This window comes from Colletes latitarsis, chromosome 10 (assembly GCF_051014445.1).
Source record: "Colletes latitarsis isolate SP2378_abdomen chromosome 10, iyColLati1, whole genome shotgun sequence".
Classification (NCBI taxonomy): Eukaryota; Metazoa; Arthropoda; class Insecta; order Hymenoptera; family Colletidae; genus Colletes; species Colletes latitarsis.
In genome coordinates this window covers 5,080,219-6,074,913 of record NC_135143.1, presented here as the reverse complement: position 1 = coordinate 6,074,913, position 994,695 = coordinate 5,080,219, and the positions used below count along the sequence as shown (strand labels likewise).

The 994,695-nt window shown below is 34.7% G+C and overlaps 8 protein-coding genes and 2 non-coding genes across 39 annotated transcripts; 7 read left to right on the top strand and 3 right to left on the bottom strand.

Annotated features, from left to right (window-relative positions):
* Nucleotides 1–145,613: 145,613 nt before the first annotated feature.
* Nucleotides 145,614–683,572, top strand: Ten-m (teneurin transmembrane protein Ten-m). Of its 10 annotated transcripts, XM_076774714.1 has the most exons (17): nt 145,614–146,164; nt 513,649–513,721; nt 636,831–637,013; nt 645,218–645,302; nt 652,635–652,798; nt 656,024–658,495; nt 660,730–661,019; nt 661,326–661,572; nt 662,757–663,131; nt 665,342–665,677; nt 667,760–667,967; nt 670,809–670,835; nt 673,800–674,016; nt 675,898–676,733; nt 676,899–679,204; nt 679,405–680,140; nt 680,953–683,572. In XM_076774714.1, exons 2-17 carry the CDS (start codon nt 513,685–513,687, stop codon nt 682,439–682,441), a joined length of 10,008 nt encoding a protein of 3,335 aa, XP_076630829.1. In that variant the 5' UTR covers nt 145,614–146,164; nt 513,649–513,684; the 3' UTR covers nt 682,442–683,572. The 10 variants fall into 10 exon arrangements, with proteins under 10 accessions (XP_076630829.1, XP_076630830.1, XP_076630834.1 ...); XM_076774715.1 differs by lacking the exon at nt 513,649–513,721; XM_076774719.1 differs by lacking the exon at nt 636,831–637,013.
* A 5,990-nt stretch (nt 683,573–689,562) lies between these two features.
* Nucleotides 689,563–696,958, bottom strand: LOC143346561 (E3 ubiquitin ligase Rnf121). 6 transcript variants are annotated; one of them, XM_076774761.1, is made up of 10 exons: nt 696,772–696,958; nt 696,523–696,557; nt 696,160–696,301; nt 695,924–696,078; nt 695,084–695,312; nt 694,771–695,006; nt 694,553–694,669; nt 692,140–692,233; nt 689,853–692,092; nt 689,563–689,652 (listed from the first exon to the last, which is right to left on the bottom strand). In XM_076774761.1, the coding sequence occupies exons 1-8, from the start codon at nt 696,796–696,798 to the stop codon at nt 692,164–692,166; spliced, it is 1,011 nt and encodes a 336-aa protein (XP_076630876.1). In that variant the 5' UTR covers nt 696,799–696,958; the 3' UTR covers nt 689,563–689,652; nt 689,853–692,092; nt 692,140–692,163. The 6 variants fall into 6 exon arrangements, with proteins under 6 accessions (XP_076630876.1, XP_076630878.1, XP_076630877.1 ...); XM_076774763.1 differs by having other exon boundaries at nt 689,853–690,659; XM_076774762.1 differs by having other exon boundaries at nt 689,853–690,646.
* A 2,051-nt stretch (nt 696,959–699,009) lies between these two features.
* Nucleotides 699,010–859,342, top strand: Synd (protein kinase C and casein kinase substrate in neurons protein Synd). Of its 9 annotated transcripts, XM_076774745.1 has the most exons (12): nt 699,011–699,275; nt 770,789–770,868; nt 836,397–836,788; nt 837,131–837,319; nt 838,574–838,594; nt 842,088–842,099; nt 848,514–848,740; nt 849,732–849,852; nt 851,508–851,618; nt 855,128–855,294; nt 856,996–857,156; nt 857,233–859,342. In XM_076774745.1, exons 3-12 carry the CDS (start codon nt 836,426–836,428, stop codon nt 857,343–857,345), a joined length of 1,485 nt encoding a protein of 494 aa, XP_076630860.1. In that variant the 5' UTR covers nt 699,011–699,275; nt 770,789–770,868; nt 836,397–836,425; the 3' UTR covers nt 857,346–859,342. The 9 variants fall into 9 exon arrangements, with proteins under 9 accessions (XP_076630864.1, XP_076630860.1, XP_076630855.1 ...); XM_076774740.1 differs by lacking the exon at nt 770,789–770,868 and having other exon boundaries at nt 699,012–699,275; XM_076774744.1 differs by lacking the exon at nt 699,011–699,275 and having other exon boundaries at nt 770,848–770,981.
* On the bottom strand, nt 859,265–863,974 carry LOC143346549 (uncharacterized). Of its 2 annotated transcripts, none has more exons than XM_076774724.1 (5): nt 863,837–863,974; nt 863,427–863,628; nt 863,204–863,350; nt 863,031–863,105; nt 859,265–862,959 (listed from the first exon to the last, which is right to left on the bottom strand). In XM_076774724.1, exons 1-5 carry the CDS (start codon nt 863,917–863,919, stop codon nt 860,155–860,157), a joined length of 3,312 nt encoding a protein of 1,103 aa, XP_076630839.1. In that variant the 5' UTR covers nt 863,920–863,974; the 3' UTR covers nt 859,265–860,154. The 2 variants fall into 2 exon arrangements, with proteins under 2 accessions (XP_076630839.1, XP_076630838.1); XM_076774723.1 differs by having other exon boundaries at nt 859,265–862,962; nt 863,837–863,973.
* A 183-nt stretch (nt 863,975–864,157) lies between these two features.
* LOC143346243 (uncharacterized) lies at nt 864,158–866,402 on the bottom strand. 2 transcript variants are annotated; one of them, XM_076774171.1, is made up of 3 exons: nt 865,994–866,402; nt 865,689–865,864; nt 864,158–865,614 (listed from the first exon to the last, which is right to left on the bottom strand). In XM_076774171.1, exons 1-3 carry the CDS (start codon nt 866,120–866,122, stop codon nt 865,320–865,322), a joined length of 600 nt encoding a protein of 199 aa, XP_076630286.1. In that variant the 5' UTR covers nt 866,123–866,402; the 3' UTR covers nt 864,158–865,319. The 2 variants fall into 2 exon arrangements, with proteins under 2 accessions (XP_076630286.1, XP_076630285.1); XM_076774170.1 differs by having other exon boundaries at nt 864,160–865,614; nt 865,946–866,402.
* Nucleotides 866,403–869,573: 3,171 nt separating this feature from the next.
* Nucleotides 869,574–874,017, top strand: Usp1 (ubiquitin specific protease 1). Its single transcript, XM_076774737.1, has 7 exons — nt 869,574–869,881; nt 870,087–870,263; nt 870,351–870,589; nt 870,681–870,910; nt 872,426–872,940; nt 873,002–873,194; nt 873,274–874,017. Exons 2-7 carry the CDS (start codon nt 870,098–870,100, stop codon nt 873,830–873,832), a joined length of 1,902 nt encoding a protein of 633 aa, XP_076630852.1. The 5' UTR covers nt 869,574–869,881; nt 870,087–870,097; the 3' UTR covers nt 873,833–874,017.
* Nucleotides 874,018–874,459: 442 nt separating this feature from the next.
* Nucleotides 874,460–880,792, top strand: LOC143346565 (uncharacterized). Of its 2 annotated transcripts, none has more exons than XM_076774775.1 (3): nt 874,460–874,918; nt 878,128–878,283; nt 879,045–880,792. In XM_076774775.1, exons 2-3 carry the CDS (start codon nt 878,149–878,151, stop codon nt 879,390–879,392), a joined length of 483 nt encoding a protein of 160 aa, XP_076630890.1. In that variant the 5' UTR covers nt 874,460–874,918; nt 878,128–878,148; the 3' UTR covers nt 879,393–880,792. The 2 variants fall into 2 exon arrangements, with proteins under 2 accessions (XP_076630890.1, XP_076630889.1); XM_076774774.1 differs by having other exon boundaries at nt 878,085–878,283.
* Nucleotides 880,793–883,201: 2,409 nt separating this feature from the next.
* On the top strand, nt 883,202–994,076 carry LOC143346560 (uncharacterized). Of its 5 annotated transcripts, none has more exons than XM_076774759.1 (6): nt 883,203–883,806; nt 924,777–924,979; nt 931,326–931,574; nt 959,329–959,542; nt 973,370–973,508; nt 980,524–980,716. In XM_076774759.1, the coding sequence occupies exons 1-6, from the start codon at nt 883,673–883,675 to the stop codon at nt 980,566–980,568; spliced, it is 984 nt and encodes a 327-aa protein (XP_076630874.1). In that variant the 5' UTR covers nt 883,203–883,672; the 3' UTR covers nt 980,569–980,716. The 5 variants fall into 5 exon arrangements, with proteins under 5 accessions (XP_076630872.1, XP_076630874.1, XP_076630870.1 ...); XM_076774755.1 differs by having other exon boundaries at nt 883,205–883,806; nt 973,370–973,504; nt 980,524–994,076; XM_076774758.1 differs by having other exon boundaries at nt 883,678–883,810; nt 973,370–973,504; nt 980,524–993,994.
* On the top strand, nt 923,459–923,530 carry Trnap-ugg (transfer RNA proline (anticodon UGG)). The gene has a single exon. It is a non-coding gene; the product is annotated as a tRNA-Pro (tRNA).
* Trnap-ugg (transfer RNA proline (anticodon UGG)) lies at nt 923,835–923,906 on the top strand. The gene has a single exon. It is a non-coding gene; the product is annotated as a tRNA-Pro (tRNA).
* Nucleotides 994,077–994,695: the final 619 nt, after the last annotated feature.

The window sequence follows — 994,695 nt, the reverse complement described above, 5'->3', positions numbered from 1 at the left end:
AAGTAATTTTTAAGAAAAATCGACAGGGAGTAGATGTTGAAATTTTTCGACGAAAAAAAAAATTCAAATCATTCTAAAAAAATTATTTTCAGTTGCGGAGGTAAATTACAATCATTTTTGGTCAGTGCATATCCCCCTGAAATGATAATCGGATAGAGAACGAAATGTCCTTTAAAACGAGTATTCATTCAAGTTGATAGCTTAATTAGTTCCGGAAATAGAACGATTTTTGTTTCAAGTCGATTGCCTGGTTAGTTCCGAAGATATAAGGATTGGAAGCGTTTGTTTACTTTTCATCGACATCGACGCAAGGTCATTGACCGCGCGTGTAAATAGTAAACAGTGCGTAGTAATTTCTTGGAAATACTATGACTTCCTGATCACGACTTTCACCACTTACGTGCGAAAGAGAGGTCCGACACCCAAGACAGACAGAGATTGGGGAAATTAAAAAATTACCCATTCATTTAAATTATAATATCTCCAAAATGAAAATAACATTGTATGTTAGAAATTATAAACGAAATTTTAAAAACGGTCATTTCACCGACCGTAGTACGTTTAATGTTAACAATTTGAACTTAAAAATTAACTGTTTTAGTTCCATAGTAAGAAGTCCTGTCACCCATACATGGATTATGTGGTGAAAGTGTAAACAACGGGACACATTGTGGAACAGTAAAACCTGAGCAACTCGGTCTTCAAAACTTACCCCCAAGAAACGAGTCAAATTTCGAATTCCGTTTCCATCGTCCAAGGGTTAATCGTCGACAACAAGGACGCTTTCGATGTCGGGCATCGAATGAATTAGGATTTTCATGGGTGCATGGTCGGCAGGCATGACGAATTTCTCGATCTCGCCGCGTGGAATCGTGGCCTACGCTAATGAGACGGAAGTAATCTCCCCTCTCGCTTCGGGTATTCATTCGTCCTGGTTGAAAGCTCTCCAGGATCGGTCATGGTTCAGGCGCAGGAATGGATTTCCCCGCGAAATTCCGGTCCCGCGCTCTAATCCACGTCGTTTCCGACCTTCGACGCTCCAACACGTAGGAAAACCGCGCTTTATCAAGAACGCACACCTTTCCGTCCATCTCTTTACGAATTATCGTCTCGCAGATAATTAATCTCCCTTTCGCTATATTGCTTTCGTCTCTTTGAACATTAATTCCGGAAGCTTCTTCTGATCTACGGCTTCTCCATCCGCGTACACGCGCGCACAAACGATTATTTTGTTTCCGGCTCGATGCACCCTCAACGACAGAAATAATTATCATTTTCTTAATTGATTTCACGGATTTGTTCTCCGTCCCAGTGTACTGCACAACATCGAACGATTTCTCTTGCGGACAATCGACGATGTTTTCAAGCGATTTACGAAGAATTCTCTGTTTCTCTTGATTTTATTTGTAGCGGTCATTCTATAGCCACTACGCCCTTTGAATGGGAATGGAATGTGAGGCTAGTTTTAAGCTTTCTATTTTGCTATTTTCCCAGATTCTCGTGCAAGCCTGGTCGTCCTGTTAAACACTTGGCGACCAGAGCCGTACGAGGCGACTGTTTTCTTTCAAGGTTTCGCCTGGGCCTCGGACCATCTCGATCCGAACCCGGCGAGCCTCTTGACTTTTATTAGTCTTTTTCACTAACTAAACTTTCCCTACGCTAGATATTTTCCAGTTTCATTTTTCCGTCTTTCTGTCCTATCTCTTTTTCTCTCCCTTTGCTATTAGGGTAAGGCAGTGTATATAGGGAATAGAGGTTTAGGAAAGAAATACAGTCTGGTAAAGACGTTGTCACCGTAGGCAGTCTGATGAAGACGCGTCGTAGAACAGTCCGTAAGAGACGATGTAATAGCGCAGTCTGGTGAAGACATAGCCGCGTGTTCAGATCATTATTATTCTTAACCTACGTGTGGCTGCATGTGACCCACATCACTCGCGTGACGAATAAACAGTTAATAATTGTGAGGTAGCTTGTTGGGTTATCATTTTACCCCCTAGCCCCCTCATATTAATTGCAAAAAAGATAGGCAAGTGATCTGAATTTAAATCATGTAATGTATTTATTCGCGATATTTTTTGTAACTTGTTTGTTTATTGCTACATCTGCTTTACACGCCGAGATATTCAAAGGTTGATCGAGTACTTGCGAGTGAGCGTAGCCCTCTGTTGGCAAGCGCGGGATGTGTCGCCACAGTACCGACAGCAGAATGGAGAAAATTTTATTCGCGAATGATAATTAAATATTTTAGACTCAATATTAACTATTTTATTCAAAACTATCATTATTGTATAACAAATGTGCATATAACCTGCGTGTTTCTGCCGCGAAGCACTATGCCCACGTGCTATGTACTGCGTGGACCGTACGTATTACACAGCTCCTTACTGTGTTCCTTTTCCTTGTGCTTGAAGGACCACCCAAACTGGTGCTTGGGAAAATACAGCTAACTGAAGCCCGTTGCTTCTGATTTTGAGTCCGTTGCTTTTCGTGTTACACAAGAGTATGAAACGTCTCGTGGAGAGTCTAGTCGAGTTCGTAAGGCTCGATCAAAGACGAATTTAATCCGAAAACTTAATGCTATCCTTAACCTAAACTCTTGGCAGGACGTCTCTTACCCTTTGCAACATTCCCGCCCACCCTGCTGTCCAATGTCCAGGTACACCATGCAAAGGTGAGCGAGAACGTTGCCCCTTTTTAAATAAACAATCTTTGGGGAAAGCCAAAGACTTCCAGACCCCGGTGGTCTGCTGCTGAGCGCTACCCCGGGTTTACGATACGTCAATTGCTATTGAGGCAAGGAAGAGCTCCAAGGATTCCAGCCCCGTGTGGAGTTTGGAGGTTCCTTAATAACCGTAACGTAATTTCCAAGTAAACATGTCTCGAAGTCCTAATCCTCAAAAATAGCGGAGAAGTCACGTCCGTATCATGAACCCCGCGATGTTAAGGTTCCTTTAAATTCCTTAACACTGTATGTTACACACATACGTTTGATCTCTTGCGGAAGAACATTCGTACGGTCAAAACGATTCGAGGTGAGGAACTCAGTCCTCCGGCGACAAAGAAAATGCAGAAATTCATATTCGAATTTCCCACTGAAAAATTTGTATACAGCCAGCGCGGGGACACCTGCCATTCATTTTCCACACGTTCTCTTTGTCTAGGAAAAGAACAGAGGAACTGGTACCGTTCTATCCCCATCTACACATTCCGCATTTCAACCACCCTCTTCGGCTGCCTTGAATTCCAGGAGTACACTGCGCTGCGAAGTTCTCTTTTCTCCGCCGCCATTATACGTTACATACCAGTCGTTCACATATTGCGGACTATTAGCGAATAGTTTGTGTCAAAACTTGGCGCAACTGCGAGAAAACGATCGTATTGGTATGCTCGGAAACGGTGCCGGAAGCATAAGCATCAAAAACATTTTAGCAATTCCAACGACTGCAGAAAACGTACGCCAGTTGTCGCAAACTTTCCGCGAGAAGCGTACGAAGATGTTAGTTGTTGGAAAAAAAAAATGTATATTTATTAGGACAACACTATCTTCGATTTTATACAATTTTGCATTTATGGAGATAGAATTTATGCGAGGCTCTAAAGTTATTGTTTACCAATCTTTTTCGATTAGCAACTTCTACATCTTATTATATTCAGGATATAATTCTAAAGTGTCACGAATTATAGAGATCAAAATGTTAATTTCTACAAGAATTCTAAATGTACAAACAACGTTATACTGTTCATTTTTAACAATTTTCGATTTTACCATCGGTTTGAGAGATGTTTTTTTTTGCGATCGATGGTTCATATTTATCATACGTCACACTTTTTAATCATTTATAATTGGACTATTCGTACATTACAAATCATTGCGTTCCACGTTTCTTGATATATTTCCAAGAATTTCTATTATAGTTTATAGTAGTTCTAGTTGAAATATCAACTTTAGTTTGATACACACTTAACTCTCGATTGCTTGTTAAGTGGCTAGAAAACCATCCGTCGATGACGGTACACTATGGTTTCAACACTAATGACGTACAATTAGGTAAACTGCATAACGTCAGTAACTGCATTTTGTAATTGCTCAATCCGCGATACGGTACACGTATTAGTTAAACGGTGAGCGTAGATAGGACATCTAGTAATTTTGCATCCATTGATGATGGTACGTGTAGAAATTAGATACCCATTGATGATAGCGCATGTAGTAATTATACGCACGCTGATGATATTGGGTGTAGTAATTATATACCTTACAATAACAGGACAACCAGTAATCTGTATGGTCTTTGACAACAATAATACTTGTCACAGTTAACGCAATAGTAGGCATGCGTGTTAACATTTCGTCAAACCTAAATTTATAACACAGACATCTCGAATATCGATATTTCTTCCGGGAGAACTTCTTGAAGAAAATTAAAAAATGACACTTTGTACAATTTTTATTTTGTGTAATTATTTGATTGCGTATTGGAAAGAGAAAAATTATTAAACTTCAAAACAAGATTTTACGATTAAGGTTCTCTTCGGAAAAGTGCAACAATAATTTCGAGTTCCATAAACACGTGTCAAACTGGTTCTACGATCGTGGATATTTTTTAATTTTATTTTATTTCGAATCGAAATACTTTCACTTTCTTCGAAAAGTGCTTTTGCACACCAAATTTCAAAATAAACATAGAAGACAGCATACAGATGTATACAAATTTATATTCATTTTCAATTAAATAAAGAATTTATAATTCAGTCTTATCGCACATCAATCATATAATTAACAGAAACCACTGAAACTTCTTTGGGCGTATAGAGTCAAAGCAAATTGAAAAATAAATATAGAAGACAGTATAAATATTAATAGATGATATATTAGTTAGATAGAGGATGAAAAGCTCTTTAAAATAAAATTTATTTCAAATCGATAGCGTAATTAATCCGGAGATACAACGATTTTTGTTTCAAGTTGATTGCGTGGATAGTTTCGGAGATATAAGGATTCGAAGCGTTTGTTTACTTTTCATTGTTGACGTCGCGAGGTCATTGACTCGTAGTAAATAGTAAATATTACGTCATTCGGTCACGATTGTCACGATGCACGTGCGACAGAGAGAGATCTGACGCATTAGATGGAGTCAGAAATAATGGAATTTGAAAAATTAATCCTTTATTTAAATTACGATATTTCCAAAACGGAAAGTCAGGACAACATGAAACAAAACCATTTCAAAGAGAAGGCCTTGTCGCTTCTAACAGTGGCTCAATTATGGAAAAAATAATAGTATCTTTTAAAGTTTGACTATTTTTAATATCCTACTAATTTCAGAGTAATAAACACCTCAAGTGAAACTGAAGATTCTCTGCTTTTATATTTGCTGTATATTTCCTATTTACATCGGAAGCTAACCAGAATTTGATATAAAATTTTGTCCGGTTTTTTACAAAAAAAAATATAAACCGTTCAACCGATCTGATGATCGGTCGTGACAGGCAAGGCAAGCTACATATTTTTCTCAGAAAACAAACAATAAGAATAATGTGAAAACTGAAAAATTCATTGTACATATACTGTAAGAAAAGTCGTGAAATTAAATGGCGCTAAAATAACATTGTATATAAAAAATTCTAAACAAAATTTAAAGAACTCTCATTTGACCGGTCGGGCTAGGTTTACTGTTAATTTTACTGGATTAAAAAACTAGGTTGGTACTTTCTAGTCTTAGTATTTTCTAATTAAAATATCTATAAAAGTATCTATTTAATTTGACCAATTAAATGTATAAGTTAGATGTTGTAGAAATGACTGTAAGAAAATCAATGATGAAAACGATTGCTTTAATTAATTTGTCGAGAACACGTTTTATTTTTTTTTAATCGTCCAATTACTGCAACCTTTTGTGGTAATTAATTGTTGCATAATGCATTTATTAAGTTCGAAGACCTAGTTTGCCATCTTTGAGTGTCGGAATCAAATAAAATTCATAAGATTCTTTGATGTATAAAGAATTATAAACATTTTAACAAAGTTACTATTATTACAACAAGTTTTTCTGTAATGTTATCGTCTATCCACAAATCAAATGGACTGAAACGAACATGAAAATATGAAAATATGTACTGCCTAATGTGTTATGCTATTTTTAAAATTTACTAAATGCTTTTAGTAGTATGGTATGTACCACGTGGCTATAAAAATCTTAACTTTGCTCACCACTAACACCGAGCTGTGTGAAAAGCAATACTCGTAAAGTTACCTATCGTCGAGACTGACCGCTATGAATCACCAGCATTATCAAACTTGTACATGTAATCCATTTCGCGATTTTTCAAGAGGTAAACTTCGTCAACTCCAGATAAATCAAAAAGTTACATTCAGGCGAAAGGTTTCACTTAAATTGGAAAATAAAAATGAACGCGAATCGAGAAATAAATAATTGCATTTCGAAAATTTATTACAGTACCAAAGTGTCGCTGTACTGTTTCTTTTAAAACGTTCAAAAATAACGTATAGATAAAAGTAACAATTATATTCTTAATATGACATATATTTATTAATTCTTTCTAATCAGTGTTACTTTAAATGGACAAATACGGTATTGTTTAAAATCGTCAGTATCTCTGTTTACAAATAATAATGTTAATGGTAAATGAAAATCGTAAAGACCTTTGTTAATATTATTTGTTAGAAACGTTACGTAATTTCAAAACAGCTCAATAAATATGATGGCTAAACATTTTCGAAGGTTGTGTGCCAACGTGTCTGCATCATTGTGTCCCTTGTGTTACCGTATTCATTCGATCCTAGCTGTTAACGACATCCGATGACCCTTTGTCGTTGGCAGTGTAAGTACAGTTCGTTACACCTAAGGAATCTGTGATTTATACTTCGGAAGGCAAAGAACCTTTGTTGCTCGCCGCGTTAAAAAGACGAACCAGGACTATCGAATTTCGTCTCCGCCACTTCAAATTAACTACCCTTTGCGAATCTTTGTAACAATCGATGCTATTTCAACGAGTTATAGCCCCAAAGCCTCGTTAACAATCCGTTTGATCCTGTTACGGACACTTTAACGGTGTTCCTCGTAATTGCTAATACAAAAAAAAGTAATTTCTTTGAAGCGAATACTGCTAGTGCAAAAAACGAATACTCTTTAAAATATCCGAAAGTATACTACTCGAAATATTTTCCATAATTTTGCATTTGACATTTCTCTATAAATGGGAAAAGATTAACGTAAATACGTTTCAATAAAATTTTTATTAATGCTTGTTATTCTGTTTTTTAAAGCATTTTCCTTTTCAAATTGCAGGTTTCAATTAACGTCGAAAATACATTAACTATGATTCTAAACGTGAATCTATTCACACAATTTTTACCAAACCTACAAATTTTTTAATATAAATGATAATTAATACTTTTTTGATGATTAGCCTTTCAGGCAAACAGAATTCAATACAATTAATAATTATACGTGTAGTCTGGATAACACTACTTCGATACAAAAATGAACTGTCCTTATATACATACAACTTAAAATCGCGTATGATATGTAGCCATTTTTGTTGAATTAAATTTGTGCAAGTCTATACATCGTTATTATAAACACTATTCACTATATCAGCTATAATTTCATAAATATAAGTATTTTATAAAATAAACGTATGTAGATATAAAAGAAAGCACTACATATCAAATTCCTAATTAAATAATATTAAATTAATAAGGGCAACGATATTATTTTCGTATATTATTATACGATATTATACTTTGTAGGCAACAACTCAGGAACGGTTGCGATTAAAGTTATATTAAATTGCTATTTAGTTGAATAGTGTTTTATTAAATTGCTCCCTCTATAAGTCCTAAATATCCAACCGTATATGACTGCAATTTCTTCTGAGATGGATCTTTCTTTCTTGCTATAGTACAAGACTTTTAATTACTTTCTTCCACCTAGAAACTTTAGAAACACTTACACGAACAGGAACATAACCGAGCGAAACTGTTAGTCACTTCGTGGAATTGCGCGTTAACACGTGGCTTCTAGACACATAACCTATAAACGTGGCAAGAAGAAATTACGTTGAATCAAGTGAAATTAAATATTAACATTACAAAGGAAAGTATGTAAATATTTTTCCCTGCACATTCTACGTTTACGAACTTTCGCGATACACACGTGCACACGTCTAAATCCAGTTACCCACTCTCACCATTTTCCCACAATATGGCGGCAATTATAAATGCTTATTTCACAGAAACCAAAAATTTCATGCTATTTATATGATACAGTAAAGATAGTATCAGATTTGTAGAACTTATTTCGACATTTCCAAGATGGCTATATCAGATATGCTATATTCTCGAAACTTAAAGCATAGAGGAAATGTGGTAATATCGTGAAAATACAGTATCACACTTGTGGGACATAATGTCGACATTTCCAAGATGGCTATGTCAGATATACTACATTCTCGAAACTCAAAGTATAAAGGAAATCTATTAACATCGTAAAAGTACTAAAGGCTGAAGAGAATAACGCACTTGAATATTGGTAATCATGATTCTGAGCACAAATTTTATATTTTAGTAGCAGAATAAAAGCTTAAATACATCGATGAGTAAAGTCCATGTGATGGGTGGTGAAGGACACGATTGACGATTTGCATCCTTAAGGGTATCTTTGTAAATCGCTTGAACGCGTCTCGAGCACCTTCCTACAGTCGATCTCCGAAGTACACACAACCCCAGTATCGTATGACTTCATACCGTCAACTCTGGACTAGTATAAAATAACGAGTTCAGACTTGCGATACTTATTATCGACAATTTCACAGCCATCGGTCCTGATACACAATCCGTCAAGCGTGTCCACAGCCTTATGCAACGCCACATTGGAGTCAATGGACGCAAAATGTACGATACGATGATAATAGTAGGTATCTTGGACGATGATACCGATCACACAGAATCTGTAAAGTGTAACGCCATCCAGTTTACACTTGTGGAACCCTATAAACTCTGCAGAGCGTTCACGTTATTACTAGCCAGCGATTTTTACGAAAACTATTCTAATTAGAAAAAAATAAAAGAGAAAGAAGTTTTGCAGTTTCTTATGACCAATTAGACAGTCTATATCAAGTTTGCATATTTAAGTTATATTTGGAGAAACGAAATTCACCTTCAATTTTTTAAATCGAATGCCATGCATCTTTTTATGTCACCTGCAAGAGTTCGATGATGATTCACAAAGTGAACGTGATTTGTAAGTTGAACATTTCTATCCGTCCCAACTGGGGGATCCCCCCTGGACATTTAAAGAATGGAGAGATGTTCATTTTAAGAATCATTCCTATAAAAACTTAACATTTTAATAAAACAGTATTTGGTCCATTTCCAAAGCACTGCTATTTTGTGCCACGAAGTATACACGGAGAAATTCCTATTTGTTCCAAAGAAAACAGTGTGATAGAAAAATTCACACTATTGAGGGTGTTCGGCCAACCCTGGGAAAAATTTTAATAAAGGATTCTAGAGGCCAAAATAAGACGAAAATCAAGAATACCAATTTGTTGATGGAGGCTTCGTTAAAAAGTTAGTAACTAAAATCAAAAATTTCAAATCGTTCTGGAAAAATTATTTTCGGTTGCGGGAGACAATTACAATCATTTTTGGCCATTACACATACCCCCGAAATCCTACGCACTTTCGAGATAAAAATTGCTTACCGAAAATATAATTTCTGGCCAAAAATGTCTGCCTGAATTTTCATGTGAATCTTTAGAACGTCATAACTTTTGAACAGATTGGACGATTTTAATGTTCAAAAAAACAAACTACGCGTATTTTGATGGAGAACATGTACAAATCGTAAAAATGTTCGAAAAGTTGGTCCTTGACCCCGCAAAATGAGAAAAACCCCATAAAAATGGTCCAATTTTCAAACAGCCATAACTCCTACAATTGTGAATATGTTTCAATGAAACTTTTTTCTGCAGTAGAGCTCATGAGTACCTACAAAAAAGTATTAGACAACTTTTCTGTAGGGCGTCAAACAAAATTAGTAAAAATAAAAAATGAATTTGTAAGAAAAATCGACAGGGGGTAGGTGCTTAAATTTTTCGGCGAAAAAAAAAATTTTTAATTAATTCTGAAAAAATTATTTTCGGTTCCGGGGGTCAATTTCAATCATTTTTGGTGAATAGACATACCCTCGAATTCCTAACTAGTTTCGAGAAAAAAATTGTAGTAGGTTGACAAATTTTTCGACAAAATTAAAAAGTTTCAAATCGTTTTAGAAAAATTATTTTCGGTTGCGGAGGTCAATTACAATAATTTTCGGTGAATAGACATACCCCCCAAATCTGACGCATTTTCGAGAAAAAAATTCAGTACGGTCGGAACTTTAAGCGTTAATAACTGTTTAACGAAGCCGTCATCAACAAATTGGTATTCTTGATTTTCGTCTTATGTTGGCCTCTAGAATCCCCCATTAAAATTTTTTCCAGGGGTGGCCGAACATCCTGTATGTATCGTCGAATAAAACTCGTTTGCGAGTTATTGTATAAATACTTTCCTCCCGAGCAGAATTTCAATGCACGTTCTTCGAAACGACCGTCCGACCCTCCGTTATAATCGTTTACGTCTGCGTCCGTTGATTCAGGTGGTAAACAAAAATCGATACATTATTTCGTATCTTGTTTCCAAGCGCGGCTGTTTAACGCCTCTTTTCCTCTTCTCGCCCGTGGTGTACTCCCTTACGTTCCTCTCCTTCGCGTTCTGTTTCGCGCCCAATTTGCGGCCCATCATCGCTGCGGAAGAAGCAATTTCTAACTTAAATGAAACTCCCTCTCGCTCGCTTGCTCGCTCTCTCGGCGGCCCCACGATCGACAGTATACACGATGCCGTTCGTCTTCGGGTTTCATCGAGGGACGCCGCGGAAGTTCTTCTCTCGAGACGATCGTGCTACGACCGGCTTTTGGGACGCCTACACGCAACTCACCACCTTCTTGTCAGAATTCCGAGTCGAGTTTAAACTTTGGCTGCCGCACGCAACTGCAGCCCCGCGTAGCCCCGTTAAAATCGAAATGACCCGCACTGTTCTTTCAAAATGACCTATTCGATAGAATAACACAGGATGTGAAGATTAAAAAAAAGTAATTAACACTGAAATCCTTCTTATTGCAGAAAATTATGTGTATTTTCAATATAACGACAAAAAGAAAATCGTTGGAATCGAAATGACCCGCACTGTTCTTTCAAAATTTCTTATTCGATAGAATCACACAGGATGTGAAGATTAAAAAAAAGTAATTAACAATGAAATCTTTCTTATTGCAGAAAATTATGAATATTTTCAATATAACGACAAAAAGAAAATCGTTGGAATCGCAATGACCCGCACTGTTCTTTCAAAATGACCTATTCGATAGAATAACACAGGATGTGAAGATTAAAAAAAAGTAATTAACAATGAAATCCTTCTTATTGCAGAAAATTATGTGTATTTTCAATATAATAACAAAAAGGAAATCGTAGCCTAATATATTCGGAAACAAAGTAAAAAGTTTAACTGCTATTACTAATCTCAGGATTAAATTTTATGACCTTTTCAATAAACAATCTTCTATTGTAGTTGATAATGATTTATTATAAAATAGAAGATACGATTAATGGATTTAACAAATCACGTAACTTTTTTTATTCTACGAAAACGACATCGCTTGAATTAAAAATTGGTGGGAAATAATTCATTCCCTAGAAAACGCTTCAATTTATAGGTGTTACTACAAATTTATTAAACTTGACAGTAAAATATAATGAATTTAACAGAATACGAGCACAAATTTATAAATTTTAATGTAAAAATCAAACCTTGAAAGAAACTTTATACAAGCAAATATAAATACAGTCTTGATAACTCTATTTAGCTCGAAAAAACACAAATAACCAAGTAAAATCTTTTTTTGGTGATAAAAAGATATCGAACGACCTTAACATTTTTAAAAATATTACTGACAAAAAGTGTTTCGCGTTATTATATTTGTTGTTTCGCATTAAATAATTCGTTCCTCAGGCATTTTCTCATGTCGTTAAAACTAACAGAAATATTGTAACAATGAGACACCCTGTATACAGCCTTTAAATGGAAACACCTAAATATCTCTGTTATTTATGTCAAATATTTTATGATGTACATACATGGATAGAAAAGATTTTCTCTCAAAATTATTTTTAAGTGACATTTCAAGGCCATTGATATTTTTTTAAACAAAGCTACGTTGTTTTGTTATCGTATTGCAATAGTTATAGTCAAGATAAATCCAATGATCTATAACAATGTGATCTTTATGTGACTCCGAATACAACTTATAACTTAACTTGAACTTCATGTTTGGATCGAAGTAGTATATACTATGTAAGGTCAGACATTTTCCTTAGAGCCGCGAATAATATTTCATTTTACTTTAAAATCATAGTTTGAAACGAAAACACTGCTTTAATGTCTTACTAATAAAATGTTCCTATATTAAATTCACCGAATTTCTTTCATTCTCACTTGTATACAATCTGAAATTAATGGAAATAAACGTTAAATGTTCGTCATAATTGATACGAAATATAAATGCTATAATCTCTTTTTGTTGAAAAAAATTCTTTTACTCCATTGCATTCTAACATAAAAAATTACAAAAAATAGGTCTTTTCATATCTTCTACTATTTAACAATTATATGAACACATATGACGCATAATCAAATATATAGTTTTCAAATAAAATTGAAATGTTTCAGTACAGTATGTATTAATAATAAAAATATAATAAAAATAAAATAAACTATCAACTTTCAGTAGAGTATGTGTTAATAATAAAACTATAAATTAAAAAATAGTTGACGTTATTTTATTATAATTTGTGTCTAAAATTCGAAGGCTTGCAACGAATCAAAGATCTACACAATACTGATTATAACTTAAATTGTAAGAAATATGGAGGCTTACGTAGTGTGAATAATTTAACAAGTGGAACGCTTGCGTCGTAAAATATTCCAGGCTTCACGGTCAAGAAAGAAAGGGATAAAATTTCTTCGGGGTGATTAAAATGAAAATGTTGAAATGTAGGACATTCTCATAAAAAAAACTGGGTGAATACGTACCGTCTTCAGAGTAATAATACGAACTGGTTCCATCTTTTTGCTCGAGATTTGGAATAATCACCTAGTTCCTTAGTAGAGAAGTTGAACAAAGGACCCATTATTGCAACGAAAGATTAAATCAGTCATCCATCTTCTTAATTAAATTCTGGTTTCGCGCAGAATGTATTTACGGATTCAAAGGGTCAGACTATTTGCCCACCTTTTGGCGCGTTTAAAGTTGAAACGTGGTCTCGCTGTTCCAACGCGACACACAAAAAGGCAACGCAAAGTGGCTAATGAATTTACGTAAACAAAGGAGAATGGCCCGCAAAGCTCTTTCGATTGTTCGCCAGAACTTTTTCTTCTCCAGTTTTCAAATGTTTACGGCGGAAAAACATCCGCGTGTATAAAGATCAAAAGATGAAACACGCGTTTTGTGTACTTAACATTTCGTCCGTTTGTACAAATGTCGTGTTACACTAGCACGCGCGTTAGAATATACAACGAATTTGGTACCACGTGAATACGAGTTACATAAATCCAGCTATTTTAGTTGCATTTTTATCGCATATCCTTTGACATCCATTCGTTAAACTGTCAACGTTCCACTGTCGATGATTCGAACCAAATCACGGTAATCGGATTAACCCGATAGATGGATAGCCTACTTTCTCTTAGACGCATGGGTTCCAAGCACCTTCAAACCGCTTAAGAACTACTTGTTATATTCCTGTCAAGATCATGAGGGAAACTTAGATTATCTTCGAACTACACGTAACCCATTACGCTTTTAGCGACAGTGGAGTTGCATTCGATGGCCCCCTACCAACACTTCTATATTATGATTCGTTTACTATACATATCAGAGATAAGTTTCTCCCACTTCGCTGCAATAGTCGAAACATTATTTTTTCAATTCTTAATTCGAAAACTAACATAACCTTGACGTTATATTGTACTTGTGGCAATCAATATTTAGTAATTAATCTATTAAACGTAAGATAAAGTCACTCGTATTTTGTTAAATTCATTACATTTCACTATCAAGTTTAATAAATGAATAGTAGCAACTGTAGATTGAAGAGTTTTGTAGCGAATGAATTATCTCCCGCCAATTTTTAATCCGAGCGCTGTCGTCTTTGGAGGTCGTCTTCATATCGTATTGATTATAAACAGTATGTATTTAATTTACTCATTCAATGTAAAATAAAAAAGTTACGTGATTTGTTAAATCCATTAATTGTATCTCCTATTCTATAATAATAAACTATTATCAACTGCAATAAAAGATTGCTTAGTGAACAGGACGTAAAATTCAATCCTGAGATTAGCAATAACTGTTATATTCTTTTATCATTTTATTATACCGATTTTCTTTTTGTTATTACATTGCATATACATGTAATTTTGTGCAGTAATTATTTTTTTAAATCGTACATCATTTATTCATTTTAGTAATAATTAAGAAAATGCCTTTTCGTTTAAAATAACGCGTTATAGATTGAGGCATTTATGTCATCGTTGCTAAAAATGAATCCTGTAAAACACACAGGTGTCGTCAGATGCAACCTGTTGTTTTAATATTGAAAAAAAATTGTGCAAGCGTTCGATATTATTTTCTCCCCTCCAAATACTTTCTTTTTCGGTAAGAACGATATAAATGAATATATTAGTTCCCGGTAATAAAATAGGGCCGCCAAAGAAGCCTGGCGCCGCTATCACGCAGCTGGAAGTTTGCAAGATTGCTTAGCAGCCTCTCGATATGGCCGAAGTGGGAGCGCGCAGAACTTCGATAATCTTCTCTGCAGCGGCCCGGGGCCCAAGTTTGGCAATCAATGCGAAGTAACAGTTTAATTAAATACGGGTAACCCTTCGTCGACTCCGCGCTTACTCGAAGACAGAGTAATCTTGGCTGCGTCGTCTCAAGGGCTCCAGCTAGAGTCACCAACGAGAATTTTCGATAGACTCGCAAATCTGTCCTCCCTGTATCTACCCCCCTTTGTCCCCATCCGTTCTTTTCCTAGTCCGTTAATTTGTGGAGATCACGGTGCTCGGGCAATTACACAGTGTATTTCAAGAATAAAATGAAATCTGTTATGAACGGTGGGTTTTTAATTATTCGAAACAATAATGAATTAAGATGTACTATTTAGACATCAATAATTCGTAAATCATGTTTAGATCTGTTTGACTCGATTTGCAAAATATTTTGAAATCAACAAGAACATGTGAAATGATTAATTTTAAATTATATTTTATACAGGGTGTTCGGCCACCCTTGAGAAAAATTTTAATAAGATTCTAGAGGCCAAAATAAGACGAAAATCAAGAATACCAATTTGTTGATTGGGGCTTCGTTAAAAAGTTATTAACAAAATTATTAATAAAATTTGTCCACCTACTCGAATTTTTTCTCGAAAGTGCGTGGGATTTCGAGGATATGTCTATTGACCAAAAATGATTGTAATTAAGCCCTACAACCGAAAATAATTTTTCCAGAATGAGTTGAAATTTTTTTTTTCGCTGAAAAATTTCAGCACCTACCCCCTGTCGATTTTTCTTAAAAATTTGTTCTTGATTTTTAGTAATTCTGTTTGACGCCCTACAGAAAAGTTGTCTAATACTATTTTGTAGGTACCTATGAGCTCTTCTACAAAAAAAAGTTTCATTGAAATATATTCACTATTGTAGGAGTTATGGCCATTTGAATGTTGGATCATTTTTATGGGGTTTTTCACGGTTTACGGAGTTAAGGAATAACTTTTCAGAATTTCTTGGAATCTCTACATATTTTTCGCCAAAATATGCGTTGATTGCATTTTGGAACATTAAAATCCTTCAATCTGTTCAGGAGTGATGGTGTGTTAAAGATACGCATGAAATTTCGGATAAACATTTCTGGCCAGATATTATATTATTATGAGTAAACTGGTTGTGATTTTTGTGTAGTTATTTTATTATATGCTTACGTTTAAAGGGAAATTGGGCAAAATAAAGATTCATTATTTAAATTACATTTAGCATTCAATGTTCAGTGTTCAATATTCAGTTATAGTAGTAACATATTTTTCAAGGTATTTTCATTAATACTAGCCGTGAAATCATTGAGAATAAAGGGTATATCCAAATAAGCATCTATACTTTCAATGGATATTAAACCGTTTTTTTAGGACAGAAAAATTAAAAGTAAAAAAATAACTGTTACGACAAAACTAATTGAAAATTTTAATTCTCGTTCAAGCTCTGATCGTATATTATAAACGTACTAAACTAATGAACAAATTTATATTCCGAGCAAATAATGGTTATAAAAAAAAGACCCAATGAACCACGAGTTTAACATACCTTGTTTAATCTATCATTCTTCCGAATTCATCAACGTGCAAATTAATAAATTGCGATGGAAGGGGAAACATCTTCAGCAGAGATGCGCTTTGAAGTCCAGAATATACTATATACACAACGTTACTGTGCTTTTCGTCTTGTATTAATCCCGCGATACCCAAATCGTTGGTAACGGATTATCATGTGAAACGAGAATAGTTTCCTGATAGTTTAGCGTGATGTTAACTAATTATTGTCTAACAGAGAGCCATAGAAGAATCCAGGTGGATACGAAACACGGTTAGCGCAACGGAGCTTTTCGAAACTGACCCGAATACCTCGCGCGAAGTAGTTTGATTGTTCAGAAGGGAAGCAAAGGGTGAGTGAAGTACGGCGAAACTCCTGCAACCCCCTCTATAATCAAGTATTAACCGAGCGCCCGTACGAACGAAGTTTATGGAAACGCGTGCAACGATCCGACTACCTCGCCTCTTCTGCTTGTTCGGTAACTGTTGTACACCCGTAGTTTTTGCGAGCGTAAAGACACGGCGTAAAAATTCTACAACAGACCAGCCATACCGATAACGATCAAACGATCTTGTTTTTACGATCGCCAGGCAACCCAACATTAACAACGGGCTTTATGCCGCCGTCCATTTTACTGGCGCGGTAGATATTCGATATTCTACGTTTTTCACTGCCGATTTTCACGGGCGCAGTTTCATTATTAATATTTTACCAATCCCACGACGTAGAAAGATCGTTTTCTATTTATAAATTTATTTTTACGATACAACAAGTCACGGTAGAAATCCTTGGAAAGACGATTGTTATGGGGCGATGCTTCTCGTACTCGCCAGCAGAGGGCTACGCTCTCACAAGTGCTCGACCAACTCACTTCTTTCGTACAGCAATTTGCCACAAGTTGTACCACAAATTATGATAGAGCGATAAAATCACTGAGCTTGAAAAACATATATACTATATGTATACGAGTACATCCTAAATAGTGTTAACATATTATTTGCAAATTTCCTACATATTCCTTTCGTATGTCTAATTATAACCTTCTCCAAAACACGAATAATTTCAAGATCCACACGTCTGGTAGAAATTTTTAGTTTGCAATATAGGTGTATACACTACCAACGTACAGTTCTCGCGTTGGAGAGAGGAATGCCGTCTGAGAGACATTTTTTATTCTCATTCAAATGTTCATCTTCCGGTGCATTTCTCAGTCACGTTCAGGTATGCCAGACATTATCAAACAAAAGCAGACGCGTCTGTTCTCTTCTCGCATCTATCAGCGCGGCTGTGATAAAGCATCGAAACGCGGGAGTCATGGTCGAGTAACCATCACCTTCTTCGTAACATTCCATCCGATTCCCCGCTTTCCTTTTTCCCTGCCCGACATGCACATCTGCCAGTGTCGCGAAGAACTTCTGTGCCCGGGGGAATTCCCTTACGCCTGATTTCGATTTTCGATGGAACTTTACCGTTTCACGGGGCCGCCCTGTCCCTTTGCTCTTTCCGTTCCTCCGCGATTGCCCGGCTTCGGGTTGCCGCCGAGATCCAGCGAACCTTCTTTGCTTGTTTACGAATTATCAGCTTCATTTCCATCCATGTGTCCTCTCTTGCCTACTCCGAAACTTCGTTTCGACGCATCCGGGCCACCAGAAACTTTTACCGTGTACCTTAGGGCGCAGGAAAAGACGAGGATGGCGCAGAAATGAGCTTAGACGTCCACCTTTGAGCGTTTCGTTCTTTAGGGACGAGATCGATGGTCATTTAAATAACGAATACGACGGAAGATCGGTGAAGAGATGTGTTGAGAGGCAGAAGCAGGGGAACTGACAAATACACCCTTTTAACCATGAGGGATTTTATAGAAAAAGATAATATTATGACAAGGATAGAATTTGTAATATTAGTAGAAAACAAACAAAATTTATCAGTTTTGCCAAAATCAACAATTCATACGAAACAAGTAGGTATTGTATCAAAGTTCAAATTATGAGATCCACGATGACGATACAACCAAACCTTCTCTAAACCACTTAATAACTAAAGTTAAGAAGTAGAGTACACAACAATCTCCATGCTTATTAGTGGGTAAACAATTTGAAAATGTCTTTGTTTTAAGAAACAGTGTTGAGCTACATTTCAGTAAATAATTGAAGAAATTTTGTAGTAACGATATAATAGATTTGATGGTAAAGAAATTTTTCTGCAATGTATATAATATTATTGTATTATAATAATTTTACTGCTACATGTTAAAATCCGATCGGATGATAACATGTTTTGCTTCCAATTATTTTTATACAGAACTTGATTTTGCTGTGATTAAAAATAACAGTTATCCTTGTATGGGAAACAAATCGTTAACAAAAAGTTGTTCGTTACTTAAAATGAAGATAAATATCTAAAACATATCAATTTGAAAATTTTTTCGTATAAAAAGTTATTTGTTGTGAAGCATATGCCGTTTATATTGAATATTCCACGATCTGCCACGATATAAAAACATCGGAGAAAGAACTAAACAAAATAAATAAAATTGGTGACTTCTTCCAAGCAAGATAGGGAACACTGAATACTCTCGACATTTTTTTGATAACTTTAATCGCAGTTTCCAGTTAAAGAAGACACCCTGTATGTTTGTGTATGCCGCGGTAAGTACCCTAGGTAATTTCAGTTGGCGGCTCGTCCTTCGTTGCACATTCGCGACGCTCGAACAGAAAACAGAACCGACCCGAATCCCTTTTAATATCGTACTAAGTGGGAAATGATGTTCTTCCTCTCTTCGTCAATAATCGAGAGAAGCTCTATTCTGAGGCTTTCGCTACGTTATCACGCTCAAATTCAACCTATGCATTATTCAAAGAAAGAGGTGACTGCGGGGGCGGGTGGCAGGGCGAAGGGAAAGAAAGAGGATACGAAGGAAGAGGCAGCCTATTAGCATGGAACCAAATTACTTTTTCGCGATAAAGTCATTCGTATAATTTGCCACTGCGAATGTTGGAAACTTATTCAAGTACTGCTTTTGTCTTCGATCGAATCGCTGCTGTACAATATCCGCGGGCTCGGCCTTCGTTGCTCCGACGTTGCGATTTCTTCGACGAGAATTGACCTACATCTTCGGCAACGGGAAGTAAAAATAACTGACTCCCGGAGACAATCACTCCTCGTTGCTTGGGAAACACGGTCAGGTATTTCTCCTGTTGGAATAAAACAAACAGACATCCGCGGCCTCTTCTGCGCGACTTCGATACGCCCGTTGCGACTAACTTTGAATGTACAATCGAAGTCACGAGTTCGAGAAATTTAATCGTTGATCGGCCGCTTTCCCCGTCGCATTGCGGGAAAACTGAAACGAGACGGAAAAGTATGCTTGAACTATTGTGTAAAACTGTTGAGTACACAGGAATTAAAGTTGGAATTAAAAAATAAAATAGTGATTTTTTTAGTACGAGAAAGATCGAGAAATGGAAAAGAATTTCACATTTTCATTTTATTGCAGCACTCGGATACGAAAAAGGGTTAAAATTTGAATCGAACAGATCGTGTCTAGATCTATATTTCTGTTGCGCGATTTTTCAGTTATAACATTTTGTAGTTAGCTGTGTTTACAGTAGAGGATATAAATCCGTACTTAAAAGGTTAAGGCGCGGTAGACGTTCGAAAAGGCAGACATTCGAGGGGGATCCGGTTGGAAAAATCGAAGGAGAGATACAAAGGAAATCAGCGGGGGATACACACGTGTCGGAATGTAATTTGTTGTCTGCAAAAGACAATCGAAGAATTGGTCCTGACGGAAGGACATCCGTTCAAGTGGGATCTAGCCAGATACTCATGGAGCCAGTCAGCTAGGAGTACCGGGAGGATCTTTCCAGCGTAGTCGGAGAAACAATTTCAATCGTTTCAAATATAGCTTTGATGTTTTCCAAGGATATCCACACATTCCTCTGGTCCGTGGACTCGCAATTCGTTTAAGGAAGAGACCTTCCTCTCTGTTCCACATACTGCCCTGTTCTTCGTCTCCTCTTTCCGACCAAGAGAACGTATGGGTATGGTATTACCCTCGAATTTCTTTACCGTTTGTTTGCCTCTTAAAATCACCGAGAACCTGGCTCCTATGAGCGGAAAACAGCGAGATGCAAACTTTAATTTTATTGTGTCAAAGTTCGAACAAATAACGGAGTTCCTCTGTATCTTAAGAGGACTGAGTTACTCGGCAGCTTCTTCTGTCGTTCGTCTCTGGCGACCATGCAAATATTTATTTCCTTTTTCGCGTCCGACAAACAGTCGACCGAGCGATTTGTTCGAGCGTCGCGGCAAAGAAAATTCTCAAGACAAGTGCGTTTTATTAAGAAAATAAGTTTCGTTGTTGCAATAACATTTTCGAGTTATTAAATATTCGTTCGCTGAGTAGCGATGCGATCTTTATCGTGATTTATTGCAATTGCTCTTTCCTATTTACTTCTTCATCCTTATTGGCATCGCTAGTCTATTTTGCAATGAGATATTGTATTCTTGCGAATTTATATACTTTGGTAACCTTTCTTTATTCCGGATAAATACAGTGTTAAAGCATTAAAAGTAAGGTTTATGGCACGACGTGAATTGTCACTATTGGGGACTTAGCAATTTCTCGTTTTGGTAATGACACGTCGAATCCTTAATGTGAAAGACCATCGATGGAATTTAATTTTGTCCTCTTGTACTCCAATAATAACGTCATATCATAAACCTGCAAGGTTTCAAGTCAATTTTTGGGGAAGCTAGCAAGAGCCTCATTGATCAACGACCAAGCACTCATTGGCAAGGAAAAACTTTGAGTTTTCCTCCCTTAAGGAAAGGGAACCCGAGGAAGGGCCCAAGAGCCTTGTTGGTCCGCAAAAATGGGACAAAAATTAATTCGTTAACTAGAAGTCTTAACACAAACATTCGTTAATCAGAACTCTTAGTAATCTATTCGTCATTCCGAACTCTTAGTACAAACAAACATTAAAATTCACTTGTATTCTACGGAGTTATTCTTATACAGTTCACTACACGAACACGCAAGGTTAAGTAAGTGTGTCGAGGATTCCAAATCAATTCAACGAAGAGGATTCGCGACGCAACATATAGATTTTATTTGTAATTAAACGAAAATTTCGATGCAAGAATTTTATTTTCAATGACATAAATAAGGAACGAAAAAAATAGTGACGAATTAAGAATCTAACTATTTCAAATAGTGAATTAATTTCATTATTTTCTTATTTTAAATAATTATGAAATTGATGCTGAGAATGTTTGATATATTAGGTTTAATTTAATTTAATAGAATATTGAACAATACAAATATAGAGGATGAACCACTCATGTACAGTAATGATTCTTAAAATGAACCCCGAATTCGTAAGTTGAACGTTTGTATCCCTCTCAACTGGAGAATCTTCCTTGAAACCAGTGAAGCCTGAAAGACTCCGCTGAACGAAAGATGAACATGTCAACTTCGGAGTGATGTTCATTTTAAGAATCATTACTGTAACTTGCCCATCTTGAATTCTCTGAAGGAACGAATTCAGACTTATTTCTTCCGATAGAAATTTATTGTACCTTACAAATATCTGTAACTTATTTAATTTGTTTAGTATAATAAAAAGAAAATGTTTGTTTATCATAATAATTGCCCCCTTTCGAACAGACAATGTCTTTCAATAGCATTTCTTTTTTTATTGAAAGTAAGTGAGATATTTAAGGTTCTACGTTAAAAAGTAATGAGAGCTGAACGAAGTCTTCGATGCACGAGCATCAAGGAACCGAGAACAAGGAGTGTCCACACAGCAATTCCTATATAGAGACTTTTAACGGCAACTCACTAGCAATAAATAGCGAAACGTTGAGAGCGACAGTTTGCATTTTACATGGGGCTCGATTAAAAATGCTCTTTTCATCTGAGTCGTGAAATAATGTTACCTTTGGAAGTTCGATAAAAGTCTAGGATTGATGCTTCTGCTATTATTATTATTTATTCAAAAATAAGTACGTTTCATCGAACACAGCAATTATCCATAAAGGTGTTTGGAAATGTTCACTAAACGAAAGGATGACTGAACAATTATGCCCCAATTACTTTGCTGCAAAAAAGCACGAAAAGATGATCAATGTCGATTTTTTTATGCCACTTTGAATATAGCAATTGCCAACAGATGAATAACTTTTCGCATGAATACCGAACTTGTATTTGTTGGTAAAATTTTTATAGAAGAAATATGTTTGATACGATCAAGTCACATTTATATGAACGAGTCGCGATATAAACCCCAACAATACTGAAATCATCAATAGATAAAATGTTGAATGCAAACGCTGAACAACCGTACGTGACGTGAAAGAATAACGGACGAAAGCATTGTAATAAAAATTACAAAACAATTTTACGTTACTATAAATGTAGGATAGGAATCTGAATTAAGCACGTCATAAAGGTGTGCGTCTCCCACGAGCAAAAAGTAGCGTGGAACAATGATGATAATGAAAACTAGTGCTATCAGAAATGTTAATTCTCTTGCGAGTCAAACAGATAAAGTTTCATGGTTTTTATTACTGTTCTACTACATTTTATAATTCCAATTTTAAATTCACAAATATTTCATTGTAAATTGATCAGTTTTAAGTAAACATATCACGAAAAAAGCATTCTGTTGACGAAACGAAGTGTCGTTTTCATTATGTAAATATGATAAATGTACAAATATTATTGTTTCCTTTATTTTATTTTAACATATCGAGGCAGCATTTGTATATTCATCGTATACTATATATTTGTTAAATATACAATCATTTATTTTCTTTATGTATAATTTTAAAATACCTAGAGAATAATATACAGGGTGTCCCAGATTTTAACGACTAAATTTTGTCAGCGTATTCTTTGAGTCTAAATAAGGGAAAACAGGTTAACAGATGTCGTTTAATTATTATACAAATATGAAATATTAATACTGTAATATAATGGAAGAATATACCAACAATACTTGCATTTAGTTTATCTTAACCTAAACATTTCGAAATTCAACAATTTACTGATAATATTAATGAAAATTATTTTAGGTAGAGATAGACTAAATGTAAACATTTACATTTTATTATTGCCTCATATTTCTACCATAACTTTTATAAGAAGCTCTAAATGACTTACGATTAAGGAACATTTTTTTCTTATTTAAATGTAAAGAATACGTTGACAAAGTTCGGTTGTTAATATTCAGGATACTGTGTATTACGTAATATAAGACAATAACGTTACATATGTACAACTGTCGTATCAATATATATTTCTGATCATTCGATCGACGAAAGTGCGAGATGGTACGTAAGGAACGACTAGTTATAAAACTTTTTATAGGATTTATAGTTATGAGACAAGTCGGAATAGATTGGCCGAGTGAATCTTATGGGATTTCGAGTCTTTCGTGATTTACTTCGCAAGTGGATCGAACTTGAACGAGGAACGTACGTCCAGGTGAAAGACGAACTCTTGAATCCCGTTTATTTGTCGAATAGACTGGATACAAGCGGAACCTGAATACGCTGCTAAAATACGTAACTGCTACACATGTACGCGGGTCCATTAGTTCTTGCCATTTCAAAGGGACGCGGCACGATAAACGTATTCCCTTCTCTGCTTTTCGGCGAGCTTCTAGTCGTTGCACGACTGAAACGCTTCAAATATGAAATATAAACCCTACTTAGATAATTGTGAAACTTAATTAGTTGATGATACATTCCTAAGCATTTCATTCGTATGTTTCGACCGTTATATTTCATCAAAGCCGAACGAATGCAAACCGATACTCTATCAGTACGCCATTTTATTGCCTGACAAGACATCAATACTTAATAAGTCCTGAAAGTGAAATAAGAGCGATAAGAAATTAAATGTAATCTTTTAATTTCATTCATTTAACATTCCATAGCAGTAAGAAATATAAGTAAATTATTTTCTTATGCGGCACAAAATACCAGAAACATACAAATTTTCAATATTTCTTTTTATTTTGTAAAAGAATATTCTAAGGAATTAAAAAGGAATAAGACATTTTTTATACCATATGCTTTTTAATCCTAATGGTAGAAATATGCAAAATACTTTTCACTGTTAAAAAATTTTTCTGAACATTTTTTAATTGCAAAATATTTTATCGAGTCTTATTTTATATTTAGCAAAGGCTATCCAGTTTGTCTTGGCGTATAGTCGTTTAATGTAATGTATACATAAAGAAATAGTAATAATATAATATGAATAGTTATTCGTTTCGGTGTTTACAATCAAAAGAGATAGGTACCAGAAAAGACATTCTTACAGTTTCGGTGACCTTCTTTGGACAATTTAAGATTAACGCTGCGAAGGTCTCCCATATTTTAATTCAGACACGCGATGATATTGAGCTATCCTTTTTCTGGGTTCGACGTTTTTTATTCACCACTGAATGCCGTTTGGTACGTTTCATTGCTCTTAAATCTACCATACACGGTTCAATCTCCCGCAATCGAACTTTTCCAATCTAAAGTAAACTGCCCTTAAAAAGGACATGTTGCAATTGCTGGGTATGCTTCAATCTTCGTTAGAGACTATTCACCGGTAGATTTCGAGTAGTGGTACACTTTTATCGTGCTGAAAATGATAGTAATATCGATACCTGGGATGCATGTTACAAGAACAGCGAGAAGATAATAAAATCGGGAGCGTTTCAATGCTTCAACGACACTCTTTATGTGTCTAGAAAGTTCTTAAACGTTCATGCAAAGCGCGTAAAGCCAAAGGGAAGCCAAAGGTCGATCCGTGAGCACTAAATTCGAAATGTAATAGCATTATCGCCGGTATTCCTTGCACGTTCGCGATACCGGCACCAATCGGAAAAGCGTTGCTTGCAAAGCCGTGAGAACTTGAAACCGAACACACGGATACGAAGCAATAACAAAAGAATAGGTTGGAAAGGAACGGAAGTCATACGGAAAGTAGTCTTTATCCAAGCCGAGTGGAATGTACATTCATATCGACGACTATAGCGTGACGAACTCTTGCGAATAAAAGCGAAACATGATTGCGTTGTGAAGACGCGATCGAGGGAAATTCATTTCCTAAATTATTAAAGAATACCTCGAGTTACTGTATATTTTACAATACAAAAAAGAAGACCAAAAGAAATCCAACACAACATCGACAAATTCTTTCCGCGTTTACGAGGATTATCTAAATAAATTATTTGAAAAACGAAAGTTAAAACAGTATCTTCTTTGAAATGTTATATATTATTTATATTGGAATGGGCGAATCATTTTTTATTTTATTTTTCCTTTCATTAAATATTGATTGGAATAAGTTCTCGAATACTTTCAATCCTCTCGTGTAAACTATGTCAGAAATGCAAATTTTCGCATAATTCTTCACAGATCTTAACTGACTTCCTTCTGGGGTAACAAAATTAATTGTTCGGCCATAATTACAAAGTAAAACCAGTGGTAGTAAGTGGTAAAAATAAATAAGCAATAATGTTTCGTCGACTGAAAAAGATAGTCAATTAAACTGTGGCGACACTTCGTACACTCATCACCAGAGGGCTACGTTCTTGCCTCTCTCACAAGTACTCCACCGACTATCGAATGTCCCGGTATCTAAGATAGGCGTCAAAGCTGTTCAATCGGCAAATAATGAAGTATTTAAGTTATTTTTAGGGAAAGAATTTGTGAATGATCATGGCAAACATTGCAGTTTTCATATATAAAATATAAAACAATATAATAACATACTACAAATAAACAACATAAATACAAAATGCACAAGAACTATACACGACATATAATAACTAGTGCAAATGTTAAAAAATATTACATTATCAATTTGAAATTCCTAAGTTTCAGAGAACAATAAATAAATCTCTAAATATCGCACTTGACATTTTAAATAAAATTCGAGACTGACAGTTACTGCAATTGAAATTTCAAGCTGCGACTGAAGAGTGTTTGTAAACACGATTTTCAAGCTTTTTTAAAGTAGTCTAAATTGACAGGAAGAGGAAGGAAGCAAGGGAAAATGAAAAGGGTAAAGAAACAAATTTCGTTATTACCTTAGATAGTTGTAGCCTGCAGGGCACGAGGAGTCAGTCGGAAGTTGAAACAGAATAAAGGTGACTCGAGAAATATGAGTAGGTGGCACGAGAATATAAATTCCGAACAGTTTTTACAGGACTTTGCAGAACGGAAATTAATTTTAAAATTGACACTTCCGCTTCAAGGGCCATGAGTATTATTAAATATGTAACGTCTGATTCTGAAAAACACTCGATCTTCAATGGGAAGAAAACTCTTAACCCCTTAACGTTCATGCCCGAGTTTAACTGCTTTGAAAAACGATATTTGTTTAATCTAACGGTTTAAGGGATCATAATATTTGTTTTCCTTAAAAATATACGTTAGATACAACATTGTAATTAACAAAAACCGCATTTTTAGAAACAAATCCAATAAAGAAAACTGATCATTCTTGGTTAACCTGAAAAATATGAGCGTTAAGGGGTTAAAGCTTTAAACAATAGAACTCCGTATGACATCTTTGTTTACACATATTGGAATTCAATTAAACTTGAGAAGCATTTCCATGAATAAAAGAGATCAATAAAAATTGTATAAATAACAGGTGCTTGTTAAATTTCATGGTTTTAAATTTTTACTAATTAGTATTATTAATTGCCCTGAAGGAAACGTCTTGCTTGTGAACGTACACGATGTACTTAACTTCAGTGAAGTAAAACCGTGACTCTATCGATTCCCTCTTTCCGGCTGAGCTGCTACCATAAACTCAGTGTGTTTATTGTTCTCCGCAGTTGTGTAATTTAAAGGACCTCCAAGATGGGAGGATCGGTACCATATTATATCAACGATCGTCCCTTGAATATGAGCTACAATCGTTTCTTATACAGAAGAATATATGCACAGTAAATATACTATGTCACTATCCATATTCAGAACGAATAGAAACATATTAGATATCTGAAAAATTATAAAGAATACATAAAATTGGCATTGATTAAATTGCAATATTTGCAGAATTCATTAGATACTCATTTTTTAATGGCAGCTATAAACAAATATAGAACATGTAAAAAGATAAATAAAAATTATTATATTCAAGATTATTTTCCCATTTTAAAACATTATTGGTGACTACATTGATGGTCCAATTTTCAAACGACCGTATCTCCTACAATTGTGAATATATTTCAATGAAACTTTTTTCTGAAGTAAAGGTCATAGGTACCTACAAAAAAGTATTGGACAACTTTTCTATAGGGCGTCAAATAAAATTACTAAACATCAAAAACGAATTTTTAAGAAAAATCGACAGGGGGTAGGTGCCTAAATTTTTTGATGAAAAAAAAATTTTTAATTAATTCTAAAAAAATTATTTTCAGTTGCGGGGGTCAATTACAATCATTTTTGGTGAATAGACATACCCACGAAATCCTACTCAGTTTCGAGAAAAAAATTCCTTACCAAAAATATAATTTCTGGCCAGAAATGTCTGCCCGAATTTTCATGCGAATCTTTAAAACACCATAACTTCTGAACGGATTGGACGATTTTAATGTTCAAAAAGCCAAACGCCGCGTATTTTAGTGTAGAATATGTAGCAATTATAAAAATATTCGAAAAGTTGGTCCTTGACTCCGCAAAATGAGAAAAACCCCATAAAAATGGTCCAATTTTCAAACAGCCATAACTCCTACAATTGTGAATATATTTCAATGAAACTTTTTTCTGAAGTAGAGCTCATGGGTACCCACAAAAAAGTATTAGACAACTTTTCTGTAGGGCGTCAAACAAAATTACTAAAAATGAAAAAGGAATTTTTAAGAAAAATCGACAAGGAAGTAGTAGTGTCTAAATTTTTTGGCGAAAAAAAAAACTTCAAATCATTCTGGAAAAATTATTTTCGGTTTCGAGGGTCAATTGTAATCATTTTTGGTGAATAGACAAACCCCTGAAATTCTATGCACTTTCAAGAAAAAAATTCTTTCCCGATAATGTGATGTGTATTTCCTCTTGTGTTCATTTCTGTAACCTGCTGGTAATGTGATTGACACGAAAATGGTAATGGGGCTCTAGAGTCCCATAAAAATGGGCCGAAAATATACATTGGATGTAAGGTCTACTCGTATACCTCGTCTGTGATAATATTTCTCGTTTTTATCACTTCATATGTAGGTATAGTCCAATTATCGGGCATATTTGATTTTCCGGCATTGTCCCAGTCCCGAGTAAGCTGGATAATCGAAATTTTACTGTATTAGGTTGGCATGACTGTTATAACAAACTTCACGTACAAGAAAATCGATAATCGATTATCGTTCTAGTTTGTTCAAGTTAAGTCCTCGAAAAATGTATTGCAAATGACTTGCAACTCGAGTTGATTTATTTAGTTACCCAACAATTATTATATTATTACAAGCTGTTACTATTATTATTAAACATTACTAAGATATTAATAACTTTGTCGCGCCCGTTCTTCATACGAGCAGATATGATTCCTTGCTAGCAGCGTAGATAGTGGTCGTTTCTATCAGTATCAAAAAACAGAAAAATTTCAGGGGTGTGCAATCATATTTTTGTGAAATGTAAACATTCGGAAGCTGTCTAGAGTACTTCATATATTGCTAACCAATTGCAATAATAACTGAATTTAATGACGTTTAAATGATCTTGAAATTATAATCACTATATGCTACCTGAAACTATGTAGGATTGTGGCAATTAAACTTTACGACAAAATTATACGCTTATAAAATAAAGCAAGTCGAGTAGTAGAATTTTTGGATCCATATATTCTGCCCTGCAAGAGCCCCAGGACGGCCCATTTGGTTACTTTAATTTGAGGCCTTCGATGGCGATATTTCATTGCTGGTCCAGAAACAACGATTTCGGCCTTAGGTTATTAGTAACCGATGCTCGCCTCTCGTTCGACCTCGTGTGCATCCCCTTCACCGCGATTTCCTTTGCGTTTGTGTTCGACGGCCACACGCATTCTGCCACCCTCGAAGATTCGTATCGATCGCTATTCGATCGTTTGAGAAAAGAAAGAGTAGAACACGAATCCTCTGCAACGATAGAGAACTCGAGCAAACTTAAAAAAGTATGTAATATCTCGACAAACAAAATATCGTATTCGTAATAAAATGACTAAATAATAGAAGAAATTTATTTTTGATTAAACATTGTGCTTGAAAATATTTAATTTTTAATAAATTTTGCTATTGAAAGTTAAGATTTCATTTACAAAATAAAATAAGCAACTTGACTGACACGGAATCTTATAAATACGTCACGATTTTTAGGAGCAATTTGAGTTCATCGATCAAGGTTTACTCTAACCGTAATTTGTTAGTTATTATGTAATTAAAACCTGTTCAATTCATATTTATCGCCATTGATAATCTTTTATACTGGTTCGCTTTTATGAACGAGTTTGCATCGGTATGAAGTCGTATATTTTAACGTGTTTCGATCATTGAGCTTATGTTTCTATTTCTTACAAGAAAAATCCATTCGATTATGTTCGAAAATTATTTGTGTAGTTTGGACAAAATGTTGCAGGGTAACCGTTCAAACAAACTTGGTCAAACTTTTGTTTGTTATGAAAGAAACGTGGTGCAATTTTTTATGTTTGTGAGCTTTGTGGGATAATATAATGGTTTTCATTCCACATATGACCTCCGTTTTCAAGGTCTTTTTAGTTCCAATACAACTTCAACTTTATTTTGGCCGAAATAGGTTTGAAAAAAAGCTATACGTTTAGATACCATGCTTGTTTCCCATATTTTGCATTCTTGCTCAAATTTTAATGTCAAAGGAAGAAATATTCAATAATTGGTATACTTCTCATTTTATAACGTTTCTAACAACACTATTATTTGAAAGTTTCTAAATGTTTGCATAACAGTTAATGTATTAAAAAAGAAACTATTTTCTCAGCGTAAACGAAGTCCAGCTTTTCTCAGAGTGTCTTATCAGTGAATTATTCATCTAAACAAATGTAATAAATTAAAATGCAAATGCGGTTGTATGGTACCAAATATCGTTTCACTCCTCCGTACCTTGTTCCTTCGACTTTTACACTCTATTCATGATCTCGAATGCTGACCGGTAGAAAAACAATTTTTGTTGCAATCAGGAAGAATACTACTCTAGACACTACGCTGAAGTCGAGTCACGTCTTCGGTGAATAATTAATAAACACAGCCACGTGAACCGAGACTATCAAAGCAGGTTGCAAACTGTCGCTGCGAAGTAGAGACTCGGAAAAGATTCCATTGGTTCTCGACACTTTTTTGCATTTTGTGGTTGAGATCAAATAGGATGAATAAGACTCTGTTAAAACGTTAAATAAATCCAGAAACATTTCGATTGAATAACAAAAATATACAAGAGAAAAACTGATTGGATATCTATTCTAAAAATATAGCAGTTCGATTAATTTTTCCAAATTAACTTGTTTTTTATTTTTTACGCGGTTTACGTTGTCATCAAAAAATTTTGCTGGTAGTTTTACAGAATAATGTGGTTAAAGTTACGTAAGAATTATCAAAAATTGAAGCTCGGGATGACACGTGTTTCCGGAAGAAAGGAATAACAATAGTGAGAGATTGTATAGAGAAAAGAACATTGGGATTCGGTCGTATGATGATAAAGAGCAAAAAAAGGGATGATTGCGAACGCGTGGAATGGGCATTTGCAAAATGATGTGAAATGTTCGTATGGATCAGGTTGAAGATATGAGAAAGAGAAATGTATCGTGAATCGTATAGATGTGGCAACAAAAGCGAAAAAGCCGCCCATGCTTCGAGTTTCGCCAACCTGACTTCACGAAGAGGGGAGAGATACGATCGTATTTACGAACATAGTATGAAAAAACTGAGACAGGACTCTTGAACACGCTACATAGATATATGCGTACAGGGTGTTCATTTGAAAGCTTAAAATCTAAATGTATCGAAAAAAATACAAATTGCAAGACACAAAAGTTATGTACTTGAGTTTCAAGAGTTGAAATACAACTATTTTATTTATTTTTTATTTATCGAACGCTTTCAAGATCATTCGAAGGATAACCTCGTTTTTTACAAATATATTGATTTCGAGATATTTAGATTATAAAGATCTCAAATATACCCCTGTATAAGAAATTGAAGAATTAATGTTGTTAGATTTTGTTAGATTTGACGAGGTATGTCTTTCGATATCAACGTATATAACGATAGATTTGTAGAACTTACTTTTAACATATGATTCCTATAAACAGAACTCTACTTGTTTGTGAGAAGTTCGTAAAAAACCTTTTTTTTAAACATGTGAGTTGTTTTCATCCAACTTTTACGTGTTTGTTTCATAAATCGGTAAATATTGTTGCTTGATGCCCAATGTTAAAAAATTGCAATATCCATTGCTTCATTTCCGCCACGCAAGTGTTGTTGTGCGTCGAAGCTCCAAATCAATGAACTTTTGATATTATTGTGTGTTCATACACAACGTGTGTTCATCTGCTGGCTAAAAGGTTTAATAATAGAAAAATATGTTCGCGACATTAAAACAGTTTGAAAGCTGCACATGATAAAATTATGAGCAAAACAAGAACACTTTGACAAATTAAAAGCTTCAAAACTGGACAGAAAATCACATAAAATCCAACTTTAACTAGACCTACAAAATTCTTAAGCGCATACACCAAGATGGTGTATAAATGATTTAGCTAATCATTGCTTAAGATTGCTTCGTCTCCCAATGAGATATCCACCAAAGAGAAAGATTTGAGAAACAAAATAAAAACTCGGGAAATAAAGAAAACAGTGACAATAAAACTTTCTAGTTTACTTAGAAGATACGAATAAGAATTGGATTCGGTGCTCAAATTGTGAAAGATGGATGAAACTTGTGCTGACATCACTGAATGCTCAATTATATTTGTGGTCATTATAAATTATTTTGGAACATTCCCATGTTATATTATTTTCAAAGAATTCCCAAAGAAGAAATATTAATTTAATTTAAAGGATAATTCGTGTTATAACGCACATAAATTACTTTGCAATATTATTATACACTTGTTTAAAGAGAACCTTAAGTGTTTGCCACTAGGGGAGCATCCCCTATTTGTTTTGAACTCGTTAATTTAGCTAGGAATTAATATTCAACCTCGATGCTACATTAATTAGCCATTCTTACGGACCGTCGGTTGCTTAATTTCAATCAACGTTTCCTCCCCGTAAGCGAATCGGTCCACGAACGATCATAAATAATCAGTTATTAGCTGAAATCTCCGAGCGAAGAAAACAGCTCGAAATACGGTTCCCGAACTCTGCAAATAATTTACATCCGCGCCCGCGACGCGGTCGGAGTTCCTAACAAGACGTCGCTGCAGGTTGGTGGGAGTAACGCTTATTAATTGACGATTTATAATTGCCGGGAGCCAGGCTCCTCGTACGGGGGCGAGACCCGAGTTGCGTGCGCCCTCCTAAGGTATTGCTGCTGCTAATAGGGTGGTGCGCCGACGTTTGATTAGTCCACCGCGGGATCTATGGATTTCCCACTACTGCTGCCTTTCTTGCCTTTCAAACTACGTCTTACATTCCGTTCCCACCCTCATTGACGCAATAACGAGAACTGCCGTTCGACTCGCGCAATGTCAAATGGTAAATACTCAGGGTGTTTTTCGGACAGGTGGCAAAGCTCCGAGGGGCTGTGCACCCCTATTTCCGGGATCTTAGAAATCCAAAATATTGTTTTCTCAAATTTTTTATTTTATTAAATATCCTTGTAAAATAAAATTTGATAAAAAAAATATTTAATACAAAAGTTAGTTCTTTTTTTTGCTTAGAATAAGAATCTATAAGTACAAATATAGGTTTCCATTTTAAAAAACAAGGTTTGAAAGAAGCAACTTTTGTATTTAACATTTTTCCCGAAAATGTGTTCTTTTTGATATATTTAAATTTTAAATTTTCAAATAAACACCCTGTATGCAATAATTCTGAATGTAAGATATGATTTCGTATCTCGAAAGAATGTATCTTCGTGATACCTTGAAGAAGTGAAGTATAGTAATTTTAAAGTGTAGGAATTATTATATGTAAACCCCTCATGTGGATGGGTATTTTAAACAATATAACGTTTATTACATAACAAAACCTTAATACAGTATCTCTCATACGAGTCTTTATCTCTCTTTCTCTCTCCCACACACACAAAACCTACGGAAAACTCTCTCACAACTCGCTATGATTTCTCTCGACTTGCTAAAACTTTTCTCTATTCGCTCAATTTACCCTGCCCGCTTCGCGCATTTCCCGCAGCTTATATTCTTTTTCTCATTCATTTTCTTTCACTCTCTCTTTCATTCTCTCTGCCACTTTATTTCGTTCACTTTAAACAGTTATCAGCCATTCGAAAAACACTTTCGGTCACGTTCGCCTCGAGCCCTGGGTGGCCACGCACTCTCCATTCACACGATAATCTCAAGTATACAGGTTGTTCGGCCACCCCTAGGAAAAATTTCAATGGGAGATTCCAGAGGCCAAAATAAGACGAAAGTAAAGAATACCAAATACTTGATTGAGGCTTCTCAAAAAAATTATTAAAAAATTAAATTAAAAAATTTTAGATCATTCTGAAAAAATTATATTCGATTGTAGGGGTCAATTACAATAATTTTTGGTGCATACACATATCTCCGAAATCCTACGCACTTACGAGAAAAAAATTCGAGAGGTGGATAAATTTTTCGACAAAATTAAACAATTTCAAATCGTTCTGGAAAAATTATTTTCCTTTGCAGGGGTTAATTGTAATCATTTTTAGTCAATAGACATATTCCCGAAATCCTACCCACTTTCGAGAAAAAATTCATTACTGAAAATATAATGTGTGACTAGAAATGTTGCCTTAAAATTTCATGCGTATGTTTAAAACATCATAATTTCTGAACAGACTGGACGATTTTAATGCTTCAAAATGCAAACAACGCGTATTTACGTGAAGAATATGTAAACATTCCAAGACTAATCGAAAAGTTGTTCCTTAACCCCATAATGTGAGAAAAACCCCAAAAAATGGTCCAATTTTCAAACGATCATAACTCCTACAATAGTGAATATATTTCAATGAAATTGTGGGAAGAAATAGAGCTCGTGGGTAACTAGAAAAAAGGAATTAACCAACTTTTCTGTAGGGCGTCAGGTAAAATTACTAAAAATCAAAAACAAGTTTTTAAGAAAAATCGGCAGGGGTAGGTGCCTAAATTTGTCGGCGAAAACAAAAATTTCCAATCGTTCTGAAAAAATTATTTTCGGTGACGGGGGTCAATTACAATCATTTTTGGTGAATACACATACCTCCGAACGGGGGTCAATTACAATCATTTTTGGTGAATACACATACCTCCGAACGGGGGTCAATTACAATCATTTTTGGTGAATACACATACCTCCGAAATCCTACGTACTTTCGAGAAAAAAACTCCTTACCGAAAATATATTGTGTGGCCAGAAATGTTTCCCCGAAATTTTATGCGTATGTTTAAAAAATCATAACTTCTGGTTGAATTGATTTTAACGATTCAACGGTTCCGTTTACAAACGGAATTTTAAACATTAATGACTTTTTAACAAAGCCTCAATCAACAAATTGCTATTCTTGATTTTCGTCTTATTTTGGCCTCTAAAATTCCCCATTAAAATTTTTCCCAGGGGTGGCCGAACACCCTGTGTACTCCGTCCCAAACACTCTTCTTTCACCCCTCGGCCAATCTTACCAAAACACGTTGCGTTCGCTCTGCCATAGATTCATTCGAAACATTCTTCAGCCATACCAATCAATAAACATTTTCACGACACATCCATTCCCACAAAATTATAGTAGACATTTAGGAAACTATAAACATTGAACAGATGTCGATATCAGAATATTAATTTTTTGTCAAGACGCCCTAAATGTCTTAATCCACTTCGAACATTTTAAATTTGATCAACGAGAGTCAGGCAAAAATTAAAGGTCATCATCGAGTCGTAGTAATAATTCGTGGGAGTAGTTTACTTCCTACGAATTAGATTTGAACGAAAGCCGCAGATAGCGTTTTTCGGATCGAAGATTAAAAGCGACAGTGGCGATTTGAAAGGTATTCTTTAAGATGAACACGGAAGGGAAAATGCGTGGATCGAACCGAGTGAAAGTGACAAAGGTGAAAGAAGGTAGAAACTGGAGGCTCCATAACTCGCTTTGAGGCTACCCATTCTCCTCCCTCTTGCTACGTTCCACCCTCCGGGACTCCCTCTGTTCTCAGTGTTTCACTTTCCATCCTTCGCAGTGTCTACGTCTCCGTCCTTCTCGCTCTACTTCTTTGTCTCAGCCACCTGAATCCTCTTTTCCTCCTTCTCCGCGCCTATCTTTGCGTTCTCGCTTGTTGCGGATATAAACGAGGCGTTGACTATAAAATAATGAAAATTTATAGTCCCCCATCCAAGAATCCCCCGGTGAACAGAACGCAAGGGGTACGCAATTTGTAGAGCTTTCAGGGAGCTTTGCTCTCGGCTTCTGATGAAAATGGTGGAGCAACAGTGACAATTACCAGCCTTGTCGCGTTTCTCCTACCCTCCGATCTCTTTCCCTAGCGTTTTCTTTCGCCGTCTCAACCCTTATTACAGGTGTTCTCGTTTTATTATAGACGCGCTATTTTCCATCGCTACGTGCTTAAACCGACGAAACTAATCTCACATTCTTAATTAGCATGCATTCGAATAAAAAAATTTCTGTTTCTGTTTGTTTTGCCCTTTCTAAACACCATGACAAACTATATGTACGATTACATTCACTTAATTGAATTAAAACTCCGATTATTTGAACGAAAGTTAAAAGCAAAAGGTTATGTGAATCTATTTGACTATAGAAACTATTCGTTCCCCGTTAAATCCATATAAATTTTACTTCTTACATATTTTGAAATCTAGGTCAAACTAAAGTACTTGCGCTAGACCCGATTAAATCGCTCACGACAGAAAAGCACACCTTTAACAAGTTGGCTGCCGTGTGACCTGCCGGCGGGTCACGTTTTTTTTAACCCTCACCCAACCGACTCTATTTGGATCCGTGCCAATTGTTTATTTCAGTGTTACGGCGCGTTAATTTTGAATGAATAGCAGACGATCTTTTCAAATTAACGACAATAATAAATCGAGAACTTACTATTACAGTAACGAAAAAATTTAATCAATAACCTTGTACCGCTGTACGGAGTAATAAAATTCAGATTTGAATCAAAATGGACACTCTGGAACGGTCTAAGGATTAAGAAAAGCTTTAAAAAGAAATTTGGAAAATTTAGATATACGTACAGTTGCTCCCACTCGTATTTTGTATTCTATAATGTTGATTCACTATACATAAAAAAAAATCTGTTTCATATGAATCTTTTCATACATTACTAGTTAACATTTTAAAAAAACAAAACAAAAAAAATTACTTCGTAAATAACGGTGTAATGGAAACAACATTTGGTTAGAAATAAATGGAAACAATTTATAGGAAACAAGTTTTTTTTCATTCATAGCTAATCACCATTGTAGTGTACGAATACGATATATGTATATATGTACAGTTACTGTATAGTGTATATTTACGATATATATGCACTAGAAAATAATTCAAATTAAATTGAAAACATTACTTGAAGTCACCAACAATTTTCCGCGGTATTTTCTAAATATTCCGATACTCGACGAGTTAAGGTAAATATAAAAAGTGTTTAAAAAGTAAATTCAAATAATTGAATATTCCATAAAATTAGTTCGACGCGTGCAAGAAACTCTGCACTCAGAGATCCAATAAGTACTTTCTACGTTCTATTCCTATCATTCGTGAATAGTTTATATTCGCTTGCGGAATAAGCGGTTTCTTCGCGCGCGAATACTTCCAATACAGTATACGTGGATTTGAATGCAAAGTGGCTGGTGAACATCGGATATCCGCACGTAAAAAGGTAATTGCGTCGAATAAAGAATTCGAAATCGCGAATATCGTGTACACAGCACGTGACCACGCGAGCGTAAGTGCAATCAATTTGTAATATTGCACGATGCACTTTGTATCTCGACTTCCAATTTTTTCGCGATACATGTAGATAGGAAATTAAACGGTGAACTTATTATTCAAGACCCTTGATTGGAAACCTTTATACTTTTTTAATCGTTGGTGGGTTCCTTGTTTGATTATTGTGACGTAATTTACGATCCTCGTCTTTCTTCTCGACAATCTTGATTAGTTTAATATACTCAAAATTCGTGTCTTCGTTAATCTTACTGGTCTTTAATATATAAATATTTTAGTTTTTTTTATCTCATGGTACATTGTTTTTTACCACCACACATTCTACTGGGACATTTTAGATATTGTATGATTTTCAAACGTTTTAAATGTGTAACAAATTTTGTAAAAATTCACTGAAATACTTTCAGGTATGTTGTTTAAAGTTGTAAAGTTGAAATATTTGAAAACAAGTTAAAGAACCTTTTTACATGCAATTATCTTGCAGTACAATAACCAAAATCTATATACAAAAATTGTATTTAATTATACATAGCGAATAATGAAAACCGGTCTTAAGAAAAAAAATAGTTAATAAAATTTTCTTTGTATTTATTTTAGAAAATGAATATCAAAAGTTTTGATAAACGTGTAGAAATTACCTACACAAAATAGACACTTTTGCTCTATAAATAAAAAATACATAATCAGTAAAGTAATTATTACTACATATCATTATATTTGTTGGATCATTGTCGTTTGAATAGCAATATTAGAAAATGGTGAATACAGTGGATATAATAGTGAATCACTTCTATAATACTATGTATTTGCATAAACATCCGCAGTCTACTTATAAGCAAATGAATATATTTTTTTTAGTATTCGAAGAAATATTCAAGTTTCGCGTAGGAATTCAATATTCCAAAAAAATAGAGTTACTTTTACGAACTAAACTTTAATTCGATTCGTGTTTTCGATACTTTAATGCCTGTAAATCTGTTCAACTTCGCAACAGTATTATCAAATATTAAAGACGTTCGTCTCGAAAGGTTAAAGTTGACGAAAGGAAAATATACTTCTCCCCATTTTCAATACGCAGCCCCTGTTTTCCGAAGTCTTCGGGTCGAAAAGTTGCAAAACTCGAGACACGGTAGCTCGAGATCGGTGTCGATTTCCTTGGGGATGTTAAGACATCCCACCCGAACAGAAGAAATGTATTTACAACCGCACTGGGAGACGGTTGGAATCTCGGTAGCGTCGTTAACGCTTCTTGTGGAAATGTTACCATGTCAATTTCTCGAGATATTGCGTTACAACAGTGAGTATCACTTTCCTCTGGGAGTATCTGCACGTAGAATACGGACGTACGTAAACGACGCGATTGATAGGCATCTTCCTAAAGTAAGGAAATCCTATAGGGAGCCATTATAAACGTGTTCGCTTCGCTCTATTGCATTACATCCACAACTACGCGATTATGGCGTTGCAGAAGCTGCTTCGTTCAGATTACCGAGTAATTTTTAATTTAGAAAGTCACGTTAGTCAAGAAACTAAAGAAATCAGAATTTCATGAGTATTATGTTACATCAATTTATACTTTAATATTGTGTACCAATTTTTGCCAAATAGCTACGAAATAAGCAATGGCACGGAGTATAGAAACATATATTTTATTTTAAATACAAAGAAAATAACCGCCTTTATTTTCCACTAGCTCTACTAGTCTTGTATGTGACGATTTATTCTGATTTCGAATTTTTAATAGTAGTCTTTTTATAGATTTTGTTAAATCGTTTGTATTCACAAATTATCGCATATATTACACGTGACGATAATTTCTAATATGGCGAAGCTTCCTCCACTCGCCAGCAGAGGGCTACGCTCTCGCACAAGTATGTACTCGAACGACCATCTATTCAGCAAAAAAGCCTCACTATTATATTAAGTCCATATATGTTGACTGTTTAGCGATTCGAATATTTCGTAAAATATTCTTGAACAAGTTTTACTGATTGTGAGTGGAGAGTATTCATGCTGGACTATTATACAGGGTATTCGGCTACCCCTGGGAAAAATTTTAATGGGGGATTCTAGAGGCCAAAATAAGACGAAAATCAAGAATCCCAATTTGTTGATGAAGGCTTCGTTAAAAAGTTATTAACGTTTAAATTTCCGCCCATACTGAATTTTTTCTCAAAAATGCGCAAGATTTCGGGGGTATCTCTATTCACCAAAAATGATTGTAATTGACTCCCACAACCGAAAATAATTTTTCTAGAACGATTTGAAACTTTTTTTTTCCATCGAAGAATTTAGGCACCTACCCCCTGTCGATTTTTCTTAAAAATTCCATTTTCATTTTTAGTAATTTTGTTTGACGCCCTACAGAAAAGTTGTCTAATACTTTTTTGTAGGTACCTATGGGCTCTACTTCAGAAAAAAGTTTCATTGAAATATATTCACTATTATAGGAGTTATGGCTGTTTGAAAATTGGACCATTTTTATGGGGTTTTTCTAACATTACAGGGCCAGGGAACAACCTTTCGAATATTTTTATAATTGCTACATATTCTACACTAAAATACGCAGCGTTTGGCTTTTTGAACATTAAAATCGTCCAATCCGTTCAGAAGTTATGGTGTTTTAAAGATTCGCATGAAATTTTCGAGAAGTATTCTGGCCTGAAATTATATTTTCGGTAAGGAATTTTTTTCTCGAAAATGGTTAGGATTTCGAGGGTATGTCTATTGACCAAAAATGATTATAATTGGTCCCTGCAATCAAAAATAATTTTTTTAGAACGATTTTAAATTTTTTAATTTTGTTGAAAAATTTTACACCTTCTCGAATTTTTTTCTCGAAACTGGGTAGGATTTCGGGGGTATATCTAATCATAAAAAATGATTATAATCGACCCTTGCAATCAGAAATAATTTTTTTAAAACGATTTGAAAGATTTTTCTTTTTGCCGAGAAATTTCACCACCTACCCGAATTTTTTTCTCGAAAGAGGGTAAGATTTCGGGGATATGTGTATTCATCAAAAATGATTGTAATTGACCCCCACACCCGAAAATAATTTTTCCAGTACGATTTGAAATTTTTGAATTTAATTGTTAATAATTTTTTAACGAAGCTTCCATCAACAAATTGGTATTCTTGATTTTCGTCTTATTTTGGCCTCTAGAATCTCCCATTAAAATTTTTCCCAGGGGTGGCCGAACACCCTGTATGTACCTTCCGCATGTATATGTATATTCAATACACAAAATGCTATATTCACGATGCTTTCAATAGCTCCCATAATTTACAAATTGATTTCCTCGTTACTAGTGTTCCTCATGATAAAAATTATTTAACTAATAGAAGAGACCATACAAGTATACTGAAAAATCAATTCACAATTCTTTGATCTTCGCATCCGTACTACTGTTTAGCGGAGAATTTCATTTTTAAGTCAACATCGTCTATAATCGCGTAGAGCTTCCTAATCTCCAAAACATCCCTATTACTATATTAGACGTTAATCGTAAATTGTCTGGACCTCCGGGAACGGATTATTACATCTAACGAGAATAGTTTACTGGTAGTTAGATCTCTTGATAGCTGATTATTGACTAAACACGATCAAAGAAGGGTAAGAGGAGGATGAACGACTGAAGCGGACAAAACTACTCCAAAAGCTACTCCGAATATCTCGGACGGAGTAACTCGATTAATCGGTGAGAATGTTCCTTCAATCCGTAATATTTATAGAAACAACGTTCCAGTTTCTTCGGTTTATAAATTTTCTATAAACACAACATACGTCCGGGCTCCTTTTCGTAATCGTTGATTTACAATGTAATTTTAAATGGAAAAGAAGCAATTTCTCTCTGTTCCTATCTATGGCGTTTTTTTACCTTTAGATAAATGTCTCTGGCGATGTATATCGAGCAACGACGAGTTACCGAGCATAATAATACACGATAAGTGAGATTACAAGTTGACTAATGTTGCACGATACGTGGTAGGGAAAGAGCAACTCCGTTAAACTGCGCCTAGCTCGCGTCAACACGCTTTAATTTGCACGCGCTGCATCGGGGATCACAGCGATAATTACGTGATCGCTGTCATGCCCAGGATATTTAAATGGTTAGCGTTAATTAAAGCCAAGTGAATTGCTGATTTCGGAATATCCATGTGGAGAGTCACAGACGTTTTGTATCTTTAATTTTCAGGAGGAAGGTTTGCATTTACTAGTAACGTGTTTCTTCAAACGCTTCTCAACGAAACCTTGTTTTTCAAATACGAAACAATACTCGTCTTGGATGAAAAATAATTTCCAGGAACACGGTATTTTTTAAATGTTCATTTTCAAATATAATGTAATTGATTGTTTTCCAGATAACGGTATTTTATTGCTTTCAAACGTTATCAAACCTGCTATTACATATATCCAAATAAAAAAAGTTTCATTTAAGTATGTATTAATTTCGAAAAGGATTTGTAAAAAATTTTTAGATAAAAGTTAGTGGAACAGAAACACATTTTGTGAAACTTATAATTAGTTTTTTTTACACATCTGTATTCACATTATTTTTGTTCAAACCAAAATAAAACTATTAGTGTTTGTTATATAATACTATACGATGAGTCCATACAAGCAATCAAAATGTTTAATTAACGTTTGAACCTTGTGTGGGTCCTTTTTATAACATACTGGATTAAATCTATGGGAACATGTATTATTTTTTTACTCGCTAACATAACAAGGGCTAGCGAAACGTGTTCACAGTAAAAGAAACTTTTTGTTACTTACATACTTTTTTTGCAATTTTCATAAAAATCTTTACTTTCATACGACGCATATACTTTCATATATACCAAATTGCAATTTCCATGCGACTATTTTATTATCGATGTCTCTCCATAGGTCGTCGGAATTTAATCAACTTGGCCGTGAGTATCGTTGAGGCGTGGGTTGATGTGCCAATCACTCGATATAACACAGGAGTATAATCGTGTCAGCATTATCACAATATATTCCTGAAACCTGACAGCCATTGCCAGTTTCATGCATAATATCTTTTTTGCTATGTCAACAGTGTATTAATAATAGGAAGACGATAATGAACATTTAAAATGATCGATCCTTCGTTAATGAGAGAATAATCTTACCTTTATGAAATTTGTTACAACTACTCGAATGAGATATTAAAACTCAGTTTAAGTATAGAAGAAATTATGAACAAATTACCGAACAAATAACCGTATCATGAATATACAGGGTGATTCAAGATTAATGTAGTTTCCATAAGAGTACCATTAAACTTTCGAGTGGTGTGTTATGGTGTTACGTTGATGTTTTATCAGATAAAAAGTAAACTCGATTCCCATATTTGTTGAAAAATTAAATAATTTGTATAATCTGATTTTTATTATTTAGAAATAAATTCTCAAACGCACATTAACAAAAAAACACTATTTATCAGGTATAAAGTACCGCTAAAAAATTATTTATTGTTATTTATATATTTATGATTGATATTTAAAAATCAATTTGGTTTATCAAAAATACCAATAGATAAAACAAGTAAAAATAACGAAACAGAAACAATGTAACGTTTATAAACTGATACATTTTATCATGTTTTGTGAGTTAGTATTAATGTATACCTAAAATTTAAAAGAAACTATTGTTACTATTAAAATACTTGTGTGTCAAGATCGTTTCCCGAACAAAACTATAAAAGACCTTTCTGAAGTCAATTAATATAGTTGCCATGAAAGTTTTTGTCATTGAAGAGATTCCAGCGGTTGAAAGAAACCGTGACAAATTGACAACGATTAAGAGAAACCTGGATAATAAATTGACTTATGCTAAGACAAAATTTTTCACTGTGTCTATTACAAAGTACCCCGTGTACATTCAGGACACGTGAACATGGATTCTTTGGTATATAAATAAGGAAATCGTATTATCATACTCGTCTCACGATTGAATGCAAGAACTCCTGGTTAATGGCATTCGTCGTAACTCCGCAAGAATAAATACAGTCACAGCGGTCCGTTCACTTGCCGAGGTCGAAATAAATGAATCCTCGTTAAGTCGAACTAGATGGATCTTCGTTTACGTCGTTCTAAGGCTCTCGATTAAAGTGCAACTTCGTTTCTCGATGTTGAAAACAGGTCAGCGTAACAATTCTTAATGTAACAGATAGAACTCGATAACCGTTGGAATAATGTTTAATTATTTGTCGAAAACAATTGATATCCAACTTTAAAATATTCCGTATTAGTGTTTAAACTATAAATCCATCAGTATAATTATAAAAAAAAGAATGATTGCTTGAAATTATCCTGTAAGTTATAATGATTTCAATTCAGACAACCAGAAACGTTTTAGTATGATTTACATGAATGAGAATAGAAAAAAAAAAAAAAATAAGAACAGATATGAATTCTTAAAGATGGTCAAAAATGGACACAATATATGTATATTAAAATATGAATAGTGCTGAACATTTTAATATGTATTTTACACGGTTGTATTCTGAAATATTCTTTATGTTCTACATTTTTGACAATGTAATTTTTGTTCAGAATGCATGTACCCAATTTGCAATGGTCTTCTATTAGGATTGTACGGTATAATTTTTTGTTGCATAATAATTATTACTGCCTTTCCCAAGAACTGCAATTAACTCGACTATTTCTGATCCAGAATTGTCACACATTTGACTGAACTTAGTTGGAGCACTAGATTATCAACTATTAAACTTGCAGTTACTTCAACTTGTATACGAACAATAAAGGTGTTGAGACAGTTGTGTCTATTTACATCACTCAAACTTAAATCATTTTATGTTATTTTGGAGCAACATGTACCCTATATTACTAGTATTTTTTATGATTTATATACTATGAAAGGCCAATTTTATGGTACACCATTCGTAGCTCCATCTGATCTTTCTCAAATGTTAAAAAAATTCTAGATTTTAGAATCGATCAAAGATAACAACCGTCAATTACTCAAATAGTATACCTCCCTCCATAATGTTCGCGTCACAGAGACGAGCCAACGAACGTTAGCAAGGGATTACTATATTTCGCTCGCTTCAGAATAATATAAATGAGGTCTTCTTCATGAATAAAACAAAATTGAAAAATTATCTGAATAAGTTCTTCAACACTAAACCGTGAAATATATAATTACTTAATTTGTATTTACTTTTGAAACAAAATAAATACTTTCTCAATTCCAAAAACTAGCACGATTGAATATTCCAAGGCGTCAGTCTTTATTTTGTTCGTACACAAATTATTACGATGGAATTTCGATTTTATTATGAGATTACTTTACGAATTAACATTTTGCAAAACCGCTTACATAATTAAATTTATCACAAAACAATGTACAATTCTTATATACGACTTTCCTCTCTACATCGAATAATTTCCAAGGTACTGTAAGAAAAACATATTTTTCATACCCAACTTTCTTGACTGTTTTCACCTCCGAGACATGGGCGATAAAATATTTTTTCAAAAACTACATTCTCCATAATTTTCATTAAAGTCGGTTAGAAGCACTTGAGAAACTTGTAAGCCATAGGTTTATTGAGTTCAACGAAATTGGAGGATATTAAAATTAATTATTAATCAACGACGCATTTCGCGTGACGAATCGTTTATTTGTATCAACGTCATGCACGCGATGACACTCGAATAATACGAAATGAAAAGAAGGACGCAGACAGTCTAATGAATCTCCCACGAATGACAATATAGCTTCCTGTCAAAAGAACAGGAGGAAAGGACATTGTCATTCGTCTGTATCGATCAATGCGCGTATTACACTTGCAGCACACGTATGACGGAAGCACAGGGTTAATTAACGAAGTCTTTTTCTCGCCGCGAGTTATCCGCGCACCCCACAACGCCGGAACCGGATGCCTCTGTCGTCAGTTGTGTTTTTCTCCCCTTCGGGTATCATGCTCGTATCTGACTTTGACCGTGACTCAGCTGGGCACCGCTATTTAAACCATGCAAAAGGGGAACGGATAATATCGCGTGTCAGATCAGCCGGCGCATTTCGAAAGGCTGAAATCCCGATTCATTAACGCACGCCTGGACTTTACAGTCTTGCGGTGCTCAACATTAATAATGATGCATTACACCTAACACTTGAAGCATTGATCCGACCCTTCTGTATCTTTCTGGCATCGTACTAAAATATTTCAAACTTGAGATTTTATATGCTCGTTGATACGGTATGAAATATATAGGATGTATATATGTACTGTACAATATTTTTTTTTGAATATACAGGGGGTTCGGCCAGACGGGAGATTCTAGACGTCAAAATAAGACGAAAATCAAGATACTAATTTGTTGATTGAGGCTTCGTTAAAAAGTTATAGAAACATTTCCGGCCACACAATATATTTTCAATAAAGGATTTTTTTCTCGAAAGTGCGTAGGATTTCGGGGGTATGTGTATTTACCAAAAATGATTCTAATTGACCCCCGCAACCGAAAATAAGTTTTCCAGAATGATTTGAAACATTTTGAAATTTCAGGGGATTCGGAATGTCAGGGTCAGACATTGTATTTTCGGCAGGGAATTTTTTTCTTGAAAGTGCGTAGAAATTCGAAGGTATATCTATTCACTAAAAATGATTGTCATTGACCCCAACAACCGAAAATAATTTTTCCAAAATGATTTGAAATTTTTTAACTTAATTTTTTAGTAACTTTTTAACGAAGCCTCAATCAAGAAATTGATATTCTTGATTTTCGTCTTATTTTGCCATCTAGAATCTTCCATTAAGATTTTACCCAGGGATGGCCGAACACCCTGTATAAAATACATGGAAGGACACGAAGTGTTCGTTTTCGATTTTAATTTGCTTTTGCGGAATGATAATAGAGTAAGCTCTTTTGGGGTATGTAAAATATTAAGTCTAAATACACGACACTTTTTAATATATAAATAATTAAACTATTATAAGTTAGTTCTATATAGCCCAAACGACTGTTCACAGAATGTCTCATAAAATTTAATATTTACTCAGTTCATAAGTTTTTGTATATATTAAGCAATAAATTGAATTGTTTTGTAAGTGGCTTCAATATGTGATTGTAGCTTGTGAGCGTCATTAGATTCTGGTTAGGGCAATTCCCTTAATTACTACAGTATTGCAATATCAATAAACTCCTACTTGGTACATACTTTTTTCCACTATAAAAATACACAAAAATATATGAACCAAATTAATATTAAATTTTACAAGACGTCCTGTGAATAGTCAATGGGGTTATACAGAGCTAATTTATAATTGTCCCACTTTAAGTATTTATATCTTAAGAATTATTGAGTATCTACACCTAATATTTTGTATAGACCAAAAGGGATCACTCTAGTATCATTCTGTAAGAGCACATTAAAATCCAAATCGCACAATTTATCTCCTTTGCTTGTAAGTATGTTACATTTTTCTCCAGTACTGTACATGGACTGACCTGATGGTGACGGATCGGTAAACGACACCCTTCTGCTGGCGCGTGCCGTTTTCCCCGCGTACATGTGCGCACACGTGTTGTCGCGTTTCCTATCACCGTAGCCGTGACAAAGCAGAACAGTATTCGTGAAACGAAACAAGTGACAGGCCCATCGAGAGGCACCATTAAATGAGAAGTAGCGAGAACGTTGTCGGGAAATAGAAGCAGCCTGATCGGTGCCAATTGTACAGTCATCGATACTCCAATAATAATCGTAAGAAAGCCATTCAGACCTGGAAATCGTCAATTTCCTGGACGTGTTTCACGCAACAATGCCACGTTATTACCTACCTGAAGCCAAACGGTGATGAGTAGCAACTACGTCGAGTCTATGTATCGAGGACATGTTCCCACGATTAAAAAATATGGAAATTCGCTAGCAATTTGGTTTACGTGAAACTAAAATTTATTCGTCCGCGGAACTATATCGTCCAAGATTAAAATTTAATATTCCAGCCATCTGGCACGATGTAAAATAAGCAACTTGCATGGGGTACGTCAGATCTGACAGTCCGATTTTAATAATATTTTGCAGGATTGTAGATTCAACTATACAACAATCATAACGGGAGTTATAGCCGTGGATGGCTAGTTACTGAAAAAAATAAGAGTGTTTGAAAAAATCATTCAGTCAGAGATATTCTAGGAATAAGTTACCTTAACGAGATACGATCATAATGTCTAAAACCTAATATTTTATCTCAGGTTCGAATCTCGCGATTCGTAGAATTCTTTTTTCATTTTTTATTTTATTAACCATAATATATTACTCTTTAACACCTGACTAGAAAGACAATTTTAATAATTTAACAAAAATAAATAGCTAACACCATGAATCAAATGATCGTAGAATTATTTTTGATAAATATGAAAGTGGAGATCCAATATTTTTGCTTATTTCACATAAAGTTTAGAGACAGTCTTTATACACAAATATTGCTTAGCATTACCAACAAATTTTAATAAGAACCTTCTGTGCACGTTATCATTCTAATAACTCAAGATACAGAAAAGTAGAACATATGTATGTATATTATTTATTCATGAGAGTATCGGTCGCTGTGTAATTAAGAATATTCGCTAGTATCGTTTGCTCGAAGTAATGCCTGCTATCACAAGGTACATAACAAAAACATATTCCTACGTTAAAGGTACTCAGCTGTAACTTATGGAAAAATGTGAAAGTACGCGAGCGTTTCTTAACATGTGCAAACTGAAAATTGTAAAGCTACATCAAATATTTATTTAGAGCTTTCGTGTAAGAAGAAGACGTGCAGGAGCACGACAAAATCTTTAACTTATGAGAGGATGTAGTACCGCGGCAAAGACTCGTAGCTTTCGCTTATGAAAGTAGTAGTATAATGTCAGCTGCTTTCAGCTCTTAACAGCTAAAGGGTACAACGTTACGTTAAAAATTCGCAACTTTAGCTCGAAGAGAGTACCAGCATTACGTCAACATCTTGGAACTTTTATAAACTAGAAGACGTTAATGTCACCGGTCGCGAAAGTGTCAACAGTTTCGTCATCGAAATAACACTGGATGACTATCTACAGTCTATCACAAAAATATTCGAACACTAAATAGTATTTTAATATATTCTGCATTTGCATTAGGCATGCAATGAACAAAATATATAGTTTATGCTATCTCACGGCATAATTTCTAGTTAAAACAAATAGTACAGAAAACAATCAATTTTGGAAATTAGTAATTTCCAACCGCGAACAGAATTAAAATAAATAATGTGCAATAAATTATCGTTAATTCAACTTGAACGTGTCTTTATCCGAACATTCAACAAATAGATCCGGATATAAATGGTTATATTCGAGGACAGACGACGCGTCGGAAAAAGGACAGTTTTAAGTAACGTTGCAATTACCAAAAGAAGAATAAAAACTTCTTCTAAGCGTTTCGCGTTGAACTAAACTGCCGCTTCATGCTCAGGTTTTTACGATCGATCAGCGAGTGCTGCAGTCACGATATAGACTTTCGCGTTGAACAATCTGCACGCTTTACGAGCTAATACGACGGAAAAAGCTGCGCAATGTAATAACAGCGTACGCCATCCTGGCATGATACGTAGGCCGAGAAATTACGAGCGTCCGAAGTGCGAGAACGACAGACTGAGATAAGCGGTATAAAATTATAGTTGAAACCATATCGATAACGCGAAATGTCGAAGTATTTCTTCAAATATCCACTGCGTGAAACTTAGGAATATCGTACAAAATTATGCACAGTGAGTAACGAAAATATTCGAGCAGTAGAGTATGCGTAGATTTCTTTATATCTTAACACTAAACTTATATACCACAACCGGTCAAATGGCTGTTTTTAAAATTTCATTTAGAATTTGTAACATACAATGTTATTTTAACGCCATTTAACTTCACGATTTTTCTTTTATTATACGTACAATGAATTTTTTACTTCTATTCTTATTGTTTGTTTTCTGAGAAAAATAGTAGTCTGTCTTGCCTACCACGACCGATCTGGCAGTGAACGTGTTGAAAGTAGCAAGGCCTCCCCTTTAAAAAGGTTTTTGGTTTATGTCGAACCGACTTCCCGTTTTGGAGATATCATAATTTAAATGAAGGGATAATATTTTAAATTCCACTCTCTGTCATACAAAAGTCTATTAACGCGTATTAAAAGTACTAAAACTTTGAGCGCGTACAGTTCCGAAACTATTCATGTTTTCTGCATAACAGAGTCACCGTTAGAAGCGGCAAAGCTTCCTTTTTGAAATGATTTTTGTATTACGTCGATACGACTTTCCGTTTTGGAAATATCGTACTTTAAATGAAGGGGTAATTTTTTAGAGTCGATTATCTCTGTCTCCGACTAACGCGTCGGACCTCTTGCACGTGCATCGTTAAAATCGTGACCGAGAGACGTAATATCTACAAGAAGGTCAATGACCTCGGGACGTCAACAATGAAAAATAAACAAACACTTCGAAGTCTTATATCTTCACTTGAAACTAAAATCATTATATCTCCGGAACTAATTACGCTATCGACTTGAATGAACGCTCATTTTAAAGGGCACTTCATCTTCTATCCGTAGAATATACCAGCTATTATTATTTATGCTGTCTCCTATGTTTATTTCGCAATTTGTTTTGATTCTATGCACCCAAAAAAGTTTCAGCAATTCCTATCGATTATACTACTGGTGCGCGATAAAACTGTATTATAAATTTTTTATTTAATTGAAAACAAGTATCTATGGTGACATTTCCCGCACTCACCAGCAAACAATTACACTCTCACAAGTACTCGACTGACCTCCTATTCCTATATACAGGGTGTTCGGCCAACCCTGGGAAAAATTTTAATAGGAGATTCTAGAGGCCAAAATGAAACGAAAATCAAATGTATCAATTTGTTGATGGAGGCTTCGTTAAAAAGTTATTAACAATTAAATTCGAAAATTTCAAATCTTTCTGGAAAAATTATTTTCGGTTGCGGGTGTCAATTACAATCATTTTTGGTCAACAGACATACCCTCGAAATCCTACTCAGTTTCGAGAAAAAAATTCAGTACGGACGGAACTTTAAACGTTAATAACTTTTTAACGAAGCCTCCATTAACAAATTAGTATTCTTGATTTTCGTTTTATTTTTACCTCTAGAATCTCCCATTAAAATGTATATAATAAACTGTATACAGGGTGTTCGGTCACCCCTGGGAAAAATTTTAATGAGAGATTTTAAAAGCCAAAATAAAACGAGAATCAAAAATACCAATTTATTGATGGAGGCTTCGTTAAAAAGTTATTAACAGTTAAATTCAAAAATTTCAAATCGTTTTGGAAAAATTATTTTCGGTTGCGAGGGTCAGTTACAATCATTTTTTGTGAATAGACCTACTCCCGAAATCCTACGCACTTTCGAGAAAAAAATTCTTTACCGAAAATACAATGTCTGACTAGAAAAGATGATTCCCCTGAAATTCTATGCGTATATTTAAGAAATCACAATTCTTGGATGGATTGGAGGACTTTAATGTTTCAAAATGCAAACAATGTGTATTAATGGGGCTCTAAAGCCCCAGAAAAAGGGGCTTAAAAAATACATTGGATGTAAGGTTTACTTGTATACCTCGTCTGTGGTGAGAATTACTATCGTTCGCACGCAGCTGTTTGCAGATTGTCGTTCTACAGGCAGAACTTTAAACTTTCATAACTTTTTAACGAAACCTCAATCAACAAATTGATATTCTTGATTTTCGTCTTATTTTGGCCTCCAGAATCTCCCATTAAAATTTTTCCCAAGGATAGCCGAACATTAAAGTTCCAGCATTTAAAGCAGAGCCTGCTAAGGTTGCCTAGATGAGATTCGCTAGATTAAGTGTTATATTTATAATGAAAAATATCTTAGTTTCCATTACAAGTTCTCCCAGTCTATATATACGTATAACTATTTTAAACATTATACATATAATGTCCATTGAATTGCAGTAGCAAAAAATAATGACAACTTTCGATAATGAATAGACAAGTGACGTTTAGAAATCGAATTAAAAATTTTCTTCGGAACGATCACGCACGAACTCGAGTCCAAATGCGAAATCGATTCGGGTTATTGGTTCGACAACGAATTAATTGAATCGATCAAAAATGCAGAGCATGGTTCAAAACCCGTAGACGTCTAGACTAGATGCGTTGGGAAGACTGCCAAAAAACACGAGCGTACCGCAGCATCGTCAGAGACACGCTTTAGAAAGATCTTTATCCATTGGTACCGTTGTATCCGCTTATGTACTCGTACATAACGTATATCGGCCGGGAAAGAGGATTGCCAAGCTCTTTCTTACGGACAAACTCGGCTCGGTGCATAATACACTATAGCGGCAGCGTATGGTCATCGCCCGTTGTGAACCGGTCAAACGAACCGTGGAAAATGTAAAAGCGATGGTCCAATGTAAGAAATTGCTGGCTGGGGAAATGCCACGAATCCTATCAGCCTCTTCTTTATTGGTTGAATACCGTGCAAGCATCGGTCCGTTAAAAAAGAACCAAGGGAACGGTAATACGGCACAAAAACGACGAAACTAAAGTGTCCGAGTACTTGAAATATCCAAATATACTATCGAACTAATTTTTTACGAAATGGAGACAAATACTGGTTTGAGCGAGTTCTAAAAAATTTGGGTCAGTTTAATTCGTGGCGCGGTGAAAGTAATTTCTTGAATATTTTCGTACGATTCAAATGACGGTGATAAATTCAACAATATTTCAGTCACGAATATTTGACCATTTTGTTTAATACCGATATCGTTACACCTACGTATAACATAAAAATTGTAATATTTCACTTGTTTAAAAAATGTATTCTCAAATTGACAGACTTTAATCGCCAGAAATGAAATACGTAGGAAAATACTCAATTTCTTCAATTTTTAAAATTCATCATATTTTATGTTCGTGATCATTGATATAATTAATTAAAGGATTTCATGATTTCATTGTATACTGCATGAAGCTGGGTTTTACTTACAAAGTAAATTTGCTTTAATATTCAGCGCTTATGCTATGAAATATTATAATATTTAAAAAACTAAAAACAAATACTGTTAAATATTTATATTCATTAATTTATTTATCTCTATGACAATATAAGTAAAATAACAGTGAAAATTATTATGTTTCACACAGAAATGTATAAAAAATTACTTGACTATTTTTCTACGTATAATTTTCGATATATGTTTGAATATATCGTGAACGAAAAGTCTCTCGTAGATGAAGTAAATAATTAAAGAACGCTATATAAAGCAAAATTAGTTTTCCTTTGGAAATTGAAATTTTGCATTCAGCCCACAGAATATTTTTTTAGTAATCTATCTGAAAGTAATGCGATTTCACGTTTCGCTACGCTCGCCAGAAATTGCATGACGACATAAAATTTCGAAACGTGGAACGTTCTTGGGTTCTTTTGCTTTTATCCTGTTGGTTGTGCTCCTTTTCGAGAAAATCTTTATTGGTGTGCATTTGAACTCTAACCCAGAACACGTTTTGCTATGGTTTCGAATTTTCAAAGACAAACTGGAACGACAACCATTTACCTACTTTTGGTGAAACAAACGTTTATTGTGGGCCATGCTTCGAAAATAGAAATAGTCTTGTTTCTCGAACAACACGTGTTGCTTAAAGCAATTTGTATACATAAATAAATAGTTCTTAGTGTAGACTACTGCTGTGAAAAACCGAGCGTCTGTTGAAATGCAAACAGAAAAGTACAATATATTGATAGGTTTAATATAATAATAACGTTAATCGTTGAATGTTAAAATTACAACTGGTAATAATTAATATCTTTGTAAATTTGTACGAGTGAATACACGTATTCGTAACGGTATTTCGTCTAATTTGAACACATAAAAAAAAAAATCACTTTGATTGTACATATCGTCACCATTTATTTATGCAGATATTTTAAAACACAAGAAAGAATGCCTTTATAAGAAATTTTGACCTATAAACTGACTTTTCTACAGGGGATCGCGAAGTACACTTTTCTTCGTGTAATGGACATGTCGTATATATCCGCAAGCGACGTAAACTTCGAGCCAATTAGGAGCACGCTGCGCACAATCTAACGAGACGCTTAAAAGGTTAAGGACTACAGAAGTCAGCGGAAGTGGTCACTTCGGAAGACGTTGCTACTGTTAAAAATTTAATCGAACAAAATCTCAGTGTAACGAACAACTTAATCACGGTCAACCAAATGGTAGTTGAGTTCCTCGCCTATAATATCAGAATTGTGGCACGATGTGTATACAAAATAATTGAAAAGATTAAATCTTTCATTTTAAGAATTTTTTAAAAGACAGAAATTTTTGTTTTAGCCGATGAGACGAACATTAAAATTAACCCTAGAATGGCACATTAGAGTATTTAATGACTCTAACAAAATTTCATGTATAAATAAATAAAAAGTTATTTAATTTTGAGGTCATCATCATTCTGTAAAAACACTTAGTCCTTATATGTATAATTGATGAATATTGATGAATATAATAACAAAATATAAGCTAGAACATAAATAATAGAACGATCAAATCAGTGGAGGATATTGAAGACCATATAATATTTCATATTAATAAAATTGTGAATTGTTTCATTTTAAGAAAAAATAACGAATTATCAATTATTTATCTTTTATTTTACATAAGAATTTTGCCCATTTTCTATCGCACCTGTATTCTAAACTATACTGAAAAGAATTTTTGATTATATCAATACGGATATAATAATAAATTTGGTCTTTAAATGACTTTCGGTTTAGAAAATTTAAACATGCATGAAAATGAAAAAAAATTTAATGTTAACAAGTGTTCAAAATGGCGTCAACTGACGCATTTCTGTATAAATACGAGACAATTCAAAGAACAAGCAGGTGTTCCAGGAATTGTGCACCGTTATTCACCTCCAGCTCACGCTTCAATCCCTGCGTAAGGAGCGAAAGTATGAAACAATGGAGACGGTGAAGTACAGTTAATCCTCTATGAACCAACGTAACTCTGAACCCACATACCCATTACGTATATTTTTTAAATATAATTGATTCGTATCATCGATGCATAAAAGGTGAATTTAAATGCATTGTACTTATTTAATGCGAAATTTGTCGATTGTTTAACACGAATCGACAACTCAATACTACAGAAGATATTTTATTTTGTTCGTTGATATTACAACGCTTACGAGCATTTAGAACTTCAGAAGCTTTTCAAATCTCTAAATTTTGCAAGATGTCTACAGAGAATCTTCGAATCAGAGGAAGAACAGACACTCAAGATTGAAATTTAGTCTAAACGTATGGTGTAAAATTAAGATATCCTTATTTTTTCACCGAGAAGATTTAAATAGTCTACGATATCGGAAATTTCTAAAATTCGCGATACTTTCTCTATTGGATGACATCCTGCTTCAGCTACGATGCACTTTAAAGTACTTCCAGAAGAATGAGGTGCTAGCTCATAACGCCCGGATTGTGACACAATACATAAGGGAAATGTAGCGAGAGAAATGGTTTGGCTCACGAAGTCCCACACCTTGGCTGCCTTGTTCGCTCGATGTGAATCCACTCAATTTCTTCCTACGTGGATTTGTAAAAGACAAAACTGTGCTGCGAGCCTTTTGTATTTTAATCGATAGCACGGAAGTTGAAATAAAAATTAATTATGCTAGTACAATTGCTGTGCAACTCAAGAATGCACTGAAAAACAGAAGGAAGAGAGTAATAAAGCATTTAAATATTCCTGGTGGATCGTTTGAACACTGAGATAAAGTAACATTTTAACATAAAATATGAAATACCTCGTAAACTATAATGTTATCAACGGTCATTTCTTAATATTACACAGAATGAGACAAATCGATGTATGGAAAATGTGCATAGAACAATTTAAAAAACAAGTGCAAATGCATATTACTCTTTCTTCTATAAATTTTTCGTTTCTTTTAGTTTCAAGAATCGCCTTGTATGTATACAGAGCAGACCAATAACTTTGACCACCTTGAATACTTCTAATTTTAGACAAATTGGTTTATAAATATTGTATGGTCTTAAGTAACAGTATGACCTACAATTTCTTCGTTACAAATCATTTAATAATTTCTCATCCCCATATTAAAATTTACTTTTCAATGTCTATCAACAGAAATTGCAATAATACGAACACTGTACGAAGAATGAATTAAAAAGACGTAATTATTCAGAGTAAGATTAATCGATGCTTGTTTTCTTTTTTTTTATTTTGCGAATAAAGCGCGAACAAATGTTCGATGGCTGTTTTTGACGTACGATAACGCGTGTACAGCGTGACGTAAAATACTTCGAAAAATTATAACGAGCATTGTAGCGCGACAAAAGTTTCCCAACGACCCGCATAATGCGTCCCGAAACGAAAACTGGCGTACAGTTTAGAACGTCAGGGGTGCGCATAACTACTAAATAAATTGCTAAAGTTTAAACTCTAAGCGCGGTTCCGCGGTGGCCCGAGGCGCGTGTATGTTAATCGACATCGATGAAATTTTCAAACGAAATTACAAGTGCTGCGGCCCGGACGCGATCGTCCCTGGCATCGGTGAAATCGGTTGGACGTTTACGTATTTTCCCAGAGACAGAATTATTGCCAGACGTCGCGGCCCGAAAGGGGTTTGGCATCCCAAGGAACTTCAGGCGAGTCGTAGGGTCGAGTCATCGACCTTATAACTGCCATAAGCACCGCCACTAAAGACGAAATGGCCGGATAAACTTCCGTGTAAAGATTTTTCCCTCCCCCTAATGAATCATTCGTGAACATAGAAACTGACGTTTTTCGCGAAAAAGCTTCGTACATTTCGCTCGAAGGTTCATCCAATGAAGATTTGCTGAAACTATTATTTTTAGTTTCTGGACTATTGATTTGTTTAAAAATATCAGAAAACAGCGGAGAAATGAATATCAATTCTGTCTGCGATTCCCAAACAATTAGACGCGATTCAAAATGGCGTTTGTATCATCAGATCGAAATTTTACAAATCACTTCCTGTTAGTATAAATATTATTTATAATATTTTCGCCTTTTTCATGATAAATAGAAATGATTTTTAATCTCGCATACTATATGACATTAACGAAATTATATTCATTTATGCGTGAGACATGTACGTTTCGAATAGAACAAATGCAACGCCATCTGCAACAAGTCAAGTTACAAAGAGCGGGAAATTAGAATTGTGAAAAAGACCACTTTTCATTTACTCCAAAATAGTCTGTAAAATTTTGGAATAAATTCGAACAAACTTTTCTAAGAATTGGTATTAGAAAATGATGCAGCAGAATATCGGTAATTGCTATCTAGAGACGGAGTTATTTCCTCGTATAATTTCTAGTCGTAGAAGAGTTCCGCGAAATTTTACGAGAACACGTGCCACTTCAGAAATATTTGCGATTTCCCTTCGACATCTGGTCGACACGTAATAATGCAAAATTATGATTATTGCGACGTTCGGGACGCGCGACTCATTAGTTTTCGATTTATTTCGAAATATTTCGACACGCTCGTCGATCAATGGTGTACCTGACGACTCATTCCATCGCCGTCGATCGTCGATCGCGGGAACGGACAAACTAGAAACGAACGATTTATCAATTTTCAGAGCGATTGTTCCACTGTATAAAATATCATTCGGTCCGCCACCTCTCCTCGCCGATGGTCCGAACGATCGCTCGGGGCTACCAACGAGGATAATAATTATTATTTCACGCGGTTAACGAACGAATTGTGTCACGAGCAGCGCGGCGTTCCGCGCCGAGAGAAAGAGGTACATTGCGCGACGGAATAAATAGAGAAGAAAAATAGGGGTGGTCTCGTAATTACCGTGGAACGTGAAATTCGGAAATCCTGACTGGCGTGCGTCTCTTCGTAGTAAGCCAACGGCCGGGCAGGCACCAGCAGAAACGTCATGTGCCGTCGTTTTGAACAATAAAACCGAGCGGGGTATACCTACACAACCGTCTAGTCTCTCTCGTCCTGTAATCGGATTCGGTTTTTCCAATGGGATCATTCCACACGTTAAATAGGACTTTTTATTTTAAACAACATATTTGAATCAGTCGAAATTTAAATTCGGTAGAACTCTATTTATCCGAAATCCGTTTATTTGAAAGAAATTCTCGTCAATACTCGATTTAATGAACTTTTATTATCTGAACCAGGAGTCAACAAAGTATTTTTTTTAAGGGCCAAATACTACAGGGTGTTTAGTCACCCCTGGCAAAAATTTTAATGGGAGATTCTAGAGGCAAAAATAAAACGAAAACCAAGAATACTAATTTGTTGGTGGAAGCTTCGTTAAAAAGTTATTAACGTTTAAAGTTCCGCCCGTACTGAATTTTTTTTCTAGAATGTGCGTAGGATTTCGGGGGTATCTCTACTCACCAAAAATGATTGTAACTGACCCCCGGAACCGCAAATAATTTTTTCAGAACGGTTTGAAATTTTATAATTTCGCCAAAAAATTTAGGCACCTACCACCTGTCGATTTTTCTTAAAAATTCGTTGTTGATTTTTAATAATTACGTTTGGCGCTCTATAAAAAGGTTGTCTAATACCTTTTTGTATGTACCTATGGGCTCTACTTCAGAAAAAAATTTCATTGATATATATTCACTATTGTAGGCGTTATGGACGTTTGCAAACTGGACCATTTTTATGGGGGTTTCCGCACTTTACGGGGTTAAGGAACAAGTTTTCGAAGATTCTTCGAATTTCTACATATTCTCTGCCAAAGTACGCGTAGTTTGCTTTTTGAAACATTAAAACCCTTCAATCCGTTCAAAAGTTATGACATTTTAAAGATATACATGAAATTTCGGGGAACCATTTCAGGCCAGAATTTTTTCTCGAAAGTATGTAGGTTTTCGGAGGTACGTTTATTGACCAAAAATGATTACAATTGGCCCCTGCAACCAAAAATAATTTTTCCAGAACGATTTGAAAATTTTTAATTTTGTCGAAAAATTTGTCCACCTATTCGGATTTTTTCCTCGAAAGTGCGTAGGAATTCGAGGTTATGTGTATTGACTAAAAATAATTGCAATTGTCCCCTGCAACCAAAAACAATTTTTCCAGAACGATTTGCAATTTTTGAATTTAATTGTTAATAATTTTTTAACGAAGCCTCCATCAACAAATTGGTATTCTTGATTTTCGCCTTATTTTGTCCTCTGAAATCTCCCATTAAAATTTTTTCCCAGTGTGGCCGAACACCCTGTATATGCACACACTCCCGGCCATAAGTCGTAGAATATAAACGAATTAATACTGTGAAACGATATAAATTACAATATGAAACTGACACTTATTTGGTCATTTCACCACAAAGGAAACGTAACTCGTATTGCGTGTCATGTATTTTAACAAAATGTTAGCGAACGATTCATAATTTTCATTTTGTGAGTGTATCAGCCTCGTTTGAAAATGATTAAATTTATGGTAGAATCTTATCAAATATTGTTTTCTAGTATTTTTTTCATTAATATCATTCCTACCTTTTTGTGATATTGTCCACAAGACTTTGTTAGTTGGAACTGGAACTGCGCATTCAGCACGTGGCTTCTAGACACATAACCTATCAACGCCGACAGAAAAGAATCACGCCGAATCAAATGGAAGAAACCGAAATCTCACAGAACTCATAAACGTATTGTACTATTATCGCATGACACATGTGAATTTAACTAATTGAACATTAATACTACAAAACAAACGTATTTGATCATTGCTCTCTGAAACTGTACACAGAACACGTAGCTTCTAGACACGTAACCTATTTACGTCAACAGAAAGAAATCACGTTGCATCAAACGGAAGAACACGAAATTTCGCAGAACTCGTACACGTATTTAACTTATTATATATTAATACTACAAAACAAACGTATCTGATCATTTAACACTGCATATTCTACGTAGAACGGACTTTCGAAACACACACGACATGCACGTTAGGCCCGGTTGACTACTCTCATCCTTGGCGGCGCGCGCATGCTTCTCTCGAAATATGGCGGCAATTATAAATAATAATTTCATAGTCCTTCGATTTTAAATGTGTTTGTCTTTAAAATTTGCTTATTCGAGCAGTTTTACTTATTGCACATTTATTTTAATTTCTTACGAGCGTTATAACATGTATAATAAAGTAGTAACTTAAAATGACTCAATGTAAGAAAGCGAGATAGTAAAGTCACTTCGGAAAATTGTATCTATGCTTTAATTTGCATTTTCTAAGACGAACAAACTTATGAACGGTAAGTGTATATTCTTTTTTTCATTGGCAAACAAGAAGACATCAATTACTGAATAAAATTTCTTATATCTAGCATTAGCAATCCATTAAATGTTTCACTCGTTTAAAATTGGAAAAATAAATAGAAGTAGCCCTGGTTCCTGACACGATTGTCTTAGTTTTCACTACGTTTTGGAGCATGCTAGGCTCATCTTTACCGTTAGTCGCTGAAGTCCGAGAACTCTGGAACTGTACATCGAATAGAAAACGGAAATTGTTCTTACATCCTTTCGGAGAACTCGACATACTCGTAAGAAAGTCATGCGTTTCTATCCCATAAAAACTTAACCATCAGACAATAGTAACGTTAACGTGAAACACAAATTCAAACCGTACACACAGAGCTCAGTTAGAACTTAGCGAGAACACGTTAGACCTCGGTTGCAACTAAGCAGGTACACATTAGAATACAGAATATACCGAACCGTTAAGCATGGCTCTTAAAATTTAACGTTTCTAACGTTTAACGAGCATACAATAACTCTTGTCATAATTTCAATTGCAAATATACAGTTAACTACGAGACTCCACGATAATAAACTATGTATAGTTATTTAATACCTACAATCCGTCGGTGAACTTCTGCGGCAGTGAAAACAATAGAGCTAATTATAACATATCAAGCAGAGTTTATTGTAAACCACCAGTGAAGGTTATCAACAAAAGTTGTACGAAAATAAAAATATGATTTGTAAAAATGATTAAAACAAAAAGTGCTATATAAATATATGTATGAGCATAGTTTAGTGTAAACAACTATTGAAGGTTATCAAGAAAAGTAAGTTGAACGAAAATAAACATGATTAAAACAAAAAATACTATATATATATATGTACGTTGGTAATATTTATAAATACGAAAATAAGAGAAAAATTGATAATAATGTAGAATATTACCAACATATATTCATATAATACAGTTCTCCAATAAAGACATAAAATAAATAACTGAATGAATAAAATAATTCAATTATAAGTTACTGATACGTTTACGATATATATGCGATTACGTACCATTTCGAATATTCGACGTTGAAATAAACGTAACTGTGTTTCGGTTTGCCGCATGTCGTATTCTATTCGCGACGATCGTAGATCGACTGTCTCTGTTCAGAGACGTTGAGCAAACATTCTCTACGTCGATCGTACCGCAAAATTCGGTGAAGATTGTTTGGGGGTAGTCGAAACGTGATTGGTCTTTCAATTTCCCGAAGGAGCAACGCCAATGTTTCGTCCAGGACAATACGTATTCGAAACGTTTTCGCTAATTAAAAGGACCAATTTCTCGAATTGAACGTATCGGTTATCGGGACCGACTCGCCAGAGTGACATTTTACGATTATATTGTTCCACGAGTCAAGAGGTATACTGGATGGAGCAAATGTAGTAACGCTCGTAAACGCAGCAGGTCACCAAGACGATGCAGCCATAAATCATCGTTTCAGCACCGTGTCTCGGATGCCTTCTCGCATTTGTAAAAATGTTACATGGGCGACCGCGAAAAGATCTTTAAAAGAATAAAGATGCCCTAGAATATTCCCTGCAAAATGAAATAACTTTTTGAGGAAAGATTCTTCTTTAAATATACATAAAAATAAAATTCACGTGGTATACCTAGTTCTTAACAGATTTTATCTGTTTTATTTAATTCATTGTTTTGGTTCGCTCGAATGATTGATTTACCATTTTGAAAAATAGTTTATAATTTTGTAGCATAGCAACTTGCATCGTCGGTAATGTCTGGTGTCAACTGGACAGTTTTGCATTTAAAAGTTACTACCAGAGAATACGAATCTCTAGTGGATACTGCGGGGAGAGTAAAGGATTCTTCACACGAAGACATGGGAGCTGACTTTGCGAGTAATGAGGCAACTTCCAACGTGAAGGCTATTATGCTAACTCTTGTGAAACAGCTCTTATTCTAGATACCAACTCTCAAGAGTAAAACTATCAAACGAACACCATGCATAAGTCCTTCTACAAGCTGAATATGTTACGGATACAGTTATTGCTCTGGCTAAGTTCTTCGCGTAGCCATATGTGAGGTGTTTTCTACCATTATTAGACTACCATTTTCTAATTTAATACATCCCGGGGTAAAAAGATAGCATATCTTATATTTTTTCGTATTTGGTACTATAAGATATCAAATATAGAAAATATATTATTATGTTAACATTTTTGGGCATATCTGCATAAGAGTGTTAAAAAGAAGTAAATGGAATAGACTATCTAAGTACAAAAGAAAAATGGCGGTCGTGATGGTTCAATTCTATTTCTTATTTTTTTATAAGAGAATTCCACAGAAGTATGGTGTATTCTTCATTAATTAATAATAGAGACGATCAAACAGAAAATAATTTTTAGCGGATAAGTACCATCTACAGTTTGTATAACTTTAATTACAAACAATGAGCGACCGACATCTTCAGTTACATCTCTATTATTGCATAATAGAAAATTGTATTTTTAGAAATGATACAAAATTAGGAATCACAGGTAATTAAAATAATGAACATATCGAGGTGATTTGTTTGGAAAATAAAAATACTAATAAACATTTGTTATTCACATTGGAATTTACTAGATCGATTCGTATTTGCTACGATAGTGTATCCCAATTGTTTTATTCGTTGTAGAATTCTAAACGAAAGTTTATTGATGATAACGTCGAAAGTCATTGCACTAACTTTTCTGGAAGAAGTGATCAATCGATTGGGGGGCACTGTGGACAGATGTTGTTAGCTCTCAACTCTGAAACGTCTGTTCCATAGAAAACAAAACCTGTAAGAGTAAGACAAGCCAGTGTGTCTGGCCCTCATCCCGTTTCTCGATTTTCTTTCCTTCATACGCGCCCCATACGGTCCTTCGTCTTCTCCGAGTATGTGTGCGGACGGAATGAAATTTCATTGTGTATTTACTTCCACGACTATTTTTCTTCAATGACAACACGTCGACAAACAGTCGTTATTAATTTTACTTTCGATTGTTTCTCGGTAACTCGCCCAAGTAACAAAGTCTAACGTTCGTTGGAAATCACTTTGAAGGACGAAGGTGCGTAAATTAGTAAATTTTCCAATACGAAATACATAAATATATAAATTGCTGCGCTAAATATTTGCAGGCTTATTTACCAATTGAACTTCTCTAAATAGTAACGTTTCATTTTGATTTGCTGTACGGTATGTAATCATTTAACGAAGAACTTTATTTGATCGCAGGTTCGATCAGCGAGTGTCTGTTTGTTTTGCTGGCAACGCGATTGCCTAAGCGAAATCTAAATGCAGACGGACAAATCTATTTCGACGGTATTTTTAAATTGATGCGATATATTTTGGGGGGATCGGAATATATAAAGTACAATAAACGGAGAGTTGATTATTTAATACGTACAATTTCAAACAAATGTTCCTACAAACAAATGGTTCTAACAAAAGTTATTAATTTACATTTATTATGTACATTCATTCTTAAGTGTGCAGTTATTTAGAATAATTAAAGAGAATTATATTTCGAACTAATAACAATTAATATTATTCAAAATTTTAAATCACATCGAACACAACATTTTTAACACAAATTATGTTCTTCACGACTACTTATTTTTTAACGAAGTTGTCTCGCCGTCGCCAATTACCAATTACACAACGAACAAAACACACATGCAATCCTTTTCTACATAAATTAATATTGAACAGAATTACAGCGCGGCACAAAATTTACAGTACGAACAACAACGACAAAAAATATAAAATGTCTTTTAGTCCCGGAGCATAGAATATATTAATTCGAGAACACGTGGAGAATAATATGGGGAGAAATTTTATTACGTTTAATTAAATGTTGCTGACTGTACGCAAAGGAATACCAAAAGCACGCACGGAATCATAATTCTAGATTTACAGTTCGTTGCCCTGGATCCACGTACCCAGTCGCAGTCAGATAAAATCCAATATTTAATGATCGCCAGCCGAACACCCGTGATTCCACGCGCCGATCAATCAAGATTATAACCCCTAATGAAAAAAAAGTCTCGGCCCCACGAATGTCGGCAGCCCGGTCCAAACAGGCGTCCCGTGAGTATCAGGTAAACGTTGACCTGAGTTACAAAAGAAAAGGGTCTGTACGGATGAGGAGAGACACGCTCGTGCGGTGGCGGGGCCCAGGTCCCGACTCTTTGAGCGCGTTGTGGGGTCTGAACCCCCCGTCGGGCCCCCCGCGGTTCCACGTGAAAGAAGAATGACAACAAACCTAGAAACAAGCACACCCGTCGTCCCCCGGGGGCTGGTTACGAAAGCTGAAAATATGTGTTTCGGCTTTAATGGCCGAAGGTCACGACCCCCGGTCCCTTCGCGTCGCCGTTTCTTGTAACGAGCGTTAATACAAGCGATAAGTTCAGCCGTGCAGCGAAGGGGAGAGAACCGACGCGTGCCTCCGGGCGAGGATGATTTACATACATGCCTGTACGAGAAGTGCACCTGCCCACGGACATTTTTACGCAAGATTTTTAATCGAGAAACTTTAAATCCTCGGGCGAACCGCGCCGACGACGACTCTCGTTGAAAAGTAAGTTGTTCGACTTCTAATGGCTAATAAAGTCCGATTCATAGATGTCTTCAACGTCGTCCTTCTTTTTCGGGAATTATTTCAACGAGGAGTTGATTGTTTTTCAGAAATTTTCAACAGTGTCTTAACACTATTATTTGACGGATTTCAAACTCCAAAATTAACGTTACAGAACTCGTAAATATTATTTGTTAGCAATCTATAATGAATTTAATTGATTTAATGATACGATATATTTTAATTAAAACAAAAACTTCGTTTTAATGTAACTGTCTACACAATTTATTACAATAAAAATATGCGCAATGAATACCCGTAAATCCAGTATTAAGAAGACTAGACTATAAGCCTTTTTTTATAAAAATGAAAAATAACATGTTTTGTATCAAGCTGTAAAAAATCAACACATTAACCCTTTTGTCAATAACTAAAATAATCAAGGTTTTTCACTAACCGAGATACCTACGTACCCGAAGGGTATTATTCGAATAAGTAAGGCATAAAATAATGATTTTACTTTCATGCTTTCCCTAAATTACCACCAAAATTTTCAAAGATTTTAGCAAAAGAATACTTACTAATAGTGCGAATTATAAAATGAAACAAGGTTGTATTTGTGAGAAATGTACTGATTTCAGATTACCAATATCGATATTATCGGGCCCTACAATGAATCAAATATGACCACGCTATGTGCACACGTGTTTCATCCGTTTTGTACTTTGTTTCTTGTTCAATATATATTGTTTAATAGTTCTCGATTCACAACTGTGTATTAATAATTGACCCGATTCAACGTCGTCGATCTAACATCTGAAGAATGTGACGACGATGATGCAAACGACGAACAAGGAAAAAAGTTCGTACTCCAAGAATTAAAAGAGATGTTTCAAACTGTGAAGGTTCTGAAACAAAAAATTGCTGTCGAGTATGAAAATAAACGATAACTCATTTTGTCCATTGCATTGTTTTAACTTATTTTGTCCTGTCACCGTTTAACCTGGACCACCGTGTTTAAATATTCCTAAACTTCTACTTTGAAGTACAAAAATATAGTGAAGTTGTAGAAATACCTTCAAGCAGTTTTTCGAGACTGTCATTATGGTGTCTTGAGAATAATTGAATCTATCGGTTTGAAATTTCGTGTGCATGTAAAGTAGATATCAGTGTATAGGCTCTGTGAGACTCAAGTGGTTATCTTCTAGTTTTTTTATCGTTCTCAAAAGTTAACAGAATTGAATTAGTTTTAAAATTCGCAGTAAATGCTGTAATGGTTAGCGGCAGGTTCGGTGCATATTATAGAGATAACAACGATATTAAACGTTTCGGGTCTATTTCGAAACCCTCTTCACAAACTTTGTAGATTTATTAGGCTACGATCAGATACATAGAGCTACTGGTGAACATAATTTTCCCTGTTAATTTAGCGATTAAAGTTTTTAGCCGGTAGAACGTTTACGTTGATCCTTACAGTATTTAATAGTGGATTATATTAAGCCAATTCATCTACACGCTCAATATTGCAACACTTTTCTAAAATACATGTATTGAATTAATTAAAATGTATTTTCATGTATTTTAAACACGTTAGTATACTTTAGTAAATTGTTTATTCCTTTTGCTATTCAAATTAATTTGATCTTGGAATCTTCTTTCGTAACTTGGATGCCACTGTTATTACTTAAGGTAATAGCACGTAAGAAATAATTTTCGTTTCTTCAGAAATGCTAAAACTTGACATTTCCTTTTCTTTTTGTGAACCTTTCAATTTTACAATATTGATATTTTCCAAAGTAATCCTTTCGATAATACATTAGTCACTGGTATAGTCTTCGATATGAAGAGAATTCAGATGAAACTCTGGGTCGAGGAAAATGTCTTCAGAACAACCGCCTTATAGCAAAAATTTAACACGAGCCTCGGAATGTTGGAATTTAATGAAGATACCATGAAGTTCGTTCTCTCGGCGATGAGTTTGATCTAAATTCTCATCATATTGGAGACTGTTCAAACGATCAATCACGTTTAAGACCAGCATCTGCTTAATAAGCCTATTGAAAAGGCTATCATATCCAGGACGAAACAGAATAATATATTTTAATCTTAGTGTTATATAATTTCTTTCGTTCCTTTGTATTAATATTATAGTAAATCGTTCGACTTTATTCGGAATAAAATTAATAACAATTTTTTAATAACACGGTTCATCAAACTTTTTTTTTAAATGAAAAGCAAACAGCAATTATATCGTGATGTGTTCGGATTATAATACTGGAGCATAAATCCATAAAGCACATAAAATGTTTTATATCAATTTCCACAATGATACAGTCAATGTTTACGAAACTCGATTGTTTCAGAAATAAAATTTCTCATTGAGAAAATTTATTATTTGCATTGTGGATACTTTTTCACGGGGAATTTTTTTTATTTTGTATTTCTATTTAACGACTTTATTCACTAAATGAAAACAAAAGTAAATAATGTACATATTAAGCAAGGTGAAATAACGAGGTCCACCCGAATAATGCTGTTTTTTAGTATAATTACTATAATAAAGTTTCAGCGATAAGTGATATTTGAGGTACACTTAATTCGTTCCTTTCCACCATAATTGCTTTTTCGGATAACTTGTCTTCGAATTATCGACATTTCCATTAATCGACGTTCGAATAATCGACACTTGTCTATATCCATGGTGTTTTATTTTTATTTTTCCGTGTTCGAGCTGACAAGTGGAAGCGGAGCCAAAAAAGGACCCAAGGAAGAAAATCCATTAGTTGCTTGATAAAAAGAAGGCTGCTCGAAAAAAGCATAAAGAAAATTCACGTGTCTACCGTCCATTTCTAACGTGCTTTTTGGACGATATATTCGCCACTGAATTGCAGAGAATATAATTTATCGAAGACGATTTAAGAAAAGATTCTCGTGCAACAGCTTTAAAACTAATATTTACGAACTGAAGGAAAAAACTGTTGTTAATTTAAACTGATCTCTTTCGGGGATATAAGGAAATATCTTTAAATTATAGAAAGGAAGTCTTTTATGTTATCTTGTGTAACATCAGTCAACGAACAAATTTCTTAAAATTAGTTTGCAATGGTATGGAATACGTTTTTCATGTATAAGAATAAAAAATTGAAAGATTCATCACGTTTGAAAGTAAAATTAATTTTTTTCCTTAGATAAATTAACTTTTATTTTATGAAAAAAGTTTTAGGTCAATGCTTAAAGAAATGCGTAATTGATAATATCAACTACGTTTAAAATTAATGAAGCAATTACTTTTTTAATTTTTCTAGACACCAATTTGAAAGATATTGTAATTCTGTTTTTATGTGAATTCGATTTAAAAATTTTAAAAGCTTAGTTTTGAAATTTTGAATTTTTGAAGAAACCAAAAAATCGATTTTTTTTAATCCGTTACACGAGAATCTTTTATTTTGTTTCAGTATCAATTTGAATTTTATTCTCATTTGCAACAGGATATTAGTATTTTTAGGAAATATTTCCTTCATCTAGAGTTTCCAATCTAAACAAACAAAATAAATATTTAGAGTTTGAACCAATACGTACAGTTTTACATTTCAAAGCATTAGTGTTAGTAACATTACTGCACACTTATTATAATTATTATAATTTTCTAAAAGTTATTTGAAAAATAATGTTTCAATTAAGAAATATTTTACAATTTACTTCTAATTAAGCAAACAAGGAACCTAAGATCAATTGAAATTAATTATTTATAAAATACAGCTTAGCATTATTTGAAACGATTACTTTTAACACATTTATTGCCAGAACAAACCATACAATATTTCGCAAGATTAAAATTTTGATTTTAGACTATTATAAATTACATAATCAACGTCTCAACTTAAGAATTAATTTTTCTAATTTCATAATGGAAAATCTTATCACGTAGCAGTCAAAGTGTTAAATTACCATTAGAAATAAATTTTACCCAGGTCTATTTTAACCCATTAAAATGGAGGAATGTGCATATAAGCAGCAATAAACGGTAGAAAAATAATGCTGATGCACGATGCTCAGAATATACATTATGTTAAACAGATAGAAATATTTGTTCGTCTGAATTCGACAGAATCGTCACCGACTCTGCCTACTACCTCCCAACATGCTGATCATAATGTTTCTTAATGATGTAAGGAATACAAAAGCACTCTCCCAATCCTGTACTGCAGAGGCGAGATTGGTGATTTATACCCAATTACTGACGAATTCATCCTCGAAAGCACGAAAAGACGTGAATCCCCGGGAAAAGCCGGAGAATTAACGGCCAATCAGTTCCGTTCTCGTGGTCAGCCTACCATGAAGGGACGCGGGAGAGTGTTCGATTCCTTAGATGTTCCTGTGACAGACGAGATGGAATGTTGAGCTAAATCACACCGATACGTTTCCGTCAGTTTACTTAATTGGGGGAAACTTTAAGAAGATTATCGAAACGCGTGAAATTTCCAAACGTATAATCTTGTCCCCGGTATAAGTTATATTTTGATATAAGTATTGAGCATAGATTTCAACTTCAAGTTTGATTTCAATAACACTTACGTAAATTAACTTGTATACAATTTTAATACATTAATATTAAATTAAAAATAAAATAACGTGCATAATAAAGACGCGAAAACACTTGTCAACAAACCATACCAAACTATAACATGAACTTGAAAAATAATATTAAAGACAAAAAAAGAAATACATTTACATAAATTTCATCATAATTTCATCGATAATTAGTTTTTAAATAACTGAGGAAGCCATGGATCGAATAAGATTCGAATAACGTTCTAACGAGTTGTTAGAAGCAGTATCGACGAATTTGGATTCGTTTGACACAAAAAGAGCGTACCTGTACTTTTACCAACAAGATTATTCATTGACTATTAATATTAACTATCTCGTCTCGTTGGACAGCGTATAGACTTCTAGAATAGACGTCCTTGGAGTTCTAAATCGTGACAAAGATGAATTGACAACTTTGAAAGTCTGGTATGATCGCCATACTTTCAAGTTCTTATATAGATTATATATTTCAAATAACGAACAAAAGATAAACAACTTTTCATTCATTATTTCTTCAATAAGAATTACTATCTGAATTATACCATCAAAATATGTTACACATCGAACGAATCACAGCCTCTTTAAATAAACAGAGTTACTACCGGTGGTTTGTTATTCAAATAAAGTTTTGCCCATTTCTGCTGCCACATTGTAACCCAACTGCGTGAATTGTTTATTAAATTCGATAATATAAAACATGTATCGTCCGTTTAATGCGAAATCCAAATTCGCGTATTCACATTCACACAGATTTTACGTTAAGAGAATGGATCTGTGCATCTTGAAAAATTAAAAAAATTTATACAAGCACTGAATTATTATTGATGTATATTGCAAGTGTAGTTTCTGTATATGTATATGTACCAGAGACATTAATATTAACCGGAGTGCATCACGTGGAGGTTGTCGATTGAATTTTGTACATCGTGTGTGGCTACGACGTCGATCAACCCGCTTCATTCTAATAGTTGATCGGTAATTCATTATGAAACTTGACTATGGATAGTTTGTCACAATTCAGGAACAACAATTATTCATATTCGACAACCAGGACGACGATTCCAATTATTTAATTTATGTGTTAGCAGATTAAATATTCAAAGCGTTACAATTGCTAGTCTATAGGTATCCATTACAATGTTAAATGTTATTGTATACAGTAACAAATTAAAAACTGAATCGAGAAATGTCTTATGAAATGTTGAATTACTAAATTTTCTACAGAAATTCCAAATTTTGTACAACTTCTTCATGCATTTGTTACAAACTTATAAAATTTGTATATAACGAAGAATGAAGGACATATTTGGGAATTCAAACATTTTATACGTCCATAACAAACGTATAAAAATACTGTACAAAGAAATTCTAGTTGCAAAAGATTTATTCGAATAAAAAGTACTTCATTTTTCATGAAAAATATCAAGTTTATTTCTATCCCTGAAGAATATTTATTGAAATGAATTTTTATTAGAACGAATCCCGGTTTATTTAAATAAAATTTTCTTCAAATAAATATTTATTGGAATTATCATTCCAATAAGAATTTATTGAAATAACTCCCGCGTTAAAATTCTTTAAAATAATAGAACATTTTTAAAAGTACGAATAATAGTATCTGTAAATTTGACAAAACTGATCATTAGTAATTGCATTTTGTGAAGGAAAATATATTGGAACAATCACCGTTTTAGTTCGTCATTGTTCGAGAGGTGGAACACCCCACGTGTTCCAATAATTCCTAAGGTCGAAAGGGTCTTAGGGTTAACCCTATCTTATTTCAGCTATCCGTGGTCGTCAGTATCGAGCCCCATAAATCTAGGGTGGTTAGTATCGCGTTTCACAAGTACAAAGTCTTGCGTATCGGATCCCACAAAGTAAGCAATGTGGCCTGTTCCACATCTACAGAGTTCTTCCTACCGTATCCTATGAGTACGAGATTCGTCTTTGTTAACCTGTTAATTATCGAGCAGTGGATCTTACTTTGTCTCAGCTTTATCACTAAGTTGTAACACGAGCGAAGAATGTACAAAAATGTGTGTTAATTACACAGAGGCTTTCTTAAAATAAAAAAAAAACTTCTAGACCTATTCTATATGCGGATATAATACGGAAGAGTTACAAATAAAGAATTTGTGTTGGTAGAGTAGTAATGTTTATTTACACTGACGTTTGTTGACAGCTCTCTTTATGAAACTGTTTTATTTTGCGGGAAAGGTGGAGACTTCAGTGTACTATTCCAAGAATTTTGTCGATAAAACTCCTTAATATACGATTTTAAAAGATAGAAATGTTCTCAACAGGAATCTAAGCTTGATCTAGCCTCTTTTGTCCAACTGGAGAAATTTGACAAAGCTTTTTAAGGTGTCAAATCGGAAAATATTGATTTTCGGATCCTATAATAGTATATCTTCGTAAAGTTTCAGTTAAGTTGGTGACCCAAAATAGGAAATTATGAGCAGCAATCACACTGTCCCACCCATTCCTGTTAAAAATTTACAGTTATTCAGCAACAGTCTCATTGTGATTTACAAATTCAAAATCGTCGCTAATATATCTCACGTTTCTAAGCTCGTCCCTTCTATGTGTCACAAACCAGGGTCGTCCTTGCCGTGTTTCAAGTCTCCAGGGTCGTGTCTATCATGTTTCACTACACCTGCGTCTTTCGTATTGGATTAGGCCACGGGGTCACTGATGTCGTGTGTCATGTTACTGGGATTGTCGATGTCACATTCTTTAACTTTGAGACGTACATATCAGTTTCCTTCGTACAGGTCATCGTTATCAAGTCCTATAACTGTACGACAGTTCGGCATTATCGTATTCCTTGTTGTCTTGAACAGTTTGTTGCGAAACTTATATCCATTATTTATTTGTTACACGCATAAAAAACCATTAGCGTGCAAGAGAAAATATGATGATATTTTTACAATTATGTTTTTGGAATTTTTCTAACAAATACAAGCTTGATTCTAATTTAAATAGTACATCCACATTCAGAAGAAAGAATCGAAGTATAAAAATCGTTAAAGTTTCACGATCAATGTGTAATTGGACTGTCTATTGTGAGGAGAGAGTCTCTGTTGTACACGAATAATCGCTATGATTGTTATTGTCTCTGTGTATTACGATTCGTCGTGGTTAATGTCTACTGTGATTATGATGAATTCAGGCGTTAGGGAGTCGCTAATTATACATAGTTTTGTTACGTGTGAAATGTCAAGCACGTGACGTATGTGTGGAATATTCAGTATATGGAAGTTATGCGTGAAATGTCAGTGATTCTCAACTTGCTACTATTTTGGAGTTTTAAGTTTGTTTGCAAGAACTCCTTATGGATAAAATGGGGTTATTTTCAATTGTTTAAAATTAAAATTTAGTCCTGTAGAAAATTTTATGGTTTACAAAACTTTTATATAAAAATATCTATCGAAGCTACATCTACGCTAAGTACTAAATTTGCGATTCAACTATTTTCGGTAGATGGAGATTGGCAGCCATTATCTAACAATAATTTGAAGAAGGCCGTACAAACGAGAAGTAAAGTGCTCAGTTAAGATAAGAGCGACCTAAATTGTGCTGTAACAACTATTATACATACTGGAACTTGCTGAAGGCTGCACTCCAACTATTTGCTCGTTAAGCCAAGTAGCTTTTCTTACATATCTGATGAACACTGGACAATAGATACTTTTGTCTTACGAAAATTCTGTTTTACAGACAGCTAAAAAATGCATAAAGCTGTTTTAGTTAATATTTACATGATTAATTATATAAAGTTGTCGCTTCAGAGGCTTCACATTGGTTGAGAAGTTCCTACGAAATTTCTATCCCCTTCTTCGTGTTACAAGTATCCATTTTTTGACTATTAAATTGTTTCTTACACAACAAGACCAAAACAAATACAAGAATCCTCCATTGTATTTAATAACAGATCAGAAAATTGTCATGCTGATTTTTATATGTATTTCGTTTATAGCATCTGTCTAAAAGATGTTTTTATTTTTCTCTGCGAAAATGGCGTTCTTCCATCACTCTTTTTCGAAAGATATCGCGGTGCAATAAAATCAACGTTTCTACTAATTTCGTTGCAACAAGGTACATCTGCGCATAACACACGAATAGGATTTATAAAAAAAAAACTCGAACTTTTGTTTCATTTTAATCGAACTCTCGATATTTTAACGATTCGACCCAGGTCACGGGATTTAATAAAATTTTAACACCATAGTCTCAATAACATCCACAATATTGGATTTCAGGCCTGGAATTTAATCAAAATCGGCTTTCGCACCCTGTTTTTGAAACTGATATCTGCACAATGACTGGGATTATATAGATTATGTATATGTAGTGCACTTTAAATACTGTCAAGGCAAACGTGCGCAGGTTTAATTAAATCTTCAAAATTCCAAAATTCCTTGTAATATTTGAATATCACTCTTAATCATATTTTCAAAAATTCCGTTCCGCTCGCTAATTTTTATTTTTACCTATGCATCATGAGTTTATAGTTTAATATAAAAATGTTTGAAATTTCAAACAATATAAAAACACTTTAATTATTTAATTAACGTCATATTTAGTTTCTTATGATCAAGAAAACGATTAATTATCAGATTTAGCCAATTTCAAAAGTCCCTAGAAATAAAGAAAGTATGGGATCTTTATTTGTCACTATTTTAAAATTGAAATGGAATTATTTCAATTATTACTTAAACTACAAAAATTTAAATGAATAATTTAAATTTAAAATTAAAAAATTTAAATTTGACATGAATTTTCATTAAACTTTGTATTTCAATAATAAGAAAACTTCATTAAAAAGTTAGACATGCACCAGGAAACTTCCTTTGTATCATAATAGTCCATAAAGTCGTTTTTTCTGATATTACATCCTGCATGGATGTTGTATCATTTTCTCTTTTACTTTTGACATCACTTTTAATTACATGCACGTTTGCAACCTCAACAAAAGTTTTGAAATTAATACAGAAAATCGAAATTTGACTACGTTACTGAAAATAAATATTCAAAGTAGCAGAAAAAATAATTAAAATTTCTATACTGTAAGATAGTATATTATTTAGTATTCATAGCTCATATATTTATGTCTAAATCGTCAATTAAAAACACAAACAAATTTATGGACCAGGCTACTAAAATGTTATTGCCTATACAGGGTGTTCAACCACACCTGGGAAAAATTTTAATGAGAGATTCTAGAGCCCAAAATAAGACAAAAATCAAGGATACTAATTTGTAAAATTAAAAAATTTCAAATTGTTCTGGAAAAATTATTTTTGATTGCGGTGGTCAATTACAATCATTTTTTGTGAATAGATATACCCCCGAAATCCTAAGCAGTTTCGAGAAAAAAATTCATTATCGAAAATATAATTTGTGGACAGAAATGTTGCCCCGAAATTTCATGCGAATCTTTAAAACACCATAACTTCCGAACGGATTGGACGATTTTAATGTTCAAAAAGCCAAACGCCGCGTATTTTAGTGTAGAATGTGTAGCAATTATAAAAATATTCGAAAAGTTGTTCCTTAACCCCGTAAAGTGAGAGAAACCCCATAAAAATGGTACAATTTTCAAACATCCATAACTCCTATAATAGTTAATCGATTTCATTGAAATTTAGTTTGGAAGTAGAGCTCATGGATACCTACAAAAAAGTATTAGACAACATTTCCGTACAGCGTGAAACAAATTTATTAAAAATCAAAAACGAATTTTTAAGAAAAATCGACGGAGGGTAGCTGCTGAAATTTTTTGGGGGAAAAAAAAAATTTTAAATCGTTTTGAAAAACTTATTTTTGGTTACAGGGGTCAACTATGATCATTTTTGATCAATAAACGTACCCCCGAAATCCTACGTACTTTCGAGAAAAAAATTCTTTACCGAAAATATACTGTGTGGCCGGAAATGTTTCTATAACTTTTTAACGAAGCCTCAATCAACAAATTAGTGTTCTTGATTTTCGTCTTATTTTGACCTCTTGTATCTCTCATTAAAATTTTCCCCAGGCCGTATACTCTGTACATTTATTGGGGCTCGCGGTATCCGAAAAATCCAATTACAATTCAACGTCGGGCTCGCGTCTTTCGAAATAAACTAATACCCCGAATGGAGGACAAAAGGGTTTTGTGAGAGAATTTGCGTTTTGTAAATGTTTATTACACACATAACTAAGAGAGACTACAGCAAGTTGTGTTTGGTCGAAGAGATACGACTAATTGTAAGTTCCACCGTGTTTATTAGAGGTTGTAATAATGTAAGAGTGATGTATGATGGTTGGCGTACTGGAACGAAGTGCCTTCCTTGGTTGTCTGTGATTTTTAGAAAAGCTCCGACGCCGTCTCCTCCCTTCCAAGCACCCTCCGTATGATACACTTGAAAGGGGGTGCGTGTCACGTCGGAGTGAAGACGTCGCAAAACGACGTTGGTGAAAGTTGCCGGTCTTGGTCGACTGTAGGTCAACTTTCTCCAGGTTTTCGTTAGGGAGGCTCATGATGAGCTGATTGCTGGCACGCAGATGTCAAGGTTAACCGTGCACGCGGTCAAAGAATGTTTGCCCTACGATAAAATTTCTCTTGAGCGCGAATCTAAAGCGTAATCGAATCCGCGCTCAACAACATTGTTTGTATAAATTAATCCTTTGTGCTAGTTAGAATTTTGATCCGAACGTGTCATTCGTTAATGACAAATAAAATATTTAAGCTTAATTTTTATTCGTTTAACTCTCTTTTCCTTGGCTCCAAGAGCCGGAGCTGACCGTATTTCGGTAGATTATGAAGAAATTGTTCAGCATAGGATGAAACACCAGGCGAAGCTACATCATATAATAATTTCTGAGGGAGTTGCGAGGGCGACAAAGTGCACGTACCGAGAAGGGATATAGTTCGCGGCAGTAACCTTCGAAGTAACCCCTTTAAAAGTAACTGTCGCGACACCTGGTGCTGGCTACGCCATCAGTCGACCCTCTTCGCAATTTCTTCCCGCCTGGAAGAAAACATCGGGCCGCTACTGCATGAAGCCTTCGCGGCGCCGGGTCACACAAACTGAATCATTTTAACTATTCGATTAAGGGAAACGCTCGATAAGTAGCGCGAAGAAGAAACCGGCCGCCCCTCCAGGACTGGCGAAGGTGAAAATATTGAATGAAGAGAGGAAACAAGTTCGAGACCCCGCGATCCTCGGAGAAGCAATTTTCCTAGCGATGGAAGTGGCTCGCGAGGGGTCTGGAAAATTTATCGGTCTCCTACAGACGAATCGAAATCATTTTTTATAACGTTCATAAAGTTAGGTGGCAAGCAGAGTTTCAAGATAAACAGGGACGAAAAGGCGCTACGTCAAATTTTATGCGCCCATTTGCGGAGCGGCGTCGACTCCGGAAATTATTTAATTTATCGAACCGAACGGCCGAAGAATGTAAATAATAACGGAGCTTCGAGCCTCGGTCCTCTCTTTGCCGACGTGGCGATAAAACGAGAACATCGGCAGCAAATGTGAGAGCTATTCGATCGTAACTAAATGGGGCTGAATGAGCCAGTATCACGAGCACATTACGCGCGGGTTCGCGAAGATGGTCGTGAAGACGCCCAAACGTTGTTAAATATCGATTATAGGTATAATTAACGTGCACAAATTTTTTTTTAATTTTTTAACATCCCAGGCTGACAGTTACTAGTTACTAGCCAGTTAATAGAAATGTTTTAACTGCTATTAACTGAGCATAGTGCACTTGCTTCTCTAATTGTTGGTAGTCAACCACTTCAACTATAGGGGAGACCAGGGTTAGAAGTTCCGAAAATGACTAGGAAATAATGTAGTTACTCTTTTCACTCCTGACTAATTTATCGTTAAATTTATTATATTTTTAGATTTTTAGGTCAAATTTAATATACTGCAATAAGTTTTTCATAGAAACTCGTCTTTTTGTGAGTAGTTGAAGCGAACCCCGTCATGGGGCAAGTTGTTATCGCTTTGGGATAAGTTGTTACTTGGAAATAAGCGTTACTTTCTAATGAGACATTTCATTCTCTGCTATTTCTTGCGGGTCCTCTCGGGCGACCAATCCTTTGACTCATAATTTGTTTCATATTATTTAAAATTTTCAACTAATTAACAATCAACTAATAACTCGAATAAACTTTATTTGAAAGAAGGAATTATTAAGGAAAACCGATGAGTCCTTTGTAGGAATGATGCTTCTTTATCGTCCGGAAAGCCTTTTTATTTTGTTACTTTCTTTTCGTATTTTTCTTTTTTTAAACGTTCTGGTATCCAACCATCTCGACTACCTTCAAAGGTCACATCAAAACGTTAACGTCAACCAGTCTCACGTTTGCGTTTTCGATGATATTCTTCATATAAATTTTTAAGTATCGATTAAAGCCAACATAATTTGATTTATACATCGTTAAGTGACATGAATGAAATTTTCTAATAGTTTACGACATATCTTTTTGAAGGAAAAAAATATATTATCTTTGGCATAAACATAAAATGTAATAAAATAAAAATAATAATTTAATATAATGATAAATAAATAACAACTTTACTTAAACCTAGACTAAATTCTCGTGATTTGTTTACTTACTGACACGATGGTTATTAGTATTGTTAGTTAATAGAAATGTTTTAACTGCTATTATCAACTGCTGTGTCGGAAATATATCGTAGTGAGGATTCCTGAAACAACTACCTTCTTCTCTAATTGTTGTGAATCGGTTCCGAGTAGTAATTTTTTTATAAAATATTATTTTTAATTTAATACAATCGGTTCCTAGAGATCAATATACTATGCAACATGTTAACAAAAGTTATAGTTGCGTAAAATTCTCAGAGTGAAAGGATAAAATTACACACAAAAGGAACTTTTGTAAGAAAATAGAGGTTTCTAATGATATACTTAAAATATTATAAACAATACTAAACAAACCGACACTATGAACCGACATAATAAAGCCATGCTTGTCACACTAATATTCGCTTGATCCTGGAAAGCATGTTGATTAAAATTTGGCATAAGAAACTTACGAGTTAAATTCGTCACTGTGGTACAAGGAGTTAATGAAAAGTCAAATAAGTTTTATGGCAACTATATAATGAAGAGTAAAAATTACGTGATTGCAAGATCTAGCGACAATTAGAGAAGCAAGTGCATTGTACTCAGTTTCTCATAAAATTCCATGGTATGTTTGAAATATTGTTTCAAGTTTTAGTGCAAAACTCGGAACTTATGGGACGATCTAATACTTTCTTATGCGAACTCTCGTCCTTGAATGGATGCTTGTTGTCAAAAAGCTGGATTCTCAGTCGACGCGGCACGCAAGAAACGTTTTTGTCCGTGCTCGAGCACCGAAACGCTTGAAGTTTTCATTACCCTGAGCGATCGCGATTAATTTTCATAGTCGTTCCACTTAAGCGATCGTAAACGAAACTGACGAGTGTGCTTGGGACAAAAGCGACGCCTAAAAATCCGACTCGTTCCGAGGGAGGTGCCGGCGAGACGCGGTAAAAAGATGAAGCAGGAAAAAAAGGACACCGAGACACGGGTATAATGCGAGCCTCATTTGACTGTTTATACGAAGTAACGTTCGATTTCGCGTGCTATCGTTTTAATTCGACGCTTTAGGAATGTCATTAAAAATTGATTTCAACCTTTTAGCTGCGTACGATCAGTGTACATTCTGAAAACAATAATTACCATTAAGGGGGTATTTTAGCGTACAACCTTAACAAAATCAATTTCTTTCTTATTTCACTTTCTGAAAGTATATAGGTACTTTAGAAAATATTTCTACCGATGGATAGGCAAAATTAACAAAATTATAGCGCCTGGTTGCAATATGTAATGCACTGTGAAACTTTAAATGTGACTTTTTCGAAACTGTATTTGCCCAAATACTAGCAATTTACACACCAAAACTGTGATGGATATTTATTAGATATAGATTGTTTTCTCACTACATATATATATTTCTTAACAAATAATAGAATGATGTAAAGTAATTATTGATAACTCTTATTCAAGCTCTCTAAGAAATCTTTTTCTATTTCTCTCTCCCTCCCAGTGCCATTTACCGCCATTTCTACTATTCCACATGCACTCCACCACACTGTCAACCTACTGTTCACACATTCATTATCAACTTATTTTGCTCATTAGTCTTGTGCCATACTACACGCATTCTATGGAAACCAATCTTCACAAAAACAATTACTTACCCAGGAGTGACGAATTTTTTCTCCATCGAGAGCCATAAAAATTAGAATCCTTACTAGTTAGGTGCTTAGCGAGCCTTCGTTTCAACTCTGCATAGTAGGCATAAAGGAGGTAGTTCTACGCTTGCGTGGAAGAAAGAAGTACGGATAGGAACCATAACTGGCTCGCGAACTGCCAGAATAATAAGATAAATTCTCTGTTTGAGAAGTCGATAAAGAAATAATACATATTTAAGTTTTGTAAATAATACCAATGAATTTGAGCAATATTCAGTCGTATTAGTATAGTCAGTTATAATGTTTGAAATTGCAACTAGATCCTATCTTGATAGATTTATTTAAAAGTTCTTTTTGTAAAATGTTTCTTTTATTTGTCAATAAAAGTAGATCGTAAAATATTATTGCAAAAGTAGATATTTATTTTGATTTTGAACAACATTGAAACAACAGCAAGCAATGCCAGACATGTATAGTATAGTCTCTCGGGAATAAATGAATAAAATGGTGAATTTTGCGTAGCAGTATATACGTATCGTATTACTTTTATTTGTATTACGCCAATTAACAAGTTCAGTAATACGCTTTCAATCTACCACGTATTTGTCTGTCAGTTTCCAATTGTTTCATTCAATTTTCAATATCTACTTCATTATGAACGAAACAGCTTCAATATTTATACTACCTCTGTCTTCCAAACTGTCTTCAACCACACTCTTCTAAACGATAGTCATTAAGACTGCCGTCAAAACATCGCCTAGCCCCTGTGAGCCATCAACACTTACTTAATTAAGACATTAAAACGTGTATAAATTGTACATTACTAATCATAACAATCAGCTGAAACTATAATAGTATAAACATGTCAACCTAATATTTAAGACAATAATCTAAACAATTAAGGATTTTAATTTGTTTAACTATGTTCCACCATCTTGAAAAATCTGAAAAAATGACAGACTAATAATCATAAGACCTGAATACTTCAAAAATATAAACGTGGTCATTGGATAATTTTAATATGAAATTGGCACTTTTAAACTTTTTTAATTGTTTAAAATTCTGTTTTGCAACCAAAAATTCTGAAAAAATTCAAAAACATGTACGCCTGCGGGTAGAATGCCCATAATTTTTTTCATAATATTTTATTCCATACAATAAAGAAATGGAGCTTAATCTGTAAATTACGTTTTACCCTGTAACTACCTTAATAGTAGGGGTAGTGGGTTAATATTCGTGAGAAAAAGTTTTCTTTGTGAAGCCTATCTGTTGATATGTCCAAAATTGAATTTGGTTTGGGGCCACTTTGGCCAAATTTATTCAGCTATACCTTTTATGGAAAAAAATTTCAATCTTTATGTTAGAAACGTAGAAATAGATAAATGTCCGAAACGGGCCATGTGCTTCTCTTTGGCGCGTCTCCCCCTCTTAAAGGAGGATCGGCCAGGACACTTGAAAAAAGGAGGGCCGTACTGTCAAGGGTGCCCTCACAACCCTGATTCTCTGTCAGGGTACAGAATTGTATTGGCTCTTGCCGCGAGCAGATATACATACATCGAATACAGTTTTTAGAAAGTCCACCGTGTCTTAATCTTTATTTAAAACGCTCGACCACTATCCTGACCGTAATAGCATCATTCTTACATTTATGCTCCCGTGCCGCCTTAAAGAAGCGAAATAACGAGTTTTGAATATCGTTAGAAACACTATCGGGGGAAAAAACGAGGATTCAATGTCGTTCCGGGTTAATGAGAGGACCACCTTCGATATGACGAAATTCGAAACTTTCGACTCGTAATCGGATTATTCGGAGCGCGTATGCCATCTAATCTTCGGCAACCGAGCGTCGTATTTCGTTTGACGAATGCGAGTCGTAAATTTCATTGATGTAGTAGTAAAAGTCAATATTTCGTTATGGTTTTCGTGATAACTCCTCGTAAAGGGATAACGATAAATGTCGTCCAATGCTACGGCTTTACTTGGCTTTTACGGCTCCGAAGCTCGTTCATCTCGATCTGTTGCTCATTAAGTGATTTATATAGTATACGATAGAAACTCGTTCAATCGAGAATGAACAAGTGACAGCTCCTGACCGATGTTAAATCGCGTTGGTCGGTTTTAGGTTTTAGTAGACATTCGATAATATGAGTCCTTGGCCTCGTACATAAGATGTGACGTAATCCAATGTAGCTTGCTTCTAGTACTGGTTTTACGAACGCGAGCGCTCGTATAACAAGACCGGATTACCAAATGACCACCTTGAATCACTGTCCACCGCGTGAAATGCATGACAGGTTGGTGTGTAGAGTATTTAACGTTGCCACGAAAATTCCATTAACCCACGTGCATTTCCACTCAAGACGTGATAAACGTTCCAGAGACTGCGACGCGAACCATTATTCGCCGTACGTTCAAGAATTCAAACCCGTTCTTTTTATTAACAATAAATTTCGCCCAAATGAAATATAACTGATTGTAATTAACAGGCTTATCTCGTTCTCGAACGTTTATTTCCGTGACACTTTTACTGTGCGAGAATTGAGTTAACTTGAAAAGACTACTGCAATAATGCCAGATTTCAAACGGAAAATAGAATCCCTATGCAAGGAATCGATTTGCTTTTTTTTTTATCTCAAAAAGATATCCAGCTATACAAATTATTAGCAAACGTTATTAAGTTTTCCGAACATGCTGCATTCAAAATCTTTCAGCTTCGAAAAGTTGGAAAACACTTGCAGTGGAACATTCAATGGTCAGCTAAACTTTCCCTACGCTAAGTATTTTCCAGTTTCGTTTTTCCGTCTTTCTGCCCTCTTTCTTTTTCTCTCCCTTTACTATTAGGTTAAGGAAATGCATATATATTGAGAAGGGGGCGAAGGAACGAGGCTCAGTCTGATAGAGACGCATTACGCGCAGTCTGTTAAAGACGTGTTCATTGCTCAGTCCGTAAAAGACGTTGTTTTGGACTACGGTAAAGACGTAGTCGCGTTCATAAAGTCAGTCTGTTAAACAACATTAACCTACGTGTGGCTACGTGTGATCCACACCCGCGGAAATAAACATTTAATGATTATGGGATAGATCGTGGGATTGTTATTTGAATCACCAGCTCTCTCAAGCCAAATTACAGCATGCAACGAGTCAAATCGACCAACAAAATGGATCGCACGAAATCTAATAGCTCCTGGGCGAATTCCCCAAAAGTCAGATTGCAACGTCAGCTCGTGCACGGCGTAAGTTTGAATCGTTAACCTAAACGTGGGATAGCAACGTGAAATAACGTGTGCACTTGACAGCTCGTTGAAGCGTCTGACCCTACGGGAACGCCGAGTCAGCACCTTGACTTGATGGACATTAACGCGATATACGCGTACTTCATCCTGCCCTAGATACAATTATCCGCGATCAGAAACGTTTCGGTTGTTTATTGATAAACCAGTTACAATTTCTCAAGCAATATTCGCGATATTTTACCGCGCGACATTAATATTTTGGACAATAAAATTTTTAACCTAAATACGATGATAGCTTATGATGTACGAAATCTCTTTATTGTGTCACTTTATGGCAATTCTATATGTAATTCTATCGAAGGAATATCTCGTATAAATGTTTACGAAAATAGAAAAACACAGATTGAGCCAAACTTCGTGATAAACACGGGGTCAGGGAGACAGTATGGCTCGAAATAAAACTTGTTATTTTTATTTTCGTAGTATATGTATATTTAATACTAAACTCAACGGTGTAGGTGTACGTGTGCTCAGTTCGCGGTGCTTCGTTCGAGAAGAAGCCAAGGTTCCTTCCAAGAGGTACTGTCGCTATTCTAACACGCTGTTTACTATCAATATTAATCATTGTTCTGGTTTTGAAACGAATAAAATGAATTTAATAATCGATGAATTAAATATTTTTGTTTGAATTATATTATTTAACTTGTTTACTTTATTTTAGTGAAGATATTGTTCAACGTAGAGCTTTTTAATTCGTCCGACTGCTGGGATAATTCTTCGAAATAAACTATTTCTTTTACGTTTCATCACAGATACAAGCCAAGAAACATAATATTCTATACAAACCCAATCACAGTAGTGCTGTTTCAAGGTTAATATGCTGGCAGTTGTTCGAAGAACATTCGTGGACCTCTTTGTGTCTCTGGGAACTTCGTCGAGGCAAGTGTTTCGATTCTCCAGGAATTTGTATGACCAAGGACGGACCTGTATTCGCTTAGATGCCATATCGATATCGGCATACATTCGCCGTAGGCATCGAATACTCCTCGATCGTTCCTTTCAGCTGCCGGTGCGCTCGATACAGCTGCCTGGAAATCTCGAAATGAATCTGTAACTCTTCCAAGAATAACCTTGAAACCATAATTGTAGTTAACGAGTGTATTATACGGGAGAAGCACCTGTACTGTCCGGACCATACATGGACCCTAACAACGCCATTTCGTGATTCTTGTTTCTATGTTTGGATAACGTTTCCCGTGAGAAAGTATTTGCTGCTCTAAGAAATATGACTACGGAGGAAACAGACGACAAGGAAAATTAAACGACGAACAATTGATTTACGTTTTCGTTGAAAACGTTCTAGGATAAATATAAGCTTCAATATGTATCTTCATTCTCATGTTTATCTTGCAACTTACATGCGAATTTTTAGATTGGAGGTTTTAATATTATACTAAAGAAACTAGTATGTTATTTCTACTTACTTGGTCAACTAAAATGTCTCGATAATACTTAGAGAATGTGTGTTTGTTTTTGTATTAATTCAAATTTGGTTACATTGCCACAGTTGTAAATATTAACCCACGAACGACGGACAGAAAATCACGGATTGCAAAATGATAAACAAATTTTCGATTTCTTTTTTTACGAGAAATTTGCATGTTTTAGTTTCTATTACATATTTTGAGACATCTTCTATGTCGATATCGACTTCGATAACAACAGGCAACAAGTGAAAAGCAGGTCGAAGTAACCAAAGGCATTCACGGAGCGAGAATTAATTATATTAAGTATGAGGCACCTTATCTATACTGCTGTTGATTTTTTAATTTCTTTTCTGGATATTTAAAACTATTTTACGACTTCTTGGCGGGTTTAATATTTACGATAACATCCTAAGTATTTTGAGATCATCTCACACAAATTATTCCAGTAAATATTCGCCAGATCACGATTTCACGTCTACTTAGAAGATTATAAAAGATTTTTTTAAAAATATTGTCTAATAAAATATGTCATTGCGTCCAGTAGTCCAAACAGTTTTTTAAACCAACCAGTATAAAATATTATGATATATTGCACACATGAAATAACATTTCATCCATTATTAACACAGCAATTAGTTTGATCAAACTCTACAAATTATTCAGAATATCCCCTATGTTCAAATATAAGCAATTTATTCATATAATTTGCATTGTCGAACCCATTTACCGCGACTCTATGCGATTTTTGAGGTGATGTAATTTACCCTATATACTGTTTGAACTAATGTAGACTTTAACGTTACTGGTAACGTTTTTAAAAATAGAAATTCCCTATACAGAACGATCAAACATCGTCAAACGATACAGCTTTCTTTTACAGTTACATCAAAAAAATTGAGAGGTAGAAATAGCTTGTAGACTAATAACGAATTATATTTCATAGCTTCATGGTACACCGATTACTTCAATATACAAAAGCAAAGAGTCGTATTGAGATTCTATAGATATACAAAGTTTTTTGAAGAGGCGTGATTTCAATGATTTTGAGTTGGTGTAATTTACCATATATACTGTTTGATCTAATGTAAATTTTAACGTTACTGGTAACGTTTTTAAAAATAGAAATTCCCTATACAGACGATCAAACATCGTCAAACGATACAGCTTTCTTTTACAGTTACATCAAGAAAATTGAGAGGTAGAAATAGTTTGTAGACTAATAACGAATTATCTTTCATAGCTTCATGGAACACCGATTACTTCTATATATAAAAGCAAACAATCGTATTGAGATTCTATAGATATACAAAGCTTTTTGAAGAGGCGTGATTTCAATGGTTTTGAATTGATGCAATTTACCATATACAAGGTGCTCGGTCACCCCTGAGATAAATTGTAATGGGAAATTCTAGAGGCCAAAATAAGACGAAAATCAAGAATACCAATTTGTTTATTGAGGCTTCGTTAAAAAATTATGAACGTTTAAAGTTCCGCGTGTAGGACGGCAATCTGGAAACAGCTACTAGTGGTTCTCACTTACAAAAGTCTGTTGATACGTCAGTAAGTAGAGTTTCTCATGGTGAGTGAGAACCACTATCGCTTGCACATAGCTGTTCGCAGATTGCCGTTCTACAGGCGGAATTTCAAACTTTAATAACTTTTTAACGAAGCTTCAATTAACAAATTGGTATTCTTGATTTTCGTCTTATTTTGGCCTCCAAAATCTCCCATTAAAATTTTTCCCAGGGGTGGTCGAACACTCTGTATAGTATTTAATCTAATGTAGGTTTTAACGTTACCTATAACGTTTTTAAAAATAGAAATTCCATATGCGAAACGATCAAACATCGTCAAACGATACAGCTTTCTTTTACAATTAGGCAGATCAACAAAATCGGCAGGTAAAAATAGCTTGATACCTATCATATTTTCGTGAAACACCGGTTAAGAACCACTGCTCTATAGTATCCACTTAAACGTGGAATATAGATTGTAGCCAAACTCTTGGCCGGTAGTATACCGTAGGGCCGATCTTGACTGTAGTTACGTAATTACTGTAAAGCTTCCAACAATGTGTTCAAGATAGATTCCATTGTTTCATAATCGTCCGTTACATTTGCTAACGTTTGGTTAAGACGGAGTACGATGAACAACACGATCTACCTCAAATTATTGCTCGCGTTCCCAAGAAATACCTGCATGGGTTTCCTCCCCCTCCGTTGCATAATGAAAACTTGCGTCAGCGTCATTATCCGTGTGCGGTTTGTGAGTGCGTTTACAGTGCTGCAACTATACGAGAGTTTATGTGCTTTGCGTTATCTCGCACTCGCCCTATTCCCATCTAGCTCGCCTGTGTACGAGCGAGACTACTTATCTACTCTGATGTATCGCTCCGGAAACTCCGCACACGAACGCTTTCGCCTGGCCCTCCGTCGCCATCTTTGCCCCTTGCATCCCCGCGCTTCTTACCCCCCGCCCCCCCCCCTCTAGGCGCTGCACCACGTTTTCTGGTGGTTAGATGAGCTACGCCAATGGTATGGAGAAATTCGGGAAACTTCACTTTCGAAAGTTGCGCGCCCGCAGCACTTTGCGGTTCATCGGGCGCCGCGAATGAAGATAATTTCAGCCGAATTCGGCCAAATTTTGCGATTTAAAATTGCTTTTGGCGGTTACGGTTAATCGGCTCGAAGGAACAAAGAGCCGCGACGAATAATTTCCATCGGACATGAATTTAAACTCGGCTATTTAGAGTTAAATATGTGACTTCGTTTTATATAAACAAATTTCATTTATGCTACGGTTCATCGATCCTTTAATATTTTAAACGTATACAAGTTAAAGGAATTTTTCGAACGATGAAGAATTAAATATATAATACATATTTTTAGCTTAAGAAACTGTATTTTAGAGGCGCGTATTTAACATCGTCTTTAAGGCCCAACGTAAAGTGACAACATGGCGGCTGATTTGAAAAATTGAGTATCACTACTGGATGAGTGATGACTTTCTATGAAAATAATTTCTTAAAAATTACGAAGAGTAATGATTTTGGAAGAAAATATCAAATTGAACAAATAGTGTTTACGAAGGAAAGAAAGTTGGTCATTCAACAAATACAACAACCTATACACATGAAAAAAGATATTCGCGTACAAGCACGAGTACGCGGTACATACGATATTCTGGTTGCAATAGTTATCCTATCTGTCGATCAAGGTTGGAGCCAGATCGTATTGCAGAATTCTAATGCAGCTACAGTGTAAACATTACACGCGTCCTTAAAATTTTTTAACGGAATTCTAGACGCTCGGTCGCGATCAGATGTCGGTCCAACTTTCCGAATAGCGAACCGTTCGAGAGTAACGGGAAAAGTTGTCAGGAAGACAGAATAAGAGAGCGTGTCTACGCTCGAAACGGAAGGTTGAATGATGCGGGCGAAACGAGGGGAAAATCTTCGCCAACTTATAAATCGTAATTGTGACCGATGCGAAACTTCGTATCCGCCTCTGCCTTCTCCTCTTAATGATGCCAAGTAAACTTGTCAATTAATAATTGGCGGAATTCATATGACGGTTTGCCGCAGGAAACTCGATTCACCATCGATTCCTCTCTTATTTCGTACAAACATTCGCAAACGCGACGCTACCGTCGGTCATTTAATTACATCCATTGTTTGTTCTATCCTCCGGCGTTTCAGAAACACGCTTACTCTTCTTCTGCTCTACATAACATCACTAATATCGTTCGCAATATTCCACGGAATAGTTTCGTCGTATTAAATTGCAATCGCGCAACGATACTATTATCCACGGATGCCAGTGATTTCATAAGCGTCTGCGATTACATACTTCATGCGCTTGTTTTTCACTTAACCCATTACCGCATTGCATGCTGTTAGGGTAACAAACCGTATTCTTCTGAGAGTATGTGCTTTTCTGTCGCGATAAAACAATGTACAGTAATGATTCTTAAAACGAACTTCACACGTGATTCGTAAGTTGAACATTTATATCCCACACAATTAAGGGGATCCTTCTTGGAGCTAATGAAGCGTGAGAAACGACATTTAAAAAGCGATACGAGCTAATTCTTAAAATGAACTCCAGCTGTAATTCGTAAGTTGAATATATACAGGGTGTTCAGCTAACCCTGGGAGAAATTTTAATGGGAGATTCTAGAGGCCAAAATAAGACGAAAATCAAGAATATCAATTTGTTTATTAAGGCTTCGTTGAGAAGTTATTAACGTTTGACCAGATTTATCGACAAAATTAACAAATTTTAAATCGTTTTGAAAAAATTAATTTTGATTGCGGGGGTCAATTACAATCATTTTTTGTGAATAAATATACCCCCGAAATCCTACGCACTTTCAAGAAAAAAATTCATTACCGAAAATATGATTTGTGGTCAGAAATGTTGTCCCGAAATTTCATGCATATCTTTAAAACATCATAACTTCCGAACGGATTGGACGATTTTAATGTTTCGAAAGGCAAACAATGCGTATTTTAGTGTAGAATAAGTATAAATTCTAAAAATATTCGAAAAGTTGTTCCTTAACCCCATAAAGTGAGAAAACCCCCATAAAAATGGTCCAATCTTCAAATGACCATAACTCCTACAATAGTTAATCGATGTCATTGAAAGTTAGTTTGGAAGTAAAAATCATGGATACCTACAAAAAAGTATTAAATAACATTTCCGTACAGCGTCCAACAAATTTACTAAAAATCAGAAACTAATTTTTAACAAAAATCGACAGGGGGTAGCTGCTGAAATTTTTCGACGAAAAAAAAAATTTCGAATCGTTTTAAAAAAAATATTTTCGGTTGCGGGGGTCAATAACAACCATTTTTGGTAAATGCACATATCCCAGAAATTCTACGCATTTTCGAGAAAAAAATTCGAATATGTAGACAAATTTTTCGGCGAAATTAAAACATTTCAAATCATTCTGAAAAAATTATTTCTAGTTCCGGGGGTCAATTACAATTATTTTTGGTGAATAAATATACCTCCGAAATCGTACCGAACTTACCGAAAATATAATGTGTTGCCCTGAAATTTTATGCGTATGTTTAAAACATCATAACTTTTGGACGAATTGGACGATTTAAATGTTTCAAAGTGCAAACAATACGTGTTAATGGGTCTCTAGTGCTTCAGAAAAATTGGACCGAAAAAATACATTGGATGTAAGGTCTACTCGTATACCTCGTCTGTGGTTCTCATTCACAAAACTATAAGTAGAATTTCTCATGGTGAGTGAGAACCACTATGGCGCGCACGCAGCTGTTCGCAGATTGCCGTTCTACAGGCGGAACATTAAACGTTAATAACTTATGAACGAAGCCTCGATCAACAAATTGTTATTCTTAATTTTCGTCTTATTTTGGTCTCTAGAATCTTCCGTTAAAATTTTTCCCTGGGGTGACCAAACACCCTGTATATCTCTCCTAACTAGGGATCTCCAATACCAATTTTGGAGCGATATTCAGTTTAAGAATCATTACTGCACGTCGATTGTTAGACCTTTGAATACTAGACAAATATTCATTTAAAAAAAAAACACGTCCATCTATAGAAAAACTATATTGACTACCTTGTGGTCCCTTCAAAGCCATTCATTATTTCCATGTAACATTTTTTTCTAACTTCAACCATGACAAAGATATAAGTTATACAGTTGTGTGAATAACCCTGTATAATAAATTGCCAGTTGAAGTCTATTAAGAAGGTATTCTAGGCTAGAGTTTCATTTTTTTGTCTTTTATTTTTTTACAAGAAAAGTGTTTCTTAATTTCGATATTTTGCATACATATTTATTTATGTTCCATGAGTGTTCATAATTTTTTTCAAATGAGAATGATCAAAATTGACTGAATTATATGTCACTGAATATGTCTGCTTATCTGAAATGAATGATTGTGATTGTGATGTGAACCGAAACTATAAAAAAAAATGAAATCAATGTTTCAAATTGAAAGTGCCACCATTTTGTTCCATTTTTCATTTGTCGTTGAACCATCGAACTGAAAATAATTCGGTCAGTTTTGATTATTTCTACTTGAAAGAAATTCTGAACATTCTTAAAACATAAATAAATATATATACAAGGTATCGAAATTAAGAAATTTATAATGTTTTTCTAAAAAAATCCCTAAAAAGACAAAAAAATATGAAACTTTAAACTGGAATACCCCTTTAACTCGCCTGGATCGATGAATCAAGGTAAGTTAATAACGGGGGTGAATGTAATCGAGACTTGAAATAACTTATGGCAAGATAACTGTGGGTGGCTGCTCTCAATAACAATCGCTTTTAGATACAGTATTTTAACATGGTAATCGACGCCTCGAACTAGAATCTATAGGTTGCGAAGCCGTGCGAAGCATCCCTTGCGTGGGATAAGGTTTTTCGTTAGCATATTGGAAAGTCGTAGATAAGCGATGCTTTTTCTCCTTCGGACCCCGGGTACAAGGCGAATCCGCTTAGAGTGGCCCCGTATTCTATGCACAAAAGGCCAAGCGGCGATATCTTCAAAACGTGGCATCACCACCCCTTCCTCTCCCAGCGTCATCATTTATTCCAGGCGCCTATTTACACGCGAGCCTTCAAAGTCGCTTTCACGAGATAACCCCAGCTCGCTCGAGTAGGATAACGTCAAAGTGTTCTTCCAAAGGAGAAAGGTTACGGTCAGAGACGACCGATTGAAATAGCCACCGTCAGCACGAACGACTATTTTTGAGGATGAGCGATCAAAACGATCGGAAGCGGCACCAATGGAAAAGTATATGTCAACGTAGAAAGCTCGCGTCCGGGGCGAGAGGAGGTAAAAGTGAAACGGAGAGCGAACGAAACTTTTGGCGCCCAGAAATTTACTTTGAAAATCTTCAAAAGGTAATGCACCACGCTAGCGGAGTCCCATTCAATATGCCTGACATGAATGTACAGTAACAAACAATTCTCTACGCGTGTTCTGTACTGCATACTATCATTTCTACCGAAATGTAAAATATCGGTATTATACTGATATTTTTTTGGTTATACTTTGGAATCCTCATAAAAACCAAAATACGAAAATACCGGTATAACGATACACCACTATACGAAAACACTATTTGATTACAATTTTTAAGATATTTTTAAAAACGTAGGTAAAATTTTTATTTTATAATAATATCCAAGCGTATTTGCAATCAATCTATATTTAGCAAATGTGCTGTAAGTACAACTAGTCACTACAACAGTCTTCAGTTATATGTAATTAAAATGCTACATTTCCCGGTTAACTAAAATCAAGCGGATCCGATCCGATTTCGTATAAGCGGGAACTGCTGCATATGATTAAGGAAATTGTTAGTATTATTTCTGTTGTAAATCACACTAATCGTGACATCTCTTAGTAATGAATGTAAACTCTATGTAATGTGTCACGTGACCTCTGAATTATTTCCAAGATTCCGATTTCCGGCTCTGTACTGTTCTTCGCTCACTTTCGTCTCGTCAGCCAAGTCATAAACACAACAGCGACTCTTTGTGTATAGTCTAAACTGTGTCAAATAAATTCCTTTATAATAAACCAAAAATACAACAATTTCTGTCTATCTACGATTAAAAAATAAGTTTAATTTATTCTATATTATAAAAGAAAGAAGCAAGAATGGTTCCCGTTTGCTAATTAATAAGAATGATTTTTATATATGTCAAACACCATAATTTTTTTACTGTGATATTCCAAAAAGAAATATTGTTTGTAAATTGAGAAATTATTAAGATCTACGAAATGAAATCAACATTTATGAAATACAGAACTCCAAGTTTCTATACTAATCAAATTCAATCAAACACATTTTTAATAAATTATTTTAATAAGAAGATAATATGTATTTATGTCAATTTAAGAATAACTGGAATTTAATGCGTTATGATCCATGTTAGTGGGCCACAATTTAGCATACTACCAGCTCGCATAAATTCAATACGTTACACGCATTAAGTGTAAATCCCACAATTGCAGGGTGGGGCACGTAACCGTAACCACATCGATAATTTTGTAAATATTGACTGTAATATGTGATTTAGGCGAATATTGTATAGCTCAAAGGAGTTTTATATAATGCACTATTTAATTTTAACTAAAATTGTTCCTGACGAATAATTTAAAGACATCAATATAATGCATAAATAAAATTGTTTATCGCTTAAATTAAACGACCATCAGTTGTTCTATTTGTTATATTTTGAATGTAAAGAACAAAACGGTTTCACTAATGTTTAATCGTGAATCAATGAGTTTATTGATGGTGCATATATTTTTCACGATGTCCTTTTATTTTACTTTCAATTGTACATTATTCTACAAACATTGACAGTTCGTTAAAGTGCATTTGTATACTAAAACCATTCGATATCAAAAGCGCCAGTTAAATTTAAATAAAGTTCATTGTTTTAATTGGTTTACTAATTGTATTTTTTGTATGATCGTCAAACATCATATTATTTAACATAGTTAAATTTTGTTGAGTATTGTATGGTACTTTTTTTAGGAAAGAGACGAACTTGCAATTAAATAAAAGTTAAAAATTAAATAAAAAATTCTACTTTTATGTACATTTTGCTGTTTTGTATGGTGATTAAAGTCGTTAACCATCGACTCATCTTTCTATGGTACTTGTGAGAGAGCGTATCCCTCTGCTGGCGAGTGCAGAAACTGTTGCCACGATAGAAACATTTTCAATTTCTAAAATTCAAAAATTAACAAACAGTATGAATATAACCGCAAGAAAAAAAATAGAAAAGATGAGCTTTTTCCAATTTCCAGTACCAATCTAAAGTAGAACACGAGTTCATCGTTTTATTTATATGCAAATATTGAAATTGCATATAAAAAAATGTCGAGAGTACCGGTAACATGCAGCCTCTCGCGAAAGAGGATTTAGCAAACTGAAGCTAATTAAAACTTATCTTAAGTCAACCATACGTCGAGAGACCCTTACTGGTTCAGCAATATCGTTGCTAGAAAATAAAATTGCGAGAGCTGTTTTCCATTGCAGCTATTAATTTTTATGATATAATCTGTATCGAATGCTCTCGTGCCGATGTGAAAAATTCCTGGAAACGTGTACAATATTACAGCGTTTCTAGAGTCCTGAAGTACCTTTAGCACGAACTACGTTTTCCATATTTCAATAGGCATACACGCAGCATGAACGAGTCGCGAGCATTAACAGATTCGGTACAATTAGCAATTTCGTAAAAAGCAACTCAGCCATCGGGCATTTTTGAAATCCCAACGGAGCTGCCTTCGGTATGAAGTGCCTGCAATGGCGGGGGATATAAACGCGGAGGGAGACAATTTTTTTAATTAAAAACTACCGAGCATGGGCGACGGGAACAATTGCCCGGTAATGAAAAGTCGAATGTCGGATTTATGAGGCGAAGCGTAACAGACACAGAGTCTTGACGAATCCCTGAATTTCTTGGAGTACTGAAAGGGTCGCCGAATGGATCACTCCATATTTCGTGGGACACGAAACTTCACTGGGTCCCGAAGAAGGGAGAGAACGCCGGGGCGACATCACGTTTAGTCGAGCACATCAAAATGAACATCTGTAAGTAGAGTTTTCGAATTTACGAGCGACTCGTGGATTGCCCCGCGGAAGCACTAAATAAAAGGGCCGCTGTAATCGATCTTAGCATACGCGTCGGTGCACGTTTACGAGTACATAATACGCGGAAGAACGTCTCGCGGAAGAGAGCGGAATTTTACTTATCTAATTTAAAAGGATGCGCAGCGAGTCGAGAGAGCACAAGTAAAACGGTTTCCAACGTTACGTTCGCCTTAGTCACATTTTATATCAACCACCAGATATCCTTTCAACGTCTGGCTACGTGTTTTCCATGATAAGATAATGAAACTTACATTATTCTGATTTCACGATATTAACACTAAACATACCGACATTTGATGTATACTCATTCCTTCTACAACCGATCAAATGACCAGTCTTTCTTTTTCTGTTTTACGAGGCAACGTACTTCTAATTTTTGCATTATATGTATAGAAACTTGTGTTTTGATGTTTATTCGTAAGATATTTTTCTCTTGTATGTTGACAAATTTTTCAATTTTCATCGGATAGAAGATAAAACGTCCTTGAAAACGAATTTTGTTCCAAGTCGATACCGTAGTTAGTTCTAAAGAAAACAACTATTTAAGACAAAGTGCTGGCTAGTAATTACGCACACATCCTGCATTTAAATACATTTTCAATTAAATAAACAATTTATGATCCAGTTTTATCGCACACCAATCGTGTAGTCAATAGGAATTGCTGAAATTTCTTTGGGTATGTAGCGTCAAAGTAAATGTGAAAATAAACATAGAAGATAGCAAACATTATAGTAGCTAGTATAGTCATTGGATAGAGGATGAAATGCCCTTTAAAATGAGCGTTTGTACGAGTCGATAGCTTTATTAGTTCCGGAGATATAGCGATTTTAGTTTCAAGTCGATGCGGTGGCTAGTTTCGGAGATAGGGTTTGTTTACGTTTTTGTTGCGCTCGCGCGAGTTCATTCTCCCCCGCGCGCATAGATAGTAAACAGTGCGTAGTAATTTCTTGGAAATACTACGACTTCCTGGTCACGTGACTGTCTCGACTCACGCGCGACGAAGAGGTACGACGCGACGCGTCAGACGGAGACAGAGATAGTCAAATTAAGAAAAATACCACTTTACATAAATTGCGATATCTCGAAAACGGAAAGTCGGATCGACAAAAACCAAAAACCATTTCAAAGAGGAAGGTTTACCGCTGCCCACGATGCCTTATTTATTAATAAAACATTAATAGTTTCGAAACTGCATGCGTCTAAACTTTTAGTATTTTTAATACGCGTTAATAGCCTTTTCTGAGACGGGAAGCGAGAGACGGCGGAATTTTAAAAATTACCTTTTACATAAATTATGATATCTCGAAAACGGAAAGTCGGATCGACAAAAACAAAAAACCATTTTCAAGGGGAGGCTTTGCCGCTTCTAACAGTGGTTCAGTTATGCAGAAAAAATGAGTAGTTTCGAAACTGCACGCGTCTAAATTTTAACTATTTTTAATACGTGTTGTTAGACTGTTCTAAGACAGTGAAAACTGTAGATTCTCTCCTTTCGTCTTTGCTATACATATATTTCCTATTTACATCGGAAGCTAACCAGAATTTGGTGCCAAATTTTACAAAAAAGTATAAATCATTCAACCGGTCAGATGACCGGTCGTGGTAGGCAAGACAGACTACATATTTTTTTCAGAAGGCGAACAAAAAGAATAGAAGAATATCGAAAAATTCATTATACGTATGCTATAAGAAAAATCGTGAAGTTAAATGGCGCTAAAATAACATTGTACGTTAGAAATTCTAAGTGAAATTGTAAAAATGATTTTTTGACCGGTCGTGGTATGTTTAGGTAAAGAGAATGGTGCCATTTAAAAAAAAAATTGGTAAGTTTCAAAAGCGTATTGGTAGTATTAACGTATAATACAATGTTGCTATAAATTAAATGTCAGAATTTAGAAAGAATATTGTTATTAGGAACCGATTATTAATCGATGAATTGCGCCTTTGCCGAAGTTTACTCGTATCTATTACTAAGTCGAATATCGAAATTTGTTATCGAACGTCATTTCCATCTCACAATTCTCGACGTACGCAAATACCTGCAGAATATGTAACATCCCATAGAGATATGAGCAGCACAGAAACGCACCCTTTCGGAGTTCGCTTTCCATCAGACAGGTGATTGGCGAAACCATTGTTTTCGGAGCCGCAGACCTCGTTGTTTGAAGGAAATCGTTAATTACTCGCGTAATTAGACCTGGAAATTTCATTAACATTTGCGTTTCGTGTATGTGCACAATGTATTGTGAAATTTGTTAGCCTTGTATTGTACCTTTCTAAATGTACCATGACGAAAACTTGCTTCCTTCTAGATTCCCAATTTAAAATTCAATTTTGGAAATATTTCACGAACAATAAGTTCTTAATTTAATACGAAAGCAAATAACAACGTTACGATTAAAAGATCACGCTAATACTCGAAAATTTAATCGTTCAACTTACAGTGTTCTTATTTTAAAGGGGGAAATTAATAATCCAGACCCGAATTTACGAAATGGAATGATTCATAAAATATGAATAGTGTTCACAAAATTATCCAACTGCTGAAAAATCGTTATTCTTAATAGTATGAAACAATGATACTTGTGGGAGTAAAAGTTTCATTCATTTGCCCCTCGTAATTTAAGCAACTTTTAAAGCAACACTTTTTTATTGCAGCCCGTTAAGTTCTTCATAAAATGCGTTATTACTTTAACGACACAAAAAGTGCTGTGCCCCATTAAAAAATTTCTATACATCTTTGGTACCATGCACTCTTTGTAAGAACTATTTTCTCATATTGTTTAAAGCACTAGAAATATTTGAGATGCATGAAATTATACGTTAAGCGCATACAATGATTTGTGTTCTCAAAATTCTTGCAGACATTGGAAGTTTGGTACGAATAATTAACAAATATAGTCAGCCTTAAATTATTAACATCTGCACGAAAGTTTTTCTGTGAAATTTTAATAACCACCACAAGCTTCTTTGACTGCTATAATCGACCTCTAACAATAATAACAATTTACATTGTTCAGTGACGACGTTGAAGAATTTAATAACAAGAAAACAATCAAATACTATTTAAAAAGAATTTTTAATTTGATTTAACCGACTTTCAGCGACATATCCATTTATTAAAATAGGACACTATGTCACATTTGATATTACACGCCAAATCTTAGTAACATATTTATAAATAGTATTTTGAATATTTTATAAACCTTTCACGAGAGCTCATAAATTCAGTTTACGATAATGTAATCCCCAAGTATAAGAATAATTGATTTTACTTCATTTAAAGTAATTAATTTTTAATGCTGCATAATTTGTGAAAACTGGGGATTCAAAAAATTATATAATACAATAATAGGTATCTAGAACATTTATCATCATTATGAAACTTATATCTTACTATTTATCTGCATGTGGTGATCGTTAACTTGCATTACTTAACTTGCTTGTGTTAAATGTCTAGTATTAAAAGAATTTTTGTTCCGTGGAATGTTTATTCTACCCGTTTTTGATTCGAAAGGAAGAAAACTAGTCTATCGCAAAATACTTACGCGTGCGTACGCCATAAAACCGTGCATAGATGTAAAAAGTGCCGACAGAGGTATCGTGTTTATGCGACCGGGGGAAAAAAAGGAACGCAGTCGAATCAGAGTGGCGCAGATCAAAGGGAAACGGAAGATGGGAACGAACTGCTGAAACGTCGGTGCCTGGTAATCCATCATACGCTGTCTATGACATTTCCGTGGCAGTCGCTCGGGGCTAAACCAATCCACGCATTTCATTCCGGTGACTTCCTTCGAATCCGTCATTTTTCACCGTGCAACGTGACTGCATCATCGTTTTCTGATACGGAAGGTGTACTCACCTATCTGGCGCCACCCTCGTCATGTGGTCTGCGCGAAAGCAGTCACCTTTCTCGTCTTGTCACATCGGCAGACACGTGCAGATTGCGGCTGTGAAAACGGAAGCGGGAACAACCTCCGGCCGTGCACCGGAGGAATTGAAACAGCAGATGGGATTAATACAACGCTGCTCGAACCTGCAATTTTAGTTTATTATACATAAATTTCTTTGTTCTAAGTATACAAGTTAGAAAACTTCTATTCATGTACGAGACGAAAAGTAAAGTTGTTCCTCCCTTAACATTAACCCATTCCCGTACCATTTAGTTCGACGAAATCCGGGCTCAAACGGTAAGCGTCAACGCGCGGTAAACAAACCAGACTGATGTTAAACTGCTTTGTAACAGAGGTTATAAGAATCGTGACCGACTCTTGTGGCGTATTGTTAGGAACTAAAACTCAATCACGATCGTAATTTGCTGTCCGCGAAACTGGCTCGTGATGTTTACATTTGGGCCGACTTTCTGTTCGCGAGTCTGGCTCGTAATATTTATGTTTGGGCCAAAATCTTTGTCACGAGTCCGACTCGAAAGTAGCATTATAAATACAGGGTGTTCAGCCACCCCTGGGAAAAATTTTAATAGGGGATTCTAGAGGCCAAAATAAGACGAAAATCAAGAATATCAATTTGTTGATGAAGGCTTCGTTAAACAGTTATCAACGTTTAAAGTTCCAACCGTACTGAATTTTTTCTCGAAAATGCACAAGATTTCGGGGGTATGTCTATTCACCAAAAATGATTGTAATGACCCCCGCAACCGAAAATAATTTTTCCAAAACGATTTGAAATTTTTCAATTTTGACTCCTATAACCAAAAATAATTTTTTTTAAACGATTTGAAAAAATTTTTTTTCGCCGAAAAATGTAGGCACCTACCCCTGTCGATTTTTCTTAAAAATTCCTTTTTCATTTTTAGTAATTTTGTTTGACGCCCTACAGAAAAGCTGTCTAATACTTTTTCGTAGGTACCCATAAGCTCTACTTCAGAAAAAAGTTTCATTGAAATATATTCACAATTGTAGGAGTTATGGCTGTTTGAAAATTGTACCATTTTTATGGGGTTTTTCTCATTTTGCGGGGTCAAGAACCAACTTTTCGAATATTTTTACACTTTGTACACATTCTCCACAAAAATACGTGTAGTTTGCTTTTTTAAACATTAAAATCGTCCAATCCGTTCAGAAGTTATGACGTTTTAAAGATTCGTATGAAAATACGGGCAAACATTTCTGGCCAGAAATTATATTTTTGGTAAGGAATTTTTTTCTCGAAACTGAGTCGGATTTCGGGGGTATGTCTGTTGACCAAAAATGCTTGCAATTGATCCCTGCAACTAAAAATAATTTTTCCAAGACGATTCCAAAGTCTTTTTTTTTACCCAAAACATTCAGCACTTACTCGATTTTTTTTCTCGAAAGTGAGTAAAATTTCGGGGGTATATATAATGACCAAAAATGATTGTAATTGACCTCCGCAACTGAAAATAATTTTTCCAGAACGATTTGAAATTATTGAATTTAATTGTTAATAACTTTTTAACGAAGCCTCCATCAACAAATTGGTATTCTTGATTTTCGTCTTATTTTGGCCTCAAGAATCCCCTATTAAAATTTTTCCCAGGAATGGCCGAACACCCTGTATAAATTAAAATTGTTATACTTTTCAATACATACTCAAGACTGTATTACCAATTAAACGAACTTAAACGTTAAGTCGTATGAATCGATTACAAATATACATAGTTGAAAATTAGAAGTTATAAAGAGTAAACTTTAATCTTCAAATCCATGGTAACTTTAGTTGCGTAAACAATTTCTTACACATTTGGATACCGTTTGAATTTCGAAAATGTTTTAAAATGAAAATATCCACGACTTGTCACTCGTTTTCTAGTGTGAAAGGATCTTCGAGTACAAAAGTATTTCTTCAGGTCACTTCAAAGTTTTTTTAAGCATGGGATTGTAAATATTAACGTCGATTACATCCAACTTGTTCTTTATTGCTCTAAAGTTAACACGTCTACTATATTCTCAACTACTCTGACTCGTCAGTCATCTTCCATCGCATCTCTAAAGAGAAATTGAGCCATTAATAGGTATACTTCTGTGGCGGCGCCTCCCGCAATTGACACTAGAGGGCTACGCTCAACCTTTCTCTCTCACAAGTGCTCGACCGACCATCTAGCAGGTCGAAGAAGAGACGCTCCTGTTTCCTTTCCTTTTCTCATATCTCTTGTTATCTTACTTTCTCCACCAACATCTCGACATAAAAGTAACTATAGTTCGGTTAACTTTGTAAGTGTGGTTCTTTTCTATAGCGAAGTTCCTCAGAATTGGAAATAATACAAAAACTAAAGGCGAAAGAATTGAAACAGTAGATGGGATTTATGATACACCGCAGTTCCAACCTGGGATTTTAATTTATTATAAATAAATTTCTTCGTTCTAAGTATACTAGTTGAATAAGATTGAGTAACTATAGCTCGGTAAACTTGATAAACTCCTCCTCTATAGACAGAGTTCCGGAACTTAAAATAATACAGAACCTAAGGGCGAAATCGCAATGGCGTTTCCTATTTCATTTCCAGAGGGATTATAAGAAGAAAAAGAATTGACCTTTCGCTATTTCGATACTAGATTTTGTTCTGTTTTTATTAAATTATCCTATCTACTGATTGATTTATTCTAACAATTTAAAGTAGCTACTGTATACGGGGTGTAACAAAATAATATGTCACTAACGTAACAACGAAACGTCTAGGTATAGAAATCGATATGTAGTGCAAAGTGTATGTCTATCAACAATTGTACCATAGTCTTGAAGTAATGGATCTTTCTACGTCCAAAAATCAAGTAGTTCGATCTTCGATTTTGGTTATTCTTCCAGTAGGAATCCTCTCTTGATAAAATCTTCGATAGTTACCCTACAGAAACACTCTAGCACCATTCGTCGCGTCGAATCCTTTGTACAACCGGAACCAAGTTTCTATCCCAGTAGAAACGATCAATCATCGGAATGGCTCCACGAGGAGCTACCTTTCATCGCTGAACTTTGGATTAGAACGTCGGATGGTGTTCGAACGCTTGCGAAGTATCAACGGAAAAAGTACAGCGTGGTGCGTTCCTAACATTGACATTCATACTTTTTGAAATCTCTATGTATCCGACAGAGAAATAGAAACTATCTTATATCCACAATAAAATTAGTCATATATACGATATAGAGTCAACAGTTTACAAGACCTAAACACTTTCCTAATCTGGAACCTTACAAATCGATCGGAATGCTTTGATTCTAAAGAATAAATTCCAGACAGTACATTTTACAAATTAGAAAATAATTTTTAAAATTAACTTCAATTCTAATTTAAGTTAATAAATTAGTTTAATAGAACAATGTTTAATATAGTCTATTTTTAAAATATATTTTTGTGGGATGAAATTGGGAAACAACTCAAAAATTAAAAAGTACACACAACCAAATAAAGCTTGGACAATTGCCCACATTATAATTATTTATTTGTATCATTTGAAGTAAGCAAAACATTTGAGATAGATTATGAAACAACATAATATTTTCACCTGCTTGGTACAGTTCTTTTGTACATTTTGTTTTTCTGTTATTGAATAAATAAAGAAAAAATAAAAGGTATAATCGGGCAAGATTAACTTGTAATCGAGTCTTCTACTATAACTTAGCAATGTTTATAACGAAATCAGAAAATACAAAGTTAATACTTGTAAATGTACAAAATATACAAATGTGGTCTGTGAAGCATATTTGCTGAATCGTGTTACCGCCATTTAAAACACTTAAATTAGAATTTAAAATGTAACAAATGTTTTTGTTTGTAATCGTCCTTTAGTGGTTATCTAGTTCCTGAATCGTAGACTATGGAAAAGTATATTTTTCCATTTGAAATAAAATTAATGACGTTGAATTGTTCTCGACAACTTTTATCTGAAAGCAAAACATCGTTGACACACTATGCCCTTTATTAAACAATTTCTGCTTGAAACATTAATTTCTGTCTTCAAACATGGACGATTTAGCAGGATCAGATGACCTATAGTCAGGTTTGCTGACTTCAATACTTCGTTTAAAGCTTACTTCGTCTATTTTATCATAGCATCACCATGATCTACTAATTGGGAAAGCTTGGGTAAAATAATACTGTAAAATGAGGTCTCAAAAATTCGTAAATATGCATAATGTATATTTTTCATGGTGTCCAATAAATGTGGTGGTATAAATGGCAATGTATTATTCCAAGCGATAAAACGAATCGAGAATATTAAATAAAGTTTTTCCATGTCTTTGCTTTCGAGATAACTGTCATTGAATATTCATCAGGTACGTGGCCAATGAATCTTTAACGTATCTGGCTATGACTCGTTATATCTACTTGTATTGAGTGTTTATGAGCACCGATAATACGGTAATACTTCTTTCAACTGGTTCTACCTAATTATAATAGCAATTATAGCCAACGATAAAATCATTAAACAACATCTACCAAACCCCCTATTAATTTTAAATCCTTAAAACCTTTTTTACACAAACTTTATACACTTACAAATAAACAACCTCCAACAGACAGTCATTATACAGACTCAATGAGCAGTATCAGCCACAAATAATATTAATGCAAAAGGCAAGTATGAAATTATATAAAAGATCCCGGAAATTGACACAAAATTCACAACCATGGGTTCTTTCATACCAAAACATATCTGGCAATAAAAAACTTGATCTTACTTGAATTTCGGTTTTTTCATTTTTAATGTGCAAAACCAGAATCGTGGCAACCATGGAAGCACCTTTTTTTGAAGGACTATTTTTTTAAGGATATTCTTCAAATATAGATCTAAATATACGTGTTGAGGCTTAATAAAAAAATATTTTGTATTTTCAAAAAGCCGCTAATAAATTTTGTTCTAGAGTAGAATACCCTTTTAAGCGGAGACTACGAGCGGTTAATAATTTGTTTCGTCCACAGAGGTATTACTATTACGCATAACGTGATCCGAAAAAAGATTGCTAAGTGGGGAGAAGGAAGGTACCGTTGCCGCGTCAGCAAAGCGTGAAATCCGACTGAGCAACGACGCAGACTCGTGGAGTCAGTTTGCCGAATTTCGGTGTCAAACGAATAAGACTTCCGTCGGCGTTTGCTCACGGTGGTACGGAGAAATCTGTTCGGTCTCTCCGTCATCGTATTTACTCACGGGCGTTCGTTATCGCTCGTTAATTGAGCCCTTGACGCGGCTAGCGTTCACACGAGGCACAGAGCCCGGGAGCCGTCGCGAGCACGCAAATATTCTCTGCATTCGCGTTGCAACTTCCCTCCCCTCTTTATCCACGATCTCCACCTCTCTCCCCCCTCTCGTTCTCCTTTTCGATTTCTCCTTTCGCGTTTGTCAATTTCGCTTCTCTCTAGCCCGCGTTCACTGTCAATGCCAAACGGGAGGAGAACGGTAGCGATGGCATCGCGACGGGGAGCGGCAGCCGTTGCTCATTTACCTTGGCTCCTCGCCTGTTGGATTTGGATTTAATTACAGGATCCGCGGCGGCGCGAGACAGCACGACAGACGACGGGGATCGTTGCGAATGGCTCGCGTTTGCGAGTGCGTGCGAGAAACGAGAGCGATGAAATTTATTTTATTCGTCGTGTCGCGGCTTCCTGGTGGCGAAGCGATCGTCGGGCGAAAGGGAGAAAACACTTATCGCCGACGATAACCATTAGGCGCGAGTCGTAACTTCAGCCGTCTCCTTTGAAAGTTAATTACGTGGTAAATTAAACATTCGCCCCTTCGCTACGGCTAAAAGTTGTAATATTCTTGCTCCGCTCGATGGACGCGGAGCTCAATTAACCAATTAACGAAATAACCAAGTGTTTATATTATTATAATATTATTATTACAAACACTGGCAAAAAGTTTTCAATAGGAAGCATTAATATGAAGTTTAAGAGGATATTTTAGAAAGTAATTTACTACTGGTTTTTTGGAACTTTTTGTGAAAAACGGTGAAATAATATTATTAGTACAAATACTGGCAAAAAGTTTTCAATGGAAAGCATTAATATGAAATTTAAGGGGATATTTTAGAAAGTAATTTGTTCGTTGTTTTTGGAATTTTTTGGGGAAAACGGTGAAATATTTTTGTATTATGTTTCAACATATACATTTAAATCTATATTTGAGGAATATTCATAATTTTTTCTATAAAAAAATATTCAATATTTTAGAAGTTATGGCAACCTTAATAGAGGACCTTCAAAAAAAAGTTTCCATGGTTGCCACGATTTTGGTCGTTTGCTCATCAGAAATGGAAAAATCAAAATGCATATTATTCATTGTGGATGTGGTTATAGTCAGAATTAGAATAATTAAAAAGTATTAAAAACTAGATATTTGACAAGAATTTTAATTCAAAGAATTTATCTTCTGTGTTTTTTGTCTTTGACATGCTAAAAAAAATAGTGGCCGGTTTCACAGTTTCAAAAGTTATCCATATTATGAAGTCTCATTACTAGCCTTTGAACATCTTTTTATATTCACTATTTCACTGGATATGCAAGTTCTTCATTAACGTAATTACTATTGTACAATTTTTGCAAATACAGTAGTCCCTTGTTAATGTTCGTTACTTTCTCCTTCAGTATTATTCGCGAAGTCATCCCCACATCCCCAATTTCTAGAACGAGGTGAACGTTGCAAGCCTAGTCATTAAATGTTCACACATAAGGCTTAACCATACTTCTTTGAAAACGTGAAAACCGAAATTCAAAAATAAGAAGAAATACACAAACACCAGATGTTGCACTCACTAAGAAGATACGAAGCTATTAAAAATGCGATACGAATAGATTGATGATTGCTAGTGAATGTGTTTTTTTATTTCGTATCTTGAAATTTTAATTTCTGAATGATTTCAGAGTGTGTAGATAACCGTTACTGTAGATAAACGTTAAACATTGCTCTCTATTTCATTAATTCTCAGTGTATTACGTTTGTACGTGCAATGAGATCAAGAATAGTACACCTCCCTCGATAACGTTCGTCGCGAACCAAACTAGCGAACGTTAATGAGGGAACACTGTAAATACTTTTCGTTTCGTAGATTTACGACAAAACTTTTAGATCAAAGGAACATGCGACGCAGGATGACGATCGATCAGGGATTCAATCGATCATTTGCGGTCGCTATTTCTACGTATAAATTAATGTGTGTAGCGTTGATGTGATTTTGGTATGATGTGAATAGTAATATTTGCTGCCACAGTTTTTTTAACACAATAAAAACAGTAACTGAATGTACAAAGATTGTGTGCTGGTTGAGTAAATTCTAACTGTGTTCTGTCTGAGTTCTGGCTGAGTTCTTGTGGTGTTCTGATTGATGGCTGTGAGGTTTGCGCGCTTGTCGATTTGGTTAAGGTTGTGATTGGTGGAGGTTGTTCTGTGGAAAGGTAAAGTGAATTTTGGTAGGTCGGTTGTGCTACGAGGGTGGATTTGAAATGGTCTTGAGGTGGGTTTTGAAATGTTTAAACATTCCAGAAAATATTAGTCGGTAAAAATGGCAGGTAATGTTTACTGAGGTTTGAAGGTCATGTGCAGCTATCGAGGAGGTCGAGTTTTATGGGGACGGTTCTGATCGCGAAAATTCTTAATTGCCCAAGAATGCAACGGTCGCTGCGACCCTTCTCCTGTGTTGCGTGTCAACAGAACAGTTCTTGTTAATTCTACTAAAGAAGCGACTTAGGATAATAATTCTGATGCATATTTAGGGATAGAAAGGATGTTATCGGATGTCCTTCGATTTCCTTTACGCGGGACGCGGCGCAAAGGGCGACAGCGCGGAGGGAGAAGAAAAATATTTCATCGCCGGGGCTCCGTAATGCAGTTTTCCCTGTCTTCGATGCGGCTGAAGTGTCGCGGAGAGGGAAAAGAAAAGCGAACAAGAGAACCGCGAAGGGGTGAAAATTGAACAGAAGGAAAAGGGTCCTTTTCCTCGGAAGACGGCAGCGCGTTTCGCGGTTCTCGTGCACGGAAAATATTAAGCCGCGTTCCTTTTTCCTTGACTTTGAGACAAGACCCGGGGCGCGCGCTTACCATTCGCAGCCTATAATAAATTGTGCATGGCGGAACATTTTAACAGCCTCGTTTCTTCCTGTGTTTAAAGCGCTGCAAAGTAGGAGGAAAAGAAAAATCGTGAGGGAGACGCGGAGAAACGAGAAAAGAAATAGACGTACTTAGTCGGTGTACGCGGATGGGAAAGAGAGGGAACGAAAACCTGGCGAACGAGACAGAAAGGACGACGGTTGAGGGCGAAAAAGGGGGACTGGGTAGGAGGAAACGAGGGTGAAATGTCTGGTCGACCCGCCAACCCCCTTAACTCGAAGTGTAGACGGTACTTGGAGCGGCGCGTGGAAAAGAGAAACTCCGCGTAGAAAATGCCGAAAAGGCAACGTATGCACCGATTCCTTTCCGCGTAGCGAAAGCTTTAGACCGTTTCCCATCCCTCGTCGGCCGTTGGCTGCCGGGCGAACCAGCCAACCAGTCAGTCTGCCATAAATGCGCGCGTTTTCATCTTGGGCGCAAAAGTGTTCAGGTGTGCGTACGCGAAGCGCCCTGCAAACTCATTAGGAGCTGAAATAAATACGATGCAGTCGTTGCACCGGCTGGCAGCACGCTGCGCTTGCTTATAGAGAGGTGCCTTGACGCCGGAACCCGAAAGTTTCGCTCGCACGCTTCCCCGCGCATGTGCCTGTCTGCGCGGAAGAGATGCCGGAGAGGGAATGGACGACAGGGAAAATAAAACAGGAAAATATGACGAAGAAGGAGAGAGAGAGAGAGAGGGAGCCTCCAGCAGGAATCTAGCTTTTCCAACGTTGGCTGGGTTCTTGTTCACCCCCGGCTTTTCTCCTCTTCGGAAAGCGACGTCCTCTCCTCAGCCGCTACTCGTCCCTACACTCAAGGGTTTAAACCGTTCGAGCAATCTAGCGCTTTCTGTGTCTCGCGACGACACTGCTTCCCGTCCTGCCTCGCGTTCCTTCCTTCGATAGACACCCCCCACCCCTTTCTTTTTAGTTTCCCTTTCGTTTCCATCGTGTCTTGGCTCGCTTCTCCTCGAACAGTAGTTTTCGATTGAAAAATGTAACGATCATGCGTGCGAAGGAGAGGAGCGCACCCAAACAATGGCGTAACCAACGATTCTGGGCTCCACGTTGTGAAAAGGATGTTAAAAAATGCCCATTTTGAAATGAAAAATTCATTCAAGGTCTTTTAGAATGTCGTCCGAAGAACAAAAAATGTCCTTACCGTTTCTTCGAGAACCTAAGGGAAAGTGATTAAAAATTAGTCGAAAGTGTAAATATGATGGTGAGCGAAATTACCTACACAGGGTAATGATGAAGAAAATATGGAAAAAATTAAGTGTAACATTTCTTTATTTGGGGCTTCAATTTCGAGAAAATCGACTTTAAAGTTTGCTTATCTTTGTGAACAATTTAGTTGTCGCCCATTTCTTCTACCGTTGTTGTTTCCGCCCAAGAGTGTTTACAAACATTAACAATGATGGAGACGTCTACAGTAGAAGTCATAGTTTATTTAGATATCATAAATTCGTCGAACAAACTTGTGTATGCACCAGAGAAGAGGACATTTTCAACAATACTTGTAATACTATATTGTAGCATTGCAATAAAAAGTAGTAATAAGGAATAAAAAAATTAATTATTTGTAGGAACACTTTCTACTGCTTTCATAATGTTTGTAAATACAAATAGATTACAACTAAATCGTTTACAAAGGTGAACAAACTATAATGTCGATTTTTTCGAAAACGGAGCCCCAAATAAAAAATGTTACATCAAATTTCTTTCTCATTTTTTCACGTACAATCAGCCCCTGCTTGATTGTACTACGGTTGTACTGTATGATAATTAAAATATTTTAGATGTTTTAAAAGCTGCAAGAATCTTCCTCTTGGTACTTTGGATTTGCTCAATGTCAAGCCACAATTTATCTGTCGTTGATTTTTTCGTTAATTACTTTATTCATGGTTAATATTGTGAGCTTACGGCTACGCCAATGTCGTTCGATATGGTTCTATCCTACTCTGTCTCTATATGTTTTATTCGCGTCCTTTGTCGCGCAATGGAGTTGTAGTTGTGATCGACTCAGCCAATAATGACAATAAGTAATCTTTCTATGGTATTTAGTTATAGAGAAAAAATTCTTTCAAGGTCATCGGTGACTTCTGTTTACATCGTAGCTAACGTCGTTGCGAATTCGCCGACCTAGCACGCTACGACCTTGAACTAACCTTAGATTCAGAAAATGAAGGCACCTTACGATGATCATGATTCTTTGTTACGCGAATATGTGTTCGAGATTTCAAGGTGACATTGGTTATTTTCGATGGAACTGTATATTTTTATCTGAGTAAGTAACTCATTGTAATATTTTGGTTTTTCAAGATCATTCAAGGTCATTTAATACCGTTCGAGAATTACTTTCGTTTTATGCTACTATTTATAATAAACCTAACTACAATTTTCATTATACGGGTACTCGGTAGTCCAGTTATGAAACATGAAGTCTTTGTATTCGATAGCTCAAGTTTTTATTTCGAAAATACAAATCGATGTAGAATTGTCCAAAGAATGAATTTTAAAATGTTTTTAGTGAAATGTAAGGGTTAAATGAGACAGCCTGTATACCTCCACCCTCTCTTTTTATCGCGGCGTCTCGATTGTTTCCCTCGTTGCGTTCTTATTTGTCTTGAATGCCCAGTGTGCTGGTTTTGCTTTCTTTTTCGTCCGTTACGAGCATTCATGAGCAACGAGCGAGTGCCATTATGAAGAACAACCGCGCTTTCATAATCGAACGCGCGTCGCGACGTCTCACGTACCGGAACTCTTTGGAAAACAACGCATTGATGAGGAAACAAGCGAACGAACGAATTAGAATCTACAATGGATTGTAATTATACTCTGTCATTTCGGGGAACCGTAAGATTATGCGATTACAGTATGGCGGAGGAAAAGCTACGCTATAAAACGGATAAATGGAATCATTTATAATTTTTTAGGAATTAGTTTTATTTGTCTTATTGTTTTTATCTCATTTATAATACGAAGATATTTCAAATTCTACGTACGTAGCACGTTTCGTAAATACGGGATTAAATACGTGGTTCATTCCTTAAATGTGTGGTTTGGTTGTCGGGACGCGAGAAGCGACGGAAGTCACTCATAAGCCACGCAAAGGAAGACGAAGCAAACATCCTGTGACCTATAAAGCCACAATATCACATTTTCTGTACAATTAATTTGTTGCAGTGAAATATTACCGTCTATTTAGGATAAATTAATATCGCAAAAGCTACGCAATATAATTTTAATAACTAAGATAAAAAAAAACAACATATGGTATAATATAAAGAACTATTTATTCCTTTTTTCATGCATCCATTCGAGAACTCAATACTTGAAGAAATATTTAATTTAATTCTTAATATTACAAGTATCCAAATTGTTCTCCGTTGTATTCTAAATATTTTTTTTCACTTCGAATAGGGTGTTATAATCTAATCAAATTACTAGAATCATCCAATATTTTAACAATTGCATTAACTTATTTTCAATGCGTTTTACATTTCACAATTTCACATATTGCGTTAAATGTTTGAATGTCTTCGTACATATGTATTTCACTGTACTCTGCCACGAAGTGAAATATTTTTGTTTATTTGTAGATTCAAATATATCGATCCATAAATATAAAAGCAAGAAGCACGGGGTATATGAAAATGTTATGTCACGATAAAATTATCTTCGATCTAGTTTTCCAAAGTCAAATTTTTTTATCACAATGTGTCAGAGGAATCAATGGTTGCAACCTAATCGTTCTCTCGAAAAATGACGTTGAGATTTCAATAATTTTTAAACTCGCTTTATTTATGATGTGTTTATATTTTATCATCGCGTATAAAATAAACATTGTGGAGGGGAGGCTATAGATCGTAATAAACAAATTTTACTCTACTTTTCTATTTATTTTTGCACGTTATAGAAATCACTGTTTCAAATTTTATAATTTTCCTGACAATCGTGATGTATAAAGTAAAACAAAGGCCACAATGTACGTACTTTCAACTGATTTGCAAAGTCAAAATTTTAATCGATACTCGATGATTGATTATTAAATTTAAAATAAAAAAAATTTAATCGAATATTAAATTTTAAATTAAACCTTAACGATCGACTGCTAGGCCTTGTAATTTATGAATTTTTCTTATGACATTTGACGTTTGCTTGAACCATTATACAATACAGTGTATCGAATATACATAAGCACGTGACGTACAAAAAAAACTACTCCTGATATATAAAATAAAACGGTGAAAAACATGCATATACAAACACATTCAAACACACAGAATTTTGTAACTGAATTTATCACATTTATCAACTCAGGATAACAACGTTTGTTGAATGTTGATTTAACGAAATTCCAACGAGCATAGATATTTTCTTAGGTTAATGTTTTCGCCATAAAATCGTCAAACGAGAGATGTAAAAACTTAAAATTAATTTTAAACTATAAGAGACGCGCATACACGATCCGTTGCACAGTGCTGTAGCTGTACGGATTAGCCCCCTCGTCCGGTGACCTGCTTCAGCACCACCCCTGTTAAGCCAACCTATTCTGTGATCCGCTTTCGCCATTTCAATTTCGTTGTCCCCTCGTGTCGTTCCTCTTCCGCGTCTTCCGCATCCTGAGAACATCTACAGCTGCGCCTACAACGGGGAACAGAGAGGGAAAGAGACGGGGAACAAGAAAGAGAAAGAAAACAGACTCTCTCGAACCTGCGAAATAACAGTGAACTTCCACCTTGGACTTTGCAACATTTCTACGGTGGCTTCGTAGACGAAGGGAAGAAAGGGAAAAGCCAGACCTCGTCTTCGAAATAACCGTAATAATCTTTCTTCTCGTGGATAATCGTGAAACGATGGAGTCGTCACCGAAATCGAAAAACTCGGAATTAAGTTTCTTGCTCAAATTTGCGGATAGGTTTCCGGGTAAATTGAAATCGTCACCATTTAGACAAACGAACGTCGACATTTGTATTTTGCAGTATTTTGTAGTAGACTTTTGAATAATATTCAATAAACAAATTGTTTAATATTAAGTAAACTTCAAAAAATGTGAATTCGCTAGTCCCTTTCCGTATTTATTTTACACATTACTTTAACGAACGACGTATAAATATTTTATATTGGAAAGCATGAAACCATTTCGATTGAATAAAAATTGTTAAGACATAATTACATTTTATGAAAAAAAAACAGTTTTTAAATATATTTTAAAAAGAAAAATTTAATTTTGCTTCTGAGCACACACCAAAAGTTTGTCAAACACTGTACTATTTCATGAAAAATTATACAATAAAAACTTTTCTTCATTCTGCTTTACGGCAACAATGCACAATTTTAATTTTTAGACAGAATAAAACTTTTTGGTAGAATGTTTATATTTATATTTGTCACATTATCTAATGACAAAGAAAGAATTATAAATCATAATACTTATACAAAAGCAACATTTTATAATGTAAATTATCAGTCTTTCCTAGTTATTACATCTGCTTTCGAAAATTATCATCCGGCATTGCGAATCTTTCAAATAACCGGTGCACCTCAAACAACAACAAACTCAGTGTTTCATTACGGAACAAGCTCCATTCGAACATTAACGATTCTTCGACTAAACGACATAATCAGTTGCTATTACACCTGCACCCGCACCAACCGTTTACGTTTATAACTGGAATTCTTCGCTTCCGCAACGCCATAAAACCGCCATTGAAAACGGCGCTCGCAGATACCGGTTCGTCCTCAGTAGCTAACGGTGACCACCAGCGTACGAAGAAACTTATTCAAAGTATATACAAGGCAATAATGAAGTACTATCCAGAAAAAAAAAATAATGTATCAATTTATAAAAATATTTCTGTTGTCTAAAGGTTCTGACAAAAACACTTTAAGAATCAAATGATATATTGTTTAATGATATTCTATTTAAAAAATCGTCAATGAGCTTGAAATGTTGACTTAAAAGACCTTGAAAAAAATTTGTACCTACTGTTATATTGAAAAAACACTATTAATTTTTATAATACTCTCTAACTCATCAATTCTTAAGTGTATATTTTCTTATCTGCTAACGTCTTAAATGAGGCCTAACTTAACATTTAAACGCAGAGAGTTAGATTTTGGTATTTTGTAGTAAATTTACATCCATATGATGTACTATACGACTGGAATTATTTTTATCGTCATCAATCAACAATTTAATATTTTTAATTACTAGTTATTAAAAATTAATAATTTACATTCTTACGATTATCAGTCAACAGTGTTCTTATTATTTAAAAGTATAACTTCCGAATTCTCCAGCAACAAATGAAACGCAAGAAAAAAGATTTACTTGTGATAAATCCAAATAATAAACACATAATTCATTTTTTTAATGCATCTGAAAAAGGGAACATGAATTATTTACTTTTATTTGGATTTATTACACCATAAATTGTTGATGTAAGCTTTTTTATAATTCAACTGGTTGCGTATTCGTAATTTTTCAATCTTGTATTTGTTAGACGCTATATTATATTTAATTGTATTTTTATAGAATGTATAATTAACGCCTGAAAATAGGCATTAACGCCTGAAAATAGGCATTAAAAATCAATAGATAGAAAAAGCTCGGGCCCCGCAAGGTTTTGATATTTTATAAATCTCCCAGCTAAGTTTTTGAATTTATTTAAACAAACAACAGTGGATGTCAGAATAAAACTCCCGCTATTTTATAAATTGTCTTCCCTAACGTTGTTGGAAGTTTCTCGAGCGCCGCTTCGCCTGCATTTTTATCCCACCGATCAAGGAATATAAATGACCCTGTGAATCGAATGATTCCATCTACGAAAAGTAGAAATACAAAACAGACACGTGTACGTCGCTTCATTTTTGTCCGCGCCCTCGAAATCAGATTAACATTGGACCGATCAACGCCTACGAGGCAAGCAAACCCCGGAGCCATTCCTCAAGATGAAGGAACGCATTTCGTCTGGGCCTACGTTTCGTATACGAGACATTCCGATAGGATCACCAATTATTCTCGGGGCTGGAGTGAAGTACCGGGCTGTCAATTATCTACCTGGACCGTGAACCCACGGGCATGAGAAACGATGCTTGCTCGATCTCTGGAAAGGCCACGTTAGGTCGTTACACGCCATTGATAGATACCATTTATTCGCGACCGAGTTAAACGCGACGACGTAAAACCCATTCGTCCGTGATTCACGATGCGTTCTCCTACCTATAGAAATAAAATTCTAACTTTGCCTGTGATTGCAAAACTTTTAGCCCATTTCGACCTACGAGAAGAGGACCCAGAATGCGACACTTGCTTTTCCTACCAGTTTTTGTACAGTTTTAAAATACTGTACAAAGCCCCACTACTCTTTCCCTTTTTTTTTTATTATTTTTATCATCCTCTTCAAAGCAGCAACACACTCTCTAAACATGAAAAAGAGTCAAGAAAATCGATATTCAAAATTCAAAGTGCCATTATTTTATGCATTTTCATTTTTTCATATACTTCAGTCGGGTTTTGATTATTTTCACTCGTAAAAAATTGTGAACATTCGTAAAACGTAAATAAATATGTATGCAAAATGTCGAAATTCAGTAACTTATACTTCATTTGTAAAAAAATTCCTAAAGGGATCAAAAAAAATAAAATTCTAAAGTACAATACTTCCTGAAAAATGTGTTAGGGAAGAAATTATTTTCTTTCGTCGAATAAGGAACAACGAGAGCGCTAGGCATTACTGTTCGCAAGGGTAGGCTTATTTCGTCCGAAATTTCTAGCCGTCCCTAAAGAGCAATATGTCGATTCTCCGCGGCAGTTTCATGACTCGTTAGCCCAAAAGGGACACCCTGGTAGGCCGGGATTCGGACAAAGTCGAGACTCGCTTCTCGAATTTACATGCCTAGTTTGTGTGTGTACACGTGCAATTTGTTACCGCCGCCATTGCCGCAGCTACTGCTGATTGCTGATTATTCACAGACGCTAAAATATACACGGCTGAGCCCGAGCCGCGCAGGGTTTATGTACACATGCATGAGGGTTGAAGCGGGGTACGAAGCAAAGTACGAAGGATTCATATATCCGCGCTGCGTACGTATCCTGTGCGTCTATGTATTCCGTGTATGCGTGCGTGTGTGTGTATGCATTCCTATGTAACATTTGCATAATTACAAGAAAAGGCCGTCGTTCGAATTGGACAGCGGACAGCGATGAATACCGAAGCCTGAAACGGGGGAAAACGTTTATTTAAAAAATTTCATGCAACCGGAGGATCGTTTAATTTTCGCCCAAATCAAAAGCACGAACATCGGACGTCGTTAATATACAGCTCATCGAACCCATCTGGAATTTTGTAATTATCATACATGAATCGTAATGGACAAGTATAAAAGGGGTAATTAATACAATAATATCACTGCGTGTGCCACATCATGATATAATTTCCAGAATACCTACTATCGCGCTTTCATTTCTCATGCACGCTTTATTAATCTTGAAATATTTTCATTTCGTTTGTCTCTAACTGTGAAATTATTAATTAATTCGTCCGTGTAATTGATAATTTTCGGGTAATGCTCTCGCAAAACCAAACAATCTAATTAATATATGCATGTTCGATAATTGTTCCTTAGATGACAAATTCAATAGTTTTTTGATTTTATACGGTATTTGCTAATTAAACCATTTCTGCTAAATCTCTTCAGAGAAAGATAATTATTATTTATTCGTTATTATTATACGAAAATGTACCTCATACTAGAGGCTAGAGTGAGGCAAAACGAAGTGTTGTATTTTATTTGGGGCTCAATGGAATGGCGGTACAAGTGTACGGGATAAGTATTTATCCAGTACAAAAATGGTACAAGCGTTTTTAATGATAATAGTGACAGTAGGTGAATCGACTTTTAAATAAACGTTGAGTGTTTTTCATTTTGGAATGTATTTATGAAATTGTTAAAAATAGATTAAATATTTAATCATTGTATATTGAAATAAAGAAGGAAAGTACTAAAGTTACATTTACAAAGTTTAAAAGTTTAGAATTTTTAATTAAAATTTTTCAAAACATGATTTCAGGTTTTGGAACTGAATTATTCAATTAGAAAATGCAAAATGTACAAAACTTAGTTACAGAAAAAGGCAGTGATAATAAGTCAAAAAATAGTTTGTAGAACGTGCTATTGCTTAACAAGAAATCAATTATTTGCCTCATAAATTATATTATATAAAGTGCTCAAGTACCTGATGAAGTTTTTAAACAGTTTATTATAACTAAGCAAGTAGAGTGTATTTTATTATATTTGATTTTATTCCTTTTATACTCTTAGATTAAATGTTAGATTTAGTGAGATGTGGTTTTAGTTGGAGAAAATCATTGTACCAAAGTTTGCATAAAATTTCATTGTTTGAACAACGGCGTTGTGCGATATTAATACTTATCAAGTTCTCAAAAAAAAAAAAATACAATTATTTGAACGAGAAAAAGTAGTACAAGTGCAAAGTTGAATTAACTGTCAACAAAATGAAAACAGTACTTTTCTATCTTTATTTCCTTAAACTACATTAATGAGAGTTTTGGAAAAATAGACTAGTTTTGTATATTATAAGACATTAAAGGACATACCGTTCTTAAGTCACCGGTCATTTTGTTCGTCCGTCTTGAAAAATGAAAATCAAGGTATAGATACAATTTTCCGAAGCGACTTTATTATTTTGCTTTCTTACATTTAATCATTTTAAGTTACCACTTTATTATACATGTTATAACGCTCGTAAGAAATTTGAATGAATGTGCAATAAGTAAAACTGCTCGAGCAAGCAAATTTTGAAGATAAACGCGTTTAAAATCGAAGGACTATGAAATAAGTATTTATAATTGCCACCATATTTCGAGAGAAGCATGCGCGCGCCGCCAAGGATGAGAGGAGTCAACTGGGCCTAACGTGCATGTCGTGTGTGTTTCGAAAGCTCGTTCTACGTAGAATATGCAGTGTTAAATGATCAGATACGTTTATTTTGCAGTATTAATATATAATAAGTTAAATTCACATGTGTCTTGTGATAATAGTGTAATACGTGTACGAGTTGTGCAAAATTTCATGTTCTTCCGTTTGATGCGGTGTGATTCCTTCCTGTGGCGTTAATAGGTTATGTGTCTAGAAGCTATGTACGTGCCAAGTGTACAGTTTCAGAGTGCAATTAACCAGGACTTGTGGACAATATTATAGAAATGTGGAAATGATATTGATGAAGAAAATACTAGAAAATAATATATTTGATACAATTCACATCTGTCGTGTGATGATAGTATAATACGTGTACGAGTTCTGCGAAATTTCGCGTTCTTCCGTTTGATGCAGTGTGATTCCTTCCTGTTGGCGTTAATAGGTTATGTGTCTAGAAGCTATGTACGTGCTAGGTGTACAGTTTCAGAGGGCAACTAATCAGGTCTCATGGACAACATTACAGAAAGGTAAAAATGATATTAATGAAGAAAATACTAGAAAATAATATATTTGTTACAATTCTATCATTAATTTAATCGTTTTCAAACGAGGCTAAAATCCCTGACATACAATACGAGTTTCTTTTATAATTGAATGAACAAGTAAGTGTTAGTTTCATTTTATAGTTTACGTTGCTTCACAGTGTTAATTTGTTTTCATTCCACGTTGGTCGAGTGTCTGGTGATTTGCGGGCAAAAAATGATACGTCTCATGAGTCACATTATGATCGAATTACAATTTCTTCTTTCCCCCATTTCTTTCAGTTTGTTTCGTTATAAAACCGCGCTAACGATTGCAGGGGGAAATTTGTGCTTCCTTCTACGGAAGGCGATATCGACAAACTGGCGAGAAAAAGAGGAAGTGCTACATGTATATATTGCGCCGTTCCGAATTTTCCGAGAAATCGGAGTAACCCGAGTAAAATGACACGCGGGAACGACCGACAAGGGGATTCCTTCCGAGTTTTCAGTGAGAAATTACGATCGTTACCGATAATTAGCACGAAACATAGTCTCTGGGCTACAGCCATTGCGTAACCTCGTATAACATGAACGAGATACCCTTGTGGCAATTATCGCTGCTTACGACTATTAATAATAGGATTTTCTTGGCAAAGATACTCGAGGTCCCTGCCTACCCTCCATATTGCTTGGAAGGGAACGTCGATTGCTCTTTTCGTTGTGGCTAGAAAGTAACTTTCTAAATCGCAAGACTCATTGTACAACCCGGTCCAATTTGCCGCGATTATTTTACACTCGGTGGAATTCATTTCTCTTCCCTCGAATCCGCATAATGGATGAGTCGGGGACGAATCGATGATCGAAACGTAAATACGTAGTTGCCGCCCTCCTTCATTATCATTATTCGCTTCATTCTGCTGCGACTTCGCATACATCGCGGAACAAAAGGATAGCACATTTCGAAATTAATTCATATTTTGTAAACGTCACAAATTCAGTTTCTTTTTGTACATTTTCACGATACCCTTGTGGCATGTACAGGGTGGTGCACGGAACTTGTGTGCCTCTTTAAGCTCCAAAGTATGCATTGTCCAAACAAATTTTGTGTAAAGAAGTTGCATAGTGTGAAGGGTTGCACTATACAGGGTGCTCGGCCACCCCTGGGAAAAATTTTAATGGGAGATTCTAGAGGCGAAAATAAGACGAAAATTAAGAATATCAATTTCTTGACTGAGGCTTCATTAAAAAATTATTAAAAAATTAAATTAAAAAATTTAAAATCATTCTGAAAAAATTATTTTTGGTTGCGGGACTCAAATGCAATCATTTCTGGTGAAAACACATACCCCTGAAATCCTACTCACTTTGGAGAAAAAAATTCGAATAGGTACTGAAATTTTTAGACATTAAAAAATTTCAAACCATACTAAAAAAAATTATATTTTGTTACAGAGGTCAATTACAATCATTTTTGGTAATTACACATACACCCGAAATCCTACGCACTTTCGGGGAAAAAATTCCTTACCGAAAATCTAATGTGAGGCCAGAAATGCTTCCCTGAAGTTTCATGCATATCTTTAAAACGTCATAACTTCTGAACGGATTAGACGATTTCAATATTTAAAAAAGCAATCGACGCGTATTTTGCTGAAGAATATGCAGAAATTCTAAAAATATTGTAAAAGTTGCTCCTTGACCCCGTAAAATGAGAAAACCCCCATAAAAGTGATCCAATTTTCAAACGACCATAACTCCTACAATAGTGAACGTATCTCATTGAAATTTTTTTCTAAAATAGAGCTCATGGGCACCTACAAAAAAGTACTAAACAACTTTTCCATACAACGCCAAACAAATTTATTAAAAATCATAAACGAATTTTTAAGAAAAATCGGCAGGGGGTTGGTGCCTAAATTTTTCGGTGGAAAAAAGAATTTCAAATCGTTTTGAAAAAATTATTCTTAGCTAGGGGGGTCAATTACAATAATTTTTGGTCATTAGACATACCCTCGAAATCCTACCCACTTTCGCGAAAAAAATTCAGGAAAGTGGATAAATTCTTCGACAAAATTCAAAAATTTCAAATCGTTCTGGAAAAATTATTTTCGGTTGCGGGAGTCAATTACAATAATTTTTGGTGAATAGACCTACCCCTGAAATCCTACCCACTTTCTAGAAAAAAATTCAGTACGGGCGGAACTGTAAACGTTAATAACTTTTTAACGAAGCCTCCATCAACAAATTAGTATTCTTGATTTTCGTCTCATTTTGGCCTCTAGAATCTCCCATTAAAATTTTTCCCAGAGGTAGCCGAACACCCTGTATATATATTTCCTTTTTTTTAAATGGAATATTATATTTTTTACACCAAAATATGAGGGTATATCAAATTTTGAATAAAAAAATGTTGATCTATATTGGCACTAAACTTAATAGCTAACGAATAATTTCATTTTATTTTATCAAGTTAGAGATTCAACCTTATCAACAATGATCATTCAATTAAAAACCTATTAGTTTTGAAGAGTAGACTCTCACAACATTATCAAAAATTGTAGAGGACATCTTACCAAAGACTTATCAAACAATTTAAAAACATTAGTGATTTGAAACAGTCCATTTAAAATGAGTGAGGCAGTTTAGTACAAGAAAACATTTAAAAAATGTATAAATCTTTGGCAAAAGGAGTGACTGCAATTATTATGTGTAGAGGAAGTGGTACAAAATATTAAGCACTGAACATTATTCATTTTAAATGTTTTATATTTCAAATTTTTAGTGTGCTGTCGCTTATTTATTAAAAAAATAAAACTAAATAGGATGGTGAAGCTTCAAAAACTTACATTCATATACATTACAAAAGCATTCTGAATATAAAAAAATTGAACGTTTAATGAATAAAATTAAATTAATTTTGAAGTGTACTATCTTTTTGACCCCAAAATTTTCTTCTATTTACATTCATTTTCAAACTATTTACATATGTTCTATCGACTGGAAAATATGTAATGCATTTTTTTGAAGACTCTACTGGGTATAAGTTTGATATTATCTATCTTAACATTACATTTTGAAATATAGTGAATAAAGAACTAGAATTGTCTAATAAATTCATACAAAGAATCTTGCAAGAAAAGCAGTAGAATTGATGTATCAAAGCAAAAACAGACGCAGAAATGATAGGATTGTCATATTAGTATTTAAATTGTCATTTGACTTTGCATAGAATAAGTGTTTAAATTGCAGTATAATTAAAATTTTTTTTTAAAGTATTTTGAATTCTTTACAAGAATTCTGAACTTTTCATTTTTTAAGAAAATTCTTTTATTTATTTTAAAAAGACGCTTAACTTGTTACGTTCTATTAGAAAATTGATAAACTTTTAATAAAGTGTTGAAGCAAAATGTAAATGATTTTCATGTCAGTAAATTTTAAAGAGCAAAAGAAATAAATTTTAAGTGAAATGATACTAAATGTAACACTTTCCCTACCACTTCAAGTAATAATTACGAATTTATACAGGGAGTCCGGCCACCCTTGGGAAAAATTTTAATGACAGATTCTAGAGGCCAAAATAAGACGAAAATAAAAAATACCTATTTGTTGATTGAAGATTCGTTAAAAAGTTATTAACAAAATTATTAATAAAATTTGTCCACTTACACGAATTTTTTTCTCCAAACTGCGTAGGAATTCGCTGATATGCCTATTGACCAAAAATGCTTGTAATCGATCCGTGCAACTAAAAATAATTTTTCCAGTACGATTTGAAATTTTTTTTTTTCGTCAAAAAATTTACCCCCTGTCGATTTTTCTTAAGAATTCGTTTTTCATTTTTAATAAATTTGGTTGGCGCTGTACAGAAAAGTTGTTTCACACTTTTTTGTAGGTATCTATGAACTCTAGTCTTCCCCAAAATTTCAATGAAATATATTCACTATTGTAGGAGTTACGGTCGTTTGAAAATTGGGCGATTTTTATGGGGGTTTTCTCATTTTGCAGGGTCAAGGATCAACTTTTCGAATATTTTCACGATTTCTACATATTCTTCAGCAAAATACGCGTAGTTTGCTTTTTTAAACATTAAAATCGTCTAATCCGTTCAGAAGTTATGACGTTTTAAAGATATGCATGAAACTTCAGGGAAGCATTTCTGGCCTCACATTAGATTTTCGGTAAGGAATTTTTTTCTCGAAAGTGCGTAGGATTTCGGGTGTATATGTAATTACCAAAAATGATTGTAATTGACCCCTGTAACTAAATATAATTTTTTTAGTATGATTTGAAATTTTTTAATTTCGTCTAAAAATTTCAGTACTTATTCGAATTTTTTTCTCGAAAATGGGTAGGATTTCGAGGGTATGTCTAATGATCAAATATGATTGTAATTGACCCCTGCAACCGGAAATAATTTTTTCAGAACGATTGGAAATTTTTGTTTTCGCCGAAAAATTTAGCTACCCCCTGTCGATTTTTCTTAAAAATTCGTTTTTGATTTTAAATCATTTTGTTTGACGCCCTACAGAAAAGTTGTCTAATACTTTTTTGTAGGTACCCATGAGCTTTACTTAAAAAAAAAGTTTCATTGAAATATATTTACTATTATAGGAGTTATGGATGTTTGAAGATTGGACCATTTTTATGGGGTTTCTCTCATTTTGCAGAGTCAAGGAATAACTTTTTGAATATTTTTGCGATTTCTACATATTCTTCAGCAAAATACGCGTTGTTTGCCTTTTTAAACATTAAAATCGTCTAATCCGTTCAGAAGTTATGACGTTTTAAAGATATGCATGAAACTTCAGGGAAGCCTCAGATTAGATTTTCGGTAAGGAATTTTTTTCTCGAAAGTGGGTAGTATTTCGGGGGGATGTCTATTTACCAAAAATGATTGATATTAACCCCCGCAGCCATAAACATTTTTTCCAGAACGATTTGAAATTTTGTTTTTTCGCAGGAAAATTTTCCGATCGATATGGAACTTTAAACGTTAACTTTTTAACGAAGCCTCAGTCAACAAATTAGTTTCTTGACTTTCATCTTATTTTGGCCTCTAGAATCTCCCATTAAAATTTTTTCCAGAGGTGGCTGAACACCCTGTATAAGCACTCCATTGTGTTTTCGATGAAACTAAAAAAAAAAAAAAAACAGTTTAATTTATCAGATGCACAACACTCACAGAGAAAATTAGACATTTGCTTTGTACAAATATGTGATTGCACGACATATATATGGAATCTTTTCGTCGCCATGGACTATTTTCATGGCACACAAAGCTTGTAGACTTCAGCAAACCCTACTCTTAAGTGTACCACTCGGAAGTCTCGAGATGTAAACGCTTCCTTCCAGGTAGTTGATTCAAGAAGTGAATTTGATCTCTGTCGTAGAAATTCTTACGCAGAAACTGTTTACCTGTCGTCGTATTGGCCTAGCTTTTTAAATAAAATACCAACAAAAGTTAATTGCCAAGTAATACAGACTTCATGAACCTGCACACGACTGCTAAAATTATATATCTAAGATCTTTTACAAACTTTCAATTCTTCCGCATTAAGAATCCGAGTATTGTAAAAAAAAAACATGATTTTTAATTTATGATTTGCTTATACATCTTAATTTGGTGTATAAACTGATGAGTTTTAGTCAAATCGTAAACATTTTTGGGAAAATTATACCACGACGCTGAATTTATTTATCAGCTACTTTCCACCGGTAGATTCAAACTTTTGGAGTTACAATTACCATCTGTGGAATTTATTGTACATTCTATTTTAACTTTTAGCAGATCACTAAGCGATTTTTTAACACTATTAACGATTATTTCTAAAATATAACGCAGATACAAGATAAGAATAAGCTTACAAAGAACATGAGAATTCTGCTAGACTTTATTAATTTCAATTTTTGCAGATGTTTGGTTCTAATATCAACGAGTTTATTTTCGGCTTAATCTGTACCTTCGAATCTATATTAAACAAAATAATAATTAAAACAGTTCTGCAGTCTTTCCAGGTCATAATGGCCGTGCATTGGTCGGTTAATCAACTTCCGGAATTGTCTGTTAATCCACGACGCCTTCTTATGTTGAAGTCATCTTCGATGTCGCGAAATCCTATTTCAGCTGAAAAGAAATCGGATGAACCAATCGTAATAACTGAATTTGCTACTGCTGACGTTTTGGACGGTTCTCTCCCCGTCTCCCAAATGCGTTTTGAATTTCTACATCGATGAGAGATTGAAGGGAAAGGTAATCCGTTTAAGCACTCCGCTCGGAGGTCGCGCGGACCGAGATAAAGGCGTCGCAGAAATTCAGAAAAGTCCGCGAAATTTCTGAACAGGGACGGTTTGCCATTTGCCGAGATACAACGTTGATAGAAATTGTCAAGCCTTCCTTAAACCGTACGCAACAGAGATAAACTCTACGGTAAAGGATAAGCCCTTGCTCGTAGCAATTGAACCGCGGTTGCTCTAATCTTGACTGGACGTGTTCTTTGCGAGAATCGCAAGTGCAAAGTAACGAGAGTAGTCAAGGCACTGTCATACATTCTGTAGAATGTTGTAGTATTTAGTGACGTATCTCGAAGGATTTTTTAAAGTTTTAAAAAATTGTTGGTTTTGCATTTGTTTGAAATATAGAGCTCACTTTCTTCAATAAATAATAGCTGCTAAAGTAAGAAAGTGATAAAAATGTGCTTTTAGGTACTTGTAGAAGATCCATGGGAGTACCGAATAAAAATTATTTCAATTAAAAAAAGAATTTTTCTGACTATTTATTTTGCAATTGTTTACAACGAATGTCATTTTTTGCAGTGGGGAAATATTTAAAAATCTGAAAAAAATGAGAATATAGTCCTGCTTCTTCCCTTTACGGACCAAGTTTTAGAAATACGGACACTTTAAAATTGGCCTTATGAAAATTAATATTTGTACATTACATTTAAATAAAATATAGGAATATTTTAAATATAAATTGTAATTTTTAAGAAAATTTCGTTGTTTTTATGCTATTAAAAGAACTTGAAAGACTTGTTAATACTTTGAACATTCGCTACCTGTTAATACCAAACGTATTTCTGCGATCTAAAAATAAGTTCCTCGGAATGAAATTGCTGCAAGACAATTTCACCACTCCTTCAATAATTGATTTGCTTTAAGTAGATTTGACAATAGGAAGCAGAAATCAATTTTCTGAAAGCTTTCGCTTACGTCGCTCCGAATCTCAAGCGTTCAATTATGTAATGATTCCAAGTTCAGTAACGAAGGCTCTCTCATGCAAAGATTAGAAAGTCAACGGAGTGTTCCAACGCGAAAAGATTGGTAAAGAATTCCAGGAACAATCTGGGATATTTTCTATATTTTTCTTTCGTTCTGTTCCCTCGAGTAGAACGTTAGTACAAGTGTAAAAAGGCGGCGCAGTCGTGCCACCGCCACAAAATTGCCCTTTAGATAATGCCTTTCGTAACCGCGCGAGTTCGAACTGGCGAGGAACGAAAATGAGAGTGCCTGACGTCTCGCACGTCGCCATAATCCCAGATGAAACCTGTAAGAATAAGAAATGAGAGTATCCAGACAAAGGCGTCTCAAAGCACTGTTCAGAACGTACAGCGGAATACAAACTTTCCATTCCACGCTGTGTGTGTGTGTTTTTTTTTTTTTTTTACAAGGATAAATACCTTTCGTCGCTGTTATGGTCTCGAGTTCAATTAAAAGCAAAATATTCCCTTCATTACGTCTGCCAGACATAACGCAAAACTCTCTGCCCATATTTAATTAAGAAAACTTGGAAGCGAGAACTACAACTTCGATCAAACTGAATTCATAGACATCTGTTCTTGCAGATTCATTACCACCTCGCGAGCTTAATTACATTGTTTACGAAACTAAATATACTTTTTCTTCTTTTGTTTTAGGTGAGTACATCCGAGGGTCTCGAAGCCACGAATGCACGTCTGAAATGTGAGTCTCGAACTATTCTCGTAACGTAATACAGTATTGTCTCGTTTAATGCTTGAAAAATGGGTCTGTCGATTGTATTTTCACGGAACTAAACGAATACAAACGGACAGTTCGAAAAAAAATATAGTGTATGGGATAGAAGAAAGTTAGTTGCTGGAGCCTTATTACTGTACGGGGTGTTCAAAAAGGGTGGGACCAAACTTATACTATTTGTTACTGTTACGTGTACTATTTATGTGTGAATATTTGAAAGAGCTCGACAATCACTAATTCGATGAATGGAAGCCTTATGATAATCATAAATATCTTTAAGTTTATATAGTTTCATTAAAGTATTTTTGGACATAAGTTTATATGAACTGTTTTTATTTATTTAATTTGAATAATATGTAGTATAAGTTTGGTTCCAACAACTTACAAGTCGATTCGTACGGGTAAAGTTCTACAGTTTGCTTTCGACTTTTTTGTTTTTATTTATTATAGTACGTCACTCTCTACAGGATTATCAGCAAAGTAACAAATAATAAACCTATAAGCAGTTATTAATAAGTATGTGAGCTTTTAAAACTAAGGCCATTAATAAGTAAAGAATTTACAAATACGACAACGCAAACATTCAATTAAAAACATTCGAGTCAAGATGGCCACTAAGACGGTCCGCCATCCGAGGGTCAATCGACTATCGGATTGAACGGCCACAAGTGCCCCCAATTAGTCGGCTAATTCGATGATTTGCCGCATGTTTGTACAGACGCGACTCTGTACGTCATTCCTCGACAGAATCTATATCCTGAAAGCATTTATTATTAAACTAATGCCTCGAAAACTGCAGAAAAAGCAATAAGACATGGAGATTTAGAGGGCTAAACCGTACGAATGCAAAGTAATCCTTTCAATAATAGACGCGCAGCAAATCGAAAGTAAACATGGAAACCCGGCGTTTTTCATCGGTTTAACGAAGTCGTTGCAAAGGTTACAGTTCGTTCTACTGTATAAAGCCCGGTACGCAAAAAGAGTACAGAGAGGTCGGGAGGAGCGTGTATACGAAGTTACTGTGCAAACAGAGACAAGAATGCACACGTGGTGCGGTCAATGTGCGCGTGGGCACACCAGTTCATACGTGCAGATGCGTGCGTAGGTGGTGAGAATACAGAGAACAGGTCAGAGGCAGCTCGATGCATTATTCAGTTCGGTCAACCCTAACTCACGCAAGACGCATCCTCATCCACCCTCGGTCGCCTTCGGAATAAGCCGCACTAACTATCTGATCCGCATACGTGCACTGATGTGTACAAGTAAGACCAACGACGAGTAAGCCACGATATGGCTACCTCCGATCACGATATCCCCGTGAAGTTTGCTGATAGGTAATCTGTACACAGAGATCGAGAACTGCTTGTCAAGAAGTTCCGGATTAGTCTACTTAAAGTCCTCTGTTTAGTTTACCGCTAGTTCGTTCTTCTTTGTTTTGCCGGTTTGACAACCGAGTTCGAACGATCGAACAGTTCATTCATTGAGCCAGGGACTTAAGTAAAGGTATACTTTGACATTAGTATTGTGCTAGGAAAGCTCTAAAGCTGATATGGTAGAGGAAGGACAATATGAAATTCTAGTTGGTTAAAATGAATAGAAAATTAATTGAGAAGATGATACTTGTTAGTTTACTATTAAATGACGAAGAGATTAAAAGACTTAATTTATTGTATACATTTTAATCTCTGGGGATTCGTTTCTATCCCTAACTTGAAATTGTCTCCATCAAAGACACTCAAAAGTCAGAAGTCAATATTGTAATTTTAGATGAAACTACGTGGAAAATTTTTGTCTTTTAATATGGGGTTTTCCCCGAGATAAAAGTGATTTATGGTTTGGAATAAATATTATAATATCAAGGGGAGTTATACCTAATCCTATTGGAATGTAACCTTGGGTTACATACCAAGTTTTGGAATAGGATCTGTAAGTTAAATTATAATAGTGAAATTTTATCTATTTTATAACTTAAACGTAATTGTATTTTATACGTTAATAATATGTGAAAAGACATTATTATATAAATTTACTTGTATACCGTTTAGTTACAGAAACTTTGTACATACTGGGTGTCTCAGTAATTCTGTTACAAAGTGATATCTCCGTTACATTTAACGACGCTGGAAAATGTTTAAGAAACGAATTGTTTGGTTCAACACATATCATGATGAGAAATTCTTTTCTCTCGAATACATAGTTTGAACCCTCTAACATCGCATGCTCTGAATACAATAATTGTCTGTTTCGTCCCTGCTCTAAATTGAATTTTATACAGAAATCAGCCTGTATCGTAACAGGAAATTATTAGTTTGCCTAAATTGGACGATGTGCTGTAGAAGACAGCGGATTGACCGCGTTGTTTGTCGTTTGTATGGTCGATCACACAATTCGGAGGGCCAGAAAAAATCAGATGGTGCTCGATGCTTGGGACAAGGAGGAACGGGAGTCGCTTTTGAGGGAGTTTGAAAAGTCCTTTACGAGTCGCGGTCTGATTCGAGGGTGGTCAGGCGAATCGAAATGGGTATTTGGTATTCTGACGAAGTAACTCCAGCCTCTTTCCTCTTTTCCGCCCATCGCACATGCACGCCAACTATCTTTCGATCGTTCCTGACAAGGGCTTCCCGTGTCTTTCGTCTTCGAGGCAAGTAAATATTTGCGATAACTTCAAAGACGAAACCACGGAACTGCTCACACTGCAAAGGACAACGTAGGGTGGGTGGACAGTTCCTAAAACATTCTTTCTAAAAGCGGAAAATATTCGAATGATAATAGGAAATTATTATGCTTAATGCGCCACATAAAAAAGAACGGAAAAATTATTTTTAACTTGGGGGCTATACATAGAGTTGTATATTATTAAATGTTATTTCTACTCAAGGTCTTGTTTGTTAATATGACATTTTTACGAAACTACATTGTGTTATTTGTAAGAGGTTCTTTAGAATGCAAAACATTTCTTATGATTTGCAAACAAACGTTCTTTCTGAAGAATGACTCTAAGAGTGACATTTTCTACCAAAGTTCTAACATATACAAAGAAACTAATATTTTGAAGTTTAATAATTTTCTAATATTATTTCACTGTTCTTTAATTTTAAACACTTTTGACTCAATCGTGGTTCATTTTTTGTACTTTACATTTCTTCATACTCCGTAACTAAATCTTGCACGATTGAAAATTTTAAATTTCATAGTTTTCAAAATTTTCTATATATATTTCGCTTTTCTTGTCCGCCATTTTTCGATATGAACGTTAAAGGATGGTCATAATAATGTAGAACTGTGTAACCCTGTATAACCTCGTTGTTATATTTATATCTCGTACTTTCCTCGTACGAAAACAATGTTCATGTACAATTCGGTTATATAAAGTTTGTTCACCTTTCAGTTCATGTTTCGATATGATGTTAATTAAAATGCAGCATTAAGCGGTCGCGTACAAAAAATACAATTTTCTCGTTGGAGCATGCTTCGAATGAGCGTTGAAATTGATTCGAATTTTCCCGATTCGAATGTGACGGAAGTATGAAAAATGTGTTGCATTCCGGGTTGCTTTCGTACGGAGCTGCGATTTTTACGTTCGTTTACAATGTGCCCGGTCATTCAATTTATACGATGGAAAAGCTCAAATTCCTCGACAGCCGAGTTGCGATGCTCGTCGAGCCGGGAATCGATAATTGGAACGAAGATCCGACGCGAGTTACAAGCAACGAATACGTCGCGGTGTTTTTCAGTTTTTAATTAGCGTCTTCGTACCCGTGATACCGAAAGCAATTTCTTAGGCGAGTTAACAAACAGAACCGGTGGACAACGTCGACGCTGGGACGAGCATCTTCGATTTAAACCAACTCGCGGTAAACATTCGAGTTCGTAGAAGTTTTCCACACGGTCCTCTTCTTCGTCCTCCAGCATCGCGACTTAAGACGAGGAGACATTTTCATCGTTCTTTCACCGTCCTCTTTCTTTCGTCCGTGCCCCCTTCGTGCGGTATTCCTCGGTCGTTTCTTCCTCTCTGTCTTTCCCGACGTTTTCGTGAAGTATCACAACTTCGCGAGGGCCTTCGATTTGGTCGCAGGTGGGTGGAGGCGGATGGCGAATCCGCATCAAACGAACCGATTGCAGAAAACTTGTCGAAAGCCCCGACGAAATCCTTCCCCCAACCCCTTCCACGAACCACCCTCGCTCTGGTCTTTCATTCGACTCCCTCCTCCTCCGCCCCCGTTGGCTGCTTCCCTCTGTCGGCTGCGATGCGTTCTCTTTTTCTCGCGCAACCGTCCCTCCTTTTCATTCTTTCCCGATTGTCCTGGTTTTATTCCAGGCCATTGCCCCCGTCGTCCTTCCTCGCGAGGCGGTACGGAATATAGTGGAAAGCGGCGCAACTACGAGATAGGAATCAAAAGACCTCAAAGGATTGAAACCGCCCTCCAGGAGATGTTGTTGGTTTTCGATCACCGGTTAGCCGAATGCGGAACGCGACGAAATTGCTGGTATTCTTCTCGCCCAATGGTAAACTGTCACCGTTTGTCAGATCAACAGACATTTGTTCGATGTTTCGTCCCGACACTTAACGAACATTTTTCTTTTGTGTACACGCGTAATTGCATTTTTTTCTTCGACCTGGGTTGCACCACCCACCTCCCCTTTTACGCGTTGCCCACGTTAGGGTCAATGGTACATTTCCATATTGTGCTGAAACGCCTCGAAAAGTTGGCTAGACACGATATAAACATTAAAGGAACGTTCAAAATCTTTTTAAAAATGCCCTATACAAGGTGTCTCAGCATCGGTGGTACAACCGAAGAGGAGGGGATTCTACATGAAGAAACAAATTGAAAATAAAGAATAAAATTATTTGAGGTTTCGTTGTCCAGAAAATCAACTGTGAATATTCTTAGATAAATATTATTTTTATGGCTTTATTTTTATGGATTAATGGCTTAGATAAATAAATTTCGATACAGGTTTTTATTATGTTTTTTGTACTTCTGTACACTCATGTTGACATGATTTCCCGAGCACGTATCATAATTTTATTTGTTGTCTTAGTATGTTATTATCTTCAATTTTGACTAATCATGGTCCCCATATTTAATATTCCTTGATTTGTATCTATGGGGTAATGTTAAAACAAACGAGTATAAGAAGATATTTTATGCACTCCTCAATTAAAAGCGAGAATCACTTGGCATTTGAAGAATTAAAGATACAGATTACATTAGAATCTATTAGTTCGTAAAAATCTAATTTAGAGAGTTGTATATGTAGCACAATGGGCAATTTTTAACAGTTTTTGTATGAATTAAGTTAATAAGTAAATTACGTGCCTTATTTTCATTTAAATCAACTTTAAATCCATAAACAGTGGTAATACAGTACGTCATGTTGATACTAATGATATTCGTGCTATTTGTATCGAGATCAATTCACAATTGATTTTTTCGACAACGAAACCTTAAATGACAAAATTTTATTCTTTATTTTCTACTTGTTTTTTCATCTAGAATCACCCTCTTTCCGCTTGTACCACCGATGCAAGGACACCTTGTATATTTTGATTATAGTGTACTAGTCGAGGAGTGTATTTGTAGAAATGGACGGTCGGTCGAGCACTTTTGAGAAAGACAAGAGCGTAGACCTCTGCTGGCGAGCGCGGAGATGGAGTTTATTAAAATCAGCATTGGGCCTAGGAAACAAATATGTATATAGAAATATTTAAATTCGTAGATCATAAATATCTATTGTATCATTATGTAAAGTTTCTATTTTGCAATAGTTATTTCGTAATAGGAAAGCAGCGCAGGAATATTAACGAGGAAGAGAAATTAAGAAGCAAACGACGTCGCTATTTCAAAATTGATAAAGTACCCCGAGCGTTTAACCTTCTTCGTATTTAAACGATTTCTACATAAAAGGATACGCGATAACAGTTGGAAAGTTTCAGGCTAGCATACCGCTATTGTGTTCGTAAAATAGTAAATGATAAGAAGAAGTGCAAATTTCTGAATTTACGCGCCATTAAGGGAAAACTGGTCAAGTCCTTCGAAAGTTTTATCAGTTTATTCGGGGTAATCTCTCCGACGTTAAATTAATGAACGTTTGTGGCACTTGTTTTGTCACGTGGTTTCTTAAGAGGGAATCGTCTGGGAGGATGGAAGAACCCGGGGACCATATTACCCTAAGGAGAAACATTTCCTGTGCCAACGTAATTTGTGAAGCAACAAGAAACGAGCTCCATTATTTTAACCTTTAATTTACCTATAAATCTCGCAATGCTACAAAACTTTGGTAGGGTTCAAGTGAATAATTGAATTATATACGCACTCGCTTGCTTTTAAATTGCTGCGTATTGCACACCGCTGTCAGATAAATTAGACCTGCCGCGGCCTTCAGCATAGTTCGCGCTGTTCCCTTCTTCGAAATTAGCAACATTTATTCCACTCTCGCGATTATGGGCATGGAATGTCACATTCATTTATCACAACCCTAAAAGCCTAGGTTCGCGAAGCGTGTTACACGTTTTCGCGCGGTACTGAATTTCGTGGTATCTTGTCCTGCGCAATTTTACGTTTTCGAAAATAGGAAAAAATGATTTAAAACCGAATCTCATAGAAGACATATTATGGAGATACTTTTCTGTAGACGAAAATAGATGTGGTATCTCCACATCATGAACACTAATTTCATTTAAAAACTTTAAGTCTAAATACCCCGAAAACAACACATTTTTGGGAAAAATGTGGAATAGTTACTTATAATAGTTATTTTATTTAGTTTTTATTTGTTGAACGCTTTCAAGGTTGTTTGAAGAATCCCCTTGTTTTTTTAAAACGAAAACCATATTTTTATTTATAGATTCTTATTCTACGCAAAAACAGAACAAACTTTTATATAAAATATTTTTTTATCAAATTTTATCTTACAAAGATATTAGTAAAATAAAAAATTTGTTTACTTACGAAACTTCTTTATTTTTTTTATTGGTGATAAACTAATAACAATTTAAACTTTACAATCAATAAATTTTAAGGAAAATATTTTTATTTTAATTTAATTATAATCGAAACCAAAATATAGTATAGTTAAGAGTTTTATGAGTTACAATAAAATTTATTTTCAAAACAAACATTCCTATTAAAATTTCAAATCAACATTTTTCAACAACAGTTTCATTATATATATTTGTATGTATCTTTAAGGGTGTGTAATATAGGCGTTTAATAATAATAAAAAAAAAAAGATAATTGGATATCAGGTTATTGACCTGACAAAATTTTCCATTAGTTTGAACAATAAGTTATAAATCTTAGTTTCGCGGATACATTTAAAGATTTTTCTCAGGTTACTCAAATGTATTATACAATTGATTTGAATGGCCCGCGATTTTAGCGGTACAGTTTCCTATTTCGAGAAATATTTCAGACTCATACACCATAAAACAGTTGCAAAGTATCGTAATACGCAGGAAAGGTCGTGGCCAGCGCATAAAATAACCGGGGGCTGTTTCTCTTCTCTATACCCTGACCTGTCAACCGTAACTCCGCGGACATCCTGTTCCAAGTCGTGACTCGGTTCGCTATGAATGTCGAGGGGAACGTAGACCTGAAACCCTGAATCTACTTAATTGGATAAAAATTCTATCATAATATTCTCGTTGTTTTGCAACAGTTATTATTCCCCTGTTTCCTTATTCCAATAGTCACGTAGTAAATAGGCTTTGATTTTTTATTTCAAACCAACAGAAAAGACGGAAGTATCCTTTCGATATTCCATTTTTGTTAATCTCATGGCCGTTGCAGTTCTATTGGGCTTGTAGGATCTATAAACTCGGTTCTTGCAAATTTACGTGAAACGTAAATAGAAATGTTTACCAAGGATTCAAATCGATTCGGTTCTGGGGAAATTTGTAGCCGGATGTGGGTGGCCGGAGGAATTTAAAGGAAAGGAATTTTGTTCCCATCAGAAATCTGATTCTGATGACCCGATCGTTCGAGAAACGAGGACATCGTTCTTCCTTTCGTCGATCGGATTCGCGGTGAACGAGTGAAATACACCGTGCAGTTCGTTCTGAAGCAGCGATTGTATACAAAATTCACGTAATCCTGTCGTCTTAAAAAATTCCGCCGAGTCATATCTCTTTTGCAGCGTATTTCGTCGGAAGAAAATGTCAAATTGTAATTCCAAAACGTACCGAGTTGTATCGAAATTACTAAAACAGTAATGCTTTGGTGTTAACGTTATTTAAAATATTGAAAAGCAGGTTTTGACAAGAGCATTATTTATCACACAAGACGTCATTGTGTAGAAAGTGAAATTAACTTCTTTTATTTTGTATTGAAAATAACATGTTTGACTTAAATTTTGTGCATTTTCGAAGATACAAAAAGTTACAGTTACGTGAAAATCACTCAAATATGACATCGAAGTATCTCATCCGGTATTACCCTACTGATGAAAAGGAAATGTATGTCGACACTTCGCGCACTCGCCAACAGAGGGCCTCGCTCAACTTGTCTTTCTTACAAGTACTCGACCAATATACGCTCTCCTTTCCTATACTTTCCTCCTGCTATCTCGATTACTCGGTTCCTGTATAGAGAAAGCTGCAACAAATATTCAATAATAAATCGAACTCTTAGGACACATTTTCGATAAATCTCAAGTTTGATAAAGCAAACTTTTATCAGCGTGATTCGAATAGTATTGTGGAACATAATTTGTTAATGCATTGCTTTAGAAAAACATTCAATCCGTTCTCAAATGTTTCGAAGAATTCAGGAAGAAGCTCATGGTTCCGTGGCTTCCGGAGCGTCCTTCCGAAGTCTTGGCCCGTGTTGCCGATAACATCCTAACATGCTTCGAATCCAACGAGGTGTACACACACGAAACACGGCTAAAAGCGGAACACATCTACGACCTCTCACCGACGCACACACATCGAACCTCGTACCCATCCATCTTGTACACGCGTCTCTGAAGAAGTTTTATTCTGTACGCTTTCAACCCTCCGGCCTATCTTCCTCGCGCGATAACGTCAGCCTCTGCAACTGATTGTGAGAGGAGGATGTCGCGCCTTATACGGAATTTCCTTTTACGTTTCGTTCAGGATGATCCGAGACAACTTAAATCTTCGACGTCTTCCCTGAGAGTTCGCATCGACGTCGACCATTCACGCAGTTTTACCGTTTTGTTTTCGCGCTATTTTCTTCCTAATCGTCCGTGTATTATCTCGGTTGCGAGTCAGCAACCGTCTACTATATTCTTCGATGAAATATTGTTTTTTATTTGTACTTTATTCCTTCCCCTCTTCGCTTATTTATTGAAATTACGTTCTCGTTTATTCGTATTTCGATGTAGGAATGGAAAGGGCAAGGAGAGTGTTTCGTGTTTATGTCATTTTTTTTTAATTATACATTTCAGAATTTTTTTAGGTCGACTAAAGAATGTTAGAATGTTCTAAAATTCGTGTTTTGACCGTTCTATTTAGATTTGGTAACAATTTTTCCCTAGTACAAAATAAAGAATTTGTACATACTTTTGGGATTCGTTATAATTGGAATATTGAATCATTTTGGAGTCGTTATATTTGGTTTTAAATTCGAGTGTCCATGTATTTTATTCATACGTCACTCAAAATAGTTTAGAGATTTACCTAGTGAACTTTTTTTAAAAATGGGCGTTTTGACAAATTCAAATGTTTATACTCAAGGTGATTCGATGATTCATAAAAAATTGAAGTTTACCTTAGAAATTTACAAAGAAACTATTTATTTATTAATGGTAAAAAATAAACGAATGAATCCATTACGTGGTTCGTCCTGCACAAGTATAATACATTGTATGATTCACAGTAAATTCTTACGAGGGAAAGGATATCATACAAGAATACGATCTGTTCCGATGATAGATATTCTCCTCCACGTCGTATTCGACAAGGATTCGTTTCTCATTTCGTGCAACTGAAATTTTTTCCACTTCAAAAGGGGAAAGACTAAAAAAACACTAACTCCGATCGCCCGTAGCTGTTTTCTTCCTAGAGAAAATTGATGCAGAATGAATGTGCATGTATGGAAATGTAGGCAGAGTCGTCACTATTCGAGGGACGCTTTCATATTTACATATTCGTAGATTGCTTTATTTAAATCTGACCACGATACAAAAGAACGATAGGATAATGACACTTACTGATGCATATGTAAATTGAAATCAAACTGTTCGGAAGATCTTTTTCGGACCATCTCGACGAAAGATGACGCGTTCGGCGTCTCCGTCTTCTTCCGGTTCCAGTTCCAGAAGAATGGAAACGCAAATAGAACAGCTCGAAAGTGAGCAAAATCTGGCGTGTAAATATTTATTGGCAGCGATAATGTTTAGCAAAGAAAAATTCCACTGTTTATTAACAAAAAATGGTTTACGATTGTTTCCTGTTAAACGCAAAGAAGCTTAATCGCCCCAACACGTTCCTCGCATAAAGCTCATGAGTTACACATTTAACCATTTTTTAAACTTTTTCTGTGTAGTACGGACAACATTTAATCTATCTATGAGTTTAATACGTAATAATAATAGCTTCATTTGCAATAAAAAATAAAATGTAAATCCTGATCGTGAAATTTAACGCACAACTCATAAATTGTATTTGAGTCAATATTAAATAAAAATTATAAAACTACAAAGGTCATAATACATCGTTACACTGGTGGAATACGACAATTTGAATAAATGAGAGAAGAAATAATAATCACCTTAGTCACGGTTCAGTGCATGAGAACACCCATATGCGTTTGTTGTAATAATTCCATAAAGATGGCAACTTTAGTATCGCGAAATTGTGCGTAGATTCTGGCTGCGAATCGAACCGTATTCATTCCCTATTCCTTTCATTCGGAACAATCATATACATAGATCGGAACACCTCTGATTCTTACAAAGATCATCCTGTTTTCTCCAACACGGCTCGGCAGTTGAGAGGGAGGAGAAAGGAGGACAGATAGGAGCCTTAAACTCTCCTCTGCTCTTCAATTTTGCCTTCTTCCAGCCACTCTCTCTTTCTTCTCTCTTCCTCCGACGAACGAACTATCCAAACCCGTCTCTATTCTCCATTCTTTCCTTGACTGCATTTGTTCCTTATTAGATATTCCGTTTTATTGAACGAAGCCTAGAAAAGCCTTTCTTCCTAACGCCCTTTCTTGCATCCTTTTGCTTTGCTCCAGAGCTACACACGAGGATATATATCCTTCCCCTACCTTGGCCCTTCTGTCTTCTTTACTCTTCCTTCTATTTCTCCTCCCCCTCCCCTTTCCCCTGTCGTTTCTCAGCCGCCTCTCGTCCACGACATCATTTTATTCCGCGTCTCGAATTTCAAACGTTATTATTCACCCTTCCGCGAACCCCTCCGCGAATCTTAGATCTTCCTCGTCGAGCATTTCCGGTTAGGTGCGCACCCGGAAGCCATTCTTCCTTCTTTTTCTGCTGTTCGACTCTTAGAAATGTTTCGCTCGGCTATACGTCGATTCCATTTCTTGTGCAGCGAGAGTGACGGGGCGGGGGAAGGAGGGAACGAAGAAGCGAAGAGGAGAGCTGGTGGAAACGAAGCGGCAGATCGACGAGGGCGTACGGGAAAATTTCTTTGAACATTCGATCGGGGGATCAGAAGTGTATTTTGATGAGAAGACAGGACTAGGTTTTATCGTCGCCGTTGTTCAATGGACCGAGCAGCGATCTTGAATATCATAACCGTAATATGATCGCCATGTAAAGTCATACGGAGAATGCGGAGATTAACGCGTAAAATCGTTGAATTTGCGACTTGTAACATGGGTACAGGGTGGTCGTGTCTGTGAACAGATTTATTCATTTATATCGATAACTGAGGAATATTTATAGAAATGCGAGTGTCAAAGCTGGAAAATTTTATTTCCTCTTCTTAAAATATTCTATGTGTCAGTGGATGGAATACGGTAGTGTAGCGACTTGCTATTGCGGGAAAAGGTAAGCGAAATAGCTGCTATTGTTGGAACATTCAGTCAGTCGAGTGCTTGTGAGAGAGCATAGTCCTCTACTGTCGAGTGCGGAAAGTATCGCCACAGTAGTATACTTATTAATAGCTCTATTTCTCTTTAGACCTGTTATAAAAGATGACTTACGAGTCAGAGTAGATTTTTAATTTGTTTTATTTCACAATCCCATGTTTCAAAAAACTTTGAAGTGGCACGAAGAAATATTTTTATACCGGAAGATCCTTTTACACTAGAAATCGAGTGAAGATGGTTTCATTCTAAAACATTTTCCAAATTTAAACGGCATCCAAATGTGTAAAAAATTGTTTACGCAACTAAAACTATCAAAATTAATATTTTTTTCGCTATTTTACTGAACACTTTTAATATTTCTTTTACGTTGTTATAATTGCTTTAAGAGACGACTTAACATTTAAGCTCACGTAATTGATAATACAGCCTTGAGTATGTATTGAAAAGTATAATAATTTCAATTTATATTAATGGTGCTTCTTTCATGTTTGTCCAATATAAAATTTAACGGAGGAACAACTTTAATTTTCTTTTCGTATACGGATAGAAGTTTTTCTGTATTTCAATAGGGATTCAAAGGTATATTCTGATGATGCAGCAACGTTTTATCAGCGCGCTATTCAGTGGAACGGAAACGAACTTTGAGAAACTGAATATGATCAAATAAGGATGTAGAGTTTACCGTGTAATATTTTGATTTTTACAAATGTAGCATTGAATTTAGAGGAAAAGTCTTTTTAAAAATGTCACAGAAGAAATGGTAAAAGGACGTGCTTCCGTAAAAAAAATTAGCCCCGATATGTATAACTTAGGTATTAGATATGTAAATAAAAAAATTCTTTACTCTTTTTTTCGACATTTGAATACTATAACCTTAAACTACATATTTCAAAGTATTTCCATAAATTTTTTCAAACTGTTTTACGCGTGGAAGTTCCATTAAATTGTGTACCATTCCAAAATAAAGTAGAAATATATTTCCTTGCGCGTCCTATAAATGGGATACTCGGTTCTTCGAGTTCGACGTTCGAGAACAACGAATATACCTCTAATCATCCTGAATCGGTGACAGCCCTTTTCTTGATCCAAGCAATCGTCGTTTTCGGGCTATCATCCGCAGAAAATGACCGCATAAAGCCTTTCCCATACGCGTTTCACCCTCCCTCTTTCCTCGACTCCTTCTCTTTTCATCTTCGATACTTATCCTCGTTTCCTACTTTATTCGGTCGTCAATCTTCCCTCTTGACTTTCTCATCTTCCCTCCGTTCTCTCGATCCTCCCATGCTTTCCATCCCCCCCCCCCCCCCCCCCCAGTGTCGTCTTCTTCTTGATGCTTTCCCTTGGACCCTCGATTTCTGCGTCTCTCACCTGGACAACCGATTATGTCAGTCAGACTTAAAGCAACGTTTGTTTATCTGATCCCGCGTTATAACTACAGACAGACAGGCTACCGGTGGCTCCTTCGGGCGCTATCTACTGCGTATCCGATCAGAGACGATGGGGAGTAAGAGGACCAGATAAGGTCAACGTTGGAGCAAGGAAGAAAGAAACGGTGTACGCGGCGGCGTGCTCCGTCCTGTCGCTCGAGGCGAGGACGGCTCTCCTTCGGAGAACAGTTTTGTTACGATGAATGGACCGAATGAATCACGCAAACCAATTAAGGATTACAGTAGACGATGTTCCGGCAGCGGTGCCGGGAGATAGAGAAAGCAAGACTGCTCCTTCACGCCTCCTTAACCTTCGCTATCTCGTACTTAATTGGAACAGCTAAATATACTTTCCCGATCGAATGTTCCGTAAATTTTCTTCGGATGCGTTCAACGTCACTCGATGCGTGACTTTAACTCTGCTTCTGCCACACAGCCCTCCAAGCAGATAATTGACCGTGTTCTATCTATTTCACAAATATCCACTGCACGAAACTTAGGAACATCGTACAAAATTATGCACAATGAGTAACGAAAATATTCCAACGCTAGAGTATGCGTAGATTTCTTTATATCTTAACACTAAACCTACCACGGCCGGTCAAATGATCATTTCTTAAATTTCGTTTAGAAGTTTTACACTTAACTTCACGACTTTTCTGATAGTATACAATGAAATTTTCAGTATTCATTTCTATTCTTACTGTTTGTTTTCTGAGAAAAACATATAGTCTGTCTTGCCTTCCACAACCGGTCGTCTGACAGTTTGAACGACTTATATTTGTTTGTAAAAAACCGGACAAAATTTGGTATCAAATTCTGGTTAGCTTCCGATGTAAATAGGAAATATATGGCAAAGACGAAAGGAGAGAATCTTCAGTTTCCGCTGTCTTAAAATAGACTAACAACGCATATTAAAAATAGTTAAACTTTCCACATGTACAGTTCCGAAAGTATTAGTGTTTTCTCCATAATTGAACCATTGTTAGAAGTGGCAATGCTTCCTCTTTGAAATGGTTTTTTATTTATGTTGATATGACTTCCCGACTTGAAGATATCGTAATTTAAATGAAGGGCCAATTTTTTTAAAACTCTGCTATGTCTCTTTCCGTGTTATAATAGTCTATTAACGAGTATTGAAATTACTAAAACTTTAATTATGTGCAGTTTCTAAATTATTAGTAGTTTCTGCATGATTGAGCCACCGTTAGAAACGGCAAAGCTTCCGCTTTAAAATAGTTTTTGGTTTATGTCGATCTGATTTTCCGTTTTGAAGATATCGTAATTTATGTGAAAAGGTAATTCTTTTAATTTGACTATCTCTGTCTCTGTCCAATGCGTCGGACCTCTTTCTTGCACATGAGTAGTGAGTTTACTATTTACACGTGAGGTCAATGACCTATCGCCAATGTCAACAATGAAAAGTAAACAAACGCTTCAAATCCTGAAAGAAGTTTCAGCAATTCCTATTAATTATAGAACTGGTGTGTAAAAAAACTGGATTATAAGTTATTTATTTAATAGAAAATTAATTTAAATTTGTATACAGAATGTTTACGTAAATATTAGGCATTTTTTCGTAAATAATTGTTTTCCCTGGAACTAACTACTTGAAATACCGTATCGACTTCAAATAAAATTCGTTTCGGAGGATGTTTTATCTTCTCTTTGTTGAAAATGAAAAAATTGCGATGTAGTTTATAAATTTTCTCTATGAAATTAAAATACTAAGTATGCACATTTAGATTAAAATTATTGAGTATTTTTGTACTGATTTTTAAAATGCACGCTTTAAGAAAAGATATGCAACGTAAAAGAGAAAAATATCTCACGAATAAACTTCAAAACACAACTTTCTATACATATAATGCAAATATCAAAAGTACGTTTCCTCGTAAAATAGAAAAAAAAGACTGGTCATTTGACCGGTCATGGTAAGAATGAATAATACATCAAGTGTCGATAGGTTTAGCGTTAATATACAGTGGGTCTCGCGAATTCTGTCCAGTAAAGTATCTTCGATTCTACAGACAAAACATAAAAATGTATAAATATTTATTTGTTTGTTTTCGGGTTTGATCACCCTTTGGTATAAAACGGTTACATAATATGTCTAGAAATCGCATCAATTACTTATAGTTTACGGTTCGGTGCGTACAACACTAGTGACTTGTCTTTTTAAGGAGTACAGGAAGTCACTAAAGAAGTTAGGATGCTAACTAAATAGTTTAGCTTGCATAAGAATCCGATTAATGCAATTGTTGTATGTATATTAACATTTAAATGATGGAATATAGATGAAATATTGTCACTATCAGACGAGGGTATTCAAAACATTGAATGTTATTTATCAATCTATCTGTCATGCTATATTATCTTCATTATTTACTATCTTATACAGGGTGTTCGGTCACCCCCGGGAAATATTTTAATAGGAGATTCTAGAGGGCAAAATAAGAAGATAATCGAGAATACCAATTTGTTGATTGAGGGCTCGTTAAAAAGTTATTAACGTTTAAAGTTTCGCCTGTAGCTGCGTTCGCGTATAGTGGTTCTCACTTAGAAAACTGTAAGGCTGTTGATACGTCAGTAAGTAGAGTTTCTCATGCTGAGTGAGAACCACTATCGCATGCACGCAGCTGTTCGCAGATTGCCGTTCCGCAGGCGGAACTTTAAACGTTAATAACTTTTTAACGAAGTTTCGATCAACAAATTGGTATTCTTGATTTTTGTGTTATATTGGCCTCTAAAATCTCTCGTTAACATTTTCCCAAGGGTGAACGAACACCCTGTATAATTGTTCGTTATTGGCAGCCAAGGATTTATTCATTGACTTGTTTGCTATTAATTAAACTTTTTCCGCTTGAAAACATTTGCAAGGACCTAAATAAGCAGAAGCGAGGAGTTTCGATGCTAGAGAATATGGCGATTGAGTACTTTCTAACCCAGTTTCTCTAATTTATCCTGACTTCCTAAAGAGACATGTGAACTGACGTTAACTTGGTCTAAAATGATACTTCTGATTTATTAGAGATTTGCGTGTTCGTCTTCTATTGCTCGGTAAAATTGCTACAACCGGTCATAGTACTTTCAAGAATTAAACATGCTGCGAGCTGTTTATGTCTCTGTCATGTCTGGTTAGCAGATTAGGATTCTTAACATGCAATACTTTGCATAGTCAACTAAATTAGATCAATCTAAAGTTTCAAATTTTATTCACGAATGACGAATAGAAGTTTTAGATTTATAAACTAACTTTTGTTTACGTTTCACTCGTAAATTGGAGTTCATGTGAGATTCCATTTCAGAAAACTTTTTGGACACTTTCTCAATTTGAGTTATAACATACGAATAATACATTTTTTTTACAAATGTTTAATGTCTTGTTGAATACCTTAAATGTTTAATAACCTATTTTATTAGATTTAGCAAGTTGTCAATTATTTTTTGTAAATAATCAGTGCAAATGTTTTAGTACTTTTATGCCATACATTTATTATTGTTTTATGAATTCTACGATCCAGTTCATCTCATAAGATTTCGATAGAATTTAAGTCCCGGGGTTGGAGAGAAAGCTGCAACACTTTTCTTCAGTTTTTCTTATATTATTATACAACTGTATTTAGAAACTATATATAATAGCTTCTTATAATTTATGCTAGTTGTCAACATAGTGACCCATAATAACAAAATATTTTTATTATCACTTTATCAATCTGTTTTGTTATTATGGCCTAAGGTATTTTATTTGTGCAAACGGTATAATTGTTGTCAATCTTTCTCTTGCATATACAGGGTGTTCGGCCACCTCTAGGAAAAATTTTAATGGGAGATTCTAGAAGCTAAAATAACACGAAAATCAAGAATACCAATTTGTTGATGGAGGCTTCGTTAAAAAGTTATTAACAATTAAATTCAAAAATTTCAAATCGTTCTGGAAAAATTATTTTTGGTTGCGGGGCTGAATTACAATCATTTTTGGTCGATAGACATACCCCTGAAATCCTACCCAGTTTCGAGACAAATATTCGAGTAGGTACTGAAATTTTTAGAAGAAATCAAAAAATTTCAAATCATACTAAAAAAATTATATTTAGTTACAGTGGGCAATTACAATCATTTTTGGTCATTATACATACCCTCGAAATCCTACGCATTTTCGAGAAAAAAATTGTTTACTGAAAATATAATTTTTGGCCAGAAATGTCTGACCGAATTTTCATGCGAATCTTTAAAACGTCATAACTTCTGAACGGATTGGACGATTTTAATGTTTAAAAAAGCAAACTACGCGTATTTTGATGGAGAATATGTACAAATCGTAAAAATATTCAAAAAGTTGGTCCTTGACCCCGCAAAATGGGAAAAACCCCATAAAAATGGTCCAATTTTCAAACAGCCATAACTCCTACAATTGTGAATTTATTTCAATGAAACTTTTCCCTGAAGTAGAGCTGATGGGTACCTATAAAAAAGTTTTAGACAACTTTTCTGTAGGGCGTCAAACAAAATTATTACAAATGAAAAAGGAATATTTAAGAAAAATCGACAGGGGGTAGGTGCCTAAATTTTTCGGCGAAAAAAAAAATTTCAAATCGTACTGGAAAAATTATTTTCGGTTGCGGGGATTAATTAGAATCATTTTTGGTCATTAGACGTACCGTCGAAATCCTACTCCCTTTTTAGAAAAAAATTCAGTACGGGCGGAACTTTAAGCGTTAATAACTTTTTAACGAAGCCTGCATCAACAAATTAGTATTCTTGATTTTCGTCTTATTTTGACCTCTAGAATCTCCCATTAAAAGTTTTCCCAGGGGTGGCCGAACACCCTGTATACATTGTTAATACTTCCTTTATAAGTTATTTTTCCTTGGCATCTTATATTGTGAAAGAGATGCTTTCGAATTCTTTTGTGAAACTAGCTTCGAAACTATGTCATCGCGATAGCTGTATAAATAACGTATGCATAATCCTCATCACCAGAGATATTATAACTCTGTCTCGTATTCACTCAAGAACAAGGTCCGTGTCATATAGATTTACGACGAATTTTAAATAAGTAGGAGTTGTTCCCGTTCCTTTCTACCTAGAACCAATTTATTTTATCTGTCAATCTAACAATTTATCTTTGACGCCATGCATTCGTCTACGCTTTTCCTTCGCGTTATCTTTAACGAGATCACAGTTCATATTTACGACTTCAATAGAGTAAAACGTTAAACATCTAAGCGTATATCTGCATAACAACATAATAATTTTACACTTCCGTCCATTCTATATCTGTTTAATCGATCTCTGATACGTTTTGTATTTACCATATCCTGAATTATTTCTCAGGGTTCAAACATTCGACCTGCATTATTCAGTTTATTTATAAATAATACATGCAAATGTATACAACAATATTAACCCCTTTCTTATGCAGATAATCTGAAGCCTTTTGCAGAATCAAGAAACAGTTTCTTATATAAATAATTCCCTTTGAATCCATTCGGTCTTCAATAATGTAAATTTTTAATTTTGTTTTTATATTGCATTTATTTATCACAAATTTCATTATGCTTCAACAATTGTCGAGTTGTATATGTTTGTGTATTTTTCATGTTTCGAATATCCATTTAATAATGACTAAAAGCACCGTCTGAAACGTAAAAAAATCTCAATCTTAACTGTACTGCTTTAAAAGACCATCGCCACCCATGTGCTTTCGTATTTAAATTACAGAGCAATTTTCCACAATCTGCTTTTAAATGAGGAACAATGTGTTCGCCTTCACTGAACTTAGTTTCTCTATATGTTCCTTTCAAAAATGTACGTGGACACAATTCTTTGTATTTCTCTCTCGTAGTACCAATTATGCACGTAATGAATCCATTTCTAGAATGCTTCCATTCGCAAACACTGTCTGTTTCTGTGTAGATCTCTTCGCGGATTTACAAAATCCATTGAAATCTAAACTAACTCGATCTCATTAACGCAGTTGAATTCAGTAAACTAATGTTAATAATACAAATTGTATTATTAAATCACGCAATAATATGTTACTTCAAGAATGTGTTACTGTTATGGAATGCAAATTAAAGAAGTATTTATCACGAATCCACGAATGAGTCAATTGAATTTGTTATCATTCTAGATTCTTGTTTAAATAATAACTATTTTATTAAGAGAGGAAATTCGAATGTCGAAAAAAGATTTAAAAAACTACTTTCATATTAACTATCATACAGAGGAAAGTACAGCAAAAGAAGTATAATACAAAAAGCTGTGCCACGAGAATACAATGTATCAGAATTCACTCCTTCTCTATTTTCGAGAGTTTATAAAAAATCGCAAGTAAATCATTTCAATGAAGTAGGCATGCACATTGATACGTCACAATTGGTGGAATCATAGGAAAACATTTTTAAGCATACAATTTTAGGCATAGATTTAGGCATACTGCCAGTTATTAATGAACAATCATTTTCAATGGCTGGTCATTTAATAAGGACAAGAAGAAATAGATTCAGTCAGTTTACACTTCAGGTGTCGATGTATTTAAATTCTTGGCTACCTTTTATGGAAAACGAATAAGAAAGATGCTTGTTAATATTTGTCAAAAATGTATTAATTGTACATAATTCAAATCGTTAATAACATTGAAGAAAGCATTGTTATTGACTTTCTTCCTTGAACCCCAAAAGCTGCGAAAGCTGTATTAAAGCTTGAACCTTAAAGTTTTGAGCCCTCGAATTTTGTGCAATGTTAGTCTTAAAGGTTCAACTATTAAGGCTCAAGCCTTAAAGAAATGCTGTTGATTTACCTGCTTGATCCTGAAAAGCTCAGAAAACTAAGTGATAAAGCTTCAACCTTAAAGTTTTGAGGACACAAGCTTTGTACGATATTAGTTCTGCAGATTCAATTTTTAAGGTTCAAGCCTTAAAGAATTGCTATTGATTTTCCTCTTTGAACCTTAAAAGCTCTGAAAGCTGAAGGTTAGAGATTCAACCTTAAAGTTTTAAGAGCACAAGCCTTATACGATGTTAGTCCAAAAGGTTCAACTTTTCATTTCAAACAAACAAAATGGCCAAAATCATGGTCACCGTAAGAGATTAAAAGCGACTTTGAGAGTAAGTAGTGTCACCAATTTTAACTCTTTTTCGCTCAAAAAATTTAAAAATCTCTCTGAAACACGTGCAAATAAACTTTGTAAATTTTACTACAAAAGGTATTACAGTTCATTTGCAAAAAAATTCCACAAATTTAAAAGGACACACTTCACGCTAGAATACCCCCTTAAAGCTTCGAGAATTCGAAGTTTACACGACACTAGAATTTAACGTTTCGAACTTTCTCCCGATACAAGTCGTTCCGCCACTGTCCTCGATAAGGTCGGGCCTAATCTACTGCCAGCAGTCCTCGCCTTACGTCCTCGAGCCGGTCGCGAGAAGAGGGTATTTGACGCGCGAAGCCGACACCTCTTCTTCCTCGGTCTTTCCCGACAGTGAACACTCTCGGGATCGAGAGCTGGCGGTGGCAGGGAAGGGGGGTCGCAGAGTGCCGATTTAGGGGATGAAACACAGAAGTATGTCCGCGTGTACGATCGCGTACGCGTAGCTGTATGCATCCCTCGTGTACATGCACGGTCGGCCAAAGCATGAGCAGGGCAACGAGGGGTGGGTAAGTAGGGACGAAGGGGTAACAATGCCGACGAGGACTACGAGCAGGACGTCGTCGACGACGACGACGACGACGACGGTGTCAGCGACGGCGTCAACGACGGCGCAATGTCGCCGCGTTGTCGCACGCATGCGCCCCGTAGAAGTAACAGCCGCGGACTCGGGTCGAACCGGCAAGCTAGTCAGTGCATTGCCAGCTCCTGAACCGCGAACGCTAAACTCGCGCGTTCCAGCGTTAATTCGCGAATAGGTACACCAAGTCGGGTTTTGCCTGCGCGTTGTGCTCGCGAACGCGTCGCTACGGACTCGGACGATCCGACAACCGACGGACTGGACCTATCCACCACCCACTCGACTGTCGTCGTTGCACCACCGTGTTTATCCGTGGCCCTTCGACGCTGTTACGATCCGATCTCCAAAGATACGGAGAAGTGAGATTAGAGTGAACCGGGGTCCGTAGTGTCCGAACACTGGCGCGTACATGTGTTGTGTCTTCAAGCGACAGGATACACCGGCTGTCTCTGGATATACGTGCGCGGTACCGCCGTACTCACGGGCCCGTGTGACGGAACCGTGCGACTGCATTGCACAACCGGCCCGCATCTCGACGGACGTGTTTTCTGTCACCGACGATCGGTGCCCAAGATGATGATCACGATGATGATGATGGTGATTTGAGAGTGTCGTGCAGTGCTGTTGTGCAACGACACGGGCAACCGGTATCGCCAGTGTTCTTATAGGATCATTACATGTACCAATTAGGTGAGTGTTGCACTTGGTGAATTTTAACGCGTTTAATGCTAGCCTCGCGTACCCCTTACGGTCGCGTTGATGCGTTTCTTCGTCGACCGTGTCGTCCGCATATGGTCAATCGCGCGCTCTTTCGGTGTTTCTTGACTCCCCACCACGCCCAGAGTTTGACCGCTTGCTCGCTGGCCCGAAAGTTGACGGGCCATCCTTTTGCAGACGCGAGACACCAACTGCGACCAACTCTCTTACTCTCAGAAGCAAATTGATAAGGCGTGAGAGCGCAGACAGAGTAGTTTCTTCCTGACAAGGATGCACCTGTGCTCGTGGAATGATCGGTGATTGGGGATTGAACCTAACATCGTGGGTTGTAGCGTTTCTCTCGTGCTTGTTAATCTTCGATTTCACCAATGTCACTCTCACGAGTGAATCAAGAACACTTGATCGAATAATCGAGTATTTGAAACGTCTAAAATTTGAAGACTCAGTGCATCGTATTTGGTTCATCCGTATAGAGTGTCTCGCTTTAATACCACCATGTTAAAGCTTTCGAACTGTCATACAGAGATTTCGTAATCGTTTTGTGTTTTTGCCCGTTTTTTTGTCATTTTCGAACGGCTTTCTTTTTAATCGCGGAACTAAGGTTACCAAATATTGAAATTTTTTTCGCGATACACCGAATCTCGATCGGGCGAGCCGTGATGCAGTTTCGTTTAAATTCGGCTCTTCTACACCCCCGCGAAAGTATCGAACATCGATATTGCGCGGAGCAGAGCGGATTTTGCTTTAAAAGCGAAAACAGATTTTGAGCGTGTCGCGTGCGAACGCTGCGCGAAGGAAATTTATTTAGAAGCGAGGTCGTTGACCTTAATGTTCTTGACACTGGCGCTAGAAGAAACGTTGGGTCTGGCGAACGTCGAGTGGATCGTATGTACGTAGAAACTTCTTAGCTGGTTCGTCACGTGAAAAGTTCACGCGACGATGCGATAATGCCGGGGAAAACAAGATTGATTAGAACGACCCTTAGAGGGATAACGAAAATGTTTTGTTTAATCTTCGACTTTGATACTGCTTGAGACCTAGCTAATAGGTTATCAAGGCCTTTCGCGTCACGTTCAAGTTCATATCGCGACACTTCCTGATTACAGTTCGCGTGGATTAGAATAATATCCTTGTTAGGGGTGAAACATTCCTGGCTAATTACTTTTTACCTCGGGGTTGGTAAATTTGGTTACGATATTTTCGAACATCGACGGAACGTTCTATGACAATATACTATCGACAACATAATTAAACAAGTGGACACGAGTTTTGATGTTTTTAATAGTGTAATTAATTCGATTGTGTTTATTCGTGTTTAATTCGATGGAATATAACATACGTTATTGTTGTTAGTACTATAATTGATTAATAAAAGTGTACTCATTTTCTCCATCAGCAATATTATACGAGTTTGAAAATCTAGTAGCGTGACCATAAAACGATGACATGCAAAATGGAGAAATTTAAATGTATAATTCGTTAACATGGAAAGCAATGTTGTAACTAGCAATAAATTACGCGTTTCTTGCACCGAGATAATGTCTCAATTAAGAAAATTTATCGAGAATAATTAAATATTAATTTTTTGCAAATGTTACAATGTAGTGGATTCCATGATTTGCGTGCCAACTTGTTAGTTCGTATGTATATTAGTATGATATCGTTTTGCAGTAAATTTGCTCTAAATAAATGATAGCACGAATTTGAAAACGCATTACCAGCATGTATCGCTAATTTACACTTCAGCAATTACAAGGATATATAACTGGTCATTTCAAATTATGAGTTGATTAACAACATCCAGCATTAGATAGAAGCGTAATTAAAAACGACGAGAATCAATATTTATGCCACGACACTTCCTCTGTAGCTCACGTAATTATACGTGCGCAAAAATCGCTTCCCTCTTAACTATTCTTCTTAAATAAGAATAAATATTCTTCTAATATTTCCTGGTTTAGATTCATCAAACTTCAAATAAACTTTTCTGTCGATCAAGCCAGTTTTACCTGTCTTATCTCACGTCGATTTTGTACTTTGTATTATTGTTTCAATTATTGTCGAAAAATAAAATGTAATAATTACATAAATAATTGTCGAAAAATAAAATAAAATTGAAAATGTTTTTGTAAAATTGTTGTGAAAATGAGACGAAATTAAGCATTAGAAAATATTTCTTAATATATTATTTCTCTTTTGCATTTTTTAAAACATTAATTACAAAATGCTTGAAAAACTGGGTCGAGGTGATGAGATAGTTTGGCACAACTGTTTTTATAAAAATTCTTTTAATTTGATTGCTGGAAAAACGAAATTTTAGTTGAGATAGAAGACGCTATTAGGGAACGACGAAGCCTAAATTGAATTATAAATTTCTGAGAACCGTTGATGTTACAGGCTGACCTATCGGTGGCATTTAAATGGAAACAAATGCAACGTGCGTTTTCACTCGTGAAAACGACAGCACGGTAGTGCGGTAGCGTGTCACACGTGCCGTTGGCAGGTACGAAAATAGTTGCGCGAAAAATAATGACCTGTGACTCGCCACGCGAGCAACGCAAAGTAGAAGGGCGAAATTGAGTAGGATATGGTAATAGTAGGTTGGGTGTGTTAGCCTCCAGGCGCACCATTAGGCCTCCTATCACGTAGAAAACTATACGCGAGCGGTGAATTGCTAATACAATCTTCGCTACTGTTCGAAAATCTCTTTGAAGAGATAACCAATTATCGCTTCTAACTCATTTCCACGAATGCGCTCGACGCGATGAGAAAGAGCAGCAATTTTATTTACTCCGAAATTCGAAGTTAGGCTTTTATAACAGTATTTACGCTCGTCTGTCGTGCACTTTTCTACCGTTTTATGCCAAACACTTTCTCTCCGTTTTCACGTACTTTCATTTGAGAATCTCCGCTCGTTATGACTTTTTTCTCTTTCTGTTTCTTCGTTCTTTTTCTTCGTACATAGCAAGAGTTAAAAGTTCGTTTGATATTTATGTGGTATCTTATTAACAGCGGATGATATTTAACCTGGATATTTGAAAAATTTGGAATATATTACACAATTTTTTTGCCGTAGAATCTTGTATTAAGGGAATGAATTTATTTTAATTTTAATTTTGGTTTTATTGTTGTAATGCTGAAAAATTTGTCAGTCTTCATCATGGATGAAGCAACAAGGCGAATGTAGAAAATCTTGATGGGGAAAAAGCAAAATATACTGGATTTTTATATTCATTAATCTCTCATCAATATAACCTTTGATTAAAAATATCCATTTTTGTCTATAAATTTTATTCATTTGCTTCCAAAATTAACAAATCATTTACTTATTTAACGAATCTAGTTTAAAGAGGTAATTTTTATTTGAAAGCTTTTCTACCTTGTGCAGTTTGTGAATTTTAACAATAAAATCAAAATTAGCCGAATATTTTAGAATCAATTTTCACACCTTCAGGTAAACTTCTGTAGCAAAACAAAATTATGTAATATACAGGGTGTTCGGCCTCTACTGGGAAAAATTTTAATGGGAGATTCTAGAGGCAAAAATAAGACGAAAATCAAGAATACCAATTTATTGATAGTGGCTTCCTTAAGAAGTTATTAACGTTTAAAGTTCCGCCAGTATTGAATTTTTTTCTCCAAACTGCGTAGGAATTCGGTGATATGCCTATTGACCAAAAATGCTTGTAATCGACCCGTGCAACTAAAAATAATTTTTCCAGAACGATTGGAAATTTTTTTTTTTCGTCAAAAAATTTAGGTACTACCCCCTGGTTGATTTTTCTTAAAAATTCGTTTTTCATTTTTAATAAATTTGTTTGACACTCTACAGAAAAGTTGTATAATACTCTTTTGTAGGTACCTATGGGCTCTACTTCAGAAAAAAGTTTCATTGAAACATATTCACTATTATAGGAGTTATAGCTGTTTGAAAATTGGACCATTTTTATGGAGTTTTTCTCATTTTGCGGGGTTAAGAAACAACTTTTCGAATATTTTTATAATTGCTACATATTCTACACTAAAATACGCGGCGTTTGGCTTTTTGAACATTAAAATCGTCCAATCCGTTCAAAAGTTATGGTGTTTTAAAGATTCGCATGAAATTTACGGGAAGCATTTCTGGTCTGAAATTATATTTTCGGTAAGGAATTTTTTTCTCGAAAATGGTTAGGATTTCGAGGATATGTCTATTGACCAATAATGATTATAATTGATCACTGCAACCGAAAATAATTTTTTTAGAACGATTTGAAAAATTTTTTTTTCGCCGAAAAATTTCATCACCTAGCCAAATTTTTTCTCGAAGGAGGGTAGAATTTCGGAGATATGTGTATTCATAAAAAATGATTGTAATTGACCCCCGCAACCGAAAATAATTTTTCCAGAACGATTTGAAATTTTTTAATTTAATTGTTAATAACTTTTTAACGAAGCCTGAATCAACAAATTGGTTTTCTTGATTTTCGTCTTATTTTGGTCTCTAGAATCCCCCGTTGAAATTTTTCCCAGGGGTGGTCGAACACCCTGTATATCTACATATACCCAAGTTTCAAAAGTTTTTGAATTTAAGAATCGAATGTAAGATATTTAGGTTACTTTAAACGTAAGTAGCGGTGATTTACTTACGTTCGAGTCATATTTTGATTTCTAAATTGTGGAAACTATTTTTAGAAAATTATTTTATACTTTCTCCTATCACCTAACAAAAAAGTCTATATTTACTCCAAAAATTCAATCAAGTTGTATTCATGCAAAGTAATAATTTTTGTAGCGAATATTTATTTACCTACGTATCGAAAACCTATTTATGTTTGTCACTATCATTATTCTATTCTTACTTGTAATATTTGCTAATCATTTTTTGCACAGAATCGTTTAATTTTTCTATATTTTCTTATTTTCACTTTTGTATGCATTTCTCCACGATATCTCCATTTTAGTATATTGATATAATACTTCCGATAGAAATGTTTTGTTGATGCGTGCAGTATGCTCTGGGTCGTTATCTGTCTGGTAAATCAAATCATTTATCATATAGGTTTCCGCATATTGCAACAATACCTCTCTCACAAGATTTAAGTAGACAAATCAGTCGATAATATCCCCATTATAGCGAATTGGGCCAACTTCATTTATCGATATTGCACTTCACACAATAATAAATTATCCGTCTCCTTTTACCATCAGTTTAATGCAAATTCGACGATAATCTTCAACGTCTAACACACGTTTTTCCATCTAATTCGAATCTATTAAGCTTAAATTCATCTGTAAATATTAAGGCAGTTGCTCTTTTGAGCAAATCAAATTCGTTTTTGCGAATTCCATTCTAGCTCGTCTATTTTATCGGAAATTATTGGTTTTCATCGCGCTACTCGTCTTTTCAAATCAAATTCAATATCAAAAATTATTAAATTGTTATGTTTCCTTTCTTCACAACTGTAGTAAAATTTCGATTTCTTTTTCTATTTTAATTAATTTTTGAAGAAGATATTGGTCCATTCCGGTCCAAATATGAATTCTATTATTTCATATTCCAGCACAAGGTTTCCGCTTGAATTTTTACGTTACTGTATCTGTAAATTCTCTCTTCATTATTATCTTTAATTAAAAAACCCACTTATTCATTGAAACTTAGTTTTCCACGACACACTGAAATAAACAGTTTGCATGGGTCAAAGTAGACCCGAGGGACGAAGGTCAAGTTATGAACAAATTCCAACCTGTTAATAATCGATATAAAGAAACAAACGACAGTCAAAGCGTACAAAGTAGATTTCATTGGCACAGAAATTTTCCAAAATACATACAACTGTATATCTTTATAATACATACCTACTAAATACATACCTTTGTTTTTAACTTTTCTTTTCCACGCAATTTAAATTTCTCAATGTTTGTAAGTTTTGCACAGTAAAAAAGTATCATCATTATTATGATTATTATTGACGTCTGTATTTACGAAGAAATATTCCAAAGAAATTGCACAAGAAAGTTTTTCGGGGGCAAAGGTCGAGAAGCGTGCTTTTTCTCCGTGCCTTTGTCCATCAAAGGAAACGGTCGGATGTCCCGTCAAAATTGATTGGTAGAATCTGCAGCGTAGATGATTCATGCAACGAAATTCAATAGTCTTAAGACGATTGAAAGCTATTTGCCGCGGAGCGAGTTGAGAACAACGACGAATGACCGCGATTAACTTCTCGGTAGCGTGGCAATCAATTGCTCTTGATAGAACGGTTCACTGAATACGAGAGTGAAGCACTCCTTTGGTCTGGCCGCCTATTAAAAATACTTAACTGGCCGGTCGTCGACCCAGTGTCGTCGATACCATCAAAATGCAAATGTAGTCCATATGTGACTACATATTTATGCATTCTTCGATTCCAACACTCGGCGGCTTCATTCGCGGCGTATCGCCGGCGGCTTGCGTTCGCCTTCCAACGGGTTTCATTATGGAATCGTTCGAACGCCTATTTGAATTCGATTTCACCGAATGTGTGTGTTTTCATAACGATTTCCTTTGTTCCTACGAAACCACTTGCATTTGTGGACAAAATTAAGTGGTCAGGTAAAGGGAATAAGTATAAATTAAATTTAACCAAAGTAGTATAGCTATTATGCACGTAAGTTTTATACAGGGTGTTCGGCCACCCCTGGGAAAAATTTTAATGGGAGATTCTAGAGGCTTCGTTAAAAAGTTGTTAAAAAATTAAATTAAAAAATTTCAAATTATTCTGAAAAATTATTTTTGGTTACGGGGTAAATTACAATCATTTTTGGTGAATACATATACTCCCGAAATCCTACCCACTTTCGAGACAAAAATTCGGGTAGATGTTAAAATTTTTCGACGAAAAAAAAAATTTTTCAAATCGTTCTAAAAAAATTATTTCCGGTTCCAGGAGTCGATTACAATCATTTATTATTATTACACGTATTCCCGAATTCCTACGCATTTTCGAGAAAAAAATTTCTTACCGAAAATCTAATGTTTGACCAGAAATTCTGATTCCTCTGAAATTTAATGCGTATGTTTAAAACATCATAACTCCTGAACGGATTGGAGGATTTTAATGATTCAAAAGGCGAACAACGTCTATTTTGGCGGAGAATACGTAGAAATTCCAAAAATATTCGAAAAGTTATTCCTTGACTCCGCAAAATAAGCAAAACCTCATAAAAATGGCCCAATTTTCAAATGTCCATAACTCCTACAATAGTGAATATATTTCAATGGAATTTTTTTCTGAAGTAGTGCTCATGATCACGTCTAAGGGTTCATTTTAAGAATCACTGCTGTTTAGTTGACTACAAGACCAAACCCTTTAAATTGTTCACGAAAACGAAACTTTGTTGTTAGACAATCGGAAACTAGCATAGTCACAATTTGTCATGGAACTTATTTTTACAGTCTGGCTAACATTCAAGCGTCCTATCTAGATTTATTTTCTTTAACATGTAATCTTGAGAATTCATTTGTTTAGCTTCTTAGTGAAAAGTCGTGTCACCCATATGACAATAAATGAGTTAAGGGATAAGGAAGTATTTTTATTCAGTGGATCAAAAAACTCAATTTTTAAATTTCAATCATTAATATTGAATCAGAATTCAATGAAACGACAAAGTTACAGCGATTTTCAGACATTGTACCAATACGTGGTAGATAGAAAGGTCCAAATGAATCTTTGATTAATACATAAAGATACGTACAAAGTTTAACTTTGTAAATGAATTTCTCATAGTGAAATTTTGCACCAAAATTACAACATTCTTTTATTCAATTCTACGAATGTTATTATTATTGATCAGAAAGCAACAATATTTGCCGATTTAAAAAACAAAGTGTATACGAAGATAGGTAAAATGGACGTCAAACGTGTAAAAATAGACGAGAAAGCTTCTCTTTATGGGATTGAGATAAGCAGATTGAAAATGTCATAAATACATGATTGTTTTCGAAATCACGTTTCTCACGTCCTGTCATGATATCTCAAAAACTAATACATCGATCGACTTAAAATTTGACACACACATAAATTTAATATCTTCTTATCTTTCCACTTTATTCTTCGGAATCGAGTCGATATCTCTAATGTTTTTTTGTGGGCTCTAAAAACTGAAAGACGTACGAAGAAGTTTATGTCTTGCCCTTTCGAAGGTCGACATTTTATCAAATTATATTCGTTATCTATTATTCTAGTACGCGTGGTAGTCACGCTCATATAAATTAATGGATTGATATGTTTCGAATAAATAGAAAGCCTTTAAAGTGGCAGTTATGGTTGCAGGATTTTTTACACCCCCATGGACAGTATAATTATTAACGCGTTAGCTTTCATCAGATATTAATTTTTTGTTACAATCATAAGGGAACGAGTGGAGATGTGTTTCTAAGTCCGTTTATATTGAACCCTAAAAATAAAAAGATTTAAAAAATATTTAATTCTATTTAAAGAAATAGAAAAATAAAGGTAGTGAAACACATTTATTTATATTCCCAAATAAGAAAGTCGTTAATAGATTGAGGACCTTTATGCAAATTCATACTTTTATTAATAGAATTAATAAAATGGAAGCTTCGTAGAGGAGTGCGTCCAAGCCCTAAACATAATAATTCGTAACTTACCTTAAATATTTCTTATATTTTTGTACATTAAGTGCATTCTACAATTTTTTGAAAATTTAAATTTCCTTTAAATGCATAAATATCCGCAGTCTATTTTTAATATTTTTAAAATTGTTCAAAATGCAAAGTGAATCTAGCCGCTGTTCTCGAGTAACCATTTTCTGGTCATCCAAACCATCGTGCATCAAAGAGCCAACAATACGTTTCGCTCGTACCCCAAGAAGGACTAAAAATACTGAAAAAAATGACAATATCGAAGCGGTTTCCTTCGAAAAGGCATTTGACGGCGAAGGGTGAAACGTCATAGATGCCGAGGGTGAGCGTCAGACCGAAATGAAACAGCGGATCGTAGGCGTCGAGACGAGATGCGCGAAGGTGGAAAGAGAGACACATCAGGGACGCGTGCAACGTGGAACGGAGAACAGGCGCATTTAAAAATGCAATCAGGATAATAGCAAGGTGGCTCCGTAAAATCGCACAAAGGAGGGATGCTTCCTGTCTCGACGTTCCTCCCTATTTCCTCATTCGCTTCCTTCGCGTGTTACTCTTCCTTGCCGTTGCTGCTTCCCTACATCTCTTTCCGCGAATCTGCTCCTTGCTCTCTGATTTACTCTACTCCTGGAACTCCCGTGAGAAACGTCTTTGTCTCGGAGCTTTAATTTGTTAAAAGGGAAAGAAGCAACATCTGCAGGAGAAGAATGTTTGCGACGCAGTGTGTACGCGCGAGAAAATCCCGTGCTTGTCAAGTAGATACACTCTGTAGCAGTGGTTCCTAATCTTTCTTTTTCCACCCCTCGTGGCAGTCTAATGGAGCTTATGGATCCTTTCCATGGAATGTTTTCCTCGGAATAACGTTTTTAAATTAAATCAGTGATTTTCAACCAGTGATGAAAATCTTGGTTCAGCGAGATGAGTTTACAACGAACAGCACAGTCTTCAGAGAATTTTTTAGTTCGAATTCTAGCGTTTTCGAATCTTTTGTATACGTTCGTTGTGGAACATTTAACTGTATAATTGAAATTTTTATTTTTATTCGTTATTTTTATCGAGATAAAAATCACACCCTTCTCTGAACTTGGTCTAACGTAAATAAATAAATTTTAAGTGGCGATCGATTACAAGCATTGCACAAATTCTAAAATTGAGCTGTATTATTAGCTCTTCTCCGAACGACGAGAATGAAAATAGAGCGTGTTCGTAAGTCTTCTAGGTTTGTTTTTGAATCAACGAGTGATGAAGAAATATATAAATATGTTTCCCAGGAATAATTTGATTTATTATCCAATTCAACGTTTTAATCTCGAACAGTGGATCCATTTCTGGAGAAAAAGAACGCGATTGTAAAATTAGTAAATATAAATTATAAATGGAATTGAAATAGAAACAATCAATATTAACGGAGACGAGTTAAAAATATTATAATATATTTGATAATTATAATTGTTTCCATTTTCAACAACGTTACAATGTTATTGTCAAATTGGAAGATTGTATTTTCGTATTAAAGTTTTCAACGAAGAGTAGCTTAACATGCGGGAGCAGATTTAAAAAATTACGGAAATTTCATTAAAGCTACCCTTGTCACGCGTACGTCTGAATGCAAATTCGAAGCCTGTGCGTACGGCATAACAAGGTAATTGGCTGTCTCGTATTAGACATCAAACCGTACGCGATTTTCGAGGGAAACCCGTTGCTTTTTCCAGATATGTCGCTGCGAGAGCAAATTAATCGATTTAAAAGGTTTAATTGAATTTCACTGGAACAGAGTTCTCGAATTTCAATATTATTGTCCACCAGAGAATGACAAAATTCTTATCCAGATAAAAATTTCAATCAATCAATGTGCGATAAACAACTATTTACCTATTATCGATTGAATAGAAATAGAAATTTCAATTATAAAATTAAGTGTTTCGTACCGAATGAATACAAATTTTACGTTTAAAACGAATCTGGTGCAATCGTCGCAAAGTCGACGTAATAGAAACAATATTTTAACTACTGTCTGTGAAACATCAATTTTTAAGCGAGACAAACTTTCCATTGGAAGTTTTCTCGGTACGAAGCAACTTTTGTTAACCTCAAGCCGCGAAAACTTTAAGCGTGAACGATGCATATTCGAGGAAAACTTTACAATGGTTGGATTAAAATAAGAGAAATATCTAATTATCGTTGCCTCGATGTTAACTTTTGCTAACAATAACGCAGCAAAACGTAGACAAATATCCGAATGTACCGGCGAATATTTATTCGCTAACAAACTAGAAACTGAATAACAATGTAAACGCGGCTGTAATATGTATATTTCTCGAAGTTTTGATTCATGCTGTGCACGCGAGAGCAAATTATAACCCAGTTTTCTTGAAATCCATGTTTCATTGTTTGCTTTCAATTGGCCTTGTTTCTAAATACACAACCTCTAATTTCTCAGAAACATAAATATATATTACATAAACATATTTCTGTAAAACTAAACAGATAATAGAAAAATATATTTGTAATTACGTACTCTTTTAGATGTTTTTCTATCTTTTTAGTTGATATAAGTATAAAATATGAATTTATTATTTTCGAATCCTTATTTTCTTTAATCAGAGATTGTATATACTGTAGGGATCTGTTAAGTGTTGCGTTAGTGCGCATGCACGAATGTTTGTCCACAAGAATTTTATTAGAAGAATGAATGAAGTTAGTTGTTAAGTTTATACGAATTAAAACGTATTTTAAAACGATATTTGCGATTCGTGGAATTGTAAATATTTATTAGTTGGTATGGTTTTATTCGTACATATTAATGTTTTATTGGATTTTTATAATTCACAATTTTTTTAACTATGCACAATCTGAATATAAGTCTAGATCATTCTAGTAATAAATTTCCCCCACGATACAGTCACAGATTTTATACTTTCACGGTGAAATATATACGTTAGAAAATGTATATGTAAATATGTAGTGAATCATTTCTTACAGAATAGTATAACCAGTCCCTTGCATTAGCATGCTATTTCTGATATCTGAAAATTAGGTTATATTGTTTCAGTATGTCGAATCGTGTTAACTCGGTGGCTACTACGAATCTATCAAATGGATGAGGTAGAAAATTTGCGATGTTAATATTTATTAGGACATAATATAATTTTAAATAATTTTCAACATTCCATATCATCGAACTGACATAGCAAATGACGCAGTCGTGTGCCACATGTGTCAAATATGATTCTCCGCATTTTTCGTTTACATTTTTTTTTAAACTAAATTAACCACAATCTATTGTCCATATACGCTCAGTAATTGTAAATGTGTATGTACCCAAGTTTTTTTGTTAGATTTAGAATAATTTACGCTGTGCAAATTAATAGGCATTATGGTTGCATGGCCTGAATTAACAAAACTCCAGGAACGATTTTTATTTGTTTGTATGTATTCCACATCCCCTTTATATCTTTAGATCTTATTCTATATGTTTTTATCGTCAAAAGGTGATAATTATTTTGGTTTTAGTACTTATAATTTTAAACCTTTATAACCCAGTCTAACTCTGAAATTGCAAATCCATTGTTTACATTCTTGAAGTTTGATTGAATAGGATGGCCTACAAACAATTATTTATCCTTTGCACTCCAAGAATTTATTTTGACACAAAATACTAGTCACTTGGATGCAATTTTGTGATGTCATTTTAGGAAATTAAAATTGTCCCTTTCCCCCAGCAATATTTATAAATGCTTGTAATTTTTAACTTTTTAATTTGTTTTGTTCGTTAAGTTTGTGTTATCATATCTAAGTTTTAAATCAAATTGGAATACAGTGAAATACAGTGGAAAATTTGTGTTTCTTGAAATTGAATTAGTATTTATTAATTGTATAATTTTCTTTAAAACCAAACATAATTTTATTTATATTATATATCGGATTGCAAAGGATTAACAACGTCTCACATTAGGGTGGCTACAGTGGAAAATTTGTTTCTTGAAATTGAATTAGTATTTATTAATTTTATAATTTTCTTTAAAACCAAACATAATTTGATCTATAGAGGGTTTATTTGTCTAGCGATCTTTAGACCCCCTCTCCAATTACTCCACGAGGGGTCGTTGAGCAGAACAATTTCTAAATGGGAAATGATGTCGCGAGGCACGAGAATGATAGGAACCGGAGTGCCGTTCAGGGGCAAGCATCAATCGTTTCCGACTGTGTCTTAAATTAGTCTGTTATATTGTAACGCGCGATAGAGTTGATAGACATTATCGCGGCTACCGAGGTCGGATGTCACGGAGACTACATGGTTGGAAGCAAAGGGCAACCCTTCATGGCGTCGCGCGTGGCGTGTATTCTGAGCCGTGGAACAGCTTCGCTACGTGCCACGCGCACATACACACCAAAACACACACACACACACACACACACACACACACGATAGACTGGTGTGGACCACCTTGCGCTATCGCGCTCGCACGCTCTGTGCACACGTTCGCGCATGCTTTGGTGCATCGACGAATCCGTGTCGCGACGTTTACGCGGCCTGCAACCGCGGACACGCTTTTGATTTTGTGCATACAGCGACGAACAGGATTATTGACACGGTCAAGAGTTTGCCATAAAATTACGTGCAATAGATAAGCAATTATCCGTTTGATATTATCTAAAAAAGAATACAGCGTGAGGTATCTTTTAATAGACGAAAGTACACCGAATAAATCTTGTTAAAACGTACCGTCGTGTCGGGTACTGGCCAGGTAGCCGCGTGAAATTTCCTTTAATTTCTGAGGGGTTGTAAAGCCCTCTAACCGTCGCAGTACGCGGGTTCTTTGGCCGTCGCTCGTCAAATTAATTTTGAGCGACTAGTACTAATAATCGGAAATTTTCTAAGTATCGGAAGCTGTTTTCTGTGGTGTGACTTTACTATGATTTTTCCGATGATCAACGAGTGGTTTACGGAGCGATTGAACCATTCGATACGATGATAGAGCGACTATTGGTTCCCGAAACGATGGAACTTGCTATTTCGAAACGATGACTTCGACCTTTCGACGACGAGTGTCGAAGTTTCCGGAGCCCGATTCCTCCTCAGCGCGAACCCCCTCCGAAACGCGATTTTGGGGTTCTGTCAACCGATTCGTGTTGACTTTGCGAGTTTATCGAGTGGCCATCGACTTGGGGAAGGAGGATCGATTTTCCTGCCCCGTTGGTCAGGAAACTCCTCTCTCACACTCGATCGTGGTGGAGGAAAGTCCCAGGTCACCCTGGACGATGGTGACCGAGGTTTTTCCGCCAAGTCGGAGGCTCCGTTAATTTTGCCGAGGAAAAAATGGGACTACGGATTAAGACGCGTAGCTAAACGTGCGTTGCAGCTATTTTATGGCTGTATTGTTCCACGAGTTGGCGATGGTCGTTGTAGAGAACCGTGCCACCCGCGGGACAACACAGCACTTCGTCGGCCAACTCGGGCCTTGCGCTTTCGGTTTGCTAAAGCGCTCGACTAATTTACTGTGAAATTTGCCAGATGCAGAATATTCGAAGACCGTTTCGACAAAGTCAAGTTTCCGCATCTGGCACCATAAACGAACGGAAAACCCAGAGCTGACCGGACGGAACACTTGTTTTGTTTAAAAAATGGCTTAATCTGATGCTGGGTAGGTAAGGGGTGCCAAACACACGGTATGGAAGACTCTATAATGTGAGCATTGCTCTAATGGCACGTTTATCTTTTTTAATACATTTATATATTCCGTTGTCCTCTTCATCCCCACTCTTGTTTCCGGTCGCAGGAATGCCAATCTCGACACAATCGCTCCGTAATTAACCCTAGCATCGATCTACAATTTACCTTCTGGCCACATTAAAACCAAGGGACTGTGACTCAGACTTAGCAGCTGTCCACACCATAGATTATCAGGGGACTTAAATGATATCCTCTTGACTCCGAAGTATATTCAATTTTAAGATCCTTTATTTTGCTTTAACACTTTCACTGTTAGATGAAAACCGTACAATATTCTGCAAAACTAAAGTTGTGATTTTAGACCATTGCATAACCTAAAATTTGTTTCAATACTTATTTTTGTAATCTTGCTAAAATTCACAAACCTTATTCAAATTTACTTCGCTTGACATCTCAACTTGAGAATTAACTTTTCTAGTTTTATATTGATAATCCCGGTATCCGTACATGGTGATTAACATAGCAATCAAAGTGTTAAGCAACTCAGAAGTGAGACGCGGGAATTGTTTAACAGAGAAATTTTCTTTAGATTCAGCTCAGTTAATACGCCATTATACAAGATATCCGACTTAAGTTAAACATTCTAAACATCTCTCTATTGCCATTGATGATACGAACAAATGTCAAAGGCAATATTAATATTTCATCTGAATAAATTATACAAATTTTCTACGTTAACGAAATTACTCTATAACGTACTTTCCAAATAGAACGAACACGTCGCCATCTGCAACTTTGCGGTCGAGTTACAATGGCGAGAAATTTGAATTGTTAAAAAGAAGACTATTTCACGTGCAACAACCTAACATGTTCGCTGAGCGTACATCGATAATTGCCAGTTTCTTTGAACAACAAACAGCACCGCGACGCATCAGTTTCGGTTAATGTGCAAACGCACCCCTCGACGGGAGGCGAATATCTACTGGGTCCTTTGGCTCCCGAGCATCGTGGTATTTTTATTCGAATTATCTCTGTCCGCCACCAGTCAGTCCGTCAAAGGAGTACAGCAAGTACATTAATTTCAGGACGACACCCCAGACGCAAACTTATACACGTGCACGTTTACGTGTGGCCGCGTAAAGGTGGTCCGGGATGGTGACCACGACACGGTATATAGCGACGGCTAAACCCTACTAAAGCTCGTAATGTATAGCCTAGCGCAACCCGTGCTATGCCCTCTGGCCAAACCCTACGATTCCCCTATCCCCCTTCGTGACACCCCTCTCTTCTATCCCTCTCCCTCACGCACGAAGCTTGCTTTTCCGTTACCTTCAGCCTCTGGTCCCGAGTTCCGATGGCAACTATAAACCCCCTAGAATGTTATCGACCAATCGCGATGGATTTAACGAATCGTTGATTAATTGCATCGCACAGCCTTCGATCTAGACAGTTTATATCCTTATTGTTGGAGGAACGTCAACGTTCACCTGTCTTGAACGTTCTCTCTGTTGGGGATTGTTTTTATTATAAGTTGTAAGCAATGAGGATCCCAGATTTTTGTTGGTACAACTGACGACTAGTTAAGGAGAAGTAAGGTCATTCCCTCTTCCGTGGGACATGAGAGATAGTACGTGTGTGTCAAGGTTATGTTCCCACGTGGGTTAGCGCTGTGAAACTTAATGTTTTATTCTTTGAATACGACGAGTATTGTTCGTTTATGTTTAATTAAAGTATTAAATCTTTGGTTTGCAATCAAATTATTGCAAAAATTAGCACACTACTGTCTCTCCATCCTCATCCTATTAAAGCTACCTCACAACCTACTAGTTGCTCAACAAATATTTTTTTGTTGTATTAGCTACTGACTGGGCGTGGTTATTTTTGTGTGTAATAATAAGTCGAGAGAGTTGTAATGTATGAACTATCCGAGACCATTCAGAGTCTGTCAATTTATTTTGTTATCAACGTAGATATTCGAATGCAGGCTGTTGAAAATCGATACATTAATTAATTTTGTTTCCGAACGATTGTTCCACGCTGTAGAAACTTGGTTCTTTAAGGAACCCGATAGGAGGAAATTGAAAGTTGTCAGATTGAATGCTTTTGACGGAGACTGTCTGTTGCTAACTTTCTCTATCTGACGTCCAGGAAATATAAGATAAAGGTGTCGAAGTCCGAGGTGGCAGTATAAACGTAAGGTCTAAACAAGTTCTGAATAAAGTTTGAAGTAGTTCTATGAGAAAGTACGGAATAACTTACTATGAAGTCCGACTATGTTTTCAACTCTGTTTAAGTTCGCTGGAGAATGAAATCAAAAGTACACTCCCTCAAAATCTGAGGTTCTGAACCTCAAAACCCAAAACCGTTTCCCGTTCCTATAGATTTTGAAATTCACAAAGTACCTTTAGTATTAATTGTTGGGATGGTGTTTGGTTTAGGCCACTGATTCTAATCAACTCACTATTATTTGCTTAAACATATTTTATTTCGAAATTTAACAATAAACGTACAGATCTCTCCACGTGCTGCTCACACACCGCCATTACTCACTACTGGGCACTCTGCCATGATATCCCCACTCCTATCTCCGTTCCCATGTTACCAACCACATACAGTAAAAATAACTACACATTAATAGCCACGTACGAGATAACATAAAAATTTTCTTTCCTTTCGAATTGACTACAAATAAAAAACAATACAATCTCAAACGAATGCATCTTTATCGTCGATTTATTGCGTTCATTGGCACGTGCATTTCAACGTAATTAAGAGCACTACAAGAGATATAGAAAATCATGGAAAAATCAGTCAACAACAAATTATGGGACAACGTGTTGTAAACGAGCAAATATGAGTGATCGATAAACTAAAATTGACATTGATCGATAGAGACAGATGTTGGAAAAGTGTGTAAATGAGAATAATCGTACAGTGTGAGGAAAAGTATGTAGGCAAACTTGTTATAAAAATATAAAGCAGTGTAGAATCCCTTGTAAAAGAAAAACTTTCATATAGAAAGTTGCGAACAACTTAACCATTTATTTCTATTAGTATACAACTGTTTATGTTGCTTTAATTACTATCGATAGTTTTGATATTTTTGTTCTGTGATTGTAAACATACTCCAATATATAATGTGAGTACTGAAAATTTATATTACGAAGCGTTAAATAGAGATTACAAAGTATTGGATGGGAATACGAAACTTTGGATCAAGATACAGTAATAGAAAATACTAATGGAACAGCTCGGATAACTGAGAGTCATTTTCGATTGGATAAGTGAACGGTAGTCATCCCTACTATTGGAAGGGGGCTCCTATTGACACATCAGAAACTTAACATCGAATATTGGCGAGACAATACATACATAGTAGATAATGCAAAGATGAAACCTTTTTATTTTTGAGAACTGAAAATTAACCGTGCTTTTATAACTGCGAAACTTCGGTCCCATGTTCTAGTATTTACTGTATTTTGTTTTTTAAATAAATACTAATTGAAGTATGTTTTGGTCTAGATACATTCATTATGTCATGAAAAAATATACGCAAATAAATAATGCAATAATAAAATGGGGAATGTAATCACTATGTTACAGACACACAAATATTATTAATATAATAGGCAAAGTTTTTGAATCTTGAATCCAAGATATAAAAAGAAGCATTTCTTGAGCTACAAACATTAACTGAATTTGTAAATATTCACAGTCAACAAATTTCTTATTCTTAAACTATAAACATATTTTGCCATGGTAGAAAAGAATAAACAAAAGTGTTTGAATTTGTAATCATTCTGTGTCTCAGGTGTAGACATTTTGTTTTCTTGTACAGCACTTTCCGAAAATATAATATAAAGAGACTTAATCAAAAAAGGAGAATGATGAGTTGGAAAAATTGAAATAAAATATCCGTCACGTATTTGTAAATTTGATCGTGCTCGTTCCCTGTTTATGGTTTAATTTTGTTTCAAAACACGTTTATTTAATACGGAATAAATGTATATAAAAACGGTCGATTCGACTGGAAGATAGGTGCAGGATTACGGCAAAGAAAGTTTATTCATTCTCTGCGGAAAAATCGACAGCTTTTTTAATCTTTGAAACGTAATCTGGATCGATCGGCTCTATTAAACTGTTTATCTCGTGCGTTCGAGCCAGCGTTCGCGTTTCGCGCGGCGGATAGATGAAACTTTTGCTCGCAAAAACGAGAGCTTTTGGAGATTTCCGATACGTACAAAATGTATACGCGACCGTGTTTCTATCGGGCACGTAAAATTTTTGCATCGTATTCGTCCCTGGCCTGCACCCAATGATCGGGACAACAAATTGGACATTAAAGGACAGTTATCGGGAATCGAGTCAAATTTTATGCGCATAATAAAACGCGCACATTAGTCTCTCGTGAACCATTCATATACAGGGTGTAGCAAAATTTGCAGCTCGTGTACGAATTTAGCATACAAATAATTTTTCCAGAACGATTTGAAATTTTTGAATTTAATTGTTAATAACTATTTAACGAAGCCTCCATCAACAAATTGGTATTCTTGATTTTCGTCTTATTTTGGCTTCTAGAATCCCACATTAAAATTTTTCCCAGGTATGGCCGAACACCCTGTATATACTGCTTATTTATAACTAGATTGCGGATGTTTATGTCAATAAAATATGTAAAAATATGTAAGTGACATATGTCAAATATGTATCAATAATATGCCAAAATATACAGGAATATGCAACATATATTAAAAATATGTTCAAATAATTTTATTACTTACACATAATAATAATCAATTATAATTTAAATTATGATATATTAGGAGTATTTTTTCAATATTGTCAAGAGTTAGTTGATGACGTTTATCGATTAAAGTCAATTTATAAGCTGAGAACGAACGCTCAACATTACAAGATATGATTCGGGCATATTTGAATTTGTTGAAGTAGCGTGCTTTAATTGTTTCAGGTTCTTTAACAATCTGACCTCATAAAATTCCTTTTCGTAAAACCTATCTGCCAAGAATACTTTAGAATTACTGATTAATACTATTCGTAGCATCTATCCACTGTTACTACTGATGATTCACTATAAATAAATACAAGATGTACAAATAGCTATGTTGTCATTTCTGTCATAATTATTGTATACAAATGTTGAATTAATAAACTGAAATAGATGTTCGAAAGCCCATATAAGCATTAATTTTATGAAAAGAAATGCAATAAACATATATGACATACATATGTTTTTATAAAGGATATGCAAAACATGCCATATGCAAAATATGCAAAATATAAAATATATTTTGAAGGACCTCTGGTGATGAAACAAACTTCTACTTAGGTTTTATTCTTTTATCTATTTTCTAAAAAGATATGCATTTGCATATACATCCACAGTCTACTTATAACTGTTCTTACCTCAATCGTAAAAATATTATATTTTCTCTTGTGCACTAATGGGTTTTTACTCGTATAATAAATAAATAAATAACCCATTGATATGAGATCTTTTGGATATTACTTTCTAGACTTCAGGCTGCATACTTATAGGAAAAATAATGTTTCGATTAGTAGACCTTATAAATCCAACACATAAGAACACTACTGTTTTGAATTGGAAAAGTGAGATGTTTTGATAATGTAATGAAAATTAGAAAATGATCGAGGAATAATAAAAAGTACAAAACCAATATTAAGATTGAAAAAGTCGTTTTATTTTTATTATAAGCAAGATATAAAAATTCACTGTATAGAATAATAATAGTATATTCGATTATTACAAAAAGCATAGAAATTATAGTGCTAGTACTTCCATTATTAGGTTTAATGATCCCAAATTATCGTCGTCTTATAAACTAATTGTTGTCTCATAAATACTAAACATATCATAAAAATCAAATCGAAATTGCACGCGTTAAAAAAAAATTCATCGAAAATTGCAATAAATTTCCAGCAGAATTTTCAAGATCTCTTAATTTTGTCAGATATAATGAATATATGTTATAATAATTTACGAATCGTACTAAATATAACACACTGACTATAAAATACTAAACATAGCATAAGAATCAAACTGTATGCGTTAAAAAAAAATCTATCGAAAATCACAATAAATTTCCAGCAGAATTTTCAATGAAATCTCTTAAGAGTTTACGGAATCGTAAACTTTTCTCATTAATTGAAACACCGGTGGCGGTAACGGAAATATCGCAACAGAGCCAGATTTACAAATACGGTTTACGATGTCGTGATTCGCGCAGAGTAATGTACCGCTGATTAAATTATCAAAAGCGTTGAGGTTATTGGGGTGAAGGGTGGATAAGTCGTAGCCGCTGCGGATTCCGTTCCACCGATCGAGGGGGACGGTCTTATTTCAATTAAAAATTTATGAAGGGATCCTCGGTCCTCCGCAAGTCTGCGTTCATTATGCGCCGATATTAATATTTCAAGATTTATCTCGGAAGCATCTCGCCGCTCCGCCGCGACCAGGACGTTTCGTTCCCGTTTTCTATATACCCTCTTCTTTCGTGGGCGTTACGATCCTCTCTGTCCGCGGCGCGTCAGACGATTGTTCTCACCCAGGGTGGTCAGGGACACGGAACTTCCTCTCGAGGGAGGCTCAGAAATTTTCCGACTTTGAACGCCGGTGGTTTCGCCCCCTTCGGGGCGATCCTTCGTGATTCAGTGCGTCCACAGTAACGGTCAGATAACGAGTGAGTCTTTAAAGCCTTCGTTCCGGCATCACAAATCACCTTAAGTACGTTTGGATTAAGGTTGCTGGCCTCGCCGACTTCAATTACATTCACCGACCCATAGTTGCCGCCTATCGCCCCCCCCCTCATCCCTTCCTTCCGCGTCCTGTTTTCTTAAACCTGAATTTATTGTTTATTCTCCGGCGTTAGTTCGGTCCCGGCGTTTACTCGTGGGAGACACGGTTAATAAATCTCCGTCCTGTTTCGCGTCGAGTAGGAAAACAAGATCCTTCCTTGCTTCCCGCGGGTCCTCTCTTGCGCGTCACTTCTGGTGAGGTCTTTCTTCCACGTCTGAAAACAACATTAAAGAGAACAGCAGGAAACGGTGTTTTCGGATCGATTAACGCAACACGTTGGAAACATTACATATTCTATCCAGAAATAATAATTTCTTTGCCTGCCAATATTTTCATTCAAAACAACTTGCAATCTATTCTCACGTTAACATTTTAAACCGTTTCTTAATTATCTCTGGAACACATTCTATCCAAAAATAATGGTTTCTTTGTTTGTCAATATTTTCAAATAAAACAATTTGTTATCTATTCTTAAGTAAATACTTTAAACCAATTTGTAATCTATACTTATGTAAACATCTTCCATTTTTTAATTAACTCTGGAATGTATTCTATTCAGAAATAATGGTTTCTTCGTCTGTCAATATTTTCCAACAAAACAACTTGCAATCTATTCTCACGTTAATATTTTAAACCAATTTGTAATCTATTCTTATGTAAACATTTTCCATTTTTTAATTAACTCTGGAACGTATTCTATTCAGAAATAATGGTTTCTTCGTCTGTCAATATTTTCAAACAAAACAACTTGCAATCTATTCTCACGTTCACATTTTAAACCGTTTTTTAATTACTTCTAGATGTAAAAAGTGTTAAAACAATTGACGTTGTTTTTTCTATGTAGTCTTCTACTATGAAGAGTGAAGAGAGATATTTCTATTTCTCACGGAATTAATGAATAAATCAATCTTGATCTCGTGCTCTTAGACACCGCCATCTTGTCGCGTCGTTGAAAACTGTATCTTTTGATCTTTTGAGCTACTGGAATACTATCTGCTGTCCTTGTCTCGCGTGCAATATGTTCAGAATTTATGTCTTCGGTTATCTTTGTCGTTTGTAAATACGACCACATCACCCTTCTCATTAAATCAAGCTGGCTCAACATGACACAAAGATGGATCTTACACCCCTGGGTTCTCGCGCGTAAAATCCACCACCCCGATAGTTCTTTTTATATACGCAACATAATACGTTTAGACTGAATTTTGTGCCATCGACTCTTGCAACGTTCGAGTCGAATTCTTCGCTGATTCAAATTTTTTTAACCTTTATTGTAAGCTGCACCTTACTGTTGCAATCTCTTAATCATATTCGTACTTTCTTTAAGCACAGAGCTACGATCTTTATTTTGAACTTGTTTAATTACATATAAGATGTTCTTCTGAAAACAATACATTTTCTGGAAAAATATTAAATACAAAAATTTCAGTTTCATAGAGGTAGATACAAATACTTTATATACTTTTTATTTATTGAGCGTCATCGAGGATATTTGAAGGTCACTACACCTTTTCAAATTTTTATTTACAGATTCTTGTTTTACAGAGAAAAAGAATATTTTTCCTTGTTTTTGTCGTCTTTGAGATAAAAAAGAATAACACGTCAGATCTTAATATGCCTAGTTTCCAGCTGTAAAGGCATATCCTAAAGATTCATTATAAATGTCATTCGATCAATTAGAACTTGTATGAAAATTCTATTAGAACAGTACTGTTCTCTCCAGGTGATTGTAACTTCGTTATTTTTACGAATTTTATAAAATGACTTTGTAAACGTACTTCCAAGGTTTCAAACTTTAAAAAGATCCCAAAGAGATTTTTTGACGTGGATCAGTAGAAAACTCCCGACAAAAATCACGATAATACGAAGAAAAATCGGGCGGTCCTGCATTGGTAGTTGTTCCCGCTAGTTTTTTCATGATGAACACACCAATTATATTGAACGTGGAGCAATTGCAACTGGGACAGCAAAATATTCCCTATCGGTGTCAATTAGACCCGTTTTAACTTCTCTCGTCCATTCGCTCTCGCGACCCCATCCTCGCAGTTTGGTTGGCGGTAAAATGAAAAAAAAAAGCAAGGACGATCGATGGAACGGGAAACGAGATCGCCGATTTCCCTCGATTTACTCTGCGAAACTCCGGGGGGATTGGTGATAGGTTCGCCGCTGGCGTCGGCACACGTACTCTGTCCATCGATGGGAAACTGCTTGATATCGTTTCGTCTCACGCACCCGGGAAAATTTAGTGCTGCTATAAAATGACGCTGCCAGGCGCGAGAGAAAAGAGACAAAACGCGGAAGGGTACGAGCGAGACACGCGATGAGAAAATAGCGAGCGACGGGAAATAGGAGGAAGGAAACATCGGCGAGGGCGAGAGAAAGACAGAGCCGCTGTTTAAAATAAAAGGAAGAAAAAGGTGAAACAAAACTACAACGTCCCTGTAGATTTATTCGCCGATCGATGCTTGGATTGCAACCCTAAAATAATATCTCAGACGGTATATACCCGCGAGCAATCGACAGAGTGCAAGTCTGGCTAGGTCTTACAAGGGGACTGTTACATTTGATACTCACCGATTTTAACGATATTTTGCAAGCTTGTAGATTTTCGTATATGAGAATCATAGCCGGAGTTATAGCCGTCGATGACTAGTTAGTTATGAAAAAAATAAGTGTAAAGTTTGAAAAAATCACTTAGTCAGATATATTGTAGTAATAGATCCTTCAAGTAAAAAATGTACGTGGTGTAGTGACTAGCGTAGAAAACTAGTAATATTTTGTTCTAGGTTCTAATCCCATAGCGTGTAGAATTTTTCTTTATTTTTTCTTTTATTAATCGTATTATATTACTTTTTAACACACGATTAGGAAGATTTAATAATTTAGACTATTTTTATTATTTTTTTAAATCACTAACAGTAAACAAGCGAAAATAAAAAAATATAGTTTGAGGTATAAGCAAATCATTTTTATTTTGCAGCTGTACACGAATTTGGACGAAATTCATCATAAAAATAATGGAAACATTTATAATAACGAACACCTCGTGAAACTCGTCTGGTTACGAGAACATTTAATTTCATTAATCAATATCATTTTTTCATAGAAAAATGCCTGTCCGGTTAATAATTAAAAAAAGTAAGAAAAATTCTCAAAATTATTAAATCTTTCTAATCAGGTGTTAAAAAGTAGTACAGTGTAGTACAATTAATAAAACCAAAATAAACAAAATTCTACGCGTCATGGGATTCGAACCCGGGGCAAAATATTACTTGTTCTCTATACTAGCCATTATATCACGGTTATCTTTGGCATAAAGAATCTATTACTAGAATATGTCTGATTTAGCGATTTTTACCAACTTATTTTTCTCATAACTAACTGGTCATCAGCAGCTATAACTCTGGTTACGATTGTTGTACATGCAAATCTATGAGCCTGTAAAATATTATTAAAATCGTAATTATCGTAAGATTATAATTATATCGTTGATATAAAATATCATCAAAGTATCAGATGGAACATTCTTTGTATTAGACTGTGAAACGGGAAATGTCGTTAACTTTGTCATTTCGACAAATGAAATTATTCTGTACAGGATGTCCCAACACAAATTGGTACCTGTATATTTGACTAGAAAAGAATCTATGTATAAGCTTAGACCATTCGATGCAGTTTCTTAGTTTCTACAAATCATGGCGACCATTACGATGAACCCCTTTGTACGTACTAATGAATTATTTTACAATGTACCCGTGTATTCAATAATAAAATACGTAACACCCTTAACGTTCCATTATTCGTAAATCGAGGAAATTTAAACGTTTCCACGGAACAGAATGAAAGTTTTATCGCAATCATTGATTCATTCCACCATTTGCAAGTTGCTGCACGATCGTTGGGAAGTTTTTCAACAATGTTTCTGAACTTTTATAGTTCGACAAAGGGAAAAGGATTGAATAGAAAGAGACGAAAGGCGGTGGGACGTAGCAAAAAGCTAATCGGAAATAAAGTTATATTTAATACCCGGCAGCAGGTAGAGTCTCAAACTCGCTAATCTTACTTTCACGAGGAGTTAATTAGGCAACGAGAAAAACGTGTTACGTGGGTGCATTGGCAAGCAGAGGAAATTTGTTGCGGATTTGCATATTCACGGTGCGCACGTACTTACCCCGCGCGAAAACATTTACCTTCGGTAGTCTTTATTATTCCTGGCCGTAACGATGGCTTCAAATCCGAAACTTTGGTATTTCCAGACGAATAAGTTTCTGACTTCTCTGAAACTCTCATTATCGTGAAAATGGAAGTAAAACATTCGAGAAACTGCCTTTTTTCCTTCTTATCGTCAATATTTTTTTTCTTACCAGACAATTATTCGATCGAACTTTTGCACAATATACAAAAGTATAGGCACAACATGCACTTCTGCGTAGAAACGCTTATAAGTACTGAAATAATTACTTGTATCAATTTCTGTTGCATATATCTTTATAAAAATGTCTAACACCACCTTACACTTGAACAAAAGTGTTCGTACATTTTTAATAATAAAAATAGAAATCAAAGTTTTAATAGTTTGTGGTACATCTTTTTCGTTTTCTTTTGTTTAATAAGCTTCCTGTTATTATGTTTTATTAGAAAGATGGTAAAGGTGACGCTATTTCTTATTTTACTTTTGTCGATGATGAGACTTTAAATATTAGATGAAAACGAAAAAATTATTGATTATCATAACTTAAACTTGCAGAGTTTATTCATAAAAATATTTAAGTAAATAATCGAACTGTAAAATTGAATTTATCGTAAGGCGAATCTTATATCTGTTTCCAGGAGCGACAGAAAAATTTACCTCGTTAGTAATTTAATCCCTCGTGAAAATAATTGCGTACGTTTCGAGCTATTATAAACGCATTACGTGTCAAATGAGTTCCTTGATTTTCTGTCTGCAATTATAAATTATCGGAAGAATCGATTCGGCCCGCTGGTTAAAGTGTAATAGAGATAACTGGAAGGAAGGAGCGTCAAAGAAGGGTGGATGATGGACGGCGAAAGGGAGAGAGAAATTGGATGGTCTGAGAGTGCTTCCTCGGTTCGTTAGTGGCTTTATAATAATGAGAACTTGGCTGGTAGTCCAAAAGATGGATTGAAAAAAGAAACTTGTCTCTGATCGTTAACCTTCGTTGGTCAAAATAAAATGAACGAAAAACCAACCCCTTACGTGCTATGATAAAATCATGAATTTAAATAAATATGTACGGTCACTAGTAAATTTATCGTTACGTATTCTAAAATTCAGCAAATATATACATTAAAGTGTATACTATCAAATGTATTACACAATAAATTATTTACATAAAAGATTCACAAATTTTGAGTTTCACATTTTTTCTATGTTTTTATACAGGGTGTTTGGCCACACCTGGGAAAAATTGTAATGGGGGATTCTAAAGGCCAAAATAAGACGAAAATCAAGAATACCAATTTGTTGATAGAGACTTCGTTAAAAAGTTATTAACAATTAAATTCAAAAATTTCAAATCGTTCTGGAAAAATTATTTTCGGTTGCGGGAGTCAATTACAATTATTTTTGGTCATTATATATACCCCCGAAATACTACCCACTTTCCAGAAAAAAATCGATTAAGTGCTGAAAGTTTTGAGTGAACAAAAAGACTTTCGAATCGTCTTGGAAAAATTATTTTTAGTTGCAGGGGTCAATTGCAAGCATTTTTGGTCAACAGACATACCCTGGAAATCCTACTCAGTTTCGAGAAAAAAATTCCTTACCGAAAATATAATTTCTGGCCAGAAATGTCTGACCGAATTTTCATGCGAATCTTTAAAACGTTATAACTTCTGAACGGATTGGACGATTTTAATGTTTAAAAAAGCAAACTATGCGTATTTTGATGGAGAATATGTACAAATCGTAAAAATATTCGAAAAGTTGGTCCTTGACCCCGCAAAATGAGAAAAACCCCATAAAAATGGTCCAATTTTCAAACAGCCATAACTCCTACAATTGTGAATTTATTTCAATGAAACTTTTCCCTGAAGTAAAGCTGATGGGTACCTACAAAAAAGTATTAGACAACTTTTCTGTAGGGCGTCAAACAAAATTACTAAAAATGAAAAAGGAATTTTTAAGAAAAATCGACAGGGGGTAGCTGCCTAAATTTTTCGACAAAAAAAAAAAATTTTTAATTAATTCTGAAAAAATTATTTTCAGTTGCAGGGGTCAATTACAATCATTTTTGGTCATTATATATACCCCCCAAAATCCTATCCACTTTCGAGAAAAAAATTCGAAAATGTGTGAAATTTTTCGACGGAAAAAAAAAATTTCCAATCGTTTTGGAAAAATTATTTTCGGTTACGTGGGTTAATTACAATCATTTTTGGTGAATAGACATACCCCCGAAATCCTGTGCATTTTCGGGAAAAAAATTCAGTACGGACGGAACTTTAAACTTTAATAACTTTTTAACGAAGCTTCAATCAACAAATTAGTATTCTTGATTTTCGTCCTATTTTGGCCTCTAGAATCTCTCATTAAAATTTTTCCCAGGGGTGGTCGAACAGCCTGTATATAGGTACTGTTTATCACTGACTATGTCGAATTAAACATTTTTCTGAGTTTTATAATTATATGACGTTGCGTGTACAACAATGAAATGGAGAATATCGAAAGAAATGATAAATATATTTTCTATTATGAGTTCATTTTAAATGTTCTTTTCAATATATTGAATTTATTTTATTATTATTAAATGGTTTTATATTCGTAAAAAAAATTACTAAATAATAGAAATAAATTTATTTTTAATTAAATATGATGATTGAGAATATTTGACTTTATGTAAATTTTCTGTTGTAAGTTGATATTAAACTGAAAATATATCCTATTATTCAACCAAATAGAATGAGTATGTAATAGTTTCTTCATAAATGTTTATTTTAGTACCCAAATCGATATAGAATTGTCTACAAAATGAGTCTCCAAAGCGTCTTTACGATATTTCAGCAAGAACATGGTACATTTTGAAACGAAATATGAAAAAAAATAATCGGGTAGACAGTTATTGATGTAAGGATTAAGGAAGCATGAAAACTTTTCTTTTACTGAAGAAGAAATGGATGGATGAAGTTTGAGAAACACTGACCTAGTGTATATATTCTTCGATTACTGAAATCAGTGTATGTTAATGTACTGCAAAAGTTTACTTATGCGAGTATGCATCGATTGAGTTCGTCCCTCTTTCTATAACACGTAGATTGTATATCGACTTACGGTGCTGTTATTATTTTCACTCTCCAACGTTCTACTCTCTTGTATACAGGGTATTTCAGAAATATAAATAAATACTTAAGGAGCTGAATCTACAGAATAAAATGACTAAAAAATGTGTTGCATTCTTCATTTTTCGAGTTTTGGATAACTAAAAAAATGTGTTTCGCACACATTTCAATTCATTTTGTTTTCTTTCTGACAGTTCATATGCATTACTCACTTGAATGGTCTCTAAGGTGTTGTTCAAGAATGTTTTCACTGCACGAAGAAAAAGTGGCAGAGAATCTTCATGTATGAACTATAAGTTACTTCTGACGTACATTGTGCAATAATATAGTTCAGTTGTAAAAAAATCCTAAAAGACTGTCTCCCATAATCCCACATATTAACAGAAAACTATTGTTGATACGTTAACACTAGATGTATAGGTACTGATTCCACACATTGTTATCGTTTTCTTTTAATTAGGATATATATTCATATTATTACATCAATCAAAGTTAACACTTTCACTAAATTGCTAACAAATAATATTTGTTATATTGACGAATTCTGTAAATCTAGTGTTAATTGCAAACTTGCGATTTATTTTTAATCATCCATAACTCAAAAACTAAGGTAAGACGTATATTTATGTAACGTTTTACATTTCTGTTAGTGTGTAGATTCAGCTTCTTAAATGTTAATATTACTGAGACACCCTGTATGATTATCTCTCTACGCGTTCGCATTCGCTTTAACGTCTAATGTCTCTCACGTTGGCTTCAAAGTGATGATGATGACGATCCATCCGATTGACTCACCTGGCAAAACACTGGACATCTATATGCACGTACATCACACATACTCATATTCAATCATCTATCCAGATTGTAGAATCAAGTCGTAGCGACGATAATAGTTTCTATATGATCTCTTGAGATCGCAATGGTTACCGTTTGATTGCCTGTTTTCAAGTGTTTACGGTTTCGATCACTGGTTCCGCGATGTTTTACTTATATTATCGTAGAGTATCAAACGCTATCATATGAAGTATAAAATCGCCGAATATGAACTTTATTCTCAATAGTTTTCTACAGGTTCCTTACGAAGTATCCATTCTGAACTATCGTTTGTTCTTTCAGAGTCTTGTGTGGTATTACTAACATTTTCACATTCGCCGTCTGTTATTCGAAAATTTTTGCTTTCTTATGTATATTACTATATCTTCATGATTGCTTTCATTCTATCGTTAAAGTTAGTAGACTCAGTGGAGCACTTGCGAGAAGGTTTCAGGCTGAGCGTAGCCCTCTGTTGGCAAGTGCAAGCGATATCGCTACGTATACATACTTGTCTTAAAACATACTCTTTCGCGATATTTGACTTTGTTCGTCCCATTACATGTAAGTTGACTCCCCCTCCATTTACACACATAATGCATAGCCACCTCGTATATGAGTTCTGGCCCTTCGTATACGAGGAAGAAGTAGTTGATTCTAATAGTCTCCTGCAATAGTGAATGTATTTCATTGAAATTTATTTATGAAGTAGAGCTCATGGATACTTACAAAAAAGTACTGAACAACATTTCCGTAGAGCATCAAACAAATTTATTAAAAATCAAAAACGAATTTTTAAGAAAAATCGACAACGGGGTTGATACAAAAATTCGGCGAAAATAAAAAATTTCAAATCATTCTGAAAAAATTATTTTTGATTGCAGGGGTCAATTACAATTATTTTTGGTGAATAGACATATCCCCGAAATCCTATCCACTTTCGAGAAAAAAATTCCTTACTGAAAATATAATGTGTGGCCAAAAATGGGTCCCCAAAATTTCATGCTTATGTTTAAAAAATCATAACTCTTGAACAGATTGGAGGATTTTAATGTTTCAAAATGTAAATAATGCGTATTTTGGTGAAGAATATGTAGAAATTCCAAAAGTATTCGAAAAATTGTTCCTTAATCCCGTAACGTGAAAAAAAACCCCATATGAATGGTCCAATCTTCAAACGTCCATAACTTTTGCAATAGTGAACGTATCTCAATGAAATTTAGTCTGGAAGTAGGGCTCATGGGTACCCACAAAAAAGTACTAAACAAAATTTTCACAAGAGGGTAGGTGCAGAAATTTGTCGGCGAAAAAGAAATCACCTTACAATTTAATGGACGATCTTTTTAACATTTTGTTCCATTTTGAAGGAGTGTATCTCAAGACCAAGAAATAAAATCAGAAATGTTAATCGGCACAATAAGACATACATACACATAATTTAAGATCATACTTACCACTGAATATTGAATTCATGCTTCTTTTAATACTATTATGCATGTTTTTATAATCGTAAAGAGCATAAAAAAATCCATGAAAACGGTACTACTCCAAGAATGATAGTTGATAGAAACTGTGATGAAGTCTAAAGGCTATATTTAATGATTTTCCAATGAAATTATCCAATTATATTTATATATATATCTATTTCCAATGAAATTAATCGGTCGATGCCCAATTTTGGACGGTACAGCTTTCATTCCGTTAAAAAACAATAAAATTTCTGTAATTTCATTTTGTCTTGCTTCCCCTTGCGTTCACTTTTGTTACCTGTTAGTAATGTGTGACACGAAAATTGTAATGGGGCTCTAGAGCCCCAGAAAGATGGACCTAAAAAATACATTGGATGTAACGTCTACTCGTATACCTCCTTGGATACACATTGAGCGTAATTCTCTGTTGGCAAGTGCAGGCGGTGTCACCACAAGTACCTTGCCAGGGAATACCCCGGAATTCGACCCAAAAGAGTTAATCTATCAAACTAGCGAGCGCAACGTGCACGGAGACTTTTTCGATCGAGCGTACGCGATAACTGCGATAAAGTGGACGCTAAATATCGTGCCATTCGTCGCCTAAAAACCGGTAACCGAAGGTGTCTGTGCGCTAAAGAAGACAAAGGATATCGCGTGAAAATCCCGAAAATTCGTAGAAATGCCAGGATCTAACCGTAAGTTCGCCAGCAGAGATACATTTTCACCAGTTCCAGCTTCAGGATGAACAAGAAGGGAGATAGCTAGGTAGAGAGGTAGATAGAGAAAGAGGCATTTGGGGGATGAGATATATAGGCAATGCCTACCATCGGTGCGATACATAAATAACGATATTGGTGTTTTCACAAGCACACACGCTTCCAAGCGTGTACAAGGGAGGTTACTCTACCGTGGCACCGGGCTCTGCGGTATATAACTCACCCCGTCGAGAGTCGTGTACGCTGAATAGAGTCACTGGGATCGATACGTATTGGCCTGTACGTAGATTCGCTCCGGGACAGGAATTTTTCCGCTCCTTCCTATTTTAATCCTCGTGCTCGCGATTCATTCGTCCCACCCGCGGAAATCGTTCTCCCTCCGGTCATTCGTCCGCTGTTTAAAATGATGGGATTGGCTTTCACTGTTTACTCGACCGCCGCGTCGCGAGACACCCTCGATGGTGACCGAACGTCGCTGAAAATCACCCCGTGGGTCGTCTTGAGACAGTGAATGTTGATTTATTCTTGACAAGAGTACATTTTGTGCGTACAAATAGAAAGAATTAACGCAACGGAACTCAAACTCTCCGCAAAAAGGAAGGAATATTGTTATCTGGTTTCAGGCGCGTGAACACTTGCTCAAACATACCGGAACCATTCTACTGCAATAACTGTCAAGAATTCGTGTCACGATATTTTATACGGGTGCAGGAAATTTTGAACGACAAAGGAGTAAATATAAGATCAACTCAAATTTTGTTTTGTTGTGTCATTAAATGGTACCCTCGATCGACCTCTAGATTAAACTTAAAATTCCAAAAAGTGAATTTATTATCAAAATAATAAATATTCAGAATACTGTTAACTGGAAAACGCGTTGTTTTCGAGATATTTAGGTGCAAATCTAATTATCATCGTATCTTTAACTCAATGAAGATAAGTAATAAACATTTATTATAAGTTATGATTTATAACACATATTTCTAAACCAAACCTAGTTGAAATATTTTTCGATTTAGATTATATTTTGATAAAGAAACAAATGTCTTCTATATTTGTTTCGTCGTTTTTCGTAAACTTGTTACAAACTTATTTTTCTTAAATACCTAATGATTCCTTTGTTCGATTATTCTAATATGATTTATGATTCCTGATTTGAAGGGTTTTACATCTCACCTGTCTTGTTTACAAGATTCTTGCTTCAAAGTCTCCGATTTACCGTATCACGATATTTTATACGAGTGCAGGAAATTTTGAACGACAAAGGAGTAAATATATGATCAACTCAGATTTTGTTTTGATCTTTCAAGATCACATATAATGATTAAATACCTAATAGATTCAAACCTATACCAAAAACTCTAAATCTAATATCCAGTTCTGTCGCTAATGACCTAGATATCGATACGACGTTAAATATATATTAAAAAAAAAACTTTGGTAAAATTAAGAAACGACAAGCAAATATAAAAACTAGAATATCGAAGTGTTGGGAGACAATAATACGCTTAAATAATACACATTAAATACCTAATAGACTCAAACTTATATTGCATACTCTAAATTTAGTATATGTTTAACTTACGAATCACGTCTGGGGCTGACTTTAGGAATCATTGGTGTATTACCGTATGGGGCTTAGTAAGCATTTGGAAGTATATATTCCACAGGATATAATAAGTGTTAAATTATTCTAAAAGTAAAGTAAAAATGTACTTTAATTGTATAATTAGTTTGAATGTAAGATTTTAAAACAGTCTATACGAAACTAAGGCTGACCAGGGCAATCCCTCCACTTGGAAGGAATAGAAAGGTTCAACTTACGAATCAGGTCTGAGGTTCATTTTAAGAATCATTACTGTAATGTAAAACTTCAAACGCGATTTTTTTTAAATAATTGCCATGATATCTTAAGTTCTAGTGGACCAATTAGTAATAGATTTGGAGGTAATCGATATTTTTTACTGTTCTTTTTAGTGCGCCAAAGACAAAGTAAAACACAGAAAATAGATTTTTTAAATTTAAAGTGTTGCCAAATGTCTAGTATTTAATATTTTTTGATTATTCTAATTCCGGCTATAACCACGTCCATAATGAATAACATGCTTTTTGGTTTTTCTATTTTTGATGATCAAATTGACTGGAATCGTAACAAACATGGAAGCACCTTTATTAAGGTTACCATAACTTCTAAAATATGGAATATTTTTCTATGAAAAAAATTTTGAATATTCTTCGAATATAATAGATCTAAATATATATATTGAAACTTAATGTGAAAATATTTCATCGTTTTCCCCCAAAAATTCCAAAGAACCATTCTTAAGGTGGTATTCTAGAGTTTGATTTTTTTGTTTTTCTCAGGGATTTTTTTACAAAAAAAGTATGTTTCTTAATTTTGACATTTTGCATACATGTTTCTTTATGTTTCACGAATATTCACAATTTTTTTCAAGTGGAAATAATCAAAGCTGACAGAATTATATGCCATTGAATATGGTTTCTTTAAATCTGCTTATCTGAAATGAAAAAATCAAAAGGATTCTTGATTAGTATGATTGTGATTATGATGTGAACCAAAATAATAAAAGAAAGAATTTTCCTTAATGTTTTCTTAATTCGCTTAACAAGGAAAAAAGTCAATAAATATTCAAAATTCAAAATGCTAGAACTTTGTAAATCTTTACTATTTGTTTTCATAATTCAGTCAGTTTTAATTATTTTCGCTTGAAAAAAATTGTGAAAATTCGTAAAACATAAACGAATATGTATGCAAGATGTCAAAATCAAGAAACTTATATTTTTTTTTTATACGTACTGAAATAATTATTTGTATCAATTTCAGTTGCATATATCTTTATTTACTTTATTATATAAAGTTATATAGTCAAAAAGCAGAATACGTAACAAGTAAAAATGTCTAATTCCATCTTACACTTGAACAAAAGTATTCTTACATTTTTAATAATAAAAATAGAAATCAAAGTTTTAATAGTTTGTGGTACATCTTTTTCGTTTCCTTGCGTCTCGTAACTTATGTGATCTAAACTAACTACTTGCCAATTCGGTACTAATTTTGTCTCATTTGTTTAATAATGCTTCCTTGTATTACGTTTTATTAGAAAGATGGTAACTTATAGTTTTTTTTTTTAAATTCCTGAAAAGACCAAAAAAATGAAACCGTAGACTAGAATAACCCCTCAATTTGTACATTCGTAATAAGTGTGACGATACGATTTCGTATCGTACGCATACGCTAAAGCATTTTCTTTCGTTCGTCGTTTCTGTACTGTTCGTCAACGAACGGGAGTGTTCGGATGAATTTTACAAATTCATCGATCGTATTGCCGTGCCGTTTATTTATTCGACAACAGCGAAAATTGCGCTCGATTTATGCGACACGGAGTACAATTTCGCAATGCGTCGAGCTCCCTCGAATTTCCGTGTCACTGCTGAATACTTTGCTGCAGGTTTCTACCGTGACGCTTTATACGCGGCCAGTTTCGGTCAGATGGGCTTATTCGGGGTGTTTAGGGGTTTGGGTGATATATCGAGGGATAAATACAGCGCGTTCAGTGGTACAGTGTACGCTCCGTGTGCTGCTTTACCCCCGGGATCACGCGACACCAAATAATGACCGACTCTGCAACCCTGGATTAGCAAATCCCGCGCGGAATTAGGTTCGGTGTGCAATGGTTCGGGCTCGTAGCTTCGCGATCTCGTGCGCGGCCTCGTGACTACTGGACTCGATCGATTGTGGTGATCTCAATGAGGCTTGAAACGATAAGAAAACGAGGAAGCATTCTCGAACCAGTTCTTCGCTGAACCACCGTTCGATGAACATCGAGAAAAACACAGCTTTCAGCGATACTGGCTTCGTTAGATTGCGTATCGCCGGTCTGGCGCAATAATGACATAACTGGGGGAAAAGTGACTTTTCAAACGAAGGAAACAAACTTCGCGAAACTCGTAATTAAATAACGAAGGAAATGTTTCATAATGTCGGAATCGAAGCAATCGTTAGCATTCTCTAGTTACATTTATGTTTAAATTAGACGCAAATTGATGGTTTGCTGTGCGCGTGTTGTATCACGTGTATGCAAATGTTTTGGTTCATTTTTCAAGCAAATGTAATTATATTTAATCAATGGAATTTTTTTTCTTTTTTGTATTTGGTTCAGTTGGTACATATCCATCTGAAATGCCAACTTTATAATCGATTTGTAACAGGAAATTGCTTTCGAGGTTGCATAAGAAACATTTTCTATAGAAATTATAATATATAATACAATAAAGTGGCATAATGTGAGAAAATTATATTTTCTTTTATCTTCCATTTTGAACCCTTTATAAGACATGATAGATTCCACTTCAACCACTTGAAATTAGTAATTATTTTTGTATTTTTATAATTTGAAAATTTCTTTTTTTCCCTTTATAATCATGTAACTGTTGGAAATGCAAAGATTTATTATTTTAGTTTAGATATGAAAGTTAGTCGATTAATTTATCACTGCTAAATGGCAATACATCAGAAATGAACTTGGCATATATGTTCAAACCCCGTACTTAAAAATTTATGCCACTCGTTTACTTTAAGGGAGGAATCAACCCGTTCATCCGTGCTTCCTTTTATATTTAAACGTTTATAAATCGTAAACGACGAAACATATAGAATAACAGTTGAAACAAAAGTTATACCGTCTTTGGAGACCTGCAAATTCGTTTGAAAATTTTTTCGAAAAAATCATTTATAGAGAGAAATTAAATTTCTCAAAAAAGAAAGTGGATTTAATTTTAAATCCAGTGTCCCTATGTTGTGATTTTTGTACCTCTACTATTGTTTGGATATTAGAAAACTCAGGCTATGTCTAAAAAATTAAAGATGCTATTATTTGATGGAGGACAGTACACAGTACAAAAAGAAACAATGGCAAAGAAGCAACATGCAACTAAGACTCTATAAAAATTAATTTCGATGATGAAAAACATGAGTAAAATTACGCAATATTTTCTAGGTCACCCTAACGGTTTAAAGTGTCCGTCCTTGCATTTGAAAATGGAGCTTGTCAAGGAACGTGGTGGGCAACTTTCCCCTTGGAGGCTATTAACGACTGACGTTCGGCTCAAGCAGTGACGCATCCCTTAATTATTAACGCGCTTGGACAGATGTGAGAACGAACGATCAGCGCGCGGGGATCACGCGTGATTTGTTCCGCGCCACGATACAACCAACGCCGATGTGTCTCGAAAAGTATAACACATCGGTGTCGGTATAAGGGGGATGCGAAATGAAACCGGCCTCGTCAGGATCGTTGTACTGTCATGAATAATGCAGCGTCTGTATACCTCTTACTCCAGGTCGCAACAGCTCCATCCGCGATTGCCAAGCTACCGATATATGGCTAATCTTGTCGGTCAATCTAACCGTGCAATCTGATCGGTGGGTACCGAGGATACTTTCTGCACAGTCGAATTCAATCTATCGATGGCAAGAAACCCGCGAACGTTGCAGGCCAATCAATCAAACGTCGTTCTGGGTCGTGAACCTCTCCTGTGTCAGATTTAGAGTGGCTTACGCCTAGGTACAGTACTGGACAAAATTATAAGAAACTTGTCATATTTCAATTTTATATTAGGGTTTTTATTTTAGATGTTTAACAGATTATTACAAATTACTTTATCACTTCGACAACGACTCATACTTTTCTTCTAAAATATTCCTCACAGCGCGATCCATATTTATATGTATACATACATGCATACATACACACATACATGGATAGTAGATACATTTTTCTTAAGACAATAGATGTCACGCGTCTGTTTACCTGCGTACATATTAAAGTAGATCGCGTACTGCCTTATCGATTTTCAGTTATTCTTAAGATTGTACATTTCATACAAGAAAATATACAGGGTGTCCCACATTTTTCCGTACACACTTCAGCAGTGTGTTCTACAAAGAAAAATAAGACTAAAGTGTCATATAACAAAAAATTCATAAATGCTTTGTTAAAAAGTTATGACAAAAATATGAAATGTGATGGTTTTTTATTTACTAAAGAAACAAATTTACTAAAATTTTGTTTAAAGAGAGCAACGGCTAGTCGAGGCACGAAGAAATATTTTTAACGTAGATAACTTAAACATTTCTCTATCAAAGTTTAGTTTCTATCATTTATCTTGTGTGCTGAAGTATTCTTTCTTCAATGATAACTTTTTGTTGTCATAAAATTTTGAACTATTGTTCAAGTTTATGTTCAGTAAATTGCAAAGAAACTCACGATATCGAATGCTTGCAAAAGATTGACTTTATTTTATTATAAATTTTTTTTCTTACATTAATGTCCTGAATCTCAATCGAGTTTCACTTCTTGAATTTTTTTCTAGAAAGTGGGTAGGATTTCGGGGGTATGTGTATTCACCAAAATTGATTGTAATTGGCCCCCGCAACCGAAAATAATTTTTCCAGAACGATTTGAAATTTTTGAATGTAATTGTTAATAATTTTTTAACGAAACCTCCATCAACAAATTGGTATTCTTGATTTTCGTCTTATTTTGGCTTCTAGAATCCTCCATTAAAATTTTTCCCAGGGGTGGCCGAACACCCTGTATACACTATTTTTATTAAATACTTTTCAAACAAAAGAAAGAAAATAAAATAATGGGTCGTAAAAGGAATATACTTTTCAATGTTGCTCGTTATCTTTACAATTTAAGTAACGTTTTAATTTATTTTGATTGAATTTTCTATCTGTATACTGAAAAGATTATTCCAAACGAAAGCTTTAGAAATGAAGGAATCTGGTTTATTTGCACTCTTAATCGTCGTCTTTCGTTTTGTCTAATTCGTGTAATTTAACGCTTGTCTGCGGCCTTCGTGTAAACCCTAGTGTTCCGATGCAAGCCGCGTCGCTAAAAAATGGCCGACACCTGCCTCGTAGTATTACTACACGGTAACCTAAAATTCATATCACGGGATCGTTCGAGTCAAGCTTAGCGAACTCGTGTTCCCGGCCTGATAATAGGGGCAAGTTGAACGTCTGACGTTTCTTTGAACCAGTTGGACTTCTTCCGAACTGGGATAAGAAGAGAACGGAACTCGTATAAAATCCTCGTCTGACGGTTGAAATGTAAAGTTCACGCGCGAGGTTCCCCGAAGGGGTGCACCGCGCGACAAAATAACGCTGCTGGAATCCTGAACGAAGAGAATGGACGTAGAACGCGGATGCCGAGGTTTACTGAAAAGATGGGTTCGGAAAGGAATGGTTGGCCTATTTTCGAGGACTAAATGGAGAAAAAAGAGAAGGATCGACGGAGTGCGTGCACGCGAAACGAAGCAGCTGTGACCGAGTAAACGCGTAATGATAGACGGGCTAATGATAAAGAAGCGTGGCGAGGAAGAAGCGCTTTGGTAGGGGGGGGAGCGTACATACACATCAGGGTTGCATCGGTGGCAGTAATGACGGTGCAACCACCTCGCGATGAAATATGAATGATCGTGTTCTCTCGGCACAGATGGTTGAATTTGAGGTCGCTACTTCCTACAGCAATAATGCTCAGATCGATAGGCCACGGCTATAGATACTAGCTGAGCGCGGATAACCTCTTTTCGAATTCATATCACTAGTAGCGGTGCTTCTTGCATCGGGCTTGGACTCTGCTCTTTCTCTTGGTATAAGCTCTCTCTCCTCACCTCTCCCTTCTAGCTCTTTTTCTCTCGTCTCGTCTCTCTAGCGTGTTCTTGCGTCCCAGCTATCGATTGGCTTCGCTTATGGTATTTTTATTTCCGGGTACCAAGCCAACCCGCTCGAAGAGCCGTTGAAAAATTGACCAGCTGTTCTTGATGATTCCTCTTTATTACTTAATCATGTTGACCTCGTTACGGAGCGTTCGCCAGGAAGATACGAAACGATTGAATCGCTTTGCAAGTTCTGGATTCCCGATCAATTCTTTATCACGCCGATCATTTTTTTAGGGATCGTCGAACCCAAAGACTAAAACCGTTTGGGTTTATCGCATCGGTGAAACATTGTCGACTGGTTTGAAAAGCCTGTGAAAAGTATTTCATATTAAATTTTAATAACTGGTTTCTTAAATTATTAAGAATTGATAAGGACTATTGTAGAATGAGAAATAGTAGTCCGGAATTGAGGAGAAACAGAAGATTATTTTTTACGATTTGAAATTCGTTTATTAAAAGTTTGTTCGTTCTGGGCCTGCTAATGGACTTATCAGTAAGGTAACCGTAACAGGCTCTGCCTTAAACACCGAGGCATTAAATGGTCGGTCGAGCGCTTGTGAGAAAGACAAGAGCGTAGCCCTCTGTTGACGAGCGCGGGAAGTGCCACCACAGTAACCTGAATAATCAAATTCAATGCATTATTTATTTTAAAAAATGTGAGTACATACTTGATAATATTTATACAATGTAATGTAAAATGGATGTAGCTATATCGGTGGTTAAATTTAATCAATTTTCGTTTGAATCCTTACTGTAAATTTCGCTAATGCTGCCATAAGCGCAACATTATATATTAAAAAGAAAACGATAATTTTAAAACGATCGTTTTCCGGAAAATACACATTCTTGTGAACTTAAATTTAATACATACATATGTGTATAAATTAATTTTGTCGAAAGTCCAATAAAATTCTGTGTTGTCATTATCTTTGACCAAACTATTTTGAATCGTGTCGATGAATCATCTTCGTTTCAACGGATGAATACATGCGAATACTTAATTCGTTAAAAGATGCACGACTCTCATTTTTTAGTCCGTTGCATATTCATACCTCGCTCGCGTATAGTTTCGATACGACCATTTTCTGATCAAACAGCTTCCATTTATCGCGCTAAGCTTTACAATCGACAGAATTAAATGGTACCCTCGATCGACCACTAGATTGAACTTAAAATTCCAAAAAGTGAGTTTATTATCAAAATAATAAATATTCAGAATACCGTTAACTCGAAAACGCGTTGTTTTCGAGATATTTAGATGCAAATCTAATTATCATCATATCTTTAACTCAATAAAGATAAGTAATAAACATTTAGTATAAGTTATAATTTATAACACATATCTCTAAAGCAAACCTAGTTGAAATATTTTTCAATTTTAATTATATTTTGATGAAGAAACAAATGTCTTCTATATTTGTTATGTCGTTTTTCGTCAACCTGTTACAAATTTATTTTTCTTAAATACCTAGTGATTCCTTTGTTCGATTATTATAATATGATTTATGATTCTTGACTCGATGAGTTTTACATCTTACCTGTCTTGTTTACAAGATCCTTGCTTCAAAGTCTTCGATATACTTGTTTAATTTATCTTGTTTAAAACAGTCTGTTCATGTTCATTAAGACTACTAAATTTTAAGTCTTCTTTTCCTATATGTCTGTCTACTATTATAACTTTCTTCCAGTCGGTATACGTTCTATAGATACCTACATCCCCTTTAATCATGCAGCTTGCTGTTTTATTCTTTCCCATTTCCCATCTTTCTGTTCATGTTTAAGTTCGATTATGAGTTAGCATTAAGTTAGGTTCGGTTGTAGAACAGTCTTATTCGCTGAACTTCGCCCATTCACCCTGCTTGGTATACTTCCTCTATCTATATTTTGCCTTTGTTTTTATTTGGCGTATAAAGTCGTTACAAAAAAAGAAATTCCCATTTTCTCAAATTAATATTCTTGAATTAACACTTAAATTTTATTAACTAATTTTCTTGGGAATAATTTGAGTAATTAAGAAACAATAAACATGACAGCAAAGAAATAATTTAATAAAGCTGTTTTCTAAGATAGTATTTTGCTGAAACTCATTTTTACGACTACAAATATTTTTCCTTTCTACTTCCTTACTTTTCTTTATATTTATAAATCATTTATAGACATTTAATAAAGATAATTTAAAAACTGTAAATGGTTGTGAAAATGCATATTTTTATAGAAAATAAATATTAAAAAGTATGAGGCAGACTGAAACTTGTTACGCCACCAAATTCTATTATGTCAAGTGACGTATATTAACCAGTTAATTAATATTAACGGATAAACGTCAAGAACCAACTGCTTCACTAGAAAAATGATTTGTACTCATATCATAATATGAATTATAACTTAACAAGAAAATTCTTTACTCCGAATAAATTGTATAGCTGTAAAAATATTGTTAATTGAAATTACAATTTTACGAAGTATAGATTTCTTCCATGAAAGTATTAAATTCACTTTTAAATCGTTGATATAAATACATATTAAATGTAACTGTTTCAATTAATAATATTTTATTTATACTATTACACAGAAGTTCATATTTTACAATGTTACGAAAAGGGGCTTTATTAACAACTAAGAGGGTACAATATTGAGCGACCTAGATTCGCGTATTTCGGCTTTTAATTGAAGCTTGTCGTACATGATTAACGAATCGAATTCCATTTTGCTGCGTTTAAGCGCCCAACGCTTCATCTAAATTTTAATGGCTGCAACGTGTCGATGTTAAGCATATACCACGCCGCGGTACGTAGTAACCGTACAGCGTTCACCCATCTAAAAATGCAAATACAACTTCGCCGGATTACACGTAGCTCGTTCGCTGGCACGTAGTTAGGAAAACGCAGTTTGGGAAGTGTAATATAGGCGCGAGCAAGTTTTGCGGGCTCGTTCCAGCGAGTCGGCCGCGAACTATTGCCTCAACCGGTACGGAAATTCGATCAATTTCGCGAAACAACCCATCACTGCTGGGAGAGGGTCAGTCGCTAAGTGGACCAACAGAAACGAGCATAGCGACGCGGGTGAGTCCGTAAATTTGATTAGTCTGCGAATGCGGTAGTGTCTGCACTTAGACAGCGGCGCGTATCGAATGTTCGCAAGTACGGGCCACCCCAATCGAAGAATACCCGAGAAAGCATCGGCCAGGTCCACCTGGAAAATCTCTCGTGAGAAATCATGACATTTACACGAAGCAATAATTTAAACCGTCCGATTGCACTTTCAACCTATCCAGTTTCGTGGAAAAACTTCGTTATATCGACAACAATTGGACCTAGAAAAGCTAACAAAGAACATTATTGAACCTGGTGGTTCGGACAATGGTGTATCTTTGCCTGATTCTTCGAAGAAATTTTTGGGGATGAAACTACAATGGAATTAAGATTTCTCGATTTTATTGATAATGGACAATGTGACAAAGTTGACTATGTTGCGTTTATTTACATTATGTGAAAAATCCACAATATTACAATTAGAATATATCTTCTAAAGCAATAATTTTTCAACATAGTTTGATATTTATTTATAGGAAATTATGTGTTGTATCCATTAATGCATTGACTAGTAAAAGATTCCATTTAAGAAAACGTATGTTACCTTCATATGACTTCTGCTTGTTCATTTATAGAAAATCTAATTAAACCATACTATTTATAATTTAATTTCTCCAAAATGGCCGTCCACGAAAAGATTAACCCTTTACACACGAAGACTTCTTTAACCACCTACCAGCAGCTCAAACACGCTTTCTTACGAAATAGGCTAGGAAAAATCAAAGTAATAATCTCTTTGTGTGTCTCAGACATCTGTATTGTTTGCTAGATTAGAGATGCCCCCTCAGATGTTTAACACTGGGTTTTTTCAGACCCATGTCTTACATTTTGCAATACTTATATATTTAGACTTCTAACCTATAATAATGTAGAACATTTGTTTCACCTACTTGTTAGAAGACACAATGATCTTAATTTTGTCCTAAATAGTTTCGAGTTTTATTAAAAGAATACATATTTTATTAGACCCTTGCACTCTAGAATACCAATGAAATATAAACAGTCACAGAGTGCATGATGAATACCAGAAACATTAACGTTTTAGAAAATGGGGGAAAAATTAATAAAAAATAAATGTTATCTAGGTCAAAAAATACCCACCAACTATCGTACGAGTATACAGGGTGTTCACGCTATTAGAAAAAAACGAGAGAGGAAAAAGTTTTATAGTTTTTTATGACCAATAGAACAATCTATATCAATTTTGCATATGTGCATTATTTTGCGAGAAATGAAGGTGACCCTGAATTTTTTAAATGGAATGCCATATATCTTTTTATATCATACGAAAGTATGTGCCAAGACAATTTCACTCATGTACTATATGATGACCTTCGACCTTAATTTATAATGTTAACATTTTGATATTAGTTTTTTAGTGTTTTTAATTATTCTTAGCATATTCAACGGTGGCGGATATGTTGAAGGATAAGGTACATATAACGTCATTAATTAATTCTTGTTATTACGAACTAGTGATAAGTAAAAATTAAAAACAATCATTTATGACATCTGGAATAATTCATAAATTCTCATATTAATTGTAGGATTGACATGTCCACAATCTCAGGAAAAATTGATTAAAAACTGGGTCGGTCCGGTACAAGCAAATATGTAGTATAGTCACGCAGGATTCATTTTAACCAACAACTCACAATTCGTGTTGATCTGATTGCTTTGCGTCTCAATAATTATGGCTCTATAGCATGGAATGGTGTCACGTAGTAGGTCGTTGAATTTGTCTCAACAAACGCTATCATATTATTAACAAGAAAATATATGATTCATAATATATATAAATAAATCTATACATAAAATATATAAATACATAATGTGCCATTTTAAGTAAAACAACTTTCATCGGAACACTTTTTTGATAATTTTAATACCTCGTGAGATATTCCACCTTTCGCAGTTAAACGTAACACCCTGTACACTCACCGATAGCATTAAAAATAAGAATAAAATAAAAGTAGGTTCGTAAAGAAACGCGTCCCCAAGGGGTTGCTAGTTTTTCGGTCAGAAACGCATTTTCCGTCTCTGGTACGGGATAACAGACGGGCCATAAATAAATTCGCTTCGCTCGAACGTCGGTACACACATGGTGCGACATAAAGGGAAATCTCTGCAGCAGCAACAGACGTTGTTGCCCTGGCGGACGAACGAGCGAGAGGCGGGTGTACGCCAGAGTCGTTCGAGGTACGAGATGACCGGCGGCCAGTGGCGATGCTGTAATTTTAAGTCACGTGAGCGTCCAGGGAGCCATTAACCCTTTAGCCTACTGGCGGAGGCCGTCCGACGACAACTGGGCGAGGGGCGAGGATGGAACGGTGAGACGGTAAGCGGTCTAGGATAGGAATAAAGGGCGAGAGAGAGAGAGAGAGAGAGACGCGGAAAGAGGAACGGAAGCAGTCTATCGAGCGGCGCAACAGCGGGAGAAGGTAGGGCACGCGAAGAACCGGAGGAACGTACGAAACGGGTTGAAATAAAGAGAGATAGAGGGAAAAGAGCGAGGCAGTGTGTTTGAGAGGACCGGGTAGCACAGAACCGACCGGCAGAAAGGGAAAAAGAGGGTAGTTGAGGGTTACCATGACGACCACTGTGAACCAAATGGACCCACACGCTGTCAGGGCATGCCTGCCTTGAGTGCTAGACGGAGAAAGACGACAAGAGGGAAGCTAGAGGACGCTGTCATCTCTACCACCACCGAGTCTCGACGTTCTCCTAGCCGCCTTCACCCACAACCTCTCCTCCTTCTCAACCCCTGGCGTAGGAGGCGCACAGCCAACGGAATTATACTAAATCCTCGACGAGGAAAATTCGCGACACGACGTCGCGTACCTCTGCGTGTTGTATCGTACGCCTCGCATGAAATCACCACGCGCGATCTACGCTCGCGAACCCGGCCCCGGATACGACGATTCGATCCGGATCTATGGCGAACGGAAGTCTTTTCAGCGGCCACTGTGCGGTCGAACGTTTTACAATTGTTCCATCTTACGTATAAACGCTTGAGCAGGGGGTAAAATACCGGTAAATATCGGTTGTATTTGTTATGAAAGTTCAATTTTGACAAAAGTGAAATATAGAAATTTCAATTATTTGTGTAACGTTATTTGAGAAATTGAAAACAGGATAAATGTAGGTAAATACATATACTGACATTTAAGTTGACATTTAAGTCGACTCTTTTTGGATTGTATGTTTTAATTTCAAAATTAAAAACAAAATTGAAAACTTCTAATTTATGTAGATGTTTACTACAATTGGCTGAAGATGCTGTAGTATTATTATTGTAAAAATATGTAACCCTGAACGGTAAATCTGCTTGAAGAAGTATTATCATTTTAAAAGCAAAATAACTGTTACTATTTAACTAGAATTTTTTTTCATTTCCGTAAAAGTAGAAGTCCCCTGTTAATATAAAAATGAATGGAATAAAAGTTACAGTGAATACACTCCATTTTGTAACTATTTCCTTAAAATAGAGAAATTAACGATCAAAAATTTATTGTCATAACAGAATTAATTAAAAACTCTAACGGTTCCATTCGACGCCTGCTAAATTGTCAAATTGAATCTGAAATTTAATTCTCTTAATTTAATATGATCAAAATATTACATTACTGTATTAAAAAATTCATTAGTATTCAACTACTCTTAGGTAAATAATTTATTTATACTGTTACTCTGATTGCTTTATATTATCATTCTCTTTTTGTATACTTCATTAATTTGATCTCTTTAAAAAATCATACATTTTATTCTTTTGATACATTCCCAGATATTAACAATCAATTTTTGTATACCAAAAGGAACCCAATTAAGTGTTGATACGTTTATACTAAATATCGGTTTTACCTTTATTAGAGTTATAGTAGACCGGGAAAGTTTTCGATTTTTGGATTGTATTACAATTTTTAAGATTTTTTTTAAAGGGATATTTCAGTCTAGAGTTTTATTTTGTTGGTATTTTTAAGGATTTTTTCACAAAGAAAGCATTAGTTTTTTAATTTCGACATTTAGCATACATATTTATTTATATTTTACGAATGTTGACAATTTTTTTCAAATAAAAATAATCAAAACTAACTGAATTATATGTTATTGAACGAGGTTCTTTTAAACAAAAGTGTTTTACTGGCTGACACGATTCCGATCATTCTGAAGGAATCAAACGGATTCCTGATTAGTATGATTGTGATTGTGCTGTGAAGCAAAATTATAAAAAAAAGATTTGTTTTTATTATTTTTTATTATAAAATCAATATTGAAAATTCAAAGTTTTGTAATTTTTCAATGGTTCAAGGAGTGTATATACAGGAATAGGTGGTCATATTGATCACTTGTGAGAAAGGTACAGGTTGAACGTAGTCCTCTGTTGGCGAGTGCGTTATTATTGAATGTTGCGTTTTGAGGAAACTTTAATATTTTGAAATTTCTAATTATTTTTATTAAAATTAGATTATAATACATGAAACGTTGGATTCATAAGTAAATTAAATCGTGCTGCATGTTTCTAGAGATAAAGAAACATTACATTCCACAATACTATAAACATTATAATATACGTATAGAAAACTGGGTTAGGTAGAATAAAAACACACAAACTTTATAAGATTTACTCGGTATTTTAAGTAAAACAATTTCGAATGACGATAACTACATGAAAATTTATTAATGACTAAATTCACATCGAAAGGAACCTAATTACAAATGATATTGCATTAAAACTCCCAGTTGTGTTTACGTTTGAATCATTTAAGACAGGATGGAAATCTGTCTTTCCTTTTGTAATATTTACGCTGTTTACGTGCCAATATTTAAAGCGTAGATATTAACCAGTTTTATATCGTTGAGTGAAACGTATCTCCGATGATACGATGAAATAACAATCGTAGACGCGCTATAAGAGCGATTTCTCGGAGCGTGAAAAGAGTAATGGAGCACGGATCGCAGAAATTCGAACAGAAATTGGAACGAGGAAGAGATTCTCCGCGCGAGGAAAACACACCCGATGTGTTTGCACGGATTGTTATTCAACCTGATTGGTTTACTCGGAGAGACTATGTACCGAGCTATCCTGAGAGAGAAACTGTTTTACAAACGCACATCTTGTCACAGACATCGTACGTCTTTCTTATATTTCCTCTTTCACGATCCTTGTCGCTTCATCGCTGCTTCCCGAGGCAACCTTTGCAGTTTGCATTGAAACGGAATAGTAGACCGTCGGGAGACTTCCTGTTTGAAATGACTTTAAATACATTGTATATATATTTCCAACGAAAATATGAGGAAAAATCATATCGTGCTGAAGATAAAGATTACATTAAATTTTCAGCCATATTCACTGTTCGTCGTATGTCAGTAACTGTTCTATTCAGGTCCACGTATTTATCTGAAATAATTTTCTTTACAAATAGAAATCTTATCAAAACGGTCTTCTATTTTTGTTGAATCACTGGATTTGATTTAAAAATTTGTACTAAATATTCTGTGCCGGAAACGTTTTATTAGAAAAATAAGTTGGAATATTGGAAGTTGACGTGGAGATTGTAAAAATAGAACTATTACAATTCTGTTTGCAAATTTGATTCGAATGTAGTGATCAATTTGTAGTAGAATACCATGGTATTAAAATATTACAAAATAATGCTAAAGAGTATTATACACTACGTGCAATATATATGTACATACATATATTACTATTCAGGTCTACGTATTTATCTGAAATAATTTTCTTTACAAATAGAAATCTTATCAAAACGGTCTTCTATCTTTGTTGAATCACTGGATTTGATTTAAAAATTTGTACTAAATATTCTGTGCCGGAAACGTTTTATTAGAAAAATAAGTTAGAATATTAGAAGTTGACGTGGAGATTGTAAAAATAGAACTATTACAATTCTGTTTGCAAATTTGATTCGAATGTAGTGATCAATTTGTAGTAGAATACCATGGTATTAAAATATTACAATATAATGCTAAAGAGTATTATACACTACGTGCAATATGTATGTGCATACATATATTAAGAAACGACACGATGATTTTGTTACTGTTCCTCGAGTACTGCACACGTCTCGTAAAATTTTGATTCATGGAGAACGCAGGTACTCTATACAGTCTCGACGTAACGTGTCCTTACTCTTAGAGTAACGAGCTAGCGAAACGGATGCATTTTTCTACCTAACTGATAGCAATTGACATTTAAAATACACACGCTGTAAAGGATATTGCGAGTATCTTAAATTTTTATGTTTGGTAGAATACAATATTTCTATTGAAATTGGTCAATAATCTCGGAACTCTTATACCATTGAAACTTAGTTAAATGTACGTATCATATAAAATAAATATTAAATAAATTCTGAAAAGTGCGGTATTTGTTTAACTACTACGTTATCCATATATGGGTGACAATACTTTTCACTTTGGAACTAAAACAATTAATTCTCAAATTGAAACGTTAAACGAAATAAATGTAAATATGATTCAAAATGATTACTAAGACAAATTTTAATTTATGTAATTTACGATTGTCTAAAATTATAGTTTTGGTTTCATACAAAATTTAACAATTTTGGTCAACGTGCTAATACATCTGGATGATTTAACCTCTTACGTTTTCGCGATGACAAACATTATACCATTCAGTGTCACAGGATCAAAAGTGGTGATGGTATGTCATGTGAGAACGGATCGAAAAAATCGGAAAGAATTTTCGAATCACTATACGGGAGCACGTATACGCGTATATGGGCGAACGACGGATGAAGATGACATATTACGCTCGGTGGACTAGCACGCGGACGTATATATGCGCGCGAATAATGTAGGGAGCTTACGATATTCCCCTTGTATTATCACAAGCCCCATCTCGAAGCAGCAACATATTTCAAGATTTGTTATCTTTAATGCTGTATCGTGTGCAAGAACGTGAGTCGGTGCTTAGGCTTAAGCAAAGAGGGTACCCACGGGTGACATAACTGCAAAATATATGTATCGAAAGGCCGCATTGTACTTACATTCAACGATTCAAGTAAATCCCTATGGAAAGCACTCGTCAGAGAAAATTATATTAATGTCGGGATGTGGGAAAGAGTTTTCCAATTGTCTCTTCGCACGATAAAAGTTGCTCTTTGCACCGTCGAGAATTTTCTTTTAACGCCTTCGCTGCCACACCGGACCTCTCGAATTCTCAACGAAAATGAAACTTTGTTTTCAGACGATTGGGCACTAGCATACCCACGATTTGTTATGGGAATTATTTTTATAGCTTCGTTTAAACTCAAGAGTCCTATCTGGATTTATTTTCTTCGACATCTAATCTCGAGAAATAATTTTTTTAGCTGTTTAGTGAAAATTAATGTGTTAACACGGACGAGAAATAATTCCTCTTTTAAAACATTATTTTTCTATCATGAGTTTATTTTGAACGACTTTATTCGTAAATATAATTTAAATTTTGCTCGTTTATTTCGTTACTTTAATTTGTGTTGCAAATATTATAATAAATTATAATACGGTACAAATGAAGCGTTACAATCTGTTTTCTAAAAAATCGACTTTCACTTTTTTCGTTAATTAAATGGTTCATGGGTGTAATACATTTTTTTCAAGGTATTGTGCTCTAACGTTATAAACGGGAAGGCCAGCTGAAAATAAATTTATTTTGCTCTTTAAACATTACACGCGATAAGAGGTATATTTAGTTAAGCCATAAAAATATAAAATTGAATTTTTGTGCCTCGACCGGACGAAACGTGAACCAGTTTCCTCCAAACAGATTAAAATAGTAATCAGGCAAACGAGCAGTTTTTCTTCGCGGCTGAACGAAAGGAAAGGGTGCTCGTAAATTATTCGAGTGGAATATAACATTACACCATCTACGATACGAATGGCTCGAGTAGGGTCTGTTTTATGTATACGAACGCTGTGCTCGGTGCTCTGGCCGACTAGCCTAGTCTTTTTTAGACGTTCGAGCCATTCGAGCAGATTGTTTTAATGGGACTTTTAAGTGCCTGTACGGCCCTTATCTGCATACAACCCCGCGTGGCCCACCCACGAAATTTCTTCCACGAAACGGCTCAAAGAAAGTGTTATATTCCCTGTCGAGTGTTAGTGGACTGAGTCTCGTTTCACAAAAATTGTGAGAAAAAAGATGGAAAGGACCCAACCCGGGAATTGACCACGCCCTTAAGGTTCGTCTATCGAGGAAAACGTATTTATTACTTCCTGAAAAAAGAAGCAATGTATTCTGTCGTAACAATTTTATTCACAATTAACGAATAAAATGTTTAGTTTGGTTGAAACATTCATTTATAGATTCTAATTTACGAATATTTTTACAAATGTAACACAAATGAAAGTTAGTCTACGAATGAAACTAAAATATGTATTTCTGGCACGAACCATATACCCTAACAATCTGTTGTGTTTACAAAATTGTTGATTCGTTACTTATAGAGTATTTTAGAATTGTAGATAAATTGATTATCCTGTGGACACATAAATTTGTGAATAAATACAAATTTCTAAATTTTATACACTTTTTAAAAAATTGTAACAACTTTTATTAGTTTCTTATAACTTCTTGATTTTTTCATTATTGATGAGCAAAAACCTGGCAACCATGGAGGAACCGTTTATCGAAGGGTCTTTATTAAAATTCCTGTAACTTTTAAAATATTGAATACTTTTGTAGCGAAAAATAGTGGATATTCTTCAAATATCTAAATATATATATTGAAACATAAAATGAAAATATTTCATCGTTTTCCTCTCAAAAATTTCAAAGAATCACTTAAAAATGGCGTTCTAGAGTAGAATATCCCCTTAATACATTAACTGCCAGATCAAAACAATACAATTTTTTACTAAACCAAAACTTAAATTTTAGACAATCCTAAACCACGTACATTAAAATTTGTCTTAGTACTTATTTTTGTAACTACACTAAAATTCATAGATCCTCTTCACATTTATTTCGTTTAACATTTCAACTTAACAATTAATTGTTTTAGTTTCAAAGTGAAAGGTATTATCGTCCATTAAGCTAACCTAAAATTCAATACAAAGTATTTGGAAATTAGATATTATAAATACTATAGAATTTATAATATTCTTTAAAAATAATACCTTGAGCCTAAAATTATTTCGCTTTAATTAATGTCAAGGTTTTTTATAAATTTTCTATGAAGTTGCATTTTAATGTTTAGGCTGTTCCAACTCAACTAAGATAGAAGCAAGCAACATACTATAATTGTTTTGGCCACTGTATGGTTGATGTAGTGAAAATGTTAAAACTATAATGTTTTTAGAAATGGTGTCAGTAGTTGAACTTACGTTCCGAATATACCGTGGAACGACGGAAGAGGGAGTGGTTAGGTCTTGTAGCACTTCCCTTTGCCACAGTGTACTGTTACCATTGACGGGCGAAACGAGTCCGACAGGATACGCGCGTATTCGGTAACGAAATAAGTGACGCATTGTGGCTTGTCAGGTATGCGTATTAGTGCGACAAAAAGAGAGGGAGGACGTCCGTCATCGAATCTCGTTGACGTACCACCTGGTCCCGGCCGATTCTCCCTCGTGTTTCGCGTACAGAATCGTCGATTGTGTTGCTCACGATGAAACGGCTAATCCGGGGTTGTTTTGAAAATAAGCGTCGCGTTTCGGAGCACGTTTTACGGGTCAAGCGGCGCTCGGAAACGTTCGTGACACGAGCGTCGAAGAGAATCATGGTTATTGGGCGCAATGGTACGTTTAATGGAAACGTCGTTTACCCCAAATATCAACTTTCAAGGAAAAATACTACGATTCGAATTTATCGAATTTACGCATAACGTGCCTGGAAACTGTCAAAAAGCGTACGAAACATTAAACTTTTAACTTTTAAATGATTCTTTTCTGTTTTAAGATTGCACATTTTGTTATGAAAGTTCAATTTTGACAGTAATTTTATATTCAATTAATAAAAGTTCTGGAGGAATTTCTTAACAAATATTGTAAAGTGTAATATAGAAATTTCAATTATTTGCGTAACGTTATTCGAGAAATTGAAAACAGGATAAATGTAGGTAAATACATATACTGACATTTAAGTTGACATTTAAGTCGACTCTTTTTGGATTGTATGTTTTAATTTCAAAATTAAAAACAAAATTGAAAACTTCTAATTTATGTAGATGTTTACTACAATTGGCTGAAGATGCTGTAGTATTATTATTGTAAAAATATGTAACCCTGAACGGTAAATCTGCTTGAAGAAGTATTATCATTTTAAAAGCAAAATAACTGTTACTATTTAACTAGAATTTTTTTTCATTTCCGTAAAAGTAGAAGTCCCCTGTTAATATAAAAATGAATGAAATAAAAGTTACAGTGAATACACTCCATTTTGTAACTATTTCCTTAAAATAGAGAAAGTAACGATCAAAAATTTATTGTCATAACAGAAGTAATTAAAAACTCTAACGGTTCCATTCGACGCCTGCTAAATTGTCAAATTGAATCTGAAATTTAATTCTCTTAATTTAATATGATCAAAATATTACATTACTGTATTAAAAAATTCATTAGTATTCGACTATTCTTGGATAAATAATTTATTTATACTGTAACTCTGATTGCTTTATATTATCATTCTCTTTTTGTATACTTCATTAATTTGATCTCTTTAAAAAATCATACAATTTATTCTTTTGATATATTCAAATATTAACAATCAATTTTTGTATACCAAAAGAAAACCAATTAAGTGTTGATACGTTTATATTAAATAAATAGTGCGTGCTCGGATTATAATTGTTATTATATTCCTCCTGAATTGAGAACGTTTTTCTGACGTTTCATAAATATAATCCCGAGTTAATGAATGGAAAGATTAAATTTATACTATCGGAAAAGATTTATCTCCCAACGACGTTTTATCAAAACAGAGAGGATGTCACGCGATGACACCGTGAATACTAAAGTCTATTTCCACTGCACATAGTATACTGTTTTATGCAGGTTGTCTCAAGATAAATTATTGATTTCATCAGATCGGAACAAAAACGAGGAACAAAGTTTTACCCAATTCTCTAGTTTTGTGTTTTGAAAGTTATTTCAAAGGATCACGTTAAATTTTATTCATATTTTAATTTTTATCGTATGCTTCAATAAAGAATTATTTTCTTTAGAAGAAATGAACTTTTTGCTTCGGAATGTCGCCATTTTAATGATTTTCAAGTAAATGAAAAAATATTAGGCGAAGCAATAGATTACTTAAATTTATATTTTTTATTTCAAAATCTTGCTTATGGAAAAACTTGACAAAAAAATTTCTACTTATTATTCATAAATCTTTCTGTCTTTATTGAAAAGTTTTGATGCAGAAATGTATTTTTATCACTCAGAAATAAATTCCCTAAAATGCGGTGTTTTTTAATCCATCGAAGTACCTATTCAAACTTCTTCAAACATCCTGTAAACGTATATTCGAATTTGTCGAAGTCTATTTCTATTAACTTTTATTAGTGTTGCTCCGAAATTCTCAGTGGTAGTTCCAAATTCTTTATTAAAACACTATAAAGGAAACTCTGTTTTCCCGTTTGGATAATAGTGAATGCCGAACGCGAACGCTAACAATTATTTTGGCCTGGTTTTTTAACATCGGTTAGACATTCAGTTGTTTCGAACGAGTACGCGTTTGAATGAAGGCTTTGATCGAGACAAGAAAATCTCAGCGCGGGTTTGTTCACCGGCCGGACCGAACTCTGTCGAGTGACGTCGACGTGGCGATGGAAACGGGGGACAAAAGATTCGTTTCGATTCGTGTGGCTCGCCAATTTGTGGATACTTTAACGATAAATAGTGGAACGCGAGTAATAGAGTCGATTTATTGACACTCCGTTTGACACAGTAGGATCGTGTACGTCTCCATTTGGCACAATAGCTCGATCCGTAGAATCGGTCTGTGCGGGATTATCCATTAAAAAAATTGTCGAATCGTGGAGTGGAAATAGATTTCTTCGTGCCTGCCAGGATATCAACGTTCGCGGTGCGAACAAATCGGTCGGATCGTCCCGAATAACGCTCGTTCGATTTGTACATACGCGAGTGGATAATGGAAAACGCATTTTCGATGTATTGTCACCGTTCACTTCCTTTTTCCCCTGTACCTTCGACGCTATCGATTCCTGCTCTCTCTGGACCATCCAGGTAGGCATGCACGAAACTGCCCCGATGTTTAATGCACGCTTGTACGCCCCGTTTGTCCTGGATTAAACGGCCTGACACGGCCATTTTTACATGAGAACACGAAAGCCCATCGCGTCGATGTATCTTCAGCCCCCGATGTTAATTCATGAATTAACCTTAATTAAAGCGAATCAGCCACGACCAGGAACAGGAAGTTGTAACGACGGTCTCAGTCGATTGCCATTTTACTTTGTTCGAACAAACAAGGACAGTTCGGCAATTGATACGTTCCAAATAATCAGAAATTCTGCACAAATCAAGTACAAGCGGATCTAATCACTTTACTATCTTTTATTTTTACCCAAAAACGGTTCTAGGGATGTTTTCACCCCTTCATAGGAATTCTGATTTTTCATATATTTGATAATATTTCTGAAACTATAAGGGATGTTGAAAAAAAGTTCCAGTTTCTAGTGCTTTACATGACTCTGATAAAAGATTTCAAACAATATTTTTTTTCTTAATCAAGTTCAATAAAATAAAATGATAGAAATTAAATTTTAATATTACTCACTTATAGTTTGTTGCAAAATTTTTTACAGTGAAAGGAATCTAATAATTGAAAAATTATATATAACGCTATTGTTATTAGTAATGTTACTAAACAAGTACCCTATTGAATTATTGAATATTCCTATTTGTATATTTATGTTATAATTTCTTCTTATTCGTCTTTATTTTGCTTCCAGGTATAGAACAAAAAATATTGTAGTAATTTATAGTTTATAATTTACTTTATTTCACAAAATAAAGATGAATAACATGAAACTTTTAAATAGTACTTGTCTGTGTGAATATATTCAAAAATGAAGTTTCTCATAATTTCATATAATAATTAGCTCCTTGTTAATTGTAAACGTATCTATTCGGTAATATTTAATTGGTCATAGTTACATGAAATTGTTAAATAAGACTGTTTGATTTGTAACTTTATCAATATTACTTGAAATCATGTTTTTCTAATGAAATAAAATTTATACTTTAGTAGTACACAACTGTTTTTCTTAGCGAAGGTAGAAAATTTTAGAAATTGTACTTGATCGAGGTTCGAAAAAGATTAAAACGAATTTGGTTTAACAGTATGTTCTGAGTAAATTAATTTTCAACCAGCATATATTAGATTTGATTTTAGATTTTTAGACAAATGGGTATATACATATATACAGTAGTATTTTAATTCACTTTTTACAGCTTTTAGTCATCAACTACCGAAAATGTATATTTTTATTTTTATATTTTTGGATCGGCGAAAATGTTCAAACGCGACCATATTCAGGGTATTTTTAATTACTCACCCTTCGAATCAGTTTTGAAAATATTTCAATTTTGTACATCGAAAAATGACCCGAATATGGCCGTGGCTGGATTTATATTTACCGGAAAAATGTCGCCAATTTATCAGAAATATTTTCATGATATAGTTATGAAAAATAAAAAAATTTTACTTTTCGATAGCAAATGAACCATGGTCTTACGCTCGACAAAGATTTTCCTCGTCCGTGTTTTTCCATAAAAAACAACAATGATGGGTAATGATTCCAGTTCACTTATGGAGGATAAAATTCAATCAGTTAGCGATGGAATGCTGCACTGAATTGCATAGTAAATGCATAGATTGCTGCACAGGCAGCTAAAATGGTATAAATGCGTAGCAATTGAATCGATGTATGTTCGTTTGAAATTTAAAGAACTGGTATCGGCGCAGTTGCAACGAAAATGCATTTTCGATGCATCTGTGACAGTACTGGTGACGCACGATCGAACTGGAAATTCTAGAACCTCGGTAATCCTATACAGATGAAATTAATATTTTCCCGTGAAACGTACAATAACTGCACGTCGCTCGTTACCGACCGGAAAATTTAGAAACTCGCCTGCATCCCTCGGTAAATACAGTAGAACGTAGCCGTAAGGCAAACAATACGACTCGATAATAACTTACTTTTTCTGTTGGAACACGATCGCTAATTAAAACCGCGAAATTCGTCGCCTGAAATTTCGACGTCGATGCATTCAGTTAACGAATGTAATTTATAAGTTATAGTGAAACGTGTCGTATTATTAAGTTCCAAACGATTATCGAATAAATTGCAAAATGACCGCGAGCATGGGTTCCAAACGTTGATGATTTAAACTTTAAGTTTTGAAGGATGCTTCTTCGCGTTATTGTTGACCGTCAAATATAACGTTCATTAAATAATTTTTGTTATCCAGGATCTTGTAATTTATGGATCAGTCGCCAAGCTAATCTTGCGTGACTTGTGAAAATATTTCAATAAAATCTTGGTCAACGACTCCATAACTTAATTTAAGTCTCTTACCTGTGCAGCGTTCTTCGATCGTGGCGCGAGATTTTCTTGGGGTTTATTTCTGTCTCCATTTCTTATTCGAGGCTAAAGAATTTTTCAAAATCTAGACATCAGAAGGTAGGAGAACTTCGTGGAGATATATGAAATAGTTGCTCACGAGTTAATTAATTTTCTGAGGAATTACGATACTATTTTATGGCAAATGTTTTCCAAATTTATGTATTAAATATATCAACAGAATCATATATTAGATAAATCTTTGTCTAAAAAATATACCGAAGTTGACTCATATCATTAAATAATATATAAATTAAGTAGTAATTGACGATTGTTTTAGTTGCAAAATTTATTAAATTTTATATCGAACGAATAAAAAATTTCTTTCAATCTAAATCTTTGTCCACATTTTCGTGTTTTTGTTCCTCTGTAGTTATTATATCGTAATTTATGGTAAAATGGAACACATACAGAAGGAATAATTTGAAATCTCTAATAAATGTGGTAATACTACACGAATACTTTATACTATTTCCACGGGAAAGCAAATTTAATTTACATTTTGAACAATTTCAGGGAAAAATTAGCGAACATTAACGAGGGTCAAATTTTAACGGGGGATTTTAGAGGTCAAAATAAGACGAAAATCAAGAAAATCAATTTCTTAATTGCATCTTTGTTAAAAAGTTATTAAAAAATTAAATTTAAAAATTTCAAATCATTTTGGAAAAATTATTGTCAGTTGCGAGGGTCACTTACAATCATTTTTGGTGAATAGACATACCCTCGAAATTCTACGCACTTTCGAGACAAAAATTCCAGTAGGTGCTAAAATTTTCGGCGAAAAAAAAAATTTCAAATCGTTCTAAAAAAATTATTTTTAGCTAGGTGGGTCAATTGCAATCATTTTTGGTCAATAGACATACCCCCAAAATCCTACGTACTTTCGAGGAAAAAATTCTTTACTGAAAATATACTGTGTGGCTGAAAATGTTTCTATATCGTTTTAACGAAGCCTCAACCAACAAATTAGTATTCTTGATTTTCGTCTTATTTTGGCCTGTAGAATCTCCCATTAAAATTTTTCCTAGGGGTGGCCAAATACTCTGTATATTTTCGTAAAGAAAACATCGAAATCTATCCATTTACAAAGTTTCGACTAAATCGATGGAGGTCTTGCACTTTCCTTGCGAGCCATTCAATACCAAAGATAGGGATCAAACGAGTTTCTTTCCCAGTGGCCAGATTCCTTAAAACGCAGTGCATAAATTATGGGTTAAATATCGCGCAATAATTCTCCGTAGAAATTCTAGCGTTCATTAAACACTGCGCTGCCTTCTTATGCTACCGAGAACAAATAGCCGACCGTTTAACGTTCTTCCGTTCTAACGTGATTTATGCAAACATCCTGCTGCGTCTGAGGAACGCGCAGGCATAACCATTAAACAAGACAATCAACGAGCGTTACACCTGTAGGTGGGTTACCGGTTATCGCAAGAAACGAATAAATGAAGCGTTAAGGGTAATCTATTCCTGCTGGTGAAAGGGGCGTTGGAAGTGATAAGATGAGGGCTGAACGTGAAAGAGAACGAGAAACAAATAAAAGGATGGAGAGGGAGAGAGCGCAGGCCGAAGGAACGACCAGAAAACGGGGCACGGGAGATGAAGCACCCGAAGGAAGAGAGAAATTCTCGAAAGTCCTGTGCCTGCTTGCCTCGCCCACTTTTGCCTCCGATCTAAATTAGAGCTCAGACAGGAGTAACGCGTAGAAACGAGAAACGAGAAACGCGAAGCAAGGAACGAGAGTTCTGCGCCTAGGAAACAAGGATAGGGCTCACAATGGCGGAGGGCGTGGGGAGAGGTACAGAGTACGAAGTTGGAAATTAGCGAGACTGCGAAGCGCCAGAAAGAGGAAGACGAAGATAGAGAGGAACGTGTTTGCACGCGCGTATACGCAACGGTGGAACACGATGAACGGTGAAAAATGAGGGAGGGGGTGAAAAAAGAAACTTAAAGAAGATTGAGACGACCCTAATTACGCGAGTGCCTCGGGAGGTGAGATTACGCTAAACGTGGCCTGATAAACACTCTCGTTATTCAGTGGAGGACTATGAGGAAAGAGGCTGAAGAGGAACGAGAAAGGGGGAGAACTGTCTTCGTGCCACTTGTATCTGTTCCACGAACGTGCAGGCGCTACGTCCCGCGGATAACTTGGTCTTTTTCCTTTCCTCGCCGCTGCACGCCTCTTTTGTCTGTACTTGGGAAATGCTCGCTCGTTAACCCGAGCGCCGTCTTACTCGTCGCTTAGATAAGCTTTGTACCGTAAACGGTAGCCGCTGTTAGGCTTAAGGAGAAAGAATCTGTCGATGGCTCAATCGGTTGGACCCGGTTTGTCCATTCCGTGTTTCAATTTCAATACCTCCGGCATTCCGATCGCTCGATTCATCTTCTTACCAGTTTACAGAAGCGAACCTTCTCGTTAAATGTTATCGAAGATGGCTGTGTGTTTGTTATGCTAGCTAAGTCGTAGCCAGTACCAAAAGAATTTAGAGATTGAGGGGTCTGGCGACAGAGCTTTGACAGGTCAATTGGAAGATTTTGTTTGCTGTTTTATCGATATCAATGAAGTGGAGACCCTCTGGAAAAGGAATAGGTGAAAACGGTGTTCTGTGTTTCAGTGTCTGTATTTACACGATGAAGTAAGTCTAAGAACAAGGAGCATATATATGTATAGGACTAGAAGATCAGTTGAGTATATTTGTTGGTCAGTTCTGGGTTAGTTCTGGCTAGAAACTTGTAATATTGTAGTAGTAGTCTGAAAGAAACGTTTATTTCGGGCCTCGATATGTAGTTTAGAAAATTCCGGTTAAATGAGTACTTGTGAGAGAGGAAGAAGTTGAGCGTAGCCACCTGGCGGTGAGTACGGGAAATGTCGCCACAACTCTACATTCTTCGACTTAACTCGTCACGATTGACAATGACAATCATCTCCGTCGTTTTAGGTGTAGAAAAGGTTAGATTACGTGAGGCGATTAGTATAAATATGCTACTAGATCCTACGCTTTATATACAGGGTGTTCGGCCACACCTGGGAAAAATTTAAATGGGGGATTCTAGAGGCCAAAATAAGACGAAAATCAAGAATGCCAATTTGTTGATGAAGGCTTCGTTAAACAGTTATTAACGTTTAAAGTTCCGACTGTACTGAATTTTTTTCTCGAAAATGGTTAGGATTTCGAGGGTATGTCTATTGACCAAAAATTCTTGTAATTGACTCCTGCAACCGAAAATAATTTTTCCAGAACGATTTGAAATTTTTTAATTTTGTCGAAATATTTTACACCTTCTCGAATTTTTTTCTCGAAAATGCGCAGGATTTCGAGGGTATGTCTATTCACCAAAAATGATTGTAATTGACCCTCGCAACAGAAAATAATTTTTTTAGAACGATTTGAAATTTTTGTTTTTCGCCGAAAAATTTAGACACCTACCCTCCGTCGATTTTTCTTAAAAATCAGTTTTTGATTTTTAATAATTTTGTTTGACACCCTACAGAAAAGTTGTCTAATACTTTTTTGTAGGTACCCATGAGCTCTACTTCAAAAAAAAGTTTCATTGAAATATATTCACAATTGTAGGAGTTATGACTGTTTGAAAATTGGAGCATTTTCATGAGGTTTTTCTCATTTTGCGTGCTCAAGGACCAACTTTTCGAATATTTTTGCGATTTGTACATATTCTCCACCAAAATACGCGTAGTTTGCTTTTTTAAACATTAAAATCGTCCAATCCGTTCAGAAGTTATGACGTTTTAAAGAATCGCATGAAAATTCGGGCAGACATTTCTGGCCAGAGATTGGATTTTCGGTAAGGAATTTTTTTCTCGAAACTGAGTAGGATTTCGGGAGTATGTCTGTTGACCAAAAGTGCTTGCAATTGACCCTTGCAACTAAAATTAATTTTTCCAAGACGATTCGAAAGTCTTTTTTTTCACTCAAAACTTTCAGCACTTAATCGATTTTTTTTCTGGAAAGTGGGTAGGATTTCGGGGGTATATATAATAACTAAAAATAATTGTAATTGACCCCCGCAACCGAAAGTAATTTTTCTAGAACGATTTGAAATTTTTGAATTTAATGGTTAATAACTTTTTAACGAAGCCTCCATCAACAAGTTGGTATTCTTGATTTTCGTCTTATTTTGGCCTCTAGAATCCTCTATTAAAATTTTTCCTAGGGGTGGCCGAACACCTTGTATACACTTCAATTACCTAAATTCTAAATGTTATTTAACGGATAAATAGTTACATTTGTGTTTGTAAATTCGTATAAAATATAAAACGAATTGTTTCTGTTGATGTACATTCGTCGTTCGACGCTGCTTGAAGGTTTCCAGGAATATTGAATTTGTTTGGGCTTGATTGCGAAGGACAACCGACCAAAACGTGTTTAACCGTAATGGGGACTTTACAATATTAGCTGTAGTACAATGCTGTAGAACTTCGATTATTGTATGGTGGCGGCAAGTGGAACGGGCGGTCGCTAAGCAACAAGTAAGGCTGAGGGTCGGGGGGGGGGGGGGCGTGTAAATATATGGCTACGATTGGTTACCTTAATTATAGCAGGAACCTCAATTATTGCAAAAGTTTTCAACTCCGATTTTCCGCATTAATCGAGGTTCTACTCTATCGATCACCCACAAAGTAAGTAGATACGATTAAATCAGGACATCGTAAATAGAATCTTATTATTAATGTTAGACGAATCGTAGTACCTTTTTGGATTCATAAAATATTTTTCGATCGCTGATTTATGATATAAATACATTGACCTATTTCTTCAATTAGCAGCTTAATGGTTCATTTTTAATTCGATGTATGGACTGTAGCAAATATTTTTATAGTTTCTCGCCAGCCGATTCGATATTGCAACGGTCTGAACTTGTTCTTTTTGGGTCTTCTTCTGAAATACTTTACTAATTTTAGATTTAAATTTATATATTTTTGAAAAGGACCCAAAAAGGTAGGAAGCGTTAACGCGTTGAATTGGCTTATAAAAGATTTCTAAAATACTATTTGTATAGTTTATATTATACTAAGATTGGACGACTGTTTTATTAATATTACTCTGAACTCAACCTCAAATTAATATATTCAATTTGTTTAGAATAAAATATCTATCGAGACAAGGAAAATCTTATAAATGCTATTAAAGTCGAGTGGAAAAAAATACAATAATCTTATTTTTTCTTTTCGTATGGTATTGTGGCGACGCTTTCCGTGTTCGCCAGCAGAGGGCTACGGTCTCTCACAAGCACTCGAGCGACCGCCTATTTCTATATGTGTATACACTCCTTGACTGGCTGTTAGTGTCGCGGCGTCTGCTTGTCATACGAAGTATTATATTATTAATAACGTATATTTGTTATTAAAGTATTGTTCTTTCTGTTTTATTTACTATGCATTTATTCGAGTGTCGCAAGCACATTTGCATATTTTTCTATAGAACATGAATATATCTATACTAAATAAGAAATTGCCCAGTACAAATGCATGTAGTTTCATTAAATAGGGCCTCTCGTGAAAAAATAGAATGCATTAATTTGAGGCTAAGTTCTGGGTAATATTGAAAAAATACTGTTGCGTTTAATCAAGTTCCGTTGACTGTAGTGTGAAAAGTCAGTCCAGGTGAGAGACGCTAGCAAAATACAGAGATTATTTTTATATTCGACGGTACTAGAGAACCGCATACGGTTTTCGCGATAAATCGAAAGCGATAGTTTCGACGATACCGTCCCATCGTCAGGGTAAATCGAATCAAGTACGGACCCCCGGTAATCCCGTGAAGTCCCTGCACCTATTGCTGATCCATCGATAAGAACTATGATCTATTCTGCGTCGCTCCAGTCTTTTCTATTTCCCTTCTTTCGGTGACACGGGCCACGTGTTGAGGGCCGCGTCGGTCACGTGCGCTTCTAATCTCTTATCGTGAATCGGGCCCCGGAACAATTAACATTCGCCAGCCCAGAGCGAGGCACGCGCGTTACGCGATCGCATTAGAATGCGTTTGCGCGTGAGAGAATAGGTTACGGACGCTGCTGTCCTGTCGTGGTAATGTGCAACCGATAACAGTCATTATTTCGTAATTATAAACACTGTAAGCGGGGAACGCTGCCATTACTTCCTCTCCAATCAGTGCAAACTTGCGTTGCAACGAACGAGAGTACGCAACAGTTACACGTGGCTTTTATCGTTTAACATTTTTTATACTTCGAACACATAATTCTTAATTACAAATTTAAAAAATTTTGTTAAATTATATTCCTTAATCATAAAATGAAAGCGAAAAGGACCATAACTCATAGAACAGTGAATGTATTTGTAATAATGAAAACTATTAAAATTAGAAATACTTTTTTTGTATTATAAATATTATTTGCAAATATTTTTCTAAACATCGTGTTTGGAAAATATGTTATGTCCTTGAAACTTTTCCAAATTCTTACAATAACTGTTTGAGGTTTTCCTGAGCAAAAGATACTTCTTAAAGTAAAACATTATGGTTAGTATATATCTGTGTGGTGTTACAATTTTTTATAATACGCGTGACGATTTCATCACCGTCGTACGAGACATTCGTTATTCAGAAGAAAAATAAGTTATTGTGGCTGTTTGCTCTCGGGAAATCTTTGAAATATGTATAAGATAAAGCCTCGAAACGACAGCTGTCCCCAACGAGGGTGTGAACCCTTAAGAGCACTCCCTCACTTTTAGAATACCACGTTACGTATAGATAAAATAAGAAAAGTCAATTTGGCTATCCCTAGAATACGCAATTGAAACATACCAATAAAATCAACACAACTATGTTTGCTTTTTCCATTTCCAATCACAGCGGTAATCTTAGGGTTGTGAATGGTTCCCTGTTACAAGTATGTTAATTAACCTCAGCAACATTAACAACATATGGAAATAATTAAATATTTAAAGAATTAAGTGGCGATATGCATAATCTACAATAAAGTTCAATTTTATTAATTTGTTTTATCGTTACAAATGATAGAGCAACACAGGAAAATATCGTGTCTCTAAAAATTACTTTATTTGACACATAAATTTTACTCTAACTTAATGATTTGTACGTGCATTAGGAAAATCAATTTTTGTTGATGCGTGAATACAGGATTGCAGAGAATTTTCCAATGTATTTCCAATACAGTAAAACTATATTATATGGTACCCAAACACTGTCTGCAAAGGATTAATATTTGGCAGTGCGGTTCAAATACACCTCATACTGAACTTTCATATATGACGGCGCGGAACAAATATGTCCCGTAGACTTTTCAATTACGCCCCGTACTGGACTTTCATATATGGCGGTATTCGGTAAATACGTTTGTAGACTTTTCAGTTACGGTTCGTATTTAATGTTCATATCTAACAAAATCGTGAAAATAGTCGCGTAGATTTTTTTCCAGACGCAGATATATTCTTAACAAAGGCCGAGTGATAAATATCTCGCACGTTACATTGTTCATCAAAACAGTTACCTGAAAGTAAGGGTGCCAGAAAATAATAGGCCACCCCTGAAATTACTGAAAATCCAAAACGAATTTTTAAGAAAAATCGACAAGGGTGGTAGGTGTCTAAATTATTCGGCGAAATTGAAAAGTTTCAAATCATTCTGGAAAAATTATTTCTGGTTGCAGGGGTAAATTACAATCATTTTTGGTGAATACATATACTCCTGAAATCCTACGCACTTTCGAGGAAAAAATTCTTTATCGCAAATACAATGTGTGGTCAGTGATTTGTGGTTATATTCCTCGTTTTTATCACTTCAAGAATAGCAATTTGTTGATTGAGGCATCATAGTGGTTCTCACTCAGCATGAGAAACTCTACTTATTGTTAGCGACGCATCGGCAACCTCACAGTTTTCTGAGTGAGATCCACTAGCAGCTGTTCGTAGATTGCCGTTCTACAGTCGGAACTTAAAACGTTAATGACTTTTTAACGAAGCCTCAATCAACAAATTGGTATTCTTGATTTTCGTCTTATCCTGGCCTCTAAAATCTCCCATTAAAATTTTTCCCAGAGGTGACGGAACACCCTGTATGAGAATAGGTAGACGGTCGAGTACTTGTGAAACAGCGTAACCCTCTACTAGCGAGCGCGGGGGGTGTCAGTAGCTATCGTCTAATATTTTCTTTGAATTGACAGGTTCCTGAATGGGATGTACTGCTCTTGAGATTTAATTTTTATTGCTTTCAAAATAATTAAATTTTTCCAATATCTAGTCTTCATTTCAAACGTTGCTAAATTTAAATTCCAATTTGAACCGGTAACATTGGAAGAAGCATTGCATACAACGTTTGTTTTATATCTCGTCTGTGCTACAACTCAATTTCTAATGATCAAAATGTCATGAAACTTGACCATAATATCAATGAACGCATTTCTATGTAGACGTTACTACTAGGGTCTTCTATTCCTAAAAACTTTAGTTATTTTCTCAACAAACTGCGTATATTACTAAAGAAGTCACACTGTTTATACTGTGGTTTATATCAAGGTATTAATGATAACAATTCCAGGGTTGACCTTCCTACCATACTGAACACATTAGAAAATATGCAAAGACCTTGTCACTGAACATACCTAGTCTCTTCCTAGAAACACTTTAGGCCTGCGGTCGATCCAAGGAGCCCTTTCATCTTACAAAATTACGAACGCGACGTATCGCCTCGGAAACGGTCTGTTTAGCTTGGGATCCGTAAATTAATGTCTCGCCCACGTTCATCCGCGCGAGACCATTGTACATGCGGTTCTAAATCACTCTCGAGGATACCCCCTTTCCATCCCCTCTCCGCAGAAACAAAAGAAACGTAGAGCATGTTTTCAAGGAACAGATAGAAGAGACGAAGCTAAAAAAAGGGGGTTATACGGAGGAAAACAAAGTCGCATGACGAATTGGTTTAAGATGGTGTAACGAGGTCGTGCTGGTCCCATTTTTTTTCGAGCTGCTTTAAGGCGTTCCTCGCGAGCATTGTACGCGCGTGTTGCTGTCCACGTTGTCCGCTGATAAACCACGAGACACTCTTCACGATCCGTGACAAGCAACCAAGCGCTGTTCGTTGCCTTTGCAGCGACCAAACCCGACCCACCGCCACGTTTTCTATCCCATGGACGTGATAGATGCACCGAATCCCAGGAAAATCCTTTTCAGGCGGACCCGTAGACGCAACTGGTCTTACGAGTTCCGAGATGCGTTTAAATAGGAAGTGGCTCTGACCTCGCACGACGGTTGAACTTGGGTGGCAGCCACCGGGGCTGACTAATTACCGAAAAATGCGTTAATTGTCTCGAGACCCTAATATCTGTCACGCACGATCTACAAGAGGCCATTTTTAATGGGCATTCCCGTGGAATGTTGCTCTTCAAATGAGATGGAACTAACAAGGGTCTTTCGGGACAAGAAGAATCCGTTCAGAATTAAGTGTCCTATAAGTGTGTACGTTATCAGTTACACGAATTGCAATTTTATCTTCTACGGTTCGTTTTCCCCCAGAAATGGTTGTCGATCGCATAGCTTTGTCTAGTAATATTAGTATCGTATAAAATACCAACATAATGTAATTCTGAAAATTTTAACGTTTTCTTCCTTATGTTATATATAGTTCCTACATTTTTCTATATTTTTATAAAAATATTGCAAATTCAGTTTCCATTCTTCGAATATCTTTACGTTGATGTACGTTTTAGAAATAAAATCTTAAATATCAAAGCTTTACAAATATTTATATGGTTGTTTGATAATCGTTGGATATTTTACGAACAGAAATCAGTGGACCAATTTTTAATTAATATGATTTCTTTGCCAACTAAATTGCAAGAACTACGTATTTTGCAAATAATTTTTGCAAATTGTAATTGTATTTGGGAAGCGTCAACCATTTTGTTTTTCTATTACTAATTTAATAGAAATATTTTTAGTAATTTGAGCGTTTGATAATCAACTTTATTCAAGATAAAGGAAATAAGAAAATAAAAAGATATCTAAAAAGATAAGGGTCACTTTTGCGACGAAAAACCCTGATAATTAACCTTAGTAAAATTATATTTTATTTGTATACAATATCTTTGCACAAATTATTTAAAATTATTTTTAATGGGTCATACAAATGAAAAACTAAAAGTTTCCATTATATTCTTTATTAAAAGTATATATTCAAAGATTTAAAAAATTGTAACAGTATTTTTATACAACTTTTATTTTAGAAGTTCCAACATGGCTGTTCCATGAGAACGATATTTAAAAACTTTTTAAGGTAAAACAGAATCAGATATTTTTTTAAATAAAAGAGTGTAAGTTTGAACTGAATTAAAAAATATGAAAGTTAACGATTCTCTTTTTTTTGTTCACTAGTTTTAAACATTTCACTGTAGTCATCTTCAGAAACAATATAAAAAATGTTTATGAAAGAACAATATCCTATTAAAAATTTTAATTACTTACATAGTATAGGAAGTTATTATTAATGGAAATACGTAACTGAGTCTACTAAGCAATATTTAAAACTACGTCAAATCTACCTTACAATAATTATACTAATGCCTCTTGTTAAAAACGCAAAGATAAGAATGCATGTAGAAATTAAATGGAAATACTGTACAATTTATGAAAAGAATAAGAATAAAATCGAAAGTTAGAAATAATACCTGAGAGAAATTTTACGCAAAAATATTATTCAAAAGTACAATTGTTTGCGACAATTAGTTTGATAAATATAAAATCTGAATATTTATTAAGTGATATATAATAGGTACTATTATTTTTATAATTGTTTCTTGTAAAAATTCGGCACATGCAAATATGTCTGTCTTTTAGAATAAGTTCCAATTCTTCTTCACGCCATATTATACTCCCTGCATTCCAGAAGAGGAGGCATATCTTGGATAATCCTTGATGTAGGTGGTGTCTTCTTTGCTGCAGGGCCATTTTTAATCATCTGAAGAACTGCAATCTTCTTTAGAGGAGGTCTTGTCGTTTGAGTTATTCAGTTTTTTGATCATTCTGGTGATTCGGTTTTTGAACTTTCCATTTTCTCTACGACCATACGTGAGACCCGAAATGTCATTTGTGTATTCTTGAGCCAAACTGTTCAAATTTGAATTACCAGAGCTTTTTTCAAGGAGGACTACTAAATTTTCATAGCCAATAGGAAGACTCTTAGCCTGATCAGTGATATACTGTTTTACAGGATCTAGATGTTTAATAATCTCCTGGATTGGGAGTGAGCTCTTCGTCTTTTTGTGTTGCGGTTTTATAATATCGTGTAATTTCACAGTTGATGTAGTTTCAGCTGAGGGCTTTTTAGTGGTGTTCAGCCCCCGTGTGTCATCATTGGAAGAAACAGAAGTTGAAAGAGTTCACTTATAGGCGGTAGTTGTGGGCAATTTACAAGAATTATCCGTTGGTTTCAATACGTTGTTTTCTTTGCCAGTAACCGGAGGAGTTTCCGTCAAAGATGGGGCTGATGTCATTTCAGCAGAAGGATATTCGGCTTGCAATTTGCTTGGTGAGCTTTGATTAGGAGTCATATTTTCGCAATATTTTGCTACATGACCTTCTTCCTGCAGAGGAAGCAAGTTAGTTTCTATAGGCTCCCACAAGATTCGTGGAACCGAGTTATTTAGTGATAGGTAAGCCCATCACCTAATTACAAACACCTTAAATTTATTAACAATTATATACACAGGTGTTGACAATTAACGTTTCAATGTTCTTGGGTAATTGTAACTGTTCTGTTCCAATTCGTAAGTGTTCTGTTCTGGCACTTGGTTCTGTTCTGGGTGTCACTTGTAAAGTTTCTTGTATAACTTGTAACTGTTAAATGTTCTTGTGTAACTCGAAGTGTTCTATAAATTGTTGGAATTCCCAACAATTCCGTAAACCGTGTATCGTAGTTAATTTGTAGAGATTCAGGAAGCCTATCTACATCCTCAGGATCAACATAGACCTGCCTCCTGTAACTAAGAATGTGGGAATAACCCGGAGGATCAGTCATTCCGGCTCTGATAAAGGAGATTTACAATCTTGTTTCAACGTTTACTGCGTCCGGGGAGGAGGGTAGACAGCTTTATGTATTAGATATTTGCAACATTAGGATTTTGAAACAGTCGGAAGACCAAAATAGAATCACTCGCGTGCACGATCCGATAACACTTTCTATCGTAACAATAGCTCAGACGAGACTCCTAAAAATACTTCGTTTCAATTTTTCGATTAAAATATAGTTTATTTTTTATTCTTTTAACGGCACTATTAATTAAACGTGTGTAAAAGGAACACTATATGAATAGAAAAACAAATGAAACGCGAAGTACAAAGGCGTATAGAAACGAGATGCAACTGAAATGCTATTGTTAAAACCTAACTTCAAAATTATGCTATATGAGGGTTCTTGCGAATAACTGGTTAAAACCATCAACCTTAATTAACATATATTCATATTCATATACCTTTCATTATCAAATGGTAATTTAAACTAAAATTTATTCTGCTCTTCTATATACCGAAACTTTAGCATGAAAACTCGTTCAGCTCATTTTCATCAATATTGTTATCCTCTGAAGCGTTTGTTACGAATTAATTGGAGCATCTATAAAACTTTAAAAAATTGTTAACATTTAAATCTACTCGAAAAACACAAATCGTAATAAAATACTATCAATTAAACACATGTCAAGAGAACGTCCAGTAATAATGAAAGAAAATCAAGAATTTACTGAAAAAAATGATTTCTATTTATGAATTATCTATTTGAATGCAAATAGATAATTACGTGTGATTGTATATTTGTCGAAGTTATATAAGATTCATATCGAATGTTAAAAATGTATCGCTCAATGATCTCTAATGGCTTTTAAATCGATGCGACGTTAAATGAATAAAATAAAAAATTTACTCGAATGCGTTTCCACTAGCGTAAAATAAGTCGACTATTAAATTTTGCGGATGTTGTTGTTTCTGCATATGTTTCTAATTCTGCGTCGCTTCGGAATGCATTGTTCAATGACAGTGCCACGTTTAACGACGATACAATGAACCGGGATCGTAAACTCGCAGCCAATCGCTCGTAGAGTCGCTGTAGCTAACAAGACTCGTTTATGCTTTTACATTCTGAGAGAACCGGACGAGGAGTGCCGACATAACGACACATTATGCTCTGCACGTGTTCCGTGTACTGCAACTTGGTTCACATGTGAATCGCATTCTTCGATGTTGTAGCTTCATAAGCGACCAATCATGAGGACAGATTAATGCGAGGAATTGTTTAATTCGTGGCAGGTACAACGACAAAGTATAACAGAGGATGTCGCGAAAGTAATTTGTTGTGTTATGAGAATGTGTTCTGCAGACCGAGATGAAAAATTAGTTTTTCGGGTACAAGACTTCCGGAGACGCATTATTTAATTGATTAATAATTTAATAAATGGATAAAAACAGTCGAAGCGTTTTGAATAGCATATTGGATTTCGATTAAAATTAACAGAGATAAATACGTCACGATATTTTCCGACGCCTCGCTTTAATGCCATTTCAATTCAAGATAATAACTATTTAAATTAAAAAGTATTTTTATAAATATATTAGTCATGAGGTTTATGGTGTACGTTGTTTCATTAAATGCTTTTGATTAGAGAAAATAGAGAAAATGTGTTTAGAATTTTTAGAAATTAGTATATCAAGAAACCCATAAGTAGATATGCACGTTTAAAAAAGAATTTTGTTTACTAGTTTAAACATCATTAAGGGATCTTGAAACATGACACATTAATAGAATAATGATGACAAACAATATCAGAAATCTAGCACGAATCTAATAGAAATGTATGGTTGTATAAAAATAAAGGTTTCTATTTTAACAGATAAACTGCATAAAGTGCATCTATCTTGTTTATAGATAGATACTCTAAATAGTTGACATCTATTTCCTTGTCTCAAGACGTCTTTATGACTTTGAATGATCTTCAACAACGAAAACGGATTAATTTTATTTATATAACATTCCCTTGTCAAATTATTGAAGATTGCTCATAAATTTCTGTTTCCGTTAGAATGAATACTTTGTATAATATTATACTGAACCAACACTTTAAAAGCTACTAGCATCCATCTCTAGGTCGTTTGAAGGTCACCCCGTTATAAGTCCTTGAATTCACCTTGATATTTGTTATGTAAAGAAAATCTAATTTAAGGAAACACTGATGACTACTATATCTATAAATGATGGCCCTCAAAAAAATATTATTTTCTCAATCATAATCCTTGTCCCTCCAAACCTAAACAATTTTTGCTTCAGATATTTCTACGTATAATCAAGGGGAAGTGAGATTCTTAATTTCATTCTATATAATGATTCTAGTACGGGACAGATTTCGTTTAAAAATCAGTTTCGAAGAACATACAAAAAATTTCGTATTCGTTACGTGTACGATTAACGAGGAAATTAACAGATATCGATTACATTCTCTTCAGATTGTAATGCATTTCAAGTTCGACGCTGAGAGTGATCGCGGGAGCTCTCAAATTGAGTGCATGGACCTCTTAATTGACTTCAATTGTTCCATTAAAAATGAAGTTGTGGTTCGGAACGGAGGCTCCGCGCGCTTGCATCGCAAATGTTTTACGAGCTGACCCACGTGTACGCCATTGCTCGAAATTACTTCCACATAGGGGGGGATGCTTTCTTGGGACCACCGTGCCACGATCTACTGTGAAACGCATGACACGTGCGTTCGATTCTTCGACTCTGTCGAGAATTAACCGCTTATGGGTCCAAATTTGCTTAAAAATTTTGTTAAAAACTGAGTTTCTGTATTAGATCAATTCGACGAAGGACTTGTAACCGTATAATAAAATTTAATTGTCTCAATTACAAGCTTATAAGCTTATATGAATATTACTATATTATATTATATTAGAAATATTACACTAGCTATAATATAAATATTACATTGATGTTTTGCCCTTAAGTTTATATGTAACTGTAACAGTTATAAAATAAATACATATCCGCTCATAAATATAAAATCACTTGGCCTACACGTTGTTTACTTTGGATTATTACAACTCCAAGAAAAGTTGTCCGATATTCTTCTTGAAGTTATTTTAAAAGTTAAACTTTTTATTTTCACATTCTTGGATTGAACTTTCTTAGTGATTCTTTTACACTGGAAGATAATTTTACTCTAACCAATGTTCCACGTCCAAACGGCCTCCAAAAATTTCAAAAATGTTGTACTCGTCCAAGACTACCTCGAATTTAAAAATTAAAATTTCATCTTTACAGCGATTTTCAAAAGTTGATGTTCCATTTTTTTTCATACATTTGTTCCATTTTAAAAGTATAGGTATTAGGGCACACCTATTATATTTTTACAAAATGAGAAATTTATTTCAACTTAATAAAGTAAAATTGATTAATGTTCCATAATAAATTTGCATCATCTTGCTATTATTCTTTAGAGAATAGAAACTAGTTATATTTTTGCAAAAAGGGTGTTAAAATATAGTGTAAGAAATTATTTTATACTACACTATCATTCCTTATTTTATGAAGGTGTTAAGGTATACAATAAGGAATAATAGTGGGTAATACTTCCCTATAAAATAAAAACTTTCTTTATAATTTAAAAACTTGTTATATTTTTGCAAAAAAGTTGTTGAAATCTATATTATTCCTGATTCTATAAGAACTGTTCCTTATCCTATAGGTGTGTTAAAAAATAAATTAAAGAATAATAGTTTCTTATAGAATCAGGAATAATATAGATTTTAACAACTTTTTTGCAAAGATATAACAAGTTCCTAAGTTTTAAAGAAAGTTTTTATTGGAAATAATTCGAAAAGTATTGAGTTTCTGACTGTATAATGTTATACTTCTGCAAAGAGAGTATTGAAATTTACTAATATACAAAGTTACAGTTAAATCGATGTCCCGAAGGTTTTGCACTCTCCTCGTGAGTGGAAAGGAAAAACGAAGAGTTTGGTCAAAGGATAGCATAAGCTTTAGAAGCGTGCATAATCTAAACATCTGCTCCCTCAGTTTCCTTTTAACTTACGTGTTTCTCGAAATGCTTCACATGATACAATGCTGACGGTTTTAAACAGTAATAATTTGCGATGTAAGAAATGATTTACATGATTATCTACAGAAACGTGTGTTGAAAGCAGTCTAACTTGTTAAAATAATTCTTTGTGATTAAACAGGTACACTTCATCAACTTTCTTCATTCCATTCAGCATTACTTCTTCGATATATTACGCATAAGTATGTATACTAAGTGTTAATAACGAGTCTTCGAAACGCCTTGAAGAATGTGAAACAGTTTTTCAAACGAGAAAAATGGTGCGTTTAAAACATCTAATGACACTTCTCGCTGTCGCCGCCAGAGGGCTACGCTCTTATCTTTCTCACAAGTGCTCAGACGACCATCTATTTCTATATTATACACTCGACTGATGGGTCCACTAGCAGGCCCAGAACGAAATGCTCCTCTTTTTTCCTCCATACAGTTTGAATATATTGCAGCATTCAGTATTTTCATATAGAATTTACTGTTCTCGTTTATTACATCAATGGACATTTAAGAAACTACAAACATTCAACGGATATCGATATCAGAAAGTTAATTTTTCGGCAAAATGTCGCTAAATGTCTCGGTCCAGTGCACCCCGTTAGACGAGGCAAATCGGGGTCGTTTCGGTTCGGAGCATCGCGAAACAGCTTCGCAATTTTCTGTCCGTCATGAACGAATCAAGACTAAACCTGCGTGGGTACACGAGTGCGCGCGGATTTAATATGCCCCGACTGCGCTATTAAAACGTCTGATCGTTGTACGACGTTGCAATTAGTCTTAATTGTTCCACCGTCTGGCCGAGCACGCCCCGCGCTACCACCTTCCGCATTGTCCGGTCGCGATAAGCACGCAAGAGTGGAATCATGGCGTGAACTTTAATTGTGCAAAGCTGTGTCTCCTCCTTCTTTCTCCCCCATCCGGAATTGCCATGTGTTTACCGAGTGTGCGGGTGCGTGTGCCTGTTGTGTCTAGAGACACGTGGGTGGTCGTCCGAGGCGGGAAGGAAAAGACAGACATTCCAAGTGGTGCGGCTCAAGAGGCTGAAAGCTGCGAGAGGATTCGTCGTTGTAGATCCTCCGTTGGACGTTGAATTGCTATAGATCGGTGCTTTCCCGACATTTTCTACTGAAACAAACGTAACGCGTTTTCTCAGATTCACGAACACTTAGAATGAGTAATCTACAGAAATGTATAGTCCGGGCCACGATATAGCGATGTCGTAAACTCGAGTAGGTGTCAAAGTTTACACGTTTCAGTCTCGAAACAAGTGAATTGACAGAAATACAAGTAGGTAAGGGCCTTAGACCATGGTCAGGGCCGTACGAAGAAATATTTTATCTAGTGTCGCCATTTTTAGAAAGCCATTTTTAGAGGTATCGTAACAGGTAAAAGTCTTACTCAAGTCTTTAATATCTTAATTTATCTGCTTATAATATATGCACGTAGAAAATGAAAAAAGGCAGTGCAGTTACGAACACAGAAAGACATTCAGAAAGGCACCCTCAAGCAAGATGTCATGTACGGCCCTAAATGCCACAGCAGAAGTCGGTCCCAACCCTCAAGAGTTTAGTTTACGACCTCGCTATATCGTGGCCCGGACTATACAAGTGTACAATATACCTTTTCAATTGTTGTCAATTAGAATATAATGTTTATACAATTGTTTAAAAAGACTTATATATTTTATAACTCCAATAAATGGTTTATCACATATGGAAAAAGAATTAATTTTATGCATAAACGATTAAGATACAACAAAATTAATCTGTGCATACTCTAGTATTCGAATATTTTTGTTACTATGTATGTGATCAATTTAGATTTTGACATGGTTCAGTGTTGAACAATTTTTTTAACCCAAACAAATATCAATTCGACTGACTTAACCCAATTGTTACTATTGTAGCTATTTATTTTAAATTTATTAAGGCAATAAACAATTGCTATTTAATTTTATTATCCCTTTCTTTGTGTACTATATAATAGTGCTAAAAAGGAAGTATTGGCAAATAAGATATAAAACGATAATTTTACTTTTGTATTATTTTCTCTACATTCTTTCCCGATGTTTTATTCTGCAATTTGGAATAAAAACGAGTTTAATTCGATCTTCCAAATTTTAATTTTTAATGCTGTTCTCTTTATTGCAAAAACAGCTAATATTTCAGAATCTGTTTAAATTCATGGTGACCCACATTTTAAACTTGGTTTGACTCAAACAACGCTCGTTCCATTTATATTCTTCACTTGTCAGTTTAATTAAAACGTATGTATTTAATTTTTATGTGAATAATTGGGTATCCGAGTAACTCTTCCACATTTCATTAAAACGATTCTGATGTTGAAATATCGTAACATTATCGTTTTAGACTCTTTGGATAATTCTTTATGATTGACGTTTTCAAAATAAACATTTAAATACGAAAATTGTAAATATTACAAACTTTGATTTGAAATACAATCTCATACATATAGACTCTTGGTTTGGGATTACTCCAAACACAACTGCAAATTATAATGTAAATCTGTTTGTTTTATTAAGTATTCGCATTTCTATTGTTCAAGTTGAAATTTCAAATATATTTATTGGCTTATTCAATAAATTATCAGGGCATTCGGATACTAATTTAAGGTAAGTTGCAATTCTGTCGATTATAAATGGATTAATAGCAACATAATATGAGTAAATTATGTAGAAGATAAAACTTTTCATCAAAAATTATTTTAAAAATACATTTGCGTTTTCTGACAGAATCATCATAGCACATATAATATCCTGCTACATTTCTTTTTTCAAAACTCTGCTATAAACGAGTCACAGAAATGATACAAAAATTTTTCTTGGCAAGAAAAAATAGACAAGGAAACAGAAGTGCTTTAACTGTCAGCTTTATATTTATAGTTTATCGATTTTCCATGAAAATAAAGTCTCTTGACTGTGGTTATAGCTCCCTCGGAGGCAAGTTACGTGCTTTCCTTTCTGTTCGTTGAGAGGGTATGTCAAGAATATTTTTTGAACTCCCTTCGTTAACACCTGGATCGTCGGATATTACCTCGAGCTCTCTTTTCATCGACCTTTCTATTCTTTGCTCAACATCTTTTAGTGTATAAGGAAACGTGTGAAGTAACAATGCGAATTGTTCACGCTTTTTGAAAGACTTCGCGTTGATTTCATTCTTCTGGCCGAAGGAAGATCTTGACACAATTTTGAACATTCGATGAAGTTGTGATGCGTTCGAACTTTGCAATAAAATTCTTCTATCAGCCAGTATATTTCCTGGTATTTCGTAAACTATTCAAAATTTTTTACTCAAAACAACAAGCGTCGGAATCATTCGCGACGCTACTCTAGAGTGAAACGTCCAAATTCGTCTTAAACTACTATTGCGAGCTGGTAAGTTGGCAAGTTTGAAGAATGCAGGTCCGACTGGCTGCGGTAGAGCATTTCCATCATTTTTATCATCATTACAAATGGAAATCGATAACGGAGAGAGGGCATCAGTGTAGCGACAGCAAGCAATATAGACCGAACCGTCCCACTTACCAACTTACCAGCTTGCACTAGTATATAGGACATTTTTCAGTTATTTTAATGTGCAGAGTCAGCTTCTTAAATATTTTCAGGTATTTCTTAAATACTTGACGATATAATTTTAGACAGAACCGTCCCACTTGCCAACTTTTCATCTTGCACTTGTATTTAAGACACTTTTTAGTTATTTTAGTGTGCAGAATCAGCTTTTTAAATATTTGCAGGTATTTCTGAAACACTTGACGATATAATTTTAGACCGAACCGTCCCACTTGCCACCTTTCCAGCTTGCACTAGTATATAGGAAATTTTTTAGTTATTTTAGTGTGCAGAATTAGCTTTTTAAATATTTTCAGGTATTTGTGAAACACTTGACGACATAATTTTAGACCGAACCGTTCCACTCGCCAACTTTCCAACTTGTACTAATATGTAGGACATTTTTCAGTTATTTTAGTGTGCAGAATCGGCTTCTTAAGTATTTGCATTTCTGAAACACTGCAATATAATTTTGTGACCGATATAAATAAGTCACCCTAAAAGAGTACCATAGTTTCCGAGCTTGCAGACTCTTGTATCCCCTTAACGCGGTGATCGAAACCTGTCGATCTGAACAGTTGGGCGTCAATCATCGGAGTGCTGTTCACAGGGCCAATTCTAATATCAATCGGCAGGTTCTCACAGGGGTCGGTGCTCGAGAGCTGTATCGAGGCATCGGGAAAGGGCAACGGACGGCGTTGCAATATCGAAAAACGGAAGGTTTCCGTGGCGCTTTCACGGCAAGACTCTCGTCCGCGCCGTCTGCCCGGGAAAGAGTCCGGTCGGATAGAATATTGGAAACTTTATTCTCGGCTGTCAGGAGGGAGATAGAGGGGAAAAAGGGCGAATAAGGGAGGGAGTGGGTGGTCCGGGTGGCAGCGGCTGTAAACCATGCATCCCGTTTTCCCATTCAATAAGGGGATGCGCAATGATTTAGGCGAACCGGCCAGCCGAAAAAGGTGCAATAAATAGGAAAAGCTTACGTGCCCGGAATTCGATCGTACCTTCGACAAGCACGTCGATTTCGAAGGGACGAATCACCGTGGAAGGATCCACGAACCTGGAGAGAAGGAAAAAGGCGCACAAACCAGGGGCTCGCGTGGACGCGTTCTTACGGGATAAATTTTCTTCTAGCTGGAGGTCGTCGCGAACTAGGGAGAAAAGGATGGTCTCTCGATTGGACCAAGTCGTCCGAGAATACGGCACCGGCGTAGGGTGGCATAATTCCGGCTTGATAAAGCACGGATGATCGGCGAAAGAGATCCCCCTTTCCTTTTACGCGTATGTCCATGTGTATATATATCGAGGGAGAAAGGGTCCAGCCTTTTATCGTAGCATTATCTGGCTTGGAAATCGACACTGGCTTATTGGCGCGGCCGATTTGAATGCGCCGTCCGACAACGGGTACGCTCGTGGCTCGTTTTCGATCGGGAAGCGTGCGTAGATAGCCTGAACATGACAATTGGGGCACCCAGGAACCCGTTAGATTACGGAATTCTGTTAATCGAAAGCGAAACTCTGTCTGTACGTGTGCCCCGTACATTCTCTCCGTTTTGTCCAGTGTTGTTCGTTGTACGTATACACCGACACTTGAAATATCCGACTACACTTTGGGACGATACTAATCTTACTGATTAAAGATCGATCGTGGATACAGGAACCGTATATTTTCCAAGCTCCATCGTCTTCGTTCTGAGTTATTCCACTGTGGTTTAACCAAACTTTCTTTATGGGAATCTTTAACACATATCCCATATTATTGCACTAGTTGTTTTTATCTTTTTTCTTTTCCTTTCTTTTTTTTATTCCAATTTTTTCCTCTTCTTCGCCCATTGTCTCTGTATAGCGTTATAGTTTAATTTGAATGCAAGCACAGGGGCTTTTTATACCACTTCATACGTGTATTCTTTTGTTTGTAATCTGTAGTTTAACCAAACTTTCTTTACAGGAATCTTTAACACATAACTTGCATTATTACACTAATCTTTCTTATCTTTTTTTTTTCTTTCTTTTATTCCAATTTCTTTCCTCTTCTTTGCCCATCGTCTTTGTATAGAATTGTAGTTTTATTTTGAATACAAGCACAGCTTTTTATACCACTCCGTACGATTCTTTTCTTTTTGTAATCTGTTATAAAAATTTTACTATTATTATTTGCATTGTATAGACGCCGGGACATTTAACGGTCGATCGAAGAGGGTATACAGGGTGTTCGGCCACCCCTGGGAAAAATTTTAATGGGACATTCTAGAGGCCAAAATAAGATGAAAATCAAGAATACCAATTTGTTGATGGAGGCTTCGTTAAAAAGTTATTAACATTCAAAGTTCTACCCGTACTGAATTTTTTTCTCGAAAATGCGCAAGATTGCGGAGATATGTCTATTCACCAAAAATGATTGTAATTGACCCCCGCAACCGAAAATAATTTTTTCAGAATTAATTAAAAATTTTTTTTTCGCCGAAAAATTTAGGTACCACCCCCTGGTCGATTTTTCTTAAAAATTCCTTTTTCATTTTTAGTAATTTTGTTTGACGCCCTACAGAAAAGTTGTCTAATACTTTTTTGTAGATACCCATGAGCTCTACTTCAGAAAAAAGTTTCATTGAAATATATTCACCATTGTAAGAGTTATGGCTGTTTGAAAATTGGACCATTTTTATGGGGTTTTTCTCATTTTGTGGGGTCAAGGAGCAACTTTTCGAATATTTTTGCACTTTGTACATATTCTCCACCAAAATACGCGTAGTTTGCTTTTTTAAACATTAAAATCGTCCAATCCGTTCAGAAGTTATGACGTTTTAAAGATTCGCATGAAAATTCGGACAGACATTTCTGGCCAGAGATCGGATTTTCGGTAAGGCATTTTTTTTCTCGAAACTGAGTAGGATTTCGGGGTTATGTCTGTTGACCAAAAATGCTTGCAATTGATCCCTGCAACTAAAAATAATTTTTCCAAGACGATTCGAAAGTCTTTTTTTTTCACCCAAAACTTTCAGCACTTACTCGAATTTTTTTCTCGAAAGTGGGTAGGATTTCGGAAGTATGTGTATTCACCAAAAATAATTGTAATTGACCCCTGCAACCGAAAATAATTTTTCCAGAACGATTTGAAATTTTTGAATTTAATTGTTAATAACATTTTAACGAAGCCTCCATCAACAAATTGATATTCTTGATTTTCGTCTTATTTTGGCCTCTAGAATCTCCTATTAAAATTTTTCCCAGTGGTGACTGAACACCTTGTGTATAGAAATAGGTGGTCGGTCGACTACTTGCGAGAGAGTTACAGGTTAAGTGTCCCTCTGGTGGCGAGTAAATAAACAAATTCGAGTTGATTTTAGTACGATACGAATGGAACTTAGAAATGGCTATATTTAACAATTACTGAAATTTCATCATTTTCATAGATAGTGAACTTTTCCTGTTCAATCGAAATTTGTAATAATTACCAAATGATGTAACTGTCTTAGCAGTTGGAAGATTAAACAAACTAAAATGTGTCTCCTAGAAATAATTCAAACAATTGTTTTTATCATTGATCTGCAATTACTTTTTGCATACGAACGGTTGCAATAAACTAATATTATTTTGCTTAAAAATATTGTCATAATTAGAAAGTATTAAGATGTCGCAATAATTGGACTCCTGAAATTCTCTCTCGACCATAAAAGTTACAAATTTTCTTGTTTAAAACAATAAACCACTATATCAAATGATAAATTTCAAACTACTAACACATAATATCAATCAAAATGAAGGTTTAAGAACAATTGCATCGAGATCTTTTAACAAAAATTCGATATTTTTTCATGAATATGCGAATGCAAACTATTTGATCTCGTTTCGTATTCGGCTAACAATAAGTCTTCTATATTTGAGCTCTTGGTTCACTGTACCGATTCGATCCAATACTATATCGGATCGTACGATCTCCTACAAATAGAAGAACGAAATTAAATAAATCAAATAGGGGCTGAGCTGCCCCTTCTGTCTTTTATCTTTCGTCTATCTACGATCGTTCTAGGGTTTGTCCCTCTGGTTGAGGTATCTTCCGTTTACAATCCTAACCCCGACGAATCCCTTAAGCGAGATTTTCAAGACTCCTCGTCCGTAACTCGTAGGAATGGCTCCACTAGGAAAAACTTACCCCCAAGCGACCCTATACTTCGTACCACGTATAAAGTACCCAGCCAGAGGAAACCTGAAGGCAGAATCTCCAATACTTATCTGAAAGTTATGTATCCGATATAGAAAATCTCGAAGGCTTCTTCGTGACCTCGGAAATGTCGGAATATTCAATGTATCAATTAATCGCTTGGTGTAAAGATTTTATGAAAATATTAATAAAAATAACATTTAAAGAAATACAAATGACTTCGAATCATATTAAATGTTACGTGTGGCAGGTCGTTGAAATCGTCTCATAAACCATTTACGAAAGCTAATTTTGCTTTGAAATCTCCACGTTACTCAACCTACAAAAAAGCTATTTTTAATGGTGTATTGGATATTGAGCTGACGCTCAGGTTAGAAACTGGCCAAAATTGAAGAGATGTAGATTTTCCAGGAAATCCCGCGCGTCTCTTTCTTCGCATAGAGACGCATAACGCGGTACATCGATATTCCGCAGTAGATTTAAAAACATAAACATGGCCACTTTTATCATTTTTTTGTTAGCTTTAATCCCTCGTGAAATATTCTAGTTTTAAAGAAAACACTTTGCAGAACAATATCGATATTTTAGGTGCTAGGGCGCTGTTGGCTCCCACAAAGTTCGTGAAACCGATTAATTAGCAAATAGAAAAGAAAGCAACACTTATTTGCCAACACAATAATTTACTAACAATTCAAATATATAAACATAAAACGAGTTAACAGAAAATGTTCAGTGCGGATATATAAACGGTTCAATTCGCACAAGTTCTTCAAAAGCTGAATCTAATCCCTTAAATCTTGAATTTTGAACTTGTCTATCGTTGTTTAGATACAAAAATTCAATTATGGGAGGTGTCTTGATTTACAAATCGGAGCTGGCCCATTTCGTATGGGTCAGTCCTTCCTAAACTTTAAGTCCCACCCACTGAGGGTGAGTACAGGGGTAGTCTGGGGATAGTACTATCTGGGCCTAGGGTACCCCTCGAAAACTAATTCTACTATACGTTGCGTAAAGGGTTTTGGAATACGTCAATTTCTACTGTCCAGTAAGGCAGTAAGATGGTAAAGTTGCAAATTAAGTAAGTCCAGTAAATTCCGTGCTGTAGTATGGAGGGTCTTAAACCCTCGTACTATTAATATTTGAAAAGAATACAGAACACATCGTAAGCTGTTCGACAATAACAATGTTTGGAAGTCCAAACAGGCGCCCTTTTGGCAATTTCCAACCGTGCCCCCTGTTGAGTGCACCGCTACAAAGGTTCGAGACCAAAAATCGTCGTAACTGGAAATTAAAACGCGACAGAAAGGCCAATCTGTCCTGCTCCTCGAATTCCCTTTCATCGCAAATTTCGTTGAACGAACCAACCGTGTATCGTATGCGTATCACGTACGCGTAATTCGTAGAGACCGATCAGTCGTATATCTTGCGATGTGCGCGCGCGCACGGCGTTCCGTACACATATCACGGCACGCACATGCGCCGTTACATACGTCCTCGAGAGCGGGTATTCCCAAGGTAACTATAGAGCCACTCGAATACATTCTGCTCCGGTCCCTGAATGTATGCTGGAACGATAGCCAGCTGATAGGAGGAACGAGCGATGACCGGTTGCTTTGACAAACCCTTAACCATCCCTCTCTCCTTTTCTCTTTCGATTCTCCGCCCCTGAATGTCCCGGCACTCGCAACCCCTCCGTCTTCCTTCCTATATCCTTTTTGGTCCGCGCACCAGCCATGATCTGCCCTTTCAGATCGTGGACCCGGATAATTCCCGTAACGAGAACGAATTAAAAGGCGAATTAATCGAATCTCTTACGTTCGCGCCGCGTACTTGGACAATCGAGCACTGCCGGGCACACGAAACGAATCCGTTTAGAGGAATTCGATTTTACGCGCAGACGGTGGCACCCCGCTACGCTCGCCGTTGAAACGACGCGTTTCGACGACGACGGACCAGCGATAATAATGATTTTATTCGGAGAATCCGGTCCCGGGGATACTCGAGATCTTTTTAACCTTTTCAACGCTCAAGATTCTTTGCTGGTGCGCGAAATACCGTTATTTTATCTGCGTATATTTTATAATTAAACAATTCTATTTGTGTAGAAACCGGTAATCATTATTTTATTGTCTGTTAGTTGTATTGCGTATAAATAATACACTTCGGTTTTACTCCTATTTAAGAGACATACAGGATATTCCAGTTTTTTCCGGCCAAACTTTGCCATCATGTTCTACACGCAAAAGTAAGAAACAAATGTTATATGAACATATGCTCTTAAATGTTTTATTAAGGAGTTATAACTAATAATACAAAATGATAATAAACTGGCATTTCGTCGACACAGCGTAAGAACGTATTATGAATATCTCTATTTGTGTTTACATAGATTCTTATGTTTACTTGCTGAAGTAGTTAATATCGACATTTTTTATTAACGTTTCATTAACGAGTTAACATTTCAAAATGACGTCCGTTATTACGAATACAGGATTGGCATCTAACAAAAATTGACTGTATTGTATTACTAATTTCTTCTTCATTTTCTCTAATTTATTTATTTATTGGTTATAACTTCTTAATAAAACATTTAAGAGCATATGTTCACATAACATTTTTTTCTTACTTTTGCGTGTAGAACATGATGGCAAAGTTTGGCCGGAAAAAATTACGACACCCTGTATATTTGTTCTTCATAACAACCAGTACACAGAGTGTTCGGCCACCCCTGGGAAAAATTTTAATGAGAAATTCTGGAGGCCAAAATAAGAAGAAAATCAAGAATATCAATTTCTTGACTGAGGCTTCGTTAAAAAGTTATTAAAAAATTAAATTAAAAAATTTCAAATCATTCTGGGAAAATTATTTTTAGTTGCAGGGGTCAATTATAATCAATTTTGATCAATAGACATACTCCTGATATCCTACCCACTTTCGAGAAAAAAAAATTTCTTAGCGAAAATCTAATGTGAGGCCAGAAATGCTTCCCTGAAATTTCATGCGAATCTTTAAAATGTCATAACTCTTGAACGGATTGGACGATTTTAACGTTTCAAAAGCCAAACGCTGCGTATTTTAGTGTAGAATATGCAGAAATTTCAAAAATATTCGAAAAGTTATTCTTTAACACCGTAAAGTGAGAAAACCCCCATAAAAATGGTCCAATATTCAAACGACCATAACTCCTACAATAGTGAACGTATCTCATTGGAATTTAGTAGTGAACTAGAGTTCATGGGTATCTACGAAAAAGTATTATACAACTCTTGTGTAGAGCGTCAAACAAAATTACTAAAAATGAAAAACGAATTTTTAAGAAAAATCGACAGGGGGTAGGTGCTGAAATTCTTTGGCGAAAAAAAAAATTTCAAATCGTTCTGGAAAAATTATTTTCGATATAAAATTGTGATGTACATATACTTGGTAGATATCCATCCTATTAATATATGAAAGCGAGTAAAAGAAACTGCATAAAACGTGTGGAAAGTGATTTATTTAGTCAACGACTAACCTGTTGTAGTTGTACTCGAATAAATAAATCATTCTCCGCACGTTCTTTGCAGTTTCCTTTACTTACTTCGACATATTAATGAGGATGTTAGATGTTTCCCAACTATTCCAAGGCATTGATACATTTTATAATTACCAATAATACTTTTGATTCAAATTATTAATAATCAGTGTCAATAACGTAAAATGAATCACAGTAGGCAAAAGTAGAGTAAAATAAATAACATTAGCATAATTAGTATTAAAATTTCGGTTACTTATAATTAAAAAATATTTTAGTTGAGAAAATAATTATTATCCTATAATATTTTTTTGGTTATAACAGTGAGGGTCAGTTGTTAATAATAAATATTCAGTCCAAGTTTTTTTTTATACGCGTGACTAGTACTTTAACCACCATACGTAGGATAGTCACATTAAAAAGAAGTTGATAACTAAGTTAATTTTATAAAATACATTTTAAACAAGAAAAATTAATGAAATTGATCTCAAATGTAAAGTAACATTGTACTTGAAACGTACATATTTATATTTCTATATAATCACCATTCCAAGTGCTTTTTCCAAATGTTGTACCCATTTTTCTAATTTGTTTGTGTAAAAAAAAAATTTGATTTACTCTTGATCCAATTGTGGAGTAACTTCAATGTTAGGAATATCTAAAAAAAATAGTAACATTCCAACGTTAAAAATTTTATCACTGATCGTTGCTTGCAGAACCAAATTCAAATTAGAATTTCTTTACATCCTCGTTATTTCCATAATGGCGTTGTCGAAGCCCTCAGTCATCAAGCAACCCTCGTGCAGTTTAAAATTTCGAATCTCTCGCAACAATATCGAAGGTTTAACTCTTTTGTGTATTTCGGTTTACTCCGGCCATTGCGGAAACGCGGCGAGCTTTCAAATTTATTTTCCTGTCCCTCTGCGAACATACCTCTTGCTCGCGAGCACTCGTTTACGCGTCCACAGCGAAACGAAATAAGCATCTTTTTGCGGAAGGTTCGTCCCATCGCTTTTGTGTCTCGTTTTCATACAATTAAATCTTCCGTGTGGTCGGGCGAAAAAAAAAGAAGCGTTGCGAGATACGGACGCAGCCAGGAGCGGGTCTTTTTTGTTTTCGTGCACAGACCGTCGTGTCAGCCCTTACCGTTCCTACGAAGATTATGTGCCAGCTGACCGCCCTCGATATGGCCGTGACATATCGTTCTGATAAATCGCAACAATTACTCAACAGAGATGGTGGTACACATATGTCCCGGGAAAATCGGGGTTGCCTTCAGAAGCGTATCTAGCCCCTTCGTGAGCCGTGGACGCTTTTTGCCGGGACACGGGGTACGATACGCCGGAGGATTATGCGGCCGTGGACCCGCCTAATTGTAAAACGGATCGGCAGTCCCGTTTGAATTAAATCGTTGCAACCCTATGGGTTCCTTTTTTCTTTGTTTTATACGTAACGAACGTTTATTGTACGCAACTGTCGCACAGTAGCAAATTTCATAGATTCAGGTGGACAAAATGAAAATATTAATGTTATCGAAACGGTCCCAAATCCTATTTTATTTCATATACAGGGTGTTCGGCCACCCCTGGGAAAAATTTTAATAGGGGATTCTAGAGGCCAAAATAAGACGAAAATCAAGAATACTAATTTGTTGATGGAGGCTTCGTTAAAAAGTTATTTAATTATTTTATTAAAATTTAAAAATCTTATATCATCATCGTCATTATCATCACCATAATTATTATTATTATTAATATCATCATTATTATTACATTACGATGCGTTTATATTATCGTTAAAAACCGTAAATATGTATAAAAAAACAGATAGTGATAAAAAATTCATGAACATGTTTCTTAAGATATTTGTCCATCTAGATCGTTTAAATTGCCCACTGTGTGTCGCCACGATTTAAACAAAAATTAATCAATTTTTGGTTAGCTACAAATTGCAATATAAAAACTACTAAAATATTTTTTTATTCTAAAGTGAAGGTCACCCTCATTTTTTAAAATGCCATTTTCTTATTAAAAATGAATTTAACGACCTTTTATACGATGATCCTTGAATGACTTTGAAAGTATTAAACACAAATCTTTTATGCAGAGCAGAGCTAACAATTTCAAACATTTCTCACTTTTTTTGCTTCAAAGTCATTCGAAGGTTATTGTTTACAAGGTCGTTAAATTCATCTTGATATGAGCTACAATAATACGAAATAAAAAATATACAATACTATTTAAAAAAATAAAGGTGACCTTAATATTTTTTAAATAACTAAATTTTTTAGTAGTATTAATATTGCAAGTTACAACTGACCAAAAACTGATTAATTTTTCTTTGGTAGATTTTTCTGTTGATCACTCTGTATGCAGGGTGGTTCTATGTAAAAAAATAAGAATAATTTTTGGTGCTCCGTTCTCAAAAAAATCAATGTTTAAAATAACTTAACAAAATATTAAAAAAGAGGAAATATTAACTGTCTCGTCCATCTTACAAATATTGAGCAAAGCGATTATCATTTATTTCCTCAAAAACTTTCTTAAAGAAACAAAAACGAATAATGAAAATGCAATAAAAAAAGAAGTCATCTTTTGTGCATTAGAGTCGGAATAAAAAAAATATCCATCGATCGAAATAGTAAAATGGGTTTCGGAGTTCTCGAAAAATACGAACGGACTTGTGACCTAATACTTTGATGCGTTAATATTCACGAAATATTTATTTTGTCCATCGACACGTACCGAATCGATTTCAATCAAACCTCCGGAACCTCCCCGGATAGGAAAACTTTGATCTAACTCTATCGCGATGCTAATCCTCCCGCCGATAATATTCGTAATACCTAATCTCTGAAATTGCATAGCTCGCGCTCGCGCTTTCATTCCCCCGTTATCAAAATTCTGTGGCTTTCGGACAAAAGGTGTCCCGTTCACGACTCCGGTTTATCCCCCGGCGCGGAAAGACTGAAACACGCGGACGCCCGGCCATAGTCCGTCGAGCTAGTTACCCCGGTAATATTTTCTTTCAATTTCGTCGAGGGAGCCCGTACGAAATGAAAGGGCGACGAAGGGTGTTTCGGGTGTCGACGTGCACCGGGGACGATGGACTTTGCAACAGCGAGCAGGAGCACTGGTATCACCGACGGCAGTCAGCAAATTATAGATGAGTATCAACCGCACGTGATCCGAACAGATAATGCAGCAAATGAATAGGCCAGCTCGACAATGAGGGACCACCGTGACTCTTTCATACGGCCGATCCGGGCTTAACTCCTCTCCCCATAATCAGTTTTCGATCCCCTAATGATTTTGGGCGCGGTTACGGCCCTCTGTCTGCGTTTCTAGGTCGCCAATCTGCTCTCCACCGAAATCGAAAGCTTCCTGCCCGATGTTAAAAGGTCCGCGTAGTCGTCGAATCGACGCGCGTAATTCATCATACTCACGATGCACTTTTCTCCGCAAGATCGACGATCGATCGTCTGTTTTTCTATCATACTACGGATGAACTGCGTTTTTTGTCGGTCGGATGACACTACCGGTTTGCGATCCCATTCTGTTCGGTACCTTAACGATGGCGTTGAGTCGGTAACAGAGGCTGAAACGGTTCCCAAGACTGTTTCAAACTGTTACATATCGGGTCTGTATGAAACAGTTACGAGGAACCTTTATTTTTAATAACTGTTACGTAGTTACGTTTGGTTTCGGTATTTGTTCACGTTACGTAATTTTTATACCAGTGTTGTTTTAGTTTTTATTAATTCTAATATCGTTTTTAGAAAAATGTTAAAAACAGATCAACATACAAGCGGAACATGTAATATTACTGATATATTTGTAATCAGCTTAATTTATTCTGTTACTAGTGGACCCATCAAAAAGTTTTTTGTTAAATATAACGTGGTTCAAAGAATGCTTTAAAATGATTATAAAGATTTTTCCTTTTAGATTCAGACGAAGGAAAAGTATTTGTTATGATGCTTGCCGAATTAGGTTTAATGTCTGCTAAAAAATGGGTCTAAAAGAACTTCAAACAATTTAGTAGTTATTTTAAAGTTCTCCTAAAACTATGTTATACCGAGCAAAAAAGTTTTTGAACGATCCATTAGTAATAGAGTAAATTAAGTTGATCAAGTTACGTGGTTCACCCTATATAACTATTTTGAAACCGATACAAAACCGAAACCAAAACCGATATGATGGAAAATATTGATTCTATTCTATACCTTGTTCAGAGAGCCGAGGCAGCAGATAGATAGTTCTGTCTTTATTTATCGCCTGTTAATATTGACGTCCAATCTGTTTCAGCTTGGACGTTTGCTTTTGTTTGCTGTCTCGTCTTGTCGGATAAAGTATACATAGCAGGGATTCAGAATGAAAGTTCTTCGTAACTGTTTCAAGAACCGAAACCGATATTATAACTGTTTTCAAACTCTAATAGGCTTGATAGATACGTGGTATAGATGATCACGGTGATCCAGAGTAAAGAAATGTGTTTGGCGTCAAGGAACCTATTTTGAATTTAAATTTACATTATTAAGTTTAAAAACATAGCCTCGAGCCGCCAAGTTAATGAGAAAAGTTCAGGGGAGTGGGTGGAAGCTCCTCGAGTCCACTTACGTTGTCAGTAATTATTTTTAGAAAACAATTTAAAAAAAAATTGATATTAACTATGAAATGATATTAACAAAACAGAAGGTACTAATTTTCATAAGTAAATTTTACTTTGTCAATGCCTAGGAATTGAATAAAACAAATTGTGTGAAATGATGCGCAAAATTGAAATTTTTTTCAAATTTTCAATTTAAATTTTACTAATCTAAATAATTTTGTCGAATGTTTGAAACAATAATAGTCTATGGCAGTAAAATTAGGAGAATACGAATATATACAGTATTGCCTCGCTTCTTGCATCAATTTGCATCAGAGAAATTTGTGACTTAATCATCCTAATTATGTTACATCAACTTAAGCTACCATCGACTCGAGTGACTTCGACTAATTTTAGAAACAATATTTCGTCCAAAACCTTTCATGAAAATTGATGGTCTGAGTTAGGTTATAAGTTTAGGTAATTTTATAATTAGCATACAATTATTTTGCATTTAATAAATGATATTCTTTTTATGTTTCTTCTGTTACACATTTTTAGCGCTTTTTTCTTCCAATCGATTTTTTGTCTTTCACTGGTTTCATTTCTAATGTCTCTTTATATTTCTTACAGGATTTCCAAATCTAGTTTACGATAATGTTTAATATATACACATAACGTATTTGCTTTTTAAATAATGGTAAGCGAAATATTACTTAATTTTATTATTAGTGTTTTCTACAGCTCCTCCTACCAATAAGAATTACATGAAAAAATACATACAAATACAATAGCTTTCATTCCAATCACTTCAATCAATTTCTTGTGACGAGGTAACAAATAAACAGATTTAGACTGCATTTATTTAGATTACTATTACTTCTGTCGACAATTTGTATATAACAGAAAAATTTCAGAATTTAATTTCCAATATAGCGGTTTTTGCTTTATGGAAGAAGTCTGCTGGGACTGCTAGTAGACTCATCAGTCGAGGAGTGTATGCAGGGTGTTCGGCCACTCCTGGGAATAATTTTAATGGGGGATTCTAGAGGCCAAAATAAGACGAAAATCAAGAATACCAATTTGTTGATCGAGATTTCGTTAAAAAGTTATTAACGTTTAAAGTTTAAAGCACGCAGTTATTCGCAGATCGCCGTTCCACAGGCGGAACTTTAAATGTTAATAACTTGTTAACGAAGCCTCGATCAAGAAATTGGTATTCTTGATTTTCGTCTTATTTTGGCCTCTAGAATCTCCCATTAAAATTTTTCCCAGGGGTGGCCGAACACTCTGTATATAGAAATAGGTGGTCGATCGAGTATATACTTGTGAGAAAGACAAGTTGAAGTAGCCCTCTGCTGGCAAGTACGGGAAGTGTCGCCTCGCCACCGTCTGTTATTCTATATGTATATTCCTTCCCTAAAAACAATAATAAGCAAGCTAGCATACACAGATTGATGGTTGACGCTTTCCAGACTGGAATTCTGCAATATCGTGTAACTCTTAAGCCTGCTTGCTCTACGAATACGCTCCAAGTTTTATCGCAATCACCATTTACTCGTAATGCCATAATAAATAATTAGATTTGCTCATATAAATTCACATAAATGTTTACGCGTTAAACAACATTTCGTGAGTCATTGTTCGTGAGACATGTTCGTAAATTAGGATTTATAAATTAGAATATATAAATTGTAATATCGTTTGAAAGGTAATTGGAGCTCGATTAAAATGGAATCAGATTACGACGAATACGCTTAACGAGATTAGTCGGTAATTGAACGGGCACTTAACAGAATAAGATGTTGACTAACGAATCAATAGGATCTCTGTAGGACAGAAATCAGAGGGATGCTTTGGTGGAAACATCAAGACAAAAGGGTGTCGTAAAACAATATTGCTGTGTAGATTGCAATTATTACGAAGTAGAACGCGCAGCTAGGCTCATCCGGGCAGTTAAAGATTAAAATCTAATTAATCAAGTCGGCGGAGGCGGTGGCGGCGGCAACATGGAATGGGAAAGGAAGCAAGAGAATGGAGAAATACTCAATTAAGCTCCGGGCCTTTTCGCCTCTCTTGGGGACTCGAAGATTTATCTTGGATAACCAGTCGGCGGTGGTTGCGTATTTAAATCAAAGTGGATTGAAGATAAAAAGGAGAGAGAAAAGGTGTTGAATTCGAGACAAGAGCTCTTCTTTCGCCGGCACACGATCTCGAGCCGTAGCAAAGCGGAAATGTCTGAAAGCGCGCGCAAGCTTCGCCTCGGTGATCGAAGGTAGTTAACCCTGTTAACCCGTCGGATCGATCTACTGTGGATATTTCTTGAGATCGGGTTACCAGTGTTCGAGAGTCGGAGGTTAAGATGTTGAGTGTACCCTTGAAATACAAATGGTACTAGCGCCTCCACTTTTCTTTTTACTCGGCCGCCAGATATTCCGTTCCACGAAACAATTGAGTATTTGTTCCGAAGAAGGTTCCATCCGCTAAAGCTCTAACACGAGATGTTTATAAGGAAATCATATTTTGGCTCTGGAATATAGTTTAAAGGGTCGAAACAATTTTAAAATGGTAAAAGATATAGAAAAAGGTTGCGTAAACTTTTCGTGTTTACAGTATGGGTTTCGACAGAAAATAAAACTAAATAGAAATACATATAGTATAGCGTTTGTGAATTGTTTTCAATTTAATTTAGAACCGAAGAAGCATTGGGAGCATCCACGTGTTACAAAAATGTAATATTTTCAGAAATAAAAACAAATAAAGTGACTCGTTTTCGCCAATTCAAAACTGTCCAACTGACTCGAATGCTGAAAATAGAGCAACCAATTCGATTGATTAGTCGCGCAATTTCTCGTTATCCATACACTGTGCGTTGAATGAACATTTCATTTTCCCGAAAGAAATTAAATTTTTCGTCGATACGTTAAGTTGGACGTGAAATAGAATATGTTACGAGCGTAAATATTGTTGGAGTTTCATCGAATCGAACGAATAAATTTCGTGCATTCAAAGGGAAACAGAAATAGTTGCACTCCACAAACGAAAGATAAAAATTGAAATTCTGCGATCGGGACGAGTTGTTTCCGTTGAGTCACGTATCTCGCAGCTTTGGTGAGTAAACGGTGGTCCGATGTGCTACGTTTGCATTGACGACAACTGAAATAGTGAATTATTGCGGAACCGTGACGTCTACTATTGGAGGTTTTAATCCGTTTCTGTAACCTACAGTCCGCCAACCCAGTTTCGTTCGCAATTGCTTACCAATTTCATCGCTTTGCACAGCAACAATATAACTCTGCCGTTTCCCGTTACCTGTAGTTTCGTCGTGGTACCATCACCGTTCCGCGTTTCCTGAAAAGTATTTACGGAACGAAAGCGAAATATTTACGTGCCGTCTCTATCGAAACGATATATACGAAATATTCTCTATAAAAGAAACTTGTCTAATGGAACAGCGGAATACACAGCACTTTTGTGTATCGCAACGAAAAATCGTAACAGCGAGGTCGTACATTTTACTCGGCTTCCGTTTTCGTGAATCTGGGTCGGAAATAAAGGAACGCGTACTCGAACGTTTTTACTAATGTGCTACATTTACGAAGGCACTCAATATTAAATATAGAGTCGAGTAAAACGTACGATCTCGCTATTGCGATACATATATATGCATTTAAACTCTGATTTATGGACATTTTAATAAAAAATCCTTTTCTTAGTTTTCTTATTTTATTAATATGAATGTCAAATAGATTCGTCTTGAATTTTATATTTCTAATTTTATTATCTATCTATACAGGGTGTTCGGCCATCCATGGGAAAAATTTTAATGGGGGATTCTAGAGGCCAAAATAAGACGAAAATCATGAATACCAATTTCTTGATCGAGGCTTCGTTAAAAAGTTATTAACAATTAAATTCAAAAATTTCAAATCGTCCTGGAAAAATTATTTTGGGTTGCGAGGGTCAATTACAATCATTTATGGTGAATACACATACCCCTGAAATCCTACCCACTTTCGAGAAAAAAATTCGAGTAGGTACTGAAATTTTTAGATGAAATTAAAAAATTTCAAAACACACTAAAAAAATTATATTTAGTTACAGTGGGTAATTACAATCATTTTTGGTCATTATACATACCCCCGAAATCCTACTCAGTTTCGAGAAAAAAATTCCTTACCGAAAATATAATTTCTGGCCAGAAATGTCTGACCGAATTTTCATGCGAATCTTTAAAACGTCATAACTTCTGAACGGATTGGACGATTTTAATGTTTAAAAAAGCAAACTACGCGTATTTTGATGGAGAATATGTACGAATCGTAAAAATATTCGAAAAGTTGGTCCTTGACCCCGCAAAATGAGAAAAACCCCACAAAAATGGTCTAATTTTAAAACAGCTATAACTCCTACGATAGTGAATATATTTCAATGAAACTTTTTTCTGAAGTAGAGCTCATGGGTACCTACAAAAAAGTATTAGACAACTTTTTTGTAGGGCGTCAAATAAAATTATCAAAAATGAAAAACTAATTTTTAAGAAAAATTGACAGGGGGTAGGTGCCTAAATTTTTCGGCGAAAAACAAAAATTTCAAATCGTTCTAAAGAAATTATTTTCTGTTGCGAGGGTCAATTACAATCATTTTTGGCGAATACACATACCCCCGAAATCCTACCCACTTTCTAGAAAAAAATTCGAAAAGATGTGAAATTTTTCGACGGAAAAAAAAATTTCAAATTGTTCTAAAAAAATTATTTTCTGTTGCGAGGGTCAATTACAATCATTTTTGATGAATAGACATATCACCGAAATCTTGCGCATTTTCGGGAAAAAAATTCAGTACGGTCGGAACTTTAAACGTTAATAACTTTTCAACGGAGCCTCCATCAACAAATTAGTATTCTTGATTTTCGTCTTATTTTGACCTCTAGAATCTCCCATTAAAATTTTTCCCAGGGGTGCCCGAACTCCCTGTATACATATTGTATTTTATTGTATACCTTCCATATATGGATAGGCTTCATTAATTTGAACTTTTTATTTTTCAGAATATTATTTTTCATTGACATTCATATCAGCAAAATAAAATGAGTAAAAAAACAACTTTTCATCAAAATGTCCATAAACTAGATTTTAAATGCTCAAAAACTTAAGACACCATATAACTAAATTAGAAAAACAAAGACATTTGTCTTCGTAATAAGGATAAAGAAGTCATGCAAAAATAGGAACAAAGTGGTACTTACCAAAGTGTGGTCGTGTTTCAACCTTCATTATTCTAATTGCACTTTATCCTTTATTCATTTACATATTTGTAATTTGTTATATAAAGTATTTGTACCTCTATAAATAAACACTAACGTCACTTAATAACTATAGTAATAATAATAAATAATGATCGTATATGTACAAGAAAATTTCTCGCCAATAGTTCTCCGTGACATCAATCTTTTGCTCGTTTCGACGAATACTCGAACGTCGTTAATTTATTTCCTTCACAGGAAGCTTATCGTAGCTTTACTGTGGCCCGATACCCATCGAACTTGAACCGTTGAAGGAGTATCAATGGCATCCAATACAGTACAAAGTAAATACCATTTGGAAATATTAAGGAATCTGTAGGAACGACACGTTTCCCTCGTAATTTATTAATGACGGGGAGAATAATGTTTGCGACCGATAAAAAATGTTCATGTTAACGCAGGCTGTCGAGCATTTGAATGGTAATTGATAATTGTCGCAGCATTACCGAGTATTTATTCGGAATAATTTTCAACGATCTACGCGTATCAAGTATTTCCAGTTTTCCAGCTCGTCGAGTTTCATGTAAATGTTTCCCTTGATTCATAATGCATTCGTTGCGTACCAGCCCCCATTAATTCACGAAAACTTTCGTGTGCTGTTCGAAGCGGCAGAAAAATTCGTTCTGTGCCAGGCGTAGTTGCTAAATCCGTAATCGTGCGAGGGTTTTGTTTTTCACGCGGAGCAAAACTTGCACAATAATCGAAGCTGCAGTTAGGGATCGTATTTATAAATATGCGGCTCAAAATATTATAAAATCGATTAAAGTGCTCAATGTCTGATCACTTGACAATATTAATCAAATTAAAAAAGGTTTTTGTTATTTTAATAAACCTATATGTTGTTTTTAATTTCGTTCAAAAAGGTGTAAAAGTTTTAACAATTAAATTATAATGTAGCTTTTAATGTGAGGGATGTAAAAGAAGCAATTTTTGATTACGTAAATCGAGTATGCGAGTATTTTCATATTATATCAGTATCACTAATTTTCGAAAGAATATTTACATTCTTTTATATTACATTTTTATTGTGATTAGTCTTGTGTAAGTTCGTCGATACCTTTTTGCACACGAAGGTTCACTCAGTAAAAATAACCTCTCACTGTAGTATCGACCACATAATATTCACAAGATTCTATAAACAACAAAGAAAACTCATGTAAATGTTTTCATTATAATTACTGTCCTTTACTTAGGAAATCTTCTGTATTAATTTGTATTATTACTTCTAAATATTGATATCGATTTTGAAGTTACGTGTACAAATTCTAAAATTCCAACTATTTATTTTAATCGCTATTTATCTATCTAGTTCATAAATCATGAAACTTCTCGTTAATACTTGTAGCAGCAACATTGTTAAATACAAGTTTGAGGCGAGATCTCACAAATCGTGAAACTTCCCCCTTTTTATTTTCATCATTTTTTTCTGCACGTGGAACTCAGGTTAGGGGTTGTGTCAATATGTTGTAAAGCTCTTCGTATTTGCTTTTATTATTATTTCTGTGTGCTGAATTTAGTCTTCAGGTTATGTCTACAGATTTGAAACCCCACCGTATAAAAGTACTTTGCGTGATCGTCGCGAGAAGGGAACTTACGTGGTAAAAATCTGTTGACAAAGGATCGGCGTGAGATTCGACGTTCTTTCACCCTTCGACAGTTTCGAAATTACGAGGCATGAGGCAGGAAAGTGAGAAAGAGCACCGGTGGCTCGTTGATTAAAATGCATTCGTTGGATTTTTCACGTCTACGCTGCTTTTTTCGTGCTCCGGTGACAGTTCGTACGCGTGTGTTCGCGTACCGGCTATGGCCGTAATTAACGTTGATTTTTTAATTAGAATCTCGCGCGTGCAATAACGTCAATGTCAATGCGTAACGTCTGAAGACGTTTGTACATTATCGGTAAATGGATCATGAAAAAATTTGAACGATAATAACAACGATGTCGGGAGAAAGGAACTTAATAAAGTTAGTAACAAGTTTTAGTTAGAATGTTGGAAAAAATCAATATACATCCAAAACCATCGTTCTACATTTAAATCATTCATGCACGAAATAATTCGATTCCGGATTTTTATAACAATTTTCGTATACAGGGTGTTCGGCCACCTCAGGGAAAAATTTTAATGGAAGATTCTAGAGGCCAAAATAAGACGAAAATCAAGAATACTAATTTGTTGATGAAGGCTTCGTTAAAAAGTTATTAACGTTTAAACTTCCGCCCGTACCGAATTTTTTTTCTCGAAAATGCGCAGGATTTCTGGGGTATGTCTGTTCACCAAAAATGATTGTAATTAACCCCCGCAATCGAAAATAATTTTTCCAAAATGATTTGAAACTTTTTAATTTTTGTCGACGAAGTCCACTTTCCTGAATTCTTTTCTCAAAACTGCGTAGGATTTCGGGAGAATGTGTATTTACCAAAAATGGTTGTATTTGACCCCAAAATTTAGAAATAATTTTTTTTAGAACGATTCGTAATTTTTTTCTTTCGCCGAAAAATTCAGGCACCTACCCCCTGTCGATTTCTCTTAAAAATTCGTTTTTCATTTTTAATAAATTTGTGTGAAGCTGTACGGAAATTTGGTCTAATACTTTTTTATAGGTATCTGTGAGCTCTACCTCAGAAAAAACTTCCATTGAAATACATTTATTATTCTAGGAGTTATGGTCGTTTGAAAATTGGACCATTTTTATGATGTTTTTCTCATTTTGCGGAGTCAAGGAATAACGTTTCGAATATTCTTGGAATTTGTACATATTCTACACTAAAATACGCGTTGTTTGCATTTTGAAACATTGAAATCGTCCAGTACGTTCAGGAGTTATGACAATTTGAAGTTCAAGGGAAGCATTTATGGCTTCAAATTAAATTTTCGGTAAGGAACTTTTTTCTCGAAAATGCGTATGAATTCGGGGGTATGTGTAATGACCAAAAATGATTGTAATAGACCCCAGAACCTAGAAATAATGTTTTTTAGAAAGATTTGAAAAATTTTTTTTTTCGCCGAAAAATTTCAACTCCTAACCGAATTTTTTTCTCGAAAGTCAGTACGATTCCGGGGGTATATGTATTCACAAAAAATGATTATAATTGATCTTAGCAACCAAAAATAATTTTTTCAGAATCATTTGAAATTTTTTAATAACTTTTTAACGAAGCCTCAGTCAAGAAATCGATATTCTTAATCATCGTCTTATTTTGGCCTCTAGAATTTCTCATTAAAATTTTTCCCAGGGGTAGTCGAACACCCTGTACATTCAACAAACATGGAGAATTCATTTAATCAATTTATAAACATCAAATTATATAAAATATCGAATATAATGGTACTCGATCGTCGCGTTATAAAAATGTTGGATTAAAATATCGATAATTTATAAATTATGATGCTGTGTATATATTCAATAGTAATATTTAAAATATATTTTTATTTAAGAAATGTATGCAAACTTGAAATATTTTCGACATACAGTGATTTTTTTCTCTGAAATTCTATTGATTTTCTCTACTATTTTCAATCCTTTGTCCAATATTTTCAATCCAACGTATGAGATATATCAATTTCCAGATTAAAATGCTACAGTTGTATGTTATTTCCATATTTTTGCATTTCTGACTGGATCATATAACATTTTACCTTTGCATTGTAGCAATATAGCGAGAAAGCTTTGTACTTTGATTTGTAATATTCGAAAGTTTCTTCAACAAAAGAGATTACTTGCGTTAGGCTGTTCATTTTGTTCTTACTTGATCCATTAGTCTGGTTAAAAAATAGAAAGAAAGGGTTATTTTGGAAACTCTAAATTTTGTACACTGTTGTTTGCACAAATTGAAAGTACTTATAATAAATTACACTAACTACTATTTTAATTTATCTAACATATTAGTCTTTTATTCCAATTATTGTAATTTGCATGGCTACTTTGCAGAGAGAGAAAAAATGTATTTATAAAACTTCTTCTATAAACCATTGGCAAATGCTTGAAATAAAATGTCTAGAACATTGTGAAATTTTTAATAAAACTGGGTTGTATTGTTATACAAATAACAACAATAGTCATTTTATCTTTTCAAAATTTAATATCTCGAAAGTTATGATTACAATATAATCATATCAGTATTATCAATTAATGGCAAAGTTAAATACGGCATATCGCATTTGTAAAAATGTATTCTCTGAGGACTGAAACGAATGGTAGAGGTAAACGTGTCATTTTGTGAAACTTGAATTTATAAAAGCACAACCGATTGTATCTCTTTTTAATTTTTAGTGAAATATTTTAATAGTAGTAATAAAGACTAATACAATGCACGAGGCAAACAAATTTGTTATAAATATTGCTTGCATTGCATCAAAGTCATATTCGCGATTAAATAGTTTAATTGGCTGAGCTTGCGGCTGCTCTTTATTAAAAAACATAAACGCAAGTAGAAAATGAACATCGCGTGGATACAAGCAGAACGAGCGAATTCATTAAAATGCAGATTGAGCGACATTTCTTTTCACGGAGACTTTAATAACACTGTAATTATCTTGTTAGAAACAGAAAGAATAACTTTCACTCTTTCGTTATCTTTTGACACGGAAATTCGCTTTCTCTGTCCCCCTCTTTGGAAATAATAGGGAAGGGATTTTAATAAAGCGTTTCCTTCTTAATCCCAGTTTCCTTTGCACTTTTATTTTGTGCTCAAACAGATTATAATACGATTATTAAGAAACGTATGAATTCGCGTATAACTATTCTGACAAAAATCTGTAAATCTGTAGAATATGGATCAGACAGTAGAAAAGGACAGCGAACGAAGGATAAATAAGAATAACACAATGTAAAACTTATTTATTTTTCATTGCTTGTTAATGGAACATTTACTAACATATTTCTGAGCTTATTCTGATTAAAATAAGACCAAACACGATATAACTTGGATCATATTTGCATATTTAATGAATGCGTATTTAATCGTATTTAACACAATTTTGTACTCTATTAGAAGTAGATTACAAACAAATTATATCATGTTTGGTCTTATCTTAATCGGGAAACTCTCACAAATACATTGGTAAAAGTTTCATTTAAAAAAGTACAGAAATAAAAAAGTTTCATCTTTGCATCTATATATTGTCTCACTGATATTCGAGTCCAGATCAGGTTACACTACGCTTAACGTTGAGTTTCTTGGTGACAGTCCCCTTTCAATAGTAAGAATGACTGCCGTTTATTTCTTCAATAGAAACTGCCTCGAACGTCTGCTTATATTTTTCATTCTTAAATGTGTGTGTGCAAAGTTGATCGAATTTATTGTTTTTTGGTTAAAAAAAAAGTATTTAAAAATCACTATTTTTCGGTCCACAAAGATGAATATCCCTTAACGTCACTTCCCTTCGAACAAACAGACAAACGATGATTTCGTTTCAGAATTCTCTCCTTTTAATCTGTGCTTGACATGGCTATTCGCTGTCCTGGCGACCGGATGCCTTTCAATTATTCCGTTCACGCCACGCGTAACGTAATTCGAGCTTCGCTCGCACTTTTTCGCAAACGAACATACGTATTCCTTCTATTTTTCCTGCTGCCTTTTTGTTTTGAACGCGTGGAAACTGCACAGTGTACCGCAGCGAGGTTGTTGTAAAAAAAAAAAGAAGAAGACCCGCGAGATCGAGGGAGAAAAATGGAATTTTCAACGACGGCTCGCTGCCGGCCAAATGGACTTTCGATCGACTCAAATGACCAGCGCTTTAATTGCGTTCCTTTTTTCCGCCGCGCCGTCGTTCCTCGTAGTTTATGCACTTTAAGTGATGTAATCAACGGACTTAATGCGCCCCGTATAAATGGGAAACGTCATTGTTTTATCAGCGATAATGGGCGCAATCTGCTCCCGTGACGGCGGTCCCGTTCTCGTCGCGAAATAGGATTTCTACTTAAGAGACAACGATTTCTCGTTTGCGGAAATGCATTGGAGAAAAAGATCCGGGTTTTGCTGGATCAGGATTCGGAGATCTTTAGCTTGCACGGCGATTGCATTAATCGATTAAGCTATTCCGACCGTCGACGAATTCTCTTCCAAAGACTCCTAACCGCAGTCAGTGATTGTACAGAAAAAATTCTGGAGATTTTCTGACAATCGCCGCGTGTGTTTAATTAAACACTACATTTACGGACATTAATTGCATATATTTTTATGGAAAACCGACATGTAGGAGGATTAATGGGGGATTCTAGAGGCCAAAATAAGACGAAAATCAAGAATACCAATTTGTTGATGATGGCTTCGTTAGAAAGTTATTAACAATTAAATTCAGAAATTTCAAATCGTTCTGGAAAAATTATTTTCGGTTGTGGAGGCCAATTACAAGCATTTTTAGTGAATAGACATATATTCGAAATCCTACTCAGTTTCCAGAAAAAAATTCGAGTAGGTGATGAAATTTTTCGGTGAAATTAAAAAATTTCAAATCGTTCTAGGAAAAATATTTTCAGTTGTGGAGGCCAATTACAAGCATTTGTAGTGAATAGACATATATTCGAAATCCTACTCAGTCTCCAGAAAAAAATTCCTTACCGAAAATCTAATTTAAGACCAGAAATGTCACTCCAAAATTTCGTGCGTATCTTTAAAACGTCATAACTTCTGAACGGATTGGACGATTTTAATGTTTAAAAAAGCAAGCTACGCGTATTTTGGTGGAGAATATGTACAAATTGCAAAAATATTCGAAAAGTTGCTCCTTGACCCCGTAAAATGAGAAAAACCCCATAAAAATGGTCCAATTTTCAAACAGCCATAACTCCCACAATAGTAAATATATTTCAATGAAACTTTTTTCTGTAGTAGAGCTCATGAGTATCTACAAAATAGTATTACACAACTTTTCTGTAGGGTGGCAAATAAAATTACTAAACATCGAAAACGAATTTTTAAGAAAAATCAACGGGAGGGTAGGTGCCTAAATATTTCCACGAAAAAAAGAATTTCAAATCGTTCTAGAAAAATTACTTTCAGTTGAGGGGGTCAATTACAATCATTTTTGATGAATAGACATATCATCGAAATGTTGCGCATTTTCGAGTAAAAAAATTCAATACGGGCGGAAGTTTAAACGTTAATAACTTTTTAACGAAGCCTTCATCAACAAATTAGTATTCTTGATTTTCGTCTTATTTTGGCCTCAAAAATCGTCCATTAAAATTTTTCCGAGGGGTAGCCGAACACCATGTATATAGTAAAATTCTATATGTTACATGTATAAGTTATGAGTTCTGCAACTTTAACTAGTTCTTTATAAATTTTTGTTCAATTTTTGTGTTTTGGGGATGTCTGTGAATTCGATGTTACTTTTTAATCAATTTTTATGCTTTGGAATGCTTAATACTTTGAAGTTAGGGTATATTTAGTAAAATTTTTCCTTAATTCGGTGGCTTTAAAACGATATATCTAATTATAATTATATAATTAGTTTACAATCTTCATTAATATAAAAATACGACAGTAATTTCTAATAATATATATCAGAATTAAGGATAAATTCTTACTACCACTAAGAATTACAAAAATGGAAAGTTGAAAAATTAATTAAAGGCTTCCGAGGTCTTTTAGGTAAAAGGAAACAATATTTAACCATTTTGGCAACGTTTCAGTCAAATAGATAAATAAATAAATGTAGAATATACATACATATATATATATATATATATATATATATATATATATATATATATATAAATGAATAAAAATTGAATGTTTTCGAGAGAGGCATAATTTGGTGAATTAACAATTTTACCTCTAAAAGGAATGAATTTTTCTTTAAAACGCTACCATTTTGTAAATTTTCAAATTATCCTAGAATTACTAAAAAACAACTGAATCGATATACCTGAAATAGTTCAAGTTATTAAATACAATGCCCCTATAAGTAGTAATTTACCGATAATAATAATCTATATATTTTTAGTTAGCAATATTTATTTATTTCGCATCAAATACACTGTAACTAAAAAACGACTGAATGTACCAGAAGTAGTTTAAGTTATACAACAATGATTTCGATAATACATTTACGAAATCTTTGTTATATTGAGAACTACACCAACGATTTAACTAAGAAGTATTATACAAACTAGCAGACTATAAATATGTATATTTTTTTTGTTTCAGGTAAGTCCGAAAGTAAAACGAGCCCCATCGTCGTGGAATCACTGGTGGCTGTAAGTTACATCCTATAAACGAATCACGGTTTATCGGTCCATTAATAAGGAGCGTTTCGATGGCAAAAGCGCCGCGCGCTCCCCTAACAAATATATAGATCGAGGCGCGCGCGCGAGTTTGGGGAATTAATTAGTGAAAATTCAACAGCGGAATCGAGGGAAAAGGCAGGTCGGGCTGCAAAGATTGGTCTGTGCTGGCCGGGCTAAGGGCGCGGGCGGTGGAGGCGGTAGACTTTGGTACTCGAGACTTCGCCCTTCCAAACCCTCGTTGCAACGAGGTTCTCCCTCGGGAACTCCCTCCCTCTCCCTTCGTCTACGTACTCATTCAACCTCGCTCTTCTCCATTTTCCACAACCTCTCGCCGATGTTGGTAGTCGACTCTTTCTGCCTTTTCCCTCTCCACTTTTCTCGTTCCCTCGTCCTCCTTCCGACCGATACTCAATATTAACCGCATCTCGCCAGCGCCAAGCCGTTATCGTTATAATAAAGAAGGAGGGAAAAGAGTAGAGAAAAAAGGGGGAGGGCCAGCGAACAGGGGCAACCGTCGTCGAAACGAAAACGGTGCAACACGATTATCTACGACCGCCAACGAGGCCCCCCTATATGGCGGCCTGCCGTGCCAGATCATTTCGTAAACGACTTGTAGAAAGTGTATAATATTTTCTCGACTCTCGCGTAAATTGGCGCGGCTGGGAAATAGAGGATAGCATTTTACGGTTATAACGGCGCCGGACCGAAATTCTGGAAAGTTGCGCGGGAAGCACATCGAACGTTGCAACGATTAAATAATGATCGAAGGAAAAGTTTAATAATCTAGGATTTAACGAAGAGAATCGTATTTGGAACAAATGTACAAATGATATAATTATATAAACGAATTTGAAACACACGAAGCACACAATTTTTTTACACAAATTAATAATTAGCAACACAAATTTAATGGCATATAAGAATCACGTCTGTCTTTCACAACCACTCGTTTTATCTCGCTGTTCCTGGTTAGCCATTCCTTCTCGAACAAAACACTTTCAACTCTTTTGCACATAAATTAACATTTAACAAAATTACTGCGCGTCACAAATATTCAATACAAATCTTCTACAATAATGTAAAAAGAATGTACCGGAAGATTGTTTAGACTTTTTATTTAGAATTAGTTAATCCTTCAGATGTCACATTTTATAGCACAAATTAAATATAGTAAATAATCTGTAGCGGCTCGGTGTATGGAAGAAGCAAGTAAGTGGGGTAGCAGGAGGAAAGAAAAGGAAAGGTTTTGGGCCTGCTAATGGACACGTTAGTCGAGCACTTGTAAGAGAGCGTAGCCCTCTGCTGGCGAACGCGGAAAGCGTCACTACAAGTCTGTTTCGGCCACAAAGTATTATGCCCACTTGCTATACTGCGCGGACCGTGCTTATCACACAGCACCTTAAACTGGTGTTTGGGAAAAGACCGATAACCTTGAAGCCCGTTGTTTCAAGGAAGAGTCCATTGCTCTTTTTAGTTGCACAAGAATATTTCTAAACTTGTGGAGAGTCGACTCGAGGTTGTAAGGCTCGATCAAACGAATCTAATTCCAAATCTTAATGTTATCCTTAACCTGAATTTGGCTTCCCCTACCAAGATGACGAAAACGCATAGCGTTAACCTGTGGGAGGATTGGTCAAGAAAATCCTCCAAGTCGTCACCTTGGCAGGGCGTTTCTTACCCTTTGCAACATTTCCGCCCACCCTGCTGTCCAGCTTTTTTAAATAAACAATCGTTGGAGAAAGCCAAAGACCTCCAGACCCCGGTGGTCTGCTGCTGAGCGTTACCGAGGGTTTACGATACGTCAATTGCTATTGAGGCAAGGAAGAGCTTCAAGGATTCCAGTCCCGTATGGAGTTTGGAGTTTCCTCAATGACCGTATCCTAATTTGTCAAGTAAAAATGTCTCGAAGTCCTAATTCTCAAAAATAGCGGAGAAGTCACGTCCGTATCATAAACCCCGCGATGTTAAGGTTCCTTTAGAATCCTTAACAAAATCCGACTAAATATTTTCCTTCGTTTATTTATACGGATATAAAATAGAGAATCACAAATATGCAACACGTGGTAGCGAATATGTTAATAAAAATTTATTTTCCTAATATTTTAATATAAGCTGTTCAAACGTAAATTGTGAAACGGATTCAGCGCGGAGGTTTTCGCTACCACTGATTAATTCAGCAAGTGAAAAGGTTAAAGAAGGCCTCGGTTGAGTACTATTGCACACGAGCGACCGTAAAACAGGTCGTCCGTCTTTGAGCGTTCCCTCGTTTTATGATATCTGGTAGCTTTCTGATTCGAACAATAAAGCAACCGTGTATACTCTGTCGACACGAAACTGCGACCAGCTTTCAGCGGTCCGTCGCGTTCCCATTTTCTGTTCACGGATTGTCTTCTTAGACGAATCACACCTCGCCGACTCGGTTCTCGGTCTGCATAAATGATGAGTCTGAACGCGTGTGCGCGCTCGTTTGGTGATTTTTTTACGACATGCCGACGAAATAGCGCCAGGGTAAAAAGGAGGGTCGAAAACACCGAGGCTCAACATCCCCTACGCCGCTTACTAACTCAACCCCCTTTACCCGCGGCGTTTTCACACTCCAGTCGATTATCTGACGCGAAGATGAATGAATATTCGTCCTCTGGCCGCTCTGACATCATCCATTCTTATAGTGTGTTCGGCCACGCCTGGGAAAAATTGTAATGGGGGATTCTAGAAGCCAAAATAAGACGAAAATCAAAAATATCAATTTGTTGATGGAGGTTTCGTTAAAAAGTTATTAACAATTAGATTTAAAAACTTCAAATCGTAAAAAAAAATATATTTTTGGTTGCGAGAGTCAATTACAATCATTTTTGGTGAATACACTTACCCCCGAAATCCTACCCACTTTTGAGAAAAAAAATCGGGTAGGTGCTGAAATTTTTCGGCGAAAACAAAAAATTTCAAATCGTTCTAGAAAAATTATTTTCAGTTGTGGGGGTCAATTACAATCATTTTTTATGAATAGACATACCTCCGAAATCTTGCGTATTTTCGAGAAAAAAATTCAGTACTGGCGGAACTTAATATAATAATGCGTGGAATAACCTGTATAAATTTTAGAAATGAAAAAATTACATTTCGAGAAAAACACGTTTAAAGTTTTATACTAAAATAAGTATCTACTAAATTTTTTAAAATATTACTTGAACAATACTTGAAATTTTTCTTTAAAAATTTAACAATGAATTCTGAGATATATGTACGTTGGAAATGTAAAAAATATAGAATCGATTTTTTAAAGGTGTCACGGATAAATGGCTCTCTGAGCCACAGGGACAATTATTAATTATACTTCATCGGCGTACGATCTAATTAAGCCCGCGCACGAACGAGTCCAAGTTCATCCCCGAAGTGCGTAAGGGTGTTTGATTATTCGTCAGCTCCTTTCTTCTACTTGATTTCCTTTTTCTCGTTTCCTACGATTCAACGGTGCAGCAAGAGAGTGAAAAGAAGGGTTCACACAGCCTACGGTTATGCAATTCCCGGGGCTCTGCGCTCTGTCTACGTCCTTTCTCGCAACCAACTCTTCTTTCAGCTCCTTCTACGCTCGACCATCCCCGCGGAGGGAAAGGTATTCTAATGTCTCGTGGCTGGCACCCTTCCACTTTTTCCTCTTTCTATAACATCCACCGTTCGTTCGCCTACCACCCCAAAACCTGGCCCCGGTCTTTCTCCAACGACGAATCTCCTTCCCGCGTATTCAACCCCCGACCGAACAAAAACCCAAGGACACGTTCCTCGTTCCGGAATCGCGCAACGAAATGGAAATCCGATATCGACGCCCTTTGAAGAAAACACCAAGCTAAGTGTCTGCGTGTTAACTCTCAAGGGTCGATTCACCGAAGGGAAAATCGTGTCGAGGTGCGAGATCGAAACGGATCGGTTTCGAGAAGCGTCGAGTATTAGGGAATGTTGTGCTACGAGGTAAATGTCACATTTCTTCACAATAGAAAATGTTCGTCTTAGTATTTTATCGTTTACGTTTTAATATTGGCAGATGAGACATTTTACGGGGCAGGACAAATGTCTTTTTTATTTATTTTGTTAGAATGATCGTTTTTTTTATATTTAAAAACTCTTGAAGTATGGTGGCTTACTTTGGAGGAGTGTAGGCCTTGCTTTGGAGAAGTGTATATGTAGGAATAGGGGTTGACCAAGCACTTGTGAAAGAGACAAGTTGAACGTAGCCCTCTACTGGCGAGCGCTGGAAGTGTCGACATATGAGGAAGATTTATTTTTGAAATTACAACAAATTTTAATGAATTTCATCGACTTTCATCAGTTTTTAATTCCAACGCGAACGCTTTCAACCAGTTTTATATTCACGTTCAGACGTGTTGCTAATAACATTCGAAAGCATTTATGTTGGATTAAAAACTAATGAAAGTCAGCGATTAAAATTGTATTGCTTGGAAGATTATTTCGTTTTGGAATTATTTTGAAATTATACGCAAGCAAGATGAGTATTTGATTTAAAACAAAATTGTTTGTAACATTTCCAAAACTCGATCACTGAGATCGCTATGAAAAATAAATACTATATGTTAATAAACTTATTGGATGATCTAGTGTAATAAGATTTAATGTATCCTGTATACATTTTCATATTTACGAAATATTTGTGAATTAAATTCAGAGCTTTTTATGAACAAGTACAAATATATGTTAAAAAAAGAATGGAATAGTACTTAATTGAATAATCACTTCTAATTAAAGGATTAATCGAGCAATTTTTTCTGAAAATCGATTATTCGAGTTTGTCTTTTGTAATTTCAGTTTTAGGATCTTTTGTTCCCAATGATGGTACCTAAAAGGTTACCGAATATCAAAAATCGCGACAGAGTTATGTTCTCTAATGCAATAGTGTTTGTCATATTAATGTGGTGGGGGAATAAAAGTACTTCAACACCTCTGAAATCACGTTAGTGCCGAACAATATCGTAAACTGGATTTGATGGACAGCTATACATCTCAGTTGCCTGGGGCTGGTCGAGGGTACCCTAATCCCTTAATTGTCACAAGCTAATGTCCAGGAATAGAAGGATAATTCTTCGAAGGGAAAGATGAACGTAATCGTAGCATATCTAACACAGATAATAAATTAACAATAAAAACAGTACAAATAAATTTTACAATATTCACTTCTATTCTTATTGTTTGTTTCCTGTCACCTGACCGGTTGAATAATTTATATTTGAACTGGACAAAATTTGATATGAAATTCTGGTTGGTTTCCGATGTAAATAGGAAATATATGTATAGCAAAGACCATAGGAAAGAATCTTCAGTTTCCACTGTCTTAGAACAATCTAACAGAGCGTATTAAAAATAGTTAAACTTTCGACGCGTGCAGTTCCGAAACTATTAGTGTTTTATCCATGATTGAGCCACTGTTGGAAGTGGCAAAGCTTCCTCTCTGAAATGGCTTTCGGTTTTTATCGATCCGACTTCCCGTTTTCGAGATATCGTAATTTATCTAAAGTGGTAATTATTCAATTTCCACTGTCTCTCGGTCCGTCTTACGTACAATAGCCTATTGATGCGTATTAAAAATAGTTAAACTTTAGACGTGTACAGTTCCGAAACTACTAATGTTTTGTTTATAATTGAGCCATTGTTAGAAGCGGCAAGGCCTCCCCTTCAAAATGGCTTTTGGATTTTGTCGATCCGACTTTCCGTTTTCGAGATATCGTAATTTATGTAAATAGGTAATTTTAAAAAAATTCTCTTATGGCGTTTTCCGTGTTACGGTGGACTATTAACGCGCATTGAAATTACTAAAACTTTAATTACGTGTAGTTTCGAAATTATTAATATTTTCTTCATGATTGAGCAATCGTTAGCAGCGGTGAACCCTCCTCTTTGAAATGGCTTTGGGTTTTTGTCGATCCGACTTTCCGTTTCGGAGATATCGTAATTTATGTAAATGGTAATTTTTTTAATTCGACTGTCTCTTTCTTCGTCTAGCGGAATCGAACCTCTTTGTCGCACGTGCGTGGTGCTGACCTACCCCGCGTACGTGACTGTCGTGACCCAGTTTGGCGTAGTATTTCCAAGAATTTACTACGCGCGCGAGATGAATTTACTACGCGCGCGAAATGAATGAACTCGCGAGCATAACGAAACGTAAACAAACCTTATCTCCGAAACTAGCCATCCGATCGACGCGAAACTAAAATCGCTATATCTCCGGAACTAATAAAGCTATCGACTTGTACAAACGCTCATTTTAAAAGGAATTTCATCCCCTATCCGATAACCATATCAACTATTACTATTTATACTGTCTTCTATGTTTATTTTAACATTTATTTTGACTCTACATACTCAAAGAAGTTTTAGCAATTCCTATTGATTATACGACTGGTGTGCGATACAACTGGATCATAAATTGTTTATTCAATTGAAAATTAATTAAAATTTATATACAGGGTGTTTGCATAATTACTATGCCATTTTTTTATAAGTAATTGTTTTCTCCGGAATTAACTACGGTATCGACTTGAAACGAAATTCATTTTCAAGAGCGTTTTACCTTCTATCCGTTAAAAATTACAAAATTTCGACGTAGTTTGTAAATTTTCTGTACGAAGTTAAAGTACTAATGCACGTTTAGAGTGAAAGTATTGAATATTTTTATACTGGTTCTTAGTATTGATGTTTTAAGAAAAAATATGCGACATAAAAAAGGGTATCTTACAAATAAACTTCAAAACACAATTTCCTATACACATGATGCAAAAAATAGAAGTACATTGCCTCTTAAAAGAGAAAAAGAAAGACTGGTCATTTGACCAGTGATGGTAGGAATAGGTATACTTAAAGTGCCGGTAGATTTAGTGTTAATAGATCATTTTACAACAATGAAACACTGTGAAATATATCCAAAAATCATTTACTTTTTCTTAATAAGTTCTTTTTGTAGCATTAGTTTATCTAATCATGAATGAAATTTAGGTTGGTCGTTTCTTATGTAACAATTTCTGTTTTTTATCTAACACCATTGTGAACTATTTTAAATAGAGTACTGTGTAAAGTGATATATAGGATGTAATAAAATAGCATACGATTTGTAAAAGCAGTCAAGGTGTAGTGGTTATACAAAGAAGCAATACAATGTTGCTGGTAACTGGATAAAATCCATGTTACACCGGTATTAAAGTAATCTTTCTTTCTGTTAATAAGTAATGCCCAAAACCAGGATAAAGAGTAAATCTGGATTAAAGTATTAACTCTTACTTCTTCCTGTCCGCGTTCCAGTAATATTTGGCTTCTATGTATTCTATACTTTTCAGTTTACTCCAATATTTTTGCGCACGTTTTTTATCTGAAGAGGTTTCCATAGAGGGCCGTAACGTTGTATAATAATCAATAAACAACGTTACCTCGATCCCAGTTCACTTTTTCTCGGAAATCATTTAATTACTGAAAGAAAGATTGCTCTAAACCTTGAATTTCATCGTTTTATATTCTATTATTTAGAGTTCTTGTATTTTATCTCTTAAAGCAAACAAAATATTAGATGATTGCTTATAGATATAGTCAGAGACAGATTCAAAAGATCTTGCAAAACGAATGTCGTTTTTCTATCAATTAGACTATATGTTCGTATCATTAAATTAATGAAATTGAGCATAAATTGCTCATAAATAATATTTATGAATTCTATACTTTTATTGTACCATTTGTGGAAACTCTCTTCTGTACCTTTCTATATAAATCCTCTAAAAAAGTTATGTAAAACAGAAAACATATATCGAACTATATTATTTTTTGTTTTGTTTACTTTTATCATTTATGTTAAAGTATTATATAACAGTAGTATGCATACTTGTGAATCGCCACACAATTGAATGCACATTTTCTTGGAAACACTTTTTGGTTTTTCTTTCTTTAAAAGTAACAAAAGTTGCGAAAGTTACATTCAGCTGGAAAGAAGATATTCAAAAGAAGAGAAGATAAGTTTGAAAGCTCTCTCTCCTATCCTCTGTCAACGGAACTCACTCGCGCTCAATATTTACATAACTCACAAGTATTTTCGTGGAGCAACTTTAGCGTAAATTTGAGAAAAACATGTCGTGCGAGATTAAATGCAAAGATTGTGAAAAATTATATGTAGAACGAAACAAAAATTATCATTCAGAACCAATGAACGCGAGAATAGTTTGAACAAAGATCTGGTGACAGACATCAGAAAACATTGCAACATTTCCATTTTAGATTACAAATATAATTATTATAAAAAAGCTACGTCTATAACGATTTATATTAAAATGAATAACATTTTTTAAATGGATGTAGCAAATTTAGACTACACGCGTTCAAATCATGCTTTTTCAGTTTAAATTACATTGTTTTAGATGATATTTGCCAATGCGTCACTTAAAAAAATACTTATATTTTTATCGCTAGATTTTTCACTAATACTCAATAAAAAGAATTATTACAGGTTAATTGCTATCAAAATGTAATTTGTTACATTATTTAATTCTATTAATATGTAGGAAAATTTTTTTCGAGTGGTTTTTTAACAATTTTAACAATTTAGTATACATACATTTATTTCTTTCTATACAATCAATTTATTCTTTTTCTATGTGGCAAGTCATTTATTAGAGTTATGTAATATACACATTTTTTTAAGAATTTATAGTTTTTTAACAATTTTCACTATTTAGTATACATAGATTTATTTCTTTCTGTACAATCAATTTATTCTTTTTGTATGTGATAAATCATTTATTCGAGTTATTTAAATTGCAGTATAAGAACACTTATATAAATTGTAAAAATGAGCTTAAAAAAATTGCAAGAAGAATGGAAACGTACAAGTCCTGACATATAAAAAAAGGTAGTTTCCAGATCGTGTTGGAAAATATTAAGTTGATTTATATTGCTATCTGGAACGTTCAAATTACTGTTTTTTTTTAAATGTATTCAAACATTTCTATAACGCAGTAATCACGTACTGTTTCAGCTATTGTTAATTAGAACATAATGTTTATAAAACTTACACATTATATAACTCTAATGAACGACTTATCGTATGAAGAAAGAACAAATTTATGCACAAACAATTAAGATATAGTGAAATAAATTCATGTATACTCTAGTGTCCGAATATTTTCGTTACTCGCTGTACATTCGGTCATTTATCCCCGAGTTTGCTTAATTTTGTCGAGGGTTGTTCGATAATAAACTACCGTCGTATATCCTCAGAGCATCTTTCTTGCTCCCGGAGCAAACCTTTTACCGTCGAAGCGCCCGAAACGAAAAGTAAAAGCGGGAACAATGCTAGATCGGCTAGGCGATAATCATAACGTGGGAGGAGGGGGGGGGGGGTGCTGGGAAAACCCCGGTGAAATAATATCGCGAAATAAGCCCCGAGACGAATGAACGAAATTTATTATCGCGCCAGCGGATAGTTGTTGCAGGGAAACTGCGGAGGCTTGGGGAGGGTGGAAATCGTGGATGGAGAGCGACGACGAAAGAGACCCGACTAGATCGTCGTAACACGCAGAGGGGGTGGCTTACCCGTCGAGTCATGAATAACGCTTTAACGCCATTTTTTATGCCTCCCGGCCGGCAGTTTCGGTGGAAACAACCGCGGATTCTAAGTGCCTCGTACGTGTATCCCGAAATTCACTCCGCCAAGGCGATATCTCCGACACGGCGCCCCAATACGGAAATTTACATTGCGTCGACCCTTCTGTGTGCATTCGCCCATCCCTCCCCCCTTCAACCCCCCTCGAGCTTCGAAATCAAGCCGAGAATGCCTCTATTATCGGATCAGACGCATGCTGGAAGACTGCTACTTTGCATCGGCAAAAAGCTTCGGTAAAGTAATTGACATTATCTACGACACCCGGGGATGGAAGACGAAAGTACCCACAATGCGGGCGCACTTGGGCGATTGTATATGCATTAGAGCTGTACACGGGGTGTCCGTTAGATTGCAACGGGCGGGCTAGGCGAGATTTAATAAAGGAAAGAACCGCGAAACGCTCGTTGTTGGAAATATTATAGAAACTTTGTACGTTTGTCGTTGTAGATGCTTCGACTTCCAAACACTATTGTCGAACAGCTTAGGACATTCTTTATTCTTTATTCCTTTCAAATATTAACCCCTTGACTTACGATTTAATTCCAAATAATTTTTCAAACGTATACTGTTGCAATAATCCAAAAACTATCCCACAATCTTGACAGACTCGAAACTATTATTCAAATAAAAGGAAAACACTTTTCTCGATAATATTTTAACAATAATATTTATTTGAAAATGTATGGATGAACACGAGCAACTGTACAAAAATACACGTGTATACTATTCTTATGGTAGTAGAGCGTGGTTAGGTTAGGTTAACATATACAGGGTGTTCGGCCACCCCTGGGAAAAATTTTAATGAAAGATTCTAGAGGCCAAAATAAAACGAAATTCAAGAATATCAATTTGTTGATTGAAGTTTTGCTAAAAAGTTAATAGAAAATTAAATTAAAAAATTTCGTATTGTTCCAAAAAAATTATTTTCGATTGCAGGGGTCAATTATAATCATTTTTGGTCAATAGATATACCCTCGAAATCCTGATCATTTTCGAGAAAAAAAATTCCTTTCCAAAAATATAATTTCCAGCCAGAAATGTCACTTCAAAATTTTATGCTTATCTTTAAAATGTCATAACTTTTGAACGGATTGGAGAATTTTAATGTTTCAGGAGACAAATAACGCGTATTTTAGTGAAGAACATGTAGGAATTCTAACAATATTGAAGAAGTTGTTCTTTGACTACGTAAAGTGGGAAAAACCCCATAAAAAAGGTTTAATTTTCAAACAGTCATAACTCGTACAATAGTGAATATATTTCAATCAAATTTTTTTCTGAAATAAAGCCCATGGATACTTACAAAAAAGTATTACACAACTCTTCTGTAGAGCGTCAAACAAAATTACTATAAATGAAAAACGAATTTTTAAGAAAAATCGACAGGGAGGTAGGGTAAGTGCCTAAATTTTTCGCCAGAAAAACAAAATTGGGACTTTAAATTTCGGAAGAACTGACCCATACGGGATGGACCAGCTCCGATTTGTAAATCAAGACACCTCCCATAATTGAATTTTCTATTATACAACTACCAAACAGGACGAACTCAGAATGCAAGAGAATGCAAGATTTAAAGGAGTGGATGTTCAAGAACTTATATACAAATTAAACCATTTATATATCCGCACTGAACATTTTCTGTTAACACGTTTTATCTTTATATATTTAAATTGTTAATAAATTATTGTGTTAGCAAATAAATGTTGTTTCTTATCTATTTGCTAAATAATCGGCTTCACAAACTTTGTAGGAGCCAACAGTAGATTTTTTAGGGTATTTTGGATGAAGTTGTTTTGTTCGAAACGAGACCATTTTTACTCGTATATTATTTCGAGCCGCTTTCGAAAAAATTCCAAATACGTATAATTGAAAGTACAGTAGGACCTCGTTTAATCAGTTTCAACGAGGACAGACAGCCACGGATAATCGATAACCGACGGGAGAATAATTTAAAACGTATTTTTCGTGCAAAACGAACCATTTATTGTTATAAAATTCTATATATAAACCAAAACAGATATTAAACCACAATGAAATATTTTTTATTTTTCTAATTCTGAATTTATTTAAATTGTTATACTAACTTTTTACCATCGATCAAATTTCTTTTGCATTGTCGACTGTCAATTTTAGTGATAAATACTGAGAATATGTGAAATAGAGAAAAATATTCAACATTTGTTCCTACTACAGGTTTAATTTTTAAATTATTCACAAGTCAAAGCATGTATTTTTTTTTACAAATTACATGATTTTCATCTTGTAGTTCAAGTGTAAAATAGGAAGGCTCATTTGTTAATAACGTTACACTTTGTAACACATTCATTTTTAATTCTTTTGAATCGTTTTATTGCATCCTTATGCAATCCTTCTTTCTCATTTTTAAACTTTCTAACGATTAACCATCGTAAATTATAACATTCTAATCGTTACAATAATTATTTATACAAAGGATGCATGGTATTCTACGAAAGTACGTCGTCGAGTATCTTCTTTTCGAAAAGCTCTTTCGTTGCACGAAACACCTCAAACACGAGAACGTAAAGGCGAATCAATCGAAGGACAAATATATCGTCTTGCATTAAGGAGCATCAATAATGGACGAAGTTTAAAAATAGCCTCGCTCGAAACACGGATTAGTACGAATTTATAATTCACGCGATGCAATTATTTGGTTACACGGATATGCATTATTACGCATTGCAAATGCGATACCAATTTTGCATCAAAAGCCTGTTTGTAATGTTCGAGTTTCGACGCGTGTAAAGTTCGTACCGATCGTAATTTCCACAATTCGGAGATGACTGCCACATTCGAATTTAGTATGGTTAACTTAATTTGTCAATACACGAAATGTTATCGATAACCAGTGAATATTTAAGTACCTCATCGTTATGGAGTTACACCGCCCCGCGATTAAACGATTTATTTATTAGAACGATATTGATTAGTAATTACGTCCCAATAAAGTAGTAATTGACGCGTGTAAAATTAGAGAGCGTGAAAGCATCCGAAAAGGGAACCGCGACGAGGCAGAGAGCAACAATACGCATAGCGATCGAAAGGGGACGTGGAAGTCGCACGTACCTTCACAGTGGATGCAATTAATGAACCGTGGAATCGTTAAAAAGAAAACGCGGAAAATAATGGAAACAAAAGCAGGAGAAGTCGTTCACTTGATCCACTAACGACTTTCGAGAACGCACCTCTTATTCCGTTCGGATCCTCGAACGAATCGTTTAATATTTAACGATGAAAGGGAACTTCGATCGACGAGCGCGGACAGAAATAATCTTGAGAAGCTAAATATTGGGTCATCCAACAAGCAGATTCTTCATAATTGAAACTGTTTATAAGACATATTTCTTTAAATAGAGCAAAGATATATTCCAATTTCAATGCCATTGATAATTGAGTTAACCCTCGATTAGTATTCTTGGATCATAAGCTCCAATTACATTTGTCTTCTTGCAATATTAAAAGCAGAATTTTGTTTTCTTGAAAAGGATCTTGAAAAGCTAAGTATTTATCATCCAGTATTTACCATAAATAAAGTGTCTGGTCTGACTTTATTTTTTAATAAAGGTTATTTAATAAATTTTAATATGGTTAGTGAAAATAAGAAGCAAAAATTATCAGAATCAAGCTGTAGAAAATTCCAAAATTTGATGGAGTGAAAAGTGTGATATGATAAACGAAGGTAATGAAGCAATTTTGTTTTATGGTCTGGGACAGTTGTATGCAGAATCTTGTCAGCAAAACTACAGAATGAGACAAACTATAAATCCCTTCCTAAGAAAAACAGATTAATTCATTGCACGAGTAATTAAAAGTACAAATATTCAGACATCTCTAATGAAATTTATCGACAGTCAATTAAATATAAATGTCACTACCTTTTTGCCACAAACGTAATTGCTAAACACAGAAAACCTTTTAGTAATAGGAAATATATTAAAAAAGCATGGTTAAAATATTTCCTGGCTCTCTTCGAAAATTTTGTAAATAAGGAAAATGTTCTTTCGGCAAAAAATAGATATAAAATTTTCTGGTTTAATTGTTTTTTATCTTGACGGAGGTAGTGACATAATTTGCTGTTGATTTTTTTCCTAATCTAGTGCATGTGAGCAACATTTATAAAAATTTTTACTTCCATTTTCTTGTGTTGTCAACGTATTCTCGGTTAGCGTTCGTAACATGTAGTTAATTATGTATTATTTCAATCTCGATGCAAAGTATATTTTAGAATATTGTTTACAACATCTGTTTTTAATTAAAAATTTGTAATTACCTAGTATTAAAAGTCATTCAATTTTGAGTTGAAGGATTCATCAAGTTTTCCACTAATGTAGCTTTGAAGATTAAAAGAAAATAATAGTCTGATGGGGTCAAGTCAGGATAATATGGCGGATATGTCGTAATTTCTCATTCAAATTACCATCGTTTTTTTTAAACGTTTCTTGCATTGGACGAGGTATGGCGTTGTCTCGATGAAAAATGGCATCCCTTCTGTTGGCTATTGCTATTTTTTTTTTTTTTTTTTCATCAATGCATTACTTTAGTCGTTCCAGATGTGTGATGTATAGTACAGTTGCATCGCGATGGTTTGCTTGACTTCTAGCAGTCGTGATAATAGATAACTACATCCATATTAGACCAAGCCGACAGTACAATTTTTCGTGAATGAATGGACAATATAATTTTATTATACTAATAAATTTAGAAGTTGTTCGCATTGCACTATAATAAGTTAGGAAACACCCAGCACAAACATTACCAACGTTTCACAGACGTTGATGGGCTGTTTAATGAGTGTTTAGAGGTGATTGATTAATTTTGAACTGTGTATACATATATATTATTGAAAATATTGAATTATGATAATTTAGGAGACATGCAGCTTAGAAACATTACCAATCTTTCACAGACGTCGATGAACCGTTTAACGAATATTTTTAGATGTTTGGTTAATCTTTCTATTGTTTCATTAGAATTTTCATTTATTATCATTTTAAAAGATTGGAACGTACTCGTACTATTTACATTATACGTATAGAGTGTTGTGTTTTGAAGTTTATTCGCAAGATATCTTTCTTTTAAAAATCTGTACATAAATATTCAATAATTTCACATTGAATCTGCATACTTAGTACTTTAACTTTATACAGAAAATTTACAAACTACGTCGCAATTTTTTAATTTTCATCGGATAGAAGATAGAACGCCATTGAAAACGAATTTTAGTTCAAGTCGATACCGTAGTTAGTTCCAGAAAAAACCATTGTTTACGAATAACTGTAGGTTAATATTTACATAAACATCCTGTATACAAATTTGAGTTTGTTTTTAATTAAATAAACAATTTACAATCTAGTTTTATCGTACATCAATCATATAATTAACAGGAATCGCTGAAACTTCTTTGGGTGCATAGAGTCAAAGTAAATTTCAAAATAAACGTAGAAGACGGCATAAATAGTAATAGTTGATATATTCGACGAATAGAGGATGAAAAGTCCTTTGAAATGAAATTTGTTTCATGTCGACAGCGTAATTAGTTCCAGAAATATAGCGATTTTTGTTTCAAATTCCAGAGATATCAGGGTTCGAAGTTTGTTTACTTTTCATTGTTGACATCGACGCGAGGTCATTGATCTCACGTGCTTGTAGTAAACACTAAATAGTAAATTCTTGGAAATTCTACGTCACTCAGTCACGATCTTCGGGTAGGTCAACACGATGCACGTGCGAGAGAGAGGTCCGACTCGTTAGACGAAGACAGAGATAGTCGAATTACAAAAAGTACACTTTTACATAAATTACCATATCTCCAAAATGAAAAGTCGAATCGACATGAAACGAAATCATTTTAACTGAGGTGCTCTACTGCTTCTAACAATAGCTCCATTATGAAGATAACACTAGTAGTTTCGGAACTACACGGGTCTAAAGTTTGGCTATTTTTAATATCCCACTAATTTCAAAGTAACAAACTCCTCAGATGAAACTGAAGATTCTCTCCTTTCGTATTTTTGCTATGTATTTCCTATTTACATCGAAAGTTAACCAGTATTTGATACCACATTTTATCCAGGTTTTTACAAAAAAATATAAATCGTTCAACCGGTCAGATGACCAGACGTGGTAGTCAAGGACAGACTACATATTTTTCTCAGAAAATAAACAATAAGAATCGAAGTGAATATTGAGAAAATTCATTCTACGTATATCGTAAGAAAAGTCGTGAAATTAAATGTCTCTAAAATAACATTGTATGTTAGAAATTCTAAACGAAATTTAAAAAATGGTCATTCGATGGTCATTAGGTTTAGTGTTAAAGTAAAAGTTTTTTCCTTGTACAAGTGCCACGGGAAATATACGATATGATTCCAGCGTTTTCAGTCTGGGGGTCTATGTGTTCGAGGATGAACCAAGACCAGGAAGTTCAGAGGATGGCGATGTAATACGATCAGTAATAAAGCAAAATTCCACCATAACGGTGAAAGAATATTCGAGCAGCTCCGGCTCAAGGTATCGATCGATCCATCAGCATCTGCAAAAGATTGGCAAAGTTTCTAAGCCGGGTTCTTTTCGAATCGTCGGATCTCGCTAACTTCCGTCGATAACAATTTTTTGTCAGAGCATCGAGAACGTCCAAAAATGTCAGATTGTTACGATGGGCATCCTGTACGACTCCCACCTACCTGCCGCAATTTCTCGACGTTGAATCATTAATTCTGATCACCTCGAAGATACCGTATTATTTATGGGACGACCCGATACCAACACCCACGGATCAGAAAGTTTGCCGGGGAAAGATTTGCGGGGAAGAGGGACGCCTACACACGTTCTCACGCAAATCCTTATTCATCCCATAAAACACAGGAAGGCGCACCCCTCGGATAGTCGTCGAAATTGCCGGAGGAGCAATGATAGAAGGGATTCTCCTCTCTTTTTCTTGTCTTCACCCTCTCGTCCCGTGGATTCTCGATTATCCAAGACGACCCGGTACTTTGAACGCCCGTAATCGGACCAGAGTATGAACAAAGAAATCAGAGACAGCGCAATGGCACGCGCAGGGCTGGACCTCGTAGACCGAGCACGAGACGCAGGAACTGATCAAAAGAAACCAGATTCATCGGTACTGGGGCGCATTAACGAACCTGGCGAGCCGGTAATGGCGGCGACGATTGTCTCACGGAACCAATGCCAGACGATGAAGTCAAGGACGCGTCAAAGCAGAAAGGACTCAACTGGGTGGGCTGGTTTTCAGCTTTTTATCGATTAAGGGAAGCTTTAGGGAAGGTTTAGAACGCAAAAACGAGCCGTCTATTCGTGAATTTGTTCCCTTGAACTTCCTCGATAGGCTTTTCAAACTTTGCTCGCTTTATTTACACGCAGCTCGAGAAAACGTTATTATTAGACTGCGGATGTTTATGTTAATAAAATATATCAAAACATGTAAGTGACATATGTCAAATATGTATCAATAATATGCCAAAATACAGAGTGTTCGGCCACCACTGGGAAAAATTTTAATGGGAGATTCTAGAGGTCAAAATAAGACGAAAATCAAGAATATCAATTTCTTGACTGAGGCATTGTTAAAAAGTTATTAAAAAATTAAATCAAAAAATTTTAAATCATTCACGGAAAAATTATTTTTGGTTGTGGGTATACACATACCCCTGAAATTCTATCCACTTTCGAGAAAAAAATTCGAGTAGGTTTTTAGACGAAATTAAAAAATTTCAAATCATACTAAAAAAATTATATTTAGTTGCAGGGATCAATTACAAGCATTTTTGGTGAATAGATATACTCCGAAATCCTATGCACTTTCGAGAAAAAAATTCCTTAACGGAAATCTAACGTGAGACCAGAAAAGGTTCCCCAAAATTTCATGCGTATCTTCAAAATATCATAACTCCTGAACGGATTGGAGGATTTTAATTTTTCAAAATGCAAACAACGCGTATTTTGGCGAAGAATACGTAGAGATTCCAAAAATATTCGAAAAGTTATTCCTTGACTCCGCAAACTAAGCAAACCCCCATAAAAATGGTCCAATTTTCAAACAGCCATAACTCCTACAATTGTGAATATATTTCAATGAAACTTTTTTCTGAAGTAGAGCTCATGGGTACTTACAAAAAAGTATTAGACAAAATTTCTGTACAGTGTCAAACAAAATTATTAAAAATCAAAAACTGATTTTTAAGAAAAATCGACAGGGGGTAGGTACCTAAATTTTTCGACGAAAAAAGAAAATTTCAAATCGTTCTGGAAAAATTATTTTCGGTTGCAGGGGTCAATTACAAGAATTTTTGGTCAATAGACATACCCTCGAAATCCTAACCATTTTCGAGAAAAGAATTGAGTACGGGTGGGACTTTAAACGTTAATAACTTTTTAACAAAGCCTCAATCAAGAAGTTGTTATTCTTGATTTTTGTCTTATTTTGGCCTCTAGAATCTCCCATTAAACAGGAATATAGAAAATATATTAAAAATATGTTAAAATTACTTTATTACTTAACAGTATGTTACGAGTATTTTTTCGATATTGTCAATTGTCAGTCATTGACGATCACCACTTAAAGTCAATTTATAAGTTGAGAACGAACGCTCAACTTCACAAGATATGATTGGTACATAGTCGAATATGCTGAAGTAGCATGCTTTAATTGTTTTAGGTTCATTAACTATGTGACCTAATAAAATTCGTTTCCGTAGAACCTATTTGTCAAGAATACTTCAGAATGACTAATTAATACTATTCGTAGCATTTATGAACTGTTACCATTAAGGATTCATTATAGGTAAATACGAGATATATAAATTGTCATTTCTGCCACGGCTATCGTATACAAATGTTGAATTAGTAGACTGAAATAGGTATTCAGAAGCCCACATAAGGATTAATTTTATCAAAAGAAATACAATAAATATATATGAGATATGTTTATATAAAAAATATGCAAAACATATGCCATATGCAAAATAAAAAATATATTTTTAAGGACCTCTAATGATGAAACGAACTTCTATTTAGGTTTCACTTTTTTACCTATTTCCTCGAAACATATGCATTTGCATAAACATCCACAGTCTAGTCATTATTTTTATCGTGTCAACCCTTACGATCATTTTTCTGGTTGGATGTTAATATATTTTTTAGCAGAAATTGGTTGTACAGTTCTCTAGCGAACGTTATCGATGGAGGTATAGGATTCTGGGAATCGCTAACTGTTGTCTGCGTTAGGCTCGATCGCATTACAAGCAAAAATAAATTGCATTAATGTCTGTAAATTTCTAATTGATGCAATTACATTACACGAACATTTGCTGTTTAGTATCTCCACGGGAAAGTAAATTTGGTTTACATTTTAAACAATTTCACCTACCTATTGCATATTATACATATATCAACATATCGAAGCACACAATTATCGATATATTAATACGAATTGCACCTTTCCTCGATGAAATATCTTTTGCTCTCTCCACGATATAATTACAATTCTGTATTTTTCTTATAACATTTTTTATTTGACAATAAATGTAAACAGGATACTACTTGTCAATATCATTAATCGATGAAGTTCTTAAAGGTATTAAAAGAACGCGAATTACTTAAAAAATATTGAGTTTCTGATTCTGTATGCTAAAGATTTTATTCATTAAAAGAACATACTTTCTTATATGATGATTCTGAGTGAATTGGTTTAATTCCACTTTATTCTTATATGCAGAAGTGTACATTATAAAATTGTACAATGTAGAAATATATATACATTTCTATCTTTTCTAATATACAAAAGTTATAAAGTAGGAACAATATGATGATCACCTTATTATTAATCAGTACTCTGGTGAAGCTAGTCTTGACAGGAATATACACACCGTATGTGCAGAGCTCAATGAATAATCGTAATCAGCAAACTATTATCCTATGCTTTTACAGCTTCATCCATACAGAACATTTTTGGGATCAATTTGATTATTCCATAACCTTTTAATCATCGACATTTTTAACATATTGTCTAATGTAAATGTTGACCCACTTTCCATCGGGCAAGCTGACATCCTGGTCAATCTGCCATTGCCTGAAATCAACTTGCAAAGGCAATGCATAATAAGAATCGTTGCCCTGATCGAAACAAGCACATTTGACACGTGGCTGTCGAAAATCTCAAGTCACGACTCGAAGGTAATAAAGTCATTTCCTGAACATACGGACTCCTCGTGGCTCTGAATACTCAATTCGAAACACAACACAACAGCACTGGATACCTTTTATTCGCGAATAACGAATAAAAATTTTACAGTCGTTCCTGAACGAGATTTCATTCTTAAATTAATTAATTTATTTAATTAAAGTTCCACATTTCCTTATGAAAAGTATTCGTCTACAAATGTAAGTATTTATTGTATTAAGTCGCCCCATATGTTCGTGCCAGGTGTTAAAGCAATATTTTAAACATATAATGAAATTTTATGAAAAACAGTAAACCTCTTCTTATTCGACAACTCCCTCCCCTTCGTTTGGCAAGGCCATTGTATCGTCGCTACAAAACTTTTTTGATTTTTTATTCAAATGTAGTTCATCGCTTTTCATTAAAACGTTGACATTTTCAAATCGTCTACCCATGAGTAAGCCTGGAGATTGTTGTGTTTATTTCATATAAGTTTCGGTTTTATTATATGCTAACTGTAGGCTCCCACTATGTTCGTGGAGCCGTTTTATTTAGTAAATAGAAGTACAATACTATTTACAAGAACTAAATTGATTTACAATATGTACAGGTGTTGACAGTTTAATATTTAATGTTCGTGGTTCGATTCTAACGGTGTTCAATGTTCTGAATTATTCTTATAGCGTTCTGATAGTGTTCTCTAATGGTGTTCTTACTAGTGTTCTTACTTGTTCTGACTCTAAAGTCTCCCGCGATTTTATATATATTCTAAAGTAGGTGGAGATTTGGTATCGTCAATCACACCCCTGCCCATCCCTCGTAGGCTAATCCTCAGACATTCGAAATCCCACCCACTGAGGGTGGTGCAGGGGTAGGTGTCCACGGTCCCAAGGGGCAGGTATGGACCCGAAGTATGGTTCCTTTAAGGCGTTATGGTACGGCAATTTGCATTGCACCATAAGGTACAAAAAGTTGCCAAAGTGCTGATTAAGTAATTTAACTAATAAGTCGTATGCTAAATTGATGTAATATTCACTAAATGAGGTCCGTTAATAAATGTTGGGAATTCCTAACACTAACAAAAATATCAATATCAAGAAAATTTCGTATGCCAATGTGAGTTCCAAATTTCAAGCTTTGACAAAATATCTGTTTCAAATTTATATGAATTGTTGATGTTACTATGTTTCCAGAAATCCCCTGCATCGACAAGTTTCGTTTCTTTTCAATTAAATTCCAAATTTTACCCTCGTCAATTTCAGAATATCGAATGGGAGGACCTAATATATTTTCACGATTTGTGCGCAACGTATTTTCGAAATACCGTGGCGAAATATTCTCCAGCGCGGATCCTCGTTCATTCAATGCAACTCATTATGCCAACAAGCCCAGATACTTGCTCCTCGAAAGTGAACCGCGGTGCTCCGTAGCTGGCAGGTCCCGATAACTAGCAGAAAGGACGAATCGATGAATTTCGTAACAACGAATTTCCGCGGGCAAAGGGTGGTGCGGAGCTCTTTGGCTGGTGTGGGAGACGATGGTGGGCGGAGGGATGTACTCGCAGCAGAGTCGCTGATAGGGGGTGTAGGTGGTTCGTGAGCGAGGACGAAATCAATAGCGTCGGCGGGTTCATAGCAGCGCGCGGAAAGCGTCCTGTAGAAAAGGGACAAATGTAAATAAATTTAAATCAAACATTTGGACCGAGTCGAAAGCGCGAAAAAGCCTTGGCTGTGGCTGCGCCGAGGTTGCTTTGTATCTTCCTCAGTCGCTTGGCAAACCTTGCTCGAGTGGACTTTGCTCCTGTGGCGACAGCCACAGGGAAACTTGCGTTAACCTTAGAAAAAGAGGAGAAAGGACTTGTCGCGCACAGCGATCACAAACTCTTCAAAATATGATATTTATCCCATGTAAAGTATTTTCAAATATTTATTTACTGCAGGTTATACAGGGTGTTCGGCCACTCCTGGGAAAAATTTTAATGGTAGATTCTAGAGACCAAAATAAGACGAAAATCGAGAATATCAATTTCTTGATTGAGGCTTCGTTAAAAAGTTATTAACAAAATTGAATTAAAAAATTTCAAATCATTCTAAAAAAATTATTTTTAGTTAAGGGGTTCGATTACAATCATTTTTGGTGAATAGGCATACCCCCGAAATCCTACACATTTTCGAGAAAAAAATTCCTTACCGAAAATCTAGTGCGACGCCAGGGGTGGCCGAACACCCTGCATACTATATTTAAAATTAACGTTTGACAATCGGCTTTAGTTTAGCGAGAATACTAATAGATTAATAAAAATAGAAAACGAAGTAATTAAATTAAAAATAATTATTTAAGAATTTAAAGCGACAGATGCGTGACAGTTTTATATATTAAGATTAAGAATACTCGTTGTTACAATTTTGATTAACATTTTTAATCTATAGTATATTCCTGTTAAGACTGACTAGAGCGGTACTACTTAGTAATGAGGTAGTCATCATACAGTTTCAACTTTATAATTTTTGTATATTAAAAAAAATAGTAATGTATACGTATTTTTATATTGTGCAATATTATAATGTACATTTTTATACACAGGGTGTTAGGCCACCCCTGGGAAAAATTTTAATGGGAGATTCTGGAGGCCAAAATAAGACGAAAATCAAGAACACTTATTTGTCGATGGAGGCTTCGTTAAAAAGTTATTAACGTTTAAAGTTCCGTCCGGACTGAATTTTTTTTCTCGAAAATGTGCAAGATTTTGGGGGTATGTCTAATGACCAGAAATTATTGTAATTGACCCCCGCAACCAAAAATAATTTTTCCAGAACGATTTGAAACTTTTTTTTTTCGTCGAAAAATTTGGACACCCCCTGTCGATTTTTCTTGAAAATTCGTTTTTGATTTTTAATAAATTTGTTTGACGTCCTATAGAAAAGTTGTCTTATACTTTTTTGTAGGAAGGTACCCATAAACTTTATTACTCAATTATAATACTACAATTAATCTTTGTTTGAATAATGAAGTATGCTTGGATAACCAAGTTTCTTTGGATAATCGAAATTACTTAAACATTTAAATACTTGATCTATTTTAACAATACAAATTAAGCTTGCCTGGACTTGTATTTTCAAGTACTTGGACACTTCTATATGTCTTTTACGGATCTCTTCTCTGTCCCGACCAAAGATTTAGGAAATTCTTTGCAGTTTAAAGCATGTTTTGGTAATATTTCTCAAGAAGACTTGGTCCACGGTTAATGACTTTTGAGTGTTTTGACAACAGAAAAAGCGTGAGAAACCTTCCATGTGTGCTTATCGCGTAGCCCTTAGATCCTTGAGAATATCTGGAGTTGCCTCAAAATATAAACACCCATTAAGTCTTAGGCCCCTAAAAAAGAACGTTTAGTTTTACTCGACTAAAGAAATTTCAAGAAAACATCATTTACAGTAATTTTATGTTTATTTCTAGATATACATAGTTGTTGGGAATTCCAACATTTATTAACAGACCTCATTCAGTTAATATTACTTAAATTACTTAATTATCAATTTAGCTTATTTAGTTTAATAGTAGTTTAAATTACTTAATCAGCAATTTGGTAACCTTTTGTAACTTGTGGTACAATGCAAATTGCCGTACTATAAAGCTGTAAAAGAACCATACTTCTTTTATTTTAACGAGATTTTAGAGTTAGAACACTATCAGAACTCGATAAGAACAAGTAAGAACATTGAACACCATTAGAACACTATTAGAACACGATAAGAACCTGTAAGGACATTGAACACCATTAGAACACTATTAGAACTCGATGAGAACAAGTAAGAACATTGAACACCATTAGAACACTATCAGAACTCGATAAGAACAAGTAAGAACATTGAACACCGTAATAACATCATTAGAATCGAACCACGAACATTAAAATTTAAATTGTTAACACATGTACATATTGCAAATAAATTCAGGTATTATAAATAGTATTAGATTTCTATTTACTAAATAAAACGGGTTCACGAACATAGTGGGAGCCTACAATAGTAATATTACAAAGTATACGAAGCATTGAGTTAAGAAAGAAGTTTCAGGAATATTTTGTTATTTAAATTAATTCTAATCTGCAATGTTAAGAGTGAAATTGTAATAAAAGTGTCAGCTATAGATTAAGCTTTACTAATTCGTTCTATAAAAATACAATTCAAATCTTGCATTCAGTTATTAAATGTGAAAGGGTTTAAACTGACATTTCACAGTGAATTCTTTAGAGAAATTTTCAGTTGCAAAGAATGCTGTCGCAAAACATAATTTAACATAAAGAATCAAAAATTATTATTAGAAATGAGAACATAGGATCACGTAGATTTAGCTATGTATCTTTTTTATATTTAAAAATACAATAACGATGATTTAATTCATCAAATTCAGTAATGATGATTCAATTTGATAAAGTTCCTATTCACTACATTTCAGTTACCATACGCAGGATCATTATGCCAACTAAGGATAAGCAGTGTTAAAATTTACGCTCTAATAAAGGCGAAGGGTGCATTCAAACGGGTGCAGATATTACAAGGCATTGTTAGGTGTGTAGATAATGGCAAATATTTGAGCGTAAAATTGAAGGAAAATCGCGCGGTCTGGCAAAGTTTTTCGCGAGAACAAAGAATTCTCAAGGCCAGCTTTAGAAATTTCAAGCCGAAAGTCTCCATTGAGATGGAAATATCCGAGCAACGGTGCTATTCAAAATTTAGTATCGGAACTCTTCCGAAATTACATTTTATAGAGGCAATTCGTTCTGCGCCGCACCGGGATTGGCTTGCATTAATAATGCTTTTATAGGGAGCACCGGGTGACCCCGAAGTTAGTAGTCTACCTCGATTTTTCACGATAACATGGCAGCCAGTCTCTGTAAAAGCATGATAGAAGAAAACGTAGCTTCTATTTCTGTCTTGAATTTTAGATCGCGACCTATCGCAACGGTAAAACGAGACCCCGTTTCCGGAAAATCGGAAACTCGGCTAGATCGCGTTTCTTTATTTGCAAAGGATCGATTCTTTCTCTTCGAAGTTTTAATTATTCTCTACCTATACGATTACAATTATGGCATAACTGAATAAATTTAAAAACGTTGAAGATTTTCGAAGATAACGACACGTGTGTCTGCTTTTGATCTTTAAACATTTTAAATGTTGTAACGTGAATGTGACTATAAAAATTGGATTCAAATATCGAGAATTATATTCGTCTTTGCCAAGTTTTCCTTTCATTGATTTCTGATGGCATGAATAATTCCCCACGAATTTTCAGCCATTTTCTATAGTCTAACAAAAAATGTTTCCTACGAAAACTAATCAATATTTAATCAGCAAGAAATTGCAGTCTTAACAAGAGCAAAAGAAGTTTACCTTCAATAGAAAATCAAGGCCAATAATCCTTAATAATAGCCTTAAGCTCCATGTTAATATACATTTGCTTTTTTGGAATTGATGCACTAGTCTTTAAAATTTATAAATGTATTAAGTAAATAATTCTAAACAATTATATTATAGATTTCTTGACTTTGATAAGTTATACCTTTTAATATATTTTTATATTACCTAACATACCTAAATCAAATACTTTTTACATACATCTAGAAATAAAGGATTCAAAAATTCAGTACAAATAAATCTAATGTAAAAAAGTTAGTGAAAAATGGAAATCAAACAGTCGATCTATTCGAATTTTATAAAAGGACAGTAAAAGTGATTTGACAAAGGAGTACAAAATTTTAAAATTAATCAAATACAGAAAACAGAGTAATTTGTTTATATTTGCGTAATAATCTTAAAATTAAGTTTCGATTATTTTTATATGATTATATATGTACATTACATACAGGGTGTTCGGCCATCCCGGGGAAAAAATTTAATGAAATATTCTAGAGACCAAAATAAGACGAAAATCAAGAATACCAATTTGTTGATGGAGGCTTCATTAAAAAGTTATTAACGTTTAAAGTTCCGCCCGTACAGAATTTTTTTCTCGAAAATGCGCAGGAATTCAGAGGTATGCCTAATGACCAGAAATTATTGTAATTGACCCCCGCAACCGAAAATAATTTTTCCAGAACGATTTGAAATTTTTTTTTTCGCCCAAAAATTTAGGCACCTACCCCCTGACGATTTTTCTTAAAAATTCGTTTTCCATTTTTAATAAATTTGGTTGGCGCTGTACAAAAAAGTTTTTTAATACTTTTTTGTAGGTACCCATGAGCTCTACTTCAGCAAAAAATTTCAATCAAATTCATTCACTATTGTAGGAGTTATGGTCGTTTGAATATTGGGCCATTTTCATGGGGTTTTTGTCACTTTACGGGGTTAAGAAACAACTTTTCGAATATTTTTAGAATTTCTACATATTCTTCATCAAAATACGCGTTGTTTTTTAAATTTCAAGGGTGCATTTCTGGCCTAACATTAAATTTTCGGTCAGAAATTTTTTCTCGAAAATGCGTAGGATTTCGGGGCTATTCGTAATGATCAAAAATGATTGTAATCGACCTTTGCAACCGAAAATAATTTTTTCAGAATGATTTGAAATTTTTTAATAACTTTTTAACGAAGCCTCAATTATCAAATTAGTATCCTTGATTTTCGTCTTATTTTGGCCTCTAGAATCTCCCATTAAAGTTTTTCCCAGGGGTAGCCGAACACCCTGTATGCATAATAATAAAATTTAATAATAATATAACATAGGAACATCGTCACAAGATTGATAAACGTTCCGATATAATATTAGCTTAAATTTTTGTTTATTTCAAACATTATAGTATGTTCCTGAAAAGGTTTTATTGAAATTCGTAGATGCAGTTTCGTGGAGTAACCGATGTTTAAATATTTATTAAAGAAAGCAACAATGTCCATGATTTTTCATTGTAAATGCAGAGAATATCTTTTGAACAAGACAGAAAACTTGCAATACTGCGATGGAGAGTAATGCATAGTATTTACTCGAAATGCAATAAACAATAATTGCTAGTAATTTCATATGTAACCGCAAGTGGAATGAGCATGAGTGGAATTGTATCATTACGTATACCATCTCATTTGCTATACCACAAATGGTACCTATTTTATACGCAGCTAGCAATCGCCTGTCAATTGCCATTGCTTTTCCAAATTTAGTATCCTCGCGATAATTAACCATAATTTATTATAACTTCGAAATAGTTTTACACGTCTTACCTGTTTGATCTTTTCCCAAACAGAAAATAATAGAATTTTGAAATCATAAAAACTATGGAGAAAATTTGAAAGATGACAGACGACCATAAATCATCATTCTTTAAACTATATTTTAATATAACTGGCACTTGATAAATTAAGCTTTTGTAACGCGTAGTATTTTCAGCGATATTCGAACGTTCATCGTTCGTTTTATTTAATTAAAGATGCTTCCATTAATATCTTTGAAAGTTTACTTTGAGAAAGAAAGAGAAGTATTTGTGGGCACTAAATATACCAAATGCAACGAATTGTTGGAAAACGTAGCGTCGGGTTTGATTAATACGAGTACAGCCGTGATTGTATAGAAACAGAAACTCGCAAATTAATGTACTGCTCGTGAATTTTTCTCGTGGACAGCGGATAATTCCTCCGAACGTCTCGTCGGTGTTCGCGGTTGCTCAACTTTCGTCCGAACCAAAAGTTTAAACAGTCTATCTAATTTTGATGCACGTTGTGAAACGGGAAAATAGATTCGCCAGACTCGGGGAAATGAAAATATAACTAGTTACTTCGACTTTAATACAGAATATTTAAGTAAAATTAATCAGAAATCAATAATTAAAATAAAAATTTCCACGATTACTTATGGGCTACAATACTTCTTTAAAGATGGTGGTTAAGTTTATATTAGGTTTTTATTATTTTAGACGACAAAATTACTTTGTTACTGTTACAACGGCTCAATCTTTACTTCGAGAGCATTCCTCACGACGCGATACATATTTATATACATACATATAAACATGGTAGATATATTTGGACAATAGATGTCACGCGTCTGTTTATTTCGTACGTAGATTGCGTGCTACCTTATCGATTTCAGTTATTCTTAACAATGGTTTTCTTCAATTTCGACCTTAATCTCAAATATCTCCTTAAAACTAAAATCGTTCTAAATTAATTCTTTAAATGTTACTACTTTCTTACGAGATATTGCAAATAAAAAAAGACTAAAAGCTGAAGATGTACAGATTTCATTTCGCACGTTAAATGCATAGTGGTTACTAAGTAAAAATGGTAAAAAAATATTCTTTTTTTAATCGGCCAAAAATATATATTTTTCTCGTCAGCGATCGATATAAAATTTTAGTACGTTTCTTGGTGCGCCGTAGAAATTTAGTGTCGTGAAATAAAAAAGGTTGAAAATTGCTGGTCTATAAGATTTTATAATGCAATAAAGCGTTAACGCGAATCACTGTACGTCTGGTTAAGTTTTTCATAGGCGACGGTCAATAGTCATTCACAGGCAACAATGGAGTTCGGCGCGGGAAGGTGGCGAATAGCCTCTTCGGTGATATCATAAAAATCTGGAAGGCGATCGTAAAAAAATGGCGCGCGTGCACCTTTACGCAGACACGGCTGCTACTAATGCGTCCCCGAGGCGTGACAGCGGTTTACGGCATTATACTATGTCCATACGCTGGCCCGTGTGTTAAACTTTACTTCGACCGAACGCGTTTAGCAAAAAGAATCGTTTCAGGAGAAAAAGCAAACGGCTCCCGACGGACTCGATTGCAAACCAGTGAACTAATTCAAAAGAATCGTCGAATGCCTTCGCGCCTTTGTAATTAATTAATCACGCGAGAACTGGGAATACTGTTACTCGAACATCAGTTTATTACTGACAAAACGCCATGAAGTAGAATTTTTTAACGTAAATACTTCATACGTCAAATTTGTGTTGATTAATTAAGTTATTGCAGATATTGTAACATTGAAGACTAGACTGAAGAAGAAAATATACAGGGTGTTCGGCCACATCTGGGAAAAATTTTAATGGGAGATTCTAGAGGCCAAAATAAGACGAAAATCAAGAATACTAATTTGTTGATTGAGGCTTTGTTGGAAAGTTATTAACGTTTAGACCTTACATCCAATGTGTTTTTTCGACCCATTTTTCTAGGACTCCATAGCCTTATTAATACGCATTGTTTGCATTTTGAAGCATTAAAATCCTTCAATCCGTCCAGAAGTTATGATTTTTTTAACATCCGCATGAAATTTCAGAGAAACATTTATGGTCAGACATTAGATTTTCGGTAAGGATTTTTTTCTCGCAACTGTGTAGGATTTCCGGGGTATGTATAATGACCAAAAATTATTGTAATTGACCCTTGCAATTGAATATAATTTTTCCAGAACAATTTGAAATTTTTTGATTTAATTTTCTATTAACTTTTTAGCGAAGCTTCAGTCAACAAATTGATATTCTTGATTTCCGTTTTATTTTGGCCTCTAGAATCAGCCGTTAAAATTTCTCCCAGGGGTGGCCGAACACCCTGTATAAGAGCAATTAAAATATAAAACACCGGTTTCACAATATATGTATATTCATCAGAAATGATCTACTGAAATTTGATGCATATCTTTAAAACATCATAACTTCTGAACGGATTGGACGATTTTAATGTTCGAAAAGGCAAACAAGGCGTATTTTAGTGTAGAATATGTAGAAATCATAAAAATATTCGAAAAGTTGTTCCTTGACCCCGTAATGTTAGAAAACCCCCATAAAAATGGTCCAATTTTCAAATAGCCATAACTCCTACAATAGTGAATATATTTAAGTGAAACTTTTTTCTGAAGTAGAGCTCATGGGTACATACGAAAAAGTATTAGACAACTTTTTTATAGGGCGTCAAACGAAATTACTAAAAATCAAAAACGAATTTTTAAGAAAAATCGACAGAGGGTAGGTGCCTAAATTTTTTGGCGAAAAAAAACTTTCGAATCGTTCTGAAAAAATTATTTTCGGTTGCAGGGGTCAATTAAAATCATTTTTGGTGAATAGACATAATCCCGAAATCCTACCCACTTTCTAGAAAAAAATTCGAGTAGGTAGGCAAATTTTTCGGCGAAATTAAAACATTTCAAATCATTCTGAAAAAATTATTTCTAGTTCCAGGGGTCAATTACAATAATTTTTGGTGAATAATTACACCTCCGAAATCTTGCGCATTTTTGAGATAAAAATTCTGTACGGGCGGAACTTTAAACGTTAATAACTTTTTAACGAAGTCTCCATCAACAAATTGGTATTCTTGATTTTCTTCTCATTTTGGCCTCTAGAATCTCCCATTAAAATTTTCCCCAGGGGTGGCCGAACACCGTGTATATTTCAGAACAAATTTACAAAACGTCCCTATATTCAATATATGTATATTAATTAAATTTGAAAGACACAGTTACTGTAAATACTTACATAATTACGAATAATATTAAACGATGTTATAAATTCATTTAAAAGAATTAATTCTACTAGCTACGAAACTTAATTACTAAATACAATTTCCCGTTTAAAACTAAATTACACCTGCAAACCTTTTCACGATTCGTCATTCGGTTAATAATATTTAGAAATTGGATTATAGAATGAAATTATGTTTCACGTTGAATAAATGAAAACTGCGTATAACTGCACACTCGAATAAACGTAGAAAATAAATCATATATTTCAAAAATTAAAATCTCGAGTTTAAGGAGTCATTCTTTTGTGGAAATTGCAAAATTTAGCAATCTTCATGAATTTTTTTGAAATGAATGCTACGTCTAACGTTATGATTCTTCTTTGTAGTTTATTCAGCTATATTTTAATCATACATTTACATTTTTTATAAGTCTTTTGTAACTATTTTCTACTGTTATTTCGTTCGCAATAAACATATACCCTAAGTGCTAAAATTGAAAATTTTTGTTTGTTTATTAAAAAATCTATCTGCCAATGGGACACTATAATATACAATGTAAGTGCAATTTTCCTTTGTAAGTAGTTATTAATAGTCCTTAAAGATAACATCGCTGATAGATTAAATTAGTTAATTGTTTTTTTACTTCTGTTTATGCCATGTGATTTAAGATTACAATTTTAGTTGCATTTCGTTGTTAGTTTCTTAGTTCCTATTATAACTTTGTGATACATTCTACTTAAAAATAAAAAGAACATATCAAAAAAATATGTCTATAATAAAAAGGACATATTAAAATATGATTTTCTCTACAACTAAAAAGGAGGCACATACATATAGGGATTAGAAGCATAATTTTCTTTTTCATTTAAATCATTATATTCTCGGTCAAAAGCAATAACAACAAATGAAATATTTTATATAATTTAAACTTTCTTTGTCCTTATAAAATATTTGATTTTTGACACTCACAATGTTTTTCAAAAATACTCCTCAGTTATTACTATCTTTAATCAAGGTTATAATGACCTACGGATATGTCAAGAATCAAAAATTCTATTTCTTCAAGTGGGACGATAGCCTGCTGGTTTTGGTTGCTAACTAATTATAAGAAGGCAATGAGTCAAACAGTGCCTGACGCACTTATTAAACAGACCAACATCTTGCACTCTCGTCGTAATGTTTATACATACAACTCGTTAGCTGTTCTTACATGTAACGTTGTTAAGTTTTCGTTATGAGTTCCATGTACAACATCACAGCTACTTATCGTCCCAATACAACAAACTCAAAGTAGTCCCAAACACGAACACAGTTTCGTAAGAGGTTGTGGAGAATGTGTTCAAATCAAATGTAAATCATGTTAGCGACAATCAAGAGTTTAGATCAAACATCTCTTTTGCAAAAATGTTCTTGAATACACAGTCTGACAGCACAATGATAAATTAAAATTAAAGAATTATATACAACTTTTTCTGAAACTGAAATTGAAATTAGGTGGTGAGCATTTTCATGGTATCAAAATTGAAAGTGACTCTGAGAACATTTTATGTTAAGAAAATTATTTCAAAAAATTAGAATCTGATTGCCCCTTCAACTTTGATTTATCATTAAGAAGTAGTTTCTGACGACACATTATTCGAATAATCAGTAATGTATATATTAATTTTTATCTTCCACTGACAGCAGCATTGGGCAAATTTTCCGCTTTCTATATTTCCACCGCCAGATGCTCCATGCCAATATCACTGACTGTTAGAAGTTTAAATTTAAATTCAGCGCAGAAGTCGGTCAAAGTCTGGCTTCGTCAAAAGCAAGGTTTGCTAGGTCAATTTTTATTTTTGTAATTTTTTTTCTGGCATTTCAAAACCTGGAATTTTTAATAAAAAGTTTTGAAGCGTAATCGTGGTCCCAAATGATGATAAATTCGTTCTCTTTTGTTTTCTTTTTACAACTTACAATTAGTATTTCTGAAATTCATTTTAATAGTAATCGAATTTAGTCACTAATAAGTGCTATATCGACAAAAATCAGCAGTTTCGACATTTCGTTTTTTTGCCTTCCTTCGCCTTTCGACGATCCTCAACTCAACAGGTCGATCGGAGCATAGAGTGCTGTGAGGTTGAATTGCCCCATTCTGAATCGTGAAAACTATTTCTGAGCAGTTGTGTTCCGAGAACAAATTTCGCGAGCAGCTTTGGTAGTTCCTTGATCGAAGGAATAGAAATGCAGCTGTTGAAAATGCTCATTTTTATCAATTTGGAACTCTATTGTCGTGCTGCTGAATTTAAACAAAATTAAAACGAATTGTAAAATTTCTAAATGTAAGAAATAGAGTTAAAAAATATGAGACTAGGATAAAACAAAAACCATTTGAAAAAGATGCTCAATATAATTGCCAACACATACAATTTCATTACAACATATCCAAAACTTATTTCATGGTTCAATACCATGTTATTTGGTAATGTTATACGATTTTAGAAGTCTCTGGCCAGTAGAAAACTATTTGAAGTTTTTTCATATTGTGAGGGTAGGTTCTTCTGGTTCCCTAAATACGCCAAACTGGATATATCAACAGTTAAGTGTCACTGATTAGAATTGACAATCATATAATCCTAGTTCAACTACTTTAATACATATAAATATTTATCAGAAGAACAAATATATTTATACAGTAAATAAAGGTAGGTAAGGACATGTGAACAATAATATTACTAAGAATTTTATCCACAAATCTTTGAATTAACTATATGAACTTTTTTCATCTATTTGACTTCGATAACACATAGTGTAAATTTGGTCCCCCTATATACAGAAATAGATGGTCAGTCGAGTGCTTGTGAGAAAACTCCAGGTTGAGCGCAGCCCTCTGTTGGCGAATGCGGGAAGCGCGCCACAATTTGTTCACCGAAGCGTTATTCAGCGTGTAAATAAATAAGACTGAATAACAAAGACACAACAATACACTTTACACCTTCGACGATACTTGCGCGACGTTCCTGTGCAGAGTCGACGTGGCTTTAGGTCCAAAGTTGTATAGGGAGATTGAATTACGCGAAAAGGATGAAGGATCGACAGGTGACGGAGATCCAACAGCACACGTAACTCGAAAGTTTGTTCCTAATTCCAACGTCTCGACGTAAGCCGAATCGAGTTTACTCCAGTCTGGTTCTATTCGAGTTTAGTCGCCTTGAATCAGGGGAAGTAGTGTTATATACGGCTCACTCTGTGGTTGTCAACGTAGTTCGCCAACGGCTATTCCGTTGTCTCGCGAACATTTTAGTTCGGTTTACATCGCACTTCATCGCGATTTCACCTGCATCGCATACCCGTTCTTCTATGCTCAGCCAAGGGGGTAACTTGGTTCTAGTAATTCTAGTAATAAGAAAAAGTGAAACGTCCTAACCCACTAAACATAAATTAAAGCAATCGTTTCAGTCGCTGATTTAGTCGTTGACGTCTTATTTCTACGTTCAGTTGGTTAAAATAAGCAGATTAATATCCTTTTATTCGAAAAAATCGAGTTTAGTTAGTGTTGACGCAATTTAAATGCAAAATGGCGTTACTTACAGCGATTCTTTCGAATATTTAGGACGAGCAATCCCTAATAAATATTTCTAAATTTAAAATAGTGTTAGAACGCAATACAATGAATAATAAGTTTGTTAGAGCGATGTACCTATTCCAAACATGGTTTTCGAGTCACGTTAAGAAAAGAACGCGTACGGGTAATGCAAAAAGAAACGCGTGATTGGTTCTTGCCACTAGAGCACGTGACCAATAGATGCACGACATTAGGACCGCGAGTTTTAAACCCTGTCTAACAAAGTATGCCATTGAACTATTGAATATTTTTATTATACTACAATGTGAGCAGCAGTCAATGTGTTGATATTCGTATATAAATAATAATGATAATAAATATCATTTATTAATGGCTAAATAAAATAAGTATTAAGACTTAATTTTTTCTAGGAGTACTATATGAACCATCTAACGGCTGTTATTGAGACTAATTAATAATATATCCCTTAGTTGAAGTTAGTGATTGGTTCTTGTTGAAATCTCGTTCGAAGGGGAGCCATTTTGACTCCATCGAAGAAATCCACAACAATGTGACGCACGAATGGAACAGTACTTCGAAAATTGATTTTTACAGAGGAATTCGGAAGCTGTATCGTGCAGATTCAGAAACAAAGCATGCCAAAGGCTACAAAGGGATGAAGTTATTTGACCGTTCAATTGTTTATAGACGCTTGTAGTTAAAAATTTTCGCACCAGCTATTCCTTGGATTTCACCATAACACCGAATACCGTGCTTCCCATTCCATCCTAGGTATCGCGGTTATAAATTTAATTACGAATAAATTAATTTCCGTAAAGCCGCATTGAAATTGCGGGACATTTATACGGATGCAATTAATTTGATCCGTTACCGTGAACATAACGGTCGTCCTTTGAACGTTGAATCTCGTCAGTCACGCCGGAACGTGTAGTTTTTACCGCGTCGAAACGTGTTCCGTGTTCTAAAACAACAATTATAACCAAGTAATAGCAGGACGCGGATATCGCGATGGAGGTGGGGCCTCGTAAGGGCCACTTCGAAGCCCAAGATGACGACATCGACGACAACGACGAAAAGCTGGCTAATGAGAATCTACCGTGGGTGTAAAGTCAGGCCAGAAGTTCTGCTACGTAACAAGTTCCGAGTAAGCTGACCAAGTTAAGTAATTTGTGCGCCAGGCGGCTGCGGCGAATAAGTCATAACTAAGTTAGATTATGACTAATTGTGTCCCAGGTGGAAGGTCGCGAGTCGTTTTCGAAAACGGTCCACCACTGTTCCCCACCGACTCTGCAGAAACCGATGAAAACGTGAACATATGTCGACTAAACTAGAATTTAGGCCAATCGAAACGGACCAGTGTAGACGGCGTTATCAACATGATCAACCTTTGTACTGCTGCGAAGTGTTTTTTAACGTTAGAAGGACCTCCCGGGTCATTTTGGCCTAGCTGTACTGTTTTTGTTATTTTAAACATTTTTTATGTTTATTATTACGATATTTTCTATTCACATACATTCTAAGCGTTTTAGAACTCAAGGAGAATAATTGAGACATTATGGCATAATATAAGTTATAAAATAAGTTGAATTGTACTTAATAATTAATCTAAAATGTGTAAATGGAATTTTCTCGTTGTTCTGAAACTGTTTTTTTAAAAATCAATTGATAAGATTTTATGTAGCCCAACCATGAACAATGTTCGCAAGGTGATAGGAATTTTATTTGAAATAGATTTAGAAAAGGACATTTTATAATAACGTTTATTAAATATACAATATTTGTACTATATTACATTGGAAATGGATTTTAAATTCGTTCTACGAATATGTATTGCAAAGTAATTATGACATCATACACGTCATACAGTAATGATTCTTAAAATGAACATCGCTTCGAAGTTAGTATGTTCATCTTTCGTGTAACGAAGGCGAATTTCGACCCTAGCAGATATTTATACACAGCGATATCTGAAAACGAATGTTCAACTTACGAATCACGTCTGGTTCATTTAAAGAATCATTACTGTATATCATACTGTATACATAATATGTATATGATATCATATTTTTCCACCTGTTTGTTCATATTTGCAATATATATACAGGGTGTTCGGCCACCCCTGTGAAAAATTTTAATGGGAGATTCTAGAGGCCAAAATAAGACGAAACTTAAGAATACCAATTTGTTGATGGTGACTTCGTTAAGAAGTTATTAACGTTTAAAGTTCCGCCAATACTGAATTTTTTTCTCGAAAGTGGGTAAGATTTCGGGGGTATGTCTATTCACCGAAAATGATTATAATTGACCCCCGCAACCGAAAATAATTTTTCCAGAACGATTTGAAACTTTTCAATTTCGCCGAAAAATTTAGGCACCTACCCTCTGTTGATTTTTCTTAAAAATTCGTTTTTGATTTTTAATAATTTCGCTTGACGTCCTACAGAAAAGTTGTTTAATACTTTTCTATAGGTACCTATGGGCTCTACTTCAGAAAAAAGTTTCATTGAAATATATTCCCAATTGTAGGAGTTATGGCTGTTTGAAAATTGGACCATTTTTATGACGTTTTTCTCATTTTGCGGGGTCAAGGATCAACTTTTCGAATATTTTTGCGATTTGTACATATTCTCCGCCAAAATACGCGTAGTTTGCTTTTTTAAACATTAAAATCGCCCAATCCGTTCAGAAGTTATGATGTTTTAAAGATACGCATGAAATTTCAGTGAAACATATCAACGCTATGGTCAGACATAAAATTTTCGGTAATGTATTTTTTTTTCGAAACTGAGTAGGATTTCGGGGGTATGTCTGTTGACCAAAAATGCTTGCAATTGGCCCTTGCAACTAAAAATAATTTTTCCAAGACGATTCGAAAGTCTTTTTTTCACCCAAATCTTTCAGCACTTACTCGAATTTTTTTCTCGAAAGTGGATAGGATTTCGGAAGTATGTGTATTCACCAAAAATAATTGTAATTGACCTTTGCAACCGAAAATAATTTTTCCAGAACGATTTAAAATTTTTAAATTTAACTGTTAATACCTTTTTAATGAAGCCTCCATCAACATATTGGTATTCTTGATTTTCGTCTTCTTTTGGCCTCTAGAATCTCCCATTAAAATATTTTTCAGGGGTGGCCAAACACCTTGTATATACAAATATAAGTGAAATTAATATATATTGTACTTCAAATATAAATAGATTAATGAAAGTACACATTTTTGAAAAAGGATCACCAATAATTTATTAATAAAAAAGAATACTGTGATACAGATATGATATAATTTTATCCCACAGTCAATGTATAATTAATTACGTTAGTATCTTAATGTGATAACATACGGTTGAATCTTTTTTTACACAATTTAAATAATATTATTGAAAGCGATCAATAACATAATTGCGAAAATAATAAAAATGTGTAAAAGTGCTAATGAACAAGGTTTTCCATATAAATTTAGTGTTGGTTTGATTTGTTCTCTGTAGCGTAATATCTCACCCATCCATATTTTCACTATAGTATATTACAATTCAAATATTTATTTTATCTTTTGACGTAAAAGTACTACCTTCGATATTAATTCAATTAAAATAAAATTCATCCGTTTGTAATGTTTTATATTGCTTTACACTTTTGCGTGAAAACAGATAAAAGAGGTCGATTCTGATGATTTCGTTTCAAAATAAATTTTAACTTTGATGTTCTTCGTATCGTCGTGTCAATTGTTGTCACGAGTTTTCACATTCGCAAATTAATTTTTTAAAGCTTCCCAACCTACGAAGAAACTAAAACCAACTAATACACTATTTGTTTTAACGTAATTACGTAAATAAAATAAATTATGTACAGAAGATTATGAATTGATAATATACAAATAATTTTCATGGAACCCTTTCGTAATATCTCAGCAATATTATCTAAAATATTGTAGAAACGTTACAGCGACATCTTCGAAATGTCTCATTAAATGTATTGCATTTTGTATAAAAATATTCTTACAATATATCTTGCTGTATTCTTGCTAAATTCTTTCGTAAATTAGGAACTATTATCTCATTTTTGAAAAATGAAATTATTTATAAAACTCACCAATGTGTTTTCTTTAGATTAACAAAAATTATGCCAAGTGTCTTGTGACGACGTTTCCCACAGTCGCCAGCAGATGGCTACGTTTTCTCTCAAGTACTCGCGTGACCGTCAATCCCTATAAATATATACACTCCTCGACCGACTTTTAAATATCCTGACGTCACTAGCAGGCCCTCCATTTTCCTTTTCTTTCCTCCTGCTATCTCAACAAGCAATCCATCATAGTCTTGATAACTAGAACATGTCCGATTACGTGATATCATACACCGTAGAAAAAAGTATACACGAGAACCTGTAAAAATACGGTAATTCAAGTAATACTGATTCGATAGAAACACAGCACAGTATACCATATGACATTTCAGCAGGAATGGAAAATAACAAATTTTCGCGAAAATGGAAATTCAATGAATTTAATGAGAGAACAGCTCCGGAACCTAAAGATGTACATACAGGGTGTTCGGCCACCCTTGGGAAAAATTTTAATAGGAGATTCTAGAGGCCAAAATAAGACGAAAATCAAGAATATCAATTTGTTGATTAAGGCTTCGTTAAAAAGTTATTAAAAAATTAAGTTAAAAAATTTCAAATCATTCACGGAAAAATTATCCCCGGTTGTGGGGGTCAATTACAAGTATTTTTGATCAACAGACATACCCTTGAAATCCTACGCACTTTCAATAAAAAAATTCGAGTAGGTGCTGAAATTGTCGGTGAAAAAAAAATTTCATATCGTTCTGGAAAAAATATTTTTAGTTGCAGGGATCAATTACAATAATTTTTGGTGAATACACATACCTCCAAAATCCTACGTACTTTCGAGAAAAAAATTCTTTACCGAAAATATAGTGTGTGGCCGAAAATGTTTCTATAACTTTTTAACGAAGCCTCAATCAACAAATTAGTATCCTTGATTTTCATCTTATTTTGGTCTCTACCATTAAAATTTTTCCCAGGGATTGCCGAACACCCTGCATATGACGAAAAATTAAATACGAGCGAAAATACGGTTAAGCATATTTGTAACATCAGTTAAAAACGCTAAATATCGTCGATTTTCGATGAATACGGTTTAAATATTTTCGGTGCAATCGTAGTACAGGAACCGATAATTCGCAGTTTACCGTTTTCCTGTACCGCGTTATTCTGTCTTACAAATTTCCTGCTCCGCTCGAAGGACAAACTGCGACGGCAGAGTGAAAAGCCTTAAATTAAATTTCAATCTTGACGGTATTATGTTAACCACCGAACAATCCCGCAGCGAGAAACCGGGTCGCAGCTTTCGTTGCTAGTCGTAGAGAAAAGTTGAGCCTTGCAGTGCAAATTCACTTTGGTCGACGGAAAGGTAACGAAGAAAGTAAGACAAACGGTTTTCGCGAATAACCGCGATCGACTTGCTTCGGAAGGTCGCCCTCGCGAGTCCTCCATTATTTCTTTTCGCCGGAAGCGCGCATGAAAGTAAACGCTCTTCCCCCTTGTGTTTCCCTTTTCTCATTGTCGCGTGCAAGATAAACAACATTTCGATCACGACTGAATCGCTCGACTTATTAAATAGTAAAGGTTAACCGGAGACTTTCGGAGCCACGATTCGTTATCGTTTCGTGCAAGTAGGACAAAGGAAATACAAAGGGGCGACAAACGCGTTCCTTTTCCCTACTTCTTTCAATCGTGATTCGCCCTCCAGCGACGTTTCCCGGAATGTCCACTCTGGTTCGTCTCCCTCAGACACCCATGCTCTGTCTTGTAAGGTGAAACAGATATTCTTAAGACTAATTACGCGCGACAGTGAGGGTTGCACCAGGTTTAATTTTCTAGAACGTCGATTGTCCTTTTGAGTTTCCCAATTTCGACTCGCGAAAGAACGTCGCAAATTTGGTCGTCGATTTTGATGACACTTTCGACGAACGTTCTTCCATCCAATCTAATTGCTTTTCGACTTTAACCATCGTAATAGCTGAGGAGGTGGGGGTACCTTATTCTCACCATATTACTATCTTGATAATTGAAATTAATATAATTACTTCAAAATTTTGAAAACGTTGGATATTGTGTATAAATATCTCTTTATACGAGAACATTGAAATTTGAAAAAAGTTGAATGATCTAAGGAAATATTACACTAAACGTAAAAAATAGAAAAACTAAAGAAGATGATAATTGTATGAAGCTTATATAAAAAACGTAGTAGAAAAACTGTTGTTTGTGATATTCCCACAAAAATAATTACTCAAAATTTTGAAAACATTGAATATTGTGTATAAATATAAATTTATCCATGTTGGAAAGAGAGCACAAAAGAAGTATTAACATTGACAAAAGTTATAATAACAATTCATGACAGGTCAGTGTCTTTAATTAATCATGAAGCTTTCCATGGTATCGCAGATGTAAACAATTCATTTTCAAAGTAAAAAATATTTATAAGTTTAAAAATGTGTAGTTGGTCTCTTGATACTATAATAATATCTGATTGTTTTTATGCGCCTTAAGCACTTGCTTATTTTGCTTACTGGTTGATATAGTCCTGTACAGGATATTTCAGGACGCTTGTATACCGAAAACCTAACTGAACGGTCCGGTTCGGTACGCTCACGAGGGCCAATAGAAACAGTGGAGCGCCACTCGAACTGCTTTGTTGGGTTGCTCAGCCACCTCGACAAAACAGTTCCACGGATGATTTTCACAGCACCAAATTGAACTGCTCAGTTGGGTTTCCGGGTGTGTAAGCGCCTTTAGAATTGTGCTGATTGGTACTCGTGAGATATCTTTGGCACTGCTGAACTGAACAGTTCAGTTGAATTTCCGGTACGCGTCTTAAGACAATGTCTATGATTTTCGACATGAATCTGAGCACAATTAACACTGTAAGACTATGAGACAGTATTTAAAATATTCGTTTGTAACAATTGGAAAATAAAAATTTAATGCATGCATACAGGGTGTTCGGCCACCCCTGGGAAAAATTTTAATAGAGGATTCTAGAGGCCAAAATAAAACGAAAATCAAGAATACCAATTTGTTGATGGAGACTTCGTTAAAAAGTTATTAACAATTAAATTCAAAAATTTCAAATCGTTCTGGAAAAATTATTTTCGTTTGCGGGGGTTAATTACAATCATTTTTGGTGAATACACATACTTCCGAAATCCTACCCACTTTCGAGAAAAAAATTCGAGTAAGTGCTGAAAGTTTTGGGTGAAAAAAAAGATTTTCGAATCGTCTTGGAAAAATTATTTCTAGTTGCAAGGGTCAATTGCAAGCATTTTTGGTCAACAGACATAACCCCAAAATCCTACTCAGTTTCGAGAAAAAAATTCCTTACCGAAAATTTTATGTCTGACCATAGTGTTGATATGTTTCACTGAAATTTCATGCGTATCTTTAAAACATCATAACTTCTGAACGGATTGGACGATTTTAATGTTCGAAAAAGCAAACTACGCGTATTTTGGTGGAGAATATGTACAAATCGGAAAAATATTCGAAAAGTTGTTCCTTGGCCCCGCAAAATGAGAAAAACCCCATAAAAATGGTCCAATTTTCAAACAGCTATAACTCCTATAATTGTGAATATATTTCAATGAAACTTTTTTCTGAAGTAGAGCTCATGGGTACCTACAAAAAAGTATTAGACAACTTTTCTGTAGGGTGTCAAACAAAATTACTAAAAATGAAAAAGGAGTTTTTAAGAAAAATCGATAGGGGTAGCTGCCTAAATTTTTCGGCGAAAAAAAAAATTTTTAATTAATTCTGAAAAAATTATTTTCGGTTGCGGGGGTCAATTACAATCATTTTTGGTGAATAGACATACCCCCGAAATCTTGCGCATTTTCGAGAAAAAAAATTCAGTACGGTCGGAACTTTAAACGTTAATAACTGTTTAACGAAGCCTTCATCAACAAATTGGTATTCTTGATTTTCGTCTTATTTTGGCCTCTTTGTTGTAAGTTTAGAAGTTAGAGAAATTAGCGTAGAATTTAACAAAGAGAATTGTATTTGGAACAAATGTACAAATGATATAATTATATAAACGAATTCGAAACACACCAAGCACACAATCTTTTTACACAAATTAATATCGTACAAGAATCACATCTGTCTTCCACAACCACTCGTTTCATTCACGAACAAAACAGTTTCAACACTTTTGCACATAAATTAATGTTCAACAAAACTACAGCGCGGCATAAATATTCGATACAAATCTCCTACAATAGAATCACATCGAAGTAACGTGTAAAAGTTGTTTCACACTTAAATTTCATATGGTAACTTGTTTTACGACTGAAACGGAGAAAGAAAATTTGCTTGCATAATTTTTACGGTGCTAAATGGTGGACAGGAACAATTTCGAGAGAATTTCGAGGACCACCAAACGTGTTTGGCCAAGTAGCAGCGATGTCCTTTCCTTTAGGAAATAAACTCGTGATTTAAGGCGTCTAAAAAAGAGATCTTTATTTCGCGCCGGGCACTTATTTCTCCAACGGTCGGGACTAAGGCCTGATTAATGGGTGTTAGTTTTATTCGTTTCCTACCAGTTTTCTTTCCTTTCGAGTTGGGTGTTGCTTCGAGGTCGGCCTTTATCTCAGAGGTCGGAAACCAGCTACCCCCGCTGCCGCGTTGTTCAACCGTTGGACCATGAAATAATATAATGAAAAAGACGCTGCTGTACCATCTCTTTATTACTTCTTTTTTCGTCGTTTTTGTTTCGTCTTTCGCAGAAAATTTCTCCTTGAAGAAATTCTTCGCGTCTCCATTAACATGCAGCTTTATTTGCTCGTTCCGCCTGTGATGAACGTCGCGTTTTATTCTAATAACCGACGATTCAACGTCCGCTGGAAATGTACGCGTCGAATGTCATCAAAACCGACATTTTCGTAACGTTTATTAAACATTGTCACTCTGGAACCCCAATGGAAATTGTCATTTAAATGAGAATTTTGGGAAATTGGGAAACTGTTTACAGTGAAAAATAGAACACGACCTTGCAATTTTTCGTCGTCCTGACACAAATACATCCTGCTTTACTGACACACTAGATGCCCCTCGACAATTTCTGGAAAATGAGAGGACTCTACATTTGGTATTAACGATAAGTTAAAAAACGTATTTTGCTCAGATAGACCACAAAATAAAAGAGGTTTCTGCTAATGAATCGTTTTAAAATATTAAAAGAATAGTTTGATAAACATGTAGATACAATACTAGACTTTTACGAATCACAATGAATTATACAAAACTTTGATTAAATTTTGGTTATTTATATATTTTAGAATTTTCATAATACTAGTGCGAAAACATGAATATACTTTCTCGAATGTTACCTGTTTGCTATTCTTGGAGAGGCAGTTGTTCCCTCAAGAAATGAAACTAGGACAAAAATGCAAGTTATGTGATGTATGCATTTCCAATTGAAGTTAGTAAAGGTGTCGGATCATGCGAGATCCCTTGTAAATACGATGCTATATATAATCTGGAGTGTCGAAAAATTTTATTTCGTGCATTGAATTTGCAGTAGATTCGAAAGTCGAAACTCGTGACGAGATCTGCAGTTGTTCGAACACTAGAAACTTCAAGATTGAAATAATTCTACACAATATCTGGTTACCAAACACATTCTAAGAATTCGAAAGAGCCATTCTATGTTATAAAATCTAGTCAACTTTAGGGCGCGCGTGAATTTTTAAGTATTGATTTCCTTCGCCTGAAGGCGCTTCTCATTGACATGATCGGTCCTTGACATTTTCTAGGCCATCCTGAGATATACACCTTCCACCATGCTTGACATTAGAGGTTCTTATCATCAGAAATGCGCCTCTTCCAACCTTTCCCTTCGCGCCCTTGCGAATTTAACGATTCTAATTTCGTAGACACCCTCCGCTCCTTGTAGCGTTCGTTAATTGTTTCAACGCAGACTCGAGTGGATTCATACTTCAGTCGTAGCTGGAATTGGAGCGCAAAATGCATGGCTGAAGATTGTTTAAATAAAGGAACATCTCAGCTTTCGTTCGAATATTTAAAGGGATATTTAAACTACACATTCTAAATGCGTTGCTTAAGTTGCAAAATCCTGACGAATTCAGAGGAAACGAACGACAGAATTCATGGCTGATATTTCGTCACGCTTCGTCAAAAATTTATGAATAGCTTAAGGTTTTTATCTACAACTACCGGTAATTGCACATTTTCTGATCGTAAAAATCGTAGTGGACTTTGAAACTCTTAGTTTCTCGGAAACTTTTTAGTACGCTTATTTAACAAAGTAATGATCTCTGATCTCTTTCGATAATTAATTTTGTTCTGTTACTGGATAATGTGACTAGAATCATATTTAAACAGAACTGAATGGCGACGAATGATTGGAGAGTGCTAGTAAATGTATTACCGTTCAAGCCCACAAGGCAAGCTATGTGTCTTCAAATAATTTAAATTTAAACATATAAATAAACTTCGTTGTAGCAGAAGGTCCATAATCTACATGGAATACTAGACTATTTTTCAAAACTCCACCGTGGCTCAGGTTAAGGTGATAGATATAAATAGTTAGCGATTATATAGTATATGTATATTATCCAAAAAATTAAGTACTATTTCTTATATTAAATACATATGGAAGTCTTGTATATTTAAGTAGATATATATATATCTATGCATAAATAAACAATTTGTTATTGTATTATATTAGTCCTTAGTTGGTTCGATACTTTACTGTTATATTAATGCTACTGTGGCGTACTTCTCGCACTCGCCGCCAGAGGGATACGTTCAATCTGTCATGGCGTCTGAGGCAGAGCTAATAGACTTGCCTTATTGATGGTCCACTCAACAGGCCTACTATGAGGTGAATTTTCACTCAAACACTATAATTATAATATTATTGTTTCCTTTGTAATATTGGAAGTAAAATGAAAGCTATTATTATTTTTAAAACATTAATTAAATACATTAAAACGTAACTAATAAAACGATAGATAAAAATATCTCCAGGATGAATTTTCAACCATTAAGGATTAAAAACTGCAACTGTCCAACGATTTATGAGCGGGATAGCGTTTATTATACGACATTCGCGTGCAAAGACCATCAACGGAGCACGCATTTAAAGTTTCGTCAAAAAAGTTTAGGAGGAGCCTACATTTGAAACCCCCGGTGCTTGACGTTTGCAGTGTATAATGAACAAAGGCGCGTGTAACGCCCAGGTGAAAATTTACAAGCGTCTAATTTATGATAGTCAACGGAGTCTGTGTTGCGTGTCGACGTAAACGCGGCTGTGCGTACACGTAAAGAAGCGGACAAATAATCCTGGGAGAGGACAGAAGAGGTAAAACGCGGGATAGACACTGTTGATACAGCATGGAAACCCCGTGGACAAAGTGGCTATTACGTTTCCTCGTTATCTACATACGCTTTTTGAGCACGTCGAGCCCCGGTGCGCTCGCCTACTCGTGGCGCTTGCTATACTGGGTCAAAAGCGCGCGAGTAGGAGAACGCGAGCCGGGGTCAGACGCCGGTTGGCATCCCTGGGCTCTCTTCAAACCCTGCACTCGTTTTCCTTTTCTTCAACTTTAACGAATGCTAGGTCCGTCCATTCGTTTTATGCTCTCTTAAGGGGAGGCTGCTGTCACCCTCATGCAGAGCCGCTACGTTAAGCTTCCACGACTAAGAGATACTTACTTTTTAAATTAACGATGGTACTTCCGTAACTTTTTCTCGGCCTTTTTACCGCCAACCTGCATGCCGGTCGGCGTAACGAGGCCGCGATTTACAAATTGTAGAAAAATCCAAACTTTTAGCGTCGTTCGACGAGCTCGCGCGGAACGCTGCGTTCGTTTAATCCGAAAGCCACGATTCACGAGGGCACTTTGATGACCCCGAGTGAATCTCAGTCCTCTTTGAGGTTCGGTAGTTTTCAGAGAGCTTCTACACAACTGTTAGCTAACTTTTATATTTGCCTCGTTTTTTAATTCTCAGGAATGAAATATAATGGAGTTTCTGAAGATTGGCACTTAGGTATTTTCTAGATTATGATATTAATTCCAGTTACTGGGATTGTAGAATTCTAGTTACTGGTTCTAAAACGGTTGTATGTCTATTGAGAAACGATCCTAAAGCGTTGTTATATTATTTAACTATTATTTCTGCATTTTGCACGCTCTTAAAAATATAAAAATTTTTACAAAATTTTGCATTGGGCGGGTATTAATATTACATTCATTCACCATTTATCGAGTACACGTGTACAATAAGTCCAAATCAAATGTTTATTTACTTATTATACTGGGTAACAGTAACAGGACTTATAGGACTACTTAAATATTAGTATTATAGTAACTTATTAGTATCTAGTAACAAATTAAAATTTAAATTGAAAGAAAACTTGTACAATGTACAAATTTTCAAATTTACAACAATGAATAAAATGGTATAAAATTTGTGAACTTAACTTGCAAAAAATTTATACGAATGAAACTTAAATTTAATCGAGTTCAAACATTTGAACGTATTGAATATTCCCAAGTTTGATCAAATATTCAAGCTACTTAGATGATCAAACACTTGACTTGGTTTGAAAAAAGTGACTTTTGACTTTGAATTTCAAGTACAGCTCCAGTTGATTCCTTACGAAATGTACGGAGGTGAAAAATACAAACGTATGCGTATTTCGTATTCAAGCGAGTAAAAATTTACGAGCTATCAGACTCCGCAAATTTCCTGTTTAGTACACAGACATGCACATTGCGACGAGGTGTAGCGTTTTATTTGATACACACAGCTCGAAGTTGACTGAAAAAGTTGAAACTCGTGGCAGGGTCTTCAATAATTGATGATTTACATGGTCTGAACTCCGAACATTCTCAGATGTTTAAAGTTTGCGCAAGAGCTTTCAAGGTGTTTATCTTCTTCCACTTGCTCTGGCATTTCCTGATAAATTCTAAAGAGTCGGAAGGATAATATTTATTCGAAGATAATTTTGTAAAATCTACAAATTTGGTCTTGATGCGTGTATGGTCGAACAAGAAAGCTTATTTTTATTATATTCGTCTATATTTGAAATAAATACAGCCCCTGGTCATCGAATTGAAACCAAAATATTCAACGTTTTTCATCTTGTTAGTAAAATTGAAAAGTGAAACAAACTCTAGTAACAAATTCTGTTTACTGTTAATCGCCTCGTCGAAGCAGTTCTAGGAATTGGTGGGGACGACATCGCGAACAATATCGAGGGAGCAGTGTATTTGTTGATTTTAATACCCTGTTTGGAACCTCGTATCGAAGAGTATCGTAAATGAACGGTCGAACCGTATACGTTGGTAATAAAATTATGCCCAGGCATGATAAAATTAGAGTATTTTATAGGGTCGTGCGAATCGGGAATATCATTTTAAACGGTCGAGTACTGAAAAATTGATAACGGAAAGCGTGAAACAGAGATACGCTGATTCCAGGCGTGGGCTAACCGCTTTATTTTGGTCCACGGTCCACTTTATCTATCTATATGTTGGATTCGAATATTAAGCTGCGCGAATCGTGCGCCAGGTTAGGTCTCGTAAATAAACAAAACGGGTGTTGTTAGCATCGATCCATGTCGCGTTATTGCTGCGCGTTATAGAATCGGTTCTGGTCAATGATCAGAGAATTCCGATTGATGTCGGTATGTTGGTCTCGTTTTCGATTACGTTATTGTGCATTATGTTTTTGATGGGATTGTCGATATCCTCGCGAATGAACTCCGTATAGTTGCAACAACGAAACATGTTTATGGGGGATCCACGACCAAGCATTTATTCCGTCGCGTTACGGATCCACTGTTATTTATGAAAATTAACGTTTAATTGGTTAGAATTATAACGTATTTCATATTACGAACAAATAATGGAACTATTATGTATGAAATACACTGTGGTATTAGGAGATTTGTCAGAATGAATTCTAGAATTCTTTAATGGAAACGAAATAATTTTTTTGTGACACCGTTAGACCACAGGTAGTAGAAAATATTCAAAAAAGATTGTGTGAATTTGGTTGGGAAACTGTATCGGGTTTATTTCGAAGGATATTGCGCCATCATTTATTATATTTTACAGTTTTTACAAGAATTAGAAATATTTAACTCAATATTATATTTTATATATTTTATATTATATAGTATGTATTACATGTCTATTTTAGGAGATTGAACTTATAACGTATTTTTGTATTAAGTTTTAACACATATATTTAAATCTATATTTGAAGAATATTCATAATTTTAGAAGTTATGGTAACCTTAGTAAAGGTCCTTCAGAAAAAGGTGCTTCTGGTCCTTTGCTCATCAAAAATGGAAAAATCAAAATGCATATTATACATTGTGGATGTGGTTATAGTCAGAATTAGAATAATTAAAAAATATTAAAAACTAGATATTTGGCAAGAATTTTAATTCAAAGAATTTACCTTCCGTGTTTTTTGTCTTTAACGTGCCAGAAAAAATAGTGGCTGGTTTCACAGTTTCAAAAGTTATTCATATTATGAAATCACTGGATATGCAAGTTCTCCATTAACGTCATTGCTATTGTGCAATTTTTGCAAATATAGTAGTCCCTCGCTAATGTTCGCTACTTTCTCCCTCGATATTGTTCGCGAAGTTATCCTCGCCAATTCCTGGAACTGCATCGACTAGGTAAATGTTCCAAGCCTGGTCATTAAATGTTCGTACATGCTTCTTTGAAAACGTAAAAAATGAAATTTAATAATAGGAAAACATACATAACAACCAAATGTTAAATTCACTAAAAAGACGCGAAGCAATTAAAAATGCGATACGAAAGAATAGATTGACGATTGCTAGTGAACGTGTTAAAAAGCGTAAAGTTATCAACAAATCAAACTTCGCTATTTGTAAGTTGTGCTACCGTACGAAAATCGTGCAATTTGTAAAACAGCTATTTTAATTTCTCAGTGATTTTGGAATCTGTAGAATAAACAAACGTTAAACATTGTTCTCTAGTTCATTCATTCGCAGTGTTTGTTACTTTTATCTGCAGTGAAATAGTACACCTCAAACTAGCGAACATTAACGAGGGAACACTGTATCTCTGAAGGTACACTATTCCCAGATATAAGATTCTAAGTCTAACATTAAAACTGTCCCTATAGTATTAGATAATAAAATATCATTTCATATCAAACCGTTTTGATACCTAACTTTTGTCTTCAATGAAATAGTGCACCTTGAGCTAGCGAACAGTAACGAGGGAACACTGTATCTCTGAAGGTACACTATTCCCAGATATATGATTCTGAGTCTAACATTAAAACTGCAACTATAGTATTAGATAATAAAATATCATTTCATATCAAATCGTTTTGATACCTAACTTTTGTCTGCAATGAAATAGTACACCTTGAGCTAGCGAACATTAACGAGGGAACACTATCTCTGAAGATACACTATTCCCAGATATAAGATTCTAAGTCTAACATTAAAACTGCAACTATAATATATCTAGTGTTAGATAATAAAATATCATTTCATATGAAACCGTTTTGATACCTAACTTTTGTCTGCAATGAAATAGTACACCTTGAGCTAGCGAACATTAACGAGGGAACACTGTATCTCTGAAGGTACACTATTCCCGGATATAAGATTCTAAGTATTAAAACTGCAACTATAGTATTAGATAATAAAATATCATTTCATATCAAATTGTTTTGATATCTAAACGAAAAATAGCCGTCAATGTACAAAATACATTGAAATACCAAAAAATTAAACACACTTAATTCTTCTTTTATACGGTCTTGATTCAATGCAGTTTAAAAAAAGAGACCCAATTCTATTTTTCCCCACAAATTTGTCGCTTTAACATGGTTTTAAAAAACGATTGTTTTGAAAACGTCTATTATGTGTTTACCCAATACGACATTCGAGACACCGGTAATTCAATGCTGAAATCAATCGGGCGATTCAATTCAGGACTGTTTTGAAAGGTGAGTTTTACGTTATTTAGTATAGTTCAATGCATGCGTACACATGCATGTTAAAAACTTATACATTTGGTTTTCCACAAAAAAACTTTTCTTGTACGATCTATTCGAACATTTCCTTTTATAAATAGTACGTTTTCATTTTTTGTGCGCGTTTTGAAAGTTGTGGAACCAATCCTTTTATACAGTTTTATTTGGAACGTATCTACCGCGTAAAAAAGGAATTGAGGCGTAAAAATTTACAATAATTTCTGCTTATAGAGCCGTTTCTGTATTGTTGGCTTAACCGTAAACAGTTATCATTCAGAAAAAATGTTTTCTAGTTTTTGCTTTCATGAAATGAAACATAGTTGCTAGGTACTGTTACAAGCTGTAGCAAACCTGTTCGTTAAATGTTCATGCATAAAAGTTTAAAAATAGGGAAGAAGAAATAAAATGAATTTATTCGTTGGCTATTAGGTTTAGGACTAACAGAAATCAACACAGTCTTACTCAGAATTTGATATTCTCCTACATTTTGGTATAAAAAGTATAGTATTGCATTAAAAAGAAAACAAAATTGACCTTGAAGTCTTCGAAACGCTTTCATCTATAAAAAAGACAAATACATTACATAGTGTATTCCTTCAAATCATGCAGTTTTTTTAATACAAAATATTTTTGAGCAACGCATGCTTTGGAAGTTATAGAGGTGCACATGTTGCATAAAACACCCTGTGTGTGGGTGACAGGATTTCTCATTATGGCACTAAACAATTAATTCTCGAGTTAAGATGTTAAAGGAAATAAATTTAAATAGAATTCATAAAAAACGAAAATAAGTAGTAAGACAAATTTTAAGTTATGTAGTTTACTATTGTCTAGAATAAAAGTTTTATCTGACGAGTCACAAGTTTTTGATGTCAAGTTCCACAATCAAGAGGCTACTCACTTGTCATCAAGTCTTACATATTGAAATCAACACATTTTTACATTTACAATACCTGGTGAGGCATTCGTAAAACAAATCTATTCTTTTTCGCGGCCATTTCTTGTACGAATAAATTTAAACAAAATTAAATAGTATACGTTTGAAAAATTATTTGGAATTAAATCGTATATTAAGGGGTTAATGTTCTATTCCCTCATTAGTCTTCGAAATTTGTTCAAAATTAAATACGATAGATTTGATAAATTATTTGGAATTAAATTGTATGTCAAGGAGTTAGATAGAGCCACTTCGTGTAGAGAAGCAAGATACATTAATTCGAAGTTGATTTCATTGCATAACAGTTAGAAAAATGGTTAAATCCCCATTATAACTGTATTATTGGCGTGCATGTGGAATGGCATATCCATTATTTGGTATAAATAGAATTACGTCAATGGTAACGTCTGGATGCTTGTGGGCAGGCAAAAACGCAGTTGTTTTACAGAAAAACAAAATAAAACACAGAGAAACATCAAATGCACTTACTTCTACTGAATTAGGAGCATAGGAATGCATTTGATTTCATTGCATAACAGTTAGAAAAATGGTTAAATCCCCGCTAAAACTGTATTATTGACGTACATGTGCAATAATACATTTGTCATTTGGTACAAGTACGTAGAAATACGACAATAATGACGTTTAGATGAGGTTGAGTAATATTGAAAAGATACTATTGCGTGTAATCGAGCGTCGTGAACTGTATACTCGGTGGAAAATGTTAAAAGTATTCATTGGCTCGGCTCCAGTGCGTAGTTCGATGAATTTGTTACGCGACAAGCGAGCCACGAAACGCCAGCTGCGGTTTCAGACCCCATTAAGGATTAAGTTTCGAACGCCATCGTCGGCGTTTTGTCCGATCGGCGCCGATGGTTAATTAAATCAGAATCAACATCGAATTAAATTGGAGCCTCGTCGGGGCTCGGAATCATCTCTTATTCTACGCAGCGGCGTGCGGGATCGTCTGAAAACTTCCGATAAGAAGAGAGGAGAACAAGGAGGGAGGCAGAATAGCAAAGGGTAGCGCGGCGAAGAGAGAAAAAGAGGGAAGTCGAGGCAGGCGGCTAGAGTAGATCGAATAAGAGTACCCCAGAAGTATCTGGCCGAATCCAGGTTCCTTCCTTCCTTCCTTCCATTCTTCCTTCTTCCTTCCTTCCTTCCTTCCTTCCCCGAGCCTCTTCCTCCCTTCCATCCATTTCAAGTTTCCAATGTATAATTCCGAACTTTCCGCCGACAATGGCAGTTCTCCGCAGTTCCGCAACACAATTGATCGCACCGTCGCGATTCACCTCCCCACCCCCCGTCCCTCCCCCTCCTCCTCGTCACGCTTCGGGATCCGAGAAATCGAAAAGACTGGGAAGGTCCTTCGCGGAAGTTGAATATAAGTACGTCGCCTACGCGTGTCCCAGGCCCAGTTTCGACGCCTGGCTGACGAACGCCAACCGATCGCGTCGAACAGAGTCGCTCCGAGATACTTTTGTACGCGGTTGCTGATGGGATTCGACGAAATTGTGAAAAATGCGCCCCCCACCCTTCCCCCCATGCTCGCGCGTTCCGCCAAGCTACGTGGTTGAAAGCATGTTTCGACAACGGTCTTGGAATGATTCGCGGGAAGAGTTTTCGATTTTGCTGCACGGGAAATGGAAGAATGCGCGGAACGCGTCACGTGCGAAGAAATTGATTAAAGTTAACTGGCAAACTTGTTCAGTTTCCGGGGCTGCTTTTAACGGGGTGTTCCAAAATTATATGTTGCGACCAACGCTTCGAATCGGCGAAGATCTAGCGAAAAGAGTTGCAAAATTGTCCTTGACCGACTTTTTCAAGATCAAATTTTGTTATCATTGTATCTTGTATGAAAGGGACTTGAATTGTTTGACTTGGATTTTAAACTGCTTTTGTGGAACGATAGTAAAGTGACCCCTTTTGGTGTATCTAAAATATTAGATGTAGATACTCAACAGTTTTTAATGTATAAATGATTAAACAATTATAAAATTTCTCGTAAAATTTAATATTAATTCGGGGCTAATTTATAATTGTCCCGTTTTAATTATTTATGTTTAATAACCTCGAAAGGTGACGAAAAGTGATATTTTTATTATAAAAAGGCTCACATTTTTAACACTAAACCTACCGGCACTTCATGTATACCCATTCCTACCATGACCGATCAAATGACCAGTCTTTCTTTTTCTCTTTTACGAGGCAACGTACTTTTAATTTTTGCATTACATGTGTAGAAAGTCGTGTTTTAAAGTTTGTTCGTAAGATATCCTTCTCTTTTATGTCGCATATTTTTTCTTAAGGCATTGAATTATAAGAACTTGTACAAAAATATTCAATGCTTTTACTCTAAATGTTAGAGAAGATAAAACGCTCTTGAAAACAAATTTTCTTTTAAGTCGATACCGTAGTTAATTTCAGAGAAAACAATTATGCACGAAAAAATGTCATAGCAATTATGCAAACACCTTGTATACAAATTTAACACGTTCGCTGCCAACGAGTTATTTTGTAGGTCGAAGTTTGTGTTTAGGCACCAACTACGAGTTAATTCGTAGAACGTTTTTGTTTTACCTACGCCACATACGATCAAACTCGTAGTATTTTCATGTTCTTTGAAGGTATCTGGCTGTGGGAATTAGAAAAATACACAACAATTTGGCGCAATTCAAGAGACTTATTATAATTAATATAAGTATAATATAAGTAATTATAAAGTAAATAACATAGGAACTGTAAAAATAATTAAACAATTAATAAAGCAATTAAAAATTATCTAAATTCAATATCTTTCCCATAAATACATGTTTTATATTTTTATTTTACAATTAATTAATTAAAATTTGTTGGCGTGGTGAAACCGTTTTTGAAAATGTCACTCGGCAGCGAACGTCTTAAATTCATTTTGAATTAAATAAACAATTTATCATCCGGTTTTATCGTACACCAATCGTACGATCAACTAGAATTGCAGAAATTTCTTTGGGCATATAACGTCAAAGTAAATGTCAAAATAAACATAGAAGACAAAATAAATTCTAAAAGTAGTTACGTTCATTGGATAGAGGATGAAATGCCCTTTAAAATGAGAGGTCGAACAAGGCGATAGCTTTATTAGTTCCGAAGATATAGCGATTTTAGTTTCAAGTCGATGCGGTGGCTAGTTTCGGAGATATAAGGGTTCGAAGCGTTTGTTTACATTTTTGTTGCGCTCGCGCGAGTTCATTCTCTCCCGTGCGCGTAGATAGTAAACAGTGCGTAGTAATTTCTTGGAAATACTACGCTTCCTGGTCACGTGACTGTCTCGACTCACGCGCGACGAAGAGGTACGACGCGACGCGTTAGACGAAGACAGAGATAGTCAAATTAAGAAAAATACCCTTTTACATAAATTACAATATCTCGAAAACGGAAAGTCCAATCGACAAAAACCAAAAGCCATTTCAAAGAGGAGGCTTTGCCGCTGCTAACGGTGGCCGATCATGGAGAAAATGCTAATAATTTCAAAACTGCAGGTAATTAAAGTTTTAGCAATTTCAATACGGGTTAGTAGTCTACTTTAACACGGTAAGAGCCATAAGAGAATTTTTTTAAAATTACCTATTTACATAAATTACGATATCTCGAAAACGGAAAGTCGGATCGACAAAAACCAAAACCCATTTTAAAGGGGAGGTTTTGCCGCTTCTAATAATGCCTCAAAAATTAATAAAACACCAATAGTTTCGAAACTGCACGCGTCTAAAATTTAGCTATTTTTAATACGTTGTTAGATTGTTCTAAGAGTGGAAACTGAAGATTCTCTCCTTTAATCTTTAATCTTACACATATATTTCCTATTTACATCGAAAGCTAACGAGAATTTAATAGCAACATTTGTCAAATTTTGTATAAAAAAATATAAATCATTCAACCGGTCAGATGACCCGGTCGTGGTAGGCAAGACAGATGTATATTTATCTCAGAAAACAAACAATAGGAATAGAAGTGAATATTGTAAAATTCATTGCATGTGTATTATAAGAAAAGTCGTGACGTTAAATGGCGCTAAAATAATATTGCGTGTTAGAAATTCTAAATGGAATTTTAAAAACGGTCATTTGACCAGTCACGTTAGGTTTAGTGTTAAAAGACATACTCAAATTTTACATTTACTTATATTTTTCACTTAACTAAAAATCTAATTGGTTATGATACATTTCAAAACAAGGGACAACACAAAGACCAACATTACATTAGCTCACTAATATTTACACTTTTAAATGTAATTACTGACCGTCGAGGTTAGACCTCTCCATTACGATGAAACGAAATATAGGGGCAGATTCGTTTTGTATAATTCATGACTTAATAGTAGCTAAAAGTTGCCTTTTATTATAATATATACTATGTGCACAAATTATGAAAATATGCAATGAATCATGTAGTTGTGTGCATAGTGTACGCTTTGTATAAAGGAATGCTGTAATTTCAATATAAAAAATAGGAAGCTTGAAAACGTAGGTCAGAAGTGACCCCGCCATCAAACCATTCGCAATCCGAATTTTAAACAATGATCGTATAGCTATTTGATAAAGTCATTTACTAGTTATTAGATTGAATAAGCATTTATCAAGATTATACTTTTTCTACTATTTTAATAAAATTTTTCGGCAAATCTGTTATGAAAATGAGATTCTTCTCCATTAGATACTTCTAATTAAAATGAAAAAAAAAGAAAAATAACAGCCTTCTAGTCCATATAGTTTATGAAGTGATGCTACTTATGCTAATTTTAAGTCATCAATTTCACTTTTTGTCGCACTCGGGACAATCACTGTGGCTCGATCCTAACTTCTCCACTGTAACACACGCTATTCAAATGGCACAGTATGAAATTTTAATATATTTCGAATCTTTTTTTAACATATCTTTCCCATAATTGCGGATAAATAAATAACATAATAATCCAGCAACATTCCTTTATAAATTTTGCACATTTTGTGTTGAAATTTCAATCACGATATTCAATTTATGAATCAACCGTCACGTTGTTGCTGTGCTTTGAGCCTCGAGAGATGGCACTGGATATTAATTATACAATCATATTTTTAATTACGCCTTTAAATTTAATAAACAAGTTTAGATCTAATTTCAAACATAAAGTTTCTTTTCCTCAGCCCAACATTTTGTAATATCACCAATTTGAATCACCTTTTCGACAGATTTATCCATATTTCTTACGAATATTAACTAAAATTTTTGCCAGACTATTTCTTATTTACAGCATAAAGTAATGAATCTCCAATTTTTTGCTCTATACACTTTACGCTACAATTGCTTTTTTAAACATTTTTCCACCATGTTTGCGGTAAATAATGATTAATACATTTTTGTGACCAAAAGATTAGGTTTCGAAGGAATACAAAATTTGGCCATTTTTTAACATCCTCCTCTGCGACTGCACGACAAAAAACATCGATATTAAACGCGTGTGCCCGGTCCGCCTCTTGATAAAAGAGTGTCTGGCCATCGCGCCCGGAAGTCGGAGGCGGTCGGGAAACGGAAGTCGTGGCGTTCCTTAGATATTGCCCATCGAACGATAAAGAGACCTTAAAAATAGACACTCCGTAACTTCGTTGACCAGTTCTGCGACCCAGAAATAAAACAATAAAGTTACATTTAATATAGCATGTGACTGAAAGATATAACCAAACTACGGTCAAATATCGTACTTCTTACAATTAGACACGTCGAACATAATTCGACTCCAAAGCTAATTTACACGTTTTTACCATCTACTGCGTTGTACATATATAATCAGTTCATAATTGTTAAAAATATTTTAAAGGCTATTTTTCAGTCGTACCAACGCCGTTATTTATTCATAAAAAGCCATAAAGATATTAACGGTAAACATTTTTAATAATTCGTATTTTTGCTAGCTTTTATACTGAAAACAATAAAAAATTCTTTTCATTTTAATAATATACAGGGTGTTCAGCCACCTCTGGGAAAAATTTGAATGGGAGATTCTGGAGGCCAAAATAAGACGAAAATCAAGAATACCAATTTGTTGATTGAGGCTCCAGTAAAAAGTTATTAACGTTTAAAGTTCCATACTGACAGAAAAATTTTTTGGCGAAATTAAAAAGTTTCAAATCATTCTGGAAAAATTATTCTTGGTTATGGGGATCAATTACAATCATTTTTTATGAATAGACATACCCCCGAACTCCTACGCACTTTCGAGAAAAAATTCCTCACCGAAAATATAATTTCTGGCCAGCAATGTCTGCCTGAATTTTCATGCGAATCTTTAAAACATCATAACTTCTGAACGGATTGGTCGATTTTAATGTTTCAAACAGCAAACAATGCGTATTTTAGTGAAGCATATATAGAAATTCCAAAAATATTCGAAAAGTTGTTCCTTAACCCCGTAAAGTCAGGAAACCCCCATAAAACTGGTCCAATTTTCAAACAGCCATAACACCTACAATAGTGAACGAATCATATTGAAATTTAGTTGTGAAGTAGAGCTCGTGGATACCTACAGAAAAGTATTAAACAACTTTTCTGTACAGCGCCAACCAAATTTATTAAAAATGAGAAACGAACTTTTAAGAAAACTCGACTTGGGATAGCTGCCTAAATGTTATGGCAAACTTAAAAAATTTCAAATCGTTCTAAAAAAATTATTTTTGGTTGCAGGGATCAGTTACAATATTTTTTTATGAATAGACATACCCCCGAATTCCGACGCATTTTCGAGAAAAAAATTCAGGAGGTGCCTAAATTTTTCGGCAAAATTAAAAAATTTCAAATCGTTTTAAAAAAATTATTTTTGGTTGCAGGGGTCAGTTACAATCATTTTTGGTGAATAGACATACTCCCGAAATTCTACGCATGTTCGAGGAAGAAATTCGTGTAGGTGGACAAAATTTATTAATAACTTTTCAACGAAACCTCAATCAACAAATTGATATGCTTGATTTTCGTCTTATCTTGGTCTCCAGAATCTCCCATTAAAATTTTTCCCAGGAGTGGCCGAACACCCTGTATATAAATATGAAATGAAAAATGAAAGATAGTTCTATACGTTTTTGCATTCAGAAATAAACAATGAATATCTTATTTTTGTTTAATTTTTTTTATATTTCCCAACAAATTCATTTTTTTACGTAAGTATTAATTCTATTTATTTTAATCAATTGTATGTTAATGATCAAAGCGATTGTTGTTTTTATTTTATGCTTGAGGATTAGAATATTTCGCGTTTCCTTAACCGCCCGATTACCCTAATCGAAAAATCTAAAGAATACATAAATATTGTAAGAGCGTACATGAACGAATAAACCCAATTTTTAACTTGTCGGTTACGTTCATTAGTAGGAGTCAGCGAGTTTTATGTCAAATATTGATCGACGCGGTAGCAAGAAATGGCAAATTGATTAAACATCGTAATGGAATTGTCGTACAAACGCCGAACTAGAGTACTGTTCTCTAATTAAAATGCTAATTCATCACAGTAAAACGCACGCAGGCATTATGGAAAACGCTTGAAACGGTCAACGGATAGGGGGGAAAGTCTACCCCAAAGACGCGAATTAAATAATCCCCCAATTCCACTTGAAATTCCATGGTGGTCCGCCAAAAAGGTTGGGCCAACGAGTCGGCACGTTCGTTGGAGTGTAGAGCAGAACCGGCACTTAATTACCGTACCCGGAGTTATAATCTGTCGTAAAATCTGAATAACTGCAGCCAATTTCTCAAATTTATCTAAATCTCGACGAAGCAGATTCCCGGTACACATGCTACCAGCGCCGTTTAATCTCCCTAAAACGCGAGAAAGAAGCGATCCACTTTGGTCTTTTTCCCTATTTCCTGATTAATATTCGGAAATTTATACTCGGCGGCGGTGTAAGTCCGAAAATACAAGTGGCAGTAATAATTACGCGCTCGTACGTCATAGAATTTTATCGTGAATCTGGATCGTGAGCGGAGCCGGGCTGAATATTCCGCGAAATGAAAAAAACAAGGAACGACGACAAGAACCAAGCGTGCAGTTTTTCATACGCAGGAACGGTAGCTGAAATAACGCGAAGCATCGATATGTTTTTAACGATAGCAATTTGGAATAATGAAATCTTTTTTTATCGTTTGTTCCACTTCGAACGTTGCTGAAAAGGCAGCGACCGGAAACAGTTATCAATGAAATTTAGTCGAACTATTGCTACTGTTATACAGGGTGTTCGGCCACCCCTGGGAAAAATTTTAATGAGAGATTCTAGAGGCCAAAATAAGACGAAAATCAAGAATACTAATTTGTTGATGGAGGTTTCGTTAAAAAGTTATTAACGTTTAAAATTTCGCCGGTACTGAATTTTTTCTGCGAAAATTGTTAGGATTTCAAGGGTATGTGTATTCATCAAAAATTATTGTAATTGACTCCCGCATCCGAAAATAATATTTCCAGAACGATTTGAAATTTTTTAATTTTGTCGAAAAATTTAGGCACCTACCCCCTGTCGATTTTTCCTAAAAATTCGTTTATAATTTTTAATAATTTTATTTGACGCCCTACAGAAAAGTTGTCTAATACTTTTTTTTAGGTACCCATGAGCTCTACTTCAGAAAAAGTTTCATCGAAATATATTCACTATTGTAGGAGTTATGGCTATTTGAAAATTGGACCATTTTTATAGGGTTTTTCTAATTTTAGGGGGTCAAGAAACAACATTTCGTATATTTTTAAAATTTCTACATTTTCTACACTAAAATACGCGTCGTTTGGTTTTTGAAACATTAAAATCGTCCGAAATTATGTTTTCGGTAAACAATTTTTTTCTCGAAAATGCGCAGGATTTCGGGAGTATATATAATGACCAAAAATGAATGTAATTACCCATTGTAACTAAATATAATTTTTTTAATATGATTTGAAATTTTTTAATTTCGTCTAAAAATTTCAGTACCTACTTGAATTTTTTTCTCAAAAGTGGGTAGGATTTCAGGGGTATGTGTATTCACGAAAAATGATTGTAATTCAGCCCCGCAACCGAAAATAATTTTTCCAGAACGATTTGAAATTTTTTAATTTTATTGTTAATAACTTTTCAATGCAGCCTCCACCAACAAATTGATATTCTTGATTTTCGTCTTATTTTGGCCTCTAGAATCCCTCATTAAAATTTTTGCTAGGGGTGGCCGAACACCCTGTATACTCGAGTTTTATTTATTTATATCTTTACGGTACAAAAACTATTTAGCAAATAATTAAAATTAATATTTAGAGAATTAGAAAATAATTAATTGTATGTTTTCTGTTTTTCTTCGATATAATATAACGATGGGGAAAGAATGCAATACTTATTCTCTAATGTAAAGTGTACTTTAACAGATATGTTCAAACCTTTCAAGACTCGCTAATAGCCGACACAATTTGCTAAATGATCTCTATGGTTAATTGCAAATGTAAGAAAAAAAATATTCAAAACCGATATCTATAAGAAGAACTTGAGTAAAAATCGTCTAAAATTTTTCTCGATCGAAATTTCATTCTGGAATGGATGAACGCGTCGTCCCAAATTATCGCGGGACACCCACGAAACGATAAAATTACCAGTGAAATTAATCAGGGTGTATTTAAATAACTTTGTTTCATTATCCATCCCCCTAGGCGGCGTGAAAGCGACAAGATTTACCATCAACCGTGTTAAACACAGTCTGGGCTAGAACCTGGCAAAGGGTGGGGGAAAGGGGTATAGGTAGGGGTCAAGGTAGTCCATTACATCAGGCGGAATGAATATTCGCAAGGCGAAGTCACGTCTCCGGCGCGTGCCTGGGCCACATTCGTCAGGGCCGGGCAAAGCGAATTCTAAGAGGGCCCGCTGCCCGTCTAATATACTCATCCAACCCCCGATCCTACCGGTCAGAGGCTACCCGATACCATCTCTGTACACTAGTTATGCCACGCTTCGAGAGACGTCGAGATAGGTCGGTGATATATTCGCCTCGTTCCGACATTTCGAGCCTCCCCATCGACTTCAGTCTCGCGTTTCCTCACGTCCCCCTTCTACGCTGTTCGCTATTCCTTTATCCGTCGCTTCTGATTCTCTCGACCGACCCGTGATTTATGACACTTTTTTCCGTTATCGCGCTTCAAGATCCTCAACTGCACGCGTTCGAACGAACGAAAACCCCTACGCGACTGTCCCCCAGCCGAGCGTCGTCTGCGAAATTTCGCCGGCGTTCGTGCCGAACGCGGTTCTCCATATATCCTTCGTGCGTGCCCGATACATCTTTTCATCTTTCGTTTGTACTACTTCTAAGCATTTCGGATGAATTTATTGGGGAAATATGTGGTGGTCCTACCTTAGACGCTTGGATATTTAATGGTCGAGGAATGTATAAACAAGGTGTTCGACTACTTCTTGGAAAAAATTTAATGAGAAATTCTAGAGGCCAAAATAAGACGAAAATCAAGAATAGTAATTTGTTGATTGAGGCTTTATTAAAAAGTTATTAACGTTTAAAGTTCTGCCTGTAAGACGGTAGTCTGCGAACAGCTGCGTGCGCGTGGAAGGTTGCGGCAGGTCAGTCCTAGTGGTTCTCATGCAGCATCACAGACGAGGTATACGAGTAAGCCTTGCATCCTATGGACTTTCGTGGCTCAATCTGACTGCCATACTGACCTAAAAATTCAAAGGTGATTTTAACGTCCTCTCCTCATGGATGGCGAGCACTTGAAAAACTATTCACAGAATTAGTATTGATGGGCAGATAGCTGTAGTGTGTGCGTAAATACATGTGAGTTAACTATGGGAGGGATTGAAAAAGGCAATCCAGATTTATCAGACAGTAAAACAGTGACCGAAAAAAACTGCCCCGCCAAGTACACACACTGATGTATAGCCACCTTGTATATGGGGCGCCTCATACAGTTTCGGGGATTCGAGGAAAAAGTAATTGATTTTAGTGGTCTCCTACAATAGTGAATGTATTGTATTTCATTGAATTTTTTTTCAAGAAGCAGAGCTCATGAATATCAACAAAGAAGTATTAAACAACATTTCCGTAGAGCGTCAAACAAATTTTTAAGAAAAATCGACAAGGGGTGGACTTTTTCGGCGAATTTAAAAAATTACAAATCATTTTGAAAAAATTATTTTTGGTAGCAGGGGTCAATTACAATCATTCTTTATGGATAGATATACCCCCGAAATCCTACGCAATTTCGAAAAAAAAATTTTTTACCGCAAATACAATGTCTAACCATAAATGATTCCCTTGAAATTTCATGCATATGTTTAAAACATCATAACTTCTGAACGAATTGGAGGATTTTAATGTTTCGAAATGCAAACAACGCGTATTTTGAGTGGAGAATATGTAGAACGTTCAAAAATATTCGAAAAGTCGTTCCTTAACCCCGTAAAATGAGAAACCCTCCATAAAACTGGTCCAATTTTCAAACAGCCATAACTCCTACAATAGTGAACGAATCATATTCAAATTTAGTTGTGAAGTAGAACTCATCGGTACTTACAAAAAGATATTAAACAACATTTTCGTACAACGTCAACCAAATGTATTAAAAATTAAAAACGAATTTGTAAGAAAAATCGACAAGGGGGTGGGTGCTGAAATTTTTCGGCGAAAAAAAAAATTTGAAATCATTATGAAAAAATTATTTTTGGTAGCAGGGGTCAATTACAATCATTCTTTATGGATAGACATATCCCCGAAATCCTACGCACTTTCGAAAACAAAATTCTGTACTGCAAATATAATGTGTGACCAGAGATCTGTAATTATATTCATCGTTTTTATCACTTCACATGTAGATATACACCAATTATCCGTCATATACAATTTTAATGGGAGATTTTAGAGGTCAAAATAAGACAAAAATCAGGAATTCCAATTTGAAGATACAGTTGCAACTTATTTTATTTCGTGATTATCAACTCTGCAGTTGCGTTAACGTTGAAACAATAAAAAACGAGTTTTTGGTATTCCATGTAACGTATACAATCTCACCTGTAGGAAAACTTTGAGTTGGCCTAAGGAAATGTTTTTATTCTCGATGATTCTTTTACACTAGAAAACGAGTGCCAAGGAGAAGGTGGTTTCGTTCTAAAACATTTTCTAAATTTAAACGGCATCCAAATGTGTAAAAAATTGCTTACGCAACTAAAGCTACCATGAATTTGAAGATTAAAGTTTACTTTTTACAACAACCTATAAAAAGTGATATTTCCATTGCTATTTTATTGAACATTTTTAATATTCAGCTTGTACTTTTCTGGAAACTGAAAATTAATTTTTAGAACTGCGAGACTTCGACCCCGCGTTTCTCGCTGTTATCCAAGATTTGCTATACAATGTTCAGAAAAGAAACAGGTTCTCGTAACTCGTTTACCAAAACATTCAACCCACAACGTAGGCATTTTTTACTCCTGCTGGTGAGTACTATAGCACCCACACCTAAATCCTTTCCTTTATCACCGTGTATAGATGACTGGAGCTGGCAAGTAAAGATTTGCTCGAGCTTATCGTTCGTCAGGTTAACCGCAAAATAACGGGTTGTGAACCGCGAACGGTTAATGCAGGGGTGTGCGTTGGAAGCCGGCACGATACGCTTTCGCCAGCTTTTTAACCGCTGACCACCTCCTCCAATTTATTTCGCCTTCTTCTTCGCTCCTCCTTGTAATGTAAACGTATCGGACGCGCGTAACAACCTGCACTTTTTTTTACGGGCCCCGATCAAACGGCGCCGATAAGACTGCTCGCTCGAACGTACACCCCTTACACGCGCGGGGGTCGATTACGACCTTTAAACTCGGTACCGGTAGCGAACGCAATCCTACCGTTATGGCCACCTAAGCACTAGACACAATGAACAGCGTGGAGGACATTCTTTAACCATACAGCCCCCTCCCCCTCCCCCCTCGGGTTGACTGTACGCTAACGGACTCTGTAAGGGATAACCGGACTACAAAATGTTTATATACGATAAATCTGAAAAAAGCGTATGACAATTTTTAGGTACTTTTTCTTTGATATTAATTTTTGTTTCTTCTTTTCGTTAATTTTGTTTACTCGTTTTCATCATTGTTATTTTCTATAAATAATATATTCAACTGGAAACAACTTCAACAGCCATTGCTCTTGGGCTACTTCTATCGGGTCCTCTCGGGCAACCAAGCCTTTGTCTTGTTATTCTTTTCATATTGATTAAAACTTTTAATCAATTAAACAATTAACTCATAACTGGAACGCACACTTTAATAACAAGAAAGAATATTCAACGAAAACGGATGAGTCCTTTGCAGGAATTCATTTAACTTTTCTCACGCACGTCCTTTCACGCCGGAAATCCTTTTTGTTCTCCACTTTTCTTTGCGTACATCTCTTTTTTTAAACGTTCCGGTATCCAGACAACCAACTCGACTACCTTCAAAGGCCACATCTAAACGTCAGCGCCAACCAAATGCACGTTCGTGTTTTCGATAACATCTTCGCATCGATTAAATTTAGGTATCGATTAGGGCCAACGCAATTCTATTCATTCAACGTGAAGTAACATGAATTTCGATAATTAAAACTTTCTAATGAATTACGACAAATATATATTAAAAAAATTACTTATACAGATTGTTCGGCAACCCCTGGGAAAAAATTTTAATGGGGGATTCTAGAGGCCAAAACAAGACAAAAATCAAGAATAACAACTTCTTGATTGAGGCTTCGTTAAACAGTTATTAAAGTTTAAAATTCCGCCCGTACTGAATTTTTCTCTGCGCAAAGATTGCGAAAATGCGCAAGATTTCGGGGGTATGTCTATTCACCAAAAATGATTGTAATTGACCCCCCAACCGAAAATAATTTTTCCAGAATTAATTACAAATTTTTTTTTCGTCGAAAAATTTAGGCACCCTACTACCCCCTGTCGATTTTTCTTAAAAATTAGTTTTTCATTTTTGATAATTTTATTTGACACCCTACAGAAAAGTTGTCTAATACTTTTTTGTAGGTGCCCATGAGCTCTACTTCAAAAAATAGTTTCATTGAAATATAATCACAATTGTAAGAGTTATGGCTGTTTGAATATTGGACCATTTTTATGGGGTTTTTCTCACTTCGCGGTGTTAAGGATTAACATTTCGTATATTTTTAAAATTTCTACATATTCTCCACCAAAATACGCGTAGTTTGCTTTTCTAAACATTAAAATTGTCCAATCTGTTCAGAAGTTATGACGTTTTAAAGATTCGTATGAAAATTCGGGCAGACATTTCTGGCCTCACATTAAATTTTCGGTAAAGAACTTTTTTCTCGAAAGTGCATAACATTTCGAGGCATACCTATTCACCAAAAATTATTGTAACTGACCCCTGTAACATAAAATAATTTTTCCAGAACGATTTGAAATTTCTTTTTCGCCGAAAAATTTTACACCTTCTCGAATTTTTTTCTCGAAAGTAAGAAGGATTTTGAAGGTTTGTCTAATGACCAAAAATGCTTGTAATTGGTCCCTGTAACTAAATATAATTTTTTCAGTATGATTTGAAATTTTTAATTTCGTCTAATAATTTCAGTACCTACTCGAATTTTTTTTTCGAAAGTGCATAGGATTTCGGGGCATACCTATTCATCAGAAATCCTTGTAATTGACCCCTGTAACTAAATATAATTTTTTCAGGATGATTTGAAATTTTTTAATAACTTTTTAATGAAGCCTCAGTCAAGAAATTGATATTCTTGATTTTCATCTTATTTTGACCTCTAGAATCTTCCATTAAAATTTTTCCTAGGGATGGCCGTACACCCTGTATACTTTATGTTGTAAGAAGTGTATATGAGATGTGTGGACCGGGGAATCGTTATCGTTGGTGTCGAATAGAAATGTTTAGGCCAGAATCCTTGGCATCGATGAGCAAAGTGTTTAGGTTTAAGCCGAAATACATTCGGGGGTCTGTTCCTCGAACGTGCGTGAAAAAAGGGTCCTCCCTATTGATGACTTCATTTGTGTTTAATATTATGTAGATAGGAATCGAGAAAGTTCGACTTTGACTGCAAAAAATCACTCTGCATCGAACTCTGGTCGAGAGTAGTTACGGTTTTTACGTTTATGTTTTTATGTTCTTTATGTTAAATAGTTATAGTAAATATTAAATAATATAGTCTATATTGTTGTGTTTAGTGTCCGAATATTTGAATTCAACCACACGCCTGTGATCATCCCTGACATCCTTACAATGTATAATTCGAATTTATTTTCCTAGTTGTCCTATAAGTTGCCCTAAAATAAGAGATCACTAACACAATAAGAGATCGCTGAGGAAAGTCTGGGTATTTGTCTTATCTCGTCTAGAATTTCAACATAAAATGCAAACGCAAAGATAATTAGGCCAGTGTTGGTATTAGTCGACAGTGTCGGTGCACTTACGTTTATCGTCATAAATGAAGCTTGAAAGCCAAACGGCGGACAGCGTGAAATTTGCCTTTGACGTTCCCCAAGGCTTCTGAGATCGATTCGGACGGTGGGACGAGAGAGGTCGCAGCATTTTCGCGAGGAAATTTTGTCGATAGTCAACTCTCCCGCGCGAAAGGGCGAAGGACGCCGCGCGACGGGAGGGTGGGTTGGGAAAAGGAGCCCTCGCCGTCTGTTTGCTCGGTCGTCTAGGCCGGCCGCAATAAAGGAATCGGGCGAAAACGTAGAATTCGTTCCGACAGTCGGAGCTGGTGGTTTCTCGAGCGACGAAAAACACGCCAACGAAATCCACGACCGGAGAGGAAAAGGAACGGGCAGAGGGAAGGGTGAGTCCCGGACGGTCGGTGGCGATGCCGTGGAACGGGATGAGTAACCGGCGGGAGCAAAGAGGACGATTTCGAGGAGAGGAGAAAAAGAAACAGAGGAAAAATGAGAGACGGGAAGATGCGCAGAAGTCGAGCGGGAATGGGTGAATGGGCTTCTTGGAAAATGAGAAGAGACTTTATCCAGCACGGATAGATACCGAGTGAGAAAGTAACCCTGCTGCCCGAGCGTACGAAAGCCCCGCGGAACGAGATACTCGAAAGCTTTTTGGCCTTAGCCGACATCCACCGTCGACTTTAATTCGTATCCATTGCCGTAAGACCCCGCCGCTGATCTCCCCTTCCCTCCGTCCCTTTTAACCCACGGCAATTGTGCCGCGTTATTAACCTCCGCATGTGTGAAAAAGGGTGTATTCATTACGAGACGCCGACGACCCCGGGACAGATCGTTTTCGGTAACAAACCGTTGCGTTTAGTGCGCAATAACCCGGGGTAATAATACGGCCGTTGAGCGCGGGAATAGATTACAGCTATGATCAGAGATAAGTCTACTCCAGATGAGATTTCTTCGGATACGGTGTAAGCTTCTTTGCATCGAGCATATTCGCGAACGAGGGGGAGAAATCTGCTTCCGAACACTCGATGATGCTCTCTCTCGTCTCGATAAAACGTTTTTGTGAAATAATTGAATCTTCGGCTTTGGAAGCACGCCGAGGGCGCTTACATATAAATTCAGGAGGAACCGATGGACGCTTACGTAACGCGCGCGATTTAAATTTAGATTCGAATGTTTAGCACGTTCACTGCCAGACGAGAACCCGAAAATTTTTGCATCGAAACTTTTATTTTGTACGATTTGTAAATTACGTAACTCAAAATTAGTCTTAGTATTTATTTATGTTACCTTCATAATCTTAAGGGGGCAGTCTCATGTGTACATTGCAAAAATTTAACCATATTTGTTAATTTTTTTTAACTAAATGTTACATCTAACGCTATAATTTATTTTCGTAATTTACTTAACTATCCTTTGGGGAGACAAAAAAAATTTTTCAATCATTTTTATTGACTTTTCACGTTTTTATTACGCCCACAGAAAACGTGTGTTTAAACACTGGCGTAGGTGATTGCAACTCTCAAGGTTGACTAAATCAAAAAAATTTTAATTCGATAGGTTTCCTGTTATCGCCTGTAGCAAAATAATTAATTTATGTTGAAAATTGGCAAAATGGCGAGAGCTTAAATTAAAAATTGCAAAATATTGTCCTTTCCTCCGCAAACTTTTTAATAAAAATATGCGATATGCTCATTATAAAAATATAATTTTGATACGGACGAGAACTATTAGTATATCCAACAACGTGTAAAAATTTCAAAGTAATCGAACATATAGTTTTTGAGATTTTATCTACGCTAGTTAAGAGAGTAACATTTCGAGATAAAAACATTTAAAGTCTGCAAGATCATACTAATCAATCTTAGCTCCATATAGAATTCCTCCCAGAATGTTGGCACCCAGATGGCACAAACACTATAATTTCGATTTTGAAAAACAGCAAATGTCGCTTGACCCTGTCGTAAACCTTTCATACAAAAAATGTTCTACAATCCACAATACTTTTATCTCTCAAAATTTAACAGTACATTCTTAAATATACAAGGTATTCGGCCACCCCTGTGTAAAATTTTAATGGGCGATTCTAGGGGCCAAAATAAGACAAAAATCAAAAATTGCAATTTGTTGATAGAGGCTTCGTTAAAAAGTTATTAAAGTTTAAAGTTCCGCCTGTAGAACGACAACTTGAGAACGCGTGATAGTGACTCTCACTCAGAAAACTGTAAAGGCTGTCGATACGTCAGTGAGTAGAGTCTCTCATACTGAGTGAGAACCACTATCGCGCGCACGCAGATCGCCGTTCTACAGACGGAACTTTAAATGTTAATAACTTCTTAAAGAAGCTTCAATCAACAAATTGATATTCTTGATTTTCGTCTTATTTTGGCCTCTTGAACCTCCCATTACAATTTTTCCCAGGGGTGGCCGAACACCCTGTATATACTTCCAAAAAATGAAATAAAAGGAAAAATTGATCTTTTGGGGTTTTACACGAGACTGTCCCCTTAACATTTCAAATTGAATGTTAGTATACTTATGTATATTCATCAGATTTTAGAGTTGTATGTCAATTTTCAAAATTGGGACAGTATGTCCTAGCAATTTTTTACATGAAACATACGAGTTCCGATAAAGATAAAAGTAAATAAATGAAAATTTTTCTGTTCGTAGTTTATTTATTTTACCATTAGAAATTAATAATTCAGCATAATCGATTCTATCCCATAATTAAAAATACTGCATGCCCTTTCAGATAAGCACAAACGAAATTAGCATTCCAAAATCGAAATAATAGCATTTCCAATATATACGTTTCCAGGTTAATTTTCTGTTTATTAATATCATCGTGTAACGCTTTGAAATTAATTATCCTAATTATTAGTTTGATCATATAATAATTCTTCAATACGTGAATATTACGATTAATTATGCACAGAAAATGCATCGGTACCGTTTATCGTAATATTGAAAATTCCTTGACGGCGGAAATGTTAAATTTCTAATCGGCCATTGAGTTTTTAAAATGACTATCAGGGGAATACGTAGCTAATTCGAACTTCGTCGTGGAACGTTGTAAGATAGCTGTGAACGTCTAGATAAAGCCATCGCTTGAACGACAAGAAAAAAAACCATGTTTGATAGTCTGCAGTTAGATTCTCAGAGGATTTCCTCGTTTACGTTAAGTCGCGGCAATGTATATACCATAATGGCCAAGAAACATCGGATATCGTCTTGAGAAGAACGCTCAAACATACTTGCTATGTCCCATTGGAACGTCTAAAATAACAGTTTCAGAATTTACTATAGTGCAATTTTAACTTAACGTTCAGTAGAGACACTCTGAATTCTCAAATTTGTTCAATTAAAATAAAATAGTAAATTAATTTTATTTATTTCCCAGTTAAGTGGAGTCGTGGGAACGAATGAGCAAAATTCGTGTTTTACGTTTTTATTCGAATTTATAAAGACGCAAAAACAATTTCCTTCATAAACATTTTATTCAGCAGCACATGTAAAACGATTCGCGATCTTCAACTTGCATTTTATTACGTATGCTTCTTTTTATAATTTATGATTCATGAAATATGTTGCTAGCGATTCTTCTTTTTTTCGCGTCTGTAGAAGATAATGAAATTAATGTTCGCAATAACTTAATGCGTTTAACGATTGGTGTCGTGTCATAAACCGGGCATTATATCATATCCGAGGTTTTGCGGGGCGATCTAAACTACCGTGTACGTCCGTCCTTATCGGGTAATGAAAAAATAATTAGTGTCCTTTGGGGCGCAGTCACGAAGGATCGTTATCTCTCACGATACAAATTTCGTCAGTTGATTATTGGGATTCGCGTGAGGCGAAAATTATAAGGGGTTGCGTCATCCACGCGATCAAAATCCGGATGTTGCGTCAAAACAGCAACAAAGAAAGTAAATTGGCCTAAACGTATCATTAAACATGGCCCACGGATTTATTAACATACCTCGGAGTAATAATTAATTGTGAAAATTACTACGTTGTTGCCTTTGGTCTTTTCGTTTCTTAAGATAGTTTCTTAAAGATAGTTTCATCAAACACATTTCTTTATCACGTTCTTCATGATTTTGTTTCATTATTTCTATTTTAAGTAAGTATTTTATAATTGCTTTTAATCGTAAAATGACTTTTCTTTGCACTATTTTATCGATTTCTGTATAAGATTTTTATAATACCTTGTCTACACAAATACAATATAATTTACGATTTTCCTGGTGTGGTTTTTCTGTTCTTTTTTTTTGACATTTTACTAAATCAATTGTTGGGAATAATATGGGAATAATATACTTCCAAAAATTATTTAGAGAAAGTGAGTAAGCGAGATAGCAAGAGGAAAGAAAATGAAAGGATAAGGGAGACGTTTCGTAATACTAGCGAGAAAGCGTAGCCCTCTGTTGGCGAGTGCAAAAAGTGTCCCCAGAATAGATTTTCAAATGTGTGTCAATAGTATGCATAAGTTGTTCCATATCAAATTTTTATTAATCGTATGTTCCCTGTATCGTTATTAATTTTCTTCTATTTGATATACAAGTAAGAAATTCTGAATAAAGTTTCATACAAACATGAATTTATTACACAAACCAACACAGACCTATAATTGAAATCAGAAATCGCCGTTTCCAAGCACCGACGAAGTATTTACATACATAAAACTGAAATGGAATTGCAAATATAATAGCTTTCAGAATGATGGAACAAGAACGTTTCGTTCCAGTTATAACTTAATAAAGTAAAGTCTTGGACACTAATGTATCGCCAGTATTATCTCGCTGTCAACGAAAAACACACGTAAGAAAGTAGTCGAGAAATAGGTCGCATTCCAGTTTCTTCGAGTTTCTTCAATGACGTCGCATCACTAGATTAAATCGTCGCCTTTTAACAGACAGTTTCAATCTCCTTGATACGGATGCTCCGGTTTGTTTGTATTCCCTTTCGCGCATTCCTCTTCTTCTTAGAACTGGAACGTAGTCCCTCGCACAACATTCTTCCAAAGCAGAGCCTGGAATATTTGCACCGACATTTTCTATACATAGACGTCGCTTGTCACAGAAGCTGGGATATCTCTCCGAGTCTTTTCGCCAGGTCTGGCCAATTCATCGTCCGATGGGACAGTTTCCAGCACGCCTGGCCAGATATAGCCTTCTTTCGGAGATGGACGAAATTTGTATTTTTGTATGTAATTCATTCGAGTAATAGACGACGAAATGGAAACAGTGTACGATTGTTTAGATAAGTTGCTGTTCATTAAACGTGAAACTTACTTTAATCGTCGATCGAAAATGAAAAATAAAATTAAAATAATACTTAAAATAATGGTTCGTTTTCGAGAAAATCGTGTACTTAATTCCTAGGTAATAACTTTGAGCCTTAGTGGGCTAGTAAGACGTTGACCATGTTTGTGAGCATTACATTTAGGTCTATCATTATCTAGAAATTAAGTACACGCATACTTGTTATTATTTTCGAAATCGTTTTTCTTGTAAACTAAGCGTTATTTTAAATAATTTTAATCTTAATTTTCAATTTACTTTTTTACGCAGAATAAACCCTCGTTCAACATTATAGGCTGTATAAGTCAGAATAGAACTTTTATCGAAGAAATAACGGATGGAAAGTTGCTTGTCTTGTATTCATTATTCGAAATACTTTATCTAGTTGAGAATATTGCCCATCCGTGCTTTTCCTGGACACGAAATCGTGCCTTTGCGAAGTAACGGAACCGTAAATGGGATACTCTGTGAATGTCGAGCAGGTTTGTCCAAAGTAGAGGCGCTTTACAATTCATGAACGGTGCGGGAGGCGAAAGAAAATTTTTCACGTCGAACGAGTACTACCAAAAGAGTATATTTTTCTGGTATAGTTTGGACTTCTTCAGAAACGAATTGCTTTGTATAATGTAAACTAAAATTTGAAGTAATGTTGGGGGAAAAAGATGGAGTAGCATTAATTAGAAAAGTGCATCTGCACTTTTAGACTGCATCGTTGCATTTGTGAAAAAAATATCGTAGAAAAATAGATATTATAGTACCATTTAGTTTTTCTTCATACAATTTTGTTTTATTTCTTACCAAATTCAAGGTATAATCCAAACTCTCTATCGACTGTATCAAGATTTTCAAAATCCACTGTGTCTTACTAATTTTTATTTCTTTTTTATGCACAAAGGGTAACACAAAAAAATCGATAAACCTTGGGGCCAATTTAATAGGAGATTCTAGAGGCCAAAATAAGACAAAAATAAAGTACACCAATTTGTTGATTGGTTAAAAAATTAATTAAAAATCGATTAAAAAATTATTAACAAAATTATTCTTATAAATTATTAATAAAATTTGTCCACCTACACGAACTTTTTCCCGAAGCTGCGTAAGATTTCGGGGGTATATGTATTCACCAAAAATGATTGTAATTGACCCCTGCAACCAAAAATAATTTTTTCAGAACGATTTAAAATTTTTTTTTTTGCTAAAGAATTTCAGCACCTACCCTCTGTCGATTTTTCTTAAAAATTGTTTTACATTTTTAACAAATTTATTTGACGCTGTACGGAAATGTGGTCTAATACTTTTTTGTAGGTACCCATAAGTTCTACTTCAGAAAAAAGTTTCATTGAAATATATTCACTATTGTAGGAGTTATGGCTGTTTGAAAATTGGACCATTTTTATACGGGTTTTCTCACTTTACGAGGTTAAGGAGCAACTTTTTGTATATTTTTGGAATTTCTACACATTCTGAATTAAAATACGCATCGTTTGCATTTTTAAAAATTAAAATCCTCCAATTCGTTCAAAAGTTATGATGTTTTAAAGATACCCATGAAATTTCAAGAAAGCATTTCTGACCAGAAATGATATTTTCGATTAAGAATTTTTTTCTCGAAAATGCGTAGGAATTCTGGTGTATGTATGTTCACCAAACATGATTGTAATTGATCCCTGCAACCAAAAATAATTTTTTCAGAATGATTTGAATCTTTTCAATTTGCCGTTCTACAGACCGAACTTTAAACGTTAATAACTTTTTAACGAAGCCTCAATCAACAAATTCGTATTCCTGATTTTCGTCTTATTTTGGCCTCTAAAATCTCCCATTCAAACTTTCCCAGAGATAACCGAACACCCTGTATACACTCCTCGACTGATGAATTCACTAGCAGGCTTGGGACAAAACGTTCTCCTCTCCTCTTCTTTCCTTTTTTTTTCCTCCTGCTATCTCGCTTACTTAAAAACTGAAAATGTTGTTTAAAGAGTAAATGTTTTTTTAATGTACCCTATTTATAAATAAAACCGAGTGGAAAAGTGGCGTTTAAATTGTCGTTTTGTGGCTCGGTAGCTAAATAGAAATGCCCCGTGGGTAAAAATAAGTTTAACACAGCAGCTCTCTGGGGCATTGATAAGTGCTCATGCCCGCAAAGAGCCCATTCGCGGAGAGTCGACTGCGTAAGACGGTTATTTAGATCAAGAAAAATGAGGCTCGTTTCGCTGGTGCGTGTTTAAGGATTCAGGATAAAGGTAGGAGAGAACCATCGCGCACCGGTTCGAGCTTATCGTCGAACGGCAAAAGAAAAACGACGCCTGGTCCTCGATTAAAAGTCCTACGGTGCATTATCCAAAATCTGTCTTCTGCGAATTCAGCCATAGAAGCAACGAAAGCACCGGAAGATAACGTTGGCTAGCGTGGTCGTCCGTGGCTAGAAGCGGATCCAAGGACTCCACCTTGGGCCTAATCAAATTGTAAATTCGCTAAAAATGCAAATTCACCGAATCGCGCGGTTATCTGAGCGAAACGCCACGAGCGTGCACGCAACCAGCCGTTTTCCAACGTAGAAAAGCATCGCGGCATCTACTGCTCATTTGCATACACGCCCCGAATGGCAATGATTCCTCGCGCGTCCCTACGTACTCTCGCTCCCTACGCCTCTCTTCTTTGTTCTTATCGCCCCTGGCAACGATTAATTACAACCAAACTCTTGAACCATTTCGTGTCCTCCGTCAGCTGAAATCACGAAACACCTCAATGGCTGCTGTTAACCTGTCACTCCACCTAATGAAATATCTGGACGTCGGGAGGTGAAGGAAGTTTTACACGCGAAAACGTGGGAAGACTCTGCCTCGATCGGGGGTGGCGACCGAGGGAAACTTTCTCCGTTGTTTCGGGGGGAAGTTACGCAGCGTGTTCGATCACGCAAAATTAAAAGTAGTAAGTCTTATTTTCATCGGCGAACCGTGGGCACGAAACACGTACTCGCGACGAAATCTGATCGAAAAAGTTTTTCAACCCCTCGGCGTCCAAAATATATTTTCACTTTTATGGTGTCGGAAATAAGTGCGGGGCTCGTTTAACAAACGTTCGCGTTGTGTTCCACGCAAATGGGAAAATGTTCGAGACGGTTGGGATAAAATTTTTATAAGGCAAAATTATAAGTGATAATTTTATTGAATGTTATACATTCCACTGTTTTGAAAAAATGGAACTCTATAACTTTGACTATATTTTAATATTAGTTTGAGATAGTTGGAGATAGGTAAAATTATTATAAAATAAAATTATAAATATCAATTTTATTGAATGTTATACATTCTGCTATTTTAAAAAAATGGAGCTCTATAACTTTGACTATATTTTGATATTGATTTGAGACAGTTGGAGATAGATAAAATTGTTATAAGATAAAATTATAAGTGGCAATTTTATTGAATTTTATACATTCTACTGTTTTAAAAAAATAGAGCTCTATAACTTTGATTATATTTTAATATTAGTGAGACAGTTGGAGATAGATAAAATTGTTATAAGACAAAATTATAAGTGGCAATTTTATTGAATTTTATACATTGCATTGTTTTAAAAGACTAGAACTGTATAATTTTTACTATATTTAGGTATTGGTTTGAGATGGTTGAAGATAGATAAAATTGTTAAAAGGCAAAATTAAGAATGGTTATATTGTAAATAAATTTGAACGCAATATTCCACTACGAAAATGTTTTCATCGCTCGTAGGAAACAAACAGGTGTCTTGGTTAGATACTATTGACATTTTCGTGTACGAGTATCAGTGTACAACAACTCTTCAACATAGAATATACTTATCGATGCATCTGTCAGTCTTAAACCTCAGCAAGAGCAATCAAAAGCTTTCTGACCATAAACCGCAATTTTATTGACTACCGCGAGTGATATGACCGCATTTCGTTCACTCTACTACGGATGCCATTAATCTTTTCGCGACCGCACGTTAAATCACATAGGTCAAAAACGTTTTTACCGAATGATCGATTCCGAAACATTAGTCTACATTTTCACGCGAATAGAGTGTCAATGCGTTACTTTAATATTTTACTATAATATGCCTTTTGCATTTACATATTCCATTAGCAAACTATTCAGAATTTATATTAAATTTTCGTGCAAAAGCTCACTATTTTTACTGAAAATAATTTTAATACTAAATTTATAATTAATGTTGTAAATTTTGATTACGAACATGATTTTTGAAATAAGGGGAATTTTATTAAGGAAGAAACATTTTGTTCGATGATCGAAGAATGTTAAAAAAAAATTCTCTATACTTGTTTCAGTAAAACTGATAAAGAATTTAAACAATTTTTATTGTTTTTGATTGTAAAAATGCTAAATCATTCAATTTTCCAAATAAAATAGTTACGTCTTTTTTACTAAAGAATAGAAAACAATTGGGTGATCAGATTTTCATAAACAAACATTATTTGTAAATAATTGTAATAATACAATTTTTTTAAGTACGAAATCATTTATACGGTAGGGTATCAGATATTATAAATTCCTTTTTCAAAACGAATTTATTTCATACACGAACAACAAATGATACTGAAATTATTATCAATTAACGAATAAACGTATAATGAATTGAATTTTATATCAAGATTTTAATGTTGACTCGCTATAAAACAGAATTAGGCACATTTTTATCTAAATAATAATTAACGGATAAGGATAGCAAATAATATTTTATGTAAGTAGATTATTTTTATTTAGACAAGCGAAACCAAGGCACAAATTTTGCTACTGAGATGTTGTTGACGTTCCACTGACGAGCCAAAACAAATCTATTGTAGACTAAAGGACGGATTTCAAGCCTACTTCTTACCTGCGGCTTCGAGGCAGCGTGGAAATGTCCTAGCAATCAGTATGATTTCGACATTCAAACGGAAACGAACTCGTTTACACAACGAATCCCGGAATCTTTCACTGTTCGAGATTCAGTCAAAAGCTGAATGAAATATTAGTGAAATAAACATAACTTCTAAAACAGTTTTGTAATAAATAAATTGTGTAAATTAACTTAAATTACATTAATTATATAAATTATTACTGTACATTTAACTTAAAATGGAAAAACACAAATATCCATTCCATATGTATCGTATTAAAGTATTACAGTTAATCAATATGTGGAGGAAAAGCGTATTTTGTAACGTGAAATTTCAGAGTATGAATAATTTTTTTTACTATAAGTTAGAATTCATAATAAATATGTTTGAAATCATAATATATAAGATGTGCGTGATATTAGGGAGCAAAGAATTGTGAAAAATAGTACAAAAATGTATTAAAGTCCACCAAAAATAATGGTATGACGCGTGTAATCGTGCATCGATGTGTGCTTTCCGTGCGTGAGTGCGTCCATGTGCAACCATGCGATCAGCTGATTGGAATTAAAATGGCGCGAGCCGGAAGTCACACCTGTAAGCCCTTATATCTCCATAACGAACTCTCAGGTCGAAAAATGGTAAAGGACTTTTCGATTCGTATAAACATAATGAATTGATTCTGAGAAAAGTTGCCTCATTTTTCTTTTGATTATATTATTACAGTTGTAACAGTTGATTATGATTATTAGTACATAATTAGCTCAAATTTTTTTAAATATAATTCTGTCAAATATTTTGAAATTATGTGTCATAGTAAAAAAAAGTTGAAACACAATATTTTCTACCTTTCTGTGCACAAAGAGTGGCATACTCAAATAATTCACATATTTTCTTCAGAAATTGATTACCATATGCAATTCCAAATACTTTTACATGCATTAAATAAGTCGATGCAATTAATTTGAAAATATTTGAATTAAAATTCATCCTATACCTTTCAATGCAAAAATATCCCTTACCCTAGATCTAATTCAAATCAAAATTGTTGTTCTTTGTAAATAACTCGATTTTTTCCTTTTTGTTTCAGGTAAGTCACGAAACTTTAACATAGTCGATCCTACGTGTGATAGAAATTTCTCATCATAGGTATGTACCATAATTACTTATTGTTAAAAAAGAAGTACAGCAGTACTTCTTTAAAAATTCTTTATTATTCCAATACTCTCCTATTCGAACAAAACATTTTTTTGTAAAATATCATTTTCCTTATTGAAACGTTCTTTTATATTATTTTGCTGTTTTCATATATGATACAGCACTACAAACTCTATATTACGTTATGTGCTACTTTTTTACAAGCACTCGTTTAAAAAGTTGCTTCAACTTCTTTGAATTACTGTACCTACCAAGTTTTAATTATTGTACATTTTACAAATAAATTTGCTTAGTAAATTTCATATATTTTATATGATAGCACTAGATTTACGAAACTCGTTAATTTGAACGTTCCACACTTAAAATTGCGTATCTTGTAAATATTATTTCTTAGCAATTTACGTTGAATTTGATTAATGCAAAAATATAAATATATATCCTAAAAGATTTTAAGAATTAAAAACAAAGTTACCTCGAAAAATTTGTTAAGAAACTAGTTAACAGTTTTTAAAGATTTCCTCTTGGTAGTGTAAATGAAAGAACCGTAACAGTCTATTTTGCAAAATTAGAGTATATTTAATAATTTTTAACCACCTATCAGCAAAATGGATTTTAACCGTTTTGGGGTCATCTGGATTAATAGCGAAAGAAAATAAATATAGAATATTTACAATAAGGAAAACTAGTACATTAATATTATTGGCACTAAACAACTATAATGTATCAATATGACGAGTTTCAAATTCCATATTTAAAATTATATAACTTATAACGATTATTTGTTAACAATTTACGTTGAATTTAATTAATTACACTTCAGCAGTGTGTTCTACAAATAAAAATAAAACTAAAGTGTTAGATAACAAAAAATTCATAAATGCTTCGTTAAGAAGTTATGACAAAAATATGAAATGTGATGTTTTTTTATTTACTAAAGAAACAAATTTACTAAAATTTTGTTTAAAGAGGACAGCTGCTAGTTGAGGTACGAAAAAATATTTTTAACGTAGAATTATGTGGATAACTTAAACATTTCTTTATCAGAGTTTAGTTGAAGTATCCTTTCTTCGGTAATAACTTTTTGTTGCCAAATTTTTTAACTATTGTTCAAGTTTATGTTAAATAAATTGGAAAGAAACTCACGATATCGAATGCTTGCAAAGAATTGATTTTATTTTATTATAAATTTTTTTTTCTTATTTTAATGTCCTGGATCTCAACCAAGTGTCACAATTTATATTTTTGTTATAACTTCTTAACAAAGCATTTATGGATTTTTTGTTACATAACATTTTAGTCTTAGTTTTACTTGTAGAACACACTGCTGAAGCCTGTACGGAAAAATGCAGAACACCCTGTATATACAAATTAAATGAAAACCCGTGTTTTCAACGTGACGAATTTGGATAACAATACGTGCGATCAATGTTCGTATATCTACTGTTAATAACACATAAAACGCCATTAGTTCATAAATTTAAATACAGACGCTGCATCGATCCAAACTTACTACGCGATCGAAAGTCGTATCGAGGTGGAGTGAAAGTTTCAAAAGGTCTATTTACGTTCGACCAATTTGGGGAATAAAGTCTCTCCCATACCTCTCTGCATGAAAACTGTCGTTGACGATTTGATTGCAAGAACAGAGACAGCACCGGTACACGGTGTATTTACAAATTCCGTCGTATCCTACGTACGACGAAATTTACTCAAACTTCGACGGAACGTATTACAATTTTAATTACGATCCCTCGGCGCGTAGTTTAGGTTTATAGTACGTGTTCCAAGGGCTCTCCTTCATTAACCCAGCGCGCGGAAATTGAACCGCGAATGAAGCGAAGACAGTGCCATCGCGATGAAATACCGCTTCGTCGGTCGAAATTTATTTCAACGTCTGCTCGCGGTGGTGATGTAGTTTCCGACGCTCGGGGATGAATTAACGGCGCGGACGTCGCTAATAAATATAAAAGGGAATCGTGACGCGAAACGAACTCTCCGCGCGAACGCCGCGCGGGCGCCATTTTCGATCCGAGCGTACTGACCCCTCCCGTGATTAAGGACTACGTCGATGTATCGAATGCGTGTCCCGGCGTATCGTGGAATGCGATAAGAGCGAAGCAAACCCCGTGACGCGAACCCTCCTCGTCCTTCGGTCGATCTTTTATTTATATCCTCGTCTCGCCTCGCTGTAATATTCATCGGGTAGAAATTGATTTGAAATTAAACCTCCTCTTAGATCTCACTTGTGCTTTCTAGGCACTCTCTCCAGGGCAAACGAGATTCCTTAGAAGGGAAACTACTCCACGGAACTTCGCCGCCATTACTCTTCGAGTAATTTCGAGTAATGCTTTCGTAGATTTCCCGTGTTACGTCGAACACCGTCCGCTGTTCTGCCCTCCGGAGCTAAAAGGCCATATCTCAACCGCTTGTTTCTTCGACATTAGCGCCTAAATCGACTCACAGTGTCTTTTTTTTCATTCTTTCTTCCATACTGGATGCGCCACGCAATTTGGTCGCCTCGTGTTTCGACATCTTGAGAGGACTTCAGTTTCCTCGTAAGTGCAACGGTGCACCTGATAAATGAAAATGCACTTTTTCAAACATATCGAAGCCCGTTAATTTCATATTAGCGTTTTATTTTATATGTCTAACAGATTATTACAAATTACTTTATCACTTCGACAACGGCTCACACTTTTCTTCTGGAACAAGTGTACGAATACTTTAGTCTCCCACTGTATATACAGGATGTTCGGCCTGGGAAAAATTTTAATGGGAGATTCTAGGTGCCAAAATAAGACGAAAATCAATAATACTAATTTGTTGATGAAGGCTTCGTTAAAAAGTTATTAACGTTTAAAGTTCCGCCCGTACTGAATTTTTTTTCTCAAAACTGCGTAGGATTTCGAGGGTATGTTTATTGACCAAAAATGATTGTAAGTGACCTCTGCAACCGAAAATAATTTTTTTAGAATGATTTGAAAAATTTTAATTTTGTCGAAAAATTTATTCACTTATAGAATTTCTTTCCTGAAACTGGTTAGGATTTCGAGGGTATGTCTATTCACCAAAAATTATTGTAATTGAGCCCCACAACTAAAAATAATTTTTTCAGAATGATTGGAAATTTTTTAATTCAATTTTTTAATAACTTTATAACGAAGCCTCCATCAACAGATTGGTATTCTTAATTTTTGTCTTATTTTGGCCTCTAGAATCTCCCATTAAAATATTTCTCAGGGGTGACCGAACACCCTGTATATTATAAATAGAAGAGGTTCCAAATGTGAACTTTGTGGAACATTAGATGTAACATTAATTTCTCTTGAGTAATTATTATTGAATTTAACTATTTGAACTCTATCTGATGAAAGACTGGATAGCCATGAAAGCATACAGCTGTTGATTTCTAATGCCTTTAATTTGAACATTAAGATTGAATGATTAATAGAATCAAAGGCTTTAGAAATGTCAGTGTAAACAGTATCAACCTGCTTGCCTTTGCCCATGCAGTTAGTCAAATATTAATGATATTCCACGAGGTTAGTCACATACACTGACTATTAGTGAACATAATCACAGTCGATCTACCGATAACGAATCCATGCTGCTCATCAATGATGATGCCTTTGCAAAGAAAACATAGTTTACGGCTAATAAAGTTTTCCATAATCTTAGGCATGACATTTCGAGTACTAATTTTCCGTAAAAAAGGACTCTACTGGGAATTCGTGTCGATTACATCTTTTACAAATCGAAAAGTAAAAAACGGTGCTTTCGATTTCTCTAGTTTTTCGTCGCGCATTCCACCCTTGCCGCGATTTTAAATCGTAATTTCGCCGAACACGCTCGAATGAAATTTCAGCCCGATGATAGTCGATTGTTTTCGCGTTCATAACACGGAGGGGTGGGCGCCGTTATATCTCGCGTGAGCAAAACGCACCGCAGGGGATGGTACCGCGTACGTCCCTCGCGGCGCTCCAAAAAATCGAGGGGTTGATTAATTAATATAATTCCGATTCGCCGCTTCTAAACGAGTTAGTCACGAGTCTCGCGTCTTCAATTAACACTTTTGTGCCCGGCGATCGGTGGGAGGGGGAGTAAAAAAAAAAAAAATACGAAAAAACGCCTCACGCACCTCATTTCCGTCGCAATTCATCCGTTCCGCGGGCTCGCTCGAGTTCCGATCCGTTTCACCCGTGACGTTTCGAAGCCACCAATGCTCCGTAAGAACGAAGTTAGTTTCATATCCGGCGTGGTCTCTAAAGCTTTCGGAATCACGCCACCCACCCTCCTGTCAAACCGAACGCAACGCTACCATCGACCGATCTGAAAAGAGTAACCTGACATGCCATGTCGTCCCTGCACGCGATCCTGCCGTCGGGAATCATCCCCTTCCTTTCTATCGACCGTCTATCTATCCCCTTTCATCCTGTTCTACGGTTACCCGTACGTTACGAGCATCGTCGGTGCAGCGCACGACCACGCCAAACCAACCCTGGTTCAGACCACTTTAGCTGCTTGACAAAACGCCTCCACCTATCGGGAAAAATCTCGGTACTGACCCTTGTTTCTGCAACGAGGGTGCTGACCGCGCACCCTGTGTCCCTTTTCGTCCCCACGTTGCAACGGCAGCCCTTCCACCGGCGGTCGCCCTTTCCCGCCGCCGAGATTCCCTGGCTAAATTATCGGACCTTGCAGACTCTGGCCCCTAATGGAGCAAAAACTAATACGCTAAAACTCGTATTGATAAACTTCGGTGACGGAGGAAAGTTGCGAAATACACCTCCGGTGCGTTCAGTTCTCCTGCTTAACCCTTGGACTAGTCGTGTGCGGAAAACTTTTTCACGCCCTAAGCTACACGCACCTTGAACGCTCATAGGCGTTTAACAGTCGAACGCCTATATACGCTTTTCGTAGTCAAAGTATACCTATGGAAAAATCGATTCCTTTCTTTTTTTGCATTCTCTTAAAGGATATAATTTGAAAAATAGACCTTATGCCTGAACTCCTGGAACTGGCGAAGTTATGGCCGTTTAAAGGACGCGATGGTCAATGTCATTGTTACAAAGATACAAAACTTTAAAAGTGTTTTTCTCGAAATTGTTTACCAAAATGGGATCCATGATATCTCAAAATCTACGTAATCAATTGGCTTAAAATTGTTGAGGTTCGTTCGGTACAATCAGAAATTGTTATTTTTTATACTTCTTTAGATCCTCGAAATTTAAAAAAAAGAAACATGAAGAAATCCGCAATCAAATGTCAAAGTATTGCCACTTTGTTCTAGTACCAACCAAATGCATACTAATTAAATATCTTTTACGTTTTTACATTTCAAACAAATAGAATGACCGTAATCATAAGCACTGTAAGACGACTTTTTTTTAAAGTGATTATGTTTGACTAAGTTTGAAAGTATACAATATCACCAATTTTTATTTTTTTGCGCTTAAAAAATTTAGAAATATCATTGAAATACGTATAAATAAATCTTATAAATTTGACTGCAAAAGGTATTATAGTTTATCTGAAAATAAATTTCACACTAGGATACCTCCTTAAGAGATCATTCCTTTGTGGAAGTTGCGAAATTTAGCAATCTTCATGAATTTTTTTAAAACGAATGCTACATTTAACGTTGTACTTCTTTTTATAGTTTGTTTAACTACATTTTAGTCATACTTATACATTTTTTATGCGGTTTTAAATAATACATTTTCACTGCAAACTCGCTTGCAATAAACACGTTATTGAGGGAGGTATAGGATTCTGGAAATCGCTATTATCTATGTTATACTTGATTGTATTGCAAACGACAGTGAAAAACACTGAGAGCGTTTATAGTAATAAGAAATATCGACTCTTTATTTGTGCTTCAGAAAATAAAACAAATACACGTTGTATTTTGTAGAAACTAAATTAATGGTTGCATTTAAATAATATGTCCCGTTCAGAAGAAGATTGGGTAATTCAACTTGTCTTTCACATGATTTCTTGAAAAATGTCGCTTCAAATTGATATGATTTGAGATTTCATGTTGAACTAAATAAAGTTCGCGCGCTACATTTGTCGGAGTTTACGTATATGTCGAAAGTTATAAAGAGTCAAAGTACTACGAAGTAGTGCTACGAATATCAGTAAACGAATTGCTCTTCGTAAGAATTGATCTCCTTTCTCGTACTTCGTCCAGCACTACTTCGATCAATCATAACTTTCGACAAATGTTATTTTGAAAAATTCTTTGCACAAAAGTTGTTCAATTTGATTTGAAGTTATGAGTCATACATTCGATAATAACTGTCCGTATTTATTAAGTGAATAAATTTCTATCAATGGAAAGAATAAATTCGTATCAAGTAAAATGCAATAATAAACAATTCCTTATTATAGTTTTTAGAATTTAGCCTACTACGTATTCGACTATACCCTAAATAACATGTTCATTCTAGTCAAATTAAATGAAGTTCTTATTCATTGTACACTTAAACTACATTAATAGTTTCCATAAAAGGTATAATTAATTTAACAATAATACAAACAATATTCGAAACAAAAAGTTTGATTTAAATCGAATTCTTTTCCTTTTTTTTGACTTAGACTGTAACTACGTTTGTTTGATAAACGTTTGTCTACTAAAAATATATCTAATTTAAAAGATATTATTTATGTAATAAATAAAAATTAATTTTTATTGTACCTAAATAAACATATTTAGTTGTATAGAGAAGTATGCTCAAATATTTTTTTAATGAAAGAAATGTTATATATCATTTTTTAATCACTTGTCTTACTAATAGTATTTTTCTAAATTGTTATTTCTGTTTGTTCTGATAGTATATTGCATTTCTTAATACGTATAAATATATCATTGACTACTAATAGTTCCAGTTTTATATTTCGTAGATAGTCATGAATTAATGAAATCTCTTTTTCCAGTATCATTTTCTGTTTTCTTTATACAACTACATTACAAAGCCATACACATTTACGGGTTATGTAAACATGGATTTGAAATATGACTTTATAGTTTCTAACGATGTAGATCGCTATAAACTAAACAACAGTTTTATCGACAAATTACTAAGGGAACACCCTCAATTTTTCTTTCGTTGTAGTTGAGATCCAAGTTCCTAATGTGAAATACGATAGTAACGAGTTCATAGTAGATGGCAGAGTGACAAGTGCCACATGTTAAGCACCGAGCCAGTTTACACCATTTCAAACACATATCATGTGTACTGAGCATAGCGATTCTTACTGTTTTAGAAGATAGCTATCAACTAGTTGGAATGGTGCCAGAAATGACTATTAAGAAACAGTAGATAGTGCTGTACGGGGATAGCTGTGTACTTACATTAAGTAAGTATTTATTGCTTTGTATACAAAGGAATGATTTAATTATCGTGTTTCTTATTTTGCACACATATTAACAATTTATTGTAGTTTGAAGATACGTAGACAATATTATGAAGAAATATTACAAGAAAAATATTTGAAACGGAAAGAAATTTTAGACAAAATTTATAAAATATTTTCATTTTTTCATTCAATGGAAACTGGCCGTGCTGGAGTTTTGCAATTAATACTCGAATTTTTAGCTTGGGAACAACCTATTCAAGCGCATTTTATAAATACGAGAGGTTGCACGCTACGCAAAAATTTTTGTAACTTTTAATACGCGAAATCAAATAAAAAAAAAAATAAACTGAGCTACAAATCTGTAGCTGTTAAATTTTATTAACTTAAACTGAAAGTTACGCGAAGTGCATTGTTTTGATTATTATAATTAAGTAGCTGTAATTTAATTTATTTTTTCTGAAAAATAGAATTTTGTAGAATTCTGTTTCTTAAATAGTAAATACTTCTAACACATTCTCGTGATTTTTTTAAATAATTCGGTTTTGCTTCTTAAACCTTTAACTTGAGATATGGATAATATAAGATAGTTGTTGACTCGCTTTTTGAGTTGTTTTGACAATGGACATTTTGGTTCCCTACAATAAGAATGTAAAAACTGATAAATTACATAATATTTCCAGGCAATTTGTAATTACTTAAAAATTAAAATGATAAATAGTTTTGTAAATAATTACATATTAATAAATTTTACCAGAATATTGCAAATATTTTTCCTCATACATTAGTATGTGTCTGTTTTCACAAGAGTTAATTATGGGAGATTAAGAACAGAAGAAAAATGTTGTTAAAATAGAGTTTATTTTTATAATAAAATACTTTCTTTTCTACAGTAAAAAACAAACTATAAATTGCTTGATTTTTATAATAAAAAAACTTAGTTTTTCAAAATTTGTTCAGAAATCCATACACATATGAAAGAGAACAATCAGAATTTTGAATTTACGTATATAAAATGAAATTTCACGTATGTAGGTATATTCGGCGCATATCTCTTACCCACACTTTAAAATATACAAAATAAAATTGAAAAATACACAACTAAAACAGAAAAATTTTATAAATAATCAAAAACCGAAAATTTAAAAAATTTTCCTAATAGCAAAAGTGTTAATACAATCGGCGCCGGCCATAGTAAAAGATCCTTCGAACAAATTTAATTGGGCACCCAGTTCGCAGATGAGTCTCATCGGCATTGATAAGTACCATTTTCAACTTTTCCGTCCTGTTCCGTCCTCTGGCTCGATTCAGCTTTATCCTAAGCGTGCTTTTCCTCTTTCGCCGCCATCGAACGAAGCCAAGAAGTTTCTCGTGTCGTTCCAACCGCCCTCCCCCCGCTGGCCCTTCCGTCGTCCCGCGTCCCACCACGGCCGCGAACGTCGGCTAACGAGCGACGTTAGACAGGATGCAATTAGTAGAAGTCCTCTTTTCAGGTTAGGTATACGTCTTTTCCTTTCGCCGAAGAGGAAGAAGTGACGAGCCGGAGGGAAAAACCCCGGGACACCCTCAATTGAAAGTCACTTCGGCACGCACCTAATTTATTTCTTTCTCTCTTCTTCTTTTCCGAATGCAAATGCCCTTAGCCGCATCAACTTTTTCCCCCCGCCCTCTTGCCCCCCCTTGCCCCTTCTGGTGACTAGTCCCGGGTCCATCCCCTCAGGATTCGGTGCTGGAACCCAGTTCCCTCCGCCGACTCGCCGTCGGGTCCCATGGTTCGCATCAGTATTCCTCTCATTTGTCTCGCACTGATTGTCCGGGAAGCGTAATAGCGCAATCTCCTGGGCCAAAACCGTCGAACGAGCAGCCAGCGCAAACCCAACTTGGAACCCTTCGCCAAGTCACGTATTACGGCTGAATCGGCGACCTACGTACCCACCGGGATAATCAATTTCTTCCGATGACGGGGAAAAAATCGGGCGACAATTAAATGTTGATACACGAAAATTAAAACGGCTTTGTCTTTGTCTTGTTCGTTACGCGGCAAGCTCACCGGAAGTGGGAGTCGCCGGCGTCGGTGACCGATCGAGATTCGGGAATAACCTCAGAGGGGATGCAAGATTCTAGAACTATAAGAAATTCTCTTTTATTATTTTGTAAATTGCACCAGAGACAGTCAAATTAAAAAAACTACTCCTTCACATAAATTACGATATCTCCAAAACGGAAAATCAAATCGACATAAACCGAAAACCATTTCAAAGAGGAAGCTTTGCATTGTGGGAACTGCATCTGTGTAAAGTTTAACTATTTTTAATACGCGTCGTTACATTGTCTAAGAAAATGGAAACTGAAGATTCTCTCCCTTCATCTTTGCAATATAGTTTCTATTTACATTGGAAGCTAACAAGAATTTGATACCAAATTTTATCTGCTTTTTTACAAAATAATATAAATCGGAGATTCGGGAATGACCACAGAGGGGATATAAGATTCCAAAAATATAAGAAATTTTCCTTTATTATTTAGTAAATTGTATCAAAGGTTAACGTTAACGTAGACATTAATGAAAGAAAGTTGTTGGATGTAATACCTTTTCTATTCTTAAGTATGTGTGTGTAGATGTGAATCCGTCTTAAGCTTTGTAGGTGTATATGTGGAACCCATGTATGAGATAAAAGCTAAGAAATTTAAGTTGCATGTTGGCAGGCGAATTTGAATCGTCGTATACAGGGTGTTCGGCCACCCCTGGGAAAAATTTTAATGGGAGATTCTAGAGGCCAAAATAACACGAAAATCAAGAATACCAATTTGTTGATGGAGGCTTCGTTGAAAAGTTATTAAAAAATTAAATTAAAAAATTTCAAATCATACTAAAAAAAGATTATGTTTAGTTACAGGGGTCAATTACAAGCATTTTTGGTGAATAGACATATCCCGAAATCCTACGTACTTTCGAGAAAAAAACTCTTTTCCGAAAATCTAATGAGGCCAGAAATACTTCCTTGAAATTTCATGCGAATCTGTAAAATGTCATAACTCCTGAACGGATTGGAGGATTTTAATTTTTCAAAATGCAAACAACGCTTATTTTAGTGGAGAATATGTAAAAATTCTAACAATATTGAAACAGTTGTTCCTTGACTCCTCAAAGTGAGAAAAACTCCCTTAAACTAGTGCAATTTTCAAACGACCATAACTCCTACAAGAGTCAACCGATTTCATTCAAATTTAATTTGGAAGTAGAGCTCGTAGGTAGCTACAGAAAAGTACTAAACGAAGTTTTCGTAGAACGTCAAACAAATTTATTAAAAAATAAAAACAAATTTTTAAAAAAATCGATAAAGGGATAGCTGCTGAAATTTTTCGGCGAAAGAAAAAATTTCAAATCCTTTTAAAAAAATTATTTTCGGTCACGGGGGTCAATTACAATCATTTTTGGTCAATAGGCATACCTCCGAAATTCTACTCAATTTCAAGAAAAAAATTCCTCGTCGAAAATATAATTTCTGGCCAGAAATGTCTGCTGGAGTTTTCATGGGAATCTTTGAAACACCATAACTTCTAAACGGATTGAAGGATTTTAATGTTTCAAAACACAAACAACGCATATTTTGGAGAAGAATATGCAGAAATTCTGAGAAATTTCGAAAAGTTGTTTTTGACCCCGTAAAGTGATGAAAACCCCATAAAAATGGTCCAATATTCAAGCGACCATAACTTCTACAATAGTGAACGTATTTCATTGGAATTTAGTAGTGAACTAGAGTTCATGGGTATCTACGAAAAAGTATTACACAACTCCTCTATAGAGCGTCAAACAAAATTACTAAAAATGAAAAACGAATTTTTAAGAAAAATTGACGGGTAGGTGGTGAAATTCTTTGGCGACAAAAAAATATTTCAAACCGTTATGGAAAAATTATTTTCGGTCGCGGGGGTCAATTACAATCATATTTGGTTATTATACATACCCTCGAAATCCTACCCACTTTTGAGAAAAAAATTCGAGAAGGTGTGAAATTTTTCGACAAAATTAAAAAATTTCAAATCGTTCTAGAAAAATTATTTTCGGCCGCGGGGGTCAATTACAATAATTTTTGGTTAATAGACCTACCCCCGAAATCCTACTCACTTTCCAGAAAAAAATTCGGTACGGGCGAAACTTTAAACGTTAATAACCTTTTAACGAGGCCTCCACCAACGAATGAGTATTCTTGATTTTCGTCTTATTTTGGCCTCCAGAATCTCCCATTAAAATTTTTCCCAGGGGTGGCTGAACACCCTGTATTCCAAAATATAATGAACGAACAAAAGCAATTAAACGAACGTTTGCATAAACTGTTATTCCTTCGCAGTGAAACAGAATCGAACTCCACAACTTATTACGGATAATAATGTTAATCGAACAACGAAATGTTCATTGGTACAGGAATTGTTCCCGTCTTCGTAATGCCGCGGAGTACATAAAAACCATAGAATAGCGGACGTCTCCCTAGCTGATCCGTTCGATTCTATGATCGAGGCGGCAAAACGAATCCAGCAAATGGAGAACATCGGCTCAGGCAATCCCGGGGTTCCCATCGTATGCGGGCCGTAACAAAAATGTCGAGCAAATTTTTCTCCGGCCGCCCCGTTCCCTCCCACGCCCGCTCGCGTGGCCCGATATTCCCAGGATCGAAATTGCTCGCACGCTGCGACCCGTGATGACGTTTACGAATCAGAACACGGGTGACCGAAACGAAACTCATCGCTCGCCACGCTCCGATTCACATAGCTTCGTACACGTGTGTCGCGATGGAGGTGGTAGCCAGAGGATGGAGGGGAGAGGGAGAGCGTGGCACAGGCGGGATCGGCCGTACGAACCTATTCTGCACGTCGACACGCATAATCGAGCGCGTACGAGACGGTCAGGCGCGTGTCCGTGTCCGTGCACTTCTATCTTCGCACGCACGGGATCGCGTACGCGCGATCGTGGCTCACGGTTAGCAGTTAGGGGGGTCACGGACGACTAGTTCGCGTTAAGGGTCACGCTCGGTTGCATCCTACTTGCACTCGCACGCCGGTCAATGCACGTTGACCGGGCAGAGCGGTAATTTCTGATCCCGGGGCACGTCGGATTGGCGTGTGCGGAGGAGGAGAATGGCAAACGACCAGAAGAGATGCATCGAGCGACGAGCCGTGGATCGTGATACGGGCCCAAGGGAAGACGCAAGACGGCCGCTACGAAAGGATGGGAAGGGAGACTGGCGCGTGGGAGCAGAAACAGATTCCTTGGGCATAACCGGTTCGCACACACTGCCCCATAGTTCCGAGAGCGCGAGTTTTATCGTTCCTCGGGCTAGCTAAGTCACTCGGGATGGGGTTAAGTAACCTCCAGAATCGCCGGGAAATATTCATCGACCCACGTCCCGGCCTGTCTTCCCATCTCAGCCATCGATTTTTAATAGCCCTAATGATGGGTAGGCGGATAAGACGGATAGACGGATAGGCTGCAACGGGCCCAGATCGGCTAGATGGGATTTCCCTATCGCCAGTTCGAGCTTCTTGCTAGCTAGGATGCTGATCGTATTGTCTAAAACGGATATCTTGATATCGGTTCTGGCATTAAGGACCTCTATGGAATTGAATTCCTACAGATTTTTATCCGAATTGTATATCGAAGGACGAAAATGCTGATACGCGAATACTCGTACATGTGGAATATCGATTACAAATAAATGAAAATAAACCGAGCACTCGCCTCGGCGGACCTCTGGATCGGAAATTACACTCCATAAGTCACGGGACGCTTAACGAACGTTGAATAAAAACGAATTAACACTGTGAAGCGGTGTAAATCATACAATGAAACCAATTTATTCATTACATTAGAAAGGAAAACATAAAACATATTGTTTGTCATGGATTTTACCAAAAAAATAGCGAACAATCCAAAATTTTCGTTTTACGAGTGTATCGGCCTCGTTTGAAACTATACTTTTCTGTAATATTTTCCACGAATCCTTCTTCGATTTTAAACGCGTTTCTCTTTGAAATTTGCTTCCTCGTACAATTTTACTTATTGCATATTTATTTTAATTTCATACGAGAATTATACAATTTATAGTAAAGTAGTTAAGATGATTAAATGTAATAAAGCAAGGTAATAAAATCGTTTCAGAAAATTGTATCTGTATAAATTTCAAATATGGCCTTGTTCGATATCATTTCCATTGGAAAAAGCTCAGCAATGCGATTAAAATAATTTGATACTTATAAATTGGAAAATATGCTTTTATTTTTATTCTTTCCGTGACTCATTATGCAAGTTATAGACAACATAGACGTTTGGTGGGGATAACTCCGTGAACAATATGGAGGGCAAAAGTAACGAACATTATCGAGGGTTCACTATATATACATCGAGAAATGTTTGTTTCTTATGAAAATACTTCTATTACGATATTAATTTGGTTTCGTTAATTTTTCTGTTATATTTTCTCGTATTTGATATCCTGATAATATTTCTTTTGAAACACATAATTAATATTGATTTCCCTGATGACTCCGAGTTTGAATTAAAATATAAATAACTTTGTTTTATGACCGTTTACCATCTTTTGGGTAACTTAACCTAATTCCTAACGCCGTTAATAGGCATTCGTGCGAGTACACCTGTGGATAGGAACGCCAACTATAGTCGACGTCCATGTAATGAACCGTGAATACTAACGCCAATTGTAGTCAGCATTCGTGTAATGATTAATTATACTAACTACGCGACGCTTGGACGTTGTGATTACATGTTTAATTACGTATCAAAAATACGTCTCTTTTATGATTTCTTCATTCTGCAGTGTAATATATTTATACAATAAGCACTGCAATAATAGAGAAAACTATTGTAATAAAAAATCTGTCTCAAACTGTTGGAAGAATTCGGAATAAATTATCTGTTGATATGTTTATTAATTTCTTAAAAGTTCGAGGTTGTTACTTAAAATACATAGAAGTTGACTGTAGTGAAATCAAATAAAAGTATATTGATAAAATAGTTTCTGGCAAACGGTACCAAACTTCAAGCAAAAGATACTAATTTTCCAAATTCCTTCAATTCTAAATTTCACTATAAAATTTAATAATAATACCTAGAACTAACGTACCTTTTCAATTCTGTTAAATTCATCAAGGAAATAAAAAGTAAATGTAAAACTAACATTTTCAGGTATACTATAAACGGCTTTTTCTCATTCGCTAACACCTTTTATATTCATAGATTTTTTTTCGTGGCTCGTAGTCTCCCTAAAATTGCATTTCGTGGTGTGAGTTTGACACCACTGCGCTAGAGTAATGCAGTAATGGAATGTGCATTAACTTTAGAGGGCGTGAAACGAACCCAAACGTAGGATAGGAGACGATTATGCGCGCGTCGATGCACCTAATGTGCGCAAAGTGCTTCCGAAAATATTTTCGAAACACTCGACGAACATTTTTCACTTGGATGTCCTCCAGATTGAATGGTACCGAGTGGCGCGTGCATCAGTGCCGTGTAAGCAGTATTGATCGAGCAGGTGCATTACAGCGGTGAGCCCGCAGAAGATGGCGGAGAGCACGGGGTTGCGAAGATCTTGGCAGCGTGGATAGCCAGTGTAGTTCGCTATACCCCTCTAACAAAGCGTTGCTATTCGAATTTCATGCCCTCGGTTCTTGCGTCCATTCCTCTTCATCTATCTTTCCTTCTTTCGTTAATCGTAATCGTTCGTATCCACAGGTCCTCGCACGGATGTCTGTAGACGTCGCCAGAAATTAGGTTAGGTGACCCAAAAAATGGCAAAAGGTTGTAAAATATTGATAAATTTGATGCCAGCTATGTGAGTAGCACTAAACTTACCGATACTTCATGTACATGCATTCCTACCATGACCGGTGAAATGACCAGTTTTTCTCTTTTACGAGGCAACGTACTTCTATTTTTGCATTATGTATATAGAATGATGTGTTTTGAAGTTTATTTTTAAGATATCTCTCCCTCTTTTATGTCGCAAATTTTAAAAATCTGTACGAAAATATCCAACACTTTTACTCAAAATGTGCATACTTAGTACTTTAACTTCATACAGAAAATTTACAAACTACATCGAAATTTCTTAATTTTCATCGGATGGGAGATAAAACGCCCTTGAAAACGAATTTTGTTTCAAGTCGATACCATAGTTAGTTCCAGAGAAAACAATTATTTACGAGAAAGTGTTGGGATAGTAATTACGCAAACATCCTATATAAAAGTTTAAATTCATTTTCAATCAAATAAACACCAGTCGTATAACCAATAAGAATTGTTGAAACTTCTTTGGATATATAACGTCAAAGTAAATATCAAAATAAACATAAAAGATGGCATACATTCTAATAGGTGATATATTCATTGGATAGAGGATGAAGAGCCCTTTAAAATGAAACTTGTTTCAAGTCGATAGCGTAATTAGTTTCGGAGATATAGCGATTTTTCTTTCAAGTCGATCGCATGGCTAATTTCGGAGGTATAAGGGCGTTTGTTTACTTTTCATTGTTGACATTGGCGCGAAGTCATTGACCTCACGCGTAAATAGTACGTAAAAATAACCGTGCGTAGTAAATTCTTGGAAATACTACGCCACTCGGTCACGACTGTCACTACTCAGGTGCGCGCGCGCGAGAGAGAGAGAGAGAGTGAGAGTGAGTGAGTGAGTGAGTGAGTGAGTGAGTGAGTGAGTGAGTGAGTGAGTGAGAGAGTGAGTGAGTGAGTGAGTGAGTGAGTGAGTGAGTGAGTGAGTGAGTGAGTGAGTGAGTGAAAGAGAGAGAGAGAGAGAGAGAGAGAGAGAGAGAGAGAGGTCCGATGTATTAGATGGAGACAGAGACAGCCAAATTAAAAAAACTATTCTTCCACATAAATTACGATCGACATAAAACCGTTTCAAAGAGGAAGCTTCGCTGCTTCCAATAGTGGTTCAGTCATGGAGAAAACACTAGTAGTGTCAGAACTGCATGTATGTAATACGTTTTAATATTTTTAATACGCGTTTTATAGTCTTTTGTAAATCGGGGAGTGAAATTTTAAAAATTGCCCTTTCATTTCCAGTACGATATTTGCAAAATGGAAAGTCAGATCGACATTAAACGAAAATCATTTCAAAGGGGAGTCCTTGTCACTTTTAATAGTAGCTCAATTATGGAGAAAACACAAGCAGTGTTGGAACTGCATGTGTGTAAAGTTTAACTATTTTTAATACACGTTGTTACACTGTCTAAGATAATGAAATCTGAAAATCAAGAATATCAATTTTTTGAATGAGGATTCGTTAAAAAGTTATTAAAAAATTAAATTAAAAAATTTCAAATCATTCTGAAAAAATTATTTTCGATTGCGTGGGTCGATTACAATCATTTTTGGTCATTATACATACCCCCGAAATCCTACGCATTTTCGAGAAAAAAATTCCTCACCGAAAATCTCATTTCTGGCCAGAAATGTCTGCTTGAGTTTTCATGGGAATCTTTAAAACGTCATAACTTTTGAACGAATTGGAGGATTTTAATGTTTCAAACGGCAAACAACGCGTATTTTAGTGAAGAATATGTAGAAATTCTAGTAATATTGAGAAAGTTGCTGCTTGACCCCGTAATGTTAGAAAACCCCCATAAAACTGGTCAAATTTTCAAACGACTATAACTCCTACATTACTGAATATATTTCAACGAAACTTTTTTTTGAACTAGAGCTCATAGGTGCCTACAAAAAAGTATTAGGCAACTTTTCTGTAGGATGTCAAACAATTTTTAGGAAAAATCGACAGGGGTAGGTGCCTAAATTTTTCGATAAAAGAAAAACTTCGAATTGTTCTGAAAAAATTATTTTCGATTACGGGGGTCAATTACAATCATTTTTGGTGAATAGACATATCCCCGAAACCCTATGTATTTTCAAGAAAAAAATTCAGTACTGGCGGAAATTTAAACGTTAATAACTTTTTAAGGAAGCGTCCATCAACAAATTGGTATTCTTGATTTCCGTCCTATTTTGGCCTCTAGAATTTCCCATTACAATTTTTCCCAGGAGTGGCCGAGCACCCTGCATATTTCCTACTTACATCGAACATTAAGACTTTCATATCAAATTTTGTCCGGTTTTTTTACAAAAAAAAATATAAATCCTTCAACCGGTCAGATAACCAGACGTGAGTCTGAGAGACAGACAGACTACATATTTTTCTTAAAAAACAATGAGAATAGAAGTGAATATTGAAAAATTCATTGTACGTATACTATAAGAAAAGTCATGAAGTTAAATGGCGCTAAAATAACATTGTACGTTAGAAATTCTAAACAAAATTTACAAAATTGTCGTGGTAGGTTTAGTGTTAATAGTAAAGTTTTATTTACAATATGTATGAAGCGTGATCCAGGGATTATATTCGATCGTTCTCCCAACTTTAAATCTTTTCTCCTGCATCCCTTTTGCGTGACGATTGGTTCTCCCTTCGGGATCACCCTCGTTGAGTAATCTTTGTACCAACATAAATGGCCAAGAACCTGCCAAGTCTGTTTGAACTATCGATGCTTTACGCTTGGTCTCCAACCACTCTGCCTTCTCTCGTTCGATTCCTCTGACCTCGTGCGGTCAGCGAGATCCCGTGGGGAAGGTATTAATAGGCATAGTTCCGAAAGTGAGTATAGCACAGTCAGTACACCCTTCAGCGCCAGTAGAATAGTATGGGCATCGAGGTAGACTGCTTTCGATGGAAGCAAAGCCCCGTTCGATCGACGTTCATCAAGGTAATGGATTCCATGTTCAATTTAATAAGCAGTCTGTGTTTCTGATTTCAATACCGCGCATGTCTGTCAAGGTTTGGCCTATTACCGGCGGCTAATTGACAGAGAACGTTTACTTTCAAAAGTGGGTCAGATTCTTCGCGGATAGAAGAACACGACTGCAACCGAAATACATACGTTAATGCGATTGTATTAGTGGGAAGTAATATCTTCGTTGGTGCACAGATGGACGGGGACTCTTTGGTATCGTTTGTCAAACAAATCCTGCCTTTGACAAGATTAATCGGTTGAACAGTTTCCAAGACGAACAGAATTTAGATCAAACAGAGAATGATCTTATTTGTGGTTATTAGAACTGTGAGACTGGTAATTTAAATTATATTATTAAGTTCAATCAACGATAAATAATGCGAACAGTATGGGATTATAAGTTTATTCCGTATTAGGTTGTTGCGGATGAAACCACCGAATTATTAATGACTATTTCAAGTGCGATGATTTTATCTGTATACATATTTATTTATCAAAATACAATTCAACGGGTTTAATATACTTCGAACGTTATAAAATAAGTTCATTTGTGCCTTATATTTAATCAATTATTGGGTCCGCCGCGTGGTTCATTTTGAAGCTTCATATAATTTGATTCTGGAATTAGCTTATGAAGCTTTATTTCGCAGCTTAAATATATGTAGATTTTTTATAAGAAAAATATATAACGTATATTTCTTGAGTTCCATTGAAATTACCGACACAGATTTCCTCGACACTATTTCCACGAACAATGTTTGGCTGACAATGATTTTCATTGACAATTTTAGCCGATGACAGTACTAACCGACAGTGGCATTGACCGATTTTTCTATTTTATTTTGAATTGTGTAAAATATTTGTGTAATAATAATAAATGCATAAGTATAATATATCAACTAATATACTGATATGAAAATAGAAAAATTAATAAATCTTTTATTATGTCAAGCTACATTGTCGAGTAATTATTATTGTTCATTCATTGACAGGTAAAATCCTTTAGTACAAAATGAAACGGTATATAAAGAACAACAAAATAAATATTATCAGTTATAAAATTTTGTACAATAATGTATACATATTATATATAAAAGTATACATGTATTTATAATTGCCGCCATATTTTGGGAAAATTATATTTATTAGGCCATATTTTGGTGTGCAATTACAATAAGCAACTAATAAAGCAAATAGAAAATTTTTAAATTAACGACGATTTACTCGCTCGTAAACTAAAAATTAACAAAGACAAATACGTTATAATACATTCTAACACTCTACAAAACACTGTTAGAGAAGATCGAAAGAAAGTTTATTCAATATTAATACATGAAATATTGCGTTGACATAATATTATCATTCCTGACGGTGATAAATGTGTACTTGATATTGTAAAATCAATAATTTTGACATGTATAATATGGTTTCGCATATGTATCTTAAGTATACGCGTATGCTTATAAAATGATGCAACGATTTGCCTCACTACATTTTATTTAACAATTATTTAACGAAATTTAATCAAAACGTACGTTTAAAATCCAGGTCCGAAAGGGTTATTATACGAACAAAAATTATAGTAATATACTGTCGGTTTCAATTCTTTATTACATTTTCTTTTAAATTTCAATATAACTTACATAAATAATAAATATTATTGTACCTAACAGTAATTGTTCGATATTGTTATTTGGATCGGATTTAAAATTTAAAGAAAATGAATCGAAAACGTATAAAATGTATATTTCCTAGGTTCCCATACTTTAACAACTGAAAATTGAATTCATTAAGTTATGGAACAATATAACCAAGAAATTATCGCTACAAAAATATTCATTGAAAATTTCATTGTTCTTTATTAATCTTTATTTATTGTTTTTCTTCTATCAAAGGCGACAATATTGATGGGCATAGTAGTTAACAATGCGACAATTTCATCATTTTGCAACGCGTACGAACTTATTGTACAATTTTTATGAAATCCAAATAATGTAGAAAGTTTTTACATAATTTTTATACTGTCACTTCTTTTAAAATGTATTTTCGCTTATTAATTGCTACATAGTTTTATATTGTATATGCTTATACAATAGAGTTTTGTTTGCTGTATTATTATATTATAATTACAAGTATTCTTTTTTTGCTATCCTCTTTGAAAATAGTGCTGGCATTATTGACAACTTAACGAAAGTCATCAATAATTGTCAGCAACTTCTAGATCCTTAATATCTTAATTAATTTTTCGACTAAATATTGCAGACAGATGTTCGTAAAAAATAGCGGTATTCGGACGTCCTTATCATCAATTGTATAAAATTATTTCAAAATGTTGAAATAGTATGCTGTTTGAAAACTAACACCGTGTGGTATGCTGACATTATTGACAAGTTAACGAAAATCATCGATAATTGTCAGTAACTTCTAGATCCTTAATATCTTAATTAATTTTTCGACTAAATATTGCTGACAGATGTTCGTAAAAAATAGCGGTATTCGGACGTCCTTATCATCAATTGTATAAAATTATTCCAAAATGTTGAAATAGTATGCTGTTTGAAAACTAACACCGTGTGATATGCTGACATTATTGACAAGTTAACGAAAGTCATCGATAATTGTCAGGAACGTTTGCGAATTCGCCATCGTCGCTACCCTCGATCGGGGCCCTTTAGCCACTCGGTTACATATTGCTTTTGTTAGGGCAAATCGACCGACGCTCCGATGTCGAGCGTCCTCAGGCGTCGGTATGTAGGAACGCACGGTCTCGCGTCCCTCATCACTCTGCCTGATTAATTCATTGCGCGGCGGGGAGGGTGAGCGCGAGATACTGACGACGCACACACACGCACGTGCATTAAGGGGGAGGACGAATGTTTGGCCTATGGTAACGGACCGGTCGGACGTTTTGATTCAATGCCGCCTCGGCGCATTGATTAAATGACTTCAAATTAAAACTGATAGTGCAGCAGGTGTGGCGATCCGGCTCAATCAGGAAATGCAGGGCCGACGCGAATATCGCGCGCGTATGCACTCGGGACGATTGTGCGCACAATCGTTGCTCGGTGACCGAATTTCTCGAAATAGAGTTGATCCGTTTGCGTCGCGCCCGTTTCCCAGAATGTTCGCCATCGACAGGGTAATAGTCGATTGGCATAATGACCGTAAAAATAACGTTTGGTCTACTTTAACCCTTTCCTTCTGCCAGACTCTTTTCGATTCAAAAAATTTCTTCTTCCTCGTCCTCAAACAGTGTTATTGTCGAACAGCTTAGGACATTCTTTATTCTTTATTCCTTTCAAATATTAATAGCACGAGGGTTTAAGACCCTCCAAATTACCTCACAGCACAGAATGTATAGTCCGGGCCACGATATAGCGAGGTCGTAAACTAAACTCTTGAGAGTCGGCACCAACTGCTTCTGTGGCACTTAAGGCCGTACATGACATCTTGTTTGAGGGTGTCAATAATAAATTAATGATGGTAGCGTACATATGATTTTGTATTTCAATTAATAAATGGTATTTTATTTACAAATGGAAAACATATAAATACTAGTCATTGCCTGAAATATTTGGAATGTCTTTCTGTGTACGTAACTGCACTACCTTTTTTTCATTTTCTAAAATTAAGATATTAAAGACTTGAGTAAGACCTTCACCTGTAACGATACCTCTAAAAATGGCGACAATGGTGATTTGTTATTGGTGGTGTTTTCATAGAAGCTGCAGCGACGTGGATCAACTTTTCCGAAGACGTAGTGTGAGCGATTTTTGTATTGTCAATTCCTCGTTGGTATTAATTGTTGGAACAATTTTGTTCTTATTAAAATATTAAAGATATTGAATCAGATGCCTGTAGACATGTTTCAACATTAATATTTATTAGTATGAAGAAATTTTGTATTATATTATGTATATTAGTTGTTTTTATTGTTTTCTATTTATTACTCCCTTCTTCTTTTATTGAATATTTTACGTGGTTTATTACTATATTCAGAAGTATGAAAGAAACTTTCTTCTGTTTCTTAATAGACGGTGTGGTTCAAGTAATAGTAAAGTTAAATTGAAATAATAGTTTTATTTAAAAGTTATAAAAACAGAATTTTTGTACTAAACGGTTTGATATCTTTGCAAACATTGTTCTTCAAAATTTTTTCCTATGCAAGATTGTGTATATACAATTTTTCTGGTTCAAAGTATTGTTGAATATTTGAACTTTTTATGAATATTTCATTCATTCCACAATATCTAGAATTTAATGTCTAAGAAATTGTTAAATGTTCTAATATATCATACTTGCTGTATTAGAGATAGATAGTTGCTATTATCGACTCGAATCTACAGAAACAAATATATTTTCACAATAATAATATTTGCCTTTTATAATATTAATTTTATAATATAATGTATTAGAGATAAATAATTGCTATTATCGACTCGAATCTACAGAAACAAATATATTTTCACAATAATAATATTTGCCTTTTATAAAGTAGTTCTATTAATTGACTTCTGAAAGTAGATTAGCTTTAAGCCCTGGTAAGTCTAGATTAGTCGCTGTATCGCATATCATATTTAATATAGGTTGAAGCAGCGCGACTTCTATTCATAACACAAAATTATTAACGACCTCCCGTTTTATAAAACCTGTAGATACTATAAATTCAACTATCGTATGCAATATAACAACAACGTTAGAGGGTAATATATCATTCTTGACAGGCAAAGCAATCAATTATATAATAATAATCGCGATCTATAGTTTAAAAAGTTTTGGGTTATGGTATTACTGCAGCAGTTCGTAACCTTTATAACCCTATTTCGAACAGTGGCACGCGTACTAGTTTTAACACGTGATAAAATTGTTCAGGTGTACTGAAACGAAATAGTAAATTTCTATTTCATTAAATTTTAATCTGTGCACTTTTACAAACATTCAATATAGTAATGATACGATCGATTATTATGATAAGGTTTGTATGTGTATCTTTTGGATAAATTATAAACTCGTAAAGACTGATTATAGTGACAAATGTAAATATTTTGTCCTAATAGTTTATTTTAATTTTTTTGATTTTGACACGTGACAGATTTTTGATTTGCCATCATTGCTTTGGAAGATTCTTGATCATTTTGGGCTCATAGCACAGTTTACAGAAAACTTGTAAATATACAAACCTGCTAGATGTTTCAATAAAAAAACATCATATACAAATTTTTTTTAATTTCTTCAAGTATACTTTATAGTGATACTTTTTTTCATTTGAACCGTCCTTAATAGAGACAAAATAATGTTACTTTTTACATGTAGAAACTTTCAAATGTACAGTTACTTCCACTCGTATCCGTATACTATAATGTTGATTCGCTATAAATGAAAAAAGCTTGTTTCTTATGAATTGAGTCATAGTTTTTGAAACTAGTACAAGTTCATTTTTTTATACATTGAGATATTTCAGGGTTTATGTTTGAATAAATCAAAAATAGAACTTGTCGATGGTCATGGCCTATTGAAAACACTGGCCCTCGTCCGGTCACCGACGTTAAGCTGCGTTGGGCGCGGTCAAGTACAGTACTTTGGGATGGGTGACCGCTTGAGAAACCACCACCCGTATTGTTGTTATTATTATTGTATGTTGTTTACATTATACTTGTCTATCGGTTTTATAATTAAACATTACTTGTCCATTAATATTTAAACAAAAAAAACTACTTCGTAAATACAATAGAAATAACATAGTGTAATAAAAACAATATTTGGTACGAATAAAAATGGAAAAAATTCATAAGAATCAAGCTTCTTTTCATTTATGGTGGGTCGCTTGAGTTAAAAGTCTTTGGAGGTCCGCAATAACAGAAAATTATACAAAGGGTTCCGTTGTAGATTATCGTTTAATACAACGTCTTCAATGTGTTAACAGGATGAGCTTATTATGAAGCTTGTAAAAATATGGGCAAACATCTTCTTAACAAAATAAGAAGAAACTTAACAAGTTTAGTCGTAGCTTAGTATCTTGTATACATTATACACGTATGAGAACGTACAGTTCAAAGGACCAGAAATGCTCCTAGAGCTTTGTAGTTCTCTTCTCGAACCCACGTGACCTGTCATGTGGCATTCGAATCAAACGGTAGTAGACCTACGGCGCCTTTGGCGTGACAGCCGAACGCAAAGTGTTAAATCAGCCATGTTCACGGTTGAAGTCCCTTACATGGCTCCGTTCCCCTTCCACCGTTATCGAGAAACATCGAAACCAACACAGTAGCGCGTTCCAGCTTCTGCTAATCGTTTCGATCGTCGAAGAAAAGACGGCGCAGTATTTAATTTTCGTCAGAAACAAGCATCGTACAGCGAACCACGATAACGATTGGGGGACAAATTAGGAGAAGGTGCCTAAGGTTCCGGGGAGCTTAGGTCGAACATGTTTGGTGATGTCCCCCAAAGTCGAGTCTCTGTAGTTGGAGGAAGGAACGTGTTTCTTCATTTCGATTACCCAGAAAGTTCCCAATCTTTCTCGATCTACCACCCTCTTAATTTCGTAAATTGATCCCGCGCGATCCGTTAATCTATCAAAATATTACTGCGTTCCATCGAAAAGATAATATCGTAAATAAGTTGATCGTCCCTAATGGCGACGCTAAACCAGTCAACGCAATTTATTTCATTAGTATCAACAGTTTGGCGAACGAAATAAAATTGAAACAAACTAGCTTTCGTGACAGAAAAGATTCGATGTCAGCGTATACTGAGATGTCAGTGATTGGGATTACAAAAATTTGCATAGAATTTTGTTTTAACTCGAAGAAGGAACTGTTATGTAAATGATCTTCATAGAAGAACATATTTTATAGTAAAGAAAAGTATATAACACTTTATTGTGAAGACTTGCATTAATTAACGAGGAAAAACTGAAGTTAGGAAACAAATTAAAGAATCGCTGCTAGAGGCGCTCGTGTCGCCTCTCTTGCCAACTATTGGGAGATTATAGTTCCCACAAAAACAGCTGATATTGTGTGTTTCAATATACTTATGTATTGATATAATAATGACTGGGACATTTGTTAAGAATACAAATATGCAGTAAACTATTATTATTAGAAAAGTAGAAAGTAATGTGTATGCCCCATAAAATTCTCTATCTGTTCATATTATTATTTTTATGTTCACCCAAAAATAGCTCAGTAAGATCTGGTGGTCTTAAATTTGACTATAGAAGGGTGCGTGACTAATTAGAACATTTAAGTAGCTTCTATTTTATAAGAAATATTACAAAATTTTCGAAATCGTCATCTTTGGGAGTCACTGTTGCAGGAATATTTAAAGATCCATAAAAATCAGAATTTGATGCATCGCAAATGTCAGAATCGTCTTCTGACTAGACTATGATGAATATCGCGATACTATCGAAGCGAATAATTGCGCACGAATGAATTCCATTCCCTCGTCGATATAAACAAACCTGTACTTTGTAAATGTTGGGACTTGTGCGAGCGTCTGTGACGTTTGTCGTGTCGTTGCTAGAAAAATTCACCGACGATGGGCAAATCAAACGTGGACATTCCTATTGTAAGAGGGAATGATCGATCCGTAACCGTCGCGTTGCCTTTCAAGGCGCACTCTCGACTTTGGCTAGTCCCTTTTCTTTCTCGACTTGACGTTCGGGTATTCGGTCGATACCTTAGCTCGCGCCTGTCTCTCCCTAGGAAAGATCCTATCTGCCAGAAACGCGACGACCTACTTCTGCTGTCGAGTCATGCGATATCAGCTCCTCGCAAAGTGATTTGTATAGTTGGAAAGTACTTCTGTTACAGTGGAATATAAGCTCTTCGCAGGGACTCGCTCAAAGTCGTGCCTCTGCAACGAAACAAGTTCGACGATGAGTGGAAATACATTTTCCGAGTCGTATTTTATTCGCCAACAACGTATAGAAATTTTCAATAAGCCCCGTTTATGTTAACCATTAACAAATTTTTTTTAAATGCGAAAATCTTGATAGAAATGAAATGTCTTATAGAAGTATGTAATTCTAATTGGTAACTGCTTCAATTAATCTAAGTATATGATATCATATACAGGGCGTTAGTATTTAAAGAGGTATTCCACTGTAACATACGTATTTTAATTCCTTTTTCATCGTTTTTTGGCAATAAACTGTACAACTTTATCGAAATATTTCACTCATGTTTATGGTTTCCATGGTTTTAGCTAATTTACACATTTGAAATGAAAAGTGAAAATAGATTCTCAATTAGGATGAGTTTGACTGTAGCAGGCACTAAAATAAAAATAAGAAGTCAATAGTTACAAAAATGGTAACACTTTGAAGTTTAATTATCGATTTTTTGGAGAGTAGATAGTACAATTTTTAATTTGTTAATGAATGTCAATATTTTCTATAAAAAGTATTTATGTCAAAAAATCATTAATTTAGAAAATAATTTAATATCAATATTATAAAGTGGTAGTAGTATATATTTACCTAGTGCTCTGTAATGATACAATGATATTGATTTCGACAAATTTTTCCGAATAATGTAAATATACACATAGAATAGTGAACTTTAACCTCTACAATTTTGGAAAAGAAAACTGCTTACAGTCAATTTAGAAAAACTGGCACAAACAGATATGCTAGCACCACTTTACAATGTTATGATTAAAATATTTTAAAACCTAATGATTTTGTCGATACGAATAAGTTAATATTTTTTTATAGGAATGATTCCATTTCCGTTTCTAGAATTTCTTATGTACTTTCCTTTTTGAAATTACACGTGCATCGTTGGATCAACTTTTTGTATCTCCACTCGTGAAAAGGCAATTGCAAACAAAACGATTGGAAATAATTTTTTTGACACGATCCCTTATAGAAATGACAAATAACGGCGATTCTATTACTGAATCATAGGGAGATCGTAATGGCGTGTTACTCGAACGCCCTTTCAACATTCTGCAGCATTAGTATAACACAAAGAAAATAAAAAAAAAATACACTATCCAATTTCAGTTAACAGAAAAGCGTCGATATTGATTAAACATTTTAAATGATGTTACACATGATACCGGTTCCTATTCGCGGATATTCTGCGCGATATACAGGATGTTCGGCCACCCCTGGGAAAAATTTTAATTGGGAGATTCTAGAGGCCAAAATAAGACAAAAATCAAGAATACCAATCTGTTGATGGAGGCTTCGTTAAAAAGTTATTAAAAAATTGAATTAAAACATTTCAAATCATTCACGGAAAAATTGTTTTCGGTTGCGGGGGTCAATTACAATCATTTTTGGTGAATAGACATATCCTCGAAATCTTACGCACTTTCATGAAAAAAATTCGAGTTGGTCTGAAATTGTCGGCGAAAAACAAAATCTCATATCGTTCTGGAATAAATATTTTTAGTTACAGGGGTCAATTACAATCATTTTTGGTCAATAGGCATACCCTCGAAATTCTACTCAGTGTCGAGAAAACAATTCCTCGCCGAAAATATAATTTCTGGCCAAAAATGTCTGCTTGAATTTTCATGCGAATCTTTGAAACATCATAACTTCTGAACGGTTTGAAGGATTTTAATGTTTCAAAATACAAACAATGCGTATTTTGGGGAAGAATATGTAAAAATTCTGAGAAATTCCGAAAACTTATGCTTGACCCCGTAAAGTGAGAAAACCCCATAAAAATAGTCCAGTTTTCAAACGACCATAACTCCTACAATAGTCAACCGATTTCATTGAAATTTAATTTGGAAGTAGAGTTCAAAGGTAGCTACAAAAAAGTACTAAACAAAATTTTCGTAGGACGTCAAACAAATTTATTAAGAATGAAAAACGAATTTTAAAAAAAAATCGACAAAGGGATAGCTGCTGAAATTTTTCGGCGAAAGAAAAAATTTCAAATTGTTCTAGAAAAATTATTTCTGGTTTCAGGGGTCAATAACAATCATTTTTGGTGAATAGACACACTCTCCAAATCCTAACCATTTTTTAGAAAAAATTGCTTACAGAAAATACAATGTCCAACCCTGACATTCCGATTCCCCTGAAATTTCAAAAAGTTTCAAATCATTCTGAAAAAATTATTTTCGATTTCAGGTGTCAATTACAATCATTTTTGGTCAATAGACATACCCTTGAATTCCTATGCACTTTCGAGAAAAAAATTCGAGTATGCGCCTAAATTTTTCGGCGAAAATAAATTTTTTCAAATCGTTCTGGAAAAATTATTTTTGGTTGCGGGGATTAATTACAATCATTTTTGGTGAATATATATACCCCCGAAATCCTACGTACTTTTGAGAGAAAAATTCTTTACTGAAAATCTAATGTCTGACCGGAAATGTTTTTATAACTTTTTAACGAAGCCTCAATCAAGAAATTGGTACTCTTGATTTTCGTCTTATTTTGGCCTCTAGAATCTGCCATTAAAATTTTTCCCAGGGCTGGCCGAACACCCTGTATAAACATATTGCGTGTGTATCCCGTTGCAGATCAAAGGTTCGCCGGCACAAAGAACTTGCGCTATTCGTGTAATATCGCGAGTCGTTTGGAACTGAGCGAATTGTCCAATCGCAACGCAACGGTGAATTGTCTTCGAGCTCAGCGATAGTCGCGAAATTGTTAACTTCCCTTTAGCGCGACGATCGTGTTTACATCGAGGCGCGATTATTTCGATAAATAGGTATTGTCGGGAGCTCTAGCGCAAACATAGCTCGCGTAGGCTCGTTGATTAACTGCAAAATGAACCGCCTCGGTGTTACGGAGCGGTATGACAGAATGTCGTTAATTTCAAATCGAAGCGAAACTTTCGGTTAAATCAAACGAGACATTCATGACTGCGGTGATCGTCTGATCAATGCGACAGCGTTTACACTAGTTCGCAGGAAATTGAGTTAAAGAGAGGAGCGTCCACGCTCGAACGTATCTGGTCTGTGTGTAGATCGGCGGTCATTGAATGTGTCGCGAGGTCACGGGACACTGGGCGACACCACTAGCGCTAGCGCCGTGACCTCGCGACAACTTCAATGATCGCCGGTGTACATTGATAGTAATCCCAGCGTGCTCGCTGGATACGTAAACTTGTTAATAACATGATGTGACTTGTATGTGCGCCTCTACATGCGTGTGTACATATCGTGATTGCATCGAAACGGCTGAATGGACGTCAATGAAACTTTATATTGAAGTTCCGTATTCGCGTCTCGATATGTGTCCGTGGATAGCTACGTCTTGCATTTTTTGGTTTCTCTAATTCAGAGAACGGAACTTTTATTTTTCATTTATTTTGTAGTCTATTTTACTGTATATACTTTTTGCTATTAACGACTACAGTTACATTTATCTGAGGAGCATGACTTCGAAAAAATTACACATTCAGGAGCAAGTTGTTACGATCTTAATTTTTAAAACGAATAATTGTAGTATAGTTTAGTGGTAGCAGTAGCATTGTTTGTTATTATTATTTGTTTTCTTAAATTTTGTATAGTGAAGTACAGCACAATTTTTACATTAAAATATTCAAGGATAGTACATGTTTGGCATTAAAAAACGTATAAAAATAAATCATAAGTTTTGCTGTTGCTTATTAACGCTCTGTAACCTCAACTATATTTTACCTCTGAAAATAGTTATAGTTTTTATATAAATATAAATAATAAATTTAAGTTCAATAACATCAACTGATCGCTCTCACTCTCTCACATACAATGAAACAAAATAAAGGGATGGATTTACTATTTATTCATCTAGGCAAGGGATTGATCATTTAAATTTAAGAAAATGTTAATTTATCTATCGGGCTATGAGTAAGTTTTTCAATTTTCAAATTATAATATAATATTTCAGATATCATTTCAATGGTTTCGACATAATATCACTTACAACACGTGATAATGAAATATTAATTTTTTATTAATTATATTAATAAATATTATTCTCTAAGAAATTGCAAATTTTTAAGATCAATTTTTGCAATTCTAACTGCGAAGGAATATAAATTTATTACAGCGGTCGTGAGCGTGCAAATACGAAACTTTTATTTCTGTTATATTGTATTCGAACGGCAAATTATTAATGTTTTCAAACGAGCATGTTTTTCCGTACGATGCAATGCTACAAAATGCACGTTATATTAATGTGCTTTTTTTTTACAAACAGCTTTCTTCAAAAAACTGAACGTGCAAACAGTTTTTTTGAGTCACTGCATATGTCGGTTGAAAAATTTTAAAAACTCGTGAAAATCAACGAATTTATTGGTCGGACTGATGAATTTTGATTTTTAAAGCTTGCACGTACCATCTGGGTCCGCATAGCTTGTGTTCAATAAAACGATAGCATGCCGAGTGAAAAAAGCTCGCCCGTCTCGTTTTATGTGCTGACGAATCCGTTTAAGTCCATTGAAAATTGATCATAGACGGGTAGCAAGAATTATTCGTTCTACGCGAGAACTTTATTAGTAAAGGTAACGGAGGTTTTACGTCAATCGTTGGCTTTATATTTTAACGTATGGAGTTAATTCGACGTCGCATCGTTTCTATGGCTATTTTACCTCCTGTCTACGAAAATACGCGATGTGACAGGAGATAGATGAAGGATTAGCGAATGATGGGAAGAGGGAAGATGGAAAACTGGAATGAAGCATGGATAATAAATTTCTTATGAAAAAACTGCTTCCTGTGCAGACTTGTTTATCCATGTTTTAATGGCAACTGATATTTTGGCATTCTCGTATCAGCCACTGTTTAGTTTATACACTCTGCGAGTATCTTTTCTAATTGACGTCTCTCTAAAACTTATTTTCTTCCGCATTTGATGCAGTCGCTAATTGCTGTAGAAATCCAAATAAAATATGGAAATTTCGTGTCACTGAAACAATTTCTAGATTCTTAATATCATAATTAATTTTTCGACTAAATATTGCTAACAGATATTCGTAAAAGATAGCTGATTCGAACGTTCTTATCATTGATTGTATAAAATCATTTCAAAATGTTGAAATAATATTTGACCAATAAATACTTAGTTAATTTGCATTTAGCTGATGGTTAATTATTATTTGTATATGGTTTCATTGTTAAATAAAGCACGTAGAAATATCTGGTAATCGTTAGTGGATGTTGAATGCATTTAGAATTTTGATTTTGTTGAGTAATTAAAGAATACCTTATCGTCGATTAAATATTGCAAAATTTTGTATACAAATGAAGAAGACAACGTTTTTATTATTTTTAACTCTTCAAATAGAAATATTTCAAATATATCAATTTTGAACACAAATAGAAATAAATGTAGTAGTACCAAATTCACAAGTCGTATTTAAACATAAATAGGGAAAAACATGTAACTATTACCAATACAGCAATTCATTAAAATTTCTCGCTTTACGATCCCAACTCATTAAAATGTTACAAATAAATAATTTACCAGGATCTTATTTATAGAGTGTTCAGAGAGAAATGTTTACACGCAGTAAAATTTAGTTACATGTATTACATTAATTGTACTTGATTTTACAAAAATGGTTTTAGTACGTGTAAAACAATATATCATTCGTTAATTCTTTATCTATATTTTTCACTGTAAAATGATGAATATATTGAGTCGTAGCTGAGAAATTGATGGGGTATGACTTAAGAGATCGGTGAAATTAGGTAAATCTTCCCCGCATTATGTTTGAAGAATATAACATTTTCCTCCATATCATTTACATTTCCGAGAAGTTATCGACGCTATGCTCTTTTCTGACGGGCTGTGAATCATTGCAAGAACATCGGCCTCGATTTTACCACAAAGGATAACACAAATATACCACCGGATTCAACGTCACGATACTCATAGTTTATGTCAGTGCTTCCCAACCTATTTTTCATTATGACACACTTAGGAAATTCTAATATTTATTCATTACAGTTTCCATACAACAGAAATTTTGCAGTAATTTGTATTATATTAAAATTATAAACAAGTGCTTGTGGCCGAAATTAATTACTCATTATATACAAGGCTTACGATGCTTAAATATAAGAGTATTTTTAAGAAAGAAGAAAATATTTTTACAAAATACTTGAAGATCATTAATATTTTTTAAAATATTAATTTAGAATTTTTTAAAATATTAAAATTCTTTACAAAAAAGTATTAACCTATTTATGTTAAAAAATCATTAGTTTAGAAGATATTTTAATTTTAATGTTGTTAGAAAATCGTGACTCTTTGGTCAATATTACGAATTCAATACAAGTTACACGACACTTTCTGCGTCCATAATACTAGCCCTTTTACTTAATGCTAGCTTTGTTTACGATTTTATGCAACGGCGTTATGAAATGTAAACATTTGAGGATAGTATAACTTGAAAAATGAGTTGTATGCTGAGCCTCTACAATGGCCAATATGAGAGATCGTATCATCATTGAGTATAATAAAACTACACTACATTACACAATGTGAGTGACTCATTAATCTATCGAATCAGAAAATGTCATGATGTAAATGGTTGTTTCTGTAAATAAAATCATTACAAAATTAACAGAGGAGTCATGATTTCCTAACAACATTAAAATTAAAATATCATATCACATTCTTTATAAAAGTTCATACTTTTTTATAAAGAATATCAAGGTGCATCGACTGATGCAATAAGAAATATAAGATTCCATTTAAAAAAATGTCAATGACCTTCGTGTGGTAATGATTCTTAAAATGAACATGCTCCATGCAAAAAATATTTGCATAAAATCTGAGATTGTTTGCCAAAACGTGTTCAATTTCGAGTGAAATGTGTAAGTGGAATTTGGGAAAGGTATTTAATGGCTCCTCCAAAATATGTATCGTCCTTCCACGAGAAGAAGGCACAGCGTGTTTACATCCCCACTCTTGCTGCACTTCGCTGATTGGCTGTCACTGATCTTCGTCACCATTTTCGACCAATACCTGTGAGTCAGCGGACTGCAACAAGAGTGGGGATTTAAACACTCTGTGCCTTCTTCTCGTGGAAGAATGGTATAGACGTACTTGTATCTTCGCAAGGTCAGTGGTAAATACATTTATCGAACAGAGGTAGCCAACGAAACCTCTTATCCCATAAGTGTTACAGTTTCTGATCACTTACGGAATAGTGGAAGCGTTCCGTTTGAAAATAGCTACATCCTATTCGATAAATGTACCCAGCACCTCGATCCATCGTTCTTTGATGTTTCCGAAGATAGAAAAGGACAGCACAAGAAGGATAAACAAAGAGAGAAATACTCGTAGGTACAATATTTAATTCAGTATTATGCTACCAAATATTGACCGATTTATATCGTGTTTAGTCTCATTTTTATCAGAAACATCTCCCCCGCATGATAGTGAAATTTTTATTAACAAAAAGTAAAAAATAAAAATCTTTCTTCTGTGCAGTAGTGTGGTCACACTGGGGTATTTAAACGAAGGTGACGAAGGCAATAAAGATTTTTAAAGAAAGCCGCTACGTCTCCGGTTACACTTCGCCTCACTGGTTCAAGGGGGATCCCCCTAGTGGTGGGGATAAAAATGTATCATTTACGGAACAGCTCTTGAGGACATTTATCGAGTTTTCACATTTTTTACATCGTCAGTTGTTTCTTCGAAATTTGAGGCAAAAGAAGAGTGAACTTTTTTTTTTTATTTATTACGCTGTAAACCCCTACGGGATTATTAGTACAAGTTTACATAGAGAAAAAAAAATAAGTACATGAGACAGTGAACTTAGTTGCTACTTATACAATACGTAGAACGAAATTACAAATGAAGATCATGTTTCTTAAGGAATTTAAATATAACCATCATAGGAGGTATAAGTGGTCGAAAAAGGAAAGCATCAATCGTGTACGAAGGGAAACAGCCTTTAGAGCACAGCTGGTTAATCATGTCCAGTCTGAAGAGTGAATTTATAACTGTTCTCTTAACAAGAACACTAATAAACGAAACGAATAAAAAGGTCTTCCTAGGGTTGATTAATTAGAAATTTTTTGGTGTTTCACGTCGCATCTGTTGGGAAGCGTCGGTCCATGCAACGCTTATCGTCAACGATCGGTAACTTGACCGTCAATCTAGACGTCAAGAAGGAATCTGGTTTGGCATCGAAGACGATTGTCGTTTCTACGGCAGGTGATGGCTCGATCAAAGAGCCAGACGCTGGATTGACGGTCGAGAATTTGTCGAAGGTATCTACGGCACTGAAACAAGAACGGAACGCCGGAGGATTAGCCGATTATCGATTACGGGGATCGATCTTGCGCGTCGTATAATTGGATTGCGGCTACTTTGTGTACAGTAGTGTAGTACGGTGCACCTGGCTGGTTTAATAACCCCATGCCCGAGATTCGTTCCCGGTCGGCTAGAATCGACGTGACGCGATCTCTAGTAACCCGCATGTGGCGGCACGGCGGCGCTTCCGGGTGTTCCCCGCATCGGTGTTCGCCTTTGGGGACAACGAGCGTGCAAAGGACTGGCGCGTAAATCGAATATGCATGTTTTAAAAGTCCCAACCAAACCGTGCCGCAAAATTTTTCGGACAAAGGAGACCCATGTAAATTCCCATCGGTCATTTACATCGTTATGGAGTCACTGAGTTCCTGACTTTCGTATGCATTTCTTTTTTTTTTTTACGCCAGACGAACTACGCTAGGGACTTTCGATAGGGGCCATAAGGCCCCTCGGTAGGTCACCATATATTTATTAACCCTTTGCACTATACAAATAACCCTCCTATAACACGGTAGATAAGTTTCTAGAAACTGTGTTGTATGAGACCAAGAGCCACTGTAAAAAGAGGAGTTACGTTCCGAAAACTTATTAAAAACAAACATTTTTTTTTTTAATTCTACATAAGTAACTTAATTTTCATGAAAAATATAAATCTATACAGAGTGTTCGGCCATCCCTGGGAAAAATTTTAATGGGGGATTCTAGAGGCCAAAATAAGACGAAAATCAACAATGTCAATTTCTTGACTGAGACCTTGTTAAAAAGTTATTAACAATTAAATTTAAAAATTTCAAATCGTTCAGAAAAAATTATTTTCGGTTGCGGGGGTCAATTACAAGCATTTTTGGTGAATAGACATACCCCCGAAATCCTACTCAGTTTCGAGAAAAAAATTCCTTACCGAAAATATAATTTCTGGCCAGAAATGTCTCCCCGAATTTTTATGCGAATCTTTAAAACGTCATAACTTCTGAACGGATTGGACGATTTTAATGTTTAAAAAAGCAAACTACGCGTATTTTGGTGGAGAATATGTACAAACCGCAAAAATATTCGAAAAGTTGGTCCTTGATCCCGCAAAATGAGAAAAACCCCATAAAAATGGTCCAATTTTCAAACAGCTATAACTCCTACAATTGTGAATATATTTCAATGAAACTTTTTTCTGAAGTAGAGCTCATGGGTACCTACACAAAAGTATTAGACAACTTTTCTATAGGACATCAAACAAAATTACTAAAAATGAAAAACGAATTTTTAAGAAAAATCGACAGGGGGTAGGTGCCTAAATTTTTCGGTGAAAATAAATTTTTTCAAATCGTTCTGGAAAAATTATTTTCGGTTGCGGGGGTCAATTACAATCATTTTTGGTGAATAGACATACCCCCGAAATCTTGTGCATTTTCGAGAAAAAAATTCAGTACGGTCGGAACTTTAAACATTAATAACTGTTTAACGAAGCCTTCATGAACAAATTTGTATTCTTGATTTTCGTCTTATTTTGGTCTCTAGAATCTCCCATTAAAATTTTTCCCTGGGGTGGCCGAACACTCTGTATAAAGGACATTACAATCGAAGGTGGCTCCGTAATAAGTAAATAATTACCTACCATTTTTCACAGAAAGTATTATCTTTATGACAAAAATCAATACGGCATAAAATGTGTATTTTTATGAGATCTACAACTTTTATCTGAAGTATTTTTCAAAATTTTCGTTATTTACGGAAGTAAATAAAAAAACTATGATTTTTATAGTTTTTTCATGGTTTCCGCTATGAAAATAAAATTTGCACCAATTTTCACTATCATACTCATAATTAGCACGTCATAATATGTAAGAATCCTGAATGTCCTTTCCGGAAGTACAACCCATTCGAATTTCCTAAGAAAAAAGATAAAAAAATTTCGCAGTGTCGCGAAATTATTAGAATGTCCCTTATTATTTTCGGGAAAATATTAATTCGTGGTAGTCGTCCGTCTTCCCGGAAGGTTCTTTAGTTAGCGTTAGTACCTTATTTCTCTAATCGCAACTTCAAAGCGATCGTTCCAAATCGCGTCGGAAGTAATATTCGCTTCATCAGAAGCTACAAGCCCTCACAAAAGGTTTTCAAGGAAACACGGTTGGGAATTAGAGGGAGGATAAAAAGCCGGCGTTCTGTGACCGAAGATGTGAAACGACAATAGACTGTCACCGCAGGAAACGTTACTGGCTAAATATTCTCCGGCCACCGCAAGACGTAGGTTCGATCTGAAAAGGAGAAATTAGATCCTATCCAATCGGGGAAATGAACTGCGCGGCGGTTTCGTGAAAATATGGAAAAAAAAGTCGGGGATCGTCTGTAGTTTCTGCAGCCTTCGACAAAAAGAGTTTTAATTTCCGGCGAGAAAAACCAACGGCGTTTATGTAGACAGTTACGCGCGGATACACGAACAGCCTCAAACAAAATATTACTATAGCTTAACGCCCTGTACGGAACAGTCGGCAACTTCACCGTCCATCTTCCATTTTGTTTAGCCTGGTCTGTCAAGGGGTTCGCGCATTATTACGGAGACCAGACATTTTTTTAACGCTTTACCGTCCCACGTATTCAAATGGGCGTACCGCAGATGCATTTCAGCGACGAGAAAAGCTGCTGTTGCTTTTCTTTCCCAAGGAAATGTCGGCGACTCGAGAATTCTGACAGTTTTTATTTTTATTAGAGAAATACAAAATTTTGTTTGTTCTAGGAATGTATTAACGAAAATTAACTAACATATCATTTTATGGGAACCCGTCTTGTTTATGGTTACATTAAAATACAGTTTTTCTTTTAATTAAAATATATATTTATATTATTCATTAATATATTAAAATAGTATACTTTATGAGTTCTGTGAGTTTAAGTATTGAATCTGTGTTGTCTTCATGCAATTCTATAAAATTACAAAATTGTGTTTCTATGTATACCTTAATCCTGAATGTAAACATTGGCATTGACTACGTATAATAGAATATTCAGATGATCGTAAGACACAGTTCGAGCAAGAATGAAGTAGAATTGTCCAGTGTAATAATGAGTAGGAATTCGAGAAAGTCGGAAATCCAAAAATGTGATAGGAAACTTTATAAGGACATTCTAAAAATTGTAAGCAAAAGCGAGTAGATTACTTTCTAACTTTACTCGTACAATCTTAGGACTTCCCTCTTACTGTAAACATCATACTGTTTCAAATACTTTGGTTTAACATACATGTTTGATGTGCTGAAAATCATAACTTTAAACGTTCAAGTACGACGCTTCACCTTCCAGTCGGGGTACATTCAAACCTCCAACAGTTTCGTTTCCAACCAGTTTCTGTATACAGCCATATACTCTAAATATTTCATAAACCACAGTAACCAGTAACAATTTTTGGTTTGTGTGAGCGTGTCTCAACTTTCAACCCCTCTATTCCATTAATTTGTAACTGAAGCGTGTATCGTTGTATGATACACACACATATGCACCGAACGTCGGTTGAATTCACAATTTGACAACAAAAACGACGCTCAACAATACATGAATGTTTAGCCATATCGTGGAACAAAAATTTTGACCTGTAATTTCTGTAACAAAAATTGTCAGTGTGAACGTTATAACTAAAATGTGAAAGACCGTGAAAAATAAACTGATTGGTCATTGAATGTGTTACTTATTAAAATAACATGTCATTAAGTAATTTTTATAATGCCAGTTATAGAGAAAAATATTATTTTACAAATAATAAACGAAGCGTTAAAAAAGTTAATTCAACTATTTTTATTTTTTACGAACCCTGATGGACCATTGCGTACAGGGATCCGTGTTCCCAATAAAGTTATTGTACAATTAATGTTTGAAAAATTTGCTATTTTCTAAAAAAAGTCACGTTCAATAACGGTTGATACTTTATCTTCAAATTGCAATTTTAAAACGACGTAAAAATATAAGATAATACATACAAACAATTTAAAATATCATACACCATGTTTTTATTTTTATTGATAATAATTCTTCATGAAATGCTGTCAAACGAAGAAAATTTTCACAAAAACAGATTATTGAAATTAATTAGGAGGGAAAATGTAAATGCCCTTCAAATAACCGTTAATTATATTTCATATTTCTTAACTTAACTCATAAGTCACAATGCATATACATAATGGGAGATTCTAGAGGCCAAAATAAGACGAAAATCAAGAATATCAATTCGTCGATTGAGGCTTCGTTAAAAAGTTATTAAAAAATTAAATTAGAAAAAATTTCAAATCATTCTGAAAAAATTATTTTTAGCTGCGGTGGTCAATTACAATTATTTTTTGTGAATAGGCATACCTTCGAAATCCTACGCAATTTCGAGAAAAAAATTCGAGTAGCTGCTGAAATTTTTCGGCGAAATTAAAAAATTTAAAATCGTTCTAAAAAATTTATTTTCAATTGCGGGGATCAATTACAATCATTTTTCGAAAAAAAATTCTTACTGAAAATATATTATGTGGCCAGAAATGATTGAAGGATTTTAACGATTCAAAAATCAAACAATGAAAAAATACATTGGATTCAAGGTCTACTCGTATACCTTGTCTGTGATTGCCGTTCTACAGGTGGAATTTTAAACGTTAATAACTTTTTAACGAAGCCTCAATCAACAAATTGGTATTTTTGATTTTTGTCTTATTTTAGCCTCTAGAATCTCCCATTAAAGTTTTTCCCAGAGGTGACCGAATACCCTGTATATCAAGATATGAGCCATTTATTTTGAAAGTGACATAAGGCCATTTATGTTCGAATTGAGATATTGAACGCCACTTTCAAAATAAACTTTTTCATCGCTTCATTAACCAGCAAATTTCCGCGTTACAAAATTTTAATGATTTTAAATATATTAGTAACAAGTTGCTTCAGAATGAAAAGATCATGAAAAAATGTAACTATTAACTCTTTGGGGCACACTGGGATTAAGAATGTCCCACTTTTTTGATGCACCGCAATGCATGGTGGGACATTTTTAGTTGCATACGCATAGATTTTTATTTCGTCTGATTTACGTAAAGCAGTTGGTAATATTTTCAACAAATGTTACAAATGTATTCACTTGTGTCGGCAACATTCAACATGCCAAAAAAGGTTCATCAATTGTTGCAAGCGGAAGGTTTATTGCAACAAATTTGTTTTATCATTTTACATTATGTGATACCTTTATTGATAAAAATATACCAATTTTGTTTAATTTAAAACGCAATAAAATTTCTATGCAACATGGGTCTATTTTATTATCTGAAATTCTATGCTGCAAAGAGTTAAGGTAGCTAACTTGATTTTTTTGGAAAATGACTTACGCCACTTTCAAAATAAACGGCTCATATACGAATTTATACATTAAAATACAATACATTGAATAACTTTTTTTATTAAAAATTAACGAAAAAAAATAATTACCTACTACGCAATTTGAGAAAAGTTAGAAGCGCCAAACGAATCTTTGAATTTTTCCTACAAAGATGGCCGCCTACCACCTATCGCAAGAACATAATTCATTACAGTTACAATTGTCACTTATGCGTAAAAAAATCACAAATCAGCTGATCCGTACCGTCTCAAAATCCGCTGACTAAAAGTGCTTCAATCTCGCGATGAGTGGCGAGCCTCGCAGCCACGCACAAATTTCTGGTGCAGACCTAACCTAGAAAGTTTCGGCGCGGCCGTTCAACAAACCCCTAAACATCGCTCTCCGTGAACTCGCTAGTCACGAATGGTCTTGCAATTTCGACTCCAAGTACAGGACTTACTTACCCCGGGACCGGATAAATTTCGTGCTCGTTCCTCGCGGCTTAAATCGTCTGAAACCACTTACGGCACGTTCGCGAACCGCACGTCGAGGCGTATCGACGCAAAAGGAACCGCGACGGCAGGATTCGGCCGTCGTAACCCCCGGTACGCTGCTGGCAGGAAGTTGAAAACGTTACGAGTCCGTCCGTACGACCGAGATGGAGAGATATTGGCGCAAAAGTTGCCCGAGAGAGACGAGAACCGGGCATCCTGCTGACTCTGCTGGCGCGGCTTGCCTTCAGACGTCGCCGAGAGGAGAACCTGGAAGTACGCCTGAACCACCCACCTAACCTTCCTTTCAGCTGCTTCGTCCTCGGCCAGCGACTTTTGTCTCTTTTGCTCTTTTCACGTTTGCCCTTTTCCCGTTTCTATGTCAGGCTTTCGTCCCGCGGGATCCACGTAATCCTCTTCCATCATTTCGCAAGGATGATATGAAAAGAGTACTTACGTGGGTTCAATTATGGTGCCCCATGCCAATAAAAACTTCCGCTTTCTCTTCCTCTTTCGACCCTCTATCTACCTCTATCTCTCTGTCCATCTATCTATTTATCTTTGTCGTAGCCATTGACTTTTTGGCTATGTTCCGAGCTGCGTCTCTTTCTCCTCTCTCTTTCTCGATTCTGGTATCTAACTTTAATCTTAATACCGGTTATTATATGGTATCCAGGAACCAGCCACGGTAACTTCATTATTCGGACGATACGCTATTCTTACTTTATTGCTTTATAATAATATTAAATCTAGTTAATAGGGATATAAAGTTTACTTATTTAACAGTAGATCGTCAATTCGACAGGTTTCAGACTCCATATTTACAGTTACAGAACTCATAAATATTATTTATATTGAATTTTTTTGATGTAATAATATGAATACACAACCTTGTGGCGACATCTTCCACACTCGTCACCAGAGGGCTACGTTCTTGTCTCTCTCACAAGTACTCGACCAACCACCTACTCCTATACAGGTGTTCGGCCACCCCTGGATATAATTGGTAAAGAAAGATGATTATTTTCGTCATGGTATCGAGGTTCCCAACGTTGGAGCACGTTGCATATATTCCTAGTAGATGGATGTTTATGCATATTAAATACGCGAACATATGATATTTATGCGTGTAAAATATGCATATCCTACTGGAGAAATGTGTTGCGTCGATTAAATACTACTTTTATGGGGTTTTATATTTATATTATATTAATATATTTTTATGGGAGTTTTCTTACTTTACGGTGTTAAGGAACAGCTTTTTCAATATTGTTAGAGTTTCTACATATTTTTCACTATATTATTTGCATTTTGAAACATTATAAATCCATCAATCCATTCAGAAATTATGACGTTTTAAAGATACGCACGAAATTTTGGAGTGACATTTCTGGCCTGAAATTATATTTTCAGTAAGGAATTTTTTTCTCGAAAATGCGTAGGATTTCGATGGTATATCTATTCACCAAAAATGATAGTAATTGACCCCCGCAACCGAAAATAATTTTTCCAGAATGATTGAAACTTTTCAATTTTCAGGGTAACAGACAGTTATGGTCAGACATTATATTTTCAGTAATAAATTTTTTTCTCGAAAATGGTTAGGATTTCGAGGATATGTCTATTCACAAAAAATGATTGTGATTGACTTCCCAACCAAAAATAATTTTTTCAGAATGATTTGAAATTTTTTAATTTAATGTTTTAATAACTTCTTAACGAAGTAATGAATTTTTTTCTTGAAAATGCATAGGTTTTCGGGGTTATGTGTAATGACCAAAAATGATTGTAATTAACCCCTGCTACTAGAAATAATTTTTCCAGAGGGATTTGAAATTTTGTAATTTAATTTTTTAATAACGATTTAACGAAGCCTCAGTCAAGAAATTGATATTCTTGATTTTCGTCTTATTTTGGCTTCTACAATCTCCTATTAAAGTTTCTCTCAGGGGTGGCTGAACATCCTGTATAATCTGTTAAATAAATATTTTTGTCTTACTTTTATTAAAATTTTTCAACTTACATTACTATCATGAAGAGTATATAATTTATTGGCATTCTTTTTCTAATTCTTATTCGCGAGAGTAAAAATAAGTTCATAATTATAAATTGGAAAATACGAAAGCTTGTTTTTGTTCTTTCGGTGATTTATTCGTAGTTGCGTCATTACTGATCGCGAATTATAAATAATCGTCTCGATACCGCGAACAATATCGAGGGAAATAGCGAAAATTAACGAGGCACCATTGTACCATAGTATAATAGCCTTTTTACTACTGCAGAGATTCTACTAATTTCAGTAATCACATTGAATATAATTGAATGAAATTTAGAATATAATTCCAAATTATATTGTCCAATAAATATTACATTTGTGTAACACATGCAACACCCAACAGAGCAACGAATTATTTAAATGTATTTTTGAAGCCTTTTCCAACTGGTTTAGTTTCTAATGTAATTTATACATGAATAGTTATTGGACCGCCCTATGCAAGAGGAAGAAAAGTCATGCGTGTTAACTATACCAATTAAAGACAGGAATAAAGAAAGTTAGTAAAATGAACGGAAGAACGTGCTCTTAGTTAATATTTTCTTTCGTAATGCGCCATGAAGAAGCGTTCATGTTTCCTTTTTCGTACTCACGTAATTATTAATCACATTACACGGGCTTTATCAACTCGTAAGCTAATTGCACGCGCTGACGATTATCGCAGTCGAAGTTAATAAAGGATAATAAATAATATTATCTTATTACCGGGTTGAGTAATTGGCACTTGGCAATTAACGTCGGTGTTTATGATGTAACCTTTGCCGTTTATATTCGCTTAGCGAACGAAATTTCGCAATGATTACGATGAAAACTAGGAGCATTCTTGGATTATCGATTCGCCGCGGCGAGCGTGTGCAATCCTCCAATTAATCGGGCAGAAAAGATGAAAAAAGAAACGCCAGCAAAACGATGAAATAGGTTTTGCCCTAATTAAACATAAAGCTTCCGACGGGCAAAGTGTAGTTACACGATTCGAATGAATTTACAACGCACGGATCGCATAATTACGTTTTTGTCGAGTTTCTGTTCACTGTTAAATAAACGACGATAAATGATAGCATCTGCGATAATTAACTTTTCCCTATTGGCTACAGATAATACGTTATTGATCTCGATTCGTTCCTCAATTTAAAACCTACGAGAAACGCAAGAAGCGTATAAAAATGATTTTAAAAAACGAAGATAAAAATAATCTCAACGATGCTCGCGTGTTCGTTTTCTCGATAGAAACAAAGATTAATTAATTAATTTGTACGAGAATGTTCTGCAGCGTACAGTTTCCCGTTTCACTTTTCTCTTGTTGCTCCAGAGTTCGTTTTTCGAAATAACGGAATACTGCTCAATACAATTTACAGTAAAACAAAACGTAGAAATGCTTGTTCGCGAATCGTTAAAAATTTGCAGAAGCACGAACGAAACGTTGTTTTAGTGAAAATGTTATGGAAAATTTATTACGCGTTTACGAATATCCGAACCTTCGAAAGGGATCGATCGCCGATGGAAAAAATCGTTTCACGATTACTGATTATGGGAAAAGGAAAATGCTTCGTAAGACTGGCGAATAATTTAAATTCCGACTCTGAAATTGTATATTCCGTGAGTTTGTGCGTTAAACTCGAGTTGTACGCGGACCGATGTTCCTTTCATTTCCGTCGTTAAAGGATATCAAAAAGGCAACCAAGCAAATCTAAGGCGGAGAGGAACACTTCCGGTCAATCTACGCGGCCACCAGTACACTCTCGCGCGTGATTTAGTTTCCGTCATATAATTACCTGGTATCACAGTCAGAGATAATTAACCGATAAGGGTTGTCAAAGGGAGGGACGGAATGGAGTGATGTCATCAAAAATGGATGGAGTTAATCGAGAACAGAAGAGATAATGATTTCGACCTTTCGTCTACTGCCGACTGAAAACGTTCCGGAAATTAATTGAAGCTCTTGTCAGAATACATTCAATGAATACGATATAAATTGTAGACATAGGAAATGATGAGAAAAGAAAGGAACGTATGGATGTTTAATTGTAAATAATAAAAGTGAATTGGGAAAATCGTTCTACGAGGAATTTAATTTTTTCTTTCTTTCTGCTTTTTTATTATTTCCTCAAGTAATAAATATTCATATGAGTTACTTGGTCGTTTTAAGAGCAATATTAAATGTAGTAAAAATTTATTTTATATAAGAACAAATTCTACAAAGTTCATTGTGGATATTTTACGGGATTTTCCGTATCATGGTATTTTACAGGAAAATCTATTAGTTTTGCAAGCTCGGTCATTTATTTATTATTGCAATAAAGGGTTAATAACACTTTGAGCCTCCGTCATTAAAATTATAAATATACAATGTGAGTAATAGTAAAATTTTTTTTCTTTCATTCCATGATATAGTTTTAATAGTACTAGAAATTATGTAAAACACATTATAGATAATAAAATGTAAGGAAATAAATTTTTCGAAATTAAGTGTGTGTTGGAGGGGATTGTTTGAATAAAGATTTTTTTTGTAACTTTTATCGCAGTCACGTTGAGCGTTGGGGACTATAATGTTTTGTATTTAACTTTTTTTCAATATCTCTTACAGTTTCAAAGATATTAGCAAACATATGAAAAATCAGAATTCCTTTGAGGATGAAAACACCCCTAGAACCGTTTTCGAGCAAAAATGAAAAATAACAATGTGATTGGGTTCAGATGTAATTGATTTGTGCAAAATTTCAGATTTTTTGAAGTGTATCGATTACCGTACTTCCCTTGTAAGTTATTCGCCATTCGCCATCTTCGTAATCTAAGTTTCAAAAGAAGTATTTATACTATCGTGTAGGGTGATTGATATATCCACGGCAGTACTTCAGGAAGAAAATCCATACAATGAAACAAGCGGAAAATGGTACACGAACATAAGACGTACCTGACATAGTTTCTGAGTTATAGGTTACAGGAAATTCTCGAATTATATACCATACATACTCGTTTTTTTCGTTAATACACTAGGAATACTTCTTGACCTGTTTACGAACGATGTCGATACGTATGAAGCAAAATGTCAGGCAGCTTTGTAGTCAATTCTCATTCCCACAATTTGTGAGAGACCGTGAGAGAATCTCAATTTTTATTAAAATTAGTCATCGAAATTTAATAACTGAATAACATTTTTCTCATCCCTCAAACGGTACTCTGTTTTGCTATACACTGATAATCTTCGAGACGAAAATAATATAAATATATGAAACAAACAAATATACTGATATAAATTTCATTATAGTATTTTTATGCTATTTCATAACAGTGTTATATTATATTTCTGTCTATAGTTGCATTTGTTCTTAGGTAAATAATGGCGTCTTGAGAGAAGGGAGACTCGAAAAGTGCCTGATTTACTATACACTGACGATCTTCGGGACGAAAATAATATAAATATATGAAACAAACAAACATACTGATATAAATTTCATTATAGTATTTTTATGCTATTTTAGCACAGTGTTATATCATATTTCTGTCCATAGTTGCATTTGTTCCTAAGTAAGTAATGGCGTCTTGAGAGAGAGGAGACTTAAGGAGTGCGTGATTTACTATACACTGATGATCTTCGAGACAAAAATAATATAAATATATGAAATAAACAAATATACTGATATAAATTTCATTATAGTGTTATATTTTTATACCATATTTACACTATTTCAGTATAGTGTTATATTATATTTTCGTCTATAATTGCATTCGTTCCTAAATAAATAATGACGTCTTTAGTGAAGGAAGACTTAAAGAGTACCTGAGGGTTAATTCTAATCTTATCGCGAAACCAGGGCGCCGAAATTTCCTATATTATTAGGGTGGCGCCTCCCAAGATGTTTGGAAACTGCTACTCTCGAGTATCGTCGTGGCTTGTGAATCATCTCGCGAACACGCAAATCGTAAAAAGTAACGAAACGAAAGGAGAATTCCGTACGACCCGTTGTCGAAAATATCGAATAATAAAACCGGGTACGGCAAAAGGAACCACGGATCGCAAACGAGCATATCGCAGAAACGACTGTCCTATTAATAGTCGGCCACGCGTTTGCTATGTCTTCGTCGTATGTCATCGTTTTATTTTTCCAGCTACTCGCGTAGCACGGTCCCTTTCATCTTTGGACTGTCGGGGGGAACGATGTATCCCTTGTAGTTCCATCGTACGGTTTCTTTCCGACCGCGAGGATGTCGTAAATCGTACCGGGACACGGCGCAACGCGCACCTTTGGCTGCTATTCGCAGTTAGAAGAAACCGCAATGTTATTCGACGTTGACTCGCGTCAACTGTCCCGCTCGTTGTGCCCGAATAATCATCGCGTACTTCTCGTGGGCGCCGTCCATTGGTACCACGGTTGCGTATGTGCGTAGCGGAGTCTGCATTTCGGTCCTGTAATTAGTTCCCTATGGACCGAACACGTGCAGCGATGCGTCCAACGCTGTAATCACAGTTTTCTAGGCATTTAGTTCGGCGGATGGTCGTTGGGCTTTTGTTCCAGTCTCTGCTGCCTGCGTACAGTAAACTGTAATCAATTTCTCAGAAAGAAATTTTAAAACGAGTGTCAGTGAAAACCATTTGACGGTATGTTGTATTATACGAGTTTGAAGTATACAGGGTGTTCAGCCACTTCAGGGGAAAATTTTGATGGGAGATTCTAGAGGGCAAAATAAGACGAAAATCAAGAATATCAATTTGTTGATTGAGCCTTCGTTAAAAAGATATTAACAAATCTAAATTAAAAAATTTGAAATCATCCACGGAAAAATTATTTTCGGTTGCGGGAGGTAATTACAATCATTTTTGGTGAATAGACATACCCTCGAAATCCGATTCATTTTCGAGAAAAAAAATGTTCACCGAAAATACAATGTCTGACCAGAAATGTTTCTCCGAAATTTCATGCGAATCTTTAAAATGTCATAACTTCTGAACGGATTGGAGGATTTTAATGTTTCAAAGTGCAAACAACGCGTATTTTGGTATAGAATATGTAGAAAGTCTAAGAATTTCTGAAAAGTTGTTCCTTAACACCGTGAAGTGAGAAAAACCTCATAAAAATGGTCAAATCTTCAAATGTCCATAACTTCTGCAATAGTGAATATATCTCAATGAAATTTAGTAGGAAAGTAGAGCTCATGGATACCTACAAAAAAGTACTAAACAAAATTTCCATAGAACGCCAAACAAATTTATTAGAAATGAAAAACGAATTTTTAAGAAAAATTGACAAGAGATAGCTGCTGAAATTTTTTGATGAAAAAAAAAATTTCAAACCATTCTAGAAAAATTATTTCTAGTTTCGGGAGTCAATTATAATCAGTTTTGGTCAATAGGCATACCCTCCAAATTCTAATCATTTTTTAGAAAACAATTCCTTACCGAAAATAAAAAGTCTGACCCTGACATTCCAATTCCCCTGAAATTTCAGAAAGTTTCAAATCATTCTGGAAAAATTATTTTCGATTGCAGGGGTCAATTACATTCAGTTTTGGTGAATAGACATACCATCGAAATCCTACGTACTTTCGAAACAAAAATTCTTTACCGAAAATATACTGTGTGGCCAGAAATGTTTCTGTAACTTTTTAACGAAACCTCAATCAACAAATTAGTATCCTTGATTTTCGTCTTATTTTAGCCTCTAGAATCTTCCATTAAAATTTTTCTCAATGGTGGCTGATCACCCTGTATAGGACCATTACTGATGCTGTTAAAAGTATTTATGGATTGAATAGTGAACGTATTCTGAATTTGAAAAAGTGTCAAAGGTAGTTTTCAAAATTCCTAAATGGATATTTCGAGCTTTCTGATGAACCAAGACCACTGTTGCAATAAATCACGTCACAAAATAAGAATGGAGCACATTATGGATTTCTTCCAAAAGAACAAAAACGCTCGAAATAACGCAAGATTTTTATCAACCATTACCCACCAGTGATGTGAAGAGGAAAGACCGAATAATCATGACAATACTACGAACAGGACACTGTAAACTCACACATGAGTACCTAATGAAAAAAACCGAACGACCAATCTGTAACCTATGCAACAAAATCATAACGACCAACCATCTACTATATGAATGCAGAAAATACAACGTACAAAGAGAAAAATAAAAGATAACATCACCATCGCCTTGGTGTCACAGAAACATATAGAAAATACCCTGAAATATCTAAAAGAAACCAATATCTACCACAAAATATAACCACACCAAAAGAAGAGAACTCGCACCAAGTCATCGCTAATGACCCGAAAGTCGATACGACGTAAAACATGAATTAAAAAATAAAAAAACTACCAAAGAAATACGAGAAAGATTAGGTAGTAATAGAATGGGGGAAAAGCATTGTCTTTTATACAAATGGGGCTCCCCCCAGAAATGTTCAATTTACGAATCACGCTGGTGTTCATTTTAAAAATCATTACTGTATATTACAGGTTTCGTATCTCAAATTCATCATTTTGTTTTGGAGCACGTGGTCTCGTGGATCAAACGATGCATACTCTACTTTTGCTATCACCATATTCTCTGATCTTTCATAAACATTTGGTAAATGCAATTAATGGCATTGCCTAAACTGCTTCTCAAATTGTCACAAGTATTATATAATTAAATATATGAAATTTCTATCATTTGGGAAGGATATAAATATTCAATTTACGAATCACGTTATCTGAGCACGAGATAATATATAAAATATTAATGGTACATCGGAAACTTATTTCCAAGGCTTTCAGTGAGAATAGATGGTTATATCTGGACCAAAGCGCGAGAATCAGTTATTCCGGATGCCATTGTGCGTGGGAGTCTCGGATAATTTCGTGATATCAACAAAGAGAGATCCCAGAGTTCTGTTCAAGTTTATAAATATTATTAACTACAAACCTGGACAAATTTCATTTGAAATAAAAATAAAAAAATAATTATTTCAAATAATTTATTTGCGCCCGTTATTTTTCGTTATCTGAAAATAAAAATAATAGCGTTTTATTTATTTTGTTGTTTCATTATTTGAAATTGGACAAAAGAAATAATCCTGAATATAATAACTAACAAAAAGATTTAATTTACGAAATCTTTATAACAGTTTGTTCAACACTGAATCTACTGATATTTTATGTATACTCATTCAACCCCATTTATTACGCAAATATCCTGCATACAAATTTAAATTCGTCTTTAATTAAATAAACAATTTATAATTCAGTTTTATCGCATATCAGACGTATAACCGATAGGAATTGCTAAAACTTCTTTGGACGCATAAAGTCAAAGCAGATTCCAAAATAAACATAGAAGACAACGTAATTAATAAAAGTTGATGTATTTGTCGAATAGAGGATGAAGCGCCCTTTGAAACGAGTGTTTATTCAAGTCGATAGCATAATTAGTTCCGGATATATTATATATAAGGGTTTGAAACGTTTGTTTACTTTTCATTGTTTACGTCGCGTGGTCATTGACCTCACGTGATCGTAGAGAGTAAATAGTAAACATTACGTCACTCGGTCACTCGGTCACGATGCACGTGCGACAGAGAGGTTCGACCCAAAAAACGGAGACAGAGATAGTGGAAATTAAAAAAATACCCCTTTACATAAATTACGATATCTCCGAAATGGAAAATCAGATCGACATAAAACAAAAATCATTTTGAAACCGAATAAACTTTCACTATTTTTAATACACGTTGTTAAACTGTTTTAAAAGAGTAGAAATTAAAGATTTTTTACTTTCATCTTTACGAATTTTTACCTTATATCCTTGATGCACTTTTTCATATAAAATCGTAAAATATCGTTTAAGTAAGAACAGTTGTAATGAACTTCTTAGTATGCCTTGGTACGATTGTTTTATTCTCTGCATTTTGTAAGAAATGTTCCTCTGTGATTAACTTCAGCATAAAAATTGTTCGCTAACCCAAATTTCCTTGATTTGCGACCGAAAACAAGAAAGAAGATGTCCATGCATTATTTATCCATCAGTTCAAGTTGGAATTGGTTCTAAAATATGAGAGATATTTCATTTCTTATGATATGCAGTGAAACCTAGCCACCTTTCTAAGAATTACCTCAGAACTATTCAAAATTAATATATTTGAGCAATAAATTCCACAAGTAAAAATAAGACTAAAATATCGTATAACAAATAGTCCCTAAACGCTTTGTTAGAAAGTTATAGCAATAAATATGAAACAAGAAAACTGTAATAATTATGTGTACAATTTATAACCAAATGACTTCATTTAAAAAGTGCATCTACGATATTAATTTCGAAAATTTGTAGATATTATTTAACGTTTAAGTTTTATTCAAATCACAGAATTAACTTTAGTACGAAATTATCCGAGTTTCTTTTATCCTAGAAGTACTTTTTTTATAAGCACACCGTTAACGCAAAACTTTGGGTTTACGACACGGTTTCAGGAGTTTTTGCTAGTTCCGAGTTGAAAGGATTTTGACTCTATTCAATATTTAGTTATTAGACGTGGAAAACACTCTGACTATGCTAAACGACAAGCTGACGCGTTATAAACTCAGAAGATATCAAAGAACCAAACAGATATTAACTTTTAATAGTTCTTTGGGACTGGTTCATCAGTACGGAGACTTTGAAGCCTAGAAACAATTTCACATCGTTCTCATAATTTCTGGTTTATTAGATACTGTTCCAACACTGCAAAAAGTGCAACGTGTTGTCGTTTAGAAATCAGTTAACGACCATTTAGTCGGTAAAATTTACTAGAAGAGTTCAGGTTCCGTGCCAGAGTTCATTAATTAGGCTTCTTACCTTTTAAAACCAGCCTTTCAAACAATTAGGCTTTTCAATTACGTAGTCGTAAGAGTATTTCATGCTTCACAACTATATCTACTTCATCTTCTAGTAGTCTACGATCGTTCTGTTATAACCATTATAAACAAACATGCAATTGTAAGGATTTGATAATTAGCAGTAATGTTCACAGATTTTATTAATAGTTGTAGAAAACTTGTAGAATATAATTCTCAATGATCGTATTTAAGTAGCGTAATAAATATTCAATGGTAAGGATCTTAATACAGCTTATTCTTAGAATATTTATAACGTCAATTTCGAAGCTCACAAGAAAGGAATGATGTACTTCGAACATTTCGATGAAATAGTCTATGACGATAGGATGACATTTGCTTCACAATGAAGCATACATACATAATTATATTTCTTAAAGAATACTGTGGACAGCGAGCGTAGCACGTACGCGAAGCAGTCGCATGGGGAGAACTATTTCTGTCGTATCTGCGAAATAATGCAAAGCTCTATAGACGTAGTTTCCTCTGAGGTGTGTACCAATCCGTTTCAGCCTTTTATCAGGGAGCTGTATTATCATCAGCTATTCAAAGAAGAATATCAAATCTAAAACTATTACGCGCAGATATCTCGCATATTCATTTTCTATGAGTTATATTAGTTTATTAAAAATGTAGAAAAGGAGCAAGCACAGTTTACAATTTTATTTACTTATTTAATTCACTATTTTTAAGTTCATCTATCATACAAAAATCATGCAATTTGCAAAAAAGCTATTTACGATTTAAAAATCTGTAGAATAAACAAACGTTGAACATTTCTCTCAATTTCATTCACTCTGAGTGTGTTTTCGAGTGAGTCGACAATCTACGTTAGACCAACTAAGGTTATATTTTTATATTATATTAAACTGTTACCACTATTACTGACATTAATTTATGAACAGCAAAGGAAATTACATTATTTGATTCCTTGTGAATATTTGAAAGTTACTGTTCAATAGTCTTGTATGTATACAGGGTGTTCGGCCACCCCTGGAAAAAATTTTAATGAGGGATTCTAGAGGTCAAAATAAGATGAAATTCAAGAATACCAATTTCTTGATAGAGGCTTCCTTAAAAAGTTATTAACAATTAAATTCAAAAATTTCAAATCGTTCTGGAAAAATTATTTTCGGTTGCGGGGGTCAATTGCAATCGTTTTTGGTCATTACATATACCCCTGAAATCCTACCCACTTTCGAGAAAAAATTTCGAGAAAGTACTGAAATTTTTAGATAAAATTAAAAAATTTCAAATCATACTAAAAAAATTATTTTCGGTTGCGGGGGTCAATTACAATCATTTTTGGTGAATAGACATACCCCCGAAATCCTACGCAATTTCGAGAAAAAAATTCATTACTGAAAATGTAATGTCTGACCATAACTGTCTGTTACCCTGAAAATTGAAACGTTTCAAATCATACTGGAAAAATTATTTTCAGTTGTGGGGGGCAATTAGAATCATTTTTGGTGAATATGCACACCCCCAAAATCCTACGCACTTTCGAGAAAAAAATTCATTACTGAAAATATAATTTCTTACCAGAAATGCTTCCTCGAAATTTCATGCGAATCTTTAAAATGTCATAACTCTGGAACGAATTGACGAATTTTAATGTTTAAAAAAGCAAACGGCGCGTATTTTGCTAGAGAATATGTAGAAATTCCAAAAATATTCGAAAAGTTAACCCTTTACCCCGTAAAGTGAGAAAAACCCCATAAAAGTAGTCCAATTTTCAAACAACCATAACTCCTACAATACTGAATATATTGCAATGAAATTTTTTCTGAAATAGAGCTCATGGGTACGTATAAAAAAGTATTGAACAAAATTTCTGTACAGCATCAAACAAAATTATTAAAAATCAAAAACTGATTTTTAAGAAAAATTGACAAAGGGGTAGTAGGTGCCTAAATTTTTCGACAAAAAAGAAAATTTTGAAATCTGTCTAAAAAAATTATTTTTAGCTAGGAGGGTCTATAACAACAATTTTTGGTCAATAAACATACCCTCGAAATCCTAACCATTTTCGAAAAAAAAATTCGAGTAGGTATGATATTTTTCAACAAAATTAAAAATTTTCAAATCGTTCTAAAAAAATTATTTTTAGTTGCATGGGTCAATTGCAATCATTTTTCGTCATTAGACATACCCTCGAAATCCTACGCATTTTCGAGAAAAAAATTCGATACAGGCAGAACTTTAAACGTTAATAACTTTTTAACAAAGCCTCCATCAACAAATTGGTATTCTTGATTTTCGTCTTATTTTGGCGTCTAGAATCTCTAGAATAGGGTGGCCGAACACTCTGTATATAGCAACTGAGGAATCGGTCGAGCGCTTGTGAGAACGCGACCCCTGTGGTGGCGAGCATGGCAAGCGACGCCACACTTTAAACAATTAGTTCGCAGATCTGTGTTTACTAAAACTTTTTTGTTTCTTTTCATGCATCGTGTTGATCGGTTAAGTTTATTTAGTTTTGTAACACATTGTGAATTGAATTTTTGTTTATTTAACATTTTCATCAACAGCTAAACGCTGAACCTAATACGATTAAACACATTCAAGGGCCATAAAAAAGCTGTCGACGGATCGGATTTGGCCCGGTTTGCTCGCTGGAACAGACGAACGAAAGTAAAGATCGCTGGACGCGTACTTTTTCCATACTTGATAACGGCACGCTCATCTGCTTCGCGAACGAGCGAAATTTATTTTTAATTAACGTGCAAATGAATGTACTGGCCATCGTTTTCTGCTTATCAGAGGTGCCATTCGTTGGCGTTGATAGCACTCACGCGTACCGTTCGGAGAGATTATTCGTGTCTCGTGAATCTGTCCGCGAAACGACTGTCCAGAAAATGACATGGACATAGTCATCATCTGGTTAAGAAGCGTTAAAACAGAAAATCTACTTCTCCTATGACTGACTCGCGAATCGAACGCGTCGTTCCGTTGATTGACTCGTACCAGCGCTCGAAAGTTTGGCATTATTTATATTTATTATGCTTTATAACCCGATGATAAACAGAATATTAATCGTTATTATTATGTTGTGTAATAAATCTGTGCCTACTTCAATACTTCGTTATAAATTTTTACTACGTAATTAAACGATTGGTAGCGAAAGGTTCACAACTGCATCAACTATAAATAATTATACAAGAGAAACGGCTGTCACTCGCATCCAAAAATGGAGTTATTTACTACGATGAAGTACAACACTACACATTTTTAGCGACAGACTAAAAATTATTGCAGCTTGATTGATGTGTTACCCTATTATTACAGTAATCTCTCTCATACGCATATATTTATAATGTTCAATATACATGTCAGTATAGTCTGTATTAAAATTAATTTACTATCTTGTTTTTTTACAGTTTTTTAATTTATAAAAAAATTTATAATTAAACTTCAAAGTGTTGTCATTTTCTTAATTACTGGCTGTTTTCTTTCAAGTACCTGTCATAGGCAAACTTATCCTAATTAAAAATCAGTTTTTATTTTCCAATTTAATTACGTAAAACCGTGATTTTCAATTTAATTATTGAAACCATGGAAACCATAACACGTTTCTTTTTCTCCCTACGTGCCAAAACATGCAAAATAATCAGTTATTAATATTTCACTTTCGAAAAAGTACACATTTGAAAATATCAATGAATGTGTGTGATAAATTCCGACAAAGAGTTGTATAGTTTTCTTGACAAACAATTATGAAGAAAGACAAAAATTCGTGTTTTACGGTAGAATACTCTCTCAGGTAGTTTTGCTGTATGCAAACAGAATAATAGTTACGCGTGGAAATAAAACTCGTTGTCCATCAAACAATAAAAAACAAACGGTCGAAACATATGGGGCATAAAATATGGAAATGAATAAAAATTTATGTTACGTTTTTTCCCCCAGAAGGCGCACCACCATCGTCTAACCACTTAATCCTCAATGTTTGACGATCATCAAGTTTTATTATCTCGAACAACCATGCTCTTTTTATGAATAATAAAACTATCGTAACATTAATCTGTTATCAAACCGTAAACATATTATATTATCTTGATATTACGTAATAAATTCATGTCAACAAATTTAGGTCTTTTTACACTTATTTTTTCTGCGATAGAAAACCATTTTATTAGGTAAATTGAAATTCTATTATTCTTATGCACTCTTGTGCACTATACAAAATGCAGTTGTACTTTTTAAAAAATAAAAGTATTAGAGTTTATGGCGCTGCTTCGCCGCGAGTAGGAACTTGGAGAATTTCGTAGGACAGAAAAGGAAAGGAGGAGGCGCGTTTCGTCCAGGCCTGCTAGTGGACTCATCAGTAAGACTTTCTAGCAGGCCCTGCCTTAGACGACTGGAATATTGGAAATTTTTTTTTTTTTTTTTTTTGGGTTTCTCACTGTGTGAATGCAGTACCTTGGGGTATTCCCCCTATGACCTGCAATTAGTTTAATTGGTTAGTTTTTGTTTGGGTTTATATTATGTGGGGTTTTATCATGTTAGATTACCTGACTGGAGTTAGAAGGAAAACTTTTAAAAACCTCTATGTCTTGCATCTTACGATGAGAGTGGTAGTATTAGGGTTAGTTAGGAAATGATTAATGTAGGGGTTTTTATCCGCATTGTGAGAGGAATGTCTTCCGGTCTGTAATTCCCCAGTGAGACTACTAGGGAGTTTGGTGGATATTGGGAAGTCGGTCGAGGATTGTATATACAGGGTGTTCAGCCACCCCTGGGAAAAATTTTAATAGAGGATTTTAAAGGCCAAAATAAGACCAAAATCAAGAATACCAATTTGTTGATGGAGGCTTCGTTACAAAGTTATTAACAATTAAATTCAAAAATTTCAAATCGTTCTAGAAAAATTATTTTCGGTTGCTGAAGTGAATTGCAATCATTTTTGGTGAATACACATACTTCCGAAATCCTACCCACTTTCGAGAAAAAAATTCGAGTAAGTGATGAAGGTTTTGGGTGAAAAAAAAGATTTTCGATTGGTCTTGGAAAAATTATATTTAGTTGCAAGGGTCAATTGCAAGCATTTTCGGTCAACAGACATATACCCGAAATCCTACTCAGATTCGAGAAAAAAATTCCTTACCGAAAATATAATTTCTGGCCAGAAATGTCTGCCCGAATTTTCATGCGAATCTTTAAAACGTCATAACTTCTGATCGGATTGGACGATTTTAATGTTTAAAAAAGCAAACTACGCCTATTTTGGTGGGGAATATGTACAAATCGCAAAAATATTCGAAAAGTTGGTCCTTGACCTCGCAAAATGAGAAAAACTTCATAAAAATGGTCCAATTTTCAAAGAGCCATAACTCCTACTATTGTGAATATATTTCAATGAAACTTTTTTCTGAAGTAGAACTCGTGGGTACCTACAAAAAAGTATTAAACAACTTTTCTGTAGGGCGTCAAACAAAATTACTAAAAATGAAAAAGGAATTTTTAAGAAAAATCGACAGGGTAGGTGCCTAAATTTTTCGATGAAAAGAAAAATTTTTAATTAATTCTGAAAAAATTATTTTCGATTGCGGGGGTTAATTACAATCATTTTTGGTGAATAGACATACCCCCGAAATCTTGCGCATTTTCGAGAAAAAAATTCAGTACGGTCGGAACTTTAAACGTTAATAACTGTTTAACAAAGCCTTCATCAACAAATTGGTATTCTTGATTTTCGTCTTATTTTGGCCTGTAGAATCCCCCATTAAAATTTTTCCCAAGGGTGGCCGAACACCCTGTATAGCAACCGAGGGGTTGGTCGAGCACTTGTAAGAGCGTGACCCCTCTGGTGGCGAGCATGGGAGGCGACGCCACAAATTAATAGTCTTCTTATTTACAAACGTTGTATAATCATTATGGAACGTGAGACTATGTTACTAAGAAAGTTGAAATACCTCAATTATTATGTATGCGAAACATAACTCAATGAATTCTTTTAAGCATCAAAAATTATATCCCATTTAAAACAAAAAAATTGCATAAATGTACAATATATAAAATTAATACAAAAACGTAGGGCGCATTACACAGTTTAAATTTGTTTTATATAATTTTCTTCTAATATAACCCTCTCAACGATACAGATCCACTCTGTTTAGTTTCCACAATTTCAATTTTCTTTCCTTGAAGAGGATCGTCGTAGAACGAGTTTGAGCGTAGACAAATAAATTTTGCAACTATTGGTTTTTACGTGCTCTTATTTCCAACAAATCATGTTTGTAATCAACATGGAAGTCGGACAAAACGACAGTTTTTTTTAATATTTTAGAATAGTTAAACGTTGCGAGAGAAATGATATTCGCACGGAAACCGAACGCTATTTTAATATCCCGCGGTAATCTATGACGAAGCTATTAATTAGAGCAGAGGAGATGATGAGACTGAGGGATCGACGAGCAGCAAATTCATCTCCGCGCTCGAGGGTAACCAACGCGGTCGAGAGGGGTTGCATCCTGGAAGCCAGGTCGCAGCATCCCTTGGCATCGTTTCCGCTACCCTCCACTCTCGTCCCTCGCGACTCCACCGCCGTGAACTACCGTCATCCTTTCTCATCTCGACCAATCTCCTTTCTTGATACTCCGCGTTCGAAAGCGTATATTGAAATATAATTAGGGGCGGTTTAATAAGCGTTGGCCCGTGGCATTCTCTCGACTCTTGAGAACATAAGCTTTAGCCTGTTAACCGGTACACTTGCTCTCGGCTTTTCAGTCGTGTATATCGACTTTGCCGCGGTTAAAGTCCGTTTCCAAGCGACCTGCAGAGACGACTTTTAACACGTCGATCGACGTACTGTCCACGTACGGACCTCGGAATCAAAGTTTATTAAGTCACTTCAAACTTCAGAGAGTAGTTTTTTTTTTAACATTAAGAAAATGGATTGCATTCGACGATAGCGTTGTTAATTCTTACACGATCTTTGAAAAGTAATTTATTTATTGCAAAATAACAAAAATGAATGATAATTGTAAATTTGTTTGTTTAATTTTATTGCATCTGATAGCTGGATCCGGCTTGGGTTCGATCACCGTTAGAATCTTAGTATTTTGTAATTAAAATAATATCTTTTTAATATTGTATTGATGCATTCAATAGTCAGTTGTACATATTGTGTTTTTGAGTAACTACTGGTATTATATCATTTTTGATAGGAAATATGATAAAAAATTAGTTCTGAAAATTAAGTTTTATTTCCTCAGTAAATACAGTTGAAATTACTAAGTTTTAAATAAAATCCCCTTATACTTTTTATACCAATAAACCCGTCGAAACAACATTCAAAGAATAATAATCTGGCACTGTTATAATCTTAAAAACCATTCGTTTAAGTCTTACTCATTGCGTAGTTAAAATATTAACGTGAGAAATTGCCAACAAAATGCAATTTTCGTCACGAAAAAGCCTTTCTACGATTCGTATTTTCGCTACTATTATCCTGAAATCTTACTATACTGAAAGTAAATGTACAAGTTGACGATCGACTTGTAGCGACGCTTCCCGTACTAGCTAACAGAGGGCTACGCTCTCTCACAAGTACTCAATCAACCTATACCTATATAAGATGTTTGACCATTCTTGGAAAAAATTTTAATGAGAGATTCTAGACGCCAAAATAAGACGAAAATGAAGAATATCAGTTTCTTGATTGAGACTTCGTTAAAAAGTAACAAAAAAATTAAATTAAAAAATTTCAAATCATTCTGGAAAAATTATTTTCTGTTGCTGGGGTCAATTGCAATCATTTTTGGTCAATACACATACCCTCGAAATACTACACACTTTCGAGAAAGAATCAAGAAAGGTGGAAAAATTTTTCGACAAAATTAAAAAATTTCAAATCGTTCTGGAAAAATTATTTTCGATTCCAGAGGTCCATTATAATCATTTTTGCTCAATAGACATACCTTCGAAATCCTAACCATTTTCGAGAAAAAAATTCATTACTCAAAATATGTCTGACCATAACTGTCTGTTGCCCTGAAAATTGAAAAGTTTCAAATCATTCGGGAAAAATTATTTTTGGTTGCAGGGGTCAATTACAATCATTTTTGGTGAATAGACATACCATCGAAATCCTACGCATTTTCGAGAAAAAAATTCGAGTAAGTGCCTATATTTTTCGGCGAAATTGAAAGCTTTCAAATCGTTCTAAAAGAATTATTTTCGGTTGCAGGAGTCAATTACAATCATTTTTGGTGAATATACATACTCCCGAAATCTTACGTACTTTCGAGAAAAAAATTCTTTACCGAAAATGTACTGTATAGCCGAAAATGTTTCTATAACTTTTTAACGAAGCCATAATTAACAAATTGCTATTCTTGATTTTCGTCTTATTTTGGCCTCTAGAATCTCCCATCCAAATTTTTCCCAAAGGTGGCCGAACACCCTGTATACACTTCTCGATTGATGAGTCCACTAGGAGGCCAGGCACAAAACTTCTCCCCTTTCCTTTTTTCTCCTTCTGCTATCTCGCTTACTCACTTTCTCCATACAATATTATATAAAATTCTATTATTCTCTGTTATATCTAGTAATTTATTCTCGGAAACTGTGATTGCCGAATAAAGGCCGAGCATTGGCGAAGTATTTACCCTATAAAAAATTGTATCTCGATCAGTGAGCTTTGCAATCCAGGTCCTCCCCTTGTTAGAGCCCCCAGCCCACTCCCCCAGAGTTAATAATGAAATTTGTCTTTGCCGCGGAGCGTAGGAACGCGAAACGATTCGTTGCCCGTGTAATTTCACGGCAACAGAAAGAGAAAGAGAAGAGTGTCGGTGGGTGCTTCGTAGAAAACGCGCAGCCGTTTCGCCAGAATTAATCGTCAGAACGGAAATCGCTGGGCGCTGGTGGCAGACGATGTGCAGCTGCAGCCGTCTGGTACGGTCTGCTTAGCTCGACACGCCGGAAGGTTACGACCTACGGCAACGGGTTGCTGCATAAACGGGTTGCTGTGTGCCGGCCCGTGGAAAGTGGAAGAAAGGGAAACGCGAAAACTGGAGAGCAGGGAGGCGAGGAGGGAAAAGTTTCGGTGCCGAGATGCAGAAGCCCGAATCGCTACCGCCCCAGCCGCCTCCTCTTGCTGTCTCGCGACTCCGTTGTTGCACCCTTCCGCGTGTTATTCCACCCTCCAAAAATTCATAGTTTCATGAACCCGACAGCTGACGCAATCTATAAACATCAGACACGCTCCCGGTTGCTTCAGCTTAATATATTGAAAAACTTTAATTGCCGACAGAATACGCTTCGACGGAACCCTGAGGGGGTGGCTCGTTTTCCTTGGAGTCGTGGACGAGTAAGCTGGTTTACGCCACTCGGCCTGGAACTTTGTTTCTATTTACCTTTATGAAACCGCGAGCTCGGCAGTGATTTATTAACTTGTGTACTCCAAAAATTTCGATGCACCGCGTTGGTTTTATTTTGGTTCCGGTGGTAGTAGCGTTTGGACGATTGCAAACGATGGAAATGGATTTACTTTATTTTTTTAAGATCTTAATCTCATGTTAGCTATCGTAGAGATCGGTATCTACGTATTATGAATAAAAGTATTCGGATGATTCGTTTAATATCATAAATTACACTGTTACAGTAACGCCCTAGGAGTAAACGTTACAGTTGTTATCCATCTATCAGTAATTGGCCCTATTTTAACAACAAAAGAATATTAAGAAACAATTTATTTTAAAACAACTTCTATAGCCATGTTCAAATTTCTTGTATTTTTTTACTTTGAATGGAGTTATTAATTTTTCACTTGCAACTAAGATTATAAATCAATAAAATGGTTAATTGGGGCTCTTTTAATTTGCAGTTCGAAAGAAAAACTCATAATTCACATATATTTTAATGCATTTAATACTATTAACCCCTTGCCGTACAATGACGAGTCTGACTCGTTACAACTTCTTGATGTCAAGCTTCACGATCATGAAGTTACTCACTCGTCATCAAGTCTTATATTAAAATCAATACACTTTTACATTTACGAGGTATTCATAAAATAAATTTATTCTTTTTCGTGGCCATTCCTTGTACGAAAAAATCTAAATAAAATGAAATAGTATACGTTCAACGAATTATTCGATATCAAATGGTACATCAAGGGGTTAACGACACATGTGACTCTCAGACTAATTGATATAGGCAATAATAAAAAGGTTAAAATCGAAAAATCTTTACATTTGTGTAAATAAATAAAAATATAATGGCCAACAACAACGTTCACAAAAATTGCATCGTACAATGATTCACCGGCTGGCCAATTATAGCTTTGAGATTAGGTTCATAATGAGACAATGATTAGCTTTGTCCTTGTTGCACAACATCGTTGCATTCATTCGTATTTATTTAAGAGTGTTTAAGAGGTTCTCCACTATTCAGTGGAAGTTAAAGGAAGAAAAGAGACTCTTCCAAGAGGAAGTACAAAGGTATCAAAGAAAAACAAAAAAGCTGGAAAATTTAAAAAAAAGGAGCATAGCAGAGAAAAATGAAGAGATAAAAGGATTGTTAAAGTAACAGGAAAAAGGAATGAAAAAAAAATAATAAAAAAACTTGTAAAAAAGCTTAGATACTACAACTGGAAGACACTGATAATTACAAAAACCAAAATATTAATTTTGAAAATGATACTATTTCAAAACAAATACCAATAAAAATGTTCAAGAAAAGTTATATTTTTTATCGCCAAAGATAATAATTGATAAACATGAACTAATTATAAATTACAAAATGAAAAACATATATTATTATTTTATATGTAATCAATTATGCTTTTATAATATTTGTTATCTATGCCTAATATCAAAAAAGTACAAATCTGCACACAAATAATAAAACACACATATGTTTTTCAATAATTTTAAATCCTTCTGCATTGCTAAATGAAGCTTTGTGGCGTATGAAGGGGAATATCCTCACAGTGGTGGGGATGAGCACTGAGCATTTATGTCGTAGAACAATTCGAGCATATATTCAACGTTCACTGTAACATACCACATATTTTTGTGAATATCTCGAAAATTAAGACCGAATGGGACTCTGATTTATACAATTACCCAAAGGAGATAGTTAAGTGGCCTGATTCAATTTGGATACCCTAAAACCCATATTAGAAGAACCAAAAGGCTAGAAAACGTGACCGTCGTTATCCATGAATCGATTTCGTTCGAAATTTAATTAGAGACGAGAACAAAAGAATGGAATTCCTCTTTTATAGGCGGTAAAGTAAAAATTAACCCGTTTTAGCTCGCGTAAAAATCGTTGTTTGCCCTCGCCACGTATTTGATTAGCAGAACGGTTAGTTCCCCGGGCGTTGGATATTGAGAACGTCTTCGTCAGACGTGCTGGAAAGACGTGAGCAGGATCCGTTAGAGGCGCGAGGCGAGCGGATTTTCCGCGAGGCGCCGTCAGAATCGTCTATATATTTTCGAGCAATTAGTGTCACGATCTTTTTCTACCGTGCGCTTAACTTTGACATGCTCTGTCACTCCGAGCCCTGGTACCCTTCAATCCCAGTTGTCTGCTATTCGGATGCGAGTAATTACGCGTCACTCATGGCTCTTACGTTCGACGAGCGTGCTGGCGAAGTTTCCTCGCTCGAGCGCGAGCCTACCACCCAGCGAAACTTCTGTCGCCGAAACGCCCCGACGTTCGCCTTCGTTCATGCCCCGACTATTTTCGCCCGTGATCGCGCTCGAGCCTTCCTCGGGTCTCTCTCGACCCACGACTTCCTCGATTATTTTAAACCGATGTTATTATCGATGAAACTGCGATAGACTTTCCGATTATTCGATCTTGTTTCAACCCTTTAAGTGTTCTCGAGTTTCGTTGTTCTGGTCCTTTTAGGGATATTTTTATAAAAAAAATTCGATAGTTTGCATACATATTTATTTATGTTTCGCGAATGTTCATAATTTTTTTCAAACAAATATAAGCAAAACTGATTGAATTATATGTCATTGGACAAGGTTTCTTTAAAACAAGTTTCTACTGAAAAAAGTCAAGATAATCGATATTAAAAATTCAAAGTGCCGCTATTTTTGTTTCGTTTCAGTTCGCGACAAGTATTAAGTTCATACGTTAAACAAGTTCGACACTAATTTAGAAAAAATTATTTCTATAAATAAAATCATATTAAATACTATAAGACATATTTTGTTTACATTGGAATTTGTTGTGTATAACTTTGTTTATTCATATTTTAAGTAAAACAGTTTAAAATAAAAGTAACTACATATTTCCAAGGACAATAGCTAATTTGAAATAAATTTTCACTATTCCGATTACAAATTTTCTGTGTTGAAGCTATTTTTAAAATCTACAAAAAATTAAATCTTTCCAAGGACAACGTTTGATTTGCAATAAATTTTCATCGTTACAACTACTAATGTGATAGATGTTAGTAAATCGGTCGTTTCCCCCAGCAGTTAGTCGGAACAAAGGTCTTACGAAATTGTTTCAATCAAAACCTATACATAATAGCTTGAAATAGTTATTTTCGGAAGCACTTCAAACCTCTTATTAATCTCAACAATACATTGATAACGTTATCGTAATACTACATGAAAACATCCTTTCCGAACATCTGTTTCTCAGCTTATCAATCATCCAGTCACAAAGATGTTCAACGACCTCTCCGTACGATTTGTCTGAACAAATAACCGCTGTATCGTTCGAAGACTTTCGCCGGTTTTAATGCATGCAGAGCGTTTAATTAAACGCGTAGTATCGTCGTGGTCGCGATAATTTCGCGATATGCTCGCGCCTGAGCTGTGTTTTACACGTATCGTAAACACGTACATATGTAGATCTGGGCGGAGCACGATTCGCGTGTAGGATTGCACACAACACGAATCAGTTTATTGCGCATCTAGTCTGCGCAGGGTCATCAATCGTCGATTAATCAACCGGAAATGGTCGATTTAATGCGTTAACGTTACGGCCATTGATACGCGTATCGCTGGTGTTAATTAATGTAATATGGGGCGTCCGTATTATCTGTATTATCCGTTGTGAGGTTTTTTAACTAAATCAATTTTCCTGACAATGCTTTTCTCTAGTCACTAATGAACTACTAAAACAAATTGTGGCGGCCTGTTGTATGACAAAAATGAATAAGCAAAATAGAAGAAAAAAAAGAAAGAAATAGCATTTCATTCTTGGTCTGTTGGAGGAATCGGTGTGGAGCACTTGCGAGAGAGCGTAGCCCTCTACTGGCGAGTGTGGGAGGTGTCGTCACAAAATATTCTCTTAAAAGTCTGGTGCACGCGATCTAACTCATCCAGAGCGTCTGTAGTAGAGATTAATGTTTCGTAAGCTTTGACCCACCAGCTATCGGTAGAAAAAAGAATATTCTTTATTGGAAACACGTCAAATTTATCTTGTCATGAGAGCGAATTTGCACTTTGCTACCGAGAGTCTACAATTATTTTAGAACAGAATGTAGGATCCGTTCAATGAACATTACTTCATGTTATATGGAAAATAAAGATTTCTGAAGTTTTCGTAACATTTAAATTTATATAATACTTCCAGTGATACTTTATTGCATTATTTTTTACATTTTCAACAAGTCAATCAGTTTCAACAAGTCATCTCTACAGAGATACAGTTAAATCATTATCGTTACAATCCATTTTCGAACTGTTAAATTTAGACGCTGACACATTTACACGACGAGGTCGCGTTATTTTAATAGCAACCAGAAATTTTTAATTTTTAATTAAACCGCGATTAAGTACTTGCTCTAACATTTATATCAATGATATAGATCATTAAATCAAATTTAATTTCATAAATTGACTGATCCGTTATTTGATAATGCTCCATCATAATAAAAGATTTTTTTATACAGTTAAAAATTAATTAAATTAAATTCATAATGTTACGTTCTAGATTAGTCGAATAAATTAAATATAAATTCGTTGCATTACTTCCATTTTTGCTCGAATATTTAAACTTGTTAACTTCGGAATAATGTAATTTTAGTAGAATAGTTTAATTAGAAGAAAAAGAATAGTTTATCTGGTAAATTATTATAGTATTATAGATATTAAGAACTATGGAAACAACGTTGAAATACTAATTGAAGGGTCCACGGAAAAAAGAGGAAGCGTCAAGTTTTAGCATTTTCCTGAAAACAACAATATACTTTGCAATATAATGTTACAATTTTACATTCCCCATTTTTTCATTGTACACATTAATTTTTTGTAACTATAAAACTAAAAAAAATGTTTAATTTGACTGAACGACTGCATTTTGGTAAAAAATATTGTTCGATCGTTATTTATTTCCTTAAAAATAAAAAATTTTTGAATAATTTATAGGTAAGTTTTAATTTTTATATCATATCACACTTGTTAGAAATATTAAGTTTATTTGATGAATTATACAAGTGTCTGGAATAAATGGAGGCTCTGTTTTGGTAAATAGTATTGTTTTTCTAACGAATTTATGTTTTTCTGTTACAGGTAAGTCAATGTCAACAAATCTAGCTGTACAGAACATGATTACGTAAGTACGTTTAAGTTTTCTGATATGATACTTTTTGTTAACAATTTTTCAACGTCGATCTTGTACATTTGATATCAGTGATGCTCAAACTTTACCATGATAAGAATCATATCCAGGGTTCTTAGGAAAATAGGGAAATGCGAATTTTATCGAATTTTGTGTTTAACTTTTTTTTATATATTTCTGTTTCTGCAACTTTTCTTATTGGATGTGTCCTATTCTGAATAAATCATTTTTCTGATTTTTACAATTATAAGAAATTAAAGTGTACAACAAAGAATGGAGATCGGAGAAAAATAATGCAAGAAACTTTGAAAACTTTATATCAGAATGCCTAAAAAACAACGCATTTTCACGAAAAATATTAAATACAAAAATTGTTCAATTTTGAAAAGAAAGTCAACTTTGCTCTTTTGAATAGGAACCTATATTTATAAATTCTCATCCTTCGGGGGAAAAAAGGAAACTTTTGTACGAGGCATTTACTTATCAGACTTTATCTTAAAAATATATTTTTCAAAAATTACTTTTTTGCCTTGATGCCGAGGATTTTGTTAAAAATTGAATATGGTGTAGTCCATGCAACATTAGAGGAAGTTTGATATTGTACGGTTTTGATCTGACAATGTGCTAAAATCTACAACATGCAAGTCAAGGCCAGGAAATATTGGAAACAAAATATAGAAGAGTAAGAGAATGCAGAAATATTCAAAAGGAATATATTTTATTACTTAATAACGTTATGAAATATCATAATATAGAAATTCTAAATATAGCGATTATCGAGCGTAATGTTATCCAAGAACGACGATCATCGTGGCCAGTGTTTCAGGTTATTTGATCTGCTCTCAGCCCTTCGCGAACGAAGTCGACTACCCCTGTTATCCGTGGAAAACCTTCACCCTCTCATCATCCATTTCACACCTTCCCCTTTCACCTTTACTGGCCTCGAAATATCGATTGCCTTGGGCAACGATTCGTACGTGTATGTGCAATGTACTTCGACACAGGTTCGCCAGCAGTAATGGCTGTGATTACGTACGGATGATCTCATTAAGGATTACGAGTCTTACAACATGACTTTTTGGCAGCCCAGGCATCGGTTAAAACAGGAAATCTCTACCTTATCTGAACTTTTAACAGACCAACTTTCTTCTACAGACTCCTCCCGGGTTAAATGATCAAACTTGAAACATGAATTTAGGACCCCCGAACGAAACATAAATTGCTCTTGAAGTATACTTATTGACTTTCGAAGATTTTAGATGTTCTCATAATTTTTCAGTAATTTAAAAGTTTGATGATTTGTGAAAGAATCGGTATAACTTCTTAAGATTGTCTGACACATCAGGTTTTGTCGTCTTCCTTTTTAATCAATATTTAAATATTCGCAGATGATAATGATGATCTCTTAAATTGTTAAAGTTTCCTTCTTTATTGCGTTGTTAAGAAATCAAATAATATTTGAAAATTAATGAAGTAATAGAAAGCATAAAAATGTGAATTTGTTTATTATTAAAATTAGAAGAGGAAAAATTGCTAAAATACTTCTGAAAATCCAAGCAACGGCGCAATCGATAATAAAGAACTTTAATTTGGGAGGCAATCAAATCAGTCCAGATCTGGTCTACGGATATTAAATCAACGAGATTGTTCGTGCCATACTTCAAAGAGTACATAAGTACACAAGAGTACAAAGCTATTAATTTTGTCTATGCCTAAAAGATTACAAGTCATTACCCATACTAAAGAAAGGTCTAAAATTATATTAAAATACTTGTATTCACTTTTTCAATGATTTCATATAACTATGACACCTGTATATACACTTTCGTGACATAATATTTTTTTTTATTGCTAAATTTAATAAATTGCTTAATTTCTTGAACGCCTGTCTAAATTCTATCAATAGCCAGAAAATTAATATTTGTGTATTCACCAAAAATGATTGTAATTGACCCCTACAATCAAAAAATAATTTTTTCAGTATGATTTAAAATTTTTTAATTTAATTCTTTAATAACTTTTTAATGAAGCCTCAATCAAGAAAATGATATTCTTGATTTTCGTCTTATTTTCGCCTCTAGAATCTCCCATTAAAATTTTTCCCATGTATGGCCGAACACCCTGTATGTAGGTACACGCGTCGCGTCATATGATTGCAAATTAATATTTATTTTCGTCTATAAATACAATACTCTTAAATATTCGTGAAATCATAAGAAGTATTTATTTAAAATCGATTCATCGCCCTGCCAAACAATTTTTTTGTAATTAGTGAACGTTTGTGGAAAATAAAATAATAATCGTAAATGGTTAGCTGCGTTTACGACGTTGGGCATTCGATCGTCTATATTGTAAGTACAAAACACTTGTCTTCCTGGCTTTTCGACGCACACTTGTGACAAAACCGAAAAAATTGAACGTCAAATAAATTTTCATATTTTCCCGGACCGTTTGGCGATACGTAAACGTTCGGTACGCAAAATATAGTGAACAGTTAGGAGTGGATTGTTCGGATCGTGATTTCCGATCGTAAAAAAGGGAATCTTCTAGTACCACAGTTTTGACAGTAAACAACAGCATCAGATTGCAGTTTCAAAATCTGGTACAAGTGCGAGCTATCTTGCAGCTAGCAAAAAAAGCCTCTCAAAGTGTGTCACACAATCCATCACTCGTTAAACGCAGCTGTGCTCGCCGATTTCCATTGTCTGTGCACCTGCTGTTTCGTGGTTCTCCAAATACGCTATCACCGTATTTCAACTTTCGGGGAAAAAGGTCGCGCAACATTTTTTGGCTCGTCGAAATATCCGTTTCAAGTCCGGTTGAACGACTTCTGAGTCACGAACGAAAGAACGAAGTTGTTCAAGTATCAAAGCATTCTGAATAATTCACACAATAATACACAGTACTGAAAAAATGTATTCGAACAAATACCTTTTGTTGTGCAATTTCAGTATACGATACAACACATGTCATATTAATTAAGTAACGTATCGATAATAAGGGTGAGACATGTCAATATAATAAAATTAATAAACTGTTGCAATGAACATACATTTTTAATAGTAAACAAAATTAAATGTGATATTAATATAACTGTAACTTGAAAGGTTACAAAATTCTTAGTAATTTTATAAAATAGACAGAATTAAATGATCAATATTTTCTAGTATATCAAGTTTGGAAAAGAAAAGAAAATTTTATTATGGATTACAAAATTAAATATTTTTGTTGCTGAAACATTTAATGTATATTCGAAGAAAATTCTTGGAATGACATTTTTTAATATTAATTTTTAACAAAGTAGCACTCAAAGATATGATTTCTTAATAGTGTTTGTAAAGAAAAGACTAAATGTTCATAATAAACTGTACTTATCATACGACCAATAGGGATGAGTTATCTATTTAGAAACTAACAATACTAAAACATTTGTAAAGTGATTTCCACGATACAAAATATTAACTGCATTTAAATTTGTATGGTCTGTTAAGTATATTCGTAAAATAGACTCTTACTGTAAAGTATTAGACTAATACTGTTTCGATTAGAATAATATTCATATTAAAAGTAGCCTAAATAAGGTCGTGTTTGGACTCATTTTCATTGAAAACGTTGTCAAAAATTGATATTTCCTTTAAATTGAATCAAGAAGTCTTTGGACGAACATAGGAGTGAAATTCTTTCATATAAGCGGGGAATACAGTATTATATCGAGTACTCGAAGTGCTCTCGGCAATTAATTCTGTTACGTTGAAAAACGATTGTTTAGGAATTATTGAGACGCGTATTGTCTGGAAAATTGCTATTCACGCGAATATTTTATTTAAAAATAATAATTTGGAACGAACGCGATCGAGATGCCTGTCGAAAGCAGATTCACGATCGAACATTGTTACGAAATTGTTCACCGTAATTTTCTATGCTGTCAGTCCATTGTATTTTACTTCCACATTATGTAGGGTCAGTAGTGTGGTTACTTATCAGCGATAAACGTACCACTTGACACAAATGTTCGTTACAGTCATTATGTTTCGATGGGGTCATGCGAATCGATACGCGCCAAAGCACGAGAACAGCACTGCAGGTAAATAGGTAGATAAAGAGATAGCGAAATAATGTACTTGGGACGAAGCAGTATTTACTGTAGCGTGACAAATAATTCATACCTCGTCGAAATTAGTGAAACGAGATAAATACATGTATTTTGAATAGAATGCAATATCCTATACGTCACAACATCAAACTAATCTTGCGTGACTAGTGGAACAGTTTAAAATCTTTTACGCGATCAAACTAAACAGCTAGGCGATCGTACATGCGGTGATTAATATAAAATTATCGACGCGGTTTTATCGTCGTTATTCTATTCTTGTAAATTTCATGACATTAAGTCTACGGACATTATTGGATTTCATAAAAATAATAGAATAATTGTATAAAATAATTCTTTACACGAATGTTGTTCGAATACTGGGGCTTGAATTTTTTCACATTTACATTACTATTATTACAAGTTTTTTTTTACAGAAAGATGGCAATCTCATAAAATAACTCACTGTTTATTTATTAATAAACATAAAATGCTTGTTCTCTCGGAAGATAAATTCTAATATTTCCTAATTGGCGGGGAAGTTCCAATTTTTGAGGAAACATCGCGTATGGTTGGCACAGAATTGATTATTTGAAGCTTGAATGACATTTCTTACGCTCGCCAGCAGAGGGCTACGCTCTCTCACAAGTGCTCGACCGATCAATAAACGGTTTCTAGTTTGAAACTTTCGACCTTGCAATTTTGAAAACACTAGAATATTTTCTCATTAAAATACTTGTCCCTCAAACTTATCCGACGACATGCTTAATTATACCTGAATGCATCTCGGTCATAATTCAAAACTGAAAACGAACGGTGCGTCAAGTTTCTATAGAGCTCTTGGAAAAATTAACCAAACGTCAAAGGCGAAACCCGTAGTGCATTAGACGCGTAAAAGTTTTCACTGAATAAATCTTTTCAAGTGTTTGCAAATATTCTTAAGCGAGCCTGTAATTAATTTTACGTTGCCGTACAATTTATTAAACATTTTCCCAGCGCTGGCGGGCAGAAACACTTTCTTCCTGAAAAACGTCGCCGCCGCGTGCAACTTTTTGCTCGTTCGGGCTCGATGACGTGAAAAAGCCTCGCGGTGATTAATTATTCTTTTAATGAAAGAATTAGGCCAGACGAAAAGAAAAACAGTGTATACAACATTCCGTGCCATTGTCTCATGCTCGTTTCTCCGCTTGCCACTTCGAACGACACGCCGTCGAGGTATTTGCACCTTCGGCATGAAAGACGAGGGCGGCCGGGATGATTAATGAGCGAGTAGAGTTTTGATTGTGGTAGCTCAGAGGGTGGCCTGTCATGCAATTAGAAGATGAATCATTTGTAGCCCAAAATCGCGGTAATCCAGGGAGAGAATCGAGGAGAGGCTGAAATCGAGATTAGGAGAGGGTCGTGAATAATTATTGCTCTACTTTGTTCATCCTTAACACGTATCGAAATGATTCTTCAATAGAATAAAAATTGTCCCTGATGAAGAGACGAGCAACGTTTTATTCGAATAATAGGTAACCAAAAAGATCAACTGTATAAGAATTTATTCACGAAAAATATACATTTGATCGAATGTTTCAATTTTAATTTATTGTGACATATTCCACTTTAGAATTTAAATGCTAATTTTTTAAATATTTCATTAAAATATTCCTTTTTCAGCCATGTTACTTAAATAATATGTTTAAGTGTTAGAAGTCATGTAAAATTTTCAATTTTTAGGAATTAATAAAATTCAGAAATATAATTTTAAATAAATATATGTATAAAATTATAAAAGATTTAAAAAATCAACAGATACAGAGTATCAGCAGTTTCCAATGTCTGAGAACAGTTTAACATCGCGCATTAAAAATAGTTAAACTTCACACCCATGTAGTTCCGAAACTACTAATGTTTTCCCCATAACTGAGTCACTATTAGAAACTGCAAAGCTTCCCCTTTAAAATGGCTTTTGGTTTATGTAGGTCCAACTTTCCGTTTTAGAAATATCGTAATTTAAATGGAGGGTTAATTTTTCAAATTTTATTATCTCTGTCTCCGTCTAACGCATCGAACCTCTCACCCCCCCTCTCTCTCTCTCTCTCTTTGCACGTGCAAAGGCCAATGACCTCGTGGCGTAAACAATGAAAAGTAAACAAACACTTCGAACTCTTATATCTCCGAAACTAATCACACTATCGAGTCGAAACGAATTTCATTTTAAAGGGCTCTTCATCCTCTATCCGGCGAATATATCAACTGTTATTATTTATGCTGTCTTCTATGTTTATTTTGAAATTTGCTTTGACTCTATGCGCCCAAAGAAGTTTCAGCTATTCCTATCGATTATAGGAAACATATTCTATATAATTTTTGTTTTCCCAAGTAAAATTATTGAATTTCCAGAACAATAGTGTAACCCTTTATGATTAAAAAAAATATGTGATATAAAAGAGAAAGACATCTTACGAATAAACTTTAAAACATAATTTTCTATAAATACAAAAATTATAAAAAAGTACGTTGCTTCGTAAAGGAGAAAAAGAAAAACTGGTCATTTGACCGGTCTTGGTAGGAATAGATATACATAGTGTCGGTAGGTTTAGTGTTGAAGAAGCATAAATAATGTATATTTAATAAAAATTGCCTACGATCGAATTAGTCCATGAATAATTTCGAATTTTAATTAGTATTTTATAATTCCAAAATATAAATGTTTTCAGTAAATTTTTGTATTAGTGTGTCTGATTGGAAACTTTTGTGCCAGAGGTTGTAGTTAAGCCGAGAATTTCTTTGCGCCAGTGACACTGTAAAACTCATCGAGCTATCGATCCTCCGTTCACGGAACACGCTTGCAGTTCCGACAGCTATGCGCCAATCATCTTACAATAACTTCGTCTCTAGATTCGGTTCAACGTCCACATTGTCTATGGTTACGACAACCCATTCTACGAACAGTTTCGACTCTAAATTTTACGTGAATCAATCTTCAACGCGACTCCATTACACGAAGTTCCAATGCAGCGTGTATGTGCCGTACCATGCTGCAGTGTTGGACGAATTTACAACTCGTTGCCCTAACGACACGCTCAACACCTGTATTTTGCCCTTGTTTCGCCACGCCTTGAAATTGCGTCTGTCATCTGAACGCCAAATTATGCATCGTACGTCGTGTCGGTGAAAAGGATTCAACAGAAATTCCAAATCTAGGTCATCGTATTCCATTCTAATAAGAACCGAATAAAAATAGTTATAAAATTTTTAATTGTTCAATATAATTTCATTCTATAATTTAAATTCAAAGTTTTATCAAAGGTGCAGTGTATAATGAGTTATTTATCTTTCATCCGCTATTTACAATTTACAATTTTCTAAATTAATTTTATTATTTTTTCTATCGAATACGAATTTCTTGTACAACTTTATCTTTACAAAGTAAATTATTCCTGCTAGCTACGTGGCACTACTTGTTACTGTAAAACAGCCGTGCATAATAATCGCATTAGGTTGTTTAAGTTGAGCCCAGGATTTCACAGGATCGAAAGATTTAAATACCTAACGAATGTCGTGAAAGAGTAATTTCCGCGTGAATATTTAAGCGTAACGCGATTAATATTTTCCGTCGTGTCAGCTTTTCGCCTGTAATGATGTAATTTCCGCCTTTATTGCCAGAGGGGTGGTTCTAAACCTCGTCGTTGGATCATTACAAAACACAGTCGTCGGTTATTTTATTTCAGCAGCTCGTCGTTCACACTGATGCTCAACGACTTGCGAAATCTCTTCGTGGTAATTGTCGCAAAGGCACGCTAATTATGACGCGTAAGATGATTAAGCAAGCATTGTCGTTGGCTAATTAAGAGATGACTTCAACTTACTCGAGCCAGCCAGCGAGATTAATTAAACCGAATTGCTGCATGGGTGCAATGCTTGAGATCTCGATTTGATTCGTCTGCCAACTTTCTTCGAGTTTACTCGACGAGCTGTGCCTTTAAAACAAGAATGTATCACCTGCTATTGCGTGTACCGTTGTCCAACTCGAAATATTCGATTACTGAAATACAAACCAACAGAAAATTCATTTTTTCATTCGATTATCCAAACTTGAAAATATTATAAGTTGTTCCTAGTATTATTAAAAACTTATTGATAATGATATAGACTATAATAATGAAAATATAGTATTTTTGACAAATAGTTTAATATTCTCACAGACTTTTCTGTTGGAAATTTTGGCCCTATGCACAATACTTTGTATATTCATATTTTCCTTGTCAGCTCTATTTTTACAGAAAAAATCCAGACCCAGAAAATCATCCTTTTAAAAGTTAGTTCAACAACTTATTTGTTTGATTACATAATTATACTTTACATGTAGCTTCAAAATCTTTAAGTTATGCATATTTGTATTTAAGACATTACAAAGAAAAAATGAACTAGAAATTGGATGCCAAATTAATCTCTGTTTATTAACCATTTATTTGAAAAACAGTATTTTTCGATATTTTTTTAGAAGTATCTATTCGTTTCAGAAGTATCAAATTCGTTTTTTGAAGCTTGAAAGGAACGAAATTCACTTGACATTCACAAAGAACGAAATAAATATCGAAATCCACGCTTTGTGGGCGTTCGACGAATGGTGAATCGATTTTTAATTCGATAAATCGATGCGTGTCGGGATCGAGTACTATAATTGATTTGAAAAATCGTAAATCGTTTCGAAAGGATCGATTTTCTAGAAAATTGATTCGAAATTGAACGTTCCCATTCGATGTTCGCAACCTAATAATTACGAACGAACGTTTTCTATGGGGTGTCCAATTTTTGCTCGGTTTCGCGCTCGCTATCATCTTTTTTGGTGACCAACAAAAAGTTTCGATCAAGTGACGTATCGGTAAAGGAAAGGGAGAAAAATGCCCGATGCGCACACTCATCAGGATCGCTGTGAAATCAGACTCGACAACGAGAGATGTGACATTTGCAACACTGGCAGCTGATATTTATCCAACTACAGACGCGGCGAAAGTCACAAAAGCGAGATTTCCACGTTGTTACGTTCATTCCTATCGTTTTATCGGTAATACTTGGGCTCGTTCAAAGGATTGTTTCCCTTTGTTGGCGTTTTCCTTCTAGCTTTTGACTTTTTACCTCTGAAACGTCGAATGGAATAACCAAAGTCGTTGACGAAAGTGAATTAGGAATTAGTATGTATGGCGATACCACTTATACAGGGTGTTCGGCCACCCCTGAGAAAAAATTTTTATGGGAGATTCTAGAGGCCAAAATAAGACGAAAATTCAGAATATCAATTTCTTTACTGAGGCTTCATTAAAAAATTATTAAAAAATTTCCAACCGTTCTGGAAAAGTTATTTCCGATTGCAAGGATCGATTATGATTATAATCATTTCTGATGAATAGATATACCCCCGAAACCCTACCCAGTTTCGAGAAAAAAATTCGAGAAGATGTGAAATTTTTCGACAAAATTGAAAAATTTCAAATCGTTCTAAAAAAAATTATTTTTGATTGCAGGGGCTAATTATAAACATTTTTGGTCAATAGACATACCCTCGAAATCCTAACCATTTTCGAGAAAAAAATTCCTTACCGAAAATATAATTTCAGGCCCAAAATGCTTCCCGTAAAATTCATGCGAATCTTTAAAACACCATAACTTCTGAACGAATTGGACGATTTTAATGTTCAAAAAGCCAAACGATGCGTATTTTAGTGTATAATATATAGTAATTATAAAAATATTCGAAAGGTTGTTCCTTGGCCCCGTAATATTAGAAAAACCCCATAAAAATGGTCCAATTTTCAAACAGCCATAACTCCTACAATAGTGAATATATTTCAATGAAACTTTTTTCTGAAGTAGAGCCTATGGGTACCTACAAAAAAGTATTAGACAACATTTCTGTAGAGCGTCAAACAAATTTATTAAAAATGAAAAACAAATTTTTAAGAAAAATCGACAGGGTGTAGGTGCCTAAATTTTTTGACCGAAAAAAAAATTTTTAATTAATTCTGAAAAAATTATTTTCGGTTGCGGGGGTCAATTACAATCATTTTTGGTGAATAGACATACTCTTGAAATCCTAACAATTTTCGAGGAAAAAATTCAGTACCGGCGGAATTTTAAACGTTAATAACTTTTTGACGAAGCCTCCATCAACAAATTAGTATTCTTGATTTTCGTCTTATTTTGGCCTTTAGAATCTCGCATTAAAATTTTTCCCAGGCGTGGCTGAACTCCCTGTGTAATGTATAATCAGCATATAAGTTTTTATCTTATTATAGGGTCAGTTACCCTAATACGGAATATGTTCCTAATGTGGAACACTGCAACATTAAAGAATCGTAATTTTGCCATCTATTGGCGATGAATGTAATTGATTACGATTATCATTTGTTGCAACTAGCGTGCATATGCCCGAATTCTAAAGCAACACATGTTCGTAAAAGAATATTGAAGAAAATATCACAATCTAAGTTTTTGCTAGGTGATCAGTTGGGCTAATATTATACATAATAAGTGCATCAACTTTGTGTTAGCTCAATTATTTCTTCAAGTATGGTCAATTTTTCGCAACAATTGTCGAAATTATGAATTTCTATCTCGTAAACCTAATATTTCTAAACACTCAAGGAACAATAGTATTCCATATTACGAGCACTGTGAGTCTAATATGAGAAATGAGGACGTCAGTAAAAAAGAGTAATAAAAAAAGAGTATAAAATTTCCTATAAGTTCATAATATTTAAGCTTTTATAAAAGCTCTGGAAGCAAGTGAAACATGTGTAAAAAAAAATATTCCATATTAGGGCAACTAACTCTACTATAGTCATTCTCACATTTTGTATAAACAATCAAGTTTTGTTCAAACATTTAACAGTTTGAATTTTCTCAAGTTTTATCAGATATTCTAGCTACATTGATAATCAAATGCTTGATTTGGTTTAAAAAAATGAGTTTTGTCTGAGTTTGAATATAGGAATACGATTAAACAAATCTGAAATTTTGCACAAATCAAGTATATCTGAACCTAATCACATTGCTATTTTTCATTTCGGCCCAAATATAGTTCTAGGGGTGTTTTCATTCCTCCAAAGAAATTCTGATTCTCCATATGTTCGTCAATATCTTTGAAACTATAATAAATATTAGAAAAAAGTTAAAAACAAAACGTTATAATCTCTAATACTCTACATAACTATGATAAAAAATTCCAACAAAGAATTTGTTTCAACAAATTTCCCCCATCAGATACTTGATTTTAAAATAATCATATGTTTAATAATAATAAGACAGAATGATTTTTCTCAAACTCTTCACAATTTTTCGAGAAGTAAAATTAATCCTTACATCTTAATATCCGAATAATACAGTAAAATAAAAAACGAATACAAAAGAAAATAAATTTTAATATTTATAATTTCTTATTCATTTTCATTTTATGTCAAGGTATAGGTCAAGAGACATTCTAAAAGTTGAAAAATTGATTTGCCATTAAGGCAAAAATTTTCCAAAATTCTCAACCCAAAATTGTTCCTAGAACCATTTATATTTTACACTATTCGTCGTCCGTTTCCAGTACCCAAAGTATCCCTATGCATGAAAATTTCAAACGATCGTTGCGTTTTCATTAATTCGCACAATACTGGTTGGGAACCACTGACGGTAACAGATGACATCGATGGATGACTCCAGCCTCCAAGACACAGTCCGTCATCCAATTTACTCTCTGCAATTGTAGTTTGCAGACTCTAAAGACCAGCTTAGTCGATAAAAAGAGGGGGGAAAAATGTTGTTCGCGTCGGTTGAGTCCCAGCCGAGTGGCGCGTTTCCTTTTTTTTTTTTTTTATTTTCACTTTTCCCTCGGTAATGGGGGATCAGCAGACCGTTGAATCGCGACCAGCTGGATCGGCACAAGCCATCCACTGTGCCCGGACCGCTTTCTGTACCCGGGTTCTTTCGTACGAGTGCAAAGAACACCGAGTCAGAAACGAGTGAAAAAGCCAAGACGGGGGACGAACGTGATCGCGCGCGCGCGAGCGCCTCTACGAGCCTCTATATATGCACGCCGGTCCGCCCTCACAATGGCGCCGATTGTTTATCTCGAGATCGCAGCAGGCAATGAAAGCTCACTCGAGCCACAGCCGCGAATATACGCCGAGCGCCATCGTCGTCCCTCGAGAGTCCGGGGATCAAGCAGCGTCATTGTCTTGACGCCGTCGTTGCCTATCCCGTCTCGCTCGTCTCGAAAGACACTCCGAAGAAGAGGTCGAAGATCGACCGTTGTCTGTTGCACGGCTTACTATCCATTCCCGCCCATTATGTTGTTTCGCGCTCGCGAGAATCTTCCGTGGCGTCCCTTTTACGCGTTTTCGATTCGTCTCGTTCGAGGATCAACAGAAGTACCCCCGACCTAAACCGTCTGTCCTTCGAGCAAAACAAAGCAACTGAGAATTTACCCGTTGTCGAGAACTTGGCAAGGTTTACGATACGGTCGCTTGTAAACACCGCTATTTTTGAGCATAGCTAATTTCAATTCGCTTGTTAATAGTTACAGTTAAACGAGGAGTCAGGGCTCTGGAGAATAATTACAAAAACTGAAGCAATTAGGAACTCGTACCAGGGCTCTGCTCCGTCGTCCTCAATAGCGATTGACGTGTCATAAACCTTCCAACTAGTCGCGCGGTCGATCAACGGTCATGGTATAGTTCGGGCCACGATATAGCGAGCTCGTAAAATCAAGTAGGCGTCAAAGAAAAGATATTTCAGCTACCGGGAAAAGCGAGTTGACGGAAATACGAACAGATAAGGACCTTAGACCATGGTCAGGGTCGTATGAAGAAATGTTTTATCCATTTTAGAAAGCAATTTTTAGAGATACCGTTAGAAGTAATAATAAAGCAGGTAGAAAATAAAAAAAGGTAGTGCAGTTACGGATACAGAAAGACACCCTTAAGCAAGATGCCATGTACGACCCTAAGTGTCGCAGCAACAGTCGGTGCCGACTTTCAAGAGTTTAGTTTACGATCTCGCTATATCGTGGCCCGAACTATACCTGGACACAGTCCCCGGTTGGGTGTTGGAAAATTTCCATTTTCGGGGGGCTCCAGTTTGCACCCCGACTGGTGGGCGACGACCTGGACTTCGCGGATTTTGGAAATCCAACCCCCGACAAAGTACGTTGTCCGATTGGTTAATTTTAGTTACGCCTCATCGGCAATTTTAATATTTGAGACGAACCTTGAAAGAGCTTCGGCAGATTAGCAACAGAATCATAGTTGAAAACGTTACTTATTGAATTCAATAAACACCAAATACACAACCATTAGTTTCTTTCGAAGGAAGGTGATCCTTTGAGTTTGTATTAGTCGGCACACACGTGCAAACTCAACAATTTCCGAACGAGCAACACTCGATCACGGATCGAACACCCGTTGTTTACAAGAAGTGTACTTCTTTCGAAGATAGGGGTAAACGGTTTAGTGATTGATCCTTTAAGGAAGTGTCGCGTAAATCGTTAGTTTTAGTTCAATAAATTTGAAAATAAAATCAACGTAGACTATTCGAAAAAAGTATAATAGACAAAAAATTAGAGATTTGAGATAAAAATAATGCAATAATGAAGGAATTGTAAAGAAACATGGATATTACTATTATACAGAGTGTTCGGCCACCCCTGGGAAAAATTTTAATGGGGGATTCTAGAGGCCAAAATAAGACGAAAATCAAGAACACCAATTTGTTGATGGAGGCTTCGTTAAAAAGTTATTAACGTTTAAAGTTCCGCCAGTAATGAATTTTTTTCTCAAAAGTGCGCAAGATTTCGGGGGTATGTGTATTCACCAAAAATGATTGTAATTGACCCCCGCAACCGACAATAATTTTTCCAAAACGATTTGAAATTTTTTTTCTCCGTCGAAAAATTTCACACTTTCTCGAATTTTTTTTTCGAAAATGATTAGGATTTCGAGGGTATATCTATTGACCAAAAATGATTATAGTTGATCCCTGCAATCAAAAATAATTTTTTTAGAACGATTTGAAATTTTTTAATTTTGTCGAAAAATTTCACATTCTCGAATTTTTTTCTCGTAACTGGGTAGGATTTCAGGGGTATATTTATTCATCAAAAATGATTATAATCGACCCTTGCAATCGAAAATAATTTTTTTAGAACGATTTGAAAAATTCTTTTTTTCCGTCAAAAAATTTCACACCTTCTCGAATTTTTTTCTCGAAAATGGTTAGGATTTCGAGGGTATATCTATTAACCAAAAATGATTGTAGTTGATCCCTGCAAACAAAAATAATTTTTCCAAAACGATTTGAAATTTTTGAATTTAATTGTTAATAATTTTTTAACGAAGCCTCCATCAACAAATTGGTATTCTTAATTTTCGTCTTATTTTGGTCTCTAGAATCCCCCATTAAAATTTTTCCCCGGAGTGGCCGAACACCCTGTATATAACAGTCTTACAAACCAAAAAATAACAAGCCTCGAATTTCGAAAAAAATTAGCCATGAATCTGATGTCTTGTAATAATAATAAGAATTCTCTACCTATTGGACCAAGAAGAAATCGTCGCGAAATTAAAAAAAAGGAGGGCAACTTTAATTCGATAAGAAGGCGCTGTAAAATTTGTTACGAAAAAAACGTTAAAAATTTAGGTTCTGAATCGGCAAGAAACTGTATTGTAAAAGTTGCAACATTCTGTGATAGTTGGGTGGATAAACCACATTTATGTTTGCCATGTTTTAACAAAGTTCACCGTAACATCCCTTCGTGATTGTATACAAACTTGTCACATAAATATAATATTAAATATATTTAAATTAAAATGTTTCATTTTAAATTAATATAGACATTATAAAAGAATAGTATGTGCGAGAATGCAACTCGCTTGGTAGAGTAATGTTCAACTAAGACTAACTCCTAGAAAAATAAATTTATTGCTTTGCTGTGTTATGCATCTTGAACTATACACCCTTTCATTGATAATTATGATTTTTGCACTATTTTAATCATTGTAAGGCATATGCCAGAAACTAAACAATACAATTGTAAAGCGGCCTGAACGGAAAGTCTTCAAAAAACGGTCTGGTACGAAACGTGTTAACCCCTTAACATTCATGCCCGAGTTTAACTACTTTGAAAAACGATATTTGTTTAATCTAACGGTTTAAGGAATGATAATATTTGTTTTCCTTCAAATTATACGTTATGTACAACATTGTAATTAACAAAAACCGCATTTTTAGAAACAGATCCAATAAAGAGAACTGATCATTCTTGGTTAACCCGAAAAATATGAGCGTTAAGGGGTTAATAGTTCTCGAAACATGTGGTTTAATTCGACAAAGTTCGGTTATTGAATTCGGCGATATTTACCACTTTGCTCCTGCGCATCGTTTGCGACGAACTTGACGCGGCGAATATTTTTACGCAATGCGGCGTAATTGATGGAAGAGCACGCCTGTTTTGATTTCGGGATAAGCGAGCCGGCAAGCGAAACGGTCCTGATGAAGATCGATTTCCGTGTAATCGGATGCTGCACGCCGCAGCGTCGGTAATTTATGGCTTCTCGTTCGATCGACCGTTTATAAGTCAACCGGGTTTCACGGCTCGCGTTCAAATTGATCTAACGAGGAGTAAATTTAATGGAACGGTACATATTGAAGCGAGGTTGCGTTTTGCTAGAATTATTGGTTTTTAATAATTGAAATTAAAGGAAAAGGGATAATGAGTATGTATTGTTCGTACATTTTCGATATTTATTCGAGGGACTTTCTAGAAATGATATTATTTTTTACAGATTTCGTAAGAAGCAACAAAAATTTGAATGTGGAAACGATTCACCAATTTTTTACTTAACTTTATTTACTTGATAATTTACAATGTACCTTGGAAGGTCCAATTAATAACGATGCATAATAAAACAGAGAAACGTTTCTGTTGATTATTTAAAAAGAATCAAAATTTTTACTTAAAACTTAACTTTCAAAATTAAAAATATAATTGACCTCTCTATTCATTTTAATTAACAGGCGGTACTGAAAACATTCTGTGGCCTCATTTTGATTACTGGTTGATCCAATCCTGGATGCAGGATCTTCTTAATCTTTAATATCTTGATTTACGATTTAATTCCAAATAATTTTTCAAACGTATATTATTTAATTTTAGTCAAATTTGTTAGTACAAGGAATGGCCACGAAAGAGAATAGATTTGTTTTACGAATACCTCATGAATGTAAAAATGTGTTGATTTTAATATAGAGTCAGACTCGTCATTGTAGGACAAGGGGTTAATAACAAAAACAGATGTACGAATGTAGATTTTAGAAGGAAGAGTATGTATAATAACGAGGAATGATTTAAAGAAACAATTATTAGGTCATAGGGTAATTATTTACTTCAGGGGACCTCAATTTCGATTTTGATGATTTTTAAATATGTTATAGAAAATCAGATTCTGAACAACTTTTTCCTATACACATAACCGCCGCACAGTCTTAATTTCCGAGATATTCGCAAAATTTCTCCCGTGCTATCACATTGAATTCTGCCTATACATACGCGATCATAGCAACGTGTGCGTTAATGATTATCCGCCACTTACCTACTGTTTCTATAAACATCATCGTAGCGGCCGACAACCAATACAACATAATGGGCGAACCTAAAACAGATTGAATTCTACCTTTACATATGCGTTTGTTCAATGATTTTGAACTTTGCGTGGCAGACCGCCTAATGGCGGCCTGAATAATAAATCTACTCTAATCCTAACCCAATCCATCGATTCGTGGCTGACCACGCACATTGATATTCAAATTTGTTCAAATCGAGTAATTTTGATCTTAACATCACACATACAGGGTGTTCGGCCACCTCTGGTAAAAATTTGAATGGGAAATTCTAAAGGCCAAAATAAGGCGAAAATCAAGAATATCAATTTTTCGATTGAGGCTTCGTTGAACAGTTATTAAAACATTGCATTAAAAAATTTCAAATCATTCTGAAAAAATTATTTTCGGTATCGGGGGTCAATTACAATCATTTTTTGTGAATAGACATACCCTCGAAATCCTAACCATTTTTGAGAAAAAAATTCATTACCCAAAATATGTCTGACCATAACTGTCTGTTACCCTGAAAATTGAAAAGTTTCAAATCATTTTCAAAAAATTATTTTCGGTTGTGGGGGTCAATTACAATAATTTTTGGTGAACAGACATACCCCCGAAATCCTACGCACTTTCTACAAAAAAATTCGAGAAGGTGTGAAATTTTTCGACGTCGAAGAAGTGGTTCTTATTACGCACTAAACAAGCAGTAGACAATTAATTGGATTGATAATCAGTTTTAATCACTGTGTTACAAAATCAATGCTGTGATCACGTCGAACGCTCTGATTTGACTATACAACTAACCAATCGTCGAGGTATACAGGATGTTCGGCCACCCCTGGAAAAAATTGTAATGTAATGTAATTGTAACGGAAGATTCTAGAGCTAGAATTCAATGTGTTGGCACAGAAGAAATTTTGCGAATATCTCGGCAACTAAGTTCGTGCGGCGGTTATATCTATAGGAAAAAATTGTTCAGAATTTTATTTTCTATAACATATTTCAAAATCATCAAAATCGAAGTTGAAGTCCCCTAAAGTAAATAATTACCGGTCATAGGTATCAGATGATTATCAATAGAAGAGTTAGAAAAGTATTGTTCCTGTTATTATAATTACAAGTATGTTGAAAAGGATATCAATACAACACGTGTTTTCGTGTAGCAAGACAATAAAAAGACTAAGATTTATTTCTCTAATAACACTATGGATGGCGTTCGTGTAGGGGATCGTTTTATTAAAGAAGTGTAGGGAGGTTATGGTGGAGACTGCCATGCGGCGAGCGATGGAGGGGAAACCGTGTAATAGAACAACGGTGAATTGCGTTGCCTCGTGCTCTTAATATCGATAGTCTTTATACGATTTATAATATTTCACGTTAACTAAATCTTTGTTCTTACAATTACATTCTATTATCATTAACCCTACCAGTTCGTGTATGCTTTTTGATATAGTGGCAAATATAAACCCTGCATTCCCTCCTAACCTACCGGCTATGTTACGGGGGTCGTTCAATAAATCCTTAGAAAAAGATAGAAAAAGAAATTATTTTAGGTAGATTTTTTTTTAATTTTTCAACATAATCTTCTTTTAGCTTTATACACTTTTCCAAGCATTTCTCCAACTTTTTTAAGCTATCTAAAAAGTAAGATTTTGGAAGGTCTTCAAAATAGGCATCTGTTTGGGCGGTGACCTCCTAGTTCGACGTGAACCGTTGTCCGCCGAGCCATTTTTTTAAGTTTGGAAATAAAAATGTCACTGGGGGCCAAATCCGGCGAATACAGTGGATGTTGTAATAATTCGAACATTAATTCCATGATTTTGGCCATCGAAATTGCACAGGTGTGCACCCGTGCATTGTCTTGATGTAAGAGGAAGTGTTTTTGCTTCAATCGACAATAAAAATGAAACCATGTAGTAGATATAACTGAGACTTTGACAACTGTCTAGTGAGTCATGATGCTTACTAAAAACAAACCATTTTCGATGCCACGAACGTCAGGTCTTGGATTTTCTAAGGTCTTATTGAACGACCCTCATAACAGTTGGGAGACCACAGACGAGAAACAATTATAAACTCTATAAAAAAAAAGCTATCTAAAAGTCACTGACACAAAGGTTAAGTAACGATCGTGTCATCCGCGCGAAACAAGATTTCTATTACAAATTGCAACGTCCCGTAAAACGCGAACGTTTCATAAAAGAAACCAGAACATTTCCCCTTAATAAACGTATGTTTCTCTCGCGAGCTCGTCCAGGTCTCGACGAGCATTTTTCCCCCCTCGATTCCGCGTATGCAAAACTCATAACTCCCGTCTTTTCGCGAGGCTCCTTCGCTAACGAGCGTGCGTGTAACTAATCAATTCCTCTCGCCCCTTTCTCTCTGTCATGCTCATTTTTATGAAGCTCTCGACGGTCGCGCGTGCACAGAGAGAACACACACGAGACAGTCAGTACATACCTGATGGTAATTCCCGCGCGGCGTAACCGACTATCCGCAGGGAGTTCGAATGCTGCCAGCCCAGCGGCCGATCCTCCGCGGATAAAGGGTTGCTCGTGGATGATGTAGTGCCATGTTTATTGCGTCCTATTTGCTCCTCTACCATCAGCGTGGCCGCAATAGCGCGAGCCAGACGACACGTAGGTGTGCTCGGCCGCGTTATCCTCCATACCGTATGCGTGGACGAGCGTGCGTGTGTGTCTCCCGTCCGTATGTCGTGCGACACTTGTATTCGTTCATACGTGCCCGGACAGCACCTCTGTATTTTCGTCTGTACGCTGAGCTGGCTCAACTCTTGCTCTACAGAAACTAATTACAACGGAGCCCGGCTTGTTGGCCGAGAGAGTGCAATGTTTTCGTTCTTGTGCCCGTTGCGCCGTCCGTTTCGCCGCATCCCCCCCCCCCCCCCTGTGTGCTCTGCCTCTTCGGAACCTGGGGACGATCGTTCCTCTCGCAATCCCGCGAAACTCGCTCTCCCGGCGTGGAATTCTGACGAAACGAAAAAAGCAACGTGCTTTTTGAACAGTCGTCACGGTGCCTTTGCCACCCTTTAGCGGAAGCTACGAGACCAGTGTACATGAACCGAAATTTGTTACATGGGATACGATTTGTTGGGGTGCTTGTAAGAGGAGGGTTAGCGGAATCGATTGGGGTTTCGAGGTTTGGTTGTTGTTCATTGGATAATCTTTCTTTGGAATAGTATTGTACGAACCTCCTAGGAGGCCCTGCCTTAGACACCAGGATATTGGATGGTCGATCAAGAAACATATACAGGGTATTCGACCACCACTGGGAAAAATTTTAATGGGAGATTCTAGAGGCCAAAATAAGACGAAAATCAAGAATACCAATTTATTGATCGAGGCTTCGTTAAAAAATTATTAATGTTTAAAGTTCGCGATAGTGGTTCTCAGTAAGTAGAGTTTCGACAAAATTAAAAAATATCAAATCGTTTTGGAAAAATTATTTTCGATTACAGGGGTCAATTTCAATCATTTTTGGTGAATAGATATACACCCGAATTCCCACGCACTTTCGAGAAAAAAATTCGAGTAGGAGCAGAAATTTTTCGGCGAAATTAAAAAATTTCAAATCCTTCTAAAAAAATTATTTTTGGTTGCAGGGGTCAATTAAAATTATTTTTGGTCAATAGACATACCTTCGAAATCCTACTCAGTTTCGAGAAAAAAATTCCTCACCAAAAATATAATTTCTGGCCAGAAATGTCTGCCTGAATTTTCATGCGAATCTTTAAAACATCATAGCTTCGGAATGAATTGAAGGATTTTAATGTTTCAAAATGCAAACGACGTGTATTTTGGTGGAGAATAATTAGAAATTCCAAGAATATTCAAAAAGTTGATCCTTAACCCCATAAAGTGAGAAAACCCCCATTAAAATGGTTCAATTTACAAACGGCCATAACTTTTACAATAGTGAATATATTTCCATGAAATTTTGGGGGGAAGTAGAGTTCATGGGTACCTACAAAAAAGTATTAGACGACATTTCCGTACAGCGCCAAACAAATTTATTAAAAATGTAAAATGAATATTTAAGAAACATCGACGAGGGGTAGGTGCCTAAATTTTTCGGCAAAGAAAAAAGATTTCAAATCGTTCTAAAAAAATTATTTTTGGTTACTGTGGTCAGTTATAATCATTTTTGGTGAATAGACATACCCCCGAATTCCTACCCACTTTCGAGAAAAAAATTCGAGAATGTGTAACATTTTTCGACAAAATTAAAAAATATCAAATCGTTCTAAAAAATTATTTTTGGTTACTGGCGTCAATTATAATCATTTTTAGTGTATACACATACCCCCGAAATCCCACGCACTTTCGAGAAAAAAATTCCTTATCGGAAATATAATGTCTGACCATGAATGAATGATTCCCCTGAAGATTCATGGGTATGTTTAAATAATCATAACTCCTGAACGGATTGGAGGATTTTAATGTTTCAAAATGCAAACAAAGCGTATTTTGATGAAGAATATTTAGAAATTCTAAGGATGTTGGAAAAGTTGTTCCTTAACCCTGCAAAGTGGGGAAACCCTCATAAAAAAGGCCTAATTATCAAACGACCATAACTTCTACAATAGTGAATGTATTTCATTGGTTCCACCTTTTGGTATTTCCTTGGTCTTCACTATAACCATAATTCGACCATTGTTGACCATCGAATAATGACTCATTAAAACCATCACGAAGTGGAAGATTAAAGCCTTCTTACAAGGATTCACTTACAATTTGATACACGATTTTCTTAACATTTTGTTTCACTATGAAGGGGTGTATGTCAAGACTAGGAAATAAAAGAATAAATGTTAATTGGCACCATAAGACATACATACATATAATTTAGGATTATACTTATCACTGAATACTGAATCTATGTTTATTCTAATAAGAACTATGAAGCACCTTTTTATAATCGTAAAGAGCATCAAAAAAATCGTCAAAGCAATTTTGTTTTATTTTGTATAGGTACGTTTCAGTCTTAATGCTTTTATCAGTGACTAATATTTTATATACTTGCATTATTAATATCGACATCTGATCTGGGAGCCCATTTTAACAACACTATTTTGAAATAATCACGATAATTATTATATGTGTTATTTCAAAAGAATAGTTATGTGTCTCATTCCTATGAAGCTTAGTACTTCAACTTAACAAAAGGGCGGAAAAGTGTTAACATTTAAATTTGAGTTATAACTGATTTTATCTAATACATTACTTATAATATTATTATTTATTAATATACAAGGTGATCAGTAATCGGTGGTACAAATGGAAAGTGATTCTAGATGAAAAAATGAGTTAACCAAATATTTCGGACTGCGCTAGTTTCGTGAGCAATAAAATAATATCTGGTGTCGTCGTGGTCTTTGACTAAGCTTCAGTTCACGTCACAATAGTGTTAACGTAAATTCGATCGGAGCTTTGGCTTATTCAGTGTAAATAGTATGGTCGTTAATTGGGGCCAATCCACCCTAAAATGCCGCTTAGTCTAGACTTTGTTTAGAATTTCCTTTTCATGAAAGAGAGTGTTGATGGAGTTTGGTGCGCCTGACTGAAAGCCTTGAGATAAGGGCTGGTTAAAGAGCTGGCAACGAACTGTTGGAGACAATTAAGTTTTTGAGAGGAATGGATACAAAAGACAACTCAACTTTTATCTGGACACCTTCGAAACGAAGAATATATTTTTCTTAAACACAGAGTTTCTCACAAAGTCGAGGAAAGAGTTATTACTCGTTATTTTAAACGAAGACTCTTATACTAAATTATATCAAATTTCACCTACCTAGCTTATAATGTATTTATTTCGTTTAAAATGAAATTTTTACAATAGTCATCCAAAGACTTAAACACAATTCGTCGTAAACTCTCAAATATATTAAAGGATTTCTGTTAGTGGCTAGTTTCTCCATGATGTCTTAGTGTCAGAAGTGATTTCATCTGGTAACCTTTATGCATCACTTAGAAAAACATAATGGAATCATCTTCATTTGTTTTCATGAAAGTATATCTCTCTTTTTTTTTACAAAAAGTGTTATGGTACTAGGGTAAAAAAATGATTAGTTTAAGAGATATTTTAACTTTAGTTTGACGTCGTTCTAACCCTAGCTTTTAGAGATATAAATCTGACCAAATGGACAGAAGACCCTCGAAAGACAAAAAGACAAATAGCGAAAGTAGGAAGAAGGAAGATGGTAAAAATGTTGAACGAACTGGGGTGGTTTATTTTGAATGGTAACGTAAGGGGGGACGAAAATTGAGAGTACACGTATGTAGGGCTCAGAGGCGAGACGGTGATTGATTATGTGATAACTGATGAAATTGAGGGGATCGACGGTATGGAAGCAGAAGAGAGAATTGACTCAGACCATTACCTCATAACAGTGAGAAAGGAAGAAGGATAAACAGGGGAGACTGGACATTGAGAACAATTAGAGGAAATGGAAGAGCGTAGAACAGAATTGTGGTGTCGCCTCCCGCACTCGCCAGCAGGGGGCTACGCTCTCTCGCAAGTACTCGAGCAACTGCCTGCTTCTATATATACAATACAATCTACGATTGATTGTATCCACGATTGATGATTCACTTCTTCTATACATCAAGCCGCCACAGAATGAAGGAGCTATGGATATGGAGAAATTCGAAGGAGATTTGGGAGGAAGGCAAGAAGAACAGGGGAAGAAGAGGGCTGAATATAGAAAAAAAAAGCGGATGTCAAGTAGAAGAGAAGACGTAGAACTTACATGGAGGAGCGAAGCAGAGGCTAGAAAGAGAAAAAGGAAAAGAAGTGTGAAGATGAATGAAAATATTACAATGGAGGATTATTGGGGAAGATATTTTATGGAATTGCTAGGTGGAGCAGAATGGAAGGCGGAGGAACGAGAGAAGACGACGACGCCTAACTCTCCAATTAGAAAAAGAAGAAGCAAGGAGAGTAATAAGAAGAATGAAGGATGGTGTAAAGCCGTAGATGCAAACGGTAAATCCCAAGCGAGCTGTGGAAGTATGGCGGAGAGAGGGATCAAGAATTTGGGTGTGGAAGGTATGCAACGGGATCTGGAAGGGTGAAACGTGGTCAGAGGGTTGAAAAGATCTTCCCAATCTAGAAAAAGGGAGAAGGGAAAAGGGTGGAAGAGTATAGGGGAGAGAGCGGATTCTCTGCTCAAGATATACGCAAGTGTGTTGACAGAAAGGTTGGTAAAAGAACTGAAGGAGAAGAAAGTGTTAAACAAAGGGCAGACAGGATTTAAAAATAGGGTGAGGAGAATAAGGAGCAGTTTTAGGATAAACTATGTAGTAAATTAGTATATAGGGTGGGCAGAAAAGAAAGTTACCCTTTTTGTGGATGTGAGAGTGGCGTTTGAGTCTATGGATAAAGAAAAACTGTGGAGGAATATGAAGAGAAAGGGCATGAAGGATTGATTAAAAGAACGTGGCAAACGTATAGGGGGGAACAAAATTAGAACTGGGGGAGAGTTAGGCGAGTTCTTCTAGACAGCGAAGGGAGTAAAACAGGGGTGCTGGATGGGTCCACATTTATTTAATATCCTGATTTCTGATTGGGAAAAGGAGTTTTCGAACAGATGATAGGGCAAGAGTAAAAGACTTAAGAATTCATTAAAAGGTTGGAAAAATATTTGAGGGAGAGGAGTCTATGTTTCAATGTAGAGAAGTCCAACATTATGAGGTTTAAAGAAAATGGAAGAGGCGAAGGAATTCACATTTTTAGTATAGAAGTTGATAAGAAGTGAAGGACAAGGAGCTCTCGTAAGAGAAACGGTCAAAATGGCAGCAGTAATAATAATATAATACATACTAATATATCTACAACTTTGATTTTGATACGCAAACACGTACGAAACGACGAATGTTAAATTTAAACGTTATCAGAATACTATCGTGAAAGCTCACATTCGTTAGATACGATGAACGAATGATCCAAAGTTAATTTTGCAGGTCGAATTTTCTCTTTTTCCACTTCGTTCGACTAATTTTTAACGAGCAGGATCCAATTAAGCTTCGCCTAGGCGACAGCGAGCAATTTACAGGACTCCCAATTGTCGACCTGTAACATTTCTGTTTAAATTATGCTCCGCGACTCTATGCTCGCCCATTCAGGCTTGCTAATGACTTTATCGTTCTTTCTTCCCTCGAAATCATTCGTTATTGACAGAGGCTGAACAATCGCTAATTACGTTTCCAATAATGCGGATGCAGATGAATTTCTGTTGCGCGGTGGAGGCACAATGACCCGAGAAAGTGTAACAAAAGGAGACATCTACTGCTCGGTTCGTTACGCGCTGATACGGTAGAAACCGCATGCTGCAACACAGTTGCTGCTAACGATAACTTGCATCAACGATATTCGTCGATATTCATCGATAACGTGAATTTAACTCGTACCAGTAATGTAAAAAACGCAAAACGTGGGTGGAATACATAAGAACGCTAACTATCGACGGTAGAAGACTAATGCTTGGAAGATTGTTGTAGAGTACCGATATAGATATCGATAATATCAGAATGTTGTTGATATTTCGATATATTGATTGAATATCGTTAATTATATTTATTTCATATTTTTGTTAAGATATACATATAAATAGTATTCAAGAAATATTATATATTTGTAAAGATATAGGACAAATATTAATCATCCATAGTATGTTTATTGTTAGATGATTTTTTATTGTCAATAAATTCATTCGTAGAAATCCAGTCTTTTTCAGAAACTTGTCCCGTGTCAGTTTCAATGAGGCTAAGTTAATAGAGATTTTTAATTAATAGATTTAATTTCTTTTTGCGTTAAATTTTAAATAAAAAATCACTTCGACAATTGATATAGAAGGTTCTATACTCTAATATAATTCTGTATGTTTGTATTAAACCAATTACATAACTGTAGCGACATTTCTTGCACTCACCAGTAGAGGGCTACGCGCAACTTATCTCTCTCACAAGTGCTTCGCTGACCGCCTATCCCTATATATACGTTCCTCGAGCCACTCCAAACTACAAGCCGCTATATAACCTAATAGAAACGAAAGTATAAATAAAAAAAAGTCATCGTCGATCCTAAAAAGTATGTAAAGTTTAATATTTTGAAAGTAACAGTAACGACATTTCTATTTCATCTGTATCTTCTAATGATTTTTTCAACAAAGAAGCCTTGCACACGAAACCCTTTGAAATATAATTTCATTCCACAATTCAAATTATAGTTATTTAACGAGTAACAAATAAAACCCTTGCTCAACTCTGGTACCAACAACAATCGTACTAATTATTAAAAATCGTTGCATCTACGACCCCCATTACGTGCATCTGTGACAATATCGAATCGTTTGAACCGAGCCGGAATGTCTCCACCGCGGCCTTCGTTTGCATGATACATTTTCGCATAGAAATTAGGGGATGGAAAACGAAAGAAAGGCACGGGGACGAGATAGTAAAAATTGCTGGCATCGTGGACAGGGACAAGGGTGGGAGGGAAGAGTAAAAAAAGAAAAAGAAGAGGACAATCAAAGTGGGGGAGACAGATGACAAAAAAGGGAGGAAAAAACGAGGAGGTTCGATGATTGATGGATACTGGCCGATTGAAAACCGCGCCGGCTGTCTGCCCGCACGACTAAATTTCACGTTTAAATTCACGTGGCGGAAAGTTTGCATTGTAGGTTTCGTTTGCACCATCGTTTTGTTGCCGATCCATTTTTTACGATTATGCAACAACGAATCCGATCCGAGTGAAAAACCGAAGATTAATATTTCAGCGTGATCGACTTGCTTAGGATGCTTGTTTGCCAACGTATTGATCCATAAATGAGAAAAATAGGTTTCCTTAATGCGTGTTTCGTGTTTGTTAATCGAATTGCTGAAGCGACAATATTAATTTCTTTATTGCTAGACGTACGAAAGGACGAATATTGGCTTAAAAATTATTTTGTTATTTGAGGGCAGAAGAAAATAATATCCCTGGTTGGAATTCAAATTTAAAAAAAAGCTATTTTACTATTGCTTGGAATTTTGTATGATATTAAGCAATAATTAATAGCATTAGTAACACGAAAACGCAATTCATGTAGGAAACCAATTTTTAGTAAAGTACATATTTTTGATTGAAATGTGGTAGCAAAACTTTCACTATAAAATTGTTACAAACTGTAGAAAAGAGTTTGAAACGTTTATAAATATTACTACTATTATTATTGTATTGAATAATAGTGTGTGAGAATTGTGATGAAAATAATATGTAGTTTTGAGGAGTCATCAATAACTTTATCTTATTGAATTGGTAATTCAATAAAATTCTAAATTTCATAATTTAATAAAATTCTTTTCATAAGATTTCCATGTTTTTAGTAAATCTAAAACTTCATTTGTCGTTCCATATATTATTTATATCAAACTCATACTACATGTACAATTTGAGTCATTTATCGAAGTTCAATTAAAATCTTTTAATAGAAAAACCACATTGCTGGAGTATATTTTATTTTTATGTTTTGAGTCGGCTGAGGATCGTATGTATGCAGACGGAAGGTCGGTCGAGTGCTTACGAGAGAAACGGTCCCTCTGGCGGCGAGTAGGGGAAGCGATGGACCCCACAATTTTTACATTTAGAAATGTTTAAACAAACGATCACTAAAGAAGTTATATTCGAGAGTATTTTCTGGAAAATTTGATACACGAGTTTATCATTTATAAATTCGTTTAAACAGTATCACAACATTAAATAACTCATTTCACGATAAATAGCAAATGAAACTTTAACGTTTACTCGTAAATAACAAATAAATTTTGTTTTTGAAATTAAATGAATTCGTTGTTAACAAATACGTTTCCATTTATATCGGAATTTATTCCAACGAAATTCTATTCTTCGTACGGCAGAATTTAGTTGCGAACACGCTCAGAATAAACGCAATGGAGCATCGATTATCTGCGCATCGATTTTAAGAAATTCTGTTCGTCGAAAGACATTATCGAAATATATAACACGTCAATAAAAATTTGTTCGAATAATGACAAACTGTAATCAGAATTATATCGCAATGAAACGCTGAAGAAATTCGTAATATTCTGCGACAGAGGCGTGTTGATGATTATTGACGTTTCAATTTTTATATCGGGCGCGTTGCAATTTTCTGTCCGAGTGTTACTTTTCATTCGTGAAAAACGAAAGAGCTTTCACAGACTTCCGCCTCAGTTTCACTCTTCAAATGTTTATGCAAATATTTGCATTTGGTGCATAATCATCAAAGAGAAATGATAATTTAATTCTAGTCTCGATTACTTTAAAATTTTGATATATTTTTAAATATTGATTACAGTAAAAATTGAATATTAATGGCAGTAAAAAAATGCAAATACTGAAGATTTAAACTCTATAAATCTTAATAATTTTTTAATGATTTGGATCGAAAGATTTTTATTCGAAATTTTGGTGAATTCTCGATCTAATTTAATTCTAGTCTCGATTACTATTAAATTTTGATATATTTTTAAATATTGATTACAGTAAAAATTGAATATTAATGACAGTAAAAAATTTATGCAACTACTGCAGATTTAAACTGTATAAATCTTAATAATTTTTTAATGATTTGCGTCGAAAGATTTTTATTCGAATGGTGAATTGTCGATCATTAATTACAGTATTAAATTGTTTGTAAAAAATACATCCAACCGAAGACTTAAATTGTATAAAGCTTTTATTCTAGAGCAACGATTACGCCAATGTAAACGATAGCGAGCTAGTGAAGAATTATGTTAAAATCTCGCAGCATCACGTGCTAGTGGACTGATGAATTTCTCGATGAATTTCATTTCGGCAATTGATATTCTGATTGACGGGTTTGGTCAATGTATTATTTTATTGAGGAAATATTATTCCCGATATAATCGAAATTGTTTCGTGATTCGAATTAACTTCAACTAGGGGAAATAAACGTTCGTTTCTTTGAGTGATGTTTAACAGATGAGATAATTAATTACATTTATCGTTCTGCAGTCTTAAACATGCAATTACCCGTTTCGTATTATTTCAAATTTTATTCTGCTTCTCATCTTTTCGTGTGCAATCATATTTTTATTTATTCAGTATTTGCATAAAAGAAACACATCTTTTCGATGTTAGCTTTATTACTACTCAATATAATACTATGTTGTAACGTGAGATACATATACAAGGTGTTCGGCCATCCCTGGGAAAAATTTTAATACAGGAATCTGGAGGCCAAAATAAGACGAAAAGCAAGAATACCAATTTGTTGATGGAGGCTTCGTTAAAAAGTTATTAACAAATTAAATTAAAAAATTTCCAATCATTCTGAAAAAATTATTTTTAGTTGTGGGGTTCAATTACAATAATTTTTGGTGAATAAACATACCCTCGAAATCCTAACCAGTTTCAGGGAAAAAAATCGGATAGGTGCTGAAATTTTTCGGCGAAAAAAAAATTCTTCAAATCGTTCTGCAAAAATTATTTTCGTTTGCAGGGGTCAATTACAATCATTTTTGGTGAATAGACATACCCCCGAAATCCTGCGCATTTTCGAGAAAAAAATTCAGTACGGGCGGAACTTTAAACGTTAATAACTTTTTAACGAAGCCTCCATCAACAAATCGGTATTCTTGATTTTTGTCTTATTTTGGCCTCTAGCATCCCCCATTAAAATTTTTCCCAAGGGTAGCCGAACACCCTGTATAAGTGCCTTATTTAAAGAACAACAGCATTAAAATTCAGATATTTTTAGCAAATAATAATATATTCCTGACGCCTGTAACATTTCCTTTTGTAATAATTACTTTACTAGTACATATTTGCGCTAAACTCGCCTTGGTTCTTCCATAGATTTGACTCCCTTAGCTTCCTTGGTATCCACAGAATTAAGATTGCGTTGATTATTTTTCATTCCATCTTTTCTGGATTCAAGAGAAAGATCCGAGCCCAAGAAATAATATCGTCGGAAATGCCTAAGGGTGAATAATTCATAGGACGTCGGTTCTGCCACCGTTATTTATTAAGCAGCAACCCCTGAAAGAAGAGACGCAGTCACCAAACATGCTTTATACAATGGTATTTGTAGTAATCCGTAACGACGACGTCGCGAACGCGTCGTTTTTCATTCGTATTTTATCAACTGACTTCACCGTGAAAATAAACAAAAGAAAACAACGCATCCATGGTCAGTAATGTATCAAACCTGACACATTGTATAAATATGATCGATGATTGATAACAGACGATTCTATCAATCTTCGGAAGTCAAGTGCAAATTTGATCCGCATCGATTTTCTATCAGTTTTCTGCATAAAATAATAACCTCCATCAGCGTTGCGCCAGTTTCTTAACAGAAACCCTAGGATCACTTCTAGGAACATTTCACGCGAATTTACATTTTATCAGATTTGAATCGGACACATACATTTACCAATTTACAAGTGATATTAACGCAAAAGGCTAAAATTTATTAGAATAGAATTTTTTTTAATGAAATTCGAATACACACTACCGAAATATTGGACTATTACGAAACTAGAACCTTTATACAATACACTTAAAACGAAGCAATACGATTGAAACGTCTTACTGGAATTTGTACTGCAATAGAAAAATATAAATGTATGTAATTAAAAGTGAAAGGAAAAAAGAAGACAAGGGATTGGTGAAAATAAAGATAATCGAAAGAAGATAGAAACTAATAATGCATATTTTTAAATTTATTACTAATATCTCCTTTTTAAAACATTTGCAGTAAAGTAAAACATAAATGGAGGCAAACCTTCATTAGAAAAGAGTATTTTACAAATCTCCATGAAAAAGTGTAACAGTATGTTTTGATGTTTGAAATCGTGCCGATTTTTCTATTCAAAATGTCAGTTTTACATTCATGGGAATCCGCTTTTGATGTTACCAAATGAAAATACGTAGTTGTGGAAAAAATGAGCGTGCGAGTTTCAAGCTGATACACGCGAATAACGCGACCGTCCACGATCTCCTTATTTGCAAAAAACACAACGATTCAGCTTGAATTTTTCGGCCCACCGGTCATTGCGAGAACCGCGTATGTACCTGTTCCGCTTTTTAATTAAATCGAAACGCACAGCTCAATGAATTCGCTAATCACGTCATTGCCAGTGACCGGCCGGCCAGGACGGACGCGTGATTTGTTCTGTAAAATTTCAATAAAACTGCTTAATCGGTTAATCTCCTGGCGAAATACTGGACGGATATCGCGGAAAAACGATAAACAGTTGTGCAACTGTACGCGTCTAAAATTGGAACGATCTTCCCCGCGGATGTAATTTTTGGCGCGCTTTCCGCCATCTTCTTTCTTGTTGTAAAGAGACTGACATTCGAAAGAAGATGACAGAATGGTGTAGGAAAAAATTTCAGAGTGAAGTTTAAAATTTGAGAGTAAAGTAACAAATGCAAAGTATTCGTATACCACTTGTAATTTGTTATTTTTTTTGTTTGTAGAAAATACCTGACGAAAGACCTCTAATGTGTGTGTGTATAGTCATTTTTTAAAAGATATTTGTATTGCTGTTTGTTTATGTAAATGATCTTCATAGAACATGATAATATTTTATGCATTAATATGCATTATCATATGCATTAATAGAGAAGGAAAACTAAGGTTAGGAAACAAATAAAGAAATCACCGCTAGGGGCGTTCGTATCGCCTTTCTTGCCAACTGTTGGGAGATTATAGTTCCAACACTGTTTATAATGTTATTATTGTGAACAAACCAATGCAGTTATTTTCAAGATTTAAAGTTAAATAGGGAAACTGGTGATCATTGATTTTTACTTATTAAATGTTATATTTATTGACCTAGAACATTACAGAGATATTTAAATGAACTCTGCTATCTGTCTGATAGTCATTCAAACGCCATTAAACAATGTTGAAGGCGTTGTGTAACGGACCATAAATTCTAATGAAAGATTTCATTTTTATCATTAAGCAGAATAATAAAGAATCTTTTAGCATTTATTGTAACATATAATGACAAAAGAAGGTTTATTAAGATCATCGACTTTCTATTATAGGTCGTTGAATTTCGAAAATTCTTAATACCATACACGGTAAGAACTACTTTAAGTTTCATTTAAAATGCAAAATGGCCCTTGAAATCTTCTTAGTACCTCCACATGAAATAGATAGACTTCACAGTAGCTGAACATCTTCCTTGCGAACAATGGCCTCGTATATTCCCAATTTTTTCGAGGATAATTAGGTTCAACAAATAATTATTACCACTAAAAATGTGGTAGTACATGACACCCTCTATATAGTTATGATTCATTTATTTTTTAATGATTTCCTTAACTAAGTACGATAAAATATCGTAAGATAAAATATTACACAATATAATATTTAATTCAAATAAGGTTCAATTCAACGCTTTATTTTTTAAGAAAGAGAAATAAAGAATGGTAGTAACATTGTTTAGATAATATTAATATATAATTAATTTAGTGATACAATCGACACATAACATCGAAGAAAAACTTAAGTGCATTCATTTGTGATATTTACACAAGCACCTTAACCTATTGGTGACTTTTGACAGAAATAAAACTCTTCATGATAGTTTTTTGGAAATATTTTGTCGAGTGATATTTTATCATGCATCATTAACCAACCGAGCTACCTATATTGTAATTTTCGAAACAAAAATTTTGCGTCAAAAACAATGAAAGTCGAAAGAAAACAGTGACCAAAGTGTTATTTAAAAGATTCGAAGAGCACTGAAAATTCTTTTGAGACGATCCACACGCTTAAGTCGATCATCAAATATCCGTAATGAAGAAATAGTTTCTCAACTTCATGAAAAACTCTTTATTCATCATTGTTTAACTACTCGAAGATTGCTGACGAGGTAAACATCTTCTTCGGTTCGAGTCGAGGAATTTTAACCGAAGATCTTGGCATGAAGCCCTTCCAATTCAAGAGTTTTTTACCGAGAAAGAAATTGCTGTTTCTTGATTTTGAACGCTAAGAAACTTTTGTATTTAACATTTTTACCAAAAATATGTTGTTCTCGTGACGCTTACATTTAAAGTCTTCAAATAGAAGCCCTGTGTATGCACAAAACGCTAGCTAGAGTGAGAATTCTGTACAAGCACCGCTGGTATTGTTATCGCTACACCAGCTGCCAACCTCCAGGTTTACCTTTGCGTAGCACACGCTGCATTCGCGGTTCAGAAATATACCTATCCGACTAACAAAATCGTAACTCGCGTATACTGGGTGGTTCTTACTACGTGCAAAGTATAACAACGTTGAATTCACCGTCTAGAAAACGATATCGAATGTTCGACGGCGTACCGTTTTCGACTTACAAGTTACGAGTTTATGTTCCTCGAGCTTTTCCGGGTATAACTATTCCATAAAGAACAAAGACACACAGTTTAGAATCGGTGCACCTTTGGAGCCCAAGCTAACAACAAGGCTGATTAAACGTCAGATACCTTTTCCGGAAGGACGACTTACTACCGGAAATTTTCAACAACATCTGAAAGAGAACTGGTCGTGAAAGCTTCAAGGGTCTCGTTCCAGTTACAGCCCCTTTTACGTTATCACTGCAGCATTATTGTAGACTATAAAGAGCCGAGGAATCGACCGATTTGCTGAACCGATACTTGAACCTAAATCTTTCATTCGTTGACCTATTTCTTTAACCAAGCCATCCGGGACGTGAACTGATTTCTCTTTTTCGAGCTAATCATTTTCGAAACCACAGACGTTTACAATATATTATTGTAGATGAGGTATACTTGATTACGACATTTATAAATCTTTGTTAGTTTCAAGACGTCAAGCCCCACTGTTACGGGTCTTTCGTAGTTTATACTGTGGCGACACCTCCCGCACTCGCCACCAGAGGGCTACTTGTCTCTCTCACAAGTGCTCGACCATTCAATGTCCCTCCTCTCTCCTTTCTCTTTCTTTCCTCCTGCTATCTCACTTACTCACTTTCTCCATACAGTCAACCACTTAAAAAATGTTTCTCGTATTTTTAAAAACTGTATAGAATGATAACTATTAATATTCGAATTCGAGGTGCGCTTAAATTTCAATGGAAATGTAATGGATAACAAATAACGAGTTCTCTCTGTACCCCAAAACGATAATAATTTGCCAGAAGAAGAAGCGTTGGTATCGTAGAGTTCATGGAACACCCCGTATATCCGAAAACGTACATGAAGGTCGAAAACAGCTTGGCCAAGCTATATTCGCGTAGCCTGCGGGCGGAACTCGTGCACGAACGACCTAGGTGGTCCACTGGCACTAATTACGAACAGTGTGCCACGAACACATCCCTTTTCAGTACCATCTATTTCTCTTACTCTCGACACGTGCTCCTTTCTTCCCCTTTCTTCTCGCCGACGTTTCTGGGCTTTCTTTCCACCGTATACTGCCAATCGACGTTGCGTTATTATGAGCCAGCTAAACTTTCCCTGTAACTTCGAAAATCGTCCTCTTCCCTGATACGCGCGCGTCGGATGAACACCCTGGGGACCCCTTGGGGTTGTTCCGCCGGGAACACGTGTGACTCGAATCCTGAAGAGCCAATCAGCCTCAGTAAAGTTGCTGCACTGTCCGTCCTTCCTTCTTAATTACGCGAATAAGGGGTGAATTTATTTTCGAGTCATCGTTTTTTTTCCCTGAGAATACTTGAACCGCTACAATGGCTACCCTAGCCATTGTGCGTCGCGCGTCAGAGATGAAGTTTGCATTCGCGTCTGTGTGCAGCGACGAGTCTATACTTTGTCCAACAAGATGAGACGGCAAACAAAAGTAAACACGATGAAACGGATCGAACGTCAATATTAACAATCGATAAATGAAGACAAAACTATCCGTCTGCTGTCTCGTCTCGTTGGATTTATAGTGGAGTTATAGTGGAATTCGAAGGAGGGGGAGATATAATACAATATCGTGAAAAGAATTTGAGATCAAGAGGAGCTTGAGAATCTTAACACTAGAAATTGTACAGGGTAGGTCTCGTAAAGTGACGACTCGAGTTTTTAATATTTTGATTTTTCATCGAGATATAAAAGATTACCTTCAGCTTTTTTTAAATTGAGTAGTCATTAGCCATTCTATTGTACACAGAAATAAAAATATTGAAATTTTGATGATTATTTAATATTTGTCGACGAGTAAAGGAATTGCTTGGAGCTATTAAAATTCAAATAATAGATTTGTTTGAGAGAGGTTCGAACGTCTGTAGCCTCCCCTTATAACCAGGATTTGTTAGCATGGATTGTTGTTATCGTTACTTACAAGAAACACCAAATAAGAATTTCCAATTTTTTTCAATTTCATATGTATATGAGGCATTCAAAAAACTATGCAACAGATATTTTCTTATATTTGCAGATATTCGATTTAATAGGGTGAAATCCACCCTCAAAGATTTAAGGTGTAACAAGAATATTGAGAATTTTTCAATCAAATTTTTTAGAATCATATTTCGGAAAGTAGAGAAAGAGATATTCCATCCCCTTGCATCAAAATTATTGTTTAGCGGAGTTGCGTTAATTATTTCAATAAAATTGTTTACGAGTAGATTTCAAAATATATCTTGTTGCACGTTAAATGTTTGAGGGTGAGTTTCACCTCTATAACTGAACTCATAAAATACACGTTTCGATTAATTTTTATTTAACGTCTTTATTGTATAAACTATGCAAGAAATGCAGCTGCATGCTTCTACAAACCTAACTTAAAATTAAATTGTCGGTTTTCGTGGCTTTACAGGTGCTGATCCACACATACGATCTCAAGTAATTTCGTATAGTGAATGACGTCATTCGAGCTTGCATGCTCCGTTCTGATCTTAATAGGTTCTTAACTTAGTGTGAAACCAATAACTTCGAATTTCACATCATCAAATGCCATGTTACGAGGTTATTCCGTAGCTATTACAGTTTTAAACACCCATAGATGCGTTTAAATATACCTTTAGTAATGTCTACAGTATGTCTGATTTAATTATAGAGTGTAATGATCTAGTCGATCATTTGGTTCCATTAGATCGTATTATTCAGATTTTAAGAGCCCTGTAAACTTATAAACCCTCAATAAAAAAATGTATTATGAAAGGAGCTTTCAGAATAATGAACAATTTATACGACCGTGCATTTTTTAAATATTTTTAAACCTAGAGTGCCCCCCTTTTTATAAGAGTTGGTGAATATTTTCTTGATTTTAGAACATAATTAACACGATTGAAAGCAATATTATAATTCCTTCCACTTATAAAATAATTTTAAAAATTTAATTTTTCTAAGTGTTAGGAATCATTTTTTTTCAACAAATTTTTTAACAATGAAAACAAGTTAAAATTAAGTGCAATTGATTTCTATATGTAGAAATAATTTTTAATGAATAGCTCATTTAATATATAAATATGCGTTGCTAATAATCCTGTAGAGGATTACACAGCATTCAATAAAAAAAGAGTATAAAAACGAGGTCTAAAAGTAGCATTATGTCATATGTAAATACATAATAATGTATACATAAGATGTGATACATTTTAAATTCTATTTTTGCAAGAAAGAAATTGTAATAGTAAGATAGCAAATAGAGAAGCGAAAGGTTAAAATTTAATAGTACGATGATAGAGGTAAAAATAGGTGGATTTTATGCAAGGCTACTGCAGATTAGACTGATAAGATAAAGAGAACAAGCATGAAGGGTCTTAGAATAGCTTTATGGCAGTGTTCATTGAAGTTCGGTATAACGTGCATGACGCACGCGTCGTCGTAATGATACTTCTCGAAGCCTACGGTGGGCTTTTAAGCAACGTTGGCTAACTTTTTGGCGATTCTTTGCGTGCTCGATCGGTAGAAAGAACAGGATGAGAAATGGAGGGCACCGAGGGGTGCTATCCCCTCGATACAAGGAGAGAACTCCCTAACAAAGCGTCCGACAGATAATTCCCCGTCTGTTGCAACGTCATTAAGTTCTTCTTATTGCGCGAGTTACACCCTGTACGCATTCGTCGTAACGCGGCAGGGGGTCGACTGTATCGAGGAACCCTCCTACGCCATTTGTAACTCATCGATCAACGATGAGAAACGGGTAGAAAGAATTCCGGCTATCCACACCTCCGCGAACACGGATTTCCTTCGTAATCGAGTTTGTTCTCGATTATTGGCGATCGCACTTACCGGAAATACGGCATTTCCGCTTCACCCCTGACGAAAGAAGCGTTCTATCGCTGCTATAAAGGATGGTTCGAAAATATATCAATAAACAACTCCATTCAAGTACACATAAAATGTGGAATTAAAATTAATACGATTCCTTGGCTGTCTAATGTTTACTTAAACATTGCTTACAATCAGCGCTATTTGGACAAAAGGAATTTTTTACACAACTTAAGTATCGTATAATCATTATGATACAAAATTCGAATACAGTGTAATATGTAATTTCTGTTTGTAACCTTTTTTATAATACATTATGAATGAAAAATATATACATTAATAATTTACTTTTTCTAGCTTGGAATACTTTCAAATTTTTTATGTTGAAACAGTATGTCTCGAGTGCAAATAGTATTCTATAGTATGTACTCTCTGAACAGTAAGAGATGTGAAATTAAAGTAGAATTTCTTTTCTGGTCATTAGAGCAATATATAAACTACATTTTTTATTTTTTAAATAATTTATATATAATAAATAAAAAGCTTGCGCGGTCTTATTAACCAGAAACAATACCATAATATAGCATAATAGATTCTTTTTGTTCGTTATATGTACAATTATTGTATACAACATTATATCAAAACTATGGTAATGTCTGAATATTTTTGTGACCGACTATAAGTTATGAATTAACTTTGTCAGATTTAAAAGCGGTTTTCGGTGTTGGTAACGCAAGTAGTTTATGTACTTCCTTCTGCTCGCCGTAATACGATTTCAAAACAAAGGATTATCTGACTGTAATCTTCTTTCAACTCGTAATTCGTATTACCAAATTTTTTAGCGTAATTCTAGAGATACTAAATTGTTCACTACAAATTCGTTTCATAGAATCGTATGAAAGAAAATGTTTGGAACATTATCTTAAAACAATACAAAGAATTCATATAAATGTATAGTTTATTTGATCTTATTTTAAAGTTATATCCATTTTTGTATTGAACTGGTGTATATCTGCTTCTATACCTTATATCCAGTGCTAAAAATGGCCGTCTTCCATCTCCTGAAGTGGTCGGATTATTGATTTTCTTATTCGTTTGAAAATCTGAGGTATCTTGTAAAATATGGACTCAAGAAAAATTCGGCAAATAACTGAAAAATCTCTGCTAAATATTTATTCTCGTTGGCCTTCTGTTGATGTTATAGCTGTCATACAATCGTTTCATGTTGTGACAATTACTGATTTTTTTATTTCATATGTGTCAGATACGTTAGCACAATTTGAAACGAGGTTATTGAATCATTAAAAACGATTCTATTTCGGTCATGGAAGGTAGAATACATATTTATAAGAGCTTCTTCTTTCTAATTTCAGGCATTGAATACATTTTGCAAGATATATCCACGCTTCAACGGACGATAAAAATTTGAAACGTGTTCGAATAGACTTTTATGTGAATTTCTTACAGTTTTTGGAAACTGAAAGTAAATTTCACCAGTAAAGTAGGGCACCGTTGCACTGAAACTGGTTTGGCATGGTTACAAGGTGTGACGTCTGCTCCTAGGAGACCAAACAAACCATTTGTTCTCTGGAAATAGAATCATTGAACTAGAAAATAGAAACCACTCGAGTGGGTGTACTTCGATCAAAAAATTAACCACCAAACTAGAAATGCATGTAAATGTACTTTTAAGTGATTTTTCTTCTTCGCTGAACGATATAAAAAATTAGAAAAGGTACATTTTTCATTATTAATTTTAAGAGAAGGCAATTCGAAAGCATAACAGAATTGATGCTTTCAACATTTTGATTACACATTTACATACTTTCCGGCGTTTTCTCACTGTTATTTATTAATTTTTCAAAACTTTTAACCATGATTTTATTTTATCATAACTTGCTAACGCGTATTCTTTCATCCTAAAACGTCCTTTATTTAATGTTTCAACTCAAATATATTGTATTTAAGATAAAGAAATCAACGAAGACACAATTAATATTGGAATTTCTAGAAACAAGTTATTCGCAAGCAGGTTATTTTCCTCCTAACCCAGGTACTCGTTACGATACTTAATTTGTTTAAATTCGTATAGCCAGAACAATACAATAATTCTTTTCTAAATTAAATTCTTTTTCTATCAATCATTACATGCTTTTATCCTACTCCGTAGTATGTAGTAAGATATAGTATAAAAGAAATATTTTTTAATGGCTTTGACCTATTACGATAACGATTCTCAATTACTTAACTAATTAGAAGAGAAATAAATTCGTCTTAAGTTAGATGGATCTTTTGATCCCTGAAAAAGCATCGCACAAGAAAGTAATTTTCTACACTATTACTTGCAATACTAGAAAAATGATACTTAAAACACACGGTCTTTATATACTAAAATTTTTCGATCGTATAATACGTAAACGTACCTGTCGTGGTTTTCAAAATTACCGCGAGAGGCGCGGACACATGCGCAGACGCGTGAGCGAGTTGGACGCTTCATTAAGTTAGATTAGATGGACGGGAGACGCGCGAGCAAAGAGTGAGTACGCAGCGGACTCCACCAATGAATAAAAAGAGAATACCAAAGATTATTCTCCCTTGCTTGATATAATTAACAGTACTAAAGAGAAAACTGTAACGTCGAATATTTCGAAAGATTCGAGTATGCTTACACCATTTTGTATATTATTCGGTCGACTTGTCTTTCTAAGAAAAAATCATTATTTAGTAAAAAAATATTTCATTTTCAAGCATTATCCGACACCGTGTTCGTATACACCCCAAAGCTATACTCTTCGAATTTATGAGGTGCTATCCGATAATAAATCTCGCGAACTTTTTCACGTCGGCGAGGAAAATACGCCATGCTGGGCCGCGCACGGAGAAAGTGCAATTTCATCGCGATTCGAGCGTGACCAATCCCGTCCAACCCTTGTGAAAGATCAGGCAATGTTCGACGAGAGGAGGCGACGGTGCACATATCTCCTTCGTTAATGTCGTCACAGGGAAATTTGGCAAAACGCTTACGCCCGTGGCGATTCGAATCGATCCGTCACGGCGTCAGGCTGCGGTCCCATAAAACATTCGTTAATGATATTCATACGTCGCGACGCTGGCAACGTTCGGCGCGCGCCGATGAATACCAATACAGGAGAATGCGAAATCGTCGAATCGAGTCGGTGGGTCCCGTGGGCAAAGCAAACTAAATGTCCCTTCGTCCATTTGATGCGACGTCCCTGCAGGAGGATCGGCGCCAAGGGACGGCTGCACCCTCTCCTTCCTTTGACCGCGAGCTAATGAAATATCACGTATGCGAAATTGACAGCAGCGAAATAGACTCGACGATAATGCGACCCCTCGTCCTTCGTACCAGAGACCGCGCCTCTCACGGAAAACCGCAAAGGACCGATTTTTATTTTTCCTTTCGATCTGTGATTTACGCGAAATACACACTAATGTTTAGCGGGGTTCCAAACAGTTACGAAAATAACTGTTTTGAATTTTTATACAGGGTCTTCCGCGTTTTTCTACAAGTAAAACTAAAACTAAAATGTTATATGAAAAATCCATAAATGCTTTGTTAAGAAGTTATGACAAAAATATGAACTGTGAAACTCGGTTGAAATTCAGGACGTTAAACTAAGAAAAAAAATTTGTAATAAAATAAAATCAATCTTTCGCAAGCATTCGATATCGTGAGTTTCTTCGCAATTTACTGAACATAAATTTGAACAATGGTTCAAAATTTTATAACGATAAAAAGTTATCATCGAAGAAAGAATACTTCAGCACCCAAGATAAATAATAGAAACTAAACTCTGATAAAGAAATGTTTATGTTATCCACATAATTCTATTGCTCTCTTTAAAGAAAATTTTAGTAAATTTGTTTATTTAGTAAATAAAAAAAACATCACATTTCATATTTTCGTAATAACTTCTTTAATAAAGCAATTATGAATTTTTTGTTAACACTTTAGTCTTATTTTTACTTGTAAAAATACACTGCTGAAGTGTGTACGGAAAAATGCTGGACACCCTGTATAATATAGTATGGAGGATAGAAATTGAAAGGAGAATGGAGCGTTTCATTTTTTTTTTCTAAAGATTTTGACACTTGGTCAGTTTGTGTCACTATACGTCGTCGACAACAAACAAAAGATTTTGTTCGAAATGGTTGAACAGTTACGTATCAAGTTACTGCATGATTTCACAGTACATAATCGAAGTCGCCTTCATTGGAAACCGTATATGCATCACTACACCCTATCAGCGTTCTACATGAGCGTGTATATTGTACGATTGACTGACTGTCGATGCCTTTCAACACTTCCGGCTGATCTCTAATTGAATTGCATGCATTGATTATTTAGTCGAGGAAAGTTCAAATAAAATTGTTATAAAAAATCTTAATTCATTAAGTATGGTGATAATAAAATTTGCGTAAATATCAAATTATTTTTATGGTATAAAATTGAGACTTGAACGAATAATTTACTTTACTTTTCTACCCTTCACGTTGAACAAGTATTTCTATAGTATTAAATGTAATATTTCCAAGAACCCAGTGTCCTATTTGCAGATTGTAACTTTAAAAAGAAATTTTCTTTCTTGAAAAAGAAGTGTTTCTGAATGAAACATATAAAAAGTGAAATAGAACGTTTGAAAAACTTTAAACATCAGAGCTCTTTTTACACTTTCAAAGCGCGGAATACGCCTGCATATTTTCAAACTGAACTTTGAAATATATCCCAACCGTACGAAATCGATGATTCGTTTTCCTTCCTCAGTCTGTCCCGCCCTTATCTCTCTCTCTCTCTCTCTTTCCCTCTTTTCCAATTGCCAGATTTTAATTTCAACCTCTTTTTCAACCGGTTTATATTCCCGTGAATTGGCTGATGTAATGCATTGCAATTTGAAAAGCGTATCAGCAGACAGAGTTAAATCACGAGTGCATTGAATTTTTCGTTTAAATATCAGCATATTTCTGATCGCCGTCAAATATTTGAACTGCTAAAAATCTTTGCGTTGCACGCGCCAATATAGACCGGATTAATATCGAAATTTTGGAGTTTTTAACGCAGTTTCCGGGCTCACGGTGGTTTGAAATTGCGGAAACGCGGCAAAAAATAAAAAAATTATACATAATTCGAAAATAGGTGCCATTTTTTTACGCGTCTACTAATTCCTGCACAATTATTTTTTATCGAAACCTTTAGCCACGTGTAATTAGAGTTCCAATTATCTTGCATTTTTCATTGAATTCTTTAAACTGCTATAATCGTGTTATTAAATGCATGTCAGCTGATAAATGATAAAGTAAGTTCAATTTTTGTATTACGTCTGGAAATATTGCACTAACAACATGGAATTCATACTAGTTTTCCAAGTGTAACATTTTTTCTATTTATCGAGTGGACGTTAGACTTAAAAAAGTATGGAAACAAAAATTACCGATTCATTTTGTTGAAATTTAAATTTATTAGCATTACTTTGAAATTATTTTAAATGTTTCAAACGCTAATTTTGGTATGGTCCTTTGCAGGTGCATAAATTTATGAGCGAACGAATATTTTAATAAAATTATGAGAAAGGACATTTCCATATTCACAAAAGTAGAATCAACAATCTGAATATCGTTCTACAATACATTGTGCACAAGTATGAAAATTGAATCCTATGTAAAAAGGAATAAATCCACTCGATGAATGTTTAATTTTACACGTTAAATTAATCGAAACATGAGTTATAGCAGTCTTGGGGATTCCATATATGATCATGTACGTTCTCTTTGATATTCGACAAAATTATTTTACTGCGATTACAATCGGGAAAAGCTTACTTTTTTACTGAATTTCAACTCACGATGGCGGCCAAAGGAGCGAAAGAAGCAATCAATTCAAGTATCTCTAAGGATTATTCGTATCTCCATTAATCACTAATAACTGATCTTCTTAAGTACACTTCAATCAGCGTAAAAATGGGTTAAGAGAAAGAATGGAAGAGTATTTTACCCAGCATGTACTCTGAAGATAGTAGAGAGCGTTTTCGACGTGAAATTATTAAAAAATTTTAAGAGAAAAGTAAACTAAAAATCGGCAATGTTGTGAATTTTGCAACATTAATGATACTTGTTTAAATATCGCGTTAATTCGACAATCGAAAAACGTCGGTTAAATCATCGCGTGATCGAGAGAAAAACGGACCATTTCTTGTACGGTGTTGTTCCTTGTTTACGCGACATTCCAGAGGCTTCTCTGAGGCGTAATACGTTACGGGAACAATACCGCATAGAAAAACTCCGTATTTACATTCGATAACAGTTCCGCGATCGGCCCAGTAACGGTTCCAAGAGAACAGGTGTTACTACGCCGAAACGAAGAGAGGATTCAAAATTAATAAGAGACAGACAGCTTAGACCAGACAGCGCCACGAGATGAAAATTTCCCCTCCCTCGTGGCCACGGTTAAGCAGGTATGTCTCAGGTACTCGCTATTTGGTTCTCGACGAGAGCGGACCTCATCGTCGACCTCGTCTGAAGTCGGAGACCGATTCTCGACAAGTTAGTTTTGTCTAACCTGTCGTAGAATCATGTGAACAAAGTTGCTCGGAATTGAGACTGCAGCGGATTTAAATAATCCTGCCCTTGAGTCAAAATATTCCGGCCATACGTTCACATGCAGAAATCGGTCACCGCGACGAACGAACCATTTTGGAAAGAAACAAAATCCAACTGATTTTCTTTCCACTTCGCTCAAAAAGCAACCGATGGCTAAAAAGTACCAAATTTACACTTTTATAGTGATTGGTTACCGCCATCGGTGCTGAATAAACACGTATTGCTGTAATCAGTGGTCGTGTAGAAGTGGAAATGAATCAAAATCAGCGTGATTATCTTTCCAAAGATTTAACCCGCAATCGGTGGCTGAGCATAATCAAATTTACACTAAAATAGTGCTTGATTATCGCCACCGTTGCGACGAAGAACACGGATTGCTGTAATCAGTGGTCGTGTTCGAGAACCGAGAGAATTTCTTGATTCTCTGCTTGGCTATTGCACGGTTCAAAAACCCAATCTATAGGGCAACTTTGTTGCATTCTCCCTGGGTTGGATTCGTCGTTTTCCAGGGTCGAAACAAAAGTTTGGGATAACACCCGATAGGGGCCTTATTGGCATTCCCTGGGTAAATATCTCGGCTAGTTTCGACCTGCTCGAGCGTGGGTTCCAGATCGTCAGTGGGTACGGACACTCGACGTAGAACTACGTTCAAAGGGCACCGTGGTGTTAGAACCTTAATAATCAGTCGCTTCTGCGCAGTTAAGGCTCTGCATCACACCGGTCCCGTACGGACCAGGGAACGGCGAGGGACCGCGGAGTTGACAACCTTTGGAGCCTTACAACCTCCACTTGTTGTCCTCTCCTGCAAAAACCAAGCCTGCAGCAGTGGGAAGATCGAGATTAGAATCTCGTCTTCCCCATCTGCAATTCAACGTTTCCAAAATCTGAAACGTTGAAATAATAATACAGTCCACTAACACAGTTGTGTATCGCTGTGTAAGAATCCCGCTCCTGTTTACCGTAAACGGAAGAAGGAGCGTGTGGATTAGAGCGAGTCAGACAACGCACCGAGCGTTGTCAGGTATTAACCGCCGGATTTCGGTATTTCTTTTGATTACAGAAGACCGAGACGAGAGCCGTAGGGGCCCACGGCGGCGCAGGTTTTTTTTCCCGAGCCATCAGCTCGGGGTTTTTTCCTGCAACTTTTTTAAATAATAAATAAATTCAATTTCAATTTTATTTCCTTCATTTTTTTTGTTTATTTTCAATGTTATTTTGTTTAAATAAACGGCCTGTGTCCGGTGGACCAGGCGAAGGAAATTTTTAAATGTACAATTCACTTTCCCACACGATTCCAATCCCTCGAAATTCGGACACCCCGTTAAAGGGTGAGAGATCGGGTCAGGGGAGAAAACCCCCCACCAGACCGACTCGCACCTATTTTAACAATACTAATAACTAGTAACTAGTAATGTTATTAAAATTAATCATTTCCAAGAATTCTATGAGATAGATTTACAAAACTATATTTGTAAAACCACCATCTTGGAACAAACAGTGGAAAACTTCAAGACCTACAACTATACAGGATATTCGGCCATCCCTAGGAAAAATTATAATGGGAGATTCTAGAGGCCAAAATAAGACGAAAATCAAGAATACCAATTTGTTGATGGAGGCTTTGTTAAAAAGTTATTAACGTTCAAAGTTCCGTCGGTACTGAATTTTTTTCTCGAAAATGCGCAGAATTTCGAGGGTATATGTATTCACCAAAAATGATTGTAATTGACCCCTGCAACTAAAAATAATTTTTCCAAGACGATTTGAAATTTTTTTTTTCGCCGTAAAATTTAGGCACCTACCCCCTTTGTCGATTTTTCTTAAAAATTCGTTTTTTATTTTTAGTAATTTTGTTTGGCGTCCTATGGAAAAGTTGTCTAATACTTTCTTGTAGGTACTCATGAGCTCTACTTCAGGAAAAAGTTTCATTGAAATATATTCACTATTGTAGGACTTATGGCTGTTTGAAAATTGGACCATTATTATGGGGTTTTTCTCACTTTGCGGAGTCAAGGAACAACTTTTCGAATATTTTTAGAATTTCTACATGTTCTCCACCAAAATACGCGTCGTTTGCTGTTTGAAACATTAAAGTCGTCCAATCCGTTCAGCAGTTATGACATTTTAAAGATTCGCATCAACTTTCAGGGAACCGTTTTAGGGCCTCAGGTTAGATTTTCGGTAAGGAATTTTTTTCTCGAAAGTGCGTAGGATTTTGGGGCTATGTGTAATGACCAAAAATGATTCTAATCAACCGCCGTAACTCAAAATATTTTTTCCAGAATGATTTGACACTTTTTAATTTAATTTTTTAATAACCTTTTAACGAAGCCTCAATCAAGAAATTAATATTCTTGATTTTCGTCTTATCTTGGCCTCTAGAATCTCCCATTAAAATTTTTCCTAGGGGTTGCCGAACACCCTGTATATAAAAATATGATACTCATATTGTATACAACTCTGGTACTATGAAAACATTTTGTTATATTCAACTTTTCCAGAACAAATATTCAGTCCAAACCTACGTAATAATATATTACCTTATTTTACTAGATGCTATTTTAAATAATTATATGTTAATTCATTTGAACGGACAAATAATTTTTGTTCAGGTTCTTTCGTTATTTGAGTTGAAGATGAAATAATTCTTCATTTCTTTTTTCGTCCTGTACTTGTAGAGGATCACCATCGTTTTCGAAACTGAAAAGTAGTCTGTTCTTTTGAGTATGAGTTGGATTTCTTTGACTAGTCACAGATTATGCGAAAGAATATCGCTTGCAGAAACTTCGTTACTCCGAAATGCGAACGTGACGCCATTTTGGTAGCGATCGGCGCAGTCGATCTTAAAAGCTCGCGTTAATTAAGATATCTTTCCCTCGCAGCGTCTTCTTATTTTTTATATGCGCTCAACGTTCGTGAAATTGTTGCGAATAATAATAAATTTCCGTCTATCAACCAGGTATCTGGAAAGTCTTGGGTACACGGTTTGCAGCCAGATCAGGCTGGCGGCGAGGATATTTTTGCCACGGAATGGCGCTCGTAAAAATATGAGGAACCTGTCGTAAAACGTAATCGCCGATTAGCCTGGGAACGTCCAAACGGCAGCTTTGCAACGGTCTAGGATTGGCTGAGGGTATGCTGTACCTCGTATCAAACGCCTCCTAAATAGGTACGACCCGATAGAAGTTTGTCTCGCGCGTGTGTGTGTGTGTGTGTGCTTATGTGTTTCCATACTGGTGCAAAGGGCTTCAGGAACTGGAGATGAAGACTGGATCATAAAACCAGTGGAGCAAGCCTTTCAAAGTCAGGAAATGAAAACTGCTTCCTGAGGGACTGTTGGAACCATCGACAAATGAGAGTAATTACAAAACTGTATAAATAAACTTGCAGAGAAAACATTTTTGTTGGACTTCCCGGTCCATCTTACCGGTTGCAGTTTGAAAATCGGATATAACCTGATTTATTTTGTAGATTTAAATAATTAATTTCTCGTTGATGTTACGTTCGTAGAAAATTTTGAGTTCAAGGTCATTTCAAGGTCATAGTGTGTCACATTGTTGAATTCGTTTCAACGTCGACAATTATGATGTAAAACCATATGATGCCATTTAAAAAGCTGACCTTGAGCTTTCTATGTAATAAGAATTTTTTGACATTTTATCTTACACGTAGTAACCTAACCTTTAAATGATTATTCCCAAATGAACGCTAAAAAATTTCTTTTTAAAAGATGTTGGAATTGTACATTGTTTAATGACTCGGTTGTAATTTGTTTGATAACATAAATGTCTTCCTTAAGGAGTCTTGAAGCACTAAACTGTACAATTCATTACAATTTTCAATTTACTTGAACTGACAGAGTGGCTTCCATTTGATTTTGATGAAGAATATTTATAAATTCTCTATTAGAAATTAAATATTTCCAACAACAATATTTAATTTTAAATAGATTTTACATCATTACTTAATAATTTAATTTTATTTATAAAACCATTTTGTAATAATTCAAGTACATAGAGAAATTAAATTTGAATAAATGATAAAATTTTTAGTTACAAAATTAATACAGATAAAATAGTAGAAATGCTTTGCTCGCAATTGGTAAAATATGACATAGATTGCATTACAAAGAAATGATGCAAGTGCCTTAAATAATTAAATTCATACCAGAGTAAAATTCTGCCAATTTTTCGGAGTACAATTGACGTCATGGTGATTATTCAGGTTTAACGTTGTAATTCATGCAAAATGTTTGGCTATTTTTGTAAAATGTCGTCCATGCTATAAATTACGTGGGGTTACAGCCCTCAGCGTCGCAATGATTAATGTTTAATGAAGATACGCTTGTTGAGAGGGCAAGGGTTAAACAGGATTGCATCCTGGTGCAGCCCTGTTTGCATTGACCTATCGATCGTTGTCTTCGTCTGATTGAGATCGCTACTGCAACACTGGTAATGCACACACGGGGTTGGATAAGCTTACATCAATAATAATGTAACGTGAGTCTCGAAAATAGCGCACAGCATTATGCCTTAAGGTTTGCTCTTCGCATTAAAACAGTGATTATATACGTAAACAATCGTTCAGGGATAAAATCTCGAACGCAGTCCCTTGATTGCTTTAAACGAATTAAATTCAGTAAACAATAAGCGATATCGTTTTGTTCGTTGATTTAACTGTGCGATAATTAAGTAACGAGACTGATTAAATGTTAAAATTAAATCTTTCATGTTTCAATGTTTTCTAGGATTCTGTTCAAACTTGAGAGAAAAACTATCAAATTAAATAATAAGAATCAGTAGAAACAATATTATTGTTTAGTACAAAATGGAGAGCATTTCGACAACATGTTTCGAAGATTCTACATCACTGTGATTCTTTATCTAGTAAAAAAAATTATATGGAAAAGTATAATTGTTATAGATTTATCGTCACTCAACCATAAAAAGAAGAAGTTTCATAAATAAAACAATTTGTTATTTGACTAAATATATCCGTAAGGTAGTCTAATAAAAAAATGTTTCATATAAAAGTTTGTTCTCTTTTTACGTAAAATAACAATCTGAAAATAAAAATATAGATTTTCATTTAAAAAAAAAACAGAATTAACCTTTAAATAACCTTGAGAGCTTTCAACAAATAAAACATAAATGAGTTAGATATATTTCCCCCTAGATACTAAGAAACTTTTGTATTTATCTTTTCTAAATAACTTTATTCAAGTTTGCAAACGTTGAATAAAAATATTATTAATCTTTTGGAACTCAAATGTACGGGACTATTGCATAAAGTTGGAAAGAAAATCAATTTTATTTCAATTAGAATTTATTTTACAATTAATCAATTATGTCCACCTTTCATGATGATTTATTGTTATTATTGAGTAATTATATTAACTGATAAAACGTATGAATTTCTATGAGCAATTTCTTTTTGATGTTATACACCTACAATCTAAAATCTGAACAGATATATAGGCTATCGTTGTTTTCTCTCTCTCTAAAACCCACGAAAATATTGAACTAAAAGTTTGGTCATTGTACACAAATCATAACTTGTAATTAGTCTTTCATAAAAATTTTTAAAAATCACATATACGCTTTTATAACCGATGTGAAATACGAGAACGCGTATTCGATGTTTAAATCAAAATCTATGTTTTATTCTGAATAACTACGTCCTGTTCTATTGAGATATTTTTAAAATTCCACTTTTGCTCTGTAGAACTAAACAGTTCTATTTTCATCATTACCAATATGGTTCAATAAAAATTGACTCTCGCCAAAGTATCCAGAAATTCGACAAGTTCATTACGACGAACAGAGAACTATGAAGTCAATAAATAGTACTTGAGATATTCAGAAATACTTGATAGTAAAAATCCGAAATTTTCAACGAGTCAAAAGCCAGAAGGAGATTAACTTTGCCTCTTTTTTTCGTTATTCTCTGTTTGATAATAATACACTCACTCGTGCACCATTTTAATCCGTTCCATTCATTGTTTCATTAATTTACAATTAGTAACAATAACGTTCTGTAATATCATGTTCTCCTGCTTTGTACCTGATAAAATAATAGAGATCAGTGCCACTGGCATATTTCGACATTCGCTAATTATCACGGATGAATATGTTTTGTTTTCCTATTATCTATTCACGGCAGGATTAAATCGAGGATGATTATATCGTGTGTACATAACGCTGGTAATTAATTGTCATATCTCTATATCATCGATGTTATTACTTGCGATCGATTAACGTTTTACATATTCCAAACTCCATGATCGAGTCTCAAAACCCACAATGGATATTAAAGTATCATTAAATGATAAATTTTATCGAATTTCAAGTGATTTTAAATATGAGATCAAAGTATCAAATACGAAGATTTATTGTAAATGACGGACCTTTATCTTGTTATTTTGTCGTTTAAATTTATTCGTTTTCCAAAGTAACACTTTCGTCCTTTATTTTCTATTTCGCCATTAATAATAACGCAAATATATTTTTATGTTGAGTATATCAAAGTTATTTTTATTAAAAAATTGCTAAAAAAAAAATACAAAATTCTGGGTTTTTCACTTTCAGCATTCACCATTTTGCCAATTTTCAGTTTAAATTATTTATTTTGACACAAGATTAAGAATCTTTCCCATTTTTTGGTTTTATACCATCCTGAGAATTTCAATCATATCCGCCAACGAGACGTAATGTTTAAATATGTGTTTATTGTGATCGAGATAACAGTAAAAAGCAATGACTTAAGACTGTATAAAAAATGTAAATGTGCGATTAAAATGTAGTTAAATAAATTACAAAAAAGAATCACAACGTTGGATGTAGCAATCGCTTAAAAAAAATTTTTAAAAATTAGTAAATTTCGCAACTTTCAAAGCGGAATAAGGAATGACCCCTTAAGAATCTGCGATCGATTATAATTAGATTACGGATGTTTATGCAAATGCATATATTCCTAGGAAATAGATAAAAGAGTGAAACCTAAATAGAAGTTTGTTTCATCACTAGAGGTCCTTAAAAATATATTTTTTATTTTGCATATGGCATATGTTTTACATATCTTTTACAAAAACATATGTCGAAACATACTGCATGTGTCATATATATTTATTGCATTTCTTTTCATAAAATTAATGCTTATATGGGCTTCCGAATATTTATTTCAGTTTACTAATTCAACGTTTATGTACGATAGAGTACTGTTGTTGGTGACAGATGGAGCAGCGTATATGGTAAAAACTGGGAAACATTTAAAGGTGTTTTATCCAAATATGGTGCATCTAACGTGTGTGATTCATGGTTTACATAGAGTTGCAGAAAAAGTATCATTCTTCCACGAGAAGAAGGCATATTGTGTTTACATCCCCACTCCTTTTGCAGTCTGCTGACTCACAGGTATTAGTGGAAAACGGTGATGAAGATCGGTGATAGCCAATCAGTGGACTGCAGCAAGAGTGAGGATATAAATACGCTGTGCCTTCTTCTCGTGTAAAGGCGATACGTCAATGCTTTCCACTTGTAAATAATTTAGTATCTTCTACTAAAAAAGTATTTGTAAAAGCACCACTTCGTATCGAAAGTAATCGAAGAATTTTAGGAAATCTTCCATTACCTCTTGAACCAATTTTAACAAGGTGGGGGACGTAGATTCAGACAGCAATACTTTATGCTACACATTTGGAAGATATTAAAAATGTAGTTGAATCTTTCGATGCAAATGATGCATTGGCAATTAGAGAAGCACAAAATGCTCTTCAGAATTTAATATTTATCAAAGTACATTTTTAAACTTTGCCCGACAATATAATAGAATTAAAAACTATTGGAATGCCTTTAAGTGAATCGATGGAATTAGTGGCGAATATAGATCGAAATTTTAGGAGCCTTCCTGGAATTTGCGGAGAGAAAATTATAACAAAATGGAAGGGCACTTTTAACAAGAAATGCCAGTTACGAGACAATATTCAAAATTAGTGAAATTTTACAAGGTCAGATTGTTCAAGAACCTAAAACAATTAAAGCATGCTACTTCAGCAAATTCAAGAATGCCTCAATTACATCTTGTGATGTTTAGCGTTTGCTCTTAGCCTATAAATTGATTTTAAGCGATAAACGTCATCAATTAACCCTTGACAATATTGAAAAAATACTCGTAACATATTGCATTTTGAGTATATTTTGCGTATTCCTGTATATTTTGATATACAAGGTGTTCGGCCAACCCTGGAAAAAATTTTAATGGGAGATTCTAGAGGCCAAAATAAGACGAAAATCAAGAATACCAATTTGTTGATGGAGGATTCGTTAGAAAGTTATTAACAATTAAATTCAAAAATTTCAAATCGTTTTGGAAAAATTATTTTCGGTTGCTGGGATCAATTACAATCATTTTTTATGAATACACATATCCCCGAAATCCTACCCTCCTTCGAGAAAAAAATTCGGGTAGCTGGTGAAATTACTCAGCGAAAAAAAAAATTCTTCAAATCGTTCTAATAAAATTATTTCCTATTGCAGGGGTCAATTATAATCATTTTTTATGAATAGATATACCACGGAAATCCTACCCAGTTTGGAGAAAAAAATTCGAGAAGGTGTGAAATTTTTCAATAAAATTAAAAAATTTTAAATCGTTCTAAAAAAATTATTTTTGATTGCAGGGACTAATTATAATCATTTTTGGTCAATAGACATACCCTCGAAATCCTAACCATTTTCGAGAAAAAAATTCCTTACCGAAAATATAATTTCTAGCCAGAAATGTTACCCCGAAATTTCATGCGAATCCTTAAAATGCCATAACACCTGAACGGATTGGACGATTTTGATGTTTAAAAAAGTAAACTACGCGTATTTTGGTTGAGAATATGTACAAATCTCAAAAATATTCGAAAAGTCGCAAAATGAGAAAAACCCCATAAAAATGGTCCAATTTTCAAACAGCCATAATTCCTACAATAGTGAATATATTTCAATGAAACTTTTTTCTGAAGTAGAGCCCATAGGTGCCTACAAAAAAGTATTAAACAACTTTTCTGTAGGACGTCAAGCGAAATTATTAAAAATCAAAAACGAATTTTTAAGGAAAATCGACAGGGGGGTAGGTGCCTAAATTTTTCGGCGAAATTGAAAAGTTTCAAATCGTTCTGGAAAAATTATTTTCGGTTGCAGGGGTCAATTATAATCATTTTTGGTGAATAGACATACTCCCGAAATCTTACCCACTTTCGAGAAAAAAATTCAATATTGGCGGAACTTTAAACGTTAATAACTTCTTAACGAAGCCACCATCAACAAATTGGTATTCTTGAGTTTCGTCTTATTTTGGCCTCTAGAATCCTCCATTAAAATTTTTCCCAGGGGTTGCCGAACACCCTGTATGTCACTTACATATTTTGACATATTTTATTGACATAAACATCCGCAGACTAATTATAATAATTCGTTCGCGCGATTTTCGACGAGGCTGGGACAGAACGATCGAAATAAAGCAACCAAAGGGCTCGCTAAACCGGAAGGCGCAGAGGAAAGACGGAAGACCAAGTCTAAGGGACCAAAGAACCATTGAGGTCGAGGCTCCTCCCGTTCATCCATTGAGACACGTAACACCGTGCTGTTTAATCCATCGTCTGCCCCCTAATTCCCTAATAACGTTCCTAACGACAATGGACACCGTAGCCTGGAAAGTGTCCAGACCCGCACAGCGGTGACCTGCGCTGAACCGAAAATGGTTCATGTTCGAGATGGTTCAATAACACGCGCCCAGATTTGCGCCCGGGTCGCACGAAATAGAATTTTTCGTGAAACGATCGATAAATCGCGCGGACAAAGCGCATTAAACGTCTCTCGAAACGAAATCGGGAACAATCGCCAGTCGTCGCAGAAAAGAGCTCAAGATGAGAGATCTCGTTGCTCGAATGGATTCCCGAACGCCAGAAGTAGGTTGCTTATACTAACATCATACAAAGTAAATAGCATTACCGACCGCTGACAAGAATACGCGCCTCTAAATATACAGTGTCGAGCATAAGTACTGGCACAGCACGCGATTCCGTGTCGGAGCTGCTCCAATTGAGTTGGGCAAATTTTATTCCCTAATAACGAATAATTAGACTCGTTTGAAACCAATTTTTCCTCGCGATTTTATACGCCTAATAAATCTTTAAACATTTAAATTTTATTCTACGTATAATACATTTGTCAGCAATTACTTAATTTTTTTGAGAATAAAATTGGTTCAAAATAATTTGTTGATTTTTTCAGTAAAAACAGTATTTTGGCTTATGGATAAATAATAAAATGCCTCAGAATTCTTGATTTTATATAACATGTTCACTGCCAGATCAAAACCGTATAATATTCTGTACAAGTAAAATTTTGATTTTAGGCCATTGTAAACTACATAACGTAACATTTGTTTCAGTACTTATTTTCGTAATCTTGTTAAAACTCACAAATTCTATTCAAATTTCTTTCCCTTAACGTCTTAACTTAAGAATTAATTTTTCTAGTATCATAATGGTAAATCCTGTAGAATGCATTTATTATCGATTTAAACGTTTCAACTCGATGCTCAAATATTTTCCGATACTATAAACAGATATGTTTGACGAAGAAAATTTTATTAAATGATTGTAGCGATATAAATATTAGTTTTACTCTATAGAAATACATATTAATAAAGATAGATATTAAGTATGCTAACAATTAATTAGATTTTTAAAAACCATGAAAAATTACGTTTCTAATTTACAACTCTATTTCATACTATTCGTTGGAGACGTCGTAACTTTACAAATAAAAATTATTTATCCCGATTAATAAAGAATTTCTGAATACAGAATGTAAAAAATAAACATTAATTTGGTACTTAGGTTAATAAGTACATTCAGTAGATTTTAATAGCTTCAATGTGTGTCATTGATATTGTTATATTACAAATTGGAAAATGAAATATACACTAGGTGTAAGGCACTCTGTGTTTTAATTTGCTTGATGTAATATAATTATTATGTAACTAATTAAAAAATATCAAGGGAATAACTCAACGTAATTCAGATGTACTCTCTGTTCAGTTATTTGGGATAGGTATCGATTTTGTTTCGACATTTATTGTTTTGACGTTTTGCGGGATACCAGTTCAAGTATACGAGTAATACTGTAAAATGTATTGCTTATCTCTAACAAAAATAGAAAATATGGAGGATCAAATTGCAACAATGCGTGCTGCATTTAGATCACGAATAACAGGGAACGTTACTTCTCCATTAATTAACAAATTACGCGTCGATGATAACGAACACCATTTCTAGCACATATTATATTCGTCAATTATCAGACTTGGAATAAATAAAATGTAATATTTTTTACTCGGTATCTGTTTCTTAAAAAAAATCAAAGCATTTTACTCTCGACATAAATATTTTATATAATAACGAAACAATAGTGTTTTATTTTAATATTTCTCGTTACATCATATAATGCACAAATTTATTGGAACGATTATTGCACTGATCTTATAGCACAATATCTTTTAATTTGACTTATTAATTTAACATCGTTTGAAACGACAGTTTATTGTTTTTTTTCACGAGAAATAGAATGATGTAAAACATAATTATTTCATTGTTTTTACTAATCGTTATAACCGAAACCGATAAAATTCTAAAACATTTTCACTAAATAATACGAATTATACAACATGAACAATTTCTCCAACCTTAAAGTGTGTATCATTGTATTATCACCAAAGTTTACTTTATTAAATAATAATCGTACAATATTTTATCTAAGAAAAAAAAAGAATAAAGCAGATAATGTTATGTGTCTTCCATATTAACTCAAATACAATAGTTTTTGCTATTCTTGATATGAGAATGAGGAGATAATTACAGTCTTATATTTCGTTCGTAAAAAGTACGCTACACCTGGTGCACAGAATCCAAATTTTTTATTTGTACGCGGGATGAAGACGTCCAGCGACCGCTGTACATTTCCGTTTTTGCCTGGAGGAAACGTTCGTTCCAGAGTCCGCTGTTTTATGCGTAAATATAAGCTTTTCCAATTTGTCGTATTTAACACTTTTATTAGGTTCCAAAATAAGTTCTTTCCCGCGTTGGGATTTAATATTAAACAAATATAACTCTGACCATAACAGAGGTACCTCGTAAAAATAAGGCAGATACGATTCAACGTAAAATTATCTTCCTCGGTGCACGCATTAATTGTGTATAATCAGCAAGTTATTAAAATTATTTTGTTACATTTCTTATGTCCCTCTATACAAATGTTTCTCAAATATGATAAGTAAATTGTTTAGTTCTCTGTTCAACTTACTTTCTCTACAATGCGAAGCCAATAATCTTTATTAAATTCAACGATTCGAATCTTCTGTGAATATTAAACGGTTTAAACTTATTTAACGAAATCGAGAAAACGTTATTTAAGGACCTGGCAATATCTTACGTTTTCTTTATCGTGCCGACGATGTCACGTTCGTACAAGATTTATTACATTTTGAAGCTTAAAGTTTACTATATGGAAGCAGTAAATCTTTGGTATTAAGAGCAAATGTTACGTGTAAAATTTAATAGCTAGACGTTTCAGCCATAGCTGTTGGTCACGCGCGCTACCCCTTGCTTTCAGTATTAACAATTTAATCGTCTAACACATTAATTAGCTAACGGCGAAAGAGCAGATTAACAAGAATATTTATTTTTCTTTTAAAATTCGATTTAACCAAGAAAGAAATCCTTGCATGTCCACTGTAGTTATATGGCTACATATTTAATTGAATAAAATGTCACCTGAATTTTCAATATATCAATTAAGTTTAGTTTTGTACAAAATGATAACATATATTTTAACGTATTTTTAACAACTTCACTGTAAAATAAAATGTCTATTATTACTATTAGTCGTTAGATACCGTTACGCAGCAACAACGATAATTACTATAAATATGAGTTTGAAAAACTGTAATATTTCTTAAATTCAAAAGTCACATGAAGAGTTTTGAATAATACGAAGGAAATGCTTGAAAATGCTTATTTTCATAAATCGATTATTTGTCTGACAGGCAAATATTTTTTACTATGCATTTTTAATCATGAAAGAATTACACTATTGCTCTGAAAATTTAATAATTTTACTCTTTGAAACGCATAATTGAATATTTACTTGGAAAAACAAAAATTATGTAGAATTTGTTTCCTATAATCAATAGGAATCTGAAACTTCGTTGGGCGTACAGAGTCAAAGCAAATTTCAAAATAAACGTAGAAGTCAGCATATATAATAATAGTTATTATATTCGTCGGATAGAGGATGAAGAGTCCTTTAAAATAAAATTTGTTTCAAGTCGATCGCGTGATTGGTTTCGGGGATATAAGGGTTCGAAGTGTTTGTTTACTTTTCTTTGTTGACGCCACGAGGCCATTGACCTTCTTGATTAGTCGTTCATTTAAATTATGATATCTCCAAAACGAAAAGTCGAATCGACATAAATAAAAAACCATTATAAAGGGGAGGCCTTGCCGCTTCTGACAATGGTTCGATTATGGAGAAAACACTAGTAGTTTATAACTGCACGCGTGTGAAGTTTAATTACTTTTAATACGAGTTATTAAACAGTTCTAAATCAGTGGAAAATGACTTTGCTATATATTTCCTATTTACATTTAAAGCTAACCAGAGTTTGATACCATACTTGGTCCAGTTTTTTACAAAAAAATATAAATTGGTCGTGGTAGGCAAGACAGGCTTTTTCTTCGAAAATAAACAATAAGAATAGAAGGGAATACTGAAAAATTCACTGTACGTATACTATAAAAAAAGTCGTGAAGTTAAATGGCACTATTACAAAATTGTATGTTAGAAATTGTAAACGGAATTTTTAAAACGGTCGTTTGACCAGTCATGGTAGGTTTAATATTAATATAAACGTTGATCGAACGGTTTTAACGAGACGAAGAAAATTGATATGATTTACCACGCGCAAAATTTCATATTTGAAAAATGTTCAAGTATGACTGGGTGTCCGTGAAATATTTCCCTTTAATCCACGAAAATGTTTCCTGTTATTACGACTGTTAAGAACACATGTTATAATTATAGCCGTGATTAAATAACGCGGCTCATTCTCGAGCAAGGTGAAAATTTCGATAACGCCTTCCATCGCGTTTCTGTTTTTATTCCCGCTAACGTTATAACCCATATATCATCGTTCTTTTCTCCTCTCAGTTTCTTTTTCACCCTATGATCAATCGCGTTTTAACTTCTTCATAGCACGAACAATCGGACGCGGCCCAAAAATTGCCGAATACAACGTTTAAATCGAATTTCAACGAGGAACTACTTTCGATTTATATTCATGTTAACACACGGTAACGAAATTAATACGCCGCGATTGCGCGAAACTGCTGATAAAGTGCGGGACAATATAAAATCTCATCAAATTTCTACCGGCGGACAAATGCATTTTTGACGAACAGCGCTGGTACACAGGACCGTGTTCGTGAAACTTCGTTTCGTCGTGATTAATTACGCCAGGCAATTTTAACATTTTCGATTTGTACCATCTCCATTCGACCGACCGAATAAAAGTCGAGCCTCTGACGAATGCATCGTGTGTACCTCGTAATTCGAATATTTTCAAACGAGTTCTCGATAGTCGAAAGTGAAAATTCTGGCGTTCCGTTGACGTGAAAGAAATATTTCATCGCTCGAAAGAACCGTGTTGACGCAATAGTATCAAGTACGTTGCATTTCAACGTTTTCAAAAGGAAAATATTAGGTTGCTACGTATAAAATGTTCAATAAGGATATCTTTAAATTTAAAAAAGGAAGCACTTTTAGAATTTCATTACTAAAAAAGCAGATTTTGATTATTGAAAATATTCGAACCATATTTTAGAGTTACAATAAAGCAACACCGATTAAACACAGTGGCAATATAATCTATTGCAAAATGCAATCTATAATTTGTATTAATATAAATATACCTACACATACTTTTTTAATTAAAAAATACTCACATATATTGTTACATGTATACAAACTGATTAATAACAAAATAGACGAATAAGCAATCTAGTAGTAAAAGTTTTATATAAATCAGACAAGTAGTGCGTCGAATTTATGGTGTACAAACATATCTACATATACAGGGTGTTCGACAACCCCTGGGAAAAATTTTAATACAGAGTTCTAGATGCCAAAATAAGAAGAAAATCAAGAATACCAATTTGTTGATGGAGGCTTCGTTAAAAAGTTATTCACAATTAAATTCAAATTTTCAAATCGTTCTGGAAAAATTATTTTCGGTTGCAGGGGTCAATTGCAATCATTTTTGGTGAATACACATACTTCCGAAATCCTATCCACTTTCCAGAAAAAAATTCGAGTAAGCCTTACCGAAAATATAATTTCTGACCAGAAATGTCTGCCCGAATTTTCATGTGAATCTTTAAAACGTCATAACTTCCGAACGGATTGGACGATTTTAATGTTTAAAAAAGCAAACTACGCGTACTTTGGTTGAGAATATGTACAAATCTCAAAAATATTTGAAAAGTTGGTCCTTGACCCCGCAAAATGAAAAGAACCCCATGAAAATGGTCCAATTTTCAAACAGCCATAACTCCTAAAATTGTGAATGTATTACAATGAAATTTTTTTCTGAAGTAGAGCTTATGGGTACCTACAAAAAAGTATTAGATAACTTTTCTATAGGGGCTCAAACAAAATTACTAAAAATGAAGGACGAATTTTTAAGAAAAATCGACAGGGGGTAGGTGCTCAAATTTTTCGGCGAAAAAAAAAAATTTCAAATCGTTCTAAAAAAATTATTTTTAGTTGCAGGGGTTAATCACAATCATTTTTGGTCAACACACATACCCCCGAAATTCTACTCACTTTCGAGAAAAAAATTCGAGGTTTGACATTTTTCGACAAAATTAAAAAATTTAAAATCGTTCTGGAAAAATTATTTTCGATCGCGGGGTTCAATTACAATCATTTTTGCTGAATAGACATACCCCCGAAATCCTGCGCATTTTCGAGAAAAAAATTCAGTACGGGCGGAGTTTTAAACGTTAATAACGTCTTAACGAAGCCTCAATCAAGAAATGGATATTCTTGATTTTCGTCTTATTATTTCCCAGGGGTGGCCGAACACCCTGTATACACAATATTCAAACAAACTAGCTTATAACTAAAAATGTAAAAATAATGATATAGGTGAAAATAATGTATTTAAAAATCTTTTCCATTACTATAACAATGAAGACAACCCCTTCTTGTAACAAAAATCTCGATGCATTTTCACATAATGGGTTTGATTAATTTTGTTACTAAAAGAATGAAAATATTTTTAATCGAAATCAAAATTGTTGTTTCTTCACTAACACGATTTTTCTTTTTTGTTTCAGGTAAGTCACGAAAATCTAGCATTTTCAGGTCTACAACTAATTTCCAATCACATTTTCCATCACAGGTATTTATTATAATTACTTATTGTTAACAAAGAAGTGTTAGGTTATTTTACAAGCAAAACTGTGCCATATTATAAGGGCACAGATAGACTAATTAAATGTTTTAACGCTATCTATTATTTGCAAAATATTATATTTTGGAAAACTTTAAGAAAATTTAGCGGTATGGTAAATCTATATCTAAAATAAGCATAATTAAAATTTTAAGGACCAAGGAATTTTTCCAAATCTGTACACTTATTTTTCTCAAAATTGATCGATCATCTGCAAAATTTCAGTTATGTCTGTCGAATTTGATTAAAATTAGCAGAGCTCACTTCCGAGGCTCCCCTTGTCAGATCTCAGGCGTAAGATTTAGTAATAAACGGGTTATTCCATTAATAGATCCACAGTTGTTAGATATTGAGTAGAAATAGACTGTGGTATTTTTTATTTTTGCTTTGTGTGTAGTAGGTACATTCGTTTTGCACGTTTATAGAGAAAGTGAGTGAAATTAGTGACATGAAATCGCGTGAACAGCTGTGGCCCCATCATAATCATCCTTGTTGCTTTAGAAATGGATAGATGACGACGTTGCCAAAAATAGCGAATTCCCAACAATAATAATAACAATAACTATTAATAAATGGTGTTAACAATAATGTATAACATATAAATTATGGGAAAGTATTTCGCGTGCCATTTTGAGAAATTTGTAACAGCTCTGTTGCTCAATGAGCTACCTGCCGCGTGCCACATCTGCGACGTTGCCAAAAATAGCGAATTCTCAGCAATAATAATAACAATAACTATTAATAAATAGTGTTAACAATAATGTATAACATATAAATTATAAGAAAGTATTTCGCGTACCATTTTGAGAAACTTGTAACAGCTCTGTTGCTCAATGAGCTACCTGCCGCGTGCCACATCTGCGACGTTGCCAAAAATAGCGAATTCTTAGCAATAATAATAACAATAACTATTAATAAATAGTGTTAACAGTAATGTACAACATATAAATTATGAGAAGGTATTTCACGTGCCATTTTGAAACTTGTAACAGCTCTGTTGCTTAATGAGCTACCTGCCGCGTGCTATACCTGCGATGTTGCCAAAAATAGCGGATTCTCAACAACAATAATAATAACAATAACTATTAATAAATAGTACTGACAATAATGATCAACATATAAATTATGGGAAGGTATTTCGCGTGGCATTTTGAGAAACTTGTAACAGCTCTGTTGCTCAATGAGCTACCTGCCGCGTGGCACGCGCGTGGCGCACCCTTTTGGCAGAGCTCGACCGACAGTCGTCCACGGGTAAGATAAAGATGGATAGATACATAGATGGGCAGAGAGACTGAATAGACCATCCTGTCCAACACCACGCCTCCTCTCGTCGTTACTTTCTCCTCCTGTCCCGTCGGATATGACGAGACCCGTCGTTCTCCCGTTGGGGTTTCTGTGTACGTGAATGGACCCTGTGGACGGTCCCACACACGCACCCGACGTTAATACACGCAGCTGGATTTGCTAATGACCAGACGCATCCAGGAATCAAATTCAGATGACGGGGGCTGCGGTGCCGACATCTACGCGCAATTTCAATTGTAACATGTTCAGAGAGGGACGGGCCGATTCGCGCGATACGCGGCAACGGAAAAGTCCTCTGTGTGCGCCAACGCCGTCCATTCATGCTGCCAATTATTATCGAAAGAGCGACGTAACCGTGCGCACCCGGGGAAATTGGCTTCCTCGATGCTTTATACATTCCGCTCGCGGACCACTGCGGGGGGTGGTTTTTATCGAGCTTGGCCTTCTTCGGCTCCCCGTAGCCCCCGCTCGATCCTCGCGAACAAGAACGACCAGTTACTTATAGAATTCCCCCTACCTTCCACTCTCTTATTCGCTGCTTTTTCTTGTTTGGAGAGCCGGATGTGTATTGTTTGCCGGGAATCGATTCGAGTCTCCGATGCTAAAGTAACCCCGGGCTTACGGGGTAGGGACGAAATTTTAGAGGTAATATTCGGCTCGATATTGTGCCGTAAATTGTACTCGAGGATGAATACCTTGGACGCATAATTTTCAGCTAGCGTTTATTGATTGACGAAACAAATTTTCCGAATATTGTCAATGCTACACGTTGGAAAATATGATAGCAATAATGAAAAATAATGAAAAGAAAGAGTCTCGTTTCGACAACCGACGCGATAGGACGTGTTTACTTCTAGCTCGTACCGTTGACGTGTGCCGTAAATACGTAGTCTTAGTGAGTGCTGTTTGACAACAGTGGCGGTACCATAATACCACTACTTTAAACCTCGACTCGCGTATACGTACACCGCACATATCGCCATGTCGCAGGAATTTAGGAACCTCGCCCAAACCGACACAAATCAATATATTCCAATGGAAAATAACAATATCGTCCAAAAAGCAATATAACCATATCTAGAACCTCATACGCAAACGTTGCGAAACAAGAGTACACTCCAAGTGAAGATCAAGCAATAATACTGCCAACAGTTGATGGTATTACCATCAAAGAATACGCTCGAGCAGTTGGGAACATAATAGGATCCAAAGCCATAAACTACTTGTCAAGGATTTCCAACGGAAGAATCTGCATGTATCTGGACAGTAAAGAAACAGTCAGAAGTCTCACATCGAAACACAAAGCTATATTAATCAACAATGCGAACATAGAAGTTCTCCCTATGATGTTACATGGATGTTATAATCCCAGACTCAGCAATCGAGAACACTTTCAGGAAAAACAATATTAGAGTACATTAAAAAATAACCCCTCTAAAAGCACGAATCACAGATCCAGACCTGTCACATATATTAAGTTTTAGAAGACAGATTTACGTAGATCCGGACGATGCAAAAAACATACCTAGCTCCTTTCAAATCACAATAGATAACAAACCGTACAGAATATTTGCTACTACAGAAAAACAGACATGTTTTAACTGTAATCAAGAGGGACACATTGTCAAGCAATGCTCAAATAACGCAAATCCAAACGATACTAGTTTATAGGTAAATTCAAATCCAATTCAAACTTCACTACTCATCATATATAGCCTTGGTACAAATGCTACAAAAAATGCGCCTTCTACTGAAAGAGCGAAGAATAAAAAACAGGATAAGCCGACTGTAAAATAAGTTGGTTCAAGACCCACAAAAAAAAATAAGATACAAACTGGTCATCGGAAATAAAAAGTGATTCCTCTTAGTATAAATGCAACATATAATGGAACATAAACGGATTTTACACCCACTACGAAAAATTACAGCTTTTATTAAAACAACACAACCCAACTATCCTCTGCCTACAGGAAACAAATTTTAAAAAACACCACCACACAGAGCTTAAAGGATTCACTAGATTCAATAGGACCAGGGACTACGTAGACCACGCAACTGGGAGAGTATTCATCGCGGTGTCTGAAAAATGTAATAGCATCGAAATCCCACTTGACATCAACCTGGAAGCAATTGCTGTTACTGTATCTCTTCCAAAATAAGCAAATAAAGTTAAAGAGCAGATATTGTTAAAAGTCATATAGTAAACAAGATATTTATCGACGCTAAAAATGCTTGGAAACACTGATCTACTGAGTAGAATTAATAATATTCTATCCAGATCGACCACACGAGAATTATATAAGAGCACTACCTGAAGAAGACGCCTCCACCTTATTGTGACAAGTGCCAACACCCTCTAACTCTCGAACACATATTGCTCTCTTGTACACAATACGAAACCTCACGAATCCAGGCAAAGCTTCCAAATTCACTAAAAGAAGCTTTTAATAATACCGAGAATGCGATGAGTATCCTCAGATTCATCCATAGCAACAAATCACTCTACGAATCTATGTCGCTAATGACCTCGTTGTCGATGCAACGTTAAGCTTTCAATTAAAAAATGAAAATAAATTCGAGAGAAACAATCGACACCTTAGTAGTCTCAGTCCTTACATACTCCTTCGGAATGATCAGACTTGGAAGAAATACAAAGAGTTGTACGAACTCGGCAAACAAAAGCAAATTACCACCATCCTGACTCGACCAAAGAATCGTGCAACAATATCACGTAAAAATGGAGGCAGGAGGGCTCATAATAATCAAACACAATCGATATTAATCAAACCGACGTAAACTATACACCATTCAACTCAAGCAACAGAGTATTACAATTTAAATAGTCACTTGCCAACAAAAAATAGCGTAATGGAAGCAGAATTTATGGCATAAATTTGTCCAGAAGCGGAAATACAAACACAAAAATAAATACATGTAGGAATTGCAACACACAAGAGAGTATTAAACACATAGTCACGGATCAATATTGGCACGACACAAATACAAAGCAACAACAGACAAATACCAATACAAACCACAAGTCAGTTGAATACTACAAATATACAATAATATACATTATAATATAACGAATACACTCTAACATGGGACAGGAAGCTTATAACAGATCATAGTATTACACACAACAGGCCAGACGTACTATTGCGAACAAAAGAGTAAAAAGAAGTATACATCGTAAAAACTACAATAAACATACAAAACTGACAAAAATACAATCTCCTAGCAGTAGAGATAAAAGTACATTTCTATAAAAATCTAAGTAAGATGTATATCAAGAATGTTTACTTGAGAAACATATCAATAATAATAATAATACGTCTTTGTTAGTACACGTAGAAATACAAATCATTATTTAGAGTCGTCTTTTAATTTCGTTCTTGGTATTCAAAGAAAATGAATTACTATAAATCACCGTATCCTTTGATGCAACAAATTTTCTTCCAATAGAATGCGCCTTAAAATTAACTTTGCCCAGTGTCGAATCTAAAGTCCCTCAGGCCTGAAGCTAACTCGTTTAACTTAGGAGATAATTTTTCATTATAGTCAACTTGAATTTGTTTTTGGTAAATCCTACCAAGATCGTCTACTTTGAATTTTTTCGGATTAATTTTTCTATTAACTTTGCTTTTAATTTTGGAGTTGGTCAAAGTCTCTTTCGCAATTTCGAATGAAATGTTTAGTTTGTCTTAAAGCGAACAAGCATAATTATCATACGTATAATGAAACCGGGGTTTCCTTGAATGAACAGCCATTAATTATTTAATTATTTTTTAAAGTTCGTATAAACGAAACATTTCTTCGCCATATCTCGCGTTAATCCTATATTATCTAAAATTCACCTTGGCTCTCGCCTCTAATGCGGAGTTAAAATGCTAACTATCCGAAAAACTTTGTACGCCACCGTACTTTTCGCCGTTCACTCTATCTTTAAACGCGCGCAACATCGTTAGAGAGTATTTAAAATTTTCGTCAGGTCAAAAATTTTTCCCCTCCGCGAGGTTCCACTGCAAAGTGGTGAGGCTAACGAGGCAGCATTTATTTAACACACTTTCTCAACGGTAAAACGTCATGCATCGCGCAAGTTGGTTAAACGAAAGAATGTACATAGTATAATAAATTATATCTAACTGTAGCCTCTCGAACTTAAATAATGGAGGACGTGGAAAAGGTTATTTCTAGAACCAGTGACGGTAAAAAAAGGAGTTAAGTTTCAAATATGTCCGTAGAATCGCTTATCACGTACAACGAAACAATACTCTGTTGACTTTATGACACCTTTCGTGACCACGGCATTACATAGCTGTACATACATATAGTACCTCAATTTTCAAGCGGCACGAAGTCGGTATGCTCACGAAGAGAACCGGGTGGAAAGCTTATCCCTGGGTCATCGACTAGGTCACCCACTTGCAAGCAACTATCCTCGCCTGCGAGGCACCGTGAAATGGGAAAATGATGTTCCGTGAATAACAAACTCACCCTTTTGCTGGCTTAAAATAATAGGCATTAAGATAGCAGTACGTTTACTCCCTATTTGAACTGATCTCCCGATGAAGCCGATAATTCTATGGCTTCGCCTTCAAATCGATAAGAAGTTTGCTAAACGAAACCAAACATGATTTTTTCTTTCTAGTCTCTTATACGTGATCAAACGATCAAACTTGAAATATAAATTGTGGGCCTTGAAACGAAACAAAAATTTCCTCCGAAAGTATGCTCGTGAACGCTTCGTTCAAGTGATATTGACTTTTAAAGTTATAAAACTATGGGGCTGAATAACATCGAAATGACCCGTCCGTTTTGATATGTTTTTGTTTGCATTTTATCGGATTTTTTTGTATGGGATATCCTGAAGCAAAAATTGTACGAGTGTCTGTTAATGATCTGATAGACGCAAAATATCGATTAACCACTCAATCTAGAGACCGCAGTTTTTAACGAAATATTTAATATTTATTTATTTATTGTATTGGTAAAACGCCATATTTTTACAGTTGAGTTTAACAGTGCTTATAAACAAAACAATATATAGTATATAATATAGAAGTACGCACAGAACAAAACGAGTCAAATCCAATTTAACGTTTAGACCTCCATTTTTGGTTCCTTCTCAGAAATTGAATATGTCGGAGAAACCGTTTCATTGGCCATTTCTCTAGGGCGACTTGTATTAGGTCCTCTCGGGCGATTAAGCCTCTGTCTCGTTATTCTATGCATTTTTTTTTTTCCTTAAATCTTTCAACTAAATAAACTAATAACTGTTAACTATCACACAAACACTTTAACAACACGAAAGAATGTACAACGTTAACCGAAGAGTCCTTTGCAGGGATTCTTTTTCTAATTTTCCCGCACGTCCTTTCAGTCTGGAAACCCTTTTAATTCTGTTCTTTTCTTTTTCGAATACTTCTTTTTTCAAATGTTCCGATAACCAGACAACCAACTCGACTACCTTCAAAGGCCACATCCAAACGTCAACGCCAACCAGACGCACGTTTGCGTTTCCGATGACATTCTTCGCATCGATTAAATTTAAGTATCGATTAGGGCCAACATAACTTTATTAACACAACGTGAAGTAGATTCAATTTGAGAACAAAAACTTTTTAATGGATTCCGACATATATTTAAATTATAATATGCTAAAAGGACAGAAATACTTTTACAATAGAAAATAGCGAAAGTCACTTACAAACGTGATTCAATCTTATATACACGGAAAACTTTTTAATACGAAACTACTTTTATTTTTAGTTCCGTTATAATTACACTTCGTATATAATATCAATTTTAGTTTCTAGCGAAGGCGTAAATAGAGGTCGACGGATTAAATTGGATTTGATTGAAGTCCATAATTTTTATTGGACTTTCTATCGGGCAGAAAATAAAACTTCATCCCCGAGACGCAACGTTTAGGCGGCATTAAAGCGGATCCAACTGAATTTCAATTCCTTTCGAATTACGTATCGTCGTAGAATTTGCGAATATCACCGAGGCGCGCTGAATGGGAAATGGAAGTTACAGAATGTCTGGAAATGAACGATTTCGAAATCAATTTTCTCGATACAAGCGCGCTGACAGGCCACGTACCGAGGGATGAAACTGACACTTTCGTGTCGGGGGAGGAGAGACGATCCGAACATTTTCTAGCCTGCCATGAATAATGGAGAGTGTTTGTCAAAATTTCTGAAGTGTACAACGGCTGGTTATTGGTTATGTCACGGGGATATAATGTTTACACCCGTTGTGTACAAAAGGTCGCCGTAAGAAAGTTACGACTTCGTATGCTCGGCAACCCTAGTTTTTTGCGTGCGATAGTTTTCTTTTCCACTTTGCCATTTATATGCAGAAAAATGAGAAATTTGACAGTCTGTTTGTCCTTTGTTCCCGTAGGTTATCAAATACGTGTCGTCGAGCAATTCTATGCTCGCGTAAACTTCATAAAAGATACTGAGAAACTGTGCGCACAAGTATACAGGATGTTCGGCCACCCCTGGGAAAAATTTTAATGGGAGATTCTAGAAGCCAAAATAAGACGAAAATCAAGAATATCAATTTCTTGACTAAGGCTTCGTTAAAAAGTTATTAACGATTAAATTAAAAAATTTCAAATCGTTCTGGAAAAATTATTTTCGATTGCGGGGGTCAGTTACAATCATTTTTGGTGAATACACATATAGTCCGGGCCAAAATATAACGAGGTCGTAAACTAAACTCTTGAGGGTTGGGCTACTGCTGCGGCACTTAGAGCCGTACATGACATCTTGCTTGAGGGTGCCTTTCTGAATGTTTTTCTGTGTCTGTAACTGCACTACCATTTTTCATTTTCTAGATGCATATACAGAGTGTTCGGCCACCCCTGGGAAAAATTTTAATGGGGGATTCTGGAGGCCAAAATAAGATGAAAATTAAGAATACCAATTTGTTGATGGTGGATTCGTTAAGAAGTTATTAACGTTTAAAGTTCCGCCAGTACTGAATTTTTTTCTCTGTTTGAAAATTGGACCATTTTTATGGGGTTTTTCTCATTTTGCGGGGTCAAGGACCGACTTTTCGAATATTTTTGCGATTTGTACATATTCTCCACCAAAATACGCGTAGTTTGCTTTTTTAAACATTAAAATCGTCCAATCCGTTCAGAAGTTATGACGTTTTAAAAATATGCATGAAATTTCAGGGAAGCATTTCTGGCCTCACATTAGATTTTCGGTAAGGAATTTTTTTCTTGAAAATGCGTAGGATTTCGGAGGTATGTGTATTCACCAAAAATGGTTGTATTTGACCCCAGAACCTAGAAATAATTTTTTTAGAACGATTTGAAATTTTTTTTTTTCGCCTAGAAATTTGGGCACCTACCTACCCCCTGTCGATTTTTCTTAAAAATTCCTTTTTCATTTTTAGTAATTTTGTTTGACATCCTACAGAAAAGTTGTCTAATACTTTTTTATAGGTCCCCATGAGCTCTACTTTAAAAAAAAGTTTCATTGAAATATATTCACAATTGTAGGAGTTATAGCTGTTTGAAAATTGGACCACTTTTATGGGGTTTTTCGCATTTTACGGGGCCAAGGAGCAACTTTTCCAATATTTTTAGAATTTCTACATATTATTCACTAAAATACGCGTTGATTGCTTTTTTAAACATTAAAATCGTCCAATCCGTTCAGAAGTTATGACGTTTTAAAAATATTCATGTTTCAGGGAAGCATTTCTGGCCTCAAATTAGATTTTCGGTAAGGAATTTTTTTCTCGAAAATGGTTAGGATTTCGAGAGTATGTCTATTGACTAAAAATGATTATAATTGACCCCCGCGACCGAAAATAATTTTTTCAGAACGATTTGAAACTTTTTAATTTAATTGTTAATAACTTTTTAACGAAGCCTCTATCAACAAATTGGTATTCTTGATTTTCGTCTTATTTTGGCCTCTAGAATTCCGCATTAAAATTTTTCCCAGGTGTGGCCGAACACCCTGTATTATAAACAGGTAAATTAAGATATTAAAGTCTTGAGTAAGACCTTTACCTGTTACGATACCTCTAAAAATGGCTTTCTAAAAATGGCGACACTAGATAAAATATTTCTTCGTACGGCCCTGACTATGGTCTAAGGCCCTTAGCTGCTCGTATTTCTGTCAATTCATTTGTTTCGGGAACTGAAACGTGTAAACTGTGACACCCACTCGAGTTTACGACCTCACTATATTGTGGCCCAGACTATACCTCCGAAATCCTACCCACTTTCGAGAAAAGAAATCGGGTAGGTGGTGAAATTTTTCAAATCGTTATAAAAAAATTATTTTCAGTTGCGGGGGTCAATTACAATCATTTTTGGTGAATAGACATACACCCGAAATCTTGCGCATTTTCGAGAAAAAAATTCAGTACTGGCGGAACTATAAACGTTAATAACTTTTTAACGAAGCCTCAATCATGAAATTGATATCCTTGATATTCGTCTTATTTTGACCTCTAGAATCTTTCATTAAAATTTTTCCCAGGGGTGGCCGAACACCCTGTATATTTTATACGTTTTCGATTAATTTCTCATTAAATTTATCGTACCCCTTTACAAATCTGTTCTACCGCGTGGCATCAAAACTAATTCTGTAACGTATAAATCTGTATCGTCTCTCTAGCCGTGGGAAACTCGAGTAGCGAGATCTTTGATGCGCCCCGCTGTATAATCGTGTATGCCTGTCTGTGCAAATCTGTGTAGACCTGTGTTTTCTTTAACGACCGAAGGAAACTTGTCGGGGAAGCGTAGCATCGGAAATTGCGTGCGGTGATCAGGAGTCTCGTGTGCTCCTCTGAACGCAGTTCCGGATTTCAATGTAAATTCTGCCCTGCGAATTTCCGGAAGTCAGTTGAGCCGCGCGCGCGCTCGTGTGAAGAGCATTCCCTTTGAGTTGGGGTGGGGGAAGGGGGAGACTACAAAATCTACATCACGAGAGAAGCTCGCGTGCTCTCGTCTGAAAGAGCCCTAAGTGTCCAAAGCTTGAGGCAGGTGAATACATTTGCGGTAGTTACCGGTTTAAGTGCAATCATTTGACTAAAACTTCAGAAACTTCGAATCCACTCGCAGGAGACCAAATTGGCAACGAAGCATCTATTAGTTGTTTTGATTCCGAAACTTTTAACAATAAAGGCAAAGAATCGGTTTTTTTTTGTTGTACTCGAAGGGGAAAAGTTTCGACTCGAACACTTTATCTATCGCTAATCTTTAATTTTATGTAAGATTAATAATGTTTTCTAACGATTGTTCGTATATTTCATATAATTTTTGTTAATATCTTTGTTTTTTTTTTACTTTGAAAGCTAAATTGTTCTTCTATCAAACTGAACTAAACGTGTGTTTCATAATTATGATAAAATATCCCAGATGCATTGAAATTTTAATTTTTTACTCTTTCAAATACATTTTGAAAATATTTTGTATGTCCATTTTTGTATAGTATTAAATCTAAAATTTCAGAAAATAATGTAATTATAATAATAAATGACTCGCGACTACAAAAATTTGTTGATCCAGTTCAGAGTATGGCAGCTTAAATACTATCGTAAAAGACAACTTTTACTTGCTACATATTAAAAGTCATGAATTATACAAACAAAAATCTGCCCTTGTATTTCATTCCACCCCACTAGCCACCATTTTCTTATGATCGACGCGATAATCGAGATTCTACCGTGGATCGAAAGAGATTTCCCCGGAACGTGCATCTTTCCCCGTCATTTTCGCTGAAACAAATATAGACCGATCGATAGAGTCCAACTGCGAGCCGATCGTGCCTTCGCGGACATTAATTCACCTAATATCAAAGGAACCAACGGGAAACCCTTCCGACTTTCTGCAGATCAATAGCGGGTCGGTCGTAAATTTTAGATTACAATTATATCGATTGCGGCTGTACGGACGGCAAGAAGCAAGCAAGGGAACTAGTGCCTAAGAATAATAAGGTGGCCGGGGTATCCGAAGATTGATAAGATGCCGCGAGTGGTGGAGTTAAAGTGGCGGGCACGGGGCGGGTGGGGGGCTGTTCGTTGGCCCGTTTGAAAGGAATCGCGGGAAGTATTTCGTTCCAGCCGACAGCCAGGAATTTCGGGCTCTTTGTGATTGGCAATAGACCGAGGAAATTGGTTTGAAATTCGCGGGGCTATGGAATGTATTGGCAATCAGATTTTCCGCCCTTCTCGCTCTCTTACACGGTCGCCCGGATCCGCTAGCGAGGGCACAGTCTGCGCCGCTGATTCTCCCAGCACTCCAGTTATTCTCAGAATGCGGACCCCGTAATCGAGACCGCGCGGCGCGATATTTTCTTGAATTTTTCCACCTTTCGGAGAGTTTACGGGACGGACTCGCGGAAATTCCGCGTTCTCGCGAATTACCCGCGGATTGGAAGCGGGCACGAAACGACCCTCGTGGCTAATTGAGCGACGCCGCGTAACGCCACCCGTGGCCGCGGGCTGCCCGTGCCGCCATTATCCGCGGAAGTTTTATGGCCGGCTGTACGGAAAATACGCTTGCCTAGTCGTCGTAAAGAAAAGCAATAAGAACGCTCAGAAATCTAGCCGGGGTTGCTGAAACAGATCGGGGGATACGCGGTTGAAACTGTTATCGGCCGTGGTAACTGAAATTTGTAGCCTCGGGACGGCGTACGGTGGTCCAACTGCAGTAGTCCCCCTCGCTAATGTTCGCTACTTTTTCCCTTGATATTATTCGCGGAGTCATCCTCGCCAATTCCTGAAACTGCAACGAGGCGAACGTTGCGAACGTAGCTAATACATATTCTTACGTAAAACTAACTACACAGTAATCCTTCGTTAACGTTCGCTACCTTGCCCTCTCGATATTATATTCGCGTAATCATCCTCACCAATTAATTCTTGGGACTACATCAACGAAGTAAACGTTGCGAACGTGGTCATTAAATGTTCATACGTAAGATTAACTATAATAATCCCTCCTGTGGCGCTGCATTGCTTGTAGAAATTGAGAAAGGTTGTAGAAGGGTAGCAAGAGGGGAGCGTTTCGTCCCTGGCTTGCTAGTGGACTCATCAGTAAGGCTTTCTAGCAGGCCCTGTCTTGGACGACCCTTGGAAAAGACTTTAATGAGAGATTCTAGACGCCAAAATAAAACGAAAATCAAGAATATCAATTTCTTGTTTGAGGCTTCGTTAAAAAGTTATTAAAAAATTAAATTACAAAATTTCAAATTATTCTGAAGAAATTATTTTTGGTTGCAGGGATTAATTACAATTATTTTTGGAGAATAGACATACCCCCGAAATCCTGCGCATTTTCGAGAAAAAAATTCAGTACGGGCGGAACTTTAAACGTTAATAATTTTTTAACAAAGCCTCAATCAACAAATTGGTATTTTTGATTTTCGTCTTATTTTGGCCTCTAGAATCTCCCATTAAAGTTTTTCCCTGGGGTAGCCGAACACCCTGTATTTAGCAACGGTGGAGTCGATTGAGCGCTTGCGAGAGCGCGATCCCTCTGGTGACGAGTACGGAAGATGACGCGACACCTCGCTAACGTTCACTGACTCGGTTTCACGACGCGAACATTATTAAGGGAGGGTCAATTCCGTGTATTTCTTGTTCTTAACAGTTTCTTTCAAGATTTTAATAGATTATTACTATCGTAAATACAGTACATCTTTGATATATTTAATAATTTTTTTATATTTGTATCATAATACTATTTGTTTCTTACTTTTATTGGTATTTCTCACCTTACTTACATTACTAGCATGAAAAGTATATCATTTAGTTCCATTTCTTTTCTTCTTTCTGTTTTGAAGTGGCACTCAACGTGTTAATATAGACAATTCGAAATTTCGCGCGTAATCGTTCGAATAGCCAATTTACAACGCTTCGATCGACTCGTGGCAACTTGATGTTTCGGTAATGCAGTAATTATAAAGCGTAGGGAAAGCCTATCCGATAAGAAAATTCTCGAACAACGAAGTTCTATCGCCGATGCATCTCCCCTCGTCCATTCGGAATGAAATAACGAGGCGGATGTTTCTGTCTCGGCCGTCATCGCTTCCATGGAAAGCACGCTCGGCAATCAGTTACGAGGACTTATGACTTGTACAATCGTTTCAGCCGTTCCCTGGCGAAAATATTGGCACTCCAGCCCGTATGCTGATAAGAACTGCATCTCACGACCTTTCGTTACGGGTGTATCGTGTATGATGGTCGGCCGAGGCGGTTCAAGTATAAAGATGAAACGGCGGATAGAGAAATTTATTGCCACGATTGTGTTTCGGTGGAAGCATGATAGGTTCGTAAGTCTCGATCGTTGCAAACGGTTTGACTGGCGCATAAAGATGCTCTTGCCAGGCAACACGATGCTCGTTATAAATTTCTCTCTATATAAATACAGAGTGATTCTGGAAATTGGCACAAACTCCAGTTATTTTCTAATCGTACGCAATAAATTCAAAATGGAGTAAGTTGAATCTTATGTTAATTCTTTTTATCTACAACGCTGTTTGACTGTACTTACAAATAAGATTAAGAAAAAATGAGTGTACAATATACAGTCTGGTAGAATTTTAAGTTTTTTGAATAATAATACGGTTATCGATTAAACTGTGTTATACAAATTTACAGTACAAATTATAAATCCTTAAAATAAAATAAATATTTTCATATACACGTGGTTAGAGAAATATAACCTCAATTTATTCTAGCTGTTTATTCTTTGAATAGTGTGGTAAGATACAGATTAACGTAACCTGTTATTAGAGAATTCTTTGCGGCCGTTTCTGGTACTAACGGGATGCGCGCCAAATACAAATATTTGGCGCATAAACAGAAACGTGTTTTCTCATTTCCAACAGGTTCGTCGATTTTGTCAAAATGTTTGATAAATGATTCAATAGCAATAAAAATAATATGGGTAGTCGAGTTATATAGTTCACTCTGTACAGACCCTGTATCTTTCATTCGCGATAGAAAAATTTTCAACCGTGTATGTCGCGGGTTCGTTCCGCATGTAAATCATTTTGTGAGTGGGAAGATGACACTTCGTTGAAACTTCGAGGTGCAAAAACTGTTTTGTTGATATATTCGTGTCATTCGTATTAATCGCGATGGCACGATGAAAACAGAAATGATTTCTCGTACAAAATGAGTCAGAATTATGCAACACAGTTTTAGCATAATTTTTTCTCGTATTTATCGCAAAAATAATTTTGTTGATATATTCGTGTCATTCGTATTAATCGCGATGGCACGATGAAAACAGAAATGATTTCTCATACAAAATGAGTTAGAATTATGCAACACAGTTTTTACATAATGTTTTTTCGTGTTCATCACGAAAATAAATTAGAATCCTTTACTGAGTTATTACTCGAAAACTGTTGATGATTATTCAATTAGCAACTAACATTCAACACCATTTTCAATATACAGGGTGGGGCAGTAACTATTAGCACCTCAGATATCTTCGAAACTATAAGTTTCACAGAAATGTTTACCAAAGTAAATTGCACAGTACGAAGGGCGTTATTGGGTGGCGAAAATAGTTTTTTTGCAGGTGGAGGTACTTCGGACATTTGAAGGTCGCATCCATTTTTTTAAATGGATCGGTATGTTTTTGCTTCCGTATCACGATAGAGGATCTTAAAACGAGTTCAATGACCTATTACACAAGGTCATTGAAGGTCATAGAAAGTAGAGAAAGGCGATAATACTTACGGTTTTGGTAGTAAATGAAACATACGTATTGTCAACAGTAGAGGAATGCGTAATGCTTACCGTTTACTTCACTGAGAATAAACACTGCTTGAAGGACACTTTAATAGTTTGCAGAGTAAGATAAACATCATAAGATTAGTATCGATAAATCGGTCAATCCGGCACGATGTATCCGTTTGAAGAGCAGGTTGATATGCTTCTTATTTATGGCGAATGCCAACAAAATTCTGTAAGGGCGAAAAACTTGTATGCTGAACGATATCCACATCGGTCTCAGCCTTCGCGTCAAGCATTTAAAAATGTGTATGATAAACTTAGGCAAACCGGTAGTTTAAGTGTTCGTAAAAGTGAACGCCAGAAACGAGTAATTAACGAAGAAATGGAAATCGGTGTGCTCGCTAGTGTGTCTAGAAATTCTCATATTAGTTCGCGACAAATTGAACGCGAATCTGGCATTAGTAGGAGGAGCGTACTTCGCATTTTGCACCGCCACAAATTTCATCCGTATCACGTTAGTCTTCACCAAGAATTGCATGGGAACGACTTTATGAATCGCGTTGAGTTTTGTCGATGGGCTATACGTCAGATTCAAAACAAGGAGCTTTTTTTTAATACCGTCTTATTTACTGATGAAGCAACATTCACAAATCACGGGAATGTTAATTTGCATAATATGCATTTATGGGCAGCGGAAAATCCACATTGGCTGCGACAGGTTGAACATCAAAAACAATGGTCTGTGAATGTATGGTGCGGTATCATAGGTGATAAAATTATTGGACCTTATTTTATCAATGGAAATTTGAATGGCAACGTCTATGCTAATTTTATTAAGGATACATTGGGTCTTTTGCTAGAAGAGTTACCTTTATTTACACGACAAACCATGTGGTATCAACATGATGAATGCCCAGCACATTATTCATCGATTGCGCGAAGGGAACTCGATGAAAAATTTCGAAATCGTTGGATTGGACGCGGCGGTCCAATATCGTGGCCAGCTCGTTCACCAGACATAACACCTTTAGATTTCTTTCTGTGGGGAATACTGAAAGAGAAAGTGTACAAAGAAGTACCAACTACATCTCATGATATGCAACAGTGAATTATTGCAGCCTGTGCATCAATAAGTTCTGACGCTGTAAGACTTGCAAGTCAATCAATCGTAAAAAGAATCCAACGGTGCATTGACAGTGATGGTCATAATTTCGAACACCTACTATAAACATGTTTCATTTACTACCAAAACCGTAAGTATTATCGCCTTTCTCTACTTTCTATGACCTTCAATGACCTTGTGTAATAGGTCGTTGAACTCGTTTTAAGATCCTCTATCGTGATACGGAAGCAAAAACATACCGATCCATTTAAAAAAATGGAGTGACCTTCAAATGTCCGAAGTACCTCCACCTGCAAAAAAACTATTATCGCCACCCAATAGCACCCTTCGTACTGTGCAATTTACTTTAGCAAATATTTCTGTGAAACTTATAGTTTCGAAGATATCTGAGGTGCTAATAGTTACTGCCCCACCCTGTATAGAATAGAGTAATTATGAGAATTTACTTGTAATTCAAAATTTCACTCAAATATATACAATCTTGATACACTTAACAATAAAAACGTATTTATTACAGAAATGGTAAGCCTAACAAAGCGAATCATGAAACTCAATCGCATCTTGGAGGGTCCAATCAACCGCGCGGTAATAATTTGGCAACCCTAAACCCCTATTAAGAACCCAATTATTGTCTTCCGCCGACTAATTTTGATACGACAAGTTAGTAATTACCAGATCGCTTGATTATTGTTCCTGCGTCATTATACTGACTAATGTCTGAATTCAATGTTTCATGGATGATTCATGATAGAAATCCCTCAAATGTTACCAGTGTCGCATTAATAAATCGAATGACGTTCAAGTCCAGTCAGAATTGAGCAAATTTTATTCGAAAATAACGAGTAGAAGTTTTATCTTTATTAGAGAATTAAATTCCATTTATATTTAATTCATAAATTTTTTTGTAAATTAGAATCCATTATCGGATTTTTTTAAATCGACATTCGACAGTTTTGCAAAAACATATCTAGAGAGGAATATGAAAAAAAAACTGAAAAAATACACTTCTCTAATTTGTGCACAATGTCTATGAAACTGCAAAATTTTGTAAAAGAGATTAAATAATTTTTCTTTTATGTTTCAACGGAAAAAGTAAGACTCCTCAGAACTTTACAATAAATTGGACCGGAGATGTAACGTTTCAAAATTTGAATAAAAAAAGTACAAAAACCACGCATCTAGTTATTCTAAAAAGTTTTCCGGAGTCTCGTTTTCTTCATTAAAAAAATTATAAAACAAAAATTATTTTACATTCTTTGCAAAATTTAAAAAGTATACCTTTTACCATTTTTTCTATATTCACCTCTGAATTCGTTTCTACGAAATGAAACGCATTGTTATATTAATTATATAATAAAATGTGTGTCTCATAAATTAATATAATATAACGTGGATTTCATAGTTGATTTTTTGCATCTAGATACTAGCCTAGACGATTAAACGTCCGCTTAATTTAGAAGCTAATCTTGTCGGAACTCACAGACTTGCACGTAATACATTTCATAGTAATTAATCTCATCAAGCTTCGTCTTTAGTAAAACGCTTACGACGATACAAGTTTGGTCTGCTTTAGTAATGTAAAAGTGAATAATAATTTAAAAGCTATATCAATGTCAAATAGTGACACGAACTTGTTCGAAAAGTTTTCTAGTATACAGAGTGTTCGGTCACTCCTGGGAAAAATTTTAGTGGGGGATTCTAGAAGCCAAAATAAGACGAAAATCAAGAATATCAATTTGTTGATGGAGGCTTCGTTAAAAAGTTATTAACAATTAAATTCAAAAATTTCAAATCGTTCTGGAAAAATTAGTTTTTCATTTTTGATAATTTTATTTGACGCCCTACAGAAAAGTTGTCTAATACTTTTTTGTCGGTACCCATGAGCTCTACTTCAGAAAAAAGTTTCATTGAAATATATTTACTATTGTAGGAGTTATGGCTGTTTGAAAATTGGACCGTTTTTATGGGGTTTTTCTCATTTTAGAGGATCAAGGAACAACTTTTCGTACTTTTTAGAATTTCTACATATTCTACACTAAAATACGCGTCGTTTGCTTTTTTAAACATTAAAATCGTCCAATCCGTTCAGAAGTTATAACGTTTTAAAAATTCGCATGAAAATTCAGGCAGACATTTCTGGCCAAAAATTATATTTTCGGTAAACAATTTTTTTCTCGAAAATGCGTAGGATTTCGGGGGTATGTATAATGACTAAAAATGATTGTAATTGCCCACTGTAACTGAATATAATTTTTTTAGTATGATTTGAAATTTTTTAATTTCGTCTAAAAATTTCAGTACCTACTCGAATTTTTTTCTCGAAAGTGGGTAGGATTTCAGAGGTATGTCTATCGACCAAAAATGATTGTAATTCAGCCCCGCAACCAAAAATAATTTTTCCAGAAGGATTTGAAATTTTTGAATTTAATTGTTAATAACTTTTTAACGAAGCCTGCATCAACAAATTAGTGTTCTTGATTTTCGTCTTATTTTGACCTCTAGAATCTCCCATTAAAATTTTTCCCAGGGGTGGCCGAACACCCTGTATAATAATATTAGTGAATGTCATTCAACAGGTTATGTTCAATAATAAGTCTTGTGTGCTGCAAAATGGTGCTCGGTCTTCCTGAATCGTAATTTTTATTAATCAAAAAAATTAAAAAATATTAAGCCACCAAAATGGAGGAAAATTGAAAATCAAAAGAATGAAGCCTACGCTTCGAAGTATGAGTGAGGGATGGAGGATGAGTCCATAATACTGCAAGGATGAAATTTCTCTTTCTCTCTCTTTCTCTATTGTTCTAGTACTAGTTAGTTTCATTAGTGTAATTCTCGTGTACGAGATGAGAGGTTTCTCGTATTTACTTGGTTTCCTTTTTACTAATCTATTGTCGGCCTTTGTGCTGGCATACGATGGCAACGGTACTTGCATTGGCTTGACCATTGTCAGCCACTGCAAGGGTGGATTAAGGCCCCTCTTGATAAGCAAAATGGGGGATATCAGGATTTATAAATATTTCTAAAAGAAAATACGTTATCCTTGATGTTAGAATATTCAGTTTCAATTTCGCGCCTTTTTTTTGTTATTAAGTGATGCCCCTATGTGGCGCTATAGTAGGTTAAGTTTTTTCTCTTTCATTTTGTGTGTGTGTGGTGTGCGGTTCTTTTCCTGATTAATTGGGTTTACTGTTCTGCTGAGTTGGAGGTTTTGATATCTGTACGAAATAATGTTTAATTATCAAACACTTAAAAATGTCTGTGACTGAAGTACTTACAATGAACTTTTTGAATATGTAAAGGTTCATTAACACTAGTTTTACGGAACTCGACCATTTGACGAATTTTAGATTTCATACCTAAAGTTACGGAAATTGTAAATATTATTTTTTAGCAATTTATGTTAAATTTGATTAACGTAATGATTTGAATATATTTTAGTTATGACATTTTTCATACTAATAAACTCGACTAAAGGAATACGTCTGGCTAGGTTTAATGGTACACGGCCAGAAAAATTCAACTAAATGAATCTACTCATCTAAATAGTTATATTAAATTACTCGACTAAACTTTAATTTATATACGTAGTAAGTTACTTTACTGAACGTGTCTGAGCCTTAATACTGCCTTGCTTGTAGTCGACTCAACGGAACGAGTCAGCAAATATAAATTGCTTTCTGTTCTACAGAATCTCGTCTTGTCTGTTTATATTTACTTACTCATCAAGTTCAGCTGAACAGTTATTGCCGGTATTCAAAGTGCCCATTAGTATCTTGACAGTTGCAATTTTATAAACAAATGGCTGTATTAGGTTCTATTGGATTTCTCTAGACTTCTTTGTTCATCGAATACAATCAGAAAATACGTGAAAGATTTGAACATTATGAACATATTTATTTTCAAATTGCTAATATACTATAATATGTATATAATAAATGATATTTCTATTACAATGTGCTATAATTAATATAAGGCAAGATCCAATCCATTGATGAAAAATCGAAGGCTTGATTAATTTTCCACATCTCTGGACATCAGCTAAAAAATATGTTTTCATTCCAACTACTTCCGTTCCTAGTAAATGTTTATTTCCCAAGGTTAGATATACAGGGTGAGTTATTTTTAAAGATATGTAAAATGTCTTGAGGACAAAATTAAATGGTACAATGGGGCTCACACGATGCCAAAAATATTTTTATTTCTATGTCATTTTTTTAAAGAAATCAAAGTCACCTTCATTTTTTTTAAATTGAATCACCCTTTCTGAAACAATGACAGTCCCTTTCATTAGGAATTCAGTGACTATAGTTATTCAAGGTTAATGAAGGTCACGGTCGGAGAAAATGGTATAAGATGTAAAATGTGAAAGCTGTTGATAATCCGCACTGGCTTCGAGACGTTGATCACCAAAGACAATGGAGCGTAAACGTGTGATGTGGTGTTTTGAACAATAAAGTAATCGGACCATACTTCATTACCGGAACGATGACAGGACAAAAATATTCTCAATTTTTGCAAGGAGGTCTGCCAATTTTTAGAGCCTTCAAAGCCTTCAGAGCCCAGTTACAGCAATGTATCAACGTAAATGGCCATCATTTTGAACATTTGTGAAATACAGGTATTCTGCTTTCACATTTTACATCTTATACCGTTTTCTCCGACCGTGACCTTCAATGACCTTGAATAATTATAGTCACTGAATTCCTAATGAAAGGGACTATCATTGTAGGTGTTTCAAAAAAGGTGATTCTATTTAAAAAAATGGAGGTGACTTTCATTTCTCTAAAACAAATGATATAGAAAAAGATATTTTTAACATCGTGTGAGCCCCATTGTACAAAGATATTTGGGGTGCAAATGTTAGGTGACTCACCCTGTATACTTTCTAAAAGAAAACGTCGATTCCATCCAAAAACAAAAATGAATACATTTAAACTATAATTATCCCGATATTGTCGATAGTCCCCCTCCCTCCCCCACCAGCAAAAGAGGAAAGCTGCTGGGAAAACGCTAATGTCAACGATCAGTCGTTTCATCGTCGTGGAGAATACAATTTTAATCTTTTTAATAAACGACCGTAAATCCTGCAGATGATCCATTGAATCCACTCCGCGGAACACACGACGATAAATGAGTGACTTTCGTCGGGTTAGCGGTAACGCAACTTCGATCCAGGTGAATGCAAATAGCCTTGGAGCTGTTTGGCTTCCGTTGAATTGATATTTGTTTGGGAGAACTGTTTATAGTGCTTAAAAAGTAGGCCGCGCGGAGGATGTTAGGAGAAGGCTATACGAGCGTTCGAGCCGTAGCTGCGGTTATGAAAAAGCCCGGAGAAGAAATAAACCGGATGGAGCTTTTTACTGCCGCCATCTCTTAACTTATTTCCATCGGCAGGCAAACGGCTACAGAGTTTTCGGGGAAACGTACGCCAGGGGATTTTAAATATTATCGTGGTTGGGACCGATTTAATCGAAAGAGGCCTGGAATCCGTGTGCCATTGCTATTACGTTCGTGCATTCGTTACACGTGACGCGTATCTCTGCGTTAGAAAATATTTTATCACTATACGATACTATCCATACATTGTAACTGTTATAAGATATATTTTAAAAGTAATATAGGGATTAATTTCTATAATTAAATGATTCTGGTTACCGACTAACCATTATGTACGATTAAATTTTTTTTTACAGTAACTATTATCTATGACTGAAATTTAGTTTTGGTTACGGTAACCGATATAAATGACCGAAATTTTGTTTGGTCATCCGGTAACCATTGTCGATGGCGAAACACTTTTTTTTGGTTACCAGTAAACAATATGGACGGCGAAATTTTTTTTGTTGACACGCGACCGTCGTCAATTATTTTTAACAGTATCGATAATTAATGTTTACTTATCGTCAGTATAAATTACATTCTTTTCTAAATACACGCATTAGTTCTATAATTTATTTTATGTTAACGATAAATAAATAGTAATTATCGATAATATTGCTAATAATTTGAAAAGATTATTAGCAATATGAATTATTTTTTTTTTCATTTTTAAGTATATTTGCAATCTGTGACAAAAATAACAATAAGCAAAATTTTGTGGCTTTGACTCATATCTTCTTTGGCTTTTTTATAATTAATATAATTACTATAAAGAGGTTATGAATAACCAAAATAAAATACGTGTAAAATACATAAATCGAGGTTCGATAAAGAAAAAAAGAAACGAAAATTATGGTAATTACCAAACAGTATTTTAGTGAACCCAAATTACCCCAATTGTTAGTAATTATTTTTATATATAACATTTTATAACAAATGTGTATGAGTCGAGAGATTGAAAATATTTATTGATGTCACTTTTAAAAGCACATCAACGATTCACGTAGTTACAACTGTGTAATTGAATTCTACGAAACGTTAAAATTGTGAGAAGCAGAGAATAAAAAAGAACACTGATTAAATCAGCATTGTTACACGCGTAACCTCAAAGAGATTCTTTCGTTCCATTAATGAAACTTAATTTGATCAACGAAAATTTTACGATGTTCTATTTGAAATTTCGAATGATTGAAATATTATCAATTCTGCTTGAATATTAAACACATTAAATGTAGCATTCGCATGTATTTATTATTTAAATTCGTTTATTTGTTTATGTAAAACGTTTTCACATAATAACGAACAGATATTTACTCTGTTATCGTATATGCAAATTTTGTGTAAACGTATTTCAGTATCTTATTATAATATTACACGTATCTATCAAATTCATATTTAATTTTGTATTTTTTGGTCAGGCATATTTACCAATACTAATTTATAGTAGAAAAATTATATCATGTCGAAAATTCCTCTTATTTGAAAGAATATATAAGTCACAAAATGATAAATTATACGAATACAAATGCCACGCCAACGTTAATCGATTTTAAATAAAAATTTTTTTTATCAGAATGGTTGGTTTTGATGCAAAATTTACAGCAAAGAAATTTCAGATCCAAACTGTTTAATTTCGTGTCGAAAGAAAATGCAAGGTTCTGCCATTATTTTCGTAATCATTGATTCATCAAGTTTTCATGAATGTCCGCCATTTTCCACCAAAAGATTTTTCAGAATTCTTTGCTAAAACTGCGTTTTATTTTGCACGCAGCAGGTTATCGAAACGTGTATTTAAACGACGAACCGACATAATAACTAAGACGATTGATAATGTTTACTTTTACGTGTAGATAGCGGGGGGATTAGGCTCACGTAGGCGGACCTAACTGCTTATATTAGAGCTGTTATTATCCAGATATCCGAGTTCTCGAAATATGTACTCATTCCAACTTTATTTCCGATTACAGGATTTAAGTAAAATGCTTAATATAACAAAAATGTGTAAACTACTGTATGCGTTAAATAATATTCTCAATTATATATACTAAGACAATAAGTTTCTATTTATAAAAAGTAAAATATTTTCATTGGTATGGTAATATTTTTCTTAGAAGAATGTAGTGTAGAAATTTTTATAGATTTCAAAATCCTTATTATATCTTTAAAGAAAAACCAGGCATTTGCAATTATTTCTAAATTTTTTACAAGGCCAAAACTTTGATTTCAGACAATTGTAAACTATGTAACTTAAAATTTGTCTTCGTACTCACTTTCGTAACCTTCAACTTAGAAATTGTTTTAGTTTCACAGTGTAGAATCCCGTTTCCCATATACGAATGAGGTGACAGTCAAAGTGTTAAAATGTTCTTTGCTTGAACTCTCTTTTTAAGGGGTTATTCCTCTGTGACACCTTCAAAAGATTAACTTTTGTTTCATTTTATTTTTCGAAAGTACATACATTTAAGAATTATATTATTCTTACTATCTGGTTTTTAACGAGGAACGAGATTAGATTGGATCAATTATTAATACACAGTCGTGAACCGAAAACTACTAAACAATATATACAAAGTAAAAAACAGACAAAACACGTGCACATATAGCGCGGCCATATTGGATTCAGCGAGATGCGCCCTGTTCACACTGCGCATGCGCATGTGCATACCGTCAGTATTGTACTCAGGACTAATAGGGCCCGACGATATCGATTGAATATTGATCTTGTGAAATCATTATATTTTTTCACACTTACTAAGAATAGAAAAGAAATTATTTTCGAAACTGTATCATCGTATCTCATACTAATCAAGCAAACATACCAGAGCGTATATTTTCCAAAGATTTCTAGTAACATCGAAATCGATAAAATTTTGCTTTCACGATAGAAAAGATCTATTCTATTACCGAGCATGGAAGAATCGAAACGATTTAATAAGAAAGTAAGACGAATGTACCGCGGTGTTCCACGTGTATGTAACCTTTCTCCCATCCGTCAACGGAACCGCGACACCTAGGATTCGCCTTCCGGGCAAACGGACAACGTGTAATCCTTTATCCGGTTTTATGACTTCCGGCGTGGCTTTTTTTCGCGCGCACGCATCCCACCGTTGACGTCCAACGAAATTAAGAACGTCGTTCGTCTTTCGTCCGAAGCGAAAGAGACACTGTGCGGCTCCCCGCTGCGTTTTTGTCCCGTTTACGGAAATACGAAAGCGGCGGGGCGCTGGCAAGAAAAAGTGCTCCACCTCTCCCCTCAGCACGAGCTCGAGCTCTTCGCGATCACGATGACGACTATTTTTCACGGATGGGCCTGCCGTACCGATTCATCTCGCTTTCGGTTCAACGTAATCGCAAAGAAGAGTCGGAAAAAAGCCAACGACGGGGGCCGGGAGTGTCTCTTCAAAATCCGACAGATCGTTGGTTCAATGATTAATTCATTATTTACGACTCCTTGGTAGGAATGACAAACTGTAAGGATCAGATCGTCCAAATGGGATCACTTGTTAGAATTTTCCGAACCTTTAGACCTGTGTATTTGTATTGGTCTTTCTGCGCTAAATCCAAATATGTCATGTTGTAATTAATTCGTTAAAGATGGGAGACGTAAATTTGTAGTATCGTATGAGAAACTGCAATTATAGTTAAATGAGACATTACAATGAAGAATTCATGTTATAAACAAGGCAAGGTCCTCTTGTATAGGAACTGATTAAATAAATATACAATATTTAAATAGTAAACACAACCACTTTAATTATTCTTTACATATTATATAGTTTACTATAAAATAAATTGCAGTAATGCCGACCATGCGGTTCGAACACACGACTCAACTCGACTCGAACAAAAACCATGGGAATCCCCGCACGATCTTCAACCTTATTATAGGTGTCGCCATTTGGTCGCGTGCTTATTGCCGCGAGATTATGAACGGCTCAACAATGAATGCGTTTTTAGAAGGAAGTTGAAATATTTTCGAAACAGCTGATTGTATTGACAAAGCTTTGGATAAAACTTGAATAGTTTCAAGGTGGTCCTTTTTCGATGTAATTAGCAGTTTTGAATGTGAACGTGTAGGTGACATTTAAAGGTCAAGAATGTTTTCTTAAATGGAGTCATATATTTTTTGATACACTAATTCAGCTCGTTGTTCTCTATAAAAAAGTATAAAGCTAGTTGTACCGAAAAACCTTTACTTTAGGAGATATTTTAATTTAAATATTGCGAAGAACTGTTACAACTGCAGCCATGTTTCTTCTTTTAGTTACGACATATTTTTCTCCGGAAAGTAATAGAGATGATGGAGTAGAATTTATCTGTAGTACTTTATGTATTATTATATTTATTATAGATACAATTTTAGAAGAGGATTGTTTTTATTAAAGTAGTGAGGTTAGGGAGTCTTTCTATGTTTTATAATATTTCACGTTATTAAATCTTTGTTCTTACAATTACTATGTGTTAGTTTCATTGACCCTAACGCTTGTATAGCAATTTAAGTAAAACGTAATAAATAATATAACCACGTCTGCATTATCGTTGGAATTCTGATTGTACTCCGTAATATTTAAATAAATAATATCTCCTAAAGCAAAGATTTTTCGGTACAACCAGCTTTATACTTTTTTATAAAGAATGACGAGCCGAATTCATTGAAATTGATTGAAATCAATTTTTAAAAGAGCTCTCGTTAAATTTAAAATATCAAATATGAACATTTTCCAGAGTTGATATTACATAAAATTCCTAAAAATTAATTCAACATCGTCGTATCAACTATTTATGAACGCGGTCTAAATATAGACGGTGATCCAAACAAGACAACTTTCCCCTATCGTTCTCTTCTTTGTTCCGTGCTTCTTTTTATTTTGTCGTCTTGTCACCGGGAGGTTTCTCTGTCGGCTGGTCGCCGCTGCCACGCGCGGTTTTCATTTTCACGGGTTCGATAGTGTTAAACTGATCGTGTCAATTATCGATGCACGACGGTAGCGCGTACACGGCCTCCGGTTACAAGAAAACGGGCGGGCTTAATTAAATTTAATTAATCACGGTCGGGATCGCGATGACGCGAATCGCACGGCGTCAAAGAATATCCTGGTTGTGAATTAATTACAGTAATTCGCCGGTGGCGATGAATCGTACAGATATCCAACTCGCGGACGGCCCTTGCACCGCCGATTTATGACCGCGACAGCGTGAAATGGAGCGAAAATTGAGACAAACGAACGAATCCAGTTTCGCGTATTCGGAAATCGTTCGTACCCTCGTGTATTACTAGTCCCCGTACCGATCGCATATGTCACTCTTTTCGTACATATGCTACTCCTGGTCAAAGATAAACATCGTCTCTATTAATTACTGTTTTTATATATAGCAACTGTTGGATAAACTGTAATTTGATTAATGAATAATGATTATAATTATCGTGTATCAGATAGTGATTAATGGTCCCGATTAGCGAGTAATTAATAATTACGTTTAATGATGAACGACATTAATCAAAGTGAATGTAATCGTCGGACATTATTAACTCGTTGACCATTAATCACCAAACGATCGTCCGTGTCGTGTATTCTGGTTCCATATTCATAGCGTGTATCACTTTTTTTGAAATACGTTGCTCGGTGTAACTAAAGCATTGTGACTATTTTTATGTAGCCAAATATTAGGCAAAATGTAATTTTATTAATGAATAACAATTATGATTTTATCGAGTAACTAATAATTATAGTCGTAAAAGACTTGAAGTACTCTTTTTTTTTTAACGCTTACATATTACTAATTTACATAAGGATACAGGTGGTAAACATGATTTCTGAGTATTGATTAATCTCAGTGGTAACTAATTAGTTAATGTTTACTATACACATAAATATAAGCTTGTAATATATAGAGAATAGAAACAATTATAACAATCTCAATACATATTTTGTAGAAAGAAAAAATCTTCTTAACACTAGAACTACCGACAATTATAGTGTATTTATTTGTACCAAAGAAATTGAAACGATAGATACGTGAAGGAATGTATAATGCAATGGAAATAAGTGTTTATTCATTCTCTTATAGAAAATGACGGTATTACAAATTACGAATGAGTCATTTTGACGGTTTTGGTAGTTAAAGAAATAAGATTCGAAGACTGTTCGAGGGTTAAAGTATCGGCTGTTAATTTTGAAACAACCTGTACAGCTTGCTCTAAAAAGAAGGCATCGATTAACGCTTAAATAAAAAAAAAAGTGCCCCGTTGTACGAGAAAGGGAGGAAAAGCAGCTGATTCTATAATGGTTCGTCACGGGGCTGGCGTGACAAATCGAGGCGTGAAGAATCACTGACTTCCGGTGTCGCCGACAGAAACAACGATGTCCATCCCCCCGCATGCGGGTGATTCCGGGTTTTCGTAATAGGGCCCGGCCGAAAACGTGCAGTCCGATCGGCACTTTGAAATCCTTAAATAACTCGTGATCGTTTCTCGCCTTTCGCTCGAGCATTCGCTGCTGGGAACCAGCAATGGATTCGAAACGTGTTTCAACCCTTTCCGGGCAGCCATTTTGGAACACGAACGTTGGACAAATTATTCGCAAAGGATTAATATTTAAAACTGATATTCTTGCGGTGACCTTCTATTACACGAATGTTACTTTATTCGGCGGGAGAAAAAATTATTTCTTGGTCATTCATATATTCTTAAATGAATTAACCTGCAGAACTATTAAATGAAATTTTGTAAAATTGCATAGATCAATTCTTTTTCCTGTGTTCAAGCTCACTGTAAAGAATAATATGAATCTGTGTCTTTTTACATTCTTGAAAATATATTCTTATATTTCATAAGCATGTATTGTGACAAACTGTTCCACCATTTGTTAAGAGATTTTTTTGTTTCGATAAAACTGAAAAAAAATGATTTCACGTGCATTATGAAACTTACATAAAAAATTATGTAAAAGTTTACCTAATGATATGATCAAGGTGGTACAGAATAAAGTCCACCCATTATTAACATTACAAAAACCGTGACGAATTTTGTTGAATTATGTACACTTTCTTCATTACCATAAATAGTGTCTTATAATTGTGTCCAAATGAAATTGTATTATTCTGATTTAAAATGTTGGTATTCACTCAGTTTATGAAGATATCACTCAACAATAAATAATCTTGTTTTACATGAATGTTTACCCCAGTAATTCTCAGAGTGTCTTATAATTTTGACCACTAGTGTACATCGTAAAGGTAAAGTGAACCTAACATTACTGAGGTCTACTATTACTTCGATCACTATAATTACTCTTTATTGGAGTAATCCCCATCATTAAAATCGATTACAAATACCCATCCTGTAAGAATGGTTTATAACAAGATTTCACGTCTTTTAAAATTTCTTTTCATGTAAATATTGAAATAATTCTACAACAATACTTAAACGAATGGGCAGTGTCACACGAATACTTACTATGCATTTCAATGGATATTGAAACAGTAATTTTCGCGATTGTACCATGAAATTTATTTAGAAATCATTACTCTGTTTGAGGAGCAGTACAATAATAATTGGCGGGTCAGATTTAGTCCGCGGGCCATAGTTTGCTAACCCCTGCAATCAAGAGTTAAACTATTCTAATAGGGAGCACAGACGTATCGATATTTAGTATAATAAGTCATACAATTTTGGTTAATGCAATTATTTTGACGATAATAAATAAATATATATGTACCTAATTACTATAATTTCTTTCTTGCTCTTATCTTCTTTATATTAACAATTAGGGTCACTAGCCATATTAAAAGTACTAAAAGTATTCTTTTTAAAAATTATTACATTATAAATGTTTATGGAATTAAAATTTTATATTCGTACTTTTGTTAAAGCTACACTTACACTTTGCAGAAGAACTTACAATGTGCATGGCTATCTATTTTAGTTTATGATTTAATTTGATTTTTGTAACTAATTGATGGTTTTAGTCATTCGATAAGTGTTATATTTATGTTTCAGAAATATTTTCATTTCAACGAATATTTATTATATTTATTAAAAAAATGATAAGCCTTCCTTCTGAGTCTTTAAATGTGATCAACATCCCCTCAGCTTTATACACGTCAATACAAGTATAATGCCAATTATTTATAAATAATCAAATGGCTGAATGGAAATTTTTTCCGATTGGTTTGAAAATAGTTGTACACCAATGGTTAAAGAGTACCAATTAAAGAATGATCATCAAAAAAAAAAGTCTCAAAAATATTGAAAATAAGATGGACGAAATTAGAAAAATTCTTTTTTTGGCACTTAATGTTACTTCACTCACAACCACTGAATCAAAGAATCATCCAATATGCCAAACGATTATACAGAAAAGAGTTACTTAAACAAATTTTGTTTACATATTTTAATACTAACGAGGAAGCGATGGAGCAATATAGAGAAATTTAGAAAACTATTTACATGGTGGCAAATGCATGGCCCAGCATTAAAACGTTGCGAAGAGCACGAAGAAAATTTTAATCAAATGCAATTAAACAAAATATTAGACATAAACACACAATTAAAATTATATATTTTATTTACACTATGAGTAATAAAAGGAAAAGGATGGTGTTAGAATAGGAAAAGAAATTTTTGAGATGTATATGTAATGTTGGAAAGTCTTAAACTTAAAAACAGTGAATCGACATTGTCAAGGAACAAAATAATAATGTAAAAAAGAATATTGCATTAAGGATGATAAAAACTAAAAAGAAAAATAGATGCCTTTCCAATATTCATTGTAGATGAAATACAAAAACCTAAATCCAAAAATTATTAATTTACTTTTTATATCACCTTTGCCATATACTCTTTTATACGATAAAGATGTCTTTAAAATTATATGGTTTTTCTTTTTTTTTATTTTATGATTGCAACTTCAGTTTTATGAGACTAAAAAATCGATTATTATTTAGTGTACTCGATTATTGAATTGCATCGTACAATAAATACCTAGAGGAATATTCCATTAAAGTTAATGAAAACTAAAAAAAGAAATAGATGCCTTTCCAATATTCATTGTAGAAGAAATACAAAAAATTAAATCCAAAAATTATTAATTTACTTTTTATATCACCTTTGCCATATATTCTTTTATACGATAAAGATGTCTTTAAAATTATATGATTTTTCTTTTTTTTATTTTATGATTGCAACTTCAGTTTTACGGGACTAAAAAATCGATTATTATTTAGTGTACTCGATTTTTGAATCACATCGTACAGGAATACGTATAAGCGCATTTTACTGATACGTAGATCGACTTATTTCGATACGAATTCGATATGGCGACGCAACGCTTGAAATTGATAGATATTGGTACGAACGGATACGTGATTGGATTAGTCCCATCGCTACTCGTCACCCTCTCGAGTCTCGAATTTTTCTTCTTATTTCTCCCCAAGCGCCGTCGCCCCTTCAAACGAAGACTCGGCTCGTCAACCATCGTTTCTTCCTACGGCAGACCCTCTAATTGGTCGTTTAATTACGGTAATCAAAGCGAACCGCGCGCGATTCGTCACGTTTCCCGGGCAAATAATGTGCCCGAGCGCGGAGGAAAAGAGGTTGGCCGTCGACAATTTCCATAAGCGTTGGCTATCTCCGAGTCAAGCGCGCGCAACGATCAATGCTCCAGGGCCCGTTCTGCATTTTTACATTTTCATTCGCCGTCCGATGGCCTCGCGGGATTTAGCTTCCGTTCCGGCGGCAGCCCCGACGCAGGGAAATTTCGAATTCCACGGCAAAAGCCTCTCGACTTGTCGCGAACTCGATTCCGCGAGCCCGTAGAACGGGCCAGAAGTAACTTTGACTTTGGCGATGCAAACGACGACCAGATAATTGGACGAAATTGATCGTCCCTCGGCCGCCTCCTCCGATATCAATTCGCCCGATGGACGGATTTCCTTTCCATTCGAGCCACTAGCAGGGAAAGCTTTCGGAAAATATTGAAATATTGAGAAATATTGACAGTTCGATGAAAATGTATTTACATTTACCTTCCGTGGCCAGTTACGACGAATTTCAAGGTTCCGACCAGTTTAATTCTCGACAAACGCGTCCCTTGTGTCCGTTACATTTTTCGAAATTTTTACGATAATTATTTTAATGATCATTTAATGTCGTAGCAGCTTAAAAGCTAGTATGATAAATAATACAGAATCCAATTCATTTTCTTGTATAATTTTCTTAATATTAACGTTAGAATTAATTTTTCAAAAACCTGCCTCGACAATAGTTTAGAAAAATGCTACAAAATTGGATCCCTATTTTCTCACATATTACGATTGCCTAATATAAATATTCTTTTTAAGGAAAGGTATTTAATAAAATTCTATAATATAATATTTCTTTAGTCTCCGGATTAATATTTTTTATTTATTTATTTAATGTCGTATCAGTTTAAAAGCTAATACGATTTAATATAAATTATACAGAATCCAGTTGATTTTCTTAATATTAACGTTGGAATTAATTTTTCAAAAACCTCGACAATATTTTAGAAAAAATGTTACAAAATTGGATCCCTATTTTCTCACATATTAAGATTGCCCAATATAAATATTCTCTTTAAGGGAAGATATTTAATAAAATTCTGTGATATAATTTTTCTTTGGTCTTTGGATTAATATTTTTTATTTATTTATTTAATGTCCTATCAGCTTAAAAGCTAATATAATAAATAATACAGAATCCAATTGATTATCTTAATATTAACGTTGGAATTAATTTTTCAAAAACCTACCTCGACAATAGTTTGGAAAAAATACTACAAAATTGGATCCCTATTTTCTCAAATATTACGATTGCCTAATATAAATATTCTCTTTAAGGAAAAATATTTAATAAAATTCTATAATATAATATTTCTTTGGTCTTTGGATTAATACTTTTTATTTATTTATTTAATGTCCTATCAGCTTAAAAGCTAATATGATAAATAATACAGTATCCAATTGATTTTCTTGTATAATTTTCTTAATATTAACGTTGGAATTAATTTTTCAAAAACCTTCCTCGACATTGCCTGGTATAAATATTTTCTTTAAGGAAAGGTATTTAATAAAATATTTACAATATTACTAACATCGAAAACAACTCGATGAAATTTATTTAATTTTAATATAAAAACTGTTTACTACTTATGATCGTTAATAGTGGTCACTGGAACCTAATTCCTTACTACATATTAATACTCCACTTCAAAATGTCAGTTTTTACCAATACATGATTAACATCGTTCAAAAATACTAATTCGTCCATTTGTTATAAATTTTATATAGAATTAAAGAACTTCGTAACAAATCTCTATATGTATAACATTTTCAGAGAACATATTGATAGAATTTGATTATATAATTTTGAAATATTCTGTATGTCTTCCCTTTTTCTTTCTTTAAACATTAATTATTCACACATTTTATCTTTCTTTGTATATTTACATATAACAGGTATTGCAGCAACTTTGAAATCCCTGGCAACGTTAAAGGGAAGAATAATTCTCATATTTTACCTTTCTTTCATAAATTCGAAAATTTTGTCATAAACCGAATATACCCATAATTAATATATTTAATAACTATACATACTATACATACTATTTACAGTTTTGATAACTATACATACATTGTGACCTATAATTATTCGTATCAATATTACTGAAAAAGGTTCAAACCTTGAAACGAAACGTTTAACATCAGTAAAATTAAGCTCTATAGTAATGTTGTCAAATAATTCATTAAATATTTTCTAAAATAACCATTCATCCCCATTGCTTGCATCTTCCAAATTCTCAGCAAAAGGCTAGAAGAAGAAAACTAATACCTAGTTAAAAAAAAAATAATAATTCTTCTTAGATTTGATCTCCTCGAAAGAAATTCGGAAAATTCGTCATGTGCCTAACAAGTCCTTAATTAATATATTTATCTAACGAGTAGTGCTACATCTTCCAAATCCCTGGCGACGCTAAAAGGAAGAATATCTCGGATCGCGAGACCGGGGAATCTCGCCCACGCCTCGTCCCTCTTCGTTTGTACCTTTTCACCGAACAAGAGGCTTTATAAGTCCCATCCTTCCTCCGGGGTAACCCGGTGTTGCGATATTTTCCCGTAACGAAACCTGCAGACGGTGGCATCGTGCACAAGAACTATGGGCGAGGGGGACAAAGAGGTGGACATGGGAACGAAACAAGATGAAAATCACGAACGCGAAGAAGAGAGGGAGGGGATGAAACCAACGGAAGACCGAGAAAGAGACGTGTCAAAAGAGGGACGCTTAATTTCCTGTCGCGCGCGCTTTATTTCATTAAAAAGTCGTCAATAACATTACGTTAATTACGGTCGCGTGTGTGCGTGCGGTGCAGGTGTGGAAGCCTCGACCGAACGCACTCCGGTGGTTGTTCGTTGATTTAAGGCGCTGCTCGGTGTTGCGCTGGCATCGCGTACGTGTTTCATTTTACCCCTTCCACCATCTTCTTTCCTCCGCGATATACAATATTACAGCGTGGCAGCCAACCACCCTGCTCCGGCGCCTGTCGCGACATTGTCTTCTTGTTTCTCTTCGATGTTTTCCCGTTACCGTAAACCGCCTACGACGAATTATTCCGCCCAGTCCCGCTCGTTGCAGATACTCTGCGCACTGCAATCACTGAGAATAAAATCACTAGATTTCGAATAAAAATCTAACAAGGAAGGTTCCCCGATTTTAATAAAACTTATGGAGTATGTAGTTTTTAACAAAATATTTTTTATTCTAATGAAATTAAATACTTTTTTAAACACTTTTTCTAAAATACTGTCATCACTTTTGAAAGTTAGTGAGTACTCACAGTAATATTCAATAGAGTGTGCTGTAATCGCATAGAGTAAAAATCAGTAAAAGAATTAATGTCTAAATGTCGCATATTTTTCTGCAAAGAGTTCTGCAAAAGGATTAAAGCTATACTATGTAATACAAGGATTAAAAAATCAAGTGAAACTAAATGACTGGGTTTAACCTTATAAGTTAGGTAGAAGTAATTTGGATGAAACACATAGATACTTATTACCTATTTGCTATTTTAGATAAACGTTTTTTCTAAATAAAACAAATTAGATTATTATACAATTTAAATATAATTACAATGATTTACTGAGGGTAAAAACAACCTATAAATCTGTTGAAAAGGTATCGTTAATAACTAAACGAGTGGAAAGTTAACACTCTTACTATAGAAAGTTTCAACTTGTATTTGAATCATTTTCCAGAGACTTTGTTTCTTCTATTATTTTAGCTAGTTTAAATTTCTCATTTAGTATTAACATGTATGTACTATGTGCATTATTTCATAAAATATTGCGAATGCATTTTGCCGATGAAATCTTTTACTACTTAAAGTTGTAATATTTCAATTACGTGAATTTATTTCATCACAAAATGGCGGGTATTTAATGGTACTGTATCTAGTAACTGTAACAGTGAATATTTTGCAAGATAGCGGCGCACGCGACACCCATTATCGGCGCTGCAATATCGTCGCAGAACGTCTGAATGGTTTTTAAACATTTACGTTAACACCTCGTAGGCGAAGGAACATGTGAAACATATGGAAGGACGCCCAGAACGAAAGTAAAAGCGACGTTTCACGACCTAATCGAAAGAAATATGACCGCCCTGTGAATTATCTTTACGCGAAGAGTGGTGCCGCTCTCGGTGTCTGCAATTAACTTCAGAAACGAATTTTTCTTTCAAGCAAATAACAATTTTAACCTGTAGCATTTTTAAATTTGCAGTAAAACACCGTATCATTTTACATGATCTTAAAATTCTTAGCACTAAACGGGATCATCTTAACCTCTCATAAATAGGAGTGGGAGAAAAAACAAATATTATTATAGTAGACGTTACTAACTATGCAAACCAATATAATTTCAAGGATTACTTCATTATTATAGTATTTAAAATAATTTAAAATCTAAACATATACAGGGTGTTCGGCCAACCCTGGGAAGAATTGTAATGGGAGATTCTAGAGGCCAAAATAAGACGAAAATCAAGAATACCAATTTGTTGATGGAGGCTTCGTTAAAAAGTTATTAACGTTTAAAGTTCCACCCGTACTGAATTTTTTTCTAGAAAATGGGTAGGATTTCGAGCATAGGTCTATTCATCAAAAATTATTGTAATTGACCCCTGCAAACGAAAATAATTTTTCCAAAACGATTTGAAATTTTTTTCTTTCGCCGAAAAATTTCAGCACCTACCCCCTTGTCAATTTTTCTTAAAAATTCGTTTTTCATTTTTAATAAATTTGTTTGATGTCCTACGGAAATTTTGTTTAATACTTTTTTGTAAGTACCCATGAGCTCCACCTCAGAAAAAAATTTCATTTAAATATATTCACTATTGTATGAGTTATGGACGTTTGAAAATTGGAGTAGTTTTGTGGGATTTTTCTCACTTTGCGGGATTAAGGAACAACTTTTCCAACATTGTTAGAATTTCTGCATATTCTTCACTCAAATACGCGTCGTTTGCATTTTGAAACATTAAAATCGTCCAATCCGTTCAGAAGTTATGATGTTTTAAAGATACATATGAAATTTCGAGGAGACATTTCAGGCCTGAAATTATATTTTCGATAAGGAATTTTTTTCACAGAACTGAGTAGGATTTTGGGGGTATGTCTGTTGACCAAAAATGATTGTAATTAACCCCTGCAACTAAAAATAATTTTTCTAGAATGATTTGAAATTTTTTAATTTAATTTTTTAATAACGTTTTAACGAAGCCTCAGTCAAGAAATTGATATTCTTGATTTTCATCTTATTTTGGCCTCTAGTATCTGCTGAGAAACTATCTACTTGAATTCTTTCTCTTTAAATTCAATATTACAAAATGGCTGCAGCCCAAACAACTTCATTGTACCAACAAAATAAAACATTGAACTCTGTGTCAGAGAATTAGTATACGTTAAAATGAAATGAATTCTCACATTAGTACAAATTGCATATAATATTCATTTAAATACAACGAATTAAATTTAAAAAATTTTTAATTAATATAATTTTAAGGATAAATATTATAAAAAACTCTATTGAAATTTTGAACTATCGTATCTCTCACATAAATATAAAGACTGTTAAAGTTTTCCACGATTCTTCACAAACAGACTATAATCGAACAAAGGTTAAGTGCTTTGTGCGAAATCGATGTTTAATTAGAATTTAATCAATTGAGTCATTAAGAGTGTAGTACACAGAATGGAGTCAATTTTCAACGTAATAAAAATAACGCTGAAAAAGAGCGTGTGAGTGTGTCACCACTCATAACTTTGACATTAATTATCTTAAGGGTGATTATCCACTGTTGATCAGAATTGTTCACGAAAGAGAGTAATTATTGTTACAAGTCAATTACCAAAATGTGATGAATCGTGTTCTAAAGGATCTCGATATGAAATCACGCTTTGTATACTCATACTCGTGTCTCTTATCCTCGTTTCATACATAGAAAAATGATCTAATAAATATTGTTATACAATACAGTGTAGTTTTCAGTTACAAATTCCAATGAAAGAGTTCCACTGGCACTTTTATTGGAATCGTTAATATTAAAACCGATACAGACAAAAACGAATGTAATCCTTCGAATAATCGAAGTTCCCACAGTATTCACGAAACAAAACAAGTTTAAAATAAGCTCTGTACGCGTTAGTTTTTATCGTTTCTTCGAAAGTGAATCTTTCTTGATTTATTACGATTACTTCTATAATAATATTAGTAGAATTTTCTAAATATCTTAAAAACTAAACCTGAGCGGAGATTATATTTATAAGGAAAACTTGTTAAAAATGTTGAGTTCTATAACATATTTAAAAATCATGAAAATCTGTGAGGTGTTCCCTATTCCGAATAATTACCAAAATAACTGTACGAAAATTACTTCTTATTGAAATTACAAAATGTTGGGTAACTAGGAAACGCTTCGATTAACGGTAAACGAAATGCATAAAATTTTTAAACGCCTTGTAATTATTTGCCCCTGCTATAAAAAGTGGGCCGGAGAGGCGCAGAATGTGACTCGGAATTAGGCGACTTTGGCGTTCCGGAGGGCGAAATGGTTTCCCAGTTCGGTGAAAAGGGAGGCCCTCGAAAAGGTGAGAATATCCATGTACAGGTCACTAGATATCGATTCGTGCATCGTGCTTGTCCAGAACACGATGTCCCAATTTCGTAGTACAAAAGAGAGGATGCACATGTTGAGGCACCAGCTTCATGTTCGCCGATTGAACCGGCATAGAGGACCCGAGCGCAAAATATCGGCGCAACAGATGATGTTCCTTCTTTGGAAGAATAATACGTCCCGTTTTGGACATCGTTCCAGGCGATCTCTTTGATCTACCTGGACGGCACCTGGTACAGAAAGTCTGTCATTCGTAATAATAACTCAGCCTTCGCCGAGATCTGCCCTCTTTGGGGGTCCTAGCTTATCTCCAGTTTCATCTTATTGCGCGACTCGTACATTGTCTCGCGTTTCTCTCCCTTCGTGCTTCTTCTATCCGGGCAACGTATTTGGTCCCTCCTGCCGTTCTATCCGCTTTCTCTGTCGTGGCGAACATCTGCCAGGTTCGTGTAACTTCATCCAATTGTTCAAAGCGAGGCGAGCTTTGAGAGCTCTTTTACATTTCGCGAAGTTAAACGTCCGTTTGCTGATCACTTAAGCTTGTCACTCGACAGAGACACTGAGTACATTTCATTTGCTTTGTGAATATTTCATCAAAGGAATTGTTATTGTTTGATTCTTGGTAGCTTCGGTGCTGAAAATAGAGAGACCTTCTGGCCTGGTACTATTTAAGTATCGACTTAAAGATAATGGCTTGGACTTGTTGCAGATACAGCCACTAGCGAAACTATTCCAACGTTCGTAAAAAGTAACGTTGCGACTACTATGAAATACAAGTATCAAGGTTACATGTATTATCTTTACTCTAAATCATTTACTGAAACAGCATCTTATTTTGTATTAATATTTAATTGGACCTCCTTCAACTTTAGTTACAATTTTGAGACGATGTTGTATATTGTGCACTAGCTTTTTAATTATTTGATATTCGATAGAAAAATTAATGTTGTGACTGCTATAAAATACAAGTATCAAGGTTACGTGTATTATCTTTACTCTAAATCATTTACTGAAACAGCATCTTATTTTGTATTAATATTTAATTGGACCTCCTTTAACTTCAGTTACAATTTTGAGACAATGTTGTATATTGTGCACTAGCTTTTTAATTATTTCAAATTCGATAGAAGTCTATACTTCTAAAACGTTTTTCGAATTTATGCCAAGCTTGTTAAATCTCCTACTGATTTCTGTTAAGAAAAAGTAATTTCTTAAAACTAATAATTGACTAATTACAAAGTTGCGTATGTACTAAGAGAAAATATTAATAATAATCGACTAATAGTTTCGTTATAAATTATACCTTATTGTTTTGTTTGGAATAAAATATCCTAAGGAACTTGTAACATGTATTTTAAAGAAAGTAACTATAAAATACTATATTAACCTTCGAACGGCTGACTGTCTTATCGTTAGCGTGTGCATTTTGATCTAAATGCAAAACAATTCCCCAAAATAAATTCGAAAGAGACACGAAATTCATTTCCATCTCGATAGTTAGATAGTTAGAGCCTCTCCCAGGTTGACGATCGAATTTAACTTCGTCGTCGATGGATCAACCGTGGAAGAAAAAAATTTTTTATATAAAAGTAACCACACGTTAACGACGAATTTTCATGAAACGAGGAATAAATAGAACGCTACGGGCATGCATTAATTTATTAGGTCCAGTAGGGATATGAAGCGTGGAAAAATGGTCTCTCGCGGGACCACCGGAGCACGGATGGAATTATGTAACAATTTAGAGTGCTCGAGTGCTTGGAATAACAGTCACGCGTACAAAGGAATCGAGGAAGACAAATTATAGAAAAAAGCGTGGCAGGGAGAAGGTCGGATCTGTTAGTTTAGGGCTAGGAAGAAACACGACACCGCGTTCAAGCACTCGAACCATTAGCTATTTACGGAAACGGCGCTGCAAATGGGGCGTTCGACGATTTTCGTTTCGTCGAGGGAGGAACGGGATGAAAGAGGTGTATAGAGGTTTTCTCACCGACAGCTCGAACCGGAGAACGGAATATCGACCGTAAGTAAAAGGGTTGTGACGGCAGCTCCTTTTATTTCGGGAGTGGCGTGCGTCGGCCAAGTGTGTCTCGTGACGTGGAAAATCGTACGTAACGATAGCCGTGGAGAACGAGGAACGGCTTTGCCCTTTGCTATCCACGGTTAGGTTTCTTTTTTTCCTTCGGCCCTTTTTCCGCTTCATCGCATTCCTTCGGAGTCAGGACAGTTGTTGCGTCCCGGAGAACGCACCAAAGTTCCTAAAATTTTATTTAAATTCCTAGAATACAATGTCGTTCTAGCGCCATTTAACTTCATAACATTTCTTATACGTGCAATGAATTTCCTCAGTATTCACTTCTATTCTTATAGTTTGTCTTCTAAGAAAAATATGTAGTCTCTCTTGCCTACCACTATCAATTTATATTTTTTTGTAAGAAACTGGACAAAGTATGGTATCAAACTCTGGTTAGCTTTAAATGTAAATAGGAAATATATTGCAAAGATGAAAAAAGAGAATCTTCATTTTCCACTGTCTTAGAACAGTTTAACATGCAGTTCCAGCACCACTAGTGTTTTCTCCATAATTGTACTACTGTTAGAAGTGACAAGGGCTCCCCTTTAACATGATTTTTGGTTTATGTCGATCTGATTTTCCGTTTTGGAGATATCGTAATTTATGTGGAGGGGTAATTTCTTTAATTTGACTGTCTCTGTCTCCGTCTAATGTATCGGAACTCTCCCTCGCACGTGAGTCGTGACTGACGTGACCAAGTAACGTAGTATTCGTTTACTATTTACTCGCACGGTCATTGACCTTGCGCCATTGAAATGTAAACAAACGCTCGAACCCTTATATCTTCGGAACTAGCCACGCGATCAACTTGAAACAAAAATCATTATATCTCCGGAACTAATTACGTTATCTACTTGAAACATGTCTCATTTTAAAGAGCTCTTCATCCTCTATCCGATGAAAATATCAACTATTATTTTTTATACTGTTTTCTGTGTTTATTTTCAGATTTGCATTGATCCTCTGTACCCAAAGAACAACTGGTGTGCAATAAAACTGGATTATGAATTGTTTGTTTAATTAAAAATGAATCTAGATGGTTATACAAGATATTTGCCTAATTACTAGTCCGCATTTTTTCGTAAATAATTGTTTTCTCTGGAACTAACTACGGTATCGACTTGAAACAAAATTCTTTTCCAAGGGCGATTTATCTCCTATCGAATGAAAATTAAAAAATTTTGACGTGGTTTGAAATTAAAGTACTAGATATGCACATTAGATTAAACTTATTGAATATTTTTGTACAAATTTTTAAAATGCATAATTAAGAAAAGATATGTGACATAAAAGAGAAAGATATCTTACGAATAAACTTTAAAACACAACAAAAATTAGAAGTAGGTTGCCTCGTAAAAGAGAAAAAGAAGGACTGGGCATTTGACTGTTCTCTTGGTAGGAATGAATACATAGGTATACATAGGTATATGGGTATGGTTAGGTTTAGTATTAAATTATTTTCTTTACAATTAAAAAAAGGCGAATTTCTTTTTATTTGCCGAATCGGTCAATTTACAGTTCTGAAAATAATATCCCACTGATCTGAATGTAAAATTTCCACTCATGGATTAGTCTAAAAATCACGAATTTATAATTTTAAACTTGTTTTTCTCAAAATGCCATTTTTTAAACTGGTGGCGCCGATAGCTTCGAGGATTTTCATCCGATTGACTTCAAACTTTCATCAAATTTATCTTATTAGATTACCTAGTCAAGTACGTAGCTGCTTTGGAATATCAAAAACTTCTTCTGTTACAAATATTTTTATGCGCAATTTTTTGTTAAAAATCAACATTTATTTTTCAAACATGAACCATTTCTACGAAAAATATTTTTAAAGAATGTTATGTTCTTGACTAGTAAACGAAAAAATTTTAATATTTGGTTTCAGCACAAAAACTATGACCATTTCCATTGTGTATTTAGAAAAAACAGAAACGAAATTTTTCATTCATATTAACCTTTTCCAAGAAAATATTGCGAAAGGGTGATATGATTTTAGAACGTTCATCTTTGGGCGTAACCCCTTAAATTATTTTCTTTAACTGTGGTTGGAATCGTTGGAATAATTAGCGCCACGTAGGAAATGAAAATTCTGATGAAAGTCGGACGTTGCACGCGATGAAGATGGAACGTGTTGATCGTCAGACGATAGAAGTTTCATAATGCATGCGCTTCAGGAGGATGAATTTGGGTATAATATAAGTAAAATATGGAAGTAGATTTTCTATTATCATATATTAATCTTTAATTAGTGAAACTGGATATTGAATGAGTATAATTATAGTTTCTATGAAAATATTACAACGTATTATAATAATACTATACGAAGATGAAAATATGATATTATTGAAAGTAAATATCATTAATATTAACACTTCTTATTTTGTTGTATTTGACTTTAGTTGAGTTTTCCACCTGCTAATGAAAACTCATAACTTCTTCAATATTGTAAAAGAAGATGGCCTTTGTCCCTAACAGCCTTAAGAATATTACAACCCTATATTTAAAAGCTTCTTAGTAGTATTTGTTATATTTAACTATGCACTATATTATCACATTTAATTGCTAATACCGCAATAGTACAATTTCTTATTTAATATGATATATAAATAAATAATCGATATATTATTATTTTTATCGAAAATAAATTTTTAGTTTTAATAAATATCTTAAAAAATGTGTATTTTCCAAGATACTTCTAGACGGTACACGGAAAGATTGTAAGGTATTAAAAGGGCAGGAATATTCAACCATTTGCGTTAACAAGTAGTAATCTTCAGTAGAAATATTGCTATCACCATAATTTAATGCAATTTCTATTATCCAACTGTTGAATGTGAGGATTAAAAGAGCGTAGATAAAATTTTAGGTTAGATCAGAAACAATTTTTTAATGAAAAGCACTTAAAGGATAAAAATATTTAAAACCATATACCAACGTATAATTCGACAATAATCTTCAGTCGAAATGTTATTTACCATGAACATGCATGTATAATTACAATTCAACCTAGTAGTGCCGAAAGAATTTTACAAATATTTCAAAAACCAAAGCCGAATGGGGGTTAGATGTATAAGAAAAACTTATTTTAAATGTTGAATTGTATAACATATTTAAAAATCATCGAAATCGGTGAGGTGTCCCCTATTCCAAATAATTACCAAAATTTGATCGTCATTATTTTTTTTTACTATTTTTGCCGATATGTACATCGTATACATAAACTATCATATATATATAGGGTGTCTCAGAATTGGTGGTACAACCGAAGAGGGGGTGATTTGACATGAAAAAACAAGTCGAAAATAAATAATAAAATTTTTTTATTTGATGTTTCGTTGTCGAGAAAATCAACTGTGAATATTCTAAATATGGCTCAGATAAATAGATTTCGATACAAACTTTTATTATGTTTTTTGCACTTCTGTACACTCATGTTGACATGATTTTCTGAACAGGTATTACAATTTTATTTGTCGTTTTAATATGTTATTGTCTTCGATTTTGACTAACGATAATCCCCAGATTTGATACCCCTTCATTTTTATACAGGGTGTTCGGCCACCTCTGGGAAAAATTTTAATGGAAGATTCTAGAGGCCAAAATAAGACGAAAATCAAGAATACTAATTTGTCGATGGAGATTTCGTTAAAAAGTTATTAACGTTTAAAGTTCCGCCCGTACTGAATTTTTTTCTAGAAAATGGGTAGGATTTCGGGGATAGATCTATTCATCAAAAATTATTGTAATTGATCCCCGCAACCGAAAATAATTTTTCCAGAACGATTTGAAATTTTTTAATTTTGTCGAAAAATTTCACACCTTCTCGAATTTTTTTCTAGGAAATGAATAGGATTTCGGGGATATAACTGTTCACCAAAAATGATTGTAATTGACCCCTGCAACCAAAAGTATTTTTTTTAGAACGATTTGAAATTTTTTTTTTTTGCCAAAAAAAGGCACCTACCCCCTGTCGATTTTTCTTAAAAATTAGTTTTTCATTTTTAATAATTTTATTTGACGCCCTACAGAAAAGTTGCCTAATACTTTTTTGTAGGTATCCATGAGCTCTACTTCAGAAAAAAGTTTCATTGAAATATATTCACTATCGTAGGAGTTATGGCTGTTTGAAAATTGGACCATTTTTATGGGGTTTTTCTCATTTTGCGGGGTCAAGGACTAACTTTTCGAATATTTTTGCGATTTGTACATATTCTCCACCAAAATACGCGTCGTTTGCTTTTTTAAACATTAAAATCGTCCAATCCGTTCAGAAGTTATGGTGTTTTAAAGATTCGCATGAAATTTCAATGGGCCTCACATTAGATTTTCGGTAAGGAATTTTTTTCTCAAAAATGCGTAGGATTTCGGGGGTATATGTAATGACCAAAAATGATTGGAATCGACTCTTGCAACCGAAAATAATTTTTCCAGAACGATATGTAATTTTTTAATTTAATTGTTAATAACTTTTTAACGAAGCCTCCATCAACAAATTGGTATTCTTGATTTTCGTCTTATTTTGGCCTCTAGAATTCCCCATTAAAATTTTTCCCAGGAGTGGCCGGACACCCTATATTTGGGATCGTGTTAAAACAAACTAGAATAAGAAGAATAGTTTGTGCATTCCTCAATTAAAAACGAGAATCATTTGGCATTTGAATGCGTTATGGGCTATTTTCAACAATTTTTGTACTAACTAAGTCAACTTAATAATAAAGTTAATAATAAACTAAATAAATAAAATGCTATTTGTATCCACGTAATCCCATAGTTAAATGCACGGGTACTCGGTGAATATTCACAATTGATATTCTCGACAACGAAACCTCAAATAAAAAAATTTTATTCTTTACTCTTGATTTGTTTTTTTGTGTAGAATCGCCCCCTTCCCGCTTGTACTATCAATGCTGAAACATCCTGTATATAATTTCCACTAAAAATTAAAAGAACGCGCTTTCAAGTCTTAAGAAAAGGCATGTACGAGAAATGTTTAATACATAAATAATATCAACAAAATTTAACACGACGTCTATAGCCTCTCTGTCGAACGAACATTATTCCCAGCATTGTTCCGCGTATTCTATACGCGTTGTTCCACTGCCATAAATTCGTAACAACCAATGATGACGGAGGTTGCGCGGTCATAGCGGAGAAACAACAGCCTCCCCATTGTAAGCGGGCAATTAAACGCGCGTAACGGGATTGTCGTAATCGTTGACATAAAGCGCGGGTCCCCGTGATTCCGCGTACGCGTACGGAAAGTTATCGATCGAGCAGTCCCTCTCTTTTCATCGCACGGGCTCGCCTCATAAATTTTTCAGGAATCGGAGTGCTCCGATCGCGTGCGCTAATCTCGCAAGCAGATGCCACGCAGTGCCTCGCAAAACCGATTACGCGAGAGTGGATCAGTGTATGTTGCGCGGTAAAGAGGCCCGCGCAGAATGAAACCGGCACTTTCAAATCCATCAAACTGCCTATAAATCGCCTACGGATAAAGCGCTGTCCTTCCCAGTACGGCGCCGCGCCGCTTTTTATCCAAAGGACACTCAGCTACCGTGACTAAACGGATTTCTGTCTTTTCCTCGAGACCGTTCGCATTGTTAGAGCACATCCGTGCGACCCGATTACGAACGCTCCTCTACCTACGTACGAGGGTCGTCTGAAAAGTTTTGAGTTTTGTCAAATATAACTTTATTTTTCAACATAGTCTCCTTTTAAATCGATACACTTTTCCCAGCGATGCTGTAACCTTTTCAGCCCTTCCAAATAGTAGTTGGCGTCTTGTCCTGCAAAATAGGCGTTTTCGTGTGAGATGACCTACTCGTTCGATGGAAATCTCCGTCCTCCAAGCGATATTTTAAACTTAGGAAAGAGGAAAAAGTCGCTGGGAGCCTGATCTGGCGAATACGGTGGGTAGTCAACCAATTCGAAACGTAATTCGTGAATTTTGGCCATGACTACCGCCGAAGTGTGAGCTTGTGCGTTGTCTTGATGGAACAACACTTTCTTCTTCTTCAAATGCGGCCGTTTTGTGTTTGCAATTTCTGCCTTCAGCTTATCAAGTAATCATGTACGATACGCTCCCGTTACTCTTTTACCTTTTTCAAAATAGTCGATGAATACAATTCCTCGTGTATCCCAAAAAACCGATGGAACCGTCTTCGCCTTTTTCGGAGCACGTTTACCCTTTGCAGTCCACTTTTTTGACTATTTTCTCGTCCTAGGAGTGTAGTGGTGGATCCAAGTTTCATCTACAGTTATGAATCGGCTAAAAAAATCTGATTCGTTTCGCTTAAACCGCTCCAACAGAGCCTTGCAAATGTTCATTCGATTGCAATTTTGATGAAAAGTGAGCAAACGTGGCACCCAACTCGCGGATAGCTTACACATGTCCAACTCTTTAGCCAATATATGATAAACGCGTTCTTTTGATATACTTACAGCCTCTGCTATCTCGCTAACCTTGATTCGATAGTCATCCAGTACAATTTTGCGAACATTTTCGATGTTATCGGTGGTGGTCGCAGGTTTTGGTTGCTCCAAACGCTCATCATCAGCCAAGCTGGTACGACCACGTTCAAATTCAACTGCCCATCTTTTTACGGTGGCATATGATGGGGCAGAGTCCCCGTAAACAGCGTCGATCTCGGTTTTAATTTGCGCAGGCGTATTGCCTTTCAAATGCAAATATTTTATCACAGAACGATACTCGATTTTTTCCATCTTTGCAAAAATACTGACATTGACTGACACAAACAACTGCCAAACAACATATGATCGTCCAAACTTGCTGAAATTTTCGCAGGCATTTGTCAAAACATATACCATTGTACTACCAGAATGGGTTCGACGAGAAACGCTATCTTCATGTCATGGCTCAAAATTTTTCAGACGATCCTCGTACGTACGTGACCGACCTCGACACCCAATGATGCTTTTGGGATCACCTACAGTCCGCGACAATACTACAATGACCGAAATAATTATATGTTCATCTTATTAACGTCAAATGTACTGTGGTTTTATTATTATTATTACTATTCATTCATTAACGGGAATAAACCCTTTAGTACAAAGATATACGAGGGCCATTCGATAAGTCCTTAGAAAATCCAAGACCTGGCGCTCGTTGCATCAAAAATGGTTTGTTTTTGGTAAGCATCATGACTCTCTAGACAGCTATCAAAGTTTCAGTTATATCCACCACATGGTTTCATTTTTATTGTCGATTGAAGCAAAGAACTTCCTCTTGTATCAAGACAACGTACGTATGCACACCTGTGCAGTTTCGATAGTCAAAATCATGGAATTAAAGTTCGAATTATTACAACATCCATCGCATTCACCGGATTAGGCCCCCAGTGACTCTTTTTACGTCAAACGAGGAGGTCACCGCCCAAACAGATGCTTATTTTGAGGACCTTCCGAAATCTTACTTTTTAGATGGCTTAAAAAAGTTGGAGAAACGATTGAAATAGTGTATAGAGCTAAAAGGAGATTATGTTGAAAAATAAAAAAAAATCTACCTAAAATAATTTATTTTTCTATCTTTTTCTAAGGACATATTGAACGACCCTCGTAATACAGTCAGTCACAAAAGTCTTCGTTCACCCCCTAAAATAGTAATTAACAACTTCGTATAATATTATATTCATTTATTATTATGTATGATATTATTAATTAAACTACATAAAAATTTATTGTTTGTTTTAAGAATAGTTTATACAATGAGGAAAAAACGAAGTCTATATGTCACAAAATTATTCGTACACTAAAATACGAAGGTAGTAAATCTACTAAATCTAGTAAATTTTTGATACCTGGGCTTCCCCGATAATGTTTTGTTTACGTTGTCATGACGTCGTGATTCAGTTGAAAGATACCTAACAATCATTTAGCGACAATGAAAAAAATCTCTACGTGAAATTGCTAACATTGTGGACAGAAAACATTCTACTATTCAGTACATAATAAAAAAATTCAAAATAACTGGTAAATATGAAAATAAAACACGTAGAGATCGTCCTAAAATCCTAATAGGATTTTTAGTATATTAGTTTTACTAAAGTATCTGTAAACTCTATAAATAAGTCCCAGAGAGCAAAGACTATGCGAAATAATTTTTTCATAATGAACTTTGAAAGATAAGTTAGAAGAGAAAGTTATATCAAAATCTTTAACATGATTAAGCGAGGTCAGTACGATACCATTTAGAGTATAATTATAAACTATATTATTTTTCTTATTACTAAATTTAACAATATGATTGATATACTATAAAGGTGCATTTTATTCAAAATTTTTTATTTTATTTATTATAATTATACATTTTTGAGATAAGTAATATAATATAGTTTAGTTTAACTTGTAAACTCCTATTAATATTAATAACAAACTTTGTGTTATAAATAACTGATATTTCTGTATGAAATAAATATAGGTTTACTTTATATATTTTTTAAAAATAATGAAGAAATATTTGAAAAGGCAATAAAAGAATAACACTAATACACAATAACAAACAGAATTTAATATTTAGTAGATCCTCCTTTATTTTGTATCACCTGAAACATCCTTTCAGACATCGACTCTATTAATTTACGTATAATTTTCGATTCGATTTGAGGCCACACTTGTCGGATGCCATTTTTCTCTTGTGGCGACACCTCTCTATACTCCTTGGTATTGAGTTTATTTTTTCAAGCTGTTTGAAAGATTTTTCCTAAGAATCTTTCCTGAACTTTTTACTGCCATATTTGACACCTAATTTCACGAAATTATTGGACGTAGAAACTCGTGTAGCGAAAATGTGAACAAATGTATAGTCTGGGCCACGATATAGCGAGGTCGTAAACTAAACTCTTGAAAGTCGGCACCGACTGCTGCTACGCCACTTAGGGCCGTACATGACATCTTGCCTGAGGGTGCCTTTCTGAATGTCTTTCTGTATCCGTAACTGTACTATCTTTTTTCATTTCCTATCTGCATATATTATAAGCAGATAAATTAAGATATTAAAGACTTAAGTAAGACCTTTACCTCTAACAGTACCTTTAAAAATGGCTTTCTAAAAATAACGACACTGGATAAATGTTGGAGGACAACGAATCTGAATGAATGAATGCTTTGTCGTCGTCGTCGAAATTATCGATCTGCGATATTGCGCTTTTGTTTCTCATTAACTATTTTGGTCATTCATTTTCCAGTTTATTCAGTTTGTACCATAAAGAAATTTCGTGTCAATTAAAGTTTACATATTACTGCTTACGTTAAAATCCACTGTTATTATATTGTTAATAAATAAAGTTCAATAATAAAACATTTCTTCGTATTTCTATCAAGAGTCCCGCCTCTAATCTGTTTTGTCTGCCATAGGAATACCTGAAATGCACCGCGAAAAGCATACAAATCCTCTTTCGAAACGTGTTAACGGCGGTTAGCCGAATCGACGTCTCTTATCAAGTTCTGTTTGAAGAGATCGCGAGTGAAGTAATTGAGAGTCTGAGAGCGATTCCTCTTGTTTTGAAAGTGTCGTGGTCGTGTTTGCCTTCTTTCTCGTCCCCTAATGCTCAGGATCTCGTCGAGTTGCATCCCTTCAGAGCACACAGAGAGTAATCCCCATGGACAATAAGAAACAGGATACAATTAAATATTTGAGTTCCCCGTACCTAAATCCCTCGTTATCCGAAAGGGTCGGCCTCCTACGGAGTAGCGACAACATATTATAGGCGAACACTCGATAGAAATCGTAGCCCGATCTCGCAACTGCATCTCAGCCTCGTGATCGTGACGGTTCAACGTCTGCCTAATGGGCATACTAATCGACGTTAATTCGACGACAAGCCCCACGAATGCACGTAGCTGTTCAAACGAGACTTATTGACAAGTAACGTACGCACGCAAACAATCCCGTTGCGAGAACACTGATAGCAGAAACCGAAGCTGCTTGTGTGGCCTTCTTCGCAAGTTGACAATCGTTCCGTTTCGTCGTTGGGCACCGTTCGTTCGCGAATGAGATCTCGCGACTGTCGTCGGCAAACGTCTGGATCCAGTGTGTCGCTTTAATCTCGCGATATGGCGTTCGGTCTCAAACGCGAGGTTTCCTGAAGCGTTGAGCGAGTTACGATCGACAAACATCACCCAACTACGATTAGCAAAAAGTTTTCGATCGAACATACCGATATAAAATATTATTAAATACCGTGGAACCTCGATCAACGCATTCGCTGCCAGGTCAAATCAGTTCAATGCAAGACGCGAAAAGTAAACTGATCAACTCTGTAAAATGAAAAGAAGAGAAAGCGGATGTTACAAACACCGTTTCCACATTTGTTAGAATTTAATTAAAATCAGTTTAATATTTAAGAGACCTAAATATCCTCTGTAAATAGTAAGAGATTCATTGGTTATAAACAGCTACTAAAGATATTCAACCTCAAACTCGTAGCGTTCACGTCAAATATAAGATTGTTTCAGACAATCGCTTTCCAAGTTCAAAAATAGAGCCTCTTGCACATCCCGTGCAAAGGTATCTCTACGATAGTTTCCAAAGAGATTGTTTACTTGTTATCTCGTAAAAGAAATTGCCAGCGCGTGTAACCGTAACTTGGAAAGAAAATTCTAATAAACGTACAATTGCGTTAACGTTCCCCGTTATTTTTGCGACCCGAGCCCAGCCTTTCGATACGTCCCACGCATTAAGGAACACCCAGTGCAATATCATGAATTGTTTATTCTTCAATTTCCTTTCGTCGACCGCAGGCAACGCCGCTTCCACGTTCCCGAGTCGTGCAACGAACTATCCGATATTCTCGGCGCACGAGCGTATCTTTCTTTCAGGACTCCGTCCTTCTCGAACGCCTCCAGCACGTATGTACCCCGTAACAGTGTAATAATTGTCACGTTCGTGGCAATCAATCTCCGATCGTGCAAATATTTGTCAAGCGAAGTCTCGTAAATTCTTCTTTCGCGACGTGTCTTATTCTCTCGAAAGTAAAAAAAAAGGGATCAAGCAAGAGACGACGAGGAGTCGAGGGCACGGGTGGGAGACGTCGCGTCGGGAGAAAAGAAGGGAAAGAAGAAAAGAATTATCGTTCGTTCTTACCGTGGCACCTGTTGAATACGCATTCGCGTATCTACCTGTTCGTACTCTATCGGCAATTACTTGGTCGCGATGGCCAAGCGCTGCGTGTGCGTTTTACCATCGAACTGATGGGGTCTGTCTTCCATCCGTGATACCGATCTGACAAACGGTTAACAATGTCGCTTGTCGACAAGAACGAACGTTAAGGGACGATTGATATTTAATGCAAGGGAATGCCGATGCAACGAAGGCTATCGTACCATTTATCCTCGTTCCGGCGGCCATCAAGGTCAGGCGTGATCTTGCCACGTCATATATCATCGTTACGAGCAAGCCGGAATACCAGTTAAGGGTTAAAAGCTGCCTTTATCAATCCCGGCCGAGCCCTCGGGTCTTTCTCATACATCTATCGTCTCCCCAGCCCCAGACGCGCATTTCCATTAATCCTCCGCTGCTATAAGCAGACTTTAAAAGCTTGACGAGGATGATCACTGTCTTGGCCAGATATTTTCGCGGAAAAGTGATGGTCCTCGGGCGTTTTGCGCCATCGAGAGGCGTCGTTACATGGGCGACGGGTGTTGCAATAATATTTTAACGTGCATTATTATTTTTAAATTAGACCTATACTTGTTGTAATCCATTAGAAAGTTTTTATCATCAAAATTCATGTTACTTCGCGTTGAATAAATAAAATTACGTTGGCCCTAATCGATACCTAAATTTAATCGATGCGAAGAATGTCGTTCGGATGTGACCTTTAAAGGTCATTGGTTGTCTGGATATCGGAACGTTAAAAAAAAAAATGTACGAAAAGAAAAGAGGAGAGCAAAAGGGGTTTCCGGACGGAAAGGACGTGCGTGAGAAAAGTTAAAAGAATTCCTGCAAAGGACTCATCCGTTTTCGTTGAATATTCTTACTTGTTAGTAAAATGTTTGTTCTAGTTATTAGTTGATCGTTTATTTAGTTAAAAGTTTCAAACAAAATGGAAAGAGTCACAAGAGGAAGGCTTGGTCGCCCGAGAGGACCTGATAGAAGTAGGCCAAAAGCAATGGTTGATGAAGTTGTTTCTCTGACATACTTATTTTTAGTTATAAGTATATTTTCAATGCTGTATATTCGATACTCTTTGAATGCATAGAAATTCACCCTGTATTATACTCGTTAATTTGTAATATAGTTAATTTTTATAAATGATTTGTTTTAGTGATAGTTTCAGGTATTGGTAAATCTTTGATGTAACTTATTTTATGAAACATACCTGGCTGAGTGTAACCTACAAGAGAGATCAAATCGCAATTACAAAAATTAGTGTAGGCCTAATCATTCGTATTTATTAACAAATTAATGTTTCAATCCCAATATGTGGAACATGCAATATTTCGAATTCTATCGAATAGAAAACTCGTTAAAAAATAACCTGGCTTATGGGAAAATACGATTACTCAACTTTCTCAAGGAAACGACAATAATAGAAAAAGTAATGTAAGGAAGCACGTAATTGATACGAAATTAATCCACATTTTAAAAAAAGTCATTAAATAATAAAATAAATAAACGAAGTGACACTCGTCGTCGTCAGTAACAATTTGTCAAATAAAAGTATCTTGTTCAAACATGATTTCAGTTAAGCAAAAGAAAGGAACATTAAGAGAAAACAAATTACATTTTCTGAAACCAATATGACGAAATCCGCCAGTGTTTAGGGTTTCGATAAAATGAGTGTAACCAAAGGTCTTGCACTGTCCTCGTAATTTGAGGTTAGGATCCGTGAAAACGTGGCCATCTTTTCACCCGACAGACCTGTGGATGAGTAATTTGTGTCGGTCAGACGGGGTGACTCATCGTGCAAATCTTGGAAATAGTTTCGACAGTTGATGCAGGAGAACAATTGCATTCGTTCGAAAGGGTACCCAAAGTCATGTGAATCCCGGAGCAATTTCTACGGAATGCTCCGCCGCTCTTTTATCCGTGCAATTTTCCGCAAACTAACGACCCCTTTTGGGCCTGTAATTATTGGGCCGCATGAGTCATTGCGGTTCAGATTAGACCGTTACGCGAATCGATTAGCGATCTCGAGGCAAGGTTCTACGACGATCATGATAATTCGACGAGGTACCCGTCATTCTACCTGCTAGTAATGACCTTCGCCGGAGGGTCGAGTCATTCGTGGGAGGGTCGATTCTTCTATGGGACGTATCCGATGCACGAGCATGAGAAAATAATACCACCGATCCTCTAAATACTCCACGGACAATTGCGCGTTCGTTTCTGAATAATGTAGCTCGTGACTCACTGGAAAATACAGCGTGAGGTGTTCGAAGACAATGACCGTCAGTTCCGGTGTAGAAAGCTTCGCACAAAAGGAAGAAAGCGTTTGCAATGTACGGGAGATTGAAAAAGTAAAAGACGAACGTGAGGAGACCAATGTTGACAGTTTAATGAAATGACAGGTAATAATAATAATAATATGTTTTATTTACGGATAATTAATATACCAAACAGCAATAATCTAGCAAAATTAAGTAACTTTTAATAACCTTACACTATTACTATGCACAGAATAGTGGGATAAGAAGTTGCCTGCAAAACTTATTGACATTGACTATTATACAATTTATACAGTTAAATAAACCATTCTAAGAGTTAATCTAAGTATAGATAAATTTATTTAAAATAATTGTTTCAGAGATATAACTAAATTAAATGTGCATAAATACAAAAGAATTAAATATTATTATTAACACTGACTGCCATATGACTCATATGTGAGTGACAGGATTTTCCACTATGGAACTAGAAAAATTAAGTCTCAAATTGAGATGTTGAGGGAAATGAATTTGAATAGCCACCATGTATATGAGTTCTGGCACTTCGTACAGCTTCGGTGATTCGAGGAAGAAGTAGTTGATTCTAGTAGCTTCCTACATTAGTGAATGTATTTCGTTGAAATTTATTTATGAAATAGAGTTCATGAATACCTACGAAAAAGTATTAAACAACATTTCCGTAGAGCATTAAACAAATTTATTAAAAATGAAAAACAAGTCAACAAACTTAGAAAAAATTAAAAAATTTCAAATCATTCTGAAAAAATTATTTTTGGTTGCAGGGGTTAATTGCAATCATTTTTGGTGAATATACATAACCCCGAAATCCTACGTATTTCCGAGAAAAAAATTCGAGTAGGTAGACAAATTTTTCGATAAAATTAAAAAATTTCAGATCGTTCTGGAAAAATTATTTTAAATTATTTGGTTGCAGGGGTCAATTGCAATCATTTTTGGTGAATACACATATCCTTGAAATCCTACGCATTTTTGAGAAAAAAATTCTTTACCGAAAATATACTGTGTGACCAGAAATGTTTCCCCGAAATTTCACGCGAATGTATAAAAAATCATAACTCCTAAACAGATTGGGGGATTTTAATGTTTGAAAATGCAAACAACGCGTATTTTGGTAAAGAATATTTGAGAAAATTGAGATGTAAAATGAGAAACCCCCCATAAAAATGGTCCAATTTTCAAACAACCATAACTTCTACAATAGTGAGTATATTTCATTGGTCCTACCTCTTGGTATTTCCTTGGTTAACCTCATTATTGACCATCAGATGACTTATTAAAACCATAAATGAGGTCCATTAATAAATGTTGGAATTCCCAACAATTACAAATAATACAATCTACGAAGTCATTGAACTTGTTATTCGCTTCTTCCATAATTCAAGTCGCCACAAAATAAATAAAAATAAAATAAGAACTAGAATTCAGTCAAAATGAACGGTACGCGAAGCCCCGTACGTGACGTTTACGAGGAATTTTTGAAGCCTAACCCGCGGCCTTTGAATGTCAAAACGTTTCCCTCGCTTCGGCTTTAGGGCCTCCGAAAATCTAATTAACCGTGCAAGTAATTTTGATTTACGCGCACTCGGCCGCAACGACTGCGAGCGGTATCCTTTATTCTCGGAGCTACGCTGCCGCAAACCACTTTAAGGGGGATAAGTTATGTACGTGCTCGCGGTCACCTGCTACATTGGCCCTCGAGATGCTTTCGGAGCTGGTTGCGCGTGCAGGTGCATTGTGCCTGGTCGAATTCGGGCGATCTTAAGATCGCTAGCGCGTTCGCGAGAGGAGGGAGCCCGAAAACAAACCGGAAAGACAATGGAGCCAACCCGCGGGGGAGTTGAAGCAGCGGAACGCTCTCGAATGCCTCCGAGGTCGAAACGAGTCGAGAGACGCTTCCGTCCGCGAATAATCGCGTTTTGACCTCCTGTCGAATCGAGTGTTTTCGTTTCCCGTCGAGTGCCAATCGTTTTGCCCTCGCTAAAGTGATAACTAAAGGGGGAAGGATTGATTAGCTCGTACGTACAACGTACACTCTGAAACAAAAAGATTGCACGCGCATTTCAGGCGTCCAAATACTCCAAAATACAAGCCTAGTTGAGTCTTGGCTTGGATCGTTTAAATTAAATCAAATATTTCACTCTTTGAGGGGGCATTTTAGTCTTGAGTTTTAGATTTTGGTCTTTAAGACACTTTGCATACGTATTTACTTATGTATTACGTATGTTCATAATTTTTTTCAAGTGAGTATAATAAAAACTGACTGAATTATATGTCTACTAATTTTTCAAATTGTCGTAATTCCGTCTGTATTATACTTGACAACAATCCCCAACGATTGTTTATCGTATTAAGGTCAGAGATGCTAAAGATGGTTACTTAAAAGCATAAATGTTCTCTTTCAAAGTGACCACAGCAAGAAAATAATTATAAATTAAAATAACACGTACTTTGAAATAATATTTCAAATAATGTTATCTTAGAAGTGCTCAGGTCTGGTGTAGACTGCATCAAAATTTAACCACTTATTTCTTAAGCCCCTCATACACATCTGAAACTGTGTATAAATAAACGAGTGCAATGTGAAACAGAAATGATAAATATTATATCTAAAGTTATGCCAAAGAGTAACAGCTTTTAATTGTCATGTACTGTTAGATGTAGCCTAACATTCGTGTTCATACGATTCAATCTACGCGGAAATCTCTAGAATGAATTAATCGCGTAACTCGGCAACTACATTTCATAGAGACGTTTTAAAAGTAACCAGGGGGCAAAGTGTACGCCTTAATACCTAGAGAAACTAAACTGGCCGAGTGTTCGCATCATCGTCTTCTGAAAATATGCTTGTGTACCTTGAATGCGGTTTGAGGTCCCTTTCGCGCTTTTGAAACCGTATTTTCTTAAAACGTCGCCAACTTACTTTCTCCGTCGTCACCCGGAATATTCAACACGCCGCGCGTTTCATTCCACGACGAGCTCTTACCGCAAAATGAAAAAATTCACCCCTTTTCGCGCAGCCCCGGTGTCCCGTGGGAGAAACTCGGCGTTCGTCTGGATTTCTTTTTCCTTTTTTCTTTTTTTTTTCTCGTCACCGGTGTGCGATTTGTCGCAAAATGGAGCACACATACGCACACCGTACGGCGGGAGGGTGAACCCAGACTCGAATTAACATTACCGAGGGTTGCGTTTTAATCTGAGGCGTGTCGAGTTGACTCGCGTATGAGTCACGGCCGTGTTCACCGGACACCTTGCGAGTATAGAGAACCTTGAAGGGTCATTCCTCTGTGGAAGTTGCGAAATTTAGCAATTTTCATAAATGTTTCCGAAGCGAATGCTACGTTCAACGTTGCGATTCTTTTTCGTAGTTTATTCAATTACATTTTAGACATACATTCAAATTTTGTATACAAATTTTGTATAGTTTTAAGTAATGGTTTTTTACTGTTACCTTATTAGCAATAAATGTATATTTAACCCTTTGCCAAGTGAAAAAATTATGCTTCGAAAAAAACGCGTGTAAAGTATCAAATACAATGAAATCAAACGAGAAGCTATATAATATTTGTTTATTTTTACATCTTTACCTAATAGGTAAATGAAATTAAAGAGTAGATAACATTAACACTAAACCTACCGCGACCGGTCAAATGACCGTTTTTAAAATTTCGTTTAGAATTTCTAACAGACAATATTGTTTTAGCACCACTTAACTTCACGACTTTCCTTACAGTATACGTACAATGAATTTTACAATATTCACTTCTAATCTTATTGTTTATTTTCTGAGAAAAATATGTGGTCTGTCTTGCCTACCACGACCGGTCATCTGACCGGTTAAACGATTTATGTTTTTTTTGTAAAAAACTGGACATTTGGTACCAAATTCTGATTAACTTCCGATGTAAATAGGAAATATACGTATAGCAAAGACGAAAAGAGAGAATCTACAGTTTCCACTGCCTTAGAACAGTCTAACAACGCGTATTAAAAATAGTTAAACTTTAGACGCGTTTAGTTTCGAAACTATTAGTATTTTATTAATTATTGATGCATTATTAGAAGCGGCAAAACCTCCCCTTTAAAATGGTTTTTGGTTTTTGTCGATCCGACTTTCCGTTTTCGAGATATCGTAATTTATGTAAAAGGTAATTTTTAAAATTCCGCTCTCGGCCTTAGAAAAGGCTATTAACGCGCATTAAAAATACTAAAAACTTTAGACGCGTGCAGTTCCGAAACTACTAGTGTTTTATTAATAATTGAACCACTGTTAGAAGCAGCAAAGCCTCCCCTTTAAAATGGCTTTTGGTTTTTCTCGATCCGACTTTCCGTTTTCGAGATATCATCGTGTAAAGACAATCGTAATTTTTTAAATTCCGCTACGTCTGACTTTCCGCCTTATGAAAGCCTATTAACGCGTATTAAAAATACTAAAAAGTTTAGATGCGTGCAATTCCGAAACTATTAGTGTTTTATTAATTATTGAGGCATTATTAGAAGCGGCAAAGCCTCCCCTTTAAAATGGTTTTTGGTTTTTGTCGATCCGACTTTCCGTTTTCGAGATATCGTAATTTATGTAAATGGTAATTTTTTTAATTCGACTATCTTTGTCTTCGTCTAACGGAGTCGAACCTCTTTGTCGCACGTGCTTGGTGCTGACCTACCCCGCGTACGTGACTGTCGTGACCTCGTTCCGGGCGTAGTATTTCCAAGAATTTACTACGCACTGTTTTCTATCTACGCGCGCGAGGGATGAATGAACTCGCGCGAGCGCATCAAAAACGTAAACAAACCCTATCTCCGAAACTAGCCACCGCAGCGACTTGAAATTAAAATCGCTATATCTCCGGAACTAATGAAGCTATCGACTCGTACAAACGCTCATTTTAAAGGGCTTTTCATCCTCTACCTAATGAGCATATCACCTACTATAATTTTTGCTATCTTCTATGTTTCTTTTGATATTTAATTTGACGCTACATACCCAAAGAAGTTTCAGCAATTTCTACTGATCGTACGACTAGTGTACGATAAAACTGGACCATAAATTGTTTATTTAATTGAAAATTAATTTAAATACAGGATGTTTGCGTAATTACTAGTCAGCACTTTTTCTTAAATAGTTCTCTTCTCTAGAACTAACTACGGTATCGACTTAGAACAAAATTCGTTTTCAAGGGTGTTTTATCTTCTATCCGATGAATATTAAAAAATTTTTTCACATAGAAGAAAAGAACATCTTACGAATGACCATCAAAACACAACTTTCTATACATATGTAAAAATTAGAAGTACGTTACCTCGTTAAATAAAAAAAGAAAGATTGGTCATGTGACCGGTCATGGTAGGAATGGGTATACATGCAGTGCCGGTAGGTTTAGTGTTAAAAGTTGTATCGTAGGCAATTTATACCATTAACTTTAAAAATACTTGTAAAGAGAGGTCATCTATAGAATTAATAATATCGTATTAAGTTATAAACTCATAAATATTGCCAGTGTTGTAAATACAGTGTTCCCTCGTTATTGAGGGAGATACTATTCCCGGAATTGCTAAATTGATCATATTGCAGAAAAAAGTGAAAACCACTAAGAATGAATGAAATAGAGACAAATATTCAACGTTTATTTATTTAGCTAACCTAAAATTCAATACCTACACTAACTTAAAGAAAAAAAACTCCAGAATTTACAGCATTCTTTGAAAATAATACCTCAAACCTCAAATTATTTCGCTTTATTAACACTGTATTTTTTCAAATTTTTGGACAATTTGCGTTTTAACGTTTAAGCTGTTTCGACTCAACTAAGTGGCGCAGAAAACATACGACTGTGAATAGTAAACTTATAATTATATGTCTGTATATGACTCGAAATCAGAGTATCTCATATTTCTACCCTATCTCATAATCCTACCTCCTCCTCTACTCGAAATTTTCCTATAAAAATCTAACAATGCATGCTTGAACGTACGTACTTTAGTGAAACGAGAGAGAAAGAAAAATCGATTTTTTTGAAGGTGTCACAGAGAAATGTTCCCCTTAAACAGAGCATGAGGGGTTTGGCGTTGTGGCAACGCAAAGCTTCGCGACCCTGAGCTGCGGAGCTTGCCAACCCTAAAGATTGATGGTGATAGCGGGAGGGGTAACGCAAGTCATTGCCTCGGGAGAGGAAAGTTTAAAGTTTCTCCGGAACACGTATTGCCTCTTAAATACACTTAAGCTTAACAGCTTTTTTAGGTGAAGATTTGCCGGACGAACTTCGAGGTCAATCATTTCGTCGATAATAAGATTCTTGCTTAATTCTTCACGGCGCAAGAAATTTGAGGGGTTTGAGACCTTTCGTGCGCGGTGGTGGTGAAAAAGATGATTCGAAGAAAACAGTGTCGAACGAAAACATACATCGTAAAAATACAGGGTGTTCGGCCACCTCTGGAAAAAATTTGAATGGGAGATTCTAGAGGCCAAAATAAGATGAAAATCAAGAATACTAATTTGTTGATGGAGATTTCCTTAAAAAGTTATTAACGTTCAAAGTTCCGCCCGTACAGAATTTTTTTTCTAGAAAGTGGGTAGGATTTCGGGGGTGGGTCTATTCATAAAAAATTATTATAATTGACCCCCGCAACCGAAAATAATTTTTCTAAAACGATTTAAAATATTTTTTTTTCCGTCGAAAAATTTCACACCTCGAATTTTTTTCTAGAAAGTAGGTAGGATTTCGGGGGCATGTCTATTCACCAAAAATGATTGTAATTGACCCCCGCAACCGAAAATAATTTTTTCAGAATTAATTAAAAATTTTTTTTTCGTCGAAAAATTTAGGCACCTACCCGGGTCGATTTTTCTTAAAAATACCTTTTTCATTTTTAGTAATTTTGTTTGACGCCTTACAGAAAAGTTGTCTAATACTTTTTTGTAGGTACCCATGAGCTCTACTTCAGAAAAAAGTTTCATTGAAATATATTCACAATTGTAGGAGTTATGGCTGTTTGAAAATTGGACCATTTTTATGGGGTTTTTCTCATTTTGTAGGGTCAAAGACCAACTTTTCGAATATTTTTGCAATTTATACCTATTCTCCACCAAAATACGCGTGGTTTGCTTTTTTAAACATTAAAATCGTCCAATCCGTTCAGAAGTTATGACATTTTAAAGATTCGAATGAAATTTCAGGGAAGCATTTCTGGCCTCACATTAGATTTTTGGTAAAGAATTTTTTTCTCGAAAGTGGGTAGGATTTCGGGGGTATGTGTAATAACCAAAAATGATTGCAATCGACTCTTGCAACCGAAAATAATTTTTCTAAAATGATTTGAAAAATTTTTTTTTCTGCCAAAAAATTTTAACACCTACCCGATTTTTTTTCTCGAAAGTGGGTAGGATTTCAGGGATATGTCTATTCACCAAAAATGCTTATAATTGACCCCCACAACCGAAAATAATTTGTCCAGAGCCATTTGTGTTAAGATTCCACATCGGGGGGCGACCCGAATCAAGTCATACGTCCCTGTCGTTGCCTCGTCGGGACCGACGCGCGACTGTTTGGCGACGACAAGTTTGCAGTTGTTTCTTCTACGTTATAACGACATGTTTTACCTTTCCGCGACTACGACGTTTATTCATGTTATGTATAATTAATAAATCTTGTTTGTGAGTTAACACCATTTCATTTCCGAGTCTTTTAACCGGGAGCTGCCCTCCAAACAATTTGAAATTTTTGAATTTAATTGTTAATAGTTTTTTAACGGAGCTTCCATCAACAAATTGGTATTCTTGATTTTTGTCTTATTTTGGCCTCTAGAATCTCCCATTAAAATGTTTCCTAGGGGTGGCCAAATACCCTGTATACTTAGGAATTTATAGTATAAACCCTATATTTTTTAAAAACATCACACATGTTTACTATACTATAATGAAGAACATTTGTAAATTTTCTCTCATAAATAAAATCAATAGTTGTTAAATATGTGAGTCAAGGAAGAAAAGTTTCCCTTATAAAAGACGTAATAAAATAAATGGAAAAGATTATAACACAATCTTTACAAAATGTTATAATTGTGTCTCACTTTATCTTCAAACAGTCGAATACTTCATAATTTTATAAGCATTTTCACGATCCGAAATGTTCCAATAGTTTCGATACCAATTAGTATTATTTATTTCAAATTAAATTGATTAAAAGACAAAATTATTCTGCGCCAAATTCCACACAATTAAATTGATGACTTTAATATTGTTTGCATTTGTAAATTATTATATTTCGTGATTCTTTGAAAATTATTTCATATGGCTCGAAAATGGTATTTCAAATTTAATCGCGACGTCGAGAAGCAATGAGAAATGGCGTATTTACAACGAAATTTCAGATACCTGGAAAATTAATAAATTCCGTACTGTGTTGGTCGTTATATTGTTAAAGTAATTTATCCACGATCCGCTGCAAATAACTTTTCTGACAAATATTTCGAATTTCTTTTGTTCCAGGTACGTACACACGATTTTAAAATACGATGCACACTGATGCGCTCCACTAACACAGATACGGACGAGACGTCGTGTAAGTAAATACAAATATTTTATACGTTTATAGGAGAAACTTAGTTTTATAAGACATCTTTCTTCTCGAACAGTTATCACACTTTCCGCACTTCCGTGCTAATTGAAGTTTACGTCATAATTGCCTTTTTGGCGCCTTCAAAGTACAGAAATATTTGCGAAATTGTTCGTTGAACCCTTAACCCCTTGGAAAAGAATTTCTAGACGTTGAAGAGAGTTGTTGCACTTATGTATACAAGTTTTTCCATTTGTACAATATGTTTGTCATAGTAGAATAAAAGTTCATATTGTTATAATACTCAGAAAATAAGAAACTTTTAAATCGTTTTGGTTTTCGCTGTCACGATTTTAAATAAATGAAAAGGAAAACGAAATGACGAAATAAATTGGAGAATTTAATACATAAACTATACATTTTTATAAATAGAAAAAAAATGTATAATTTAAGTGAAGCTCCTGTGCATTGTAATTGTAAACAAATATATTGGCATAACTAATTTTCTGAACAAAGTCGTGGAAAGAGAATTAATAATCGTATCACCTACAATTATTTTGTTCACCTAGAATACGAAGACAATGCCTTTTCTAGTTGATATATAAAGACAACAAAATAGTGGTTCACTTTAAGCGTTAGCAAATTAAAACCATAAACTCGTATGGTGGTTACAAATAACAATACTAAGTGAAAATTGAAGAATAAGGAACATAAGCGTAGAAGTAAATACGGATAGTATATAAAATAATCACAAAGAAATAAGAATAAAAATAAAATATGTTCAAATTTTAACTTACGTAAAGAACTCTCTTCATATATTAACAAATTAAACAGGCACTAATTTAAGAAAGAAACATAAAGTCGCATAAAATGATTATAAATAATAATACAAAGTGAAAATTGAGGAATAAAAAAGTATCAGGAATATATAAAAGTAAAAGTAGGAATAAAGATAAAATGTAGACATTTTAAATATGGTAGCACAATGAATATCTAAAGAACTACATAATTCTCTGTTAATATGAGGCTTCATATAAATTATAACGATATTGTTTCGTAATAAATCGATGAGAAACTAGGAAATATGCTTCGAACGTGAAAGGTTAATCTTGAATCCTCTGCGACATACGGGAAGCGACGGGAACGAAGATGAGTAGATGACTTCGACGATGATATAGCCTCGAAGGATCATGGTCCTTAACCACAACCTGCTTTTTGACATCTGCACTCGATTTGTAAACGTGGGACCTCGAACAATTACCAGTCTGCTTTGTTTGTTTACAAGTTGCCTAAACATCGGACGGTGATTTTCCAATCTTCGCACGAACGGGTTTCGTCTTCCACAACATGTGGCAGACTTCTGTCCCGGACTCCTTAATGGCGGAATTTTATGGTTCGAGTCTGTCCCGTATCCTTGAATAGATTTGTTTTTGAGTGTCTCGGAGCCACAGATTTATCCAATCACATTTTAATGGTTTTTTAATGAATATGGAACGTTTTGTTTCAACTACCACCGGAAATCCTCCAACAAACTTTATCATAAATATAAATATTTCTGTATTTCGACCTTTTTTAGGTCGTAGCCAAGTCGAACCTCAGACCACGTTTGGGATTTCTTATTTTCGTTTTTAAATTGCAAAGTAAAAAAGAAAATTCTGACATTAAATGGAAATTAATTTATCAAATCTTTTAAATGAAATCGTTTCTTCGAACAAAATTTATTATAATAATTAACAAAAGGTTAATTCAAATGATAAAAACGAAAATAAGATTGAACGTTTTAAACTGAAATAAAATTTTAGAAATTAATTTTCAAAATGATATTTTTCTGTGATTATAAGACGACGTAAACAAAACACGAAATATTGATACTTTAAAACGCATTTCTTGAGTCTATCTCGATCGAAGCAGTAATTTCGAGGTTTTTATTTAACTTTATTTAATTTTATTTTGTCTGATAAGAGAATGAATTTCAGGAGTTCAATTATTGCAACATACAGGGTGTTCGGCCACCGCTGGGAAAAATTTTAATAGAGGACTCTAGAGGCCAAAATAAGACGAAAATCAAGAATACCAATTTCTTGACTGAGGCTTGGTTAAAAAGTTATTAAAAACTTAAATTAAAATATTTCAAATCGTTCTGGAAAAATTATTTTTAGTTGCAGGGGTCAATTGCAATCATTTTTGGTGAATAGACATACCCCCGAAATCCTACTCGGTTTCGAGAAAAAAATTCCTTACCGAAAATCTAATTTCTGGACAGAAAGGTCTGCCTGAATTTTCATGCGAATCTTTAAAACGTCATAACTTCTGAACGGATTGGACGATTTTAATGTTTAAAAAAGCAAACTACGCGTATTTTGACGGAGAATATGTTCAAATTGCAAAAATATTCGAAAAGTTAGTCCTTGACCCCGCAAAATGAGAAAAACCCCATAAAAATGGTCCAATTTTCAAACAGCCATAACTCCTACAATTGTGAATATATTTCAATGAAACTTTTTTCTGAAGTAGAGCTCATAGGTACCTACAAAAAAGTATTAGACAACTTTTCTGTAAGGCGTCAATCAAAATTACTAAAAATAAAAAAGGAAATTTTAAGAAAAATCGATAGGGGGTAGGTGCTTAAATTTTTCGACGAAAAAAAAAATTTTTAATCAATTCTGAAAAAATTATTTTCGGTTGCGGGGGTCAATTACAATCATTTTTGGTGAATAGTCATATCCCCGAAATCCTACTCTCTTCCTAGAAAAAAATTCGAGAATGTGTGAAATTTTTCGACAAAATTAAAAAATTTCAAATCGTTTTGGAAAAATTATTTTCGGTTCCGGGGGTCAATTATAATCATTTTTGGTGAATAGACATACCCTCGAAATCTTGCGCATTTTCGAGAAAAAAATTCAGAACGGTCGGAACTTTAAAAGTTAATAACTGTTTAACAAAGCCTTCTTCAACAAATTGGTATTCTTGATTTTCGTTTTATTTTGGCCTCCACAATCCCCCATCAAAATTTTTCCCAAGGGTGGCCGAACACCCTGTATTGCTACTTAAATAGAAGGATATTAGTGTTATTTATTTTAATTAACTGAATGTAAAAGTTAGATGCTGCTGAAATGAATGTAAATGTTACCCCATTTTTTTAATTTGATATGAATAATAGAGAGAAACGTCCATTTAAACATTTTCTAAGGAATTTTGCTTTGTGATCAGAAAAGGAGAGATTGAACGAAATCATATCCCGAGGGGAAAGATTGGATTCTAATTGTGAGAAACTCTCTTCATCCACGTGGCTTAGAAAGCTCAACCGGTATTGGCAATATTATTGTACGGAACAGTCGAGAAGCGTATTGAGTCCACTCTCGAGGACATCAAGCGAGAAGCAACAATCGCGCCTTGCACTTCCGCGAAACCGTTGTTGGTTAAACGGGAATCTCCTTAAATCTGGCCTAGAATTTTACCTGCTTTCGAACGACCGACAATTCGACCGTACACTTCTACGTTGAACCGTGTGCGAAGCTGTTTGTGCAGCCGTCTCAAATCTATCGGAACAGAGATCTTCCGGGCCACGACTCTAAAGTCTTGTCTTACTCGGTGTTTATCGAAGCAATTTTCCGCTAACCGAGCGAAATGGCGTTCATACGGACGTCGTGACCATTCAACGATCCTTCAACGCTTCGTGACTCGCGGAGAAAAATGTTTCCGGTTCCTTAGCCCCGACGATGTTTACTTTCGTCTTGATTATAGTTGTCTCGTCTTTTATTGCCGAGCCACTTCAGACAGAAAGTTTCCAATCTGAAGAGTCTCCAAACGGAAAACTATTAGTCCTCTGTTCTTGTACTTGATCGTTAAACCTGAACATTAATCACGACAGAAACGACTGTCAAAATACAAATATTTTTAGAATATATCCTTAGTCGTACTGTTTTGTATTTGAGCCGTTTATTTTGGAAGTGTAATAATAAAATTTTATGAGATCCCAGCTTTTTTATTTTGTTGCATAGTGTTATCAAAGTAACAGTTGAGTTATCAATGTGCAATGAATTTGTTATAAACACAAAATAGCGCCTGTCCACAGAAAGATAGAAACGCGACTTTTTAAAGACTAAAAAATACTGACGGTGAATGAATAAATTGGTTTAAAATATGTTGGATGAGATTTTTGAGAAACGATCCATATAAGTTATTCTGCAAAACGACAACAAACGAGGCTGCACCATTCAAAACATTGGATTTACTATCGCAACGGGGAAGCCCGAAAACTTTAATAATATCAAGTTGGCACCACTATATAAAAAAAACAAGACGACTCACAAACCTAAAATACAAGGACTTAATGGATTTATTACATTATATACCACCATAGTTATTTTAAATCCCTCTCGCATACACAAACTGGAGAAGACGGAATAATAATTAATAAAACAATATTAATTTTAATGTAAAAATTATTTAACAAAGAATAGAAGTTGAATATTTTTTTGATCTTATAACATAAAAGTGTATACATTTATTTTTATTTCAAGGGAAATTTACTTTTTCTATGGACTTGTGCTTTCTTAAGAATTGAAAACGTCATTTCATTGATTTTTAAAGTGACATAAATCCAATCATAGTCATCAAAAACATATTATTTCTTAAATAATATTAATTATGCTAATTGGAATGATACATTTGGCACTCTTAGAAACCCAAAAACATTATTCTACTATATCATCTGTTACCCATATTTTTAAATTTAATCCAACGTAAACCCTTCAATATCTCGATTCGAACATAAATCGATTCACGCCACTTTCAAAATAAACGGCTCATTTAAAAACAATGGAAGAAGTACGAAAATTTTGAACATGAAATAAATTGAAATTTTCACATTTGAAGAATCAACGCAAACGTACGAATCAGCCCAATAGATATAATTATTATACAAAGTTAAGTGTATTGTAGGTACAATAACTATGAAAAGGTAAATGTGTTGTAGATGTAATTATTGAAAAAAGTTAATTCCAGGTGTAATTATAATAAAAGGGTAAACGATTTATCTCGTAAATTCCATAAACGAAACGCAAATTTCGGTTAGCAGAGATGACGGAAAGCGATAATAGCATCTCTGGGTAATCGGTATTCTCCCGGGAAGCTCTCCGCTGACCCGGCCGCCATCGTGGCGTCTTCGTTAGGGTTAAACGAATGCTAACACTATTTTCCAACGATCGCCAGGGTGGTCTCGTCACAGATCGGTAAGCTCCTCTCGCTCCCGAATAGCCTCTCAAGGTACCTAAAATTACGGTGTCCGACACTGGCGGCCTATCGGTCGTTAACGACTCAATTTCCCATCCACGATCGTGGCTGGTCAGTACGGTTGTTTGTTTTCCTAATTTTCCGTGGTTCAGGTAAACAGACTTTGGCGACAGCGCGCCGGGTCTACGTTCCTCAGAATCGACGTTGTAACGCGAGGAACCTGAAAGGGGCTAATTGTGTCTACCGAAAAATTAGGATCGCCGACCCGTACTTCAAACATCCCGTCAGAAAGGAATTCCCTCTGAAGATTTCCCTGCGGAAAGGTAACCGGGCCTAATTTAGACCGTCGCTTCTGTTTCTGTAGCTATCGTTCAACTTGGTTGATTATAAACCAAATAGCAACATTGGTGGAAATATTCCTTGGCAGCGTTTCTTAATATTAGGGAAGATTTCGACAAAGTTTCAGACTTCTGCGATATAAACAATGTTGGAGACGAAATTTTAAGACAAACTGCATCGGTGATTTCTAGACGGAGACGCAAAAGAATGTAATAATTATTTATTTGATTGAGTAAATAAATATTTCTTCAACAAGTCAAACGTGTCGTTCTGTCCCAATAATTTTATTATTCACTGTATGTTTGATATACCAACCACCTTCAATAAAATAGCTATTTTTCAGCTTAGTTGATTATAAACCAAATAGCAACATTGGTGGAAATATTCCTTGGCAGCGTTTCTTAATATTAGAGAAGATTTCGACAAAGTTTCAAACTTCTGCGATATAAACAATGTTGGAGACGAAATTTTAAGACAAACTGCATCGGTGATTTCTAGACGGACACGCAAAAGAATGTAGTAATTATTTATTTCATTATAATTGAGTAAATGAATATTTCTTCAACAAGTCAAACGTGTCGTTCTGTCCCAATAATTTTATTATTCACTGTACGTTTGATGTACCAACCACCTTCAACAAGACGAGACGGCAAACAAAAGCAAACACCCAACCGATGAAACGGATCGAACGTCAATGTTAACAATCGATGAATAAAGACGAAACTATCCATTTACAATCTCGTCTCGTTGGACAAAGTGTAGCAACCGTTTCGAATGAAAGAGCTATAATGGCAGCAAATGAAAAGCCTGTAGTAGCATTGGAATACCTCCAAGAACATCTGAATCAAATGCAAATATAGTTGTCCAAACGTCGAATAAAGGCTAACGAAACTAAATCGATGCATGTGGATTTCAACAAAAGTGCTTGCCCAATCCTGCTAAATAACGAGTCTATACTAAGATTTGCTTATTCTTTGGATTAAATATAGATAAAAGATTTAATTGGAAACTTTATATTCGACAAAAGAATATCGAATAAAAATAATGTAAAGAAAAATATGTATTGGTTACTCGATTGAGAATAAATTGCTTCTATGCAAAATTTAATTCTAAAGATGTAGTTAGTTTTGTTGCAGTATTTTTGATCGTAAATGGTGTTTCTCAGATTTTGGAGTGGGCAGTCTTCGTTTTTTTGATGGTATTTTACGAGAGAAAAATGTGAAAACATACTTCAAACAAATTTACAGATATCTACAGTGATCCCTCGTTAATGTTCGTTGGCTCGGAACGTTATCGAGGGAGGTGTAATATTCCAAAAATTGTCGACTCTGACCTCTGCTAGGCTTGATCGCGAAGAGAAAGAAATAGAAAGAAATGTTCAACGTTTGTTTATACTAAAGATTTTAAAATCGTTCAAAAATCAAAGTATGTATGTACTTTCTTTTACAAACTGCATGATTTTCGTATGGTGGCTCAACTTTAAAACAGTGAAGATTAATTTGTTAATAACGTTACGACTTTTAACACATTCACCAGCAATCATCAATCTATTCTTTCGTATTGCATTTTTAATTGCTTCTAATACTTACGTATCTCTTCTTTATTTTTAAATTCGGTATCCAAAGCAAGCGTGTAACGTCAACTAAATCTATCGATGTTTACATTTTTTCATGCTCAAGCAATGTTTTTTCACAAAAGTTTCTACCGTTCCAATACTTTTGTGGTGATCGTATAGTCGATATTTTCAAAACATGATTTATAAACATTGTTGACGTTATTAAATGTCTGTCAAACTTGCGTATTACTACTGTTTTGAAACTTTGTTTTTAAATAATTAGAAACTAGCGTACCCATAATTTGTCGTAGACCTTATTTTTAGAGTCTCGTTAAAATTCAAGATTTCTGTTTAGATTTATTTTCTTTGACATCTAGTCTTAAAAATGAACTTTTTTAACTCCTCACTGAGACTAAAATGTTGATTTTAGTCCATTTCAAATTATATACATAACTTAAAATTTGTTTGAATACTTATTTCTGTAAGCTTGCTAAAATTCATAGTTGTTATTCGAATTTATTTTCCTCGACTTGAAAATAAATTATTCTAGTTCCATAGTGAAAAATCATGTCAATGCGTTAAACGTTTCATCGGGCAGCGCCAGCGTTCGTATACTTGCGTGTGGCTCGCCGTAGAAGCGACAACAATGACATCCCCTTTCAAGACACGATCCATCATCCAATTTATTTACTCCTTTTATAACTTGCATGTTGTAAAAACCAGTTTAGACTATGAAAAAGAAAGATAAATACAAACTTTCCGTGGACCGGATAAACAGACGCCTAAAAGGGGCTAATTGTGCCTACCGAGAAATCAGGATCGCCAGGCCGTACTCCAAACATCTCGTCCGAATGGAGTCCCTTTTTCTGCCTGGAACGCCTAGAGATATCCCTGCGGAGGGGTAAAAAAAATATTCACCCAGCAGGAGATGCCGCGTCTGGCGTCCAGGAGGCCCGGACGAACCGTGCGTCCATTGTCCTGTGCTCAGACTCCCCGTCAGGTCTGTTTAGGCTTTAAATGCAAATCCTTCGCGTGGACAATACCTGGCAAGATTGGCGTGAACTGTTCGTTTTTGGGCGGCGGGCAACGTGTGCAACAGACATTTGCACCGATATTGCGAGGTTTCCGTTTTCCTTCTTTTTTGAGACCTTCCAGCGAGCGTGCCGTCCCCGCAGTCTTAGGTTCGCGCGTTGGCCAAATTGTTGGTGTGTCGCGGCGTGCGTACCACGTGTCGCCGATCGGCGCTAGAGAGGAGGTCCGCCAAACGGAACAATAGGCCGCTACGTGACGAAGAACAGTCGGCGACAGATCTTGGAACAGATGGATCGAGAAGATAACTGGAATAACGCTCGGGATCCAGATGAAATCTGGTAACACTCGGCACGTTCCGAACGAATAAAGGAGAACCTTGCCGCCGCGGAACTTTTACGACGCTCGAAAGATCCCGTCGTGTCACTCGATAACGAATCGTGCTACTTTCCGCCCTCGACTTTACAGCGCGTCTTCCATTCGAATTCTGACGGATAAGTTTAACGATAAAAAATAAGTAAAAAGCGAAATACCAGTCGTTTCTTATTTGTATCGACGATTGAAAGAATTACCCAGCTGCATTCGTACAAAGGCATCATCTTTTTCCAATTTCTACAATTACAACACCCATCTTGTTAGTCAAAATATAGTCACTTATAATTATAAGTTTACTGTTTCAATCATTTTATTGAAAATTTGTATCCATTGGTGCAGTCCTCTCCCTTGCAAATGTCAGTACTACCTGAGGAGGACACTCGTTTATTGCACCCCCTGAGCGTCTCGTTAAGCTAAGAACAGCATTTTCGTTTTCTAAAACTACATTAATTAAACACATACTTAGGTCGATACTCTATCGTATTTATTTAGCAAATAAACATTCAACAATTTAGCAAATTACAAAAAATGTTGCCTATAGTAAATTCAATAATTGTATTTATTCAAGCATTGTTATTGACAAATACACATAAGAACGAAACCAAGTTGTCTTTTTATATTTTAAAAATATGCGATAATAGTTTGGATAATATTCCACGTGATAATTTCTACTACTTGCATATTTAGTATATCTTTCGTACATATGTGCATATTTTGTGTGCATATAAGCATATGTTCTTTGCGTAACTTATGTGCACAAACATCAGCGGTCTATAATTATTCATGATATTCCAATAAGCCAAATATATCGGATTAAGGTATTTCGGGCACAATTATAGAAGTCAATATATATCGTCAATGTATATCGATTTATTCTTATTAAGAAAATTGAAATTGGTATACATGTTTAGGATTGGACGAGGGAGAAATTTATGCAGTGCTTTAATTGCAGAGATTATTTCAGTCAAATGTGATTTATATACGTTTCCACACGCTACACCGGTACGGTATATTAGAAAGCGACGAAGATGGCCCAAATGAAACATAATACTACGTGTTTCGGGTTTGTACGCGAGTCACGTAAAAGCTGTACATCCTGTGGACCTGAGGCACGATCCCCAACCCGACATCCAGATGGACCACGGTAGCATGACACTTCTTAACACAAACAATACCAGCTGTGATTCAGGAAAGTACGAAGAACTCCTGGTTTTGACATCAGTCTATGTTAAGAAAACATTCGTTGCCATGGAATACTAAGACAAAAATAACATTCCGTCTTGTGGCGTTAATTGAAGTTGGGTTTAGAAACAGTTGTACCTTGTCTTATACGATTAGACGCTCACTTTCTCATGGCGTCTACAATTTTTCCTAATATTCGTAATAAAAACGTTACAGTAATAATAATAATATCGAGCATTGTGTATTTAACTTTATTTTGTGTAACTTTATAAGTCGATATTTTTAATTGTAATATACTTTTACCTCTCTCTACAGTTTCTATTTGTAAAAATCAACTTAATACCATTAATACATTCCAGTACATTAGCGAATAAAAATGATAATTCAACCGATCGCTGATAATAATACTTCTAAGTTATTGCTTGAGTTTTCAAACTGTAGGCAACCGCCATATTGTATGACAGTTAGATCGTTGGACAGCCATATTGTCTGTTATGTGGCTTATGGGAGAACAAGAATTGCGTGGGCCTGAATAGCTCTATGGATAGTCTCGATTCTTTTTCTCGAAATAACACGATCATCTTTCTGCAAAATTTCTTTTAACGTTTTTATTATACATATTTGAAGACCGTTTACATTTCATACCAGTGTAATTACGTACTTATACTGGTATTCCTGGTTTGCAGAGTGTGGTTGTGGATAAGCAATTTAACTGCCTGCATTCTCTTACAGCACTTTAATATATGAAGAACGCTTTGTTTTGAACAATTTCTCATTACAGTGACTGGATTAGAACTGACGGACGATAGACAATACAAAACTGAAAACATACTTTACATATTACAACATACGATGTCACGATTAGTATATACCGATCGAATGCTTTTAAACCTAACTTCATTTTATTCTCGTCCAAAAGTTTTCTCGTCACTATTACGTTCATTTTATACTGAATGATTTTCGTACCAATTTTCACAAGCAATATATCATATTTAAGTAAAGTGTGGTTCGCTCAAGGATGATAATAAATTTTGAAAAAGAGAAGACCATCGAAATGTGAACTCTGTAAACGTGACCCAGGTAGTACAAAACATTTAATTGAAAAGTACTCGAAAATAGATAGGACAAGTAATATTTGGAATAGAACAAGTAGTTGATGATACCTCGAACGACAAAATAATGATTACCACTTGTAGATAGAAAAATTCAAGCAGATGCATACTATCGTAGATAGAATGAATGAAATAGGTATAGAAAAAATAAAAATATTGGGTAAATTGAGATATACAGGGTGTTCGGCCATCTCTGGGAAAAATTTTAGTGAGAGATTCTAGAGGCCAAAATAAGACGAAAATCAAGAATATCAATTTCTTGATTGAAGTTTCGTTAAAAAGTTATTACAAAATTAAATTTAAAAATTTCAAATCATTCTGAACAAAGTATTTTCAGTTAAGAGGGTCAATTATAATAATTTTTCAAAACTCTGCGTACTTTCGAGAAAAAAATTCGAGTAGGTGCTGAAATTTTTCGGTGAAAAAAAAATTTCAAATCATTCTGGAAAAATGATTTTCGGCTGTAAGGGTCAATTACAGTCATTATTGATCATTATACATACCAACGAAATTCTACCCACTTTTGAGAAAAAAATTTCTTACTGAAAATATAATATGTGACCAGAAAAATTACTCTGAAATTTCATGCATCTCTTTAAAACATCATAACTTTTGAACGGATTGGAGGATTTTTATGTTTCAAAAGGCAAACAACGCGTATTTAGGTGAAGAATATATAGAAATTCCAAGAATATTCGAAAAGTTGTTCTTTAACCCCGTAAAGTGAGAAAACCCCCATAAAAATAGTACAATTTACAAGCAACTATACCTCCTACAATAGTGAATATATTTCAATGAAACTTTTTTCTGAAGTAGAGCTTATGGATACCTACAAAAAAGTATTAGACAACTTTTCTATATAGCGTCAAACAAAATTACTAAAAATCAAAAACGAATTTTTAAGAAAAATCAACAGGGGATAGGGTGCTGAAATTTTTTGGCGAAAAAGAAAATTTCAAATCATTCTGGAAAAATTATTTTCGATTGTGAAGGTCAATTACAATCATTTTTAGTGAATAGACACGCCCCCAAAATCTTACGCATTTCAACAAATTAGTAATCTTGATTTTTGTCTTATTTTGATCTCTAGAATCTCCCATTAAAATTTTTACCAGGGATGGCTAAACACCCTGTATAGTAAGTAGAGTCTTATTACGTATTAATATAGTGCAATATTTGTACTAGATAAATTACAGATAAAGCAAATGAAGAAGATATAAGAGAACATAAACAAACTTCTGCGGTAGAAACCAAATATCTGGTAGCAAAAGGATGAGAAAGTATACGTTCCGTGCGTATTTGTCTCTGGATGCGTAAGCACTGCTGGTAAAGTATCGTCAGTTATTATCCGAAAACGGTCGTTTAGGGTGAAAGAAATTCCTGTCGCGTAGCTGAATATACCAAGCGACGTAAAAGCAACACCATGACGGAGTACCGAGGGACGCGGGATGCAGGGGATTAGCAATTTCTCGAAGTGCGGCTGTGTTACGTCCCTGGGGCATCGTATTGCCCCCACATACCAATCGATGGTGCCATCAATCACTCACACTCCGCACTCAAAGCAGAAATCTTTCTTTGGATTTCTCACTCGACCGCATAGTAAGTCGTCGAGTGTACCGACGAGAAGTCTGCTTAACTTCCTACTCTGCATTTTAATAATTCCAAATTCGAGAAGAAATATTAACTACTACATTTAGAAAAATAAAATTGATTAAATCTTGATTAAAAAAGCAATATAACAAAACTGATTACACTATTATATGTCTCTCTAAACACCATGCAACTTTGATGTAAAACATCTTTTCATACAACAAATAATTTATGAGTTAGTTTATTGTAGCTCGTCATTTTCACTCGAGGGGTTAACGAAATTGATAGATTATTTTAGGTGGTTTATTACTATTTATATTGATGTAGAAAGTTTTAGATGTGGACAGCATCGATTTTAATGAAAGGTGGTAAAAATGTATGTATGAAAATTGAAAGATCTTGGCACACGGTGAGAACTGTAGAGAGTTTTTCGTTTCGTATGTAAGACTATAAACTAGGATATGATATCCAGGATTATGATTCAAGATGGTGTTTCACTGTGAAAGAAGTGTGCGTATGTAAGGATTGAATTTCATAAAGACTTGTGGTGAAGTAATATTGAATATCGATTTTGTATCGCATCTCATACATATAGACGTATATTAATACTTTCTCACAATAGTAGTTGTAAAATTTCCCATTATGGGGAAAAATACAAGTAGCAGAGAATGTTTCACGACAAGACTCAAAAGACAATAAAAATAGAAATGTGGTCACTTGATAACTTCAGTACAAAATCGCCATTTTTAAACTTTTTAAATTGTCTAAAATTCCATTTTGCAGTGAAAAATCCGAAAACGTCTTCAGATAGAATGTTCATGATTTTTTTCATAATTTTCAAGAAAAGAAATGGAATTTAAATTGTAAATTACGTTTTTCTCGTAACTACCCAAATAGTAGAAGTAACGGGTTAATATTTAGCATAAAAAATTTCCTTTGGAGAGCCTATTCATAATATGCCCAAAGTTGAATTTGGTTTGGGGGCATTTTTATCATACTTATTCAACAGATATTAAGAAAGATCTATATTTTCGTTTTCTTTTAAGCTTTCTGTATTTTATTATACGAGCAAACAGCTTTCACAGAGACCTTAGGTTAAAAGAAAATGGAGATGCATCTTACTAATTATATTTGCATTACGTTAGAGTGGTCGTTAAATAAATAAATAATACAGAATATTTTGAGGAAACGCTCGGTGCCGACGTGCTCCGGGGAAACTTTATCGGAATTCACCCTATTCCCTTAGCATATTTGGATATCATTGAGCCGTGTGGAAGTGTGCGTTAATGCTAGGCTGTTTCGCGCGTTTGATAGAACGGGGAGGATTTAAGGACCCTCCTGTATTCGCGAGCTTATAATTGTCTGAGTATGCGTAGATTCGACGAAATCTTCGTCACGCACGGGCTGCGTCTGTTTGGTCCGTGGAATTACGCAAACACCCACCGCGAATACCGAACAAATGCCTGGCATCGGTTAGGCCGATGCACCACCGAAGGGTGGAAATCCCAGCGAGCTTCCGTCGAGGGTGGTGCATTGGAAATTTCGTATTCCGCGCGCCGTGTCTTTCGTTTCGCGTTATCTCTTCTTTTTCTGCTACTCGCCTTTCTTCACCCCCCCCCCCCCCTCACTCGTTAACATCCATCGACAATGAACATGCGAACTATATTCAGTAGCAGTTCAGTCGAGAGTTAGAGTTCCATTTATGTACGAAAACGTACGAATTGCAATTAGTCTTTGCAAACAGTTGCGTAAAGAGGGCTGTTGAGGTTACATTGTGTTTCGTCTACGCTACGGAATTCTATTCCGTAATGACTCCTCGAGTGGTTCAAGTTTTCAAAACTTCTCAAATTTCCATTTTATTATCTTTGAACGCGTGGCGATAATCCACTTCAAAAGACGCGAACAGAAACCACTCGACACTTTGCTGGCCGGCTATTTCGAGTCGAAACTATCCCTTTACTATTTTTTAAAACGTCTAAATGAATTTCGAAAAACTTTGTTTACAGATTTATTTAATAATTTTTTGGATACGGTATAATTTCAATTGGGTAAGGTTCACAAAAATTTTCTTCTCTGTCGCCGGAATTTTTTGCAAACTTGTTCATTAAAATGTACAAATATAAAGTACGAAATTCATTACAACATAATAAACTTAGCTGCTTTTTATGAAATGATACGCGTACATAAATGTGATTTATCGAAGTTATCGAAAAAAACCAACGACATCACGTTGATATCACCGGACGTGAAAGTGTTAACAGATATGGTTTGTATTATTTTCTTTTTGTAAATAATGCTGCAGTAAATTTTTAATCATATAATCCGAATTATGACCTTAAACCACAATTAGAGAATAGGATTAAGTCAGACTTCAAAAATGTAAATGGATATGTAACTTCACAGTTACGCTGGATTATAAAGGGTTCAATTAGGAAATGGTAAATAGTTATTAGTAATAATATCGTAGGACGATTGTCTTAAACATACTAGCCTAAAAACAGCTTAACAAGTCGTTAGTTCTCGAATGGTGTGTTAGTCACTTTTTATAAATTACAAATTGCACCTACTTTGTTCATCAAACAGTTCAACAAGGTGTAAAGTATTAATAAAGCTAGAATACGAATCAAACTGTCGAGGACCTAGACTCTAGGTAACTCTGAAAGTGACAAACAAGTTTAGATTAAGTTAACTTTTATTTGGCATCACTAGTTCTCTCTAGATGTCGCTGTCTCTGCAGCTATTTCATATAGTTTTATAGATTGCAAAATATTTAATTCGATAATTAAGCAGATTCTAAGTAATAGAATCTCATAAAATTCGAAACAATCTATTTTGTAATTGCATTTTATGTAAATACAAGCTTTAGGTGCTGAAACTTCAAGTTAAGTTTTTTCACTGACATATGTGCAATGCAAGCAATAATGGCGTTTCATAGAATTAATGCAGATGTTCGAAAAGTGTATTATTGTCGTGACGTTTGGTATCAAGACATAGTAATTTTATTCTGTTCCGACCTGAGTGTAAAATAGGACAATTATTTTAAAAAAGGACAAAATCGAAGTTAGAAGAAATAAATAAATCTAAAGAACTGTTACTTGAAGTAAAGAACTGTCCTCTGAAATTGTTGGAATCATTTTGCGACGTAATAAAGAAGTACTTCGACTGCTAGTAGTCAGAAACTATACAACACATACATCATACAATTAGGTAACCTTTAACGAATTAATAAAGGACGGATGATCACTGTAGTTATATCAGATTTTCTATTCACTGGTTCTCAGTGTATAACATTTAAAGAATCAATCGTATTTTATAGTTTCTGTCGCGTCGTTACATGTTTGAATTTGAAGGTTGAAGCCTGGAGTCTTTACATCTTAATCCATCGTAACTTCGAAACAATGATTCGTACGGTCTTCTTTTATCTAAGACTTTTCGTCTGCATTATGATCCGGATTTACTACCTGAGTATTAGACGCATACAGTCCTCTGACCACCCTGTACAACGAGAAGGGAAGACGCCGCTTACGCGCCTAATCGGCGTGTTCAGCGAGACTAATCGGACTTTCGGTTCGTAGGGACATCTGTTATGGTCGGACCGGATGCTTCTTCCACGCAAGCACGACGCAAATGTATTTGTCATACTCCTGACTTTCGGCGTCGTCGCGGTGCTCCGAGGAATTAGAGGGACACTTATTCAAACACGCGCCGGTTAAAAGTGGTCCCCTTCTCTGTTACCTCGGCAGCATTCATCGTCAGCTTTGTGCTTACACTGACGAGTTACACCGTGTCAGCTTGCAAAGTAGAGTACTCGTCTCTTCAAAATGCGAAGGAAATGTCCATTGCTACGCACCGATGCGTGCTAAATTTCTAGACCCTCCGTGTCGTGGGACCCCACCACAGTAATTGGAGAAACTCGGGTCGCCGCTTCCGGTGACCGAGTTTGCGTAAAAATACAGTGACTCGCATAATTGATCAAGTGACTTCCCAATACAATTGTCATTATTTGTTTATTTATTATCGCGAGGGTATTTACTTAATATTTAAATAAATAATTCCCGGTCAGAAATTAATGGCGACTCCGATCTTTTATTCCGATATAACAACTCTGTCCACTCTTTTATTCAACCGTTTTCTTTTCTTCAACTAATCGATTATAAAATATTTTCCAGCTGTACATATAGTATTACAGGTATTACCTTACATATTTACCTTAAAACAGATGTGGTTCGTACAGTAAATATAGCATAACTTCAGATAGTTTGGTAAGCGAAGGTTGCAATTATTAATTATTATTATTTGGTTGCAATTAAATTACTTATGATAAACGTTCTGGTTTGGGTCTGTTTTATCGGTTCTCACGATCAATACTGTAGTTTTTCATTTTTTGTTCTCTTTTTAGAGAATTATATTTCATGTTGAATTAATAACTGTTATATAAAATACATAAACGATGATAGTAATAACTGGAAATAAGATATATTCAGTCATCATTGTTTAAATAAAACATTGCCCATTTTTGTTACGAACCTCATCGTGAATTCAAAAACAGGAATGTTTACTAAAAAAACAGAATAACTTAAACGAAATAAAAGTACTGTGAAAAATTTCGAAATTTTCAACGTTTACAATTTTTTTTCATAAACTTAGCTAGGCGTTGATAACTGCTACTTTGAAATTTGTGTATACTCATCGTCCCCTACATTTTGCATCCGTTCCCATTAGAGAAAGCAGTCGACCCTATCGCGGTCTGTCCTCATAAGTAGAATAGTAAATGGGATCCTATAAAATACGATACGAATTTTACATAATTGTTCGATATCAAAAGTTTATAGGTGAAACAATTTGTTTGTAGATTAGAATACAAAAGACAGTACAAAGCTAAAAAGTAAATTTATTTTAAATGCTATGTTATTGATTCCATCATTTATTATCTTAGCTATACATTAAACAATTTTAGAAGATTAGTGTATGTTTCTGGTAAAAATAGTGTGTTGTATTTCACATGAAACGACTACTTTTGTTTAAACAAAAGACTTGAAATGTCAGTATACAATAAAGTTACGAAAGACAAAAATGAAGCTCATTTTCTAAGAAAATTTCTAATAAAATAAAAAAATATTGTTACTATTAATTCTTTAACATTCTTAATTCGAGATATGTATGTATGTATAATAATTTGATTTCACTGGAGTTTTAAATACAAAAATCGTAGAAGATATTCATATCAATTCGTCTAATTGTAATAAACGGTAGCCTCAGGCCGTACTGCCATTATGCAAACACTTATATGTGCAATAAAAACGTATAATAATAATAATAATAGTATCATAATAGTACTATGCGATATTGTACGAGAGTTTTCCTGGAAATCGTTCTACAATTAAAAAGAAAATCCTTGGCTCAAGGACTCACATTAAATGTACATGTAATCGTTAACAAGTAGCATAATTTTGCAATAAAACAATCGTAATTATATCTCGTAAGTAGTCGTAGCCATTTCGCCAAAACCCTCTAATTGGATTTTTTTTCCTCAGTTAATTCAACCATTTTTATTGCCGTGTCGTCGCGAACGGTATTTCGGACGAAAAAATTCAATTTTTCTAACCACTTATTAATATACTCTATTTCCCAAACCAGTATATTTAAATTCCCAACATACTTGTACGTATAATGTTTAATGAAGGCACTTAATATTATTCCACGCGTGTTTAATATAAAGCAAACTGTAGTTTCTGTGACACATTTTTCTCAATAATTAACCATTTAATATTTCGACAAAAACGTTGATTGGTATCGTCGTTGCGTGCATTTATCATCATAATGCATTCTCATGTTTATCTCATCTTCCATTAACATGGTATTGGTACGTTGCTTTTAAGTGTTTTATGTTATTACGAACGTACAATCACTCCCTTTGTACATAGCTAATAATCTGAAATAAAATATTACGGCCTATTTATTAATATCACATATCACATTATTTAAATATCACATAACACTGATCAATTGAGTTTATGATACAGACAATAATAGACAATATTTTGACGTATATTCAAAATCTTTTTCGCAATGAATTGCAAAAATGTACTATTGCAGTTAATTAAATAACATTACAACTCGGTAACAAATTATTATCAACACAAATGTAGTTTGCAAAACTATGACATTCTTAAAATATTTTACGGGCCAAACCGTTATGATCCAAAGTACCATACACATCTCTATTAAAAAAAAAATTAAAGGAATTCTCAGACCTTTTCAAACTGTCAACGTGTTCTCATGGATTATTTGCCATCCAATAGATGTAGAAACACAAACAGCTACCAAATAAAATTAAAATATTTATTAAACATATCCTCTTTCTTTGATAGATATTAAAACAATTTTATATCAATTAATACTATTATTTACACTAACCGAAAAACAAAATTTACAAAAATGTGTACCATCAACAAGTTTGTATAATTTTTTCTAGATTTAAAATACTTTGATAGATCGTAGAAATATTCCTTGTATCGTAACCAATATTTATATATTATTTATAGAAATTATACTCGCATATAATATATAAGAAAATATTAATACAAATACTGTTGCTTTTAAATAATTTTTAAATGTAACGGTTGCTACGAGACTGTAAATTAATACGCGATTCCGTGTGCCCTTAAATTCTTCGACTCGGTTTTTACATCGTCGTCCGTATTTAACCCTTCATTTGGTATTCGTATTTCACGTTTTTTCAAAGGTACGTTGCAACTCGAAACTAATATCGACGCTGAAAGAAAAGCTCCGTCGACGTGCTGGGCCTAACGACAGGTTCGTATTCCGAGCATATTAAATTTTGCCCTTTCCATGGACGTTGTTACGTGACAAACAGCGGATCGGGATCATCGGCAAAACGCATTAGAGGTGCATGTTCCATCTTTTTTCGTACGCTTCCATTAATCATAGAAGGATCCAAACGAGCATCGAGATCGTCACCGCGTGACAAGTTTTGAAGCAATTAGACACCCTTCGAAATTCCTAGCTGAAGAGTCATCGTGGCCCTCCTTCCATCGTAGCTGTTCCTGGGCTCGTTTCGATGGGACCCGATACGTTCAAAAAGAATCATCAAACACGTCTCCGTGGCAAACGCCCCACCCTTGAATTTTAAATGGACGAGTCAACGGGACGAGGTCTCGAATATTAAATACTATTCCTTCGGTACGAACAATATTTTATTACTGGCTATCTTCTATTCACTCACAAATTGTTCGAAACGAGTAACAAAGTTTACTCGTTAGTTCGTTAGTACAAGTGCAGGTTTACGCGCTATGTGTTTTTATTTAGCTCGTGTCCAGTTAGTATCGAAAACTGAGAATTTTCCAGTAACAGGTTGTGTTAATTTGTATTCAAAATTATCACCTCACTTGTACTCCGTTATCGAAAGGTGAAACAACTAGAATAAATTATACGTTATATTCCTTTTTGTTCTCTAACCGCGTGTATATGAATTTATTTCCAAATAAAAATAGGAATTTATGAATAAATTCTATGCCAACTTGGTAGCCATTGATATCTTCATTTTTCGGTAATTCAAATTTTGTTTCAATTTAAATCGATCTAGCTTCGAACGTTGCCAAACAATCTGAATGTTAAATTTGATTAATGACGAATACTTTGTATAATTGAAACATATTAGATACGTACATGTCCAAAATCTACAGAACGGTACTCTGTTCGGTAGCCAATCTTTATATTTTATTTCGTTTTATTTCATTTTATATCTCATTTTATTTATATTCCGTTACGGTGCAATAAAGCCATTTAATAAATAAAGCAAATCGAGGAGATGGATAAATAATGGCTCTCATATAACCGTAGCATCATTATTTTCTACGTTTATTAACCTTTCGTTCATCGTTCGTGGTCCTCTTTAGAAAGATCATTAATCTGCATGATAACGGTGTTATTTACAAAGTAACTAGCACATACATGACAAAAGTTATCTTATAAAAAAACTTGATTAATGTTGGGTTGCATGTTGAAGATTCTTTTTCTAAAATTTCTATTTGTATTTACATGGACATTATGTGACCCAAAAATGATGGTGGTGGAATAAAATGGACCAAAACTACATATAAATCAATGCGTTTGTTTAAATATATAGGGTGTTCTATCTAACTCGAGCCTCCAAGCATTTTTCATATAAACAAATAATAGTTCCAGAAAACTAATTTTTAGTGGAAATAATATACAGGGTGTTCAACCACCCCTGGGAAAAATTTTAATGGGATATTGTAGAGGCCAAAATAAGACGAAAATAAAAAATACCAATTTATTGACGGAGGCTTCGTTAAAAAGTTATTAACGTTTAAAGTTACACCCGTACTGAATTTTTTTCTCGAAAATGCGCAAGATTTCGGGGGTATGTTTATTCACCAAAAATGATTGTAATTGACCCCCGCAACTGAAAATAATTTTTCCAGAACGATTTGAAATTTTTTTTTCGCCGAAAATTTTAGGCACCTACCTACCCCCTGTCGATTTTTCTTAAAAATTCCTTTTTCATTTTTAGTAACTTTGTTTGACGCCCTACAAAAAAGTTATCTAATACTTTTTTGTAGGTACCCATGAGCTCTACTTCAGAAAAAAGTTTCATTGAAATATATACACAATTGTAGGAGTTACGGCTGTTTAAATGTTAGACCATTTTTATGGGGTTTTTCTCATTTTGCGGGGTCAAGGACCAACTTGTCGAATATTTTTGCGATTTTTACATATCCTCCACCAAAATACGCGTAGTTTGCTTTTTTAAACATTAAAATCGCTCAATCCGTTCAGAAGTTATGACGTTTTAAAGATTCGCATGAAAATTCAGGCAGGCAATTCTGACCAGAAATTATATTTTCGGTAAGGAATTTTTTTCTCGAAACTGAGTAGGATTTCTGGGGTATGTCTATTCACCAAAAATGATTGTAATTGACCCCCGCAACCAAAAATAATTTTTTTAGAATTAATTAAAAATTTTTTTTTTCGTCGAATTTAGGCACCTACCTACCCCCTGTCGATTTTTCTTAAAAATTCCTTTTTCATTTTTAGTAATTTTGTTTGACGCCCTACAAAAAAGTTATCTAATACTTTTTTGTAGGTACCCATGAGCTCTACTTCAGAAAAAAGTTTCATTGAAATATATACACAATTGTAGGAGTTATGGCTGTTTGAAAATTGGACCATTTTTATGGGGGTTTTCTCATTTTGCGGGGTCAAGGACCAACTTTTCGAATATTTTTAGAATTTCTACATATTCTCCACCAAAATACGCGTAGTTTGCTTTTTTAAACTTTAAAATCGTCCAATCCGTTCAGAAGTTATAATGTTTTAAAGATTCGCATGAAAATTCGGGCAGACATTTCTGACCAGAAATTATATTTTCGGTGAGGAATTTTCCAAGGCGATTCGAAAGTCTTTTTTTTTTACCCAAAACTTTCAGCACTTACTCAAATTTTTTTCTCGAAAGTGGGTAGGATTTCGAGGGTATGTCTATTCACCAATACTGATTGTAATTGACTCCCCAACCGAAAATAATTTTTCCAGAATGATTTGAATTTTTTGAATTTAATTATTAATAACTTTTTAACGAAGTCTCCATCAACAAATTGATATTCTTGATTTTCGTCTTATTTTGGCCACTAGATTCCTCTATTAAAATTTTTCCCAAGGGTGGCCCAACACCCTGTATACACTGTACATATTATTATATAAAATAGAGTACACCTCACCGATTTCGATGATTTTCAAATATATTATAGAATTCAACATTCTAAACAAGTTTTTTCTATACACATAATTCCCGCTCGGCTTTAGTTTCGGAGATATTTGCAAAATTCTGTAACCGCGTACGTATAAGTCAAATTCGATGTAACTCTAGCGAAAGTATTTTACAAATATCTAGAAAACGAAAGTCGAACGGGTATTATATGTATAGGAGAGACTTGTTCAGAATGCCGAGTTCGATAATATATTTGAGAATCATCGAAATCGGTGAGGGAGCCCCTATTCTAAATAACTGCCAACCATTCTACATATTATTAATTTTGAGGAAAAAGGAGACCTGATGGGTGTTTTATGATTTTGTTGCGGAGCGTAGCGGGTGATTGTGTTTGACGGCGAACTCTTTAGCAGTACAGGGTCGTTATTATTGCCAGAAGGACGTCGATACGATTTTATTGGCGCTTTGGAGTTTGATATTATAGGGACGGAGGGGTCGCAAGAAAAACGCTTTTCATTTCGTCATTGCGACTAGCGGGAAAAGTGCTTACTCGGTACAGCGGAAGCCTTGAATAAGGCGTATAGGGGTTTTTCTCATTTTGTCTCACGGCAAACGGTCGCTCCCCGCCACCTAAACGTATTACGATCTCCACGTTCCTGGCGAGTACCTTTCGCGGGCAAGAAGAAGGAGAAGAAAGAGGACTGCCCGGTCAATAAGAGACCCCGTGCGTGCTGATACGAGCATATTTCGTCGTCGAGAGGGTAAAGTCTGCGGTGAAATAAGGATCCAATAACGGGCCGAGTGGACGTCGCGGAGTAGCCTCCTGCGCTCTCGCACTCCTTGCGTTCGGTTAACTATCCGACACGGGACAAAGACAGGAAAAACCGAAGGACGAAATTGGTCACGGCAAACATAAGGGGATATTAGCACCGGTATCAGGTTTTTCTTTCAACTTGGACGTCGCAGGAATCCTCAAGTTTTAAAATACGCTCCGCACTTATCGCTATCTCTTTCGTTCGCTTTCGTACGCTCCGCTTCTTCGGCCCGAACGGATTAAAATAATTAAAGCAGACAGGTAGACCGATAACTATAATGGTTTCTAATAGTGGAAAACCTTGTCCACGGTAAAAGCGTTTCCAGACGGATGTCCGTTGCTTTCATGGAACAAATTATCCAACTTTTAATGACGCAGACAAGACACGGAAATATGAATTTTGGTTAGCGATAGTATAAACAATGAACAATATATCGTGTAAATAGTTTTTTTTTTAACATTTCGATCGCGTGCCGACTCTCTTCAGAAATTGAATGGAATTTAAATGGAAAAGTATAGGGAAGAAACAATAATATATATAAACTAAATATTATACTTACAAACAATTTTATCGATGACTTACATCTTGTTGTCTACTTTAAGTATTCCTGAAGAATACAAGTTGGGAAGATTCAATGATATTTTAATATTTTGGAATTACGTTATTATTTTGTGTATTGAATACCACCATAACTGTGATAAATATTGAGTCATTAACAATATCTTTCATTTAATGTCAATTGTTTTAGGAAAGAGAAGTAAACGTAATATAGTACAGGTATACTGAGCGTAATAATTTTCCACGCGAATATTGTATGTCCTTTGGCATGGGCACACAATGTTTGTGCAAACAGAATACTAGATTCAGGAACATATAGTAAACACAAATATTCGTTACAGAAAATGTATACAATACATGAATATACGATATTTATACGGTATAAAAAATCAACCGAGTTTGTAGCATACAAAAAAAAAAGTTTACCAAAAATTTAACAAAAAGTTTACATACCGTACATGTGTTAGTAAGGTATCGATATTTTTATACTTGTTGATACGGAAAATATTTTACATGTTTGTAACTTAGTCGATATAAAATATAGACCCAGTTTTGACGTATTCGATCACACGTTACGACATTTTCATAATCATATATCATTTAAAAATTCAAAATAAATTAACTTGTAAATGTAAAATTATTTTTTATCAATTTTGAGAAAATACGAAATAAGCCAAATGTGATAAGGAACTTTCAACATTTATACTTGCACGTTCTATTATCAACACTCAGGAAAGAACAACATATAAATTCTAAGCAAACTTTAATTACACTGAGTGAAAATCAAACCTGTGGTGTACAACTGTTTTTGTTTATTTTGGCTAACAGAGAGTGTAAATAAACTATCGATACAACTTTTAAAAATTAACAAATCTTATTCAACACATTAACCGCCACGTCATCCAAAAATAGGTGACGTGGAGTTAAAAAAAATTCCCAAAGTGAGATGCTGGAAAATATAAAGAAATAAGAATATTTTTGCAAGCATATGTCAGGCTGTCACAAACTTGTAATACTTGTTATATAGTATCGAGTTGGTGCAATTTAAGTGGGAGATTGATGAAAGATCACTGTTACAATTATAATTGAATTATAATTATAATTGACAATTATAGAATTCTTTTCTTTTTTATTTTTTTCCTTGCAAACAAAATCAGTAAAAATGAACACAATTAAGCAGGAGGCAGAGGAGAACACTGTTATCTCTGCGATTCGTTTGACATCATCATCATATATTTTGATCACATTTTGTGTAAATGCAATTATAGAATTATTTTATTTTTATTTTTTTCCACTGAAAACGAAGTCAGTAAAAATTAACATAATTAAGAGGGAAGTAAAGGAAATTTGATCACTGTTACCACAGTGGCTATAAATTGCTTATCTGCCAATACACGATAAATGTAAAAGCACATTATTAAAATATTTTATTGGACGTTCGTCCACTTGTTCTCATATAGGTCCTACAATGTTATATACCTTTCTTTCGAGATTTTCATGGACCTAGAACTTCGACCTTCGGTCACACAACTCCTCGATAATCCAACGAAACTATCCAGACCTCCTTGAAACTCGAAGAAGGACGATCGCTACCTCTCGACGTAGATAAGATTGACCGGCGCGTTCTTTTGGTGTTCGTTCGAACGTGACATCTTCTTCGATTGTAGAAGGATGTCCCTTTATTTCGTGCGTACCTCTAACAAGCTCAGGTCTCGCCACACAACTCGCATCTCTTTCACCACGTCGTTCAGGGAATTTTCGATCGTTCCTTTCTTCTGCTTACCAGAAACAAAACCATATTTGAACTGGATACTTTTATTCGATACATTGTTACTGACGATTTATTTTATTATTTAACGATCTTTTTTTTTAAATAGAGTTTAATATCGAGAAAATTAAGTAAAGTATGTACTCAGGTTATTTTTAAGACAAAACTCAAAATGGCGAAATTGAACTTGTGACTTGGTGTTATTAATTGTTGAGAATACACGAAAGAAACTAAGGTTAAAAATTGAATAGAAATTCAATTTTTACTTTTAGTAGAAAAGCTAGAGAAAAAGTGCAGTCCTTAAAAATGGAGTGGAAGCGATTCGTTTCTTAATCTTTAATTACTTTCACGCTCTTGGCGACTCGTAAAATTCCTCGAACTAGCAAAGTGTAAAGGGGATGAACATTCAACGACACGATTGGACGGTCAAGAGTGTTTACCCTCGCTAATCGAACCCCAAAGATAGAGTCCATGTACCCCAGACGATCGAAATTTTTGGTTCTTCCCTTTTTTAAACCTCCTATAGCGAACTTTCTCGCATCAAAGCAATTCTCTTGCCGTAACGATTGCTCTTATTCCCCGAGCAGATTCGATTCTCTTGTCAGTTATTGAATCTTGGAGCGATTTCCGTAGAAAATCGTCTGGCAAGGTAGAGGGACCAAAGATTAGATGGGCAAAACTGGCGAGACGATCGACAGAACGTCCTTAAAAGCCCGTTGAACCTGTCGCCGCCGAGCAAAATCGACCTTATTTATCATGGATATTCCGATCGAATTTCGAAAAGGTTTTGCAGCTGATCATTCAATCAAAATACGAAGTACCTAATAGTTCCTCACGCCTGGACTTTCTTTAACTTAATCGTGTCGGAGGAAATTATGTTTTCTTCACACTCTACAGCAGTGATTCTCAATTACTTTCCTACCTATTTAATTCAACTGAAACAAGAGTAACTGATTTAGTCAATATTTGAAATTAGTGTTCAAATTAATTTCGTATACCTCATTTATTTAATACGACCCTTGTCTACCGTAAGATTATGGTCTGACGCAAATGAGCGATTTTTGAACACAAGATTGTTCGTTTTTCCTTATTTTTCGAATTCAAAACAAGGAAGACAAATACACAAATGAGTGTGAAAATTTGTTGAAATATTTATTCGTTAATTTAAACATTGTTAACGATTGTTTTAAGTAAAAAATGACACACAAATATTCACTTGGTATAGTTTTACTTTTCTATCTGTATGGAGACCTGTATGGTATTATTATGTTGTTGGACAAGGTTTAATTCGAGTATTCATGATGAAATTGTGACAAACGTCTTCATAGAATTCATAAATTAATAACGGTTTACTAACTTGAATATTTCTTGAAGATAGAAAAAGTTTTATTCTACTTTCTATACTTATCAACAAATTTTCAATGACTTTTGCTGATACAGTTCTTCTCAGTTTTCTTCGCTAGTGGTAACAGTAAAGAAGAAACTTTCTGCTCTGTCCTATAAATTTTCCTTTATTTTCATTCGCATTTTTCTCGAAAGTTTAAAAGTTTCTTAGGTTTCTCTCATCGTAACCATCGGTAAAGTTAAAACTTCTAACAATTCCTGTTGCTTCAACATCATATTTTTTAGGGATAACTTCCTGCGTTACTTAGGCGCAAAGCAGCGTATCATTTTCGATCACATTGGGGGTAATCCACCAACCTTGCGTTGCTAAGGCGTCGCGAAATTAATTAAGAGAAGCACCAAAAGAGTTTTGCTTCAGCTAGAAATGAGAATAACACAGAACCAAGAAAACTCAAAGCATAACTAGACGAATAACAATATAAATTTCTGTGTTAAGATATAATACGAAGTGTCTTTTTTATTTTCGTAAATATTGTTAAATATAAAAACTTGACACAATTTTAAAACTATATACAATTTAAATTGACGTTTTCAAAATATTGTCTTGCTTCTAATAAAACACAATTGTCAGTATTACTTTTCCTGAATCGTAGAAACTATTTATATATAACTCTGATGATTGTGTTTTATTACAAGCAAGACAATATTTTGAAAATGTCATATATACAGGGTACTCGGCCAACTCTGGGAAAAATTTGAATGGGAGGTTCTAGAGACCAATACAGGACGAAAATCAAGAATATCAATTTCTTAATTGAGGTTTCGTTAAACAGTTATTAAAAAATTAAATTAAAAAATTTCAAATTATTCTGGAAAAACTATTTTCGGCTGCGGTGGTCAATTACAATCATTTTTGGTGAATAGACATACTTCCGAAATCCTACCCACTTTCGAGAAAAAAATTGGAGTAGGTGCTGAAATTTTTTGGCGAAATTAAAAAATTTCAAATCATTCTGAAAAAATTATTTTTGGTTGCAGGGGTCAATTACAGCCATTTTTAATCAATAGACATACCCTCGAAATCCTACGCACTTTCGAGAAAAAAATTCCTTACCGAAAATATAATTTCAGGCCAGAAATGCATCCCTGAAATTTCATGCGAATCTTTAAAATGTCATAACTTCTGAACGGATTGGACGATTTTAATATTTAAAAAAGCAAACTACGCGTATTTTGGTGGAGAATATGTACAAATCGCAAAAATATTCGAAAAGTTGGTCCTTGATCACGCAAAATGAGAAAAACCCCATAAAAATGGTCCAATTTTCAAACAGTCATAACTCCTACAGTAGTGAATATATTTCAGTGAAACTTTTTTCTAAAGTAGAGCTCATGGGTACCTACAAAAAAGTATTAGACAATTTTTCTGTAGGGTCTCAAACAAAATTACTAAAAATAAAAAACGAATTTTTAAGAAAAATCGACGGGGGGTAGGTGCCTAAATTTTTCGACGAAAAAAAAATTTTTAATTAATTCTGAAAAAATTATTTTCGGTTGCGGGGGTCAATTACAATCATTTTTGGTGAATAGACATATCCTCGAAATCCTGCGCATTTTCGAAAAAAAAATTCGAGAAAGTGAGAAATTTTTCGACAAAATTAAAAAATTTCAAATCGTTCTAAAAAAATTATTTTCGGTTGCGAGGGTCAAGTACAGTCATTTTTAACCAATACACATATCCCCAATTCCTGCGTACTTTCAAGAAAAAAATTCTTTTCCGTAAATATATTGTGTGCCCAGAAATATTTCTGGACGGATTGAAGAATTTTAATAATTCAAAATTCAAACAATGCGTATTAATGGAGCTCTAGTTCGGGATGGCCGAACACTCTGTATACGTATAATCCTTTTTCCTTCCCTCTTTTGATACACTTTGCAAAGGGCACTGCCTGATGAACAGCTGTATCATAATTATCGCAGATTTCAAAAGACAATTTTTAAATGTACAGTTACAAATATTCGTACGCGTAAAAAAATACACTCTCAGTGTATCTCAATTTCGCCTGCAATACGATCGAGCCGGAATAAGCTTTCCCTCGCCAACGTTCGCGTTGCGAAACGGAGCCAACGAACGTTAGCATATTACTGTACAACAACAAATAGAATATTTTGTGAAACGTGGATGTAATACCAGTCCGCGTTCAATTTTGTGATTGGCTGTATAATAATTCAGTTTGCCCGTCTAACCGTCTCCACGTCCGGTTCCTCCGTCGAAATCTCGACAGGTGGTAACCGGCGTCGGTTTCCACCGAAAACCCACCTAGAATCGCTACAATGTATCGTGCCCCAATATTACACCGAAAACATACCCCTCGACGTTGGAACTCGCTCGTAAAAGGGAAGTACCCTTTCGCGAGGAGGTACCTAGGTTGTCCCCTGCTCCGGATAGAGCGAAAAAAAAAACGAGGTAACACGAGACCCGCAGAGTGCAGCACGGCGCTGACAAATGCCTCGTAATAAGCCCGATTGTTCGGTGTCAGGCCAATTTGAGTGGCAGCCTAGCAATTTCGAGTGCGGGAAGCTCCCACCGGAAAAGGCGATCCCGGTCGGTCCTTTTCCCTCCTCCAGAGCTGGCCGGCAACGCGCAACGTCACAGTGCCACCAAACACGCACACCGATCCACCCAAAAAGGGTTGCATCGGTGCGTCTGTGCGTCTATACCTAGTTTTTTCTTCGGCTTTCCATTCGAGGTAGATCTAGAGCGCACCCCGTGCACCGTATGTCGTCCCGAACGTCGATCGGGGACAGACAGGGGCCAAATTCTTATCTACAGTGAGTCCCAAAATTATTAGCAGCTAGTATAAACATAACTTTTTTAATACTTCTTCACTTAAAACATACATATATTTGGTTGGGGAAAAAGAAATCCATTATTTTCACGTTTATTTCAAGACTTTATTTAACATAGTTCGGATTGTCCGACTTGGGTCAAATATGTACCATTTTATTTTGTAATTTGTTGCCATTCCATTTCGTTCCGTTTGGCTAAGGTTTCGCAGATGGAAATTTGATCGAACAATTCGTGTTACACTCAAACATCGAGCTTCTTTTTGAATCCAGCTTTATGCAAATGGTTTAAAATTGTTTCGTGGTCGAACGTTAGCTCTTGAGCAGTGTTATGACTGCTAACACGTCGGTCTACTTCGATCATTTCGACATTGGCTGTGACAGTATTGGGACCATAAACACCATTCATAATTTCAACCGCCTGGCTTGCATTTTTACCTTCATCAAAGCAAAATTGTAAAATATTCCGAATTTTCTCTTTGTTAATTTCCATCTTTTACACCCTGTAACTCACAACTGAATCGATCAACCAAAAAATTGTAAAAGAATTTTTTTTAGTATGAAATACCACTTTTCCAATGACCACAATATATCATCACAGCCATCTAAGTGAAAAATAATGGATTTCTTTTTCCCCAACCTAATACTTCATATTCTAAACTAATTAAAAAATATACGAAAATAGCAATAAAAATAACAGACGATAACAAAATATGTGCCTTTCTGACCACACAAAAATATTGACATAGTCAGTTTTTTATAAGAGTAAACAAGTATTATAACCTCCAAATATTTCTGCTTACCACAATAATAATGTACCATTCCTCAGTGTATCGTTAACTCTTGAAAAGAAACGTTATTATTTGAATACTTGTACTGAACTCCATTTATTTAATATTGCATAAGATAATAGGTAAAAAAAATAAGTGTAGATGACAGAAAAATTATAATTTCACACTGAAAGGATTCTAAGTGAACCACAGAAGTTATAAGCCAGTAAGCAAAATGGCTGTACATGTTAAGTGTAAACATAAAATTTTGCTCATCGTCGTTTTTCTAACAAATTGCAAATATACTTGGAAATTAATAAAAATATTCGTTGTTTGAAATTTTTATTTACAGTGAATTACAAAATTAGTGGCATAGTTATATAGTTATAAAAAAATGCATCAAATGTGTAGTTTGCAAAAATATCTTTAATACTTTAATACTTTATTGGAACAATGTACACAATAAGCAGTATTTATTATTACTAAATGAAAATAACAGACGATAACAAAATATGTGCTTTTAAAAAATATAGGCAGTCTGTTTTCTATAAGAGTAAATAAGTATCATAACCTTCAAATATTTCTACTTACTACAACAATAGCGTACCATTGCTGAGTGTATAATTAACCCTTAAAAACTCTCGTAAATACAGTATACAGGGTTGAATTATTTTTTAATTTCCTTAATTCGTGGTAGGCAAAACAGCCTCCATATTTTTTTCATAAAATAAACAATAAGTAAAAAAGTAAATCTTGAAAAATTTCTACTATAAGAAAATTAGCGAAATTAAATGGCGCTGATATAATGTATGTATGAAATTCTAAACGAAATTTAAAAAACGGTCATTTGTTATGATAGGTTTAATGTTAACTCTTTGCACTCCACTGGCGCCGCCATAGCTAGATTTCATTTATGACGACACAAATTGAATTTGAATTATGAGTATTTATACGTTTTTGTAGAAAAGGAAATATTTTTTTATTTTTAGAAGTTACAAAATTGCAATTGGTATTGATTGTTGTTGCAAAGGGTTAAAAGTCATAAAAACGTAAGCGTTGGAATACGTTCGTTAGCCACTGTGTAACGTCACCACCGTCCCCAGACCGGAATCTTGCGTCGTGCATTGCCGACGATCAGTCGAATTGTGATCCCCCCCTCTACTCTGACCTCGTCGTATTAGATAATCACCAAAGAACTGCGCCACGAAGGGAGTGGAGGGACGCCAGCCGCTGCAGGGACTTGAAAGGTCCCGACATTCATCATCTATGGACACAGAGAGAAGGGATTTTTCCCCTCCGACTCGTTGGGCGGCTGGTCGATGGTGGACCTGTTCGCGACTTCCCTTTCGAAAATTTTCTCTTTGTCACGCTTCGTCTCTGTCTCTCTTTCTACGTCGTCCTGTCCCTCGGCCCTTGTGTACACGCCAGGGTAAACACAATGTCAACGAGCACATTAATGTTACACTACACTCGTCGCTGGGCTCTTTCGTGACGGCCCATCGACCGTTCTGCGAATCTCTCTCCAGTGACTTTTGGAAATCGTGGCAAGAACAATTGCGCATTTTGCCGAGAAAGTGAGAGTGACATCGGTTGCTTGGACAGAAGGGTGAAACGAGAAACTCAAGATCGAGTAACTGGTTCCTAACAGTAAACAAAATTCGCCTTTATTCTATCAGATTAGGTCTGTAAATGGTTTCTATCGAAACAATTTTTGAGGAGGCACAGAAGTTTTAATTTTTTACTCTTTTAAACAGATTTTTTAAATGTTTTGCGTGTCAATTTTGTTATATCCTTAAGATAATAAATAATCTTGTTTCTTTGTAAAACGGAGTTAATGGCAGGAGATGGCTATACTCGAGTGGTAGAAAGGTTAATAAAACTTCATCTGCGGTCTATGGGTTCATAATGGTTAAAATGAAATCACAAAAATTGACAAAATTGTTTTCTCAGAAATGAAATATATCAATTCCATTTTCTTTCTAAATTAAACATTTCAGAATACTAATAAATTCTTTTAAGGCGATTGATAGGAGGAAAAAGAGATTATTTAAATTTTCCTTGATTTATTAAAATGGAAAGTGGTATAAATTTTGTATTATTTGAATAGCTCTTGCCAAACTGTATAACATTTACTCCAACCATTAGTTTTTTCATCGTACGTAGTTCCAGAATCACAAAAACTGATATCTGCATTTGAAACGAAGAAACAGCTTTAAGTTGTGGCAACATCTTCTGCACTCACCAAGAAAGGACTACACTCTCTCGCAAGTACTCGCGTGACTGTTTGTTTCTCTCTCCTTTCTTTTCCAAAACCGCTTTAAAATTTAAACAGTTCTTAATAAAATATTTCAAGTTTCAAAATTAGTTCTAAAATTTCAGAAAATAATAAAATTATACAAATTGTAAAACCCTCAAAAAACTTAAATTTGTTGATCAAGTTCAGATTGTAGCCGCTTAAATACCATTATACAAGGCAACTTTCGCCAACGAATTAAAAGTTGCGAATTACACAGCAAAAATCTACCCCTATATTTTGTTCGACCCTATTGGATAGTTTGGCATTGTTCCACGGAGCTAGTTTACGGACCATTTGAGACGAAAAATCAATGGAAAACTTGTTTCGATTTCTTTGTCGGTGCCAAACAGCGATCTGTTCGACGAAAGCGAAAAGGCCACGCGAATCGTTTGACGAACCATAATTTCTCATCCACGTGGGACGTCTTTCGTCTCATGGTTTCAATGCACCTTATAGGAAATAATAGTCGAAGGAAATCAACTGCACGGCACGCGTACACGAAACGTCGATAATGGTTTACTCGTCTTCTTTCGAAAGGAACGATCGACTAAGGCCTCGTACGGTATTATTTCCACCCTTGGAGGACTTCTGAGCTTCGTATTGGATACCTTTTCTTCTTGGATTCGAAATGGAATATGTAAATGCGAAAGCTCCTTACAGTGCTCCGAGCACAATGCACGAACGCCGTATTTTTCTGTACCACGGAAATGAATTCTTTGTACACGAATCAACTTGAGCTGATTCTGTTCCTTGTGCTTGACATGAGTACCGAGGTGGGCGAAATCGGTTTTAGAGTTTATCGGAAGCAAAGGACTTCCCTTCTGCTCGCAACATACGATATACTGGACACACATTAAGTCTTTCCAGACTCTGGATCTACTCGTCGACATATCTTTTAACTCCTTTCGCTAGAATTACGTATTACGCACTTTGTCTCAAATTTACTCACGATTAACGAATAATATTTTTACACTCTTTTTTTTTTGAATTTTGCAACAGCACCGATTGCTTGGTCTTTAACTATAGTTTTTATGTTTTATGTAATCCTTATTTTATTTTTTGTTCTTTTTCCTTTATATTTTCTCTGTTATGTTTGTTATTCTGCAAAATGTCAGTATTTTTCTTATGTTATTTATATCATTGTTTAGTGCTTGGTGTAGTCACCTTTTCATTTTTAATCTGTTCATCAGTCTGTTGTAGGTTGGACAGTCTTCTATTAATGTCTTCTATTAATGTTTAATTTTACTAAAATATTCTAATTTACAAATAAAATAAATGAAACGTAAATGGAAATTAGTTTGCGAGTGAATCTACAATTTTTATTATTCGAGAAAATTTACTCAACTTACTGTAAAATTTTATCCAAACAAGAATATAGGTTTCTATTTAAAAGAGCAAAGTTGATCTACAAATGATCTTGAAAACACTCAACGAATAGAAAATAAATAAGATAGTTGTATATTCCCTTTGAAACTGACAAAATTTTATATTTAATATTTTTTTTTAGATATTTAGATGCAAAGTTTCCAAATGAGCAACTTATATCTTACAAACTTTGTATCTTTGTTTGTATCATCAGAAAATAAAGATTGCTTATATCAAATTTAAATTGACCGCTTTAGATTTAAATAAAAATTAATTTCACGTGCAACGTAAAGTAGGATTTTTATAAGTAAATATGTAAATACAAACTGCGTAATGGCAGAGTGAAAACCCCAGTTAATTTTAACGAATAATAATAAATGTATTATGTAACAGAAATAAATTTTTATTAGAGACATCAACGCACGCATTGAACAGTTCCAGATACAAATAAGTTTTGTAATTCTTACAATATAAAATATTTGCATGGAACCTATTTAATTCGATGTTTTTGTCCATTTTAACAAAACATCAAAGACCCTTTGAGCTCCAGGGCTTCGTGAAATAGCAGTGTTTTCTTCTATTTTCTGTTCGAAGTCAAATATACTCTGCATTAAGAATTCACGACACAATTCCAACATCGTTTAAAATTTTATTACCAGAGTTATTTTCATTGACTTTTAACTATTTATAAATGTTTTCATGGTAGCTGTCTTCGAATCCCGGTACACTGCGCGCTCTATCTTCCATTGTTGCATTATCAATTTCAATTTCATCATCGCTATTCAACGTATCGAGCAAGATATTCCATACTCGCTTTAGTATAACACAACCAACGTACATTGTTCCATGATTGGTCCGGTGATGCAGCATTTTCATTTAAGTTTCCAATCAAATCCGAAGACTTCGATTTCATTATCATTTACAAGTAACAAAAGACGTAATAAATGTTTCCTATAGCGTTTCATTAAAAATTCAATATTCGTCAGATACATTCCTTTTTTATTACCCACGTTCTATAATCGACTGCTTTACAATTGCTCCAATGGATAGCAAGAACATTAGCAAAAGTACTTTTCATTTTTCAGAACGTCCCCACCATTCTGTGCTTTACGCGTTCGAAGATTCCTTTTCCAAAATATTAAATTACGCCTATTAAATTAGCAGATTGGAATATTCGTCTAACTCCGTAATCATAAATAGAAGGAAAAGACAATCAGTGCCGACTGTTAACGGGATTTGTAACAGAAGAGAGTTTAAAAGTATCAAAGTTAGTTACGAAACACTTTGAGTTGCCAAAGGAGTTACGTATTAAAACGTTTTCACGGAATAGCGATATTTGAATGCTCCGTTGTTACATATATTTCTCCCTTTTCTCTCCCTGTGTGTGTTCGCGTATGCATGCGCTAAGGGTTTTATTCGTTCTCTGCCACGATGTATAGCTAATCGGTTCCATGAAAATATTTATGAGCTTCTTGGAATTTTCCATTATTAGTCAAGTTACTTAGCGACTAAGCTACTCGGAAAATTTGAGCTCGATAAGCCTCGGCGTCCCGAAGTTTTGGCGGGTGATATTTATGCGAATACGTAAGATCTTCGATTAAAGTTGAGCAAAAGTTACATTTTCATTAAAACTGCTCTATACGCACGGCGAATACGTTTCTACCTGAATGGGAGAGGCTTTCCATTACGGGAAGTTCGTTTCCAGCGTGTGTTTTGGCGACTAAATGACTTATTATTCAACGACGCAATTAAATTACAGATTTACATATCCATTACGGCGAGCCTTTCCCGGGTTATCCTAGTCACGCCCATACATAAATGTAAACGTTCATGACAAATGATACGAAAGTAGGGGCGGAGTCTGCACGAGACTGTGTCGTTTCATACTTTGATTCAATCGGTGACATATTATTTCACATTATGATATATCGTATCATTCGTACCTACGATACGACATTTTATTCTTTTTAACATTAACTTTGGAATAGCAAACTGTTTTTTCAGACTACCAAAAGGCACACTGGGATCTTTCAAATTTGACGTAGTTTGTGCACATTTTAACTCAATTGGTGACATATCATTCACACTTACGATACTATATTTTATTCTTTTTAACCCCTTAACGTTCATGCCCGAGTTTAACTGCTTTGAAAAACGATATTTGTTTAATCTGACGGTTTAAGGGATGATATTTATTTTCCTTCAAATTATACGTTAGATACAACATTGTAATTAACAAAAACCGCATTTTTAGAAACAAATCCAATAAAGAAAACTGATCATTCTTGGTTAACCTGAAAAATATGAGCGTTAAGGGGTTAACATTAACCCTAGAATGACACACTGGGATCTTTCAAGTGTGGCGTAGTTTGCGCACACTTTGACTCAATCGGTGACATATTTCACATTGTGACATATCATTCACACTTACGATACAATAATATTATATTCTTTTTAGCATCGAACGGTACACTGAGAATTTTCAAGTTTGATGTGATTTGTGCACACTTTCAATACATAAAAAGTTCTGTAAAAATTAAATTAGATACATTCAAGTATTTAGTTTGTAAAAGGACCTCCAGTGTATCATTTCAGAGATAAACTTGACTTTTTTTCTAATATTGGAGGTGCTACAATCTAATTCACACGTACTGTTTGTTCTAATAATCGACAAACATTTGAGTACCTACTTTCTTGATTTGTAGGATAATAAAGAAACGTGTCTGTTACAGACATATAGATCTCGTTTAGCGAGAAGTTCCAAAGATTACTGTCGGTGAAAAAGGTGGGCATTTTTCCGGGGGGAGGAGAAAAAAGAAAACTGGCATTCGTTGGTGTCTGGTGCGCATGATATAATACCAGAAAAGGCACGTGACACACGTGCAAAATTTGAAGGAAACGGATGGAGATGCGTGATACGGTAGCTCGGTTGGTCGAGCTTCCTGCACGTTTCGGTGCGTGTTCGCGCATGAAACAGGCCAGAAGGACCCGAACGTTCTGTTTGTCGTGTCGGTCCAGGTTTCCGAAATCACGTCCCCTCCCCTCGTCCTCCCTTCTTCGTGTTTCTGGAAGAAGGGAAGAATGGCAAAGCTGGCGAGCAGACGCCGTCTTGAAACTTTCGCGGCGGAGTGTTCCTTGACACCTGGACCCGTGGCATATTTATCGACTCGCGGAAGAATAAAACACTGAACACGGTATGTCCTTTGACATCCCGTAGCACTTTGAAACGACTAACCATAATTTATATCAGAGGGGCTTGGGAAAACTAATACGATTCTTAGTTTTTAACGTTAGTAATTTTCGTTCCGTTCCTTTTTCAAATCTTCAGAAATTAGTCTCGATTTACTTTATGAAAATTCATGTAACGAAACGACAGTAGTAATTTTAAATATCTGCTGTGCGGTTCAAGAAAATTGAAAATCGAAAAGACCAGAACTCAGAAAGTTTCAACAAAATTGAACGCAAAAATTTCAAAGTATGTGTAAGAAACGCGACAGAAGGCTTCGTACAATATAGACAGATGTGTCAACTACAATGTTTATTTAATTACGAATAGGTTAATATATACTTCATAATACTTATATTGTAAAGAGGGGAAGTGAAAAAATGTTAATTTTCGAGTCGAAATCGTCCATTTATCCTGCAACCAACTTCAAACAAATAATTTAAATATTTCAAATGCCACACTTTACATAACACTGCTACAATAAATAACGTCTACTTAATTATCATTTCAAATTTTCTTCGAGCTTTCTTTTCTTATTTTCTTGTACTACATTTTCCCCCTGCTTATTTCCTTGCGCGCATTAAATATCCGGTCCTCTTTCTTACAAGATATTTAGTCCATTGTGTTTGCACCATTTACATAATAGTAACCCTAATTTTCTCATTTCCATACGCACTACTTCCTCGTCCATTCTTTTGTCAAGATTCGATGAATGGAAGCTATGTCTAGACTTTTAACGAAATGAAACAGTATTTCTCTCGAAGAAAAAAACAAAAAAAAAAAGGTAGAATGTTAAACAGTCACTTTGCATTTCTTTACGTGCGCCATTTGCTCCATCGTTTATATTATTTTTTCATTCTCGTATATTTTTAATGTTTCGTATAATTTCACTTTCATCGTTTCTATATTATCAAATGTCAACGATTGTGAAGAATATTTATAGTTTTTATAAAATGAGACAAGATAATTTGTTATAAACCAAAAAAGAAGATAGTCTTTGTTTTCTATCACGAAGTTTCCTTTGGGAACAAATTTTTCGCCATAATTATTTAACCATGCACGATAACGAAAAAGAAACAATTAAAGTAAATACTACTCACTATGATAGAAACTATCCAAATAATAAACAATTTACATCACCATTTAACAAAATCTACGGTGACATTTTTCTTCTATAAATCGTCCCTATAACAAAAAAAATTTTTGAAACAAAAATGTATGTCCAGTTTACATAATACGCTCAATTCTGTAACTGAATGGAAGCTGTACCATGCATTACCCGAAACAATGATTCCATCTTGCTCGTTCTTTTCCATATCGAATTTCTTTCGCCCGTCGCGTCTCAATTGACCATTTTTCTCTCGTATCGAACTTGGACGGATCTGACGCGAGCATAGGTACACTTTTCACGAAATAAGACAATACACTCAGCGGGAGAACGTGTTAGAAGAAATACGATTACTCGTTCGAAACGTATTGACACTGATACAAGAGAGAGGAACGAGTACGTATAGCTATGCAAGACGTTCGTAAATACGACCGTGAATCGGTAACGTGGGTGAGGGCATTAGCATAATTCAGGCTGAGCCGCACTCGAGATTCCTTTGCCGTGGAAGCTGGATGTCAGATGGCCGGCCTATGAAAAAGCCGGCAGCCGGGGATCTCCCGTAGGGCCGGAGTTTCTCGCATCGAGATTAGCATCGACGTCCGTAAACGCCAGAAAATAAGCAACGACCCCTCCCGCGCATTGTCGACCGCCGAAAATTTATTCCAATCCTTTGTTCTCGAACGCCCGTTAGTTATCATTAGTACGCCGCGCGCCTCGAGCACTTGTCAGGTAGACCGGAATACCAGAGACTGCAGCGAAGCTGCCACGCTCGTAAAGAAGCGTACGATTTTCTGCTTGAAGTATTTATTAGCGCGGCAAAGCCTTGCGCGGCGTTACCCATATCTGCGTACGCACAGTCAACTATTAACCCCCCTCGGACGGCCATTTTGGAGGACGCTAGAGAAACTGAACGAAATTACGCGTACCCGATATTATTTTATTCAATGTGTAAATTTTACTGTTACAGCAGAATTCCGATTATCAGGAACCCGGTTTACGCTTACGGTTTAAGTTTATTTACCCCGACTATTCTTCGGTAAATGTTACGGATTATGTTTCACACAAACAAAGTCTCAGCCGCATGGATCCAGTGGTGACGTCGATACTAAACAGTTGACGAATAAAGCGTAGGAATTTTATATATTTTATTTTTTATTAATTAATTGTATTACTACATTACCAATGGTTGGGTTTATTAAAAATTAAAAATGAAGTTTTTAGAAAAATCGATAGGTGGAGAAATTTTTCGATGAAATTAAAAAATTTTAAATCGTTTTGAAAAAATTATTTTTGGTTGCAAGAGTCAATTACAATAATTTTTGGTGACTACACATATCCCCGAGAATATAATATGTGGCCAGAAATGTTTCTGTAATTTCATTTTCTATCTCATTTCCCCTTGTGTTCATTTCTGTAACCTGTCGGTAATATTGCGAAAAATGGGCCGAAAAAATACGTTGGATGTAAGGTCCACTCGTATACTTCGTTTGTGATTATATTCTTTGTTTTTATCACTTCATGTGTAGTCCAATTATTCGACATATTTGATTTTCCGGCATTGCCTCAGTCCCGAGTATGCTGGATAATCGGAATTTTACTGTATTTAGAATTTGGATCCTTAGACAGTACTGAAAACACGTACGTTTCTTGCTTACTTCTTATGAAGGACATTACACTTGCTATACGCGTGCAAAAGACTACTAAAAGCCTAGGTGCTGGGAAACACTCAACAAAATAACGTGTTCGTAGTTACTTTATTCAATCTGTCAATTTTACAGTTATCTAGAATCTGGATCCTTAAACATTACTGGAGACATGTGCGTTTTTGTATGTGTATACAGTTACTTTTTATGAAGGATATTACACTTGCCCTGTGCGTGCAAAAGACTACTAAAAGCATAGATGGTTGTTACGCCCAGCTTGCATTATGTATAACCGCGATCATTGAAGTTGTCGCGATGTCAATAATGACCCTATAATCAAAGTCTGACGGTCGGTGCTTCAGGCGGTCCGCCATTTTGTTGCCCGATGGGAATAACTTTGAATTCTATCGCATCTTTGTGATTCTAATATATTTCTCTGGTTAGTATTTTTCAATCCTACAACTTCCTTCAAAATTATGCAGCTTGATTGCAAATGTTATAATGATTTGTTTGTGAAACATTTTTCACGTGTAATAATGCAAAATATTTTACTTCGTGTAAATAAAAACAACAGAGTATTCAAATATCACTATTCCGTGAAAACGTTTTAATAAGTAACTCCTTTGGCGACACAAAATGTTTCGTAACTAACTTTGATACTTTCAAACTCTTTTCTGTTACAAATCTCATTAAGAGTCGGTACTGGTCGTCTTTCCCCCTATTTATGATTACAGAGTTAGAAGAACATTCTGCTAATTTAATAAGAGGCAGAAAAATATTTTACTTCGTGTAAATACCAATTGTTTGGCAGTTCATTGTGGTTGTGACTTTTCACCAGCATTCTAGTTAAATTCTGATATCAATCGGTTATGTAAGGGACATCTCAATCAGTATTAATTACCAGAATCCAAATTGTGGAAATAAAAATCTTACACGAGTTATTTGTTAAATTCCAATTTTTACAATTAATATTTTCGATTTATATTTACAATGAAATTGTGGATTTGTGGACCAAATTTTTGTATAACTGTTTAAAAGAATCAAATATGAAACAATTATACAAATTCTTTGTTAATTATTCGCCAAACAAATATTTTCTATACTCACTGTAAATACTTTTTGAGATCAATGCACTTACAGATTAAAATCGATCAGCAGAAACTTTCGAAATTCTTGAAAAGATGTTACGATGTGATAATCTAAAGAAGTTTTAAGAATAAAGGAATATTTTAGCGGTGTTTATTATTATTTCCAGAGAATATTGCTATATTTTTCGTCTTTAATTTCCGTGAGAAAACAGGCAAGGTATCCCAAAAGCATCAATGCCACGATCAAAGCTGTCAACAGGTCGAAAGTACTGGTCTCACTCGTTTTTAGTTACCTGCCATTTAATCTCTCGTATCTGGTGATTCACGAAGAATTCTGAAGCCCGATCCGCTCCCTAGGTGGTCAGAAAACACCTACACAACTTGTTATTTACCATTTTGACCAAGAAAATTTCCAACCATCTCATAAATAGTAGACATTACCGGATTTCGCATAAATCAGATTCGGTTTACATTAGTTTACCCCCCTTTTGCATAATTTATTGCCTATCGTTTTTCGTAAACCAATAAATTATTACTGTAATTAATAACTATAATGTACTTCATTTACTTATCTTACATACTTTACAAATATTATTTTCACTAAAAAGCATTCCTTATTTACCGTCTGAATATTTATGAAATAACTATTTAACCACATATTTAATAGTTCGTTGTAAAAAAAATGAAAATTATAATTTAATCGAAACTTATGTCTTATGAATTGGCATAAATAACATCTAACTTAATAAAATAGAGATTTTTATATATTATTATATTTAATCCATGTTGAAAGTGTGGATATCAAAGTTTTCCATTTTTTAATATTTTATCGAATGAATGAATGTATCAATTATTGCATTTTTAAAAGATTCTTCTATCATATAACACATAATCTCAATTTTTTTGGTTTCATGATTCGAGCCACTTTCATAATAACCGACTTATTTGTTTTCAAGCATCAATTGTATCTGCTACAACAAAAATTCGCTCAAATGAAATCGCCACCATAAACGATATCAGGACCTTGTTAATTACTACGAGCAATTAATGCGCACTCTGTTTTAGTAAATATTAGCAATGACATACCAATGAAAATTGATACAACAACAGTAATTCGTCGATACAAATAATAACGGGTATTTGTTATTACGTGTTCGACAAATTTGCGTGTTTAACCCCTTCTCGTACCATTTAGCTCGACGAAATCCGGGCCCAAACGATAGGCGTCAACGCGCGGTAAGCAAACCAGACTGATGCTAAACTGCTTTGTAACAAAGGTTGTAAGAAGCGTGACCGACTCTTGTGGCGTACTGATAGGAACTAAAACTCAATGACGATAGTGATTTGCTGTCCGTGAGCCTGGCTCGTGATGTTTACGTTTGAGCCGACATTCTGTTCGCGAGTCTGGTTCGTGATATTTATGTTTAGCCCAAAATCTTTGTCACGAGTCAGACTCGTTAAAGTACGGGATGGGGTTAAGCGAACTTGAAACAAGAATCTATCCGTTTCAGCTCGAATCGTTGATTTACGCGTCTCCTTGGTAGAAAAAAAACCGACGCCCTTGCGGGAAACCTTACCACGGTTTTCTACTTCTCGGGGATACACCTCCGCCCCCGCAGACCATAAACCTCTTGAAGACGAAAGGATAGCCGGAACTGACCATACGGAATGGAATAAGGGACGACGAGCGTCACAACCCGAGGGAAAACAATGTGAGATACGGAGAAACTCGGCCGATAAGATCTTCGGTTTGTTGCGAGGAAAGGAAGTATATTAAGGAAGTCGGGATCTCTAGCCGGATTGCTAACTGAGCGCTACATTACGCTCTATCCCCATTATCAGTTGAGACAACTACAATTAGATTAAGACAACAAGGGAGCCAATGAGCCGAGTTAATTGCTGTCTTGCTGGACTCAATTTCTCAATGGTTCAAATTTTCTGATATCTGTTCTTTGCGGATAGCAATTTGCAAGAATAATCGTTCCTTGACCCTCCAAATGAACAAAATCAGGGGAGAGGGGTAAGTTATTATACGGGCAGGTTGTTACATATCATTTAAAAATTTTTCTATTTGATATAACATCTTGAAATGTTTATAAATGATGCGATTTCAATAAAAAAAAGTTATTTTTGTGCAGTTATTTTAGTAATTCTGAACAAGTTTTTCTTATACATATAACCCCCGCGCGGCTTTAGTTTCCAAGATATTTGCAAAATTCTGTCGGTACTACTAAATACGTTGAATTATGACAACGCATGTCAGAGTCATGTTCTCTCTTGTTTCAGAAGTTCATGAGTGGTTCGCAATAGTTTCGTTTAGATCGGACACTCGATGGACGAAGTACATACTACCAAAACAGTAGTTTTTACGAATTAGGTTAAAGTTGAACTATATTTCCTCTCGTAGAATACAGAATTATGCAAATATTTTGGAAACTAAAGCCGAACGGAGGTTACATATTGCAGGTTACATTTGTTCGAAATGTTGAATTTTATAACATATTTGAAAATTATCGAAATCTGTGAAGTGTCCCCTATTTTGAATAATTATTATTATTTTAACTTATACCAATCCAATAAAGGTACATAAGCTAAAACTATCATACCTGAATTAACATTTCTTCACCTATAAATACATAACAATCAATTGAGAATGTCCCAAGGTGGCGTGAACTTGCAACATTTTATACGTTATGGTGTCAATTGGAGTTAGTTGTTACATACAGGGTGTTCAGCCACCTCTGGAAACAATTTTAATAGGGGATTGTACAGACCAAAATAAAACGAAAATCAAGAATACCAATTTGTTGATTGAGGCTTCGTTAAGAAGTTATTAACGTTTAAAGTTTCACCCGTACTGAATTTTTTTCTCGAAAATGCGCAGGATTTCGGGGGTATGTCTATTCACCAAAATAGATTGTAATTGACCCCCGCGACCGAAAATAATTTTTTCAGAACGATTTGAAACTTCTTTTTTTCGCCGAAAAATGTAGGCACCTACCCCCTGTCGATTTTTCTTAAAAATTCCTTTTTCATTTTTAGTAATTTTGTTTGACGCCCTACAGAAAAGTTGTCTGATACTTTTCTGTACGTACCCATGAGCTCTACTTCAGAAAAAAGTTTCATTGAAATATATTCACAATTGTAGGAGTTATAGCTATTTGAAAATTGGACCATTTTTATGGGGTTTTTCTCATTTTTCGGGGCCAAGGAACAACCTTTCGAATATTTTTATAATTATTACATATTCTACACTAAAATACGCGTCGTTTGGCTTTTTGAACATTAAAATCGTCCAATCCATTCAGAAGTTATGACGTTTTAAAGATTTTCATGAAAATTCGGGCAGATATTTCTGGCCAGAAATTATACTTTCGGTAAGGAATTTTTTTTTCAAAACTGAGTAGGATTTCGGGGGTATGTCTGTTGACCAAAAATACTTGCAATTGACCCCTGCCACTAAAAATAATTTTTTCAAGACGATTCGAAAGTCTTTTTTTTCACCCAAAACTTTTAGCACTTACTCGAATTTTTTTCTCGAAAGTAGGTAGGATTTCGGAAGTATGTGTATTCACCAAAAATGATTGTAATTGCCCCCCGCAATCGAAAATAATTTTTCCAGAACGATTGGAAATTTTTTAATTTAATTGTTAATAACTTTTTAACGAGGCCACAGTCAAGAAATTAATATTCTTGATTTTCGTCTTATTTCGGCCTCTAGAATCTCCCATTAAAATTTTTCCCAGGATTGGTCGAACACCCTGTATAGAAAGGGGCAGATTGTTATATAAAGAGAAAGACACTACGGTGTACAGAAAAATGATTCGAAATTACGTGATGAAGACATCTACATATATAGAAGTATTTGTAAAAAATATTTTGAAAATATGAAAAATGTTATTTCTTCTACCATCACACATAGGAAAACAATAATTTACGCCACTGTCAAAGCAAGCGTAGAGATGCAGCAGATAATAATGAAAATGGCAATGTCATAATATTGATACTTTTTCCATTGATTATACATCGTAGAAAACGCAGAAACATTTCGTTGGAGCCAATAGTTGGAGCGATTTTCCCGGTGAGTTAGTTTTGCAATACCATCGGTGATCTTGTAAAGAATAATACGATAGAAGAAGGAAAAGGGATAAGGAAGAGGGGTACGCGTAAACGCAATCCTGTCCTACGGATTTAGATCTTGGAAAATAGTTTTCGAATAACCGGGAACGTAGAAAAAGGAGGAATAAGAAGCGACACGAAAATCCGTGCACAAAGGGGAATCCCGTCGAGGTTGGAGACACTTTCATTGCACGAGAGAGGGAGTGAGAGAGAGAGAGTGAGTGACGGTTCCTTCTCACGTTAGGGTTTCGCGAAGGGGGTGAACGCCGAACGAGAATCCCGAATTCGATTTTCGTAGCGATACAGCAGTTTGAATGGAGGACCGGCCTTCGTTCGGAGGAACCACGGGTTAACGGAAAGGACGAGAACGGCTAGAGAAGAACGAGTTTCTCATCCGAGATTGTGAAACGTCTGGGATTACGTAAAAAAAGGACTAAGTCAGATTGCACATCGGCCAGATGGCAAGCAGACGCTGCTCGCCCTCGACAAGCCAACCCGATCTCTGCATTTATGCGAGCTACACGCGTCTACCTGGCGCGATGCACCCATTTCATCGCGTACCAAGAATCGTAGCTGAGCCAATAAAACAATTTTCCACCGATACTAATACGTCCAAATTTAATACTTTATATATTTTTATATTTTTTAGTTATTTCATTCTAAATGTACAGTTAACACTTTGCCAACAATTTACGTAAGCTATACCCAGAAACACGGCTTTACTTAAACTTAACTTGATGGAATATTTTAGCTGGAATATTTGGTCAAATTTGAGAAAATTCAATGTATTCAAATGTTTGAACAATTTAAACTTTACTTGATATAGTAGTCATCTTTAAAGCTGTTTTTTATCATTATAAAAGAAATGCAATTTATAGTATCTTTAACTTACTTTCCGTCCTTAAAAGATGCTCTGACAAGTTTCTAACAGACATTAATTCGTATGTAGTATGTACGTCTTTCGTTTACTGTGGTAGATATTCGTACATTTTCAAGACTTGAGGTTGTTAGTTGAAAATATAGAATATGATAGTGCCCGGAACACGACGTTACGTGCACCATCGATTTCAGAAAGGGTAAAACCACCCTTTCATTTTATTCGGCCAATGGTGTCCTTTCAAGAATTCATATCTCTCTCCCTCTTATACCTCGTAGGATGACGTAGAAGACGAAAGTTTCATAGAATGAATTTTCGTAGCTCAAGCTTAGTGTGTTAGGGGTTGTATTCGCGCTCGAAACGAGACTTTCGTGCATTATGGTACAGATATTATTCGTCCTATGCTTTCTTAATAAATTTAAAACTGTGCATTTTGTTCAACGGAATAATATACAGCGTGTTCGATCACCCCTGGGGAAAATTTTAATGGCGGGCTCTAGAGGCCAAAATAAGACGAAAATCAAGAATACCAATTTGTTGATGGAGGCTTCGTTAAAAAGTTATTAACGTTTAAAGTTCCGCCCGTACTGAATTTTTTTCTAGAAAATGCGCAAGATTTCGGGGGTATGTCTGTTCATCAAAAATGATTGTACTTGACCCCTGCAGCAAAAAGTATTTTTTTTAGAACGATTTGAAATTTTTTTTTTTCGTCGAAAAATTTAGGCACCTACCCCCTGTCGATTCTTCTTAAAAATTCCTTTTTCAGTTTTGATAATTTTATTTGACGCCCTACAGAAAAGTTGTCTAATACTTTTTTGTAGGTACCCTTGAGCTCTACTTCAGAGAAAAGTTTCATTGAAATATATTCACAATTGTGGGAGTTATAGCTATTTGAAAATTGGACCATTTTTATGGGGTTTTTCTCATTTTTCGGGGTCAAGGACCAACTTTTCGAATATTTTTATAACTGCTACATATTCTACACTAAAATACGCGTCGTTTGCTTTTTTAAACATTAAAATCGTCCAATCCGTTCAGCAGTTATGGTGTTTTAAAGATACGCATGAAATTTCGGGGAACGATTTCTGGCCTGAAATTAGATTTTCGGTGAGGAATTTTTTTCTCGAAAATGCGTGGGATATCGGGGTTATGTGTAATGACCAAAAATGATTGCGATTGACTGTTGCAACCGATAATAATTTTTTTAGAACGATTTGATAAATTTTTTTTTTGCCAAAAAATTTCAGCACCTACCCTATTTTTTTCCTCGAAAGTGGGTAGGATTTCAGGGATATGTCTATTCACCAAAAATGCTTATAATTGACCTCTGCAACCGAAAATAATTTTTCCAGGACGATTTGAAGTTTTTGAATTTAATTGTTAATAACTTTTTAACGAAGCCTCCATCAACAAATTGGTATTCTTGATTTTCGTCTTATTTTGGCCTCTAGAATCCCCCATTAAAATTTTTCCCAGGTGTGGCCAAATAACCTGTATAGTTTGAATCCAAGGGCGTAGGCAGAATTTTGTCTGGGAAGGGGCAAAAATACTAGACTAAAACTTAGTTACTAATTACTTATTCCTTATTATAATATAGTATATAATATTTCAACAATAATCGGTCATGGTATCTAATGCTTGCGACTCTCATTTATTTTCGATGCTACAATTGTATCAAACTTTTCGGTCATTTATTTTTAAAGAAAATTAAATTTAAAATTTATTTATTTATTAATAGTTACGAACCACTTACTCCACTAAAATCGACACACCAAATACAGTAGTTCTGTACAGTTAGTCATTAGTCATCTTTTATTATTCCATCGTATTCTACACATCGAAAGGAACAAACACTGCTAAATCTAACGAATCTAATGTCGACGACTCTCATCCTCTGTATGAATAAAAAACAACGAAACAATAATACAAAAATTTGACTTCGGAAAAGTTAATTAAGATTAATTTCGCAAGAACATTTTTTAACAGATCACCTATCCAGAGGAATCGCACGGTGGTAACCGTGACATATAATTTTGACGCACCCTTCGACAATACTTAAAAGTCTGATGTCTACGATAAACTACTGTCGAAAGCTGGCCAATATCCGCAAGAAACAGTCCCAAGGGTCGAAGGATCCTGCGCCGGTTGAGGATTTTTTTTTTTTTTTTTTTTTTTATTAACGCAATTTGAATCTCAAGAAAGAGATTATTTTGCAGTGATGTACAAACATTTCAATACATTATAATACTTCACATAATACAATAAAAATTATAAACATTCGTGTGCTTGCTAAACAACCAGTTTACAGATAAACACTTTTCTTAAATCTTTAACTGACAGTAATTCAGAAACGAGTAGGTCAGTTTACATATCTCGGACGTAGGTCTGGAGAGTAGAATATTACATGAGAGCGGAAGATAAAGATGTAGTTTTTGCAAATGTTTGATAAACTTTGATCTGTGTTCTTCAAATGTGGGACATTGCCATAGTACATGGTCGATGTCCTGTATTTCATAGCCGCATTGACATTGTGGATCGTTTACTACGCCAATCTGAGCGAGAGAACTGGCAAGATTATAGTGTCCTGATCTACATCTGTTTATCGTCGATATAACTTCACGCTGGAGATTTTTGTTACTATACCACGGTTTTGATTTTCGATTGTGGTAGTGTATAAAGTAATTTACGCCTTTAATTAAGCCTTCTTTTTCTATGATATTATATGTGTTTTGTGTTGCTGCTGATTTAGCCAACTCCCTTAGATCCGTGAAGGGAATTTTAAGAGAGTCTGTAGATGCCGTGTTTGCCGCTATTTTCGCCAATTTGTCTGCATTTTCGTTGCCCAGAATACCCATATGAGCCGGTACCCAATAGAATTTAATTTTACTACTGTTTGTGGTTTCGGAGGCGAATTTAAAAACATTTTTTCTTATTTCGAGGATATAGGGATTCGTTTTTATAGTTGTGTTAGTATGTTCCAAGGAGAGTAGTGCGCTAAGAGAATCAGTAAAAATGAGAAAATTCTGATTAGGATGATTTAAAGCTATCTTTACGGCGTCGTTAAGGGCTATAGATTCTGCAGTGAAGATCGATGCATTTTTAGTTATACTCCTTACTACGGCCTTGTCTAAGTCACGGCAGACACACGCGCTTCCTACGGAAACCGAGTTCTTTGACTTGCTACCGTCCGTGTACAGAGCATACGATTTTTCCTCTTTAATTAAATTTTCAATTAATAAATTTGGATTTTCTACATACTTTAATAACGTACCAAATTCTGTGTTAATATAAATATTGCTAACAAAAGAGTAGTATTCTTGAACATCGTTATTGTGGTTATTGGTGGAGTAAATATGACCGATTGAGTTTTTAGTGTCTTTTATGCATTGGTATAGAAGCCTGTTACTGTTTTTACGTTTGCTGTACCTGTTCTCCATAATCTTTTGGAGGCGAGAAATAGCTACATAAACTACCGAATTTTGGTTCGAATAAACCTTGTTCAGGTAATTCATGCATAGGAATCTCGAACGTTCTTGTATAAGTTGTAGTTTGGATTCTGATAGAAGAATGTTGGTAGGTGTGCTAATTCTGTATCCAAGAGCAAGTCTTATTGCCGTGTATTGAATTTTCTCTAGCTTTTTTATTTGGTTTTGTTGTGTAGGAAAATATACAAAGCAGCCGTAGTCCAGTATTGAGCGAACAAAACTTTTGTAAAGTACTATTAAGGTTTCTGGGTTTGATCCCCACCACGTACCTCGAAGAAATTTTACTATGTTCATCGCTCTTGTGCATTTTTTTTGTATTTGATCTATTTGATTTTTAAAAGACAATTTGTAGTCAAGGATAATCCCTAAAAAGCGTACATATTCGCTTGATTTAATTGTTGTATTCTTAACCTTTATTTCTGTTTGACCTGGCCGAATATTAAGTCTGTTGAAATGTATAAACACAGTTTTATGAGGAGAGAGTTCTAAAGCTAAATTACGTAGGTTGTTATCGATTAGCAAGATCGCTTTTTCTAATAAGCTTTTATTATTGTTGACTGTAGATCTGTTGCAATAAATTGCGATGTCATCTGCAAATTGAGAGACTGTGACACTCTTAGGTAAATTATCAGCTACATTAGAGACATATATATTGTATAAAAGAGGGCTAAGAACTCCGCCTTGAGGAACACCCTTGAACACTTTTCTAGCCTGATCATCTGAGAGTTCAGAATACACTACCCTCTCAAAGGTTATGAATTTAATAAATTTAATCATATTTATTGGACAACCAATCATTGCCAATTTTTGTAAAAGAATTTTTGTATTGACGTTATCGAATGCGCTGCTGACATCTAAAAATGCAGCTAAAAGATTCTTTTTATTATTAATGGATTCTTCGATGCTTAGGGTAATGTTAGTCAGATTGTCTATAGTAGATTGTCCTTGACGAAACCCCGTTTGAGATTTAGGAAGAATGTTATTCCGCTCCACCCACCAATCCAATTTACGCTTTACCATTGATTCAAAAAGTTTACATAGGCAGGATGACAAGGAGATAGGTCTCACACTTTTGCCGTCCGCTTTTCCTATGAAGTGGATATATGATTCCTTCCATTGTGCTGGAAAGCTGCCTGTTGTATACATTTCATTATATATGTCAAGAAGAATTAATTTATATTTGATTGGTAACTTCTGAAGGATTTCATAATCTAACCCATCTGTGCCTGGAGCTGAACGAGTGTTTCTTTTCCTGAGAGCAATGTTAAACTCCGCAAAGTCAAAGAGTGTGCTGAGAAATTGATTGTCCTTACAAGCAGGCAACCAATCTGGATCATCAGAGACCCATGATGGACTAATTTTGTCTAGAGCTTCCCTAATTTTGATTTTGGACTGGTGATTTTCGGAAGAGTGACAAGGTGTTATTTTGATCCATTTGTTCTTTAAGATTTTGCTACGGTTCCAAACATACATTTTGCTGGTGCGAAAGTTGATGTTCCTTGCAAAGTCCCTAAAATTGTCTTTCTTCTTTCTTTTGAAAGTTTTTCTAGCCAGCGCCGAAAATTTCTTATATTCTATGTAGTCCTTACAGTTTTTAGTAAATTGCCATTTTTTAAAAGCTGCTTTTCTAAGCCTTTTGACCTTATCGCACTCCGAATCCCACCATGGTACCGGATTTCGATGGATTTTGTCATTAACAATTCTTTTTTTTGGTGTGTTAGCTACTACAGCATCTGTTAGTATGTTAGTAAAAAAGGAATATTTATCACTGGCGGTTAGAAGGTCATAGTCTGTTGCCAAAAATCGATCGTAATTTTCTTCTAAGTTAATAAATATTCCTTCCCAATTGGTTCTTAATGATTTTAATCTAAAGGATTTCTTGCGATATATACTTTTTTTTGTGGATATTGTTATAAATATGGGGTAATGATCGGAGCCCCAAGTTTCATCGTTTACTTCTACATTGATCTGGTAAGCTATATTTCCTGATGAAAATATAAGATCTAAATTGGACCTAATATCGTTATGATATTGTACATAGGTAGTAGATTTTGAATTATGAAGAACTAAATCTGATTTAATATAACTATTGAGAAGTCTTTCCCCGTTAGTATCATTGGTTTTGCAATTCCAACTTATATGATGGGCATTGAAGTCGCCCATTAGTATTGCATATTGGCTTTTATCGACCTGGGTGAAGATTTCGTCCCACTGAGATTGTGAGAGTGTTACATGGGGAGCTCTGTAACAAACGAGTATATCGGTTGGGGGGTTAACGTTAGTAATTTTTATGCCAGCTAGTTCTACAGATTGATCAGGACACTTTAAATTTTGAAGTTCCGTGTAAGCTAAGTTGTTGCGAATTAGAATAAGAATACCACCCCCTCTGGAGTGCAGACGATCTTTCCTGAAGGTCCTGAAGCCAGCGAAGTGAAATTCCTTATCCGTTCGTGTTTCTTCTGAGAGCCAAGATTCTACACATACCAGGATGTCTAGATTGACGAGGATGTGGGGAAGTTCTTCTTTTCTTCTTACGATGCTTCTTGGGTTCCAAAACAGTATCTTCAAATCCTTGTGATGATAGGTGGACATGATCGAATTGATAGTGTGTTCTTATATTAAAGATGGTAGTTTAAATCTTATAATTTATCAGATGACCGAGATTGGTCAGAGTCCTGTTCAGAGTCAGATAAATTCTGCATTAGGAGCTTCTTTCTAATTCTTGTGCATCTTGCTTTCAGGCTTCGATCATCGATGTGTGGGTGAACAATGTCGATCATTTCAATTAAACCACCTATGTTTTTGGTAAATTCCGTAGCAACTTCTAACGAGTTGTGTTGTCCTCGCGACTTTTCCAGAAACCTTTTAAATTGGGTATAGTCCAAAACGAAAAGGTCAGGAGAGTGTTCCAAGATGTCTTTAATTGGCGATAGAATTTCCTCTATGTCCTGGGTACTGTCTCCTGAGGGATCTCCGCTAGTAAATTTGGTTTTTTTGGCGCTCGGTTTTTTAAATTTGTCATTCTTCGTCGTTGAAAGGGGCGAGTATGAGCTTTTTTCCTCAGAGGGTCGGACTGTAGATTCATTTATTTTGGGGTACTGATTTTCATAGAGGCCCCCAGAAGATGCGGATGATGAAACAGGTCTTTTAGTACCTTTTTTCTCGTTATCGATGTCATGTGTAAATGATAGAACACCCGGTACGTCGTCAATACTATCTTTGTTGTCGCACTGCGTTGTTTCGGTTTCTGCTGTTCTTCCCTGCATTTGTTTCGGGCACGACTTCGCCACGTGCCCGTTCTGTTTACATATGAAGCAGCACGTTGTGTCCGTGCTCAAGTATACCCAGTATGCTGAATTGTCGTAGGTTATTTGTACTGAATCAGGGAGAAGGTGCTCATCTTCTTCTTTAATATATACTTGGCGACGAAATGAAAGGATATGTGAGCGACCAGGTTTATTTAACCCTGCTCTGATATAATTCATTTGGGAAGCCAATCTTATGCCTTTACTTTTTAACATATCGACTATAACTTCGTGTGGTATGATCGGACTTACATTAGAGATGACAACTCTTTTATTTTTTTCCATTAGGGGTCTAATTATTAATGAGTGATCCTTTACTTGCACTGATTTGTTTGTTAAATATTCTACTAGGGATCTACTGGATAAAAAAGCACATACTCTACCACCTGAGATTTTTGATACAAACATGATGTTTCTGACGTCCATTATTTTTTCCAGCCCATCTATATAGTCATCATTAGTAATGCCTTCGATTGAATCTAATATTATAGCCTGGTCCTTTTTTGGCTGAGAACTGTGTGCTGTCACCTTAGCGTAGGATTGCATTACGGATGGTTTAATTGGACTTGGGTTTTCTGTGGTGTTATGACCCCTGTTTTCAGAAGCCATAATACCGACTTATTTATTAAAGATTTTCTTCCAGACTGCAATAGCAGTCCGCAACAACAAATTCAATAATGCCACTTGAAAAATTGATTCACTCTATCACTTGTCCGTACTATAAACACTTTTAATCGAAATACTCTGAGAGCGCGACACGAAACACGTCTGCTCGCTACGGTCTCTCCGCTTCAACTCCCGGTTGAGGATTAAATTTCATTTCGGGTCATAGAAATTCAAGGAACAGGAGCAGGGTTAATTGTGATCCGTTCTAAGGTGCTAGCACGTCAACTGTCCAAAGTTGCACTATTAATCACTAACAACGTCGGATAACTTCCTGTTTTCTCGCGCAACTATGCGTAACATTTTTTGATCCATGCACGTTTCGAGCCAATTACGACGACGGGACTCACGAAACTTGCTCCCATTTTCTTACGTGGTTCAGCGGCGAATACGTGTTTAACCAGACTAACAGTTATGATGCACACCGGCGACGTGCTACGGAAGTTTGGGGTAGTCGTTGCGGAAGATTCTCGGCGCGTTCTAGTTGTGCGTCAGTGTAACCCGGCTACAACAAATGTGTGAAGTTGAAGGGAACAAAGCTCGCCGATAGAAACACTCCGATCATCTCGCAGATGGGACGGGGACAGATTTTCCGAAACGTGGTCAAAATTTAAACAATCAGTTTATCAATATTCTGGCCACAAATTATTTTACCAGGAAAAGCAGCGCTCGGAAAATAAGTAGACGCTCCTTCTAAACCGTTTAAAGGATAAATATTCCTGAATAAGCATGGTACAAGTGCCTCCGAACCAAATTGAACCCCTATTATTAGGGTGGTTACAGGGTAAAACGTAATTTATAATTTAAACTCCATTTTTTTTTGGTTATATCGAATAAAAAATGATACAAAAAGTTATGGACATGTTACCTGAAGGCGTACCCATTTTTGAATTGCTAAAAAATTTAAAAGTTTAAAAATGCTGATTTTATATTGAAATTATCAAGTGGCCACGTTTATATTTTTACGAGGGCTGTTACTGTTTATGTTTATGTACATTGGAAATTTATTAATTACGAAAGGTTTACTGTATTGGAGCGTGACTGTCCATTACTGTATTATAAACAGGTATAAATGGGAAGTGGAGCATCTACTTTTATCGCTGATTATACCGGGGACTGAGTTCAGAACGTCGTAATTACACATTTTGGCCACGTTTTTGGGGATTTCGTCTAACTGTGCATCCCCACGGAGAACTTGATAAAAGATTTGGTCATCGTGATTCCATTTGTCTTCCGTGGAACTTCCAGACAACGCAATCTGAGCACAGTTGCTCTTTTTTCTCCCCGATTTCTTCTAGAGAGCTGACTTCATCTTGTTCATCAAGGAAACGGGGGAAAGAGGAACCTGTAACAGGTTCACTTTCTGCGCGTATTGTGAAATCATCCCGTCTGGCACGATCATCGTGATAAACTTGATACGAAAGAGCCAAAGATACAATGAATTGCTGTTTTGCACTTTAAAGTACAAGAGAAATACAAAAATTAAATGTTATAACGAATGGAAAAGAGTAAAAAATACGGTACTGCGCGTTTAACAGGAATGTAGAATTCGAAGAAACGCATGGCGGCCGAGATAAAGTTGAAATAGTAGGTAGATACGTAAGAGAAGAAAGCTTTTTTGGAGAGAGGAGCAAACTAAATTGGACAAGAGTAAATTAAACAAATAAATAAAAGATTTTGAGATAAGAAACTTGCAATCAAGGCATATCTTGCGTCTTTTATTTATCTTTTATTGATGCATACTGCACCAATATCTTTGAAAATTTCATTTCTTTCGTTTCAACGTTAGTTTCGAAATAAAGACTAGTTCCAAAAATTGTTTTTTATTTACTGATACTATTTTTTAAATCACCAAAGTTTCAAGAATCTTTCTCTGATAAAGTAATTATAGACTGCAATTTCTAAATTTTTCTAATTATTTGTTTCAATACAAAAATGGCGTAAGTACTTTGTACATCGAAGTTTTATTTTTCCACTAAAAAATTACGCAGCTGTAACCAAATATAATTGGTTTGTTGGTGATTGGTCTAAGCTCTGTCACAAAGTGAGCCAGCCAAACCATTTAGCCCAGGGCTTATAAAATATTTATATTACAATATTACTACGTTTCATCCCAGATTCTACTAGTTAAACTTATTAGTAAGGTCTAGTAGATCCTACCTTAGACATGACGCTATTAATCGTTTGACGCACTCTGTTCAAACTAATCATGTGCTAATAAACTATCGAGTAATTAGACACTGTTCGATCGATTAATACCACCACGCCCAGGGCAGGATCTGCTACATATGCAGATAATCCTTACCGTTGAGTTCAAGTAATATATCTGGGACGAAACACGATGATCAGGATTATTGTGCCAAAAATATTAATTCCTACATAAAAAAAGTTTTTCTTTTTAATTTACTGTGGGTCTTTGAACGAGCATGGAGGCTTTCGAAAATTATGTGACCTTTCTTCACCTCTGAACTCGCGCTAATTACTTCCCGATAAATGCTTCATTATGACTAAAATAATATATAACGCTTGATTATGATAAAATAATACAATCTCTCTTCTTCTAAAATGGTGCATAAATACTGGGTAAAAGGAAAGAATAGAAAATAATTTATAGAAGTATAAATAAGTATACGTTATGGTGCAGATATACATATGTTTGAAAACAATACAATAAGAATACAATAAAATAGTATACAGGGTGTTCGGCCACCCCTGGAAAAAATTTTAATAGAGGATTCTAGAGGCCAAAATGGAGGCTTCGTTAAAAAGTTATTAACAATTAAATTAAAAAATTTCAAATCGTTCTGGAAAAATTATTTTCGGTTGCGGGGGTCAATTACAATCATTTTTGGTGAATACACATACTTCCGAAATCCTATCCACTTTCGAGAAAAAAATTCGAGTAAGTGCTAAAAGTTTTGGGTGAAAAAAAAGACTTTCGAATCGTCTTGAAAAAATTATTTTTAGTGGCAGGGGTCAATTGCAAGCATTTTTGGTCAACAGACATACCTCCGAAATCCTACTCACTTTCGAGAAAAAAATTCCTTACCGAAAATATAATTTCTGGCCAGAAATGTCTGCCCGAATTTTCATGCGAATCTTTAAAACGTCATAACTTCTGAACGGATTGGACGATTTTAATGTTTAAAAAAGCAAACTACGCGTATTTTAGTGGAGAATATGTAGTAATTATAAAAATATTCGAAAGGTTGTTCCTTGGCCCCGAAAAATGAGAAAAACCCCATAAAAATGGTCCAATTTTCAAACAGCCATAACTCCTACAATTGTGAATATATTTCAATGAAACTTTTTTCTGAAGTAGACCTCATAGGTACCTACAAAAAAGTATTAGACAACTTTTCTGTAAGGCGTCAAACAAAAATACTAAAAATGAGAAACAAATTTTTAAGAAAAATCGACAGGGGTGCCTTAATTTTTCGGCGAAAAAAAAAATTCCAAATCGTTCTAAAAAAATTATTTTTAGTTGCAGGTGTTAATTACAATCATTTTTTGTGAATAGACATATCCCTGAATTCCTACGCATTTTCGAGAAAAAAACTTTTTACCGAAAATACACTGTGTGGCCGGAAATGTTTCTATAACTTTTTAACGAAGCCTCAATTAACAAATTAATATCCTCGATTTTCGCAGAGGTGACCGAACATCTTGTGTATACTTTGTACATTTACACTTAGAAATATCTACTGCATATTATACACAGAAACTTATGAACCAAATTAATACTACATTTTACTAGACATCCTGTGAATAGTCGATGGAGTCATACAGAACTAACTTATAATTGTTAATTATTTATATTTTAGAAAGTGTTGAGTATCTACGCCTAATATTTTGCATACACCGAAAGGGGTCACTCTACTATCATTCTGCAAAAGCATATTAAAATCAAAGTTGCACAGTTCGTGTCCTTCCTTTGTGAGAGGCCGGCGTCAAAGGATTAAAAGAAATCCCTCGGAACGATCCATTATTACGCGCGTTCTTCTCGCACATTATGCTCACGGAACGCGTGTTTATCCAAGCCCCCGGCAACGAGGAGCTATGCATCGTGCGAGAAAGTTTTCGAAGCCGACGCGCAAAGAGGTTCTTCGTCCGACCGACAACGGCTCGGTCACGGCGCAACGAGGAAGAGTCGGCTGCTCAGAGCTCCGTAATTTACGAACCAATCATTCTTGTATGCAGATGTTACGGGCCCCGAGGGTTGCCCCCTATAAGACCCCTCTGCCCAGCCCAAGCAACCCTTTTTCCAACGTTCGAGCCTGCTCTTCACCATCATCACACGCGACTTAGCAAGACCTCCCGCGTGGCTCGACTTGTGCTTCACAGTTTTATTGGCTTAACTCACTATTTTACAACCGATAGTGGATTAAAAAGATTAAACGCGAGCCAGAGGTTCGTTCGTGTGTACCGTGAGCTTCCTATAGAGACATAAACTCGGCAAGATACGAGGATTACCCTGCTTTCCCTGGTTCTTTTTCTCACTCTTTTTTAGTTCTTGTAACAGGCGATTTGCTGTTGCTCGACCACTCGCATATCAGCTTCGAGACGTATGCGAACGATGCCACGATAAAAACTTGGTTCACATTGATGGACGCGGACACTGTCAGTCAATTAGTGTTCGAGTACTTAAAATTCAAATCAAGATAGAACTCGTTTCTTCAAACCGTGTCGGGTATTATCCAGATAGTTTGATCGTTTGAACAAACTTGAGAAAATTTAATCTGGTCTTTGAACAACTTGATTGCTTATGAAGAATGTGAGAATGACTATAATGTAATCAATTAAAAACTTATACGTTAATTATAAGAATTATACGGTTTCTGTCCTTTCTTTTCTTCATGGAGGAATAATTGTACTGAAAAACCACTTTATTCTAAACTCAAGGAAATTACAAATTTTTAAATCGTTCTTTTACTTTTACTAACTTGCCAGCGAGGAAACTATTTAAATATCAAAACATTCCAAAGTACCTAAACGAATAGATATCTTTTTTATTAATTTCTGGGATTATCATGATTATTCTTAACTTTATCTGAGATTATCTAAATCTTACCCAAACGAAGTTTATTACTCAAATGTAATACTTTTCCGTAAACAAAGTAATGAAAATAATTCTCACAAACTTTGTTTAACTAAAATGGTCTTAGCAAACATTGCACGATACATTTTGATCAGCAACATTTCGTCTATCGATGTAAATTCTCGACAACTGTTAAAATGAATTTTTATCAGAACTATGAAAAATATAATTTTAATTTTAAGGAAGAACCAGTACAAATAGTGTAGGTATATAAGAATCAGTTACATGAATCTCTTATTTTATTAAATTTTATTAAAAAAATTTTATTAAAACAAAAAGATCGTTATACTCGCTAACACACGTTTGTAAATAACTACAATTTTTCTTGCTCTACATTTTCTTATTTATTCGTGTTGCTGTTTGAAGTGAAAACAAATGTACGTTTTAAACACTATCTACCCAGTCTAGTCGATAATTTCTTGGATACAATCGCAAATGAAATAATTATAGTCTGATGTTTGAATCTTAAACAACGGTAGCTTTTTTACTGCATTCCCAATGTGAATTCGTTCTCGTTCAGTTTCTTTCGTCTCACCCTCTCGAAGAAATATACTCTTACAAAGCACTGGAGGAGTATCCGGTTCGCGTATTCTAAATACCCTGGACAATCTTCGAATCTCGTGAAATCGACTTGTTTCTCGTGCTTCCGGATCGTTTTGTCGCGATGCAGCAAAGTAGCGAGAAAAGGAATTGGGTCGCGCGAATGAAAATCGGTCAGCGGCTCTATTCTCCGGCAAATTGAAAATTTTCCCACAATCTCGCGGCACAGCGAATACGAAACTGGCTTTTTGTGTTTCCTCGATATCAGACCGAGGAATCTCGCGAATTTACCGAGCGAAGGCGCGAGGTTTGTTTTAATCTGCGTCGATAAATATCTTTTCATTGCGTTGCTGTACTAATTGCATCGCATCCTATACATTTAAGTATTGTCGTTTAATTAGTGAAACGTCAGTGGATGAAACTTTAGAGCAAATGTTTTCGAAGCTCCGTATAAAAGTATATTTTGCAAATCTTTCATTTATTATTTAATACGAATATAAAAAGAAAATCAAAATTAAGCTAGAAATAAACTTGAAAAGTCAGCTAAATATTTAAAGAAATATCGAACTTACAAAAAAAGTTTTGAACCAAAGTGTATTTCTTTACGCAGAATATGATTCCGAAATAAAAGTATAGGTTTACGAAAAGAAAAACAAGATAGAAACGCTTACGCTGCGAGAGACTGTTTACAATCTCAACTTAAATGGGACATCCTTCTATATTTATGTAACGATGATATTATATTATTATTGTTTCGAATCTATAATCTTCCTGTCGCCTTAAGGTGAAAAGATATCCCTCGAATTTTCGAGACTCTGGATTATACAATCAATCCTCATTCCAATTAGGTTGAATAACTAAGGATTGAATAATTGAACCATTGTATTGGAATATGTAGCCTACTTCGTTTACACTCATAATACTTCAAAATATTGAGAAATGTAAAAAATCAGTGTAGTTAAATATTAACCTATAGAAATACGTCCTTTTTGATATATTTTTTAATTTCTGGAAATATAACAAAGCAGCTAAAAACCTCGTAAAGCAATTGTATTCTGTAATTACGGGAAGAGTAAAAACAGGTATAATTCATAGGTACTATCAACAAAAAGTGTACAGTTTCGTCAAAATAGACATCTGGCAGTTCACAATACTCTCATAATTTCCGTGAAGGTTGAATTTGGTTTATTTCTCGTTTACATCGACACGGAAGAAATCTCGAATCAAACGTAATTTTCCTTGAAACAACTTTCTCGGTAAGACAAGCAATCTTCGGCTGACTTCATGAATTATACGAGCAATTCGCCGACCTTTATGACCTACGTTGGCTTGTTATCGTTCTGACCCATTTACAAGCTGCAATTACGCGAATCGCTTTTATCTATTTGTTCGTTCGCGTTGTATACGTCGCTGGGCCATTGCGACGGATAATTTAGTCTAAATCACCGGTTCGCAGACGAAGATGAGAAACGCTGAGAAGTCGACAGGTGTGGTCGAAAACTGAAACGAAACATCCTTCGACGATCGAATCTCAACTTTGAAGCAATTCAAAGTCTCGAAACTGTGAAGATTCGAATCGCATTCGAAGTCTAAAACGCTTGAAAGTCTTGTATCTTGAGTACTGACGTTCAAATCCCAACTTCGAAGCGATTCGAAGTTTTTCAGGACTACGAAGATTCAAACCACTTGAAATATGATTCGAAGCTTGACACCAATCTCGAACCTCAAAAATTTTAAAAATTTTTTAAATCTTGGAAATCTTAGATATCTTAGAAGTTTTGATCGATTAAATGTCTTGGAAATTTCAGTATGTAATATGTAACAATCACTTTCAATATTTGTTTGTTTGTTTCTGTTTTCATTTATTTCAACGGGAATGCAATTAAGGGGAGGCCTCTATGTAGAAATCCGAAATTAAGCCGATTTTCAAGAATTATTTCGAAGGATAAGGAATGAATAAATATTTGTAAGGTTTTGAGGACTATTTAGAAAATACTTCAATTTAATTTTGCAATTTTTTTTGTTGAAATAAAATGCAAAATGGCGGAGATACAGCATGATATGCTAGAAGCGTCGTGATGCATCTTCTAAAACAGTGTACACTCTAGTGTCAGTTCCTATTATCTGAAACTGCTCAGCAAAGAAATATAATTAGTATGTAGCAAAAGTAAATGGATGAATCTAAGATATCGAAAGAAAGTTAAAGATTCGAAAAATTCTATTCGTTTTTGCAGTAAAAAAACTGTTCATTTCCATGATTTTAACTTACTTTTAGGTTCATTCATGAGACATTACTACCATTAAAATGAGTATTAAATTTCAGTCGGATACGTTAAGTAGTTTTTGAGTAATCGTGTACACCGATTTTGATCTTAACGAAAAAACAAGTTTCAAGAAAATCGCGTTTAAAGTTTCTGCAAGAGAAAAATGTATGATTTTGTGGCTTACTGGCTAATCTGCTATTCCGGCATCGTACAATAATCCTTCTGCTTCCTCAAAATAGCCATTTTGCGATCAGTGATTTTAAATATTCTTCTATTGTTTTTAAATGGATGTGTGTGAACGTGTCACTGATACTGACGCAAAATTACGAACTGAAGTTACGACACTGATACGGAACTAACGCGTTACGGATATGTGTAAATAGATCTCAATAAGTGTGCGGGACTAATAAAAATGCCTACAGTTTAATTTAAGAACACCGAATTTCAAAACTAATCAGAAACTCTGTCTTGAGCTTACTTCAGCACAAAAGGCTGAACGGTTTCCATACCTATTATTCCTTTGAATATTTGGTGCAAATACTTCTTTCGAAACATCTGACTAAACCCTATTACAGATATAGAAGCACTAAAACCAAGGATAGTAAAGAAACAACTCTCTCGGTCATTGTACCAACGCGCGCGACTCGGATCGCGATTGGGATGAAGGTGGGTCACGGGTGTAGGCTTTCACAGCAATAGCTTTGTGCTCCACTCCAAATACCAATGCGTTTCGCATTCTATAGGATTCCAACTAACTTTTTAAACAATAAAAAAAAATGACTTTTTTGACCCCATCCACATAAAGATCTCCTCTTAACCCATTTGCATCATTAGCGTATATATACGCTCAACTTTCTTGGCCACTACCACCGAAGCCATATGCATACGCTCAATTTTGTTGGTAATTATTATTCATCTTACAGGTTCATGTATTTAAAATTATAAGAAATAGTCTGGTTCGGCCTGTCATAAACCGGAGACTAAAACATCAGGCGTCTTTGAGATCTTACCAGCTAAGTGCGGTTGAACAATAAAATAAAATAACTATATTCATTTTCCAACGGTCAACGTCACCATCAACGTCATCAAGAAAAGCTCAAAAACATTGCGTCGTTTGTTTAGCTCAAATGAAAAGAAGAGAAACAATTTATCAGTGTGAAAATTGTGAAGTGGCTTTATGCATTCAACATTTCAAATACTATCATACTGCCCAAAATAACTAACCAACATTTCCGCCATTATCAGTAACATACATGTATATGGACGTAAAGCCCGTATTTGTAATTTATTTGTACTGAAATATGAAGTTTTTTTACTTGTAGTCATTTTTGTACTTAAATATAATAAAAAAAAATTGGTGATAAAGGCCATTTTCTCACATTTCATTATGATGCAAATGGGTTAATACTAAACTTGTTTTACTGTTCTTGATCATACGAAGTACTGACACGAACTGTTGGCGGAGGCAAAATAATAATCTTCGACGCCATTGCTCGTCTTAAGAGACTAAACTTAATCGCCAGGGATCGTTTTATCACCAGTTGAAGACTAATTACGATCTTATTAGATCGCTTACATCTCTAATCTCCATTCAAACGAAGACGCAAATTATTCATTATGGAAGACCACGGGAAGATTGGAAAGACCAATTGCTTTTCTACCTGCTATTAAGAATGGCAAGGAGAATCGATTACGCGATCAATTAACCATGGTGAGCTATCTATCGACGGATCTACAGAAAGTAACGCTTGACGACAGATACGCCATAACATAGTCTCGTCGCGCGTGTAATTGCTTGTCGAATGATCCTTTGCCGGCTCTTTCGTGTTTCATGTATATTAATAATTACATCTACCACTAAACGTTCGCGTATAAATAGATCAACAATAATTCAGGATGCAATAAAATTACAAAGCTTAACGTGAACATAGAATCAAGTACTTCCCTGTAATTCTGAGTGAATCGTTTTAAAAAAATTATGTAATTCTGAATAAATCGTATTAATGAAAACAGGTTTCGAAATTAACTTGTGCAAGATGTAAAAATAAGTAATGTTTTAAAAATGTTTTGACAAAAAAAAAGTAAATGTAATTTTATTTTATAAAAAAATCTCTGTATTCTTCTAGAAGGGACATCCAAATTGTTTGCTAGATTCATAATGATTTTAATCAAATTTGGCAGATTTGTAGGCCTATATGTATGTTACTTTTAACAATTTAAAAAGTTGATTGAAACAAGCAGGTTTTTAAAACTTTACACTTATTTTATTCATAACTAACTAGTCACCTACAGCCAATAATTCTGGTTACGGTCGTTGTACACATGGACCTGTAAATTTGTAGTTTTATTAAAATCGTCAAAGGTCTACCGATATGCCCCTTGTCAGAGGGGATAATAGTGTGCAAAGGATTGTTGAATATCATTGCTGGACAAATTATGAAGTTTCTTTGGAGAAAGAAAAAAAAAACGATTCCCAGTAAGTTCCTTTTTCCTTGATGGTTTACGCGAACGGCGGAAGAAAAGAGGAATGGATATCACGATATCGTTCTAGCCGTCAATACTTCTCCTGTTCGGCGTCCGTTTACGCGCGAGGATCCACCGCTGCCTGGCGGCCCATTCAAGTCTCGTTACGCTAACCATTGACTCGTTAACTCGCTCTCGGCCCATTATTTCGCAATGTATTACGGAGGCATTAAGTTGAGCGTGAATTCCGTGAATGGCGCGAAGCCGCCGGAAACACTGGAAATATTCAGCCACGAAAAAGAAACGGAAGAGATGAAACACCGAATACCGATGATTTTTACATGGAATATCACCCAACTGTTACGCGCCGATATTATTTTATTTTATCTTTTTTTTTTTCAATAAAAAAAAATCGAATGACGGGATACGTGTCAGGGTAAATTTTATTGGATCGCATCGAATCGAAATTAATTTTGATCGTTATGAAAGAATATTTTATTCTTTTCACTTTTTTATTTACCGTATTTCGCGGACCTCCATTGAATAATATTTTGTTGTGACAGACTCCTAAGACTTAACTCAAGATTTGACTTCATAAATATGTATATTTAAAATACTCGTAGATAACCTTAAAATTTAGAGAAAATTTATTACAAATAAATATAGCCGCAGTGTTGAATGCGTATCAAAAATGAGTGACAACGATGATTGTCTATTTTATGTTCGTATAATCAAATGACGAATAAAGTTTTAATTTGTAATTCAAATCTTATTTAACACATTTTATTTGCATGTAACTGAAAGCATGCACTACGTTTAATAAAATTATTCCAAACGTAGCATGGTCTATGGCGGAGGGTTTTCCAATCGAACGAAGTTACTAACGAACGTATTAACCCTCATCCGTCCCTCATTTTCCCAACTGAATTTGTCCCTTGGTGTCAAATTGATACAATGACAAAGAATTGAAATAAAAGAAAAAGTATTATTATTTATTGAAAACATAAAAATGAGTGTTTTCTAACATAGTATTGCTCGCAGTCTTCACAAATAATAAAACGATCTGCAGGGCACACGGCTTTTTTACATTTGTCGCAACGTATGTACATTTGCATTAGGTTTCCTCTCACACAGGTGACAACGAGCTCGTTTTTTGTAGCTAGTGTGTGTGTATGTGTCAAACGGCCACTAATAGATGCTAGACCTTCTTTCGGTATCCGTTAAATTCTCTGAACAATTGAAGTAGCATTAGCTGCTCGAGGGATTCGAGTACGTAATGCAATATACGGTTGCACTAGAGACTGTGCAATTTCTATCAAAAAGAGGCATCTGCGAAAGTTCTTTTTCTTTTGATTCCACGTAGGATTCAATGACGTAAATATAATAAACGCATTGCATGCAGAAACATCTAAAATATTCGCAAAAACTGGCATCGGCCATTTGTTTTACATTTGCAGCGATACGCGCCAACCATTTCATCTAAAACATCTACGCCCCCTTTTGTAGCGTTATAAAATTTTATGATTTCACGTTTTTTGTCCTGTTCAGTCCCCATTTCGTTTTTCGTGTGATATGTGCTTAGCAGTGTAACAAACTGTCGTTTTTTGGGAACATAAGAAACCATGGTTGCTTTTAGTTTCTGATCAAAAATGAATTCAGAATGGTATACGGGCTTTCTTTTCTTTTCAAATACATCACTGTTGTCACTATCACACTCTTCACTCAAGTTCATTTGTGAACTACTAGCCGTGTTTATAAATAATGACACTAAAATTTAAGCTATAATGATGGAATTTATATTCTTAATAATAATGATGGAAATTATATTCTTTGCCTTGATATTCTGTATTCTTTATTCGACTGTGATTCAGGAAGTACTGACTTCGCTTGGCTCTCATGCTCCTCGTTATCGCTCATGCCCATTCGCACTAATTTTCCTCTTTACATCACGTTTCATTCGGATAGGATCAATACTATCGTCCCGTTCGTTAACATTAGTTTACGTTACGATCATTCGCTTTGGGCTCTCATTTTTCACAATACACATGCGTTTTTCCTCTTTCTTCAGTTTTAAACATTTTAATATTATTGCTATTACTTCATGATGTTCAACGCTATAAATCTTTCTTCATATCCACAAAGGATGGTTCATTGAATGTATAATTGTCGTGCAATTATTACATAACAATGCACTGTCCATCGAGGGATTTGATAAAACATGATAATTCTATTGACACACAGAGTCCCTTTCGTAACGAATGTGGTTCATAATAATATTAAAAATATAAGTATTATGATAAAAAAGTAAAAGTCGAAATAGAATGTTGTAACAGAGCATTCGAATAGTAAAACGTTCGAACAACAGAGATTTGGATAATGGAGTTAGGATATATTTTATATTAATCAATAATGGTACTGTTTATCATTGGGAAGTTACAGTTTAGGTAGAAATGAAATTCTTCGGCCTACTCGGCGGTGGCTGTGCACGGAATTAAATTGAAAACTGTTCTCAATTGCTTGGAATAAACAACGGGGAACTCTGTGGAATTCATTTGCGCTGGCAGTTATTTTATTGATTTTTCAATCTGTCGCAAGGATAATTCCCTCTTCGTTAAAAATGCTAAAACATATGACAAGCGGGAAAGTTTTACGCAGTATAAATACAACATTGTCACCGTGATGCACTAATAGACGCATTCACATCCATACCAACATAACAAAACACATTCGGTACTAAATATCAGCATTGATAGATTATACTTATGCAGTAACTATAATAAAAAAAAATACGATATGGTTGATTTTGAGTGATTTTCACTCAGTCAGGAAACTAACGCACTAGAACCTCGACAAGGTATGAAAGTGATAACTAAAATAATCTCCATCGAAGAATTAACAGTATATGATAAAATTACGAAAATGTGAAATTTTTAATTGCAACAAAAATTCTTTATTTCGAAAATATGAAATTGTTGACAATAACAAAAGAACAAATAGAAACCGATTTTTGGGCTCGTAAACGTGAAAACGTCGTACAATGTAACGATGAGTTAAAAGGAAATTGTAATTTTAAAGTATCTTCAGATTGGTTAACAAAATTTAAATTATGTAATGAAAAAATGCACAATTATAATATGAATTAACTCAAATATAATATGAATTTTTCCAATATTCGAAAAATGTGATTATCCAGTTATTCTGTTATTAAATGGTTCACGTAATCCAAGATCTATATTTCGAAAACAACTCTATTTTGAGCTGCATGAAAAATTAAGGATTTCAGGTAAAGTGATGAAATCACTATGAATCATATCATAGCTTTAAAATTATGTTAGTCATGTACTTTTCTCATTACTCATAGGAAGAAGAAGGAAGAGAAACAAAATAAAAACAACACGTTAAATAACCAAGTTTTATCAGTACCTAATAGCCTTAAAGGTTAAATAAATAAAAGGCTTGTATTGTTAGAAGGAAAGCACGATACACAATACCATCTCATAATTCGAAAACAAACTGGGAAAACAATACACAGTACAATACACTTTATATACTTCTGAGTAATGTTGTTTTCATCGATGCAATTATACAACTGGGAACGTTTAAATGAAATTGAAGGCACAATAACATTATCTTGTACTCGTCTGATACATTTTCATTTTTATAACACAATCATTATGTATAATGATTTAACAACATTAGTTCGTTATAATAAATTTGTTCATCCAAGGGTTAGAAAGGGTTTTCGGCCACTCCTGGGAAAAAGTTTAATGGGAGCTTCTAGAGGACAAAATGAGACGAAAATCAAGAATACCAATTTGTTGATGAAGGCTTCGTTAAAAAGTTATTAACAATTAAATTCAAAAATTTCAAATCGTTCTGGAAAAATTATTTTCGATTGCGGGGATCAATTACAATTATTTTTGGTGAATAGACATACCCCCAAAATCTTGCGCATTTTCTAGAAAAAAATTCAGTAGTGTCGAAACTTTAAACGTTAATAACTTTTTAACGAAGCCTCCATCAACAAATTAGTAATCGTGATTTTCGTCTTATTTTGACCTCTAGAATCCTTCATTAAAATTTTTACCAGGGATGACTGAACACCCTTTATACACTTCATATTTGTGAAGGTAATAAAGTCCATTATCTGTTATGATTAAGTTTCTATTTTGGTTTTACATTTCATGCAGAGTGATTTTAGAGACTAAAATTATCCTTACATATAATTTAACTATTTTATTGAAATGTAATTTCCGATCAAAATTATAATTGTATTTGAATTTAGAACTGAAATTTGACGATATAAACTGTTACTCAACAACGGAAGGCTGCTGTCACTTATCAACAAAAGAATATCAAAGTCAAAACAACTAGATAATTGAACGTCGGAACAAAACTAGGCAGCAAAATGATGAAACTTAATATTTCCTGCGTCTCTAAGAAATAATTGTAATGTTTTCGTATTTTTTTAAAGATTATTTAGAATATACAAATATTCTTTTATATGGTACCTAATTAATATTCTTTTAACCCGAAAGAATATATTTTTCAATGAAATGAGTCATATATGTAGTATTTATATAAAAAACTGAATAATAAACTGAAAAACATAGGTTGCTTTTTATAGTTTAAAAGATAATAAAGGTGCTTTGAAGGTCACTTAGTTCAACAGTGTTGTGTTCGCCTTGACATATACGATACCACCACAGCGATAAAAAATATGAAGTTTCTATTAAAAAAAACATCGATGACCTTAAAATCTTGGAATATATGACCTTAAAAAAATCGTTTTACGTCGTAATATGTGTCTCTATAAATCAAACAATTTTCCTCTCAGGTATTTTTTTGTACAATTCAAAATAACAGAGATACTGTTTTATAGTAAAGTTACTGAGACACCCTGTATAATAGAAAATATTTCCCCACTTGTTGAGTACCACTCTGTAAAATATGGCTGTCAAAAAGGTGATGTTACTATTGAAAGGTTAAAAATGAAAAGATAACACTCGTGACGTATATTTTACGAAGTGCAATTTAAACCTTGCCGGCTTCCACTAATAAAACTTGATTTTGTTTTTCATTTTTGTCTAAAATTATATTGTCGTTGATAAAGTATCACTCTATGCATTAAATATTCTTCCATAGAATATGAATTTCAAGTATATATTAATGATTTTAAGAAGGTCGAAAGGAAGAGTGAAACATGCAGGTTACGTTCCATAAAGGGTTGTGCAGATGTCGCTAGTCTCCAGTACTAAAACGTGATGAGCTTCGAAGTTCATTTTCTAAACTGCATCGTTTAAAGTTATTTTTCTGCACATTTCGCGGCGATAAAACAACGTATTCTCTCTTTTTATTTATTGAAAATAACAAAATGAATAATCGAATCCCCTTACCTAACTTAATTTATTATTTTATCTTTTCTATTTGTACAGGTTATGTTGAAGCTTTACTTACTGGCTTTATTCGAGTATTTATTGCAAATATACTTGTAATATATAAGGTTAACTAATATTATTCACGATTTAATTTCATATTTGTCTTACCTCGTTAAAAATTGAATTAGTTTGTAAAACAGCACTGTTTGCTAACCTCGTTCTTTCATGCTGTTTGATATGGTCCAGTTCTTGCTTGTACAATTATACATGTTGCTTTTTTTTTGTTGGTTGTTATTAACAGCACGTGGAATTGTAAATAAAGCAACAAAATGAACACAGATATGTTTGAATGAAAGACAATACAATTTAAAGACGAATAATCTAAAGTCGACGCACTTCTCTTTCGCACAGCCAATTCGCAACTGACTCGCGTAACGCCTCTCTCTCTCTCTCTCTCTCTCTCTCTCTCTCTCTCTCTCTCTCTCTCTCTCTCTCTCTCTCTCTCTCTCACGCACTATAGCCGGGAATTTTAAATTCCCATGACCATTTACATTTTTATTCTTACTTGATGAAAATAAAAAGTTATTAGACAAATAACTTAATTAATTATTTAATAATTAAACTTTTTTCACATAACCATTTATTAAAGTAAAATATAACTTTATAAATGATAAATGTAGTGTCACAGAAATTAATTAAATTTCTTTTCCTTCTACAGGCGCCTGTCGACGCCCTCGTAACATAGCGCCCAGAGGCACGTGCCTTTTCTATCCCTGTCTAATTACCACGCTGATCATATTGTATTCTTTTCCTTCGAACAGAGTAGTAACCCTATTCACAGCAATTAATGATTATCCTATAATTAAACACTGCGCGATATAACTTCTCGAGCTATTCTTAACGCCCCACACAAACATTCAAATTTCACACGGCCCTGTACAAACGTAACTTCCGCGACAAGTCAATTTATCGTCCCCGTTGCGGGGGCGTTCTTAAACTACAGGAAAACCCATCGCGTTCCCGTTTTGAAACTAGTCGGAGTAAAATTTATTCTTACAAAAACAACCGTCACCGTCTGGAAATCTTTCTTCGGTCACGCATGCCGCGGGAACCCGAGGAATCTACTGAAAACAAACAAGAACAAAGAAAAAAAAAAAAGAAAATGAACACTAAATGTTTTCTTCCGTTCAAGAATAACGTAAAATCTCGACTTTCATCGGGTAGGTATAATTACGAGTTACGGTATATATCATATAACTGAAATAAACAAAACATATTCATTATGAAAAATATGCAAAATAAAAAGTACATTTTTAAACCACTTTAACGACTAAGTCCCACTTTTCTATCTCATTGGTAGAAAAATATAAAGACGATTACAAATGAGCAATTGCAAATAAAATGAGGAGCGAGAAATCGAAAGAAATAACATAACTCGAAAGAACACGAGGGAGCAACTGAGCATCTTACGGTATTATCCACTGCACCATCGGTGAAGTAGTGGTTGCTGTGATCGCCGAGGACCGGCTGTTGCCTCCCCTCTTTCGTTTCCCTACCCATTCTGTACGCCCCCGACGGTCCTACGCGAGCCACCCCTTCCTCGAAAGATCTCCCTGCCGCTCGTTTACTCCCCACTCCTTTCGGCTCCATCCGCCACAGTGTCGGGAGTCATCGGCTGGCCCTGTATCCTCAGTCTGTCAGTGACCGCGCAAGCGTGCGGGTCGTCTCCGCTTTGATACACGACCTACGCTTGTCCCACGAACGTCGTCCCAAGCAAACTGCCCTTCGATTCATACAGAACCCTGTTCCCTATAATTTGTTACGCGACGTCGAATCCACGATCGATCGTTTTCGAGGAGCACCGATCGCGTCTATGTTAAATCAATCCACGTGCGCCGCGAGAACTTGTGATCGTTCAACGTTGCTGGAAAGTATCGAGTGAAATTCGGTGAATCTCGTGCCTCGAGGGTGTTAAACAAAGTGCAATAGTTCTGCGCTCGAAGGAAGAATAATAGTGTTGCGAGTGATAACTGTCTGCAGTGGTCCGGACAGGTGGATAGGTAAACGTGACATTTCGGAATCCGTGGGGAACGAAGGACGGGGAAATCTGAACGTCGCTCGAGGACGAACCGTGCCTATATCGATCAGCTGAATTTTCGGTGGATTTTCAACCCTTATCACCGATAACGAGGTCCTGATATTGCGCTCGACGTCCTGCAAAGGGACAAAATTTTGATCGCTGGTAGATCGTTTTTATGGATAATTGCGCACGTGGTCTGCGACGATATTTGTTTCGAGCGTTTCCGTGCATTTTCATCGGGGTCACCGATGATGCGAAAGGGCTGTGATACAAAACTCGTGAAAAAGTTTCAGTTAGTTTTTCCAGTGTTCGTCACGTCGGGTCGCTGTTTACGTGCAAATCCGCGTGGCTAACCCAGCCGATCCATGCAAATCCCCAAGATATTCATTCGAACGGGGAGAAAGTTTCCCGTATCAGTTGGCCGAACGCAGGATCAAATCAATTGCTGAGTTTCATCGACGGGAACCCAGGCGACATTTCACGACGAAGAAACGGGGGCGGAGCTATTTTTTCGCCAGCAGGACGACGGCTGTACAGGTGCACGAGGGCCCAATTCCTGTAACAACTTTTTCAACGGTTCGTCAGCATTTCACGTGAACACGCGACGAAATTTAATTTGGGATTCGTGCGGGAGTTTCGTGTGTACTTTGTCGTACGTGGACGTCATCCATCGACGTCGTGATCCCTTTGAAGTTTCGAACCACAAGGATCGTCTGTACGGTTACGTCGCTCGGTCCTGTGTGCGCTTGGGGGAAGGGAGGGGGAGAAAATTTCACTTTCGTTATCGAAGTCCGTTTTGTGTCGCGGGTGTCGCGACAGTTTCGCAGTGATCTCGAGCACGGCGGTGAGGTCGCGGAGAGCATGTCATTCCGTCGATGACGAACGAGGTGATCGAAGTGCGTTTCGATGTGCGATCCCACGGCGTTGTTGGACCTAGTGCCGAGTGAGGGATTACTCAAGAGGCCGTCCATGGACTATAACGAGTACACGTACTGCTACGGTGGTGGTCGAGGTGGGTGGTATTCTTCCCTTGCTTCTCCTTGTCGGGTCGCGTGTAGTTTTTCTTCGAAAAGAACCAGTCCGTGCGGTCGCTCGTACGTGGAAGATTTTCTCCTGTCGTACGCGACGATTTCTTTCGAACCACGACGCGATGTGTTCGATCCCCAAGGAACGTCGACAATTTTTACGTAGAAATCGGTCGCGTCGCAATGCCGATCTACGTTCCAAGCGATCGCGACTAGACGATTGTTTACGAAACGTCCCCGCAGTGATTTGTTTCGCGGTTTCTGTTTTTTTGCAGAGTGCGAGGATCTTCGGAGTGTTTACTTTGTAGATTAGGATTCGATCAATCTTTTGGATAGTTTAGAAGTTTCTAAAAAATTTAGTGAGTTGTGATGCACGTGTACTTGTTTTTTTGGAAAATTGTACTCTTTTATATGGGGAAGCTATTGCTTAGGTACAATATGAAATAACAATTGCATATTGAAAATATTCTTTCTTTTTAACAGAAAATGTTTACAATGAACTTAATTCACGATACATCGAGTTTGATCATCATAATATATTAGTAATCAATTATTGGACTGTTTTGTCTTCAATACTGTTGTGCATCTGCATCAATTATCTAATTGACAGAATCTTTCGTCTAGTGCAGTGCCATTTTCACTCGCTTTTTGATGTGTCGTCAGTTGCAATTTCTTAAATATCGAGAGTTACATTTATGAATATAAATGTGAAGATTTCCCTTACAGTTCGTTTTTACGGGGAAATGACAAAGTACGACGTGCTTTTGTTTGTAAACATAGTTAATGTTTTTAAAAAAATATGAAAGATTTCAATGTACTCTTTCTCGAGAAAATACGATATACATATTAAGCTGTATCGTGTTGTTGAATTCTTGTGGCTCACTTGTTTAGCTGTGCTTTGATTCCTACACTATTTTGTACACAAGTGTCGTCTGACTTCTTTTTGTCTTCTTTTAAATTGTATTCAAAATCAATATTACATTCACGCGTACAATTTTTCGTAATCTGTTTCTGATGCAAATTAGGAAATTTTTTAATATTTAAAAAAATACAAGACTTACACATTAAATTCAGAATAATTCCGGATAAAAAATCGTGACTATTTTTGAACTTTATACATATATTGCAGTTATTTTCACTTTATCGCTGTGAATTCTTAACAATCTCTCTCTGCAAACTTTTTCTAAGCAAAGTTCAAGTTTGCTTTACACCGATGGTTTCATAGGCACAGAAAATAATATGAAAAACTAAATAAATAAATAATCGATCATCGAGAAATATATGCAAGAAAACGACTGAATTCAATATTTTATTTTTCCAAAAAGTACGGAAAGCGTAAAATTGAAATAAGTATGTATACGAAAAAAAAGGATTTATTTGTTCGAAGATCGGAAAGTGATCAAGATTTTCGAGCGACATCGTACATGGCTCTCGATATTTTAAAATAATATCCACGTCGCTGTAAGTGTTTTTAATGGATCGGTATCGCGCTCCCAGAAGCGCAGAAAATTGCGAAGTGTAACAAAACGTGCTCTGCACCTAGGAAATAATAAAACCGCCATTTTTGACTGAAATTGATTGCCCTTCGCTAACGGAAAAAAAGAACAAGATGAAGGAAACATCCCTCCGGTGTAGGAAGGTGGTGGTGTCACGCAACTGCATTATCACGCCGAACATATTTGTCACGCTGACGTTTTTCAAATCGTGACGTGTAGAAATTTTTCATACGTCGAAGCAGGAAATAGCGGCCCGTGTTGCAAAAATTCCGCGCGATTCTGATTCCACAAAATTGCCCTTTGCTGCGTGGACAAGGAAAGAATTTTAGAAAAAAAAAAAGTATAAATGAGGCTAAAATGTTGAAATTTGCTGCAGTACAATCGTAAATTACAATATTATTCATCGAGACGCCTGTTTTGTATAACTGCACCGTGAAATCTTAAAGCAAACATAAACGAGACTGTGATAACAGGTTCAGGGTGAATCGTAAAATAGGAATTTAGTTAAAATGTTAAAATTTATTAGGTATTGTAAATTTAATTTAGATTTTAGTAAAAATTACTAAAATATAGAAGCACACATATCTCTATTATTATTTTTGTACGTCGAATTGTGCTATGAAAGTATTAACATATATCATAGAATATTTTAAAAATGAAGTGTAAATATTTTTTATGAAAATTAAACGTCCAAATATTAACTTCAATTTTTGGCAGAAATTTTTATTATGCAATAATTATATAAGTCTTCATAATATTATATGATTAATTACATTCTTAAATATTGTGTGGACACCAATTTGAAAAATGTTGTTTCGGGAAAAACTATTCAAATTTGACATTATAGTTTGGAAGATACATAGTGACTTAGCTAACATCTTCCAAAAAATAAATTATTTTCTGGTTATTTATATATTCATGAATTAACTAATGTTTTAGCAAAACAATAATAGCTTGATTTCCCTTTGTACACATTCAAAAAGAAAACTTTAAAGACTGATTAATAGAGTTAATTTGTTTCAAAAAGGTGACATATATCGAAGATAAATCTAATTGTACGCAAAATGTATTTATGCAAATTATTGTGCGATTTGTATAGCAAACATTCTGTATATACCGTATGGTGACATAAAAAGGCGCGAAAATTGTTAAGGACCGTCGTCATAGCAATTAAGAAGAGACGCATCGCGTAGGGGGCACATGCATTTTCCTCTGGCACTTATCACCACGGTGCATGCAAATCGCTATACGCTAAATTTATCCCCGTGTAAATTCATGCGCGGGGTTCTAGACCGCGTTGTATCGATTACCACCACGAAATCTCGGCTTATCCAGCAATTGGCCTGCTCTGTTCGCGTGATAAAAGCCGCCTCTCTATTTCGAGCGCGGATCGATTTTCCCGGAGCAACACTTTCACCGCTTTAAAAACGCAATGAAGACTTCCGTTCCATGAAAGACGATAATCAGAAATAATGTTTCATCGACGCAAACTAGAATTCCCGACGGGTGTTTGGAAAAGAACAATAATTTCTTAGGCGTTACTGATAATCGATCTTGAAAGTCTAAAGTTCGTCTTTGCTAATAGTTGATACTAAAATGGTGTACCTTTTCAAAATTTTCTATAAAAATAAATTAAAAGTGTCATTTTCCTGCAAACAAACTTGGTACCGATATACCATACCGATAGTATAGTATAACTTAGAAAAATGTGATAACGAAATATAAGTTAATATAAAAATATAAAAGTAATATTTTTTGGTTGTACTTATTTATGAATTAATACATTTTGTACTTGCATTTTATACGCAATGACGATTAAAAACACAAATTAAACGTGACCTTTGATCTCACCTTAAGACGACCTCCGCAGCTAAGATTGTTTGTTAATAGAAAATAATTCATTATTTTTAACTACTAAAATAATTAACTGTTTAATTGCAATATTGTCCGCGTTTACAGCGTTGTTGAATACTATGCGCTCTGATCTCGCTATAGATTCAATGCCCTTAGTGTACGTACGACTCGCCAGATGTCGCATTCATCCAGTAAGCAGCGATGGGGTAGGAAGCACTTTATTGGTTGCGAGTCTAATGTTTGGAGCTACTTCATTATTAATTAATATTACATTAAAATATTATATTAAAAATACGACACTATTATACTAACAAGAAAAGTGTCGGATGTAGTTCTTGCCGATTTTAACGAAATTTGTTAAGGCGATAGGTCCATATCTACGATAAACATGGTAGAAGGTTATGAACGGCAGGCGGTGGAACGAAAATAATTATTTTGAAAAGTGTTTAAATTCATTGTTCCATCAATTTCAGATTTTGCATAGATTATTTTTTCATCATAATATAATGCTAGGTTAGGGGTGGTCCTGAAAAAAATTTTCATCAAGGATAACAAAAGTCAACCCTTCTAGTAGTATAATGAAATCTCACAGGATGCACTGGAATTATTAAAAGAGTGTGTTTTCACTTCCGGTTCTCTTCCCGTGAGAAGAACGGCGCTGGTCGCATTAACGCAGACCGGTAGTATTTATCAGACGGACATTTCTAAATGTCGCGCGGTTTATCAGGTGTTCCCGGTGGAAAGCTTAAGGCTGAGTCGCACGCACGCGCGATGGCGTCCATGGGAACGGGCGAGCGCGCGTGCATCGAATCGACGACGTCATTAAATTTACATAATAAGGCGTCGCGTGGTCGAGTCGGGGTTGCTGCTACTGCTGCTGTGTCTATTGACGCTCTGACGCTGATATTTGCGTGCAGCTGCAGTGATCGCTGGCAATTGAGAGCGAAACGTGTTTAGTTGTAGCGCCTCGAATAGGAGCTAATCGTGATGAGTGGGTTCGACGGTAAAAACATTATTCGAAATAGTTCAGAAAGACCATTAACGAATTCACAAAACGTACGTTCCAGCTTTCAAATAGGTTCTTTGTGCCTTGCCCCCCTCCTCCCCCTAGGGGGGGATATAGATACTATTGATTCCAGAACGAAATGGATACATGTATTTCTAAACAATTTCCAAAATAAAATTGAAACTTCAACGTTTATGATTTTTCGGACGATTACTAAATAAATGTTTCCGTTTCATATTTCTGTCTTGTAATTAATAATAGAAATAAATTTCATTTGTCTTTTTAGAAATTTTGTTTGCAATAGTTGAGAAATAAATTCGCATTTATAATTGATATTACAATCAACGCGTCAAGTATTGGCATTTTGTTTATTAAATGAAATTATAGTACGTAAATGAAGTTATATTGTGGAAAGCTTCTAGTAACTACTTTCTATGGAAATGACGTCGACAGATGGCGTGTTCGTATATTTAAAATGGACGACGATAGACTTATAATTTATTTTACGACATTTTATTCCTTCTTGCAGTTACTGTTATAACATGTTCTTATTGAATACAAACTCGTACAAACTATAAGAAACGAAACACTTTTTATACGCTGTTCGAAACGATTCGTAAAAATGATCCAAATATCAGATATGATAGAAACATTGTGCAGGCAACGAACCTATATTTTTACCGAATATCTGGTTAGATCTTTCGGAGTACTAGATACCTTGCTGATCAACAAATCCATTCGCCCAAGTGATACTCTATTTCTTTCAAGCAGTTTGCTAGAAACTTTGTTCTTCTCCAGAGAAATTTATACGCTCCAGAGGTACTAGGGTAAGTGCCCTGTGATTGCTCACAGTCATCTCGGCAGAAGGCATCCTCACCTATTCCATTTCGTGGAATCCTTTAAGAACAAAGTCATTGTTCCTTAGTAACACAAAGACGAATCACTTACAGAATACTCTAAATTTATACAGAATCTCTTTGGATCACTGATTTCAAACTTATGGGTCCCAGACGGGGTCAATTGCCTTCGATAATAGCATCGCAGCTAGTTGATAAGTCGTATAAATAATGTATAGGATTGGTCTGAGGTTATTTCGTCTTGATATTTTATTTGGAATAAATAAGAATCCTAAATAAATAGGATTTTAGAATTTGGTAGTCTTTCTTTTATTTTATATAACAGCCCAGCTTGTCAAAAGCTTGGCTCGCATCAAGGAATGCTCCTGAGCAGTAATTTTTGTTCTCTAGGCTAGTTCTAACAAAATTGACCACGCGATGTACCTGTTCGATAGTTGAATAGTGCTCTCTAAATCCGAACTGATGATCCGGAATAACATTTTCGTTGATCAAGAACGGTTTAATTCTACTAATAGCTTCTCAAATACTTTAGATATTATTGGTAATAGACTAATTGGTCTGTACGAAGTTATAGTTCATTTGGTTCCTTTCCCGTTTCTGAAATCATAATTATTTGAGCGACCTTCCAGTAAGTAGTGAAGTAGCTAAATCTCAGTATGGCGTTAAATATATTAGCTAGTAAAACGATACCTTTACGAGGTAATTCCTTAAGGAGTTTCCCTGTTATCAGGTCGTAACCCGGGGCTTTTCTTGGATGTAGGTTACGATGAATTAGTTTTGCAACTTCTCTCGGAGAGAAGTGTTTAATTGGTTGAGATGATTGCGATGCGTTTAAGCGTTCGTAGATTTGAGAGTCGTTTGTGTCAGCCGACCTTGGGTGAGGTAAAGACTTCTTCCATGTGCTCTACAAAAGTTAAGACTTTATCCTTGGCACTCCTTGCCCAATTGCCATCTTTGTTTTCTGATCGGAAGTGCCGTGGCTTGTGGTTGCTTTAGGCGTTTCGTAGTAAATAGACACACCCCAAAAATCCTACGCACTTTCGAAAAAAAAACTTCGAGTAGGTGGACAAATTTTTCGACAAAATTAAAAAATTTCAAATCGTTCAAATAATTTACCAATGTATTTGTGAAAGTTTTCCGATTAAAATAAGACCAAACACGGTATAATTTCTCGTTAAATACTCAAATAGATACAAGTTATATCGTGTTTGGTTTTTCCTTAAAACTTCCTTAGCAAAGATCTAATGTGAGACCAGAAATGCTTTCCTGAAATTTCATGCGAATCTTTAAAATGTCATAACTCCGGAACGGGTTGGACGATTTTAATGTTCAAAAAGGCAAACGACGCGTATTTTAGTGTAGAATATATAGAAATTATAAAAATATTCGAAAAGTTGTTCTTTGACCCCACAAAATGAGAAAACCCCCATAAAAATGGTCCAATATTCAAACAGCCATAACTCCTACGATAATGAATATATTTTAATGAAACTATTTTCTGAAGTAGAGCTCATGGGAAGTTACAAAAAAGTATTAGACAACTTTTCTGTAGGTCGTCAAACAAAATTGTTAAAAATCAAAGACGAATTATATAGAAAAATCGATAAAAGGGGTACCTAAATTTTTCGTTGAAAATGAAAAGTTTCAAATCGTGCTGAAAAAATTATTTTTGGTTGCAGGGGTCAATTACAATCATTTTTTGTCATTACACATACCCCCGAAATCCTACGTACTTTCGAGAAAAAAATTCTTTTCCGAAAATATAATCTGTGGCCAGAAATGTTACCCCGAAATTTCCTGCGTATGTTTAAAAAATCATAACTTTTGGTCGGATTGAAGGATTTTAACGATTCAAAATTCAAACAATGACAAAATACATTGGATGTATGTCTACAGGCGGAACTTTAAACGTTAATAACTTTTTAACGAAGTCTCAATCAAATTGATTTTCGTCCTATTTTGGCCTCTAAAATCTCCCATTAAAATTTCTCCCAGGGGTGGCCGAACACCCTGCATATGCATTTAGAAGCTCCCAGATATTTGTAATAAATTAAAATTTTCTCAATGGATAAAACTTAGCGTCTAATTTGAAACATCTGTTTTACCAATTTTTTTAACGTACTTTTTATATGTGTATAGTTAATAATTTGACTTCCCACTCTTGCGGATCTATCGTTCGATCATGTTATCGATTATCGACGAGTCTCGAATCATTCGCTTCAACTATTACAAGTTTCGAAACGATCGTAACGATCGTCCGAAATGGCGGGACCCGGTCCAGGACTCTCTCCACACCGTTTGTTAGTCGATAGCCCACGGATTTCGCGCGACGAATTCTCCTCCAAACTGTAGCGAACTTTCGTCCCGGCGACAAAAGCGAAACGAGCCGTCGTAAAAAGAAACTCCCGTACGGCTCGTCGACTCTGCTTACCATCCCATTTCGACGATTCGAGGGAGAACGATAACGTTCGTTTAGCTTCGATTCCGACGATTCATGGACGTGTTCCGGAAACTCGTCGAAAAGCAGGGGCAGCTCTGGTAAGTTTGTGTCGAGAGCTCGTCGAGTATTAATAATGGAGCGTTTCACCGAATATTGAAGAATTCATGCGTCCACGAAATCTCCTCTTGTCTTGTCTTAACCGTTTCGGACCGAATTTATTTAAAATAAATATTTTCATTAAAAAATTATAATACCAGGTTACATAAAATTATTTTGTTCCCTGCATAGAGATTAGAAAATCTTGTATACGTTGCAACAGTATTGAAAATATAAATTGAACATTTGATCATTTATTGAAAGAGCTATAGTAAATCAGCAAATATGAAAGAATATATCATCAGTAGAGTGTTACATATTTTTTTGAATGTACGTAAAACATTAATTGTTTTGAAGTGATTTTTACAATCTGAAAAATATAATTGCAATAAGTTTATATAGTAAACCATTTACTTTTCTGATATTACACTTAATTTATTCAAATAGAAATCAATATGTTACATCTCCATTGTATTTTGACATTGATTTAATATATTTAAATGCAACATCGAATGAATACATATAGAGGACTAACATGATGTCTAGATGTATTCTATTCAAGTGTGTTTGATATTATTTATGAGTTTTTTGTAATTGGTTGGTTTTATAATATAGAAATGAATGCAAATGAATATTTGTTTTTTGCGAACATGCTCTATAAAAAAAATAAATGGGAGAAGTTTTGCAATGTAGTATCTAATTATTTAAACGACTCATAATGATAGAATAGGAACGCTGATTCCAGAAAGAGTGATCAAAAACCGGTATTCAGTTTGTGTAGGCTCCCACAAGATTCGTAATGCCGTACTATTTAGTAAGAGATAAGTCGAATATCCAATTACCAATACTCTGAATTTATTTACAAATATATACACGTGTGTTAACAGTTAATGTTTCAATGTTCTTGTGACTGTGCGTAATCTAACCATAACTTGGTGCTGTTCTGAGTTTGTTTTAACTTGTAAAGGTTCTTGGCTCGGTTCTAACTCTAGTCAATGTTATGCCCCGCGATTATATACCTATTTCAAAATAAGTGGAGATTCTGTTTAAGTCAATCAAACCCCTGCCCATCCCTCGTGGACTAGTCCTCAGACATTCAAAATTCCACCCACTGAGGGTGGTACAGGGGTGGGTGTCCGTGGTCCCAAGGGGCAGCTATGGTCCCAAAGTACGGTATACTTAATGGCTTAATAGTACGTCAATTCGCTTTGTACCATAAGGTACTTGCCAGATTGCCAATCAAGTAATTTAAACTAATATTAAACTAAATGATGTGTCCGCTAATAAAATGTTGGAATTCCCAACAGTTTGTCTGTTTACGATCGTTAAATAACTTCTAAAAACCAAATTGTTGGTTCTTTAAGGAACGTTTTGAATTCTATGGGCATTGACCCTCCCTAAATCGTCCTGGGATTAAAAACGTTTATTATGATCTGACATTTCGAGCATCCCCTGTGGCTCTTTTCAGTGTAGATCTGCAACGTTGGTGACGCGAAATCACACGAATAGAGTTGTATGCCCCTTCGTTCGCACAACCCCCCCACATGAAACATCAGTTCCGGAATTGACATCGCGTCACGTACCGAAAAACCCTCGTTGAACGTTTCTATTATCGATTCCGACGTTAAAATGCTGTAACGAGGACGAGCTTCTTGAATTACGCAGCCTGCAGCGCCGCTCCGTTCCGAAGAGATTAACGTCTAGTAATAGCAAGCGAAAGAGAGAGGCAGACGGCACAAAATACCCTAGCTCCCGCATACAAGGAACGATCCTGCGGCTGGCTGTTGAGGGTAGGTGTAACGCGCGCCTCCCGATTGCTCATTAGAGGTACGCGCGTGGTTATCGGTTGCTCGCGTCTACCGAGACTCTAGACTCGGACCTTGTGGAATTTAATTGTCGACCCGTAGTCGAAGGCTGCTCCTTGATGCACCGACATAGTATCGTCAAACGACCAAAGATTATCCGGGCAATTACCACGCGATAGGGATTTTATTTCAAATTATAACTAGCACTGGAATCGTGAACCGAGCGTACCTCTTGGGAAATAGTTGACGAGTCGAAGTTACACACGTATAATTAGGGTGGAACGAAATATAGGGGCAGATTTCTTCTTTGTTGATAATTCATGACCTCTAATGATAGGCAAAAGTTGACTTTTATGATGGTATTTAAGCTGTCGCAATTTGAGGAAGAAATTTCTTGATGTATCGCAAGTCAAAGATTATTTTTATAATTTTATTATTTTTAAATTACCTTTACGATTATGCACAAGCATTTTCTTAATGAAAACAATTTTCTCGCCCTCACCTAACCCTAATTTACACTTATAATTTATGCACATTTACGATTTAACCTCAATATACTATGTTCGTGCCTACCCAACCTCAATTTACATACGTATGTTTCTTAAAGGAAAGATGAATCGTTTATTTACTTTCTGAAATAAATTTTACTTTAAATTTCTATGCAGATGGTTGTTTTATTTTATTACGTCAATATTTCTTATAAATATATTTTTCAAAGTATGCCCAGTTTAACAGATATTTTAATTTTATTTCTTTCACAATTAGTCATATTTTGTTACCTATTATTATTGTAACATTGTACAAACATAGTAGTAAATAGTATAGAATTCACATTTAACAAGCAATTATTCACATTCTGATCCTCGAAGAAATATTTTGCATTCCATAAAATGTACATTGAGTCCACTAAACTTTCTTTTGTTATACAGATAATTCCTATCAGAACTTAAAGATTTGAGAATTTTTGGAAGTATATATTTACTAATTTACTTAATCTTATTTATTTCTTTATCATCTTCTTCTAATGCTGCAATCTTTGACGAATTTGTTTTGTTATATCTATTATTATTCTTTGTCTTCTGTCTGATAATTTAAACATGTTTATAAATCTTTTAAGAATATTTTTCATCCTACCAATTTCATTTGTTTTAACAAATGAAGAACAATAATTTAGTAATATACCTATAAATTAGTACGTGTAAATATAGATTTTTAATCGTATGGTGATACTTTTGTCCAAACATAAGATAGTTTTGGAATACATTTTTATTACCCATACATCCCCCATGTTATTGTTTTCTGATTTTGTATACAGACAAATAAAAAATTCTAAATAAAGATACAAGATACGAATATACAGGGTGGTCCACGCAATATGTGCAGCTCTGTAACTTCCAAAATATGCTTTGCACGAAACGATTTCGTATACGAAAGTTGCATGGTTTAAAGGTATACATTACGTAGTGCATTAATTTTTTTTTATAGATGGAGGCATTTCTGGGATTTGAAGGTCAACTTTGTTTTTTTAAATAGAATACTATATTTTTTGTATGAAAATATGGAAGAATATCGAATTCTGAATAAAAAGTATTGACCTTTATTAACCCTAAATCTAATAGCTAACGAGTAATTTCACTTCATTTCTTGACAATTTTCTTCACGTAATATCAAATTGAAGACTCAACCTTATCACAGATTCCTGCAGAATAGTGAAAATTATCAAGAAATAAAATGAAATTACTCGTTAGCTATTAGGTATAGGGCTAATAAGGGTCAATACTTTTTTACTCAGAATTCGATATTCTTCCATATTGTGATATAAAAAATGTAGTATTCTATTTAAAATAACAAAGTTGACCTTCAAATCACCGAAACGTCTCCACCCATAAAAAAAGTAAATATACTACGTAATGTATCCCTTTAAACCATGCGTGGACCAGCCTGTATAAACATTCCTTTCAGTTATTATAAATATTCGTGTACGGAATCGCTTATTGTGTCGGTGTCCTACATTGCAGATAGATAGATACAGTGAAACTCGATGTAAGATTCTACGTAACAAAAATTCGATTCTTATTAAAGGTACGTGTACGGTTATATCGGTTATCCGTTCACGTTATCGGCAGGCAGTTCGCAGAATGTGATTGCTCGAGCAAACGTTGGAGAGAAAAGGAATCTCAGTAGCGCAAGGACGAACCGTAGGACGAGCTACCCTAAGATCGTCTTGTATGACCTCGTCGGGCCTCCTTCCAATATCCACGATCTGCCAAACGCAGAGAGTCCCTTTCCTTCTCCGCTTATCCGCCCCCAAAACCTTCGCAAACCGCTGCCCTCCGCTTCAGCTTCATCTTCTTTCTTTATTTTCCGACTCTTTCTCTTACCCTCTTCCCTCTTTTACGACTTTCGTCTCCCCTTCCTGTCCGAACGACTACTGCATCGATTTTAACCTTAGCTTTACGGATTTATTTCGGCCCCCGTTCCTCTCTCGGCGCAGGAATGCTGGACCAACGTGTCTTCATGAAGAAATGTAATTCCTCTTGGTCGTGATCGTAGAAAATAGACTAGGGAACTCACACTGGAGTGGAAACGTGGAACACTCTTCCATAACTACCGATAATATAATATTTCGAAACGGTCGAGGAAAGCTTGCGTATTCAGCGCCATGTTTCTAGCTCGCGGTCAAATTTGCGCGACGTGCTCGTGCATCGCCATTTGTATCTTTAATTTGATGGAGATAAAATGAGAGAAAACAGGCGAATCGTGGGGATTTAGATTTCACTGTAGAAAACGTTTGAAAGATTTTAAATTAATAAACTCTTAACGTTTCATGGAAAATAAAGTTTCCAGAAATGACAAAGCCAATCATTTTCTCATTGTGAACATAACCTCAAAGTTACTATTGGCCATCCGACTAATTATTATCGTTCAATGCAATTTATGTGACGATTGGCGGCCATCATATTTTTATTTATTTAAAAAAATGTAAACATTTTTTTATTATTTCCTACATAAATTAGTCTGAGAGTTACGTGTGTCGTTAATAGTATTAAATGCATTCAATATATATGAATTATAAGCTTCATTCTTATGGTTTTCCATTAGAAATCCACATCCAGCAAATATGATGGGCATAGCAAATATCTACCAAAATAAAACAAAAACCAAGGATACTAATTTTTTGATTGAAGCTTCGTTAAAAAGTTATAAAAACATTTCCGGCCACACAGAATATTTTCGGTACGGAATTTTTTTCTCGAAAATACATAGGATTTCGGGGGTATGTGTATTCACCAAAAATAATTGTAATTGATCCCCACAATCGAAAATAATTTTTCCAGATGACTTAAAATTTTTTAATTTAATTTTTGAATAACTTTTTAACGAAGTCTCAATCAAATTGATTTTCGTCTCATTTTGGCCTCTAGAATCAGCCATTAAAATTTTTCCTAGGGTTGGTCGAACACTTTGTATAAACGGTGCAATTCGTACAAGTTCTTAAAAAGCTGAATCTAATCTTTTAAATCTTGAATTCCCAGATTGTCTTGTTCAATCGTTGTTTAAATACAAATATTCTATTATGGGAGGTGATTCTCGTATGGATCATTACTTCCGAAACTTTAAATCTCACCCACTGTGGGTGCGCACGGGGGTAGTCGGCCGCGATGTCAAGGGTGCAGGTGTCTGTGCCCAAAATACCTCTTGAAAACTAATTATCGTGTGCGTCGCATAAATGGCTTTGGTATACGTAAATTTCCTATTGTCGAGTGAGGCAGTAAGATGATAAAGTTGCAGATTCCTTAAATTTAAATAAGTCCTGCAAATTCTGTGCTATTAAGTAATTTGGAGAGTCTTAAACCGTCGTACTATTAATTTGAAAGGAATAAAGAACGCGTCCTAAGCTGTTCGACAATAACAACGTTTGGAAGTCCATACATGCTTATTAAATATATTGCAAGATGAAATGTGTTCCACGATCGAAGGACGTTGGGAACCGCTGCTGCGAGCGAATCCACTAGCTGCATATACCTTTGGCAAAACGTATTCTAAATTCAAGGCATCGAGAACCAGTGGTGGGGGAGACAGCCATTAGAAATCCTGGTTCGAAAGTTCTCGAAGGGATCGACACGCTCCTAAATCACGGTTTTCTTCGCGTAGGTGAACTAACGACCGAGCCTCCTCCGCAAAGCGGAAGGGCTTTAATTAATAGTTAGACCGCGCTCTCAGATTCTATATCACCAGATTACGTTATGGTTGAACCGAGAGGCGAGGCGATCACGGCACGTAGATATTATAAGACGATAACGCGCGAAGCGAAAGCGGCGAACGATCGCCGGGGGCCGTTGCGATTACTATCGATTGTTAATGGTGCCGATTAACGAATGCCGATGTCAAAACCACACGCTTGGGCTTGGCTTGTTAACGCCCACGCATTTCCGTTAATTAATTCCGCGCCAAGTGCGTATCCTCCTTGTGAATATGAGCCGTCGTTTCGCGTCGAGATTGCGAATTTAAACGTGCTGAAAATGGATACGCGTTCTACTTCCCCGATACGACACTGTTGTTAATTTATTGATAGTATGATACATTTCTAATAAAAAACCCTTTAGCGCAAATGATACAGGAAACTTGATGAAAAATAAGATCTACATGCTTATGCTCTTTAGTCATTTTCTCGAACGGAAACGGAAGTAAGTGAATACGCAACAAGCAAACGTATACAGGGTGTTCAGCCACCCCTGGGAAATATTTTAATAGGAGATTCTAGAAGTCAAAATAAAATGAAAATCAAGAGTATCAATTTCTTGGTTGAGGCGTCGTTAAAAAGTTATTAAAAAATTAAATTAAAAAATTACTTTTGGTTGCGGAGATCAATTACAATCATTTGTGGTGAATACATGTACCCCCGAAATCCCACTCACTTTCAAGAAAAAAATTCGGGTAGGTGTTGAAATTTCTCGACCAAAAAAAAATTTCGAATCGTTCTAAAAAAATTATTTCTAGGTTATGAGGTCAAATACAACCATTTTTGGTGAATACACATACCCCCGAAATCCTGCGCATTTTCGAGAAAAAAATTCAGTACGAGCGGAACTGTAAACATTAATAACTTCTTAACAAAGCCTCTATCAACAAATTGGTATTCTTGATTTTCGTCTTATTTTGGCCTCTGAAATCTTCCATTATAATTTTTCCCAGAGGTGGCCGAACACCCTGTATATGTGTAAAGTGCTACCACCTTTAAAACTTATGTGCGAACTGGTGAAAGAAAATGTTACTAGCAGTGATGCGTTGTTCATAAGACACCGTTCACATCGTTGAACTCCAACAGAAACGAACTCTCGCGAAGTAGGAAAGTCCTATTGGCCAATGTCTCTCGTTAATTCGAAGTTTTTCGAGCATTTGGTCCCGGTTTGTTTGCGCCTCACCCTTTTGGATATTTTTCTTTGGGATTCCCCGTAGATTCAAAAACCATAAAATGACTAAATACACAGACCGGAGGGGTAGTGGACACGAAGATATTGTAAATAATTAGGTTCGTTGAACATATGGTTGAGAAATATGTTTAACACGTGACTACTATCGCATTGCAGGTGGCGAAGAAGGAAGTAAATAATGTTAGATCTCTGTGAAACAATAATTTGCTGAACCTCAAACTTGTTCTCTTGTATTTTTCTTTCTTCGATGCAATTAGTAAAGTCGATAAATAAGAATTTTTATCTTAGACATTATATAGTATTAAGAAAAATGTGGGTATTCTTGAAATTTTTTTTATTTAATTTGTAAATGAACGTTGAATCTTTACTAAATTTCCGGTGTTTGTGAACGAAACTTCATTCAAATTTGTTGCACTTCGAGCAAACTTACATTATCGACATTTCTGCCAGAAATATCGGTCAGCATTGTTATTTTTACATGGAATGTTGCTCTTTTTTTTATCACGAAAATTGTTAGCGTGATTGAATCCATAAACTTCTGTATGGCGTTACACATACCGTTACGTATTATTACTCAACCGTTATCGCTTAATTGCATTAAGGGTTTGAAGTTACGACCTCCATGGAGCTCGAGAAATCACGCATACGAGTGTGCTGCTGGCAAAATGCTTGATATTAGTGAAATTCTATATAGAATAACAGGAGAACTAGTTTTAACAACTAAAACATACATAAACACTGAAAAATTGTTTCCATCGTCTCGTTACTTTGTTCGAATTCGATAATACTTCTACCGGAGATACCGAACAAGAAAATGAATAAGAACAAATTAATAGTGCAATCAATTTAGACATTTCAATTTTTACAACCATACTCTCGGACGAGTAATAATTTTTTCTGTAAATATAAAATACTTTTTTGAAGGATCAAGAGGAACGAAATATTATAGTTATAAATAAATTGAGTCGGGGTGATTTATCAAAATCTGACGCGTCTAAATCTACAAACGTCCCATTCTGCGAAGCTTTTCGTATTACTTGGAATATTAATTAGCAAGATTCGTTCAAATAATCGATCAACTGATCCAGAAAAGCTGTCACGAGATGCACGGAAATACCGAGGTGCCACGAGTTGTTCGCGCCTACGCGTATCTGTCGCTTTCAATTAGTTTCCTCGTCAAGGTCATCCACTAGCAGGTCTGTTAATTAGTTCGCTTAACTAAATCACCGATATCGATCGTTAGCTATCATTACTGTCGTTATCAGTGTCATATAATCTGTCGCTAAACGGATACTATTGCAAAATTTAATCTCGAGAGGAGAAAGGAGTTGCACTTTTCGTGACAAGTAAAATTTATACAAGTTTAAGGTTATAGTAGATACAATTATAATAGAATATTTAAAAGCTACAAAATATACTGTAAGGGTACATGTTTGAAAAAGTAACGTCGATTTGACAAAAAACTATATATAAAAATATTTGTAACAAAAAAAGTTCGTAACATATTTCAAAACCTCTACGTACTTGACCAGGTAATCTATAAAGACAAATTTCATGAAAGTTTGAATTCAATCAGATTAAAATCCATGAAGCTATCGGCGCTACCAATTTGAAAAATGTCCTTTAGAGAAAAACGAGTTTAAAATTGTAGTTTGTGATTTTTACTGTATAACACAAGATTACAATCGGCTTTAAATTCACAAAAGAGTAGGGATTTTACGTTCAGACCAGCGCACAATGGTCCCAAATCCCGAAAAATTGGCCAAAATATGAAGGAGTTCTTCAATTTAGCTAAAAATTTAGCAACAAAGCAAAATGAAACAGCATCCATTTTGCAGAATTGAAATTGATGTTTTCTAAAAAAACTTGTGCACTTTTCATTTTACAATATGTACTGACGCTTACGCTCTCGACAAACGACTGACTAACGAAACCGAAGTTTGGATCGCAATTGCCATCCAGGTATAAAAATATGACTCATTTCATTTTCCTTGCCCTAAAGAGCCATCATTAAACTGACGATTCCAAGAGGTCAAACCACCATAGCGAAAAATTATTTTTTGGGGTTTTGGCTACGATTTTGCGATTTGGGACCACTGTGCGGGGATATTATTTTCGGAACTATAAACTATCGATTCAGCAAGTAAAAAGAAATTCGATTCTTTTACATTTTCATCGTGGTTAATCTCTTTATCCTTTTCAAGCAAGATATAGGGTATAATACTGTGGGAATTTTGGGGATGCAAATGGGCAAAACTCGGCTTACTCTCCGCAAAACACATTTATTTAGCACGAGGCTTTGTTACAGACAAAAGACACACGGTTACGAACTAAAGGTAAGTCAGATTAACTGTAGGTGGCGCAGAAACAAATGGCGCTTTATTTCCAACAAATACTTCTAAATGATAAGAACGTCATCGACAGTAAATACTCGTAGTAATATCCATGTCCTTTCGAGAGGCGATGTACCGTATGACGAGGTGCAATTCGCGCTCAAAAGCGCCGATCTACGATTCGAATCACCCACGCAGCCTTGAGAGAGTCGACAAGACCGTTTTGTTTCAACGAGCAATTTATCTGCCCCCTCCCTCTGCGCCCATTGTAACGCGAATATCCTGAGTTCACCAGCGATGCCTGGGACATTTGACACACTGCGTCACCATCCAAATTGCGGATCGTTGCTGACAGTATATCGGTATATCGGTATATTTATTTCGGTGGAAAACCTTGATATTGGCCATTTGACGCGTCATAATTCTTCGTGTTGATTAAGCGTTTCATTCGAACACAATCGTGGAACAAAGTATCGCAAACATTTTGCTCGTGGTACTCGATAAGAGATCAACACTGTATTACCTCGCTAAGTGACCGGATTTCTCTTTCTATAACTAAACCGAAATTATCCCTACTATTGTTCCGTCCTGTCTTGCTTACTTGTACTATACTTTAGCATATGTCAAGTATCCACGTCAGTCTAAGATGAAAAGAATTTTTAGTCACCCCTTATTGTCACGTACGTTGAAAATATTTTAACAAGAAACTTATAAAAGAACGTCTTTAAGAGAGAAACCACCCATTATATCAGTCTCACCCTTTTTATTCTTCTTGTATATCATCTAAATTAATATTAGGAAATGTTTAAGTAAAGTTACGTTATTCTAGAAGCCTGTGAATTAGTAAGAACATTTTAATTAAGAATGTAAATTATTGCTCTGATAATCATAAGAGTAATTGTAATGGAATAGGTTGATGAATATACCATCACAAAAAATGAAGATTTATTATAACAGACTGAAGCCTAATTCTGTCGTAAAAAGTTTGTTTTCAGAATTGATATTTCCAGAAACGGTACAACTTTTATTTAGAACGTTTCTTGATATATTTTGTAATTTTTTAATTGGAAATAATATGTTGACAGAGTCAGCAGATACTATTCCTTTATATCACATTTATAAGACTACGACTGTGACGAGTAACAGAAAAAGAGCACACCGTGTCAAGTGTACTGATAAGTAACCAACAATTGACCCTTGAACAACGCGAGGGTCAGTGATACTGACATTAATCCGGCGTACTCGAAAATCTGCGTGTAATTTGTGGCTGTTTAAAAGCTTAGCTATAATAACCTATTAGCTTACGAATATCTAAAAACATTTACATTTTAAAACCTGTCACCCACAATCGCTGTATTTGCCTCTTCCACGATTTCGCCATCTTTTTCAAGAACTGCTGACTTTTTCCAGCAAAAACTCTGATTATGAAAATTCTCAAAAAATAATTCGCATATAATCGAAGAGGCTGTAATATTAACTTGACCAAAGAACAACGAACTGCGACAAATTTGGAATTTGACAGAATTGATCACGCGATCAATCAACCATGTGGAGCCATCTATCGAAGGGTCTACAAAAAGTAATGCCATTGTGCAGTCTCGCCGCGCGCGGTATCTTTTATATTTCAAATATATTGATAATTACATTTACCATAAAACGTGCGTGTACGGTTCATTCGTCTTGTATTTATTCATTCTTACTCGCTAATAGGGTTAATCGAGTGAAATCTTGGTGACGTCGCGACGGTCAAGGTTCCGACGACATAACCTCAAACATAAACATCGATAAGATTGTCGTTCGAAAGAAGCGTACGCATTTTGATTATGACATTTCACCGGCAAATCGCCTACAGTCTTTCGGTCGTGCAGATAGGATCGTGCACGATAATGGTCGGACGCGTGGGCGGGAAACACATCGGATGTTTCTCGAGTTGCGAACGCGAAGAGGCTCCCATCGACAAACGTGGCTTAGAAGACAGGCTTGTCGGCCCCATATTAACGATTATCGCACGTGAAGGAGCGTGGAACTGGTCGGAAGAACCACACTGTGTAACTCGTCGCGATGTTTCAGTTTCTCACGTCGTACCACCGTGGCAAATCGCCAAAAAAAGAGGACACCTACGGGCATTAATTATTCTGACGCTCATTTCCGACGATGGGGATTACGTTCCGCGGGACCACTCGTGTTCTCGCGAACTCTGTCATGTAATTATCTTTGTCTTCGGCTTCGAAGGGAAATCTTTCACCGTAGATATTGATGGAGTCCATCCATCTAGGCAGAGTGGGTTGCCCAGCCAGACAATAGGCGATTCTTGCTGGAATTTCAATCGCGATTTCCAGCTTTCGAATCTGGCGCGTGTTATCCCTTGCATACTCAGCAGATGGCGCTGAGCATGAGTTTGAACAGAGAGTTTTTGGTGTGACGTAGTACATATCGCGTGTTTCGTTATACCTCTTTCAAGTTTAAATAAATAAGTTTAATTTGTGTGCTGAAATCATTCAGTTTCATTACATTAACCCAACAATTCTACGTACAAAAATAAGGTTAACAGTTTTGTGTGTATAGTATGAAAAACCAGCAATATGTCAAGTATATTGAGGTTAGGTAATGAGTTTCTATGTTTCTTGTAATTACCACGTTTGTCCTCAATTTTGCAACTGTCGTTCGTTCGAATTTTAGTATTTTGTGCAGAGACATTTTGCTTTTAATACTGCATCTCTATTTTTAGATATACTTTGTACTGACCTTTCACATTAATTCGGATTACTTTTATCTCGTTCTTTCTGGACTCTGATCCAAAAATTTTATCATATCGTATAACATTTGTAATGTAATTTTTTCTTTGAACAAGTCCACGAATTTTTATGGCGTTTAAATTCGGTCTGTGAATCTCTAACCTAACTTTGATCTGTATTTAAGAATTCGCGATGCAATGTTAATACATTTGATTCGTATAATTTAAAATTACGAACAACGGAAAATCGTTATTTCGTCGCGTATTTTGTAATATTTGCATATTTTTAAATATATGCAAATCGAAGGAGACGCGCGTTAAAAATGCCATCGAATGGACGATTGTTTACGAAATGCATACTGTATACCACAGACTCTAAACGGCGGGTAAGCAGCCATTGTTGCACGTCGAAAGCTCAGCATGAAAACACGAAAACTGAGTAAGCTCACCCGTCCACTTTTCCCTGGTACCTCGAACGTAGCATAAATCGGCAAAATGTAAAAAATTTCACTGCAATGGAAGGCAGAATTATTACGCTTGCGTGACCAAAAAAAAAAAAAAATAGTGATGGGGGTGGTAGGAGAAAAAGAATAAAACCGTTATGAAATCGAAAACGTTTTTGGATCCCCGACGTTATCGAAACGCAATTATTGCTCATCACTGCGATAAATGCAAAATCGATCGATCGAAGCGAAACAATCGTACCAAAGCGAGTGGATTCCGAAACATGATTAGACTCGATTTTGAGGCGATTGCGCGAGACATAGACGAAACAAAAGGCGCTCCAGCGCGTAAAAGTTACCCAATAATATAATAAACCCTTTCTTTTCGACCTCATCGATGATAAATAAACTAACCTAACCTATAACCTAAGATATAATGGAAAAAAATAATTTTTGTTTATATCTAGGCAGGGAGAATAATAACAATTTAGAACTTATCCAGTCTGTTGAATGGTGTTGACAAAATTAATTTTACATTTAAATAATAAAATTAAAATTTGTCGATATTCAACAAAAATCGGAATAATATATTTCATTTCTATTCTCAATTAATTATTTTGATAAGAAGAAGATATTTAACTAATAATGTAAGTGTAGTGAGGCTATGAGATTTGTTTATATAACGATATTTATTGAAAAGTCAATTGGGAAGTGTTGGAATTTCAATCGCGATTTCCAGCTTTTGAATCTGGCGCGTGTTATTCCCTGCATGCTCAACAGATGGCGCTGAGCATGGCCCAAAAAGAACAGTTTTTTTACGGATGTAGTACGTATCGTTCATTGTGCAATATATTGTTACAATTGTCCGTTATACCTTTTTCCAGTTTAATAAATAAGTTTAACTTATGTGCTTAAATCATTCAGTTTCATTACCTTAACCCAACAGGAGGATTGTATGAAAAGCATAGAAAATTCTGAATTTAAATAAAATTAAAAAACACAATTTAATATTCTAAATAATATTCTAATATAAATTAATATTAAAAACGAAGTGAAATACACTTAGTATTTCCGAATTTCCAATATGTACGAACAATATAAGTTTCCCAGTATCGATGGTACGACCGAGGAGGGGGTGATATTGCATAAAAAAAAACAAATTAAGAATAAAGAACTCTATTGCATGCACATACAATGAATTTTCATAGTATACAGGGTGTTCGACCAACCCTGGGAAAAATTTTAATAGAGGATTCTAGAGGCCAAAATAAGACGCAAATCAAGAATACCAATTTATTGATGGAGGCTTCGTTAAAAAGTTCTTAACAGTTAAATTCAAAAATTTCAAATCGTTTTGGAAAAATTATTTTTGGTTGCAGGGGTCAATTACTATCATTTTTTGTGAATAGATATACCTCCGAAATCCTACTCAGTTTCGAGAAAAAAATTCCTTACCGAAAATATAATTTCTGGCCAGAAATGTCTGCCCAAATTTTCATACGGATCTTTAAAACGTTGTAACTTCTGAACGGATTGGACGATTTCAATGTTTAAAAAAGCAAACTACGCGTATTTTGATGGAGAATATGTACAAATTGCAAAAATATTCAAAAAGTTGGTCCCTGACCTCGCAAAATGAGAAAAACCCCATAAAAATCGTTCAATTTTCAAACAGTCATAACTCCTACAATTGTGAATATATTTCAATGAAACTTTTTTCTGAAGTAGAGCTCATAGGTACCTACAAAAAAGTATTAGACAACTTTTATGTAGGGCGTCAAACAAAATTACTAAAAATGAAAAATTAATTTGTAAGAGAAATCGACAGGGGGTGGGTGCCTAAATTTTTCGACGAAAAAAAAATTTTTAATTAATTCTGAAAAAATTATTTTCGGTTGCGGGGGTCAATTACAATCATTTTTGGTGAATAGACATACCCCCGAAATCCTATCTACTTTCTAGAAAAAAATTCGAGAAGGTGTGACATTTTTTGACGGAAAAAAAAAATTTTAAATCGTTTTGGAAAAATTATTTTCGGTTGCGGGGGTCAATTACAATAATTTTCTGTGAATAAACATACCCCCGAAATCCTGCGCATTTTCGAGAAAAAAATTCAGTACGGTTGGAACTTTGAACGTTAATAACTGTTTAACGAAGCCTTTATCAACAAATTGGTATTCTTGATTTTAAATTTATAAATTATCAATTTAATAAAATAAATTTTTTATTTATGGGTAAAGAAAATTTTGGGTTATGAAAGACCCTAACGTGCCATTCTAGGGTTAAAGTAATCAAGCAGATTTTAATCCTTTGCACTATAATTGTTTTCCTAATTCTCGGCCAATTTAATGTTACATTAACAAAACGATTCTTCAGACAAAATGTATAATATCAAAATATGAATATTTAGTTTATTCTTATTTATATTTTTTTAAAGTATGGTACTTTTTAAAACAATCTCCTACATGTAAAAATGGCTATCCTCAATATCGCTATAACCGTTATTTTCTTCCATTTTGATGCCTAAAATTTTCAAAAAATAACTCTACCAAATGTGCACAACCTTCACGGACGAGAATAAACTCAATACTAACAATAATTGAATTGTAAATATAACTGATTTTATCAAACAACTAGGATGTTCATAAGTTTTATACGTAATTCAGTGCGATTGCATTTGGTAAGGAATACTAATATTATGCTCAGAAGTGTACAATACAAGACTTTTATTTCTGTTAGAAATAAAGCGCCGTTTGCTTCTGCGCCACCTAAAGTTCCTCTGACTTATTACTTTTGTATACTGTGTGTCTTTTGCCTGTAACGAAGCCTCGTGCTCATTAAATGTACGTTGCTGAGAGGAAGCCGAGTTTCGCTCATTTGAATCCCCAAATTCCCACAATTTCAAAGCATTTTTGAAATAAAACTGCTTCCCACTAATTAGTTTTATTAACTACATGAAGTGTCACGTCAGAGGTGACTTAAGAATTTTAGGGAAAAATAGTTTTGTCACGTCAAAGGTGACTTCATAGTGCAGAGGGTTAATTTTATTCGACGAGAAGATTATCTCGATTCGCACTTAAAAATAACGCTCTGTTTCACGAGTGGTAAATTTTAATCAGCGTTAATAGGTCACTGGAGAACGTCAAACGCGCGCGTCGTCGTCGCATCCCCCCCCCCCCCCCTACGTCTCCAGAAATCGAGAATCCGCGCGCGTATGGGCGCTTAAGAATCCACAGACGCGTACTACGATTCACACGGACCGTCGACCCTTTGATTTCGACTCCTTTTCGTCCCACTGGAAGAATTCCACGCGAGACCATCGCACCACGGCTTTTCCACGCTCCGTTCGTCGCTTGGATCTTTGAAGAAAAGGTGTGGGAAGACCGACGGAAGAGAAAGAAAACGGGGCTGGATGTCGACTGAGGTCCACTCGAAAGCTCCGCGCTTCACCGGGTCCCGCTCGTAAAGAACGCTGGATTTTCGTGGCTCTTTTCCCCTCTTTCGACTCTTGCGGCTGTAGCACATAAATTCTAATAGGAAACGAATTAAGCGGATTCTCTCGTGTCTCGACGAACGGGCAATATTTGGGAATTTCTTTTTAGAATAGTACGTAACGTACGAAATTGAATCATTTTCTCTTAATTGATGCACTTACAAGGACGTTACGTGAATTTTTTCATGTTACTTGGTCCAATAATACACAAGTTATTAATGATTGTTGCTCGCGTCTCCTTCTACGTTGAAGTTCTTAATTTTGTTTTCATTGTGTCCGTGTATAGAATAACAAATCTTTTAAATTTAATTTCCAACAAATTGGGATTTATTTTGTTTATTTATTTTGATAATTAGTTTCAACAATTTAAGTCCTTATACATATAAAGATGTCCGTCTAGAGGACAAATGGGGCAGTGTTGTTTTTTTTTCAGATTTTTAAACATTTCCCCGGTACAAAAGCAGGGCATTTGTTTCAAACAATTGCAAAAATGATGGTGAAAAACAATTTTTATAATATACTAAACAATAATAATAAACATAGCCCCGAAATCCTACACACTTTCGAGAAAAAAAATACCTAACCGAAAATTTAATTTGAGGCTAGAGAAATGCTTCCCTGAAATTTCATGCGAATCTTTAAAATGTTATGACTCCTGAACGGGTTGGGGGATTTTAATGTTTCAAAAGGCGAACAACGTGTATTTTGGTGAAGAATATGTAGAAATTCTAAAAATATTCGAAAACTTGTTCCTTAACCCTGTAAAGTGAGAAAAACCTCATAAAAATGGTCCAATTTTCAAACGTCCATAACTCCTACAATAGTGAACGTATCTCATTGAAATTTAGTAGAGAAGCAGAGCCCATGGGTATCTACAAAAAAGTATTAGACAACTTTTCTGTAGAGCGTCAAACAAATTTATTAAAAATGAAAAACAAATTTTTAAGAAAAATCGACGGAGGGCAGTAGGTGCCTAAATTTTTCGACAAAAAAGAATTTCAAATCGTTCTGGAAAAATTATTTTCGGTTCCAGGGGTCAATTACAATAACTTTTGGTGAATAGACCTACCCCCCAAATCTTACCCACTTTCTATAAAAAAATTCAGTACAGGCGGAACTTTAAATGTTAATAACTTTTTAACGAAGCCTCTATCAACAAATTGGTATTCTTAATTTTCGTCTTATTTTGGCCTCTAGAATCTAGCATTAAAATTTTTCCCAGGGGTGGCCGAACACCCTGTATAGCTGTTTTTATTACTAATATTTTTTAGCGTCCACGTAACAGAAATCTCACATTTATAACAATTTTGCGAAAATAATAAAATTTTTTAAAGAAATAAAAACGCGTAGGATGAAAAATAACCCGAATACCGTTGTAGGGTTAAATGCGTGAACAATTTATATCAATTACTATTTCCGTAGAAAAAGTGCAGTTATTTTAAAAGGCTTTAACATTTACAAGCATCCTCGTGGCTGCAGCGCATAAATTCTAATGGGAAACGAATTAAGCTGGCCCCACGGACTCGCCGCTTCTTTTCGGCGAATGCTTCGTCCCAACAAGAGTGGAAGGATATATCATTCAATTACCATTGCACGTTGCTCCATTTGCTCGTTTCTTCGTCCTTTTCTACGTCCGTTGCTCATTCTGGCAAACGAACGTTCATTTTGTTCATCTCTGGGCATTATTGGCTCGTTAAGCGAGTTATTACGCCGAGCAATCGTTTATTGGTTCCTTTGTACACGTGGTTCTTCCATCCAGGAATTTAGTCGATTTATTATGTGTATCGCGATGCTTTGTAATATTCACGGTCCCAATTAACAATAACGCTGTAAAAGTTTTGCAGGCGTTTACGAGGCTACCTGCCCGGGTCAATAATTAGTATTCTTTTCCTGGGATCGGCTCTCGCTGTGAAGTCTGAGCTTTCATATATGCAATAATTCACCCCATTACCGTTATATTCTTGACTGATTTAATGTCATCCGTATCGGCGGTATATTTTATTTTTTTACGTTTGCAGTAGAGCTGTCCAGGCGCTTAAAATGTTTTAAGTTTTTAATGCAAGTAGCTCGAATGTTTGATTAAACTTGAGAAAATTTAGTCTGTTCAAGTGTGAACGTTAATTTTTAAAATATAAAGGTTTCATTTTATAAAAAATTACAAGAAATCTAGCTGTAGTTCTCAAGGCAATAACTAGAGAAATAACTGTAACTAGCATCAGTGACTTAATTTCTAATCTCCAGTGACATCATAGGCTCACTAATCGGTGTCTTCGAACTTAATTAAAACTCTTGTTTTTCCGTCCAATCGCCATTATTTGTTACGAACATCTACGAATGTCAGAGAAGCTTTTAAAATAGCAGTATTTTCAATCGGGTTCTAAGAGTTCGTTTCACCGCTTCATTTTAAAATTAAATTGAAGGAATACCCTTGTTGGTACTTGATTCCAGCGAAGAAACTTTTTCATCATTAACGGAAGTATCTGGTGAATGCTGAAAATCACGTGCAAAAGTAATTTCAAGGAATCGAGGAGATCGTTTTAAAAATTGCTTTCCTATTTAATTGGTCAAAATATTCTAGTTTCAATTAATATTAATAAAGCAAATACTTTTCATTTAACCGCAGACGACGTTGATAATTTTAGATTTCTGAAGAATATTACTGTTACGGTAATAGTATAAAGTAGTAACTGCACTATTGGATAATTAAATACGTGTATTTTCGGTAATATATTTACAGTCTGGGCAATTACGTATTAAGAATAAAAAGAGAACTTCAATAACACATTATACTTCGTAGATGGCGCCACTTGTCGAGCGTCCTCAGCAGTCACGTATTATTACTCGATACTTTGTACCAATGATTTCAACATTAAACGAAGCGTAAAATTAATTTTTTTAAACTTTCGGATACTTTACCCTTCTTCGTGCCAAATTTGCTTAGAAACGCGTCAAACGAGTAAAATAAAAAAAAAGGGACATGAAATTTAGAGCAGACATCTTATTATTCCATATTGACTTTAAATACTCCAAAAGTGAAGCATGAAACTGTTGCATTTTTTAGATCGATTATTATTATTTATAAACATTAATTATTTTCTAGATAAATTAGAAAATACTGACAAGGTACCATTTCAATTCCTGTAGATCAACTACTATCGTGTTGAAACTAAACATCAAAAGAAAACCAGACAAAACACTGTTTCTTAATACTTGTTGCTCTTGATTTTCAATCGTAATTTGGTCCTTGGATTTTATCTCGATTTCAACTGATTCCTGGTGCACGTTACGCTGCCAAACTTTATAAACTTTGATTCGATGTTCCCTTCGTGTCTCTCCCTGCGAAGCGAAATGAATTGACGCTACTGGCTCCGTCGCAACGACGAAGCTAATTTTATTTTCCACGGTATTTCCTCGCCGCGAAATTCGATAGCTACGCGAGAAAGGAAGGAACGCGCCATGGATTCCGCCCTTCGTCCCTATCCTTTTACCCCTACGCTTTCTTTCGACGAAGGTTTCGCGGCCTCTTTATTCTCGAGCCACGTAAATTCTAATGGGAAACGAATTAAGCTCTTTTTCCTCCCTTATGAGACGACTCTCGCTCGACGCCGTCCCGAAGCATTCTAGTCTCCATTTTGCCGTTGAAAAAAATAAGCGCCCGCGTGTACTCCCTATACATAAAGTACCAGCAACTGGAATTTAGTTTTAGTCCAATATGGCCGCTCAATTTAGAAGAGCGGAATATCATTTGTATATTAAAAATTTAAGGTTATATTTAAATAAAATTGAATAAATTTACGTTTCCAATTTGCTGTTATTACCAAAAAAGAAATCTGTTTTTTTTCCTTGCTCTTTTGACTTAAATCTCTCTCTTCAATATTAATATTTTCGAATACTACTTGGCTCCCTTAAAAATCAATATGAAACATTTAAAACGACAAATACAATAGAAAAATAGAAGTACAAAATATAATCATCGCAAGTTACGTTCCGTCTATTCGACTCACAGCAATTCAAATAAGTAAACGTAACTTCTGTCCATTTCTTTTTCCATTTTGAGTTTAAAGCTAGTTATCTCTCTCTGTATCGCATAGATCTGATCCATTTCTGTATTTGGGAACTTTAATCCCGTACAGTTTCCGTGACGAGAGAAAGATAGCCACAGTCACGGTGAGTTGTACGCAGGTGTTTGTGCGTGTTTGGTGAGACGGTGTGCACGCATTAACGTGTGTAAGGGCGTGTACGGTCGCGCGAAAATGTACGTAGCGAGGATAAAGGGAGCGAAGAACGAGCTCGAGGGTAAAGAACCACCATCACCGCTATCGCCTCCCTTTCCATCCCTCTAACTTCCCCCCCCCCCCTTCGTTCTTCGCCGCGCCACGGTTCACCTCACCCTATCTCGGGCTACGGCCATGCAACGCTACCCACCATCGTTTTCCTCCTCCCCTGGCTTCCAATTAAAACCGTTTTCGTCCATCTCGACTCTGTTATTTTCTTTCTCCCTCCCTCTGTCTCTTCCCCATGCAGCAGACCGCTCCGTCATTTTTCAAGATTTTTCTTCCGACGCCAGCAAGTCGACGGACAGAATCAGAAAGGGAACTCGGAAGAACTTCTGCAGGGTCACTCGACGATGAAAGTTTACGCGCGCTTCTCGTTGAAACGTTCGTCAACGAGAGGCGTTGTTGTAGCTTTTTTCTGTGTACAGCATTCCCTCGCTAATGTTCACCACTTTTTCCCTCGATATTGTTCGCGGTGCCATCCCGACCAATTCTTGAAATCGACGAGCCTGGTTATCAGATAAGACCAACCATACTTAGTCGAAAACATGAAAAACGAAGTTTACAAGTAAGGAAGAAGAAAAGACACAAAGATCAGATCTGGAATGCACTAACAAAATAGATCGATGATCGCTAGTGAATGTGTTAAACGGTGTACCATACAAAAATCATGCAATTTGTGAAAAAGCTGGATATGTACTTTGATTTTTGAATGATTTCAGAGTCTGTAGAATAAACAAATGTATTTCACTCGTTCTCAGTGTTGTTCACTTTTGGTAATTCCCAGAATAGTATACCTCCCTCGATAAGGTTCCGAGCCAGCGGACATTAACGAGAGATTACCGTATTCCTTTCAGAGTCGTGAAGTTCTAGTAACATTAATACTAGACTTGCGAAATTAACGATATTGGTAAATAAAGAATTTACAAATACGATAATAGACAAACTTTTAACAGAGTTATAGTATTGGGAATGCGAAATAATACAATTTTCCGTTAACATTTCCTGGAATAGTACTCCTTTCTCGATAACGAGGGATCACTCTGGATTACGAACAGGACACTGGTTCCTGCGCGCATAAATGTACACTTAAAAGAAAAGACTCCGGGAAAATCGTCTATACTATTGGAAATGCGCTCGAGCAATCCAATTAGCCAATCGCATCCTCGAAGGGAGGAGGGAAGGAAAATTGGTCCAAGGTTGACGGGGATGTGGTACCATAAATGGAGGAAATGTCGAATAATTTTTGCCTTGCAGAACTATGTCTATACATACTCTCGTTAAACTAACTAAAAAACTCTTTGCCCTCGGGGACTTTTCTCTGAGCACTAAACACGCTTTTTATGACATAGGGGCAAAAGAATCGTTTCAAATTAAATAACACAAATTTCTTTTTTTGCAACATATACATAAACTTTGGTCATCGTTAACCATCATTTACAAGCATAAAATATTATAACTACCGGTGGTATCATATAGTTCTTTAGTGCAATGCGAATGAAAAACATTCAGGAAACATATACTTTTTGTTCTAATTTTGTTCTATAATCACCAATAATCTCCTTACGTCCCCTCAGGATTAAATGGTTGAAAAAGTTACTGTATTAATATGAAATTATTATCAACTGCAACTAGATAGGTCTTCTCCGGCCAGAAGCTTGCCAGAAAACATAAATAACAAAGTATTATACTGTTCCGTCCGGTCGGCTCGGGTTTTTCCGTTCGTTTATGGTGCCAGATGCGGAAACTTGACTTTGTCGAAAACGTCTTCGAATATTCCGCATCTGGCAAATTCCATCGTAAAACGTTTAAACAATTAAGAAATTCGAAAACGCAAGGCCCGAGTCGACCGACGAAGGGCTGTATTGTCCCGCGGGTGGCATGGTCCTCTACAACGACCATCGCCAACTCGTGGAACAATACAGCCATAAAACAGCTGCAACACACGTGTAGCTACGCGTTAATCCGGAGTCCCGTTTCTTCCTCGGCAAAATTAACGGGGCCTTCGACTTGGGGAAGGAAACCTCGGTCACCCTCGTCCAGGGTGACCTGGGACTTTTCCTCCACCACGATCGGATGCGAGGGAGGAGTTTTCTGCCCAACGGGGCAGGAAAATCGATTCGCCTCCTCCAAGTCGATGGCCAATCGAAATTCTAGAAAAGTCAACGCGAATCAGTTGACAAACCTCTAAAACTGCGTTTCGGAGGGGGTTCGCGCTGAGGAGGAAACGGGCTCCGAAATCTTCGACACTCGTCTGCGAACCTTAGAAGGAATCGGTCAAATCTCCAAGTGCAAACGTAAATTCAGCTTCCGATCAAAACTAGTCGTTCAATATTAATTTGGCGAGCGACGGCCAAGAACCGCGTACCACGACGGTTAAGAGGGCCTTACAACCCCTCAGAAAATAAAAGAATTTTTCACGCGGCTACTTGTCCAGTACCCGACGCGACGGTACGCTTCATGGTCCTTCGAGCCGGATAGTGACGTGTGGTGAAACAGTGAGCATCAAAACCGGCAATCTACGACGCTATCCAACCACCGTACGAGAGGAGGCCTTTTCGAGCAAGGCCACTCCAAGGCAACGAGATCCGGAAGCTGTGCAGACAATCTTCAAAACGAGGACTACTCCAGGGAAGGTAGCGACGGTCTTCTACAGGACAGCGCTGAACAGACTGATTCGAGACGACCCCTGGGCGGACTGCGAAAGGTAGGCTCGTTCGTTATCACAATTGCCAATTGACACGGTTTCAATTTCCTCTTTGTACCGATCCTTCCTTCGATAAAACATGTCTCTGACTAAAGACGCGAACGCGAGCATGTCCGACAACCACGATATCCGAATACGCGAACTAAAAAACAAACGGCGCACATTCAAGAGTCAAGTGACAATGTTCGGGCATTACTTGGATTCCTTTAATGACAGCGAGACGGAACGCGCAAAATTGTCCGAACGGCTCACGCGCATTCGTGGACAATTCGAAATCTTCAATCGCGTCCAGGACGAGCTCGGCAACATCGATAGTTACGAAGAAGCCGAAATCGAAAGAAACGCCACGATCGACACATACGATAACGTAATTGCAAGGGCAACCGTGACACTTAATCGACTCGCGAGCGCCACGGTTTGTTCGAAATCAGGGGAAAATTCGAATCCCGCGAATTGCAGCAACGGAAGCTGCAACCCAACAACCGCGCCGTCGTGCTCACTGCCGGTACATTTACCGAAGATGAGCCTACCGAAATTTGACGGACGAATAGAATCATGGCTAACGTTCAAGGACGCGTTTAATAACCTGATACATTTGCAACCGGGGTTAAGCAAAATACAAAAATTGCAATATCTACAATTGTCGTTGTCCGGAAAGGCTGAAGCGGCGATCAGCGCTTTCACAATCTCAAATGAAAATTACGAAGCGGCGTGGACCCACTTAAGCGAAATGTACGATAACCGACGCGCTCTCGTACTACGTCATGCGGCCCTGCTCCGCGATTCACCAGCAATGCCCAACCACAAGTCCGAGTCGGTACGCGATCTAGTAAATCACGTACAATTACACATTCGATCCCTACAAGCCCTCGGTCGATCATGGGAAAATATTGCGCAAGATCTAATCACGAGTATCATTGTCTCGAAGATGGACGACGAAACCAAGCGTAACTGGGAACGCACGCTCTCCGACACCGAAGTCCCTAAACTCGAGGAGATGATAAAATTCATGCATAACGCGTCACATCAAACGGAAGAATTTGAAACTACAAACCGCGCAACGCCGAATACAAATCGAAACGTGATTCCGCCGCCGACTCAATCGCGACCGTACAATCTTCGCCCGCGTTCTCCGAAGGCACAGTACCACAAGATAAAGACGTACGCTACGAAAACGTCAACGAAAGACCAACCGCGCGCGAATTTCGACCAGCGCGAGAACTATTCAAAACGCCAGCCTCCCTCACCGCGTCCGCAACGAAGAACACCGAGATCGACCGCCGGCTCATCGTGCAGCATCTGCAATTCGGAAGGACACGCAGAATATTCCTGCAAACGGTTCCTCGAGATGTCGGTCGCCCATCGGATCGACGCCGCGCGGAAGGCCGATCTGTGCATGAATTGCTTACGTTCGGGTCACAGAAGCGAGGATTGCCACGGTGGCACATGCCAAGTATGCAATCAGCGACACAATACAAAATTGCATCAAGACACGAAATACACCGGATCGACGGAATCAAAGCAGTGACAAACACAGAACACCGCGAAGCAAAATGGGAAAGGGTTACCGGTCGCCGCATTATCCACCGATCTCCCAGCGCACGGACTCTTAGCAACGGCAATGGTCGAAGTATACGACAAAGAGCGCAGAGCAATCGAGTGTCGCACGCTCATAGACACGTGCTCGAGCGCCAATTTCATGACCGAAGCCCTCGCCGCGAAATTAAAACTTCCCCTGGAATCGTGCACGGTCAAGATAGAAGTCTTAAATCAAGAGGACACGACGACGAACAATCTGTTGACGGCCACGGTAAAATCGCGGACATCGAATTTCAAACGGACGCTGAAATTCTTCACGGTACCGCGAATAGCGAACAGAATCCCGGATCAACAAATCGACCGGACCAGAATCCCGATACCGAAAAACGTGAAATTAGCCGATCCGCAATTTCATCGCCCGGCTCCAGTTGATATGCTTATAAGCGCCGGACCGACGATGGCGAGCTTAAGCATAGGTCAACTGAACCTCTCCTCCAATGATCAGTCGGATCTGATTTTGCAGAAGACCCAATTCGGATGGGTCATCGGGGGGAGTGGCCCTACCGCAACGGCGCGTACTAAACACCGAACATTTTTCTCTACCCCGGATTTCGACTTGCAGAAATTTTGGGAGTTAGAAGAGGGCCCCCACATCCGACATTTATCGGCCGAAGAGCGGGAGTGCGAGGACCATTTTAAGGATTATATCAAACGCGACACATCGGGACGGTACATCGTCGCGTTACCCTTCAACGGAAGGGAGTCCGAACTTGGAGAGTCACGATCGCGCGCTCTCAATCGTTTCCTATCGCTCGAACGAAAATTCAATCGCGACGCGGAATTAAAACGCGAATACGTAGCCGTAATTAAGGACTATTTAGAGCTCGGGCACATGAGCGAGGTAAACGAGACCAACGATACGGGCGGATTTTACCTGCCACACCATGCCGTTGTAAAATCGTCGAGCACCACCACTAAGGTTCGGGTCGTATTCGACGGTTCGGCAAAATCGAGTAGCGGACTTTCGCTTAACGACGTCCTTATGACCGGACCGACCATCCAAGATGATTTGTTCGCCCTCCTGATGCGTTTCCGTAAGCACAACTATGTTCTCACCGGAGACATAGAAAAAATGTATCGACAGTTCTTCATCCGTCCGGAAGATCGTCGATATCAGCGGATCTTGTGGCGCGACGATGACGGACGCGTGAAAACATACGAGCTGAATACGGTCACATTCGGATTATCGTCAGCTCCGTATCTCGCGGTCAGATGCCTACAACAGCTGGCCGAAGACGAAAGTTCACGAGCCCCGACCGCGGCGAAGGTTGTAACGCAAGATTTATACGTCGACGACTTGCTAACCGGAGCCAACACTTACGCACAAGCCTTGCAGTTACGAGACACCATCATCGACCTCTTAAAACGCGGAGGATTGAATATTCGACAGTGGGTATCGAACGACCCGCGATTATTAACCGGATTACCGACGGAACAAATCCATCCAAAATTTTTCGGCGATTCATCCATCAAAACATTGGGAATTTCATGGGACGCTCGCAACGATGAAATAGTCTACACGGTGGACCTCAAAACCGACCCGAAAGTAACAAAACGAACAATATTATCCACCATTTCGAAAATCTTTGATCCGTTAGGGCTGCTATCACCGGTTATCATAAAGGCAAAAATTTTGATCCAAGGACTCTGGCGGCTACAATTAAATTGGGACGAATCGATACCCCATGAATTATACACCGAATGGACCGCTTTCGTGCAAGACTTCAGCACTTTGGACAAAATTGCCTTCCCGCGCCACGTAATGCAACGCGCGACCCTGAGAACCGAGCTGCACGGATACTGCGATGCGAGCGAACGCGCGTACGGCGCGTGTCTTTACATAAGAACCATAGACGAAGCCGGAAAAATCAAAGTCGAATTATTATGTGCAAAATCGCGCGTTGCACCGTTAAAAAGCGTCAGCCTCGCTCGGCTAGAATTATGCGGAGCACTCTTGCTAGCAAACCTCCATACGACCGCTTTACAAAATTTCGCGCGACCATTCGATAAGATCACGTTTTGGACCGACTCGACCATCGTTCTTAACTGGATCAACAAGGAACCCTGCACATTAAAAACGTTTGTAGCAAACCGCATTTCCAAAATCCAGGAAAAAACGAGCATAACCGCGTGGCGACACGTCAAATCGGCCGACAACCCGGCCGACACGATATCGCGAGGACAATCGGCGCTGCAATTTCGAACAAACTCAACTTGGCGCAACGGACCCACGTGGCTTCTGGAACCGGAATCGAATTGGCCACCCTCACAATTTACGATTACGTCAAACGTACCCGAAGCGAGACCCTTTACGTGCTTCGTGACTCAAACCTGTCATTCCGAAGAAATTTTGCACCGGTACTCGTCCATAAGGCGTTTGCGCAGAATCGTCGCGTACTGCCTGCGCTTCAAAAGGAATAATAAAAACAAGGGTCCACTAACAATCGAAGAGTTGCACCACGCGAACGAACGAATCATGCAGCTCAACCAAGCGTCAGCCTTCGCCAGAGAAATGCAACAATTAAAAACGGGAAAAGAGTTGCAATCGGCCAGCAGACTCTTATCGCTACGACCTTTTCTGGACGATAAGGGACTCTTACGTGTCGGCGGCCGGCTGCAGAATTCGGCTTTGCCATATGAGCAAAAGCACCCAATATTGTTGCCAAAAAATAATCCGATAACGGATTTAATAATCCGAGACGTACACCTCGAGAATCACCACGCCGGGATTAATACGACATTGTGCCTCGTCCGCCAGCACTATTGGCCCATCGATGGGAAAAACACCGTACGCAAAGTCGTACGCCGGTGCGTCAGGTGCTTCCGGGTCGACCCCCCATTAACGAAGTACGTAATGGGTAACCTACCTGCGGCACGCGTTTCCGAAAGCCGACCCTTCGACAATTGCGGCATCGATTATTGCGGTCCGTTTTACGTAAAAGAAAAAAAATTCCGGAATCGAAATCGGGTAAAAATTTACGTGGCGGTATTCATCTGTTTTGCAACCAAGGCGGTGCACCTTGAGGTGGTGGGAGACATGACCACCGAAACCTTCATCGCGGCCTTAAAGCGATTCGTAGCAAGAAGAGGACTCTGCCGTAATATTTATTCCGACAATGGAACGAATTTTGTCGGTGCGGACAATGAGTTATCGAAACTCTATCAGGTACTTAACGTCGACGAAGGGGTACAACGATGGCTTACCGACAAACAAATAGCGTGGCACTTCATCCCAGCCCTCTCACCGAACTTCGGAGGGTTGTGGGAAGCCGCGGTTCGTTCTTTCAAACATCATATAAAACGCGTGGTTGGAGAAGAACTCTTTACGTTCGAAGAGTTCAATACCTTGGTTGTCGAAATCGAAGGAATCCTAAATTCACGCCCGCTAACTCCACTTTCCGCCGACCCTACCGATCCTTCCGCATTGACTCCAGCCCACCTGTTAATTGGTAATTCTTTGACGAGCCTACCTGAGGCCGATTTTAGCGATACACCTGTCAACCGGCTGTCGAAGTGGCAGCATATCCAGAAGGTAAAACGCGACTTCTGGAACAGGTGGTACAAGGAATACCTGAACCAGCTAAACGTACGCCAAAAGTGGGTCAAGGGATCCCACGATCTACGAGAGGGATCCTTGGTGGTCTTGAAGGACGACCATCTACCTCCGCTCCAGTGGCACCTCGGCCGAATCGAAAAGATGCATAGCGGACCAGATGGGGTAACAAGAGCGGTGACCGTGCGGAGTAGCCACGGCAGCTACCGGCGCAGCGTCAAGCAGCTGGCCCAGCTTCCAATAACGGACAACCACGAAAACTATTCATAACGTTGAGCAGTCACCCAGCGGTCGTAATCCGCAATCATCGTATCCTATATCGCAGTAGAACAACGGTTCACCCTGCTCCAGGAGCACCTAGCCGTTCGAGAGGATGCACACCCGACCAGAAGGGACACCAGAGCGGTCATCGTGCGGACCAGCCAAGCAGCTACCGGCGCAGCAGCGTGCAGCCGGCCCAGCATCCGACGAACAAAATATCGAACCTGCTCATAGCGTTGAGTGGTCGATTAGCGGTCGTAATCCGCAATTATCGCATTTGCGTATATCAAAATTAATCGTATCGTAATTTGCTCCGTGACACGAATCGGTCACAATTTAACTTCTTGAACGCTTTCTGCATTCAACGGGGGGAGCATGTTCCGTCCGGTCGGCTCGGGTTTTTCCGTTCGTTTATGGTGCCAGATGCGGAAACTTGACTTTGTCGAAAACGTCTTCGAATATTCCGCATCTGGCAAATTCCATCGTAAAACGTTTAAACAATTAAGAAATTCGAAAACGCAAGGCCCGAGTCGACCGACGAAGGGCTGTATTGTCCCGCGGGTGGCATGGTCCTCTACAACGACCATCGCCAACTCGTGGAACAATACAGCCATAAAACAGCTGCAACACACGTGTAGCTACGCGTTAATCCGGAGTCCCGTTTCTTCCTCGGCAAAATTAACGGGGCCTTCGACTTGGGGAAGGAAACCTCGGTCACCCTCGTCCAGGGTGACCTGGGACTTTTCCTCCACCACGATCGGATGCGAGGGAGGAGTTTTCTGCCCAACGGGGCAGGAAAATCGATTCGCCTCCTCCAAGTCGATGGCCAATCGAAATTCTAGAAAAGTCAACGCGAATCAGTTGACAAACCTCTAAAACTGCGTTTCGGAGGGGGTTCGCGCTGAGGAGGAAACGGGCTCCGAAATCTTCGACACTCGTCTGCGAACCTTAGAAGGAATCGGTCAAATCTCCAAGTGCAAACGTAAATTCAGCTTCCGATCAAAACTAGTCGTTCAATATTAATTTGGCGAGCGACGGCCAAGAACCGCGTACCACGACGGTTAAGAGGGCCTTACAACCCCTCAGAAAATAAAAGAATTTTTCACGCGGCTACTTGTCCAGTACCCGACGCGACGGTACGCTTCATATACTAACATCTCTTAGATATAGCTGAAATAGAAATGCATGGGAAGTATAAGAGCCTACTATAGTATTCCAGGAAGTTGTAGATAATGATGTATGCTTTTGAATGCAAACTGTTGATAGTTTAGAAAATATTTAATTAAACTGTCAGGAGATACTTATCTTATCTATCAACTGAACGAAGGCTGAGTAAAGAGTAACATGTTCCGGCTTAAGATTTCTTCCAACATTGATCATTTTTTCTTTCATTAACACTAACCGGAAATTGAAATGCATATACACATTTGTGTCAATATGGACAAATGCATTTTTACCAAATTCTGCACATATGTTTTTTAAAGTCAGTGTACATTGAACTGAGTAAATTTGTTCCATTTGTGGAACATATTTTCTTTCAGGATAAGTTTCTGTATACTATATTCATCTTAAAAAATCATCTTTTGAGTTGGGTCGCACTATATCGCATATACAGCGTGTTCGGCCAACCCCCTGGGAAAAATTTACATAAGCGATTCTAGAGGCCAAAATAAGACGAAAATCAAGAATACCAATTTGTTGATGGTGGCTTCGTTAAGAAGTTATTAACGTTTAAAGTTCCACCAATACTGAATTTTTTTCTCGAAAGTGGGTAAGATTTCGGGAGTATGTCTATTCACCAAAAATGATTATAATTGACCTCCGCAAACGAAAATAATTTTTCCAGAACGATTTGAAATTCTTTTTTTTCGTCGAAAAATTTAGGCACCTACTACCCCCTGTCGATTTTTCTTAAAAATTACTTTTTCAATTTTAGTAATTTTGTTTGACACCCTATAGAAAAGTTGTCTAATACTTTTTTGTAGGCACACATGAGCTCTACTTCAGAAGAAAGTTTCATTGAAATATATTCACAATTGTAGGAGTTATGACTGTTTGAAAATTGAATCATTTTTATGGGGTTTTTCTCATTTTGCGAGGTCAGGGACCAACTTTTTGAATATTTTTGCGATTTGTACATATTCTCCATCATAATACGCGTAGTTTGCTTTTTTAAACATTAAAATCGTCCAATCCGTTCAGAAGTTATGACGTTTTAAAGATTCGCATGAAATTTACGGAAAGCATTTTTGGCCTGAAATTATATATTCGGTAAGGAATTTTTTTCTCGGAAATGATTAAGATTTCGAGGGTATGCCTATTAACCAAAAATGTTTATAATTGATCCCTGCAATCAAAAATAATTTTTTTAGAACGATTTGGAATTTTTTTATTTCATTCAAAAATTTCACACCTTCTCGAATTTTTTTCTCCAAACTGGGTAGGATTTCGGGGGTATATCTATTCATTAGAAATGATTATAATCGATCCTTACAATCGGAAATAATTTTTTTAGAACGATTTGACAAATTTTCTTTTTCGCCGACAAATTTCACCTCCTACCCGAATTTTTTTCTCGAAGAAGGGTAGAATTTCAGGGATATGTATATTCATAAAAAATAATTGTAATTGACCCCCGCAACCGAATATAATTTTTTCAGAACGATTTCTAATTTTTTAATTTAATTGTTAATAACTTCTTAACGAAGCCTTCATCAACAAATTGATATTCTTGATTTTCGTCTTATTTTGGCCTCTAGAATCCCCCATTAAAATTTTTCCCAGTGGTGGCCGAACACCCTGTATGTGTAGTTATAATTATAATTATAATTATAATAGTTCTATTATAATAATGTGAAAATATAAGTTCTTCTATTTTTCTCGATAAGGATTGAAGATAAATATAAAAATTACAAGTAATTATTGTTTACATATTTCATTAAACTATGAGAAATTGAACTTAAATAATAACTCAAACTAGAAAGTGATTACTCTTCATCTATTTATTAAAGTTTTATCAACCTTTTAAATATTCTTTAAACATTAATTAAATATTCCCAAAATCTCTGATGTTTTATAATTTTGTTACTAAAATCATTTCTAATAGGCTACGAAACTTATTGTTATATATTGGCATATTAAAATTTGATACAAATGTATCTATTAAAATTTTCGTTTGTTTTACCTGTAATAAATGCAAAAATAACATACTTAAAAATTTTATTAATAAAAATAGATATAATCAACTAGTCAAAGGCGAAAAACTTCAAATTACATAAAGCTTGAACTAGCCAGTTATTTGGTACATTTATGTTGCTAATATTATACAGCAATGCTTGGATAACTGCGAGTCATTTTCGACTGGATAAGTGAACGTTAGTCATCTGTACTATTGAGGGGGGAACTTCCCTCGACACACCACACGAAACTCGTGGTGTAACCTGATCTAGGTTAGCTCTACATAATGCAAAAATGAAATTTTTTTATTTTTGTTTTTTTTTTCCATGAAACTTTTACAAATGTATTTGTTAGAGTTTTCCAATTAAAATAAGACCAAACACGGCATAATTTGTTTTCAACCTACTTCTAACAGAGTATAAAATCTCGTTAAATATGCAAATATGATCCAAGCTATATCGTGTTTGGTCTTATTTTAATCAGAAAAACCAAATTAATATCAAGCTACTTTTCACGCGTTTATTTGATTATATCTTTTCGATTTGTATGTAGTCCAAATTCTGAACCGATGCTCGTTTGGACGTGTTAATATCCACGACGCAGAAGAACGCTTTTGAAAAGGCTCGAAGCATGCGTCGCAATCACTGATAAAGAGGATGAAAATAGCATATTCTTTCGATAATATTTTCACAGAAGCCCTGCCTTCGTGCCGTTATCTAGGAGAATATAATTACCATCTCCGCGGGCAGGATATAATTCACATCCTGCGCCAGAAGCCCCGCCGGAAGTACATTTTCAACCGAGACACGTCGATTTCGATCTTTTTACAAGACGAGCGCTCGCAGTGCTGACTCTGGAAAGTTTCCGAAGCCAAAGTTCGAAACATTGATCGACTTCGATCGACCGCTTAAAAAATTTACAATTACCAGTATTCGCGTTACGTGATAGTACGTTTTTAAATAAACGTTTTATAGGAAAACCAATATGAGACGAACTGTAATTTTAGATAAACATTAAATTTAGATTATTATAGATATTTCTGTCAAGCCGTTGTTTTCAGCGCATTATGGGTACTCGACACGTTGCTTAAAATAGGGACGCTTCCAGCGATTTCATCGTTTCGTGATATAGTTGATATTTTAGACATTACTGAAGCGTTCGGAGGTATGAGAATAGAAACTACGCGAATAACTGTATGTATTTGATGGACCATACAATATTTTAAAGTTATATAAATTGAGCGTTGAAGGCTCTTAATAAATATTATTCGATATGGAGTTTTCTTAAATGTCGATTTTGTGAGTAAATTAATTTAAATTTATTAAATACAGTGTTACAATTATTTTTTAGCCCTTTTAGAGAACAAAAAATATACACAATAATAATAATAATACGAGTTACTAAAAGTTAAAGTTTCTTTGAATGTAGAATAACAGGATATTAGAAAACAATTATTTGTCAAGTTAATAATTGTTACTATTAGCTTAACAATTAAGTAACTAAAAGAATTCTTCTAGAAAAGTTATTCTGTAAATTAAATAAAATAGTATTAATTTCTTTAAATATCCTGCAATGGTTTAATTTTCGAATAATTTGTTGGCTCATGAGTAACTAAAAGTTAAAAAATGATTCAAGTTTCTTTGAATTTAGAATAACAGGATATCAGAAAACAATTATTTATCAAGTTAATAATTGTTACTATTAACAATTAAGTAATTAAAAAAATTCTTCTAGAAAAGATATTCTCTAAATTAAATAAAATAGTATTAATTTCTTTAAATATCCTGCAATAGTTTAATTTTCGAACAATTTGTTGGCTTATGAGTAACTAAAAATTAAAGAATGATTCAAGTTTCTTTGAATTTAGAATAAGAGGATATCACAACACAATTATCTGTCAGATAATAATTGACAATTAAGTAACTCGACAAAATTTAAATTATTCAAACATTTGAATAGATAGAATTTTTTCAAGAACGATCAAATATTTAAGCTATCTGGACAATCGAATACTTGTCTCGGTTTGAAAAAGTGACGTTTGCTTTGATTTGAATTTCAAGTACTTGCACAGCGCTACCATTGTAGGTTTGGCTCGATATTGTTTTACGATATTCAGTTTTCTGGTCCCGATCTTTATCCTATTTCACGTTCATTCGTTTCGAAGTCACGATTCTCAGGGACAGCCATGAGCACGAACTTAGCCGGGCGCATATTTTCCCCCGGCGCTCGATATAGTATTAATTCGTTCCGGTTCAAAAGCTAATCCAGACACGAGACTAACCCTTGTCCATTTTCTCTGTTCCGCTCCCCGAAATACGTCGATTCTACCCGGCGATACGTGACTGGGGATCCGAATCGTTTGCTCACTTTTCCCCTCTGGAATGGCAGTAAACGTTGCTGCGATGTTCTTCCGCGTCGCGTTTTATTTCTAAACGATTTAACACGGTCCACGATTTCGTACGAAAATTAATTCGATCCTCCAATATATTTCCCTTCACGTTCTATCGCAAACTGCTCGAATAATCATTCGACCAGCGCGCCATTTTCCAAAAGTTATTGGTACACGGTGGTTCGTCAAGACAATTCGACGATTTTTAAAAGTCTGAACGATACATTCGTTTTACTTAAATTTTATTCACTTTTGATTAAAATATATAATGCAATAGAAATAAATATTTATTCATTCTCCTATAGAAAACTACGGTACATTTTCAAAAATCCAGTTGAGTAAATATTTTACAGTTTTTATTAGAAATTACGAATGGGTCATTTTGACTGCTTTGGTAGTTCTAGTGTTAAGTAGAGCCTCTTAATGTACAAAAATAAAATATGTTAATTTGGAGTTAGGGTCTGGGTAATATTAAACAAATTTCTTTGATATGGCTTTCTATGATATTAGATTCTTCGTGTTATAACTGTAACTAAATAGTCGATTAACAAAAAAATAACACGCATAATAGTACAAAAACATGTGATCCGATTATTTGAGTGTCAAGAAAGCACATTTGTATTTTTTTCTATAAAATATGAATACGCCTATATTAAATAAGTGACAGTCCAAAACAAATATATGTAGTTTCATTAAATAGAGCCTCTTATTCTAGAAAAATAGAATATATTAATTTGAAGTTAAGTTTTGGGTAATATTAAATAAATATTATTACGTTTAAGTGTCGCAGAATGTATATGCAAGTTATATTAAAAATAAATCCGAAGTTTATGTACTAAAATTTATTCATTGCACTGTAAAAAATACTGTTGCATTTAATCCAGTGTCGCAAACCGTACTAATTACTAAAAACAACGGTCGCTAGATAGAATTACTATACAGTAACTTAATTTATTTCGACAGTTCACTATAATCAAATTATGAATTCAATTTGAAAATTCTTTTCTTACTAACATTCTGCTGTTCCCTTACAAATAATCTGTTTTGTGCAAAGCTTACACATCAACCAAATAGTTCATTTGAGACTACTATGTGAGAGTAAAAGGCTACTTGGCTCTTGTTTACATCTTTCGCGTTGTAATAACGTCTCGAACGAGTGTCCACTTATTTTTGTCCCTCGACAATCAACCAACGATTTCATTAAGTATACTTACTTCAACATAAATGTAAACATTAATTTCAATTATTCGCTAAATAATCTATGTACCATAAAGATATACAAGGTGTTTGACCACACCTGGGAAAAATTTTAATGGGAGATTCTAGAGGCCAAAATATGACGAAAATCAAGGATACTAATTTGTTGATTGAAGCTTCGTTAAAAAGTTACACAAAACATTTCCGGCCACACAGTATATTTTCGGTAAAGAATTTTTTTCTCGAAAGTGCGTAGGATTCCGGGGGTGTGTCATTTCACCAAAAATAATTGTAATTGACTCCTGCAACTAAAAATAATTTTTTTAGAACGCTTTGAAATTTTTCAATTTCACCGAAAAATTTAGACACCTATTTGAATTTTTTTCACAAAAGTGCGAGGGATTTCGGGGGTATGTGTATTCACGACAAATGATTTTAAATGACCCACGTAGATAAATATAATTTTTTCAGAACGATTTGAAATTTTTTGTTTTCGCCCAAAAATTGAGGCACCTACCGTCGATTTTTCTTAAAAATTCGTATTCCATTTTTAATAAATTTGTTTGAAGCTCTATAGGAAAGTTGTCTAATACTTTTTTGTAGGTATCTTTGAGCTCTACTTCCCTACTAAATTTCAATGCGATATGTTCACTATTGTAGGAGTTATGGTCGTTTGAAAATTGGACCATTTTTATAGGGTGTTTCTCACTTCTCGGTATTGAGAAACAACTTTTCGAACATTCTTGGAATTTCTACATATTCTATACCAAAATACGCGTTGTTTGCATTTTGAAACATTCAAATCCTCCAATCCGTTCAGAAATTATGACATTTTAAAGATTCGCATTTTCAGAGAAGCATTTCTGACCTCACATTAGATTTTCGGTAATGAATTTTTTTCTCGAAAGTGCGTAGGATTTCGTGAGTATGTGTATTGAGCAAAAATAATTGTAATTTGCCCCTGCAACCAAAACTAATTTTTCTGTGAATGATTTTAAATTTTTTAATTTAATTTTTTCATGACGAAGCCTCAATCAACAAATTGATATTCTTGATTTTCATCTTATTTTGGTCTCTAAAATCTCCCATTAAAATTTTTCCCAGGGGTGGTCGAACACCCTGTATAAAACTTAAATGCGCAATAGCCATAGTACTTTGATTAAATTTAATTCATTCCTATTTTCCCTACCTATTCACTTAATTTTGTCCGCAACTGTGGTATTCTCAGAAAAAAAGTCCCAAGATTTCCTAGACTTGGCGTATTTCGTCATAATCCGTGTGCAGCTCACATTCGTCGCGTTCGTTCCGGGGTGGGATCCGAGTATTATAAGGCAAGAGGTTAAACAGGAAAAGTAAAATAGAGAACACGAAAGCGCCGAGTAAGTACTCGAGATCGCGAGTTACTTCTTCCGCGGCGGCTCATAATCCCGCACGTTCCAATTCCCGATTCCGGGAGTCCAAACAAAAGCGGCGTCGCAGCCGTTCAATCTCGAAACTTGGGTAAGTTAACCCGAGGGATCGAGGAACTCGTAACATCCTCTTAATTCGAGGAGAAGACGCACGGCACGCGGAGCTAACGTTACCGTAAAGCAAACGTACCCGAAGTCTTCGACGCAAGGGTGGCTCTTCTCCAGTACCTTCTCTAATAAATTCCATTAGCCATGGGCTCTTGGTTACGAAGGTCCCGATATTATGTTACGCGTTCTGACGTGGAATTCTCAATGGGCGCGCATCCATTACGCAGGCCCGGTGCGACAACAACCGTCGAGGCTGAAGTTCATTCAGCGGAATCCTTTTCTGGGCCGCTGGAGCCCCTCTCCACGGTCCTTTTCTTCGGCGTTCTCAGTGGTTCGGGTCCCTAGGACCCAGGATTCGAGACTCGACCAGCCGAGGATAATTCGATTCACCGATGCCTCCTCGTTTTTCCTTTGCAGACGCTCCTCCGTAACCTCTATAGCACGAAACTCATCGTGAACACTGGATTACCGGATACCGGTAGCTCCGGCAGGTCTGACCCCATCGTTCTTCGTCTTTTGTACCCAGGTTACCATTCCGTCTCTTTCTCTATCTCGTCTCGGTACGCTGTTGCGCTCCACCCTCGGTTTCTGTCGTTGCTCTTTTCCCTCCTTTGACGCGCGACCCTATTGCACCGATCGACACCGACCCAGAAGAAAGGATCCTCGAAGTAACGACCGTCACAATGACTACTCCCGCCGATCTATTAGGAAGAATAACGACGCGCCGCGGAGACTTCTGCTCCGATGATCCGGTGAGAATGAACGAGATTCTTTGTGCTCGACTTAGGCGCTCGGGCCTGTCGCGTTAGCGCGCGGATTGTGACGCGCTAGCGGTTCGTGGATTTCGTGAGTGGAACACGGAAAGTCTTTTTCGTGGTCGCCTGAACGACAAGGGTTACGGAGGACGATCAGATCGAGACGCTTACCGCCTCATCGCTTGGACAGTGAGTGTTCCGTGAAATTAAGCATTCGAGTTCTGAACTAAGGACGTATTCTAGAGTTTCGTTACTTTGTTTTTTTTTTAAGGGATTTTTTTACAAATAAAGTATGTTTCTTATTTTTGAGATTTTACCTGCTATTTATTTATGTTTTACGAATGTTGACAATTTTTTTTCGAGTGAAAATAATCAAAGCTGACTTGTCCCTGAACAAGGTTCCTTTAAAAATGAAAAAATCGAAAGGATTCTCGATTAATATGATTGTGATTATGGTATGAATCAAATTTATAAAAAAAAGAATTTTCCTTATTGTTTTGTAGCTCGCTGAACATGAAAAAAAGTTAAGAAAATCTATATTCACAATTCAAATTTTAACTATTTTTTGAAGGTACCTTGTTCAACGATATATAATTCAGTCAGTTTTGATAATTTTTACTTGAAAAAAATTGTCAATATTTGTAAAATATAAATAAATATGTATGCAAAACGTCGAAATTAAAAAACATACCTTTTTGTAGAAAAATCTCTAGAAAGACAACAAAAACAGAACTCTTGACTAGAATATCTCTTAATGCTAGGGATGAGATATTCGAAACCTCGAAACTTTATGCCATTTTTGTGATTCGAAACTTTCGAAACTCGGGTGAATAATAATTTGGATAAATAACGTACGAGATTATTGTGACAATATCAATTTATTATATGTTTATATAACTCCTTGACGGATATGATTTAAAAGAAAAAATACGCAAGTTGCACAGAATGTTTTTTAATATAAAAAAGTGGAAAAAAACGTTCGTTTCAATTATGTAACATAAAATTTATACCAAATATCCTATCATGCATAAAAAACTAAGAGAAAGATGGGACAGTTTTTAACCCGCTTAACCTCAAAGAACTAATTAATAATAATCTAATAAAATTGAGGTTAAGTTTAAGAGTATATTTTTCAATCGTATTATACGAAGGAAAGCCCTTCTAAACAGATAAATCTGTACCTTTACAGATACAAATTTAGTACTAAAAAAGTAGTACCTTTACAGATTTAATAATAAAATTGCTTTAAAAACAGAAGAAAGATAAGGTAACCATTTAAATTAATTAATTCCAACAATTAATTTATTTACCCCCTTTTAACGCTATATATCATTTTAAAAAATTTACTTAAAATTACAAAATAAAATATGGCGTTTCATCTTTCAAAGTCTTAAATTATACAACCAGACTCGAACTTCGTCTCTCGTCTTCGATCCTTTCGAGCCACTTATTGGCAGACCACATCCGAAACGAAACGACGGAGTATTTCGTTCCACACGAAACATAAAATTCGTTCGAATCGTAGGTAAAAATCCGTCGCGAGAAAACAAATTCGATGGCGGATGTCGCGGGACGGACCATCATCCCCTCCTCGCAGGCTTCCGTTTCGGTAGCGTCACGACGTCGTGGAAATTTACATGTCCGGGACTTCCTCGAGCCGATGCACGCTGCTGGTAATGCTAAATGACGCTTTTCCCCCGAGGGAAAATGTCGAAACTGAGAAACTTGAGTCGTAAAAGGGTCGAGTGCTCTTGGTTGAAGCATCGCGACAGAGGGAGAGGTCGCACAAACGGAGCACGAATCGAAGTTCGTCGCGAGGAGGGAAAGGGGGGCGAGGAATAGACACGCGATTAGACAGAGATTGAGAAAGTCTTTGTCGTCGGAATAAATCGGAATAAATCTTTTTTTCTCTTCTCCTACGCCGCTGTTCTCCTCCCACTCTCCCTCTGTCTCCGTCCCTTCAGCCGTTCTCGCCTCTTCTAGTCACCTCTTTTCTTGCTTCCTGTTGCGTTCGACGTCGGATATCAGGAGGACGTTCTTTATAAACGCAGGAAAAAAAGGCTCGGAAGGATCCAGTTCATTGGTTAATAGTCGGCGCAGAAGGAGCAAGGCTCGAATTTCACGCCGGTCACCCTATCCCCGGATCTTAGGCTTGCTTTTTAGAGTGCTCGATACAATGAGAGGCCGAGGTGCTCCGAATCCGAACACGGACCGGGCTTATAATCGACTTAAGGATGCCGCCAACTGCTCCACTTTCCGAATCGATTTCCTGGAAATCTGAAAACGGAGGCCCTCGTCGACCATTCGTGAACCTAAACTCGCGGGGCTACTGGTCTCTGTGTGTATAAAGCCCTGATTGATAACTTTGAATACTCGACTTGCCCGATAGACCAACTGCGGAAACCTGTGAATTCTGCCGGTCTGATTCGGTCATCTCAATTACTAGACTAACTTTCCGGGCGTTTATACTTTAGTTTTTACACTAACTATAGTTAGTGTATACTCGATGAGAAGAACACAGTCTCAACAATTCCGCGTATGTTCTGCGAACGCATATCCCTAGGTTAAAACAGCGACATTTAGGTGATTAGTTTTTACCAAGCGCCTTTTCTCGATTGACGGCCTTCTTCTCGCATTTTCGCACTTTTGATGTCAGTAAGAGTATTATTGTTTTATTGTTTCATGTTTGATTTTGTAACATATAGTGTTTGTTTACTTCAGAATGTAGTACAGTTACCGAAAAAAGTATCCATACACCGCAAGACATTCAGTTTAAACAATAATAACTCTGATTCTAGAAGGCTACTTAACTAAGAATGGCACATATGCAGTTGGGAAATTAATTCAGCTTTCAGATAGTATGAATTTGATTATGATTTAATTAAAAATACAACAGACAAATCTCAAATATCGAATGAAGTAAGAAAATCAGCGAGAAAAAGTATTCATACGTGATATCTATTGGCGAAATATTTGAGCATATATGGCAAGAATTGAAACATCCTTTGCAAAAATATAAAATTACAAATAAAAATGATTTAAAGAATGCTTTGCAAGTGAAATGGCAAAAAATGGAGGGAAATGTAACAAATAATTTAATTGAATCTATGCCCAGACGATTACAAGCGATTATTGATAATGACGGATATCCTACAAAATATTAATTACTATAAATATGACTGATTCACAAACAAACAAAATTCTGTATGAATACTTTTTGCTCGCTAATTTTCTTTCTTCATTCGGCATTTGAGATTTGTCTGTTGCATTTTTAATTAAGTTACAATAAAATTCATACTATCTGAAAGCTGAGTTAATTCCCTAACTGCATGTGTGCCTTCCATAGTTAATTAGCCTTCTATAATCAAAGTTTTTATTGTTTAAATTGAATGTGTTGCGGTGTATGGACACTTTCTTCGGTAACTGTACATTCGCGTATCCCAGAATCATTAACGTTGAAAACGAAGATTAAGTAACGCACGTGGTGATGAACGCCACAAACCATTCTTCCCGTACGCCATTTAATGCTTTAATTGGTCATTCGCACTTCATTTAATACCGTCTCCTATCTTACCAACTTATCATTCCTCCACTGATTCCTAACCTATTAACTCGCTGCTACAGATTGTTCATGCAAATTAACATCAAATAAGATCCATTATACCTATTATGTATTATTTGTTATATTACGTATCTCTGTACGAACAAGATCTTAAAGAGAGATCGTGAAAAAGACACAGGAACTTTTCTCGACAACAAATAATAAAACTGTCGACGAAACGTGAACTTAGGATCACACATTGTGCTCGATACAGCTGTATCATCGTAGAAATTAATAACTGATTCTGCGGTGATGCAAGAAAGGGTGAACGCATCCCTCGGGGAGGATGCAGTTTCACGAAAAGTAAGAAGAATCGACGACGTTCTTATACTTGGAATACTGCGCGACAAAGCTCCGCTTCGAAAATTTTCATTTCGCATCGCCGCGCACGGAAGAACGTGTCCCGCGATTCTAGGTCATTCTCCCTCGTGATGATTCCTATAGCGGCGAAAGCCTGGTCGTGTGAAACGTGCCTAATCGCGAGATCGGCTCAACCCTTTTGCCTCGGTGAAAATCGCCTGGCCACCTGCCCAGGATTACGCGTAGGCATTGTTCGCCGTTGAATCTCGGAGGAAACCGGGTTCAGGTTAGGTAATCTAGACCACAAGGTTATTTCAACGATGGGGCAGCTCAACCCCGCGTGTTTTCTAATAATCGCGTTTCCCACCGTGCGGTAACAGCCCAAAATGGGCATTAAGTAACGAAAGAAAGTAAGGCTGTGTTCGAAAGTCTCCTAACTAAAATTATTAACGCGACTCAAACATTGGAAGAATTTTCTTTGTATAAGAGTTTGATGTTAGCGATTTATTGAGCTTTAATACCGAATCACTGAGTTTTAATCTTAATTTTATCAACGGAATTTATGAATACTTCGGTGAGAATAGTCTAGAATGAATGAATTATTCAACTAATTTACAGTAAAGGTTGCTTCAGGAAATTTATTGTGAAAAACCATAAAACTTTCACTTTGTTATCTTTTAAGGATACACATATATATTTTTAGTACAAAATATACGAGTTCAATAACGACAGGAACGATAAGATGACTAACATCGTAGCGACTGTTCTGGTCATCTTCATTATTAGAAGACCCCGTTAACGATTATGAGTGACATGGCTAAGCATACCAGACAATAAATACAGTCTAAGTTTATATAGGTGATCCTCAATGCTAGAACTGGCTCTTTCTATGCGAAGTTGAACTATCGATATTTTTCTACCTGCTGGTAACTATACGTTCGTTGCTGATCGCAGAGTTAATCTATCGTGAATTCAATCAATTAAACATTTGATACCAACCATTCATTTGCATATCTAAAAATATGTAAACCACATACCACGATGTTTCCACACTTCAAATAATAATAATAATATGCCTTTAGCGTAGGATTGAGTAAGAATAATGGTAGAGTAGATACATATTTACGGTGTAAAGACAAGATACACGCTACTATTAACCTAAGCTCAGCATCTACGCTTCTGAAGAAGCTATAACCTTTCTCGGTTTCTGGAGTCGTTCCGTGAACTCGAGCGCTTCTTGCCTCGCGTCGTTTAATAAACTACGACGAAATACAAAAGGCAGTCGTTATTTAAATGCAACGCATCGGCGGTAAGTCGACGATCCCCCTGGGTGTAGTTCCCCAAGACTTCCTGGCAAAAACAGTAAACTTGCACGCCAATTGCTCCTTTTATCGTCTAGTTAGATCTGCTTAACGATATCGCGATTAAAGTAGAAAAAGAAAAATTATCCGGTCATCTGTCGTACGTAAATCACACGTATCCTTTCCATGGTTGTTGCAGGGTGTTTGTTGGACAATTCGGCGCCGCGGGGCCCGCCCGATGTGCCACCCCGTAACCCTACAATGAGTCGCGTCAACGGAAGATTGCCAGGAAGTCACGCAGTCAGCGATCACGAGCGTGATCCCGACCTCCAGCCGTCCTGCCTCGTACGCACCCCATCCGGTGGCTTCTACAGTATACCAAGTGAGTCTTCGAGGCAGCCCGATCTGATTTACGGGGAGGAGGAAAAAGGGGGTCACGAAGACGTGGGAAAAGGATTCTCCCCTGAGTCCGTGTTGTGTCCGTCCACCCTTGCCCGCTCCGCGCTTGTCGTTGCTCGATAATTATTTTTGAGCTTGTTAACGAATCCACTGGCTCGCGAAAAGCTCGAGATAAGGATTGAAAATACGTCGCTCTACTAGTGCTAGCTGATTCCAAGAACGTGTCAACGCAATAACGAATTTCTTATTCGCGTTTCAAGCAGTCACTCTGGATATTTGTGGAAAAAAGAGCTACTAATGGGCTCGTCAATAAGTCAACCCTAGCAAGCTCTGCCTTAAGCGATTTAAAGAAGTGTATGTATGTAGGAGTAGGAGGTCACATGTGAGAGAGCGTATCCCTCTGTTGGGGAGTGCGGGAGATGTCGCTATATTTGTCTCTCAATTATCTACAATCGATAACGTTCAGAGAATATCACGATTTCAGGATTCTAGGAAGATCGGTTGAAAGTCTAGGTCCGTTTATCAGAAAATCGATTAGCGGCCGACAAACAGACGAGATACAAATAAGTAAGAACGTTCGACGAACGAAATTGAAAGGATAAATAGTTTTTGAAGGAACGTTGGTCGTACTTTGGAGGAGGTGTGTCTGGTGATAACGTTGGATAGTGTATCAGCAGGGACAGCAATAAGATGGCTTAGCCACGGGAAAGTGACTGGCGTCTCTGACGAGGGTGGTACGAGCTGTAATCAGCGGTAACCAATGGTGGGCGGGGGTGCGATAATTTTCTAAGAGCACGTCCTTCTGGCTGCTATCTTATCGGCCACCCGGGACTCTGGAGTAGCTCTAGAAAAATTCTACCGTGCCTGGAACACGTTGCTTTCGTTGAGGATTCGGCTGGATTATTTGTAGAAGTATCTAGGACCAAAAGCCTCTTAGTTTATCTTCGAGGAACGAGTGGACCTTGCTTCCTGATGGAGCTTTTTCGTCCGCTTGTTCCGTGAAACACAACAGATCTTTTGTTCGTCCGATATTATCGATCGTTGGTAGTCAAATTTTCTACTTTCATTGCGAGAAAGTGATTTCTTCTCCTACAATGGATCCCATTGAACGTAAAGGTCGAGGAAAACTATCCCTAGGCACGTACAGTGAATTCTTTCGAACCAGACACTCGAGTTTGCTAGTAACGATGAACCGTAAAATTCTCTGCCGGCGGTCGGGGTTCCGTTGAATGCACTCGACTGCAGAGAAAAAAATGTTTTCGAGACACTTTAGCACCGTGGGTATGTATCGTCCGTAGCGAAAACAACGACGAAACCCAACCTTTTCGATGTTTCGAGTGTTCCCCAGACTACTCGAAGGAACCCGAAAAGCGGCCAATAGACAAGCACCCGGGACACACCGCGCGGACAAGCTCTTTTCTTGTTCGTTCCACGTTTCACGTGTCAGAGACTCGAAATTTTCTACGGTCGAACGTGCAGCAGGCGCCAGGAGCGACTTTTCTTAGCCCATCCGTGTACTTAACATTCTTTTACAAAGAACCTCGCTGCACTTCAAAGCCGCCCTTTCGAAAACGTGGGACGGTTCGAACGTTGATTTATGATCTCTCGACTTATTGACCCTTCGGTTATGACACTGTCTGACGCTTATGACCTCCCGCAGAATGCTCGACTCCTCCTAAGGTCGATCTCTGCTTTCCCGTTTTTCATTCTTGCCGACTTTTCGACCGTTCGTCCGTCGACGATGCGACAATTTTCGCTCCGCTTTGTTACTCTCTCCCGGGCATCCACCGGTGAATGTCTACATTCTTTGCATTCTTCTCTGCATTCTTTGTTCGGTCATGGATGTATCTGCGAAATTCCACGGTGTTTTCTTCGAGTTATCTCTTCTGAGTTTTGGAATCGAGTAATAAGCGTAACGCCCGACTTCTGATCGACTTCGTTTCACGTCGCGTTTGCCAAAATGGTTGTTAAACCGTTAAGTAATGATAGTAAAAATATTAGCGAAGAACCTAATACTTTTCGTAATTTTTATATTAGTAACCAGATTGTATTTTAAGTTTGTACACTAATTATGTAATTCTGCTATAAAAGTTCAATTTTTATTTTTTTTTTATATTCGATTAGTAAAAGTTCTAAGTATGTAAATTATACCTAAAACTAAATATTTCACGCAGTCCTTTTTTCAAGTAACTGTACTTTGGGTTTATTTATTTCTTCAAACCTCAATTTTGTCCTATTTTACACTCAGGCCAGAATAGAGTTACTAGAAGTTACTAGGTCTCGATACCAAATATGATGGTAACACACCTTAACGAATATTTGTATTAAAAACTCAACCTAAAGTTGAAACACTTGAAGCTTGTATTTACACAACATGTAATTACGAAATGGATCGTTTCGAATTTATGAGCTTCTATTACTTAGAATCTGTTTAATTTAATACAAATCTAATCTAACACAAAGTTATCAAATTAAATAGTTTGCAATCTATGAAACTGTATAAAACGTAATTTTATCGTATTCCTAGAGTCATTCTCTAGAGACACCGACATCTAGGGAGAACTAGTGGTGCGAAATAAAAGCAAACATAACCTAGATTTCCTTTGGGTAACATGATCACTGTAGTCTTATCGGTTATCCATGATTCGAATAAAATTTTTCCCCATGCAAGTTATTGCAACCCAAATGGTTAAGTCTGTAGCGTTACGTCAACGATAAATCCTGCTAAGTGGCTGGGTATTTTCCAAGATCGTAAAGGTTCGCTAATTAAACGCGAGACTTCGCTCGGAACCCCCGTCAGATTGCTTCTTCGACACCGCGAGCTGCATGCGAGTAAATCATCCGCCAAGCCGACCATTAAAACCAATTCCGACACGCAATATCCCACCTTCTTGTTCGGTTCCGCGCATTAGGCGTCGTCTCGTGCGCCCAATAAGCCGGAAAGGAAGTAAAAAGAAACCAGAACGGGGGATCCCCGAATCGCCCGTAATCATAGATATCTGCCTAAATGCCATAATCATCGGATTTCGGGGCAGAACGTTCGGCAACACCTACAATTAGCGGCATGGGGTCCGCTTTTACGGACCTTCGTCTTCCCACGCTCCGATTTCATACCCCAGGTATCTACATGTAACGGGTGAAAGAGCAAGGATCTCCTCGAGGGAAGACAAAGGGCTGCCAGAGTATCAAAGTGCGATCCCTTTATCTGTTCTTACCAAAAACTACGAATAATGAGAAGAGGTGATAGGACCAAAGATTTTGTTCAATTTGGGCTCAATGTAGTAATAGTGAATTCATAGAAATTTATTTATGAAATAGAGCACGTGAATAACTACAAAAAAGTGTTAAACAACATTGGCGTAGAGCGTCGAACAAAATTACTAAAAATCAAAAACGAATTTTTAAGAAAAATCGACAGGGGGACAAATTTTTCGACGAAATTAAAAAATATCATATCATTCTGAAAAAAATTATTTTCCGTTGCGGGGGTTAATTATAATCATTTTTGGTGAATAAACACACCCCCGAAATTCTACGCACTTTGGAGAAAAAAATGTTCTTTATTGAAAATATACTTTCAGGGCAGAAATGTCTCCCCAAAATTTCATGCGTATCTTTAAAACATCATAATTTCTGAACGGATTTAATGATTCTAATATTTCAAAAGGTAAACGACGCGTATTCTAGTGAAGAATATTTAGAAATTCTAAGAATGTTGGAAAAGTTGTTTTTAACCCCGTAAAGTGAGAAAACCCTCATAAAAATGGTCTACTTTTCAAACGGCCATAACTCCTATAATAATGAACGTATCTGAATGAAATTTAGTATGCAAGTAAAGCTCATAGACGCCTACAAAAGAGTATTAGACAACTTTTGTGTTGAGTTTCAAATAAATTTATTAAAAATCAAGAACGAATTTTTAAGAAAAATCGATAGGGGGTGGGTGGACAAATTTGTCGATGAAATTAAAAAATATCATATCATTCTGAAAAAAATTATTTTCCGTTGCGAGGATTAATTATAATCATTTTTGGTGAATAAACATACCCCCGAAATCCTACGCACTTTCGAGGAAAAAAATTCCTTACCGAAAATCTAATGTGAGGCCAAAAATGGTTCCTTGAAATTTCATGCAAATGTTTAAAATATCATAACTTCTGAACGGATTGGAGGATTTTAATATTTCAAAATGCAAACAACGCGTATTTTGGTGACAAATATTTGGGAATTCTAAGAACGTTGAAGAAATTGTTCCTTAATCCTGTAAAGTGAGAAAACCCCATAAAAATGATCCAATATTCAAACGACCATAACCCTCACAATAGTGAATGTATTTCATTGATCCTACCTCTTGGCATTTCCTTGGTCTTCACTGGATCGCTGACTGATTTCAGCCTCATTGTTGACCATCTGTGACCATAAACCAACCATTGTTGACAAAGGAATAACCAATGACCCGTTAAAACCATCACGAAGTCGAAGATTAAAGCCTTCTTACAAGGATCCCCTTACAATTTGAAGGAGTTACCGCTTTGAAGGAGTGTATCTCAAGACTAGGAAATGAAAGAACAAATGTTAATCGAACATTTTAGATAATTGCCCCAATAAGACACACATACACATAATTTAAGAGTATACTTACCACTGAATACTTAATTCATACTTATTCTAATACTATTACGTATCTTTTTATAATCATAAAGAGCATTATGAAATTCATGAAAGCAATACTACTCAAAGAATGATAGTTGACAGAAACTGCGATGAAGTCTAAAGGCCATATTTAATGATTTTATATTTCCAATGAAATTAATCGATTGATGCCCAATTCTGGACCGTGCAGCTTTCATTCCGTTAAAAAACAATAAAATTTCTGTAATTTCATTTTCTGTCTTACTTCCTCTTGTGTTCATTTCTGTAACCTGTTGGTAATGTTGCAAGTAGCATGAAAGTGGTAATGGAGCTCTAGAGCCCCAGAAAATGGGCCCAAAAAACTCGCATACCTCGTCTGTGTTTACACATGCATACAACACAAGCAAATTTTTTATAGTAATGATCATTTTCAATTTCTGATACGAGACTCAACGTTCACGAAATTTTGACAGTTGTCTTGAAGCAGTTCGTGTCGCAAACAATTGTTGAATTTAAACCTCGATATTAATTGCGCGACTCTGTTTTCAATCGTTGGTCGGAAGAAATTCCTGGATCGATTACCAACGGCGTAAAAACCGCCATCGATTACGCGGGATGGAGCGTGCGATCTTGCGGTGTTTCTAAGGTGTTCAGATTTCCTCATGCACCTTTGCGGTCTGGTCGCTTGAAATTCAAACCGAAACCACGATGAATCATGTACTTATTGATTCAACACGAGCCTCCGTTCGGCGTCTCGCTTCTTCCTCTTTTTCCTCCTTCTTCGTGTATATTGGGGAATACGCTCAAAAGAAAGGGCGTCGCGTCTGGCATGGCAAAACGCACCACCGCGATACTGTCCGCCGCTCATGGAACGAATAAAAACAGCCAACTCTTACTTAATTTATTTTCTCGTGGTGCTCCGCCCATCGACCGTCGGGCGACGTTATTCTATACCCCGTCTCTGATTATGTGTACCTTGCCAATTAGAAATCTGTAATAAATACATCCGTCGAAAGGCAGGTTGTAATTAAGACGTCAGGAACGTCGTGAACTCTTCGCAAATCGAGATTGTAGAATTATTGCCACGGTTTTACGTGCAAATTAGAGACCGCGTTCGACGACCGAATGATTTCCCAACGATTTCTGAATGATCGTCGTGGTTAGTCCGTTAAAACGTACTTCGATAATTCTACGTTGAAGGTAGTGTTTAAAAGATATGAACTGTTTGGGTGTAGATTAATAGTACAAGTGTTAGGTATGCAATACTCTCCGGTTATATAAAATAGTTTCTCCCCGGCCGGATGAAACAAAACCGTCGCAGACATTGTCTTTTTGTTTATTCGAATGACAAGTTTCAAGGAAGGGAGACATAAAAATGTTTATGGTTGTCTATTTCTACTTTTTTTGTAATTCTTCTTATCATTTGTACTTATTTAAACATATTTGGAAATACAGGGTGTTCGGCCACCCTTGGGAAAAATTTTAATAGAGGATTCTAGAGGCCAAAATAAGACGAAAATCAAGAATACCAATTTGATGATGGAGGCTTCGTTAAAAAGTTATTAACAATTAAATTCAAAAATTTCAAATCGTTCTGGAAAAATTATTTTCGGTCGCGGGGGTCAATTACAATCATTTTTGGTGAATACACATACTTCCGAAATCCTATCCACCTTCAAGAAAAATATTCGAGTAAGTGCTAAAAGTTTTGGGTAAAAAAAAAAGACTTTCGAAACGTCTTGGAAAAATTATTTTTAGTTGCATGGGTCAATTGCAAGCATTTTTGGTCAACACACATACCCCCGAAATCCCACTCAATTTTGAGAAAAAAATTCTTTACCGAAAATATAATTTCTGGCCAAAAATGTCTACCCGAATTTTCATGTGAATCTTTAAAACGTCATAACTTCTGAACGGATTGGACGATTTTAATGTTTAAAAAAGCAAACTACGCGTATTTTGGTGGAGAGTATGTACAAATCGCAAAAATATTCGAAAAGTTGGTCCTTGACCCCGCAAAATGAGAAAAACCCCATAAAAATGGTCCAATTTTCAAACTACCATAACTCCTACAATTGAAAATATATTTCAATGAAACTTTTTTCTGAAGTAGAGCTCATGGTTACCTACAAAAAAGTATTAGTCAACTTTTCTGTAGGACGTCAAAGAAAATTACTAAAAATGAGAAAGGAATTTTTAAGAAAAATCGACAGGTAAGTGCCTAAATTTTTCAGTGAAAAAAAAATTTTCCAAATCATTCTGAAAAAAATATTTTCAGTTGCAGGGGTCAATTACAATCATTTTTGGTGAATACATATACCCCCGAAATCCTACGCATTTTCAAGAAAAAAATTCCTTACTGAAAATCTAATGTGAGGCCAGAAATGCTTCCCTGAAATTTCATGCATATCTTTAAAACGTCATAACTTCTGAACGGATTGGACGATTTTAATGTTTAAAAAAGCAATCCACGCGTATTTTAGTGAATAATATGTAGAAATTCTAAAAATATTGGAAAAGTTGCTCCTTGGCCCCGTAAAATATGAAAAACCCCATAAAAGTGGTCCAATTTTCAAACAGCTATAACTCCTACAATTGTGAATATATTTCAATGAAACTTTTTTCTGAAGTAGAGCTCATGGTTACCTACAAAAAAGTATTAGACAACTTTTCTGTAGGGCGTCAAATAAAATTACTAAAAATCAAAAAAGAATTTTTAAGAAAAATTGACAAGGGGGGGGTAGCTGCCTAAATTTTTCGACGAAAAAAAAAATTTTTAATTAATTCTGAAAAAATTATTTTCGGTTGCGGGGATAAATTACAATCATTTTTGGTGAAGAGACATACCCCCGAAATCCTACCCACTTTCTAGAAAAAAATTCGAGAAGGTGTGAAATTTTTGGACGGAAAAAAAAAATTTCAACAACGAACAAAATAAAAATAATTAAGAAATAATAAACCTAACTTCTCTGGCAGTCTCTCGGACAGTTGTTGATGTTACTGAATTAACGAGGTGAATGAATGCAGTTTAATCAATAACTCAGGTATATCTATGAATATTGACAACAAATTTTAAATTAAAGAAAAGGGTAAAATAAAGAAATGTAACAGTATAGTTTTGTAAAAATTTTAATTGCGGTTTATCTCTTAGATAAGCATAATGAACATTTAAGCAAAGTTATATGAAAAAAGAAGAAATAATAATAAAGTGTATGAATCACTGGGGTTCCCTTGTAAGCTCACGTCGCACCCATGTTGACTACAATGTGTTCGAACAAAATACTGAATTATTGACAACACGGTACACGTTACTAAGATTCAAAGTTAGATTGCAAAGGTTTTGCATTCTCGGCGCGAGCGTCGGGCCGTCTAACGCGCGGCGTCGATGAATTATTTCGCAACGTGGACGGCGATGGGAAACATAAAGATATTTCATGAACAGGGGTGGATGAAAGTCTCGGGGCGAGAAAGTAGGGCAGGCTTTCCCACGAGAAATTTCCGTCGATCTGCAACGTAACAAATTTTCTCTATCGTTCTGTTCTCTCTTTTTCGCAGAGATACCCAAGAATGAGTACAACAACAAGAATCAGTCCACGGGGAATAGTCCAATAAAGGTCGAGCTGCAGAACAACATGGACAGGTAAGCCTATTTCATTTCCCAGTATCGTATCGTTTCGTGCAACGGTTCCGTGTCGGTCCTCGAAACGCGAACAAAAAATCGAGAAACGCAAGAACGAGGCAACGAGTCGTGGAAATTTCGTAAACGAAACGACGTGGTAGATCGGAACGAACGAACCGTGGCGACGGACATTGGTTTTCTTCGAACAATGAGCCGCACTCGACGGGTCTCGTGAATCATCTATTCGGACGGCGTAGCACAATGAGTCGATGTTTGAAGATGAAGTGTCATCCGTCGGAAAACGGTTTTTGTCCACGCGACACCGTAACACCGTGGAAAATCGTGTTCCTTGGGCCCGCAGGGCGGCTTGCAACAGGCCCCTCGAGTGTGCACTCGAAGTTTGCTAAACGGTCGTAAACTTCGCCCTGTGGGGGGTTGTTCCCAATCTGGAGGAAAATCCTCTTCTCTCGCGTGGCAACTATGACTCCTCGAACTATGTTTTGACGGTTGTCGCGGTAATCATGTGGATCGTAATGGGGGATAAAATTTTTGTTGTACAGATCTTATTAACACAAGTATACTTATAATAGACTAAAACTGTTTAAAAACCATGCAATTTTATTTAATTCCATTATCTTTGTTATATTACAAAGAGCACTTTATCAATTTCTCCGCACTTTTTTGTTTGAATAACTAATTGAACGAGATATATATTTCATTTTTAAGTGTATTATTACATCAAAGTTTAATTTATTTGTGTGGGATGATTGCTGGGGGAAACGAATAAACTAGATTACAGGTGGAAAAAAGAAAGGAGCGTTCCGTCCTGAGCCTACTAGTAAACTTATCAGTCAAGTGTATATGTATACAGGACGTTCGGTTATCTCTGAGAAAAATTTTAATGGGAGATTCTAGAGGCCAAAATAAGACGAAAATCAAGAATACCAATTTGTTGATCGAGGCTTCGTTGAAAAGTTATTAACGTTTAAAGTTCCGCTTGTAGAACGGCAATCTGCGAACAGCTATGTACGCGCGATAATGGTACTCACTCACAAAACCGTAAGGCTGTCGATACATCAGTAAGTAGAGTTTTTGGTGAATAGACATCCCCACAATCCTACGCAATTTCGAGAAAAAAATTCTTTTCCGAAAATATAATGTGAGGTTAGAAATGTTGCTTCAAAATTTCATCCGTATCTTTAAAACACCATAACTTCTGAACGAATTGAAGGATTTTAATGTTTCAAAATGCAAACGACGCGTATTTTGATGAAGAATATGTAGAAATTCCGAAAATATTCGAAAGGTTATTCCTTGACCCCGTAAAATCAGAAAAACACCATAAGGATGGTCCAATTTTCAAACGACCATAATTCCTATAATAGTAAACGTATCTCATTGAAATTTAGTTGTGAAGTGGAGCTCATGAATGCCTACAAAAAAGTATTAAACAACATTTCCGTACAACGTGAAACAAATTTATTAAAAATCAAAAACGAATTTTTAAGAAAAATCGACAAGAGGTAGGTGGTGAAATTTTTCGGTGAAAAAAAAAGTATCAAATCGTTCTGGAAAAATTATTTTCGGTTGCGGGGGTCAATTCAAATCATTTTTGGTGAATACACACACCCCCATCTTCCTACGTAATTTCGAAAAAAAATTCTTTTCCGAAAATATAATGTGAGGTTAGAAATGTTGCCCCAAAATTTCATCCGTATCTTTAAAACACCATAACTTGTGAACGAATTGAAGGATTTTAATGTTTCAAAATGCAAACGACGCGTATTTTTATGAAGAATATATAGAAATTCCAAAAATATTCGAAAGCTTATTCCTCGATCTCGTAAAATCAGAAAAACACTATAAGAATGGTCCAATTTTTAAACGACCATAATTCCTATAATAGTGAACGTATCTCATTGAAATTTAGTTGTGGAGTAAAGCTGATGCTTGTATACCTACAAAAAAGTATTAAACAACATTTCCGTACAGCGTGAAACAAATTTATTAAAAATCAAAAACGAATTTTTAAGAAAAATCGACAAGGGGTAGGTCTGGGTTAGGTGAGGTTAGAAATGTTGCCCTGAGATTTCACGCGTATGTTTAAAAACTTTTATACATACGCTTTATGCCTCTGAAATCTCATTAAAATTTTCCCCAGGGTTGATCGTACATCCTGTATAGGAATAGATTGGTCGAATACTTGTGAGAAAACGTATCCCTCTGTTGGCGAGTACGGGAGGTGTCACCACATATGTATCTCAATTATCTTCGGTCGATAACGTTCTGAGAATTTCACGATTCCACGATCCTAGGAGGATCGATCTATGTACCATGAACATAGAGTTAAAACCGGAATCGAAGCTACGTCATGTTCGATTATTCGGTTCGTTCGACTCGCCTTAATTCGTACGTTAAATATTTAGGCTAACAAGCAAGCCCGACCAGCGGGCTGGAAGGGAGAAGTTCGTGTGATTTTTGAAGGGCGGAGACGAGAAAGGGAAATCTCCGCGAAGACGGCGATGCGTCTGGCTTTCGTTTTCCATTATCGCCCCGATGCAACGAAAGCAAACAACCGCCCTGCGCACACGGGTACCCGCCCGTCCCGTTTAAATATTTTTGTTAGACGTTTCTGAGTTACTTGGAAGCACGCGATGTTCGGTATAAACACACTCCAAGACCGATGCTTTTGCGCGAAAACACGTGACGGGCGCAAATACATATATTTCCTGCGTATCAAACGCCGTGAATCAGCGTGCTCCGTTTTCTTAGAAATCAACGTTGCAAGCCAGATTCCGCTTCAATCGTTAACCTGTAGTCTGGGTAATTTTTCGATCGTAAAACGTTCGTGCACGCGTTCGGATAAATAAATAAAGACTGTTTCGCCACGTTGGCTGCCACGTAAAACGAAGACGATCGTATTAATGGATAATGGACGTTTAAGAAAAAAATATATAAACTATAAAAACTATGAAAGGGGTTACACCAGAATGAACGTTTTAAAATCATATCGACCTTTCGCAATTTTTTTCTTGGAAAAGACTAACGTAAATGAAAAATTTTGCGATGACAAGTATTCCAGCACCGCCATTTTGTATTTAATACGCGGTGTTGCTGGATCCGCTTCATTGTTATACCTTTCCAAATATCAAAATCGCAGTTTTTAAGCTGGAATTGAAAACTAAAATTTTTTCAATTTTAGATAAAATGTTTTAGCTAAGCCATTTATTATATTACTTACAAGGAACCTTCGCGAACGGTCCGGCTTCGATTTTGATGAAACTTTGTACACTTATAAAGCAGCCAAAAATAATCGACACATATTTTTTTTTAGCTGCGGTAATTCAAGTTTAAGGGGTGAAACCACCCCTTGAAGTTTTGGCTCGAAACGACTATTTCGAAAACGGAAAGACATACGAAAAAATTGTTAATGGGCGAGGTTAATGGTTTCTTATGTACAATAACATGGTGTTAAAAAATTTAACAAAATACAATTTGTTTATAATAAAAAAAAATTTCTTAACTTAATTTTTCATTTTATTAAAATTTCCATAATGACAAAAAATGACGAGCATTTTATTCCAAATCCATTGGTATGTAACATTTTAAAATTGCCTCTTACAGTTTTGCAGATTTTGATGATTTACATCTTGCGTATACATCCACTATGGTAGTAGCCGTTTTAACTTTGATTTTAATGAAGCACTATAGGCTTGCACTAAATTATGCAATATAATTTTAAACTTAAATTTTAATTTTCAAACCGAAAATAATTTTTCCAGAACGTTTCGAAATCTTTTTTTTTCGTTAAAAAATTTAGGCACTATACCCCCTGTCGATTTTTCTTAAAAATTCGTTTTTGATTTTTAGTAATTTCGTTTGACATCCTACAGAAAAGTTGTCTAATACTTTTTTGTAGGTAACCATGAGCTCTACTTCAGAAAAAAGTTTCATTGAAATATATTTTCAATTGTAGGAGTTATGGCAGTTTGAAAATTGAATCATTTTTATGGGGTTTTTCTAACATTACGGGATCAAGGAACAACTTTTCGAATATTTTTATAACTGCTACATATTCTACAGTAAAATACGCGGCGTTTGGCTTTTTGAACATTAAAATCGTCCAATCCATTCAGAAGTTATGGTGTTTTAAAGATTCGCATTTTACGGGAAGCATTTCTGGCCTGAAATTATACCTTCGGTAAGGAATTTTTTTCTCGAAAATGGTTAGGATTTCGAGGGTATGTCTATTGACAAAAAATGATTATAATTGATCCCAGCAATCAAAAATAATTTTTTTAGAACGATTTGAAATCTTTTTCTTTCGCTGAAAAATTTAGGTACCTACCTACCCCTCGTCGATTTTTCTTAAAAATTCGTTTTTAATTTTTAATAATTTTATTTGACACCCTACAGAAAAATTGTCTAATACTTTTTTGTAGGTGCCCATGAGCTCTGCTTCAGGAAAAAGTTTCATTGAAATATATTCACTATTGTAGGAGTTGTGACTGTTTGAAAATTGAATCATTTTTTTGGGGTTTTTCACATTTTACGGGATCATGGAGCAGCTTTTCCAATATTTTTAGAATTTCTACATATTCTCTACTAAAATACACGTTGATTGCTTTTTTAAACATTAAAATCCTTCAATCCGTTCAGAAGTTATGACGTTTTAAAGATATGCATGAAATTTCAGGGAAGCATTTCTGGCCACACATTCGATTTTCGGTAACGAATTTTTTTCTTGAAAGTGCTTAGGATTTCGGGGTATATCTATTCACCAAAAATGCTTGTAATTGACCCCTGTAACTACATATAATTTTTTTAGTATGATTTGAAATTTTTTAATTTCATGTAAAAATTTCAGTACCTACTCGAATTTTTTTCTCGAAAGTGGGTAGGATTTCAGGGGTATGTGTATCCACCAAAAATGATTGTAATTGAGCCCCGCAACCAAAAATAATTTTTTCAGAATGATTTGAAATTTTTTAATTTAATTTTGTTAACTTTTTAACGAAGCCTCCATCAACAAATTAGTATTCTTGATTTCCGTCTTATTTTGGCCTCTAGAATCTCCCATTAAAATTTTTTCTAGGGGTGGTCGAATACCCTGTATAGTTGAAAAACCAAATGCATTCCAGAATACTAGTGAATACTGCTATTCTGTTGAAAATGAACCAAGATGCCATATTTGTGGTGACGTGGCAATAATTAAATGCGTATGGTGTAAGTAATCCTTATGTTTCAAACATTTTTTCGACGAGTACCACTATTATCGAAACTACATAGAGTAATTGCTATACACACTGTATGTATTTATAATTTATAAATCGTTCCACCTTTGCCACGATGTCATATGTGGGCAATAAAAATAATTAATCTTTTCATTGCCGTTAAGAAACTTGTTACTGTTACTGTATAATTTAGTGCAAGCCTACAGTGCTTCATTAAAATCAAAGTTAGAACGGCTACTACCATAGTGGATGTACACGCAAGATGTAAATCATCAAAATCTGCAAAACTGTAAGAGGCAATTTTAAAATGTTACATACCAATGGATTTGGAATAAAATGCTCGTCATTTTTTGTCATTATGGAAATTTTAATAAAATAAAAAATTAAGTTAAGAAATTTTTTTTGTTATAAACAAATTGTATTTTGTTAAATTTTTTAACACCATGTTATTGTACATAAGAAACCATTAACCTCGCCCATTAACAATTTTTTCGTATGTCTTTCCGTTTTCGAGATAGCCGTTTCGAGCCAAAACTTCAAGGGGTGGTTTCACCCCTTAAACTCGAGTTACCGCAGCTAAAAAAATACGTGTCGATTATTTTTGGCTGTTTTATAAGTGTACGAAGTTTCATCAAAATCGAAACCGGACCGTTCGCGAAGGTTCCTTGTCAGCCAAATATAGAAAAACACGTAGACAGACATTCAAATACTTAACGGGGATTTTTTTTTACACGATTAAATTTTTCCGTTTTCTTACCATTTATAACCTTCAGGATGCCGCAGTAAACAGGTCAGGAATTCGTAGAATTGAAAAAGTTACGAGAGTTTAAATAACACTGCCTGTTGCGACGAAGAGTGATGATCGCTAACTTTAAAGCCGTTTATCTCGAAGTCATATTTTTCAAGTTTGCGGAAGTGATATCTCAAAGATTAATAAAGCTGTTGACCTGAAATGTTGCGAGCTTGTAGATAGCACATCCGTTCATCCTCGGAAAATTTGTTGGATTTGTTGTTAGTAATGAAAAAAAGAACAATTTCGGACAACTTTCGTCTCTTTTACTTTGAATTGGTTCCGTTTGATAATTTAATAAAATTTCGTTACTGTTTTTTATCCAGTTGATTGTACTAACACGTTTCCAATGGAAATAAATTCTTTTAAAACCACATTTCATTACCAACAATTTCATAAAAATATAGGTTTTATTACTTCCAATTTAAAATTATTTCTCAGTTTTGTCAATAAAGGTATGTGGACAATTTTAATGTAGTAATTTTTCTTTGAAGATTCTTGAATTTACTGCTGTTTCAGTGTGTCTAAAACGGAAGCCCCTTGAGAAGTTAAACCATCTTAATATAGAGCAAAAATATCGCATTTTGGGGAATTTATTTCTAAGAAAAACATATTTTTGCACCAAAATGTTTTCGTAAAGACAGAAACATGCATGAATAATATGTGTATACATTTTTTTGCCAATTCTTCTTTGGAAACAAATATGGCGGTCGACTGTAGGCGTGTACGTGATTTTCGACAATTAAGTTTCTGAATTAAAATTAGAACAATGGATTATTATATCCATTTAAATTGTCTATTATTTAATGTAGAAATTTTTCATTTACTTTAACAATGACAAAATTGGCGATATTGAGTATTTTTTGTTTTTATAAATGATAAAAACTGTATAACACTTTCTTCCATATTGATATAAACGAACACTTTTTGATACTTAGTAATTATTAATATGTTTACGGTACGTTCAGTATTGTCGGATATTTTTTATTAGTGTATAAGAATATTCCAATTTTATTACAAATTAACGATTAATGATTACATATTACACACATGCAATATTGCTAGATTACTCTCTGTAATTACTTGATTAATGATTGTGATTACTATAATTACTTTCAGTATGCATCAAAGTGTAGTTCATTACTGCCCGACTCTAATTTGAAATACAATTGTAAATTTTTGTGTGTCTGATAAAATAGGGAAAAGATTTTATAATATTTCCCTTTTTCCATAACGTTGTTCCTAACATGTTACGGTTCTTTTGATGCTACGAGTGATTGTTCCCGTATTATGCGGAAGTTAAACACAACAAATTTTAATTGATTTCAGAGTACCTTTACCGTACGGCCACGCGCCCTCAATGATCCCAATGAGGAGACAAAGCATTCGTTGCCACTTTGTGAAAGGAGTCGACTGGTGCAGCTGGAAATTAATTGCAATGATATTGCTTATAGTCTCGTTGTGCATAACAGCAGCGTTAGCCTATGTCGTAGGTAAGTCGTTTTCTAATTTATATTCAACGCACGAGTATCTATGTAGATTAAATAAAGAACAAGTGTCTGGATGGAGTATCATTGAAACGAACAATCGCTATGAACTTCATTCAAACCAGTATCGTCGTGATTCTATTTATCATTGATCATTAAAAATAGAGTAATCATTCGTACTATGTTATCACGTCGACTAACAGACCAAAATTTTGATTTTAAACAATTGTAAATTACATAACGAAAAATTTGTCTATTTATTTTCGCTATTTATAACTACGCTAAAATTTATGAGTCCTATTCGAATTTGTTTCCTTTAAAATTTATAAAACTATATTTTTCGAAACGATACCCACAATATTCCAAAATCTACTTGATTAATTGCATTCAAAATTTAGAATCGAACCAAAATATTTATCAAGCCTTAGAATATCGCCATTTTTTTAGTTAGTAACTTTTTTCTTATATTCTGATACTTACTATAGTCAATTTTACACTTCCATTTCAAATAAACAAAATGGAAAAACACTCTGGAAAAACCATTTTTAAAGGAGACTATATTTGAAAGGACCCAGAACCACCAATTTTAACTTTTCTCAGTCCAAAAAATTTTAGAATATTATTCAAACACATACATAAACCTTGTAAAGTCTGCAAAGGGTGTTACTGCAGTCTTTGCAACAAATTCCCAAAAAAACTTAGCAAAAGAAAGTATTTCATGCTAAAAGACCGCCTTTAAGGGGGAAAACCACTGTGACGAATTGAAAGAATCAAAATATTTTTTTATCTCTTTTTAATGTTTGGGATTTTAAGAATGATTCCCTAAATATTAAAGTAAAATTCGCAAAAATGACAAAGTTGTAAAAGTTTTACTAACTGCTCTTTACTTCGAGAGATTTATTTAAAACTCTTTTATTATTTCTGCTGTGGTCAAGTTTTCATATGAATGGGAAGTGTTTGAATCGAGATAACAACGTGGACCAAGAGTATTTAGTCTAGAGCGATAAGTGGTGTGAATGAAGAGTTATTTTACTCAAAACCAACTTTTTCAAACTGGGTGGTTGAATAACTCAGTCAATTTCCATCCGATTTACTCGAAACTTTGTATGGTGATTCCTAATACTATCCTCTTCAATTGCACCTACGGAATTTTTGATCGAATAATTAGTTTCTACGTGTCAAAAGAAATATTGACTTTTCCACAAATTTTTGAAACCTTTTCTTCGAAGTTCCATCATTTTATAATGAATTATTATTTTTATAAATCCCTACGTGCAATTGAAGCTACTGTCTTATCATTTTAAAAAATTGCATGATTTCTTACTTTAGAATTTGTAGTGAAACATTACACTTTCGCCCGTTTCCAACAAATTTTTGGAGGCCTCTCACGCCGGTTCCTATTATGTCTATAATAATTAATATTTTTATACGAAATTTGCACATGAAGTAGTTCAAAAAATGTAGTTTTGAAAGCTTCAAAGTTACTCCAAAAAAATTCTTAAAAATTGCTTCTATTTTCAACCGTCACAATGGTTTCCCCCCTTAGAGGGGTGTTGCTGTCTAGATTTACTTTTTCGGCCTTTTTTGTGATATTTTGTTAATAATAAATAGGCTGTTTTGTACTGTCATTTTACGGATATATTTATTCATCTTATAAGCATGTACAGTATTTTTTTCATCAAAAAATATTAAAAATTGTCGGAGTTATAACTTCTTGTTTAACCCTTTGGCCCAGACCAAACATAATACGTACTCGATTGAAGTCTCATTTATGATGACACAAACTGAATTTAGAAAATATATAAATAAAATTTAAATTATAAGGTATTCATACATATGTTTGTAGAAGGAAGAATTTTTTTTTATTTTTAGAAATCACATCACAAAATTTAATTTGGTATTGCTAATCGTTCATATTAATAAATACTCTCAGAGTGCAAAGGGTTAATGGCTCTTCTGAAAAAGGTGTTCCACTGGCTTCCATGAGGGAGCTAAAGTATCTTCATAAGGAAGAGTGTACCTAATTATAACAGGAACTACAGAAAAATCAAAATCTCGATAAACAAAGGAATGGCGGCACTTCAAGTTTCGAATTTCTATTTTTCTTTGGCTTTACCATATTAAAAAAAAATAGTAAAACTCTATATTTTTTAAAATCTCTAGTTTTTAGAATATTCTTTCCAAAAGCATGAAACATCATGGAAGCCAGTTTAAATATTTTTTAAACACTAAGTTAGAATTCCCAAAATTTGTAATATTTTTTAATGAAAAAAATACTGTACACACTTATAAGATAAATAAATATATCTGCAAAATCTCAGTACAAAACAACCTACCATAAAAAAAAAATCACAAAAAAGGCTGAAAAAATGACAGTCTAGGCAGCCAGTACCCTCTTAACACTAGATTCATGGACTGAGTCAATTTGACTCATTTAGAATTTTATTGCTATATATATAAAAAACTTAAATATTATTTTTTAATAACATATGTTGGTTTTTAATTCCGTAATGAATTATACATAAATATGAATTCCTCCCCTCGACTTACCCCCTCATTTCGTATTGTCGAATGTGGTGTACCTATTTTTACGGTTGTGAGCCAATTTGACTCAAAAAATGATTTAACAGTTAATTACTTTGCAAATGAAATTTCTGGCTTACAAAAAGAATCAGAATCCTAACACCAATTACGCATAAACATTCATGTTCAATCTTGTCAATTTATTAGTTAGCTGAGGCCAAAAAAACCTTCTTTCATAATTCCGATTTATACATCGCGCGCAAACGGAGCATTTTTAGTGAAATAATATAATTTTATAAAATCAATTTTTTGTCAAATAATTTGGTCCACCAAGGTAATTTCGATATGTATTTGTAAAAGGTATTTCAATTGATATTTATTTTACATCTAATTACGTAGGGTTGCCATCGTTGGAGAAAATCAGAAAAAATTTCTTTTGCTAACTGTATTTTAAAAACAGTGTGTATACGTGAAAAATGTTTTCAATGAAATTTTTAATAATAAATCTTTTATTTAAATTGATTTGGAGCTACTTTTTTTGCAAACAACTTGAATTTTGTTGTATGTGTTAAATTGGCTCACTTCAGTAAAAGTAGGTATATAATCAACATCCGTAAATTTAGTGTTAAGAACACAAGAACAATTCGCATATTACCTCGACGAAGAAATACATTGAAAACTCTAACGAATGTTGATTTGTCGTTGCAGTTTCCAGCATAGTGAACCGGACTTATCACGGCACAAAAGCGTGCGCGGTCGACGAGAGTGCAGAGACGAAACCGTTGTCCGTTGAGGCGAACAAGACGTTCTCGACAGCGGTCGCGTCGTCGTCGCAAGCCAACAGCAGAACGGGGCAACAGGCGTCTCCAGGAGGTAGTATTAATCCGACGGTTAGCATGTTAGAGCACGTGTACATCCGTAAGCGTAGAGACACGTTTAACCAGCATGCGTTGCACCAAACTGTCGCATCCCTCGAACACCGCAAAGAACCGGCGTCGTCGAGCGAGGCAGCGGAGGATACCTCACGGTTAAACGAGGATCGTCCTGGTAGGGTTATGCATGAAACGGAGCATGCGGATGGTCCTCGGTTAAAAGAGAACACCAGCCGTGACGACAGGGTGCTCAGAGACGTACTCGAGTCGTCGGGATCGACGGCCCCCCAGGGGACAATGCTTGCCGCGAATGTCTCTGACTCTTCGATTACTAACTATTCGCACGATCGTTCAACTCATACCACTGTCGCTGTCGACCTTGCCTCTACGTCCTCTGCCTTTGTTGCCTCTGACCCTCCTGGCGATCGTTCGCTCGCGTCTTCGTTCTCCTCTTCCATTTCACTTAACGAACCAGCAAACCGGCCTTCGGAGACTACGGACGACGGTACCACGGAATCGACCTGGATCGCGTTAGGTGACGAGAACGAGGGTCCCGCCGTTGTCACTACTGATCCAGTTACCGTCGAGAATCGCAGCGAAGACGTTACGGAAGTCTCGATTGCGACGATCAATGCTAACGCGGACGCCACTCGAAGTTCAAAGGTCTCTGGGGGCCGCGTTAACCCGGGACAAGCGCCTTCGGTGGGCGTAGAATCGAAGAAGTTCGGAGACAGCGTTAACGCCGAGGACGTTGCCTCGATAACGGTGAAAAGTCCGCTAAACGATGAGTACAGTAGCGTTGCTAGAGTGGAGTTTGTAGATAGAAACGTAGAGTCGCTAGAAAATACCAAAGACGTAGACGCTACAACCTTCGCAGCAGAGTTCACGGAGTCTGACGATTTGACTGGGAACCAATCCGAATCCTCCAGCGTAAGTAATACCGACTGGGCTGCGAATGATTTTAACGAAAATCCTGTACCGCCGCAAGCGGAGGATGCAGATCTTAATTCAGATTCGTCGAGATCGTTGGAAGAAACGAACGCAGAGAACAGTACACCGAATTCGAACGGTGAGGATTTTAAACGGAATTCTTCTGGCAATTTTTCGGACGTCGTGAAGGAGACGCAAGAACTCTCGCGAGAAGACTCGTCGCTCGAATCCGATACTCTGTCGAGTCACGCGAACAGTTCCGAGAAATCCGAGGAACTCCAGCGGGACTATCCGTTACCGATTTATAATTACGGCCAAGATGAGATCGAAATTGTGAAGTTGGATCAGAAGAGCGAGTCGGGTACCACGACGAAGACGAAGCAACGCGGGTACGAGTCGATGAACGACGTCCACCGTCTGGAACATCGGAACAGCGATCTACGAGTAATCACCAGAGAAGAGAACGACGAGGAATTCATCCGAGAGTTCGAGAAAAAGTTTCACGGGGTGTCGGGGGAATCGGATCGCGTACTCGAGGATTCTAGCTCCGCGAAGAACCACGATTCCCCTAACAAAGCAGACTCCGCGACGAAATCCAACTCGGGAGCCGAGTCTGCTTCGCCGTTGATCCAACAAGTGAAAATCGTTGAGGTGCCGGTACACCGTGATCGCGAACCCTCGTCTTCGTCCTCGTCGTCGCATCGGGTGCTTGTGAACATAACAATCGCTTCCGGAGACTCGGGTTCCGCAGCCTCGAAGCCGCTTTACGTTCTCTCGGTCTCCGTACCTACAAACGGCGACGCTGAAACGCACTCATCCGGGATGAACGTCAAACAAGTTGAGACACAGGCGCACGAGACGGCTCGAGAGTCGGCCGCTAGCATGGCAAACGTTGCGAATTCTGCCGCGATGGAAGCGAACGATAATCGACTGCCACCGCCGCCCCAACCGCCCTCCTCGCCGCCCCCTTCGATTTGGGCCGGCGGTGAATGCGAATGCTCTTGCCCATGCATGGGTTCATCTTCCGACGAGTGGGACAACTTTTCAGCGAACGACGAGAGCCTGAACTTCTACCAGGAGCTCGACAACTCGAGTCACTCGGTGGACAAATCCTCCGAGCATGGCGAAAAGACCGACGCCGGAGGGGCGGAAGAGCAGGTCGAACAGAAAGAGACCCCGTCCGTGAGTTCGATGGATTCGGTAAAGGTAGACGTGACCTCGAGCACCGAGAATCTATACTCCTCTGCTACAGAAGAGAATACCGACTCCACGGAATGGACTACCTCGACTTACGAGACAGAGTCGAGCACCGTAGGCATATCAGGGTGTTCTGGGACAACTCCGTTACCCCCAGAACCCACTATACTGATCTTGGAAGGTGAGGCGCCGTTTACGATTCTTTTCAAACCTTCGCTAACTATTAGCACGATTTTTTTTGTTTTTATTCTGTAACTCTGTTCAGCTTTCTCTACTATGGCGTTTCTAGCTTCCCTTTCGCTTCTGCTGATATGTTCTTCGCTTGACTCGTGTAGTGACTCGCGATGTACAGTAAGTTCGTGTTTCTTGACGAAAAATCGGGACCTGAATCTGAAAATTGACGAGGCTTTAAACGAACAGGGGTTTCTACCATAACGTAAGATACCGGTACAACAATGCTTGGATAAGTGCGAGTTATTTTCGATTGGATAAGTGAACGGTAGTCGTCCCTACTATTGCGAGAGGATTCCCCTTGAGATACAACCAAGCTCAACGTCGAGCGGACCGCGTAGTGTAACCTAATCTGAGCTCGAATATCCGTGAGACACGACATACGTGCTTCATAATGCAAAGATGAAACTTTTTTTTTTAATGGAACTTTCACCAATGCATTTGTGAGAGTTTTCCGATTAAAATAAGACCAAATACGATATAATTTGTTTTTAACCTATTTCTAATACAGTATAAGATCGTGTTAAATACGGTTAAATACACATTCATTAAATACGCAAATATAATTCAAGTTATATCGTGTTTAGCCTTACCTTAATCAGAAAAACCTCACGAATATATCAGTAAAGGTACCATTAATAAAAAATAAATAAAAAAATTGACAAACGCATATGTGCATTCAAAGGGTTCAGCAGAGACCAAAAATCGGTACTATTTTCTTATCGTTATTTTAATGCTACTTTCTCATTCCGAAACCGATGTACAGTAAAAGTTAAATATATGCTCGAAAATTGGGACCTCAAGCCGGGCGTTTATGAAGTAAATGGATCGATTCTAATTATAGAAACAGCCCGAGTCGGTTGTCGAATGTAGAAAAGGACAGCAAGTAAAAGAGAAGGAAATCCTTCTCGACTGCCCAGCTTTCCGGTGTATTAAGGGGAATCTCCCCTCAGTGGTGGGGATGAACACCGGCCACTTATGCTGTAGATCAATTCAGGCATATATCCAACGTTCACTGCATAGTAATGCACACTTAAATTGCAATAGAATCGTTAATAACTCCTCTTGCTCTTATCCAAACGCGATACCGAAATAATACCGATATTTCTTTCGGTATTCGATTTTATATCGGTTTCGATATAGCTTTGTTGGCATAATACCTGTAAAAGTTTTTACTTTCAATTGTTAGCATTACATGAGTGCGGACGCTACACTGTTTTTAATCTACAATTGCTGACCTGTCACGCCGAAGAAAAGAATATTGATGGGGAGGGATGACTCTGCGTCTAAGTGGCGGGGAAACAATTTAGTCACCAACCGTGGACTTACTGTACACTCGATCTTCGTAGCCTGGAACGTTAATTGTAGTATGTTTTACGTGGTAGTGGCTAGCGTAGACGTTTCTCTAACACTGTAACATGGTTTAGGTTAGGTCTGTAACATGGTCTGGCGCATCCTAGCACAAACGTAATAGAGTCATTTTGTAATTAGTTCTTATACATGAAATGTTATGGGAAACATAAATGATAATGGCGGTAACGAGAATTCGCTGAAGAATTTTTGTTTTCTAGAATGTTGTGTTTCTTTCTATAGTGACCTAGGCAAAAGATAGACGGTAAGGAAGACAATATTGTTGTTAGAATTGTCTGGTTTTTGCAAAGATGTACGGTAGAATGCATTAGAATCGTACGATGAAAATGAGCAAATTTGTAATTAACACGATTAGTCGATGCGAAATAATACGAATCTAAACTAGTCGCGAAACTCGCCGACACGCAGTGCCCAGCTGAATACGAAGCTACGCAATTTTTTAATACCTGTTTGCTTTACATTTAAATAGAAACAGTCAGTTTTCTCGCGGAAAACATTCTGCTTCGTCCCGAAATAAATTTTCAAATACAGAAGGTGAGAATGGTTATGAATGAAAAAAAAATAATAGAAACGTTCGACTTAAAAGTTTTCGAGAAAGTGGAATTTAAAAATGTCTGATCGCAGTCGTGTGACTTTGTTTACCCAAACTTCGTTTGCGAGTTGAACGGGCAATAATTCCAAATACCGAAGGAATTGCATGAAAGAGATATAATGAATGCAAAATAGAACACCGAACTGCTGCCCGTCGAGAAAACTGATTGCTGGTGTACGCGAAGTCAATTATATTGATCCTTTCCATTTCTAACTATCCAGGTGCGAGAACTTTCCCTGCCAGATCTTTCCCACCTGACGGGACAACGTTCGCCCAGGTCGGCTTGGGACAAAAGCTCAGCAAGGAGATTCCACCTTACAGTTACTGGAACATGCAATTCTACCAATCGGAAGCCGCGTATGTACGGTTCGACTACAACATCCCACGAGGTGCTAGCATCGGTGTCTACGCCAGAAGAAACGCTCTTCCCACGCATACGCAGTACGATCTCCTGGAAGTGTTGAGTGGCTTCAAGGCTAGGACCACTCGGGCGTCCCATGTTAGTGTCATTGTATGTGCCAGTGCCCCATTTTACTTTTTTCCTTTTCTCGATCGTAGACGTATACATACATACAACGAACCTGTGAACCTATGAACCAAGTTGTTCCGCCATTATGAAATTCGTCCAGAGATTTATATTTTATTTTTTATTTTCCTAACTTTTTTTTTGACACGAACGGAGTAACGAAGTATTTTAAACTGTCGGTGTTTTGAAAGTCTTTTCTCCTTTTTTTTTTTAATTTTTTCCCATTGAAACATATGGATCTGTAGTATTAGGCGCGTAAGAGATCTTAAAACGCGTCGATCCTCCTTACAGCCTTCGATCAAGAAAGAGGTGACGCATTACATGGAGCCGGGCCACTGGTTCCTCTCGTTGTACAACGACGATGGAGATCCACAAGAGGTCTCGTTCATAGCCGTGATCGCCGAGGATATGACGCACAATTGTCCCAATGGTTGCAGCGGGAAGGGCGAGTGTCTTTTGGGTCATTGTCAATGCAATCCCGGTTTTGGCGGCGAGGATTGCAGCGAAAGCGTTTGCCCGGTTCTCTGCAGTCAACGCGGTGAGTAAAAAGATGATAATTACAGAAAAGATTCGAACATAATGCACACTCGTGTGTAATGTTTCTTCTTGATTTAACCAAAAATCTTCTGGTAAAAGAGAAAGGACACTATTAAAAATGGTTCTACACATCCTTAGGAGCAAAATTGTAATACTCATTTTGTTAAAAAGTAATGGAAAAGCTACGAAAAATGCATTTAAATAACCGATTATATGGTGGTTACAATTCGTTCAGTATTTGTCTTTTTGAAGGATTTTTCCTTACGTCATTCTAAGCCACGATTTGTACGCGTCGAAGTTGCTAGACTGGATTTCTTCCCCATCTTAAATGACTGTAATCTTCATACGTACTTATTTATACCCAAATTTGTATTCTACAGAATCATCAATTTCATATTTATTGTATTGTTTAATTTTAGTAATATACATGCAAACTTATCAATTAAACTCCTATTATAAAGATCATTTAATACTTTGGCTGTCACATCATCCATATATGGATGACAGGACTTTTTACATTGGAAATAAAACAATTAATTCTCAAGTTGAAATGTTAAAGTTCGAATAGATTTTATGAATTTTAGCGAGGTTAAGAAAATAAGTACTGAGACAAATTTTAGATTATGTAATATCTGGTCTGACAGGCTCCTTGTTAAAGGCAAATGGTGACTTTGAATTTAAAATCACAAAAACACCCGTCTGAGAATTCCAGTGTGTCAACAATTATATAAAACTTGACGGTACAAAACTTATCTCTGGCTTCTTTTTGATACATGTAGGAGTTTAACCCCTTAACGATCATATTTTTCGGGTTAACCAAGAATGATCAGTTTTCTTTATTGGATTTGTTTCTAAAAATGCAGTTTTTGTTAATTACAATGTTGTATCTAACGTATAGTTATAAGGAAAACAAATATTATCATCCCTTAAACCGTTGGATTAAACAAATATCGTTTTTCAAAGCAGCCAGACTCGGGCATGAACGTTAAGGGGTTAAGCGACATTATAATGAACATATAGTAACATTTCCTTTCGCGATTGCACAAAATCACTCGGTCATCCAGCAGGCGATACTGGAAAAATCTCTGCGATGCTAATTGGTGCCCTAAGCGCGTGCTTATTTTGCTGATTTAACGCCCTGAATGGCGGTTCTGATCTCTTCTGACTCGTTTGACTGTATTATAGGAGAGTACATAAACGGAGAGTGTCAATGCAATCCTGGTTGGAAAGGGAAGGAGTGTTCTCTGCGACACGACGAGTGCGAGGTGCCCGATTGCAACGGCCACGGCCTCTGCGTAAATGGAAAATGCATCTGCGTGCATGGATATAAAGGAAAGTATTGCGAGGAAGAGGACTGCCCGCACCCCAATTGCTCGGGGCACGGTTACTGCGCGGACGGCACCTGCATCTGTAAAAAAGGATGGAAAGGAGCTGACTGCAGTCAAATGGACAAAGAAGCGTTGCAGTGCCTACCGGACTGCAGCGGACACGGAAATTTCGATCTCGAAACGCAGACCTGTCTTTGCGAACCGATGTGGTCCGGCGACGACTGTTCAAAAGGTAATGACACCTCTCGAAGACAACGTACGTACTTTGTTATTATAAATAATAGTTGTACAGGTGGTTGTGATCTGTCACGCGAGAGCGTAATGTAAATATCTTCCAGAGGATTAATCAAAAGATTAATTAAAAGTTCTTTCTCGAAGGACATGGTTTTTCAAATAGAATGACGTATTTCATTATCGTAAAATTGTAGATAAACTCAACCATGAGTACTGTTACGTACAATGACTGCATGAATAGTTTGATTTGTATACAATACAACGGAATTGTTTTTAAAACAGGAATGAGATATCAGTTTGAAATAAAAACCATCAAAACGATATTCCAAATTAGGTTTCCATTCTTCTAAAGTTCTTATACAGGATGCTCGACCACTCCTGGGAAAAATTTTAATGGGAGATTCTAGAGGCCAAAATACGTCGAAAATAAAGAATACGAATTTGTTGATTAGGGCTTCGTTAAAAAGTTATTAACGTTTAAAGTTCCGCCTGTAGAACGGCAATTTATCCACCTACTTGAATTTTTTTCTCGAAAGTGCATAGGAATTCGAGGGTATGTCTATTCACCAAAAATGATTGTAATTGACCCCTGCAACCGAAAATAATTTTTCCAGAACGATTCGAAATTTTTTTTTTTCGCCAAAAAATTTAGGCACGTACCCCCTGTCGATTTTTCTTAAAAATTCCTTTTTCGTTTTTAGTAATTTTGTTTGACGCCCTACAGAAAAGTTGTCTAATACTTTTCTGTACGTACCCATGAGCTCTACTTCAGAAAAAAGTTTCATTGAAATATATTCACAATTGTAGGAGTTATAGCTATTTGAAAATTGGACCATTTTTATGGGATTTTTCTCATTTTTCGGGGCCAAGGAACAACCTTTCGAATATTTTTAGAATTACTACATATTCTACACTAAAACACGCGTCGTTTGGCTTTTTTGAACATTAAAATCGTCCAACCCGTTCAGGAATTATGACATTTTCAAGATTCGCATGAAATTTCAGGGAAGCATTTCTGGTCTCACATTAGATCTTTGCTAAGGAAGTTTTAAGGAAAAACCAAACACAATATAATTTGTATCATATTTGAGTATTTATCGAGAAATTATATCGTATGTGGTCTTATTTTAATCGGAAAACTTTCACAAATACATTGGTAAATTATTTGAACGATTTGAAATTTTTTAATTTTGTCGAAAAATTTGTCCACCTACCCCAAGTTTTTTCTCGAAAGGGCGTAGGATTTTTGGGGTGTGTCTATTCACCAAAAATGATTGTAATTAACCCCCGCAACCAAAAATAATTTTTCCAGGATGATTTGAAATTTTTTAATTTAATTTTTTAATAACTTTTTAACGAAGCCACAATCAAAAAATTGATATTCTTGATTTTCATCTTATTTTGGCCTCTAGAATCTCCCATTAAAAATTTTCCCAGGTGTGGCCGATCACCCTATATACGTGGTAGAATCACCAATGCATTTTTTAATATAAAATTTTTAATATTAACTTTAGTTAGAAAAATTACCAGAATCGTAACGTGCAAATCTTCCAGGACTATTTTAAATAAAGTGATATTTCATCATGACACCGTAATGTTAGACATGTGGCGAGATGTGATACAAAATTATATGAGTTTATTTGGGAAAATTTTGTCATAATCACTTTATTCTCTATATATTACCACATTTGATTATCACTTGTTGATTCCAACAAAATGTTTAATGGGTAAAAAATTTGAAAATGTAAACATACTGAAGAACAACTGTCAAGTAATGTTTTAATGAAAAATCAAAGAAATTTTATATCGAAGATACGACTTTTTCGAAGAAATGAAAAGTGGTTGATAAACGAGAAAGGGTTTACTGTATATTATAAAATTCAACATTTTTCGACATTTTTGTGCGACAGATCGCAAATTTAACTATGTACTATTCCAAGATGGCGACTCTTACATTTCAATGATGGATACCTGTGTTTTCAGGTCTCACAACGACGACAAGTTTCCTAACGTGACGTTTCTCGAACCCTTTACTAATCGTTGCGCTTTTTTTAATTCCCTTGTTGGTTAACTTCGTTCTAGTTTGTCAGAAAATGTCCGTGTTTACGAACTTTTGTGTTGCTTACGAAACTAACAACCCCCGTACCCCTCAAGATGTAGCCTCGCCGGAACATTCAGTAATTTGACATCTATTTTTACGTTTTCCAGAATTATGCGATTTGGATTGTGGGCCCCATGGCCACTGCGTGGACAACGTTTGCGATTGTCTGACGGGATGGTCCGGTGACTTGTGCAATTTGAAGCAGTGCGATCCACGGTGCAACGAGCACGGTCAGTGCAAGAACGGGACGTGTTTGTGCGTGACTGGTTGGAATGGGAAACACTGCACGATGGAAGGTTGCCCAAACTCTTGTTCCGGGCACGGACAGTGCAGAGTCAGTAACGATGGCCAGTGGGAATGCAAGTGCTACGACGGTTGGGACGGCAAGGATTGCAATGTGCTTCTCGAACAGAATTGCGGCGACGGAAGGGACAACGACAAAGGTACAAAACGCAACAGAAGGGAAACTTGTTAGCAGCCCGAAATCCTTCTGGATCATTAGACTTAAGGAAAAGGAACTTGCCAAGGCTCTGAATAGCTCAATTAGAGTAATCGTCTAGTGAACAGGAAATTCAAGTTGGAATCCTGAATCCAGGAATATCGATCGAGCAAAGGCATTTAACCCTTTCCAATGATATATGGTGTACTTTATACAGGGTGGACCGACTAACTTGATCAACTCATTTTCGTAACTAATGAAATTTTATTTTTTTGCAAATCTCCTTTTTATGTCACCTTCATCTTTTATGTAATCGTTTTTATTAATATTATTACATCATGCAATTTGTTCAAAACTACTTACAAAACATTTATTAGCTAGCAAAACCTGGTCAAAGACTATACGGGTACTTATGCTTTTGCATTCAGAATTCTGAGGTTTGTGCATGAGTATAGTTGGATTAGATAAACAGAAGCGTCTAAGTTGCTTAAAAATACAAACTGAGCTAAGTTTGGTTTGAGTTGTTTGAACCAAACCAAATACCTACATGATTGCCTAAGCAAATTTTTTTATCCAAGGAAACTTGATTATGTATTCTTACTTAATTATAATATTACATTTTCTAGGAATCAAATAAAAACAATATCAATTTCTTTTAATAACTTACAGTGAGTTAATTACAGAATGATTTAAATTTCTTTGAGTTTGGAATAAGAGAACACCATTATTTGTCAGATAATAATTGGTTCTTATTGGCTTGACATCTGAGTAACTCGACAAAATTCAAATTATTGTCAACTTCTCACTAAATCTCATGATTCTTTTTTTTTATTTTGTATCCTTTTTATTCTCCTTCATTTTCAATAGCATGTTCCATATTGATTTCATCGTTGTTAGAATGAATGGCAAGCGAGAAGCAGTCGTGACACTTTTCTAATCTGAAATGAATCTCCTGGAACAGTTTGATCGTGCGGTAGATTGCAATTCTCCATGAATTGAGTCGATTTGCGATTTTAGCCAGCTTCGTTCCAGATTGGAAATGTGTCAAGATTGCTTCTCGTTTGCTAGTCATTCAAACAACAACGAAATCAATATGGAACATGTTACTGAAAATAAAGGGGAACCAAGGATGGAACAAAACAAAAAGAGAACCACAATATCGAATAAAAAGTCGTACAAGTTACATTAGATTACATGTTTCTAACAGATTTGTTATCCTATCCTATAAAGACGAAACGGAACGTCTTAAACTTTGGCCTTAAATATATCTTTGGAATCCTCTATATCAGGTTCATCGAGAATTGGCAGGAAATATAAGCTGTGGCGACGCGTGATCAGACCAGGACCGAAACGTAACGTTCAGATCCCTAAGTATTAGGAAAGAAGCTAATTTTCTAAACAACAAGAACACAACCTCAATATTAATATGATATTATTAATATTATTATATAATAATGTAAATAACGAGGCAAACGAAAGCACATTATGATATATTTCTACATTTAATTTATCTGTTTATTACTATATAAAAATTTATGCTCATTCTGTGTTTGAACGGTCAGAATTTAAACTAATTATAAACGATTCAGTTAATGCATCAATATTGTGATCCAATTGCCAAAAATTTATGTTCAATAACTTGAACAACATGTTCAACATATTTTCTCCAGTTCTCAACCGTAATATATTCTAATGACACGTGAAATAAATATTTTACATCCGTAAATCTGAACGTTGTATTATTTGCTGCAATATAATTTTTAACTCGCGACCAAATCATTTCGATTGGATTTAATATGTCATGCGTGGGCCCTTCTCAGGGACCGTTAAACAGCGTCCCTGAGCAGCGACGTTCAGCAGCCACTCATCCGCGGCAGCAGCGTCGATCACGTGAATTTTCTGTTTACATTTCTCGCCAGTTCTCGTTGAGCCGGGTATAGTCGCAAAATATATTTCTGTTCAAGTGCCACGTTGCTTTATCAGATCTCTATAAAAGTATTTGCATAAACATTCGCAGTCTAGACACAAAAAATGTGTTTCCTTGAGTCAACGATCGATTCTAATCTCGGTGCAATGTGGTCTGCAGACGGTCTCATCGATTGTGCGGATCCGGAATGTTGCGCGAGTCATGTGTGTCGTACCAGTCAGCTTTGCGTGGCTGCACCGAAACCGATCGACATACTACTACGAAAGCAGCCACCGGCCATCACGGCGTCCTTCTTCGAAAGGATGAAGTTCTTAATCGACGAGGGCAGCCTTCAGAACTACGCGCGCCAAGAAACCTTCAACGAGAGGTGAGTTAGTAAAAGCACGCCGCGTGCGATTCTTCTGCGTTCCGCCGATCGTTGTCGTTCGATAGCTCCGATTACGTTCCGCGCGAATCACTTCGGAGAACTTGTAATACGAGCGTCGACTGAACGTGTCCGTCCCGACTTTGATGTTACGTGTGTTGAATCAGATACACTTGGTACAAAGAAAAAAAAATAATACAGGGTGTTCGACCAATCCTGGGAAAAATTTCAGTGGGAGATTCTAGAGACCAAAATAAGACAAAAATCAAGAATATTAATTTCTTGATTGAAGCTTCGTTAAAAAGTTATTAATAAAATTAAATTAAAAAATTTCAAATCTTTCTGGAAAAATTATTTTTAGTTGCAGGAGTCAATTACAATCCTTTTTGATGAATAGACATGCTCTCGAAATCCTACTCAATTTCGAGAAAAAAATTCTTTACTGAAAATATAATGGGTTAGAAATGTTGCCCCGAAATGAAGTGCGTATGTTTAAAACATCATAACTTTTGAACGGATTGGAGGATTTTAATGTTTCAAACTGCAAACAACGTGTATTTTGCTGAAGAATATGTAACAATTCCAAGAATGTTAGAAAAATTGTTCCTTTAACCCCGTAAAGTAGGAAAACCCCCATAAAAATGGTCCAATTTTCAAACGATCATAACTCCTACAATAGTGAATATATTTCAATGAAATTTTGGAAGGAAGTAGAGTTCATGGATACCTACAAAAAAGTATTAAACAACATCTCTATACAGCGTGAAACAAAATTATTAAAAATCAAAAAGGACGTTTTAAGAAAAACCAACAGAGTGCCTAAATTTTTCGACGAAAACAAAAAATATATCGTTCTGAAAAAATTATTTCTAGCTGCGGGGGTGAATTAGAATCATTTGTCGTGATTACACATACCACCGAAATTCTACGCATTTTCGTGAAAAAAATTGAGGAAGGTGGACAAATTTTCCGGCGAAATTAAAAAATTCCAAATCATTCTGAAAAAATTATTTTTGGTTGGAGGAGTTGATTACAATCATTTTTGCTGAATACACATATCCCCGAAATCCTACTCAATTTCGAGAAAAAAATTCTTTACTGAAAATATAATGTGGGGTTAGAAATGTAGCCCCGAAATGAAGTGCGTATGTTTAAAACATCATAACTCCTGAACGGGTTGGACGATTTTAATGTTCAAAAAGGCAAACGACGCGTATTTTAGTGTAGAATATGTAGAAATTATAAAAATATTCGAAAAGTTGTTCCCTCCCCCCCGTAAAATGAAAAAAACCCCATAAAAATGGTCCAATTTTCAAACAGCCATAACTCCCACAATAGTGAATATATTTCAATGAAACTTTTTTCTGAAGTACAGCTCATAGGTACCTACAAAAAAGTATTAAACAACTTTTCTGTAGGACGTCAAGCGAAATTATTAAACATCAAAAACGAATTTTTAAGGAAAATCGACAGGGGGTAGGTGCCTAAATTTTTCGGTGAAAATAAATTTTTTCAAATCGTTCTAGAAAAATTATTTCTGGTTCCGGGGGACAATTACAATCATTTTTGGTGAATAGACATACCCCCGAAATCTTACCCACTTTCGAGAAAAAATACAGTAAGTGGACAAATTTTTTGACGGAATTAAAAAATTTCAAATTATTGTAAAAAAAATTATTTTCAGTTGCAGGGGACAATTACAATCATTTTTGGTGAATAGATATACCTCCAAAATCCTACATACTTTCGAGAAACAAATTCGAGTAGGTGGATAAATTGCCGTTCTACAGGCGGAACTTAGAACGTTAATAACTTTTTAATGAAGCCTCAATCAACAAATTGTTATTTTTAATTTTCGTCTTATTTTGGCCTCTAGAATCTCCAATTAAAATTTTTTTTTCCTGAGATGGCCGAACACCCTGTATATACAGAAAACTCGGTAGTCCACCCAGACACGAACACGTAGCTTTTAATAAATGGGTGTACGTCCGAAAAGAATGCATGTGTTGCGGGACGAGTGAAGGTTATTAAGAATATCGCGGTCCCTACACGCGATATACTAGGGAAATTTGGTCTGTCGAATATGATCAATCGTGCCTAATCACGGGCTTAACGCGCAACTTGGAATATGAAAATGCATGCGAAACCCTTGGGGCCCGGTAATCTTTAACTGACTCGACGTATACGGGACACATGCATACACACGTCTTATATACATTCTCGTCCGTACACGATATACAAGACACGAAGACGTATACATAGATATGATATATTCTCTGCGTTGTTGTGACCCGTGTGAAATCACATCCCAAAAGTTTTATACATATGTTTGTACGTACGTGTGCGCGAGCGTGTGCCCTGCACTGAACCCCGTCTCCATTCTCACTATCATTCTCTATTTCTTCTTCGCCTTTATCGCTGTTCTACTACATTATCGATCTTATTGATATTCGTATAATCGACTCCATTTTTTATATATACATACATATATATAAATATATTTTTTCTCACGTGTCCGTCCGAGTGGAGCTTGCGTGAATGTGTGACTTCATGTTCGAGCCTCGAGCTTTGCGCCCATCATACCGATCGAGGAGGAAACGATTCTTCTAACGAATCTAAATTTTTTCGAAAACTAGAAATTCTTCTTACGTTCGCTCCTACGATCTTCCGTCCCGAAGCTCTCTTCCTTTTTCCCCCATTTTCCATCCTTTCTTACGTACTTCTCCTATTCTCTTGCTCTCACTCTACATACATATATATATCTCTCTATCTATCTTCCGTCTAGTTTTGCCTTTAATCACATCATTTTAACTCGGTTCTGTTTTATCCGTGCTGCCCGGTCAGTATGTTCTGGAATCACTTCAACACAAGGTAAGAAACTACGACGACGAAGCTCGACTATGACAAAAAAAAAAAAGAAAAAAAAAAGAAAAGAAAAAAAAAAGAAAAAAGTAACAATCGGTTGCGAGTACATTTCGTTGGTAGAGTGTAAGCGGTTAATAGCTGCTGCTGTTTGACGATATTTTCGTGCATATTTGGTATCATGTGTACATACTTCCTGCATCCGACTGCAAAAAAAAAAAAGAAGACGAGTTGCTCGCGCGCGGTCAATCGCATTCGAGATCGAGCTTCTTCACGATTTTTGCCGGCACTTGATCAAGTCATCAAAGATTGTCGACAAACGGAAGAAGGGCCTCCCTCGAACGTCAGCGACGCGCCGTGCGACCGTTCGAAAAGCTCACAACACACCCCTTTCGTTCCTCGCCATTGTTCGACTCTTTCTCGTTGCATGGTTTGGTTACCTTATTATTCCTACGTTGTCTTTCGTGCCTTTTAAGTTAAGCTTCTGACTTTGTGTTATTTGTGTATATGTACATGTATATAAATATGTATTACTAGCAATTTGTCCTCGAGCGACGTGTTTCGGCGCGAAAGAGGCGACCGTGATATCCGGACCGACGACAAAAGTCGAACGCGTTTCGAATGGGTTCGCCTCTTCCAGCACCGAAGCTAGACCGCCTCGAGTTAATTCTATCACGAGTTCGAGAACTTTACACGCACGGAATACCAGATTGATCGAACGAAGAAGTACTGTCGCGTCGAACGAGCATAAGGGACTACTGTGCAGATCGTTTGGGATCGTTTATAGTACGAGGAGCTACAAAGAATGCACACGAGCGACATGCACGACGCGAGAGACATCTGTTCTCTCGCCCGTAAATTACATTTTCGGAATAGTCGTATTGTCCGGTCCGTTAGTCCATGCCACACACGAGACCTTATTCGACGGTAACATAACCTTTTTCAATAATTCTAGTCGCTATGGATGAATGGAAAATGGAGCATCCGTGGGTATATTGCAAGAAGCTATAAAGAATGCTTCTGAATAATATCGACGAAAGAAATCCGTTCCATTTGCATTTTCACATTAATACTCGGTAATTTATGTGATACGATACCTTGGCCAGTAGTAAAATAGTCGTGGATAAATTCGAAATCTCTTTAAGTATTTCGAGAGGAAAAAGTAGTAGTTCCAAGTAGATTCGAACCTGAATAATATTTATGTATTTTCAAGTAACCTTAGAATTTATCCAGCAAGGACATTTCGGTAAATTGTTTTAGTTCTTATTAGTAAGCATCTGCACAGTAGTTACAACGTATGTTATTGAGGAAAAAGGTAGTTAGAATAAATATTAAGATACGTAGGAAGTTTTCAATAATGCAAAAAATAATACACTGTCACAATTTTTAAATTCTTGCAATCAATGTATCGATAAAAAGAAACATTTAAATTATTCTATTTCTACCCCCTAGAGGTCGCGTCATTCATTTTTTTAAACGCAGTTTTATAAGTATTGCATTTCGAGAAACAAAAGTAGTCTGAAGTAGAGTCCCAGAGTAAGATCGAATCTTTTATGAGTATCTTGAATGATAGTAACAACTTTCATTATTTTGGAATGTGCATAGATATTTTTGAACCCAGACTAATAAACGGATACACATACATGGGTACTTTGCATTACTCTTATAAAAGAAATTTTATTTTGAAGTAGACAAGATCATTTTTTGTTTATATTTTTTCGAGTTTTGATATTAACTATTAAAATAAAAACGTAACAAGGAATAGTTGCGTATAACCATTTACTAAAAATAAAAATGCTATTTTATATGTAATAGATAAAATGTAGTAATTAATTTAATTGTTTTTATGTAGTTGAGTAATTCTTGTCTTGAAAGAAATCACGTGTTATTTTATTTTTATAGATACAAAAATGAAACTCAAGTGCAAGTAATTTTGTTTAATTTTAACATGGGGTCTAAGGTCATGATCCTGGTTCCATTCTTTTAAACTTTAAAGTACTTGTAAAATACATTTTTCTATCCTACAGGCTCTGATTCTGGGATTCGAAACTAGTTCATACAAATCTTAATCTTTTGACTAATTTTAACTTTATTAACTTACTAATAATCGATGGTACATTATAATTAAGTATAAGATAAAGAAGTAATACAAAAAAAAGATATAAGAAACTGAATGAGAATAAATAACAAAAATAGTGAATATTTTTGTAAGTATCTTCAATCAAGTAGAATCGAATGTTTTACGAATATTTTTTACTTTTTACGAGTATCAGAAAGTTTATGTATTGCTAAACAGCGATTGAAATAAACGAATACTGCGCACGATTCGAGTACTACTTGTAAGATGTTTCATTCTTTCAAACATTGAAATATTTACAAGTACGTTTACCAATCCTGCTGGTCTCCTTTTAAGTTTTCGAAAACAATTCATATAAACTAAATACCTTGCCGATACAACGAATGAAACATCGTCAGTGTCGTTCGAACCCGCAAAGCGAACTTCAACTGTTGGAATTGGCGTAGTAAGTACTGTGGCGACACCTCCCGCACTCGCCGATAGAGGGCTACGCTCTCTCGCAAGTGCTCGATCGACTACCTGTTCCTAACAATGTCGTTCCTCCATACAAAAGGAACCCGCCACAGTACATATCGAACCCGATACCTAGAAATAATCAGAGGCATTCTACCTAGCTCTTCGGTTATATTATACATAATTTGTATTATAGTTCCGTTTCGAATGGTTCGTGCACGACAGTACATTTTCGTTTTACGAGACTTTCACTTGGAAACACAGTAAGACGACGTACGAACGGAGAAGTAATACTGTCGTAGAATTGAAATTAGATTAGATGAATAGCCAGTTTGCTTTGTTGTTAGCGTGCCACGGAGCACTGTGGAAAGAAACGATCACATTAGTTGAACACGAGCGACGTGATCAGCTATCGGATGATTAATGCTATTATTTCCTGACAGCCGATCGGCCGTTGTACGTGGTCGCGTTGTCACGCATCTCGGCACCGGTTTGATGGGAGTAAGAGTTAGCACGAGCACACCGTTGGAAGGATTTACACTAACAAGAGACGACGGATGGTTTGATCTACTGGTGAACGGCGGCGGTGCCGTCACCTTGCAATTCGGCAGGTCACCCTTCAAACCCCAAAGTCACATAGTCTTTGTGCCCTGGAACGAGGTAGAATCATATTGAATAACTGTCATCGTCTTCTTAAGGGATCTGTCTAGTTTGGAGATACAGAAAAAGAATCTTTTTCAAGATTCAAAGTTCAAAAGTATTATTCCAAAAAGATTATCGTAATGGAGAAATTGTCAGTAGATCTTTGAATTAGATTCTTTATATATTATAACAAAAGACTGATTAACACATCTCGAGACTCAGTGTCAACAAAGTTTTGTTAGAATAATAGATGATATTGAAGATCTATAGCATTTATTTACAATGTTCCTCCTTTGATGTATTTGTTCACCTTTACTATGAATAATATAATTGATTTTTTTTGTTTAACGGATGAAAAATTATTTATCTTTTATTCGTTATTCGAAACTTTTATCTAGATACGAGTTTTATTCATCTCTGATAACTCGTTATCTATCAAGATTTTCTTTTAACAGAATACAGAAGATTTGAAATTTAATGGAAACATCGAAATTTTTTCTTTATTTAGATCCAGAGAATAACCACATTTACTCATAATAAGAAACTTTTTCGTTGTTTTGTTTAAAACATATATATGAAAAAAGTATAAGTATATAAAAATTACTATGTTAAAACATCGAGTAATTTCCGAGTTGTTTCTTCGTTTTAATTTAGATAATAGTCACGTTTGTGCATAACAAAAAAACTTCTTGACATTTTTCTTTAAGATGACCAAAACGAGAGTTATTATGTCAATTTATGCATTGCTTCAACAAAACCAATTATTTATACTTGCACAAGTTCTTACAAACTTTCGATTCAATCGAAACAATCAATTTCGCCAATGGATTCTTATATTAATTTCAAATATATTGATAAACTCGAAAAACAATTATTTTAAGGTTTTAATAATATTACTAACGAAAAAATTCCAAAAAATGATAGAGACAAAATATTGAGTCGTTTGTAATATTTAAAAATTTGGTTTGTTTTTTGAATTCATGATTATAGTATTCAAAAAAATAAATGTGTTTGGGCAATTTTATGTACATTACATTACAGAGCAAAAAATGAGTTCATCATTTTTTAATGCCAAATTTATTTATTTCAAGTAATATTTAATTTCAAAAATTCTTGTAGCTTGACAAGATGTAAGTAAATATACGTACAAAGTTTAAAATTAACGATGCTCAATAGTTTCCTAAAAAAATCTCAAATATCACCTAATTGATATAGCTCCAAAATAAACAGATCCCATAACGATATCGTTCGTTTTACTGGATGAGGCATGTAAAGCATGACAGTTAAATATACTCAAAACTAACGATAATATAAAAAATGTTATTAGACGAAGTTAAAAAGTTTAAGAAGATTCTAAATTCGCCATCTTTTTCTTGGAGCTGTATATTAAATTGCCTATAAACAAATTTCAGTGCATAACACATTCTGATAAATTCAATAACCCTAGTCACTCGAGATCAATCATGGTCACGGATAATAATAAATTTCTTCAAAGAAGAAAGAGATTTTGGAGAACAATTAACAATAATACTGCAACTAGAGTTTCAGCATTTGTAAAAATTAATTTTCATACAATTAGAAGACATATAGCAGTAAAAGATGAAGTTATCCATGGATCAAATGTTAGAAATAAATAAGTTTAGAAATTGTACTTTCTATTGGGTGACCATGATGAAAAATATACAGTTCTATCGAAAAAAATGTTGATTATTTTGAAATCCCCTAAACAACTTCGTGTAGAAAAAAGCAAATTCGGCTAAAAAGTATGCTTCCTAAGACACTTGAATTTTTGTACATTATCACTAATTTTGAAAATAATCAGCTAACACGCTCTGCGTGCCTCGCCTTGTATGGTCGTAAGAGTTTCAAAAAATCTAACTAAAATTCTATTCATTAAAGGTCGTTATAATCGACAATATCATAATGACTACCGCGGAGGAGAAGCAACCCAGCCACGTTCCGCACTCGTGCGCGGCCCACGATTACGATCTGATGAAGCCTGTAGTCCTGGCGACGTGGAAGCACGGTTTTCAGGGAGCGTGTCCCGACAAGAGTGCCATTTTGGCAGAGTCCCAGGTCATTCAGGAGAGCCTTCAAATTCCTGGTACGGGATTGAATCTCGTATACCACAGCTCCAGAGCGGCCGGCTATCTCTCCACGATACAGCTGCAGCTGACTCCGGAGGTCATACCGCCATCCCTAAATTTAATTCACTTGAGGATCACGATCGAGGGCATCCTGTTCGAGAGAACGTTCGAGGCTGATCCGGCGATAAGATTCACCTACGCGTGGAATCGACTGAACGTCTATCGACAACGCGTTTACGGCGTCACCACGGCCATGGTGAAGGTGGGGTACGAGTACAACGACTGCAAAGACATTATCTGGGACGTGCAGACGACGAAACTCAGTGGCCACGACATGTCCATCTCCGAGGTCGGTGGATGGAATCTGGACATTCATCATAGGTACAATTTCCACGAGGGAATCCTGCAGAAGGGCGATGGTTCGAACATCTACCTCAAACAGAAGCCTAGAGTAATTCTCACGACTATGGGCGACGGACACCAGAGACCGATGTACTGTATGGATTGCGAGGGACAAGCTTCCAAGCAGCGACTTCTCGCGCCGGTTGCTCTTGCCGCGGCTCCTGATGGATCCCTGTTTGTCGGTGATTTCAATCTAATACGAAAAATACTCGTCGACGGCACTGTCAGGACTGTTGTTCAACTCAAGTAAGTTTCATATTCAAAGCTGTTTATACAATTTGTTTAAGCTAACATGCATTAGCGTACCCCGTGAATTATATTCTAATTCTTTAAATACAATTTAATACCTATGAAACGACTTAATAATTACACTACCGAGCAAAATTTAATTCGTTCCTCTTTCTTTTTCAGCGCAACAAGAGTTTCGTATCGGTATCACATTGCTTTGAGTCCATTGGATGGCTCCCTGTACATATCTGACCCAGAGTCTCATCAAATCATTCGCGTACGCGACACGAACGACTATACCGATCCCGATCATAATTGGGAAACGGTGGTTGGATCCGGAGAACGATGTCTTCCTGGTGACGAGGCTCATTGCGGCGACGGTGCTCTAGCCAGAGACGCTAAGCTCGCGTATCCCAAAGGTGTCGCGGTATCGGCCGACAACGTCCTCTATTTCGCGGATGGCACGAATATTAGAATGGTCGATAGAGACGGTATCATCACTACCGTGATTGGAAATCACATGCACAAATCGCACTGGAAGCCCATACCCTGCGAAGGCACTCTGAACGTGGAGGAAGTTCATCTTCGTTGGCCTACGGCGTTAGCGATCAATCCTCTGGACAACTCGTTGCACATGATTGACGATCATATGGTGCTCCAGTTGGCCCCGGATGGTCGAGTGAAGGTCGTCGCTGGCCGTCCTCTTCATTGTGCTTCGCCGTCTGTTTCGTTCGATACGGAACTAGCGACTCACGCTACTCTGGTTATGCCGCAGAGTATCGCGTTCGGTCCCTCTGGTAATCTGTACATCGGTGAGAGCGACTCGCAGAGGATCAATCGGTTACGAGTGATCGGTACCGACGGCAAGATTTCGCCATACGCCGGCGCAGAGTCAAAATGCAACTGTCTGGAACGTGGTTGCGACTGTTTCGAAGCCGATCATTACCTGGCATCCACCTCCAAGTTCAACACCATATCCGCGGTGGCTGTGTCCCCTGACGGCGTGGTTCACATCGGCGATCAAGCGAATTACAGAATTCGTTCCGTGACGGCTAGCATACCGGACGCCAGCGGCGCTAGGGAATACGAGATTTACTCGCCGGACACCCAAGAAATATACGTGTTCAATAGATTCGGCCAGCACGTCGCCACCAAGAACATCTTGACCGGTGAAACGGTTTATCAATTTACGTACAACGTGAACACCAGCAACGGCAAGCTGAGCACGGTTACGGACGCGGCTGGCAACAAAGTGTTCCTCTTGAGGGATTACAGCAGCCAAGTGAACTCGATCGAGAACACGAAGGGACAGAAGTGTAGGCTCAGAATGTCCCGAATGAGAATGCTTCATGAATTAAGCACACCCGACAATTACAACGTCACGTTCGATTATCATGGTCCGACCGGGTTGCTGAAGACTAAATTAGATAGCACCGGCAGAAGCTACGTCTACAATTACGACGAATTCGGCAGGCTAACCAGCGCAGTTACACCAACTGGAAAGGTGATCAGTCTGACCTTTGATCTCAGTTTGAAAGGTGCGGTCATTAAGGTTGGGCAAAATAACAGGAAACCCATCTCGATGCTGATCAAAGGATCGTCGGTGGTTACGAAAGTTGGAGAAGCCGAACAAAGGACTACAGTTCTCGCTGATGGATCCGTTGGTCAGGTCACACCATGGGCTCATACAATCAATACGGACACCTTGCCGTACACGGTCCTGGCTGAAATCGAGCCGCTGTTAGGCGAAAGTTATCCGGTTCCTGCTAAACAGAGAACCGAAATTGCCGGTGATTTGGCCAACAGATTCGAGTGGCGATACTTCCTGAGAAAAGTTCAAGGCAACAAGAATCGAGGCAACTCGAAGTCCGTTGCACAAGTCGGTAGGAAACTTCGCGTTAACGGGGAGATTCTCCTGTCCCTCGAATACGACAGGGAGACCAATAGCGTAGCGGTATTCATGAACGACGTGGAACTTTTAAACGTCACTTACGACAGAACGGCAAGACCGATCAAATGGGGACCAAGGAACGGTATCTTTGCTGGCGTGGAACTCGAATACGATCGCTTTAGTAGACTGACCAGTTGGACCTGGGGAGATATCAGTGAAACCTATGGTTTCGACAGAGCTGGCCGATTGTACGAGATCAAATACAGCGACGGTACGTCCATGGTGTACGCGTTTAAGGACATGTTCAGCAGTCTTCCGTTGAAAGTGACGACACCCAGAGGAAGCGATTATTTGCTGCAATACGACGAGGCTGGAGCATTGCAGTCGTTGACCACACCGCGAGGACACATTCACACCTTCTCGCTGCAAACTTCCCTAGGGTTCTATAAGTATCAATATTATTCGCCAATGAACAGGCATCCGTATGAAATTCTGTACAACGACGATGGACAGATTCTGGCCAAAGTGTATCCGCACCAAAGTGGCAAAGTTGCTTACGTTTATGATCACACTGGAAAATTGGAAACTACTCTTGCTGGTGAGTAATGGAGAACTAAAAAGAAATGTATTTATCGTTCATTTTACATTACGTTCTATAAACATTTTGGAATATACACCTATATAAATAAAACACTGTTGTGAACTTTATGATTTAAGCTACTGTCTCCGATCAATTCTTTTTCTCCTTGCATATTAGAATTTGTAACGTTTCTTTAATTTAATGTTGCATCTGTGCAGGGTTATCTTCGATCCACTACACGTATCAAGAAACGACGAGTCTGGTCCACAGCATCGACATCAACGAGCCGAACTTCGAAATGCGAATCGAATATAAGTATCATGCTGGTATCGTTAAAGACGAAAAGATCAAATTTGGTAGCAAAAGCGGTCTGGACAATGCACGGTATCGTTATCAGTACGATGGCAACGCGCGAATATCTGGCATCGAAGTGGACATTAATGGCAAACAGCTTCCTCAGTTACGGTTGAAGTACAACCAGAATCTCGGCATACTGGAGGGCGTCGGTGATCTCAGGGTGTACAGGAACTTGTTTAACAGATCCGTGATGCAGGACAGCAGCAAACAGTTTTACACTGTCACGGATTACGACGAACACGGTCGCGTTAAAACGGTACTGATGAACATTCGCACGCTGGACGTATTCCGTATGGAACTCGAGTACGATAATCGAAATCGCATCAAAATGAGGAAACTGGCAATCGGTAAAGATTCAAAAATGGAAAAGATAACGTACAACGCGGATGGCCACGTGCTGGAAGTAGCTGACACTGAGAACAATTGGCAGTACGCGTACGATGAAAATGGTAACGTGATCGGTGTTACGAGAGGACATAACGAGAAACTCGCGTTAGGGTATGACAGCGGGGACCGTGTCATTCAGTTTGGTGACGTTGAATTTAACTCTTACGATGGACGAGGATTCGTCGTAATACGAGGAGAACACAAATACAGGTTTGTTGAACTTTTATTTATGTTTACCTAAGAAATATTCTGTTCGATATTTTTTTTTTGACTAATATTTCGAATTTCCCTGAAATTTGTGAATATCGTACCCAAGTACTTGAAAATGGAAGTTGACCCTTATGGAGAGAAAACCTAAAAACCTAAAAAAAGCCATCAAAATAACACTTAAGATGTGTGTAATTTTTCCAAAATAAGTGTAAACCAAATCAAGTATTTGATTGTTTAAGCAGTCTTGATTATCCAAGAGAACTTGATTATATATTTTTACTTAATTATAGTGTTATATTTAAATAATAAAGTTCGCTTGGATAAGATTTGAATAGATTTAGGTAAGGTCAAGTATAATCATGATAGTTCTAGAAATTTAAAAAAATACCCGTTCATTTAAATAACTTGGAGTAATTTGATATTTGAATAGTTTTCCATAGTTTGAATAAAGCGAAGAAAAAGTATAAACCTTAATACGTAATATAAGTATAATTCTTATAATTAACGCATAAATTTTTACTTATTACATTAAAATCATTCTCATACTTTGTATAAACAGTCAAGTTGTTCAACAAACATTTGAACAAACTAAATTTTATCAAGTTTAATCAAATATTCAAGCTATCTGGATAATCAAATACTTGGATTGGTTTAAACATCAAGGAATAACAGATGATTTCCCCCTTACTTTTTAAGTAGCTGTAAGATCAACAATTCTTAAAATTTTAGAGATACCATAGATATCGAAATTTTAGCGAAATCGTTTAATCTATTGGTACATAATTATCAACAATTCTCATTGTGTTATACAGGTATAATTCCCGCGGTCAATTGATCCACGCGTCAGAGCACAAGAAATTCCAGATATGGTACTTCTACGACGATCGCGGACGATTGGTCGCCTGGAACGACGACCGCGAGAACATCACTCAGTTCTTCTACGCGAACCCAAAGACGCCGGACTTAATAACTCACGTTCACTTCCCGAAATCCGCGAAAACCTTCCGGTTCCTCTACGATTCCCGCAACTTTTTGATGACGGTGGAAACATCCGAGCAAAGATTCTACGTCGCAACGGATCAGAATGGCTCTCCCTTGGCACTGTTCGACACAAACGGAAATTTGATCAAAGAGATGAGACGCACACCGTTCGGCAAGATAATCAAAGACACGAATCCAGACTTCTATTTGCCCATCGACTTCCACGGCGGCCTCCTCGATCCCAACACCAAACTGGTCTATCTGAACAAGAGGTTGTACGATCCCACGGTTGGCCAATGGATGACGCCCGCCTGGGAGCAAATGGCGAACGAATTGACCACCCCGACCGACATCTTCATCTATCGTTTCCGGAACAACGATCCGATCAATTTCAAACAGAACGTCGAATACATGACGGACCTGGCCAGCTGGCTGAAGCTCTACGGTTACGACATGTTCGCGATATTAGGCTCCGAATACATGAAACAAATGGTGTACCAACCCAGTGCGATGATCACGTCACCGCAATTAACGCCAGAGTTCGGAGTGATGTCTGGACTGCAGTGTATCGTAGACCGCGTTCACGAGAAGTTCTCCGATCTAGGATTCGTACCAAAGCCTCTGCTTAAACTGGAGCCAAAGACCCGAAATCTCCTTCCGCGAGTGGCTCATCGCCGCGCCGTCTTCGGCGAGGGCATCTTGGTGTCGCGAATCGGTGGACGAGCGCTCGTTAGCGTAGTGGACGGCGTGAACAGCGTCGTTCAGGGCGTTGTAACTTCCGTGTTTAACAACTCGTACTTCCTGCCGCTTCACTTCAGCGTCCACGACCAAGACGTGTTCTACTTCGTGAAGGACAACGCGCTGAAGATCCGCGACGACATGGAGGAGCTCCGTCGACTGGGCGGCATGTTCAACGTGTCGACTCACGAGACCACGGAGCACGGGGCGGGCACGTGGAAAGAGTTGAGACTCCACAATCCAGATGCCGCTGTGGTGATCAAATATGGCGCCGATCCTGAGCAGGAAAGGCACAGGATACTGAAGCACGCTCACAAGAGGGCGGTCGAGAGAGCTTGGGAGATCGAGAAGCAGCTGGTATTAGCCGGTTTCCAAGGCCGAGGAGACTGGTCGAAAGAGGAAAAGGACGAACTGATCAGTCGAGGCACCGTGAACGGATACGAGGGCGTCGACATACACAGCGTGCACAGATACCCGCAGTTGGCCGACGACCCGAGCAACGTGGCGTTCACCAGGGACACGAAGAGAAAACGACGGAAGAGCGGTAACAAACGCAACAGAATCCACAGGCACGACTCGTGATTCGAGGATGTGACGCGAGATCGTAACGCTATTTGGGACTTGATTCACGTACCCACGTGAATCGCGCAGCGGACAAAACGTAAGAAAGAACAATGAAGAGAGACAAGACTAACACGTTCATATTACATTCAGCCGTAAAAAAAAAAATGGTTCGTCGAGACACCGCGTGTATACGTGCCTGTCGTTCGCGTCCATTATATCTACAACCTCCCCCCGCCCCTCACCCCGTCGTTTTTCTCTGTTCTCTTCTCCATCGCACTCGTAAAGGAGGAACAAAGTATAAATTGAGAAATGTTCACGATCGATCGCGCGGTGCTGTCGATTATGTTGTTTTCCTCACGTACCAAAACCCCGCTCGGTGTGCCATAATAGCGTTGCTTGCGATTCAACCGTTAAACCGTCTTTAGTTCCGACAGCACGATCGTGGACGTCCCCGGAGTTCCGATAAGCAAACGTCACTAGGTTTCCCCTCTGGAGGGCAGAACGGATCGCGATGTGTCGAAAACAAATATCGAGCTAGTCACATTATATACGGGAAACGGGAGACGCGTGAAAATGGTTTGTTCGCGCGTGATCAGGGGGAGAGACAATTCCTCGCGAGACGACGCAAAAGGAGATACGAGGTGCGCGCGCATACGAACTTTCAAAGGTGCCGTCCGTGATGAAATCCGACGAAAGACGAGTGCGTGAAAGAGAGAGAGAGAAAGAGGGGATAAAAAGTACTCTCGTGTTCGTTGAAGAGTGTCGATCGAACTGGTGTTTTCATGCAACAGGGTCTATACGAGACGTGCGCGTGAGCACGAACGTTGCCGTGTACGTCGCCCGTGGGACTTAACCGCGCAAGGACAAGTTTAATAGGGAAAACAAAAAACGAAGAAAAAAGAGAAACAAAAAAGATACGTCGAGAAAGAAAAAAAATATACAACAGATATTTTTAACATGACGCGATGGTGTGCTAGCGCGAGGCGAGCGAATTGTAAATATAGCTACTCGAGTAAACGTAACTGTAGATATATAACATACGAACCGGTAAACTTAAGTGGAAACTGTCGATAATGCTTTTATATATGTATACATATACACGGAACACGTCTCGCGTATTAAAAAAAAAGAAAAAAAAGAAAATAATAAGCGATACATACGGACAACACGTTTCACACGAATCCACCGACAGTGCGCGAAACATATGCCCGATGCGTAGGTGAGAAAGCGTCGTGAACGCTGATTTGTAGAATTTTGTAACAGGGGAAAGCTAAGTTTCTTAAAAACGAGGGATTTGGTCGATATTCGGTTGAACTCAGGTTTACGCGCGTAATCTCCGGGTTCGCGACAGAGTAATACTTGCGTTTGCCCGTTCCGAGGGGGTTTGGTATCTGTTTCGAATCGAATCGTCGATCGTTCGGATTCGGAATGAAATTAGAACGATTCGGGACTCGACCGTAGATAAAACGTGTAAATAGTTTGATATGTATGAAACGTTTGCGTGTCGTACCAGCTATATAATCGGCGAGAAAATTTGTAACGATGTTATACGTATATGCCCTCGTATCAGTACATCGCGTGATCTGGTAACGACGATGACGCGACGTAACGAGACAAGCAATAGACGAGGAAAAGTTTCGTGATGGAGAGATGGGTCGAGTAATAGCATCCACAAGGAATAATTATATAATAATAATGATAATAATGATAATATAATAATGAAATAATAATAATAAATAGTAATAACGATATGATAATACTAATACTAATAATAGTAATAAACTAATAAAAAGGAATAATATTAATATAACGATAACACTATTGTATGGAAATACCCCGCCTATCTTTCTACTAAAATTGAAAAATTATTTTTTGAATTGTGTCGTCAAAGATGTCCTATGTCCTAAAACCGTGTGTCTGTGGGATTGCCCCATGGAAATTACCCCCCCCCCCCCCCCCCCACGCCCCCCCCTTCCTTATCAAAATACCTTTAAAATCCTCCTCTCTGTATAAGCATAACTGAAACTCGTCGGTGTTTATCAAATATTGGATAAATGAAAAGTGGAAAAAAAAACACACACACACGCGTACTTATAAGAAAAATGTAGATCGAGCTCTGTGGTTTGAATCAAAGTGAAGTAATTGACATAGAAAGTAAAGACACTAAAAAAAAAAAACAAAACTAAATGCGATATAATACGTACGCGGTATAATAATATATAGAGAAATAGCGAGCCAACGTGCGAGCCACGTCGCTCAACCACGTTGTGTTCCAGGTAGTTGTACGGTGGATTAAAGCATAAACACATAATCATAATTACAAAAGTAACGTACTAGTTGACGAGTTAACGAAGAATTTAGTGAAACGAAAAAAAAAAAAATGAAAAACGGTTTAAGAGTATGCTGGCGAACCTTAGTGGATACCGGAGGAAAACGCCGCTGTACATATCTGTTGTGTATAGCCAGTATATGCCATAAACCCACGCAAGTAGTGTTCGCGCAAGAAGGAATGCATTTTCTACGAAGTAACGGAAACCGACGGTCAGACAACGTGTCCCCGTTTATCGCTGCCATATTTTTCTCGATCGATCGTTGTCGATTTGGCGTGACCGTTTCTTTCTTTCATAAACGCGACAGTTCCATTTCTGTTTATTGAACCGTGCCCCCCTCCCTCGTCCGCCATATTGGTTCAAGCGCGTCGAACGACTGTGTCGGGGTTTCCCTTGGACCGGTGAGACGTAGTCCGAGGTAACACGAGGCATATCAATCTGTGATTCACCGTTTTCAATATCCAATACCGCGAACACGAAACCTTGTATACGTGCACTGGATTTACAATCGTTCTTGCATCAAAGATAGTCCAAGCGTTGGAGCCATTTACGGCCTCGGCCTCGTCTCACAACGTGTTCCCGATTGCATGGTTTTTTTTCTTTCGGATTACCATCTTGATTGTTTCTCTCTCCAGAACACGAGAGAATATACGGTTCGAACAATTTCAGATCGATGGAGGTTACTAAACTGAGTAAGAGCATACCCAGACGTTGGTTCATGAATCATTTTTACGAGTGGAGAGTGATTTTACCAAACAAGTTCCTTACTGGATACGTCTTGCTCGTGATCAATTCAGAAAATTGTCTCGAGTTGTTCTATTCAATTGTGCTGTTTCACGTTTTCAGAAGCGGTATTTGGTTGATCGATGTAAATTTGCACAGATACAAAACCACAATTTTTAATTCGAATATTTTGTTATTAGAGTTTTTAGAGATAAGAAGATACGTCGGAAGTCAAAACGTTAACTCTTTTTAGTACGTATCAATTTCTTTCGTCACAAATAAGATCGTAAAATTAAAAAAAGAAAAACAAACATTTAATATTTTAATAACGATAAGAATTATCTGAAACTAATGCAGATTGAAAATAGTATGAAAAAGTAATGAAAAGATTACTAAAAGTTGCACTCAATTTTTTAATTTTGTACTATTTCAAAACATGATTTATGCTAGTATTTTTCGAGTTTGAACATATCTATCTGATCGCTCAAGGTCAGTGAGTTGTTATTCCCACCACACCGTCTGACTGCTCCGCCTTTCGAACGAAAATGCAAAATGGTGGAGAAGTAGGAGCATCGTGTAACGAAGTTCGTAATCGAAAAAGTGGTCTTAAGCGATCAAGCTTTAAATCGTGTGTTAACAATTGCAATTAAATAAAATATTATTAGTTATTTCGAAAAGACTGATTCGCTGATCTATGTTGATACCTTTTACTCAGTTTAGAAATTCTTATACGCCAAAACACTGCCGAACCACCTGTTCTTCTAATAGCCGTATTTGTAGCAATGCTTGTCTGATTTGTCTGTTAATTCGCCGTTACCTACCATCCGTCGCGCAATAGCGTGTTTTATAATGCTCAGCATGCAAACAGCGGTATCTGTCGATTCTTTCGTTCGCGGAGTCGACAGATGCCGCGATGCACTTTTCGGTGTGTATTCGTTCATTCGCGAAGCGCCGCGTAAGGGAAACAAGGGAGAGAGAAAAAGAAACAAGAGAAAGAAAAAAAAATGATACGACGTTTAGAAAGCAGTCCTGTACTCGTGTTAACTTTACGCTTAGCGCATCGTCGCCTTCAAGCGAGTGAACAGCGCCGAGAGAATTCTGTCGATAGAAACGTGCGAGAGAAAGAGAGAGGCAATCATAAAATACGTCCAAGACCGAGGAATACGAAGCCGTGTGTATTCGGTTGTGTTAAGATCGATATCGATTCTATCGATACCAGTTTAGAAATTTCGATTTAGTATCGATGCGTATCAAAGGCGCGACTCAAAGAATACCAACTTTAGTATTGATATATCAAGAATACAGTAAAAGTTGAATATATAGGGTGTTCGGCCACCCCTGGGAAAAATTTTAATGGGAGATTCTACAGGCCAAAATAAAACAAAAATCAAGAATATCAATTTCTTGACTGAGGCTTCGTTAAAAAGTTATTAAAAAATTAAATTAAAAAATTTGAAATCCTGGAAAAATTATTTTTGGTTCGGAAGGTCAATTACAATTATTTTTGATGAAAAAACATACCCCCGAAATCCTACCCACTTTCTAGAAAAAAATTCGAGGTGTGCAATTTTTCGACAGAATTAAAAAATTTGAAATCATCCTGGAAAAAATATTTTCGGTTCTGAGGGTCAATTACAATTATTTTTGGTGAAAAAGCATACCCCCGAAATCCTACCCACTTTCCAGAAAAAAATTCGAGAAGGTGTGAAATTTTTCGACAGAATTAAAAAATTTAAAATTATTCTGGAAAAATTATTTTCGGTTGCGAGGGTCAATTACAATCGTTTTTGGTGAATAGACATACTCCCGAAATCTTAGCCATTTTCGAGAAAAAAATTCAGTATGAACGGAACTTTAAACGTTAATAACTTTTTAACGAAGCCTCCATCAACAAATTGGTATTCTTGATTTTCGTCCTATTTTGGCCTGTAGAATCTCCCATTACAATTTTTCGCTGAGGTGGTCGAACACCCTGTATGTATGCCTGAAAATTGGGACCCCGAGCTAGGCAGATTCTAATTATAGAAATAGTTTACATCGATTGTCGAACGTGGAAAAGAAAAAGAGACGTAAAAGAGAAGGAGGTCCTCAGCTGTTGAGCTTTGCGGTGTATTAAGGGAAATCTCGGTGGTGGGGATGAACACGGAGCATTTAATCGTTCTTCCACGAGAAGGCACAGCGTGTTTACATCCCCACTCTTGCTGCAGTCCGTTAATTGGCTTGTCACCGATCTTCGTCACCTCGACTAATACCTGTGAGTCAGTGGACTGCAAAAGAAGTGGCGATGTAAACACGCTGTGGCCTCTTCTCGTAGAAGGACGATATGTTGTAGATCAGTTTGGGCATATAACCAACTTTTACTGCATATCGATACCTATTTGATACTTAATAGGCACCTGACACTTAATACTTACACAACGGCCTATGTTTCATTATTTTTATACAGAGTGTCACAGGTTTTAACGGGCAAACTTTGTCAGTATATTCGATAAATTTAAATAACAAAAAAATGTTAAAAAGTTAAAAAAGTCGTTTATAGTATTGTTTAAAGATGTAATCCGGTGTACTAAATTAATATTGAAATTTGGTTTAGGTATCAAATAGGTATCAATGAAGTGTCGATTTTTTCCGATACTCGTGTCTTTGATACATATCGATGCTGGATCGAAATTTATAAATTACTATCGAAGAGAATATAATATCGGTCTTAACGTAATGTGTCGATACTTTCTATCGAGTATTTTGGTATCAGATTGATTGAATATGATAAATAGTATCGGTATCGATTGATCGCTAGTGTTTTTAACCATTGATCCGCCGGTCAGGCAGATTCGCGTATCGTCGTTCTCGATGTAGCAGAATTCTCGTGGACGCTCGGAACTCGCGGCGAAGGTACGAGATCTATTATTGTTACGCTCGACACGAATCTTCGCCGTCGACGGGAAACCGTCCGCTGTGACTCGGTTGGAGGGCGAACCGCGATCGGCACGTGACTAAATGAAAGCAATACTTCGTAACTATCGTGTATGTCATAAAGGATCTAATGTGTCGGTGAAAAGAGAGAGCGAGAGAATCAAGAGGTGAACGAAGAGCATTACGTGAGAAAGAGTGCGTGATAGAGAGCGAAAGCTATTACGATAAATTAATATATAACGAATTGTGTTAAACGATAGCCGGGAAAGGGAGAAGTCGTACGCATTTCTTTTATTTTTTTTTTTTTTTTATCGTCAACGACCGAAATTCGGGCGCTTTGCGTCGCCGACGATGGCGACGGGGAAATCTTTGTTCGTAACCCGGTGTGTCTCGTTGTGTTTCACGTTTTTCCCAGCGGCGATTGCGTGTCGCTACCTTTTTGTACATAACCACGCCTCGTCGACCGAAAATTCTGATTTACGTTTCGTTCGCGTTGTCGATCGCTGCGTGACACGAGACGATCGGAATTACGACACTTTTCTATTGCTCACGAGGGTCGTTTTCAAGTGAATCGGACACACGACAGTGATGTCAATGATCTTTAAGATATCCGTAATTAGCGTTACCGATAGTTTCGTACAACCGTATCTGCGTGAGAAGTCGAGTGAATAGTGCCCTTTTTGCTTTCGTATAGAGGCAGACGGAAAGGTGTCTCGCGCGGTAAACGAATTTTTTCTCAGCGCCGTTCAACCAGTCGTTCTTAACTAAAAAAGTTATGTACGTCGCAAGTCTATTTTCATTCGTTATGTTATTTAAATCGCGATGTCCAGTATGATGCTATTTAACTATAAAGTCTATTTCGATTTATCATGTTTGATATCGTATTCGTTTACGATTATTCCTTAACACTACATTGTATAAATAATAGCATTTTGTTAACATTTGAAAGAATAGTAACTTGAAATGTGTATAGAAAGGCAGATTGTATTCAGAAAACGACTATAAGATTTAAAAACGGCCGTTCCGTTGCAAGTACGCAACCTTATTTTTAACATAACCTATAACGGATGAAAATATGCTCGATATCGTATTCGTTTACGATTATTCCAAAGTTTACACTGTACGAACAATAGCATTTTGTTAACATTTGGAAGAATAGTAACTTGAAATGTGTATAAAAAGGCAGATTGTATTCAGAAAACGACTATAAGATTTAAAAACGGTCGTTTCGTTGCAAGTACGCAACCTTATTTTTAACATAACCTATAACGGATGAAAATATGCTCGATATCACATTCGTTTACGATTATTCCAAAGTTTACACTGTACAAACAATAGTATTTTGTTAACATTTGGAAGAATAGTAACTTGAAATGTCTATACAAAGGCAGATTGTATTCAGAAAACGACTATAAGATTTAAAAACGGCCGTTTCGTTGCAAGTACGCAACCTTATTTTTAACCCATAATGGATGAAAATAGACCCATACCGTATACGACAAATATGGTTCAGAATCAGCTGGCGAACAGTCTGATAGTGTTTCATGGTTACTAAGCGGGACATTTTACTGAAATGAATACGAACAGTGATTCCTTCCCTCGCAATACATTGTCGGCGATCGCAAAACACGGATGAATGTAAGAGGAAGGTTCCATGAGACGCCTCTCGTCGAGTCGCGTTTCACGGGCGCTCATCGCAGTTCGTCCGTTCTTCTGTATTTTTTCTTTCGTCCTTTCGTGGAGATTGTACATATTAATTGCGATCATTATGTAAATACTCTTGAACGCAGACATAAACACACGTACATACACATACACACACCAGGAGACGGAAACGCGCAATCTGTCCGCGCGAGGTTTATTTTAAAGAATACATCATTATATATGATACCATGTAATGATATTTAACAATAAGGTAACATATATTCTATACTCTTACACGCTAAGTACTCAATAAATATATCTATAAAATTTCCCCGTGTTTGTGATTGTCTGCCCCTTGACCCATCCTGTCGTTCCTGTCGATGTCGTGGCGTCTGAATCCATACATAACCTAATCTGTTAACTGATCGTTCGCCTTTCTCCACCTATTTTCACGTAATTGGGCCCGCTATACGACTCCATTAAATGTTCCCACCTTGTCTATGTTCACACCTGTCGTACAGCTCTCCCACGACAATAGCGAGAGGATTTTATTCGTAAGTGTATAAATAGATATTTATATGTATTTGGTGCTCTCGTTACCGAGTCCGAAGGTCTGAAAAAAGTACCTACGAATGCGTGATGTGATAAAAGCTGTTTTTTGCTATACGATAACGATGAGAATTAATTAAAGACTTTTAGTAACATCACTGACAGAGGTGTTTGTCTCGTTCTTTTCTTACTAGCCCGGAGTTGGACCTTATACGTGTCCAATTAGATCATCCTCCCGAAGACCTCGCACCCTTCTTACAACGAAATCTCGCTGGGTGCAACTCTGACTTTTTAACGAACTTCTGAATATTTACTATGCTTGGAATATTAAAGCTAATGATTATATTTTTAACGTCATATAGTTAATAGTTTTTGAAATATTCAACATAAAAATTTAGGTGCCCAAGTAGCTTGAACATACAATCTTAATACTTAGTTTGAATTGCTTAAACCAAATCAAATACTTGAACGTTTAAGTGAACTTTAATATGTAATACATTTTAACAATAAAGTTTGCATGGATAAGATTTGGATAAAGTCAAGAATAATCATGATTATTGTAGAAATTAAAAAAAAAACAATCAATTTATTTAAATAACTTGCGATAGTTTAATGTTCGAAGAGCTTACTCTCTTACAAATTATTGAAAATTAAAGAACGATTTAAATTTCTTTGAGTTTAGAATAAGGATATGTCAGAATACAATTATTGCTACTTAGAGGAAAGAGTAAAAATCTTAATATGTAACTCGAAAAAATTCAAATTATTGATTTCGAGTGATGTAACTTGAATGCAACCAAGCTGTTCAAACATTTGAACAAATTGAATTTTTTCAAATTCGATGAAACATTCAAGTTATTTGGTTTGAAAAAATTAATTTTATCTTGATTCGAATTTCAAGTACTTGGACAGCACTAGTGAATTGATTGATTTAATGAAAATTAAGACTATCATTGTGACTAATACATATGCCTGAAAAACATTTATTATAATAACATACAGTGTTGAAATTGATTTACAATGAATATTGCACAGAATGTGTTTGTATGTGTATACAAATTGTAGAAAATATATTTAAAGAATACAACATTTTAACAACATTAACCAAGCGAGAAAAGATGTACTTGTAAAAATAAGACTATTTTTATATTGTCACTGTTTTATATGATACGTGTCATCCAAAATTATCTACTAATTATAAAGCCAGTATTAATTGAATGCAGAGTTGACAGAAACATAATTTTGTAATTTGACATGTTTAAAAAGAAAAAAATGTAACTAATGAAAAGATTACATCTGAAAAAAAAAATCCTAAACGAAGCTTGAACCTACATCCAAAATAACATTTTCCCAGCCAAGCTACATCTGTTGTTAGAGTTATGCTTTAGAAGATAAACGTGAAACAAAATTGCAATGTTAAATATCTCGAATATTAATAACTATCTGACTTCAAATCCATAATTATTAATTTCAATGTTTCAAGCATTTCGTTAAAAAGTCAAACTTTCACCTAGGGAATTAAGCGACATCGTGAGAGAGTATAATCGTTCCTTTGACGACTACTTGACTCAGGTAGTTACATTAACGTGTACCGAATGCTAGGCCCGTTGCATTGCCGTTTCCGCCATCAAAATTAGAAGGTTCCGTTTCTCTGGAAAAATTATAAACGAAATAAAACGAAACGAAAGTTACGATTCTGTGTTCTGCTAGATTAAATGTTTGGAAGCAACTACGAATTGAGAGATTACAATGTAATGGTAAAATCCTTTCCCATTTTAGGGATGTGTAGGTACTCAAAAACCTATTTTCGCAATCCATATGGTACTCAAACATAAAAATTCAGGGATAAGAAACAAAATTTCGAGTCGCATAAATGTAATACAATGTTACATTATTTTATATCTGAATATAAGAAACGTAACTGCTTTGCATCATCTGATAATAATTTTGTCCCAAATTCTGAAACATTTACTAAAATAAAACAAATATTACACGTTCATTGCTCGCATCGCACAGTCTGGTTGTTGTCAATACAAAAACACACGCAGAATGAAGTTTTGAAAACTCTTAAACTTTAATTTGACTCGATGTACCCACACACCCTCATCGATTAAGCGGATGTAAGTAAATTTTAGTTATTAGTAGTTCCTACCGATCGACTGTTTTATAGTCTTTATCGATGAGAAATAAATTTTACATGAAACTTGGTATCCTTTGTACATCATTTATTACGGAATAATTTTTTTCTTTTAAAGTGTACAATTTGTATAATTTTTTTTTTCAAAATACTTACAATGATCATGTTAATGTCTATTTATTTAAAAAACAAACGAATCGCAGTGCGTTTAATAGTTCTGTACTTTTTAAACAATGCGAAAATTCCATCGTTATACGATTGAATCATTCAAGTCTGACTTACACAATATTTGCGTCTAATAATTCTATTTTATAGTAGCACAATATTTGTACATTCGTTCCATAAATTTTAATATTACGCGAATAGCGACGGTATGCGCCATTTTTCGCGAAATAAAATAATTTTGGTTTAGTAACCTACTATTATAAGAACGAGTTGAATAATCAAAAAATACCATACGTCAAAAATTGAATTTAACATATGTAATACATGACGTATTAAGATTAAGAAATATGCTATTTAAAATTTTCGGTTTATTTAGTTTTCTATCTATTTTACGTAGTGAAATAACCGACAGAAAAATTATTTAACTAGTAGAACCAATGAACTTGAAATGGACAATATTTATAATGCATTTGTAAATACTTTGTGGAATAAAAATAAATGCAATATTATGTAAAGTATAAATGCAGACTATGTATAGAAATATCACAAATAATTCAATTTTATTGTTAAATATAATATTTTTTTCTTTACATTTGAAAAATACTGTATTTAGTTTTTTCTATACGCGAAAATAATTTACCTTGCGACTAATTACTTCGTTACTTTTCTGACTATAATAATCAAACTCTTGCAAGATATTTATTTTAATATACGTTACCGTTCTGTAAGCTTAAAATTTACATTGAAAGAATAATTAGTAGAAACTTTTAAAAGGTGTTACTGTTAAGAATTATACAACATGAAACATGATTTAGTTAACTGAAATGCAAATTGAATATGACTAGCTTTAATAAGGAAGTGGAATGGTAAAAGAAATAGTAGAGTAAATCCCTGTCATTCTCATATCGATTAAAAATATTTCTATGTACAATACAGCGAAATATTTAAATAGCGATTATCCAAATTGAATTTTCTTTAAAACAAAAGTTAAGCGTTTGATTACTTATGCGTGTAATTTTCGATAACATGTTTTCAATTGCATTAAACTATAAATCGAAATATTTTGATAATACTATTGTACATACTGTTTCTTATATTCTATAAAATTTGAAATTATTTGTTACGTTTAAATAATTATAAATTTCAATTAATTCGGATAACCGCAGTCCATTCTTTTGTATGTATTTTAAAATACATATCCAAATTAGTGTATGTTATATTCTACGTTATACAATCGCTTTAAAAAATTATTTGTACATAAAATGAAGTAAACGTGAATATGAAAATTTTCAAATAGACAGATTATAAATGTATTCTTTGGAAGAATTATTATTAAGTATTATATAAATTGAGAAAATCTATTAAAGTACAGAATGGATAGCGTTTCATTAATCTTTACATCATCCATCGTAGGAAACATTCTGGTTATACAAAATACGTTATCTATACAAGTTGCAACTGCAACACTGGAATTTGTTTAAGATTTTAACCATAATTTGGACTGGAATTATATGCTTCTAACACAATTCGTTGTTACAAACAAACATAGTAGTGATCATGTGTAAAGGAATACAAATAGATAACTGTTCACACCAATGCGCCATTAGTCTTACAAAAACACAATGTGTCGAAAGTGCAATGCTATTAGCTTGATATAATACTACTTACTTGAGGCCTAGGCCCCAATTGATACCTTGAACAAGAGACAAAATTAATGGTTGCCAAGCAACTAACCATCTGATCCAGTCTAGTAACTGACCATATAAAACATGAGGACGTTCCCATCTTAATGTTATGTTAAGGTATATACAGATTAATAAATGGAATTAAAAAATTACCATTAAACTATTGTAATTAATACAAGAAACAATTTGAAAAAAGGATACGGATTACGGAACATTTTTGTAAGATTAACTTTTTCTTTACAATATGGACACGTTTGTTTCTTTCCTACAATACACCATCCCCTAATACAAAACTCGTGAAAGACGTGTTCGCAAGGAAGTTTGTATGTATCCTCTATAACACCAGGTTCATGTTCTGACACTAATAGTTTGTTACCACATACAGCGCACACACCTGGTTCTAAAGTCCTTGTAGGCATTTGCCCTGGTACATAATACTGTAAATTATTCAATACATTGCACTATGTATATCTTTCATATTATAAATGTAATATTCGACTACTTTTTTACATACTCCGACATGTGAAGCCATTTTGTCTGCACAAATTTCCGCAACATCTCTTCCTAACACCCCAAAATAAAGACCATAAAATAACAAAAGTATAGCACAGTCCATCCATACTTCAGGCTTCACTTCAAATATGAGATTTAAACCAAAAAATGTAGCCAACATTATAATATAACTTATTATACCCAACACATAACTAAGTTTATAAATAAAAAGAAACCATTTGTACACCAATCTGTAAAGAAACATATTAAATGTAACATTAAATTTTGTATAATATACAGGGTGTTCTCTAACTGGTGGTACAAGCAAAAAGAGGGTGATTCTACATGAAAAAATAAGTCTAAAATATAGAATAACAATTTTTTATGTGAGGCTTTGTTTTCGAGAAAATCGACTTTGTGTTTTATTATAGCGGATCTAGCTATAGATGATCGTCTCGATGGGTATTATTGCAATTTAAGTTTGTTTTTATCGAAACGGAAAATCAAAAATACGTAATGAAATAGGATGAGAAAATTCTTTATTGTCTAAAAATGCGACGGTCGCTGCGACCCTTCTCTGCCTACCTGTGTTTATCAACATAAACTTCAATCGAGACAATAATCTATAGCGAGTCGAGATCGATTTATTATCGAAAATTCAAGGTCGATTTTCTCGAAAACAAAGCCTCGCGTGAAAAATTTTTATTTTATATTTTAGACTTATTTTTTCATGTAGAATTACCCCCTTTTCGCTTGTACCACCAGTTAGAGAACACCCTGTATATTATAAATTGATTGCAAGCAATATCATATTTATAAGTCGCTATTTACACATTACTAGTAGTAATAAGAATAAGTATACCTTGGTGTTGTACCTGCAATAGGCTTTTGAATAGCCTTTCTTACTATCAGTCCTGTTATACAAGAAGATACTAACCAAAGAAATATAAACCTCCACCAATGGTTCTTTAAACATAATCCAAACGGAATAATCCACATAGCAATTAGTGTAACAAACTAGAAAGGGGTATTATATTTTTAAATATATCGAATAGGATGAGTTTCAATTTCTAATAGAAAACATTGATTTCAATTTACCTGGTATGATTTATAATGCACTTTTTTCCATTTAACTAATACAATCTGTGCTACTAATAATGTTACTAATAAGATGAGCAGCATTTCTGCATGCATCGACTCGTGCCCCTGATGCTGCGCATGCACTTTTATATGTTCTATTCTGAAATTTTCAAATTATACGTTAAAATTAGATTTAATTTAACATCAAATAATTGTTAAGTATTACGTTAAGAAAGATATGACCCTTAATAGAAGACTACAATATTATAGTAAATTATAATAAATTAAAATATATAAATTTTTATACATGATTTAACAAATAGAATGGAAATGTTTTTAAAATATTAAATATATGGTTTTATAATGTATATTATTATTTACCTCCATTTTTCTTCCACAGTTAATTCTTCCTCGCTCTAAAATAAAGGAAATATTTACTAAGTTAATATGTTAAGTGTAATTGATTATTTTCTATCGAGAAACATTAATGCTTAGTTATTGCCACATATAATTAATTCTTTGTTAATTATAATTGACAACTGTCACGAAAGAACCATAATGAAGCTCTTTTTAAATAGATTGTTATCGTTGGGGGTTAACAAAATGGTTTTAATTAAAATAACATTATACCTTATTTGGGATTATGTGAGAATGCATATTTATTAATATATTGACCTATCATTTATATTTATAAAATAGATTCTAATAAAATGACATAATAGAGCCAACGCTCTTTCGAGACATTGTGGAGTACTGTTCACATTGGTGTAAATATGACACGTTGATCAGTTTGGTAGTCGTAGCAGTCGTTGAACATAAGCCAGCTACATTTTATATTACCAGCAAATGTTAATGGAAAATAATAAGTACAATATTTTTATTTTACAATGCTTTGTTACAAAATTATTTAATTGATCATTTAAAATTTATTGTAATACTTTATATTCAATGACAATGGAAATACATATACATATTTATTTTTCGCACTGAAACGACTCTTCATAGCCATATTGATGACGACGTTACATACACTTCATTTATTCGATTTGGTAGAATGAATAGCGATTCAATTTATAGTACTTATGTACTTTGTGATCGCGACGAGCGATTTAAATAAATATTATAATATTTTATGAAACAAGTTTGAAATACGACATGTGTGTACAATAATTAATAACTGTATCCGTGTTCTTCTAAATATGTAATTGAATTGTACGTAATTATATAAAACTATTTATGTGATTATTTGAATGCCATAAGAAACGAATAGAAGAGAAAATAATTTTGCTATTTTGTATAAAGGACCCACTTACTTTTACTTAAAATACCGAATAAACGAAAAAGAAACAAAATACTAAAGAGAAAACTATCATTGTAGTATATGAGGTATAAATATATTAAAATATGATTATTTTTAGATCATATATGCGTTTATTAAATATTTATTAAATCTTTTGTCTAATACTTTGGGTAGCTGTGATTAGTACAAGCGTCTCATACATTTTGAAATGACAGAAGAATTCCAATTATCCGGCATACTCGGGACTAGGGCAATACCGGATTATTGGAATATAAGTACCTACATATGAAATGATAAAATTCAGAAATATAATTTAGGAAACAGCCATGGGTAATGTGATAATGCAATTTATTAATAATAAATAAAATATATAGATATGTCTATAAAACATATAACACATAATGTTACGATATAAACATTATCAAGAGCACGATGGATTTTTAAACAATGTCCGTATGTCAGCTTACTACGCAGGTTAATTAATTCCGTAATGTTATAGTGCTTATTATACTCAGTTCATTTTTATCACCTTCAAATCATTCAATAATTATTTCTTTCAAAAGTGCATTTAATAGATGCATTCGACCATAACATCTATGTTACGTGAAATATGTATAATCCGTAACATTTATCGAAGGATAATCAGGGTAAATGTGCTGGTTTACCGGATATTCCGGATAATCGAAACTCTACTGTACTGTCATGACAGTACTTGTTTACTGAAACGAAACTATACCCTGTTACCATAATCACGTTATAGTCTGTATACCTAACCTATTTTGTAGCATCAAAGATTCAATTTTCGATAAATATTTGTGCCATAATTACATATAACATGTACAATGTTTATAGTATTATAGTATGCAGTAAGTTTTCGTTTATAAAAACGTGCAAACGAGAGTATGGTAAAACTTAATTAATACATGATTTTGATTTGTGGGTTAAGGGAGCAGTAATTGGGCCTTTAATCCTAAGAGAATTTGGTCAACTAATAATAATTGGGGTATCAGTAATTCGGTCAAATACATTTTAAGGGGGACAATAAAGGACCAATTTATAAATGCAAGTTAGGGATATTGTAAATCGCAGTATTTTTTTTCTTAAATTAAAGATATTGAATAATAACAAATAAGAAGAAAAACCCATGTTTCAGATAAATAAATAAAACAAATAACGAAATATTGCCAGAATTGATTGGTTAGGCAATAATAATTGGGTCTTTTACCGTTGTTTCCCTTCCATTTGTTTCTTATGTTATTAATTTACAAAATAATATCGTATCTAATAATAACATACTCGGTATCCTAACATATAGTTTCATATAAATAAAATCTAATTTATAGTGTGTAAATATAGTAATTTTCGATACATTTATTTGTTTTTGAAAACTTTAAATTTGCAGTATTTATATCTGGTTCAAAATTATACGCGTTATTTTGATTCGTTGGACGCTTTCGGAGTGAATGTGAATCAGCCTTTCGGGCGACCAATACGCTTCGTTCGTGCACATTCGTGTTTAATCGTGTATCAACGGAGTTAAGCCACGCCCATCGGCTGCTCTTCAGAGAGGGAAGCTGGTAATTCACTCTGTAAAGCAGCAATATGAGCGTTTGTACCGTTTCTTGAGAGAACGCGCGACGTGACGAAATTCCATAGCCGTAAAATCGCGCGTCGAAAGTGTCATCCGATTGCGCGCCGTTTGCGGATTCAGTGAGTGATTCAGTGTCGTGATTGGTTTCGCTTCGTACACGTGGATACGATTTTTGGTTAGTTTTCGGAGCTTCGAAAGGATATCACCGCTAGTCGGTTCATTTGCCTCGAGGAATTGCTTTCGGTGAGTAAGAACAGAGCATACGAAAGTGCATGTGTTTCACGACGTTTTTTGTACATGCAATATTATCGCCACATATTGCTGACAAACTGCGCGAAGACTGTCTCTAATGTACTCACATGTCGCGTCTTTAACGTGGAAAGACGTCATGCGTAAATGTCGTGTAACTAATCTCGTTTGATCTCACAAAACGAAACCTTGGTTTCACGAAATGTTTTCGAAAATTTTCTGTCGAACGCATTTAATGGACATACGGTTCGCATGTAATATGTTGTCAAATGTTATTGTACATTCTATGCCGTGCAACTTACGTTTATCTTTTGTTTACTATTCATGCTTTAAATAAAAACATGGCTACGTACGACGATATTTTGAATTTGAAAGTAAAATTAGATCCGAGCGCGTATTGCCCGCTAGTCCTTTCTGGGTGAATCCGTTTTCATAATAAAACATTTACGTTCGAAACTAACCCACATCCTTTGCTCGTGCAACACAATCGTGCGATTTACCTGTAGCTGGCAGCGATTTTTTTAACTCATCTCTAACAGGTAGTCTCGATACGTCGAAAAAGTCTCGTCGGTGTACACTGTATTGGCGAAGGAAGAGAGACGAAATAGGTTAATAGTTTTACATTTGGTTTCCACTTGACTGCTAGATCAAATATCGAATCGTAAATCACACTTATCCGTTACAGCGTATCTAGAATTTTTCGCTGGAAAGCATATATGTCTAGCGCTAAGTATCTAACCTGTCATTTCGTTATTCCTATTCAGAGGAACGATTTTAATCATGTACCGTAACGTATCGTGACCTACCTTATTAACTCAATAACTTTTGATTTATGTCTGATAATTCACGCGTACAATTTTGTTCGTAATTATTGTGCTAGTTAATGAAATGATAAATAAATTCTGCGGAATAAAATTTGATGTCAATTTTAAGAATATATTATTTTTGAATTAGAACTAACATTTGTTCGCGTTCCCAGAAAATTGAATGCTTCTCGAATGTAAGTTACGTGGCTTCTGGTTCACACTAAATAAGTCAGAGAACTCGAAAGGAGCAAAATCCTCGTAGCCACGACCGTTTAGATGTTGTATAAATTGGCGACTATCCAAGTTTCCGTACTCTCACCACGTTCTCAGTCTTGGGACCACGCTATCACATTCCTTGTTAGTAGTATACGTACGTGCTGTCTTTCCGCATGATTTTGTGCGAACCACTTCTACAGACTAGGTAGAAACAAGCATTACCTGTAAATAGATACAAATGCTCGTGGTCTATAGAAAGCTCTCTTAATCTATTTCGCGTTCAAAGGTGATTTCAAATCATTAAATGATTCATAAAAATTGTAATTAGAAAACAATACAAAACATGAATATCCAGTGAAATTTATATAGCACGTCTTGTTTCTCCATTTTTAGATCGTTGAAATAGTTGTTCCAACAATCGTAACTGTTTAAATTGGTAATTTTGTCATCGCCATTGCATTTCCTTGCAATCTGTAAACAACTTTCCTTATTTTAATTTCTTAAATTCATTATGTTTATAATTCTTAATATTTGTTATACTATCAAGAACGAAATATTTTGGGGTCTTTGTTGGAACTAAAATCGGTATAAGATTTATAAATTTACAATTTGTAAATCTATAAATTGAATTAATTGATTTTGTAATATCTACTTTAAATATATCTTGATAATTAACTAATATAATAGAATCAATATATCCATAAATTACATAAGAAATTACAGTAACATATTAATAAAATTTAAATTAAATAATTTTTTTAATTTTTATTATTTTACTAATTAACGGTAATTCATTAAATGAATGATCTAAAGGATGTGAAATTATAAAATAATTAAAGAAGAATACAGGATTTAATACTATAAGTTTCTTTCATTATACAGGGTGTTCGGCCACCCCTGGGAAAAACTTTAATGGGAGATTCTAGAGGCCAAAATAAGACGAAAATCAAGAATATCAATTTGTTGATGGAGGCTTCTTTAAAAAATTATTAACGTTTAAAGTTTCACCCGAACTGAATTTTTTTCTCGAAAATGTGCAAGATTTCGGGGGTATGTCTAATCACCAAAAATTATTGTAATTGACCCCCACAACCGAAAATAATTTTTCCAAAACGATTTGAAATTTATTTTTCCGTCGAAAAATTTCACACCTCGAATTTTTTTCTAGAAAGTGGGTAGGATTTCAAGGTTATGTCTAATGACCCAAAATAATTGTAATTGACCCCCCAACCGAAAATAATTTTTCAGCAACTACCCTCTGTCGATTTTTCTTAAAAATTTGTTTTTCATTTTTAATAAATTTGTTTGACACTCTACAGAAAATTTGTCTAATACTTTTTTGTAGTTATCCATGGGCTCTACTTTTATACTAAATTTCATTGAGATACGTTTACTATTGTAGATGTTATGGCTGTTTGAAAATTGGACAATTTTTATGAGGTTTTTTTCATTTTACGGAGTTAAGGAACAATTTCTCGAACATTTTTGGAATTTCTACATATTCTCCATCAAAATAGGCGTTATTCGCCTTTTCGAACATTACAATCCCTCAATCCGTTCAGAAATTATGACATTTTAAAGATTCGCATGAAATTTCAGGGAAGCATTTCTGGTCTCACATTAGATTTTCGGTAAAGAATTTTTTTCTCGAAAGTGCGTAGGATTTCAGAGTACTTCTGTTCACCAAAAATGCTTGTAATTGAATCCTGTAACTAAATATAATTTTTTCAGAATGATTTAAAATTTTTTAATTTAATTTTTTAATAACTTTTTAACGAAGCCTCAATCAACAAATTGATATTCTTGATTTTCGTCTTATTTTGGCCTCTAGAATCTCCCATTCAAATTTTTCCCAGGGGTGGCTAAACACCCTTATTATGATATTACATATGTACATCTGATATTAGTTTAAGTTGTAATAAGGATCCAAAAATATTATGTTAGTGATAGTCTAACAAAAATTGAAGAAACAAAAACTATGGAAAAACAAACAGTTATTCCAACAATCGGAACTGTTTAAATTAATAATTTTGTCATCTCCGTGGATTGCATTTCCCTGCAACCTGTAAACAACTTTCCTTATGTTAATTTCTTAAATTCATTATATTTATACTTCTTAATATTTGTTAGACTATCAAGAACAAAATATTTTGGGGTCTTTATTGAAACTAAAATTGGTATAAGATTTATGTGAAATTATAAAATAATGAAAGAAGAATACAGGATATAATACCATAAGTTTCTTTCATTATATTATGATATTACATACATCTGATATTAGTTTAAGTTGTAATAAGGACCCAAAAAGGAGGTTGAAATTTGATAACTTGATTCGAATCCCAAAAGATTATGTCAGCGATAGTCTAACAAGCATTAAAGAAACAAGAACTATAGAAAAAGAAACACTAGTTTGTATAAGTATGGAAGCAATTTGCGTACAGTTCTTTTAAAGTTCGAAGCAGCAGAATGGTGGTCGCTCAGTCGTCTTCTTTTTCTCGTATCTTTTGGGATCTACTAAAAGGTCGTATACAATAGAACGGCTCCTATTCACTACTTCAGCAACTTCGTGATACTGTAATTTCCTGAACGTAAAAGCAGAATTCGATCGATTTCACATCATTCTGGAAACTTTCCTCGACCCAATTTTCGATTCTCTCCTAAATAAATCTGTCGATACTTTCGTTAGAGCAAAACTTTTCATTACCATTTCTATGACTTACCCAATAGCTACTTTGTAATAGAAAACGAACAAACACATTTCAAGTGACGTATGTTTGTCCGAGCGGATCAGCTTTTGTTTAAATTTTTGTCTACAATTGTGCTAAAATATATATTTTATACAGGGTGTTCGACCACCTCTGCGAAAAATTTTAATGTGAGATTCTAGAGGCCAAAATAACAAGAAAATCAAGAATACCAATTTGTTGATGGAGGCTTCGTTAAAAAATTATTAACGTTTAAAGATCCGCCAGTACTGAATTTTTTTCTCGAAAATGTGCAAGATTTCGGGGGTATGTCTATTCACTAAAAATGATTGTAATTGACCGCCGCAATCGAAAATAATTTTTTCAGAATTAATTAAAAATTTTTTTTTTCGTCGAAAAATTTAGGCACCTACCCCCTGTCGATTTTTCTTAAAAATTCCTTTTTCATTTTTAGTAATTTTGTTTGACGCCCTACAGAAAAGTTGTCTAATACTTTTTTGTAGGTACTCATGAGCTCTACTTCAGAAAAAAGTTTCATTGAAATATATTCACAATTGTAGGAGTTATAGCTGTTTGAAAATTGGACCATTTTTATGGGGTTTTTCTCATTCTGCGGGTTCAAGGACCAACTTTTCGAATATTTTTGCGATTTGTACATATTCTCCACCAAAATACGCGGAGTTTGCTTTTTTAAACATTAAAATCGTCCAATCCGTTCAGAAGTTATGACGTTTTAAAGATTCGCATGAAAATTCGGGCAGACATTTCTGGCCAGAAATTGGATTTTCGGTAAGGAATTTTTTTCTCGAAACTGAGTTGGATTTCGGGGGTATGTCTATTGACCAAAAATGCTTGCAATTGACCCCTGCAACTAAAAATAATTTTTTCAAGACGATTCGAAAGTCTTTTTTTTTACCCAAAACTTTCAGCACTCACTCGAATTTTTTTCTCGAAAGTGGGTAGGATTTCGGAATTATGTGTATTCACCAAAAATGATTGTAATTGACCCCCGCAACGGAAAATAATTTTTCTAGAACGATTTGAAATTTTTGAATTTAATTGTTAATAACTTTTTAAGGAAGCCTCAGTCAAGAAATTGATATTCTTGATTTTCGTCTTATTTTGGCCTCTAGAATCCTCTATTAAAATTGTTCCGAGGGGTGGCCGAACACCCTGTATTTCAGTGACTTAAATGATTAATTTAGAATAACTAATTATTTTAATAATTAAAATTTCTACACAAAATTGCAATATACTTTCACAAAATATAAGTAATAACAGGAGATTTTTGTTTGAATAACAATTAATAAATAATCTCAAATAATAGAAACATTTTGTATTAAAGAATTATTGATCTGAAGTAATATATTTCAGTGACTTAAATGATTAATCTAAAATAACTAATTATTTTAATAATTCAAATTTCTGTACAAAATTATAGTATGCTTTCACAAAGTATAAGTAATATATACATAAACAGTTTATAATAAATATACGTAGGTGTATGTATATCACATTTACTGTTGTATTTTCTTGTCATTAGGACGTCTCGAATAATATTTTATTTCCTTAATCTTTGTATTATTGTTTCCACTTAATAGATTTGAAGAGAAGAGTGGAGGGTTGGGAGAGGGGAGTCAGTCTCTAGACTAGAATTATAGACTACCAGTAATTTCATGAAACACCTGCTACATATACATTAGAAAATCGATGTGTAAATGTCACGTGGCATGTATTCAGGGCAGATATATTTAGAATGAATGATTGAGGAAACGTAGTAAATCGAAAAAATATGATAAAACCGTTGTTATCGCTTCTGATTGCCACGATTGATATAACGAACGTTATAGCTGTATATTGCATTGTGGATACCTTAGTAAACTCAATATTCGTTGGAAGTGGATTTAATGGAAAATTTCGTAATTGAATTGGAAGGGGGAAACGAAACTCAATGGGAAAATCTCTTTTAAGAGAAATTACATGTCAATCTATCTTGCGGAAAAAGATTCGGTAATTGGAACGAGATCGTTCAGTTGCATAATTACTGTTACAGAATGTTTTTAATCAAGCACGAGCGTGATTTTAATATACTGAGATTATTTTGTTTAAACGTTTCAAAGCACTATACCTAGCATATTCGATAACATATATTTGTTATAATATTACTCTTAACTTTATAAATATATTTCATCAAACGTAACATTACAGTAATATTATAATTTAACGAATATATTTAACATTTATCACTAATCTACAACTTGATAAATATATTAAAATAATTTATAAATCATATGTAACAAATATAGGGTAACTTCGCCAATAGACGGCCTCTGAGAATAAATTACTAGAAATACCAAAGAATAACAAAATTGTGTACATTGTATATCCGAATTAATAATTAAAGTATTTAAACTTTTAAAGAAAAATGTTTTCAAATTTTTTAGGGTTATTCTATTCTTTTATTCTTTTCCATTTTTTATATTTGTATAGCTTTTATAATGTTGGGAAATAGAGTGACGAATCGAATAAATTATTCGCTTAAATCTATCACTAGTGTCTGCAGTCAACTCAAACCCATTACTTAAATCGAAACTTGTATCGCACCAAGTATCAACGCCAGTAGGCTGCTTATAGTTTGGTACGATTTTTTAGAAATTAGCCATTTTGTAATAAAAAATAGCAATAGATAATATTTTGTCTGTTTCGAACGAGTAACAAATTCAAATTCAAATTTCTGATATTATAGTGCTAACGTTTTTCAAAATAAGCAAGGAAATAGGAAAACAGGCGTTGTTTTCATATATGAGGGGGAAGAAATACAAAATGACTTATGGTTGCATTGAATTTCTACATAAACTATTGACAGAAATTTTCAATTGGGTTGTCGTTCCAAAATTATTTTTATACATATTCAAGATTAAAATATTTTTTAAATACTTTTAGAACATTTATAAGTAAATATAGCTATCATCGTTATATAGCTAGCACTTGGAAAAAAAATAAAGAATAAAAAAAGAAATAATTAAGTCCAAAAGAGAGACCTGAAACTACGGTCAAAAAACTTGCAGCGGTTACACTGTTGGAACCATTTCTGCTACGCCAATGACGCCATTAAAAATGTCGTCGATTCTTTAGAATATATCTCTCTCAATGGGAGGCTTTATTTTATTTTTTTCAATTCTTATGTAATTTTGCTTAGTGTGAAAACATTAGACAGTGTACAAAACACACATATGTTGAAGAATGCATAAAAATTCAACGTCTAAATTTCTTTAACACGTAGAAAATAAGGAAAAAATAGATTTTTATTTTTTTCCACTACGACGTACCGAAATGAAAAATCTGAACAAAATTGAGAATAAGAGTAATAACAGTACCTGTTTACTGTACAAATATAAAGGTAGTTTTGTAACTGCTTTAATGCGTAAACGGCATTTTTTATTTTCTACTACCTGGTTCTTCAATCTAACGATCTGAAAAACTTCCAAATGTGTGTCTTGGTACCCAAAATGTCTCTGAATTTTTTTACATTTTTGTATTCAATAGGACAAGAGAAATTGCACAAAAACATGATTTTCTTTATCATCCCATCACTACCCCCACCGTCGAGATTTTGTGTTAAAAGTCGGTACAAAGGGTTCTCTTTCGATAAGTTATCGAATGACCCATTTCACGTTCAATTTGATTTGGGGTCACATTTAACTCCCTTACTCGACTATACCCTTTGTATTTATTAACGAAACTAAAAAAGGACAGAATAATAACTAATTATGAAAACGAAAATACGTAGGGTGTTCGGCCACCCCTGGGAAAAGTTTTAATGGGGGATTCTAGATCAAGAATACCAATTTGTTGATGGAGGCTTCGTTAAAAAGTTATTAACAATTAAATTCAAAAATTTCCAATCGTTCTAAAAAAATTATTTTCGGTTGCGGGGGTCAATTATAATCATTTTTGGTGAATAGACATACACTCGAAATCTTGCGCATTTTCGAGAAAAAAAATTCAGTACAGGCGGAATTTTAAATGGTAATAACTTTTTAACGAAGCCTCCATCAACAAATTGGTATTCTTGATTTTCGTCTTATTTTGGCTTCTAGAATCTCCCATTAAAATTTTTCCCAGGGGTGGCCGATCACCCTGTATAATATTTCACGTTCAATTTGGTTTGGGCCACATTTGACCCTCTTATTCGACTATATCCTTTGCATATCGTCGATCATCCGTTACGTTTCAAAGAGAATTACCGATTTATACATACCGGTGTATAGTGAATGGTTTTTTTTTAGTAAAATTCTACTCGATAACAGGTATTTCGTTGATTGGAAATTCGAAAGTGATGTTTATTGCTAGTATGAAAGTGAATGCCACGTATGGGGTACATCGAAGTGATCTTTGCGGTTTACTTGCGGTGATAATAGTAGTTCCGGAAATGAGTTAGAGACGTAGACGTATCGTCGCGAATTACAGCAGGCTATTTACTATACCCGAGGGTTTACACATATTAGGTATTCATAGTGTGGATATTACTCAAACTAATCACGTGTTTCGAGAACTTGTATAATATTTGAGATTCAATTTTTCATATTGATTAGTCGTATTTTTCAATTGCTTCAATGTAATTACCGATGTCGGATAGAATGTTATTGTTCATTATGCCATAATTTAACAGTCGATATCTTTTTTCTCAATGTTTTCCGTCTCATTTACTTTTCCCCGCATAACTTAGAAAGCACACCTGTTGAAATCGACCTTTTCTCTTTTCAGAACACTCCATAAAACCCATAAAAGGTGAAAATCTACTAGAGCTTATTACATTTTTGCATGTTTGTATCAGTATCGATTTAGCATTATCGAAAAATGGAACGAGAAAGTTGCAAATCGTAACATTCGTAACCATTTTTCTTATGAAATATTTCGAATCGTTAAAAGAAATGAATTGTTTCCTTGCAGGCGGTTTTAGATTCTAAAAATTTATCACCTACTGATAATTACATTCACTTCTATTTTACATAATAAAAGGATGTTACATAATATAAGTTTGCTAATTTCAATATACAGAATTACAGTATTCTCCGACTTATTGTAACTTACCTTCCCCGAGTTATTGTCACGCTTTCATCCCCATTGTTCCTCCATTCAATTTCCTCAGACGATCATAATTTTACGTAGAATCAGCTACCTTTTGTATTATTACGCGTGAAGCATATTGAAAAGTAAGTTTAGTTTGAAACAAAAATTAATCTCGAATATAATATACGTGTGTACGAGCGAATAGTTTATGTGACCGTGGTTTTGAGAAAGAATAAATGTGTACACAACGAGTATTATTTATGATGTTACAAATTAAATAACATTAATAGTTTGTTAGACACTTCAGTATCTCAAGTTACCAACAGTATTCCAAGTATGCTGCATTTCCGTTATAAAAATGTACGTTATACGAACATAAACTACAGTTTTCAATCTTCTAGATTTCCTTTATCGTGAAAGTAGAAAGGAACGAATGAAAAATTACGTTCAGTGATTTTTAATCAATTCAAGGTCGAAAGAAACTAGAACTATTTTTAAAAATCGAGCTGTAAACTTCGAACGTGACCTGTAATTAAAGTAGAGTATTTTGAAAATGAGCTGTAAGTTTATTAGCTTGATTTTTTACTGAAATTATACGAATGCTTGGCTCGGTTCGATAAAACGAGTTTTAGACGGCTTGAATTTCTTGTACTCGGTAAGCGCTAAATAGTAGAGTTGAATAGATATCTACATCCTCATTGGTTTAAATCACCTTAACTCTCTCGTGACCTTGGAGTGCTTCAAGGTCACTCTGTGCGTGTCCATTGCTTTTGCGTATTGCTTTCTTGTCTCTAAACTTTCACGCCATTAAACAGAGTCGGTTATTGATCACATTTTCATTTCTTTTTTGTTGTAATTGATTAATACAGTAATCATTATGAAAATAGTAATCAAGTAGTTTTTATTGGAATCGATCGGTAATCGCAGGCTGTATTTTCAATTTGAAATTATTGATCAGTAGTATGTAATCAGATAATGAAAGTATATGCTAGTCTTCACTGGAGTTAGTAAAAATAGTACTTGAAAATACAATCCGAGTTAAGTTTAGCTTGGATTGTTTAAATAAACTCAAGTATTTGATTGTTTAAGCAATCTTGATTATCCAAACGAACTTGATTATCTATTCTTACTTAATTATAGTTAAGTAAGATATAGAATTTCTTCATGTTTTATAAAATATTCAACCTATTTGGATAATCAAGTTCTGGACTTGGCTTGAAAAAAGGGAACTTTGTCTTGGTTTGAATTTCAAGTACTTGAACAGCTTCAGTAGAACGATAATGGTGGATCACGAGATTTTGGGTGGAAAGTGTATTAGCAACAAGCCCACTACACTTGTGCTAATTTAATACTATAAGAACTGATTGATTAGTCGAGGCTGAAGAAAATGCTGTACGGTGCATCTTATATGGTTTTACCTACAGTGCTGGACATGAGTATTAGAACAACATAGTTGTTGTGGCACAATATTCTTATAACTACTAAACAAATTAATTTGAAAAAAAAAACTTTTTGATATATTTATTTATTATCTATTTTAGTTCATTACATAACACTTTATCCACAACTGAAAAGAATCTACTATTTTTTACTATCCTTTAAATCTATTATGTTTCATCCAAATCGCAGTCTCTTATAAATCATATACATATTTATATGAAACTGTGGTGACACTTCTCATACTTGCCAGCAGAGGGTTGCACTCTCTCACAAGTACTTGACCTACCACCTATTTCTATATATGTATACCCTCCTTAACTTTTCTTTCCTCCTGCTATCTCACTTGCTCACTTCATCCATACAGAAAACCACTACAAAATATATCACAAGTAAAACTAAGTGAATTATAAAACACATTTTTGTTATTGTTTTGTGAATCGATGTATATATATTATTGCTTCTGTTATGTAATAAACTAAAATAGATAATAAATGAATATGTCAAAAAGTTTTTCCTCCAAAACAATTTGTTTAGTAGTTATAAGCATTTGTTTCACCACACCATGCTGTGCCAATACTTATGTCCAGCACTGTATTTACTTTTACGTTTTTGCAATCATTTGTTACTGTGTTTTTTAATAAATTAGGAGAGTAAAACATGTAAAACGAAAGTTGTATCTAAATCAAATTGTATCTGAATATTTGAGAAATCATTTTTAATCAATAATTATTATTAAATGGGTTCGTTAATATTTCATGAGTGAATAAATTCTATTTCAAGGTTACAGTCGTTTCGATTATGCAATCAGATTATTGATCACTCGGTAATCACAGGGTCAAATTAAGGGATAGGCGTTGGAGACTACAGCCCTAGCGGCCTCTGCTAATTAATGAAGAGCCTCCAAAGATTAAGTGACAAAATTATCTCATTTGTAAATCTTGAATTAAAATATAAGTACTTTAATTAAATTTCGAAATTTAAAACATTTAAAACGAATTGTCCAAATAAATTTTTTAGATGCTTGATATGACCCTATATTGTGTTGTTGTTTTAAAATAACAGTAAAATAAATAGCGATCAAATTTCATTTGTCATTAATTTGTTTTTTCATTCCATTAGCCGTACTTTATGTTTTACCACAAACGTGTAACGTTTTCAAATAACATAATGTTTTTTTATACAAAATTGCATTATGATTATTTTTGTTACTATTTTTATCTGTATGAACATCGTATGTGTTATCATATACAGTGAGTCACAGCCAAAATCGTACACTACATACATATGAAAATATGTTTCATTCGAAAAAAGAAGTTTAGGAATGATTTGGGGAAAAAGTAAGGCAGACATATTATTGTAAATATATCTGCCTTATTTTTTTTCCAAATCTTCCTCAAACTTCTTTTTTCGAATGAAACGTATTTTCATATGTGGTGTACGATTTTGGCTGCGACTCACTGTATATTATTTCCATTAAAAATTAAAAAAACGTTAGGGATAAAGTGATTTTAACAAATTCTCAAAATCGCAGTGCAAAAGAATGCCGGTTAAACACTCGATGAATCAAGTAAAAAGGAATTTGAAACGCTTCTAATAAATGCGGAAACAATACGTACTATGCCAGTCGATCAAGAAGTACATTCTTGGTCTTCGATAGAGAGCGAAATCGATGATTTCATAAAAGAAACACGTCTAAAACTTTATAAAGAAACCGTAACACAAACAGTAGACGATCTGAATTGTCAATTAGCAAATTTTCGCCGTTTCAGACGATATTATTAGGTATTGGAAAAAGTTCGTACGAATTTATACTACAAATTTGAAACAATCATAACTTTCTTGCAATATAATTTTATTTAACGAAATAGTCAAAAATTTGGCAAAGGCTACTTTGATGTTATCATTGTTTTTTAAATGCTTATTTGTTACAAAGTTTGTCAGAGACAAAAACCGGTGATAGTCGCAAAAAGAGAGGTTCAAACTGTAGGGAAGATGTAGTAAAACTTTCCACCCGTCATCCTTTGCCTATTAGGAGTTTATTCACATAATTCTTCATCTCTGATGACAAATGGACGTTTTGAAAATGACTGGTCTTTTAGCGTTTCATTATTTTTTTTAAATAGTTTGAATTATTTTTGTGCTATCCCTTCATTTATTTAATGTTCCTTGCAAACACTACAAGTTTGTCTTGCTATGGTTAGAAACTGAATTCCCAAGTTCCAATTCGTAAACCAAAAAATGCAACTTTGTATAAAGAATGCAACATTGAAATAACTGAAAAATGGGGAATCAATTAAGATACTGGGTAGTCTAAACTTTCCATTGACACTAATATTGTCACACTATTCTTTATAAATAATAGTAAAAAATCTTTTCAGTATCTAATAATAATATATGAATTCAGAAATTAAATTATAATAAAATTTTAAATGACAACAAACAAATAGGGCATTTTATAATTGATAAATGCTAGAGCATTATTCTTTTGTTAACAAGAGAATAGCAATTTTCTTTCATGGGACACATAAGTAATAAAAAATACTTTACCGGACTTGAAATTGTTTATACATACATATTAACATTTTTCTAGAAACAATGACAGTAACAGAATATAGTAACAGTTACAGAATAATTTTATTTATTATTTCAGAATTATTCTTTTTTATTTCTTTATTTTAAATAAAAAAAATTAGATAAGATATAATATCGATTCTGAAAAACCGAAACGTGATATGCTTGGAAATATTGGTCTACATAACACATGTAACAGTTCGAAACAGTTATTTTCGGAACCATTTCAGTCTCTGTTTCACATTTGGGTGGATTCATAATGGACGATGGAAACTGCGATAGAAGGGAAACTGCCAGTGAAAAGATATTGTAACGAAGTAGTTCCCAGTCCTCTAATGATATCCATGTCATAATAACAATAACTCACCGTAATTCTGGGCGACACACTGTGCAATTGAGACACTGACAAAATTAAGTTTAATCGTAGCAGTCGCTCCGCTTTTCACTTTCCAGCGCCGACAACGATCTTTTCCTCGTTTATGAAAGGACGCGTCTGTGAGAAAGAAGAACTGATTTTGTTCGAATAGAACTATTGCAACTTTGGATCGCGGTTATAATGTTCCCGGGAAACCATGAGCGACCTGATCGATCGCAGAAGATGGAATCCCATTGGAATTAGGTGCCGACGTAAGTTAAAAAGACTTCGCATACCGTCGGACGTTCCGTTCACTGTCGTGCTCGGCATTACTCACGTAACGTCCTTTCAGATAGTTAATGCGCGTTACGTGATTCAGTAGTGTACAGGATGTTCCAAGATAAACGTCGCGTCAAATGCTTCGTCAACGAACCCTTTGCGTTCGGTAACTTTTTTGCTGGAAATTGCTAGCAATTCGAGACGATTTTGCAAATATTTGGCCAACTTCACACAGCTAACATAAAATGATTTTATACACGAAATAACGTATAGTACAATTTTTTAACGCTAGATTTATAGATAAATCGATTTACGATTAAAGATTTGAATTTGAATTTAAGATTAATTGCACATATCTTTATTGAAAGCTGTCCAGTTCACGATTAGATTGTGAATTTTTCTTTTAATTAGGATGAAGATTCATATCATTATATAAGTAAAATTTAACATAAATTGCTAACAAATAATATTTACGAGTTTTGCAACTTTATGTATGGAATCGTAAGTTTAATGTGCCCTAAATTAATATTCAGAAAATCACGGAGGTATTATTCGACGATTCAACGTCGAATGAGTTATTCGCTTAAATTCATCACTAGTCTCACTGCTTGCATGGTCTGCCGTCAACTTAAACCCATTGCTCAAATCGAAACTTGTATTGTAACAAGTATCAGCGTTAGTAGGCCGCTTTAGTATACAGGGTGTTCGGCCACCACTGGGGAAAAAATTTTATTGGGAGATTCTAGAGGCAAAAATAAGACGAAAATCAAGAATACCAATTTGTTGATCGAGCCTGCGTTAAAAAGTTATTAATGTTTAAAGTTCCACATGTAGAACGGCAATTTGCGAACAGCTGCGTGTAAGCGATAGTAGTTCTCACCACAGGCGAGGTATAGTAGAGCCCCATTATTCTGGGGCTCTAGAGCTCCATTAATACGCATTGTTTGAATTTTGAATCGTTCAAATCCTTCAATCCGTTCAAAGTATGATTTTTTAAACATAGGCATGAAATTTCGATTTTTGGTAAAGAATTTTTTTCTCGAAAGTACGTAGGATTTTGGAGGTATGTATATTCACCAAAAATGATTGTAATTGTCCCCTGCAACCGAAAATAATTTTTTTACAATGATTTGAAATTTTTTAATTCCGTCGAAAAATTTGTCCACCTTCCTGAATTTTTTTTTCGAAAATGATTAGGATTTCGAGGGTGTCTATTGACCAATAATGATTGTAATTGATCCCCGCAACCGAAAATAATTTTTCCAGAACGATTTGAAACTTTTTAATTTCGCCGAAATATTTAGGCACCTACCCCCAGTCAATTTTTCTTAAAAATTCGTTTTTAAGTTTTAATGATTTTGTTTGACGCCCTACAGAAAAGTTGTTTAATACTTTTTTGTAGGTAACTATGGGCTCTACTTCAGAAAAAAGTTTCACTGAAATATATTCACTATTTTAGGAGTTATGGCTGTTTGAAAATTGGACCATTTTTATGGGGGTTTTCTAACATTATGGGGTCAAGGAACAACTTTTCCAATATTCTTGGAATTTCTACATATTCTTCACCAAAATACTCGTTGTTGGCAGTTTGAAACTTTAAAATCATACAATCCGTTCAGAAGTTATGATGTTTTAAACATACGCATGAAATTTCGGGGCAACGTTTCTAACCTCACATTATATTTTCGGTAAAGAATTTTTTTCTCGAAATTGAGTAAGATTTCGGGGATATGTGTATTGACCAAAAATTATTGTAATCGACTCCCGTAACCGAAAATAATTTTTCCAGAACAATTTGAAATTTTTTAGTTTTGTCGAAAAATTTGTCCACTTTCCTGAATTTTTTTCTCGAAAGTGCGTAGGATTTTGGAGGTATGTCTATTCACCAAAAATGATTGTAATTGACCCCCGCAACCGAAAATAATTTTTCCATAATGATTTGAAATTTTTTAATTTAATTTTTTAATAACTTTTTAACGAAACATCAATCAAGAAATTGGTACTCCTGATTTTCGTCTTATTTTGGTCTCAAATCTCCCATTACAATTTTTGCCAAGGGTGGCTGAACACCCTATATAATAACATCCCACTATAGGGCACATTGATATAAAATGCGTCGAATTACAAAATTAATTTTCTCAAAGTCATGCTTCTCACTTAGTTAAATGTAATTGTGGTCATTAATAGTAAAAAGTGCACATTTTAATTGTGTATCATTACCGATATTGAAAATAGACTACAAAATGAATGAAAAATAAGAAACCATCAATTGTAACAACCTACGCTACTTTCATCTACGAGCTGTATTCTTAATGGTATTTTTAGAAAGATGGGACGAATGGTTATCTAGTAACAACAAACATGATGATCCCTGCACATTACACGTGCAGTGCAATATTTAATCCATTTCATAAGCGACGAAGAAGGTATCCATAAACACTTGAATTTGCATTACCAATATAGCCGGGTGGTCCATTTGAAATGAAATGATCTTTATAATTAGTACAAGGAAAGAGTAGTAAAGGAAGGGTATAGTATGTACTTCCAACGGCATTCGCCTGCTACGAGTACTGTAATTAACATTCCTTTTTCCCTAATTATTTTTGTCCTCGCAGTTCGATAATTTTTTTAGGTTTTTATACGATTGTTGTACTAGTTTCATCCGCATTCCAAATATTGCAACGTCGGACTTTATATTTTTCCAAAACTGTTATTAAATTAGTGAAAAATTGCCCAACAGTATGCTTATTGAAGTTTGTAGTCCGCGAAAGGCTCGTTACTTCGGATGATCTTAAAGATAAGCTCGAGTAACGTTTCATAAAAGCAGAAAACCAGTCAGCCGAAACTTCTTATTTGTCTGCCTGCTTATTGGAAAAGTTTATCTTATCGACTACTACATATTCATACGCCAAGGTCTCTCGGTTCTTTTGTTGTTAATCTTGAGCATATTTTCGAATATTGCAATAAATATGTACATACAGCAATGCTTGGCTAACTGCGAGTCATTTTCGATTGGATAAGTGAACGCTAGTCATCCCTACTACTGGCAATGAGAAGGGACTGAGCTTGATACACAATGAAGCTCAACGGTGAAACAATCCATACATACCTAGTACATAATGCAAAGATCAAACTTTTTTATTTCTGTTTCTTTTTAAATCAAACTTTTATCAATGTATTTTTTAGAGTTTCCTGATTAAAATAAGACCAAACACGATATAATTTATTTTCAACCTACTTTTAATAGATATAATATAAAATCTCGTTAAATATGCAAATATGATCCAAGTTATATCGTGTTTGGTCTTATTTTAATCAGAAAAACCTCACGAATATATTAATGAAGGTCTCATCAACAAAAAGTAGAAAGTAAATAAGTTTCACATTGCGTTATTCTTACTTATCTTTAATTCGCTGTCCTTTCGACAAGATAGAAAGCCATAACTCGCGTTTCTGGGAACTGAAAATTAACCATGCTTTTAGAACTGTGAGACTTCTGTCCTGTGGTTGTCGCAGTTATTCCAGATTTGCTGTATTTAGTGTTGTTTCTTGATCATCCGTAAGTTTCTTTATTTTTTAATAGCCAACATTCTCCTTATAGGGTAAAGAAAAATAAAACGTTTTGTCCCCTAGAAATGAATGAAAACAGTCGTTTTTAGCACGAACTATTTTACATACATTTCTACAACACCTAAATCCTGTATTCAATTAGTTAAATAAATAGAACTAATGCCCTACTATTTAACAAAATTATTTTAACTAGAAAGCACCAAGAAGTATCAGTAATCAGACTCCTGAAGTTCACTTTTTACTGATTTACTTTAATCATCGAATACTGTTGTAAATGTGTAATTTCAAATTATTTTTTTGTCAAAGCATTATTATTATTATTATATTTAATTTTTACTGTTGCATCAACCCATTAGGGTTATTAGCAACTACAATACCTTACAACCGTTGGATATAGAATTAGGTTAAATTAAATGACAAACTTTATACGCTTAACATAGAAATATAAGGTACGCTAGACACAGAGATTAAGTTAAATTGAATGAAATATGTTTATATGTTTAAGAAATTTTAGTACTCTTGAGCAAGAATCTGCAGTCCTGGTTACTTCTTTGAAGTTTCCATCAATTTGGTAGAATGTTCTCTCCCATTGGTATTTCGGGCAAGAGGTAGTGATATGCTCAATCGAATTAACAGTCTGGCAGGTGTTGCACATTGGTGGGTTTTTCTTCTCCAATAGGTTGGCATGTGTTAGGCTCGTGTGGCCAATCCTTATCCTTGTTAAAACGACTTGCTGCCTCCTGTCGAACGATAATGCAGGACTAATCTCGTAGATATTAATCCTGGTACGATGAATGTGTGACTTGTGGCCATTTTTCCAGGACAGGTTCCAGTGTTCTTTGAGAATCTTGAAAAATGATATGAAAACCTCTTTGTGATAAATAGGTGTATCGAGGGAATGACGGGGTGAATTAGCAGCCTCTTTTGCAACTTTGTCAGTCCTTTCGTTTCCCCCAATTCCAATGTGTGATGGAACCCACCTGAACAAAATTTCAGTAGCTTGTTTATTTGACAGAATTTCATTGTACTTCTTAATAATTTGTCTAATGGGGTTTCTGGGTTCAGTAACATGAAGGGCAGTGAGTGCGCTCATAGAGTCTGAGTAGATAATGAATTTGTCATTGTTATTAGCTTTTCCGATGTACTTCAGTCCCTCCAATATAGCATATGCCTCACATGAGAGAACTGAAAAGTAATCTGGCAATTTAAAGCCAATGTTTTCTTCAGGAGTTACTACACCACAACCAGCACCCAATTGTGCTTTAGATCCATCACAGTATACAAGGTGTATAGTCTGAAAAACGGCTGGAACTTTCCAGGAAGGATGCTTTCAAGAGATCGTGATTTTCAAATTTCTTCGATGGAATATTGAGGTCAATCAGTGTTAGTATCTTCAATGTCCAGGGTGGAGTGTTAATCACTTTAATTATATTTTTTTTTTGTTATAATAATAAATTAATTAATAAACGCCATTTTCCTTCAACAGCAACTAGCTCCGGCTAACGTCATGGTATATAAATTACTATGACTTCATACCATCTTAGCATGTCCTTGTTACGCGTTTATACCTAAAGCAATACTTAGTTCAAGTATGGTAATTCTGGTTTACGTACCTTCATTGGATTCTTCGACAGAAAAGGCTAAAACGGTCACAGAGAAATAACTATCTGATCGTGAAATCGTAAAAAATTCCGTTTTCATTGCAACGCGTGAATTAATTACAAACAATTAGCATACACAGTTGTCTACCGATGAAACACATTATCCATTTAAATTTCAAATTATTACATCAAACATAAATATTTTTAATTGTTTCGTAACAATTTACCTAAGCATTTCTAAATGTAGCTGTTAAATTTTTACAAAAAAAAGGCATATTCTCGTGAATTTTAATAGGTTTGAAATATGTTATTACAATATTTTGAACAGTTTTTAATCGATGGTGTGGAATTCATACTTTTGTGTAAACTTGTGCACAACAACAAAATATCACGGAGATACGAACAATGCAACAATAATTTGAGGAACGTGAAAGATTTGAGTTATTAACACTTGTGTATGAAGTCATTAAATGCCAACTAGTCGCTATCACGTTTGGCTACTTTCATTTCAAAAGAGATATTCCAATCATTCAGTGTGTAGACCAGTGGTTCCCAAGGAGGACATGGATTTGTGGAGGATCCTGGAATTTTTATAAAATATTATTACATATTTATTTTTGTTGTACACGTTATGTATAATAACCTTGTCAGAGACGTGATTTTTGAATACGTGTTTATTTGTCAAAAATGTCTACTTGAAATTGTACAAAAAATGTAAATGTATGGCTGAGATGTAGTTAAATAAACTACGAAAAAGAATCACAACGTTAGAAGTATAATAGTATTCGTTTTAAAAAAATTCATGAAAATTGTTAAATTTCGCAACTTTTACAGAGTAAGGATCCCTTAAAAGTCACTGGTTTAGACTCATCGTCTTTGAATGGAAATTGCAAAGCATAGTTACTTTCGTTTTCCATTGGCTGCGATGCATTTATTTTTACTAGCAACGAGACGAAAGGTATTAGTCATCGTAATAAGACCAATGCAGTCTTGCTATACGCGTATTGCCATTCTTTGCACAGGATGTACTGTCCTTTTAAGTGTCGTCATTCCTGTCCAACAAATGAATTGTTCTTTTTCCAAATACGTATAAATAAGATAAGTTTTCATTTATTATTACACAAGTTTGATAAAACAATTGATTTTTTACTTTTATTCGTTCCATTTGCCGAGAAATTTCATGAATCAATTCTATTTAGTGTTGTATAAACCTCGAGCTCTTGAAACTTTATAGCTTGAACCTTAAAGTCTAACGTCGTATGAAGTTTGAGCTCTCAAAGCTTAAAGATTAAAGCTTTAACGTTCAGCTCTCAAAAGATGTCTAATATTATTAATGATTTTATGGAATTAACATATCTGACAAGTATTAACAACATTTTTCTTATCTGTTTTCCAAGAAAGATAGCCAGAATTGTAAACTGAGTGTATTTCTTCTTTTGTTATTAAATGTCCAATCCTTGAAAAAGATTCTGGTTAAAATATAGGAAAAACTAAATCATTGAATCTACTCGTTTGCATATTAATTCCAAGATTTTGTGTTAATTTTGCGATTATTTTAAGAACAGAAAATTCTATGATTACGTTCGAACTCATCGGTTATAAGTACATTTGATTTTATTAGCCTCGCTTTATAGAGCTTATAGAATTTAGTCGACTTTAGAATTTCTATAGCTAACGTGTACTTAGCTTCAAATATCTAACAATTTTTCACTGCTTTCGATCGCTGCCGCTTTCCTTGCTTCTCATTTCGAGGATCATTGATTTCTCAAGCAAGCAAGCATATACTTATACCTGGTTAGTGAACAGGGAATACATTCGAAGCATCATGGCCTTATTACGTTACGTGTATTTAAATTTCTTTTCGACTTCACACAAGTCAAACAGAGATTTAAATTTTAAGAGACTATAAATATTCTATAAAATGTAAAAACCTTCTATTTGTGTCTCATAAATTGGGTCAGGAACATTGTACTGCTTTCCAATACGACGAAGACTCACGGTTATTTTCTATTTATTTTGTCAATTATTTTTGGTCGTAAGAAATTTTGTTTTTAATATAACGACTCCTAAAAATTATATAGAAACAGGAACGATAAATGCAACTAAAAAATGTGAGTATTGCTTTATGCAATAACCAATTTGGTTCCCGTAGTTGTTTTTGAAAAATGAATTCTTAAAAGATTTGTTTCTTCGTTTCGGTGTAGTTTGAGGAACAGAACCATTTGGATGTGTTTGAAGTTATTATACAATCGTGTAAAATGATCTATAAGTTTATGATCTTGATAACATCTTTTAAATTTTTGATGCTACATAGTTTTAATTTTCGTACGTAATTAATTTTCCCTTCATATTTAATTATACAGGGTGTTCGACCACCCACTGGGAAAAATTTTAATGTGGGATTCTAGAGGCCAAAATAAGATGAAAATCAAGAATAGCAATTTGTTGATGGAGGCATCGTTAAAAAGTTATTAACGTTTAAAGTTTCACCCGTACTGAATTTTTTTCTCGAAAATGCACAAGATTTCAAGGATATGTCTATTCACTAAAAATAGTTGTAATTTACCCCGACAACCGAAAATAATTTTTTTAGAACGAATTAATATTTTTTTTCGTCGAATTTAGGCAATTATAATAAATTTTCGGTAAGGAATGTTTTTCTCGAAAGTGTGTAGGATTTCGGGAGTATGTGTAATAACCAAAAAGGCTTATAATTGACCCCTGTAATTAAATATAATTTTTTTAGAATGATTTGAAAATTTTTTTTTCCGTCGAAAAATGTCACACCTTCTCGAATTTTTTTCTAGAAAGTGGGTGGCTAACCCAGACCAAAAATGATTGTAATTGACTCCCGCAACCGAAAACAATTTTTCCACAACGATTTGAAATTTTTGAATTGAATTGTTAATAACTTTTTAACGAAGCTTCCATCAACAAATTGGTATTCTTGATTTTCGTCTTATTTTGGCCTCTAGAATCCTCCATTAAAATTTTTCCCAGGGGTGGCCGAACACCCTGTATACTGTTTTACATCAATGTTATTTAGATCGTGTCTTCTAGATTCGCACTTATTTTGCATAACAATATATATGTGGTATTGACGGAAATTGGTAAAAAATTGATTCACACCGCTTTTGCTTTCAACGGCTCAATTACGAGGGTGGTCCCAGAAGTACCCGACCTGAGGTATAGATGGCGGTTATTGTTTAAAAAAAATGACTATGGTCGGAAGTACCAACCTTGCAAAGCTTAAGTTTCAAGTTTGAAGACGCTATATTGTTTAGTATTTGTTTGACAGCCATTAATAGTGAACGCTTTCAGTGAATTTGTAAACATGGAAAAAATTGGTCATCGTTATGTGATACAATATTTTCATTTGAAAAGTCTCAGTCCAACCAATATCAAAATTGAGCTAGATTCTACTCTAAGGTAGTCTGCTCCTTCATTTACAACAATAAAATATTGGGTGACAGAATTTAAATGAGGCCGTACGAGTTGACAAGACGAACACCGTAGTGGTCGACCAAGTGAAGTGACCACACTGGAAATGGTGAAGAAAATCCACAAAACGGTATTGGACAATCGTCGACTGAAAGTGCTCGAGCTTGCAGACATGGTAGGCATTTTAAAAAGTGCTATACAACGCATATTAATTGAAAATTTGGATATGAGAAAGCTATGCGCAAGATGGGTGCCGCGCTTGTTCACAATGGAACAAAAACAGCGTCGTGAGGACGTTTCAATCGAGTGTTTGGCGATGTTTCACAGGAATAAAACCGAGTTTTTGCGTCGATTCATAATCATGGGTCCATCACTTCACACCTGAGTCGAAGGAACAGTCGAAACAATGGACTGTAAGGGGAAAACCAGCTCCAAAGAAGGCGAAGACGGTTCCATCTGCTGGCAAGGTGATGGCGTCAGTTTTTGGGGATGCGTGTGGAATAATTTTCATTGATTATCTTAAAAAAGGAAAAACAATCAACGGCGAGTATTGTGCGTATTTGTTGCAGCGTTTGAGTGACAAAATCAAGGAAAAACGGCCGTATTTGGCGAAAAAGAAAGTGTTGTTTCACTAAGACAATGCACCAGTTCACACATCCGTTATCGCGATGGCCAAAATCCAAGAGTTGAAGTTTGAATTACTCCCTCACGCACCCTATTCGCCAGATTTAGCCCCCTCGGATTATTTTCTCCTTCCAAACTTGAAAAAATGGCTCGATGATAAAAGATTTTTCAATAATGAAGAGGTGGAGTCTGCGGTTAATGGCTATTTTGAGGAGCTCGATGGTTCTCACTATAAACAGGGTATCGAAGCTATTGAACACCGTTGGGAAAAGTGTACCCAACTAAAAGGAGATTATGTTGAAAAATAAAGATATCTGTTTCCAAATTTCTTGTGTTTTTTTTTGTTAAATCGGGCACTTTTGGGACCACCCTCGTAGCTTAGCGAACGTGTACGGTCGATAGTGTAACTAAAATTACGATAGGTAGATCCGAGCACTGCGAAATCGTAAATCCGTGGAAATGATGACACGTCGATCGAAAGATGGTAGGTGCATACCGACGGACGAAAGTGGGTTATCTGAATGGAACGGCGTAGCGTACATAGCTCTTCGATTTTCCCTCGCAGTCTCTCCCGCTAACCCATTGCACTCTCTCCGAAAGGAGCACCGTGTCGAAACCGGCATCGATGTGTAAAATTGCATCCTCGATCGAAACTTTGTCGTTACTCCGGGCGAGCTTGTAATTACGAACGATTTTCATAGATAAAATGCACATTGCGATACCGTGTTATCGGGTAAAATTGGCTGGAAGATTAAGGCGATGCAAGTTTCGTACGAGACCAGGGTGCAGTACGTAATCGTACCGTAGACCCGATGGAAACGTACCGTTTGTTTACCTGCTATGCTTTTTGCATAGAAATTCCTATGGATGAAACAAGGTTTGAATAGAAAGGCAAACGAGCGCCAGTCTATATTAGAAGTCACGCGTGAACACCCGTCAATCAAACGGAAGATTAATCCCGCTGACGAACGTATTATTTCATCGTGGAAATGTGAAAGCGGGATTACTGGATCGCCCACGCGAAATAATTTGTTGTGCAAAATCTTCGTCGCTATGCGTAACCTGAATATTAGGGCTCTTCGAGGATTACTCACCGAAGTGGAAGCTCTTGCGAGATTAATAATGATACGGTGGAACGTCGATCGTCGGAAATAATAGGGGGACAAAACGTTTCCGATTATCGATTCACAGAAATAGAAATGGGACATTTGTAATAGAAGAATACGGAAATTTATTTCTTTTAACGGTATTGTAAAAACAGTTTACAATACACAGGAGTTTATGAAAGTATTCGAACGCGTCCAATCTACATCGTTAATAAATAGAATGCATACGTTAAGTTTAACCCTTAACGGTCCAATGTCGGCATATACGCGCCATGACACTTTTATTCGTTAAGTAGAATGTTTATTATTATAAATTTACTATCTTATTACCGTGAAAATACAGGATGCTCGGCCACCCCTGGGAAAAATTTTAATGGGGGATTCTAGGGGTCAAAATAAGACGAAAATCAAAAATACAAATTTGTTCATGGAGGCTTCATTGAAAAGTTATCAACGTTTAAAGTTTCATCCGTACTGAATTTTTTTTTCGAAAATACGCAAGATTTCGGGGGTATGTCTATTCACCACAAATGATTCTAATTGACCCCCGCAACCGAAAATAATTTTTCCAGAACGATTAGAAATTTATTTTTTTCCGTCGAAAAATTTAGGCGCCTAATTAGATTTTCAGTAAGGAATTTTTTTCTCGAAAGTGCGCAGGATTTCGAAGGTATGTGTAATGACCAAAAATGATTATAATTGAGCCCCGCAACCGAAAATAATTTTTCCAGAACGATTTGAAATTTTTGAATTGAATTGTTAATAACTTTTTAACGAAGCTTCCATCAACAAATTGGTATTCTTGATTTTCGTCTTATTTTGGCCTCTAGAATCCCCCATTAAAATTTTTCCCAGGGGTGGCTGAACACCCTGTATATAAATAAACAGTTCTGTACATTTATTTATTAACTAATACTTTATTTAATAACTAAATACTTATGCAACTTACAACGGCTGACTACTGGGGAAAATTACATTTTTGCATATTCTTGTACATTGCGACTATGAATTAATATATTATTAAACGAACTACCAGATATTTTTAAAGTGCGTACTTCAACGAATACAGCGACATATAAAATGTTTAAAAAATAATTTATTAACAATAATCACGCGTAGGTTGAATTTTCATTATGACTTAAATTAACGACTACTAGCACATTTACCCTACCTTTTTCTGTGATTTTGGTCATTTTAATTTAATGCATTTTCAGCTCCGAAGCTTTTCAGAATTATAACAGATACACAGTCTGCGACACTTGATTACACGCAGTAGTATTTTTTCAATATTACCCTGATCTCAACCATGGTGTTCCAATAATAGGGTTATTAATCAAATTGCTTGCGGAAGTAACGCTTTTAATTGCTGTTCAAAATCGACTGTGTCGCGATAGACACTCGAAAGCACTTAACGTTCGCTTTAAAATTTTCTGCTCTATCAGCGAAACCACCGTGTACCGTAATTTAATATTTATGAGGAAGTACAAAATGCTGTCCTCATTGTTTCGCTTCCGTGTTTTATTTTGCATTTTCGAATTCTTCAAAATAATTAGAACGATCTTCGTATTCGAAGTTTCGACGGAACAAAACTCGTTTCGCCAAAACAAGCCAAATACAGGTATCCATTTTATAACACGGTAATTTCATGTCTAAATAATGCCATGTTATGTGAAACAACAAACTAGTAGGGACATTATAACGATGAAGAAATGTAAGAGTTTAAACTACAAAACTCTGAATTTTACGGTTCCTGTTGTCGACAATCTTGAGATCAACCTTCTATTAGAATACATTGTTCAAATTAATTAGAGGATCGCCCACTTGAATGTCTTTATCGTTCACTGAGGTATCGAATACTTCAAAAGTTTCGATATTGTACTACAGAAAATGGTGAATAATGAATAAAGAATTCGTTGACGGTTTAAATTGCAATATCCCGATAATTAGATGAAAAGACAAAACAAGTTTCTTAAAGTTCGTTTTTAAAGGAGCTCATAATTTGTTTCTTCAGTTTAGTCCGGATGAAATTTTGTTCCCCTCTTTTAATTACATCTAAATTGCATCTAAATACTATTGCATAATAAAGAAATGCAAGTAACAAAACTCAAAAACAAGAATAATTGTTTTAATTCATTTGTTAAGTATTGACTTTATTTAAATAGTTATCGTTCAGTTACATCCTTTTAAAAGAAATGTTAACGGTCTTTATCGAAAGAAGATTTTTTCAATTATCTTTCTTTGTTATCGAGCATATGTTCTCATTAATTGTTTGATATGTAACGTTCATGTGTAATTGAATATTTTATGCTAATCTTATACAATACTAAGTTGTAGGATACGTCAGTTTTTCAGAATTATAATTGATTCCTTGAATCTGATAATGCTGTTCTACATCCAGATGGTTCTGCGTAAAGCTTTTAAAGAAAGAATAAAGCAGGCAGGTCAGAAAAGAAAGAAACTAATTAAACGTTGTACGCATCAGTACTTCTCTTCTAAGGATCAACCTCGTTAATGCACGATAGAAATCTCGGTTATTTCGTTGATTCTGCAGCGGGAGGATAAAAGTAAAAATTACTGGAATTTGAAGAGCTAAATTAATGTCCGCGCTTAGTGTATAATTAGTGTAGGAAGTTCTGTTTCTCTTTCTTTATCTTTCAATTAATCGATTCACGGATCAGCTTCTCTGGTCAAAATGGTTTATTAGAGAATTATTTTAACAATATTACAATATTTATATCATTCTCATGTATAATTGTTCAGAAATTAGAAACGAAATATACAGGATATTTGGCCACCCCTGGGCAAAATTTTAATAGGGGATTCTAGATGCCAAAATAAGACGAAAATCAAGAATACAAATTTGTTCATGGAGGCTTCGTTAAAAAGTTATTAACGTTTAAACTTCCGCCGGTACTGAATTTTTTTCTCGAAAATGCGCAAGATTTGGGGGGTATGTCTATTCACCACAAAAGGTTGTAATTGACCCCCGCAACCGAAAATAATTTTTCCAAAACGATTTGAAATTTTTTTCTTCCGTCGAAAAATTTAAGCAATTATAATAGATTTTCGGTAAGGAATTTTTTTCTCGATAGTGCATAGGATTTCGAGAGTATGTGTAATGACCAAAAAGGCTTATAATTGACTCCCGTAATTAAATATAATTTTTTTAGAATGATTTGAAAATTTTTTTTTTCCGTCGAAAAATTTCACACCTTCCCGAATTTTTTTCTTGAAAGTGGGTAGGATATCAGGGGTATGTCTACTCACCAAAAATGATTGTAATTAATCCCTGCAACCAAAAATAATTTTTCCAGAACGATTTGAAATTTTTTAATTTAATTGTTAGTAACTTTTTAACGAAGCCTCCATCAACAAATTGGTATTCTTGATTTTCGTGTTATTTTGGCCTCTAGAATTCCCTATTAAAATTTTTCCCAGGGGTGGCCGAACACCCTGTATAAATAAAATTATGGGGGTAAAATATGTCACATTAGTTAATTGATATTTATGAAATACGTAAAATAGTAAAGAAGCGTAAGAGAAACAAAAAGTTTGGAAACAAAATATTCACATAAAACCGTTCTTTAAGAAAGTTTTTACAAAAGGAATAGATTTGTTTAAAGATTTAGAGTTCCCTTAAGGGGAAGTTTCGATCTAGAAGGCTTGAAAAAGTCATTTTTAAGTTTTCTTTTTATAATAAACGAGATAACAATCTGTGAAAGTAAAAAAAAAAATAGAATTTTTGCAAGTTCTAGACCGATGCCTCCCGAAAACATTTCTACCACAAAGTTCAAAACACCTCGGCTAATATGGAACCTCGGTTAAACGAGACTCGGATAACTGACACTCTGCTGGGTTTAATATCGCAATCGACGACAGGTGAGGTGCCCACGCGTCACCACAAACATTTCACGGCTTCTACTACGACGAACGCAAGAAATTGTAGACAGAGTGAAAGGATTCCTCTGCTTTATATTTTTCCGTGCAATCCTCAGGACGTGACGCATAAGCTGCTATTCGTCATTTCTGGTTTCACGTACGGTGCACCGTTGAGCGTACGTCGGATTAACAGGTGCCTCGTTCGATTTCCTTCAGAATGACAGCTTGCAACACCAGCTTGGAAAATTCATTCACACGTTACGCTGTTTGACGATAAATATAAACCACCTTTAAATAGTTAATACGACATTTAAATGCAAGGTGTTTCATAATATACAGGGTGTTCGGCCACCCCTGGGAAAAATTTTAATGGGAGATTCTAGAGGCCAAAATAAAACGAAAATCAAGAATATCAATTTCTTGACTGAGGCTTCGTTAAAAATTAAATTAAAAATTTCAAATCATTCTGAAAAAATTATTTTTGGTTGCGGGGCAATTACAATCATTTTTGGTGGATACACATACCCCCGAAATCCTACCCACTTTCGAGAAAAAAATTCGAGAAGGTGCGAAATTTTTCGACAAAATTAAAAAATTTCAAATCATACTAAAAAAATTATATTTAGTTACAGAGGTCAATTACAAGCATTTTTGGTGAATAGATGTACCCCGAAATCCTACGCACATTCGAGAAAAAAAATTCATTACCGTAAATCTAATGTGAGGTTAGAAATGCTTCCCTGAAATTTCATGCGAATATTTAAAATGTCATAACTCCTGAACGGATTGGAGGATTTTAATTTAAAAAAAATGCAAACAACGCGTATTTCAATGGAGAATGTGTAGAAATTCTAACAATATTGAAAAAGTTGTTCCTCGCCACCGTAAAGTGAAAAAACCCCTCTAGAACTGGTACAATTTTTGAACGGCCATAACTCCTACAATAGTAAAGGTATCTCATTGAAATTTTTTTGTGAAGCAGAGCTCATGAATACCTAGAAAAAAGTATTAGATAACTTTTTTGTAGAACGTCAAACAAATTGATTAACAATGAAAAACAAGTTTTTAAGGAAAATCGACAGGGGGTAGTAGGTGCCTAAATTTTTCGTCGAAAAAAAAAATTTCGAATCGTTTTGGAAAAATTATTTTCAGTTGCGGGGGTCAATTACAATAATTTTTGGTGAATAGATCTACCCCCGAAATTTTACGCACTTCCTAGAAAATAGTTCAGTACGAGCGAAATTTTAAACGTTTATAACTTTTTAACGAAGCCTCCATCATCAAATTGGTATTCTTGATTTTCGTCTTATTTTGACCTCTAGAATTTCCCATTAAAATTTTTCCCTGGGGTGGTCGAACACCCTGTATAGCACATACAGTAAAGAGCAAAACTGAATCAATAATAGAAAAGAAAACAAGTAACGTTGCTAACATTCTTTCTTGGCTATAATAATTAAGGGGGTATTCTACTATAGAACATTTAAAAATCGATGTTTTTTAAATTCTGAAAATTTTTCGAAACATCGATTTTTTAAAAAGTGTGTGTATACTTTCAGAGAATTATTGAGAATTTTCAGAAAATATACACCCACTTTTTAAAAAATCGATGTTTTTTAAATTTTATTTTTTGAAAGTATACACACTCTAATAAGATATTATATTTTTGTTCTCATTACATCCAAGAACGTGCAGTATGGGGATTTATTAATATTTTAATTTGAAATCCAGATAAAAATGAATGTATAGTTTTTGTACTTCTGCTTTTTCATATTTCCTCAACATGATCTACAATTTCTAGAATTGCATTGAGTAATTAACTCTACTGTGAATTTTGGACGGTAATTATCAAAGATATGCTTTATGATTATTTTCGTTTCTGTTGTTTCTGTATATTATTTTAGTCATTTATCTTAGATTCTTCCCTGTAATTGAGACAAACTTAATTCATTCTACTTCCTGCTTGTTCCTTGCAACATTCTTCATCATTAATAATATCACTGTTTTAAAAGAAAAAACCATTATATAGTTTTTTGTACGTGCACCATATAGTTGATGCTCACGTTTATGAGAAAACTATTCGTCGCTGTCTCTACAAGTTACCTGTGGGTTGTAATATTTTTTACATAAATCGGCAAAATATTCATATACGGTAGAATCCCGATAATCCAGCAATTTACCTAGTCTATTCTTCGGTAAATGTTACAGATTATGGGAGCGTGTATCCAACAGTGACGTTGATACTACACAGTTGACAAATAAATCGTAGGAATTTTATATATTTTATTTTTTATTTATAAATTGTATCACGACATTACCCATGGTTGTGTTTATTAAAAATGAAACACAAATTTTTAAGAAAAATCGACAGGGGCTAGGTGGAGAAAAGACAATTGTAGAAAATGGCCAAAATCTGGGTTCTAGTATAGAATAATTCTACGTGTTTTGAGATATTGTAAAAGCACAATTTTATATCCTGTAAATAATCGAAAAGTCATGAAAAAAGTAGACGAAGTGAGTTCCGCATAGGGTGAGATATTGGAAATCTTTGACCTAAAATGAGCGTATATTTTAAAACGAATACATGAAATATGAAAATTCAAGCATTATTTTTTTGCTAATAATAAATATTTATGTCGTACATGAAAATCAGGGGCTTGCTTTAAACTGATAAGATCCAGATGTGTAAAGTTTAAGGTCACTGTTATAATTTTGGAAAATTGTTTATTATCGTTCCAAACAGAAGAGAATTTATAACATAATACATTAAACAAGTTTTACTTTCTTATTGAGTAAGTCGTAAAATATAATTCATCGAATAAATACATTGTTATTTGTTGTCCTTATTAACTACCTTCTGTGGTTGCTAACTAATATTTTTGATACCTGTTTTTCATAGAAGATATAAATATCGACGATTAGCAATAAAATAATGTTTGATACGCTCATTTTAAGTACCTAAAAAATTCTCGATATCTCACCCCTGTCTAGAACTCTTTTCATGACTTTCCCATCATTTGCAGGATATAAAATTGTATTTTTACAATATCTTAGAACACGTAGAATTATACTCTATCAATATTTTAGGTGCCGGGCGAGCCAGATTTTGGCTATTTTCTATCTTCTCCTTTCTCGACGAAATTTAAAATTTAAAATCATTCTGAAAAAATTATTTTTGGTTGCGGGTATCAATTGCAATCATTTTTGGTGTGTACATATACCCCCAGAAATCCTACACACTTTTGAGAACAAAATTCCTTGCCGAACATATAATGTGAGTTGCTCTGAAATTTCATGCGTATGTTTAAAACATCATAACTTCTGAATGGATTGAAGGATTTTTATGTTTCAAAAGGCAAACAATGCGTATTTAGGCGAAGAATATGTAGAAATTCCAAGACTATTCGAAAAGTTGTTTCTTAACTCCGTGAAGTGAGAAAACCCCCATAAAAATGGTCCAAATTTCAAACGTCCATAACTTCTACAATAGTGAATATATTTCAATGAAATTTTGAGGGAAAGTAGAGTTCATGGATACCTACAAAAAAGTATTAGACAATATTTCCGTAGAGCGTCAAACAAATTTATTAAAAATCAAAAACGTATTTTAAAGAAAAATCGACAGGGGGTAGGTGCTGAAATTTTTCGTCGAAAAAAAAGATTTCAAATCGTTCTGTAAAAATTATTTTCGGTTGGGGGGATCAGTTACAATCATTTTTGGTGAATACACATACTCCCGAAATTCTACGTACTTTGGAGGAAAAAATTCTCTATTGAAATGTAATGCGTGGCCAGAAATGTTTCTATAATTTCGTTTTCTGTCTCACTCCCTGTTGTGTTAATTTCTGTAACCTGTTGGTAATGTTGCGAGTGATATGAAAATGGCAATGGGGCTTTAGAGTCCCAGAAAAATGGACCGAGAAAATAGATTGAATGTAAGGTCTACTCGTATAACTAGTCTGTAATTATATTCCTCGTTTTTATCACTTCAAATGTATGATAGTCCAAGTATCTTGGTTTTTCATTTACATCGAGTATAAAATAAGTATTATTTCGTGTTTGTTACAATGAGTATCGAATACACAGAGATTCTAAACGACCAGTTGGTACCATTTATGGAAGCGTTTTCATTGAATTCAATTTACATATTAACAGTGTAACCATAGACAGAAGTAATGTCACCAGATCCTGGTTCAAACGTCACCATATCGAATTATTGGTATATGGTCTTGTTCGCTCACCAGAGTGCATAGCGAATGTACAATGAGTGCTATACTGACATGTTGCACAGTACAGCCTAGCGAGACAAAAATGTAAAATCAAATTTTCATTGAAAAGTTGTGTCATTGAAGTTTCAAGTTATCGTATTTAAGAAACGGCTTAAAATATCCTGAGCTTTTAGTGATTTCTAATGTTCTAGTTGTTTGTTATATTATGAGAATCTGTAAATTCTTTCTGTCTCAAACCAAACTGTGAACAAAAATCGAAGTTCACTTATAAACGAATATGTTATTGTTAATTAGTTACTGTAAACGAAATTAGTAATAGAAATTCTATCTTTACATTATTTCTATAATTATTCTTTCAAAGAATCAATTTGTAATACTACCCATATCACTTACACCGTTATTAGATGTGAAATGGAAAAGTATCAACTACTTTTCTTTATCAATTTGTATTATTTCTGCGCGTGGTATAATAATTTAACACTAACCCTACCGATACTTCAGATATACCTATTCCTATATTCAGTTCAACGAGAACTGAAGTCGCTGTTCAGGGACATTTTTCAGCGGCCTCTGAGAAGAGCCCCTGCATAATGTATTATTAAATTCAATTCAGATGATTTAATCGCAAGTTACAAATTATATTGCAGCAAATGATACAATCTGCAGATTTGCGGATGTACAAACTTTACTTCACGAGTCATTAAAACATGTTAAAATTATTGAACACAAATTTCATCAATTGGACCATTATATTGTCATTAACTGAATCATTTATAATTAATTTGAATTTTGAGAGTTAAAACACAGAATCAACGTAAGTTGTTGATAGTAATAAATAGACAAATTAAATATTGAAATATAGTTTTTCATACCTCAATTTTTATTTTTATTTGTCTCCTTATTTACATTATTATGTAATAATATTAATAATATCATATTAATATTGAGAATGAGGACTTTCTGTTCAAAAAATTAGCTTCTTTCCTATTATTTAGGGATCTGGCCATTACGTTTTGGCCCTGGTGCAGCTGTTTATATTTCCTGCCAATTCTCGTTGAACAGGGTGTACACATGACCGGTCAAATGACCAATCTTTAAAAAAACATGACAGTGGAGACGAAATTCGACACCAGGTATTTCTGCACAGCGATATCGTTGAGCCTCGGAGTCGCCTTTATCTTTTGCCGACGGCAGTAGTTGACGACTGAAGAAAAGGATAGCGAATGAGAACGAATGAGAAAAAAAACGTTGTCCTTTATACAAATTGTCACCGACACCCCAGTTCGTCTCGTTTTTTACATGTTGTCTTTCACGCTTCACGGGTTCCAAGAAGAATCCCCCCAGTTCAGAGAGATAGAAATGTTCAACTTAAGAATCACGTCTGGGCTTTATTTTAAGAATCATTACTGCATAAAATGCAGATAATAGCCAATTTGAAAGCGAAAAAAATATAGTTTTTTTTTATTTAGAAATAAATGTATATTTCATTTCTTGTCACTACATTTGTTACAAATTATTGGCTTCTACATTACACATTTTCCGTATATGCATTTTTATTTTTTCACCGTCCTGTCAATTTCAAGATAAAAAAAAACTACCCAATTAGAACTGAAATTCTCTCCTTTCATCTTTGCTATACAGAATTTGCTATACAATATCAAGAATACTATTTTTTTTATGGAAGCTTTATTAAAAAGTTATTAACGTTTAAAGTTTTGCCTCTACTGAATTTTTTTCTCGAAAATGCGCAAGATTTCGTGGATATGTCTATTCACTAAAAATGATTGTAATTGACCCACGCAACCGAAAATAATTTTTCCAAAACGATTTGAAATTTTTTTTTCCCATCGAAAAATTTCACACCGTCTCGAATTTTTTTCTAGAAAGTGAGTAGGAATTCGGGGGTATGTCTATTCACCAAAAATGATTGTAATTGACCTGCGCAACAAAAATAATTTTTTCAAAATTAATTAAAAATTTTTTTTTTCGTCGAAAAATTTAGGCAGTTGTCGATTTTTCTTAAAAATTCCTTTTGCAGTTTTAGTAATTTTGTTTGACGCCCTACAGAAAAGTTGTCTAATACGTTTTTGTAGATACCCATGAGTTCTACGTCAGAAAAAAGTTTCATTGAAATATATTCACAATTGTAGGAGTTATGGCTGTTTGAAAATTGGACCATTTTTATGGCGTTTTTCTCATTTTGCGGGGTCAAGGACCAATTTTTCGAATATTTTTGCGATTTATACATATTCTCTATCAAAATACGCGTAGTTTGCTTTTTTAAACATTAAAATCGTCCAATCTGTTCAGAAGTTATGACATTTTAAAGATTCGCATGAAAATTCGGGCAGACATTTTTGGCCAGAAATTATATTTTCGGTAAGGAATTTTTTTCTCGAAACTGAGTAGGATTTCGGGGGTATGTCTGTTGACCAAAAATGCTTGCAATTGACCCCTGTAACTAAAAATAATTTTTCCAGAATGATTTTAAATTTTTGAATTTAATTATTAATAACTTTTTAACGAAGTCTCCATTAACAAATTGATATTCTTGATTTTCGTCTTATTTTGGCCTCTAGAATCCGCCATTAAAATTTTTCCCAGGGGTGGCCGAACACCCTGTATATTTACTATTTACATCGGAAGCTAACCAGAATTTGATACCAAATCTTTCCTAGCTTTCTGCAAAAAAAAATATAAATTGTTCAACCGATCAAATGACTAGTTGTAGTAGGCAAGACAGATTACACATTTTTTTTTTTTTTTTTAGAAAATAAACGAGGAGAAAAGAAGCGAATATTGGAAAATTCATTGTATTATAATTTAATTAGTTGTATAATCTTGACAATACCTCTCGGTTTCGCAGTATTACTTCTGTAAAACTCTGTAATGTTAATTAAAAAGATATTAATTATATCTGATGCTTAATAAGGGCAGAGTCGTCTTCCATATTCGATTTTCGCGGATATACGCGCCGTTAAGTTTCACCGGTTTGCGTAGCAGTGCGTCCATCTTGCTGGCGTTTCGTTAAAGTAATGCGTATAATGTTTGTATAATTCGTCAGCGGATTGAATATTTTAATATCTGTGCGTCGTTTTATTTCTCGTGCCATCCATTCGCCCTTGATGATTTTCCTGTACGAACATCCTTGTTTTGATGCGAAACGTAATATATGTACATTGTTCGCGCTGTAAAACTGGTTGGATAATCCATCGAATGCAACGAACCGGAAACAGTTGGTATGAATGGGAGCATATCTGGTGGTCAGAACCAATAAAAATTCTTTGGAACAAAGGAGACAAAACGCTTTCAGCGTGTAATTATTCTCATTAATGTTCAAATAATATGAGGTTGCTACAATGTAGGTGTGTCTCAATTAAATTAACATTAATTTTCACTACTCATAAATTGAGTAATAAGGAAGTTCTAGGTAGGTGCCAAATGAAACCGACAAAATGAAGACAATTTATTAGTTTAGACCTGCTTAGGAGGCCCTCTTTAGAAATGTATTCATTGCTTAATGTTGCAAAAAATCTATCTTTGCACGTATGTTTTCCATCAGAACATTTAAGTAATTTTTTTTCTCTGTATTAATTCCATCCCATTGTCATATTTTTTTTTATAAATATCATTAGTTTGTACAATTAGTCTCGTGCTTATTTGCATTTGTATTTTATTTCGTTCATTTAATTTTTTTCTAGTTTTTACAATATAAATTTGTATACATATTATTGTTTATATTACCTATATTATCTTATAAGAGTTGCAATTATTGTTTAATTTTATATAACGTTATAATATTCACAAGTCAAAACATTTAAGGAGGTATTGCTGTCTAGATTGTCAATTTCACGGCCTTTTTTGTAATTTTTTTTTGTAATGATAGATAGGCTGTTTTGTACTGAGACTTTGTAGATATATTTATTCATCTTCTAAGCATGTACAATATTTTTTTCATGGAAAAATATTAAAAATCGTGGGAATTATAACTTCCTATTTAATGGCTCTTTTGGAAAAGGTGCTCCAATGGTTTCCAGGATTCCAGATAATTTGAAACAGAGGGGATTGAAGTATCTTCATAAGGAAGGTTGTAGTTATAGCAGAAACTAGGGAGAAGTCAAAATCCTGATAAATAAAGAAATGGCGACGCTTCAAGTTTCGAATTTCTACTTGATAATCGTTCTTTTGTCTTTAGCGTATCAAAAAAATAGTAAAACTCAATATTTTTTTAAATCTCTAGCTCCAGCTATAAAGACGCGTCTGCTGAATATTCTCTCCAAATTTGAAGTAAATCGGTTTGCTAGATCTTGAAATATCACGTAAGCCAGTTTAAATGTGTATTTTTAAACAAGAAGCTATAACTCTCGCAATTTTTAATATTTTTTGATGAAAAAAATACTGTACATACCTATAAGACGAATAAATATTTCTGCAAAATGTCAGTACAAAACAACCTACCTGTCGTTAAAAAAAAAATCACAAAAAAAGGCCGAAGAAATGACAGCCTAGACAGCAATACTCCCTTAAATAAAAAAGGTCGTGTAATACTGTTCTATTAGTTTTTTCTTATTATCCATAAGCATACTTTCATATTGTAATAGTAATTTCAATAGTAATTTGTCTTACTTTGTAATAATACATCGATTTTGCGTTTATTTTCCTTTTTGTTCGATTAAACATTCATGAGTACATACACTTTACAAATCACTGAAAATTTTCTCTCTGTTGCGCGGTTAAATTGTAAGTCAAGACGTCAAGAGTTTTTTATCAAAAATAATTTGCAACTCGGAAAAATCTAACAGAAAGATCGTCCGGAACTGAAATCGAGCTACGAGTAAAACTGTTTATCGGAGAAAATCTGATGGATTTCGCGCATAAACGAGATTTACTGCTCCCGGCTCCCACTGGAACGATAAAGTAAAAACGATAGAAGTAACGTATAACAGATGAGGTGAAAGATTTAGCAGCGATCGCCCGCTATTGCATCACGATATTTCGCTGCGAAGCAACTTTTCTAGCTTAAGGGAAAGCACCGCCTCTCCGCTCGATAAAACTGCTGACATTTGGGAAATTTTTTTGCTTTTATAAAATATCTGATATAAATGTATCGTTTATACAGCAATCGTTCCAGTAATCTGACGGTTAAAGAAAAATAGAATGTTGCGTTCCCTAGAAATTAATCGAAACAATCGTTTCTATGATTTATCCTTTTAAAAACGATACGAGCTGTGGTGTCGGCGAAGATTTGTATGAAAGACAATGCTTTTTTTCATTCGTTTTCACTCGTTGTCCTTTTCTTTGATTGTCGACAGAAAATAAAGACAACTTCGAGGCTCAACGATGTAGCTGTGTATGAACATCTGCTGGTGTCGAATTTCGCCTTCTCTGTACGAAAAATGAACACGCTAACTCTGTAACAATGTTCGTTTTAAGAATCATTACTGTATTGCATTTTCCAAAGTCATATACTTTCCATGATAAATTGCAAAACTCATAGTATTCTTATTTAGTTATAATTATTTAATTATTCTTTTTCATTTAGTAAATTTTTTGTGGATACATTTTGAAAGATAGGCAATCTTTCCACGGAATCATGCCTCCATCAATTCTGTTTTAGTTTATACCATTCGTTTATACCACGTTTGTCATAGTTGAATCTTTTACCTGTTCTATAATTAAAGTGCGATTAATATAAACACTATTCTAAGCCTGAATAATCAAAAAATATGAAGGATTTATTTTTTGAAAAAGTAAATACAACTCTAAATAAGATCGTTATTACGAATAGAAAATCAAGTTCCGAATTAAGTAAAAATATTTCTGTATTCTATAAATAATTGTAGGAGATTTGAATATTTGCGTTACGTTATAGTTTTGTTCAATGTTAATTTATGTTCTAAAGGGTTGAAAGTGTTTTGTTTGAGAAGGAATGAGTAACCAGGGACAGCGAGACAACAGAGAGAACGAAACGAGTGGTTGTGACAGACGTGATTGTGTGCTTGGTGCGTTTCAAATTTGTTTATATAATTTATCATTTGTACATTTGTTCCAAATACAATTCTCTTTGTTAAATCCTACGTAATGTATATTCGTATACTTGCGAGCAGGAGCGTTTCGAACATACTATTGGGTTGTTCGGAAAGTAATTTCGTTTCTTCCCAACAAAAGACTTAATTGTATTTTTTCACAGCCAAATTCACATTTAAGCCGTATGGTCATTGTATATTTTAACAGCTGATATGGCAAAGCTGGCTTGTGAAAAAGTTGGATTGATTTTACGCAGTAGTTTTTGGTTGGTGCTCTATCAAATATGGAAAGTGAAAAGCATCATTTTCGGCATATTTTACTTTTTTACAATCGAAAAGGTAAAAATGCTGTTCAAGCAAGAAAACAATTATCCGATGTATATGGGAAAGATGTATTGACAGAACGCCAGTGCCAAAACTGATTTGCAAAATTTCGATCCGGCAATTTTGATGCTGAAGATGCACCACGTTCTGGAAGGCCAGTTGAAGCTGATAAAGACACAATAAAGGCATTAATTGATGCAAACCGGCGAATAACAACTCGTGAGATCGCTGAGAGGTTAAATTTATTGAATTCGACCGTTCATTATCATTTGAAACGCCTAGGTTTAATCTCAAAGCTCGACATATGGGTTCCTCATGTTCTTAAGGGAGTATTGCTGTCTAGGCTGTCATATCTTCGGTCTTTTTTTGTGATTTTTTTTTTAACGATAGGTAGGTTGTTTTGTAGTGACGTTTTGCAGATATATTTATTCGTCTTATAGGTATGTACAGTATTTTTTCATCAAAAAATATTAAAAATTGCGAGAGTTATAGTTTCTTGTTCAAAAATACGCATTTAAACTGGCTTACGTGATATTTCAAGATCTAGCAAACCGATTTACTTAAAATTTGGAGAGAATATTCAGCAGACGCACCTTTATAGCTGGAACTAGAGATTTAAAAAAATATTGAGTTTTACTATTTTTTTTGATACGCTAAAGACAAAAGAACGATTAACAAATAGAAGTTCGAAACTTGAAGCGTCGCCATTTCTTTATTTATCAGGATTTTGATTTCTTCCTAGTTCCTGCTATAACTACAACCTTTCTTATGAAGATACTTCAACCCCCTCTGTTTCAAATTATCTGGAATCCTGGAAGCCATTGGAGCACCTTTTCTAAAAGAGCCATTAAATAGGAAGTTACAATTCCCACGATTTTTAATATTTTTCCATGAAAAAAATATTGTACATGCTTAGAAAATGAATAAATGTATCTACAAAGTTTATTGTTAATAGGAGGACAATAGGAGATCCGCAGTGGTCCACATTAGAAAGTATACCCACAGATAACAGTAACAGAATAACTTTATTATAACAAAACAGAATACATTACGTGTCGCTACGAGAGCTCAAGACGATCTGGGGACCGCACGCCGCGAAGCTTCGTTTACGTAGCGGTTCGCTTGACAATTGCCGATCGCCGAAAAAGCTAGAACGCGATCGGTCCACGTGTGCAGACCAGGCTGTGTGCAAACCACGCCGTGTGCAAGGCGAACCGTTAACGGCTTTCGTCTCGTAATACAATGTAACGCGGCGGCTTCACATGACAACAAAGTTCAATATAAAACAGCCTACCTGTCATTAGAAAAAAAATCACAAAAAGGGCCGTGAAATTGACAGTCTAGACAGCAATACGTCCTTAAGAAAAGTTTGTGCCGTCGCGTTGACGTCTGTGATTTGCTTCTCAAACGTCAAGAAAATGATCCATTTTTGAAGCGCGTCATCACTGAGGACGAGAAATGGGTTGTCTACATACAATGTTAAACGCAAGAGATCATAGAGTAAACAAGATGAACCGACTCAAAGCACTTCAAAAGCTGATATTCATCAAAAAAAAGGTGATGCTGTCTGTTTGGTGGGATTTCAAGGGAATCGTTTTTTTTGAGCTTCTACCTGACAACACAACGATCAATTCTGAAGTGTACTGTTATCAGCTGGACGAATTGAATGATTCACTTAAACAGAAAAGGCCAGAATTGATCAATAGAAAAGGTATAGTGTTCCACCACGACAATGTGAGACCTCATACAAGTTTGGTAACTCGCCAAAAGCTTTTACAGCTTGGATGGGATGCACTGCCACACCCACCATATTCTCCAGATCTGGCACCTTCTGATTATTATTTATTCCGGTCTCTACAAAATTTTTTAGACGGTAAAACCTTTATTTCAAATGAGGAGGTCAAAAATCACCTGGATCAGCTTTTTGCCAGTAAAGAACAAAAATTTTATGAGCGTGGAATCATGTTACTGTCAGAAAGATGGCAAAAGGTGTTGGACCAGAATGGACAATACAGCGTGCTCGGCCATCCCTGGGAGCAATTTTAATGGGAGATTCTAGAGGCCAAAATAAGACGAAAATCAAGAATATCAATTTCTTGACAGAGGCTTCCTTAAAAAGTTATTAACAAATTAAAATAAAATTTTTCAGATAGTTCTGGAAAAATTATTTTTGGTTGCAGGGGTCAATTATAAGCATTTTTGGTGAATAGATATATCCCTGAAATCCTACCCACTTTTGAGAAAAAAATTCGGGTAGGTGTTGAAATTTTTTGACGAAAAAAAAATTTTTCAAATCGTTCTAAAAAAAATATTTTTGGTTGCAAGAGTCGAATATAATCATTTTTGGTCAATAGACATACCCTCAAAATCCTAATCATTTTCGAGAAAAAAATTCCTTACCGTAAATATAATTTCTGGCCAGAAATGTCTGCCCGAATTTTCATGCGAATCTTTAAAACGTCATAACTTCTGAATGGATTGTACGATTTTAATGTTTAAAAAAGCAAACGACGCGTATTTTGGTATAGAATATGTAGAAATTCTAAAAATATTCGAAAAGTTGTTCCTTGATCCCCTAAAATGAGAAAAATCCCATAAAAATGGTCCAATTTTCAAACAGCCATAACTCCTACCATAGTGAATATATTTCAATGAAACTTTTTTCTGAAGTAGAGCTCATGGGTACCTACAAAAAAGTATTAGACAATTTTTCTATTGGGTGTCAAACAAAATTACTAAAAATCAAAAACGAATTTTTAAGAAAAATCGACAGGGGTAGGTGCCTAAATTTTTCGACGAAAAAAAAAAATTTGAAATCGTTCTAAAAAAAATATTTTTGGCTGCACGGATCAATTACAATCATTTTTGGTGAATAGACATACCCCCGAAAACCTACTCAGTTTCGAGAAAAAAATTCCTTACCGAAAATATAATTTCTGGGCAGAAATATCTGCCCAAATTTTCATGCGAATCTTTAAAACGTCATAACTTCTGAACGGATTGGACGATTTTAATGTTTAAAAAAGCAAACTACGCGTATTTTGGTGGAGAATATATAGAAATCGTAAAAATATTCAAAAAATTGGTCCTTGACCCTTCAAAATGAGAAAAACCCCATAAAAATGGTCCAATTTTCAAACAGTCATAACTCCTACAATTGTGAATATATTTCAATGAAACTTTTTTCTGAAGTAAAGCTCGTGGGTACCTACATTAAAGTATTAGACAACTTTTCTGTAGGGCGTCAAACAAAATTATTAAAAATCAAAAACGAATTTACAAGAAAAATCGACAGGGGTAGGTGCCTAAATTTTTCGGCGGAAAAAAAAAATTTTAAATCGTTCTGGAAAAATTATTTTCGGTTGCTGGGGTCAATTATAATCATTTTTGGTCATTAGACAAACCCTCAAAATCCTACCCACATTCGAGAAAAAAATTCGAGATGTGATATTTTTCGACAAAATTAAAAAATTTCAAATCGTTCTGGGAAAATTATTTTCGGTTGTAGGGGTCAATTACAATAATTTTTGGTGAATAGATCTACCCCTGAAATCCTACCCACTTTCTAGAAAAAAATTCAGTAACTTTTTAACGAAGCTTCCATCAACAAAGTGGTATTCTTGATTTTCGTGTTATTTTGGCCTCTAGAATCTCCCATTAAAATTTTTCCCAGGTGTGGCCGAATACCCTGTATATGATTCAATAAAATATTTATTCATTATAAGAAAATCGTCTTTCATTTTCATAAAAACAAAAAAGAAACGAAATTACTTTCCGAACAACCCAATAGTTTCTACGATAACAACAAATTTTAAAAAAACCATGAATATTTCACGTGTCCCAACCCGATGTAAGTCTTTAACGGGTTCCTGCTTTTCACCTTCGACCTTCTAACGCCTTCAGCTTCTATCTTGCGACTCGGTTAGACGCCTCTGGTGAACTTGTCCCAAATTCCGTGGGGCTTACCAGTCACGATCTATGATCTCCGGGAAGCGTAATTAACTCCTGCCGATCCATTTCCGTGCACGACCTTCTTCGTAAGATCGATAATTGCGGTAAGAAGCGAGTCGTTACATGGTTCAACAAGTCACAGCCTTCTAATGAAAGAAGAAGCTTGCTTGAAAGGCACTCGTAGCACTTCAGATTCTCTGTACTGTGCCCGGTAACAACCGTAGAAAATTTTAATTACTTTGAGTAACTTCAACTACTTAACCAGGTATTTAGATGTTCGTTAAATCTTGACGCGAATTTTACATCATTGGTCGCATGAGAAAATTCGTTGAACTAAATATGAAACGCCTTATACGTTAATATTGGGTAACCAGGAGAATTCACGTGGTTGTACGTAAACAGGACGTATGCTTACCGGTGGAATATATTTTTGAGGATGATGTAGGCAAAAATAAGATGAAATTGTATTTGGGGCTGTTTTACTTCTCGGTGTATATTGTAAACAAGAGTATCATAATCTACACCAGGTTCAACGAGAACTGGCAGGAAATATAAACAAACGCCCAAGCAATGAAGCTGATCGAACGTGCACGGGATGCCTCATTCAAGTTAAGATTCTAAAAAATTTTAAAAACACGTGATTTAAAAAAAAACAAGCTTATCTATATAATTTACAATAATTATTATTACAAGAATATCTTTTAGTATTTTAAGTGGGAATTTAAATGGCACTACTAGGTTATCTTGTTTTTTTATATCGTAGACCTATATTTTTTTATTTTGGAATCATATTCTGCGTAAACGAATGCACAAGTTTTATTTGAAATATTTTTCTATAAGTTTAATATTTTTGAAGATATTTAGCTGATTTTTTTAAGTTTATTTCAAGGTTAATTCTTATTTTCTCTTAAAATGACAACGTTAGTTCATCCTGAAAAATAAATAATTTCATTTAAGAACATTATAATAAATGGGGAGAAAATAACGTTGTCATTTTAATAGAAAAACAAAATTACTTATAACTTGAAAAATCAGTTAAATATCTTCAAAAATATTAAATCTTAAATCTAAATATTAGATCAAAAGTAACAAAACGATTCACTGATTATTGTTGAACAAAATAAAGACAAATATTTAATTTTTATATTTATAATATATAGTAATTACAGTTAAATCTTCAAAGGAGATGAAACAAATGAAGATTCCTTTCGTTTCAAAGCAACACTGTTCTAACAATTTCAACGACCTACATTAGAACTGTTATGTAAGAATACATGTCTCATTATCAGTTCGTACAAAGAATGCTCTCTAATACAGTACGTATTGTAGTACTCTTATTCATCGACTTCGTGTGTCGAAAGTATTACAAAACTAAAAATGTTAATTCATCAAATAAAATTTTATTTGGGTTTAACAAAAGTAGAATTTGTAGGAAAATCACAAATACTGTTGGTGATATTTTTCGTTGTTCATCCAGTAGTCATGGATTTTCTTTTTTTTTTTTACACCGAATTTTTCCGAAGAAGAAATCAATATAATCTATTGGGGCGGGAAGGGTAGGGGGAGGGGGGTCATATGACTACCGTTTGGTAATCTGCTGCAATTATTCGTTGTTCTCGTATTCGTATCGTATATTTTCTATGTAAGGTTGATAAAAAAAAAAAAAAAAAAAAATAATATTTTTTCGCGACACAAAAACGAATCGATTGGCAAAAAGAACAGCAGGGAACGGAACAATGTAAGAATGCGATCAAATGTGCACTCTTATCAAGAGGTTCTCCTCATTTCGCAACGAGGTATTTCGAGAGATGACCTTAGGGGAAAATCGATGCCAGTCGCCGTATCTACGCTTTTGTAGGACACGAAACTAGTGAGTGATTCGGTACGTAGCAAGTACCCCACTTTTTACTCGAATCCATTTACTACAAAAGCAGAACGTCGTCTTCAATTTACGTATAGATAAGTTAAATGCATTTACACACGCATATGAAGTAAACGAAAATTTACTTTTACGTCGGTATTTAAATTGATGTTTATATTCTTCATCAGTTAAAGGGGTATTGCTATCTAGACTGTCATTTTTCAGTTCGTTTTGTGATTTTTTACTTCAATGATAAGTAGGCTATTTTGTATCGAGATTTTCCGGACATTTATCTTATAAGTATGTACAGAGATTACGTCCTCGCGGAAGGAGGCCATTGCTTATCATGCCGTCTCGCGAAATTCTTTCCAATTTCAAGCTCCAGGTGCACCTTTGCTCACGCATTCAGCTTGCTATGCCGTGTCCTGGGCATTACCACATTCATGGCACACCATTGTCGTTTTCTTCCCAATTCAACACAGGTATTCACCGAACCAACTGTGGCGTCACCTCCCATACTCGCCATCAGAGGGCTCGCGCTCTCACAAGTGCTCGACCGACCCCATCGTTGCTATATACAGGGTGTTCGGCCACCGCTGGGAAAAATTTTAGTGGGAGATTCTAAAGGCCAAAATAAAACGAAAATTAAGAATACTAATTTATTAATGGAAGCTTCGTCAAAAAGATACTGAATTTTTTTCTAAAAAGTGGGTAGGATTTCAGGGGTAGATCTATTCACTAAAAATTATTGTAATTGACCCCCGCAACCGAAAATAATTTTTCCAGAACGATTTGTAATTTTTTTTTTCCGCCGAAAAATTTAGGCACCTACCCCTGTCGATTTTTCTTGACAATTTGTTTTTGATTTTTAATAATTTTGTTTGCCGTTGTACGGGAAAGTTGTTTAATACTTTAATGTAGATACCCATGAGCTCTACCTTAGAGAAAAGTTTCATTCGAATATATTCACTATTGTAGGAGTTATGGCTGTTTGAAAATTGGACAATTTTTATGGGGGTTTTCTCATTTTACGGAGTTAAATGGTACGTACACATATGTTTTTTCAAAATTGTAAACTTTGGCAACAGGGATATATTTATCGTGTCATATGTAGTGTCAATATTAGAAACATGTTTTTTTTATAACGAAACAATAAAATTAACAAAAATTTCCTGATTATCGATGTCATAATAACAACATAGTTCTGTAATTGGAACAACGATTTTAGAGTTTATTCAGTTATACAAAATTTGTGTTCTTAATAAATACAATCTGTTTTATTAATTATTGTAAAAAGTATTTTTTAGTCGAGATTTAGTCGATTCATTCATGTTGTTTTTTAAGGCACAATGTTATGGATTTCCATCCAACTAAATATACTTTCTATCAGATTGGTCATTGTTTAACTCGACCGTAATGTTTAACACAATTTATAATATCGCTATCGTCGTTTAGTAAGATGACAAAAATGATAAAAAAAGGTGTGATGTAATTGTAGTACCTTTATTATTTTGTACGATTTAAATGTTTTCGTTGTTTAACACGTTTCAAAAATCGTTATTATCAAGATAAAACAAAACAAACATTCTTATTTTAATCTATTATCGTCGTAGTTGCACAGTTTAAACTTCAGTGTGCCAGTGCAGGTTTAGAATCGGTTAGGATCAATACTAAACCTTGTTAATCATATTAAAATTAACGAGATTGAAACGTTCGGTACAAGAACCTATGCGTGGCTCCAAAGATTTCAATAATCGAACATATGAGGTTATACAGTGAAAATTCGATAAATGTCACTACTACGGGTCTGGGCAGGAACACTTATGGAATAGGAGAATCGTTTTTCGAATTTGATTGTAGTTTGCCGACGCCTCGAACATACAGGGTGTCCACGCTAAAGCATGACAGCCGCGATATTTCAATAATTATTGATGATACGAAAGAATTGTTTATATGTAAATTGCAGGATAAAATGGGATCTTTATTTTGGCGTAAACGAAAATTTCGTTTATATTATTAATTTAAAAGATATGACGGTGAAGTTTCGTTTTTTAGATGGAACTATATATTTTTTTTTTTTGGATCATGCGATAGTGCTTTTTAAGACGAATTCATTAAGCTGTAATTTATTCACCCGATTTTTATTACTTTTCAAGATATAACACTTAGAAATTTACTGATTTTCAGCGGAGATGTCTCGGCTTGTGTGGCAAACTAATAAAAATCGGGTGAATAAATTACGGCTTAATGAATTCGTTTTGAAAAGCACTATCGCGTGAACAAAAAAAAAAATATACAGTTCCATTTAAAAAACGAAACTTCACCATCATATCTTTTAAATTAATAATATAAACGAAATTTTCGTTTACGCCAAAATAGAGATCCCATTTTATCCTGCAATTTACATATAAACAATTTTTCCGTATCATCAGTAGTTATTGAAATATCGCGACTGTCACACTTTAGCGTGGATACCCTGTAGATAGAGTCAGTAGCTAAAGAAGAAAGAGGGACTGAAAACCGGATTTGTCGCTTCAGTTTAAATATCCGTCACGCATTACATTTCTGAAAATATTTCAGTTTGCACAAAATTTGAAATTGTGTGCCAAAACGTGTGCCAAAAAATTTCGAGTGAAATGTCTTAGTAAAGTTAGGGAAGGGTATTTAATGGCACCTCCAAAACATGTACGTACTCGTATCTTCGCAAGTTCAGTGGATAGTACATTTATCGAACAGAGGTAGCTAATGAAACCTCCTTTCTCATGAGTGTTGCAGTTTCTGTTCACTTACGGAACAGTGGAATCGTTCCGTTTGAAAATAGCTACCTTCTATTCGATAAATGTACCCAGCACCTCGATCCGTCATTCTTTGATGTTTCCGAAGATAGAAAAGGACAACACACGAAGGATAAACAAAGAGAGAAAGACTTGCAAATATAGTCCGGGCCACGATATAGCGAGGTCGTAAACTGGAGTAGGTGTCAAAGTTTACGCGTCTCAGCTCCCGAAACAAGCGAATTGACAGAAATACGAGCAGCTAAGAGCCTTGGATCATAGTCAGAGCCGTACGAAGAAATGTTTTATAAAGTGGCGCCATTTTTAGAGGTATCGTAACAGGTAAAGGTCTTACTCAAGTCTTTAATATCTTAATTTACCTGCTTATAATATATGCATGTAGAAAATGAAAAAAGATAATGCAGTTACGGACACAGAAAGACATTCAAAAAGGCACCCTCAAGTAAGATGTCATGTACGGCCCTAAGTGTCGCAGTAGTAGTCGGTCCCAACTCTCAAGAGTTTAGTTTACGATCTCGCTATATCGTAGCCCGGACTATACAATATTTAATTCAATATTATGCTACCAAATATTGATCGATTTATATCGTGTTTAGTTTCATTTTAATCAGAGAAATCTCCCCCACACGATAATAAAGTTTTTATTAACAAAAAGTAAAAAATAAAAATCTTTCTTCTGTGCAGTAGTGTGGTCACACTGATAAGGGCATTTAAACGAAGGTGACGAAGGCAATAAAGATTTTTAACACTAAACTTACCGCGACCGGTCAAATGACCGTTTTTAAAATTTCGTTTAGAATTTCTGACACACAATATTATTTTAGCGCCATTTAACTTCACGACTTTTCTTATAGTATACGTATAATGAATTTTACAATATTCACTTCTAATCTTATTGTTTATTTTCTGAGAAAAATATGTAGTCTGTCTTGCCTACCACGACCGGTCATCTGACCGGTTGAACGATTTATGTTTTTTTGTAAAAACCTGGACATTTGGTACCAAATTCTGATTAGCTTCCGATGTAAATAGGAAATATATGTATAATAAAGACGAAAGGAGAGAATTTACAGTTCCCACTGTCTTAGAACAATCTAACAACGCGTATTAAAAATAGTTAAACTTTAGACGTGTTTAGTTTCGAAACTATTAGTGTTTTATTAATTATTGAGGTATTATTAGAAGCAGCAAAACTTCCCCTTTAAAATAGTTTTTAGTTTTTGTCGATCCGACTTTCCGTTTTTGAGATATCGTAATTTATGTAAAAGGTAATTTTTAAAATTCCGCTCTCGGCCTTAGAAAAGGCTATTGACACGCATTAAAAATACTAAAAACTTTAGACGCGTGCAGTTCCGAAACTACTAGTGTTTTATTAATAATTGAACCACTGTTAGAAGCGGCAAAGCCTCCCCTTTAAAATGGCTTTTGGTTTTTCTCGATCCGACTTTCCGTTTCGGAGGTATCATCGTGTAAAGACAATCGTAATTTTTAAAATTCCGCTACGTCTGACTCTCCGCCTTATGAAAGCCTATTAATGCGTATTAAAAATACTAAAAACTTTAGATGCGTGCAGTTCCAAAACTATTAGTGTTTTATTAATTATTGAGGTATTGTTAGAAGCGGCAAAGCCTCCCTTTTAAAATGGCTTTTGGTTTTTGTCGATCCGACTTTCCGTTTTGGAGATATCGTAATTTATGTAAATGGTAATTTTTTTAATTCGACTATCTCTGTCTTCGTCTAACGGAGTCGGACCTCTTTGTCGCACGTGCTTAGTGCTGACCTACCCCGCGTACGTGACTGTCGTGACCTAGTTTCGGCGTAGTATTTTCAAGAATTTACTACGCACTGTTTACTATCTACGCGCGTGCGAGATCAATGAACTCGCGAGCGCACAATGAAACATAAACAAATCTTATCTCCGAAACTAGCCACCGCAGCGACTTGAAATTAAAATCGCTATATCTCCGGAACTAATGAAGCTATCGACTCGTACAAACGCTCATTTTAAAGGGCTTTTCATCCTCTACCTAATGATCATATCACCTACTATAATTTTTGCTATCTTCTATGTTTATTTTGAAATTTACTTTGACGCTACATACCCAAAGAAGTTTCAGCAATTTCTACTGATCGTACGACTAGTGTACGATAAAACTGGTCCATAAATTGTTTATTTAATTGAAAATGAATTTAAATACAGGATGTTTGCGTAATTACTAGGCAGCACTTTTTCTTAAATAGTTCTTTTCTCTAGAACTAACTACGGTATCGACTTGGAACAAAATTCGTTTTCAAGGGTGTTTTATCTTCTTTCCGATGAATATTAAAAAATTTTTTCACATAAAAGGAAAGAATATCTTACGAATAAACATCAAAACACAAGTTTCTATACATATAATATAAAAATTAGAAGTATGTTGACTCGTAAAAGAGAAAAAGAAAGATGGGTCATTTGACCGGTCATGGTAGGAATGGGTATACATGCAGGTGCTGGTAGGTTTAGTGTTAAAGAAAGCCGCTACGTCTCCGGTTATACTTCGCCTCACTGGTTCAAGGGGGATCCCCCTAGCGGTGGGGATAAAAATGTATCATTTACAGAACAGCTCTTAGGGGCATTTATCGAGTTTTCACTGCAGTTTTAACCCCAGAAGCTTGGTGACCGTTTAAAAGCGTCTGTGAGAATCAAGTATCAATAATTTACGTTCCTAACCAAAATTAGACTTCTCCACACGATGCAAAGTCGTGAGTCATTCGATGACTACTAACACGGGACAGAAAATATCGACACACGTAGCGTGCATAATAACAAGCGATCGAAACATGTGCGGCGCGTGTACGGGTAAGTCGTTTGTCAGACAAAGATAATCCTCTAGATGCACAGTCAGCAAGCAGAGGCTCTCTCGAAAGTGAACATCGTCGCGCGGCCCCTTTTAAATCGTAGAACTTTCGTTCGAATAATTTCTCCTTGTCCATTGAAAAGTTTTCACGAGTTTTCGCTCCGCGTTTACTCTCACGATTGTTGCACAGAATCAATGACACGCATCTTTTTCGAATCGCATTTGCGCCTAATATATTACACTTCGTATGTCAGGAATGATAATACCAGATTCGCTTGCCACATGCAACTACTGAATAAACCAACAATCTGACCACAATCTACAGTCTTACGGCAGCTATAGCTCGATGGCATTAACGCGATAATAAACACGCGTGTTTGTATACGCTATGCAGAGTGTTCGGCCACCCCCGGGAAAAATTTTAATGAGAGATTCTAGAGGCCAAGATAAGACGAAAATCAAGAGTACCAATTTGTTGATTGAGGCTTCGTTAAAAAGTTATTAACAAAATTAAATTAAAAAATTTCAAATCATTTACGGAAAAATTATGTTCGGTTGCAGGGGACAATTACAATCATTTTTGGTCAATAGACACACCCTCGAAACTCTACGCACTTTCGAGAAAAAAATTAGAGTAGGTGTTGAAATTGTTGGCGAAAAAAGAAATGTCAAATCATTCTGGAAAAAATATGTTCAGTTGCAGGGGTCAATTACAATCATTTTTTATGAATAAACAGACTCCCTAAATCCTACGTACTTTCGAGAAAAAAATTCTTTATCGAAAATATACTGTGTGGCCGGAAATGTTTCTATAACTTTTTAACGAAGCCCCAATCAATAAATTAGTACCCTTGTACTATAGTTCGATAATGTCGAAATTAAGAAATTTATATTATTTTTTTGTAAGAAAAAATTTTTAAAAGGACAAAAAAAATGAAATTCTAATCTAGAATACCTCCTTGGAATCAATAATGTGCACAAGTATTTTGTGTATAAATCTATAGTGTCCTGTCTTTAACACGCGGAAAAACGGCAGGTGTTTAAGCTATTTTCTAGGAATTATAGCCATTTACCTCGAAAACAACAGAATGATAAGATCGAAGAAAAATGAATATTTAGTTAAAAAGCAAGCGTTTTATTTTATGTTTTATTTTGTACACAGTGTTTTTACTTTCGTTAGTCTACATATCCAAAAAAAAAGTATAAAAATTACAAATAAAATGAACAACTTAGAAAAACCAATACGATTTTAATGTGATAATAATACAAATAAAAAATTCAACAATTGGTAAAAATGAAAGTATAAAAAAAGTTACGACTGGCTCGATAAAATTCTATGCATTTAAATTATTCGATTAGTATAAAAATTTGTCAATTCGTTCAAATATTTTGAGTTGCGGCGTAGGGCCGAGAACAATGATTTATTTCTTTGTTAGAATTTTATACACCATTTTAATAGTACTAACGTATTGTATTTGAGGTGATAGATCGTATAGCACTCGTTGTGGTTAATACGAGTACATCGAAATTGAAATATGTCGAAGGACACAGTAGATAGTGAAAATATGCAGTTAGGTCGCGAATGTGGGAGAAATAGCAGCCGACGCCAGGTGAGAACGCATTGCACCGATAAAGAAGGCCAGAGAGAGAAAGAGAGAGTGAGTGGGATAAACAGAATAACAAGTAGCGATGGATATGAGCACAAATAGTTTATTTCACGGTACAATTATTTATATAATTAATATTCTTCACCTGAATCACAATATGTTTTTCTATTTCTAAGGTTAATGCATTAAAATTCATTTAAAAAATAAGGGCGAATACGTATTTATCCAAATAACTTGTAACTCCGCTTTTTTCGTACATTTTCCCTTTCCAATTATAAATGTAAGAACTGTGATTTTTCTCCAAGCTATAACCTATTTAATTGTACACGCGAATATCTGAAAATAAAAACAATGTCATTCATTTTAAACAGTGAAAAATACACTCGATAAATTAACTTTTGTAGAACCTATTTGTATCGCTCTCGTTTTTAACACTAGGTTTACGGAATACGTAAATTTGACGCATTAAGATTCTAAATCTAACGTTACAGAACTTATAAATATTATTTGTTAGCAATTTATGTTGGATTTAATTGATGTAATGATATGAATATACACTCTAATTAAAAGAAAAATTGCATTTTAATGTAACTGTTAACACAGCGAATTACAATAAAAATATGCGCAACGAGTGTCCGTAAACCTAGTGTTAAGAAATCGCGTCTGAGTTCTTGTGGACGAATAGGAAACATTTTATACGCTATGATCGATTCTTGCTAACGACTATATTAACTTTTCTTCGATCACAACTCGAGGACATATTCGCAGAAAACTTGGCTCGTAACCGAGTACAAAGAGTAGGCATTCTTTCTCGATTGGGTATACTAATTACTACAAAAGCGAATCCAACTTAAAGGTTACATTCCTTTTCAGCGAATGACCGTGACTTTCGACCTGAAATTCAGCATGGAGTGCGTTCACCCTGATTCGATTCATTGACGCCTTTCTAAGCGGTCTGACATTCCAAGCGCGTACGACTCTGTTAGTTCACTCGAATCTAGATTGCGTTTCTATCGTATAAACGCATACTTGCGCTCTCCTTGCTTTCATCGAGAAATCTGCATGGTTTACATACCTCCTGTCACCGGAGTTAGGCGTTGCCCGGATAAATTTTTATTTAGATCACAATTCGCACGGAAGAATTTTATTATTATTTAAGTTTAAGTAAGAATACATAATCAAGCTTTCTTAGATAATTAACACTAGATTTACGGATGTTGATTATATGTATACCCATTTTTACTGAAGTGAGCCAATTTGACTCATACAACAAAATTCAATTTGTTTGCAAAAAAAAAAAACAAAAAAAATAGTTCCAAATCAATTTAAATGAAAGGATTTATTATTAAAAATTTCATTGAAAACATTTTTCACTCTGTTTTTAAAATACATTTAGCAAAAGAAATTTTTTCTGACTTTTTCCAACGATGGCAACCCCACGTAATTAAATGTAAAATAAATATCAATTGAAGTGCCTTTTTAAATTATTTGACAAAAAATTGATATTATAAAATTATATTATTTCATTAAAAATACTCTGTTTACGCGGGATTTATAAATTAGTATTATGAAAGAACTTTTTTTTGCCTCAGCTAACTAATAAATTGACAAGATTGAACATGAATGTTTACGCATTAGGTGTTTTTAGGATTCTGATAAGAACTTTCTTTATGTAAATCATAAATTTTATGTGTTTAAAACGATTAATTGTTGAATCATTTTATGAGTCAAATTAGCTCACAACCATAAGAATAGGTATACCATATTCGATAATGCGAAATGAAGGAATCTACGAGGGAGAGGAAGCAACATTTACATATATTTCATTACGGAACTAAAAACCAACATATCTTTTTAAAAAATAATATTTAAATTTTATATACAGGGTGTTCGGCCATCCCTGGGAAAAATTTCAATGGGAGATTCTAGAGGCCAAAATAAGAGGAAAATTAAGAATATCAATTTGTTGATGGTGGCTTCGTTAAGAAAGTTATTAACGTTTAAAGATCCGCCAATACTGAATTTTTTTCTCGAAAGTGGGTAGGATTTCAGGGGCATGTCTATTCACCAAAAATGATTGTAATTGACCCCCGCAACCGAAAATAATTTTTTCAGAATTAATTAAAAATTTTTTTTTTCGTCGAAAAATTTTAGCACCTACTCCCCGTCGATTTTTCTTAAAAATTCCTTTTCCATTTTTACTAATTTCGTTTGATGGCCTACAGAAAAGTTGTTTAATACTTTTTTGCAGGTACCTATGGGCTCTACTTCGAAAAAAAGTTTCATTGAAATATATTCACTATTATAGGAATTATGGCTGTTTGAAAATTGAGTCATTTTTATGGGGTTTTTCTAACATTGCGGGGTCAAGGAACAACTTTTCGAATATTTTTATAATTGCTACACATTTTACACTAAAATACACGGCGTTTGGCTTTTGGAACATTAAAATCGTCCACTCCGTTCAAAAGTTATGGTGTTTTAAAGATTCGCATGAAAATTCGGGCAGACATTTCTGGCCAGAAATTGGATTTTCGGTAAGGAATTTTTTTCTCGAAACTGAGTAGGATTTCGGGGGTATGTCTATTGACCAAAAATGCTTGCAATTGACCCCTGCAATCAAAAATAATTTTTTTAGAACAATTTGAAATTTTTTAATTTTGTCAAAAAATTTCACACCTTCTCGAATATTTTTCTTGAAACTGGGGAGGATTTCGGGGGTACATCTATTCATAAAAAATAATTATAATCGACCCTTGCAATGGGAAATAATTTTTTTAAAACGATTTGAAAAATTTTTTTTTCGCTGAAAAATTTCACCTACCTGAATTTTTTTCTCGAAAGTGGGTAGGATTTCGGGAGTATGTGTAATGACCAAAAGACTTATAATTGACCCCCGTAAATAAATATAATTTTTTTAGAATGATTTGAAAATTTCTTTTTTCCGTCGAAAAATTTCACACCTTCTTGAATTTTTTTCTCGAAAGTGGGTAGGATATCAGGGGTATGTCTACTCACCAAAAATGATTGTAATTGACCCACGCAACCGAACATAATTTTTCCAGGACGATTTGAAATTTTTTAATTTAATTGTTAATAATCTCGGTATATCTTAAAATGCATCAGTACATTTGAAATAATTCTTATTTTTGAATAGTTAAAATTTTATTAGAGAGGATTATGAAATATTATTTCGAAATTTTTCGTAATTATAATGCTGTCCCTTCTTCTAGGTCGGGAAATGAAAGTCAGTCACTCGTTTATATGTTCTTGAAAAGACTATCTAGTCTACATATATTTAGCTAAGTATCTCTTTATAATGTCGATAAAATTACCCCTCGTGGTACTGGGACTTCGCAGCCTGTGCCGGAGTCATTTGTGATTCACACTGACATTTCATTAATACACATATTTTCTCTTGTTTGAAACTCGATCTCGTGCATACATATGTATCAAACATTGACGGTCGCTCGAAACTCGAGCCACGGACTTCTCCGTGTTTCGCATACGTCTTCCTTCGACAAAACGCTGTAAAAGAATACGGTCACTTGAAAACACTTATATACAAGTAAAGAAGACACTGTGTTTTGTCTTTCTCTTTTCTGTCTGCCTTGCTCGCAAATCTATAACAGGGTGTTCGGCCACCCCTGGGAGAAATTTTAATGGGGGATTCTAGAGGCTAAAATAAGACGAAAATCAAGAATACCAATTTGTTGATTGAGGTTTCCTTAAAAAGTTATTAACGTTTAAAGGGGCACTCGTAGAACGGCAATCTGCGAACAGTTGCGTACATGCGATAGTGGTTCTCACTCAACATGAGAAACTCTGCTTACTGACGTATCCACAGCCTTACAGTTTTCTAAGTGAGAACCACTGTCACGTGTACGCAGCTATTTGCAGATTGCGGTTCTACAGGCGGAACTTTAAATGCTATTAACTTTTTAAGGAAGCCTTAATCAACAAATTGGTGTTCTTCATTTTCGTCTTATTTTGGCGTCTAAAATCTCCCATTAAAATTTCATTCAGGGGTGGCCGAACGCCCAGTATGTAGCTGAAATTATTCGAGCGAATTGGAGCATCGGTGGAGCGACGAAAGCAGAAAAGGACAAATAAAAAGCAAAGAAGTCTGTAAAAAAACACTGGGTACGTGGAACGATAGTTCCATCGGTTGGGGCAGTAAATACAAGACGTAGGCGTGTATACATATACGTACACAATTATCTCAGTCACAATAGCAAGACTTAGTTCGTGTTTCGAAGAAAATGACGAGTCAACAGTGACTCCAGCACAGAACTCGAAGGGTTAACTGTGCACAAAGTGTATAGTTTTACGTGAAATCAGAGAACTATTTCTACACTATCAAACGTTAAAATATATCCCACCCCTAAAACTTCGAGTCAAAATTTTTATTTGTGTCGCTAATTTAATTTTTCTTTTTTGTTTCAGGTAAGTCACAACCATTTAACATAGTCGAAACCACGCACAGTTGTCGAATTTTTCTTCACAGGTATTTATTACAGTTACTTATTATTAACAAATATGCATTACATTTATTATGATTATTCTTCGAAACAGATTTATCCTTATCTTAATATTTAAAATATCAAAGGTAAATATTTTTTGTAAAACATCTATGAAATCTTGAGATTTGTTAACATTTTTCTTTTTTGAAGTACGAATCACATGGAGCAGATACAACGACTGCGTATTTTTTATATCCACGAAATTGAATCGATCGATACATTATCTTGTTTTATCGTGTATCTTCAATCCCTAATAATTTACTCTCGATAACGTAACGCTATCTGTAGCGCAATTTATATCGCGCGTCTTTGTTGAATTATCAACGAATATATCACATCCAAGCTTTCAACGCGATAGCAACCCAACAAGAGACGTAAATGACTTTAATATACTTAACTAAGCACCCTAACTACAGGCATGATCGCTTTAGATACTTGATGAACAAACAACAACTTGTCGACAAAGTCTTATTTCTCGCTATGTGTGTGTTAATCTTTTAATTTGACTTTTACAAGTTATGTTTAGTACTATAGTATCTTCTAAACTGCAGAATAATTTGTTTACTATATTAACAAGTTATCCTAATTTTGTATGTTAAATGTTTATCAACTTTGAATTGAGTTTAAAAATAAATACTTCTGTGATTTTCTGCATATTAATTCAGGGTACATTGGACATTGAGACGTCAAAAATTAATATAATAAGTATTTCTTTTAATATATTCAGAAGATAAGAATTTGCTTTTTTATATATTTTATATTTTATTTTTAAAAAATAAAGAAACAAAAATTACACAAATGCAAAATTATGAATTTTGTCCCAAACATTCATAATAATTTATAACTTATTATTTATAAATAACAGAATACGATTCAAGTAAATACTATTCAATTTGATAAATGCTATCCAAGTAACAAAGCAATAACTTCACGTTTAAGTCGTCCCAATAGAATTAGTGGTTCTTAGAGACATCACAATTTTATAATTAATTAAAAGAAAAATAAAGTCGATATCTTTATTGGTTTACAATATAATGACTGTTAATTGGAAACTCTAGTTTTGCGGTAGTTTGAAATGTAATGACGATGTAGTAATACACATAATTTTAAGGATTATGTGGTACATTTAGTATACTTTATACAGAATGTATTAGGAGGGTTGAACTGGTTTCTGCATTATGCAATGTAATTTATGCGTATGCAAATAGCAAAGTAACGTTTCCTTTTAATGGTCTCACGCGGTAGTCTTGAATACTTTTATTGACGTCATTTTTCATTCTCTTCAACAAAGTAAAGTGTACTTGTAGAAAGATTATTAATATAAAAGATCTTTTATGTTCACCTTTGCCACATATCATTCGATTTTTCAAAGTTATAAAAGGTAAATTCTTAAAGGAATTGTGAACCAAAATTAATCTTTCTTTATTTCTGTAATATATAGAGTAAGAAGTAAAAAACTGAACTCATAAAAATAGAATTCATAAAAATTACTATTAATCCTATTATACAATAATTCATAGATAAAGTAAAGTAATTTTGAAACGCTTAAATATTTTGAAGTATCACTTTATGAAGTACTTATTGGTTTTCAGTCTTACTATTCATTTCTCCATTATTTATTACTTTCATAAATGTACAAATAGTGTGAGATCTAATTGTTGATGCAGTCAACGTTTATATTGGGCAGTTGGAAGTCCTTTATTTTGTATTAGAGATTGAAACGATACTGAAAATAACTGTTTCAAACTGTTTTATTTCGGTTCTGAGCGAAACAGTTACGAAGAGATGAAATAATTTTATAACAGTTACGAGATATAAATGGTCCGGTTCTGAAACGGTTTTATTTTGGTTCTATAACAGATACACATATATCGGTTCTATATCTTATCGTCTTTTCTTAAATTACAAAGTTGATGATACATGACAACTAGATTTCAAATTAATGAATTAATTAAGAGACGATTAAAATTTATTTATCTACCAATATCTATTGAATATGTAATATATCAAATATACATATACATGCATAATGACTCTTACGTAACCGTTATGGAATCGTTACAGAACCAAAATAATATCGGTTCCACAAAACCGTAACTTTCCAACTCTTATTTTGAATTGATACTTAAATATTTTGTTTGTTTACCTATAATCAGGGATTGAATAAAGGTATTATTTTTATATTATGCCAGCAAAGCTATACCAAAACCGATATAATATCCCAATACTAATACTTGTATAATAACGAAACCGATATACAGTGAACGTTGGATATATGCCTGAATTGCTCTACAGCGTAAATACTCGATGTTTATCCCCATCGTCAAGGGTAGATTCCCCTTGACACACCACAAAGCTTGACAACTGTGAGAAGGACCTCTTTCCCTTTTACTCGGTGTCCTTTTCTACGTTCGACAGTCGACTCGAACTGTTTCTATAATTAGAATTGATCCATTCATAAAGGCCTAGCTTGGAGCCCCAATTTCAATCATACTATACAGGGTGTTTGGCCAACCCTGGGAAAAATTTTAATGGGAGATTCTAGAGGCCAAAATAAGACGAAAATCAAGAATACCAATTTGTTCATGGAGGCTTCGTTAAAAAGTTATTAACAATTAAATTCAAAAATTTCAAATCGTCCTGGAAAAATTATTTTCGGTTGCGGGGGTCAATTACAATCATTTTTGGTCATTACACATACCCTCGAAATCCTACCCACTTTCGAGAAAAAAATTCCTTACCGAACATATAATTTCTGGCCAGAAATTTCTGCCCGAATTTTCATGCGAATCTTTAAAACGTCGTAACTTCTGAACAGATTGGACGATTTTAATGTTTAAAAAAGCAAACTACGCGTATTTTAGTAGAGAATATGTACAAATCGCAACAATATTCGAAAAGTTGGTCCTCGACCCCGCAAAATGAGAAAAACCCCATAAAAATGGTCCAATTTTCAAACAGCCATAACTCCTACAATTGTGAATATATTTCAATGAAACTTTTTTCTGAAGTAGAGCCCATGGGTACCTACAAAAAAGTACTATACAACTTTTCTGTAGGGCATCAAACAAAATTACTAAAAATGAAGAAGGAATTTAAAAAAAAAATCGATAACGAGTTGGTGCCTAAATTTTTCGACGAATAAAAAAAATTTCAAATCGTTCTGGAAAAATTATTTTCAGTTGCAGGGGTCAATTACAATCATTTTTGGTGAATAGGCATACCCTTGTAATCCTATCCACTTTCTAGACAAAAATTCGAGAAAGTGTGAAATTTTTCGACGAGGAAAAAAAATTTCAAATCGTTCTGGAAAAATTATTTTCGGTTGCGGGGGTCAATTACAATCATTTTTGGTGAATAGATATACCCCCGAAATCCTGCGCATTTTCGAGAAAAAAATTCAGTACTGGCGGAACTTTAAACGTTAATAACTTTTTAACGACGCCTCTATCAACAAATTGGTATTCTTGATTTTCGTGTTATTTTGGCCTCTAGAATCTCTCATTACAATTTTTTTTATCGATATATCTTTTTTTATCGATATAAAGTTGACTTATTTAAAGAAGATAGGTAAATTTCATCTTTTATTGTACTATACTATCAAATACTGAATTATATACAAGCATTATGTATTTTGGTATTCCATTTGGGTACCAGTTGGTTGGTTAGTATGGTTGGAAGTATGCATTACTGTACATATTGTTTTCGGTATAAGAGAGTGACATCAAAATAACGTTAAGAAAATTCTATCGCTTTTCGGGTCGTGTTTACAAAAAATCTTGAAAATTGTAATGCAATGCAAAAACCGAAAACATTACCACTAAATATATGTAGGCAAATACATATACTATCGATATTTATCGACTTTTTTTTAAATATACGTTTATTAAAACCTCTGAAGATATATACAAGAAAATCAAAAATATAACAAAAGTTCTTAATCGTATAAAATAGGAACTGGTGACTAAAAATACTTTCAAAAAACGTAGTCTATTGCATAAAATCAGTGTAAGCAGAAAAAACTACACTAACACCGACACTTGTCGGTATAATACTGGTATTTATTTTATGTTACTGTAGGAACGCTTATAATGATAGAAAATGTGAAATTCTGTTTGACGTTCCTGGAATTAAAATCAGAACTAGAGAATAACGAGGCGTTGATTAAGCCGATATCCTAATTATGAATTTAAGAACTAGTAAAAAATTTGTTTAATAACTCAAGGATGCTGAATAATTTATAAAATTCCATTAATTAAGTAAATTGACCTGACGTACAAATGAAAATCGATAACACGTGATGTGTGACACATAGCACAGCTGCATTGACAAAGCCTTGCACGATGTGTCCTCGATACGTTTCCATTATTCGCAAGGTTTCGTGTTCCAAATTGAACGCGAACAAAGGACAACGTAATAAGAATCACTGGCACAACGATTAAAAAATTAATAATGTGCAGAAAATTACACATTAATATGAATTTATGCGGTTTGCCTATGATAATTATATAAGGTATACTATAATCTGGACCTAATTTGAGCACCTTAAATATTTAATTTCTTTTTGATGATAGAATAAAGAATTAAAGAAAAACATTAATAGTGTGAAAGAGGCAAACATTATAGTAAAGAAACAATTTTTTTGAAGGTCATATTTTTAGAGATTTTGAGATCATCGATGTTTTTTTTAAATGGAATAACATACTTTTATCATACCACTATTGTAACTGATAAAAAGTCAATATGTTCACCTTCAAATAACCTTGAACTACAACATCATTAAGAAATTGTTTTCTACATACAAACGAAATGTTAATATAAGTCATAATTAGTGATTAAATTTAACTTTTAAAATTAATTTAAATAGTAAACGTAGTTATTCTCAATTCGATTTTTTATAAATAATACGTAATACTATAAATAATGGTAACATTACAAAATAAATCCGAGGTAATTAAAACAATTTGTAAATAAGAATATTAATTTAAGATTTATGGAGGATAGAATCATTTACATCAGCTCAATCCATCCGTATATGCAAGCTACTTTTTTGAAAGATACAAACTTAAAATCTGATTTTAACATTTATTAAACTTACAAATAGCAACAAAGTAATTAATAGAATATAAACAAAATTAAGGACAAGGAAATGAATGTCAAAATTATAAACGTAAATTTGATGATAGAATTCGAATAAAATAAATATTAAAATCTAGATAGGTAGTTGAAAAGAGAACCTTGAAGAGAAACAAATTTTTGAGCGACAGTGTACACGAGTGATGGCAGTATCGAAAGTGCTGCAAATAGTTCCATGTATTGTTCTTGAAGTATTTGAAAACCAGTTACATTGGTCATTAAATGAAATCACAGTGGTTTATAATGTTAAAGCTACGTATTATTTCCATTGAATGTGAAATGACGGTTGTCGGGGTCTATGCAACATTCCCGAATCCAGATGTAAATGTATCGCACAATAGTGAGCGCAAACGGAATCGATTATGTAATGTGTGCGGTATGGGAAGTTGGGTTGCTGGTATATATCAGTTGACGCCGGCCCCAATTTTGAGATTCCAAACTTGGTATTCCGAATAGATGATCTAGTTCTCCCTCTATGAGTATGCCGTGGAATATTTGCGATACAGTGTAAACAATAGTTAGTTCAAATAGACTGCCGAGCGAACAGATTAGTAATTTTTCTAAAAAACATAATACAAACACGTTAAACTTCCATTTACAGAATCTTCGTTATCCGAACGTTTTATTATACAGCGAACATTATGTTCTAATATTCTTTTTCAATTTTGGCGTTTATGTTTTCTTTAAAAATTATAACAAAAATCCCTTACAGTCGAAGTATACAGGGGGTTCGGCCAACTTTGGGAAAAATTTTAATGGGAGATTCTAGAGGCCAAAATAAGACGAAATCAAGAATATCAATTTGTTGATTGAGGTTTTGTTAAAAAGTTATTAAAAAATTAAATTGAAAAATTTCAAATCATTCTAAAAAAATTATTTTTGCTTGCAGAAATAAATTACAATCATTTTTGGTGAATACACATATCCCCGAAATCGTACCTACTTTCGAGAAAAAAATTCGAGTAGGTGCCCAAATTTCTCGGTGAAAAAAAAAAATATCAAAACGTTTTGGAAAAATTATTTTTGGTTGCAGAGGTCAATTACAATCATTTTTGGTGAATTGACATACCCCCAAAATCCTACGCACTTTCGAGAAAAAAATTCCTTACCGAAAATATAATGTCTGACCATGAATGAATGATTCCCCTAAAATTTCATGTGTTTCAAATCATTCTGGAAAAATTATTTTCGTTTGCGGGAGTCAGTTACAATTATTTTTGGTGAACATACATACCATCGAAATCCTTCGCCCTTTCGAGAAAAAAATTCAGAAAGGTGGACAAATTTTTCGACAAAATTAAAAAATTTCAAATAATTCTGAAAAAATTATTTCTAGCTACAGGGGTCAATTACAATTATTTTTGGTGAATAGACACACCCCCGAAACTCTACGCACTTTCGAGAAAAAAATTAGAGTAGGTGCTGAAATTTTTGGACGAAATTAAAAAATTTCAAGTAGTTCTGAAAAAATTATTTTCAATTGCGGGGGTCAATTACAATCATTTTTGGTCATTAGACATATCCTCGAAATCTTACGCACTTTCGAGAAAAAAATTCGAGAATAATTTTTTCAGAATGATTTGAAATTTTTTAATAATTTTTTAACGAAGCCTCAATCAACAAATTAGTATCCTTGATTTTCGTCTTATTTTGGCCTCTAGAATCTCCCATTAAAATTTTCCCCAGTGGCTGAACACCTTGTATAATAGGTTACTTAATTCCACAGTATACAAATATTAATTTAATGTAGAAATAAAACGTTGTTTTGTTTAAAATGTATAATATTATAATAAATATGCAGAGTGTAGCACATAACTGTCGCCACGATTTTTTAGATACTTGTAATAGTCTGATGAAAATATGTTTCAGACAGAAGTTAATCAGTTTCTGGTCAGCTATAAACTTAGATATAAAAAATACCAAAGAAAATTTTGTTATTATAAAAGGTCTAGGTTATCATCATTTTTTGATGGGGCATTGCATATTTTCTGCTTCATATTATTATATCTCGTGTCAAGACCTTAGAAATTTAGGTTTAATTAACAAAAGCATGCATGAAAGTTCGTCACAATAGTGTTGTAGCTGCAACTAATACAAATTTGCTTAGACGACTGGAATTGTGCTTACAAGAAAATGGTTTACAATTGAAGCACTTATTGTAGATTAATTGAAATAAAATAATTTTCGATATTAATGTTTCTGCTGATTAAATCTAAATTTCTGAAGTCAAGGTCGTCCGAAGGTCATGGTATACCAGATCGTTGAATTGGTCTTGACACAAGTTACAATAATATAAAACAAAAAATATGCAACGCCATTTAAAAAAATGAAAATGTTCTTGACTTTTGATAATAAAAAAATTGTTTTTGCCATTTTTTATATCTAAACTTATAGCTGACCAAAAATTAACTTTTGTCTGAAACATTTTTTCATCAGACTATTGGAAGTGCCACACCCTGTATATGTATTATAATCTTAATCTATAACAAAATATTTACTTTCTTTGTTATGGACAAAATTATACTTGTTTGTAATAAGAATATTAATTTAATTCACTGAATATTCATGAAAGTTAAACAGATTGAGTCGTATAATATTCATTTCACGCGTGATCAGAAAAAGCGCTATCGAAAGTGTAACGGGAAAATAAAAATATCAAAGAGATTAGTTTTATCAGGAACATCTGCGTTTACTTTGGAAAGCAGAGCCAGCGTAAAATAATATTTTCAGTAACTGGACGGAAGCTACAATGGTTCGTTCTGTAAAGGTACCAAGGGTTTCGTAAGTGTGATAAAATCATCCAACTTACTGTGAGTTTCCATCAACGACCCGTCTAAAACGTTTATGAACGCAATTAAGACGCCAGACGTTGCTCACGTCACGCCCAGCAATTTAATCCAGTTATTTTTATCTTTTTCGTCGTTAATTATCTTTCGCTCTTTCGGATGAAAATTTACTTCTGGGGAAATAAGCAACCGTTTCATTCCATCTTACGTAATTCCGAGATATTTGAATCTTAAAGGAATGGGAATTCGGTCAACAAAGTTTAATTAGTACTGTAGAAATTGCTTTTATTCCATCGAGCAGAAAATGTGAAGAATATTTAAGTATTCAAAAATTTAGAGACACGTAGTTCTCATTGAAACGAATTAAAACGTTTTGCAGTATAACTAAAATTAAAAATAACTGTATTTTAATGTTGTAGGTAGCTTACTTTTATTTTGTTTAAAACAACAGAAATGGGGAATGTCATTCGTGTAACAATAGATACAAAAAATGTGATAAAACTATTTCGTGTAACTGATGCAATACAACGCAATCGGTGATAAAATCTTGTTTCTGCACCACATGCGATGAATAAATGAAGCAATTCCGGTTATCGAAACAGAAACCTGCTTTTTGTTCTAGAATACATATATAATCCGTGGATGTGTGTTAACGAAGCAATTCGTAATCATTTTATTTATTTTTTTAAATTGTTGTACTGAAAAATTAGGAAAACGCAACATCTTATTCGGTCGAAGAAATAGAAATAGGAGAAAACGATAATACATTATTCATTCTCGAGATACTCGTTTGTCACGGAAAGAAACTTTCGCCATCTATGCTGTGCCAAATATTAAGTTGATCGATCGATCGACTTATGCGAGAAAAAAGACCAAGGCTGCTGAACCATCAGTTACACCGAACACCGTGTATTACACGCTTGTCAGGGTCGATCAGACGACTTGGGATGTCTCGATGGTTCAACGTGCTCATTTAGGTCTCTAAACTCTCTACCAACAAGCAGAGACCTCCTGGTCTCAAGAACCGGTCCTGACTCCAACCTGTACCGATTTACCGATATCAACCTGTGCGTAAATATACCTAATGTGTCGCGTATGCACTCGATCTGTTGTTCGCCATCCTCGGATCATCCTCATCGCACTTCGTAAATTCTCACAAGAATTAAATTGATTCTCACAAGAATTAAATTGATCGACTCAATTCTTCGAGCTTAAACTTTTTTTTTGTTTTTATTTTCTTTTATTTTCTTTTTTTTTATTCGAATATAAAATCGAAAATTGAACGCCTGGTTACTGAACAAATCAGGAATCTTAACTGTTATAATTAAAATACAGAACAGTTATCTTTTCGATTAAAATATTTTTGGTTACAAGAAAATATTAAATATGGAAAGACGAGATTTTCTTGATGAAACTAACTCTAAACGCGGTCTCTATCGGTTATTATTTAATATTTTCTTAAATATATTATAAAAAATAAAACATTTTCATTCATTCATTCTTTTTCTTCATTAAACAGTCTAAAGGAGCCAATATTTTATTTCCTAACACGTTTTTGGAGGAGCAACTGTCAGGGGGAAAAGGGGGTGCCAACATTTTTTAAAATGGAAAGTCGCATTAATGTTTTGTTTTTGTGATAGTTCTCATTAAACGGAATAACATTTGCTCGAACTATTTTTTTCTATTCTGCATAGTTTATTTAAGAAAACGGAAAAAATGAAAATTCTTATTAAAATGGTAGTACGTTTGTACTTTGTATGAATATGGTCGTGTTTGGAATCATTTTTATCGTAAAAATCTCATCTCTCTGTTAATATTATTTTCATGGTAACATTATGGAAAAGAAAAATCTCTTAATTTATATAAATATTTATCACATGCGACTTCTGTAAACTAACCTTACCTAAAATTATGATCGACCGTAGATGAATGGGGATGAAAGCGTTGCAATAACACGGGGAAAGGAAGTGGCATTAAGTCGGGGAATACTGAAACTAAAAACTAAATTTGTTATTATACTGTAGCTTGAAACAATAGTATAAAAACAGAATTCTGTAGATCTAACTGTGGGAATAAAGGTAAATTGAAAAGTACCATAACACCAGCAAGAGTGTGTATAAAAAAAATAAAGTCTATACAACGTATTATTCGTTCAACAATTTTTGTCTTGTTTTCTGGTTCAGATTTACTCTCCAAAGTGTTCACGTACAATTACAATTTAGTAGAGGCATTTAATTAGGTTGATAGTTAATCGTTTACACTTTCATCGATAGACACAGTATTCTTACCGATGAGGCCTATTATGCGTGCATAAAGAGCAAATGACGGCTGCATTTTAGTCATCGATGATTCATACACTTTTATCCATTCATAGTCTTCGTTAGTTTTCCAAGCAGCCGTGGAATCTTCTCAACATTCCCTTACTGGATTCCGTTTAAGAGTCGACTTTTACGATACACGATTCTTTTATGTATTATCAAGCACTTTACTATTCAGATTCTTTCCATACTCTTACTAGGAATGGTCTTTCTGATTATAAAATCAAACCATTGAAATTCAAACCATGAAACTGCATTTTTATGAGCAATGAAAGTTTTACAGATTCATCTTTTATACGAACTTTTCTGATCATTTATACCATGTAACAAAAAGAAATGAACATGCAGTGGTAGAAAGAAAGAATGATGTTTGAAAAGTTCATTTTTCAATAACTAATTTATTTTCATCTATTATGCAGATAATGTTTGTGAAAATTTAATAATAGAATTTTATTATTTAGCAATGTAGTGACCGAAAAATGTAAAAACAATTACACTTGAAAAAATAAAATATAATAGGATAAGAAATAAGAGTAGTTTTGTATATATTGTAAAGTTAGACACTTTAAGAACATTAAATTTAAAAAATATCAGTTGTACCACTAGTACAATGTGGAACTTTGTGCTTTTAATAACAAATAATATTTAAATTGATAACTCGAGACTGTTCCATTTAAACAATATTTTCATATTTTTAATAGTTAAATTCGATTTTGATTACTAAACTACTAAACCTTATTGAATTGAACTATTCATAACTTTCATATATGATAGATAAAACTTAGTCTGTTAGGATGTAACTGTACATCAACATTCATTTATCATTCGTGTTGTACTATATGTCCGACAAATTACATTCATATATGGAACCGAATAAATTATACCAAACGTTTTTCTATCATTAGAACATTAACCTCGATGCACGTGTGCCATAACTACCCTGTATTGCGGAGCGAAAAGAACGTCAGACATCTTCGAACTAATTTCTTCTGTCGTTTATATGAAAATTGTTGGCTTTAAATCAGTGTTTCACTAAGCAAGGATACTTTTAATGTAAAGTATTGTAGATAACTTAAACATTTCTCTGTTTTATTAATACATTGATCATCCGTGTGCAATAACTGTAGGAACATATTTTTTTATTGTCACTTTATATATACCATTTACTTCATTTAATAAATACGTTCGAATACTTGCGATTTCTTGTTTTGTATAATTTTACGTAAAATAATGGAGTGAGTAACATTCATTTTATAGAACTCGAGATTTAATCTACCCAGAAGCTTTTCTTTACAGCATTTTTTTTAATATTCAGCGAATATAAAAAAAATTCAGTTGATAGGAATCGATAGCAGCAATTTAATTTTGAATTAATTAAAACAAACGTAACAAAAGTTTATATGGAATGAAAGATTGCATTCCTAGAGAGAATCGCTTTCACTGACTCGAACAATCTCTCTGTCACTTCCGGAATAGCGTGCATTCTTTCCGTAAGTGGTGCATTTATGAGCGCGTGGAACTAATTTTAAGTTTTTCTTCTCAGTGTCACGGTCGTGCGATTTGGCATTATTAAACTAGATCGTGAGTAACGGTGTTTAGACGTTTCGATAAGGATATTGCGCCTCTGTAATTCTGTACACGTTACGCAACTCGTTTGAATTTGAAGATCCTCTACGATCTTTTTACAGGGTGTGGCATTTAAAACGTGTAATTTGGATAACTCGTTCATTTTTATGAATAGAAAATAATGTTTGGTTTCAAATGAAAATATCAAGGACATTTCGAAATAATTAATTTTGTCGAAACGTACAAATATATTTTATTCTTTACCTTTTATTGTAATAAAAACTTCAAAGACTTCAAAGTTACTAAAGAACGGTTACGTAGAAAAATATGTTGTTTAAACAGTTCCGAAATTTGCATGTATAAATACGTTTATATTTGTTTACTAATGCATTACGCATTGCATTTTTAGTAAAATGTGATACAATGGGTGTGTACTTCACCCATCATTAAACATTTTGCAAATCAATTTTCTTTAAACGAAATTCTTGCGCGTGAAACAGTTTATTTCACAGTTTTTACTTATCTCGCGGACGAGAACTCCCCTTTTGTTTGGTTGCAGTGCAAATTGCGCCGCGCCCAGTGTATTCTTATTCCATTATTACGTACGTGTCCACGTAATAACAGACGTGTACTGCGTAACATCGATTCCTCAATAACGTCTGTCACAAAGAATCGTACCAGTCACTTTTCTGAGAACTTTTCCAAACAAATTTCTGATACATTCCAGACAACCTGGTAAAGCTACAAGATGTCCCTCGATGATTTATCGATCATTCAAAGAGGTTTGAGCAAGATAGTTAATATTACACAGTTACAAATGGACGCAAAAAAGAAATTTATATAAAATTCACGTTTATAATTTCTAAATTTAATAATACGTGTGCTGTATTAAGTGTTAACTAAATTTATGGTAGCATTTATCCCACAGTTAGGACTCTCTGAAAATCATTGAACTTCTTGAAAATAACAACTGAATAATAACGATAGTTCTGATTAGTAACGTAAAATAGTTAATATTACACAGTTACAAATGGACGCAAAAAAGAAATTTATAATTTATAATTTATAAATTTAAAAATACTCGAGCTGTATTAAGTGTTAACTAAAATGGTAGCATTTATCCCAAAGTTAGGACTCTTTGAAAATCATTGAACTTCATAAAAATAACAACTGAATAATAACGATAGCTTTGATTAGTAACGTAAAATAGTTAATATTACACAGTTACAAATGGACGCGAAAAAGAAATTTATAATTTATAATTTCTAAATTTAATAATACTCAAGCTGTATTAAGTGTTAACTAAATTTATGGTAGCATTTATCCCAAAGTTAGGACTCTCTGAAAATCATTGAACTTCTTGAAAATAACAACTGAATAATAACGATAGCTTTGATTAGTAACGTAAAATAGTTAATATTACACAGTTACAAATGGACGCAAAAAAGAAATTTATAATTTATAATTTATAAATTTAAAAATACTCGAACTGTATTAAGTGTTAACTAAAATGGTAGCATCTATCCCAAAGTTAGGACTCTATGAAAATCATTGAACTTCTTGAAAATAACAACTGAATAATAACGATAGTTCTGATTAGTAACGTAAATAACAAACAGATACCAATTATTGCTGTCAAACGCAGACAAAATAAAAAACTCAAGTGTTATATTTTCGTTTTCATAATGTTGGGAATTCCAACATTTATTAACAGACCTCATTTAGTTAATATTAATGAAATTTACTTAATCAGCAATTTGGTAATCTTTTGTATCTTATGGTACAATGCAAATTGCCGTATTATAAAGCCACTAAGCACCGTACTTTGGGACCATAGCTGCCCCTTGGGACCTACCCCTGCACCACCCTCAGTGGGTGGGATTTCGAATGTCTGTGGGCTAGCCCACGAGGTATGGGCAGGTGTTTGATTGACGATATCGAATCTCCACCTATTTTTGAATATGTATTAAATCGCGGGGCATGAGATTTTAGAGTTAGAACACTATCAGAACTCGATAAGAACAAGTAAGAACATTGAACACCGTATGAACATCATTAGAATCAAACCACGAACATTAAAATTTAAACTGTTAACACATGTACATATTGTAACTAAATTCAGTTATTGTAAATAGTATCAGATTTCTATTTACTAAATAAAATGGCTCCACGAACATAGTGGGAGCCTACACATAATTAGTTATTATTACGTTTTTTTCTTTTCTTTTTTGTAGTTTCGTTAATGAATACAAATTTGATAATTTTACCAGAAGGGAAAACTTAAACGTTATCCTTCCTCATTACGCGAGTTCTTGTTACGTTTCTACGAAGAAAAATAAAAGGAATTAATTCGTGTTGTGACTCGAGAGTGCCATTATAATCCTGTCCTGAGGCGAGAGAACGACTCCTAGTAACGAGAAACGCTTCGTTGATCTCAATTAAAAGTACGACGTCGCTAAAGCCCGCGCGAAACGAAGACAGTGAAAATCCGACTGCTATAATTTTTAAAGAGCAACTCCATCGCGAATCGTTGTCGTTAGTAACAACTGCTCTAACCTCGGGGAAAACCAATTAATAGTTTTTGCAATTTTTATGCATTTGATTGGCGCATATCAACTATCAATTCTTCTGTTGGGTGAATTAGCCGCACCTATAACAAATATATTATAAGATACGTATTAGTTACTAAACACGTAAAATAAATATATTGAAATTGCATTATTAAATATTTCAAAAATAAATATTTTAATTTCAAAAATATTTAAAAAAATGTTATTAAATATTGAAATAAATAAAACTTTCATTTGTTTTTAAATCTGAATTAATCATTTGTCAACAGATACGAATGTGTTCTTTCAATATGACTTATTCTAATTCTTGTAATGGTTACTTGGTCTCCCCTTCGTAGCGTAGAAACAATTGTGTATTATTCGAAGAACGAATTGCAGATGAATTTTAATTGGGTAGTGTATAATTGCAAAAATAAACACTAGACGCTCGATTCTTTCAAACATTGTATACAGTGTGGGTAGATCTGGATTAATACGAGTTTAAATAAAGTAGTCCCCGGCTTATTGTAACTTTCTTTCCCCGAGTTATTGTAACGCTTTCATCCCCACTCTTCCCTCACTCTGCTTCATAGGATCAGCTACTTACTGTATTGTTACGCGTGACGTAAATTGAGAAACCGAGAAACCATATGTAATAAACATTTATCAAAAGTAAGAGATTTTTATTTTCGATGATGCTGTCATGAAAATAATATTAATATACAAAAGTTCTTACGATAAAAATGATTCCAAACACGACCATATTCGGACAAAGTACAAACGTACTGCCATTTTAATAAAAATTTTCATGGCTGTTTAAGTGTGCAGAATAGAAAAAAAATAGTTGAAACAAATGGTAGTTTAGAAGAAAATATTTTAGGAGAAACAACAAATTTAGGAAGCGAAACTTTGATTCGAGGATCTACAAAATAACGATGTTGAGGAACTCTTCGACTCACACACGAAACAATTATCTGGTGATGACCTTTTACTTCTTATTGAGCATGTTCAACAACAATCGATGAACAAGAAGAAAAGTTCATATTCAAAGAATTGAAAGACATATTTAAAACTGGAGGTTCTGAAACAATAAATTACGGATCCGAATATCCGAATAATAACGGAGCTTAAAAGTTAACGGAGACTAGGGAAATGTAAACACACGAAGATACGAAGAAGGACAAGAAAATACAACCAATCGAAATAGTTTAAAAAATAATAAACATGTTTATGGTATAATAATTGAATAAAATACGTATATTTAAGAAAGGTATGTTTAAAATTTCTTATTGTATACGTATTTCCTTTAAATTGGAAATCAATTCCTGTATTTTAGGTATTCCTGTAGAGGGTTACAAAAAAAATCTCTGATGTGGAGGGGCGCGAAGAATTCGGGCCCGAAGGTTTGCACGTCTGGTAGGACCGATCCCGATCGCCGTTCCCTGGGTTTATGACACGGCAATCGCTATTCAGGGAAGACAATAAGACGATAAATATGTATGCGGTCGACAGACATATAGATATTTAAGGTAATCTCTATGGTCTTAATTCCTTTGCTTAATTGTTTTACGAGGTATGCAATTTGGTAGCAGACACATTCCTAAATAGCGTGTTCCTGGTGTCTGTATCATAAACCCAGGGTTATAGAAGACCTTTCCGGAAGTCTTAACGCGTAACTATCTATGAAACTAACGATTATTCACGTAGGGTGGAAGGAAAAAGTAAAAATTGTGTGACTGTTTTCTAATAGTGAATAAAATTTGCCTTTATCCTTTTGGATTAAACCTGCAAAAGCTAGTTTTTGCCAAAACAATTTTTCAAGTGGCACAGAGACGTAAGTTTTAATTTTTTATTCTTTTAAACACATTTTTAAAATTATTTGTGAGAATTCTTATACAGGGTGTTCGGCCATCCCTGGGAAAATTTTAATGAGGCATTATAAAGGCAAAAATAAGACGAAAATCAAGGATACCAATTTGTTGTTTGAGGCTTCGTCAAAAAGTTACTAACGTTTAAAGTTTTACCTGTACTGAATTTTTTTCTCGAAAATGCCCAGGATTTTAAGGGCATGCCTATTCACCAAAAATGATTGTAATTGACCCCCACAACTAAAAATAATTTTTTCAGAACGTTTTTATATTTTTTTTTCACCGAGAAATTTAGGCACCTAATTAGATTTTCGGTAAGGAATTTTTTTCTCGAAAGTGCGTAGGATTTTGGGGGTATGTCAATTCACCAAAAATGATTGTAATTGATCTCCGCAACCAAAAATAATTTTTTTAGAATGATTTGAAATTTTTCAATTTAATTTTTTAATAACTTTTTAACAAAGCCCCAGTCAACAATTTGATAGTCTTGATTTTCGTCTCATTTTGGCCTCTAGAATCTTCCATTAAAATTTTTCCCAGGGAATACCCGAATACTCAGCCGAATACCCTGTATAATTTTAAGAGGATATTCTTATCTAAGGTTTCATTTTTTTTTATTTTTTTGTAAAAAAAAAATCCCTAAGTTTCTTAATTTCGACATTTTCCATACACGATTATTTATATTTTACGAATGTTCACAATTTTTTTCAAGCGAAAATAATAAAAAATGAGTCAGTGTTTTTCTCACTTTCGCCTACAATGCAATCAAGATTAACTCTAATCACAGACAGCGCAAACATATTTATTTATAGCTCTTAATTATAAAAGACGTAAAAATCGAAATTAATTTATTTTTCTTCGTGGAAGAACGTTGTCCTGCATACAATTGTCATAAAAATTTTTCTTCGTTCATTTTTAGCAAAAAAAATCACTTCGCGGTCTATCGCTTTACGTCAAAGATGACGTACGCTTTGATGTCGAAAGAAAGTAAAGCACCGTGCCACCTTTGAACGATTCCTAGTATGCCGTGTGACCAACTCGGTGCTACATATACAGTATTTATAGAGATTAAAACAATGTGCGTGCCATGCCGCGTTATTAATAGCGCCTTCATTCCTTCTTTCGTGCTACCAATTGTACGGAAACAGCACAACTGTCGCGCAGCAGTTCCTATTGATGTTTAAGACGCTTTTAAACACGCTCGTAAGCAAACTAGACCGGTTCGAGTACTTAAAATATTCAATTAAGTTGAAATTCGAGTTGAGCACAACTTGATTTGTCGAACTGTGTTTGTTCAACTATATACATCGTACAAGCAACACAGTTTCTGGCACAAAGTCTCCGATCCAACGAATTGACACGACTTCACGATTAAAAATAACACTTCCACTACTAACGAAAGGAACAAAATAAAAGAGTCGACTTTCTTTAATCAAAATGTTAACACGATAATAAATCTCTTTGTTACGTTACCAAATACGAGAATTAGTATTTGGATCGTTCCAAGTATGTGGAAAAATTTTTTCAATCAGTGTTATTGACATGTATATGTTTTATACATGTACGAGAAATTTACGTACGTATATATAGGGTGTTCGACCATCCCTGGGAAAAATTTTAATGGGAGATTCTAGAGGCCAAAATAAGACGAAAATCAAGAATACCAATTTGTTGATTCAAGCTTTGTTAAAATGTTATTAACGTTTAAAGTTCCGCCTGTAGAACGGCAATTTGCGAACAGCTGCGTACGCGTAATAGTGGTTCTCACTCAGAAAACTGTAAGGCTGTCGATACGTCAGTAAGCAGAGTTTCTCATATTAAGTGAGAACCACTATCGCGCGTACGCAGATTGCCATTCTACGGGGAAACTTTAAACGTTAATAACTTTTTAACGAAGCTACAATCAGCAAATTGGTATTCTTGATTTTCGTCTTATTTTGGCCGCTAGAATCCCCCATTAAAATTTTTCCCAGGGGTGGCCGAACACCCTATGTGTGTAACCATATTTTTCTTGTCCATCTTTTTTGGTAGTGGTGGCATATCACTCTTCACCCTGATGCTAGGAAATTCTTTGTCGCAATTTATGTTCGTTTTTATTTTCTTTCCAAATTCTACTATATTTGGTCTACTAATTCTCCTAGATTTATTCATTCCAAGCATTTTGATTTTGCATAATAAGTTTTTGTTGTGACATGGCCCCCATTCCTGACATCTGTGACATTGAGTAATTGATGTCTTTTATTGTAGAATATTTCCCATTGTATTTTAGTATACGATAGATATTTTAACGTTTTGATTTAGGATATACATGTATTTATGTTTCTTTTTATTGTAATAATATACAAAGATCTTGTAGTTTCATGCATTTACATATATTTTTCTACTTTAATTCCCAATTCACGCAATTCTAATCAAATATCTTCTGTTCTTGTATTATTTTCCAATCTATCTATTACAAAGACTCTCAATTTCTTTTTTCTCTTTGATCGTGTAAGTATAGTATTCTGTTCCTTCATATACATTCATTTTAGCCAACAACTCAGAATTCGCGTTGATCTGACTGCTTTGCGTCTCAATAATTATGGCTCTATAGCGAGGAATGACGCCATGTAGTAGGTCGTTGAATTTGTCTCAACAAATTCTATCATATTATGAACAAAAAAATATACCATTTAAAAAAATTAGCTTGACCTTGAAATCTCCCCCCACTACTCCACCTATGTAAAAATTATTTATACCGCATAATTTGCCCCCTTAAAGAAAACAACTTTTGTAAGAACACTTTTTTGATACCTTCAATACCATTCGCACTTAAACGTAACACCCTATATATTTCTCATTACTTGTTTTGTTATCTTCTAACGGTGGTCGTTGTTTGTGTGTTTATTCTATTCGTTCCATACGTTTCGTCGTAGACATATATGTATAGGAACAGACGATCACTCGAGTGCTTGTGAGAGAGATAAAACCGTAGCCCTCTGCTGGCGAGTGCGGAAAGTGTCGTCACAAAGCTATACGGGAATTCCTAATCAAAAAAGGATTGGATTCAATAATGCGTTGTATGTCAAGGCCCATAACCAAATACGTATTTGAAACAAATCTCATTTTGTGCAAAATCTATTTAAGACTAGTGATGCTGTCTAAAATCCCCTTTGCCCTCTTATGTTTTTTAAGTAACAAAAACGTGTTTGATGTGTGGTTTTACCCTACTCTTCTCTATGTATTGTGACGTATTCGCCCCAGTAAATTTTAAGCTGTGTCTTGACCCGGTCTCGTAGAATACCTTATATTCCAGTCGCGCGAAAAATAGGAGTAGACGTTACGCGTAGCGACGCGTGTAGTATTAATATCGGCGTTTATGCCGCGCATCGAGACACTGCGCGCGCGAGCGCGTAATTTGCACTCGTCATTCAGACGGAGTACATCCTCATTAAGCCGATCAGACTGAGTTTGCATACATTACCTATACGAACATTGCGGGACACGATGTTTAGGAGGATGTTGTGCGTGACTCCGAGACGCTCCTGAATGGTCGATCAGGAAACGTGCATCAGCTTCCGCGAAAGAATAAACGCCGAAAATAAATTATACATACGGTGGAATTACGCGACGTATTTGGGGCGAGAAGCCAACCGTTGCATCTCTTTCGCGAGTTCAAGCGAAACAGTTAGTTTATGGTTAATCGTTGGAACCGAGATAACTGTGACAGAGCCACAGACCCGGCGACTTTTCACAAAGCACTGTGTTTCACGTTTCACTGGGCTCTAAGGGGGATCCCCCAACTTGAAAGGGATGTTCAATTTACGAATCACGCCTGGGAATCGTTTTAAGGGACCTCCTTACTTCGTGGAATTAAAAAAATCGAATTTTTTTTTGCGTTTTCTCTTAGTATACAGGGTGTTCAGTCACGCCTGAGAAAAAATTTTAATGGGAGATTCTAGAGGCCAAAATAAGACGAAAATCAAGAATATCAATTTTTTGCTAGAGGCTTCGTTGAGAAGTTATTAACGTTTGAAGTTCCGTTCGTACTGAATTTTTTTCTCGAATGTCCGTAGGATTTCGAGGGTATGTCTATTCACCAAAAATTATTGTTATTGACCCCTGCAACCAAAAATAATTTTTTTAGAACGATTTGAAATTTTTTAATTTTGTCGAAAAATTTCACACCTCGAATTTTTTTTCTTGAATGTGGGTAGGATTTCGGGGGTATGTCTATTGACCAAAAATGAGTGTAATTGACTCCCCTAGCTAAAAATAATTTGTTTTAGAACGATTTGAAATTTTTTTTCCGCCGAAAAGTTTAGGCACCTACCCCCTTGTCGATTTTTATGAAAATTAATTTTTGATTTTTAATAATTTTGTTTGACGCTGTACGGAAAATACTTTTCTGTAGGTACCCATGAGCCCTACTTCAAAAAAAAGTTTCATTGTAATATATTCACTATTGTAGGAGGTATGGCTGTTTGAAAATTGGACCAGTTTTAGGGGATTTTTCTCACTTTACGGTGTCAAAGAACAACTTTTTCAATTTTGTTAGAATTTCTACATATTCTTCACTAAAATACGCGTTGTTTGCCTTCAGAAACATTAAAATCCCCTAATCCGTTCAGAAGTTACGACATTTTAAAGATTCGCATGAAATTTCAGAGAAGTATTTTCTGGCCTCACATTAGATTTTCGGTAAAGAATTTTTTTCTCGAAAAGGCGCAGGATTTTGGGGGTATGTCTATTTACTAAAAATGATTGTAATCAACCCCCGCAACTAAAAATATTTTTTCCAGAACGATTTGAAAATTTTTTTTTCGCTGAAAAATTTAGGCACCTATCCGAATTTTTTTCTCGGAAGTGCGTAGAATTTCGGGTGTATATCTATTCACCAAAAATGCTTAAAATTGACCCCCCACAACCAAAAATAATTTTTTCAGGACGATTTAAAATTTTTTCAAATCAAGAGATTGATATTCTTGGTTTTCGTCTTATTTTGGCCTCTAGAATCTCCCTTTCAAATTTTTCCCAGGAGTGGCCAAACACCCTGTATAGTCTCGATAATATATCTGCCAAATATTAAATTGAAATTCGGAAAACTGACGAAGTTATAGTCTGGTGAAATGTACCACGCGCAGGTATAACAATTGGACGTAAAACTATAAAGCTGTTTTTCTCGAAACTACATTTTTCGACATTCTGTAGACAATAACATGAAAACTACTCAAGATATCAACATCAAATTTATGCAGTATCTTTAGAACTGGTCTCTCTATAGCATGAACCAAGATAACTGCGATATATGCAATACTTTTTTTTTTATTAACAAAAAAGCAACCGAATACATAAAATTATTCAGTACCTTTTCGTAAAATAATTACCATTGTGCCATTTTTCGTTTTTTTGAATAGATCTTAGTTCATGCTATAACCAAACTTATCTGTATTAAGAATATCTTTGGTTTTTGAATTTCGAATAACTTGTTCGCAAAATATTACCTATGCAGTCGATCGCTGTACGTATAAACTGTTGTTTGTTGATCAACAAAAACTGCGTAATCAATAGATATTATGCGTTGCAAAAATTTGTAAATATAGTTAATTATATAATAAATATAACCTTAAAACCCTAAATTAATCACTCTTTAATAGCCTGCAAAAAAAAATCACAAAGAAACATCTTTTTTTCTTACCTACAAGGTAGAATGGCCCCTTAAGAACTTGTACCAAATTACTGTACTGATATTCTTTTGATCTCGAACGTTTAATTTACACTACTAATTTCTTATAAACTTTTCATCTGATCGAAATTCAGAAGCGATTCAAACATAATATAACATTTTTTAAAAAATGTATTTATGACTTAACAATTGTTATTCAATTTAAAGAATTTCATATTTCTCAAGTGAAACTTTTTCTACGTTGTTTATCGTAACAATACATCAAATTAAATATTGAAAAAGTTAGTGTAGTTTAATGGTTGTTGCAGTGTTGCTACTTAAAGGAGAAAACTTTCATTTATTCCATGTTGGAATTGTCTTTCAGAGAAGTTCTGGAAATCGGCTTTGCAACATCTGAGGGATTAAAATATTCTTGGCCAGGATCAGAAAAATGTAGTGTAGGCAGTGTTGGACAAAGTTTATTCATGAATAATGAATGAAACTTTACATTAATGCGTAAACTAGATAACTTCCATTTACGTTTCATTCATAAATTAGAATCCATTAATGGATGTTTTAAACCGACATCCAGGTGAGCAAAGTCAGGTGTAAAAGTTGGTTTACAAGTTACACATTTATTTTTGTTGTATATGTTACGTTTAAAAATATTAATATAGCAATGCCTGGATAACTGCGAGTCATTTTCGATTGGATAAGTGAACAGTAGTCATCCCTACTACTGAGATGGGCTCCCCTTAACACAATCGTGAAGTTCAACGTTGAACGGACCGTATAGTATAACCTGATCTGAACTCGAACATTGGTGAGATATTGTGGGAATTTGGGGATTCAAGTGAGCAAAACTCGGCTTCCTCTCAGCAATACACATTTAATTAGCACGAGGCTTCGTTACAGACAAAAGACACACGGTACAAAAGTAGTAAGACAGAAGAACTCTAGGTGGCGCAGAAGCAAATGGCGCTTTATTTCTAACAGATAGTACATACATTCTTATTTTTGTTTCTTTTTAAATCAAACTTTTATCAATGTATTGTTTAGGGTTTCCTGATTAAAATAAGACCAAACACGATATAATTTGTTTTTAACCTACTTCTAATCAAGTATAAAATCTCGTTAAATATGCAAATATTATCCAAGTCATATCGTGTTTGGTCTTATTTTAATCAGAAGAACCTCACGAATATATTAATGAAGGACCCATTAACAAGAAAATAACAAATAAATAAGTTTCACATTATGTTACTCTTATTTATCCTTAATTTGCTGTCTTTTTCTACGTTCGGCAAGGTACAAAGCCAAACGCCATAGCTCGGTTTGTGTCTTTCTGGGAACTGAAGATTAACCGTGTTTTTATAACTACGAGACTTCCACTCTGAGTTTGTCGCAGTTATTCAGGATTTGTTGTATATTCAAACCCCTTTATCATTGGCATTTTCACAAATTGAAACGAATGGTTTTGTACGCATATTTTCCAAATTACATACTTTAAGATAATGAAATAAAGAAAAGATTGAATTTTTCGAAATTCTAGACCACAATACGCCTTTAACTTGGCGTCAAATTTCACAATCATGAGGCTACTCACTCGTCATCAAGTCTTATGTATTAAAATCAACGCATGTTTACATTCACGAAGTATTCACGAAACAAATCTATTTTTTTTTTTCGTTGTCATTCCTTGTACGAACAAATTTAAACAAAATTGAGTAATATAGGCTTGACAAATTATTTGAAATTAAATAGTATGTCAAGGGGTTAATGGAGTTTCCAATTTATAACCAATGAAAATGTATAGAATGAATTAAGTTTCTTCGGTAAATCATGACGTTCTTATACAAATTTCGTTCACTGTAGTATTGTTGGTTATCTATCGTAGTGTTCTTCCCTGAGAGGTCATTAACCGTAGATATACGAAGGAAATGTATCTAAAGCGATGCACATAAGCGGTCCTTCTTCCACGTGCAATATAATCATCGTCAGATTTATAACAGGATTGGACACAAATATGGCCTCTCGACCCATCAACCTCTGTTCGACGAGGAAGCCAATCCCCTTTGTATACGGCATCGGTAGCGTAATCAATAGAGACAAGAAATTGTCTATACCCCGATTTTTACTTATCGTATTTACTATTTACATAGGTTTATCAATCGCGATTAGGAATAACGAGAACAACGTAACAATGAATTTTTGAATTTCTACATTTCAATATGCAAGGTGAACCACGTAACTTGATCAGTTTAATTTATTGTATTACTAGTGAACTAAGGATCCTAATCAAATGATATAGTTTGTGTTTTTTTCCTTTGCGTATAATTCTGTGGGAAAGAATTCAAAAAAATATATAAAAATATATAAATTGTAGTAGTTTATGTCTATATAAATCTAGATTGATAGTATTATATTTTCATACATATTATGTTTATTTTTGGTATTTACTTTTTAATTTTTGTTTTTCTTCTAATTAGTATTCTAATAAATATGTATTAAATCGTCAGATCAGAAACTAAAGGATCGAAACTTAATGATCAAATTTTTACAGAAAAATCGCCGATGAAATAAATAAGGCCACTGAATTTCATTTGTATTGATTTAAATATGACTACTATAAATTATAATAACTATTGTTAGAAATGTAGTATCGTAACACAATCGTTGACAATACTGTAATTTTATAAATTAGTGTCGCATAAGATACTTTTCCTGGGAACTTACACTCGTGACGGTAATAAGTTCACTGTTAGAATGATTTGCTATAACAAACGCATCCTCGGGAATTTCAGAATGATGCGCAGGAAGAAAACGAGAAATAACCTCTATGTAAAACAAGGTTCCTAACTGCTTATGGTAACGAATTTACGTGGCTTCGGATAAACTGACCAACATGGTCCGTATTATGGCATCTATATATCGAGTATGCGCGAGTCCAGTTTGATTAAGCTTCAGTTCCATTTCGCGTCATATTATGCAAGCGTAATAATTTACTTTCGTTGAATTTGTAAATAACCTTTGTCAGCGGAATTAAATTCTGTCACAGACAACACAACGCCAATATCTCTTATTATTATTCTTTGTGGCAAAGAGTGTTTAATTATAGCTTTTTAAGATACTCTAATCGACCCTAGAATGATTTATCATATAATACGATTCTAATACAATTGGTATAAATCTATGATTAACTCCACAAATTTCTGAACATTGTCCAAAAAATAACACTTTATCTCTTGAGATAAAAAATAACCCAAATGTGTGAAATTATGATTATAGAAATTTGATGTTACAAAAAGAAAGATTATATCTTATTGTAAGTAGGGTTTATCAAACAAAACTTGAAATTCTTTTGAAAATATCGCAAAACATTTTTCAAAAAGACGTATTTTTAGCTGCGTAATAAGTATGAATTCGAGTTAGTCCAATTTTAGTTTTTATATACAGGGTGTTCGGCCACTCCTGGAAAAAATTTTAATGGGACATTCTAGAAGCCAAAATAACACGAAAATCAAGAATACCAATTTGTTAATTGAGGCTTTGTTAAAAAGTTATTAACGTTTAAAGTCCCGCCTGTAGAACGCCTCTGCGAACAACTGCGTGCGCGTGATAGTGGTTCTCATTCGGCATGAGAAACTCTACTTATTGACTCATCGACAGTCTTACAGTTTTGTGAATAAGAACCACTATCACGCGTACACAGCTGTTCGCAGATTGCCGTTCTGCAGGCGGAACTTTAAACGTTAATAACTTTTTAACGAAGCCTCGATCAACAAATTGGTATTCTTGATTTTCATTTTATTTTGCCCCCTAGAATCTACCATTAAAATTTTTCTCTTTTCTTCGATATAAAGTTAACTTATTTAAAGAAGAAAGGTAAATTTTCTTTCAAGTCAGCATAAACTATCTAACTTTAAGGATATTCTTTGCTTTTTGCAATCAAATGAGTGTGACAGGTGCTAAACAGAAGAGATCGAAGAGGTAGGTCAACGAGATTCTACGTGAATGAATAAATAATAAAAAGAATCGACGCGAATTATTTTCCTGTAATTTAATGATATATTTTTATATCTCGAAAGAAAATTAACAATAATTTTATTAAAGAGATTTATGAAGATCAATTATTTCCGGAGCTGTTACACGAGAATGCCCGCTTAAGAAATACAAATCGTTAAGTCGTTCTCGAAAATCTTCAGCCTTGACCAATTTACGATACAAGCACGTACAAACGTAAACGATTTCGAGCGTGAACGTCAGCATAATTAGCGCCACAAGTAAATAAGTTTTTTTTATGACGCGTGTTGCAGTTACGTAAGCTCTTCTGTTCTCCATCGATTAGCGGTCAAACCGTGTAGCAACCTTCAGGCACAGCCATCTTGGTTCCGCGCGTGTCACTGAAGGTGCATTGATTCGTCATCTTTCTACAGTTATAAATAGATAATTGTTTTGAGTAGTTGCGCAATTTGTAATCATAAACGTGGCAGTTTTTCTAAAAAATATTACTGTTACTTCGATACAACGTTTGCGTGATTTTTCAAAAACCGAGCGTTTGAAATATTAAAGTTTATTAGTTTCCCTATGATATATGCAGTTTTATAATATTTTATTTATCTTAAACAAACTGGTATTCCAAATATACACATATACTACACATTCTTTGCAACATTGAATATTCAAATTTAATTAAAATTAAGTCTTTCGTTTCTGAAAATTAGTTTATTCTGAATGTTCAAAATTTTGAACTTTAATTATTTTGAACAGTCTGTAAATACTTAATAGCAAATTGCTCGCATAATAATCGCATAGTACGTATTTCTTTATGATTCACAATTTGTTGCAAGATCATTAAATTCATTTAATGAATGCAAATCCTTGTGCTGGCGTGTTACAACGCTGTTTAGCGGTAAATTTACCGTATTCCTTAATAAAAATAACAACTTCGCATAATGTGCTATTTTAAATGTAAATGGGATACCAAATATAATACAACGTTTATAAATGTGATGTTGAACTAAGGACTCTTGGAAAAGTGCGGTTTGCGTTTCTTCGCAACTGTATTTATGGCCATTGAAAGAAAATGCATGCATGGATATTAACATTTGGTAAAGTACATTATGTACATACAATTCTTTTTACGGAACTAAAAGCTAGAGATAATTTAAAAATATTTAATACTCGTAACGTTTCCTTAAATGAACTGTACGATTCTACACTACACATAAAATTAGTTTTATTTTATTTTCACATATTATTATAAAAGTAGTCAAAAGCGTTCTTTCTGCCTGATCTACTGAAAGTTAGATTCACGAATATAATATTTATTTTAAACAAGCTAATATATTAAATTATTATTTATAGAAATTATTTCAATTTTTGTCTGTATCTTATCAAATGTGAGATATAACACGTCCTATTTACGTGACACATCCTGTATATTTCTGCACCACGAATTCATTTTGTAGATATGCCGATGAGGGATCAAAAATTACAGTTGTTCCTTGAAGTACGCAATTTTTTCGTGACCTTTGTAGTCGCCGCATTCTCCGAAATCGCGGTCTTTCCGTCGCTACGAATGACGATTTTTTATAACATAAATCCTTCAATGATACATGCAGTAAAATTAAAACAAAATTTTGAAGAAGAATTGACACAATACAAAAATATTTTGAATGAAATACAAAAAGAGACGTGTCAAATTGAATGTAATAAATATACGTATATTTAAATGTATATCGTGTGTGTATAATGCATCTACTATACATACAAGGTATCCCGCATTTTTCCGTACACACTTCAGCAGTGTGTTCTACAAGTAAAAATAAAACTAAAGTATTATATGAGCCGTTTATTTTGAAAGTGGCGTAAGTCCATTTTCCAAAAAAATCGATTTAGCTACCTTAATAGTTACATTTTTACATGATCTTTTCATTCTGAAGCAACTTGTTACTAATATATTTAAAATCATTAAGATTTTGTAACACGAAAATTAGCTGGTTAATGAAACGATGAGAAAGTTTATTTTGAAAGTGACGTAAGTCTCATTCTGGGAGTTTCAAATGTATATGGAAAATATTATGCAATAAAATTTTATGAGACCCCAGCTTTTTTATTTTGTTGCATAGTGTTATCAAAGTAGCGGTTGAATTATCAATGTACAATGAATTTGTTATAAACACAGAACAGCGCCTGTCTACAGAAAGAATAATAATAATAAAACAATATTAATTTTAATGTAAAAATTATTTAACCCCTTAACGTTCATGCTCGAGTCTGACTGCTTTGAAAAACGATATTTGTTTAATCTAACGGTTTAAGAGATGACAATAATTGTTTTCCTTCAAATTATACGTTAGATACAACATTGTAATTAACAAAAACCGCATTTTTGTATAGCTTAGAAACAAATCTAATAAAGGAAACTAGTCAGTAATTCATAGATATTCGGAGCAATCTACATCCTTTTAGAAATAAATTAAAAAGAAGAGAATACATTTATGAATTTTTTTTTAGATAAAATTTTAATCTTAGTTTTACTTGTAAAACACACTACTAAAATGTGTACGACAAAATGCGAATCCACCCTCTATATGCCTTCCTGAATAACACTTTTTCTGTTACGCGGTACATCGGCGTTCCGAACCCTCGCGTGCTTCGGGGAACAGCTGTAGTCAAAAACGTCCTCGCCTTCTGATCGATTAAAGGTTAGATTTGACGAATATAATATTTATTTTAAACAAAGTAATGTACTAAATTGTTATTTATAGAAATTATTTCTCCGCTCGGGCTGTAGAATGTGGTACGATCTATTATTAACGTATCGACTAATTGCGCGTCCCTTCTGATGGTACGTAATCACATTGAGTGTTTATATATTTTGCATTGGGTGACTCTCGTACAGCTAGCGTTCTGGAGCGACGTCAGTTGAGCTCCGACCGCTGTGCCGTGCGGATATGCGTTGACCGTGTCCAGGGCGACGTTATTTATAAATCTGTATCCGTGGTCCTCGTGTGTCCGATTCGTTCGCCTTTTACTGCCAATCGGGCACTATGCGTGTGGATCAGTGCAGACAGTGATATCCAGTGGTTGAACCTCTCTTGTGAATTAAGAAACATTCCGTTCTACGAGGGTCGTTACTCAACCATGCTATTTCGCCAAGGTAAAGATCCTGCGTTACCACCTTGTGATTTCACTCGACGATTACGTACGTCGTTCATCTGTTATTCTGTTTCCGTAAATTCGACTCAAGCTCGAGTCACTTTAATACGATGAGTCTCCTGGATCATTTTTATTACTTAATCGTCAACGTTCCATTTTGAGCACTTCTCGACATTTACTTCCGAGTTAGGAAACGCGAAGAAACTACGAAATTCTGTGAAAACGGACGTGTGTGTGTTGGTCTTTACTTTATGTCTCGTAAGTGGTCTATCAGAAAGTTATAATATTTAGTATCGTGACTTGTGCATGTGGGAAATATTGATAATTGAGTGGGTGTATTGTGTATTGGTATATTTATGTATATTGTCCTCTGTTTTGTTTTATATCTGAAGAGTGGATTTTTTATAAAATCATGAAATTTGATGTGTCAATTTGTATCTATATTATTAACCTTTTCGGATCAAAATTGACAAACTTAGACCGACTTGTACTAGAATCATGTGCAATTCGAAAAATCCAAACTTTTGTTTTAAGAAACCAAAGAAAAATAAGTAAATTAAATGACACCAAACTTTTTGTTTTGTTGAAAATATGTATTTTTTCAATGATAGTTTGGAAATCGGAGGATAAACTGTATTAACGTCAGATTTCTAATAACGAAGTAAGGATAAGCAACTATTTACGCATTATTCGTTTAATTAAATTTTAAAATTTGAACTAAGGAATTAAATGTTTCGCAATGAACAAATAGAAATTTAAGTATTCAATCGAATAAACGACACGAATGTGGCAATGTGGCGTAATGTTAAAGTAGTATTACGCGTAACTTTTGATATGATATGCGCGTCAGAAGAGCACGTGTCAACGTTAATTTCTTTTTTACCTCAATTTTCTAAATAACATTTTGTCTTCCCCTTAACAATTTGAATATTTTAGAAATGCTTAAAGTTTGTTTCTTTAAATTTTTAATGAATTTTATATCGCTTCCACTTAATTATTTCTTGCCCCAGGTCTCATTTTTAATTGTAAATTGCATTTGTAATTACTAGCAATTCTTAAAGTAAAGTAAGCATCTTAAAGATTTATTTTTTAATAAATGTTAATATCTTTTATTAGCAACATGACTACAAAAAAACCATAGCATAGCATATTGTAATAACTTTTCTAATTGGAAATTTCTAAGAACTAATTGAATGCATTTTTGTAATTTTCTGTAAATAATACAAAATATATGTACTTACATTAAATAAATTAATAGAGTATTTTACAATATAACTCATAACTTCTTAATAAAATACCTGACTCGTGAAATTTATTGACTGTTATCAACATTACTCGAGTTGTGTATCAGATAAGAAAAAATGTATTTGATGCTGTTTTGTAAGAAATATTCGTAGTTGTTACCCTGGTACTGTACAAATAAAAGATTTCACATTCTTTCCGTAAGAATGAACACCCAACTATAGTTACTTATACTGTACAGTTGTTCCTCAAAGTACGAACGACGATTTTGCATAACTTTTTTAAAAATTAAAACAAAATGTCGAAGAGGGATTTACACCATACAAAAATATTTTAAAAGAAATGTAAAAAGAGACGTGTCAAACTAATATTACCATCATATATTTTCATAAAATATAATAAACATGCATATGTTTAAATGTATATCATGCATGTTTAATGTACGTATGATTTTCCTGTAACTCTTGTATTATAGCTTCCGGTTAATAGAGATGTGAAATGTATCGAGGTGAGTTCAACCACCTGGTATACTATGACCTTCAAATGACCTTGAGAATACAGAATTATTCCATCACATACGTTCCTTTTACGTTTACCGAATATTAGGAACATATCAACCCTTTCACCATAAAAATACATTTGAAACAAATTAAGATTGAATTACGATTTGTTTTAATGACAAACTAAGTTTAAACGCAAGAATTGTTTTAAAAGCATGATACATAAAGTATTAAAATATTATTGATATGTTTTGCAAATCGTCGACTGTTCCTGGATACCTAAATTCAAAATATGAAGAAACATGGTCACGGTTCCACGACGTGACCTCAAATGTCTGAAAGCCATAGTATACTAGTTCGTTGAACTCGTCTTGAAATCAACTTTTATATTATGAAGTCAAAGATATGTACTGCAATTTTTAAAAATGAAGGTGACTAACATTTTACAGGAAAAAATTTTTTCGAAATATTTTGACTTAATTTATAGCTGATTAAAAACTGACCAACTTTTGTTTAAAAGGATTGCTGTTTTTTTTAAACATAGTATGTGAACTTGATGTCATTATTTGTTCAACATATCTAACAAATCACTTATTACGAATAGAAATCAGAGTTAAATATTTTTCTAATTCCCACTAGAATAAAAACATTTAATTTTTGTCAAAACTGGTTTTTTCTATGTCCAGTCGTTTCTGTGTTAGCACTTTCAGAATCAAACTTTGGAGGGTAATGTCACCCCTTAAGTTTAAGTTACCACAGGTGAAAAAAGAAATATTATACGTATGTATTATTTTCAACTAGGTTACAAGCCTACAAATTTTCATATAAATCGTTACAAGCCCTTCCTCCTGAGAAACGATGACGTAGGTCAGAGCTTTTCAACCTGTAGGATTGTGACCCAAAAGTGGGTCGCGGAACTTTGCTTTCTGTGTCATGGAGCCGCATACCATGTATCAATAAAATATTAGGTATTTACAAAACAAAAACGATTAAAACTCTAAATTAAATAAAAATTTTGTTTTAAATCATATTTCCTTTGATTAGGTTCTATATTTTTCATAATAACTTGTGTATACATCAATGATATATGAATGTACAAAAGGTCTTCATTTCAAAACTTTACATTTGAATATATAATATATATTATTTTTATGGAAGGTTATGCAAAACTAGATTATACGTAAATTTATTTCTTTATATTTTAATTTTTTATACGTAAAATCAATTTATTTTTCTTTCGCCTTATCTCTGTATTGTTGAGAACTTTTGACCGACCAGACTGTGGAATTAACCCAATACGACGTTCATTATTGAATCTGTGTGCAATTTCAATGATTGTGCTCTTATTTAAATTCAATATTTTTCCGTTCTCACGATATGCCTTGTGGTGAAAAATCACAAGTCGCCAAATATTAAACGAGGGGTTGGCTTGGCAATCCATTTTCGCAAGAATACAAATTGAAACTGAAAAATTATGAAGAACTTCCCCTTCCAATACTATCATATACTCACAAAACTCGGAATAAATAATCTACAAAAATGTAGAAGTGTCCAAATATTTTTGTAACGCAATAATGACTAAACTGCGGATGTTTATGTCAATAAAATATGTCAAAATATACAGGAATATGCGAAATATATTCAAAATATGTTCAAATAATTTTATTACTTAAACATAATAATAACCAATTATAATTTAAATTACAATATATTACGAGCATTTTTTTAATATTGTCAAGAGTTAGTTGATGACGTTTATTTCTTAAAAACAATTTTCGATCGAATGCTCATCATTACAAGATGTTATTGGGGCGTATTTGAATTTGCTGAAGTAGCGTGCTTTAATTGTTTTAGGTTGTTTAACAATCTGATCTCATAAAATTCGTTTCCGTAGAACCTATCTGCCAAGACTACTTCAGTATTACTGATTAATACTATTCGTAGCGTCTACGAACTGTTACCATTAATGATTCATTATACGTAAACACGAGATGTATTAATAGCTATGCTGTCATTTCTGCCATAATTATTGTATACAAACGTTAAATAAGTAGACCGAAATAGATGTTCGGAAGCTCATATAAACATTAATTTTATGAAAAGAAATGCAATAAACATGTATGACATGCAGTAGGTTTCGTCATGTTTTTATAAAAAGAATGCAAAAAATATGCCACATGCAACATAAATAATATATTTTTAAGGACCTTTAGTGATCAAACAAACTTCTATTTAGGTTTCACACTTTTATCTATTTCCTACAAACACATGCATTTGTATAAACACCAAAAATCCTACACACTTTCGAGAAAAAAATTGAAGTAGGTGCTGAAATTGTTCGGCGAAATTAAAAAATTTCAAATCATTCTAAAAAAATTATTTTTGGTTACGCGGGTTAATTGCAATCATCTTTGGTGAATAGACATACCTTCGAATTCCTACGCACTTTTGAGAAAAAAATTCTTTACCGAAAATACAATGTCTGACCCTGACATTCCGATGAAATTTCAAAAAATTTGAAATAGTTCTGGAAAAATTATTTTTGATTGCAGGGGTCAATTACAATAATTTTTGGTGAATACACATACCCCCGAAATCGTACGTACTTTCGAGAAAATAATTCTTTACTGAAAATATGTGTGAGGCCAAGAAATGTGTCCCCGAAATTTCGTGTATATCTTTAAAACGTCATAACTTCTGAACGGTTTGAAGAATTTTAATGTTTCAAAATGCAAACAACGCGTATTTTGGTGGAGAATATGTAGGAATTCTAACAATATCAAAAAAGTTGTTCCTTGACCCCGTAAAGTGAGAAGACCCCCATAAAAACGGTCTAATTTTCATACAACCATAACTTCTACAGTAGTGAATATGTTTCAATGAAATTTTTTTCTGAAGTACAGCCCATAGGTACCTACAAAAAAGTATTAGACAATTTTTTTCTAGAGCGTCAAACAAATTTTTAAGAAAAATCGATCCAAGGGGTAAGTGCCTTGCGGCGAAAAAAGAAAATTTTGAAATCGTTCTGGAAAAATTATTTTCAATTATAGGGGTCAATTATAATCATCTCTGGTGAATATACATACCCCTAAAATTCTACGTACTTCCAAGAAAAAAATTGCGTAAATGCTGAAATTTTTCGGCGAAATTAAAAAGTTTCAAATCATTCTGGAAAAATTATTTTCGGTTACAGGGATCAATTACAATCATTTTTAGTGAATACATATACTCCCGAAATCCTACATATTTTTGAGAAAAAAATTCTTTACCGAAAATATACCGTGTGACCGAAAATGTTTCTACAACTTTTTAACGAAGCCTCCATCAACAAATTAGTATTCTTGATTTTCATCCTATGTTGGCTTCTAGAATCTCCCATTAAAACTTTTACCAGGGGCGGCCGAACACCCTGAATACTTTATAATTCTAAGAAAACGACTTATGGAAAAGTAATAAATTGATTTTATGCATAAACAATTAAAATCTGAGGAAATAAATCTATGTGTACTTTAGTGCCCGAAGATTTTCGTTACTCACTGTACGTGGTAAGGTTGTGATCCTTTCAAGGACATTATTAAAAAAAATATTTGCGAGGCGTAACGCGATAGCGTGACGCCAGCGTTGACGTGAAAATTGCCAGTGGAAAGTCGTATTTATAGAACCAGTGACGCGTTGTTGTTGGTGTAGAATAAATTCATTTGAATGACTCGCCCGTACGCGAATAAACGCGGACGTGGAAATACAGAGAAGTTTCGCCGCGGAGAATCTGAGTCTCGGAATTTTCAAAGTGTGTTCGTAGATAGGGGACGTGAATCAAGGATACGCTCTGATGAATGTGTGTTCCGGCGGTAACGCACGCGTGTACGCGGTGATGTATGATCATCAGTATGTTATACCGTACGTACCAGCCTTTATGATCAAGACTTAATTGCTGCCAATATAAAACCACAGTTACCTCTAGCTTACGTGATTAGAAAAATAGACTGTGCCATACATTAGATGCGCGACGGCGTCAAAATTAATATTATCGACTTTCATCGATCGTAACTCTTTCGAGGAAACGCACAATCGAGTTCTATTGTACTTATAGTGTTACGAATAATTATTAGGTCGTCCCATAAGTTCGTGCCGTTCGATATTCTGAAATTGACGAAGATAAAATGTATAATTTAATAGAAAACAAACAAAATTTGTCAGTACGGGGGATTTATACAATTTTCAACATACCACATCAACGATTCATACAAATTTGAGAGGAATAGATATTGTGTCGAAGCACGAAGTTTGAATTCCACACTGGCTTACGGAACGAAATTCTCTTGATCATACTTGAGACTGATTGCATGAATATTTTTGTTAGCATACTGGGTGTTCGGCCACCCCTGGGAAAAATTTTATTAGGAGATTCTAGAGGCCAAAATAAGACGAAAATCAAGTGTATCAATTTGTTCATGGAGGCTTCATTAAAAAGTTATTAAAAAATTAAATTAAAACATTTCAAATCATTCTGTAAAAATTATTTTTGATTGCGGGGCTCAATTATAATCATTTTTGGTGAATACTCATACCCTTAAAATCCTACCCACTTTCGAGAAAAAAATTCGAGTAGGTACTGAAATTTTTAGACAAAATTAAAAAATTTCAAATCATACTAAAAAAATTGTATTTAGTTACAGGGGGCAATTACAATCGTTTTTGGTCAATAGACATATCCTCGAAATCCTAACCATTTTCGAGAAAAAAATTCTTTACCAAAAATATCATTTCTGGTCAGAAATGTTACCCCGAAATTTCGTGCGAATCTTTAAAACGTCATAACTTCTGAACGGATTGGACGATTTTAATGTTTAAAAAAGCCAAACGCCGCGTATTTTAGTGTAGAACATGTAACAATTATAAAAATATTGGAAAGGTTGTTCCTTGGCCCCATAATGTTAGAAAAACCCCATAAAAATGGTCAAATTTTCAAACAGCCACAAGTCCTACAATAGTGAATATATTTCAATGAAACTTTTTTCTGAAGTAGAGCCCGTAGGTACCTACAAAAAAGTATTAAACAACTTTTCTGTAGGTCGTCAAACGAAATTACTAAAAATCAAAAACGGATTTTTAAGAAAAATCGACAAGGAGTAGGTGCCTAAATTTTTCGACGAAAAAACAAAATTTCAAATCGCTCTGAAAAAATTATTTTCGGTTGTAGGGGTCAACTACAATCATTTTTGGTCATTAGATATACACTCGAATTTCTACGCACTTTCGAGAAAAAAATTCGAATAGGTGCTGAAATTTTTCGACAAAATTAAGAAATTTCAAATCGTTCTGGAAAAATTATTTTCGGTTGCGGGGGTCAATTACAATAATTTTTGGTGAATAGATCTACCCCCGAAATCCTACTCACTTTCTAGAAAAAAATTCAGTGGGGGCAGAACTTTAAACGTTATTAACTTTTTAACGAAGCTTCAATCAACAAATTAGTATTCTTGATTTTCGTCTTATTTTGATCTCTAGAATCTCCCATTAAAATTTTTCCCAGGGGTGGCTGAACACCCTGTATAAGAAAACCGAGTCTTATAAGAAATAAAATACAACAGTCTCTAGGTTTACTAGTGGGCAAACAATATAAAAATGTCAACGTTTTAACGAAAAGCGTTGAACTATATTTTAATAAAGAATCAAACAAGTCTTGTCGCGGCGATACAATGACTTTGCCAAAGTATGAGGAGGCAGTTGTCCAACGAGAAGAGGTTCATTGTTTTTCTTAAAATTTCATTATATGTTTAAAATATTGCCTTAAGTTGTAGTATAGAACTCGGCACGAACATATTGGTCGACCTAATATAAACTTATATTTCTACATTTTTCATTATATTATGACAAAAGTTTAAGAAATCGTTTGTGTGTTTTTATATTGTGATTGAAAGCGAAAATATGGATAAACATTGAAAAGTTGCTAAATTTTGCATAGCATGATCATTATAATTCTATTACGAAAGCAGTTCAAAAAAATCATACTTGAATGTTTTAATGCGTGATTTGCGAATAATTAAACTTTGGGTTGTTCTGTTTGATGCATTCGTTCAAAAAATTCATAATTTTGTTTCGGTATATTTATTCTTTTGTTTCCTGCAGTTGTTTTTCTGGCACGTCTCAAAATAGATAGTGACTTTTGAGACACGTTGTATTAAAATTTGTTTATAGTCATTGTTTTCCGCTCGTTTGCATTAAAAACGTGTTCTCAATCGTAGATCCTCTCTGTTAGAGAGAATTAGTCGACCCAGGCCTGAATAGGTCAATTATTTAACCCCTCAATGTCGCTCTCTATACATGATACGAACATCTATCACCTCATATACGTAATTACGAATGTAGGTAACTGGTTTAAATTGCACTATATTACACCGAATCATTAAAATGCATATTATTTATTATACATTTTTATTAATAATTTTCTAACATGAGATTTCTGGAATACGCGAATTTCCGTTTGTACAAGCATAACAGCGAATCGAAGCACTCGTTTCCGAGAGATTAACTAGAGCAATCATCCGGCAAACGAAACATCCGATTGGCCAATCCTATTTCTTCCTACAAATTCTACAAGTTTTTCTAAATTACTCTGAAAGAATACAATCTAAACAATTTTCGTAAATTCCAGCTCTACGAATACATTCTACTGTGCAGTTACCATATCTTTTATCAATTTATGGTAAATTAGATGTGAATAAATATAGTTTAAATCATGATATTATATTTAACTTTAGCTGTTAGCTGTGGAATTTATTATTAAAAGTCTGCTCTTGGATGCGGAATTAAAAAATAAAAGACAAAGATAATTTACCAATAATATTTAAAGCTGTCCGTATGTGGGTAACAAATTTTCAGAAAAGATATGAAGTAATGTCCAGAAAAGTAACAAAATTTATCACTATCCACAACTGAAAAGAATCTACTATTTTTTGCTATCCTTTAAATCTACTACGTTTCATCCAAATCGAAGTCTCTTATAAATCGTATATATATTTATATGAAACTATGGTGACACTTCTCATACTCGCCAGCAGAGGGTTACGTTCTCTCACAAGTACTCGACCTACCACCTATCCTATACATATACAGGGTGTTCAGCCACCTCTGGGAAAAATTTTAATGGGGGATTCTAGAGGTCAAAATAAGACGAAAATCAAGAATACCAATTTCTTGATGGAGGCTTCGTTAAAAAGTTATTAACGTTTAAAGTTTCACCTGTTCTGAATTTTTTTCTCGAAAATGCGCAAGATTTCGGGGGTGTGTCTATTCACCAAAAATGATTGTAATTGACCCCCGCAACCGAAAATGATTTTTCCAAACCGAACTGAAAGTTTTTTTTTCCGTCGAAAAATATCACACTTCGAATTTTTTTCTAGAAAGTGGGTAGAATTTAGAGGGTATGTCTATTTACCAAAAATGATTGTAATTTACCCCAGCAATCGAAAATAATTTTTCCAGCACGATTTGAAATTTTTTAATATAGTCTAAAAATTTCAGTACCTACTCGAATTTTTTTGTAGAAAGTGGGTAGGATTTCGAGGGTATGTGTAATGACCAAAAATGATTGTAATTGACCCCAGCAATCGAAAATAATTTTTTCAGAACGATTTGAAATTTTTGAATTTACTTGTTAATAACTTTTTAACGAGGCCTCCATCAACAAATTGGTATTCTTAATTTTCGTCTTATTTTGGCCTCTAGAACCCCCCATTAAAATTTTTCCCAAGGGTGACCAAACACCCTGTATGAATACTTTCTTAACTTTTTTTTCCTCTTGTTATCTGATTTATTCACTTCATCCATTCAGAAAACCACCACAAAATATATCGCAAGTAAAACTAAGTAAATTATAAACATTATTGATATAATAGAGACAATGAAAATTTAAATTTATTCGCATGTTCGTACTTACAAATCTGCCATTGTATATCACAGTCTCTGAAACGTCCAAACATACTTAGAGTGCTGGATATAAGTATTGGCACAGCATGGTCGTTGTGGTACAAATGTTTATAACTACTAAACAAATTGATTTGAAGGAAAAACTTTTTGACATATTCATTTGTTATCTATTTTATTAGTTCATTACATGACAGAAACAATAATATATGTACATTGATTTACAAAACAATAACAGAAATATATGAACATTTTGTGGATAGACGAAAGTATTGGCACACTCAAATAAAATTCTTTGTTATCTCAAATAAGATTCTAGAGACTAAAATAAGACGAAAATCAAGAATACCTATTTGTCGATTGAAACTTCGTTAAAAAGTTATTAACGATTAAAGTTCTGCCTGTAGAACGGCAATCCGCATGCGCGCGATAGTGGTTCTCATTCAGAAAACTGTATGATTGTCGATACGTCTGTAAGTAGAGTTGCTCATGCTGAGTGAGAACCACTATCGCTCGCATGCAGATTGCCGTTCTACAGGCGGAACTTTAATCATTAATAACTTTTTAACGAAGCCTCAATCGACATATTAGTATTCTTGATTTTCATTTTATTTTTGCCTCTAGAATCTCACGTTAAAATTTCTTCCAATGGTGTTGAACGTTTATAAACAAAGTAAGACAAAATGGCGGGTACTGTGCATGGTATGTCATTGCGTAAAGTATTAAACTTGCATTCATTGTGTCCAAGAAACCCACTGAACGCAAAATCTGAATGCGATAACAATTACACGACTACGTTAATGAAACGTGATTCTTGCCTGCATCGAAGTGTTTCCACGATTAAATCCGATAACAGGTCCGCGAAGCATTGTGCGCATTCGCATTAATTAACAGTACAATTAGTATCTTTCTAAAACGAAGTTTAAACGACCGCATACCATTACGGCAGCGGCACTCTAAATACCTCTAGCACACAGCCGTGCACGTCCCTGTATTTTTCTTTCGCGTTGAATTATGGTAAACCGTTAACATGCTCGTCTCTTGGCTGTTTGAAATTAACTGTATCCTTGGCAAAGGAAACGCAGCCTCGGGACGAACCCACCTCGTCCTCGGCGTGTAATTTTGCATTTTCTACTTTATTTTTCCCGCGAATCATCCGTCTAACCGGAATATGGAGTTAGAATTGAGTTCGTTGTCCTTCTGTATCATTATGTTTATGGAGGTTATAGGTGCAGACTCGAAAATTATGTGGACACAATTTTTTAACATATCGTTTGTTCGTATCCTCCGAACGAGGATCGGTGCTTAGCACGTATTCTTTTACAAGATTGTGGAGTGGTAGGAGAATCAAAGGCATTTTAACACGTTCATTGCCAGATCACAACCGTATAACATTCTGCAAAAGTAAAATTTTGATTTTAGATCATTGCAAGCCACATAACTGGTTAATAAATTAAAATTTGTTTCAATACTTATTTTTGTAACCTTGTTAAAATTCACAAATTCTATTCAAATTCCCCCAACGTCTTAACTTCAGAATTAATTTTTCTAGTATCATAGTGGTGAATTCTGTCACTCATATATGGATGACGTGGTAGACAAAGTGCCATTAAAGTGCGCTCACAAAACCAAACTAAAACTGACGACGACGCATACCGCATTTTGTATTTAAATTACGCTAATATTCTTTATAATTGAAGCACTGAATGGAAAAAAGATACATTCGCGTAATTCAATCTCTTAGAATGGCTACAAAAGTAATACGATAAAGTTGTTTCAATGTTATATACAGTGTGTTCGGCCACCCCTGGGGAAAATTTTAATGGGAGATTCTAGAGGCCAAAATAAGATGAAAATCAAGAATATCAATTTCTTGACTGAGGCTTCATTAAAAAGCTATTAAAAAATTAAATTACAAAATTTGAAATCATTCTGAAAAAATTATTTTTGGTTGCAGAAGTCAATTACAATCATTTTTTGTGAATACACATACACCTGAAATCCTACCCACTTTTGAGAAAAAAATTTGAGTAGGTACTGAAATTTTTAGACGGCCTTAAAAAATTTCAAACCATACTAAACAAAATTATATTTAGTTGCAGAGGTCAATTACAATCATTTTTGGTCATTACACATACCCCTGAAATCCTACGCATTTTTAAGAAAAAAATTCTTTACCGAAAATCTAATGTGAGGCCAGACAGAAATGTTTGCCCGAATTTTCATGCGAATCTTTAAAACGTCATAACTTTTGAACGGATTGGACGATTTTAATGTTTAAAAAAGCAATCAACGCGTATTTTAGTAGAGAGTCTGTAGAAATTCTAAAAATATTGGAATAGTTGTTCCTTGACCCCGTAAAATGAGAAAAACCCATTAAAAGTGGTCCAATTTTCAAACGGCCATAACTCGTACAATAGCGAACGTATCTCATTGAAATTTTTTTCTGGAACAAAGCTCATGGATACCTACAAAAAAGTACTGAACAACTTTTCCATACAGCGCCAACCAAATTTATTAATAAACAAAAATTAATTTTTAAGAAAAATCGACAAGTGGCCTAAATTTTTCGACGAAAAAAAAATTTTTCAAATCGTTCTAAAAAAATTATTTTCAGTTGCGGGGGTCAATTGCAATAATTTTTGGTGAATAGACATACCCACGAAATCCTAACCATTTTCTAGACAAAAATTCAGTACGTGCGGAACCTTAAACGTTATTAACTTTTTAACGAAGCCCCCATCAACAAATTGGTATTCTTGATTTTCGTCTTATTTTGGCCTCTAGAATCTTCCATTAAAATTTTTCCCAGAGGTGGCCGAACACCCTGTATAACATTGATTAATATTATATATAATTTATATATTTTTATTAATTCATATTCATGGATTTTTCGAATAGAAATATTATTTTAATACTCTTAAAAAAGAATGTAGAAACGGTGGTTCTATCCGTACTTCTTCATGGAACATCTGTCCGTGTAATACTCTGTTACTAATGTTACAACTGACCCGAAAACACTGTGATTTAAAGTTTCGTAAGATTCGTTGGTAAAAAATGTTGCAGGACAGGGCGAAGAGATCCAATTATTCTGGTTTGAAAGACGTCAGACTTTCCCCAGTGTTGACACGACGCAAGTCGTTAATACGAAGAAAACTCGAAGAGCAAAGAAGCAGCGTTGTTGATTAGTTACTGGCAACAGAGTTAATTTCTGTTTCGTTATTTCTGTACGTTATTACGCGCGCAGACGTACATACATCGCAGACACACTTCGTTGCACGTAAACGCGCACTTGAATCTCGGATATGCACCCAACATATTTTTTCTCTCTTTTCTTATAAATATAGCTACTGTTTTCGTTCCGCACGAAAGCTCGTTCTGTATTAATCAAGATCTAAAGAATCTGGGAAATCGTTAGTTCAGGTAGCATACAACGATCCTTCGATGGCTAACAATCTCCGCGAGGTACATATATTAGAACATGCCGATGGTAATATTTATTAGAATGTTTATTGCTCCCATTTACGATATTTAAATTAATTAGATTAATATTATGTACAGTAGCATAATATAAATAACAATAGCCGAATATTTTTGTTAAAAATGTCTGATATTGTGAACTATATTTAACAGTCAAGGTATACAAATTTATTCGAAAGAGTTTCATGAGATTCAAGTTTGGTTGAATCGATAATATTTTTTATTCATAAACGTGTAGCGTTGGAGCGCGGATAAGATTTTCTGGCAGGACTAACAAATTGAACATTCGCTATAATGCATGTGTTCCTGTGGTCACGAAAGCGTTAACACGTTCACTGCTGCGCCATGCATATATGTATGTATGTACAATACTAATGGGTTGGTTGCTGCGGCCTCATATTTTAAGGCATGACATCTAATCCTTAAATAGGCGCACAAGGGTCTAGTGAACTCCCACTGTAATACATTATTTGCAGCTGTCTGATATAAACTAACTATAAATTAATTCGGTCAAAAGAAGTTAAATACGCTGCCTAGAAAAGGAAGACAAGAGAAAATTGTATTTATTCAATATTTGAAAAAGACACGAGTTGCAAGTTTGTTAGATTGTCACACGCCTACTAATATTACAAATATAACTCATTTAAGGCAAGGTTCTGATATGTTTGGATTAAAAATCGACATTTTTATTAATTATATTTTTTTTAAATCTTGTGATGTTAATATTACGCTCCATAAATTTGTTGCACATATTTTTCTTGAAACTTGTTAACTTGAATCAAAATTTGTATTCTTTGTCGTTAACTCGACATAAAATGTGACGTGAAATTTTCGGTTTTTACCATATTGTTAATTTGGAATACTAACGTAATTTAATTCGTAACGATAGTTCTCTGCAACGCGAGATTCAATGAAGACAAAAAAGGAGAGGAGTCGGTGTAGTATTTCATGTGTGACGCGTGGATACACTGTGAATGCACTACGACTCCGGAAGTTACACCTGTGATTGCGGCTAGTAAATTTTGAGACAGAATTGATATTTAAAATAATTTATTCTTTTTTTTTAAATAGTTTTTTTTAATTTTGTAAAGGGAAGGTAAATTATTCCATAGATACTAGATTAAAGTTTCAGGTATTGTTTGTTTTTCTTTATTACCGAAAGTTTGAATTATAAAAGTTTGTTAGATTTCCTATGATATTATACAGTTTTATTTATTCCCATTTTCTAACGTAATTTTGTATTTATCTTAACAATAGATTTACGGACATTAACTGTATACTTATTTTTATTGGAACTCGTCATATACACAGGGTGTTTGGTCAACTTTGGGAAAAATTTTAATGGAAGATTCTAGAGGTCAAAATAAGACGAAAATCAAGAAGAGCAATTTGTTTATTGATGCTTCGTTAAAACGTTATTAACGTTTGAAGTTCCATACCGGCTATTAAAAAATTTCAAATTGTTTTGGAAAAATTATTTTCGGTTGTGGTGGTCAATTACAAACATTTTTATTGAATACGCATATCCCCGAAATCCTACGCATTTTTGAGAAAAAAATTCATTACCGAAAATATAATGTGAGGTTAGAAATGGTTCCCCGAAATTTCATGCATATGTTTAAAAAATCACAACTTCTGGACAGATTGAAGGATTTTAATGATTCAAATTGCAAACCACGCGTATTTTGATGAAGAATATGTAGAAATTCTAAGAATGTTGGAAAAGTAGCTCTGTGACACCGTCAAGTGAGAAAAACCACGTAACAATGGTTCAATTTTCAAACGACCATAACTCCTACAATATTGAATATATGTCAATAAAATTTGTTGGGGAAGTAGAGCTCGTCGGTAGCTATAAAAAAGTATTAAACAACATTTCTCTACAGCGCCAAACCAATTTATTAAAAATCAAAAACGAATTTTTAAGAAAAATCGACAGAGGGTAGGTGCTTGAAGTTCTCGGCGAAATTGAACAGTTTCAATTCATTCTGGAAAAATTATTTTCTATTGCAGGGATCAATTACAATCATTTTTGGTGAAAATACATACCCCTCGAATCCTACCCACTTTCAAGAAGAAAATTCAGTAGGTGGACAGATTTTTCAATAAAATCTAAAAATTTCAAATCGTGGAATAATTATTTTCAATTGCGGGGGTCAATTACACTCATTTTTTGTGAAAATACATATCCCTGGAATCCTACCCACTTTCGTGAAAAAAATTAAGTAGGTGGACAAATTTTTCGACAAAATTTAAAAATTTTAAATGGTTCTAAACAAATTATTTTTGATTGCAGGGGTCAATTACAATCATTTTTGGTGAATAAACACACCCCAGAAATTCTATGCACTTTCGAAAAAAGAAATTCGAGTAAGTGCCTTTTTTCGGCGAAATTGAAAAGTTTCAAATCATTCTGGAAAAATTATTTTTGGTTGCGTTGGTCAATTAAAATTATTTTTAATGAATAGACATACCTCCGAAATCTCACGCACTTTCGAGAAAAAAATTCGTGTAAGTGGAAAAATTTGACTAATAGTTTTTAACAGTAATTTTGTTAATAATATTTTAATAAAGCCTCAATTAACAAATTGGTATTCAAGAATAATCAAAACTTTCGTCTTATTTTGGCCTCTAGAATTTCTCATTAAATTTTATTTTATTTAAAATAAATTTTAATGAGAAACAAAATCGACTGTCGAACGTAGAAAAGGATAGCGAATAAAAGAGGAGGAGGAGGTCCTTGCCGAGTTTTGTGGTGCGTCAAGGAGAATCTCCTCTCTCAGTGGTGGGGATGAACACGGGACATTTATGCTGTAGATCAGTTCGAGCATATATCCAACATTCACTGTATCTCAAATCTCAAGGGAAGAACTAAAATCTTCCAATTATAGAGGTTTCGACTAAGAAAGGTTCATTATACAAATATTCAACTTTCACAGTTTTCGTACGATTATTAAGAATTTTACGCCAATAATGAAAGAAAGAATTTTACGCTTTTAAAGAATTTTACGCTAATTAAAGAAAGAAAAATTCAATTTCTAAAGGCGAATTATTTATTTTATACATACAAAACATAATCACAAGCAAATTCTATCACAAGATAAAAATCTAATTTTACTTGCGTGTTAAGAATCTAATACTTTAAAGTACAAATTATGAAAAAAAAACTTAGATTAAAGTCTAGGTAAACTTGTATGAAATCGACTTAGCAGTCAACGCGTTGAAAGTTATATTCATATTTCCCGATTTGAATCGAAGTAGTCGAGAATTTCAAGCGTGTGTCGAACGTAAAAGACGTTCACGTGACCAAAAATATTACTTTTAAATATTATCCGGAGTTCTCGACGCTATGGAAGTTATGAGACCCCCGCAACTAGCTCGTTCGTGCGCATTTCGTTGAAACGTTACTGGAAATGAAATCTCGGTGGCGCGGTAACTTGACTGTCTGGAGATGAAGCACGGGACTGAAATTTGTCGGAACCTTTACGCTCCGAATATTTCAAACCTTTTTCCCGTGTCAGTCTGCTTGCCGGTCTCATCCATTTTCCAACCTTTTGTTAGGACTTCAGTTACCTACGAAGTCACTTACAATGCTTGGGGTGAATGAAAACATTAGAAAGCAGGAAGTGACCCGTTACAAAATAAAAATTATTATTCTTGTTGTTATTATTATTATTATACTAACTTCTTTTCCCCAGTGATCTTTACTGATCAGTACTAGGGTGCCCCAAATAAACAGATTGTACGCCAAGTTTATCCGAGGTGTTCAATTGCTTCATTATTTTTTGTATTTGTGCGTGTTTTGTGGCAAGTTTAGTTCGATTAAATGTTTGGAAAATGCGTGTGATATGATTCCCATAATTAATACAATGAAAATCTAGATCATTTTAGTAATAAATTACTCGCAAGTCTATGTAGTTTTCTTTTGTTGTGTTGTGTCTTGTGTTTCTCGAGCTTGTTATAGTTGAGAAAGGTTTATTGAGAGGTTTATTAAAAGGTTTACTTTTTGTATTTGTGCGTGTTTTGTGGCAGATTTAGTTCGATTATATGTTTGAAAAATGCGTTTGATATGATTCCCATAACTAATACAATGAAAATCTGGATCATTTTAGTAATAGATTACCCACAAGTCTATGTAGTTCTCTTTTGTTGTGTTGTGTCTTGTGTTTCTTGAGCTTGTTATGGTTGATAAAGGTTTATTAAGAGGTTTATTGAAATGTTTATTTTTTATATTTGTGTGTGCTCTGTGGCAAGTTTAGTTCGATTATATGTTTGGAAAATGCGTGTGATGTGATTCTCATAACTAATACTGGGTGTCCCAGCATCACTGGTACAACCAAGAAGAGGATTATTCTGCATAAAAAAACAAATCAAAATTAAAGAATAAAATTTGTTCATTTGAGGCTTTGTTGTTGAAAAAATTGATTTTGAATATTCACTGAGTATCTATACATTTAACTATGTCGAATAGATCTCAATACAGACTTTTATTGTGTTTTCTGCACTTCTATACATTCGTGTTGACAAAACCTCCTGAGCATGTATCACAATTTTATTTGTTGTCTTATCGTTAGTATGTTATTATCTTTAGTTTTGATTAATCGTGGTCTCCAGATTTGATACTCCTTGATTTTTATCTATGGGATCATGTTAAAACAAAAGTGTATATGAAAAATATTTTAAGCCTTCCTCAATTAAAAGTGAGGATCATTTGGTATTTGAAGAATTAAAGACAGGGAATACATTAGAATGTATGTTCATACAAATATAATTCAGAAAGTGTAGTTACGTATACAGCACAATGAGCAATTTTCAACAATTTTTGTATTAATTAAGTTAGTTTAGTAAGTTAATTACATGCCGTGTTTTCATTTAAATCCTGTAAATATTCAGTTGACTTTCTCGACAACAAAACCTCAAGCGAAAATGTTTTATTTTTTTCATGTAAAATCACTTCCTTCCCGCTCGTACCACCGATGCTGGGATACCCTGTATAATAAATATCTAGATCATTTTAATAATAGATTACCCACATATCTATGTAGTTTTCTTTTGTTGTGTTGTGCCTTGTGTTTCTTGAGTTTGTTGTAGTCGAGAAAGGTTTATCGACGCTTAATTTGACTGTATTTTTGAGAGATGCAGTGTTTCCATCTATTAGACTTATCCGAATGGGACTTCCCCGCGCGTCGCCCAGAATGTTCGTAGTACTCGATGGTGAAACATCATGCCCCTTTCTTATTTCCGTAAAAGTTACACTATGTAGTATTAAAGCATTATCAAACTAATAACAACTATATCAAATACGTTCGTGTTAATGGTGGCCTTTCCCAAACTATAACATGTATTAGTACTAAATCGATATTCCTGTTTGCTTTTTAAGAAATATTAACAGGCGAAATGACTACTATTTTAATTAATTGGAATGTTTTATGACAGTATTCAATAATATTTTAAGTATAAGTTAAAGAGCTTTTATTAGGATTGAACCTATTGATTGAATAGTTTTCGTGAATATAAAAAAGAGCAAGACTTGTATCAGAAGCAAAGAACGCGGAGGGGAGTTTGCGTATAGATCGCGAAGAAGAGTTTGAACGCAAAGAAAAGATTTGAATTTGGATCAATACTGAAACAAGTCTTGACAAAAAAGTTCTTTTGTTCTCGCAAAACAGCTTCTCGAATCGAAGAGCGTCTTCTCTAGTATGTATTGCTGCGTCATGTTCTGTCTGCGTCTTGCGTGAACTATGGTTTTTGATCTAACTCGAAACATGATAAATTTTATTCAGATTTTATGCAATAATTCTTACGAATTACGGTGAAATTTTATTGACATAAAATTAGTAAAGAATTGTCATTAAAAAAATTTTTCAGTAAAACAGAAACATTTAGATATTACTTAAAATTGATAATTTCAATTGATTATAGGTTCAATTCATTTCAGAAAAATCTGTGTATAAAAATCAACTTCAATTCTTTAAATGAAAATCAATTTTTTTAATGTTATCGATACAAATTTAATTGCGCTGAGAAATATAATCGTTGAATTACATTTAAATAAATTCGACCGATAAATTGGTATTGAAATTCTGTATACACGTTAAAATTCATATTCGTTCCGAGACAGAATTCGAAATTTTCAGTTTCTGTAACGTGACCTAGCTGAACGCGACCACGTGCGCATTATGCACTGTGCAACGTCGCGAATTAACAGGCTTCTTGTACAAGGCCAATGGAAGAAGCTCGGCCTAATTGCACCTTCGTGTTCTTATGTTTTTCAGCTCTCAAAACTTGAAAAAAGGGGCATATCTAACTAGCATTTCTTTCTTTGATGTTATTATTTTCCATGCATCATGGAGTGAAAAATTGAAGCACAATAGTACCTTAAATCATACTCTTGTTTCATTATTATTACGTAGCTGGATATTCTAGTATTTCATTAATCGATAACACCATTCGCATTTTACATACAGTCAGGGGTAGAATCAAGTCACCTGCCTATTCTACGTAAAAGTATTGCAATTTAATCAATTTCTCAGAACAATCTCCTGTTTTTTAAAAACAATTTTTCGATCAAAATCAATATAAAAATTAGACAATTTAAATTAACAAAAACTACAAATAAAGCAAAGTCAATAATATTATAATCACCCAATACTCAAATTTCTAAATGTATAATTCTTCATTCAGATTTTCTCTATTAGTTAACATTTCCACAAGTTTAACTAATAACGATACATCTTTATCAAGTGTTGCTTTTTTTATTTTATTTCGTTAGTAGAGAATACAAAAGAAGTTTCTGACACTGAATTTTTAATAACTTTTTTACTTATTAATATTGTCTTCTGGAATGTTATTTGGATTCCGTTTGCAACAAATTGGACATAACATTCCAGCATAGAAATTCTTAACAGCGAATACTAGATTGATAACGAGAATCTCCATTTTCCAATAATACAAATATCTCACCGAACAGATATTTGCTCCGTGTTATCGATCCAATCACGGACAGTTTGAATTCCAAACTCTGATATGTAAGTAAAGAGCTGTTCACCAGTGTTTTTCTAATCACTGAATACATAAAGTAGAAGAAGTTCCCCTAGCGACGAACGATTAAGATTTTTTCCAATAAGTGTAACAAGATAAGAAATATAATTAGTATTGCTGCGTGAATTATAAGTGAATAACTCGTAGTTTGTTTACTTGCCATATTTATGTAGCTACGATGAAATTCGTAGCCGCCATATTTACCCCGACTATTTTTCAGTAAATGTTACGGTTTATATTTCACTCACTAAAGCGTAGGGATAGTATTTTTACTTTTCATTAATAAATTGTATTACTAGATTACCCATAGTTGTGTTCATTAAAAATCAAAAACAAATTTTTAAGAAAAATCGACAGGGGATAGGTGGACAAAATTAAAAAATTTCAAATCATTTTGAAAAAATTATTTTTCATTACGAGGACTAATTACAATCATTTTTAGTGAATAAACTTACCCCTGAAATTCTATGCATTTTCGAGTAAAAAATTCTTTACCAAAAATATAATATGTAGCCGGAAATGTTTTCTCAACATTTCATAAGTATGTTTAAAAAATCATAACTTCTGAACATATTGAAGGATTTTAATATTTAAAAATGGAAACAACGCATATTTTAATGAAGAATACTTAGAAATTCTATGAATGTTGAAAAAGTTGTTCCTTAACCCCGTAAGTAGGAAAACCCCCATAAAAATGGTTCAGTTTTCAAACGACCATAACTCCTACAATAGTGAGTGTATCTCATTGACATTTATTTATGAAGTAGAGCTTATGCGTACCTACAAAAAAGTATTAAACAACATTTCCGTAGAACGTCAAACAAATGTATTAAAAGTGAAAAACGAATTTTTAAGAAAAATCGATATGGGTTAAGTGCAGAAATTTTTCGATGAAATTAAAAAATTTCAAATCATTCTGAAAAAATTATTTTTAATTGCAGGAATCAATTACTATTATTTTTTGTAGATATCCTGAAATCGTACACACTTTTGAGATAAAAATTCGAGTAGGTGCAGAAATTTTCGGCGAAATTAAACAATTTCAAATTGTTCTAAAAAAATTATTTTTGCTTGCAGGGGTCAATTACAATCATTTTTGGCGAATAGATATACCTTCCAATACCTACACATTTTTGAGAAAAAAATTCCTTACCGAAAATACAATGTCTGACTGACATTCCGATTCCCCTGAAATTTCAAAAAATTTCGTATCGCTCTGGAAAAATTATTTTTGCTTGCGGGGGTCAATTACAACAATTTTTGGTGAATACACATACCCCCGAAATCGTACGTACTTTCGAGAAAAAAATTCCTTACCGGAAATATAATTTCTGGCCAGAATTGCTTCCTCGAAATTTCATGCAAATGTTTAAAATATCATAACTCTTGAACGGATTGGACGATTTTAATGTTTCAAAATGCAAACAACGCGTATTTTGGCAAAGAATGTGTACAAATTCCAAGAATATTCGAGAAGTTATTCTTTAACCCCATAAAGTGGGAAAACCCCCGTAAAAATGGTCCAATATTCAAACGACCATAACTCCTACAATAGTCAATATATTTCAATAAAATTTGTTGGGGAAGTAGAGCTCATAGGTATCTATAAAAAGTGGTTAAGCAACTTTTCCGTAGCGCGTCAAACAAATTTATTAAAAATCAAAAATGAATTTTTAAAAAAAATCGACAAGGGAGGTGCTGAAATTTTTCGGCGAAATTGAAAAGTTTCAAATCATTCTGGAAAAATTATTTTCGGTTTCGAGGTCAATTACAATCATTTTTGGTGAATAGAATGGAGAAAAAAGTTCTTCACCGAAAATATAATGTGTGGCCAGAAATGTTTCTATAATTTCATTTTCTGTCTCACTTCCTGTTGTATTCATTTCTAAAGAGCCCCAGAAAAATGGGCCAAAAAGATACATTGGATGTAACGTCTACTTGTATATACATGTATACGTACCTCGTCTGTGATTATATTCCTTGTTTTCATCACTTCGTATGTAGGTATAGTCCAATATTTTACTGTATATCAGTTTATTATGAATATGAATATGCTTCAGAGAGGAGAACAAAAAATCAAAATTGGCTTACATGAATAAAAAATTCATTAATAAATGAACAGATAATATAATTATATAATGTTTATTCAAAATCAACAAACAAAAGGATATTTTTACACAAAAATTTACACAAATTAATATTATTTTTGGAAAATGCTGTGTAGCATTTAGTACTGGACATGTTTCAAAATAATTTGCAACAATCACGAATAATAAATATTGCAACTATTTTAAATCGAAACTCGGTTTTATAATTTCAATAAATAAAACATTTTAAAAGTTTCTCTTCTCACTTCCTCGTGATTATTATTATACTTTTGTTCATTTTTGTTATATATCTGCGTGTGACTCATTAGGCAAAAAATATTTTACAGTATATGATTGAACGATAATTTTAATTTTAGTTGTTATAACCGTGGGAATAAATAGTAAAAATTGCTTGAATTTATAAAAATGTAAAATGCGCCGATTGCAGCACTCACAAGTAGAGTTTATTTTTAACATAAACGTTTTACTCAAAATCTTCTAAAATTAAAAAAATATTGAATCATAAACAACTTTCTATGTAAAATAAAAAGAACTATCCAATTATATCTAATCAGTAGTGTATATTGGTTCGAAGCGAAAATTATGTAACGTCTTCCGAAGAATTCCAGAACGGAAAATCACAACAAAGAACAAACTAGATAAAAATGCGTAAAATGGTTTGATCTACTACGATTCCTTAATCTTATCTTCGCGATATCTTGTTCTTCTAAGAATACAAGGTGACGTCAATAGTCGAGTGTTAGTTTAAACAAGTTCCACACAGTTGCAGACAAGATTAAGTGGACAGATAGTAGAAATATTGGGTTGTTCGAAAAGTAATTTCGTTCCTCTTCTTCGTGAAAAGGAACAATTTTCTTATAATATATAAATATTTTATTGGCCATTATATTGTTGGATGACCAACACGACCAGACAAACACCATTCCGTCACATCGCAAACATTACTCATCCAAACATCTTAGTTACGATTCCTAAACCTTACTCATCCTGATCCTCGTACCCTTCCTGAGTCACACTCTCCCTTGACCATCGTCCCTACCTCTGCCTATTTCCAGCAATAGCATACAGACTGTATCTGTATCTGTATGTACTTCGACCACTCCTGGGAAAAATTTTAATGGGGAATTCTAAAGGACAAAATAAGACGAAAATCAAGAATACCAATTTATTGATGAAGGCTTTGTTAAACAGTTATTAACGTTTAAAGTTCCGACTGTACTGAATTTTTTTCTCGAAAATGCGCAGGATTTCGGGGGTATGTCGATTCACCAAAAATGATTGTAATTGACCCCCGCAACCGAAAATAATTTTTTTAGAATTAATTAAAAATTTTTTTTTTCGCCGAAAAATTTAGGCACCTACCCCACGTCGATTTTTCTTAAAAATTCCTTCTTCATTTTTAGTAATTTTGTTTGACACCCTACAGAAAAGTTGTCTAATACTTTTTTGTAGGTACCCATGAGCTCTACATCAGAAAATAGTTTCATTGAAATATATTCACAATTGTGGGAGTTATGGCTGTTTGAAAATTGAACCATTTTTATGGGGTTTTTCCCATTTTGCGGGGTCAAGGACCAACTTTTCGAATATTTTTGCGATTTGTACATATTCTCCGCTAAAATACGCGTAGTTTGCTTTTTTAAACATTAAAATCGTCCAATCCGTTCAGAAGTTATGACGTTTTAAAGATTCGCATGAAAATTCGGGCAGACATTTCTGCCCAGAAATTATATTTTCGGTAAGGAATTTTTTTCTCGAAACTGAGTAGGATTTCGAGGGTATGTGTAATGACCAAAAATGCTTGCAAATGACCCGTGCAACTAAAAATAATTTTTCCAAGACGATTCAAAAGTCTTTTTTTCACCCAAATCTTTCAGCACTTACTCGAATTTTTTTCTCGAAAGTGGGTAGGATTTCGGGGGGTATATATAATGACCAAAAATGATTGTAAGTGAACCCCGCAACCGAAAATAATTTTTCCAGAACGATTTGAAATTTTTAAATTTAATTGTTAATAACTTTTTAACGAAGCCTCCATCCACAAATTGGTATTCTTGATTTTCGTCTTATTTGGGCCTCTAGAATCTCTTATTAAAATTTTTCCCAGGGGTGGCCGAACACCCTGTATAAACGCCTGCAATACCGGAAAACACCAGAAAGAGTTTAGTATTCAATCTACCTAACATCTGTACGAGTTCTCTTCTTAAATAAAGTGTTGTCAATTTCATTGGAATCCAACAATATACTGGCCATTTTGGTCCAGCATCTTCTGCCATCCTCCTGCTAGTAGCATGATTTCACGCTCATACAATTTCTGATCTTTAGTTATAAAAAACTGATCCAAGTGATTGTTGACATCGTCACTTTAAGTAAATGTTTCACCGTTTAAGAAATTTTGTAAAAACAGGAACAAGTAACAATCCCATGGTGCCAAATCTGGCGAATGTGATGAGTATGGTAGCAAATCCTATCCAAACTGCAATAGCTTCTGACGAGTTACTAAACTTGTGTGAGGCCTGGCATTATCATAGTGGAATGCATATGTCGAGTTTTGAAACGAAACCAAGTCGATTCATGTGATCACAAACAGACGAATTCGGCAAATTTAACCGCATAATGATTTCTTGTGTTATTCGTCGGTTTGCTTCAATCAATACCTCCATTTCGCGTTTGTTGGCTTTAACTGGCATTCTAGAACGTGGGGCACCTTCAATATCAAAATTGCCATACACGTCATGCAAGTTTATTCTTACTTGAATATTATTCTTACCTCTTCGGCAATAAAAACGCAAAATATGCCGAAAATGCAGCTTCTGGTTTTCCATATTTGACGGGACACCAAAGAAATACAATTGCACAGAATCAAACAAAATTTTTTTACAAATAAACCTTGAAGTGTCAGCTAAGAAAATATATAATGAGAATATGGTTTAGAATAAAGTTGGCTAAATTCTATTTATTATGTATCTTTATGGTACGTAGATTATTTAGCGAACAATTGAAATTAGCAGGCCCACGAATTTTAGGACAAAAATAAGCGGACACTCGCTTAAAATGTTGCTGTAACTGAAAAAATGTAAACTAATGTCAGATGTAGGCCTTAATTGTAACGCATTCGTACACATATGCTGAAAATTGTACATATTTTAATTCGATAAGATTGCTAAAAACTTTCTGTTTATAACGTTTAAGCCTCAAAAACAAAAGAATATCGAAGACATTTCATAATCGCAAAAAGAATTGCGTCACTCGGGGTCAATTGTAATATTACATTCGACACCGATCGATTCTGTTACAAGTGTTACAACCGTCCCAAGTTTCGCTCTTGAATTTACAGGCTGCTTCAACACACGTGGGCATAACTTAAGGGATAGATTTGGTACGTGAGAATACGAAAAAAAGTCCATATAAACATATATGACCGATTTGACCTCGTTTCCAAGTTCCAGCCATTTTTGTTTTCCAATAAATCTTATGATTTTACTGTTTCCTTCAATTGTTTACAAGTAACGCTTTTTAAACATTATGTTATAATTTGTTTGAATCTATTCATAAAAAGACAAGTAATGGATTTTTTTCAAACGTTAGTGCTATTAACACTAGATTTACGGACTGAGCCAATTTGACTCATTAAAAATTTGATTACAATACAGAATGTTCGACCATCCTTGGGAAAAATTTTAATAGGGGATTCTAGAGGCCAAAATAAGACGAAAATCAAGAATACCAATTTGTTGATCGTGGCTTCGTTAAAAAGTTATTAACAATTAAATTCAAAAATTTCAAATTGCTCTAGAAAAATTATTTTTGGTTGCGGGGGTCAATTACAATAATTTTTGGTGAATACACATACTTCCGAAATCCTACCCACTTTCGAGAAAAAAATTCGAGTAAGTGCTGAAAGTTTTGGGTGAAAAAAAAGACTTTCGAATCGTCTTGGAAAAATTATTTTTAGTTGAACGGGTCAATTGCAAGCATTTTTGGTCAATAGACATACCCCCGAAATCCTACTCAGTTTCGAGAAAAAAATTTCTTACCGAAAATATAATTTCTGGGCAGAAATGTCTGCCCGAATTTTCATGCGAATCTTTAAAACGTCATAACTTCTGAACGGATTGGACGATTTTAATATTTAAAAAAGCAAACTACGCGTATTTTGATGGAGAATATGTACAAATCGCAAAAATATTCGAAAAGTTGGTCCTTCACTCCGCAAAATGAGAAAAACCCCATAAAAATGGTCCAATTTTCAAACAGCCATAACTCTTACAATTGTGAATATATTTCAATGAAACTTTTTTCTGATGTAGAGCTCATGGGTACCTACAAGAAAGTATTAGACAACTTTTCTATAGGACGTCAAACAAAATTACTAAAAATGAAAAAGTAATTTTGAAGAAAAATCGACAGGTGTCTAAATTTTTCGGCGGAAAAAGAAAATTTCAAATCGCTTTAAAAAAATTATTTTCGGTTACGGGGGTCAATTATAATCATTTTTGGTGAATAGACATAATCCCGAAATCCTGCGCACTTTCGAGAAAAAAATTCGAGTAGGTACTGAAATTTTTAGATGAAATTAAAAAATTTCAATTCATAATAAAAAAATTATATTTAGTTGCAGAGGTCAATTACAATCATTTTTGGTGAATACACATACCTCTGAAATCTTGCGCATTTTCGAGAAAAAAATTCAGTATTGACGGAACTTTAAACGTTAATAACTTTTTAACGAAGCCACCATCAACAAATTAGTATTCTTAATTTTCATCTTATTTTGGCCTCTAGAATCCCGCATTAAAATTTTTCCCAGTGGTGGCCGAACACCCTGTATAAAACTTATAATATTATTGTTTAAAAATACATGTTGGCTTTTAGTTACGTAATAAAATATATGTAAATGTTGTTCATTTCGCATTATCGAATGTGGTATACCTATTTTTACATTTGTGAGCCAATTTGACTCAGAAAATAATTCAACAGTTAATTGATTTAAACACATAAAATTTATGATTTACATGAAGAATGTTTTTATCAGAATTCTAAAAACATCTAATGCTTATTCATGTTCAATCTTGTCAATTTATTATAATAGCTAGCTGAGACCAAAAGAAAGATCTTTCATAATTCCGGTTTATACATCGCGCGTGAACACAGCATTTTTAGGGAAATAATATAATTTTATGAAATCAATTTTTTGTCAAATAATTTGGTCCACCAAGGTAATTTCGATATTTATTTGCAAAAGGTATTTCAATTCATATTTATTTTACATCTAATTACGTACGGTTGCTATCATTGAAAAAAGTCAGAAAAAATTTCTTTTGCTAAATATATTTAAAAAATAGAGTGTATACGTAAAAAGTGTTTTCAATGAAATTTTTAATAATAAATCTCTCATTTAAATTAATTTGGAACTATTTTTTTTGCAAAAAACTTGAATTTTGTTGTACGAGTCAAATTGGCTCACTTCAGAAAAATAGGTATTTAATCAACATTCGTAAATCTAGTGTTAATCATGAAGACTATTATAAAAAGCAAACAGACAGAATGATTTATCATGCTTTTGTTATTAGAGTAAAGAATTACCATAAACGAATAAAATAATATATGAAAACAATAAAAAGAAGTAAAAACCAAATGAAATCGATAGAAGGAACTATTTTCTCCGCGTAATTGTAGAAATTAAATACAGAGAAGTGGAGGCAACGAAACAATTAAAATAGTTATTTGGGTCACCTATGATTCAATGATACTAAAATTCAAAAAAATGTATGAATTTTATTTCTTGTTTTCACATATCGAATCCATCCTTAAAGCTTTGCACACGTGTTTTTAAACAACCTGTATATTACAAATTTTTGCTAACAATCTGCTTAGAAATTTTAATTAGTGACCAATATTTCATCGAAAAGGTCCAAATTTATGATCAAAAAGAAAAGGTACCTGATCTCCTCTACTATTTCGATTTTCGTTAAAATCGTTTTACGAATTCGTTTAAAATCGTATTCAAATTACGTTGAAACGCGTTTCAAGTTGTTAGAATAGTCAAGGTAGCTCCGTTCGTTAATAACTTTTCGCAGTTCGTATATGTAAAAAGTCCAGTAATAAATTACTGTTAGATAAGAATCGCGCGATAACGTATCATAATTGTGCCTTTATCTTATCGTGTTTTGCAGCGACAAAAGCTTCTGAGAGAGGAATGATTAAATATCGATAAATAATTACTTGAAATGCACGATCGCATACAAGCGAACAGAAAAAAAATGTTTCTATCTTTGGAGTCGTCGGCTGTTCGTAATCGATGAGCATCAACTGGCGCAAATGTAGCAGCCCTGCGATGGAAAATGCAGGCTATATTGAAATACGAGCTATTAATGCCCACTGAACCTACATTTGTGTCGTAATACTTTCTTTTTTTTTTTACTGTAGTACTGCATTTTTTACATTAGCCCCGATTTCAGAAGAACCATCGAGCACCCGAATCACGCTCACACTTTCTCAAAGTTTTTAAAACCGACTGTTTACTCTGTATTCTCTGTGCAAAGCAACCGTCTAAAAATACAAGCAAAAATAAAACTAACCGAAGCTCTATTGATATTTCTCGTGCGTTTCTAGAACGTTCCAGAGCTAAGAATTGAACGAAGACTTTTAAAAATATGCAATTTAATGCGTATGGTGGTAACATAAAAATAGCAACTGGCAATCGATTAAATATATACCTTTGTACATTATAATAATTGGTGTAGTAAATTATATCGTACGAAATTGCAATTTCAATATGTTGTACTTTTTTTAACGAAGTATAGAAATTATAGTAGAGACGGAGAATTATAGTATTACATGCGATAATATTAAAATGAGGTAGCAAGTAGTAAATGATAAAATTTGTTTTTGGAAGTTGAAATTATAAGAGTTATTAAACAATATTTGATGAATCTTTTCAAATATCAACGGAATAAACAGTTTGAAAATTGCAAGGTTGGATAAATTTTATTCATATTATTATTATATGCATTATTATTAAAAAAGGGTTAAGTACAATGATATTTGCTGTTTGTATCCAGATAAAAAGCTTCAAAATTCTCAAAGTCAGTTTATAACACCTGTTTTACAACTGTCATGTTTAGCATGATGTGTGATAAGTTGGATTGAAATTGTGAATACAGTAAGGAACTAAATTTTACACACACACATGGACTTATAGCGCAAATAATATTTTATTCAATGTATTAATATAAAACGTAAAATAAACGATGTCATGCTTTGTACAATACATTGGTTTTCCATGAGAAATATTGTATTTACTATCATTATTTTGTTTCGTAGAATCAATTTTGCATCGCATTGGAATTTTTGGAATCAACAGTCGTAATTACAAACGTTACAAACAGAATTGTTAAGTCTGTCATAGTTTTTACAGTAGAAAACATCAAAGTATTAATGTCCGTTATGATTATGTGTGAGAAATAGCATCATTTCTTCGCTACCGCAAATTGCAATACAATTTGTTCGTTAGGTAATCAGTAATTCAATAAATACGGAAACGATATTGCGGTGAAATTTTTACAAACACAGACCGTCCAAAATTATTATCTTTCCAGAAGAAAAAAGTATTGACAAGGTAAATACATTATTATAGTAGGACCAACGACGACATCAGTGCTAACAAAATTATTAAAAAAAAATATCGTTGTTGGAATTTATAAATAGATAGTTCGAAAAACGTATCACTATTCTATAAAAGTACAACTTAAATTGTTTGTCTATCAAATAACAGTGGTGCGATGGTCAGGTAATAAAATCCTACCCGGTAGATCAAAGTTCGATTCCCGGTAATTACATATTTATTGTTTCATCATATAGATGACTTTAATTAGTCAAATTCACTCATGAAAACATTATTAATTAACTTAAACATAAATAAGCATAATAAATATAAATAAAAATAATTATAATAAATATTAATTAACTTTAAAATAAAATACCTCTGTATTTATTCAAATCTATAACATATATAAAGTTACCAAAATTTGGTATCGATAAGCAGATGAAATTCTCCATCTACAGTAAACATAATAATTCTATAATGACTTTTCAATGCTCAAACATCGAATAAAATATTTATATTAAAATTCCACATGTATGTTCCAATTATGCTCTTCGCTGTATTTTAATGCGACGATTAAAACTGTAAAATATGCGTGTTTTTAAAATTGTTTTGAATTCCATAAAAAATATATCTCCCAGCAAGAAAAGTAGGATATGAATTAATGTCTGGCGCGAAGTTCTTAACTGGTACTTCGAAGTAGCTCTCTAGGCCATCTTCAGAGTAGCGGCAACAGGATTGTGTAGAGTAAATGAGGTTCTTTCTGTAGCAACACGTAAGGGCAATTCATGTTTTCAAAACCTGGGGAGATAGAATAGATATACGCAAACCGTGCAGTCGTGTATGCGCCTTTGAAGGAATAGTCTCTTCGCAGGTCCGACGGTGTCTCGGAATAATCTCAGGTCAACGAGCTGACCAAACGTTGCACCGTGAAAAATTGTTGTTTCTTCCTGCGCTCGATGCTATTTCATTCGCCGTGCAGGAAAACGTAATCGACCACGACATTCGTGAGAAATTTATACTCTCGTCCATTAGTCACCAGATGCTTACAATAGGACCGCACGAAGTGCTACATATCGAATTTAACTCTAACCCCACGGAGATGTGATTTTAGGTCACGTTGTACGTTCAAGCAACTCTACGGTCTGCAAATAAATTTACGTGGTAATACGTAAAGTGTCACTGATACATAAATTAATTTACAGACACTATAGTTACTCGAACTTTGTATACGATTAAAATCAATAGAATTCTCTAGGTAGAATACGAACTAAAAAATATTTCTTTACGCGAGGACACTCCAACTCGACGATTCTGCCAAATTAGATAGTCGTTTAGTTGCTACAGCTGCAGCTTTGTAACCGTGTGACCCAGTTATCTAGTCTCGTCGTGGTTTTTACTCCATTGTATTTGAATTTATACAGAAAGTAAGATTTTGTCATGGTTTCTTTCGAAACGATCAAGTTTGCTCTATTGAAACTCTTTTAGAAGGTATCTACATAAAAATATACACGAAACTTCGAATATTTTAGCAAGGTGCTACAATAGATGGGTTTGAAAATATTTTCAAAGTTATATTACTTTTATTTAAATTGTACAGGAGGTAAATACGAGAATCGTTAGTTATGTAAATGATCTCTACAGGAAAACACGATAATATTTTATGGTAAAGAAAAAAGACTTGTATTAATCAAGAAAGAAAACTAAGGTTAGGAAATAAATAAAAAAATCGCTGCTAGAGGCGTTCGTGTCGCCACTCTTGCCAACTGTTGAGAAATTATCGTTCCAACAGGAATGGTTATTGAAACGTTCAGACGTGTATGTAGACTCTTACATTTTATTAAAATATTTGAAGTTCCGTACATTCTTACATATCATACAAATTTTTTAACTATAGATTCTATCTAGCGAAACTATTCTATATTCGCAACCAATTATCTTGGTATTGCTTGCAATAAAGGGTCATTCCCCGCGAGTAATACGATTATTATTGGCAGCTGAAAAACATGCTCCTGAGGAGTACGCACAGTTCCAAAGATTCTGTCCATACTACCACAGATGCCTGGAAGGCACGAAGTGGGTTGGTAGAAGTAGATTAGTGACGTGCATTCTACCAAACGGAAGCCTCGGGGCTTCCGTGCATTTGAATAGTATGAAGAGAATCTTTTGAACCGAGTGTATCCCTCAAAGGCATTCTTCTCATGTGCCAATGAGACTAGGTCTCACCACGAGGCGGTTACTCCGAGTGGAACTATGGCTTCATCTATCTGCCTTTCTTTGCTTTACACGCGTTATTTTTACAATTGAGATTACACGACTAAAAAGATAAAAGAAATTAAAGCTCCTTCGATCTGTTCTGTTTTGAAATCCTTTTTCTTGCCGCGACTAAAAGATTCAATTGCATCTATTGTTTGCACCGAACACCATGCTTTTAAATGCTCTAATCGAAGCACATTTTTCTTCTTTACAAGAAAGTGTTAAGGAATTTGTGCCTTAAAACTACTATTTTAAAAATTGTTGCAATTTAAAGATACCTTAGGCCATTTACTTGCCGAAATTAATTGTTGTTGGAACTATAATTTCCCAACAGTTGGTCAGGGAGGCGACATGAACGCCTCTAGCAGTGATTTTTTTATTTGTTTCCTAACCTTAGTTCTTTTTCTTAACCTCTTAAAGCAAACGTGCTTGCTCAGATTGTTTAATTGATCAAAGCACTGCCCGCACAATAATTATAGATAAAACTAACATAATTCAATTTTTATTAAATTTCCCAATATATTTCCAAATATGGTATCTAAATATCTTAAATATTTTGGTGAGTGTATTTTATTAAAATTGAGTTTGCACTGTCGAGTCGTGTGGGCGAGACCCGTTATTAACACTCAAAGAGTTAATTAATACAAGTCTTCGTAGTAAAGTGCCATATGTTTTTCTTTACCATGAAATATTATCGTGCTTTTCTATACAGTATGCTTTACAATTTCTCCAAATATCATTCTCAAATTCGTTTGAAAAAAGCATATAAATCAGACTTATTTGTCTATTTTATTCGTTCGTCGAATGGCGCTGATCCTAAAAAAAGTTTTAACCAATATATGTATAAATAGACTCGTTTTATTTCGTACCAGAAAAATTGAAATTCAATATAGTATAATGCAAACAATGTCCATGATATTTGAGTTTCAGAAGTTGAAAGGTAGACAGAGATGTACCAGAACTTTTTAACAAAGAATTGCACGTATATTTCATTTCAATGTATGATGTTACGACTCAACTGCATTTCGTTATTAAACTAATATTTCCGCAAGCAGAAATTGACAATTTAACAGCGATAATTTCCGGGAATAACTAGTAAGAACAACAAATAACCCGATATTTTGAACAGTTCATATTTGTTTATAATTAACGAAAAGTCACGACAGAACATTAATTCTACAGCTCGCAATACGCCGGCATCTGTAAATGAAATACTGCAATAGCAATTTATCATCATTAGTGGATTACAGATTTCATTACGTTCCTGAATTTATGTTCGGAGTTGGCGTACGTGATCCCTTAAATTTTACTATTCGATCGAAGTAAACAGGAAAATGGTGGTTGATTTTTCTCAAAGCAATGCAAATCAAATGTTTATGCATTGCTATTTTTATAAAACATTTTTGTTAGTGCTATTAGACGGCCAATTCGGTGGGTTACTTTTGTGTAGGAAAAAGAAAGTTTTTTTTATAGTCATAATCTAATGGCGATTAAATTCCAGACTACAGAACGAAATAAATTGCTCAATATATTTCTTTTATTCGTAATACAATAAATATTCGAATCTCAACGTTCTACCATCAAAATCACGTGTTTAACACTTTGAAAAATCAATTCTCAAGTTAAGACGTTGAGGGAAATAAATTGTGATAGAATCTGTGAAACAAATTTTAGGTTATGTAGCTTACAATGGTCTAAAATCATAATTTTACTTTTGCAGAATATTATACGGTTTTGATCTGGCAGTGAACATGTTAATAGTTGTTAAAACGCACTGTGGTTTTAAATTTCCTCCAATTCGACGTCTATCATATTATATTCCATTTAAAGAAACGCGGTTAAATTGCGATTCGTTCGAAAATAATAATTTGCCAATCTTCGCTTGACCAATTTTGATGAACTTTAGAAAATCTAAGTTGCATTTTTCGATTTTTAAAATTCAACAATGACTTCTGGGGTTTTTGTACGAGATTGTTTTATTAAAGAAGTATAGTGAGGTTATGTGTCAGTGGTTGGTAGACGTACAGCGGGGGTGGGGATACCGAGTGGTAGAACAACTGCGTGTCACATTGCCTCGTGCGGGTAATATCGGAAGTCTTTATGTGTTTTATAGTATTTCACGTTAATTAAATCCTTTGTTCTTACAATTATGTTGTGTTATTATCATTGGCCCTAATAGTTCTTGTCCTCTTAATTGAGTCTTCTTATCTTCTTCGAACAGTTCAAGCACTAACCTGTGTACTATTTGAAGTGGTTATCTCATTGTTAGCAGCAACATTACTTACAAAACGAAAACAATTCTCTCGCACAATTGATGAATCTGACGATTCATTTTCAGTGTTGTTTTCCGTGGTTTACCGCTTTTCGATTGATCGCAGCACATACCCTTTGAAACTTTATAACAGGTTTGTTCACCAAACCGTTTGTGCTTAATTCACTAGATTTGTTATTTCGACAAATGTTTCATTTTGTTTTTGTAACCTTACAATTTATTCCCTCTCGTTTTCTAGTAAATTTTTCCATTTACCTATACTTTGTTCTTGCGTAGATGATTTTTAACACGTTCTCTGTCAGATCAAAACAGTATAATATTTTGCAAAAGTGAAACTTTTATTTTAAACCATTCTAAACTACATAACCTAAAATTTGTTTCAATACTTATTTTTGTAACCTTGTTAAAATTCACAAATTCACTAGATTTGCTATTTCGACAAATGTTTCATTTTGTTTTCGTAACCTTACAATTTGTACCCTTTCGTTTTCTAGTAAATTTTTCAATTTACCCATATTTTGTTCTTGCGTAGATGATTTTTAACACGTTTTCTGCCAAATCAAAACAGTATAATATTTTTATTTTAAACCATTATAAGCTACATAACCTAAAATTTGTTTCGGTACTTATTTTTGTAACCTTGTTAAAATTCACAAATTCACTAGATTTGCTATTTCGACAAATGTTTCATTTTGTTTTCGTAACCTTACAATTCAATCCCTTTTGTTTTCTAATAAATTCTTCAATTTACCCATACTTTATTCTTGCGTAGATGATTTTTTAATACGTTCATTGTACCAAATCAAAACAGTATAATATTTCGCAAAAGTAAAATTTTTATTTTAAACCAGTGTAAGCTACATAACCTAAAATTTGTTTCGGTAATTATTTTTGTAACCTTGTTAAAATTCACAAATTCACTAGATTTGCTATTTCGACAAATGTTTCATTTTGTTTTCGTAACCTTACAATTCAATCCCTTTTGTTTTCTAATAAATTCTTCAATTTACCCATACTTTATTCTTGCGTAGATGATTTTTTAACACGTGCATTGTACCACATCAAATCAGTATAATATTTCGCAAAAGTAAAATTTTTATTTCAGACCATTGTAAGCTACATAACCTAAAATTTGTTTCAGTATTTATTTTTGTAACCTTGTTAAAATTTACAAATTCTATCCAAATTTATTTTCCTCGACGTGTCTTAATTTGAGAATTCTTTTTTTAGTATCATAGTGGTAAATCCTGTCACCCATATATGGGGTGGCGTGGCAGTGAAAGCGTTAAGTAACAAAAACACACTAGTGTACGGATTAATACAATAATAGTCCACTAGTTTATTGTCGGAATGATAAAAATAGGAATTTGAGAAAGTCGTGTTTCATACATTTTTTAAAAAATATTTGAAAGAATAGGCAGGACGATTTTCTTGTTATACACGTATCGTTTCAAGCGATCTGTATGATGAATTAAGATTTACAATGTTGTTTTACATATTCATTGGAACAGCTTCACAGTTACGATTCTTTTTATGCGTGGCTTCCTGTATGTTGTCGCTGCGTAGTTAGGGAGAAATAGGTCAGAGGGTTTATTTCCGACTGGTCCGAAAAGATGAGACGTATAGTACTTGGTACAAAAGGAATTCGATACACGTAAAGTCCTTATGTCTTTCTCGGTGATTCGTGTATGAGGTCGCTTTTAAGGCCATCCATTTCCTCGGCCGTCGTATTCTCAGTATTGTTCATAGCGTTTCGTGACACGAGTTCCCATCTCGAGATTTGTGATCTCTAGAAATCATTTGTGTCTTGGCTAACAATTTCTGTAAGTAGTTTTCGCTCTCTTTTCCTTTGTCTCGTTAATATTTCGTGCGCTCATTCGCTTGGACGGACGAATGCGTGTACTATAAACAGTTTTATAACTTACGTTCTAGAGATCACCATTTGATCTGCAAAATGCAATCATTCGATTACTACAGTGAGCATCAATATAAAATTAACACTTGAAATTTTCAACTTCTCTTTGAAATAATTTGAAAGGTATGAAAGAAAACAGGAAAAAGGTGTTTGGTATTGAAAGCTCAATTTGTCTTCTATAAAAAGCATACATTTTTTTTAGTAATAATTTAACAGTAAGTAAACATATAATGCAAAGAACAAAAAAGTCCCTTTTCCTTGAGTCAATATAAAGTTAATACCCCTGCTTTTATGTACATAATTATAACTATTGCAACAATTTCTGGTTATGTTGGCATCACTGTTTAGTAATATGATCTTGGGAAATCCCCGTATTTTGTTTCCATGTTAAAACAATAGAAGGAGATACTATTTGGTTAATCTCGAAATGAGTAAACGAACAACTGTTGACGAGTGTCAAATAATAATCGAAATGCATATAAATAGACAGTCCTTAAGAGAAATTGCTAAAGTTATGCAAAGAAGCCATGTAGCTGTGAAAAAGATCATTGACAAATATAATAATTTTGGATTATTAAGTAATATTGATCATAAACGGCGACCAAAAAAACTAAAAAACTCAATGAGAATGATGTGAGCTAAATTTTCAAAAAAGTAAAAAAAAATTCTTTTTCGAGCGCTGTAAAAATAGCGGAAGATCTGAGTAATCTAAAGGAAGAAACGGTCAGTGCAAGTACAATCCGTAGAACACTGAATAGAGCAGGGTTATTTGGAAGAGTTCCGAGGAAGAAGCCAATGATTTCTGAGGTGAATCGGAAGAAACGGTTACAGTATGCTAAAAACCACTTCAAATATAATGAATCTTTCTGGAACGATGTTCTCTTCACCGATGAGAGTAAATTTGAAATGTATCAAGACAGAAAACCGCCGAAAATATGGAGAAGTAGAAATAGTGCTTCGCAGGAACAGAACTTAGTCTATACAGTCAAACATGGAGGGGGATCTGCGATGGTCTGAGGGTGTATGGCTGCTTCTGGGGTTGAAAATCTCGTGTTCATTGAAGATGGAATGAAAAAGGCGGATTACGTTGAAATATTGCGGAGAAACTTAGAGCCTTCCATTACGAAATTGAATTTATCAACAACATGGACATTTCAAAGTAACAACGATCCGAAGCATACATCACGCATGGCAAAGGAATGGCTTCTTTGCAGGATACCAAAACAATTAAAACATCCTCCGCAATCCCCAGAAAAATACGAAAAAGAGAGATGACAACGTCGAAAGAAACTCTCAAGGAAGTCATTTTAGAAGAATGGAATCAAATTCCAGCAAACTATACATCTTCGTTGGTCAAATCTATGAGAAATAGATTGACCGAAGTTGTAAAAAATAGCGGACGTTCAACAAAATATTAATATCACAAAAAAAAAAAAGGAAAAATTGTTATTGATACCTACAGATGTTAACTTTATATTGACTTAAAGAAAAGGGACTTTTTCTGTTCTTTGCATCATATGTTTGCTTATTATTAAATTATTACTAAAAATAATGTATATTTTTTATAGAAGACAAATTGAGCTTTCAATACCATACACCTTTTTCCTGTTTTCTTTCATACCTTTTAAATTATTTCAAAGAGAAATTGAAAATTTCAAGTGATAACTTTATATTAACACTCACTGGTACATAAACTGAATATTTGGTGTATTAAACTAGGATATAATTGAAATGTTAATTGTTTATTCAATTGTATTCCTTTATAGAATTTGCATGTATGCCGGAAGAATAGCATTAATGGTCGAAAACGTTCATCAAAATCACTGAATTAAAAAATGGTTTACTCTGACCATACAAAGGTTTTATAAAATTATATAGAATAGATTCTTGATTGTCCAAATTAATTTTAAGGGCACGATGCTCGAACAACCAATTTTCTCGAATAATTGAAGGATCGAATTTTCACAAGGAGGAAAGCATCACTAATTATAGAATATTCTACTTTCATTACTGTCGATGTAGAATATGAAAACTTTGGAATGAAAATTTAGCAATTACTGTTCGTCGTCCTCCTTTCTCAATCTTTCTCGCCTACCAGCTGACATATTCTTCTCATACCTGAATATTTCTGAAATAACATTATATGTATAAAATAAATTTCAAATAAAATATTACATCAATCCATAATTCATTCATTTTCCAATAAATGAAACATCATAAAGTAATTGTTGCTCTTTGGCTACTACGTAGTAACAAAGTATAAATTGTGTTGAAATAGGTTTGGCATAGCTTTTCTAGAGATTATAAGAAAGTCAGGAATGAAAGTCCCATCAAAATCGGTCTAGTGGTTTTTAAGATTATTAAGGTCAATCGTTCGTAATTTATATCTCTCTAAAAGAATTGGTATCGATGTAGATTAAGCAAACATTACTAATTCAACAAAGTAAAATAAACTGTACATAATCTAGAAATGCATAGAGGTCAATCGAGGCTAGAAGTTCTTCCAGAGTCGATAGAATTTCAATCCAGTTATGGAAAAGTGTATTTTTTTCGTCGTAACCCTTTTACTTACAAGTAGAAAGGTGAACGTACGCGCAAGTTCATTTACTGTACTCGACCTATAAATATAAAAAAATATAAAAATAACGTCCTCGTGTAACCCAGTTACGGCAGACGATGTTATTTTTGCACCAGAAGTTTAAACTTTTAATGCTCTTGCCGTTACTATATAATAATCTTACATTTCGTCATTTTCTTGTTTATTGAGACGTTAGTCATGTTTATTTATATCTTATCACATTTTTTCCGTACGCTTGCAATCGACAATCCTACTGACATATTATCGAGAACAGCAAATATGATATCATCGATATCAACAGTGATCAGAAAATTGCTAATAAAATTGTTAATACTATTTCTTTTTTTATACATCAGTAATTCCAAGAAACTTTTGTACTTAAAGAATGAGAAATAAGTCTAGTGTAACTAATAACTTAAATAACGAAACTAATATTTTATCAATGTTTCATAAAAACAAAAATTTAGTAGTTCATTACACTTTCTCCATCACGAATTATATCGAAAATTCAATTTTGCATATTAGCAAGATTTCGTATAATATTTTAATCTACAGTATTCTAAGCTTTAATAATCGCAAGGTTTAATTTGAATGTTCGAAAGTTGTTGATATATTACAAAATAATTTTGGTGTGGGCATCATCTTTACTCTAATAATATGCAAAGATTTTACAATGCCTCGATGTATCGTACACTTTGAAACATTTAATTTGCCCTCGTTTTTAATATCGATCAACGACTGTGGAATTAGAAATCGCTCAAGTTATTTTTTGTTTGTCTCAAGGAGACAGTTTCTTAGGCCGACATGGACGCTTTTTCTGTCCATGATTACGCCATTTAGTAATGTAATCCACAATTGCACTCTTCGAACGACCAATCTTTTTTATCCTTTGCTTTCAGTATGTTTGCTACGATGCATTTTCCCTTTTAAACTAACACTTACGTATAGGTATATATAGAGTGTTTGGCCAACCCTGAGAAAAATTGTAATGAGAGATTCTAGAGGCCAAAATAAGACAAAAATCAAGAATACCAATTTGTTGGTGAAGGCTTCGTTAAACAGTTATTAACGTTTAAAGTTCCGACCGTACTGAATTTTTTTCTCGAAAATGCACAAGATTTCGGGGGTATATCTATTCACCAAAAATGATTGTAATTGACCCCCGCAACCAAAAATAATTTTTCCAGAACGATTTGAAATTTTATTTTTTCGCCGAAAAATTTAGGCACCCCCTGTCGATTTTTCTTAAAAATTCCTGTTTCATTTTTAGTAATTTTGTATGACGCCCCACAGAAAAGTTGTCTAATACTTTCTTGTAGGTATCCATGAGCTCTACTTCAGAAAAAAGTTTCATTGAAATATATTCACAATTGTAGCAGTTATGGCTGTTTGAAAATTGGACCATTTTTATGAGGGTTTTCTCATTTTGCAATGTCAAGGAACAACTTTTCGAATATGTTTAGAATTTCTACATATTCTACACTAAAATATGCGTCGTTTGCTTTTTTAAACATTAAAATCGTCCAATTCGTTCAGAAGTTATGACGTTTTAAAGATTCGCATGAAAATTCGGGCAGACATTCCTGGCCAGAAATTATATTTTCGGTAAGGAATTTTTTTCTCGAAACTGAGTAGGATTTCGGGGGTATGTATAATGACCAAAAATGATTGTAATTGCCCACTGTAACTAAATATAATTTTTTTAGAACGATTTGAAATTTTTTAATTTTGCCGAAAAATTTCAGCACATACTCGAATTTTTTTCTCAAAAGTGCGTAGGATTTCGAAGGTATGTCTCTTCACCAAAAATGTTTGTAATTGACCCCGCAACCGAAAATAATTTTTTCAGAATTACTTCAAATTGTTTAATTTAATTTTTTAATAACTTTTTAGGGAAGCCTCAATCAAGAAATTGATATTCTTGACTTTCGTCTTATGTTAGCCTCTAGAATCTCGCATTAAAATTTTCCCATCGTAATCTTTTCTGAAACTATCGAAATACCTAAATATAAATGGGTTAGTATATTTACGATACGCACTGTAGTTTTCGTTCTTTTTTTGCAAATTTTGTTTCAAAATAACCGGGTTAACATTTTAATCTGGAAAGTGATCACCTTCTGCATTTACACATTTTTATCACCTGTCGAACAAGTGACGAATGCCTTCGTGGAAGAAAGTTGGTGGTTTCGCTTCGATGAAGTCATCCATGCATTTCTTTGCATCGTCTAACATTATCAAGCGAGAATCGGCCAGATGATGTTGTTAGGACCTGAATAAATAGTAGTTAAAACCAGATCTGGACTATAAGCCACACGCAGCAACACTTGGCATCTTAACGCATTGATGAACTCCTTCATCTCCTTCGCAGTATGTGGTCGTGCGTTGTCATCGAGCAGTACCATTTACCAAAAAGTATTCATACATTGACTAATTACGACTAAAATGCTGAATAGTAATGTTTATTAAACAATATTTTTTAAACAAACACGTTACATGTATTCTTCAAAGTCTGTAGAACAAAAATGTCAAGTAAACAAAAGAAATATTTATATTGTTTATATAAATATCAAGAAAAATGAACAAAATGAGAGAAATGAATGCGCAATAAGTATTCGCACAGTTCTATTGCCATTATCAAGTGTATAAGTAATTTAAACATTTGTAATAAAAACAATAAATAATTGTAAAATTAATATCTCCCATAAGCAATGAGGGTACGAATACTTATGGGATTAACATGCACGTGTTCTATTTTTGTTTAAGAATAAATACTACTAACGGATCTATTTCTTCTGAACGCTGGGCAAAAGTATTGGACAGCTCGTTTTCTAGAAACAGAACGAACCGTTGCGTCTTCGTATTCTGCCACGGCTGTGTAGCAATCCTTAGACGTTCGGTTATCCTTGAGCCTGTAGTCGTCCATGAAAGCAATAATAAGTTCTTCTTAACTTGCAAATAACTTCTTCGGTAGTAATAATGCTAGAATCAACTAATCAGCGCAAGTCGTGGCGCCTGCAAGATCTCTGGTGTACTGTGCTTATCGAGCTGGTAGGGCAACATTCCACCGTTCGGAATGACCGTACTCATTCCTCCGTGGTCTCCTGCGAGCACTGAAAGGATTCTCCTCGAAGGTGCAGTGCCGTCTGGTTGCATCTCTGCCAGCAGTGTGTCTGTGAACGTGAGAGGTGAAACAGGAAACCGTTTCGTTCACCTGTTCCTCGCGACGCCGAAAATTGAACTCCACGGAACCTTGATCTGACCTTCTCCTCCACGATGAACATTAAAGGCCCTCGGCTGGCCTGGCAGCATTCCTCAGCCCACGCTTGTTCTTCTCCTTCTCTTTATTCTTCTTCTTCCTCGTTTTTTAGTTTCTTTTTGCCCATTTTCCTCGCTTTCTACTCGTTTTTCTTCGTTTATTTACAGTTATCGCGCGTTGACACGCTTCTTCTTTTTTTAGCCTGCATGAAACTAAGGCGATATTGCAGTCTAGAACTTCGAAAAAATCGATTTTTTTTTATTTCATTTTCATTTAAAAAATGCTGATGGTAAAGAAGTTTCAATATAGCTCGTTACAGGAAATCTCGATGACGTGCACTGCTTTGTTTTGTAAAATTAAATTCAAAGTTAAATATACATATAATATACAGGGTGTTCGTCCTCCCTTGGGAAAAATTTTAATGGGAGATTCTAGAGGCCAAAATAAGACGAAAATTAAGAATATCAATTTCTGGTCTGAGGCTTTGTTAAAAAGTTATTAAAAAATGTCAAATCGTTCTGGAAAAATTATTTTTGGTTACGGGGGTCAATTACAATCATTTTTGGTGAATAAACATACCCCCGAAATTCTACGCATTTTCGAGAAAAAAATTCAGTACGGGCGGAACTTTAAACAACAAATTGATATTCTTAATTTTCGTCTTATTTTGGCCTCTAGAATCTTCCATTAAAATTTTTCCCAAGAGTGGTCGAACACCCTGTATATTTGCATCTGTACAACGTAGATTTAGAAAAGGGTTATTAAAATCCAGAAATTATAAATGTTAGTTTTAGAGTGCTGCAATCCCACATATTTCTCAATTTGATTTTATTTGATCAGTTGTATTGCATTCTGATTCACTCTCGATTCTCATAGATAAACGCAATTAACGAGACTTTTACACATATCATGCAACTATATTATATCAGAAGGTGTACAAACCCGTAAATAAATAAATACTCGGAATAATGTATATCCTTTTAGAAATAAATTTAAAAAAAAGAAACAGTTCATTCAGCGTGGGAATATTACTCAGAAAATTTTTAAGAAGGAAATAATTTTACGTTTATAAATTGTTTTATACGATGCGAATACGTTTATAGTATGTAGAGTCCGTACACATATTATGCTCATTAGAATTCACCGTATGTAAATTACTATAGAAGACAATTGTACCGTGCGCCATTATATTACGATTTTACTTCACCGTACAACCGACTCGTAGGTATTTGCATTTCATTACTCAGCACAAATTTAAAAGTATTGTTTGGCAGTATTCGTGCTGCAAAGTATGCAAATTCCAAACAAATAGAATTACTCATAAAAGAGTGACGTGACTTTTGTTTTTCTATTATTATAAATGATATAACTTTTGTCTGGGAAACGCTATTAAAAGTGAACTGATCGAATGAATAAACTTGTTTATTTGTGGGTATATTCTAGAAGTACTATAATGGATGGTGATTCTGTAGTTGAAAGCGAGTGCATAGAGTGCATCGTCTGAAGTGTCTCTAGAATTAGAGCCAAGACCAATTGTTCCAGAGTTATTGGATATGTAGTACCATCAGCAAGTAGAATGTGGACACTGACGAATCATGTTTACTTAATGGCAGGCCACACGAAGGCTGACTAAAATGTATGATCTATTAAAACTTGCAATTCCTCCGTAAACCAGAGATAAATAAAATTTTATTCGATTAATAGATAACCAACAAGGAGGAACGAAGTACCATAAAAATTCTTTTCTCGATAAGAAATTCCTGAAATGAAAAGGCGACGTGTAATTGCTTAGTGGAAGATCTTTACGTCTTCAGCAATCTCTCGTATGATAAAACGACGATTAGCAAGGATTTTTTCGCAGAGTTAAAGACTGCTTCTTCATCACTAATTTCATTCTATAAGGTGTTTGCGTTAAATTTGACCAGCATTTTTCTCGCAAATGGTAAATATATGAAAAAAACGAAACAGGAAAAAATTTTAATATTTTCTATGTACGGTAACACGAATGATACCGATTTTTTATAAGTGCAATATCTTTTGAAAAACGAGGGTGACCTTTTTTTTTAAATTGAATGATATACATTTTTTTGTCAAAACAAGTTGCACGTATAAAAAATCGGTATCGTTTATTTTATTATGCGTAAAAAATGTTAAAATTTTTCCCTCTTTCGTATTTTTCATATACTCACTGTATAATAAGAAACCAATAAGATGGACGTATAGTAATTTATTCGTGACGTTTATTCGATCGAATAGCCAAATTTTTATTTGTAATTTAAATCTGTATTTTTATTTAACGAGTAACGGATAAACGATTGTTCGTTGTTCAGATAGTGTTGTGTTGACACCTCTCGAACTCGTCAGTAGAGGGACCGCTCTCTCACAAGTACTCGACCAACCTATTGTTACATACAGGGTGTTCGGCCACCCTCGAGAAAAATTTTAATAAGGGATTCTAGAGGCCAAAATAAGACGAAAATCAAGAATACCAATTTGTTGATGAAGGCTTCGTTAAACAGTTATTAACGTTTAAAGTTCCGACCGTACTGAATTTTTTTCTCGAAAATGCACAAGATTTCGGGGGTATATCTATTCACCAAAAATGATTGTAATTGATCCCTACAATCGAAAATAATTTTTCCAAAACAATTCGAAATTTTTTTTTCCGTCGAAAAATTCCACACCTCGTATTTTTTTCTAGACACTGGGTAGAATTTCGGGGGTATGTCTATTCACCAAAAATGATTGGAATTGATCCCCGCAACCGAAAATAATTTTTTCAGAATTAATTAAAAATTTTTTTTTTCGTCGAAAAATTTAAGCACCTACCCCCTGTCGATTTTTCTTAAAAATTCCTTTTTCAGTTTTGATAATTTTATTTGACGCCCTACAGAAAAGTTGTCTAATACTTTTTTATAGGTACCCATGAGTTCTACTTCAGAAAAAAGTTTCATTGAAATATATTCACAATTGTAGGAGTTATGGCTGTTTGAAAGTTGGACCATTTTTATAGAGTTTTTCTCATTTTACGGTGTCAAGGACCAGCTTCTCGAATATTTTTGCGATTTGTACATATTCTCCGCCAAAATACACGTAGTTTGCTTTTTTAAACATTAAAATCGTCCAATCCGTTCAGAAGTTATGACGTTTTAAAGATTCACATGAAAATTCGGGCAGACATTTCTGGTCAGAAATTATATTTTTGGTAAGGACTTTTTTTCTCGAAACTGAATAGGATTTCGGGGATATGTCTGTTGACCAAAAATGCTTACAATTGACCCCTGCTACTAAAAATAATTTTTCCAAGACGATTCGAAAGTCTTTTTTTTCACCCAAAACTTTCAGCACTTACTCGAATTTTTTTCTGGAAAGTGGGTAGGATTTCGGGTGTATATATAATGACCAAAAATGCTTGCAATTGACCCCCGCAACCGAAAATAATTTTTCCAGAACGATTTGAAATTTTTGAATTTAATTGTTAATAACTTTCTAACGAAGCCTCCATCGACAAATTGGTATACTCGATTTTCGTCTTATTTTGGCCTCCAGAATCCTCTATTAAAATTTTTCCCAGGGGTGACCGAACACCCTGTATACACTCTTCGACTGATGAATCCACTAGCAGGTCCAAGACGAAACACGCCCCTCTTTTTCTTCTTTTTTCTTTAGCTATCTCGCTTACTCACTTCCTGCATACAGTAAGCCATCACAGTGTGTAATAAGTCCGTTCACCTCAATGACGGTACTTTATTACTTTATTATAAACATATATCGCACAACAAGACGATTAATAGCGGAAGATAAGTATTCACAATTGACATTAGAAAAGTTAATCGTGCAATTACTATTATAACACAATAATTAAAGCACTCAAGCAATCGTCGCTGAAAGCAATTCATAGTTTCTATAAGTTTCTGGCTGTCGCAACTACTAATTTATTCAGTGCTCTGATCAACTGGTTACCAAATAAAGACCAACCAACGAATCATTTTAGCAGTATTTGGCCTCGAACTTTTCAAACATCCATCGAAGATGCAACGCTATAGTAAATACTAAAAAGGCAAAATTTCACGTTAATTGCCTGGAACGACATACGGAAACGTTGGCAATTCGTGTTTGCCGTAGTTATCCAACTAAATTAATCGCTACGTTTCCACAACCAGATAATAAACTTCGCTTTCACGCAAAGTGAATGCTTTTCACCTAGGCAAATCATAAATATCCAAATGACCATATTTCGTATTAATTACCTCGAACGATACAGAATCATTGATTTCGTGTTTAACGTTGCTCTGAAAATTAATTAACTGCCACGTATCTACGATGAGGTAACAAGCTTCATTCCATGTGCGCTGAATTAATTCAATGCACGGATCTACGAATGAGAAAGAATGACGGATGCCATTTAGATATGTCTAGTAGCTGTTGACATAACCGTTATAACAGTGCAATTGTGCATTTGACCCTTGGAATATCGACACAATGTGGCCCCATTAACGGCTGCTTTGTTTCAATGAAAGAGCTGTGCTTGCAATCCGAGTATCTTGATTACAGCGTGTTAACGAACCATTGGACTTTGGTAGTGTCGAGTCAATTTTGTAATTTCTATCATGGTATCTACCATGATATACAGGGTGTTCGGCCACCCGTGGGAAAAATTTTAATAGAGGATTCTAGAGGCCAAAATAAGACGAAAATCAAGAATACCAATTTGTTGATAGAGGCTTCGTTAAAAAGTTATTAACAATTAAATTCAAAAATTTCAAATCGTCTTAGAAAAATTATTTTTAGTTGCAGGGGTCAATTGCAAGCATTTTTGGTCAATAGACATACCCCCGAAATCCTACTCAGTTTCGAGAAAAAATTCCTTACCGAAAATATAATTTCTGGCCAGAAATGTCTGCCCGAATTTTCATGCGTATCTTTAAAGCGTCATAACTTCTGAACGGATTGGACGATTTTAATGTTTAAAAAAGCAAATTACGTGTATTTTGGTGGAGAATATGTACAAATCGCAAAAATATTCGAAAAGTTGGTCATTGACCCCGCAAAATGAGAAAAACGCCATAAAAATGGTCCAATTTTCAAACAGCCATAACTCCTACAATTGTGAATATATTTCAATGAAACTTTTTTCTGAAGTAGAGCTCATGGGTACCTACAAAAAAGTATTAGACCACTTTTCTATAGGACGTCAAACAAAATTACTAAAAATGAAAAAGTAATTTTGAAGAAAAATCGATGGGGTGTAGGTGCCTAAATTTTTCGACGAAAAAAAAAATTTTTAATTAATTCTGAAAAAATTATTTTCTGTTACGGGGGTCAATTACAATCACTTTTGGTGAATAGACATACCCCCGAAATCCTACCCACTTTCTAGAAAAAAATTCGAGGAGGTGTGAAATTTTTCGACGGAAAAAAGAAATTTCAAATCGTTTTGGAAAAATTCTTTTCGAGTGCGGGGGTCAATTACAATCATTTTTGGTAAATAGACCTACCCCCGAAATCCTACTCACTTCCTGGGAAAAAATTCTGTACGGGCGGAACTTTAAACATCAATAACTTTTTAACGGATCCTTGATCAACAAATTAGTATTCTTGATTTTCGTCTTATTTTGGCCTCTAGAATCTCCCATTCAAATTTTTCCCAGGTGTGGCCGAACACCCTGTATAATATAATTTTACAACACAGTCGTTAAAATAGTGCAAAACATATTACGCAAAACAATACAGTGACTACAAATAAGTTTCTATCAATATTCCTATAAATAATAGTAGAAGACTAACGAAAATTTTCAACGACTATACAAGGTACACCAAATAGACACAAGCTGTTTTCTTAGAATCTAATAAAAATGTGGACTTCTTTTTTTTTTTAATTAAATGGTTCAAAGTGTTTCAAATTGTATTCATGAAATATGAATCGACATTGTATTACGAACTAATTAAATCGCTTTTTTCTGTGAGGAAAATTACAGTATTTTGTAAAGCAAATTATAATAAAAGTGCTAATCATTGCGATAACAATATTTTATATAAGAAGAATTCCGAGGAGGAAATAAGAATTTCTTCGTGTTCTGTGAGCTTCTTACAGTTTACTCTTAATCATCACTTCTTATTAAAATTATATTTACGACTTCGTTCCAGATCTTCAATTTTCTTGCTAACCATTGCTCCGTAGACTAGATTACTTTCCGAGAGAAGTAAGAAAACAAATTCCATTTGCGTTTCTTCCATACTGGGAGGAGTCTACAATAATTCACGGGACAGTGATTCTCGTCCCTGGATTTAATTCCTCTCTACTTTCTCTGAAGCTTTCGACTGGACATTTCTTGGCAAACTCTCGATAATACGTGCACGTAACAGTCTATCGTACATCTTCCATACAAATTCTGCCCCAAACTTTGCTCTAGAAACATAGTTCGGCAATATACGCCTATATTTATCATAAACTCGAATAACAAGTGTTTTCTTTTTAGACATTTTATCATTTTGTTTTATTGCTGTCCTTTGAATTTAATCATTGACGCTTATACAGGGTGGATCACCACATATTATCATCTAGATTAGTCATTATTATTACGCGTAACGAAAAATATTTTTTAACATAAATAGGTTAATGCTTCTTTGTCAAAAATATCAAACTGATCCAATAAAAAATGTATGATTCCATTAAAAAAACTTTAATGACCATATGTCCTTTATACGTTCACCTATAAGAAAACTAGTATCATTAGCCATGACCCACCCTCTATTGTATTGTATACATTTTTAATTGCAGAATGGATCAAACATATAAAATAAGATCTTAGTAAAAATACAAATCATCTGTCTAAAAAGATTTAATAAAGCCAATGTAAATTATGTGAATTATTGATAGACGAATAATTCCTTTAATGCTCCTAATTAAATCAACCTGGTCAATCGTTACGATCATTTATAATTAAATTGTATTTGGTTTCGTTTCTACAAATTTGGCGTCCAACTATACTAAAGAAATTATTTAAAAAGAATCGTTAACTTATATGGATATCAAACACTGTTTTTTGAATGTTTCGTTAAAACATTTGAAACTCTCGGTGAGACTAAAACGATTTTAAATTGAGTTTTAAAAAATTGAATATAAAATACAACTGTGGACTATTCCGGATAATAAGAAACGTGCTGAAGAGTGTGAACTACCTATATTTCCTTTCGCGTATTAGAAACGACTAACTGGGCTAACCTACTAGGCAATTAAGGACACTCTGACGATTATGCGTAAATGGCTGAACAACGTACCTACAATGTCATCATAAAGTGATTGTTAAATTTTCACATTCGTCGCAGAAGGAAACTGATCGTCACTATTGTTATCATTGACCACCTACCATAACAATAAGAAGTAATTCCATAAAGATATAAAGATATTCTTATTTGTTCATTACGTTTTTCTTTGATTGTAAAACAATAAACGAAAATTATTATTTACGACGTTTCGATCAAAAGATAATAAATTTATAGTACAATGAAACATAAAAGCGGAATATAGTATCTTAAATACACTGGTAGACAAAATTATAAGACACCCTGAAAATGATTGGTTTAGGTACTTAATATCATAGTTAATGAAAATACATTTTTTAATAACATTTTCATAAGTTTTGCAAAAAATAATAACAAGTTCCTAATTTATTCGAAAATAATACAATTTTGTTTGGACAAAATTATAAGACACAGCTTAAAAAAACAAAAGAATGTGCGAAATTTCAGAAAATTTTCAGACACTTTGAAATGTTAATAATGTGTAGTGTCTCCTTTATTTTGAACAACTTCGATCATTTGTTTCTGTAGACTTTAATATAAATTTTTTATATACTTTCAGAATTGCTACCTTCAAATCATTAAAATTATTATATTGTCTACCAATAAATCAAAACATTACATTTCTTGGAAGTGCTTAAATGTTTTGCGTTTGTTTACATCGTGGTAGAGTTCAAGAAATACCAATCTTCTATGTTTTCATCGTTCTTGCTATGTATACAAGCTTTTACATATATTTAAAAAAAATAAAAGTTTTATAATTTTGCCCACCAGTGTAACTATATGAAAATAAATTTTAATTGAAATGACTCAAAATTTTTAAAAATACTTCTCTTACTATAATATGTACATTATACCATAGCAAAGTTCGGATTTAATTCAGATTATTGATTTAGTTTTCATTTACGTATTTAATGGAGGACTTAAATTTTATTTCAAACATTTTTATAATTGATTACTTTGTGTTTCTTTCTTAATTATTGCAAAATTAATTATTTGTCCGGTGATAGGGGTGGCTACAGTAATTGGGTCTCTTACCGAGTAAGACACCCTATCCTTGCTCACAATGGATCGATCCATAGTCTGGTTCAGTTACTAGAATTACCCTGCATAAATAAAAGTCAATTGTGGCTATCGTTTATTACCGCATCATGTGAAAACGGCTGGAGGAATCGCGACGAAACTGGAACGTATCCATGGAGTAGTTCAACTTAAAATATAAGCTACGTAACAGTGCCAAGAGAAGGGGTTGTGGGTGGCGCTAAGAAAATGGCTATGTTCCATATCCCGCTTGCAATTGATTTTACAGCAAACGTACATATAACTAAAGTCGTCGTTAATATTAAATTTTAATTTACAAATGCAAACTATTCGTAAAAATTAAGTTGTTTCGTGACTCTTTTAAACAAGAACTAAAGTTGGTACAAAATAATGTTTAATGTAAACACATTTTGGCATGATCAAAATGTTCATTGGAAATATCGAAGAAAGTTGTAGAAAATGTGTTAGAGTTTATAAATTATTCACTGAATTGTGTTTTAAATAGAATTTCTCGTAATCGAGATATCGACCCGACTCTTTCTACTTTTAATATGTGTCATGAAGATGATTCATAGTTGTCGCGTAGGCTCAGCAATTGCTGTGACATAACAAATGATAAGATATAAATCCAATCCAACGGCTTATGTAGTTGAATAACAAAACGTTCCAGTTTTTAGCCTTGCGCAAACGAAGTCAGACGAATAAAACTAATTTTATCATCGCTATAATAATTTGCTAAAATTTTCTTTGTTAGAATTTCTATGGATAGTATTGATCTCCAAATGGGAATTTTTTAAATTAAATGGATACATATTATTTTTAAAATGTATTTCACGAGTTCTAATAAAGAATTTTATAAAAATTGCATGAAAAAGAAGTTTGCAGTTTAGTGAGTTAAATTAACCTTATAAATTTGTTTGTGGGCATGGAAACTAGAACGTTACATTTTATATTTACACAATCTGATTTTCAATTTCGCTATCGTGTTGAAAATAAGACAAGTAATTATTTGTATCAATCGCGCGGAATTGGACGTAGAATCGGGACAATCGTCGGTATGTAACCTAATTAACTGTTCGTACGGAGACAATTTCCTCTGAACGAAAACAGATAACGAGATTTACAACGACCTTTGAATTTCTAACCGATATTGAGGATACAACAGTAAGACTTTCTCGAAATTATATCTAAACTTTCTGAAAAATAGAATGTTGGCCTCTAATGTTGGTTTATCAATGTTTTTTTCAAGTGTTATGCCAATCGATCAACTAGAACTTGAAATACCATGACAACTATGTGGAAAAATATGGTTTCGAAAAAATGGCGTTTAAAGTTTTACAACTTCGTTAATTTTGCAAATCTAGCAATATCCGTCGATAAACTTCCATAGAGCATTTAAACAATGATCGTAATGCTTTCAGAGTTTAGTCGTATATTATACAACCATATTTTTGTAGCAAATAATGTATCTTATCCAGAGGCGGATTTAAGTATAGGCTAAGAGTAGCTAACTTAGGGCGGCGGTTTTTCAATTTCAAAGAGAAAAAATGTTAAATCGTTTTAAATAAAAAATAATATGTTTCCATAAAAAGTACTTTCGAATCTAGCATTGTAAGTTTGTATGGTCCTCCTCCATCTACTCTTTTCTTTCGTTGTGGGGTGGCAAAAACTTAAATCCACCTCGCATCCCACCATCGTATCCTCGCCGTGACAAATAACATTACGGTTTGTATCTCTGGTTCCAGGTGAAAGGAATTTCTCGACTTAGGCTAGGATGTCACATCACAGCGACGATAACATGCTCATAGCAACCTCAGACTCCTTCTGGGAGCCTGGCAACTACAAACGAACGACCAAGAGAATCGAAGACGGACATAAGCTCTGCGACAGCTTAATAGCTCTGGTTCAAGAGAGGGCGGAGATCGAAAAGAGCTATGCCAAAGCGTTGAAAAATTGGTCGAAGAATTGGAACGACAAGATCGAGAAAGGCCCCGAATATGGAACCACCGAAGCAGCGTGGAAAGGCGTTCTCGTTGAATCCGACAGGCTATGTGATCTTCATCTCAGGGTCAAAGAAAATCTCTGTAACGACATCATTCAGCAAGTGAAAACGTGGCAAAAAGACACCTATCACAAGGTGTGTGTATTGCTCGATAAATGTTTCTTGCGGTGTATGTAATAACTACCGCGAATATTTATGGAGATATAATATGCATAAATAGTATATTTTCAATATCACCTTGGACTTAATCACAAATTAATATACACTATTTTTCTACAATAAGAGGCCCTATTTAATGAAATGACAATTTTGGGCAGTTTCTTATTTAGTCTAGATAATATTCACGTTTTATAGAATATATGATTGTGCTTGCGACACTTAAAAATTATGAAATTCAATATAGCGAATCCACACGATGTCCATTAAATATGCTTGTAAAAATTTATTAATCTTAACGAGAATCTGGGTTCGTTGCAGTCGATGATGACACTGAAAGAACGGAAGGAGATGGAGGACGCTTTTAAAAAAGCACAAAAACCATGGGTGAAGCTTTTACAAAAGGTCGAGAAAGCCAAGTCAGAGTATCACAATAGCTGTAAAACAGAGCGAACTGCCGCTAACATGGAGAGGAACGCATCGGCTGACAGTTCACTTTCGCCAGACCAGGTAAAACAACAGTAAACCTCTCTGTTCCTCGTTCTCTATGTCGATTACAGTAATGAAAAGTTACACCATCGTTGCTCATTCATTATCGACGACCAGCGCAATTGTTACGTTACCTACTTATCTAAGTCACAGTCACAGTCACGTTCGCTTTTAAAAGGTTTCTCGAAGCGACGATGCTTTGAATCAAATAGATTACCTATGAGTTTCGAAAACATAAATCGTACTCTGCTCGAAATAATTTAATTTTTTAGCTATCAAGGCAAACAAGATGGAGATACCACAAATCGGCTAGCTTGGATTCTTTCCGCAAAAAAAATGCTAATACGATTGGACTACCAATCGTTCACGACAATTTGCAATTTACAGTTAATGTCACGGTACTTTCACATTCATTGCTTTATACAGAGTGTTCGGTCACCCGTGGGAAAAAATTTAATGGGAGATTTTAGAGGTCAAAATAAGACGAAAATCAAGAATACAAACTTGTTAATTGAGGCTTCGTTAAAAAGTTATTAACGATTAAAGTTCCGCCTGTAGAACGGCAATCTGCGTGCGCGCGATAGTGGTTCTCACTCAACATGAGGAACTCTACTTAGTGACGTATAAACAGCCTTACAGTTTTCTGAGTGAGAACCACTATCGCGCGCATGCAGATTGCCGTTCTACAGGCAGAACTTTAATCGTTAATAACTTTTTAACGAAGTCTCAAACAACAAATTGGCATTCTTGATTTTCGTCTTATTTTGACCTCCGGAATCTCTCATTAACAGTTTTATTCAAAGTGTTCCGCTCTAATTTTCAAACACACGTACATGGTGTAACTGAAATACAGGACGTACTTGAAGTGATACAACTTGTAATCGATTGAACCATTTAAAAACAGTGAATACAGCTTGTACATTAGCTTGTAAATACATTAGAATCGTAATCTCTGATAATAAATTTGTCGCCCTAAATCATCCAGATACAAGATTTAATAATTTTGAGCAGTGTACTGTTGCTGACAGAAACTTGAAACGTGCGAACGTATAGAAATTGAAATGTAACATTATTCAGTTTCTTTTATATTAAATGAAATATATGTTTGCAAAGAGTACACCATAACAAAATTCTTTTGTAAGCGACGATATTCTTGACAGAACATGCACACACAATTGCATATAATGATATCATGTGTACATATGTGTCTCGATCACACAATCGCGGCTCAACATACAGTAGATACAGTTGTTCTTTAGTCAGTATTATTTACAGATGGCCCGAGGCTCAGAAAACGTATGTTAACAAATCTCGTGATATCTTACCAAAATTTGCATGTTTTGTTGTTGTTGTTCTCAACATTTATGAACATATCTATTTTTCTCGTATCACGGAGTGCTTCTAGATCTTCGTAAACGTCCAAATGAGTTATTTCTGTACATTACGGTCATGGAATTGAAAATAAATGTTACGTTTCTTGCTTGATTTGTTTAACAATTGAATGTACTAATTACAAACTACAGTACCGCTCGTAAGTATACGAACGATTTCAGACGTTCGAAAAAGTAAAGACTTATCGATAGCAACCTATAGTTATTCGCTTATATTTGTTTTGTATTGCGATTACATTTTTAAATCGAATGTACAATCATTATAATAATAGTTTTTTTGGCAATAATTAGGGTTTAATATCTGTAGAAATATTTTTCTTCGAAATGTCTTGTATATTCTTAATGTTAGGACAATGGACTGATTTCAAATAAACACTCCCTACGATTTCACGAATATTTAAGAGTATTGCATTTACAGACAGAAATGTAAGACCACTGAAAAAACCTGAAATAAAGCGTTTTCTTGCGATTTTTTTTTTTTTGATGGATGGAAAAGTAAGAGGATAATAATATTCAAGAATGTTATTAACCATGTCGTTAAATGTTAACAAAAAGTATTTGTTTAAAAATAGTGCAAAGTGACGACGCTGGAGCCATTATTGCCACTAGAGCACGCGACCAATAGAAGCACGGCGCCCAGCCTGCGAGTTTTAAACTCTTTCTAACACTTAACATCCCGCGTAACAAGGAACAGTCCTATATAAAAGCAAATCTATTTATTATTATTCGCTGCTCTCCTTATTTTGAATTGGTTTAAAAAATACAGACCTCTGAAGTTTACGATTTTTGTAAAAATAGGTTGTACTTGGGAATTTTTATCTCGGAAACTATTTATCATATTAAGATGCTTTTTCAGTTTTATTTGGAAAGGATTGACTTTTCTAAATAAATTTTGTTCTGAACGAAGAATCAGTTTTTCAACGTCAAAAATTATAAATAAATTTTTATTTTTTAAATACCGGTTTAAAGTCGCGTTTTTAAAAATTTGGAAAAAATACTATCGAGTTCTTTGGACTTTTCTCTATCGATTTGGCATGAAAACTGTTTTACAAAAAGAAACGTATTTTAAGAAAGCTTAAAACGATATTCCCATGTAATCAATTTCGTGAGTCATTGTACTTTCAGTGAGAATGAATATCCTCTTTCCCATAGTGATTTCGCCATTCCTCTACCTTCGAAGTTATTTGAATGAATAGGGACAAGCTGGCGTCCTTAAAAGGATGGCGTGGTCTCCTCCAGTCAAGGAGCACTTGTGAGATAAGCTAGATAGGCGGGCAAAAGCAATATTACCTACAAGCAACGAAAATATATGGCAGAAGTTGCAAAAAACCTGGAACGAAATGTCGTAGGAAACGTTAATGAAATTAGTTCAGCCAACGCCGAGAATATACAAGGCTATAATTAGAGGAAAGAGCGGGCATAAGTCATTTCGACCAAGACCGAGCATTAATTATTATTCCAAAATACAACATTGCAATTATTACATATACATATGTTCGGCCACCCCTGGAAAAAATTTTAATAGAGGATTCTAGAGGCCAAAATAAGACGAAAATCAAGAATACCAATTTGTTGATGGAGGCTTCGTTAAAAAGTTATTAACAATTAAATTCAAAAATTTCAAATCGTTCTGGAAAAATTATTTTCGGTTGCGGGGATCAATTACAATCATTTTTGGTGAATACACATACTTCCGAAATCCTATCCACTTTCGAGAAAACAATTCGAGTAAGTGCTGAAAGTTTTGGTTGGAAAAAAAGTCTTTCGAATCGTCGTGGAAAAATTATTTTTAATTGCACGGGTCAATTGCAAGCATTTTTGGTCAACAGACATACCCCCGAAATCCTACTCAGTTTCGAGAAAAAAATTCCTTACCGAAAATATAATTCCTGAAAAGAAATGTCTGCCCGAATTTTCGTACGAATTTTTAACACGCCATAACTTCTGAACGCATTGGACGATTTTAATGTTTAAAAAAGCAAACTACGCGTATTTTAGCGGAGAATATGTACAAATCGCAAAAATATTCGAAAAGTTGGTCCTTCACCCCGCAAAATGAGAAAAACGCTATAAAAATGGTCCAATTTTCAAACAACCAAACCTCCTACCATAGTGAATATATTTCAATGAAACTTTTTTCTGGAGCAGAGCTCATGGGTACCTAGAAAAAAGTATTAGACCACTTTTCTGTAGGGCGTCAAACAAAATTACTAAAAATGAAAAAGTAATTTTGAAGAAAAATCGAAGGGGGTCGTGCCTAAATTTTTCGACGAAAAAAAAAGTTTTTAATTAATTCTGAAAAAATTATTTTCAATTATGTAAGGAATTAGTGGACTGGGTGACTGGAAGAAAAGTTAAAGGTGCACTATTGTCAAAATCAACGTAATTTATATTTTACTAATGACAAGTGGCTCATACCATAGCCTGGAATGAACTGAACTTTCGTCTTCCGCGAGGAGGGGTGTACGACTGTGTGCCCCTTTGCTAATCTTCTCGACATTTTTCTATTGATGAGGTCACGGGTGACACGTAACAATGCGAGATCATGGCGGTCAGTGGCCGGTGATCCGTTTCTATCGCGTTATTTCCCGCTAAGCCATATCAATGTTCATGGAAGTGAATCGAAAGCGTTAAGATTGGCTGGATGTCAGGATATTTCCTTACAATTAAACGATATAATAGTAATATAAAACAAATGTAAATAATAAATATCAGTTACTACGAAAAAAAAGGTTTTCTATGGAGATCCTCATGGACACCCCAATACTCCTGTAGCTCGGCGGAGGGGGAGGGGTTTGTACTTGTAAAACGTTACAGAGTCCCCCGCCATTACTACGAACAAACTTTTCCCAACTCGTGAAACCGTTCTAATATTTATGAGCGGTAGTTTGTACCAATATTTTTATATTTTCGATAACATGTGACTGATTATAACAAAGTAATTACATGCTTGGTAGATAAGTAATATATGTTTTGTATCGATTTTATACGATGTAATGCAAGAACTGCGTCTTTCGAGTCGAAACTTTTCTATCAGAATATCTCATCGCAGAAAAAGTATATCGATCATATTCATAGAAATTAGTTATTGCACCATGTAATCGCTATACGTCTCACGCATTTTTATCGCAAAAAATTTAGAAAATATTTTCCAAGACTATTTTCGACATATTGTTGCACGTGTCACTTTTGGAAAAATGAATAATCGCCCGCGAGAGGCGATCTTCTGAAAAAAGGCTACCGACGTTTTTAGATGACAGTATGTGGATGTGGTGCATGGGTCCTCAGAAAACGAAAATCCTTTAGGAATTCTAAAATAGGAGACATTCAGCTTGTATGTATAACGATATTGCATGCGGCATGTATGTTAATTAACATTCTCTCATTTTTCGTTACAGAAAGCTCTGCTGGTAAGCAAATCCTCTATATCTTGCTGTCTTGTATAACAATAATTATACGGAGCAAACATCGAGCTTCTATACATATATGTATAAACAATTAGAAGATCATAATTTTAAATAACTATAAAGGGAATACATGAAATTTTGGGGTGAACAGAAATAATGAGTATTTAGAATTGTAAAGTTTTTACCAAATGTTTAACAGGAGTGATTACCGTTTATCCATACTATACAAATCAGGATTGATATACAGGGTGTTTGGCCACCACTGGGAAAAATTTTAATGGGGGATTCTAGAGGACAAAATAAGACGAAAATCAAAAATATCAATTTCTTGATTAAGGCTTCGTTAAACAATTATTAAAGAATTAAATTAAAAAATTTCAAATCATTCTGGAAAAATTATTTTCGGTTGCGGAGGTCAATTGCAATCAATTTTAGTCAATAGACATACCCTCGAAATCCTAACAATTTTCGAGAAAAAAATTCCTTACCGAAAATATAATTTCAGGCTAGAAATGTCACTACAAAATTTCGTGCATATCTTTAAAACGTCATAACTTTCGAACGGATTGAAGGATTTTAATGTTTCAAAATGCAAATAACGCGTATTTTAGTGAAGAATATGTAGAAATTCTAACAATATTGAAAATGGTCCAATTTTTAAACAGCCATAACTCCTACAATAGTAAAGGTATCTCATTGAAATTTTTTTGTGAAGCAGAGCCCATGGGCACCTACAAAAAAGTATTAGACAACATTTCCGTATAGGGCCAAACAAATTTATTAAAAATGAAAAAGGAATTTTTAAGACAAATCGACAAGGGGTGGGCGCCTAAATTTTTTGACAATAAACAAAATTTAAAATCGTTCTAGAAAAATTATTTTTGGTTACGGGGGTCAATTACAATCATTTTTGGTCAGTACATATACCCCCGAATTCCTACACACTTTCGAGAAAAAAATTCGAGTAGGTGCTGAAATTGTTTGGCGAAATTAAAAAGTTTCAAATCATTCTGGAAAAATTATTTTCGGTTGCGGAGGTCAGTTACAATCATTTCTGGTGAATAGACATATCCCCAAAATCCTACGTCCTTTCGAGAAAAAAATTCTTTACCGAAAATATACTGTGCGGCCAGAAATATTTCCCCGAGATTTCATGCATATGTTTAAAAAATCATAACTTCTGGACAGATTGAAGGATTTTAATGGTTCAAAATGCAAACAGTGAGTATTAATTGCATGCAGCTGTTCGCAAATTGTCGTTCTACAAGCGGAACTTTAATCGTTAATAACTTTTTAACGAAGCCTCCATCAACAAATTTGTAGTCTTGATTTTCGTCTTATTTTGACCTCTAGAATCTCCCATTAAAATTTTTCCCAGAAGTGGTCGACACCCTGTATACATTCAAGAGATAAGAATTTGTCCATGGTATGTCTTAATATCGCGAGTTTGGTTAATTGTCTTTTTAATTCTTGAGTTAGGGGGTATTTTGGAGTGAAGTGCGTTTTTTAAAACATTCTTGAAGAATTTTTTGCAAATTAACTATGACACCTTTTGCAGTCAAATTTACAAGATTTATTTATACATGTTTTAGTGAGATTTTAAAAAGACAATCGAGAATGGCTGCAAATAATCAAAGATCACGATAAATGACCATCGATTTTAAATAGCCTCCACTGTTTTAACGACACAGTATAAGAATAAATTATTTGTATTACAATTGCCCCACGTTACTTTTGTCCCCAGTCTTCCCTATTTTTTAAATAATATTTATTACCATTATTTGAACTATATTATTTGTATACTAGAAAAAGCAGTTCAGCAATTTCTGCAGTAGTAGTAGCATGGACAAACTTTTATTCCAAGTGTATAACTCGACAACTTAGAAATGATTCTCGAGGGAGTAATCCGAGTATAGTGGGGATGAATTCGAGTGATAAGACTTAAACTCGCGTAGCCATCGAGTGTTATCCAATATCTTTATGTTTATGGATCAACTTTTACAAACTATAAAACATTAATGTTTTCGACTCTATGCATATATGTTGACAGATTTTACTTTTTTTCATTTGAATAAATGATCTTCTAATTATCTTCACATGCTAAATTAATGATCAAAGTATACTGTAATAAAAAAATTAGTAAGAAGCATTAAAACTGTTAGTACTTCAATGGTACCCAATATGAATGACTCTAAATGTTGTGAAAAGTAATAAAAAATAGTGGATTTCAAAAAGTTTCCGTTTAAAAATTATTAAAACTGCTTCTGTTTCGAATTGCAGTTGCATCGTCTATGCACAATCTTGGAAATGCCATTCCAACGTAATTAAAAAATGATTATTTTTAAGTAGAAAGTCTGATATCGTTATTTATTAAGTTGATTTCGTGTATATTTTTCATTAAAATCAAGCTTCTATATATTCTCATCGAAACAAAATGATGCGAAATTATTGACGCGTAATATTCGGATATTAGTACAGCTCGGTGATTGTTCGTTATTTACTCTCATAAGTAAATAGAACAACTTATAATATATCCAAACATTTGAATGTAGGAAATATTGGATTGTACATTCGTAAATTGTAAACGCTTTATGAGCCGATACGCTTCAACTACTTCGCTAGTTGCACCGCTTAACCAGATCAGCGATTTCAACCACAGATCGATATGCACGGACACTTCTTCTCTAAAAATCGAACTATACAATTTTTATTTCATACAATTCGTTACGTTGACTTGTTCGATTCAGCGTACACTCTTTAACCATTTTCGCACGTATTGATAAGTGTATTATCATAATGAGCTGTAACGAATGCCCTCGAGGAACGTCATGAAGCAAGACATAACACTATTGTTAGTAATTACCGTGCACGAGACAAGATAGTATTCGAAACAATGACGACATAGCTTTTTAATGCTAGCTTAATAATTACGTGATAGGAAACAAACAAAATTCTGACGAGACTCACCTTCCGTTCAGGGGCATTCTCAACAGCTTTATGGTACATCACATACTTTTCTTGTATACAGGATGTTCCATAAATGGATGTCAATACTTCAGAGAGTGAATTCACACGTTAAAACAAGTAAAAGCTGTTATTTGAGCATACGTTGTTAAATACTATAATTCTCATCCCATTTTTGTCTCGCAATACGTACACTTAAATGTTTTCCCTGATCGATGAATAGAAAGGTGTGATTCATAAACATGATTATCTCCAATCTCTCGATCTTAATATTAATAATTTCTTAGAAAGTTTTCATTCAGTTTGAATCCATAGTTTTCACTTTATGTTTTAAAAGTATCCACAATTTTATTCGTACAAAAATATTATAAATTATAAGAGTTACGATGAATCTATTGAAAATCTTAAAAAAGGAACTGTATAAACGGTTGCCACGATTCCGATCGTTCCGTCCATCTTAAATAAAAAGATCAAAAAGTATTTTATTTGATAGAATGCATGTAGCTATTAGAACTGTCCAAGTACTTGAAATATTCAAATGCTTGGAATTCAAACCAACTCGAGCATTCGATTATCAAAATAGCTTGAATATTTGATCAAACTTGAGAAACTTGAATCTGTTAAAATGTTTAAACAATTTGATTCTTTACACAAAATGTGTACAAATTTATATACTAATTATAGGAATTATACTTATATTACGTATTGAGGTGTTTACTCTTGTTAAACAATCATCTTATTCTAAACTTAAAAAATTTTAAATCTTAAAATTTGATTTTTACTAACTAATTAAATATCAAATAGCCCCAAGTTATCCGGGACGCGAAGATATCCAAGTAAATATGTTAACATTTGTAATGTGATGTACTCAACTTTTGTTCATAAAACATGTGTTACGTGTTTCAGTATGTAGATCCATCCTCTGAAGTATTGACATGCATTTACGAATCGCCCTGAGAATTTTCTACGAAAACCTAAGTCCATGTTTCGCGAAACTAGTTAATAAATAACGAAGTACAAGGAACTTGGATTTTGAATGACAATCGTGCAGGGTGTCCCATGTAAGTGTAATCACGAAATTTCAGGAATTTCCCTCGAACTCACAAAAATAAAAAGTTGTTGCAAATAAAAATCTGATAATTTCTTTTGTATATCTAAATAACGAGAATCCATACTGTACGTGTCTCTATTTTTTCTATAACTATAGAAAGAATTTGCTTCGGAAATTTCGTTTCTGTCTTAGAAAACAAGACGAAAATGTAATAAAATTGCATAAAACTGAATTTGGAAGATTGTTCTTATATAATAGTATGCAGAAAACACCTTATACATAAGTTGAGAAAAATGACAAAGAGGAAATAATTTTGCAGGATATACCAGAACTTGTTTTAATCCTTCACAATCAATAATTATTTCAATATTTCATGAATGAAAAAAATATGAAAATTGAAATCATATACAGGAATGTTTGGATAACTGCGAGTCATTTTTGATTCGATAAGTGAATGGTAATCATCCTCACTATTGAGAGGGGACTTTCCTTGACACACAGAACCTGATCTGGATTTGAATATCGGTGAGACAACACATACATAATGCAAAAGTGAAACATTTTTATCTTTATTTTTTTTTTTTTGTAATGAAACTTGTTAAAATTCGTGTATAATTAAATCAATGTTCTCTGTTATTTAAATATTATATTTATTTATATTGATATTCATAAACGCTTTACATTTTAACGGCTCCCCGAAGTAACTTCTTATACCACGTTTCTTCTACTACGTCTTTGCGAATGCGCGCTCTGCTCGAGGATCCCTCGATCTTCCACTCACACACCCAGTCTTCGAGCTGTATGCGCACTCGTCTCCTGCGCATACTGCTTTATATTGTATTTTATAATTTACGGAACACGACTATTCTCAACAAAACTTTTACCAATGTATTTGTGAGGGTTTTCCGATTAAAATAAGACCAAACACGGTATAATTTGTTTTTAATCTGTTTCTAATACAGTATAAGATCGTGTTAAATACGATTAAATACGCAAATATGATCCAAGTTATATCGTGTTTGATCTTATTTTAATCAGAAAAATCTCACAAATATATTAGTAAAAGTTCCATTAACAAAAAATAAAAAATGAATAAATTTCGCATTGTGTTATTCTTATTTATCTGGGAACCAAGAATTTAACCATGTTTTTAGAACTGCAAGACTTCAGTTCCGTATTTCTCGCAGTTATTCAAGATTTGCTGTATATAGAACCATGAAAATTATATCAATTTACAATAAATAATTAAAAATTTATTTAAATCATATTTAAATGCTTCGAGTTTTCAAATAAACTTACGATTGTTCTTCTACCGTGGAAAGGTGATCTTAAATTTTATCGTTTATACATCGACTCATTAATTACATTTTAAAGCTTTCGACAATGTCGACACAACTGGCATTTCGACTGGAAAGGTTGAAGATTTTACTACGATGCAATTTAATTATTTAAATCTCGAAAACGAAGCCGCAAATAGTAAAATGACGTGGGACTTTTCGATTTCTTTTGTTTCGAGGAATCAGAATCTTTCAGTTTACTGCATAAATATGGGACACCCTCTCACACAATTATTACTCTCACAAACGCATCTCACGAAATTCAACATACTGAATTGATAATAAGGAACAAGTCTTTGTACTTTACTATAGCTTTGTTGCACGCGTCAGTTAATTGACTATTGTTTAATTGATATATTAAGATCACGCTTACTTTTTTCAAAGGTATTCTTTGCCACCACAGTTGTACGCTAGGTAAACTTGAGGGTAAAGAATTGGAACTGTCGTCGTGGTACTGTGATACGAGTTTCCATAAATCGAATAATTAATCAGAATACAATATAATGTTTAACTAGTAGACATTTAACATTTGACAGTTTGTACATAAAATTACGAATTCGCAGCCCCTGGCAGAAGCAAAATTCTGTTCGTCCAAACAAATTGCAGTAAATATTAATTGCATGCGTTTTGTATTTACGTGAAAGAAATAACATTATTTGCAGAAAATATTGACACAAAAATAAATATTTTAAATACTTTAATTATCGACGAAAATAAACGACTGTAATCATTTAAAATTTATTGTTCCGATTATTGATTCTGTATTTTATGAATGAACGAAAATATTTATAATTTTTTATTACTGTATTCAACTAAAATTGATAATTCTATTCTATTTTACTCGTTGGTTTTGATTGTGTTTTCTATTTGTAATATGCGAGTAACTTTTGTCGTAATTGTGCAAATTCGTTTGATGGAAAACTTTTTGCCAGGGGTTATAGTTTCTATCTAGCATGAGATAGATTACCAATGTGAGTTAGAACCAGATCTTTACCTTCGATGCCCATAGTTTGCTACTGTAAAGCACATATGTCACTCATTCGCGATTTTTTATTTAATCGACAGGTGAAGAAAATGCAAGACAGGGTGCAAAAAACAAAGGAGGAAGTTCAAAAGGCGAAAGAAAAGTACGAAGCCACGCTGCAAGAAATCAACCAGTACAACCCAAAATACATGGAGGACATGACTCAGGTGTTCGAAAAGTGTCAAGAAATGGAGGCGCAGCGGCTTCAATTCTTCAAAGAGGTCTTGTTTGGCATTCACAAATGCCTTAACATCTCTCAAGATCCAATGTAATTATACTTTTATTTTATATATTTTTTAATACATTAAATGGAATCCTAGGAAAATGTTCGATGTATTCGACAGCAAGTCGTAGAGGAAGTACAGCATTTTTGGAATATTAGTTTCTTTAAGATGAATAACTAATTAACTGTAAAGATAGAAACAATTAAAATGAAATAAATATCGTAGGGAAATTAATAAACTTTTATATTTCAAACTCTGGGTAGGAAAATGTGTGTGGGAGGGGGGCGAAGGTTATTTGATTATTATAGAAGGGATTGGACAGTGTAGTTCAATGTAATTATACTTTTATTTTATATATTTTTAATACATTAAATGGAATCCTAGGAAAATGTTCGATGTATTCGACAGCAAGTCGTAGAGGAAGCACAGCATTTTTGGAATATCAGTTTGTTTAAGATGAATAACAAATTAACTGTAAATATGTAAACAATTAAAATGAGATAAATATCGTAGGGTAATTAATAAACTTTTATATTTCGAACTCTAGGTAGGAAAATGTGTGTGGGAGGGGGGCGAAGGTTATTTGATTATTATAGAAGGAATTGGACAGTGTAGTTCAATGTAATTATACTTTTATTTTATATATTTTTAATACATTAAATGGAATCCTAGGAAACTGTTCGATGTATTCGACAGCAAGTCGTAGAGAAAGCACAGTATTTTTGGAACATGAATTTTTTTAAGATGAATAACAAATTAACTGCAAATATGGAAACAATTAAAATGAAATAAATATCGTAGGGAAATTAATAAACTTTTATATTTCAAACTCTGGGTAGGGAACTGTGTGGAGGGGGCGAAGGTTATTTGATTATTATAAAGTGGATTGAGCAGTATAGTCGAACGATATAGTAAGGGTAGGCGCTCAATGACCTTGAGCAGCCAAAATTTGCCAAAATACACTTATGTTTCATGCAGAATCAAAATGAAATTCAGATTATAATAATCTTTACATGCTGTATTTTAATATTTTAGACTTCCACAAATATATGAAGAATTCTACCATACGATTAATAACGCGGACCACGAAAAGGACCTAAAATGGTGGTCGAACAATCATGGTGTGAATATGGCTATGAATTGGCCGCAATTTGAGGTAAGATATTTAAATATAAATGTACGCATTGCAATGATTCTTCTTCATCGCATGAAAGCCCCTGCTCATGGTTGGAAATCTGATGTTAGAAAACATAGCCGTAGAGTGCATTGAATATTATTCTCGTTCTTTCCTTTTTATAACTGTATTAATTTTATTCGTTAATTATTCTGTTTGTCTCGATGTTCTACAATTTTTTAAAGTAAAGCTACGCTATGTATTCAAAACCGAAATGTATTTTCTATTTTAATATGTCGTAGAGAAATATTTTTATGTTAGAACATCTTTCGTAGAAGAATCGACTTTGAAAAAGTTATTTTATTTTCGCCAAAGAATAACGAATACAGCAAAAAGAAAAAAATATATTTACAGCAAGCGTTTTTAATCGTTATACGTTTCTTGTTATTCTCGTTCTCAACGGCAATATTCCCGCTTTTTATGATGTTTTCTCGAGTAAAGGTTCTGCTTAAAATAAAAGTTTCCCATATATAAAGCTTCTTAACTCGCATAACCGATACGATTAAATTAAAACATGTATTAATTAATATATAAAACTACTAAGATTACAAGCCAATTAACATTTTAACGTATTTGATACTTTCTTTTTTCTTCTTCAGAATATAAGTACATTTACATTATTTTCTAGAATTAAAAAGTACGTGATAAAAATTATAACGTTGTTTAAAACAAATACGACTGTTTTAAACAACGTTATTTCTATTATCTTCCTCTAATTTTACGAGCTTTATTTAAAAATTTTGATATAAATGTATTTGTGTTATAAAAAGGATCTAAATGAGAAGGGTTCGGAAATGACTATTAAAAACTTACGTTTTATACTAAACAAACATAAAATCTAAAATATACGACACATCTATCTTGTAACTAGTTAGTAATAGAGCTGTCCAAGAGTTTCAATCTGTTAAAATATTTAAATGTACAGATTGTTTTTTAATTTCTAGGATTATCATGATTATTCTTAACTTTATGTAAACTTATTCAAATCTTATCAAAGCGAAATTTATTATTAATGATATACAGTACATAATATAAAATAATATAAAGTTTGTTTAAATAATCAAGTATGAATAAGTAACTTTGTTTGGATAATCAAAATTGCATAAGCAATCAAATACTTGATTTGATTTAAACAATCCAAGCTAAGCTTGACTTGACTTGTATTTTCAAGTACTTGGACACCTCTAGTTAGTGCTGCATAATTTCGACTCTCATTGTATCGGTTTAGGGGTTCTGCTAACTATAATTTTTCCTTCTGATCAAAAAATGATTTCGTCAACGACCATTTACCGATGAAATTCCCCCGACAAACCCGCCGCGATTCCCCCGTGTTTCTCGTATGCGTTTAGATTACATTATTACGCCCTTGTACGTAGCTCAAAGCATATATTTCTAAAGGCTTAAACTCCTTGGAAGGACAATTAATGTGCAACGTTATGGTAATGATCTCCTTCCCGTTAACCGTTCACAGTACATATACCGAAAACGTGGTACAATGCCATACTGTACTATGTTCCTTTTTATTTTTCTTTCTTTTCTTTTTTTTTCTTTTTTTTCTTAAAGCTTTAAACAGTATCCCGAGACAATTTTCTGGAATGCATGCATGTGATTGTTTTTTGGGCGTTGCTATTATGCAGGACTACACAGAGGAGTTCCGTGACATCACCAAGGGCTCCAAGTCCAAGGAGGCACTTCCGGCTGGCTCCATCACGCTCATCAATCAACGCCCGGTCGGCGAGGATCTGCATGTAAAGTTTTGTTATGTTTACACCATCAATTTTGTTCATTGGCTCGTATATCTACGAGTCGAAGTTTGTACAGACGCATACCGGCGATAACGCAAGCATTTTACCGTCACAAGTGGCACGAAATAGTGCCGTAACGGCAGACACGACGAGGTCACTGAGGATGGGTTTCCTTTTGCAGCTTCTGGCTCGCTAACTTAACTGAATTAACCGTAACCCGCTATGTGCTTGGTCTTGCACGTAATCTCAGATCTATATCATGAATACACCGAGCATGTTTTAATCGTTGGAAATAAGAGCGAATTTGCCACACTACCACCATTTTAATTAATCTCTGGAAATGTCGTTCGAAATTCTTAGAGACAGTGAAAGTTGCTTACATTAGACAGCAACTGATATAAAGGAATAATGACAACTTTCCAAATACACAAAACGCATCCACTTACAAAAGAAAACATATTACATTGTACAATGTACTTCTTGAAATCCTTCAACATCAACTTGAAACATTTTTTTTGTATCGCTAATAGTTTTTAAAATATACAGGGTGTTCGGCCACCGCTGGGAAAAACTTTAATGGGAGATTCTAGAGGCCAAAATAAGACGAAAATCAAGAATATCAATTTCTTGACTGAGGCTTCGTTAAAAAGTTATTAAAAAATTTCAAATCATTCTGAAAAAATTATTCTCGAATTTTTTTCTCGAAAGTGCGTAAGATTTCGAGGATATGTCTAATGACCAAAAATGATTGTAATTGACTCCCGCAAACGAAAATAATTTTTTCAGAATGATTTGAAATTTTTTTTTCACCGAAAAATTTAGGCATCTACACCCTTGTCGATTTTTCTTAAAAATTTGTTTTTCATTATTAATAAATTTGTTTGACGCTCTACAGAAAAGTTGTCTAATATTTTTTTGTAGGTGCCCATGGGCTCTGCTTCCCCAACAAATTTTATTGAAATATATTCAATATTGTAGGAGTTACGGCCGTTTGAAAATTGGACCAGTTTTAGGGGATTTTTCTCAATATACGGTGTCGAGGAACAACTTTTTCAATATTGTTAGAATTTCTATATATTCTTCACTAAAATACGCGTTGTTTACATTTTGAAAAATTAAAATCCTCCAATCCGTTCAAGAATTTTGACATTTTAAAGATTCGCATGTTTCAGGGAAGCATTTTTGGCCTCACATTAGATTTTCGGTAAAGAATTTTTTTCTCGAAAATGTGTAGGATTTCGGGGTATGTCTATTCACCAAAAATGCTTGTAATTGACTACAGTAAATAAATATAATTTTTTTAGTATGAATTGAAATTTTTTAATTTCGTCTAAATATTTCAGTACCTACTCGAATTTTTTTCTCGAAAATGGGTAGGATTTCAAGGGTATGTGTATTCACCAAAAATGATTATAATTGAGCCCCGCAACCAAAAATAATTTTTTCAGAATGATTTGAAATTTTTTAATTTAATTTTTTAATAACTTTTTAATGAAGCCTCAGTCAAGAATTTGATATTCTTGATTTTCGTCTTATTTTGGCCTCTAGAATCTCCCACTTTTCATAGCAAAATATGGAAAAATATCAAATTCTGAGTAAAAAAGTGTTGATCTCTATTAGCCCTAAACCTAATAACTAACGAGTAATTTCACTTTATTTCTTGACAATTTTCACTGCTCTGCAGAAATCTGTAACAAAGTTGAGTCTCTAATTTGATGTTATATGAAGAGAATTTTCAAAAAATAAAGTGAAATTACTTATTAGTTATTACGTTTTGTGCTAATACGGATCCAACACTTTCGTATTCAGAATTTAATATTCTTCCATAGTTTGGCATAAAAAGTATAGTATTCATTTAAAAAAAAACAAAGTTGACCTTCAAATCTCCAAAACGCCACTTATAAAAAAGACAAATGCACTGCAGAGTGTACCCCTTCGAATCGTGCAACTTTTTTATATTTTGGAAATTATAGAAGAGCACAAATTACATGGACCACCCTGTAAACTAATGACATGAATTGGAAATATGTATGATTAATAAATGAGAAAGAGTAGGTAACCAATACCAAAGAACTTTTATTGAAGAGTGGAAAAATTTAAAAATGCAATCACAGAGAACATGTATTGATCCTTGTGCACCTGAAGAACTTCTATTACATTATAAAAAATAAAAGACTTTGCTTCATTTCACTTTAGAAAAGTCTTTACATCTAAAGACCATCTCTAGCATCAAGAAATTTTTTCCAGTAATATAATATTCCTTTCTGTACAATGAAATCTTTATTAAACAAATTTTCTTTTAACTTGCAATATTTTTGAGATATTGAGATGATGGTAACTAATTACCATCTGTGTTACCAAATAATACGAATAATATTATATAAAATATACAAATTTGATTGAAAACATTTTAGAAAATTTCAAGACCATCCCTGCCACAGTATGTATGCCATATTCAAAAGTATATACTTCTTATTATTAAATAAATGTTAAGCTTTAAACGTAAATTCGCTCTATATTTTCACATATATTTACAATCCCAGCTGTTAACATCATATATCGTTATCATTTGATACATTGTTATATATTGTCATACGAAATTAAACCTATACATAAATCAAACATGCTTGCAACCAATTAAAATCATTTACACACGGTTAATTTCTTATATTCTTATACAGAATGATTCTGCCATCCATATACTCGAAAAGAATGTAAGATAATCCCATATACACATTTAATATTTCAATCATGCTCGATGAAAAAATTGGCCTGGGTTGATTTTATTTCTCTCTTATAAACGAAGTCGCTTTTATTGCAATAGTTGTCATTGTTGACTAATCGATGAAGCAACAATGATATTGACCTCTTCATCGATCCACGATTATAAAAATTCGCAGGAATATCGCCACGGTGATTAAACGGCGGCATTCTTTTCAAGTATATTAGTGGGAAAATCGCCCGGAGTTTGTAATCGCATGATACATGGTAATTTTTCTAGATCATCACAATAATCATCAATTGCAAAGATGCTTTTCAAAAATAGTATTAACAGGCACCAATGAATGCAGCTTAATTCTGATTCATATTAATTGTATATTTTTGTTCTATTGTTTTTCTTATATTGTTCACATATCGAATTTAATTATGCATATGAAATTGATATTGAAAGTAACTAATAACAAGCAATATAACGTCATCGCACCAATTTTCATCTTCAAAAATAACAAATGAATGCGATTCAGTTTCACCAAATATTTGCAAAAAATTTGTATATTTAATTAAATTATTAACATACAAATGTAAATGAAAATTCAATGTATCATTTATACTTTGGTTGCACGCATGATTTAAAGCATCTTTATACACTCTACTATTTAAAGATTGCTTAAAATTATAAATATGTACAAGCATACAAGTTGAAATTTCACAAAAGAACTTGCACTTAATTATATAATGAATTATCATTATTAATATAGTTAATCAGATTCTTTCATCTTCTATCAATTTAGGAATTTCCAACAGTCAACAATAAATCAAAATCAAAACCCAGTCCTCGAGTAATATCAACAGATGGAAGTCATGGAGATAGCAAAACTGATACGATTAGTTCCAGCAAACACTCATCAGAGAAAAATAATCATGATGGCAACGCGGTGAACAGAACCTCTACAATTACGTGAGTGTTAAAAATAACTGCATAAGTACATTTAATTTACAGTTTTGAGTTGTCCAGTAAAATAAATAAAAATCATTTATGTAAATGCAATCTGCATAAATAAAAATCAGATGTGTCTATCCTGCTTATTACCATGTTATGGAGAAATAGCTGGAGATATTGTGATATTTGAAACATTTCAAACAGCTTACATATATATCATCACAAAGATTCTGATGAGAAACGGGTTTTAGTACTCCCCAAAAAGACTTATGGACGATATCTCGTTTTTGTTTTCACAACAAAAAAGCGCGTGATACACGATTTTAGAAATTAAATTAAAAAATTTTCTTTTTACCTCTTTATTGTATACAAATTTTTGGTAGAATCAATAACTGAAATATCGACCCTGTTTGCCTTTCGTACCCTACGAGAATGAGTAGCGTGTCAGAACCCTGTTTATGTGTGCTTCAACATTTAAAAAAAAAACAGTATTTAAACTATACAGGGTGTTCGGCCACCCTTGGGAAAAATTTTAATAGAGGATTCTAGAGGCCAAAATAAGACGAAAATCAAGAATACCAATTTGATGATGGAGGCTTCGTTAAAAAGTTATTAACAATTAAATTCAAAAATTTCAAATCGTTCTGGAAAAATTATTTTCGGTTGCGGGGGTCAATTACAATCATTTTTGGTAAATACATGTTCCTTCGAATTCCTTCACACTTTCGAGAAAAAAATTCAGGAATGTGGACAAATTTTTCGACAAAATTAAAAATTTTCAAATCGTTTTGGAAGAAATATTTTCGATTGTGGGGCTCAATTACAATCCTTTTTGGTCATTACACATACCCCCGAAATCCTATGCACTTTCGAGAAAAAAATTCCTTACCGAAAATCTAATTAGGTGCCTAAATTTTTCGACGAAAAAGAAAAATTTCAAATCGTTCTGGAAAAATTATTTTCGGTTGTGGGGCTTAATTACAATCATTTTTGGTCATTAAACATACCCTCGAAATCCTACCCACTTTCGAGAAAAAAATTCGGTACGGGTGAAACTTTAAACGTTAATAACTTTTTAACGAAGCCTCAATCAACAAATTAGTATTCTTGATTTTCGTCTTATTTTGGCCTCCAAAATCTCCCATTTTTCCCAATTTTTCCCACGGGTGGCCGAACACCCTGTATGTTAAATTCTTAACACTAGGTTTACGAACACTCGTTGCGCATATTTTTATTATGATTCGCTACGTTGACAGTTGCATTAAAATGCAGTTTTTCTTTTAATTAGAGGATACATCCATATCATTACATCAATTCAATTCAACATAAATTGCTAACAAATAATATTTATGAGTCCTATAACGTTAAATTTAGAATCTGAATGCGTCAAATTGACGCGTACCGTAAACCTAGTGTTAATAAGGTAAAACTGATGAGCTAGACATCAAAGAAATATACTGAGTTTAATAAAACTGTAAAATTGAAATATTTACTTTAAATGTTCGTTGCACTATAGGCACGCGGTTCGACACGTGTCTCAATCCTCGATTGTTCTTTTTGACAAGAGACTGTGCTATGCATCCACTGTTGGCAACGCCAGGTCACTTCTCCATTACACAACACTTTCACAATAGTATTAAGATAATTTAAATTATTCGCTTAGAGAATTAAAAAAATATGTATACGTTATTTTTAATTTAAAATACTTGTTTCTTTTAGTAATGGTACAAATGTTAAACAAGAATCAAATCCCTTTGAAGAAGAAGAATGGGATGAAGACGGTGGCGAACCGTTAGTAGACAACGGAGAACCTGGCGTTCCTGTGCGCGCGTTATACGATTATGAGGGAGCCGAAGCAGACGAGCTTAGCTTTAAACAAGGTATAAAAAACTTGAATCTTACATGTATAATAAAAGTATTTAGATTTTAATTGGCATAATTCTTGGATTTTTACAGGTGATGTATTTGAGAAATTAGAAGACGAAGATGAGCAGGGATGGTGTAAAGGAAGAAAAGATGGCAGAGTAGGTCTTTATCCTGCAAACTATGTAGACCTTGTGTCTCAATAAATCACAATGTGAAGCCAAATTTCATGAACAATGTTAGTTACTTAACATGTAACGTGTATGAAAAAAACAAAACTTTTATTTTATTGTTTATTTCTCTATGAAATAGCGCTTTTATTAAAATTTGTAAATGTTGTTAGGTAAGTTACACAAGACTATATTAGAGATCATTCATTTTGTGTGATATGCTACGATCGCTAAAAATAATACAATAAATATTACAGTTTGGTGTAACAAATAAATAATATAAATTCAATGATTAATAATAGCGTAAGTGTCAGAAAGATATAAAATTTCGTGCGCCCATTCGGTTTTCTTATTTCTCAAATTAATAGAGTTCATTGCAATGGCACATCAAACGAAACTTTTACTCTCGTGGGTAATGGTTTTCTATAGGTAGTTAGCGTTCTCTCTGTATCCATCTATATAATTAATACTAGACAATAAGATGGATAATGCATATACAAGTATATTAAGTTTAGATTTCCGAGATAATGTACAATCATACATTTTCCGATTCATTACCATTGTTGCTACAAAAAATTTCAGCAAGCACGACGAGAAATATATTTAATTTATTGTTATTAAAATGATACTATTAAAACCTATTCTGTCTGAATGATATCGTTGTATATAATAGATCTAAGAACATAATGGTATGTAAAGTTGCAATCGTTTAACAAAGTTAAGATTTTATGATGTTTGAAGTACATCGGCTTAAAATGAAATACTTCAAAACTGCGTACATTAAATGTACTAAATAAATTTGGGGGACCCAGAATAGTCCAAAACTTTGTTTTATCGATTGAAAAGAACAATAAATTATTGACTTATAAAAACTTGAATTTTGATTATAAATTATGATTATAGTTATAATAATATGAGAATATTTACTTTTTCTAATGTTATAATGAAAAATTTGCTTAATTGATTATTGTATGTTTTGTACATAATTTCTTTTTGCATCAAAAGAATATTCAACTATCAATTATGAATAAAATCTTAATATTTTTTTTAATTGAACAAAACTTTATATCAAATTAAGTACAGGATATTGAAGATATTTCATATAATCACTCTTTTTCCTAGTAGACGTGACACGACCTAAGAAATTAATATGAAAGCGCAAAATGTATTGAATGCGATAAATATCTGCTTTCACAGTATAAATTACTTGATGTTGAGTTATGCATTCTTCATGAATCGATGTACTATTATATGCTTTCAGAATATTTTTAGTGTAGACACATTGTTATATTAATGTAAACAACAATGTTGCAAAGCAATCATGAAACCAAACTGTAGATTTAAATGATTCAAAAAGGAAGCATTTATAGTTTTCTATATAATGAGGTGAATTCAAAAGCAGTTAGAGTCAGCTTTAATAAAGCCAGTTGTTATTTATTTACTTTGATTTCACGAAGCGCTTAGTTAGAAGAGTTGATTTACAGTCATGTTTTAATGGTATATAGTGATAAAGTACTAGTTATTCTTCACAAGTAAATAACGTGTCACTGTATACAGTATTTATGTAAATATAGTAGAATATAATAAGATTTACAATTCAGCCAGCGACTGATTTTTGTAATTGTTTACATCATTAGTCCTCCAAATTATTTTCTGTAAAGAGTGTTCGCGATCCCATGATGTTAAATAGACTAGTTTGTGTATAAAATTTATTATGTATAACTTAATAAGTAGAATATGTATGAAATATTACATAATTCGTGATGCAAGCGACTTGTCGATTAAATGACTGGTGCGACTATAAATTTCATAAACGTCTTTAAGTTTGCAAAAATTATAGCACAATAAATTCGTACATTATTTATTTGTGAAATTAAACATCGAATTTCGGGCACGTTTTGACGAAAATTATTACATGTAAAATTGTTAAAAGGACAAATTTATGTAAAACACTATTCCGTATAAAAACATTATATTTGCATACCCATTGATATACATATTAAATTCCAATCAACAAAATACGTTACAGTTTATACACGAGTGTTTATTTAATCAGTCCTATTTCTAATTCGGTTTATTCGAATCGCGTAGACTTTATATTACAGTTCATATTTGTTGAAAATAAAACTGTAATTTATTTATGTATAAACAGTTGATATTTATTAGAAATAAAACTGTGCTTTATTAAGTATTACTATATATACACACATCTATGCATTTATACGTATACTATAAGAGAGATTACATTATCAGTATATATTACAAAGGACTCTTTTCTAAATTCCTACAAAAGTGTATACTAATATAATTACTGCAATTATAATCCTTATAGTTAATTTACATGAAAACAAACACTTCTTGTATTATTTATTGTTTATATTAATATCCAACAATTGTAAATTTTGTTTGCATATAGAGCTATATTATTAATATTGAGAATATTGAAGTCTAATGCACTCTGAAATACATACAATCTATGTGTACATATATATATATATATATATATATATATATCAATATTTAAAAATTGTGTTTTTAAACATTTCAATAGATGCATGAACTCTTATGCACAGTTTGTACTTATGATATTAAAAATACCTTTAATTACATTTATTTTTATAAGATATTTTCAACGTTTATTTTTATAGGATATTTTCATTTTCAAACGAAGTGGAACGGTATTATAACGAAACAAATATCGTCTTGTATTAAATTTTTCTTTAACAGATAAATTGTTACAAGTTTATGAAATATTATATACAGGGGTACCTTCCTTACTATACTAATATACATAAAGCTTATTTAATTTGCAATCAGCATTTTTAAAAGATCAATGTGAAGACAATCAGTGAGTTGCAACATGTTGTTGTAAATCTTCAAGACATAAAAATGGCTTTTCGCATAACTGACAAACATGGGCATTTCCATTATGTATATCTAAATGGTCAGATAATTCTGCTTCCGTTTCAAAAAGGTCATCACAAATCGAACATTGATATTCATAAGCTTTTATTCCCTGTTTCTCCCATTCTGCTATTGCAGCTTCTTCTTCGTGAGCTTGCATGTGCATTTCTAATAACATTTCTGAATTAAATGATTCCGCACATTGTAAACAGTGATATGGATCTTCGTCAGATTTATCATTATCATTACCAATATTAATAAGATTAGGATTATCATCTTCCTCATCGAACAAATGTTTTTCAACATGAGCCTCGAGTGCATCTTCGGAATCTAACGAATCACCACAGATTGCACACTGATATTGTTCTTTACCAGTACTTTGATCATCTTCGCTAATATCGTCGCAATGCTTTTGTAAATGATCCTTCAGTATTTCTTCGTCTGTAAATATTTTGTCACATACAAAACAAGTGTACGTCTCTTTTGGCCTCTCCATTTTTTGCGCATTATTTTCTTTTACACCTTTGCTTACACCTACTTTTTCCGTTTGAACATTACTTATTTCAATTCTAGGATCATCTGATTTTGTAGGCATGGTATTGTCCACTTTTAAAAGTTGAGAGGCTTCAGATTTTAAGTACATTGTTTCCTTAGAATTTTCTAACATGTTCGCGTTGGTTGACTTTTGAGATTCTGCTTTTGTTATATTCTCTATATTAAATTCAGATTGATCGTGACTCTCTAAATGACGGACAAGAAGTTTTTCTGTTCTGAACGTAGAGTTGCATACATAACACTTATGAGTTTGCTGTTTCGTAGATTTACATACATGAGCTTTTACGAATCTAGCTTCAACTATTTCGTGGCATCTTTTACATCGCATCATTTTATGTTTGTTATGTCGGGGTACGGTAGAGGACTCTATTTTATGCATACGAACATGTGCTACAACTTCGCTACGGCTACTAAATGTCTGCTCGCATACACCGCAGACATGTTTTTCATCGAGAGGTGAGTTTGATTTAAAAACATTTTCTTGATTCTCTGTTTTCTCTTCGTTTACCTTAGCAGATCCAGAAATTATTACAGTATTGGTATCTGCTTTAAATACTTCTATTTGTTTCAATGTGGTCTTATCTTCTTCTGTCACTGTATTGCGATTACTTTCTGTTTTAGATGTTTCGGACATTTCCATTTCATCTGACAAATCAGAATCAGAATCCAAAGCAGAAGTATTGTAATCATTATATCTTATTGGTGGTACGCTTTGTCGTTTATGAGAAACCATGCTAAACGGTCCACCAAGTTTATTTTTAACAGTACGCTTAGCTACAATGTGCATATTATTAATATTTCGCTGTTTACTCTCTTTGGTTATATCTAAACGTTTTAAAACAACTTTCGGTTGATATTTTTTGGAATCAACTGCCTCTTTTATAAATGTAGGCGAAACTGTTCCCGATTTTTGAATATACGAATTAAATCCTGAACCACAGCTTCTCATCATGGAAGATTCAAAATTTTTCTTTATAGTTTTTTCTATTATATTCTTTAATTGTTGGTCCAAAGTTTGGTATGAATTCTTACAACCATTTTCCGTTTTATCTTTTTTTGCATCATCATTTGTTATTCCAAATAATCTTTGTTTCATTTCTTTCTCCACAAATCCAGCAAGCTCGACTTGTACACGTTTTAAAGCGTCTATCTCTGTTCCTTCTACTTCTATATTCAAACATCTCTCGATATATTTTTTCTCATTAGAATCTGCTGGAATTGGATTTATTCTACGAAGTTGTACAGCATCGATGATATCAGTATTTTTGTCTTGAGAATTTTGTTCGATATTATCATTCCTATACTCTTTTGATAAACTATGTAAATTTGCTTTATTTAGATAATGTGGTTCTGCGAGCATTAAAGTAGATGTGACAATATATGTAGCGTCTCCAATTTCTAATTCTGATTTTACAGAACATGGAGTGAATATATCTTCAGCAATATTAGTTTCACTTTTTTTTAGCAATTTTTCTGTACTAGTTTTTTCTGGCAGTAATATGGAAGTATTTTCTTTTGCTTTTGATTCATTTTGAGGACATTTATCCTTTCTCATTTCATCTTGTTCGGTAGAGTCTTTTACAGAAGTGTTTTTGTCTGTTAACGAAACATCAGAGTTAACGTCTTTCAGTGATCTTGTTCTTCGTGTATCAGAATCGGTATCTACACACATGAAATCACTTTTATTACGTTTCATACAATATTTGTCTGTCATATTAGTTTCCAACTGTTTTAATGCTCTAGCTACTCTCTTTTGTTTTTCAACTTCTATATCCATGTTAGTCTTTGCTCGTGCTTTTTGCACTGGTGATAATTCAGTATCGTCCGATGCCATAGAGTCTGTATCCGATACGCTTTCTCCTGTTGCTGCTAAAAGGGCTTTCTTTCGTGCAACCCACCTTTTGGTTGATGCTTTCCTTTGTTCAGTTGTTCTACTACGTCTACCTGTTAACAGTTTTACCTTCATAGGAACCAATGATGGTTTTGGCTGTACGTTATCTTTATTTTCATGTTCTTCGTCATTTTTACATTTATCATCATTAGAGGCATCCTGAGCTCTCTGCGAAGAATCCTTCGAGGATGTAACATCATCTTCGGAAACATACATTTCCTTTAGCATTGCTTGGTCTGTTACGCAATCTACGCTTGCAAACTCTAAAGGTATTAACGGTGGTACTTCGGATTTTGCTTTCTTCTGAAAAAAATATTTTTATGAACTTACATATTACTAAGAACAGAAAGTGAAGTATTAATTATGAATACCTTATCAGAAGTGTCAGTAAGGCTGTCTTCAGCACTTTGTTGCAAATCAGTATAAGCTCTTTTAAGTTGTGAATGCTAATGCAAAAAGAAAAATGATTGTATTGCGATACCATGTAAAATTATTACGAAAATCTCTAATACCTAATAATTATCTTTAAATGCAATATTCTTACCGCATTATCAGAAATTTCCGCAAGTTCCAATTGACTTAATAACATTTGATTCGACCGTATAAATTGTTCTTTAAATTCATTCCATATATCCAGCTTGTAAAAACACACATGGCAAATGATGTTTGGTAAACCAGGCTCGTCTTTGATCTATACACAAACATTATGTAGTTATACAATAAAAGTATAAAATTTCGTGTGTAAATTAAAGAGAATGTAAACATACATTGATGGAAGTACATTTTGTCAAATTGTTCAATTTCGATTCCAAAACTTCGTTAAACAGATTTCTCATGCAGCCATTGTCAACTAGACAAATACGACATCTTTCCCTTATATTCGATAATTTACGTTTTCTCGGCATTTTCTTTGTCTTATGTAAAATATAAACCAAATTATACGTATCTTCACTAGCGATACCAAATACTCTGAAATAAGTAGCGAGACAACTATGGCGGGTGGAATACAAGGCCCCTTAACGGCAAGTGCTGCAACGATAATTCGATCATATCGATAGTAATCGATACTGAGTTTTAATCACTGATCTCTATATCAATAGATACTATCACTGATTTCTATATAGAGACCAACGCTAAAACTTAGCTGGAACTAGCTTTCCATTTTAGTTGATATTACCTTATGTTCAGAGTTTGAGGTTGTACACTTAGTTGAATTTTAATATCGTCAAAAACCAAATGGCAATTAAAAAATAGAATCATTTCCCTATTTAATAAGATTAATATTAATAATTAATATCAATTTCAAGTACTAAATAATTTTACTTAAATATCGCTTGTTGGTACAAGGTTATAGAAATGGTAAATATTAACCAAGTAGTTGCATGATTAACAAGTGGCTGTGTCATACTGACAAGTAGCGTGTTTTTTGTTTTAAGAAATAAAGATGGCTGAGATTACCCTAGCTTCAGCTAATTTTTTTATGTGACATAATAATGCAAACATATACACTTGTTTTTTAAACTGAAATATGCATTTTCTTTTTATATAAATCGACTTTTCTCAATATTCTACATATAAAACATGATTGTTAAAAATTTAATACTACGAGATATTCATATTCGTTTACTCAACTTTCATACTAAAATTGTATTCATCACACTAGATCGCTTAACCTTTTGCTTATTATCAATGTTATATTGAATTGGTTTGAAACATATCGTAATGATAATGAGTTTTACTAATAATAGAAAAGTCCATATGTTCAATGTTTGTTTCAATTAATGACGTGAATATTGAAAATTGTTGTAGCTCCCAACGTGTTAACGAAACAAAAATTATTGCAGCTAGACTAAAACATTTACTTCAATCAATGCATTTACTGGATCTTGCCATATTTGATTTTTGAAAAAACACAGAAGAAATAAAATAACATAGCAAACAGAAAAACAAAATAGCATACATCATTGATCAAGTTTTATATAAAATTGGCTGTATTTAATATTTTTCTAAAGAAACGTGAACGAATTTATTACACAACCTAATAGTATGGCAAAAATAGTAGGAAACTTAAAAATTGTTTCTGACGCGAATAAAAAATATTCTTCTGATAATGTTTAATAAATATCATACTAAAGATATCATTATAAACGATATCTGAGGGTTTCATAGTCCAGGTTCTGAGAGTTGATACCAGTTGAAGTTACCTGATGTAAGCAGTGACTTACTAGGAATTGTTTTAATGTTTTGTAAATGTTGAAATAATTTCTTGCAAAAACGTGACATGTTTGAAATCCTTAACCAGTAAAAAATATTGCTAATGTATTCAGTAAATATATATTTAAATTTTGAATAAAATATTATAATAAATGGTAAAATTGCAATTTCATGAATTTACATATAAACAATTTGAGACATGCTCGGAAAATATAACTTTTATATCTATGTAACTGTAATTATATCTTCTTATCGGTATTCCTTTATGTCTTTCAAATTTAGTTTTCTATGTGTCTCTTGAAGATCATCTTAATTTAAAGATTGTAGGAAAATACTTATGTATTAAAAAACATTCAATAAATGCCCAAAAATAGCTATAAAAAATACTTACAACTATTTATACAGATTTTACATAGAATAAGGTGAAAGATATGTAATTTATAGATTCATTTTTTCAATAAGTTGTAAAAGTGTGTAGAATAAACTGGTTCCTGCGGACGTTCTTTAAATGGAGTATACAATAGTTCTCTATACATAGAAATATCTTCTGAAAATAATGCTGGACTGTTAGTCATATGTGTTGTAATTGAATACGGTGTATAACTGCCATTAGATGCTGGTGTTCTGTGTTGTCCCTGCTTTATTCCAAAATTTGAATTAAAATTGGGAGTAACTTCAGCTTCTGAATGTTTCGTTTCTTCGAGTAGACACTGATTAGAAATGTCATTATTTAAATTTCTTCTATGTAATATAAAAAGAGCATTAGTAGACTATTAAATACTTCTATGTAAAATTACAGTAAAATAAAAGCTTACTCGTCTAAAGGATTGTTTTCATAATGATAACCATGTTCTGCTAAAACAGATTCTAGGAAATCACTTTGTTCTTTTAATGATTGGTATGTTTCCTTTGTTTCTTGAAGAAATTCTTCCATAGATACTGAATTGGGTGACTCGAATCCATTTCTCTTCGACAAAAGTTCTATTCCTTCCTGATATGATAAAACATTAAAAAATATTACACGCTAACAATCGAATTAATAAAATTCAATAAATCAATTCATATCAAGAACCTCTGTCTTTCTTATATTATTCCATAATGATTCAACGTAAGAATTTACTTCTTCAGTAGATCCTGTAAAACGTCCAACCATAACGTGTGGCAATTTCCATATTTCACTTAATTTTTCGATACCATCGTCAAGTTGTCGTGCTTGCAGTATAAGATTCTCAAAATAATTTGAGCACATTATACAGTTTTAATATCAAATTCCTTCGTTATTTCGCAAAGCGTGGATTGACTTGTATATTTCAAACGTCCATATAACCGCTTTCAAATTACCTACAAGCATTTTAGCTAATATAACGCATAAAATTACCCAAATATTCGACCAACTTCATGATTGTCTGCAAAATTTGTACTTTCTCCTTAACTACTCATAAAACAAACAAAACAAACATTGTTAAATAGTATGCTAAAAAAATATTGGTCATAATACATTGAATAAAAGCTTTATAATAACTTCGTAAAATTTTCATTAAAATTCCTAGAAAAACTCTTTTCAAATTGTTACGCTATCGCGTGAATTGGGTTTAGTACACATAGCGCCGCGACGGAAATTAATTGAAACTCGATTAATCACCATCGAGTGCGCGATCCAAGCGAACGAAATTCAATTGAATCAGCGTATCATAATGTATATTACTATCGTATGAAATTCAACGCGGGCAAATCAAGCCGGGAAAAGCCGAGGGTTATAAACTTTCTTAACGGCCACGTTCAGAATCGGTGGGTTTACGATACAAACGTGACTTCTCTGCTATTTTTGAGGATTAAAATTCCGAGACCTTTTTATTTAACAAACTACATTACGGTCATTAAGGGAAACTCTAAACTCCATTCGGGACTTGGAATCCTTGGAGCTCTTCCTCGCCTCAATAGCGATTCGAAGGTGTTCTCTCACACTATGTCAGATCACGCGTACGTGAGCTCGTGGAGTTTCGGAAACCCGACAAAGGCAAAATGACGCATGCCATCTTTCTCGATTCTCCGAAGTTGCCCGAAGTAATTTCGGACCGCCTCGTGAGAGTCGAGAGAGAAAGGCTCACACTTCCCTTCTCGCTCTTGAACAACTAATATCCGACCTCCCGACAACAGGTCTTCACTGGCCTCTGCTGACCGCTGCTGACCACACCTGTTACTTCTGACAACGTATAACGATTACGACTAGCTACTGTTAGCTTCTCCCAGCCTCTGCTGGCCTCTGCTGACCACCGCTTATATTTCTGACAACTTATAACGATTACTACTGACTTCTGCCTGCCTCCGCTGGACTCTGCTGACCGCTACTGACCACTCCTGTTACTTCTGACAACTTATAACGATTACTACTGACTTCTGCCTGCCTCCGCTAGACTCTGCTGACCGCTACTGACCACTCCTGATACTTCTGACAACGTATAACGATTATAACTTGCTACTGCCTGCCCTTGCTGGACTCTGCTTGCCAATGCTTGCCACTGCTAGCTTCTGCTGACCACAGCTGACCACCCCTGATGCTTCCGACAACGTATAACGATTACTACTTGTTACTGCTTGCCCCTGTTGGACTCTACTTGCCTCTGCATGCCTCTGCTGGCCTTCGTTGGCCTCTGCTGACCGCTGCTGACCACTGCTGACCACCGCTTATATTTCTGGCAACGTACAACGATTACTATTGGCTACTGCCAGCCTCTGCTGACCTCCGCCAGCATCTCTCGACCTAAGCTGGCCTCTGCCAACATCTCCCGACGTCAGCTGACCATCGCTGACCACTGCTGACCGTTGCTGACAATTTGTGACATGATGTAATATAATATAATATGTTTATATGTATTAAAGTTTTGTATAATGTAAATATCTATGGCAATAAATGATATAATTTCAAAGAATTCTATGTGTTCTCATCATTGTTACCCTTCTTTTCCTATCGAAATCATTCCCTTAGTTATAAGACACTCCGAATCTTTTAAAATTTTCTAAGTTCCTCGGAAAGATTTCAAATTACGTAATATTACGTAACATTACATAATTTTTGCCGAAAAATTCCGGCCGGAGAAATTTTAAAGAGCTATTACGTAATATTACGTAATATTACATAATGTTACGTAATATTACGTAATTTTTGCCGAAAAATTCCGGCCGCGAGAAATTTTAAAGAGCTATTACGTAATGTTACGTAATATTACGTAATAGCCGTTTAAATTTTTGGCCGAAAATTTCAGGCCGGAATTTTTGCCGCTGCCTGAAACTTCTTGGAAATATCAGGGATTCCGAGAAGTTTCAGGAACGCCGGTAAGTTTCAGGGACGCCGGTAGGTATCAGGGATCTGAGAATTTTCAGGAATTCTTAGAAATGACGTCATTTCCAGGAATTCGCAGAAATTCCTGGCGGCGGGAAATTTGGAGAGGGAAAGAGGGGTAAAAATGATGAGAACACATAGAATTCTTTGAAATTATATCATTTATTGCCATAGATATTTACATTATACAAAACTTTAATACATATAAACATATTATATTATATTACATCATGTCACAAGTTGTCAGCAACGGTTAGCAGTGGTCAGCGATGGTCAGCTGACGTCGGGAGATGTTGGCAGAGGCCAGCTTAGGTTGGGAGAGGCAAGCAGCGGCAAGCAGAGTCCAGTAGGGGCAGGCAGTAGCAAGTTGTAATCGTTATACGTTGTCAGAAGTAACAGGAGTGGTCAACAGCAGTCAGCAGTGGCCAGCGGAGGCTGGCAGACGTCAGTAGTAATCGTAATACGTTGTCAGAAATTCCAGAAGTGGTCAGCAGCGGTCAGCAGAGGCTCGGAGAGACTAACAGTAGCCAGTCGTAATCGTTATACGTTGTCAGAAATTCCAGGAGTGGTCAGCAGCGGTCAGCAGAGGCCAGTGGAGACCTGTTGACGGGAGGTCGGATATTAGTTGTTCAAGTGCGAAAAGGGAAGTGTGAGCCTTTCTCTCTCGACTCTCACGAGGCGGTCCGAAATTATTTAGGGCAACTTCGGAGAATCGAGAAAGAGGGCATGCGTTATTTTGCCTTTGTCGGGTTTCCAAAACTCCACGAGCTCACGTACGCGTGATCTGACATAGTGTAAGAGAGCACCTTCGGTGCCTTTCTGGCATCTCTGCGTTGAGGATTGGCTTGACCAATCCTCCCTCCGGTAAACAACGTTCGTTACTGTCACCTTGGTAGGGGCAACCGAGGTTTGCTTATTGTAAAAATCAGAATTTAGACATCAGATCAATTCTTAAGAGAGCAGAATTTGTCAATTTACCGAGTCGACTCCGAATAAACTAAATTGATGAAGTTACCCCGAAAATTTCCCGAGTTCTTTATTTTGCACGCCTCGTGGAGTAGAGCCGTTCAGTAATGCTCGTAAGGAACGCTCCCCACCAATCAAAAGCGATCACGAAGAACCACGAATCTCTGTGAAAAATCACCATGACTAGGAATGAACGTGATCGAATCACTAGTGATTCAAAAGTAGCAGTTCACGCCATCTCTAATCAGGATGTGACAAAATGAAATTGAAATAATATCGATATTATGAACATCGATATATCACTATCGATATGTCGGGTACACCGATCACCGATAGTACTTGGTATCGATATATCAATGTTTTTCCATTTTTTGCCAGCCCTAGTTATAGCTAACGTCCATTTTCAGACGCAACGGTCGTAGCGGGGAATGCTGTGACGCAGTGTGACAGTAAAGGAAAAGCTATATGAATGTGAAATTGTGAACCGCACATGAACGCGATTCAGGAATTTATGATTTTAGGTGTAACGGATAGTGGCCACTTCAATATTGTTTCGCGAAACTGTTTTGTGTGACATCGGTAGAAATGTAGTTCGTGTTATTTAAAGAACATTTTGTGATTTAATTGTACATATACATTTGTTTTATTAACCAAGGTTAATAATAAACTCATTTATTCCATGACTTCCCCACCAAACAATACGTAAGTAAACGAATTTCAAGATCAACCTTTATCTTTATGTAGTATAAAATAGAGTAATTGGTACGACTTAATATGTACGAAATTGATACAAACGTAACGTATGTAAAATGGTATTTCGGAAATATGTTTTAAATTGAAGTCGCATTAAGCGAAAACGAATTTCTATTTCGTGTTAGCAGTCCTTTAAAGTTTATTGTTCTTTCAGGTTAACAGAAAATGACAGTATTAGATACAGAAGAAGACGCGGATAAACGTTCAGTTCCCCCTAGAAAGAAATTTTGCTTAGCCCTTTCTGGTCGAGAACGTACAATTTCTAACATCTCTCAGGCTTCCCAGACAACAGTTAAGGAGAGCCTTCTGAACAGAGAAACTTTTACATATAGTATGTAAATTGTATCACTTACTATATTTTTAAATTTATTGAATTAGTGTAGAGTTCTAAGAGATGTAACATTTATTGATTATAAAGGTACAAGCAAAATGTTGAATGGCTATCGCAATCAGCTTAGCAATCATCAGGATGGAAGTTATGATGTATCGAACAGTGGTACCGAAGGATTGAGAATAGCTACTTTGTGTAATTTAGGAAATACATGTTTCTTAAACAGTGTAATATATACTTTACGATTTGCACCATCCTTCCTACATAATTTGCACCATTTAGCCACCGATTTGTCTAACGTAAATGATAAACAACTTCAAACTAAAGTAAGTTTTATTTTATAAAAAAAAAAGAAGGTTTTTTATGGTTTTGTGAGACGGAGCAAGAATATTTCACGTTATACATTTTTTCCAACAGATAAAATCGTCATCTTTGGGTAGGACTGGCATGTCGCTTACATCGAGTGGCAGTCGTAGTTGGAGTAGTAAAGATTTGTTAGCTTTGGCTGGATCTACCGGAGATAGCAGTAAACATAAAATACAAATAGCTACCGAAAAATTACACGAGTTGTTTATAGCATTACGTGCATCCGAAGCAAGAGAAAATAGTGAACCGTATCAACCAGATGCATTTTTACAAGCACTTAGGTATATATTAGGTTGTCCGGAAAATAATGTCGGTTTTTATATTGTTTGACTTTTTCTGCGTGCTTTTTGAATAAATAGTTCGTTTGATCTGTTCATATTATATACCATTTTAAAGTATGAATTTTGCTCCGTATTACTTTTACTCTACTTTTATTTTTTAATTTTTATTTACGTTTATTTTTGTCTATAGATTTAAGAATGGAAAAGAAACAATTGCGTGCAATATTTTTGTACGAGTTCAAGCTAGGTCATAAAGTAGCTGAGACGATTCATAGCATTAATAACGCATTCGGCCAGGAAACAGCAAACAAACGTACGATTCAACGTTGATTCGAAAAATTTCAAGATTGTGATGAGACGCTTGAAGATGAAGGTCACGGACGTCCCTCGACAGTTGACAATGATGAATTGACGGCTTTAGAGAGCTCGCATAAGAACTGGGTTTAAGCAAGACAACTGTCGCTGACGATCTAAATCAAATTGATAAAAAAAAGCTCGACAAACGGATGTCGCACAAGCTCAACAAATATGAAAAAAAATCGCCGTTACAAAGTATGTTCCGGGCTTCTTTTATGCAGTAAAAACGATTCGTTTCTCGATCGGATTATGATTTACGACGAAAAGTGGATTCTGTGCGACAATAGGCGACATTCGGAGCGTCAACGTTCGAAGACGACAGATGACAGACGACCCATTACAGTTTTTTTAATTCATCTAAAACAATTACGACAGAAAAGCACGTCCAGCAAATCGACAAAATGCACCGGAAACTTCAACGCTTGTGCCGGGCATTGGTCAACAGGACGGGATCAATTCTTCTCCACGACATCACCAGGCCGCACGTCACACAATCGATGCTGCATAAGTTGAACGAGCTGGGTTACAAAACTTTACTTTATCTGCCATACTCACCGGATCTTTCATCTATCGATTATCACTTCAAGCATCTCTACAACTTCCTACAGGAGAAGTGCTCCAAGAATCGTGCTAATGTCGAAATTGCCTTTGATGACCTCATCGCCTTCAAAACAACGAAATGTTGCCGGAATAAATAAGCTTGTATCTCGGCAAAAATATGTAGATTCGCGTGGTCTTTATTTTGAGTAATAACGTTTTCGCAGACTTGAGATACATCCATTTAAAGTTAAAAGTTAAAAACCGACATTATTATCCGGACAATCTAATATTATGCTCAACCCTCTTACAACACGATTTAATAAATTAGGACAACCCCCATACATCATAAATTTGTTTTTAACACTTTTGGTTGAAATAAAGAAATTTTTCGTGTATTTTCTAGTTTGGTTAAAATGTTACACTTCTGTTTATTTTTTAAAAATACTTGCAACAAATTTATTTCTTTTTTTATATGTGTAAATTTATGTTACAGACCGGTATTTTTATTTTTGTACAACTTTGTCTTAACACGGAATGAATTAACCGTGTTATAGGAGGGTTAACTCTATAGTGAAAAGAAGAATTAGACCTATAACATAATTTCTGTATTTTTTGTAGAGACGTAAATCCTATTTTTGAAGGAAACCAGCAGCAAGATGCTCATGAACTTTTAGTATGTTTACTTGATAACATCAGGGAAACATTTCAGTTGTTGGTCAGGCATAGGGAGAGTCAGTTTGGTCAAAACAGTGATGGATTAACGGACTTCTCTACGGAACATTTAGCAAACATACAGTCAAAAAGTAGTAATTCCAGTAAGAGAAGCATTTGCAAATCTAGAAAAAAAAAGAAGATAACAACAGTAGGAAGTTCATCGTGTATTGTACAGTCGAATTTAAACGGCGTGTCAGCATCTTCTAGACCATATGAAAACGGTCATGCTGAATTTTTGGAAAGTAATGGAGATATTAGTAGTCGTAGACCGGAAAGCAAGAAATGCTTCATTTCCGAAGATTTCGAAGGAGTTAGTCTTTTGCAAACCACATGCCTTGAATGTGAACACGTTACGGAAAGAAAAGAAACATTTTGCGATATATGTGTGCCTATTGATATCGACCGATCGAACGAAACAGGTAACGTTAGTTCACGTTAAAGGATCAACGGTAATTAAAACGTAGACATATTTATTTGCAGACGAAGAAGTAAGATCGATGGATAGCAGCGAAGTATATAAACGCGCAGTAGTTACTAGTGAACTTCTTTGGGGGAGAGATAAATATTGGTGTGCCAGTTGCCTTCGATATAACGAAGCTCGAAGGGCTGTATGTTTTCCATCCTTACCGAGACTTCTTATACTGCAATTGAAAAGATTTTCCACCGCAGCCGGGTAAGATTACGCATTCTTTCTTTTCTGATTAAATTAACAAAATTGGTAGCCGTATAAACGAAAGTGTATATTGCTTTAGGTCAATGGAAAAAATTAATAACCATATGCCAACACCATTAACCTTACAATGTTTCTGCGAAGAATGCAACAACGATCAAACTCGTGGGAGCGCAGGCGGAAAATCAGAATCCCGTCACGTGTACAAGCTGTATTCCGTTATTATGCACCAGGGTGCAACAATGACGGCCGGTCACTACGTTGCTTATACTCGATTACCTGATGAATCTGCATTTGCAGAGTACTTCCAATGCGATCGAGATAGCAAGCGACAAACTTCTAGTCAGAGTAGTAGCGGTACAAGTACAAATTCATCTTCATCCGACAAAACATCCGGTATATTAAAGTACTTCAGAAGTAAACCGAGTGCTAGCGAAACTAAGGAGCAATTGATCAGGGTCGGTTGTCGTAGCATGGATTGCTGCGGCATTCGGCGTCACAAACATCCTAGCACTTGGTTGGAATGCGACGATGAAGCAGTACACGTAATCCCGTTACGAGAGTTGGAAGATAAATTAGCACCAAATCCGCGAAATTCTGCTACCCCTTATCTCTTGTTCTATGTGAGGTCCATGACATAAACAGTATTTTCCTCGTAGAAATGTATTAAATATCGAAACTAAAAGTGCATCGGGCCTCGTTTTTCCCTGCTAATGACTGCTCTGTGATGTCATACACATTCCAAAATCTGTTTACTCTGTATGTACTCTGTTGGACTTAGACGAGCGTGTATAATTTCCTAGAAAATAAATTTATGTATTTGAAACTCGTTGAAGGTTAGAATCTGGTAGTCAAGCAACACGCGATAAGTTCTTCAGTTTAAACGATGATGCTAATCGAGTCTTACTATCGGTATCACGAAATGTCAATTTGTATTTAGACGATTAATGTTAGTTGGACGTGGAGCATTTTATTTTTAACCTGTCACTGTAAAAATAAAAGTGTGTATTCTTCATTTTATTTCCTTCTTCTTTTTAGCTTGTAGGTATTTTCGGATTAAATCAAAGGAATACAAATGATATTTATTGATAAAAACGGAAATTTATGTCATAATTCTTATTGTCGATTGTTTCTTTACATTCGAAATTGTATATTATTTTATATTACTTTTAATTTATGATAATGATAAAAGCATTCCTTGGGAGTCAATTTTTTTGTAAAATCACATATTCGATAGTAATTGTAAACAAATGTAATAACCTGAAAATTAAAACTATTATTGGAAGTATTTAAATACTGAACACGGATCCAACACAAATTATAATTGAATATTATTAAAGTACCGTTACACATGCGAAAATCAATCATTATTGCATATAGTGTAGAGTAAATATTTATGCGTTTGAAAGTTTCTAAAAAACGAGAAAAGTGTTAATAACAGCAGAGTTGAACAGGACGGGAAACAGTGAATTATTAATTATACGGAAAGTCCTGTTCGCGTTAAAATATTTGTAAGATGTCAGGATGTCGGTTTAACCATACGTGGCTATATCCACATATCGATTGTCTCGATAGGGGTCAGTAGTAAATAGTCGTGTCTTACCTGTCAGCCTGACATATTGTAGTTTCTTCTACTTTTCTATTCGTTTCATGCTCGGGTTCTGTTTTTTCTAAATAAGTAATTTTTCCTATTTCGGATATGATCGCACTACCACTTTCCTAAAAAGGTAAGTTGGTTGTATAAAAAAAAAATTAAAAATTTCAGCGATCCCGAAGGGAATCAAATTTTGCGCGCTACGAATAAGGAAATTCAAACGTAACTGGAACATCAACATATTTGACGACATAATTGTATATTTTTAATATTTATTCCCTTTCGTTATTAGAAGTCACGAATATTTATAGATATACGATAATACAACTGTTTTTATTGAATATTACGAATGACAAATGTGTTATACTAATTATTATTTATCGCTTCGGTTATACATTTTTTAAATATTAAGTGTTCTGCTATTTTGAGTTTCTAATAGATATAGTATACATCCAAAAGCAGGGGAGTTGCGATTGAAATCGATTTTCAAATGCAATTGTTGACATACTTTATTTTTTGTATACAAAACATTACTCGAATTAATTCTTTTCTTTGTTTACATAATTGTCGAGTAAACTACGTTCCTGCGATTTACTCAACGTTAGCAATTTAACATCAATTTATATACTAATATGGTGAGTGTAATCTGAAAAACTTTATTAAACGTGTATATTTTCATGTAAAACACTTTCTGTGTCTTCGAAAATTGCTTGCAATTTTATAGAGAACCTGAATCGGCTAGTCGCGTAATTTATCATAAATTCCTAATGAAGGATTTGTAACGAAAGTAGCGGAAGTACAGAACATCACAGTACATAATGCACAATTGTCGTTATAACGAAGCAAGTGCAATCAATACGTTCACAGTGTATCGTCAACGAGTAAATGGATGTCGCAATATTATTGACGTTTATTATATGCACCGTATATTATCACATTCTATCGTAATTTCAACTAAACAAATTATTATTAATTCATTACTCACACTGTTCACCATTTGCTTCTTATATTAGATTGTTAATGATGCTCAAATTAGACGAATAAATGCAGTACAAGATTTCTACATTTATTCTATATATCACTGTAACATTTATTGTATAATATTTATTATATAAATAAGTTCTGAAGGAATTATACTAGAAATATAATTGATATGTTGGTCGTTCATTGTTATTCCAATAATTATAAATATATTTATGATAGCAGTTACCACGTATGTCAATTTATTTTTAGATGTCGTAATTCAGTATTTATTTTATGGATAATTATACCACGCTAAATCGGTCTTATTTTAGTGTCTAACAGTATTCTTCATTCTTATACTTCTATTCATTTAATAAACACTTTTTATAAATATAAACAAAATTGGGAATCTTCAAAAATATTGGCGATATAAAATGTGAAAAGTTTTAATTGACACGTTTTTTGGTGAAATTTACTTTTTACTTGACCACGTCAGTTTACTGTATTTAGAGGTGACCTCGACATACAGGATGTTCGGCCACTCCTGGGAAAAATTTGAATGGAAGATTTTAGAGACCAAAATAAGACGAAAATCAAGAATACTAATTTGTTGATGGAGGCTTCGTTAAAAAGTTATTAACGTTTAAAGTTCCGCCCGTACTGAATTTTTTTTCTAGAAAATGGGTAGGATTTCGGGGGTAGGTCTGTTCACTAAAAATTATTGTAATTTACCCCCACAGCTGAAAATAATTTTTCCAGAACGTTTTAAGTTTTCTAATTTTGTCGAAAAATTTCACACCTTCTCGAATTTTTTTCTCGAAAGTGCGTAGGATTTCGAAGATATGTCTAATGACCAAAAATGATTGTACTTGACCCCCGCAAACAAAAATTATTTTCTCCAGAACGATTTGAAATTTTTTTTTTCGACGAAAAATTTAGGCACTACCCCCTGTCGATGTTTCTTAAAAATTCGTTTTTCATTTTTACTACATTTGTTTGACGTTTTACGGAACAGTTGTCTAATACTTTTTTTTAGGTACCTATGGGCTCTGCTTCAGAAAAAAATTTCAATGAGATACCTTTACTATTGTAGGAGTTATGGTCGTTTGAAAATGGAACCAGTTTTATGGGGTTTTTTTCACTTTGCGGTGTCAAGGAACAACTTTTTCAATATTGTTAGAATTTCTACATATTCTCCATCAAAATACGCGTTGTTTGCATTTTGAAAAATTAAAATCCTCCAATCCGTTCAGGAGTTATGACATTTTAAAGATTCGCATGAAATTTTAGGGAAGCATTTCCTCTGGCCTTACATTAGATTTTTGGTAAAGAATTTTTTTCTCGAAAGTGCGTAGGATTTCGGGGTATGTCCATTCATCAAAAATGCTTGTAATTGACCCTTGTAACTAAATATAATTTTTTTAGTATGATTTGAAATTTTTTAATTTCGTCCAAAAATTTCAATACCTACTCAAATTTTTTTCTCGAAAGTGGGTAGGATTTCAGGGGTATGTGTATTCACCAGAAATGATTGTAATTGAGCCCCGCAACCAAAAATAATTTTTTCAGAATGATTTGCAATTTTTTAATAACTTTTTAATGAGGCCTCAGTTAAGAATTTGACATTCTTGATTTTTATCTTATTTTGTCCTCTAGAATCTCCCATTAAACCCTGTATTTTCAAATTCTGATATGATAAATAAAAATTATGATTTTATTAAAATATAAGTATATTAATGAAAGAATAAATTTATTTCCAATTTTAATATGTTTTGTGGCAAAATTTTGTCATTTGAACGTGAAGTAAAATGAATGCGTTATCGAAATACAAAAACAATATAAATTATTATACAAAATTTAGTTTGAAAAATAAGTAGCGAATAGCAAGTATGCGTTTTTCGTTGTTCGAAATTTTCATGTGAGTAGGAATGTTGCCTAACTCATGGGCCTAATATGTTACCATTTAAGATTATTTTAAGGTAGTGGTTCTCAATCTTCTTGTCCGCGTACCACCCAATCTGTATAAGATTAAATCACGTACAAATGAAAATATTTTTCAGAAGAGGGTATCTGTATATCCTAAATGTGTGAAAAATATGGATACATAAAAGGGAGTCATGATTTGAATAAATACATTTGTTAAAAATAAGAGTTATAATGAAAATTAAATTTAAACATTTTCTATAGATAGATATTTGGTTCAGCTTGTATACCATAGATTGAGAATCGCTAGTTTGAGAGATTAAGCCGTTAATAAATGTAAAATAATAATTTGTGTTTACCATTTTAATCGAATTCAGATTGCGGATGATTTTACTCTATTTCGTTGATTACAGATTCCATTGAAAATAATAAATTATCAATATGAAACATCAACAGATTTCGATCGATTTTGTAAGTATGGTGTTTACTGCTTGTTCGTATTTGGCTCTTGCTGGAGCTCTTTGGATATTCTTACGACTCATTCAGGCGTGTTTTTGGCTCCCGCGTCATTTGCAAAGACAAAATGACGTACAACGTATGCTGCAGGATAAGGTGCTTAAGTTATTTTATGAGATACGTGTTAAAAATGAGATTTCGATATTAAAAACACCTTAAAGGGTAAGATCACTGTAAAAAGAGGATAATAATATTCAAGAATGTTATTAACCATGTCGTTAAGTATTACAAAAAAAAATATTTATTCAAAAATAGTGCAAAATTACAACGCTGAAGCCATTCTCCCGAGGCGTGTTGAATTTAAGGCGCTCTGACGCAAATTTGTATTTGGAAAAAAACAAAAAATTTTCTCTTAATCTACATGAGTATAGCTAGAGAAATACATAGGAGATCTTCGATAAGTTAATTTTAACACTATTTATTGATAAATGATTGCCCCATTTTTTGTACAAAATTGAACTTTCTACTTCAAATGCTCGTCAATCACACAAAAATTAATGTTTCAAAACTCTCCTACGTATTTCTCTAGCTATGTTCATGTAGATTAAGAGAAAATTTTTTGTTTTTTTCCAGATACAAATTTGCGTCAGAGCCCATCAAATTCAAAACACGTCATTTTGCACTATTTTTGAATAAATATTTTTTTTTGTAACACTTAACCACATGGTTAATAAAATTCTTGAATATTATTATCCTCTTACTTTTCCATCCATCCAAAAAAAAAAACGCTTTATTTTTGGTTTTTACAGTGGTCTTACCCCTTAAATTTATTACACCACGTAAAAGAATTATGCTTTTATGTTGAAGATTTATGCTTTTGAGTTTAAAATTTTTAGAAAATGTACATTTTTTCATAGGTCGAAAATTATGAAAAGTATATACTGGAGTGCGAGGAAAAAGAAAAATGTGAACAAGAAGCGCGGGGCGAGGACGTCGACATAGATCCCGCACAGGCAGAGAAATGGAAGGAACGTAGAGAATGTCTGGAGATGTTGAAGAGAGAATTAAGCAAGGTGCGAGACAGTGGTGACAAGTCGTACGACTGGGACTACCTTTTAGGGGACGAAGAAACAAAGGACGAGGGTGTGACTATTACAGAAATTCAAGACGACAACGATGCTAAGAGCGAACGTAATGATAAAATAGACGCCGGCACAAAAATCACCAATAAAATGTTAGATTCAGAGCGTAAGAAAGAAAAATAGTTGTATTCTGTACTGCCTCCGTAATAACATTCACGAAAAAAAAATAATTTATTTCATAAGGTTAAGTATTTAGAAAGTTTCAGAAACGAGACACGTGAAAATAACAAATATCGATTAACAGATTTTATCACAATCGATGAATCTAATTTTGTTTTGTGATAGCAAAAGCGGGCTTTTATTCTCGAACAACGAATAAAAAATGTTAGAATTACTCGTAAATTAGATTTTGGCCTTTGTTCATGTGAATATTGATTTAAAGACTTTATTATGGTTGTGTGTATGTATGATTTGTTTTTCAATACCGCGTTGCTAGTATCTTCTTCTTCAACGACTAGATTTATTAGTAGTTTTCATAGGTACCTTTCATCTACATAGCCACTTAATAGCGAGGCACATCGATTTAATAATTGATACTGATCGTTCAACCATAATTATACACACTTTGAGATACATTAAACAAATGTCTTTTATTCCAATCGAATACAATAACTTTTGTTTCAAAATAAAAAAAAAATATACAGACGAAGCTAGATTTATAATTAATGATTTATATGTAAAACAATTATCGTATCTATTTCGAGTTATAAATCAAATTTGCAACATGTCTACCTCAAAGCATTTTCATGTGTCTGGCCTAACCCAGACCTAACCCAGACACTGTCTGCACATCATTATTTTCGTGACTTGCAGTATTAATCACAGACACGTTGATTTCTGCACAATAATTATTATACTAGCAATATATGGAGTATCAATACTCCATTACTTAACGTTTGATCTACGTTGTTAGTAACTTTATCCAGTTGCTGATAGTAAAATACAAAGTATAGTGAAATAAAAAGTGTTTAACAAAGTATCTTAACATGTACATGTAACAGATCAAATGTACGCGTTAAGCGACCCGTAATGAGGCATTTGCATGCCAAACACAATGTAAAAAAATACATTATGATTGAAATATTATATCTAACTGTAAGTTTTCATGTTACATTATTTTTTCACGTTCTCCACAATACTGTTGTCCTTTTGACCAAATCTTGCAATTTTGTGGAGACGACTATTATATGTAGATCAACGGTTTTTAACCTTTTGCCTACCACGGATCACCATTAAATAATTTTTTATTGGTGCAGACCTCCCAGACTTAACTCAATATTTAAAGTGAACGTCTTAGATGTGAATCATATGAATCACCCCATTGTGTAACATTCACTAATTCAAATAAAACAAAAGAAACCGACATCATTTTTTTAAATGCGTTCCGAACGTGTAAGATAATTGTTTTATTGAAAATATTTTTATCCGATAAAGAATATATTATTTTTCTATCACAATTTATGTTAAATACGGGTGAACGAGACATGATAGATGCAGAAATATTCAAACTTTTAGCAAAACAATGTTTGGACTGAAAATCATTGTACATTAATATCGTTATTATTCTTATGCAATTAATGCACAGTATTTTTCGTGTATAAAGAAAAGTATTTATTCTTTAAACGTGTTGTATACCTATATTTGTACTGTTTGGGTTATAAATTTATTGAAAATACAAAATAAATTCTTATTTATACGTTAACCTTAATATATCTTATTTATGACTAATTTATATTTTACATTATTATAGAATTATACAATACAATATTTTGTTAATATTGTTCAATATTATTAATTCTATTGTTATTAATAATATTCTGCCCTAAATAGAATATTTTTCAAAGAAACAATATTTTTTAAAAATTATTATGCTTTTCGCAACGAACTTCATGTTACGAAGAAAAACATTCCATAAACGTATAATATACCACGATGTTAAACCAATCTTATCAAATTTAAAAAAAATATTCTAATTAGAACAGAATATTATTTATAATTTTAAAAAAACATTAAACAGAACAACAGCATATACATCAATGTTTTTATTCTTTACGCTACAATTTAAACAAATATTGAGAACATTTCTAAACTTGGAAAACTGTGGCAGTCAATGCGTTAATCGGAACGATTGGTATAATTTATTTTAAATGTAGTATACCAATTAATGGTCGTAGATATTTTTAGAAAACAGACATGGGCGAACGCAACAACTGTATCTAGATGTTCCAATTACGACGTCGTAGGAAACAGGTGCAAGGTACCTGCTAGATACCTACCGGTACACGTTTCACGGCCTGAAAGTCAAGGCTACGCTCGAAGGGCAAACTTAAAAAGGAGCTACATTTGCTGGCGCACATCCAACTGGAGCAACGATTATTTTCTTTGCCTGCGAGGTAGTGGAGGTCGCTGCGCCATTCAAAAATATGTATTGTGTCTACGAGGTATAACTTGCTAACGTATCTCGTGCACGATCAATTTTTCTCCCGCCGTAGACTACAATTACCTCTTTTCTTTTTTTCAATGTCAGCTTTTCGCAACGAGTTTCGCGTTACGAAGAAAAACATTCCATAAACGTATAATATACCACGATGTTAAACCAATCTTATCAAATTTACGGTTCTCGTGAATTTGAATAGGATAATAAGGCAGACATCTTTATTTGTTTATCTACTATATTTTCGAATATTTATGATATTAATATTAAAATAGAATATTGTTCTATTTTTAAATAATTCGTAATTGTCCCTTCTGATTTATTTGCTATCCTATTGTTTTAATAAACTATCTTTCTTATTTACATAAAGATTTTTATTTTCATGCTTTATAAACGAATTAGTATCCGTGAAATAGAGGTTAAGAATGTAAAAGTGCCAATGCTCGCTGGGTTTTCTGAGCAGCACTTGATTACAATGTATGTATACACTAAAACAAACCTATTCTTTAACTATTAGATACAATAGCTATTGTGACATTATAAAGTTTACATCTTCAAGCATTGTTCTTTCATTTTTATATTATTTTTTAATGCAAACAAGTCCAAGTGCCTTATCAGTGAATGCAAATAAAATTAATAGTAAATTCTTTTAGCACTTAAATTATAAATATATTGTTTAGTTTGACATACATATATGTATACAATGAGAATTAAAATGAATATACTGTATATCTTTTTCCCAAAAATTTGAAACTATAGTTAATTATTAGTTAGTCATTATCTATTATAACTATAGAAGTTATTCTTATCAGTACAACATATTTAATTGATAGTGATGGCATACCTTAGTTTACTTTGCAAGTTTGTAAACACAAAATATAATTTTTATACAGAACTTCATTTACTGGAACAAAATTTTCATCAATGCCTAATTTATTAAACATTTGCTGGACTTCTATTATCTGAACTATTGTTAAGCGTCATTCCACTTATATAAATATTTTGTACAAATGAAAATCCAAACAAAACATATTTATACTGTCGTCATAATATCAGATAATACAAATATCAAAGATTGCGATAATGAATTAATTTCCAGACATATCGACACACTCCATTCTTTAAATATAGTTATTAATAGTTGAAAACACAGCCGAATGAAAATAAAATTAATTTGCAGTGTTTGAAAGATTCGAAGGATTTAGCATTTGTAAAGTCTCCAAATGAAAATGATTAATTTACTCTTTCCAAGGAATGAGCTAAACCCAGGATTAAATTCATTTATCAGAACGAGAAGTTATCAGTAGTAGGGATAATCAATGGACTCCAATTGCATGAACATACTCGATTATGTGAACTGTTTGTTTTCCATTGGGTTCGAATAAATGGAGTTTCACTGTACTTACTTTTGACTTCTGATTTAAGGTTAGAATTTCTGCTTTCACCACTATCAAAACAAATGTGGAACAACCGCGTAGATGACCGTGACGTCGTGTCATTGTTTATTTCACGGCTATTCAGAAAAAATTATAATATTGAAAATATAAATCAACGTAACAATAAAACAAATGAAAATTTCAATTTCTTTGATTCTTTGACTTGCACGACTTCTATAATCACAGACACAGAGAATAGAATCGCTCGTTGATATGAAACGTAAAACTAGCAATGCACGTGCATCGATTTGTCAACATTTTAAGAATATTCAATAAATGGGCACGAGGTGGTGCCACCGGCGTATATTTGTACACAATCACTCAGTTCGATGATGGGAGGGCGCTACTTGTGATCAGGTGTAAGTACAAAGGGGTTCGTGATCGAAATTGGTGCTCTCTGCGGACTTAACAGATTACGTTTCCACCGTGTAACACAAGAGACAACACGCGGAAAGTGTTGAATGCGTTGATTCAGAGGTTCGACGGCTATGTCGTCCAGGAAGCGACGTTCTGCGATCAACTAAAGGACGTCCATGTACACTCTCGTCGCTGACCTGGAGACCGGCGACAGGAGCCATGCCGCAACACAACCCCCGACAGAAGAAGCTGACGACAATGACAGCGACGAATCGTCATCGTCTTGTCAGCTAGGGAACGCCGGCAGCAAGTAAGTAAGTAGACGAGCATCACGTTTTCGTGGCTTTCTCACCTGGTCAAGTTCATAGTCGAAAACACTTTTCTTCCTGAATATACCTTAGAAATGGTCGCGCGATTTTTCGATCGGTCGAAGCTACTCGCGGTCGCGTGTCGATCGACGATAAAACCTTGCATTTACGAGGACGTCGTTTGTGCGCTCATATAGCTGGTTAATGTGTTTAGTAGTTAAAGGGAATTTGCTGCATAATGCAATATTGATGTAACAGTTGGTATAACAAGGAGGAAAGGATCAGGATGGATTCGCGGACTCGACAAATATGTGTTTTCCAGTACGTCGATTATTGGATTGTTTTTTTTTACGCACGATCGCGTGGTCGTTATGGTTGATTTAGTCGACACGTTTGCGCAGTTGAAGTATCGGTTCGCGAGTGGCCACAGTGAAGCCTTTTGTCACCGCTTCCAGCCAGGTGACTGGAATAAACAGAGGTGATTGACCGGTGAACTCTGACCGAATGTGACGTCATTGATTGTAGTCTATACCGGGGAGTTTATTTTTGCGTCGCCGTATGGGAGGCGAATCACATCGCGCTATCCGCGGCCTTTAATTCCTGTTACATTGTTTCGTCAACGCGACTGCGTCATGTATTCGCGTCATACTAATGGAAATGGAAATGAATGAATTTTATATAGTAGCGGGATGCTATCGATTGATATTGATACGATGAGATACTATACAACCCCTGGCAGAAAGTTTCCGATCAGGCACTACAAACATTTATTAAAAACGTTTATGTTTTAGAATTATAAAATATTGCATATAGTTACAATCGATGGGGAAACTAGAGGAAGCTTAGTACATGTATATTTATTAATTTTTTGCTTATACAAGTTACAAGAATGGGCTTGAAGTGTTATCCAAATTGCTTAGATATGATACATAACCTAATTTGGTTTTTCCTTTTACTTACAAACAAATCATCTTTTATGTTTAATCCACTTTGTAGTATACTAAGATTTAACTATATTAACTAAATAAAATATCGAAACATAGCACGTAATAATCCAAATACTTTCTTTTTTTTATCCTTATTTTACTCTTGTTTGTTTGTTTATAACCTAGATGTAATCATAAACATACATATAGGGTGTTCAGCCACCCCTGGGAAAAATTTCAATAGGGGATTCTAGAGGCCAAAATAAGACGAAAATAAAGAATATTAATTTCTTGACTGAGGCTTCGTTAAAAAGTTATTAAAAAATTAAATTAAAAAATTTCAAATTATTCTAAAAAAATTATTTTCGATTGCAGGGGTCAATTACAATCATTTTTGGTGAATAGTCATACCCCCGAAATCCTAACCATTTTCGAGAAAAAAATTCAGTAAGTGAACAAATATTTTGACAAAATTGAAAACTTTCAAAACGTTTTAGAAAAATTATTTTCAATTGCAGGGGCTAATTACAATCATTTTTGGTGAATAGTCATACCCCCGAAATCTTAACCATTTTCGAGAAAAAAATTCAGTACAGGCGGAACTTTAAACGTTAATAACTTTTCAACGAAACCTCCATCAACAAATTGGTATTCTTGATTTTCGTCCTGTTTTGGCCTCTAGAATCTCCCATTACAATTTTTCTCAGGACTGGCCGAACACCCTGTATACTTTCGTAGATATATCTACTATTTTTGTACTGTTGATTACAAAACATTTATTGCACTTTGTCTATTATTTTTTAAATATATATTGTGTCAATAATTTTCTAATTTACGTAATTCATATGGCTTCAATTTATATAGAAATCAAATTTAAAAATTATTATTTTGTCTATAAAATATATTTTATATTCACTATTTCACCAATCTCTCGAAGTGATTTTTCTTTTTTCGATAGCTAGATTATAATTTTCCTTTCTTGGATTGTAGTTTCTTTACTTTTGGCACTCATTATGGAAAAACTACGATTATTCAACAAAGCACGACAATAATGGACGAAATGCTATGAAACAATAGAATCAAAAACTAAAGCAAGTCGGTATTCCCTCAATAGTATGGTTTTTATTTCTATATTTTGTCAATAGATGACACTATATGAATACTTTTTTCCCGCGGATTTCCTTACTTCAGTCGAAGTTTGAAATTTGTCTGTTGTACTTCTATTTAGATCATAGTAAAATTTATAATATTTAAATGTTCTTTTATATTCAACTAGTCTTCTATAACTAAAGTTGTTATTGTTTAAATTCAACGTATTGCGGTGTATAAATACTTGTTTTGGTAACTGAATCTGTAGGTAAACTATGGTTTCGAACCAGAGATATAAAGTTTTCAAAGAACTTAGTTCCTTTGAATTTAGCTTAATTAATATAATATATCTCTCTGTTTTGACTTTAGCTTGTACTTTATAGTCCTGGGGTAAAGTCAGAATAGGGAACTAATATATTAAGGGGGGATATAGTTTACTTTTTCATTAGACAGAATTCCGTTTAATATGATCATTTGATATGACCATATGGTTATATGGTTTGGTTTAGAACTAAGATTTTAAATTGACAACTTGAAGGGTTAAATTTATAAGAGAGGACAAGTTCAGTTCTAGTTGATGCATAAAGTTATGCTACAGTTATGTTAAAACAATAATGCGAAGAAGATAATGAGGACGTGAGATACGTTTTGAGGAAGTACCACAAGACCAGAGGAAATATGGAGGTGGAAGAATTCTAAAAGTCTTAGGAACAGGATTATCAACCATGCGTGAAATTATTTGCGAAAGAACAGGGAAGGAATAAATAATAAGCCAAAGTCCAGCCAGTTAACATAAAGTAAACTAAATGTTAGTTAAGTTTAGGTTTAAGTTCAATTTTATGTTTATCGAGTAATTTTGTTTCGTCGAGGCATTTTAATTTATTTCTGTTCAAGGTGTAATGTTTAATTTACGTTGACACACGATTCAATTAATATATTCTACGGTAGATTTAAATTAAATCTTGTAGTTATGTAGTCACGTTGTACTATAAGACAAATCTATGCCATACAGATACACATGTATAAAGCCTAAAGGCAAGGATTAAATTTCACTAAACAATAATAAGACAACAACTATATGTGGTTTCAATTTACAATTCAGCATGACGTCAGAGTTACATGGACCTTATGGTGCAACAGTTTCTAGCAGAAGCAGATACTTCATAAAAATCATTCTATGTCTGCGCTGCAACACGCGACGCTCTTTGTATCGACATCGGACCTCCATACGCGCTCGTAATTCCCTCGAAACGTGTTCATTGATATAACCCACGTATTTATCTCATTCACGATGTTCCATCGCGACTATTGGTTTCCTGCGTGGAAAACCGAGTATCACGCAGCTCCATCCTATCGATCTGCAGCAGCCATCTCCATCTTCCTCTGTTCCCCGTCTTGCAATCTATACCTTTGCTTTCCCTCTCTCTCTCTCTCTCTTCCCCACTTTTCCTCTCTCTATCTAGCCATCCATCCATCCATCCATCCATCCATCCATCCATCCATCCATCCATCCATTCATCTATCTATCTATCTATCTATCTATCTATCTAGCTAGCTATCTATTTATCTATCTCTCTTTCTCTCTCTCCTTCTACACTCCCCTGTCTCCCACCTCTTCACCTTGCTCGGTCATTCATTTGTCTCTTTGCATTGTCTCCCATTTCCTCTTCTTCGCTCCACTTTTCTCTGCTTATTTAATTTCTTTCCTCATCTTTTCCACCGTTGGGTTCTCTCTGTCTCCGTTCGCGTCCATTTTTCGTCCTGCCCGAACTTCCCCTTTATCCCCACCCTCTTTGTCGTTCTATCTTTGAACCGGGGAGACCTCCTCCACTCCACCTCCCGGCGTCCATGCTCTTTTCTCCCCTGCCACGGTTTCTCCTAGCTTCTGTTCCTTCCCCTCTTTTCACCGCGGTTGTCCTCGGGCAAAATATTCTACCGTGACGAGTACGGAATAAGGGGGGTTCCTCAACCTCAGTTTTCCATCGCCTCGCAATGCTCGAGAGAATTGGAAGGATCGGTAGACGGTAGAAGGGAACAGGAAGAATAAACTTGCAACCCTTTTGAATCATTTTTTTGTTCTTCGTAGCACATTGTGCGTTTAAGGTAAAAAAACCTCGATACTTGAACGCAGAAAGTGCGAACGAAACACTGTAGAATTTATCGAATATACAGGGTGTTCGGCCACCCCTGGGGAAAATTTTAATGGGAGATTCTAGAGGCCACAATAAGACGAAAATCAAGAATACCAATTTGTTGATTGAGGCTTCGTTAAAAAGTTATTAACGTTTATATTTCTGTCTGTAGATAGGCAACCTGCATACAGCTGCGTGCTCGCAATAGTGGTTCTCACTCAGCATGAGAAACTCTACTTAGTGACGTATCGACAGCCTCACAGTTTTCTGAGTGAGAACCACTATCACGCGTACGCAGCTGTTCGCAGATTGTCGTTCTACAGGCGGAATTTGAAACGTTAATAACTTTTTAACGAAGCCTTGATCAATAAATTGGTATTTTTCATTTTCGTTTTATTTTGGCCTCTAGAATTTCCCATTAAAATTTTTCCCAGGGGTGGCCGAGTATACGACCCCGTATACAGTGAGTAACGGAAATATTTAGACATTAGAGTATACATAGATTTATTTCTTTGTATCTTAATTGTTAAATTTGTCCTTGCGAATTCATACCATTTGACAGCCTTTGGGTAATGAATATTTTGCCAGTAATCGTGATCCGGACCCCGTTGCATTCAAAGTTCTGTACATAACTACTTCTATTCATAGAAAGAATGGCTAAGGGTTATGTGCAGCTATGTGTAGTATAGACACCTCTTTAAAAGGCTCAAGATATGAAATTCTTTTTAAGAGGGTGCAATTTTGAAAGTTACGGTCAAGGTCTGGACACTGAGATTGACGTACGAACCATTTACAGCGCTCTCGCGTTAAATGTGCTTAGTCAGGGCCGAAGAGGCATGTTTATCGAAAGGGGACAACGTTCTTTGCGTTTTGCTGCATGGTGGAACGTAGAAAGAGATAGGAAGCGAAATACGAAGAGGGTCTGAGGTACATACAGTATCTGCTGGTGTTGAATTTCACCTCCGCTGTACGAAAGATGAACATGCCAACCCCGGAACGATGTTCATTTTAAGAATCATCACTGTAGCGCGCGACAACACTTAGGCAAACATCGTTTCGTTTTGCCCCATAAACATTTCCGCTATTTTGGGAGCATTCGAGATCCTAGAATGCATCCAGTCGGACCTTTTATTAATAGGAACGACCCGGTGTCAACGCCCGAATCGATTTGTCAGCGAATCCGCGATAAAATTTCGTGCGAATTTAAATCCTTTTTCATTGAAATGCCTCTGGTTCTATTAAACTTTTCAATGGCTGAATTAATTAGTGGTAGGAATGATTTCTATCGTATTAATTTCATATTCGTAAAACAATGAATACGTTCATACTAAATAAATAATTGCTGAAAACAAATGCATGTAGTTTCATTAAATAGGGTCTCTTATTGCAGAAAAGTAGAATATATTACAGTAAAATCGCTGAAATGTAATTTAATACAATTAATAAATTTGTAGATCATTTTTACATATTGTTCATAATTTATTTGAAAACATTTATTAATTTATTTATTTATTTGGAATTTAATTATGTTATATTATTACATAATTATACATAGAATATAACATAATTATTGTTTTATGCTACTAAGATCAAATTGTTTTGTTAATTACTTCATTTTGCAATTTAATTATGTTATATTTGACATAACATGTTAGTCACACACTTAATGTACATAGAATATAACATGATTAAATTGCAAAATGAAGTAATTAACAAAACAATTTGATCTTAGTAGCATAAAACAATAATTTTTAAGAACAGAAAAGTAATAATAACCTTTAAAAAATAATAACCCTTATAATAATTACCACTTAATAATAATACTAAAAATTATGAAAATCTTTTACATTAAGAACAATAATAAATCTACTAAAGAAAATAATTAACAACAATAAATATAATTAGTTTAATATAACAAGTTCTTTTAAGCTCAAAGAGGCAATTCAATGTGTAACATTCGAACTTCAATTCGACCGTCAGCCCCGATTATCCGAATGACTAAAAACACAGTGGAGGGGATAAGCACTGAACCTCTACTATCGGACCACCTCGGTTATCTGAACTGCCTTGTCCCCCGACGTGTTCGGATAAACGAGGTTCTATTGTAATTTGCTGTTGGTTGACAAAGATTTCCCCAAACGTCCCATCGAGAAAGCGTTACTCATTTCTCGTTGAACAGATGTAAATATTGCAACTCTCATCCATCATTTTCACTCACGACGCAGCACTGGCGATGATCATCCAAGACGAAGGGGTGTAAATTTGGCTTTAGCTTGGTTCTGCCGCGCACAACGTAGCAAAAGAAAAATTCTCCCGGAGCTGTCGTGCAACTGGTACGTTTGTAATTGTCGTCTGGGATGCCGATGCCTCCGTCGTCGATGCAAATGTTTGGCTGCGGCAAACTGGGTCGGCGCAGTAGCGTCAGTCCACAAAATCATTCGCCTAGCTTTCGATTGTCCTGCTTTTTACCAGCGGGCACGAGGAAGTTTCCCGTTAGGTGGACCGGGATCCTCTGTGGCGACACCAACAAAGAGAATTCGGCCTATCGAAAGCTGGCTACGTGCCGAGAGAACCGAGGAACACCGGATGCAGTTTTCACTGAGAACGCCCAGTGTGCATTACGGCGGGAACTTTGTGTGTGTTTGTCGTATGCCAAGTTCTTCCTTGTTGCGATACGTTAGCGAATGATTGAAACTTGAACGAGATACAGACCGATGTTCAAATAACATCCTCTTCCAAGATTGATAGAGTTCTAAAAATTTTATTTCGATGTTTGCGAGAAACACGGGGCTCGCACTAATGAAACCATGGTTAATTTTCAATTCTCAGAAAAGCACAAGCCGAGCTACGGCGTTCGGCTTTGTATCCTACCGAATGTAGAAAAGGGCAGCAAACGAAGGATAAATGAGAATAACACAAAGTGAGACTTTTGTATTTTTTGTTAATGGAACCTTTACTATTTGTGAGGTTTTTCTGATTAAAATAAGACTAAACACGATATAACTTGAATTATATTTGCGTATTTAATGAATGTGTATTTAATCGTATTTAACTCGATTTTATACTGTATTAGAAATAGGTTAAAAGCAAATAGTATCGTATTTGGTCTTATTTTAATCGGAAAACTCTTACAAATGCACTGGTGAAAGTTTCATTAAAAAAGAAACAAAAATAAAAAAGTTTCATCTTTGCATTGTGTACTATGTATGTATTGTCTCACTATTGTATGAAGGGAAGTCGCCTCTCAGTAGAGATGACTATCCAATCGAAAATGATTTGCAGTTATCCAAACATTACCCTAATTCCAAAGGAAATGAATGCAAGTCCAAAGTATGTGTTCCCTTTACGGAATGTTTATTTACATGTTAAAGAGTAAGAAAATTTTTGTTTAGGTACGTAAGTATACAGGATGGACCACTTAACTTGACTGACTCAATTATTTTTGTGATTATTGGACGAATCAAAAGTTTTTTCTCCTGGATAATTTAAAAATTGAAATATTTGAATAATTAAATAAAAAAAAATGCTATTTTATAAAAGTTTCGTATCATTGAATAGTATAATACAAGTAAGCAAGTTCATTGTATGAAAAGACGACGAGAAAGTTGAACCTTGATGAACGAACTGACGGAGTATAGTCACGATTAGTAACCTTAAACAAAGAATGTATTGTTTCACCGTTGAGCTTCATTGTGTATCAAGTTCAGTCCCTTCTCATTGTCAGTAGTAGGGATGACTACCGTTCACTTATCCAATCGAAAATGACTCGCAGTTATCCAAGCATTGTTGTATGTACATATCTATTGCAATATTCGAAAATATACTAAGGATTAACAATAATAGAACCGAGAGACCTTTGCATATTTAATAAGTGCGTATTTAATCATATTTAACACGACTCCATACTTTATTAGAAGTAGGTTAAAAACAAGTTATATCGTGTTTGGTCTTATTTTAATGGAAAACTCTCACAAATACATTAGTAAAAGTTTCATTAAAAAAAAAACAAAACTAAAAAAGTTTCATCTTTGCATTATGTCTTATGTATGTATTGTTTCACCGATATTCAAGCCTTGATAAGGTTACAATATGCTTGACGTTGAGCTACTCGCCAAGGGGAGTCCCCGCTCAGTAGTAGGGATCATTACCGATCACTTATCTGATCGAAAACGACTCGCAGTTATCCAAGCATTGCTTGTGAGCGTGCAAAAATTTTAATGGATTATCGACAGATGGCTGAATCAGCCCTTTTCTTTAAAACAATTGATAGTCTAATGTTATTCTTTGTTTATGTAGCATCGTAGTACTGTCAATTATTATTTTTTTTTAATAATAAAATTAACGTCATCAAAGTTTGTTTCTTTAATGGACTCAAGAAGATCGTGAATCTTATTGGTTTCGACGCAACCTTTAATTGTGGGTTCAATTCTCATATTTTTACTGTATTTCCTTCATTACAAAACGGAATAAATTGAGTCTTCACTATTTAACAGTATTTTCATAGAAGATTTAGAAAATCGGGCATCAATGAAAGTTTCTGAAAACATTCGAAAAGTCTAAGCCTTAATACACACGTCTTTTAGGCGTGCCTTGGGAAGCTGTTTAAACTTCTTACTAGTCTTGGAAAGTTTTCAGCTTAACTTGTTAGCGTTCGGTCGAGAATTAATCTGTTCAGCGTGCTTCGTTTCACGCGAATAACGCTTCAAACTGACGCATTCGTTCGCTTCTAATTGCAAGTTAAAGATTCAATCGAGTCAGTGTTTGAATTCTTCTTTTTTCATTGGGTTCTAAACTTACATCAACCGCTTGGTTATCAACGACTAGTCTATTTTACACTATTCTAGATAGAAGTTTGGATTCTCTTAGAAACTTGGTAAGGTTGTCTATTTATTCTTTGTGAAAATAGTTGTGAAAAGTTGTCTTTTTGTATTGGTTCGATTTTAAAGTGATCACATCAGACAAGTGCCGATTGCGTTTCGTTTTATTCCAGATGAATGCGAGCGAGAAACTAATATTCATGGACATTAAAAAAAATTAAACGTTAATTATTTTTGTAACTAACAAGCATTCGCAAAAACATTCGAATAAGGATCTACTTATTTTTGGTCTAAATCACCAGAAAAAGTTTCATTAAAATCGACGAGCCACTGGCTATAGCTTCTTCTCATAAGATTAAGTAGTTCAAACAAAGATGGATGTTCGTTCAATGACAATGTACTTTTTTAACGATTCGATTCTCCCTCTTGAAAAACTGTTTCAGCAGATGTGACGATTTAAATTTGTTCACGTTTCTTTGTGGGAGATCCGAGGTCTATTTCTAGAGAACGTCACTTGCTGAGTTCACGATTTATAATTAGTCCTTATTTCCGTTTTTCTGGAGAACTCACAGAGTATTGGGAAATTTTATGACAAGATGCGATTAATATACCTCTTTAAGACGGAAATTTTGCTTTCTTTCCGCTTCGCTATGAAAATCTCTACAATTCTCTCTCAAATCTCTGCATGAATGTTCTTTAAATTTTTGGTATGTTTCGAAAATTGCTTTTTCTTGCTTTGCTTTCGCGATCGAGGCTGAACGTGTGTTTAGGAAACACAAAGAATTGCGAGCAATTATTCTGCAATTCTTTATAGTGTTGCAAGTACTTTACATGCACGCGTGCAAACTATTAATGATGCATTGGAAGCATTTAGGTAACTAACAATGGTTTCATGAAGGCCATTGTAGCGAATGTTGATGTTACGAACCATTGCAATTGGCTGTGAGGAGCTCAAAAAATTTTAAATCCCAGCAATTATCGTTAATCGATTTGTGTCGACCTTCATTACACGCTAAAGCATGTTACGTGTCTCTGAAGTAACTATGTAACACTATAGATTTAAACAGAATTTTTAATACCGAAATCACGTGCAGACTCTGTTCAATACGTACGAATGCAAATTGAAGGTCAATTTAAATAAAAATTCATAAGCATTCAAGCTTATAAATTTAAATATCTTGGTATACAACAACTTTTAAACCTGTAAAATTTTCGTACATTTAGCAGGAACTGTAATTTTTAATTTTTACGAGAATGCCTACGATTTACCAATAGAAATTAATTTATTATACAATTTGGTTCGTGCATATGAATTGTCTTTACAAATGAAGCTTTAACCACACGTAGTATTTCTGAAACATGGTATGTTTAATCAAAACAATTTACACACACTGTGTACAAAATAATTGTATTGATATATTAATAATAAAATAAAATAATAAAAACATAAGCAAACCTAAATATTCTTGAAATGCTGCTTCAATACTTTATTCATTTCGAAATAATTTAATCTTCAAGAGGTCTAAATGGTTGACAAAGTAAAAGTCTGTATTTTTCAATTGTTATACCTTATTTGTAGTAGATATAAATCGGTTGTTTCGTTCTTGATACTCCATTTTATGAAATTATTAGAACACTCGACTCTTTTTTATTCGAAATAGTATTTCTTATAGGACTGTCATCCACTGTACATGAGTTTATAAATTTAAGGAGGTATTGCTGCCTAGACTATCAATTTTACGGTCCTTTTTGTGATTTTTTTTTAATGATAGGTAGGCTGTTTTGTACTGAGACTTTGTAGATGTATTTATTTATCTTATAAGCATGTACAATATTTTTCTCATGGAAAAATATTAAAAATCGTGGGAATTATAACTTCTTATTTAATGGCTCTTCTGGGAAAGGTGCTCCAATGGCTTCCAGGATTCCAGATAATTTAAAACAGATGGGGTTAAAGTATCTTCATAAGGAAGGTTGTAATTATAGGAGGAACTAGGGAGAAGTCAAAATCCTGATAAATAAAGAAATGGCGATGCTTCAAGTTTCGAATTTCTATTTGTTAATCGTTCTTTTGTCTTTAGCGTATCAAAAAAAAATAGTAAAACTCAATATTTTTTTAAATCTCTAGTTCCAACGATAAAGGCGTGTCTGCTGAATATTCTCTCCAACTTTGAAGTAAATCGGTCTGCTAGATCTTGAAATATCATATAAGTCAGTTTAAATGCGTTTTTTTAAACCAGGAGCTATAACTCTCGCAATTTTTAATATTTTTTAATGGAAAAAATATTGCACATACCTATAAGACGAATAAATATTTCTGCAAAATGTCAGTACAAAACAACCTACCTGTCGTTAAAAAAGAAATTACAAAGAAAGGCCAAAGAAATGACAGCCAAGACAGCAATACTCCCTTAATCGCGACGTACGTCTAAGACGAGGATCGTAAAGATGAAAAAACTGACGAGAGAGCATATTTTCTGCGATGCAGCAAATCAGTTAGCTATGACTGCGGCAAGTCCGACGTACGGAATAGAAGGAGAAGACAGATGCATGCATTTGATGGAAATCGCAGTCTATTTTCGATGCCCGCCAAGAATTTGGAGCATGAACATTGAAATAAATTGCGTTTGATCGCCGGTCTGACTTCATCTCCGATCGCCAAAAACAGATTTCACGCTATCCCCGCATTTTTATCTCGAATTATCTCGTATCGTTGACAGGGAGGCTCGTCGAGAAACGAATGCAGTGGCAAAACCTGCCATAAGATTAAATTTATAGCGAAATTTTCGAATTTATATTAACAAACTAGATAAATTGAGATTCTTGCAGGATGGTAATGACTTACATATAGTATCTTGCCATCATGAATTTTATTACAGTATAAAAATTTTTAATATTAAACGTAATAACTGAATTTACCTGTGTTTGTGTGTGATTATCAGTAACAATCGACGATTCTATATTTATCAGAATGGTTGCTTAAAACAAATTATGACACTCTTTAAGGATAATTTTATTAAAATGATTGTCCAAAATATTGTTACGTTATAGTATACAAACCTGTGCCTTGATACTCACAATTAGTCGTGTCCGCCATATTCAAAGTTTTGGTTTTCTCGATAGTACAAGGTTTTATAACAAAATTTGATTCCATATTTTCGATTTATGTTTGCATGAAAAATCGCTCACTTCCCGGTTGTACTACGACTACTGGGACACCCTGTATACATATTATCTCGTTTTTGGAAAAGGAATCACTTCACCGGGTCCCTTGATTGTTTGTCCACCATTCGTAATTCGCGTCGTTGGCAGAAATAAGTTTTGAGGATAATTATTGGCACGCGTTACGGCGAATCGATATAGAACGTTGACTTAATTTTAGCTTCCGTTGATTCCCCAAAAATATTGGCGCCGGGACATTGAAGACTACGAAACGTGTGCTCTCGAGTTCCGTTTAAACGGCGATCATGCGAAATCCGTAAAGAACTAACGTACGAAACTGTCATAAAACTGTCCGAATACGAAATCATAAAATACTCTCACTATTATGCATTTACGTCGCACATAAAATTTGATTCAAAACATTGGCCCGACATTAGTACATAAACATTTAACCCCTCACGATTTATTTTCAAACAAACTTAGACTATTCGATCGATCGCAGAAATTAACACAGTTGAATCTCCATTAAAATTCCCAGTTTTGACGAGTGTAGTCCACGGAAGTTGAGTTTGTACAAACAAGTCGGCAAACAGAAAGGATACTCCAGAATTAAAATAAAAATATCGTTGGGTTTCTTTTAATTAACAAGTATAAACAGAATCGCAGAAACGATAAAAATAATTTTCCATTAGGCTCGATACAAACTTTTTGTCCAAAAAATCGACCAATCATAATCCCAACAATCGAGATGGAAGTGAATACAATTTCCGACGAAAATAAACAGCGTCGTCTCGTAGAAACTGTGATTCATTACAGGAGAATTTTTATTTTATTCAAACTTCTTCATCTTTCTTGGTATGTGACTCATTCTTGTTTCCATATTTTGCTCCTGAATCTTCCCAGGTCGAAGTAGTTTAGACACAGCACTGGTTCATTGCGAAGGGGCCATCACCCACCAGTGTCCAAACTTCAAAATTGATCCACTTGATGATCACGTAGAAGAAAAGCAAACGATTAATCGTGCAAATGGCATCGAAGACGTTACTTTCGATGGACGCGTCGAACAAGAGATCCCGAAGAACCGGCGTATCGGTCAGGAAACCTTGCCTCCACATTTCGCGGACAAAGTTCGAATCGTTCGTTTCGGTCGTGATTTTCGTTTCGGGAACCGGGATCTTTCGATGACATTTGGAGTTTTGCAACCCTTGCACCCAATCCTTGACCGTTCGAAGAATCGAACAGATCTCACCCATGGTTCCTTCACGATCGGCGCGCGATAATCGGTCGAAAAGCTACCATTGGCACAACTGACGGATAACTGATCTCGTCGGTTCATCGCATTGCGATGGTTCCTCATGCGAATGCCAACTTTGATGTACCTTCGGTTACCTAACCGCTCTAGAATCGTCATCAGTTAAAACCGCCTGCTTGATTGCGAAACTGGCGTGTGCGCATATTGATGTGCATCTAACATTGAATGAGACACTTGGTGTACACTCCGCGATAATACTGTAAGACATTGCGGCAAGTCTTGGATAACTGCGAGGAAGACACAAGTTGAGTTACGGCGTTCGGCTTTGCATCTTGCCGAACCTAGAAAAGGACAACGATTTAAGATTAATAAGAATAACACAATTTGAAACTTATTTATTTGTTAATGGGACCTTTACTAATGTATTTGTGAGGGTTTTCTGATTAAAATAAAATCAAACGCGATATAACTTGGATCATATTTACGTATTTAATGAGTAACAATATCTCACTTTTTTGGCACTCCAATCGGAGTACGCGGTTAGCTCGACGTTGAGCTTCCTTGGTGTGTCAAGGGGAGCTACCTCTCAGTAGTAGGGACGATTTTTTTTTTTATATACGTAGGGGAATCCTCATGGACACCCTAGGGTCCTTCCACGAGTAGTATACAAGGTGTTCGGTCACCTGGGAGAAAAATTTTAATGGGAGATTCTAGAGGCCAAAATAAGACAAAAATCAAGAATACCAATTTGTTGATTGAGGCTTCGTTAAAAAGTTATTAACGTTTAAAGTTGCGCTTGTAGAACGGCATCTGCAAATAGCTGCGTGCATGGGATAGTGGTTCTCACTTAGCATGAGAAACTCTACTTAGTGACGTACCGACAGCCTTACAGTTTTCTGAGTGAGAATCACTATCGTGCGCACGTAGCTGTTCGCAGATTGCCGTTCTACAGGCGGAAATTTTAACGTTCATAACTTTTTAACGAAGGCTCAATCAACAAATTGGTATTCTTGATTTTCGTCTTATTTTGGGCTCTAGAATCACTCATTAAAATTTTTCCCCGAGGTGACCGAACACCCTGTATACCGGACTCTTACTGGCTAAACCGTATGGTAATCATCAGGCGCCTTGGTGGGGAGCTGAGAACTCTAGTGAGACATCACAGAGTTCCTCGCTGCGCCGGTTTTTTCAGGCCCATTTCGGTGGGAGGCACTCCTCCCTCACTCAACCGCAGGCGCCTGGTCATCCAGCGCCCGTGGCCCTGGGATATGTGACAGAACCGTGACCACAGGACCATCGTTGGCAACTGGACTTACGGTGGGCCTAACCGTGGTCGCAGTGTTAACCAGACACAGGGCCTATCCGCGGTCACAGGACTCAGCCGCGGCCTTGAGTACAATCCCAGCATCTGTCCCACCTCAAACTATTCACACACACATTCATATCGGTGTTTGGTCCGCGGGAGCTTTCGCTCTGACCTCCGGGATACCATGCGAGGATGCGGCCATCAACCCTCTGGGGCTGGATGACCCCATCCCTGCATGTCATCCCAGCGGCTTCCCCTAACCGCCACCTGCCGCCTGGACAACCAAACAGGTGCGTGGAGCTATAGCACTAACTATAAGTAGAATAAGATAGGGACAGTGAATGTATACGTTCAGCTTTCGCGAGCGCGTAAGCGCGAGCTGTGTCGTACCCAGGCTTTGCACCTGCCAAATACGAAAACAGAGAACTACTAGCCCCCTCAATTTTTGCCATATCTCTGAGGTAGGGTACTCGTCGACCCTTCTTGACTCCAAGCCATTACTGCACTACAAGGAATTTTCCTCTAGAGTCGTATGTTATCTTGGAACTTGGATGGTTCTTATGTCCCAAGACTGCGTTCGACCCATACTCATAGCCAGAGCCTCGTCAGCCGGCAACGCTGTTGCCCATCGTCCACCTCGTGGAGGTGAGGTTGGCTCACGCTGTGGGGGCCGGCAGGGGATGCAATACCTCCCCCACAACTTTGGACAGCCAGTGGAATACGATAGGTTAAGATGTGTCGTAGCATATAAACCTAGACTATAAGTCGTAGTTCTACTCCCTGGATAAACTTAGGGCTAAGAAACCGCGACCGCCGCTTGGTAGATAAGCAGTAGCGATAACTGTACTAGTAGGATATGAGAAGAGAGTAAGACAGCTTTTAACACTGGGCAGCCGTCTCCTTTATTCGACCATAGGCGAGGTATACGAGTAGACCTTACACCTTATGGACTTTCCTGAAAATTCGAAGGTGACTTTACATGATGGCAGTCAGTTGAGAAACTATTCACTGAATTAGTATTGATGTGCAGACAGCTGCAGTATGTGCGTAAATACTTATGAGTTAACTATGGAAGGGATTGAAAAAAGCAATCCAGTATTATCGAATGGCAGACCGGTGCCCGAAAGAAACTTCCCCTCCACTTATACACATTAATGCATAGCCACCTTGTATATGAATTCTGGCGCTTCGTATAGCTTCGGGGATTCAAGGAAAAAGTAGTTGGTTTTAATGGCCTCTTACAATAGTGAATGTATTTCATTGAAATTCATTTATATAGTGCAGCTTATGGATACCTACAAAGAAGTATTAAATAACATTTCCGTTGTGCGTCGAACAAATTTATTAAAACTGAAAAACGAATTTTTAAGAAAAATCGACAGGAGATAGGTGTTTAAATTTTTCGGCGAAAATAAAAAATTTCAAATCATTCTAAAAAAATTATTTTTGGTTGTGGGGGTCAATTACAATTATTTTTGGTAAATACGTATACCCCCGAAATCCTACGTCTTTTCGAGAAAAAAGTTCTTAACCGAAAATATACTATGTGACCAAAAATGTTTCTCCGAAACATGTGTATGTTTAAAAAATCATAACTCCTGGATAGATTGAAGGATTTTAATGATTCAAAACTTAAACAATGCGTATTAATGGAGCTTTAGAGCCGCTGAAAAATGAGCCGAAAAAATACATTGGATGTAAGGTCTACTCGTGTACCTATGGTAAGAACCAGTATCGCTTGCACGCAGCTGTTCGCAAATTGCCGTTATACGAGCGGAACTTTAAATGTTAATAACTTTTTAACGAAGCCTCCATCAACAAATTGGTAATCTTGATTTTTGTCTTATTTTGGCCTCTAAAATCTCCCATTAAAGTTTTTCCCAGGGGTGCCAAACACCCTGTATAGAAGACCAAGAACACAACCATATACTAAACTACCCCCGAATTAAAAGTTTTCTAAAAAATGCAATCGGAGCACCAACCCCAATAGAAATATCACAAAGAAAACAAAACACAAACTGATCATCGGAAATAGGAAGTGATTCCTCTTAATATAAATGAAACATACAAGGTGTTCGGCCACCCCTGGGAAAAATTTTAATGGGGTATTATAGAGGCCAAAATAAGACGAAAATCAGGTGAAATCAGATGAAATTCAAAAGAATATCAATTTGTTGATGGAGGATTCGTTAAAAAGTTATTAACAATTAAATTCAAAAATTTCAAATCGTTCTGGAAAAATTATTTTCGGTTGCGGGGGTCAATTACAATCATTTTTGTTCATTAGACATACCCTCGAAATCCTACCCACTTTCTAGAAAAAAATTCGAGAAGGTGTGAAATTTTTCGACGTAAAAAAAAAATTTCACATCGTTTTGAAAAAATTGTTTTTAGTTGCAGGGCTCAATTGCAAACATTTTTGGTCAATAGACATACCCTCGAATTCCTACTCAGTTTCGAGAAAAAAATTCCTTACCGAAAATATAATTTCTGGCCAGAAATGTCTGCCCGAATTATCATGCGAATCTTTAAAACGTCATAACTTCTGAACGGATTGGACAATTTTAATGTTTAAAAAAGCAAACTACGCGTATTTTGATGGAGAATATGTACAAATCGCAAAAATATTGGAAAAGTTGTTCTTTGACCCTGTAAAATGAGAAAAATCCCATAAAAATGGTTCAATTTTCAGACAGCCATAACTCCTACAATAGTGAATATATTTCAATGAAATTTTTTTCTGAAGTAGAGTTCATGGATACCTACAAAAAAGTATTAGACAAAATTTCCGTAAAGCGTCAATCAAATTTATTAAAAATGAAAAACGAATTTTTAAGAAAAATCGACAGGGGGTAGAGGGTGCCTAAATTTTTCGGCGAAAAAAAAAATTCCAAATCGTTCTAAAAAAAATATTTTCGGTTGCAAGAGTCGATTACAATCATTTTTGATGAATAGACATACCCCCGAAATCCTACCGATTTTTTAGAAAAAAATTCGAGAAGGTGTGAAATTTTTCGACGGAAAAAAAAATATTTCAAATCGTTCTGGAAAAATTATTTTCAGTTACGGGGGTCAATTACAATCATTTTTGGTGAATAGATATACTCCTGAAATTTTCCGCATTTTCGAAAAAAAAATTCAATACGGTCGGAACTTTAAACGTTAATAACTGTTTAACGAAGCCTTCATCAATAAATTGTTATTCTTGATTTTCGTCTTATTTTGGCCTCTAAAATCCTCTATTAAAATTTTTCCCAGGGTTGGCCGAACACCCTGTATAATTCAATGGAACATAATCGGATTTTACACCCACTACGAACAATTACAGCTTTTACTAATTCAGCACAACCCACCTATCCTCTGCCTACAGGAAACAAATTTTAAAAAACACCACCACACAGTGCTCAAAGTATTCACTACATTTAATAGCACCGAAATCTCACTTGACATCAACCTGGAAGCAATTGCTGTTACTGTATCTCTTCCAAAACAAGCAAATAAAGTTAAAGAGCAGATGTCGTTAAAATTCATATCGTAAACAAGATATTTATCGACGCTAAAAATGCTTGGAAACACTGATCCACTGGATAGAATTAATAATATCCTATCCAGATCGACCACACAAGAATTACATAAGAGCACCACCTGAAGAAGATGCCTCCACCTTATTGTGACAAGTACCAACACCCTCTAACCCTCGAATACATATTGCTCTCTTATACAGGATACGAAACCTTACGAATCCAGGCAAAACTTCCAAATTCACTAAAAGAAGCTTTTAATAATACCGAGAATGCGATGAATATCCTCAAATTCATCCATAGCAACAAATTACTCTAGGAATCTATTTAATCATAGACAAATAATAATCTATGTCGCTAATGACCTCGTTGTCGGTACGACGTTAAGCTTTCAATTAAAGAAAAAAATTAAATTTGTATCTAGATCCATAGATTTAATTCTATAACTAAGATATTTTTGTTCCAATAGGTGAGATTAATAACAATATAAAGTTTGAATAAAACAAAAGGAGATCGGCACAACGTAATAGAGTATCTTATTGTATTTTGTCAATAAAGTGGCTTCAAACGAGTTAAAACCAGAAATACTCCGTAGGAATCGCGTGCAGATTATACCCAGCCTTGGCCTAGACAAGATGAAACCGAGATTGGCGTCATGGTTGAACGGTTTTCATCCTCTTTTCTTATCGTAGCTTTCGTAATCACTCGATCTTTCAACCCTCCGACCACCTTATCGATCGTTAATTCACTCGTTTCAGAAATATCTTTCTATCTTGGGGTAGGTCAGACTCCGAGGGACTACGCCGTGGGGTTGGAAGTAGTGACCTGACGTGAGATACTCGATAGATGATATGGATTGCGTCATCAATAAGTTTCTCAACGTCATGCGATAATTTTCGTTAAAAAATATGAACTAGCACATTGCAAAAGGTTCTCTCGCACCTCAGAGAGGAGGGGTCCAGACTTTTTATTATATGTAGATTATTTTACAGTAATTCTACGTGAGTTAAACAGAGTTTTTTAAAATCTGTATATTTATTTCTCTCAAAAGTACTTTAGTAACAAGTAAGACTTAGTTTTAATACCATACAAAAATCGTACAAATTATAATCGCTCGCATCTAAAAACATTTCTTATTTATAAGATCCGTTTGGTATCTATCCTTGACGTAACGTACTGAATATTTGAAATAATACGTGTTGAACTGCATGAAATTAACATTATCGCTGTAACAAAAATTACATAATGGAGGTAGTTGCTATTCCGGTTATTCGAATAATTAAATAAACACTGATGAATAACCTACATTGTTTTCGTTCTCGTATCTACTGCTATGTTAAATTCATAGAACAGTATTCTGATTCAGAAGCATCACCTGGCTTTGTATCAGAGATATGTGTAACTTCCGGCTATATCATACTTTTTTTTAATTTATGTCGCTATCCAATAGAATACCCAATAGAAAATGAGTTATTTTAGATAATAGTTCTTATTCACTCATTCTCTATGTAAAAGTTACAATATCAAATGTCATGATTTTCTGGTAAGTTATTCCTATGATATAAAAAAAAATGGAATACAAATACTCACATATATATATTGAATTTTGTAACCAGTCTTTTGCATCTTTTTATTTACTGCATTTCGAAACATTCAAAACTGCAAAAACTGGTAGCAAAGAGGCAAAAATAATAATACTTTTCCTCTATTATATTATTTTAATTCAAGGTTAGGTTAACAATACATAGATGCCTTTAAACCAAGCGTATACTTATTTTTAATTCTATACAATTATTTTCATTTTTCCTTTTCATTCAATTCTAATTACTCAATGTATAAGTTTGGTATAATAAAGACATTATTATTGTTGTATTTAATTGTAGCTGACAAATTAGAGAAGTGTGTACTATGTTTTTGACAAATTTAATGATGTTAATAATTTTGTATTACTAAAATATTGGATATTTAATTTACGAGACGAATTTTCAAAATCGATTTTCTTGAAAATGATGCTTCGAACGAAAAAACTTTATACCAAATTTGTTGTTTACTTTTCAATGGTGAACATTCCCTTTTCGGTTGTACCATGAATTTCGCCGTGCCCTGCATACAATAACTCAAAACAATCAATCTCTATAAAACTATCTAAGCGAAAAGGTTAATATTTTAACCTAACTAAAATTACTAGAGTTACTATAGAACTCCAGTTTGAGAATTTTTGTAATTTCCTCGGTTGGGGGATGATCCCTCTTGAGTACGCAGCGAGATCGTTACAGATTTAAGACTAAATAATTACCAGTGACGTAGAGAGGTTCCGGTGGAAGGTTAGGAATAAAAATAGGTGACCTAGAACGAGTTAAAAAGCTACAAAACTGTCATTGTAGGTACAGTATACTGTCACGCGAAACTATTCTCCAAACGAGGAGAAAAAAGTGAGACTCTGTAGGACGGGGGGGAAAGGTACGAGAATCGCGAAGAAACTGGAAAGGAGTTGCTCGATGCGTGTTTGAAATACGTCCAGATATCGGTGCTGGGATGCTGTTGCAGAGGGTTGAGGATAGTGACACGGTCCGTAGCAGTGCGATGGCGCGACCCAGGGTCGCGACAAGGGGTCATGGGGGTGGGGGGAGAGGAAGCCGTTTCCCCGCGTCCGTGGGCCGGCTTTTCTCGGGTCGGGAGCCAGTCGGATGTCAGACGCGACGGGAGTTGGTTCGTTGCTTTCGGTACGCCTCGGTCGCGGTCGGCTTTCGTCGGATACTCCTGGCTTTTACCACACAGTCGCACCGATCGCTCTGCATATCGCGACCGATGCCCGAACACGCGCGTTTCGTGACAATTCGACGACCGATCGTTATCGGATAACCGATCACCAGACGGACGCGCGCAAACGACAAAGATCGAGCGACAGGTCGTTGCACTTTGTACGTTCGAGCGTCGCTTCGTCAAATTTCCGTGCTGTAATTTGTGTTTACCGACCGCGCCTCGATACCCGTTACTCCGTGACATTTCTCTTGACGATCGATCGTTCACCTGCTCCGACGGATGCTGTGATTTTTTTTTTACTACTCTCTGACGGTTTGAAGTGCTAGAAGTCTATCTGTGATATAGTCTCGTGTGAAACGGAATAAGTGTGATCGTGCTGGCAGGGACATACGGTGGAGTGGCACGCTGAACGACCTGTTGTGTGTTCCGAAAGCAGTTCGGGTTCGCGTCTGTGGGGACCTGAACGCGGATAAAGAACTCGTTCGTGATTCGAGAGTCGAGTCCGGCGGGCAAACAGCCGCAGGGAAACGGTTCTCACGCAAAATTCCGGCGATAATGCTCACTAACGAAGCGATGAAACATCGTGCGATCAGCTGACTAGCCGAATTGTTCGGCGGCCGTGGCTACTACTCTGCCGGTAACAACAAACGGCACAAAACCGGCAAGAATTCTCACCAGCGGCAGGAAAGATTGCCAACCTGTTCGGTTATGACGTTCAGCACGCAGTTTCACACCGAGAAGTCGCAGTTTTCCAGCGATAACTGTACTCGGTACGTTTCTCTCTCTTTCTCCTATCTTGTTATGGTGTTTTATCGGGTGTCGCGAACCGGTTCTGTTTCTCCGAAGCGATACGCAACGCGGCGAGTCCGTGAAAAAATAATCGAATAGCTCCCTGGGAAAAGGGGCGTATGTTACGAATGTTAGAACTTTGTTTTATCGTGGATTCGTTATCAAATTTAATTTTTTTAATTAATCTTTAACCTTTAGTTAACCGCACACTTTTTGTAAATTCAAATGTACATTTAAAGTTTTCGAGACAAAAATGTTTCAAATATGCGAAATTAGTTTCCTCAATTTTGCAATCTAACCAAAGAATTAAATAAATACATATACACGTACATACACGTTGTAATACTTTTTATAATATTTTGTGTTGCAAAAAGATTATATATTATGTCAAAATTGTTTATAATAATCTTTACCTATTTGGATACAATGTTTTTTACAGATAAATTTTGTACATTTCTGCTATCTTACTCTAACTAAATGTAAATTAAGTATAAGAAATGTAATTACTTTCTCTAAATAAACGTATCTTTTTAATATTTGTATTTTGATACACGAAATATGAGGGCACAGTAAATTATAAATTGTATTATACGTGTAATGTTTAAGCTACAATATAGTACAGAAACTCGATATTCCAAACACGATACGATAAAGGTGCGCCGCGTCTATTTTATTTTCAAATAACATTGTCCCAAAGATCTTAAGTGTTACTATTTTTCTTATTAATAAACTATTTAATTAGGAACAATAGGAGTTTGATATAACGTCAAAGAAACATAAACAAGCATATTCGTAATGATTTAGATACATTTTTTGATAATATTAAAAATGAATAAAAAAAAGATGAGTTACAACTAAAATATCCCGAAGAGCAGAATTAATCTTCTATAAGTACTAAAATATAGGGATCAATGATATGAAATTTAAAAAATATTATTTAACTTGCCCTAATAAGTCTGATTTTATTTAAGAAAATTTTGATTACGTTGTTTCAATTGGTACTTATTGAAAATTTATCTGAATTCATATATCCTCTGTATTGGTTGCATATTTTTGCATTTTTTAATAGTAATAAATATAAGTGACAAACGAAAGTCATAATGAATGAAAATAAAAGCAGTTCATAAATTAAGTAATTCTAACGATCTTTACAATTATAATATAAATAAATGATTTATATACTTTTACACTGTTTTCACTAAGGAATTATTTCATAAATGAATAAATAAATATTTATATACTTTATGATTGACGTATTTCATTTTGTTTCAAAATTGTTTAGCATAGCATAGTTGTTTGTATTTCTATAGCTATGCAAAATATTAAATATTACTTATGCTGTAGTTAATAATTAAATTTAAATTACTTCGAAAAATTAAAAATTCAAATTTTATGAAAAATAAATTATAAATAATCTGATATTATTTATTATAAGAATATTTGCAATTAGAATAAACATGCCGTAACTTTTAGATACGTATGCTATTCAAACATTGAATTATGCTAATATTATTCTGACGTGTATTATTGTGGTCGTCACAATATTCCTGGTATGACTTATTTATTTTGTTTATGTAGATTATTAATTGCAAGCATGAATATGTTTAGCGTACCAAAACAGGTTTTTGTCATTATTTTTAATAGTCTTGGGAAAAGTAAGACCTTTATACGCGGAATTTTGTATGCAAATAACTTTTGGAATAGAATAAATAACTGCATGTAATCGAGAGATTGGACTTACGTAATATATTGATAGGAGATGAATATTAACATGTAGGAAGTATATACCTAGTTCCGGAAATTAAAAATTTACATATAGAATGTAAAAAGTGTTCGAAATATTTAATATTCATAGAATTATACATTCAGTGTTTATATCTCGTTTTTATACGTGTTTATTATACATTATTTGATATATATATATATATATATATACATTATTTAGATACTGTATTATTAGATAATGTATTATTAAATTTTCATACATGGAAAGAAATCATTGGATTTAATAATTTTTAACAAGTTTCATTAAAATCCATATAAATTTTTTCATTTCATTATATTTGAATTTGAAATTCTTAACAGAATAATTATACTTTATTAAAAAATTTAATTATAATAGGTATTATCTTGTATGTAGGCGGAATTTGTTATATTTTTATTTTTGTTTCTTCAATACAATATAGAATGACAGAATATTGAATTGACTATCGTGCTTTATTATAAACAATCTTTCATAAACACTATAGTGAAATTTCTTTATTATAATAAATTAGTACAATTGCAAACATTGTGTTAATAATAAACCGTGTTCGAACAGTAATTTTTATTAAATATGACACTGGATTATTCTTTGCTCTGTAGAGATTTGCTTATTATGATAAATGAATGCATATAACAATAAAGAAACCTGTTGCAAAACAATTTTAATATTGAAACTTTAAATTGTAGAATAGTTATAATTTATTAAATGCGCAGCAATTTGCTTTTTAAAACGTACTTTTTTCTATCCACTTGGCCTCAGGTACACATTTTAGTACAACCGAATGATTGAAAACCTAATCTTTAAATGCTTCAAAACAAAAGACAAACCGATAAAAATATGGATAAAAGAAAACGTACCAGAAGTTACGTTTAGAGATTAGTTTGAAAAATGAAAATTTCTCTGCACAATCATTAAAATATGTAATAAAGTTTTATTTGTAGGTGGTTACTATTAACAAAGGAATATTTTAGTAAAACCTCTGATTTACATTCAAACTTTTAGATGGAGATAAATTAGGGACTAATAATAATAAATTAGGGTAGAATTCATAAATTTAATGGAGGCTACAAAAGTAAAAACTGAGACAAACTTTGAGTTACGTAGTTTACAAATTATCCAAAGTCAAAGTTTCGGTCTTCTAGAACATTTCAGAATTTTGAGACAGTTTTTGAGAGATCGAAAGAGGAGTTTATTAGAAGAATTCGTATAATTGCTCGCATCCAGGTACTCCAATTAATAGTAAGAATTTCTTTCCAAAATAGACAAAGACAAGAGAAACAAAACTTGAACGTTTTAACTTGCTGAAGTTTCCGGTCGAGAAACCACGGAAATTTCTTTCCCTCTCTGAAATGCTGAGGTAACTCGGGAAGCAATTAGAAGTTAAAGATCTCTGACGTCAATTTACTGTATCCTTGTACCCATCTATGTGTATGTGTGTTTATACTACTAATTTGGAAATGGGATAGTTATATCCGAACGTCATGCGATGCTACGTATACGCGTCATTTTTATTGATATTCATTCACGCGCACCGTCGCTTGAAAGAATCTCCGTCACAGAATATCGTATATTTTTATAGACTCCGAGAGCAGGGAAAGCGACGGTAAAAAGGTATTCGAGCAACAAGGAAATTATCTGGAAACGATACAGCAAAGCTACGTTGCAGTCTTATCGCCATCTTTGCGTTCCTACGCGTTAAGAATTTTAATGGTGCCGCATGCCACGAAAAAATTCTCATACGCATTAATTTCAAGACTAAAACGGATTCGAATAAATTCTCAACTACACCGTATTTTTATGAAATCCTTTCCTTCCGTTTTATTAATGCATTTATCAACTTTTAGATTCTTATGACTGCAGTAATCTAAATATATCATAAAATTTTTTATTTCTTGCATTAATAATATACGCATTTATGAAAATAAGTGCTTCGAGCTTAAAAATTCTCCGAAATTTAATTTGATGTTATCGTTTTCTTTACAAAATTTAAAAATGTATCTCACATCAGTAAAACATCAGTTTAGTTTTTTGGAGTCTCTTTGCGACTTGCGTATTTTTATTAAAAATGAAAGATTTTACACAAACGTTTCCTAAATGCCTTTAATTCGTTTTGGGTAACTTTTCAATCACCCCCCGTGGTTTTCACACGTTTGAACGAAGCTTCCTTGTATTCCTATTCCGCTTGGTTCCATTCTTTTAAACGGCAAGGAAAAGGTCGCACATCCATTGCCGTATTAGGCCCTGGTTATGGTCATTGCGCCAATTCAGTTCGACATCCGTCCACGTCATTCGTTCGCGTGTGGACAGGCACTTCGTTTCGTTGCTAAATGCCAGTGCAGAACGACGCATTGGACCATACAAATCGAATTCAGGGGAGTCGACGTTGAGAAATACCAAGGATTTTTTCTTTTCTATCCGTGGTCCTCAGTTTGCCTTTTGAAACGTGAACATAGCAAGCCCCTCGACAAAAGTTGCAAATTCGAGGCCGCTCCGAGACTTTTAACGAGGGCGGTAGGCGATTTTATTCCGGGGGTCGACCTTTCCGTCCGAATCTGCGGCTGGGCGTCGCGTGTGCCGTCCGACGTAGAGATTTAATGTGATAACATGGAGAACGAGCAAAATATACATGTATAGCAACTGCGAGGACATTCAACATACAGTGATCCTCAAAACTGTTACAATAATTGGTATTAAAATTAAAAATGTCGAAAATTAAAGTAGCGTAATTATGCTTCAAAAACACAAAAAATAAAAATTTAACTAGTTTGATTGTTTGTATTTTAATGCATCTACTGCCATGATGGTCACTAGTGATTGACATTATAAGGGGGTATTCTAGTCTAGAATCTTCAGAAATAGAAACATATCTGAAAAGCTTTCAGTTACGTATAATTATGGAAAGATCGATCAAGATCTTTTTTCAACTTATTAAGTCGAGAAAATCCTACCCATTTAACACTGTTTTATTTTATTTCATTTTAGAATGTCAATTATATAATTCTGAAAATAAGAATTCTATATTTAAATTGACGAAGTAACGTGATATTTTTTAAATAACCAACGTAGTTCGAAAATATAATATTTCGAAACCTTTCAATGGACGAAAGTATAAATCTTTTTGCGTTATTAAAACCTTGAACTGATAACGATTCAATACAAAATTAAATTAGTATAAAGAATATATTTAATTAACATTTCCCAATATTCATTGTTCAACATATCTTAAAAATTTTCCCTTTGACCAAAAGGCTATCTGCCTTCTCCACTCCGTGGCTAGATCCTTCGGACCCAAGTTTTTTCAGTAATGCGATGTCGGGTCGCCTGCCTTACTTGATACATTCAAACCGATTATAAAACAATTAGCCCTGAGATGCTTGATGGCTAGCTGAATCAGCCATAAATCTGCAGAAAAGCAAACATCGTCGAGCTATTCATCCTCAATACATTCATAAAAGAGGCTGGTGTTAACATGTATAATTTTAAATATACGATGTTAAGGATTTATAACGATAGCAGGTGCAAGTCATAGTATAACAGGGTGTACGGCCACCCCTGGAAAAAATTTTAATGGGGGATTCTAGAGACTAAAATAAGACGAAAATCAAGAATACCAATTTGTTGATGAATAAAATGTTAAAATGTTATTAACGTCTAAAGTTCCGACCGTAATGAATTTTTTTCTCGAAAATGCGCAAGATTTCGGGGGTATGTCTATTCACCAAAAATGATTGTAATTGACCCCCGCAACCGAAAATAATTTTTCCAAAACGATTTGAAATTTTTTTTTCCCGTCGAAAAATTTCACACCTTCTCGAATTTTTTTCTAGAAAGTGGGTAGGATTTCGGGGATATGTCTATTCATCAAAAATGATTGTAATTAAACCCCACAACCGAAAATAATTTTTTCAGAATTAATTAAAAATTTTTTTTTTCGTCGAAAAATTTAGGCACCTACCCCCTGTCGATTTTTCTTAAAAATTCCTTTTTCATTTTTAGTAATTTTGTTTGACGCCCTACAGAAAAGTTGTCTAATACTTTTTTGTAGGTACCCATGAGCTCTACCTCAGAAACAAGTTTCATTGAAATATATTCACAATTATGGGAGTTATGGCTGTTTGAAAATTGGACCATTCTTATGGGGTTTTTCTCATTTTGCGGTGTCAAGGACCAACTTTTCGAATATTTTTGCGATTTGTACATATTCTCCATCAAAATATGCGTAGTTTGCTTTTTTAAACATTAAAATCGTCCAATCCGTTCAGAAGTTATGACGTTTTAAAGATTCGCATGAAAATTCGGGCAGACATTTCTGGCCAGAAATTATATTTTCGGTAATGAATTTTTTTCTCGAAACTGAGTAGGATTTCGGGGGTATGTCTATTCACCAAAAATGTTTGCAATTGACTCCTACAACAAAAAATAATTTTTCCAAGACGATTCGAAAGTCTTTTTTTTCATCTAAAACTTTCAGCACTTACTCGAATTTTTTTCTCGAAAGTGGATAGGATTTCGGAAGTATGTATATTCACCAAAAATGATTGTAATTGACCCCCGCAACCGAAAATAATTTTTCCAGAACGATTTGAAATTTTTGTATTTAATTTATTTTCTGTTAATAACTTTTTAACGAAGCCTGAATCAACAAATTGGTATTCTTGATTTTCGTCTTATTTTGGCCTCTAGAATCCTCTATTAAAATTTTTTCCCAGGAGTGGCCGAACACTCTGTATACATAATAAATGAAAAAAAGTAACTTGATGGAGATTTGAACACATTACCAAAAGCTTCATAACTAATTGCTCTATTGTCTTAGCTAAAATTTCTTCTACAGAATTTCAAGTAATTCTCTTATCACGTGCGTACCAAACGTTAAATCAAAATATCTCAAAAACAAAAGCCTATTGTGAAGAAATCTATTAGGTTTTTTGATACTAGGTATATACTATAACTTGCACCTGCTATCGTTTCAAAAGCAATTTCCACGATTTTAAAGTCCCCTTGTAAGTATTATATATTGCATGGTTTAAAATAAAAATGAATTATGCTGTTATTTTTAAATTATAAAATAATATATATTTCAAGTAAGTGATATTTTGATCATTTAAAACAAATTTTGCTGAAAGTAAAACAACTAAAATGTTATTTTTTTGTTACAAAGATACAATACTGGAATGGCAAATATTAAAATTTTATTGTTATGGTGTATGTGAATATTTATAAATTTTAATCAGTTGCATGGCGTCGTATAATATATTAAGAATTTAATACTTTACATATTCGCTTAACTCGAAGGCCTTGTTCGACGCTTAACGGAAATTTTCGCGTAATCGAGTCATCAATCGTCACAATATATGCACTTATAACTGCGATCACTTTAGGGGTTACTTATTTTTTTACGACTTAAACATACTATTTTACATATAATAACTAATTTATAATGCATTGGTTGTAGAATGAGATTTTAAAACATTATAATTATTAAATTTATTAATTAAATTTAATAATATTAAATTAAATTATTATGGAAATTGGTTTAAAGTCCGTTTTATCACTATACCAACCTATAATTTATAGAAGAAAAATATAGATTGATACTATAATAACAATATAAATTGTCTGAAGAGGTTAAATATATCTATTTAGAATAATTCAGGAATATAAATATAATATATATTTTATATATTTTATATATTTTATCTGTTTTAAAATTACTGTAATATTTTTAACAATCTGCGAGATTTAACAGCAATGAGTTAAGAGATGACAATATATTGGAACATTGTATGTTTAATGATTGTTACGACTGTAACAATTTTCTGTTTTGTGACTCTTCCACTCATGAACGCCGGCGTCGAAAAAGACGAAGAATTAGATAATAGCGAACTCGTCGCTCCGAACCGCCATTTTCTCATTATCGGCCATTATTTCATTTTCGACTTTTTCACCTTGTGCCATTGAATGAACATTTGATCATTCCACAAGTGAGTATAGTGATTCCGGTTCAATACCTGAAATCGTATTACATACCACCAATATAAAGAAAAATTACAGGACAATTATCCTTTTAAGTAATGTTTTTAGTTACAAATAACGATTAAAAGTGACTGAAATATTTCTTTTTATTGTTGATATAATCATTATCGACAAGAAAAATTTTATAATAATTATACTAATGTCCTTTCCTGAATGACGTCTTCAAAAGAGAATTCTCTCGCTCTCTCCCTAAATTGAAGAACGCAGTAGGTTTAAGATATACACATATACCTTCCGTTTTTAACAAAGACATTTTCAAAAGACGTAAAAGCGTGTTGCATTTCTTTTCCTCATAACCTAATAACATGCGTGCGTTTATAAAAATATCTGTCGGCATAATAACGGGTTTAGATTAGGTTAGTATGCGTGTGCGACGTCGGAGAGCGACAGTAATACGTCATTCGATGCACGTTTACACGTGACGACGAAGCTGGCAACAAAACGTAATGGAGGTTGCAGTCAAGGCTGTAGAAAGGCGTTCCTTGTCGCATCTTGCGAGCCATACTAACCGGTCGTCGACCTGCCCGTGCTCACAACTCTTTGTGCAAGGTCATTTTACGTATTGTTAGATTCATTTTGCCGGACGTATTATTCTTCCGACGTGTGTCGCTGCCTTTGTCTCGAGATCACTTGCGTGACCGAGAGACGAATCCACTCTGGTACCGATAATTTTGCAATCGATACTAAAGGGGGGAGGGGAGGATTCTCGTGTAATAGCTCTTAAAGTAACCGACACTTATTTTTTTCCTTTTTAGCTTACAAAGAGAGTACAAGGCCTTGGGGTCATCGATGTAGTTAAATTTTTGCAGGATGACACATTTGATTACCTTATTGGTAAAGCTGTATGATTATATGGGCCATTATTCAATAATTTTTTAGATATTTGCAATTGAAGAAGTTTATCATTTTTTAAGTGCAGTTCTATTTAGAATGATTATCGTGTAATGATTTAGCTTAGCGGTAACGAATCGGAATTTGTAGGCTTTAGACCCCGGGTTCGACTTCAGGGCGGATAAATAATTTTTTTTTCATTTGGAAACAATTTTGTACATATAGAGATACATAACAGAGTTTAAATAAACTGCACATCAAACGTTTTTGCTTATTAGAAAATTTCCAAAAATTTTGTTTGCTATTGTCATTCTTATAAGTATAGAAAATATTTATTAAAAAATAATAAGAACTTTCATTGTACTTGGAAACAATATATAAAACATAATAAACAAATATCAAATCATTCTAAAGAATTAGTCAAATAAATAACATTGAAATGTAATTTTTAAATTATTATAAATATCAGTATTTTTTTCATTAGATGTCAGACACGCAAGAATTGATATCTTAAACCATAATATAGTATTTAGCAAATACTTCTAATAAATATTATAATATTTTTTAAATTGATTAAAATATAAATATTCATTATTAATTATATTTTTAATTATTGTATCAAATTATTTTTTTAACATGTTCCCATTAACAACAGTGATTAAATTGTGCACAAAATAGTTTTGTTTAATAATTTTCTACAATCATAATGAAATATTAAATACTTCTATATCCGTCAGAAGCTAATTATACTTTGATATTTCAAAAAACTTTCTCCATAATTATTTCTCCAGAGACAAGATGACTACTATTGTAAAAATGTGATGTTATAAATCCCCATGTTTTAGGAGTTACAGAAGTTTAATTAAAAACGTGTTTCTACATGTGATTTATAAAAAGTGTAATTACATTTTTACGCCAAAAAATTCGACTTGTTTTCCTCAGAATTAACAAAAGAAAAAGTGGAAGATTAATTATATCATAAAATTATGGTTTACCGAGGCAGAAACGCCAGCTCTTCCGCCATCTTTGTTTCACGCCGTTCGAGAAGTTTACGAAAACCGGGAAGATTTTTTCTTTAAGTACTTCTGGAGCCTCCGTGCTTTGCAAAGTTCATCGAGTTTTCTTAGACGGCAATGGACTTACCAAGAAGCAGCACTCAGGTTAATTAGTTTTCCGCTCTTTTGCGTAAGAAAGCATAATAGCACGGTTGTCACGCCGGGAATAACTCCTTTTTGCGAAGTCATTAAAATTATCTCCCTCCATCTTTAGAAATCACAAATGAATCAGTTGTTTGACAAATGATGTACTTCAAGTCGGAAGGTTGGAACAAATTAGAAGAAACCCTTTCTGGATAAAAATCCTTAAAATTGTAGATACTTCTATTCTCTGAAGATCCTTGAATAGTCTCTCTAAAAAGGGATGATAATTAATAACAGATGATATAGCATGATATAAACAGAAATTCATTCAATTCTTTACCCTTCTTTTACAGTGTATTTTTTTACATGATTGTAAAATTGCATGATTTTTTTAATTACATGATTTTTTTTTTTACACGATTTTAAAATTACACGGTATTTTTTGTACATTACCGTCAAATTGCATAATTTTTAAAATTATAAGGTATTCTTTTTTTTACACGATTTTAAAATTACACGATCGTAAAATAGCTTGATTTTAAAATTGCAATATTCAATACACATTCTATCCAACTTTTTATCAATTGTACGTTACATCTATATTATGTATATAGATTATGCATGTATTTCAACAAATTATATACAGATTAAAATACCTAACTAAGATATTAATTTCGGTATTGCTGGTTTTGGTATTGTAAAGATATCGGTGGAATTTTGATTTTCGATTCACTGCTCTAAATGTTGTGCGCAACGAAACCTAAAAAAGAGTGAAACTTCCAGCTGTTACGTAAATGGCATTCGTAATGATTTCAATTTGACGCAGGAAACAATTCAATATTGTGTTCGCGGTATAACTATACCGAAAAATTATTTTCTAACTGCACACTAAATTTGTTTAAAAGAAATTTTCAAATACGTGTATAATTCTGACTTAAATAAAATGTGAAACGTTTTCTCTAAAAGTGATATAAACATGCAGCGAATAAATTTGATCCGATTCAATTAAATATATGAAACATGTTTTAATAGAGCAAAATATACTATTGAAAAATAAAAAGCAACGACTGCTTTGTATAATTGTCTTTTCTTTATGGAATTATGGCCACACAAAATAATAGGTCACGGTATTAATTGTGAATAAAATAGGTTTAGTTGATAAAAGTGTTAAAATACTCCACATTACCATTTCAGGTTTAATTTCTGGTTATGTATTTTGTTTCATTTGTGATGAATTATATTTACCTTAGCCTTACACACTCATTACTATTGAATAACTATGGGAAAATGATTCAACTGATAATACAAATTATAACAAAATTGCATAAGGCTCGTTATCATGAAACTACATCAAAGTAAATTGATACTGTTGCAGATTAATTGCTGCAACATTGTATTTGAAAATGTCCTAGTAAGTATTTCGTGGAACAGTTTTATTCAAATTACATAATTACGGAATAACTAGTACGTAGCTCCAAATTAGCTGAGATTCCCCTATATTCTTCCTCATTATGTTCTTTAAATTCTTTCTTTTTTCAAGTTACAATATAATAAAATTTGCATTTACTCAATTATTGAATACCAAACGCCATGTATAAAATGGAACACAAATCAACAGTTAAGTAGAAAATATGATGTGACCCCAGCTTTAATCAGATGAAAAACACGTTAGACTGTCTAAAGAAAATCAACATGTACCATAAAATGTAGACCATGATGCAGTATGGTTGATAATGACCAAGCAATCTATACGACGTAAAAAATAAATAAAGAAGTAGAAGAAACAAAATATTTTCAATAATTTGATTGCAAATAGAATACTACGTATTTTCTATTCTTCATTTGTTGTCCTTTTCTACATTCGGGAAAATATAAAACTGAACGCCATAGCTCAGCACGTGTCTTCCTGAGAACTGATAATGAATCATGCTTTCATAACTGCGACATTTTCGTCCTGTGTTTTTTTTATCCAAGTATTGCTGTATATATTTGTCTTTCAAATATTTGTCGAAACCCATCGAAGAATTAAAAAGTTTTTATCTTTTGCCAATTTTCGTCATTTATCCAGAAAATACTGTAAACTTTTCCCCGCTACCCGAATCTCGTCGTAATTCATCTCACGGTTACGAAACATGTTGTTTATAATTCGCGATCTAGAGACAGCAACGCATCGATGAAGATTAGCAACGATTTCGATAAATTGAGTCACCGTCGTCGAAACTTATTTATAGCGGCGACACGAGAATAAGTGGTACTCGTTCTTGTTGCTTCAATTGTTAGCCCCCTTGTCCCACCGCGTCCCTGGCGATCGACACATCCGGGTAAATGGGGCAAAGAGCGAGCCAAGAGTTGAGGGTACATGGGTTATCTTGTCGAGATTTGTAGAATGAGGTCATGTCGATCGCAATTCATCTATCGGGGGCCATTGTGTTCCTCGTCTCGACTCGTACGCGCGACAGTTGACGATTCTGTTTACTTTTTTTGTTGTGCAATTTCATGCGAAAGTTTCTACGGAACCTGCAGTTAAATGGGGGAAGTGGTTTCCGGTGAATCTTAAGTCTTTAACGGTCGGATGCTGGAGACTACTTTCGAACCACGCTTACGAGTACATTAGCAAATAAATTTTTAGCAGGTTTCTAGCTTTATATTAAAATACACATATTTATAAAATATAATAAAAAAAATTATTAAATAATAAAAAAAGATTAAGTATGAAACTTTGATTTTGAGGTAACTCTTAATTGATCGATAAGAGTTGATCAAAATTAATTCGTTTACGATCAAGGTATAGTATTTTACGATTTATTTATAAAACTATAACATTTCTTTAAAAGGTATTTGCGTCAAGGGTATGAACGTTGAGGGGATAAAAACCACTGCCCTATGCTTTATATTAAAATGCACGTATTTATAAAATATAATAAAAAAAATTATTAAATAATAAAAAAAGATTAGGTATGAAACTTTGATTTTGAGGTAACTCTTAATTGATCGATAAGAGTTGATCAAAATTAATTCGTTTACGATCAAGATATAGTATTTTACGATTTATGTACAAAACTATAACATTTCCTTAAAAGGTATTTGCGTCAAGGGTATGAACGTTGAGGGGATAAAAACCATTGTCCTATACTTTAAATATTGTTGGCCTGAGGTGCAAAGACGAACACCGCAGTGGTCGACCAAGTGAAGTGACCATACCGGAAATGATGATGAAAATCCACACAACGGTATTGGACAATCGTCGACTGAAAGTGCGCGAGTTTGCAGACATGGTAGGCATTTCAAAAAGTGCTGTACAACGCATATTGACTGAAAATTTGGATATGAAAAAGCTATGCGCAAGATGGGTGCCGCGCTTGCTCACAATGGAACAAAAACAGCGTCGTGAGAATGTTTAAATCGAGTGTTTGGCGATGTTTCACAGGAATAAAACCGAGTTTTTGCGTCGGTTCATAATCATGGGTCCATCACTTCACACCTGAGTCGAAGGAACAGTCGAAACAATGGACTGTAAGGGGAAAACCAGCTCCAAAGAAGGCGAAGACGGTTCCATCTGCTGGCAAGGTCACGGCGTCAGTTTTTGGGGATGCGCGTGGAATAATTTTCATTGATTATCTTGAAAAAGAAAAAACAATCAACGGTAACGGTTTGAGTGGTAAAATCAAGAAAAAACGGCCGTATTTGGTGAAATAGAAAGTGTTGTTTCATCAAGACAATGCACCAGTTCACACATCCGTTATCGCGATGGCCAAAATCCAGGAGTTAAAGCGCGAATTGCTCCCTCACGCACCCTATTCGCTAGATTTAGTCCCCTCGGATTATTTTCTCCTTTCAAACTTGAAAAAATGGCTCGATGATAAAAAATTTTCCAATAATGAAGAGGCGGAGTCTGCGGTTAATGGCTATTTTGAGAAGCTCGATGGTTCTCGCTATAAACAGGGTATCGAAGCTATTAAACACCGCTCAGAAAAGTGTACCCAGCTAAAAGGAGATTATGTTGAAAAATAAAGATATTTGTTCCCACATTTCTTGTGTTTTTTGTGTTAGGTCGGGTACTTCTGGGACCACCCTCGTATGAATGTTCATATAACACCAGCCACGCATTTTATAGAAAGCTTCTTCATTTTTCCTCGAAATTCGATGCAAGATAGTCTAGCTAAAAACGACTCCATCGCAACTTATTGTAATGTTTGGTAATTTAAAAAGGTTTTTTTGAATCGTCGGTTCTCGGCTCAATAATATAACACATTTAATAGATACCGGTGTGATATTTTTGCAGAGATGTATTTTTAATTGTAGACACTCTGGCTGCCGACTCTTAATTAGAACACGTTTTATGATTGGCGTTTGAAGAGACTGCTTGTCAAGCGGTATACAGAATAAATATCAAATCGCGCGTCGATGTCCATAATTAAAAGCTTAGTAGGATCCGTGTTATCGGAGTTTGTTAAGAGTGTATGTTTATCCCCGTGTTTGATCTGCATAGTAATTAATGCGGTGCGTTTGAAGGAAACAGTGTCGTGCGTTCTCAAAGGGTTGTTTATTTTATTCACATCGTTACAAGTTACGATGGAATGCATAATTTTACAGGAAACTGACTTCCCTCTTGAATACCTTTTCCCAGCGTTCGTTAATAATTACCGGCTCCAATAAGATTATGCTCTAAACTATTTTTTGTTACACAGTAATCTACCAGTGATTTGCACTTACAAATTAAAATTGGACATCCTGTACGTAGCGTAGGAAGCATAATTTATTCATCAGCGAAAGTTTAGCAGGCATTCAATTTAATCGAAAGCTCTCTTCGAGTAACTTTATATTCGATCGAAGTTATTAAAAACGGAGTAAAAGAACGTATTATTTAAAAAAAATATAACAAAAAAATTCAAAAATCGTTCAACTTGCTGTTCTAACGGAGGAATTAAAAATGGAAGATTTGAACAAGTCGTGGCAATTTTCTCTCCGTAAACCACACGGTTGTTGATAACGAAGAAAAAATAAATATGTGTGGTGTTTGTTTACCCCGTAACTATACAAGCATATGAACAAGGATTTTCGTTCTTTTTTCTATTTCCTTTCATACATCGACGTGAATTTAACGAGGTACCCTTTTCATTATGCGGAGCAAGAGGCCGGCTTGCTTAATGAAGAGCGGGTAGGTTGGTCGACGTTAATTGGGCGACGGAAGCTCAAAGCTCGAGAGCTTAACTCCGTCGCGCAAAACCGACGCCCTTGCTCTTTTCAAGCTCTTCGACGCGAATGCCACATTGTTGATCGTCGTGGCGCCGGATTCGTTGCCACACACTGTGTAAAACTCACCGAAAGGAGGATGTTAAAAAATGTAATCTAGACTAGTGATATTTATCAGGTCAAAAAGTAAGTTATTTAAGAAACGATTGAAGTGGAAATAGCATACAGCAGGGAAATAGAAATTGTTCACTTTAAATGTTTCTAAGTTTAAATGAAACACGTGGAATGCAAAAATTCAACGATATTTTATAGATTAAAGTTGATTTTTATTTTGTACTTATGAGAAAAGATGTACATAACATACCAGGTAATAGCGTATATGTATACATATGTAGAACCGACGATTCATTATTTACCGTAAGTATGATGAGAAAGTTGTTTAAAAAACGATTGAAGTGGAAATAACGTAAAGCAAGGAAATAGAAATTGTTCACTTTAAATGTTTCTAAGTTTAAATGAAACACGTGGAATGCAAAAATTCAACGATATTTTATAGATTAAAGTTGATTTTTATTTTGTACTTATGAGAAAAGATGTATATAACATACCAGGTAATGGTGTATATGTATATGCAGAACGGTAAATATTTATTTTAGTTTTAGTATTAGCTTTGTTTTAAATCTGTTCAATTTTTTTTTCGAATTTTTTACAAAAGGCTGTATTTTATCCGTATAAAGAATATAGATTGGGAGAGGGTGAAAAAGTAATGCGCTTTTGCACTCTTTTTGAAAAAAAAAAAAAAAAAATTCCGATGATTTTGAAATACGTTATAGAGGGCAAGATTGCAAACAACTTTTACCTGAACAATAATTGCCATTCGGTTTTAGTTTTCAAGATATTTGCAAAAATTGTTGGCACTATCATATTTATTCCGTTTGTATTTACGTATGCTGTGGGTAGGATTTCGAGGGTATGTCTAATGACCAAAAATGATTGTAATTAACGCCCGCAAACGAAAATAATTTTTTTATCGCCGAAAAATTTAGGCACCCTTGTCGATTTTCCATAAAAATTTGTTTTTCATTTTTAATAAATTTGGTTGGCATTATACAGAAAAGTTGTTTAATACTTTTTTGTAGGTATTCATGAGCTTTACTTCTCTACTATATTTCAATGAGATACCTTTACTATTGTAGAAGTTATGGTCGTCTGAAGATTGGGCCATTTTTATGAGATTTTTCTCACTTCACGGTGTTAAGGAACAACTTTTCGAATATTCTTGGAATTTCTAGATATTCTTCACTAAAATACGCGTCGTTTGCCTTTTAAAACATTAAAATCCTCCTATCCGTTCAGAAGTTATGATATTTTAAACATTTGCATGAAATTTCGAGGAAGCATTTCTGGCCAGAAATTATATTTTCGGTAAAGAATTTTTTTCTCGAAAGTGCGTAGGAGTTTGGGGTATGTCTATTCACAAAAAATGCTTGTAATTGACCCCCGCAACCAAAAATATTTTTTCCAGAATGATTTCAAATTTTTTAATTTAATTTTTTAATAATTTTTTAACGAAGCCGCAGTCAAGAAATTGGTATTCTTGATTTTCATCTTATTCTGGCCTCTAGAATCTCCCATTAAAATTTTTCCCAGATGTGGCCGAACACCCTGTATGTATGTGCATAGCGTCGTACGCTAATTACTAATTTTTTTCTTAACAAATATTGATACAAAGTTCAATTTTGATGTAAAATCAATACAAATAGACTATATACATTATAGTATACATACAATATGTAAAGTATAAAAACATTTATTAATTAAACATCGCTTAAAATTAGTTGTTTTCTGTGGGAACACAAAGCTTGGGATGTTATGTGTCATGAAAACAGATGAAACGTAAACATTTTCGACAGTGTGAACATATGATAAATTCTAATTTATTACATATACATTTTTTTCAATAATGCGTCAGGGAAACAAACTTGATTTACTTTAAGATTGTTAGTATCTTAAATTCCTAAAACATCTTATTATCATTATATCATAAATAAGATCGTGTGTTTATTTAAAAAACTACCCAACTTACCTAAAATAGTTAAATTATAAACTTCATTACAGGAAAGAATTATGTCGATAAATTAAATATATAATAGGTAGCATTTATCATGTCACGATTGAGAAGAAAAATTTGTTCGTAATTACGGGGACAGAAAACAATAGTTATTTAATTAATCTACGATGAGAAAGTTGTAATAGACTTGCCGAAAGGTCGGAATGCAGTAGCGTGTAGAACTTATCTAATTAATGTGCTCTATCCTTGTCGCTCGTCATAGGTCAGTCTGTTGCTGCAGTAATTACATAGGAAATCGTTCGAAAAGTCTGTTGAAGGTCTAGCAAATCGGAGAAATCATAAATCTGTCGCTCTAGGGAAACAACTGTAATACTATGCAGCGATGGAAAACGATTATTTTCAGTATTTATTTTTCTGAAAAATAGAATTGTTACGAAGCATTTATAACTCGACTATACAATATCTGATACATACAGTTCATTTGAAAACTTTAATTCTAAGTGACTCAAAAATGACACATTTCTGGCAAAAATGTTAAATACCAAAGTTTATTAGTGTCAAGGAGGAAATATACCTGGCTTATTTATTTTTAATTGTTGAACTCTGTCAAGGTTATTCGAAGGGTAACTTTGTTTTTTTAAACAGAACTTATATTTTTATTTACAGACTCCTGTTCTATGCGAAAAAAGAACAAACTTTTGTATGGACCATTTTTTTTTTATTATTAGATTTTATCGTAAAAAGATATTTAGTGAAATATCGGTAGTTCAAAAATATATAAAAAATAGACAAATTAAATGTTCTTGTATATGGAGAAATATTGTTCATCAGTTATAACTGTACTTTTGTTTATTTGACTACAAGTGGCTCAGTGGTCTAGGGGTATGATTCTCGCTTTGGGTGCGAGAGGTCCCGGGTTCAAATCCCGGCTGAGCCCAATTTTTTTTTTCTCTTTCTTATAAAAGAATCTAATATAAATGTTTTCTAATAATAAAATATTGTATTTGTAATTTTTATAAATAAATTTTTCATTTATAAATATATTACAAAATTGTAATTAATGCTAAAAAAGGAAAAGGAAAATACATTTATATTTTATAGGCATTTGCTTCCATACGTATACACAAATGTTATTTTTTTTATTTAATTGAGAGAGGTATAGAAATTGAATATTTGTGTATAATGTAGCTTATTGGATACTATTTATGGTTGTGTAAGTATACAAAGCAAAAAAGTCGAGTGGCTCAGTGGTCTAGGGGCATGATTCTCGCTTTGGGTGCGAGAGGTCCCGGGTTCGAATCCCGGCTGAGCCCTGAGTTTTTTCTTCTTTTTTTTTAATAATACCATAAATATATTATTAATAATACTAAATGCACATATTTTTATATCAGCACATACGTTATAAATACTTCTCTTATCATTGAAACCAGTGTTATTTGTCTATTGTTCAATTAATTTTTTTTGAAAATATTCAAACGATACGATAACTTTAGCAAGTTAATTGTTAATTAGCATTGGTTCACGTTTCACGTTTACGAACAACGTTGGAGTATATAAAAATAAAATGACAATGTTAGATAATAATAAAAATAAAACATAGTATATGTATGCATATAATCTTTTCTCTTTTAATTGCGTTTTAATTATTCGTAGAAAATGATGTATTATTTTCACAGTTTAAAAATGAGGACTGCATGAAATATGTGCATTAATATTGCAAGCTTCACTGAGAATAATTGTATACTTACGATTGTAAAATATTATACAATTACTAATATAATAACATAAAATATATACTTGTAATTGTGTTTAAATTGATTGTAGACATTATTTATTATTATTTCGATTTAAAAACGTAGAAATGGGACACAAGTTTATATGAACTTTCGTTATTATTTTCTTATGTAGAATCCATCTCTGAAGCGAGTGCCGCATGCTACGCGACACCCTGTATATTTTATAATTCAGTCTTGGGCATTATCTAAATAAATTATTTAAAAAATAAAAGTTAAAATAATATATTATTTTGTTTTACTAGGTGTTGTTTGAAATAATTATATGTTAGTTTGTTTGAATGGACAAAGAATTTTTGTTTAGGTTATTTTAAAGAGATTTACAAGGAATGTGGATTATTGGCGAAGCAGAATCGACTAAATATGTTTCTGTTTCGTTTATTATTTCAGGCCCAACACCATGGCCGGCGAGGAGGGCACGCTGAGTGGCGGTCTCGGTACAAAATTAAAATGTCCGACCCCTATATCACGCTTAAAAGTGGAGAAGATTGAGGGTGGCCTGATGGTAGCCGGGGTTGTAATAGCTGCGAACTGCCAGATTGCTCTTCCGGCATTCGGGTTCCTCTTCATGCTCGTCGGCGCTGTACTCACTGGTTTGTATCGTGCTTCTTATTGTTTCGCCTACGTGTATTCTACATATATCGACGCCCCATTGTCTTTCGTCGCAATTGCCCAGCTAATATTGGAATGAAATAAGGAACAAAGGTTCCTCGGCTGGTTGTTAATCCTATTATGAAAGCGGTTACATATCCGATAAATGTCCAGACGAATATTACGATAACGCAAAAGCATTCATTCATGGGCGTATAGTATTCGAAAACTTAATGTTTTTAACGTTTGATGAACGAAATATCAAACTCAAGTATTTGAAACGGTATGACATATACAGGGTGTTCGACCACCCCTGGGAAAAATTTTAATGGAAGATTCTAGAGGCCAGAATAAGACGAAAATCAAGAATATCAATTTCTTGATTGAGGTTTCATCAAAAAGTTATTAAAAAATTTCAAATCACTCCGAAAAAATTATTTTTGGTTGTGGGAGTCAATTACAATCATTTTTGGTGAATACACATACCACAGAAATCCTACTCACTTTCGAGAAAAAATTCGAAAAGGTGTGAAATTTTTAGACAAGCATTTTTGGTGAATGGACATACCCCGAAATCCTACGCACTTTCGAGAAAAAAATTCTTTACCAAAAATCTAATGTGAGGCCAGAAGAAATGCTTCCCTAAAATTTCATGCAAATCTTTAAAATGTCATAACTCCTGAACGGATTGGAGGATTTTAATTTTTCAAAATGCAAACAACGCGTATTTTAGTGAAGAATATGTAGAAATTCTAACAATATTGAAAACGTTGTTCCTTGACACCGTAAAGTGAAGAAAACCCCATAAAAATGGTCCAATTTTCAAATGGCCATAACTCTTACAATAGTGAACATAATTCAATGGAACTTTTTTCTGAAGTAGATCTCATGGGTGCCTACAAAAAAGTATTAGATAACTTTTCTGTAGAGCAACAAACAAATTTACTAAAAATGAAAAACGAATTTTTAAGAAACATCGACAGAGGGTAGGTGCCTAAATTTTTTGGCGAAAAAAAAATTCCAAATTGTTCTGGAAAAATTATTTTCGGTTGTGGGGGTCAATTACAATAATTTTTGGTGAATAGACCTACCCCCGAAATGCTATCCACTTTCTAGAAAAAAATTCAGTACGGACGGAACTTTAAATGTTAATAACTTTTTAACGAATCCTCCATCAACAAATTAGTATTCTTGATGTTCGTCTTATTTTGGCCTCTAGAATGTCTCATTAAAATTTTCCTCAGGGGTGGCCGAACACTCTGTATGTATAAAGGGCGCATCACAAATGGCATAATAATTAGAAATATGAGTAATTTATGGACAATCGCTTCATCAAAGTATTAAAAAAAGCTGTCCAAGATCGATATTAAAATAGTATTTGAATTATTAATAAACCAAAGTTTTTAAACGGTTGTTTGTTAGCATGTGTAACAAGCTTTTATAAGTTGTATCTCTGGATTGCAATTTAATGAGAAATTGCTATGTATTGGTTGAAATGTCGTTCGAAACTTTCCATTTTGGAGAAAGTGTACAGACTGAAAGAAATTATAGGTTTATAAGGTTCGAGATATGTAGCACTTAACGGTTACATCGATTTATAAACGTGTCGATACTATTGATTCGAAGGAAAATAATATTTACATTGATACTATCGTTGTGAGTTGTAATTATTTTTTCAATAATTTGCAAAAGAAAAAACGTGCACAGAATAATTTAAATATACGAATAATTAGCAGGTTCCATATTCATGTATCGAATATAGAAACATTTTAACTCGAGTCGATAAATGCTTTAATTCCAAATTAGAAACAACTTTCTATTTTCTAGTCCAGGAAAAAATAAGGATTGTTAGTGAATATTACATTAAATAATACGAACGATTTTTGAAAAGCAATTTATGCAAAATAGAAAGTCAAAAGTATTTGTATTTAAATGTAAACTCGTTTGATTTTAGTTTCCGGCAATTCCTTGATTCTGAAATAATAATGAAATATTGTTGGATGTTTCATAATCTTCTAATCAAATAAAATGGAAGAATCTTTTATTAAACTTAATAGAAAATACAACAACCATTGAAAAATATTATTCAATTCTTTCTGTACGCATTAACTTTTATGGCCATTCTCATTTTAAAGAAACAAAGTTGGCCTTCTGTATTTTTCTGTTATGAAAATTTTTCGAAATATTTCGATCATAACTTTGCAAATAGACACTTTGTATGGAAAAATTCAGTAAAATTGCATTACAAGGAGTAAGTAATTCCGATGGAAAGCTACTAAATTCACACTGCGTTGACGGGAACACGTGCAAGACAAGAAACGTGGATTCCACGATGATGGAAACTACTCTCTATTCGCAGCTTAGCATTCTCTGCTGATCTAACGGAAGCCTCTGACGTGTTCGTGGAATTCGATTAGTTCTACCGAATAAGAAGCCTTGTTCTAATCTGAGCTGGCAGTAAATACTCAAATGACAAAGTTATACGAAGCGAGATCGATTCCTGGGAAATTGCTGAGTCGATTTATGTTTACAACGAAATAATCGACAATGTTGTTTACAGGGAACGGTCGAAGATCGTTCGGCGAATCGATTGCAACAATATTATGCACGGGTCTAAGGTTCAACCAACATTGTGAATTCCGTCTTTTTTAATTACCGTCACTCGTAATTCTTAGGAAATACTATCAGAAATCTCAAGCCACCTACTTGTTAGTTGCAATCGATGGACCTTTGATCTTCTTGAATTTTTAACACCTTTTACAATTTTAAGCTGGAGTTATTTTCTACGTTTTTTTTTTAACAATTATTTCCACAACTATTCGCATCCAAATTCAATACACGATATCATCGTGAATCTAGATATCTTCCATTTCTTTTATTGTTCTTTCGTGCAATGTGCACATACATGTTTCAAAAATTTTTCGTTTACATAGTTTTGTCTTATACATAGAACGTAACCACTAATTTTGTAACTTTAAGTACAACTTGAGACGGTTTCCGTAAATCTGGTGCAAATAAATAAATTCCAAAAGGAACGATCAGTTAGGAATTTCTGCTCGTTTCAAAGGAAAGAAATGATCCCCGAAAAGGCAAAAGAAAATTTCAGATTCCGTTCTTAAGCCGGGTGGAAAATGATCTTCTACCGTTTCTCGACGTCTGAATTGTATTTCTCGCCGTAGCGTGTGAAGGAATATGATGGGAATTCTCGTCACGTAAAGCCCATAACGTTTATCTCGAGGCATCAGCCGTCTGTTCTGCTGTGCTCGTTACGTTGCACCATTTGAGAACCACTATTTTTCGAGGTGATTGAACTCCACGACGGCAATGTAGCGTTTATGTCACGAAACCGAAGAAGAAGACGCAGAAGAAAAAGCGAAGGCAGAAAGGCTCGGCTGTTCACCAAGAGGCAACAGCTGGTCGTTTACTTGTTGGCCATGGTTTCTCGGATACGGGTTCCGGACCGTTGTTACCAACCGATTTATCAAAACCGGTCAGTCCTTCCTTCGTCGCCATTCTTTTTCTTGCCTCTGGCTCTCCTGATAGGGACCGGTCCTGGGCCTCATTTCCCTTTCGTTCCCTGTCATTTGCTCCTTCTTTGCTGCCCCGTGTTAAAAATCGTGCAACGAACAGTTTCACATTTTTCAATAAGGTCTCCATTATTCGATGCTTAAGAATATCGATTGCTTGATATTAATAACCGTTTACTTAGAGAAAACACGTTGAAATCTCTAGTTTTATAATTTAATTAGTTTTGAAGTGTTATTGGACTGTTTATTGGAAAATTGTACTGAAAATTTTATTCGAGTTCGTGCCCTCTTTATCGATCAGGTTGTACCGCTATTGGCCGCCACCTGCCCCCATTACTGACCAGCAATTTATATAATAAACAGTTAGTATTAATAATGGATACAAATTGTACAGTTTATTTTTCATTATATTATCTAAAATTGTTATGGTAACATGTTACTATGTTACCATAGTTGAAATAGCACAAAAATTAAAGGTACAGGTACTACAGGTATGTGTGAGTATTTTGGACTGACACACTGGTTTATTTTATGAGGTTGCTATCATTTTGTAGAAAATCTTGGTTTTGATATAAGATACATATCTTAAAAAAATGTAAAGACTAATTTAACAACACACAATCAATTGGAATAAATGTATAAAGTTACAGTTAAAAAGAAGAAATTGTAAAGGTGCTCTTTCATACATATTTTATATCGATCTCCAAAGGAGGGGGTCGTTTTATTATGTCGAACATTGTTCATCCAGCTGCGTGGGAACATTGTCGTGTTGATTTTCACGGAGAATAAAATCGAAAACGAGGAGTTACGCACGCGTCTCTAAAATGGCGCCGTTCTCTCGAGATTCTTCCCTTATAGAGATCGTCCGAAGAATAACTTTCTCCTGTAACTGGCAGGAAACTTTCTTTAAAATTCTCCCACGTGATTCTAAGGCGTAATCAGCATCCTCGGCCCCCTTCGAAAAAATAATAAAGGTAAAGTGCAGATTGCTGTGACTCTTCGCTATATTCTTACTGGAGAGGAGTCAGATTTCATGCACTTTCTTCCGCCTCTCGAGCTCGATACCGTTCTTCGGTTACGCGAGACTGTACAGGGTGTCTTGAAATGCAATTTATAGACGAAGAAACGTGTCGTGGAGCAAAGTTCAATAGTGTAGAATAAATGAATTAGTTTCATCCATTTGTTTGCATTATTGAAACTAAAAAATTCTACCGCGTTTATTTTTCACATTGCACCCTATATTTTTCAATGATCCAATCAAGGTATTTTTTTCTCCTCTACAAAAAAATATCAAGAGACTTGTGTTTAAAGATAAATTTAAATATAATTAAATATAATTAAATATAATTAATAGTTTTAACAATTAATAGTTTTAACGCATAAGTTTCTTAATACTTTTTTGTAGGGGAGAACAAGCTGCATCGATTAGAGGACTTAAAAGAATGGGAATTTGTTTAAACTACTAACTTTGTTGCGTGACATTATTCTCTATTTACGACCACTTAAGTTTTCAGTAAGGCATATACTGTTTTATGATTGGAACAGTTAATATGGTTAGTTTACGGTCTCAGAATGTACGGATCGATGGAAGGAATGACATTTAGGTTTTATTAATAATAAAGAGAAATTATTGCATTCTAAAGATGAAGTAATTTCGTTTCAATTTTCTTAAATTCCCTTTTCTACTTGGAGAAAAGTGGACAAAATGAAAATAGTTTTTCCAAAAATATGGAAAGAATTAAAATTTTATTTATTATTCTATATAAGAATAGTAGTATCCTTATTAATAGTTGTATTTTTGTGTTTATTTAATTTAATACTACTATTTATTTAGTATTATATAAAACATAAAATTATACTATTAATAAAAATACTACTATGTATTTATGTATACTTATCTATATTTCTAGCTGAGGAGGTATCAGAATACAGAATGTTTGCTTTTTGTGATCAAACACGTAAACCTCTCTTGTATATAATTTGAATATTGTTGACCTTTTCAAAGAAATATATTAAATTTCGTATTTCTCTTGTTTGTTTTCGTTTTATAATTTGTATAATGAAAAAAACAGGCGATTACAGTAGCGTGTAATTTAATTTCCTTATGCAATAATATCCGTACAGTGGGTACGGTACGATACAGGCTTGTTCAGTCGTCGTTTCCATCTTGCATATTTAATTAAAAATCTTTTTCTCTTTTTTTTCTTGGAATTCTCGGTTATTTCGCTTTTTTGGTGCTGCAGTATCTCCGGCAAGTTCGATACTACACGCAGAACCACGAGAGCGTGAATTTAACCGCAAGCACTCTCGAAGATTAAATTTTGAAACATTTATAACGTAACGCCGAAGCTCTGAATTTTCGAAAGGACAATACAGGATAGTTGAGTTATGAATCTGTGGTTAAGAGGATCGAAGAAATAAGTCGTCTTCTAGAATTTCAAAAAAAAATCTACAACTTTTATATGCATGAATTTTTCCATTACAAAGAAATAAAAAAAGAATAAATTATAAAATGAAAACTGCACACTGATGTGAACGGGAAAAATCAAGAAGCATTTTATTCAAAAAGAATGGAGTTATGGTACGAACTAAACAAAATTGAATAGCTCGAAATTCGAGAAAATGGCGACTAAACTTGGGAATGTTTTATCTTTCTCTTGAAAAATTAGTTTCCTTGGACACACATCGTTTTCCACAAAGATTCTTCACTAATATAATTCTTATAATATTAGGACTAAAAATTATTATACCAACCGAAAAACTGAATAATGTGACTACATATTAATAAAAAATTCTCATCGCGTCTGTTTGCTCGTTGCAGCTGCCTCTTATCGCGGACCTGGCGAGGACGAGGACAAGGATTCGTATGCAGCTAGGATCGCGTTCACGGGGAACTCCCGAATTTTGGGGCCGATATGCATTGTGGTGGGCGCCCTTATGCTAGCCCTCGGCGTGTTGCTGTGCATGCTCACCAGAAGGGCGAGAAGAAGGGAGCGTAGGGTCGGTTTCCATTGCCCTCTTCATGGGGATTTTTACCCCTTGAGTCCTGTTCAGGGTGTCAAGATGCTCGGTGAGTCGTGTTTTATTATTTACGCTCTGTACGTTGTTAAAGAACGATCATTTCGTGCTTTCACTTCTTCGTAACAAACGGTTCGTTGTGTCCTGTCTATTCACGAAACACCAACTTTGTAATTATCTATAATGCACTATACAGGGTGGGGCGATAACTATGTCCACCTTGAATATCACCGTTATTTGTAATAATACGAAAAAATGTTACATACAAAATTTAAACGGTACAGAGGGGGACACATTGTAATTAATAGTTTAGAAACGTTTTTCGTGCGGGTGGAAGCATAGAGGAGATTTCAAGGTCATCTTCATTTTTTTAAATGGAATGCTATATTTTTTTTATTGCGATGTGATAGCGGGTGTTGAGACGGGCTTCATCAACCTATCCTTGAAGGCCATGCAAAGTCAAATGTGGTAATAAAATAAACTTTCTTACATTACAGAAGATGTTCTAAATGGTGACCATTTGCGTCAATGCAAAGTTGTAGTCTTTGTATCGCTGCATCATGTATCTGTCTTATCGTCTCTGAACTTATTATGTTAGTTCACCAAAAATGATTGTAGTTGACGCCCGAAACCGAAAATGATTTTTCCTGAATGATTTGAAATTTATTAATTTAATTTTTTAATAACGAAGCCTCAATCAAGAAATTTATATTTTTGATTTTCGTCTTATTTTGGCCTTAAAAATCTCCAGAACACCCTGTACATGTATAGATACACTTCTTCCTAATAATTTGGCGCACTGATTATACAATTTTCCATCTAATATGCAATTTCAATATCACTTGCTTGTTATACAGGGTGTTCGGCCACCCTGGGAAAAATTTTAATGGGGGATTCTAGAAGCCAAAATAAGACGAAAATCAAGAATACCAATTTGTAGATGAAGGCTTCGTTGAAAAGTTATTAACAATTAAATTCAAAAATTTCAAAACATTCTAAAAAAATTATTTTCGGTTGCGGGGGTCAATTACAATCATTTTTTATCCTTACACATACCCCCGAAATCTTACGCACTTTCGAGAAAAAAATTCCTTACCGAAAATCTGATTAGGTACCTAAATTTTTCGACGAAAAAAGAAAATTTCAAATTGTTCTGGAAAAATTATTTTCGATTGCAGGGGTCAATTACAATCATTTTTGGTGAATAGACATACCCCCAAAATTCTACCCACTTTCTAAAAAAGAATTCAAGTCGTTCTAAAAAAATTATTTTCGATTGCAGGGGTCAATTACAATCATTTTTGGTGAATAGACATACCCCCGAAATCTTGCGCATTATCGAGAAAAAAATTCATTACGAGCTGAACTTTAAACGTTAATAACTTTTTAACGAAGCCTTCATCAACAAATTGGTATTCCTGTTTTTCGTTTTATTTTGGTCTCTAGAATCCCCCATGAAAATTTTTCATCCTGATAGAACGTATCAATGTCGATATGTTCGATGATACATGATGATAATGAAAGCGAAAATAAAGAATAACATATTTATGCCAATTAAAATTAACTCTGCTAATAATTCGCATAAATCTGTCTACCAAACTCTGCGCTAGTCGTAATTGTTTACGATATTCCCGGATAATTAAAAAACATAAACCGATATCGTAGCGTTTCAGCTGTTCAGGTTTATTCGCAATTTCGTTCCAGGAATCGACCTTTCGTATCTGGGGCTGAGACCCACCCACGCGTGAAATGTCCGATGAACAGAATAACCGAGATACACCAAGAGCGAGCGAGTCTCGTATTACACGCGCTCGATGGCCGAACTTCAAAGCGACTCCGCATGCGTAGGGGTGCGGTATCATCTAATGCAAATTAAAATCTTTAATATATGTCGTTCTATGGCATTGTCTCGTTATAAGATATGTACATACATTATTAGACGCATAAGAATATCGATTGCTTAAAATTAATAAATTTTTATTGATAGAAAATGATATTTAAGTAAAGTATCTAGTCTTGTACATATGAAGTCTCCAATTTTATAACTGAATTAATTTTGAAGTATTATTAGTAATTATTCAGAGTGGAGGGCACCTCACCGATTTCAATAATTTTCAGTTGTGCTATAGAATTCAACATTTTGAACAAGTTTTTCTTATATCTTAATAATTTTTATATTTTTATATTTTTTGTTGCACGTGTATATTTAAAGAGAATCAATAACAGAGAATTTAAATCAAATCGAATCCATTCACAGTCCATTTAAAATGTCATAGTGAAAGAAACCACTTTACTTCGTAACTACAGAGACAGTAGATAGCGAGACGATTTATAACGAGTCACGAAAAACGACTTACAACGAGACAATGCTGTATCTTCGCCAGAGTGTTATCGACGGATTGTTCTGAGTTTCCTCGACGAAAACAAATCCAAATACGACCTTATTTGGACTATTTTCAATTGCAATTGAACATTGTTCGTTAACCAGTTACCAGAATCTCGCGATAATAGATGCTTCGAAACATACTTTGGTTACTCCAATTTTCTCTAGTTACAGCGAGTCATAAAATTATTAGATTCAAAAAACGACGGGGAATATGGGGAATAACTGCACTTGTTTATTATTGATGTAGTAGTTGACACAATTCAATTAGAGAGTTTTTAAGAAAATAAAAATTTATTGTATTTAAAATCCAAATAACGAAATGTCATTTGAAAAATTATTTGACCGTTCAAATAAACTAACGCATAGGTAGTTATTTCAAATGAACGTTTAACAAAATAAAATATTACATTGTCTTAACAATTATTTTTTAGATAATTTATTTGGATAATGCTCAGATCCGACACCAAAGAGAAAGCAAAATCCATAGTTAAAAGTTTCGACTATTTAAATCCATATTTGCACAAGGTATACCTTGTATCTTGTTGGTATAGTTTTGCACTTTACTGTATTTCCATTTAGTGTACTTTTGTTTTCTTCAACCGACGATTACAATTATCTTTCCAAGAATGAAAATGAATTCCATAGAATGTCGATACAGAACGAATTTTTCGTAGGCTGTTAGTCTTTTGAATGATAACGCTAGATTGATAGTGCCATGGTTATTCCAGTCTGTACGCAATTTATCATAAAACCGTATTGTTACTCGCCCTAAACATCGGGATTTATGTTCCATCGCTCATTCCGTTATGATATCTTCGTTGTCATGCGAACCAACATCGACCAAAGTGCAGCCATAAAGCATGTAAACAGTGGCTCTCAAAACTGTTGCAATAATTTGTTTATTCAGGTTTGAGGAAGAATATTAAAGGAGTCAGGGTTTTGATGTCAACAAATATTTACAATAGAATAGAGATTGTTGGAAGATAAGAGGAAGAAACAAGGAAATAAATAAAATGGAAAATCAAAATGTTTTGATTTGTACATAGAATATTAATTGAAGCTATAATCCAAAAAAAATTGAAATATTATTTTTATTCTTCAACTAACCGAAAATTACAACCTTAAAATACAATCAACCATACTTACTTTTAAGAGCCTAGTTAAATGTTTATTTTCTTCTGTTTCTCGAAGTATGGTATGTTACTTTAAATTTCGATAAAATTGCTCTTTTTCGAAGGTGTTTATCTAATTTTTATTGAATCTTTAATTCATATTGCAACAGTTTTGAGAGTCACTGTATGATATACGATTTGTTTTAAATAGAAGTTTCAAGCGTGTATTTCATTTATACATATTTTCCTATCGGACCCAACTCTGATTCGGGGAATCTTATCGAGAAATGAATTTATAATTTTTCCGTCTATTATCGTTCGATACACTGTTTTCCCCATCATACCAACCGGAGCATTCATCGTAACGATATCCATTATTGTTGAACCACTTACCGAAAAAAGTTATATATAAAATTAATCGTCATTTCATTGTAATTAATTACAATTTCTACATCATTTTTATTTCCTTTAAAAAGTAAGTCTTGAATTTTAAAAATCATACAATTTATCAAAAATCATATTCAACATATAATATTGTAGTTTGATTAGATGGTACTATAGTAAATAGTTTGCTTAATATTTGGTAAATAAACATAAATGAAAGAATAAATTGGCTATAACTTGTTTCGGTGGTCCAGATTTAAACCACAATTTTGATTTTGAGAATGTAAAAATAATAGAAACACGAAGTAGCTATTATAAAAGGTTTGTTTCTTGATTCGTTTCACGTAATTAAACGTTCCTACATGTTTTAGTAACAAAATCAATGATACGAGCAATAAAAACATTGTATGACACATACTCGAGACACACGAAAACATACGAATCGTTAAAGATCCGACCAACATTGGTTTTACGTTTTTCCAGTCATAGGTGCCAACTGCCGTCCAATAAGGATTAGACTATTAGACACCTCCAACTAGGATCAAACGAGAAGCGACGTGATTGGTGCGCGGGGAGGCCTGCAATATCTATATAAATACGGGCCCTCTGCGCACCACAGTTGCAGTCGTACGCTAACCAGCTAAGCGTTAGTAAGAACAAAGTTGCATACACGATAAAACCAAATTCTGTCTTGTGCGAAGAACTCTTATATTTTTTAAAATACTATTTTTGGGGGACGTTGCATTAAATTAAAAAAAAAAAAATGTGTCGTTATGATATATTTCACTAAGATGCGTCGTGTAAATAATTCTGGGGAAATTATATTCTTATATTCCTATTCATTGTTTAGCAAATTTACAAATATTAATTCTTACATACATTTTTATCAAATACTAAGAGATTTTGAAAGATTACTTTTATGAATTACCAGTATTTATAGGTAAACGAAACAATTTCTTTCTTCCACGATTCTTAATTTATTAATAGGATTTGCTGTGTTATCGCTGCACGATCTATGATCCTCAATAATACCATTAAGTTTAAAAGCTGTAATAGGATTGCGAATTCTTTTAGAGCATCAAAGTAGTTCTATATTTCTCGGAGATGTTTAAGAGTTTTTTACTGTCAAGTGTTGGTTCGACCAGTCTTAAGAAGCCTATCCGAAACGTTAGATTATCGGTGCACCAGTTCATGTCAGTTACTCTGAATTCAGGACGAGGCTGGATCAGGGTTAGGGTAGCTAACTGGATTGTCGGAATTCAGGCTAATACGAGTCTATCAAATTATTTCGTCCGTCATTCGGACGTGTTACGACTCCTGCAGCTTCTCATTCTATATCAGAGACCAAAACAGAAACTCTGAACCGTTTGTGAACAGATGTTCTCCACACAGATTTGTCTATTTGCTAATTTGTTATTCAGTTACACCATATTCTGACAAAAAATAACCCTTTTGTTCTGTCGCCATTTTTTTCTATTGGAAGTTATGTCCAATGAACATTTGAAAGAAATGTTTTCTGAAGAAATTATAACATACCAGAAAGTAGAGACATAATTGTTCCGATGAAAGATAACTCATAAGCAAAATAGCAACTCTTCTCTTATGGCAACCTGTATGGTTCTTGAAATGACTGGTTTATTTTTTAAATTATCTAATAAGGTAAAAGCTCCAATTATTATCCTCCGAACAATCTATAACCTCTTTGCATTGTTTTTATTATTTATTTATCAAAAACACCTGTTTTTGATCCATTATTTAATGTCCCTACCGCGAGAAAGAAAATAATACTACTTCCAAAATCTTCATTTTTGTTTATAAATTCTACAATTAAAAAGGAATAGTGTGGTTGCTATTATGGTACCCTAGTTACTGTTAGGAAGCTTATAGACTTAAAAAAATTATTTCTTTTCATATTTATAACCCAATTATTGAAATAATAACTTTCTGTTTAATACCTTGACTTTCCTGTTGCTAGTAGAACAGTCGTTTTGACTCTTTTAATCAATATACATTTTTTTAATTACTTTATAAAAAGGAAATGACAAACTCTCTTCTCTGTTCCTCTTTGTCTTTCGTGTGGCAAAACGCAAAGAATGTTGTCTCTTTTCGATAAATGTGCTTTTTCGATTTAAAGTGTCGCACATTTAACGCGAGAGCGCTGTATTTGGTAAGAATGTTATTTATAATATCGAAGAAATTCAAAGATTTCGACGATTTATGTAAGCTTGACCTACATTCCAAGGGTAGAACTGCAAGACTCGATTGTACAAAGTTCTTAGACCCACCGAATCGTGTACAGAAGCTGCATTACACATTCGGAGTGTAGGCTGTAGTTTGAAATTTTAAAAAGCCCACTTGAAAGGAAACGGTCAGACAGTGGAGTGAAAACACGAATTTCTTTGGAATTTGTTGCATCATTTGTTAGTTTTGCCCGCAATACGTGAACTCATTGACGCAGCGAAGTGTATGAAATAAGAAGATAAATATAGAACATCCTGGTAACTGTTTCACGTGCTAAATATTCGCGGCGCGATAATAAATAAAAGAAATAAACGTGGATGACACTTCTAGTCGTTTCTTGCAACGTTGAAAATCTTAAAAATGAATACGTAGAAATCGTAGTCGATGAAAATTAATAAATTTCAATTAGATAACAAATGATTTATAATTCTAGTCTAAAGTCTAACGATGTTAAAGGTGAAATTGTATATTAGAATTAAACTGTGATGTACGAATATTAAACATACGTTATATCGATGAGTTAATAGCTAAGGATAAATATTCGGAAAATATAATTTATGTTTAATATTGGTACATCAGAATCAATAATAAATTATTAATATATGGTATCACATTTTACTTTGACAAATCTTACTCAAGATCATTATAAATCATCTGTTAATCAAATTCTAACAATTAAAATTTTTATATGTTCGTCTCTGAGATAAAATAAGAGAAATTTTCCACATTTTTCTTTATTTTTTCACATTAATCATGTGTAAAATTGCATCTATTCCATTCTGTCAATTGCAAGAATTTATCTTCAAGGAAATATTGAGAATTTTATATAGTTGCACTGTCAGAATAAAGTTTTTCTCAATGTCGCGTTTAAAAAAGAAAAGTGACAGAAATTAAAATATTCTACGGAAGAATTTAATACAAAATACAGAAACAGAGATACGAAAGAAGTTACATAACTATTTCGAACACAATAAAATTAATTTGAAATAGAAAGTCTATCGTACATTTGAACCCTCATTTTATGAAAATATTCAGTGAAAAGCAAAGCCAAGTAAAAAGTAAATTACAAACACGGTTGCATAATATTGAGGTCAATAACATGCAAAGCCTAATGGACGCAGGCCAAATAGGTCATTGGAATTAGTAAAAGATATCCAACTAAATACTAGGCAAATAGTGGATTTGAAATCGATCTTTTTGTTTGAGGAGTCTTTTCGACAAACTATAAATCAAATATTAAATGATCAAGAACCTAAAGAATGACTAAATTAGAAAAAGGAAAAGATTATAAAGTTGTATACTTTGCAATAAGCCAATTTACAAAAATTATAAGAACCACGCTTGAAAAAATTGTATATAAAATTTACTTATGAGTTTTAATGATAACATATTCTCCGCTCGGTTTAACAAGAAATCATACTTTAATTACTAATCAAAAGAAAAAGAGCTTGGTATGCGTTTATACAAATTTGTAATATTTATTTACTCAAATAAATATGATTTTTTGAAAATTTGTTTAAGTAGCACTTTTTTTAAAAAGCTTTAAGCCATAAATATAAAATCCTAATACCGTTCTTTATTATTTACTGTATGTCCTTAGATAATATACAAGGTGTTTGGCCATCTCTGGGAAAAATTTTAATGGGCGATTCTAGAGGCCAAAATAAGACGAAAATCAAGAATACCAATTTGTTAATTGAGGCTTCATTAAAAAGTTATTAACGTTTAAATTTCCGCCAGTAGACATACATCGAATGTATTTGTTTATTGTTTGAATTTTTGAATCGTCAAAATTTTTCAAGCCGTCCAGAAGTTATGATATTTCAAACATACGCATGAAATTTCGGGGAACTATTTCTAATCAGGAATTATATTTTCGGTATGGAATTTTTTTTTTCGAAAGTGGGTAGGATTTCGGGGGTATGTCTATTGACCAAAAATGATTATAATTGACCCCTGCAATTAAAAATAATTTTTTTAGAACGATTTGAAATTTTTTAATTTTGTCGAAAAATTTCACACCTTCTCGAGTTTTTTTTCTCTAAAGTACGTTGGATTTCGGGGGCATGTCTATTCACCAAAATGATTGTAATTGACCCCCTCAACCGAAAATAATTTTTCCAAAACGATTTGAAATTTTTTTTTTCCGTCGAAAAATTTCACACCTCGAATTTTTTCTAGAAAGTAGGTAGGATTTCCGGAGTATGTCTATTCACCAAAAATGATTGTAATTGACTCTCGAAACTGAAAATAATTTTTTTAGAATTAATTAAAAATTTTTTTTTTCGTCGAAAAATTTAGGCAGCTACCCCCTGTCGATTTTTCTTAAAAATTCCTTTTTGATTTTTAGTAATATTGTTTGACACCCTACAGAAAAGTTGTCTAATACTTTTTTGTAGGTACCCATGAGCTTTACTTCAGAAAAAAGTTTCATTGAAATATATTCACAATTGTAGGAGTTATGGTTGTTTGAAAATTGGACCATTTTTATGGGGTTTTTCTCATTTTGCGGGGTCAAGGACCAACTTTTCGAATATTTTTGCGATTTGTACATATTCTCCATCAAAATACGCGTAGTTTGCTTTTTTAAATATTAAAATCGTCCAATCCGTTCAGAAGTTATGACGTTTTAAAGATTTGCATGAAAATTCGGGCAGACATTTCTGGCTAGAAATTATATTTTCGGTAAGGAATTTTTTTTTCGAAAGTGCGTAAGATTTCGGGGTTATGTGTGATGACAAAAAATGATTGCAATTGACCCGCGCAATCGAAAATAATTTTTTTAGAATGATTTGAGAAATTTTTTTTTCGTCGAAAAGTTTCCCCACCTTCTCGAATTTTTTTCTAGAAAGTGGGTAGGATTTCGGGGGTATGTGTATTCACCAAAAATGATTGTAATTGGCCCCCGCAACCAAAAATAATTTTTCCAGAACGATTTGAAATTTTTGAATTTAATTGTTAATAACTTTTTAACGAAGCCTCCATCAACAAATTGGTATTCTTGATTTTTGTCTTATTTTGGCCTCTAGAATCCTGTATTAAAATTTTTCCCAGGGGTGGCCGATCACCCTGTATACAAAGGGGCACAATAAACCTAAACGTACAAACGGCTATCTTATAATTAGGACTATAATTTAGACTAATGTCTCAACATAGAGCTCGCGTAATCTTAATATTAAATAATGTCCGTCGCATTTATTGCTACTTACAAGATGGTTTTAAGAATAGTTACTTTTAGGGACAAGATATAATATTTTGTATAGAAAAATGGCACCAAAAAAACTATACAAAGCATAATTAAATCAAGTTACATACAGAGGGAGGTCGCGTCACGTCGTAGTATGGCTACAAACTAATGTATATTTCCGTCTGTAAATGCAATACTTTATAAATGCTTATGAAACCGTTGGGAGTGTCTATTTGAAATCAATCCATCGCCCTAACAAATCTTCTACTTGTATTAGGGAAGCAAGGTCACCGTTTGCAAAGTTTCTGCAAGTTATGTTTCGCAGATTAGCAGGGATCGTGCCAATAGGAGGCAAATGTAGGACATCAGTTCACTCTATCCAGGCGAACTATATATTGACGTTATTGACGTACGTATCTGGTGGTCTATTTAATTTACCCCCCACCTCCTCTCGCAATTAATTACATAGAATAACTTTAACGAGAATTCTTGGAATCGCACACGTCCATTTTCCTATCCCAAATTGACGCGTGAGATTAAAAGCAATGCTCGTTTCCAGGACTTAAACGAAACTTGTAAATTTTTATAAATGAAAATTATTTAGTAAATTTTTAACTCATAAATTATTTTTATGATCTAATTGAAAATATTTAAACATTAAGTTATTTAATCAGCTTGAAAGCGTTTAAAATTCCAAGTCGACGTGCATCCTTTCATAACCTATGAAATTTTGTTTTTATTTAGAAAATTTATAATATTCGACTTTAGTGAGTCTACAAGTATCTGTGACCCAGAATCGAAACCTTTTTAGAGCATTGCTCTCGGTATTTCGGTTGTCTCGGAATTAGGGCCAATATTTCGGTCGTCTTTATGGTCAGATATCCGTGATCGAAATACCAAGGGTCGTACGTTTCGATTGTCGATCATTTCCTTGTGGTGTTACGGTCAGTATTTCGGTCATCTGAGAATTGCAGTTGCAGAACCGTAACCGAAAAGCAACCGATTATGTATTGCGGTTTCCATTCCGGTTTCGATGCTCTGATTCAAATACCTTTCTCAATTCTTATCCACATCTTCGTAGATACTAGCACACGCGTGCAAGTTTAACACTGTATTTTTCAGCTTCGTTATATTCGATATACAAAATGGCCTCCGAGGAGCATCGGGTCGTATGCTAAATTTTAAAAAATCTTGAATTAGGCTTACTAAAAATAGCTTTATTTTTTATTTAAACGTTTCTCTTACACTACCAATCGCTTCATAAAGCGCGAAAATGTCAGCATCTGAGTTTTACTTTCAACCACTGTATATTTCGATCAATACTATGTGTTCCTAGGACACAAGAGCTTTCTTCAAAAATTGAAAACAGATTTTACTCAGGATAAATACGATAATTCAACAACTATAAGCAATAATAAAAAAGGTACAAATACGTTCAGTTTACTGAAAGCTATTAAACATTTAAACAAAATGTATTTTGTTACATTTTCTTATTACTTTTATATATTTTTGCAAACTTAATCAACTTCAATTACCAGCATATCAATGTATAATTTGGAACATTTTACGCGAATAGTTCAAATCCAGGACATTTTGCGGGATACTTCTGGACGTCTAGTCACGTTATTCTAAGTGCGACTTAAAAACTTGGAAAATAGCGCTACTTTTGCGACGTGTTGTATAAGCAACATCCTTGAGAGATTTCTCAAATAACCGAATCGACTAGTTTCCCGTGTTCGTTCTAAGATTGAATTCGATCGCACGTTTAATAACACACGGTTGTAGAATATGCGAGACTCGCTTTACAGTCAAGGCGAGTCCATAATCGCGTACAGGTTCAGTTGTACTATTTAATTTCAGCCCGAATGGATTGCGTTCTGCTTTGTGCGTCTCTTAGATCAAACGTTGTATTCATCTTCAAACATACACAATAAAAGATGACGTATCCCAAGAACGAAAGCCTGGTTCTATCCTTCGATGCAACACGAGCCTGCCTGTTCGTTCTCCTTTTCCCTTTTCAGAAGTCTCATTTTTCAGAGTGTTCTTCCTCCCTCCCGACGTGGATCGCTCATTCGAAGGAACAGTTTCAGAGTACAGTGACATTTTCGTCTCCTCCAGAGGATCATTTCGATACAACCTTTGCTACACTCTACGACGATGGAATCCTACAAATTTTTTGTTCCTCGATACCAATAATATACAGGGTGTTCGCGTCATTACGAGCCAGAATTTGTTTCGTATACAGAAAGAGAAAAAAGTTTTGTCGTTTTTCTTACAACTTAAAAGTGTCGCCATTTTTTTAACTATCGATTTTCTCCTTTCGTTCTAGTAACGGTTCTAGCCAAAGATAATTGTTACAAGTGATTGAAATGGAATTTCCCTCGTTAATAACTATTATGGGCAACCGAAATAAATTTCCCTTGTTAATAATAATTATCAGAAAAGAAAAAAATGTTTCAGGTCATTTATAACCAAAAACATTTTGATCAGACAAACAATTATTATTCTACGATTTTTTTTTTTCATTTTCCTTATAACAGTTAGGGTCACTGATTATAGCTTTAAGAGTCGCAAATACGCATTTGGTTACGTCGTTGTTTCGCGAGAGGCGAGGTCCATTGTTTCCGAAACGTCCGTTAGAAGAGCTTCGGGTCGAATTTTATCCTCCGAAAAATCGGTTTAGGAGTTTCCTAGAAAGGTTTCACGGACATTGTCCGACGGAGTCTCTCCATGGAAAACTTTTTACAAGCCCATACTTACTCCGATGCGTTTCAGTGTTGTTGGAATTTACGTATAGACGAGGTTGGATTCGAGTTAGAAAGGCAGACAAATATTACACTTCATTTTGTGTAGTTATTTTTACTGATTGTAGTTGGTAGCGTTGGAACGGAGATATGAAGGGGAATCCCGTGGTGAAGTGCCCGATAGTATGTAATGGCGTTGTGGGGGAACACGTGTAAAAATGCTTATCTACGTTCATTGATAAAATAGAAATAAATGTGTTGAAATAATAATGAGTTGTTTAGAATTGTTTAGAATGAACCAAACACAATCCCAACACATTTTGTCACTAATAATTAACGATTTATTATACAGTAATGGACATAAGTATTGGCACAATATGCGATTTGGTATAAAAACGTTAAAAATTATTGAAACAATTGTTTATATCACTTTTTTTTGTAAGTATCTTTATTTACAATATCTCATTTATCTATACACAAAGGCAGAACGAAATTAATAAAATAGAAAACATATAATTAATGGAAATCTTTATTTACCAACACTTTTTTGAAAATATAGTGTTAGTTTTTTATTGAAATAAATGAAGTCGATCCCAACAGTCATTTCAGTCGTTGTTTGCGAATCTGATTGTATTTCTAATTGTTGTTTTCACGATTCTTTTGAAAATGTCAAGAAAAGGACAAGAAAGTACACCGGAAGAAAGAAAAATAATATTTGAGTTATACGAGGAAGTCAAATCTTATTCAGAGGTAAGAGAAATAGTGCAAAGAAGTCGTTTTAGGATTCGAAGCATAATTAAAAGATTTGCAAACACGTCAAATACTAACAATCACATATGAAGCGGTCGTCTCCCGAAATTATCGGAAAGAGAGAAAAGGAAAATAATTAATATAATAAAACAAAATCCGCGAATAAATTCTTCGAAAATTGCAGCACTATTTGCAGAAGATTATGATGAAGATATCAGTCCGAAAATAGTTCGCAGAATCTTGAACAATGTTGAATATTCGGCATGCGTCGCTTGAAGAAATCCGTACATCAGTAAAGTAAATAAAAAGCAACGATTAGAGTTTCCAAAAGAATTTTTGAATAAAGATAACGACTTTTGGGACCAAGTTTTGTTCTGTGATGAAAGTAAATTTAATATTTTCAAATCAGATGGTCGGGTATTAGTATGGAGGAAACGCAATATCGAATTGGACGTGAAGAACCTCCAAGCTACTGTCAAACATGGAGATGGTGGAGTCTGTGTATGGGGGTGTATGTCCTCATCCAGGACTTGGGGAACTAGTGTTCATTGAAGACTCAGTAGAAAGGAAATTTTTGAGAAATTTGAGAAGATTTTTTTCAGAAAAGTGCAGAAAACTTAAAGTTACCAACAAACTTTTATTTTCAGTAAGATAGTGGACCCACACATATAGCATATACAGTTCGTTAATGGATTGTTTACAACACAGCACACACTTTAAGAACACCTCCCCAAAGTCCGAATCTTAATCCAATTGAAAATATTTGGTATCAATTGGAAAAAAATATTCATAAACATTTCGAATAAATCAAAATGAAAACAAATAATTTCAGCAGAATGGTCTCAAATCAGCAGTGATTTAACAAAGAAGTTGGTCCATTCTATGCCAAATAGATTAAAAGTAATAGTGAAACGAAGGGGACATGTTACAAAATATTAAATTATAATTTAGTACGGCGTAATATAAAATATGCTAATACTTTTGTTCAGGTATTAGATGATAATAGAACAGATTTCCATTAATTATACGTTTTCTATTTTATTAATTTCGTTCTGCCTTTGTGTATAGATAAATGAGATATTGTAAATAAAGATACTTACAAAAAAAAGTGATATAAACAATTGTTTCAATAATTTTTAACGTTTTTATACCAAATCGCATATTGTGCCAATACTTATGTCCATTACTGTATAATAAATCGTTAATTATTAGTGACAAAATGTGTTGGGATTGTGTTTGGTTCATTCTAAACAATTCTAAACAACTCATTATTATTTCAACACATTTATTTCTATTTTATCAATGAACGTAGATAGGCATTTCTACACGTGTTCCCCCACAACGCCATTACATACTATCGGGCACTTCACCACGGGATTCCCCTTCATATCTCCGTTCCAACGCTACCAACTACAATCAGTAAAAATAACTACACAAAATGAAGTGTAATATTTGTCTGCCTTTCTAACTCGAATCCAACCTCGTCTATACGTAAATTCCAACAATACTGAAACGCATCGGAGTAAGTATGGGCTTGTAAAAAGTTTTCCATGGAGAGACTCCGTCGGACAATGTCCGTGAAACCTTTCTAGGAAACTCCTAAACCGATTTTTCGGAGGATAAAATTCGACCCGAAGCTCTTCTAACGGATGTTTCGGAAACAATGGACCTCGCCTCTCGCGAAACAACGACGAAATCAAATGAGTATTTGCGACTCTTAAAGCTATAATCAGTGACCCTAACTGTTATAAGGAAAATGAAAAAAAAAAATCGTAGAATAATAATTGTTTGTCTGATCAAAATGTTTTTGGTTATAAATGACCTGAAACATTATATATAACATATACTCAAAACAAAAATGAACACACGTGTAACGTGCGCGGCCATAGTCAGAGAAAAGCCAGACTTCACGTAGCACTACTGTAGTCCCACTCGCGTTCACGCATGCGCAGTACACGTAAGGCATAGAAAAAGGACCAGGAGTGTATAATAGCATCGATCGTGTACTGATATATGTATACAGGGTGTCCCGTAAATAGTGTAAGAGCCGGAAATGTGGGGTAGCTGAGACGATTCTGAACAACAATTTCCTTTGCAAAAATGTCGGATGGAGCTTCGTTTTTGAATTATTAACGAAAAACACTGACGAATCACGGCGCGCGCCTGCCGCGCGCTCAGGGCCGTCCGAACTAAGAGAGCCACCGTGTCGGGTAGGTAGCAAGATGTGCATCGGAGATACGTCGAGGAACGAATACAAATAATTAAAAATACTACCACTGCAACTGTTACCTCTGCGGATTGGATAAATCAGCCAGCTAAATCGAATTTATTAATTATTTGTATTCGCTGTTTCCAAGGAAGAAGGAATAAAATGTGGGAAGATGCTCTCGGAATTTTTAGGAAATTAATTCTTCGCACCTGAGTGACGCTTCTCGCCAGAGTGTATTAAAATTAAAATAAGAATTATTTTCAGAAAATTAAAATAAATACGGTAAGAACCATTTGTAATCGTTTGTTATTAAAAACTGTACTGGAAAAGCAGACTGGATTTGTGCGTACCGAAACATTCTTCGCATGCAAGGGGTTAATAGAGAATTAATTGAAATTCGCCTTACCCATTTACTTGCAAGTTGCAATAGTGCCGGTTAGTGCACCCCTGTCAATCATGGAAAGGTCGAAGACCCCAATAAAAATCAGCTGATGGGACGGCCCGGTCACTGCACTCGCTTCTTACCCCGAAAACACTTCACAGCACGGTCACTAGCACTTTTCACTTTTACATTTTCGGGGTAAGAAGCGGGTGCAGTGACCGGGCCGTCCCATCAGCTGATTTTTATTGGGGTCTTCGACCTTTCCGTGATCGACAGGAGTGCACTAACCGGGCCTTATTGTCAGCGCAACAGAGAAACTTGCTAGTAAATGGGTAAGTCGAATTTCAATTATTTCTCTATTAAAGCCTTTGCATTCGTGGAATGTTTCGGCATCCACAAATCCAGTCTGCTTTTCCAGTACAGTTTTTAATAACAAACGATTACAAATGGTTCTTACCGTATTTATTTTAATTTTCTGAAAATAATTCTTATTTTAATTTTAATACACTCTGGCGAGAAGCGTCACTCAGGTGCGAAGAATTAATTTCCTAAAAATTCCGAGAGCATCTTCCCACATTTTATTCCTTCTTCCTTGGAAACAGCGAATACAAATAATTAATAAATTCGATTTAGCTGGCTGATTTATCCAATCCGCAGAGGTAACCAGTTGCAGTGGTAGTATTTTTAATTATTTGTATTCGTTCCTCGACGTATCTCCGATGCACATCTTGCTACCTACCCGACACGGTGGCTCTCTTAGTTCGGACGGCCCTGAGCGCGCGGCAGGCAAGCGCCGTGATTCGTCAGTGTTTTTCGTTAATAATTCAAAAACGAAGCTCCATCCGACATTTTTGCAAAGGAAATTGTTGTTCAGAATTGTCTCAGCTACCCCACATTTCCGGCTCTTACACTATTTACGGGACACCCTGTATACATATCTATTTCTCACAAAAGTTTGCTGCGGAGCAAGATTTTTGTCGATGGAAGAGTTGTAATTAGCGCTGGAATCGTTCGCGTGCCTTTTTACATTTTCGGACGCGGAATTGTCGCGATAAATAATACATCGCCTCTCGAGGGTGAACAGATAACACAGAAACAATTCTGGCAACGTGAAAACAATGAAAATACTCGTTACAAAGGATGATTATAAAAGAATGAGCGTTTCTTTTTACTCGTGTGACATTGTATCTGCCATCGTGAGAACTCAGCGATGATTACCGTTTTATTTGAAAGGGCCATTAAGTTAAAAAAATGCTCCCAAGGTTCTAAACAAAAGCCAGATAACGATACAATGCCCGGAGGTGAATATCTTTATAGACAATATCAAGATCAATATCTTGATACACAACAATAAACCTAACATAGTCTAATATTTTCCTGTATGTACCATTAATAGTAAACATTAGTCGTTCGACGATATTCAAAAATATACAAAGTAGATTGCGTAAATAGATCGATCCTTTTTTGTAATAGAGGGGCATGCCACCCCATTCTAAATAGGATGTTATGTAAGTTTCACTAATATTAGATCTAATATATTTTAATGGTAAGAAATGTTCACTCGATAAGTTTTGTCGTAGTTAACGAAATATTTTCAGGCCACGTTTAAAATATATAAAATAATAAATTATATTAATTATATGAAAAAGGAAAATAAATATGCCGGTTATTAAAAAACAAAAAATAATTTTATACATGGTAGATAATTATTCTTCTTTCAAAATTAAAATTGAATACAACATAAACGATTAATTTTTGTCTACGTATTAAGATTTCCTTCTTGCATCTGAGATCCATGTACCTACTAGTAATACTGGTTAACTCTGAGTTTATGAAACTGAGATACCCCGTACGACTTCAACCTTCCTACGTAAGATCTCAATAACGTGATTCATCGATACTTGCATAACTGAGCGGTTGTCTCCATTACACGTTCGATGTTTAATTTTTTTTATTGAAGGGGTCGGTTGGTTACCTGCGTAGAAAGGCATCTTCATTGTTCATTCAACCTCTTATTACTCACTTCTGCGAAAGATTTAATTAACAGTTACGTTACACCTTGTTTCCGCGAAGTAATATCTCTTTGTAGGGTGGCGTTAACAAGATCCAGCCCCCGTCTTGGGAAATAATATCTACGGATATTCGTAGGTCGTAAATATCGCTGAATTTTGTTCCAAAGACTCTTATCAAGACTTCGTTCAGCCTTATCGTGCAAAACGTGATTATCCGTATTTACGAATCGCGTTTATTCCGCGTCGACGATGCGTGCTGCATGCAAATCTTGATCATCTTGAGGATCGGCTGAATCTTGAAAATTCAATCACCCTTCACGGTATTTCCACTTGTCTAGGATAATAGGCGAATATCCGGCGAGGATATCCGAACGAAAACTCGTTCGCTAGTTCGGTATCATGATTCTAACGACAAATTGATTTTTATTCTCGTCGAATTCGCGAAACGTTAAAAACAAGAATCCTTAACTCTTATAACCAAAATGACAAAAAAAATCGTAGGACAATATTTATTTATTTGATTAAAATGCTTCTTTTGTTTATTCTAGTCACCGTAAGGCTAATATTTCTTGTAATAGAAATACAGTTTATATTATTATGATGCTTCACAATTGTGTATAAAAATCCTGTGTCACCAGCATCCTAATATAAATCGAAATTAATACTCAAACGTAGGTGTGACTGGGGCTGGTTATGACATTTTCGCCAAAATGTCACTATTACAGGATAATCTGAGATTTGAATATTGTTGGAACAAAAGGGTAGTGAATTACGCAATGAAATTCGGTTTTAACTAAGGTTTGTACGTGACAAACAGTTAAGACTAGTTTTTGAATTTTTATAAACGAAAACCAACACTTATTTTAAGTGCAAAAATATAATACAATGAAATGAACTCCATATAAAATAACTAAAATCCGTACAAAACATAAATTATACATTTTTATCTTATGTAATATTTTTCTTTAGGTAATATGATTTCAAAACGCATAAAATGTTCACTAAACGATTATTTGATCTTGTTCTTATTTTAGATACGAGATTGCTTGAAATAGACAATATTCTTTCACTGATTGCTGAAGTTGATTTAATTGTTGTGTTGTTTTAATTGCTTTTGTTCTTTTATTGGTTGCTTCTAATACTGAAAATTCGTACTTTTTCAGACCTTTCAAGAAATTTATGAATCTATTTTTCATATATTTTTATATTTCATAGATTTTTCATGATATTAAATTTGATATTGGAATCTGTTTCTGCTCCCGTAGAAAAATTGGGATATATTCTAGACCATATTCTTCCTGTTAACTTAATTATATTGGGTTTTGAAGCTAGTGAAAATATACTGGATTCTTTTGTGAAAATGTTCTGTGGATTTTGCAAATATAGTAAAATGCTTACTAATTTAACTTGTTTCCTTTTGTGAATTGGTATTTCCAAAGCATTTAATAATTTTTAAATCTATTATTATCCCTTCTATCGCAATTGTTTTCTAAATTCTGATTATTTTCAAAGGTTTGTCGAGTTGCATGCACGAAGTACCGTTATTGCAAATTTGTTATTTACATTAGTCGCCGTAGGGCTATTATTTCTTGTAATAGTGTGCTTGGGTGCCGTTCGTGCCAACAATTTTTTGCATCAAATTACCGTGATTCGTGGATGGGGAGATGCATGACACGATGTGCCAACATTGCAATTTTACAAAGGCACAGGCCACACGGTCGAACGTGCTCCGCAGGGACCAAATGCATTTCAACGAAGTCCCGCTGCGGCGAAAGGATTAACGAATCCTTGCTGATACGTCCAAAAGCCTCGTCATCCGCGTTCTGTCATCACGTTAGAATCCGTCGATCAATAATGCAGCTGCTTAAGCATCGTTTCGCGCTCGCTCTCGTTTTTCCGCGGTGCTCGTTTTCAGGTCAAGATCAGATTAATAATCCCTGATTTTGTATCCTCGTTGACACACATTCAATTCCAGTCAACGAAACTGTACGAAATTACTCGCAACCAAAAAGACTTGTTCCAATCGTAATTCGTAAACGAACAATTGAAAATAACGTTTTCTGGGTCGTTAAAAAGTCATAGTCTCTTTTATCTGTTCTACATCGTGAAGGTTCTTTTTTAATATCAAGAGAAAAAATAATATTAATATTACTAGTCTTATATTCGAAGCATTTTCAGTACTGATAACATAAATGCTACGGTTTAAAACATCTTATTTTAAGGGGATTCTACTGTGGACTTTTGAAAAAATCAACTTTTTTGTTTTTTTAATTTTCTTAAAGCATATACAAATTACTTAAAAAATTTAGGTACACATTCGGTATTTGTATTTCTTATATCTTTGTTAGGCCAAATAAAGAGATAAAAATCGATAGTCAAACTTCAAAGTGTCGCTATTTTTTAAATTGTCGACCTTTTTCTTTCGTTTGACTATTTACTATAGTCATACTCATACTTAAGAATTCTACAAGTTTTTTCGTTTCGAATAGACAAAATAGCCGAAATCGTGGACATTGTGGAATGATCATTTTTAAGAGTGGTTATGTTTGAGAGGATCCAGTGCTACCAATTATAACTTCCTTTGTCTCAACACAAGCTCGTCGCTAATGACCTCGTTGCCGATGCGACGTAGAGTAGCAAAAGAAAAAAAATTGTATGAAATGGAAAATTGAATAAAGTCAGTTGGAAATTATAAATCATTAAACGGGACCTGCGCCAGAGAATGGCGTCTCTATGGACAACACCGTTGTACCGTCGAATTCATTTAAGTTGAGCTCTGACTGTACCTACGTGCCTAGTAAACTAGGACGTGCACCGCCGCCATTGGGGTCCATGACATCTGTTGCCCTCGATCTTACGATATCCCTTCGCCATTCGTCGAGATCCACGGTTTTCCTAGCTCTTTAATCCTTTCTGCGCTATCTGGCACCCTCTGCTTGTTCGATAGCACGAGAACAATGACGACGACGCAGATTACTCTTATTAACGTCGCTCATTGTGCATTTCCGCGAAACGCTATGCTACTGCGCAGATTATACCTCGTGCATTTCCTTACGGCCATCTTATTCGCAAGCAAATACTCGGCACAATTTAGTATACCGAAGAAAGTGGCATTGCATTGTATGAAAAGTGTATAGAATGAGATCTTAAAATTGCTACAGAATTCCTTCAAGAGGATATTTTAGGTATTTTTGTCAAAGGAGGGTTCTTTATTGTGATTCACTTTGAATCCATACTTTTAGCTCTATGTTTCAAGAGCATTCACAATATAACAATTATGGAAGTTACAACAAGTCTAATGAAGCCCTTAAAAAGAATCGATTTGTTAAAAAAATACCACTACTTTGGAATTTTTTTTAAGCAACAAAGATATTTTTTCCGGCAGAAATTTCTCAATAAGAACAGAGATATGTATCTATAGTATTTGCAATGTTTGAATGGTCAAAAATTTTGACGTACGTATTTCCTAAAACAAAAGTTAAACAACAGTATATTGGAAAAATTTTAATATTTGGTATATTTACAATAGATTTTACTAAGTCTTTTGTAATTTATTGATATTATTGATCATTTTATATTAACTTAGGGAAAACATTAATTTCTATATTTTTTAGTTCTATATTTTACAATCTAAATTAATGCATAATCTCAAATTTCTTTAAATTGTGAAGTTTTTCTTTGCAACTACAAAAATTTAATAAATATCTTTATTGTAATAATCGAATCATGATTAAGGGGTTTCAAAACGCATTTTTACCATTAAAAAAACTCTTCTCGAATCAAAGGTGCTGCCAAGTGCTCTTAAAATAATTATACACATTCTTACGACTGATTTATACTGGCAGACAAGTTTCAGAATTCTTTAGAATAAATTTTGTTAACTAAAAGCTTGTTTTGTCAAGGGAAGACTGTTTCAAAATTTAAAATTTAAAATACAGTACAATTTTGTGTAACGTTTGGCTCGATGGAGTTTCTCAGAGAAGTGAACATTTTTCTCAAGGTAAATAATCAGATATAATTATTAAATAATGCTCGATATAATTAATTTAAACGTAAATTGTTTTTTAATTGTAATTTTAAATAAGGAAAGTATCTCCGACGTCCGTCTGGGAGACAGTAATTTCTCGAGCGTTAACTTTTTTACAATTGAAACTAATTAGACCATATAAATTGGATTGCTGGCAACAATTTGTAAAGTACAGTGCGTGGTTACGGTCTCGGGTAAAATTTGTAATTACTTTAGCTACAGCTGGTTCTTAAAATGATGACGATAAAGTAGACAGTACTGCCTCTAGAATCACGGGCATTAAAAAAAAATAATTACGCCGATAAAAGAGAACTATATGCCATGGACTTACAGGAAAAAGAGGCTTTACTCTCTTCCGTTGGGTATTATCATCTTTTGCGATCTGTGCTTGTCTGGGGGTTCAAGGTAATATCTAAGGATTAAGATCAAATAGAAAAAATTCTCTCTCGTAACAATCTAACAAGGGAAGTACCGAAGAAAAATATTAAGACACTTCGAATACTTGTATGTTTTGTACAATAAATGTACATTTTATACATCCTACATATTGCATACAATATCAACAATGGGTATACAAAATCTTAAGTTCGAAGGACATACTATAAGAAGATTAGAGAAAAAAATGTTTACATAAGTTGACTTTGGTTGAGTAAAATTATAAAACAGTAACAAAACAATTTTCTGTGTTTTAGTGATAGCTAATATGGGTAAATACCATTCGACAGTGACTTAAAGGCAATTTTTCTTTCTTTAAATCATGAAAATAAAAGTTCCATCCATCAAGGCCACCCAAATTAAATTTTTTTCGTTTCTAAATGATAATATCTATATCTTATATTTTTGTCCATGATTGTAGGAAGAAATAAATGTTTACAAAAAATTCTGTTCTTTCGTGGAACGTCCAAGAACATTTCTATCGTGTCTCATCCGTCGTAGTTCGCCCAAACATTCGCGAACAGACGAGAAAAAAGGATGAACACGGAACAAAGAACCGTTTGGAGAATTAGTCGATATCTCGTACCATCGAGACGGATTGGCCGTATACAATAAGGGCCAAAGAAATACGATGAATGTGTTGCGCGTATTGGAAAACCGCTGGAGGCAGACCCGATGAAATCCTGGAATGAGGATTTCTTCGATACAAACAAAACTGAGACGTAACGGTCTGCCGGTGGTCTTCCTCTCTGAACTTCCTACCATCTCAATATAACTTCCTTTTATCGGCGAATCGATAGGAAAAGAATTTGTTCTTGAACGATTCACAAATGCCTACAGCGACGAGTAAACGTGAACATGAATTTTGTCAAAAGTAATGATTTAGGACAGTGGTCCTCGGCCAAAAGCTTAAAATTGATTTTGTGAAAAGATTTATCTTCGGTAATACATACTCAGAGTTGAAAGTTTGACATTTTTAATGTCAAGTTTTAGAATTCTCCTTTTTTTTTAAATGAATTGGTTGGAAAGTTCAATTTTTGGCTTCTTTCTAGCGCATAAGATTATTTCACAGATAATCAATTTAATTTTTCTAGAATTTCTACCAAAAAACAACTTATTTTCTCAAATATATTTCAGATCTTTTTAATATATGTATTTTGGTCTTTTTCTACCGTATAAGATTATTTCACAGATAATCAATTTAATTTTACTAGAATTTCTAACAAAATTTAATAACTTATTTTCTCAAATATATTTCAGGTTTTTTAAATATATTTTAGCCTTTTTCTACCGCATAGAATTATTTCACAGAAATAATCCAAAATTTAATAACTTATTTTCCCAAATATATTTCAGGTCTTTTTAATATATTTTGGCCTTTTTCTACCAGAATTTAGTAATTTATTTTTTCAAATATATTTCGTTTCTATTTACTATTTTCTTATATATTTTTTAGTTGGCTATTGTATTGTTTGGCTTTGACAAAAGAGTATATTATAATCTGAAGATTAAATAAAATTCTGAAATTCATGTTTTCTTCCAAACGTGAGGTTTCCTGTTACGAATGTGTTCCGCGGAATATTAAATCGAATAAAGGATGTTAAATCACCATCCCTTATGTAACCGAACGTTACTAACAACGAAATGGAACGGTGGACAAACGTAATTGAACGTTACATCATCGCCCGGAAAATTGACACTCGGTAAAGACAGTTTTTCCGATCTTAATAAAAAGCAATGCATCATTTAGCTACTTATGCGTTAAAAGCAAACCTGACCCACTTCTGCCGAGATGTTTGCCACGCCATTTCCAATGGAATTAATCCCCCCCCCCCCCCCTTTCCCCTCGGTTCTACTTTTATACTTCGAGTTTCGCGGGAAGAATAGTAACGTACAAACATTATGCACACGAACGTTCACTTTTTGTGTTTGAAATTTTTTTCACAATCGAACAAATTGTGTGTGGAACCCACGCATTTAGTTTCTGACTTTTCCTACTTTTTCTAGGGTTTTTTTTTTAATTTTATTTTCACCTTCAAATCGTTGACCAATTAAATTTAAATTTACACTTGCTTTGAAATTAAGTATAGTAGGGTAAACTACCTTAATCATGACACTCTAATTATTGTCACTGATTTAAGTTACAAATATAATCTATGAAAATAGGATAAATTACCCATTTATTGCCACCTACTCAGTCACCGTCGTCTAAAATTGTCTTTTTTTGAATTGCTATCGCGATTTTCAATTTTCAAATCAGCCGCCATGTTATCATTTTACTTTAGGTCTCAAGAGATGGCGCTACAGTTTACTTAATCTAAAAATATTATATTTTTGCGTGTGCAGTATTTTTATGCAATTCTATATTTCGTTATGCCTTTCGGTTTAATAAACAAATTTATATCGTGTTTAAAACATAAAGTTTTACTTAAAACATCGAATAAACAAAGTTATAGGTACTTAAAATACTGTAATATACAATTATAAGTATAACTATTGTGAGATTACCAATTTGATTAAATGAAAAGTGTAATAAAGGGAAATATTCGATCAATTTTGAGAGCCGCCGTGACTTTTGCTATCGGGGCAAAGTGGAACACATACTATTTTTGGTATCGTTCGCCACGATGACCCAGCGGTTCGTATGTTACGACAAAATCTTCTATGGTCAAGGTCGCTCGGTCGTATTCCAAGCTTCCGCTTCCGACGTTAAAGAAATTTTAATTTACCAGCGGGATTTTATTAGCAAGCACTTCGCGCAATGAAGAACGGTGCCGCAAGATTAACAAGCGCCGCGCGATACTTTCAATGAATAATGTATAAATGGTGTATAAATTGCACAAAGTGCGCGACTAGTACGTGCCTAGGCGGCCATTTACAAAATCCACTGATGCAGATTTATATTGTCGATAATACCTCGTTTTACGTTCGTTCGACGCGCGAGAAACGAGAACGCTGCATCATCGGATCGTTAATCGTTTATTTTTTTTTATTGATTAAGGACGTCTTTACAATCTGCAAAACTATAATTGTAATAAGTAAGACGTCCCATAAGTCGTTCGACATTCTCAAATTGATAAGGATAAAATTTTGTAACTTACAAGAAGTGATACCTAGAACACCGAAAAATATTCGACATGTATTTTTTTATTTTGGACTTGTTTTTATATTTTTTTGGGGGCTAGGTGTGAAACCTCTCCTCAAAGTTCGTAAGAAGGAGTATAAAACTTCCTGTTATATTGTTAACTTAAAGAATATTATAATATTGCGTGCAATAAAATTTTTGTTGAAATGAAACAAAAAATACGCAGTTGGTGAGGGCAGCACATTTGAAATATGATATACATATACAGGGTGTTCGGCCACCCCTGGAAAAAATTTTAATGGGAGATTCTAGAGGCTAAAATAAGACGAAAATTAAAAATACTAATTTGTTGATTGAGACTTTGTTAAAAAGTTATAGAAACATTTCCTCTCATACATTAGACATTCGGTAAGGAATTTTTTTCTCAAAAGTGCGTAGGATTTCGGGGGTATGTGTACTCAACAAAAATGATTGCAATTGACCCCCACAATCGAAAATAATTTTTCCAGAACGATATGAAATTTTTCTTTTTCTTTAGACACCTAGCCCCTGTCGATTTTTCTTAAAAATTTATTTTTCATTTTTACTAATTTTGTTTGATGCCCTACAGAAAAGTTGTCTAATACTTTTTTGTAGGTACCCATGAGCTCTACTTCAGGAGACAGTTTCATTGAAGTATATTCACTATTGTAGGAGTTATGGTTGTTTGAAAATTGGACTATTTTTATGGAGGTTTTCTAACTTTACGGGGTCAAGGAACAACTTTTTCAATATTGTTTGAATTTCTACATATTCTCTACCAAAATACGTATTGTTTGCCGCTTGAAACATTACAATTCCTCAATCCGTTCAGAAGTTATGGCATTTTAAAGGTACGCGTGAAATTTTGGAGTGATATTTCTGGCCTGAAATTATATTTTCGGTAAGGAATTTTTTTCTCGAAAATGGTTAGAATTTCGAGGGTATGTCTAATGACCAAAAATGATTGTAATTGACTCCTGTAATCGAAAACAATTTTTCCAGAGGTATTGGGAATTTTTTAATTTTGTCGAAAAGTGTGTCCACCTACGCGAATTTTTATCTCGAGAATGGCTAAAATGTCGAGGGTATGTCTATTGACCAAAAATGATTGTAATTGACTCCTGTAATCGAAAACAATTTTTCCAGAGGTATTGGGAATTTTTTAATTTTGTCGAAAAGTTTGTCCACCTACGCGAATTTTTATCTCGAGAATGGCTAAAATGTCGAGGGTATGTCTATTGACCAAAAATGATTGTAATTGACTCCTGCAATCGAAAATAATTTTTCCAGAAAGATTTGGAATATTTTTTTCCGCCGAAAAATTTCACACGTATTCGAATTTTTTTCTCGAATGTTCGTAGGATTTCGGGTGTATATCTATTCGCTAAAAATGATTGTAATTGACTCCCGCAACCGAAAGTAATTTTTTCAGAATGATTTGAAATTTTTTAGTTTAATTTTTTAATAATTTCTTAACAAAGCTTTAATCAACAAATTGATATTTTTGATTTTCATTTTATTTTGGCCTCTCGAATCTCCCATTAAAATTTTTCCCAGGGGTGGCCGAGCACCCTGTATATGTATACGTAAAGAGATTTTTAGAGAGAGAATTAAAATGGATTAGTTTTCGAAATAAGAATATTATAACTTTGTTATTTGGTTCAGTATTAGTATACCTACTAGTTTCTATGTTTACAATAAAGTATGATTATACATTATTTATTTCAATAATAAAAAGAATAAAGTTCATTTTCCTTAAAAACAAAGTGCAACAATTTCATATAAACTTACTTTACGCCATAAGTTACTGTATGAATGATATTCTTGTCATCAGTCTTATCAGAGTGTAAATCACCCTTAATCGTTTAAATACGCCTCGAAGAGGTTAGAAACACCAGGGCGGTATTATGGTAAGGGTAATTTGCTTGTTAAAACATATGTGTTCTGTTTCAACGAGTCTATCTCTTAGCACCGGAATTAAACGGAAATCATTTCTCAAGCCCAAATCATAACGGAATCTAGGACTATTGATTACCTGAAAATTATTGACCTGTAATTCACGTAGATTCAGCGCATTTCAAATGCTAAAGTGCTTTCCCAATTGATCCATACAGACAGTCTGCAAAGTCTCGGTAACGCTAATGCCCGTGAACGAGATTTGAATTTGAATCTAATCACGTCCGAGTTACCCTAGAGCCGAAACAGAACCGGAAGAGCATTAACGGGCCACGCAAACACCGAATATACATAGCACATCTTATATTTTTTTTCATAATCGATATTATAAACTTAAAATAATAAATATTTTAATCTTTTGCACTCGGATGTCCCATCTGAGGGGTAATCAGAAGATTATTGATAATTATAAGATGAAATTATGTAAGCAGAAAATTTTAAAATTGTATATGTTTTTTAAAATTTTCTCAGTTACGTTGTACTGAAGAACAAATAAATATATAGAAAATATGCCTAAATATACGTACGAGAATATCAAAGATGGAGATAGCCACAATGGTAGTTCTCTTTCTAAATTGAACATATGATGTAGCATGATACTTGTGTGTTAGTGATTAGGGAAAAATTTCCAAATGTAAAAAGCTAAGGTTGTATATAAAACTAATTTGATTGTATTCTGTTTGTTTAAAAGGTTAATTACCATAAAAAAGCGTTTAATTATTATCTTTATTAGCAGAAATTTTACATATAACGAACAGTTTGCGAATGACTAGGTAGGGGGAAGGGGAGGCACTTCGTCAATGAAGTTATTTTATTCTAATGCTAATGGCTGAATGGCTGTAATAGTCACGACTAATCAACGTGTTTGTTCACAGGAATGTCAGGCAAGGATGTTAGCGGTTGGTCCAAAATACCCTGCCTGAAGGGACGTTTCTCGAGTAAAGGTGGAAACGCATCCGGCGGTGGACATAATGGTCCACCGCAATGTCCACACTCTGTATTAAGCAGCACTCGAAGTTCTGTGAGCAGTTCGCCCCTGAGTCCATGCCCAACGCCTATGCCATTCTTGGTTACCTCAGGTTCAGTCAGGTAAGATTTTTTTACAATCATCTACAAAACTGCTCAACAATCTCAGATTCTTCCCAGAAATTTGAATTTCGTTCGTAAGATTATCAAAACCTATTAATGGTTCTACTTGAACGCAAAATACGCTTATCAAAACCTATTAATGGTCCTACTTGAACGCAAAATACGCTTATCAAAACCTATTAATGGTCCTACTTGAACGCATAAAAATTCTCTGGCTGCTAACTTAATTCATCTGACTTATTATTCCTGATTAAAAAGATTCACTTTGTTAAATATGGTGGACAGATTTATATAGGGTGTTTGGCCACCCCTGGGAAAAATTTAAATGGGGGATTCTAGAGGCCAAAATAAGACAAAAATCAAGAATACCAATTTGTTGATGGAACAATTGTTAAAAAGTTATTAACAATTAAATTCAAAAATTTCAAATCGTTCTGGAAAAATTATTTTCGGTTGTGGGGGTCAATTACAATCATTTTTGGTGAACAGACATACCCCCGAAATCCTACCCACTTTCTAGAAAAAAATTCGAGAAGGTGGGGAAACTTTTCGACGAAAAAAAAATTTTTCAAATCATTCTAAAAAAATTATTTTCGATTGCGCGGGTCAATTGCAATCATTTTTTGTCATCACACATAACCCCGAAATCTTACGCACTTTCGAAAAAAAAATTCCTTACCGAAAATATAATTTCTGGCCAGAAATGTCTGCCCGAATTTTCATGCGAATCTTTAAAACGTCATAACTTCTGAACGGATTGGATGATTTTAATGTTTAAAAAAGCAAACGACGCGTATTTTAGTGTAGAATATGTAGAAATTCTAAAAATATTTGAAAAGTTGGTCCTTGACCCCGCAAAATGAGAAAAACCCCATAAAAATGGTCCAATTTTCAAACAACCATAACTCCTACAATTGTAAATATATTTCAATGAAACTTTTTTCTGAAGTAGAGTTCATGGGTACCTACAAAAAAGTATTACACAACTTTTCTGTAGGGCGTCGAATAAAATTACTAAAAATGAAAAAGGAATTTTTAAGAAATATCGACAGGAGGTAGGTGCTTAAATTTTTCGACGAAAAAAAAAACTTTTAATTAATTCTGGAAAAATTATTTTCGGTTGTGGGGGTCAATTACAATCATTTTTGGTGAATAGACATACTTCCGAAGTCTTGCGCATTTTCGAGAAAAAAATTCTGTACGGGCGGAACTTTAAACGTTAATAACTTTTTAATGAAGCCTCAATCAACAAATTGGTATTCTTGATTTTCGTCTTATTTTGACCTCTAGAATTCCACATTAAAATTTTTCCCAGGGGTGGCCGAACACCTTGTATACTACCCAATTTAACCGATACTATCATATACTGAGTGTTCTCACATAACACGTACACACGGGTGGGAGATGATTCCTTATGGAAGAATAAGAGAAACAAAAAGAATAAAATCTTTTTTATTTTGCACATCATTTTTAAATGGGATTGTGGACTCGTTAAGAAAGCGGTCTATTGTTATCTTGTGTTTGTAGAATATGCTTATGTTAACACAAATAGATTTCGTTTAGTTTAGCTTTGTTAGATTATGCAAGCATAAATGATGTTTATGTAAACACAAATAGATGCCAATACAGCAATGCTTGGATAACTGCGAGTCATTTTCGATTGGATAAGTGAACGGTATTTATCTTCACTACTGAGAGACACTCTCCTTGACAAATCCAAAAATATAACACACAATTTACTTCTCACTTGTTAATAATGTGCATAGCTACTTCTATTTTTTTAGAATCTTTAACATTTTTAAAATTAAACATTTCAAATACTTTCATTTCTCTTTAACGCACATATTTAATTTTTTCACACTATTAAATTACTTTCCTCCAGTTCTTACCAAAAATAATGATTGCAGTTATTAAATGTAAAGATGTTACAGAATATTAAGCATCGAACATTATTTTAATTAATTAAAATATAAGATAATGAAATAATGAAAAATATACATATACAAAAGAAAATCGAACTTATAATGTTAAATGGACAAAAATTAAATTAAATTAGAAGCGTGCTATTATTTTGTCATGCAGTATAGTTACATGAATATGTTATTGTAGCCTGCTTTCAAATCATTGAGTAATGCTTGAACAAATTGCAATATAATTATCAGCGTATCGCGGTTAATTATAGTGATACTGAACACGCCACGAAATTGTTTACTACATTTTATAACCCACTTCTTTTTAACACGCTTTAAAACTTCTCGTAGAACCTATTTTACTAATTACACGAATAATATAATATTTTACTCGTTGTAAGAGAAACCGTCGATATTATCGTATTATTTTCTTAAGAGTGATCTCAATCTGCAACAAAAATTGTCTCCAAGAGACCATTAAATCTAGTCTATGTTTCTGATATAAAATGTTACATTGTGATCAATATTTTCCCTGTTTTTTTTTCGAAATTCTAGTTTGCAAAATACTTATCAAATCAATTTTCCAAGAGATCGAAGACTGTTTTATCGTCACTCGAGTTGCCTAAACTTTTTCTTAACGAAGCATAGATTTGAATATGCATACAGAGTGTCCCAGTAATTATGGTACGATAATATCAAATTTCTTTTGTAAAAGAGTTTGTTCTTGAGAAAATTGACTTTGAATATTTAGAACAATGTTTCTCGAAAATTTTGTCAAAATACAACAAATAACACAACATAATGTCATCGTTAACAGAAAACTTCTATTAATGAGAATTATGATAATTTTAAATTTATTTTCTCTGGTAACATTTTTTTGTACACGTTTAACACAACATTCAAATTCAATTTCCCCGAAAGTAAATCCACATTTTCGACTTATTTTTTCAAGTAGAATCGCTTATGTCCCGGTTGTACCATGAATAACAATGGAACACCCTATTTTTTGCTCACTAACCGATAATGCGATCGTTTTTCTTGTTTGTGTAAATGATTTATCTTCTTCAAGATTATCGATTCATGTTACTTTAGGTATATGCTTTATCTACCTAATACAAACGGATGTAAATTGTTTCCTCTTCCACTTTAAACCTCCTGCAAGCATGCAACGTTATAAACGTTTCGCATAATGGTTCCGGACTCTAAAAAACCAATTGGTCACGAAAATATTCAGATAACAGTATAGTTTTGACATCATTCTATGTATACTAAATATACAGGGTGTTCGACCACCTCTGGGGAAAATTTTAATGGAGGATTCTAGAGGCCAAAATAAGACGAAAATCAAGAATACCAATTTGTTGATGGAGGCTTTGTTAAAAAGTTATTAACGTTTAAAGTTCTGCCGGTACTGAATTTTTTTCTCGAAAATACGCAAGTTTTCGGGGGTATGTCTATTCACCAAAAATGATTGTAATTGACCTCCGCAACCGAAAATAATTTTTCCAAAATGATTTGAAATTTTTTTTTTTCGTCGAAAAATTCAGGCACCTAATTAGATTTTCGGTAAGGAATTTTTTTCTCGAAAGTGCGTAGGATTTCGGGGGTATATGTAATGACCAAAAATGATTGTAATTGACCCACGCAATCGAAAATAATTTTTTTAGAATTATTTGAATTTCTTTTTTCGCCTAAAAATTTCAGCAGCTACTCGAATTTTTTTCTCGAAAATGCGTAGGATTTTGGGGGTACGTCTATTCACCAAAAATGATTATAATTAACCCCCACACCCGAAAATAATTTTTCCAGAACGATTTGAAATTTTTGAATTTAATTGTTAATAACTTTTTAACGAAGCCTCCATCAACAAATTGGTATTCTTGATTTTCTTCTTATTTTGGCTTCTAGAATCCCCCATTAAAATTTTTCTCAGGTGTGGTCGAACACCCTGTATATAATGAATAAAACAAATGTATTATGTTATGTTTAGGTATAGTTTCTGCATTCTTGAGAAGAGTACTTCCTTCGATAATGTTCACGTCGTGGATCTAAGCCAGCGAACATTAGCGAGGGATAGTTAGAGATAGTAAACACAAGGCGGAGGCATTCATGAACATAATTACCTCAGTCGCAATAGCAAGACTTTGTTAGTGCTGTGTGCGTATCGAGAGAAAAGTAACGAGTCAAAGGTGACTCCGGTACAGTACTCGAAAGGTTAAAATTGTGTGGAATTGACCAAACGATTCACAAAACGACCATAAATTTAAAAAAGAGTTTTAAAGACGTTTTACCGAAGATTGGCAGCATAACGAAGTTAATGATTTTTAAAAAAGAAATTCTAACGTGCCAATATGCTTGCAAAATGTTGCATAACAAAATAAATACTTTACAAAATATTTATCCACGATTAAAGAAAATTAGTTTTACTCTCTACGGTTAATTTGCATTGTGTACGAATACTTTTGTGACCTTATAATCGACTATTTCTGAGTTTCCTTCCTATTATTTAAGTAATCGTATACAACAAATAGAATGTTTCTGCAGTTTTCTTAACCAGAAACTATACCGAAAACTTGTTTTACTCATTATATACTTAGGATACACAGAACGATGTCAAAACTATGCTTGTGTTTAAATATTTGCGTGACCAACTGCACGTTCACTTAATGAACGGTTTTCGAATGGTCTATAAATTTTTCAGGCCACTTCAATCGTGTTTGTTTCAAACTTATATTGGTAAAATGTGCACGCGCGGATAACGGTGCTCAAGACGGACATTTAGGACTGGCTTTGAGCAAAGGAAACAAAATGGTTAGAATAGAATTAAACGGTGCTGTAAACTGCCTCGCTTAAACTACCTATAACATCGTTAAGCACTCTTCTAAAACAATCGGCTACGTCTCTATATTAAATGTTAATGCGATAGAGCTGCGAACGGCTGCAGGGAACTTTCAGGGGTTTAACAAAGTATTTTTTTCAAGGTTTCGAAACACAAATTAAATTATACTTCGGTAACTTAAAGTGCACTTTGATGGTGGCCTTAAACGTAGAATTTAGGACGCGGTAAATAGCATTAAACCTTCTTGTTTCGAACCAATGTATTTATTATACAAGAATTTGCGGATCAATATTTCTAGTCGGTAGAATGAAATTAAACCCTCATATACAGGGTGTTCGGCCACCCTGGGAAAAATTTTAATGGAGGATTCTAGAGGCCAAAATAAGACGAAAATCAAGAATACCAATTTGTTGATAAAGGCTTCGTTAAAGAGTTATTAACGTTTAAAGTTCCGACCGTACTCAATTTTTTTCTCGAAAATGCGCAAGATTTCGGGGGTATGTCTATTCACCAAAAATGATTGTAATTGACCCCCGCAACCGAACATAATTTTTCCAAAACGATTTGAAATTTCTTTCTTCCGTCGAAAAATTTCACACCTTCTCGAATTTTTTTCTAGAAAGTGAGTAGGATTTCGGGAGTATGTCTATTCACCAAAAATGATTGTAATTGACCCCCACAACCGAAAATAATTTTTTCAGAATTAATTAAAAATCTTTTTTTTCGTCGAAAAAGGCAGACCCCCCTGTCGATTTTTCTTAAAGATTCCTTTTTCATTTTTAGTAATTTTGTTTGCCACCCTACAGAAAAGTTGTCTAATACTTTTTTGTAGGTACCCATGAGCTCTACTTCAGAAAAAAGTTTCATTGAAATATATTCACCATCATAGAACTTATGGCTGTTTGAAAATTTGACCATTTTTATGGAGTTTTTCTCATTTTGCGGTGTCAAGGACCAACTTTTCGAATATTTTTGCGATTTGTACATATTCTCCATCAAAATATGCGTAGTTTGCTTTTTTAAACATTAAAATCGTCCAATCCGTTCAGAAGTTATGACTTTTTAAAGATTCGCATGAAAATTCAGACAGACATTTCTGGCCAGAAATTATATTTTCGGTAAGGAATTTTTTTCTCGAAACTGAGTCGGATTTCGGGGGTATGTCTGTTGACCAAAAATGCTTTCAATTGACCCCTGCAACTAAAAATAATTTTTCCAAGACGATTCGAAAGTCTTTTTTTTCACCCAAAACTTTCAGCACTTACTCGAATTTTTTCTCAAAAGTGGGTAGGATTTCGGAAGTATGTATATTCACCAAAAATGATTGTAATTGACCCCCGCAAGCGAAAATAATTTTTCCAAAACGATTTGAAATTTTTGAATTTAATTGTTAATAACTTTTTAACGAAGCCTCCATCAACAAATTGGTATTCTTGATTTTCGTCTTATTTTGGCCTCTAGAATCCTCTATTAAAATTTTTCCCAGAGGTTAACTACAAGAGTATGAAATAAAAAATATGCAATGCTATTTAAAAAAATCAAGCCTTGATTTTTTATTGAAAAAATAATAATTTATTTTAATTCAGTATTTTATTTTGCAGCCGACAAGAAACTGATAAACTTCTGTTGGAAACATTGCTTTGTGTGCAAAAGTTAAAGAAACATCCTATACAGGGGGGGTGTTCCAGATTAGAACTAATAAACTTTTCCAACATTTTCCGACAAATTTCTTTGTTCTCGATGAAAATGTTTCTGCTTGACAAGAAATCTCGGAAACGTTTCATTTAATTCTACTGGAAACGCGAGTCAGCATACTGAGCCTCAAAGGTCATTACTACTAAAAATACGCCTCCTGTGTCATTTATACTTAATACGAAGCTATATTCAGCAGTAGAACTGACATAGCTACGTAAAAGGAACCATCGATATTCTTTGTTTAAGGTTACTAATCGTGACTATACTCATACTATACTACATATACTATACTTCATCGAGGTTCAACTTTCTCATCGTCTTTTCATACAGTGAACTTATTTACTTGTATTATACTATTCAATGATACGGAGCTTTTGCAAAATAGCATTTTGTTTTATTTAGTTATTCAAATTTTGTAAGTTTAAAATTATCCAGGAGAAAAAGACTTTTGATTCGTCAATTAGTCAGACAAATAATTGATTTAATCAAGTTAAATGGTTCATCCTGTATAGTTAAATACCTAAAGAAAAATTTTCTTACTCTTCCACATGTAAATAAACATTCCGTAAAAGGAACACATACTTTGTAATGTTTGGATAACTGCAAGTCATTTTCGATTGGACATTTACATACATAGTACACAATGCAAAGATGAAACTTTTTTATTTTTGTTTTTATTTTTAATGAAACTTTCACCAATGCTTTTGTAAGAGTTTTCCGATTAAAATAAGAGCAAACATGATATAATTTGTGTGTAACCTATTTCTAATACAGTATAAAATTGTGTTAAATACGATTAAATATGCAAATATGATCCAAGTTATATCATGTTTAGTCTTATTTTAATCAGAAAAACCTCACGAATATATCAGTAAAGGTACCATTAATAAAAAATAAATAAGTTTCACATTATGTTATTCTTATTCATCCTTCATTCGCTATCTTTTTCTACGTTCAACAAGATACAAAGCTGAACGCCATAGCTCGGTTTATACCTTTCTGGGAACTGAAAATTAATCATGCTTTTAGAACTGCGAGACTTTGGTTCCGTGTTTCACGCAGTTACCCAAGATTTGCTGTAATTCATAAAGAAGACTTCGTTCGCTTCGACGATTTGTTGAAAGCTAAGTTTCGTTAATCACGGCCACGTTTACCGCAAGGAAGGCAATTCGTTCGCAATTAAAAGTTTTCGTTAACGATCCTCCATCGATACGTCGTTAGCTGGTTGACGCATCGGTTTAACAAGTTCACGGTAACTTTTCCACGCGGAAACTTGGCCGATTCGACGGGAGAAAATGCATTAACGACGAAGGCGAAGTCGGTTTGTCAGCTACAACTTCGACATCCTGCCCGCGCCATCGAGCTTTGAATAATTCATAACTCGAGGATCTCGAAATGCTTGATTCTGCCGCTATATATCGATAACTACCCACTTCGTCCAAGTATGTTCCCTTCCATCTCGCCAGACAGGAATCGCTATAGAAGTTCCTATTTGCCATGGGAGGGATATCGATCCGAACCTTGCATTACTTTTCGAGACTGAACCGAACGACTGCTTCAGACGCTTCACATTTGAACAGATAGCTCAAACTAGATACCAACGAACCTAAGTAATCATTTTACACGAAGAAGTTTCCATATAATGTGAATTATGTTCCCGAAACCTTTTTTACTATACAGGGTGAGTCATCTAACATTTGCACCTCAAATATCTTTGTTGTTCTTAAAGATACGCCAAATGTCTTGAAGACAAAATTGAATAGTATAATGGCGTTCACACGATGCCAAAAATATTTTTGTTTGTATGTCATTTTTTTTAAAGAAATGAAAGCCACCATCATCTTTTTAAATAGAATCACCCTTTTTGAAACACCTACAATGATAGTCCCTTTCATTAGGAATTCAGTGACTATAATTATTCAAGGTCATTCAAGGTTACAGTCAGAGAAAATGGTATAAGATGTAAAATGTGAAAGCACGAATACCTGTATTTCACAAATGTTCAAAACGATGGCCATTTACGTCGATACATTGCTGTAAATGGGCTCTGAAGGAATGTTGAACTCTGCCAAGTACTTCCGAGGTGATATTCGCACATGCTGTAATGATCCGCCGATGCATATCTTCAATTGTTGTTGGAGCATTCGCGTATACGGTCTCCTTTAGCAGACCCCACAAAAATAAATCCAGTGGATTTATGTCAGGCGAACGTGCTGGCCATGAAACAGTACCACCTCATCCAATCCATCGGTTTGGAAACCTAGAATCCAATGTTTCTCTGGCTACTCGTGCAGAATGGAGCCGGACAGCCATCATGTTGGTACCACATATCGTAACGGTTTTGTAGAGGAATATCTTCCAATAAAATTAGCAGATCTTCTTGCAAAAATTGAAAATATTTTTACCCTGTCATCGTTCCGGTAATGAAGTATGGATCGATTGCTTTATCGTTCAAAACACCACACCACATGTTTACGCTCCATTGCCTTTGGTGATCAACGTCTCGAAGCCAGTGCGGATTATCAACAGCTTTCATATTTTGCATCTTATACCATTTTCTCCGACCGTGACCTTCATTAACCTTGAATAACTATAATCACTGAATTCCTAATGAAAGGGACTATCATTGTTTCAGAAAGGGTGATTCAATTTTTAAAAAATGAAGATGACTTTGATTTCTTTAAAAAAAATGCCATAGAAATAAAAATATTTTTGGCATCGTATGAGCCCCATTGTACCATTCAATTTTGTCCTCAAGACATTTGACGTATCTTTACAAATAACAAAGATATTTGAGGTGCAAATGTTAGGTGACTCACCCTGTATACAGGGTGTTCGGCCATCCCTGGGAAAAATTTTAATGGGGGATTCTAGAGACTAAAATAAGACGAAAATCAAGAATACCAATTTGTTGATGGAGGCTTCGTTAAAAAGTTATTAACAATTAAATTCAAAAATTTCAAATCGTTCTTGAAAAATTATTTTTATTTGCGGGGGTCAATTACAATCATTTTTCGTGAATACACATACCCCTGAAATCCTACCCACTTTCGAGAAAAAAATTCGAGTAGGTACTGTAATTTTTAGACGAAATTAAAAAATTTCAAATCATACTAAAAAGATTATATTTAGTTACAGTGGGTAATTACAATCATTTTTGGTCATTATACATACCCCCAAAATCCGTCGCACTTTCGAGAAAAAAATTGTTTACCGAAAACATAATTTCCGGCCCAGAAATGTTTGCCCGAATTTTCATGCGAATCTTTAAAACGTCATAACTTCTGAACGGATTGGACGATTTTAATGTTTAAAAAAGCAAACGACGCGTATTTTAATGTAGAATATGTAGAAATTCTAAAAATATTCGAAAAGTTGGTCCTTGACACCGCAAAATGAGAAAAACTCCATAAAAATGGTCAAATTTTCAAACAGCCATAAGTTCTATGATGGTGAATATATTTCAATGAAACTTTTTTCTGAAGTAGAGCTCATGGGTACCTACAAAAAAGTATTAGACAACTTTTCTGTAGGGTGGCAAACAAAATTACTAAAAATGAAAAACTAATGTTTAGGAAAAATTGACAGGGGGTTGTGCCTAAATTTTTCGGCGAAAAAAAGAAGTTTCAAATCGTTCTGGAAAAATTATTTTCAGTTGCGAGAGTCAATTGGAATCATTTTTGGTCATTAGACATACCGTCGAAATCCTACCTACTTTCGAGAAAAAAATTCGGGAAGCTGTGAAATTTTTCAACGGAAAAAAAAAAATTTCAAATCGTTTCGGAAAAATTATTTTTGGTTGTGGGGGTCAATTACAATAATTTTTGGTGAATAAACCTACCCTCGAAATCCTACTCACTTTCTAGAAAAAAATTCAGTACGGGCGGAACTTTTAACGTTAATAACTTTTTAACGAAGCCTCCATCAACCAAAATTCAGTACGGGCGGAACTTTTAACGTTAATAACTTTTTAACGAAGCCTCCATCAACCAATTGGTATTCTTGATTTGCGACTTATTTTGGCCTCTAGAATCTCCCATTATAATTTTTCCCAGAGGTGGCCGAACACCCTGTATACATACGCACACGTGAACGATTAGACGCAAAAAATCAATCTACATAATTTATACATTTTGTGAAACAAACGTGATTAATAATAAATCGTTTCACGTACCATTGCCATCATCCGTTCGAATTGCGTGACGAGGAAATAGATTTCGAAGATACAAGCAATTTAATCGCTTACCACGGTTTTTACATCCACTAGAAAACTCGTATAACGTGTGTTTGGGAATGAAACATGCATATTCGGAATACACGAAGAATAATACATTTTATTCCTCGTGGGTACAGATACATATGTATTCACAGTAATTTAGTTCCCTTAGAATACCAAACGAATCCAGAGTAAAGAGTTTAATCCCCTAGAATGGTCGCCACGATCACTAGACTTAAACTCTATAACAAAAAAAAACTGTCGACTTTAACGGAATGAATTCAAACGTGTGATTATGGATAGACGTAATGAATTTATACAACGGAATTAATTTTTTTTTGTTTGGGCCGTGTTTTGTAGAGCGAATATTTCAACGGATTTTCTTTGAGATGATCATTGTCAACTATGAATTAACTTGTAACCGAAGATGTATTGTTGAATGCCACTCGCGAGTAAATAATAAATGGCGACGGTTCGATAGACGAATGCAAACAAGTACGCGACAGGGAAGCGAATGTTTATTCATAGTGAATAAAATAAATAACAAGTTGTGTCGCAGTTCTTTGTATAAAGAATGGTGTCGGAAATCATTCCACTAAATAGTACTATTATTGTCCAATGCTTAAAAACTAGGCGATTTTTTTGATTTATTGTTAAGAAAGGTATACAACATACAGGGTGAGTCATCTAGCATTTGCACCTCAAATATCTTTGTTGTTTTTAAAGATACGTCAACTGTCTTAAAGACAAAATTGAATGATACAATGGGACTCACCCAATGCCAAAAATATTTTTGTTTTTATGTCATTTTTTTTAAAGAAATGAAAGTCACCATCATTTTTTTAAATAGAATCACCCTTTTTGAAACACCTGCAATGATAGTCCCTTCCATTAGGAATTCAGTGACTATAATTATTCAAGGTCATTCAAGGTCACGGCCGGAGAAAATGTATAAGATTTAAAATATGAACGCAGAATACGTTTATCGCAAGTGAGACTTGTAATAAACATACTAAAGTCCTCCAATGTTACTGGATGTTTTCAAACATCCTCTAGCCGATTACGCTGCGATTTATTTAGTATCAGTGTGTTTTCAAACGCGATTCCGCTATGTCTTATTCAATGATAGAAATGTGCAACATGTTAATGGTTTACTGTAAATGTGCACAAAATGCTGTGCAGGTCCAATTGCTTTATTACTATCTACAAGTTGTTTAGAAGTACTGGAAGTGTAACTGTAAGAAAACGTAAACGCAAGAATCCTACGACTAATGAAGACAATGAAATTAATGTTTTAGCAGCGATAGCTGTCAATCCACATATGAGTGCAAAAAAAATTGGTCAGGAAGCAGGCATAAGTCAAAGTGACGTAATACGAATTCTAGCTCGACATTTTCATTCGTTTCACATATCACTACATCAGGAATTCCACGGATGTTATTTTCAAAATCGAATTAATTTTTGTCAATGAGGATTACATCAAAATGAAGCAACATTTAGTAATCATGGCTCAATTAATCTACGGAACGTCCATTATTGGTCTGTTGATAATCCGCACTGGCTTCGAGAAATTGACCACCAAAGACAATGGAGCGTAAACGTGTGGTGTGGTGTTTTGAACGATAAAGCAATCAGACCATACTTCATTACCGGAACGATGACAGGGCAAAAATATTTTCAATTTTTGCAAGAAGATCTGCTAATTTTGTTGGAAGATGTTCCTGTACAAAACCGTTACGATATGTGGTATCAACATGATGGCAGTGCGGCCCATTCTGCACGAGTAGCCAGAGAAACATTGGATTCTAGGTTTCCAAACCGATGGATTGGATGAGGTGATACTGTTTCATGGCCAGTACGTTCGCCTGACATAAATCCACTGGATTTATTTTTGTGGGGTCTGCTAAAAGAGACCGTATACGCGAATGCTCCAACAACAATTGAAGATATGCATCGGCGGATCGTCACAGCATGTGCGAATATCACCTCGGATGTACTGGGCAGAGTTCAACATTCCTTTAGAGCCCATTTACAGCAATGTATCGACGTAAATGACCATCGTTTTGAACATTTGTGAAATACAGGTATTCGTGCTTTCACATTTTACATCTTATACCATTTTCTCCGACTGTGGCCTTGAATGACCTTGAATAATTATAGTCACTGAATTCCTAATGAAAGGGTCTATCATTGTAGGTGTTTCAAAAAGGGTGATTCTATTTAAAAAAATGATGGTGACTTTCATTTCTTTAAAAAAAATGACATAGAAACAAAAATATTTTTGGCATCGTGTGAACACCATTGTACTATTCAATTTTGTCCTCAAGACATTTCACGTATCTTTAAGAACAACAAAGATATTTGAGGTGCAAATGTTAGGTGACTCACCCTGTATATAAATTCGAAACAATGGAGAGTGGTGGGGATAAATTTTGAATACAAAGTTGAATGAAACTTTTTCTTTATATCTTGCATCGTTTCTTTATATTTTGTATCTTTATATTAATTATAAAGAAAGAACAAAATTTCCAAATTATAAAGAGATAAAAATAATTATTAATTTGAATTTTCTTCATTTTCATTTTCTTCATCAATAAGCATTGGAATTAATTTCTGCAAATAGTGTTTTTAAATTCCTTGCAATCTTCAGGTATAACTCCAATACTTAAGTGGTACAAAATATCTTTCTTTTCCATGTCAGAAATTGAAACTCGTTTATTATATTTCTTATTTAGTGTTAAATTTAGTCAAGAACATTTTCTTCTAGTTGTTGAAGATCTTGAAATGTTAATATGCTGGAATTTTATATGAGAAATATGATATCGCTCAATGTTTTCTATTATTCAAATTTCATCTATTTTACGACCAGAAATGTCATGTACGAACACATTGTATATTTTTTGTAGTAGGCGTGCAAGAAATAAAAATATCAATCTTAACATATTCATAATATATTTATACAGTATGAAGAAAACAAACAAGAACTATCTAGAGCACATAAAAATTTCACCAAAAATGAAGTTACAAGATGTGTGCTTCCAGCAATTGATTTGCAATTTAACAGATGTTCGGTAAAAATGATTCTAATCGATACCATGCGAGCGGTATTGCATGCAACATGCAGTGTCATCAAATTTTATTGATGTCGATGCATCCTTCTGTTTCAGTAGCGGGATGGTGCAGAGTGTTGGCGCTAATTTATCGCCGGACCAAACATTTGGATCGATTCGTTCGCTGTCGGTAACGAGAGAAGTCGCCAGTTTTCCCCTATCAAGAACGCCCACGCCACCCCCGCAACACACGTGGGTAATTTTTCTCCATTTGTTGCATTCTGTTGTGTCGAGCAACTATTCAAATTCGAAACACGGGTTTAAAAATTTTACAAAATTACGTAATACAATTATAAAGAAAGTATACGAGCACTTATTAAAAGAACAAACAAATTTTTTAATGAGTTATTTCAACGTGCCTTACAGAAAAAGACGATTATTACAATTAGCGGTGTTTATCGTTTGTCAGAAAGGATTAAAAGAAACATTTTCGTCATATTTTAGTGTATTATTTCCACAAAGTTTTTATCTGTCTTTTAACATTCGAATATAATTCTACTCGTTTCTGGTATTCACATGCATTGAGAAATTATTGCATCAAGCAAGGAACAAGAATTAAGAAATTTTAATTTTAAAACAAAAATTAAAATTAAGAAATCTCAAAGCGATTTTTTCAGAATCTTTGCTCTTCGAGAGCATGAAACAAGTTTCTACCGTCTTGCTTCGTCTTAAACTTTCTAATTGTCGTATTCTACGAAGGACTGTGTTTTTCATGAAGATCTAACTGGACACATACTTTCTTCTACTTTTCCAACTTTGCAGATTCTTAGGGAAAAGTTTTCGATCAGACAAATGGCATGACTGTAGTTATAAAACATTTAAAGAAAACAATTTCCAATTTCTTGCTCTATACACTTTCTACTTCAATCGCTTTTTAAATAATTTTCCTATCATACTTGTGGTGAATAATGATGGATTTGTAGATCTTTTTGACCCCAAAAATGATATCTCATCGATAGTTTAGGTTCCGTAGCGACACAAAATTTTGGCTATTTTTTAACATTCTCCTTTCTGTCCAGGTTGCATTTTTCCTACCGATTTCTTATAAAAATACGCATTTGCATAAACATCAACAGTCTAATTATTATTAATATTTATTATTATTTGCGACTTTGCGCCCGTAAAAGTTTTTTTTGTTTAATTGAGGGATTAAACTGTTTATGTTAATTAAACTTTTACTTGGTGAAATTAAAAATGTAATATTCCGAGTCTGTGTTCATTCGGAAATTAATGAAACTGATATTATTACCTACAAAGAAGGTTAATTGTGGTGATAGTATTATCATATTCCGCGACCTATCATTTCCTAGCATATCATTGATTTGCGCGTGTAATATAGCCGAGAGGCGGATGACATGGTCGTCGTGTAAATGAAGTAAATGCATTTGATGAGGTCGTTTTAATTATGTATTCAATTTCATCCGTCGATCACACGTTCCAACAAATTTTGACTTTCGTTCTATTTTGCAATATCCATTGGGTGATCCTTGTAGAGTTTCCCGTCCCAAACACAAATCCGCAAATAGAATTGTTTTATCATTCTCAATTTTTGAAAAACTCGAATTTTTGTAAAAACCAATTTTGAGAAAAAATGGGGTACTCATATAGAAGAGAGATTTCTATGTATTCTATGAGATTTCACCCCTGGGAAAAATTTTAATGGGGGATTCTAGAGGTCAAAATAAGACGAAAATCAAGAATACCAATTTGTTGATGAAGGCTTTGTTAAACAGTTATTAACGTTTAAAATTCCGACCGTATGATTTCGGGGGTATATCTATTCACCAAAAATGATTGTAATTGACCCCCGCAACCGAAAATAATTTTTTCAGAATTAATTAAAAATTTTTTTTTTCGTCGAAAAATTTAGGCACCTACCCTTTGTCGATTTTTCTTAAAAATTCATTTTTCATTTTTAGTAATTTTGTTTGCCACCCTACAGAAAAGTTATCTAATACTTTTTTGTAGGTACCGATGAGCTCTACTTCAGAAAAAAGTTTCATTGAAATATATTCACAATTGTAGGAGTTATGGCTGTTTGAAAATTGGACCATTTCTATGGGGTTTTCTCATTTTGCGGGATCAAGGACCAACTTTTCGATTATTTTTAAAATTTCTACATATTCTACACTAAAATACGAGTCGTTTGCTTTTTTAAACATTAAAATCATCCAATCCGTTCAGATGTTATGACGTTTTAAAGATTCGCATGAAAATTCAGGCAGACATTTCTGGCCAGAAATTATATTTTCGGTAAGGAATTTTTTTCTCGAAATTAAGTAGGATTTCGGGGGTATGTCTGTTGACCAAAAATGCTTGCAATTGACCCCTGCAACTAAAAATAATTTTTTCAAGCCGATTCGAAAGTCTTTTTTTTCACCCAAAACTTTCAGCACTTACTCGAATTTTTTTCTCGAAAATGGGTAGGATTTCGGAACTATGTGTAATCACCAAAAATGATTGTAATTGACCCCCGCAGCCGAAAATAATTTTTCCAGAACGATTTGAAATTTTTGAATTTAATTGTTAATAACTTTTTAACGAAGCCTCCATCTACAAATTGGTATACTTGATTTTCGTCTTATTTTGGCCTGTAGAATCCGCTATTAAAATTTTTCCCAGGGGTGACCGAACACTCTGTATATCGTATATGTAATGAAGATATATGTAATAAATTTTTTTCTCGAAAGTGCGTAGGATTTCGGGGGTATGTGTATTCACCAAAAATGATTGTAATTAACCCCTTAAACAAGAATAATTTTTCCAGAACGATTTGAAATTTTTGAATTTAATTGTTAATAACTTTTTAACGAAGCCTCCATCTACAAATTGGTATACTTGATTTTCGTCTTATTTTGGCCTGTAGAATCCGCTATTAAAATTTTTCCCAGGGGTGACCGAACACCCTGTATATCGTATATGTAATGAAGATATATGTAATAAATTTTTTTCTCGAAAGTGCGTAGGATTTCGGGGGTATGTGTATTCACCAAAAATGATTGTAATTAACCCCTTAAACAAGAATAATTTTTCCAGAATGATTTGAAATTTTTTAGTTTTGTCGAAAAATTTGTCCACCTACTCGAATTTTTTTCTCGAAAATGAGTAGAATATCTGGGGTGTGTCTATTCACCAAAAATGATTGTAATTGACCTCTCCAACTGAATATAATTTTTCCAGAATGATTTCAAACTTTTTAATTTCTCTGTAAAATTTAGGCATCTACCCCCTGTCGATTTCTTTAAAAACTTCGTTTTTGATTTCTAATAAATTTGTTTGACGTTGTATGGAAATGTTGTTTAATAGTTTTTTGTAGGCATCCAGCTCTGCTTCAAACTAAATTGCAATGAAATCCATTGACTATTGTAGGAGTTATGGACGTTTGAAAATTGGACCATTTTTATGGGGGTTTTCTCACTTTATGGTGTTAGAGAACAATTTTTCGAGCACTTTTGGAATTTCTACATATTCTTCACCAAAATATGCGTTGTTTGCATTGTAAAACATTAAAATCCTCCAATCCATTCAGAAGTTATGATTTTTTAGACATATCCATGAAATTTCGGGGCAACATTTTTAACCTCACATTATATTTTCGGTAAACAAATTGTTTCTCGAAAATGCAGAGGATTTTGGGGGTATATGTAATGGCCAAAAATGATTGTAATTACCCACTGTAACTAAATATAATTTTTTTAGTATGATTTGAAATTTTTTACTTTCGTCTAAAAATTTCAGTACCTACTCGAATTTTTTCCTCAAAAGTGGGTAGGATTTCTGAGGTATGTGTATTCACCAAAAATGATTGTAATTGACCCCCGCAAACGAAAATAATTTTTCCAGAACGATTTGAAATTTTTTTTTTCGTCGAATTTAGGCACCTAATTAAGATTTTCGGTAAGGAATTTTTTTCTCGAAAGTGCGTAGGATTTCGGGGGTGTGTCTATTCACCAAAAATGATTGTAATTTACCTCTGCAACCGAATGTAATTTTTCCAGAATGATTTCAAATTTTTAATTTAATTTTTTAATAACTCTTTAACGAGACGTCAATCAAGAATTTGATATTCTTGATTTTCGTCTTATTTTGGCCTCTAGTATCTCCCATTAAAATTTTTCCCAGGGGTGACCGAACACCCTGTATATCGATAGAAGTTTTTTCATTTTTTACCGTCCCAAAATGCAATGCTCTGCCAAATGAACGATTCTACAACGCACGTAAAAAGATATTGTATCTAGATTGCAAGTTGCACTGTATTGCCGTTGCATATTCAGTTCGACCAATCGAGCACGCATATGTTCGGCCAATGCGTGCTTCCTGCATAGACCTTTAGCATGTGAATTCCTGGGCGTTGCGCCCTGCTGTTTGCTGTTGCGAAATCCACGGCATCTACCTGGTCAGGTGAACACAATCAGCACGTAGACACGCGCATTAATACGTGCAATTACTTTCGTTACGAGGAACGCTTGCCGCTGATAGCAGAGACCGCGTCGACGTAACAATACCACGAAATGTTTTGAGTTATCGTTAACAGGTCCGATTATTGCGTTGAATACTAACTAGTGGCATTCGATTTGCTGGAATAATACTGTGCGTGGCAGGACGATACTACAGCATATATTCTCTTATATTACGCAATAATGGCGGAAGATAATGCGCGGTGAACTCAACCCCAATAAATCCGACCTTCGAGTATATCTGTGGTTGTCAGGCAACACGAGGCCAGCCGACATTTTTAAAAAAAATTTTTAGTTTACGCGTTAATCGAGTTCTAGAACAATGGTTCCCAATGTTTCTTCAATGTTTGAGACAAGGTTTGGCGAATGCAATGGTTAAGGGATGTTAGCTGCAATAATTTTTGTTCCGTCATTAAACATTTTGGGATCGTACGTTCTCGCGGTGGAAAATAATTTCTTTTCTAAATACGAGTGATGACCATTTCTTCTATGTACATGGTTACTTTTACTTTATCCAGTCGTGAACAGTATTTTTCACTACTAATCGTCTAATTATGCAGTAAGAGAAAATAAGAAAGTAAAATAAAGCATTAAAATATCGCAAACGGACTTGTTACACAATCTAATAGCTTTATAGATTAACAACATGAGATTCTTAAATAATACTCACCGAGTATCTTTTACAATTTTATATTCTATCTAATTGGTTATACAGGTATTAAGTAGTATTTTTTCTATAATCATACTAATGTTATTACAAATTATATTTCCCTAACGAAATGATAAATAACTTTCTTTTCTACATTCAAGAAAATCTTACAAACTGTACTCGAAGTTTTGGACACTATCAGGATGAAACTTAAATATGTATAGGTATAATTCGATAATTAACTATTATCCCAGTGCCTGTTAATGTTATCTTTGATTTTAGGTTGTATACAGTTAGTAGAAACACGCTGATGCAGCGTGCCATAAAAAGGTAGATCTATTTGATCGGTTGACAACAGAAATGGGCAAAATACGTATATTTCAAGAAGTATTCGAATGACGAATATCTTACTAATTTATATTTCCTTTGAAGTTGAATACTTGAAAGTACCCTCGCGTTGTATTTCGTAGCTGTGTAATTATTATATATTGTTATTCGGCTTGTCGAATATAGAATACACGATTTTGCAATAGTTGCCTCATGCATGATTGCCAGTGCACGCCGAATGTATTATAATTTCATAGTAAATAGCTGAGAAAGTAAAAAATAATGAATAACGTTTTATTGTTGTATCATCTATATTTCATTATTATGAATGAATTTTTGAAATACAGAAAATTTTGTAGTTGAATCAAAAAGTAAATAAATATTTATTGAAATAATTATTATTATTCATAAAATAAATAATAGAATTCTAAAAATAAATTTATCTTTTCTTGTAAATTGTTTTCTTACTGAAATTTGCAATTTTTGTGTTATCGTATGTCATAAACTAAAATATACCATTAATTGTGAAAGTGACATAAGTCATTCGACTGTTCAAAACACACACTTTTGAGCAAGTTATTTATGAAATTTAATGATCTTAGATCAATTTGACATTAGTAGAACATTTAATTTCCAATGGTTAATTTTGCATTATGATGGGAAAAATATTTTTTTATATAGTCACACATAAATAAAATACAAGGTGTTCGGCCACCGCTGGGAAAAATTTTAATGGGGGATTCTAGAGGCCAAAATAAGACGAAAATCAAGAATACCAATTTGTTGATGGAGGCTTCATTAAAAAGTTAATAACAATTAAAGTTAAAAATTTCAAATCGTTCTGGAAAAATTATTTTTGGTTGCAGGGGTCAATTACAATCATTTTTGGTGAATAGACATATCCTCGAAATCCTGCGCATTTTCGAGAAAAAAATTCGAGAAGGTGTGAAATTTTTCGACGGAAAAAAGAAATTTCAAATCGTTTTGGAAAAATTATGTTCGGTTGCGGGGGTCAATTACAATCATTTTTGGTGAATAAACCTACCCTCGAAATCCTACTCACTTTCTAGAAAAAAATTCAGTACCGACGGAACTTTAAACGTTAATAACTGTTTAACGAAGCTTTCATCAACAAATTGGTATTCTTGATTTTCGTCTTATTTTGACCTCTAAAATCCCCTATTAAAATTTTTCCCAGGAGTGGTCGAAGACCCTGTATATGATTTAGGCCACTTTTTTGGAAAGCACCGATTTAGAATGTCAGATTAATTTTTATCGCAGAATACGAAGTGTCAGGTTATTTGTCGCTTGTTTCGAGCAATAAATATACGTATTCAGTATGATGGTGTCTAATTAAATGTCCCCGTCATTTCTTAGAATTCTTTGCTTGAGTGAAACTTCGGTGATATCTACAATCTGCATCAACGTTAACTTAACGAATAATCGAAACCAGAAAGATAAATTTTTAAATTATGTAATTGTCATAATCCAGTTATCGAGATTTTTACGATTAAAATAAAACCAAACATAATCATATTTGTTTAATTTGCATTAAACTCGCGAAAGTTTTGTGCTCAAATGAACACCTAGCTTAAGACCTCTCTACTTAAATGTCTACATCAGATCCCGATTGTTAGACATTTAAGCGGACGCCATTTTGCTTCCAACAGTATTTCAATAATTCGAATATGCCCATCCCTGGTTGGCAATGTGTTAAGAACAATTGAAACAAATTACGCGTAAGCAGAAATATCACCGCCAGACGTTTTCGGTTTCAGACCGTCGGCGCTGACGAATGCGGAGGACCTGGTGAACGTAGGTAGCCCGCTCAGGGAGGCATCTCCGAGACCGGAAGTGCGGGTGGTGGCGCCGTTGCATCGACCGCCGTCCGCCCTCGCGACGACCACCAATCCTAGCAACGTCACCAACGGTTCGACTAATCGCAAATCGGTCAGCATACTGCTTCCCGAGCACACGAGTGGATGACCTCCACAGCAGCACGGCTTTGTGCATCGCTGCGACAAGGAACCACCCTCTATATAGGAACCCGCGAGAAACGAGATGACGAAGGGAAAGGCGAAAGGGCAGAGATCGATTGCGCGACGAAAGAATCGAGAAATTATGAAACCCTCGCCGAGCAATCGGTCCTCGAGCTTCAAGACGACAGCCATCATGTATCGTAACCTTTTTAGCCTGAAGTAGCACCTAAGTTCGGTGCATAGCGGGGTTCGGTGATATCGAAATCCACGGCTGCAGGGAATCCAAAACGGAGCAGACAGCAGGCCTACCCGGATTGATTCGATTCGCACTATTGGCAAAGATTCGATTATCGACTCGAATTAGAGAACAATTCGACGGTCGAAACAGAAACAATTCGTCGAGCTGTAATTGCCTTAGAACCTAGGCCGATTCGCCCGTATTATAATACTTTTATTCTGTCGTCGTGCATGCGCGCCACGGACGAAGATGGAACCAAAAGTACGTTACGCGCGGGACTCTCGTTTGGATGCATCTTGCCCTGAGCGTTCGCACACCAGGCAACGGAATGTTTTGTAATTCGTTCAAAGGTACAGTAATGTTCCTCGGGTTGTCAGTTGACCAAAAGCGAGCTAAGGCCTGAATGAAAATTGTAATGTGCGTGGGGCCGTTTAGAAGATTGAAAATATCGGAGTGCTGTTAACACTTTGCCGACGGGCGTGCTTGGAATAATTGTATAGTAAGGTTCCCGGAAAAAAAATCCTGAAAGGAATGCGGCACGGAACACTAACGCCACCTTTACGACCTCTTGGACTACTTGGCGCCAATGGCCGACTGGTGTTTGCATTTCCACTGAAATCTGGCTCCCGAGCGATTTTAAAGTAGTAATTCTAGCTATTGCTGACACATTTATGTTTTAACCGTATGTATGTAGAAACGTACATATGCTTATAGAGACTTACAAAGAATGTATGAAATTTATTTTGAAGAAACAAATCTTAATATAACGAATATATTGCCTGCAACATTTTGTAACTAGTTTCGAGGCAAATGATATAATACACAAATTCCATTTTACTCATTAAGCTTTTGTGTACTTATGCAAGACATTTTCCCTATACTATTTAATAAAAAGAAAAGGTTCTAACAATTTCGTATACAATTATTCCAATAATGGAAATATTTGTAGAAATATGAAAATTGTGTTTTCTATTAAAGCTGCTGCTATTGTTTTAAATTGTATAGAGAAAGAATTCATTTTACACATAAATAAACATATCTAATGAGAATATCGTACAGGATATGTTATGAGGATCTGAATTAGGCAAAAAAAAAAAAAGTAAAATGGTCATGTATTGATACGTTTTCAAATAACGTACTACTATTTCGTTGGCAAAATGTTAACATTTGATTATTGAACTTGTATAATTACTACCCGACGACGATTGGGGTCGTTTGTAATATACTTCAGCGGGAAATAATGAATACACCTCAATAGTTGTTGCCATATTTTATATTTTCTTATTCACGAGAAAAGAATTGGTTCTGAGAAAGCACAATTCTCTCTCACGAACTTGTGAACAACTGATACAACTCAAAATATGGAATATGTATTCCGTGACTGATAGGTAAAGCGTTAAATATTCTTTACATAATTTTACTCGCAAGAATGAGTTCTGAAATAACAATTGTAGGGAGAGAGTACCAAAGGGACCAAAGTACCAAAATTAGACAGATTAGGATTGTTCCATAATTAGGTCTTACATGTCAGTGCCAATAACTCTAGAAAAGGACAAAATTACTAAACATTGTTCTTTTCTTAAACATTTTTTTGTTCTTCCTGTAGGAGTAACTTAAGTAAAATGCGCTCTCGTCAAAAAATTCTTATTTGGCACTTAACTCCTTTGGTACTGCTACTGTACAATTGACTTATTCGACGAATCTTTTGTACGAAGTAGTTCTTAGAAAAATATTCAACGCTTATTTGTTTTTGTCGACAAATGTCCGATTATTTTCTAACTCAAAATCATTTAAACATCCTAAGAGCTTCATAAATCCGATTGAAGCAGCCTTACTGTGATACAGCAGAGCCTCCGTTATTCGTATAAAGTAGGGCAATTTTCAAATAACAATTTCAACAAGTAAATTACTCAGTATAGTATATAAACAAAATTTAATCAAAAAATCTTGATTTCACTGTTAATAACTACTTTTATTATTTATAACATATTATCCCAGCTATATGTATATATTTATTTATTTATTTTATGCTTATACAAGCTACAAGAACGGCTTGGAGTGTTATCCAAATTGTTTACATATAATAATTTGACCTTGTATTTCCCTTTTTCCTTGGTGATTCTTATTGCTTCGCCACTACCCTTTCTATTCGCATTATTTCCTTGCATCAGAGGTTCACACAATTTTTGTTGTGTTCTCTCTACAATAACGCATTTTTTATTATCCCTTTCTCTGTGAGAATCATTGAGAATCATTACATACATAAGAAATGTACTAACTTGCCCCTTAAGCAGAAATTATATAAACATGTTATTACAAAAAAAATATAGTGCATATAAACAAAATTGAAAAATGTGATTCTTATCTTTAAATACTTCGATAAGAAATCAAATTAATTAATCATGTGTATTGTTATACAGCGTCTTCAGACCGATCGAATAGTTGGCATGAGTATTTACTTTGAATCCACAGAAACATAAACGGTTAAATGAAAGTTACTGACGTCAATGAACATACACTACATAGTAATTAACACTAAAATAACAGACTTTATAGATATTTTTCCTATTTGATTTATATACATATATATATTATATTGTATATCTAGTGTCTGCTTCGATACTATTATTCATTTTACATTAAACAGTGACGATCGAAATTAGTTTTAATCGTTACTAATAAGTAATACCTATAAAGCAGGTTCTACTGTATCCTAAACAAATATGAACTTTTCTACTTCTGTAACTAATCGATAATTCGAGTCACCGTAAACGACATCTCGTAGATAGCGCAGCGATAACTTTACAACAACCCGAGAAACAAAATTTGTTGCAACCTGAAGGACACTACTGTACCGCTGTTTCGATTGCGATACATCCAAGAACTTCGAACGCCTTTGTTGACTCCGCGTCGAATAATTGTAGCGCCCGTGTCCCCCAGTTAAGAGTACCATATAGAGCTGAAAAGATGATAAGCGGAAGGAATGATAGTGGATTAGTAGCGCATCTACGCTATCCTCGCTCGTCGTTTACTATTGGCTACCAGCGATTACGTACATTAAACCCAAACCATTTGCTATGCTCCCCTTCGCTCCTGCATCATTCCACAGATCATCTTTCCAGCTCTGCACAGTAGTTAGCGAAATCTTGCGCGATTCGATTCCGTGTAAACTAAGATATACAATCCTGCCATGCGAGAGAGCGAAATAAACACTCGTTCCTCTTGGTCTCTTGTAAACGTACGCAGATAAAAGATATCTTTTGTTTGCTAGTTGCGTCTTTGTCATCAACGACTCCGTTAGCTGCGACCGCAGATATCCAACCCAATCTCAAGGCAGACAAATTAAGCAAATTCGGATTGGTTCGACGTTATTGGCAGAGTCGTAGTGCCCCGAGACAATGTACAAAGCATAATTTGCGTTCACCGATTGTCCAAGCCAAAAAATGTTGTCTCTACCAATGGCAGAAAAGCGTCCGCGAGAGGCTTCGCAAAATTTCTCGAGATTCCTGTTTTAAAAACATATTGCCTTCATCCTACCGACATTAATAGTTGGCCTTAGCCTGTTAGCGCAGTGGTTCTTAATCATTTTCTTTCTAAGAACCCCTCTTAGGGTCGTGCTCACAATGACGTTTTAAAATATTAGTTAAATCGAGTGCTCCATTAAATTTTTCATTTATATTATGTATTAAACAGAAAAGAATTGCAATGTCCTCTAGTATTAACAAATTTTGTTTTTTAAAAAAAATTGATAAAAAGTTTTTAATCTTAACTAAATTTTGGTAGTATTTCTGCAAATATTTGAAAGTTTGCAAAGAAAGCTTGCAATTCTTCATTACGAGGCATAATAATGACTTCAACTATTGTCATTTCAGAGCATTAAAAAGATAAAATTAGTATTTTCAAACGTAATATATTTTAGATCATCCTATAAGTTCATGCTGGAATTTTATACTAAATCTTACAATAATGTTTTAGACATACTACATATTTAATAATTCCCTATACAAATTTGGTAATCCTTACAGATCTGTCTATGGATTCCTTGGGATTAAGAACCTCTAGCGTTTTAAAACAGGAACCTCTAGACCTTAACCAACGCTATGATCGAACCTCAGCGATCTTCATCGTTCAGATCGATCGTCTTGTTTGGCTGGAAAACTGGTACAAAAACGAGACTAATTATGTTGCTTGTAAATATTAGGTCGTTTCACGGGTCTGCGTATTTATCCATGCCATATGAACTTTTAAACAAACGTAAACATATACGAACAAGATTCGGAGACAAACTTTCACCAAGAAATCATTTTGTTTGAGACAAAATAAAATTCATGCAATATAGGGTTAAAAATAAACGCGAGGAAAATTCATGTTAGCCTCTGTTTTTTAGACTCGGTCTATTACAATTATTCCAAAGTTCATCTTATTTTAGAAAATGTACCATTATAGTTTTCAGATTATAGATTTATTAATCTCTGTAAATATTATCAAAATCATTCAATAAGTATTATTGTGGGTCAACACTAATGAGCAATTAGAGAATACGGTTTTGAATTTTTGTTAGCATTTATCTGTTCATATTAATTAGATTTTGTGTACAGAGACTTATTGTACATAATTTTTATATATTTTTATTTGTAGTATGATAGTGGATATTGACATTAAAATCGACGGCTTTTATTAAATCATTCCATTTAGTAAAGCTATGAATTAACATTAATATTATTTACATTTATAATAAGCTTTTGCATATAAACCGTAATTAATATGAACAGATGGTAATTATGCAGATTAGGGAATTGAAAATAAATGAAACAAAAATTCGAAAGATAGTAGGAGTCACAGACAACTGTGTCACTTAAGTTGTTTTATAAACTCTTTGTTGTATAAAAAAATATTCCAAATAAAAGTAGTTTGGTATTTAGATAACAAATTTTGATATTTTTACTTTGATCAAGATATTCGTATCATCAGGTTTCCCTGAGTTTTTAAACTGTAATGTAGAACATTTTATCATACCATTTGAAAGTTTATTGAACACAGAATTAAAAATTATTAATATTATAGTATGATCAGACGAATAATAATTGTTCCTCTATATGCTTCTTTTAATACCTTTGAAACAATTTTTCATACAAGAAATAGTTTTCAAGAAGATTCAGGCGATACAATTGCTTTATCCACATCCACGATCAACATTGTAAGAGTTGAATTTACTACTGTTAATCCACAATAATACTTGCTTGCTTATTTCAATAATATTTTCAGAGATTAGTAAATTTCTAATCATGAATATCTCAAAAAATGTTTAGTGTCTAACAGTATATTTTCTTTAATAAAATGAAATTCACCAGTTTTAAAGCGATAAATAACAAACTATTATAAATATTAACATAATTTTGGTTTACACGATAAATATCTATTTAATATTTGTGTCAAAGAAGAAGATTTATTAATCCATTTTTCAAATATCATGGCAGCTATTCGAAACAATAGACTGCAGGCTACATGCAATAACTTGGGTAATGATAAAGATTATTGCATGCAAATTTTATTGTGTTACATTAAAAAATGACTAAACGCATGAGAAAAATTTCAAAATCTTTACTCTATAATTATATAATAATTCATCTTCATCTCAGGAAGATGTCCACGATGATACGTGGATGATAAATATTTATATACAATTCGCAGACTTGTGAAATCGACCTGATGTAAATAACATACTGGTTTTGTATGGCTCTGCTGTTACTTAACACGCAATGTTTTGCAACGAACGCTTCGAATATCCCTCTCTTTCCTCGTTGAATTTCGCGACGGTAATTCCAATCGAGCAAGAAAAAACGGTTTTTTTCATCGACGATCGACGGACACGGAATACCTTCTTCGAACGAAAACGATTGTGAATAAGAAGTGTCAATTTACCATCGTACTTTAGGAAGACAGTATTATTTGGCGTACATATTGGTCATTGTTACTAAACCTTTACGCGAGAACTGATACAATTCGAATAAATGTACGGGTATCATTCGCTGACAATCCATCTACCAGACAAGTATTGAATTATAATTCGTTCATCGTAAGACCCAGACCATTCGTCGAGTTCTTGGCGGACATTGAAACAAACTTCACCTCCAGTTCAGTTTAAGCGGTTTTAAAGAAGGCACAACCGAATTATCGTACCGTGCGACGATGGATATCACACACTTCTCAATGCATTCAACATTCCATACCAGAATCTTAGATACGACAATCAATGTACTCTGGGGAATCGTTTAAACAAGTTGTTGCATTCTTCGTTGCGAGCATAAACGTTGGCCATCGTAATGGCGGTGTACTACTTTCCAACTGTAAAGTAACGAGAAGTTTTCGAGAAGCTAACGGAGTATTTCGAAAATTAAAAAGGAAGAAAAAAGAAAAAAAAAAGAACCACGCCTGTGCATTCACGGAAACATCGATCGAATTTGATTACCGTATACATTTATAAATCTCATTCCATTGTTACTGCTCCGAACTATCGACGTGAAAGATCAACTTTACAACAGCGCACTCCATAATTTTCGTAGACTAGCGTAATCGTATGGCGACGAGAAATGAATTTCATCTATGGAAATCGGTACAATAACGTTCTAACTTGTAAGAATAGTTCAATTACGCGAACGAAACTCATTCTTAGGGGTTATATATTAAAAACAAGATGGCGTGGAAAGCGAAAAATGCTCAGAAGCCCGCTCAAAAGGGTCGCTCCGATAACAAATAGACAGATACGGACTTCGAAACGGATAAAGGTATTTCTTGAGGAAAAACAAACAATTTTGTTCCTTTATGTTTATCGTTTTAGACGAGTTGACAAATTCCACGGTCTGATTAGATCTAGCCCACGATAATTGGTAAAACGCGTTAGTGGAATTAATCGAGAAAAAAAGACTATTAGGATTCATTGTAAAACGATTCGATGGTGCTCCATGGGACGATGCTCGATCGAAATATGGAATGGAACTCGTTCAATGACGAGCTTATTAAATTGTATAATTATCGTGGACGTTAATTACACATAGTCGTTAAGATACTAGAACGTAAGGTAACATGTAATATGCTCAGAATTCACCTACCTGCTCAGTGACCACGATAACCTAACAGCTTTCACGACTCTCATCGGATAGTTTCTATTTAACCCCGGTTCATCGTGCAACAACTTTTTAGTGGTTGTTTACTCGAGTCCCCATCGCGACAGAGTTTGAACGGCGCTCGAGCAGGTGTACGAGATTTTAAATAAGACTCTAGTCCTGTAAATACGTAGCTAGACGAAACGTCGAATGAGAAAACGATCATCAGAACCACCGTTATCCCGAGATTGTCTTGTGGTACTGAAGTAAAACGTTTGTGGTTCGCGATAGATCCTACCGTTGCCATTGCATACATCCATTTTTGGCTAAGGAAGACTATTGTTTACCAAATTTTTCTTTTTTTAATGATATACATTTTAAAGAAGAAGACAATTTAAAGATGGACTAATAACACAGAATTAACTTCTTTTAAAAAGACGATGAATTCGATTGTTCACGAAACTTATTTACATAATTGTAAATCGAAGACAGTTTTGATGTTTCATTTCGCTAATTCCTAGAAATATATGTGTCAGTTATTATAACAGTGGCCTAAGTTGTATGTTTCTTGTTCGAAGATAAGCAAACGTTCACGTTGGACCAGGTTAAAAAGTATTTCTCCAACGTGATGCAAAACTGACCAAAAACCAAACATTATGCTAATGTGAAATTTATCTAAGATCGTTAAATTTTAATTAAGATGCGCTAAAACTCTGGAACAGTGTTTTCTAAAATAGAAAAGAAGGTTGAAAGAAAAAATGTTCACGTGATAAAAATATGGACAACCATTTCTATTAATGTACTGATCGTCGCAGTTTAACAATTCCAGGAGTATATTTTGTATAATATAATTGTTCCACATTGTAGTTGGATTTTCGTGACTTTTTTGTTTTGTACCACAATATGTAGCGTAGTAAATATAATTTATTTATTAACATTTTTTAAGCATTTAATTTAGCTGGAAGCTTCTTTCATTTATATTTAATTGTTATCGTAATTCGTATAAAAACAACCGAATTCTCGGTAAATTAAATTAATCGTAACAAATATTATACAAATCTATAAATTTCGAGCATGTTGGTATGCTGTTTGAGCCGGTTTGAGATGGTTTGAGATGGTTTGAGACGGTTTGAGAAAATTTGGAAACCACTACTCTAAAAAATTATGACGCCAAGAAGTAATGATTGTATTTAATCCTACTTGATAATTGTATTTGATTCCATTCGACGGATGGAATTTAATCTGCATTTAATCTTCCGTGTAATCGCGTACAAAATGGCATTCCTAACCGCAAACGTGTTGCTGCAGAGAACACCGAATTCTGATATATCCGACAATATATTTACATTAATTGTAACGGTCTAGTATACATACTCGTGTATAGTACACTCTGTGACGATTGTTCATGCACCCGTAGCAATCATGGTGAAAGAAAGAACGTACGTGCGAAGCGGCGCAAAGCGTAAACGATTCGATGTTGAGGAATCGAAGGAAGAATTATATCAGTCATCGACCTAAATGCTCTCTACGCGGTTTGTGTTACATTTGCGATGAATGTGGAATAATACGAGGTAGAGACGTTCGATTCTGATTCGATTCTTGGCAAAACTCGATTCTTTCGGTCATTAAATTGATTTTTTCTGAGAATCGAAAATCGATTTTCCTTTCTTTTCGTCACTTATGAATTGTATTAAATGAATGTTGAAAATTTAATGTATTTAAAATTAAATTTCACTAATTTTTATGTTTAATATAAACGAAATTCTTTTATTAGTGTTTCTGTTAAAGAATTTATTTATTCCAAAATTGTATAGCTTATTTATGCAATTACACAAAATAATTTATTATTAATTACTATTATTTTGATCATAAATTTGTTATTAAAGCTGAAAAGCTGTGAAGCTTCTAATGTGTAAATTAGAACAAAAATTGTTGATCGATTCATTAAAAAGAATCGAACATCTCTAATACAAAGCGACCACTCGTATTGCGCGAAACCGTGTGCCAAAAGATGCGTCGTATTTCTTTAGTGATACGAGGACTTCACTGCGCGTTTATCAACGAATCGGACCAGCAAAGAACATCGCTCGATGAAAACGAACATAAAGATTTGCACTTACAAAAATTGAATATAAAAATAAAAACGAGCGTAAGACAAAATCGAATTCAAAAACAAAATGTGACGTTTTTTTTCTTAATTTGTAACATATTCCAACACATAGGACTGCTTCCTCGAAGTTAATTTTTCGTTGCTACTAATTTAAAACATCCTTCTTTATTGTCTACATTCCTAATAAATGGGAGACTGAATTTTATGTGCAGTCAAACACAAAAGTTTTCGTTCATCCCATAGCAAAATTATTTTGTCTAAAATAAACGATATTTTTGTAAAATATTTACTTATTAATGTGTTATTAATATTTTAATAGGTAAAAAAAGAATAAATTGTGAGTTTCATAAAAATGTATACAAATTACGAAAATTTAGTTTCTTTTTAATATATTACTGCAGAAATATCCTTGTTATTATTTTGTTAAAATAAAAGGCAGACAATGGAAAGTAACGAAACGAAATAGTTCCGGTATTAATTAAATATAACTTCGAGGATAGTTTTCATCCCTCCACAGTAAATATCAGCCAATAAAAGACTAAAATAAATAATAAATTTTGAATAATGCTAATTAAATAATAAAATTATTAGTAATATAATAATTTTAATTAAATTTATCTATAATAAATCATAATAAAAATAATAGAATTAAAATTACCTTTAATTATTATTATTCAAAATATATTATTTATTTTAGAAATTTCAAGAAGTAATATTATCCAATGTTTTATTTATGCGTTCGATTTTATAAAAATTGGAGATCGGGCAATGCTCCTTGCTAGGTAAAGGGAACGTCATATTATTAATTATTTAAAAGTTATTTCTCGTCGGAGATGCCACACACATCGGAAGCTCAAAAATAACGTTGTTATTTTTAAGGATAGTCGTTAACAAAACGAAGAAATTCTGACTCCGTGAAATCGTCTGATAAGGCTTCGTATCATTTTACAAACGTACCGAACTAACAGGGGCCTCGAATCTAACGATTTAAATTGTTCAATATGGTCGCGAAGTATGGACAGGTTGTACTGCGCAGAGCTGAAAAGACAACAAATGGAAGAAATGCTTCTCACAATTTTATGACTCGCTACATATTTAGTTTTAATGGAATTTTAATTTGTTTATTTTTGGGTATGTAGGATCACATTTCGATTCTACAACACCATTTATCACGTTAATGAAAATAATATCGTCTCTTTTCTCGTAGGAATTATTCAACGAAAAATCGTTAGTTTCGTGGCCCCCCTAATCGCGCTGCGACCAGAATTTCTTCAAATACCCGACTCGAACGAAACATCGTCGGCACGTCGTATGTTCAAGCGCTCGAAAGCCTATCGAATCGACGCATTCCTAACTTCCGGAATCGATAAAGGACACAGCGTACATTTCGTGGACCGAAATGGCGACGATGAAACGTTTCCGCTCGAACGGATTTCGTTTCGCACGGTGCGCGAAATACTGATTGCGTTTCTCCTTCTTTCGTTTCTAGGGAGAGAAAAAAAAAAGATTATTGTGATAGAACACGTAGGAACGTAAGGCGAATTATAGGAGTTACGATTTAAGCGACTAAAGCTATCACTTAAGGATGCGAGAAGAGATTATATCGGCCAAAACCGATGTCGATCCACGGAGATCGGCACAAACGCTTGATACGAACACGCATTTCGGGGATACTCGTAGTTGCAATATCAAACCGAACGAGATTCACCGATTCGATTAATCACACCCGTTGTATACACGCGATAACTGATTGCCCGCATTTCGTCTGGACGTCGGTTTTCTAGCTGACGATAAAGAGGCTGATTAAATGATACACTGGAATTACGTATACATATAATATATGTATTCATATATAAATATTTCGGTAGTTGTATTATTATACTTTATATATAACACGAGTGGAAATCGTCCCTGGTTTTTCTCGTCATACAATATATATATATATATATATATATATATATATATATATGTATGTATATGTATATGTATATGTATAAGTACTTTTTCCGTCTGTCCACAAGTTTCTTTTCTTACTCTAGCGAGAAAATTCCTTTCTTCGATTCAGACGAGACTAGTATACAAGTCGACTTCGAAAGATCTATTCTCATTGGACGTACGGTCGTTGATTTTCTTAATCCTCTGGATCGCAGTTATTTTTATTTTTATAGAAAATTTTATCCCAAAGATTTCCATTGTTTATTTACGCCAACATGACACTAATGTTTGTAAAATATTAAAAGCAACCCGAAAGAAAACACAAGTTGCTTTCCAACTCATATCCTTAACGTCGAAATAAAAATTATGAAAGCTTGATTAGGATGTTTTCCACTCATCATATTAACCCTTTACACTATAAGAATTCGTCATAATTCAAATAATTCTACTTCGATACAATTTTGTGGTACCATTTTAAGAAACTAGAACTTTCCTCTTTCCAAGAAATTAACATAAATGCCTGGAATTTAAAATTTTTTCATTTGTTTTATTAATTAAGTTTCTGTTGCCATACGCTTTTTAGTTATTTAGTCTACAAATTGTGCAAATGTAATGTTCATGAAAAACTAAATTTTATTAATAGCTAATTTTGAATATAATTTTTAAAAAATGATCACAATATCTACATTAAAACAATTTGTGAATAGATCTTTTGAAATCCACTTTGTAGGGAAATTAACGATCTGGCCTGAATATATTTGTACGAAGATTAATGATGTGTTATGGCCTGAGTCCGTTGACTTTCGAAGCCGAGGACTTCCGTTTGGATCGGAAATACGACGAAACGATCCCGCATTTCTCTCGGCAAATTTTTCAATTACCGTTATTATACAGCAATGGCCGTCGCGCGATCATTAATCACGCAATTAACCAAGCACACTAACGATTTTTCACACCGACGGCGACGTTTGCCTCTGTATTTGGTTCTTTTTTATACTGTATAGAGCAAGATAGAGGTAACGAAGTACGGCCTATTTTTCGATAGCGTGTAACTGATAAATTTAACGACATATAGCGATGGGACGCTTTTCAGATTGTGAATTTTCGGTCGAAAACGGAGGCATCTCGACGGAAATGACTGCATTTTGCGAGGCCGCTCTGTTTCTTAGAAACGATCGAGCAAACGTTCTTGCGGATCGATCATGTATGATCTAGCTATACGTTGAGTTTTCCCTATCGTTTCAAGGATCCCAGCTTAGTGTTACGCCCGTTATTATTATCGTTAACGTTAACAAATTATTATCGATTAGTTACTATCGTTGCTATTGCTATGATTATCGTTATTCACCGTTATTATTACCGTCATCGCCACTATCAAATTAAAGCGAAAATAGTGTGTTCTATACTCGGTATCTGTGTCGAAAAATCACCTACATATGCATATATTAATGGTTATCGCTATATATGGCTAAAGCTCCAATATAATAAGGACAAAAAAAAAACAAATATTACGCTCCTCTTCTCAACCCTTTGATTCAAGAGAGGTCGTTCTGACTCGTAAGTAAGTAAACAGAGTAAAAATCTTAATCTACGGCTATACGAATTCTTCTTGCGAAGTTTTCGCGAACGTAAAAATCCGTTGGTACGCAACGATTCGTCGACTTTCATGTACGTGTTCGATGGACGACGTCGGTTTCACAAGTTTTGTACGCGTATGTACTCTAGTTTCGTTTCTAAAACGTCGATAACGAATCCACAAGAAAACGAGAGAGTGTAGGAAGTAGAAAATGATACTCGATCCTTGTGAGACGAAACTGTACGCGCACCGATGTAAAAAAAAAAAAAAAAAAAACAAGAAAAATAATAATGAGAACGATTGATGAAGAGTATTGTATTCATCCCCGACACACACCTATTTATTTGTACATTATTTTACCGAATAAACGTGCATTTTTTGCATCCTTAAGCCGAGCGTTCCTTTTTTTCGACCCTAACTACAGTGCACAGTGGATCTGAAAATCATTAATTGTTGGCTAAACGTCAATCTTTTAAGTTTCATATATTGAAAAAATTTTTTTCCCTATAAAATTGTAACTTTTTAAAACCTCAAAATTTAAAATATTGTCTTTTGGATAACTCTGTGATGAAATATAACGTTATTAAGTCCAAATCATGAAATTAAAGGTAAAATTTGTAGGAGAATACAGTAATTATAGGAGCACTGATTTTGCTAATAAAATGTAACGTCTTGCGGTCTGTAAGCGTTTATTGTTTCGAGTGGAGACCTTGTCGATAAGTCTCGGAGAGAGAGGGGCTTCGTGTACACCGTAGCGATATACTGGGTATACTAAAAATACGAAAAGACGGTTTTAATGCTTACAAATTAGATGTTTTAATTACTCGTTATGCAACATTAAAATATAAATTTGGGTAAAATTTTCGTATATGTGGACATCTACATTTTAGCTTCTTCAATGTGTTCAAAATCCACTATTTATAAATAACAATTGGGTTGCAAAGGTTATTATATCCCGTAAAAATTACCAACTCTAATAATGAACAATTAGTGATATACCATACAATTA

Coding starts and splice junctions, on each gene's coding strand:
- Synd (XM_076774745.1), top strand. CDS start 836,426: ATGTCACATCACAGCGACGATAACATGCTCATAGCAACCTCAGACTCC. Junction 849,853..851,507: donor TGAATTGGCCGCAATTTGAG/GTAAGATATTTA, acceptor GCTATTATGCAG/GACTACACAGAGGAGTTCCG. Junction 857,157..857,232: donor CGAGCTTAGCTTTAAACAAG/GTATAAAAAACT, acceptor GGATTTTTACAG/GTGATGTATTTGAGAAATTA.
- LOC143346560 (XM_076774755.1), top strand. CDS start 883,673: ATGTACACTCTCGTCGCTGACCTGGAGACCGGCGACAGGAGCCATGCC. Junction 883,807..924,776: donor CTAGGGAACGCCGGCAGCAA/GTAAGTAAGTAG, acceptor TTATTATTTCAG/GCCCAACACCATGGCCGGCG. Junction 973,505..980,523: donor ACGCCACCCCCGCAACACAC/GTGGGTAATTTT, acceptor TTTCGGTTTCAG/ACCGTCGGCGCTGACGAATG.
- LOC143346565 (XM_076774774.1), top strand. CDS start 878,113: ATGAAACATCAACAGATTTCGATCGATTTTGTAAGTATGGTGTTTACT. Junction 878,284..879,044: donor AACGTATGCTGCAGGATAAG/GTGCTTAAGTTA, acceptor ATTTTTTCATAG/GTCGAAAATTATGAAAAGTA.
- LOC143346243 (XM_076774170.1), bottom strand. CDS start 866,122: ATGTGCTCAAATTATTTTGAGAATCTTATACTGCAAGCACGACAACTT. Junction 865,865..865,945: donor ATAATATAAGAAAGACAGAG/GTTCTTGATATG, acceptor TTATCATATCAG/GAAGGAATAGAACTTTTGTC. Junction 865,615..865,688: donor GAAAACAATCCTTTAGACGA/GTAAGCTTTTAT, acceptor TATATTACATAG/AAGAAATTTAAATAATGACA.
- Usp1 (XM_076774737.1), top strand. CDS start 870,098: ATGACAGTATTAGATACAGAAGAAGACGCGGATAAACGTTCAGTTCCC. Junction 870,264..870,350: donor CAGAGAAACTTTTACATATA/GTATGTAAATTG, acceptor TTGATTATAAAG/GTACAAGCAAAATGTTGAAT. Junction 870,590..870,680: donor ATAAACAACTTCAAACTAAA/GTAAGTTTTATT, acceptor TTTTTCCAACAG/ATAAAATCGTCATCTTTGGG.
- Ten-m (XM_076774711.1), top strand. CDS start 585,890: ATGTGCGATCCCACGGCGTTGTTGGACCTAGTGCCGAGTGAGGGATTA. Junction 661,020..661,325: donor CGTCCCATGTTAGTGTCATT/GTATGTGCCAGT, acceptor TCCTCCTTACAG/CCTTCGATCAAGAAAGAGGT. Junction 679,205..679,404: donor ATTGGAAACTACTCTTGCTG/GTGAGTAATGGA, acceptor GCATCTGTGCAG/GGTTATCTTCGATCCACTAC.
- LOC143346549 (XM_076774723.1), bottom strand. CDS start 863,919: ATGATTCTATTTTTTAATTGCCATTTGGTTTTTGACGATATTAAAATT. Junction 863,629..863,836: donor CCTCAAACTCTGAACATAAG/GTAATATCAACT, acceptor TACTTATTTCAG/AGTATTTGGTATCGCTAGTG. Junction 862,963..863,030: donor TTACTGACACTTCTGATAAG/GTATTCATAATT, acceptor TATTTTTTTCAG/AAGAAAGCAAAATCCGAAGT.
- LOC143346561 (XM_076774761.1), bottom strand. CDS start 696,798: ATGCATTCTCACATAATCCCAAATAAG. Junction 696,558..696,771: donor CTCACATAATCCCAAATAAG/GTATAATGTTAT, acceptor CCTTTATTTTAG/AGCGAGGAAGAATTAACTGT. Junction 696,079..696,159: donor TGCATTATAAATCATACCAG/GTAAATTGAAAT, acceptor ACCCCTTTCTAG/TTTGTTACACTAATTGCTAT.